General features: G+C 43.4%; 3 protein-coding genes, 3 long non-coding RNA genes and 2 pseudogenes across 55 annotated transcripts; 6 read left to right on the top strand and 2 right to left on the bottom strand.

Moving 5' to 3' along the window:
* The first annotated feature begins 46,414 nt into the window (after positions 1 to 46,414).
* On the top strand, positions 46,415 to 741,342 carry KALRN (kalirin RhoGEF kinase). Of its 50 annotated transcripts, none has more exons than XM_015446332.4 (60): positions 46,415 to 46,864; positions 238,878 to 238,952; positions 246,127 to 246,241; positions 276,328 to 276,520; positions 280,835 to 281,347; positions 310,729 to 310,851; positions 338,052 to 338,243; positions 341,943 to 342,074; positions 346,344 to 346,574; positions 365,719 to 365,841; positions 400,615 to 400,806; positions 410,474 to 410,643; positions 414,064 to 414,238; positions 429,425 to 429,620; positions 439,077 to 439,243; positions 446,902 to 447,021; positions 453,622 to 453,813; positions 457,496 to 457,645; positions 460,904 to 461,018; positions 465,085 to 465,200; positions 465,688 to 465,810; positions 474,423 to 474,605; positions 475,843 to 475,961; positions 481,151 to 481,217; positions 481,861 to 481,970; positions 493,663 to 493,732; positions 496,222 to 496,311; positions 501,369 to 501,461; positions 506,770 to 506,881; positions 509,318 to 509,508; positions 509,947 to 510,048; positions 511,367 to 511,509; positions 514,942 to 515,044; positions 581,309 to 581,555; positions 650,804 to 651,087; positions 652,201 to 652,305; positions 655,619 to 655,714; positions 669,660 to 669,790; positions 674,154 to 674,220; positions 675,653 to 675,756; positions 675,939 to 676,008; positions 676,638 to 676,724; positions 677,573 to 677,665; positions 679,128 to 679,178; positions 680,055 to 680,132; positions 683,547 to 683,732; positions 684,110 to 684,281; positions 688,735 to 688,973; positions 691,253 to 691,506; positions 695,069 to 695,192; positions 696,347 to 696,406; positions 712,843 to 712,870; positions 713,364 to 713,535; positions 715,155 to 715,276; positions 716,935 to 717,066; positions 719,193 to 719,357; positions 722,096 to 722,174; positions 733,426 to 733,626; positions 738,027 to 738,165; positions 739,077 to 741,342. In XM_015446332.4, the coding sequence occupies exons 1-60, from the start codon at positions 46,792 to 46,794 to the stop codon at positions 739,620 to 739,622; spliced, it is 8,901 nt and encodes a 2,966-aa protein (XP_015301818.2). In that variant the 5' UTR covers positions 46,415 to 46,791; the 3' UTR covers positions 739,623 to 741,342. The 50 variants fall into 50 exon arrangements, 42 of the variants coding, with proteins under 42 accessions (XP_015301818.2, XP_015301816.2, XP_073889366.1 ...); XM_015446330.4 differs by having other exon boundaries at positions 453,595 to 453,813; XM_074033265.1 differs by having other exon boundaries at positions 410,474 to 410,682; positions 652,204 to 652,305.
* LOC107128980 (large ribosomal subunit protein uL30 pseudogene) lies at positions 165,823 to 166,569 on the bottom strand (annotated as a pseudogene).
* LOC141409720 (uncharacterized) lies at positions 173,508 to 175,984 on the top strand. Its single transcript, XR_012431629.1, has 3 exons — positions 173,508 to 173,741; positions 174,002 to 174,735; positions 175,414 to 175,984. It is a non-coding gene; the product is annotated as an uncharacterized lncRNA (long non-coding RNA).
* Positions 423,964 to 424,059, top strand: LOC123572030 (U6 spliceosomal RNA; annotated as a pseudogene).
* An 8,747-nt stretch (positions 741,343 to 750,089) lies between the features above and the next one.
* UMPS (uridine monophosphate synthetase) lies at positions 750,090 to 765,044 on the top strand. The gene is made up of 6 exons (XM_005547935.4): positions 750,090 to 750,281; positions 755,240 to 755,393; positions 758,005 to 758,676; positions 760,784 to 760,959; positions 763,210 to 763,324; positions 764,674 to 765,044. The coding sequence occupies exons 1-6, from the start codon at positions 750,126 to 750,128 to the stop codon at positions 764,841 to 764,843; spliced, it is 1,443 nt and encodes a 480-aa protein (XP_005547992.3). The 5' UTR covers positions 750,090 to 750,125; the 3' UTR covers positions 764,844 to 765,044.
* Positions 765,045 to 768,082: 3,038 nt separating this feature from the next.
* Positions 768,083 to 770,828, top strand: LOC141409721 (uncharacterized). Its single transcript, XR_012431630.1, has 2 exons — positions 768,083 to 769,209; positions 770,447 to 770,828. It is a non-coding gene; the product is annotated as an uncharacterized lncRNA (long non-coding RNA).
* Positions 770,829 to 776,933: 6,105 nt separating this feature from the next.
* ITGB5 (integrin subunit beta 5) lies at positions 776,934 to 899,003 on the bottom strand. Its single transcript, XM_005547933.5, has 15 exons — positions 898,476 to 899,003; positions 885,431 to 885,516; positions 871,141 to 871,345; positions 860,114 to 860,363; positions 852,871 to 853,039; positions 833,511 to 833,672; positions 831,981 to 832,076; positions 829,815 to 829,904; positions 821,187 to 821,321; positions 809,111 to 809,540; positions 787,523 to 787,745; positions 782,975 to 783,075; positions 780,178 to 780,297; positions 778,348 to 778,514; positions 776,934 to 777,683 (listed from the first exon to the last, which is right to left on the bottom strand). The coding sequence occupies exons 1-15, from the start codon at positions 898,543 to 898,545 to the stop codon at positions 777,588 to 777,590; spliced, it is 2,400 nt and encodes a 799-aa protein (XP_005547990.1). The 5' UTR covers positions 898,546 to 899,003; the 3' UTR covers positions 776,934 to 777,587.
* LOC123571780 (uncharacterized) lies at positions 778,358 to 785,702 on the top strand. Its single transcript, XR_010584736.2, has 4 exons — positions 778,358 to 778,534; positions 779,269 to 779,500; positions 782,771 to 783,097; positions 783,896 to 785,702. It is a non-coding gene; the product is annotated as an uncharacterized lncRNA (long non-coding RNA).
* Positions 899,004 to 901,456: the final 2,453 nt, after the last annotated feature.

Here is a 901,456-nt window from a genome sequence, read left to right as displayed (position 1 = left end):
GCCCCTTATCACCTATTGTGCAGCCTCCTGACTAGTCTCCCTGTCTCAGGTCATTCTCTGGCCTGTCCTGTCCAGTGTGTCCAGATCTATCTTTCAAGTTGCTTTTTATAGTCAGAGAGCACTGCTCACAAAATGACAATCATATCCTGACTTTCAAGGTTTTCTATGATTTATACCTATAATTCTAAACTAAAAATTTTCTGCTACTCTTTACCAACACAAATTTCCTATACAGTCTACTCTGGCCACTTTCCAAAAAAAAAAAAATTATATATCCAAAGCTTAACACTGTCTCTCACCCACTGTTAACAGTAATCTATCTTTCTTTTCTCTCTTCCCCTCAGTATTTTGCTAATTCTAGCCGGCTTACTTGAAGTGCCCTTCTTCTTTCATCTGCTTAAACCCTGTACATCCCCAGGGGTTTTCATACTGTGCCATAGGCGTTCCTAGAAAACTTGGATATCATTAAATATTGTTTGTAGTATGCATTTCACCACTTAATCCTCTTCTGCCTTTCATAGCTCTCTAAAGCCGAGCTCCCCGCTAGAGGCCATGGCAGAATGGGCTACAGGTGTGCCATGAAAGATTGATGGTTGTAAACTTTTTATAGTAATACAAAATTTACAACCATTCACAAACTTACAACAGTTGAAATTATATTTGGATGCTGTTTGGCACAGTCGGTAAACTTCCAGATTTCAGTACCTATTGTTTCTGTGCCGAAGGTTTTATGTATAACACCTGCTGCCAGAGACGCCTTTATAGGGCTTTTCCTTTCAACTATCTTGTTAAAACAATCCCTGTACGTCAGATTATTACTTTAATTGCAATGCATTTATTATCAGTGACAATGATAATCTTTATGCATATGTGTTGCAAATACTTAGCTCTACTTTTGATTTAATTTTCTCTTTTTCACATTATTTTCTCCTAACAAAGAAGTTGTATGATTTTTCTTCATCATCACCATCACCACCATCATCATCATTTGTCCCTAAGAAAACAATAGATTTTGTTCACTTTTTTTTCCCATTGTGACTTGATTTGTTTGTGACTTGTTTATTCTTGGCTTTTGATGTTAAACAAATATCCAAAATCTGATACTTAATGCACTTTTATAAGGACTTGTTTGTTTACAAAAATAATAAACATTGCCTCTAAACATAAATAATAATAGAAAATAATTTAATTGATTTAGTAAAGGAGACTCTAGGCCTTCAGTAAAGTCTCATAAAAATATTTTTTGGCTGGGTGCAGTGGCTCATGCTGGTAAACCCAACACTTTGGGAGGCTGAGGCGGGCAGATCACTTGAGCCCAGGAGTTCAAGACCAGCCTGGGCAACATGGTGAAACCCTGTGTCTACTAAAAATACAAAAATTAGCCAAGCATGGTGGCACATGCCTATAGTCTCAGCTATTCAGGAGGCTGAGTTGGGAGGATGAGGTTGCAATGAGCCAAGATCACACCACTGTACTCTAGCCAGGCTGGCAGAGCAAGACCCTGTCTCAAAAACAAACAAACAAACAAACAAAAAAAACAAAAAAGAATTCAAAATATTTAAATTATACTTGAAATAAGTAATACTTATGCTTTGTGAAAATCTAGAATTGTAATTATTAAATTAAATAATGTTTCCAAAATTTCCCCTTTACTTACCAAATGCTTTTCAAAAATTTTATGTGATTTATTTAAAAATATTCTTAAGGACAGCCATATTTTCTTTGAAAACTGATTTGTTGTAGTCAAAAAGGCCTATAGTCTCCTTAAGTACTTTATGTATATTATTTATTTTCCATCATAAAAGGTAATGTAAAATTAAATATTAATAACTTTTATTAATATCTTAATATTATTACAAAAATGGTTTCCAAAGTCCTCAGGGACATACAGAAGTTCCTGAAATCACCACACAGTTGCAGAGGCAGGGCAGCTGTTGCGGGGAGCAGGGGTCCCTGATGGAGACTGTGTGTGCTGTTGCACTGGAGGTGGTGTTGGATGGGGGTGGGGTGCTGGCCGGTGCAAGTCCAGGTGACTTCTCTGTACCCTGCAAGCAGGAGTAGTTGCTCAGGGTGGAGGAGGATCTGCTATTCTCTGCACAGTGTTAGCACAAGGGCAGGTGTTGGCAGGGGTGGGGCTTGCTGGTTCTGTACCCACCAAGGCTCTGTCTGCAGTGGCAGTCAGTGAGGGTTAGCAAGGGTGGACTACACTCTTGTGTGCTGGCAGGACAAGTAAAGCAAAACCTGCCTGTGCAGACATGGGCCAGCAAAGTGATGTGGGTAGTTGCTGTGGGCTCAGGGAAGCTGTAGTATAGGGAAGGAAAGTACTGGCTGCAGTATGCAGCCATAGGGGCCACCTTGCTGGAGCTCTCCACTGATCAGGCATGGTTTGCCAGTGCAGAACCTATGGTGTGGAACCCCAAGGCACCTGAGATTGCCCTGTAAGCAGGCATGGCCAGGCTGGGGTCTGGAAGAGGCCAGCAGACCAACGGGTGCTCAGATCAGACCAGCCCTATCTGATGAACAAGACCTCCCTGCAGAGATGAGGTCCAACAGTTCCCCTACAGCTAAAGTCTCTTATTGGAGCAAGTTGAGCCTGGTGGGATGGCCATCCCTGGCCATGCTGCACTACAAACACTCTCACACCAAACTCTCTGGGCTCCACATCATCTGGCTTGCTGCCCTACTTCTCTAAGCAGCTCTCCCTGCCACCTTAAGTTTCTGTGGTGACTGATGGGTTCCCTCCTCCCAGGGTTCCAGTGGCCCCTGGTGAGAGCAGGTTGCTCCTTGCCAGTTCAACTCACTCGTTCCCCCAAAGCTGTTGTGGTTCATAAATGAGCTTCAGTGTATGGCAGCCCGTATGGGTTTCCCAGCTTTCTCCCCCTTCAGCCAAGCTTGTGCCTTCCCTCAGTCCACTGTCTGTGCCTTCCCTCTGAAGACATGTTAAAAGCACTCCAGTCGTCTCAGTTCCTCTGTGGGAGCTGTTCCACTTGTCTGCGTCTAGTTGGCCATCTTGCCCTCCAGTAAAATTTCTTAACCACTCATGTTTTTACATCACTCTGAAAAACATTTAATGGATCTTCATTTCTTTTCTTATAAAAATTATGCCATTTGACTTTCAAGATCTCCACAATTTGTTTATTTGTATTAACTTTGCTTCTTCAACTGTGTTTCACAGAAGCCTGGATTTTTTTCCATCCTGAGACAAACCCATGGCCAAGTCAACACAGCATTTGGATGCCAACAGCAATATTGTTAAGAGCAGTTCTACTTGACCTTGTCCTTTTTTTGAGTAGTAGTTTTGGCTTTGTTAGCAAATTTCCCAAACTTGCTTATATATCATGCTAGTATTACCTCTTGAAAGCATGAGTTCTACATGTTTATTATTTAACTAATGAATAGGTACCTCTTTTGGTTTATCTAAGCCATGCTCATATTTCAAAGATTTCCCCCATGTCCATTCACATCATCATCCATTCTAGGAACACATGGCCCATTTACACACTGGCATATAAACTATGTCATGTAAAGTTGTACAACATGGTTCCCTGATTTGGGGATCTGGTATACACACTTGGGTCACCTTAGCCCTGTCTAATATAAGTGTATGAAAGTCTTTATTAAGAGTAAGTGTCATAATACCCCACACCATTTTCATCTTTTACTTGTCCTTCCTACTTTTTTTTTTTTAAGATGGAGTCTCGCTCTGTCGCCCAGTCTGGAATGCAGTGGCATGAGCTTGGCTCACTGCAACTTCCACATCTTGGGTTCAAGCAATTCTCTTGCCTCAGCCTCCAGAATAGCTGGGACTACAGATGCGTGCTGTCATACCTGGCTAATTTTTGTATTTTTAGTAGAGACGGGTTTTCACCGTGTTGGTCAGGCTGGTTGTCCTTCCTACTTCTGATTTCATTATAGCATTTCTGTGAGTCAGAGATTTAAAACATACAAACAAGGGCTCTGAGGGGTGAATGCACTATAGTTTCCAGTGTAAGATTAGGGCTATGTTTCTCTTCAGTTTCCATTACCATTCCTGACGATATTCGACATTGCACTGGCCTTTTCCAAAACAAAACATAGGGCTGCTATCCTTCATAGCTAGTTGTGGCATAACATCCAGAGGGCAGATGAAGCTATAGTGAAGAAGCACTCTTGACTGTGAGGCAGGAGTCCAGGATTTTGGCCCTGGGTCTATTTATGACTAATTATGTGATCCTTAGGAAATCATTAATCCAACAAAACTTATGTGTTTTATTGGAATTGTGCTGAATACTGGGATACATAAATAAGTCACACACTCTGCTTCATGGAGCTCACAGTCTCATGGAGGAGAGTGACAGGAAAATCAGTGACTCAAATAAGGTATAATAAGTGTCAAGAAGCCTGTACTAGATATAGAAGAACAGAAGAAAAACTCTTGGATGAGGTATCTAACATCTGGAGGTATTAGAAGGAGGTCAGAAAGTACTTTTCTAAGAGTGGTGATATCTGAACTGAGACTTGGAAAAACCTGGTTTGTTCATTGCTGTATTGCACACCCCCAGAAGAGTACTGGGTACAGGGTAGGTATTCAGTAAGCATATGTGTACTTATGAGAGTAAGGAGAGAATTTCATGTAGCTAGAAGGACTTAGGCAAAGATGTGGGGTTGTCAGAAACATGACGAGTTCAGGGAACTGTAATTATGGAGCTCTAAAGTGGACAAAGCAGGAGTGGTTGGGCCTAAGGCTGGAAATATAGCTCAAAGTTTGGGCTTTTGAATTTTTTCTTGAAGGCAAGAAAAAAATTGGGGGGCCACTAGAAAATTTAAGCACAAGAGTCACATAATCAGTGTTAGCTTGAGGTGCCAGTTACCAATTTTTGCCTCTCAGCTCCAAATTCACCTTGTATTGCCTCCTCCACAAAAATTGAACTAGGTCCTTTAACATTTTTTCCCTTGCCAGTTGTCATAAGGAGTAGCTTTGTTGGGACAGAGCACTGGAAGGACTGGAGGAGGAAGAGGTTTCTCTTAGGAATTTAGGTATGTTCTTCTTGCTAGGCTCCAGGAACTTGTAGTTTCTCCTATGCTGGGATCCTGTAGCAGACAGCTTTTCCAGCATCTGGTTCATGCAGTGTGTGATCTCTTGAGTGCCCAACTGCTGGAGTACACAGTGGCCATCAGTGCCCCACGGCTAGCAGTGTCCCCTGGCACCTCTCTTGGGAAGCTCTATAGCAGAGTGCTGTCAGTGAGTTACCTTTTAGTGAATGACTTCTCTGGTGTTTCAGAGAGTAAATTTTGCCTGCCTGGCACCTCAGCAATTTCTCTGCTCTCCAGCCAGCTGTGGCCATCCCCTCTGCACCAAGCTCTGGGAAAGGTTTCTTCCTTGAGTGATCTGTCTTGGGGGTAGTGGTTGCCCCTTATATCTGTGATTCCTGTATATTTTAGATCTCTCCTGACGTATTAGCCAATCCTTCATTACTCCAATCCCATCATTAACAATTCTTTATATTGAACTTCTCTTGTTAAAATTATTACATGCTCAAAAAATTACTATGTGATTTATTTCTCTTTGTTGGACTCTGAAACACACATTGACTAACAGTTGTGTGGATGAGCTGAAGAGAGGATGGTGAAGCTTCAGGCAGGGAGCCTGGTTAGGAGAATATGGCAGCACTTTTGACAACTCTCAGGAGCTTCACTGCCTTGAAAAGTCGTTGCAATAGGGAGGGATAAAAGAGACAGGTATATAGGAGATAGGATATACAGGATTTGGTAACTACTGAAGGAGGAGGAGGAAGAGAAAGAGGAGGTGGAAAAGAAGGTGGAGAAGGAGGAGGAGGTGAAGGACAGAAAAGTCTAGAGTCACTATCAGTTTTCAAGCTTGGATGACTGGGTGCACAGTGGTGGTACCCTTGTAGAAATGGAAAACACTGAAGGAGGGTCAGGTCAAATTGTCCCCCCAGGTTCCCATTTACTTTCAGGAGTTCCATGCACTTCTGAATCACAAAAAGTTGAAATCATAGACTCTCTGAGTTGAAGAGGCACCAAAGCCCAGCTTTTCTGTCTTTGGGCAATAAGGGCCATTTGTTCACATCAAAGAAGTGGGAGAAAGGTCCATTCTATCTTAACATTCCTCAATTCTAACATTTTGTAAAGTTCTTTTCCATTTTTAAATCTCTTGATATCGTAGGCCTTCTTCAATTATACATTCCAGAGCTCATCCATACCCCCAACTCTTCCAATTCAATACATTTCCTCTTAAGTGAAACCTACATGCCTCCTAATGTGAAATGGCAGCCCAACATATAACCTACCAAGTGCTGAAGAATGTTGGTCTTAACATAGACTATAGTCTTGTTTCAGGAATCTCTCACTTGGTTTTATTGGTATGGGCTAAACAGGGCTTCCGTTTCATAAATGAAAGTCTCCAGTTACATGAATGAAAGGCTCCAGGGCAGAATTTCAGAGGGTTTCTATGAGTGTCACTTGGAACCAAGCACAGGCAACTGCACATCCCTGTTTGGGTTTGGAATTGGAGGTGGTGGGTTTGGGATGTGGTTACTCTTGTTTGGAATGCATTCTCCTCCTCTTAACAGGTTAATTCTTCCTTTGGAAATCTGCTCAGCCTTCCCTGACCACCCTGTCAGTTCCATTGTACATACCCTTTCAGAGCATCACTTACCTATCGTTGCTATGATTCTTTGAGTAACATGTGCCTCTCCCACTAAACTCCACGGCAGGACTGGTCAGTTTTTGCTCACCACACCATCCCAGTGCCTACCCAGTGCCTGGAACTTAGTGTTCAATAGATACTAGTAAAAATGAATGCATGATAGCAGTCTGTGAGGTGCTAGGTATAAAAGAATGCGTGGGCCGGGCGCGGTGGCTCAAGCCTGTAATCCCAGCACTTTGGGAGGCCGAGGCGGGCGGATCACGAGGTCAGGAGATCGAGACCATCCTGGGTAACACAGTGAAACCCCGTCTCTACTAAAAATACAAAAACTTAGCCGGGCGAGGTGGCAGGCGCCTGTAGTCCCAGCTACTCGGGAGGCTGAGGCAGGAGAATGGCGTGAACCCGGGAGGCAGAGCTTGCAGTGAGCTGAGATCCGGCCACTGCACTCCAGCCTAGGTGACAGAGCGAGACTCCGTCTCAAAAAAAAAGAATGCGTGATAGCAGTCTGTGAAGTGCTAGGTATGCCCATTGGTCCACCTGACAATTCTCCCAAAGTTATTTTTATATCCCTGTTGCTGATGAAAAAGCAGAGGTGTGGCTCCTCCGTGGAGGGCTCTGATTCCAGACTTTTGAGTCTCCCTATCACTGTCCTCAGGGTAAGAAACCGTATAATAGTATTCTGGGTACAAAATACCCACACAAATTGGCCAGAAAGCCATAATCCCCAACAGTCACATTCTCTTGAAGATCTTGCCTTTCCCTTGCTCCGTGAACAAGGAGAGGCTCAGAAGCCAGGGGGCGTCCTGCAGGGCTCCTCGCTCAGACCAGTGCAGCCCTCGGGGCGCTCAGAGCCCTGCCCTCCCTCCACTTCCCCTCGGGGTGGCTACCTCAGGCTCGCCCCCAAACCGGCTGTCTGGCCTCAGGCGAGAGGTGTGGGGAGAGACCCAGTGCCTCACACCCTTCTTCTCAAGAAGAGCAGTAGAACCTCGGCGGGGAGGGCAGCAGCGGCCAGGGGTGACAGCAGCGGCGGGGCACGACCGCCGTTAGCTTTAGACGTTAGCGCTCCGCCTTCGCCTAGCAAACTCTGCGCGGGCTCCGCTGCCAGATCACCGGGGTAGGGCCGGGCGCGACGTCACAGAGCCGCCCCGCCCCTCCTGCAGCGGCAGGTTCCCAGGGTCCCGCTAGGGCGCTGCTGGGGGAAGCTGAAAGCTGCTTTTGGCTTTGCTGTTGGTGGAAGGACCAGACGGCCTGGAGGGTTAAGGACAGGGCTGGGGGCGTTAGGAAACCCGGACTGGGGGCGTTGGGGATGGGACAGAATGTGTAGCCATTGACCGTGCGCTTTTGTAGGTGAGAGAGCGGAAGTGGAACTTGACCTTTCGGCTTGTGGAAAGTGGACAGGTGAGAAGTCCTGGGGAATCATAGTAACAACACTTCTTACAATGCGTTCTTTGGTGCCAGGAATTGTTCTAAGTGCATTACACACATGTACTCATTTCATCCTTACTGTCACCCCATGAGGCAAGTACTATTGTTATCCCCATTTTTACAGATGAGGGAACTGAGCCCAGAGAGGTTAAACTTGTCCAAGATGTCAGCAAGTGATAGAGTCAGGATTTGAACCTGGGTTGCATGGTCCCAGATACCTCACTCTTGACCTTATAATGCTAAGAAAGAGGGATGGAGTGGATAGGAGCAGAGCCTGAGTTGCCTGGGGACAACAGGGAAAGATAGACAATCTTTACTGGGTAGAATGTGGTCACTGTGCCAGGGCACTTTTACAAACATGATGACATCAAAGTCCCACGGTAAACTCTGAAGGTAGGTATTACCTTCGCTTTGGAAATAAAAAACAGGCTCAAGGCTTCGAGTAATTTTGCTTGTGATCAAACAGCTGGCAGTAGGGCCCAGCACCCAGCTTGACTCCAGGTCTTCTGATTTCAAGACTGTGTGTGTGTGTGTGTGTGTGTGTGTGTGTGTGTGTGTGTGTGTGTGTGTGTTTTGAGACAGGATCTTGCTCTGTTGCCCAGGCTGGAGTGCAATGGGGTGATCATGGCTCACTGCAGCCTCAATCTCCTAGGTCTAAGCAATCCTCCCACCTCAGCCTCCCAAGTAGCTGAGACTACAGTGCTTGCCACGATGCTAGGCTAATTTTTACATTTTTATAAACGAGGTTTTGCCATGTTGCCCAGGCTGGTCTTGAACCCCTGGGCTCAAGTGATCCACTCACGTTGGTCTCCCAAAGTATTGGGATTACAGGTTTGAGCCACCGCACCTGGCCTCAAGACTGTTCATTTTAAGCACCCAAGGAGGCAAGAAAAGCCCCACCTTTCTCTGCTACACCCCTTGTCACTTCACACCTATTTTAAAGGTGCCCATTGCATCATCTAATCTTTCAGTCCATTTATACAACAGGTGTATTAGTCTAAATCGATTAGTTCACCCAGGGCCTTCAAAGCTTTCTCTGGTTGTGAAAGCTCTCCTTAAAGCAATTTTAAGCATCAGTGAACAAGTGGGGGGACTAGATTTTTGGGTTATGCATGCAGAAAACTTTTCACAGCCTGCTGTCATCCATTTGTAAAGAGGCCACTCTGCTGGCATTTGTCAAAATTCTACAGGTCCTTGCACACCTGAAGAATCCTGGATGGTCTGGCAATGGCCACCGCCCATAGGACAAGATCTAGGGATGAAAGAAACCTAGTCACTGGCTATCACCTGCCTTTCTGAGGCCTCTCTGGAGGGGCTGCCAGGTGTTGGTATAGGCATCTGGCCAACAGGGTGTGCCTTAGGTTGGGAGGGAGAGGCTGGAGGCTTGAGGGCTGCAGGTGCATCTTCCAGGATAACAAGAATGCTCTGGCCACTGGGGTCTGTTCTGTATATGCACATGAGATGAAGGTGTGCCAATCTCTTCCTGCTTTCATGCTGAGTAAATAATGCTGACAGGAATGAATAATAATGATCTTTGTGCAGAAGAAGGGGTTTTTCAGACAAAGCACTAGCAGTTGGAGAGAAGATGAAATAAAATAGAATTTTAGTGTAGCAGGTTAAACACAAGGGAGGAATTTCATGGCACTGTCTGACTGAGGTGATTTGATGTCTGTCTGTAGGAGGCCAGGTTGAGAGCATAGGTTAGATTATCCTTGATCTGCTGGTCAATAAATATAACAGGATACAGTCAGGAGAATATAATTTTACAGGGAAATGATAATAATACAATTCAGGAAAGTTGCTTTCTTCTAAAACAGAGGTAAGATTAGAGAGGGAGGAGCACATAGATGTTACTGGTAGTGGTCTAGCTCTTGGGGTGGATGGTGGGTTCATGGGTGTTTATTATGTTTCAGTAAAAATATCTGTCTTAAATATTACAATAAAATCTTTTGTTACATAAAATCTTTTATCAAGTAGGTTACATTGTTTTCTGCTATTTTCTTGTACAAATGAATATTGACTACATCCTTTCTCATCATTTCCCTTTTTCTACTAGATAATTCCCATCAACATAAAAACATGCTTCTCCCATCATTTTCCTCTTCAGTTTTGACCCTTTTCTCTGCTTCCCTTTATTGCCAAGTTCTTTAAAAGAGTTGCCCATACCTGCCACCTCTAATTTTCTCTTCTAAATTTCTTTTGAATCTACTTGAACCAGGCTTTCATCCCCATCACTCCACTGAAATGACTTGTGTCAAGGTCCCCAATGACATGCTGTTAAATCCAACATCATCTGTCAGCCTCGGCTCAACCTATCAGCAGCATTTGACCCTGCTGATCACTTTCACATGCTTGAAACACTTTCTTTCCTTGGATTCCAGGACATCACACTCTTGGTTTTTCTCCTTCCTCATTGGCTGTTCTTTCTCAGTCTCTTTTGCTTGTTCTTTCTCCTCTCCCTGACACTTTAATCTTGGAGTGCCCCAGGATTTACACTTGGACTTCTCTATCTACATGCACTCTCTTTTTGATCTCATCCAGTTTCATGTTTTGGATATTACATTTATGTCTTCAGCCCTAATCCTTCCCTAAACACCACATTAGAACATCCAACTATCTACTCTGCACCACTGGATGTCTAATAGGCTTCTCAGACTTAACACACCCCAACTGCACTCCAAGATTCCTCTCCAAACCAGCTCCTCCAAGCTTCCCCATAGCAGCAAATGTTAACTGTAAATTCCAGTTCCTCAGGCTAAAAACCTTGGTATCATCCTTGGCTTCTTTTTCTCTCACACCTTAAATCCAATCAGAGCAAGTGCTATTGGCTGTATCTGCAAGTCATTCAGAATTGGAGCACTTCTCTCCACTTCCATCACCTTGGTCCAAGCAAACCTCACCTCTTACCCAGACCACTACAATGGCTTCCTAACCCATCTCCCTGTTTCCGCCCTTCCCTTCCCATGGTTGGTTCTCATCACAACTGCCGGATCAAATTATTGAAAACCTACGACTGATCATGTCATTCCTCCGTTTAGAACCCTCAGTGGCTCCCACCTTGTGCAAGTAAAAGTCGAAGTAACCCACAGGCCCTTAAACTCTCTGAACCCATCATTTTCTCTTTTCTCCTTCCTCACGTCCCTCCAGCCATGCTAGCCATCTTATTATCCCTCAGAAAGGCCAGATCCTCTCCTGCCTCAAGACTTGTGCACTTGCATTTCGTCTGCCTGGAACATGATTTCCTCAGGTATCCACATGGTTCACTCCTTAGCACCTTCGGTTTTGCATCCAAATGTGACCTTCTAAGGGAGTCTTATCTGACTCTTTTAAGTTGAACACCAATATCCCTTCCTACTCCTCCCTTGCTTTATAGTCAGTACATGCTATGTATTTTTAAATTTTTGTTTTATTGATTTCTCTATATTTTTTCACCGGAGTGCATGGGATTCTGTTTGTTTTAGTCACTGCTATATTTCGGGAGCCTAGAACAGAATGTGCACATAATAGGCACCATCAATATTTGTTTACTGAATTAAATTCTCCTTTTTTTCTCTCCTTCCATCTTGCTTCCCCTTCCTTCCTTCCTTCTTCTAAGAGGCCCTTCTGAAAAATGATACTTCAGTGTCCTTCAGCTTTGCATGTTCAGTATCTTAGGGACTAAAGTTCTGTGTGACCAAGTAACCACAGGTCTGGCACCAGAGAGTGGGAATCTTGACTGCCTTCTCTACCATCTCAGCCTTATAATAAATATGCACTGTCTCATACTAGCTATGAGCTCAGAAAGTCAGTTCTCCCTATCCTCTATGGCTTATATTTTGGCTCACTTTCCCCAGATTGTAAGTGTGCCATTTCATAGGAGGAAACTGAGAGTGACCCTATCCCACCTGCTGCTTGGATCATGGTGAGGCTGGGGCTGAGCAGTGACGATGGGTACACCATACTCAGGACCTTGGCTCAGGTTCAGCACAATTCTGGGATTTAGCTGTGGGGTGTGGTTGTTAGACTCCCCGTGGAGCTACTCTACCCTGTGTACATAAACTCCTTTCACATATACATTTGTTTTCTTTTGCTGCATTGCAAATTACCACATACTTAGCAGCTTAAAACAACACAGATTTATGATCTGTTTCCACAGGGCAGGAGTCTGGGTAGATTAGCTTGGTCCTCCACTAAGGGTCTTGCCAGGCTAAAATTCAAGTGTTGGCTAGGGCTGTGCTCTCAAAAGAGCCTTAGTGTCCTCTTCCATATTCATTGGTTGTTGGCAAAATTCAGTTCCTTGCAGATGTAGGACTGAAGTCCCTGTTTTCTTTCTGGCTTTTGGCCAGGGATTGCTCTCAACTCCTAGAAGCCACTTTTACATTGTAGTTCCATGGCCCTGGAATGTCAGTTTACAACACTGATGTTTGCTTTCTTCCAGGTCAGCAGAGGCATCTGTTGTGTTTCTTTTGTCCGTTTGTTAAGGCTCACCTGATTAGGTCAGATCCACCCAGGATAATCTCCCTTTTGACTAACTCAAAGTCAACTGATTAGGGACCTTAATTACATCTGAAAGTTCTCTTTTGCCACATAATATTAATCACAGGAATGCTATCTCCTCGTATTCGTGGACCTCACCCACACTTACAGGGATGATGAGATTATACAGGGCATGTACACCAGGGGGTAGAAATGTTGGAGGCCATCTTAGAATCCTGCCTGCCACAATATGCCTCTTTGTGAAAGAAAATGATGGGGAAGGTCCGTCATCTCTCTTCAGAGTTGAAACCATTGGGATGACAAGTACAGGTACTCACTGTGGTTCTGAATCCCCTCCACTTCCTGCTACCTCTGTATGTAGTCTTTTTCCAGAACCTAGAAGGGCAACACCTCCTATAACCACTCAGGTATGAAGAACAAACCACAAAATTTCACATAAATGAAAATGTCTACCTAATCAAAGTCTACTTCTTTAAGGACCTGAGTAATTGGGGGTAAAAAAAGGAGAATATTTACCACTGGGAAGTGGGGTGAGTTGTCTGGACACAGTTCCTTCCTTCCTGACACCTGTGTCTTCTGTGGCTGCTCTGATTCTCCTTAGGACTCCCCCCTACGCTGTGTGGCACCTTCACATACATTAGAAAAAGGTGGTCACTCAGGGGCAGACATAGCCCCTTGGGCATATGGGCTGACAAGTAGGGTAGGAGCTGAACTTCAGCCCACTCTCACCCCTCAGAAAACTGCCTGGTTTTCCTGCCTCCAGAGCCTTCTATTTCTATCCCACATTATTCATCTTCTAAATATGCACAACACTCCCTTGCTCCCCACCATCACCATAAAAAAAAAAAAGAGAAAAGAAAAGAAAACCTCCTCAGTCTTTGGATTTCTCTCTATCTTCCCTTCATGAGAACTCCTATCCTACTATGGATAGAAGTTTTCCAGCGAGCTGTCTGCGTGGATGACTCAAATCTACACTTAAAGTCTCAACCTCCCTGCTCAACTCAGTCCCTTGTCCAAATGTCCTGGACTTCATTCAAACAAGTTCACAAAGGGCACACCATCTTCCCCAGGGCCAGCCTCAGACATTCATAGTGTTGTCAGTGGAGACATCCTCCTCCCTCTTATCCCACTACAAACCTAAGAATCACCCTTAGGCACTCCCCTCTGCCTTTCCTCACACATCCCATAGAAGGTGAGGGCCTTCTCACCTACAGGCCCCGTGCCTTTGTCCATTTCTTGCCAGTCTCACTGCTCCACACTGATCTAAGCCCATACCTGCCACCTCTAGAATGTAAGATGCTAACATCGTACATTCACCCTGTGTTTCTACAATTTTCTGATCATGGGGTCCTCCGTTTCCTCTCCCAGTGGTTCTCAACTTGGGGGTAGTTTTGCATCTCTAGGGCATATTTGGCAATGTGTGATAACATTTTTGGTTATCACAACTGGGAGTGGGCTGCTGTTAGCATATAGAGGGTAGGGGCCAGGGCTGCTGCTAAACATCCTACAAAGGAGAGGACAGTCCCCCAAACAAATAATTATCCTACCCCAAATGTCAGTTGTGCTGGGATAAAGAAACTCTGACCTATGTCAATTCCTCCAAACTTCCTGAATGTTACAGCCTTACTCTTCTTAAGAAAACGTACAGTGCACATATTGCCTCCTCACTGGAAAAAAATTATTTCCCATTTCCTATATGCACATGTCTACTTTTGCTTAAGATGATCTCCCCCTTCCTTTTCTATGCCAATATGTCTTTCCTTTCTCTTAAGGCCCGTAGCAAGCTCTCCAGCCTGTGTGTTGGGCTAGTCTCCATTTGTCCCGCTAGGTCCATTCTGTAGTCTTCTCTGGTTCCATGGAACCAGTTCTCATTGGCTCCAATAACATCATTTCCTGCCTTGCCCTTTCAGGTCTAGGGGTGGTTACGGCTTCCACAATTGCTAGTCCCTAAGTTCACCACTGTGATTGATTCGCTCAACTCTGCCCATTCTTCAGTAAATATTTCCTTAGTTAAACTCTCTCGAGTATGCCATCTGCTTCCTGCTGGATCCTCAATGATGCTCAGTCACTTGAGGATTTTCTCTCCTCTTGGCTCTCATACAAAACTTACGGTTGGGACCACTCCTCTGTCATTCGGCATGTACGCCTTGATATTGCTGTGATCCACTTACATCTAGTATTTTCATGGTTTCTAACCATGTTGCAAACTCCTGTGCGTCAGGGCTATTTAATACAACATTCCCGCTCTCTTCACATAGTGTTGTGCTCAGTCAATGTTTACCAGTGAAAATAATAATAAAATGCTGGATAAGGGACGCTAAGTAAAACTGGGGATTTCTCTACTGGCTTCCTTCCTTGAAACCTGTATTCCCTCCCTTCAAAGCCCCTTGGCTGCATTATGCTATGCCTGGTCTGCAGGGAGCAAATATTCTGTGTGCTCCCTACGTCTAAAGCCTGCTGCTGCATCGTGCCCAAACATGTGCTTCATGAATGCCTTTCTGTCCCACGATTCACTTCAATGAGTTTTTATTTAAATATTTAATGACGTAAAAAGTGGTGTAAGTGCCTCCTTAGGGAATCCTGGTAAAGTATAGGGATGTAATCAAACGGTTTGCAAATTGTACTTATTTATTTATAACTCTAATTTTAAAAGGACCAGAGTTATGAAATTATGAAAGGGATGTTCATATTTCACAGAAATGTTATCCTAAGGAATGAGGGACAATTATTCCTAGGAAAAAGGGGCAATGCCAGATCATTTCCTAGAGTTATTGCATCTTATCCATCAGTGTTGTAATGGTTTTTGTGGGAGCAATTTATAAAGCGTTTTCTTCTGCTCTCTGCCAAATATGTTTCCATCTGCCTAATTCTGCTGTAAGGGTCTCTGTTTAACCTCAGGGCTCTGGTTATTTTCATGCCAAAAATCTACACCCAGAGTCTGTTTCCTCTTTACCAGAATGATGAAGAAGATGATTAGAGAGGAATAGTAGACATTTTGGTTCATAATCCACCTTGATAATTTCATGGAAAGGCTTGGAAAAAATGAAGCTGAAATATAGACTAAGTGACAAATCATGTTATGATTTCTGTGGGCAGGAAGCACTTTTGCCTTCTTGGACCTTTTCCCCCATTAAGAAAATGAAAAATCCTATTTTATGACTGTTTTGAAATAATGGCAAATATATGAATATAATATGTCAAAACATTTTGTGTAGCCCTAACAGTATTTTGGTCCCTAGCTACTGTGTCTCCTGTGCCTAATGAATGAGTTGGCCCTGTTCACAAGCAATGGGAAAAGAATGTAGCTTAACTCCTTTCTCAGGGTCTAAAGATACCAAGGTTCCAATCTGTTCTGAATGATGGCTGAGTTGGGAGGTTATAATCATAAATAAGACAAATTCCTGTTCTTCCTCTGAGAAGCTTTGGGGGGCTTTGGAGGGGTGGGCAGCTGTGGGCCTCAAAGCTTGGCCACCTCCCAGATGTGGGCTGCTCATCTCTTCACCTTGTCCTAGAGTGACATCACCTTCTCCCTATGTGACAGATAGTGTTACAGTCTCTACTCTGGGAGGTCCAAGGTGACTGTCCCCATTCCACAGCTGGGGAGCCTCAAGCATGGTGAGGCGAGCCTGCGTAGCTTGCTCTTCTGCCTTGATTCAGATTCTAATGCCTTGCTGCTTTCTTGGCAGCAGGAAGGAAACATCTTTAAAATATTTTTTTCTGACTATAAAAGTGATACTGGTTTATTATGAAATTTTGAAAAATATAAGAAGTTGAGAGATTTTTTAAAAAGACAACAACTCCCTTGATCCTACCTCCAGGAGCCAACCACTACCAACTGCTTCATGAGATTGTATAAATGGGCGCACCATACCATGGGTGGGATAGGACTATTTGACCTCCTGGGAGCCAGCCCAGGAGTACCTGTCGTTGCTGCTATTTCTGCCTGATGTCTCCCTCAACTGTAAAATGGCTGGACTTTATAATATCCTCCCCTCAAATGCTTACAAGCTATAATGTTAACTGGAAAAGGTAGGTTGCAAAATGTTTATACAATATGATCTCAAGTATGGAGAAACATGCCTAAAAAATTGAGGAAGGTAATTATGTCAACAGTGGTATTAGCTGTCCCTCAGCCATGGGAGCTCTTGTATGGGTGAGGAACAGCTTTCTGGGGGGATGGTAGCTTTCCGGCACCACATAACATCCCCTAGAAGACAATTTTATCATTTTCCTTTGAATAAAATTGCTCCTGTTTGCACTCCTTGGAAGAGGGCAAGAGGAACTGTGATCCCTCCATGCCTGAACCTCAGACCTTTGGAGGTTGTTGTCCTCTTTCATCTCCTCTTCCCTGTGCCCACTCATGAAGCAGCAGTTTCTGCAGGTTCCTATTTGTATTCGAGGCTGGCAGTGGGTTTTCCCAGCTATCCTCTTGGGAACATGAATCCATTCTCTGCATAAAAGCAAAGATACAATTAAAGCTACGCATCAGAGAGCAATGAAGGGAACTAACAACTCCACATTACCATGGAGAGGATGCTATAGAACAAGGTCAGTTTCTGCTAGGAGACTCTTCTTACTGTTGCCACAAATGCGGAAGAGCAGCTCCTGGTGCCTCTGCAGCCTCTCAAGCCTGGCTTATCCGAGAGTGACGGGCATCTGCAGACAAAATATTTTGTCTTCCTCAGTGGCTTGATCCAGTGTTTGACCATGTTTCCCTTAGCTCTTACCTACATCTTGCCTACTCAAGTCATCATCCTGTGTCTGTTTTCCCTGATGAAGACAAGACAGAGAACATTGGCCTATGCATCCCCACAGGATAACCTTCCAAAGCTTGATGCTGGGTTTCTTCTAAATTGTCTATATCAAGCCCTGAATGTTAGCGTACTACCAGATTAAGGAACTTTGAGTCTAAATGGTACAGTCAATAATTTAATTCAACAACTATTTGTCTGAGCATCTACTATGTGCTAAGCAGGAAAGAAATAGTCAAGGAGAACACAGTCTGCACCGAAATCATCAGCATGTGCTACATCAGGTGCTGTGTTCAAAGATCCCACGTCCTCTTTTGGTTTTTAAAGTGAGCTTTGAAGTCAGATAAACTTGGGTCTAATTCATTTTTTGCCACTTACTTCTTCTGTTACCTAAGCTAAGCTACTCAACTTGCATGGGTCTCAGTTTTGTTACCTACGAAGTGGGGATAATAATACCTATTTCACAAGTTGTAGAATAAATAAAATTATGTGAGCAAAGCACAGTTCCTAAGGTGGAAGTTACTCTGCAAATGTTGCTCTTTCCTTCAGGTTTTATAATGATTTGGTTATGGGGACATCGGAGATATTGAGTGTCGTATAAAATCGGTTTTTAATTTGAAAATGTAAATTTTTACATGTATTGTTTACTTTGTGGATTAACAATAATTCCAAATTGGCTTCCCACAAACTCAGGTTATGACTTGTCATTTAATATGCCAGTATTCATTTGTTTATCCAAGAAATATTTAAATATCTTTTATGGCACAGTCAACGTATGTGTGGGGAATAAAAGCTGCCTTTGATATAAGCTTGGTCCAGACATGATCAGGAAAGGAAATCTGCCATGAAGAGAATCCTGTATGGAAGGCATTTTCAGGACAGTGAAAGATGGGTTCAGAGAAGCACAGCTACCAACAGAGACACTCCTCAAATGCTAGCAGAAAAAAACCCTAACAAATGCTTGACTGCAGAAGAATCCTGGGAGCCTGGACTTGCCTCTCATTCTTGAATTGCATTTATTCTGGGAACTAAGCAGAGTGCTGTGTCAATCTGCTATGGGGGAGGCAGAATTATAAATAGAATATGTGCTAGAAATAGAAAATGAGATGAAAGATGGCATTTTTTGGGCTTTCACGGCTTCCCCCCGCCCCCCGCCGCCCCCCACCTCCCTCAGCAGAGGGATAAAAGTCATCCAGTTTTGGTGAAGGCAAAAAATTCAGAAGCCATCATTCCAAGAGCAGTGGAAGGGAGGGAGGAAGTAGAAAGTATGAAAGTGGTGAAAAGTATAGAAGTGGGAAGAGTTGAGTGAGATGTGAATAGAGGGGTGGGAGGGTAAGCTGGCCTCCTGGGCAGATGAGAGGAAATCAAAGAGAAAATCCAGGGCTGGGACACAGAATGAAGATTTATCCAGCTGGAGAGAAACTTGAAATAGCAAGATAGTAATAACACATGGCCAGACAGGGATTGCGTTGGAAAAGAATTAAAAAGCTTAAACCCTAAAAATGGAATTAGGTGGGAAGGCTAATGTGACTGTGAGACAAAAGACCCAGGCCTGATCAGTAGCATTCCCAGGTAGCTCCATTTACCCTTTTCCCCAAAGCAGACCTTGACCTTCAGCTTTCAAGGTGAATATCTTCAAAGGTATTTTTGAATCTGTAATGAGGTGTCATTCCATCAGGTATGGGAAAGGGTGTTCTAGTTATGGTTGAGGAAGGTTTAGTGGGAAAAACTCTTGAAGTTGGAGGTGGGTTCTGGTCCCAGCATTGCCATCAACTAGATATGTGACCTCAAACAGGTCACCTGACTGGCCTCTGTGAGCTGGGTTTGGATATCATCTCTATCATGAACTGCCTGTTTACTCTTAATCTATTTACTTCCCTTATCTGCAGGCTTTCACAACTTTCTTCCTTTCAGGAGAGGGAGAAAAAGCCATCCATCCAGTTTTGGTGGAGGCAAGAAATTCAGGCACCATCATTTCAAGCTAAGCAAAAGGGAAGGAGGAAATAAAAAATATGAAAGTGGTAAAAAGTATAGAGGTGGGAGTGAGATGTAAACAGAAGGGTGAGAGGGTGAGCTGGCTTCCTGGGCCTTCATAGCTAGTCTTCATTTTTTTTTCAAATCTGCAAAATGATGGGTATTAGACTCTATGTCTTAAAAGCTGCTGCCTGATGTAGAGTTCTACACTTTAATACTTGAATGAATGCTTAGGGTGAGAGAGAATAGTGACCCCCTAACTTAATTTGTTCTACAATAGGAAACAGCTGTCATGGAGGTCATTCAGCTGAGATGCTGGATGAATTGACAGCTTTAAGTCCTGCTATAGTCAGAATATGTCTCCTCTTCACCTGGCAGAGATCCATGCCTTCCACCATTGCTCTATTGCAGGGGTACCAACTTTGGATCTGTGCAGCTTGAGTGGGGGAGCTCCTATAGTGTTTGCTCCCACACAAGTGTTTTTAGCAGCTACCCACCCGGAATAATTTGGGAAGAAGGCCTATAGATGCCATAAGATGGAGGTTCCTCAAGGAATCCTCAGGGGAAATGTTGTAACAGCACTCTGCCGAAGAGATGAGATGCACCTAGTTATCTTGTAAGTAGAAGGTGTGGAACTGCAGGTATGGCTCTGCTTTGTTGCCCCCAAGTGATCAAAGTTTTGCAGCCCAAACGAGGATTTGGAGAAATCGCAGCTCAGAGAACACCCAAGTACGTCAGGGTTCAAAAGTGTAGTATGAAGTGGTACTGCCCAAACTCATTAATCAGGAACAGCCACGTGGTATATATAGGAACTTGCATTCTTTTACCTTACAAATTACATTATCAATTCACCTGAACGTGATAATGTGTTCTCCCATTGGTCCTTGAGCTTTACTAAGGTAGTTTCTTTGGCCAGAGTTCCCTTGAGGTCGCTATAAAGAGAGCTCAACTTACCTATGGAGATTCTATTGCTTCTGCTCTGTCTTCTGCTCATCTGTTTCTCAGCCCTGAAGGAACTAGTTTGCAAAATACTAGTAAGGAGATAATGTTGAATCTTGTCCATCTTTATAACTTGATCTAGTAAGGTACTCCTCAAATAGCTCAGGTAATCTGTCCCAATATGGTCCTGATTTTGCCCAATCACATACACTTCTGTAAATAGATATGAATTCAGATACTGGGCCACTGGGTCACACTGTCTGGGGGGCATCAGTCTCGGAGGTTAGGAGTCCTGGCCGGGGAAACAGGAGACTCACTATCCTATCAAGATTGTATACAGCACACCCATATCTGGAGATGAATGTGGGTCTTGGTCAGAAACCGTCCTTGTGGGAAATTGAGGGCATTCCCAGTAGGCAAGGTGTCCTCTCTGTTGGTGGTATTTTGTCACAGTGACAAAGTGTGGTGTTTTGCAAAGCTGATTGACTACCATCATCTCTTAGAAGGAGGCAAACCCATGATAAAGATGGACTGATGGCAGGGTCAGACTGACTATGGCTTACAATTGGAGTTCTGTTTGAGTTAGGGTCTTTCTTTCTAACTCAAACAGAAGTACAGCCCTGGACAGGTAGCATTAGCATCATCTGGAAGTTTGTGAAAAAGCAGACTCAGGCCTCATGCCAGTCCTACTGGATCAAAACTCCATTTGACAAGATTCCCAGGCAATTTGTATGCCCATTAAATTTTAAGAGGCCCTGGGTTAGGGTGCTTCTTTTGAAAAGGACGTAAATATCTCTTCTAGAAGCCAGTCATTTACACTGTAATAAGACAGCTTAATCAGAATAATTCTCATTTATCCTTTAGCTAAAATATGCCAGAGTGGGAATTTTTGTTGCAAGGGAAGGGAACGTCACCAAACCCCCAACTCCTGACCACTACTATAACTTCAGCTCTTACCATGGGGATCTAGCACATAGTAGCATAAACGTATCTTTGGTTATTTGGCTGAATAACTCATTCACAATGAGAAAGAGTACATGGTTTTCTGTTTTTCAGTATTTGACATATGCTGAGGTGTGGTAGAATAACAGACTACCAAATTTCCACGTCCTAATCCCTAGAACCTGTGAGTATGTTACCTTACATAGAAAAGGGGAGTGGAGGTTGCAGATAAAATTAAGGTGGCTAAGCAGCTGATTTTAAGATAGAGAGAGTGTGTGTCCTGGATGATCCAGGTGGGCCCCATATAATCACAAGCGTCCTGAAAAGTGAAAGAGGGAGGCAGAGGAGAAGGTCAGAGTCAGAGAAGGAGATGTGAGAAGGACTAGCGCTGCCCTTGCTGGCTTTGAAGACAGAGGAGGAGGGCCATGAGTTGAGAAATGTGGGTGATCTCTAGAAGCTGGAACAGCCAAGGAAACTCTCCTAGAGCCCTCAGAAAAGGACGCAGTGCTACCAACACTTTGATTTTTGCCCAATGAGACATGTGGTAGACTTCTTACCTACAGAACTATATGACAATAAATTTATGTTGTTTTAAGCTATTAAGTGTATAGTAATTTGTATGGCAACAATAGAAAACCTGTAAGGCAGGAAACAGCTCATTTGTTTTGAATATGAAAAACAGACAAAAATCTAGAATTATATCAAATTTTTTTCTTTTTTGTATCTTTTGGAATTCAGGTGTACATGTTTGAGGTAATCCTGCTTCTCAGGTCGTGGAATATTATCATTTACTCATAGAAGAACCAAGCTTTCTGTGAAACTTTTTTTTAAAGGTTTATTGTTTTTTTCCCCTTCATCTATCATTCCTAATCCCATTGCCCTTCTCCCATAGGCATCCACTCTAATACATTTAATATAGTTCTTCCAATCCGTCCAACAGATGTTTATTTAGATATATAAGCGTCCTTACAAAAATATACAAGGCAGCTTTATGTGTGTGTTTGATACATAAATGGAATTGTGCTATAAATCCCATTCTGTTTTTGCTTTTTTTTCTTTTAACTCCATTTTTGAGATCAATCCAGGTTTCTAAATGAAAATATAGTTCATTATCCTATTGTATGCACATACTACATTTTACCTGTACATTCCTTAGAGATGGACACCTAGGTTGCCTCCAGGAGGGTGGTAGTGAAGCTTGTTAGGAACATCTTGTGTTCCCTGGGAAGAATGTCCCCAGGTGTATACCCAGGAGTGGACTTGGTGGATTTAAGGTGCACAATTGTCCTTCAGAATGGCTGCACCTGCAGGGGGTGAGGACTCTCTTTCCCCACCTTTTTGCCAATGCTTGGTAATATCTGACTTAAAAAGACATGTTCTCTGGCTGTTGCAGCCACCAAAAAGCCAGGGTACAAAGGCAAGGAGTTATCTGAACTGCCTTCCCAGAGGGTCATGCATTTAGGATCTGACTCGTTGATTCTTTTCCTTAATTTTGCTCTGTACGTTTCTCTAAGAGGGCTAACCAGTGTCAAGGTTTGATAATATCTGAAATGGTATTCTGGTGCCAAAGTATCATCTCACAAATTATTTAGAAATTGCAAAGAGAAAATATACTTTATAATCCAGATATCTGGCAGTTAACCACATGATCAAATTTAGCATCACTAACAGTAGGACGACTAGATATATACCTCTTGCAGGGTTGAGAGTACAGCGATGCAATCATAGCTCACTGCAGCTTTGACCTCCCAGTCCCAAGTGATCCTCCCACCTCAGCCTCCCTAGTAGCTGGGACTACAGATGTGTGCCACCACACCTGGCTAATTTTTATGTATTTTTTTAGTGACGGGGTTTCACCATGTTGCACAGGCCGGTCTCGAACTCCTGGGCTTAAGCAATCTGCCTGAAAGTGCTGGGATTATAGGCGTGAGCCACTGTGTCCAGACTATGAAGTATTCTTGCCAAAATTGATCAACCTAAATCTAATCAAGCTTCTAGGCCAGAACTGTCCAATAGCAATGTAATGTCAGCTACATGTAATTTAAAATTTTCTAGTTGCCACCAAAAGCACAGAAAAGAAAAAATAGATAAATTGTACTACATCAAGATTAAATACTTCTGTGCATCAAAGGACACAATCGACACAAACAAAAGATAAACCACTGAATGGGAGAAAATATTTGCAAATTGATATTCATAATATGTAAAGAATCTTTACAACTCAACACCCACAAAATAAAAAAAAAAAAAAGATTAAAAAATGGGGAAAGGACTTGAATAGACATTTCTCCAAAGAAGATGTACAACTGGCCAATAAGCACACGAAAAGACTAATTACAAGGGAAATGCAAATTAAAACCACAATGAGATCAAACACATTAAGTTGGCTATTATACAAAGAAAGTGCCAGGAGCAGTGATCCCAGCTACTCAAGAGGCTGAGGTGGGAGAATCCCTTGAGACCAGGAGTTAGAGGCTGCAGTGTGCTATGATCATGCCTGTGAATAGCCACTGCACTCCAACGTAGGCAACATAGCAAGACCCCATCCATAAAATAAAATAAAATAAAGGCAACAAAAAATAACAAGTATTGGTAAGGATGTGGAGAAATTGGAACCCTTGTGCATGCTGGTGGGAGTGTAAAATGGTATAGCTGCTGTGAAAAATGGGATGGCTATTCCTCAAAAAATTAACCACAGAATTACTATATGATCCAGCAATCCCACTTCTGCACATACATCCAAAAGAAGTGGACTCAAGGACTCAAACACATATTTGTACCCCCTGTTCATAGCAGCATTATTTACAATAGCCAAAAAGTAGAGGCAATCACAGGTTCATCAATGTATGAATGGATAAACAAAATGTGGCATATACACATAATGGGATATCATTCAGCTTTAAAAAGGGAGGAAATTCTAACACATGTCCCAACATGGATAAACCTAGAAGACATTGTGCTAAGTGAAATAAGTCAGTCACAAAAGCACAAATACGTTATGATTCTATTAACATGAAGTACCAGAGTTGTCAAATTTATAGAGACAGAAAGTAGAATGGTGGTTGCCAGGGCTGAGGAGTTAGTATTCTACTGGATGCAGTTTCAGTGGGGTAGATAAAACTTCTGGAGGTGGATGGTGGTGATGGTTGCACAACAATGTGACTGTACTTAATGCAACTGAACAGTACATTTAAAAATGGTTAAAATGGTACATTTTATATTATGTGTATTTTAGCACAATGAAAACAGCTATAAAAGGCATTCTTGAAACAACTGGGGATATCTGATATTCTGGAATTATTGTTACTTTTCTTAGGAGTAATAATAGTATTGCAGTTATACACATTATATAAAAACAGTATAATGTCCTTATTCTTAGGAGAGGTCTTCTAGACTATTTGGGGATAAAGTGCTCTAATATCTATGACTTACTTTCATATGGTTTGGAATAATTAAAAGCAGAAAAACGAAAACATTGCACACACACCACACATAGAGATAAGCAAATGTGGCAAAAGATGAACAGCTGGTGAATTAGGAAGGGGGTAAACAGGTATTAATTGTTTCATTCCTATAATGTTTTCTGTCTCCTTGAAAATATTTACAGAAAACATGGGGGCAGGAAAGGAGGAGGCCAGGAGACTTCAGGAAATGGTCAAATCATGTCACCAAGCAGGAGACATAGTCTTCTTTGTCTTCCCCATAAAGTTCCTAAGGATGATCCATACATGCACAGGGAGCAATGACAAAGGAAAGGAGCTCTTCTTTGAGCTTGTGTCTGAAAGATAAGTGCCTCTCTTTGTTGAGTGGTCTAGAGCATGTGGCCTAGGCCAGAGGCTTACCTGTGCCTCTCTTTCCCCCTAAGCATAAGCCCAAGTTAGAAGACTTTCTTCATGTGACAGATCCCAAAAGTGATAAAAGTACCACAGCAAGCGTGAGAGAAGAGAACTGAGAATCAGACAGCATCTTCAACAATGCAGAGGGAGGAGGAAGAAAGGAGAGTGGCAGAGAAAGGACACCACCTTTTACTAAGTGATGCCCACTCAGTGTGAGAAATCTCTCCATCAAGTTGAGGTACAGAGTGAGGGGCATGGGGAGAAGGGAAGATGACTTGAGTTTCTTCTTTTCCCAGAGGCAAAGGGTAGATGAATTGAAGCCCTTAGATAGTAAATATGAGAAGGCCACGCTCCTACCCCTGTAAGTATTTCTAGCACCGCCATAAATGATGTGGAGGCCATTGTTTTTAGAGGAGCTGCAAAAAGGAGAAGCTCCAAATGGAGAAGTCAGTATCTGGTAAAGCAGTACTGTTGCTGACCTCTCTAAGCCTGCGTCCAGCAACCAAGACCTCAACTAGAAGGGGAGGTGTTGTGAGCTATAATAAAATGCTTAGGCATTCAGAGGGAAAATTATAAGTACCAACGATGACTTTTGTTAACAGCCAAAGAATCACATGATGTAAAATTAAAAGAAGCACAGCTTACCTGGAGGAATCATCTACTACCTTTCCTTTTCTTTAACTCTTTTTCATAACCTGACAAAAAAAGAGGTTCAGATCGTAGGCATAATTCAGGTCCTGTAATTTGGAGTATTATGGAGACAAAGTAACTGAGATTACTTTGGCATAAATTATTGGCATCATCACTCCCAATTTAACCACTCTGTAAACATTTTGTAATACAGATGAGCTCAGGGAAGGGCCAGGGTACAGGTGAGATTTGGGGATAAGGGAACAGACAGTAGTAATCCCTTGAAGCAAAACCGGAAACCTCTGACTTCCAACTTAACTGGACGTTGGATGAGAGTCTCATGCTGAACCGGCAGAAACTGAGCCACTTATAACTTTCCTTGCAGCTTCTCCTAAACTCTGGTCTTTTGCAACTTCCTGAAATAATCAAACCATCCTTGACACACAGTTAAAACTACTTCCTTTGATGCCTCACTGTATCTTTTTTAAAGGTTTAGAAAAGAGGCAATACCTTTAGCTGAATAGTTGTTTGTTTCAGAGGATGTTGACTTACTGCATCTGATCAGGAATTAGTTTATCCTATCTTCCTATTACCACTCCTCACAATAACCTAGTGTCAAGGGACTTGGCATGGTGAGGGGGTGAGGCAGTTGTAAATATATATTTTAAATATAGACTTCGTCCCTACCCCTGGATTCTCATGTATCCCCTGGAGTCTCTAAGGGAATATGGCTTCTCCAATACTTTCTCAAACAGCTGTTGAGAATCATTCTTTGTAGTGAGAAATATTACTGATGTGGAGCCAGGAGAAGGTCTGATAGCCACAGCAGCAGGGGAATGGGGAGAGGGTGGTTGTGTGTGTCCTCAGTTCAGTTATCTTCTTAGCCTGGGACTGTGAACTCAAGCTCATGTGCAACACAACCCTGCACCTCGAAAATACCTGGGACAGTTGCTTAGTGAGTAGTGGTACGTTTAACTTCCTTCCAATTTGGATTTTCCCATCTGGAAATATGGAGCTAGTGTGGCAAACACTGAATGCATATCCCTCAGGCTGCCTTACCATTTCAGTGTCTTCCAGACATCTTCCATCTGCCAGCATTTGCATCGTGGTGCTTGAGGACTTTACCTGGAACCCTGGAGGGTCACGAGGCCTTAAGACACATGGCAGTTCAGAAACACTGGAAAATTAACTGTCCTGTCCCCCAGGAGCATCCCTCAACCAATGAATGGTGGGAGATGAGGTATAAATATCCCAACAACCTCATCCCTTGGGTGGAATAATTCTAAGGTGTGTGTCTTAGACTGTTTCCCAGAGTTTCTCTGCAGGATTAAGCTATAGTTGTCCTCTGTAGTTGGCTTAATAATTCACTTTTTATTGGCTGTCATATAGATTCCTATTTAGTAGGTAAGGAAACGGAAGTTTCGATGTTTTCCCAGGATCACTTGGTGGTACATCCCTGCAGGCCAAGTGGAACTTGTAGCAAGTGACACAAGCTGGGGACTCTTATTTTCTCTACATGGACTGAAGTTTCAGTAAAGACTCAGTTAACACAGTAGATTTTTCTAAGACTTTGGGGTTTGAAAGGTCACTGGACCAGGCCAGAAAAGAGGAAGCAGAGAACATATCAATTCTTAGAGTGTGATATGTGAGATTCTTCCAAATGCTCTGTGGTCTGGGCTTATTGCCCCACAGAAGGTAGATGGCATCCTGGATAAGATCAGGTCTTCTAAAGCAGACTCGGGGTTGGAGTTTTTGCTGCATCAGTTGCCAGCCATGCTACTTGGGGTAAATTACTTAAAGTCTGCACCTTAGCTTCCTCATCTGTAAAACAGAGATAATAATAATATTTCTTATGCAGCTGCTGTGAGGATAAAATTAGATAATGTACCCAAAGCTCTTCACACAGAAAAGCCTTCCCCTGCTGGATCTCTCATGTACCCCCTGGATTTTCTAGGATAGTGTGGCTTCTCCAATACCTTCTCAAACAGCTGGTGAGAATCACTGTTTGTAATGAGAAATATTACGAAGTGGAACCAGAAAAAGTCTGACAGCCTTTGCAGCAGGGGGATGAGGAGGAGGTGGTTGTGTGTGTCCTCAGCTCAGTGGTAGGTGCCTGGCGTGTGGTAGGAATGAAAAAGAATAGTAGAATAGTAGAATAGTATCCATAACTTCTATTTTTTGGCATAAATTAACAATTTAACAAAATTTAACAAAAACTAGACATCATTTTTGTTGGTGATTTACCAGGAACATTGCTGTTTTTCTTTTCTTTTCTTTTTTTTTTTGAGACGGAGTCTCGCTCTGTCGCCCAGGCTGGAGTGCAGTGGCGCGATCTCGGCTCAGTGCAAGCTCCGCCTCCCGGGTTCACGCCATTCTCCTGGCTGAGCCTCCCGAGTAGCTGGGACTACAGGCGCCCGCCACCTCGCCCGGCTATTTTTAGTAGAGACGGGGTTTCACCGTGTTAGCCAGGATGGTCTTGATCTCCTGATCCGCCCGTCTCGGCCTCCCAAAGTGCTGGGATTACAGGCTTGAGCCACCGCCCCCGGCCAACATTGCTGTTTTCTAATGACTTCTGGTAGTAGTTTGTTATTATTTTTTCGTTTTGGTTTTATTTTGTGTAAAAGGACTAAGTGAGACGCGTCTTTGCAATTTTTTTCTTTCCAACTGACTAGTCAATGCTCCTTTGAACACCAGCCCACCCCGTGAAAAAAAGGAAAAAGAACAAATTGAGAACTTATGAAACTACAACCTAGAAACCTGAATGTTTTTCATTTTAGCTTTTCTTGGAAAATTTTGATGAAAAGCCTGTGCTGTGGTTTTAAACGGCATTGGGATGCCCGTCTCCTGTCCTTACCCCTAAGCTTCTGAACGTGATTTATACTTCCCTATTTTAAGCTAGTGCAGATTTATGAGACTTTAAACACCATGGTTGGAGTTACTGGTGGTTTAAGGAGATTAAGCAGGTCCAGCAGCACCTGGAGGTGTGTAAGTTGTTTAAAAGATTTATCGGCATTTCCATGTTAAAATTCACTTTTCAAGGATTCTCATATCCTGGAACTGAATCTATTTCGGGCAGAGGAGTAAATTTTTAGGATGTTTCACAAATGGAGGAAACAACTCATCCCTCTATCACTTCTTGCTTTGTTTTTCCGGCTGTGCCTCTGCCCCCTCACCTCTCTATCTTGCATGTCTAGCTGGGGTTTCCCTTCTCTCTATTCCTGTCCTCTCTCAAGCAGTTGATCTCAGTGTTCCTCTGTGTTCACGGACTCAGCCTCTGACCCAGGAACCGAACGACAGCCAGCGGGAGCCTGCAGCTGTCTTGCCTGCCTGGGCTCCTTGTGGTCCAGGGAGGGCTGCGGTGGGTGGGAATGCCTGACACAGGGTGACAAATCTCTGTGTTTACACCAGAGGGAGCAATGACTCCGTGGCTGAGAGGGGCTGGCTAAAGTCTGGAGTTTCCAAACGTCCATTCAAGGCAAAACACACACAATTCCTTGGCAGTTAAATTTAGGAGACTCTGTATTGAATAGCCTTAAAAACAGGTTCAGGGCACAACATGGGCACACCGTTTTGTCATATTCTACAAAAACTGGGGAGAGCCAACATTCTTCTCATTGCCAATAATTATGCTCATGAGCCTCCACGTCTTGCCTCTCACGTTTCTTCCACGTTCCAGCTCTGCCCACCCTGTCAAGTCAGTGTGGATGTAGGGAACATGAACACATTTTAATATCAGCCTGAACCAGATATTGCTGGGAAGGAAATTAGAGAAACCATTAAAAAGTCAAGTAAAAATAACTTGTGAATACATACTCTATGGTTCCATTTATGTGATACCCTAAAAAAGACAAATCTAATCTGTAGTGACAGAAAGCAGACTGATGGTTGCTTGGGGCCAAGGTAAGGGCAGATTGGCTAAGACAGCACAAGAAAACTTTTTGTGACGTTAAAGTATGCTATGCCTTGATTGTGGTGATGGATGGACAATTATATAAAGTTGTAAACACTCACTAAAATGTATAATTAAAATGTGTGTGAACTATACCTTGGTTTTTAAATGTCTCTGTTGTACATTCACACCACCCTTTACCTCTATTAGCACAGACAATAGGAAGCTGTGTATGAATCTTAGAACGCTCCCCAATCCAGGGGTGGTTGTTCAATCAGCCTATGCTGTGTATCCATAGAGGCATGGATAATCCAAAGCAGCAGATAAAACACCTAATTAGTTCTAATTGACTCTGGACTTTTTCTGTGCATTTGCATTCCCTGAGTACAACCTGACTGACAGGAGCAGGGAGAGTAGGCAGCCAAGAAATGTGGCAGGGAAGGCCAGATTAAACAATTACAAGGGAGGGACAATGAAAGGGTGACTGACCACACAGATGATAAAGAATTGTTGACTTTGTAATGTGAACTGCATATTGCGCAAAGCAATTGGTGAGGTGGAGCAGATGTGCATTAGAAACGAAACCAACCACCCGGAATGGTCATGGTCTCTGGATAACAGGGGAGCTTTATCGACTCCATCTTTTCCACATCTCTAATTAAAATCTTGATATTACTTAAGTCAGGCACACTGCTCTATTCATTCCGACATCTGAATATCCATTTTAAAGTGGGCTAGGCTCACCCAGAGGATGACACAACTAGATTAAGAGATGGCGTGAAGGTTTAGAACACTGGATTTTTGTCCCTGTTTGTGTGACCTTCTGGAAAATCACTTGTTTCGTTTATTTGTTCCTTTATTCCCCTATTCAGTAAAATTATAGAGCACCTATTATAAACCAGGCAGTTCGCAAGACATTGTTGACATATTGCTGTAGGTGTCATTTTCCTCATTTGTAAATGCTCATTCTGGGATCCCTGGACTATCCTGACCACTGTGCTAATGGTAGGTAGCGATGGGGTCAGGCTCTGGGACCTTCAGTGCTCTGTCTCAATGTTGAGGCTGCCTCACCATAAAAGATAAGACTCTCCAACTTCATTGGTCTGTATCTTTTTAAAGAGTGGCTCCAGATCACTGAAAGCATCTTTGCCATAAAAATTCCATGGAAATGAAACTAAGCATTTTAGTTTTATTTGTTGAAAATCTGTCCTTTAAAAACCTCTTAAGACCATTTTAAAATTAATTTCTTATTGCTTCAAAGCAGAAACTCACAGATAGTTAGGAACTAACATTTGATCTAGTGCAAGGCAGTAAACTAGGGTTTTTGTCAGGCCTTTCTCCCTGATTTGCAGTGTTCCCTGGCACACCCACCCCCTCACTAAGCAAAATTTAGAAGTCAACAGACACAAAATTGCTTCTCCCTTGAAATCTTCCTCACACTTATTTTCAAGCATGCAAGATATACAGGCTCTTTTCAGGCATACAAGATCTGTTCCCTACCAGGTCATCAAATCAACTCTCAGAAAAGAGTGATCGAGTGAGTTTCAGTTTCTACTCTGTCCATTTATAATGTGTGACCCAGGGAAAGTTCCCTTACTACTTCTTCTTCTTCTTCTTCTTCTTCTTCTTCTTCTTCTTCTTCTTCTTCTTCTTCTTCTTCTTCTTCTTCTTCTTCTTCTTCTTCTTCTTCTTCTTCTTCTTCTTCCTTCTTCTTCCTTCTTCTTCCTTCTTCTTCCTTCTTCTTTCTTCTTCTTCTTCTTCTTCTTCTTCTTCTTCTTCTTCTTCTTCTTCTTCTTCCTCTTCTTCCTCTTCTTCCTCTTCTTCCTCCTCTTATTATTCTCTTATCCTTCTTATTCTTGAGACGGAGTTTTGCTCCATCGCCCAGGCTGGAGTGCAATGGCGCGATCTCTGCTCACGGCAAGCTCCGCCTCCCGGATTCACGCCATTCTCCCGCCTCAGCCTTCTGAGTAGCTGAAAGTTCCCTAACTTCTTTGCCCCTCAGTTTCTTCATCTGGAAGTGGGGATAACAATATCTACTTTGAGTTGTTGTCCAGTTTAAATAAAATAATGGATGTGAAAATGCCCAGCCAATAGTAGAAAAGCAATAGTGGTTGTTATGAAAGCCTAGCAGGGGTGAAGGCTGGAGATTAGAGAGAAACATCTGCCATTGAGTGAGAGGTACTCCACTTATTCTTGGAATGAGGAACCAGGACTTTCAGTCTTTGTTGAATAGGTGGCTCCTATGGAAGGATAGGATCTTCAGATTATTAAGCTCAGAAGTGTGTATTATCTATCTGGGAGGACTGGCATTCTAAAAGGGGAAATATGTCATCCATATGCCAAAAATGGGAGGGCCCAGCGCCCAGCTATAGGGAGAATGAATATGGAAGAATGATGAAGAAAAAGTCAGTTCCAGTCCACTGTGGTGGCCATATCAGCAGATGCCGCCATCAGATTACCTCCACATTCCCCCAGGAAAAGTTGACATTTCCTGGTCCTTTCCAGAGAAGGCACAGTCCCACCATCAGGTCAAAATTAGTATCACAAAGAGGACTGAGAACCTGAAGGTGGAGCATGCTTGCTGATCCAAGAACAACAGACAACTGGCTCAGGCTGTGATTAAAGTTGGTTGGAATTCACAGCTGGTAGAACAATGACCACATTAATGAACTGAACTTTGGCTTATCCTCCTGTTCCAAAGTCCTTCTTCTTCCCTCCACACACACAGCCAACTCTACTGTGGAGATTTATGGTGTTAGCACCTGGAAGTGTTGGATGGCCTTGATTGCCGTTTAATAAACTCTAACATATGTGATTTGAAAATACAGTTACAGGATGCAAACTGACTTGTAATTGCTAAGAATGCCAAATAAGAACCAACTATATTGTAGAGCTCCACATGGGCAGGGACAACATCTACCTTTTTTACTGCTTTGTATCAAGCATCAAGCTCGGTGCTTCTTTGGTGTCCAACCATCCTGGTTTGCCTGGAGCTCTCCCAGCTTCAGCACTGAAAATTCCTGTGTCTCAGGAAACTGCTTAGTCACAGATAACCAGAGATGGCTGGTCACCTGGACTTGGCACATAATAGATGGCCAATAAATTTTTGTCAGCCCAAAGAAATGCATTAAATAAGTGTAGAAGTGTAACTGGAATTACAATGCAATAAGTTATATTAACTACTTTGGATACAAATCAGCCTCTAATAGATACCAGTTTCACGTTGAGTTTGGTGAAACCAGCATTCTAGTTTGATGATATATAGACCAGTTTTGGGCTTTCTATACCTTCTGATTTCTGTCCCTTCTTTTGACCTTAGTTTGTGTATCTGGGCAATTAGTCAGCAACAGGGCCACACAGTTTTGAACTGTCAAAACATGGTCAAACATGACTAGGATTTCTAAAGTTTATTTTCCTAATTGTTAACTTTCCCATCCCATCTACATAGAAGTCGGGTGTTTTAATATGATCCATAGCATACACTTGGAAAGGAAGGAGCATTTGTGCAATCAAAGAAATTCAACAATCCTTTACTGAGTGAGTGCTCTGGGCACTGTGCTGGGGGCTGCAGGGCATTCAAAATGAGTGAGAAAGGATCCGTGCACTTGGCAGCTCTCAGTCTAGGGAGAGGATGTATGAATAACCAGACATGAATACTTATGATATGAAGCAGATGGGTATACTATTTTAATGATTTTAATTGTGCCCTATATGACTACGGGAGAGAGAGAGATGGGTTTTGAGACATTGTGGAACGTCCACTTGAAGGAGATAGGATTTAAGGTGGGCTTTGAAGGAAGTACAGGACTTCAAAAATTGGCTATCAGGTGGGGAGAATTTCTTTCCAGGTAGAAGGGAGAGTAAGGGTGTGGGAATTAGTTGCATTAGGCCACTCACTACATGAACCTGACTACAGGGACTTAGGTAAACAGAGACCTACATACAAGAAGCCCAAGGCTAATGCAGAACTTCAAGGAGCCATCAATGCCCCAGGCTTCTTTTCTCTTTCTGCTCCACCATCCTTAGCCTTTGGCTTTGTTGATCTGTGTTCCCAAGATGGTTACTCCACCTCAAGCCTCATGTTGTGCACGAGGCAGGTAAAAGAAGAAAGAAAAAAGGGTAGGAAAGAAATTGAAGAAGGAAAGAAAGGAAGGAAGGAAATTGAAGAAGGAAAGAAAGGATGGGGAGAAGGTGGAGCCTGTATGAGGAGGGCAAAAGTTTTCCCCAAATCCCTAGCAGACTTTTTTTCAGTCATATCTCATGATAAGAAACAGGTTACATGGCCACCCCTACCTGCAAAGGAGTCTGGGCAGGTGAGCATCGTAGCTGGACATATTGCCCTCCTGAATATTATCATAGTTCTGTTAGTAGCAAGGCAGGGCAGAATGGATTTGGGGTAGGTACCCAACAGGGTCTGTGCCTTTGAGGAGAAGCCTAGAGATGAGGACAGGGCAGGGATTGCTGGATAAATGAGAGAATGAAGAGTAGAATCTTGTGCCTGGAATGGAGCAGGTGTGTGTGTGTGTGTGTGTGCACGTGTGCGTGTGTGTATGTGTTGAGGAGAGGGCAGAACAAGATGGGATGGGATGGCTTTACAGGTGTGGGTAGAAGTCATCTGAAGAAAATAGTGGGAAAATATGTGCCAAATTCTAGAGATATGTGGCTTTAACCTGTCTCTTTAATTTCTCTGCAAAATCTCTAGATCAGCCTGTTTCATGTTTCATGGGATGGTGTTCATCCTTTACTCCCATTTGCTTCCCTCCTCAGTCTCATGTTATCAAGAACCTTGGATAGGCTGGGTGTGGTGGCTCATGCCTGTATCCCAGCACTTTGGGAGGTTGAGGCAGGAGGATTGCTTGAGCCCAGGAGTTTGAGATCAGCCTAGGCAACATAGGGAGACCCTGTTTCTACAGGGGCTGGGGCAGGGGAGGGAAAGAACTTTGGATAGTTGTATTAAAAATGCCACTTTCAAACCTATACCTTCATGTCAGTATCAGAACATCATTTTCTTTCCCTCAAATTTACCTGTTATCTATATTTCAATTTCACATTATTATTTATATATTATACTGATTGACTCTTTTATTTCCCTTGGGTACTGTACAATATCAACCTTTCAGCATGAAACAACTGTGATTTTAGTTTTGTTAACTAATAATCAGGAGAAAAAATATATATAGAAACATAATACTAATCAGAAATATACATATATATTTTTATATATATTTCTGATTAGTATTTATCAATCTAAAATCATATTTTACACACACACATACTCCCTCCTCCCCTACATATATTTTCCATCTATAGCAGTATTTTTTTTTTCTGGATAGACATTGAGACTTTATTTTATTGTCAATATAGTAGTTTTCTTTCTTTTTTTTTTAAATTATACTTTTAAGTTCTGGGATACATGTGCAGAACGTGCAGGTTTTTTACATAGTTATATACGTGCCATGGTGGCTTGTAGCAACCATCAATCTGTCATCTAATGCTATCCTTCCCCTAGACCCCCAACCCCCTGACAGGCCCTGGTGTGTGATGTTCCCCTCCCTGTGTCCATGTGTTCTCATTGTTCAACTCCCACTTATGAGTGAGAACATGTGGTGTTTGGTTTTCTGTTCCTGTGTTAGTTTGCTGAGAATGATGGTTTCCAGCTTCATCCATGTCTCAGCAAAGGACAGGAACTTATCTTTTTTTTATGGCTGCATAGTGTTCCATGGTGTATATGTGCCACATTTTCTTTATCCAGTCTATCATTGATGGGTATTTGGGTTGGTTCCAAGTCTTTATAGCAGTCTTTTTGAGGGTCAGACTTGTTCTTTAGCTTGGTAATTTCTTTTGTATCTTGGAGTAATTTTACTTTGGTCACTCTCTAAGCTACAGCTCTGATTAATTTTCCCATTGCTTGGCTCCAGTGTTGGTTTCTTTCAGAGCAATAGTTTCTGAAAATAACAACTATTCTGAAGAGTAGTTGAAGAACCACAGAGAGCCTATCAGTATTAGGGGAAGTTATAAGGTTGTTGTTATTACTCTAAGTCAGGAGTCAGCAAACATTTTTGTGAAATGCCCGATAGTAAATATTTTTTATTTTGCAGGCCAAATGGTCTTTGTTGCAACTACTCAGCTCTGCCCTTGTAACAAAAAAGTAGCCATAAACACTAAGTAAATGAATGGGCACAGCTTTGTTCTGATAAAACTTTATTTACACTTACCCCTGCTCTAAGTGAACAGCAGAAAGAGATTCTCTCCCTTGAGCATGCGCTTTGTCTGTGTTTCTTCTTTTTGTCTTCATATCACCGTCTTTCCTCGACATTTGTCTTTATTCCTTTTTCATCATAACTTCCCTGTTTCTCACTTTCTTTTCCACATCTTGGTCCTTTCTTGTCACTTGCTGCATGACATGTCCTCCAGGATGCCTGGCAGGTCCTCCTAGTCTCATGGGATGACATCAGAAAGGAAACCTCACTCCTCCTTGGGGCCACTTGTGACAGAGAGTTTCCTGGGATGACTGGATTGCATGTCTGGCCACTTCTTAAGTACACCTAACTCTTTGTGGGTAGCTTAAGCTATGCTTTAGTTTATCAGCTGCATCATTCCTCTGGCTTCCTGGGACCTGCATCTCTGAGGGGACTAAGGGGGGTCTTTCCTTTAAAATGCCAGTGGAGACTGAGGCGTATTTGAGTGTTCTTTAGTTTGCTGAGTTCTCCCATCTCTTCCGAGTAGGTGAAGGCTGACAGGGAACAAGAGTGTGGCGTCTGTAAGGGCAACTTCCTGAGGATCTGTAGGAAATGGACATGATTTTACCTCCTGGAGATTTCCTCATTCAGGCAGGTTTTTGGTCACCACATGCTTCCCCCAAAGACAGGATGAGAGTGATTGGGCTTTCACTGCAGCAGGAAAGATTAAGAGTAGAGGTCAGGAAGAACTTTGGGGCTGTCACAACTGTATATCAAGCAAGGCCAAGACCAGGGGATGTTTTGGCATTCCCTTGGAATTGTTAAAAGAAGAGGACAGATTATTTCCTGTCCTCACTCTAAACAGAAAATAGTGTGACAAAGGAAACAGCTTTCTGTTAGAAATTTCCTGTGTAGTATGGACTGAGGGCTGGGAATCAAGATTTGAGGCCCAAATATCTTCCACCAGCTTCCTCTATGCAGACCACTCTTCAGGGTGCCGGCTGCTCACTTCAGCAGGGGAGACAGCCACCCTTCCACGATCTGAGTGATGCTGATATTCTTCTGGCTTCAGAATTCTCTATTCCTTTCTTTTTCTCACTGCTGTGTCTTTTCCTCAGCTTTTTAGCTGTGCTCAGCTGCTCCATTTTGAAAACAACAGAAAAAAATAAACATTTGGAAACTTGACCATCCTGTCTACCTACTGTCTTCTTTTCTTTTTCACTGCCCACTGCCCACACTTCATGAAGAGATGATTCCTCTTTGCTGCTTCCATCCCCTCACCTGACACTGGCCCCTGTCCTGCCTGTGGTATGGTTCTATCCTCTGCTTTGCTCCCTCACCACACACTGTCTCCTATAACCTAGTTATATGCTCCTCTTTCTCTACCGAAGCTCACTTAAAACCTGTCACTTACCCAAGTTCTCCATGTCTTAATCCTCTCTGCCCCTCACTTCCCTGTGGCATCTGACATGTTTGACCCCTGTCTCCTTCCTGACACCCTCTCCCCTAGTCTACATGGCCAACATATTCCTGTGACTTGTCTCTCTGGCCTATTGCTTCTTTCTATCATTGGCTTCACTTCCCCACTTTGCCTGGGGAGGCCAGTTGGCAAGCTGTTGTAGAAATTCAAGACCATAGAGCTGAAGGCTGGGCTAGGATGGCATTAGAGGGAAAAGAGAGCGATGGATGGTCTTTCAAAGGAAAACATAGGGTTAATGATAGCATGGATGCAGGAAGTAGAGGAAGGGGAGGAACCCCACAAGTCTCTCAGATTCTAGTCTGTGAAGTTAGAATAAAGAACTCAGAAAAGGTGGAAAAGGTGCTGGTTCTAAGGCACATTTCATTTGAGTAGAAAGCAGGACATACAGATAGGTAATTTCATCCAAAGAGGAAAGTTAATGGAAGTGGATAGAAAATCTTTTATCTCATTCATTCTTGGTGCTTCAACCAGCTCCTAACTCCTTAATCAATATTCCCAGCTGCCAAGCCCTCTCTTAGCTGCTCTGCCAATTGGACATCACCATAGTAATTGGACATTACTAATTGCTGATTGGACATTACCACCTGGATGCCCATCATCACTTCAGATTCCTAACATAGGCGAGGAAATGTGTGCGATAGGGAAACAGCATGGGAACCAGCCTAGGACTCATGAATTCTGGGGTCTGCTGTGGGACTTTGGGCAAGTCACTTTATTCTCTACTTTTCAGTCTTCTCATTGTTGAAATGAGGGGTTCGATTAAGTAATATCTTAATCTCTTTCCCCATCTTTCCCCAGATTGTTTTCTTCTCTCTAGAGGAAGAATTTCTCCTCCAGAAGCCAATTTTCCTATTGGTTATGCCATCGTTCTCTCTCAGTTACCTAGTGTAGCCTAGGAGGCTTCTTGGACTCCTGCTCCCCTCCGCTCCCTCTTTCCTGTCCACACCTGCTTCTCTCCATATATAAGGCATCAACACATGCTATTATGTTTCCTTTCTCATTGCCTTCCACAGCTTTCCATTTCAGTCACAGCCACAGCTTCACTGAAGTACTTCTACACTATTCTACGGACTCCGAACTCCTTCTTCCAGTCTTCTAGTCTCATCTACCTTCCGAAAACACTTCTTCCATCTTGTCCTGTCCTGTCCCTTCCTTCCTTTAAATCTCTGAGCAGGGGTGGAGGAAAGGGGATCTGTGTCAAGATGCCTTGGGAGCTTTTTCTAAATACGTAGACCTGAACATAGCTCTTCCTTCCTCCACTCTGGCATTCTTATGCATCATGTGAAAAAGTTTCTCCAGGTGATGCTTTTCTCCCTGTCTCTCTCTCACACATCGTTGTAAAGAATCCACATTATTAAAATTTAAATATTTTATAGACTATGAAGGTCCCCTCAAAATAACTGGTATTTCCTTGTAAGCATGTGTAGCTTTATCTCATTTACTTAAAAATTTGCTTTTTAAAACAGTTTTATTGTGGTATAATTGACATTTGACAAATTACATGTATTTAAAGTGTGCAATTTGATCAGTTTTGACATAAGCATACAGCCATAAAACCATCACTGCAGTCAAGAACATATCCATCACCTCCAAAAGTTACGCTGTTCCCATTTATAACTCCCTTCTCTTTCCCCTCAGCTCCCAGTCCCTGACTCTGGTCATCTCCAGACAATCACCGATCGCTTTCTGTCAGTATGGGTTACTTTGCATTTCCTAGATTTTTTTTTTTTTTTTTTTTTTTTTTTTGAGACGGAGTCTCGCTCTGTCGCCCAGGCTGGAGTGCAGTGGCCGGATCTCAGCTCACTGCAAGCTCCGCCTCCCGGGTCTACGCCATTCTCCTGCCTCAGCCTCCCGAGTAGCTGGGACTACAGGCGCCCGCCACCTCGCCCGGCTAGTTTTTTGTATTTTTTAGTAGAGACGGGGTTTCACCATGTTAGCCAGGATGGTCTGGATCTCCTGACCTCGTGATCCGCCCGTCTCGGCCTCCCAAAGTGCTGGGATTACAGGCTTGAGCCACCGCGCCCGGCCTGCATTTCCTAGAATTTTATAAAAATTGAATCACCTAGAATATACTCTTTGTTGTCTGACCTCTTTCACTCTCCATAATTATTCTGAGATTCATCCAAGTCCTGCGTAGTATTCCATTATATAGATATAGCATAATTTGTTTATCTGATTGCTTGTTGATGGATTTTTGGATCACTTCCTGGTGTTGGCTAACATAAATGAAGCTGCTATGAACTTTTTTTTTTTTTTGAGACAGAGTCTCGCTCTGTCACCCAGACTGGAGGGCAGTGGTGCGATCTCTGCTTACTGCAAGCACTGCCTCCTGGGTTCACGCCATTGTCCTGCCTCAGCCTCCCAAGTAGCTGGGACTACAGGTGTGTGTCACCACACCGGGCTAATTTTTGTATTTTTAGTAGAGACGGGGTTTCACCACATTGGCCAGGCTGGTCTCGATCTCCTGACTTTGTGATCCACCCGCTTCTGTCTCCCAAAGTGTTGGGATTACAGGCGTGGACCACCGCGCCTGGCTGCTGTGAACATTTGTGTGCAAATCTTTACATGGATATATGCTTTTATTTTTCTTGGGTAAATACCAAGAGTGGAATGATTGTGTCACATGGTAAGTATATGTCTACCTAGTTAAGAAACTGCCAAACTGTTTTTTGAAGTAATTGTACCATTTTACATTCGAAGTGTAAGAGAGTTCCATTTTTGCATCCTCTCCTGATCCTCACCAGCCCTTAATATGTTTGGGCATTTTAATTTTAGACATTCCAATAAATAATGGCATCTCATTGAGCTTTTAGTTTGCATTTTCCTCATGACTAATGGTATTGAGCATTATCTCAAATGCTTATTGCTGTCTGTATATCTGCTAAAGTGCATGTCTAGTCAAATCTTTTGCCTAATTTTAAAAATCGGGTTGTTTGTTTTCTTATCATGAAGGTCTGAGAGTTCTTTATATATTCTGGACACAGAGGGATGGCAGTGTGAGACGGACTTGGCCCATCATTGTTGGTTTGGAGATGGAGGAAGCGCGACACAAGCTAAAAAATGCAGGTGTCCTCTAAAAGCTAGATAAAGTAAAGAAGTAGATTCTCCCCTAGATCCTCCAGAAATGAAACATCCCTGCTAACATCTTGATTTTAGCCCAGTGGGACTCATTTCAGACATCTGACTTCTAGAACTGTAAGGTAATAAAATCGTGTGGTTTTAAGCTACAAAGTTTGTGGTAAATTTTTATAGCAGTCACAGAAAACTAATACAGATTTTTCAATTGTTCAAGAACCATTTGCAAAGATTACGATTTTTATACTGAATTCCCTTTGATTTATTTTTATTTTTGAAAATCAACAGTAGCAATTGATGATATACCTATGGGTCTGTTTCTGGACCCCATTCTATTCCATCACTTTATTTGTCTATCTTTACACCAATACCACATTGTCTGGATTACTATAACCTCATAAATGTCTTGAAATTGGGTAGTGTAAGTCCTCCAACTCTCTTCTTTTTAGTTGTTTTGGCTTTTCTAGGTTCTGTTCATCAAATCAATTTATAAATTTCTACAAAAAAACCCTACTGGGATTTCACTGAATCTACATATTAGTTTGGGAAAAATTAATGTCCTAAGGATTTCGAGTCTTTGCAAAATTCCATGACGCAGTATTTCTCTCCATTTACTTAGATCTTCTTTAATTTCCTCCAGCAATGTATTTTATCTTTGAGTGTATGGGTCTTATATATTTTAAAAATTAGGCTAAGGCTTCAAATTTTGTATTTCCATGCTACCATAGTGATGTTTTAAAATTTCAAGTTCTAAATCTTCATCGTTAGGTTATAGAAATGCAATTTAATTTTTATATTGGTCTTATGCCCTGAAATCTGGCTATACTCATTATTAGATCTACTAGTTTTAAAAAATATATTTCATAGAATTTTCTAAATAGCAATCATATCATCTTTGATTACAGACAGTTTTACCTCTTCCTCTTCAATCTGGGTGCCTTTAATTTCTTTTTCTTATTGCACTGTACATCCAGTCCATTGAATAGGGGTAGGAGTAGACATCTTGCCGTCTTCTGATCTTAGGGAAAAGCTTGCTGTTAACTATAGACTTTTGGTAGATGCCCTTTATTAAGAGAGCCCCTTCTATTCCTAGTTTGCTGAGAGTTTTGTTCAGAAATGGATATTGGATTTTGTCAAATTATTTTCCTGCATCTACTTAGATGATTACATGGTATTGCTTTTTTAAATTTTAATTTAATTTTATTTTTTGAGACAGGATCTGACTCTCATGCCACCAGGCCCGACTACTTTTTGTATTTTTTGTAGAGATGGGTTATGCCATGTCTCCCAGGCTGGTCTCAATCTCCTGGGATCAAGTGATTTGCCCACCTTGGTCTCCCAAAGTGCTAGGATTACAGGCATAAGCCACCACGCTCTGACTGGTATTGCTTTTTAAATATGGTATATTGGTTTCCTAGGGCTGCTGTAACAAAGTAGTGTAAACTGGGTAGCTTAAAATAATAGAAATTTATTCTGTCACAGTTCTAGAGAGAAGAAGTCTGAAATCAAGTGTTAGAATGGCCGTGCTCCTTCTGAGACTCCGGGTAGAATCTTTCTTTGCCTCTTCCTAGCTTCTGGTGGTGGCTGTCAGTTCTTGGTATTCTTTGCTGCTGCGTCACTGCAATCTCTGCCTCTGCTATTACATGGCATTTTTCCTTATGTGTCTCTGTCTTCTCTGTCTTCATATGGAGTTTTTTGTTTTTTTTCTTCTTATGGGGACACCAGTCATATTGGATTAGGGTCCATCCTAGTGACCACATCCAAACTTGATTATATCTGCAAACACCTTGTTTCCAAATAAGGCCATTTTCACAGCTACCAGGGGTTAGGACTTTAACATACCTTTTTTGGGAAATACAATTCAACCCATAACATGTAAGTTACATTGAATAGTTTTCCAAATGTTAGACCAACCTTGTATATGTGGGATAAACCCACTTGGTCATGACATACTATCCTTTTTATATATTGTGGATTTTATTTGCTAAAATTTTATTTAAAATTTTATTCCTAATAAATATTCCTAAGGAAGTAGTCTACATTTTTTTTTCTTATATGGCCTTTGTTTAGTTTTGGCATCAGAATAATGCTGGCCTCATAGAAGTAGTTGGGAAATATTTCCTCCTTTCCACTTTTCTGGAAGAGTTTTTGTGGAATTGATATTATTTCTTCCTTAAATGTTTCATAAATTTACCAAAAAAGCCATATGAATCTTGAGTTGTTTTGTGTGTGGGGGTGTGTGGGGAAAGCTTTTAAGCTACAAATTTAATTTCTTTAGTAGATAAATAGCTATTTAAGTTAGCAATTTCTCCTTGAGTGAACTTTAGTAGTTTGTGTCCATCTTATGAAAGTTGTCAAATTTGTTGGCATCAAGTTGTTTATAATATTCCCTTATTATTATTTTCACATTTATAGAATTTGTAGTGATGTCACCTCTCTTGTTCCTGCTAGCAGTAATTTAAGATTTTTCTCTTATTTTCTGATCAGTCTGGGTGGAGGTTTCTTTATTTTATTGATCTTCTCAAAGAACCCACTTCAGTTTCATTGATTTTTTTCTTTTGTTTTCCTGCTATTTTATTGCCTTCTGCTCTGATCTTTTTTATTTCTGTTCTTCCACTTTGATTTCACTTGCTCTTACAGTAGAATAGGAGCTTATTGATGGGAGATCTTTATTTTCAAAATAGGTGTTTAGCACTATAAATGTCTTTCTGCTTTAGCTGCATCCCACAGATTTAGACTGCCTTAGCTGCATCCCACAGATTTTTATGTAATGTGTTTTCATTTTTATTCACTTTGAGATTCTTTCTAATATCCCCCTTTGAATTCTTTTTTTGGTGGGGGCCGGCAGGGGACAAAATCTCACTGTGTCGCCCAGGCTAAAGTGCAGTGGCACAATCTTGGTTCACTGCAACCTCTGCTTCCTGGGTTCAAGTGATTCTCATGCCTCAACCACTAGAGTAGCTGGGATTACAGGCATGCGCTACCATGCCCAACTAATTTTTGTATTTTTAGTAGAGATGGGTTTCGCCATGTTGGTCAGTCTGGTCTCAAACTCCTGGCCTCAAGTGATCCCCTGGCCTCAGCCTTCCAAAGTGTTGGAATTACAGGCATGCCCCATGGTGCCCAGCCCATCCTTTGAATTCTTAGTAGCTCATGTGTTATTTAGAAGTATGTTATTTACTTTCCAAATATTTGGGAGGTTTTTCTGGATTCTTTTTGTTATTGATTTCTAGTTTAATTCTACTGTGGTCAGACAACATACTCTGTATGATTTTTTTAAAAAAAACCAACTTAGGTATAATTTATATACCACTTTGCATGATTTTAATCCTTTTAAATTTATTGAGATTTGTTTTATGGCTTAGCGTATGGTTTATCTTGACAAATGCTACCTGTGCATTTGAAGAATGTGTATCTGCTGTTATAAAGTGGAATATTCTATAAATGTCAATTAGGTTAGGTTGGTTGATAGCATTGTTCAAGTCTTCCATATCTTTACTGATGATCTGTCTCCTTATTCTATTAATTACTGCATTTTACAGATAATTAATTGTCTGACTATAATTATACATTTTTATATTTCTCCTTGCAGTCCTATCAGTTTTGCTTCAGTTACTTTGAAGCTGTCTTATTAGATGCAAACACTCTTAGGATTGTTATGTCTACTTGATGAATTGAAATGTCCCTCTTTATCCCTGGTAATATTCTTTGCTCTGAAGTCTTCTTTGATATTAATATAGCCATGAACATTTAACACTTAAATAGAAATTGCCAAATTTCCTCTCAAAAAGTTTGTCATTACATAAGGTGTTCCCCCATTCTTGTCTGTATCTTGAGATTTTGATATGACCCTTCCTCTAAAAATGTAATGTTTCTTCTGAATTGGGATGAGCTAATGCCTTGCCAGGCCACTGATTCTTTAGCTGCACAATGGTAGCAATTAATTAATAGCAGCTCTGAAATCACATATGTGTGTGCAGGGGTAGGGGAGCAGACCAGGGGTTAGGCACAGGATTAAGGGGAAGAAAGATTTTGAAAAGACGAATGAGAAGTATTTTCATTGTCAGAAAAGGCATAGGCAAAGGGGCATCTGAAGCCAGTTCAAAATACTAGGGCCAGATGAATTAGATCTCAGGGCAGTGAACTTGTGATGTCAGAGTCACTACAGAGGTCTGATAGATCTCTCCAACTCAAGGTTGGAGACAGATCTGATAGGTGTATCCAAGGTTGGAAACAGGTACTTTTTTTTAATGGGTGAAAAAAAAAAGTAGCCTATTTGTGTCAGTGAAGAACGTGATGAGTACCGGGAGCCAGAAAGTGTTCACTAAAAACTAATTTAATTCATTTTTTTTTTTTTTTTTTGAGACGGAGTCTCGCTCTGTCGCCCAGGCTGGAGTGCAGTGGCCGGATCTCGCTCACTGCAAGCTCCGCCTCCCGGGTTCACGCCATTCTCCTGCCTCAGCCTCCCGAGCAGCTGGGACTACAGGCGCCCGCCACCTCGCCCGGCTAGTTTTTTTGTATTTTTTAGTAGAGACAGGGTTTCACCGGGTTAGCAAGGATGGTCTCGATCTCCTGACCTCATGATCCGCCCGTCTCGGCCTCCCAAAGTGCTGGGATTACAGGCTTGAGCCACCGCGCCTGGCCATTTAATTCGTTTTATTTGCTGCTAGGGTTACCCAGTTGGTGGATCTGCATAGGCCCCAGTTGCCTTGGCCCCCAGAGAGAGGTGGAACCAAATAGGTTACTAGAGACAAACAGTTCCAGGAGATTCTGTCTGATGGGTTGCAGTCATCAACTTCAGACAAGTACCTGGTTTTCCTATTAGGCGTGTTTTAACTCATTAGGTCAGGCCACCACTTCTCCATCTGTCTGGATGAGGCAACAGCAAACAGCGCTCAGCAGACTTTATTAAGTACTCAGGTCTTAAAGACCTTCTGTTTGGTGGGCTCTGCAGTCACTAGAACCACAAACACACTACTGGATAATTATTGTTTAATTATTACTTAAAAACTGATGGGCACAATACAATCACCACATTAATTACCCCATACAGCATCTGTTTTCTTTTTTGCAGTCATCCCCACTCCTCCCCAGCCCCTCTCCCCACTTTAATTGAAATTCAGCTTGCTGTAACACCTCCTTTCTCCTGGCCAACTGGATCTCTCCATTCACATGAGGGAGAAGAACAAAACCGAGAAGGCCCCAGGGATTAGAGAGTTTTGACAGCTGTCCAAGAGGAGCACGGAGATAGGGCCAAGTACGGAGGCAGGACAGAGACAAACGAGGGACAAGAGAGTGACGGAGGGAGGGAGAGATAGGCAGGGAAACATCACAGGAGCATTAAACTGGACAAAGAGTCACAGAGACAGGCGGAGATGTTTAAAGGGGCGCTGAAAAGGGGAAAAGGACGAGAAAAGACAAAAAGGAGAGAAATTGTGGCGAGCTGGTGAGGAAAATGTGAGAGGCTCAGGAGGGCAGGGAGACAGAAGAGAGTTCGTCAGGAAGGAGGGGAAGAAAGGCCGGCCTCTAGGGACAGGTCAGTCCAGCTTGGGGACCGATCTGAAGATCCGGAGAAGGCGGGCGGGCAGCCTGGTGTTCCCCTCACACACCTGGGAGTGGAGTGGGCGGAGGAGGTGGCCGCTGGGCCGGGTGGAGCACTGGCGTCGGGAGCGGAGAAGCAGAGCGCGCAGCGCCCGGGCCGCAGAGCCCCTGGACTAGGCTGGCTTGCGCCCTGCAGCCCCGGGCTCGCCCGGCGGCCCCGCCCCCTCCTCGGCCCGGGCTTTTCCTGCCGAGCTCAGGAAGCCGGCCTAGCACAGCCTCGAACAATAGCTCGGGACTCAGGCTTCGCTCCCTGGGAGGCCGGCGCAGGGAAGCTGGGACAGGGGGCGTCGGCGCCGCCGGGGGCCCGCAGCGAGCCCTCGGCCCGGGCTGGAGCTTCAGTTCAGCTCGGCGCTCCAGGGGTCATTGTTGGCGGCGACTGAGGGAGCGGGAGCCGGGGGAGGAGCTGGGGAGGCGGCGGCTGCGGCGGGAGCCAGAGGGGGAGCCAGAGAGCGAGCGAGCGAAGGAGGGAGGTAGCGAGTGAGCGAGTGAGCGAGGGAGGGAGGAGGTAGAGAGACAGGGAGGGTGGGAGGGAGGAGGAAAAATAAAGAGGAGAGAGCGGAGCAGGGCTGAACAATAGAGACAGGCAGACAGGCGAGCAGGAGAGCCAGCTGCCGCTGCTGGGGGACAGCGGGCACCCAGGCAGCCCGCGCCCCGGCCTCGGTTCCCGGCCCTAGCCAGACAGCAGGCGGCCAGCGCCCTGGGGAAGGGGTACCATGGGGGAGCTGGCGGCAGGCACCCCTAGCCCGCCGCGCGCCTCCGCTTGAGGGAGGCTCGGCGTTCTCTGCCCCTGCCCCACCGCCCAGCGCCCGCCCTCGAAGCCCCCCTGGCCGCCAGCTCTGCGGCCGCGGCCGCTGCGCCCCGCGCCCTCCGCCCATCGGGCGCCTAGCAGCCCTCGGCCCCAGGCTTCTCTGGCCCCCGGCTGCCCTCAGACGCCCTCCCACAGTCATGAACCCCCCTGAGGGAGCAGCGGAGGAAGGAGGAGCAGCCGACTCGGACGTGGACGCCTTTTTCCGGACAGGTAAGCTGGGCAGGGCGCGGGGGGCCGGGGCTGAAGGCTGCTGCCTCGGACGCGGCGTCTTGGACAAGTTTGGGGAAGGAGGGCTGTTGCTGCCGCGTGCGTGTTGGGGGCCAGTGCCCCCTCGGCGTCGGGGCGGGAGTTGCCGAGATTCTGGTTGTTATGGCAGTGCTGGCTGCGTTTGGGGAGGGCGTGGGGGCTGGGAACTCCGCGCCCCTCCGCCTTCATCCCAGTTGCGGGAGTCCGTGTTGGGGAGGCGGGAGGCGGTCCCCTCGGGCCGCCTTCTCCCGGAGCGCGGGGATGGGCGGTGTTGGCTCACTTTGCAGCGCGCCGCTCCGGCTACCGGCGTCCCGGCCCCTCCCTTGGCTCCCCCTCCCCCGTGCCTGTCAGCGGGGCTCCCGGCGGCAGCCCTGGGCCGGCACCCCTCCTCGCCGTCGGGGGCCCGGGGCCCTGATGTGCACAGAGGGGCGGCGGGGACCCGGAGCCGCGCCGGCTGCAGACTGACAGGAGCGGGGCGGACGACATGGGTCTCGCCTGGTGCGTGTGGGGAGCCGGCCCCTCTCACTTGAGAGGCAGACCCGGCTGGGAGGGCGGTGGGCGCCTCGGACCTCCCCCTTGTCCTCCTCTTCAGTTCTGGGAACGGAGGAGCTATTCATAAGAATTACTCATTCCTGGAAGTGTGAGTTAGCGTCCCTCTCATACACACCCACTAAGTCTCTGCTTGCTGTGAGGTGTAGAGCCCTGAGATGTCTTTCTAGATCTTTGCGCCCCTGCCACCGTCCATGTCCCGGGTCCATTGCTCCTCCTGCTCCCTGGCTACACAGTCCCTCCCGGGAACCGGCACTGACCATCCTCGTTTTCCACCACCTGTGACCCTGTTTCTCTGATGGCCAGGGATTCCCCATCTCCCTGTACCTGTGGCTTCCACTAGCTTCTGTGTGTAGCTCCCCATGTCCCCACATGTCTGAAACCATTTTGTCTGGAATCTTTGTCCCAAAGAGTCCAGTAAGTTACCGGGGTCCCATGCATCTGCTCTCCCTTTTGGAAAGTTGGATTAGAGGACATGAACTGGTGGGGGTCAGGGGTCAGGTTAGCTCTGGAGGGTCTCTGCACATCCATCTGTTTCCTAACCCTGTTACCTTGCCCTGGAGGTCATCTCTAGGGAAGGGGGTGGGGTGCTTTGTGGGGGAGACTTGTGGCTTTGGAAGTCAAGACTTGATTGGCTCATATGTTCATTCTCTAGTTGATGTGCAGAGGAAAAAGCTGGATGACAGGAGCTGCTGCCAGGGTCTGGGGAAATCAGAGGGAGCCCCTGTCATTCTATTCTGCTTCCTAGGTCTAAGCCTACCTTCCTTCTCTTCCTCCTTCCTTCCCTTCTTCCTCTTCCTGAGACATGGATTATATTTTCTCTCTCTTCTTTCTTCTCTCTCATACACAAACAGCCCAGCACCCAAAAGCATGAATTCTAAAGAGGTGGAATATAGGGACAAGGTTCTGGGGGCTAAGTGATATCCAGAAATACTCATTATGAGGACGAGGAAGGGAGATATGGGAACTCATAACTGGGGCTAGAAACAAATTGACCAGTCAATCAAAAACCCAGCTGATCCCTCTTGCCTCCCAACTGGGGCAAAAGTCTGCATTTTCTTAGCTCTAGGGGAAAAATCTTGAAGTGTGAGCCTTTCCACCTTCCCTTTCAGGACCCCACTTTTACCTTTTGGTGTCCACTCCTCTTTCCCCTTTGTATCATCCAAACACTAGGTCCTGTTCATTTTCTGTTCCAGGCACCTGTAGCAGAGCTCAGTTCCTGGAGGCTTATTTCTGACAATAAATTCACACAGTGTTAATGGTGTTAATGGCCAATAATAGTCCAATGTGTAACTTTTCCCAGGGCCTTTCAAAACACAACGTATGGCACACATTATCCAACCCTGGCTCAAATCACAAAATAAATAGCAGACTCGGGTCAGTCTCCTGTGGGACTCCTATGTTGGGGATATTCTCCCTCCTCCTTGGGCAGCCCAGTGGCTGAGCTAAGTCTGATGTGCACTTAGTATCAGAGAAAGGTTAAGTCCTTGGTGCATAAGGCTGGAAATGACTGATGACCTGTAACATGTTGCAAGAGGGGGTGGGTCAAGGACTACACCCACCATGTGTGGCCCTCTATGCTTGGCTCACTGACTCTCACCACACTTCTGGTCTCTAGCCTAGGCTCTTGCTGGGGATTCGTCTTTTTTTGTTGTTAATTTTTATTTTAGGTTCAGGGGTAGAAGTGCAGGTTATATAGGTAAACTATGTGTCACAGGGGTTTGGTATACAGATTATTTCATTACCTCAGTAATAAGCATAGTACCTGACAAGTATTTTTTCTGATTTTCTCTGTCCTCTCACCCTCCACCCTCAAGTAGGCTCCTGTGTTTGTTATTCCTCTCTTTGTGTCCATGTGTTTTCACTGTTTAGCTCCCACTTATAAGTGAGAACATGCAGTATTTGGTTTTCTGTTCCTGTGTTAGTTTGCTTAGGATAACGGCCCCCACCTCCATCCATGTTGCTGCAAAGGGCAAGATCTTATTCTTTTTTTATGGCTGCATAGTATTCCATGGTGTACATGTACCACATTTTGTTTATCTAGTCTGCCGTTAATGGGCATTTAGGTTGATTCCATGTCTTTGCTATTGTGAACAGTGCTGCAATAAACATATGCGTTGGTGGAGAGTCTTAAGCTTAGAAAAGCCATATTTCTAAACCTCCCTTCTGATTCCCCATCTCTATGGAATATAGCACTGTACCTGACAGGCTGGATAGATTATAAATGTATTCAATTGAACATCTGAGAAACCTTCAAACAAATTTTCAAAGTCCCTAGCACCAGGGTTACCCCTTTCTTTCTGATGGAAAATTTTGTATGCACAAGGACCGAACTGGAAATTGCTTTGTCAAAATTCTGGCGTACTGTGCTTCTAATTAGGCGTATTTCGAATTATTCTGTCATTTTGGTTCCTTACTTGTCCTCTCTTGATTATTTTGGTATTTCAATCCCTTGACCAATTGGTTAGGCTAGATTCCCTAAATCTCACTTCCCTGTGTGCACATGGACACAGACACCCCACCCTACCCAGCCTACTATTCTAGATTGGTAGACTCCAGATTGTCTTCCTGGGAATTCTCTGTGCCAAGCCTGAGAAAGTGCGTTACAATAATTTTATTGATCATACTTAGGAGGCAGAGGAAGGGAGATATGGGAACTGATAACTGGGACCAGAAACCAATTGACCAGCCAATCAAAAATAATTATTCGGTTCTCACTAGAGCCTTCTGCTGTCCAGGGTGCTGTGGAACACAAAAGAAATATTTGAAGTGGTCTGTGTTCTCAAATTTTGAAGAAGATTGACAATTACTGTTCAATTAAAGATTAATTGCTAACCATTGTGGTGCTACAAGTTAAAAAGTTGGCAGAACTACAGAGGAGGTGGAGCCTAGGGTGGTCCTTCAAGGGTGAGTGGAGAACGGGCAGTGGCACATGGGAGTTTGGGCATTGAAGAGCCTGGGCTGACACAGAGGAAGATGTAGGTTAGTGAGGAGTGGGAAACAGGATTGGAGAAGTGGGGCAGGGTCAAATAGGGAGAGTCTTGAAAGCACAAGAGTGGAGACTGGATTTGATTCAGAGGCAGTAGGGAGTCATTATGGATTCTTGAGCAATGACACATCATGAAGAAAGTGTTTGGAAAGGTTAATCTGGGGTAATATGATTGAATAAGTGGACAAAAGTAGGGTAGAATCTAGGGAGATGCAGAAGTGATCCGGAGCTGAGGGGGAGGAGCCTTGGTCTGGGTTGGTGGCAGAAAGGATGGGGAGTCAGGGATGACCTCGAGACACATTTTTAGAGGTATGAATGTGGGGACTTGTTGATAATCTACTGATGGGGGAGAGGAAAATGAAGCCCATGAGGAAACTGAAGTATGTGGGTTGAGGAGCCCAGAGGACTGACAGTGTCTGACTGATGGACAGGTGTGGGCTGGTTGAAGACAGGAACTGGTTTTGCAGGGCAGATAATGATGTTAGCTTTGGACATGAAGCATGGGGGGCGACTCAGGGAAATCCAGGTGGAGCTGTTTTGTCAGCAGTTGGAAATGTGAGACCCAAGACAGGAGCATGGCTGGAGGCTAGGGCTGTTGATGTTGATTTGGAAGGTTGGATGCAGCTGAAGCTTTGTGAATGCATCTGCTCTCAGAGGGAAGGAGTAGAGGAAGAAAGGGAAGGGCGAAAGTTAGATTTTGGGGTAGAAATTCTTATTGCAGAAGTGGCAGCAGAGGAGACTTGATCCTGGAGACCCCAGGGAGTCAGTGTGGGCTCTGATGTGATGACAGGCTGCAGACAGGTTGAGCGGGAGGAGTGCTGGGGCATGGTGAAAGAAAGACCCTGCGCGCTCCAGGAGCAGAGGATTAGAAGAGGTGTTCAGAGGAGGGATTTGCGGTGGTGAGTGGGAATCAGCTACTTGCAGAGTTTATCAGTGAAAGGAAAAAGAGGTATGTGCTTAGCCAGAAGGGACATTAGTATCTAGAAAAGGAATTTTTGTTTTTTGTTAGAGTCACAGCAGGTTTGGAGGTGGCAGGGAGAAAATGTGTGGAGATAAAAAAACTGAGGAGGCTAGAACGAGTGTAGAGTTTGATACCTGAAGAAATGAGATAAGAATCGGTTCCCTAACAAAAGTAAGAGCTTAGCTTTGGTGAGCAGCAGAAAAACCTTTTTCTTTAAGGTGCAAAGGAAAAAAGTAAGAAGATAAATGAAAAGAGAGTGATGTGGAGATATTTTCTACCTCTGTCCTTCTGTTGAGCTTTGCTTCTGTGAATCTAGACATTTTCAGTTGAAGTGTTTGTGGTTACTTGGGCTTCGGCCAATCTCAAACTCAACTCTGTCTTTCCAGCTTTCCAAACTAGCTCTTCCTCTTGACTTTCTTAATTCTATAAGTGACATCTTCACTCTTCCAGTCATGGTATTTAAAACCTTGGTATTGTCTGTGAGGAATCTCTCTCCTCCACAAACCCTGTTGGATTATCTTTCATAGTTAGCCCTTGTTCATCCACAGGGCATGACCCCAGGACAGGCCCCATATGCCCCCCATGGACTTCTTTCCTGGCCCTCATTCTCATCCCTCGGAAGCTGTTCCCTTAGCCCCACTCTAAGTTGGACCTGCAGACACTTTACACTTCCTAAAGCACTACTTTCATCACACCACTGCTTGCTGCTTGGACCTTCAGTGAACCCCTAGTGCCTTCAGGGTCAAGTGTCGACCTCACAGCGCAGCTCCAGCCAGGCTGCTCTCCACACACTGCCCAAGGGCTCTTGAATTCACAGTCTCCTTGGATCAACCACCCCAGCACCCTCCAAATCCAACACAGTCTTTAAGACTTGAGCCCTACCTCCTTCTGGGAGCTTTCACAGCTCACGATGACAGCCCTTTGAATTACTCACTGTCTGTACTCATTTTCTCACTTCATCGGTATTGTATTGTTATTTAGCCTTTTCATACATGAAGGCTTGTCTCCCCCATTGAAGTTATTTGTTCTTTGGAGGTAAGAAAAAGGATCTTTTTAAAACCTTGTGATTAATCAAAAAACGCCTCCTCACAATATAAAGCAAACTTGGCAAAATATAAGCAGCTATTGAATCTAAGTGATGGATGGTTTGTATTCTCTGTATGATTCCTTAAACTTTTTTCTTAAATAAGAACCCTATCACATCTAGATAGGGAAACTTAAACTGTTGTCATGTCCAGGTCATATAGAAGGGAGATTTTGGAATAACAATCTATGTTTGCACGCAATTCTTTGAGTAAATATCACCGCCCAGTCTGTACATTGCCAGGTACCTAAAAAGGGAGGAGTCTCTTACTTCCTGAGCTTGCTTTTGCAGCAAAGGAAAAACATCTTTTTTTTTTTTTTTAAGTTATGCTTGATGCTCCAGAGTGTAAACACGATGCTTAATTTAATGCTTATTGTCCCTTCTTGATCTCCTCCACTTTCACCCATTATGAACTGGGCTTTTGGTCACCCCATTTTTCAGGAGCCTTTGGGGGAGTATTGGGAAGACTTTGTGGTTCTGGAGAGGGAATGTTGTTAATATTTCTAATGCTATATTTTTTATAGGCTATTTCTACTATTAATATATTTTAGAACATATCAGTGACATCCAGGTCCACCTCTATAAGATTTGGCAAACTTTGCTTCATCCTTGTGCCACAAATCACCAATAACTTTATTACTGGTACATTCTGTCCCATCGTATTTGATAATCCCTTGAGGGATGAAAGGCGGTTTTAGAATAAACTGAAGCTACAGTAAGAAATTAGCTGATAAGTAAGAAAATCTTCCTGACTATAAATAAAATCAGTAAAACACTGTAACCGGTGAACTAGAGTTCTTCTTAGATGTTGGAATTGAACACTTTTTACTTTTCAAAGTTTTCTGTAGTTCTGGTATTTGATAGTTTACTGCTGGAGGTGGGCAGTTTGGTGTAGCCCAGTGGTTCTCAACAAGGGCAATACTCCCCTTCCCAACCCCCATCACAGAACATTTAGCAATGCCTGGAGACATTTTTTTGTGTGTGTGTCATAACCTGGGGAGGGTTTGCTACTGGCATCTAGTGGGTAGAGGTCAAGGGTGCTGCTAAGCATCTTACAATGCACAGGACAACAAATAATTATCCAGCTCCAAAATGTCAGTAATGCTGAGATGGAGAAACCCTGGTATAGCGAGAGGATGATAGGCTTTGGATGGAATAAGTTCAGCACTAACTAGGGGTAGGATCTTGCATTAATTATTTAGTATCTCTCATCCTCATCTTCTGCAAAATGGGACTGATAAAGCTTGTTTCACAGGTTGAGAGGATTAACTAGGAAAAAAAAAACATGTATGGAGCATCTAGCGGTCTCTGACACAGTAGAAGCACAAGAAATCCTAGTTATCCCTGTTGTTTCTGCTGTTTTAATTATTGAATATGATGGACAGAGGCTGAAGGTCTCTTGAAGGCGTGCTGGGCAGGGCTTTTGACATGGGATGTGAGAGGGTGCCAGAGAGGCAACATGATGCAGTGCAGGGAGCCTGTGTGTGGCATCAGAAGGCTAGGTTTTGGGCCTCGGCTCTCATTCATTCATTCATTAAATCATTTGTTTGAAAAATATTTATCAAGTGTTTACTATAGTCATGTACCACGCATGCTATGGGAGTATATAAAGCCATTAAAAACAGAATGTAGAACAGGAATGGAAATGGATATAAATATACACCCTCTGGGAGCACTTGGATATAAGGGGTTAAAAGGGGAGGAAAAAGTCTATGAAGGAGGCCGAGAAGGCCAGACAATAGAGCAGGAGGTAAACACTCCATTTTGCTCTCTACTTACATGAATAACTTGGGCAAATGACTTTAACATCTGTGTAAGATGAGGATAATAGCCCCCCTGCCCCGACCCTTCCCTTATAGAGCTGCTGAGAGACTCAAATAAGATACTGTATCTGAAAAGTCTTTATAAGTTGTACAGTGCTATCCAAAAATACGTAGATCTTTCCAAATTGAACATTCTGTTACTCTAGGTGCCTCTTCTGACAAGTATTGTCTTATTTAATCTGACTTCCATGGGACCTTTCCAGTCCAGGAAGATATGCAGTTATTCTCATTGTGGTTTCCCAAGGGGACTGGATGGGTCACCCTTTTACAGCAGGTCAGAGGACCCCTGTTTTCTCCTCCTCTGCATAAGTATAAGAATGCCAGTGCCCCAGTCCCTGTCCGGGTCGTGGGGCACGTGGCTTGATCCATCTGGAGAAGGTTCTTGGTTCTTACTTCTGCTGAGCCTCAGGTGTGCACAGAGAATCAGGCCCTTCCTGCCTTTTCTCTGTCTGCGTGCAGTTCAGACTCCTCCTGCCACTCCTTTGTGCATGAATGATTGGCAGCCAAAATAACTAGGAAATGACTGACAGCCACAGAGCTGTTGGATCAATAGAGCTGCTTGAAATTGTGTCTGCCTAGGAGAAAGGGAACAGAAAGAATCAAATGGGTGGACAGAGGAATTAATTCAGGGAGGTAAAGAAGAAACTGTAGGAGAATTAGCTTTCTCTCCTCCCCATCTGCCCCATCACATTATTAGAAGGGAGCTGGACACTAGCTAGGGAACATGGATGCAACAGATAAACAAGTATAAGTGAAAAGTGGCAGACACTCTGTACACTTAAGGGAGTGGCTACTTCTCCTTGATCTGGGACATATGATTGGTATGGTTTGGATAGGGAAGACAGAAAGTGTTGTGATCCCAGGTTAAAACAGCATTGAAAGGAGGTATGAATATTCATAGCATATTTAGGGGCAGTAAATGGTTCAGTTTATGTGACTCAGAGGAGACTGGTGGAGGATCAATGGGAGATGAGACTCAGGAGGTGGCAACCAGGTTGATTAGTTGATTGCTTTATCAAACATTTATTAGGCTCCTAGATCATGAAGGCGTTGAATGGAAAGCCAATGAATTTGGTCTTTCAGCAGTTGGCTCTGGGAAGCCACTAAAAATGACATGATCAGAAAGATAAATCTGGCAGCCCTGTGGACGGCCCATTGGAGTAGGGGAGGGACTGTTGGTTGGGGATGGGTTAGGAGATCACTGAGATAGAGTAGGAGGGTCTGAACTTGAGAAGCAGCAGCAGAAATGGAGAGGAGGGGATGGATATGAGTTACTTCAGGAAGTGGAGTCTATGGGACCTGGCATCTTGGATGTTGATGTGTCAAGAAAGAGGTAGGAACCCAAGATTACTCCAAAGTTTAGAGTTTGAGTGACTAGGAGAACAGAGGTACCCTTAATGAAAGGCAGGAGCTGGGAAGAGGAGGAGCAGCTGTGGGGAGGCAGGGGAAGAGGGGAGATTTGGAGAATTTGCTTTGGGACATGTTGCATTTCAGGTGTCAGTGAAATAGCTAAGGGAGGTGTGGATTCAGTAGGCGGATAACGAGGGGAGTCTGGAGCTTTGGAGGGAGGCCAGATCTGGAAATATAGATTTGGGAGCTATCTGAAAGAAGTTGTGGCTGGAGCTATCAAAATAGATCATATAATAAATGAAAAAGCATACACAGAATTAAGGGCAGAGTGCCAAAGACAGAATTGTAGATACAGGGGTATCTACGTTGGGCTGTGGGAGAACAGATGCAGAAGGGCTGGAGGAGAACCAGGAGAGAGCAATACTTAGGAAAATCAGGTGATCAACAGGATTTAATGCTGCAGGAAAGTTGAGGGAGATGGGAACTGAGCAAATACCATTGGTTCTGGAGACTAGGAGATCATTGGTAATCTTTGAAATAGCAGTTTCAATTGTGTATGGGAGGTGGAATCCAAATTCCAAGGGGAATGAGGAGTGAGCGCATGGGGAGGAAGTGGTGGGAGTGCATATAGATGGCTCTTTGGAAAGGTTTGACTGTGAAGGGAAGATTAAAAATAGCAAGGTACTTGGAGATGGGGAGCAGAGTTGAGGGGAGGTTTTTTTTAGGAGAGAATATATGCGAATACCTAGGGATGGGGAAGAGGGAGACGGCAGGCATGAGGAAGATACTTAATATTTAGAAAAGACAGAAGTAATTGATAGAGGAAGGTCCTGGATGAGCCTGGAGGGGTGGATCTCAAGGTCAGCTTTGGGCCAGAGGAGGATGCTTCTTTCTTGGACACTGGAGGGAAGGCAGACCTCAGTGAAGTAGCTGGCTGGCAAGGACCGGTGGGCACAATGTTCCAGATTGACAGCTCCAGGAGAGAGAGCATCATCTGGCTGGAAGACTCAGAGACTAGTGGCACCATGCTTAGGGAGGGTAGTGCAAGCTGAGGCAGCTGTGAAATGGGTGGGCTGAGCTGTTGTGGCCCTAGAAGGCTCTTGGGTAAAGAAGCTAAGAAGCAAGGCTGGGAGATCTAAAGTTAGCAAACCATTTAAAAGTGCTGGTGGCTTTCTTTTGCAAGCTTAGGTGGGACTGCTTTAGGCTGTAGTAGGGTCTGCAGAATCGCCTCCTACAGAGTATGAGTCAGAAAGGCAAGTGGGGAAGAAGTAAGTGAGGAGAGAAGAGAGGGAGGGAAACTCAGGCAAGATGGTATCTGGGCAGCCTACTTAGGAGGGGTCAGTGTCTGGCCATCAAGGTGCTATATCAGTGATGGGATTTGCTCATGAATTTCCAGTTTCCATAGTGTCTCTTGAAGTCCTAGAAGAAAGTGGAAGCAGGCTAGGGCTCATGAAAGAGCCCCTTGCTCATTCTTCTCCATGAAGTGAAATCCTTCACAGAAGAGAATATGCCATACTCTTTTTCTTGGCCCCAAACACTCGTTCCACCCCTTGTTTCAGGGGCTGACCCAAGAGGAAAAGCCCCATTTCATCAAAGACCCTCCTGAGGGCTGGCAAGTAGGAATCTGGGTGTTGCTGCCACCAAAGGATGGATTGTGGGGAACCAGGCTTATCTTGCCTAGAACACAAGGAGGTGGGAGTTCCTTAAGTATAGACCAGTTCCAGAATCACAGAATCTTGGAACAGAAACTTACTCGCTTTGTGACTTTGTGCAAGTTATAATTATTCCAAGCTTTAGTTTATAAATCTGTAAAATGGGTAAAAAAATTCTTGCCTTTCAGTGGGCACCTGTAATCCCAGCTACTTGGGAGGCTGAGGTAGGAGAATCACTTGAACCCAGGAGGCGGAGGTTGCAGTGAGCCAAGATCATGCCACTGCATTCCAGGCTGGGCAACAGAGCAAGACTCTGTCTCAAAAAAAGAAAAGAAGAAAAAAAATTGCTCATGTTAATAGATATATTGTGATAGCTGTATTCATATTGTGAATAGTAATGTAAATAGGATTATATTACTAGTAATATGGTACTATATATTACTAGTATGACATATTACATGTATAACATATTATGATTATGTTACTAGTTAGATGAATCCCTTTATTTTCAAAATCATGAAAACTGATTCCCTCCTTCTTTCCTTCTCTTCCTTCTCTTCATTTTCTTCCTTCATTTGATAACAGTATGGAGATAGTGTTATGATTTTTAAACTTGCAGTTACAATTATTCCAAGGCTTGACAGGCAGGGACTAGGGATGAGGCTAAAATCTCCATCTTTTATACTCTTACCCAGCCCAGGGACAATGGGCATCTATGGCGTGGGGGCACAATATTGAGTTGGCAGCTGGACAGTGGGCCTAGAAGGGGACCTGGGAGACTGGCAGATGGTTAATTGGATGTGACAAAAGAGGGCTAGGAGGAGGGGTCTGGGCTCCTGGGGGATTCCTGTCTCTGACTACTTACTGTCCTGAAATGAAGTGGTGGGGAAAGGGAGGAGTGACTCCAGGAACAGTTGGGGAAAAGATTGGCAGGACTCCATGTCAGGGTGTGGCAGTGGAAGGACAGAACACCATAAGGAGTACTGTCACAGCTTTAAGTCAGAGGGACGGTGCAAGATTTTAAGCCTCTTCTGTGTACACCAGTGCTTTGGCACATAATATGCTCAGATACTTGGATGTAAAGAGATGCTTAACCAAAGATTGTAACAGTACAATTTTCTAGTCATTCTTCATGATCCCAACCACTGAGTTTTGACAGCTAAGTATCATTCCTTTTGATGGGAATTGGAGAAAGAACTAATCAATTTTAGCAGAGTACTGGATTTCAGTGAGCAGATCTCTTCATTTATTTTTATACTCATTTATTGAAGTGTCAAACACCAGCTGTGCACCTACTAAGTGCCAGGCACTGGGTATACACAGACAAGTTATAAATAGTCTTTCCCAAAAGGAGGTTAACAGCCTAATTGTCGGGCAGGGGTGCCTGATACATAAACAGATGATTGCAGTGTAGTATGATAAGTGCAGTAAAGACAAATGCACGCTAATGTATAGAGGAAGGATCAACAACCTGACCCAGATGGGTGTGGGGAACATTCATTGAAGAGGGAGTGCTTGGGCTGAAATGGATGAAAAGGTAGTACAAACAAGAATAATGAGCATAGACCAGTATTCAAGAAACTTGGTAATAAAAGTAAGGAGACAAATAAGATGGTAATCAAGAGGACATTTTGGGGTTGCTGATATTGTTCTGCTTCTAGACCACAGGTGTGTTTCTTTTGTGAAATCTTTTTTTTTTTTTTTTTTTTTTTTTTGAGACGGAATCTTGCTCTGTTGCCCAGGCTGGAGTGCAGTGGCCGGATCTCAGCTCACTGCAAACTCCGCCTCCCGGGTTTACACCATTCTCCTGCCTCAGCCTCCCGAGTAGCTGGGACTACAAGCGCCCGCCACCTCGCCTGGCTAGTTTTTTGTATTTTTTAGTAGAGACGGGGTTTCACCGTGTTAGCCAGGATGGTCTCTATCTCCTGACCTCGTGATCCACCTGTCTCGGTCTCCCAAAGTGCTGGGATCTTTTGTGAAATCTTAATGATCTGTTAACTTATATGTGCAGTTTTATGCATGTATATTATTCTTCATTCAAAAATTTTAAAAGGTTATCAGGTCCAGTGAAGTTATTTTTTTCTTTCAGATCAAGAAAAAGCTTTGAATGTTTGAAAAAGTCATAGGAAGAGACAATGGCAGAGACTCAAAGTGTTAGAAGGTGGTATATGCGTTAGCGGAGGGTACCACGGTGGGTACCAGCTTCCCCCAAAATTAGAAAGGAATGAGATTTGTGGGTAAAGAGGTTATCTCTGGAATGGATGGTCACCTTTTCTTCTGTGGCTATGTGGAAAGACCCAGGTGTTTTTCAGGTCAGATGCTAGAGCTCCTATTAAGCTAACCTCAGTCATCTTAGTGAACGGGAGCCAAGGTCATCTGCAAGCACTGGGAGATGCTGCGAGCCTGGGGAGAGAGGAGATGGATTGGATCCATTTTCTGGAGAATGAGTGGGAATTGCATAAAAGAATGATCTGTTCAGTTGATTTCAGAATGGGCTGGGTATGCCTGGTTCTGACTCTTGCTCAGCCCTGGAGTCTCTGGAGCGGGGAAAGAAATAGTGTTTTTGGCTGGTGATTTGGATGAGATGTCTGGGGTGAGGATGAGGTGTGCACTTCACTTGTTTGAATACTATTGTCTTCCCCAAACCTTATGGAACATTGATGGCGTTAAGGCCTTTTGAAGGCCCTACTTTGGAAAATGTTTATGTCTGATTTCTCCAAGTAGGTTGTACACACCCTTTGCTTTTGACTTGTCTGTATTCTTGTCAATGCCCAGGTTAGTGCCTTGCAAATACTACTTACTCCATTAGTATATGTTGGCCCAATTTTTTTTTTTTTCAAAAAAACTACTTATTGGTGTCTAGGCTATTTGGGAGTTTTATAATGAAACACTGTGCTAAGGAAATGTGTCTTCTTTTTTGTTTTTTTTGTTTTGTTTTGTGGACAGGCAATTCTGCTTTAAACAAAAGACCTATGAAGTCAACATTGTGAAATACAGCTGTTGTGTGGATTAATTAGAGGGGATTCCTTTTATCACTTGCTTATAAATATTCACATATTTCACAGGCACTGGAAAAATATTCACTCTTCTTTTAGAAAGACCCAAGTAGGAAAGTTCAAACATGCAAATGGACCAACTAATCAATATTTAGTGAGTGTCTGCCATGTGCCTAGTGTTATGCCAGATACTAAGAGGACTAATGAAAATGGCTATCACATGATCTTTGTCCCTGAAAAGTTCATAGTCTTGTTGAATTAGGAAAATAATGGCTAATTGGAGAAAAATCAGAAAGGGAGTTTTAGTCATTCATTGACTCATTTAATTTGTATTTATTGTCTATAAGCTAAGAGATAATTTAAATAAGTGGTAAAATAAGGTTTTATTTAGAGAGACTCAATTTTAGGTATACCTTCATAGAACACTTTTTATATTGAAGTTTTTTAAAATATAAAACATTATTTTAATGCTGGCTAACTGTAGGACATTTGAAAAATGTGATGAAGTATAAAGGATAGAAAAGCCACTGTAATTCTTCTATCACCCAGAGAGAACCCGTTTGCTGATATGAGATATTTCCTTCTAGTCCTTTTTCCTATGTGAATTCTCTTCCTTGATCCATGGTTTGTTTTTCAATTTTTGAATGAAGATGAAAAACAAATGAAGGGAGTAGAATTTTTCCAAAATGAGATCATTTTTTCCAACTAACTTAAAGGTATGATACATTCCTATACATATGTCTATTGAACAAAGGAAGATGTTTATAAGCCAATTGACCTTTATATGGGGGAAATACAGGAAGACAGAGGATCCATTCATTGTTTGGAGGGGTAAAGGTATTGACACTGTTTTAAAAAATATTTACACAGAACAAAAGTACAAGATATATGGTCAGAGTGAATACTCTTTCTCCCTCTTCCTCCCTTATGTTTAGATAAATTCAACAGATACACACATGTACCTGTTGCATATACATCTTTATACAAATTAATAGCTTTTTTTCATTTAACAAAAAGAGGATCATGCTATACCTGTTATTCTGCAACTTGTTTTTATCATTTTGTAATCATGGACATTTTTCTATGTCAACACCTATAGTTTTACCTCATTTTTTTTGTTCTTTTTGTCTTTTTGAGACAGAGTCTCGCTCTGTTCCCCAGACTGGAGTGCAGTGGTGCGCTCTCGGCTCACTGCAAGCTCCACCTCCTGGGTCCACGCCATTCTCCTGCCTCAGCCTCCCGAGTAACTGGGTCTACAGGCGCCTGCCACCACGCCCAGCTAATTTTTTTTTTTTTTTTTTGTATTTTTAGTAGAGACGAGGTTTCACCATGTTAGCCAGGATGGTCTCGATCTCCTGACCTCATGATCCGCCTGCCTCAGCCTCCCAAAGTGCTGGGATTACAGGTGTGAGCCACTGCGCCTGGCCACCTCATTTGTTTTAACAGTTGTGTTACATTCTATTGTGAGGATGTGTGACTTTATTAAACCATTCTCCTAATGATAGACATTTATAACCCAGATTTTCTGTGGACCGGTGTTTGTTCTGGGACATTATTTGGTCCAAAGAGTAGCAAGAAAGGCCATTCATTTTTTTGATCTTGTTCAAAGGTGACTGTAGGACAACTGTAGGTTTGTGCTGTTTTCTCTGCCTTTATCCTCAGGAGAGAGGAAGAACAACCAGTCCCTGTTCTCTGAAGGATAACTTTTTGTGTAATGTTTAAGGACACTTTTGTTAGTGACATTTAAATAAATGGTAGAGGCCATTCTTGACCTCTTTTTCAGTGTGCCTTAGGAGCCAGATTTGCAGTCTCAATTAGCCAAAAAAGCCGCATCTGTTCTTGAACTTGAATGTAAGTTAATTCCAATACCACAGTTAGCTATGGCAGCACTTTAGATTGTGTATGCAAAAGCCATAGCCTGTTCTTGGCTAGGAGACTCCAAGGATGTCATTCGGGAGACCTTGGTTTCTAATTCTGCCCACCACTAAATAGCTCTGTACCTTGGCCAAACCCGGTAATACGCCTGTTTTTACAGATGGGATCTCTCTTTCCTCATTCGAAGAAAGAGGTAAACATACTTGCCCTGCCATACCTCATAGGAATAGTATGAGATAAAGTGAGATGATAGAAAGAAAATGCTTTGGAAAAACAAAATGCTGACTAACTGAAAAGGGATTTTGTCAGCTGCTTCTCTGGGGTCTCCTTCGGTTTTGAGTGTGGTTGAAAGCTGAGCTGGGCGACTCAGATGGGAGTGACAGCCTGTACTGCACTTGAGGACTGTACATTTTTTCATGTCTGGTAGGAAATTGGCAGCACTAGAAATGGAGTGAAACTTTTCATGACATGTTCCATTTGCTTTTGGAAAAGAGATGTGTGTATGAGAGAGGAAGAGTAGCTCATCTAACTGCCAGAATAGCTGAGGTTTTCTTTCTGGTGGGTAACAGTGTAGTTCAGTTGCACACTTACTTCTTATTACCCAGATGTGCAAAGAAACTGTAGCTTTTCAAATTTTCTAAAGTGGAGCCAGTCTTTCTGATAAGCCCCCACCCCCGTTTTGCTAGTTTATAATATATTATTCTTTTTTCTGGATTAATCTCTTTTGGATGACTGTTTCTTTTAGGTAAATTGCTCAGTTGCTCAGATTTTTCTCATGTTCCTCCATTTCTCTTCAGAGTGGGATCTGAGTGCATAGAGGTGTTTACATGAACTTAGGTGGTAGTGATGGGAGCAAAGGAAGAAGGGTGCTTGGAGCCAAGGCAAGATAGCTAGTTCCCACTGGTCTTTGCTTTATGGAGGTAGGGCTGGTCTGATGACCTCTCTTGTTTTTTGGAATATTGTGCTAATACCCAGCACTAAAATTTATGTCCTACTTTTTGCCTATGGGGTCAAAGACCCTACATATAGCAACCTCTTAGTCCTGACCCAGGCCTTTGCCCAGTCACTGACTGAGTACTATCAGCAGGGAACAAAGAAGTATATGGATCCCAGCATGCTCAGCACCAAGTGTGAGAAGACAGAACCTCTGCACTTGGCTCCCTAACTAGACACTCACCTTGGCCAGTGCTGTGTTTTCATCTGTTCACCACCATCCTCTCCCCTCCACACCACACTTGGTGAAAAGGTAGGCATTTTTCTAGAGGCCTTCAACACCTCAGGAGTAGCCTTAGGGTTCTCAGTGAGTACCATCACAACTATTAGGATATTTCTAAAGCTGTTCCCTAAACTCTGGTTGAGCCTTGAGGTGGGAGTATGTATAGTGGAGCCTAAGACCCTGGTATCCGATCTAGACTGAATTTTTCCCATGTTCCCCACATGCCTGAGGAAAAGGGCTTCCCTCTTTCCTTATGGCAGGGATCTCCCCTATGTCATATCCTCAGTACTTTCTCTCTCTGGTTTAAAGAAAACCTTAATGGTCAAGTCCACCCAGGCTGTATCTTAATATGTTAGTGGGAGCTTGAGAATTCAAGCTGCATACTAAAAAAATCCTATTTTGGATGTCAACAGCTGAACATTGACGCTTTCTCTTTGCCTGCTGCTATAACTATCCTAAACTTCCTTGAGGCAAATAGATGCTTCTGGCAGAGTAAGGAGGAGGTTAAATATATATAAAGACATGCAAAAGAGGAAAGTACATTATATTTTAAAAAGTATTACCCTAGTTAAAACAATAATTTGGGGGGAAGAAAGGTTTAGAAATGAGGCTCCCAAGATTGCCTTCATTGGGATTCCATGTATATACATGTACATGCTTATTTGTATGTAAACATGCAAGGGTGTGATGTTGTTGATTCTTCCAGCAAGCATGTAGTGAGCACTTGTTACAGATCATGTACAGAGGGGCATATGGCACAGTCTCTGTCTTCAAGGAGCTCCTGGTCTTAGGAGAATGATGGAGTGAAGATGGATTACATTATAGAGCTGCATGGCTGAATTCTGCTTTCTGAGACATTGGTGTTTTCGTCTGATAAATATGACTAATGGTTGAGCTAGGGCCTTTAGTGGGTCTGGTTTCTCCTTACCTTGCTAGGATCTGCTTTCCAAGTCTCTTCAACTTTTGACAATGATAAGTTCTAGTTACTTTTGATTTTCTCAAATAAAGTGAATTCCTTTAACATCAGTCTGGGTTTTCATGAACATATGTTCTATAGCAAGGATGTGCTAAATAAAACCAATTTTAATCAGTAATAAATCAATGGAAGAAATGAAGCCCAAATTAGATTTCCTGCTCTTCTGCTTCTGTGGTGGTGGAGTTGTTTGGTTGCTGTTGTTTTCATGCAAAATTCTTTCACCTCTTTTGATGCAGGAAAACTTTTGTATTTTATACACTATACTCAATCCAGGGCTATGGAGTTCAAACAGCACTAGGGGCTGTGAGCAGTAGTTCTACTTTGACTGGTGAAACTGGGAACTCTGTCCCCTGTGAAGAGAGGGAGAAACTGGTAGCCTGGCAAGTCAAGCCAGGCGGGGCAAGTATGGAGCAAAAATAACACAACAGGTAAGTGGCAGAGTCAGATGGTTGGGTTCCAGTGGAAAGAGCAGTGGGCTGGATTTTGGAAGAACAGTTATTACTGCCGAGCTTGGGCAAGTGTCTCCCATCTGAGGCTTAAGAGAGAGTTGAGCTAGAAGATCTCTAATGCGTCTTCCATCTACAATATTATGAGCTGAATGGATAGCAGGTGGGGGGACAGGGAAGCCCAGGGGCATAGGAACCAAGTGGTAAGTGGTTTCAGGACCTTTATGCCTGGTTCTCCGGAGACTTTACCCTTTTGAGGTCTTTCATTTCTGCAGCTCAAGACTGCTTGGTCAGTCCTCCTGATGCCAGAACTCAGAGGTGATCCAGCATCCTTATATGGTGAATAGGGGCACTAACCCCCTTGGGGAGAATCATCCTGATAGTCAGCAAATTAGTGGCTTCACACTATTTTGGTTCTTAGAATCTTTTCAAAGAACCATGTTTCTGGGGTTTCTGGGCCTGCATTAAAAAGCCTACACTTCCTCAGCCTTTTCTTTTGGATTCTAAGTCTGTGTGCCTGAACATCCTAGATAATGCCTTCATCAGGGACCACCTTTCTTCTGGCTCTTCCAAGATACAGAGAGGACTAACTTATTCATCTTCCTGTCAGCCCATGTCCTTGAACTTTTCTTCTTTTGCATCAGATACAGAAGATGGTAAAAAGCAGTCCAGAATCTTCTTTTCTTAGGGTATATGCAAACCCAGCCCAACTCCAGCATCTCAAAAGGAGAAATAGGGTAAACTTCCATCTTGGCTTTCTTACATTTCCTTCCACGCAGAACTCTCCTTTATTCCACATTTTCTAGAGCTTTAGAGAACTTACATTTTGGTAGAGGGAAACATACTTGATTTCTAAAAAGTACACTAAAGCATTCCAGTTATATGATAAGACTAGTAGTTGATAGCGTGGACATAAACGAGGAATGAAGTCTATGTTGGTGGATATGGTGGTTGTCATAGAGTAGGAAATGATTGAATGACATTTGGAAGAGGGATTCATTATCCATAGTGACGAGTGGGGAGAGGCATTCCTAGCAGAGGAAGAAAGGTGAGCAAAGGGAGAGAGTTGTGTAAACATCATGGAGAATTAGAGGATTGTAGGGAGACAGGGACTAGAGAGACATATGAGGTCTTGGATTTTCTCAGGAGTTGGATTTTATATACTAGGATTTGGATTCTATTTTTAAAGATATGGGGTCTTGCTGGGTCACACAGGCTGGAGTGCAGTGGCACAATCATAGCTCACTGTAACCTCGACCTCCTGGGCTCAAGTGATCCTTGCACCTCAGCCTCCTGAGTAGCTGGGACTCCAAGCATATGCCCGACTCTGGATTTGGGTTTTATCTTGTAAGCACTAGAGAGTTATAAAAGACTTTAAGAATTGAAGTGATGGAATAAAAAAAATCTAATTTGGAAGGGATAATATGGCATTGGAAGGACAAAATTGGAGATAGGAATTCTAGTTAGGAAACTACTGAAATATAGTTGATGATACAAGCAATTTAATGGTAGGGGTATCTGCAGGATTTAATGTCTAGTTGATGTTGGGATTGAAGGAGAGGTGAAGTCTCAGACAATCTCCAGGTTTTGGCTTAGGTTGTGGGTAAGGTCTCAGATGATCTCCAGATTTTGGCTTAGGTTGTGGGTGAAGACTGATGGTGCTTTCACCAAGCCTGACGTCATAGGAATCATGTAGGAGTATAGGAACACTTCACATGCTACTATAGCTTTCTACTGTAAAAGGGTTTAGCACTGCTCCATTCTTCAAACTCTTTACATATTTTGAATACAAAACATTAAAAAAAAACCCAGAGTGACTGATGGTTGGACAATTATATATTCGGACAACTTTTCCCACAGGTGGAGCAAATCTGCATGCTTATGTGTGCATATATGTGCTGTGTGCATGCATATGATGTTGCTCATGCTTTGGATATGAATGTGTGTGCTCCTTTGGTCGTGTTGGGTTCTTGACACAATGTCATTTTTCAGCATTAAAATTCCCATCACCTAGCAGAAGTGCTCCCTTTAAGATCCATTTCCGCTTGGCTCGTTGTGCATAAACATTCCAGTGGGATTGATTGCTTATGTCAAATTAATTTTTTCCCTTCCCAGGAACAGTGTCTGCCATGTGCAAAATGGGGAAATCCCCAGGCCTCTAGCCAAATGCAAGGCTCAGATATAGGGGTAAAGTCAGGCTTGGGTCAAGAATGGTTCTAGATAAGCCACAGAGCCTGCATCTGGATACTTAAGCTAACCTTCCCATTATGCTTTGTGACTGTTTCTAGACAACAGGAAAACCCTAAGCTGGGTAGAGATGGCTGCATATGAGAGGCTTGGGTCTTTTCAGCATCAGCTGCAGTACCGCGTCCTCCTCTATATCTTCCTTTTGCTGCTTTGTTTAAAAGGCTGCAGAGGCCGTGTGTTGTGGCTCCCACCTATAATCCCAGTACTTTGGGAGGCCAAGGTGGGAGGATTACTTGAACCCAGGAGTTCAAGACCAACATGGGCAACATAGCAAGACCCCATTACTTAAAAATAAAAATAAAAATAAAATAAAATAAAATAAAATGAAGTGTTGCAGAAGCCTCTGGAGGCAAATGGAGAACATGCTAAATATCCTCCTTCCCTACCTGACTGCTATGCAAACTTCACAGAACTCTGGGGTAGTTTTTCCTTCAGTTCCAGTCCTGACACTTCCCTGAAGCTATGGCAGACCTTGGAATGTACCTGTAAGGCCTTTCCCTAACAGGTAGCCCCTATCTTCATAGTGCTTAGTTAGCCAGCCTTACCACATTTTGCCTGACTCCAGACACCAGACCAGGGACCTTCAAACTGTCTTTCCTAAATTGGAAACTTTGGCCAACTGACCTGTACAACAGAGTAGTCTAGACTATATTGTCCACTGATGAGCTAATTTGTATCTTGGCAGTAGGAGCTTTGTGAGCTGTATGATACAGTCTTCCTGAGAATGGTTATGTATTCTTTTCCTGAAACCTGGATTTCTGGAAGTCCTGTTTAACAGCTATTAAATTTAAGTTTAACTTTGTGGGTTGTGATTATCAGTAGTTCCAACCAAAGGATCTCTAGGAGTTTATCATCTATAATCTAGCTGAATACAGCTTTTTAATTAGTGGAGTTTATAGCAAATAGCTTACTCAGTTAGCCATTAAACATCAGGACCCTTGAACTTTAAGAAGAAAGTGGGTGAATTCCTCATCTCAGAGGGTAAAATGCTAAACTTCTACTGTATCTGGTGTAACAATTACTTTTGGGGGAAGGGGGCTTGGATTCCATTTGCCAAAAGCTTTTACATAAATCGATAACAGAAATGATTTTTAGCATTTGCCAACAGATTTTGTAATGCATCACTTTTAGCAGAGGGCATGCATAGGACTTGGTTATACAATTTAATTTTCTGTTATTCCCATAGAATCTCATTGTAATGTCTGGTTTTTGAGCCAGGGCAACTGACTGCTGGAGGGGTGCAGGGTTTATAGAAGTCTGCCAACTGTTAGCGAGAATGTTTCCTCTTTCCCGCTCCTGATGCCACCAAACACGTCTCTTGAATCCAAAAGGAGGTCATCTAATTTCTTCTCTTTACCCTGGCCTAGTTTCTAAGCTCTTACAGCTATTCACTCTATTCTATCTAGTTTGTTTTGAAGTATTTATTCAACGTGTTATGCATAGAAGTCATTCTCTGAGACATATTTTCAGACCACCTTAATTACTCTATCTAGCATGATTCTGGGCATTGAATAGGCCTGTTTGTGATTTCCCCCCCTTAGATTTTGGGTTTTCCTATGAGAAAGACCAAGGCAGCTCTCCAGTGGAGGTCCTCTTTGACAGACTCATGGGCTGAGTGTGTGATCACGATCACGTGCCACTTTAGGTTTCCTGGAGGCCCTAGAGCCATAGAACTCCAGATTTGATGGGATCTGACTATAGAGGTGGCACTATAAAATCCCATCCTAAATCTCTTTAGTACAGAGGATGAGGGCAATCGCTTTACATCTCTTTCAATCACTCTAGTGGGTGCCATTTTTCCCCATGCCAAGTCTTTTCCATCCCTGTGCGTTGATTCTGCACCCAGGTACCCACCTTATTCACTCCTTCCAGGACCCTCCGTACTGAAGCCTTGTTCTCCTGGACTTTTCCATTTCCGGGCTGTTGGATTTAATGTGACCTTCCTATATGTCAGGTTGAATGGTGAGAGCCTTGTGAATTCCTGGAGAGCCTTTGTGCAGATTAAGAACAAAGGAGGCAATTTATCTCTTCAAGTGTCAGGACTTTTAACCTTATGTTCTTCAACCTCCCTTTCAGGGTTGTTTAACTTTTTGCCAGCCCCTTGCCTTGCAGGTCTTGCATATGCTATAGTTGAGGGGGCTTTTTACAGGCATTGCTCAGCTTTTGAAAGGAAATTTTTTTTTTTGAGGGAGGAGAGGAATCCCCCAAAATTTGATCAGTGGAAGTCTGTCGTTCTTTGGATGTCAGTGGAAACCTCAAGTCGTCTGGCTGCCTTGTGCAGTTCTGTGTCTGTAGTGTGGTGCAAAGGGGTATGTCCACAGCCTGGAGAGGGGATTCCTGTATGCTGCTGTCAGCCATTATGCACTGGTTTCCTTTCTGATTCTGGGCAGGCCCCTGTACCTCTCTGGGCCTGAGTTTCTTCACTGTAAAGTGAAAGTGCTGAAATGGATGATCACTGAGGTTCCTTTAGTCTCTTGAAAGTCTATGGGGTCTCTGATAATTTAGGAGAAAGTCTTCCTTTGCTTATCTCAACTCTGGGAAAATGCATCTTATAATGGTTGTCTTATGCCTGGGAGTCCCTGTTCTCAGACGTGACACACAAAATGTACAATAACTTGCCACTGACTGGTATCTGTCCCTAGCTATTAGAAATCCAGCTGCAACAAACCTCCAGTCTTGCCAGTCTCTGGATGAGCTGTACAAGCTAAGTTCTGAGCCAATTACAGTATCCTTAGTTTATTTTTTATAGGACCCACCAAATATTTATGGGCTTCCCAGGAAGGTTCAGTCAACAATTTTAGGGTAGCTATAATCTATATGTAACAACTACTCTTCAACATGATTTGTTTCCTCTCTTAGTCTGTAAAGAGGATTTTTTGAAAGGAGAAAAGTTTTGTTTGAATTTTCTCAGAAACTCCAAGTTCTTTAAATTGGATATTTGGCAAATCTTTTTCCCCAGAGTTATCCGTGTTGGCTGGCCCTGCCAGATCTTTTTCCTCTCTCTTAGAGGGAATTTTAACTGCCATTGATTTATCCCTTACCACATTTGGCTTTGTGAAGAGCTGGTGGGGAGGACAATCTGCAGACTGCTTCTTCCTCTGGAGATTAAGCCTTCAGGACCATATCCTGTTCTTTTTCTTAGAGCCTCGCACCACACCACCCCCTCTTTTGCCACTCTGTCTTCAGGTATGAGTACAGTATTCTGGAAGCTGGGCAGAGAGTGAGGAACTGGGATTGAGGGAACAGAAGCAAGTTTTAAAGGTCAAGAAATTCTCATAGTTTATAGAATGATCAAGAGTTAGAACCAGAGGGGGAAGCCTGGCCAGAGTCAGCAAGGGATCAGGGATCAGGGAAGTAGATAAAGGCCAAGAAGATGAAATCGTGAAAGCTCAATCATGGAAGGCAGTATATGATGCATTCAGCATCCAGGGCATCTGCAGAAGCAGAAGGAGCAGGAAGAGAGAGGGGAAGCAGATGTGAGTTTAACTGCAGCAGTCCTTATTGATTGAGGAATCTCCTTGCTTTGGCCCTGCCTACACTTGTGTGGGTGCCAACTTCTAAGCAGAAGGAGCCTGGGCCTGGGTGGCGGAGCCCAGTGAGAGGACCTGGGCGAGGCACAGTTCTTGATGTTATCAGCTGTTGCCTCCCAACTTCTTTCTGGAACAAGTCATCCTGTGAGGCTCTGTATTTCTGCTGCTCAAGGACCCTCTGTCCTTTCCATTCAGTGAGTCTGCAGGTATCCAGGTTTATTTGCTAGGCCTGGGGTTTCAACTTGAGGGGTCAAACTACCTGGATACATTAAGAAAGTGAGTCTGGACAACTGTATTAGTTCCTTTTCATGCTGCTGATAAAGACATACCCAAGACTGGGCAACTTACAAAAAAGGTTTAAAATGGATTTACAGTTCCACCTGGCTGGGGGAAGATTCACAATTATGGCGGAAGGCAAGGAGGAGCAAGTCACCTCTTACATGGATGGCAACAGGCAGAGAGAGCTTGTGCAGAAAAACTCCCATTTTAAAAATAATCAGATCTCATGAGACTCATTTGCTATTACAAGAACATCCCAGGAAAGACCTGCCCCCATAATTCAGTCACCTCCCACTGGGTTCCTCCCACGACAGGTGGGAATTGTGGGAGTTAAAATTCAAGATGAGATTTGGCGGGGACAGAGACAAACCATATCAGCATCCAAATTCCCCATAGAATATTATCCTTTAGCTTGATGTCTTTAGATGTGTAATTTCCCCACTTCAGTTCTGGTAACAGAGCTGCCTTTCTCTGTGTCTTTAGCTGATGCCCTATCTTTGTGTTCTTGAGTCCTTGGGATGAGTTCATTCATTTTGTTGGGTGGGCCAAAGGGTCTTTCTGGCCATAAGTAAAACAGGTTGTGAACTAAAGATGCCCATTTATCTTTGTGCTTTTATTCAGTTTTATTCAAGGGCCCAAGAGGGGCCCTTCCTGATTTTTGACCCAACTCTCCTCCGACTACGTTTTTCTTCATTCTCAAGCTTAAAAGTTTTGAATCTACATATCTCTCTATGGTGCCTGAGAGCACCAGCCTTATCTGTGACTTGCCTTAGATGGCAGGCTTCAGCCTTGACCTGCAATTGGATTTTTCTAGGAATTTCTTACTAGAATTGATCCAGCCCAATTAAATCAGTAGGCTTCCCTCTAGTATCTGTCTTTTCACCCTTCACTCATAGATTTAACATCTCTTTTAACCTTTTCCAAATTGCACCATTCATCCTCCAGGCTGAAGATGAAAGAGTCTAGATTTATTTTATATATTTGTATATATTTAAAAAAATTATATTATTTCTATACTGTAAACATTCAGGTTAAAGTTTGAATCTTGAAAGTAACTTCTTTAAACGTAATTGTGACAAATGTCACTCTGTGTTGATTGTTGGTTTACACTTGGCTGAGACCAGCTCTGATTCCATTGGTTATGTGCTCCTTGTAATCCTCTTCCTTGTCCCTTCCTTCTTGAGACTCTCATTATAGAAGAAAAAAAGGAATTGTGTAGTGTGGAGGTCCCTTAACTTTCTCAGTTCGTGGTACCTTAACATCACATAAGTTTTCTGTGGCACCCTTACGGGAAACAGAATACTTAGTAGATCTGTTGATTAGATAGTTAGATCCAAACAACTTAATAAGTACTAATGTTCTAACAATCCAGTAGCCATTTGAAAAAATGATGCATATAAATTAAAAGTATTTTTTCTTATTTATTTTTTGACAAATAGAAATTGTTTTTATTTATGGTATACAACATGATGTTCTGAAATTGTGGAATGGCTAAATTATACTAATTAACATATTCAGGGCCTCAAATACTTACCTTTTTTTTTGTGGTGAGAACACTTAAAATCTACTCTCTTAGTAATTTCCAACTGTACAATACATTGTTATTAACTATAGTCACCATGTTATACAATAGATTTCTGGAATGTATTCCTCCTGGCTAACTTAAATTTTGTATTCTTTGACCAACATTTCCTCCTCAATCTCCCCAAGAAAAGTACTTTTATTTCATTTTTAACAAATCACAGTTACTTACTAATGAGATGTGTGTGCCTGTTGGGCACTGCACAGCTTCTCAGAGGCTGGACTCAAATTGGATATTGCTCCCCTTATTTCCTGTTCTCCATTGATTTTTGTGTTGTGCTTGCTTTTTATCATAGAAATTGCCTCAAATCCAGTTTTGCAAAGATATGACGTCATTTAAAGGAATGGAATGTGGTTTAAGGTTGAAATTGAGAGCTACTTTTTGCTAGTAGCTTATGCAGTATCTGACAGATGCCAAGCATTGATGTGTTTCCCTCAAAAATTTAAAAATTCACATAGCCCCTATGAATTTTCTATGGTGGCCCACGGTATCTTTGTGCATCGTTTGGGAACCATGGGGATAGTGGAAGAAATGTTGGAAAATCTTTTCCAGGAGCAATTTTGGTGCTTTTTATCCCCTCAGCCTGGTTGCTATTCTCTAGGTTGCCAGCCTTCTCTTGAGAATCTCTTAGCTTCCAAGTGGCCTTGATTCTCAAGGGACTTTTTCTCTCCATTCCCCATTGGCTTCGCTGACCATTTTTGAGGCTGACTGGTATTTATTAGAGTCTATATCAGGGAGTCTTTTCTGAGAAAGGGTTAGGTCTTGGTCTACCAAACATAAAATGAGGGGGCGGTGAAAGCAGCACCAAGTAGAGCATATGGGGTGGGGGCCAGATGCGCATAGTCAGCATCAGCTCTATAATTTGCTGGGCCCAGGTCAAAACAGAAATGTGAAACTTCTTGTTCAAAAATAGCAAAGAAAAGTACTACTGTAGGTGTTAATACATAAAATGCTTTCCTTTCTTTCACTGTCTCTCTCTTGATCTGTCACGTTGTTTTCTATTTGTTATTTAATGTTGTGCTCCCTTAGCATAAGCCTCTTAGGGGCCAGCGCAAACCTCACAGGTATCTGGCTCTCTTCTTACCTTGTGATTTGGTGCACATGGCCTACTGGCTGCTGGGTTCCCGCTTCCCCCAGCTGCAGGACTGAGCCCTGGCCAGGAGCAGATAAATTGTTCCAGGTGTCTCTTTCCATGGACCTGCTGCTTCAACTTAGAGGGGACAACCTCCAACGATATTGCAAGCACAGGGAAGTGCTTGCTACCTGGATTGTGGGTGGGCAGGAAACTTGCTGCTGAGTTGCTGAGCATGCTGTGATGGTGCTGCCAACTCAAGGGAGGGATGGCTAACATCATGATTTGCCTGAAGACATTGTGGGGTGTATGTACCTGACCTCCACCTTCCCTCTGCTAGGTGGAAGGGGTGGGGAAGCCAGGCAAGGCCTGGGGCCCCAGTGGTTGGGGGAATGGTTAGCTGAGAGCCTGTCCTGAGCAGGCAGCTGGTCAGCACATGCTGCTTCACTCTATCAGACTTCACTTACAAAACACAGATTCAAAAATTAAACTATTAAGACATTTGAGACAGTGACAATAGGGCCTTAAATCCCAAACACAGGGCCGTCTGAAGACCCTGTGCAACTGCACACCTATGACACTGGCCCTGGGGAGGCAGATACACGAGAGAATTCTACCTTGTGACTGATCAGACTGAGGTCCCTGTTGTTGAATTAACTAAACTGTGGTTCATTTCTGCACTCAGATCTCTGGTAGTATTTATAGCCAGTTTGTTCGGAATGCCCACCATGTGTCAGACTTCATGCTGAGTGCCTTTTTCTGTAGTAACTCTTTTAATTTTCATAATAATTCCATTTTACAGATAAGAAAACTGAGGTTAAATGACTCACTCCAAATCCCACAACATGTAAGTGACAGAGCCAAGTTTCGAAGCCAAGCAATATGGTGCCAAAGCCTACCTCCATGCCAGGACACCATTCTTTTTCTGGGTGTCATCCACCTTTTGTTCATAACAATGGCACTGCCTCTTTATTTCCTAATTCCAGATAAAACCCTCTTGTTTGGTTCCACATGTATTTCTAGACAAAGACGTTTATTTTTAATTTGAAAGCTTCCTTCAAAATGAAATAATCTAATTTTCTAAATATGTTTTCAAGAACAGTATGTGGCTACATCTTTTTAAATCCCCAATTTTCAGGAGGCCATGTCATTTTTCAACATAGTTGTTACAGTAACAGTCAGGGGCTGAGGTTTGGTGTGAGTACCTTTGTTTTAGGCGCCATCTCTGCTGGCTGTCAACAGGTGACTGATAGGCTGAGGGGCAGCACTGTAGTGAGTCCATGCGCTCCACACGGTGCAGCTGAGGACACCAGGAGTAGACCGCATTCTACAGCACAAGTGCTTGTTGTAAAGAAGCAGACTATTTATTTATAACAACAGAAGAGCAGTTATTTTACTTTCTAAGACTTGCTGCCTAAAGGGTGGATGGCGACCTGGAAGCAAGGGCATCACCTGGGAGCTTGTTAGAAATGCAGGATCTCAGGCGCCCTCCTTGCTGAATCAGAATCTGCATATTTAAAAAAAAAAGCCTCAGGCAATTCATTTGCACATTTTTAAAAAGCTGTTTTAAGCCTGTGAGTGTGTGTTTGTGTGTGCTTATTTCCTTTACTACTTCTATGAAAGGACATCCTTTGTCACTTAGGTTAAACATTCTGCCTTAGACTTGTGTGGCCTTCTGTAGGCACCTAACTCCCTTGAGTTCGGTTTTTCTTCTGTTAAATGAAGAAGTTGGACCAGATAAACTCTGTGGTCTATCTCGGTTCTATGGTTTTAGTAAAAATCCCTAAGCAACAGAGCTTTGTAACAGTTTATTGCTTCTATTTAAAGCCACCTTTGGGCATTTACACATTTTTAGCCCTGTTTGCTTTATCCTATATCCAACTGCTAAAACCCAGTCTTCCAGAATGTGACCTACAGCCGCTTCCATCAGACTCACTTGGGGACATTGTGAAGATGCAGATTCCTGGGCCACAGCTTAGCCTTCCTGAATTGGAGTCTCTGGGGACAGGTCCTAGAAATCCACATCTTTCACCTCTGCGTTAGAGTGCAGGCATTAGCATTTTCTTGCTACTTTCTAAATACAAAGGTCTCTAGGGGTTTTCTTCTCTCTTTCTCTTGTTTTTTAAAGTCACGTGCTCCCTTGGTGCCTTAGACAAATGGAGGCCCAATAGAAGAAAGGAGAATGCTGTGAAAGGAAGCTAGTTTGGAGAGGGGAGACACTGAATTTGTGATGACAGCTGGTGATTTGAATGAAATTCTCTAGAAAACATACCAGGCTGTGGTACTGAAGTATACGTAGAGAACTGGTGAGCTATGGGTTTGTGGGTGCCCTGATGTATGTAGGATTGGGAACCTGGTCACCTCAGAGCACTGAGGGATGTAAAGGAAAAAGAATGAAATACATTTAAGTGTAAGAACACATGTCTGAATAAGGTAGCAGAATCTTCCAGGCAGTGGGAGGAGAGAGCTAGCTGCACAGACGACCTAAGGGTTCAGCTTCAAGGACTGCTCAGAGTTAGAGGGTGGGAGGAAAAGAGGAGTTAGTGAGTCCTCCCAGGAGAGCTTGGAGAGGCAGAGGAGAATGAGAACAGCAGGAGAGAAGAGCATGGAGGTGGTCAGACACTATCTGCCAGTCAGTCTGTCTCCAGAAGGACTCGTGCACTTGGAATGAGGGTTCAGTGTCTTTAATCATGTCACGGCAGCCAGATTATATGTGATTTAAGAGGGCAACAGGAAGAGGAGCAGAGGAGGGGAGGGTGACGGGGCCTGTGATTGTGGTGATGTACTACTCACACTTTTGCAGGACAGGGGAAACACTGGGTCATTTCGAGGGAAGCGGTCTCCTCGGTGGAGGGGTGGGTATTCACCCTTGGTGCCTGTACGGTGCTTACAAGGTAGTGCCTGTGAGGTTGCCAGCTCGGGAAGGAAGTGATGTGGGTGCGATGGGGGAAGATGGTTGGTAAAGACACAAACATTCTCGGCCAGTTGGCAAACATTGGGAGCAGCAAGCTGGAGGCAAACAGATGTCAGTATTTAGCAAGATGTTAGGACATTTTGGAAGCAGGAAGGCCCTTCTTTCAGCTCACTTCCAGGAGGGATTGGTAATTTTCTTCCTCACTTGAACTTTGTCAGCTACTTAACATAATTCAAACACACTGTAGCTATATATGGCAGATGGTCAACTTCTCTGGGGAGCTTAGATCACGGGCACCATCAGGTCAATTCAACAAGCATGTCTCGAGGGTGTTCCATATGTAAAGCACTGACTTTGGCTAGTAGGGATCAAAAAGGCTGGGCCTGCCCTTTAGGAGACATGGTTCTGAACGTGTGTTGCTTTCCAGTCAGTTCGGTTAGTTAGCAGAAATCAGGGAATTTTAAGTTGGTTAGCAGCCATCAGGGAATTTTAAGCAAAGAAAAATATGCACTTTAGTGCCACTAACAAGACAGAGAAGGTGATTTTAGAGAACTGTTAGAATTCAGTTAATTTTGACCAACATTTGTCAATTGATTGAGGTCTGATGGGCCCCATGTTAAGGATTGAGGATATGGAGATAAATATGATGGCTTTGGCCTCAAGGAGTTCAGAGTCTAGCAGGGGAGGCAACCAAGAAGGCATAATTACAGCTTATCCTACACATCCTGCAATGGGGTCACCACTGTATGCTAAGGAAGCATAAACCAGAGGGACTGAGCTCAGGAGGTGATTCTGATTAAGCCTTAAAGAACAAGTAGGAGTTTAAACTGCTGAGAGACTAAAAAAAAGGTAAATGAGATGATGTGATTCCTCTCTGGCAGCCATTCAGAGGCAGGGCATGTAGTTTTGGTTTGTAGAGGTCTGCTAGGGACTTTCAGGGCTTTTAGCTCCTGAAGATCAGGCAGGGCACCTTGGATGACATCTTCTTTGTGCTCTTCTTCCACTTCTCTCTTCCTTGTTTTTCTTTGTTACTCAGAGAGGTCTGAAGCAATAAGGAAAGCAACAGTAACTAAGGCCCGTTCCCCTTGCTGACCTCCAACAGCTCACGCTGCCCACCCAGGGTTGAGGAGGAAATCTAAAGGTTTTTGAGAGGGTGCCCAAAGACATCATCTGGCCATTGTATGAGCAGATTATCTGGGCACTAAGGAAGAGAATGGGGTATGTCTGTTAGGACAGCTTTTTGGTTTGGGATTGAGAATCTCAAAGGTGGCCCTCTGCATCTGGAATGGCCCAGCCTTGCTTTTCTTTCTAACTTGATACCCCTTGAGCTACTCATACATTGTTTCCAGAACAGGAGTATTCAGACAAAAACAAGGACAAAATGTTGACCCCTCAAAATTTCCTCCCCTGTTGGTGAAACTTCTCACCCCAGGATGACCCCCCATCCCTGTCTTTGGGAGCTTGTCCACCGTTCCCCCTTCCCTGAGTAGCTGACAATGGACACAAGCAGTGCTGTCCTGTGTGTGTTGTTTACTTGTGTCTCTCACATGGTCTTGGCTGCAGTGGGGCAGGAGCTACATTGGGAAGGTGGGTCTTTTCCACTCCGGAAAGACTGCTTTGTACTAGATTCATACCAGAATTGAGTGGAAGGAGTTCTGGAGTAAGAGAGAAGGTTTCTTATTTTCAAAGACTAAGAAGGAAAAGCATAGCAAGGAGCATACGGCATTGTGATGATAGGGCCGGGTGCTGATGTGGCTTCAGCAGCAGCGTATGAGCTAACACTGCAACAGTTTCAGCAAGATGAGCCCAGCCCCGTGCAAGGAGGATGTGTGAATTCAGAAGGGTTACATATTTTTGGGTGAAGTTAGGGAAATTTGAGTATAGGTTGGTTATTAGATTATATTCAGAATTATTATTAATTTTGTTAGGTGTGGTAATGGTATTGTAGCTGAGTGCCCTCATATTTAAGAGATTCGTATTGTAGTATTTATGGGTGAAATGTCAGGATGTCTGTAATTCACTTCAAAATAATTCAGCAAAAATGATGAAGCAAATATGGCAATAAAATAATAATTGTTAAATCTAGGTTATGGTGACTAGTTATACTATTCTTTCTACTTTTCCATATGACTGAAACATTCCTTAGTTAAAAAAAAAAAAAGTACAGGCTCTGAAGCCAGACTGCATGGGCCAAATCCTGGCATGTGGTTTTAACCTGTGTGCCATTTTCTCCTTTAAAATGAGATGAGATAATAAAGGTTCCTACTGGACAGGGTTGTGTGAAGATGGAATTGTATAACACATGGAATGCTTAGATCAGTATCTAGTCCATAAATTCTCAACAACTGTTTTATTATTATTACTAAAAAGAAACCACCTCAAGAAGTTGAGCTTTCAAGCTCAGACTGTGGCTGAGAGAGAACATAACTTTTCCGGAAGCCAGTCAGAGACATCCAACTCAGTTCGTCTTCTAGTTGGGGTGAGTTTGCTGGGAGCAGGAGTAGAGCTGGGCTTGTTGGGGATCCAGGATCCCTGGTGACACCCTTTTCCCTGGGAGGATGGCCTGAGTGTTGTCAGGGAGAGGGGCAGTGGGTCATCTCCCAGAAAAGATGTGAGTCATCAGGCTAGGTGGGAGAGCATATTAGACAATGACATGAACATTGTGTTGTGTTGCTTATCTATGCTCAGAACTGAGAGTTCTAGCCATTATGATTTCTTTTCTTTCTATGTTGCACAGGAAATTTTGCATGTAGGGATGAAGAGGGCTGTGGAGAAAAGAGAACTCAGCTTCTCTCTGGAAATTCCACTGCACCAGAGAGAGTGCTGAATGTGTTGAGTTGCACTGTATAGAGATTTTCAGAACTAATCAATTGTTCAAAGATGACACTAGGGTGAAAATGGGTTCATTAGATGTACCAGTCAGGGCTTTAGCAAGAAACTAAATGTTGGTTATTAGATTATATTAGATTAATCTAATGTAAGATTAATCTAATATAATCTAATATAATCTAAGATGGCCCAGCCATGTTGGGTAACCTGAGGAAGGTTTAATGAAAGGATTCTTTACAAAGGTGTGGGGAGGGATTTAGATTTGAAGGAGTGAGGGAAGTGGGTGGTTACCAGAATGTGTGAAAGAGCAACCTCAAAAGGAGCTGTGACCTGGGTAAGGGACATAGCGAGCTCATGGGCAGCCATAACAGTGTCTGGAACAGGGAACACCGCAGCTTCACCCTCCTTGCTTCTTCTGATCTCCTGCCACAACTTTTCAAAGGCTGAGCTCAGCAGAATGCCAGAGGGCAAAGGAGCCTTGATGTGGTCCATCTAGGTGAGCCTTGGGCACTCAGTCAGCTGGAGAAGGACAGAGGGTGTGCCTGGAACAGATGGAGAGTGATGGAAGGGCAAACAGGAGCCCCTGGTTGACTAGGAGAATGTGAGGCTTTTAGGAGAAACAATTTTCTCCAGCCCCCTTTCAGTTAGTTTCCCAGCACTAACATGTGAGCTAGGTGATCGCCGTACTCTAGCTGCATAAGCTGCAATATCTTTACACAAACTCCACTTTCTAAGGATGCAGTGTTAGCTGCAGTGCAGGCTGGAGCAGACTTCAAATCCCCAAATGGGAGATCCAGAAGGCTCCAGAAGAGACATTAGAGATAATTTAGTCTATTTGCCTCATTCCTTCAGATAAGAAAACAGTTCCCAGGAGGCAAAGTGATTAGTCCACAACTTCTTCATGGCAGAGTCAGAAAGGGGACGCTCATATCCAGGCTGTCAGTAAAATGATATTTTCCGAGGCCCTAATCCTACTCTGACCTCAGATATGATATTCGCACTTATCCTCTCTTCCTACGTCCCTGACCTTGACTGTTCTTTCCTACCCCCCCACCCCACCCCACCCCCCCGTTGTGATGGGGAATTACTCTGATGCAATGGTGGCCTTTAAGTATGCTCTATATATAGTTGGCACCCAAACCAGAGGTCATGGAACTGGAAGCTCACAGCCAAATTAGGATGCTCAGATCACATGGTTTATTAAATCCATTTAAAGCACACAGCAAAAAACCAAAAAACCACCAAAACAACCTGCAACAAACAAAAAAAACACAAGAGGAAAGATATGGGATAGGTCTGTGCACTCAGGATAGGATAGAAATGGAGAGAAGGATCACATCCCTGACTTCTGGGTTACATATCCAAGTCTATGTCCTGTGTATCTCTCTGCTATGTCCGCTTTTCCTGCTGCTGATGTGTTTATGGAAACCAGAATTGAGAAGTGAGCAGGCGGGCACAGCAGGTAGGAGGTGCCTGTTCCCAACACACACTCACTTTTTCAGAGAAGCACTGGGGCAGCAATGCAGGCCGGGGAGCCACTCACCGGTTATCCTGATGAACTGCTCTGGGTTCTGGGTGCATGACTTGGGCAGAGGACTGGTGAGGCCTGACTAGGATATGAAGACACAGTCTGAGAGATTCCTGACATAGTCTTGTAACTACCCACCTGCCTCCTGATGTCCTGCACGTGTCTTCTCAGGCCCTATGCCTTAGCTCAGCTGGTTGGCAGTGGCCTTGAGGTCAAACCATGGGTCTGATTCCTATGGGGCCCAGCTGGGCTTCCACAGAGGAACAAATGGCTTCTACTCCATGGGCAGTGTCTCCTTTAACCCTGAGTGGCTAGTCTGAAAATCTCATCATTGAGGGGGCAGGATGACAAAGTTTGGAAAACTTAACCAAATCCCAGTTCTAGGATCTAGATCCCAATTCGAGAAGTTGGGGCTAGGGATATGGTCGTCCTTCTGGGAGGAAACCACCCACCTCTATCTGTGGAACTCAGTGTACTCGCCTGGGCCCTTGTCAGCCTCCACTTGGTGTAACCTGACTTTCCACGGGTAGCAGCCTCTGTGACATCCTGTGAGGTTGCAGCATGCGAGCATCCAGATTGCTTTGTGAAATTAGAACTAAAGCCAAAAAGGCTGGTTGGCCCAGTGACACTGATGACAGTCCCACATCCATCTACGTTTCAAGTTCCTGGGAGGCTTCTCTTTTGCTGAGTGTGCTATACAGTGAGATTTAATCTTTAGAGTTCATCTAGCAGCACCTCTGTTTCCACCTAACGTAGTCAATATCTGTGCTTAGACCAGAGGCACAAGAGGCAGCTAGTGCAAAACCCCCTTCCCCATCTGCCTTCATCACAGACTAACATCGAGGCCTCTGCCCTGCCATGTCTGGAGATGATAGAGAAGCCTGGTAGATTTTAAATATTTATTGATTTACACCCTTTCCCCAGCAGTTGAATAATGCTTATTGACAGAAGCACTGGGGACATACCATTTTTACAAAAAGAAAAAAAAAAATATCATGGAGCTTGGAGGAGTTGGGGAGGGATAAAGAGGAGCCCGCACTGAGTGATGGTCTCAGGATGGAACAATGTGACATTTTCCACTGGATGCATGAGGTAGCAATGTGATTTGTGATGTGAAAAGGGCCTCCAGGCCCTGGCAGTGCCTGCATTGAGACTGAAGACTGAGGATGTAAAGTGGATGTCTGACCTCCTGCTTTGGTCTTTCTGGATGTTGAAGCATGAATAACAGCAAGGACAGTAATCATTAGTAATCATACCTAGTGTTTATTGAAAGCCTCCGCATGTTTGGTATAAAGTCAAGCATTTTCACAAATATCTCATCCTTAAAATGACCTTTGTGGTCCCCATTTTTAAGATAAAGAAATAGGCTAGGAACTTGCCTAAAGTCACACAGCTATTAAGTGGCAGAGCTAAGACTTGAACCAAGTGGTCTATTTGTCTATTTCCATAGTCCACATTCTTTCTATTGGATCGCGCTGGGGGGAAAGGAATTCATGGAAACCTGTCAGGAGGAGGAGGAGGAGGAAATACTGAGGGAACGTGGTTAAGATGTCTGAGAGACTGGGGATATCCCAGAGCTGAGTCGACATGTGTCCCTCTGTTGTGCACAGCCCAGGGTCAGTGCTAGACAGAATCACACAAAATCTGCTGCTCCCATTTACTTGTAGCAGGGAACAGGGCATGCTTGAGAAAAGCAGGCAGGTTGGATTTTTAGGTGTATAGGGCAAAAATAGAAAATCAGTGTAAACTGTAGTAAAGTGAGAGAGCCCTTCATTGTGCAATGGGGAACAATTGAGTATTTTTGAGTGAGGGAATTATATGATAGGACTGCTTTGCTTTAGCAAAATTAATTTTTGAGCGGTGTTTAGAGTGGATTGCAGAGTGGACTAGGTAAGTGCTGTAAAGGAGTAGATACCACATGCAGCTGAAGCTCAGAGGAAAGGGAGGTGAGCTTTGCCTGGGGGAGTTAGGGAATGGTTTGTAGAACATTTGACCTAGGCCTGGAAGGATGAATTTGGTGAGTCAGTGAGTGGGAAGGCCAAGATATTTCTGGAGGAGAGACTGGAGAGCCTCTCTCATCAGGCTGCTGTGCAAATGGGCTTGACTAGCAGGCATGTATTTAGATACCATCTTGCTTTGAAAGGGATTTACAACAGCTTAAAAAAGTGTACCACAAGAAGATAAAGAAAAATAAGGAGGTGATGAAATACAGGCAGAGGAAAAATTAAGGTAGGAAAAATGAGATGAAGATAGGATTAAAGTTAGTACAATTAGCTGGATTTGATCCCTATATCCTGCTCTCTAAGGCTTCTGGACAGAGACCACTGTTAAAGATAGCAGGTGTGGAGTGAAGGCAGAGACTGTGAAGTGGTGATGGCTGAAAAACTTGCAGTCCTGAAAGTCTCTGCTCTGAGTACCAAGCTCGATGATCGGTGGTGAGAGGTCCAGGAAGCATCCAAATACATACTTACCAGGTCCTTGCAGAACCTGCTGGCATTCTCTCTTTACTGAGAACATACCATACTGAATCTAGATCCGAAGACTTTGTTTCTGCTGGAACCTTTGCTTGAATGTTCTTTGCATCCTAGCCATGGTCTTCATGAGGCTGCAGCATGTCCCACTACCTGTGGGGAAGAGATCTTCTATGACATCACCCTGTTTCCATCTCTGATCTCCCTGAACACCTTCCATGATTTGTCATCACAAACCCCCTTTCATTATTGCTGTTTCACGTGGTAGGTGTTTGCTCCCCAGCTAGATAAATGTTGAGCTCCTGGAGGACAGTTGGGAACTTGTTTCCTAAGTCTCAGTGCCTATCCCAGTGTTGTTTATAAAGTAGCGGCTAAGTAAATGTAAGCTTGACCTTCCCTTCCTCTGGCATTTGCCTTGTGTGTCAATTTCAGTGGGTCCTCAGTCAGGAGGTCTTGGTTTAAGGACTCCTCTGTCATTGTCATGGGACTGTCCCTTCTCCTTTCTAGATCTCAGTTTCGCCACCTATAAAAAGAGACGATTTCACTCAATGACTGTTAAAGTCTCTTTCACATATTTAATATTTGTGTGATTGAAAATGCCTTAATTAGGGATATTTTCTGCCTTTTCTTGCTCTCTTCAACTATCTTTTTTTGTGTGTGTGCTGATGTCCGTCATTGAAAGGTTTCTATTCGTGTTTAAACCTCATGTTTAAAACAGCATTTCTATGTGGAAGGTGATCAGGAAGGGGAGGTAGGCAGCCTTGTGCCTGATTAGATGACATGGGGGGCATGGTGTACTTGCCTGCATAGGTGTGCTGGGATGCCTGGTGATCTGAGATCAGTCAGGTGTTACCTGGTGGGTGACTTCTCTAATGGTGTCATCTCATCCCTTGCAGGTATAAGTTTGCTGGAAATTCATTGACTAAGCACTTTCCAAATGTAATCTCTATTTCTCCCAACAACTCTGAAAGGTAGTAGTTCCTCCCATTTATAGCTGTGAAAACATACCCAGAGAGGTTAAGTGATTTGCCAGAAATGTTCAAAACGAAGATCTCACCTAGGGCTGTCTGGCTTCAAAGCTTGGGTTCTTTTCATCAACGTTGCCTTGCAACTCAGCCCAAAAGAGGAGAGCTGGAGACATCTTAGTCTATCTGTGCTGCTATAGCAAAATACCTGGTACTTGGTAATTTATAAAGAACAGAAATTTATTGCTCATAGTTCCGGAGGCTGGGAAGTCCAAGATCAAGGAGCTGGCAGGTTTGTTATAAGGATTCAGTCTCTGCTTCCAAGGCGGCGCCTTGAACGCTGTGTCCTCTTTTATGAGGGCCTTCATCTCATTCATGATGAGGGGAGAAGCCCTCATAATTTAGTCACTTCTTGAAGACCCCACCTCTTAATACCATCACATTGGCCATTAAGTTTCAACATCTGAATTTTGGAGGGGATACATCTGAACCATAACTCTTTTCATCGACATTGCCTTGCCCCTCAAACCCAGAGAAAGAGAGCAGAATGTGTCCATATCACAACTATGTAGGAAGGTGAGAATTTCCCTGGCAAAGTGTCTCCTCTGTTAGAATTTCCCTTAGGCACATCAGTTCTTGAGTCAGAGAAATTCCTAAAAGACTTCTTGAAGATCGCTTCCAGCCTAGGGAGTCTGAGACTTGAGGAAAAAGTTGTATTTCTATGCCAGGTTTCAAGTTTCTTTCTTCTAAGGACTAAAGCTGCATGTTCTTCCATGGGCTGTTAACACCAGGGAAGAAAAAGAGGATATTGGGCCAGATAAATTTAGTGGAAGAGGAGCTATTCCTTTTTAAGTAGTGGATATCAATTTTCTAAATACAATCCAGGAACATATTATACTTCCTTCTGCAGCTCAGTGCACTCTTATTCCTGGACTTGTTCTGTTCCGATCTGCTCCCTGTATCTGCTCTCTGTGTCTCTCTCTGCTCCTCTGTCTCTCTTCCTCTTTCCAACCAACACTTGAAAGTGGTCTCTTCCTGTTAATAAAGCAGATATCTGCAGTTTCACCTGATAAGTCAATCAATGCCATTGATGAGGTGGTTACTGCAAATGAATTCCTGTTTTACTTGTGAAATAACCTTGAAATAAAAGAGAATATGGGGATCCTGGCCTGGGGGAATTTAGCCCATAGAGGTTTCCTGGAGGTAACAGTGAAGCCCATCATTCCACATTCCCAGGAACCTGGAAATAATAGAAATGAAGCTGCTTCTGAGGGTTCAGTTACTTCCATCCATGTATCCCATATGGATGGGATCTACCATCTGTAGCTATGGACCAGAAGGTGTTTTGCAAATATGTGAAGCAAAAGACTCCATCTGTGTGACCTGGAAATAATGTCAGGGATATTGGCTGAAATATGATTGTAATTTAGTAATATAAAACCTAATTAATTGCTCTGAGTGCAATTTGGAGAAAGATTGTATAAAAGGTGCTGGCCAGCCAGGGCACTCCTGAAAGGCAAGTTGAAGCAGAAGCTGGTGGTGCCCATTCAGACTCTGGCTGCCCACCAGGGCTCTTGGGTTTTCCAACAGGACCAGCACTATTCTTGCTAGTCCATCCCATCATGACCTGCTGATGTTGAACCATGGCTTGTTCTGCAGACTTCCCAAGCCTTGATTACATGTTCATCATGCAATGTTCCGATGACAGCTTGGCGTCCCCAGTGCATCAGCCTACACTGATTACACTGAACTAAGCACTCCAGGGTCCTGTGGCAGTTGTGTTTTGTTGTTACTTTTGGCACTCAAGATACGGAATTTCTGGCTTATCCATCAGGCTTGTGAGCTTGGTTAATACAAATCTTCACCCAATGATAGATCTGCTATCAAAGTACTGACCCAGTCTAGTTTCAGAGCACGCACCCTTTACGTGTGGGTTAATCAAGAACAGTGTCATCTGTGGAGCCTCTTGGAAGCAGTAAATGGCCCACTCCTTTTAAAATTGCAGGCGTGCTGCCTTTTCCATGCAAACTTTACTCAAGAACAGGCAGCAATGACATTGACACATAGGAAGGACTTCACAATTTATTAAGCAATATATAGACAAACCCAAGAAAATACTGTAAAAAAGATACTATAGGGACAACTGAGAGCCAAAGAGCTGCAGAACAGAGAACTAGCATCAGTCACCCCCACTTTTTTAAAGTAGCCTTTTAAAAGCTGCATTTAGACTGAGGAGAAAATATAAAAAATCTTCTGTTTAGGAAGATGTTAGTACTAACTAATATCAATGGATTTCTTATTATGCAGTAGCTACTATATCAAGCTCTTTAAAATAAGCATTACTGCAATTGATCCCCAGAACTGCCCTTTTAAGTAGATAAACACTATTTTACCTGTTTGATAAATGAGGATATTGAGCTCTGAGTTCACTCAACTCATAATTAGGAGTGCCAGGATTCGAACCTATGCACATAGCTACTATAATTTATTGGAACAGGCTTTTGCAGGTGACACAACACAGAAGTCTTTTGTCTCTGATTTCTCCATCAAGGCACCGATCTCAAGCCCAGAATGGTGTAGTAAGTTTCAAGGTCCCATCATATGCTATAGGATGACTGAGGGGAGAAGTTCTGTTGCCTGTAGTTTTGAAGGAATGAAGGGACTTGGATAGCAGAGATAGAGGCTAAGAAAGTGTTGCAATGCCTCTTACCAGTTTGGAGGTAGTAGGAGAAGCAGAATAGATGGATGGGATAGGTTACAAGGGAACAGTGGGGCTAGGCAGGGGGTGCTGAGCTTACTCAGGTTTGCATTTCTAGTCAGCTCCCTGCTATATGTCCAAGATAGAGATGCAGTAACAAAAATTGAAGGAATGGGTAAATCCAGTCATACTCTATTGTTTGTTTTAGAATTCTCGGTTCATAGCTTCAGAATGACTTTTCTATGAGTGTGTGCCCTGAATTTCTGAATCTGGAGCTCCATGCATTGAATGGGCACTGTAATGAAGAAGGAAGGGCAGGGCCATGGCAGGCCTGATTGGTCAGGGTTTAACCAAACACAGTGGACAATCTCTTTGATAGTCTAGTCAGAAGCATTTTCTGTGAGCTAAATCTGCATTTGTTCCTGTTTTCCAGGCATATGTAAATTTTGGAGCCCACAATCGCAAGGTCCAGAGAATGGAGCCCAGAATTTATCTTATCTGGAGAGAGGAGACTAAGGAGCTATTATGAAGTAGATAGATCCCATCCCACTGAAACTCAGTCACCTCTTCTCCATCAACTCTTAGAACCTGGAAGGACTGTCCTATCATTTCTCTTGATCAGCGTTTCTTTCTCCTGCCTGGAAGAGTGTAGACCCATAGAGTACCTCACGTTAGCTCCCTCCTACACATTACAAGAATGTTATATAAGACAAGTTCTAGTGTCCTGATGGCTTATGAACCGCACTTTTAAAATTTCTTTAATTTGGAGACGAGTCAGTGAATTTTTTCATTTTGTTTCTGGCCTCCAAGTAGTTCACTGAAAAAGTGTTTTTCCTGTTGTATTGTTATTCAACTTAAAAAAGCTTTTTACTATAGTATCTTGGAAATTTTATGTAAATTAAATTTATGTAAATAGACAAATTTTCATCAATTCACATTCATATTTACTCTCTCAAAAACTATTACAAACAAGCTTTGCTTTTATAAGAGCCGTACTGTCTTTTCCTTTGATAGATCGTGCTTGCTTGCATGCTCGTAGTCCTATTCTTTTTTTTTTTTTTTTTTTTTTGAGACGGAGTCTCGCTCTGTCGCCCAGGCTGGGGTGCAGTGGCCAGATCTCAGCTCACTGCAAGCTCCGCCTCCCGGGTTTACGCCATTCTCCTGCCTCAGCCTCCCGAGTAGCTGGGACTACAGGCGCCCGCCACCTCGCCCGGCTAGTTTTTTGCACTTTTTAGTAGAGACGGGGTTTCACCATGTTAGCCAGGATGGTCTCGATCTCCTGACCTCGTGATCCGCCCATCTCGGCCTCCCAAAGTGCTGGGATTACAGGCTTGAGCCACCGCGCCCGGCCTCGTAGTCCTATTCTTAAGCTATGTCCTGCCTACTTTCCTGGTATGAAAATTAGAATTCTCCCTGGATCCTTTCTTATGAATGGAGGCTACATGGGCACTCTGCCAGTTCTAGAGCATGAGTGACTTTGTAATCAGAGGTTACACATTTTGGGCAGCCTCGCCACAATTTCACCCTTGAATTCCTTTAGGACTCCCAGGTGGATGCCATATGGTTCTGGTGATTTATTTACACTTCATTTGTCAGTCAGGTTCCCATGCCCTCACTGCAGTTTCAACCCTGACCTCGCTCCTGTCCATCAAGGAGGGCAAGTTGGGAAGGATTTTCATTCTTGAGGACACCACTTGTACTAAGAGTATCATCAACTGGTTCCACTGATTTGGCCCCATTGGAATAAAATAACCTTTGGGATTGACCTTGGCATTGGCATGTCTCAGGTTTATTTTTGGTCTGATTATTTTCCTGGTTGTTGTTGCATTTTTATGAGCCATTTCTTTCTCTATGCTCTCTTTGAAATCTCTATCTGGTCATGCAGGGATGCTTGCTTTCTTGAGGGTCTGCTATTTTTGGCCCTAGCGTCACCCCATCTATCCTGGAATTCTAATACTGTATTTACAAATAATAGACTGTGACTTTATAAACTTTTTTTTTTCATCTCCCCTTAATAATCTCACTCTCTTTCTCTGAAATTTGGCATTCAGGTTTGGGGTGCAGCTTAAGGCAGGAGCAGGACAAGCTGTAGAGAGGGAGTGTGGTGCGTTCTTACCATGAGGCCCTTTGGCAATGCAGATGCGGAGCTGAGCATGCTGTCTGAGTCAGGGCAAACTCCGTTCCTGAAGCTTGTGCTCTGAGTCAGGATCTGTACCAAGAACGGCCCAAGGTTGCCAGCCTTGTGAGCGTACCCCTGTGTCTGCAGTGTGGCCTATGTACAGGCTTCCTTCCACATCTCATCTCGCATACTGGCCTGACATGCTTCCTGTGATGAGGCCAGAATCTCTCCAGGACAGACTAAGAGAATGGGCTGAAGTGGGAGCAGGAGAAACTAATTTTGCTGGCAAATTTCCTAGGAGCCCAATTGGGAAGCTCAAGGAGAAAGTGGAACCTCTTTGGAGATATTTAGAATATCTATCTGTGTGAGCAGAAGATGCAGACCCAAGGGAAGCAAGGAAAGCTGGGGTTGGGGGGTAGGAAGGGAGTTCCTGAAGCTTCTAGGCTGAAGCTTCTGCTGATCAGGATCGTTTCTCCACTCCAGCAGCAAGTGCCTGACCAGAGTTGTTAAGCTAATTGTTAAATTAGAATGGCTGGGGAAGCAAATTGCTTCATGATGGAGTTTCTCTGACTGTGTCCAAGGCTGATGTCATCTGGCCTTGTGCCGTGTTGAGGGTGTGGTATGGGGTGGTGGGCAGGCCTGACACACGTGTTAATGAACCACCCTCATCCGCTGTAGCAAGCCCTTGCTCCTCTGAGGAGCCCACATCTTCCATTGAAGGAAAATCCCTCCCAACTCCTCTTTGCTTCTGTTTAATGTCTCCAGTTCCTGAGTCTTGCAATGATGATATTTTAGATCGTTTTCTGTAGAGGTTGTGAACTCAGATCCCTATAGGGGCCAGACTATTAGCATAAAAGATCAAAATGGCCCATGTATAGATGATGAGTGGCAGCAATCAGGGACAGTAGGGGTGGTGGGGACTGTGACAAACTGGAGGGTGGTGTCCCAGCAGCTACTTAGCCCCAGCTGATTGATGCCATGTAGGAATGTGGGCTCCATGTTGCCAGATCTTCCTGCTTCAAGAACAGCGGCAAATATGCACTTTCTTTGTGAAATGTCCTGGTTTTTAAATGTTGAAGCTAATTAAAAGACATTGTGTTGGTCACAGTCCATTTACAAGATGAGTTTGTCCTGTGTGCCCCTAGTTTGCCACTTCTGATTCTGGTTCAAACTCCTCGGATTACAGATTAGGAAACTGAGATCCAGAGAAGTTAAGCTTCTGGTCCAAGGTTACAGGGAGTCAGTGAAGGAGTCAGAATCACTACCTGTGGCCTCTAACTCCTGTCTGCTGCTATTCCACTTCTTGGTGCTGGTTTGGACCAGACATTGTCTGTGCTGGGTCAGTCTGGCTCTCAGAGGAGAGTAGACCTGGGTGGACATGGTCGTGTGATGCCTCATGTCACATTATTGCCCCTCTGCTTTTGTGGGTTGCTGGGCTCAGATGCCCCAAATGGGTGGGAAGGCTCAGGGAATTCAGGAAGCTTTTGCAGGTAGCAGCAATGTGTAGGGAGAGGAAGAGAGTGGGGAGGATTTAGGCTGCCCCCCTGGTTTGAAGCTCCTGAGGACTTAAGGCTTCTGTAAGTGCTTGCGAGTGAACGCAAATAAAACAAGATTTTTTAAACTGAAACTTAAAGCAATTTTACTATGTACCTGAGTCAAGGTTCTACTCATCTTTCTAGTCTCAGGTGAAAGATCTCTTCTTCTAGCAAGCCCTGGGGATGTTAGGACTATGTTTGTTGTCTCTGCTATGTGCTCCCATATCCTCCTCAGTGTCTCCCGTCACCCATTAATTTCTACTCTTTCCCATGGCATGCACATAGGCAGAGCCACTTCCAAATCCTCATCCTTCCAGTCATTCAGGTGCATAGCTTGGGATCATCCTTGATTGTCCCCGCTCTTCCTCTGGAGTTCCTCAGCTCTGAATCCCCTTGCCAGTCCTACTGCCACTCTCCAGTTCAGAAGTTTAGTGATACAACATTGGGACTATTGCAATAGGCTTCAAACCTGACTCCCAATCTATTCTCCCCATTACTGTCTGATACATCTTCCCAAGCACAGTCTTTGAACCGTGGCATGCTCCTGCTCCAAGTAGCTCCCACTGGATAAAGTAGCAACTCCTTAACTTGGCATCCCAGGCTCCAAAGCACTGCAGCATTGCTGCCATGGTCATAAGGCTGGCCTGGGTGTGCATCCTAGCTCTGCCACTTATCAACTCTGACATAATGGGCAATTTTCTTGACTTCTGTGAACCCATTTGCTTCTTTGTGATAGGGGGTTTTACATAGAATTGTTTCAAAGAATAAATGAGATCATGAATATAAAGCAGTTAGCCTGGAATATACCGACTACTCAAAGGTATTATTTAAGGACCTCTAGGTTCTGCCCCCAGTATTACCTGTCCCATAGGCTTAGCTCCAGTGTGAACTACTTGGTGATCTCTGTGGCTTTGCTCCTGTTTTTCCATCCTCTAATATTCATCTTTTTGTGGTGCTCCATTATATATTTTGTGCCATAGGTATTTGTGTACTTGTCTTGACTTCCTTATTCAACTGTATGTTGTTTGAGGGCAGGAACTGGGTTTGACTCCTTCTATACTATACCTGGCATAAGAGACACAAAGTTTGCGGAATGGATATTTACCTCAGTGAAACAGCTGCCTAGAGTTGGGTTCCATATGAATTAGTTAATTGATAATGTGTTTATTTATAATAGCCTCATGGATATTTATTGGGTCCTACTGTGTTTAGGGGCTCAGAGGTAAAAGCATCAGGTACAGTCTAGGCCCTGTCATGTAATGGGGAAACAGGCTGGTAGAGTGGCCATAATGCACGTGGTAAGGATGGTGACAGGGCAGGTGCAGGGCTGTGGTTGGGGAGGTACAGGGCTGTGATGGGAGACACTGAGGAGGATATGGGAGCACATAGCAGAGACAACAAACATAGTCCTAACATCCCCAGGGCTTGCTAGAAGAAGAGGTCTTTCACCTGAGACTAGAAAGATGAGTAGAACCTTGACTCAGGTACATAGTAAAATTGCTTTAAGTCTCAGTTTTAAAAATCTTGTTTTATTTGCATTCACTCGCAAGCACTTACAGAAATACTTCCTTAGTACTAGGTTTTCTGAAGTGATCTCTCACTCTCAACCAAGGCAGCTGTTAACATTCGAAGGTTTCTAGGGACTGGGACAAGGGTTGTTGATTGTATTCAAATTTTAAGGAACACCAAGCCAACAGCTGTGGCTGGAGATGGAAAGTTTTCTCTTTTAAGAACTGGGTGGAAGATTATTCTCTTCTCTTTGGGAAAAGATAATCATATATTTTCATGCTTTCAGGGTGGGGCCTATTCTGTTTTTGTTTGTTGCTTGCTTGTTTTGTGGCTTCAGCTGTGTGGATACAGAGCAGGAAGGCTAGGAGCAGGAAGAGGCTGGGGCGTTTTCTGACCCTGCAGATAGTTCTTCTTGGGTCGGGAAGAAAGACTGTGGGAGCAAACATGATCTGCAGCTGCAGAGGAAGCCGAGGGGATTTTTGCATCAAGGACAGTCTTGGGGATGAGGAACTGTATACAAGTCAGGAAACTTGACACCAGAGAGTGGCAGCCACAGAAGATAAGGGGTCATCTCTGTAGACCCTGTACAAAAGAAATGTACAAGAGGAAAGCGAATGAATTAAGAATCATTGTGATAGAATAATCAGAAAGATTATGAATGATACTTACATATTTCTTTAAAAGGGATTACTTTCTTGGCTTAATGCTTGCACTCTGTTCTCTTATTTTATTATTTTATTTTTAAAGGTATTAAACTGTGCTTTTTAACCACACCTAACATTTAGGACCCAGAGCCCAAGGCATCTACTGCCACCTGGTGGTAGAGTATACCACCTGTGGGATTTGGAATTGATGAGACTATACATTGATTGAAAATTGATTCTGCAGTCAAAATATGGAATCATAGAACATTAGAGTTGTGGAGATATTCAAGATTACATAGTTTTTACTCTAATAAAACCCAACATCTTTTTATATACAGTATTTTAGTTGAATACCTCCAATGACAGAGAGCTCATGATCTGGCCTGACAGGCTATTTTGTCATTCATTCTTGTTAGTTAGAATATTTTTTCTTTTTATTTATTTTTTAATAGAAAAGTCACTTGTATTTATTTGTCTTCATGTTTACCTCTGGAAAAACTCGTAAGTTTAGTGATTCATCTACATAATAAGCCTTCAAATATTTGAAGGAATGTGTTTGTTTCCCCCATAATCTTTTTGTCTTCAGGTTAAACAGTCATAGTTCCATATTTATTATTCTGACATCATGCTTTTCAGAATCCCCATAGCATTTCTTTCCTCTAGTTGCATTCTATGTTGCCAATGTTCCTGCTGCCAGAATTGGATCCAACCCAGTGTTCCAGACATGATCAGCTTAGTGAACTCTAGTACCTGCAGGCTGTCTGAACACTGAACTTCTAACACATTCTGGATAGTATGAGTTAGCTTTCTGTAGTCTTTCCACAATGCTGACTCCTCTTAGGTTTGTGGTAACTGAAAGCCCAAGAATTTGTATCCTTTCCCGCATTGTAAAACTTTTTTTAAAAAAAGCTAAAAGCAAGGCTGTACTTTAAAAAGAAAGCTTAATTATACAAGTTTAACACAAATACATTCTGAATTTCAGAGGTTACTCGTAAAGCCAAAGCCTTTTTAACTCTGTACCAACTCAGTTTCTCTTTGGAGGCAGATCCTGATACTAGTTATTAGGGGTCCTTCCAGACCTTTCTGTGCATTTACATAGATAGATAGATATCAGCAGAAATGTGTAAATTGTGTATGTGTGTTTGAGGTTAACATATCATTTTGCAAGTTTTCTGCATGCAACATGTCCTGGAAATCTTCTGCATAGTATACTTTGCAGTGTGGATATTCTGTAGTTTTCTTAGCAATTCTTCGATTATTTCTGGTTTTTAAAATCATCATAAGCAGCGTCTCCTTGTACACATGTACAAGTGCTTCTTTAGGGTAGGTACGAAAGACTGGGTGAGTGATACATATATGTTTATTTTAAAATGTAGATCTCAGACATGAAATTTGCCCTTGTTAATTTTGACCTAGTGTTCGAATCTGCCCAGATAATTTTACATCTTGATTTTGGTCATCTATTATAATATTAAGCCCACTATAGCAGTTTTGCATCATCTGCCCATAGTATAAGCATATCTTTGATCTGATCTAAGGAAGTGATTGTTTTAAAAGTCAAATACAACATTTAAGGGAGGAGCTCTGTGGCCATCACCAGAGACCTGCATTCCACCTAAAGCTCACTATATTCTCCTAACAAACACTTTGGTCCGTGCAGTTTATCTACAGCAATTCTATCCAACTATATACTCATCCCATTCATTTTTCACCATCTTATATACAAGAATTTCATGGAGGACATTTGTAAAAGGCTTAGCAGAAATCCAGACTCACTTTCTATGACATTCTCCTGTCTACTGTAGCAGGACTGTCGTGGAGGGAATTGAGAACAGCACACATTGCTCCCGGGCACGTGTTATTTAAGATAGATCCTGGTAACACTTTAATGAGCAATGTGTTTATGTACCTCCATGCAAGAGTGTATTCAGTCTCAAAGACATCAAGAAAAAATCAGCTGTGCCCTCTCAGTTGCCTGTCTTACCTATATGTTCTCAGTCTAGTTGCTCTCCCAGGGAAACTGTCTGATGGCTGAGACATAGCTGCTTTAGTGACAAGCTCATGGGTTATATTTCCAATGTTATTCAGGTAATTTGTCCCGCCCCATCATAGCATAACAGAGGTAAAGGAGCTGGGCACAGTGCCTCACGCCTGTAATTCCACCACTTTGGGAGGCTGAAGCAGGCAGATCGCTTGAACCTAGGAGTTCAAGACCAGACTGGACAACACAGGGAGACATCGTTTCTACAAAAAATACATAAATTAGCTAGATGTGGTGGCACACACCTGTGGTCCAGCTACTCAGGAGGCCGAGGTGGGAGGATCCCTTGAGCCTGAAAGAGAACCAAGATCAAGCCACTGCACTCCAGCCTGGGCGACAGAATGATGCCCTGTCTCAGAAAAAACAGGCAAACAAAGAACAACCCCAAAACAAAAACAAACAAAAAACAGAGGCATCCTCACACAGATATCCACAGGCCTAGTGCACATATGTGTGCCTTGACACGTAGTTATCCTCACAAAATTGTCTCTGTAAACATGGTAAAAGGACTTCCCCTGAGTCACAGCCTTACTGGCTTGCTTTGTATCATCATAAAAAGAATAGAAGTGATAAGCAGGTAATTCTAACTTACTTTTATCTAGCTTAGAAACTTGTTATAAGACATGCCACAGATGACCCTCAAAATGGTAGTGAAGGTGAGACTGTGGTCCTGGGGTTCTGGGTGGGTGGTGCAGTATGGAGGCACTGTGGCTGTCCCTGGATGCCCAGCTGCAATTACATCAGGCTGCATGGCTTCCCAGGCTGGGGTTTGGCAGCACCATTGCCCTTCTGTAGGTAGCCAGGCTTGGATTCTTCATTGAGGAAAAGTTCTTGTGTTCCCTCATTTTTAGGGCAACTAGTATGGAAAATATAACCTCAAGTATCTTTGATGTAATCTCCAAGGGAAAAGTTGCTCCAACTTTTTCTTACTATAAGTAGAAATTCTGTTTCCCATTTTTTCCTTCAATGGGCCTGAGCTATTGCTCTGGCAAAGCTACAGCCAAGTAACTCTTCTCCAGAATCCCACAGCTGGCTTTATTTGGGGGGTGAGGTGGTGGTGGTGCCAGTTCTGCTTCAGAAAAGTAGAGGAAACAACAAATACTTCTTTAACAAAGCTAAAAAACATGGTGAGGAATGCAGAAGGGAAGTGATACCAAACGAGTGAATTGTGCCCCTTTTGCACTCTGCAGTGTCCCTTTACTTTGGGCACTACGTTAGGTGCTTGGTGCTGATGGAAGGCAGCAGTGGGGTAGGATATAAACTATATGATCATGACAAACAGTGACTTCAGTTCAGACGAGTTTACAGTGTGGTAAAAATAGTCTGCAGACAACATGAATGCAATGAACTAACCAGTGTTTCTCTTGAAAGAGTTAGATGGATGCTTGGGTAAATAAACCACCCTTATAATAAAGAAGAGTCCACCTTTTATTTTTCATCAGTGCAAAGCTACATCGATTCTTCACACGCAGGCATGATAAACAGAATCAAAGCTTCTGCTGCTTGTTTCCAGTTAAACAGACCTATCCTAGGTAAACCTGTATTCCCCTCTGAGAGCACCCCTTCCTTCTGGTACTTGATTGACCCCCTGCCTTGGGCAGGGTTAACCCACCTCCACTTTTTTCTTGAATTACTGCTAGGAGGCAGAAACTCTGTGAGCTCTTAGAGAGCAGCCTTGGTGTTCTGTTCCTTCATGTATTTCCAGGCATCGTCCAGGGTGTGACATCTTGTAGGCACTTAGTAAATGCTTGTTGAGTGAATGAAAGCTGCCCTTCATCTATTCCCCATTCATTTATTCAGCACATATTTATTGAGTGACTTCTCCATGCCAGGCGCTAGGGATACACCAATGAACAGGACCTGGTTGGGAAGACAGATGATAATATGGGGACACTAATATGGTGTTGAAAAGGTACAGGATGTGGTGGGCGCAGATGCAGGGGTGGCTGGCCCAGCTGAGTTGGCCAGGAAGGCTTCCTAGAGACCTGAAGAATTAGCGCAGATAGCTAGATGAAGGCAGGATGGGAAACAGTGTTCCATGCCTAGGAAGAGCATATGCAGGGATCCAAAGGGAAGAGATAGCTTAGCATGGAAATGTGAAGGCTGACAACATAATGATAATCATAAACACATATACAATGCTTTCTGTGTGCCAGATATTATTCTAAGCCCCTTACATTTATGAAGTTATTTAAATACTATTATCATCCCCATTTTACAGAAAACGGAGGCACAAAGAAGTTTAGTAATTTGACTGATCTCACACAACTGTTAGAATTGGCATTTGAAGGGAGTTGGCTGCGGAGCCTTGGTGGTGACAAAACAATTATTATGCCTGTGTGTGTGTAGCACTGATTCCCAGTGAGAATCCTGGCATGCGGTTAGATATGCATGGGCCTTGTGGTAGCAATGAACTTGGAAATTGTCTTGTTAAGACTGACAGAACTCGTGGCATATCCTGATTGTTGAGTCTGTATTTGTCAGGCAGACGATGAGATTCCTTGCCTCAGTAGATGGTTTTGTTGTGTCTCATCCTATGTGAACAGGCTGCAGGGAGGGTGCCCCTGACCTCCTAGTGAGAAGGGACTTGGGGCTCAAACAACAGTTTAACTGGATGACCAAATCACATTCTTCACTGCAGATTCCCATCCCTAAATGGGGAGAAGGAGGAAAATGGTTTAAAGACCAATACCCAGAAATGGCCGACCTCTACTGGTGCTTCGCCACTGTGTGTGGTTGTTGGAGCTACAGGCTGTGAGGAAGAATAGTTTGGTTGATTGCCAACTTGGCCCCGAGGGAGTGGGCCTGAAAGGGGGTTAAGGCATTGGTTCTGCTTTCTTTCCTTCCAGTTTGTAAATGGTAATCCAACCCCAAGTCTTTAGTGCACGAGCGTTGTGCAGCCCCTCCCTGTGACAGGTCATGGTGGCTGGGCCTTGGCCTCTGACTTCCAAATTCCCAACTTTCCCCCAGGCTTCAGTATGACCACTTCCTCTGAATCCCTGTTGCTGCTATAGTCAGACCCAGCACGGAGGGGTGTCCTCAGCAGCCTCCTCACTGCCTGCTGCCACTTGCTCAGGAAAAGCACGAGTTGCACATCAGTGTTTGGAAAAATTAATGCTTTCAAGATGAGCTCCATACAGTTTTAGCACGTCTGTCTCTCTCACCAGCTGAAAGAAAGAAGCATGCTTAGACAATTACTCCCCAAGGGAGCCCAAGGACTGGCTTTGTTTATTGAGTGTTTTTAGTTACAACACGTGAAGTTCTGGGATTTTTTTGGCTTTGGCTTCTTTTTTGTTTTTGGTTATGGGAATATGAGTGGATTGCCAATTAACAGGGCACTTGGAGGTTTCAAAATTGTGAAAGGCATGTTTCTTACATGGGCACAATTGCTGAGTCTTTGGGATAAGGAGCTCAGTAAGACGTGACAGATGGAATCCAGGCTCAGGGCTTACCTCAGACCAGCACTGCAACCAGATGTTCAGAGTCTTCCATATGCAGCTGTTTGGAGCCACAGCTCCACCTGTGAGGGCCCCCTTCGCTTTCCTCAAACACCCCACATCTTTACAGTCTTCCGATAGACGTACCACATAATGACACAGTCACAGTCAGCTTTCACCTTACTTTACCCTGTGCCACCTCCCACCACCTTCAGCTTCCCCCACCTGATGCATAAAACTCTAAGTAGAGATGGCAAGTTTTAAAGCCTGAGGTTTGGGGAGTCAGAGCCCATTGTACAAGGGCAGGGATGGCTGACTTGAAAGCCTGTGTATTACAATTCTTCCTGCCTTCCTGCCTGTCTTTGGCAGACATCACTAATTGATGGCGCCATTCTTTCCCCATCTATCCTGTAAGTAGCCGTATAATCTTCCACACAAAACTCTAGACAGTCACTGCCCTTTGGTTAGAGCTGGAACTTGAGATGCAACATAGTTTCCATTGCTGACCAAAATCCCATAAGGTGTCTAAATGGCTGATAAATGAATGGTTTGAGAGGAGTTGAGGTTCTTCCTGAATGCTTGTTATGGAGAACCCATCATGACTCTTGTGGTAAGTAAGGGATGTGGAACAAAGTGGGGAATGAATAGCATTTTCTCATGATATAGTGGTGGAACTCTATCTGCCAGTCACTTGAACAGGTGGATAAGTCTGGTGAATTTTTTACTGTGACCTGTGGGTTCTCTGAAGACAATTTCATATTCTAGACCTTATGAGTAGGGGGTAGAGAAGGAAATTGCTGCCGTGGCCCTGAGGAGCACCTCCTTTTTCAGAAAAGATTTGAGCTGCTACTTTAGTAGCAGCTTCAATATTTAAATGCTTTGAAAATTACCAGAGTAACAAGTGCTTATAGTTAAAAAATTGTAACAACATAAAATTTTATAAAACACAATTCTCTAACTACCTTTCTTCATTCTTCAGGGATAACTACTGTTAATAGTTTGGTGTGTATATATATATATGTACTACTAGAACTCTTCTATGCATAGTGAAATACATACTGATAGTGTGTATATATATATTTATATATCTATTTTCACAAAAAGTGGGACAATAAGAATTGTTTCCAATTATTTCACAAATCATATCCTTTCCTTCAATAATAGATCACGGAACCCTTTCATTCAATAATAGATCATGGAACCCTTTCATGTTACTACATATAAAACTGCTTGCTTTTGTTAATGGTTTCTAAGTATAATGTAGGCTGTGTCATAATTTATCTTATTAGTTCCTTATTGTGGGACATTTAGGTTTTTTCTTTCCTTTTTATTTTTTTCTATTATAGAATACACTGCAATGTGTGTATAAGTACAGATATTTCAGTAGGTGAGAATCTTAGAAGAATTGCTAGGTTGAAGGCTATATACTTTAGAATTGTTGATTGTACTGCCAAATTGACTTGGAAGAATATTATATCAATTTAGTCTCCTACTAGGTTGGTTGTTTTGTTGTGTGTGTGTGTATGTGTGTGTGTGTGTGTGTGTGTTTTGCTGGGGGCAATCTTATAGGTAAAATGTGGCATGCTGTTATTGCTTATTTGCATTTCCTTCATCATTAGTAATGGTCAACCTCTTTTTACTTTTTATCAATCATTTATATTTCCTCATCTGTGGGTTGCCTGTTCGTAATCTTTACTTATTTTTATACCAGGTTGTTAACTTTTTCTTAATGGTTTCTAGGAACTTTTTGTAAATTAGAGATATTAACCCTTTGTATAATTTATTGTTGCAACCATGGCAAATATTTACCTCCTGCATTATCTTTTAATGTTCATGTTTTTGCAATTTTATCTACTATTTTATTCTGTGAGGACTTAAAATATATGAAAATATAATGTACTCACAGTGTTCAAAAATTAGTACAAAATAAATAGGTCTTTATGTGACCCATATACCTGTCTACCAAGCCACTTTTTCCATAGGTAACCATCAGTATTAGTTTACTGGGAACCCTCCCAGTATTTCTTTTTATAAATATAAGCAAATCAGAATCCATACTTATGTTATCCCTTTCTGATCAAAAGCAGGTGAATACTAACTATCCTGCTCTATGCTTTGCATTTTTTTTTTTTTTTTTTTTTTTTTTTTGAGACGGAGTCTCGCTCTGTCGCCCAGGCTGGAGTGCAGTGGCCGGATCTCAGCTCACTGCAAGCTCCGCCTCCCGGGTTCGGGCCATTCTCCTGTCTCAGCCTCCTGAGTAGCTGGGACTACAGGCGCCCGCCACCTCGCCCGGCTAGTTTTTTTTTGTATTTTTTAGTAGAGACGGGGTTTCACCGTGTTAGCCAGGATGGTCTCGATCTCCTGACCTCGTGATCCGCCCGTCTCGGCCTCCCAAAGTGCTGGGATTACAGGCTTGAGCCACCGCGCCCGGCCTATGCTTTGCATTTGTAACCCAACAGTATGTCTTGAACATCTTCTCATATCAATTCACAGAAAGCCTCATCATTCTTTATTCATAGCTGCATAGTGTTTCTTTGTGAAGGTATACTGTCATTCAGTGGGCATCAGACTTTTTTTGCTTCTGTATGCTCTAAAAGAATATTGAAAACTTTATGCCCCTTCACACATTTAAGTGGATACCTAAACATTTTTTTTTACCATGAGTTTAAAGGTTGCAAATAATACATTTTCTAGCATGTTGCATATTATAATAGGCTTTAAACACATTTTCTTCAAAATCTTGGAGCTATGGATTTATATGAAACGGGAAAGGCAAATCTGATTGTCAAAGCAAGTAGCCAAATTAGACATACTTACTTCCTGTCAGAGAAAGTCTAATTTCACTTTTTATAATTCAAACAAGCATGTTAATTAGACACCCTCTGTGACAACCCCATCTTCAGAATTCTAAGAAGAGTAGAGAGCAAGCTATTAACAAATAGATGTGGTCCTGAGACTAACCATGCTTTTTGCCTTCTAGATGAAAGAAGGCACAATTGTTTTCAACATCTCCTTGGTGATCTCATTGAATCATGGGGCTTTACTTTGCTCTGCATGCACCAGTGGCTCTGTTTCGTTACCTATTACACTGTAACAAACCACCCCAAATCTTAGCCACTTAGAGCATCATTTTATCATTCTCATAATTGTGGGGCTTACCAGGCAGTTCTTCTGCTCCATGTGGTATCTGTTGGGGTGCTGGGATAGCTGGCAGCTCCAGGGTGGGCTTCCTCTGGTGGCTGGGAGGGGGCTGGGACTAGCTGAGGGTCTCAACCAGCATCTGTAGTTCTCTTCCACATGGCCTTTCCATGTGGCTTAGCCTTCTCACAACAAAGCAGCTAGACGCCAAGAACAGTTGTATCTATTATTGACTCCATTATTTTAAAATGTCTTTTAAAGAGTTAGGTGATACAGTCCAAGGGTCAAAATTTAAAATGTGTAAGATGATTTACAGTAAAAGGTTATCCTTCTAACTACTATTCTTCAGCCTCCTGTTCTCCTTTGGTGATTTGTATATCCTTCAAAAAATTTTTAAAAATGTGTATATAAGCCAATATACTGAGTTTTGTGTCTTGCTTAGGAAAACCATCCCACCCTAAGACTATAAAAATTTTTCTTCTTGAAGTTTTATAGTTTTTTTTTTTTCCCATGAATATCTTTAGGCTTTATTGAGTGCATGACGTGAGGCCAGGATTGATGGACTTTTCGGGATGCCAAATAATTGCTGTTCACTATGCTGATGGTCCATCGGGAACTTTGTATTGTTTCTCTTCTCCCCAGTGCTGAGGGTCATCCACGTGTGTCACAAGGTATAGTCAAAATAGTTTTCATAATTGAATCTCCAGTGGACTTTCCAACCTGTGTCAGAAAGAGGAGATCAGATGAGTTGGGGCAGCTGGACATTTTCATTTCCCTAGTGAGGGAAGGAGAGTGTCACAGGAATTAGAGGAAATGTAAGCTCTAAGAATCTGCCCCCTCCTGAAGGGCAGGTAGAGAAGCCTGGGAAACTTGGAGCAGTGACTTGACTCTTAACTCTGGTCCCATGAATTGAGAATTTCAGCGTGACTTGAGCTTGTTTTTGTTGCAGGAGAATGCACTAACCTTTATGAAGTATCCACTATGTATTAAGTGTAGTGCTTTGGATTTTATATGCTGTTTTGTCTTTTCCTCATGAAAAGTTCAAGTTTTATGGGATTAGTCTTATCTTCATTCAAAAGATGAAGAAACTGAGATGTGGGAAGTTATTCCAAAGCCTCAGCCCTTTCCCAGTACCTCGAAGGCTTGCAAATTAATGGTACAGAAGGTATAAAAAGGTTTATAGAATTTACGAGACTCAATTATTTTTAAGAACCATAAGCAGAGTTCATTTGTTGAAAAGTAAGGTGATCTTTGCAAATAGTTTTATTTTTTCTTTTTGAAAATAAGAACCAAGGAAGAGAGAATTCACATTGGCTAGTGTGCAAGTAATTTCATTATCCAGCTCAATGTGTATGTATGTAGGGAGCCAGGGCATTCAGGTGAGTCAGATATTCTGATTTAACAGTGGGTGGCCCTGTGTAACACACACAGATTATATACTTTCCATAAACAGACAAAAATACTCAAGGGACTATAGCAAAAAAGGGACTAAGTAGAAAAAAAATGTTGAGCTCTAGATATGTGCTAACCAAAATTTAGCATTTATTTGACAATACAGTGGATTCCTTTTGATATGGTTGAACTTCACATTCATTATTATCACTCCCAGTCCTCATGGTATGGTGCCTGATTTTACTGGGCAGACCTGCTTGAGGGGGGCTATCTGGAAAAGTTCCTGGAGGGGATGGAGAAGGGCATGGGATGGAGAGAGCAGGTAGAGGTTCACAGGAGGGCTCCACCTGGCCTAAGGAGTGAGGCTTCAGCTGTGGTGACTGGCAACTTAGCTTCCTGATTCTCTGATGGTGACCTCAGGGACTGAGAGATGTGAGGAACATTTAAGAGAAGCCAGACCTCCTGAGGGGTGAACGGCCTCCTGTCAGCCATGAAGTAACACTACCTCCTTTGATGGGCAGAGAAATGACTCTTGGTGGAAATGAGATGGAGGAACTGTGTGACTGGCTGCAAGGGAAACAGAGGAGGTAATAGTGAACTCTGGATTGCAGAGGCTCATGGATCAGTTCTGAGAGGGTCTCTCCAAATATTTACCAGCTTTTTTTTTTTTTTTTTCCCTCAAGAACTCCTTTGCAATGTAGGTGCCTTGGGGAAGGCAGCCAACCAGGTGTTCATGCTGAGTAGGAAATGGGAGGTCAGGGCAGTGAGGGAGGATGGAAGGAGCACCAACTTCCGTGATTGACTTCATTGGGATGGCCTCACAGGGACATGCCTGTGAAGACCTAGGGAAGGGAGTCATGGACTCTGCTCCCTGACTGCAGATATCCACCCCCACCACTGCTTACCTAAGGCCTGCACTCCTCTATGCCTTCCTTTGACGTAGGCTTTATCTTTTGCCAAAATAGGAATATTTCCTGAGGGCCTAAATATTAAGCTGTCATCATAAATACCTTGGATGGGATGAAGTTGTCATGGTACTTTTCACAGGACTTAATGGAGAGGGCATGGGGCCCAGGATAGATAAGCTTCGTAAGGTCATGAAGGAGGAGAGGGGACTGGCTCTTGGGTGGGCATTGGGGGGTACTGAGGTGGCATGCCGTGTTAGAGATTCAGTGCAACCTGGGGGTTCTATTGACTGCTGGGGGAACTAGAACCCTCAGAGAAGCAGTAAGGAGGGGTCAGGTTTTCACCACTTAACAAGGTGGTTTAGAGCCCAGGGCAGTGAAAGGTTGTCTTCCATGAGCTGGCCATGCCTCAGCCAAGGCAGAGTTAAAGATCCTCAGCAGAGGTCGGAGGTGAGCCAGGTGAAAGCTACACAAAAGCCAAGGCAAGGCAGAATAATTAGCTTCTGCCTTTCCCTCCTGCTGCCTGGCCTGATATTTGAGGTGACATTTAAAGCCGTTGTACAGATGTGCAGTGGAACTGTGGGAGAACGAAGGCTTTCTGGTGCCTGTGGAGAGGCAAGGCTGATTTCTCAGCCTCCTGGCTGGCAGCTTCTCACCCGTCCATGTGGGGCCCTCTACTAGGCCTTGAAAGGAGAGAGGCCCCTCTGCCTTCCAGGTGAGCATACTCTAATGGGGGACTCAGACTCTCCCTCCCTACTGGACTCTCAGGGTGTTGGGGGAGGTGGGGTACACACTAGAATTCAAGATAGTGACACAAAGCCAGTGCTGAGGGTAGGAGAGGAGAGCAAGGACTGAAGTGGATGGATCACCATCGCAGAACTCTCTGGGGAGCTTGTTAAAAATGCAGGCCTCTGGGAATGAGGCCTCGTTATCTGCATGGATAACCAATCCTCTAAGGTGATTCTGCTGCCCATTAAACTTTGAGAACCTCTGAGATAGAGAATGTGTGAGGTTAGCTGGAAAGGGCCTCTTGGGAGGGGTGGACTTGAATTTCAGTGTCTAGGTGATACTGGCTGTAGATACTGTCCTCAGGTGTGGACCTAAGAAGCCCGTTCACCTAGGGACACTAAACTCATGGGAGAGACTGGCAGGGGTCCAAGCCACCCTTGAAATGGCATCCGTGAGAATGTGTTGCCCCGGGCTCCACTCCACCACTTGGGCGCTAATCGCCAAGGGGGCAGAAGTGGTGTGGGAGGTGGCTGAGGATGCTGTCTACTGGAGTGTTTGATTCATGTTACAACTGAAGCACAGCTTGCAGGGCAAAATGGTAGCTGGGTGGAGCCTGCTTCCTGGGGCAGATCAGTATGTCTGTGGATAGTCTTCACTTTGGTTTGCAGATACCAGCAACTATGCTACCTCCTGTGTTGCCTTCACTTGCCAGATAGGTCCATGTGTCTGAGGAGTTGGGTCAGTGCTGCTGAGGGAACAGTGGCCATTGTTGTCCCAGGAGATGAGTGGGAAAGATTTGAGATGTGGCTGGATCTCTCCTCCCTCCGTACTGCTTGCCTTCTGCTCCATACACTTGTGCTGGCTTTATCTGATTGGGAACACAGTGTTTTCAAGTTGGGGTGGGTGAAGAGAGGGAGAAAGAACAGTGCCAAGGAAAGAAGAAGGAACATCGAAGAGAAAGGAACACATCCATGTTGTGATATCAAATAACTGCTGAACCTCCGGATGGGCATCGGCCCTCTGGAGTGGATGGGCTGTTGCTGGCCTGGTGACACTGCCTGACCCTGGAAAACATGTCTCTATAGCCAGCTGGGTGGGCTGGAGGAAACATGCCAAAGGGAATAGCTGTGCTTGCTTTGACCATGAGGAAAGAAGGAGCCACTGTGGAAGCATTGTATAAGACAAAACAAAAACAACAACAAAAACCTACTAATAAGGCTGTGTCCTGGCCAATATCCTTTCTAATTGCACTGCAGTTAAATGGCAATGCCGACAGTCTCTTGGAACATTTTATTCAACTTCTGGAGGGGCTACATTTCAAGTAAGACTTAGGAGGCTCTGTGGGAGATGAAGAAATGAGCAGTGGTGGGCTGGGGAGCTCCAAGGAGCCCAGCTTGATGGGTTGAAGCCAATCTTGAGTAAAACTCCCGGCTGAATGGGTTCACCCTGGGGCTGACCCGATGGGCATTGCTTATGTTCTTAGGTCTGTTTGCGGGGGAAGTGCTTGCACCCATATTATTCTTGACAGTCTTTATTCCCTTTTCCTCTGCAAATGAGACTGTGTGGACTGTTTTGCCCTTGATTACTGGAGGGAGGGGAACAGGGCCAGCTTCTTTCTCCAGCCCCAAGAATGAGACTTGTAGCACTAGCACCGTTAGGGCACTCTCTGGGACTTTCAGCCTCATAGTCAGATGCTCTTCCCCTGCCCCTCTCTGTCTAGGTCTCCTGCCACGATGGGAGCCTCCCGTTTCAGATTTCTCCCAAGTTGTGTTAGAAAAAGTCTTTTTGGCATTCTTATTTGGAGATGCACTCTCTCTGCAGTTATAAGTCAAGGGCCAAAGAAAAAGATAAAAAGCCCTTAGTTAATAAGTGGCCACATTTGGACCCTCCACTCAATCTGTGCCCATGGCATGTCAGCGCCGCCCTGGAGGGGCCTCCCTCAGGGTTCCTGTTAGGAAACAGCCATGTTTCCCCAGGTCCTCCCCTACTGGAGGGCTGCCATATCTTAGTGAAACATGTCACAATTTCCCAGGAATCTCTTAGCGCCCCTGAAACTCTCAGGAAGGAGACAGATGGGCACCTACGAGTTACCTGACCTTAAACAAGTTATTTAATCTTGTGGAACATGGGTTTTCTCTTCTGTATACTGGAGAAAGTGATTCCCATCCTACAGACCTTGCAGGGCAAGCGGGAGATGACAGTTATGAAAGTACTTTGTGAACGAAAAAGTACTGGCCACACGTGAGCGATGAATTCTTGTTATTTGTGAAGGGCAGAACACTGGGTTACTTCTCTCTGGAGGGAGGAGGAGGGGTTTGCATTCTTGTGTTAACTACACACTGGAGTCTTGTCCATTTAGGGTAATAAGAAAATAATGCTAACAGAGCCTGAGAGGTAGCTTCTTGGGTGGTGATATCTCTGCCGAGACCCAATGCTGCCCTTTAAGAAGAAACCACAAGGCATCTGGGGGGCAGGGGCAGGCGGTGGAGGTTGTGGCTCTGCTAGCTTTCTCCCTCTCCCTCCTGGCTTCTACCCCCTGGACGTGTGTCCTCCCAGGTCTGAGTTCTTCAGAAATCGACAGCCTGTCTCATCTTGGAGGTATAAGTTCCAAGGAAGAGCTGGTGCCGAGGGAGACATGCCTGCCAGTTGCCTGATGGAGACCAGGAGGCCTGGAGACCACCATTTCTGCTAGGACAGTGAGAAGGCATTGCTGGCATGGCCTAAGCTGCACAGAGCTGTGATGAATGTGCAGATGGCTGTTGGGTAGTTTTTAGGCTTGGAGAACAAGGTCTTCCTAGACCTGGGGACTCCTCAGGTTTCATTTCAGTGAGCAGCACTCCCAGTCACCTGGGTCACAGGCTGGCCCACTGTAAGACGTGCTGTGTGTGGGGCAAGGACTGGGCACCCCGTCATGCCCCAAAGGCCTTAGACAATGCCTTAGACAATGCCCAGGGGCTGAGGTCTCTGCAGCTTACTCTTCTCCTTGCCTTGAAAACAACATTGTATTGGGGACTCAGATGCCCTTGCATGTTCATTTGTCCAGTTAGTAATTACTTGAGTAATTGCGAAGTTCAGTGTTCTTTGAGGGACACAAAGATGATTAAAAAGCAGATCCTACCTTCATGGAGTTTATGGGTAAGTAAGGAAGAAGAGTCATATACAAAGGAGAAGGTGGAATGAAAAAAATAAAATATAAAGGAAGGAAGATCAGGGAAGTCTGCCTGGATTCTGTGGCATTTGAGTTATTTGTTGGAAAAATTAGGAGCATTTGGCCATGATGAGGTAGGAAAGTGGGGAGAGCATGCTACTGGCAGGAAGGGCAGGAGCAAAGGCCTGGGATAGAAAACCGTGGGATGTATGAACGTGTGGGGAATTGAGAGTCTGGCAAGAGGGAGAGGGGTTGAGAGGTAAGGGAGAACCTTGTATCTACCAGTATCTACCAGGTGCGACACCAGAAACATATTCTTTTGCTTTGAGGCTCACAAATACTATTCTCTCTGGTTTACAGAGGAGGAAGCTGAGGCACAGGGAGCTGACTAACTTCATCGAGGCCAGGCAAGTATTAAGTGGCAACCAGGATTTGGACCCATGACTGTCTCTACTATAGAGCCCATGCTTCAGAGCCCATGCTGTCTCTACTATAACAAAGGTTCCATGAAGGGACATAGGAAAAAAAGATCTGTGGCCTTTTACTAGTCATGCAGGTCCTGCAGTCTTGGGCAAGGAGAGCCGGTGGTCCCGGCAGTGAGGCAGTGAGGCAGTGAGGCAGTAAGGCTCCCGGGCTCCTGGACTGGCCTCAAAGTCCAAAATGGCTGAGCTTCTGGCTTCCCATCCCACATTCTACTGGAGGAGCCACTGGCCTCTGGTGTGGGAGGCATGGAAGCCAGGATGGCAGGAGATGCTGGAAAAAAATTTAACACATGGACTTGACTGTGGAGTTTCATTCTCAAGACCACTGCAAACCTCGCGTCTTTGCGAAAGCCCTTCCTGACTCCCTCCCACGCATCTCCGACCTCCCCTTGGGTCCAGGCAGGCTCGGTCTGCACACGGCGTTGTTCTGCACTTGTTCCTTTGTTGCTGTGAAACCGGCTCCCGGCACAGTCAGCCTCTGTGTGGGAGGACTGGTGGCTGTCTTTGCAGGCAGGCGTTTGCTTAGAGCAGGCTGTGTGCGAGCCCAGCGTCAAGTGATTCCGGCCTCCTCGAGTCAGCGGTGGTGGGATGAGGCTCTGCCGAGGGGACTGGCTGTGAAGGATGAGTTCAGGGTGGGATGACGGACCGCTTCTGGGACCAGTGGTATCTCTGGTATCTCCGCTTGCTCCGGCTGCTGGATCGAGGTATCCTGAGTGTGTGTATGGTTGTGTGAGAGACTGAGAGAGATAAATACACATAGAGACATAAAGAGACATGCAGAAAGACACAGCAGAGAGGGGAGGGGGGTCAAGAAGAGAGAGAAGGAATGAAACAGAGGCAAGTAGCAAACCCATGGAAAGTAAAGAAAGGCTATTTTTCTGGGGACATGTATGACCCAGCTGGGAATCAGGAGCACAGGGTCATTTGGGGAGCATCTGTGTAACAGGATCTCATTTCTTGCTGGGTTTTTCATCAAGCTCAGTACTCTAGTCAAATACAAGTTAAGCCCTGTCTTGCAGGGCTCTTGACAGAACTCTCTGAGAAGCAGTGCAGAAGGAGAATGATTCCTGCAGCAAGAAGCTGGGGGCAAACAGACTCAGGCTCAAATCTCAGCTCTGCCACTGACCTTAGCCTGATTTATGTGACTTTTCTGAGCTTGTTTACCCATCTATGAAATGGGCACGGTAAGACCTATGTGCTGGGGTTGCTCTGGAGCTATTGTTTAATTCATAGATGTAAAATATGTAACATCATATCTGGTGCACACAGTAGGTGCTTAGTAAATGCTGAGTTCCTGCCTGTGCACTTCTTAGCTTCACGGAACTATTAGTACCTATCCTGAGGATAGTTCCCTTTTTTGATTATCTATAGACAGAGCCGGTACAGAATTTGCAGGTAGTGGAAAGAAAAGAGAAAATCAGTTTTATTTCTCAGGTTGATCTGACCTTAATACATTTTATCATCAAATATTAATGCAATTAAAGTGTCCTGATAATGTGACACAAATCCAGATGTTCTTTTGAAAGGAAAAGCCACTGTGAACTTGTTTGGTAATTGATTTTTTAAAATGTTGAATATTATTTTTAAAAGCTTTGGCTTCTTTAAGAGGTTTTGTCAAGAACGAGATCAAACTCTTGTCGGGAAAGATGGCCCTGGGGAAGCCTTGCTATACAGCCCAAGGTGTATTCATCTGTATGAGGAATAGTCTTAGTGTGCCAGGAGATCAATACCAGATGGAAGCAGAGAGCTGCACAGAGCAGGTGAACCAGGACCCTTATCAGGGGAGAAAACAAAGATGGAGGAAACCAAACCAGCACACACTAAAAGCAGTTTCTCACTAGCACCGAGAAACAGGCCAGTGGGAGCCCAGACTTGAGATGAGGGCGTTAAGAAGGGAACCAGAACTTCCTACTGATGAAGATTATAGACTGGGAGAAGGGAGAAGAGACCACTAGGTGTGAATCCTCCTTATCTGTGTGACCTCAGGCAAGTTGCTTAACCTCTCTGTATCTTCTTCCCTTCATTTGTGAAAAGGAGTGATGATGATAATGGTAGTACCAACTCAGAGGGTTGCTGCAGGGGCTGACTGAGAAACTATAAGTGAAATACTTATCCCAGTGCATGGCACAAACAAAGTACTCTTTAAATGGTAGTTTTCATTACCAAGACAGTTAATTCTCACTCTCCAACAAACATCCTGGGAAAGACAGGAACAGGTGGTATATAATACCCGAGAACTAAGAAAAGTCCAATTAAGAATGGTGAGAGGCTTAGAGACAATTTATACTTACATGAATTAAAACAAGATTCACACTACCATATGATGTTAATTATAAGAAGAAACTAGATGTTAATGTATAAGCTATAATACTACCAATTTATTTTTATCTTTTAGAAATGCTTGAATCCATGAGTCACAAACTTAGGTTCAAGTTCTGGCTCCACTGCCTTCTAAGTGCCCTTGAATAAAAGGCTAAGGGTAAGGACTTAAAAAATAAAAGGCATTGTTTTCTAGAGCTATACTTAACCAAATTCTCAGTTTGTTAATCTTAAAAATTGGAATACTAATAATAATGCCTACATCATAGAATTTGGGGGAAAGTTATTGTGTTAGTGCATATATAGTGTCAGGCATTTTGGAAATGTCAGGTTAATGAATTTATGGGTTGATAGATTAACCTGTCTCCTTGGATAGCAAAAGCTGGTTGCAAGAATTATGTGGTCTTCCATGCATGTTTGATCACCACATATAACTGTAATTTGAAAGTTTATGTGTCTTTCTATCTATAGGGTTTTCCTTAATGTGAGGTTTTAGACCAGTAGCTCTTGACTGTGTAGGGTGTTTGATTTCCAGGTGTTTGGAGATTAGATGTTGATTATGTTTCCCAGTTCTGGTTAATCAGTATTGAAGTATTATACATGTGTGCATACCCACATCCATATTCAAAAAGAATTTTCAGTTATAGCACCTTTCCTCTTGTAATGAATGTTACCTAACATTGCAGAGAAAATGGCATGCTTTTAAGTGGCATGTTAGGCTGAGCTAGATCATGAAAGAAGCTCAATAAATATTTGTTGAAGGAATGAATGAATAAATGAATGAAAGATGAACCTGCCTTTCTGGGCGGTGAACAGAATTCCCTTAGATTTGATCTTTCTTAAGTATAACAGAATTTAGCTCCTTTGATTTGTTTGAAGATTTTATATCATGTTGCCCTCATCATTGTCGTGCCTTATGTCATCTTGAAAGTAACAGGCCTCAAGAAAGTAAGGAGGGGATAGGAAATGAGAAGTGGGAACTGATGAGTTTATCCCAGGAAATTGAAATAATCGATGAGCTGTATGCTGGCCTGAGTCACTCACTTGGCTGTGACTGGAGGATAAGTGAATCTGTGATTTGACACACCTAGGAAAAGGGAGGAAACATTAGAACACATCTTGGAGCTGAAATAAACTTTACAAAGAAATAACAGCGTAGGCTTGATGATTGCAGACTAATCTTTTGTCTCCCCCATCATTGTTCAGCTAAGGGTAAGGATTTAAAAAATAAAGGATATTGTTTTCTAGGGCTATACTTAACTACATGCAAGAATTTATTTGACAGTGTACTACCAGCTTGTTCAGACATTATTTTGATGATTTATTCTCCTTAATAATAGATGCTGTTTTTACGGTGTTTGTTACTGGGCGTTTGTCAATTCTGCTGATTGTATTCTGTGCTTATAGACGTTGACTAAGGAGATGGTTGCTATGGTGGGGACTGTCTATCAAAACAAAAGAGCTCATAGAGATAAGAAGCATGAGTTGTATATAAAAGAAGTCACATTGCTTTTCGTTGTTGAGTTTTGGTGTATTCATGGGGACCTGACAAGTAAGGTAGGGGTTTAGGTTCCTTTGTTTACATGTAATATTTTTTTGGTAATGAAAGGGGAAGAATGAAAGACTGCTGCTCTTTATTCGTAGAGCATCAGGCAGTTTCCCAGCATGTGGGAATGTCCACCACTGGTAGTACATGAGATGATTTTAGGTGATTTACAGATGTTTCTTGAGCTTATCTTGCTGGCCACTGCCTGGCACAGTCCAGAAGACAATCTGTTTTCCCTGATGCCTGCTTCTGTTGGGCTATCCACTGCTGCCCCACCCATTCACTGTGGGCCCTCCTTAAGCCCACCCATTCCTCAGCTTTTCCTTCATTCCTACCTCTAGTCTCCCTCTTCTCCTTCCAGCATCCCTGCCTGGGCTTCACACTTTGCCCTGCCTTAGTTTCTTGGCCCCAGTAGTCTCCAGCCTCCCTGGCCCTCATGCTTATTCTCTGTCCCTTGTGTTCTTTCAAGGCACAGCTTTATGCTACCTGCTACAAGTATCCCCATTCCCTGGCATTTCTCTATTATTCTCTCATTGCCCAGCTTCCATCCCTTCTTATGTCTGTGCTGGGTCACCTTCACCCCATAGATCCTGTGTCTCCAATCCTGGACCTGCCCCTACCTGTCTTCCTTGCCTCTAACCCTGAGTGCCTTTTCTTTTCAGCCATGATCTTCTTTTTTCTTTTTCTCCTACCTTTTTATGCCACCTTGCAGTCCACTAATTCCTTTTATAAAGATATATAAGTAAAAAAGAGTCAACTTAAAACAATATCAAGGAAACAACAGTGTAGGAGGTATGTGGATATGGTTAAAATACTGACAGAAGTACAAAAATTACTGATGTTTGTCATTATGTCAACATCTCAACATCTCACATGTTGAACTTAAGAATATGCTGAATTAGACTGCTAATTTCTTCTTGATGCTTTTAAAAATTGATACATAATAATCGTACATATTTATGGGTACAAGTGGTATTTTGTTACATATATACAATGTGTAATGATCAAATCAGGGTATTTAGGCTATTCATCACATCAAACGTTTCTTATTTATGTTAGGAACATTTCAAATATTCTCTTCTAGCTATTATGAACTATACAATATAGTGTTAATGATCGTCACCCTGTGCTATCAGACCCTAGAACTTACCTTCTGTCTGTATGTTTGTAACCATTCACCAACCTATCATTGTACTGTTTACGCCTTAAGATGAACTTTTTTAGCTTCCACATATGAGTGAGAACATGTAATATTTGTCTTTCTGTACCTGGCTTATTTCGCTTAACATAATGACCTTCAGTTTCATCTATGTTGCTGCAAATGACAGGATTTCCTTTTTATAGCTGAGTAGTATTTCATTGTGTATATATAACCATTTTCTTTATCTATTCACCCATTGATGGACACTTAGATTGATTCCATATCCTGGCTATTGTGAATAGTGCTGCAGTAAACATGAAGGTACAGGTATCCCTTGACATACTGATTGATCTCTTTTCCTTTGGATAAATACCCAGTAGTGGGATTGCTGGATTGTATATAGTTCTATTTTTAGGTTTTATGAGAAACCTCCATACTGTTTTCTATAACATTTCCCACCAGCAGTGTATGAGTTCCCTTTTCTCCACATCCTCGCCAGCATCTTTTATTTTTTGTCTTTTTGATAATAACAATTGTAATTGGGGTAAGATGACATCTCATTGTGGTTTTGATAGCATTTCCTTGATGATTAATGATTTTGAGCATTAAAAAAATATGCCTGTTGGCCATTTGTGTGTATTCTTTTGAGAATAGCCTATTTGGGCCAGGTGCGGTAGTTCACGCCTGTAATCCCAGCACTTTGGGAAGCCAAGGCACGCAGATCACCTGAGGTCAGGAGTTCAAGACCAGCCTGGCCAACATGGTGAAACCCAGCTCTACTAAAAATACAAAAAATAGCCGGGCATGGCAGCGTGCACCTGTAATCCCAGCTACTCAGGAGGCTGAGGCAGGAGAATTGCTTGAACTAGGGAGGCAGAGGTTGCAGTGAGCCGAGATTGTGCCATTGCACTGCAGCCTGGGTGGTATAATGAGTCTCAGTCTCAAAAAAAAAAAAAAAAAAAAAAGAAAAAGTCTATTCAGATCATTTGCCCACTTTTTAATGGGATTATTTGGGTTGTTCTGTTTTGTTTGTTAGTTTGCTGTTATGTGAATTCCTTGTATATTCTGGATATCAGTCCCATGTTGGATTAACAATTTGCAAATATTTTCTTCCATTCTACAGGTTGTCTCTTCACTCTGTTGATTGTTTCCTTTGCTGTGCAGAAGGTTTTTATTTTCAACAAAGGTACCAAGAACATATATTGGGAAAAGGACATCCTTTTCAATAAATGGTGCTGGGAAAAGGACATCCTTTTCAATAAATGGTGCTGGGAGAATGGGATATCTATATTCAGAAGAATGAAATTAGACCCCTATCTCTCACCCTATACAAAAATCAGCTCAAAATGGATTAAAGACTTATGTGTAAGACAAGAAACTATAAAATTACTAGAAGAAAACATAGGGAAACCCTTCAGGATATTAGTCTAGGCAAATATTTTATGGCTAAGACCTCAAAAGCACAACAAACAAAAACAAAAATAGACAAATGAGATTATCTTCTTGGTACTGTCCACATTCCTATAGCTACCAGAAAGTGTTTTGGATTCTGGACCAGAAACCAACTGTTTCTCATCTCTCGATGTATGCTAGAATCATCTGGGAGCTCTTAGAAAGCGTAATGTCCAGTTCCTCCCTTTCAACACCCCCACTTCCACCTCCAGCCAATTAAATTGGAATAGCTGGAAAGGGGGCTATACACTGGCATTTTAAAGACCTCTGTAGGTGATTCTAATGGCAGCCAGAGTTGAGAACTGCTTGTTGTCATCCTTTAACGTGGATGTCAGAGAGTAAGGGCAAAAGGAACTCTGTTGCAAAATAACAAAATGAATGAAAAACAAGTCACTACATGGGAATAGTAAACATAGGAGTAAACATAGGACTATGCTAAGGAACAAATTGTGTAAGAACGCAATCTTTTGGATACAACTCATGCAACTTTCTTTACAAACTTAACCATTTTTTCTATGACTTCCTAGATAAACCTTGACTTTCCTTCATATTCCCAGAAAAGCAATTTATCTGTGTCCCAGGAGGTGGTTTGGCCCCAGCTTGCTTTGGGTTTATTGCTCTCAGTTCAGGCTGCTGAGGGGTTTGGAGGTAGGGATGGTGGTCTGTCACTGTAGATGTCAAAAACCTTTCCTTCCTTGGTTTGTATAACTCATACTAGGAAGGCGTTAGGTGGGCATTATCCATATTCTGCTAGAATTAGAGAAAGAAAAATCATTTTCTCTCTTCAGGATAAATGGGAGGTAAGGAGAATAACTGTTTTCAAGCCTTCATGGTGTTGGGCTTTACTTTGACCAGGAATCTACTTGGGTTTGTCACTAAAGTTCACCTCTCCCTGACTGGCCATTCTTTGTTGTCTCAACTTTCAGATCTCCCAAACATTCCAAGTCAAGGATTGATTCTGCTCAGGTGCAAGAAGTTAAAAGGCAGCTGGACCTCGTGGTCTTGGTTGTCAGGGCACCCTGATCTTTGTGCTTTCCCTTTCCTTGGTCTCATCCTCACCATGCCTGCAGCCTTCTTCTGGCTCCTTGTCTTCTAGCACTGACAGATACCGTGTCTTTGACTTGCTCTATCATTGGCTTGCTTGCTGCTTATCTATCTGTACAGCTCTGGCCCCTAACCAGGTCAGACTCGGTATCTGTGCTTAGGCCATCTGCTTGTAACTGGTCCCTAGCCTGCCCCGGACTCTGGATACCCATTGTGGTCTGGCTTGCCCTGTTCTTGTTAACTATTGCATATGTATGCCCAGCATGATGTATGGGTTCTTTGCGCCAACCTTTATGACTTGTTCCTTCTCTCTTACATTCAGCGGGAAAAAGAAGAAAAAAGCACACAACATGTATATGAAAAGCACATTGGGTGATTCTGCTGTGCTAGGGTTTTTCTAATTGAAGGAGTTTAAGTTGTAATCACCTTCTCATTTGAGCCGAATATTCAGGTAATACATAAAGAAGTTACTTTAAATTAGCTTTTATAGTCATCTATATATATACCTATTAGAGTTATTTAATTGGCTTTTGCCACAAGATCACTTTACTAAAGGGACCAGGCCTCTTGTCTAATAAAGAGTTTGAACACACACCCACTTGAAACACCATCACAGAACAATTCCCTGTTGTTCTATATCAGAGCCTCACCAGCAACCTTCATATTTTCTTGCGCTTTCTCTTGAAATGCCCCAAACCTCCTCTTCTTATAGTTAATCCACATTCTTTTCCCTCCAAACCTCTTAGCCCTGATGTCCTCTAGAGAAAGCTCCCCTGACTATACCTGGTTCCATTCAGAGACTCACGGGCACTAGGTGCATGGCTAGTGTTCTGTAATTCACAATGCGCTCCTGTGGGCAGTAATAATACACACCTCAGGAGGTTGTTGTGAGCCTTGAAGGAGCTAATATGTGTGACATGTGTTTGGTACCAATAAGTACTAAGTAAGTATGTGCTTGCTGTCCGAATTTCTGCAGCTTTAGGAATCTTAGTTTCTTGTCGGGGATCATTTCCCTCCATTAAGAGTGGAGTTTCCCTGAGGGCAAGCCCTTGTCCTCACTATCCTTTATATTTTCACCTAGATACCTAATTCAAAGTTATATCTTAATAGGAAGCCTAATTAATAACTTTGGCTAACAGAGTATCTGAACTCTCCAAGGAACAATTGATTATCACAGCATTGTTAAGGAGGAAAAAGAGAAATGTAATTATTTGATAATTCCAAATATCTTACCCCTTTGTTTCTCATTATGCCCGTCTGAGATAGGTCATATCACTTCCCGTTTCACAGATAGGAAACAGGCTCGTAGAGATTAAGCGCTTGGTTAAGGTCAGAGAGCTGCTGAGGGAAAAGTCAAGATCCAGGACCCTGGACTCCTGTCTAGGATGGGTTGCCCCCTCTACCTGCTGCCATACAGATGGGAAGAGCTCCATCTGTCTGTCTCTCCAGCATGCATGTTAAACTGGGAGTCCAGCCACCTTCCCTGTCAGCAGGTAGTAGAGCATATCATTGGGATGTCTTGTCTGTGATGTGAACTACCCAGGCAAGATGTATCTAGGCCAAGTCCTGGGGGAAGGACACTGATAGCTGCTTTGTGAGGTCCCGGTGTGGTGTTTCCATCCAGTGGGGTGGAGATTACCGTGATGTGAGAACAGCAAAGCAGCGCTTGCCCAGATATGGCATGTCCTCCCAGGGCCTGTTCTGTGGTGGCATACTCAGTGGTTGCTGAGAACCAAGGGGCAGTGGGACAGCTGTGTCCCTGGATATTCAGAAGGCTAGTTGGATCCCCAGCATGAGTGATAGGTTTGCTCTTCACCTTGTGGACAGAAGTGGCTTATTATCAAAGAAAACACCAAAGCAGTTAGTATTGTTGTTATTAGTAGCAGTAGTAATAGACTCTACTAAGGGTCCAGGTAGAGCAGGGAGTGATTAGGGTTAGGTGTAAGCTCACTACCCTTAGGGAGCTTACAATTCAAACTCCTGAAAGATCAAGAATCAACAGTAAGGCTGGGTGCAGTGACTCATACCTGTAATCCTAGCACTTTGGGAGGCCGAGGTGGACAGATTGCCCGAGCTCAGGAGTTGGAGACCAGGTTGGGCAACATGGTGAAACCCCATCTCTACTGAAATACAAAAAATTAGCTGGGTGTGATGGCACGCAACTATAGTCCCAGCTACTCAGGAGGCTGAGACAGGAGAATTGCTTGAACCTGAGAGGTAGAAGTTGCAGTGAGCCGAGATCACGCTACTGCATTCCAGCCTGGGTGGCAGAGCGAGACTCCATCTCCCAGAAAAAAAAAAGAATAAACAGTAACATCTCTGCATCTCTGTTGGCCCTCTTTCAAGTGATGGATTACTTATAAGGGGGAGCTCTTCTAGCTCTAGTGTTTCATGGTTCCTTGTGGACAGCACCTACAAAATATTCACCTATTAATACCTATAATATATCTTTGTGATGCCACAGGTACTCTTTCATGTTATATTGCTAGATGAGTGCTATGAATTTACAAGAGAGAAATAATTGGGTCTGAATGAAGGAAGAAATACTCATTTATTCAACAAATGTCTTCTAAGGACCTACTATGTGCTTTGCTCTACCCAAGGCTCTGGGAATACAATGCTAAAGAAGACAGTGTTCTTGTCTTTGTGAAGTGTTACAGTTTGATGGGAGGAGTAGATAATAACAAATAACACAATAGGTAATACAATGACAGAATAAAAAGGAGAGAACAGGGTTAAGCTTTAGTAACCCTTAATTATGAGGATGGAAATCAGCAAGTACAGGGTGTGCTTGGGGAATGAAGACTAAATCAGACTGCCTGGAGCATCTGTGTGATAAGAGTTAAGGTTGGAGGGACAGACTGGGGCTACCTTATGAAGATTCTTGCATTGGCATGTTGGGTTAAGAGCAAATGGTTCCAGAGTTGTAGCATTCAATTTAAAAAAGGTATTGAGCAGTACCAATGTACCAGACAGTAGACTAAATACTACTGGGTTCATATGGTTTAAGGAGAGACTCAGATGTGTAAAAAGGACCTTACAACAAAACTGGTAAGTGCAATTACCTAGGCTTGCATAGGATCACAGAGGACAGAACAACTAATTGCCTAGAGGGGTTGGAGAAGTAAGTCTTCCCGGAATATCTGATAGTTTAGCTTGGGGTGCAGGATTAATAGGAGTTAGTTTGGTGGAGAAGGTGGGGCCAAACATTCTAGTCAGTAAAGCATGGGCAGAAGCACAAAGTGGGTTGAAGGGGATGGATAGCTAAAGAAAAGGGGGCAGATCAGTGTATCAGGAAGGTAAGGCACACAAGAGGAAGCAAGGGTCATGGGGAACTTCTGAGCATGTCATATTCTTTAAAGATGAATCTGAATACATAAAGAGAACTGGAGAAAAAGAAAATGGATGTGAAGGAAGCATTGGCCTATGGAGAGGAAGGAAGAGAAGGACGTACAAGATAACGTCCGAGAGAGTAACAGGGATTTCTTACTCTTCATATTAAAAGGTCATTGAAGCTTTCATGCTTAGGTTTGACTTGAGTGGCAACCGTTACACTAAAAGTCTGAAAAGAGGAGTAGGACTTGGGATGTTGGTAAAGGGATTTAGAAAGTTTGAGTTTTAGATGATTACAAGATGCCTGATTCGTTCATGCATTAAAGTAGGTTTGTGTTTCTAGGGGGATGTTAGGGTAGGAGATGAATATTTTGAGTCATTTGCCAAAAAGTGATGGTGAAACTGGTATTAGCTCAAGGAAGACAGCATAGAGAAAAGTGAGAGTAGTGTAGACTGGTTTTCGAAAGTGTTGACATAGGGAGACAGGATAAGAGAGATACAAAGAGTATTCCTTAAGGGTAGGAGGAGAGCCAGGGTACAATAATTTCGTGGGAATAGAGGAGAAGGAGAGTTAGGGAGCTCCATGTGCAGGGAGAGGAGGCAATGTTGAGGGCTTTGGTGACAGAAGGCATTGGTGACTACTTACAGCATTGTTTCAGCACCTCAATGACAAGAAACCAGATTGCAGTGGGAGGAGGTGGTGAAGATGAGGCAGCAGCAAGCACATATTGTTTGTTTGAGAAATATGTCAGAAAATGCAAGGTAAAAATAGAATGGTGGTTGGTGGGACGTTAGGGTCAAGTGATGATTTTGTTAAAGGAGGAAGGCCTATGGGTTTGAGGCTGGGGGAAGGGACCAGTGATATAAGTTTAAAGATGAGGAACAGAAATGGATTTATTTATCCATTCAATAAATATTCATTGAGCACTGACAATATTCCAGGGACAGTGCTATTTGCTAGGGATACAACATGAATAAGGCATGAAATCTTCATGGAGTTTACATTCTAGTGAGTAAGGCAGACAGTACACAAGTCAAGCAACAGTTGAATTTGTAAGAACAGCTTGTGATAAGTGCTCTGCAGTGAAGCAGTGGCCTGGAGGAGGTAGGGATGGACTGAATAGAGAGTGCAGATGGAAGTGGTAGACTGGAGGAGGGGACACTTCCTCTGTTGTAAGGAAGGAAGAAGGAGTGCTTAGAAAATGATTTTTAAGTAGAAAAAATTAAAAATGAGGAAATGCAGTTCAGATGGTCCTGATATTCTTAAAAAAGAACAGGCAGTGTCATGAGCTCAGACTGGAGAGGTGGGATAGTTCAAGACCTCAGATAGGTGCTTACTGCTTCATTCAAACGTCCCATGACCCTGTGATGTTGTGGGAGGGTGTTATTCTCATTGTATACATGAGATAACTGAGGGGACTCAGAGAGGACCCATGACTGGAGAGTATAGGAGCAAGGGATAGGAGCCTCACCTTGATGCTCTTATTATCGGACTCACCTCCAAGAGCCAGCTCAGAGGGGCCTGTCAGTGCAATCAAGACATCCGTTCCTCCTTCTTTCTCCTATATAAAACCTTGTACTGGGCCTTGGAGGAGACTGTGGAGAGGAGATGCCACCTGCACATGGAAAATAAGAAAGATGAAGTTGGAAGAGATGAGATGAGGAAACTGAGGCTCAAAGAAATGATTTCACTCCCCAAAGTCACACAGTTGTCAGCTGAGCCTGGATGTGAAGCCAGAATGAAAAACTTCAAATTGAGGCCTCTTTGCATTATATTCCCCTATGGTTTCAACTCAACTCCACCCCTTTACTGTGCTCAGTAGCCTTGATGTAGTCATTATATATGGACAGACTGGAGAATTCATGTGTTTGAGGGTTATCTGGTTTGGGTTCAGCTTTTAACGACTCCAGGCAAAATTTCTAAGAAGCTCCAAAAGCAGGATTGTATTTCTTTATCCTTCCTTGTTATCATTATGAAAAATAAGCTGTCTGGGGTTACAAGTGGCACTTCTTGGTTCTCCTGGGCTATTGCAGAATTGTGCTCTAAAGAACCCAGAGGAGTATCTTCCTTATAAACCCAGGATAGGAGGAATAATTGGTATGGGGCTTTTAATCTACTTTCATGCTACATGAAATCTGTTAGATGGAATAATGAGCTCCATATTTTATGGACTATTTTAAGCTTGTCTCAAAATAAAATACAGGGCTAGGGGTGGAGGAAGGACGTTAAGTCTTAAAGACAAAATGCCATGGCTTACTCATCAGTGTTTTCCTTTTAATGATCCCAACCCCAGTACAAGTCCCTCAGTGATACTGTAATGGAAACCACATTTTTTTTTTCCTGTTGGAAGTTTCGGGATGAACACAGCCAAATGCTTCAAGACATAATTAAGACTACAATCTCCTATCCTCGGTAATATACAGACCTTTCACCCAGGGGGCTCAGCTAGAGACAATGTGGTTGGAAAGCAGTTGAAATTATAGATACTTTTTTTCCACCAATCTCTGGCCCCCCAGAGCTTCTTTTCTAGGCCTTGTCCTCCCTGTCCCCTTCCCCTTAACTGCTGCCTCATGCCTGGGAAGGAATAAACCAACACATAAATAAGTAAGAACCCTGGTATTGACTCTTTCCCTGCTGCAGGGAGAGAATCCCAGACAAATGCTGCTGTGTCTGGAGGAGGCTGGACTGCGCTGGCAGAGGCAGCACATACATAGCAGGAAGGGCAGCCAAGAGAGCTTGCCAACAGATGTGGGGTGCTGGGAGGGAGGAGGTGGACAGTATCATCATTAGGTATGGAAGGAGGTAGGGAATGTTCTGTACATTACAGGCTGGAAAATCCAGCTCATAGGAAGGTCTTGAGGGCTTAAGAGAGCAAGACAGCCCCTTCTGTGTTTGGACACAATGGGTCTCCTTTGCTTTGGCAAGCTTTCTGCACTTGCACAGATCAGAGTTAACAAGCTTGGCATGACCAATCTGATTTTGTGTCTTCTCCGCCCCTCACTCTCTTAACCACATCTTGAACACCTGGAATATATAAGATAATGGAAGCCCATAGTACATATATGCATATACTCTCTGTTTGGCCAGTTACAGTACAGTCTTATCCTTGTAGGGAAGACTCCAGTTAGCACAAGGAACAAAGGAAGGGTTAGGATATTTGCCCCTTGCTACCTTGGTTCCATACTCTGCCCTGGGGGTAGTGATTCTGGGATAGCTGAGGATAAGACCCCACTGGGCACTCTGCTTGGCTACTTAGAGATCATATCACTGGTACATTTCTCTTCTCACTACTCCAACCACCAAAAGACAGATAGTCATGTTAATATCTCCTTCAGGAAAATGTATTAATTAATATATTCTTGACTCATTTAACTAGTGACTAGTTACACACCTTTCTGAGTCTCAGTTTCTTTATTCAGAGAATTAGGATAATATCTATCTGTGGTAGTCATTAGTACCATTCAGTAAGTACTTCTAGCTATCTACATTTTTGGGCATACAGTTAGATGGTACTTCTCTACATCCTTGGTCCTGTGACCTGCTTTGGCCAATGAAACGTGAGCAGAAGTCAGGTATTTCATTTCCAAGTGAAAGCTTTAAAAGCCAATATACTATTTATTTCCTTTCATTGTTTAATTTATTGTAGCTCTGTTGGGATAAATCCTTCATCAGCCTGGGACTGTGAGTGACTATGATGATCACAGCTCTCTGCTGAACTCAGTTGAATATGTAGTATAAGCAAATATTAATCTTATTTTCTGTGAAGTTACTAAGATTTGGGGGTGGTTTGTATCTGTAGCTTACCTAGCCTGCCTTGGCTGATAATACACTACCTTATAAGACTTTGCAGGGGATTACAAAAAATGTGTATGTACACATAGTCCACACTCAATAATTGGTGGCTACTTTATTCTCACCATGAATATAATTTGGAATGCTTTTGGCTGCAGGTAATTTGGCCCAAACTCAAAATGCATAAACAATAAATGCGTTTCTCCTCTTGCCTTCACTTCTCCTCTTCCTGCTTCTCTTAACAAGAAGTTTAGGATTTGGACAATTAAATTAGAGGCTCAGCATCATCACTAGCTTCTTTCTTATTTAGTCTGCCTAGGTTCATTAGATTTCTTAAATCTATAAAATGTTGTAGTTCATCAGTTTGGGAAGATTGTCAGTTATTATCTCTGTTCTTTCTCTTCTTTTCTTTTGAGATCCCAACGGATTGTATGTTGCAATTTCTCATTGTATAGCCTGTATTTCTTATTATTCTAGATATTTTTATCTCCCTTTGATGCATTCTAGATAATTTCCTCTGACATATCCTTCAGTTTATTCTCTTTTTAGCTGTGTCTAATCTGAAATTAAATGTGTTCACTGACTTCTTAATTTCAATTATTGTATTTTTAGTGCAAAATCCCTATTTAATTCTTTCCCAGATCACCTTTCTTTCAGTTTCCAATTTTATGAAAAATACTTTCAAGCTTATCTTTTGTTTCTTTGAGCATTGAGCATAGTAAGCATATTTGTTTTATAGTTTTTGTTTGATAATTCTACTCTCTAAAGTCTTTGTGGGTCAATTTTTTTTCCCCTGGCTTTACTGAGATAAAATGGACAAATAAAAATGGAATATATTTACCATGTACCACATGATACTCTGATATATATGTCAAAGTATGATATATATGATATATCAAAGCATCATGTGGTACATGGTAAATATATTCCATTTTTATGTATGTATATATTTCATATACAGACACACACACACACACACACACACACACAGTGAAATAATTACCACAGATGTGGGTCTCTTTCTGTATTCTGCTGTTCATGATGGTACTTCTTCATGGTATACTTTTTCCTTGTGTTTTTTATCTTTGTATCTTGATCGCTATTTTTGAAAAAGATTTTATGAAAATAATTTGAAGGCAAGAATGATAACATTCTTCTGCAATGATTTTTATTTTCTTTTGACAGCCCCTGGGATACTTCCAGTCCAGTTCTACCTTAACACAATGCTTCAGATTCCTTTGACCTAGGTTGCAGGCAACTGGGTTTCAGGTTTGCATTAAGAGCTAGTTTATTCTAGGCTACCTTTATCTTGAGGGTGAAGCTTCCCCTCTGAGAGGAAGCCTAGCTTAGAGTGGATGTTGTTTATCAAAGTTTTCTGGGGCAGAGGCCCTGGACGTTGCTTTCTTCTTTCCTACTCCTCCTGGTTGCCAAAAGCACAGCTTAGTTTTGCTACTAAACTAAATATTATTTCTTGCAGATTGGCAAATGCTCTCAAGGCAAAAGCTTTTTTTGTGTGTTTTGGGCCTTCCTCTTTAGATTTTCAACTTCTCCTAGGTTTCAGCCTAGAAATTCTTTATCTTGTTAGCTCTTTAATGCTTTTGAGAAAATAAAAACAAATATAAATGATTGTCCTCAGTGGGAAGGATGGTCCTGATCACCTAGCCTGCCACTGCAAGAAAAGATGATCTTAGAACCCCAATACCTTACATCTTTCCATTCTACCATCCTGATAGTCCCAAGATGGCTGCTGTAACTCCATACGTTACATGCACAACCGATAACAACTGAAAGAGCCTGTTTCTTCGTGCATGTATTTAAGACCAAGAAAACCTTTCCCAGATGTCCTCCAGGAGATGTTTCCTCATGTCTCAAAGGCCATTATTTTACCACCAATTCCAAAACTAGTCACTGGAAGGGGATACAATTTCTGCGATTGGTGTAATGTAATTGGCATTTACCCTGTGGGACTGAAGTTGTCTTTGCGTCCCCTGAAGCACATGGATGCTTGATTTCTGAACAAAATGTGGGTCTGTAAGCAAGGAAGAAGGGGGTTAATGGCCGCTGGGTAGGCAACCAACTGTGTCTATCACAGTCTGTGCTCAGGATTAAAGATTAAGAAGCATAGTCATGGTTCTTGTTCTACTTTGAGACCTACGTGCTCTGAATGATGCAAGAAAATATACAGCCAAACCTAATACAGAAAGGATTCAGAAATGTAGGGGGCATGTTCATTGAAAACACACTTTGTAACTTAAAAACTGTAAAAATTTGGGATAGTCTATGATCAAAATATAATAAATTTATTTAATCAAAAATATTAAAAAATATATAGCAGGAAGAATAGCTTTATTGGAAATGTATTCCCCAAACTTCATCATGTTACAAATTACTTCTATAAATGCATATTATACAAAATAGGAATAGATCTAATGCAGTCATGGTTCCACTGAATGAGCTGGGTCCTTCCAAGTGCTCCTAGTAGAGGTGGGCTGCAGTTTGCAGAAGAAAGAAAATATTAAGGCTTAAGAATCCTGGCTGAGCATGGTGGCACACACCTGTAATCTCAGCATCTTGGGAGGTGGAGGCGGGTGGATCATTTGAGGTCAGGAGTTTGAGACCACACTGGCCAACATGGTGAAACCTTGTCTCTACTAAAAACACAAAAATTAGTAAGGTGCAGTGGTGCACACCTGTAGTCCCAGCTACTTGGGAGACTGAGGCTTGAGATCGCTTGAACCTGGGAGGCGGAGACTTCAGTAAGCCTAGATCATGCCACTGCACTCTAGCCTGGGCTACAGAGTGAGACTCTGTCTCACCAAAAAAAAAAAAAAAGATCTAGAACTAGAAATACCATTTGACCCAGCCATCCCATTACTGGGTATATACCCAAAGGATTATAAATCATGCTGCTATAAAGACACATACACACGTATGTTTATTGCGGCACTATTCACAATAGCAAAGACTTGGAACCAACCCAAATGTCTATCAATGACAGACTGGATTAAGAAAATGTGGCACATATACACCATGGAATACTGTGCAGCCATAAAAAAGAATGAGTTCGTGTCCTTTGTAGAGACATGGATGCAGCTGGAAACCATCATTCTCAGCAAACTATCGCAAGAGCAGAAAACCAAACACCACATGTTCTCACTCATAGGTGGGAATTGAACAATGAGATCACTTGGACACAGGAAGGGGAACATCACACACCGGGACCTGTTGTGGGGTCATGGGAGGCGGGAGGGATAGCATTAGGAGATATACCTAATGTAAATGACGAGTTAATGGGTACAGCACACCAACATGGCACATGTGTACATATGTAACAAACCTGCACATTGTGCACATGTACCCTAGAACATAAAGTGTAATAATAATAAAAAAGAAAAAAACACAAAAAACAAAATAAAAAGGAAGTTACCCTATATGGTTTTAAAAGGGAAGGCATGAATAACCCACCCCTTGTTTAGCATATCATCAAGAAATAACCATAAAAATGGGTAACCAGCTGTGTCTATGGAGTAGCTATTCTTTTCTTCTTTTACTTTCTTTATAAACTTACTTTTACTTTACTTTTTTTTTTTTTAAAAGAATGCTCCAAAACCTTGGAAACGCGAGCATCCTTTCCCTAGCAGGGGTAGTTGTTTTTTCTTGATCTAATATACCTGCCTTTGTTACCTAGGAGCAGGGGACCACAGAAGGCGAGGTACAAAGGTACAAAGACAATCTTTTCCAAGTTCTGGCTTGCTCCCAGAAGTTCAGAAACCAGATCCTCCTGTTTGGACAAGCAGCCCCAGAGAGAGATAGGAATTTATCCTGCCTGTCCCCAACTGCCCCACCAGAGTATCTGAGGAGAAGAGGTCCAATTCCTGAACACTGGCCTTCCACAGGTTTGGGGTCCATCTTTCCTCCTTCTGTTTTCCATATCCTATATTTATGGTTTGATCTCATCTTAAAAGTCCCCCTTCCTAGTTTGTCATTTTCCACAGGTTGCTGGCTCTTGAAAGTCCCTCAAAGAGGATACCCAAAGGAAGTGTGCCAAGCAGGTTGAAAGTAGGCATGGGGTGATATTTTTGGTCATGAGCAGCTGAGTACAGCTGGGTTTTAGGGGACGGTGGGGACAAGTAGGGTAAAAGTGAATTGAAAGTGTATCTACATGTACTTGTAGATATACTTTCATGTACCACATAACTACATGTCACCTTTGATTACCTCCATGCCATTTCATTCTTCAATCCCACCAGTTAAAGCTATTGATTTATGTGACCAGACTCCTTTAAAAAAACCAAAGGAAAAAAAGTTAATAAATTTGGATGTGTCATGCCCAGTGAAGAGGTTTATTTAGCTGATTGGCTTGCTTTTCAGGCGGTATGCTGAGTAGTGAAGTGGGAGGAGGCTTTGAAATAAAAATGGCCTGGTTTAGCTCATAGCTTCACCACTTACTATTGTGTGACACTGGGCATGTCACAGCCTTTCTAGGCCTTGGTTTCCTCATCTGTAAGATGCCAGTCATATCCTATGTTTACCTTAAAGTGTTACTGTAAGGATTAGGCGATGTTACACATGTTAAAGGCTCAATAAATGTTAGTTATTAATTCTTAACCTGTATTGCCTAAAATCTAACTTTTGGATGAGAAGGGAATGGAGGAGTGGTTATAAGGCACTCTGGGGACTGAAGGCTTGGGAAGGCAGGTTTTGAAAGGGTGCGGAGACAGAATATGCATGTGAGGATCTGGGCTTTGAAAGAGGATAATCAAAAGTTGGATTGGGGGAAGAGAGTTGATGACTAACTTCCATTTCTCTTGAAGTGTGGCCCAAGGCCCTGGGGGAAACTTCAGCTTCAGGCTATACCTGTGTACCTGCTTGTTTCTGGGATGCGTTCCTTGCAGGAGTGAAGCCATCGGTAGTTTCTTTTAAGGCCCCGCCTCCTCACCTTGAGACTACTGGCCAGGTGGCTGAGCTGGGCTGCCTCAGAGGGGGCAGGTGCCCTGCTATCTCAGCAGGCGCCCTGCTGGCTCAGCCTGCAAGGCTCAAGGTACATCCTGCCTCACTGGAGTTCCTTCTCCTAAGATTAAGAGCTTGAGTGGCCCAGCCCAGAATAATGGATACATGAATTGGCAGGCATTAGAAGGCTTCAGCATCAATAAATCATCATAGTCTGGGCAGTATCTGCTGAAACCCATTCTTATCAACCACTTCAGGAGAGAAGGATCCAAGGGCCATGGTGAATATCTGTCTCAACCCAGAGAGAAAGGAGCTGAGGCAACAGGGTCTTTGGTAGTGCTGGAAGGGTAGAGAGTAGGCCCTGGGTAGATATATTTTTAAAAGGAGAAAGGTAAGAGAAAGGGTTAAAAGGCAGCCTTTTGTCACCACCTCAGGCAGCTGGATGAGGGACCAGGCTTGAGGGAGCAAGTTGGAAGAACAGTTATGTCAGAGGTAGAAGTGTAGCTTCAGTCTTCAAAGTGGCCGTTGTCAGCATTTGGATATGTTCTGGCCATTTCATCAGAGGCAAGCACCCCTTGGTACCTGTTTGTATGATGGATTTGGATGGGAGGGAGAAATGGGTTTTGGGGATACCATGAGCTCTTTTTCGCAGGGGTTCTTCTTTAGCCAATGCCATGGGCTCACATCTGAGCCCTGAGGAGAGGAACCCTGTGCAAAAGTTGAAGGAGCTGTCTGTTGTTTTCATGAGGACCCTGTGTGACATATGGGGACAGATGATGCTGATCTTGTGAACACTGTGGGGAAGATGGGCTTAGCTTCCATCAGGGCTTGATCCTGGCATAGTGAAGACTCTGGGAACTCAGACTACTTGGCACTTGGAATATTGGGGGTTTGAGAACCCTGGAGCCAGCACTCTGGATCTGATGCTGGTGTCCGCACAGAGGGCACCTCAGGCATCCTCCAGCAACAGTGGGCAGCTAGAGCAGCAGAGGAAGGACATGGCAGGTGTGGCTGACAATCCCTTGCGAACAGGAATGAGTATGGGGAGATGTGAGTGGGGCTGAGGTGCAGCATGAGGTAGAAGATCAGGCCAAAGCCAGTGGAATTTGAATTGCCTTTGTTAATGTGGATGTCTTGTCTGGTGAAGGCTAGGAAATTCAGGTCACCAAAGAAACTTCCTGTCAGTGAGGTAGTATTCCCCAATTTAACAAATATTTACTGAATGCCTACCCTGTGCAGGCACTATTATGAGTATGAACAAGACAGGCAGAATCTTTGTCTTCATGAGAATGACAGTGAAGGGAAGGCATTACCCAGTTAGAAAGTGCCCTGGGAGCAGAGAAAAGGAGGAGGAGAATTTCAGCTGTGGACTGGATCTTAAAAGGACCTTAAAGGATGGGTAAAAGTTGGGCCTGTGGAGATAGAGGAGGCCTACAGAAGAAGGCAGAATTTGGGAAATAGTCTGTATGTGGTGGACGTGTGTTTATACACACTGTGAATGTGTATGAAGGGGATTAGAAATATTGAGAGAGAAAGCTGGAAAGGTTGGTTGGATGGCCTTTAGGCCCCATGCTAGGATTTTATTCGGTAGTCTGTGGGCAGCCATTGGGAGATTTTCAGCAAGAAAAGTAACTTGATCAATCCTTTCCTGCCTTTGGCTGAGGTCACTTAGCAGCACTGGTGTTAGGCAGGGCTGCAGGCCATGATTGTTTCAGTATGTTCTCTTCCTGGCCTTCTCACGGGAGCAGTCGTAATTTTATTTTTACCCACTTCTCTGTTTTGGGCGTGCGTCAGATTAGCAGCTAGCTCTATGCCTCCAGTTGGAAGACAGCTTCTGTTCAAAGTGCTGTATGGGTGGAGTCTTTCCGCCACTGTCCAAGCCCTGCTGCCCCTCTTGGGTGTTGACCTTGGCTGTAGAGGGTGTTTCCCTTGATTTAAAGCTGTTTGTTCCCCCTTCTTTTTCAGCTTCACCCTGGTACTTCTGAATGACCAGGGTTTCTGCAGGGAGGTAGAGCAAAGGCAGCTTGTGGTTTGGGTGTTAGCTAGGGGCAGCAACTAATAAATGAATGGTCAGTTATCTTGGGAATATAGGTCTTTGCTTCAACTAGATTTACTTCCATTTTATCATAAATACCAGAAGCTTCATGAATTTAAATTGGTTTCTTGAAACAGACCCTGGTTCCAGGAACATTTCTCACTGTGGGAGACAGGATTGTCAACAAAAATCGGGATGCATTTTTAAAGATAAGATCTATTTATCAGTGTAGGGTCCACAAAGAATCAAATTTGGTGACTTAAAACTTCTGTACTCAAATGAAGGGTATCGTGCATATTTATCTTACAGTGACAGTGATGTTTTAGAATATCCGTATGGTACTGCTGGCTTAGTTGGCCTGGGTGTTATATTCATGAGGCCAAGGCTGCAGCCCAGCTCTCTTCCCTCTGGTGGACAGATATCTTCTCTCTGGTCATGGCTAGAGACCACATCTTCTGTTCCAGCTGGTAGTCTTTTAGTAGCATTTTATTAGTCATGCAAGGGCCAGCAAAAATAGCATAGACAGATAATAAAAATCTAGTCTTGTACTGGAAAAAGAACTTGGAGAATGTGGCCTGTTGATAATGGTTGTATTATCACTTAGTACTTTTTTTTTGACATTGATTAAGTACTTCCTATGTGCCAGGAACTGTCCTAAGTGCTTATCTCAACCCTCAAAATAGTACAGATCCTATTTTACAGATCAGGAAACTGAGGCTGAAATAAGTTAAGTGACTTGACAGAGTCATTCAGCTTGGATAATGGTATGCATAATTAGGTTTGAACCTAGCATTTCTTATCTTAAATCTCGTGTCCTTTCCTCTCTTCTATCTAGAAATGATGATGAGAATATAGTCGTTTCCCCTTATCTGAGGCGGGTAGGTTCCAAGATCCCCAGTGGATGCCTGAAACCACAGATAGTACTGAATCCTAAATATACTATGTTTTTCCCTGTATGTTCATACCTGCAATAAAGTGTAATTTATAAATTAGAAACAGTAAGAGATTAACAGCAATGACTAATAATAAATAGGACAATTATAACAATATAATGGAAGTTATGAGACTGTGGTATCGCTTTCTCTCAAAATATCTTATTGTACTACATCACAGGTAACTGAAACTGTGGAAAATAAAACCACGGATAAGGAGGGACTACTGTACCTATACTGTAGATTGCTGGAGGCAGAGTCAGATGTTGCATTGTTCAGTAACATCTTGAAGTCTCCTTTGTCCACCAAAGTATGTTTAGCTGTGACCTTAGGCCTCTTGCTTTGAAGCAGAGTTACCTCTATCCTATTTGGAGTCCAAATTAACATCTATTCATCACCAAGTGGATCCCTGGAGATCTTTCTTGCTCTATCCTCCAGCCCCTAGCCCCTGTTGAATTGGGGAAGTGGCAGATGGAAGATCAAGTGGCAGATGGAAGGTCAGATTTCAGACCTTGTAGGCTTCCTTCTGATCTGCGTCAGCTCAGAGGGAGAGAAGGGGGGACTGGCTGGTGTATGGTCAAGTGTACTTTGTTGACCTGCTGCCCTGAGCTGGGGGGTGTCTGTACTAGGAATTTCTTTTATGGAAAAGAAAAAGACTTTTTTTTTTTTTTTTTTTTTTTTCCCCTTGAACATACTGGGGGTGGGGAGAATCAGCAAATTATTTTATATTTAAATAACTAAAACATTTCTTAAGGGTCATCTCTGGAGAAGACAGAATTGGTGTGATTTGAAAGATGCTACAAAAGTGCCTCCTGCTCAGAACCTCTGTGACCCTTGTAGTGCCTTGACACCTTGAACAGTTCATTCATTCCTTTTGGCTAATATCACTCAGCTGATCCTTTTATAGGTGCTAAAATAATGCACTCTTGTGTTAATTTAAGATTCTTCCGGAAGAAGTAGAGGAACATTAAGGCAGTGTGTGTGTCGGGGGAGTGGGGTGGGTGGTGTTTAGAGTGAATGGATGACTCAGACTTGGTGAGAGATATTCTGGGATGGCTTCCTGGAGGAGAGAATTACTTAACATGATATGGTGGCCAAGAAGGCTGTTGGCACTGTTCTTTCAGAAGCTTCGGATTGAGGCATTCACCAAGTTACTGAACATTAGTTTTTAGTTTCTCAGATAATGGAATTAGCTCTAGTAGTACAAGGTACAAAGCCATTATTAACTTATAAGCCTTTATAATTACTTTTCAGAAGCCTTTTTTGCTTTAGCATTGTAAATCTTTCTCACAGTTCCAGGGATTTAAAAATTTTAGAAATGACATTTAATTAATGTTGAATGTAAAATCTCTTTGGGTTTTAAGCTGTCTTGGGAATCTACTCATTCCCTCCTCCCAGACCCATCTTGCCTCCTCTTAGGGATCATCCAGGAAACCTCCCTGAGGGCTGGCATGGAGGTAGACAGCGGAGAGTGCCTTCCCTCAGGGTGACTGTCAGACTTTCCAGCCCCCAGAAACATTCTGTGGAGATGCAGGAGACACTTCCATCTGTGCCTGGGCCATATTTCAGGGAGACTACGTGGTGGGACTCGCAGCTGGGGGACAGGACAGAGGGACCACAGATGGCAGATGGCTCTGGCTGCCACTTGGAGGGGGCTGTTCTTGGGACTGAGGAGGGGGGTGTGTGGCTTAGACTATACTCCCTGTGAAGTAAACAGGGAATGCTTTTCTTAGGATCTAGGGAAGTTTTAGCAACTGAGTTAGGATTATGCCATCTCTGTGGGAGAGAGGGTTTCTGCAGGAGACTGCAAAGATATGCATGTGAACGTTTTAAAAGTACAACTTTCCAGCCCCCAGAAGCATTCTGTGGACTTGCAGGAGACACTTCCATGCATCCATAGAAACCCTCTGTCCCTCACATGGGCTCTGAGGATTCCTAAGACTTCTGTGCATCTCTCTACGCGAGTAATGGGACATGTTCCCTTAGGCCACGTGTAAATGCCAGGCAGTGAGGCCTAAATAGTCATTGCACTCTAAAAAAAAGTAAATATATTTAATTTCTCATGTTTTTATAATGATGTCTTACTTGAACATTTATTGTATACCAGATTTGTTCCAAACACTGGAAATCCATCTTCTCATTTAATTGTCACAACTCTGGGAGGTAGCTGTCATTCTTTACAGTTTATAAATCATGTCCACCATCTATCTCACTTGAGTCTTTCAACAGTATATATATCCCCATTTTACAAGTAGGATGCGGCCAGATAAGTGACCATTGTAAGACTGTATGTCCTTGGAGTAGTGACATTGGAACTTGAACTCAGAGCTCTTTGTTCCAATTCCGGTCTCCTTTTCATCATACTGCAATGAGAGCCCAGCTTTCTTCCTCCCTTCAGCCCCCACCTTGTTTTACAGAGAATGTCTCTGGGATTCTGTGGCTGGGAGAGGTGGGAGAGGTAGCTGAGCAGGTAAGCCTTTTAAGAATGTGTATAGGTTTGAGACCTGCAAGGCGAGAGGCAGCAGGGAGTGGAAGCTGACTGACAGGGCCCTGGGGGATGTGTCAGAGACAGTGCAACTGTAGCACAGATGTGGTGCAGGCTTCTCATTAAGAGGGAGCTGGAAAGGAAAAACTCCCACTTCAGAGAAGAATTAGACTGTTCCCAATGTCTTCACATCTGTGAGGGGACTGATGGTTCAGACTCACTGATAAAGGGACAGAAGTTTTCAGACCCAAGAAGATATTAAAATAAATATTTAATTGGAACAAATTATGCTGTGAATCATTAAGACAAACATAAATCTCATGAATAAGATTTCTGTTATTTCTCTGAATCTCAATGAAATATTTATTGAGGAAAATGAAGTCAGCTCATTGCTTTGCATGACTAAATGCCATTGCTGGCTTCCAAGAGCAGCTTCCTCAGGATCTGTCTCAGATCGCAAGGATGGGGGAGGAGGCAGGACTGCTTCCAGGCTGTCCCAACATGAGCAGGGATCAGATCATTCAGATCTGGTAGGACTGAAGTATGATCTAGCATTGTGTCTGGAATAGAAAATGATATCTAATTTTTGGTTATTTAAGGTTGATTTTGAAGGTCCTGGGGCACTTTCTGATTTGAGGAGTAGGGAGGATGGGCTTCAGGGTAAATTCTCTGAATTTTCAGATGGCAAACCCTGAGACAGCTTTCGAGGGTGTCTAGAACTTAGAATGCTCTGATTCAGGTTAATGCCTTTGGGGGTGATACATGAATGTCCTGATGCCATTCCTGGGCTGCTGCTTGGGTATGCTTTACCAATGCTAATGGTGTGCTCACACCTTGGGGATTGGGAGAACAACATCAATCCACCTAATCTCACCTAAGGTAGTAGAGGATATTGACCCATCTCCCCACAGAGGTCAGCCCCAGTTCACTGACTTTCTTAGTTGTGGTTTATCAGAACAAGGCTGGTTATTCTAGGAGATGGATTTCAAGAGGCTGAAACAAGAGACAGCAGTGTGGGTACACGGGGTGATGAGGATACCCAGGCCTTCCTGGACTGGTTTGGGCTGTAGCCGTTCCCCCGACAGGGCAGGTGGCTCTGACCCTGGGTTCGTGGTCCTTTGGCAGGCAGATCCAGTGTGGGTCACATGATGGATGTTTCTATGGGTGGTCTTGCTGTCCAAAGTCAGCCTTGCTGCTCTAATTCCATTCTGGTTTTCTTCTTGCAGTCTACAGGTGGTTTAGGTAAATCCCCACAGATGAAATATTCCTCTCTCAAAAACACAGTGCTTTGGTCAGAGAGAAAGCTTAACTAGCATGTTGAGGGAACTGTTACTTAGAACTGACCGTATTGTTTTCCTTTGCCTTCGACTTCCCATTTTCTAAATCTAGAGTGTGATTAATGGTATAAATGTAGAATAGGAACTCCCATTTCTAGCAGAATTACTGAATTTAAGTATGTACTGAGAATGAGCCATGTGCCTAGAAGTGTGCTGATGCTCTAGAAGATACAGAAATGTGAACAGAAGAATTGCTGCTTTTGAAGAAACTTACAATCCAGATAGGAAAACTAAATATATGTGTGTGTGTGTGTGTGTGTGTGTGTATATATATTTCACATAATTAGCTAACTATTCATTCAATGTATATTTATGCAGCACCTTCTCTTAGCAGAATATAAAAGGAATCAGAAATGCTCCTGTAATCCCACCACTTTGGGAGGCCAAGGCAGGTGGATCACTTGAGGTCAGGAGTTTGAGACCAGCCTGGCCAACATGGTAAAACCCCATCTCTACTAAAAAAAAATACAAAAATTAGCTGAGTGTGGTGGTACACCCTGTAGTCCCAGCTACGTGGGAAGCTGAGGCATGAGAATTGCTTGAACCCAAGAGGCAGAGGTTGCAGTGAGCCAAGATCATGCCAGTGCACTCCAGCCTGGGCAACAGAGTGAGACTCCATCTCAAAAAAAAAAAAAAAAGAAAGAAAGAAAAAGAAATCAGAAATGGCTACTTAAAAAGATATGTTTATAATTATTTCGTAAAATGAAGAGTAATATGAGTTCCAGGAAATGCTATCCATGAAAGATGCAGGAGTATAAACAGTACTTCCATTAGTAAACTAGAGAATGTAGCCACCAGATAGAGGTTTTGATTGTTTATATTTTCTATCTCTAGAATCTAGCACAGTGTCTGGTATGCAGTAGATGCTCAATAAAGAAATGTTGAATGAATAAATTTTTCTAGGCTGGAGTAGTCAGAGAAAAGCTACCTCATGGAAGAAGTCAAGCTTGAGTTAGATATTTAAAACATGATAGAAATTGGGTGGCAGTGGAGAGGGCATTTTAAGTTTTTCAGAGGATATCATTGCCATGTCCACAGCACTGTGTTATTTATTTCTCTCTCATATTTGTAAAATATTGCACGAGTCACTCATGAGCACTCAGCTATTTCTTATCTCCTTTATCAGACCATTAGGGAAGGGTTGACTCTGGGACCCATGGAACCTGGTTGTATGATAAAGTACAAGAAGTGGTGATTTATTTCTACTTGAAGAACCAATTTTACAGTTTGGGGATGCTTTTGGAGCCCTGTTGAAAGAGGCTGTGGATTGGAATTCTCCATAAGGCCATTAATTATTGAATTCGCTTTGCTGTAAAACAAAGGAGCTGCTTATAGGTGTCAGCTGTTGAAGGTGCAGAGCGACTTAGTAGCAGTGTAAGTGTCCCTCCTAATCACAGGCAGACCTGTTAGCAGACACTCAGAAAAAAAGACAGGATACTGTCAGCTCATTGCTTCAGGGAAGATGGGTAATTAGTGGCTTCAGATGTCACATAGCATTCTTCTCCCTTTGGTCTCCCGGGGGCTCTCTGTTGGGCAATCAGAGATTTTAGTTATGACTCTAGAAACAAATCCCAGTGAGAGAATTTTGGGCTTTTCACTTCCCAAATGGTGAGATGAGTGGTGCCAGGGAGTTTGGCTGCAGTGGTTGTGATGGAAGTTCTGCAGGTGGTGGTGCTGAAGAGAAAGAGAAAACTTCCTGGCTGTCATGGAAGATAGTTGCTTTCTGGGCAGTGGAGCTGGATATACCAGTGCAGTCTGCAGTGCTGGTGGAGGCTCAGTACCACTCTGCTGCTGTGGTCGTGTCCTTCAGCAGACTCTGAGGTCCTGATCTGCTCTCCTGTCTCATATGTGGGGGTGCACAAAGCCAGGCTGCAGGAGCCTTCTTGGTGGGCATTTTTATAATGATATGCTTGGAAGCTTGACTTCTGAGTGTACAGGCATCCCTCACTTTATTGCACTTTATTGCACTTAACACATATTGCATGTTTTGCAAATTGAAGTTTTGTAGCAACCCTGCATTGAGCAAGTCTGTCAACACCGTTTATCCAACAGCATGTGCTCACTTCGTGTCTCTATGTCGCATTTTGGTAATTTTCACAATATTTCAAACTGTTTCATTATTGTTATATCTATTATGGTTATCTGTGATCAGTGATCTTTGATGTTACTATTATGATTGGGGGCACCACAAACCATGCCCATATAAAACTGCAAACTTAATAATTGTGTGCGTTCTAACTGCTCCACCTACCAGCTGTTTTCTCATCTCTCCCTCTCTTCTCAGGCCTCTTTATTCCCTGAGATGCAGTAATACTGAAATTAGGCCAATTAATAATCCTACAGTGGCCTCTAAGTGTTCCAGTGAAAGGAAGAGTCATACATCCCTCACAGTAAATCAAAAGCTAGAAATGATGAAGCTTAGTGAGGAAGGCATGTTAAAAGCCAGTATAGTGGCTGGGTGCAGTGGCTCACACCTGTAATCCCAGCACTTTGGGAGGCCGAGGCGAGTGGATCATAGGAGCAGGAGTTCGAGACCAGCCTGACCAACGTGGTGAAACCCAGGCGCTACAAAAAATACAAAAATTAGCCAGGCATGGTGGCACCCACCTGTAATCCTAGGTACTCAAGGGCTGAGGCAGGAGAATCGCTTGAACATGGGAGGCGGAGGTTGCAGTGAGCCGAGATCATGTCATTGCACTCCAGCCTGGGTGACAAAGAGAGACTCCGTCCCAGAAAAAAAAAAAAAAAAAAAGCCAACATAGGCTGAAAGCCTGTGTCAAATTGTTAGCCAAGTTGTGAATGCAAAGGAAAAATTCTTGAAGGAAATTAAAAGTGCTATTTCAGTGAACACACACATGATAAGAAGGGGAAACAACTTTATCACTGATATAAAGTTTTAGCGATCTGGGTAGAAGATCAAGTCAGCAACAACATTCCTTTAAACCAAAGCCTAATCCACAGCAAAGCACTAACTCTCTTCAATTCTATGAAAGCTGAAAGAGGGGAGGAAGCTGCAGAAGAAAAGTTTGAAGCTAGCAGAGGCTGGTTCATGAGACTGAGGGAAAGAAGCAGTCTTTACAACCTAAAAATGCAAGATGAAGCAGCAAGTGCTGATATAAAAACTGAAGCAAGTTATCTAGAGGATAACTGATGTAGAAGTCTATAACAAACAACAGATTTTCAGTGTAAATGAAATAGTCTTCTATTGGAAGAAGCTAGAGAAGAGAAGTCACTCTCTGGCTTGAAAGGACAGCTTGACTCCCTTGTTAGAAGCTAATGTAACTGGTGACTTTAAGTTGAACCCAATGCTCATTTACCATTCCCCCAAATCCTGAATCCAACAAAGCCTGGATGACAGCACATCTGTTTGCAGCATGGCTTACTGAATATTTTAAGCTCACTGTTGAGACCTACTGCTCAGAAAAAGAGATCCCTTTCAAAATACTACTGCTCACTGATAGTACAGCTGGTCACCCAAGAGCTCTGATGGAGATGTACAAGGAGATAAATGTTGCTTTCATGCCTGCTAACACAACTTCCTTTCTGTAGTTTATGAATCAAGGACTGATTTTGACTTTCATGTCTTATTATTTAAGAAGTACATTTCATAAGGCTATTGCTGCCTTAGACAGTGATTCCTCTGTACATCTAGGCAAAGTAAATTGAGAACCTTCTGAGAAGGATTCATCATTGTAGATGCCTTAAGAACATTTGTGGTTCATGGGAGGAGGTCAAAATATCAACATTAATGGGAGTTTGGAAGATGTTGATTCCAGCCCTCATGGATGACTTTAAAGGGTTCAAGGCTTCAGTGGCAGAAGTAACCACGGATATGGAAGACATAGCAAGAAAACTAGAATTAGAAGTGGAGCTTCAAGATGTGACTGAATTATTGCAATCTCATGATGAAAATGGAATGGATGAGGAGCTGCTTCTTATGATGAGCAAAGAAAGTGGTTTCTTGAGATGGAATTGATTTCTGGTGAAGATGCTGTGAACATTGTTGAAATGACAAAAGATTTCTGTAAACTTAGTTGATAAAGCAGCAGCTGGTTTTGAGAGGATTCACTCCAGTTTTGAAAGAATTTCTACTGTGGGAAAAATGCTATCTTACTGCATCACATGCTGTAGATAAACCTTTAATGAAAGGAAGAGTCAATCAATGTGGTAAACATCGTTGTTGTCTTATTTTAATAAATTGCCACAGGCTCTCCCACCTTCAACCACTATGCTAATTTCTGGCAGCCATCCACATTGAGGCAAGACCCTCTACCAGCAAAAAGATTGGATTCAGATGACTGTTAGCATTTTTTAGCAGTGAAATATTTTTAATTAAAGTATGTACTTTTTTTAGACATAATGCTATTGCACACTTAATAGACTACAACATAGTGTGAACATAACTTCATATGCACTCGGAAAACAAAAAATTCATGTGACTCACTTTATTGTGGTGGTCTGGAACCAAACCCTCAGTACCTCTGAGGTATACCTGTATATGGTAATGCGTGGGAGAGGGTTTGTGTTTAACATTGTAGGGACAAGGAATTCAGTGACATTTAAAGCAAATCTTGCTGAGCCTACAGATCGGGGCACAACCCTAGTTCAGAACCTGGAGTATAAAGAAGAGACATGGCCTCTGTACCAGCAACAGAAATAGGGTGATTTACAATTTACAAGAGGGTTTCACATGATTTATCTCATTTGAAATCCACAGTAGCCTTCTGAATCAGTAAAGCAAGGATTATCATTGCCCTTTTACAGATGAGGAAACTGAATCTCAAAAAGGTGAAGAGATTTGCCCATGACTTCCTAGCAATGGCATGGCTTCCTGACCAATAGTGGCTGAGAAAACAGTTGAGGTAATATTGGGTTAGAGGTATTTCTTAACATAACATTGAGGAAAAAATAAAGGAATCCTACTGAAAAATTCTGATTGATATATATCTTTTCAAGTTTGGAAAACTTGAATCTAGGACCTTGGATTACAAGTTTCCTGCTTTGTTCTTTCATGTTAGTTTCTAATCATGAGAACAGACAACTACACATGAAATGACTCAAAGGTACTGATATTATGCTGACAGGAGAGTTTGAAGGGAAGGAGGAAGCCCAAGGTCAGAGAGAGTGTAGTGAATGAGCAAGCCTCCAGGAGCTGGTGACCTTGAGCTGTCATGCAGATGAGAGGAAGCTGTGATGTGGTGGGCGGAGGGCTGCGGTGCCGAGCCTGGCTGTATAGGCAGGCACTTTCATCCAGGACCACTCTTCCTTATTCCTGGACATTTGAGGGAATCTAAGGGAGGTCCAGAGGAAACACAAACACCTCATTTTAACTCACAGTATAATCCCCCCTTCCTAGAAATGCTGTCAACACAACGGCCCACAAAAAGCAAAGTGACTTGGAGTCAATTACACAACGGCCCACAAAAAGCAAAGTGACTTGGAGTCAATTTCTTCCACTCCTTGCCTTTGATTCCCCTGTGAGCGGCAGGGAACTACTTAGGAAGAGTAAAGAGGAGTTGTCGAGAGCCTGGATGACACAGAGTTAGGCTGCTCTGCTTAATTAGGACTGGGCTGTCCTGATTAGGTGTTTCTGCTTTGAGCAGGAGTGGTTCCATGCGTTAGAGGCTGCATCTTGGTTTGCATCCTGACTCTGAGGCAGGTTTAGAGGAAAAGGAGGTAACTCTACCACCTTGTACCCCCAAATCTCGACAACTTATCTACTAATATTCTCTTCTGACTCTAGGTTGCCTTTTAGCAACATCTGTTTTGCCCTCATGGTTTGCCTTGATATACAAAATGTTGAATAGAAGAGAATCATGGTTTTGTGAATGTCTGGCCAAGAATTGGGAGAGATTTCCTTGCTTTTGCCAGTCCTCAAATTAATAATTCTGTTTTTTTTTTTCCTTTTCTCTATTTAAAAAAATTAATCATGAGTGAAATTTTCTAAACTTTATTAATTTTCCAAAAATAAAGGATTCCTTTATTTTTTCCTCAATATTATGTTAAGAAATACCTCTAACCCAGTATTACCGCAACTGTTTTCTCAGCCACTATTGGTCAGATTTCTTTCCTTCAATCATTGAAATTTTTGCAAAGTCTGAACAAATATTTGAGGCTCCTTCCTGCTTCCTACCACACCTGCACCTTGAGAGGTGGAAAACGGAGGTTTGTGCGTGGCCTCAGGACATCCCCTGGCCACTGTTCTTCTTTGGGGTGATTTGCCTCTGTGTTTTAAATCCAAGATGGTGGACAAAGATGACATCCAATTATAACTTCTTTCTGATTTGGGGCAGAAGGGCAGATTCTCCTAAGAGAATTTACACAGTCACAAGCTTAGAAGAATTTCTCGTGATATAACCAAGATGTAAAGGCTATTTCCTTGCTATAACTCATGTGCAGTTTCTTGTGAAAATGGAATGGTCCAAGCTCTGCTGTACCATGCTCTCCAAGTGACAGTTTCATCTACTCCATATGTTCACAGATGAGGGAATCATTGTCACATGGCAAATGGCCAAGAAAGCCCCTAGCCCACTTCTGTAGGCTTGTCCAAGAGTGCCTGGCACATTCTACCCCTCAATTATTCCCATCAATTGTGAACAGATGGGCACAGTACTCTTTAAGTCATAGTAAAGCGACTTGTATCTGGCCATTATCCAAGTGAAATGAAAGAAGGTGTTGTTGTCTATTTGGCTCAACTACAATATGGAATTCATAAAATAATGACCCCTGGTTCGATAATGACAGGAGCCCCAGGCTGCCAGGATGGGTACTTTTGTGGCAAGGCAGCTCAGAGATCACCCTTCATAAGTTTCAAATTGGTTGCAGATTTGTGGGGTAGACTTGCGTTGTTATTGGCTTCCTTTAATTTGCAACTGTGTTGCCTCTCCATATTGCCTCAACTTGTTAAATATCTGATAAGATTTTCCCATTTCAATTTTATTCAGGTTAGGATTACCTGCCAGTTTAGGAAGGCTCCAATTTACTCTAAATAGATGTTTCTGAGAATAATATCTCTGGACCTTAAAGTGTCCCTGAGACCAGTTATACTGTTAGGGTGATGTTTTCTAATCCTCCTCCCCTTAGTAAGGTTTCTGGACCCTACACTCCAATATGTACTTATGTTTCTAAACTTGGCTAATTTACCATTCTCTGTTACCCCCTTCTCAATCTGACCCCAAACTTCCCTCTTTCAGGAAGTCTGCTTTGCTTGATGTTACCTACTTTTCACCACAGAGTTCTAGATTAGTAGAAACTTAGTTATGAATGAGATCTTAAAGTCTATTTAGTCTAACTTTCCACTTGAGGCAGAAATTGCCTCTAGATGATCTCTGAGTGATGGTAATTCATATCTTCAGTGACAAAGTGCTCATGACTCCATGAGACAGCTAATTTTATTGTTGTGCAGATCTAATTGTTAGTAAATTATTTTATGTAATTGAAATCTGACTTTGCCTAATTTAGGCATGTTGATCTTAGTTCAACCCTCTAGAGTAATGCAAAGCTATACAATTTCATTTCTACTTGAAGTCCTTCAGCTAATTGAGGACGGCAGTTATTACTATCACACAGTCTTTTTTGGCAGTGTTTTATCCTTTTTGGTTGATCCATATCTTCTTATTTTTTTTCTTTCTCTTATGCTTCATTTACTTTATTACGCTTATTCCACAGTTTTAGAGGCTAAATCTCTTCATTATTTTGTGTCCCTTAAGAATTTATGTCCTTGATGTGTAGAATATGTTTTAAGTTACTCAGTTATTGCCTTTCTTCATTCATGTATTCCCTCAATATTTATTAAGTACTTTTATGTGTGGCAGGTGTATGGTAGGTGCTAGCAATGACTAAGGCCAACTCCCCACCCTCAAGAAGCACTTACTGGTGTGTCACACTAACTTTTCTCAAGTTAGTAATTATTACTATAGTCACGTTTATCAGTGGAATAAGATCCGTTTATGAATGAAGAAAACCAGAAGACTGGGATGTTGAGACGTAGGTGCTGTCAACCAATGTTATACTTGTTTGTCTGGTGGCCATTCTTCACCCCTCTCTCCACTTGCTACTTTTTGTATATTAAAAGATATTTGGACCTGAAAAAGATGGGTTTTCCATAGAGACTATTTAGATAGCAAACACAGAAGCCTGAGGTGAAATAAACTTTTGGACTGAGAATGGAAGCCTTAGCTCAATGCCATTTTACTTGTTGGCAATTCAAAGGTGGTAGTTATACTTCTGCCCCATCCAGAGGGCAAATGTTCCCTCTGAGTTGACCATAGCGGGAAGCATGAAAGTGGAATGAAAATTTAAACCAAGTAACAAGAAGTAGAAGGTCCTTCATGATGGAATAAGACTACAGAGCCCTGAAAAACCTTGATTTAGGCCCCAAAAGCTATTTGGAGAAGAAGTGAGCTTTCTGCAGGGGAGCATTGTAATCCAAGAACTTCATGCGGGTGGCTGTGGTATGGTGCCGAGGTCTTCCTACTTACCTCCTTCTCAGATGCTCACTGTGTCCTTTTCAACTGGTCCTGAAGAGTTCTGTGGTCCAGAGTCACCTCGTTGGCCTAAACATTGTGTGCTTGTTCCCTGTCCCCTCCCCTATGTTAGCTGCCCTGTTGGCTTGGTTATATCTCTGCACAGGGATAGAAGCAGCTTTGCAACCCAGAAAATCATGGAGTTGTTCTCAGACATTTGCATTTGACATCTAGAGAGCCAAGCAGAAACTATGAATTGTGAAATTGAGGGCATGGAGGCTTACGAGCAAAACTGTGTACAGCCGTGTTCAGCATGCTCATATTTGGGTGTTCCTAAGAAAATTCCTAAAAGTCACAGTCATTGTGCTCAGGCAGCTTTTGTTTGAGGAAGATCAGCCATACTCAGGAGCATTAGCAGAATGGTACCCCAGCATCATGGTGGCATGGAAAACCACTTAGATAGGTTTGTCTATCTATTCACAGATCCCAAGGGTCCCATGTTCTTCCTACTTTTGTCTTTTGCTCTGCTAGAGGGCAGAGCACTCTCCACATCTGCTTCACTGCTCTGCCTTAAGTCCTGTCTGCTTTAAGGATCAGCTCAATGCCTGTCCATAGTGACTCGTACTCTAGTTTGCACCCTGCATTTAGAACAGAGCCCCTTCTCACTTTACGCACCCAACTAGAGACATATTCCTTAAGGTTGATATGTTTTGTAAGGTCAGGGAATATGTCTTGTCTTAGGCACTGCACTTGGTGGTTCGGCGTGGGATGTGATGCTCTACTTCAGTCTCCTGGACAATGGCACCAAGAGGTAGTAGCAAGGGAGAAGGAAGGTCGTGATGGGTGGAGGTTGGAAAAAGGATAAGATAGAGCTTGGTCTTCTGTTCTGAAGAAGACCAGAGGTTGTAATAATCACATTGCCTTCAATCATTCATTCACTCTATCACCATGGCCCTATGGGAAGGGCTGTTCTCCCCTCTTCTGTTTTCATTCCCCAGGAAACCTCTTTTAGGTCTTGCTTTCCCCTCTAAAGCCAAGGTCATCATTGAAGTTTGTTTTAACCTAATTTCATCTGTGAAAGGGATTGGATGGGTAAAGTGAGAAAAAAAAGGCAGATGACAACATTCTGCCCACTCAAGGAACTTCCAGAATGTCTAGCTCAATAACAGAATGTGTGCTTTATAAATGTATGTTGCTTGATAGCTGATTAACATTTGCCAAGCCACACAAAAACAAGTGAAATGAATAACAACTCACTTACCTATTTTGGGGACAACGTTTACCATTCAGGACATAGAAATAGTCTTTCTAATGGAGAGCCCGTGTGACCAGATCTTATTGACTTATGGTAGTGTATAAATTAAAGTTCCTAATTGGCTCATCTTTAATATTTTCCAGGACAGAGATTAGAGGGAGGTGCTCTGGGCTGCTGATACCTTAGTGATATCTACCCATGAAGAAGGAGACAGTGAAATCCTTAGATATTTAGTATGTCTCTGAATATGTTAAATATATATTCAGAGCTCTCTGAACATCTCAGTGTAGTCTGCAATGGTTGGGTGGTTTACTATCTTCAAGAAGTAAAATTGTTAGATTAAAAAAAAAACTGCTTAAAGACTAACATCAGATATCTGGAAACATACATGGGGTACCATCTTTTCCAGTGATACTTTAAAAATGATTATTTACCAATAATATCAAGTTTTGGTGAGACTATGGAGCTCCTGGAACTTACTTTGCTGGTGGAAGTGTATATTTATACAGCACTTTAAAGAGAATTTCCATGATATCTATTATGTATACCCCATGAACCCATAATTCTACACCTGGATATACCCAATAGATTTGAACTCCATCTGTGAACAAAAACAAAAACAAAAACATGTACAAGAATGTTCGTATCAGCTTTATTCATAACAGCCCCAAACTGGAAACAACCAAAATGTTGTTTCCAACAACAGTAGAATGGATAAATATGTTGTATATCAGTGCCACAGAATGTTATACAGAAAAGATAAAAGAGCACACTATTGGCACACTAATGGCACAGAAGCATCTTAGAAGATTGTGAAAAGATGCCAGACATAAGATAATACATATCGTATTCTCCTACTTATATGATCAAACAAACCTAATGTATGGAATAGAGGTCAGAGTAATAGCTATTCTTGACTGGAAGGGGGCATGAGGGAGCCTTCTGGGTAACTGTAAATGTTCTAAATCTTGGTCCGGTGATTATATTAGTGTATAACATATGCAGAAATTCACCCAGCTGTTCCCTTATGATTTGTATACTTAGTGCAAATTATGCTTTAATGAAAAAGCAAAGAAAAAGGAAGAGATGTACTGAAGTATGATGCTGAGTAATTTGCCACAGACCCCGGTGTGTTCTATATGTCTGAAGCTTAACAGATAATATCCTTAAGGTTCTTGCCCCTGAAACTTCTTGTGAATTTTAGCGTATTTTTTCCTGCTTCCAACTTGCTCTGGAAATAACTGGCGTCTGTGACTCAGGAGTCCTCTGCTATAGTCTCTCAGCCCCAATTGCCAACTGTGTTTACTTAGGGGTCAGTTCTTGAAGGAAATATATGAAGTAGACCTCCCAGTCACTCCTCTACCTTTGACCCATGGGGTTTGGTGAACATAAAGTGAGGTATAAGCTATCAAGAAGTTTTTGAAAAAAATTAAAAGGGCCACCCAAATACTAAGAAGTAAGATTGTACTTGAACTTGATGAAATTGATAGCAGCTACTGATTTGAGTCACATAAGGTGCTGTTGACAAAGACTGTGCTGTGATTTTAAATAATTGGGCAGTGATTTATGAATCATCTTGGTACTTGGCCCAGGGCTGTTCAGTGGCAGCTGTGACATCAGGGTGCAGGAACACATGAGGTGATTTGTGTGTTGGGAAATTGTGGTGATTACAGAAGCCGCCACTGCCAGGAGGTCAGCATCACGTGCTGAGGATGATGGTTCTTTTCCAGGCAAAGCCCTTGGACTACTGTGGCCAAGTGAACAGTGCCATGTTGAGACAACCCAGGTCCATTGCTGGCTTTTCCACCAAATGATTATGTGATACAAGGCAATCTGTTTGCTTCCCTGGACCTTAGTTCCTCATCTGTAAAATCGGGGAAATGATGTCATAGGTCCTTCTGAGCTCTAACTTCCTCCATGTCTTCCCCACACAGCCAGTTCTCACTTTTTTTTTCTGTATGTGTATCATATGGTCAGTTTTAAATCTGGAAGAGTCTTCTTTTCATGTGGCTGCTCTTTACAAGTAGATCTTTAAGAAGACAACTCAGCTGCCAAGAATCATGTTGTCTCCTAACAAATAATGTCCATTATTCTGGAATATTGATTATCCATCATTTTGACAGCCCAGTATATCTTTCCATCATTCGTGCTGATGACTGAGTGCTGCCTGAATTACACAACCACTTTCCTGTCCCTCCAGCCTCCTCTACCCTGTTGGAGCTCCAGCATGACGTCTTAATGAGCAAAGCTATGCATTAGTAATGCTTAGTTTGGGGCCACCTTTTCCTAAGGGTTGTGAGTGAAGCTCAATCATCACTTCAAGTGCCCAGAGCCTGGCATCCAAGCCGGTGAGAACACTGATGGGAGAAGAAACCCAGTGAGAGGGAGCCTCCAGTACTGGGAAGTGAGCATTGCATCACCACACACCACACACTCCTGGACTTCTTTCCTGGCCTGAGGCTGAATGAACGTGCAAAGCCAGGAAGAAAATATCTTACTGTCCTCTGGTCAGCCTGGGCAGAGATCTATTACACATGGCAGAACTTGGGGAAAGAAGAGGAGGACAACGAGGCCAGGAAAAGGTGACTTTGTTGTGTCAGGGAAGGAACCAGGGCCTTGTAACTCAGAGAATTGGAGAAAAGCTTTGTGTCACCTTAATTTTTCCTGCTCCTTCATGGCTGTTTTGGCAGGGATTTTTGCTTCTGTCTCACATTCCAAGTTCTTTCATGAGAGTTTTGTGGGTCAGAGGCAGGGTACTAGGCCAGACCTTGACCTCTGAAGACACAAATTCTCCCCTGGCAGCCCCTGTCTCTTTGGGATTTGTCCTCTCTGTCCTCTGGAATTTGGTTTCTGAGGCACTTAGTAGGTGATACATGACTGACTGCATCACTGACCACTTCCAAATGAGGGGTACTCTCCTCACAGCAGAGCCTTGAGGCCGCTCGTGCCAGGGATGCTGCCTGTGTTCCAACTGTGGATCTGCATTCTGGGAATAGCCAATCAAGCTGATGGTGCGGGGTTATTTTTTATTTTTTAAATTTAAAAATTAAAAAAATTATCCTTAATGGTGATAAAACTTCAGAACTGTTTTTGAATACTAATTTGGTTTTTGGAAACAGCCCAACTCCATTTGGGAAAATCTGGGGAAGAAGGAATCAAATCTGGGCAAACCGGGTGACAGTATTTTAGCTTAAAAAGCAAAACAACAACCTTCCTCTCTCCCACACCTCAAAATTAAAAAAACAAACAAACAAAAAAACACAAGGTTTGTCTATTAAGTAATGAAACAGTTTGCTTGTTTTTTGATTTTAGAATGACAGTCGAGGCTGTTTTCAGGAGAAGTCCAAAAATGTTTAGTGTCTGCTAGAATAAGCATAGAGCTCTGGAGGTAGCTAACAAGGACAGCCCTCATTTCTGTCTTCAATTCAGGAGGCCACAGGTCAGGATCTGTGGTGTTGGGGAGGGCCCGCCCACGGCACTGCCTGTGATTGCAGACCCACTCCTGTGCCTTATGGGGAGGGAGGGGCTAGAGGAATTTGGGGCTATTGCCAAATCCCCTATCGTTCACATGTTCCTGGAGAATGAGTTTGAATACTGACAAATTCTGCATCAGGGAGGGCTGCCTGAGTCCAGAGATCTCATCCTGAGCCTGTCCGCTTGCCTGGAACCACAGGCAAAAAGAGTTTTAGGGCAGCCAGAACAGGACAATATGTTCCTAGTGTAACTAAAATGGCCTTTATCAAGTTGCTTTAAAGAGGTGTTCTTTGACTGCTGAAATAAATCATAGATGACACAAACAAATGGAAACACATCCCATGCTCATGGATGGGTAGAATCAATATTGTGAAAACGACCATACTGCCAAAAGCAAGCTACAAATTCAACGCAGTCCCCATCAAAATACCACCATCATTCTCTACAGTTAGAAAAAACAATTCTAAAAATCATTTGGAACCAAAAAAAGAGCCCATGTAGCCAAAGCAAGACTAAGCAAAAAGAACAAATCTGGAGGTATCACACTACCTGATTTCAAACTATACTGTAAGGCTATAGTCACCAAAACAGTGTGATACTGGTATAAAAATAGGCACATAGACCAATGGAACAGAATAGAGAACCCAGAAATAAACCCAAATACTTATAATCAACTGATCTTTGACAAAGCAAACAAAAACATAAAGTAGGGAAAAGACACCCTTTACAACAAATGGTGCTGGGATAATTGGCTACCCACATGTAGAAGAATGAAACTGGATCCTCATCTCTCACCTTATACAAAAATCAACTCAAGATGGATTAAGGACTTAAACTTAAGACCTGAAACTATAAAAATTCTAGAAGACAGCATTTGAAAAGCCCTTCTAGACATTGGCTTAGGTGAGGGTTTCATAGCTGAAAACCCAAAAGCAAATGCAATAAAAACAAAGATAAATATCTGGGACTTAATTAAACTAAAGAGCTTTTGCACAGCAAAAGGAACAGTCAGCAGAGTAAACAGACCACCCACAGAGTGGGAGAAAAATCTTCACAATTTATACATTTGACAAAGGACTAATATCCAGAATCTACAACGAACTCAGACACATCAGTAAGAAAAAAACAAACAATTCCATCAAAAAGTGGGTTAAGGACATGAATAGACAATTCTCAAAAGAAGATATACAAATGGCCAACAAACATATGGAAAAATGCTCAACATTACTAATGATCAGGGAAATGCAAATCAAAGCCATAGTGCGATACCACCTTACTCTTGCAAGAATGGCCATAATAAAAAAAAAATCAAAAAACAGTAGACGTTGGTGTGGATGCGGTGATCAGGGAACACTTCTACACTGCTGGTGGGAGTGTAAACTAGTACAGCCACTATGGAAAACAGTGTGGAGATTCCTTAAGGAACTAAAAGTAGAACCACCATTTGATCCAGGAATGCCACTATTAGATATCTACCCGAAGGAAAAGAAGTCATTACTTGAAAAAGATACTTGCACACGCATGTTTATAGCAGCACAATTCACAATTGCAAAATTGTGGAACCAACCCAGATGGCCATCAATCAATGAATGGATAAAGAAAATGTGCTATATACATATGATGGAATACTATTCAGCCCTAAAATGCAATGAATTAACAGCATTTGCAATGACCTGGATGAGATTGGAGACTATTATTCTAAGTGAAGTAACTCAGGAATGGAAAACCAAACATCGTATGTTCTCACTGATATGTGGGAGCTAAGCTATGAGGACACAAAGGCATAAGAATGATACAATGGACTTTGGAGACTTGGGGGAAAGAGTGGGAGGGGGGCAAGGGATAAAAGATTACAGATATGGTGCAGGGTATACTGCTCGGGTGATGGGTGCACCAGGATCACAAATCCCCACTAAGGAACTTACACATGTAACCAAATACCACCTGTACCCCAGTAGCTTATGGAAAAATAAAATTTAAAACAATAGGTGTTCTTTGAAAGGGTATGGAGGTATTAGAAGTCTGGGGTCTGCACTGTGAGCTGTCTTATAGGGAAAGTCTGGTTCCAAAGGACCCAGCCTGTTTTTAAGGACAGTGTATGTATCAAGATGCTGGGATTATGGAGATGGCTGCTGAAGAGAACTCTTGCCCCAAGCTATGAAGAGTCATGAAGTTTTCTTTCTTGGTGGGGAAGGGTACTTGATGAGGGGCCAGTGTGGGAGACATTCTAAACACAGCAGCCCAGCTGCTCAACTCAGAGTCAACCAGGGGCCCATTCTGGGGAAAGGAGGGAAGTGATGAAGACTGAGCATCTGCTATATACCGGGCATTTCCATATATCATTTTATGTAATTCTCAATAGTCCTTCAAGGGGACTATTACACTCCCCATTCTACAGATGAGAAAATGGAGGCACAGATGGTGCAGCTGCTTGTCCTGATCTCCTTACTACAGACTCCCTTCTCAGTTGCCTGCACACCTTGTTCAGTCTTTGCACTCAATATATTGCATTATGATGACTTCCCCACTCCTAGAAGTTCTAATGAAATTGGTCTGGGATGGGGCCCAGACTGGTATTATTTTAAAAGCTCCCAGCTTAGTTTAATGTCCAGCCATGGCTAAGAACTGATAGTTTAGATTATGGGTTTTTCATTTTTTTTTTTTTTATATCTCCCCAGGGCCTAAGTCAGTGGAACTCAAACTTGAGCACACATCAGAATAATTTGGAGGACTTGTTAAAGCACAAGTTGTTTGCCCTACCTTCAGGGTTTCTGATTCAGCAGGTCTGTAGTGGGCCCAAGAATTTATACTTCTCACAAGTTCCCAGGTGATGCTGATGCTGCTGGTCTGGGGACCTCGTTATGAGAGTCCCTGATCCTTTAGAACGAGAGGAGGCACTTACTTGTTCAGTAAATGCTGACTGAATTTTACCAAATTGCCAAGGTCCCCCACTGATTGGAATCAGGATTTGAATACTGCCCTACCAGGTAGCAAATAGGCTGGCTCTTGGGGAGCCTGGTTGGTAAAGTGAGGTGGGCCGGCTTGTCTACTTAACCTCTGGGAGGAGGGTAGAGTTTGTTGGTCTTTAGGGTCTCCTTATAGGGAGAAACAATAACCAGTTTCTTGCCAGGAAACCTAGTGGCTGTTAAAGGCCCAGAAATTTTGGGTAGTGGTTCAAGGCGGCCAGAAGATCCTAAAGTCCTAATCCAGGACACAGATTCCTAGTGCAGAGTGGGACCCGGGAAAAGATGGTCATGGGGGTGCATGTACCAGAGTGTTTGTTACAAAGCTGGTGACACTACTCTTTAAAGTTACTTCTTGTTTGTGCACTACAGGAAATTCAGGAGGCAGTAGTGATGGAAACAGGGCTGAGTGATGTCAGAGGTGGGGAGCGAGGCCCTGAGCAGACCTGGATGAGTAGGGCACAGGGTTGATGGGGCAGAGCAGCTGTGGGAGTTTGGGCAACTGGAAAGAATGTTTGAGGCCACAGCAGGAATGGTGTGTTTGGGAGAGGAGGAAGAGACTATGCTGATGAATATAGCAGAGGACATGGGGAGTCTGGATTCTCATTCTGGAGGGATGTGTTTGTTACCTGGACACTGGAGTCACTGGTTTTGCTGAGCAATGAATTTAAAAAATGAAACCTTAAAACAAATATTTACTTATGTGTACAACACTGTTCTAGATGCTGTAGGGCTGCCAAAAACTGGTTAATGAGAAAATGCAGAGTGAGGTAAGTGTTAAGTGATTATTGCAGGTGGCAAGTCCATAAGAGTGGGGAGAAGAGTCCTGTTGGCTGTGTGGCTGGGAAGGCCGGTCCTGGCAGGATGAGTGAGTGTGAGATGTGCTGTGTCAATGGGGTGAGCAAAAGTGTAGGGTGGGGCTTCTAATGAATGACAGCTCATTATGGGACGAATGGAGCGTTTGTGCAGAGGATGTAAGGATGTGGTTGAAAAGGGGGAATGAATGAATGCCACCTTGTCCTGGTTTGCTGTTCCCTCTCTCTCTCCAAGTGTGAGGGCTGGGACTAACTTGAGGATGCAAGCCTCCGAACTAGCAGGGCTGCTGGAACTGACTACTCAAAAGAGTTTCTCCAAGAGTCCTTACACACAACTTTTATGTTATTTTTACCCTTTCCAGAAATATTGGAGACTGGAGGAAGAGGAGGAGAGCTCTCTCTCCCTTTAGAAATGGGACTACTGAGGTCTAGAGAAGGGAAAAGGCTAAAAATGGTGTTCTGGGTGTGGGTCGGATACAGGGAGATGGCTGAGATGGCCATCTGAATCTAATAGCATCCTCTGAGGGCGGGGGTGAAGGGCATACTTTTCTCTGAACAGCACTGGGATATGGATGCTTGATCCTAAGAATCTTCTGTAAAGTATGTGTTTTTGTGGATCTGGGAGGAAGTATAGAGAACAAGGGAGAGAAAACAGCCCTAGTCAGAGCTTAAGGCCCTGGACATTCCCAGGGATCCCCAGTGGCCCCCAGCAGGCTGGTATCTCAAGGTTCACAGAGCCTGTCCTGGGTGCCACATCCTAGCACAGTGGTTTCAGGCATCTCCCACAATTTATGCCACTTCCACCACCCTCCTGCAGCTTTCTCTTTGCCCCTCACCACTACCTCTGGACTCAGTGGGAGTTGAGCAGCTAATCAGAACTGCAAAATCCTCTCTTCCTGCTGGATCACCATTAGACATCAATTTAGCATGTCTTTGGAGAGACCTACTCTTTTCCACTCCCCCAACTTTGAAGTCAGTCAGCTCTGACTAAAAGAGGGGGAGGGGAGGCTCTCTGTGCTCTACTCCACCAGTGGTATCACCCACCAGTATTTATACCAAAGAGGTTCTGTTGCCTTGACAACTTTCTTGCATGGGTTCTGGTGCTCAGAATATCTGACAAATAGCAATGCTTCACACTCAATGGGCAGAGACAGACAAGCAGATCAAAGGGCAAATCTCAATGATCAGTGCCAGGGTCAAAGATGGAAAGAGTGACTGGGGCAGGATATAAGAAAGCCACTGAGGCCACAGAGGATTCACTTAAGTTCTTCCCCTCTCCCGTATTCTCTCCTTCCACCTTTCCTTATGTATTCTCCTCCTCCTCTCTGTGGAATTCCTGGGCCTTTTGGTCTTCTTTGTAGATGAGTCGTCAGCATGAACTAGGGTGCCTGCATGGCAGAGTATTCCCCTGGACCACTGAAGGGACATGGTGAGTACAGAGGGGTGACTCCTAACCATGGCTTTGGTTCTCAGAGAGCTCCTAGCTTATTGGAGACCATGGTATTCATCTCCATGACACTTCTGCTGGGGGGAAAAGGAAGGCGATTAGTGTGAGGGAGCCCAAAGGTTGAGATGGTGTTCTGATATTGTTTACATATGCGTGTATCGTGGCACATATAATACGATGTGAGGCCACAGAAAAAGCTCGTTGCAAAGATAAATGGTACAAGAGTGGGGGCCGGGGAGCATATGGGAGGACCTGCAGCAGGAGGCTGGGGAAGCTGGCCCAGGGATAAAAGTCCTTTTGTGGTAGAGAAGAGTTCTCCTCTCAGGTTCCATCTACAGGGCCCATATCCTTACTTTTTTCTCTTGGTTACATGGTCCTTTGTGAGAACCATATTTCCTTGGAGGCAAAAGACCAGAGTAATGAGGAAGGAAAGGGAATCTTATGTTGACAACACTCTATTTAAGTTGTTCTCTAGAGAAAACGTGCTGAATGGGTGGGTGCTCATGTGTCAAAGTTTGGGTGTATATGTTAAGTAAGTGAAGCTTCCACAGAAACAGAACAAAACAGTACATCTTTTGTGGCTTCCTATGGCATGATCTTCTTGAGTCACACTTGGATTAGTGTTTTAATGCATTTGTTTCTTTATTCCTCCTGCAGTTTATTGTGTACTAGCTATGTACTAGGCTCTGCACAGTATAGACTTTTCTGAACCACTCCTTTCTGCTTTGCTGAGAACTGCTGGGCAGTGGTCCCTCTCTTTTGTTAGGGACAGGGAGGGTTTGTACAGAGAGGAGTGAGGCAGAGCCTTAGGCCGCAGTGAGAGGGAATGCAAGAGTGGTCAGATACATGGTAGAAAAACCAGGGCACCTGGGGATTCCCTTATCAAGGGTTGCAAGGAAGGAGAGGGTGCTAAAGTCAAGGATTGGAGAGTGAGATAGAACTGTGGGGGCTTGGATGTGAGGAGATCATGGTCATCTTTGAAATAACAGTTTCAGGACAGGGGTGGTGCAGAGTGAAAGCATAGGTGAGCAACAAGGTGGGGGGGATTTCGTGTCATCTGAAAGGGCTTTCTGGTTTCAGACCTCCTCTCTCCTGGTACACCTTGATCTCTGACTTTACCTTCACAGGAGGTAGAGGTGGCTTTTCTGTTGTGCTTTGCAGTGCTCTCTGGAGAGGTCCTGACCCCTATCTTTCATACTGTACCCCAAAGGGCCCATATTGTCATATGGTAGCTCCACCAGCAGAGCTCTCTCTCCTGTGACCTCTTTTATCTGATGATTAGGACTGATCCCCAGTGAAGCTGTGAAACTTGCTTTCTAGGTCCCTTTGCCATTCTGGTCAGTCGTTGACTCACTTCAGTAGCCTACCCAAATATGGCCAGTGAGTCCACCTCCAGAATGCCCCTCTCCTCCTCTTCAAAGCATTAAAACCCTGGCTTCCCCAGGTATCTGATAAATGAATACATACTCTTGTACTTACGGTTGGTAACAACTCAATAAGTTATGCCTCACAGGAGAATGTGTAGTTTAAAAGAAACATATTAAGCTAGAGAAATAAATCTCTAATGGTTGAATTTCAACTGCCACTGACAAGCAAATAGAAGTGATATTTTAGGGTCCCTGAGCTGCATTTATAGAGCTCTTCTCTATCTCTGTCAGACCCTATCTTGAAGATGGTATTCAGTTCAAGGTGCCCCAGATGGAACAAGTGTGATTCTTACCCAGGTCTTTCTGACTCAAAAATCTTATCCCTGTCTCTATAGCAAGATGCTGGCTGAGGTCTCCTGTGATTCCCTGCCCATGGCAAAAGCTAGATGACCCCTCACTAGAGCACAGAAGGAATTCTTGCTTGGACAGGGAAGTGGCTTCACCCTGTTTGAAAGCTTCACTCGCTCTACTGATGGGAATAATTAAGTGTTGGCCCTCAGATTCCATTCCCATTCTCCTTGTGACTTCTTTCACCAGGACATACAGTTTCCAACTCCCAAAGCAGCAGCCTTGCCCTCCCTGGGGGCACAGGGAGTGGGGGAGGGCTGGTCTCACCCTGGGTCATGGATGACTACACCTCCCCTTCCCCAGCCTCAGGTTTCCTTTTCTTGAATTTATGATTCATGATTATTTCATTTGGATATCTTAGAAGAATCTTAAAAATGCATAGAATGGAAATAATCTACCTCATTACCACCTTCTCCCCAAATTTTTTGTTGGGCTTCCCTAGTTCTGAATATGATACCATCATGTTCTTGCCTTGAAGCTTGGGTTAACTTTGATTCCCCCTTCTTCAGCTCCCCAGTCACCAGGACTTGTCTGTCCTTTCTGGCCACCTCCAATGCCATCCCTACTTCAGACTCTCTTCATCCCATGCCTAATAGTTCCTTCCCTGGCTCTCCGAACCCCGCAGGTTTCTTTTATGTCAACTCCTCTTTTCACCATGTCTTTCCTCAGTGAAGCAGCCCATGGTTTTCATAGCCCTGGTCAAAGATTAGAGTCCTCACTCTGTCAGCCACAACTCGCTAGCCTCACCCAACCCCTCTTTTCTATGCCGTTTCCCACCAGCTCTCTCTTCTAAGCAAAGTGGCCTTCCTTGGAGCATATTTTCTGCTTTTTCTCATGCGGGTGAGATTTTTCCTTTTCCAAATGTCCTTCCCTCTCTCATCCTCTCCTCACCTGTCCTGCCACCGAATCCTTTAAGGTTCAGATCCAAACTCCTTCCACAGAATCTCCTGTGGCCACTACAGTTGGAAGCAACTGTTCCCCCATTTAAACTGTACTATGATTTATTTTTGTACATCTCATTTGGCACTTTTTTGGGGGTTTCACTAATTGTTAGTTTTCACATTTTATCTCCTTGGTTGCAAATTGTCTTTTCCATAGCACTTGGCACAGTGAAGGGTGTTGGTTAGTGACTGCCTGGTTCTCATTCTTTCTGCTTCCCCACCTTCCTTTCAGTCACAACCTGTCTTTGCCCCAGGAATCTGCCCTTGTTAATCCTGGCTGTTTTTCAGCCTGTCAGTATCTCTGTCTGTGTTGTCTCAAGCAGTGTTCCTCGCACCCCTTCTTCCTATTAAATCTCACCATCTCAGAGAAGCTGTGTGGACCAGTGGGAAGTGCTCAGGCTTTGGGATTGGGAGGATCTGGGTTTGAATCCCAGCTCTGCTGTGTGGTTTTGAGGAAGTTACTCTCTGAGGCTTTGGCTTTTTTCAGCTCTGAAAATGGGGAAACTATTCTTTATCATAGGTAAAAATACATGATAGGCCCTCAGGAAACGTTTGTCTCCCTCTCCCCTCCATTCTCAATTCCTCCTTTTCCATGCAGCCCTTCCCAAGTACCCCACATGATACTCAACTCTGCTGTTACTGAGATCCTGTGGCATGTGCAGTGTCAGAGACATAGGGCTGAGCTTTGTTTATGTCTCTCAACTTAAAGAGCAGGTGCCTGAGGTCCAGAGGTGGGGAGCGACTTGCCACAGGCTTCCCCAAGCAGGTAAGTGACTGAGCCAGGTCCAGCACTCAGTCCTGGGTTTCAGCCAGGTGTCTGTCTCTGTACTCAGCCAACACATGGGCTCTTTCAGCTTGAGGGCTGTCTCTATCCCCACAGCATTCTGCACAATGTCGAATGAACATGGAGGAGGTGCTTAATAAATACTCATTGGTCAACTACGTGTGTGAGTCCTGCTTCCCTGGTGGGAGTAAGGATTGTTATGTTCAGCTTTTGTTCCTTTTTGGTATTCAGTGCAGGCCTGGTTACAATACCTGAAGGTTAATTTCAGACCTAAGAACCAGGGTTTTTCAGTGGTTCCTGGGGCTGTCCCTACAGTATTTTGCCTACCTCTGGAGAGCACAGTTCTGTGGAGTGTCCATTTGTGAGTGGCTCTGTGGGGAGAGGCCTGTGTGTGTAGCCTCAATGCTTGCTTATACCACATTTCCTCCCACTCTGTACTCCTCCAGCCTCCCCTCTTTCCATCTCCACCCCCCACCCACTCCCTGCACCATGTTGCTGCTTTCCCTGCTCTAAGAATAAATCATCACTGTTGCATAGCAACGAGTTTGGTTTCCTTTACTCCTCCTTCTCCTCCTCCTCCCACAAAAGTGCCTCAGTGCTAAATTTAAGGTAGTGTGTCAGGAGATGCTATCACCCCACAAATGCCTCTGAACCCCAGCATTGTTCCCCTATAGCTGCTAGCTTTATAAGGACAGAAACTGTGATGACTTTTTTTTTTTTTTTTTTTTACTTTTCTACCCTCAGCACCTAGTACAGTTTCTAGTACTAGGCACATAGTAGGTGTTCAGTGAGCATCTATTGGATGATTAATGAATGAATCATTTTATTGGAATTCTTGCAGTTAAGAGGTGCTTCTGGGAATTGGAAATGTTATTGCCGACTCTGGGATGATCCATAATTCACCTCTCTTGGCTGGGTGCCTCCCCTCCTTTCTTTCCGCAGCCACCAAAGAAGCTGATGTAGCAAGAAAAGGCACATATTTCTTCGTATCTCACTGTCCTGTGGATGGTGAATGCATTTTCCTCTCTATTTTCTGGAAACTGGGGTTCAGGCAATCCACATGGTTTATTGAGCCCAATGGGAAGTATCAGTGTAATGGGGCTTTAGGGTTGGGAGCAGATTGCTCTTTTTGATGACAGGAGTATCAGGCTTGTTTTCAGGGGAAGATGAATGTCTGTGAGCTCTGAACTCACAAAGTCCTGGATTTGAATCCCAGCTGTGCTACTTGCAAGCTGTGGGCCCTGGATGGGTCCCTTAATTTAGTTTATGGGTTGTAAGTATTGCCATGAGGAAATACTAATAGAGACTCCCAGAGTGCTAGGAAACAAGGGTGACCAAATAGTGCGTGTTTCTTTTTCCCCTTTAAATGGAGAGAGAGAAACATACCAGAAAATACTTATTAATGCTAGTGATGGAATGCCATCTGTACATAGATAGGCAGGGCAAACAAAGGTAAACCAAGTGAAATTTAACAATTTTGATGTCCTGAAAGCTTCCAATAAAGACTAAAAAGGCTGTAATGTATATTTGTTCAATAAATAAGACTGGCCTCAAATTCTCTTTGAAAGTGGGGCATATATCCTTAAAATAAAAAAAAAAGTTTTCATTTTAGAACAGGATAATCTGAACAATTAGAAGCTATTAGATGGGCAGTAAGAGGGGGACCTAAGTAGTGTCTCTTTCGGGGCCAGAGGGAGTGTTCTCCTTTGACCTAACATATGTACCTTTTTTCTTTTTCTGGCCTGAAAAGTAAGTGTTGGATTTCACAACTGACTCTCTACGTACCCTGTGTTCATCTCCTCCCAGACATCCCCACATAGCATCCCTAATTGACTCAGTTGTAGCTTCATGGAGTAGGAAGTACAGGATCCAGAGGGAGAATGACCAGTCCAACTGCTCCTCTGAGATCCTGGAACTAGAGGTTGGAGAGGAGGCTGGGAACGGGCCACTGTTCAGCTTAAAATAGCAGCAGCAGCAGCTAAGGGAGCAGCCAGAGGTCAGAACCTGGGGCAGCCCCAGGCACACATTTCCAGCAGAGAATTCTGAGCTTAGCTAAATTGTTCCCTGCTCCTTGGGAAGGGGTAGTGGGCACTGCCTGGTCTTGTATGTCATCTGTGCATCTGTGCCTGCCCACATTGGGCAGCTAACATCTCCCCTTCCAGGTATGCATACCACTTCGTCGTGGTTGTCACCATCGTCCTCGTCCTCCTCCTCTTCCTCGTCCTCCTCCTCTTCCTCATCATCTTCCTCTTCCTCATCATTCTCCTCCTCCTCTTCCTTGTCCTCCTCCTCTTCCTCTTCCTCATCATCCTCCTCCTCTTCCTCATCATCCTCCTCCTCCCCCTCCTCATCCTCCCCCTCTTCCTCATTGTCCTCTTCCTCATCATCTTCCTCCTCCCCTTCCTCATCCTCCTCCTCTTCATTGTCCTCCTCTTCCTCATTGTCCTCCTTTTCCTCCTCTTCCTCGCCCTCTCCTCTTCCTCCTCCTGGTTGCCATTTCTCATCCTCCCCTTCCCTCTTGTCTCTCTGCAGCATTACCACAGCAGCATCCATTTACTAGATTTTCATAAACCAGTCACTTTTTACAGTGTTCTTGGGCCTCTGCCCTCTGAAAGTCTGTAGTTTGAGATGGTGTCCTGGACTGCAAGCTTCCAGGAAAACAATCCAAGTGCAGCCATTAAATAAACAGGAAATAGATGAGATAGAGTGTTCTTATTCCGTAGGAGTTGAGGCCAGTAGTATTTGTGGAGTCTTCTGGGTGTGCGTTTGAGAAAGCCCAGGAGTTTCCTGCTTGAAAAAGGTGAGGGTGGACTAAGTCAATGCTTTCCTAGGGACCAGTGTTTGAGGGGAGGAGCAAGCCCTCCTCTTATGGGCAAGAGGGTACTTCCAGCCTTAAGGCTGGACCTTGGGAAAAAATACAGAGCAGCTGGAGGTGAGGGATCTGAGGAGACAGGGTCAAGGCCATGTTCGCATTTGCCTCAGACCCATCCTCCTCCCTTTATCGATCTGCTGATCCAGTAACTCCGTCATTCATCTACTCAACAAACATTTAAGGAACTTTGCTAAGTACCTGTGTGGATGGGAGAGTATTCTAAATCAGTGAGTTTTCACCCTAGCCACACATTGGAATTGCCTATGGAACCTGAAAATTACTGACGCCCAAGCTTCATCCCAGATCAATGACATTAAAAAGTCTCTGGGTCTGAGATGTAGGAGTGAGTGTTGTATTAAAGGCCCTTCACTGCCAGGGTAGACAACCACTGGTCTCAGTGACCTCCGAGGCTCCTTCCTGTGACAGTGCCACTCACTGCCCCTCTTCTGAGTGACATGACTGAAGGTGTGACTTGCAGTCACTACAGCAGCTGCTACTCTGTGCCCACTTCACATAAACGTCTACTGAGCAGCTAGCATGTGCCCAGCATTAGAGACACAGAGATGAGGCTAACAGCATCCCCAGGAAGTAAATTAATGTAACCACTCCATTTCCTTGAATGTTTATCTGGTGAGCCAGAAGCCAGCTTTTCTGATGAATGGGATTTTCTGAGATTTGTCCTGTCTTCTCCCTCTGTGGAAGAAACTGTGACTATATCTGGTACGTTTCAGTTAAATGGAGATGAAGCAGGTGGTCAAAAAGACATACACAGAAATAGATGGAATGCAGGCAAACAGGGAGGGATGTTGAAGGGACAAAGTGTTCTCTTTAGGCAGGTTTTCAAGGATGCACCATTGAGATGAAATCATGGAAAGGTAAAAGTGAATAATATGCCTGTTTGAGTACTTGTATTATCAGCAAGGAATTGGGTCCCCATGAGGCATCTGGTTTTGGGCTGGGGACAGTGGACATGACACTGGCACTCAGAGAGCATGCAATCCTCCTTGGCAATTAAAACCAATATCCAAAACATAGAGATCTTAAGCCCTCAGTTGTGTTTCACTGAAAGTAAGGTTCCTACAGGCTTGGGGAAGGGAGGTAATGGAGAAGTGCTCCCTAAAGTGTGGTCCATGGAACTGCTCTGCCAACCGTTTGTTGTCAGTCAGTAATGAGGAGCACAGAAATAGAAAGGAAGCATTTAGAAACTTTATAGCAATTTGCCAGAGTAATTTTATGTCTGTTGAATCTAAAAATTAAAGAATTGGAACTTTTGTTTTTAAAATTGTACTTCACTGGTAATTCATTTTTATTATATTTTACTAAAGCACTAGTCTATAACAGATTAGAATAAAAGCAGAAAAAAAAATCAAACTGGTCTTTCACTGCAAATGGCTTGAGGAGAAGTATTGGAGTGGAAATCTGATATATCCTGGCAGGCTAGAGAGGTACTAGAAGGTGGGGAAAGGGCAGATGTTCTATCGGATGTTAAAAAGGGAGTAAGGGCCAGGCGCAGTGTCTCATGCCTGTAATCCCAGCACTTTGGAAGACCGATGCAGCAGATCACTTGAGGCCAGGAGTTTCAGACCAGCCTGGTCAACATGGTGAAACCCCATCTCTTCTAAAAATACAAAAATTAGCCAGTATGGTGGTGCATGCCTGTAATCCTAGCTACTCAGGAGGCTGAGGCAGGAGAATTGCTTGAACCTGGGAAGCAGAGGTTGCAGTGAGCCAAGATTGCACCTCCACACTCCAGCCTGGGCAATAGAGCGACTCTGTCTCAAAAAAAAAAAAAAAAAAAAAAAAAAAAAAAAAGGTGAGGAATAAGTAAATCCTGGAATCCTAGAACTTGTCCATGAGCGAGGCTCTAAAACAACAAATATTTATTGAGTTATTTGTGGATGCTGCAACTATACCATGTACTTTATATAAATTATTTTATTGTCTCCTCTTACAAAACTATGTGAGATAATAGCGCTCATCACCATCTTTGTTTTGCAGAGGCTTGAAAAGGGCAAGTGAGGTCCCCAGGCTATCGCAGCTAGTGAGTGGTGGGCCTGCATTTTAAAGCCAGGTGTGTTGGACTCCAAAGCCTAATGGTTTATAACTCCCCACTCCATGCAGCCCCTCCAGGTGACAGGGATCACAAGCAATAGGCTCTGCCCATCCAGACATTGCAGAATAGGAATGAGGAGAAGGCCCTGCAGATTCAGATCATGGCAGAGCATTTGCTTATAGAAGATGCTCTGCCTCCTAGGGAGAGGCAGAGTATGGACTTTTATCTGTCAGCTCTTGCTCTCTCTTCGCCTCTGTGTTATTTCAAGAAATATTTGAGTAGGTGGAGCTACCCTAGTTGGGGCCTTTTATTAGGTTTTGAATTGTTTTGTCAGTAGCTTGTGTTAGTGGCATCTCATCCATCCATTAGAAAAAATTTATTTTGAAATAATTATAGCTTCATAGGCAGTTGCAAAGAAACATACATGGAAGTCCTTTGTGCCCTTCACCCAGCATCCCCCACTGTTAACATCTTGTATAACTGTAGTACGATATCAGAACTAGGAAATAATCCACAGACTCATCCATCCAGTTTTGCTCCCATATCCTGAGAATCACATTTTAAGAGAATCATCACTAAGCCAAAGTGTATCTGGAAGAGGGAGAGGGTGGTTGGTCTAGAAGCCAGGTCATATGCAGAAGTTCTAAGGGACTACTGTGAGCTTTTTACATATAGATGCTGTGTGTTATTTACATCTCCTGTCTTAGTGCCTAAAACAGTGTGAGGCACACAGTTGATCCTCAGATGTTTTTTGGATTGAATGTTTGATTCAGAGTATAAAACCTGTGTACACACATAATGGGTGCTTTCCATGTTGTGGGGCCTCTAGTGAGGAAGAAGGGTGAGATTTATCTGTCCCCTATTGCTCTAGAATGCAGAGCTGGGATTAGTGAATGGGGGAAGGATGGAAGGAGAAACATCCCACCCAGATGTGTAGAAGGACTTGACCAACAATGGGAGCAATGCAGCAGGGACGTAGTTGGCTCCCCTCTCCTGGTTGTGTTTAGTCAGTAGCAGACCATCAGGGGTTCAGTGGGATGATTAATGCATTTTTTTTTAGTACTAGACCGGATGGCTTTAATGGAAGTCTTTTTCAGTTTCTTGTTTCTGAGATTCTAAGAACATGTGCTTATGAACAGAAATAGGATAACTGGGAAGGGAGACCAGTTTATGGGAGGAGTCTTCATGGAGTTTGAGGAAACAGCAAAACTTTCTTAGGGAAGAACACCTATAGACTTTGAAAAGACTGTGTTTGCTTTTTAAAGGAAGGTCATAGGCAGCCAGGTATGAAACCCCTTCTCTTAGTGTTTCTGTGTAACCTGTGGAATTTGCCCAGGGGAACATCTAGAGTTAACCTGGAAATCAGATGCTTTTCTTTCAGGCAGCTTTTGGCAACATCAAAACATTAGTTCTAGATAATATTGTGGGTGCTAGATTCTGACTATAGGTGACATGTTTTTGTCATGTTAATCAATTATTGAAATTAAGGAGAAGATTATTGCAATTTCTATTCCAGGAAATGAAGCATGCACTGAGTTAATCAGATTACTTCCAGGTGAAAAAGGAAAAAAAATAGGTCGAGGTTCTTAAATTAGGCCACCTGAGAAGGTTATTATATATTCATATATGATTACCTGTAAGGTATGCATTTAAATGATTTATGTTTTTATTTCATTCTGGCTGGCAAGGAAGATAGAAACTTCCTTTTGTGTGTTTTAAAAGCTCACAGAAAATTCATCATTTTTAATCGGGGAGAAGAGAAAGGAACAAAAATGTATTTACTGCCTACTATATGCCAATAACTTTATATTATTATTATATTAATTTTCACAATGATTCTGATGGGTATATTTTATCATTATTATTTTGTGACCAAAAAAACTGAAACTCAGAGCAGATAAGTAACTTGTTCTGGGGCACACATTGAGTGAAAAACAGAGCTAGGACTGAAAGCCAGGTCTGGCAGGCTCCAAAGCCAGTGCTCTTTATGCTGTTTGCTATTGGCGACATGCAACCCTAGCAGAATCCAAACTGTGTTCATGAATGGATTTCAGAACTTGTATGTCTCAAACCCACAGGTGTCAGTTCCTTGTCTGTAGCAAAGCCTGCCCAGATGAATCTCCACCATTGCTGATGACCTTTTGTAGTAGAGTCAGACTCAGGCATTCAAACCATTGCTACAAGTAGAAGTCCTGGCACCTTCCTATCTCCCTGTACCCCCTAGTGCCTCCATAGTGCATGATCTTGAAGATGAATGCTGTCCTTTCCTTTGACTGTGGCACAGCTTCCAGCTTGCCTGCTGCCCAATGTCGAATAATCCTAGCTTAAATTTTTTCCTAGTTTTGGAAATGGGTTCTCATTCTCTTAAGTGGCTTGGAGAGAAGCCAAAAGACCCCATGGTACAAAGGACAGAACACATGACAAATATGTTCTATCCATGCTATGGAACTTGCCAGCCATGTTGTTTTAAAGAGTCTCTTAGCTGTCTGAGTCTCAGTTCTTTCACCAATGAAAAGGGGATAATGTTAATCTTCTCTATTTTCATTTTAAGGTGAGTATGAGATTCAGATGCTATTAGTATCTGGGAAACTTTGAAAATAATAGGGCATTATAAAAATGTAAGAGAACCATCTGTCCCGTGCAAAAGCTTTCCTCCAGAAGAGGTGAAAGCCAATGCACACGGCAGAGTAGGGAAGCATCAGCTTTTACTAGCCAGTCAGGTTCCGTTCTATTGGAAGTAGACTTGGTCTCTGTGGCCCCCTCTTTTTCCTGAATAGCAGAGCTGTGTTTCTTGGCTTGGGTTATTGAAATAATTGCTCCCAATCTTCCCTTTCCAATGAATGCCAAGCTGTTAAACCTGAACTACAGCCACTGGCTGCAGCCTTCCAAAGATCCTGATTGGGTGGACTGGGTTTTGCTCAGCTGAATTTGCTTGCTGGTTATGTAAATATTAGGGTTGTTAATCTTCATTAGAGGGTGTTAGCCAAGAAAAATTGTATTTCTATAAACCCATATATTAACATGGGGAAAAAAGTAAAAGTAAACCAAGCAAAATTGAACAACTTTGATGTCCTAAAAGCTTCCAATGAAAACTAAAAAGCCCTAATGTGTATTTGTTAAACAAATAAGAACATGGTTTCAAATTATTTTTGAAAGTGGGACATAGATACTAAATAAATTAAAATGCAAATTTTTCATTTTAAGAGAATAATCGGGACAATTAGAAGCTATCCATTTTGCTGTCATTTATAGATTTGAGTTTGCAAAGCAGTTTTCATGGATTTTTAATTTTCCTACATGGACTTTATTCCTTAAATGTAGTTTGTGTTTATATTTTCATGTTAAAAACTTTTCACTGAAGTCTATCAAGTGTACAGAAGAGTGCACAAATTCTAAGTATACAGCTCCGTGGATTTTTACCCAGTGAACACACTAGAGTAATCAGCACACAGATCAATAACATTATGAGCACCCCAGAACGTTAGCCCCCGCAGGGTCCCTTTCCGTTCACTAGCTCCTCCTCTCAAGAGTAATCTCTATGGTGACTCCCAGCATCATAGATTAGTTTGCCTGTTTTGAAACTTGGTATTTGTGGAATTCTAAAATACACACTATTTTATGTCTGTCCTCTTTTGTTCAGTGTTATGTATGTGAGATTAATCCATGTTGTGTATAGCCATTTGTTTTTATATTGTATAAATATGCCACAATTTATCCATCTTACTGTACAAGGTATTTGGGTTGTTTCCAGCTTGGGGCTATTATGAATAAAGCTGCTATGGACACTCTTGTATGTGTCTATTGATGAATATATACACCCAGTTTTGTGGAGTATATACCTAAGAGGAAATATCAAGCAATGGGGTATGAGTATGTTTAGCTTTAATAAACACTGCCAGAAAGCTTTCCAAAGCAGTTGTAATGATTTATATCTTCACCAGCAGATAGAAGACTTCCCATTGTTTCATACCTTTGCCAATATTTGGTATTATTTGTCTTTTCCATTTCGGCTTTTCTGCTAGGTATGTGGTAGTGTCACATTGTGGGCGTTATGTTTTTGTTTTTGCATTTCCTTGATGGCTAATGAAGTCTAGAACATTTTCGTATGTTTATTGGCCATTTGGATATCCTCTTTTGTAATGTGAATCTTCATGTCTTTTGCCTCATCTTTGCTATTGAATTATCTGCCTTTTTCTTATTGCGTTGTAAGAGTTCTTTATGCATTCTGAATATGAGTCCTTGGTGGAATATATGTATTATGAATATTTTCTTCCAGTCTGTAGCTTGTTCCTTTACACTCCTTATGATGCATTTTGATGAAATGAACATATGTTATTAACTTTAATGTGGTCTACTTTATCATTTTTTTCTTTTATATTTAGTACTTTTTGTGTCCTGTTTAAGACATTTTTGTCTACTCTAAGTATTTCTTACTAAAAGCTTTATTGTTTTACTTCTCACATTTGGATCAGTAATTCATTTGGAAATGCTTTTAGTGTATGGTGAGAAAGAGAGGTTATTATCATTATTTTTCATTCAATTTGAGAGCAGGTACTGTTTATTAACTGACCACCTTAGAAAAATAATCATGGTAGACACCTTAGTTCATTCTTCTAATAAGCTTGTTGATCTGGTCCTCCCTGTTGCCAGCATCTCCACCTTCTACAAAATGGATGGTCTTTTTCTTCATTCCATCTCATGGAGAAGATAATTTGAAGGGCCACAGGAAGTTATTTGCTTCCTTGAAACATTTTCCAAGAGTGTAGTTCTCATGATCAGATCCTCCATGCAGATGATGCCATATTTACCAAGAGATGGAGCAATCAAGGCGTTATCTGTCAAAGCAGTTTGCTTCGTACTAATTTTGCCATAACCACGCTTGTAGATTAGTTCATTTACTGACTTCAGATTTGGGTACCCCCATGCAAGATATGGTTCTACAATCCTCAGCATGTTAATTGAAGCCTTGTTGAGCTTCACAAAGGTTCCATTGAAGATTTGATGAAGGCGAAGAAGCTGCAACACCTTTCAGACCTTTGGGCTCACACCATTGATACCTCTGATCCTGATGACAAACGCTAATTTGGGTTCTGCAGGTACATGGAAGTTGCCAGCTTTTCTTGCCATCCTGGCCATTCACATTTCAGCTCTGTACATCTGCCTGTATTCCTTGTGAAGTGCTTCGCTTTTTCATAGATAAGCTTCCTCGTTGCCTTACGAAGCATCTTTTGTGCAAACTTCCTTCTCAGGCGCTTGATCTTCAGCTCTGCGAAATTCCTTTGTTTTTCTTAAGGGTTTCTGGCACAACAGAAACCTCCTTCTTCTTCTTTTCTTCTATACTCTCCATGGTTCCAGCTGGAAAAAAGGAGATTTTTTTTCTCCTGTTTTGTCATCAGTAGACTTGAAGACATTTATTGAAAATATCATTCTTTCCTCACAGCATTAAAATGTCACCTTTGTCATAAATCAGAGGTGCCACCAAGTAGTTGATTCTACCTTGATTGTACTAAATACATGACTAATCTCTCGGCACAGGCAGGGGTGACTAAGAAAGGCCAGGACAGGATCAGAGGTCCAGAAAATTTCCAGATTCACTGCCCCACAGACTAGGTTTAAATATCCTTCTCCAAGTAAAATGACTTTAATAGAATCATAGTATGAACACATAGACAGTTCACAAACAAGATGGTTAAGAAACTATCCTCTCCATTAGAAGATGGATATGGAGTGGAACCATATGAAATGGAATTTAAAGAAACGCAATACCTACTTTCAAGTTAAATTCAGTTTCTCACAAGATTCAACTGAAAATGATTATTACTTTGCTTAATGCCAGTTCTCACAATAAAGGAAAGCCTTTTCTTGAAACAGGCTTGGCTCATGCCCATTTCTTGGGGTTCATCCATCACATCTCCCTCAGCAGAGTGCAGAATTAGACACACAGAGCCTTTACCTTCTTGCTTATTTTAATTACTCTGTGAAGGGCCTTTTGTTCATCTCCAGCTGCTTCTGGCAACCTAAAATCTTTCAGGATTTCTAAGATTCATCCGGTTCTGGGATGCTGATAAGGCAGGGTCTCCTTAGATAGATGGGCACCCATCCAAGGGCCCCATCCAGCTTAACCTATGGAGGACATCAGCTCTCTGGCCAAGCCCTCATTCATCCAGAGAATACAGCTTCCTTCCATCAGCCAGATTCAGGGTGGGATATGAAGTGGAATCCTTCTTCTTAGGGAACTTGGACTGGTCTAGGCACCTTCAAGTTCAGGGAGTTTCCCTCCACCTCTGCGTCTCTCTCCTGGGACTGACCCTAAAGTCTTGGCTGTGGTGAATGAGAAACATTGTTCAGCAACAAACCTCATTGGAGCAACAGCTTCTTTTGTAGGTTTCCATTTGGTGAACAAGTGCAGTTGAGCACCTTCTGTGTATTAGCACTCAACGTCTATTCCCAGTGCTTGAGAGACTTAGTTTACCTCTAACAGTCTCTACTGAAACTTGGGGCCTGACAAACTTCACTAATGCTTGATCACCTGACCTCAAGTCTTACTCATTCCTATTCCCCGCCATATTAGCTGAGTATTTTGTAATGAATCTCATCTGTCTGCTGTGTATTATACCCCACTTTGAACTTCTGTTTTGACTTGAGTGAATCCATGTCCTGTTAACCAGGAAGACTCCAACTTAGCTGAAGTCCTACGTTCTTAAGTGTCTTGAGATGCTTTGCTGCTGCCCCAGGATCTGCCATTGATCTCAGGACAAAGCAGTGCACTTGTCAAGAGAGAATTAATCTTGTTCGTGTAATGCCATCCATGTGTTGGGGTCCTGTGTTTTTCCTGTGCCCAATGACAAAAGATATAACAATGACAGGGAGTTAGGACTGTGGCATAATGTCCCCACAATTGTCATGCCTTATTTTCATCAGGAAAGAATCCCAGTCACTACAAGCCTTTGCCACCCTAGACATAGTATAATTTTGATCTTGTTCACCCGTTTGCTCTATATGTACACAGAATGGCTATTTTAGGCTCTTTAATGTCTGTTCTTTTAAAATAGCTTTTTAAAGAGACTCTTCTGTTTTGTGTTTATGTTTCTTAATCTCTGCACATTTAAAAACCATTGTATATAATAGAGTCACAGACTTTCGGAACCTAGATATATTAGATGCCATTAGTTCAGTCTTTTCATGACTACATAATACTGTGAGATTTCTCTCTCCAGAGATATTTTTAAACTTCTTTTACAATCACAGGAAGTCAGAGCTGGAAGACAACTAAGGACTGTGCTCGGCCAGCAATGTCATTCTGCAGACAAGGACTCTGAGGAGGCAAGTGACTGGACCACACAGGCAGTGGTGGGATAGGGTCCTGGATCTCCAGACCCTCAGTCTGGGGCTCTTTGTTCATGCAGGGCTGCTTCTCACTTCCAATTTCACTTCCTAATTGTAACCCAAAGACAGCCAGGCGTTTCTCATGGAATCTGTGAATGTGCTTGTCATGAAACACTAATCACTGCCAGGATTTAAGGTAACATAGAAATACCCGAAATGTCTTTTGGGCAAGAGCCATGAATCCCAATGGGAGTAGGCTGGGATAAGTAGTTATGTTAATAAAACTTTTCCACATCAAAAGTGTGAGTCAGATGCAAAGTATAAATACCTTTAAGAGGTTACATGCAGAGGGAATTTAGTTTTAGTACAAATAGATCATTTGTTTGCATCCCTTTCTGAAATAAGGGGGGTAGAAGTTATGTCTTTCAAATTACACTGATCACTAAAAAAAGGGAAACCATCTGCAGGAGGGTCCTTTTCCTTGTGGACTGCTGTCCTGTATAATGTTTCTGATAAAGCTTGAGCTTCCAGCCCAGCAGAGGAGAAGAGGAGAGTGTGTCTTTTCTTCCCTCTGTCTTAGCTGCATTCAGAAAGTTCCACCTCTGCCCCTTTCCCCTGCAAGTGCCCCTGGTCCCAGCTCCTTCCTGAGGCCTGTTGCTCTAGGTGCTCTACAGCCAGGCAGCAGTGGCTGTGGGTCTGGGGCCTGTGGGAACCTCCTGTGATGGAGTACAGAGCACTGTTAAGGAGAAAGGAAACATTAGAGTCAGTTTTTCTTCTGCTCCTCGGGGCTCCCCTTTTCCTGCCCATCTTTCTCCTAGGATAGACTGAGCTAAGCAGAGAGGCTCAGAGGTGTGCCTTGTAAACTTCAGAAATTTTCCTACCCATCACACCCAGGGTTTGTTTCTGCCTGCTTTGTGTCACCTCCACCCCACCCTCTGCTCCTGAAGCAGGGATGTTTGTGGCTGAATGAGGAGGGTGGAGTAGATGGGAGTGTGTTTACAGCCTCCTCTGGGCTTGTGCCTGGTGACTAGAAGGAGCTGGATGGGAACTTTATGGATTGGACAGCCCACTTCTCCCAGGAAGCACCCAGTCTACCGAGGAGATGATAATTGCTTATCTGATGGCCTCTGGTATAAAGTGGTGCCTGAACTGAGTGTTTCTTCATTACTTCTCAGATGCCAGCACCAGTCCTAGGCTAGTGTATCAGTAGAAGCCAGATCTGAGCTGAGATGGTGATTCTGTCCTCTCTGGAGAGGCCATTGTCCCCAAGAGGCATTCATGTGTTGATTTGCAAAACACTGTTGAGTTTCTCTTTGCCTGTTTGGAGATTTTTATGCAAAGGGATCTCCATTCCTAGAATTCACTGAAAGCAATCCCTGACATGCCCTCTGCAACTCATCATGTTAATGGGAAAGAAGGGCTGGAGACCAGCCAGGCTACCCCCTCCCCTAGCCATGTCAGGATGGCTATATTGATTGCAGAGTCTGATGGAAGATTATGGCGATGGATGGGGATTCACTTGGCTTTTGCAAGGCCACTGACGGTGGAGAAATAAAGCTCTGGCTCTGGAGCCTGTCTTCTCAACTGGGCTTCCAGCCAGGTCTTCCTTGCCATCCTCCTACTCCCCCCCTAGTCCATCATGCACACCCAACCAGGTCTGGCTTCCCTGAACACCTCTTAGTCAAACTCCCCAATTGCTTAGAACCCCTTAATGGGTCCTCTTGGCCTGGACTCAGGGCCCTATAGGATCAGGTATACATCTACAAACAATTGCCTTTACAATCTTATCACTGATGAAGCCTGCCCTCTGCAGTGAAACCCAAGACCAGATGGAGTCTTCTCATAGTCCCCTAAAAGTTCCAGGCTTATTTGTACCTCCATGCCTTTCCCCAGATTGTTCCCCATGTCTTCTGAGCTCACCTCCATCTGCTCAAATTCAGTTCCTCCTTGAGTATTTGGCTTATGCCATACCTCCCTAACCATTGGCCCACATGCCTTTTTCTTTTCTTTCTTTCGTTTTTGTTTGTTTGTTTTTGAGACAGGGTCTTACTTTGTCACTCAAGCTGGAGTGCTGTGGTGCAATCTCAGCTTACCACAGCTTTGAGCTTCTGGGCTCAAGTGATCCTCCTGCCTCAGCCCCCCAAGTAGCTGGGACTACAGGCAGGTGCCACCATGCCTAATTTTTTGTATATGTATTTTGTGTAGAGATGGGGTTTTGCCCTGTTGCCAGGCTGGTCTTGAACTCCTGAGCTCCATCGATCCACTAGCCTTGGCCTTCCAAAATGCTGGAATTACAGGCATGAGCCACTGCACCTGGCTGGCCTTTTTTTTTTTTTTTTTCCAACTTTCTATCTCTTTCAAAGTTAACTGGTTACCTTTTGCCTCCTCCGCTCCGCAGGCTATGCAGTAGCCCATTTCTCTGATATGTAATACCTGAGGGCAGTAACTGTTAGACCCTCCAGTCCACGGCAAAATGTGAGATGAACACATGCTATTTCTTGGGTAAATGGGGAGAGATGAATGCTTGAAATAATGAACTCTCTCTGGACAATTTAGCATCATTTCCTTCTTAACCTGGTGTTCATGTACCCATTTTAAAGTGACGACTAAAGGTATTGATGGGGATGGGGAGAGGTGGAAGCAGGATTCTCAGAACGGTTTCCAGCATAGCAGTGATGATGAGCAGGACTGAGATGGAGCAGGTACTAGATGAAAAACTGAAACCAAAACCCAAAGAAAGCAAGAAATTGAATTTGACATACCTTGGTGAAGGAAGATGGGTGTACTGGGTTGAATAAATGTCCCTTGTAAGTTCACATCTACCTGAAATCTTAGAATGTGACCTTACGTGGAAATAGGGTCTTTGCAGATATAATTACGAGATTAGGGTGGGCCCTAAATCCAATGACGGGTGTTCTTGTAAGAGGAACGGAGGATACACAGAAAAACAGACCATGTCTTCCATGCTGCCCTGGATGGAGGGGCCCATCAAGCACTCAGGGCAGCCTCAGCATGATGGGAAGCCATGGGCCAAGCCATCCCTGCAATGTGCAGGAGGGAGAAATCACATCAGATGGGATCGCTTGAATGTTCACGTTTTTATGAAGAAGGAATCTGGTTAGAATGATCATCAGGAATAGAAGAGGTCTGTGCAGGGAGAAGGGTGATGGGGAGTGTACTGTGGTGCTTTTGTGGAAAAGTGGATGGGATGTGGGTTTGCTTTGATGTAAGTGAAAAGAGAAGAGAAGGAAAGGAAGTGTGAAATGACCCAGTTGGTTTTTGCAATGAATGATGTGTAAGAAAATGGCCTTTTTTTTTTTTTTTTTTTCTGGGTCACCAGGCAGCTCTGACCATCTGTCAGATGGCATCACTTCAGGCAGAGGGTGGGGTAAGAGAGAGCTTGGCCTTTGGAGGATTTCCTTAGGCGCCACTCCAGCACCTTCTTTCTCCTCCTCAGTGTCGGAGATGGTGAGGGATAATGGGATGCACGCTGGGAGCCTTCCCTGGATCCCCATATGGTCAGCGCTCTGTCTGAGCAAGTCTGTCCCCTTCTTGGATTCTTGGTCTTCTCCCTTTTACAGGAGGCTTACAAAGTTTATGTGAGCATTGAGGAAAAATATTTTGTAAACCTCCAAATGCTGTCTAATATTGTATCCTATAGTTCTCCAAGGACTGAGAAGGAAGATAGATGGAGTCTTAATCTTTTGGGGTTTGAGGGAAGCTCGCATACTGTGTGAAAAGTAATGAAGGTTTCAGTTTGAGATGATGAAGTTCTAGAGATGGCTGGTGGTGATGGTTGCACAACAATGTGAAAATGTGAATGGACTGAATGCCACTGAACTGTACACTTAAAAATGGATTAAATGGTCAATTGTATATGCTCTCTGTTTTACCATAACAGAAAAGTCACACCTCTATCCCTCCCCCAAAAAAGTAATGTACATACAGGACAAAGCTGATATGTGAGTAAATTTGCCACTCCAGCTATTACAGAGCAATTATTAACATTTTGTGGTGAATGCTTGTATTTGCAATCACTGTAAGGAATTAGGACCGGTTACCAGGACTCAACACAATATATTGTTGTTAGTGCTTTTGGATGGCTCTAGAAATTCTTTTGGGAGGGAGTAAATTATGTCACAATAATTGAAACAGAAATGAACTATAAGCTGAACTTAATAACATGATCTGAGATCACTTCTCCCCCTCTACCCCTGCCTTCAAGGTTGTTCTCCTACCATAGCACTACTTTTTCTTTGTTTCCCAATTTACTCCTTATCCCGGTAGGTCAAGGTGAAAACAGATTTGCATCTATAATACAGAAACATGTGAATCTCCTGTGGCCTCCTGTATGTTACTAAAAATGTCTCATGTTATTATGGACCCTGGTCCTGTGGGCCAGACTTTGCTCCCAGAAAGAAGCAAGAACTATTTGCACATCTCCCAGATCATTCCTTCCCCAGGCCTGTGGGCATCCACATCAAAGCCTTACAGGATCACCCCCAGTTTTTTCCTTTCTTAAGCTCCAAGGTGCTTTTGAAGATCAGAACCATAAGTATGAATACTGCTTGAGGGTATCTGCATTTCTGAGGAGTCTCCCATAGGCTGAAGGCCCAGAAAGTAACTCGGAAAGGGGTTGAAAGATAGATGCCTTTTGGATTGAGAAATTGTTTTACTTCATCACAAAATAAACTACTTATGGTTTGGGATTTAAATACTGGGACATGTATTGTACCTCCTCTAAATCATCCCAGAAAATGAAGCAGAAGAACAGTGTTCAATGTAGAACTGCCCATGGTGCCAGATGATTTTGAGTCACATACAGAGGCAGGCACAGCTCTCAAATGTTATGGCTACTTGTGTTTCCGACAGGCAGCCAGTTTCCTAAGAGGGGGTTGGGGGCAGGAAAAATTCAGTGCCTTCATTGTGGGCTGCTTCTTGTTGAATTTTGCTCCACAGGTTAGAAGACAGGTCCCAGTCTTCCTAATGAGGCATTGAAAGTCTAGGTGGAATAGATGCTTGCTGGAGCCTGTGGAGATTATAAAAGAGCTCACTGCCTTAACGTGGTCAGGAGAGGCAGGAGTGAGAGCCAGTGTGAAGGTGTGGGAGTTGGAAGGAACTTGGAACTCAACTTCTTTTGGCCCCTCAACTTGAGATTCACAAAGAAAAAAAGCAATGTCTCCTCGCTGAAAGGTAAGAGTTTAAAATTTATCTGAACTCTGAATATTATAGTTTGTTTTGGCTCCAGTGGCATATTTCCATAATGTATTTAAATCACAAATCCCTGCTCTGAGGCAAAGTCAAAACACCTGGTCTTAGTCCTGAGGTGAGGCCCTCAGAGCTGGAATAGTGCTTTGCCCTGTGCAGGGGCCATTATCAGATTTATATACAATGGAAAAGATTGTCTAGAACCTAGAGAGGCACTAACTAAGTCTTATCCTTTTCCTCCTTAGCAAAATGGAAACTCCTCCTTGCACAGTGCAGCCCCTTCCTCGCTATAGGTTATTTCAAGTGAGAAGAATAAACATGACTTCCAAATGCCATCTAACAATATATGAATATCTAAAGGAGACAAGGATGACTGAATGCATCTTCATGTGTAGGAAGTGAAGTGGCTGTTGACATTAAGTACTTCTTCATGAGTGAGAGGAGGCCCGTGATGGAGATGACACCAGTACCTCCTTCTAGCACTCTGAATTCCCAGTGTTTACTACTGGTGTCTCTGAAACTACAGCATCCTCACCAGGACCACACAGGGAACAAAGGCAAGACACCTGAAATCCCTTTAGCCGTATTCACAACACTTACTTCATAGATAGGATGATGTTTGAAATATGAGAAGGATTTTTTTAAAAAGAGCACTCTGTTCTCTTGGTATCCTAGTATGAGTGTCTGAAAGTGCTCATTGGCTGGAAGGTTTCATGTGAGCATCAGCCGCAGGGTCCAGAAGACACTCTTGGCAAGCCTGGAGAGTGAGGATGTTGAACAGGCAGTGGAAGCATCCATGAAAAGCAGGCAGCTGCACAAGACTTTCCAACAGATGGCTGGTCACTTGCACAGAGGGAAGGAGCCATGGATTCCGTGATAATGACACTTGTGCCAGCTTTTGTGTTTCCAGAAGTATTGAAGATATAAGGGAACCAACACGTGTAGAGTATGTGAAGTCTTACAGAGACGAGGTCCTAAGGTATCTATTTTGACAAATCACGTTGCAAGTAATGTGAAAGCAGTTTGAAGAAAAAATGTCCCCATCTAATGCTGCATTAGGGCATGCATTTCTATAGCCTAAATCTGTCAGTGACATGAAAATACATGTTTTGTTGGACACAGAATAGGTTGAACACATAATAGGTTCTAGAATGGATCTGCATAAAGAAGTAAGAAGAAAGGATATAAAGGTAGAAGAATAAATGTATAAATATTACAACAGGACACTGAGCTGGGTGGCTCTTTACCATAGACCTCGCTCGTATTTCTCACTACAGGCTTGCTGTGAGTCAATTTCCAAGTTCTCTCTTTCTCCTTCCAAACTGCCCTGTATGTAATCTTGCTCCTGGGCCACCTGACTGATTTTTAATGCCTGGATATTTGCTTCCACCTCTGCATGACCAAACCTTGGCCAAGTCACTGTTGACTCAGTTGCAACATCTGTCCCCTGCTGAGGGCTGTCATAGCTTTCATAGCTTACAAACAGTCCAGCTTGAATCCAACATTTTCTGTGGTCATTTGGAGTAGCAAGAAGCATTGTGTTTTGGATTTACTGCAGAGATCACACGCTTAACTGTATACAGTCAGTTTTTATAGCTATCACTGCATCCAGGTTGGACAGTGACCTTGACTGAGACATCCTTTACCTCTGTTTCAGATCAATTTAGGCGGCATATAAAATCTCTGTGCACTGCCAGGGGAAAGTAAAGTGGAAGACTTCATGAAGAAATGGACAAGGCCAAATAGTTGACCATTGTTGCTGTATAAATCTTGGATCCAGGGCTAAAAGGTGGCAGTATAAATGCAGATGGTGCTGCTGCCATATTTTCCTAGCACATCTTCAAGCAGCATATTTCAAGCCGTCAGGGTTGGAATGGCATTTCCAAATATAAACTCAAAAAATCCTCAGGTGTTTGGTTCTAGAATAGAGCTGGGAATTTTGTCCTGCAAATGCCTTCTGCAGCATGGGAGCAAACCCACTCTTCTGTGTCTGATGCTTCAAACTCTCTATTTTCTGGAAACTGGAGAAAGATGTGGGTCTACATTTTGAAGTATATGCCTTGAACAGGAATTATGCACCTATAGAAAACTTGTCATACATTGAGTAAACTCTCAGTTTACAGAAATCTATGGAAATATCAAAATAAAACATCAGAAGGAGCGGTAACTATAGAGGTTACTAACTAAGGGGATTACCTGAAAAATAAAGTTATATTTGCCAAAAACTGTATTTGATTAGTTTGGACTTCTTTTTTCCTATCCCTTTTCTGTTTTATATTTATATTTCATTTCTTCTAAAATTAAGTGATCTGTCATGATCTAATATTGTAGAAAATGTCCAAGTCTAGACATTAGGATGGCTTTTGTTATTTTAGTCACATGCAAGAAGCAGAATGGTTTTGTGGAGAGAGCTCTATCTTTGGAGTCCAGCTCTACCTTCGGTGCTAAACCCAGGCATCTTTGTCCTGATTATAGTACCCCTCTGGCTTCTCCTTATGTTTGTAAAATGAGGGGGGCTCTCTGAAGTATCCTTCTGGCTGTAAAATCTATTAGCTCTTATTGCTGAAGGTTGCTTCTGTTCAGAGTTTCTAGGTTTCTTATAAACTGAGGAGCCAGAGGTCAGGAGGAATGGAAACTTGTTATTCCATTTGTAACATTGTTCAAAGTTTTAAATACAAACACAGGTAATTAATCTGTCATCGTTGCTTGAACATATTATACTTCACTGAATGATAAAATACAATCTTTAGAAAAATTTGTTATGAGAAATAAATGTTGCTGCTTATCTAAAATTTTTTAGGGTCCTTCAAATTAATGCTTGTAGCAGCAGTTATCAGCCCTGGCTGCGCATTAGCGTCTCTTAGAAAGCTTTTCAATATGCCAGTGTCTGCCCTCCCACCCTCAGAAGTTTTTATCTAATTTGTCTGTTGTGGGGCCTGGGTACCAGTATTTTAAAGAGACAAGATTGAAAACAAAATACATTCAATTCCCAAGACTGATGTATGCATGGTTCCCATGAATAGCTCGTACCTATCCACCCTCCATAGCAACCACATGTGGTCCCCTCCAACGTGCTGTCATGTTTCACACATGTCATTTCACACTGCTCCATCTTTGCGTCTTCTGTTGTAGCCTGGAATGCCATGGCCCAAGAGGCTTAGACTTTCTTGAACCCCTCCCTACAGTATAGATTTCTTTATTAGCATAGCTCCTGTACTTTGTAATGGCCTGCCTTGCACTCATTCTTCCTGTATTGTAAATATTTTATCCACCATTGTACATATTTATATTCCTACATTCGCTCATGTCTCTTGGGCTTAATGCCCACCCCTGCCCAAGTGCTTTCGCATTGTACCTACCTTGGCCTGTAAGGCCTCACATGATCTCTTTCTCATGTCCTCTCCCTGAACCATGGCCTCTTTCTCAAACCTCTCTTCCTACCACTTCCTGCTTGTTCATTTCAGCCTTACAAGCCTCCTGACCCTCAAACATACCATGCTTGTCCTCATCTCAGGGCTTTTGCACATGTGGTTCCTCTGCCTGGGGTGTCTTCCCCCACTCATCCTCCCATCTGCCTCCTCCCCAGCATTCAGGCCCTCACTCAAATGCCATCTCCTCAAAGTGGCCTTTCTTAACCATCTTAGCTAGAGTAGCCTGTCCCCCACTCTACCATCCCAGCATCACACCCCACCCCACTGCTTCTGTGTTCTTTGTGGGACTTGTAGTATCTCAAGTAATATTGTTGTTTTGTACACATGATTTTTGTAAGCCTTCCATAACTGGAATGTACGTTTTATGAAGATAGCAACTTTGTCTTGTGGGGGCTTAACAAATATTGAACACATGAAGATTGTCTCCCCTGTGAGATAGTGCAATGCTTAGTGTAGTGACTGGAAAGATGGTGTTCATTAAGTACTTCATGAGTGATGTTTCCTAGATGTTTCTCCTTCAGAAGCAGAACCACCAAAGAGCTCAAATAATACTCATAAAAATTAGGCTGATTTACGTTTACATTTTCTTAATTTCCAGTTTTAAAAAGCAGAGAAAAAAATATGTTTTTTCTTTTTATAAGAAAATTATGTCTCTCCCTAATTTAAAAATCTTTGTTTCCAGGACCCACACCTATATAGAGACGCCCTCTCTCCAGGAGTCCCGTTCAGCAGATACCAAAGGGAAAGGGATTCCTCTGGAAATCAGTTTTGCCTAGAAGCCCCAAATTTAAACTGACATCACTGCTCTGAGCCAATGTGAGAGGAAACAGATGTTTTTTTGAACATCTAAATTTGGAGGGCCCAGCGTGGTGGCTAACACCTGTAATCCCAGCACTTGGGGAGGTTGAGGCAGGCAGATCACTGGGGGCTGGGAGTTTGAGACCAGCCTAGCCACCATGGTGAAACCCTGTCTCTACTTAAAATAAAAAATACAAAATTAGCCAGTCGTGGTGGTGTGTGCCTGTAATCCCAGCTACTTGTGAGGCTGAGACAGGAGAATCGCTTGAATCTGGGAGACAGAGTTTGCAGTGAGCCAAGATCACACCACTGCACTCCAGCCTGGGCAACAGAGCAAGACTCCATCTCAAAATAATAATAATAATAATAATAACAACAAAATAATAATAATAAATTTGGGGACTTTCCAAATAGGTGACTGGACAGGTAAAGAGGAGGGAGGGGGTGGTCCAAGAGTGAACCCTGTGTCCTTGCAGGGCTCTGCCTGAGCGACTGGGCCCAGGGCTCCCTTAGATACCTGCACTTTACTGCTGACCTGTGGCTCCCGTGAAATTGTTAAGCAGGACACTGGTTGCTAGTCATGGTGGTGGCAGTTCTAATTCCTTCTCCCTAGCTTGGCTCTTGCCCTGGGATACCTAGAGGTAGAGAATAATTTGGAAAGTTGTCAGAAACATTGGGAGCATTGGGAGCAAGTATGGAAGAGCACTGGACTCTCCAGAGAACACAGCATCTGTAAGGAGAAAGATATAGCAAGCCTGTTCTCCCATCTGTGAAATAGAGGGGTTGAGCTAGATGGTCTTTAGTGGCTTCTCTGTTTCTAACCTGCTCAGTCTGTAAGAGTTCGTAAGCATTTTGTTATTGAAGTGATCAACATTCAAACTCTAGGCAAAAGGTGTTTTCATCATGTAATTCTTTCAGCACAGATAACAGGTATTCTCTGTGTAAAATTGCATGACACTCTTTGTGGACACTGTGTATCAAATTGAGGTAGTAAATTACTGTTGCAGCAAAGTCTGGTTGGGATGCCATAGAGTGTATTCTCCCATAGAGTGGCCAATAGTCACATGTAGCTATTAACATTAAAATTAGTTAAAATAAAATTAAAAACTCAATTTATCACTCACATTAGCTACCTTTCAGGTGATCAAAATGCACACATCTTCTCTTTCCAGTACAGTTCTCAATTGGACAGAGCAGATATGTGCATTTCCATCATCCCAGGAAGTTCTACTGCACAGTACCGGTTTGGAGTGCACCCCTGCCCTCAGGTGAGAGTTGTATAGTTACAGAGCTGCTAAGGACCCACCCATCTCTAAGGCTGAGGGGTTCTGTGACTTTGTGTTGGGAAGATCATATTCCTGCTCTTCCTTTGCTGAAAAGGTTTTTGGTTTCCAAAAGTACTGAGGTTGGTGGAGAAGTACAAAACAACTGCAGGGAGTTCCTGTCTGCCTGAGGAGATCATCATTCACCTCAAGAATTGCAGTGAGAGAAAGAGACGATGAAATGATACTGAAAAGCCCTTTAACAAGTTGAAGAGTTACATGAGTATAAGGCAAGATGATTGTTAAGTGAATGCATTAGATAGAAAGGCCACTTGCTCCTGGACCCTCCTTGACTTCCATCCCTCTAAGCCAATCAAAATGAAGTTGGTTGCCATTGGCAACTGATTCTCTATTTTGTCCAAGCTCTGGCAACCTGAGTTAGAGACACTATGAGAAAGTTCAGGGCAGAGCAAGCAATATTGGCTTCTGCTGGTTTGAGTCATGTTTACCTTGGCTTGAAGGGAGTCCCTAGAATGCTGGTGAGAGTCACTGGGAGGGCCTGGATCAGTGGCTCAGCCAAGTTCAAAAACTAAGGGAATCTCCCTGGGGAGAGGCTCAGTGGTACTACTTTCCCAGATGAGGCTCATAGAAGAGGTGACTCTACCCTCTCTGCATATCTCTTGATCAGCTTTCCCTGTGTTTCCTCTCATGTCTTTGCATCATAGTTTTAACTCCTGTTGTGACAATATGTTATGTTAAATATTGTAGAAAAGGCACCAAATGTGGTGACTACAGCCACATGCCTCAGGTTTGTATTAGATCTCAATGGGCCTCTCATGGAAGAGGACACTGGGAGTGATTTGGAAGGCATCTCCATGTGTCTTCATTGTCAACACTGCCTCCAAGCACATGGCACTGTTCTGGGAGCTATAGGAACCAGTGACAAAGGCACATGAGTGGACAAACACCCAAACACAGACAAGTATATTTAGAGTATATACTAAGAGATCATAACTCTAAATGTTGACTCTTGAGTGGAAAGACATGGGATTTGAGTCACATGGACCTTGATCTCAATCCTGTTTATTGACTGTGTTATCTTGGACTCTATGAGCCTCTGTTTACTCATGTGAACTGGAAATAATGCCTTACCTTCAAGGATGTTCTAGGAATGAGTGATGAACACATAGTGGTGGAAGGCTTTGCACATTGAGGCACATAAATTATTTCCTTTCCCTTTCTGAGGGGTCAGTGCTGTGATTTGGAGGGGAATGGTGGAGTGACTATGGAGAGTCCATGCTTAGAGAATGGAAACCACTGCATTTTACTAAGATTGTTGGCTGTCTGGTGGTTTGGAAAATAGGGTGGGGATGGGGTGGATTTGGCTAACTGGATCAGGAAGGATCTCCCTACAGGGTAAGGGCTCACAGGAATGGAACTGCCCATCTCTCTTTAATCCTGAGCCAGTGGTTGATGTTTTGGTAGCTTTAACTTCTCTTCACCTGTGGGCTCTAGCTGTATAGGGGTTGATACTTGCAGGTAATTTGCAACTACTGGTGCAGTGGAATCCCAGGGATTGACAGAGGGGCAGTGTGTGTACTTTAGGGGGAGGGAAGGAGGATCCCATCTCCCTGGTGCCTCATGTCTAGTGAAATGTTGTTCCAATCAATGGCATTGATTGGTCTCTGATGGAGATGTAGTTCTATCAGTTCAATTTCCTGTTTCACTATAGAATGTGACTGTATGTGTTTGTGAGAGAGACACAGGGAAGAAGTCATTATCGACAGTGGAAAATAAGGGAATAGTCAGGGGAAGAGAGAGAGGACAGTTCTCTCTGGGACTGTCAGTTGTCCTGAACGTGGGAGTAGTGACTTGCTGGAGTGGGACTATGGAAATTAGGATAACAGGGTTTTTTCCACTAAGGAAACTAGAGAAGGAAGTAAGATCAGTTCACGTGTAGGATCAATGTTCTGAATACAAGAGGCAGATGCCCATTGTTGGATGTGAGAATCTAAGGTGGAGAGGAGGGCTGGCTTGGTTGAAACTCAACCAAGAGCATTTCAGAGTTCTTTCCTCAGAAAATACCGTGGCAAAGCTTTAGGTAGCTATAGATGTACTTGGGATGTGTGGTTAAAAAACAAAAACAAATAACACAGGGACCCAGTCCATCATTCTGATTCCTTACCAACCACATCAAGGCTTTAAGATATGGCTTTACCCCAAGGAACCTTTAGCTCCTCCCTGGCATCTTGCAAACTTTTCTCTGAAGGAATGTCTCTTCTCTGAGTGTGATGAAGGGTATTGAACCATTAGAAAGGAGCTTTGCAACATCCACTGTGTGCCAGGTATAGTACTGGGCACTTTATGTCATCTTAGTTTTCATAACAACTGCATGATCTATGCATGCAAAATCCCAGTTTTACTTATTAAGAAACTGAGACTCAGAGATGTGAAGTGTCTTACCCAGGGTCACATGGCTGGTGAGTAAGTGGCAGTATTGGGATTAGAACCCCAGACCTAAATTTGGATCATTCAGAGCCACTAAATGTCAGGTTAAGGAGTTTGGAATTCTTCTAAAAGGCAACAGGGAGTTGTTGGCTGTGACCAATAGGTTGATATATGAGAGAAGACATTTTCCTCTTGAGCACACACAGAGAAGTTGTAGATCAATAAAAGCAAGCTCTAAATGTCTCTCATTTTTATGGGCCCTTGGGCTTGATTCTTCTTTATGCAATCAAGACTTCTTAATGCTGTCTGGCTCCAGTCTTGGGGTTTTTTTGAAGCCTGCAGAGTCTCAGGGCACAAACAACACCAGCTGCTTGGCTAAGACATACTTTATAATCTTCTTCCGCTTCCACGTTTTTTTTTTTTTTTTTTTTTTTTTTTGAGACATGGTCTCACTTTGTTGCCCAGACTGGAGCTGGAGTGTAGTTCAAGTGATTCTCATGCCTCAGCCTCCCAAGTAGCTGGGATTATAAGTGTGTGCCAACATGCCCAACTAATTTCTTGTATTTTTTAGTAGAGACAGGGTTTCACTATGTTGGCCAGGCTGGTCTTGAACTCCTGTCCTCAAGTGATCTGCCTGCCTCGACCTCCCAAAGTGTTGGGATTACAGGCATGAGCAATCTCGCCTGGCCCATTTCTACCTTCTTGATGCTACCCCTGTTCTCAGAATTGATGGGGTAATGCTATGTAAGATGATTTGGGAAATTAGGCTCCAAGATTTAGTGGATTGAAACAACTATTTGCTTACTGGATTAGCAACTTGAGGTGGCATCAGCTGGGCAGTTTTTCTGCTGGTCTTACCTGGAGTCACTCATTTAGCTGTAGTCATTTGGCAGCTTGACTGGGGCTGGATGGTCTAAGATGGCTTTACTGACAAGTCTGGGAATTGGTGCTGGTCATCAACTGAATAACTCTCTCTGTTCATCTTTTTGTGATATCTTATCCACTAGAAGACCAGACTGAGTTTCTTTACATGATGGCAGAAGTGTTGAAAGAGGACGAGAGCAGAAGCTGCAACACCTCTTGAAGTCGAGGCCTAGAGGTCACACGGCATCTCTTCTGCTCTATTGGATTGGTCAAAGCAAGTCATGGGCTAGTTTAGACTGAGGGGGTAGCAAAATAGACCCTACCTCTTGGTGGGAAAAAAGGCAAAGTCACATTGTAAAGGAGCGGGCACATAAGGATAGAAGGACTTGATTTGGCTATCTTTATAAACAACCTGCCACAGAAGGACTTCTGTTTTTCTGATCCTCCCTTAAGTTTGAACTACATGTTCCCTGAGGAATTCCTGCCTGTGGAGATCAAATTAGAATTTGGATTCTCAGCAGATGGTTTAATAACTACAAGCAGTTGCCTTCAGAGTCCCTGAATAAAATCATCTTCCTGGGGGTCCTGGGAAGGGCTTTGATGGGTGTCCTAAGCTCTCTCTCCGCAGATCTTGTACTACCTCCATAGGTTTTTGGATATTTGGTGAGAAAGGCATCTTGGAGGAATGGAAATGCAGGATTTTGGGAGGTGGACAGACCTGGATTCAGCCAGTTCAGTCTTAGTTCTGACTGGCTATGTGGCTTTGGGTGGGTTACTTGACTTCTTTGAATCTTATTTTCCTTATCCATAAAATAAGTATATTTATTTTGCATGATTGATTTGAGGAGTCATTCATTCAACAATAGGTAATAATAGTTAAAATCAACTCCAAGGGTAGCATGAGCTCAAGGCCTCTCATTTCGACTCCTGAATCAGCCTGTCCCACCCTTACCCTATTCTCCTTCACCTTACCTTGGCTTGCTGGCCAAATAGGCTGTGAGTTTCCTAAGGTCTTCCTGTCTTACTCTGTCATGATCGCTGTGAGCAGGGCTTATCCCAGTCGGATAAATGTACAAGGAGGAAGAGGGAGGGAGTTTAAGAAAACCAGCCAGAAAGTCTGCTCCAGATAACAAGAAATTCTGCCAGAGTGCTGGATGGAATAGCCAGAAATGATGCACAGAGAATCCAGTCACTGCTGAGGACAAGGGTGTAAGATTTGGATGCACAAGGCCAGGCCCTGCGCCTTCTAGCTCTGAGGTCTTGGGCAAGGCTTTGAACCTATTGAGCCTAGCTTTTCGTATCTGTACCCTAGGAATCAGAATTTTGTATTGCAAGTTTGTTGAGAATAGGAGAATAAAATTTGCCAGGGGCATCCCTGGAACATAGAGAGTTCCTGGGCCTGTGTAGTGCACAGTAAAGGGTGGCTTTGTAGTTATTCTCAACCCTCTCAATGCTGTGCTCTCTGCATGTTGTGGCTCTGCTGTCCACAGGAAGTAATGGGGTAAGACCATTCCAGGCTTTTAATGACCCATCTCCTGGGACTCAATGGCTGTATTTTTTTAAAGTTGTGCTTTATGTAGATTTTTATAAATTGAGTCCTATTTCCTCATTGACCAATCTGATTATTAATCTCAGTGAAAGAGTTCATTGGAAAACAGATATAATAGGAATGAACAGAGCTGCAGCAATCAGCCTGCATCATCATCCTAGTCAGGAAATTAGGCTTCAGGAGATTAAATAATAACTGGCTTAAGGTCACACAACTAGTTGGTGAAAGAGCTGAGGAACCAGAATGTCTGGTCCAGATTGGTGATTGCGGGGAGGGGATGGTGGAAAGAAAAATTTACAGCAAGTAGACTAGAAGGAAGTACATTAAAAACATTGTGGTTAATATATGGAGAATGAGGTGGAATTGAGACATTAGGTCATTTTCTTTCCTTTGTTGTTTTTTCAGAATTTCTATGATGAACATGTATTGCTTTTATAATGGCTAAACTAAGTTCGATAAAGGAAAAGTAAATTTAAAAAGAGAAAGCTTGGGAGAACAGAGCCTATATAGTGGCCTATGGCTAGATTATGGACCTGGGTGTTCCAGATTGGATGTGGTGAACAAAGGACAGACAGAATTGGGAGTAAACACTGACTCTTTCTTAGACTCTTTCTTAGGCCTTGCAGAAATGATGCTGAGGTTAATCTGAAGTTACTTGGGAGATAGGGGAGAGGGGAATGTAGAGAGTCAACAAATCATTGTATTGAAGTTTCCTCTACTTTGTTTGTCTTTTGCCTTGGCCTCCTGGCCTATAGTGATAACTGGGAGAAGGGGGAGTGCGAGGAAAGGGACCAAGGTTTCCTGTGCTTTTTAAAATTATTATTATTATTGAGACCGAGTCTCGCTCTGTCACCAGGCTGGAGTGCAGTGGCGTGATCTTGGCTCACTGCAACCTCTGACTCCCTGGTTCAAGTGATTCTTCTGCCTCAGCCTCCCAAGTAGCTGGGATGATAGGCTCATGCCGCCACACCCAGCTTATTTTTGTATTTTTAGTAGAGACGGGGTTTCACCATGTTGGCCAGGATGGTCTCGAGCTCCTGACCTTGTGATCTGCCCACCTCAGCCTCCCTAAGTGCTGGGATTACAGGTGTGAGCCACCGCTCCTGTGCTTTTGAATGGCCATGTGTCAGGGCTACCTAGAAAGATCAGGACAAGGCCTCAGAAATCCCCATCAGGATAGACTGGGATGAGGTTCACTCCAGGAGCTATGGAAGAAAATATATAAAACCTGTTATTGTTACCATGAGATACAAAATGCCCCACCATTTATCATTACCAAAAAATTCCTGGTACTTCCATGGGCTTTCTGCAGCAGGGAGGTGGGTACTTTTAAAAGTATAGCATTTGGGCCAGGTACGGTGGCTCATGCCTGTAATTGCAGCACTTTGGGAGGCTGAGGCGGGAGAATCACTTGAACCTGGGAGGCAGAGGTTGCGGTGAGCCAAGATCATGCCACTGCACTCCAGCCTGGGTGACAGAGCAAGATTCTGTCTTAAAAAAAGAAAAAAAAAATGTATAGCATTTGTCCATTTTGTGCACAAGGCTCACTAGCTTGTCCATTGCTGCCAATCTGCCCTCAGGTTTGGGCCTTTCTACTAGAAACTCCCAAGCCAAGCTCCCTTCTTCGAGCCACCTGGGCCATTCCTCCATCCCCAGGATGTCAGGCCATTTGGCAAAGTGCCCAGAAGTCCTTAATCGCATCTGTCTCCCAGGAGGAGGGCATAAGTACAGGATTCCCTGCAGGCGCCTATGCATGTGGCCTGGAGCTGAGCCTCTGCTAACTCCTCTCCCCTTACAGAGCAGGACTGACTTGTCCAGGCCCCTTGTCAATGGAGCATATCCAGAGGAGAGCTTTCCCACAGGAGGGAAGGCTGTGTCTGTCAGAGCTCTTCCTTTCTTGATTTCAACTCTTATAATCCTTGGCAGGAGAAAATGTTTGAGGATAGCTCGGGTTCTGTAAGCTTGTCACCATCTTCAGAATTGAGAAAACAGTAGCAGAATTTAAGTCATAGTGGGGCTTTCTTTAATGCCTGGTCAGTCCATGTGAGGCCTTTGTGTTGTCCTTCCAAAGGGGCAGCTGGCAGGACCAGTGTCCCATATCCCTGGGCCAGCTTGACTTCTATTGTCATAAAAAATTAATGTGGAGGATGAGGTGATTTGTAGGGCCCTGCAGCTGGCAGGCACAGCCCAGCCCACGTGTGCATCCAGGAGAGGCTTTGGTTCTACATTCCCATGTGCCCTGTGTTATGTATGTTGAGGCACATGGAATATCAACAGACCAAGTGTTCTGCACTCAAGATGCTGAAGAAATATTAGGAATGGGAGACGCAGGCCTGGAGGCCCCAAGCACCTAGTGCTGTGTGCACTGCCAAGGGTCCAGGCCCGCTCTCCAGGATGTGGAAATGTGTACAGCTAAGTGTCCAGGCCTGTTCTCCAGGCCCAGCACAGATATGGCTGCCTTGCTCACATCTTTTAGATTTCAGCCTCTATTCTCTAGCTGTCCTCTCTGAGACCCTATGTGGATATCTTCTTTAACATGTCTAAAATTAAACTCAGCCTCTCCTTCAAGATGCATTGCCCCTCTTTCTCAAGACCTAAAATCTTGAATTTTTTCATGATTTTCTCTCTTCTGGGGCTCTTTCAATCTTAGGTTTTAGACCCAGTAACCCTTTACAACCTCTTGTCTGCATCTCTTCCTTTCCACCCATCCCTGCCTTTTTACCTTGTCAGAGCCCCCTGACCAGCCTCTCTGGTGTGGCATTACTCCTTTTTAGCTCCCCCAGATCAATCTTCCTAAAACAGCAAGTCTTTTCATTGCTTTTTACCTTCTAGAACAGTGACTTAGCCTGGATTATATTAGGATTGCCTGGAGAAGATGGAACGGGATGACTGGAGTTCCCAGGGAACCCACCCTGAGGAAGCCCCGCAGTAATATTTGGTGAAGTGATCGTTTTCAGGCTCAGTAATGTCCACGCACATTACCCACATGGTGATACATTCTTGGTGTCTTGTAAAATCCTGGACTGGTGTCTCCCGGCCACCCAACTGTGGCCATGGTCTCAGTCCTCACCATTGACATCAATTGGAACCAAATACCCTGAAGAGGATAAAGCAGCTGCTGGTGCCAACAGTCAGGGCATGCACTGTCAAGCTGAAGGTGGCTGACACAAACTGTGGAGGGAGACAAGCAGGAGAAGCTAGGACTCCTGGCTCCAACTCAAGCTCAACCATCAATTGTATCACCTTGTATTTCAGTCACTTTTCCAGTCTGACCTCAGTTTCTTTTGATGCAAAGCAAGGTTCAATTAGGTGCTCTGCTTGTCTGGTTTGTTCATACCACTGCTATCTCCTGTTTTCAAGGAAATTTGGGAGATGTATTTTCTAACCGTAGATTAGTTCTCTCCTTGCTTCATGTTAAATAGGCATTCTTAGGTCTTGGCTAAAAGGAGTTACAGACTGTTGGTGATGGGAGGAAACTTGGAGATTACCTCTTATCTGATGGGCATCCACACTATTCATAATGCAAAGGAGACAGCAGATTGATTTCCTGTCAGACTCCCGGGGCAGAGAGACCCATTGGGTCCCAAGGGCTCAAAGCACTTAGCAAGGATCACCTGACCTTTCCTGAGAAGAGGCACACTAAGAAGACTAAGAGAGAGAGGGCAGTCTCTTCTTAGAGGTGGACAGGATGCCTGGTGGGCACCACTGCCTGGGGCAAGTATGGTAATGGGCTTTCTTTGTTCTTTCTCTCTTCCTTTTCACAGGGCCTGGGAGTCAGAGGACTCTGCTCTGTTCAGGACGGAGAACTCTGAGTGTGTTGTCTCTAGGAACAGGCCTACTACTTCCTGAACACTTGGGGCAAGACTCTTGCTTGGCAAGTGTGGACTTAGGCAAAGCCGCATGTCGCATTTTAAATGCAATAAATATCCCGGGTAACCTTGATCATACCCGCAGTCTAGTAAAAGCATCAGAAATGGCAGCTAGTTGGGAGGAATATTAGGGAGTTGGGGGTCCCAAATGAGTCAGAAGCTTGGGTAGGGGTCATAAGGAGTCATTGATAAGATGGTTGTAATGTGCTGGGGAGGGATGGTTCCTAGTATGCTAAAGATAGCTGTATTTTAGTGGCCAGTAGCCCAGAAGTTTCTTTTTATCCTCTGCGGTTTTCCCAGTTTCCTAAGCCCCATCTCTTGGAAATCAGCCCCAATCTAATCCGTGGATCTCTGGGTAACAGATGGACTTTACCGTAGCTACTTGGTCCATGCGAGTGTTTTAGAAAGTGTGATCTGGACAACTTGCATCAGCACCACCTGGGCTGCTCTTTCAAAGGGCAGAAACCCGGGATCTACCTGGATTTATAGGTCCAAGCAGTGGCATCCACATGCCTACCTGAGATAAAATATAAGCACATGTTTCATAGCCCTCTTGTCATATCTACAACATACCTCTTTACTAAAAGGGTCATGTTTAAGGAACACTAGGCAAGTGCTAAAAGGAAAATATAGTAGTCCCCCTTTTTTGTGGGTGATACGTTCCAAGAACTTCAGTGGATACCTGAAACCATGGATGGTACCAAATCCTACATACACTGTTTTATCCTATACATGCGTACTTATGATAAAGTTTAATTTATAAATTAGTCACCATAAGAGATTAATAATAACTAATTAAAAAATAGAACAATGATAACAAATATAGTCATGTGTCACTTAGTGAACAGGATTACATTCTAAGAAATGTGTCATAAGGCAATTTCATTGTTGTACAAACCTCATAGAATGTACTTACACAAATCTAGATGGTACAGACTACTACACACTTAGGCTGTATGGTATAGCCTATCGTTCCTTGGCTACAGACCTGTGTAGCATGTTACTCTACCAGATACTATAGGCAACTGTAACACAATAAGTATTCATGTATCTAAACATATCTAGACATAGAAAAGGTACAGTAAAAATATGGTATAAGATTAAAAATAGTACACCTGTATAGTACACTTGCCATAAATGCAACTTGCAGGACTGGAAATTACTTTGGGTGAGTCAGTGGTGAGTGAATGTGAAGGCCTACCACATTACTGTACACTACCATAGACTTTATGAACACTGTACACTTAAGCTGCATTAAATTTATTTAAATATTTTTATTAGCTAGGTGCAGTGGCTCACGTCTATAGTCCTAGAGCTTTGGAGGCTTAGAGGGGAGGATCACTTCAGGCCAAGAGTTTGAGACCAGCCTGGGCAACATAGCCACCCTGTCTCAATAAAAAATTTAAAAAATTAGCTGGGTATGGGGGCGTACACCTGTAGCCCCAGCTACTTAAGAGGCTGAGGTGGGAGGATTGCTTGAGCCCAGAAGTTCAAGGCTACAGTGAGCTATGATCACACTATGGCATTCCAGCCTGGGTGACAGAGCAAGACCCTGTCTCTAAAAACAAACAAAAAAAATTAATAAATTTTTTGTTTAACCTTATGTTACTGTAAATATTTTACTTTATAGATTCTTTTGTAATAACGCAAAACACAAATAGGTGTATGGCTGTACAAAAATATTTTTATATTCTTATTCTATAAGCTTTTTTCTTTAAAAAATGTTTTAAAACTTCTAGAACTTTTTTTTTTTAAACAAATAAATACACAAACACACACATTAGCCTCGGCCTACACAGGGTCAGGATCATCAATATCACTGTCTTCTACCTCCACATCTTGTCCCACTGGAAGGTCTTCAGGGGCAGTAACACACATGGAGCTGTTGTCTCCTATGGTAACAATGCTTCCATCTAGAATACTTCCAGAAAGACCTGCTTCGACTGTTTTACAGTTAACTTTTTAAACAAATATATAAACCAGTTTTTTTAGCAAACATATAAACAAGAAACATTGCCATTATCATTATCAAATATTATGCATTGTACGTAATTGTATGTGTTACACTTTTAGACAACTGTGAGTGCGGTAGGTTTGTTTATACCAGCATCACCACAAACATGTGAGTAATGTGTGTGTTGTGCTACAATGTTATAGCAGTTATGATGTCACTAGGTGGTAGGAATTCTTCAGCTCCATCATAATCTTATGGGACCACCATCATATATGTGGTCTGTCATTTACCAAAACGTTGTTATGCGGTACATGGCTATTCTGCAATAAAAGTTATGCAAATGTGGTCTCTCTTACTGTAATAGTATTTTATTGTACTGTACTCACCTAGTTTCAGACTGAGGTTGACTGCCAGTAACTGAAATCGCAGAAAGTGAAACCGTGGATAAGGGGGGACTACTATAATTATTCCTGAGCAAATATTTTAAAGAAATGAACACCCAAGATACACAGTTGTATAGCTTCCTTTTCATCAGTTGTCCCCCAACCGTAATCATCGCACAAACTTTGATCAGAACAATGCTGAGCTTGAGCCTGGGGTAACTGCGTGTGTGGTGGGGTATGTTCAGCCTTTCTTGGTTTCGTCGCTGTGGCTCTTCTCAGCTGCTGACCTTGCCTTTGCCCTTCCCCACTGGGGCTATTCTGTTTCTCACCTGCCGAAGGAGGCTGTAGCAGCTTTCGGCAGGAGTGCCTGGTTTTCTCTTTCTAGTGCTCCTGAGCAGTTCTAGACCTGTTGCGTCCATCCTCCAGCTCCTACCTTGAAGGCTACAGAGCTTTCCATTGGGAAATAAAAACTTTCTGGTTCCCCAGAGTTCCTCTGCCAGTTTACTCTTGTGCTTTAGTGTTGCCTTCCCCCAGCTTTCATCAAGAAAGGTAGAATAAGCTACCCCTCTCCCTCTTCCCTAACCTAGAAAAAGAAGGGAAAAGAAAAGAAGGTGCGCAAGAAGGCCCTTGCCAGATCTTCAGAGAGACCCAAGTTGGAATCTTGGTCACCACTTATCAACTGTGTGACCTTCAGCAGGTCATATACACTCTCTAAGAAGCAGCCATCTCTTTTAAATGGCAGAAGAGGACCTCCCTCGTTGGACTCATGAGGATTCACTACAATAACATGAGAAATCTGTAGCTCAGTGTCCCTCACATATTAGCTACTCAGTAAAGGTTGCCCTCCCATGCCCCTGCCCTGGCTCTCTTTTCCAATACAGCCCACTTCTGTCTCTGCTCTCCTTCCTCCCAGTTCTGCATGGCCCGTTGCCCACGTTTATTCATCTCTGTCTCTCACCCCACTTCCTGTAATGAACAACACTGTCCTCACTCTGTATGTATCTGACCTCAACTTACACGTGGGTTATATCTAAAAATCCATTAATAAGTCAGGTGTCAGAACTACTCTTGTGCTTTTCTAGGGGTGGCTTACACCTGTACTCCTAGCCCTTTGGGAGGCTGAGGTCAGCGCATCACTTGAGCTCAGGAGCTTGAGACCAGCCTGGCCAACATGGTGAAATCCCATCTCTACTAAAAATACAAAAATACAAAAAAAAAAAAAAAAAAAAAAATTAGGCGTGATGGCATGCACCTGTAATCCCAGCTACTCGGGAGGCTGAGTTATATAAGAATCACTTGAACCTGGGAGACAGAGGTTGCAGTGTGCCGAGATCTCACCACTGCACTCCAGCCTGGGCAATGGAGACTACACTTGTGCTTTTCTAAAAATCCACATTTATGCATGATGGTTAACATTCCCAGGCTAGACCCAAAATAACTCACCTCATAAGTTACAATGAAAAAAACATAAAGGAGAGAGCAACATTGTTTTAATAATCATAGCAAAAACCACAGCAAGCAAGAGTCCTATTACATTTTTTCTGGAAAGCTGCTCATGATCAGAAGCAGGTTAAATTAAATTAGAGGATGAGGAGGTGAGGTTTTGGTGTGCTTTTAAAGGCTTTAAAAGTTGCAGGCTTTGGTTCATCGTTAGCTCTAGTTTACTACAAAATGCATGGCTCTCCCTTTTTCCCGATGCAGGTGTAAATCCCTGGCACCAATCTTGCACTTATCTGCTATGATTAGGATTATTTTTGGCTCTAAAACAGAACAAAGCAGGGAGGAGAACGTGGAGGGGAGCGGGGGGAATCTTTTGCTGCAGTCGTTTGGAAGGAATTGGGAGGAAAGAAGGGAGACAGAAAGGCCTAGGATAGATATGAATGTGCTGTGCAACACTGTTTGTAGTGGAAAGTGGTTCCTAGGAGGGACAGGAACACAACATCTCTGATGGGGAAGGAGGAAATAGAAAAGAGAAGCCAAGTCCAGTGGTAGAGTGAGTATTCTCACGTATTTTAGGTACAGGGTACAGTGATCTTGTAGCAGATCAGGGATGAGCATCTTGTTACCAACCTAAGTTTGGATATTTCCATGTTAGTGTCCCTGGAGTGCCTTTATAGTGACTCTATTCTTTTGCAGTAGACAAAATCAAGCTGATGAAAATTATATCCAAGATAAAATTATCCAAAGGGAATTAAATACAAATGTGGATGCTGGAAGGTATTAGCTGGTCAGAAATTAAAACAATAGGGCAGCAAATATTTGGAGGTTAGAGAGAGGGCTTTTTGGGAAGTGTATTAGTTATTTATTGCTGTGTAACACATTGCTCCAAAATTTAATGGCTTGAAATAACACATTTATTGCCTGACAATTTCTGTGGTTCAGGAATTTAGACACAGCTTTCTGGGTCCCCTGCTTCATGGTCTCTTAGGAGGCTGCAATCAAGATATCGTCCAGGGTTGGAGTCTTATGTGAAGACCTAGTGGAAAAAGCTGACTTACATGGTTGTTGGCAGTTCCTCAAGGGTTTTGGGGCTGAGGGTCTCAGTTTCTTGCTGCAGAGCCTGATCTCTGGTCTTTGTTATGTGGGCCTCTCCAACATGGTAGCTTATTTCATCAAAGCCAGCAAGAAAGAATCCTGTGGCAAGATGGAAGCCACAGTCATACATAGCCTAGTCACAGAAGTGATCTCCCATCACCTGTGCCATATTATACTGGTTAAGAAGCAAGCTACAAAGCCAGTATATGCTCAAGGAGAGAGGATCATTGGGTGTCCTCCCAGAGTCTCCTTGCCACAGGCGGGAGTATTAACCAAGAAAAAGACTTGGGAGATTGAGGGATCTGGTGGCCCAGACCCATCTGGCTTCATCTAGTGCCTCTTTAACCATCTCACTATCAGCCTCCAGTCCCGAAAGATGTGCTTTATGTCTGGGTTCCAAGTGCTCCTCATCTATGCTGACCAAAACGGTGTCTTCACAGCTGTTCTTCCTCATTAAGGATTTTCATACCGAAAACACATAAAAAGAAAAATAAAGTGTTGGGGAAGAGGAGCTGAAAAGTTCAAAATATTGAGTATTTGTATATTATATATACAGGGTGTTATGAGCTGAATTGTGCCCTCCCCAAATTCATATGTTGCGGTCCTAAATCCCAGTCCCTCAGAATGTGACTGTAGTTAGAGAGAAGGCTTTCAAGAGGTGATTAAGTTAAAATGATGCCATTAGGGTGGGCCCTAACCCAATCTGACTGATGGCCTTATAAGAAGAGAAGATTGATTAGGGCATATGGAGAGAGACTGCGTTAGGCTGTTCTTGCATTGCTATAAATTAATTAATTACTGGGCAATTTTATAATTGCTGGTTAATTTATAAGAAAGGAGGTTTAATTGGCTCATGGTTCTGCAGGCTGTATAGGAAGCACAATGCTAGCATCTGCTTCTGGTGAGGCCTCAGGAAGCTTCCAATCATGGTGGAAGGTGAAGAGGGAACAGGCATCTCTCATGGTGAGAGTGGGAGCAAGAGGCCAGGGGAGGTGTTATACTTTATAGTAACCAGATATCATGAGAACTAACTATTGTAAGGTCAACATCAAGCCATGAAGGATCCTCCCCTGTGACCCAAAAACTTCCCACCAGGCCCTGTCTCCAACACTGGGGATTACATTTCAACATAAGATTTGGGTGGGGACAAATATCCAAACTATATCAGACACCATGGGACGCAGAAGGACGACTGTGTGAGGAGACAACAAGAAGGCAACCATCTGTATCTGCAGGCCAAAGGGAGGAGCCTCAGAGGAAGCCAACCCTGTTTGACCTTGATCTTGGACTTCCAGCCTCCAGAGCAACAAAATAAATTGCTATGGTTTAAGCCACCCTGTCTGTGATATTTTGTTATGGCAGTCCTAGCAAACTAGTACTCAGGGCATTTTTGTTTTAAAGTGTTCATTAATCTTGTATACATTTAATAAATGTCTTTGTTCCAGGGAATGTGTTGGGGAAGGACTGAGGACTTAAAAGATGGACCTGTTCCTTCAGAATCCTATAGGTCAAGAGAGATGCAAACAGATCAGAATGTAGTAATGAATGCCATAATCACCATACATATGTGCTGTGGGAACAGAAGAAGGGACAATTATATGTTGAAGAAATTATGGAAGTGACAGATGAGCTGTGGCTTAAAAATGAGGTGGAGTTCTCAGAAACGGAGGAAGTTTATTCCAGTCTAGACAAACTGAACAGAGGCATGGAGGCTGGAAAGAGCATAGTGTGAGCACTTTGGCTCTAGAGTCACATGGATCTGGATTTTAATCCGACTCCACCACTTAGTAGCTCTGTGACCTTGGGCAAGTCACGTAACCTCTCTGTGTCCTTATGTCTTCATCTGTAAAGTGAGATTAATTGTAATACTTCCTCATAAAGTTGTTGTAAGGATGGTATGAATTAATATAGGTGAAGAGCTTAGAAGAATGTAAGTATTACATAAGCATTAGGTATTATAATTCTAAAATGCAAATCTTATGTCATTCCTTTGGGTTAAGCTTCTCAGTGCTTGTGTAGTAAGTCTGTGGAATAAATTCCCAACTCATTAGCATAGCCCTACCTTGATCCCCAGCCTCTTCCCCTGTGTTCTAGCCCCGCAGGACAGCAATGTCTACATCCTCTCCTATCATATTCTCTCCCCACTGCTGAAATAAACCTGCACATTCCTGAAGACACAGGTCAATTTTCAACTCCCCTTTGAAGCCTTTCATGACCCTCCTACCCTCACTTCTATAATTATATCATGTAGATCTAAATTGTAGCACTTGTGTTTATATTCCAGTTCTTTTATTCATTTACCCCAATAGACCAGAGATACCTTGAAGGCTGGAACTATGTATTTTTCCAGCCAAATTTTGTATTCTTATCATCTGGCACATACTGGGCATACTGGGCACCCAATAAATGGTTGTTGAATGAAAAAAATGAACAAATAGTAATTTGTATGTAGTAATTTGTATGTGTGAGACATGGGCAGATAGGTGGGCATGAGCCTGAAAGCAGGGATTTTGAAGGGTGGATCTGTATGAATGCATTTAAATGATGAACAGCAGGAGCCACTTGAGTATAGCTAGCAACCATCTTCATTTCCCCATTTAGGGAGGGTTTTTTTGTTTTGTTTTGTTTTGTTTTGTTTTGGGGACAGGGTTTCACTCCTGTTGCCCAAGCTGGAGTTCAATAGCGTGATCTTGGCTCACTGAAGCCTCCACTTCCTGGGCTTGGGGATTCTCCTACTTCAGCCTCCCGAGTAGCTGGGACTACAGGTTCATGCCACCGCACCTGGCTAATTTTTGTATTTTTACTAGAGACAGGGTTTTCGCCATGTTGGCCAGGCTGGTCTCGAACTCCTGAGCACAAACCACCTGCCTGCCTCAGCTTCCCAAATTGCTGGGATTACAGGTGTGAGCACCTGCACCTGACCTCCAGCAAATGCAACAAGCTACCAAAACTTGTCTGAAGTTTCGGGTCAAAGCTTGTTCTTGGGCCCCCTGTTTATTCTAGGCTGCTAGAATTTCTGTCCCTTCCTAGTTAGAGAAGGGACCACCTTGGGCTTCCTCTCTTCCCTGCCGCCTTTGTCTTTCTCTCAAAGCTCTAATTAAAGTTGCGATTGTGGGGCTTCTGTGCTGGATTCTATCCACTATGATCCTCCAAGGCTGAGGACCTGCCTTCCTTGGCAGGTCTGTCTGTTGCTGACTCTGGTGAGCAGTAGTTGCTTCAGAGTTTGTTCCTTCTATTCCTCTGGTCAGAGTCTCACCATGAGATGCCTTCAGCTCAGGCAAACCTGGTACATAGATGGTACCAGTTGTCCTCTGCCTTGCTCTGGGGAGCTGCCTCATAAACCTGCAAGGTAGGTGGGGAGGGGGAGAAGAGGATCTGAAGTAGACCAAGGCCACTGAAGGGTCATTTGTTAGCCTAGCACTGAGAGGGTGGTAGTGACCTTCCTTTACTCTCACTGTCCCCTCTCCTTTCATTGTCAATGCCACTGGTGTACTTGTTTTGACCTGGTTTGTAAGCAGGTTCAGTGCAGCAGGCAGGTGCTGGGTGGTGCCAGTTTCTGGGAGATGGAGGCAGACCTGTGGGATCTACCCCTGAGTCAAGGGAGTTGCCCTCTGAATCAGGTTAGGAGTGGCAGAGTCATCGTTAGAGTCACACTTTGGTGGTGAGCTAGGATCAGGTTACCTGGTTTCAGGGCCCAGCTCTTTTACCATGGTTGCTTCATCAGAGAAAAAGGTTGTTTTCAGTGGATTGTCTTCATAAGACCTTGAGGGAAAGTTGCTAGAGAGAAGAGGATGCAGGACTCCTTTGAGCAACAGCAATGCCATTAGAATAATGCAGCCTCCGAAGGGGCCGCCCTTGAGGAGCATAGCACTCCTGGATATTGTGTGTCAGGGGTCTCTTGAAGACATTTACCCCAGTGGTTAGGTACATGGATTCTCTAGCCAGGCTTCCTGAGTTCAGTCCTGGTTCTGTTATTTCCCTTCTCTGTTCCTCAGCATTCCCAAATGTAGGATAGGGGAAGAGAAGCAGCAAACTCCATGGGGTTGTAGTAGGGATTAAATGAGTGCATGTGTTAAAGATGATTAGAAGCAGTGCTTAGCAAATGTCAAACAGATGTTATTTTTAAAATCTTAAAGTGTGGTTGCCTTTTATGGTAAGTTCCAGAGGCAAGATCTTGTCGTATACACTCCTGAATCCACGTGTGCCCAGCCAGAGCCTGTCCTAAGCAGGTGTCCAGTTATTTACTGGATGAAATACTGAGACCTACAACTTCCCCAGTTCATGTGTTCATCAGCGGGGAGCTAAGGCCAATAAACATGTTGCTCTTTCCCTACGAATAAAATCCCTCTCACAGTTCCCCTAGGGAATCATTCCTTTCAGTTCAACACAGCCCAAATTTCAACCATTAAAGTAACTCATTCCTTTGACTTAAAATGTTTTGCTCCCGAGGCCTCATCAGTCCTCCAAGCCTGAGTGTATCCAATTCCTCCTGAGCAGGGTTTTTGACAGGGGCAACGGGACACTTGTTCGCCAGTTGGGCGGAGGGGTAGAAGATGGGAATGATGCTGAATTATGCAGGTGATTTATTTTGAAGATGGATCTTAATGACTTGGCAGCATTGCTCAGAGCTCACCTTGGTGTGGGTGGGGTATCTTTCTGAAAGACACAGTAATTAGGACCTGGACATGTAGATTGCACTCTTTGTTTTTCACTTTTTTTTTTTTTTTTTCTTTTTGAGACAGAGACTGACTCTGTTGCCCAGGCTGGAGTGCAGTGGCTCAATCTCAGCTCACTGCAAACTCTGCATCCCGGTTTCAAGTGATTCTCCTGCCTCAGCCTCCTAAGTAGCTGGGATTACAGGTGCCCGCCACCATGCCCAGCTAATTTTTGTGTTTTTAGTAGAGGCGGGGTTTCACCATGTTAGCCAGACTGGTCTGGAACTCCTGACCTCAGGTGATCTGCCTGCCTTGGCCTCCCAAGTGCTGGATTACAGGTGTGAGCCACCGTGCCTGGCCTCGGTATGTCTTTATTGGCTGTGTGAGAACAGACTAATATGCCATCCAAACACAGGGCATTTGTCGGGAAGGTGAGGCAAGGATCTTCAGCAGCTGTTCAGTCTCTATTGGAAGAAGTTCCTAAGCCTCTGGTATGAAAGGCTATCTTCACCTAAGCTTCCATTCCCCTGGAGATTTGGGTGCTGTGGGGAGGGGCAGAGAGGAGGGAGGCCATGAATGGCAGAGTAATCAGTCAGGAGAAATCCAGTAGTTTCTGAAAGTATCTTTAGCAAGGTGCGCATGGATTGATGGATAGATGAACTATAAATGGATTAATTAGAGTGCCAAGGTGAAATAAAAGGAAGAGAACAGGCCAATTAAGTCTACACCGTGGGGGTAGATTTCTGTTGTAAGTGATTATTAGAGAGTTACAAGGTGGGGAGAGATTTTAAGATTTACATTTGAAAGAGGAAGACTAAATGGCTTTGTTGAAGGACAATTAGGATGTTAGAGCAAAGGAATATTAGGGAAAAGTCCTCAGTATGTGCATTTTCACCTGGTTACTGTTCCTAATAGGGTAGATAAACTGGAAGTCCTCAACCCTGACTGCAAATGGAATCTCCTAGGGAAACATTTTTAAAAACCCCAGAAATGAAGCAAAGCAACAACATACAAGCACACAAAAAACCCATGTGTGGGCCCTACTTTAGAATAACTGTTCAGACTCTTCAGGCTGCAGCCAGGCGTCATGTTTTTTTGTGCAGCTAGAGTTGAGCCCCCAGCATTTAGAACAAACTTAAATGTACTCAAGAATCACCTGGGGTACTTTTTTAAAAATGCAGATTGCTAGGCCTCACCACCAGAGACTCTATTCAGTAGGTCTGGGGTTGGGGGAGGAGTCTGCATGTTTTAAAAGGTTCCCAGATAATTTAGATTTTGCAGTAGAGATATTGGATTAGAGGATGTGAACATTCCTGAGAGCAAGAAAATAGTCATGAGGGGTGAGCAAGGGTGGTGGAGGAGAGAAGCTCTGTAGGGAAAAGGACATCTCTGAAAAGATTTCCCTTCAGAGCAAAAGCTGCTGTCATTAATATCATTATCCCCTCAGCATGGCTGGTTCTGACAGAAATTGGTGTCTAGCACTCAGATTACTCACTTAATTACATTTCTCTTCAGCCTCTCTTGTAATGTGCCAGCACAAGCAGGGGTCTTGTAATCAAGAGTATGATAGAAGGAAGTACTTTGGACAGGGAGAATGAGAGGGGCTGGAGCAGGTGTTTCAGAGGGGAGGCGTGTATACTCTATTACCTGATGTCAAGAACTGTAAAGTGTCAAGGTCTGAGATTGACCCTACCTGCTAGCTAACAAGTTAGCCTGCCACAGTTTCATGGATGCTGGCAGAAGTTATGAGACTCCTGGATCAGAGGCAAAGGACTTAATGACTCACGGCAAAGCAGGTAGCATGAACTTCAGCATATTTGTATTTGTACTCCTTACCCCCAAGTCCCACAGTAGCAGTGCAGAGGGGCCCAGGTAGATGCTGCACATGCTGTGGGTTTGCATTATAGTTGAGGAACTTCGAGCTTAGGAAATTCCAGTTTTTACAAGGGACTGCAAGCAAATCTGCTGTGTTCTGGGGCAGGGGCATTATCTTTCTGCCCTTTGCCTCAGAGGGAAACAATATCTCTATCTTCCAAGTCTGTTCACTATATGAACATCCTTGAAAAGATAATCTGGAACAAAAGCTATCAGGGTCTCGCTTATAAGATGTGCAGAAATGTAAGAGACTGTGGAGAACTGTCTCCCAACATTTAACACCTAAGGTCTCCCAGCAGTGGAAGCTATCCAGCTCTTCTCACTATGTACCACATGTTCCAGGGAAGACTGAACACTCCAGTTAGCCTTGGTATGGAGTGGAGAGTGTTCTGACACACTAATAAAGTACCCATAAATGTCGAAGTCTGAAAGTGTTGCTATTGTGTGTGATGTCAGCTTATACCTTAGAACATGCAGTGGATTCCAGGAGTTTTGAAAAAGGGACGTGAAGGCAGCAAGTGGAAATACTCCTCCCTCTGACCATCAGTTCTTGACTCTGGAGGTGTCATATGTGCAAGAGTGTGTAAAAAGCAACATAGAGGGCCAGGCAAGGTGGCTCATGCCTGTAATCCTAGCACTTTGGGAGGCCGAGGCGGGTGGATCCCCTGAGGTCAGGCGTTCAAGACCAGCCTGGCCAACATGGTGAAACCCTGTCTCTACTAATAATACCAAAAAATTAGGCCAGGTGCAGTGGCTCACGCCTGTAATCCTAGCACCTTGGGAGGCTGAGGCAGGTGGATCACAAGGTCAGGAGATTGAGACCATCTGGCTAACAGGGTGAAACACCATCTCTACTAAGAAATACAAAACTTAGCTGGGTGTGGTGGCGCGTGCCTGTAATCCCAGTTACTCGAGAGGCTGAGGCAGAAGAATCGCTTGAACCCAGGAGGCAGAGGTTGCAGTGAGCTAAAATTGTGCCATTGCACTCCAGCCTGGTGACAGAGCAAGACTCTGTCTAAAAAAAAAAAAAAAAAAAAAGCAACATAGAAGCAAGATTTTATAGAATGAACATTTAAACAGAGCTTCACAGTTCACAAAGTACTTTCCAAGTGACAATTGTTTCTCCATTTTCTGTATATAGGCAGGCACTGAAGAATGTAGGAAATGAGACTAACTAGAAGCAGGTCAGATCCCACTTACTCCAGGAAGCAACTCTTGAACAGGGCTGAAAGACAGCAAAGGACTAGGGTGAAGAAGAGAAGGAAAGGAAAGAACAGAGGGCATTCGGATAGGCAAAGAATTGTATGAAAGCCCAGAAGCTGAAACAAGCAGGGAGCTTCGTATGGCTGGCCCCCCACTGCTCCCCTGAACCCTTCCAGGGCCTCTGATGTTCTCGCCAGTGGAGTTATATATCTGAGCACCATCATTTATCCTCAAGACTCTACCTTCCCCCTTCCCACCATCACTAATTCTGCATTCATCTGTGGGCATATTACTTGGAGCACAGTCTTAATTGAGCCTGGGGTTTGCCAGATTGCCACTGAAGACTGCCAGAACACTAGCCAGGCATTTCATTTATCTATTTCTGACCCCAAGACATGGTGGCATAAAACAACCACCATTTTATTATGCTCATAATTTTGCGGCTCAAGAATTCAGGCAGAGCACAGTGAAGGTGACTTATCTTTGCTCCACGATGCTTGGTACCTTAGCTGAGATGGCGCTAACAGTTGGAATGGGTGGGACAGGTGTACTAGCGCCATATGTAGGGGGCTTTAGTTCTGTCTGTAGTTATAGTAGAGATAGGAAAATGAAAGTGTTTTTCCTAGTCTCAAACTATGCAACATAGGAAAAGGTGTGGGGATTTCTCCCCACCAGCAACCAATCAGTTCTTCAGCACACACCAACTGGGTACCCTACAATTAAATTCAATTCTGACATTATCTAACTGGAGGCAGCATTGGATTCCACAGATTAAGGGCTTAGTCCCTAAGTGTCCCCAACTTCAGATACCAGTCATCAGCCCCAGGTTGTGACCGGTGCTTCTGGCCAACCAGCTAAAAATTGGGGTTTGCATGACCCCTCTTCAGATTCAGTTAATTTGCTCGAGTGGCTCAGATAACTCAGGGAGACATGGTTTACCAGTTTATTATAAAAGATATTAAAAGGATACAGAGAAACAGCCAGATGGAAGAGATTCACAGGGCAAGGCATGTGGGAAATAGTTTCTATGTCATTTCTGGCTGTGCACCCTTTTGGAACCTCCACATGTTCCACTATCCAGAAGCTCCCCAAGGCCAGCCCTTTTGGGCTTTTTATGGAGTCTTCATTGTATAGGCATGATTGATTAAATCATTGGTTATTGATGATCAACTTAACCTTTATCCCCTCTCCCTGCCCCACCCCTGAAGTTGCCGGATGGGGCTGAAAGTCCCCACCTTCTAATCATGCTTCGGTCTTTCCAGTGGCCAGCCCCCATCCTGAAGCTGCCTAGGGGCCCCCAGCTACCAGTCATCTTGTTAGCATACAAAAGACACTATCACTTTAGAGATTCCAAAGGTTTTAGGAGCTGTTATGTCAGGAAGTAGAACAAAGACCAAATATATTAATATTTCCACAGTATCACAAGCTGCTTTCTTTTTTCTCCCCCTACATTGTGTCTGCTGGGGCTAGAATATCTAAGATGGTTTTTTAAAATACCATATCTGATGCCTGTGCTGGAACAGTTGGGCTGGCTGTTTTTCTTTCTTTGTTTTTCTCTCTCTGTGTGATCTCCCTACATGGCTAGCTTGGGCTTCACAGCGTGGTAGTCTCAGGGTAGCCAGACTTCCTATGAGGTGGTAGGCTTTCCCAGATGTGAATGTTTCAGGGGTACTGGTCAGAGGCTGCAAGGCTTCAGGAGTCCCAGAATGTCCCTTTTACTCCATTCCAGTGGTCAATGAAGCCACCACAGCCAATCTGTGACTGGGAATGGGAATTAGACTCTGTCTCTTAATGGGAGGACTAGGGAACAATTTATGGCCATTTTTAATCTACAGCACTAGGTCTGGGCAGATCAAACCATATCTCCAGGTGAAGGGCCTGGGAACCTGTGTGTTCAACAAGTGACCCTGGGGGACTACTGTTATCAGGAAAGTTTGGGAGACACTGGTTGGTATAGGCTGAATTTTGTCCCACCTGAAATTCATATGTTGAAACCCTAACCTCCAGTACCTCAAAATGTAACTATATTTAGAGAAGAGGCCTTTAAACAAGTGATTAAGATAAAATAAGGTCATTAGAGTGAGCCCTAATCTGATATGATTGGTGTCCTAGTCATTTGCAACAACATGGATGGAACTGGAGGCCATTATGTTAAGTGAAATAAGCCAGGCACAGAAAGACAAATATCCCATGTTCTCACTTATTTGTGGGATCTAAAAATCAAACCAATAGAATTCATGAACAGAGAGAGTACAACAATGGTTACTAGAGGCTGGGCAAGGTAGTAGGGGGTTGAAGGGAGCGGGGAGGTGAGAATGGTTAATGGATACAAAAAAATAGAATGAATAACAACTGCTATTTGATAGCACAATGGGGTGACTATAGTTAATAATAACTCAATTGTACATTTTGAAATAACTTAAAGAATATAATTGGATTGTTTGTAACTCAAAGGATAAATGCTTGAGGGGATGGATACCCCATTCTCTGTGATGTGCTTATTTCACATTGCATGCCTGTATCTAAACATCTCACATACCCTGTAAATATATACACCTACTACATACCCACAAACATAAAAATGAAAAAGGGATATTGTACCTACCAAGAGATACCATGGATGTGTATGCACAGAGGAGAGGCTGTAGAAGGACACAGCAAGAGGCCAGCCATCTGCAAACCAGAGGCCTCAGAAGAAACCAAACCTGCTGACACCTTTTAATCTTGGACTTCTAGTTTCTAAAACCATGTAAAATAGATTGCTGTTGTTTAAGCTACAGTCTGTGGGGTGTTTTGTTATGGAAGCCCTAGCAAAGTTATACACTGATACTATGAGTTAACTATTAAACTAGGCATTGTTTGCCTTGAGTTAATTATATATGCATAAAACTTACATTCTCCAAAAATTGTCAGCATGTGTACTTCTATTCTTTAATGACCTGACCTGACCTAAAATCTGATATTTGATCTAATGTTTACCTGCTTCCTGTTGGTCCTGGGCCTGTTTGCCTTCAGATCCATCCCAACTTCTGTCCTGCAGTTTTGCAGGGTGCCAACCCCTATAGACTGCATTTCCCAGAGTCCATGAAAGTTGGCTGCTGGCGGAGTTTAGCCAGCGGAAAGCACTGTTGGGAGATTGAAGAGTGGAAAGAAAGCGGGGAACTGGAGCATCGTTCCTCAGCCTCTCTGACTCCCACATTTTCTGGGTGAAGAAATGAGGCTCACCTGTCCTGGTTCCAGCTTCCATGGTATGACCCTGGTTCCTGGTCATCTCTGGGTTTTTTTCTACATCTTATTTCTCTTCTTAGCTCTCCTGTCATCTGGATAAGTATTTCCTGCATTGAATCTAGTATGTTTTTAATTCTTAGTATGATTTTTATTTTTCTGGGTGGACCCTGAGTGATGTACTTTTTGAATATTTTCTCCTAATTTAATGAACCACTTATACTTCCCTATTTCCAAGTTCACTCCCACTATACTCCTTTCTACAAATAGAATCAAATTTAATGTTCATTCTGGAATTTCTTTAAAGTGCAACTTATGGCATTTCCCAAAAGAAAGACACAAAACTAAATGAAAAAATAGCCATCTCTCAGAGTCCAACCTGCCAGTGATGACCCCTCTTTAACCTTTGGTTTATTCCCTTCCAGTCTTTATTTCACTTTTTTCTTTAATATATTTTCCCTGATACTTTTTGCAATTTTACATAGTTTGAGCTCACAAAGTATATCTATTTTTGCATCCAATCTCTTTTAGCTTGACATTTTATCATAAGCATTTCCCTATGTTTTTAAGAACTCTTTATAAGTATCATTTTTAACTTGTGAAAGGAACTAAAAAGGTAGAATTAGGGAGGATTCTGACTTATGAAATTCTGTACCCCAAAAAGAGTGTTCCAACTAGGCTTTGCATCTGTATCTCTCAAACTAGTTGTTCAACAGATATTCACCGAGTGCTTACAGTAACCCTGATATGGTGGGAGAACTGAAGGAAGAAACCATCTGGGGACATAGACTGGTTAGGAAACCGAGAGAACACATATGAGGCAATTAGAGAGCAAGAGAAGGTTTTTGAAAAATCAATTGCTAGGTGGAGTGCTCCAGACAATGAGTTTAATAAAAGAGCAGAAGAGGGAGCGATCAATGTGGGCTGGACTTGTCCCCAAAAGTCTCTTCCTGTGACATGATCTGAATAGTGAGTGAACCATGGGCAGGATTCTGGTAGGTCTGGAGGAGACGGAAGGAACTCCAGGGTTAAGCGGCTTTGGCGTCAAGCATACTTGGGTCTTAGTTCTGGCTCTGTCACCTCTACTAGTTGTGTGATGATAGACAAGTTACGAGCCTCCCGAGGCTTCAGTTTCTTGGTGGTAGTGATAGAACTACCTACTGCATGGAATGAAATGCTGTAGTCAGAAGAGTTCAATCTTATTTCTTCCCACAAGGATTAAACATTCCCCCAGGTGAGGATGGAAATGAATAATTTCCATGTAAACACTTGCTGTGGATTATTACCTGTAGCTAAAACTCCATTTTCATGTTACTGAAAGCATAAATGGCTTGCCCTACTAAGACAGGGGAAGTTAGTATCTGAGTTAGTATTTGACGGTGTTATCTCCTGGTGCAGCTCAACCCAAGGGCACTGAGCCCTCTCCCAGTGCGTCTTGTATGCCAGGTACTGCCAGAGCCCTTGATCAGTGTGGCTTCTCAGATTTCAGCTTGGCCCTTTTCCCTTTCTGGGTGGGCCCCTATCTGCTGTTCCATGAGAAGAGGGTTGCATGCTGAGGAGAAATGAAATATGTTTGCTAAGGACACCTATTTGAGGACTCTGAGCTGGTAGACCTGAGTTTTAGGAAGAGAAGGCAGTGATGGTAGGAATGGGGGGGTTGGGAGAATGACAAGTGTGAGAACATTTGTATGTAATTGTTGCAAATATTACAGGCCTGGTACAAATGTCTGTATCCCCAAATACCTTTGGAATCTGTTTGCAAAGTTGGCTTATTACTACTAGCAGAGATTTGGGGAGAAGAAGTAATGAAGAGGGAGAAACCACATACACTCTCTCAGAGGGTGTGAAGACACTTGCTATAGCCCCTCATTAATGAACTTCTCTCCTGGAGCTTAGCCAAGCTGATGGGGGCTTGCCAGACCTCACAAGGTCTCATTCTTCCTTCCACAGATGAACTTACCTTTCTTAAGATCTCCTACGAGACCTACCTCTTGGAATGCTGCCTTTGCTAAACTGATAGGTTGCCAGCTCCTATGTTGGAAGGCTCAAAGGATGGAGGATTTCAAGTACTTCGTTAACGGTGGGGAAAGGGTACTGAGGAGCTGGGTTTGACTTTCTGAGAGCCATAATAAAGCATGTCCACATTTGTGGCACTTCTTCCTGAGGCTCCTATGTGCCGTCAGAGTGAGAGGAGGGAAGAAATCTTTTCCTCCTCCTCCTCAAGGGCCATGTAGAATCACCTGTCTTGTTCAACCTACCCTAAAAGGGAAGGTCTTGAAATAGAGTGCCTCACTGAACCATGCCGCTGGATGCCTTATTCCTGGGCGTAGAATTGGCTCCACAAGAGCTTATCTTTGCCTCCACTCTCATCTACCTCTTGACTCCATTGTTTGGATAACAATGAGGAGCTGAGTTTAGCATCTGAGCGTGGGGTGCTTTGTCCATGTGTCTGCACAAAAGGACAGCTGCTGAAGCCTGCAAAGGCCTGCCTACCTGCCAGAAATCTAATTTCAGACACTTGCATCAAACTCACCTGCATTCTAGTGTACTTCTGTAATTGTTTTGGTTCTTGTCAAAAGCACTCTTTTGCTTTGGGAGGAGGAAGAAATTCACAGAGGGAAAGGGGGAACACCAGGGATCTTTCATCACCCACTTTTTCCTCAGGGCTTGGAACTCTTTCCCCAACTGTCCACTCTGAATAATGGGAATAAATGGGAAAGGATTAGGGTGTTTTCCATGACCCCACTTGTCTTAATTGAGAATCCCTAGAATTGCCCCTCAGTGATGTTTGCACAATGTACGTGATCCCCTCTGATTATTATGGCCAAAACAAGCATCCCTGATTTATCATTTAATTCCTGGCTCTTATTAGGTTGTCTGTCTTAGTCTGAGACAAGCCGCAGGTGGGGTCTTTTTCAGGTTCACTGCTCAGGTTGTTTTAAAGGCCAGTTGGGTATGTGAGGGCTCTGAAAAAAAGTGAGGTGCTCTTCCCATGAGAAGTCTTGCTGTTGTTGTTACTGATAATGTAATAATAATGGGGACTGCTGCTGCCATTTCCTAGATTGGAGAGGCTCAGATCCTGTTTCACAGACAGAAGAAGAGAGAAGGGCAGGGTGGAGGAGGGGCAGCAGTGACAGCCAGGAATTTTTTATAAGCTCACATCAAAGAAATTCCTCAGGAACACATTTCCCTTAGAGCTTTTTTTGGCTGTATTGAAGTTGGTCTTTCTTTTCTTCATTTCTGAGGGCAAAAGTAATTTCCTATTCTCCTTGGCTACTTATTTCTAAATCTTCATTTTGTTTTCTTGAGCATCTAAATACATACACACACACACACACACACACACACACACACACACACACACACATACATATATGACAAAAATAAAGCACACACACTTTATAACCTGTTTAAAACCTAAACACATTGTTCATGAACATCTTTCAATGTTATTACCTTTCTGGAAATCATTTTTAATGACATTATAGTATTCTGTCTTATGGCTGCATCTTGATAATGGCAGTACTACTAATAACAAATGTTTATTGAGTGATTTCTTGTTCTACAGTTATCTAGGAATATATCAAGCCCTGTACTAAGTAATAATACTAGGAGGCAGGTGCTATCATTATGCTCATTTACAGATGAGGAAATAGAGGCTTAAATAATTTAAGTAATTTTCTAAAAGTCTCACAATTATTGAGTGGTAGAGCTGGGATTTAACCTAAGCATTCTGATTTTAGACCCCACACACCCAACAATTATGCTATGCTACCATCATTTATTTCACTACTCTCTTAGTGGTGGACATTTTGGATTTTTTTTTTATTTAAAAAGATTACAAACTCTGTGGTTTACCCTTTGCATACGTTCATAATGATTTTCTTGACTAGATTTGCCTTATATCATTCTATCTTTGAATAACATGGTAACCTCCAAACTTGTAACATGTTGAGCTTTTTCTCTGTATTCTGTAGTGTAATGTTTTATTTGGTTTCCTGAACATCCATGATGCTGGGGAGAAGGTGCTTACTTTCTGCAGGTGCATTATTCAATAACAGCCCTCTTGCTAATCAACCCCTTGCTTCTGGCCACTGAAAGCAAGCCTTGTGTGCTACTTATAGACAAACACCCAGAACACAGTCTTCTCCTTCCTCTTAGTGCATCCTGTTTTCATTTTATCTCGTCTCATAGATTCCAGATTCTACCAAACCACATCTTGCCTTCATCCTCAGCCTTGATCCTTCTAGCTGGAGCACTTCTCCGGTTGTGAGCAGAACTTTCCCGCATGTTCTCTGCCTGGCTCACCCTCCAGCCCAACCTCAGTGTCTCTCGTGGATATCTTGTAAAGACAAACCATTCTAATGCTGTTTCCAAGGGGCTGCCACTTGGTCCAGCCCTTTAGCAGGGACAAGATAGGCAGGGCTTGTCCTCTGCCCTGACCCCAGACCCTATACTGCTGTGCATGGGAAGGGATTTATCAGAAGCCTTCCTATCTGTTTTTCTTGCAATGCAGTTTATCTAGAAATATTCCTTCTGTCTGCCAGGTAATTGTCCTCATCATATCTCCAAACATGCTCCCCTGCATGTTCTTTTCTGTCCGTTCCAACCTTCAGCTGCTCTCCGATGGTTTCTACCAGAATGCTACCTACAGCTCTCTTCTGGTTCACACTTAGTGATTCAAGTGACTTCCATGGATTCATTCTCTGGACCCATATGCAATTCTCCAGGCACTGTATGATTTTTAAAAAACAATACCACATTTATACAGACCCAGAGAGACAGACACATAACAATGAAGTATTACTTCTCTTTTTAGCTAGATTTCTGATCGAGGAATTAAAAGCTTTGTGCTAAATGGAGAAAGAAGGGTAGATTTTGGATGGCAAGAGGAATTTTCCCTTGCTTACTCCTGGAGGTCATCTAACCTTGGGAAGTCTCTGGAGTGTGGTGCTGAGAAAAGCAGGCATGGACCTTGGACAACACTGGGTTTGATTCTGCACTCCATAACTCACGATTTGTGCAACACAGTCAAGTTTCTTAACTTCTTTAAGCCTGATTTTTCTCATCTGAAATTGGGATAATAGCAACTTAAGTTTATTGTGAGTATTAGATTTCCAGAAAATGCGTGTCAAGTCCTTCGCCTTTCCACAGCTTGCCGCACAGTAAGTGCTCAATATTGTTTTCATTAAAGGCTTCTGAGGTGGGCGGGCTCAAAGAGACAATTTGTGTTCTCACTGTTGCAAATACTTCCCTGAGGGGAGGATAAGCTGGGAGTTGCCTGGCTGAGCTACCAGGGGCTTCTCCCAGGGAGGGCAACAACCCTCAAACAAAAGTGCATGACATCCTCTTGATGAGGAGTCCTTATTCTGGGTTCATGAGTGAGCTTTTTTGGAGGTTCGTTCAGCTCTTATAATTGCATGAAAATTTTGTGCATGTATGTATATATATGCAATTTACGAAGACAAAAGTCTGTGGCTTTCATCAGATTCTCAAAGGGGTCACTGACTTCAGAGAGGTTAGGAATCGCTTGCTCTAGAAGCTCCTTTGGCTCCTGCATTGTTTTCTTCCATCAGCTGTGGCTGCGGACTATAGTGGGCAGGAATGAGGGATCCAGAGCAGAGGCTGGGAATGGATCATAGGGCATCAGCCAGAATCTGGAAGTACCAGGAAACCAGAGGCCCAGATTGTGTGATGGGTCAGTACTAGGAGAGAGTCGGGAGCAAGGATGGGACAGGTACCAGGGATCAAAGTAAGGCATGCAACAGACCTAAGGAAGCTAAGGAAAGGCCTGAAAGGCTAGAGATAGGGAGACTTGGAAGCGGAGGCCAGGCTGCCTGTTTCACTGCTGAACTCAGTTCCTGAGTGGAAGACACAGGTTGGAGCACTGATACTTCAGTGCATGCCTGGCATTCACTCTTGCTGCTCCCAGGCTAGGCTTCTTCCCATTTCCCTTTCCTCTGCTTTATTTGCACCAAGAATCCTGCCAGCCAGAGCTCCAGAGCCCATTCTCATCAACTTCTCACACACCCCACACCACCCCAGAAATGCAGAAAGATCTTCCCCAATGCCCTCGACCTCTGGCTTCTTGGACCCTTGCATCCTAAGGCATTTCTAGATTTGTGTTGAATAGCCCAAATGTTGTCCTCCCTGGGATCTGTGGAGTCCTAAACTGGGCACCCACAGGAGAGTGACAAGCTAGTTTCTTTTTATACTCTGGAGAGAGCAAAAAGAAATGTAACAAGAAGGACTGATGTTTTGCATTCATTTATTCAAGTGATTTTTATTAAGAACTTACATGTGCCAAGCACCATGCTAAATGCTGAGAAAATAATACTGAGCAATCCTTTTTTCTTAAGGAGTAAAGGATCTTGTACAGAAGTCAGAATAGTGGCCAGGCAATTACCATGCAGCGATCTAAGTGCTCCATTGAAGGAGTATGTGGCTAGCCTGAGCAATATGAGCCTGTATAGCAACAACCATCAAGCAGGTAATTATAGAAGCTTTAGAGAATGTCAAGATCTGTTTCGGCTGTTTGAGGTGGGTGGAGTGAGGCAAGATAGACAAGATGACCACTGGAAGGCATCATCTATTATTGGATTTGGGTTTTTAGTACCTCTTGTGGGTGAGCTTTGATAGAGCATCCTACCAAGATGTTCTGTTGGCGAGAGTAAGAGGTTCCTGAAAAGGTTTTTCAACCTTCTATGATATTTGCCAGATTCCCCATAACCGATCCTCTTCTTCTGCATATGTCTAAATTTTGAAATGGGAAACTAGCATCATAAACAGGAAGGTGGGTGTTGCAGCAGTGGCAGCAAAACTCAGGTATGCAGTGTGAGAAGATGGCCAGTGATGTAATGAAAAAAGCACTGGGCTGACACTAGAAAACTGGGTTCAGAACCTAGTTCTACCACTAGTAAGCCATGGAATATTTGGTAAGTAACTTCTTTCTGAGCCTCTCCCTCAACTTATCAATGTGGAATAAATCATCTCTGCTGTCTTAGTTCATTTTGGCTGTTACAACAAAGTACCATAAACTGGATGGCTCACAAACAACAAACCTTTATTTCTCACAGTTCTGAAGGCTGGGAAGTCCAAGATCAAGGTGCCTGCAGATTCGGTGTCTGGAGAGGGCATGTTCCTCATGAATAATGCCTTCTGTGTGACATGGCAGCAGGGGCATATGGGCTCTCTGGGGTCTTTTTTAAAGGACACTAGTCCCATTCATGAGGGCTTTGCCCTTAAGACCTAATTATCTCCCAAAGGCTTCTCTTTAAATACCATCACATTGCACTTAGAATTTCAACATATAAATTTGGGGTAGGGGGACAGAAACTTTCATTCTGTAGCTCATGCCTTAGCGAATTGTGTTGAACAATACATGAGAGAATGTATGTAAAAGTGACTCAGCATGTTACATGGGCCGGGTTACATTTGGGAGCCTGAGAGGTTTTTCTAAGTCTGGGATGTATTTTTTCACAGCTTTTCACATTGAGAGAGCAAAAATTAAGAGCTACCTTACACCATCCCTCTTGGGAAGGTGGTGTGAGTGTCCTTTAGATTTGTGAATCCTTGTGTATGGCATAGATAATGCAGGTTACTGTACATAATATCTATTCCAGAAACCTCTCTTTCCTTCCTTTTTTATCAAGGATAGAGAGTGAAATACTTAAATTTCCAGCTTCCCTTGGCACGAACGAAGACGTGACACAATTCTGACTATTTATATATAGGCACAAGCCAATGGGTGATCTTCTCTTCCTAAATAAAGATAAAGCCATCCAAAGAAAAATCTATTTGCTTTTCACCCTCCTTCCTTCCTAGAATGGGGATATGATGCCAGGAGGTTCTGCAGCCATCTTGTGACCAAGAGACAAAGGCCACGTACAAGACGACAGCTGCCATTGAGGCAGCTCCGGGATGCCAGGTCCAACTTCTTCTTGCTTAAGACAAATAAGCACCTTACTTGTTTCAGCCATGATGGTAGAGCTTTCCGGGACTCTCTGCCAAATCCTAATGTAGGATTCTGAAGCCTGGGAAGTCCCAGCTGAACTTGGGCTCAGAGGGTGGTGGAGATGCTGCATGGTGCAGGCCATCCCTTCTTGTAGGAGGAACAACGACTGTCCTTGACTCCATCTGGCTTAGCTCCTGGTCACTCCAGTGTCTTGGCGCTTCCCCTGGAGGACTGGAGCTTTGTGTGTGTTTTCTTTTTTAGGAAGAAAAGAAAACATCACTAGTATTCAGAAATTTTCCTTTCCTGAAATAGAATCCTTTGGAAAAAAACAAGGATTTAAAATGCTGTTCTCATCAAAAAACATTTATAAAGTCTTGGTGTATGGTGGCTATGCTGGGGTCTGTACAGGTTGATGGGTGTAATCTCCATTCTCCCAGAGCTCCTTGTGGGAAGGGAGATGTGTAGACCTCCCCCTGGGTGCTCCTAATCTAATGGAGGACACTGAGCATAAACACCTGGGAGTGTTTGCTTTTTCAGAATGTTTAACTTTTGAGGACTTATAAATTAAATCTATAAATACAGCTAAGGCAGTGGCTCCTGTCTTGGGGGAGAAGTGGCTTTTACTTGGTTCACATCTATATCTCTAGCTAGGTTTGGCCCTTGGAGCCGTGACTAGCAGCTGCTGAAAATGAGGCTCATGCACTCGGCAGTCTGGGGCCAGCTGGAGCCCTGTGATGGGGCCAGGCTGGGCCAGATGCTGGGGCGGAGTGGGAAGCACTTCTTGTCACATCTAATCAGTCCCACCTCTTCCTGTCTCCTACCTCCCTTCACTTGCAGGGGAAAGCACAGCAGCTTCAGAGCTAGCTCAGGTTGCAAGTATGAAATTGTATGTGCTTGGCATGTTTCGTCTGCATGGAAGTGATTTGGAAATTTTACATTAGGAAAAGCATCAGCATGAAGATGTGGAAAGTTCCCTCTTTGTGTAGAGAAGTGGCAGCCACTTCACCTTAGATTTTTGTTTGTTTGTTTTGTTTTCTTGAGACTGGGTCTTACTGTGTCACCCAGGCTGGATTGCAGTGGTGCAGTCACGGCTCACTGTAGCCTCAACCTCCCAGGCTCAAGCGATTTTCCCACCTCAGCCTCCCAAGTAGCTGGGACTATAGGTGCATGCCACCATGCCCAGCTAATTTTTGTATTTTTTGTCGAAACGGGTGTTTCACCACATTGCCCAGGCTGGTCTGGAACTCATGGGCTCAAGTGATCTGCCTGGCTAGGCCTCCCACTGTGCTGGGATTACAGGTTTGAGCCACTGTGCAGCCCACCCTAGTTTTTAAATGAGAAGTCGGATAACCTAATTTTCTTTGAACCCTCCCTCCTCCTCCTCCTGGTCTCTTCTCCTTCACCTTCTGTGGGGCTCTCTATCCACCCTTCCAGCCAGCCTGCTCCATCAGTGGTATTTGCTTGTGCCTCCTGTGATTATTTCTTACAACAGATACAATGGGCACCCTTCCCCCATACTTTTGCTTCATCACCTTTTCTTCAAGACACACCTCTTCCCCTTTGGAGAGAACAAAATGTGATTCCCTTAATTCCTGAGAATCTTCTAGAGTCTCTGGAGCTCTCAATGCTGCTGTGGTCCTCCGAGGCCATCCTGCTGCCCTTCTGGCTGGCTGCATCTCATTTGTAGTGTGTCGTGCCAGCTGGCAGGCTGGGCCATCAGCACTCTCCACTCGTAGCTTTGCTTGTTTCCTTTCCTCCCTGACAGTTCTGGTGGTGGCTCAAGTTCCATTAATGTTTTATGTGCTGCCCCCAGGAACCTTGGTTGCAGTACTCTGGGGAAGTTCCCACTCCTCCTTCCTTCTCACTGCAGAACTCTGAAGCTAGAGAGATCATTTGTTTCCCAGAAACCTGGTGTCATCTGTCATCAAACTTCCAATTAGCTGAAGCTCAGTGCAGCAGTTTGGGGTGCCAACATTCTCCCTGACCAGGGAGGGAAAGCTCCCAGAGACAGTGACAGTCTGGCTCGTTATCCCTGAGCTGAGAGTCAGCCTTCTCATTAACCCATTCTCCTGGGCTCTTCATTAGCACTTCTGACCAAGACAGGTTCTATTTGATTGTGCCCATTTGGTGGGGATGGAAATTAAGACCAAGGGAACCAGGAGGCTGGTTTCAGGTCATGTAGTGAGTTGAGGGCAGAGCCAAGCTAAAGCTGATATCTTGTTTTCTGATTACTGGTACTGTGATTAGTATCTTCTATTGTCCTCAGAGGACTGCTGGAGCCTGCCATGGGCTGCTGCTGGAAGAGAGAGGTTGGAGGGACCCAGGCTGCAGCTTCCATAGCTTTATATGTATTGCTTGGAATAATGTTCCCAAAGCTGAGTGATAAAGAAAAATAATAATAATAATAGGGCAATAACTAACAATTACCTCCTCTGTGCCAGGAATTGTGATAGGTGCTTTCTGTCTAACCTACCAATTCAGGAGTCTTCCCATTTTATAGATGAGGATTCTGAGACTCAGAGACATTAAGTAATTGCCCTCCAAAGGGCATTTTTTCAAGCAAATACAAACTGAAAATACAGTATTTGCAGGATGTGAAACTCTTGTATATGGAGGGCTGTCTTTTCCAATATGTGAGTTCCATAGGGTCCTCAACTGCAGGACATGAGTATGTGTTCTCAGGTTTTGGTATACACGGAGGTCCTGGAACCAAACTTCTGTGTATACTGAAGGACCACTGTAATTGTAACCTCTTCAAAAATGTGAATCCCCGTAGATCTCTAAGTGTTTTTTCTGTTCTCTGGCCAGTCAACCTTACGTAGGTTTCTTCATAGGATCCTTTAGTTGCCACAATTACTGTTTTGTCCTTATGTTTTTATGAGTCTGTTCAGTTCTGGCAAACACAATTCTTTAGACTCATTGAATCTAAATATAAATGTAGACATCAAATTTTCTATTTTAAAAAATCTTCTAAACCAAATTGGATGATCAGCCAGGTTTAGGAACAAACTGCTGTGGGCTGCAAATTAAAACACTGATTTCTTTATTTTTCACATGGGGATTATTCTCCACATGTGGAGTGTTTACTTTAAAAGAGAAAGAAACAAATGCAGGCTGACTGCCTCTAACCACTCCATAAGCTTCTATGCTCCTTTCCCCAGATATTGGATTGGTGCATACTCATCTAATTAAGATGCACTTTGATTCAAGAAGGTAAATCTTGGGTAGATCAAAGAAAAAATTCCAGTCATTTATCTTTGGCTTTGGAATTCATCATGTGATTTTATCTTCAGCTTTGGATTATCTGTGCTGCTGCATTAATGTGCTAACTGCACATTCTTCTTCTTCTTCTTTTTTTTAAATAATCCCTGTTTTAGAATTTACCTCAAGGGACCTGTGATGCCTCCCCCATCTCTTAGTTTAAAAACTAAATCTCTAAGGTCTTTCTTTCCAAAACTGTCCTCCGCACTGCTCCAGAATTTAACTGCCTCCCCACCTAAAACTAGTATTTCCTTCCAAATTATTTCTTATCAGCTTATTAGGAGAACTCCTCATGGAACTGTCAGAAGGTTGAGCTGTGTTAAGGGAGACATACTTCTTCCTCATTCCTTTGTGTCTTTGTAACATTTGCTTTTACTGTTTCGAGTTTTTGTTTGCAAAGTCTGCAGTCCGGGAGTTATTTCCTTATTATTGCTCCTGAAATTCCAGGAAGTCAAATTGTCCCTGTTTGCAGATGACATGATTGTATATTTAGGAAACCCTATCGTCTCAGCCCAAAATCTCCTTAAGCTGATAAGCAACTTCAGCAAAGTCTCAGGATACAAAATCAATGTGCAGAAATCACTAGCATTCTTATATACCAATAACAGACAGAGAGCCAAATCATGGGTGAACTCCCATTCACAATTGCTTCAAAGAGAATAAAATACCTAGGAATCCAACTTACAAGGGATGTGAAGGACCTCTTCAAGCAGAACTAAAAACCACTGCTCAATGAAATAAAAGAGAACACAAACAAATGACAGAACGTTCCATGCTCATGTATAGGAAGAATCAATATCGTGAAATTCCAACAAGACAGTGTCAGGACATAGTGTTGCCTTGCTATATTGGTCCAAATAGGAAGGCATAGTCAGTGACGTGCTGGTAATGTTTCCGGGGAAGAATAAAAGCCCTGGTTGTGGTGTTTGTAACATTTGCTGATTTCCATTGTGTAAATACTCCTATCATAGCAGATTTCAACCTACCAACCTGTATAACAACGAGCTGGCAAAAATTCCGAAAATTACAATTGTTTCTCAGGAACCAGAACAAGCAGGCTCTAGAACAAGCTCTAGCACACCACCAGGTGTAGATAACTGTTTTAGAGAGCACTCCAATCAGGTATGATATTTTACACAAATGAAAATCGTTCTCACAGCTCCTGCTTAACAGTCGTGTGGCCTTGGGCAAATCATTTGACTTCTATGAGCCTCAGTTTTCACATCTATGAAATGCAGACAATAATATCTGTCTCATGAAAGAATATGAGAGGATTTAATGAGGCAGTTACTATAATGGGCCTGGCATATGGTATGAAGCAAATGATTCTTCCCCTTCCTAAAATGCTAGAGACACAGAGTAGAAGATAGCGGGAGAGTTTTGAACTTTGGGTGCCATTTAATGGAAACACCTACTGGAGGTTGGAGATGCAACTGGAGGTAGACTGGGTGAGAAACAAGGCCAAGGATTTAGATTTGGGAATCAGAACAATAATAGTATAGTACCTTCTGTTCATATCATGCTCTAAAATTTACCTGATACTTTCATATTTGTTTGTAAGAGGTGTGAGAGTGGAGGAACTCTTAGGGAGAAGAATGGAGGACCTGTCAAACCCCTGGCAGCTGGTATCTAAATTCTTCCAAGTTTTCCCCTCCCCTATGCTCATTATTTTGTTTCCCTTTGAGTTCTCCTGCCGTTTTTATACCTAGATCACTGACATATTCTTATTGCTTTTAAAGAAACCATGTGTATCCTTAATAAAATACATTAACACCTGACATAAGATTTTGAGATAGAGATCGAAGTAATTTCTTCAATCTCCACAGTTTGCCACCCTGATGTTAATAAGAGAGTGTTCTCTGCTTATTGGTCAAACACTGTAGGTTGATGGATATAATAACCAGTAAATATCAGAGATCACATAATAGAAGATTATTTCTTGCTCATGTCATAGTCTCCTACAGATGTTCCTGGTTGGTGACAACCCAGGACTCACCCTTTCCATTCTCACAGGGCTTTGCTTATAGGGCCTTGGAGTCCTCCACTGGATACTTTGCACCCAGCCATCTGAGGATGGACAAGAAGAGAGAATGTGGAGGACATACATGTGGGATGATTTTATGAGCCAGTCCTGGAAGTGGCATATGATACTTCTGCTCACCTTCCATTGACCAGAGCTCAGTCATATAACTGCTCCTAACTGCAAGGGAGGTTGGGAAATGTAACAGTCATGTGCTTCGGAAGAGGGAATGAGCTTGGTAAGCCTCTGGCCAATCTCTGTACCAACCTTATATGGATTGGTGGAAATAGTCACCACTATGGATATAGGTCAGTCCAGGTCACCAGAGAAGACTTCTTGTGCTTATTGTGTAGGGTTTTCTGGGTAGTGTTGCATGTTGAGAAATACAGCTTCCTTCCCACAGTTAGACTAAGATTTCATCTAATTGGACTTACAGCATTATATGAGTTTCCAGGACTTTCCAGGACTGGAGTGCTTTGCTGAGTGTACCAGCTGGTTTTTGTCAACGCTTGAAATTGGTAATAATATTTGCTGTTGTGTTTATAATTACCACATCATTAACAGTCAATGGCATGGGGAATTTCATGGGACTCTCCATTTCCATTTAGCCACTTATTGTTGTCTAAAATGCCTCTGACAGTCTTCTATGGATTGTTTTAGTCAATCCATTTAGTCAAGCCTACATGAAGAAAACTGATTTCCCACCTCAGAACAGCATTGGCGTTGGCATTTTCCAAGGGGTTGGTAGAATGTCTGGCTGAGAGTGAAGGGACTGTTGGGCTAGCTGGACGAGGCAAGCAGCAGCGGTGAAATACACGATATCCACTGGAACATCGCAACAACAGGTTTCTCTCAGGTCTGCATCATCATCCAAGGTGAGGAGTCCTGCGAGGGAGAGTCACCAGAGTTCACAAGTTGGGGGAGACATTCAGGGTCAGGCTAGTCTGTGCTTCTACATTACTGGGCCATCACTCCATTCCTGGCAGGCCCCCAGGCAGTGACTAGTGGCACATAGACATCCTTCCCTCCTTCCCCTGCCAGGAAAGGGGTATGGCAAAGGATGGGCAAGGCCCTAAATAGACAGGTGGGGTTTCAGAGCACAGTGCTACCTGTAAGGTGCTAATTATAGGGCTCAGCAGGAAACTGAGGTAGAAACCTCTGTCCTGTAACTCTCTGTCTTGTAACTGTCCAGAAACTCAGGGTCTGGGGTTCATCCCAGGCACATCCAACACTGTGTTTGAGGCTGCACCAAACATGGCTATGTCTTAACCCTAGAGAGTTTGAAGTTCTGGATATGTCCTGTCCAGGGTGACTTGGGAGCTAGATGAGACAGATCTATATGTATGAGGCTTCATACACAGGCTTTGGAATAGGATAGACCCATATTCAAATCCTGACTTTATCATTTCCTAGCTCTGTGACCTTGGGCGCATTATTTGCTTCCTCTAATCCTCAGTTTTTCACCCATAAATTGTGGGGAACAATATATACCCCTTAGGGTAGTTGAGAGAATTAAGCAACATAAGATATGTAAAACACTTAGGAACCTGCACTTAGGAAGTAACCCTTAATTAATGATAGCAAGCATCTACCACAAAGTCCCACGAAAGCAGCAAAAACAAAACAACAGCTAAGCAGGCCTTGGGAAAGCAGGAGCTGAAAAGTGGGCTCGTGTGATGCTTGATTTACAAAGCCTGTGTTCTGTGAGGTAAGTGATCACCAGTGGGGCAGGGATACCTTGGTCTGTCCGCTGGCTTTACCAGCTGGGCTTTCCACAGACATTGTTAACTGTGAGACTGGGTACACGCTTTTCCCCCCAGTTCAGTGTCTTTAAAATGGAAAGTAGGACTACTAAGTCAGCCCACATCCTGGCCATGCAGCTTCTTTGGTACTTTCCACCTCACCGCTTTAGGACCCACACTTTCTCCTGGCAACCTGCGGCATTATTATCACACATTGTCTTCTAACACACACGTATGTAACTAGAAGCACAAAGGTCCCTAAAATGGTAGGAAGGGGCTTTTCCTGTACTGGCACTCAGCCCCTGTTGGCTGGAAGGTAGAACATAATTTGCTTTGACCTTTAGCTTCAAATGCTGTGAAGTCTGGAGGGCTGGCTGCCCATGCCTTGGAAAGGGGTTGGCCTTCCCTTTGAGACAAGCAGGATGAATTATGAAATGAAAGGGACTTCTTCAAGAATCTTGATTTTTAAAGAGCTTGTACAAAAAGTTAATGGAAGGGCAGATAGCTCAACTAAAGCTAGCAACTAAAGTGAGCTTGTGAACAGTTGTGATAGAGCAGGGTTTTAGCGCTCTGCTTGGGGAAGATTGTCTGTTATAGACGGAGATAAAGAAGCCCTATTCTCCTGCTTCCACTGTCTCCAGCCAAGAAAATGCACTTCAGATTAGAAAATGCAGAATAGATTGATTCATACAAGAACCAAGAGCCAGCCAGGCACAGTGGCTTATGCCTTGTAATCTAAGCACTTTGGGAGGCTAAAGCAGGAGGATCACTTGAACACAGGAGTTTGAGACCAATCTGGGCAACACAGAGAGGTCCCATCTGTATAAAAAATTTTAAAAATTAGTTGGGTGTGGTGATGCATGCCTGTAGTCCAGCTACTTGGGAGGCTGATGTAGGAGGATCGCTTGAGACCAGGAGATCAAGGCTGCAGTGAATCATGATCATGTCAGTGCACTCTAGCCTGGGTGACAGAGTGAGACTCTTGTCTCAATAATAATAATGATAATGATAATAATAACCAGTAGTCAAGAAAAAATAGTAAAAGCCCTAAACTCCTTCAATAGTCATGGCTATAACAGCTGCAATTGATTATTTATGGGGACTTTATGTACATTGTCTCTCTATGAGGTTGGCGTTATTAGCCTTATTTTACTTATGAGTCCACAAGGAACAGAGAGATTAAGCATGCTGGGTTCTTAGAACTCGACAGATTAGAACCCATGTCTGGGCTGGGTGCGGTGGCTCATGCCTGTAATCCCAGCACTTTGGGAGGCCAAGGTGAGCAGATTGTCTGAGCTCAGAAGTTCGAGACCAGCCTGGGCAACATGGCAAAACCCCATCTCTATTAAAAATACAAAAAATTAGCCGGGCAGTGGTGGTGTTTGCCTATGATACCAGCTAGTGGGACTGGGGAGGCTATGGCATGAGAATTGCTTGAAGCCGGGAGGCAGAGGTTACAGCGAGCCGAGATCTCACCACTGCACTTTAGCCTGGGCAAAAGAGCAAGACTCACTCTGTCTCAAAAAATAAAAAAAAAAATAAAAAAATTTTAAAAAGCAAAAACCCTGTCTAACTGTTGTGTCCATCCACCCTGACCTCTCTGAGAATAGCTCTGCATCTCAGGCCTGAAGGAACTGTATCCTGAAATGCTAAAAGAATTTGCCTGTGTGGTTTTAGAGAAACCACTAAGAAATTATAGAGATAGGAAAATGCCTAGAACTTGAAAAGAAAGGAATGAGTAGAATCTGAAAATTCTAGACTTGCCAACTTGATCTCACCACCTAGCAAAATTCTAGAATCTTAACTTTTGCACTAACTGGCTGTGCAACCTTGGGTAAATCACATCATCCCTCTGGGCTTCAGCTTCCTTGTCTGTAAAGTATATGCTTGTATTACATCATCTCTGAGGTTCCCTCTAGTTCAAAGTATTTCATCCTAATAAGTTCCTTTAATATGTTCTGACAGTTTTAGTGTTTCAGTCTTACCACCATGAAATAACTCGTTTTCATTTGGTATCAGATGCCTCAGTGCTTCTTCAGAGAGTAAAGGGTTAACAAGATGGAGTTTGGAGTAAAATAGTTGTAGGTTCAAATCTTACCTCTTCTCCCTACTAGTTAAAAGACCTTAAGCAGATTATGTAAACCCTCACTGTATCTCAGTTTTTCCTCTATAAAATGCTGGTCTTTCCTATGCTTGCATTTATTTCACAGGGTTGTTTTAGAATTAAATGAAATAATATGGATAAAGCACTTAGCTCAGTGCCTAGAATATAACAAATACCCAGTAAATATTAGTTCCCATATTTATTGATTATAAGATGCTCTTTTTCCTTCTACATTTTGCCATCTCTGAAATCAGGATGCATTTTATAGTTTATGGTGTGTAATAGTTTAATTGGCAGCAGTTTTTTCTTTTCTAATGGCACATAAACTAATGATACATTTTGCAATTCATTAAATATGGTATTTCCCCAGCATGATTCTTATCCCTGAGGTTCTCATTTCTCCTCTGGGATGCTCCCTTCTCTAACTTTTTTGCAGGCCATTATTTCTTCTACAGCAAAGCAGATTTAGGGAATGGGACAGCTGGGGAAGTGACAACCTCAGCCATCATCTTATCTGGCTCATTTATTTTACTGGTTTTGAAAATGGAGGCCAGAAAGGGGTAGAGAAATTCCACAAAGGGAACTGAGGTCTTCAGATTCCTAGTCCAGTGTCCTTTCCCCCATCAGCAATATTGTTGGCATGGAACAATATGACTCAGTTGTTCCACAACCATGACTCAGTTGCTCTGTAGATGCCTGGGCCCCAGTTGGATGGTGAATGCTTCCAAATTTACATATAGATTTTGATGGAAAAATTTCAATCCTACAGCCACAAAGCTGGAAATTAATAGATTTTGACTACTGTTTCCATTTGCACAAATGCAGAATTCTAAAATTTTAGAGTTGAAGGGAAGAATTTTTTTTCCTGTGGGAACTATAATGTTCTCACCTTTGCCGGAGTCTGAATTGGCAAAGCATGCTCTCTGTAGGCAGCACATTTCTTCTAAGTTATTATGTCTACAATTTCAGGAGCTGACAGCATGTGGATAATTGTGTCTTGAATTGTGAATGGTTTCTGCAGTTTGGCTGTTCCCAGGTTTGTATAGCTGAGCCCAGTGGCAAATCAATCACACAGTTCAGACACTTCATTGATTCATTCATTCACTCCATTACCTAGCACTTACTGGACACCTGCCATCGACCAATCACAAGGTACACACATAGTCTCAGCTAATTCTCGTAATAACCTTATGAGATGTTGCTTACATTTTGCAGATGGAAAAACTAAGGAATAGTGATGCTAAGTTACACTTTTTTGAGGTGGACATTGATGAACCTTCCAGATGTTGATTAGGGCATTTCAAAGCAAGAGATAACTTTATTGCTGTAAGAAAAATGACTCAAAATTGAAATAGTAATATGAATCATTTTATAGTACAATATGTGAACAAATACAGAAATATGTCCATAGTTTGTAGAAAAGAAACAGAATATTCATTGGGGATCTTATTAGCTCTAAATATTAATTGTACCAGTCAATTCAGTGATCCCATGGTGGGCTCACAGGTAAAAGGTACAGGCCCATGGGCTTAGGAGAGGGCAGCAGCAGCCTCCCTCCAACAGCACACTGGTGAGAAGTAATCCTGGTTACCCCAGCCTAGCATCTCATTGTACTTTATGTTCTAGTTGGATGTTTTTTGGAGTCTTCATCATTGGATGATGAGGACTCATACCTCTTGGTGACATGTCCTCTCCCAGTGCTTCTCAGGGCTCTCCTCTGCCTCTCAATTTTAGAGAGGTAGTGGCAACACAAGTGGAGAGGAGGCTACCTGCTTCCCCTTTTGTGGTACCTCTGTTGACTGAAAAGCATAGGGCCATCTCTGGGGATAGAAACTGCATGACTCTTGTGCCTTTTTGGGAAGGCTTCCTGGAGGAAAAGGGATTGACAGCTGAGGTCAGAGCCTTTCTAGAGTTCTCCTTCTTATTCTGGGGATTAACCTCAAACAGCAAATTATAGAACATGCAAATAAATAGAATAACAGACAAAAACGAGGCAAGGCATGGGGATTAAGAGACCAAAGAAGCAGAGGCTTATAAAATCTAGAAAAGAGAAACCAGAGAAGTGGATTCATACAGTTTTAAATTTGGGGTATTTTTTTTTACCTTGTCTTTATACACTTTTACAACATTAATTTTAATACATATTTATTGTAGAAAGTTTGAAAATTATAGAAAAGTGTAAAGAAAAAAATGAAATATCCCCATAATCTCACAACCCAGAAATACATTATGTCCATATTTGGGATCACATCAAATCACTATTTCAGAAGGTAAAAAAAAAAAAAAGTTGAGTCTCAGCAATCTCATATGATTTAACCTAAATTATATAGTGCGTGTATCATTAATGCCCTAATTTTTACTTTATATGTTGCAAGCATTCTTCCATGAAATTAAAAATTACTCAAAAATACAAATTGTAATGGCTGATGTGTATTTAATTTATACCTATTTCAAGTTTATCTTAACTATCCCCTTTCTGTTGGCTATTTGGGATATTTGCAGTTTGGGGCCACATTAAAAAGTATTGCATGAAATACCTTGTTTGCAAATATCTGTCCTGATTTTTCCTTAGTTCCTTCACATAGACATCCAGAAGGGATATCACTAGATCACTGTATTATTATTATTCATATTACCAGATTGCTTCCTGAAAAGGTTGAAGCAATTTTACTTGCACTAACAGGGTTATAGGCAGGAACCTATAACCCTTGCTAGCATTGATGATTATTGCCTTCTCAAAATCTTTGCAAATTTAATGGGTTTAAAAACATCTCATTGTTTAGTTTGCATTTTCTTTATTACTAATTAGGTGGACTGCTTTTTCATATGTTTATTATCCATTTTCCCTCATTTTTGAAATGTATATTTATATTCTTTGCCCATTTTTCAAATAGGGAGCAGTAATTTTTTCTCTATCGTATTTGCTACACTTTTCCTAGCTTGTCATTTGCCTTTTAAATTTTGTTTATAATCTGACATATAGTTTAAATTCTACATAAACAAAACCATCAATATTTAACTTTCTGATTTCTTTAAATACTCTTGTGCCTTGAGAGCTCTTTCTTATTCAGGGATCAGTTAAATGACCATGCATGTTTTCTCTTAAGGTTTTTTTTTAAATGTCATATTAAACATTTGGGCTCTAATCTGTCTAAAATTTATTTTATTTTGGTGTACGGTATGAAGTTGTCAGGATTAACTGGATTTTTCTTTTCCAAATATTCAGTTTTTCCAGTGCCATTTATTGCTATTTATTGACTACTTTATCTTTTCTCCATTGCTTTAGATTCTTTCCTTACCATGCATTAGATTTTAAAATATGCCAGATCTGTATTAGGGCTATGTTTCAGGCTCCATTCATTGTATGTTAATTCTTGTGTCTGCTCTACCTTTTAATAATTGAATTTAAAATATATACTTTCATATCTGGTAGGGCAAGACCAATCCATTATTTATCTTTAAAAAAAAGTTTAATTATTTTTATCTACTTGTTTTTATAGGTAAACATCTAGTCGAAAATCCCTTTGGCACATAGCGGGTACTTAGAGATTCATTCAACAGATATCCACTGTAATGTTTAGCTTTTTAATCTAAAAACATGTTGATTTTATTTGAATTCTATTTTACTTGAATCTTCTTTTATATCTTGCATTTCAAAGGGATAAACCCTGTTTGCATACATGGAAAATTATACCTAATGAAAAATGGAGTTTCCTTTTACAGCTCATTTGGACTTCAGTTCTTTTAGTCATAAGACAATTTTATCTGTGATGAATGGTAGCCATTTTTTATTTGCCACAGGATCACATTGCAGAGTGAACAGCTGTGTAACACAGTTGTTCTAAACTTTAAATAAGGTTGCTCTTAAAATGCTATTTGACTTGTTATCATAACCACAACCTAATTATTAAACTTTTTGAGTGTATGAATATTTTACAGATATTCTATATATGAAGGATCAGTATACAAAAGAGAGAATTTGCTCTTTTCCAATTATTTCAAGAATAAATAAGAAAAATCTGACATAGAAAAAATTAAAGAAACATTAACAAAATCTGCAATCCAATTTTCAGAGATAACTGCTGTGTACATATATATATGTACATATAGATATGGTTTTTATACACACAGAAACACAGACACTATATGTACAATTGAGATATGGTTGTACATAACTGTTTTATAATCTTTTTCATACTTAACAATATACCAGGAAATTTCCCAAGATATTATATTTGTATAATATTTAATGAATATTTAATGAATACATTGAGTAGATATACCATGGTTTATTTAACCACTTCCCTGAGGTTGAATATTTGAGGTTGTTTCTGATTTTTTGAAATATATGAAGCTATCATAAATCTCTTTACTCCCTAACTTAAAATTATTCTATTCTTAGCATATAGGCTATGTTCTGAGTACACATGCACATTTATCCATAGACAAGACAATCTCATGGCTCTCTAGTCATGGCAAGGACTCCTCTTTTCCAGGGAGCTGAAAGAGCAGGGGACCAGATATCCCAGCCTCTTAGAGGTCTGCTAAGATTACTGGGAGAGAATTATGAGTGCTGGGGAGTTGGTGAGAAAATCATTTCAGAGAGCGTGGAACTGAGAATCTAAGCAACCTGGGGACATTTATTCTATGTGTAGCAAGCAGATTTTAGTATCCAACTCACTTGGATTTGTATTCACCACTTTCCTGTGCCTGCACACCTAGCTCTGTGTGTTAAGGGTAACATAACCTCTCTAGCTTTTCTTTCTCTGTGAACTCCCCCTACTTACTATAGCCTGACAACTCAAGTCCAACTAAGAAAAAGACTCACAGGTCAATGACTCTCCCCAGACCTCTCCCCATGGGGCTCTGAAGGCTGCCTACTAGGTAGATGTGGTGGCTTCTTCATCTCAGATGGTGGCCCCGCTATCAGGATGTGTTTTCAGTAGGCATGCTTCTCAGAAATGCCACCTTGACCTGTAGATCTTTATGTAGAACCCAGTCTCATAAGGGCAGGGGGAAGAGGAGTTGGGAAAAGAAGGAACAAGGCCTGCCAGCTGCTGGCAGCTGCTGGCAGCTATGGTCATGGAGATGCCCCTGACCATAGCCCCCTGGCCACAGGAGGAGGCACAAATGCACAATCAGCTGGGCAGCTGGCCTTCCTTCGGGAAAAGCAGGCTTTCTTTTACATCTGGGGCACCTGGGTAAGGGAGCAGGAGTAGTTGTAGTGCTCGCCAAATAGCCCAGATTGGGTAGCAGAGGGAAACAATAAAAATTCAGAGGACGCACACAGATGGGTGTGAGCGGTGTGGCTTACAGGTGTGCAGTGGGAAGTTGAGGAGGCAGTTTTTAGCTGCCGTTTTCTGAGTTTACTCCATTCACTTACTCATTCACTTGCTCACTCATTCGTATAATCAGTACTTATTATTGAACATCTACCATGTGTCAGGCCCCATGAAGGAGATATCAAGATGAACAGAGAAAAGTGAGCGTTATGTTTACTTAGTGTCAGGTAGGTGTCTGGTTTTTCAATTTTCCTCCCTTAATCATTATAACAGCCTATGAAGTGTAGGTATTCTTATCTCATGTGAAGAAACAGAGACCCAGAGAGGTTAAGCTGTCCAAGGACACACAGCTAATAAATACTGGAGCTGGGAGTCAGACTTCTGTCCAAAGTCTATGCTTGACTCAGGGCTGTGACCTTCCCCTCAAGACATTCCTGTCCTGGGAGAGCTTGCTGTCTTAAGTAGAAGACAGCACGTTGAGCAAGTAATGGCCAGGTGTGTCATATGGTTCCAGCCTCACTAGGAACACTCCAGAAACCTTATCCTGCCATTATCCAGGCTCCAGCAGATCTTGTTAAACATGTTTGCAAACCCTTTCTGCTGGCTCTAACCTTGACAGTGTCATGAATCGAGAAAGGGCCTGGGGTCAAGTTGTCATCCCTCCAATGGCAGGGGTGTCATCAGTTTGGAAGGCTTACTGGAGATGTACTGCCTTGGTGTCTACAAAACTCATTTTGTGTTCAACTAACCTCAGTTCTTCCAGCTCTTAGTAGCTCCGTAATGAGAGAGAACCACCTCTGATAAAGCTTATTCTTACAGCACAGGATCCTTCACACAGCCTTCACCTTCTACCATCTGCCACAGTTTCCATTTATCTTAGCTAAGGAATCAAAATCATTTCATTTTTTCTCTGCCAGCCCAACCATGGTATTGGATTCCAGCTAAACCACGAGTGTCATAAAGTGTGCTGTGAGGGAGGCAGAGCCTAGGTAATAGGATCTAGTGGTTAGAACCCAAGGTAACTTGTAGACTCTCACTGTGACTGCCCTAGGTTAGTGGTTCTCAATGATTTAGGGTGTCATAGATCCCCTTGAAAATCTGTTGACAACTGTACTTAAAGATTGTCTCTCAGAAGAATAGACACGTATGGACAGATATGCAATGGTTTGCATACAGTTTCATGAAGTTCATGGCTTTCCCCCACCACATACATTTTGAGGCAGGGTTTATAGGCCTGCTTCAGTTTGTCAGGTAAAAAGTATAACTTAGTCTGTCCTCTGGTGAGTAGAGTTGAGGATTACCCAGTCTACCCTCCAGAATTCTGGAGAAGGATTTTGGTTTCATGAGATACCTAGATCACCCCTGAGTTCCTGTTTAGCACTTAACATTGTTATGCTTCTTTCTAAAGAAATAGCAGACATCGTGAGTCAAATATTTTCCCAATCATGGCAAATTTTCTAGCTTCTGCTGGGCCCTGGTTATGCTAGGTCCACAGGGGAAGCTTTGTTGTTTGTCTCCAGCAAACATTAACTCATCTCTTTGTTATTATGGATAGGGTCTAGGTCATGGGAAAACCCCATTGTGTCTTAGTTAGTCCTCTCTCTTCTCCTAGACCCACCAGAGACTTGTCACCTGTCCTGTCCAATCTAGGACCTAGGTGATGATCCCATAATCCATTGCCTCTTCTCTTGTTACTGCTTTTTCACATTTTAGAGACTTCCTTAGAGCTAGAGTTTTAGTATCTCTTTTGGATTATCTGAATATTTGTCCCCCATGTGTACCTCTATATTATATTACTTGCATGATATTGAAATTACATGTTGGTTTGTCTGACTCTTTCCTTAAATTAAAAATCCCTTAAGGTCAGGAACTCTATATTGTTTACCTTTGTACCCACAGTGATTGTAACTTTGCCTGACACATATAGGTGCTCAATAAATATTTATTGAGTTGAATTGTATATGTTTGGATATCCAAGGCAATAACTTAAGTAGGGACTCAAAAATTGCTTAAAACTCCAGGAATCTTTCCATGGATAATCCATCAGATATGGTTAGCCAATTTATCTAGATACCTGAACATTGTATCAGGGGACATACAGGGTTCATGCTGTCTCATTTCCATGTGATCTGGGTATGTTTGTGTCTGTGTGTGTGTGTAGGGGTATGTACACAGACCTTTGTTTCTTGGTTACTACAATAATTTGAAAACAATACCAAACAAACCTCTCTTCTGTAATCTCTCTATATGTATATTCCTCCAATGCTTCTTCACATTTCTTATCTCCATGATATATCTTAACGTCTCTTTCATCTCTGCCTCTTTCTCTTTTGGTTGACATATCCCTAAGACAACATGGACAGCAGCCACTCCAAGTAGCGTCACACTAGTTCAGGACCAAGGACAGCGGCATACATGTCCTGGCCATGGGGAGAGGGTGCTTTAGTTTGCTAGTTTGTTCAGTAAAATGACCTTTGGATGTGTCCCTTCTCAGCTGTCAGACCGCACCTGCAGTTCTGCAAACCTGGTTGTTACTTTGGTCCTAGTTGTTCCACGTATGTAATGGACTGGTGCCCAGTCTGTGCCAGGGTATCCCGGTGACATTGTTCATTGATGGTCATGGTGAGGACACTGGAGCAGGAGTGGCATGGTTGTAGAATCAGAAAGAGTGCAACTGGGAGTGGGGAGAAACTCTGGGCTTGTGTGAGAGGGTCTGTTCCAGGAGCTGCCTGTGAGGGTCCTCTGCCCTAAACTCTGTGGTCAGCCATTGCTACTTTACTGCCGCCCACATGGGGGTTGGAGAGATGGTTGAGGGGAGAGGCATCCCATAGGTGCTGGACAGTTTCATATTTAGATATCTGCCAGAGTGCCTTCCATAATGACAGAGCCCTGAACTGGCTTTTCAAGTCAGCAACTTCATGTTTAACTAGTCTTTATGCCCTGATTAAATTAAGTATTAATATTATTGATGTTTGTGCTGGGGAAAAGGGAGGGGGACTGAGATGAGGGTCCCAAGGAGCAAAGCTTTTCTATGTCTGAACTTGCACAGCACACACCTTCTGCCCCTGGGCACCTTTGTAACTCTCTCCAAATATATTATAATAGCAAATACATAGCTAATGTTCAACAATTGGATCATAGTAATCACTGACAAGCCAATGTTCTGTGTTACTTTGAGGACCATCCAAGAGCAGTGCTTAAAGTAACAAAAAAGACAATAAATCTACCACTATCACCACTGCCTGTGATGTATGAGCACTTCAGATAACCTGGTGAGTTAGAAAACAATCAGTTTCAAAACAAACACAGTGGGTGGATAGAATCACTTCTGAAGTGGCCATTTTCTTGTGTCTACACCATACTCCAGATGTCAACTTTTCTGGGGAGGGAGGGAGGGAGGGAGGGAGGGAGGGAGGGAGGAAGAGTGAATAAGCCTGTGTGTATTGCAGCTGAGGTCTCAACTTGAGCTAATATTAAATCTTGTGAAGAATAAACAGAAATGGTTTGCTCATTAGCTGGGCTTAGAGAGGCGTTACCCGTGTGTTTAAAGTGCTAATTATTAGTGATCTTTAATGGAGCTAATGTAGCAATGGAAAGTGTTACAAATTTCCGTTCCTCAAAGGTAGCCCATTAGCCAGGCCTTTATAGCTAATATTGACTTTAGAAAGTTAATATTGAAATTGGCCTCAATTAGAGTTCATGTGAGAGAGAAAGAAAGATGAACATGGAGGTAGAAATAAGCACAAAGAAGCACCATGGGAGGAAGAGACATGGCAGTTACTAAACACTTTTTATGTAGAAGGTGTCGTGACACTTGGGATGTGAAAAACTCTGCCTCTGGGTCACTCATTAAGTGCCAGCTGTGTACCAATCACTAAAGCTATTGAGAGAAGTACTCAGCCTCTGCCCTCAATGAGCTTAGAGTCTAGTGAGGGAGCCAGATGCAGTGGTGAACAATGGCAGAACAGGGAGGTACGTGCCAGTGATATACTGAGGCAGACAAGTGAGTCCAGCCCAGATGGTGATGGAGCAGTTAGGGCAGGCACCCTAAGGAAGCTGTCCAGCTCACTGTAGTGCAGGGCAGAAGATGGTCATTTATGAAAATAAACTTCAAATGCATATCAGAGTTGAGAGAAGGTAGACATTGCTTTTCTCCAGTGTAAAGGCTGCCCAACCTGGTTATAGCCAAGTCCATGGCTGCTGCCTCAGCTTACAGGAGGCCTGGTCAGTTTGCTTAGAAAAGCTCAATGTTTAGCAATTGCCAAAGGAAGAACACATTTTTTCCCCCTTTTTGTGTTGAAATCAAGTTAGCAGAGGCTCCCGGGTGTCCTTTGCTTAGAAATCCCATGGCCAAAGAGGAGAACTCTGCCGACCATCCCTCCTGCACACCTGCCACCTAAGGAGAGGGATGCTCCTTGGTCCATTTGATGTTTGTGGGTGACAGTGATGAAGGACGACTGTGGGGAGTTGGCCCCATTGGGCACAGGTAGATTTTCAGGTTGGGGAGAGGCATGTGGGTCTCCACACTGCTGTGTGTTTGGTTGCTGACATAAAGCTGCCCAGTCTTTCTCTCTCTGCCAGGTTTATTCCTTCCTTTAAGCACACACTTTCTGTCTTGGTGGTAGGTGTTTTTGTTTTGTTTTGTTTTGTTTTGTGAGATGGAGTCTTCCTCTGTCTCCCAGGCTGGAGTGCAGTGGCATGATCTCGGCTCACTGCAACCTCTGCCTCCCAGGTTCACGCAGTTCTCCAGCCTCAGCCTCCTGAGTAGCTAGGATTATGGGCTCACACCACCACAACTGGCTAATTTTTGTATTTTTAGTAGAGACAGGGTTTCACTATGGCCAGGCTTTTAGTTGGCCAGGCTGGTCTCAAACTCCTGACCTTGCGATCTGCCCACCTGGGCCTCCCAAAGTGCTGGGATTACTGGTGTGAGCCACCACACCCGGCTGGTGGTGTAAGGAGAACTCTAAGGAACATATTTATAGTCACTGGAGGCATTTTTCAACAGTTTCCTTAATAGCTCCTTAGGGTCTATAAAGAGGAGACAGGAACATTCACCTCCGTTTCTTTCTCTGTCTCTGTGTGTGTGTGTGTGTGTGTGTGTGTGTGTATCTTTCTCTCCAACTCTTTATCTCTTGCTCTTACTCCTTTTCCTTATTGTTTTCTCCCACTCTTGCCACCTCTCTTTTTCTCTTGTGTTAACATAGGAAAGGAGGGGATGAAAGAAGGGAGAATGAAGGGAATGAAGATCTTGCTTCTAATAGGTTCTCTGCTAACTCCAGTTTCACTGACAGTGTCTTCTCCTAAGGGCCTCACCCATCTATTTTCTACACAGAAGAGACCAGGACTTTATGTCTCTTTCCTTTATGATTCAGTTTCACATTGCACTTTCATGGGGTCTCACATAAACTGTCCGCCTGCTACTGTCCCAGCAGATCCCAGGAGGTTACCCACAAACATGCTTCCTGCCTCTCCTGGGAGTTAGGGAGAAGATCAAAAGAGACAAAGTTCCAGTGCCCCTACCCTCTATTATAAAACTAACTTCAGCAGGGGCCAAGTCCCAACCTCCCCATATCCTCAAAGATAAAGCAGAATGTGACCTGGAGGTTGGGATCAGAGCCTGCTGGGCCAAGCCCTATTCAGGAGCCACAGCCTTCTTCTGGGACCAGCGAGATTCCACCTAACTCTACCCCTTGCTGTAGCACAGACCTGGGTCTTGGAGTCTCCGAAGGCACTTACAGTGGCATCTTTGCCGATGCCTCCCTAGGTGTCCACCCTGTTGGGAGTCAGACCACAGAGCCCACCCTCCTCCATGCACTCCTTTTCATCACCCACTAACTCTGCTTTTCTGTTCAATGAGTAAAATCTCTTCATCCATAGCATACAGTTTGTTTGCCCCTCCGTCTCTGCCTTGGCATGTACTGCTTCCCACCATCCCTTGCTTCTACTGTTATTTACAATCTAGTTTGAATATCATCTTCTCTGTGGAGACTGACCTGATGGATCATCTCAACTTGCCATTCTCTGTCTTCTCTGTGCCTGTGCGTGGTCAGTTTCATTATTTCTTGACTCTTTTTTGTGACAGGCACTGTGCTGGGTTCTGGGGTAGAATAAGGAATACTACATGTTCCTTACCCTCAAGGCATCATGATCAGTTAATGGGGAGTAAACGAAAACACATAAATGCCATTCAGGAGTGATGGAGTATCAAGTACAACTGGAGACAGCTCAGCTTGATGGGGAGGCCAGGGAAACTGCACAGAGGAAATGACACATTAGAGACAGATTTAAGAGGTAGGATCAACAGAACCAAGTAGCTGAATCAATATGTGTGATGGAGGAGGGGGGAGTCTAGAGTGCTTCCCAGGTTTCTGTTTGGTTAGCTCCGTGGATGACGGCACCAATAATTAAGATATAGTGGATACAGGATGGTCAGGTTGGGGGAAGGGTGGGAGGATCTTTATCAGAATCTCACAGTCTTCACTGGTTTTTTATGCAGTCTGGTAGCTTCCTGGTGTCAGGGGAGATGGACACTGGGTATTTTATGAGGCTGGAAATTGTCAGAGAGTAGAAATTGGGTTTCCCCTCCAAGGGAGAGAATTGCCTGAGATGGGCACTGTTTTCTCAGATGCAGAACTCCCCAGGTGGGAGCACCCCTCCTTTCTGTTTCTTGTCCAGCATTTCCCCAGTGTTCAGGACTTTGTACCTGTGAGTAGGGGTGCAGTTGGGATAAAGAGGCATAAACGGACTGGCTTCTCTGTCCTCCAGGGCTATCTTAGAGATGGCATCTTGGTCTGTAAATATTATCTGTGACAGTATTTATGGTACTGAGAGTAGTTAGAGAAGGTAGGGTTCTGAGGGTAGGAAGGAAGATTTGTGGTGAAATGAAAACATCTGGTACATGAAGGAATGGTTTACGCTACCAAAATTCTGAGCAGTTTGGACAGGTGTTATTCATAAACACTCCTGCCACCAAAAAGTAAGATGTAGTCCAGTCTTAATGCCCTGGAGGGGGAATTCATCTACCTCCCAGATAGCCTTTTTATTCCAGAGCTGAATTTGAATAATAGACAATTATAGGGTAATGGCTGAATCTCTGGAATCTCTGGGCAGTGGAGAGGGGTCTTCCCATGGTAGGGGCTGGAGGGGTGATGAGTAGTGTTAGATGAGATTTTAGAGGTCCTGTTTAGGCCAGGCTGCAGGATGCTTTTCTCCATCTTTTGCCTCTGAGGTGACTCTGGAATGGAAAGACATACTTTAGTGCACAACTTCCCAAAGTATAATGTGCATATGGATCAGCTGGGTTTTTGTGTGTGTGTGGTGGGGGGCATTGGGACAGGGTCTTGTTCTGTCACCCAGGCTGGAGTGCAGTGGCATGATCACAGCTCACTGCAGCCTTGACCCCCCTGGCGCAATCAGTCCTCCCACCTCACCCTCCCAAGTGGCTGGGACTACAGATGTGTGCCACCATGACTGGCTAATTTTTGTTGTATTTTTTTTTATATAGATAGGGTTTTGTCATGTTGCCCGTGCTGGTCTCAAACTCCTGGGCTCAAGTTGTCTGCCTGCCTTAGCCTCCCAAAGTGCTGGTATTATAGACATGAGCTACCATGCCTGGCCTCACCTGGGTTTCTTGTTAAAATGTAGGCTCTGACTCTGTAAGTCTGGGGTGGAACTTGAGATTTTGCATTTCCAGCAAGGTTCTAGGTATATGTGATGCTTATTACCTTGAGTTGCAAGGTTTTAGGACTCATCTTTAAGAAGCTCTTTTAAAAAAAAATTTTTTTTTGAGTCTCCTTGCATTTTGTACAGGTGATATCCTGTCTCTGATAACAGTTTAATTGTCCTATTTGGAAACCTGTTTGTCTCCGCTTGGAAGCCCCTGGAGAGCAGGATCCATTTCTTATTTGTCTTACTATCACCAAAGCCTGACATATGGCCTGGCATATAGTGCTCAATATAGAATTAATGAAACAATGACCTTAGGAATAGGAAAATTTCAAAATTACAACCAAACTAAGGTCCAGCCAAATGAGCTCCTGTACCTCTCAATTGTAAGCCAGATCTCTTTTATGCAGCCTCTTGTCCAGTGACTCAGTGCCATTTTGAGTAAGGCTCCCATGCTGGACACCACAGGGTGAAGCAGAAAGAGAAGGCAGAAACCTGAGCATAGGGAAGTGTGCAGAAACAGGGCTCAGGCCCACTTGAAGCAATGTTAGAACACTTACATAGTAACTTCTAAATAGGTGCACATTAAAGGGGTGTGTCTGAGAACCAAAAGGAAACAAAGAGCAATCCATGTATACTCTGGCAGCTTGAACCTCCAAATGCTCTATAAACACCCACTCTGTCATTTGCTTCTTCACTTGTTGAAATAAGGATTGCTTTCTGAAGGAGGTTAGTATGGAACACAGGTGCCCTGGGGAATATACTGCTACTCTACACCCACAAAACCACAGACAGGGCTGGTGGCTCAAGGGCCAGTTTTACCATTGCCATTAAGGTCACACAGAGGCTGGGAGCCAGAGTGAGGGTGTTTGGCATTTTCTAACGTGGGAAATGATGACTAGAAGCAATGTAAGCATAACACATTTGGAGCAAGGAGAAGCAAAAGTGGGGCTTGGAGAAGACCCATGCGGGAGGATCCTGGGGAGATGGCAGGGATAATTTGTACTTCCTTAATAGATGTGGAGCATTTCAACTTTGCTAATTAACGGAACAGCAGGCTTGTAATTCTGACAACAGCAGGACACAAATGGGGTGGGATTAGCACTGAATGCCGGTGAAGCATGCCTTTGTCCTTAAGAAGAAGCACAACACCCACAACCCACAACCCGTCTTGGGTCAGGTCCATGAAGTTACTACCCCTGATTTTGTTTTTTGTTTTTTCCTGCAGCAACTCCAAGGGCTTAGGGTTTTTTAAATGTCTTCTCAGGCCTTCTTTAGAGGTAGCAAGCCTGTTTCAACTGGCTTTTTTTTTTTAAAAGGTGGAAACAGGTCTATGATTGGTCTAGAGCAGGAGTGTCCAGTCTTTTGGCTTCCCTGGGCCACATTGGAAGAAAAAGAATTGTCTTGGACCACACAGAAAATACACTAATACTAATGACAGCTGAAAAGCTAAAAAAAAAATTGCAAAAAAATCTCATAATGTTTTAAGAAAGTTTACAAATTTGTGTTGGACTGCGTTCAAAGCTGCCCTGGGCTGCATGAGGCCTGCGGACCACAGGTTGCACAAGCTTGATCTAGAGTTTATTTTCTAATAGTTCTATCACATATACTTTATACCAGAAATGGCAATGATAATGTAAGCTTACTTCCTTCAAGAGGTTAAGCCTCATGGAAATTCTTCCATCACTCTTCTCCCATTTTGGCATTTTGGGCTACCTGCAAAATGGGGTGATCTGCCCCTGAACATCTATAAACTGATTCTGGGGGAAAAATTGGCCATGAAGCCAGTGAAATGTTTTATCTTCCCAAGGTGGAATGAATCTTGTTAGGGAATTTATTCCCAGTACTTCCTTTTAAAGCATATTGATCTGATAACCTGAGGATCTTAAAGGCCAACAAATATGAAGAGAAGGTTTAGAAAGTCTCAGAGTATTAGAGCTGAGTAGTACCCTGGAGGGCATCTACTCAGATAGCCAGTGCTTGGTGTGACAGATGAAGTCATTGACCTTGTGTAAGTCATTTTAGGAAGGGTCAGCGTTTCATTCATTCATTTATTCTTTCATCAAATATTTATTGAACATTTACCATGAGTCTACCAAGACATGTACCGGATAGTGAAAACATGTTGCTATTTCATTGGTCCTGTTTGAATTAGCATTCAGTGAACTTCTCCTTTATTATATATTCCAACAGCTGGTTTCACAAGGGCCCTGGGGGAATTGATATGCTACATAGGATCTTTAGCCAGTGCAAATAGGTTTTATATGCAAGGTCACCAATTTCTGAGCTGCTGGGCTAATTAGCTCTACTTGGCTTTACATAATACATATATTGTTGAAAAGTTATGTGTAATTTAATTTTTGGCAAATGAAAAACTAATTCAAATCACTAGGGGAACTTTTATTTGAAGAGACTCTGGAGCAAATCCTTTTATAATGTGAAAATTTTAGTTGTAATTGGAAATGATTGTCCCCTAGTTTGGATTTTGTACATCTGGACACTTTAGGTTTTCTTATGGTGGACACACAACCAGGCACAGCAGTGGCCTCTACAGGGTCGGGGAGGACCCTGGCCTGGGAAGTAGAAGCCCTAGGAATCCTAGAACAGCCCAAGCCGAGGCACTGATATTTGCTGGAGCCCATGACTGCAAGCTGCATGGACAAACTGCACACCTTCTCTCCGGTCCTGGGCCCTGGTGGGGAGAAGGAAGAGGTGGGGCACAATGAGTGGGTGTGATGGGTGAGACTTGGAGCTTCCTCTTCCTCTCCAAGGGTGGGAGTAGAGAGGAGATAGGATGGGGAACCTTTTGCTTCCATTATAGCAAATTTGAAACCCTTTCTTAAGGTCTTAGGGCTATTTAGAATTAGGACCCTCTTGTGTACTGCAACACAGTAGGGGACAAGAGGGAGGACAGAAGAAAAAAATAGGACAAGAGTTTAGGAGAAAAGAGAGTTATGTGGATTCTTTTTATATAGTAAATCTCATTAGTTTGGGTCTTGCTATTTTTGAACTTGTAAATAATCTGAAAGTAGATAAGACTGAAATTTAACTTTTATATTACATTTTTTTCTATAGAAATTAGTAGAGTGCATGGTTACATAGAGGAAAGTGTTTTAAAATTAATGTATAGAAAGATATATTTCACAAAGGAAAATCATGTATTTTGATATAGAAGCATCATTTTTCACAAACAAGTCATGTATTAAAGATCCTTGTCTAACAGATAAAGCCTAATAGATTGCCAAGGAAGCTAAATGTCTCCTCGTTGCATAAGGATAAAAAAATACTTCATGTATCTGTTTGTAAATTCTATAACAATTTATATTGATCCTAATTAACCTCTATTAGTGAAATTTAATTGTTTTTCTGTGGAGAAGATAAAATTAGAGCATAAATATCTGTAGCAACTAAGGATAGAAAGTTCAAAATAATGCTTATAGGCTTTGAAGTTCAAGTATTCTTTTTTATGGTGTTACTTTGTTTTCCTATTGTTCAAGGTCTTCTCAAAGTGAGCCTTGTAGCTAGTTCTCTGTCAGCTAGTAAAGAGAAACAACTGATGAATAAAAGACTTGCAGTCTTCATTTGGTGCAAAATGAAAGAGAAAAAATAGGCAAAATGGTCAGAGACACTTAGGAAATTTGCTTTAGGTTTAGGGTATGACCTCTGATCATAGACGCTGGCATTCTGAGGACATATCTCTCTTCCTCCTTGATTGAGTGTGCAGTTGGCCCACTTCACTTCCCTAGGCCAGTGATCTTATGCCTGGCTTGGAATTTTACTGCCAAAATTCCCAGGTGGGTTTCTTGAAACAGTCAATGTTTAGAGATTGAAGGATTGAGTGGGATTGTCCTGCCCAGCATGTTGCTTTCCTCTGTAAATTGTCAAATTTGGACCCCAAGGGTATAAGCCAAGTGGAGAAAGGCACCCGAGGGGGCATCCATGGTATCTGGTTCTGCTCCCTGAGCTGACTTACAACCGCTCACCTTCTGGGGTCTATCTGTGTCATATCCCTAATGGTGACACATAACAGAGACCTCAGTTAGAGCTCGAATTGCTGTAAGCGTGGGTGGCTCTCCCTGAGAGTCCCTGTGGGGTTCTTAGGTTAAATGATAGGGGTGCAGTGGGCTAGCCTGGGGTTTGTGGATGTGGAAGCTGGGTCCTGACTTCCCACACATCCCACACTGGGCTGGATTGTCCTTTGCCTCCTGAGGCTACTGTTCCTCCAGGCACATCTTTAGTTTCCTTTCTTTGGGAGCCCCGAGCTTCTGCCTCCAGCCCCCAAAACAGGAACTCAACTGGAACGTAAAAGGACTTTCTAAATGGGAAGCAAGATTTAGAAAGAGAACAAGTTAAACAAGGTAGTGCATTTCCTTCCCAGGAGATTTGTGTCTCCCCATCTCCTGTCTATCGTGGACTGATGATGATGACATTGAGGGGGGGAGGAAGAGGTGGGGAGAGGAATATTGTCATCAACTTTGCTTCCTTCTGTAGGAGTTTTGTGGTTTACTTTCCTTGTTTGTAAAATAAAGACTAATAGTTGTTGTGCCAGAGGAAAGGCAAAAAGGACTTTGTAAATCTTTATTTAGGACTTTGTAATCCATCTTGATATCAGTTAACTAATTCAACAGATATTTCCTGGGTGCTGAGTATGTTCAAGACACTGTGCTAGGCACTAGAGGTACAAACATGATTTTGTAAAAGTCCTCCATCTTCAACTTGCTCAACAGCAACAGGGCTGGTTTTTTTTTTTTTTTTGCCCCCAGGGCATGGAGGTTTGTCCACATGAGGAGGGTGATTTGGATTGTCCTCTGCTTGAGAAGGACGGGGGGGTTGTAGCCCTGGTCACCCCTGTAGCTGGCATCGTGTGGAAGTATCCCTTCTGTTGCGGACCCTCTCCTGGTCCATCGGGCTGGGCTGTAGGACCTGGACAAGGCAGGACTTGCCGACTGATGATGGGATTGGGAGACTGAGGATGGGACCCTGCGATTCAGCCAGCTGGCTCCTCTCACCCTGATTCCTTCTGGTTTGTTTTCCCACAGGGTCTTTTCGGAATGATGGTTTGAAAGCTTCTGATGTCCTTCCTATCCTAAAGGAAAAAGTGGCCTTCGTGTCTGGTGAGTATTTGTGGGACTTTCCTTTGTAAAGGACCTAGAGAAGAAGTGTGTGCGCACATGTGTTCAGATTCACTTGTGTGTTAGTGGGGGAGAAGTAGGGGAGGCGAAGTTATGCTTGGGGCAGCTGCTTCCTTTCTGCTGAGGCAGACGGAGAGAGAAAGGAGGGCTCTGGCCCCAGCTGGGCATTCTAAAGGACACCCAGAACCAAAGGGACATTCCCCGAGCTTCCCATCCAACCTCAGTCCCCTGGCCTGGCCCTGTGAGAGTTGCTTCAACTGGAGAATCTGGGCACTTGGCACATTCCCTGAGGTTTTATTTCAGTTCATTTCTGCATGGATCAGGGACAGGAGATTTTTAAAGGAGTTTTTGTTTCCTCCTTTTCTTTCTTTCCTGGCAAAGGGAACTCAAGTGAGGGTTCGTGTTTATATGTTTAGTTTTTGTTTTTTTCTGAATAATGACTTCCAAATATTTATATGACTTCTCTCTCCTATACATCTTGTGCACAAAGACCTCTTAATGTCTCACTCTGGGGTCAGCAATCTGTAGCTGGTGGGCCATCCACCAGTTTTTATAAATAAAGTTTTATTGGTACACAGCAATGTATATTTGTTTATGGAGTGTATTAGTTTTCCATTGATGGTGCAACAAATTTCCATAAGCTTGGTGGCTTAGAACAATAGAAACTTATTATTGCACAGTTCTGGAAGCCAGAAATCAATTTCATGGGGCTGAAATCTAGGGGTCAGCAGGGCTGTGCTTCCAGAGGTTCTAAGAGAAAATTGGTTCCTTTCCACTCCCAGCTTCCAATGGCTGCTGACATTCCTTGGCTTGTGGCTGCATCATTCCCATCTCTAACTCCAGGGTCAAATTGCCTTCTCCTCTTGCATCTGTGTCAAATCTTTCTCTGCCTCTCTCTTTTAAGGATACCTGTGACTACATTTAGGGTCCACCTAGATAATCTAGAATAATCGCCCTATCTCAAGATGGTTAACTTAATCATATTTGCAAAGTCTTTGCCATGATGTATTTGTGGACTATTATTCAACCTACTATAGATAGTGTTAATGGCTGCCTTCTCATTACAACAACAGAGTTGAGTAGCTATTGCAGAGACCATTTGGCCCATTAGCCTGAAATATTTAATATCTGACCCTTCAAGAAAAAGTCTGGTGACCCCTGATATAATTGAAGCCAAAGACTGGCCAGAGCCCCTAAGGCAGTCATTCTCAAACAATAAGGTATGCCACAATCACTCTGGGTGCCTGTTCCAGGGCTCCACTCTAGGCCTCCTGGATCAGAATTTCTGGTAGGGTCTGAGGCAGGGGCTGGGGTAGACAATGTTAGTAGCCAAGATCATATTTTGAGAAACATGCCATGTGCTTATACCTCATGGACCAAAGCTTTATTTCTGGGTGATTTTGGTGATCTACAAGAAGTAGCAGTGCAGTCACAGAGCAAGAGCTATTCCAGTCCTGTAGAGCACAGGTTCATGCCACAGGCACTGTTGGTTTGGCTGTTGGGCGACAGACAAAACAGAGAGAAGAGGAGGTGGGAAGGGGATAAAGGAAAGGGGAAGTTAAGCAGCAGTTGTCTCCCACCTCATTGGAGAAAGGGCGAGAGCCTGATGATTCAGAGTGTAGGTGTGAGAGGTGAGGGCAGGCATGCAATGGGAGTGTGCAGAAGACTTTATAATGACTAAGTGCATTCTATATTATTGTAATTATTGTTAGCAGTAGTAGCAATAGTAATTTATTATTGTCATTGCTGTTAGACGAGAGTGACCTGGCAGCTGCCTCTTCCCATTAGGGACTAGTATATCTTATAAGGTAATGAGCCCCCTGCCACTGAAGATGTTGAAGTACAGGCAGAACAACTCCTTGGCAGGATTATGCAGCAGTGATTTGGGTACGGGGAGAGGCATAGGTGAGCAACCTTTAAAACCTTTAGAAACTTGGATTCCATTTACTTGCTAAGCATATGGGAAGACCTTGTGCAGAAATCCTAGAGGCCATTGAGCAGTGCCAGGCCTCTGATTTCTGCTGATCCCCATAGCCTGGGCTCCCAAGGATGTGGTCCACAGCCCTCTGGGAGCCCAATCTTATCGTTTCTTCCTTCTTTTTATAGTCCTTAGTTAACCTGATGTTCTTCCTGTCCCCTGGATATCCTGCCAATCCTTCCATTTCTCTTGTGCCTGATACTTCTTTCCCTCTGCAGTGCCTTCTCCGTGCCTTCTGCCAGTTTGAGCCTCTCCTCTCCTTCCAGAGTCAGTTCCTACTTTGCCTCCTCCAGGAGACCTTCCTGGATCTAATGTATTCCTCTGAGCATCATCCTATTCCACATCAGTTTGGGGCATATGCATGCACAGTACACTCTGACGTGGAGACCCTTGCTTGATGTTCATGGTTTATTTTTTCCCAAGTAAATTCAGTCAGAGCCCTGGGCGGAGCCCCAGAAAAAAACCTTCTCAGGTGGTAGGGGCTAGTCCTAATGGAGCTCATAGAAGCAATGTGGCCAGGAAGGCAGTCAGGAATGAGGCAGGTAGAAAATTCCCTGAGCAGGACGAAGGGGGCTGGGAGCATAGCTCTCCCCCATTTGCCAATGTAAGCCAAACAGCCTGGGTTCAGCCTTATTCAACTGCACCTGCGCTTGTGGTGCCAGAAACTTCTGGGCTTAGGGAACATTGCCCTTCCATGTCTGGGAAGGACACTGAATATACTGGGAAGATAATGACTGGCTGCATCTAAAAAAACAAAAACAAACGCCAAAACCAAAAAAAAAAAAAACCAAAAAAAAAAAAAAAAAAACCCAACCAACCAACTCTTACATCCTGAGCTTTTAAAACATAAAAGATAAAACACAAAAATAAAACAAAATAAAGAAACCTATAATTAAATAATGCAGTTTAACAGTTGGATTTCTTTCTGAGAAGAAGAAAGCACTGCAAGGAAGGTGATGAGTAGAGAAACAGGCTGTTTGTTAATTGAGCCTGCCCTCCCCTGCTAGTACCCAGCCTTGGCCAGGCGAAAAGAAAACCATGCTGCCATGGGAACGTACATTGGGAATAATCCAGGGCAGCCCAGAAGCTTCTGCATGTGAGCGTGTGCATGTCTGTGTGACAGGATTTGGGGCTGTCCCTCAGTGAGCCTCCATTGTTCCAGCACTGCCCCATTCTGCTGTCATTCACAGCTCACAAGTTCCCCTTGGCCCTCTCTGATATCCTTTGTACTACTTATAAGTCACAGCACCCATTGTCCCTTTTATCCAGCCTTCCCATATAGGGTCCGTTTCACCCTATTGTCTTCATGTGCATACACGCCCACCTTTTGGCCACCTCCTCATGATTCCTCTCTGCCTCCTTATCTCCCACCAATGTGGTTGTCCTCATTGGTTTCCACTGTTCCCAGGGAAACCTTATGTTGCTGTGGCACAATCTTTTGTACCCTGGACCTGCATCTCTCAAAGTGTTTTCCAAGAACAGTTCCACAGGATGATCCTCTACAAAGAAAATGGGGTTCTATTCTCAAAGAAGTTTGGGAAATGCTGGACATCGTAGCTCTCCTTCTTGGAGAATTACAATGTCCACTAAAGTACATTAACATTTTAAGGCTCTGGAAAGTCCTGCAGTAAAGAACTTTCTTTTTTTTTTTTTAATCTGGCATTTTCCAAACCATAGAATAACCTCGTTCCCTAAAAATTTATGTGTCTGTGATGTATATTCATTAACATCTTGCAGGTCTATTGTTATATTGACTTTATCGGGGGTCCTTATACTTCATCTCTGCTTATTGTCCTCTGTAATTTCAGCATCTATGTCAATTATTGATCAAATCCTAGAGCTTCATTGCTGCTCAGCCTCGTTGGTACCAAAGTCCTCCACCTACCTACCGTGATTATGCACGTCCAAGATCTTGACCCTTGATATGTCTATCTGTGGTTTTAGTCCCTTATTTTGACCCTTTCTGATATCCTCTTGTCATTTGGGAGAGGATGGATATGAGAGGAACAAAATCAACACCTTTCCCTCTTTTCTGGGATGTCATCATCCAACAGGACATCTCCCACCCTTGCTGGGCATACCCCATTTATATGGTGCATTAGCTCCATTCTGCCTTCACTCAGTATCTGGCACAGATACTGTAGCCAAAGCTTTCAACAGAGCTTTCGCTGTGCCCTAGTACCCTGTCAGCAACCCTGAAGCTCATGTCCTACCCAGTCCTACTGTCATTCTTGAGAGAAGATCTCCAGTGATGGTTTCATTTCCCTCTCCTCAGTACCCAAAGCCTACCCTGACCCTGGACTGATTCTTGTCTACTGTTCTACCCAAAGAACCATGTCCCTCAGGCAGACTGAACTCCTCCCTCTCCACCAAAGAACCATGTCCCTCGCGCAGGCTGAACTCCTCCCTCTCCACCACCTATCTCCATTTCCTCCTCCAAAGAACCGTGTCCCTCAGGCAGGCTGAACTCCTCCCTCTCCACCACCTATCTCCATTTCCTCCTCCAAAGAACCGTGTCCCTCAGGCAGGCTGAACTCCTCCCTCTCCACCGAAGAACCATGTCCCTCGCGCAGGCTGAACTCCTCCCTCTCCACCACCTATCTCCATTTCCTCCTCCAAAGAACCATGTCCCTGGGGCAGGCTGGACTCTTCCCTCTCCACCACCTATCTCCATTTTCTCCTCCAAAGAACCATGTCCCTCAGGCAGACTGAACTCCTCCCTCTCCACCACCTATCTCCATTTCCTCCTCCAAAGAACCGTGTCCCTCAGACAGGCTGAACTCCTCCCTCTCCACCACCTATCTCCATTTCCTCCTCTCTCAGAGTTCAACAGCCTGCCTCAAAGAGGGGGACAGCCCTGTCTGCTGTGGACTGGACCCTCCCCTTGTGCCTTCCCTGGGGCCTTGCTCCATTGTTGTCCCTACCCTTCCCAGCATAAAGATTCTCTTCCTCTAGGCTCATTCCTCTCCTTTTTTTCTATAATCTTCAAAGGTCTCTTTCTTTCTGAACACCACATGGCTTGATCCTGCTGCCTCCTCTTGACTCCTGATCTACACTTCTGGATGTGGGGAATTAGAATTCCCCAGGCTTTCTCTTCTCACCCCTCCTTCCTTGCCATCTGAACCCTCCAATCTTCCTATTCACTATTTATGATACGATTTTAAAGCTTATTCATTAATGGACACTATGCTTAGGAAGTGGAACCAAGTCTCTCAGGAGTGTCAGACAGGAAAAAAAAAAAGCAGAAACTTGGTTCTGTTTCCTAAGCATAGTGTCCATTAGTGAATGCGCTTTGAAATCACATAGTAAATAGTGAATAGGAAGTTTGGAAAGTGGAGGAAAGAAAAAGTGACTATCTTCCAGCCATCTAAAAACCTCCCCAGCCATGATCCTGAATCTCATGTCTCCAAGGCCAGCCCTGGCTCCAGTTTGGGAGGGACAGTATCAGCCAGCCCTCCAAGCCACCCTTTGCCAGTCAGAGCTGTGGTTCCTTATGGTTCCAAGACTCTACTTGTAAAATGCCCAAGGAAGGTCAGGAAAAAACCAACAGCTATGGTAAAACAAGCAAACAAACCAACTGCCAGAGTGAAAATGCTTGGGGTGAGGTCAAGGATAGAGGAGAAGGTTGAGAGTGTTGGAGTACCTCCCAGCTTTTGGAAAACCTTCTATTTAATTTTTTCGCTTCCTTTTCCTCATGTGGAAGGCAATGGAGAGATGGGGACCATTTCCAAGGCAGATGAGACAAGGGTGGTTATCACTTCAAAGAACCAGGGCTAGTGGTATGAAATGTCCAACTTTGAGTTAATCTGTATGAATCTTCCCTGAGTTGGGGTGCTGGGCAGTGGTGGTGGTGCAGAAACACTTTTTCATCAGGGCTGGATCTCACAGTGGCCTTGATCTTGTGTAATCCTTTTCTCTCTGCAGCCTCCTTACTTCCTCCTCAAGGGTATTCTGGATTGATTTTTTGTCAAGCGTCCCCTCTATCTGTGTGCCTTCTGGACTCCTTAACCAGAAGGAAACCTTATTCATGAACTCACACTTGGGCGGGATCCCTGGGAGACTCTGCCCTCTGGGTAAGAGATCCTGTTTTCCAGTATTGGTGAGGTTTGCACCTCTCCACTCTCTTTCATTAGATCCCTTTGTGGTCCTACTCTGGGGTCTATCTGGTGGCCACCTGAGATGTGGTGTGAGGAGTCTGTGATCATGACACAGTGGTTTTTTTTGTGTAATGGCCAGTGCCCTGTAAGGTCATAGTTACCCTTAGCTTTTTTCCTATCTAACGCCCCTGAGAAACTTGGTTCCACTTCCTAAGCATAGTGTCCATTAATGAATACATTTTAAAATCATATAATAAATAGTGAATAGGGTATTTGGAAAGTAGAGGAACGAAAAAGCAATGATCCAAAATCCTGGCCTTCTAATAGCAACACCAATTGTCATTTTGGTATACTCCTTCCAGTTATTTTAAATGTGATGTTTAGAAAACACTTGTAATCTTAGTATGTACATATGCATTTGCAGTGATTAAGACCTTGAGCATTCTGATTTCTGATAAGATTCATGTGCTCCTCTAGCAGGAGTGACAGGTGGCACCTCAGGCAGACAGGCAGGGGTGGTTTTTTGGCTGTGTAGAAAATACTTAATGTTTTTTCTATGAATCTAAGAACCTTCCAGTAATGCTATCCTGGGATGGATGCTTTGAGGTCTGCTTACCATAGTAGTCAGCTAATGACAAGCACTCCCACCTCACAGAGGTCTATAAAGAGAAGTAAATTAGAGGTTAAATTTCCAAAGAACATAGCACTTTCCACCAGCTTGTTTTCTCAGTAAGAACAGTTATCACCACTTCATATCATCTCACATTTGTTGAGAGCTTTACTTTTCCAAGTACATCCCCATGTGCCAACTCATCAGTTCTTGCAACAACCCTGTAATGTGCACAGTACTGTTTTCATCTGCCTTCTACAGATGAGGCACCGGGGAAGCCAAAAGACTTGCCCACAGTCATACGTGCTACCTGCATCTCGACCCCCTGGCCTTGTCCTGAACAGTGACCAGATTTCTCTGGATCCCCTATTTCTGTCTGATCACCCAGCACTCAGACAGATTTCTTTTTCCTCTGTGGCTTTCCTTTCTGACTGGTTTTCTTAAATACTCTTCCCTTCCTCCTCCTTGCAGGGGGTCGTGATAAGCGAGGCGGACCCATCCTGACCTTCCCTGCTCGCAGCAATCATGACAGAATAAGACAGGAAGACCTGCGGAAACTAGTGACGTATTTGGCCAGCGTGCCAAGGTAAGGGGAAGGGGAATGGCCTGCAGGGGAGCGGGAGGGAAGCTGGGCTGATGCCAGTTTTGGAAGGAGCCTCCTTCCAAACTGGAAGATTTTTTTGAAATCCTTCAAAAATCTCTGCCAGGGACCCTAGTGGTTTCTGCCCTTCCAGTGGATTCTAACTGTTCCTGGAACACCATTGTCCATTGTCTGTCTCATTCCCATTGTTACTGCTGGGATTCATGTGAATGGGGTGGGAGCTGGAAGTGGCAACTCTGGACACTCAATTCTGTATCACTCAGCTAGAGGAGGCACTCAACTTGATTTAGGTCATGCATTTTCAGTGGCAGTGGTACTGCCCCCAAAGAGAGTGAAAATTGGTTGTTGGGGATAGCAAAATATTTATTTCCATGTATTAAACACAGGTATATATACTCTACCAATGTACAGTATATGTGTGGTATTAAATTTTCACTGGGTAGGGTGATTAGGGGAAAAAGATCTAAAAAGGCTTCTTCAGGTCCTAGGATGATCATTTTAAAAAGTGTGAGAAACACTGGTCTAGATAGCACTGGCCACAAGGTGGGTGTGGGAGACATGCCAAGGACATAGTTTATGTGTTTTGAGAAGGGAGAGACGAGACCTTTACTTGATCAGAGAACCACAAGATGTGAGAGTTGGGAGAGCCCTGAGGAGCAATCTAGGCAGATACGTGTCATGTCCTGCTTAGGGAAAGGGGCTGGCAGAGGATGTGTGTGGCTCACAAGGCTCAGTGGGAGAGCTTGGTCTAGAACTCAACCCTCCTGAGGCCAGCCCCCGTGCTCTCTCGCCATCTTTGTTCTTGAGCAGCGACAGCACTGCTGACTGTCTCTTAGTGGGGCCAAAACCTGTGACATGTTTGTTGTGGCACATAAGAAATGGTTCCTTGGGCTTTCAAAACCTTCATCTTGTCTCTGTGCATTTTATAGAAGAATTAGTGAATTACAGGGAGGAGCTATAGATCCAGCTTTGCCTTTGCTGGAAGACCTGGGATAATTTTTGAATGTGTTATTAAGTTCTTGAAGCAGATGTCGAGTGAGGCAGGTACTGCATCTCAGAGAGCTAAAGAAGAGATGAATGTAAAGGGATGCTTGGGAGGTGATGGGCAGGTAGTAAAGGGGATTTTAAGAGCAGTCATCCCCTACTTGGAAGGATGTTGAATGGAATGGTGAGCCCTGAAGAACTTCAGACAGAAGACTGTGAACAAATAGATGCTGAATAGTGTCGGTTTTTTTTTTTTTTTTCTTTATGATATCCACTGGGAACAGAAAAAAGATGAAAGGTCTTAAGTTCCAGTAAAAGGGATTCGGGTCATATCTGAAGAAGATCTTATAAACTTTGAGTGCATGAGACAATGAATGTAAGGATGAAAGATTTTTTTTTCTGGGGGTCATTGTAAAGAAGAAATACTCTTATCTGTCTCAGAAGCAAGGAGGTAGACTAAATAACTCATGATTGATATAGGTAATTTAGCAATTTAGCTAAGCAGATTTTTAAAGCACTTTTCCTAAGTATGTGACCAACAGGCATAAAACCAGGAATTTTCTGAAGCAATTTACAATAGAAGTTTTCACAGGGACCCGTGATGAACTCTCAGTTCTTTTAAAGACAGAAGAAATTGGGATCCCAGAATATATAAAGGGTACATTTTTCTTTCCTGCATGTTCATCACATAGCTGCAACTAATTCATGCTCATCTTTTCTTTAGAATAAAGAGGGAAAGAGTTGGAAGAATACTTTTCTTTATTCTGACTTGTTAAGCAAAGAGTGGGACAAAACAGACTGGAAGTAATTTAAAAAGAAAAGATTTCCGCTGGGGTGAAGGGGAACAAAACCCAAGAGGGGCTGAGAGGAAGGCCATGAAAAAGGTGGAATAATACATTATCACTGAAGGAACACACAAGATGCAGGCTCTCTGCTTCTCAGAGGGTGGTCACATCATTGCATTCTGCGCTCCTGAGAATCGGAAGGCTCTTCACAGGGCAGGCAAGAGTCCTGTTGCCAGTGGGAAGAACTGTTCTGTGATGCCTGAATCTCTGCCTCCTGAGGGACCTGCATTCATGAAGAGTGTAAGCGCCCAGCAGGCCACAGAGTTCGCCTAGTCATGCCCACCAGTCACTTCCTAATTCTGTTGGCCACATGTCACACATAATGGCTACTGGATGGAACAGGATTGTTCTAAAGACAGTGAAGTTTGGGGTAGGAAAACTGAATAACTTAGCAGGTCAGATTATATTTGCCACTTTCTTCTGTGTAGCCATGGCTTTGGAAGAGAAAGAGAACAATGAAAATTAACTGTTAGACTCAGTAGATGATACTGGTGAGAAGAAATTATTTATCTGGGTCAGATTCAGGATGCTAAAAAGACAGGCTCTTGTTAGAAGTGGATTGTTACATGCTGGTGTGATCAAGCCTGTAGGTGACATTTGATCATTTGATGCTTTTTTTTTTTTTTTTTGAGACTGAGTCTCACTCTATCACCCAGGCTGGAGTACAGTGGTGCAATCTTGGCTCACTGCAACCTCTGCCTCCCAGGATTAAGTGATTCTAGTGCCTTGGCCTGCCAAGTATCTGGGATTACAGGTGCCCGCCACCACAACTGGCTAATTTTTGTATTTTTAGTAGAGACAAGGTTTCACCGTGTTGGTCAGGCTGGCCTCGAACTCCTGACCTCAAGTGATCTACCCACCTCAGCCTCCCAAAGTGCTGGGATTACAGGCATGAGCTACCACTCCCGACGAACATTTGCTACTTATTTATTCATGCATTTATTCATTATGTAGTCAACAAGTATTTAGAGCTTCTCTATGCCAGGTAGATTGAGGATTTGCGGTGAGCAGGAACACACATTTTGAGAAATTTAGGGGAAACCTGGGTATTTCCCTACCCAGTGCCAAACCAGTAATAGTAAAAGGCAGCCCAAGATGGGAGTGCATTGGTAGCATAGGAGATGAACCAGCCAACAGAAAACAAACAAATAAGGACAAGTGAGTGGTGAAAGAGGGTCCTGGAATTTAAGGAACCAGCAAACTTAATGACCATTTAGGGGACCATTTTAGAACAGATGATTAAGCAGATAGTGTTGATAATTTAGAAATGAGTAGGAAGAAATAGTCCCACTCTCCTCTCTGTAGGCCAGGCCATATCTGAACCACTGCATTCAACTCTGTAACATTCATCTGGCCAGCTTCATTTTAAGAACTACATAGATCAGTTAGAGTACTGTCAAGGAAGCAGCACATTAAGGCACCCACAATCCATGTCTCCACAGTTGAAGGAATGAGGGATGTTTGCTGGCAGGCATGAAGATGAAGGAAAAAAAAAACACGCAATTCCTAACTTCAGGAGAGCTGCCCCAGAAGTGAGGGAACAGGCACGGCCTCTGTTGCATTAATGGGTAGACATTAGAATCAGGGGAAAGAACCTGCCCACATGGAAGCTGTCTAGCAATAATGCTGCTGCCTCTGGAGAAAGCGAACTTCCTGTTGCTGAAGACCAGATGACCCTCTGTTGGGGATGCTGTAGAAGAAGTTCCTCTACTGGGTTGGAGGTGGGCTTAGATAACTTCTAAGAATCTTTCCTGCCTTGAATTCTAGGTTTCTGTGATATTGGAAAAAAACAATACGTCATAAAATCCAGGGCCTCAGAACAGAGTCTTACCACCCCCACCAATATGCATCTAAGTACTCTCAGACTTCCTAAGTAAGTTAAGGTCTGGGATTTCACTTAACATTTTGTCTATACCTTAAATTCTAAGAGAACTTCTTTTTAGTCCCCTTGGACTCTGGGTGGAAATTTTGGGGCATTACCCAGGACCAAGGATCCTGTTGGGGTGTAACAGCTTGGATCAGTCCTGACTTATTCATTCAGCATCCATCTTGGCCTGAGATGAGTCCCTTCATTTTAACTTCTCTGTCTTGCTCCTGATGAGTTTGGGCATCTATCTCCTAGGTCACTCAGGTTTTCCATCATCTTATTCTGAGGAGTCATAGGTAATAGGGTGGGAAGAAACCTTAAAAGTCTTCTAATTCAACTTTTCAATACCTCCATCCACTCAGTTCAACAAATATTTACTGAGTGTCTACTATGAGACAAGTTCTGGATGATTCCTATCATCATGAGGTCTCATGTTATCTTTACTGTCATCTACCTACACTTATCTATCATTTTTTTGTCCTGGTCTGCTATCTGCTTACAGTTACTTGTATGTGAAAGGAGTGGAAAGAAAATACTCAGATATAATCAGCTGATGGATGTCCCTAGAAATTGAGAGACAGGATAGAGACAGGATAGAAAATCCAGCCTGAATTATAAATCATGCTGCTATGAAGACACATGTATGTGTCTTTATATGTTGGATGTTTACTGCGGCACTATTCACAACAGCAAAGACTTGGAACCAACCCAAATGTCCATCAGTGATAGACTGGATTAAGAAAATGTGGCACATATACACCATGGAAGGCTATGCAGCCATAAAAAAGGATGGGTTCGTGTCCTTTGTAGGTACATGGTTGAAGCCAGAAACCATCATTCTGAGCAAACTATTGCAAGGACAGAAAACCAAACACCGCATGTTCTCACTCATAGGTGGGAATTGAACAAGAGGAACACTTGGACACAGAGTGGGGAGCATCACACGCTGGGGCCTGTCATGGGGTAGGGGGAGTGGGGAGGGATAGCATTAGGAGATATACCTAATGTAAACGATGAGTTAACGGGTGCAGCACACCAACATGGCACATGTATACCTATGTAACAAACCTGCACGTTGTGCACATGTACCCTAGAACTTAAAGCATAATAATAAAAAAAAGAAAATAAAACAAAAGGAAAATCCAGTCTGAGAGTAAACAACTGTCCAGGCCTAGCCCACAGTGTGGATAATCTACCCACTGTGATTATTGGGAGTTGACGAAATGCTTGAAATAGGAATTTTTAAGTACTACATCTAGTAAGGAAATCCTGGGTTACTTTTATTGCATTGAATTCCTCTTCATCATCACTGTTAGCCTGCTTTGTCACGACCTTCTTTCTGTGACTCCTTAGGGCACCAGTTGGTGTATCTGACACTTAATCTGCTCTTAGCAGTGCCACTGAGATACTGAGTGTTCTGCCAAGGAATGCGGTTATCATATTGGTGAGGAAAGATGACAAGAAATTAGGATGAGTTATTCTGCATTGTCAATCAGATCAAGGTGCCTTTACTTGTGGCTTATTATTTGATAACATATGCTCTTGTTCTACAGATTTCAGCAAAAGATAAGTTGGGCTTACGGCCTGCACTGTCTTTGTGCAGCATCCCCAGAAAATAGGCGTTAAGCAGAGAGAACTAGGAAGACAGTTGAAAGAAGAGGGGTAAAAACTGCAAGGGTTTCCTCTCTCTATTTTCTGCATGAGAGAGTCTGAACTATCCAAACTACTGTCATCAAACATGTTCTGTTGTAAGGGCCTATTGAGATGTGTTGTTGGCACCTTGCTCTTTATCTGGGATCATCAATAAAAGGAGGATGTGGGGAGGAAAGGGAGGGATTGGGTGATGGAAGGGCCAGATAATAGGACCAGTGAGAACATTTAGGTCACATTGTTTACATTTCCCTAAAACTTATACCTTTTAAAGATCATTGTTAATTTCTTTATCTATTTTAAATTTAAACCCTATGTATAAACAGTTTGTAATTTCTATGTGTAAACAAGATACTTTTTACACACATTTCCAGCAATACCAGTTAGGTGTCCCTATTGTTGTCTGTGTGTAACCCCAGCCCTGAAGAGCAAATAGCTTTCTACCATAAAGCCACAGTAGTAACTGCAATTGTTAGTAATAACCTTCCTTAGAGTCATATCAGCTTTTGCAGCAAAGGATGAAGAGGCATCTTAGTCTAGATGGAAGATGCTGAGCTTCGGATCCCAGCTTTACCTTTCTGCAGCCGGGAAACATATGGCCCCTCAACCTGGGTAATTTGGGAAGACTTTAATGAAGAGACAGTTTGTAAGGCTGTGGGCAGGGAACAGGGAAACCAGCAAGGTTTGGATCCCTCAGGCATTGCAGGCCTGGAAACAGCACGGAGGGGAAACATAACCACTTCTAAGAGAGAGGAGAGCTTTGTGAGAGGCTGCCTGACAGGAACTGTGGCCTTCAGTGGAAGATGCCACCAACTCATGGTGACTCCATGACAGGGAGCAGGGGAATTGGTCCCTTGACCCCACTCTCTTCCCGTTGTCTCATCTCCTGTCATCGTTGGCTGAATGTACTGAGAAGGCAGATGACAGGGGAGCCCATTGATGTAGTCTATGTAGGTCAGCTTCCCAGGGCACTGGGGAGTGGAGAGAAGATACAGAATGGATTCAAGGTGCAAATGGAAGATATTTGGCACAGAGGGAGACTTTGAGCGTGCTATTCACCATTTCTGAGTTTAATATTATAATTTTTATTTTGGGAAAAGAATGTCTATCTCATAAAGGTGTTGTGAGGAATTATCTAGCAGTCTCTCTCTAGCACCCAGATGCTCGTAATTGTTAGTCTTTCCCCTAGAGGAGGTCAGTAATAGTAATAATGATAATAATAGCAACAAAAAATATGTGAACATACATAGATAGCACTGTTTGCTACATATGAGGGACTAGATGCAGTGTATATGGTTATGAAGGTTATGAAGCACAATAATATAGCGAGCACTTGAGAGCCTACCCTCCAATTTGAGAAGCAGAACATCACCTCTATCCTCAGTGCTGCCTAGGGCTCCTCCCCATTCTGACTCCCTTACTTCCCCCCAAAGTAACACTACCCTGGGTTTTATGTTTATCCTTCTTTTGCTTTTTGGGAGGTAGAGTTCAGCACATGTTTTCATAAACAATATATTATTTAGTTTTCTTGTTTTTGAGCTTTATAAGAATGGTATTGTACATTATGTAGTTTTCCATGACTAGCATTTTTGAACTATTGTGATATGCAACAACATGATGAATCTTTAAACATAATTTAGAGTGAAAAAGAACCTAAGGTTTTGACTCTGAGAACTCCAAACCAAATTATTAATAGATTAATGCAATGCTAAAGTATCTCTTGAGAAGTTTCTCTTAGTTAACTGAAATAAGGAAAATTAATAATGATTACTTTTCTCAGTACTTTAGAATAAATATCATAATTTATATCAATATTGAAGAAAAAGTAAAATTCTTTTCAATTTATTAATTATTGGTATTAAGTAAGACATATTAAGTAAGATAAAGTATATACAGTCCTTACATAGTGCCAGGCACACAGTAGATTCCACAAACATTAGTTTGCATCTCTTTCTATCGTCTGGGGAAGTCTGGCATGTGCACAGTTGTGGGGTAGCACCCTGAGTTAAGTGATGAAATAGAGGGTTGAACCCAGTGCTCTGGCCTCCCAGTATGTGGAACATATAGCATCACTGTTGACTGGGAGTGGGGAGACTTCAAAAGGGACGTGAGCAGCATTCAGAAGCCCTGAGAGAATTTTGCTAAAAGCACAGAGGGGTAGGAGTGGGCCAGGCAGAGGGAAGGTCTCAGAGGAACGCTGGGGGTGGGCAAAGGAGGTGAAGGGGTGTCAGGTTAAGTTCCGGAAACTCAAGATGTAGAAACACATAGTCTTTTGTGAGAATGGCAGAAGATAGGGCAGAGAGGCATATAGAATTCCATGGGTCCAGTTCAAAAAGTTTTACTAATAGGCAATAAAAAAGCCATCGAAGAGCTTTTCAGCAGGAGAATGACAATTAAAATTGCATTTTAGAAGATTCACTCTGGCAACTGAGTGGAAGATGGAATGGAAGAGAAGGCTAGGAAATGGGGAAACAGTTGCAATAATGTGGGTTAAAGATAGTAATAATAACAACTAGCATTTATTAATCAATTCTAGGCATTGTCATAAGTATTTTACATGCATTAACTTAATTCTCACAACACTGAGATGGGAATTATCATTATTCCCTTTAACATATGAGGAAACTAAGACTCAGAGAGATGAAGTACTTGCCTACTGGCACACAGCCAGTATGATCTGGAGCCAGATGGTCTAGCATCAGAGCCTAAGCTTTTATCCAGTGAAGAGATGAGGAGGCCAAAGTGAAGGAAGTGGCAGTGGTGGCAGAGTGAGAGGACTGATTTGGGGAGAATAAGAAGGTGAACTCTGAAGGATGGGCTAAGACTGGATTTGGAACAGAGGGACAATGAAAGAGGGCGGTAGGAAAGGGATCTAACAATGGTGGGCAGAGACCACTATGCTTCAAACTTGCTTTCCTGAAGCTTCTCTTTGGAACCTAAGTGTGAAAGTTGCTGCAGGTGAGAATACAGGTAGCAATTGCCTCAGTCTTGGGCTTCTGCTGGCCAAGGCAACCATGGTGGCTGTGGATTTGCAGGACAACAGGGGTGGTGAGGGTGGTGGTGGGGGGTCCTTTACAGTTCCTCCCCCAGGTGTTTGTGTTCAGTTTTAGATGAGTTAACTCTCATTTATGCTCATCTGTGGGTGATAGTCAACCATGATTTAGTTACCAAATTGTACCAAGAGATGTAGGGAGAAAACAAAAGCACTTAAGACCATAGAAACTATTTAAAGAGATTAATAAAAGACTATCAGTAGCAGGGACCCCGAACTTAATGCCTACATTGGTGGGGTAGTCTCTATCATATTCTAGCGATGATCATCTTGTTCATTTTCCTTGAGTGTGAGATGTTTCCTTCACCCACCTGCCTGTCTGTTTCTATATTGGCATTGCTGTGGTGTCAGAAGTACAATTCTGGAATTAGTACTCAGTTAATGTGCATTCTGAGGCTCCTTCATTTCCATGGCCATGCCACCATTGTAGGACTTGGCAGGTCTGTGGGGCCTGCACAGTCCATGTGGGGCTAAGGGGCTACGGGGGCTCAGGGACAGGTTGTTGGGAGTGGGGAAGAGCTGGCTATCATGCTTCAAATGCAGAGAGACACATTTGTGATTCCCTGGAGAACAATAACTGGAGCAATCAGAGGCGGAAACCACTTGGTCATGAAGTAACTATGAGAGGCAACCCTGGTTATTCCAGGAACCAGTAAGTGCCTTTAGCGATAAATCAAGGACCCACCCAGCACTGGACAAAAGAATTCCTAATAAGTGAGGGTGGTGAGTCTCCTTCACATGCATATTCCATGTGTACTCTCAGAAGGGACTTTGGGCATCAGCATTATCTTGGTGGGAGTGGAATGATAACAGAGAAAGAATGGGCTCCAGGGAAAATGCTGACACCTGGAAATTATGCAGGGTATTCCAGCCGAGGAAGAATAAACCCCAGAATCCCCCTCTCTGGGAGGTGAAATGTGCATGCTTGCTAAAAATTTTCTTATTTTTAAAACAGGTATAAAGATATTAACAAACAATGGTAGTGAGGATTTGATGAGATAACACGTGTGAAGTACATAGCCCATTATTTAGCTCACAGAAGGGGCTGACAACCAGTGGCAGTTGCTTTTCCTTCCCTTGCTTGAAAGTAGGGACCTTGTTTTGTTACTTGTCCTTTATTGTCCCTAGCACTGCTTTTTCAAAGTTAGGGTTAGGGTTATGCTTAAGTTTAGGATTAGAGCCAGTAGTGATAGCAGTTACAGCCATAGGTCAGTAACACTTCGCTTCTAATACATAATGAGTGAATATATGTGCCTAACAGTGTGACAAAGTTTTGGCCTGTATTTTTAAATTAGAAGGATATTTCTTTTACTGGAGAAAATAAGTGCAGAAAAAATATTTTAAGAGTTTTTTAAAGCTCTTATAACTGTACCACCTAGAGATAATAACAATATATTGACATATTTCCTTCCTATCTTTTTTAAGAGCTTTGTTTTTTTGAGACGGAGTTTCACTCTTGTCACCCAGGCTGGAGTGCAATGGAGTGATCTCGGCTCACTGCAACCTCCGCCTCCTTGGTTCAAGCGATCCTCTTGCCTCAGCCTCACAAGTAGCTGGGATTACAAGTGCCCACCACACATCCAGCTAATTTTTGTATTTTTAGTAGAGATGGGGTTTCACCATGTTGGGCAGGCTGGTCTGGAACTCCTGACCTCAAGTGATCCACCCACCTCAGCCTCCCAAAGTGCTAGGATTACAAGTGTGAGCCACCACGCCTGGCCTAGAGCTTTTTAAAAACAGAATTGAATTATATTGTTTCTTCAGTTTTGCTGCTTGCTTTATTCCAGTTAGCATTATACTATAGAAATATTTTCATAACATTAGAAACTTTTCATGTGTAATAGTGTATCTTGGGATGCATTATATTTAATTAACCCTATCACTAGACATCTAAGTTGTTTCCAAAAGTTCAGTGTTGTAAGTAACCCTCAGTAAAAATCTTTTTATATAAACCTTTGTCTGTATCTTAAGTGGCTTCTTCGAGATAGATCTGTAGCAATCATGGGCTTCTTTTTAGTTTTTACATATATAATTTATATTTTTTTTGCTTTTTAAAAATTGATACATAATGTACATATTTATAGGGTGCATATGATATTTTGATAGATGTAACAATGTGTGGTGATCAAGTCAGAGTCATTGAGATTTCCACCATCTCAGAAATTTATCATTTTTTTTTGTTGGAAACATTCCAAATCTTCTCTCATATCTATTTTGAAATATATTATAAATTATTGTTAACTAGAGTCACTCTACTGTGCTATCAAACACTAGATCTTATTCCTTCTATAGAACTGTATTTTTGTACCCATTAATCACCCTCTTTTATTCTTTCTCCTGTCTCTTCCCAGCCTCTGGTAATCATCATTGTATTTACTACCTCTGTGAGTTGTTTTTTTCTAGCTCCCACATATGAGTGAGAACATGCAATATTTGCCTTTCTGTACCTGGCTTACTTCACTGAACATAATGTCCTTCAGTTCCATCTATGTTGCTGCAAATGATAAGATTTCATTCTTTTTGTGGCTGAAGAGTACTCCGTTGTGTATTTATATCACATTTTCTTTATCCATTCATCTGTTGATGGACACTAAGACTGATTCCATGTCTTGGCTATTGTGAATAATGCTGCAATAAACATGGGAATGCAGGTATCTTTTTGATACACAGATTTCCTTTCTTTTGGCTACATACCCAGCAGTGGGATTGCTGGATCATATGGTAATTTTATATTTATTTTTTTGAGAAACCTCTGTACTGTTTTCCGTAGTTGCTGTACTAACTTACATTCCCACCAACAGTGTATGATTGTTCCCTTTTCTCTGCATCCTCCTTAGCATCTGTTATTTTCTGTTTTTGTTTTTGTTTTTGTTTTGTTTTGTTTTAATATAATAGCCATTCTAACTGAGGTGAGACGATATCTTATTGTGGTTTTGATTTGCATTTCACTGATGATTAGTGATGTTGAGTATTTTTTCATGTACCTGTTGGCCATTTTGTATGTCTTCTTTTGAGAAATGTCTATTTGGATCTTTTGCCCATGTTTTAATCAGATTACTTATTTTATGAACCTTTTTTTTAAAGCTGGTGGGGCAAATCACCAAATTTATTTCCAAATTTATCAATTTATACTCCCAATATGACTTGCAATATTTGTCTTTCTGTGCTTGGCTTATTTCACTTAATATAATGTCCTTCAGTTCCATCCATGGTCATGCAAATGACAATATCTCATTCTTTGTATTGGCTGACTAGTACTCCATTATGATTACCTTTCTTTTGGCCATATACCTAGACATGGGATTGCTGGATCATATGGTAGTTTTATTTTTACTTTTTGAGAAACCTCCATACTGTTTTCCAATGAGATTTCCTATTCTTTGCATTTCCCTAAATTTATTTGCTCACCATTGCCCAGGCACCATTGTGCAAACATTCTTATTACCGTCATCATTGACCCTAACTTAGGGCCGTATATTATGTACCTAAACCTTATCCTGACTTTGGAAAGACTAGAGGGATTGGTCACAGCGCCTGCTCTGTGGGGTCTCCCAGGCAAGGATTCCTTTTACTTTCCTAAACTAATATGGCCCCTTAACAGGGAGCATACATTAAAATTAGGATCTGATATGAAATCTAAAAAGGGCTTGCTTGTTTTTTTGCCCTTGGTGATTTTTTAGTTTTGTCTCTGGATGTGTTTCAGCTCCTTGGCTGGTCGTGTAGTCAGTTCTGGCATGGCTTAAAGTGGTTAACCTCTTTTGTGTTTATCGGAACTGGTGTCTTTATCTGCCTTTTAGGAAAAAGGCCTTTTAGGAGTTTGCCTCTGGGCAGCAATGTTGAATGAGCCTGGAAAGCCTAGGTGTGGTCATTTAATTTCTCTTTTAGGCTACTGTAGTCTATGGCTCACCAAGAGCAGGCTGATTAGGAAGCTGAAGTGTCTGGTGTCACCTTGATTAGGTCAACTTCAATGTCAGGTGAAATGAGAGCCAATGCATTCAGGTGTTTCTGGAGTTTGTGGTAGGTAATCAGGATGAGTTAAATTTAGCTGGGATTCATTTGGCTGGAATATTGAAAATAAGAGAGTTCCCTGAATATAGATGCAGGAGAGACAGCCTAGCATCGGGTAAAAATGATGTGTTTTTTAGTTACTGGGATCCAGGTTGGGGCTGTTTGTCTTTCCCCCATTACATATCATTTTCACTATGTTTTCTATTTCTCTCTTTACTTATCATTGGTTAAGTCTGATTATGTGCCCTTCACTGATGTTTGGGGTTGAGTATGTTTTCAGGCATATATTTGATACTGATACTCTATGTTATGACACTTCAGTTTTGTAGAGACTGCCTTTATTGTACACTCTTCTGGCAGCTTAGGTGTGCTGCCACCAAGTGGTAGAGTACCTGAGCTCAGCTGCCCAAGAAGACACAGATGGGTTTCGTCAGAGGCTCCAGTGGTTCTATTCTGGTTGTCTCCTCATTAAATCTGGGATTTTCCAAGCTTTACCGTTTAAAATTTTATTGAAACACTGAAATTTAAGCAACCAATAAGCAAGGATTACTCTTCCTCAACTACAAGTGAGTTTGATACAATCTTTCTCAAAGAACTGTAGTAAATGATAGATAAAATACTGTTTGTGAACATGGTTCACCTGCTATGTAATAATTGCCAGTTGAAACTGGGAATTTTATAATAATGCTATTTTGGGGAAATAAATGGTGTGGTGTTTCTATAATTCTTTTTTAAATAAAATCAAATTAAAAAAAAAAAAAACTAAATCACTAACAAAAAACCTTCCTGTTGGGTTTGCCTTCATCTTTGGTCGACTTGAAGTTGCAGTGCCCCAAGCAAACTTATCTCTTGGAGCTCCCAGTGTCCCCCTGACCTTTTTCATCAGCCACAAACATTGACGATAAAACATAGAAGATAATTTGTCTTTTCAGACCTTCCTTTCCAGACAACATTTTCTTTCTCTCAACATGGAAGATTGAGTACAAGAAAAACAACACTATCTAGGGTTTTGTTGCAGATAATTTAACTCAGATGTAGGCACTCATCAGTTGCGGAAGATTTCTGTACCAGTTTGCCACTGTCACTTGTATTTAAAAAAAAGTTTCCCCCTCGCCTTCTCTACCCCATCTCATCTCTTCTTAGATTGCTTTAGAAAAAAAGATTTATTCAGAATTTCATTCTCAAAAGTCCAGCATTACCTAAACAAAACAAGTGATTTGAACGACATTTAAACATTTTTGAATCTAGGAAACTCATATAGTGGGGGTGAGTCCCATCCCTTCTACGAGATCTGCCTGTCCTGAGAGAAACCACACAGCTTTCTCTCCGAGAGGTGGTGAACCTCTTGCAGGTCGGAATGGTTAGTTTCTTTTCTTGCCCCTGAGGATGCAGAGCACCACCTTGCAAACTGGCTGAATTCAATTAGACTGGAGGCTCCCCAAGGAAAAAGGAGAGGGCTTCACCCCCCCATACTCCTTAGGGCCAATGCCAGGATCTCTCTTTCAGACATGGAGTACCTGAGGCCAGACTGAGGTTTCCTTCGGGAGGTCCTTTTTCCTCAGTCGGGGGCTGTGGCCACAGGGGGTGCCCAGGCCAGAGGTGGGTGGACTGGCACTGTGGCAGAGAGCGGGGCAGAGCCTTCTGCCAGGGGACGGAGCATGGAGGTACCTGTGAGGGAACAAGCAGTGGACTCAGTCTCACCAAGGAGGTATATTCTTGTTCCTAAATTAAGCAAATATGACAGCCAGCCCCATTTCTCCTGGAACTTAGATGGGAGCACTTTGTCAGCCATGGTGACTCAGCAAGGACAAATGTTTTTCTGGATAATTTACTGACGTAATTCAAGCATGTGTCCTGATGGCCCTGGCCCCTGTTTCCTTTTCTCTCAGAGCCTCCTTCCTCTCTGCATTCCCTATTTGTTCTAGGTCAAGTGAGGACCAGCCTCGGTTTTGAGAACTACTAAAAAACTCTAAAATAAGTACATTTTTCTCCCTTGCATCTCCCAGACTGTTCTGTCCTGAGCTGGAATTTTATCTGTTTCCATCGCTAGTAATGCATGTGCCAGGTTTTGGCCTGGTGCCTGAGACAAGGTCTGAACCTTGTCCTGTGATGCACTCCACCCTGGTTCCCTATACAGGAAGGGAATGTCCTGGATCTCCAGACCATAAGCTGTTTTCATTTGCAGGAAATTCAGGCTTCACCCTCATTGGCTGAAGAGAAGCTCCCTGTTTTGGACTTGGAGGAAGGCAAGACCATTCCTCACCCTCTTGCAGCTCTGATTATGACGGAGTGCTCCACTGGGAAGATTGCACATTGGTCCAGATTTAATTCTGTGGATACACAAAACAATTGTTTAGTTCTTACATACACACCAACTCAGAGGGAATGGTCAAATGATCTTTTGGCTGAATTTGCAGATTGATGGGGTGCGGAATAGGGGAGGGACGCAGTTCTTGCCTTCAGGATGTTTGTGATCTGGTTAAGGTTTCAGGATCCACAGGAAAAGACAAAAACTGAAAGCTTCCAAGGCAGCAACCACAAAAGCATGTCAGTTAAATGGACGTAATCAGACATAATTTACTGGTGGTAAAAATCTGACCTGGATTGTAAAGGAAATAGATGAATTGGAATTCTAGAGCTTAAAGGCAGGAAGAAGCTGTAGAGGTCTGCGAGGCCAACTCTTTCTTTTAAAAAGAGTAGAATGCTGTCCAGAGGGGTCCAGTCATGGGCCCAGGGTCCTCCAGCTGGCCAGGCTACCAGTCCTGAGCTTGCTGCAACCATACATACACTGCCCCCTAACACAGACCCTGCCTGTGGGACAGCAGAGTCCCCAGAGCAGCATGCACAGGGTAAGGGCCTCTATGAATTCATATGTGGAGGGATTCTTCCACCCTATATGTGAGCTTCCTGAGCCTCTGAGCTAGTTATGCATGGGGGCAGCCTAATTTATTCTGATTTGGAGCAAAGACCTGGAGCCCTTGGTCCTCCCTGTTCCATTTCAAGATCCAAACATGCATGCCTCCACCTCCCACAGGGCTCCCCCGACTCCAGCTCTTTGACCTCCCTTGTAATTCCCAGGTTCCCACTAGTGTCTGAGCCATCACAGGGTTTTTCCTCCATATAAACCATGGGGATCTCATCAGTCCCGTCTGCCAGGCCAACCCTGGCTGGGTGTCAGAGGGAAGGCAGGCTAGCTAGAGGGTAACAGCCGCCTGCCCTGCAGGAAATAGAGCTCCTGCACTGGTTGGTAAAATCCAGTGGGCATGGCCTGGGGGGGTGGCTTTGTGTGGGGTGTTGCATTGTGTTTTGGTAGGGATGGTTGTGCATGTGTCTGTGTACTGCAGGCAAAGCGCACTGGGCTTTCAAGAACGTGACTGCTACTTAAGGAGAAAGAGGAGGAGGGAAGGAGAGAGGGTGTGCGCAAGCCACAGCAAGGGCTGTTTCCTGGAGGAAACATGTGGTTTATTAACGAGGATTCCACCTAGCCTGCCAGGAAACCAGAGCCCAGCTGGAGAGTGAGTGGGGGTTCCTGTGAGAGGGCAGGGAGGGGGGGTGGCAAGAGAATGAGGAGTGGTGATGGCACGGTAGTAGGCCAAGCCTAGGAGAGTTGCTGCTCTGTCTCCTGGCCAGGTCGGGGGCAGCACCCCAGTGGGAGGCAGCCCATGGCTGCACTGTTGCCATTTCTCTTGAGTCCCCTCAGCTCTATTCTCTTACTCCACATTTTAGAAAGGCTCCCTGGGTCTTACGGTGGGGTGGCTGAGGCACTGTGCTTAGACAGGTCACAGTCTTTGTTGCTCACGGATATATGTGCTATGATCATGATGATATATTTTTTTAAAAGTTAAAAGATGAATTGTTTTTCATATAGCCTGACTATGGGGGAGTGGAGGGCGGGGAAGAAGGAGAGGGTAGAGAAGGCCAGAGGAGAGTGACCCTGGGGTTTGTCTGAGGAGGGCTGCGGAAAATGGGAGGGCTGTGTGGGTTTTGGTTTCCAGTTCTTTCTTTCCCTGTAGTGCTTTGGTTTCCATTTCATTTCTGCTGCATGTTCTGAATGACCCAGAAGGAAGGGATGAACAGCTCTGTGAGGGAGGGTAGGAAATAGGGCAGGAAGCTGCTGTCCTGAAATGGATGTCAGTTTCCATCCCACTCCCATCTGAACCCACCCCTTTGCCACCTTCTCTCCCTAGCCAGCTAGACCAGACTTCTAGGAGCAATGATTCTTGTGCTTTCACAGTTTTCATGTCTTCTCTTGGCTAAGAGTAGCTCCTTCCAAACAAACACTGTGCCCCCAAGCCACTCTGATTCAGAAAGTGGGTCTCTTCCTTTGGTGAACAGGAGTTGTGTTTCAGAGCCTGTAAGGCTGTAAAATGATCTTACTGATTGACAAACACATCAGGGTTTATGCAGCTGCCTCATGCTGGTCCCTCCAAGGTGTATATCCTTTGGAAGACTGCATGCATTTGCCCGATACTGCTGTCACCCCCACCATTCCTAGAGCTCTCTTGAGCTCCCTTCAGCTGTGGCATGCTCTTTTGACTATTTGCAGCATGGCATGGCAAGTCTTTGCCTTTTTTTTTTTTTTTTTTGAGACAGGGTCTGCCTCTGTTGCCCAGGCTGGAGTGCAGTAGTGCAATTTGGCTTACTGCAACCTCAACCTTCTGGGCTCAAGCTATCCTCCCACCTCAGCCTCCGTAGTAGCTGGGACTACAGGCATGCGCCACCTTGCCTGGCTAATTTTGGTATTTTTTTGTAAAGACACAGTTCCGCCATCTTGCCCAGGCTGGTCTCCAACTCCTGAGTTCAAGCAATTCACCTGTCTCAGCCTTCCAAAGTGCTGGGATTACAGGCGTGAGCCACTGTCTTTGTTCTGTATGAGAAGACTTGATTTTTAGAATATTTTGTTTAAAGGCAGCATTGAAGACAAGTTGGGATGTGGATGCAGAGATCCTGCTGAGTGATTTTAGGCCTCTGGACCTGTCACTTTATAGCTATACCTGCGAATGTTGGGTGTGACTTTGGGACCTGAGTCAGTGCTTTTGAATACTTTACCGCGCCCTGCCTGGAAGAGAAAAAGAGAAACTGCCACATCCCTGTTCCAGGTGTTTGCAGTGAGAGGTCTTTTTGTTTTTGTTTTAGTTTGTTTTTTAATAGTGTTATTTGTGTAGAATTAGGTAGCAGACTTTAAAAAGGTGGAAACTGTCAACCTTCCTTATTTGGTCTCCAATTAGGGTTTCCCTGGGACTCTGATGGGCAAGAGTTGGGTTTGCTTCTGGCACACTTGAGGGTGAGGAACTGACAAGGAGTAGTTCCTAGACCTAGAAATAGGCAAACAAATCTCTACAACTTCACCTTCATGGTACTTAACCATGGCTGCACATTAGAATCACCAGGGGGAACTTTTAAAAATGATGGAGTCCAGCCCCAGACCAGTTAATCATAATCTCCTCACTTTGTAGACCTGGAGTAAGGCAATTGGCAATTAGATGCCTGGTCCAAATGGCTAAGATATCCAGCCGACTGTGTGACCTAAAGCAAGTCACTTCCCGCCTCTGAAACTTGCTACCCTCCGCTCTAACAGGAGGAGCTAGCAGAATAAGCATGAATGTTTCCTCAAGATCAAGTGTTCTGTGCATCTGTGAGGCAAGATAGCATGGTCGTTTTATGCACAGACACTAAGTCAAACCACTTTATAGAGGAGGAATTGAAACTTAGATTTCGGATAAGATACTGCCTTTGCACCACCCCACTGCCCCCACTAGCCCTGGCATCACAAATCAGATGTGCAGAGGCAAAAGATGTGTTGTTAAATGGGTAGAAAAGACACTAACTCTTTGGAATAACAACCTGGGAAAGAGGCCAGAGGGTGACTTCCAGTACAAACAATAACAAAAACCTCTGGATGAATTAACGTAGATCCTGAGGCGGTCTTTTGGCAGTTGGATTACAGCTTGACAGAAAGCCAGCTGGTGGAGAACAGTCGCCCATAACCCAGCAGAGAGAGCGCATGACCAGCACAGGGAGCCCCATCACCTCTCTCCTGCCCTCTGGATACCCAGCCATCCAGGAGGCCTCCCCATTGTAAAGGACCAGTTTGAGAACTGTCTGTGGGAACAAACATTCATTCAAAACCCATTCCCAGAGAGCCGCTTATTCTCTATAAGACACTGTTTCCTCTAATATTCTTTTTACTACTTCGGATTATACCAATTAGAGAACTTAAAGCAGGTGCTAATGTGTCTTTAACACTTTTCTTTAACACCTGCTGATTTCTGGTGTTTCAGAAAGTAGTTGTGGCTTGGGGCAATCAGCAGAAGTGCTGAGGCAGTTAGAATAGCCCTGAGGAGCAGAAAGCAGCTTAACACAGATCAAGTAAGGAGCAAAAGTTTGAATAAAGTCTAGATCCCACAGCCAGAGACTCTCCACATGTCTGAATGGCTTGAGAATTCCAGCACAAATGGGTCAGGAGAATCATTTTCTCTACAGAACTCCAGGAACCTTTCTTTCTCCTCAAATTCGGAAGAACTCAGTTTATGTAATGATTTAGGGTAGACATGGGTGCAGCACAGTTCTGGGAGAAAGTGTGAAGTGGATACTTATTTGGGGCTACTTTTTCTTCCTCCCTTTTCTGATTTCTGTCTGCTCATGGTGAATGGTCTGCAGGTACTAAAGGCTGCCCAGGCATCCTGGATAAGACTCCTCTTTATCATTCCTCCAAGTCATCCTGCACTGTCAGCCCTGTAGGACCAAAGATGTGCTATGGCAGGGCCAGTGCCACCCTCATTAAATGAGGAACTCTTAGCTTGCCTTGTCCTTCTTCTCTGTCAGCCACTCCTCAGTGACCAGGCTAGCTCTCTACCCATGTTCAATTTGTCACCTTCCCTGGACATCCTAGTGAATAGGTCTTATTTGAAGGTTAATTGTGCTCCATCACAACCCAAGCACTAGGGATTCCTGGTCCTCACACTAGGATTCTAACATCTTCACACTGCTGATATCCTGAAACACACACCCAGGCCAATGGAACCGGCCCCCAGCAGCACACACTAAGGAGGTAAACAGAAATCCTCGTCTTCCTGGCTGGCCTGCTGGAGACCCACAACATGTGGGTCTCTGCTTCACCACCTGCCATCAGAATGGATCAATGTGATCTTTATTCCAGCAGCTGTTTTAAGTGGGAATCTGCCAGACATTCATAGAAATGGGGTAGATCTCAGGTGGTAACACATGAGTGGGGGCAAACAGGGTCAGGGCATTTCCCTGCTGCCAGAGCACAGTGGAAACCATGAGGAGGATGGTCCTTATTCCTGAGTTAGGGGTTTTAGTACTCACACAGGATACCCTGGGCCTCCAAGCCAGATTATTTGATGTTTGCTTCTTCATGGGAGAACTTTTCTTCCTGTCACTTCCAGAGTTCTCATGGTTTTATAAAAGACCTGGAGTAAGGCAGTTGACAACTAGATGCCTGGTCCAAATGGCTAAGATATCCAGCAGACTGTGTGACCTAGAGCAAGTCACTTCCCAGCTCTGAAACTTGCTACCCTCAGTTCTGACAGGAGGAGCTAGCAAGAAGAAGCATGAATGTTTCTTCAAGATCAAGTGTTCTATGCATCTGTGAGGCAAGAAAGCATGGTAGTTTTATGCACAGATACTGGAGTCAAACAAACCAAGATTCAAATCCTGATTTTACCCCTTCCTGGTGACTGTAACTTCTCTGAGGCTCAGTTTTCTTAACAATAGGGCAGGATAATAAATAGCAGCTTCTTATGAGTTTCATGTGAGGAATTAATAAGATACTGTATACAAATGTTAACATAGAGCCTCATGTGTTCAGTAAGTTAGCTTTTACCACTAATATATGAATATGTCTCATTTTTACCAAAAAAAGTTGCCCCAAATTTCAGTAGTTTGGCTCTCATTGTATATGTGTATTCGGCTGGAGGATTTGAGGTCCTCACAATTTAGAGGGCTAGCCCAGATGTGGCTGCTGGTCTCCTGCTTCCTTACTGAAATTCATGATTTCTGCCTCCTCCCTGGCTGCGGTGGAGGAGCAGCCAGCATCCAGGCTCTTTGACTCCTCAGGGCCTTTGCACAGGCTGTTTCCTCTATCTGAAGTATTTTATTTTATTTTATTTTATTTTTGAGATGGAGTTTTGTTCTTGTCACCCAGGCTGGAGTGCAGTGGTGCCATCTCGGCTCACTGCAACCTCTGCCTCCCAGGTTCAAGCGATTCTCCTGCCTCAGCCTACCTAGGGATTACAGGCGCTTGCCACCACACCCAGCTAATTTTGTATTTTTAGTAGAGACAGGGTTTCACTATGTTGACCAGGTTGGTCTTGAACTCCTGACCTCAAGTGATCTGCCCATCTCAGCCTCACCAAGTGCTGGGATTAAAGGCATGAGCCACCATGCCCAGCCTCTAGTATTTTTTTAGTGTTCTCTTAACGAATTATTTCTTGTGGTTTCAGTCTTTGCTCCTCATGTGGGCTGTCCTGAGATGTTCTTAAGACTTATCATAACTTGCATTTCTTCTCTTTATCTAGCATTGTCTTAAGTCCACCTCTCCTTCTAGAATGAAACTTTCATGTTTCTGTCTTGTCCACATTTATATATCCCGGTGCCTAGTACTGGGCCAGCCACAAAGTAAATGCTCAATAAATGTATGTTGGATGAATAAATTAATGAACTAATAGATAATATTGTACATTTATGTGACACTATATTATTTATGAAGCACCTTCATAATGAGGTTCTCCTTTTGAAGCCATATGAATCTCTGTAAGGCTACAGAAATTGGTCAACCAGAGCCTGGCTGTAGATACCCTGCAATAGCCATGACAGTTGCCATGTGGGAAAGCACAGGGTCATGGCAATACACAGGAAGGTCCCCTTATCCCAGTGGGGATGGAGCAGGGTGGGGAGGGCATGTATCTGTAAGAGAAGACTTCTTGGAAGAAGAGGCTTGTGAGGCTTGTGAATGTAAAAATGTGAGTAGAAATTATCCAAGCCAAGATAGGGTTGGCGTGGGCAAGCACAAAGACGTAGAGGCATGAGAGGGCAAACTGAATATAAAATTGAAACTAATAAATGCATTAAGAGAGGCATGGATAATATGTTATCTGTTTTAGCGAGGAGGAGATTGCTCTGACAGAGGAAGATCAGGCAATAAGATAGAAGAAAGATCAGGAAAGAATAGAAGGTAGCATTTGAATTCAACCCTGTGGTCAGATGATAATGGGCTGTATGCAGGGTGGTTCACTCATGTGGCCAGGAGAGAATCCAGAGAGACATTCTGGGATTTGCTCAGGCAGGGACCTGGAAAGAAGTCCAGGGAGAAGAGATTGGAAGACAAGATGGGAGAAAGTGGCATTTTTCTCCCTAAGGCCAGACTGTAATGTAGGGCAAAGCTTGGCCTGGGGTTGTCATTGACAGGTGCCCAGCCCTGCTGTCTGGGTCCAGAGAGACCTGTGGCTTGAGGCACTGGTACCCTCATTGCCCCCTGCCCCTCAAGTGGAGGTAATTGAGTCTCCTAAAGTGTGAAACAGGGCTGGGATAATAGTAGCAACCAAGACAGAGAAGGTAAATTCAAAGGCCGACAAACTGGTTGTATAAGTTTGTAAATAAGCTGGGAGTGGCTTGAAGAGTGGTTTTAAGCCTTCTCCAAAGATGTGTAAAAACTTTACAAACAACAACAACTGTGCCTAATAAAACCACTTTTGGGGATTGGCTTCAATAGTGGGCTGCTAAATTGTGATCTCTGCTAGGCTACCATAAGTGAAAATGGCCAGTTGTGACACGCCTATTCATTCATTCCTCACACACCCACCCACCTACCCACAGAGACCCTCTACACCTGGATTCATCAGACCTGGAGCCAGCCAAGTGGGTCAGGAGACGACTCTATGGGCATCAGATGTGGGCAGGACCTAACATCCACCTAGAGAGACACCCAGGCCTTGCCCAGAGGTTTGAGATGTGGCTGCCAGGTCAGGTATATGACAAGAAGCAGAAACCTTGCAGTGATTTCACGGCAACTTAGAGAGGGGAGCCAGGGAAAGGAAATCTTCAGCAGGTGTCTGAGCACAGGCAGCAACACTGGGAAGGGAAACTGCCAAGCTCTTCAGGGAAAGCCTCATTAGGCCAAGAGGAGGAGCCCAGTGTTTGCAAAAAGAACCAGACATTTACACCAATGGCAGAAATCCTTCCAAGCCTATTCTTGCAATAAATGACTCCATGCCTGAGGGCATGGAGAGAGAAACTAACATTTTCAGCAGGCTTCTGTATGGTGTAGCTGTTGTTCACCTTGCAAATGTTGTTCTGACTTACTTCATTGTTGCTCTGATATATTTGTGTGTTACCTACTGTTTATTAAATGCATATCATAATATCTGATTTAGACAAAGCGAGTTTTTATCATTAAACTCTCAAAAACCACACCTAAGAGTGCCTAACTGTTGTCCTTGGATCACTATGGGGAGAATCCTGAGCTTTATCCCAGACCAACATTCATCAGAATATCTGGAAGGCTTCCCCCAAATCAGCATTTTTAAACAAGTGTCCTAGGTGATAAGGAAAGTCACTAAAGTTTGAGAAGCATTGGCATAAAGTGGTGAAAGTGCTTTTCTGAGATAGCACAGGCTTACTGAGTGAAAACAGCCCCAGTGACATTTAATGAACAAAAGAGTAAATGGTCTAGAACTGAGTACAAGAAACAGCTGATCAATCATCCAGTCATTCAGTATACATTTATGACTTCTGGGCCCAAGAGCCCTGGAGTCTATGAAACAGAACACAGCTCAGTTTGAAGGGACTGTAATTTATCACAAAGGGTGAGAACCTGGCCAAGGGGGCCTCGGGGGACCCATGCCCCAGATGGGAAACTATAGGGCAGGGTGGGCACAGGGGAGACAGGGCAGTGCCTGCCTTCTCCCTCTCAAGTAGCAGGTGTGGGAACAGGAAGGGGGTCACCCACTGTTCTTTCCCCTCCTGAGGGGATTTAAAAATCTGCTTTAAAAAATATTTTTAAATAAAAAATAAGTATATAAAAGTCTGCTTCTCCAAACTCCACCCTCCTATGCCCCCATCCTCACCATACACCATACACACAAACTTTCTGCCCTTGAAAGTTTGATCTGGGCTAATAAATACCTTTTAAGAGGTAAATCACCTAAAGGGAAAAAGCAGGCTACCTGTTCGTTATGTTCCACTGTAAACGGGTCTGCTGAAACTGCTGTCATTTGAGCACGGGGAATGAGAGAAGAGGTCTGGGAGTGTGAGCCTTGGGGAAGAGGGCAGGCTGGGGAGCAGCTGCAGGAGTTGGGTTGGCCAGAGAGCACCATGCAGACTCTGGCCACTGCTGGGGTCAGGGAGACAGCGTCAGGGGGTGGAAGTGCACCACAAGCAGCCTCTGATATCTGTGGCACTTCCTGCTAATCATTACAGAGATTAACCAGCAAGACTGCTTCCTTACTCCAGCATTAATTCTGGCCCCAGCACCTCACTGAAATTTCCCTGACTCATGGGACCGTGGCCTCCTAGTTGCTAAATACAATAGTTCTGCTCTAAGTGAATGACCATTCTCTGCAGCATTTGACACTGTTGTTCCTCCTTGCAATCCTCTCCTCCCTTATTTCTTTGATGTCATTCCTCTCCTGGTTCTCTCTAACCTCTCTTCATTTTTTCCTCAGGGTCATCTACTTCCTTCTCCCATCTCTTAAACACTGATATTCCTGCCAGTTCTATCCTTGACCCAGAAGGTGGTTCTTTTCTTCTTCCTCGGTTTTGTTGGGGGATCTCACCCACTTGTGTGCACATCAGCTACCACCCATTCGGGAATCTATTCATTCAGCAAATGTTATGGAACACCTACTATGTGCCAGGCACTGTGTGACTCCTAAACATTTCCACACCTGGTTTCTCTTTTAACTTCTAGACCATATATCAAATTGCCTTCAGAATTTCATATATGTATGAAATATACAATCGACCCTCTAAATCTGCTGGTTTCACATTGACAGATTCACCCAACCAAAGTTTGAGACCCGCTGATTCAGAGAGGTGACTGTACATATTTTCCATCAAGGTTGGTTGAGTATATGGATTTGGAACCCACAGATATGGAGGGCCAACTGAATACAATTTATATTTACATTATTACTCATAACTGTAATAAAAATAACTGTCTTAGGCTGTGTTTAATATGAAGGAATTTGGATACAAATGATTTATTAAGGGTCTGCTATTCAGGAAAAACTTGGAAGAAAGAAGCAGAGTAAGGAAAGGGGAAAAACCAACTAAGGTTGGTTTCAGGTGAAGTCTAGCTGGAGCCTTCTGGGGAGACTGGGGAGGCAGTGAAAATACATCACACTTCAGAGTTACTCTGCAATGAGGTAAAGGAGCTAGGCTCTGACACACCTCCACCAGAGAGGCACTTGCCAGCCCTGGTGTGGGGATATAACTGCCCAGGTTTCTCTTGGAGAAACATAGCCATCAGCTAAAGCAAGCATTCAGAGATGGTTACAGGCATCAGCTGATAGCTCCAATACTCTTGAAACTGGAGAACAGGCATAGTAGTTAGTAAAGGGATCCTAGGTGGACACCAGTGACATCTCCTATGGCAGCTTAGACTTACATAGAACAGTCTGTGTCTGGCACCATCCTAAGTGATTTATGTCTATTAACCTTTAAGACAACCCTGTGATTATTATTCACATTTTACATTGTGGGAACTGAGGCACGGAGGGGTTCCACAATAAGTAAATGATGGGGCCAGGATTCAGGCCTAGGAAGCTGGTTCTTGTTTTCATACCCTTAACTGCTGCCTCCCCTTCCTCGTTTGCACCAGGCACTGTAGTAGGCACTGAACATTCAACAGTGAAATGCATAAAAACTCCCTGCCCTTACTGAGGTTACTTTCCAGTGAGGGAAGATGGACAGTAAATAAATAAAACATATTATCCAGATGGTAATAAGTGCTAAGGAGAAAAATAAACAGAAGGGGTATAAGGAGTATTGGGTGACAGTTACAGGTTTAAATAGGGTGGTCCATGGAAGACTTTCATGAAGAGTCATTTTAGCAAGGACCCTTCTTCTACTCTTACACACTCCTTTGGGCTGACCCCAATTTACCCTCCTTCTGCACAGCTGGAGGGTAATCAATCCAAATCACCTGATCACATTCCTTCTCTGAATCTTACCCTTCAGTAGTTCCTCGTTGCCTTTAGGACAAATCCACTGCTCCAGCCTTGGCATACGAAGTGCATTCTGATTTGAAGTCTACATCCTCTCCAGTCTCTTCTCTTGCAAGGCCTGATTCTAACATTGTGGTGCCTAAGGCAAGAGTACAAATGGAAGCTCACATACCCTTTGTCTGAATATTTAAAATTAATGTAGCAAGCTAACAAACTGTTAAATAAAACATGTTCTGTCCTTCTACCTTGACAAATATATCTTCACAGCAACCTAGAAGGCCAAATTTAAATTTAGATTTGTTGGACTCCTTTGAGCTCCCAGGCCCAAATGTGGCAGCACAGTAGACCAGCCCCCACTCATGCTCTGCCTGCCTTCTCTCTCCACTCCCCAGCTCAGCCCTACATGGCAGGGGCGCCTCATGCATGCAAGTGAACACCCCAGCTCACACATTTATATTCTAGCCACATCCTTTCAAATAGCAGCCCTTTGTCACCCCTTGGGCCTAGGGGTACACATAATGGTGGTGTTACTTGCCCTTGGGAATTGGACCCTGGAAAGAGATACCCATGGGCCCAGGAAGTAGACTAAGGGTCCTTTGGGCAGAGAGTGTTAGGGTTTCAGATACTAGGAGCTTGACCTACAAGGGGAAGATGGATGTGCAGCGCAGACTCTATGTGGGTGAGTCATCTTGGCTCCCGGGGTGGAGCGGGGTGTGTGCAAAAAGAGGGACAGAACCCAGAATGGGACTCTCCAAGGCACTCAGAGCTGCACTCTCTTGCGTTCAAAGGCCTGAACCAGAGTTAATTGCTTGAACTTTCTCAATATGCCACGCTCTTTTGCTTCTCTGACTTTGTGGTTTTGCACAGACTGCAGAAGGGAGATCACTCACTTAGACTCCTTGCCCTAATTTATCCCATCTCCTCTGAGTCCCCTAACTTAATCCCCTCATCTCTGGCCCCCAACTCCTGTCCCCAAACAAAGACACCCATACATAGTGTCAGTGTGGTGGGGTAGAGTATGATATAGTGACCTGAGCTTGGGTTTTCTTTTTTGTTGTTGTTGTTGTTTTTGAGTAGAGACAGAGTTCTACCATGTTGGCCAGGCTGGTCTCGAACTCCTGACCTCAAGTGATCTGCCCGCCTCAGCCTCCCAAAGTGCTGGGATTATATGCATGAGCCATCGTGCCCAGCCTGAGCTTGGGTTTTCAAGTCAACAGTCCTCATTTTGAATTTTTGCTTAGCCACTTACTAGTTATGTAATCTTAGGCAAATTTTATGCCTCAATTTCATCTTCTCTCACATGGAGATAACCATACCTAGTTTATGAAGTTATTATTAGGATATAATGAAATGATGTATGGCAAATACTGAACTATAGCCCCAGCATAGAATGAGCACGCAGTAAAATAGTTGTTTCCCCTTTCCCAGCTATGCCCCTTACTTGAAACCAAACACACAAAGCACCTTGGAAGATTAGCCTGTTTTTCACAGAAAGATGCCAATTAGATTAGGTCACAGCCCTCAGCTCCTGGGCTTCTTTCTCCATCTCCTGAGTTATTGAGAACCTCCTATAGAATATTAGGACCTAATTTCTACTCTCAGTTTTCAGAAATGATTAGTTAACAGGGCATAACCTGCTACTGACCACCAGCTTTAGATGCAGGGATTGTTGACCTCCAGCTCTCAGTAGCAACACAGAATATTTGTTGTTAGGAACAAAGAATTCTCAGGTCAGCATAAATTGTGGCAACACAGATGGAGTCTGAGGAGCAGGGAAATAACGAAGACAATCATCTCTAAGGAAAGGCAAGACCCACAGTTAACGTTGCTGAACCTGACATAGGTGGGCATGCAACAAATATAAGTCAAGCTACACTAAATGATGTTCAGTGATAAAACCCCTAAATCCCAAAAGAAAGCCTCTAATCCCTAATAGAAAGATGGATAAAAGAGTTGATCAGGTAATTCACAGAAGAAATATTTACAGGCCAAAAAGCTGTAACTAGTAATCAAATAAATGCACATTTAAATATAATACAATGTATTTTTAATAAAACAGGCAAAGGTTTAAAAAATTCAATGACCAGTGCTGGTGAGGATAGAGTAAGGGGGGTACTGTCATACACTGCTGGTGGACTTGTAAGTTGACATACCTTTCTGTAAAGCAATCAAGAGAATGATCAAATAAGTTATGGTATAGGCATAAGATGGACTATCACTAAGTGCAACAGATTGGAAGAAATTTTAGACATGAGAAAAAACTGTGTTACAGTGAAAAGTAGAACAGTACATGGTATGAAAACTATATGCACAGAAAAGGTAGAAAGGATATAGGCCTGGGTGTTATAAAGTCCTACCATTAGCATCTCTTGCATGGGTCTCTGACTACTTTAACTTTTGTGTAGTTATCAGGTGTTTCTCTTATAATGGGAAAGAAATCCTGTAATTTGGAAAAAAGTCACATTGCTTTAAGACAAGAGGATAGAGAAAATTATTTATGGAAAACTTTGGCCACTCATTGTTTCAATAAGTGTCAGGGAAGAAGAGGCAACTCCTTTCCTTTGGGATGCAGGATTTGGGGAGAATACTCATCCTTTCTCTCATGCTGGAGAGAGTCCCCTCTCCTGGGGAATTTTCTGTGTACCAGGGACGCCTAAGTAATCTACCTTGTGCTTGAGACACGCACACAGTCAAGAGCTGTGGTCTCTTAATGAGGCTGTAACAATCTCATCACTGGTTGAAATTTGAGAATAAAGCCCCCTCAAAAGGTTTTAATTTCTTTTTGTGACCTGAATCCTTCTGTGGCCTTACTGCCAGCAGCTGTGAGCAACTGATATGTGGTAGGCACATATGTGGGTCATGTAACGTACATAGTGGTTTAAACAACTGCAGTCTGGGAAATGGGAAATTAAGTGAAAGACCATAAGGAAATACTATGCTGGTATTTATATTTTAAAATATGAAGTAATCAATGTCTATTTTGAATTATAAAATAAACGGATTGGCTTTAAAAAAAATAAGAGAAGACCCCTAACTACTCAAACATAGACTTCCAAACTGAGATGTTATAACTATTCTGACCTTCATTTTTTTTCTTCCTATTCTCAGGAGTTATAGTCAAAGTTCAAGTGTTTAAACTTTGCTGCTAACTTATATAATAACATCTTGATTTATTTAGCCTGCTGATGTCTTGGTTTTCAAGATGGTCACTGTCACTTCATCTTGCCTTGATTTCAAGAGTTACTCCTCCCTCATCCTCCCTTAACATCCTGATACATGCATTTCACACTGTGACTCTTACAATGGAAATACATGAAACAACTGGTCTGCATCTTCCGTTGCAGTCAGTTCCACTCTGGGCTCTTTCTGAGTGATCAGCATGACTCAGCAACCTGATTTTTTAAGTTGACATACATTTTAAACCACAAAGCTGGGCATGGTGGCGCAAGGCTGTAGTCCCAGCTACCTGGAAGACTGCGGCAGAGGGATCATTTGAAGCCAGGAGTTTTGAGACTATAGTGCACTGTGATTGTGCCTGGGAATAGCCACTGCAATCCAGCCAGTGCACATAGCGAGACCCTGACTCTTAAAAAAAGTGAAAAATAATAATAAGCTAAAAGTAGTACATCTTAAATACAATGGTGGTAAAGTCATGTTATTAATACTTTGTGTACCATCTCTCATCAACTGGCAGAATCAACCTAGAGCCCTTTTTTGAAAAAGTATTCTTTGGCCCAGTTTGGGCTCAGTGGTAAGATGTACTAGTGTCTGTCACTGATGTAGGCACAGGGCAGAACAACACTCCTGTCAAGGACTTTCCATCTCAGAGTTAAGAGGCAACAGGGTCTCTGTCTTTAGAGAACTGGAATATCAATGGGGAAAACATGATTCATTTTAGGAACAAGAAAGTGAGACAAAAATTAAAATGAAAATAAAATACAATTGTGAATATCCAAATTGTAAACATCCCAACAAGTGCAGTTGACTACAGGTTGGGTAGCTCCTATCCAAAATGCTTGGGACCAGAAGTGTTTTGGACTTCAGATTTTTTTTTTTTTTTTTTGGAATGTTTGCATTCTGCTTGCCGGGTGAGTATCACTAATCTGAAAATCCAAACTCTGAAATGCTGCAACGATCATTTCCTTTGAGCATCATGCTGACCCTCTTAAAGTTTCAAGTTTTGGAGCACTTCAGATTTTGGATTTTCAGATTAGGGATACTCAGCTTGCAAAAGGAAGGCCTAGTTATTTGCCAAATGCTGGGAGAAGGCAGAATGCCAGGACCATTGGTCAAATGTAGAAAGGATTTTTCTGAGGCATACAGTTTGAGTTGGGTTTGAAGGTGGCCAAGAGACCTGACATGAAGTTGGAAGAGTGATTCTGGTCAAAGGGAGTGCAGGTTTCCGGGTGCTTTTTGACTGTGTACTCCAAAGTCTCAGCTACCCAGAGTGACCATACTGACCTTTGACCTCCCCACAGTGAGGACGTGTGCAAACGTGGCTTCACTGTCATCATCGACATGCGGGGCTCCAAGTGGGACCTCATCAAGCCCCTCCTCAAAACGCTGCAGGAAGCCTTTCCAGCTGAGATCCATGTGGCCCTCATCATTAAACCTGACAACTTCTGGCAGAAACAGAAGACCAACTTTGGCAGCTCTAAATTCATCTTTGAGGTGAGCCAGATTTCTCTCTCTTAGCATCTTCTTTCCCTTCCCCTTCTGCCATCCACACATTCCTCACTTCCTCTTCTCCATCTACCATACAGTATGTGACACCTCAAGGGCTGAGATTTCAGGATTCCTTGGCCACCATGGCCTTACCAGTTAGAGTATGGGGAGGAACAACAGGCTCACAAGATTGTCCCAAATGCACACCTTCATTACACAGTCTTATTTACTGTTGTTGGTTGTGTAATTGGGACAACTATTTCTGGAGGCAACTTTGCAATTTGTATCAAAAACCTTAGGAAGAGTTTATGTCCTTTGATGTAGCAATTCTTTTTTTATTGCTGTATCATAGTTGTACATATTTTTGGGTACATGTGACATTTTGATGCCTGTATACAACGTGTAATGCTCAAATCAGAGTAAATGGGATATCCATCACCTCAAACATTTATTTCTTTGTGCTAGAAATGTTACAATTCTTCTCTTCTAGCTTTTGAAATATATCATAAATGATTGTTAACTACAATTCCTCTACTGTGCTATTGAATACTAGAACTTATTCCTTCTATTTAACTGTATTTCTGTATCTAGTAACTAATTTAGGAAAATATTCTTTTTTTTTTTGAGATAGAATCTCACTCTGTTATCCAGGCTAGAGTACAGTGGCATGATCTCAGCTCACTGCAGCCTCTGCCTCCTGGGTTCAAGTGATTCTCCTGCCTCAGCCTCCTGAGTAGCTGAGATTACAGGCACCTGCCACCATGCCTGGTTAAATTTTGTATTTTTAGTAGAGATGGGGTTTCACCATGTTGACCTGGCTGGTCTCGAACTCCTTACCTCAGGTGATCTGCCCACCTCAGCCTCCCAAAGTGCTGGGATTACAGGCATGAGCCACTGTGCCCAGCCTGTTTTAAGAAAATATTCTTTTTTTTTTTTTTTTTTGAGACAGAGTCTCACTCTGTTGCCCAGGCTGGAGTGCAGTGGCCGGATCTCAGCTCACTGCAAGCTCTGCCTCCCGGGTTTACGCCATTCTCCTGCCTCAGCCTCCCGAGTAGCTGGGACTACAGGCGCCCACCACCTCGCCCGGCTAGTTTTTTGTATTTTTTAGTAGAGAGGGGGTTTCACCTTGTTAGCCAGGATAGTCTCGATCTCCTGACCTCGTGATCCACCCGTCTCAGCCTCCCAAAGTGCTGGGATTACAGGCTTAGAAAATATTCTTAATACAAAATTTCAACAAACAAGAAGGTAAAAAGCCAGGTAAAATTGCAAACAAGAAATGTCTACAAGAATGTTCATCACAGCTCATATGTTCCTATACAATAGTATATATACACATGTGCATAAATATTTATACATATATAGTACATATACATACACATATATAGGTTGTGTCCTTGCTAGACATTAATGTTGGTGACATTAATACACAAATACTGGCTGGGTGTGGTGATTCATGCCTGTACTGTAATCCCAGCACTTTGGAAGGCTGAGGAGGGCGGATCACTTGATGTCAGGAGTTCGAGACCAGCCTGGCCAACATGGCAAAGCCCCGTCTCTACTAAAAATACAAAAATTAGCCGGGTGTGGTGGAGTGCACCTGTAATCCAAGCTACTCAAAGAGGCTGAGGCAGGAGAATCTCTTGAACCCGGGAGGCGGAGGTTGCAGTGAGCTGAGATTGCACCATGGCACTCCAGCCTGGGTGACAGAGCGAAACTCCTCAAAAACAAAAACAAAAAAAACCAAAACAAAAAACCCAAATACTATGAAGCCATGAAAAACCATATTTAGAAAAAGTAGTATTAAAATATTTATTGTTTACTAAAATGCAGGTGATAAAACAATATGGATAGTATAATCTGAGATTTGTTTTTAAAGTGTATGTATGGAAAAGAAAACTGAGATTGAAGATGTTAGTGATGGTTTATTCTAGGTGATGGGACAATGGGGTGGTTTTTATTTACTTCATATATTTTTATTTTTTCAAGGATGATGTATTACTTTCATAATCAAGGAAAACATGTTTTCAAACTAAATTTTCTAGAGGCTATATGTTTCCCCTGAGAATTTTAAATGACAATACATCAGATTAAATCAATGATTTAAGTGTCTGTGTTCCAGCCAAATTTGAACTGTTCCCTTCCTCGGAATTCTAGTCCTCATTTGCAAGGGGATGAGCTTTTAAATGTGTGTGTGTTGAAAACGCAGAGCTGCTTTTAATCTTTCAGCAGCTTCCCATTCCAGACTTTTGCGCCCTGGGGGCCAGGAGCGCCTGTGTGTGGTGTCAAATAGGCTGTGATTTGAGCACAATGACCTGACCCTTGATGCAGGCGATTCTCACTCTGTGTAAACAACACAAGAAATTTGGCTTGGTATAAAAACAGTGACCTATTATAGTCTCCCAGCATCCCTCGGGAACAGTAGGAGTCCTGTAGGGAAATGCTTTTTATATTTTGGCTTGTTTATACAGAGGTGGTGACAACAAGCCTATAAATGTATAAGCTGAAGAGACTGAAAAGAATCTTTTCAGTAAGTCTTGATACTTACGCTTCAGCATTGCTGGCCTGCATGTCCCATCTCTCTGCACCTCTTTCACTCTAAGTTGAGCAGGCTTTGTCTCTGTCTCCTAAATAAGAGGTATAGGAGAGATAGCTGGGGGCCTCCCAATCAAAGGAATATTTATAAGGCAGTATCTTAAAAACAGTGAATTTCATACTTAGTGCAGAGTAGGGTGACAAGTGATACAGAGATGAGAGTATAAGCTTGTTCAACAACAGATACTTATACATAATTGGTAAGTATAATTAAGGAGGACTTCCCGGAAGTGGTAAACTTTGAGCCAAATTTGAAGGAGAAGGTACTTTGGAATAGGGTTTTTCAAGTTTAATGCACACAAATCTCCTGGGGATTTTGAAAGTGCAGATTGTGCTTCAGTAGGTCTGGGGTAAGGCCTAAGATTCTGCATTTCTGACAAGCTCCCATGTGATGCCAATACTGCTGGTCTGAGAGCTATGGTTTGAGTAGCAAGGATGGAGATTAGCAGGAGTTTGCAACTCTAGTTGCACATTAGAATCACCTGAGGGACTCTTAAACCTACTCATGTCCAAGCTCCCATTTAGCCAATTAAATCAGAATTTCTAGGGATGAAGTTTGAGCATTGGTGTTTTTGCACACTCCCCAAAGGATTCTAATGAGCAGTCAAGTTTGACAACCGTTGTTCCAGACCAGCCCTCCTGCCTGTGGCAACTCCTTCCTTCCTCTTAGGAGAGGGGTGGAAAGAGAAGGGACAAAGAGGGAATGCTCAGTAGCAAGACACAGAGATAAATTGCTTTTCAGGTTGAGTAATGATCCAGCCTTCAGGTCATCAGAGTGAGCACTAACAGGGATTGAGCATGTACTCCATGCTGTGCACCCCATGTGCTTTACACACATTGATACGTTTAATCTCTGCAAGCCCCTTAAGGAAGGAATTATTATCTCCATTATTCAGAGGAGGAGACTGAGGCTCTGAGACCTTAATAGCTTGCCCTGGGTCACACAGTTAGTAAGCGTAGGGCTGGGACCCAAACCCAGATATTAATTTGCTAGCCTCTCATTCTTCATGAGAAAGAAGAGAAGCCTAAAACCCTGTCGGATGGAAAAGATGTTTACTAATAAACTAGGTTGGTTGCCTGCATCACCATTTGCTGGAGACACTTTGCTTCCTGGAGACAAACATTCTCCACTCTGCTCTCCAGGAGCTTGTAGGGAACTCACAGAGAAAACCAAGGACCTAGACTCCCCTGTTGCCCATCGCTAGTTCTGTTCACCATACCACAGAAGAGCTGACAGGGAGAGCCTCGGAAAAGATAAGATTATGAAATCTTTGCAGCCCAAGCACTGGCCCACGTTGCTTAATCCAACTATGATGATACCCTGGGTCCACGGGCCTTGGTTTTAAAGCTGTAGAAAACTGTCCCCCAGAAACTAGGTCAGTTTTTCTTCCAGCTTCTGCTTCTAGCATCTGAAACCCTATTGAAGTGAACTTGGGGTCAGGAGGAGGGAAAATGAGGACAGCAGGGACACAAAGGCAGTTCTTCTGGGGTGGTAAATGGGGGGCAGCTGGAGAGGCTCGCTAAAGCAGTCAGCAGTCTGTAGACACTGCTGATCCCAGCTGATCTGTGACTCCTGACCAGTGAGTCCCATGGCTCCCCATCACCCTTTCTGAGGCAGGCTGTGGTCATTATTATGTGGACTTACCTTGTCCTTTTCCCTCATCCTATTTCTGCCCTGTTCTTCCCCCAACATCACTGAGTATCCTTGTCTGTGTCTGCCCCTTCCAGACGAGCATGGTATCTGTGGAGGGCCTCACGAAACTGGTGGACCCCTCCCAGCTGACGGAGGAGTTTGATGGCTCCCTGGACTACAACCACGAGGAGTGGATCGAACTGCGGCTCTCCCTGGAGGAGTTCTTCAACAGCGCCGTGCACCTGCTCTCGCGCCTCGAGGACCTCCAGGAGATGCTAGCCCGGAAGGAGTTTCCCGTGGATGTGGAGGGCTCTCGGCGGCTTATTGATGAGCACACACAGCTCAAGAAAAAGGTGCTGAAGGCCCCTGTGGAGGAGCTGGACCGAGAGGGGCAGCGGCTGCTGCAGTGCATCCGCTGCAGCGACGGCTTCTCAGGACGCAACTGCATCCCGGGCAGTGCTGACTTCCAGAGCCTGGTGCCCAAGATCACCAGCCTCCTGGACAAACTGCACTCTACCCGGCAGCACCTGCACCAGATGTGGCACGTGCGCAAGCTCAAGTTGGACCAGTGCTTTCAGCTGCGGCTCTTTGAGCAGGATGCTGAGAAGGTAGGAAGGGAACAGGCCAAACCTGAGCTGGGATGGGGGTGAGGGAGCAGAGGTTGCTCATCCAACTTTCTGATTAATGATAGTACTTTTCTGGAAAGCTTTAAAACAGTGTGCCTACTAGTTTTAGCTAGTGTAATTTTTTTTTTTTAAGCTCACCCTTATATAGTATTTATTATGTGCCCAGTATTGTTCTAAGCACTTTGTGTAAATTTACTCATTTTAATCCTTTCAAGAGTCCTAAGAGATAGGCGTATTATTATAATCACATTTGATAGATGAAGAAACTGAGAGGTTAAAGAATTCACCAAGCTGGGAAGTGCAGTCTGGCTCCAGGGTCCATGCTTTTACCTACCGTTAGAAGCTGCCCCGAGTGCCTGTAATGAGTTGCTCAAGCCAGCTAAGGAACAAAAACAGTACTGTTAACAGCCACTATAATATTAACTAGTGATTATGGCCCTGCAATGTATTTTACCATTGACAAACCACTTTTCACACAGTCTTATTTAATCTGCATAATCCTTTGATCCTTACGGGTTGAGTGGTGGCATCTCTCTTGACATGCAGGGAAATGGATGTTCTTTGATCTTGGGTCTACAGTGACAGAGCTGACATCTGAATCCAGCATTTTTCTGTTTCCAAGTCCAGGGCTCTTCCTGCTATACCCACTTGTTTCCAGAGGTTTCTCTTTAGCTGCTAAGCACTTTCTTGAGTAAGACACCATTTTTTCCGGCAGTGAATTTTCAAAGCTTTCCCCTTATCAGGGGAAAGTAAGATAAGAGAATGTAAAAAAGGAAAATTGCATATAGTGCCTCTTTGCTGAGGATCCAAGGGTATCTTCCCTAGATTCTCTTTAAGCTAAAGAGAAGAAAGAAGAGTTTACTATTATATGTCCTTTAAGAAGAAGACAGTAGGCTCTCCTCTTGTCAGTTTTCTGGATGTAACTTATATTTAAATGGACAATACTGTTCTTAGGGATGTCATGACATCTCTCAGTAACCTGTGAATTTTACAATGTCTGATGTGATGGTTTTCTGTCTTTTAAGAGCTCATATTGAAAAATGTCTCTAGGTATTTTTAAATGATGAAATCGAGATCTTAAACTCTCTGTATAAGTGTGATCCCAATTTATGTACTAAATATAACTGCAAGAAAATTTACCAGAATGTTAATAGTTTTGCTTCCTTGGGGCAGAATTATGGTTGATTTTAATTTCTCTGTATAATTTTATAAGGCTTTCTAATTTTTTATAACATATAGTAAAAAAAATTAGTATATGCCTTTTTTAATGCATATCACTTTCTATAGCATATCCCTTTTTATATACCTTTTGAATATGATTTAAGCAAACTTTGGGAACTTCTGACCTTTCTTGGGGCTCTTTGCCCAGTGGCCTGGCAGCCTGAGTCTGACCCTGGCCTGGGCTGCTCTGGGAAGGGCAGCTTAGATCTCAGAATTCCTGCATTGCTCACCGAGTGATGAGATGCCAGGGCAGGAGCCAGCTGTTCTGTGAAGCCAGAATCAGGTACTTTGGCTCTATTGCCAGTTTTGGAAAGATCTGGAACATCTCTTTTTTCTTGAGGCCTGTTTTGCTCTGGGGCAGGGAATCTGCTTTGCAGCCTGGCCTGCGTGCCTGTTTCAGTGAGCAAGGGACAGAAAGGGAGGTGGAGGACTTAGGTCTGCCTAGGCATGTTTTAGAGTTTGGAGCACTTCATGGTATCCCTGAGGCTCAAGGACATGGGAAGCCTGCATAGGGCACAGATAGTGCCTGTCTGAAAAACCAAGCAAATAGCATACCATAGCTCCAGAAGTTCCCAGGTCAAGGACACTGCCCTTCTAGGGCCTGCCACGTTCCATTCAACAGGGCAGTAATTGCTGTTACACATAGATTCTCTCAATCCATGCTCCTAAGAATTGTATAGTATATGATAATTACTATTTTACAATTGAAGAAGTGGAAACTCGGAGAGGTGAAGTGGCTGGCCCGAGGTCATACTGTTGGTTAGCCAGGGCCACTGTCTTAGTCTGTCTCCAAAGCCCATCCAAGCTCTTATCCAATAATCCTGTTGTCCCTCTGCTCCCAGAACCTACTTCCTGCTACCACTGAACACCACCTGTTAGCCCCTAAGTCTCCTGGCGCATGCCTGATGGCCCTAGAGAAAAATCCCAAATCCTACCTTTTAATGCTCATTCCATAGCAGGGGCTCTTTCTGTGCCATGGACTCTTTTGGTCTGGTGAAGCATACGGACCCCTTCTCAGGATAACATTTGTAAATGTACAAAAAATATACATAGGCTTGGAAAGCAATTACTTAAACACGGTTATTTGCAGGAACAGAAAACTAAATACCACACGTTCTCACTTATAAGTGGGAGGTAATCATTGGATACTCATGGACTTAAAGACGGCAACATAAAAACTGGGGACTACTAGAGGTGGTAAGGAGAGAGGGGCCTAAGGGTTGAAAAACTAACTATTGGGTACTATACCCATACCTGGGTGATAGGATTATACCCAGGTAATAAACCTGCACAAAATATCCCCTGAATCTAAATTACATGTTAAAAATAAAATAAAGAAATACAGTGATTACATTTTAAAAATAGCAGCATTATATGTACTTTTAAATTAACATGCTAATAAGATCTACTTGAAGTCTAATTTAACTATTATAATCCTGAAGCAGTGATGAACATAAATAAATGATGTTCCAGGACAACAACCCTGATATGATATGAAAATGTGTGTGTTTCTATTATAGTCAAAGATACCGCATTGCTAACACTAATGCAGTTTGTTGACTATGTTCATAATGGAAGAGAATGCTATATTTCAGTTAGTTAGTGAAAATAAAGATATGATTTTTTTCCTATCCAAGTATATGATCCCTGAATTCTGTCCATGAACCCAAGGTTTAGAATGCCTGTTGTGTGATGTGCTCATACCTTAAAAAGGAGTATGGGGGAGTGTGCGAATGTGCACGTGTGTATGTTCATGCATGTGCATGTGAGTAGAGGGGTGGGGAGAGAGGCAGAGAATATTCAAAACAAGGGAACAAAAAGGAGGATGGGACGAGGGCAGCCCAGGAATATTTTGAGGTTGAGTCAGTGGTGAAAATGCCACTCAAGCTTGACCCAGCTGCCACTGAAAATGTGCTGAGTGCTGGACAGGGTAGAAAAACAGTCCTTTTAAGTTGCTTTAAGATTAATTTAAAATATCTGCTCAGAGCTGAGTGCCTCAGCCTTTGACTTATTTGGTGACTTTGGAAGGGGGTGAAGAGCGTGATGGTTTGGAATAAGGGCTGTGAGTGTGGATCCACATCTAAACAAGGGCTTGAGGAAATAGTTACCGTCTGAGCCAAGTCTTAGTCTTCCTTCTGGTGGGAGGCTGGTTGGCGGAGGCCTCTAATTCCAGATCTGGGAAGCTCTTGGCAATCAGAGGAGTCTGGTGATAGTTCAGCCTCTATTTTTGTAAAAGAGGTGGGCACAGTCTCGCCCCTGGCCTTGCAGGGTGACAGCTTGTTCCCAAGGGCTTGAAAATGGGTTGGTGTTCCCCATTTACCAGCTGGCCTTGGGGAGAGAAGCTGCCTCTCACTTCTTCCCCTGACACCTGTGGTGACCCCCCACATTCCCCGTCTTGGAGGTGCTGGGGAGTAGACCATGCTGTCTCCCAATTAAGCCTCTAGGGAGTAGGGCCTCTGTTCCACAGATAATTCATAAAGCAAGTCACTCATTCATTTAATAATCAATGTTGAACAGCTGTCATGAGCCCCCAAAAAGGGGGGTAGGCCAGAAGTTCTCTCTGGAGCAGTTCGCCATCTAATTAAGGAAGTGAGCACATAAGCTCCTGTGTATTCACTTTTTTTTTTTTAATTTTTAAAAGCAGGTTTATTGAGGTATAATTGATAAATAATAAGTGGCACATATTTAACATATATGATCTGCTAAGTTTGGACATGCGTATACACCTGTAAAACCATCAAGGTAATAGACGTAGCCATACCTCCAAAAGTTTTTTTGTTTCCCTTTGCATAAACTCTTACTTACTGAATGCTTTCTGTGCACCCTGTACTGTCCTAGGCACAGCCTCTGTGCTTGGAGAATTTTCAGAGAAGAGGGAACACTGCAGCTCAGGAATGACAGGAAAGTCTTAATGAGCAATCTGTGGAAGCACAGAGTAATTCAGAGATGATTCAAACAATGCATGATGTTAGATGAACCACTGCAGTCTCAGCCGGGTGCCCTCTGGCCTATAACTAATGGGCCTGTCCTCCACTGTATTCACAGAACACAAGCCGGGTCACCCCTCATTGGCTTGGTGCAGATTAAGGCTCTCTATGCAGCCCTGTTTCACATGTGGCCACCCCTCCAGTTGCAATAGACCCTGTGTGATGAAGGTGTCTGCCCTGCAAACACAACCTATTACTGAAGAGAAGGAATGGGCCTCTTCCCCACTGGGGGCCATATGTGGTCTTAAAGGTCATTACGTAGACTCATTGTAGATGTGCCTTTGGCAAATGGAAAGGTGAGTGCTACTCAGTGGAGGATCCTCCCCATACACACCCCTTACTGGGTGCCTAGGACACATCTTATAATGGTAAAACTAGAAGCAACCGTGAAGTCCACATGTCTACCTCCTACACACTGTAGAAATCCCAGCCTTGCCATCTGATGACAGTCATTGTGACCTTGTGATGTCAGTGTGCTGATGCCAATGATAAGTATCAGAAAATACTGAAACTCCCATCTGCCTTCTAGTCTGGGGAAGGCCCTCAGTCTTCCAGTCTTTTCAGAGAAGGAGCAGTGCTTCGAAGAGCTCTGGTGCATAACTAGACTTAACGGATTGAGAAATCTTTATCTACTTCATTTCTGAATAAAGGAAGCTCTACTGATGTCTACCCAGGAGGCCCATTTTTTAGTCTTGCCCAAAGCTGTTCTGGAAAGGAGACGATATTCGCACTTTGGGAGAATCCCCAAAAGAGTGAACAAAGCTGGCTAATGGGGCTTCCTGTATTGGAATCATGCCTATTATTGGTTTATGCAGCACATTGTATTTATTTCATGTGTAAATGCATGGTTGGGAAACACCCAAGACAAGATCCTTATCACCCTGCTTGAGAGGATATTTTGGTGCCCACCTCCCCCATGACCAAGACAGCTAGCACAAATGAGAATCTCTCATTTGTTTTTAGGTGTTCAGCGGAGACTGTGGCCTCTGTGGCTGTCTGGCCCTGCCTTTACCACTATGGGAAAGCTCACCTTGGAAAACCTAATTTTTAAATGCCGTCCTGCAGTGTTCATTTTTGCATGGCAAAATTCTGTTCGCATCCATGGGTGCCATGCTGAAATGGAGCTGTGGTGGGTGGGGTTAGGATTTGTCCTGGGGTGACACTTACCAATTGTGAGACATCAGGCACATCTTTAGCTTCTCACCCCCAATTATGTTACCGACAAAACAAAGATAAAGAATTTCTGCTACTTCTACTTCATCATCTTTTGACTTTTCTTCTGCTTCCACACTGCACTGTTCTCATGCACAAATACTCTCTCTTCATGAAGACATCTTTCAACAGGAGAAGTGGGGTGGCCACGGTGATGGTGGTGGTAGCTTTGGAGGTGGTGATGATTTGAGAATAAACTTCTGAGGAGATGTACCAGAATCTGCAGAGTGGTTTGGTAAAGCCCCACCCCACCCCAATCCATTCCTCTTCCTTCCTCTTCCTTTGAGACTTGCTGCACTAAATAAATATCGAAGCCCTTTTACAACTTAACAATTGTATAATACTTTTTGCTTTTTTGTTCTTCCCTACATATTTATAGTGGGTTCTTGTCTTTTCAGGATTGTTGCCTTGGGTCATTATGAAAAATAAGGAACCTCTCAGCAAATAAAACCCTACTTCCTTGAGGTTTTGTTTGTTTGTTTATTTATTTGTTCGCTTAAAAAAAAAAGAGAAACTTCTTCGCAGGGTTGTTTTGAGAACTGAGTGGGGTGATGTATGTAGCAGTGCCTGGCATGGTGCCTGGCCCAGCATAACTATTCCAGGAACATTGGCTTCCCTTCCTTCTCCCTGCGCTATTTCAGTTATGATTTACTCTTCAGTCATGGGTGCCTGCTGAGACCGTGAAGAGTGTCACTGATGCTCTCTTCCAAATGAACCTGCTCTAAATCATTTTCAGTTATCCTTAATGGAACAAAATTCAGAATTGATTTTTGAGAGAAGTTGGAAATTATGGTATAGATTCATGGGGGCCCTGCAGGTCACCAGGCTATGCAGTGCCCCTGGGCAGGGCACAAAAGAGGAGCATATAAATCAAATTGGGATCACACCTGAGGGGTCAGGGCAGGCAGATCCTCCACGGGGAAAGGCCTCTGGAAAAACAAGGTCTGTCCTTGAAGCAGCCCCAGAGGAAGTGATTCTTCCTGGTGTCCCATGAGAGGTGAGCCCCCATTCCCATGCACCCTCTACATCTGAGACACTTGTCACCTTCTGCTTTGCAGTATAGCTAAGAGCATATTTGTCCTATTCTCTTGCAAACTTGCGGCCAGAAATATTTCCTATGGCAATATTTATGCATTTTAATATTCTTGGAAGTCTGTGCAAACAAAATAATGTTGCTTTTATGTTAATCACCGTGAGAAAATCTACACTAGGCACCACTGGGCATCGTGGTAGGGAGCAGACCACTGTGCTAAGGGTGATGTGCTTATTGTGTTTTGTGGCTGGTATGTCCTGTTGGCCACATTAGCATTGCAGGACATCCCCAGGATGCCCCGTCACTGGGCAAAGTATCCCCTGCTATTTCCTGTCCTCTTCCTCCAAGGTGTAAACAGTTCTGGTCACTCCCTAGAGCCCAAAACAGGACCCAAAGTCTTATCCTGCCTGGGGTGACCAGAACCAGTGGGGCTGTTGTAGAGAAATCCTGCTGCTTCTACTTCCCTGTTGGGCCCTGGCCCACAATGTCTTCTCTTCCCCACACCTCCAATACCCCCATTCCCCATAAGGCAGCAGCAACATGATTCCACTGTCATTTGTCAAAGTGAAGTGCCTTTGCGGTAATTACAATATGTAATTCTTTTGAGAATGTTCAAAGTATTCTCACACCCATGACCTTAGAGATTTTATGGCCCAGCCCTTCCTTTTACATAATAATCTTTGACCCAGAGCAGAGACCCACCCTAAAATCATCCAGTCCATGGTTCGTCATCTGAGCCTCCCATGTACTGTATGTGGTAGGCCAGGTGTGCACGTAAAGGGGCATCATTTCACAGATGGAAAAGCTGAGACTTGGTGTGCTTGAGTGGTTTGCTTGGGATAGAGTCCTCTGCTTTGAAGCTGATGCTCCTCCCTCTTGTCCCAACACAGACACCCACACACACACACACGTGCGTGCATGCAAACACATGTGCGCACGTGCACACACACACACTCTCTACACCCTCTCTTTGGAGGCTCCTTGCCGTTCAGGACAGATGGTGGCATGTGCCAGCAACCTAGGTGGTGGCTAAAGGGGCTGGGGGCTAGGAGGATAAGGGTCACTTGACATGTGTCCTCACCAGTGCTGTGGTGAAGGGACAAGCACTTGACAGGCCTCCAGGGGGGCGTGTCATATCTCTGTGTTGTTCAATTGCCTGAGCCCTTCATGTTGGGAGGGAGGCTTCAAAGAGCTGTGACCTTTGGGGTGGCCGGAAGGGCAAGGCCTTTACTGGGTGGTTGTAATTTCCTGCTTTTTTTGGAGAAAGACTCTGGTGCCCTCTTGTTCCTGCTCTCCCCCTTCATACTGAGACCTTAACCACCAAACCCCTCCACCTCCTGTTGACTGGGCTCAGGGCAAGGAAGTGTGTCTGTGTCCTGCCCCCTGACACAGAACACAGTGTCCTGTATTATTTCCAGCCTGCTGGTCCTGGGAATTCCGACTTACTTTTTCTCATTTCCTCCCCCTGAACATTAGAAACATTAGATTCCAAAAATAATCTAAGTCACAGTGTTCTACAGGCTGCATGTGTGTGTTTTCTCCCAAAGCTGTTTTTCTCCCTCTTAAGTCCTTTCTCTCTCTCCTTTCTTCCCTCTCCTGCATTTTCAGCCCCATTTGTATCCTGAGATTAGCAGGCCTGCAGGAGGAGTGTGGGTGTGGAGAACAGAATGGAGGAAGGATGGGGAAGAATGCTCAGGCATGAGGCTTGGCTCACTTCCACAGTTCTCTCAAGAGGGTGGAAGGTGCCAAGACCTGAACTGCTGTGTGTAGAGTCTGCCTATGCAGCCCCTGCTTATGAATGGACCCCATAGAACTGTGGACCCCATAGTGACTCTTTGGAACTGAGAACTGAGACACTGTGTTAACAGTACTTTCCAGAATCTGGGTTGTCACACTGACTCTTTCTGCAGCAATTGAGGTGAGCTGTGAAAAGAAGGTCTGATCAGAGATGAAATGTGTGTGTGTGTGTGCGCGTGTGTGTGTGTGGTGCAGGGCAGTAACTGAGAAAGGTTCATTGACTCATTCATCAACAGATATTGAGTGTCTACTGTGTGCCAGACCTTCTGCTGGGACTATGTCTCTCTACTTTTACCCTAGCCCTTGGATGGAGGATAGTCTAAGGCAGTGCAGAGAAAATCAGAATTAGCACTAATGTAATTCTTGATACATTGTAAGGAAAAGATGGTTTAGAGAGTCACCACTCCAGTGGCTAGAACCTGGGTGAGTTAAGATATCAAGGTCTCTATTGGTTTCTGGGTGGGGGTAGGGCTGGTGGAGGTGGGGTGGGTGTCTTATTATGTATGGGAGAAAAAGCATGGAGGTGGTCCAAGCAAAAAGGAAACATGTCAGCTCTGCCGCAGTAGGGGAAACGGGAAAGGTTTTGGTATCTTGTTTGAAGAATTAAGGACATTTCAGGTGTACTTTATAAAGTAAAACAAATTGAGTCTCTGTTTGGGGTGGGAAGCTTTCCCAAGGTTTCTTTCCAGGCATTTTACTTTGAAGAACCTGCTTTCCTTTCTTTTTTCTACCTTCTACCCTTCTCCCCTGTTCCCCTTCTGCTCCCTTTCCCATTTGTGACCTTCCTGGTCCTTGCCCTGGCATCTCCTCAGGCTTGTCCTTACCTTTCGTGCACCTGTTCTCTCTGAACGTGTTGCATGGCCTTCCTTTTCCATTCCTGCTTCCTTCCTTGGTCAGAGTTAAGGAAGAGTCCCATGCAGAGTTCAGGCCTCCTGTGGGGGACGGAGAGAGCACTGGCTTTGGAACTGGAGAGGCCTGCTGGGCCACTTGTAGCTGAGTGACTGTGTTCAGTTCACCCCCTCTGAACACTGGTTTCTTTATCTCCAAAAAGATTTTAATATATGCCTTAGGATTATTGTATGAGTTAAAGAAAATGTACATAAATCTTCCGGCGTGGCTGGAGCCTTGAAGACACTCAGCACATGGAACAAATGGCAGATTTGTGGAGACAGACTTGTGCTGGCCCGTGTAAATGAGTGGAATCAGCAGTAGACAGTTGCCTGGGGAGGCTCTCTTGTGAGGCATGCATGGGGAATACAGCCCTATCCACAACAAAGATGCCAGAGTAGACAGTAAGCAGCCTGTGGCAGCAGAGCATGGAGGTGAGGTAGAACCTGGTGGCTGGAGAAACCAACAAGGGACCTTGAGGAGGAACTCATCAGTGGGTATTAGACACTCGGCTGCTAGCAGGGAGAAAAGGAAATGGAAGCTGTAACCAGGCTGGCAGGATCTTAGAGAACACTTGCTGAAGATAAGCCAATCACTGTGCTGAGCACTGTGCCAGGGATGGGCATTTGGAAGATGAGCTGCATTCAGGTCTTGCCATGTTGGAGTAGAGGGCACCAGGAAACAAATAGCCATTGCACATGTAAGTTCACAACGGTGTCTATCAGTGCTGTGGGAGCATAGAGGGAGAAATGTTCAGCCAGGGTTTGGGATGCAGGGAGATGGAAGAGTGTGAAAAAAGGCACAGCAGCCTCAAAAGGCAGGCTGGATCCTGGGAATGTCTGCAGTCGGGTGTGGCTGGAGCACAGGCTGTACAGGGAGGAGTGCAGGAGGTCCATGTTCACGCCATGTGGGTTACCAGGATTCAGAGCACAACAGAGAGTCAGAAGTCTGTGGAATAACCAGTGGACCACAAGGAAAACTGGATTCTAGCAAATGGTTCAGGTCTTGCCAGAAGCATCTGAGAATCCTAGAGTCTTTGATTCAGATCCAGTCCTTTACCCAGGGCAGAACCCCCTTCCAGATGTGCATTTTTCCAGATTCTTCTGAGCATTTCCAGGGCTGAGGAAGCCACAGCTTTGTGGGGCAGCCTGTTCCACTGTTCCATAGCCCCAGTTGTTAGAAAGTCCTCCTTCCAGCAGGCCAGAATCTACCCTCCTGTAGTTCCACCCTGAAGTCCCAGCTCTGTCTCCCCAGGTCACTGGGGAACTACTCTCTTCCTTCCCCTACAGGGCAGCTCTCCCACAGCTTGGGGACAGTGCTTGGGGACCTTCCTCATGTTTTCTTTACCAGATAAAGTTCTGTGAGTTCTTTCAGCCTATTTTCATTTGACATGGGCTCTAAACTCTTTAATGCAGCTTTCCTGGGACCAGTTTTTCAAATGTGTGAGGGGACACAGGAGGAGTCTGAGGCTTTTGGTCCCACTTGCACAGGTGAGAATGAGATTTTGTATACGTAGGTGCACTAGTTTTTGTAGCCCAGGTTAGTTGATCTGAAACCCCAAGAGTTCGCCCACCCCAGAGAGTGATGTTCTCTCACTCGAATAGAGAGAGACACTATCTCATATGTAAATACAGGAGGATGTCTTCTCACATGTGAGCACAGAGAGATTTTTCTAGTATGGAACTGTTGAGTTAAAGCATTCTGGTGCCAAGGTCAGTAGTAGTTACTGTTTCTCAGGGAAAAGCCCAACTCAAGGGTATCTACTATTCAATCCCGTTCCTGTATCCCATGGCTCTTCCTGAGGTCATTCCCAAGGAGAGCTAAAGCCTCATAGTCTTATCTTGTAGAGAGTCGGAAACCTGTGGTAAAACCAACACGGCACATGTATCAAACCTGCACGTTGTGCACATGTACCCTAGAACTTATAGTAAAAAAAGAAAAAAAACACACACAAAGGAATATTAATCTCTTGGAGGAAATCTACCACTAGCTGGAATCCCAGAAGGGTTCTTCCCCCAGTTCCCCATCCTATGGCCCCTTTGAAATCGCACTCTCTTGGTTTGCTCACCTCCAGCCTTTCCTTAGTAAGCTTTCTCTAGCATAAGAATGTCCTGCTATAGGAACAACTGCTGCTGTGGTGAGAAGATATACTTTGTAACATATGCTTTCTGGTGGAGAGATAAAAGAGGGTTTGGTTTCCTCCATCCTCTTTAGAGATTAGGTTGACCAGCTTGTCCCAGATTTCCCTGGGGAGATGACCTTGTCATGAGGTGGCAAGAGGGGGTACAAACACAAGGGCCCTAGAATGGAGAGTGAGACTGGACTTGGGCATTCAGCTCCCATCCCTCAGGGTATTCTCTTCTGCGCTTTGCACATTCCCACCTTTTCATGCCTTTGTTCATGCCAACACTCCTCCCATTTGGAATGCCTGCTCTACTGTAGGTGCCTATTAAAGCCCTCCCTCAGCTGAAGGTCCAGCTCAGATGCTACTCCCTCTGTTCTCCCCTGTTGGAGGTGCTTTCTCTCTCTGAGCATTTCCTGCAGCCCTTATCCATCCCCCTCAAATCATCCCTGTTCCATCCCATCTAGCATTATAGCTAGGTGCTCAAAGACCTCATTCCCCCAATTATATTGAAAATTTCTGGAGGTCAGGACCAGTGTCTTCAATTACTCTGTGTTGACCAGAGGCACATAGTGCCAAATAAATAAATAGTTGACTGTGACACAGTCTGTACTCACTGGGCTGCTTGAGAATAGAACTTCTGTGAACATTGAGCTGGCACAAGAGCACCACCTACTGCTGAATGGTTTCTAGGAACGCTACCTTAATGCACTCACTTGAAAACCAAGGTGTTAGCAAGTTTCACCTTGCAATGGAGGAGTGATTTGGAGGCAGGAAACCGGTTCTGGTCCTTTTATACTAATCCAAGTGGGAACAGATGAGGTGGTAGTGAAAGTAGAAAGGGAAGGGGCAAACCCTCAAGACACTCTAAAGGAAAGAAAATGAGACCAGTGACTGACTAGATGTCAGGGAGCAAAGGCAGCAGCACGAAGGCCTTCATGTTGGGAGAACTGGCAATGGGACATGAGTGGGAACAAATCCCAAAGACATTTTGGAAGACGGATGGATAATTAAATGAAATTTTAATTTTAATTTCTTTTAAGGCACAGAAAAGTGAAAGTGAAAGAAGTGATTATGAAGGTTACTAAAAACATTATCATGTGTTAGCTGGTTATTGCATTTCTGCCCTACTTTTTTTTTTTTGGAGACGGAGTTTCGCTCTTGTCACCCAGGCTGGAGTGCAATCGTGCGACCTTGGCTCACTGCAACCTCCCCCTCCCGGGTTCAAGTGATTCTCTTGCCTCAGCCTCCTGAGTAGCTGGGATTACAGGCATCTGCCACCACACCTGGCTAATTTTGTGTTTTTAGTAGAGATAGGGTTTCTCCATGTTGGTCAGGCCGGTCTTGAACTCCCAACCTCAGGTGATCCACCTACCTTGGCTTCCCAAAGTGCTGGGATTACAGGCATGAGCCACTGCGCCTGGCCTCTGCCCTACTTTTAGGGACAATGGGTGCTATCTAAACACAGGCATTCACCTTGGTCTTCTGGCAGCCTTGAGGAGTAATGGGGCTCTTCATTCAGTAAGTTCTTCCTAAGCCCTGCAGAGTATACCCTGCAGGGTCTGGAAGCTGCAAACACTGCCAAGCTTCTCCTTGTGGATGTGCCCAGCCTGGCTCCCTGCATGGCCCCTTACCTGCCTGAGCCCCATTGCAGAGGCTGCTGCTGGAAGAGGGGAGAAGGGGCAAAGTGGGGTGTCTAGTCCTCCTCCTAAACTTAAGGTCAGGCCCACCTAGCACATACCAGCATAGCTAGGTGGTAGTCTTCTCCACAAGAGAAGGACTCCCACAGGGAGGCCTGCCTCCTTCTCCCAGAGAGGGGCTCCTGAATGAAGAGCTGCCTCCTCCTTAGCCTCATGTGGAGCTTTGTTCCCAGATGTGCAAGTGATTGGCACAGCCGATTTTAGGATGTGTGGGAGGACTGGATGAGAACATACAACAGACACTCCATTTTTGCAGTAACAATAATAGTTACCATTTATTGAGTGTATCCCTTATGCCAGGAACAACCATTAGCTCATCTAAATTAACTTGCCAAGGGCCAGATCTCAGTGCCTAAATTTAGCTCTGGGATAAAGTTGGGCATTATTTTCTCAGCCTGGATTAAATAGGATTTGACCTCTTCAAGTCTACATTTTGGGAAGTGAGTGAAGTACATTCCCTCACTCTGTTCCTGAAAATATTTTATCAGCATTTGTGGTTCAAATGGAAGGAATTTGGCCACTCAGAGTCAATATCCCGGGGCTGTCTGGGCTGACTCCTGGCTTGGTTAGTCCTGTTTCTCATCTGCTTGACTTGCTGGCTCCTGGATGACCATTCCTTCACCACAGGAGTGTAGTCAGTGTGTTGCCACTGCTGCAGGGAATAGAGTGCATCCAGGTTCACAGGCTGGAAATAAAATGCAAAAACACCTCATTTAAAGTCTGAAAATATTTATATTAATGACTTGGTGCGATTTTTTATTACATCACTTAACTTGAGGAGGGCAAGAGCAAGGAGAGCAGCCTTTTAAGGCTTAGCATTGAGCGTGTACTTCTCCAGACAGAGCTGAACTACAGCTCATCTGTCAAGAACAGTGTGTGATTTTAGCATGAAGTTTCACAGTCTTAGTTTCTCTAATCAGACAGCAGCTACTTGTTGTGACTGCCAGTTTATCTTGTCTGAACCCAGGGGAAGTGGAAAGAGACTAGCATGCATTCTGGATCTGCTATGTATCATATGCTATACTCAGTACTTTTCATGTATTATCATATTATGATCTTTATCTTCTTTGACCCAGACTTTTGAAGAGTTTGTGTGAAAAAAAATGGGAGAGGGAACAAAATGGAGGAGAAAGTGGAGGCAGAGACCATCAGTTGGTGAGCAGTCTGCAATGTGCTAGTTGATTTTTGTTCTATGATATCAAGGCTGGCTTGGTCCCCCCTTTGCAATGAGATAAATGCCTGTATATCTGGGAGGGTCTCAGTGTAGACACTCACTTCAGGGTTAAAAGCAAACCTGAGCTATCACTCCCCTCCAGTGGTTCCCCAATGCATCTTTTGCCCTTTGTGATCTGGTATCTCCCTATCTCCTACTATCCCTTCTTTCTATCCCTCATTTTATGCTGCTGCTTTAAACCTCCAGGCCTTTGCTCAAGCTATTTCCTCTGATTAAAATGCCCTTTCAAACTACACCTTCTTTGCATGATGAAATCCTGTTGTCTTTCAAGTGCTGTCCAGGTGTTGCCACCCAGAAGCCATCCATGCTTTTCCCTAACCCTACCTCTGCCAAGTTGGACCAAGTGCTCCTCTACTGTCCGCCCACAATATACGTCTCTTATAGTATTTTTCACATTTTATTAACATGAACAGAATATGGAATGTGTCTGTCCCCCTCACTAGACCGTGGCCTTGATCTTTTATCCCCAGTGTCTAATCCAGTGTCTGGAATACAATGAGCACTCCACACGTGAATGAACAAGCACACTAAACATCATGAGCATGTGACTCTGGGTGTCAGGATGCTTTGGGCTGCAAGAAACAGAAGACGAGTAAAATTTGCTTAAATATCAAGGAAATGTATTCACATTTTAAGTAGTCATTCAGAGACAATGATGTGAGCTTTAAGATTGATGAATCAGTGCGAGCCTGTCTTCAGGCACTCGGGATCTTTCTGTCTCACTCATCTGCTGAGATCTCACCATTTGGCCGAGAGCTTCATTGCAAGGCTGTTTCCCTTCATGGTTCTAAGACAGCTGCCAGTTGTAACAGAGCAACATGCTTCACTATTCCCCAAGTGATAGGGGTAGCAGGAGAAGGAGGGAGAAACACAGGCAGACATTGACTTCTCTTTCCCAGAAGCTCTAAGCAAATCTCTCCTCAATTTCGTTGGTTCATACTCACTAAGACAAGCCCAGTCCTGAACCTGTAAATAAAAAGGGGAGTGAAATCAGTATGACTGGTTTGAACAAATGATCTGGGGTGAAATGAATGTTAAGGAATCGATGTCCAATATACTACTCTAGAAGGAATACTATATCCTTCTTATCCTTAGAGTCTATCATGTCCCATTTTCTCTTTCCTTTCCTCTGGAACTCTAAGTATGCCTCTGTTAAAACTATACTCCCCACAGGGCAGTCAGTAGCCACATCTGGCTAATTAAACTTAGTGAGTACAGTATATACTACTGTGGTGATAGATACACTACAAGTTCCCAGACTTCACTGCTATGCAATCTATCCATGTAGCAAAATTATATTTGTATCCTTTAAATTTATACAAATAAAAAATTAATTAAAAATAAATTTTGTTTGTTCGTTTGTTTGTTTTTGAGACAGAGTTACGCTCTTGTTGCCGAGGCTGGAGTGCAGTGGCGTGATCCCAGCTCACTGCAACCTCCACCTCCCGGGTTCAAGTGATTGTCCTGCCTCAACCTCCCAAGCAGCTGGGATTACAGGCGCACGCCACCATGCCCGGCTAATTTTTGTATTATTAGTAGAGACGGGGTTTTGCCATGTTGGCCAGGCTGGTCTTGAACTCCTGACCTCAGGTGATCCAACCTGCCTGGGCCTCCCAAAGTGCTGGGATTACAGGCGTGAGCCACTGCACCCTGCTTAAAAATAAAATTAAAAACTCAGTTTCTCAGTTTCACTTGCCACATTTCGAATATTCAAAAGGCACCTAGTGGCACACCAACTGGACAGGACAGATATAGAACACGTCTGTCATCACAAAAGGTTGTACTGGACGGCACTGCACTAGATATTTTAGTTATGTCCCATATCTCTTCTGCTGTATTTTGTGCTTCTATTTGCTTTTCTCTCTGTGCTTCAGTGTGCTGTTTTCTTTCTTCTGTTTCCTTCCTTCCTTCCTTCCTTCCTTCCTTCCTTCCTTCCTTCCTTCCTTCCTTCCTTCCTTCCTTCCTTCCTATCTCTCTCTCTCTTTCTCTCTTTTCTTCTCTCTCTCTCTCTCCCCTTCTTTCTTTTTTTTTTTTCTTCTTTTGCAGAGTTTCACTCTTGTTGCCTGCCCAGGCTGGAGTGCAGTGGCATGATCTCAGCTCACTGAAACCTCTGCCTTCCGGTTTCAAGTGATTCTTCTGCCTCAGCCTCCCAAGTAGCTGGGATTACAGGCACCTGCCACCACGCCTGGCTAATTTTTGTCTTTTTAGTAGAGACGGGCTTTTACCCTGTTGGCCAGGCTGGTCTCAAACTCCTGACCTGGTGATCTTTCTGCCTTGGCCTCCCAAAGTGCTGGGATTACAGGCATGAGCCACTGTTCCCTGCCCAGTGTGCTGTTTTCTATTGATTTGTTTCAAGTTCATTCATCCTGCTTGCTGCTGCATCTATTCTGCTGTTACACTCATCCAGTGAATTCTTAAGTTCAGTATTATACTCTGCAATTCTAGAATGTTCATGCAATTCTTTTTATAGATTCTGATTCTCCACTGGAACATTCCAGTTTTTAATCCATTTTGTCCCTTTTCTTTAAGATGTCAATCATAGTTATTTCCTTGTCTGCTAATTCATATCTCGATCATCTTCTATAGACAATTTTATTGTTTTGATTATCAGTAACTTTTCCCTGTCTCTTTATATATCTTATGATTTACCTTGTATTGTGGATATTGTAGATGATACACTGTAGAGGCTCTTGTTAGTTTATCTTTCCCTAAATATTTTGAAGTCTTATTCTAGAATATAATTAAATTACAAAAGATTATCTTGATCCCATTGAGCCTTGGTTTAGACTTCAGTATAGTAGGTATATTTTTATCTTTTTATTAATCCTAGGGTGTAGCCCTTATTCTAAAGATAAGGCTCTTATTCCTATAGCTTGGTGTTTCTGGAGTCCCAAATGAATGCCCAGAGAGTTCGTGAAAGCCTCTCTACTCTGCTTGAATTAGAACTCCCAGCATTTCCCCAGCACTGTGTGACCTCTAAAATTTCTATTTAGCTCTTAATATGCCCCATCTCTCATAGCTGTTTTCTGCTAGACTTTCTGGAGTCTTGTCCTGCATATGCAAAGCTTGGGATTTGGCTGTGGACCTGAGGGAAATTTTAGTGAAGATTTTAAGTAGCTCCTCTGCATCTCCTTCCACTGTAATATCTTGTCACCCAAATCTCAGCCTCCTTACCAGTCCCTGAACACTAATATCCATTTTTCATATCCATCAAGACTATGGCTGCCCTCTGCTCAGCTTCTATTTCTCTGCTCCACAGTTAGGAAAATATCCTCAGGGAGAAAGCTGAGGTGAATATGGGCCTTATGTTGTATGCTTTCCCTCTTTCAAGGATCTTTGATCTATATTGGTTATTGACCAATGCCTTTCAAATAGCTAATAGACAGTAGGGTTAAATCTGATACCAGCTAGTCATGGACAGACCATAAGTCTCCACATGAACATTTTAAATAAAAATGCAGGTATATTGAGGTTACCTGGAGAGCTTCTATGGAATCAGAAAATCAATGGTAGGGCCTAGGAAGATATATATATAAGTAACTTGGTCATGGTCACACGTTCTGGGTGGCATATTAAAAACTCAAATCTAGGTCTGCATAACTCCAAAAGTCATGCTTTTGAACCATTAAATTGTCTCCCAAATACACACTTAAATCCTGGACTATCTATAGTCACACAGTGCCTGCTATGGTTTGAATGTGCCCCCAAATTTCACATGTTGGAAACTTAATCCCCAAGTTCATATGTTGATGGCATTTGGAGGGGAGAGCTTTGGGAGGTAATTAGGATTAGATGAGGTCATCAAAGTGGGACGCCCCATGATGGAATTAGTGGCTTTAGAAGGAGAGGATATATATATATATATATATATATATATATATATATATATATATAATTTTTATGTATATTATATGTATATATTTATTTAATTTTTGGTTTTTGAGACAGAGTTTCACTCTTTCACCCAGGCTGGAGTGCAGTGGTGCAATCTCGGCACACTGCAACCTCCACCTCCTGGGTTCAAGTGTTTCTCCTGCCTTAGCCTCCCCAGTAGGTGTGACTACAGGTGCCTGCCACCACGCCTGGCTAATTTTTTGTATTTTTATTCAAGATGGGGTTTCGCCTTGTTGGCCAAGCTGGTCTGTCGCTCCTGGCCTCAGGTAATCCACCAGCCTCTGCCTCCGCCTCCCAAAATGCTGGGATTACAGGTGTGAGCCATCATGCCCAGCCATGAAGTTATATTTTTTTAAGAAAACATTTCAGACAGTTCTAAATTAAAGCTGTGTTTGAGAACTACTATGGTAAACACTAGAGAAATGAGTTTCCAAGAAAAAGAAGTCAGTATGGGCTTATTTGGTCAAGAAAGGCATCAGGAGGAGATGAGACTTCAATTTTGAAGGATGGGAATAATCTGGAGATTTGAGTGTGGGTATTTCATGGTGGGGGGAAATGTGGACACAATATAGGGATGGAATGAGCATAATATGGTGTGTTTGCATGGCAGTGAATAAAACAATTTGGCTGCAAAAGATACTTGGCGTAGGACAGTGATGTGAAATAATAACGTAGATTTGGACCAGTCTGGGGTTGGGAGAGGCCTTAAATACCGGTTAGGAAGATTGGATTTTTCATTGTAGGTATCAGCAACAATATGGTTTGTTTTTTGTTTTCTTTTTATTATTTTGACTGAGAGAATGACATAGGAAAGCAATGTATTAGTGCGGTGAACCTGATGGGGTCAGATGGCTAAGTATAAGGGACAGAATGGAGTAAGGGGACCAAATAGGCAAGTATTTTTAATTTATTATCTAGGCAGGGTGGGCTGAGGGATAAGTAGCAGCAGCAATGGAAGTCAAAGGCATATTCCAGAGTTATTTGAGAAAATAGAGAAAAAGTTGAGCTCTGAGGGATGATGCGAAGGTGTGGGAAGACAGGAAAAGGTGGTAGTTTTGAGATGCTTGTGGAACATCAAGAGGATATTCATATTGAGTCCATAGATACTATCTTAGTTTGTTTTCTGTTGCTATAAAATAATGCCTGAGACTAGGTAATTTATAGAGAAAGATTTATTTAGCTCATGATTCTGGAGGCTGGGAAGTCCAAGAGCTTGTAGCATCCTGTGAGGACCTACTTGCTGCATCATAACATGGCAGAGGGCACCACATGTCGAGACAGGGCAAGTGTGCTGGCTCAGGTTCCTCTTCCTCTCCTTCTAAAGCCACTAATTTCATCATGGAGCATCCCACTTTGATGACCTCATCTAATCCTAATTACCTCCCAAAGCTCTCCCTTCCAAATGCCATCAACATATGAACTTGGGGATTAAGTTTCCAACATGTGAAATTTGGGGGCACATTCAAACCATAGCAGGCACTGTGTGACTATAGATAGTCCAGGATTTAAGTGTATATTTGGGAGACAATTTAATGGTTTAAAAGCATGAGTTTTGGAGTTATGCAGACCTAGATTTGAGTCTTTAATATGCCACCCAGAATGTGTGACCATGACCAAGTTACTTAATCTCTCTGCATCTGTTTCTCTACCTAAAATAAACAAATAAATTAAAAAGGTTGTGATTATGGCATCTATTACCTCATAAGGCTGTTATGGAGATTGAGATAATGTGTGTAAACCTCATTGTGTAGAGCCTGGCATGTATTTATTCTTGTCAGTTATCTGGGAAGTTATGGTTAGAGAACATTATGAAACAGGAACTTGCATGGGATTTAGGTTCAGGTGGACACTAGATTCCAATTTATCTTCATCACTTACAAGCTGTGTGATCTTAGCCAATTTATTTGGCCTCTTAATAGTGAGTTTTCACTATGTTTAAAATGGAATTAACAATACCTTCCTTGTAGCATTATTATGAGGATTATGTGACATAAACTATGAAGGCTCTTGGCACAGGCACATGAAATAAGAAATAGTATTAGTGTTGTTAAAGTTGTGGACCCCGGTGGATATTCACATGGAGAGGGTTTGATGGATGAAGGGTAGAGGACTGAGGTCCATCTTTAGATTGTCACAATAGGCTGTGAGGGACACAAAAGGAAGCCACAAATTGGCAGCCAGGGAAGTGGGAGGTAAGTTTAGATAAGTCAATGTAGGATTGGAGGATTGGTAAGCTTTCAAAATTAGAGTTTTCCTATCATTTTTGTCATACTGAGACTAGATATGATGTGTCAAGGAAGAAAATTCAAGTATGTGAAAACACTGATTCTCCAGAGAAGATGTTCACAAGTCTAGAGACTTGTGAAAGAAGGAAGAGACACTCATCGTGTCTGCAGCCAGATGAGCTGCTGCTGAAAATTACCTGGTCTTGCGGGGCAGACAGGTTGGAATTTCAGAAAGGACTGAATCTGATTCTGACATGAGGTCAAAGTGAATGAGAACTGATGAATAAAGAATTCAGAAACTAGGAAGTGACGGGTTTTCATCGTGGGTGTCAACTCAAGAAAGTAGTAAAAGCAACCATATTTTAAGGGCTGAAGGAGGAAGTGGATGGAGGAAAAACAAAGGCAGCAGGGGCAGAACACACTTCTGAAAGTTTGGTGATGAAGAGAAGGAGAGACAGAATGAAGCTCTGAGCTCACTGGAGGGCTTAGCAGCAGGGTTAAGAGCATCAACTCTGGAACTAGACCTCCTGGGTTTGAAACTTTGACTGATGTTTATTAGCTGTGTGGCTTTGGACAGGTTAATTAGTTTCTTGATGCCTTAGTTTCCTAATTCATAAAATGGAGATGATGATATTGAGGGTTAATATTGGGGAGATAATTATGAGGTTATTAGGAGGATTAAGTGAGTTAATATATATAAAGTGCTTAGTACAGTATCTGTCACATAGGGAGCATTTAACAAATCTTAGCTGTTGCAATTGTCATAACCATCATCATTATTGACGTTATGGAGATAACATTAACATATCATGGAGATAAATTGTTATGGAGAGAAGGGAAGAGGAAGAAAAAGAAGACAAGAGGCTTAGTACTGTTGTAGGTATAGTTTGGCTCTGAAATATGAGCACAGCACCTACCAGGGAGTCTTCTTAGGTCCTACTAAACACTTGGACTTATGAGACTTCCATGGGCCATCTTGGGTACTGAACTACTGAGAATGATATAACACGGGAACCACAGCTTGCCAGCAGAGCAGTGCTTACAGCAGTTCAGCTCAGCCATTCGCTTAGGTGCAAGGAGATGAGATCTGCTTTGGGCAGCTGCAGGAGCTGCCATGGCTTATAAACTCCATGCCCCATGGGAACCAGTATGTTTGGTAACAACTCCATTGGCACAGCTCCCAGAGTTTCTGCAATGAACATTGCAGTTATAAAAATCACCACCTCAAGGATGTCCAAGATATGGTGTACCCATCAGGTGTTTGCAGTTCACTTGCAGTTCCTCCCAATCCAGATGAAATTTGTGAAGCAGGGGGTATTTTTTACCATAAGAAACATGATTTAGCAACATGTTGGCACATACCATCTTTTATCTGTTTTCAGGGAAGCTGAACTTGGATGTTAACTGAAGGTCAAGTTACCATGTAAGAGGGGAAAGGGTTTTGTTAACCCTTTGCTCGTAGTGGGATATTTGGCTGTTTTACGGAGAAATCAGACCTGTTCTAGATTGTGAGTAACATGTAAGGGTGTTAGACATGGGATTTGAGATTTAAGCAGTTTGGGTATGGAAGGTGTAAGAAGTGAGTTAGGGGATCGTAGCATGTTTACAGGTCAGAGACATGGCCTGGTCAGTGAGATGTTTGGCATCCTGGCCAGTTACTGAAGATACAGTGAAAGTGTCTCCCAGGTAACCAGGCTGTGCTGTCCTTCCTTGAGCAGACTGGATTTATGACAAAAGACAAAAATGGCTTCTCTTTTACACAATATATAAAAGTATGCCAACTGACATGCCAAAAACACGAAGGAAACAAGCAGTGCTTCAAGAGATATTTATTACACCTACAGCCTCTCAGGCCCATATCCCAGCTGCCTCCCCTGTCTGTGGATATCCATGTAATGATCTCTTCAGAACCTGAATACCCTGTGGCCTGCAGGGTTTGCAGGATACAAAAGAGGTGAGGTGTCACATTCTTTCAGTAAGGAATTCTTGGAACCTGGAGATAACGCCACATTTTGGGGTCCTTTATGTTTCTTTTTTTCTCTCTCTCCACCTTTTTGTTTTTGGAAAACTAGCAAAGCTCAATTCTAGGAGAGTGGATAACTGAAAACCAAGAAGGGTCTTGGGGGTCCTGGGCCAGAATATACACACATGAGGTCTGTGTGTTACCCTATTTGCACAAGAAAATGTGTCCTGGGTCAGTCCAAGTTCCATGAAAGCAAAATTGCAAAGTGGGGGGGGATTTTGCCTTTGATTCTCAAGTCTATTTTAGGGCTTCCCTCCTTCTCTCTAGGACCTCTCTGCCACTTTGTAGGATCTCATCCCTGGGTCATGTTCACAAAGGACCTTGCCCTCTTACTAAACTGTTTCTATATTTAGGATAAACTAATTGCAGGAGGGATTGCAGGAAAAATTGCATTTTAATAGGCATCTCACCTGAGTGAAAAACTGTTAAGAGCCAAAGGGACTGAGTCTCTAATAGTGAGAGTTGAGGTGTGGCAGAGAGGGTGGGGAAGGAAGAGTCTGGAAGCAAGCCAAGAGGAAGTAAGATTCCCTGGTCAGGCCACCCAGGGACAGCAGGAAGGCACCAGTGCCCTCAGGCAGAGCCCTGAGAGGGTGTCTGGGCCTCTGAGTGCTTGAAGGTGGAGGTGGTGGGAGGATGGACAGGCACCTTTGGGCTGTGTCTGTGCAGTGCCCTGTGGTCACTCTGAGGGTGCATGTCTAGTGGGCAGACTGTGGATGTTTTTCATGTGAGCTGCAGGTGTGATTCCCCGGCTACTGCAATCTTAAATTCACACCTTTCCTCTGTTTTTTACTATAATGAAAAACATTTGGAAAATATGTGCAATAGAATATATGCTCATATGTGGATTTCAAAATCTATCATATGTGTAGCACTTAACAAAGCTTTTTCATAACCATCATTTTATTTGAATCTCCCTGATACCCTAAGGTTTAAGTAGTTTAAATTGTTACCCACATTTTACAGATAAGGAACTGAGTTTGAGACCAATGATAAAGCTTGTCAAAGTTTATTCAGCAGAGTCTGTACTGATTTGAATTCTGTTCCTTGCGCTCTCACACTCATAAAATTTTATTTTGGAATTAACTGGACAGCTAGTTTCCCAGATATAACAAGGTTCACCTGCAAGGAGGTTGTTGGTTCTCTCCAGGGCACAAGCTTTTATGGATGATCCACTGTAGTGTACACAGGGTATAGTGAACATGGTTGCTGTTGGGATGTGCATATTTAGGCAAAGAAAAGCCATTGGTTGTCTTGTGTCCTCTTAATCAGCTCATCAAAGCTGAATATGAACATATTTAATACCAATGTAATCTATAATTACAGTATAAAATACTAACAGTAGATAGTAAGGTGGTTTGAAAGTTAAAACTCTAAATCAGATGCTTTTGCTAAATTTGGCAAATGAAGGAAAATAAACACAAGATTCTTAATATACTTGTCCTATGAAATAATTTATGCTTCTTTAAAAAAAGAACAATAATAACATTTTAGCTATTCCTATCATTGAAAGGAGAAAAAGGTTTCTGTTTGTTTTCCTAATTTGCATTTAAATAGATTCATTTAACATTTACTGTATTAAGAACTAGATTTGTATGTTTTCACTGGATTTTAGCCAGCAGAAAAAAAATTTACTTAGCTTGGTTAAAAACAAAACCCCAAAAGAAAAGGGGGAAAAAAAACCCCAAATGTCTTATGTGTAACATCTATCTTCTTAATGAGACTAAACTATGTTGATTTCAAAGAGATACAATTTCATTATTTAGACATGAACTTTCCTCTTTGTAGAATTTTTTTTGTTATATTACATTTTGTTGAACTCACCATTTGTGGCTTCTCAAAAAACAAAGACAAGTTTGAAGGCACTTTGGAGATATTTTTAGTTTAAAATGTCCTAGCTGGAAGGGAGCTTAGAAAGAGTCTACTTATCTGGACACTAGCAACCGAAGAACCTATGTCCAACTCAGCATTCATTCATTCATTCATTCATTCATTCATTCATTCATTCATTCATTCAGTGAGTACTGAGAGAACTAGAGCTATTTGAATCAGCTGTCCCCAGACATCTGGTATTCCATCTTGGTGGGGCAGGCAGTGGAGGAAGAGGAGAAGAAGGAGGAGGCAGAGAAGGAGGAGCAGGCTAGATAATGGCAGGGGAATGTTCCTATTGAGGAATAGCACCTTACCCCAGCTGGAGTACCGCAATGCCCTTTCAGCTAACTTTTAAGGATAACTGCCCTGTGGAGCTCAAGCAGAGCAAGTCTTACAGCCATATGAGCAGGAGGCAGGGCGGTGTCCCCAAAGCATGGCTCAATGGTGAATGAATTAAATCTACACCCTGGAATTTACTTCCCTGAACCTGTTTTCCTGCCTGTGAAGTGGGCCTGATGATAGCACCTTGTGGGATTGTTTTATGGATGCAATGTAATGATGAAAGGTGAGTGAACATTTTGAACTCTAAAGCATCACACAATTGTCAGTGCTGAGACTAAGAAGCTTCCCTTCTTCCCTTCTTCTTTTTTTTTTTTTTTTTTTTTTTGAGATGGAGTTTCACACTGTGGCCTGGGCTAGAGTGCAGTGGCACAATCTCAGCTCACTGCAACCTCTGCCTCCCGGGTTCAAGTGATTCTTCTGCCTCAGCCTCCCAAGTAGCTGGGATTACAGGCACCCATGACCAAGCCCAGAAGCTTCTCTGGCTATAAAATAATGCCATTTTTCTCACTGACATTATTTTATTCAAAAAGATAGAAGTGTAAGTTGTAGCAATGAACATATCTTCTGATCCAGGAGAATCAACAAAACTATTTTTTATTTTGGGTGGAAAAAACGCATTCTGTACATTTCCAGATTGAGCCTATTATAAAGCAGGATGCTTACCTCCATTCTGCAAACCACTATCTCTTGCAAATGAGGAGAAGACCAGAAATGAAGTGATTCTTCCACAGTCTCATGTGGAGTTAGTGACAGAGCTGGGCCTGGAACCAGCCTAGTCCTCATCTCACTTGACTGTATATATACATGCACATGCATGCATTCATGCATGCACACATTCTACCTCTGCCACCAGTTCCACTGAATGCAACAGAGATGACTATGACCCTTGCAGACAGCCAGCCTTGCAAAGGTGAGGATTATATGCAAGTAGGCAGCAAGTTTAGGCCCAGAGAAGACTTGTGATTGTCCCTTAGGAAACCCTAGCTCCTGACATCACATGAGACCATCTAATCCCCAGAGCAGGTCTTTTTCTCTCTGCTGAGATGTGTGTCGCCTCTTTGGAGCACCACCTCCAGTGACAGCTAAACTTTTCCAGAATGTCCCAGACCCCAGTGACAAGCTGGTATGCTCCAAATATACGAGGCAAAATCAGTTGGGATGACATGGGCGCAGACCTCATTCTGTAAGAAGCTGATTCAGCAAGGTGCACAGTTCCTTCAGCACTCTCAACTCTCACCTTTCTTTAACTCATTTTTGCATTGCGTTCCACCCTAATTGGCTGGTGTTCAGCTTTCGCTACTCTGTGGTCGAGGGATCTGGTGCCAAGCAATTTAATCATTCTGGTGCCAGCACATAAGTCATCTACTTATTTGCATATCTAAATCACCATTTAACATAAAATACAGGGAAGGTCACTTATCGGCCACTGAGACATCCAAGAAAGTGTATGGAGTGAGCATTTTCATCACAAGTTCCAAGGACTTCAGGCATTTCAGACTTTCATTAACTTTATTGATTCTTTTGTCAATAAAGAAAAGAAATGAGAAATTATTTTAAAATAGGGCTGGGAGGCAGGCTTTTAAAGATAAAATTACAGAATGAGAGTCCTCTAAATTCCTGGGGCATCTGTCTTTTCCTTCTTGTCCTTAATAATAATTAAAGAAGAAAAAATAAAAGCCTTGAACAAATGCCTGTGATGTGAGGGTAGCTGAGGCTGGAGGACCCCGTATAGTGCACAAAGCACAAATATCGACCCAACCTCTACAGGAGCCCCAGCCTGAAATAAATCCTCTGACACTCAGAAGTAAAGAATGGTCCTTTCGTCCTTTCTTTACTGTCAGTGTAAGTAGATGGAAGTGTAATTCAAAAGGGAGAATAATCTCCAAATCATGCACGTTTGCCTTTGGAAGGTGATGTTTTTATACTTAAGTGTGGGTTGTTACAGCCCTGATGTCTCTCTCCTGACCTTTAGACACAAATAACTGCCTACTGGATACCTCCCCTCTCATAAGCCTCCCAAACTCAGCACATCTAGAACAGAACATACTATTTCCCACCCAAGCTTCCTACCTTACTGTTGAGACAGCATCTGTGGTGGTACTTTTTATTACCAGGACTCAGGGTGCCATGCCAGAAGCCTGGCTGTTCTCTCTACCTCTTCCCCACCTTCTCCTCTCTAAACAACCAAGTCCCCAATCCTCCTAGTAGCTTTCAAATCTGCCAGTTTCTCAGACTCTACTGCCACTCCCCTAATCCAGGATTCCAGGTCCTCGCCCTCATCAGGATTTCTGGAGCAGCCTTCTAGCCATTTTTCTCTTCCCTTCCAGTCCACATCCCTCACTGCCATCAAAGCTCACTTCACACTTCACAACCCAGCTTAAAACCTTCCACCAACACCTGGCAGCTGACAATGTGTGGTCTAGGTTCCCTGAAGCCTGTGTGCAAGGCTCTTTGTGGTCAGCCTGTCCCACCTACCTCCCCAGCCACACCTCCTCCTTGATGTCAGGCTCCAGAACACAGCTGAGGACCCTTCATTGTCCTCAACACAGTAGGCTGCCCCAGTTCTGTTGCTTTGCCTGAGCATGCATCCCACTGGCCTTCACCTCGCTGATTCCTACCTGAATCAAGGCTCGACTCAGATGTCACCTCCTCTGAGAAGCCTTCTCTGCTCTTCCCCATCTCCTCAAGGATAGGTGAGGTGTCCGCCTCTGTGCTCCCTCAACAGCCAGTATTCACCTCTATCTTATCAGTAGATGTTTTTTGAGTTGTAATTTTAATCACATTGTGTGCCAGATTGTAATAAAGTTGTATCTGAGTCCATGTCAACTTTCCACATTAGCCTGTAAGCCACTAATACTCAAGAACCATATTTTAGTCATTTTTGCCTCATGTCACCTCCAGCGGTCCCTGGCATATAGCAGGTGTCCCATAAATATTGGTTGAATGTAATTGAAATAGTCAATTCACTCTTCTGTTAAAGGGACATAATTGGATAAGGCTGCAGTTCTGGCTCCGGAAAGCTGGTACAATTATGGCCACTTCTTAGCCTGCTTCTGTTCTCAGCTGCTTCCTGCTCCACTCTGCAACTGGGCTGCGGCCTTTAGTCCATCCCAAATGCAGTGTGAGGCTTAAGTAGTGCAGTTCTCTTCTCCAAATGTACTCTTTCACACCTTTCCTGGCTTTTGCTCACTTAACCATTGTATTTTGGTCTTCCGCATGTGTGAGTCACTGAGCTGAGATGATGAGGAGCCCCGGGCTATGGCACATTGGAAATGGTTGAGTTTCCAGGTCCTCACCCTCATCAGGTTTTCTGTAGCAGCCTCCTAACCATTTTCTCTTCCCTTCCAGTCCGCATTCCTCTGGGGAAGAGAGAACTGTAAGGGACATGTGATGGCTACCTTCAAATATTTAAAGGGCTGCCTTAAAGAGAAAAGAGTAGAATTTTCTGCTCTGGACAGAAAATTACAGAAAGTCCAACTTCAACTGGCTTTAATAATAAAGAGGATTTATTGGCTGAGGTCCAAGGAAGTCCAGAGACAAAGTGGAAACCAGACAACGCTCAGCCAGGGCTCTGCCTGCTTCCTGCAGTTGTCTTGGCTCCACCCTTTCTCTACCCATTGGCTTCACCCTTAGGCTGCCAGGAGAATGGCTGCAACAATTTGAGGTCAGAGCCACATACAACAAACAATACTGGAGGAAGAGAAGTTATAACTAAATAACTAGGATTCTGTTTTCCTATAAGTTTCTAGCAAAATTCCCTTGTGTTTTATTGTATTAAATTGGATCACATTCTTATATCTGAGACAATCCCATTGGTTGGGAAATGTCATGCACTGGTTGGCTTAGGTCTGGTGTCCCAAAGAGCCAGGGGTTCTGGTCAGCTCCCATTGAAGTATGTGGGCTGCCTGGAAGACGGCTGGATACCTAAGTGAAAACCAGGGTATGGAGTTAGGAGGAGGAAGATGGCTCAATGCCCACTGTGCTAGCACCAGGCAGTACTTATACCACCCTTAAAACCCTCATTTTCTGCTTCCCAGTTGGTTATAGCAGAAACCCTGGAATCGTGAGGCTGCAGAGTTATGAGAAAAGTTGATTCAGTTCAGAATCAATTCAACATTGTGTGTGGCTGGGCAGTGTATAAGAGGGGCAGGGGCGAGTAAGGATGTCCCTGTTGCTTTCTTCAAAGATTTCTGTCTTCTACTAGTGCAGCAGGAGATGCATTAAGCCTCCCAGCTTGTCTCCTCAGCACCTGTCCCTAAAGCAAGCATGCTGGGAATGGTAAACAGCTTCCTCTCCCATCTCCCAATCATCTCACTCATTTTCTCTTTTTCCTTTAGGCTCTGTAATGCAACACAGCGGCTGCTGGTGGGTTCTTTTTTTATTTTTTTTGAGACGGAGTCTCGCTCTGTCGCCCAGGCTGGAGTGCAGTGGCGCAATCTCGGCTCACTGCAAGCTCCACCTCCCGGGTTCACGCCATTCTCCTGCCTCAGCCTCCCGAGTAGCTGAGACTACAGGCACCCGCCACCGCGCCCGGCTAATTTTTTGTATTTTTAGTAGAGACGGGGTTTCACCATGGTCTCAGTCTCCTGACCTTGTGATCCGCCCGCCTCGGCCTCCCAAAGTGCTGGTGGGTTCTTAAGCTAAAAGTGAGGGCCCTCCTGAGAAACCAGGCTGTGGCCCACCCCATTAAGACTCTCCAACTCAGAACAATAACTGAGCAGCAAGAGAGCTTTTCCCCCTTCCACTAGCTCGGAAAGTTTTGCCCTTTTCGACCCATGACTATTCTGATTACGCTGTGCTTTCTTGTCCCCTCTAGATGTTCGACTGGATAAGCCACAACAAGGAGTTATTCCTACAGAGCCACACGGAGATCGGAGTCAGCTACCAGTACGCCCTCGACCTCCAGACGCAGCACAATCACTTTGCCATGAACTCTATGGTGAGCTGAGGGGCTGTTCTCAGGGCTGCCTCTGGGAGTGGGAGAGTGGGGAGAAGGGGGAGGAGGGACAGAAACAGACTTTCCACTCAAGGAAGAACTGTGAACATGCGGACCCTTTGGTATTCCATTTGTTGGAATGAGGATGAGTGCAGGGCATGTGGCCAGCCAGCTGTTCCTGCAGCAGATTATGCCTCCAGATCCTGCTTTACACAGTGAAAGAATGTGCCGGGGGTTGTAGGAGGCATTGGCTCAGCTCAAGTCTAGAAGGGCGAGTTCCACCAGTTCCACTTCACTGACTTAGCCAACGTTTTTTTTGTCCCCAGCATATGTGAGTCACTGAGCTGGGATGGTGAGGGGCCTCAAGCTGTGGCACATTGGAAATGGTTGAGTGACCTGGGGCTGTTTAGACTGGGGAAGAGAAACCCTAAGGAACATGTGATTGCTGCCTTCGAATATTTAAAGGACTGCCTTAAAGAGAAAAGAGTAGAATTGCTTTATGTTTGTTTAGAAGGCAGAAATGTTCAGGGGATGGCAGTTTGAGGGGGAGGCAGGACATGGCTCAGAGCGGGAGGTGGGGTGGGATGCAGTAGAGGATAGTGAGCTCTCCATGATTGGCAGTGTTCAGGCAGATGCTGAACACTCAGAGAGGGATGTTTGCTAACTGTGTGGCCAGATAGAACTTACTGTACCTCTCTATGCTTCAGTTTCCTTATATATAAAATGGAAATAATAATAGCTACTATATAAGGTTGTTGCAAGGATTTAATGTGTTAACTGTAAAACAATGAGAACGGCGCCTGGCACATAGTAAGTCATCAGTAAACGCTGGTGTTATGATAATGATAAGGATGGAGGAGTTCAGTCCATACGACCACTCTTATTCTTCATAAACCTAACACTTAGGGATATATTTTTGTTTCCCTGCATGGTTACCCTTTATTTCAAAATTGTGTCTGCTCCTTGAAGCCACTATATTTCAAACTCCTGCAGCCTAAGAATGCCTGTCTCCTCCACCAGCTCTTCCTACCTGAATTATTGGTCCAGAAGACTAGCTCCACCCTTCCTCATATATCTGAGAAACAAAGACAGCTTATCATTGTAGCTGATGATGTTGGGAGTGGAGCAAGTGTTAGAAAAACAGAAACAAGGTGAATCACAGAGGCCAAGAAGGAAGAGAATTTCATTTTCTACCAGGCTCTTTTAAATATGCTGTGCACCGGAATTAACACACTGGAGAAGAAATATTTTAGGTTGATGCACAAGTAATTGCGCTTTTGCCATTACTTTTAATTAAATAATTCTGGCTTCAAGTTGTTCAATGTCTAACTAGAGAAAGAAAACTTAGACAATCATGGTGCAGCTTGATATATGTAGTGATAGGGATATGCTGAGTTAACTAAGAACCTTAAAATCTCAGTGGTTGAAAACAACAGAGGTTTGTTTATTGTTCCTACCACACACCCATCCCTAGCTTGTAGGAGCTCTGCTTCATAGCCACCCAGGGAGACCTGGGCTGATGGTATAGCCACCAGCTCAGATCTGCCAGCTCAGATGCTGCCAGCCTTGCCAGACGAAGCATGTACCCAAGGACAAATGCTGGACACACGCTGGCTCTGAAACCTTCCAACTAGAAGTGACACATTTGCTTACATTCCATTGGCCAATGCCAATCACAGAACCACGTCTAATTTGAAGTGGCTGGGGACATCGTGCAGTCCTATCACATGCTGGGAAGGAGAGAGCAGAATGGTTGTGAACAGCTCTAATGACTAGCACACTGAAGGATGTTAGGTAGAGGTGAACATCATGAGACTTGCATAGAAAGATCACTCTGGCTGTATTGATGAAGGTTGTGAGACTAGGCAGGAAAATCATCAACACTGATTGTGTTATCAGTCTTGGCCACAACACAGTCTTGTGTCTTCATCTAAATATAAAGACTCATTCTCTTCCCACTGGTCTCCTGTAAATATATCTCATTTCTGTCTCCCTTTAATGTAGAGTAGCAAAGCAATTGATAACAGGTGATTAAGAACGTGAACTCAAATCTAATCAAGTCTGATTATTTGTGTGCCTTGTGGATTTTCCCTGGTGAGTTTTACAAATTCTGTGCCAGAATTTTCACATCACCCAACTGCCTGGCCCTAAGGCAGACAAACTCATTTTAATAAGAAACAAAGACAACCATAATTAGGGAGGTAAATCCACCACCAAGCCCCTAGAAACAGTGAACTTCAAAGTTAAATCAAAAGAGCCTTTGGTTTTGAATTATCTGTACAACTGCTCTTCTCTGCTAGTATGGATAACTGAGAGTTAACAGCACATCAAAAACCTTTCTTTGGACAGATTTACTGTTGAAGTCTCCATTTTAAGGAAGGAAATTTACTGAAGGGAAGTATCTTCTGGAACTGGGAGAGAGAAGAGATTTAGCATACAATAGCCAATTAGTGTGTCCCAGCCCATCTAGTAGCCTCCCTCACCGTGAATGCACACAGCACTCAGAGGCCTCCTTGGCCTGATTAGTCTGGATCTCCTCTCTGGCTTCAGGGTGAGGGAAGGGAAATCCCAGGGTTTTTGGATCAAATTGCCTGCACGCCTTTGCTTGATAAACATGGCCTGGTGCCTTCGTTAAATGGGAGGTTTAACATTTGTTATTAAAAGAAGCTTCCTGCAAAGAGGGATGTCAGCATCCCAAGCAGGTGAAAGGAGGGAATTACAGATTCCTTTTCTCTGGCCTGGGTGATGGATGTTGCTGCCAAGAAACAAATGTATGCAAGTGGCTACTGCTCGAGCTCAGTGACTACAGGAATGATCAGTTACTCAGGGGAAGTGGGAATGTGGATTGTTCCATAAATTCACTGCAGCATTTCTGTTCTTGGAAATTATACACACACATATACATATACCCACACATGTGGGTAGATGTATTACATGTATTACATGTAAATGTAAATATAGCATACTTTGTTTTAGGCTGCAGGTAAATCTTCTGGTATTGAATCTTGTTTTACCACACGGAAATAGGCCAGCGGTTCCTTATGTTTCGGGTAGTGCACAGATCTCTTTGAAATCAAATGAAGGTTGTGAATCCTCTCTTCAGAGAAATGTATATGAACACATTTTTAAAGACAGTTTCTGGAGATACAGGGGAATCCTAAAACCTGTCAATCAACCTCCCCAACTTAAGGTTCTAAGAACCTTATCACTTGTTTATTCACTCATTTAACAAATAATTAAAGATCAGACATTGTATTGGATACTGAGCATATAGTGGTGAACAAGACAGAGATGATTATGTCTCATGGAGAGTCCAGCGGGGAGATAGATGTTAAGTATATAATCTCACAAATAAATATATAATTACAAACTAATAAGTCTTATGTTGGAAAAGGAAGGGATGTTATGACAGAGTTTAAGAAAAGGGCCCAATTTAGATGGGGGGTGGCCAGGTCAGGTACATTTTTCAATCAATAATCTGCATTGACTTAATGATGATTGTTCATTCGTTGGTAGAAATTAATGGCCTGTGAATTGAAGTAACTCTATAATGTACCAAAGAACTTATAATTTAACGAAGTCCTAGGTATATCATTTTGTGACTGAAAATGATCAACTAATAACTTACCTGTTCAGTTTTATTTTCACATGTCAAGTTTTTATACATTGGTTGAAGACCCAATTCCAGCAAAGGTGACCATTACTGAGAGTATTAATTTGCTAGGGCTGCCATAACAATGTCATGGACTGGGTGGTTTGAGCAACAGAAATTTGTTTACTCACAGTTCTGGAATCTAAAAGTTCAAGATCAAGGTGATGGCAGGTTTAGTTTCTCTTGAGGCCTCTCTTCTTGGCTTGCAGATGGCCACCTTCTCACTGTGCTGCCAGGTGGCCTTTTCTCTGTGAGCACACACCCCTGGTATCTCTCTGTATGTCTTAACCTCCTTTTTTATATAAAGATACCACTCAGATTGGATTAGATCCCATCCCAATGGCCTCATTTTAACTTAACTACCTCTTTAAACACCCTGTCTCTACATGCGATCACTTTTTATCGTACTTGGGTGTTAGAGCTTCAACATATACATTTTGGGGCTCTGCAGTTCAATCTGTAATACAAAGAAATAATTGCATATTATTAAATCACAGAAGAAAAATCAGAAATTTTCTAAATTTTATCTATGAATTGGTACCAGGAGAGGCCATCAATTGTTAACAGACCAAGAGTGTGGGAGTGATACCCTACTAAATATAGTATATAAATAAAATGAAAAAAAGTTAAAATTGGTTGATCTTTAGATTTTTTGTCATAACATGTGTTTTTGAATTTCCCACTCGGAAATCCAGTTCTTTTGATCTTCAATTAATAATGATAATAATAACAACAACTCACCTACTAAACCCAGTAGGAAAATATTCTGTTGCTTCTTACAGTGCCTCAGACACCCAGCTTTCCTGAGCTCTCTGGGGTCTCCCTCTTTTTAAATTCTGCCTTCTGCTGTGGAAGCCTTTTGCATAAATTTTCTTTCCCCTGAGTGTGGCCCTCTACTCTGATGGGAGTATGGGCAGATGGAAGGGAAGTTGGGTGGTAATATGCACAGAACAGTCATCTAGCTATCTATGCTCTGGTTCTTCATGAGACTCGCAGGAGTACATGCAAACATAGCACAATCTTATTTACAATTTTAATTAGCTGGTTCTTTGGGAAAAATAAATTGCTAATGGCTTCTGTCTAGAGTTTTAAAATATGAAATGATATTCATTTTCTATTATGACTCTGAGGATTCACCGTAGTGATAACAATGTGCGGCTGGGCGGGGGAATCTTTCTGCTGCAGCATGCTTGATAGCTGTTTTAATCCCATTAATTCGCTTGCCAAAGGCACATATTGCCACTTGATGGTGTGCAAATCAGACCAGTTGCAGAAAAAAACTACAGTGTTCTCTCTTTGTTTTGAGGGAAGGTTACAAATGACAACACCAAGGAAAAATCAGATCTGGTACGAGAAAAATCAAGAGTCTGAGGCAGGCAGGTGGTCTCCCAACTCTAATCTCCCAACCCTAATCTGAGAAACCTTGCCCTTGGGCCCTGTGTCATCTTCGATTCTTGGCAGCCCTAAACCGTGATTCTGTGGCACTTCCCATCTCCAGACAGGCAGCACTTTTTAGAATGACAGAATTTCTAGATTTGATGTAAACACAACACACACACACACACAATTGTAATGTTTAAGTAGCCAGTGTTTGATGCTACCATAACTGCAAAACCCCTTAGTAGACATAGAACTTGTTTTAAAAAAAATGAAGAAGAGTTCAATCTTATGTAGTAAGCATTAGTCTTTTTAGTATATTTTTTTTCTCAAAGAATCACATAGGGAGCTTGCTAAACATGCAGATTTCTTTTTGACTATCACCCTAGTTCTGGAAAATCATAATCTCTTGGAGTAGGATCCCAGGATTGTAAAGAAGTTCCCCAAGTGATTTATATGCACATTAAATCAGATGACTGTTTTCTATGAAGATCTATATGTATTAAATAGTCACTTTCTAAAAGAAAACATTACAAGTTCCGAAAGACAGTTCACTTCCACCATGACAGTGTGAAGAACTCTGCAAACCTGTTATCCATTGAAACTAGTTCCATTGAAACCAGTGAAAAATTTTAAAACAAGCATTTAAAGTCTCTGGAAATGGTCCAAAATGCATACAGCAACTGAAAAACATTTATTCAAGAACATACACTAAAATTCAGTAAGAACAGTGAGCCTGTGGTATTTGAACTGAGACCCACTCTCTTCTTTCCCCTCCTAACTCAGTAAGTTTGAAACTACTCCACAAAGCTTCCACCAAGAACACAGGGTTCCTTTCCCCTCCACCCTAGTTTCCAGTTGAAGGAGTATCTTCCCAGGTGGGACATTTCTTATCCTGCCCCAAACTACCTGTTGCTGACGCCAAGTTCTGGGTGAATATGGCCCAGAGGTGGAGACTCCCTTCTACCCAGCCCTCGTTCTTAGAACAGTGGCTGTGCAATGTTTGCCAGGGCCCCAATCACCCTTAGGCAGAATTTCCATGTTGGGAGAGGTAAGCCAAGGAGACCTGAGGCTATTCATCTCATTCTACTGAGCATTCAGCTCCTAAAGTGGGCTGGGCTTCAGGAAAGCCCGCCATTGTCCCTAACCCCAGCTCCAGAGCTGCAGCTCAGAGATTTTGCTTGGGGTAGAAACAAACTGTAGAAAGAGAACTCCAAATCTTTCCCCAAAGGAACTGACTTCATGTGCAACAGAGGATGGAAAAGTTCAAGCCACTTCCAAAAATGCTCTTAGGGAGGTTATGGTGAAAGGAAATTAGGAGACGATTGGTAGATTCATTGGTGACATAGGCCGCATTTCAGGCAGGTTAGTTTGCCAGAGAGAATCAGGGAAAGAGATCTGGGGCCAGAAAAAATTTCAAGCATTGACTTCAGGAACTGTCTCTTCAAAGAGACCCAAATTTAATTGCTCATGTCTGTGGAATCACTTATGCCCCAGTACGTTGTTGAAAACAAGAGAGCAATCAGCTTGCAATTAATAGAATTAAATTCCATTGACAGCACCAGGGAAAAATGAGATCTGGTACAAGATCTGGTACCAGCTGGGTTTGATCAGGGAAAGAAAATCAGAGCACTGCCAAAGCCACTGTCATTGCAGGGTGCCTGTGAGCCTATCCAATGCTGTACTGCCCCCGGGAGCAACATTGGAGGCTACTTACTGTAGAAGTGTGGGGGAGTGGGAATAGACTTCACTACAATAATCCAGTCAGTCACTAAACAAATAAGCAAATAACAACAACAAGCTCCAAAAGAAGTGGGAGACTAGTACCCAGAGTTGCTCCTATATGGCCTAAAATGTCTAATTTTCAACAAAAAAGATTATGACACATGCAAAGAAACAGGAAAGTATGACCAGGAAAAAAAAAAGGATTCAAAATATGCACTAGAAAAAAATAAAAAACAGTCAACAGAAATCACCTGTGAGAGCAACCAGATGTCAAATTTTACAAAGACTTTAAAGTTGCTATTATAGATATGTTCAAAAAACAAACCATGGTTGAAGATTTAAATGAAAGCATAATTACAATGTCCCCATCAAACACAGAATATCAGTAAAGATAAAGACATTATCATTAGTATTATTATTTATTTTGAAATAGGGTCTTGCTCTATTACCCAGGCTGAAGTGCAGTGGGACAATCATGGCTGACTGCTGCCTCAATCTCCCAGGCTCAAGCAGTCCTCCTACCTCAGCCACCTGAGTAGCTAAGACTACAGGTGCATGCCACCAGGCCTAGCTAATATTTCTATTTTTTGTAGATACGGGATTTTGCCATGTTGCTCAGGCTGAGAGGCTTTTTTTTAAAAAAAGGAAATATGGAGCTGAAAAATACAATAACTGAGACAAAAATGTTTTAGAGAGGCTCAATGTAGATTTGAACTGGCAAGAAAAAAATAGAATTAACAATCTTGAAGATAAACTAATAGAAATTATGCAATATGAAGAACAGAGAGAAAAAAGAATGAGGACAAATGTACAGGGCTTCAGAAAAACATGAGACACCATTAAGTGCACCAACTGCTATGCATAATGGCAGTACCATAAGGAGAGGAGAAACAGGAAGAAACAGAAAAAATTATTAGATGAGATAGTGGCTGAAATCTTTCGAAATTTATTTTAAAATATTTATGACCAGGATGCTCAAGAAACTCCAAGTAGGGTAAATTCAACAAGATCCACAAGCAGACACATTATGGCAAAATACTGAAAGCCAAAGACAAGGAAAACCTTGAAAATAGCAAGAGAAAAATGACTTCTCTGTTACAAAGGAACCTCAATAAGATTAAAAGCTGATTTCTCATCAGAAACAATGGAAGTCCAAAGGAAGTAGGACAACATATTAAAAAGTGCTCAAAGGAAACAACTGTTAACGAAAAATACTATATCCAACAAAACTATCATTCAAAAATCAAGGTGAAATAAAACTATTCTGAGATAAACAAAAACTGGGAAAATTTGTTTCTAGCAGATGCACCTTATAAGAAATAATAAAGGAAGTTCTTCAAGCTAAAAGCAAGTGACCCTTGATGGTAATCTGAATCTACACTAAAAGACAAAGAGCACTGATAAAGGTAATTATGTGGCTATAAAAGACAGCATAAGCACACATTTCTTCTCCTTTTTTCTCTTAATTGATTTCAAAAGCAATCATAAAATAGTGTGTACATAATGTATTGTTGGGCCTATAACATAAAAATGTAATATGTTTTCCAGTGATAGCACAAAGGAGGTTGGTAGGAGCAAATTTGTATTAGGCTAAGGAAATTACTCCAGATGATAACTTCAATCCACAGGAACGAATACGGCGGCGATTCAGAAGTGATAAATAAGACTAATATGAAAAAAGCTATAAACATATAGTAATCCTCCTTTTCTGTCTCAGCTTCAATAAAAGACATAAAATTACAGAAAGTGATACTTATAACAATCTAATGTTTGGTTTGTAACATTTATAAATGTAATATGTATAAAATATGACAAAATGTGAGGAAAGGGGATAAAGCTCTGTACGAGTAACATTTTTATGTCTCACTGGAATTAAGTTAACATACAGCAGAAGCTGATTCTGATAAGTTAAGGTATATATGGTAAGCCCTAGAACAATTGCTAGGAAAATAACTCCCAAAGTATAGTGAAAAAAAATCAATCAGCAAAGATATTAAGATGCTACACTACAAAATATTCACTTATGCACAAAAAGCAGTACTGGAGTAACAGAACTATAAAAAAAGACATATAACGTATAGAAAAAAAGTCAAATGGCAGACATAAACTCTATTAATAATGACATTAAATGTGAAAGGATTCAATAATCCAATCAAAGGTAGAAATCGTCAGACTGGATTTAAAAACCAAGATCCAGTTAGTAGCACTGTCAAAAAGCATTTAAGACCCAATCTAACTGCTGTATACAGGAGGCACATTTTGGATTCAAAGATATAAATAGATGGAAAGTAAAATGATAGAAAAAGATGTATTATGCAAACAGCAATCACAAAAATAGTCAAGTGACTATATTAATAACAGACTCTTAAGTGCATCTTAAAAGAACAACAAAAAGTTACTAAAGATAAAGAGCAACGTTTTAAAGGAGAAGAACGTCACTCTATCAGGAAGATATAACAACTATAAGCATATATACACCTAACAAAAAAGTACCAAAATACACAAAGCAAAAACTGACAGAAATGAAGGAAGAAATATATAATTCAAGTGTTTTAACTGGAAACTTCAATACCCCCTTTTAATAATGGATGGAACAAATTAGCGGAAGGAAATAGAATACCTAATCAAAGAAACAGAAGACTATAAGCCAAATTGAACCAACAGACATCTATAGAACACTCCATCCAACAATAGCAGACTATACAATCTTCTCCAGGGCATGAAACATTGTCCATAATAGACCATATGCTAGGCCAAAAAACAAACCTCATGAAATAAAAAAGGATAGAAATAATGCCAGATATTTACCCCACCACAATGGAATGAAATTATAAATCGGTAACAGAAAGAATTTCAGAAATACATGAATATGTGGAAATTAAATGACATCTTCCTGAATATCCAATAGCTAAAGAAGAGATAAAAAGGAGAATTGGAAAATAATTTTAAATGAATGAAATTTTTGTACATCATACCATAACTTACATGATACAGCTAAAGTTGTGCTTAGAGGGAACATATAGTTGTAATGCCTATATTTAAAAAGCTAAAAAAAGTTCTCAGTAACCTAAACTTCCGCTTTAAAACACTGGAAAAAGAAGAGCAAATGAAACCTAAAGCAAGCAGAAGAAAGGAAATAATAAAGATTAGAGTAGAAATTAACTAGAGAATAGGAAAACAATAGAGAAATTTAATGAAATCAAAAGCTGGTTTATTGAAAAGGTCAACCAGATTTATAAACCTTTAGCTAGAACAACCAATGAAAAAAATTACTAGACTCAGAAATGAAAGAGGGGATATTATTACTTACCTTACAGAAACAGAAAGTATTATAAAGAGATGCTATAAGTAATTGCAAGCCAATAAATTAGATAATAAATGAAATGGACAGATTCATAGAAAGATAGTAACAACTGATACTGATTCAAGAAGAAATAGATAATCTGAATAGACCTATAGCAAGTGAAGAGATTGAATTAATAATCAAAGAGATATTCTCAAAGAAAAGCCCAGGCCCAGATGCTTCATCACTGAATTCTACCAAACATTTAAAGAAGAATTAGTACTCATTTTTTGTAAGCTTATGTTAAAAAAAAAAAAAAAAAAAAAAGATGAGGGAACACATCCCAGCTTAAGAGGCCAGTATTACCCTGATACCAAAACCAGATAAATCTGTCACATAAGAAGACTACAGACCAATATCTCTTATAAATATGGATGCAAAAATTTCCAACAAAATACTATCAAACCAAATCCAATTAGCCAGACATGGTGGTGCTCACATATAGTCCCAGCTACTTGTGAGGCTGAGGCAAAAGAGTTGTTTGACTCCAGGAGTTTTATGGCTGCAATGAGTTATAATCGTGTCATTGCATTCCAGCCTGGGGACAGAGCAGACCCCATCTCTGAAACAAACAAAAAGAAACAAAATCCAGGAACATACAGAAAGAATTACACACCATGACCAAGTGGGGGTCATCCCAGAACTGTGAGTTTGGTTTAACTTCAGTAGGAAAAAAAAAACCAAAAATCGTGTGGTCATCTCAATAGACCCAGAAAAAGCATTTGACAAAATCCAACACTTATTCATAATAAAAATACTCAACAAACTAGGAATAGAAGATAACTTCCTCAACCTGATAAAGGGCATCTACAAAAATTCACAGCTAATGTTATACTTAATAGTATACATGATACTTCCCCACTTAAGATCAAGAACAAGACAAGGACACTCTTGCCACTTCCATTCAATATTGGAGGGTCTATTCAGGGCAATTATTCAGGAAAAAGAAGTCATCCAGATTGGAAAGAAGTAAAACTATATTTTCAGATGACACAACCATGTATATGAAAAATCCCAAAACATTCAGTAAAAAACTATTAGAGCTAGTAAATTAGTTCAACAAGGTTACGGGATACAAAATGAATAAACAAAAATTAATTGTATTTCCATGCATTTAAAATGAGCCATTTGAACATGGAAATAAGAAAACAATTCCATTTATAATAGCATAAAAAAGAATAAAATGCTTGGGAATAAATTTAATAAAAAAAGCGTAAAACTTATACTCTGAAAACTATAAAGCATTGTTGAAAGAAATTGAAGATACAAATAAATGAAAAAAAAAGCTCATGTTCATTGATTAGAAGACTTAATATTGTTAGGATGGCAATACTCCTCAAATCCTTGATCTATAAATCCAGTATATCTCTATCAGAATCCCAACTGGATTCTTTGTAGAAATTGATAAACTGATTCTCAAATTCATGTGGAATTTTAGGAGATGCAGAATAGCCAAAACAATGTTGAAAGAGAACAAAGTTGGAAGACTTATACTATGCAATTTCAAAACCTAACACAAAGCAAAAGTAATTAAGAGAATGTGATACTGGCATAAGGATAGACATATAGATCATTGGAATAGAATTATGAGTTCATAAATAAACCCATGTGTCTGTGGTCAACATATCTTGGACAAGAGTGCCAATGTCATTTCATGGGGAAAGAATTGTCTTTTCAACAAATGGTGCTGGGACAACTGGATAGTCATAAGCAAAAGAATGATGTTGGACCCTTACCTTACACTAAATTAAAAATGGATAAGTTGGACATCATCAAAATAAAAAATTTGTGCATCAAAAACAACAGTGAAGAAATGAAAAGACAAACCACAAAATGGGAGAAAATATTTGCAAATCACTTATCCGATAAGGGAGTTATATCTGCAATCTATATAGAACTCTTACAACACAATAATAAAAAGACAACTCAATTAAAAATGTTCAAAGGATTTAAATAGATATTTCTTCAATAATATATACAAATGGTCAATAAGCACATGAAAATATGCTTGATATAATTAGTTATCAGGGAAATATAAATCAAAACCACAATGAGATACTACTTCTTACCCACTAGAATGCACTAGAATGGTTATAATCAAAACTCTGGCCAGGTGTGGTAACTCACGCCTGCAGTCCTAGCACTTTGGGAGGCTGAGTTGGGTGGATCCCCAGAGTTCAGAAGTTCGAGACCAGCCTGGCCAACATGGTGAAACCTGGTCTCTACTAAAAATACACAAAAAACTAACTGGGTATGGTGTCACACGCCTGTAGTCCCAGCTACTGGGGAGGGTGAAGCAGGAGAATCACTTGAACTCAGGAGGCAGAGGTTGCAGTGAGCCGAGATTGCACCACTCTGCACTCCAGGAATGTGTGTACCACTCGGTATTCACTCATTTGTCCATTCAACAAACTTTTGCTGACTGTGTCATTTACTAAACACTGAGAACAACAAGATTCATGAGACACAAAACTGTCTTCAAGGAGCTTGAAATTTAGTCATTCCCAAATTCATGTACCTAACGCAAACAGAATTTTGCCCACTAGAATATAAATTCCTAGAGGCAGAGCTTTATCTGTTTTATTCACAGCTGTATCTGCAGGAACTATAAGAATGCCTGGCAGTTAGTAGGTGCCTAAATAAATACTTGTTGAGTGAATGATGATGTTAAGCATGTCACCCTGAACACTATTTGAGCATCAGGGATGCAGAACTAGGAAGGTAGGGCCTTTAGTTTTGAGGGAGCCCAATAAGGCACGGCTCCAGCGGAAGGCTCTTGCAACAGAGCAAGACTCCGTCTCACCAAAAAAAAAAAAAAAAAAAAAAGGATATGGAGAAGTCAGAATGCTCATACATGGCTGGAGGAGTGTAAAATGGTATAACTACTTTGGAATACAGTCTGACAGTTCCTCAAATAGTTAAGCATAGACTTGCCATATGACCTAGTAATTCAATTCTTACGTATATACTCAAGAGATATGAAAACATATGTCTACATAAAATGTCCATACATTGTACACAAATGTTTGCAGCAACATTATTTATAATAACCAATAGGTGGAAACTACCCAAGTTTCTATAAACTGATGAATGGATAGACAAAACGTAGTATCTTCATATAATGGAATTATATTTATTTGGCCATAAAAAGGAATGACGTGCTAATATGTGTTACAACATGGATGTACCTTGAAAACATTTTGCTAGGTGAAAGAAGCTGGGAACCAAATACCACGTATTATTTGGTTTCATTTATTTGAAAAGTCCATAATAGGCAAATCTTTAGAGATAGAAAGTAGATTGGTTTTTGCTTAGAGTTAGAATGGAAGGGGTATAAGAGAGTTATATCTAATAGGTACAGAGTTTATTTTTGAGACAATGAAAGTGCTCTAAAATTGATTGTGGTGTTGGTTGTACATATCTGTATACTAAATAATATACTAAAAACCATTGAATTATACACTTTTTATTTTATTTTATTTCATTTCATTTCATTGAGACAGAATTTCACTCTTGTTGCGCAGGCTGGAGTGCAGTGGGGCGATCTCAGTTCACTGCAACCTCTGCCTCCTGGGTTCAAGCAATTCTCCTGCCTCAGCCTCCTGAGTAGCTGGGATTACAGGCACACACCACCACGCCCGGCTAATTTTTGTATTTTTAGTAGAGACGGGCTTTCGCCGTGTTGGCCAGGTTGGTCTGAACTCCTGACCTCAGATGATCCACCTCCTTTGGTCTCCCAAAGTGCTGGGATTACAGGCAGGAGCCACCGCGCCTGGCCTGAATTATACACTTTAAATGGACAAATTGTATGGTATATTGAAAAAAAAGAAGATAAGACAACTGAAGAGTGAGTGTTTTGTAAGTGGTCTTTACTTGCTTGAAGATATAACCCTCCTAAACATTAGGGAATGCCCATGACAGAGTGTGGACACCAACCCTGGTGGTGTTAGGGAAGCTGAAGCAGGAGGATCTGTGTGTACCACTCGGTATTCACTCATTTGTCCATTCAACAAACTTTTGCTGTCTGTGTCGTTTACTAAACACTGAGAACAACAAGATTCATGAGACACAAAACTGTCTTCAAGGAGCTTGTTAGTCATTCCCAAATTCATGTACCTAACGCAAACAGAATTTTGCCCACTAGAATATAAACTCCTAGAGGCAGAGCTTTATCTGTTTTATTCACAGCTGTATCTGCAGGAACTATAAGAATGCCTGGCAGTTAGTAGGTGCCTAAATAAATACTTGTTGAGTGAATGATGATGTTAAGCATGTCACAGTGTCTGTCACCAACCCTGAACACTATTTGAGCATCAGGGATGCAGAACTAGGAAGGTAGGGCCTTTAGTTTTGGGGGAGCCCAATAAGGCACGGCTCCAGCAGAAGCTGAACAACCATCACCTAGAAGGTGAATGAGAGCACTGATTTTCTTCAGAGATGGACATGCTTACAGTTCCCCAGGTGATACACACTAACATCCAGGAACTACCAGACTGCGTGATCTTTCAGGTTCCACTGATCCCAAACATCTTTGTTTCTGGGATTCTCATCCTAAAGACAGAAGCAAAGCCACTAAAAAGCAAACCCCCACCCCCTGACAAAAATAAACATAATCCAGTGGTTGCTGTTAACACTGGGGTTCCTAAGGCAGGCCTTTAGGGAACCTGTGATTACAAAGTACTGCATGTATACCCAGCCAGACCTGTTCTTACCGATCAAGTTGAACAGGATACAGTGTGTGTATCTCCACAGACAGCCTGGTGGGTGGAATTTCCCTTTTCTTCTGACTCAGTAGGAGCATTACAATTTATTTTCTGATCTGCTCAGGATTCATTTATGACCCTTGCCCTTGGCACGACTGTCAGCATTAAACTGGACCCAAAGGAGAGAGCAGTGTGCTTTGAACTCATCTCTGGTGAAGCTAGTGCATGTCTCTAAGGCAGCAGTCCAGCACTCTGACTGCCCACTAGAGTCACCTGGGAAGCTTTTTAAAAATGCCAAAAATACCACGTATAGGTTCCACTCTAGATTCTGATTTAACCGTACTGTGGTGACTCAGAAAATCTGTACCAGGCTGAGAACCAAGTTGAAAATCACTACCGGTCCAGGGTGAAGAAAATAAGCCAATTGACATTAGCCCTGAGGTCAGACTCTAAAGTTACCAAATAATTAGCCTGTGGACTTAGAGGGTGTCAGTTCATTTGTTTTGCTATAAGAGAATACCTGAGTCTGGGTAATTTATAAAGAAAAGAGATTTATCTGGCTCACAGTTCTGCAGGTCACACAAGAAGCATGGTGCCAGCATCTGCCTCTGGTGAGGGCCTTAGATTTCTTCCACTCATACTGGAAGATGAAACGCACTGGCATGTAGAGGTCACATGGCATGAGAGAAGACAGGGTCTATCTCTGTCTCCCAGGCTGGCAGGCAGTGGCAGGATCGTGGCTCACTGCAGCCTCAACCTCCAGGGTTCAAGCAATCCTCCTGCTTCAGCCTCTCAAGTAGCTGGGACTACAGGTGTGTGCCACCATGCTGGCTAATTTTTTAATTTTTTGTAGATACAGGGTCTCACTATGTTGCCCAGGTTGGTCTCAAACTCCTGGACTCAAGTGATCCACCTTGGCCTCCCACGGTGTTGGAATTACAGATGTGAGCCACCACGCCCAGCCCAGGGTCTTTTAACAACCAGCTTTTGTGGGAACTAATAGAGTGAGAACACACTCATTACCTTGAGGAGGAGCCATTCATAAGGGATCTGTCCCCTGACCCAAACAAGTCCCACTAGGCCCTACCTCCAACGTTGGAGATCAAATATCAACATGAGGTTTGCAGCGTCAAGTATCTAAACTACAGGAGAAGATGAGGACATTTCTCCGACGTCAAGAGTCTTCAGGGAGAAAGAGTGCCTGTGTTCTACTCCCTACTCCTTGTTCTCCACCCCAACCTTTCCAGATGTCCCATTTGCTTTTACCCCCCATCTCTATTCAGCCATGTTTGGGGATTGGTTCCTATTCGAACAGGAAGCACAGGGAAGCTCCTTGTCTTAGGCAGCCTTCTCAGTATTGCTCTAGTGCACACATGGCCTGGGTCCCTTCTGCAAGGCTCCTCTGAGCTGACCAGCAGGGCTTGGCTGCTGACTCAGATTTCTGATTCATGGTTGGCACTGCCTGGCTCAACCATCTCTCTTTATTGCTTATCCCCTTCAGAGCCCAGATTTCCCTCCTTTTCTCCCTCACTCCTGGTTCTCTACCCACAATCCTGGGACATTCTTTTCTGGCTTCCGTCCACTGCTTTCTGAGGTCCTTTGTCAGCATGTTCCTTAACCCAGGCTATTTGCTGTGTCCTCTTGGTGTTTGCCCCATGAGCCCTGTAGCTCAGTTGGCCCACCCACTTACACATACTCATCTACGGCCACTACTTGTTCTCCGTCAGGTCTGCAGTTGCTAAGCAGTTAATTTGTCTGAAATTCAGCCAAAGCTGATTTATGCCTTTCTTTGCGGTCTTCTGGAGTTGAGTGAAAGGCATGAAATGGTCTGTGAAACCTAGTATGTCAGATGAGATATGTACATGAGAAGTCTTGAACTGTAAAGCAGAACACAAATGTGAAGTGTCGATAATAAGCAGTGACAGTGCCATTTGGGGACAGCATGGTAGCCAGCTAGGAGTACCAGATGAAGGACAGAGACTGATTGCAGACATCACAGGTGAGATGTTTGCAAGTCAGGAAACTGAAGAGGTGTGAGAGATCAGGACCAGATGGGCAGATGGGAAGGGAGCAGTACAAAAAGCAGAAGTCATAGTTCCTTATGCAACCAGAGGCCCGGAAATAAAGGACTGTCTTCCGCAGCCCTTTCAGCTCTACTCTCAAAATATATTCAGAGTCTGGCCTCTTATTGCTGCCTCCATGGCTACCACCCTGATCCAAGCTGACATCAGCTCCTGCCTGGACTGCTGCAGTAGCTCTTACCTGGTCTCTCTGCCTTCACCTTTGCTCCCCAGCAGTCCATTCTCAACCCTTGGCTGGAGTGATCCTGCCTAAATGTGAGGTCCGTTACATCGTGCCACTCCTCTGCTTAAAATACCTTCATGTCTTCATGTCCTTCTCATGATGAAAGCTGAAGTCCCTTACCATGGCTTACTGGGCTCCAATAGACTGAACCCCACTTACCTTTCACATCTCAGCCTCTACAACTTATTAATTTGTCCCGGTCATCCTGGGATTCTTGCTGTTTCTTGACCCACCAAAGACATTCCTGCCTCATGGCCTTAGACCCTGCTGCTCCTCTTCCTGCAGATAGCCACATGGCTCACCCTCTTACTTCATTCAGGGCTGAGCTCAGGGGTCACGCTGTCCCGGCTTCTCTATCTTATGTAACACTCTCCAGCCCCATCATAAAATATGCCTTTTCCCAGGCATATTTTATGTAACACTGAAATAAACATATAGTAAATATTTATTAATTTATTGTCTGACTCTTCTACTAAAAGGTAAGCTCTGAGAGCATAGGAATTTTGTCTGTCTTGTACCTGGCTTGCACAATGTCTTGTATTGTTGAATTAATGAATGGATGAATAAACATATAGGATGACATATTTAAGATTCCGGCTATAAGGCAAGATACTGATGAAAGCAAAGAGTTGCCTGAATCCTGAACTTTCTCGCGGTTCTGTGGAGACAACGACCTGTTCCTCAGGGCAGCGGCTTCAGATTTACAGGTAGAGATTATTGCTCCAAGGCAGGAGGGGGCAAGAGAATTCCACCTACCAGGCTCCTGCTCATTCCGGAGCTAGGCTATTCTGGAAAATCCAAGAGCACATCAAGGGCCCGATGGGAAAGCTTCAGAGATGAAAACATGCATATTGAGTTCTCTCTCCAGAGGCCCTTTTTCTCTGGGCTATGAGTTTTAGATCTTCAGTAGAAATTTCTCATTGTCTTCCCTCAAGGGAGAGGGAAGTGCCCAGCTGTTGCATTTACAGCAAAGTAAAACAGCTGGGGCAGTAGGTGCTAACTGTAGCTCTGTGTACTTCCTTCTTAGTACTGTGATCCTAGGCAGGTTATTCAAATTTCTCAGAGCCTTACCACCTCATCTGTAAACAGGGGATAATGATAGTGCCTTTATCAGGGATGGCGTAAGGGTGAAATGGTAAAAGGTGTGCATTTTAGGCACAACATTTGGCATGATGTTATATTTGCAAATGTTCAACTATTGTTGTTAAGATTAGGCATGCTAGAAGAAATAGTTATTGTTCGGGAAAGCTCCTCAGAATTCCTAACTACAGAGATTCTCAAACATTGATGTGCATACCTATCACCTGGGACAATCTTGTTAAAATGCAGATTCTGATTCAGAAAGTTGGGGAAGGGCCTGAAATACTGCATTTCTAACCAGCTGCTAGGTGCAGCTGGTGCCTCTGATCAAGCTCTGAGTAGCCAGACCCTATTTAAAAAACGGTGGAGGGGGTCGGGGCGGCGGTTGGGGATAAAATGCTGATAAATACGTTTCCCGGAAGTCCTAGAGGCTCTAATTTCAACCTTAAAGGTAGCCTAAAGTTACTACATCCTAACCCAGAAAAGCTCCATTTTTCCTAATCACTTGCCTCACTGGGTGTCCCCTGAATCTGATTCCAGCTGTACCCATCCTTCCCTACCATTTCAATTTTGCAACGATGTCTCATACAAAAACACTTACCCTGCCCAAGGAGGTTTATTCAGAGCTGAGAGAGAGAGGAGCTTCTCTTTTTTCTTTTCTTTTCTTTTTTTCTTTTTTTTTTTTTTTTTTTTGAGACTGAGTCTCGCTCTGTCTCCCAGGCTGGAGCGCAGTGGCGTGCGGCTCACTGCAAGCTCCGCCTCCCAGGTTCACGCCATTCTCCTGCCTCAGCCTCCCGAGTAGCTGGAACTACAGGTACCCGCCTCCACGTCCGGTTAACTTTTTTTTTTTTTTTTTTTTTTTTTTTGTATTTTTAGTAGAGACGGAGTTTCACTGTGATAGCCAGGATGGTCTCTATCTCCTGACCTCGTGATCTGCCCGCCTTAGCCTCTCAAAGTGCTGGGATTACAGGCATGAGCCACCACGCCCGGCCTGTCTTTTTTCTGAAAGCTGTTCCTGGGTTTCCTGTGGCCTTTGGACATATGGCCAGGCGCTTGTTTTCATGACTGCTTAATGGTTTGTAAAGCAATTGCTGGAGGAAACATTGCTACGGCAAGCCAGGCCAGAGGGACAGGGCTCATGAGCCAGTGTTATCTTTGCTGAGCACCGGCGCTATTCCTGTTCCTTTTCTCTCTCCATCCGGCAGTGACAGATGGCCTCCACATGGTTTGACCTCCTGTTTGGCCAGACCTGATCAGATAGTCATCAATCAGCTGCCCCATTTGGCCCCCCAGAGGGCACCCTGTGGTTCATGGGAGGCAGAAGGTGGAAGTTTCCTTTAGAGCTCATCATATCTCATAGCTATTGTAGTATAATTTCAAGCATGGGCAGTTCTTATTCCAGATGTTACTATCCCAGGGTCCATATGTTTCGAGGTGGGATCAGCAGGTTTACATGGTAATGTGAAACTAATTAATCATAAACTAATGATTTAACAGCTTTAGGACCCAAAGTGAGTTTTGTACTGGCAAAGATGTAAGTAATACATACGGTGTTATTAAGCTGGAGAAAGGAGATGAGGCTGAGCTTTTTCCATTGCTTTGACACAATCTCTTTATTTTCTTACTGATACTCAATGTTACTCACAAGGTCTCTGAAAACTGTATTGGAAAATCTCCAATTACTATTATTCATGGCTTTGAGATTGAGAAAATAAAAATTTACGTTAATATAAGCTGCAGGGCACAAGAAAAAGGGAGCAATAAGCAGAGGGGCCATGTAGAGAGGAAATCAAGATGCCGGGGTTCTAGTCTCATTCTTCCTCTTTCTTTGAACATGTTGCTTGACTGATATATCAGACATTAGGTAGATACAAGCAATGGCTCGGTTCCTTTTTTTATTTCCTAACTGTAAAATGAGTTTGTTGCATGAACTTGGCTTCTAAAAACTTTAAATAAAGTGTTTTTCATTCTTTTCCTGAGAAAAGCAGTTTTGGTCATTTCATTAAAACCTGTTTATTCTACTATGTGTAAATTGTGCTTCACTAAAAAAATATATTTTTTTGCTGAAGTCAAAAGAGGTGAGGACATTTGAGTAATTTCAGCTCTGATGGAGTACAACCCAGCTAAATATATTAAAGATATATTAAAATAATTTTTTAAATTAAAATTAAAAATACCAAATACCTGTAATCCCAGTAGTTTGGGAGGCTAGGAGAGAGGATTGCTTGAGTGCAGGAGTTAGAGTTCAGCCTTGGCAACATGACTAGAATCCATCTATAAGAAAAAGGAAATTTAAAACACCAAATCTATTAAAGTTAAAAATACCAATAAATCCCTAGCATTATTTATAGTAGGGAAGAAATAAACTACAAACAACAACCTTTGCACCTCAATAAAAAGAGTGAATTGATAAAAGTAGGAGGTTGAACATAAATTCCCTAGCTCCATCAGGTATTTTGACATCTGATATTCTGATTATTAACTTCAGTGGGGAGGGAGAGTCTCCTCTGTATAGTTTTAATAACCCTTTTCTCCCTGATCATTTGTATTATATATAAATTATATATATATAAAATATATATACCAAAATTATTTTTTTTAACTTTTCTATACATAATAGAGATGAGAAAAAGACCCTAAAGAAAAGTTCCCACCATCATGTATATCTGGTACAAAATAAGTATTCAGGCCAGGCGCAGTGGCTCACACCTGTAATTCAAGCACTTTGGGAGGCCAAGGCAGGCGGATCACTTGAGGTCAGGAGTTCGAGACCAGCCTGGCCAACATGGTGAAACCCCGTCTCTACTAAATATACAAAAAATTAGCCGGGCGTGGTGATATGTGCCTGTAATCCCAGCTACTCGAGAGGCTGAGGCAGGAGAATTGCTTGAATCCGGGAGGCGGAGGTTGCAATAAGCCAAGATCATGCTACTGCACCCCAGCCTGGGCAACAGAGCGAGACTCTGTCTCAAAATAATAATAATAATAATAAGAAGAAGAAGAAGAAGAAGCATTCAATAACTGGTAGTATTTGGTTGTGCTTCCCTGGTATGTATAATGTTTTCTCAGCTGAGGCAATACTGTTTATATTTTGTAGTAGCTTTTTGATTGAGCATTTGATTTTCATTTGACCTGAATTATTTTGCTGAGTACCTTGGCTCTCAGCTGGTTGTTTGCCTGGCCTCCCTCCCTTGACTTTTGGATTTGGAGAGTCAAGGTCTCAAGAGCTTGTTGAGAGGACAGAGCCCCTCAGGGAAAGTGTCCCCTAAGTGGTGGTTATACCTTGCCTCCTGTGTTGATCTGACAGGCAGATCACACCTTTCATTTTCATAATAATGATTAAAAAGCTGTAGCCCCGTTAACTGGAAAGGAATTGAGAACCCTGTGCTCAGGACTTGTTCCTTGCAGAGATGAAACAACTCTTTGATGAGCCCACTCTGTCTTTCTCCTGCTGAAGACAAGTCACGTTGCCCATAGACCACAAAGTGAAGAACCCCAACACCCAGCATGGGGAGGAGGCTTCTGTCACCTTTTGTAACACAGTTTGCAATAAGGAGAAGAACCTGTTTCCTTGTATGAGGACAAGATGGCCCAACTTCTGAGTGTTCTGGATTTGACTATCACATGCCAAGGTGGTGGAGGCACCCCAAGAAGACTATCTCAAGAGATAAAAGCTTTATTTTTCCAACTTAAGGTATGGAAGGACATTGTATTGAAATAACATGGCTCAGAAAGCACCTTATGGGCTGATTCTGAATCCTCTGATCTCTCTGGGTCAAGGAAAAACTTATAGACAATTCTGAGCTCCAGACCTTTAACTCCTAGGGGAAGAGCGTCTGCAGCAGAGGGTTTGTGGCATGTAGGGCATAGCCTGGTAAGTGGCTAGGGCAGCATTAACAGCTGTAGTAGGGAATAGTGGGAACCTTGTGTTGTGCTCTCTGTGAAAGACAATGAGACTTCACTTTTTTGCCTCTTGTTGGAATCGTTGATAGATTTTTCTTTTTGTTGTACTTTTTACTAATACTTTGATTTGGTATGCACTTAACGTGGGGAGCTAATGCCAGTCTCCTAGAACTGAATGAGGGAAAACATATGACATTCTTTGCACTATTGGTTCTGTGCCAGGCATCTGGCTGGATGCTTTATGTTATCTCATGTAATCCACAGAGAGTGTGTCTAATTCAGAGTGGGGACCTGTGACCACAGGAGTGTAAAGTTCCCCTCTGCTTTTAGGAGTGAAATGAATGGGATTCAAAGAATACCTTCTCTTGGCAATGATCTTCTCTTATAATCAGCCCCTGACACATAGGTTAAGGTTACCAAAATGATAACTTGCATCAACTGATTATTTCTAGAATGACCAGTATCTCTTTCAGTATACCACATAAGAAGTCACAAAGAGAATATTTAGCTAAGGTTTTTAATGGAAAGCTATCATTATCTTGTTTTTTGTAGCCAGTAGGCGTAAGCCAGGAATCAGGTTGGAAGTGGGAGCCCTTTTGGCGGGGCTGAAAACTTTGATCAAGATTCTGCCAAGCAGTTCTTTCAGGACAAGGACTCTGCTCCACCGATTTCAGTTAATCACAGCAGGGGACAAGGCCTCAGAAGAAGGGGCTCTCCATCCTGTCATCTCCCGTTAATGACTGCAGGAATTAAAAAAAGAATTTTGTGGGTAACAAAAGTGAGGGCGGGGTGTCAATATACATGGTTTTTAAGTTATTGAGATTTTGTTGGAATTTAGTTATTTTTCTTGTTTGTGAGGAGGAGAGGCTTTAGGGGGAGGTAAGATGGGGTAGATGATGCAACAGACCATGCTGCAGGTGCATTGCCTTCTGCAGGGTAGATTGTGTCTATACCTTGGGCTGTGCCATACTTTGGATAATGATAATAATTTAATAACAACATATATAGACTGCATATATAGGGGAGTTTAAATTTAATAAATCAGTTTTGAGGTAAGGATTTAAGAAGACACATATCAAGCTAGAATTATTAGTCAAGTTATTATCTTCTGGCCAGGGAAGCTGGTTAGTCTGAGCATCTCAGTTGAGGGGAACGGGCTAAAGAGGAGAGGGGGAGAAGGGCCTCTGGCCCTTGGTCACCTGGAAGCTGAAGGACTCAGGGGGTCCAGCTCCAGCCTTGGTCCTCACACTACTGGGCAGTGAGCAGAGCCAGCATCTCAGCCTGCTGAGACATGGACAGCAGGCCTGGAATACATGTACCTCTGGAGTAGGCAGCACTATGCTCCTGGTCTCCTGGAACTGACATTACTTACTCAGAAATGGAATGTCTGAGATCATTAGGTCAACTCCCTCACAGATGAGGAAACTGAGGCACAGAGAAGTCAAGTGACATCTCAAGTGAATACCAGAGCTGGGACCAAAGCTCGTGGCTCTTGATTCCTGGCCCAGTGACTTTAATGCCCTTGACTAATGGGCAGCTCTGCAGATGGAAAGGCATTGAAGGCTGGCAGGGAAGAATGGGAGAGCCAGGCAGATGGAAGAGAGTGGAGGGGGCAGCTGGTAGGAAATGGGAAGGCTGTAAAGAGCCAAAATATCCATTCCTCTTGGCCATGTCCCAAGGACAAACATAACTCCCAAGTGTTCCTAATAAGGGCATAAACAGTCACCCAAAAGAACCACACAAATGGATTGACCAAAGGCCATGAAATGTTGTTTATGCTTAATGAGTAAGCACTCCTATTTATTCAGACTCCTAATCCAGCTCTTTAACCTCATTCTTTCCTTTTAAGTCATTGGAGGCCTTCCTTGCCATTACTCCCTTCTCATTTGTTGTGTGGCTATCCTTGTACCCAGAGACAACTGCAGTTTAGAATCTATCTGCCCATTTCTCTCAGGTTCTGGGGCAAAGGAAAATGAAGAAGAAGATGATGAACTTGGGCAATGTGACTTGCCTGAAGCATTTGATATTCTGAAAAGGGGCTATAGGAAAGAACAATGAGCCAATTCATAAGTCAACATTATGTTTATCCCTCTATTATGAGGGATACTGCCTCTACTTCTTTTGTGAGGCATAATTATTTATTAGTTTTAGCAAGACATTTCTCTGCCTGCTGATAATGAAACAAAAAAAGCATTTACTGTGCTACTCTAGAATGTGAACTGTAAGCTGTGGTCTTTTTTTTGTTTGTTTATTTGCTTTCAGTTTTAATCTAGGATCACAGGCTTAGAGGTTGAAGGGGACCATGGAGGACTGCCAGCCTCCCCACCCTCTTTCATGCGGGGAGCCTCTTCCCGACAGCCCTGCCGGTGGTTCAGATCCCTTCCCTCTGAATCCCCACAGAGAGTCGTTTCTACCTCTGTGGAAGCACTTGCTTCATTTTGCCTTAAATTACAGTTATTTGAGGACTTGTCTTAAGCCTCAGCTGTGAGCCCCTGTGGGCAGGGGGTGGATGGGCAGGAATCCTATCTTATTCCTCTTTGATCTCCTACAGCCCCCAACACAGAGCCTGGCCCACTCTCCATAAATATTTGAATGAGTGACAAGGTGTTAAGAGTCTACAGAGGCAGCCACAGTTGGACACCTCTAATAGCTAGAAAGTTCTTCCCAAAAGTAAGCAGAAATATGCCTCCCTGTGTGCCTTGGGAGGGAGAAGAATGTAATAGGCAGTGATGACAAAGGGCTGGGTGTCTATAGGATATATCTGGGGACAGGGTAATGACTTGCTCTTACTGCTTTTCTTGCATTCCATCTGGCCAGAGTACACAAGGCCTTTCTCCAGGACAGGAAAACCCAACAACCTAGATAGATCTGGGTAAGGGGACAGGGGCATGGATTCCAGGATTTGAATCCAGTTTGGGAGGACAGCTCTATCAGACCCTGTCAGTGTCCCAGCCATATGGCCTCAGTCTGCCCTGGGGGTCATCGGCAGGTGATTCTCGTACAGACTGACCACTTCCTGCATTTATCTGCGGTGATCACTCTCTGACCTCAGAAGTGGGCTTGGTCTGTTTGTGGGTTCGGATAGGAATGCCAGGAACTTACCCCAGGAAGGACCTTCAACCAAAGATCAGTGGGACTTAGTGCATCAGTAACCCCGATTCCTCACCCCTCAGTGGGACAGCTCAGAGGTATGTTTTATAGTTTCTCAAAAGGTCTCAACAGGGATTGAACCCCAGTTGCTCATATAACTTAACATATCCTTTATTCATTTCCCTCCCTTTCCTTGTTGACTTCCCCTCCCTTTCACTATGCTTCCTGGGACCATGCCCAAGTAAACTCTGTCTCCCAAATAATTGTCTCAAGGTCTGCTTTGGGGAGAACCCAAAGTAAGACAATGACATGAGCAGGAGATTTGAGGGACTTCCCATACTATTCTTCCCATAGAAGATAAAACTGTCTGGCTCTTGAATTTTTAAAAAAGAAGATAAAACTGTCAAAATCAGTGTGTGCTTTCCCTTCCTCCTTCTTCCTTTCTATTTTTAAGTGCAGAGTGGTTTTTCTGTCACTTCTATAAATAGAGTTTAATTTTCAGTAGAATTTGTGTCCTAACTCAGAAAACAAGGCTGCAAATGGTTCCTACAACTTTGAGGGATAGTTATTTCCCATAACAAGAATCAGTAATATCCTAGTTCTCTTAGGGAAATGCACTATGTTAGAAAGGTCTCAGGACAGATTAATAAAAGAGATGACACATAGGGGTCATTAGACATCAGGGTGGATTTGTGTAGAAGTTCTTCACTTAACTTTTTAAACTTCCACAGAGACATTTTAAATTAAGAGAGACCCTACCAACCTGGCCCAGGTTTGGGACGGAGTGCTTAGAAGTCAGGGACAGCTAAGACGAATGGGGACCATGAGAGAGGAAAATAAAGAACCTTCATTAAACCTACTCAGTATTAATGAACTACACCTGAGTTGATAGAACCTAGAGAAAATGCTGTTACTGCAGAATATGTATAATCATTTGAGAAGATTTGTAACAAAGAATGAAGGCGTGTGAATAATCTGCCTCCCTGGTCCTCCTTTATGCAGACATATTGTGTGATTTGGAAAAGCTCCCTGTGGATGCCACAACCTTACCCGATTGTTTTGACACCTCAGATAACTAATAGGAGATAGCAGTTAAAAATAGCCATAATCACTACTGTCTTAGGTTTGTGAGGTTTTTCTTTTGTCTTGTTCCTTCCTGGAGCATTTTTCAGTGACCTAATAGGAAACAGCATACATGTTCATGAATTTTTAATTAGCAAGCAAAGATGAGAATGAATGTAAACAAAACACAAGATGACAGGAGACAATGGGCCAAGAGAGCCCCTCCTTGATGCCTTTTGGGGTACCCACAGATGCCTTTTGGGGTCAGGTGGGAAAATCTTCCTAAATCAAGCAGGGTTAAGAAAGGGCTTCACAGACCTAATTATTAGCATCGAAAAGTGTGTGGCTTCAAATGCTGTCTTTCTTTAAACCCTGTTTGATGACCAGTGCCTCAGCTCTTTTGGCAGGGCTGAAGGAGGTAGGAGGAAGGTGGGGACATTTTGCCAGGTGATAGGAAGATGTGGAATTACCGTGTCTCCTCTGCCCTCTTTGATGAGTACTTCTGCCCTGTTTGTTGTGTGTAGATGGCAATAGTGTCCTGGGTACAGCTCTCCCCTGAACAAGAGAGACGTCTCTGCCTCCTTTAGCTTGTGCCCTCGTCTGAGCCACCACTTCCAAAGAGCGCTCTTGAGAGTTATGTGCCATCCCTGGGAATGATCGCATAAGATGGTTGTGAGGATTACATAAAGCAGTCCATGTGAAGTGACTGCATGAAAGTGCATTAATAGTTGGCACAAAATCTATGCTGGGGTTCCCCACAATGAGAGGTCCCTGCTATCTACTGAAATTGAATTGTAGAAAAAGATTTCCCTTGGGCCAAAAACAAATACACTAGTATGGCCTGTACCAACCTCTCTCAGACTTTTGTTTTGGGCAGCTCCCTACCCCGAATATGTGCCCCACAAGAGTGCCCAGTGGATGTCTTTTGAGCCTGCCCCACTGAGCACTCCCCTTTGCTTTCTAGAACGCCTATGTCAACATCAACCGCATCATGTCCGTGGCTTCCCGCCTCTCCGAGGCCGGCCACTATGCCTCACAGCAAATCAAGCAGATCTCCACCCAGCTGGACCAGGAGTGGAAGAGCTTCGCCGCTGCCCTGGATGAACGCAGCACCATCCTCGCCATGTCTGCTGTGTTCCACCAGAAGGCTGAACAGGTAAGGCCCAGAATCCTGCAGCAGCTGCTGTTGGTGGGAAGGGTTGGGGATGGACAGGAAAGGGCTGGAGCGGAGCACACACACTCTCTATAGAGTGCTCCGCCTGTCTTTTTGAAACACTGAAGACCCTGCAGAGTCATTGCAACATTAACCTATGTTCGACCACATTCATGGCCCCTGTGTGCACAAAGAAACATTGGTAACTCTTGGTGACTTTGCTTGTCATACAAACAAGAGGGTACCCAGAGCCTTTTTACATTTTGCTTGGTAGTGGTTGTGTATGCACGTGTGCATGTGTGGGCTGTCCGCGTAGTGTGCATTCTCAGAACACAGATCAAAGGGGTGAATGTAAAGTGATCATTGAGGTGCTGAGAGCAGGGGGAAACTAATTTTACATGAAGCATTTGCTATGGATAATGGTAATATAATAATAATATAATGGATCAAGATAATAATTACTCGTACTTACTAAGTGGCCAGGCATTGGCCAGTTGCATGATAACCCATTTTACAAAGAGGAATACTGAAACTCAGAGACATTAATTGATTGGCCTGCCTAAGATTCCACGATGTGTTGGAGCCTGTATTGAACCAGCTCATAGAGAGACAGTTGTTAAATTTTCAGGAATTTTGTGAGCTGGTTATCACATTCTAGCTATTGGTTAATTATGTAGGTTTATAATTAAATATGTTATGTTAAAAGCAAAGTTAATAAATGCTCAAAACTCATCACTTGCTAATTATTTTACAACCTCTTGTTATTACCTATGTTCTTGAAATCATTTTTATGCATTTATGTTTTTCTGTGGCGGAAATACCATACAATTGTGTGCTATGTATGGATTACTCTTCCCAACTCCATGTTGGTGATGTCACACTGGTAGCTTAAAATATACCATGGTAGGAGTTTCATATTATAGAAATTATCAGATGCTATAAACCAGGGATTAATTCATTGCTTTATTGTTGCCTAGAGTCTAAAGAAAATGAGGGAGAAAGTGTTTGAAAATGCAGACTAAACTTAAAAATGTGTCCTGTGTATACCTGTTACATTGTGAGTAACACACAAAAATCAAGGAAATATTCTTCCAATATTCAAAAACTGTTACTTGGTTCAGCAAAGAAGTCACTGACATCCTTGATGAACAAGTGATGTTCTGGCGTAGTATTCAGGTGTTTTTCACCTTTGTCTCACTCCTTAGCATAATGAAAATATCAACTAGCATGTGTGTCAAAACTACAAATGTTTGTCAGTTGCAACCATAGGTCAAAAGCATCCTGTGAGAATCAACTGGCTACATTAAATATACAATACAGAGCATTGTATATGTTGTTCTCTGTAAATGATGTGTTATACATTCTTTATATCTGTAGAATTTGTAAATGCACTTACCTGTATATATGTAATATATAGTCATATACACACGTACATATATATGCTGGTTGTTAAACATTTACTAACACACCACTGCTAAAATCGCACAATCTATGAGTAGATAGGCTATCAACTCAGGTGTGTTTAACACTAGGCCTGTGGTCTTAACCTCTACATTTCTTTCTTTGCATTACATTTGGGTAACATAGGCCAAGGAGAGTCAGACACCTGGTCACACCTTAAATCTCTCCCTCTGTTACCCTCTCTAGCGTGGAAGGCAACATAGCATAATTAAGAGTCTAGACTTTGAGGCAAGACACATGGATTCTGATCCCAGCTCCACCATTCATTTACCCTTAGACAAGTCATGTCACCATTCTGAGCTTGTTTCCTCTTCCATAATGTGGAGCTAATCATAAATAGCACAGGGCTATTTATGTGTTAAAGGGCTGTGCTAAAGATACAACATGAGAGATGGAATGTGTAAGGTGCCTCGTGTGCTTACTAAACAGTGGACGTTACTACTATGGGTATTTGCACCACATACTATCCTGGTATTTTTTTATTTCCTCCACCTGAGAACTTCCCAAAGACTGAAATAATACTTGTGTCAAGCCCAACCCTATACTTTGAGAGGGATGTGGCCATATCTTTTTGTCGCTGTTGTTAAGGTTGTTGGTGGTAGTGACTGATAGTGACTGGTTCATTCTTAGGGCCATGAGAATATTGATGTCCAATTTCCTGTTCTCTCTTCAACCGTATCACTTTCATACTTTATTCAAGGTTTGCCCAGATTGGTAAGGAAGACCCCCTGCTTCTCTCTTTGTCTCTCTGGCATTATATCCTTGAGGTGATCATTTTGTGGGATATGCTACAGGCCACCTGTTAGAATATTGCAGAGAAATCCCAAGAGCCTTGAAGCAGTACTCCCCCCATGATTGACACAAGAATGTCAAGTGGCTTCTAGGGTCATTTGTAAAGTAGTTATTGGTGGAGCAAAGAAACTTCTGAGATTTCAGCATGTACATATTATATGATGTGATACTGGATGGCACCTGGCACTCTTCCAGAATTGCTAAGAAATGGTCTAATGTGTTACGAAATGTACAGAATGAAAAGTCAACCACAACAATCAACAGGCCGGGGACTGAAAGTTGACAGTGACAACAAAACTAGAATGCAAATGGTTGCAGTGCCAGAACTGAGAAAACTGGAGAAGTGCACATTTATTTCATGTTTCCTGATTTGGACTGGTTTGGATCAGAAGCAATTTTATTTGTATCTATTTTTTAATGCAATTTCTGTAGGTATTACTAGTCCTTCAGGGACACTCATAAACCATGCTTCTTTTTAACTGGGGAAAAAGATGACTCAAGGCTATTTTTTTCCATGCATTTATTTAGGCAGCTCTTTATTGTCCTCATATGGGCTGTTCTTGGCAATGGGATTAAAAGGTATTTAGGCAATTAATTTAAATGGAGCTGTGCATCCAGGCGAGAGGAATCACAGACAGAACAATTCCAGACTGTTGGGTGAATTATTTGCATTTTCAAAGTGCATTTTTCCACCCAATAAATTGGAGTGATTTCAGTTAGCTTACCCTTTGTGCATGAAGATCCATAGTCTTCCACAGCTGTTAATTTTAATTTTAAAATAATTTGATGTCTGTCAAAGATCTATGTCTATATATAACAACCCGGGATGCAGTAGGTATAGCACAGCCTGTGCCCCTAGACTGCCTCTCTTGTTTCCACCCTTCAGGGGACTGACCCAACAGTGGGTCAGTGGGAGACCTGTTGAGGGCAGTCTGCATCCCATATGGGATGGTCTCTGCAAGTTCCCTGGGTTCCTGGTGGTCTGTGTGAGGTGTTTTTTGCTTGTCTTCACAACTGGATGTACACACTATAAAGCACAGATGTGGAACATCTCCTTATGTTACACACAGCCCCTCACATATGCCTGTGAGTGTGCATGGGGCAAGAAGCTCTAATGTATCCTTGGAATGTGGTGAGCTGTTTCCATACCTGGACATTACAGTTAGTGTGTAGCTATAACCTGTTGAACATCTGGTGATTCACCTGCCCCCTACAGTTTCATAATAGTCAATTTTGTGGAGACTATACTTCCTAAATGGGTACCTGGGTCTGATTTCTTACCAGGAGTTAGTATTTGTAGAATTAAAAAACTCTACCCTCTACAGTGGTCTCTGAAGGCTTTCAGAAGTCCTGATGTTTTTTCCCAAGGTATGTGACGCTCTCTCCATAATCCACCCAACTCCCTACCCCCAGTGCTCCCCCACTGACCCACCCCGCGTCTCCTTCCAGTTCCTGTCGGGAGTGGACGCCTGGTGCAAGATGTGCAGCGAAGGTGGTCTGCCGTCCGAGATGCAGGACCTAGAGCTGGCAATTCACCACCACCAGACCTTGTATGAGCAGGTGACCCAAGCCTACACAGAGGTGAGAATGGAACAGGGCAACCATGGGTCTTGAGCATTTCTGCATGTGGGTGGGTGACGAGGGCACTGGCCTGTGCACTGTGAAATAGCCTGGGTGGGACTAAGAAGAAGAGAGGCTGTTTTTCTTTTTTTGGTGACATCTTTAGGAACCTTGATCTATGAACTATGGTGTCTCCAACCAGGAAGGAGAACAAATTGGGGCCATTATTAGGCATCACTTTGGTGCACTCACATTCATTCTCTCTCTCTCTGTCACACACACACACACATACACACACACACACACACACACACACACACACACCCTATACACTTGCCTTATCCTGTGTGTGAAGATTGGACTTTCTCCTCTTGGGGGAGGAATATAAGAAAATGAAGCTGTGCTTTTCTGGAGTTTGCTTTCTGGTTGGTGAATGGACATGTACGCACTAGCCCTGCCACCTTTTTTATGAAGCAGCTCATCAAAAAAATATTAATTTTCTCACCAGAAGATCCAGAGGAAAACACACAGCATGGAGATAGTGTTTGCAGGAGTAAAAAGCTTCCGTGAATGTGAAGGACAAAGACTCTTCCGTTGAAAAATCAAAGGCAGGGGGTTGCTGTAAAGCTAAGAAAGGGAAAAAAAACCTCTTGACAGTCCTCTCAAAGTAAAAGGAAACAGCTACATAGGTACCTCTGTGTAGATATACACAAGTTAGTATGTTTGCTAACTGGCATGAATTCTGAGGAAGGGAACTGAGGGATGGAGAGGGATGGGCTGATTAAGGAACCTGGATGAGGAGAAGTGAATTCACATACAGCCCATGTGTTTCCTCTGGGCAGGATTAGTTAGAGGAGTATTAAAATGGGTTCCTGGACCACCTGCATCAGACTCACCTGATACAGATTCCTGGGTCCCACCCAAGACTGAATCAGAATGTCAAGAAGTGAGACCTGGAACCTACATTTTAATAACTATTACCCTATTTGAATTTGATGCACATTGAAGTCTAAGAACCAATGGCTTCTGGGTAAGAATAAGGGTTTTTGCCACAGTCAAACTGAATTTGAATCCTGGCTCTCCGATTTACTAGCTGTGTGACCTCAGACAAGTTACTTAACCACTCTGAGCTTCGTTTCATCTGTGAAATGAAAGTGGTAACACCTGCCTCATAGGATCGTGTCGAGGTTATAAAGGTAATGCATGACAATTCACAATTGCAAAATTGTGGAACCAGCCTAAATGTCTATCAGCCAACGAATGGGTAAAGAAAATGTGGTATATATACACCATAGAATACTACTCAGCCATAAAAAGGAACAAAATAATGGCATTCACAGCAATCTGGATGGAGTTGGAGACCATTTTTCTAAGTGAAGTAACTCAGGAATGGAAAACCAAGTATCGCATATTCTCACCTTTAAGTGGGAGCTAACCAAACACCACCTGTTCCCCAAAACTATTTAAATAAATAAATCATAGTACCCAACAAAAAATTAAAAAAATAAAATGAAGGTAATGTATATAATGCACTTGGCCCAGTGTCTGATAGTAATGAGCACTAAAAAATGGTAATGTATTCTGTCATTGTAGAAGGCACAATGAAGGACTTATGAGCCAAATCTGATCTCATCAGCTTTCTTTCTTATAACAGAACTGTGCCTCTGCCCATGGGTCAAGAATCTTTAAATTTACTCCTTGCAGAATACAAATATAGAGAGTACAAATGAGATTAATATTATACTTCCACATGTGTGAGGTGCGGGTATAATTATACATACAGACACAATATTTCTCTCAATTAATTATCAGGCCCTAGCATTGTGAGGCTTAAACCTTCCCTTCAACCCCACTTCAGAGGCCAGTGAGCTGTCCCTGCTTCCTACAGATGTAGAGACTGAGGCAGAGAATTGGAGCTCATGCAGGGTGGATTTCTAGGACTTGGGCCTCCATCTCTAACCACCCTGCCCTGGACATAGCATGGTGCCAAAAGACAGCATTTGCTCAGAATTCCAGGAAGAGAGCGCTCCTGGGTTTGGCTATAGGATGTTTGTCTTACTCATGTCTCTGGTGGGCATCACCTCTGCATTGTTTATAAACTACTTCCCCCACCCCACTCTCCTGGCAGTCTATGGGAGATGGGGATGGTGGGATTGGGTGGGTGGTGGTGGTTTCCTCTCCTGGCCTCTGCTGCACTCTACTCCAGCACCCCTCCTAACTACCGTGCCCTGAAGGCCCTTCTGTGGCCCCATGGGCAGGAGGAGTAACAGCTGCTTCTGTATTCCTGGACCCCCAGCCAAGCTATTATCAGGGACCAAAGGAAGGGTGAGGGGAGTATGCAAACCCGGCAAACAGCTTCATCATCAGAGGTGTGGAGATGGAAACACACCTCATTCCCTACCTTGCTGATGAGATAAAAGACCATTTTCATCTCCAAAAGCCTTCTTTTGGTGAAGACTCCAAGCCAACTTTGATTTAGTTGGTAACCAAGTTTGGGGACTCAACATTTCTATTAATTCCCAGTCATCCCTGTTTTAAATTGGAAAGATGCATGTTCTGTTGGGTACTTTGCCAAGTACAGGAGGGCCACAGGTGTTGATTGTATGATGTCACTTTCCAGAATTATTGTTGCCCGCGATTGTGCCAGAACTCCAATGAGAAGAATGGCAGAGAGTGTCATCCCACTTTTCTCAGACTGAGGGCGAGTGTTGGGATGTGGATGGTGTGTCCACAGTCTAAGTGTCCCAGTCTTTCTCTGCATGTTCTAGAAAAATGAGGATTTTACTGCTTTTCAGAAGAAAGAAGGGGGTCGTATAGAGCAAGAGCAAAGTATTTTAAAAGGATAAAGACAAAAGAAAGAAAATGACAAGGAAATAAAGAGGATGGGAGGGAGATGATGATGATTATGACGATGGTTGTATTAGTCTGTTCTCATGCCACTAATAAAAACATACCTGAGACTGGGTAATTTATTAAAAAAAAAAGAAGAAAAAAAACAGGTTTGATGGACTTACAGTTTCACATGGCCATGGAGGCCTCACAATCATGGCAGAAAGTGAAGGAGGAGCAAAGGCATGTCTTACATGGTGGCAGTCAAGAGAGTGTGTGCAGGGGAACTGCCCTTTTATAAAACCATCAGATCTCATGAGACTTATTCACTAACATGAGAATAGCATGGGAAAAACCCATCCCCATGATTCAATTACCTCCCACCAGGTCCCTCCCACAACATGTGAGGATTATGGGAACTACAATTCAAGATGAGATTTGAACGGGGACACAGACAAACCATATCAATGGTGATGCTGGTGAAGATAAAATTGGTAGCCAGTATCACGTCAGGCTCTATTCTAAACACTGTATGTGTGTTAACTCATTTAATCCTCACCATGACTTTATGAAGTATGTACATAATTCTGCCTCTTTTACAGAGAAGGAAACTGAGGACCAAGGGGGTTAAATAACTTGTCTCTTGTCACACATCTAGAATTTTAGAGCCAGATAGAGGAATTTGGGAAAGAAAGAGCAGGAGAGAATTATGGTGGGAACTTATATTGACTTCATTTCTGAAATGAAGTTATGCTGTCTTACCTGGTGTGAGTCAGTTAAAATATTTACCAAGCCTGGGCGCGGTGGCTCACGCCTGTAATCCAAGCACTTTGGGAGGCTGAGGTGGGCGGATCACCTGAAGTCTGGAGTTCGAGACCAGCCTGGCCAACATAGTGAAACCCCATCTCTACTAAAAATACAAAAATTAGACAGGCATGGTGGCACGCGCCTGTAATCCCAACTACTCAGGAGACTGAGGCAGGAGAATTGCTTGAACCCGGGAGGCAGAGGTTGCAGTGACCGGAGATCGCACCATTGATTGCACTCTAGCCTGGGGACAAGAGCGAGATTTTGTCTCAAAAACAAACAAGCAAACAAACAACAACAACAACTAAAATTTGCCAAGTGCCTACTGTGTGCCAGGCACTGTTTTGGGCATTGAGGGGAGAGCAGCAAGTAGTCAGTGTCTCTGCCCTCACAGAGCTGAAATTCAGGAGGGGAGAGAGTCTCACAGACAACTGGCCAGCACTCCAGCAACTCCCCCATCAGGGAATTCCAGGTGCTTGGCCCTCCACCAGGCTGGAGGATCATGGCAGCTCTGGCTGGCTAGGTGTCTGGGTATGGGATTCCTGAGATTCTCAGAAGGCATAGTCAGGGACCTTCAGGCAGATACTTATTGCTTCTCTCTGTGCCCTGCCTATCACCCTTTTCCCTTAACCTAAACTTCTCTCTTTCCTGCAGGTCAGCCAGGATGGCAAAGCACTGCTAGATGTGCTACAGCGGCCCCTGAGCCCTGGGAACTCAGAATCCCTCACGGCCACAGCCAACTACTCCAAGGCAGTGCACCAAGTGCTGGACGTGGTACACGAGGTGTTACATCACCAGCGACGGCTGGAGAGCATCTGGCAGCACCGCAAGGTGCGGCTCCACCAGCGGCTGCAGCTCTGTGTCTTCCAGCAGGACGTACAGCAGGTAACAGGCTCTGAGCCCTGGTGTCCATCATCCATTCTAGGAGGCAGACCGAGCTCAAGTCCCTGATCTAGGTGGTCAGGCTTAGGAGAGCACAGACTTATAGAGGGAAAAATGAAATTCAGCTCTCAAGTGCTCCACAGAACCCCACCAAAATACAAAACAAAAACTGGACCTGTGAATTGCATGTTTCTTGCCTAAGTGACTTTATAGACTGGCCTTCTTACCATGTGATATTGGAAAGGGAGACTTAGTTTCAGGAACTGCAATTCGTCATCGTCATATGGCACATTTTTCTTTGGTTTTGTTTTGTTTTGTTTTTTGGAGAGAGTCTCGCTCTGCTGCCCAGACTGGAGTACAGTGGTGTAATCTTGGCTCATTGCAACCTCCACTTTCTGGGTTCAAGTGATTCTTGTGCCTCAGCCTCCCAAGTAGCTGGGATTAAGGGCATGTGCCACCACACCCAGCTAATTTTTGTATTTTTGGTGGAGATGGGGTTTCACCATGTTGGCCAGGCTGGTCTTGAACTCCTGACCTCAGGTGACCTGCCCGCCTCGGCCTCCCAAACTGTCAATATGGGTTAGGGTTAGGGCCAATGTGGCACATTTTTCGTTTGGTGAGCTTGACCCACACTCAGGCAGTGATTGCTAGACAGCTCAGGGGTGGGTGGTTATCTGAGCACTGTCAGGCTTGGACCCCACATATGGTCCATCTGGGATGCAGGTGGCCTGCCAGAGTGGAGGTGAAGTGGGGTACAGGGACCTTCAGAGGATTCCTTTACAAGGTTGGACCAGGAAAATCAGATTTAAAACCTGGGCTGTTGTTCAGTGTATGTTTCATGATTACAGGTTATTTCTGACTTTATATAGTTTTTTTTTTTGTATTATGACATCAGTTGTGGCTTTTTCCTTTACCACTAATAACAAAGAAATGGTTATGTTTCTGACCACAAAAGGACAGTCTTGCTACAAATGCCCTTTCAGATGAAATAACCCATTCTTTTCTCCTTGTACTTTCTCTGTTTCTGTCTTCCAGGGGACCCTGGGATCTTTGCTGGAGGATTGATATACTAGGGTGGGGGGAGCTGGTTGGGAGATGGGGACTGAGATCCAGTCTCACTGTCTGTCATCTCTCTCTTAGTTCACCATAGGAGAACTAAGGATGGGCTTAGTTGTCCTAGGATGGGCTCTGCAGAGCTTCAGAGGAGCTGCTGGGGTGGACGCACTTGTGTTCAACACCTGTTTGACTTTTCTGTGGCTACCATGTAACTCCAGGATTATACATATAAAATAACAATTCACTCTCCTTTCATTCTTTTGTGGCATCGGCCAGGTATAATCCAAGGATAATCTAATTTATCTACTGTATTATATAATACAATGTAATCCGTTGTATATTTCCAGTGTAGTGAAATACACATGGAAAATTGAGAGCCAACTGTACATGTCTTTGGGATATTGGTGCCCTTCACCGGTGTCATTAGAGGGCCCTCTGGTGCTGGGTGCCTGAAGGAGTCAGGCCGAGTGGAGGGAGAGTTGAGCATTCTTGTCACTGACTGTGACACCCTCTGACTAGGGGGATAGTCACTGTGCAATCAGTCCCAGGAGCAGATGGGCCTTCGAGCATGTCCTCACTTCTTGGGCTGCCATAACTTGCCTTGCAGAGTCCTCTTCTGACTGGAGCATCAATTGAGTCATCAGAGGCAACACCTCAGTCCCAGGAGAAATGGGCAGTACTGATGTGCTGGCCGCAGTTCTGAAGCCCTCATGGGGCCTGCTGGGAGTGGAGAAGCAAATGAATCAGTTGCCTACTCCTGCCATCTGGAGCTATCCTGATAAATATATCACTCCTGAGTGCAGGAGAGCACAGGAGGTAGTCTGTGATTGAGACAGAGTGAGGTACCAGCCTCTGAAGGCACAAAGGAGAGGCGTTGCTATTTCAGTGAACTCTCCATGACTCTCAGAGATGATCTGGGCAGTATCCATGGTGTCCTCTTTACCCTCATGCTGATTTTACAGCTGTTGTCCTGGAGAGCTGCAGAGGGGCTGCCAGGAGGGTGGGTGAAAGGCCTCCCCAAGAGGAGGGTGGCATTCCAGACTCCAACTATCAGGGAACTGCTGTGATCTGACTTTTCTGTGGCCACCATGACATCTAAACTAAAGCTAAGAAAAAGTATAAAACCACACCTGTGGTTGTTCTGCATCATGCTTTTAAAAATGAGAGCCTTTCTGAAATTAAGACCCTGTCAGTTCATCACTTTCTTGTTTGTAAATCCATGAGCATGAAATCTTTTTCCATTTATTTGTGTCCTCTTACTTCCTTCAGCAGTGGTTTGTAGTTCTCCTTGAAGAGGTCCTTCACATCCCTTGTAGTTATATACCTAGGTATTTTATTCTCTTTGTAGCAATTGTGAGTAGGAGTTCACTTATGATTTGGCTCTCTATTATTGGTTTATAGGAATGCTTGTGATTTTTGCACATTCCAGAATTATGCAAAAAATCAATTGCATTGATTTTGTATCTTGAGACTTTGCTGAAGTTGCTTATCAGCTTAAGATTTTGGACCAACATCTAGAGAAGTAAAGAAAGCAAGACATTACAAGTTTTGATGGAGGCTTAAAATGTTGAACTTTTAGAAAATGCTCTGAATCCCAGAAACCTCAAAGAAATCCAGAGATCTGGTGAATAGCAATGTCAGGAATATAAGACAAGGTGAGGACAAGGTGGTTCTTATCATTAGAAGTTAATATAAGAAATTGAGGGCCGGGCGCGGTGGCTCAAGCCTGTAATCCCAGCACTTTGGGAGGCCGAGGCGGGCGGATCACAAGGTCAGGAGATCGAGACCACAGTGAAACCCCGTCTCTACTAAAAATACAAAAAAAAAAATGAGCCGGGCGCGGTGGCGGGCGCCTGTAGTCCCAGCTACTCAGGAGGCTGAGGCAGGAGAATGGCGTGAACCCAGGAGGTGGAGCTTGCAGTGAGCCGAGATCGCGCCACTGCACTCCAGCCTGGGCAACAGCGTGAGACTCCGTCTCAAAAAAAAAAAAAAAAAAAAAAAAAAAAAAGAAATTGAGAGTAGAAAATACGTACATGCCTAGGTTGTATTTCTGTCAGTCTTTCTACCTCATGTGTAATCTTTTAAAGTTATTTGAATATTATCCTAAGCAAACTAACACAGGAATAGAGAACCAAACACCACATGTTATCACTTATAAGCAGAAGCTGAACACTGAACACACATGGACACAAAGACGGGAACAGTAGGCACTAGGGACTGCTTGAGTGGGGAAGGTGGGAAGGAGGTGTGGGTTCAAGGCTGCCTATCAAGTACTATGCTCAGTATCTTGGTGATGGGATCACTCATACACTAAGCCTCAGTGACATGCAATTTACCTATGTAACAAACCTGCACATGTACCCCCAAACCTAAAATAAAAGTAAATAAAAAGCAACAAAAAATAAAAAAATTAAAAAAAAAAAATTTTTGGGCCAAGACGTAGGGTTTTCTAAATATACAATCATGTCATCTGCAAACAAAGACAATTTGACTTCCTCTCTTCCTATTTGAATACCCTTTATTTCTTTCTCTTGCCTGATTGCCCTGGCCAGAACTTCCAATACTGTGTTGAATAGGAGTGGTGAGAGAGGGTATCTTTGTCTTGTGCTGATTTTCAAAAGGAATGCATCTAGCTTTTGCCCATTCAGTATGATATTGGCTGTGGGTTTGTCACAAATAGCTTTCATTATTTTGAGATACATTCCATCAGTACCTAGTTTATTGAGAGTTTTTAGCATGAAGGGGTGTTGAATTTTATCAGCCTTTTCTGCCTCTATTGAGATAATCATGTGGTTTTTGTCATTGATTCTGTTTATGTGATAGATTATGTTTATTGATTTGCATATGTTGAACCAGCCTTGCATACCAGGAATGAAGCTGACTTGATCGTGGTGGATAAGCCTTTTGATGTGTTGCTGGATTTGTTTGGCCAGTATTTTATTGAGGATTTTTGCATTGATGTTCATCAGGGATATTGGCCTGAAATTTTCTTTTTTTGTTGTGTCTCTGACAGGTTTTGGTATCAGGATGATGCTGACCTCATAAAATGAGTTAGGGAGGAGTCCCTCTTTTTATATTGTTTGGAATAGTTTCAGAAGGAATGATACCGACTCTTTGTATCTCTGGTAGAATTTGACTGTGAATCCATCTGCTCCTGGACTTTTTTTGGTTGGTAGGCTATTAATTACTGCCTCAATTTGAGAACTTGTTATTGGTCTATTTGGGGATTCAACTTCTTCCTGATTTAGTCTTGGGAGGGTGTCTGTGTCCAGGAATTTATCCATTTCTTCTGGATTTTCTAGTTTATTTGCATAGAGGTGTTTATAGTATTCTCTGATGGTAGTTTGTATTTCTGTGGGATCAGTGGTGATATCTCCTTTATCATTTTTTATGTGTCTATTTGATTCTTCTCTCTTTTTCTTTATTAGGCTAGTGATCTATCTACTTTGTTAATCTTTTCAAAAACCAGCTGCTGGATTCATTGATTTTTTGAAGGTTTTTTTGTGTCTCGATCTCCTTCAGTTCTTCTCTGATCTTAATTATTTCTTGTCTTCTGCTAGCTTTTGAATTTGTTTGCTCTTGCTTCTCTGGTTCTTTTAATTGTGATGTTACGGCATCAATTTTAGATCTTTCCCGCTTCCTCCTGTGGGCGTGTAGTGTTATAAATTTCCCTCGGAGCACTACTTTAGCTGTGTCCCAGAGATTCTGGTATGTTATGTCTTTGTTCTCATTGGTTTCAAAGAACTTCTTTATTTCTGCCCTAATTTCATTATTTACCCAGTAGTCATTCAGGAGCAGGTTGCTCAGTTCCCATGTAGATGTGTGGTTTTGAGTGAGCTTCTTAATCCTGAGTTCTAATTTGATTGCACTGTGGTCTAAGAGACTGTTTGTTATTACTTCCGTTCTTTTGCATTTGCTGAGGAGTGTTTTACTTCCAATTATGTGGTTAATTTTAGAATAAGTGCGATGTGGTGCTGAGAAGAATGTGTATTCTGTTGATTTGGGGTGGAGAGATCTGTAGATGTCTATTAGGTCCACTTGGTCCAGAGCTGAATTCAAGTCCTGAACATCCTTGTTAATTTTCTGTCGTGTTGATCTGACTAATATTGACAGTGGGGTGTTAAAGTCTTCCACTATTATTGTGTGGGAGTCTAACTCTCTTTGTAGGTCTTTGCTTTATGAATCTGGGTGCTCCTGTATTGGGTGCAAGGAAACCCAATGCACTTTCTGTTTTTTATTCTCCCCTAACTCTTCTATCTTCCATGTATGTAAAAGGGCTACTTTCAGGCCCAGATACACCTGAATTGTGGTGGGAAGAACAAGGAGTCACTAGATTCTTGCTCTTTCTGGGAGATGCAAATTTCATTCTATCTTTTCTTAGCTAGACCAACTGTTTTCAGAGCATCCCCTGCAGGCAGGCCAACTTGTTCCGCCTGCCCTTCTTCTTCACTCTCCATTTTTTGCAAGAATGAGTCTATCTGATAGCAAATCCTAGACAGACAACACTCTTTGGTAGAACAGTAGGTAGGCTCTTTGAATAAAACACAAACACAGGAATAATCTCCACTGATTATTTAAATCAAATAATTCCATGTTTTTGTCTTTTAGTGTGACTTTAACCCTCCTACCCCCAACTTCTATTTTTTATTATAAAGTAATTTAGTTTTTCTGTAGCAAATAAAAAATATATCAGTTGACAGAGGCCAAGCACGGTGGCTCACGCCTGTAATCCCAGCACTTTGAGAGGCTGAGGCGGGAGGATCACTTGGGGTCATGAGTTCAAGACCAGCCTGGCCAACATGGTGAAACCCCATCTCTACTAAAAATACAAAAATTATGCAGGTGTGGTGGCACACGCCTATAGTCCCATCTACTCAGGAGGCAGAGGCAGGAGAATTGCTTGAACCTGGGAGGCAGAGGTTGCAGTGAGCCAAGATCACAGTACTGCATTCCAGCCTGGGTGACAGTGCAAGACTCCATCTCAAAAAAGAAAAAAGAAAAAACACGTCTGTAAAGTGTTTTGGCACACCTTCTGTATGCAAAATCTTGTGCTAGAAGTTTGTGGTCTCTGCCTTTGAGCGTAGACACATACACCCAAGTATATATTAATGGCACACAGCTATCTGTGTTCAGAGCCAAAAACAACCAAACAACAATGAGCTTATTAGAGTCAGGGCAGAGAGAGTTCACTCTTGTTGGGGTGTGCTTCACGCTGGTCCTTGGAGCACAGGAAGGGGAGATGGGGGTGATGTTCTTGGGAAAGACCAGAAAGCAGAGAACTAAGTTATAGGCAGGGCACAAGGGTGAGGAAGTCTAACTGGATACCTACTCCTGGCAGCGATAATGGGAGGTGAGACTGGAAGGGTAGGGAGTGGTCTTGTTGGTGTGAGTAGGTCAGTGGCACATTTGAGGCTTCTATGTCTTGTTTTTAAGCAGTATGGTCAGGTGAACTAGGGAAGGGCAGTAATGTCAGAATATATCTGGCTTGGTGACTTCCATTCTGAATTAATGAAAATTAATATTCATTTAAAGTCCATAGTTCCTGTACTACAAATAGATTGTACCTGCTTCCCTCAGTTTTTCTGAAGCCTCAGGTGGAAAATTACAGCTTTTACTTTGTCAGCTCTAGTTTGCCAAAGACGGTCTCAAAAGGATTTGACTGTAATTTTCTAAAAACTCCAAATAGTCAATCTTTTACTAGCTCCATTGACTATAGTCTCTTAATCATACTAAAACGGTTTGGTCATTGTATAATCCAGTCGACAGTTTTGCATAATAGAAGATGAGCACTTCAGGTTGCTCTCAGAATGATTAGTTATTTAAAAAAAAAGTGACCAGAATGATGTCAGGTCTAGAAACTAACTCTTCCGATAAGAAAGAAGGATTAAAACATCTAAAAAGGAAAGGGTCAGGGCATATTCTGCACCTCATTAGATCAAGGAATGCACTCATGGGGGAACCGTGTGTTCAACAGGTTACTTGATGGGTACACTGAAAGGGGATTAAAGTATCAGAGGAATGGTTGGATTCCAACCCTGAGATTTTGTTACTGGAATTAAATGTGTCTTTATAAGTTATATTGTTCAAAGCTCAGGATTCATCAACTTTATGAGTAAATATGATTGAGTATCTAATCTCTTCACTTGGCTTTTGTTTAATCTTCCATCACTGTGAGGCAGATGATAGTTTTGTTCCGTCTTTCTGATGGGGAAATTAAGGCTTAGAAAGGCTTAGTAAACTTGCCTAAGGTCACACAGCTAGTGGCAGATCAGGGATTCAATTCCAAGTTCACCTAATATCAAACTCCATCCTCTTAGCCTCTTTACTATGCCATATACCCATGATGGGTGATGGGAATAAGAGAAACAGATCATGCCCTTGAGAAGTTTATAATTTAGTGCTAGAGTATCACCGATCAAAGTGTCCTGATCAATTACTTGGTCTCACAGGATGAGACTTGCCTAATATCGTATAGCTGCTGACAGCTGAGATTGATCCTCAAACTACCTGTCCAGTAAGATTCAAGAAGACAGTCTTACTTATACCCAGAAACCTCCCTCATTGGCTAGCACAGCAGTCTGAGATCTAACTGCAAGGCAGCAGCCAGGCTGGGGGAGGGGCACCCGCCATTGCTGAGGCTTAAGTAGGTAAACAAAGCCACCAGGAAGCTCGAACTGGGTGGAGCCCACAGCAGCTCAAGGAGGCCTGCCTGTCTCTGTAGACTCCACTTCTGGGGACAGGGCAAAGCTAAACAAAAAGCAGCTGAAACCTCTGCAGATGTAAATGACCCTGTCTGACAGCTTTGAAGAGAGCAGTGGATCTCCCAGCACGGAGGTTGAGATCTGAGAACAGACACACTGCCTGCTCAAGTGGGTCCTGGACCCCTGAGTAGCCTAACTGGGAGACATCCCCCACTAAGTGCAGACCGACACATCACACCTCACACGGTGGGATACACCCCTGAGATGAAGCTTCCAGAGCAAGAATCAGACAGCAACACTCACTGTTCAGCAATATTCTATCTTCTGCAGCCTCCGCTGCTGATACCCAGGCAAACAGGGTCTGGAGTGGACCTCAAGCAAACTCCAACAGACCTGCAGCTGAGTGTCCTGACTGTTAGAAGGAAAACTAACAAACAGTAAGGACACCCACACCAAAACCCCATCAGTATGTCACCATCATCAAAGACCAAAGGCAGATAAAACCACAAAGATGGGGAAAAAGCAGTGCAGAAAAGCTGGAAATTCAAAAAATCAGAGCGCATCTCCCCCTCCAAAGGAATGCAGCTCATCGCCAGCAATGGAACAAAGCTGGACAGAGAATGACTTTGACAAGTTGAGAGAAGCAGCCTTCAGTCAATCAAACTTCTCAGAGCTAAAGGAGGAACTACGTACCCAGCGCAAAGAAACTAAAAATCTTGAAAAAAGAATGGAAGAATGGATAATTAGAATAATCAATGCAGAGAAGGCCATAAACGAACTGATAGAGATAAAAACCATGACACGAGAAATACGTGACAAATGAACAAGCTTCAGTAACCGACTCGATCAACTGGAAGAAAGAGTATCAATGATTGAAGATCAAATGAATAAAATGAAGTGAGAAGAGAAATCTAGAGAAAAAAGAGGAAAAAGAAATGAACAAAGCCTCCAAGAAATATAGGATTATGTGAAAAGACCAAATCTATATCTGATTGATGTGCCTGAAAGTGAGGGGGAAAATGGAACCAAGTTGGAAAACACTCTTCAGGGTATCCTCCAGGAGAACTTCCCCAACCTAGTAAGGTAGGCCAACATTCAAATTCAGGAAATACAGAGATTGCCACAAAGATACTCCTTGAGAAGAGCAACTCCAAGACACATAATTGTCAGATTCACCAAAGTTGAAATGAAGGAAAAAATGTTAAGGGCAGCCAGAGAGAAAGGTCGGGTTACCCACAAAGGGAAGCCCATCAGACTAACAGCAGATGTCTCGGCAGAAACTCTCCAAGCCAGAAGAGAGTGGGGGCCAATATTCCACATTCTTAAAGGAAAGAATTTTCAACCCAGAATTTTGTATCCAGCCAAACTAAGTTTCATAAGTGAAGGAGAAATAAAATCCTTTACAGACAAGCAAATGCTTAGAGATTTTGTCACCACCAGGCCTGCCCTACAAGAGACCCTGAAGGAAGCACTAAACATGGAAAGGAACAACAGGTACCAGCCATTGCAAAAACATGCCAAAATGTGAAGATCATCGATGCTAGGAAGAAACTGCATCAACTAACGAGCAGAATAATCAGCTAATATCAAAATGACAGGATCAAGTTCACATATAACAATATTCACTTAAAATGTAAATGGACTAAATGGTCCAATTAAAAGACACAGACTGGCAAATTGGATAAAGAGTCAAGACCCATCTGTTTGCTGTATTCAGGAGACCCATCTCACATGCAGAGACACACATAGGCTCAAAATAAAGGGATGGAGGAACATCTACCAAGCAAATGAAGAACAAAAGCCCTTTTCCATATGCTTTCTCTATAACTATTTATTACTAACACAAATTTCCCCAAAACAGACACTATCCATTCTCATTTATTTTTCACAGTTATAATTATGTTAACTTAGCATTACTGATGCTATTATTTGCAGCATGTATCTTGAATAATATCCATCTGCCCATGGTCATAATTAGCAGTTTTAAAGTTCTCAAATAAGTTTTTTTTTATAGTGATAATCTAATCATTCAGATATTTTTCAAGTAGATAATAGGTGATTATTTGGGCAGAGTGTATGCCCAGAAAAAGCACAAGGTTGAGACTCTGCTGAGTTGGTGTAGATCGAGAGGGAGGCTCCTGCTTGTCAGGGTTGCTTTCTGATTGAAATGAAGAGAGGGAGGAAAACATTCCCATCTGCCTTTTTAGTGTCCCTGATCTTAGAGGAAGCACTCCATCCCTTTCCCTGTGGCAGGAGGCTAGTACAGAAGACTATGGGTTCTAGTCCTCTCCATGTGTTCCCTAGTCTCTGCAGGGCTGGGGAATGAGCTAGAGGCTTGCCTCTTGCATGCTCACATGCTTCCTGCCTGGAACCTCATGGGCTCCTAGTACCTCTTCTTCCTGGTTCCCCATTTCCCATACTATACCCCAGCCACTCTGTTCTCTGCCCTACTTTCCTTCTTGCCTCTCTTCCCTTCCCCGCCATGGGCTTCTCCCTTGGTGTTTAGTTTGGTATTTATTTTGATTTTATGAATACAAACTCTGTCCTGACTGAAAAGTGATCCTTCCATGATGAGCACGTGGGCATCTCATCTGGCAGGGATAGGAGGCTGATGAAGCCTGGGGAGGCAGTGAGAAGTCTCTTGCCAGGAGATAGTGAACCTCAGGGCTTTATTGATCCACAGTAATTTTTAACATGTTTAATGTCCTCAATTCCTTTTTTATTCTTATATTAACAAGTGATAAGACAGTAACCATCCAGGGTACCTTTTTTCTAACAATCCCTATCCTTAGCATGTCCTTGATCTCAACATGCTAATTCTGGTATCTTGAATACTAGGCTAAAGGATAAAGAACTCACGCATGATTATTGATAAGATGCTGTTGAAGGATTCTGTGCAGAGGAGACATGTAATCAGAGTAGAGGTTTGAGGAAATCTAGTGCCAGTTTAGGGGCTGAGTTGGGGTGAGGGGAGACTGGAAACCATAGGCATGGTATGTGGCCATAGAGCATGAACAAGGGTAATGGGGAAAGTGTAGGTTTGGGAGCTTTTATGGGAAAAAAAATCACTAAAAATTTTCCATTTGTTACAGAAAATGAAGGAGGCATCACATATGAATATGTAACTGTATTTTTCAAAGTGTGGTCCTTGGACCCCTGCATTAAAATTATCTGGGCAGAGTGGAGGGCTTTTTAAAAACAGATTATCAGGCCCTATTCTACATTTCTTGATTCAGAATTTGGAAATGAGGTGGAGCCTATAATTTAAAAAGAACCCCAGGTGATTCTTAAGCATTCTAAAGTTCACAACTGCTGGCAAGAGTTTGAAGCCTTAGTGTTAAAAAGTATAGTGCCTCCAGAAACAGACAGCAAGGCACTAGGCAGAGGAGGTTCTCTCAGGGAGGTAGGAGGACCCAGCCTCCACTGTGCTGGGAGGGGACAGGTACAGGTGGGCTGGGGCTGGAGAGGCCAAGGGTTAGGGGCAGCTGAGACTTTGGGTCTCTGGACCCTCAGCTGGCTTCTACCCGACATCGGGTCTGCCAGGAGACAGAATTGCAGCTCTCAATGGAAGCACAGTCTGTACACCTGCTAATGAGTTTCCGCTGAGCCCTCTCAGAAGAATGATGGCTTCTCCTGCCATAGCAAGACATTTATTTTGATCATACTTGTTCCAAAGAGGGGACGGAAAATGAGTTGCTGGTAATTGGGCATTTCAAGTGGTGCCTGCATGCTCTCCAGTTGCAGCCGATGGGGAGCTGGGTGGTATAGGCAGCCTAGGAGCTGCTCCCCTTCAGAACTAGTGCTCAGTGTGCTGTGTGAAGAGACAGAAATAATGATGTGGTAGACTCTCCTGAGTGCTCTTCACACTGTGTGTACTTGAACCTTTAACAGAACAAAATGTCTTGTAGATGCCTGATGGCATATAAATGATCCTTCATTTACTTCAGAATAATGGCTTTCTAAATGTGGGAGGCTGAGGGCTGAGAGGTAGAAATTAAGAGAGGAGAAATCTTTAGTTTACTTAAAACATCAGGCAATTTCTTGTTTTACCCTGTGGATCAAATTATGACACAAGCTGAATAATCTATTTCAAATAAGATGACTTATCAGAGAGAACCAAGTGAGGGATCAGAGAGGTGAGATTCTGATTCCGCCTACATTTGCAAAACATCTCCATTTCTTTTCATGGGTTTTGTCCTTCCCACACAGGAAGTTTTCAAATTATATTTGTTATTCGTTTACCCATTTATTCAGCAAATACTCGGAGAAGAACACAGCAGCAAATCAAATGAACCCCCTGTTTACATAGAGCTTACAGTCAGGGGGTGGAAATAAAACAACACCCAAACCAAGCAAGTACGCCATGTGTCATATGGCGATAACTGGTGATGAGTAAGTGGAGAGCTGAATGAATGAGCAATGAAGATGCGTTTAAGAAGAGGTTCTGGGACTGGGCACTGTGGCTCATGCCTCTAATACTAGCACTTTGGGAGGCTGAGGTGAGCAGATTGCCTGATCTCAGGAGTTCAAGACCAGCCTGGGCAACATGGTAAAACCCTGTCTCTACCAAAATACAATAACATTAGCTGAGTATTGTGGTGTGTGCCTGTGGTCCTAGCTATTCAAGAGGCTGAAGCATGAGAATCGCTTGAACCCAGTAGGTGGAGGTTGCAGTGAGCCAAGATTGCGCCATTATACTCCAGCCTGAGTGACAGAGTGAGACTCTGTCTCCAAAAAAAAGAAGAAGAGGTTCTGGCACATGGAATGGTACTTACAAAGTCCTTAAGACCAGAGTGGTTTCTCACAAGCTCAGATGCATTCATGGCCACCATACAGAGATTGTTTGTTAATAATTCTCTTCAAAAGGACATTTTCCAGCCGGGCATGGTGGCTCACACCTATAATTCCAGCACTTTGAGAGGCCGAGGCAGGTGGATCACCTGAGGTCAGGAGTTCAAGACCAGCCTGGCCAACATGGCAAAACACCGTCTGTACTGAAAATACAAAAAATTACCCAGGCATGGTGGTATGTACCTATAATCCCAGCTACTCAGGAGGCTGAGGCAGGAGAATCGCTTGAACCTGGGAGGCAGAGGCTGCAGTGAGCCAAGATCATGCCACTGCACTCCAGCTTGGGCAACAGAGAGAGACTTCATCTCAAAAAAAAAGAACAGAACATTTTCCCTTCTCCTTGGCAGTTAGAAAAGACTGTCTTCTGAAAGGCATTGCATCTTGATTGTATGCTGGTTGGAATAAACACAATTAGATGAGGAAGAAAGGGGGTGATTAGGGAATTATGCATAATGGCTGTTAGGTTAGCTTTCAATTCTAGTCGAGGATGTGAGCATCTCTTTTGGAAAAGACTGTTCTTGGAAAAGACTGCTTTCTGGTTGAAAAGTCAAGACGGAGAAAAGAAGATCTTTACAAGTTGTTACAAGACTGCCTGCCTGCTGTAGTGGCAAGGAGACTGGGCTCACCTGCACTGTTATCCCTAATAATGGCATTCCTGAATGGGATGGCAAAATTCCTCTCAAGACAAGCAAGGCAGGGACCTCGGCCACATATGCACTTGGCAGTTCATGGCTATAAACAGTCATTGTGTATCTTCTGAGTGCAAGATGCAGGCAAGGATGCTGTGTGGTAGAAGAGAGGGAAGGGTAGCATACAAATGGTGAAAAACCTGTACTCTTTACATCCCTCTAGGAACTAACTACCTGCCAAGTGGGACAGTGGAGAAGGTAGAGATGCACAAAGAGAAAACTTTGAGTGCAGACTGAGAGTTACAGTGGGAGTGTACAGCAGGAGACATTCACTCCAAAGTTCTGCGTTAGAGGGGTCAGTTTGAGTTCAGTTCAATTAAACATGTATTAAGCAACCACTCTGTGTTGAGTACCACACTGTGTCCTGGGAGTACAAAGAGGTTGGAGTCTAGTGTGAGAGACAGGCCTGTGGGCAATAATTGTGGTTTGAACAGAATAAGAGAAGAGAAACACCCGCTTCAGCCTGGATGGGTTATTAAGGAGTTAAGGCTTTCCATAGCCAATGATTTTGAAGTAGAGCTTAAAGGATAAGTAGGAGGTAGCCTGGGAAGTGGGTATACAAGAGGAAAGGATATGGAAAGTGACGGGGAAAACAGAGCAAAACTTAGGAGATGAGAGGCAGCTTTTAGGGTGTTTGGGGGTGAGGCAGGAACTCACCAAAGGTGGGGTTAAGAGGGGGTAGGGCCAGGCATAGGGGACTTTGTATGTCAAGTTAAGGGCTGCTCAAAAAGTATACCCCAGTGAAAAGCCCTTTTTAGAATGCATGGGTTAATTTCATTTAAGTCTGAGGGTATGCCTTTATTTATTTATTTATTTATTTATTTATTTATTTATTTTTATTTGTATAAATGTACAGGGTCCAAGTATAAATTTGTTATATACATAGACTGCATAGTGGTAAAGTCAGAGCTTTTAGGCTATCCATCACCCAAATAACATATATTGTACTCATTAATAATTTCTCATCACCCACCCCCTCTCCCTTTCCAGTGTCCATTGTCTAGCACTACACACTCTGCATCCGTGCATCTGCATTATTTATCTTCCACATATAAGTGAGAACATGTGATATTTGTCTTTCTGTGCCTGACTTGTTTTACTCAGGATAATGGCCTCCAGTTCCATCCATATTGCTGCAGAAGACATGATTACATTCTTTTTTATGGTTGAATAGTATTCCATTGTCAATATATACCACATTTTCTTTATCTAGTCATCCATTGATGGACAATTAGGTTGAAGTTATGTTTTTAAAATGGATTTGGCATTCCTAACTTTTATTATTGGGATTTAGGTAGATTAACAATTTATAATTTATTTTTTAGCCTTAGTGTATAAATTACTTCTTTGAAACTAAAGGCACATCTTTCCCAGAATCTGATTGACAACCATTATTGAGTACTATTTCCAATTCAAGTTCAGGGGCACAAATCACTGCCACTTATGCCCATGAGTATCCCTTTCCATAGTCATTCTCAGAACAAGAGTGTGAGCATAGAAAGGGAAAAAAATTTTAAGAAAAAAAATACGTTATGTCTGTGCTACCCCTCATAACTCATTCAGTCCCGTACCAGTGACTAGTTCTACCTTCCGCTCGGATATTCAAGACATGCCCCTGGGGGTCAGGCTTACTGCCTGCCTCTGCATCTCCCCCATAGCCAGTTACCAAGTCCTGGCAATTCTTTCCCCCCAATCTGTCTATCTATAGACACTGCCATTGGCCTTGCATGAGTCACCATCACCTCTTGTCAGAATTTCTGCCTCCTGTTTTCCTTTCTCTACTCTTGCCTTCTCCAGTTGATCCTCCACAAAGCAGTCAGAGCTATATATATATTTATACACACACACACACACACACGCATATACACACAGACATATATTTGAGATAAGGTCTCACTCTATTGCCCAGGCTGGAATGGTGATATCACAGCTCACTTCAGCCTGGAACTCTTAGGCTCAGGGGATCCTCCCTCCTCAGCCTCCTACATAGCTGGAACTGCAGGTGTGCACCACCACGCCTGGCTAATTTTTTTGTAGAAACAGAGTTTTGCCATGTTACCAAGGCTTGTCTCAAATTCCTAGGTTCAAGCAATCCACCTGCCTCTGCCTCCCAAAGGGATAGGATTATAGGCATAAGCCACTGCACCTAGTCAGTCAGAGCAATAATTTTTAACTGGAAATGGAAAGTGTCTTTATCCTCCTGGCAGCGGCTCTTCAGTGGCTCTTAGGATGAACACTGGATTCTTCTGTTCAGCACACCACGGCTCACCACAATCTGGTACCTGCCTTTTCAGGGTCCATTTCCTACTTATCCCCTATGCAAGCCATGCTGGTCATTTCAATTCCTGATTTGGTTAAATCCTACTCTCTCTCAGATCTCAGCTAAACCTTACTTCTCCTGAGAAACCTTCTGTGACTCCCCAGAGAAGATGCATTTGGCTGTTGGTACTTTTCACCTTTGCAATGAATGACGAATTGTATGATTTAGTGTGTAGTGCTTGTTACCCCTGTAGACTGAGTTCCCAGCATCAGGCCATGCCTGCCTTTTTACTGCTGCTCCCCCCTCTCCAGAGCTGCTCTAGTGCCTGGCACTGTGGTACAATAAGACTATTTAAATACATATCTGAATATGTGAATACTTACACACCCACACATGCTTCTCTGCTGCCTGAGGACCCCTCAGATGAAAACAAAAAGATAAAACCTCCAAAGTTAGAAATGCTCAAATACCAATTCAGAGCCATCGATAGGTATGAATGACTCTCATGCTGTATACCCTGACTATGATTGGTAATTGAGTATTTTAAGTATGCCTTGTAGATGAGGAGAAATTATTCAGGAATAAGATTATAAGGAGTACCTTGATGGGCGCTTGTACTTAGGTAGGGTCTGGGATTTGACTAGAAAGTCAATTTATTCTTTAACCAGTGATGTTCAGATTCTGGAGCCTGATTTATCTTAATGGAACACACTAGAAACTGACAAATATCCAGAATCTCAAGCCACACATAAATTTATAGTGTGTAATGTAATTGTCAGGCACTGCTGGTGTCTGCTCAGGAACATGTTTCTCTGCTGCGCAGGATCTGCATGGAAAGTCAGATTGTACTCCCGAGGTTGGAGGACATGGAATCAGGGTCGAGACGGTGTGTGGTCTAAATACGTGTATGATGCAGTGATGGCTCTAAATGAACCATCTGAAATAAAATAGAAATTAGAATCTTTAACAGTACTTCATATATTGACTATGTTTATCTAGCCTCGAGTACTTTTTCAGTCTGGATTACTAAAGAAATTTTGTTAACTTTCCTAAATTATTTGCTTTTTGATTTGTTAAATTGATTTCTGCGTAGCTCCTGAACTTTTGTTGCAATTGCACATATTTTCCCTACAGCTTCAATTCTAATGGCAGAAATTGGACTAAATGATGGCACTATAACATCACAGAGCAATCAAAGTTATGTTAAAATGAAGTAAAAGCTTCTCAAATATGAAAGAAATAGGTTTTTAAGTGATGAAGGCATAGCCAATTAAGTAAAACTAAGTGTCACTAACTAAAAATAAATTGACATTTTAAAGAAAGCAAAGTACTGAAAAAGGAAACAAATTGCCTTTTAAAAAATATTTAAAAGTTGTAAAATCATTTCTGGGGAGTGCAGACGCTGTATGTGGGTGAACTAGTAGATGGAAAATATTCCTCTTCAACCAATTTACTTCAGAATAACCAATTTTCTTAAAGCTAGAGATAAAAACTGAAATAAAACAAAACTCATGAAAACACTGTGAGACAAGCAATTCATACTTAAGTGCTCAAAACTAAATTTAAAAAATTGTGGTCTGAAAAATCTGTTATAAATTCCAACAAATTCGTAAATGACCACTGGTAGTTCTTTAATATGCAAAAAATTATCCTCAAACCTCAATTGTTTTCAGAAGGGATTGATGAAAGTTTATGCCTTAAAATCCTAAAACTTTACTATAGTTGGCACCTAATATACGGGAAACTTTGTGACTACAAAGTATTTGCCTTTGACCTTGCATGCTGAAGCTCATAAATCCCGTGACAGTACAGAATTGTGAGATCTAATTGTGGCAAGCCAAGTAAAAATACACTCTCTTGATTTTTTTGGTTGAAGTTTCACCGTAAGTAATTCTAGAGAAATGTAGGCCCTTCTAAGAGAGGAACATGTAAAGTTCCTTTCAGTGCTGCCTTTCAGTATTTGCAAAAGGTAAAAATCCAGCACTACCACAATTTCTTTTTAGGGCTGTGCCTCCAGAATACTTAAAATATGTATATTGCCAGAATATATTATAAAGTGTTTAAAATATCCATAGATAACGTTTAGATGAATTCATTTTTTATTTACAAAAAACTTCTTTTCTTCATGATGATGGACAATTACTCCACCTATCTTCATTAAGTGGATATTTGTTAAGCCTCATTTTTATATTCATATGTACCTTTCTCTGAACTAGCACAATCATAATGTGGGCTTTGTGATCCTGTCACCAAAGACTTTGAAAATGTTCACACTTTACACACTGCAGATATTAAAATATCCCAAATGTCAGAGAACTCCCATGCCTATAGTCTATGGAATGATTTGGTTCTACCTCTGTTTGCTACAGGGCAATCCGTCTGAGACACAGGAATGAGTTAAACCATCTTTTTAAATAGACCTAGTTCATCTAAGTCATTTTCCAATAAGTTCTTCCAAAATCTGGAAAGGCTAGTACATCATTAATCAAATGTTTAGTTCATGGTTAATATTGCAGGCAGTGAGTGGACTCACTTGAGTTTTAGCAGGATCTATAACAGGTGTGTCTATACTGTAATTCTGATTTAATTGTGGTCACCCGATTTACTGAGCACCAACTTGTCAGAGATCAAAAGATGATCTCTGGGATGCACGCATTTTTGTTAGGCCATCTGCAAGAATGCAAAATGAGTATTAAAGGCTTTGATCCTCCCTGCACGTCAAGGCTTTTACTAAGGGATTTCCATCCTGCCTCTCAAGTGCCCCTCAGGAAAACTTCTTTTCCACCCTTCTTAGCTTCCCCTCTCTCTCACCCTTCTATTGCCCAGGCTTCTCTGTTCCAGTGTCTCTAAATACCAAGGAAACTGTATTGAAGCCAAATCACTAGATCTTTAGCCTGGAAGAACATAAAGTCTCCACTACTTCCCAAGAGACTCAGATACTAAAGGACTTAGGATGCAAATACTTTAATTTATACATTTGTTTGTTTGGTTAGTTGGTATCGATTGGAGGAGGAAGATGGAAAGAAGCCAGAGGGGGCTATTGTCCTAGTGTTCAGATATCATGAGCATCCAACTGGGGACTGACTACCCTGGACTTTGCTTTCAAGATTAGGAAGGGGCGTCCCAGGAGCACAATAGGCAGGATCCCCATGACTGGTTGCCATTGCTGTTTGCATTCTTATGGCAGAGTGACCGATGAGTAATGAGGGCCAAGATACTGCCCAAACTGCTACTACCTAATTTCCTGCCAATATCTTTATGTGATTGGGTAGAAGTGGTGAGGCGGTTAAACTGTGCCTGGTGTGTAGCTTGTTTAAAATAATGAACTAAGAAAATGGAAAAAGTGATGGACGGATAATATGGAGATCAAAAAGGGTAAGTTGAATTTAGTTAAGGGTGGGACTGTGATATTGCCAGTGACAGTGATGAAATCCCATGGACTCACAGCAGATTGACCATTTCCACCTGAACTGCTGCTTTACAATTGGGATGGGATGTGGGGGTGGTTAGGACTCTAGCAGTTGCACATGTTGTCACGTGTCTTTCCTTCTGCTAGGAAGTCATAGTTGCTGTTATCCTTCTTTGACCAGGTGTTGGACTGGATTGAAAACCATGGTGAGGCCTTTCTCAGCAAACACACTGGAGTTGGAAAGTCCCTACATCGAGCCCGGGCCCTGCAGAAGAGGCACGATGACTTTGAAGAGGTGGCTCAGGTGAGATGCTGTCTCTCTGTGTGTGTGTGTGTGTGTGTGTGTCTAGATGAAGGAGACCAGCGCTGTGGCTTTGGTGTTTGGTGAGGCTTGCTGGGTTGATAGCCTGTGGCTGCTGGGCTGCCTTCCTGCCTGATGCAAGGAGTCCTTTGTCTTCTATTGGATTCTAGGTGAGTGGTAAAATAGATGCCCATATTTATAATCTTTCAAAAAAATCTTCCTGCTGGTGTGATCTAAAAATGCCTTGTCCACAAGGTGGTGCTGGCAGGAGGGAATGACATTATTAGATTCCTCATCACCCCAGGGCTGCTGCTTATGGTTGTTACTGCCAGTGAGTGAGAGCTAAAAATCAGTCCCAGCTCTACTTACAAAGCCACATACCTTCCAGGACCTGGAGAAACAGGTGACACCTGCTCACCAGCCATGCACTCACAGGGCTGAATGTGCCCAAAGAACCTGCCTTGGTGTCATTTGGACAATATTTAAACTTCCATTTATATAATGTTCAGTCTTTTAGCTGAGCTGCACACCTGATCCAAAAAGGGCACCATTTCTGAATTTGCGCAAAGATGTTGTATGAGAGGCCCTGGCCATTTGTCTAATAGTATAATTGTTTTAAAGTGTTTTTGTTCAGAGCCTTCATCTTAAAAATGTTATCCTAACTCTGTTATATTTCTCCATTGGGGAGTTTTCCAAATGGGTCCTGAGAATTTTCATTTTCAAGATGAAATACTACTCTCCAGTTATTTTATCAGGTGTGATCAGCTGCCATGTAAAACAAAATAATGAAGAATAAGGGAGGGAGGGTGCCCATATGGGACAGAGGGGTAAGTGCTGCTGAAGGAGTGAGGATGACAGAACTAGGTTTTGCCACATCACTGCTTTAGCCAGAGCTGACTTCAGTCCCACCAGGCAGACAGCCCTCAATGTGGGCCCCACTTTGGGCATTGTGCAGAGCCCTAGGCCTCACCCAGGGAGGCTCCCAGCCCTAGACAGACTATGTGCTATGGATGCAAAAAGAGATGGTATGTCAACAACCGAGCAAGAACAGGAAGGTCATGGAGCATTACTGCCTCTCTAGGGGAGCTGCAAGCATCTGCTGAAAATTGAGAGGCCTTATAGGAGCCAGAAAGACCATGTCCGCAGTGACCTGAGCCCAGGGAGTATGGGTGGATTAGACCCAGCCTGTGAGATAAAGAAAGCCTCATATGGAACCCTTGTGCACTGTTGATGAGAGTGTAAAATGGTGCAGCCACTGTGGAAAACAGTGTGGAGGGTCCTCAAGAATTAAAAATAGAATTAAAAATAGAATTATCATAGATCCAGCAATTCCACTTCAGGGTGTATCCCTAACAGAATTGAAAGCAGGGACTCAAACAGATTTTTTTTTTTTTTTTTTTTGAGACATAGTCTCGCTCTGTTGCCCAGGCTGGAGTACAGTAATGTGATCATGGCTCACTGCAACCTCCGCCTCCTGGGTTCAAGTGATTCTCCTGCCTCAGCCTCCTGAGTAGCTAGGATTATAGGCACCTGCCACCACACCTGGCTAATTTTTTGTATTTTTTTGTAAAAATGGGATTTCACCTCGTTGGCCAGGCTGGTCTCGAACTCCTGACCTCAAGTGATCCACCCACCTCAGCCTCCCAAAGTTCAGGGATTACAGGCGTGAGCCACTGTGCCCAGCCACCAAACAGATATTTATTTATATACTCATGTTCACAATATTCAAATGGTGGAAACAACTCCAATGTCTATTGACGGATGCATGGATAAACAAAATGTGGTCTATTCATATAATGGAGTATTATTTAGACTTAAAAAGGGAGGGAATTCTAACATATGCTACAACATGGATGAACCTTGAAGACATTATGCTAAGTGAAATAAGTCATTCACAAAAAGGATAAATATTTTATGATTCTACTTATACCTAGAGTAGTCAGATTCATAGAGATGGAAAGTAGAATGGTGGTTGTCAGAGGCTGGGGGTAAGGGAGGAATAGGGAGCTATTGTTTAATGAAGCTTATCCAGCCCATGGCCCACAGGCTGTATGTAGCCCATGATGGCTTTGAATGTGGCCCGACACAAATTGGTAAACTTTCTTAAAACATTATGAATTTTTCTGCAATTTTTTTAAGCTCATCAGCTATCATTTGTATATTTTATGTGTGGCCCAAGACAATTCTTCTTCCAATGTGGCTCAGGGAAGCCAAAAGATTGGACACCCCTGGTTTAATTGATACAGAGTTTCAGTTTTGCATGATGAAGATGAAGAGTTCTCGAGATAGATGATGGTGATGGTTGCACCACAACACTGTGAATGTACTTAATACCACTAAATTATATACTTTTTTTTTTTTTTTTTTTTTTTGAGACGGAGTCTCGCTCTGTCACCCAGGCTGGAGTGCAGTGGCGTGATCTTGGCTCACTGCAAGCTCCACCTCCTGGGTTTATGCCATTCTCCTGCCTCAGCCTCCTGAGTAGCTGGGACTACAGGCACCCGCCACCTCACCCGGCTAGTTTTTTGTATTTTTTAGTAGAGACGGGGTTTCACCGTGTTAGCCAGGATGGTCTCGATCTCCTGACCTCGTGATCTGCCCGTCTCGGCCTCCCAAAGTGCTGGGATTACAGGCTTGAGCCACCGCGCCCGGCCAATTATACACTTTAAAATGGTTAAAATTGTAAGTGTTATATTGTGTATATTTTACCACAATACAAAAAAAGAAAGCCTCCTAGCCAGTGAGGACCTTCGGCAAGATGCAGCACAGATCTAAAATATCTGAGTGGCCATGCATCCTGGGTCATTCCTCTCTAGGCTGTTAGGGAGCCAAGGATGGGAGAGGGCCACATGTATCCCCTGACGGCTGAGAGTGGAGGTTTTAGTACGTGGGGTGGTCTGTTGGAATAGGGCCATCCCATAGCTTTGGTGCTTCTGCCTGTGGGCTGTCCTATGGCTCAGCACTCCTCACTTAGAAAGGACATCCCCAAAGCTACCCATAGCTCTGACCCAGCTCAATCCTCCTTGCCCTCTGCCTGATATAGCCTCAGAGGCAATGCCAACCTTGGTTGTAGGCCCATGTTTTGATTATAGGCCACAGTTTTTGCATTTTGTTACAACCAAGCAAGACCCATGGCCACCTCAGGCCCATTTTTCCCGACTGTTCCTCCACCTTCTCGCTGATACCTGATACTCCTTTCATGTGGGACAATGCTTTTCCATCAGCAACAAAAACACATGAATTTAAATTCATGCTAAAGAAAGAATGGGCACATTTTTGAGAGCTTATGTTTCCATTATATATCTTATGCCAATCCTGAGTGATAGGTAGTATTCGCCTTGTTTTATAGAAGACAACACTGAGGCTTAGAAAGTTCTTCCATGTGCCCAAGTCATCCAGCTTGTCAGGGGCTCTGCTGAGATTCAAACCCAGGTCTGTTGGATTCCAGAGTCATGTTCTTATCCTAATTCCATGCTGTCCCTCCTTATTGAGGTAAAGGAAGTGGGCATAAAATTCATTTCTGAGTGCCCATTTGCTTATGGAAAGTGTGGGACAAAGACAAAGGGGGTGAGGGTGGGGGATGTTGCCACCCTTATTGACATCGATTACAACTTTCCTCTGGCCCTTCCAATGAGTAATCCACTGGCATGATCCACACCTCCCTGACTCTGCTTTCTGATAAGACTGTATTTTTTTGAAAGAGAAGACAGAGTTCTAACTTCCAAAAGGCTCATCCTTTTAGGAGGAGTGTTTGCTCTGGAAAGGTGAAAAGCAGATATGAGCTACGAAGGGAGCACTTTACCTAGGGTTCGTGAGCCATCTCATTACCCTGAAATTAGCCTCCAGAGCTGGATCTTGTAGTTGGGGAATTAATCCTACCTTATTCTGTGATCCCCACTCTGGGAGATGGAGCAGCCCAGCATCCTGGGATTGTTAGTCCACATAGGAAAACCAATGCTGACCACAGTGAAGGCTGGTTGGCTGTCAGTAGCAGCCTGCCTGAGACCTGCTTTGTTCTGTACAGCGTGATTGCCATGTTTAGGTGGTGAAAATGGGGTGATCTAGGCAGGAAAGGGTTCTTCTTTCTCTCTTGCTTCTGCTCTCAATTAGATGGGGGCCTCTGGGAGAAGAGGAGTGGATTTAATCAGGAATTGAAAAGTTCTTCAGTAAGAAGAGCAATGACAGAAAGCCCAAAGCATGGACACTCTTATTCTTTGTTTGGGTTGCTGTTTATGAGATGTGGTCAGGAAGGCTATATATGCTGCGGGGTAGGGGCCTGGGGTAACTTATAAGCAATACTCTAAAGGGTCGTGATTCTGTGAAGGGACCTCTTTCAGCCTTACCATTTGGGATTCCTTTACCTGAGACTGATAATGAGAGAGGAATTCTGAGCACCCATTCTCTGTATTTAGGTTCAAAAAACTGTCTTGAATCAAAGCAGAAAGAGAGCTATTACATCTGTCACAGATCCTGGAAATTTGTCCTTCTGAAAGGAAAAGCAAGCCCTCAACAGAGGGAATGGCTACCCACGGGGAGGGGTTGAGGCAGTGTAAAGCCCCTGAACAAATACATCTCCACTCTTGGGATAGTGGAGGCATCTGTGATTCTTACCAGTGGTTAGTCTTTGTAGTAAAGACATTTAGGGCAGCTATTAAATAGACATAAATGATAACTTTGAAGAATTTATGTAGCAATCCATTATCCTTCATTAAACTTTAACTTTTGTGTTTAATAGCTCTTGAACAAATTTTAAACAAATTCTTCAAATACCCTTTGAAGATGAATTAAATATTTGAGTCCTCAGTTCATCCTGCAGATGGCACTCTTTGAATAGCCGACATAGAAGCTGAGCTGACTGGGGAAAGGCTTTGCAGTCATGACAGCCTCCCTAGGGAGGAAGCCAACATTCAGAGTGAAGGTCCAGGAAGGGATACACCAGGGGATCTGTGTCTACAGTTATCTAGTCCAAGCTGCTGAGGTTGTGCATGCTCAAACAGAAGACCTGGGCACTGGCGGGAACCCCTGCTGCTCCTTAGGTCGAATACTGGACTCAGTTTGCCTATAATCTCATCAAATGACTCAGGCCACCAAGTAGAACAGTTTTTAAGAGACACATATTTTTTGTGGTACATTAGGTATCATCAATAATATAAACAAGTGTAAGATGGAGTTGCTGCCCATAATAGGATGGCTGTCAGGGGATAGATGTGTCCATGTCTGCCCCGGTGGTGGAATAGAATGTGGTAATGTTATATTGTCATGAGATACTTGCTACTACGAGGTAGGACAGTACTCAAGTGCCTGTGGTTTACATAACAGCTGTGCCTGCTCTGCTAGTGGCCTGCTTTATGGCCTCATTATCTGAAATGCCAGATTTTCTGTATGCTAATTTAGTCAAAAATTAGCAAGTGTTTACATTCAAATATATATTATCTAAAGTCTCAGAGCACCAAATCACATTTAAGCAGCTAGGCATATTAAGTAGCATTAGTGTAACATTTTTGAAAGAGCAGACAATTTAAAGAAAGACTTAAAGAAATAGAAAAACATGGGCACAATTAAGTATTTATTCAGTAATCTCTGGTTACTTGTTTATCTGTCCAACCCTTGTGGATTTTTTGTTTTGTTTTGTTTTGTTTTTTGTCAAACTTGAGTAGAACACACTTTAAAAAAATCATTCCGAAACTGGAAACCATCATTCTCAGCAAAGTACCACAAGAAGAGAAAACCAAACACCGCATGTTCTCACTCATAAGTGGGAATTGAACAATGAGAACACATGGACACAGGGAGGGAAACATCACACACTGGGGCTTGTCAGGGCATCGGGGGCTGGGGGAGGGATAGCATTAGGAGAAATACCTAATGTAAATGACGGGTTAATGGGTGCAGCAAACCAACATGGCACATGTATACCTATGTAACAAACCTGCACGTTGTGCACACGTACCTCAGAACTGAAAGTATAACAATAAAAAATAAGAGCTATTATGAAAGAAGAATTAACAGAATGAATGGATAATCCAAACAAGTGGTAAGAGAAAGAGTCAATGATGACAAATGTTCTGAACTCTGTAGGCAACTGCATTGTGCTATCTTGATACTTTGTTGACTTAGTAAAACTGGAACTGTAAAAAAAAAATCATTCAAAATAGGTAAGAATAGAGGAAAGGCATTTTAGTGGATTTATCAGTGACCTTGCCCACTGAAGATACTCTGATACACTGAAGATACAATCAGCAAACCTACCATAGTAATAAGGGCAAAATAAAATAGGATAATCCACAGAGATGGAAGGTCTGTGCCCTCAGAGTTGAACAATAGCCCTCATCAATTTTCATTTCCCATCAAGTTTCTCTGTTGGGCACTGTGAAAAGTTAAGAGTTCCACAGTTTCTGTCTTGAGGAACTCAAAATCTAATTTTAAAAAATGCATCAAACATGTTCTAACCTTCTAAGAAATTCCGTGGCACGAAAGGAGGCTTAATGTTTGCTCTTTTAAGGTTTTCAAGGGGCATTTCTAGTAAAAGCTACTTCATCTGGCAATTCAATTAATATGCAGTGATGCAGTGACCTTCAAAGTAAGTTCCTTCTTTCTCTTCTTGCCAGAGATGATGACCAATTATAGCAGCTGCAAATGCAAGCAGAAGGAAAAGGTGGGAGAGCTTAAATAGATGCTTTTTCACACTCTAGCTTCTTAGCAAGGATGAAAGATTCTTAGGCAAATGAAAAAAAAATAGTGAGGAAGAAAGCCGGGAAAATGCAGAAAAATTAATGTCATGAAGTGGGAAAGTGGAGGAATGTGAAGCAGCAAAGAAATAAAGGACAGTCTTGGTCTTTGGATCTTGCATGAAATGTTTCCCGTTGGGTTGGATTCAGAACCTTCCCTCCCTGGAGCACTAGGGAGAAGTTACTGGTATGAGCTGATGGGAGATGGTCTGGTGATCACACTCAGGATAAAAAAAGATGTTACATCTTAACTTCCAGTCAAGGGTTTTGAAGGTCACTTTGTGTGGATATGATGTAGAAAATTGGGAGAGGGCAGGAGCCAATATCCAAGATGTTGTAGAGAGCCTACCATGAACCTCTTGTTAACCCCATGAACTGTCACTCACATTTGCTGCTTCCTTTGGGGAACAAATGGCACATTCAGAAGAAATTGGGACTTTGTTCCTAATGACTTAAGTTCTGAGTAACAAACTGGAAGATTTGAAACCACAGGTGGTGTTTTTATCTCTCGTTCCATGTAATGGCAGTAACTACAGCAAAGAAGGGAAGCTTTGAGAAACAAATGCCTGCCTATGTAGATGGTGTTTCAAAAAGTTTTCTGAACTGTGTTCTGCAGAGCCAGGATGATGGGCTTCTGGCAAGGGATGGAGTGCATCTTGTAAGGACTGGGAAGGATATACGTTGGCAGAAACCTTGATAATCTATATAGAAAGATTTAAATGAATTTTAAAGTAGAGGGAGAAAGTTAACCCAGTGAAGCCAAATTCAGATATGTTAGGCTTTACACAGGTGACATAGAAAAAGTGTGTTATAAATAAAATGTGCTTAGATAACCTTAGGTTTAAAAAAATACCAAGAATACAGGTTGCAGACAATATTTTTAGGCTTCTTTATAAATAAACCAACAAAAGGCATGTGTAACAAGTAGTGCACTTAAACTTTTAACACAAGAAGATAAATATAATAGGTAGTACTGAGACCTCAGGATATTGAGCTCATAACTAGAAAATGGCAGTAGAAGAGGATTCTTTGTTGAAAGGACTTGTTCTAATGGGAGGAGTGACACTGTATCAGAATGCTTCATATCTATATGAAATCTACAAACCTGAGGGTAGAACCTTATGCAGAAATAATATGAAGATAAGAGGAACACAGAAATGAGCCATCACGTTAGTGGAGAGGACCATAGTCTGCTCCATCAAATGGAAGATACGGAAAATGCTGTTCTGAGATTATTTCAGTTCTGGTCAAGGAAAACTATGGTCATAGTGGGAGTCCTCAAGCTCCCTGAAATCTCCTGGAAAAATTTGTGACTCTGTAAATGAAATCAGTCAAATAGGTTAGAGCAAAGGGTTCTATGTGGTAGAATGTGAATCATTGTAGAAAAGCTCAAAAACTGTAGTTTGTGTCTAAACTCCCAAGAACTTTGACCTGTAGATGCAAGGAGTTAGACTTTATTCTTAGAGCAAAGAGGAATGTTAAAGGCTTTTGAGTGATAATATAAATTAAAATATAATATCTAAACCAGGGAGATAATAATTATACTGTCATTGTTTAGATCACATATGGAAAATTGTGCCTAATTCTGGAAAATATATTTTTAAAAAGATATTGACAAAATACACCACGATTATTGGAAGGCTACCAGGACTGTGAAGCTGAAGTAACTGGATATGTTCTGTTTCAAGTAAAGAATGTTTCATGGAAGGCGGGGATGATAGGTTTGATAATTGAAGGCTTCCTAGAGATGAAATAAGAATAAAAGGTACAGTGAAGCCAATTTTAGCTTAATTCAGGTGTAACTTCTAACCACAGGTTGCTTTTTTATGAGCTGTTCAAACCAGAGTGAAGTGCCTTGTGATGTAGTATGCTTCTTCTCACTGGAGGTTTTCTGATACAGGCAACCTTTTTTCCTTAGGATTAAACACCCTCAAGTCTCTCCCTTTTTTTTTTTTTTTGTTTTTTGTTTTTGAGACAGAGTCTTGCTCTGTCACCCAGGTTGGAGTGCAGTGGCGCAATCTCGGCTCACCGCAACCTCTGCCCCCCAGATTCAAGTGATTCTCCTGCCTCAGCCCTCCAGGTAGCTGGGATCAAAGGCATGAGCCACTACACCCTGCTAGTTTTTATATTTTTAGTAGAGATGGGGTTTCACCATGTTGGTCAAGTTGGTCTCGAACTCCTGACTTTAAGTGATCCACCTGCCTTGGCCTCCCAAAGTGCTGGGATTACAGGTGTGAGCCACTACGCCTGGCCTCTCCCATCTTAAAAACAAATTAATACGAATGCAAGCCACCAAGAATAGCTTCTCTGAACTCTTACTTTCCCCTCTGTTTCTCCTTCCCTTTGTAGTCCAAGTTCTTGATAGAGGAGTTTATATTTGCCACCTCTACTTCCTCACCTCCTCCATTCCCCTTGACCCCTGCCATTGGGCTTTTGTTCCCTCTGGCCCACTGAGGTTAATCTTCCAGGGACTCCAACAGGACTCTCTGGTTTTATTTGCTAACTTTATTATTTATTGCTAAATCCAAAAGACACTTAACAGATTTTTTTTTTTTTTTTGAGACAGAGTTTCTCTCTTGTCGCCCCTGCTGGAGTGCAATGGTATGATTTCGGCTCACTGCAACCTCCGTCTCCCGGGTTCAAGTGATTTTCCTGCCTCAACCTTCCGAGTAGCTGGGATTATGGGTGCCCGCCACCACGCCCAGCTAATTTTTGTATTTTTAGTAGAGACGGGGTTTTGCCATGTTAGCCAGGCTGGTCTTGAACTCCTGACCTCAGGTGATCTGCCCACCTTGGCCCCCCAAAGAGCTGGGACATCGTGCCCTGTGGGTTTCCTTATGACTTTCTGACTGGTCCTGATTAAACTCTTTTCCCTTTTCCCCAGGATTTGTTCCTCAGATCTTCTCTTCTCACTTTATACACACTCCCTGAACAATTTAGACTCTCTCTCAGTCTCGACAGCCACCCCTGCTCTGATGGCTTCCAAATCCATGTCTCATTTCTGGTTTCACCCCTGGGTTCCATATTTGTAAACCCATTGGCTCTGTGGACACCTCTGCTGCAATTTTCAGAGGGTTCCTAAACTCAGTGTGTCCAAAGTTTATTATATCACCTCCTACCCCTTCTGGTGTGCTCTTATTCCTACATTCCTTATACCAGTGAAGGCCACCAACCACCCACTTGCTTGAGGCAGAAACTTGGGAGTCATTCTTGATTCCTCCCTTGCTCTTCCTCGTCATTGTCTATTGCAAAGTCTTATTGATTCTGCCTCTTTTGTATGTTTCTTTCCTTCCATCCCCATTGCCACTGCCTTAGATCAGAGCCTCATTATCTCTTGCTTGGAATACTGCAATAGCCTTCTGTTTTCCCTGACTCCAGTCATTGTCTTAAATCTATCCTCACACTGCCACAATAGTGGCTTTCCTCAAATTCAGTCTCATCATGATCTCCATTGGTTATGGAACCTATAGATGGCTTCCCATCAGGATAAAGTTCAAACTCTTAATAATATAAACCCTTTGTGACCTGCCCATTACTTTGTCTGGTTTTAGCTTTTACCCTTCCTGTGTTGCCTGTATCCCACCATGTATTCCTGTTTTCCTGAGCATGCTATGCTCTAAAGTCTCAATACTGTCTCCTTCTCACTCCTTTAACTGACCAGCTTCTATTCACCTGTAAACACTTGTCTCAAATATCATCTCTTCCAGGAAGCCCTCTGTGGCCTCCTTGGTTTGGATTGGATGCCCCTTTTCTAGTCACCTGGTTACTCTGGTCATATCTCTATTATGGTAGTTAGCACAGTGCCATAATCAGTTTTATGCTGTCCTCACTATCTGACTGGACTGTGATCTTCCTCAGAGCAATAATTTTGTCTCAGTCTTTTTAAACCAATGCCTAGCACAGTGGTAACCCTGACATGCAATGGACACTTGAAAGATAAACGAATGAGTGATATGGAACGAATGCCTTTGTTGGGCGGTTATCAGGCCAGATGATCTCTGAGGTCCCTCTCAGCTCTAAGAATAAGAGAGGTAGATCGGATGAATATTTATAAGAACACAGGCTCCAGAACCACATAACCTGGAACATAACTGAGTACTATCCTGACAGAATTAGCAAGACTGCCCTGTGCTGGGGGTCACCCTGAATAGCCCCAGTGCAGGGTTTGGCACTTTAGAGGAAGCATCTTTTGAGTCAAATTTTGAGTGAGTTCTTTGGACTCTTTTGTATTTTTTTAATTAAAGAAAGCCAAAAAAATTCAGATGAAGCTATAGGAAACCACTCTTGACAAGAAGAAATGGCTGTACTTACTGTGTCCATTTTCCCAGCTCCACTACGTTTCCATGATTTATCCAGCTGGGATCATTATCATCACACTGAGCCTGACCACCAGAGGAGGCTTTAACCTTCTCTCTTCATTAGCTGAAATGTAAGGAAGTATTTTTTCCTCTTTTTAAAAACTCGCTGTTGTTACAGGTGAGTAAGATTGGTCTTTTCCAAAGAGATCTGAAAGGCAACAACAAAACAAAAATTAGATAGAAGTGGTATACTGTATATTGACTTTGTATTCAGCATACTGATTTTGAGTCCAAGACAACTCTTCTAGTCACAGACTGCTTTTGATTCAATATAACCAATGTTCACTGGTTGCCATTTTTTCCTTCTCCTTTTTGAGACGGAAATGGCCTTCATAACAACAACAATGATAACACCTGCTGAGTACTTTCTATGTGCTGGGCACTGTTCAAATTATTTTTCTTATGTTAACTTATTTATTTCTCACAACATCCCATGAGTTATTAATATATATTTCTAATTCCCATTTATAGATAGGGAATTTGAGGCACAGAGACTAAATGAGTAGCTGAAGTTGATAGACCTTGTGAGTGGTGGAGCTCAGATTCAAGCTCTAGTAGTCTGGTTCCAGAGTCCAGGCTGTCAACCACCCTGCTGTGGAGTCTCTTGATTCAAAAGAACCTCGGATGTCTCTGGGATCAGGCCTGGTGTGGTCCTCATTTCCGTCCCAGAGCCAGTTCCTAGCCCTCTTTCCGTGTGTGGATCTGGGTCATCCCTCAGGCAGCTCGCCTCACATTAGCACTGTGACTGCAGGACCCCTAAGGGATACTTTTTCCCTTCTTGCCTCTAAGATTTCCCTTGGACTCTCACGAAGGTCACCTTCCTGATCCTCCATGACATTTTTTTAACCCAAAAGGTGTCTATGCAGCCTCAGGCCGCATATGACTGACTTTTGCCCTTCTCTGCCTGTCCTCTGGTGTATCTGAAGCACATGTAAGAATGATTGGTGACAGCTGGTTCTGCTCTTTGCTGGAGCTTGGCCTAGTTAACAATTGATTTGGCCAGTATCTGGCCTGAGTCTTCATTTCTATGTTCTAGCACAAAATGGTGGACTACACTTGGCCCAGACCAGATGGTTATTTCATCCCTTTCCTTTTACCTTTTGCTAAAGTTAAGCTATCACTAATGAAATGTCCTAGCTTTCAAAAACCTACCCCCCTAGTAGTCCCCTATCTCCATATGAGGTGTCCCCTTTAGTTCTGATTTCCCTCTACTGGGGCATATGGTATAGTGAAGAAAAGCCTAGCATTTGGGGTCAGTCTCTTTTTTCCACTTTTGGCCCTGGACCTTGTGACAATCACTTAAGTTCTCTGAGCCCCAGAGTTCTTCTCTCTGAAATGAGAGTGACACCTACCCTGAAGAGTGATGTGGAGATGAGAAATAATATATGGAAAGTACCTAATGGAGAATTTGATTCTTAGGAGATGCTCCATAAATGGCGGTCTCTGTGGCAGCAAATGGTGATCATGTTGGTGCCGGTGGCTGGTGATAGAATATATCTAAGCTTCACTCCCTTCCAGGCAAAGCCGTTAAGTGCCATGCTGTCATCTCTCAAGATTCAGCGTGGAATGGTCTGCTTAGCTATGTGGGAAAGAGTAGGCCTGTGCTTTGAGATGGCCAGGTGCCAAGAGGACAGATCAGCTGCAGGTACCGACAAACATCATCAAGCGTTAAGTGTTATGGAAGAGGTGGGTGCCCTATTTGACCAGTCAAACAAGGAAAGCCAATAGAGTAATGGTATATCCTGCCTAGGGGCAGGGGACACCCAGCAGCTGGGCATCCAGGAGCCAGTGGTGTTCAGCGACCCAAGGTGGAGGCTTGCACAGTTTGCACCTGGGAGGCTCTTAGCCGGGCTGTAGCCACTGGGCTGCAGTTCAGAGGCAGGATTCTTGAGGTATCAGATAAGGTAATGGCTGGCTCTTAGGAACAGGACAAAACTGTAGTTATGGAAACTGAGTACCAGGGCAAGACTGCATTGGCTGCCAGTGGAATCTGATATGGAGGACAAGCCTGTCAGTGAGATGAGCGACTCAATTTGGTGCGACTCAATTTGGGCTGGAGCTGAGCCTGCCATGGGGCCCCAGAAAAGGGAGAAAGAAGTAGAGAGACACTATGAGCCAAGTGAGAACAGACTCTCCCTTCTAAAGGATTCTTTGCCTAGTGGCCCTCCTCAGAAAGAGTGGAATCACTCAAGTTTCACAAATGTGACAACATATTTTACCTTGCACAGTGAGAAGAATAGGAAGAATATAGTAACTGTCTCTCAGAGAGCATTGGCGTGGTTTAGAAAGGAAACAGGGAAAGTTATTCCAGAGGAAAGCTTTCTCATCTGCCCAGTATTGATTCTGAAAGCAAACCATTTATTACCATGTCTTCCAATAATTAATTTCAACAAATGTCAACTTGCCCAGATTAAGAGAAGCAGAATCAGCTTCCTTTCTCTTCCCCCTTTCTTTTGTTTCTGTGACACCGTGAGCAGGGTGAGCCTCAGGAGTATGCTTGCTGCTGGGGAAGCCAGCATTTGTCTATGCTGAAAGAAGAGGGAGCATGTGATGAATTTGCATATAGGAGGAATGTATGCAAATTTCTCAAGACTATTTTGCCTTCATGAAAAGATTTGGAAAAGTATTTGTAAGGTTTTAAACCTATGCTATAAAGACAAACATACAAGAATAACTGATAATAACTACCATTTATTGAAGGCACGCTTTTACAAGGAATACCTCACTTAATCTTTGAAACAGCTCTATAGAGTTACTGTTAATATTTTCCATATGAGGAATCAGGCTTAGAGAGGATCATTCAAGTGGAGGAGGCAAGGCTCACACTCCTAGAACACACACAGTCAGAGGAATTTAAAAAAACTGGGTTTAGTCAACCTTCCTTCTGATTTTTTTCTAAAGGAAGTTTTTTTATTTTATTTTATTTTATTTTATTTATCTTTTTTAAGTTTAATTACAAAGTTACATATTTTTCGATATAAAACATACAGACAAGCAAAAAGAAACAGAAATAATCCACCCACTTGGTTGTCTGTCTAACAGTTGCTAATACTTTGTGTTTATTCTTCCAGCTATTCCTCTGTTTATGTGTATATGGGTACATTTAGTTACCAGCTTTTCTCATTTAATGATATCGCCATGGTAATAGATGCATATCTACAATGTTATTTTTCTTTGCTGTGGCATTTTTAATATTAAAACTTTATATTCTTTTCTAGATTCTAGTACCTTACAAGCTATTAAAACCAGGTACAGTTATAAGTGTGTAAAGAGAAGCAACACTAGCATTGAAGACACAGGGCTGGGTTTAAGCCAAGCATTCAGAATTTCTTCCCAAGAGAAAGCTTCAGAGAATGGCAATTTACAGGAACCCTCCCAAGCCTTTCCAGTTCCTCATTGTAGGTGTGCATATATTACAGGGCTATGAGGACCTTCTGAGTCCATAAAACTGGCTGGGGTGGGGAGGAGCGATGGTGGCAGTGGTGGTGGTGGGGACAGTTTCAGAACAGTAACATTTGTAGCCTCTTTCTTCCTCCTCCTCCTCCTCCTCTTCCTCTTCCTCCTTCATCCCTTCCCACGGGTCCAGGTGTGATTTGAGGTGGGCAATGCTTTCTAGGCCCCCTGAAACCTCCATGAAGCAAGTACTTTCTGGCCGAGGCGTTCAGGGTAATGGGGGCAAATCAGGTTGTGGGGGCTGACGGGTAAGAGATTTGAGAACATGTGGGTAGATGAGGCAGCTGGTGCAGGCAATGAGGAATAGGAACCAGTATCAAAGAGCCCTGAGGAAAAGGGCTTCGGGCAATATATTAAGCAAACCAAAAAATAAACACACATCACCAACAAGAGCAACCCACCAGGCAGATCTGTCTTTTTTCTCTGCCAATGAGCAACTGGAGGCATTTTCATAAACCAATTCTGTTCAGGATAAATTTTTAACAGGAGAAAAGCCCACTGCCAAGTTGAGACAGGAACAGATAATTACATCTGAGTTATTCCACCTGGAAAGGAAGCCAGGTTTGAGACAGAGGGAACTGAGTTCTTATGGCCCCCTGCAGATACCAGAGGACATCCAAGCCTCAACAGGATTAGTGCCTTTATTTGTCTTGGGATGCACAAGGCATATGCCCAGCTAGCCCAAGATACTGCCCTTTGGATTTAAATAGAGATTGGTGCAGCTGTCCTACTGCAATCCAGGAGCCAACAAAACAAATACTGGCAACTTCAGCTATAATTACATATCTCCATGGTGTTTCACACCATGGGCTATTTTGCACAATATATCTGAGCCTCAACAATGCCAAATATGGATTGAAATAGCTCCGATGGACTTTGGCTTATCACCTGCCTAGAATTTTAAAATATCACCAAGGGAAGGAAGCCATGGAAGAGGCTAAAAAGGGAACTCCAAATCCATATAATGGACATGTTTCATTTTTCTTTCTCTTCAGGAGGCTTGGACCTATGGACTCTTTTAGTGTCTTGGGAATTCCCAAGGTCAGTTTCATTTGCTTAAAAAAATACAGCTAAGAGAAGAGGATTATTGGGATGCAGATCTTGAGTCTGATTCACCTGCTGTAGCTGTCACTCTGATGAAACTTTGCAAGTTTACAAAGTTAGAAAGGTTCGAGGTTTGGGTATCCCAGTTACCCTGATTTGATCATTATATGTTGCATACAGGTATCAAAATATCACATTACTCTAAAAATATGTACAACTATTATATGTCAATAAATAAATTTTAAAAATTATAGTATAAAGTTTGGGATTTACTCCAAGAAATTACATTGTATCATGACTTCAGGGTGCCAGATGACCTGGACTAAGGATAATTTCCTAGATTTTTCCTTTCTTCACTCTATGCCTCACACAAAGATCACTTGAAAAATTAGTGCCACAATCTCCCCATCAACAAAATGGGAGTTACAGATTCTTCCTGCCTTCTTCCTTGTGGGAAGCAACAAGATCCAGTGAGAAGGATACAGGGATTAGAATACTTGAAGGGGAGGCCAGAGCCACCCCACCTATATGTACAGTTCCCCTAACCTTGCCAAGCCTCAGTTTCTACATCTACAAAATGGGAATGATATCTATTTCATTTTAGTTGAAGTAGGCATGCAGTAAGATAATGTACTTAAAAGTACTTTAAGTCTAGAGCACAGAGCAAATGTAAATTGCCATCATTATTTTTCAGGGGATATGGTGACAGTGGATGAGATCATGTCTGGAACACACTCAGAAAAGAAGAACTAAAGATATAGAAGAGATTGATGATATTGCCCCATCCCAGGAGTTTCCCAAGAGAGGGAATGTGCTGACCAGTCTCTGAGTTTAACTGAACTCTTGATGCCCTGGGCTTCTTTCACTGTTTGAGGGCCAGATTCCCATGCGTAGCAGGATTAGCCGGGAAACTTTCCACATTCTAAAGCTAAAGCTAATGATTTAATGAGCAAAATCTCTCCCTGTTCTGATGTTTATTTATATAAGTTCAGGTCAGTAGGACTTTTGGGGCAAAAGCGGTTGTAAGTGGAAACAGCATGATGCTTTGCATTTCGAGCTCTCTGTCGGTTTCTTTTCACCGCCCTTCTAATCAGAGAAAAACGGGCAGCCCTGCCCAGCGACCTCTCAACAGCAAGCAGTGTTGCCCCACTTCAAGACAGCAAGGGGGTCTACAGTGCTTCTTATATCTACCTTTTGGGGGTTCTGTGAACTTATTTATGCCTAGCTAGATCCTGCCTCCAAGCCAGCTTGTTCTTGTTTCATTATGTCACTGTCCACATTAATACCATTGCTTAATTTTCTTTTTCTCTTATGGAGGGTGGATTTGTATGGAATTACTTACGGTTCTTGCCTAGGTTTTTGTGACTGTGAGGATTATGGGTATAGTCTGTAGTCATGGAAGATAGCTCTTGGCCTGTGAACATCAGGAACAGTCAAGAGTTTCAGAAAATTAGCTGAATGATGGGATGGGAGCCTGAACCTCATGACCTTTCCCTGTCTCATGGTCCAATCTTCAGCTATTTGGATTCTGCCCTTTCCCTGAAGAGCTTTATGTGGGGAGACTTTGATCTCCTGCAGCTTCTCTGCTCTGAGGAAATGTTGCAATGGCTATGTCTTTTCACTTAATCTCCTAAGGAAAGGAAGTGGGAAGAACATGTTCCTGCTTTGAAAGTGGGGAGCCGGAGGTCTCAGATGGCCCTGGGTTTTGGCCGACAGTGCATGGCGAACAGTCCTTAGTGGATATGTGGTGTCTCTTTTGCCCTAAAACAAATCTCTCGATCCAGCCCTGTTTGAGAAGTGTGTGCAGATGGCCTTGTCACTAGCATAGGTCTCCTTCCTCTTGTCTTTCTCTCCTCTTGACTCCCTCCCACCAGCTTTCCACACCAGACAGCCACTCATTAGGGCTTATTCCACAGTGAGGACTAGAGCTGGGGTGTCTGACTCCCAAACCGTGCTTCACTGAGGACAGCTGGGCTGTTCTGCCTGTAGAGCTGTTAGACACGTCTGCTGTGCTCCCACAGTGAGCTTGCCAAATCTGTACTATTGCCATGCCATTCCCTTGCCTAGCAGATTACTCTTTGGCTTCACATTCTAGGCTTTAAAGTTGGCTCAAAAAGTCACTTCCTGAAAATGTCTCCAGCTTTATCCATCCTGCCCTGGTCACTCCTTTACCAAGTATGACCTCAGCATTATATTGCTAATTTGTGCTACTGTCACCCTTCATTTCTTTCATGTCCTTGGGGTCTATATAACTTAATTATGTAGAGAACCAAGACTTAACCCTAGGCACGTCATGGAGAAACTTTTCAAATTTTGTTTTTATTGATGATGAACTCTCAAATACAGTTTATATTTTTTCATGCCTTATATACTAAGCATTCTGAACACAATTCACCCCTTTAAAAATGAAGGGGAGTACCTATGGCAATGTCCACAAATCTCAGTAATGAGTAGGGACACCCCAAGAGCCACTGAAGAAGCTAAGTTTTTCTCTTTCTACTCACTGTTGGGTCTCTCCCAATACTACAGTATGGTTCTAGGGCTAGTCTGCATTCCACGGGACCTAGTCAGCTGCTACACAGTCTCTAGAGCAGCCCTGTGCCTGACACCTACATTTCTGCTGGATGATGATGATGACGATTTTAACAGTATACCTGGGGAAGGTGAGATACAAGTGGACTTGACTTTCTAAAGCCATGCTGATAGCCCAATCCTAGAGCAAACCAGTGAGACTAGACAAGAGAGAATGATTTTTCTAGATCTGAGTGTTACCTGTTATCCCTTTCACTTTGCATTACTCCACCTTTGTGTTACTAATTCTCATTTAAAAGGCCCTAAGCATTTCAATCTATATCAGCTTGTCAGTTTCACACATGCAGGAACCCAAGGTCCAGACTCCCTGCCTGTCATTCCGTGCTGCTGTTAGTTCTGTGTCATGGCACTAAGGCTTTTGATATTTATATGATGGTGATAGGGAAGGCTTTCAACCAAAACTTACGGTGCCACTTCAGACATAGGCTCTAGGGATGTGATCGGAGCACCTGCCTCACTTTTAAGTACTTTCAAATTTGACATGTTTCTTACTTCTGATGGCTGAGGAAAACAACTCAAGGTTATGAATAATTGATGCTGGCATTGTGCCCAGGGAGAATAATTTCTAGGACTTCATAGGTGATCATTTTTAATGAGTTTTTTTGCATATGTATGTCATACCAACATCATGTTTCTTCTAAGCTATGCTAAGCAATGTCATAAAGTCCAGACTGAGAAATGTGAAATATCTGACTGGGGGGCTACAGAGACATTTTACATGTTTTGTGATTGTATATTTTATTGTACTTCTTCAAGCATTAGTCAGGGTTTACATAACTAGGAAATGCATTCATCTCTAAGATAAATATATTTGTAATGAAATTTATTTGTATTTCTCAATGCACTCACATTTTCACCTGTCAGTTGACAAAAATATATTGAATCCTTATCTTTCCCTTTTAAAATTTCTTTGGTGTTTTTCAAATTTTGGAGAAAGTCCTGTTTATTGTAATAACATGTGGAACATTGCAAAGATGTGTAAATAAAGAGCTAATTATTTCTCCACTCCCATTTCTCAATTCCACACTCCCAAGATAATCAGTTATCTTGCACATCTTTCTCTTTTTCTTTTAAATTTCTTATTTTTTAATCAACAGAAACATGTATGTATGTATTTACTATGTACAACATATTGTTTTGAAGTATATATACATTGAGGAATAACTAAATCTGGCTAATTAAGACATGCATCATCTCACATAGTTATCATTTTTGTGGTGAGAGAACTTTATATCTATTCCCTTAGCATTTTTTAAGAATACATATATTGTTAACTCTAGATGCCATGTTGAACAATAGATCCCTTGAACTTATTCTTCTATCTAATTGAAATTTTGTATCTTTCGGCCAACATCTCCCCAACCCCCCTGCCTCAAGACCTCCCAACCGCCACCCCCAATTATCCCATCCCCTGGTAACCACCTTACTGTCTGCTTCTGTGAGATCAACTCTTTTAGATTCCACATATAAGTGAGATCATGCAGTATTTATCTTGCTGTGCCTGGCATATCTCACTTACCATAACATATTCTAGGTTGATTCATATTGTCAAAAATGACAGGATCTCCTTTTTTATTGCTGAATAGTATTCCATTGTCTATATGACAGCACTTCAAAAAGTTTATGGAAAATGTAATTTAAAAGAAAAAATATATATAAACGCTATTTGTCAACATAAGTTCCATCAAGTTCAAGGCACCTTTGTAAGTGATGATACCAGTTATTTAGTCCATCCCTAAAGAACCGAGGGTCCTGGGAATTTAACCAGGTCAATGTATGTTCTTAACTCAAGGAAAATGGATGCCCTTTAAGATTTTTTTTATGATTAAGATACAAAAAAGATGTCAGAAGGAGCCAAATCAGGACTGTAAGGTGGATGTCTAATGATTTCCCATCAAAATTCTTAAAAAAAAAAAAAAAAAAAAAAAGCCCTTGTTTAGCTGAGAGAAATGAGCAGGAGCATTGTTTTAGTGGAGAACTGTCTAGTGAAGCTTTCTGGGCATTTTCATGTTAAAGCTTTGGGTAATTTTTTCAAAACACTCTCATAGTAAGCAAATATTATCACTTTGGCCATCCAGAAAGCCAACAAGTGAAATGCCTTGAGCATCCCAAGAAATTGTTGCCATGGTCTTTGCTCTTGACCAGTTTGCTTTTGCTTTGATAGGTTCCCACTTCCACCTCTTGGTAGCCATTGCTTTGATTGTGTTTTGTCTTCAGGATCATACTGGTAAACTATGTTTCATTTCTGTTACAGTTCTTCAAAGAAATACTTCAAAATCTTAATCATGCTTGTTTAAAGTCTCCATTAAAACTCTACTCTTGTTTGCAACTGATCTGGCTGCAATCATTTTGGCACTCATTGAGTGGAAAGTTTGCTCGACTTTAATTTTTCAGTCAGAATTGTGTACGCTGATCCAACTGAGATGTCTATGGTGTTGGCTATTATTTCTGTGGTTAATCATTGGCGTGAACAAGACTAATTTTTCTTCACAAATTGATGTGGATGGTCTGTAGCTATGGGCTTCATCTTCAAAATTATTTCATTCCTTCTTAAAATGAGTTAGCTACTTGTAAACTGCCAATTCCTTTAGGGCATTGTCCCCATAAACTTTTTGTAAAGCATAAATAATTTCATCATTCTTCCACCCAAGCTTCACCATAAATTTGATGTTTGTCCTTGCTTCAATTTTAGCAGCATTCATGTTGCTCTGATTGGGGCTATTTGAAACTGATGTCTTATCCTTCTTAGTACCTCAAACTACTTCCTGTTCAGGTATGTTATGACAAGTTAGTATGAGTTTATTTGGGTGTAAAAAAGTTGAAATCCACGCATAGTTTCCTTTTAAATATCACACATTTCCCATGAATTTTTTGAAGACCCTTTGTCTTCTTCATCCATTTATTCACTGATGGGCACGAAGGTTGATTTCATATCTTGGCTACTGTGACTAGTGCTGCAGTAAACATGAGAGTGCAGACATATCTTCAACATAGTAATTTCATTTCCTTTGGATATATATCCAGTAACAGAATTGCTGGGTTGTACGGTAATTGTATTTTTATTTTTTTCAGGAAACTCCATACTGTTTTCCATAATGGCTATACTAATTTACCTTCCTACCAATAGTCTTACACATCTTTCTTCTTACAAAAATAAGGAAACATTTGCAAAACAAATGTTTCTGCTTACTATTTGGAATAATTTCTTTAAAAAAATATTTTGTACTATTTTTAAATTTTTTGTGGGTACATATTAGGTGTATATATTTATGATGTACATGAGATGTTTTGATACAGGCATGCAATGTGAAATAAACACATCATGGAGAATGGGGTATCCATCCCCTCAAGCATTTAGCCTTTAAGTTACAATCTAATTAAATTCTTTAAGTTGTTTTAAGATATACAATAAAGTTATTATTGACTATAGTCACCCTATTGTGCTATCAAATAGTAGGTCTTTTCCATTCTTTCTATTTTTCGTAGCCCTTAACCATTCCTACCTTACCCCCAACTTCCTACTACCCTTCCAAGCTTCTAATAACCATCCATCTACTCTCTATGTCCATGAGTTCTATTGGTTTGATTTTTAGATCCCACAAATAAGTGAGAACATGAAATGTTTGTCTTTCTGTGCCTGGCTTATTTCACTTAACATAATGACCTCCAGCTCCATCCAAGTTTTTGCAAATGACTGGATCTCATTCTTTTTTATGGCTGAATACTACTCTATTGTACATGTGTGCCACATTTTCTTCATTAGAATAATTTCTAAACAATGCCCTGCATATAATTTTTATATTTAAGTGATTTTTTCCATTTTTCCTAATTATGAAACTAATATATATTCACCATGGAATAATTAGGAAACAAGGAAATAGTGGAAAAGAAAATTTATCTCTAATATCACTCAGACATAACCATTATTAATATTTATTGATAAATTTCCATTTAACACAGCAGAATACTAAGATTGTTTTGCCCAGGATCAAACAAATGTGAATTCCAGATCAACATCAATTATTTATGTGAGCTTTCTGAAGTTCTTTTACATTTTTAATCCTCCATTTCCTTATCTATAATATGATATAATAGCATAAGCATTATCATTATCAGTAGTAGGTTTTTTTTATATAATAAAATTAGAACCATACTTTGGTTTAGTCTGACTTCTTCATTTAATATTAATTAAGAACATGTCTTTAAGTCATTAAATATTCTTCAAAAACATAATTGTAGTGAGTGGGTAATACTCTATCATGTGTTACGTACCAGAGTGTAGTGAACTATTCTGTATTGTTGAGCATTTTGGTCATTTCTGGTTTTCATTTCTATAACCCACAGTTACTGTATTTAAACTGCCATACAAAGTGTTAAATATATCACTGTCCTAAGTTCTGAGCCTTTTCAAGGCAAAAGACTAGATTTCTCTCATGTTGGAATTTCAGCTCAGGCTTTGAGCCCTTTCCTGTGATGAGCGGTTTCAATGGTAGATGAGTGGCTGCAATTAGAGTCACCTGGGAGCTTTTAAAACGTGGCTGTCAGACAATCCCACAACTCCCTCCCCAAGCCCATCCTAATTTACATAACCTGGAGCAGAGCCAGGGTACTACATTGTCCCTCCAAGCTCCTATCTTTATCTCTCAAACCCCTTGGCCCTCAACCCCCTAACCTCCTCCCCCTGTCCTGTGAGAACCAAAGGATTAGAGGATTCCTTAAGGTTTCTGCCATCTGAATGATTATCAGAAAAATACTGTAAGCTGGGGCAGTTGTATGATCTTTCTCAATTCGGCTTCCTCTGTGGTCTTATGGTCTAAAACAGTGGTTCTCAACTGGAAGGCAATTTTTGTCTCCCCCCGACTTCCAGCCCACCTGGACATCTGACAGTAGCTGGGGACGTTTTTGATTATTACATCTGGGGAAGAGGTTGCTATTGGCATCCTGTGGGTAGATTCCAGGGATGCTGCTACGCATTCTGCAGTGCACAGGACAGCCCGTGTTTGTTTCCTGTGGCTACTGTAACAAAGTACCACAAACCGCACAGATTAAAACAGCAGAAATTGATTGTCTCGGAGTTCTGGAGACTAGAAGTCTGAGACTGCAGTGTTAGCAGGGTTGTTCCTTCCGAGGGCTATGAGGGAGAATCTGTTCCAGGCCTCTTAGCTTCTAGTGACTTGCTGGTGGTTTTGTCATTTCCTGGCGTGTGACTGCACCACTCCAATCTCAGCTTTCATGTTGCTCTCCCTGTATGTCTGTATCTTCATGTGGACATCTTTTTATATGAATGAACACCAGTCATACCACATTATGGACCTACCTTATTTCAGTATGATCTCATCTTAACTAATTATATCTGCAACAATGTTATTTCCAAATAAGGTCACATTCTAAAGTAAGGGGTTAGAGCTACAGCGTATCTTTTTGTGGGTACAGAATTTAACCCACAAGAGCCCCCCAAGCAAAGAATTAACCAGCGCAAAATGTTAATGGTGTTACTGTTGAGAAACTCTGTTCCACATAATCTGTGGACCAAGCCCAGGGAGGTTAACTAAGGTAAAACCCAGGGCAAGTAGCAGTATGGTCTGAATGTCTGTGTTTCCTCCAAACATATATATTGAACCTAATTCCCAATGTGATTGTATTACGAGGCAGGAACTTTGGGAGGTGAGCAGTGCCCTTTTAAAGAGGTTCTAGAAAGCTGGCTATTTCCTTCCATCATATAAAGACACAGTGAGAAGATCATCTGTGAACCAGAAATTGAAGCCCTCACCAGATACTGAATCTGTGGGTACCTTAATCTTGGACTTCTCAGCCTCTAGAACTGTGAGAAATAAACTTCTGTTATGTATAAGCCACCCATTGTAAAGGATTTGTGATAGCAGCATGAATGGTCTAAGGTAGAAAGAGTCCAGATTCTGGGAAGGTGGAAAGGGAGCAGGAGCATCATCGTTAAGAGGGTCAGGTACCTTTGCTCTTATATCAGAGGCTGTGGGCTCCCTACAGATGTATATAGACATAACCTCAGGCAACAGAGGTATATGTGACCAAAACAGGGTGAAAGGACTTGAAAGAGCACTATGGTAACAGGGATGGAGGCAGAAGTATGGCCAAACCCTCTGATTTCGTCACCTCATCATCTGACCCACCTTTCCATGTCAGGAACAGCCTTTTCCTCTTTTCCTCTGTTAGGAATGGAACAGGAGAGAAAAATAAATCCACAAGTCCCACAGTTTTCAGCAGTATTTTCAAGCCAACTGTCTTGTCTCTCCAAAGCCCAGTCTTCTCTCTCTGACACCCACTCCCTCCCACTGCCAGCCAAACATAGAATATAGAAAACAGGAAAAACAGCAACACTGCAAAGTTACATCTTTTGAGAGAGAACATTGCTGTGGATACATTTCCCCCCATACCTCTTGAATTGCCAAACCCTGCAGCAGGCAGCTTTATCCTGTTCCATGGGGATGCTGTCTCACCAACTGCTTGTTTCTTTGGCTTCAGGAATTCCATGCAAGAATGAATTTCTGCCGGGACGGGGCCACTGGGCATTCTGTGTATCCACATCTGAATATTTAAGTCTATCTTCTTCACTTTTAAAATGGTTTTGTCCCCATTCTTCTGTTGTGGCTGCATGTTCCCCTTCATTGTTTTGCCAGTTTGAATAGAGTGAGGGAAAGGAGGGAGGGGAGAGGGTCACCAGAGGAATGGAGATTGTGTTATCAAATTCCAGGAGTGATGGGTTGCTTCCCAGCAGCAACATGAATGCCAGCTGGCTATATCTGGGGCCTGCTCAGTGGGAAAAGGAAGAAGCCTTCCTCCACAGTCTTCAGAGCTCTGTGTCTGCTTAGTGCATGCCTCATTTTGGTCTCCTAATTGCTCAGCTGTCTCTGCTCTCCATTGTTTCCTCTGGTTTGTCTCAGGAAGCAGCTCTGGGCCTCTAGTCTCCTTGCTCTCTGCAGCGTCTTCTTTGTGTCCCATTCTAAGTGCTAGTCCTGGCTTCCCTAGGCCCAGCTTACGGCCCCGACTCTGCCTTCCACAGCTCCCCATTCCCTGGTGGGCTAGGTGGGGAGAGGTCAGGGACAGAGTCTTTACCTGCTGTATGTTTCAGGTCCCAGAGGGTGGCCATGTTTTCTGGAATCTGAGCTAGTCTTTTCTTACAGTCTGGACCTGGTGTTATCTGTCAAATTACATCTTGTAACTAGTGTTGGCAACCTCTAGGATTGACTTTGCCTTTTAATCCACAAACAAGGTATTTTATTGTTGTTGTTATTAAATGGATAAAATGTTAACAGTTAAGTATTTCTTTTGCTTTCCTGCCTGAGAGTGACCAGATATTTAGCTTCTAGTTTACAGTCGGCAGGGAATATTTTGAAGGTCCTTTAAAGCAATAATGTGTAAATGAAGAGAGTTATTGAGAAAGAAAGAAAAGGGATCAGTGAAAGAGAACACCCCAGCAAAGAACTACTATAATTTTCTCAGAATTTCTAGGCTTGTGTACCTTCCTAAACACACAAAGTTAGACTGTAGGAAAATAAAATTTTACTTTAAAAAAATGTGGAGTTCTAAAAATATGCCTTTTATAGGAAAAGGTGCTAAAGCATTTTAGATATAAAGAAAAATAGTCTCCAGCAAGTAGAAATGTGTGAGAATGGACAGGGTGATGATTACATATGTATATGTGATAAAGTTGGTGTTTAAGTTCCCAGAGATAATCTCAGTACCAAAACTACTCATGTTGGGAGGCACTGGTACCTGCAATAGTTATTTTTCGTATCAGTCCCAATTAGTAACTGAAGATTTATATAGATAGTCTTCAACTTTAAGGAGCATCTCTTTAGGGTACTCCTTAGACACTCCTTATTTGGACATAAAGTTATTCTAATGGAGGGAACTTATTTGTTCACTTATTCAGGGCACCTAAGAAGATATTGTTCTTGCAGCAGATGTAATGTGGTGGGTCAAACCATCACTGGTACCCAGAACTAGTTCCCTCTGTTTCTTCCTACTTTTCCACCAAAGACGACTTTGCCATTCCCAGAGTTCATCCCCTTTCCCACTACAAGAACCAACAGATGGAGGAGAAATATATTCCTGGTGTTCTAGGGTGAAAACTGAAAAGCATTTTTCTATATCCTTCATCATAGACAATGTGCTGTGTCAGTACTATATTTTAAAGCTATTATGTGCTCAACTGAATTTCTTTATTTTATCCTGGGATTCTAACCTTCATTTACATGGCAAATACATTCTCAGTGCTAAATGGAACTGGGAAATACGACACCTTACTGCTGTCAAGCTGCTGAACTGCAGAGTTTTTGGGTTGAGTGACTACTGAAAGGAGAGCACTATGCCCATTAGGTACATTGATGAATAGTTGAGATAGAAAAGATGAGTAAGATGGACTCTTTCCTTTAAAGTGAGTACAACTCTCCTTAGAAGACAACATGCACACAAAAGAAATGTATTGCAAAAGAAAAAAAAAGGCTGTTGCACATGAACAATTACAGTGTCATAATTTAAAAACCAAAGGCCTAAGAGTGAATGTAATTCAAAGTAATAAAGAAGCAGAAGAGCTGGAGATTTTACAGTGAGTTTTGGAGAAGTACATGTTTCGGTGAAAAGTACTGGAAGTTATAGTTAGAGAGACTTGCTTGCCATTTTCTAGTTATAAAACATTGTTTAAACAAGTTACTTTATGTCTCTGAGCCTCAGTTTTCTTATTTGTAAAATGATATTAATAATATCTATCTTATGATTGATCCCAATGCTTAGAGATAATGTTGATAAAGAACCTAACACTATGCTTAGCATACTGTGGACACCTGGTTAACTGATGCCACCTTCTTTGACCTATGGGTTATTTAGAAATGTGTTATTTAGTTTCCAATAATTTGTGAATATTCTGGTGAGATTTCTGTTATTGAGTTCTAATTTAATTACATTATAGTCAGAGAAAATATGTTGTATGACTTGCATCCCTTTAAATTTGTTGAGACTCTTTCTATGGCTGAGAATATGGTTTATCTCAGTAAATACTCTGTGAGCACTTGAAAAAAATATTAATTCAGCTGTTGAGGTGGGGGTGGAATGCCCTATAAATGTCAGGCCACGTTGGTTGAGAGTGTTCAAATCTATATCCTTACAAATTTCCTATCTACTTGTTCTATTAGTTACTGAGAGGGGGCATGGAAATCTCTGACTATACTTATGGATTTCTCTATTTCTCCTTATGGGTTTAATCAGTCTTTACATATTTTGAACTTTTGTTGATAGATGCATAAATGTTTAGGGTTATTATATCCTCTTGATGAATTGACCCCTTGATCATTACCAAATGATAATATTACTCATTTTTTCCTGGTAATGTTATTCACTCTGTCTGATTCTACTATGTCTGATATGAATATAGCCACCCAGCTTTTTTTGGCTAGTGTTATCATGCTGTATCTTTTTCTATCCTTTTACTCGTACCCTATTTGGTGTCTTTGTACTTATAGTGCATTCCTTGTAGACAGCATATAATTGGAACTTGCTTTTTTATCTGATCTGACAATCTCTGCCCTTTGATTGTGTTTAGACAATTTATATTTAATGTGATTGCTGATAAGTTTAGATTTAACCCTATCACTTTTTTTTTTTTCCTATATGTTTCATCTGTTGCTTTTCCCCCTTTTTTGCCTTTTTGGATTAATTTAATATTTTTATGATCCTGTTTGACTTCCTTTGTTGGCTAATCAACTATAACTCTTTATTATTTTAATGATTGCCTTAGGATTTATAGTATTTTAACTTATCTTACTTATATATGTACCATAAATCCCACACTACATTGTTATCATTAGTTTTTAAACCTTATTTACCCATGTAGTATTTCCAGTGCTCTTGATTCCTGGGTATGGATCTGTATTTCCATCTGATACCATTTTCCTTCTTCCTGAAGGACTTCTTTTAACATTTCTTATCTTGCATATCTGCTAGTGAAGAATTCTTTTGTCTTTGTATATCTGAAAAAGTCTTTTATTTTGCTTTTGTTTTTGAAAATATTTGTACTGGGCACAGAATTCCCAGGTTTGTTTTTTGTTTTTGTTTTTTTTCTTTTAGTACTTTGAAGTTGTTGCTCTACTGTCTTTTTGCTTGCACTGTTTCCAGTAACAAGTCTGCTGTCATCCTTATCTTTGTTCCTCTGTATATAGCTTGTCCTTTTTTCCTCTGTTTACTTTAAAGATTTTCTTTTCTTTCCCTTTTTTGCCATTTTATTTTACTTTTATGTTCCTTGGTGTAGTTTTCTTTGTGTTTCTTGTGTTGAGGGTTTGATGGGTTTCTTGGATTTATAGTTTTTGTTATATTTGAAAACTTCTTGGTCATTATTTCTTTAGGTATCTTTTCCAATACCCTCCTCTTCTCCTATGGAATCTCAATTACATGGATATTGGCCTGTCTGAAGTTATCCCATAGCTCACAGATGCTTTATTTTTAAAATTTATTTTTTCTCTCAGTATTTTAGTTTAAATAGTTACTCTTGCAGTTTTCAAGTTCAGTCCTTTTATCTTCTGCAAAGCCTAACCTACTGTTAATACAGTCTAATGTTTTTCATCTTTAGAAGTACAAGGGGTTTTAAAAATTTTTTTATTTCTTAACTATCTGAACATACGAAATACAATTATAATAACCATTTTAAAATACTTGTCTGCTAATCTTAATATCTGTTTCAGTTCTGGGTAAGTTTTCATTGATCGGTTTTTCTCCTTCTCATAGGTGAGATTTTCCTGATAATGGGCATGCCTGTTAGTTTTTTACTAGATACCAGACATCACGAGTTTTACCTTGTCAGTTGTGGATATTTCTGTATTCCTATAAATATTCTTAAGCTTTATTCTGAGACACAATAAAGTTACATGGAAAAAAAAAAATGATCTGTTCAGGTCTTTCTCTTAAAATGTACTAGGCAAGACCAGAGCAGTTCTCTTTCTAAGTCTACTTATTTACCCTTCTGACCCTTCTGGGTACTCCGTCCAACATCCCATTAATCATGAGGTTTTCCATGCTGACTGGTGGGAGCAAGTGCTATTTCTAACTGTGTGAGTGCTAGGTACTGTTATCTCTAATTCTTTCAGATGGTTCTTTCTCTAGCCTCAGGTAGTTTCCTCACATATGGATTCTTTGCAGATCTGCCCCAGAGAGGGTAAGGAAGGAAGGTGAAAGAGATTTGTAAGCTGTAAAGTACTATTCAGATGTAAGGTTTTGGGTGTTATCTTGATTGCTGCCCTCCCCAATGCCTATGCTTTTGTGTCTCCTTTGTCTTCAATGCTTATGTATTTTTTTTTCCTTTCATCTCATTACCTGCTGGTTTCAGCCATGCTGGCCCGAAAAAAAATGCTCACTGTGAGGGGGATTTTCTCCTGGTCCTCTGGTAGTCTCATTCTTCAATCTACATTGCCTCTTTTGAATAGTAAGGGTGACTTTCAGGCCTCATCCTTCCTCATTCCCAGGGCATAAAGCCAAGATTCTCACTTCATATTACCAAGGAAGTAGCCTCTTGATTCTAGAGTGTTTTTATTCACTGTCTTTCCCACCCCTTGCCTTTAAAAAGCCTGCTTCCTGCTTCTCTGCTTCAGCCCAGGGAATCTGAAAACATACCTGTATTGCTGAAATTCCTGTTAGAGACAAATTATCCTAGAATGTTCTGTTTCTTTCCTGGGGAGAAAATTCAAAAGTAATGGGCTGAGGCTTCAGCAGAGTGTTTAAGTTAGAATTAAGGGCTGAATTATCTAGGGCATCGTACCTGGTTGACACAGTCATGGGGTGTTGGAGAGGGAAGAACAGGAACTGCAGCCATCGGTGTGACCCATATCTCTGAATCAGGGGCTCTGTCTACCACAGGTCCTACCTGAAAGCTCCAACAGCTGAGGGATCTATATATGAGCACTCATAACCCATTTTTGGCATATCTGTTGGGAAATGTCAATAAGGCATCAAGTCCAAGGCAGAGAGACTAGGAAGCTGGGAAACCAAAGAATGCCTAGGAAGTATGTTCAGAGCAAGGTCAGACTCTGGCCCTGGGTCAAAATCTGTTGCTGATTTGGTCAGAAAATGAGCAGAAACCCGTTGTGATCCTTGTCCCAATTTGGGGGTATTGATAAGAATCGAAGTATTGCTTTGGTAATACTTTAGTTGATATTTTCCATACACATTTCTATTTCAAGGCTGTGCCAGGAGGTAGGATATACCAAATAAAATTGAACATTGAACGTGAATTCTATCATGTAATGTCTTGTACCGGGTAGTTGATGAGGAGCTAGGGTTGAATATTAAGATTGGTGGTGGTTGATATCTTCTTTAATTCATTCATTCATTTACTAAATATTTATGGAGCACTTACTAGGTGCCATACAGTAAGGGAAAGAGATGAGAGACATTATCTGCCCCTAAGGAGATGAGAAAGACAAACATTTGCAGTAGAAAGTGGCAGGTACCATGGACAGGGTTGGTATAGATCACTCTAGGAGTCCAGAGGAGGGCACATAAGCTAGCCTTGGGAGAGAAGAGGATATGAGAGTGGAGTTCCTGGAAGAAGCAGTGCCCTAGCTGGGTCTTAAAGAGTGAATAAGAGTTGGTCAAGTACAAGAGTGAAGGGAAGGGCATCTCAGGCTGAAGAAGAATATGTGCAAAGGCACAGAGGCAAGATTCAGTGCAGTGAGTTTTGGGGGATGCAAGTAATTTACTTCCTAGGCTGTTTGTAGGAAAGTGATGTGGGTTGAAGCTGAAGGGAAAAAGTGTCAGGTGAAGAAGGGCGTTGCACACCGTGTCAAGACATTTTACCCCAAAGGCAGTGGGAAGCCACTGAACAGTTTTAAGTAGAAGACAGTTGTGATTGTGTCTGAATTTTCGAAGCTCTTTTCTGCTAGTAATAGGGAAGAGAGCTTGGCAGAGACAAAGGTGAGAGCCCAGCTTTAACACTGACCCCATTGCCTTCCCATCTGTCTTTATTGTTCCATTCTCTCTATAAAATGTATCTATCTTAATAGCTCTTCACTGACGTATCCAACCTGATTTTCTGCCACTCTCCAACTTTAGTCAGGTTGACTCAACTTATTCAAACAGACCTACTCATTTGTGTCTTCTTTATTCAACAAACATTTAGTAAATGCCTATTGCATACCAGCCACAGCGCTTGGCTTGGGGGAACCAAGGATGAATGAGATACTGAACCTACCTTTAAGGGGCTCACAGACCAGTAGAGAGATACCATGGAGACACATTGTTACTATAAAGTATGATGATGGCTGTGGGGTAGGATAAATATAGAGTACCCTGGGTGCAAAAAGAAGACAGGCTTGGCTATGAGAAGCCCTTCTCCTTCTCTGCTAAATCCTACCCATCCTCAGGCTCCTGCCTATATTCTTTATAGAGGCAGGGTAGTTTAATGGGTTGTTGCTTGGGCTCTGAAGCCTGCCAACAGGGTTTTAATCCTGGTTCTGCCACTTACTAGCCATGTGACTTTGGCCAGAAATTCTTTGTACCTCAGTTTCTTCATCTGTAAAATGGGAATGATGGCTGCATCAACTTCATAGGGTTATTGTGAGGATTAAAGGGGATAGCATGCATAAAATCCTTTAGAACAATCTTTGTCATGTGCAAAATATTTAATAAATATTAGCTACTATTTTTTTTTTTTTTTTTTTTTTTTTTTTTTTTTTGAGACGGAGTCTCGCTCTGTCGCCCAGGCTGGAGTGCAGTGGCCAGATCTCAGCTCACTGCAAGCTCCGCCTCCCGGGTTCACGCCGTTCTCCTGCCTCAGCCTCCCGAGTAGCTGGGACTACAGGCGCCCGCCACCTCGCCCGGCTAGTTTTTTGTACTTTTTAGTAGAGACGGGGTTTCACCGTATTAACCAGGATGGTCTCGATCTCCTGACCTCGTGATCCGCCCGTCTCGACCTCCCAAAGTGCTGGGATTACAGGCTTGAGCCACCGCGCCCGGCCTATTAGCTACTATTATTCTCAGTTTTACTTCTTTTCTTCAGCATCTATATCATATCAAGAAATTGTAACCCCTAATTATCTATTAGTTTGTTGCTTGCCCCATCTTATGTATTGTCATGTTATTTCTCTCAAGAATGATTTTATTCTTCTTTGAGACAAAATACATTATATATTTATCTGTACTTTTGGGATACTTACAGTATTGGATATGTATTATGGCAATCAGCCATCCCAGTTTTCCCAGATCTGAGGGGATTTCTGGGACACAGGAATTTCTATGCTAAAACCAGGAAAGTCCTGGGCAAACTGGGACAAATTGATCACCTTACATGTAGTAGACACTTCAGTTTGGCTTTTTATTTATCTCCTATTGGTCCCAAACCTAATTTGCTAGCAAGCTCACTTTGACTTTGCCACAAATTTTTATTTATTGTCTACAGAATGTAAAGTTACAATCTCTAGGGGTTTTGGGGAGCAGGGGTGGGGAGAATCCTGAGATTCTCTAGGATTTAAGGTGGACAATTTGAGGGATTCCTAAAATACCTCTCTCCCATCAGTTGTGGGCATATGGACTAGAAATTGTGGGACTAGAAATCCCACAAGAGCTTTCTTTAACCTGACCCACAGCCCTAGAGGTCTACCCTTGCCTGTCATTCCCCTTGTCTCCCTGCATGTCTCTCATGAGTGAATGACTTCCTTCATCTGCTTTCCAGAATTGACGTACCCTGGTTTAACCCAGTGGCAAAGCTCCTTTCCTCATATGAAGCTGCTGTTTTTCCATGAATTTCCCAGTTGGGGCCAAGTGATTTTTCCTCTTTTTCAACCCTGTCTTGGAAGCACTGGGACAATGTAAATGACTTTTTCTCTTTTTCAACGCGGTCTCACCAGCATTGGAACGATGTTTACCTTGGGAAGTTGCTTTTCAAGCAGCATTTCTTATGGATCCCCTGGGGCCTCTCTCCAAATTTCTAGAAGCCAAGACAAGTGTTTGCCTGCCCATCTTCCCCAGTCCTATACCAGTACAATCAAGAGGCTGGCTCCACAGCCTCTGAAAGTTTCAACCCTAGAGTCTCAGTTTCCTAGGGCTGTCGTAACAAAGCACCACGAGACGGTGACTTCGATAACAACAACTTCTTTTCTCACAGTTCTGGAAGCTAGACATTTGAGATCAAAGTGTCATCAGAGTTAGTTCTTTCTGTGGAATACGAGGGAGAAATCTGCCCTATGCCTTTTTCTCAACTTTTATTAGTTTTCTGGCAGTCTTTTGCGTTCTTAGCCTTGTATATACATCTCCCACTTTCTTCGTTCATCTTCACATGGCATTCTCCCTGTGTGCATGTCTGTCTCTTCACATGGCATTTTTTTTTTTTAAATAGGGACACCAGTCATATTGGATTAGGGATCTATCCTACTATAGCATGACTTGAACTTAACGTAACTAATTACATCTACAATTATCCTGCTTCCAAGGAAGGTCACATTCCGAGATATTGGGAACATGTGAATTTGAGTGGGGGGTACAATTCAGTCCATAGCACGCAGGTCTTCAAGTGAGTCCAAAACACTCCTTACAGACTCAGAGACCCTGTCTCCATAAGCAAAACAAAGCACCAGAGAGTCATTGCTCACGAATCCATTTCAATTCTCCGCTCACTTTGTGTTTGATACTGACTGCTCTGCTTGTTCCCTACTCTAGAGCTTTGTGCCAACTCTAGGGATACTAAGAAATATATGTACACCTGAGTCACCAGCTGTAAGTCAGGACATATCAGGAGACTTTCAAAATGAGAAGCCTGCTGAGGAAAAGTTGTATCTGTGGCAAATAATGTAGTAACTATTCTAAAGGCAGTGGCTCCCATCCTGATGAATAATAATTACAAGTTGGTTGCCTTTTAAAATGCTCTGGAGAATACCATGGTGTGTACAGACAGGGGGTTGGACAACTGTGTGTGCGCGTGTGTGCATGCAGTAGCTTATGATAAACAAAATCAACAGACTCCTCCCCAACCTTCCTGCAAACATTTCCTGGGCCCGCAGGGAGTAGCCTGCATCTCCTCCCTCTGACTGTGGCCGCTGCCTTTTGTCAGCTCCCTAGAGTTGCTGATCCCTTCCCCTCCAAAGAAATAGCTCTGTTCCAAAAAGATAAACACCAGTAGTTACAGGGAACTTGAGGAGAAAAGCAAAGCGAGTCTCCCAGTTAGTGTTTTTCTGGTGTTCTCACATAGAAATACAGACTGTCTTTGTGGGTGTGCTATTTCTGATCCTGACAGTTACAGCCTGAGATGTGAGGGCAGCGATGGGTTTTCTTGAAGGTAGGGGATTGGGAGCAGCTGGGGTATGGAGGTTCTCTAGGCTCTCTCCACTTCTTTCCAGGGACACTGCACCTCTGAGAAATCCCAGGGGTGGATGAGGCACCTCGCTGGTGCCCGCCTGTGCAGAGCAGCCAGGCAGGCTGCTAGCTTGCTGAGAGGCGGCGTGCCAGCTCCGCAAACTGCGCCTCAGTGCCAGATTAGGGAGCTTTCGGCTCAGCGCCCACGCCCCTCCATTCAGCTCGGGGGAGCCCCAGGGTGGGCTGCTGGAAGTCGCGACTGCAACTTGACTTTGCCTCACTGTTGTTGCTGGCAGAATACGTACACCAATGCGGACAAGCTCCTAGAGGCAGCGGAGCAGTTGGCTCAGACGGGGGAATGTGACCCGGAGGAGATCTACAAGGCAGCTCGACACCTGGAGGTGCGCATCCAAGACTTCGTGCGCAGGGTGGAGCAGCGGAAGCTTCTCCTGGACATGTCTGTCTCCTTCCACACACACACCAAAGAGGTAAGGGGAGCTAGTGGAGAGAGGGCATTCGGTCCTGCCAGGGTTAGGTCGGCTTCCTAGTAAAATGGCCCTGAAGGTCTGACCAGGGTCCTGGGTAGTCTGGAGGTTACTAACTTCCTAACTTTGGTAATATTAACAATTCGTTCCTGATAGCCTGCATTTAGGTCTCTCAGAATGGGGCAAAATTTCCTCCCATAATATCTAGTGAGGAAAGGGGGTCATGGAGACAGGGGGTTTTGGGGGCATCTACTAGAGCATGCAATCTGCAGCTGGAGACATGTGGGAATCCCTGATATAGCAATAGTCATTGCAAGAAGAAATGTAAGAGGATCACAGACTCTCTTCCTACTCCACACCCAATTTCTCTTGGTTGCTCTTTCCTGTCAGAAATGAGAGTCCTACAGAACTTTGATCAGGTATCTTTGCTACCAGCAAGGAACATGTAGAGTTTACAGTTGTGTTTTTTCTGTGTTTTTATTTTTTTTAACAGGGGATTTAATCTTCTTAATGAGGTCTGTGTCAGGGTGATATTAAAGTTGGTCCTCACTGTGCCTGAATGTGGAGTGACACGCATTGAAAGAAGGGGGACTGAGATGCCCTCCACCAAGGAAGCTGGCTGGGCTTGAAAGCCAGCCTGAATAATTCACCAAGTGGAGAAAGGAAAAGGAAGGATAGATTATGTTAAGCTGCTGCAAGAGCAGAGGGGCCCCATAGAGAGGAGGATGGTTGCAAACTTATGATTGCTTTTCATTTCTGATTAACATGGGACATGCTGAAATTGAATAAGTGGCCAGTAAGGAGGCCCATTTAGCATCATCTGTAATAACACCCTTGGCAGATGAACTCATTAGGTGTATGCATGCTTATGTCCCCTCCCAGGAATTCCCTTTAATAGAGTATTAATTAAAGTTTGATTGCTGCCCAGGGAAAAAAAAGTAGCCCTACTTAATTAAGTTGAATTTTAATATTGGGAATGCATTAAGAATCTTGGTTGTTACGGCCTTTTCTGACACTGAGGGAATGAATGCAAACCATTGCAGCGCCTATCAGAGAAAAACATGAAAAGATAATGTTCTCTCAACTGAGATTCCCCAGGCAGATGAAGGGCTGGCAAGCTCCCTGAGGCTGGATTTGCTTCCTCTCTGCAGGACCTGCAGCCACTCTCTGATGAGTGTCTATAAAGCAAGGGGATTAGCATTAATCCAGGGTTTCCTGCCTGGTTCTCTGCTTGGTAGTGGCTCACCCAATTGTTAATGAAAGTCTCAGAAACCAAAGGCATGTGTATTCCCTTTTACTTATGAGCCTGTGGGTGATAGAATGGAGTATGAACAAACAGGAGTCATGTTCCTCATGAGGGCTGTGGCGGTGCTGGCTGCATGGAGAAGTGGTGGACCAGGGTCAGTTTCCATGGAACTACCACTCCCAAAAGAGTGACCACGGCTCTCAGGAATTCCTCTAGCTACATCTCCCACCTTCTATACACAGAGCTAGAAGGCTGGGATTCTAGACCAGATTCTGCTGCTAAAGAACCATATGAGCTTGTGCAAGTCACTATGTCCCTGGCCTTGGGTTTCCTTATCTATAAAATTATGCAGTTGGAGTTGGTGGCTCTAAGGCCCCTTAAAGTTCTAATGTGAATCCAAGATTCCATTCTTCTTCTCGTCTTCTTTATTTGCTGTTGATAATGATAATAAATAATAATAATAATAATAATTAAACTGAAGTAGTATAGGTGATTTACCGAGCCTAAGATTTGATTTATTGTAAGCTCTCAAAATACATTACATGCGTTTTTTAATGGACACCTATTACTTGCCAGACACATATACCATCTCATGTAACCTTCATGATAATCTTATGGTATAGATTTTATTAAACACGTTTTTAAATGAGGAGACTAAGCCTCAGAAAATAACTTTTCTAAGGTTACAGACTTTCTCAGTAGTACAGCAGAGATTTTACCTGTCTTCCTATGACCTACACTCTTGTTTTTTTCTTTTCTATTTCCTTTGTTCTTCCTTCTCCTTACTTTTATTTTTCTGTTTTACATTTCTAAACCCCAAATCAGGGGCTTAATGGGTAGGACAGATCTTGGCTGAGAAATACACAGTGTTGCCAGGATTGGAGGTGTGGGAGACAGGAATAGTCAGGGAGTTATTGACTATTGTTTTCCCGGATATCTCTCACATCTTGCTAAGCTTGGTCCTGTTTGAACCTGAGACTTGTTTCCTCACTGGAGCTCAGCTATAAAGTCACATTCACGTGAAATACTACTAGAAGGAATGGTGTGATACAGGGGCCAGGTGAAGAAAGAGAAAGAACTGAAATTTATTTAGCACAAACTATGTGCTAGGCTATCTAGCTATCTAGTTCGTAGCCATGACAATTCTCATTTTTTAAAATTCCAGTTTTACAAATGGGAAAACCAAAGTTCAGAAAAATTAATAATTTGCCCATAATTTTATAGCTAGGTGGTAGTAACTACAGAAATTGACCCCAGGTCTTTCTGACTCTAACGGCCATGCTTTTTTCTCCTTTGCCACAAAGACTTTTATATACAGGCGAATAAACAGAGACTTGAATGGATTTTTTTTTTTCCATCAGAGAATTCATTCAAACAGGAGGCTATCAGGAAATTGCATAGTCTCTTTCTCCTCAGTCCCAAAAAATGAGAGAATTTTGGAGCAGCCCTGCCTGGATACAAAGGGGTTTGTGGTTGTGAGGCTCATTCTATTCAAGACATCTACAACTCTCTGATCATACAGATTTTATTTTTTTTTTCAGGATGGACAGAAAAGCAACATTTTGAGTGACTGTCACAGAGGAGCTGTTCCCAGGGGACATGCACTGGGACTTTGTATCTGCATGTTCCCTCTTGGTCACTTTCCCATCCAAACCAGTCTGTGTGAGGTCCCCTTTAAGTGATTTGCAAGGCAGCGTAGAAAATAAGGTGTGTGTATGTATACATGCACATACATGTATATGTGTACACATGCACATATATGTGTACACACACATGCAAATGTTCCCACCCACTAAGTACAGCAAGATCTTGGATGCCAGGTAGGTTTGATTTCCAGATCTTTTTTTTTTTTTAATGCTTCATACCTTTGGGAGAATTGCTCTTAATCTCTGCTACTTTGTAATAATTATGAGGATGACTATTACAAAATAAAGTAGTACAATACTAACACTCATTTTTTCCTAGTAGGAAACTTCCTCCCACATTTTTCTTAGTGTTTCTTTAAAGTAGGCTTAATAAGAAACTTAAAGCTCAACTTAGACATTATTTATTTTTCCTTGAACTTCTTCCCGGGTGCTTGCAACTTTCACCCAGACAAGAGCAGAGCGCTGTATATACCTCCATCAGTGGTGCCATGGTCACACTGAGCTGTGATTCTCTCCTTCACTAAATTGGGAGTGCTCATATGTATAGTACACATGTGACATTAGATATGTAGATACAGATACTACTGTGTCTGATACATAGAGGTACTGAATAAATATTGAGTAAATGGGTTTACTTGACAATGGGAAGCCAGTCTCTGCTAACAAAAGTAAAAGAAAAAGAAGAAGAAAAATGAGAGGAGAGTCCCTTCAATTACATTTTAATCTATTGCAGTTCTTTGATTTGAGCTCTCCAGATATTGTAAATAAGGGGGGCTGGGTGGGGTATCTAACTTGCTGATGGGAGCTTTCCTTCAGGACCTATATATAGCAGGCAGAAATGGATTATTAGGGGGGCAGAAATGAGCGTCCTTGAATGGTCTCATGAAAGAACTCCTGTGGTTTGATTTTTCCGTACTCTGTTTAATACCTCTCAAGACTCATCACCTCTCAAACATCACTAACTATGGGTCCTATGTGTTCCTGAGTTCATTCACTCTTGACTCCTTCCTCTTGACTCTATAGGCAAAGTTCTGGCTTTTTATTCAGGAGAGGATTAGTAGTCTGTTAGGGAATTTTGAGGTGCCCGTGGTTGCTTTTCCCTCTTACTGTGAGTAGAGTGAATAGATGGAAAATCTGCTCAGCATTACTAAAGTGGCCTTCGGTACTGCTGATAAATACTGTTGTAAATCATTTCTGCCTCATTATGGCTATCTTCTTCCTTCTTTCTTTCCTTCCTCCATTTCTTCCTTCCTATAATAATTTCTGCCTTGGTGCCAATTTCTAACAGAATGTTATCATAGTCTATAATTTTCATGGAATGAAAGCCCCTTTTGCAGGAGATTTCTAAGTGGGAACTGAATATCCCCCTTCATAAATGATTTAACCTAGACTTCCTATGACTCCCCAGGCTAAAGTTCATAATTTTACTTTTGCCATATTTCCACATCAAAAGATTTACTCTAATTAGGATCAGAGAGGAAACAGGAGGAAGATATAAAAAGATAACCTCCAGGCTCATTTCTTCTGCAAATTCAAGTCTGCTTAATCCTATTGGCCTCATGAATTCTTTATTTATTGTAGGAACCTAGAGGGTTAAAAATGTCTAACTATTTCATCACAGTGTTAGTCATAATCTTGAATAATTAGAGACCATCTAAATGTTTCACACTGGGTGATTTCGTGAAACAAATCATAGTGCATTTATATAGTAAAATATTACACAGTCATTCTAAATCACATTGCCAAAGATCATTAATGACATGAGGAAGAGCTTGTGGTATAATTATAAAAACTGTATATCCAATACAACACAATTTCAATAACACATATAGAATAAGTACCAGAAGTAAATATACCAAGAATTTAAGAATGTTATGGGAGATTTAATTTTTTGGCTTTTTTGTTTGTTTGTTTTGCAAGATTTCTTCAATGACATTTTAAATTTATAATCAGGAACAATCCAATAAATGTTATTTTTCAAAAGCAGAACTATTCATCCCTACTTATACAGAAGAGTTACTCAAAAAAGAAAGGCGACAAACATGTACTTGGGACTTTCTTATACATCCAGAGCCTCCACTACTAGTACAAATTGTGCTGAACTTAAATACATTCTTTTTGCCTAGAGCCAAGAGGGCAGCCAGCTTTGTTTTCTGGTCTGGAGAGCTAGGGCAAGTTTGGGAGAAGCATTGACCCAAGTCCTCATTCTTTTTTTCCAGGAACATCGCATTTGTAGCACCTGCCCTGTAGAAATTGTCATCACAGAATTCTCTTTCCTTGCTGTGTTTCCATGGAAATGCTGCAGTCACTGGGCTTTCAAAATATCCATTTTTAGATATTTTTGTTGTATAAATATAAGTCAAGTTAAATAAGGAATGTGGCCAAAGTAACCAACCTCTGCTCTTTATTAGACAGCTTAATTAAATACCCATTTCTATTTGTTTCGCCTTGTGGAATCATTCTGCCACACCATTTCCTACTCAAATAGGTACAAACACACCACAGACACTCCTATATACACATGTTCCTCTACCCACCAACTCTGGAACCAAAACTAAATTGGTCTTCAAGAGGGGTGATGGCTTTAAGAACAAAAATAGCCTCATCCTCTGTTTCACTTGCTGTACTGTTGTACTATTTATTTAAGAAATGAGCAGGTGATTGATGCCCAGGAAAAATTATCTTTTCAAAATGAGGGAAGAGGAGGTTCACCATGTGGATATGGTGTGCCTTTCAGCATCCTTAAGGATTGCTGATACCGTTATTGTTAATCAATTGTTGTCAGCACAATGGCTGCCCAAGCTGTGGAAATGGAACAGCCAATCAGCCGGAGAAAGTGAAATGAAATGACCTCTTTCCTTAACCACTCATCCGTAAGCCTCGTTATTTTTCTTACAAACCTCCTAGGCTCTTCCTCTCTTGTCTGCTTCCTTCCTGTCTTTTTCAGTTGCCCCTTTCTCAGGCTGCCCCACTATGCAAGCGGGCGAGGGTCTGTGGGCTGACTCACTGGTTCACTGTTAGAGCTAATCTTATGTAGGGCATGGAAAGGCTCCTTTAACTATACCCCTATCAAGGTTCTAGAAATTCTCAAATTGGACCCATTCTTTTGGATGTAGGTATTTTTGGTCACAACTACATGTGTTTTCTGTAAGAAAGAATGCACAAAACCATCTACATGTGTATATCAGCATGGAGCAAGCAACCATTGCCAAGAAGAGAGCGGGACCGTAAAAGAAGGGTCATAGTACACATACATTTTGATCAAGAAGAGAGGGTCTGGAAATGGCTGAAACATGGGATTTTTTTTTTTTTTTCTGGGGAAAGGGTGGGTTGATGGAGAAGGTACAGTGCTATAATGTTAAACCTTAGATAAGCAGAAAGGAAAGCGGCTCACCCATGGAAGAGAAACCAATGTGGAAGACAGTGTGGAAAAAAGCACACGTGGTTGCTGCTGCCTCACTCGCTCCATTATTTTACCTAATTAGTTCCAGCAAACATCGGCTTGTAGTAGCTTGACAGAAAAGATTGTTCTGGCTGGATCTCACTGACTGCTTAATAATCAGTAAAGTAGTAGCAGAAGTGTCCCTCTAATTTGGACTTTTTTCAAAGCATGTTTTTCAGGGCTAAATCAGAGGGACATACACGGAGGAAACCTATGGGACACTGAGAGAGCTAGAAAAATTACAGCCTATTATATGGGATATTGACTCTACTCATGGTTTAGTAGCACCAACTTTTATTTCTATCTACCTTATGGTGCTAAGCCTCAGAGGTGCTTATTCAAAACTGTGAGCTTGCAATTTAAGTTTGCTCCCACCAGGCAGTGACTGTGTGCCCCAGGTCCACAATTTCACCTCTCTCTCTTTACATCTTTTTTCTTTTAGAACTATCAAGACTTTTTAGTTTCTAGGCTTTCCTCGGTTATCCGAGACAAAGTGACAAAAACAGAATAGAGATGCCCAGCCCAATCTAGTATCTTGAAGGACCAAATTCGATGTTGATCTTATACAAACTCCAAAATGAAGGAGTACTTCAAACTTTCCCTCTGCCCTCTAATGGGAACTGGAGATGGCTTGCAGCAAAAGCATCTTTTTTTTTTTTTTTTTTTTTTAAAGACAGAGTCTTGCTCTGTCACCCAGGTGGAGTGCGGTGACACAATCACAGCTCACTGCAGTCTTGACCTGCTGGGAACAAGCAAGCAATTCTCCCGCCTCAGCCTCTGAAGTAGCTGTGGCTACAGGTATGTGCCAACATGCCCAGCTAATTTTTGTGCTTTTAAAAAAAATTTTTTTATAGAGGCTGGGTCTTACCATGTTGTCTAAGCTAAAAATATCTTTTAAATGTAATAATATGTAGCACTGATACAGTATTGATTATATGTTAGACACTGTTGATAAGTAAGATAGATAATATATTTGTGTATACATACACATATATCGACTTATTTGTAATCTTTATCACAACTCTCTGGGAGGAAAGCACTGTTATTGTCCCTATTTTACTGATAAGGAAAGCCAAGGTGCAGAGAGAACAAGTAACTTACCCAAGATTATATAGCTAATATGTGGTAGAACTAGGATTTGAAACTTTTTTTTTTTTTTTTGGAGACAGAGTTTTGCTCTGTTCCCCGGGCTGGAGTGCAGTGGCGTGATCTTGGCTCACTGCAGCCTCTGCCTCCTGGGTTCAAGCAATTCCACTGCTTCAGCTTCCTGAGTAGCTGGGATTACAGGCACCTGCCACCATGCCCGGCTAATTTTTGTATTTTTAGTAGAGACGGGGTTTTTCCATGTTGGCCAGGCTGGTTTCAAATTCCTGACCTCAGGTGATCTGCCCACCTTGGCCTCCCAAAGTGTTGGGATTACAGGTGTGAACCACTGTACCTAGCCCCTGAAACTCTTAAAGACTATGCTACACTGCCTCTCTGTACAATAATTTTTCAGAGAATCCATCATCTCTTCCCTAAAGACTTAAATACACTTAGAAAATGTGTTTTCTCTCTAGACAAAACTACAGCCAGAAAATATGAAGTGACATTAAGCTGTCATTATCAATATCCTATACTTCCTGGTTTTATGCTGATTTGAAATTAGCATATTCTCACTTACAGCAACATGTATCCCAGCTTATATGGTCTGGAAAACTTGTTTGGTGTTTTATTTGGAAAGGAAATAAACTGAACTAATTACAACCAGATTTGCAAGCTGATAAATGTGAGGGTTGCTGAATAATAATTTGCATTCCCTATAGCAATCAGCATAATGCTATAGGCTTAATACTGCTATAAGTTTATTTAAAGCATTAATAATAAGGAAATAGTTCAGTCCTCACAGTCTTTGAAGTGAGCAGGGCAAATCTTGTTCTTCCCATTTTGTAGATAAGGAAACTAAGACTCAGGAGGTTACTCACCTGTACAAAAAGGACATTCTTTACACTTTCTTATTCACAGCCTCTAAAACTTATTAATCTTCCTGTTAACCTCTTCTGCCGCATCTAGGGCTTCTCTATCTAAGGAACAAAGAATAACTTGTCCAAAATCTTGAAGACTATTTTTGTCTCTCTTTATTTTTTTTAATCTTCCCTTATTGAAAAGGCCATACTGTAATTTACCATACTGAGAACCAACTCGATGAAATAATATTCTTGAGGTAGACATTTACCTATGTTTTTAACAGGGAAGACTTTAAGATGTTAGAACCAGATGGAAATTAACCAATTTATTTCATGCTTTCCACAACCTACTTTACACATGATGTCATGGAGATCGAAAGGTATAGTGATTTGTGCAAAGGCACCATGAGTAATGGGAGGAATAAAAGCCAAAATCTGCATCTTCTGACTCCATCTATCAGTTTTCTCTCTCTACTGACTTTTTTCCTGGTAGAGCCCTGAGCTTATCTTTCCTGCTGGTCAGGTGAAGACTCCTGGTTTCAAAGCAAACACTAGACTCATCTTCCCCTCTCTCATTTATGAAAATTCTCAAAGTAGTCAAAAGTGAGCTCTCTGGCAGGCCACTGGAGACCTGTATTCAGTATGATGAGGAAAACCTATCAATAAATGATTTTTCAGTAATTCTGTTTTAACTCCTCAACATTTCCAATGCTTATTTTGTTCAAAACACTATACTTAGCTCTTTTAAAGTTATCTAGCCAGTAATACCTAGTTGTATTTTATCATCTTGAATATTATGGGAAAATGTCTCCTACATTTATTGAAATTAAGATAAGCCACCATCTTTAGCATTCAATTTTCTAACCAATCTAGCAATTTTAAAAAGAACAAAATACTATGGGATATGTACAGAATATGCTCAGTTAATGTGCATTTAGTTCTTATTGACCACCACATTCTTTGTATATTTGCAATATCATTATACATTTCTAGGAATCAATGTGCACAGAGCACATTACTCCCTTTCCTCCTTTCTGAAAGAGGAAATTAATATTCGTTCATTCTAGTCTCCTGTTCTTCCTAGTGGTGTCTCAAAGATGACTGATCTCCTTGCTCTAAGACCACACCTGTAGGTTTCCCTGAACCACAGGGAAGTTAAGCCAGGGGTGATTCCTGTCTTTAGGGACTGTCAACACCAATGGAGTAAACTTAGCAAAGACTGGTGATGAATATAAATGTAAAAACACAAAATGACCCATAGGTGTGCTGATCAGAATGGCACTGACTGGTTGAGAGTAAGTTGGGTGATTCCAGTCTAGCTACCTTGCCCTCACCCCAGCCCTGGCCTCTCCCATCTTCCCTGAGTGGAGTCTCTGCTCCCTCTCTACAGTTGTGGACATGGATGGAAGACCTTCAGAAGGAGATGTTGGAGGATGTCTGTGCAGACTCTGTGGATGCAGTCCAGGAACTGATCAAGCAGTTCCAGCAGCAGCAGACCGCCACTCTAGATGCCACGCTCAATGTCATCAAGGAAGGCGAAGACCTTATCCAGCAGCTCAGGTCAGCGCCTCCCTCCCTGGGGGAGCCCAGCGAGGCCAGGTCAGCATGGGCAGAGCTTTCCAGTGGGAAATGCCTCGGGCTAGACGTGAGATAAGTCCTGTCCCAGTCTTGACTCAGCAAAATCTTGCTTTGTGGTCTTGTGTGAGCTTTGGTTTCTTTATCTGTAAGATGTAAAAATGCCTGCACCATACCCAACTTGAGTCTAGAATGAAATAGTAAATGGAAAAACTTTAATGTTTCAAAGCATTATTTATCATTCAGGATGTTATTCAGCCATCAGTAAGTAATATAAATACAACAAAAATTAACAAAAGACAAAAAAATAACAAAAGTAAAAAATCATTAAGAATTAGGGCATATTTGCTCAGGCAGAGAAATAGACATTATGGAATATGGTGTTATCTGACATCTGGTCTTAGGCTGAACTCTGACCTCCAGTGCCCCAGTCAGCAAAATCAGATCATTTTGCTGATGTTTGACTTTGGACCCATGAAGACATAGAAAAAGTGTGGTGGTGTCCTACCAGTTCCCTGTTACCCAATTATGACCTTTTACCATTCCTTGCTGCCCAGAAAAAAAAACTCCTTCTGCATCAACCTAAACAAACATAACTAAGGAGACAGATCCTGTCTAAAACTTTTCATTTGTTTAGAATTACCCAGGCCATTGCCTCCTTTCTATTGGCATCAATATCTAATTTTCTGTCCCTGTCAAGGACACTGGCTCCTTAGATAAAGTGTCATGAGGCCTTAGGCAAGCCCTCAGCAACCAAACCCATGCCCAGGTGCTGTATAAATAGGATTTGATGGTGCTAATGATGCCCGCCCACAGGGACTTGTTCCTATCCCAAAATCACTGAGTGCTGGGACCTCTGCCAGCTCTGGACAGAAATAATCTCATCAGCAAGTCCCAGGCCAGCCTTAGGGCCTGAGGGAATTACGTCAATTGGAGACGGTTTTTTTCACCCATACATACCAGTTGTCCAATTAAATAAACAATGAGAAATTACCTTTAGAAGGCCCTGGCATGTTTTTCTGTTGGAAATTAATAATTTCTATTCCAAACATGCACATGAGATGCTCCAAATCCTCCTATTGCATGCTAACAAGACAGCCTCTTTTCCTTCTTCCCCTAATTCATCTTCATGAATATATAATACATGACAGCTTTGTCTGCCTCCCTAGGAAACTCCACTGTCATTTGCTTCTGAAGAGAATTCCAAATAGTGGACAGTCATTTAACCTCTCTGGGCCTCAGCTGCTTCGTCTGTGTAATTAAGGGGTTCACTCTAGGAGTTCTGGCAGCTCTAGAATTTTGTGATGGCTTTGTGTTATCTATTCAAATACTTTTCACAGGCTTGGCTGGCTTCACTTTCTGTGGGGCTAGGCCTATGGAGATGCCACTCGTTCTTAACAACTGTAAACCTGCACAATGCCTAAGGGCATAAGGCTACTTGATGATGGCAAAGGCAACAATGTGTGTGATGCCTGCTCTGCAAGATTAAATTCCATGGGTTTCAGAGAGTACCGCAGGCATATGACCAAGAGCCACTGGTGACCATTCATTGTGCCAGTAACCTGACTCTAACCTAGGCTCCCCTCCCTGATATCAAAGCAAGTCAAAGAGAAAAAGAAGTAAATGGTGCTTAGTGGACATTGGCAGGATACCTCATACACACCAGAAACATCTTCCCTAGGTCTTCATGATTTTTCTGACACTTGTCACTAGAGCGCCTAAGGGAGATTTTACATCATCTCTGTGATTCCTAGTGACTGTGACACTGACATAGTGCTGCATAAAATGGTCCAAAATCATTCTCTTCCTTCTGGAAGATGAGTGATGGAGAAGGACTGAGAGGAACAATCCAGGAGAATAATCATATCCTCCCGGCAGCAAAGCCCTCAACAAATACATAGCAGATAGCACTGAGTGCATCTCATGTTCTTTTCATGCCTGGGGATGTCTATGCAGTTGTGGGAGTAGAAACTGTGCCTGTATCACAACAAACAGGCCAGGGTGAGGAGGCAGGAATTGGGAGCCCTCTGAATGGTAGACAGAAGGACGCTTGACAAATTAGCCTTATGCCATCTTCAGAAACAGAATGAGCTCAGATACCATTGCTTCTGAGACAAACACAGGCTAAAAGAACATGGCTTTCAGAAAGCCTGCTGATGAGATGATTGGAAATAAATGATTTCCTCCTTGTCCTTTGACTCCTTAAATTGTGTGAGAAGCTAAGATGTCACAAGATAATGAGTGTGCCAGTTTATTTCAAGTTTTAGGGCTCTAGCTTACTCAAGGCTCTATGGAATCTAAACTTTAACTCAGCCTCCATCATTTTCCTATTATAATTACCACCACCTAATTTTGCTGAGCAAAATCAATCTGTTTATCTCTCAGTTTCCCTCTACAAGGCATCACCTCTCCCTACTATGTTTGTGGAGACTCTCCCTCCTCAGAGGAGGCTACACCTCCTCCTATTGACTGTGTTTCTCCATTTCTTCAAACCCCCACATCAAAACTGTTTGCAGCCTTTGTTGGTTGTCCCAGCTTCTTAGGATCTAGCCTTAACTCTCCTGATCAGCACTTGACACTTCACTTGTGTCCTTTCAGGAGTAATAATCATCCATACAACATGTTACTGGTCTTAGTTCATGTGCACTCTTATTTAACAGCAAACTGTGAAGTGGGCAGGGCAGAAATTATTAAGTCCACTATTATTAAGTCCACTTGACAGATAAGGAGCTGAGGCTCAGAGAGGTGATTTCCCAGGACCACCAGCCTAAATATATCAGAGTAGAGACCTAATTCAGGTTTGCAGGCTCCAGATCCTATGCTTTCCTAAGTATAGCCTGAGCCTGTTTAGTATAATAACACCAGCCCATAACTTTAGCATAGCTTTATAAAGTGCATGCTTACAATTTTGGCAACCATGACATCATCTGTTTTAACAAAGAGTCTGTGAAGTAAAAGTAGGAAGATTTTTTTAAAATATGCCTTTAATATGTTTGTCTGTATGTATTGTGATAGATGTATGTGTGTGTATGTGTGTGTTGAAACTATACATATTAGACTACATATAAGTGTGGAACCATTCCATTTCTCTAATATTTTATGCCTTTTAGAGTCCTTTCTCATACATAATTTCATCTTATTTCTTTCACAAGTCTGCTTGAGGAATAGGAGAACAACTAGTCTTGGAAATAGACTTGTGAACCCAAAACAGGATGCATATAGCTTTGGTTCACTCATTAAGCAGATAGCATCAGGCTCACAGCAGGAGTTTGATAAATGTCTGTTGATTGAATGACTCAACTGATTCACATCCACCTTGCTCAGATGAGGAAGGTCCCCCTCCTTCTCTGTCACTTTTAACATGGAAAGGCCTCTCCCTCCCTTTTTCTCCCCACTCTGCCACAGGGACTCAGCTGTGTCCAACAACAAAACACCCCACGGCAGTTCTATCAGCCACATCGAGTCGGTCCTGCAGCAGCTTGATGATGCCCAGGTGCAGATGGAGGAGCTGTTCCATGAGCGGAAGATCAAGCTGGACATCTTCCTGCAACTGCGCATCTTTGAGCAGTACACCATCGAGGTACTGGAGCGGGGAGCAGGACGGGAGGTGGAAAGGGGCCAAGATGCTTCCTGGCCAAGGGCACTGCCCCAGGGACAGGGTAGTAGCCTAAGGAAATTAGAGCATCCAGCATGCATTTTTAGAACACAAGAAATTCCCAGTCCACTACGACATATTCCTTCCAGTCCTTCTCATCCCCTACTGCCGAGCGGAGCCCCTCTAGTTTACTTTCTGTCTGTAGATTACTTTATTGAGAAGGTTTTTTGTTTGTTTGTTTTGTTCTGTTGAGATGGAGTCTTGCCCTGTTGCCCAGGCTGGAGTGCACTGGCACCATCTTGGCTCACTGCAAGCTCCATCTCTCAGGTTCAAGTGATTCTTCTGCCTCAGCCTCCCAAATCGCTGGGATTACAGGCACGTGACACCACACCTGGCTAATTTTGTATTTTTAGTAGAGATGGGGTTTCACCATGTTGGTCAGGCTGGTCTTGAACTCCTGACCTCAGGTGATCTGCCTGCCTTGGCCTTCCAGAGTGCTGGGATTACAGGCATGAGCCACTGTGCCCAGCTAAGAAGTTTTTTATTGCTATCTATTAGAGTCTTACTTGGCATTTTCCTGAAATACCATGGAGCTGGTAGTTCAATGATGGGAGTAGAGTCATTGAATTTCACAGCTTTATGAATGGGTAGATGTTAAAATTAGGTGGCCTCCTTAGAGCTGATAATTTAAATCATGCATTAGATTCAATCACACAGCAGTTAAGAAGCCAAGCACCACAGGAAGGGGAATTTGTATCTGCAGTTTGATTTCTACGTGTTAAGAAAGTAAGCCTGTGCTAAGATCATTTGTTAGTTCTTCTCATAAACTCCTCAGTTTATTTTCGGAAGGTTGGAATCACATATTCTGGTAAATTTATGTCCCCTTTATCATACCAATTAGTAATGTCTTCTCTCACATAATTTCCCCCTTTTCATATTTTCTGCTTTGAAACCGTAACTAAAGCCAGGCCAATAGGGTTTCTGTGGTATAAGGAATATCCAACATAAGGCACTTTTTCCTTTTCAGGGATGGCAAAGGGTTGAATTAAAGGCATGTCTTCTCTTTGCTCCTGGCTGGTATGGTAGGAGGAAAAACCAGCTTTCCACCCACCATTTCTTAACTTTGTTTTCCATGCCAACCATCTCTCTGGAGTTAGGGCCCCTGGGTTTCTGGAGAGTGATCTTCCCGATAATATCTGCGGAAACTTCAGTGGAACAGCTTTGGAAGGAAATTTTTTTAAAAAATATATTGAAAGCTCCAATATCCCTGGCCGGGCGCGGTGGCTCACGCCTGTAATCCCAGCACTTTGGGAGGCCGAGGCGGGCGGATCACGAGGTCAGGAGATCGAGACCATCCTGGCTAACACAGTGAAACCCCGTCTCTACTAAAAATGCAAAAAATTAGCCGGGCGAGGCGGCGGGCGCCTGTAGTCCCAGCTACTCGGGAGGCTGAGGCAGGAGAATGGCGTGAACCCGGGAGGCGGAGCTTGCAGTGAGCCGAGATCGTGCCATTGCACTCCAGCCTGGGCGACTAAGCGAGACTCTGTCTCAAAAAAAAAAAAAAAAAAAGGAAAGCTCCAATATCCCATCCTAATCCAACTCAATACAAGAGACTGTCTTGGGAACAGCTACCCTTTGCTTTAATCCTGGGTCCAAAAATGTTCATATTGAGAATCTGAAGTGTAAAAGAAAAGCAATCATAAAGGTATTCATCTTTCTATCCTTTACTTTCTTACAAGCACATCTGTACTCCTGCCTCCTTGGGAGAACTTGTAATTTCTTGCTTAAAGACTTCACGTTCTAAAAGATGCTTTCTGGACAGGTCCTGGAACAAAGGAGAAGTTAAGCCTTTAAATCTAGATCTTAACTATCCTTCCAACTGATTTCATAACCTTATGTGAATTTATTTATACTTTTTATTTATTTTGAATGTACTCTCAGGATTTCAGGTGGCAAGTAGTATCAAAACATGTTTTGAAAAACAATCAAAATGCCAGTGGGAAAATAAAAATATTGACATGTAGTGAAAAGTGTATGTAGTGAACATTTTAAAGGCAGGGTAACAAGGTAATAAAGAGGTAAAAGAGAGGGTTTGGGTCATTATTCTTTAGTAATTTGGATTGAGATGTACAAAAATAAATACAGGCTAAGTTGATTAAAGTAGCCAAAGGCACTCCTGCAATCATTCCTCAGCTCCATTTTGCCCCCTGGGAGTGAATATATCCATGGAGAAATTATGTTAGCAGGTTTGGTGGTTTTGCTGTTGTACTTCTTATTTACTCTCCTGTCATTCTGGGTCTGCTTCAAAACATGCTTAAGGGGGAGGAAACAATCTGAGGGTTTGGAATAAGTTTTATTTGAAAAGATGGCTGTGGCCTGGAAGTCAGGGTTGCTGGTTCAGTGCTGGAATGGGTCAGTTAGCTTCACTTTGACATCATCTATGCCCCTCACATCAGCTGGGGGCATCACATGGGTGTCTTTGCTTGCTTCGATTCTAGGCAAATCCAGTTCCACTCCTAAAAAATGATCTAAAACATATGGAGAAAATATCCTTTAAAAAATGTGGGTTTAAATCGCATGCATTAAAATTGGATCTGGTTTAAAGGTTACGAGAGAGGAACTTGATACTTAAATTATGGGGCCGAGGGTGGTGGCTCACGCCTGTAATCCCAGCACTTTGGGAGGCCAAGGCTGGCAGATCACTTCAACTCAGGAGCTCAAGACCAGCCTGGGCAATATGGTGAAACTCCATCTCTACCAAAAATACAAAAAATTAGCTGGATGTGGTGATGGGCACCTCTGGTGCCAGCTACTCAGTAGGCTAAGATGGGAGGATCACTAGAGCCCAGGAGGCGGAGGTTGCAGTGAGCTGTGATCACACCACTGCCGTCCAGCCTAGATGACAGAGTGAGAAGCTGTCTCAGAAAAAATAAAAAATAAACAAATAGATTGTTTAGCCTTTGTATGTATAAAAATTCCTCTTCGTACCCCAAGTACTGGACAACAACTGGACAACCTGGTATGCAGGCTAGCACGAGTGTGAGGGCCTCATAAAGTGAGGGAGAGAAAAATCATGATAGGATTCTGCATCCTCTGGTGTAGGCTATAACATCCGGATTTTAGAAGGGGTCTTATTCCCTTGTCTTGTGGGGGAGGCCCAAAAGCTTGGGGAGAATGCTACATCTAATCTTAGAACTGGAAATCCTGCCAAACCTATGAAAGTTCTGCCTTGAGTCAGATTGTCAGAAGTTATTTTTGAGGGTGTTGAGATTATTCAAATACCAGCTATGTCTCACTGTGGGGATGAGGAACGAACTTTTAGAGAAGCTTCTGAGTGTGAAACTGAGGGTGGTTTCTGTAACGAGAGGTGTGTTTATGCTGACATAAGCCAGGGCAGGGTCTGTGATTATAGGACCTACAGTGTGGTTTCTTTCCTAAAGGAAGGCATTTGATAGACATGCTCCAGATTCCTCGGGATTACTGAACACTGGAGGAGGCCTGCTACCCTGCATCTGAGGAATCTAAGCGTGACTCCTTAGGCATATCACTGAGGGCCCAGATGAGCCAGTTAATGTAATCAGTAGGATAGCATATGAGTTGCTGCACCAATCTCTTTTTACTCAATAATAATGGTGCTCACTTTATAACCTGGAATGAGATCATAGGGTGCACCCACGTAAAGTGAAACATCCTAAATTTGTTAGTCAGATGTTCAAAACCAGGCCCATAGCTGGATTTCTGGTATACCTTCTTGGACTCCATGGAGACCAGAGTGACCTATAATGGAACATGATGTCCTGTAATGTTTTTTTCCTGTTGGTTCAGCCTCCTTCTATGAAAGACATTTTATATAAACTAGTTATGATAGAAGAGACATTTTACCAAATACAAATGTTTATTTTGTGATGGTAAGAATATGGGTGATTTTTTTTCTTATTTTTGATACTTTCTTACATTTCCAAGTTTTATACAATTAGGAAGGACAATCAGAAAGAAATGAAAAATATTTTTAGAAGCAAGAATAGGCCAGTGGTCTCTGAACATTTTTGATTATGTACCTTCTCAGTTTTTTTGAACTTGCAACCCCCTACATATAAATATTTATTCATTTTTAAGTTATAAAAATGTTTGATCACTGGCTAATAATTTCGAAACTCAACAGGCTCTTGGGAAGAGGTTTAGATTTTTTCATTAGAAGTTGTGGGTTCCATATTTCAAATAGTCTTCTGATAATTTCCAATTATTTTTTCCCTGGTTTCTTGAGAGATTGGATTAGATTGTCATTGTTGCCTTACCCCATAATGTGACTGACAGAGAATTCAAAGTTCTCTTGTGCTTTCATGATTAGTATTATCTTCAAACTGCAATTTCTTTGCAGGAACCTCGTTAAACCATGTGTCTTTTTGTGAAGGTTAGTTTAGTTAAAACTAGATAGTAGATACATCTATTTAACTGGACAAATGAAAAAAAGCAATAATTTGAAATGTGCAGAAAGCAGTGAACAAATGAGCTACAGTCAGCCCCACAGAGTTGTGACACTCCTACCTTCTCCGAGGAGCCCTCTTTTTCATGCCCTCCACAAAGCCATCTGCCATGTGATCAGAGTGAGACTCCAGCACCAGTCTACTAATGAAAATCCTGGGAAATTTTATACACTTTGTATTGGCTTGATAAAATATATGTGCATAATATAATATATATACACATATATGCATATTTATATCAAGATCGTTTTTCTATTATCAATAGATAATTTGGGGCATTTTCTGAGATGGGCATACTCATGTTGAAAAGCCTTAGAAATGACACCAAGAAAGATAGATATTCTAGACAAGGAACTTTCTGAAAATATGGGCCACCTTTATAGTTTTTCTTTTAAATATCTGTGTAATTGCAAGCAAGGTGTGCTTAACGCACCTGAAAGTTTATTGAGTAATTAACCTGAGTAGGGGATGATCTACCAATTCTAAATCTATGGGGTTCATGTAAAGCAAATAGGGGCCAGGCTAAGGCTGGGGAGAAACGGCATTCAAGGAGGAAACTTCTACCTAAAGAAGATAAGCTGATTATAACTTACTGGTGGTCTCAACTCTTCAATTAGTTGCTTGCAGAGGCCCTTAGCATTTTATATTAGAAAGAGACCATTCAGTCAGCCTTTTGCCTATATAGAAATTCAATTCAGTAACCATTTGGTGAGCACCTACTTATGCAGCAAAAGCCATGTTGGACATTGAGGATATAACAGGGAGACACAGAAACAGAATCGTCATACAATTTAAGAATTCTATGATAGAGTCTCCTGGTTTGCAGAGAACACTGGAAGGGGCAGATACTTAGCCCAGTCAGGATGTCCATGGAGGGTTTCCCAATGAGGTTACATCTGAGGGCAGGCAAAAGTTGGTGGCTAGGATTTGGCATCCCTGGAGGATGCCATCCAGCCTCTACCAGAATATCTCCAGAGCCCAGAAAGGGGCTTAGCAGGGAAGAGAGAAGAAAGGCGGGAGCTCATGATCTCACTGTTATGTTGTACCAAAATCTCCACCTTTTACACGTCAGTCCTTGTTCCGCTCTCTGAGGGGGGGAAAAAAAAAGAAAGAAAAAGAAAAAGAAATTAGTCTGCTCCCTCTTACTTGGGAGCCTTAAAAATATTTGAAAATGCTTATCATAGGCCTCTTTTCCTTTATCTGAAAAATGGTGAGATTGTATGAGTTATTTCTGCAATCCCCTGACTCTAAATATTTTATTATGATTTATCCTTAGTGTCAGCCCTCTGTGGTATATATCCCCTATGTTATTCATCTCTTTCTGGGTAGGACATGGTCTCCAGCCACTGACTCTCTTGGTCACTGTCTGCTGAAGGGAGCGTGGCTCACATACAGGCTTGGATGTGTCCTCTTCAGAGCACTGGCTCTGGTGCAGCCCAGGAGATAGGTACCTTTTTAATGACTTCATCACCTGTCTTGTCTAGGCTTTGCTTGCTTAAAAGCTCCTGGTTGTTATTTCAAAGTAAGGGCTTCCAGTACACTGACTTTAAAAAAAATAACCTTAAATGGCAGCTTTTATATTTTGTCACTCACATTTAGTCTTTTTCTTTTTTTTCTTTTTTTTTTTGCACAGTTCTTCTGCCTGTGAAAATAGATGTAAATTTAACTTATTATTACTATCAATGTTGTAGCTGTTTGAAAAGTTGGGCAGATAAGACAGGACTGTCTGGTGCGTCACTACAGGCTCTTCTCTGGGGGACACAGAGCCATTAGTCTGCACAGTCACTGTTAGCTGTGGATCATCTAAGGGCCCATCATCTAGTCCAATTTTGCCACTTTTTCTTCCATAAAAACCATTCGAGACTGCAAGGCCTTGCTGTTCTCCACATTTGTAACATGCCACATCCACCAACATAGCAACTATATCAAGAAAGAAGCTAAGATCTATTTGAGGTCATCTTTGTGGACTCTTCCTAATGATCACTGTCACATTTTCTGAAAGTACCCCCAGAACCTTTGGGAAAAACACGTAGAATTAATACAATGAAGTAAACCTAATCCTCACAAAATATTTATTTCATAGTCTCTTCTAGACTTTTTGACAAATTAATTTCAGGATCACTGGGAGGTTTTCCCTACTATCGTCCTTTTTAAAAAAAAAAAAAAAAAAAAAAAAAAAAAAAAAAAACAGGATTATTCACAAGCTTTAGTATTCTGGTAGGTCACCTGTTTTCAGTAGAACTGTCAAAAATCCCTGATGGAATGTTCAGATCGCTCTGTAATGGGGTGGATCTGGGGCTGTGGACCTGAGCTCAAGTAACATTATCAAGCTTCAAATGCTGTATGCTCCTTCTTTCTGGTAAGGATGCAGTAGAAGGTGTTCAGCTTACACGGGGGGGAAAACACTCTGACACTCAAGCATAACTAGGTTCTAGAATGAGTGAGCAATATACGTTACAGGAGCTCTTCAACAAAACATTACTGGGTATATACCCAAAGGATTATAAATTATGCTGCTATAAAGACACATGCACACGTATGTTTATTGCGGCACTATTCACAATAGCAAAGACTTGGAATCAACCCAAATGTCCATCAGTGACAGATTGGATTAAGAAAATGTGGCATATATACACCATGGAATACAATGCAGCCGTAAAAAAGGATGAGTTTGTGTCCTTTGTAGGGACATGGATGCAGCTGGAAACCATCATTCTTAGCAAACTATCACAAGAACAGAAAACCAAACACCGCATGTTCTCACTCATAGGTGGGAACTGAACAATGAGATCACTTGGACTCAGGAAGGGGAACATCACACACCGGGGCCTATCATGGGGAGGGGGGAGGGGGGAGGGATTGCATTGGGAGTTATACCTGATGTAAATGACGAGTTGATGGGTGCTGACGAGTTGATGGGTGCAGCACACCAACATGGCACAAGTATACATATGTAACAAACCTGCACGTTATGCACATGTACCCTAGAACTTAAAGTATAATAATAATAAATAAATTTAAAAAAAAAAAAGAGAGATCTTTTAAAAGGAGAATAGAGTTCCACAAATCTCAAAATGATAAAAGGCAATGGTATGGACAAAATTATAAAAAGGAATGACCAAGATCCCTCCCAACCCTGTTAATTGACAGTTGTGATTATATCAGGGACCTCAGGGGTTTTTTGTTTGTTTGTTTTTTGAGACAGAGTCTGGCCCTGTCACCCAGGCTGGAGTGCAGTGGCACGATCTCGGCTCACTGCAAGCTCCGCCTCCCGGGTGCACGCCATTCTCCTGCCTCAGCCTCCTGAGTAGCTGGGACTACAGGCACCTGCCCCCACACCCGGCTAATTTTTTTGTATTTTTAGTAGAGACGGGGTTTCACTGTGTTAGCCAGGATGGCCTCGATCTCCTGACCTCATGATCCGCCCACTTCAGCCTCCCAAAGTGCTGGGATTACAGGCGTGCGCCACCGTGCCTGGCCAAGGACCTCAGTTTTAATCATGATGGTAGAGAAGAAAAGAACATGAAATTGGCCATAAAAATTATCCAATTATCCAAATTATTCAATTGGTATAGAAATTAAGTAATTGAACATTGGAACTCATCAATTACAGCATTTTTGCAATATGTTCTCACATTAATTTGCCAAAAATTAAAAACAACTGAGTGGATTTCATTACTTTCAAGTCCCTTTTCTTTTCTGGAAATTTGTTACAATATTCCCAAAGGTCTTTAGCTATTTAAACAAATATTTTAACTCTTCAGAGAGATTATACATATTACTAAAACAGGGAAATGCTATGATAACTTTAAAATAATCTGCTTTAGAATTCACTAATCTTATCATTTTAAGAATTGATTAACAGAGAGGAACTCAACATTATGTTGGACAAGAGTAAATGACCATGGTACTTTAGCTAGTTTATTCATCACGGTAACCTATATCGATACATTATAGATAAAATAGCTCTTCCCACGCAATGAGATGGTTTCTTCAGCTGCAATATGTCTTTCCCTCTCAGCCAGCATTTGTAGGTCAGTGGAGAGTATTTGTCTTCCACTTTCCTCATCTTCACAAAAATAATGATGTCATAAAACAGAAAGATGCTCATTTTGCAATTGACAACGCAGGTATGTCAATGGCATCCCATCACAATGTAATGCCATGGACCCTTTCTTCCTACTGGTAGTTGGAATGAGATTGAATCTTAACATATGCAACATATGTAGTGTTCATTAATGTATATGATCACCTTTGCTGAGAGACAGTAATGCTGTGATCAAGTGTATAGTATTTTGAGTTAGACTGCCTGGGTTCGAAACCTGTTTTACCACCTTTACTAATTGTTTGGCCTTAGGCAAGTTGCTTTGCTTTGTTTTTTTTTTGAGACAGGTCTCACTCTGTCACCCAAGCTGGAGTGCAGCAGCCTGATCTCGGCTCACTGCTATCTCTGCCTCCTGGGTTCAAGTGATTCTCCTGGGTTCAGGCCTCCAGAGTAGCTGGGATTACAGGTGTGTGCCACCATGCCCAGCTAATTTTTGTATTTTTAGTAGAGACAGGGATTTCACCATGCTTGCCAGGCTGGTCTCGAACTCCTGACCTCAAGTGATCCACCTGCCTGCACCTCCCAAAGTGTTGGGATTATAGGCGTGAGCCACCACACCCAGCTGGGCAAGTTGTCCTTGAAGCCTTGGTTTCCTCATTTGAGAAATGGAGATGAGATAGTATTTCCCAGCCTGTTGGGATACTGTAAGGATTTAATAAGTTAACACACAATATTTTTAGCAAAGCTCCTGGCAGTTAATCAGCACTTAATACATTGTAGTCAGCATTGTTATTATTCATAATATGTTTTCTTTTATATATATATTTACTTCCAGGTTTCAAGCAATTAAACATCCCTTCTTATTCTTTCTCATTGTTTCTCTTCTGATTTGTTACTGAATCATATTAGGAGATCCCTGAATGTTTATTCAGAGCACCTGCTGTGGGAGCCAAAGTCATTTGCTCTTGCCTTACAGAGACCCTGCCTGTGTAGGGAACAGATCACACTTCTATCTGCTGCAACTTAAGTCTCAAACCAAATTGCAGATGTGTCTCCTATTCATGACAAAGGCCTCTGGGACCAGAGAATTCTATATGGGTTAATATTACCTTTATGCTGAGCAATCTGGCCAAGTTGGTTTTAAAAAAATCACTAAGCTCTTTAAAAATATACTGTACTCTGCTCACTTCATCAGCACATACACTAAATTGGAACGATACAGAGATTAGCATGGCCCCTGACTCACAAATACGTGAAGCGTTCCATAGAAATTTTTTTTTTAAAAAAAGAAAAAATATACTGGAGGAAGGCAGTGTGTTTTCTTGCAAGGATAAATTATGCCTGGCATTTATCTAAGGCCACAAACACACAATTTCTTGGTCTGCTCAAAAATATATAATTAATTTAAAAGGCTCATGTGAAGTGAAGAAAACTGAATTATGAGGTTTTGTTTGTTTGTTTGTTTTTGTTTTGTTTTGTTTTTTAGAAGAAAACAGGAAGGGTAAAACTGGCACTTTTCTGAAGTGAGAATAGTAAAAAGAAGGATACGCCCCAAAATCAATTCTTGGGGCAGCCCTATTGATGTAACACCATGGCTAAGAGCATTGGACTTGGTCATTAAATGCTCAGCTTTGCCACCACCAGCTCTGAGACCATGGGAAAAACTATATGACTTCTCTGTGCTTTCATTTCCTCCCATAGTGCTATGAGGATTAAATAAAGTTGATCAAGCACTTAACACACTGCCTGCCGCATGATAAATGCACAATACAAAGTAAAATGTCTTCTTCAGTCATACTGTCTTCTTCGTCATTATTGCCAACATCAAAACACTGATCTGAAGAAAGAACTACACAGTGAGATTTCCAGTGTTGCAGGTGGTAAAGAGTTGAAGTGGGTAGACCATAGGAAGTGGGAATAAAAGGGGGGCAGGTGAATTTTGATTCAGGCAGATACACATCAAAACATCTGGGGAAGAGGGATGATAGCTTTCTCTACACATAAATACTGGGGAATACCAAGAAAACAGAGCTCAAGGCGACTGCTAAACCAACTCCTATGAAGCAAATTTTCATGGCAGAATACATGGCAGAATACTGGATTTGGTGGATCTCATCTGGCAGGGACAGGTTGGGCTTCTTTGTGAAGTGAGGCTTCCCATTTTCCATTTCCCACTGCCTCTTACCCTTTTTTAAATTTTATTTTGGCTCTTTCTCTGGTTTCCCTTATTGATGTCTCAGAGTAGATAATTGTTAGACTAGAAATATTGCCGATGTATCTGTCAAATAAGTCATCATTTCCTAACTCCCCAATTAATTCAGGAGAGTAAGGGAGACAGAGGCCACTAGAGCAAGTGGGGAACTGAGCGGGCCAGGAGCTGAGACAGTGGTAACTGAGTGGAAGGAGAAAGCAAAATAGGTTGACTGAAAGTGGAATGCCCTCTGGGAACCTTGTGTTCCATCTTTCATTCACTGGCTTCAGGCCCTAGTTTCTAGCCTGAACAAATTCTCTCCAGATGGAGTAAAATCACTAAATTCACTCGCTGGCACAGGTTTTTCTTTTCCGTCTTGTCTCTCTGTATTAGCAAACTCACCCATGGCCCATGTTATTAGATAAGCCAGAGAAAAATATCTGGGTCTGGGTGTTGTCGTGAAGCTCTTCATGCCAGAGGGTTCACTCTGAAGGGTGGTCAGGGCTTAAGCAGGTTGGGAGGAAGGACAAGGGCATTTCAGGGCTATTAGACCAGTGAAGAAGGCTGGAGACAGCAGAACTTGCTCTCAGCATCAGCAAGTAACCCATCTGACTGGTTCATAACAAGAGCACAGGGTAAGGCTGGAAAAAAGGTTTGTTTATTAGCAGTAAGGTCAACTTCATGTTTGAAAACAACTATTTTTCTTTTTAAGAAATGGACCCCTATTGTCTTCCAACCTTATGCCCCAGAAAGAAGATGGGGAGGAAGAACCTAATGAAAAAAACATTCCTAGAGGAAACAGAAAATACTTAGGAAAGAGAATAATTTAAATTCAGTGTACATTAAACACACACAAATCAGACTAATTGAAAGCTGTGAGCATCAGTGCCTGGGGGAGAGAAGAAAGGGGAATCCAACAGAAAGAGGAGAGAGCCTGTGGACCCAGGGAGGGCAGCCTTAGGAGGAGGCCCTGGAAATTCCCATTCTCCAGGCTTCATAACAGACCTGGGTTCCTCAATTCAATGGTGTCAGGCGATGAGAGTGGAGGAGGGTGAGGAGGGTAAGGAGAGGAGAGGAAAGAATATAGAAACACCAAATATCGAATCCTGGACATATTTCACGTTTAGCTTAGATTAGAATTCCCAAGATCCCAGAGATCACTCTCTCAACTAAAGCCCTCTGACCTGACTCTGTTCTCCCTCACCAGGACCATCGGCACCTTCCACTCCATAGATTCCTGGCTGTGGGACTCCTTGGATCTTCCTGCATCAAATAGATGCCTCATAGACTCAGTTTCACAGAAACAGACAGCACCTAAAATCAAAAGAAAAGGCAGGCTCTTCCTTTCATGCTTGTTGTCTTAGTTTTATTCTAATTCCCCTTAGTTCGTAGGCCAGAAAATGGAGTAAAAATTGTGGTTTGGGCTATTTTCCATATATTATCCAATAAAGAACTTACATCCAGAATATATTTAGAACTTTTACAAATCTACAATGAAAAATTAATTAACTCAATTTTTTAAAAAGGGCAAAAGACTTGAAAAGACATCTTACAAAAGTAGATGTACAAATGGTCAATAAGCATTTGAAAATGTTCTCACCATCATGAGTCATCAGGAAAATACAACTTAAAACCATAATGAAACAGCGCTTCACACCTCCTAGCATGGCTAAAATTAAATAGACTGATAATGCCAAATGATGGTGAGGGTAGAGCAACTGGAACTTGAATACATTGCTACTGGGAATGTAAAATATTACAATCATTTTAAGGAACTCTGATGGTTCCCTTATAAAGTTGAACATACACCTACCCTATGGCCTATATATAATTCCACCCCTAGGTAATTATGCAAGAGCAATGAAAACCTATGTCCCCAGAAAGACATCTACAAGAACTTTCACATCAACCTTATTCATATGAGCTAAACACTGGAAACAACCCAAGAATTCATTAGGAGGAGAATGGATAAACACATTGTGGCCTATCTATACAATGGTACTCTATTCAGCTGTAGCAAGGAATGAACCATGCATACACACAGCCACATGAATGAATCTTGATACAACATGTTGTGAAAAAACCAAATGTTAAAAATATATATTCTGTATGATTTCATTCGTATGAAATTCAAGAATAGGCAAAACTATATCTATGATGATAGAAATCAGAAATTGGTACCTAGTTGTGGGTTGGGGAGGGGAGGAATGGATTGGAAGGGGGCACAAGTAGGTTCTCTAGAGTGATGGAAGGCTCTATAGTTTAATTTTGGCAATGACTACATGGGTGTATAAAATTGTCAAGACTCAGAACTGAATGCTTAAAATATGTGTATTTTGTATGTAAATTATACATCAGTTTTAAAAATACAGTAACGAAAAAAGATATTTACAGGCCTAGTTCTATAAAAACTATAAAAGCCTATTTATATTTTAAATTATGCTTTAAAAAAAAAAAAAAAAGAAATAGGGTCTCTATCACTGAAGCTGGAGTGCAGTGGCATAATAATTGCTCACTGCAACCTTGAACTCCTGGGCTCAAGTGATTCTCCTGCCTCAGCCTCCCAAGTTGCAAGGACAACAGGTGCATGCCACCATGCCTGGCTAATTTATTATTATTTGTTTTGGAGAGACAGGGTCTCACTGCATGGACCAGGCTGGTCTTGAACTCCTGGCCTCAAGTGATCCTCCCACCTTGGCCTCCCAAAGCACTGGGATTATAGGCACAAGCCACTGCACCCAGGCTAAATTATCTTTTTAAAAATAATCTCTTTTAGTCTCATGAGTCTAACCCCGTTCTCGAGTTAAGAGAATGAAGTACTCTTCAAAGATGGGGCTACAACAAAAACCTACGTTGCCTGTCAACCCACTGGTTCCTGGATCCCCCAAGGACGCCCCGCAATAAGTAATGCTGGGTTTTCCTGCTGAGCTCAGCAGTTCTCTCAATTGACCTGAAAAGATATGGGGTGTGAAGTGAGAACCTAGGGCAGCGAGGGTGATATTTTCAATGTCCCCATTTCTGCTTCAAAGAGAGCAAGTACAATTTAACCTGTTTCTATTTTGCTTGAAGAAGGGTCTTGCTGTTAGACAAAAATGAAATCCTGTGACCCATGGCTTTCCCATCCCAGCATGTGTGCCCCAGCATGGGATATAAGAGCACTGCTCCCACTTGCTTCGGTCCATCGTCTGTCTCCCTGTGTCACTGATGCTCCTGGAGCAGCAGTTTTTGATAACTTGGAAGGTTATGCCATGTGGGAGCTGGCATGAGACCCAGCATCATGAAAACTACTCAACTAAGGCTCTGGGATATATGCTTAGATGGCCTGGGCCATCCTGGGAATGTGTGACCTGGAGTGACACTTTCCTATTCTGAGAAAAGAGGATGACAGTACGCATGCTGTCGCCTTTACAGGGGTGTCATGGGGGTAGCACAAGATAGCAGATCTGAAAACCATGTTTACAAACTTTTAATTTTGATTCACACCGGTGGAGTTATCTAGTTCAGTCTTCTGAGTTCCTAGTCTGTGGATGATTGCAGAGATTGTAAAGGAAGTATAGGATTTAGTCCCTATTTGCAGAAAACTGAGAGTAGACCTGGTGAAGTCATGTGAGTTAAGGTGTAGAGAAATGAACAATTAGCAAGTTGCTATTGGGGCAATGTTTCCATTCATTACATGCTTTACTATTCATTAGAATAATGAATGCCTTTCAATTGATTAAATCTGCTTGAATTTCTGGAGGTATGCTACACATTTATATTTTGTTTAGTGTTTAGTCACTATTTTTAGGTGTCAACTTTTGTAATAGAAGGACAGAATGTTGCACAATACAACATGGGAATCAGAGTAGGACCCCTGGGTTTGATGGACACTACTCTTTAACTGATTGTGTAACTTTGGGCTATTCACCAGGCTTTTCTAGCCCTCTGTTTCTGTTTCTGAAATAAACTCGCTACTTAATTTCTGAGAACCTCTTTAGTTATGAAAAATACAGCAACCACTGTGGGATGGTAGACAAAGTCTTTGCAGTTAGTAGAAGAACTTTATCTGTCTCTGGCAGGTTAAATCACCCCATCTGTCTGTGTGAGGGTCAACTTCCTCTTCTAGAAGATGGACCTGTGGATCTCCATCATGCCTGCCTCACTGGCTTATTGTGAGGATTGAACAGCAAGGAGTATGCAAAAACTCTATAAGCCATAATTCATAATATAAACGTTTGCTGCTGTTCCTTTGCTGTTGCTACAGGCATTGAAAAACCTAGAGAGCACTCTTGGAACCATGTATACAAGAGTGCATGGCAATGTTGCTTAAATAGTCTAAGGGTTGAAGAATTCCAAAGCAGAGACTTATCTGAGGGCTGGATTCATGAATAAGGCTTGGAATCGTAAGTCTAAACCTAACATTCTCTCGTGGACCTGGTGAGCCTGTGCTGACGACAGTGGTTCCCTCACAGGTGACAGCAGAGCTAGACGCCTGGAATGAAGACTTGCTTCGGCAGATGAATGACTTCAACACAGAGGACCTAACCCTGGCAGAACAGCGGCTGCAGCGCCACACAGAACGGAAGCTAGCCATGAACAACATGACTTTTGAGGTCATCCAGCAGGGACAGGATCTGCACCAGTACATCATGGAGGTCCAGGCATCAGGTGGGTGACCTCGCTCATTCTTCTGGCAGGGGAGATGATGAAAACAAGCATACCAGCTAGCCTGCAAGGAGCACTGCCACATCGTTTATTCATTTTATTCCTACAGCTACAAAGAATAGAGACTTCTACCCACATTAAAAAAAAAAAGAAAGGAAACGAGACCAGGTGTGGTGGCTCATGCCTGTAATCCCAGCATTTTGGAAGGCTGAGGTGGGTGGATCATTTGAGGTCAGGAGTTCAAGAGCAGCCTGGCCAACATGGTGAAACCCCATGTCTACTAAAAATACAAAAATTATCCAGGTGTGGTGGTGGACGCCTGTAATCCCAGCTACTCGGGAGGCTGAGGCAGGAGAATCTCTTCAACCTGGGAGATGGAGACTGCAGTGAGCAGAGACCATGCCACTGCACTCGAGCCTGTGCAGGAGTCAGATGAAAAAAAAAAAAGAAACGGAAGCCATGAGAGCTGAAATAGTGCCCAAGGTTACCCAGTTAGGCTGTGCTCAAGTTGAGAATAGGGCCAGGGTCTGCTGGTCTGCAGAGAGTGAGAGAACCGATGATGGCAATCAGCACAGATTCCTTTAAAAAATAGTAGCCTGGAAAAACAAACCAGAAGCAGTCAGACATTCATATGGATTGTATTCACATGTGTAGCGGTTTCCTCTTCTGCTCCTGACCCCTGCTGCCAGCGCGCATTCTCTAGCCCTATCCTCTACTCCTAAGCTACCTCCTTGTCTCCTGTTCCTGCTTCTCAGTCTCCTCAATTTTAAATCACTGGTCTTTGGGTGAGTATAAGCAGTACTGATAAACATTTATGACAAGATCATATAATTTTGTAACTTCTCAGAAAAACATGGCTGAGTTACTCAGATTTAACTTCTTTTCCTGCTCAAGATTTATTCAAAATTTATCTAACAAGTGAGTGAGTCCTTATTATTATGCTTCCCACTCCCCAAGTCAGCCTTTGATGTTAGAATGAGAGAGCGCCATGGTGATCCACTGGTCCAGAAGAAAAGAAGTCACATGGCTGGTCACATCCCAGGGGAATGCTAGAGCCCATAACTCTACCTCCCAACCCACTCCACTGCCCTCCTACCCAGGTCCTTGTTGGCTCAGGTGCCTCACTCTCCAGCATGAGGTAGACAGGAACTAAGGCCATCAACTATAAAACGCAGTTGGGCCATGTCCCTGCTTATCCTGAAGGATATGGAAATCCTGAGATTGTTGGGGGGACCTTAGCAGTCATACTGAACTTTAAAGTACTGTGTTTCTTTTGATGACCTGAAAGAGTAAAGACCAGCTTTCAGGCCGGGCGCAGTGGCTCAAGCCTGTAATTCCAGCACTTTGGGAGGCCGAGACGGGCGGATCATGAGGTCAGGAGATCGAGACCATCCTGGCTAAAACGGTGAAACCCCGTCTCTACTAAAAAATACAAAAAACTAGCCGGGCGCGGTGGCAGGCGCCTGTAGTCCCAGCTACTCGGGAGGCTGAGGCAGGAGAATGGCGTAAACCCCGGAGGCGGAGCTTGCAGTGAGCTGAGATCCGGCCACTGCACTCCAGCCTGGGCGACAGGGCGAGACTCCGTCTCAAAAAACAAAACAAAACAAAACAAAACAACAAAAAAAAAAGACCAGCTTTCAAAGGGACTTCACTCCTGACCAGAGGAGAGACAGTCTAGTAAATTCTGTTCACTTTTGTCAACATAGTCTGTCCTTGAATTTTCATCTGTGCTGTGAACAGACTGCATCTGAGACCCAGGCCTGTTCACAGGTGTGCAGCTGAAACCCCAGGCCTATTCACAGGTATGCAGCTAGTGCTCTGTGTAGTCCCAGGAAGGGCTACTCACCTTGCAGTCTGTCTGGGGACTTTTTTTAAATGACAGTGCCCAGGCCCCATGCCCTGATATTCTGATTTAACTACCTCTAAATGAAACTTGGGCAACAGCAAAAAGGTGATTCAACTGTGTGGCCAGGGCCAAGAACCACTGCTTTTAATCGTGATAATTAAGCCACAACAGCTGACATCTCCAGAATGACCTAGGACAGTGGCTCTCAAAATGTGATCCCCATATCAGCAGCATTAGCATCACCTGAGGATATGTTTGAAATGTGAGTTCAAGGGCCATACCTGAACCCATTACATCAGAATCTCATAACATAAATGTTTGCTGTGGTTCCTTTGCTGTTGCTGTAGGCATTGAAACAGCGCATACTCTTAAAGCCCTGTATACAAGAGTACGTGGCAATGTTGCTTAGATAGTCTAAGGGTCAAAGAATTCCAAAGCAGAGACTGATCTGAGGGGTGGATTCATTAATAAGGCAGTGTTGCTTAAATAGTCTATGGGTGAGCAGAGTGTGGCCCAGCAATCTGTGGTTCAATTAGCCCTCCAGGTGATTTTGTGCACCACTGACCTAGCATGTTGCTACTCAGTGTGGGCCCTGGGCCCAGCAGCGCCAGCATCACTTGGGAGCAGATTAGGAATGCAAAATCGCTGGCCTTATCCCAGACTTGTGAATCTGAAAGTATATGTTAATGAAATCTCCAGGTAAATGGTGTGTACATTAAAATTTGGAAGTCAGTGTTCTAGGACATGGACTGTACCTTATTAGGGAAGTGGGGGAAACCATAATCCCTTCTCTGTGATTGGGAATCTTACCTGGACTCGGCATTTAGCCCCATGACCTGCCCTCATGGTACTCACTGTAGCTGTCTATGCAGCTACGACTGGGAACCATAAGAGAATGCAGACACAGCATCTAGCAGAGAGACGGGCAGAGAAGCTATGCAGGGATGCTCACCCTTCATCTCTCATGGTGGATGTGTCCAGCAGGAAAACGAGCCTTGTCTGCCTGGACACCTGCAGCACTTACTACCAGGGTGCTGACGTGACCCTGAGCAAGCCAACCTCTGTCCCAAGAGCCAAGTATCCATAGTAACAGAAAGATTACTGGGAGCTGGAAGTCCCTGAGGACTGCTTGTGGCTGAGGTGGGCTGTGCTTGGCGTCCACCTAAACCATGAGGGCTGAGTGGGTGAAAACACCCCAGGCAGATGGGCTGCCCACCCCCACAATATCCTGTTCTAGAAATGAGCTTTGTCAAAAGAGGTTTGATTGGCCTCTTCAGCGCCTCTTACTGAGGCTGGCTGTTCTCCTGCTCCTACCACAGCTAGCTGTTCAGTCTGGCGTATACCATGAGGCTTTCAAGAGAATGAATCCAGGGGTTTTAGGAATGCTCACTCCCTGTCTATGGCTGAATGCCTGGTTCTGCAGGGGAGGCATCTAACTTACCTCTGGGCTTAGGGAAATGGAGGGTAGATTCACACCAGAGCTGGAGGGCGGGGTTGGGGTAAGAGGTGAGCCCAGGTGGGCCTTGACCCCCAGTGGCTGAGGAATGTAAGACTTCAGAGACACAGGACTGAGGCAATAAATGGCTTGGGGAGTTACAGTCTTTGTTTAATGGACTGTATTTGGACTAAAGGTAAAATAAACTGTAGTCTTAGAAAAAGGACAATTAGCAATGTTAAAACTTTTGTTGGTGTTTAGTCCATGTTGAATAAGGGCTTATGCTTTGATTTTGTAGTAGCAAATGGAACTAGGCAATTTTTATATGCTTCTTTTCAAGTGTGAAGTTTCTAATACTGAGCCAGGCTCTACTAAATCGCTCTGGTGTACCTACAACTGTAACCAAAGCAAAAGCCTTTGCTTAACTTAACATCAGGCTCAGGAATAGAGTAAATAGGAACAATTTCTTAATTTGCTCATTGTTCTTTCCTCACTATGGAATCATCTATTTGAACCTCAAGTTGCGAGGTGGTAGGTTTTGCTGAAAGAAGTTGGGGGAAACATGCTGGCTGAATTCAAGGTCCAGTTCCACCAACTAGCAGTCTGATTTTGGAAGTCCCTTTTCTCTTTAGACTTTAGTTTCTTCTTCTGTCTAGTGTGGCAGGCCTTGATTCCTAAGGTTCCCTCCAGTTCTCACTTTCCGTAATTCAGCCTAACTGCCCTCATTGGCCAGGCCATACTTCTTCTCTCCCATGAAATCTGACCATGCAACTGTTACACTTGACTCGAGGAGTAAAACAAGAGTGACATACCCTATGGATATGTTGTTTTTGTGATTTACTCAAAGCATCAACTTCTCTCTTTATACAATGTTCGTAAATGAGAAATCTCTGGAGTCTGTTGCCATGATACTTAAAATTTACTTTGCCTGAGAAGAGCCCAACCCCAACTTTAAAAAATAAATAAATTCTTAAAATAAATTAAGTTTTGTGAGGATCACTCTTCTCCTTGAGCGTAAAGGCTAGAATACAAAATCAAGAGGAAATCCTGGGTTGAAATCCCGGCCGCACCTCTTAGGACCTGAGTGTCCTTGTATGTATTCACCTGTCTCTCTAAACCTTGCCTTCCTCTTAAAAGTAGTGATCTTCAGAATCCTTACCACATAGGGTCATGTGAGGATGAAGTGGGATAACACGGGAGGATGGAAAGGGTTCAGTGAAACTTGGCAACTAGTATATGTTGTACTCCTAGCACATGCTATGTTCTGTTGAAGTTATTTGTGTTCCTGTAGTTTTTTCAGCAGCATGAAGGAACAAATTCTTTCTTCCCTCTTTCCATTCCCAGCATCTAGCAGAGCCAGTGTCTTGTGCCTAGCAAGTTCTTAATAGTAACGTTTGCTGAATTAATCAAGAATGAACATCAATGTGGGTGGAACACATGTAGGTAAAAATAATGGAGCACAAATAATTTTACTAGTGTCAAAAAGGAAAGAAAAAAAATCTGGGTTTTTTATTATTATTATTATTTTCAACATGAAAGCTACTCTGGGGTTAATAGGAATGTGGATCTGAGGGGCTGAGAGGAGGGGAAGAAGAAACCTTGACATAAAACAATGGTTCTTAACCTGGCTGTAGATTGAGAATCACCTGGGAACTTCTTAAAAATACCAATGTCTGGGCCCCATCCCTCAGGGACTCTTAGTTAATTGGTCTGGTGTGGGCCCAGATTTTTTTTTAACTTCCCAGGTGATTTTAAGGTACAACCAGTGTTGAGAACACTGATCTCAAAACCTCATTAAAGGACTTTGTAATTTCTGAACTGTTAGGTAGACGGAGTGACACAGAAAGAGGAATGGACAGGGGAGGAGAAAAGAAAGAGAAAAGAAGATGTTCTGTATCTGAGGCAGATACCGATATTTAAAGAACATAGTTTTTAAAAACGTGTTACAAGTATGGGCAGCATAGCCAGAAATATCTGAATCTTACTCTAGACCATGGTCACCTCTTTCCTTGAGGAAATTAAAGTGGTACCCTCATCTGGTAACAAACGAAAGCAAACTAATGCTTATCGTTGTTAGCTGTGGCTTTTAGCCCTAAACAAACACCAATGCAGAGCATTCGCTAAGTGTAGCAGAAGGAATATCTCTGTTTCCCCAGGTTTCTGGCCATTGTACCATCTTATCCAGTGGTTCATAATCTTGGTTGCATGTTAGAATCATGCCTGGAGGTTTAAGACTTACTAATGGCTGGGTCCCGACCACAGAGATTCTGAGGTTATTGGTCTGGGGTGTGGTTAGGACATGGTGATTTAAAAAAAAATTCTCCAGCTGATACTTGGGAGGCTGAGGCAGGAGAATCGCTTGAACCCAGGAGGCAGAGGTTGCAGTGAGCCGAGATCGCGCCACTGCACTCCAGCTTGGGTGACGCAGCAAAACTCAGTCTAAAAGAAAAAAAAAATTATCTGCTGAATCTGATGTGAGCCAGGGTTGAGAGAAGCAGTCTAACAGCATTAAAGCCACCATAGTTTCCAATGATATACATTAGGCAAGTACATAAACACCTGTCAGTAAGGTTTTATATTTACATTTTGTACAAGCCATTCAATAGTTCCATCAGCAATCAAAAGTGTATTCGTTATAATTTCTCTGAGGGAGAGGAAAAAGGGAGAAAATGAATATTTTAAGCCTACTAGATGCCAAGCACTGTATACATTGTATCTCACTTAGTTCTCACAACATCCCTGAGAAGTCCTCCTTGTGATTCCCATTTTACAGACAAGGCAACCCGGGCTCAGAGAGGGTGAGAAGCTCAGAGTCTCTCCATTCATAGCATACAGAGCAAACCTAAGCCAGTTCTTCCCCCAAGCTCTCAGGTACTTTCCACCACAGCATATGACCTCAGTTCTCTAAAGAGGCTCGTTTGTTCATTGATTAGGTATTTATTGGATGATATGAATGAAGCATTGTGCTAGGGCCTGAAGAGGCAGAGATGGGTAAGACTGACATGGCCCTGGCGTCGGGAAGCCTGCATTCCTGGGACAACATGGATAGGTTAATAAGGAACCAACCTGAATGGAAGTGTTCTGATTGGGGTATGGACACAGGAAATTGTGGGGGCAAATCAGAAAGAAGTCTCAAAAGAACTTTTTAAAAAGAGCCTGACAAATGATTTCCTCACAAATATATTCCACACTTGATGGAAAGAGGAAACATGTCTTTTCACATTTCTGAGAGCCCTTAAGAAAAACAGATATATCATTAGATTGAGAGCAGTAATGTCAACACAAGCAAACTCTGCCTGCTGCTGATTGACAGATATTTACCATTTGATGGGCTTTAACTGGTACTCGTGTCAGTGTGTTTGGGGGCAGTGGGAGAGGGGGTAATTTCTATTCTTCTAGGTGTGGCTGGAATAAATCTTCATGTTCCTCCCATTTACTCCATCCACAACATGATGTGTTCCTGAGGAGTGCAGAGGTACAATAAGGATTGTCTTCATCCATTTTATTTCCTGTGTTTATCTCACATGAAACAACCTCAAATGAGATGGATGAAAATGCAGGGACTGAGTCTCAGGACTTGCTGGGAGACTGCTCTGTTTGATGTCCTAAGCAGGTGGCTGTCCTCTTTGACAGGTAACATGTGGTGTGGCAGAGTTGAGCCATGAGGCTCACATAGAAAGACATTTGCCCAAGCCCAGCGTCCTGAACACCAGAGACACATGCAGAATGAGTATGAGCTACAGCAAATCCGCATCGAGACCGGAAGTGAGAAAGAGCATCTGCTTCTGCAGATGGATCTTAAATTGCATTTCCAGAAAGTAAAGATAAGAGTCAGGGGTCATCCCACTATGCCAAGCACTGCAGAGGTAGAAATTTTGTGTTCTTACTTTTTATTTCAGTCAAGGAGATGCTCTACCTCATCCCCTTGGTAATTGAAAATAGTAACTGGAAGGAGTTGGCTGCCAAAAGAACAAGCCGTTCTTTTCTCTGTCTCCCACAGATATTTCAGGAGCTGGGACTTGGAATTATGAAACAGACACAAAAAAAAATAAACATGAAAAGATACTGAAATTATTACCATGTAACACCAGGAAAAAAAAATGTTCCCACTTTCCCATATTGTCCTTATATAAAACACTATTTTTGCCTCCAGAGATAAATTTTCTTTAGCATGTACAGACTTTCCTTATACACCCCCGACTATATGTTGCAGGTGTGTTGGTGGTGGCAGTGATGGATTTCTGATGGTGTGAGTAGAGTGATGGGGAAATCTCTCAAATGGGATTTATTTTTTAGGTAGCCATATGTTGAGACTGGCAGGCTCCTTTGGGTTTGATCCCCATGGAAGTACACTACCTTTTGGTGACTTATCTGCGGGGCTTTTAAGTCTGAACCCCATCATTGGTTGAGATCCTGTCCTTCAGCATCACAGACAAAGTGTCAGCATCGGGACCAAAGCTGCACTGGGTCTAGATTGTTGGATGAGGAGCCGGGGAAAGGACTTGGACAGAACTAAGAAGCTGCAGAGCCAGGTGGACTCAGGGATCAGAAGAAGCAAGCAGTCCAGAGTTAGGATTTTCCTAGAGCTAAGGATCTGAACAAGGCCGAATAAGAAATATGTAGACTATCCAAATCAAGAAACAACATGGGCCACAACTTGCAACAAGTCGGAGACATTTAGAAACCAAGAGGGCATGAATGTGAGAAGGCAGAAAGTTAAAAGTTTAAGGTAAGAGTCAGGAGTCAGGAAAGCCACAGGACTAAGCAGCAGTGGTCTGTATTTATTGTGTATCATGTATACACAGTAATATGTATATATGAGAGATATTTTACATGCATCATCCCATTTAATCCCACAAGTTTAGGAGGTAGGTAGCTTATGAAGTAGGTAGGTAGGTAAATTCATATTTTACGTATGAGCAAAATTAGGCTTCTGAGAGTCTAGATCACTTGCCCAAGGTCAGGATTCCAACTCAGGACTATTCCAAAGCTAGTACACTTTCATGTAGTCTTTGAGAGCCAAGTAAGGAATCGAATTCAAGTTACTAGTGGAGAGAAGGACTTTGATTACTAAGACAGTTCCTTTGCTCTCTCACCGAGTTCGTTAATTTCTGAGGCAGAAATTTATTTGATGAAGGCTACCTGGGCCTGCTGATGATAATGTATAAATAGGAGAACTGGCATGGTGAAGAGAGGAAGTGTATGTGTGCACCTGTGCTCATGAGTTGGGAAAAGTATATAGGAAAAGTAAGACAAGGAGGTAAACAAAGAATGGGGCCACAGCTTCTGGCTGGCATATATTGACTCAAGGTTCCCATTACAGGTCAGATCGTTGACAGTTTATTAATGTTGGATGGTTTATACATAAACCTTGAGAACACTTGTCAGTGACTGGCTGGGTTTACTAATTATAAACCAGTAGAAAAACACTGAGCAAACTCTCCTTGTGTGGGCACAACTTTAATGTGAAGCTCTTTCTAAACGGATAAGCACTCATTATCCCTGTGGTATATTGCTGGGTTGTATTTATTAGGTGTGTTTGCCTGCGTTTTATAAATAATATATGACAGCTAGCTTATATTTCTAACAGTTCCTGTTTTTAGAGAACCTAAGTAGTTGGCTAATAAAATCACCACTGTCCATGTGCAACCCTTGCGGGGAATTTAAAATTAATTTTTAAAAATCACTATTGTGTAGCTATTCTCGTTGGAGTGAACTTACCATCTAATGATAAATTATATCTGACCAGCTAAAAAAAGAAGTGTGTCGTTGGCAGAAGTACTGGGACAGTCTTTTGGTTTGGTTTTTGATTTTCCAATATGATTTAGAGGCTTGTTTGTGAATATTCTGGGTGTTGGCAAATCCCCCAGCAGGAATTGCTGGGTGCTGTTGTGTCTAGGGTTGGACCTCTATATAACTCTAATTCCTGTTGATAATAAGGAGCTGATCATCCATTGAATTCTCAGGCAAAGGATCCGTTGATACAAAAGAGATGGCATAATTTTAGCATCCCAAACATGGGTGCATTGTGGTGCTCAGTTTCACAGAGGAATGTTTAGAGTTTGGGAGGGTATGAATAATGACTGTTTCCAAATTCCAGTTTTCTTATGCATATTGAAAGGAATGTAACCTTCACAGTACTAGCTGGTTTTTAATTGTTTTCATTTTTTAAAATCAGGAATTGAGTTGATCTGTGAAAAAGACATTGATCTGGCAGCCCAGGTGCAAGAGTTATTGGAATTTCTCCATGAGAAGCAGCATGAATTGGAGCTCAATGCGGAGCAGACTCATAAGCGGCTAGAGCAGTGCCTCCAGTTACGGCACCTCCAGGCTGAAGTCAAACAGGTAAGCCTGGCCCCTTCTTCCTTCAGCCTGGGTTTCTCAGCCAGCCAAGCCTGACCTGGGACCTGCTCCTGATACGAGGTAAGGCATACAGAGCCACAGGTGCCCCTTTAAGTAACCAGCACTTCGAAAATAGGTAAGTTAAGGACTACTTGTATTAGTTTCTGAAAACTTGGCTGCAGTAACAAATAGACCCAATGATCCAATGGCTCAAACAACAAATGCTTGATTTCTCGCTTACATGACAATCCATTCCAGATTTGTCCTCAGTCACTGAATCTATTCTTTCTTTCTGTCCTCAATCCTGTCAAGCAGTCCATGGGAAATATACAAATCCTTTATCAATAAACATATTTAGGATATAGAGTCAGGTTAATTAATTTGGGGCACCCGTATGCCTGACATATAGTTAATATTCAGTAACTAGTAGCAATTACCATCACTATTTCCAAAGTGTGTATGGTTATTATAGGAAACTTTTCTTGCCATATTAAAGTTGATTTTAAAAAGGAAAAAGCTTATCTGCATGAAGCATTATGCTAGGCGTTTTATGCTTAATCTCTAGGAATCTGTGGGAACATACACACAATGACCAATGTCACATTTTAAAAATAGTACAGGCCAGGCATGGTGGTTCATACCTGTAGTCCCAGCACTTTGGGAGGCCAAGGCAAGAGAGTCACTTGAGGCCAGCAGTTTAAGACCAACCTGGACAACATGGTGAGACTGCACAAAAAATGTTCAATATTAGCTGAATGTGGTGGCACATGCCTGTGGTCCCAGCTAATTGGGAGGCTAAGGAAGAAGGATCGCTTGAGTCCAGGAGTTTGAAGCTGCAGTGAGCTATGGTCATGTCACTGCACTCCAGCCTGGATGACAGTGCAAGACCCTGTTTCCAAAAAATAAAAATTACAAAAAGTACATATATTAAGAACAGACTAAGTGGTAATTGTTTTAATTTGCTATTTGTACGAAGGTGGGGGTGAAGAAGTAAAAGTATAATAATAGTTCCATTTTGTTGAGTGCTGTGGGTGTGTTACACACATCTTCATCCATCCTCACAACCATTCTCTGAAGTAGACTTTATTCCCATTTTATAGATGAGGCCACTGAAGCTTAAGAGGTCAGCAGACCACGATCACCCTGAGGAGAGAGCACATCACCGCTCTCCACAGGTCCCAGAGGGGTTCCCAGCAGGGCAGGTACCACATCACTCCTGTGGTTGCCCCTTTCTGCCCCATTCTACCCAAATCATCCTAAGCAAAGAAGCATCTTTTAAACACGTTTTTTTCTTGTCTATAGTGGCTGCTGGAGCTTTTACCTTTTTTCTTCAGGAAACCATAGCTCATCATGCTGGAACTTTTAGAATTAAGCCTTTTGATTTAGTATGAGGGCCAAAAACATCTTATTTTGTTTAATTGTTGCTTGATTCCTTATATTAAAGGTATTCCTTCCTCCAATGCCTCTGTCTTAGTTATTATATTGTTATTTATTATAAGTCTATCTTCTCCACTCCCCATCTCTTCCAATCAGTGCTGAGCTATAGCCCACACACGTCATGCTAAAGATCTGTATTCCGTGCAGATTACATTCCTGAGCCCCAAGCAAGGCAGGGTTATAGTGCTGCCCTCCAGGTTGTTTCTGCTTAATGACACTGGGATCAAACCTGAGTCTCCAGAGAGACATGTTATTTATAAGGACTTGATGGAAATCCTAGCAGGCCCAGAACAATAATGAGTATGCAAATTCTGCGACTTAGTAGTTAAGGCTGGACTTTCTTTTCATATGAGAAATCCTTTCTCATTTATAATCTCATTTTAAGAGAACATACCCATGGGGAGAAGTGGTGTTATGCTTACTTTTCAAATGAGGAAACTAAGGTACCATAGGGTTAGTGCTCCCCAAGCCCTCTTGACTAGTCAGCTGAAACTTCAGCCCAGGCCTCCTAAATCCAAGGTCCTACAGTTTGCCTCTGCTGGCCCCGACTCTTGCCATGTGGTCCCAGGAGAAATAGAAGCCCTCCAACGTTATGTGAAGTGAAGTGGGCCAGGCACAGAAATACTACACGCATGTGGGAGCTAAAAAAGTGGATCTCATAGAAGTGGAGAGTAGAATAGTGGCTATCAGAGGTAGAGAAGGGTAGAGGGGAGGGGATGATAAAGAGAGGTTGGTTAATGGGGACAAAATTATAGTTAGAAGGAATACGTTCTAGTGTGGTATAGTACAGTAGGGTGACTATAGTTAACAACAATTTATTGTATATTTCAAAATAGCTAAAAGAAAGGAATTTGAATGTTTCCAACACAAATAAATGAGGTGATGGTTATCCCAGTTACAATGTACACTACACATGGTATATCTGTATCAAAATATCACATGTATCCCGTAAATATGTACAATTATGTTTATCAATTCAAAATTTAAAATAAGAATCCTTCTAGCTGAATGGCCTTAGGTTTTCCTGACCTCAGCAGTACCATGTATGAGAGGACAGGAGCAGGCATAGCCTAAGCTTGATGGAGAGGGTGGCACCTGTCTGAGGTCAGCAAGGCTCCAGCAGGTCATCGAAGTCCTCTGCTGCACCTACTTGGTTATTTCCATCAGTGGAAGGTGGCAGGAATGACCGTCTGAACAAAACATAACAGGAAAATCATTCCTCTTTGACTTTGAAATGAAATATATAAATTTGCTTTTGTTCCTGATTTTTCATTTATTTTTCTCCAGCACCAGTGGTAGATTCAGCTCCCTAATTCTCTTTTCCTTGGCTGATATTAAAATAGAAATGTATTCATTCTCCAATTACACATCCTATATAGGAGGAGACTGGGCTGATGATAAGTATTTCGTTAAATAGGGAAGTGGACTGTCTATATATAAATAATCTGGGGTGGACTAATATCTATATACATTCCCATTTATAATATCACGAGTGGGGAGACAAAAAAGGAATTCTTCTGTGGGGGTGGGAAGATTCCTTATTTCTACCGTGACAAAAATGACACACTGTGGGATTGTCATTCAAGACTGTACAAAATTGCTCAAACGGATTCTCAGGAAATCTACCAAGCCCTTTGCAAAGGGCATTGGTCCTCAAGGTGCCAAGGGACTGCTGCTTGGTTAAGCCACCATGCCTCATTAGACAGGCTTGTTTTCCTTGTCAGTGTAGGCTCTTTCCTTAGGGAGCCCTCTGATCCAGTTTCAGAGAAGGCATTTGTATTTGATGGAAATTGGTGGAGCAGGAAATATTGATTTGGAAGCTGTTGACTCTTGGAAAAAGGGAGTTAATTTAGATGTCGGTATTGATCAGTGAGGCTAAATTTAGATAGTAGCTTGAGAGTCTCTTTTGAATATAGTCTCAAAAAAGAAAGAAAGAAAAAGGACACTTTAATTGAAATGCCATTAATGGGGGCAGAAAGGGAGAAGACAATAATAGATTATGATACAACTATGTCATTAGAGCTCATAGATTAAAGGTTTAGATTTGATCATGGCCCATCATAACCTTAAGTGTAGTTTTACCAAAATAATATTAAACTGAAGTACTGAAAAGTAAGGAAGGCACAGACATTAGACTAAAAATTATATTAATGGACTCAAAAAAATGAAATTGATTGATGCAACTGATTTTCTTTCTGAGGGTTTATATAGGACTTTATATCTAAGATAGATAGCCCAAACACCCCTAGAGAAATGGTGGACCTTGAAGGGAAACCACTCCACTAATTACAGCCCATGGAGCAGATCCCTGGACCACTGAATGCCAAATTACTCTTCAACCCCCACAGAATGCTCTGATAGCTACCAGGAAAATTACTACTCTGGTGAAGATGACCTCACATCTATTAGATAATTCAGAAAGATTTGAAAGACCTACCTAATGAGCATAAAACTAAATGAATTTCCATATGTATTCCTGCAAAGCAGTGCATTTAGCAGAAAATAAGCTAAAATGGATTTGTAAAATGTTGTGTCTCTAAGCTATGAGGAAAGAAGTTATATTTATTTGATTACTAAAGACATTGGCTTAATTTCCTTCTTTGCACCAAATGCTGGCCAAAATTTGCATATAATCAAGATGGACATTTAGGACAAAGGAGAAAATATTAATGTGTCCTCATTCTCCTGTGGAGAATACTGTGTTCAGTTCTGTTGACTGAATATAAAAGAGAGGAATTGAAGTAGAGCCAAAAGAGGGGCAGCCAACAGGACAAGTACCATCCTTTTGTTTCAAAATGGAGATAATTAAGAGGACATATGGCCACAGTCTATAAACCATGAAGGATGAACATGTGCAGTCTCATAGACCATGGATTTTTCGAACTAAGGAATACTGGACATATGACAGGCTCCCTGCTACCATCTGAGGAACTGATTATTTTTCCTGTGGCTAGAGTTTCAGAAACAACTATGCCTTGTGATAAATCATCTATAATAGAGGTCCTTAGAGTCAGTTGCCTTGAGTACAACCTCATAGCTTTGCTGTAGGTGTGACCTTGAGAACACAGCCATCTACAGGCGACTTTCCAGTCTACATGGTTACAAGGCTCAGCCTGCCCAGCTTAAATGGCATCACCATTTGTGGATATCTTCATCCACTTATTCAAATCCATTCTCCGGACTTGGGCTTAGCTGAGCTTTCCTGGCCTGAAGAAGCAATAGATCTTCATGTACAGTTCCCCCTCAAGCTCAGACTGAGCTGAACTTTTGACCTAGCTCTTAAGTCCCCAAGCAGTGATATTCTTTCAGTCCTTCATTTCTACGTAACTGATTTTCTTGGACACCCTAGGGGCACTCTTTGAGTTTTGAAAGTAGTGTGGAATGTTAGAGCTGGAAATTATCTTTAAAGATCATCTAACCTATTGGCTAAATTGTTGCTTAAAATGTTTGATCAATGTCAATATTCATTTTACAGTTTGAAAAATACTTTTACATTAATTATTTTATTTTTTCTTTACCCCGAGCCTTATGCAAGGAAAGTGTTCACATTTTACAGATGAGAAAACTGAGCCTTGGGGAGCTTAAATGATGTTTGCAAGGTCACACAGCTCAAGATTAGTAGAACCAACGTTTTCTCATTTTAGTTATGATGTTTCTTAACTTGCACATATTTGTATGCTCACAGAAGACTAACTAGCCAGTTTTATGAACCTGGAAGATTAAAAATACCAGTAATAGAAAATTATACCAACAAGGGTTATCAGTGATCACAGTAAAAGGATAATGATGACAAAACAGCTAAGGAAGCTACATCACATCAGAATATGCCAGTAAGCTCATACAGACACTGGAATAAAGCTCTCTTCTCATTAAGAGAGGTATAAATAATCACCTTATTATCCAGCTTTTCTCCAAACTAAAAATCACCACCAGTACCATCATAATCATCAGACTTTACATTTTACGCATTGTTGCGTCAACCCTGCAATGCAGAAAAGGAAGGTACAATTATCCTTATTTTACAGATGAGAAAACTGAGGCTCAGAGGGGTTAAGTGATTTTTCCAGGTAAGTAAAAAGCCGCGTTTCTGACTCCATATGTTATGTTATTTTTCTGCTATGCCAGGTCTACGTCCAGGACTGACTCTTTCACAGGGATCAGCCCCACTCTGGAGCTAAGCCATGGATATAAACTACCATGCATTTTTAGCTTCCTAAAATCAAGTCTCCCACTTTAAAGTCCTGGAATGCCTTTTTAAACAGCATTTAGTAAATAAAAATGAACAAGGAAATGACGTGATATAATTTAAAAAGTAGGTACTGAAACCCATGATGTTTCTAAATGGGAAGCTGGTAAGTAGGGATCCCACCACCATAGCTATAATTCATGTTTCCTGTTGACTGAAACTGGAGAGAAAAATTTTCTAACAAAACTGAAGAGGTCCAAAGGGAGTCAAATTGTCCTACAGGCATTGATGTGTGATGCACTTGGAGAAGTCGTTTCGCTGACACCCTCAAATGAATCTTCAGACCAAACAAAATGCAGTAAATCATGGCAGAGGGATACCGTAAACTCCATTTCCCAAAGAGATGAGGCATTTGGGCATGCAGTCTATGAATGCATGCGCCCAAAGTTACAGGCAACTTTTCAAAATAATTAGCACCTCTAGGCAGCCAGCCACAGTCCACCAGTGACAACAGGGATTTCACGTGAACACCCTGAGCAGTTATTTCCTGTAACTAATTGCTTTACAGATTGGCATCTCATCTACAATCTGCCAGCCTGGCTGTGAATTAACATCTCAATCCAAGTAGCCCAGCTTTAGTGGGATTTATGACCTGATGTTATCTATGCACAATAAGGCATGAGTCATTTTTTGCCCAGGGATGAAATTTGAGAGGTGCCTATGAGTTATAGAGCACGAGACTAGGCTTGGTATTTTCTAATTGTTCAATGTGAGGAAGTAGAGGGGAGAAAAATATGAAAGCAAATCTGAAACAGATAGTGGTGTCTTTCTCCTTTGGCATGAGGTGACAGATGGGTGGTATTTACTGATCTTGAAATTTCAGAATAGCTTTTATTTCTTCTCCAAGCAAACTCTCAGACTCCCTAATAAGGAAAGTATTTGGCAGTGTTCTGGTGACTAGACACCAGGTAGGTTTTCAGAGCCTAACGCTTCCAGTTGCATTATTTGTTCTGACTTTATTAGCTGGATAATTTCCACATCCCTTTTTCACCTAGAACTCTCTAGACAGTGTCAGCTGTTTCTTCTTCTATCCTAATATTCCCTCATTGAGTTTTCTTTCTCCCAGTACTTGTTAACATCACATAGAAGTTGTATTCAGCCCTACCCATGGCCTCTAAATAATTTAAGTCGATTATATTATAGCTTACTCCCGTTTTTCTGATGATTCAGAAGATGGGTTATCCTATTTTGCTTGTTTTCTTTCTCTTTTCTCCTTTTTTGGGGTTGTTTACCTACTGAAGTTCAAACCTGCCTACCCTTGGTTATTTTGCAGGGTAGAGGAGATTAGACTCACTGCTCAGGTGTGACCTGGGTATACTCCATTACTTCAAAAACTACACCACACCCATTATATGCGAAGTACTGTGCTAGGTACCGTGTGAGACTAAAATATGACTAATATATTGTCCCAGATTTCAGGAAGTTTATGTTCTCAGGGGGGAATGAAACATAGGTTGAAATAAAGAAACCAGGAAGTCTGTGGTGAATACCATAAAGGTGGTACATGCAAAATGATATGCTCGCACTAGATGAAGATGAGATTGTTTCTAGCAGGAGAGATTAGGTGCAAAAGGTTTCCATAAGTTGTTGTTATTTGAACTGGACCTTATAAAAAAAGAAAAGGATACCAACAGATGGAATGTGTTTATTTATACCATCCTATGTTCCAGAAGGAAGTTTAGACATGTATACAGTACCACCATGTTAAGTAATGTTTACATTATGTGGGTGAGGAAATTGGGACGGGGGTGACGTGGAGCTGGGAATAAAGCAGGTACATAAAATAAGTACCTTATGGCACAGGTACTCTGTATGATTGGGGAGATGACCATTTAAATTATGGAGACCTTTGCTGTCCTCTCTCCAACAGAAGATAAATGATAGTGAGCTCTGTGTCTGAAGTCCCCGTGAGAAGAGGCAACAGCTCTGGGGAAACTGCGGAAGGCCATTCATCTGTGTGCTTGTCCCGATTCCCTAGGTCCTGGGATGGATCCGCAATGGAGAGTCAATGCTCAACGCCAGCCTGGTCAATGCCAGCTCTTTGTCCGAAGCAGAGCAGCTGCAGCGGGAGCACGAGCAGTTCCAGCTGGCCATCGAGGTAACACCCAAATCTGGCTGCACTGTCCTCCCTTCCCCTTTCTGCTCTGTACCTCAGGCAGGGGGATTCTCAGGTGTGGGTGTTCCTTCAGGCAGCGAAGGTAGAATGGTCCAGGGAGCCTCCCTCTTACCCAAAAATTAATGGGGAAGCAAATGCAGGGGTTCATCCTCCAGGGAGGCCTGGTGTTAGAAAACAAGTATTCACACTTCATATGAGAATCTTTGTTATCTATCTGTACCTTCAACCTTTAAGGCCACTGGTACATTGGTTTTTTTAATACATTCTAGATATGTACCATGTGAGGAAATGTAAAAGTAAAAGGTTAGAAGTCACTTCCAGTGAAGATCACTCAAGATTGAGGATAAACAAGTACAAAGGTCATTATAAATTAGGATCCTGTTTTTAACCATTTGGTTTACATGTAACCCTTAGATACTATTGTCAGAGTCTGCCTTTTAACAAGGATAATGAGCGTTGGAGCAGATTGCACCAGATATTTTTACCCCGCTGAAAGTAGTTGTTCAATAATGCTGGTAGAACAATATTTAAAGAATAAACTGCAACCAGAAGAAGTTCATCAACAGGGACTTTTTAGAAGGCTATTTAAAAATAAAACTTCATTTATGATAATCTAATATAAATTTTGTCTTGCTTTAAGTACCCTTAATTATCCTTTTATACTAGGACATTGTCCTTCCCAGAGAGACTTGAACTGATTGCTTTAGAGTGGTGTAGGAAAAAGAGTAGGAAATGGGACACGGGAACTATATTAAAAATAAAATAAGGTAATTACCAATGGGAAAAGAGACAGAATGAAAACTTCAAAGACATTCATTACTTGTGGTTCAGTATAGAATTCAACCCACTTCTGAGTGTGTAAGAAATGCAAAGATGTTATCTTTTGCTAAAAAAAAAAAAAAAAAAAAAAAAAAAAAAAAAAAAAGATTGTTAATGGGTCATTTCTACAGCAATGATGGCAAAATAATAAAATTTTAATTGCCTGTGTCTTTTTATACAGTAATCCAACTGATTGCTCGCCATTTTTAAGCTAGTGTTGATTGATTGCAACCATTTAATTTCCCGGAAACCATCGTGGATGTATAAACAGTGTTAAGATGCATGATATTTTCTTAGGAACCATTACTAGTACTAGAAGAACTGTCTGGGATTTGAGATTTAAAAACAAACTTCATATTGCACACACTGCATCAGCAAATCATTTTCTAAGGCGGAATTAACCAGAGGAAATAAGTTTTATTACCATCAGCTGTCTCTATTGTAGCTTTCTGACACACCGAAATATCACAGTGTTAGGATATATTCACTATAAAGAAAAAATCAGGATTGGGGTTATAATCAAGAAACAGGGCCAGGCATGGTGGTTCACGTGTGTAATCCCAGCAATTTGGGAGGCCAAGATGGGCAGACAGCTTGAGGTCAGGAGTTCAAGACCAGCCTGGCCAAATGGTGAAACCCCATCTCTACTAAAAATACAAAAATAAAGTATCCAGGCATGGTGGTGGGTGCTTGTAATCCCAGCTACTCGGGAGGCTGAGGCAGGATAATTGCTTGAACCCAGGAGGTGGAGGTCGCAGTGAACTGAGATTGTACCACTGCACTCCAGCCTCGGTGACAGAGTGAGACCCTGTCTCAAAAACAAAAAAAGAATTGGACACACAGCAGTCAAGTTCCCACAGTCATAGCAGCAATGAAGAAAATGAAGGCTGAGTGATCAGACTAGAGGTATAGCACAGTTATGAGGCATGCTGGGCAGAATGAAGACAGCTCTTGGCCATACCTCCTCTTTATTTATCTTTGGTGAGAAGGTTTGCCTAAATCAAATGGTGGGCAAGTAAGACCAAATGTCATAACACACTTAAGCATCTCAATGAGCTTTTGAGGAAGCATGGGTAAATGTATTCACAGTGCTTGAAATGACTATATTCCACATGACTGCATATGCAGTACGTATTCATTTGTGTTAGACACCGTTTCATCTTTACAGAATAGAGGCTCACTAAGCATAAACACCTCTTAATCAGTTCTGGGTTTCTCTCTGGATACAACTTGATCAAATATTCTTGGAATTGATGTTGAGATATAGGCCACTTAGTCTCGAGAGGGCATGGCAGAGCAGTTAGGATTTCTAGAAGGTATTGGGAATGAAAGGTAGGGAGAGTCTGCATTGCCTAGAACAATGAAGGGAACAGAACCAGAATTGCAACATATGCTCCTTCTCCAGGTGGCCTGCATTTCTCCTTAAATGTGTCAGTTCAGACTAGGCTCTCCATCAGAAGGAAAATATGCCAGGGAAGATAAGCTGTTTCAAAGGGAGTGAAAGCAGTTGGGTTTGGCTTAACCCACTTTGACAGTGTTACTAGAGGCCTTTACAATGATTGTTGGTGGGGAGCATAATTTGACTTCTTTCTTGAACCCTAAGAAAGAACCCTGGGTTCCATCAGGGAAAATAAAAAAGTAGTAAATAGGATGCATATAATTTATTGTTTAAATGAGATCCTTTAAAGGTGAAGAAGGGAATTATTAATAACAGCCAGAAAAATAGGCATATACTGGAACTGTCATGGGCAAACTATGATGTTTGCTAACTTATAATATCTTGGGTGACCTCATTAGATTGAAGGTTTTGGTCTTTCTAAGGAAGGTCAGGATTTTTACCTGAAGTGGCCTCGGTTTCAAGAAGTCTTTCCCAGAGCCATTCAGGATGGAAAGCAGTACAGAGCATTTGAAAGAAATTTAGCTTTGTCAAACCCAGAATATTACTTGTTAGTATCTAAGATGTGGCTGATTAATCTTCATGAACTGTGAACTTCAAAATCTATTGTTCTTTGAAATCCTCTTATGCATTTTAAGAATAGGCATTATGTCAGAAGAAGTAGCTAAAACTGGATAATAAATTCAGTTGATTCAGTTCCATTCTCTTCTGTGTACTCCTACTAAATATTAATGTCCTTGATAATCCATGTCTTAAGGATATAGCACTCAACAGGATTAGATAATGGGGAGTAGAAATAAGTGCAAAATAATTACTTAAGCTCAGCAAAGCAAAGATTATGTTATATGGATAAGAGTTTATCATTTAGGAAATTAAAGGGGGAAGGTACTCCCAGGACTATTACATGATAATGAATTTCAAAGTAAGAAAGAACATTTGTATATATATTATATATAATATATATTTCCATATATTGTGGGAAAATCAAAGTTACTCCTCCACTGTCAGAGAAAAATACATAACTGTTTTATGATAACAATTCTATGCTCATTTTAGATATTGAAAAGAGGCCAGATAATTATCATAATTGTTAATGTTCATTTGGTGAACCCTTCCTCCAAATGAGATACTATAGATACTGTTCTAATTGCTAGAGATGAAATGATGTGATGAGCTATAGTAGAAAGAACACAGGTTTGGGAATAGGTCAAATATGAGTCTTAATTCTGGTTTCATTACTTCTTTGGGTTGTACATTTTTGGTCAAGTCACTTAGCCAGCTGAGCCTCAGTTTCTTAATCTGTGAATTGGGAGTAATAATATCCACCTCGTAGTCATGTTGAGAGAACTAGAAAATATATGCATAAGCACAGTGCTTATGATTTTTCAAACCATCCTTGCCTTGAGAGTGTCACAGTCTAAGTAAGGAGAATCAGCCAAGTGTTAGATGAGTGACATAGAAGTTCAGAAGAGGGTGGTTTACAGTGAGTCTCAGGCTATATGAAAAGGCCTCATCCAAGGAGGGTAGACTTTAGCTGAGTCTCAAAGGGAAGCTGGAACATGTATGGGGAGAGATTTGGACAGCCATAAAAGGCAGGAAGAATGAAGGCAGCAAAAGCAAGAAAGTACGTGGTGTGTTTTCAAAGGGTTTTTGTAAGGAAGTAATTCGTGATCATGTTATGGAAGTAGTTTGGGACCATGTTGTAATGAGGGCCTTTTAATGACAGCCTCCAAAGTTTGGACTTAATTTCAAAGCAATGGGAAGACCACTGAAGGCTTGAATTGAGAGAAGGTAGTGGCGTTTATGACATAAAATGAGAGTTTTAGAGCTGGAAAAGATGTTAGAAGTCTTATAATGCTAATACTTCCCATTACAGAGAATTAAAGGAATCTGTTAAAAATGTAAAGGATGAATTTTATGAATTAGAAATGGAAGGCAAGAAGACTCATTAGGTCATCACCACAACAGTCTGTGTGTAAAGTGGTGAGGGCAGGGCTGGGACGGGGGAGAGGGGAACGGCAAGCAAGAATGATGTCAAGATTGTAATCGTAGGAGGAGAGAGAAGGAGAGTACCAACAGAAGTGGCAGAGTACCATAAGAAAACTGTTTTAAAGATAAGAGGAGTTTAGTTTCAGCTGTGGAACTTGAGAAGCTGTCTAGGAGAGGTAGAGGCTCTAATAGAGCAGGAAAGCCTTTCCCATTCACTGGCAAGGGCCCCTCCTCTCTCCAGGAAGATCACTTTTACTGAATGCATCTTTCTGGGAGGCTGACATAGGACAGACAGCTAGATCAACTGAATCAGTGCTGCTCCTAACTAGGGTGAAACCTGTGCAGGCAACTCACCCTTGCGTCTGAAGGCAACTGAAGAAGAGTCAGATGTCAGACAAGAGACATAGACTGGGGAGTCATCTGCAGAGAGAAAACAATGGAAACCAAGGGAAGAGATGAGAGCGCTGCAGCAGCGGGGCAGGGGTAGGGGTGGGGGAAGAGCTGACCTTGGTACCTCTACATTTAGGAGACAGGAAAAGAAAATGGTGCCGATAAGCAAGACAAAGGAAGAAAACCAGGGATTTGTAGTGGATTGTTTCCACCCACTAGCTTACTTTCTCTAGCTTCGTTAAGCAATTAGGAACCCAAATGCTGATGTGGTCATCAGGATTGGATCGAGGGCTGACTCAGTGGCAAGGCAGGGAATGAGGGAGTCTAGGTTGCTAAGGAGGTCATGCTAGCATTGCTAACTCTGAGTACAGATTCAGGAGAGGGTGAAGAGAAGCCAGAGGTGGGAGATAGACTGGAGAAGATAAATGAGAATGTGTAGACTGCAATCTGGAATGAGGGTGAAGGGCCATCATGGTGGGAATCAGGGAGAGGTATAGGTGAAAACGAGTAAGGCTCTACTCAGACACAGGGAGTGCAGAGTGGATTAGCTCTTGGGAACTGTCCAGAATTGCTGCCCAAGAAGAAGGGCAGAAAATAATTCTGGAGTAAGTTACTGAGTTCTAGCTGTTCTTTTTCACTGCCAGCTGAACTATTATTTCCTCAAAAGTGCAAAGACCAAATTAGTACTACTCCATCAGTCTGGAACAATCCCAGCAGTTGAGGTTGGGATGATATTAGCTCTGTCAAGTCAGTGGGGCTCTAACATTCTCTTATAGATCATCCACATCCGTATTTTGTCTTAGTAAATCTTAATCCCATTTGGTTCTTTCCCGGCCACCCTAGTTCTCCCCACCTTCTACAGTTAATATAAACTCAGATAACACATAGCACATTTAGCCTAAATCAGAAAGGATTAAAAAAAAAAATAGACCTTCTGGCCAGGTGTGGTGGTTCTTGCCTGTAATCCCAGCACTTTGGGAGGCTGAGGCCAGAGGATCATTTGAAGCTAGGAGTTTGAGACCAGCCTGGGCAAGACAGCAAGATCCCATTTTTACAAAAAGTGAAAAATTAACCAAGTGTGATGGCACACACCTGTCGTCCCAGCTATCCAGCTACTTTGGGGCCTGAGGCAAGAGGATTGCTTGAGCCCAGTTCAAGGCTGCAGCAAGCCATGATTGCATCATTGCACTGCACTGTTCAGCCTGGGTGACAGATCAAGACCCTATCTCAAAAAAAAAAAAAAAAAAAAGAAAAAGAAAAGAAAAGAAAAAAGAAAGAAAATAGACCTTCTACATATATATGTATCTCCTGAAGGGATATGTAAATAACATGGGGATTATGTATTGAGGTGAATTATCTCCTGCACTGTTGTGCCCCCCGGTGAAGTAATTAAGGGATGATGTAGGAGATTATTCTCTAGCTTTGTTAACCTTCCAAATTTATTCCTTTAAGTGGAATCTTTTTCAACTGATTATTAATATTTTAAATGATTGCATTGTTAGCTGAGATTTGTGTTACATGAAGTTTCTTTTCATGTGCTGTCTATACTTGATCTGTAAAATGGGACTGCAGTAGTAACCTCCTTTGAAAACTCAATGTACAATTTTATTATTCTATATGCGAAGGAAATTTATGAACCAGTTAGGGAGCAGATTGATACACAACTTCTGTTTCCCTTCTATAGGAACTGAAATGTCCTTAAAATCTAGAGTGCTGCAAGGAAAAAGAAAGAAATGGGGACAGAATTTAGGGTCGTGAGAGATTAGCTAATAAAAATGTATGATATTCTTTTTAAAAATATGCTTTTAAAATAATAATGTATTAATGGTCATGACAAAATGGATCAGTCATTTAAAGCTCTTTAACTTCTCTGCATCTTTTCACTCACGCCTCACTCCACCCCCTCCCATACCACGCCTGGGTTGTTCCCACGGACCTTTCTCTCCTCTCCTTGTGCCCAGTCCCTCTTTCATGCCACTTCCTTGCAGAAGACGCACCAGAGTGCCCTGCAGGTACAGCAGAAAGCCGAGGTGCTGCTCCAGGCCGGCCACTACGATGCCGATGCCATCCGGGAATGTGCTGAGAAGGTGGCCCTCCACTGGCAGCAGCTCATGCTGAAGATGGAAGACCGGCTAAAACTGGTCAATGCCTCTGTGGCCTTTTACAAAACTTCTGAACAGGTGAGGGAAAGGATTGTGGGGCTTGTGGGGCTGAGATTGACAGAGGACTATTTTCTGCCTTGCAGTGTTAATGTGCAGTACTTAACGTCAGCGAAAAGCCAGTCCTCTCCGTACTAACGTTTGAAGAATAATTTGTGGAAACACCACAGTTGGCTTCCTTATCATCCTTGCCATTTGAGCACTGGACCATGGGGTTTGTTTCTCATAAATTTCTCAAACTTACCAGATCTATAGGGAGGTGTTGAAATAGAAATTGGGTGTATACTAAAGGCTAGATTTGGACAGTATATTAGTCAGCTGTTACCACCATAGTGCTGTGTAACAAAACACCCCAAAACTCAGTGATATAAAATAATAAACATTTATTTTTTTTGCTTAAGTGTCTGGGGTTCAGCTGATCTTGGCTGAACTTGGTAGAACTAGGCTTTGAGATGCAGACTGGGTCTAGATCTGTTCCCATGTCTCTTGTCCTCCTTGACCTGAAGCCATCTCAGGCACATTTATAGTTAAAGGCAGGAATACAAGAATCCAAAATCTACCATACAAGTGCATTTCAAGTCTTTGCTTGTGTCATATTCTCTTTCATCTCATTGGCTAAAATAAGTCACATGGCCAAGCCAACGTCAGTGAGGCAGCAATGCCTCCTATGAAGGTTAGGAGAGGAGAATGAATAGTGGCTGAACAATAATTAAATCTACCACAGTTAGGCATTATGCACTGCTTGAAAAACACATGGTTCTTTCATTCCTGGGGCCTCCAGTCTAATGGAGGAAACACAGCTGACACTGGGGAACTAGGAATGCACCGGATAAGATGATGCTGCTGTGGGAGAAAAGGCAGGAGCTGGGCAGCAGGGCCATAAAGATGCAGTGTGTTACCCTTTCATCTGTACAGCAATATGCACAGGGCTAAGAGGATTTTTAAAATGACTTGGGTGCTGTTAGGGAATTATTTTTATGAAACAGGTTTAAAACAGGAGTAATTTTATTCAATGTATAGTAGTTTCCTTCTCTGAATTGTTCCCTGGTAGAAATAAATCAGAGCATCATTCTCCTTGGGTGACTTACAGGGACCATCGGAAAGTCTCCCTTGGAGAAAATGTGACATGTGCATCAGAGGGCCCTGCAGCCAGGGTTAGAGTCTCCATCCCTTCTCTCAGTCCTTTCTGTTGCTTCAGAGGGATGACTCCTTTGATGGCCACAGAAGTGAGGAGCTGCAGACTAAGATGATAAAGAGCATCCCCAGTTGATCCATAGATTCAACATAGTCTCAGTCAAATCCCAGCAAGCTTTTTTTTGGTAGAAATTGATACATTGATTCTAAGATTTATATGGAAATAAAATGAAAATGCAAAGAATACAGATGCAAAGAAACTAGAACAGCCAAAAACAATTTTGAAAGGAAGAACAAAGTTGGACAAGTCACACTGCCTGATTTAAGGACTTATTCTAAAGCAGCAGGGATCAAGACAGAATGGTATTTGGAATAAGAATAAACACAATGAGAGGGAATAGTGGTGATAGAAATAGATCCACATATATACAGTCAGTTGATTTTTGACAAAAAAATTCAATGAGTGAAGGAAAGTCTTTTCAGCAAAGGATGCTGGACAACTGAATATCCATATGGAAACAAATGAGGCTTAATTCCTGTCTAATATTATACACAAATTTTAATTTGAAATGGATCAAGATGGTGAAGGGCACTGGAATAGGAGTCAAGAAATTTTACCCTGAAGTGACCTTGCCAAAGGTTACTTTACCCCTCTGGATTTCTGTTTCCTCTCTTGTTAAAGTATTTATACCTAATAATCTTTTCATTTCTTCCAACTCCCAAATTGTTTGCTCCTAAGTTCAGTCCTATCATGGGACAGATCTTAAGTACCCTTTTTCTTAAAGTTTTTGCATGTCTATAAGCTGTTTTATCTCAAAACATGAGCTGCCTGCACGTTTCAGGCCTTTCAGAAAGAAAGACGTGATGCTAGAGATGGGACTAGAGAAGTCACCTTGAGTTCGGTGACAGATCTTCTCATGACGCGAGAAGCGTGTCTGGCTATGAGGGTGTTCTTCCTGGGACAGCTTTCAGCACATCTTTCAGCTCAGTTCATAACTCAATGAATGCCCTATCCAAAGACATCTTTCATCTGGCTGGGCGCGGAGGCTCACGCCTGTAATCCCAGTACTTTGGGAGGCCAAGGCAGGTGGATCACTCGAGGTCAGGAGTTCAAGACCGGCCTGACCAACATGGTGAAACCCCGTCTCTACTAAAAATACAAAAATTAGCTGGATATGGTGGTGGGCACCTGTAATCCCAGCTACTCGGGAGCCTGAGGCAGGAGAATCACTTAGGCAGAGGTTGCATTGAGCCGAGATTGCACCACTGCACTCTAGCCTAGGTGAAAAAGCTAGACTCCATCTCAAAAAAAAAAAAAAAAAAAAAAAAAAAAAAAAAAAAAAGACATCTTTCATCAAAAGACTTTCTCAGAGAAGGCCAAGGATAGTCATAGCTGTTCTTCCCTGCTGCCATATCCGAACAAGTAATCAAAGTCTATTGAAGGAAATCCAGTCATCCCAAGGTCTATTGAAGGAAATCCAGTATCCGTGGGGTATTTGTTTCAGGACCCCTCACAGATACCAGACTTTTCAGATGTTTACATTCCTGATATAAAATGGCGTAGTACTTGCGTGTAACCTATATACATTCTCCCATGTAATTTAGATCATCTCTGGATTACTTATAATACGTAAGTATTATAGTAAATAGTTGTTGTACTCTATTGTTTTTATTTGTATTATTTTTTATTGCTGTACTTTTTAACAAGTATTTTCAATCCATAGTTGGTTGAATCATGGATGTAGAACCCACAGATATGGAAGGATGTCTGTATGGAATATGAGTTTCAATTTTCTGCATCATCCTCCAGGCCCTGATACTAGGCTGCCTTGAGTTTTCCACTGTGAGACCCAGGCTGAATTTCCCTCCAAACCTACCTCAAAATGCTTTTGCTCTCTTCTGAGTTCATTTATAAGGTCACTTAGCATGGCCTCTCAGCATCTTTAGAACTAAAAACCTTCTTAACTGTCTTTTAGGTTAACCCAAATTTGTTACCCCTCTACAGGAAATGTGTATTTTGTAATAGAGATCCTGGAGATGTCATGTATTATGGTTGGATTTTTGAGACATTTTTCTCCAGGGGAGGAAAAAGATGACATTCATTTATGGCCCGTAAACCATACAACATAGGCAACTTCCTCCTTTGTCTCTGCTTGAGGCTACTTACTATGGGACAAGTACAGATGGTCGGATAAATCAAGTTATCTTCTCCAAACCTCATTTCCTATTCTACCTAATTTATAGTTATTGTGAGATTATAACAATATGTAAAAACACTGAAACTCCAAAGATACCAGATTGTCTTACTTTCTTACTTTACCTACTATTCTTAGTTAATGTCATCAACTCCCATAAAAAGATGATTCCAAAATCCATATCTCCAGTCATAATGTCTCCCAGGTTTCAGACACAAGACTGTCACTGCCTCCTGGATTTCTCTTAGATGTCTCAGAGGCATTAAACTTCTAATGAAAAATGTCATATGTGTAGGCTTCTATAGGCTGAAGGTCCTCAGAGAATACTTCCGGAGTAATTAATTTACTGAGTCTTTTCTTCCATGGTTCACTAGGTGTGTAGTGTCCTGGAGAGCTTAGAGCAAGAATACCGGAGAGATGAGGACTGGTGTGGTGGACGAGATAAGCTGGGGCCAGCGGCAGAGATCGACCATGTCATTCCACTCATCAGCAAACATTTGGAACAAAAGGAGGCCTTTCTTAAGGTCAGAGCACATTGTCATGCAAGGGCTCAGACTCCTGGCCTTGGCCTTGTTCTTTTATCCTCTTTCTCTTTCTCTTTTTCTCCTTTCTTTCTTTCCTTCTTTCTTTTCTTTCCTTCTTTCTTTTCTTTCCTTCCTTTCTTTTCTGCCTTCCTTGCCTTCCTTGCCTTCCTTCCTTTCCTTCCCTTCCTTCCCTTCCTTCCTCCCTCCCTCCCTCTCTCTCTCTTTCTTTCCCTTTCTTTCCCTCTCTTTCTTTCCTTCCTTCCTTCCTTCCTTCCTTCCTTTCCTTCCTTCCTTCCTTTCTTTCGTTCTTTCTTTCTTTCTTTCTTTCTTTCTTTCTTTCTTTCTTTCTTTCTTTCTTTCTTTCTTTCTTTCTTTCTTTCTTTCTTTTCTTTTTCTTACTTTCTTTCTTTCTTTCTTCCCCCCCCTCTCCTCCCCTCCCCTCCCCTCCCCTTCCTTCTCTCTTTCTTTGTTCTCCTCCTCCTCCTCCTGTCTGTCTCTCTCTTTGTCTCACACACACACACACGCACACACGCGCACACACACCCACAGACACACGCACAGCTTCAAACATGCTTCCTATCCCCTCTTTTTTTCTAACCTCTTCCCTAAAGGTGTAAGGGAGTATAATGAAGATGTTGACTGGCTAATTTCAAAGGTGAAAGGTTACATTTCCAACATTTATTTCTCTCTTGGCACTTTTTGTATAGTTAGGCTATCGGGATACACTGTTACTACTACTGCAATCTTCAGATATCCCAATATCCCATGGATGTTGTTAACTGAGAAAAAGACATGCTTTCATTCAGTTATGTTTGGCTAATTAAATTATTTTTGATAGTAATATCAAAAAGATATAAGCTTAGATATAAAACATGATTAAAATATTTTATAAATGGAAGATGCAAAAATTAGGGTAAGAATTAAAGAAATGAATTTGGATGCCCTATTTATTTATCAATCTAACAATTACCAATTACCAACACACAACACTGTTCATTCTTCTGTATTAAGAGAGAAATGCCTTATTCCAAGTATTCTGCTAGAGCCCTGCCTTCCGAGGGAGGAAGCACAGGCCAGCTCTGCACAGACTGTCAGCTGGTGTGGGAAGTCCTTGTGAGCCTCCTTCCCCAGTCTTTGATCTCCTCTGATCTCCTCTCTTCTGTGTTCAAGCTCATCTAAAGGCTCCGTTTGCTCTCAGATTTCTTGCTTTCATGTTATGCTTCCTCTCAGGTTTCTGGGAATAGAAGAGAGAATTTTTATACCCTGACATGTTACCATTGATTTTATTCAATTCTGTAATTACCTGCCTTTCTTTTATTAGGGATTTTCTCTACTTGACCACCTTGAGCTTAATTTTTATTTTTTTTTAAGCTGGCTTCTCCCTTCCCTCCTCCTATCTATCTTGTATCTGCACCTATATGGGTCAGAACCTTTAGTAATCAGCTCTTACTAATAAGACTAGATAGAAATTCTTCTGTGCAGAGCTTATGGTGATTTTTTAAAGTTTTCCCTATTGCAAAGCAAAGTTTAAAATGGAACAATTTAAGTAGAGCATATAAAAATCTCAAACAGAAGTATAAAGATATTTCTTCATAAAATTAAAAGAAAATATTTCTATTGAAGAAAGAAATAGAAAACCCTCTGGTCTGATGTTTTCCATATGTCCCTAAAACCACAGTGAGAAGCTCCCTATCACTGTGGGAATTACATGCCCAGTAGATAGAATATTGAGCTCTTTATTTGTATTCATTAGTTGATCCGTTTGAAACTCCTTAAGCTGAAAACACCATCAAGCTTTTTCATTCAGGAGCCTCTGTGTTCATGGACTCACCAGCAGGTGTTTGTGTACCAGATATCCCAGATACCTTTGTTGCTAATTTTTTTATATAACCAGAAAATTATAGAATTTTATAATTGTTTCTATTAATTATGTAATAATTTTTAATTATATTGTAGGATCAGAAGGAAAGTATAAGATTCTGAAATTTTACATTTCAGGGTGTGTAGAAGAAAAAATAAAATAAAATTTCAAAGAAAAATGAAATAAAATTTCACAGTTTTACTAGAGATCATTTAATTCTGAAAACTATGGATTAAAAATTAGTATGCTAGTATTTATTACTTTACAACCAGAAAAAAACCCTGCTTTATAGAGAAATCCAGAAAATACTAGGCTTGAGAGGAACAGGAAATACTGTCAGTCGTCCTAGATCCTAGATCTGAGTTGCTTCCTGGCTCCTGCCCTTTCCGGGCTCCAGTCTTGTCCATCAGCACACCAAGGAGAATGTGACCAGCCCTCTGTGTGCCACCCACAGCTAATATGAGTCATAAGGGGAGTAGGTAATATAACAGCTGTTAGTCCTTTATGTAGACTGGCATTCTTCAACAATAGAATGCTTATTCGTGATATTTAGATGAGGGGGACTTGATAGGCAAATAAGTCTGAAAAATGTCAGTAATTTCCATTTAGATTTGGAATGTAGGGTTAATAGATGTGTTTACCAAATTTACTTGCTCAAGTCTAAGTCACACTGATTTTCAAGTGGGTTTATGTTTCCTGAGCTTACACCAGTAGTCATGTAAGAGGCATTCTGGTGGCTGAGGAAAAGTAGGCCGAGAGTGAATATTAGTAATGCCTGGTCAACATAGAAGGAGACAAAGGGTGGCTGATATCTGATTTTTATCTGAGATGGAATGGACAGAGACAGAAAGGAGTAATTCTTCACTTGACAAAAGAAAAGCTCAGAAGGGTGATCTCCATAAATTGGAATTGGAGTATCCATGAACCAGTGATAACTTCCAGGGCTCTGCTTCTTCTAGATTCCTTCAGAGTTCTTGAGCTTCCTAAAAAGTACAAGGAGGAACCAGGTGCCATGGCTCATGCCTGTAATCCCAGCACTTTGGGAGGCCAAGGTGGGCAGATTGCTTGAGCCCAGTAGTTTGAGACCAGCCTGGGCAACATAGTGAGACCTTGTCTTTACAAAAAATGCACAAAATTAGCTAGGTGTGGTGGTGGGCCCCTGTAGTCCCAGTTACTCAGGAGGCTGAGATGGAAGGACCGCTTGAGCCTGGGAGGTGGAGGCTGCAGTGAGCTATGCTCACGCCACTGCACTGCAGCCTAGGCAACAGAGTGAGACTCTGTCTCAAAAAAAAAAAAAAAAAAAAGAAAATGTAGAAGGAAGGTGTGTATGCCTTCTCCATTGTCTTGGATTCCATACACCTGCTGGGACAGGGGCCTCACGACTTTGTCTTTCTCAGGCATGCACCCTGGCTCGGCGGAATGCTGAGGTGTTTCTCAAGTACATCCACAGGAACAACGTCAGCATGCCCAGTGTCGCCAGCCACACTCGGGGACCCGAGCAACAAGTGAAAGGTCAGTGAGAGACCTGCCCAGCCACCGGTCACTTCAGCGAATGCCCCTCCCTGAAATATACCATGTACCCAGTTTTCACACAGTCTCAAATTTCCTGCTGCTTCTCCTTGGAAATGAAAATGTATGATGTGGGATGGTGTGGGCAGTAATGATTCATGGTTAATTTTTAAACATGCTTCAAGATCTGGAAGGCAAAAACAAGGATAAAATTTCCCCAAGTATTTTCATTTATCTTAGAGTCTGGACAGCACTGCCTGGTGGAATTTTCTGAAATAATGGAAATTGCCTGTATCTACGCTGTGCAATACAGCAGCTATTGAGCGCTTGAAATGTGCCTAGTGCAACTGAGGAACTAAATTTTAACTTTTGTTTAATATTAAGTAATTTAAGTGTAGATTACTGTATGTGGCTCCTAGTTAATATATTGAACAGAACAAGACTAGGGTGTCTTATAGCCTAGGAACAGAATGTGGACTGAGAATCCTAAGACCAAATGCTGACCCTGGATTTGTCACTGATTGATTAAGCCTTTTAAAACTTTAGTTTCTTATTTAAAATGAGGGGAGCATCTAGACTCTTGCTACTCAAATTGTAGTTCCCAGACCAGCCACATTGACATCCCTGGGGGAGAGTGTAAGAAATACAGAATCTCAGGCCACACCCAAACCAACTGAGTCAGAAACTGCATTTTGGCACTTTGGGAGGTTGAGATGGGAGGATTGCTTGAGGCCAGGAGTTCAAGACCATCCTGGGCAACATAGTGAGACCCCGTCTCTACAAAAAGTTAAAAAATTTGCCTGGTATGGTGGCATGCCTATAGCTGTAGTTACTCAGGAGGCTGAGATGAAAGGATCGTTTGAGCCCAGGAGCTGGAGGCTGCAGTGAACCACATTTGCACCGTTGTACTCCAGCCTGGGCAATTAGAGTGAGACCCTGTCTCAAATAAAAAAGAAAAAAAAAGAGAAAAAAAGCACAAAGAACCTGCATGTTGGCAAGAACTGCCCAATTCTACCAACCAGGTGATTTATGTGTTCATAAAATTTAGGTAAGTGCTATTCTACATCATCTTTAATATCTCTCTGAATTCTAGAAAGTCTATGATAATAAATACATAACTTTTTAAAATTACCTATTATCTGACCATGTGAAACTTAAATCATTATCTGTGGAATTATTCTGACCATGCAGAAATTAGCCTTTGAGTGAGTGAAGAGTTTAACAAATGTCATCTTGCCAAGGCACAGAAATATAACTCTGGAGCCCGAGGCTAGGGAGGGAACCCAAGCTGACTTGGAGTGAGGAGTGATATGGGCTTGGAGACACCATGGACAGGGTAGGATGCGTGGTCTGCTTAAGAAAGGCTTCCCTCTTTGCTCAGATTGCTCAAGAGTTGGAGAGAACAGAGGCCACTGGACAGAATTAAATCTAGGAATCAAAGTTCCCTACAGAGAGGAGGGAGCAGAGTTTCTCTTCCAAATGTGCTAATCTATTTGTGGTCAGGGGACCTGTGGGGAGCTGGTATTATGTCACTTCTTCTGGCACATTTGAAAGCATCTGTTCTGGCTTCCAAATGTAGATGGGAGATTGGGTGAGGCCAGCTGCCTACTGAGAGACCACATATCCCACCTACACCTCTGCGTGCTGAAGAGTAACAGGCACCCAGAGACAGTGAGAAATGCCTACATCTTCTTGGAGGCAAGACCAGGTTGTTGCCCATGTGAAAGCTTTCAAGAAGAGGGGGGAAAATAATCCTGAAACTCTTTATGATTTCTGCCTGATCTGGGTTGATTCTCTTAGCCACACCGTAGAGGGAGCTTCAGTGAGCAAAACTCTGGCTAGGGAACATAAAGACTAAAAGAAATGGGTTTCTACTTCTTCCTTCCCCAATTGAAGCTTCCACCTGAGGGACCTACAATCCCTTATATATCAGTTTCCTTTTCACTTACTACCTAGACTCAACACCAGTGCCACATAGTTTTGGCTTTTTTATGCTGCTGGTTGTTATATGGCTGCATAACAAACAAAATTCAATGATATCCACTGTAAGCATATGTTGTTCAAGTGGCTGTGCATTGGCTGGGGAGCAGCATCTCAGCTGGGCTCAGCAGTGCGGTTGTGCTTCAGACTGCAAGTCTGGCTAGCTTGGCTCCTTCACTCCAGGTAAGGTCTTGTTTGCTCCACGTGTATTCATTCTGGGACCTGGGTTGAAGGGGCAGCAGTTACCCAGGAGAAGTTCCTATAGTGGTGATAGCAGAGGTACAAGGAGCAAAGTCAAGTCTACAAGTACGTTTCAAGGCCCTGCTTCTGTTTTATCTGTTAACAACTATTTGCCAGAGCAAGTTATGTGGCCAAGCTATGTGGCCAGCATCAGTTGGGGAGTGAGAAACTGTACTTGCCTCTTTGGGAAGGAATGAAAGTTACATGATAAAGGCTTAGATACAGGGAAGGGTGAATAATTGGACCCATAAAAGGTTGGGCACACTGGCTCACACCTGTAATCCTAGCACTTTGGGAGACCGAGACAGAGGCAGGAGGATCACTTGAGCTCAGGAGTTTGAGACCAGCCTGGGCAAGATAGTGAGACCCTGGTCTCTACAAAAAAAAAAAGTTTACAAATTGGCTGGATGTGGTGGCATGTGCCTATAGTCTCAGCTACTCAGGTGGCTGAGGTGGGAAGATCACTTGAGCCCGGGAGGTTGACCCTGCCGTAAGCTATGACTGCACTCCATCTTGGGTGACAGAGCCAGACCCTGTCTCAAAAAAAAAAAAAAAGCACTTAGCCTAAAAGATGAAAAACACATCCTATCCTCAGAAAGCTATACTTGGCTGGGGAGGTGAGAATGAAGGGGTATGAAAAGTACATAAAATCAACAAAAACTTCTCAGTGCAAGCACTGCACTTCAGGTTGTGCCATCTTCATAAAGCACAGAAACTTGTACTTTATAGTCCCAGTAATGTGAGAGACCAAGGTGACTAACAATTCAGGCTCTGAAGTCAGATCTGGCCTGAATCTGAACTCTGCCCTTTCCTATCTGAACAACCCTGAGCTAGTTACCCTCCCTACACTTTCTCAAAAGCTTTCTCTAAACCTCAGTTTTCTCATCTGTATAATGGAGATAATAATGGTGCATGCATTGTGGGGTATTATGAAAATGAGTGTCTTCCACATACTGAGTATGTGATAAATATTATTCACATGGTTATTATTATATATTTTGTTAATATCTAATATGGCAACAGGAAGCAGGAAGAAGACATAAAATAAATTTTATTGCTTCCAGCATAACATACTATTTAAAACACTTAAGACATCTATCCACGTACCCAGCTACTCCTGAAACAACAGAAAACTTAGGGAAATAGCATGGACTGAATGCCTAACCATGGCCCACTTGCTGTGCTATATGCCTTGTGTAGACACTCTCATTTAACATCACTTTTAGCTTTTCTTATGATCACATCCAAAACAACATGGGCCCAGAGACAACATGAAGACATAATTCCAACACAGCTTCCCTGTGCCCACTATTTAGAAGTGTTTAAATCGAGGCTATGCCGTTAAAGTGCTGTGTGCACAACCTCTTGTGCAGGTCCAAGAACATGGTTCATGATGTGGGTTGTCAAGCCAGTGACACCAGCCCTCATTGCACTATAAATCTCCTGCCTCTCTTCTAATGAGTCCTTAAGAATGACTGAGATTCCTGTCAAGGTCCACCCATGCTCATTGGACTCTTGGGGCCAATTGAATTAGTTGCTTCCTAAGATTTCTTAGAACTAAGGACTAATTTTGCTATAAAGAGAATCGGGGTCATTTGTAAGTCACTGGTGTTATATTCTTGCCACCTTAGTTGATGGAACTCTCATCAATGGGCTCTCCCCCTAGACTCCTCGACCTTGCTCCTTTCTAGGAAATCCTTTCTGTATCCAGCTTTTGCTCCCTTTCTTCTGATGCTGGATTAGTCTCGCGGGGATGCTTGAAATTACAGTCATGGTCACCTGGCACCTGCCATGGGGTTGAAGGGGTTGGTTGGATTGTGCCCATCATATGTATCTCCTCTGCCCACAGCCATCCTGAGTGAGCTCCTGCAGAGGGAGAATCGCGTGCTGCATTTCTGGACCTTGAAGAAGCGGCGGTTAGACCAGTGCCAGCAATATGTGGTGTTCGAGCGCAGCGCTAAGCAGGTTGTCCAAAGCTTTCCCTGGCTCTATCTCAGTTCTGGGGAGCATACAGAGGCCCAATACCAAGGGTTAGTCCAGAAGAGGGCCACAGCAGCAAATTGGGGATGGGAGTGGGGAATAAAGAGGAAAGAAAGCAGGGTGTCACTTGTCAGCAATTCAGCATTTACCAAGCTCTCTGTTTTGAGTTTGGTAACAGGAGATATGAGGAAATGCTAGGTCACCCACTATGCCCCTAATTCATGGATGATATTGGGCCTGGCCTAGAAGAGTCCCCGGTCTACTGGGGGAGACCCTCTCTTTGCTGGTAAGTGTTCCAAATCAGGGGAGGGCTCATTCATAAAAAACAACTCCAGAGCTACATACCAATCAAATTGTGTCAGTGTTTCCTGGGTCCATGAAGTTGTCCCAACAATAACCTTCGTTGTAATATGGCATGTCTTCTACTGACAGCTGCCTTTTGGGGGACTGGATGGGTTGTTTCCTCCCATAGGCGCTTGACTGGATCCAAGAAACAGGTGAATTTTACCTCTCAACACATACCTCCACTGGAGAGACCACAGAGGAGACTCAGGAACTGCTGAAAGAATATGGGGAATTCAGGGTGCCTGCCAAGGTAGGAAACATCCCAGACCCTTCCCCAAATCCACCCAGAACTCTCCATTCTGGCCAATTTCACATTATGGAAGCAAAGACAGCTTCTGTAAGCAAAAATACCTGGCTGCAGTGGCAAGGGGGAAAGTATGTAAATGTCCTAAAGGATTGTCTCTAGAAACCTGAATACCCAAAGAATTGCAGCTGCTGGGTAGAGCAGCTGTATGCAGGAAGTCAACTGCTATATACTGTGCTTCCAGATACTCATCTTCATGCTCCAGGTTCTGGAATCTGCTATATTCTTTCAGACCAAATCAGGGAAAAGGGTGTATTCATGTAAAAATGTTGCCTGTGCATGTGAACACTGCACATATCCACATATTCTTGCAATTTGAGTGGCTTGGGAAGTTCACCTTATTAGAAGGGCCAGTGACTATATGGGTACACAAAACAGGTGAATTTCTCCTTTTCTGAGCTATTTCCATCTGGCCTCAAACCTGCTCATGAGCTAGGCTGGGTCTCTGGGGAGCAAAATGTGCAAGGATGTACATACCAATTCATACCAAGATTGTGGGGAATGCCATAATAGAAGGAAACCTGATTTTCATCTGTTTTCACAGCCAGGATTTGATCTGAGGATACTTGGGTTTGAATGAAAATCTGATCTGTCTCAAGTTCCTCTTTGTAGTGTCCTCATCTCTCACACGGGGCTCCTTGCCACATAGGAGCCATTTTTGGCATCACTTCCACACATAGCAGACGCTCTTCCCAGGTTGAGAGATGCTCTTGTTGGGGTCAAGGTGGGAAACATCCTATCCAGAGATCCCTCTGACACTATAAGGAATGTTCCTCTGGTTTGGTGTGACAAAATTAGGCCCTTAGCCTCATTCCTGAGCTGATATTTCAGAAGTGGTTATCCACTCTATGAATCTTTTCCTATGATCTCTCAACTTTGGGGAGCATCTCCCTGCATCCTTGTGAGCTTTGGGCCTTTTTGCCTAATGCGAAAAGCTGTGAGCACAGATAAGAGACTCATTTCAGTACCAGCAAAAGCAAACAGCACAAAGAAGGTGGCAGATGCACAGACCCCTGTTCAAATCCAAATTAAAATGGCTTGTGAATTAACAAGTTTGGCTCTATCCACCCTTCTCCAAATAGGGTCGATAATGAGCCATTAACAGGATGAATAGTATGAGATCCATTGGTGTTCCTATCTGCATAGGGTGGATCACAGCAGATACCCAGAACTTCATAGGATCAAAATCTTTCCATAATCAAAGTGGAAATGTGAAGAATTATTCGGTCAATCTTATTCATCCTACCTTTGTAACCGTCTTCACATATTTCTCCTCTTTTTCATTCACATAGCTACTACCCTAAGCTGTAGTAGCTTCCTAAAGGGATTGCATGCCTTTGGCCTTTCCTTCCTTCCTTCCAATCCACCCTGCCCTTCATTGCTGTTCATCTTTAAAATGCTACTTGGTCACATAACCACCCAGATCAAGAACTTTATGATTTTCCAATGCCTTTAGGATAATGCTCCACAACTCTACAGCTGTGCCACCCTACCTCCCCGGCTTTATCTTCAATTATTATTTTATGCAGAGTTTATGCTTCAGCGGAATGGATGTATTCTCTTACCCTCTGAGAGATACATCTTATACTTTTTTGTCTATGTGCCTTTTTCATACATTTCTCTGCCTGGAATACCCTTCCCTTCCCTCTAGTTTTTGCTTTTTAAGAGGAACCCCCCCACCCTGCCCTTTCCACTCTAGAGCCTCCTCCTCTATGATCCTTCCCACATACGAGGATATGATCCAGCTCATCCCTGCACTACAGCCCTTGTCCGTATAACCCTTCACCTGGGCCGGGCACGGTGGCTCACGCCTGTAATCCCAGCACTTTGGGAGGCCAAGGTGGGTGGATCACGAGGTCAGGAGATCGAGACCATCCTGGCTAATGTGGAAACCCTGTCTCTACTAAAAATACAAAAAATTAGCTGGGTGTAGTGACAGGTGCCTGTAGTCCCAGCTACTCGGGAGGCTGAGGCAGGAGAATGGTGTGAACCCTGGAGGCAGATCTTGCAGTGAGTCGAGATCAGGCCACTGCACTGCAGCCTGGGCGACAGAGTTGGAGTGCAGTGTTTTGGACTCCGTCTCAAACAAACAAACAAACAAACAAGCCCTTCACCTGGCACAGACCATCTCTCCTCCAGTAATCTATGCAGTGTTATCTCCTATATAAGCCAACAGGATACTTAGAGACGAGAACCACACTATTCATCCTGAGTTCCCTAGGTTACCTGACTACATTTTACACATTCAAAGGGGGCTACAACCATTCAGGAACATAAAGAAAAAAGGAAGTTTGAGTAGATTCAGCCCTTCTTGTTTATATTTAATATGAATCTTCTACTTTGGCTGTCTTTGTTCTCTGTCCCTCCCGACATAACTATCGTGTTCCAAATCTCAGGGTTATTCATATTAGAATATCTACAGGATAACAAACCCAGCTGAGGAGCTTCTGATTAGAGGCAGCAGCCTCCTGCCCCACCCTAGTCCCACTTTCCAGAGGTAAACATCTTCTAATCAGCTGTCTTTGATTATAATCTTTATAACCAAGAAAATGAATTTGAAATGGAAACCAAATTGACCTTTAGCCACAAGAGAATACATATGGTGGCCCTTATGGTTGAATAGGGCAGTGGAGTACATTAAATTTAATAATATTCTGGTCCAAAGGAGCAGACCAAGTAGAAGAAACATTGGATATAGAAAGATACTTTCTATGTAAAAGCTCACAAATGTAAGAATAAAAATGAAATAAAAAGAGTTTGAATGAGGAAAAAAGGAAAACATAATTCTCATGGTGTGATATGCCTATAGACAGTCCATTAAAAGAATAGAAATGGTATTTTCCTATTATGGGTTTCAAAATGTATAAGGGGTCAAGGCACACAGTGATGGGAAAGCTTAGTCATCATGACATTTGGAAGAACTCCATTTCTTCTAAAAGCAAAACTTTTTAAAGATGATTTTGTTTTTCAGTTTTTACAAATTCCATGGTTTTTACTATATTCACAAGGTTGTGCAAACATTGCCACTGTTTAGTTCCAGAACATTTTCATTACCCTAGAAAGAAACCCTATGCCCATTAGCAGTCACTCTGCATTCCTTACTCTCCTTAACCCGTGGCAACTACTCAAAAGTCTCTATGGGTTTGCCTGTTTGGGCATTTCATATAAATGGAATCGTATAATATGAGATCTTCTGTGACTGGCTTACTTCCCCTACCCTAATGCTTTCAGGATTCATCCATGCTATTAGCATGTATCAATCCTTTTTTCCTGTTTATTGCTAAATAGCATGCCATTTCATTGATATACCACTTTTTGTTTACTATTCATCAGTTGATGGACATTTGGGTTGTTTCCAGCTTTTGGCTGTTAGGAATAATGCTGCTAGAAACCTTTATATTCAAGTTTTGGTGTGAACATATGTTTCAGTTCCCTTATGTGCATACCTGGGAGTGGAATGGCTGGGTTATATGGAGTTCTACTATGTTTAACTTTTTGAGGAACTGCTAAACTGTTTTTCAAAGTAGCCATACCATTTTATACTCTCACCAGCAATTTGTGAGGGTTCTGATTTCTCCACATCCTCACCAACACTTGTTATTGTGTCTTTTTATATAGCCATCCTAGAGGGTGTGGAGTGGTATTCATTGTGGGTTTTGATTTGCATTTGCCAATGGCTAATAATGTTAAGAAAATACTTTTTTAAGCTGGTAATTTCATCTCTGAAGATGAAGGAATCCATGAGATAAACTGGACTTAATTCATCTTGACAAAAGAAAATTAAGCAGTAATGAAAGCAACTGGAGCCTTAGCTGAACTAAATTATGTTTTCCTGAGATTCACATAGCACAGAAAGGGAACACTGGGGTTGTCAGATGGTACTTTAGACTGAGAGAGGTAGAGTCTAAACAGTTCAGATAAAAGGTAGGCATGATTCTATTTCTGAGACTCTTTTTTTTTTTAGATGGAGCTTCACTTTAGTCACCCAGGCTGGAGTACAGTGATGTGATCTCTGCTCACTGCAACCTCCACCTCCTGGGTTCAAGTGATTCTTCTGCCTCAGCATCCCAAGTAGCTGAGATTACAGGTGCTTGCCACCAGGTCTAGCTAACCTTTGTATTTTTGGTAGAGACAGGGTTTCACCATGTTGGCCAGGCTGGTCTTGAACTCCTGACCTCAGGTGATCCACCTGCCTTTGCCTCCCAAAGTGCTGGGATTACAGACGTGAACCACTGAGCCTGGTCTTTCTGAGACTCTCAAGTGGAATATAGTTCGCATGTGATGGAAAGTTTTGAAAATTTTGGTTCTTTCATGTACACTAACAACCCTCTGCTGAATGAATCCGAAGATGTATTTCAAGAAACCTATTCACCTGCACAAGGAGCTCAGTAAATTTGTGTCTACAAAAAAATTGATAAGGAATATCAATATTCCTTATTATTATCTAATTATAAGGAATATCAATAATGAAAGGCAAATATGGAAGATTATGAGATTATAAGATTACTATCAAGAAGGCAAAATCTTAAAGTCTTGTAAAATGTGCTGAAGTCAAAAGGGCTTTAAAAAAATTTATTCAGAGTGAGGCTCACTGATTAGAGGAAGATCATAACCAAAGAAAAAAAGAAAGGAAAGGAGGAAAAGAGAGAGTGGGGAGGGAAAGAGAGAGGGAGAGAGAGAAAAAAAATAGAATTACTGACCCCCTCTTTTGAACCCCTGTCTTTTCCAGCAGGTAACTAGAATTCAAAATGGAAAGGCAAAACATAAATTAGGTGACACATGAAGCCCAAGTGAGCTCTCAGGTCTAGATTTCCAGGCCCAGATGAATTATGGTACCCAAAGTTTCCCTTTTAGCCACAAGATCATGTCCATACTTCCGAACCTTTCATTCAAGAACTGCTGCAGTCTGACCCCCATTTTATTAGTTTATATAAGTTACTGTCTTTGGAGGAAAGATTTGAGTTTCAAATGGGCATAGGTTGAACGAGAAAGATACTGTATGGCCGTGTGTGGAAATAAAGAAGATAGAAGCGATGTGTCTGAACCTCCCAGAAATCCAGAAAAAGCTCAGTGACTCAGCCCCATGGGAAGAACAAGAAATGTGGCACAGTGTCACCTCTGGAGATGAAAACTGGAATGTTACCCGAGACCAAGGGTGTCTCAAGCAGCCACATCATCTGGTCATCATCTGAGAGCAGAGGACCAGAATCTGTGTAATGTTCTACCATTTCTATACCACAGCTTCCTTTTTCTTCTTCCTCTCTGCTTTCTGTGATTTCACTTCTACTCTGCAGCCATCATCCAGATCCCTGTCTGTGCAGTTTAAATCCTCAGGGAAACAACCTCAATTGACACGGCATATTTCCAGTCCCCTATTTAGACACAGCTTTTAGGCCAGGACACCTCAGAAGTCACTGGCTGACTCTTGATTGGCTGCCCTCATAAGAAAAGTTTTTACCTCTGATCTCAAAAGCTGTGACCAGGCATTTAGCAGGTCATGTGGTACCACCACAATCACCAATGTATAAGAAACCATTTCAGAATACTCCCAGTGGGGACTGTGGCCATGGTTGGTATCTTAGTGCACTTACCCAATTCATGGGCCAAATTTACCATCTACTTCCTCCCAATAAAAATCTTCAACTCCTGTTGGTTTAGCTTTACTCACCTCCAAACACAAGACTTGCTCATTCATTCATTCAGTCAACATTGATGGTATGCCTACTATTTTCTAGACACTGGAGATATACAAATGAATGAGATGTAATACTTACCTTTTAGGGTTCATGGTCTAATGAAGGAGACATATATGCTAATTACATGTGATATATGCTAAAATACAAGCATGTATGTGATACTGTGGGAACACTGGGAAGGGCATTGCCCACTTGTTTTTTGGGGAGGACAGGAGAGGAAAAAGGGCATTGCATCGAGAGTGGGGGTGAGTAAGAATCACTTGTCCCAGCTGGAAGGGCATGCGACATTCAACATGGCTGCAGTGTAGGGAATGGAGAGCAGTGGAAACAGGGCTGCTGTGAAGGTAGGTGGAGCCACATGGGGAAGGGTGTGTCTAAACTTCCCTCCACCTACTTCCTAAGGATGCATCTAAAGTCATTTTACTGTCTCTTTGCTCCTCTAGTCCCCACACATACCTAGAATACTCTTGGTCACAAACCATTTGCTTTGCTGACTCTGAATCACAGTTTTGATGCTTTAGGATATAATTTTCTCTGATAGAGCTGCCCTAGTATGGCTACTGCCACCAGCTGGCTGTAAAACCCTTTCTCCTAGGTGTAGTCACTTTACCAAGAGCAGAGAATATGTATTTCCAAGACTTTTCCATTAAAAAAAAAAAAAGGTCTCTGTTTTAAGTAAATAGAAAACTAAAGAAAACTCTTTTCAGGAAAAATAAAAAATAAAAAAAATACCCTACATGAAATAAGGTGAAAGTCCTCAGGATGCTTAGACACTGTTGATATATAAATGAATAAGATAATTAAAAAGAGGGATTCAGTAATTCTAGTTTAGATAGAATCGAGTAGATTCTATTTTGAATAGAATCTGCTAATTCTATCTTAACCAATTCCCCCCGTTATTGCTCTGCCTTTTCATGGCTGAGGAGATGTTTCTGCTATCCTCACACCCACCTCCTTTCCCTCACACCAAAGCTCTTGCCCTTTATCTTCCAATACCGGCACCAGCCTACTGTACCGAGATAGGAGAGGCTCCATGTGCTGAGTGAGCTACTGGAGAGCTGGATCCCTGGTCCTTGGTCCCTGGCCATGCGTGCAGCAGGCAGAGCACTCTCAATGCGCCTCTCTGACACCCTCTTTCTCCAGCATTTCTTGGGAGGATTGGTCTCTCATGGGAGGGGCTGTAGATGGGCCTGGAAGGAACAGGTGGGGTGAGGATAGTAGAATAAAGAAAGAAGGGCTCTGTTGTTTTTTCTACTGTTGCTCCAGTTCTGCCTCAGTTTCCCTGTTACCTAGATTGTAGCATGGTTTAAACCTTGGACCTACTTTTCTCCAGTCCAAAAGATAATTTTCCTTCTTAGAATACTATTTAAATGTTCTTTCCTTTCCCTGAGCAATTTTAGAGTTTGAAAATCCAAACTTAAGATTTAAAAAAAGGGCAGCAGTCCACTTGTTGGGTGTCTCTCTCATTCCCATGACTTACCCAGCTTAAGTGCTGCCTCTCCATGAGACCTCCGCTACCCATGCCTGTCCACCTTCATTTTCCCCTTTTAAAATTCCTATAATATTAACTCTACATTCTCCCATTTTGACATTCAATTACATAATGCCCTGAGTTATTTAACTACTCTGTGTGAAATGAAGATTTTTTTTTCCTTTCGTTTGACCCCCAAGCCCGGCCCTATAGCTCTTTACACAGTACTATGGACCAAGTAGGTATTGAACGAACTCTTGCTAAAAATGAAATTAACCCAGTAAACAGCTGAGTTCCACTTTACCTAGTCCTGTAATAGATGATGGCTTCATTAACCTCTTTCTCCTGCTGTCTAATGGAAACTAAAGACAAGATTCTGGTGGTGACAGGGACAGAGTTAACTCTTAAATCTGCTCATTGTATTTATTTAGATCCTGGCATGTGCCAACTTACATGAGGTTTAGAGCTGGTACAGTAGAGGGGGGAACCAGGAACTAAAGGGCAGAGGCAAATAGGCTCGTTTGCTTACTGCTAGTATGAAGTTGGACCAGCCCTAAGCCTTTCTCAGCCTCAGATTTTTTTCATCTGTGGTTCAAAGAGACCTGCATCACTTCCCTCCACCTACTTCCTAAGGATGCATCTGAACTCAAATGGCTTTCAGATACAGTAACACACTGTGTAAATTAGTAAAGCATATTAATATGAGATTCTTACATCAATAATAATAATGGCTAATGTTTATTGCTTACTGAGTTCTTACTGTGTTCCACTGTACTAAGCATTCTACATTTATCAACTCATTTAATACACCAACCCTCTGAAGTAGGATCAGCCCTCCATATCTACAGGTATCGCATCCATGGATTCAACCAGCTGTGAACTGAAAATGTTTTTTTCAAATGGATGGTTGTGTCTGCACTGAACATATATAGACTTTTTTGTTCTTGTCATCATTCCCTAAGCCATACAGAATAACAACTATTTACTTAGTATTTACATTGTATTAGGTATTGTAAGTAATTTAGAGATGATTTGAAGTGTTCCTGAGGATGTGGCTAAGTTATAAGCAAAAACTACACCATGTTTTATGAGGAACTTGAGTATCTGGATTTTGGTATCCATGGGGGGCCCTGGAACCAGTTTCCCCCACCCCAGCACTGAGGGATGACTGTAATATTATGATTCCCTTTTTGCAAATGAAGAAACTGAGGCACAGAGGGCTTCAATAACTTGCTTAAGATCTCCCAGTTAGTAGTAACAAAGCTGGGATACATACCCAGGTAGTCAGCTATGAGGTATCTATGGCTGCTTTAAACAGGAAGAGAGGATTTGGGATGAAGGGACAGGAGAATAAATGTAATCCAGTAACTTAAGGCCATCTTTTGGGGCAGCAAACAAAGGAGAAGGTGAAGCTTCTGATTCAGCTGGCTGATAGCTTTGTGGAAAAAGGCCACATTCATGCCACGGAGATAAGGAAATGGGTGACCACGGTGGACAAGCACTACAGAGATTTCTCCCTGAGGATGGGGAAGTACCGGTACTCCCTGGAGAAAGCCCTAGGAGTCAACACAGAGGTAGGCAGGGGTATTGCCCTTTGGGACATCCTCCCTTCTCATTTCCCTGAGCACCACTGCCCTCATCACCATGGAAGAAAAGCATGTTTCCAGAGCAGTTCTTCTGAGCTGTTGACCCCTAGAGCACCTGCCTCGTGTGGCTTTTCTGGTGGGGAGTGCTGGGTGGATATTGCTGATCCTTTAACCTCCAGTCCCCTGTGATGAGTACTCTATACATTACAAAATCAACTGGACAGTAGTGGGGCCTATTGCTACAGAACAGAGTTTTTCTCTGTATAGACTTTGAGAACGAAAAGCTTTATCTTAACTTCATAAGTACCATCTTCCACCCAATTATGTTAATCGGCAAATGATTAGAGTGCCCAGTATATATAATAGTGCTCTTTCAAGAATAAGGGGTGCAATTTGTACAAGGATTATTTGACATTTCAACAGAACAGAGGTACAATTTGCCATGAACCAGGGAAGATGAACTTTTAATCTCTTCTTTATACTAGGGGTTAGTAACCTGTGAATTAAGAGCTTAATACAGCCTGGCAATTTAATCCTAGGATGTCTAATTCTTAAATCTTCAAATAGGCTCATGATCTGAAGCAGAGCAGCCTGGAGAGTGAAGTGGCCAAACCACCTAAAGTTGAGAGAGTTAATGTCTCCCCCAGGCTTTAATCTGTGAGTTTTTATCTAGGAAGTTCCATCATATATAAATACCAAATGGTGGTTAAAATTAGTAGGGATGAGCAATGAGAAAGTTCAGTTATTGTTCTGTTATTTAGCTTTCTGTTTCCAAGGGAAATTGCTTGTTTAAATAAATATATTTGGTTTGATTATTTTCTTTTGACAAATGAAAGATGTTTTATATCTTTATGTGTTTTTGTTTCACATCTATTTTAAATGGTTAAGAATCAGTCGTAGACCAATTTATGAATGTGTTTAGATTTAATTAGGACCAAAGGCCTTGGGGAAATAGACACATAATTATCAAATGTGTTTATTGTTTTTTCTTACTTTGGATATTTACCCTAAACATTTGACCTGAACATTTTATTTCTCTCTTATTTGAAAACACAATAATGATCCCATGAAGAACAGTGCTTCTGGGTATGAGTCTGTAAGATCCCTCATGTTTTTATCCTTCTCCATTATATCCTTTTTTCCCCCTTTTACCACCTCCCTCAACTCGATTGAGTTGCTTTCCCAAAGCATCACAAGGTGACCTTTGTGATCCCTCCATGTGCAGGATAATAAGGACCTGGAGCTGGATATTATCCCAGCAAGCCTTTCGGATCGGGAGGTCAAGCTGCGGGACGCCAACCACGAAGTCAATGAAGAGAAGCGGAAGTCAGCCCGGAAGAAAGAGTACGTGTTGGCTTCCGCCGCGCTAGCTGGCTCGCCATGACTGTGGTGGGCTTTCACCGCCACTTGTCCCTTTGGATAGCTTAATATGTCCTCGTGGCCACCTACAGGGATTGGGATGGACAGACATAACGTTTGCATTGAGAATATGAGTTCCCTCTGAAGGCTTTGAAGTCTCTCCCGTCTGTCCTTCACCTGAATTATCTTCATTTATTAGCAACTTCCTAGACAAAACCTTCCTCATAGATCATCACATTGTACTTCATAATGTCAAAACTCAACATGGAACAAATCAAATATTTTTTTCATCTCCTCCAAATTTTATTCTCCTTTCTGATTTTCTTTTTTTAACATTTTTAATTTTTTTTAATTTTTTGGGACAGAGTCTCCCAGTGTCACCCAGGCTGGAATGCAGTGGCATGATCTCAGCTCACTGCAATCTCCACCTCCTGGGTTCAAGCAATTCTCCTGCCTCAGCCTCCCAAGTAGCTGGGATTACAGGTGTGCACCACCATGCCTAGCTAATTTTTGTATTTTGAATAGAAACAGGGTTTCACCATGTTGGCCAGGCTGGTCTCAGACTCCTGACCTCAAGTGATCTGCCCACCTCAGCCACCCAAAGTGCTGGGATTATAGGCATGAGCCACCGTGCCCAGCCTCTCTCTTCTGATTTTCTAATTGCCATCAGTAGTGTCACTAATCTTCTAGTTTTTTCTAGATTATTTGCAAAAACTTCCCACAGTTTTCCTGCTGCTGGTCCCTGCCCAATTCACCTGCACAGCGATGCCAGGTTTACCTTTCTGGAATACATTTTATTATTGCTAATACCAATACTCTCCTGCCACCAGTACCTACACTTTTTATGTCCTAAACATTACATAAAGTGCCTTTACACACATTTTCTCTTTGTATCTTTCTATCAGTTCTCTCAGGCAGCTAAGATTACTCCCATTTTACATATAATAAGACCTAGAAAAGTCAAGTAACTTTCCCCAAACCACACAGATGGTGAGCAATGAAGCCAGAATTTAATCTAGCTTTGACTCTTCAACATTCTTTGATTTCTTTCCATTATGTCTGTCACCAGCTTCAAATTGTAAATGGTTTGCTACAACCCCCAGAATAATGATAAAAATCCTCAAGGTACTATCCTTTGGTCTCATCTAAGTCAATTTTACTTCAAAATACTTTCTAGTTCAGATCACACCCTTCAGTCAGATCATTTTCACTGACTCCTCTCAGGTCTAAGAATAAATTGTATATAATTGAGAATGCTCTGCTAGCCGGGCGCAGTGGCTCACATCTGTAATCCTACCACTTTGGGAGGCCGAGGCAGTCGGATCACCTGAGGTCAGGAGTTTGAGACCGGCCTGGCCAACATGGTGAAACCCCGTCTCTACTAAAAATACAAAAATTAGCCGGACGTGGTAGCACACGCCTGTAATCCCAGCTACTTGGGAGGCTGAGGCAGGAGAATTGCTTGAGCCTGGGAGGCAGAGATTGCGCCACTGCACTCCAGCCTGGCGGACAGAGCAAAACTATGTCTCAAAAAAAAAAAAAAAAAGAGATAGAGAGAGAGAGAGAGAATGCTCTCCTTTCTCTTTGTTATTTTCCCTTTCATTTCCCTTCCTTTTTTTCCTGTTTGGTTTTATTTTGCTCTCTGTAAGTCTTATTGATTCTTTAAAATCCAGCTCATATCCTATGCCTCTATAAATCCTTTATCTACAACCCCCACTGTCATTGGCCCATCCGTTTATGAACTCCTTTACTTCTTTTCTGTACCAATTCCCATTTTTCTTATTCAACCAATTCCTAAGCTAGATTGTATGCTCCGTGACAATAAGAAGTATTTTATACTCTCTTGTATGAATCAAGGGACTAGAGAATAATGAAGATAATGTAATTATTGATCAAGAAAAGCTTATAGTCAGGCAGGGCACAGTGGCTCATGCCTGTAACTTTGGGAGGCTGAGGTGGGCAGATCACCTGAAGCCAGGAGTTCGACACCAGCCTGGCCAACATGGCAGAAACCTGTCTTTGCTAAAAAAAAAAAAAAAAAAAAAAAAAGTAATACAAAACTTAACCAGGCATGGTGGTGTGCACCTGTAATCCCAGGTACTTAGGAGGCTGAGACATGAGAATCCCTTGAACCCAGGAGGCAGAGGTTGCCACAAGCCAAAATTGCTCCATTGCACTCCAGCCTGGGTGACAGAGCAAGACTCCATCTCAAAATAAAAAAGGAAGGAAAAGAAAATCTTATGGAACATAATTGGATATAGAAATTAAAACCTTGAGGGAAGGGCAGGACATTATTTAAAATCGCAAAACAAATAAGGACTGTAACGTCGATTTCTTTACTTGAAGTTCAGGGATACACCATTGGGCCAGAAGAAAATAAGGCATGCTTTAGGAGGCATTCCAGTATCAGATGGTCCCTGCCCTGACTTGATCTAGGTATTCAGATTTCAAAAGGAAGAAAAAGATGCTTGGAAATTGGTCCAGTGAGTGACCCGTAGATGTTAGAATGTAAAGCTGCCACCTAAGTTTACTCCTAGGTCAGCAATAGCCCATGAGGAGATGAGGCAGAGGAAAATAGGCAAGAAGAGAGTAGAGGTTGCTGAGATTCCAACATTTTGGAAGAATCTGAAGTAGCTTAGGTTTTCATAAATTGAATTCTGTTTTCTCAGAATAAGAATGAATAGGGACCAGAATTCATTTAGCAAGCTGGAACCAACTTATCACTAGATTCCTGCTTTGCTCCCTAAGTATCTCAGCACCACTTTCAGAAACGTCCTGACTCCAGGTAGGCAAAACACATTTTTCTTCTTTGGTTGTTTGGTAGGGAGTTGTCTACCAACATTTCACTCTAATCAAGAATTACAGGGCATTGGACAGGGTAAGCAATGAACCGTGCCCATCTCATAAACCATTTCTTGACACTAATTCCTTTATGCTGGGGTTACAAAGTAACACATATCCAGAGATTTCTGGAGGAGTTTATGAAGAATATTTTGACACTCTGTTTGGGAATTACTAGAAAAAAAATAGTATGTCCTAAAATAAGAAGCCCTATGTAGTTTATTTTATCAAGATGACGTAGGACCACAGGTTCCTTGGAGCTGAAGAAACTAAAGCTGCTCTATGAAGTCAGAGCTTGTTCATATGGGGAGTGGATTTGTTTGTTAGGACTGCTGTAACCAAGTACCACAAGTTGGGTTGTTTGAAGAGCAGAATTGTATTGTCTCACGGCTCTGGGGGCTAGAAGCCTAAAATCAAGGTGTCAGCAGGGTTGATTCCTTCTGAGGGCAGTGGGGGGAGGGTCTGTTCCAGGCCTCTCTCCTTGATAGCTTGTAGATGGCTGTTTCCGTGCTCATGTGACATAATCCCAGAATATATGCCTGTGTGAAAAATTCCTCATTTTATAAGGACATCAGTCATTAGATCCAGGGGCCACTCTACTCCACTACTACAGTGATACTGTTTCCAAATAAGACCAAAATCTGAGGTATTGGAGGTTAAGGCTTCAGCATATGAATTTCAGGGGGGTCATAATTCAGCCCATATCTGGGAGGGGGATGAGGGGACTACACCTGGCCAGATCTTCCTCCTTGGTTCCTTCTGTGACAAAAAATAGGCAGAAGAGATTAAAGGATGGGTGGAAAATAAAACAAAATGGGGTGGTGATAGCAGAGCTAAATTGTGAAGAAAGACAGGTAAAACTGCAGGAAGCAGATGGGAACAAAAGAACAATTCTAGAAAACCTAAGGCAGTAAAATCAAAGGCAAGTTTTCAAAGCCTGTCAGTTTATTTTCCTTCTGATCTCCCTTCTGTCCTAATTTCATAGCAATCTACAGCTCATTTAATCATGGAATGTTTCCTGAGCACCTACCATGCACTCGGCATGTTGCTTACGTGATCTTGTTTAATACTTGCAGCAATTCTGTGTGATCAGCTATTTTATAAGTAAGGAGACGAGACCTGGAGAGGCAAGTCCTACCTCTGGTTGTAATTCAGTTCCTATCTGTCTGACTCCAAAGCTTATGCACTTTTTACTCTACCAATAGAGTTAAAATCAAAGAACAGAAAAATATAGAATATACCACAACGAGGCCATGTATCATAAGTTTAACAATTGCCTAAGCACGTTGTATTATTTAGAGGCCCAGGGAGGAGGAGAACCCTCTCTTTAAAGATACATAACACACACTTCTCTTTGTGGGGGACTGAGAAGCAGTCATTTATTACTGATTTGTACTGTGCTTATGGTTGCATGTTCAGTTTTCTATACATCCGTTGATGCTGTAAACAAGTCCCATTGGAAATGTATTGAACAAATAGCTAAAAGGATAATCTAGATCAGAGGTCAGCAAACATAGACCAAATCTGACCTGCCAACTATTTGATATAGTCTATGAACTAAAAATTACCTTTTATAGTTTTAAATAGTTGGAAGAATTATCAAAAGAAGAAGAATGTTTTATAACGTGTGAAAATTAGATAAAATTCAACTTTTAGTGTCCATAAATGGTTTTATTGGAACACAGCCACACTTACTTTTTTTTTTTTTTAACACATTGTCTATGGCTCCTTTCACATGACAACAGCAAGGTTGAGTGGTTGTGACAGAGACCGAATTGTCCACAGAGATTTATTATCTGACTCTTTATAGAAAAATTGCTAACCCCTGATCTCGGTGTATTGGATATCTTTTCTGGACTTTGAAACCTGGTTTGTTATGGTACCAAGAACTGCTTTGGTATACATCTACAAACTCTACTGAACAGAAATCATTCTGGGAGCTGTAAGCGAAATGTGGAAAACTGAGATTCAAGCTATCTAGTTGGTGAGACAGAATATATGAACAGTCCTGCCTGCCTGTACTCACATGAATATCACCACAGAATCACAAGTATTAGTAGTAGGACTGGGGTGGAAAAGAGAAAGAATATGGACCTAGCTGAGCACAAACCTGCTAAAGGGATGCAGGGCCAATGGTCAGGAAGGATCACAAGTATCATAGGAAGATACCTGTAGGAAAGGGAAGGAATTTTGAAGAAAGGAAAAGACCTGTTGATGAAGTAGAAAAATAGGACATTTAAGAATGTCATACATGCCGGGGTGGGGAAATGAAGTTTGAAGGAGGAGAGACATTATATCTATAACCAACTAAAAGCCCATTTGTTTCCTTCTAGATTTATTATGGCTGAACTACTCCAGACAGAGAAGGCTTATGTAAGGGATTTACATGAGTGCTTAGAGGTGAGTCTTCCAGTAGTCCATTCACAGCTATATCGGAAAAATGACATCCTTGCCAGCATCAAGTCCTCAATTGGAATTTGGTGCTGTTGGTCTTCTCCCAGAGAGTAATGAATTAAAAAGCCAGCCAGAGGAAATCTTTCTCCTAAAGTCAACAATAATTGCAGAGAGTTTAAAGTACTTTTGAAAAGAAAGTTTAAACTTTTCTCAGACTGGAGCTAGACCCAGGAAAAAGAAGTGTATAAGGCACTTCAGTTCAAAATAAAACCATGACACAGTCAGTGAACTTAAATTGGGTCTGAAAATCTGCATCCTGACCCCCCATACTCAAATTTACACACATTTCATAAATAACAAGAGACTGTGGAGTTTGTGTTCTTGCTAAAGTTCAGGATAATGAAATATTCAGGTTTTATTTATTTCTCTTATGTTTACTTAACACATCACTTTTTTTGCTAAAGTTCAGGATAATGAAATATTCAGGTTTTATTTATTTCTCTTATGTTTACTTAACACATCACTTTTTAAACTCTACATGCATTTACAGTTTGAGTCTTGCCCCACAAGTTTGAGTGCCTGTTTATTTTGTCTGTATTTTATATGGCATGCCAGGCTTGCCAGCGATGAAACTGTTACTGTCTTACAGACCTACCTGTGGGAAATGACCAGTGGTGTGGAGGAGATCCCCCCTGGGATCCTCAATAAAGAGCATATCATCTTTGGCAACATCCAAGAGATCTACGATTTCCATAACAAGTAGGTTTGTGGAGAGTCTTAGAGGTGCACACTTAGGCCGTAAAAACTGGACAACAGGGTTCCCAAGAAGTGGATCAAAGGCAATTGGTGAATCTTATCTGGTCAGTTTTCTAAGGCAGTTGCTGTCAGACTTCTTTCTTACTCACTCCCCTTTCTCTGTAATTGTCGAAAAGTCCTAGTGGAGACTGAAGTCACGTATTCAGCTGTGCTCCTCCCCATCTCTCCTCAACATTCTCATTTATTGAGCCAGAATGAATACCAGGCTTTGAAGAAATAAAAGTAGCTTCTCCTCATTAAATCTTGTGGGAAATCCTGACATTAGAATTCATCTGCAGCTAACCATTCCACCTTGTGGTCTTTGGGTTTTGAATTCCATTGAAGTTTTCTGTCAATCTAAATATTTCCTCCATCCTCATTTTATCTCACATTTCTAGTTTAGAGGGAAGGACATCAACTGATACTCTGTTTTGTTGGAATAAGTAGAATCGTAGGGCCCTGAAATTTCACAAGTCATTGTTTCCAACTTGATTGAAGAATCTTTCCCACAGCATACAAAACAATATGCTCCATGGTTAACAGAGGATCAGCAAAAAAATTGGCATGATTAGTTACACAACCAACCAGTAGAAATAACTGTGTTTCCAAAATACAGATAGAGAGAATCTCAAGGCACAAAGAGGAACATTGGGATAAAGTCTTAGAGCTCTCAGGACCCTGCTGCAGAGCAGTGCTACGTCAGGCTAGCCGAGGCATTTACTGAGTTGTGTAGGCTTGCTGGAGATAGAGGGGCCATGTGTACAGGTGTAGCAGCCACCCTGAGGCAAGACTCCAGAACAGCACTGTCCCATGGAGCCTTCTGCAATGATGGAAATGTTCTATATCTGCAGTGTCCAATATGCAGATATGGTGGCTAATGAACACATGAAATGTGGCTAGTGCTACTAAGGAACTGAATTTTCAATTTTATTTAATTTTAATAGATTTAGATTTAAATAGACCACAAGTAGCAAGTGGCTGCCATATTCGATGTCTCAGCTCCAGAATAGCCCTGTGCTAAGAATAACCAAGAGGCAAGCAAGATTGGGTGTAAAATGATCCTGGGCTGTAATAGGTCCAGATAAGGGGGGGAGATCACTCCTCTCTCATCACCTCCTGGTTATTAATTCCTGGTATGTCATCAGATGGGATCAGTTTAAAGGAACATAATGTGTGTAGCTCCCATGACATGCAAACCTTGTCAGATTATTAAAGCAATAAGCTCTAGGGAGAAAAATAACCGTTTGACTTTCTGGAATATGTGATAAAAGTTCCCAGTCTTTTGTTTTTTAATCATAAATTTTAACACTATCCATTAGGTTTGTCTGGAAATTTCCAGATATAGGAATATCATGTCCTCATGCTTATCATTGATAAGATCCCAATAAAACTATTTGACCATTGATCCCAAATTCCATCATCTGAGCCCAGCTCAGTATCATCCCATCTCCCTCAGGATATCTGAGAAGACATTGGACTGGCAAACGGTAAGTCATGTTACCTTACTTTTCTGACTTATGGTCTCTGGGATTTAGTTAACAAGTCTCACTTTCCCCATGTTCTTAGCAAATTGACTAACTATGGAAGCCTAGAGATCACAGCACGCACTTCCTGGGAGCCCTACATTTGCCAATCATTTGATAAGGGGAATGAATATACATTTCCAAATTGACCACGTGTAACAAAATAGCTAACATAATCATGCCTCTCATTCTATCATGATATCACTGCTAAGCCATGGTAAACAGTTTTGTAGTTTTCTAAATAGCTGAAAATCTACCTACCAGTTACAATACATAGTTCCAAGAAATCCTTTTAAAAAATCAAATTAAACCATAGAGAATCTCACATGCTATAAATTGAGGAAGAAATCCAACTATCAAGAAAACAGCTACCCAGCACATATTATCGAGTTAGAACATTACGAAGAAAGAAAAAGAAAATAACAACTAGCCGCTCAACAACCAGAAGAGATGTCACAAAAATTAAGTTCTTGTCTTTTCCTAGAAGCATCTTTCTATCCTCCCTAACAACCACTTTACCTCTTGATCATTTTGTTTGTAAGCCCACAGCAATTTAGAAACAGCAAATAAGAATCAAGAACGTGAGTGAGTAGTGGGATACCAGCAGCTGTCTAAAGAAGACAAACTGCAAAAACAATAGGCAATAGACGCCCCCCCCCCAAAAAAAAAAAAAAACTCATGATGGTCAAGGGCTACTCAGCATTGGTGCAAACCATTCTATATCCCACTATAGAGCCCAATACAGTCACTGTGTTACAGCATAGCATACTTAGCATTAGTGGTAACCCTGAGTCATGAATATGTTCTGCACTAAAGGCAAATAACCGTAGTGCATTTAGAAAGCTATTGACCAAAAATAAATTAATGGTTTAAATTATCCATAATTTAAGGAAACATCTAAGAAAATCAAGCTTCATATTAATTTCCTACAGGATCTGTGGGCTGTCTTTACTGTACTCATAATATATGCTTTCTACTTGTGTCATACAAATTTTGATTAATGAGGAAAACATAACACCTCTAAAATCTCTAATAAATAAGAGATAAAATGGCAGTTAGCCAACTTAGAAAATGCGGGAATTGTAAACTCTAAAGGACAGCTTAGAGGGGAGAACATCTTTCACTGCGTAATCAGGTACCTGGCACATAAGTAAACATTGAATAAATATTTGTTTGGTAGGTGAATGCATGGATGAACAAATTAAAAATAAAATTAATATTTGCAGACTTGTGGCTAATACCATTCAAGTCATAATTTAATCTTTTGTTTGTAAAAGTCTCAAGACAGAGCAAACCATTAGGTATGAATTTTTACCCCATCACTCCAAGCACCATCTGGAAGAGCAAAATAACTTAATTTCTACATGAAGGAGTTTCTTGGAAGCTTCTTACTGGGTGGACCATACAGTTGTCCTAATACTTATTTATCCTTCAGAAATACTTCTCTGAAGTTGTCACTTCTCAATATGAAAAAAACTCAAAGGGTGCTTTTTAACCCCAATTGTTTGTATTATCCCAAAGTTGCAATTAAGCACTGTCTAACAGAAACATGCACCTCTCATTTCTAGTGCATAGCTCAGGTTATCTGCCTGTAATTCGGAAAAAGCCTATGGAAGGGAGAGCAGGAGGAAAGGATATTGGGAGATTGAGAGATTGAGAGAGAAAGGGATTGAGATTGACACGACCTTGCTAACTTAATTAGCTAAGTCACTAGAAAATTAGCACCTAGACCAAGGGTTATGTGGTGAATACATATCTTAGCTAGATAGTATTGATCTGTCTAAATGGTGTCACTTTGAAAAATTGCAACCGAATTAGTTCTCTCTCTTGCTGTGTGTGTGTGTGTGTGTGTGTGTGTGTGAGTGATCTGTCTCAAGGACCTTTGTCTTTATAGGTATTGAGTGGGGAAATTCCCCAGCACCAAAACTTCTTTAAAGAACAATTTAATATGTAGAATTTAATACCTGCAAACAGTGGCTTTAACACAAACTAGAGATTGAAGTAGAATGATGCTTCGTTTTGCCCTCCACTCTCCCCATTTTGCACTACATCTCTTTCCTACAGAAATAACTATACAGATCATGAAATTTACTTATCTACACAAGACTTAGACCTATTTTGATTGCATTTTGTTAGCATTTCTGGAGCACTCAGACAGGAGAATATATTCCATTAGTAGATCCCCAGACAGTAATGATTTTGTTAATGCAGTCTTCCCATTTTGCCTAGCATACAACTTGTAATTCAAGAAAATAATTTGTTTTCAGCTTGCTGATTATTAGATTTCCAACTTTGGTGTGGACAGCTTTTTCTTTAAAATGCTCATCACCTTCTGTTAAATCTGAACTTCTTCCTTTTCAGTTTTTTGGAGATAGGGTCATATGTGAGTCTCAGCAATAACATTTTAATAAAATCTCTACTCCCAGGGCTCAGAGGGTCCTCTCAACCATCAAGTGCAACCCTCTCCATGTACAGACAAAGAGACAGGCCCAGAGGAGCCGTGTGTGCCCCTCCCCTTTCCTTAAAGGTCAGGTGTTAGATTCCAGGGCTTGGTCTCCCATTTCAGCACTCCCTCCCCTTCTCTCACTCCCTAGACCACCATTGGTGGCTGTCACATCTGGCTGGTTTAATTCATAGTTAACCAGCTTCCATGTGGATCTTAGAATTTGATGAATATTTCTACCCATTTCTCCCAGAGCTATGTCATTCTTGTGCCACACCCATACAACAATTACCTGAAATAAATCAGTTTTCAGCAAGGTCTAGATTTTCAAATCAGGGACCAACCACCAAGGTTGGATGTCCCTTCTGCACATTCCCTCCCTCTAGGCTTGGCTGGAAGCTATTAGATTTGGCCTTGGCCACCAGCCACTGCCCTTCCAGCCTGGTGTTCCCTTCCCTGCAGGAGCAGGACCAGAGATGTGTGAGGTTGAGCTGGGAGCACTGGCCAGGCCAGGGTCAGCCAGGAGCAGTGAGGGGTGAGCAGCAGGGGTAAAATCGAGGCTGGGGAATTTAGGGAGGGGCACCTCAATGAGCAAGTGAACCACAGCCACATTTTGTTCATCTTCCCAGAGTTCCTCCTTTGGGCCAAAGGTGTGCTAGACTGAAGATGAAGCTGGCACTCTGATCAAACCCAGCATCTGCCCTCTGAGTTCTGAGAATGACATACCTGTCTGTGATAAGGGTGGAGGTGGGCACAAGTGGAGCACAAAGAAAATAGCCTCAGTTGGAGAGTAGGAAAGGCCTCATGGAGAAGGGGGCATTTGAGATATAATTTAAGAAAGGGGTGAGATTTTTACAGGCAGGGATGGCTTCCTTGATGATGGAATAAAGTTTGAACAACAGCCCTGCAAGGGCGAAAAGTGGTGAAGTCTAGCAGGGAGGTTGAGAGGCAATAGGGGGTTTGGGAGTGGGGCACCATCCTGGGTCATGGAAAGCAGAGAGAGGTCCCACTGTCACACTCTCAGGTAGGCTGGGTCTTATCACAGCCATGTCTGTAAGACTGAGGGAAGAGAAAGGAGAGGTGGTGGGCAGGGATAGTGCAAGTCAGAAATGTGGGGAGAGAAAAAAGGAAAGTAGGAGAGAGAGCTAGGTGGATAGAGCATAAGTGAGAAAACTGTAAAGTGGGCAGATAATAAGGAGAAAGGAAGAGATAGAGAAGGAGGGAAGCAGGAGAGCAGGAGGGAGACAATGACAGGGGGAGGGTGGATAGGTAGGTGGGGTGGGTAGTCAGGCAGGTAGGTTGGTAGGTAGACCCATCTAGGGAAAGAGGCTCTAGGGGAAGGGGAGGGGATGAGGAGAAGGAGAGCAAGGGAAAGAGATGGATAAAGACCTAGACCTTCCCAGAGCTACCATCCTGTTGCAGAAGAATGAGCAAGGTGGTGTTTTTCAAACCATTTTTTATCATGAACCAAAGAAAAATACTGTACATTATGCCCTGATATACACATGCATATATGCTATATATAATGGGGAAGTTAAATTTTGAAAAACAACACCTGCATTATGTGTGATGCACTGTGGTATTTTGTGTTAGGTTCTATTTCTTCCTCCTCTTTTTTAAAATTCTCGTTGCCACCCGTAAATTGATTTTACAACCCCTTGAAACACGAGGGGTTTGATCTATGGCTGCACGGTGAGGCGCTAGCTCCACCGCGAGGCGCTAGCTCCACCAGGTGGTGAGAGAAGGGATGTGCCGTTCAGGCCACCGGGGAAAGGCCACCCTGCCAGGCTGCTGCTACTTTTCCTCCCTCTTTGCCCCTCCTACCTCTTCTCAACACACACACCCTTACTTAAAATGTGCATGTTCTATGCTTTCTAAGCTTCTTCCCCCACTCCAAATGCCTTTGATGTTAGTGGTCTCTCATTTATAGAAAATCATAGAATTATCAAATATAAAAGCCCGAAAGAAATCTTTAAAGATAATCTAGTTGTCCCTTGCTCTATAGAAACTGAAACTTACAAAGGTTTATGATCTGCCCAAACCGAAATTAGTGACAGAGCCAAAGAATCCAGCTGTCGTTTTCTTAATAGTCAAATGTTAAGGAAAGAGGAAGGGGAAGACCTGTTGTGCTTTTTCTTTGGTCCCCAAACGCACACTTGAAGAGGAGAACCCATCAGAGGAGCCCTGTACAATTGTAGCTGTGGTCTTGTTACTGTTGTTTGTGTTTTCAGTAAGCCGTCAACATTGGGGCTGCTTATAGACACTGGGGAATTCCCAAAGCAAGACAAAGTCTAAACACTTCGTTTGGATGTGTCAAAGCAATGTTGGTTTTAGTTTTACACACTAACTTCTTAGCATCCATGCCTGGTTGCTAAACACCACCTTAATGGAGATGAGTAACATTAAGCATAAGATTAATCTTTTGTATTTTTTGTTAACATTAAACTTGGTATATATGTATGCAAATAACTTTATTCATCTGATCACACAGATTAGACAAAGTAAGAAGATACTGGCAAAAATGTATTCAACAGGTAGCCATGCAGCAAGGTAAATTTTGCTGCTTGTGGTTGGAGGCTGAGAGTGTGATGTGCTGAATGGGAGTCCAGCCCTGCAGACCATTCCTCTTCATCCCTAACCTGGGCTAAAGCGTCAAGTGTGAAATGAAGGGACAGAGCCAGGTGCTTTTCCTGGCTCAGCCTCGGTGATCAAACTGTGCTGGAACTGTTACATGAAAAATCCAGCACCTTTCCCTGAGTGTACTTGACCTTCCATTAGTTTAATACCTGCTCCAATATGCTAACCAGCTATCTTAGCCCCTATGGTCTAGAGCCTCTTATGTTCTAGGCTCTGAATCTGCCTGGTCATTAATGGATTCTTTAGAAATAATCTCTAGCTCTACTTGCATGAAAGCAGTTACCCAGCCTTGCTTTGAAAAGAAGGCAATATCCTGGACTTCCTACAAATACATGAACCTCACATCTTTCTCCCCACCTCATTTCCGACTTAATGTTTAAATGTATGCTCCACTTTGTTCCTCTTTTTCCCCATTGCCACAACAGGCCCCTTCCCCTTATCACCACCTCTGGCATTCCAACAAGCAAAGGTACATTGACATACAAGGTCATCAAATAGGTATTTCCATTTAGATGCAGACTGCACCCTTGATGTAAAGTCTGTTTGCTGACAAGATTGTGAGCCCCTCAATGAAGGATACACGTCCCCAGAAGCAGTGAGACTATAGAACAAATTCACCTTCCGAGAGAATAACAAAACCAGTCTAGCACCTTTGAAATAGTGGTATTTGTATCATACTTAATGACAAAACTCAGAAAGCTTTCTGTTAATAAATGCCAGCAGTTTCATTTCCCAGGATTGTGTACAAAGCCAAAGGGAAGCATTTTCCTCACAAAGTAACTGCATAATATATTATATTGTAATAATTTAAGAGAGTAATGGCATTGCCTTGATCTTGACATTTCTTTAAAAGTTTTATTCCTTTCTGAAAGAACCCCAGACATTCACACAAACGACTTGCTTTGCTCATTCTTTCACAATTTATTACATGTAATTATTGGAGTGGTGAGGGCCAAATTGTTGCTATAGAACAGCTAAGGTGAAATGTTCCATCATTTGTGAAGAGAGTTGTGAGCTGTTTTGCTTTCATTTAAATTCATCATGTCTATTTGAAGTAAGTAGAATGATATTGATCAGACTTACATAATCTGTCATCTTCATAAGCTTCAAATTAAGAAGCAAAACAGAGTTTAATATTGCCACTTACTTTCAACAATTACATTGAGATGGTAATGAATATCTTATTCAAACTTATCAATTGATGCACCTGGCACAAGCTGAATAGGTTTTTAAAAAAAAAAAAATTGTAGCTTTCTCCCCCTAAATTAAATCCTATAGAACCGATGTAGGATTTGCCATCTGGAAGCATGCTGGAATCTAGGACAGTTGCCTTTAAATGCTGATCTATGGACTGGATGTGTGGACATTACCCAGGAAGCATTTCTAAACAATGCATTTACTCAGATAGTAACCCCAGAAGGTGATGCACAACCAGGTGTGGGGACCACTAACTAGAGTTTTACAAGAGTGTTCCTTGAGACAAAGTCTGATACTCGCCCCAAAAGTGTTGCACCCACAAGGAAGTTTGAGAAGCACTGCATACTGTATTTACTTGAGAGGTTTATAGTGTAACTCAACATATTATAGGATTTTGGAAGTTCTTCAGCAAAGAAACCAGCTTAGCCCAACATTTCCTGAACAAGGTGACCTTGGAATCTAATGTTGCTTAATAACCAATCAAGATTTTCCCAGGATATGGTTTAGGAGAAAATAACCTGCTGCAGAGTTTTCAGCGAGGGCTTGGTAGGGAGTTCCCCCTAGATGTAAGTCTCCAGGAGTGGGGAAGAGTGTCAGGTATATGTGTTTATCAAAGAGTATGAGTTTATTAAGATTGAGAAGCACTGATCATGAAGAACTACTGTTTATTTAGTGTCTACTGCGTACCATGCACTGGGTTGGGTTCTTTTACCTGTGGATTAAATCCTTACAAGCACCCCCACAAAGTTGTTATTTTATTATTATTTTTTGAGACGGAGTTGCCAGGCTGGAGTGCAATGGCGTGATCTCGGCTCACTGCAACCCTCCGCCTCCCGGGTTCAAGCGATTCTCCTGCTTTAGCCTCCTGAGTAGCTGGGATTACAGGCGCCCACTACCACATCTGGCTAATTTTTTGTGTTTTTAATAGAGACGGGGTTTCATCATGTTGGCTAGGCTGGTCTCAAACTCCTGACCTCAGGTGATCTGCCTGCCTCAGCAAAGTTGTGATTTCAAGATGAGGGGGATGAAGCTTTGGAAGACCCTTTCACAACTGTGACCAAGTGTGAACGCTGATTCTTTAACTTGTGCTCAGTTGTGGGAAGGGAAGAAAGTGAGACCTGGGGATAGGTAGATGGGTGAGCTAGTGGTAACTGCTGTTAAAACCTTCATTATACAGAAAGGCATTCCTCATGAAAATTATATGCTGTGCATTTAATTCTGGTTATAGTATTTTTGTTTCCTGAGTATTTTCAAATTGTGCATCTTCCCATAGGTGTTTGGTAGCTGCTATCACAAAAGTCAGGGTATTGCTCTATTTAAATTAATAAGATTTTAAATAAAACTGCTAGCACTGTCTTTCTTTCTATCAATGATCAATTCTTTAGACGTAATTATCATTGTTTACTTCAAATTAAAGTGACCAGACCAACTGTCCTTGGGTCATAAGTCAAGTAATGGCTCTCCCTGAGTCATCATGGGTACACTTGCCACTTCTGAAACAATAAAACAATTTTATATCGTGTGTGAAATGTCCTGATCCAGGCTGTTTTACCATTTCTTTGACTATTCTTAAGGGAGAACGGCCCAGGCTGGGCACAGTGGCTCATGCCTGTAATCCCAGCACTTTGGGAGGCCAAGGCAAGAGGATTGCTTGAGCACAGGAGTTTGAGACCAGCCTGGGCAACATGGCAAGACCTCATCTCTATTATTTTAAAAAAATTGTTTTTAATTTTAAATTGAAATGTGTTTGTGTGTGTATATTTGTGTGTGTGTGCATATCTATGTGTGTGTGTGTGTCTGTGTGTGTACCTGTGTGTGTGCATATATATGATGATGAGGCAGATTGATTCTTTTCTCAACAAAAAAGTATATTTCCCTTTGGATCTTAACCTAAGTTTGATCCTCAATTATAACATTATATAGTGCTTTTTAAAATTTGCACTTTAATGGTCATATTAAGTACATATTAGTTTAAATGTGTCACTTGTAGTTCTTTAAAAGGTAGCAACAAATATGATACTTTTTGACTTTGAGCACTACATATTTGCATTTCTGAAGCCCAAATATCATTATAATTACTCTATGATTCAGGTCAGAATACTCTAAAATCACATATGTAAGGACAAACTGGTTACTGCTAGGAGTCCCCCAGATTTTTTTAAATGGCTCTTTTCTTATTACTAAAGCAATGCTCATTTATTGTAGAAAAAATTAAATTACAGATGGACAAAGAAGTCATCTATTATCCCGTCAACTATTGTTAGCATTTTGGCTTTCCATATAGGACTTGCCAAACATTTTTAATTGCACATATTTATTTTTAAACTCCAAACAATGTCATTCTGTGTCACTGAAGGAAGAACGCACAACACATATATGAAATCCATAACCACTTGTAATTAATTATACTGCCAAAATGTGTGGACAATAGAAGCTAGGTAAAGTTAGTCAAATAACATTTTGCCCCTCTATGGTACAGGTAAGTAGTAGAGTAATGCAGAACCACTTTGTATCATTTATCTTTTAATTTAATTTTTGAAGGTAATGCATTCTCACAGTTTTAAAATCAAAATTAGATAGAAAAGTAAACATTGAGAAGTGTTGTCCGCCACTGTCTTCTATTCTGTTCCTTTACCTTCTTCCCTGTGGTGAAGTCTTTTCTTAGTTTCTTGAGTTGGAAATAAGAACACGTAATTCCTACTGAGACAAAAAGTTGCATTTTCTACATATTCTTCTGTACCTTTTTCTACTTAGTTTCTCCCAGAGTTCTTCTGTATGAAAACATAGAGAGCTGTGTCTTTTTTTCATAGCTGCATAGTGTATAGTTCTGTGGATGTACCATAGTTTAAATACCTTGTTCTTTACAGACGATCTTTTGCTTGTGTAAACAGTGTCACAGTTAATACTCATGTATATAAATCATCTTATATGCATAGACATAACTACAGGAAAATTTCCAGAATTCAAATTGCAGAGTCAAAAGATAAGCACATTCGTGATTTAATCGGTACTGTCAAATTGTTCCTTGTAAAGATCATAGCAATTCCACTTCTGTCAGTATGTGTCCCCAAAGCCTCATAATCACTTTTTATTTGAAAAATATTTTGTTTTTTAAAGCAAATACCATTCTAATAATGTTGGCTTGTTAGAATTTATATCCTCTGAACCCAAACCAATGATTTAATACATTATTTTGAAGTCAGTGTAACTATTTATTTATTATTTATTAACATGGAAAGGAGCCATGGCACAGATATCCACACTGGCAGATAATTCAGTTGTAATTCGATTCAGCTTTGGAATGTAGTGTGACTTTTTACCCACTAAATTTTCTTTCCTAATCGTGTCTGTATTATAAAACATTGTTTAATACATAGTTTTTAGTACAAATTGGCTACTGGTGGAAGATGAGGCCAAAAATTAGAAAGAGGCCAGTATAGGCTGAATTTTTTTCTACTTTATCTCTGGGATAGTGATATTTTATTTTGCTTCTTTGAAATATCTCTATTATTTAAAATATTTATGATGTGCTTAGATTACTTGTGTAAAAAAGTAGATTCTTACTTGCTAATAAAAAGTCCAACACAAATAAAATATTTTATTATTTATTTTCACTCCTAGAAATGTTCACCCCAAGAGAAAGAATATTATTTTAAGTAGCAGTAATTAATCAATTAACATACATTTTAATGAAATTAGTTCCAACATTAAAAACTGCACCTCGCCATCTGTCGCTTAGACAGTAGAGAAGCCATGTGTAAATAATTGAGAAGTTATGGTTGTGCTGGCCTCAGTGCAGTCCTCGGGGGGTCAGCTGCACAGAGGTGTCTGATTCAGTCTTTTTCTCCTCTTGCAGCATCTTCCTCAAAGAGCTGGAGAAGTACGAGCAACTGCCTGAGGATGTGGGACACTGCTTTGTTACCTGGGTAACCTACCTGAAATCCTTCTCCCACTGCCCATACACATGGCACCACTCTTCAGTGCCTGACCTAAGGACTGGGGTCACTGCCAGTCTCACACAGGACCAGGGGCTACTGAGAGGGACCACGAGTAGGTCTGAGAGAAGCCTTGGGAAAAGTTCTTAGACATCAGGATTAAGCTCCGTCTTAAGCTGTCTAAGAACTTTCTAAAACTGTGAGGTTGGAAGAGTGGAACAAGACTACCACCCCTGGCAGAGGAACTGCATCAGCTCAGTCCATTAGCTATTGTTACAGGCTATGGATTAGGGAATTAGAACTTTAGGAAGCCACCTAACCATTTTTTTAAAATTTATCTTTAATTTTGTGGATACATGGTAGGTGTATATATTTATGGGGTAGACAAAATACTTTGATACAGACATGCGATGTGAAATAAGCACATCATGGAGAATGGGTGGGGTGTCCATCTCCTCAAGCATGTATCCTTTGGGTTCCACCTAACCATTGGTTACATTTTCTTCTTTAATAGAGAAAAACAGATTTTTTGGTATCCATCCCAATTCTGACCCACAAGATGAGTGCCTGGTCATCCTCCTTCATGCTATTGTCATGGGCCAAGTAAAGGGACCGAATGTACCGGGTTCTAATTATATAAACTGAAACATTAGTCTTCATTGGCTCTCCACTCTGCATTATTCTGAACTCAGGCTCATGTACAATATGTGAATGCAAACATCTCCAGGGAAGTCCACTTAGGACACTGAGTGCAAACATGCAAGTCTTCCCCCCGGGGTCAAGCGTTCTACTATTTCGTAATTACCTGATAATAACTTCCACCCATAAGGGGCTAATTGCCTTTCAAAGTGTCTTCATGATTCAGAGAGATTATGTTCTCAACAGCCCTATGTGGTAGGCAGGACTATGTTTATGTTTTAGATTTTAAAGATGGGAAAATTTCAGATGAGATCGGAGGTTGACTAGTTCACTGACACATAATAAATATCACAGCCAGTCCCACAACTCAAGACCTGACTCCCAGACAAGCTTTTTTTCATGAAATCTTAACGTTTGCTTTCAAGCACTCTTGTTTCTTCAGAAAGTCTTAGCTACCATTTTATTTTTTCCTAATACATTTTCTACCTCTAAATAGATGAGCCAATGCAAAGCTCATATTAATGCTGATAAATAATTTATGACTCCTTGCACAACCAACATAGAGAATGACAAGATTGACCATTAAGTAAAGGGGTTTTTTTGCATCTTCTTTCATGAAATTTGTGGATTCCCTTTACAATCAGTCATAAGAATGATTTATCATCATCTCCTAGGGATGATGAATAACCTCCTAGGTAGTGTATAGCCCTGAAAATTGGTTTCAGAATTTTTTTGTGATTGGATAAAATATTCACCTTTTACCAAGAATTACCCCAAGGTGACTTTCTTAAGTCTCATAATCTTAATATATGAGTGTAATGCAGAAATGAAGGGTAGAAGAAGTTGTTTGTAATGTATTAAAAGGCAGTGGTCAAGATCAAAAAGCCTAAAGTCAGATACCCTACTTGCTACCTGCTAACTGCGGGAATTCAAAGTCACTTGATCAATCTGTGCCACAGTTTTCTCATCTGCAAACTGGGGATAATAACAGAACTCACTGTATAGAGGTCTCATAAGGACCAAATGAGTTAATACATGTAAAGCTCTTAGAACGATGCTAGCATAAATGAAACCTGCTGTAATAAACACATATTTGGGCTGCTGTCTCAGAAGAGGATGCCAGCACAAAGTTCCAAAGGCACTGAGATGGGTAGCATTCCACCAAATAAGAAAAGTATTTGTTGGCCAAAATACACATACCTTTCCCAGTAACACTAACCCAGAGAGTTTTGAGAGTCTTGAATTTTCTCCCAGCCATAAGGTTCTTGGCTTGAAGTAACAATCTGGTTAGGAACCATTGTTTAGCCTCTGCCCAGGGGGTTACTCTGCTTTCTTTTTCCCTGTCATTGCTCTGGGAGGTTGGGGATGGCATAGTTCCTTGCCATGCCCCTCCACCTTTGTCCAATGGAGACATTTAGAGTACAAGCAGATCTACCTCTGAGATCATACTTTATCTTCATTATTTGTTTTTGTATTCAGAGCAAATGCTGTCCTTTTTCAAGATGGGGAGCACAGTTGTAGATAATCAAAAAAAGGGTAAAATCTGTAAGTAAGTTCTGTCTAACTTCAGAATATGTCAGGATATATGGGTTGCTTTCTCTGATTCTTTCTAGCACAAACTAGTATTAAAATGAGCTCAGTTCCAGAAGCTTTCTGTACATGCTGACAGAAAAAGACATCCCAAATGTCTGTTAGGGGACCATGGAGGCTGGATGAGCATAGAACATTTGCCATAGTAGACACTGGCATCTGAGGGTTTTGACTGTACAGCCCTTGCTGGGGCATTCAGCGAAGGGAGCAACTAATGAATGCTTATCTATTATTATCTTTGTTCTTTTTAGGCAGACAAATTTCAGATGTATGTCACCTACTGTAAAAACAAGCCTGATTCCAACCAGCTTATCCTGGAACATGCGGGCACCTTCTTTGATGTAAGCTGTGGTTTTCTATTCTTGAGCAGCTGATGAGCAGGTGGAAATGCTTCTCTGCTTTGGCATAATGGATGTTTAGCTATCCTTTTTTCCTAAATTTTCTTTACTGGCCACTCCAAACCTTAAGCATGGAAAAAAAAAAAAAACAGTATATGTATTTTGTTTTATCCCTTCCTATCTTGACCAGTGTGATTTTGGACGAGGCAAATTTGTCTCCATGCCTCCACACCAAACCTAGGTAGCCATAAAGCACATGTTTAGAGAAGGCCCACTATGATGCAGTGGTTGATTAATATATTTCACTTCTGCTTCACATACAGCTCTCACAAACGTAGTGTTTCCAAAAGTGTGATCCTTGGACCTCAGTCCACGTCTATTAAATCAGAATCTCTCGGGGGGAGCCCAGCAACCTGAGTTATAAGGAGGCCTCTGGGTAGCTGAAGCCCACTCAAGTTTGAGAATCAGTTCTCTAATGCAATTGATTCAACCTTGGCTACACATTGGAATCACCTGGGGAGCTTTGAAAAAACTGATTCCTGAATCCTGTGTCTGAGGTTCTGCTGTGATTGGCATGACTGTGGCCTGAGCATTGGAATATTTTAAAGTTTCTGGTGACAGTGATGTGCAGCCAGGGCTGAACACCTCTGCTATAACAGAAGCCAGGAGAAGAGTGAGGCTGATGTGCCTTGTCAGATCCTTTGGTTTGGAATGATGACACAATCCTGTTGAGGAGTGGTGGGATCTATTTAGTGCTGGTTCCCAAAGAGAGTGACCTATTGGCTTTACAGTAAGCAAAATCAAAGGGGGCCCTGCAGGATTCAAAGGATGAATAAGAGGGAAAGATGAAATTGGGGAGAAAAGAAAGTTTAGTGAGAGGCGGACTATAGCAGTGAAGGCCATTTTGGCAGTCATATCGGAAGTGACAGAAACTAGAAACAGCACTTTTTAAAGGTTATCTGTCTATCTTTCTGCCTACCTGTTTTCATTTTTTTCATAAATCTTTGTATGTCTACTGTATGCAAGATAGTGGGCTAGGCCCCGTAGAGTATATAAAGACATTTAAACATGGCTCTTGTACTCAAGTGTACAAAAGACACCTTCCCTGAGCATCTTTCTAGCCTGGCACTGCCTCAACAGAAATGATTCTACAAATGTCATATTGCTCAGTAAAGAAATGACTCTTGAATGGAAAGAAGCCAGATGAGGAAAAACGCACATGATTTTTTTAACGGAGCATTGATATGGAAATGGCTGTATGTGTCCCACATTAGAATATGTTGGGTTAGATTTGGCATCACAGAAGAACCCAAGAAAAGTGCTTCTCTCACCTGATACTATTGAGTATCATATTAGATGCCCTACGCCACCATTACATCTGATTGAGAATCTTTTTCTCTTAGGATGCTTCTGTTGATTATTCATGAGCAATATCCAGAAGGGTCTTTTTGAAGTTTTAAATGCATTGTGTCCTGTCTTCCACTTAGCACTTTTCTGACATACATGTCCTGTGCTCTGAGCATGCCTCAAACTCTTCTGCTTCCTTATCTTTGCTTACACTGCTCTTTCTGCCTAGGATAGATTGTGTCCCCTCCACACAATACAAACACACAAACACACACACCCTTCTGTCCCTCTCTCTTCAAAATTCTTCCTATCCATTAAAGTTCACATGCTACTTCCTGCATGAATCATTTCCTTTGTACTTTGTCTCTTTGTCATAGCATCTATAATGATTTGCCTTTTGGCAGGTTAACAATGCACCTTTCTGTTACTCACATCTCCCTCCACCTGTGAGCTCCTTGAGACCTTATGCCTGATTCATTTTTGTCACATCCCAGTGCCTGGCACCAGACTGTATTTTCCCTTAGTCCTACCTACCTTTCATCCCCATTTCTAGCCAATTTCTATGCTTTGATAAGTCAGATATATCCGCAAATTTCCCATTGTGTACCCCATTTCCAACATAGTGCCTAGTGAACCTCTACATCAGTTGGAAAGACTGATGGAAGCCAGAAAACCGGTCCAGTATCAGTTCTTCCAGTCTGCCCTGGAAGTGGGAATGGAGGACAGTAGACTCTCTGGATTGCTTTCAAAACTTTCCAAAAGACATAATCTTTGCAGCTTATTTTCATTCCATCAGAAGAGTTTCCTTAACTTCTACAATTAGGAACCATCTGCTTTAGGCCCTCATTCTATAAATGAGATTTATAAATGAGATAAACCCTTAATAAAGGCAGTCACCTAATATCCATGACTGTAAAAAGAACGCAGAGAATTAAAGTCCTAGAAAGGCTTACACATTCACATGATCCAGAATTTTTGACCCTAAATGTGAGAACAGCATGGGTGTGATGTCTAAGCTTGGTTTGACTGATGTGGGTCCCTCCCTCTCTGCTCCACATGCAGCCTTCCTGAAGCTGGGCTTTTCATCAGAGAGGGAAGAGTGCCAAAGGTGAATTGTTGCTTGTGCTTTCTTGCCAAAGCTCCCAGATAAACTCACAAGGTTCAGTTGCCTGAAGAGAGTCAAGCTGCAGCTGTTTTGCCTATCATCCTCAAGCCTTGTAACTACACACCTCTAGGGAAGAGGCAAATAGTGACAAAATTACTACTTTCTGGGATAGAAATCATTTCTTATAGGCAATGGAATAATTTTTAAAATTATTATTATCTCTCCTCCACCGTTCTTCATAGCCCCATAACAAGTCCTATCAAGTCCATCTTTAAAATATTTCTTTTATTCTTCCTAATACTTTGTTCTCACTAATTCTAGCTTAGGGCATGCCCCTACATTGCATACCTGGACCTATTTTTAAAATAACAGCTTTACTGAGAGATGATTTCAGATATCATACATTTCACCCATTTAAAGTATGAATTCAGTGTTTTTGTGTGTGTGCTCACAGATATGTGCAACCATCCCTACAGTCGATTTTAGGACACTTTCATCACCTCACAAAGCAACCCTGTATCCTTTAGCCATCACCTCCCAGCGCTCCACCACAAACCCCCACCCCCAAGCAACCAATGATGTACTTTATGTCACTACAGATAGATCTGCCTTGCCTGGACATTGCATAAAAATTGAGTCATAATACATGGTCTTTTGTGACTGGCTTCTTTCACTTAGCATAATGTTTTCAGGGTTCATCTATGTTGTTTCGTGCATCAGAACTTCATTTATTTTTATGTCCAAATAATATTCCATTGTATGAATATTCTACATTTTGTTTTTCCACTTATCAATTCATGGGTATTTGGGTTTGTCATGCATAGACCTGGAATTTGAATTGCTGGATCATGTGGTAACTTCAGATCTACACACCTGGGCTTTTGCAATAGCTTCATAACTTGTCTCTGTCTATTTCTCCAAGATTTACCCCCATGTTGCTATTAGATATATATTACTCTTTCTGAAACGTTACTTTCATCATGTGTTTTTTTCTCTTTTTTGTTGTTGTTTGTTGTTTGTTTGTTTGTTTTGAGACACGGTCTCTCTCTGTCACCCAGGCCGAGTGCAGTGGCATGATCATAGCTCACTGCAGCCTTGACCTCCTGGGCTCAAGTAATCCTCTGACCTCAGCCTCCCAAGCAGCTGGGACCACAGGCACGTGGCACCATATCCAACTAATTTTTGTATTTTTTGTAGAGATGGGATCTGGCTATGTTGCCCAGGCTGGTCTTGAACTCCTGGACGCAAGCAATCCTCCTGCCTCGGCCTCCCAAAGTGCTGGGATTACAGGCATGAGCCACCATGCCCCACCCGTTTCTTCTCTTTAAGATCTGTGATGCTTTTCCATTGAAAAACTTACCCTCATATCCTAACTCTTTTCTAACTCAAACCCATCAATGACCCAGCCTTGCATATCTAACTTTATTTTTCACTTCTTATGGAAGGTGGGTGTGCATCCTCTGTACCATTCAGTCATGGTCCTCATCTTCATGTAAACATACAATGATTATTTCAGCCGATACATTTTGTGTTTGATGTAAGTGAGTGTCATTTCTCCAACCTTTTACTTAACCCACCCCACCTGCCCACCTCACCTCTTAGCCCCAGGTGAGGTTGAGGCCTTGTCTCTACTAACTACCTGGCCACTCCGAAACCCAGTAATCTCTCCCATTTTTATTGGCTGTACCATTTCCTGTACTGTCCTTTGTTGATCTCTAGTTCATATGCGTTGAGTATTCTCAGCTAGACTGTAAGCTTTTTGAGGACAGGGACAAAAATGTACCTTTTTCTGCTGCTTATAACCCCTAGACTTTGGGGAGTAGAAGATCATTTTGGAGGTAGGATAGAGAATAAAAGGAGACACTAGAAGCACAAACAGCAATTGGAGGCCATGGCCTTAGCCTGGGCGTGAGTGATGAGGGTGATGTCCCTGGAAATGGAAAGGAAAGATTTGTCACCAGGGATAACAGAGGAGAAATGACTAAAATTGACTCCATGGTTTCTAGCTTAGGAGACCTGAAGAATGAAGGAGGTGCCATGGATCACTATGAAACATTTATAAGAAATAAAGTGATGACCCTAAGTTGGGATGTGTTAAATTTAAAGAGAAGGATGGTATTAATAAAGGAGATATATCCATGTGCTATTTTAAGGTGACTGAGGGCAGGGAAAGACTCATCAGGAGTCATCAGAATGGAAGTCAGAGCCTCATTCTCTGCCTTCCCTGTACTCTCTTCTCCCCTTTTTGGAGCTGATTTCGTTTCACTCCTACTTCATCTCTCCTTACCCTCTGCTCTGTTATTTACCTTGTTGCTCTCTTTTCTACTGCTCTTTTTCTCCATTTTTGTTCAATTTCTATTTGTTTCACATACCTGCTTCTTTCCCTAACCCTTCTTCCTTTTCCGTCTCTCTCCTATTTTCTCTCTATATCCATCTTGGTCTCTTTTGTTTCTCTTTTTACTCCCTCTCCCTATCAAAGAACATGTTCTCAAACTTGTCTACCTTTTTCTCTTTCTTCCTCTCTTCTGACCCCTGCCTCTTTCCTTTCAGAACACACACATACACACGCCCCTCTGTGTCTAATTGCACCTTGTTCTCATCCCTGCAGGAGATACAGCAACGGCATGGTCTGGCCAATTCCATCTCTTCCTACCTAATTAAGCCTGTCCAAAGGATCACCAAATATCAACTTCTCCTGAAGGTACCTCCCCTCCCCTCCACATCCCCCTCCACTGCCTACCACCTATGGCAAGGGAGTCCCAGCTTTGGCCCGTAAGGATGGGAATGCTTCCACCTGAAGACCTTTCTTCTACCTAGAGCAGAACTTCAGCCCACACTGGCATTGCTGTCCTATCCCATGGAATTCCAGATGCCTATTTTAAGGCAGAAAGGGAAGAAAAGGGAGCAGGAATAAGTTGTGACTATTTTCTCATCTACCTACCACTGCAGAACTTTTAGCAATTGCCTTCTCAGGCACTGACTGGCTCTTAGAGGCTTTCTTGTCCCTCCTTATAAAAGCAGATTCTTCCTGGTAGCCCTGCTTTTGATGAAATCAAGGGTCAGAGTCTGGCCAGGCACAGTGGCTCGTGCCTATAATCCCAGCACTTTGGGAGGCTGAGGTGGGCAGATCATTTGAGGCTGGGAGTTTGAGACCAGCCTGGCCAACGTGGTGAAACTCCATCTCTACTAAAAATACAAAAGCTTAGCCGGGGTGGTGGTGTGCACCTGTAATCCCAGTTACTCGGGAGGCTGAGGCAAGAGAATCACTTGAACCCAGGAGGCAGAGGTTGCAGTGATCTGAGATCACACCACTGAACTCCAGCCTGAGTGACAGAGGGAGACACAGTCTCAAAATAATAATAATAATAAATAAATAAAAGGTCAGAGTCCTAAGGGCAGTGCCAGTTTACATGGATAGTTGAGGCCAGAGTGGCACCTACCATTGTCTTAATCTCTGTGTTTGCCAAGACAATGAGGATTTTGAGGGAAAATAGTCAAAGGGTACATATTAAAACACAAGAGTATTCTTATATCTGTAGGTTCTCGCATGTTGGGGTTCTTCTGGAGCCAACCAAGAGATTTGGATCTTCCTTCAAAACCTTTTCTTTAAAAGTTAAATAACCAAATATGCAAAACACTAAGTAATTTGAGTTGATCCTTCTCATATAAGAATGCATTGATACATTGAAAATCATGTCATTTCCACAGAAAGCCTGGGGAATTGACACAAGTAGTTAAATAACCCCCATCTATATTAATTCCTAAAGTTTAGGGGTAGAGTTTTCCCTCATTTGAAATACACTGCTGGATGCTCCTTTAATGCAAAGATAAAGGGATAGTAGGGGACATGTTATAAGTACATTGTGTAATTTCAGAGAAAATCTGATGTAATTCAGCTCCTGTTTAGAGATGCCTGCAAAAATTTGCATAAGCTCGTTTCACTGAACTTGAAAACCAGTCTAATTTCAAATCCACCATTCTAGTCACACTGGAGTGAGTTCACCATTCCTAGCCCATGGAATCTCCCTAGCTTAGCACTTGAGGTTCCGTGATGAGAGGCGTGAGGGCAGCAGTGCAGTGAAGGTGCAGGAGCCTGTGCCCTGGTAGGGTTTTCTGTCCTCTGAGTCAGAGTGGGGCCGTGCCACATCATTTCCCTTCAGCCTCCTCCCTGCAATTCTTCTCCTTTCTCATCTCCAAGAAGAGGCTACGGGCGTTTGCTTCTAGGATTCCAGCCATCCAACCCTGCAGAAATGGCTTAAAGTGTTACAACTGGACATCACACCCTCGGCCTTTACTGAGGACTAGCGTGAGAAAAGAGTGTGCAGGCACCCCAGCTGTCCTGGCAGAACTGCTTTCCCTTCTTTGTTTTTTGAAATTTCTTATATAAAGGCTCACAAGAAATTCTTGTGAGACCTCAGGACAGGGGCATAGGGAATCCTCTCTCCTGAAAAATGGATATACTTTCTGTCTTTAAATGACAGGTGCTCAGGCCCTTCTTTACCTGTGGCTATTAGAAAGTTAGCATTGAATTCTGTGGTTGCTTACAGTAGAATCTCCTTAGCCCAGATTTTGTGTATAATTTTCTTCTTCTTTCCTATCCCACTTAATGCTTGGCCTTTTAAAATTATTTTTCATGGCTGGGCTTGGTGGCTCATGCCTGTAATCCCAGCACTTTTGGAGGCCAAGGCAGGTGGATTGCTTGAGGTCAAGAGTTCAAGACCAGCCTGGCCAACATGGCAAAACCCCGTCTCTACAAAAAATTAGCTGGGCATGGTGGCATGTGCCTGTAATCCCAGCTACTCAGGAGTCTGAGGCATGAAAATTGCTTGAGCCTCGGAGGCAGAGGCTGCAGTGAGCCAATATCATGCCACTGCACTACAGCCTGGGCAACAGGGTGAGACTCCGTCTCAAAAAAAAAAAAAAAATGAATAAAATAAAAAATGAAATTATTTTTCTTCTGCTAATAGACTTTTTAAAATTGATTTTTATGGTTTTTAATGTACGTATCCCACCCAAAGGTTTTTCAGGAATTGGTGGGGTTGTGAATTTAAAAAGAAAAAAAAAAAAGGAAAGAAAGACAAACCAGTGCTGACTCAACTATCCACACTCCCAGTGTCTTAAATCAACTAAGATGCAGTTCTAAAAGAAATATAGTTTTTTACCTCTCCCTTTAATCCTGTAAGGTATAAGCCTCCTAGGATGAATTATGTGGCACAGACAAGGGAGGGAAGTTGAGGATAGAATAGGCTTGTGTTTTGCTGTAGGCAGTTGAAGGAGTGGGCTCTGGAACTTTGTTCTGGAATTGAGTGTTTTAGGAAGAGGTGCCTATAGAGGTAGCTAAGAAGTGGAAAAATAAAGTGGCAGGAATTTGATTGTGAGGAAGTAAATTTTTTTTTTTTTTTTTTGGAAAACAGGCTGGGCACAGTGACTCACGCCTATAATCCCAGCACTTTGGGTGTCCAAGGCGGGTGGATCACTTGAGGTCAGGAGTTCAAGACCAGCCTGACCAATATGGTGAAACCTCATCTCTACTAAAAATATAAAAATTATCCAGGCACGGTGGCATGCACCTGTAGTCCCAGCTACTCAGGAGGCTGAAGCAGGATAATTGCTTGAACCTGGGAGGCAGAGGTTGCAGTGAGCTGAGATCGAGCCACTGCACTCCAGCGTAGGTAATAGAGCGAGACTCTGTCTCAAAAAGAAAAGAAGATAGTTTTGGTCTTTTTAAAATGTGCTGTTGGCAGAGTGCCTGCTGAGTAAGAGAAAAATAGTTTGCTGAGCTTTTACTATAAATAAATAATATGGGATTTATTTTCATAAAGTCAGTTTTATTATCGGTATCCTCTGGGTTCATCACTTTAGATATGGCGTGAAAGTAGAAACTTTATGTCAGAGTGCTCAGTATTCTTTATGTAAATCTGCTGTGGCTTTACAAAAGGATCCTAAATTAAATGTGGAGCCTTCTCCTTATCACAAAGTATAGCAAGGATCAGAGAAAATTTATTGGCCCAGCTGGTAGATTGGTAGACTTGCTCAATTGTTTTGGGCAGGGGGGATTAAACTAATTCGTGTTTTCTGTCACAAACTGAAGCATATTTCTTGTTTTTTCTCTTATGTTTTACCTCAGGATTTTCTTTTATGATGTATGAAAATAAGATTGGGAAGGTTAAAATAAGGAAAGGGGTGGGAGAATCTGAGAACTTTAGGTTGGCAGAAGTCAGTATCACTTTCTGAACAAGGATGACATTATACTGACTGGAGCCAAGGACAGAGCTGAGCACTGATCACTTCTCCCTCCCAAACATGTGCTCTAGGGGGCGCACTTCTTCTTTGGACTCTCAAAGCTCCCTTATTCCCATGGGAGTGTATCCAAGCTAACACTAAGGATTGGATTTTTAGATCAGACTCTCACTAATTAGATATCTTGCCAAGTATAAAGCTTGACTACTAATTTCAAGGATACAAGTAATTCCAAGACAGAGGTGACATGGGAAAGGGCCAGGACCACCAGTGCAACTCCAAGCCTTTTCTTGCAGCATCAGGACGTGCTGAGGCCAGATTGATCTACAAGGTCTGTAAATTATGTATGTCACATTGTATCACCTGCCCTAAAGAGAGTCATTTGGTCATGAAAGACATTCCCCTTTTACTCAGATAGCTGCGTAGCTTATGTGACACCTTCCAGAGAGCCATGCCTCTAAAGCCACAGATTCTAGCATTATTTACCATAAGAAGCCCTAGACAGACCAGATTTATCCTATTAAAAGCATTTCCTAGATAAGTCCTCTTTTGCTAGCAAGTACCATTAGGTTATTTGTCAAGAGGTCTGTCATTAACGTGTTTACAAGATTTGATGTGGTGAACTTCTTTCTTTCTGGGAAAAGCACCTCCACTCAACACGCATCCCCCGCCCCCTGGAGGAGAGAGTATGGATTGCAGATCTGTTGCTTAACCATTCCCTTCCCAGTATCAAAGTGAGCAAGATACAGTGACCCTGATAGGAAAAATGAAAAGCCAACATTCTTCTGGTCTGGGCAAAAATCATTCCAAGTAGTCTTATGATTCTTAAGATAGTTGGAAATGATCTTTTCTCCACCAACCAAATACTGTATATATTTTATGGGGATGGTGATGACTGAGTCTCCAGTGAGGAAATACAAAAGAAAGGACATACTCCCCAGCTCCCCAGGAGGTAAAAGAAAGAAGGTATTGCCCTTGGAAGCCTCAATGGGGGACAGAATATAGGAGAGACAGGGTTGATGTGGTGGATAAAGTGCCAGACTTGGATTCGGGGGACCTGGATTCAGGCCTCTGCGTAGCCTCCACTGAGTTCTATAACCTGAGGAAAATCACTTTATCTCTCTTAATCGCGCTTACCTCATCTGACAGTGAAATAGCCTAGAAGCCCATCTATTGGCCCCAGATTAGGAACTCCTGATCCATATGATCTAAAAATATTTTATTACTCTGGGGTGTCATAAGCCTATTAAGTCTGCAACCTCAGGTTGTTCCCAGTGGGATGGAAGTCAGCATTCAGGCTGTAGAGGCTTGTAAATAAAAGTGGTGTCAGCAGTAAGCATGCAGGGATATATGGGTGCTGCGTAGCACACTCTTTATCTTCCCTTTATCCTTCTCATTCTCCTCTTTGTTCTCTTTATTGGATTATACAGTACTGCACCTCTGTTCTTGTGCTTTACCGGGGTAGTCCCTTCCCTAAGAGGGCAGTCCAGTGACAGAGAATGCCTCAGTTGCTGACTTACAGATCAAGCCATTTGGGAGTTGGGTTGGATTGAGTTAGTTTGGGCTAGATTGGGCTGAGAATGCTCAGTGTGAGAGAAAAATTGTGGTTGAATTCTTGGAGATAACCCCTTCCCCCACTTCACTTTCTTTATAGCTCAGAGGGAACCATTACAGAGAGCGAAGCTGGTCTGTAATTTCCTTGGTGGGTTAGGTGGTGGGAGGAAGCTGGGGGAGATGGCCCTAATTGTGTCTGGACTTTTTTCCCCCAGGAACTTTTGACTTGCTGTGAAGAAGGGAAAGGGGAGCTCAAGGATGGCCTGGAAGTGATGCTCAGTGTCCCAAAGAAAGCCAATGATGCCATGCATGTCAGCATGCTGGAAGGTAGCTGTCCTCCCCGCACTGGGGAAGCCTCCTCTCTTCCTTAAGACGGGGGAACTTGCATCATGAGAGGGAAGTGGCATAAAGTTAGACAAAAAAAGCTAAGGCTGGAAGAGAGAAGAAACGACAAATAGTTACATAGGCCCTTGTCGTGTGAGAGGGGCTCCACAAGGACCAACCTGGCTAGCACCCTGCTTCCAGGAAGGACCAGGCCTAAGCCACTGGAGGTTATGTGGACATGTTGCTGCCCATGAGAGAGTCCAGCACAGGCCATTACCCTCACTGTTGGTGTGCTAGAGCTCCCAACCCGCAGCAGGCTTGTTTGTGTAGCATCTGCATTGCATCGCCTTGGTCATCACAATGAACAGAAATCCTGATCACATAAACACACACAGACACACACACACAAAACATACCATCTTCAGCCTTATGCTCATTTTTTTATTATGGTAAAATGTACATAATATGTATAGCATAAATTTACCATTTTAACAATTTTTGAATATACCGTTCAGTGGCATTAAATACATTCACATTCTTGTGCAACCAGCATTTTGTCCTCATAGGTTAGTAAGTCCAGCCAAACAACTCTGATAAGACTTCAGTCAGCTGAAACTATCTTCTTGGGACCAGAAACCTGTAGAGTAAGATTCCAGTAAAGTCATCTTAACACTGCAGAGTGAGTGGGCAGAGCAGCCGTACTGGGGCGGAATTTGTTAGATGAGTTACGATTTGACATTTTTTGGGGAGGCCAAGGTGGGTGGATCACGAGGTCAGGAGTTCGAGACTGGCCTGGCCAACATGGCAAAACCCGGTCTCTACTAAAAATACAAAAATTAGCCAGTTGTGGTGGTGCATGCCTGTAATCCCAGCTACTCAGGAGGCTGAGGTATGAGAATTGCCTGAGCCCAGAAGACAGAGGTTGCCGTGAGCCGAGATCGCATCGCTGTACTCCAGCCTGAGCGATAGAGTGAGACTCCATCTCAAAAAAAAAAAAAAAAAAAAAAAAATTAACATTTTTAATGGGTTCTAAAGGAAATGTGTATAGTCTGTTGCAAATATGTAAACACGTGGCTGTTTCATCTCTTCTGGACTCCATCCTACTCCACCAATACCACCACCACCACCACCACCACCACCTTAGGAGACTTGATATGGTCTCCATATTTCCTGGATAATCCTTAGCACCTTAAGCCTCAATTATTAGAGCAAAGGAGCCCTGGCTATTTTCCTTAGGCTGAGCAGGAACAATCTAAATGTACTCCTGTTGACACAGTTTCTCCACTCCTTTCCTCTCTGTTCATACCTTCACCTCTACCCCACCGTGAAGTACCTGCAAGTACCCAGCTCCTCCAGTCTGTCCCTGACCTATGCTCTGGATCCAGCTACTCCATGCACGGTCTGTTTACCAGCAGCAGCAACAGCACCTGGGAGCTTGTCAGAAGTGCACATTCATGGACTCACCCCACACCTACTGAATCAGAATATCTGGGGAGGTTGGAGGGTGGGCAGTAATCTTTGTTTTCACAAGCTCTCCAGGTGATTCTTATGCACATTAAAGTTTGAGAGCCTCTCTTAAAAACTTAAAGTGGTATAAATATAAACTGTATAAAGTGGTATAAATATAAACTGTTGAAGTCTTGTGCAAAGCAATCAAAGGGGGGAATTCTAGAAATGGAATATAGGAATTAAGGTAGACCAGGCACGGTAGCTCATGCCTGTAATACTAGCACTTTGGGAGGCCAATGTGAGAGGATCACTTGAGCTCGAGACTAGCCTGGGCAACAACAGCTGGTCTGTAGAGACCTTGTCTCTACAGAAAATACAAAAATTACCTGGGCATGGTGTTATGTACCTATAGACCCAGCTACTTGGGAAGCTAAGGTGGGAGGATCACTTGAACCTGGAAGTTGAAGGCCACAGTGAGCCATGATCATGCCACTGTGCTAAAAAAAAAAAAGAAAAAGAAAAAGAAGAAGAAGAAGAAGAAAGAAGAGAATTAAGGTAATATGACAAATAAAGATGAACTGAAGACACTCAGTCAGGAAGTGTTTGTCCTCAGCCCTACTCATAGCTGCAAGTCAGGAACAGTAGAAAGCTGTGGAGGACAAAGGAGCTATGGGATTTGCCCTTGCAGGAGGCCAACCGTGGGTATGTGAAGATGTGAGGTTGCACAGGACCTTTGCAGGAGATTCCACTAATATTGGTTATGTATATAAAAGACGTGGTGCAGGAAGGGGTCAGGAGAGATCTAATTGCAATGCTCAGAGATGTCTATGGAAGTGTTCAGCAGTCTCTGGAGTTAGCAAAGAGAGAAAAACCCTTTAGGAACTGAGGACTAACAATAAGAGAGGCCTTTCTCCAAGACGGGAGTGCAACATGGTCCCCCTGACTGTGGCAGTAGAGAAACTCCACAGGGTGAAAATGGATGTTTTTCAGGGTTCGACGAGAACCTGGATGTGCAGGGGGAGTTGATTCTCCAGGATGCCTTTCAAGTGTGGGACCCGAAGTCGCTGATCCGGAAGGGGCGGGAGCGGCACTTGTTCCTCTTTGAGATCTCCTTGGTTTTTAGCAAGGAAATCAAAGACTCTTCAGGACACACGAAATATGTTTACAAGAACAAGCTACTGGTAGGTGGGGCAGGTGGGATAAGACAAGACTCCCTGCTTTCATAGAACCCATGGGCAGGAAGGGATCTGGACACACTCATCTCATCTCCTCCCTGGCCTCCACACCAAAACCATCCTGGACAAATGAAAATGTCTCCTATTTGGAAAGCACCCCACTCACCTCCCACGTCTGCATTTTAGAGTTCACAGTTCTTCTTTCTGTTTGCTTTTAGCACCTCCCTCTTCACCTTCCCTCCCTGGTACCTGCTAATCAGGCACGTGCCTGTAGGTCCTTCCATCCTGGGTAGATGAACAGAATATCCAATCTGTTAAAGTTTGATTGACAGAAGCCCCTCCCTCGGTCCTCTCCTCTTTGTTGCCTTTCCCTTCCCACCCCAGCCCTAAGTTTCCCCACTGCCCTCCCCTTCCCCGCCTCTCACAGGCATTTCCTGTCTACAGACCTCAGAGCTGGGTGTGACCGAGCACGTGGAGGGCGATCCCTGCAAATTCGCCTTGTGGTCTGGGCGCACCCCATCCTCAGACAATAAAACAGTGCTGAAAGTAAGTACTGCTCTCTGCTAGGCACAAGATTAGGGTTGGGGTAATAGAAGTAGGGGTGGGCAAGTGATGCCTAAAAGCTAAGGCGCAGAGACTCTACTGAGCCATGGGCCTCTCTTGGAAATGGTAGCATCACATGAGTATTGGGAAGCAAATTCTATCCTGAAGGTAGACCCAGAATCTCAAAGATGCATGGTCTCTTCAAGTGCATGCACATGTGTGACCAACAGGGAAGAGGGCAGGGAGTGGCCTGCGGGGCCAGCTCAGCAGGGCCCACTTAAACTGTGCTCTGTCCGTATGTCCTCCTTCAAGTGGCAAGAACAATTGACCCTTTGACAAAAGGCACCTTGATTTGCTCTACATTCATTTGACATTTTTTCCTAAATAGCTTCTGTGTAAAAGGTATAGTGCCTAGTGTGGTGGGGGATAACCATGTACAAGATATGGACCTTATTCCCTGGGAACCTATGTTCTTGAGCCCCTAGTAAATCACATTAGTATGGGGACCATGCTGATGGGGAGAAGTGTCAAGAGGGGGCCTTTCATTAGAGGATGGCCTTGAGGAGTCATTGCAGCTCTCTGGGGCACAGCAGTGATGTTAGCCTGGCTGAGCAGCGATCATGCAGCTGATGGAGCTCCTAGCAGTCATTTGCTTGTCAGGAAAGTGCCCATCACCAAGGAAAAGATGGTCCAACCCCGACAAAAGCTTCACACTTGTTCACTCTGAACTGCCAGCATAGCTGCTACCTGTTGTGAGGCAGAATTACCAGAAAAAAAATTTTACCAAGACAAATGGAATCATCATAAAATGATAGCAGTGCCTTAGTTAACAGAGTTAGCTTGCCACAAGCCCAGGACTGACTGCTAGTCAGTTCAAGTCTGTGGAGCCATGCTAGGTGAGCATCCTGACATATATCCATACTGATTGGGAAGTAGATGCTGCCCCTCCCAGTGCCCACTAGACCTCCCCTGGATCTAGCAACCCAGGTGTTAATCCCTGTCCCAGGGGGAACTTCCAGATTCTGTTCCAGCTCCAGGGCAGATATCAGGATTGGTCAGTGCCTTATGGGTTATGAAATACTTTGACAATTACTCTCATACAAGTAATTCTGCATTGAGTCTTGAGGTCAGAGCACTGTTCTGGGAGTTGGAGAAGCCTGTTTCTGGTATTAAAGAGTCATAAGTATGAAATGATAAATAAACTCCCCAGACATTTGGAATCCTTGAAAATAACAGATGAAGACTGCAGGAGGGTTGAGAGCTGTTTTTGGCGAGGTGATGGGAGTTGGGGTTCTCAGTCTCTCTCCCTGTGGCACTCTAGGCCTCCAACATCGAAACCAAGCAGGAGTGGATCAAGAACATTCGAGAAGTGATTCAAGAAAGGATCATTCACCTGAAAGGAGCTTTAAAGGAGCCACTTCAGCTCCCCAAAACACCAGCCAAACAGAGGAACAATAGTAAGAGGTAACAAGCGCCTCTCCCTCCAGCACTGCCTGCCTCACAGGCTTCCGGGCACGGGAATGGGATGAATCTTTGCTTCTGAAGGGGGATGTGCCCTGCAGGTGGCACTTTCCAGGAAGGCCTGTGAGTTCCACCTAGGATGAATCATCTCATCTTTAAGCATCTCATGAGTGTCAAATTCAGCAGGGCTTCACTGAGCACCTCTTATTTGATAAACACTCTGCTAGGTGCTACAAGGTTAAAGGAAGTGTAAGATGAGTCGATTCCCTTAAAAGCCATCTAATAGCCATGTCTCACATGAAATAGACCAGAAGAACCACCAATAGGGATCATAAATGCGATAAGAATTCAAAGAAAGGGGACTTTAGATGAGCCCTAGAGTGGAGGAACGCTGGACTGGTTGGATAGTGAAAGGGCTTTGTGTACTGTAACGTGTGGAGTGGTGGTTTCATTGCAGCTTTTATTGCAACACCCACAGAGACCTCGCCTTCATTCACCTATGATAAGCAATGTCATTGGGCAGAAGAGGACTTATTTCTTATATCTTTCTGGACCCTTCTGAATCCCAGTTTCCTCTAAACCCATGGATGACTTCTTAAGTATGTCTTTCCCAAGTCTCCATGTGACACCTACACTTCTAATGACTCTTTTGGGGGATACTTCCAAAGAAAGCATACAAAAACTTCACATACATTTTGAAGAAAAAAAACAGGGTTCTAACAGAGATGGTCATTGGTGGTAACAGGTTCTTCCCTCCTCCCCTGTACCTGAATGGAATAAAGCTGGAGGATTTAGTTGACCCTTAGGTACCAACCAGGACAAGCAGTGTAGGGAGCCATTTCAGGGCCTATGAAGCAGCAGCAACATTGGTCCTGAGCAAGGTGGTAGCCAAAAGAAGGATGTGACTAAGGTAGAGAAACCTCCGTGGGGCAGAAGCCCCAACACCTGCATGACCAGGATAAAGTCACCTCCTCAGTGCTGCATGGAGGAATTGTAACTACTCTGGGGGAGGGATCATTTTGATGTCAGTTATCTATGTCCAGAGTCCAGGTAAGGAGGGGTTGGACTAAAGTCTAGCAGTGGAGACAGGCCATGCCTCAGGGAATCCATACTTTAATAAAGAAATTAGAAAGGAAACAAGTATAAAGAAATGGTGGTCTAGGATCATAGTGAGAGAGGATACTCAGGTGAGGCTGACTAGGGTTATTTACCCTGACATTGCCCCTTTTTCCTATAGTAGGAGAGTTTGGGCATTTCTAGAATATGGGAAATGCGTATCTTGGAAATGCCCCTAACTTTTCTCCGCTCCGACCTTTTCTCTTGTCCTGTGATGGGTGGGTGAGAAACCTTGGCATACTCTGCAGAGAATAACCAGGTAGTCTATAATTCCATTATCTTGGATTCCTGGATATGGGGACAGTTTATAGAGGAGTTCATTGGTTGGGGAATACTACCCACACTCCTAGGTGGGCTCCCCACATCCCCCAGAAGTTACTTCATCTGGAGTGGACCAGAAGGGCCCACCATGGGCCAGAATAGCAGGAAGCAGAAAGTACAGCCAGCTCTCAACTGTCTACACATGATGGGGAGCACTGGCCCAGTTAATCCAAAACAACAGATGATCTAAAAGTCCTTTATTTTTGGTTTTGAAATGCGTCACATAAATTCTTTTTACAGCAGATTTTCCTTCCTACGAATGTGTGGCTTATGTTATTAAAATAAATTGACATTTCCCAAGCCCACAAATGATGGTGAGAGAGCAGTTGACTTAGAAGTGTTCTGGGTGGGAGAAAATACTTTTTATGATGAATAGACATTGTGTGTATACATGTGCACATGCCTGGGTACTTGCATACACACACATCCACATACATCCACACGTATACCAGAGTGTAATTATTTAAACCCTTTGAGGTGAATTCATTATTTGTGGCACTTTGTTCATGTGGTAGGATTCTCAGGCTTTCAGTTTCCCTGTCCCCTGATGCCATTACTTCTCCACAAGCAGCATCAGGGTGTCCTTTATAAAAGCGCCCATTGGAAGAGCTGTCGTTTCCTGTGCTAATTCACCTAACCCCAACCCTAACCCCACATCTCCCCCAGCTTTTCCTGGCACAGACCTTGCAGCCTTCATCAGTTTCCAGACATCCAGCCCCTCTTGGCCATGCTGTGGGCTTGACACAGGATAGGGGCACAGTTCTACAACTGGAGAGCTGAAAGAATGTGGGAGTGGGACAGCTGTATGGTCCGGGGCCCAGGAAGGGGTCTAAATGCCGGGGGTGCACTCAGGAGATGGTCTTAGCTGACACACAGCAGCACAGCTGGCTCCAAAGCTGCTGTGGAACCTGTGACTGTTCTCCAATCTTTGAGAAAATGCCTTGGCTGTCTGTATTGATAAGAAATCATCATAAACACGCATGAGATCCTCAAAACCCAGCCAGATGAAGGCAATAAATTCCTTCTCCACACCCAGGAGTTGAAGGTCCAATAGCAGGAATTTCCCAAAGATAATAGCCCCTGGAGACAATATTCCACTCAACCTGTTTTCCTGAACAGAAGAAACTTAAGTTTAAAAGAAATCTTGGCTGGGTGCAGTGGCTCACACCTGTAATCTCAGCACTTTGGGAGGCCGCGGCGGGCGGATCACCTGAGGTCAGGAGTTTGAGACCATCCTGGCCAACATGGTGAAACCCCATCTCCACAAAAAAATACAAAAATTATCTGGGCGTGATGGCAGGAGCCTGGAATCCCAGCTACTTGGGAATCTGAGGCAGGAGAATTGCTTGACCCTGGGAGGCAAAGGTTGCAGTGAGCCAAGATCACGCCACTGCACTCCAGCCTGGGCGACAGAATGAGATTCCATCTCAAAAAATTAAAATGAAAAAATAAAAGAAATCTTATCACTTCTGTTTTCTTTATAGGCCAACTGTAAATGAACCCTCATCCTAATTACAGCATGTACAAAAACTTGAATACCCTGAATTTGGGATTATTGAAATGACCTAATCACTTGAATAGAAGCCTAGGCTCTAAGTAGGATATATATCTTCCTACTGCCTGTTATAGACCCATTCCCAAATATATATATATATGTGTGTATATATATGTATATATGTATAAATACATATATATATGTGTATATATATATTCACATATACATACACCCCCTCTGCAGCATGGGCTGGAGGAGTTTTGGGAAAGGGGGTCATTTTGCGTTCAGTTATCAACATAGTGATTATGTATTTACTAAGTGCAAGAAGTGACATCACTGAAAATCGCATAGGGCCACTCTCTTTAGCAGGATAATTTTAGACAAATCCCTGCTAGAAAGTGCGAGGCGCTGCTCTGCCCACCCAACCGGAAATCCTTGTGTGCTCTAAACCCACAGTGGTTCCCCCCACCCCCACCCCTGTTTTTTTTCTCTTCTTCCTGCAGGGATGGAGTGGAGGATATTGACAGCCAGGGGGATGGGAGCAGCCAACCAGACACCATCTCCATTGCTTCTAGGACCTCTCAGAACACAGTGGACAGTGACAAGGTAGGACAGAGTCCTAACCTTCCTTCCCCTGAGACTTCTTGATGGCTCAACCACCCCTGAAGAGGTACCCCTAGAGAATTTCTCTCACTATGGATCCTACCTTCAGGAGCCAGTTGTCTCTTTGTGCCAAGAGGGAAAGAACAGGGCTGGAGGAGGCATGTCCCAGCATGAGATCTGGTCTGAGGGGATGGAAGACTGCGGTGGTTCAGGCTGACCTCTCATGTTGGGAGAGTTTAACAAAAGTGGACAGGCTGAGTAGTGAGGGAGTCTAGGTTTCTTCTCTTTCTGAGATGCCACACCTGGGCTTCTTGGGCTGCCCTGCCTTCTGGGAGGACGGATCTCAGGAAGGCTGAATTGGGATAGTGTCCTGAGACCTTAGTGGCTGTGATTGGCTCAAATTTACAGTGATTTGAGAAGAGCTCATCTCAAAGTTAGACCGAGCTTAGGGGTTTGGGAAATGGCCACAGAGATGCTGCTTGGTAGCAGCCTCTTATCCAAAGGGACTCTAGTGGAAATGATGCTTTCCTCTGGCTAGATTATTGGGGCTCAGTTGCTGAGAGACAGGAGGACCAGGAAGTGCTATGTGAAGGATGTAGTTGTTGTGTGAGAAAGCCTGGCCACTTGCTTTCTAACATTTTGGAGCAAGTAAGCAAAAGTTAGTAGCTCTGATGGGAAAGCAAAAGAAAAGAAACTGTAGCAAAGGCTCTGTGTATTTGCCCCAGGTAGGTGAGGAATGCAACCGCCGGAATCTGTAGCAGGGGGAAGAAAGGGTCCATGTCTGAGCCTTCTCTCATTTGCTTACTCCAGAATTCAAAGAGTATGAGATAATCTTTTGCTGCCTATTAGTGATCTTATTAATGAAGTTCTGGGTTTCCAAAGACTATTTGTCCCTAGTTTATTCAGACCTAGTATTTTGGCCTGCTCCTTCAGGCTCAGACAGCAGGCTGTGTCGTTGCTTCATCTTAGCTTTCTAAGTTACAGGTATTTCTTTTAAAGATGATCTGCATTCATTAGGATTTTTCCTATTTTTTCTTGCTGGGAGAAAAAAACCATTGAGACCTTAGTGTGGGGACTGTGCCCCGAACCTGCTGAAATTATGGTGCCAAATCACCCTAATCATGCTTTAGACTAGTGCTCAAGGTCATTCAAGGTAATTCTGACAACTGCCCTCAAGTTTTTAAGCCATTTTCTACTGACTATCAGAGTGGATGGAAAATTAGTTTTTTTTTTCCACTTGTAAAAACATACAATGAAAAACCATGTCTGTAATTTCCTGTCTCCTCTGACCTGTTGTCTAGAAATACAACCTAGTGTTCCTAGCGTATAAAAAGTGTTCGTCTTTCAACAGTCAGTGGGTGGTAAGTCAAGTGCAGTGTTTCCCATGTTCAGACATAGATTATTAGTGTCATGGTCCAGGGAATTCATGCCTTCCAGCTGCTAATCCATCTTCCCAGCAGCTCTGACTTTGACACAGACCCCTATGCTAGAGCCATTTGTTTTAGGAAGACCTCAGCTCCAGCTATGCCTTGTCTTTCTGGCAAGGTGTGTGGGGCTGGACTAGAAGACCTCTGACAGCAGCCATTTTACTATTAATGAGGGGTCCTTGTACTTAGACTTTACTCTACAAGTAAGCAAGCAAGCAAGCAGGCTCAGAGAAACTAAGTGACTCACCCAAGACAATGCTAGTAGTTGTGGGAAGGCAGGAACTAGAACACAGATCTCCTGATTTTTCCAGTTTTCCCCCACTCTGAAAGTCAAAGCGTTGAATTCAGATGCTAGGATGAACTCAGCTGGTCAGTTTTTCTGCATATTTCACAGAAACAGCACTCACATATTCATGTAGAAGCACCCATCATGTGCCAAGCTCTGTGCTGGATGCTGTAGAGAGATGTGGACTCTTTGTTGAGTGTGAATCTCTACCTGTGTAATTTTTTGTTTCGTGTCTGTCTCAATAGCCAGGTCATTGAGCCCTGATGAAGGCAAGAGCTGTGTCTGTCTGTTTCATTGCCGTACTCCTGACACGCAGCACAGAGAGGCTCAGGAGATACTTGTGAAATAAATAAATAAATAGAGGGAACAAAATGACTGGTCTCAGGAAACTCCAGGAGGAAGAGGCAGCGAAAACCAGTGGTCTGAAAGCAGACAGATATATGAACATTGCATTTTTAAATATGCTAAAGAAAGATCAAATCCCAATTACCTTCTCTGGCCTTAGGAGACATGAGCAGAAGGTAGGAGATTCTATGTTATGTCCGTATACAAAACCTAGAAAATTCCTTAGACATAGTCACACTTTCAAAATAAGGGGAAGATCATTCTAGGCCTATGCACTGTAATTTAAATGTTCTTACTCTTCTAACACAAAACGGTGATAACAGGGCAGCCATTTGTCCTCTGTAACTGCACTTTTCCTTCATCCGTTAAATCACTCATTGGTATGTTTGAACTTGTAGATGTTATCAGCAGTGTCAGATTTTCCCCTAACTATTCTAGACTGCCAGGGAACCCTGGTTTCTAAGTGGTCAGGTGAACAGTCTCTGAAAAAGAGGAAGTTAACAAAGTGGACTGATCAGGTAAACTGACTCATATTCAACAGAAGGGCAAACAAGGGCACTGTGGGAGGGGAGTGGGTGGAGATATCTCACCCAATTCAGACTCATCTAACAATAGACTTCTAGAAAAACCGCCCCAGTCTTCCTCTTACAATCCAGAGGAATGACAGTAATAGTTTCCCTGTCTGGCTGAGTAGATGAGGAAAGCATAACCATTAAAGAGTCATGACACACCAGCTTGAGGTGTGGCGGCTCCAGGGTCTCCTCCAACCACTCCATGTGTGTTACGTACGCTGTGGTGTGGTGGAAGGAGTTCGATATACCTAGGTTCAAATCCCAGCTCTGACACTCTGCGTCACATTGCATAGGTTACTGTACCTTCCTTTTTCTGTAAAGGAGAGATAATAATACGTATCTCACTAAGTCATTGGAAAGATTACGTAAAATATTTGCTTGATAACCATTAGACATTCAGTAAAGGTTAATTCCCACTCTTACTAGAGGGCAAAGGTTTAGATACTATGAATAAGATTGCACAATTATTTGGCAGACTATGAGGATCTTTGAAAATGCTTGGGCTAGTTCTGCCCTGTGGTTTTATTGTTTATTAACTGTCAGCAGGTTCTTTTCTGTATTAGACCTAAAGTGATGTAGCTTCAACTCACCTGTCTATAAAAATAACTTTACTCTCTTTTCCATCTGCTAGCCCTTCGAATCTAAGGTTTGGATATTTGCTGTTAGCATTGGCTCATGGATTATTTTATTATTTAATTAATTATAGTCTATTATCACCATGTATTAATTTTAGTGCTCAAATTGTACCACATTTTGCTAGTGGCAGCTCTTAAGGCTTTAAGTGTTGAAAGATGCTTGTCACATCTTTTCTCCAAATCATCTCTGTTTAGAAGTCCTCAGTTTCTGTGTCTGTTCCTTATATTTATATATTTTTCAGATGCTTCCACATCCAGGTTGCCTTCATCTGGATTTACTCCAGTGTGTAATTTCTGTATAAAATGAGTCCTATAAATATATCTAAATATAAATACATCTAAAAGGTACATAATACTGCAGAAGTATTCTAACTAATGTAAACATGGCTCCTTGTTCTAGGACTAGCTGCTATGTGCAGATCCTGCCTAAGACGGCATGCCATGTTTCGCATGTGTGTCCAGTGCTGGCTCATAAAATCTCCATGCCCTTTTTTATGGACTGTCCTTAGTCGGGCGGGTGACTTAGTAACCTGAGTGTAGGCTACTTTACGTCTATTAGATTTTCTCTTATTTAGTTCCATCTCAGTGTTCTAGAATGTATTGAATACAAATTATATTGTCCAGTGTGTTAGCCGTATCTCTCTGCAGTATTGGATAAATGCATCTTCTGTAGCTTCATCCAAATTCTTGCTAAAAATACAAGATTGGGAGCAGAAGACCAATGCCCAACACCACTTCTTATTTCTCACCTAGGGTCTGTAACTTGGAAACCTCCTTGTCTGACTCTTCTTTGACATCTCCAGGGAAGGAAACGCAACCACTTTTCTCTATAGCAGAGAAGCTGAACTGTTTTCTTAAGCTGTAAATCCTCTCTTGATGAGAAAACAGTCTAATATTCTTAATCCTACATTAAACACTGACAATACAACATGGGTGCCTCAGTAAATGGCATTAGTAACTTTTCTAGGGTTGCTTTTGTTCAGTACTTAAATGGGTCTGCATAGCTTCTACCTTGCACCTGTCTAATACAAAGGCAGTAGTTCCTTAAGGGGCAAACAGGTGTGCTTACTTTGTTCCATGGTGATCTGAGCCCCTCCATATTCTGTCCAGGAGTCAGTTCATGATTTTCTGAAAAGGTCATTCCACTGTGAATCATCTTTTGACTATATGTGCATTACTAAATGGTGGGGCTTTGCAGTCACACTTAGAAGAAATCTAGAATTATAGAATTCTAGCCAAGCAGGGCTGAGTAATGAGGTGACAGCCAAATACCTTCTTGTTTAACCTGATAGATATCTGCTGAATCCTTTCCAGCTAATGGTACAAAAGCAGCCATCTGCACTGTAATAGTTCCAGTGCATGTATTTGCCATTTAGCCCAGGCATGCTGGAAACATAAAATAAATACTTATTGAAGGGAACATTACAAACCTATCCTAGTAGAGATACTCTCCATCCAAAAATCACTATAAATTTCCAGACATGTCAGAGTTGGCTGGAGAGAGGGAGATTGAAGTGAAATTGACTTGCTGGTACTCTTCTCTGAAAAAATTATAAGGGAAGGAACACTGCTGAAACATTTCAGGCTGGTGTGTGGTTTGAAGAGGAACTTCAGTAACAAGCTAATGTGAGCTGAGGTGCAATGTGGGCTGATAATGGTGATATGCTAAAGAAGAACAGGGAAATACCTGGAGAACCCCTGAGATTTTTGGATATAACTCAATGGTTTTTAAACCCTAAATTATCACATCAATGTAGTGCGTCAGGACCAAGATTTTGTTTTACCAATTGGGAAGGAAGGCTTGGGTCGGAGATGGTAAGGGTCCAACTAAGGGGAAATTCAAAGGATTCCTGCAGTGTCACTGCTGCTTTAATAACAAGCCGTAGCATGATGCCAGTAAACAAGAGGCAGAGCAGCCTGGCTGCAGGAGCCTTCTAAGAACAGAACTCCTGTAGAGCCTTACCTGTTTCATCAGAACTGACAGTTTCATCACCTGCACACTGGGAGGCCACTAGATGCAAGGGCAGTAGCTAGAGAGAGGAACCACTCCCTGCACCATGAGATACCTAGTCCCTGTGTTGGTATATTCCCACCCACTTCATTCATGAACTGTGCAGAGGTCCTACCTACTCTACAGCAGATGCTGTTCTCCATGCTAGGAGTACAGCAGTAAATGCGAAGAGGCCCTGCCATCTTCCAGCTTACATTCTGGCATGTAGAAACCCAGAAAGAGAAAGGATGTCCATTTCTAGTCTTCTGCTAATTGCATCAGCGATAAAAGACTGCTTGGTTTTTCTTCTGAGAAAAAGTGGGCTAATGCTGCAACTGAAAGCACTTGAATTAGATGTAAGAAATTATTTTCCCTGTAGGGATTAGTGCTTATGGAGGACAGATGACTGAGGGAAAAAATGAATGTCTTTACTTAAATGGGTTCACAAATAGGAAGACAGACAAACAAAAACAGAATAGGGATGGAGTTAGGACAACTCGGAGCTCAAAGGAGAACACCCTAGGTCCCATCCCCTAGAAGCAGTCTTTGACGGAGATTCCTATGCATGTGATTTGAGAAAGTGCTCCTAAGAGGGGAAAGAGGGAAGGGAAAGCAGGGTCCAGTGGGGAAGGAGCGAAGGCTGGTCCCTCCCAGAGCTCTGCAGTAGGAATTGCATGGAGTTTGCCCTGCATTGAGGCAAGGGGGCCAGCCGTTTGTGTCAGTTGTGAGCTGTGAGCAGCCAACAGGCACGAGAGCTGGGACATTGGTGCTCTGGCAGGAAAGGGGATCTGGGTGGGCTGCCCGTAGTGTCTGCTGCAGGGAGGAAATGTGATGTAAAAGAAAGGGGATGGGTTTTGAGATCAGGTACAATCCTCAACTGGGTGCCAGCTGCATGACCCGAGTGGTCCTTTAATCACTTCATACCTCCATCTCCTCATCTGTACGATGAAGGCAGTGATTTCTACTTCCTGGGATTTTGAAGGACTAGCTGAGATCCTATATGAAAGAGCACAGAAGACCTGGGATAGGTCACTGCCCAGGGGAGTGCGGGGCAACTCCTGTGCAAGAAAACAGGCAGCAACATGCCCCCTAGAGTTTCAAGGGGCCACAGACCACTGTGTTTTGCCGCTGAAGAGAAAACTAGACATCAGGAAATGTGGAGACTTGGCAGCATTAGGATCGATAAAAATCTTAGCAGTTCACATGGTAATATTTTTCACTTGACACATTCTTAAAAACCATCAAGATAGTCCACCCAAGACTGGGTCTCCAGCATGTTGCTGTGACAGCATGTTAGGTTTAGCTGTGGTCCCTGGACAGTGGCACCACACACTGGAGATCCAGCCCATTAAATGTGCTATCTTGAAGGCAGGAAAAATGGGATAGGTCTCTGGGAAAATTTCCTCAGCACTTCTGTTACTCTGCCCTTTGTCTCAGTGGGGCTGGAGGGGCCCCTGAAATATTTCTTATTAGGGAGAGATTATACTGCCTCCCATTTAGTAACAAAACACTTCAAACCCTTAAATAAATACCTGAAAAGTGTATATAATTGCACTTCCTGTTACCAAGGCCTAGAGTAGATATATCTGAAGTCTAAACTTGGGCTTTATAATATAGCTGGTAATCTCGAGTCTCAGTCACATCCCACACCTGACAGCATATAGGATTAGAATTGCTGTATAAATCCCAGATGGAAACACTCTGATTTTCTTCAAGGACTTGACAGTCACTCCAAAGTAGGAAAAATACCATCTCCACTCTAAGCCCAAATTGTTATTATTATTATTTTTTTTTAGCTTTCTTAATAATTCAAGTCCAGAGCTAAGTTTGAAAATAACTTTCTTCCTAGTATAGTTCCTTTGTTACTTTTATCTGTGGTAGGCAGGTGGCTGGAGGAGGAGGAGGAGCAGAGGGTAACAAAATGCAGAGGTTTCTGTGGTACTTGGGATGCCTGCAGCTCCCCGCCTCTGGCTGCCCTCTCACCTCCCAGAAACACAACTCCATCCTCTCCTCAGAGACATTCGACACAGTACAAATGTGTGGGCTTTTCAGAACAAATTGATAAAGTGTGAGGAATTGAAGTCACAGGTTTTCCTCTAAGTGAAAGTTCCTCAAATAAATGACTGGCTTCCAGCTGTTGCGTACCACCAAAGGGTATGAAATATACTTTGCTGAAAAATACAACCTAGCTTCACAGGGCAAAATTTTTCATATCAGCATTATTTTACTTAATATTTTGATTTATATTCCATAGCTTGAAAACCTCCCTCGAGAAACCCATCATTAAAATTGCCAATCATCTGCAAAAGCAAGTAAGTTTCATAAAATATGGCTGCCAGTGAGTAGTTTGCTGAACACACGCAGCTTGCAGGAAACCTCAGAAATGCCCTCATGGTACTCAGAGCACTTGGACCCGCATAAAGATTTGTTTCACGTTTATACAAGTACTTGTTACAGAAATAGGGACGCTGGAAAAAGTGATTTGCCAGTAGATGAGATCTGTATGTGATAGCTGCAAGGGTAACCAGAGACTAGATCTGATTCAGTGTGAGTTTGGAATTTGAAACCATAGAATCTTAGGAAGGAAAGGAATCTTCGAGATCATCTAGCCCTCTTCCTTCATTCTGTTTTAAAAATAAATAAATAAAGTGACTTGCCCAGAGTCATGAAGCCACTTAACGGCAGACCTAAGATTCAACACCAAGTCAATCTCCTGCCTGGTAAGTTGGATTAAAAACAGTACTTTTGTAGTAACCTTGATAGTTCAGCTTGTTGATCCTTGCAACAGAAAGGAAACACTACTATTACCCCCACTCCCACCCCCTACGCCGAATGTCCTTGCATCACCTCCCACTTTGCCCCAGCAAATCCACAGCAACACAAAGTAAATTACAAAGTGGTTCTGTAGCCCAGTCCAGGGGCTTCAGGGTTGGCATGTGGCAAGTATTAATGCCTATCACAGACTCATTGATGCCAAATACTTGTGACTCACATCATAGCCTTGGTGGGAGTGTGATTCTGCCCTAGACAGAATCTTCCAGCCTCTCAAGCAAATTCTGGTTGGGCTCTGAGAGCTTGGCAGTGAGCAGTGGGATGTGGCAAGGCTGATCCCTGCTTCAGAGCTGCCTGGGAGGACTGAGCTGCCGGAACCAGTTCAGCCCCACCACAGCCCAACTCAAATTGAAATCTATTTCATTATTAAAATTTTGGTGGAAGGAGAAATAAAATCTGAGAGCAAGACAAGATGTTAAAGTGGATTAGCTGGAGACAGTCCAAGGCAAACAAGACTCAAGTGAGTACGCTTGCAGTTCTGCCAGGAGAAGGGGTACAAGAAGGGAGATGGCATGGATGGAGGGAGGGGAGGGGAGAGCAAAGCTTGGAGGCTGAAGGTAGAGAAGTGGTGGCTTTCAGGGCAAGGATTTTACTGGAGTGTTCTGCATAGACCTTTTGATATATCACTTACCCTTTTTTCCTTCTGTATCAATTAAAGAGAAAAAGTTATTTTCATATAGAACAAAAATGACTGAGTCCACATTATCAAAACTAATTGTAGGGGAAACAGGGAATGGGAAATTTTGTTCTTCAAAAGTTGAGCTCCAGGATAACTAGAAGTGACATTGGGAGTGTGATACCTGGAGGCAAGCTCTTCTGGTAGACATGAAAATAAACTTAAAAATTTAAGCAGAAGGAGTTGGGCATGGTGGTTTGCACCTGTAATCCTACTACATTGAGAGGCCAAGGCGGGTGGATCAGCTGAGTCTAGGAGTTCAAGACCAGCCTGGGCAACATGGTGAAACCCTGTCTCTACAAAATATATATACAAAAATTAGCCAGACGTGGTGGCACATGACTTGGTCTCAGCTACTAGGGAGGCTGAGGTGGGAGGATTGCTTGAGCCCAAGAGATCGAGACTTCAGTGAGTTGTGATTGCACCACTGTACTCCAGCCTGGAGTGAGACCCTGTCTCAAAAAACAAAACAAACAAACAAAACAAAACAAAACAAAAAAGTCTTTAAGCAAAAATTTGCTAGACAGGAACCTCTGGAGCTGAGGCAATCTAGAGTAGGTGGGGCAGGCTGGAGGTGGCTGTGAAGTTATGGCTCTGCTTTGGCTGGAGCTCTCTTTACCTTATGTGCAGTGATACCTTATGTGCGGTGCCCAGTTAAGGGCAGCTTGCCTCAGGCTTGAGAGCTCTTCTTTTAGGGAGAAAACTGCTCAAAGAAGATGCAGAACTGTATAGATCAGACCAGGACAGATGTCCACTCCTATTTTCAACCAGACACTTGACCCACTACTAATCAGCCTTCTCCTTCTTCTCCCTCCGTGTCCCATGCAGATATGGCGCTGGTTGTGTTGAGCACTCATGTTGTCATATCAGGCTGGCAGTTTGTTTTCAGTCTCTCCCGTTTGTAGGAACTTAAATTTGAGTCTCACATGTTCAGAATGTTCAGGTAGTCTTATTTTTTTTTCTTTAAGAACTCTAGTTAGTTCTTTTTCAAATTGCTAATTGCAGAGAGAGGTACACATTAACTAGAATTTCAGGAGAGATGCTTTCTGCATGACCCCTGCTGATCCTGGCTAAGGAATGCTTTGTGAATGCTCCTAGATACATTGCTCTCTGCCCTGTAGCAACTGCAAGGACTTAAACACCTCTCTGAATGTTATGATATGCTGGAGGAAAACCCAGGCTCTATTTTTTACTACGTCTGTACCCTGTCTCCTGCTAGCTAGTGTCCTTTCTGCAAGAATAGGATTTTTAAAGTTTCACTTACTGTTTGCTTATTTACACATGGAAAACAGATTGGCTTAGTAAGCCATAGAAGATATTAAAAATTCATTATCTTTTCTTTTGCTTGGGATTTTCATGTAGGCTGTCTTTTTTTATCTCATTTACTAATTAATTCATCAGTCATTTTTTGAGCTTCTACCATGTGCCAGGCACTATTGTAGACACAGAGGATATGGCAATGAAGAAAACACAAACAGCACCCTGGTTTCCTGCTTAGACCTTTCTTTACTGTGCTGTTAGCCTGAATATGCCCCATTTTGAGACATTTCAGATTATTGTTTGAAAAAAAGAAAAATTCTTCTTAAAAAAGCATTTGAAGGTATATGGAGTGGATGTAGTTTGTTAAAGAGAGGTACTTCAAATCATGGAACCTGAAATCTGTAACTTATTTCACCTCCCCACCCCATTTCCTGCCACCCCCAAAATGAGAACGGTCACAGTTCTTAGGCCTTTTTCCACACAGTCTCTTAAAGGGGAATGCTTATTGCATTAACTTAAAAAGTCTTTAAAAATCTTAAAAGAGAAAGACTTCTATAATATGTTATCTGACATTTAAATTTAAGACAATACTGCCAACAGGGGCATATGAAGTCCAAACCATGAAATTTGCTGTTATTTGGAGGGCAGACTACTAGGAACCACTGATACATGCCCAAAGAGAAAGCTCTGTTAACACAGAAGAATGAAACTAGGCAGAGTAAAAAATTATTTCAAGTATATTGGTACACTGAATTTATTCTTTTATTCAACAAAATTTCATTGTGTCCATTGATGACCAGAAACCATGGAGATTCAGAATATATCAAAACAACTTCTGTTTTTGCCCAGTCTTCTGAGTTCACAGCCCAGTTGATAATATGTGATAGTGTGTGATGATAGGGTGGCTATATACATGTTATGTGTATTTATGAAGTGAGACCGTTGTACTGAGCACTTCCTTTAAGCCAGTTGTTGTGCTAGGCATCAGAGAAGTTACAAAGACAAATGTGCCAGATGAGATACACGTTTACCACCCAATATGTTACATTTTATACCAGAAGCATACTTAGTTTGAAAGATAAATTTAGCCTGGGAACCAAAGCATCAGAAGTGAAATTTGAGCTTGGCCTTGAAGTTCATCTACCTTTCTGTTTTTCCTTCTTTGTTTCAATTTTGGTCCCAAAATATTTATTCTATATTCTTTTTTATTGAAATGTACAGTATTTATATTACCTAAATGAACGTTATGGGTCATTCTGATTAAATGTTACTTGCCATCTTATTTCTATAGATAAAATGTATTTGTAAGTATAAACATCTGATTTATATCAAACTTTCTAAATTTTTCAAAATGCAAAATATACATGCAAAAAATGCACAAACAGAACTGAACAATTTAATGGATAATTATAAAGTGAACATAGACGTCAAAACCATGCAGGTCATGAAATAGAACATTGGCAGCTTTTCGGAATCCTCCTTTGTGCCCTTCCCTGGTCACAACCCTGGAGGTCACCCCTCTCCTTGTATGCATAATAGTGTCTTTCCTTTTTTTTTATGATGTTGTCTTCTATGCAGGTATCCCTAAACAATTTCATATCAATGTGGCTGTTTTTATATGACTAGAATCATTCTATGTATATTCTTTTGTGTCTCGCTTCTGTTGCTCAACACTTATTTTTATGGGATTCATCCATGCTGATGTGTATAGTTCATTCATTTCCATCATTATATAGTATTCCATTTTATGAGTATACCACAATTTATCCATTCTGTACATGCAACGTTTGGGGCAATTGTGAACAGTGCTGCTATGGATATTCTGGCATACATACCCCTGTGCACGTGTACTTGAATTTCTCTAGGGCGTAAAACTAAAAGTAAAATTATTAGGTTATAGGATATGTGTGTATATTTTCAACTTTACTTGAAGATGTCAACTATTTTTCAAAGTGCCGATACCAAATTTACACTCCTGCCAATATATATGAACTTTTCCATTGCTCTATATCCTCACCACTACTATGTATTGTTAGACTTCAGAATTTTTACAGATCTGGTGGATGGGTGTTGATATGTACTTACGGCTTTAATTCGTGTTTCCCTGCTAACTGATCAAGTTGAACATCTTTTCATATTTGCATTGGGGCCTTGGATTTTCTCTTTCGTAATGTTCCTGGTTCAAGCTTTTGCCTGTGTGTACAGTGGGTTGTTTGGCTTTTCTTATGCATTTTTAGAAGTTCATATATTCTGGATATTAGTCCTTTGTTGGTCATATATGTAATATGTTTCACCCTGTGGCAAATCTTTTCATTCTCTTTATTGTGTCTTGATAAATACATATAATTTTATATTCTGAAGGCTATACATTGATAAGTTAGAGGCTCATGTGATGTGACATATGAGACTTTTCTTACATTTTGTATTTTATTTTATTTTTATTTTTTTGAGACAGAGTCTTGCTGTCACCCAAGTTGGAAGTGCAGTGGCGCAATCTTGGCTCACTGCAACTTCCACCTCCCAGGTTCAAGCAATTCTCCTGCCTCAGCCCCCAGAGCTGCTGGGATTACAGGTGCACACCACCACACCCAACTAATTTTTGTATTTTTAGTAGAGACGGGGTTTCACAATGTTGGCCAGGCTGGTCTCAAACTCTGACCTCAAGTGATCCGCCCACTTCGGCCTCCCAAAGTGCTGGGATTACAGGCATGAGCCACTGCTCCCAACCATATTTAGTATTTTAGGGTACAGTTCACCATTTGTTTCTCCACAGAATAGTGTACCAGTGTGGAAACTGAATATATAATGCAAGTTTATGTTAATCCTTAAGTATGCCCCTGTTTTAATGAAGGAATAAGAAGCTGATTTTTAAAAATGAATGTTCGTTACATTTCACTCTATACATTATACGCAAGTAATAGAGATGCAGCAATGAAATATGCTAGAAAAAAGATATTAAATTTGTTGGTTTTGGATCTTAGATGTCTGACAAACAGCCAAAATCTAGGAAGAAACTAGCAAAACTAAACATCTGTTGCTCACAGGAAGGCCTTGCAAATCTTAATTTTATATGTAATCCTTATGATCTTTGCCATCTAGTTACTCAACCCAAAGGATATTAGAAGACGAGAAAGTTTCTTCTCTATAGGCACATGTATTGCCACAAAGGCTAAGCTGTTGACAGCAAGGGAGGATACAGAAAAGCTATGAAAGCAAAAGCTGGTGGAGGAACTAACTCCAATAGTGTGGTTCTATTTAGTGAAGCTATCAGGAGTGCTATATGGCTGGGTGTGTTCTGAGGTCCTCGCTTATATTTTGCACTACACAAGAACAAACAAGCACAGTGTGATGTGTTTGGCATTGTGGGCAAGAGAGAGATCTAGAAACTGGGACCAAATGTAATGAAGAAAAACAAAGCTTCCAGTTTGGGACGATCAGACAGTGTTCCACATTAGACTTCACTGAATGGGTAGAATTTATCCAGGCAAGATTAGTGTTGGGAGCAAGGAGGAAGATAATTCCAAATGGATCAAACAGCAAGAGTGAGGGGTAAGGGAGAAAGAAAGGAGAATGCAGGGTAAGTTTGGGGCATGGAGAGTCAGTATGCCTGGTTCAAGTTCAGGGTTTGTGAATTAAGGGTTGGGAAATAAAACTGGAATGATTGGCTGGGTCCATTATGGCAGATGCTGAACACCATTCAGAGGAATTTAGACTTTATTGAGTAGCACACAAAAAACACTGGGGGGGGGGTGGTTTCAGCATGATGGTTATCGAATTACGTTTATCTTCACCTTGATGCATCATTGTCCTTTTATTCTTTCATTCTCCAGCCTCCAAAACAGTCTATTGTTAGTCCATCCACAAGCTCTGGATCTCCTCCTTTGTAGCGGCCTTCAGTGTATCAATCCAACACCTTTTTTCCCCTTCTCATATTGTCAAACACCTCCTTTTCCCCTGCCATCTAAGGCTTATTTGTTACCTCATGCTCCCAATGAGAACTGCGCTTGAACTTCTACTCCTGAATCTTCTTTCTTTAGAACTACCCCGTCTTCAACAATAGTTTTTGTTGCTTTGCTTCTGATGTCTATGATCAAAATTCCAAGAGTATGTCTCTGAAGTGACTGTACTTCTAATGCCAAGTTCATATTCAGTTACCCATTCATTCGCTACACTTTTTTCTGAGTACTTAGTACTAGGTGCTAAGTGCTGCTCTAGGGTGGAGGTGCAGCAGGGAAACAAAACAGGCCAGTTTTCATGTCTGGAAATGCCCACTGGTCTCCACATTAATCCATGCCCTTCCCCCCCTCCCCACAGAGCCACCTACGCTAATATTGCCCTTCTCCTCTCCCCTTCCCCTAGTCAAACATTATTCTTTAACATTCAGGGCATATGTTGCCCTGAATTTATTTTGTATTTGCCATGTTGCTTAGCCTAAAGCTGTACTCCTTTTTTTTTTTTTTTTTTTTTTTTTGAGACAGAGTCTTACTCTGTCGCTCAGGCTGGAGTGCAGTGGCACGATCTCGGCTCACTGCAAGCTCCACCTCCTGGGTTCACACCATTCTCCTGCCTCAGCCTCCCGAGTAGCTGGGACTACAGGTGCCCACCACCACGCCTGGCTGATTTTTTTTTTTTTTTTTTTTGTAGTTTTAGTAGAGACGGCATTTCACCGTGTTAGCCAGAATGGTCTCGATCTCCTGACCTCATGATCCATCTGCCTTGGCCTCCCAAAGTGCTGGGATCACAGGCGTGAGCCACCAAGCCCGGCCAAAGCTGTACTCTTAGCAATGATTTGAACACTCTCTGTTCCTAGCGCTTGCCTTTCACCCTGGGATCCAGCACTATATTTCCAACTGTCTGTGACATAACTGCATTTGGATGACCTGTTGCATTCTACTCAACAGAACTGAAACTAAACTCATCATATACCACATCCTTGATCTACTGCTTTCTCAGATTCTGTCCACAGCTTTGTCTGTAGACATCATGGCCCTCCTTCACTCTCTATCCGCTAGCTCAAGTGACTTCCATTGGAGGGCTGTCACGACAGCACATTCCTCAGCCTACTGCATATTCTGTATAATAGTCAAGGTCTGTCCCTGGGAGCTTCTAGAGGAAGAGCATGGCTCCCAAACCACATAGCTCTTTCTAGGACCTAGAGCTTCCAGTGAGCAGGCCCCTACTCTCTGCTCCTGCTCCTCCCCTGGGGCCCGGCAGTCTGCAAACCTCTCCTCCAAATGTGTTCTCTAGTACGTGTGTGATCAGCTTCAGTAACAGATAATGATCTCACAATTTCCTTCATCTACCAAACTATACTGCATCGCTGTGTCTCCAAAATTATTTATCTGTCCTGAGAGGTACATTTCTGACCTCAGGAAAGTATTGCTGGAACACATCTTCATCATTAGATTGATTACTGGAATCCCATCCCCCAGCAGTTTGTGAGATAGTATCTCCTTCTGGTTTGCTATTGTTTCTCATGGGTTAGTTTTTAATCTCAACCACTGAATCACAAGATCCATGAAGACAAGCTTATGATTGCTACTGTGTGTTACCTGCAGCACACTGAGGTAGAAGTAGCTTTTCACAGAAACTGCACAAAAAAATCATTTGAATGATATGTTTTATGTATATATCTCTGGTTTGTGTATATTTATGAATTTGTGTGTGTGTTCCTCAGTGTGCTTTCCATATACTCTGTAAGAAGTATTCATCTATGTGGTTTGAGGGGCAAGGACTTGGATATTTTCCCTGGCCATCAGGCCGGTGACATAAACTAGTTAAGTTGGGTCCTCCACAAGCTCATGACTGTCGCTGGCGCAATACAGGGCTTACCTGAGCTGTAGCCTGGAATTATTTTTGCCTCCACTTCCTATTCTCTCTCTATTTGAAAGACTAATTTTGCTTTTAAACGTGAAGGAAGTGACCGGGTGTGGTGGCTCATGCCTATAATCCCAACACTTTGGGAGGCTAAGGCAGATGGATCATGAGGTCAGGAGTTCGAGACCAGCCTGACTAACGTGGTGAAACCCTGCCTCTACTGAAAATACAAAAATTAGCCAGGCGTGGTGGCACACCCCTGTAATCCCAACTACTCGGGAGGCTGAGACAGGAGAATTGCTTGAACCACAGAGGCAGAAGTTGCAGTGAGCTGAGATCACACCACTGCACTCCAGCCTGGGGAACAGAGCAAGTCTCTGTCTTGGAAAATAAAAAATTAAAAATTAAAAAAGTTTTTAAAAAAATAAAGGGGGAATATGTATGTGTACATATGTGCTTGTATGTGTGCTTATCTATGCATATGTACATACATATGTGCATGTATATATGCATATATGTATATGTGAAGAAAATATATGTAATATATATTTTCTCCAAAATGTAAATTACATTTCTCCAAAATGTAAATAATGGATATTTCTGGGTGGTGGTTTTTTTGGTTTTTGTATTATGTCTTACAATAAGACATAATAAATTTAACAAAAACCTAATAGATATTATTTTTTAAAGACCAGAGAGGAACAAGATTATCAGATAGTTGCTGGGGTCCACCCTCTGCATGAACCAAGGGTGAGGGACAAGCAGGTTCCTAGCAGAGAACAGGGTAATCCACTTCTCAGGACCTTGGGATTCAAGAAGGCCATCAGAGAGTGAATTCAGGCTGACTTGCAGGACTGGCGGAGGTTGTGAGCTGAAGAACTGGCAACTTTGTTTGGTTGCGAAGGTCAGGAGCCTTGGACTGTGAAAAGAAAGAGAAGGAAAATCCAGGGGGTAGGGGGTTGGGAGCAGGAAGGGGATAAGAAGTTCTTGAAGGTTTTCCCCAAAACTCAGCAGTTTAGAGACCTGTGGAAAAGGTGAGGAAAAGCTTGAAACATGGCTTCAAATTCATGAGGCGTTTTCATGAAGAGATATGCAGTGGGAGAGAGAAGCGGACGTGTTTCCAGTTTGGTGTTCACTTTCTGTGATTCCAGAGGGAGGGGTTTCCAGAGTGACTCAGCATGGGGACACGGAGATCCAGGTCAGGAGGGCACAGAGAGCGCCAACTAGGGAAAGCGTTTGCCACTGTGTGAGCAGCAAGCTTTCAAACGGGATGCGGGGCAAGACAGCTCCCCCAACCCGGTTACCCTCTCTTCCCTCCTCTCCCACAGTCTAAGTACAGAGGGAAGGTTTTCTGGTAAAGAAACTGTCTCTAATCTTTCTAAATTGGAAACAAACAAAAAATGACATGAAACAAGTATTTTCCAGGATGTCTCTCCCACACTACCTAGGTTCAGAGTTCTCTCAGAGGGTTCCCTGAGCAGAGGGAAAAATGGAAAGAGGAAAAACAGAGATTGAATGTCGCTGGCTGCGGCTGATGTCTTTGCACTGGGGTGGTGGTGTGGCAGTGGGCGTGGCCAGCCTGTCACTCAGGAGGCAGCATAACAGGTGGGCATACCTCCGCACCACCTCTGAGGCCTTCCTGCTCATCGCTGACTGCTCAGCCAGCCTGTCTTTATCAGTAACCTCCTTATAGAATTTGGGAAAAAGAGCCCTGGGGTCAACATGAGCCGCAAACACAGACATCTAGATCCAAAAGGAGGCCCTTCAGGCAGAGTAGGATGCATGATAAAACAAATAAGAAGGTCGCAGAAATCAATCCCTGAAAAGAGCTAAACTGAAAGTGTGTTTCATGGTATTAATTGATGTCTTCTCTCTATGCAGTATTTAATATTTTTGTTACTGTGTATCTCAGTTTTTAATTCTGATGGCTACATCAAGTGATATTTCCAGTCTGGGTTCTGGTTTGAAACCTGAGGTGGAGAAAGCCTTTTTGAAACCAGTTAATATAGTATTCACAGAGTTTCTCTGTAGGAAATGGAGGAACACAGAACACATAAAGTCCCTGCCAAGGACAGAATCCCTCACCCCATTTAATGGAAGAGATACAAGCCTTTCCCTAAAAGTCCCTGCCAAGGACAGAATCCCCCACCCCATCTAATGGAAGAGATACAGGCCTTTCCCTAAGAAGTCACTGCTATAATTGGGCAGGCAGAGAAAAACACAAAGGCTGCCTGCAAGCAAGCCATCCAGAGGTTAAGCAAATGACAGTAACCACTGCCTTTCTTACTGAACTCCTAATGTGAGCCTGACATTTTACATGTACTCTCTCCTGTCATTCCCACAACAGTTCTTCAAGGTAAGTATCATTATCCTCATTTTGCAGATGAGGAAAACATCACTCCAAGAGGTTGAATAATTTACCCAGGGTCACACAACCAGAAAGTGGCAGAGATGAGATTTGAACCCAGGTGTTTCTGATATCCATTATGCACACTGCCTTCCACTGGCCAAGTCCACTAAGTAAAACAATTGGATGATTCAGGCAGAAACACACAAAGCAACATTTTGGCCCAAATAATATAAATTCTATCAGTTCCCTCTCCTCATCAGCTGAATAAAACACACTTGAATTTAAAAACCAAGAAAATTCTGTGTTCCATGTATTGTCTGTTACTCACTCACTGTCTTCTGTGCCAAGCAGAGCATGGCCTGAGTCAGGAATTTAGAGGAGGCTGTTTATTATGTCTTAGCCATACAAATAGCAATTCAAGCATATCCCTGCCTCCATGGTTTTCTAATCCATCAGACAAAAAACATTGGAAACATACAGTCGACTGAAGATGCATTTGAAAATCTGTTGCAAAATAGCTGCCTCAAATTCTTAGCGGAACAAGAAGAGGTATAATATAATAAACATGTTCTCCTTTTGTGGCTATTTTTCTATCACTGGATGTCCAATGAATGCAAAACATCTCATTATAGCTCAGCTCTTATTCCAAGAGTCTAACATTAGAATGGGGCCTATAGTATATTAAATAAACAGCATTTATACGAAGGAGTCTGTACATGAATAAGGGGAGATAGGGGAAATTTTAGCATAGCCTCCCCTCATATAAAGAATGCTGAGAAGGTTTGGTTAATAAAAGCCACTGTCCTATAAAGTGGGTCTCACTGATTCTTGCCCCTCATGGAAAATGCCAAAGACAAGTGCTTCTGGACAATGTGTGCTGGAAAATGTGAAAATGTACTTGATATCCTGCAAAACTCAGCTTTTCCGATGTTGGAGTGGTTGGCATAAAGAAAAGACCTCTATGCTAAGCATTCCAAGACAAGTGACCCTTAGAATTACTAGGCAAATATTTCAAAAAGTTGATCTCAGACTCTACACTGGCCTACGGAATCAGAAAGCCAAAGTATAGAGTTATTGGATGTGAGAGGTATATGAATTCTAAGCTGAGAGCTGTTTTCTCAAACAAGATAAATTATTAGCATTTCAAAAAAATTTTTAATGGTCTCTTTTTCACACTTCCACTTAAACTTTTTCCACTAGTCCTTGCCCTAGGCCAGATTTTTGAAAAATCATCTCAATAATGTCATGAATGACTATCTTTTTTTTTTTTTTTTTTTGAGACGGAGTCTCGCTGTGTCACCCAGGCTGGAGTGCAGTGGCGCGATCTTGGCTCACTGCAAGCTCCACCTCCCGGGTTCCCGCCATTCTCCTGCCTCAGCCTCCGAGTAGCTGGGACTACAGGCGCCCGCCACCACGCCCGGCTAGTTTTTTTGTATTTTTAGTAGAGACGGGGTTTCACCATGTTAGCCAGGATGGTCTCAATCTCCTGACTTCGTGATCCACCCGCCTCGGCCTCCCAAAGTACTGGGATTACAGGCTTGAGCCACCGCGCCCGGCCTATGACTACCATTTTTAAAGTTAAGAGCTATGCATTGATGTTTAGGTTAACCACTCTTTTAAGGTACCAAGTGGGCTATGTAAAATAATGGCTTCCTGGATAACTGTGTATGTATTTTCTCAGGACTTAAGGGAGCAAGTGTTCAGTATCACCTATATGGGTTTATCACCTATTTCCTATTTCTCACACATCAAACCATCATGAGAAAGATTTGTGGATATACAGAGATCATCATAGCTTAATATATATATATTTATATAGATAGATAGATATAATGAAGTTACCCAAACCACTTCAGGTTAGGTCCTCAGGGACAAGATAGATTCTTATGTGAGGAATGCTTTCCAAGATTTTTAGAATTCACAAACATACAAATATACAAATATTATTTAGAAGATGGATTCTCCATTAGAAGAGGCAACATGTACAGTGGTTAAGAACAGCTTTGAAGTCACACAAACCTTGGTTCAGATCTCACACACAAACCTTGGTTCAGATCTCACCCCCTCCACTTGCCAGCTGTATGATCCTGGGCAGGACTTCTCCAGGCCTCAGTCTGCAAAATGAGGGCAATGGTATTTACCCACTCAATGAGGTTGTGGTGCAGATCATGTGAAATGATGCATGTGAAACACTCAGCACCTTGTCAGACATGTGGTAAGCACTCAATAAATGTTAGCTATTAATAATAAGGACAATAAAATATTTTTAAACTGCTATCCTCTTCAGAATTTTAACAACCATATAAAAAGCAGAATGCCAAACTTAGCATTTATAAGACTATTAAATCCTGCCACTGAAATAAATTCTGTAGGCCTCATAGCCCATCTATTAAAAAAACCTGGTAATGACAGTGAATTATGGTGTGGGGGTGGGGGGGGTCTAGCTAATCAGGACAGCTGATGCCACCTTCCATGCTAATGACATTGCACACAGAAAAAAATGTGATTTAAAATTCTTTTTTTTTCTTTCTTTTTTTAAATTATACTTTAAGTTCTAGGGTACATGAGATGGAGTCTCACTGTGTCGCCCAGGCTGGAATGCAGTGGTGCAATCTCAGCTCACTGCAACCTCAGCCTCCCAGGTTCAAGTGATTCTCCTGCTTCAGCCTCCCAAGTAGCTGGGATTACAGGTGCCCACCACCACGCCCGGCTAATTTTTTGTATTTTTAGTAGAGATGGGGTTTCACTGTGTTGGCCAGGTTGGTCTTGAACACCTGATCTCATGATCCACCCACCTCGGCCTCCCAAAGTGCTGGGATTATAGGCGTGAGCCACCACGGCTGGCTGTGATTTAAAATTCTTGAGCCACTTTTGCCCTGGTAAAGTTGGGATCAGTGGGTGCACCAGTCCCTTTGCCATGAGTTATTCACAAAGGCATGTATATAGCTCCTGGCTTGCTTCAGAATCTCATCTCCTCTCTGAATCCTAAGTATACCCTATATTCTTGGAAGCTCAGGGTAACTACCACTTCAGCTTGATGCTGAAGTATTTTATCTCACTAAATGAACAGTTTTTGCCCAGCTGGATTCTTACTAAGAGAGTTTCAGACTGTTTTTCTCATTTCCATGTGGCAAGTGTGATAGAACCTTTTACATCATGGAGCTGAGCCACAGTCAATGTGAGACTGTGAGATTATACTCTGGAATTGATCCTGAACTTTTCTCTTGGCCAAGAGCCATTGCTCTTTAGAATAGATCACTCTTCTAAGAGCGCTACAAGTTGACCTTCTTTGAGAGGTCATTTTTCTTAAGGAAACAGTGATTTCCTTGCTTCAGATGGCCCAGTAGAGATGGTGTAAGCCATGCTGCATATGGAAGCTGGGTCTCCAGCTTGGCTCCCTACTCGTTCACTCTCTCACTCAGGAATTCACTCCCTCAGGCAGCCTTGCAGTCTGCCCAAACCAACTGCATGCCTTGGAAAAATTACAGATTGCCACCTGTCATGGTCCCTGGAAACACTTAAATCATGAATTTTAAGTCCATTACTATCAAAGATGTACTATATAAATGGGTAAACTTTTCTTAGTTTCTTTCTCCCAATTAAATGTTATATAGCAAGACTTGCTGGTAGGGCACAGGGGCCCTAAGACAGCTTAAACAACAAAACGAATAAAGGATCTGAAATAAACTTTAATGATCACTGTCACTAGAACCTCACATTTAATGCATCCCCATTTCTATTATTCCTGACTCAACTCCTGCTTATGGGTCTGGAACGCTGGGAAGCCACTGCAGGACTGGTTTACAGGTGTCTAATGGGATGAGAGCATATGGATTTGAGTTCTAACAAAGTTAGTAAAAGTGGTTCATCAGTGATCCTCCTCTGGATTGTGGACTTGGTGGGTTCCTTCTGAACCTTCAGACCAAGGAAAGTCTTACACACACTCTGTTTCCTCCATATCCTCTTCTACAAAATGATTGTGTGTTTGTCAGGTTGCACTCTGCATCGGGTTACTAGAAATACAGTAGGTTGCACTGATGATTTAACTCTGTGTTCTATAAGGGCTACGGGATCTCATGCAGATTTTTGCAAAGTTATATGCAAATCACAGAGCCCGGCCCTTTTCTTAACAGGATGGCAACCTTGTTCCTCGGTGGCACCTGGGACCTGGAGATCCTTTCTCCACTTACGTTTAGCGCGCATCCTGGGACTTGTCCCTGCAGCTCACCGGGTTAGCCGTGGCACCGTTGGGACCTCCCACCAGGACTCCAATCACCCACCTCTCTTGAGACTTCTCTGGCAGGGCTGGTGTGGGGTGCAGCCTTTGCTCAGAGGGCAACATGTTCCAAGCAAAATCTCCCCGCCTGGGCCATGGGTTTACCCTCGGGGCTCCCTTCTTCTCTACTGGGTGCAATTCGAGGTTGCTGAGCTTCTCTTCAAAGTCTAAACTGGTGGGGCAGTAGGGACCTGTGAGAGGCCCCATGGCCCAATGTACTTCCCCCAGATCCCACTCAGAACAGCAGGTACGCCCAGGCCCCTGCTGCCCTAGCGGTCTGCAACATGAGTGAAGAGGTTAATTAGAGGGACACACTTGTCTCTGAAGTTTACACCAGGATGAACATTTCTATTATCAGTGGCCCCCAATCTGGAAAAACCCATCATTCTAATCTAGCTTGCATCCCCACATCATGAGAAAGAGGGAAGAAGAAGGGATGATGTATGGTAGAGAAGATGAGGGTTAACTTTAGCCTTTCCCAAACACTGGCAACAACCACTTCCTCAACAATTTTTCTATCTGCTTCAGCCTACCCAGATTTTTTCATGTTTTTCTAGCTCCTCCATAACCTCCCTCCCTCCTGAGGTCTCTGGTTCAAAGACCACCCTACCAGCCCTATTTGCTTCAGGTTATCCTGTTGAGGGTGGGTGGGAAGTGTGAGAAGATACAAATGAAAACTGGCCACATGTTGGTAATTGTTGAAACTAGATAATGGTACATGGACATTCATTATACCATTCTCTCCACTTCTGTATATGTTTGCAATTTTTCATAATAAAAAAAGTTTTAAAAGTCCTCCAGTTTCCAACACACTCAAGAGAGAGCCCTAACCCCAAACACAGAGTTTCGTGGAAACCCCACACCAAGGCAAGAGGCAGAGATGATGATTCCATTTCATATATACACTCATTTTCTAACTTTTTTTTAAAGGCCCACTGCTTTATTTTCAATAGATTAAACCTGATTTCTGAGAGGTCCTGAAGTTGGGCTTACTTCCCTGGCTGGGTTATGGGGGAGGGCAGGGTAAAGGAATCCTTAAAAAAGTTTACACTTTTATGTATCTCACAATCTTATTGTGAGGATGTGACTTGTTCAGTGTTCTGAACTTTTCGAAGGAATCGTGCTCTCAATGCAAAGTGTCATTCTCTGGAATTGCACCTGGCTCAGGAAAGGACTGTCTTTGTACTTGAATTTAAATCCAATGGAGAACTTTAACACGGGCATTTGCATGACTGAGAATTGCTGCTGTCTTTTTTCCGTATGTCACTTTCTTGAATGTGTTCTAATAAAATGATTCTAAAGCAGGCTGTTGATATACAGTGATTTATAAATACTTTCTGTTGAGTGCTGAGGCCCTTAATTCTCTGCCAAGAATCCTCCCCATCCCACTTTCCAGAAAGATCTGTCAAGCTGGAGACAGATGCAATGAGCGTGTGTCCGGCATGATGGCGGCACCACTGCAATTGCAGCACTAATGAGAATCATATCAACCACAGCAATTTTGTCTTCTGGTTGCCTAGCAACAGAATTTGTTTTTCAGAATAAAGATAATCATAGGTAGAAGATGAGTGTGGTGGTGGGAAGGCAGAGGAGGGGGCAGGACAGGAACAGGAGTATAATTGACTCCACAAGGGAGGGAGTGAGGGAGCAAGGTAGAAGGGAGAGAAAAGCAGCCAAAAAGAGAGACAGGCAAAGTTCAAACTCGTGCTTTTCAGTGGTAGTCCTCAGCACGTTCAAGTGATAATCAATGGTTCAATTTTATTTACAAAATTAAACCTTTTGATATCAAGCTATAGCAATTTACAAATCTCATTAGGCAAACTGGAATCAAAAGGGGAAAATATATATCTCTGAAGGTAGATATTTTGAGAAACACTTTTTATCCCAATCTTTATGCCCCTCCAGCCAAGACTAGCTAGGGCAGGGGTCCCTAGCTCCTGGGCTGCAGACTAATGCCTGATGATGTGAGATAGAACAGTTTCATCCCCAAACCATCCCCCACCCACCCCCTCACCTCTCCCATTTATAGAAAAATTGCCTTCCATGAAACCAGTCCCTGGTACCAGAAAGGTTGGGTACCACTGAGCTAAGGCACTCCCATGAGCTAGTAGCAAACTTGGGCCAACTCTTTGGGAAAGAGGCATTGTTAGGAACCTCATGGCTTAAAGGCTTCATAAAGGGAAGGGGAGGCAGAACCAGTCAAGGAGGCTTCCATTCACTGGGCGCTTTTCTGACACCGGGTACCAGGAAGACACTTGATGTCCTCCTCTAATTTTCACAGCCATCCTGAGAGGCAGGTAGTACTTTGTTTTCCAAATGAAGAGAAGTAGATAACTTAAACTCACAGCTAGAACATAGCAGATCTGTGATTCAAATTCAGATCTCTCATCCCCAAATCCATGCTTTTCCAGGCCACTGGGCTGATGGCCCAGGTGCCCAGCCTGGGGTCTTCCTTGCACACCTCCCACAGGTGTTCACATCAAGGAACTGTGCAGTTCTGTATGCCCTCGGGGTGCAGACCAGTGTCCTGCTCTTCCTTGTGTGATTGGAGAACGCTGACGGCCAGGGTCTTTGTAGCACACATCCATGTATCTGTGCCTTGGTTGTGTAGAGCACAGGCTGATGAGGCAGAAATCACCGTTTGGTTTCCATAGAGATTTGTTTACTTAGCAAATATTTTTCGAGTGCCTCCAAGTGCTGGGCATTATGAAGTGGGTGAGTAAACAGTCCCTGTTCTCACAGAGCTTACCAGTAGAGGAGACAGATATTAAGTAACACATATGAGTGGATATTTAAATACAACTGAAAGGAACCTTGGAGATGATTGAGATCAACTGATGAAACTGAGACCCAGAAATGCTAGTTGCCCAAGCAATGTGCCCAAGACCGTATAGCAAGTTAGGGGCAGAATAAAGACTAGAACTCAGAACTCCTGATTTTCATTCTTAGACTATTTTCTCCCAGAATATGTCACACTCTGTTCTGTTGCATATCCATTCCATAATAGACTGCCCCCAAGCCCCAGCCAGCCATATAATCATGTTGATCCATCAGGACACTATCCCCATTTTTAGGAAAAACCAGATAGTATTTTGAAATGATAAGGAGTGTAGTGAAGTAAATCCCTGAGAGTGGTGCTTACCAAAGCTTGTTTTCAGTGTTATCTCAGAGCCCAGAGAAGAAACAGAGAGAAAGGCAAGGCTCCCATGCGGTAGCGACACTAACTAATAAGGGTGCTTACAGGTGTTTCAGTGTTTTGGTCTGACCCCAATACTTTCTCATCTCCCAGATTCAGCAGTTGCTCATTCACTCATTCATTCAACAAATATATACTGAGTGCCTACTAGGTGCCAGGCACAGTTCTTGGAGCTAGGGACACAGCAGTGAACAAAACAGGCCTCCCTCATGGAGCTTACATTCTAGCTGTGAGAAACAGACAATAAACAAATAACACAGCATATTAGAAGGTGCAAAATGCTACAAAGGAAAATAAGAAAGGAAGGTAGAGAGTGCCAAAAGTAGAGATGCATTTTTAAATAGGGTAGTCAGGAAAAAGACCTTCCTTAGAAAACGATATACTCAGTACATCATTTTCTTTATTTAGTGACATTTAAATGTATGTATATGCATACATATGTACATAATGCAAGTCATATATACATATAATTTATATAATACAAATACATATGTAAGACCTTCCTAAGAAAATGATGTACTGAGTCATTATATATATACATATGTACATATATACATACCTATATATACTATACATATACAAATATACAAATGAATTGGTGACAAATATATCACTTTAAGTATGACAGTGCATTTGACGTGGTTTAGCATGTCGCTGTGGGCCTAGCTCTGAATAGCCAGCATATTGTGTAATTTGAAAAGTCCCACAAGCTGCTTCCTACTCCTTACAGAAAAAGAAAAAGAAAAAAAACACAAAAGCTTCTCATGGCATGTACCAATGCCCAATTCCTAGCATTCCCTTTTTGTGGGGCACTAAAGCAGTAGTTCTCAAACTTGAGTGTACATCAGAATTGCCTGGGAGGCTTGTTAAAGCACAGACTGCAGGACTGTACCCCCAGAGTTTGTGGTTCAGTAAGATTTGGACGGATACAAAATTTTGCATTTCTAACAAATTCCCAGGTAATGCTGATGCTATGGTCCAGGGACCACATTTTGAGAACCACTAAATTGAGCTATTATAGCTAGGAGGTTCCTGTTAAAATGAAGCTATTACCTGAGAAATGAGGCATCCATTCATTAAGATGAATGGACATTATCAAAGTAGTTGTCCTTAAACAGCAGAATTGTTTAAAAATTGGACTATTTTTTTAAACAGGGGTAGGTTTCAGACGCCACAGCCAAAGACCCCAAGCATGGAGGAATTAAACAAGGAATGTGTCCTCAAAGGAGGTGCCAACAGTATTTCATTATTTGTCTATCAATGCTTTACATTTTCATAACGTAATACTTTTATAAGCCCTTTTGACCACTACTTTCTTTTGACCAGTTAACCTACTAGGTAGGCAGAGCAAATGAATTATTACATTGTATAAATAAGAAAATTGAGACAAAAAGAGGTTATATGGCCTCCCTTGGGCTATCAAGTCTGAGAATCCCAGCTCTCCTACTCCCATTCCGTTTTTCTTTCTCCATTAACATTTTTCATAACACTAGCAATAGCTTTCTCCTGGGACATCTATTCTGGGATCATTAAAATCCAGGACATACAGCTGCTCTTGGCCTTTTGCCCTGTTCGGAATCCCACTTGCTGCAAGTAGATTATTCATATAAATGATTAACTGTGGCACGTCCTAGGCCCTGCATAAGTTTCTTCTGCCATAAACACATTTTTATTCTTCTCCTACCAGTTATTTTATGGAGAAAATGCTAACTCATTTTATTATTAGCCTAAGCTAGAACTTATCATTATGAAAGCAAACCTGCTGGGGGAAAACACACATAATCCTTTCCAAAGGCAAATAGAAAAGACATTTTGATTATATGTACCATTGCTTTCATTCCATTAGGAGAGATAATTGAAAGTTTTCTGTTTCACTAAAGTACCCAGCAAAATGAGAGTAGATTTTTTTATATCTGATGACTGGTGAATCACCTCTTGAGTATTTAAATATACCTACCCCTCCACAAAAAAAATGAAAATGAAGTATAAAATCCTTTTTCCAAGTTCTTGTCCTTCTAGTCATCTTCTCCATGTCTGCACTGTCTCCTCTTGGTGAGATGGTGAGGTCTTCTATTGAAGACCTCCCTCTCATGGTAGGGACCCTGTGGGTCACAAGGAGCTATCTTCCTTCCACTTCTATACTGTCTTTGACTATCCAGCAGCCCAAGGCTTTAGAAGTTTAATTTCTAAATCTGCCCTCATCTGTCACCTAGTACATTGATATTGTGACATCATCTGCCTCCTGTGCTGCTATTGAGACCATTCATTTATTCAGTAAACATTTATTAAACATTTACTATGTATCAGATACGCTGGGAGCCACTAAGCAGGCTACAAAAATGAGTTTGAAATAATCCTGCCCTCAAAGAACATGGCATATTATAGAACCACTCTCTAAATCACATGGAATCATAAACATCCAGATGTCTTCTCTGTGTGGGTTACAGTCCCACACAAGCTGCTCCCCATTTTCATTCTCTGTACTCTATGCTCAAAGAAAGCTAGTTCATGAGTTTTTTTAGCTTCAACATAAAATAGATACCATTAGGAAAGAAAATATACCCGGGGAAGAGAAAAGTGGGATGAGGAAGGAGAACTAGTCTGTGATTCTGAGCATACACAGAGATAGGTATGTATCGGCAGCCCAAAAGCATCGGAAACAGGGAGCAGTGTAGGATCTAATATCTGCTGTAGACATTCCATGTGTGGACCATGGAAACTGATATATGTGGGTCATAAAGCTTGGATGACTAGAAGTTTCATATTGATGAAAGATCCAGTGTGAATATGGTTTTGCTGAGCTTTAGACTCCAAAGTGTGCTGTGAAAATGACTGTCCTTTAAAAAAATTAATGTTCACTGCGTCACAAGGACTGAACATAGGAGAAAACAGGTTGAGTTGCGGGAGAGAGTGGAATGCAGAGGATTCAATGAGCTGAATCAGTATTAGAGAACCCATAAGAAAGATTCAGATCCTAATCCAACAATGTGCGTGTATGTGCATATAGGTACACAAATACATATGCACAGGAAATGTGTCAAAGGCCAGTTTTTATGAGGATGAGTCTCTTAAATATATTTCAAACTTATAATCCAGAAAGGAAGACAAGTTTAGAAAACCAAAAGTGCAGTCAGAACTAAAGATAAGATTGTTAGGTGACCACACATCTTCCTCCCATTTATATGGAGCCACCTGAAGGTGTAGCACCTTTTACACTCTCAGCAGCTTAGACGGGCCCAGGCTCTGACCACTCTTTTTTAGATTGGGCTTCATGAATAGAAACACAAGCCAGGGGTTCAGGGCAGATATGGAGCTGGTTCTCAGATCTGTCCTTTGAAACCTGTTTTTACTGGTTCTGCAAACCTGTCCTGGCCCTGAAGAGAGTTTTCTCAGCACAGGTGCTTATAACCAGGCTTACTAATGACCATCAAAGGTGCCAGTGGCATGATAATACAGCCAGGCCTACCATGGGTGGATGTGGACATGGATAATAGTAGCCGTAGTTAGAATTCAGAGAGTTCAAAAATAGCAATGATGGGAGAGGGGGTTTCTATGTGTCTGCTTTTGAGTTTCTGGGATGGTGGAATAAGGAATGTTATTCTATATGTAAGGATGTCCAGTGACTCTGTTACCTATTAGTGGTAACCTTCTAATCAGCTTTATACCTAACAATGTGGAGGTTTTAGATTTGGCTGTGCTGAGTTCTGCTGAGTGGTTGTTATGGCATGCATCTGAGTAAAGGGAAGTACCAGGATGGGCATGAGATAAAAAAAATAATTGATATAGAAAGAGGGTTTAGATTTTATTGGTGTGGCACTCTCACTCTGAGAGTGACCTGTAAGTATAGCACTCTGAGTGTTGCTCTGGTGTCTCACAGTTTCACGAGGACTTGCCTGGGATCTTGGCCCTGAGAAAAGCAGGTGATTGGTAAAATTGATTGACACAATTGAGCTTCTCCAAGGCCAGCTGGAAGTTAGCAATGAAAATAGGAGACTTTGTACTTCTCAGACTCTCCTGTGTTCTCATTTGCTATTGAGGATGCTGACCTATTGCTTTATGTTTTGGTATTTCTGGGACTATTCAACTAACAAACTTGTAGGAGAGCCACAGATATAACCCTCAAAGCCAGGCCAACACAAATGATCTAAGTACTCTCTTTCTATCCTGCAAAACCACATAGGCAGGCTTCGAGATGGAATAAGTCATTAAAGAGGAGGGGGGGTGGTCCTTGCAGTGCTTGATTGATTGGCTGGTGTAGAATAAAAGTGATGACATTTCAGCTTAATGGCACAGCAAAATGTTGCTTGTAGGGCTACACACAGGCACAGCCTTCCAGGAGAGGCCATCAAGCCATCAACCCGGCATTTCTGGCTTCATGGCAGGAGTGAATGATTCAGAAATTAAAGTGAGAAAATAATGAGCCCAGTGAGTGTGATGGTCATTCAAAGATGATTGCTTAGATCATTACCACATGCCAGTTTCCCAACATGCCTCAGACCTCTAATTTGGCTATAGTAGTAAAAAATCTGGATAACTTATTTTTCTCCATTAAAAGTCTTATAAAAATACATATGGAGCCAGGTGGGTGGCACATGCCTATAATCCTAGCACTTTGGGAGGCTGAGGTGGGCAGATCACTTGAGTCCAGGAGTTTGAGACCAGCATGGCCAACATAGCAAGACCCTATCGCTACCAAAAAGATACAAAAATTACCCAGCACGGTGGCATACACCTGTAGTCCCGGCTACTTGGGAGGCTGAGGTGGGAGGATCACTTGAGCCCAGGAGGCAGAGGCTGTGCTGAGCCAAGATCACACCACTGCACTCCAGCCTGGGCAATGGAGCAAGACCCTGTCTCAAAATAATAATAATAATAATAATAATGCATATGGGAGCAGGGGTGGGAGAAGTAAGGATGTGGAGGGTTAGATAGAGTAGCACCACTAGTCACATCTTTGGTAAATGTTTGACATGAGAAGGGCTATAAGGGTTATGTCCAAAATAGTATAATGATTGGGGTTCTGGAGAGTCCCTCCACTATTAGAGACTATAGAAATGGCTAATACCTCCTCCAGAGGCCAATGAAGGGGTTATGTCGCCAAAACAAGAGAATGTGTATTGCTAATAATTAGTGACTCTCAATAAGTACTGGGTATCCATCACATTCGTTCATTTATTCATCTAACAGCTATTTATTAGATACCTACTATGTGTCAGGCACTATTCTAGACAGGAAAGAGAGAACAACAACAAAAACCACAAACAAGAATTCCTGCCCTCATGGAGTTTATATTCTGGTGGAAATACAGACAAATAAGTAAAATATATAAAATGTTAGATGATTATACATATTATGGTGAAAAATATAGCTACAAAGGAATGTAGGGAGTGCAGAAGATGAGGAAGGAATGCAGGGAGAAACTAAGATTCAATGACTGACACAATCAGGGCTACAGAACACTAGGAAATTCATCCAGATGATCTCAAGGCAGATAGTAGTGATGAGTCTGTGAATTTCGGAGGGAATGGAGAGGTAAGGGTTTTGCAAGAAACATACACAAGATTTTATAAGTCTCTCTTTATACTCCCCACAAAAAGCATGAAGAATGGCCGGACACGGTGGCTCACACCTGTAATCCCAGCACTTTGGGAGGCCAAGGCAGGAGGATCACAAGGTCAGGAGATCGAGACCATCCTGGCTAACAGGGTGAAACCCCGTCTCTACTAAAAATACAAAAAATTAGCCAGGTGTGGTGACACACACCTGTAGCCCCAGCTACTCAGGAGGCTGAGGCAGGAGAATCGCTTGAACCCAGGAGGCAGAGGTTGCAGTGAGCTGAAATTGTGTTACGCCAGCCTGGGCGACAGAACAAAACTCCGTCTCAAAAAAAAAAGAAAAAAAAGCGTTGGGGAGGAGCAGTTTTATCTAGGAGCAAGTAGGAACTCTCAGATAAGATAGCCTCTGCCCCAGTCTTCATGCCTCCACTGGAGCGAAGAGTGTGCCCAGAAATGTGCCCCAGAAGTCAAGTGGGAACCTCAGACTATTCCCCCATCCTTTACCAGCAGTCAAGAGAAGCCTTTCTGATATGACATCAGCCTAGGTTTGAAGAACCTAGATTCCATTCAAAGTGATGATGACCTCACTTATGATATGGTTAAACATCCTTCAAGTTCACATGGCAAGATTCTCGAAAACAAATCAAGGTTTGGTCCAAGTTCTATGTGAATCTGGGAGCCAAGAACTCGTACTAGTCATACACTATTCATAAATCAAGGGAAGCTTAAAGAGGCATTGCAGATTCTGAATAGTGTGACAGGTATTTGTTTTGTCCCTAGGAGGTTTAAAAATATTAATTCCCTTTGGTTACTTCCCCCTGATTTCTGGCAGACTGTATGGTCCCTCCAGTCTAGTTTGATAAAGTTTCAGCAGCAGCAGGAAGCATGGTTTCCAACAATGCCTGCATGGAGACCCACCATGGTAACTAGTACACGGACAGAGAAAGTCCGGGTTTGCTTTATCACAAATAGGACAGGACCCCAGGGGACCCAGTGAAGAGGTGCAGGAATTCCTGCTACAGTCTTGGGATAGTAATTCATATAGAGTATACCTATTGCTTGGTTCCTTGTGCCCAAGTAATGAGTATGTTCAACCTAGGTCTGAGTCCCTGACAGCAGGAAGATGGCTCAGTCACAGTTGTGGGTAAATGTAGCTTCCCCGTGTCCTCTCCCCAGACCCCACAAGACTCATCAAATTTATGCAGCAGACTTGAGAGTTAAGGAGAATCTGGCTGTGTCCTCCCAACTGCCTCACTGTGCCCTCAAGAGACAAGCTTTTAAAGTTGAAGCCAGATGGGAGGGGAGCTCAAAGTACCAGCACACATGCCCACCCTCCCATTCATTGTGTAATAGTTACCATCTAATGCTAAGGTTATCTCTGGAGAGATACATTGCATGACTAAGTTCAGGAGGTTGTCTGCCATTGCTATGTTGAAAAATTAGTCTAAGATGGTATTGGTTAGCCTTTCCAGATAAGGGCTGAATGGGGCAGGTTCATTCCAACTCAGGTCTTGTTATAGGAGCCAACTAATATAATGGCAAACAAAAATCACATTCTCTATGTGGCCATGAGAAATCAAATGTGATACTTGGTTATTTTCTATTTTCTTGGATCTATACTTGTGCTCAACAGGGGGGCTCTAAACATGCCTGTATAGGTCAACCATCTTTTTGTCCTATCCTGATAAAAATTTAATTTTGAACATGACTCAGACTCATCTGTAGATTGCAAGAACTTTTGAACTTACATGGAAGTAGCTGGATTAAAAGCCAGTATAGTTTTATAAAATCCATGTCAAATCACACTAGTACCCGAATTGGTAATTGCCACAGAATAAGTTCCATGAGGGTAGGGAGATTCTTGTCTGCTTTCTTCACTGCGATATCCCCAGTACCTGTGCTAGTATCTGACACATTGTAGATAATGCAGCTACAATTACATAGCATGTACAGCAAGTGCAGTCTCCTTAGTGTACAGAAACACAGAGAGAAAAACTTCCCATTTTTAGTGCAACAAGACTGGTAGATGAGGACCTCCCCTGTTGCAGTGCTGAAGAGTAGGAAGTTCTTTAGAATGATGTTATACTTGACAAAAACAAGGAGCATGCTGCTTGAGTTCCAGTTCTTGATAATGCAAGAGTAGAAGACAGGTTTGATGCATGATCTGGTAGGCAAAACTCAAATCCAGAATCGAGGGCCAGGATCGTTTAACAGGTAGGGCCTGTTAAACCTAGCAAATTATAGCCTTGGAGCTTCTTTGCTAGGTTTTCAGGTAGCAAAGAAGCTCTAAGGCCATAATCAAAGTGGGCAGTGGAACCCAGGTGCACAGCCAGATGTGGGAACTACAGGGTGGTTTGGTCACTGACAATTCAAATAATTCCGATAAATGCCAACTCTTCTCTCAACACAGTTTTATTGTGTAAATGAGCTTTTAAATGCACTACTTAACTTCTGGGGCCCTGTAGATCATTTCTAATTAAGAATGGAAAATGGGAAGATTGAAAAAAGAAAGCATCAAGGGCCAAGAACAATGAACAAGAGAATCAACCCAACAGGGCACATGTCAAAGAAAAAACAAAGAAACAACTGCTATGAGAAGTCAGATTTGAAAAATGTCCCTCATTTGGTTTGCTTCACTGAGTTGTTTACCAGTGAGAAAGACTGAAGTCTCAAAGACTGCTGATTGCAAATGCACTTCTCTCTGCCCTACTCCACCCCCATCTCATTCAACATTCCTGAAGCTCCAGGAAATGAAAATGTAAGAATCAATCCATCTATTGTCAGTCAGCCCAAGAAATGGTCAACAGTGGCGTCTGATGCCAATTCCCTGGTTGCAAGTGAAGCTGGTCTTCAGCTTGATTTTAATGAGCTTTAGGACTGTTCCAAAAATACATTAAAAGAATAGAAAATATCCTTAATTAGAAGAATCATATAGTCCATTTGGGAAAGAGAAAATATCAATACTCAGGGAACAAAATTCATACCACGTAGGATAGGAATAGCTATTGCATTATCCTGAGAGGCCCAAAAGTTAGAATGATCTTGCCTCCCTTTTTATCTCTATCCAACACCGAAGATGAGTCATTGGATGTAATGGCAGTCATCTTCAGGTTGTTTTTGTTTGTTTATTTGTTGCCCAGGCTGGAGTGCAGTGGTGTGATCATAGCTCACTGCAGCCTTGACCTCCTGGGCTCAAGTGATCTTCCTGCCTCAGCCTCTTGAGTAACTGGGACCACAGACATGTGCCATCACACTTAGCTAGTTTTTGTAATTTTGTAGAAATGGGATCCTACTGTTTCCCAGGCTAGTCTCCAACTCCTGACCTCAGGTAATCCTTGGCCTCCCAAAGTGCTAGGATTACAAGCCAGGTTGTTTTAAGAACTACTAGTAATAATCATGGTAGTAGTAGTAACAACAATAATAAAATCCAGTAAGTCGGCTATAATTGCATTCAGTTTGTATTTGTCTTAGTATGGTCCCATTATAACTCTCTCCCTTTCTTAACTTTATTTTTCCTGCCACTCTTTCAAAGTTCAAGTTCCCAGACTCCTACCAATACTCATCCCCAAGACAATTCAGTCGAGAACAAAAGTGAATATATCTGTCAGGATAAGCCAAGTTTTGCTATGGTAGCAACTCTGAAAATATTGGTGGCTTTAAACAACAAGGACTTACTTCTTGTTAACACTACATGTTCGTAATGTAGTTTTATCCATAGCAGGGGGCTGTGTTCATTATAGGCCCTCAGGGACTCTCTGGCTGATGAACCAACTTCTAAAGTTGCCAGTTACCATCCCAGACAGAAAGATAATTCTGAATGCTCTTACTCCCACAATTAAATGCTCCAACCTGGAAATGACACCAGTGACCAGAACTAGTCACATGGTCCTTCTCAATCACAAGGAACCCAGGAAAAGCAATTAAGTTATATATCCAGAAGGTGGAAATATTTGGTGAGTGTCAGAATGACTACCTTAACAGTTAACATCAAATCATACTTGCAGATAATTTACATCTGGACTCCAATATTTATATTTTGGCTTTAACTCAAATAGATTTTCAAATTTTGGCTCTACTCAATAGACTTGTGTATGTGGATTTCAAACTTACACATTGAAGTAGTGTTATTTATGTTTAGCTCGTGGTTTGCTTTCTGTTAATCTTTGTATTAGTCCGTTTTCACATTGCTATAAAGAAATACCAGAGACTGGGTAATTTGTAAAGAAAAGAAGTTGAATCGGCTCATGGTTCCACAGGCTGTACAGGAAGCATGATGTCTCATCTGCTAGGCTTCTAGGGAGGCCTCAGGAAACTTACATGGCAGGAACAGGAGGAAGAGAGAGAGTGAGGTGGGAGGTGCCACACACTTTTAAACAACCAAATCTCACAAAACTTACTCACTATCACAAGAACAGCACCAAGGGGATGGTGCTCAACCATTCATGAGAAACACCTTCCTGATCCAATCATTTCCCACCAGGCCCCACCTCCAACATTGGGGATTATAATTCAACATGAGATTTGGGCAGGGACACCATATCAATCAAACCATATCAATCCTACTACCCTAATTTCTACTCACCCCTGTCCATGAACATTAGGTGCCATGTGTAGGGCGTCAGTGGTAATGTCAATATTTAATTAAAATATAAAGGTAAGAAACCTTCTTGTTCTTCTTGGAACTTTTTCCAGACTTAGGGAACCAATTTTTAGGGTATAATGGCCTGATGAGTCTAGTGGGACATGGGCTCTTCTCTTAGAGCTTAATTTATTACATTATTCATATGCTAAGCAGTGGAGTTCTCTATCAGCATCTGGCATAAGATTCTCTACACAGTAGATGATGCATGGTAGGGAAGTGAGCTTACTGAATCCCCAATAGCAAAGTCACTGACCAATGTTGCAAAGTATGTTTTACATAAGTGTAAGAACATACCACATGTGTCATGTCACCTCTTGTAAGTAATGCTATAAGATTGCGTGACATTGCTCTAGAAATCACATAGTTACTCCATTATTATGTAGCTTGCGGTATCATTGGCAGGGCAAATTCAACTGTAAAACACATTCAGATTATCTGCAAACAGAGTAATGGACACAAGCAGACCTGGGGAAGAAAATGTAGCACTGTAATGGCATGGAACACTGGGTTGGAATCAGGAAATTTAGCTTTGATCCTAATTCTGCTATTGATCAGCTATATGAGCTTTGAAAAATACGTTAGCCCAATCATCTCTTATCCAAACCTTTTTCCTAGGTCGGGCATGGTGACTCACACCTGTAATCCCAGCATGCTGGGAGGCTGAGGTGGGTGAATCACTTGAGGTCAGGAGTTCAGGACCAGCCTGGCCAACATGGTGAAACCCGTCTCTACTAAAAATACAAAAATTTAGCTAGGCGGGGTCGCACACATCTGTAGTCCCAGCTACTCAGGCAGCTGAGGCAGGAAAATTGCTTGAGAGACGGAGGTTGCAGTAAGCTGAGATCCCACCACTGCGTTCCGCGTGACAGAGGAAGACTCTGTCTCCAAAACAAAGCAAAAGAAAAAAAAAAAAACTGTTTCCTAATCTGTAACAATGGAAAGTAATAGAAACTGATTTCTAAATTTCCTTCTTTTTTTAATCATACACTTTCCTATTATTTGCTTAGTTCTTACCAATAATTCCGTGACTTTTATGGGGAAAAAAATAAACAAATACACATCCTAAGTAGTGTTGAATTGGAGAAAACATATTTATATATAAATAATAACCTAATTTTATATATAATTATATACATAATTATACTGATAAAAGAGACATAGATACTGTAAAATAATAATTTTTAAAAAATTATTTATGGCTGGGCATGGTAGCTCATGCCTGTAATCCCAACAGTTTGAGAGGCCAAGGTAGGATCACTGGAGTCCAGGAGTTCAAGAGCAGCCTGGGCAACATAGCAAGATCTTCTGTCTACTAAAAGTTAAAATAAAAAATAATTTAAAAATTATTTAGCTTGAAATATAGGCAAAGATGTTTTTAGAAATTAACATATATGCTCCATTTTCTCTCTCATTTATTTATCCATTCATTTAAAAATATATTGAGCAAGGCCAGGTGCGGTGGCTCATGCCTATAGTCCCAGCACTTTAGGAAGCCGAGACGAGCAGACTGCTTGAGCCCAGGAGTTTGAGACCAGCCTGGGCAACATGGCAAAACCCCATCTCTACTAAAAATACAAAAAAAAATTATCCTGGCATGGTGGAGCACACCTGTAGTTCCAGCTTCTCAGGAGGCTGAGGTGGGAAGGTCACCTGAGCTTAGGAAGTCGAGGCTGCAGTGAGCCAACATCGCACCACTGCACTCCAGCCCAGGTGATGGGAGAAGTGAGACCCTGTGTCAAAAACAAAAACAAAAACAAAAAACTGTTGAGCATATGTCATGTAATCAGCTGGGTTAAGTGAGTGGAAAGGTCCAAGGACATTAAGGACACTGGCAAGAGCATTACTAAAATAATGAGCCATGCACTTTACTCTCCAAGAGGTGAAGCATAATTCCCCACTCTTTAACTCTGGCCTGTGTATAATAACTCATTTTTAAGGCGTACAGTGTGAAAGGGAGGGAAAGGTAACTTCACAGTGGAGAAATCTGGCAAACACTACCTCAGTCAGGTTATTATCAACAGGTTACCTCCGTCAAACATCAACAGTGAGAAGTCACGTTGATAGCACGTACCCTTGATATGATGTGCTGATGGTCTTCCTCCCCAAATCCATAACCCCAGTGTACTCATGAGAAAAACACAGACACATTCCAATTGAGAAATATTTTACGAAAGACTTTACCAAAACTCAATATATTCAAAAGCAAGGAAATCCTGAAATACTATCATACCCAAGAGGATTCTAAGATAACATACTAAATGTAATATGGCATCCTGAATGGGATTCTAGAAGGGAAAAAGAATATTAAGTAAAAACAGGGAATCTGAATATTGTATGAACTTTAGTTAAAATTGGTTCATTTATCAGAAAACCAAACACCGCGTGTTCTCACTCATAAATGGGAGTTGAACAATGAGAACATGTGGGCACAGGAGGGGTAACAACACACACTGGGGCCAGTCAGGGCATGGGGGGCCAGGGGAGGGATAGCATTAGGACAAATAGTTAATGCACAGAGGGCTTAAAACCTAGATGATGGGTTGACAGGTGCAGTAAACCACCATGGCACACGTATACTTATGTAAGAAACCTACACATTCTGCACGTGTATCCCAGAACTTAAAGTAAAATAAAATAAAATAAAATAAAAAATAAAAATGAGTCATGGCATCTAAGCTACATATGAAGGAAAGCAATGAAGAGAGAGTATTGATGGATTGGGAGAAAGTAAAGGGCTCTATGAACTGGAGGTCTAGTGGGGTGGATGAAAGGTCTGAGTACCTGAATAAGCAAATTGGAAGGAGAGGAAGTTGTGGTAAGGAAGGAAGATATGAGGTATTTACTTCTAGCCAAGATAGAGAAGTAAGAACCAGATTTACTTCCCGGCCTGAAACAATTTTTTTAATGGGCAAAATATAACAACCAATACTTTTCACGACACTGGACATGAGACAACAAGGACAGTGTGATCCCTAAGAGACAATAACCAAACCAACCGAACCCTACAAATACCCCAGCTTACTGCTTTGAGTTTCCAGATGTCAGTGCAGGGAGAGGTGGAATGCCTGTTCCCAGGCAGAGTGAAAAAAATCTCAAATTCCCAGGAATCAGGAAGAGTACTCAGAAGGGTCTTACCTGAGTAGTGGGGAATAATAAATCCTAAACTAAACATGGCTCTGTTTCTGTCTATGAGACCCTGACTCAAAAAATATAAAAATTAAAATTAAAAAACAGTACATGATTGTATAGTCAATGAGGTGGATGGGGGGATATTTCCTATAAAGAAGTTTTTTTGTTTTTTTTTTTTTTTAACACCAGCAACTTGTAAACACTCTTGAATATATTAAAATATATAAAATGAAATAAATTTGGGAAAAGATTATGTAGAGATATGCTCACAAAACTCAGTTATCATCAGTCACTCCAAGTTTTCCCTGTATTCACTTCTTAACCAATTTACGGCTTGTTCCTCATCTTTTCTTTTAGACAGAGGCTTTCTGGGCTCTGCTTATACCAGCTGTACTTGAGTTTTCCAAGAGTGCTACAGCACGACCTGATATGAAACCGTGCCCCTTCAGTCTGCTTCAATCTGTCTCGTCACTTGCGTTTCAGAGCAGGCGTGTCGCAGGCATGGCTGTTGGCTGAGCACTCATAATTAGCTCTCTGGCATTCCCCTCACTCTCTGTCTCCTTTGTCAATGAGATATTGTTCTTTGATCCAAGCCGCTTTTGAATTTTCTTTTCTCTTCTGATCAGAATAGAAAAACACAGAGATTAAAAAACATCTCCAACCTTCCCTTGTCTACCTTCATAAGACTCTGTCATCTATATCAGGATCAGAAGGCTTGGCTGCATACAAAAGAAAAGCCCCAGGTGACACCAGCTTAAATAAGAGAGAAGTTTATTTTTCTTTCACATAACAGACAACTGCAGGTAAGCGATCTAGGACTGGTAAAGAAAATCCGCAAAGTCCTCAGGCGCCCAGCTCCTTCTAACTGATTCCTTCACCATTCCCAGGGTTTAGTCTAATTCTCATATCCTAGATGGATGGTGTTCCAGGGAGCAGGTTGGGCAAAAGGGAATCTGTGCCATCCCCCATATTAAAAAGACCATTACAACAAGCACTAAGAGTTACATCCCATTCACCAGAGCATGATAATATGGCTGCAATAGCTGCAAGGGAACCAGGGAAATGTAGTCTTTTACTGGGTAACAAGGTATCTCCCCAAGCCACCCAAAATGAGTCTTCATTACTAAGAAATAAGGGCACAATGGGCTCTGGGAGGCACTTGGAAGTCTTTGCCATCCATACTCTTTTTTTTTTTTGAGATGGAGTTTCACTCTTGTCACCCAGGCTGGAGTGCAATGGTACAATCTCAGCTCACTGCAACCTCTGCCTCCCAGGTTCAAGTGATTCTCCTGCCTCAGCCTCCCGAGTAGCTGGGATTACAGGCATAAGCCACCACGTCCGGCTAATTTTTGTATTTTTAGTAGAGATGGGATTTCACCATGTTGGCCAGGCTGGTCTTAAACCCCTGACCTCAGATGATTCGCCCACCTCAGCCTCCCAAAGTGCTGGGATTACAGGCGTGAGCCACCATGTCCAGCCTCCATACTATTTCGTATTACCAGAAAAATAGCTAGTAGCAATCCACTGTACATATCTAATTAGTTTCCTCCTCCACATTGTGTACTTACTTTGTACAGAAAAAGATGTTATTTATCTTGTGCAGAAGAGTATTAATGTATAGCAAAGGTATCCTTGAGACTCATAACTCCTAACTTATTCCATATATCATAAAGAAGCATTGTATTTTTCCTTTTTAATATTTAAAATATATTTTAAGACAGATCAATTTTTAAAGAGTTATGAGACATTTTCCTCAAAACTGAAGATGCCACAATGAAAAGCCCAAAGTTATAAGGCATTTAAAATATACACTCTATACTTATTTCTGAAAGGACTTGAGAGAGTTTGATTAAAATGCTAAAAAAGATGTGAAATTTAAAAAGTAAACATAAGAGAATCCACATGAAGGATGCAAGGGATGTAGAAGTTCCAAATTTATGATGAGGCGAAGTACAGCACTTTCCATGCACTTCAGCAAACTCCAGTTGACAATAATTGAAAACCTACTCCATAAGATAATTTTTTTTTTAAAGACAGAGTCTCACTCTGTCACCCAGGCTGGAGGGCAGTGGCACGATCTCGGCTCACTGCAACCTCTGCCTCCCGGGTTCAAGCAATTCTTGTGCCTCAGCCTCCCGAGTATCTGGGACTACAGGCGGGCGCCACTACACCCAGCTAGTTTTTGTATTTTTAGTAGAGACGGGGTTTCACCATGTTGGCCAGGCTGGTCTTGAACTCCCTACCTAAGGTGATCCACCCGCCTTGGCCTCCAAAAGTACTGGGATTACAGGTGTGAGCCACCATGCCCAGCCAAGAGAAATGTTTTAAAACCACACAGTCTCTATGGTGAAGATACTTTCAATCCAGTGAAAGGCACAGGAATGTAGACAAATACCATCCAAGGCAAAAAATGTGCTGGAATAGAGATACAAATATAATTCTGCTGAGTGAAAAGGTAGGGAGATGTTACTGGGAACTGCTGGTGGTGATGGTGCAGACAGGAGCTGCTGATGGAGGGGATTCATGGATGAGGTGGCCTTTGAACTGGCCTTAAAGATAGAAAAGGATTTCCAGAAGATGACAGAGGTGTGGTTTGGGAAAGGAAGGAAGAAACTATTCCAGGCTGAGAAAACATCATAAATAAAGGTCAGGGAGTTGGGGAAATGTTGGCTCTGTCTGAGAATCGGAAAGCGTAGGTGTGATTTGGAGTGCAGGGTCCGTCTAGGTAGCAGATGAGTAGGAAAGACTGAGAGGTTGATCTGAAAAGCCTTATGTGGTATGCTGAGGGATTTGGACCTGGTTCTCTGGTCAGTAGAGGAATAGGAGAAGAAGGAAGATGAGCATGCTCACATTCTATGACCTCTGTTTTCTCAGAAAGTAGTGATCAAAGCTTCTGTTCATGAGATGTTTGTTAGTTTGTAAAGACTGTAAAGGGTTTAGAAGAGGATAATATGGTAAGGAATCGAAAAAGAAACAAAAGAATTGTGAGAAACCTCGAAGTCCCCACTGACGTGTTGGAAGTGAATTTGTCTTCACATTGTTGACAAAAGCTAAAGGGCAAATGTATTAGATTAAAGAACATTTTGGCTTTTGACAATACAAGTACATATACCGTGAGGCAAAAACATATGTACCTTCTCTCACCACTGCCTTCTTTCAGCACAGCAGGATGATTTTGAGAGACCTTGATAGAGGAACCAAGGAAGGTGGTATTGAAGAGCCAAAGAGTGTGTGTGTGTGTGTGTGTGTGTGTGTGTGTGTGTGTGTGTGTGTGAGAGAGAGAGAGAGAGAGAGAAACAGAGGCAGAGACAGAGACAGGATGCAAGAGATGGGGAGGAGAGGGGAGCACTATTTGTCTTAGTTAAGTAGTTAGGAAGAAGTTATCACTGGGCAGTAGTTGTTGGTCAGAGGAGAAGGTTATGTGTGTGACTGTGAATAAGGTGGCTGACATTTGGATGAGTTTTTAAAGCAGTGCTGAGTATTCTGGGGCACAATGACACTAAAAGAAGAGAAGATAATTTTCCATAGAGACACTTGTACAAAGAGAAACTGAAATGATAACCCGAGAGATATTGTCTGGTGGAGTGGGAGGGAGATAGACCTTTCCCCTTACTTCTTTCACAAGGGCGTTGTAACATTAAAGATGAATGTGGAGATTTAAGCAGAATACCTTTCAGAATGACAACCCTGTAGCAGAGCGAATAGTGGGGCCCCAAAAGGCCACAGGGCTCAGACTGGCTGGAGCAACTCTCCCCCACACTCAGGCTGAGTCCTGGCATCTCCACCTTGTGATTCTGCCTGGGGGAAGCTGCAAATTGGAACACAAAGTTAGATCTTAAGAATACTTTTAGGTGTTTTTTTGAAAATTTGTTTTATAGATGAAGAAATAGGTCCGAAGAGAGTCAGTGGCTTGCCTGAGATCACTGTCCACATAGGGGCAGAACTGGATGGCCATCCAGACTCTTGACTTATAGTCCAGTGCTCCTCCTGCCATTTCTACTGTGCTGGGGGGCTGATGCAGTTCACTGTGAGAGTGCCACTGAGATCTGTGCAGCCCTGGTGGCTGCGCATGTCCCTCCCAAAGATGCAACTATGGGGACGTGATCTGTAGCCTGCCAGACGAAGGGGAGCCGAGGGAAGCAGTCAGATGGGGATTTCAGGAAATGCTCTAAAATGGGTATTGAGAGGGTTTTAGAGGAAAAATCTACTTACCACCCTGTTTCAGGGATATTAAAATGCAGTGCAAACCTCCCACGTGCACTTAGGCTTTCTGTGCCTTCTGGGGACTGATAGATCTTGTCTCTAAAATGCATTGATCCTCTGAGGGAGATAGACCACAAAGTTCTAAATCCTCTCCTATCTGAGAGGTAGAAGGCTAGAAGCTTTAAAACATCGACCATTGTTCCATTAGGAAGGATGAGCATGACAATAATTATCTAACTTTTGCAGCAGCTGAGCATCCATCTCATTGAGATCCACCAGACGCACCTGCACACCCCTGGCAGGCTGCAAGCTCTAGGGCTCAGCACAAAGCAAAGCAGAGGGGAATGCAGATACTTTGTCCAGAGGTTTAGTGAGGTGCTGAATAAAGAAAGGATTATTACCACTGGTGTTTTTATAGGAACACCTGAGAGAAATAAGCTAGACAAGCCTTGGGTTTTCCAGATTCTTTTAAAGGAAGGAAGGAAGAAAAAAAAAAAAAAAGAGCAAGAGTCAGAGTTTTGTATATTTTTGTACATTTGACTTTATTTGTATCATTTTGTGTTTTTTTGAGATAGGTCTCATTCTGTTGCCCAGGCTGGAGTGCAGTGGTGTGATCTCAGCTCATTGCAGCCTTGACCTCCCAGGCTCAACTGATCTGCCCACTTCAGCCTCCCCAGTAGCTGGGATTACAGGCATGCACCACCACACCCAGATAATTTTTTTTTTTTTTTTTTTTGAGACAGAGTCTCACTCTGTCACCCAGGCTAGAGTGCAGTGGCACGATCTTGTCTCACTGCAACCTTCGCCTCCCAGGTTCAAGCGATTCTCCTGCCTCAGCTTCCCGAGTAGCTGGGATTACAGGTGCCTGCCACCACACCCGGCTAATTTTTGTGTTGATTTTTGTATTTTTTATAGAGACAGGGTTTTGCTATGTTGCCCAGGCTTGCCCACGCTCAAGCATTGTGCCCACCTCAGCCTCCCAGAGCTAGCCTTACAGGTATGAGCCACTGCACCCGGCCACATTTAATACTTTAAATTATTGTAAACACATATGTGATAAATGAGCTATGCAAAGAAGTCTCTTTTATTTTTAGTCACCCATTCAGGCCCTTTTAGAATAAAAATATATGTCACGGTAGCCATGTGCCCAGGTCTATATATAAAGTAGTTTATGGAACAGTTCTGATTTTAAAGAAATCTGTCTTATAGCCAGACCATGTTTCTTGGTTTCTCATTTGGGATTTTTTTAGACGTAATATGATAACATGGTTACCATAGGTGCAAGGTGAATGGCTAGCTGGGTAGGTAGCCATCACAGGTATTCGAGACTCTGAATCATACATATACACAATTTTAGAGCTGGAGTGGACCTTGAAAATCTTTCAGTCCAACCCTTTTGTTTTGCAGATGCAATAACCATGGCTTAGAAAGTTAAAGCTGCTTGTCCAAGCCACAGAGCTGGGAATCATATCCAGGGCTCCTCATTTTTAGTCCAGAACTCTTGACATTGTATCTCTCTATCCTGGTGCTCTGAAGGTCAATTTTTTGGCAGATCAAGGGCCACTCCATGGGCACCACTTACCAAAACAAAGCCTTATGTGAGGCACTGGTTTACGTCCATCACAACTGACATTTAGGGGTTCACGATCCTGTTCCCTAGCTGCATGCCAGTCAACCTGTCAAACCCCACAGCAGAGCTAAGGAACGATGTAAGTATTAATTGGTCTCCCTATTACTCTGTGCTGATTGTCACCTCTTTAGCACAGTTAGGAACAGTTTCTTAAAAACTGAAAAACAGTTGGTTGGTTCCCAGTCACAGCTTGTTCTGTGAGGGAGTGGAGCTTATTTCCTGTGTCTTGGTGGCATAAAATACAAGCAGTCTTTGGTGACAGAACTGTTTTGTTTTTTGTTTTTTGTTTTTAACCTAACTGTTAGAATTATGAAGGTCTTTGTGTATATGTGTTTTGTTTTAGAAAACCCTTATGATTCAGCTGGGCGTGGTGGCTCACGCCTATAATGCCAGCACTTTGGGAGGCTGAGGCAGGTGGATCACTTGAGGTTAGGAGTTTGAGACCAGCCTGGCCAACATGGTGAAACCCCGTCTCTACTGAAAATACAATAATCAGCTAGGCATGGTGGCGTGTGCCTGTAGTCCCAGGTACTCAGGAGGCTGAGGCAGGAGGATTGCTTGAACCCAGGAGGCGGAGGTTGCAGTGAGCCGAGATCACACCACTGCACTCCAGCCTTGGTGGCAGAGTAAGACTCTATCTCAAAAAATTAAAATTAAAAATAAAAAAAAAGAAAACCCTTATAATTCTTGGACCTTTATAACCACACAGTTTTATTTTGCTAATTTTACATCAGTCCTACCAACGTTAGTTAAATTCATTTAGTTGCTTGGAAAAGAGCTCTGTCAAGATAACCCAGATCAGCTGGGCACAGTGGCTCACGCCAGCAACCCCAGCACTTTGGGATTTCACCTCTGATCACTTGAGGTCAGAAGTTCGAGATCAGCCTGGCCAACGTGGTGAAACCCCATCTCTACCTTAAAAAAAGCAAACATTAGCCGGGCGTGGTGGTGCACGCCTGTAGTCCCAGCTACTCAGGAGGCTGAGGCAGGAGAATTGCTTGAACCCAGGAGGTGGGAGTTGCAGTGAGCCGAGATGGTGCCACTGCACTCCAGCCTGGGAGACAGAGGGAGACTCTGTCTCAAAAAAAAAAAAAACAAAAAGATAGCTCAGATCTTTTTTTTTGCCCCAGGACGTGTCACTTCACTGGTCAGCCTTTAGGGTAGCTTTTCATGGGCCAAGTGCCCACCCTAGTCCATTCACCTGTGGGCACAGAATGGACTGGCATTATGTGATAGAAGAAGATACTGCCTTAGACCTGCCTTGTCAGCAGCTATAAGCAGGGCAGCTTCTTGTAGAAGGGTTTGTGGCCATGTTAGACAATGTCCTTGGCCTGCTTCATTTAATATTACAATCAAAATAAAATAAGTAAATCATCAGGGAGGTGGCTGAAAGTAAAGGAAAATAGAATTTAACAACAAAGAATTCGTGGTTCAGTTTTCAACTCTGGAACTTAGTAGCCGTGTGACTTGGAGCAAGTTTGAGCCTCAACTTTCTGTCTGTAAAATGGGGATTTATAAGGGTTAAATGAAATGATACACATGAAAACACTTTGTCAACTATGAGGCACCACACCCACTTAAAGCATATTATATTACCTCCTGTAAGTCCCTCAAAGCATAAAATATTCCATTTGTAGGATTTTTGGATATCCCTTTATAAATTGAATATCACTTTCCAGCACAAAGCTTGTACCTCTGGGTTCAGATGATGACCCCTTGTTGTCAGAATCTGCAGAAATAGCCCAGAGAGCTCAAGGTTGTTACCCTGTACACATAGCTGACCCAAACTACGTTATTCCGAGAGTGCTTTGTTCGGAGAGAATAAGGTGTTAGCATTGGCACTCCTCAGAGTCCTCCGACCCAAACTCCCTTTATTTGCAGATGAGGAACTAAGGCTTAGAGAGGTAATTAACTTCCTCAGTGTCACTGATGGTACCAGAGTAGCACTCACTCAATTATCTATTGCTCCCTAACAAATTACTTCAAAACTTAGAGACTTAAAACAATATTTATTATGTAGCAGTTTCTGTGGGTCAGAAATCCAGGATTGGCTTTGCCTGGCGTTTCTGGCCCAGGGTTTCTTGTGAGGCGGTAGTCAAGGTGTCGCTTGGAGCCGCAGTCATCTGGAGGTTTGACTGGGGCTAGATCTGTTTCCAGGGTGGCTCCCTCACATGGCTGTTGGCAGGCGGCCTCAGTTTCTCACCGTTCGGACCTCTCTCTAGGGCTGCTTAAATGTCCTCATGACACGGTGGCTGGCTTCTCCCGGAGTGAGTGATTCAATAGAGAGCAAGGAGGAAGCAGCAATGCCTTTTCCTCCCTAGTTTCGGAGGTCACGCATCAACACTTCCACCATATTCTACACGTTCAAAACAGTCACTAAACCCAGCCCACACTCAAGTAGAGGAGAGAGGAATTCAATTCCACCAATCCCTAAAGGGTGAAGCATTAAAAAATTTGTGAACATATTTTCGAAACACCACAGAAGGTTTCCTTTAATGTGGCATTTTCTTTATAAATGAGTTTCCATCAGAAATCAGAAGGATTTTTTTCAATTACTTGATGAAAGATAATTCTCATTCAGCAGTAATTAGTAGAAGAGAAATTAATTTATAAGGGTGTCTTCTCAGGATAATATTGAGAAAACCTCTGATGCAAACAAAAGGGTAAAACAAGGAGAGAACAGTATAAGAAAAGAAAGACAAGGGAAAAACAGAAGCAAGGGTGCGTTAGATTCTGACTTCTGTGGGCAGAGTTTTCTTTCAATTCAGGAAACACTGAGTGAACAGATGCTAGTAAATCATGTCTAGGGGCAGGGGTTTGAAGGTACAAAACCTCTAGGTACTCCAACTCTAGTTGCAGAGCATGACAGAGCATGACCCATATATGTAACTAGCCCAAATATAAATAACACGGAAGCTTACATTAAATATTGTCATGGAGGTACCTAAGCTTATGTTAAATACTGTAATAAAGGAAACTATCGTGTGCATTGGGAACATGAAGGAAGGAAACAATTCTGTAGCCATGCGGTTTGTAAAGCCTTGCAGAAGATATGCAAACCACTCTACTACCATACATGCACCCTGGCACTTTTCATACCCTTTCCTTGCTTTATTTTTCCCTTCAATACTTATCACAAGGGGGCCAGGTGCAGTGGCTCATGCCTGTAATCCCAGCACTATGGGAGGCCAAGGCGGGTGGATTACCTGAGGTCAGGAGTTCGAGACCAGCGTAGCCAACATGGCAAAACCCTGTCTCAACTAAAAATGCAAAAATTAGCCGGACTTGGTGATGGGTGCCTGTAATCCCAGCTAGTCGGGGGGCTGAGACAGGAGAATCACTTGTACCCGGGAGGCAGAGGTTGCAGTGAGAGGAGATTGTGCTACTGCCCTCCAACCTGGGCGACAGAGCTCCATCTCAAAACAAAACAAAACAAAACTATATATATCTATATCTATATATCTACATCTATATATCTCACTAGGTAACATCTTGATGATTTTGCCATTATCTTGATTACCTCCTCAAGAATACAAACTCCATGAGGGCAGAAGTGTTTGTTGTGTTCAGTGCTGTATCCCCAGGGCCTAAAGGACTGCCTGGCACATAATAAGCACTTCGTAAGTATTGTTCAATGAATCAATAAGATAATTAATCAGTTAGTATAGAAATTGAGCTCAATCCTAAAGGGGCAGGGCAACTTGGCAGATGTGGACTGGAGGGTAGGGTGCTCTAGGCAGAAGGGAAGCTGGCCAAAGCCACTGTGTGGCTGGGCCTGTAGACTGTAGTTGCTGTGGAAGAAGGTGAGATCAGAAAGGCAGGTACTAGAGGATGTTTGTGAAGGAGTTAGGATTTTATTATACACAAAGGGAACCCACTTAAATTTTAAGGCTAGGAGTGATATCCATGTTTTTTCTCTATGATCTTGTTGCATTTAAGAATATGTGATACCAGGAAGGTTCCCACAATTCCTATATTACCTAACATTTGATTTGCTACACATTGACCAATAATCCTACCTCTTTTACTGTAGCAGCTAGCTCTTCACTCTTCATTTGCTCTCTTTTTGTATAGGAAATGTAAAACCCTCTAAATATTGAGGTCTCTTGCGTTCTGCCTCCTTTGCTGGCGAGCCTGAGGTCAACAGTAGACCCTGGGAAATTCAGTGGCATTAGTAGTGGCTGTAACACAGTAGTTTTATGCCTAGGGAATGAATCATAAATTTCTTGCTATAATTTCAAGGTTCCCTGATGTGTAGGGTATTTTTCTTTTCTCAAATCTTATATGCTGAGATTTTTTTCAAGAATCCATTTCATTGCTGCTGGCAGCAACTGTAGGCAGTGTGGGAAGCTCACACAGGGACCTGACTGTCCTGAAGCCCGGGGGTGAGGGACCTCTGCTTCCTGTCCTTTGCTAGAAGAGATGGAGTCTCTGGGCTGGGTCTCAATGACCTCGGCCCAGAGGCCAGGGCAGGGGGTTGGGCCCCACCTGCTGTGAGGGTGGATGTGTCATTTAACCTCTGTTCAGTGTCCCCATTAAGGAAGGTATGGGATGCTGGCTGAGACTTTATGCCACAGCCTCACTTTGATGGAGCTTCTTGGATGTCCTAGAGAGCCCAGACCTCTCCAAAGGAACGTTATTTTAGATAGGGACAGCAACTGTCTTAACTCTGAAATCTCTCAGCCCAAGCTTAGAACATAGCCCCGCCGACACGTGACTGAGAAAAGAGATGCATTATGGTTGAGAAAGCAGAGATCACACACAGGATTTTTTCCCTTAAGTTGTCTCCCTTGTTCTAGTTCCCTTAATGTAAACAGAAGCAACTAGAAAACCTGGAGAGTAACTTACCATGGGAAAGGGAAGGCACTTAGCCACTAATCCCATTTTTTAAATAAAATGGCCATTTTCAAAAGAAGATAACCACCACTGTCCTTTTTATTGACAACTCTGTTACTTTGTCAAAGTGCTTAGTGATTGAAAGGCAGTGCTATGGCCAGTCACACCTGTAATCCCTGTAATTTGGGAGGTGGGCAGATTTGAGCCCAGGAGTTCCAAACCAGCTCTGGCAACATAGTGAGACCCCCATCTCTCAAAAAAAAAAAAAAAAGAAAGAAATTAGCCAGGTATGGTGGCATGTACCTTGTAGTCCCAGCTACTTGGGAGGCTGAGCTGGGAGGATCATTTGAACCTGGGAGGTCAAGGCTGCAATAAACTGTGGTCATGCCACTGCACTCCAGCCTGGGTGACAGAGTGAGACCTTATGTCAATAAAGACAGAGAGAGAGAGAGAGAAAAAGAGAAAGAAGGAAAGAAAGAGGAAGGAAGGAAGGAAGGAACGAAGGAAGGAAGGAAGGAAAGAAGGAAGGAAGGCAGGCAGGCAGGCTGTGGTAATTTTAACAGTGACTTCATATGGACTCCAATATAGAAGAGGGTTGTTGTGGAAGTTGGGTTGGGGATTAGGGAAAGAGAAGTACAAAATCCGAATGCCTCCTTCACCATGGAAGCCTTACCCTCACAATATAGGGGATGGTCTTAGAGCCCAAAGTGCCCAGTGTGGATCCATCTTAGATGCAGCTGAAAGGAGGTAGGGAGTGTCTTGGAAGGATCTCTTGTAGGTCTCAGAGTCTAGTGAAGCCTTTTCAAGGAGATGAGAAGCAGGTAGAGGAAGCTGGTGAAAATGCAGTTTAGGAAGGTCTCAGCCGTGGGAGAACTTCAAGAATACAGAGACATCCTGGCCCATATATGCTGGGGATACATGTCTGTGGGCTTGGGGCAGGTATTTGGGAACTGTATTCTGTCCTGGCTCTGAATCCAGAGGCAGAATACTCACACAGATTTGTTGAATGAACAAATGAGTGAAGGAATGAACAAAGAACTTGAGGTCAGCCTTAAAGGAGAATTTTCTACATAGTCTCTTCCTTTCAGAAACCAAATTTGTTTGAAGTCGATGAAAACCCTCCAGGACGGGTGGTCAAAGCACTGGGAGAGGAGCACCTCTTTTTTCAATTCCATTTTAATTTATTTTAAATTTCATTTATTTATTTATTTTTATAGAGACAAGGATTTCACTGTGTTGCCCAGGCTGGCCTCGAACTTCTGGCCTCAAGCTATCCTCCTGCCTGGGCTTCTCAAAGTGCTGGGATTGAAGGTATAATCCACTGTGCCAGGTCAAAATAATTTTTATTTATTTAGTATTTTTTAGAGACAAGGTCTCACTTGGTCATCTAGGCTGGAGTGCAGTGGCACTGCAGCCTCCAACTCCAGGGCTCAAGCAATCCCCCCACCTCAACCTCCTGAGTAGCTGGTACTACAGGCTCATACCAACTAATTTTTTTTTATTTTTCTAGAGGCAGAGTCTTGCTGTGTTGCCTAGGCTGATCTTGAACTCTTGGCCTGAAGCAATCCTCCTGCCTGGGCCTCCCAAAGTGCTAGGGTTGTAGGACATGAGCCACCATGCCCAACCTGTACCCAGAGTGACTGTCTCTAGATTGAAATCCAATACATTGCCTGTAGCTGAAGTCCCAGGAGAGCAGGAAGGGAGAAAGGATATCTGATGGTCACAATGTGGCTCCCCTATCATGATGCTGGTTATGGTTGTGCCCCTCCCCACCCCCTAGCCACCCCCCTTCCCCTAAGTACCCCAAACTTTTGGGCTCAAGCAGGGAACTCTCTTTTTTTTCTCTTACCTATACCAAACATGTTGTGAGGTTGATACTATTAAGTATCTCCATAGCTAAGAGCTCATTCTTCTCCCTGTTTGCTAAAATGGGGGCATAGGAGCCTTCTCCCAGGGGCAATTGCCAGGTTTTCTATAACTTGCCCAAGTGTTCCTCCAGGTTCTGTTTTTTCCTAAAGATAAAAAGAAATTTGCTGTCCATCTAAGCACTGCCACAAGGAACTCTCAGCGAGCGTGGTTGGTGTTCCCAAGGGCCTGAGCTTTCATCACCAAGTCCTTGCTCACTTTCTTTGTTATAATATTTTGTCCAGGACATATTTCAAGTCAAGCTGACTCTTTCTAGCTACCAAACTCCTAACTACAGGGGAAGGGGTACAGGAAAGAACGAATTGTAAAAATTTATAAGTAGAACTTTCTCTGCTTTCTCTGAAACTATCTGACTGCTCTCAATCCATATTGGTATGGTTGACTTACATTTAAAGGAGGATAAAATTAACCTCTCTTCCCAGTTTTTGGACGGTCTGCCATCTTGACTTTGTATTATGCCATAGCTATTAAATCTTAAATCTAGCCCAAATATTCTAATGGGACCAACAGTTTAATTATCTCCCATAATATCGAGCTCCCATCTCTTACAGCTATCAAATGGAAGGCAAAACTGTCCAATTCTTCTGAAACCTCTCTGCTCAGCACCACTGAGCCATTCAGCAGGACAGTGGGACAGACAGAGGGTCTAGAAGGGAGTATTCCATGTGCCCTCAGTGACTTAATCACACCAAATAATAACAACAGCCATTAAATAGGTATCAAGTGTTCACATGCATTCTAATCTTTTTGTTTTATTTTGTTTGAGATGGAGTTTCACTCTTGTTGCCCAGGCTGGAGAGCAGTGGCACAATCTCAGCTCACTGCAACCTCCACCTCCTGGGTTCCAGTGATTCTCCTGCCTCAGCCTCCCAAGTAGCAGGGACTACAGGCATGTGCCACCACGCCCGGCTAATTTTTGTATTTTTAGTAGAGACGAGGTTTCACCATCTTGGCTAGGCTGGTCTCAGACTCCTCACCTCAGGTGATCTGCCTGCCTCAGCCTCCCAAAGTACTAGGATTATAGGCATGAGCCACCGTGCCTGGTCCCATGCATGATAATCTTTAATTGAAACAGCAGCCCTATTAAGTTGGTATGTATCTTAATCTTTTTCAGTGAGGAACTGAACTGATTGTGTTCTAATATTATTGACGAGGAACTGAAGCTTAGAAAGAGAACTTACATCTTTAACATTTCTACAGTAACACACTAGTCAGTGGTGGAACTTGAATTCAAACTCAGGGCTGCTGAGTTCAAAACCCAGATTATAAATCACCATGATGTAGTCTAGTGAGCTCCTAGACTTACCGATTCCCTCAGCCTCCTCTATCTTGCCACTGCCAACTGAAACACAGATTATGGACTAGAAATACTGGCTTTTTTTTTTTAAGGAAAGAAAACCCCAAGAAGCCAACACACACACACGTGTACACACACACACACACACACACTCTCACACACGTCCTTCTGACTAATGCCAAACACAGAGCTCTGGGATGCCTTATTGTTGAAACAATGCCATAAAATAGGAGAAAAGTGATAAAACTTAGAAGCCACTCTAAAAATGACTATTCAGTAGGCCAAATAGGGAATCCTGTTTTATTTTAGCTTTATAGTATACACATATATACACACACGTTTTATAATATATACATATATACACACAAGCCATCCAAAATATGTCCTTCTCACTGCTTCAGTGTTAAAATGTGTAGGATGAACAAAATTAGTCCCAGGAAGAGGACATCACTGTAGAGATCACTGCCAAAGAATGTGAGAGAGGTGGGGAATTAAGAGTTGTACTTGACCTCCAAAAGTGGGAAAGACAGGGTCTGGAGAGGAAAAGGGAAACAACTGAGATGGAATATTGCCCATCCACAGAAGTCCAGAGGCAGAAATGGCCAGGACACATTTGGGGCAGCCTCAAGAGATCAAGCAGATAAAATACACAGACAAGTAGTGAACGCTGAGGTTGAAGAAGTGGGTGGGGAAGTGTTACAAAGGGCTTTGAATGCCAGGATGAGGGTGGCAGAGCCCATGTAAATTCTGAAATAAGAGAGTGTTATGAGGAGAATGGAGAGTGGGAGAGACCAGTTAACGAGGAGACACCTGCAGAAATGTAGAGGCGGGTGATAAACACCTGGATGGGCATAGGGGCTTCCAAGAGACAAAGGAAAGACTTAATAACTTTGCAGGACTAAGTGATAGATCAGATATAAGGGGTAGAGAAAAGAGTCTCAAATGACTATGGTTTCTCCAAAAATGTTTTGAGTTTGGGAGGGACAGGTAGTTCATCTGGGCTGAGCTATAGTGGAGGGAGCCGGGAGGGAGGAAGAGGAAGAGGCCTGGTGCAGGGTGAGGGAAAGAGAATCTGCAAGACTGGGCCCTGACACTACCTAGTTTTGTGCTCAGATTCCATTACTTGCCATAGTCTCTGCTTTCTCATTTCTAAAATTAGGAATTTCACCCAGGAAACGTGTTGAGCCCCCAATATATGCCACCTACTGTATGCATTTTTTTTTTTTTTTGTCTTATATTTCCTCTGCGGGCTGGTGTTTGCCCTAGTCAGGGTAGTGAGTCTCTATGGGAACAGTCTTCTGATCAAGGAACCCAAGCACGTGTTTCCTTTAGAAAAGCCTAGCTTTTGCTTCCCTCTAGTGGCTACTTAGTGCCACTAGACCTCTGCCTTTGCTCTTTTTGTCCCTGGAGAGCTGGTATGAATTGAAAATTAAGAAGTTAAGGCTGGGCGCGGTGGCTCACACCTGTAATCCCAGCACTTTGGGAGGCCGAGGCGGGAGGATCATGAGGTCAGGAGATCGAGACCACCCTGGCTAACACGGTGAAACCCCGTGTCTGCTAAAAATACAAAAAATTAGCCGGACCTGGTGGTGGGCACCTGTAGTCCCAGCTACTCGGGAGGCTGAGGCACAAGAATGGCGTGAACCCGGGAGGCAGAGCTTGCAGTGAGCAGAGATCGCACCACTGCACTCCAGCCTGGGTGACAGAGCAAGACTCTGTCTCAAAAAAAAAAACCCCAAAGAAGATGGAGCTGGATCATAAATCATGCACATGCACATGGTCAAAGGAACAGTACAAAGTGTTGTCTAGAGGGCATGTAGTGATAGTTGGTATCCAGAGAGGATGGTGAGAGGAGGAGATAAAGGAGGCATGATGTCATGAACCGGAGGTGAAGCATGGGATAGCAGTCAGTCCCAAAGCAAAACCAACCAACAATAGCTGATGGGAGCAGAAAATCACATTAGGACTCACCCAGTAAGTGGGTTAACCTGAGCAAATGGAAAGTATGGGGTCATAGATAAAGGCCTACCTTTACGCTGAAGAAGATAAGGTCAGGGAGAAGGGGAAACCCTAATAGTAATTTGCCAAGGGCAAAAACTTGACATGAAGATGCTTTAAGATGCTGGGAACCCTTTCTGTTGCTGCTGCCACTTCTACTCATTGCTGGGCATATGTGTTGGATCTGAGGTGGTGCCAGCACAGCTGGAGATGGCCTCATGCTGGTGGAGCTTAGCAGCTGACCCAGAAGAATAAGTGCATGGATGAGGAGGCTGGACTCACTAGGCTTGGAGTCCTGCCTTTGCAGTTAGTTATTAGGATGCAACCTTTAGCTAGTCATTTCACCTCTCTGAGCCTCAATTTCCTCATCTATAAAATCAGATGATAATGCCAACCTTATGAGATCTATGAGGGTCAGATGATGTCTATGAAAGAGTTTATAAACTATAAAGGGCCATACAGCTGTTAATTATTATCTTAGTCTGCCTGAAGATGAAAAATTAACAAGATGTCTGCTGACATTTCTTCTGGCCTGAGAGACAGGGACCAGGAGTATTTGCTTTCTGAATCAAAGCGTTTAGAATGTACTCTTTCTTCTGAACATCAATCTGTAAGGCACTCTGCTCCCAGCCAGACCCCTTACAGAGGCAGGTTGTTCCCCTCTCAGGTGCTCCGCCTGTGCCCTCTTCCCATCTCCAGTCCTGGAAGACAGGCTGCCTGTCCCCAGATTACCTAACAATAATTAGAGCAATCAGAGTTTCCTGGTCAACCAGAGGAGAGCTTGGCCTCTTTCCAGGAATTACTTTGCCAGGTTTCTATGTGTGACTGGATAGCTTAACCTCCACCCTACAACCACAGTGTAAATAAATGTGTGTTATCTGCCCTGATTTGGCAACCAGTTCCAAGAATTCTCTTCCCCAGTCTGATTCCAGTCTGTTGTTTCTCTAGGATGCCCAGTATAGGAAGAGCAGAAGGTCACATCCATGGCCCTACAAAGGGAAATTATAGCCTAAATTTAGGGTACTAAATCTTTGAACCCTGGGTTTGGGAATAGTTTACTTTTTTTTTCTTTCTAGTCTGCCAGATTATCTCAATATATGTCATTATGACTTTGAAAATTGATTTCTCTTTGTTTGTTTGTTTTTTGAGATGGAGTCTCACTCTTGTCACCCAGGCTGGAGTGCAATGCTGCAATCTCTGCTCACTGCAACCTCCGCCTCCCAGGTTCAAGTGATTATCCTGCCTCAGCCTCCTGAGTAGCTGGGATTACAGGCGCATGCCACCACGCCTGGCTAATTTTTGTATTTTTGGTAGAGACAGGGTTTCGCCATGTTGACCAGGCTGGTCTTGAACTCCTGACCTCAAGTGATCTGACATGCTAGGATTACAGGCATGAACCACTGCACCCAGCCCTGGAAATGGATTTCTACTCCCTCGACACAAGACATCAGTGCAAGAAAACACATCTTGAGTGCATGCCAAGTTATTACTGGATAAACAATAGATAACATTTATTAAGCATGTAATGCACGTCAGGGTTTACCTGTGTTAATGTAATCCTTCCAACAACTCTATATGGCAGGAATTAATATGATTCCTACTTTACAGATAAGGAAAATGAGCCAAAGAAAGACTAATTAACTTGCTCCAGATAATACAGTTAGTAGCGATGGAGACAGATTCATACCTAAGCAGCCTAGCTCCAGACCCAGTAATCCATAGAAAGGGAAATGATTACCCACATCTGAATAATTGAGGTTTGATGACATTTTGCACTTCCATGAAAATTGTCTCTGGTCTTTGGCCTGGTTTCCTCTGAAGTTCAATTTTCCAGTGTTGCACAGTCCACACAGTAGACAATTTGCAGGAATGCCTGGGGCTTTCAGAGAAGCCCATAACTTCTTATCTCTCTCTAACCATGAGTTGCTCTTTTTTATGTCAGGTTTCACGCAGCCACCTCTCCTCCCTCTTCTGCAGGTAGCCTTGGGATTTTCAGAATCATGTCTATGAGCTCTTTTCTCCTTCCCAAGCTATAGGGTGTGTTGCAGGAAATGCCTTCCTGCGCAAGCACAATCAAAACAGCAATATAGACAGCCTCAGTTAGGCAAAAGGAGCCAGGAGATGCTTCCCTGTAGACAGGACAGTTGGACAGTTACCTCCAGGCTGAGGGGCAGTTTTGCAGAGGCAAAGTTCATTGCCAGGGGTTTAATCCTCCTAGCCGCATCTCTATTGACAGCTTGTGTGGGTTCCCCAGGGGCAATGAGATGAAGATAGAAGGGAGGATAAACACCAGTTGCTACTACTGCCTCTTCTTTCCCTGAGGAGAGGATGGCTCTGCCCTCCTCACCCAAACTTGAGTCAGAGTCTAGTCTAGATGTTCTCTGAAGCCTAGACAGGGAGTACAGAGATAAAGAACAGGCAGAGGCCAGGCACCATGGCTCACGCCTATAATTCCAGCCCTTTGGGAGGCCAAGGTGGGAGGATCACTTCAGCCCAGGAGTTCGAGACCAGCCTGGGTAACCTGCACCAGCACCAAGGCCTCCTGGGTAACATGGCGAAACCCCGTCTCTACTAAAAATACTAAAATTAGCCAGGTTTGGTAGCACGCGCCTGTAATTCCAGCTACTTGGGAGGCAGAGGCAAGAGAACCACTTGACCTGGGAGGTGGAGGTTTGAGAAGCCCCTGTGAATTAAGTTGGGGTTTTTAGTAGGCTACATGCTCAACTTGACCAAAAGGCCCTCAGATTACATTCTCCTTTTTCAGTGTTATTGTTCCATTTTCTGGAAAATTTCCTTGACATTATCTTGCAACTCATCTATGAAATGTTTCAATTCGGCCATAATATTTTTAACTTCTGAGAGCTCTGTCTCATTCTACAACTTTTTCCCTTTATGTAACAGCTTGTTCTTTTTTCATGGATACAATATCCTCTCTTATCTTTCTGAGGATTTTATCGTGTTACTGATGTTTTATTGTCCTGCTTGCATTTTGTTTCCTCCAAGTTCCTGGTCCTTTTTCTGTTTATTTATTTTGGTCTCTGTTAAGGGGGGTTTTCTGAAAAGTCTGGTAATCTATAGCTGAATATTCACATTTATGACTGAGGCACAAAGGCTGACTCGATATTCTGCGTAAAGAAAGGAACTTGTTGACTTAACGTTCTCACTGTGAAGTGATCTGGCGGGGCACTGGAGGTTTTGGGAGCAGAGAGGGATCTCTAAAGGCCAGTACTTGAGTATCTGTACATCTTTTGGTTTCTCCCATGAATGGTTCTAAAATCTCCCTAACATGTTATATGTGGCTGCTAGCATTCTGGGATCCAAGAGGGACAAGGATACTAGCCATCTCTCCATTCTACATTTAAGCCTTCACTGCATTTCATTTTTCAGGAAAGTGCACATAGGATAGAAGAGGGATCTAGGGGTCCCATCTTCCTGTTTTAGCCCCACCTGTAGTTCCACCCTCAGTGCCGTCTGGTGCTTCCACTCCCTGGACCTGTCTGAGGGTTGGGCAGAGATAACTGGCAGGAACTTGAATCTCGTCTTCTCATTCTACCAAGTCAGTATCATTCTTGCATCTGCTTTCTGCCATTAAAGAAAAAAAAAGTTCTCGGCCGGGCAGGAGAATGGCGTGAACCTGGGAGGCGGAGCTTGCAGTGAGCTGAGATCGCACCACTGCACTCCAGCCTGGGCGACAGAGCGTGACTCCATCTCAAAAATAAATAAATAAGTAAATAAATAAATAAGTTATCTTGTTCACTACCTCCCATTCTCTTTGTTCTTGTGGGTTTATGTCTCCCCTCACTAACACCTTATGTTGTTTTTGTCAGGTTTAGGAATTCATGGAGATATAGCCACATGATTAAAGGGCAAGATAAATTTGGTTGAAAGGGGCTCAGAAAAAAAATTAACAGTTATCTGCAAGACACTAATAGGAATAGGTGGGCAGCCAATGGGAGAGAACTCTCAGACAATGTAACTAGGCATCTCAGTTATATATCAGGCAATAATTCATGGAATTTATGCACTCACGCATTCAACAGATATTTATCACCTGCTGTATGCCAGGCATTGCTCTAAACTCGAGAGATATGACCATGAGCAAGACAAAATGCTCTGCTCTTCTGGATCTTACATCGGATAAGAGTAACACATAATTTAAGTAAACAAGGCAACACATTAATGGTAAGTGCTCAAGAAAATTCAATCGCACTGTGTCGGAGAGTCAATAGAGAAACTACTCTATTTATCAATTATTAAAACTGGAAGTGGCCCTGGAGTACAATTTCCTCATCTTAAATGTGAGGAAATTTAGGTATGAAGAAGGGAAGGGGCTTGCTGAGTGTCATACATGGATGAAACCTGCACCAGCACCAAGGCCTCCTGATTCCCACTCCTGCATTCTTCCCACTATTAATTACTATGCAGTTCACAAGACCTACAAGACCAGGAGACCACGGTGCTCATTTACGCACCATGGGAAACAGCTAAACCAAATAGCTCCTTCAGTTGCAGTTAGTAGAAGCCACAGTTCCAGCGAGCAAAAATAAAGTAAATTGTAAGCGTTAGCCTCTTAATTGGACCTGGCAGCTCCATGGACTTCCAATATACAAATTGATGTAATCCCAGAGCTCCACGACAATGTTCCTAAATGCCAGACAATGCTTTACACATTTGCTAAAAAAATTATAATCAATTCAAGATAAAAGCACAGCTCTAAGCTCTTTTAAAGGAACCTAGTTTCTGGAGAGCCCTTCAGAGTTTTATAGCAGGGCGGGGACAGAGGTTTAGTAGAGGAAGGATTTGAAGCAGCTATGCTAAAGCATCATCAGCAATTTGGGGCTTTCCTGAAGCTTCTATAGTGGCCCTAGAGCAAAACTGGAAACTGCCCATCACTGTCCCATTTTTCCCCTCAAACCATTATGCCTCCTTGAAATATTTGCATTTTTCCCATTACCTTTGTTGATTTGTTTTAGAGGTTGTTATTGTTGATGTTATCATTACTTTCATTATAAAACAGCACTTATGTGAGAAACACTGGGCAATACTGGAGATTAGAAAGCCGGAGGGAAAATTACCCAGAGTGCACCACCTAACAATACCAGTGTTAACATTTCCACCAGTTTTCTTTCTGTTTGTTTCCTATGAATAGGGTTGCTAAGTTGTTGATGATGTTCACACAGTTATATATACAACTGTACATCTTGTCCTTTAAATTTTTTTTTTACTTTATATAAGTAGTCTTTAAGCTATTACAAAGTTTTATAAATAATGGCTGCATAATTACTCACTTAGTGAGTAATTCTCTTCCTGTTAGGTTTTTAATTCCCTTCCTGATAGGTTTTTAAAATAATTTCAACTTCTATGTTAGATTCAAGGGTTACACATGCAGTTTTGTCACCTAGGTATATTGTGTGATGCTGAGGTTTTGGGTACAAATGATCCCGTCACCCAGATAGTGAGCATAGTACCAAACAGGTAACTTTTTTTTTTTTTTTTTTTTTTTTTTTTTGAGACGGAGTCATGCTCTGTCGCCCAGGCTGGAGTGCAGTGGCCGGATCTCAGCTCACTGCAAGCTCCGCCTCCCGGGTTCACGCCATTCTCCTGCCTCAGCCTCCCAAGTAGCTGGGACTACAGGCGCCCGCCACTTCGCCCGGCTAGTTTTTTGTATTTTTTAGTAGAGACGGGGTTTCACCGTGTTAGCCAGGATGGTCTCGATCTCCTGACCTCGTGATCCGCCCGTCTCGGCCTCCCAAAGTGCTGGGATTACAGGCTTGAGCCACCGCGCCCGGCCTTTCAAACAGGTAACTTTTTAACCCTCACCCACTTCCCACTGGTTAGATTTTTATATTTTAGTATTGGAGGGGGGTTATGTTATTGTAAAATTTTCCTCATTTGAAAAAATGCTATTATGAGCATTTTCATGCTTAAAGTAACTCGTGTGGTGCAGCTCATATTTTTGCATTTGGAAAGGAATCATTATATTCTGCTTTGAGGTGTTTCATGCTAAGGGACATTACCTAATTAGATGAAATCACTTTCTGATGAAGAAATGCCAGGCATTAGCAACAGGTGCAGGGAGTGTTAGGGGGAGGAGAGAAAGACAGTTTTTGCACAGGAGTTGGCAGGACCTCACGGTGCCCTTGAAACCATGCCAAGTAGATATGCTCCAGCTTTATATTTTTTGCCAGCCAGCTCTGGCTGCCTGTGAGGCTGTTCATATGTAGATGTTAATTTATGTGAACTTGGTGCCTCGGGCTGGCTAAGAGTTGTGGAGGAATCAGATGATCAGATGGAAGAAGTTGGCGGGCGGGCGGGCAGCCAGGGGAGGAGGAGGAGGTCAGACTTATCTGATGGGCGCTCTTGGGCACAGCTCCCCCTCTGTCAAGAGTATCAGATCCAAGTGCTCTGCAAAGCAGTGTCAGAAGTCAGTATCACAGTTACTAGAAGGCTCATTTGGCAAGTATTGAGGGCAGGTATCAGACTCTGGGGTAAAGGGGTTTCTTCACAGGGAAGCTTCCTGGAAAGCAATGTGGAATGAAGAGGCAAGAGTGAATCCTCATGTTGCATAAGGGAATCCTCGGTCCCACCATTCCTTTGTTTTTATTATAACAGGAAAAGTATGTGCTGATCTGAGGGAGGTCTGAGTCACCTTCCCTAGTGAGCCTCAGGGTCAGTTCTTCTAGTTAGGGCAAAACTCCATGAAGATGACTTTAAGAAAAAAAAAAAGATTCATTTACATAATAATGTATGTGCATGTATACAGTTGATACAGTCTGTTACCAAACAACATGCCATCAAAATTGATGTTTAAAATTTCTTCTGTACTCCTTTCCTCCCAAATTTAAATAATAATTCACTAATACCTCCAGAACTTTGTTTTTTGAGATGGAGTCTCACAGTGACACCCAGGCTGGAGTGCAGTGGCATGATCTCGGCTCACTGCAACCTCTACTTCCAGGTTTGCATGGTTCTCCTGCCTCGGCCTCCCAAGTAGCTGGGACTACAGGCATGCCCCACCGCACCCGGCTAATTTTTTGTAATTTTAGTAGAGACAGGCTTTCACCATGTTGGCCAGGTTGGTCTGGAACTCCTGACCTCAAGTGATCCACCCCACTTGGCCTCCCAAAATGCTGGGATTACAAGCTCAAGCCACTGCACCTGGCCCAGAACTTATTTTTTAGACAATCACTTAGCTCTCTCTGCTTAAGGCACTATCCTAGGTGCTTTAATATTATCTCATTTAATCTTCACAACAAGCTATGAAGTAGGTACTGTCATTATCCCCATTTGACAGATGAAGAAATTGAGACAAAGAGGTGAAGTAAATTGCTCCTGGTCACACAGCTGGTGAGAAGCTGTAGAGCCCATGCCCTAAATGAGGCTCTGCTACCTTGGAGAATGGAGCAGAGACACAGAGGTGCACAAATGGAAGCTCTGAAATGACAACAGAATTCTTCAGGGGTCCTGTCCTCACTCTCTGGATGCCATTGGGAAACCATCAGGGAATAATAACTGTGTCTTTTCCATAATGTGGGGAAGCTCACAGGGACAATCTAGCTCACACAGTGTATACAAGAAGGAGGTTCAGTTAATCTCCAAATATTAATCATGTAAAAATAGACATAAATGAAAGTGATCATTTCTGGTGAATGCGAGAACTTTGAAAATGCAGATGGAGTTACAAAGAGTGGTTACGAAATGTCCCCTGTGTATGTAGCAGTTCATGCTGGAAAGAAGCCAACACAGCTATCACTGCAGAGCCGAAGGAAAGTGAGGACGGGAAGAGCTCCTTCTGCCCCTCTGGGAAGCATTGCGGAGGGCAGGGAGGCCACGTCCACCCAGGGATTGGTCAGCAGGGGCACAGGCCCCACTGGAAATGGCGAGGACCCAGAAAGGAGAGAGACTGGGAAAGTAAGGACAGGGAGTTGGATGGTGACTCAGCAGCAGGCACTTGGGTGGGAAGCCAGGCAGACAATTAGCATCAAGAAGGCTTAGCAGGCCTTAGGCGGCGTTCTAGGGAACTAGGCAGAGAAAATATCTGAGCGCTCCCGGGAAGGGGGCCAAGACTCAGGCATGAAAGGCCAGATAGGGACTTGCTGCTGGAGTGGGAGGATACAGTGAGGGGAATAAGATGAGAGAAGATTCCAGAAGCAGGGGTACAAGATCAGAGAAGAATCAAAAACCTAACCTGAATGCATGCTGAGATTCTGTGCTGCCTACTCAGCTCCCAGCATCTTCTGAGCAGGAATAACGTTGGTCTTAGAATCTCACCCTACAGCTTCCCTGGAGGAGAGGATGAGAAGGGACTGTTGCAGGAGCAGCTCTGCCTGACCCCTCAAACCATTTCCCCAGCACCCTCCCTTGTTGGCCGTTCTTTGGAATTCACTTCTTGCCAGGGTAGGGACCTGGTGTAGTAAATCTTTTTGATCAAGCCATTGAGGTGAAGTGAACCAGGATATTCATCCTGTATTTGAACCATAATGGCTTTTGGGCTGCATGTAAAGCTTGAGCCCGGTTATCTATAACATGTGAGCATGGAAGAAATTGCCCATTGATCTTGTTTCCGCTTCTTCCTTTGTCTGGACTAGGCAGCCTACAGAAGACAAATACCGCCATCTAGTGGCGTATCCAGGCTTCTCGCCAGGAACTGTGTCTTTAATTGCAGAGACACAAGCTTGGCTTTTTACCCTCTTCTGTCCAGCCCATGGGTCTGATTGTAACCCGCCCCAGGGGGCAGTGGGTCTTGTATCTGGGTGCCATGCTGGGCCGTTTGCAACTAGAGTTTCAGGCCCCTTCTGCTCTAACAGTCTGCAAAAGGACTACACTCATCCCTGGACTCAACCATGTTGCCCTAAAAGGGCTGCAAGTTGCATCCCCTGCTATGTGTGAGCTTGGCCTCAAGAAGCAACCCTGAGCCTCTGGCATTGTCACAGAGGAGCAGCTCCACTGAGATGCAGAAGCTCAGTGATAAAGAATCTCTCAATTAGAAAGAATGTCAGTCATCTAGGCCGGCATTCTACATAGTCCATTAGTGAGTTGGAATCAAATTAGTGGGATGTCAACAGCAATTGAGAAAAACATAGAATGTCAGAGTTGAGCTTGTGTTTCAGTGATATATCTATTCACATGTAGTGTTCCCTGGTCAAAATATGAAATGTATTACAGAGCACTTTGGGATCTGAATCCCAGCACTTTGGGAGACTGAAGCAGGAGGATCAATTGAGCCCAGGAGTTCAAGACAAACATCGTGAGACCATGTCTCTACAAAAAAATTTAAAAATTAGCTGGGTGAGGTGGTGCACACCTATGGTCCCAGCCACTCAGCAGGCTGAGGTGGGAGGATCACTTGAGCCAGAGAGGTAGAGGCTGCAGTGAGCCAAGATTGCACCACTGCATTCCAGCCTGGGGTTCAGAACGAGACCCGGTCTGTGGGCAGTGGAAGGCATTCCCAGGCCCTGACCCAGGCCTACTGAATCATGATGTGTGATTGAGGGGTGGAGCAAGAGAAGGAACTGCTAGGGAATCTTCATTTTATAAGCTCTCTACATGATTTTTGTGTACACTCAGTGCCGAACCACCGATGTTGACATTTCTGAGCTTGAATTTCCTGATGTATGAGATGGAGATGATAGTACTACCTGGTTATTGTGAGGACCAAGTGGATAATTAATGTAAAGGTGTTTTGCTAACTGTAAAAGTACTCTAGAGATTTGAGGGGTCTCCATCCCACAAAATCCTTCTCTATATGATGTTTTTAAGGAGGATAGCACCAGGAGAGTGGGGGAGTGAAGACTGTGCATTTAATGGGACCAGGAGAGTTAAATGGAAAAATATTCCCTTCTGTCTCCTTCCACCTTCTACCTTCTGTCCTGCAGATTTCCTGATCTGATCCCAATGGCAGTCCTGTGGGAATGTGGTTAGCACAGACCCCCTGCCCTGTGACTGGTGGTGACGCATATTGCCAACATCAGTCTGATGCATTATTTTAACCTTTTCAAGCCCCCTCTGAAATCGAAGTCCCTTTACTGGAAATTTCTTACAGTCCTGAATGCTGAGCTTTTGGTCCTGGTGGGACTGTTAATTCTCTACTCACTGTGACGTTCACTGTGTATGCCGTTGGGCAGAAGCTTCCCAGAATGTGTGTGAAATGGCTACACAACATGTTTGGACAAGTGCATTCATATGGCCACTGATGCAGAAAATTTGGGCCCTGAAGGCTTACATCAGAGATGCACAGACTGAAGTCGCTTCCCTGGAGGTGGTGCAGGGACTTTGCCTCCAAACTGCTTTTGGGGTGAACTTTAGAGGATAACAGGCTAGCAAGCTGGGCCTCATCCTCCTCATTCCTTCCCTTCCCTACCTGTCACTCTGCCCTTCAGTGCAGCTGTTCTTCCAAGAGGGAGACTGTACTTAGTTCTATGAGACAAACTAATAACCAAATGGATTCTCATGGAAATATGAAGCCAGAGGAAAGGGGGGAAGTGGGGCCAAATCCCCAAGGCGAAAAAGTGAGAACTCCCAGCATTCAGCAGTAGGGGTTGTTCCTGTCAGCCCCTTTTATTGGTTCTGCAACAGGATCAGTGAAGTAGGAAAAAGGCGGTGTGGAGCGAAGCCGGCATGGAGCGTGAGGGCTGGGGGTATGTTCCTAAGGAAGAAGTGGCCCGTCTCCCTTCTCATGCTTCCTCCCAGTCCCTAGTGCCTGAGCCTTGGAGGCTATTCCCCTCCCAGACAGACATTGCTTTACTTCTGCCTTTGAATTGAAGCCTCATTCTTTTTGTAGTCCTCGTAGCCTCAATTTTAGGCTGATGGCTCCAGTAAGAGGTGGGGATGGGAGGTGTTGCAGGGGTTAGAAGGAAGGAAGGTTGTCTCTTCCATTATCCCCTATCATCTAGTGAGAATCTAGTGGGAGGGGTGAGTTAGAATAGATGCCCATACAATAGGAGTCTGAGGGTCGTAGTCAGGGCAGGGACAGAGCACAGGGTAAAACCCTTGGAAGGAGTAAAGGGGCATACAGGGAAGGGGTTTAATGGCACAATTAGCTGAAGCTTGGCAAAGGAATAATGAGCTCTAACGAAGCAAGAGGAATTAGAATCAAAGCCCTGGTTCTGGGCAGGCTTCAGACTGTGGCTACAGCTAGAAAGCCTGAGTGATTGAATATAGCACTGTGCTAATTACATTTTTTTCTTGTTTTCTTTCCTGTTCTCAACTCTCCTTTTCATCTTCTGCCGTCTCTCCGCCCTAAACACCATTTTTCCCCTTTTTCCCCCTTCTCTTCCTCCTTACCTCTGGTCTCACACATTCTTTGTCCCCTCTCACCAACCCTCTCATATTTCTCCCCCTTCCTCCTCCTGCCCTCCTGTTCTACTCCCTCCACCACCACCCACCAAAGCTCTCTGGCGGATGTGAGCTGACAGTAGTCCTCCAGGACTTCAGTGCGGGCCACAGCAGCGAGCTGACCATCCAGGTGGGGCAGACGGTGGAGCTGCTGGAGCGGCCCAGCGAGCGGCCTGGTTGGTGTCTGGTCCGCACCACAGAACGGAGCCCGCCCCTGGAGGGCCTGGTCCCCAGCAGCGCCCTGTGCATCTCACACTCCCGAAGCAGCGTGGAGATGGACTGCTTCTTCCCCTTGGTGAAAGGTAGGAGAACAGAGTGGGTGGGAGGCACAGACCAAGGAGGCCATGAGCGCTGGCCTGACTAGCTGAAGACCACCATGGAAGCGACCTGTCTCGTGCACCCATTTTGACCCTGTGGGGTTTCTTTGGGACCTGATTGTGAAGTGAATGGGTTGGGAACTTGGAGAGGAAGAGCTACCAAGTAACTGTGTGTGACTTTGGGAAGGTCATTTAGCCTTCGTGAGTCAGTTTCATCTTAGAAATGAAGGTTGAATTAAGTAACGTCTAAGGTCTCTTCCGGTTTTCTCATCGTATCACACTACATTCGGAAAAGTCCTCTTCTACCTTTGGCCAAATATGGCTTAGACTCATCCTTTCTCCACTGACCCACTCCCCTCCACAGCAACTTCTGGCTCTCTGACCCCTCACCAAGTACTCTCATGCTGACCTGGAGACACCAGGCACACCCAGGGAGGAGCCACAGCTGAGTCAGATCTGATCCTGCCCTCAGCCCGGCCAGGGTTTGAGGTCCATGACTCCTTCATGTGCCTTCAACAGATAAAGTATTCTAGCCTTGGCTTTTATTGTATGTAAGCTCTGTGTTCCCTTCACATGCCTGTTTACTCACTTTTTCTCATGCCAGGGAGACTAAACTCCTCATGACAGTGGTTCTTTAGGGTTGGTCTCTGGATTAGTAATATCAGCATGCCCTGGGAACCTGTTAGAAATGCAGGTGCCAGCCTGGGCAACATAGTGAGACCCTGTCTCTACAAAAATTTAAAAATGCAAGGTGGCACATGCCTCTAGTCCCAGCAACTTGGGAGGCTGAGGCAGGAGAATCACTTGAACCCGAGAGGCTGAGGTTGCAGTGAGGTTCCAGTGAGCCAAGATTGTGTACTGCACTCCAGCCTGGGCAACAGAGTGAGACTGTCTCAAAAAAAAAAAAAAAAAAAAAAAAATTAAAACAATTAGCTGGGCAAGGTGGTGTGCACTTGTAGTCCCAACTACTCGGGGCACGGTGAGGCAGGAGGATCAGTTGAGCCCAGGAGTTTGAGGCTGCAGTGAGCTATGATTGCACTGCTGCACTCCAACCTGGCTGACAGCAAGACCCCACCTCTAAAAATAAAAAATCAAAGTTAAAAGAAAAATCCAGGTACAGTGGCTCACACCTGTAATCCCAACCCTTTGGGAGGCTGGCTTGAGGCCAGGAGTTTGAGACCAGCCTGGGCAACATAGTGAGACCCCCATCTCTACAAAAATAAAAAAATTTAGCCAGGCATGGTGGCGCACGCCTGTAGTCCCAGCTACTCAGTTGGGGGCTGGGGTAGGAGGATCACTTGAGCCTGGGAGGACAAGACTGCAGTAAACCATGCTTGCACCACTGCACTCCAGCCTGGGTGACAGAGCAAGGTCCTGCCTCAAAAAAGTTTTTTTTTCATTTGATTTTAAAAAAGAAAGAAACACAAATGATCAGAACCCCCACTCCTCCAGAACTGGTAGGTCCCAACAGTCTGTGTTTTAACAAGCCCTCCAGGTGGCTCTGATGCACATTTGAGTTTGAGATCCACTGACTTGTGAAGTCCAAGTGGCAGAGGCCTTGCAGCCAAGCATTTTACACTGGGGAAGCCAAAGACAGGCTGTAGTTCTGGGCTTATTTTTGTAACTGGCCAGATCATCAGCAGCAGAGATGCCTTCTATGCAGACGTGTGCTAGATATTTCTAGGAGAGGAAGATGGGGATGAGGGTCAGCATGGAGACCTGCTGCAGGCTTCCTGATAATTGCCGTGAACTGAGAACATGTTTAAAACGCTCTGGTGTCTGGAGTGCCATCTGGTCTACCTCCAAAGCCTGACTTCCTTTCCTCCACTAGATGGCAGCAGCAGGCTGCATTGTTTGTGCTGCATCCAGCCTGCCAGGTTTTTCCCACCAGGAGAAAAATGTCAGCTAAAATCGCCGCCCTCATTCTCCTCGCGCTCTCCACTCCCAATTTAGTCATTGCCTGCTTTCCCCTCTGTCCTCTGAGGACTAAGGAGGGACTATGTCAGGAAGTTGTTTGGGAATTTGAAATTGCAGGCACAAGAGGAAAATCAAGAAAACTGAGGAATCTGGTTCCACTTGAGGTCTAACCAAGAGAACAGGGTACACAGAAGGTAGATTATTGTGAGGGTAAAATGAGGTAACGGAGACAAAACACATCAGTGCCTGGCATTCAATGAACCTTAGTTGTCATGATAAGTTTTTGCTATTATATTATTTGCCATAGATTATCCAGCAAAATAACTACACACTCCCACAAGTCCAGCTGAGAGACCCATCTGCAGAGGAAACCAAGCACAGCAATTCATTTGTGGCAAAAGGCTAACGTTCCTTGGATCCCCAAGTGTGGGTCGTTTTCATCAGGAGGGACTCAGCTTCAAGGGAAGATGAGACTTCCTGACCTAGACCTGGCCTCCTAGCCCGAGGCTGGGTGAAATGTGCACTCCCTCCCTGCTGGGGCTGCCACATGTGCAACTTGGCAGGAGCAAAGCCAAGGTGGAAAATCAGAGAGCAGTGTCAGAGTCAATCTGTGATCCCGAGGCGGGAGGTGGAAGCATTCAGGGTAAGAACTGCACAGGACTGGGGGTTCTCTCTACTATAGGACAGATTAGTGGAGATTTAACTAAAAATAGGAGCTGCAGACCAGGAATGGAAAATAGAGGCAAGAGACAAAACTGGGAGGGAGGCTGTCATAGAACTTTCCAGTTAACTCTGCCAACCAGCATAGCTTCTTAAAGGTACCAGCAGTGCCTATCACCGATTTCCCTAGCTCTTTTCATTTCCAGGTTGGTTCCTGTTTCCCCTAGGTTAGGCCAGTTATGCTGAGCCTTCAAATGGCAACTTGTGAGGTCTTACTATCTTCTCACCCATGTGAGCTCTGAATACAGAGGTCCTCAACTCCCGGTAGTCAAGGACCTAAGTCGGCCAGGCGCGGTGGCTCACTCCTATAATCCCAGCACTTTGGGAGGCTGAAGCAGGTGGATTGCTCAGGCTCTGGAGTTTGAGACCAGCCTGGGCAACATGGTGAAACCCTGTCTCTACAAAAAATTTTAAAATTAGCCAGGTGGGTGGTGTGCACCTATATAGTCCCAGCTACTCGGGAGGCTGAGGTGGGAGGATCACTCGATCCCAGGAGGCTGAGGCTGCAGTGAACCATGATCACACCACTGTGCTGCAGCCTGGGTGACAGAGTAAAACCCTGTCTCAAAAAAAAAAAAAAAAAAGGGGACCTAACTCTGCATTCTCCATGGAGCATTCCTTATGCCCTTAACTAGACCTCATTTGAAAGTACGTGCAGTCATGCACATGGCCCAGCCTCAAAACCCTTTCCCTCTCTCTCTGGGGTCTGCCCAGAATGTTGGCCTTAGCTAAGACCCAATAAGCTGTTCCTTCTCTTATTCCAGCTGGCTGCCTGCTGGCAAACCGCCTTTTCTTCTCTCAGCAGTAATTTGTCTCCAGTGGGTGCTTTACCTTATAAGTTATGCACAACTAGATTGAGAATAAAATGTTCCTCTGGGGGTTGTGGAATAGGACAGAATGGTCTCATCTGGTGTCAGGAGGTTGGAATCAATTCCTCTTCAATTCCTATAAGAGAACTGATCCTCTTAGCATTTGCAGAGAGCACCAAGTCAGCACTCTCACAGGCTGTGTGAAACAGGGACTATGTGTGATGGCTAAGTACCTCGTGAGTGCTCAGGCCATGACCATCACCCCAGCTGTGGGGGCAAGAGAACCACAGGATGGTTCTTGATGATCCACTAGAACAGGGTTCTCAACGCTGGCTGCACATAAGAATCATCTGTGAGCTTTTCCAAATGGCAGTGCCCAGACCCCACCTAGAACAAATGGAATCAGAATCTCTGGATGGGGCCTGAGGGGTCAGTATTTTTAAGTGTTCCGTAGGTGAATCTAAGGTGCAGTCAGGGTTGAGAACCACTGCACTAGCCTGGTCTCCTCTCTTCCAGGGCAATACTCAGGCTCAGGAAAGCAAGGTGACCTCCTGGAAGCCACAGGGAGTCTGTGGCAGAGCTGGCGCAGACCAGGGCTCCCAACACCTGTTGGGCTTCTGGGTAGTGCTAGGGCTCCTCTCTGCTCTTCCCTCCTCTGCCTTCTGTGGGAGCAGTGGTTGGTTATTTCCTCCTAATATGTCTTGGTGTCATTCCTGATGGGGTTGGTGAAAACGAGTGGGGCTGTGTGACAGAATTGGGGTGGGGCTGCCTTTCCTGCTACTTTACTGCCACCCTGACATCTTAGGGCTTCTCACCGGGATTGGGCCCTCCAGCCCTAGTCCTGCCTTGCCACAGTCCCCTCTCACTTTCACAGCAGCAGGTGGTGGAGGGCAGCACCTCCCAAGAGGCAAGCCTTTGTAGCAGTGGTTTCCAACTCTGGATGCACCTTGGAAACCACCTGGAGGAGGTTTCTAAAGATACTGGTGCCTCATACCCACCCCAGAACAATTAATCCAGCTGCCAAGGACCTGGGCATCAGTGTATTTTTAAGCTCCTTCATGAAAAAAAGAAAAAAATTAGCTGGGCATAGTGGCGTGCACCTGTAGTCCCAGCTACTCAGGAGGCTGAGATGGGAGGATTGCTTGAGGCTGAGGGTTCAAGGCTATATAGTGAACTGTGTTCACACCACTGCACTCCAGCCTGGGCAAAAGAGCGAGACCCTATCTCGGGGAAAAAAAAATGAAGAACAAACTTAGTGATTCTGATGTTCCCTTAGGGTTGAGAGCCACTGCTTTGTGGACTCGGCATGCCCAGGGTGTCAAGCTTAGGAGATACTTAAAGATGTATTAGAAGGGTTAAGGGTTAATATCCAGATTATATAAAGAACTTCTGCAACTCAACAACAACAACAACAAAAAACTACATTTATAAATGGGCAAAAGACTTAAACAGAAATTTCTCCCAGGAAGATATACCAGTGATGAATAAGTACATGAAAAGATATTCAACATCACTAATTATTGCCAGAAAAATAAAAAAACAATGACTTGCCACTGCAAAGGATGGCTACTGTTTAAAATGTGCACACACAGAAAATAACAGGTGTTGATGAGGATGTGGAGAAATTGGAACCCTTGTACACTGCTGGTGGGAATGCAAAATGGTACAGCTGCCATGCAAAACAGTATGGGATTCCTCAAAAAAGTAAAAATAAGGTTATCATATCATATCATTCTAGCAATCCAACATCTGAGTATATATCCAATAGAATTGAAAGCAAGGACACAAACAGAAATTTGTACACCCATGCTCATAGCATTATTCACAATAGTCAAAAGGTGAAAGCAACCCCAGTGTCCAGCAACAGGTGAATGGAATATATACATACAATGGGATAATATTCAGCCTTAGAAAGTTAGGAAATTCTAACACATGCCACAACATGAATGAACCTTGAGGACATTAGGATAAGTGAAATAAGCCAGACACAAAAGGACAAATACTATATGATTCCATTTAAATGAAATACCTTGAGTAGTCAACTTTTTAGCTGTAGAAAGAATGATGATTGCCAGGGGCTGGAGGGAATGGGGAATTAGTGCCTATTGGGTACAGAGTTTCAGTTTTGCAAGATGAAAAATGTTCTGGAGACAGATGGTGATGATGGTTGCATGACAATATGAATGGACCTAATGCCACTGAACTGTACACTTAAAAATGGCAAGAATGGCTTTTTAAAAAGTATTGGTCCTGGGTACTTCTGCCCCAGGCTCCAAAAACCAATCTAGGTTCTTCTATACCTGGCTGTACAGGACACCTGTGTTCCTTTTCCTGTGCACTTTCTTCCCTGGCTGGGGCTGAGGGTCTGGAGAAGCTGTAAGGAAATACCTCTCCGCTTATGAAACCAAGCCCAAGGCTTCCCCCGTGAGCCTCAGAAGCAGATGCTCTAGAGGAGAGACGCAGTGGCCCATGGCACCCCTGGCTTGTTCATGAGGAGTCCTCTCCCTGGGGGCCTCCTGATGATTTCTACTGTTACCACCTACCTGGCCTCAGGAACAGCTTCCCCATGCTGTGGAAGGTGGTGGAGAACCATGGAGAAAACTTGGGCTCTGAAGGCAATTACCACCAACAGCCTGAGAATGCTGGGCAAGTTTGATACTGTCCACTTGTGTTAAGTGTGTCACCAACTCACAAAAATACTTAACACTTATTGAGCTTTACCATGGGCCAGGTTCTGGGTTGCTTTAATGCTAATAACAATAATATTTTCCTCATCCCTCAGATAAAGACACTGAGTCTTAAAGAGATTAGGTAACATGCTGAAAGTCACATAGCTGACAAGCAGTGGGCCTAAATTTGAACGCATGCCTGTCCATTTCCCAAGGTCTCACTTTACCACTGTGTTCTACACCCTCCCAAGTCTGAAAGCCTTGAGACAGGCACTTTAGTTTATTCTCCCATCTGACTTGGCTCCCTTTGTTAGCCAGTCTGGCTGAATCTAAAGAGCATCAACCCCATTATAGTTACACATACCCACCTTTCCACTCTCCCTCTCACCTCTGGCCCCAAATGCCCCACTCTCTAGGAGGAGTGGCAGCAGTCAGGGACAGATTTTGTCCTGTGGGTGCTTTGCCAACTAATAAGATTCTGATGTCCTCAGCTGGGGCAGAATGACTCCAAGGAGCACTCTGGACAGCAGGCTGAGTTTAGTCCAGCTCTGATAGCGGCCTGCCAACCCCTGGTGCTGGTCCAGCCTGTTCAACAGCTTGTCTGCAAGATGGAAGTTCCCTGCACTTTCTGCCGCCAGGAGCCAAAATGCCAAAAAGTTCAGCCTCCTCTGCCTACCAGGAGAGTCCTCCAAAGGTCTCTCTCTACCTCTTACTTTTCAGTATAATTCTGCATTAGGAGCCCTACCCTCAGGTTTTTCATTTATTGCATAATCCCTAACATGGCTTCACTATGGGAGGCTAAAAAATAATTAGAGGATGAATATTCCCTAAACATTTCCTTTCAGGTATGAAGTGATATGTTATAAATTGCAGTTTGCTGATTTACTTCATCCTACAATCCTCAATTGCAGGATGGTGCTTTGTTAACATATACCTCAATTTTTTTCATGAGGCAAAATACGATCCTTCAATCCTCTTCATTTGTATAGGATTGTACCTGTAATTGACTAGATGTGAGGTAGTCCTTTGAGATTCAGAACTCACTTCCTCATAGAAGCAAAAGTATACTTGGGAGTATGATCAATGAGGGTGAGAACAGGTTTCCATACTAGCCCACAACATTTTCCTTTATATTAGCATAGCTAAATTACAGTATGTTTGCAATGAAAAGGTGTGGTACGGTGTTTTTAAAAATTCTAATACTGTTGGGTAAGAATAGTTGAAACCCAAAAATAATGCATTTGAATAAGAAATGTTGTAATTTATTTGAGTACTGATACGTTTTGAAGAAAAGTGTGTTTAAAGATAGATGGAGAGATTCTAAAAGGAGCTCCTTGACATTTTTCAGAATTATAAAAAGTTAGAGTTGAAACGTTCTCTTTTTATAACTGGATAAAACTGGTTCTTGATTAGATTTAATTTCACTCCAGAACATTGGCTTCTTTTGGCTCCTGGGATCTTAGAATTGAGAAACAGGTGGAAGGTGTTCTAGCTCACTCTCTTTCCTAATACAAGAAACCCCTTCCACAATGTCCTTGACAAGTGATCGGCTATGCATTACTTGAGCACTTCTAGGGACTGGGAGCTTATTACTTTTAGAGAAAGCCTGTTGGATTTTAGTGTAATTCTAAGGGTTAGAATATTCCTCATATATAGCAGTGAAATCCAAATACTTTCTACCCACGTCTCCTTCTATTCTCCCCTGTCCGAGCCCCCAGTGTAAATCCACCAGTGCTAATTCTTATTCTCCCTCTCCTTCTGATCTGTATCTAGAAGTAATACAATTTGCAGATAAAATGTTAAACACCTCTTTCTGAAGCGATAAGAGCTAGCAATTTCTCCATAAATCCTTTTATTAAATGCTTAGAGCAGAACAAAATGTTTTTAATTAAATTAAATAATCCTGACTTGTTTAAAATGATTGTTTGTGTTTATGGATTAAGAGTCCTTTCCCACATCCTTGGATTTGAGAACTTCAGAGTCCATCCTTTCCCTTGAACTTTGGGTATCCCCTGGTTTCTCACTCACAGACATCTGATCTGTTATCCTCTCTGGGCATAGAGCTTATAGGCAAGTGCCTTCCACTCTGAGACTCTCTACAGGCTGGCCTTTTTTCCTAGTTATTCCCTACAGTCATTCATATTGCTATTTGTTCTAAAGTAGCATTTTTATTACCTTTTATTTATGTCTTCTGAATTACCTCTAGGATCCTTTCCACTTCTAAAAATGTGGGGTTTTTTTTTTTCTCTCTGCATCAGGTAATTACCTTTGTTAATAAAGAGGGATTAACCAAAGTATCCTGTGTTTATTTTATTTTTTATTTTGGAGACAGGGTCTCACCTTGTTGCCAAGGCTGGAGTGCATTGGCAAGTAGCTGGGACCACAGGCTCTCGCCACCATCCCTAGCTAATTTTTGTATTTTTTTGTAGAGATGAGGTTTCACCACGTTGCTCAGGCTGGTCTTGAACTCCTGAGCTCGAGCAATCTGTGTGCCTTGGCCTTCCAAAGTGCTGAGATTACAGGTGTGAACCACTGCGCCCAGCCAAAGTATCCCATTTTTGATGCATATAAGCATAGCATAAATATCTTCATTTTGAGGTCCAATGTTTTAGTTTGGGGTGCATGAAATCTCCCTTTTTGTAGTAAAAAATGGTTGAGGCTGGGTGCAATGGCTCACATCTTTAACCCCAGCACTTTGGGAGGCCAAGGCAGGTGGATCACTTGAGCTCAGGAGTTCTAGACCAGACTGGGCAACATGATGAAACCCCATCTCTACCAAAAATACAAAAAAATTAGCTGGGCATGCTGGCATGCACCTGTGGTCCCAGCTGCTGGGGGTAGGGGTGGGGGAAGGGCTGCAGTGGGAAGGGAGGCGGAGGTTGCAGTGAGCCTAGATTGTGCCACTGCACTCCGGTTTGGGTGACAAAGCAAGACCCTATCTCAAAAAAAAAAAAAAAAAAAAAAAAAACAGGTTGAATGTCAGCAATTTCAATTCCAAATGGCCCAACCTAATGTATTGTAATCTACTGTTTTTTCCTTAAAAGGGTACTGGCAAATCTTTGAAAACAAAGAGAATTTGGTTCTCAGGGAATCAGATGGGCTGGGAAGAGGACAGGGTATGGAATGAGAAGCCAGTTATTTTGAGTAGAAAGTCACTTAATCTTCCTGGGTTTAGCTTTCACATTTATGCAAAAGAAAGCAGATAAAAATGCCTATGTAACAGAGTTGCTGGGAGACTCAAGGGTGGAAATGTTAAGTAAAAGTGATTTTTAAACTGTGAAGTTGGTTTTATTATTATGTGCACAGGCTGATTGTTTAGGATAAAACAAAAGTTGTCTGTGTCTTTACCTCAGTATGCAGTAGACTATAAAAAGATGGTCTGTAATTCCAACACTTTCAGAGGTTGAGGCAGGAGAACCACTTGAGCCCAGGAGTTCCAGACCAGCCTGGGCAACAGAGTGAGACCCTGTCTTTAGGAAAATTTTTTTTAAAAGCCAGGCATGGTAGTGAGTGCCTGTAGCCCCAGCTACTTGGAGGGTTGAGGTAAGAGGATCACTTGAGCCCAGGAGGTCGAGCCTGCAGTGAGCTGTGATTCAGCCATTGCACTCCAGCCTGGGAAACAGAGCGAGACCCTGTCTCCAAAAAAATGTCTTGGGGTGGAAGACCTGAGTCTGAATCCTGGCCACTGGCTAGATGATGACCTTGGATAAGACACTTAGAATCTATTAAATAAGCCGATGTGATCACACACCTGTGGTACTAGCTGCCTGGGATGGGAGAGAGGATGGCTTGAGTTCAATGCTGCAGTGAGTTATGATTGCACAACTGTACTCCAGCCTAGGCAATGGAGCAAGACTCCATTTCTAAACATTCTAATTTTAAAAAAATCTGAGAAATTGATTAATAGCACTTAAACTCCAACAAGGTAGACTCTCCAGCCCAGTTATGCCTCATCAAAGGTGGTCAAAATGTGAAGTTCCCTGCCTGCTCTTTGTCTAAGTTCTGATACCTCTATAGGGCTAAGTACAGGGTGTTTCCAGCCTGAATCATCCCCAGGATTGTTCAAGGGGTCAGGGTTCTCTTTCTAGTTTCCATTGGTTTTCTTTTTTTCTTTTTTTTTTCCCAGACAGGGTCTCACTTTATCGCCCAGGCTGAAGTTCAGTGGCATGATCAGGGCTCACTGCAGCCTTGACCTCCCAGGTTCAAGTGATCCTTCTGCCTCAGCAACCCCCAAGTAGCTGGGACTACAAGTGCGAGCCACTGCATCTCCATAGGTTTTCAGAGGCCCCAGCATAACCTCCTGTCTGCACCGGCTCCCTTCCCTCAGTCTCTATTCCTAACCTACCCTGGGTCCTTTCCACAGTCCACCAACAGCAGGTCCATCTGGTTCTGTGATTTCCCAAGAAATAATGGCTTATTCCTCTCGTAACTTTCTTTTGACTTTAACCCAGAGGATTGAGATAATATCTGATATATTTGAGCTAAAAATTCAAGTTTTTCCTTGGCTTATACCTCTGGCACCTCTCCATGAGCTATTCTCTGTCATTAATTCTGTGGTACTTGAAGGTAACATTTGGACCACATTATGGAGATGGGCTGACCCATGTGATGGGAGTTGTGCTGACACTGTGAGTGTTGGGTGTATATGAGAGGAGTTTCGTGAAAACTGCCTCAGGCCTACTTTGTTCTGGTTGAGATGTCCTGCCTGTGGCCACATCCATCTAATACTATTTAGGACATGAAAGGGCTTAGAATCAAAGCCTCAAATAGGAACATGTCAGGCCAGGCCACATCCTTCTCTAAATACAACTCAGTGTCGTGCTGCCTCCAAGTAGAACTGAAGCAGGAAGACCCAGGTGTCCAGGGAAAGAGCTGGTCTCTCTGGGTCCCTCTGCAGAGATCCTGCATTTTTGCTTTTTGTAACCAGCCTGCTGTGACTTTCCTTATGTTAAATGCCAATTTCAACAGTATGTTTTCATGCCTGCTGGTGCCCACCATAAATCTGTGACATCTGCATGATGATGATGCCCCTTATCATCCAGAGGGAAAGTCAGGGGGAAGCTTGAATATGCCCTTTGGAGCCACATGAACCAGCTGATGGAGCTCAGAGCTAAAATGAGAGCCTCAGGATTTGATCCCAGAGAAGAAAGGCCGCCACTGACTGCTTTCTGAGAAGAAGCTGAAGATGATGGAGAGGAGGTTACCCTAGCAAACAGAATGTTCCCCCAGAGGAAAGATGGTGCAGTTTTCTTGCTTACAGCTAGCTAAGCTGAAAGCACTTTCCCCCTAGAAGAATACAGGGACCCAGGAATGACATGCACTGAGTGTGACTTGGGGAAAAGAGAAGGCAAGGCAGTGGTCTGGACGATCTTGGGATGTGCCCATCCTGTCTGCTCAGGGAAGGGCAGAGATGGGAGGACCTCAAAGGCCTTGAGGAGCAGCCCTTGCAGGCCAAAGCTCTAGGAGCTCTCAGCAACAGGATTCTGATGCTGCTGGGCAGGACAGAGCAGTCAGACCCTCCTCTCACCGCCACACCGCCTTCCCTGTGTCACTTGCTCCTTGAGAACAACTCCTCACCGAGGATCTATGTGGGGGTGAAACTGCAGCCTTAACCCAAACCCTGCAAACAAGCATGAGAAGTCTTTCCTTTTACTACTAACTGCCGTTCCGAACACCAGCCCTCTGCCCTACAGGCAGTTATTGAACAGCCTGCCCCCTTCTTTGCCCCTGTGGTAGGACTGGGTTGTCTTGTTTTCTCCCCATGTCCACTAACTCCAGCCAGAATCTTGATTCTAAGATTGTACCCACTTGCCTTACTTTCCACATGGCTCTCTAGGCCGCAGGAAGTCTGGCTCCTGGTCTTTGTACACAGGAGGGCTCTGAATAGATAATTGCCGTTGCTTGCCCCCAGCTGCAGGGAGGTGGCCCAGGCTAAGGCCCTTCTCCGCTCAGAATGTTCCAGTGTCTCCTGTCTCACTTCGAGTACAACGAACTCCTTTCTGTGACTGCAAAGAGGCTCCACAAAACCTGTTCCGGAGCCTATTCTCCGACTTCATCTCCTATGTATTCATTTCCTGTTGCTGCTGTAACAAATTACCGCGAACATGGTGGCTTCACACAACAACACAAACTTATTATCGTACAGTTCTGTGGTTTGGAAATGCAACACGAGTCCCCACGGGGTAAAATCAGTTTCAGCAATCAGGGCCACATTCCTTTTTGTAGGCTGTTAGGGAAAAGCTGTTTCTTACCTCTTTGCCTCTTCCAGCTTCCAGAGGCCACCACACTTTCTCCATCTTCAAAGCTAGCAGTGTTGCATCTTTCTGATCCTCCTTCCATAGTAGTTTCCCCTGGGCCACAGTGGGAAAGGTTCTCTGCTTTTAAGAACACCCACAATTACACTGTCCTCACCAAAATGATCCAGCATAATCCCCTACCTCAGCGTCCCTAACAGAATCACATTTGCAAAGTGTCTTTTGCCATATAAGGTAACATATTTATAGGTTCTGGAGATGAGGATGTGGACATCTTTGGGGGACGTTATTCTGACTACCAGTCACCTGACCAGCCTGCCTCACTGAGCCATTCACCAATCAAGCCACACATATGCTCACCTCAGGGCCTGACCTTTTGTTCCCTCTGCTTAGAACAAGCCAGATACCCCAGATCCTCAGATACCTGGATATCTTGCTGTCACACTTCCTTCTGCTTGAATGTCACCTGATTAGAGAGGTCTTCCCTAACTCCCATCCTCTCCCATCACACTGTATACTCCCTCCTCTGTTTTACTTTTCTTCAATGCATTTATCACTTCCTGATATATTTGTTAATATTCCTCTGCAAATCCTCCCTACAAATACAGGGATTTTGTCTATTGTGTTCCTTGCCCTATCCCCAGCATCTAAAACAGTGGCTGCCATGTAAGAAGTTCTCAGTAAATATTTATAGAAAGGAGGGACAGATCATGCATCAAGGACCTCTGCAGTGTTCTTATGTGAAGGACCAGGCTCAGCATGTAGAACGGTAGAGGAAACTGGCTTAAGCTTTAGCAGGAAGACCTGAGGATGGGAATGGGGAATCATGTTCTGATGCTAGGAGTCCTGACTGAGGAAGTCTTCTCTGGGGATGTATGGGTTAAGTACCTCTCATTTATTTGGACTGGTTGAAGGATGAGTAGGTCATTATCCACATTCCATTATTGGCAGATGTATATCCTTTCTATTATTGGAAATCCTCAATAAACTCACCTGAGTTACATCAAGACAAAATCCACTTTCCATTTGACTCATCAGAAACATCTTCACTGTACCCCATGAATCTACATGGAGCTGCTATTTGTGCCTGTAGGACGGAAGGTGGCATTGGCAGAATTAAAATGCCATCCCGCATAGTGGACACTTAGCAATTATAAGTTTACCTTTAATTGAAACTCAGAGTGATAGACTGGCACTCTTTTACTGCCCTACTTTGGGAACACTTTGACCTACTTAGAGGTAAACGTTTTTGGAAATGGATAAAACCTGGAGTGGTTTGTTTTTAGCAACTCCAGCTGCAGCCATCTTTCACTTTGATAAATAGCTCATCTGCCCCTGAGCTCAGGCCAGCTCAGGCGGCTGCTCAGTACAGATATCCAGGAACCTGTCCTTGTTGCCAGTAGCTCTTCCTTTCTGTCCTCACAGAAGAGGAATGTTGGCCATTCTGGGGAGACATCTGTGTCCTCTGTGTAATCCCACAGTCTTCATCAGTATATCCTGAACCACCCCTCTACCTTGAACCTGGTTCAGACCAGAGAGTAATCAGTAGTACTTCCTGGGGAAAAAAAAAAAGAGGGTGGCTACAGGCTGAGCTGGGGCCTCTCTTGAGGATAAGTGAGACAGCTAGAAAGAGGCAAACAGGTGTCAGGTGGGCAAGTGCAGATGAGCACATTTAAAGGCCAGTAGGTAAAGACATATGGGCCAAGCTTAGTAATGGTTCAGTCATTAGAGTCCAGGAGCTGTCACCAAGTGGATGATGGTACGCATGGGGCCAGCAGTGGTGCAGTGGTTAGACCACATTAAACAGAGATAAAAAGAAGAGATTACTATGCGTGATTCTGGCAAGCACACTTTTTCTGTACACATTACTGTTAAAATAACACGTATTACCTGGGAATAGTTACCCACATAGATATTATACACTTTTGAAAAAAAAATATTTGGGCTGGACACAGTGGCTCATGCCTGTAGTCTCAGCACTTTGGGAGGCTAAGGTAGGATGATTGCTTGAGGCCAAGAGTTCAAGACCAGCCTGGGCAATGTAGTGAGACCCCATCTCTATAAAACGAAAAAATTAGGCAGGTGTGGTGGTGCATGCCTGTAGTCCCAGCTACTTGAGAGACTGAGGTGGGACCCCATGATTTTGAGGATACAGTGAGCTATGATTATACCACTTCACTTCAGCCTGGATGACAGAGCAAGACTCTGCCTCCAAAACAAAACAAAACAAAACATATTTGGAGTTTAAAATATTTGTAGTTCAAATTAAATATAGAAGCAATGTACACATTATACCTTCTCTAATTGAAGTGTTTCTGGTTACTGATGACTATTGTCTCAATTCCTCTTTTTCATATAAAGAAGAAACACCTACCTTATGTCCAGTACTGCTCTGTTTCCATTTCTTTTTTCTGCCACAGCAAATTAAACCAACTTCTGCTAGAATTCACCCTGTTCTTCTTTGTCTTTTCTCAGGGAACAGACCTTATTTAATTTACATTTTCTTTATAAACTCCCAGATATAGGTTAGCTTGGTGACTTGCAAACAGTAAATGTTCTAAGACCAATTATTTGTTGAATAAATGATTAGTACTTAGAAAGCATCTTAGATGTTTAGGCCACAGCCACAAATGGAGGCCAGGGCTTGGTAATTTGGGAACATTGATTAGCCATCCTGGTATCAGCAGTCAGGCAGTTCATAGATCAGAAATCTACACAGGGAAGATAAGAATTAAGGAACCTGCAGTTAGCAACCAGGGAGCATGGCAGGCAGTGGAAGAATGGGTCAAGGGACTGATGGTCAGAGTCTGAGAAAGTAAAACCATTTGGGTCCAAGTGTTTCCTAAACTCTACAATGCAGGAACTCATCCACAGTGTGAGTGGCCTTGGGCCCCAAAGTCAGTGGTTCTCAGCCATGACTTCACATTGAAATCCTCTGCAGAGCCTTTTAAGACCCATAGATTGGCCGGGCATGGTGACGTTTGCCTGTAGTCCCAGGTACTTGGGAGGCTGAGGCAGGAGAATCACTTGAACCTGGAAGGCGGAGATTGCAGTGAGCCAAGATGTGCCCCTGAACTCCAGCCTGGATGACAGAGTGAGATTCCATCTTAAAAAAAAAAAAAAAAAAAAAAAAAAAAAACCTTATAGAATCCAAACCTGGGGGTGAGTGCTACAGGTGAGAATCACCCCTGTGGGGAAAGGAGGGCAAGGGAATGGTTGCAGTGGAGGTAAGGAGATCAAGGCCTGGCCTCTGCACTCACCAGGAACCATGTTCACGGCTCACTGAGCCTATGTTCCATAAAAGGTCTCAGTACTTGTCACAGTAAGAAGGATCTTACATGAATCTCTAGGCCTGAATTGGGGCGTAGTTGCTATTCCTTCTGTTTCTGTCCTGAGCGCTAAGAAATGTGGGGAAATGATTGTGATTTAGTAAAATTCTATTCCTGACCATCTGAAGAGAATAACCCTAAAGGAAAAAAAAAGATGGACATATGTCTGTTGGTGGAAGAGACAGGTGCCTGAGGTCTTGGTCCAGTGTTACTGAAGGCTGTGGTTAATGTGGAGGCAGAGGCAGTCACACTGGTGCCTGAGGTCAGGCCCGGCATTGTGGTACACCTGGCCCACTACATCTGCAGGCTGATACCAGGAATTCTTTGGGGTTCACTGTTGTTGGAAATGAGGGTGGGACATAAAGTTGTCACATAGGTAGGCAGACAGCTTTATTCATGTAAAATGGACTTAGGCTGCAGGTATCACCGAAGACAAAGTCTGCCAAAAATATAAATGAGACTCAGTCACCTAGTTGAAAAGTAAGACTACTTTAGAGATAGTGCTTATAGCTTAGGAGTTTTTAGCCTGAACTTTGGGAGTGGGTGAGTAGGTATGTGAAAACCCTGAAATAATAGACATTCAACTGGCTTACACAAAAAGGAATGTATAAGCGAGGGGCGGGCACAAGTAAAGTCTAGGAATAAAGCTTTAGGAAGAAGCCTCTCTAGCTCCTCAAATGATACCATGAGAAACCGACCTCTCTTTTCTTCTCTCTCATCTTTTTCCTGTGTTGGCTTCATTCTCAGAGAGCTTCTTCCCACATTGTTATAGCAAAATACCCCCAGCTGCTTTAGGCTAACATTCCATCAACTTAGAAATCTTGTAGAAAGAGATTGCTGTTTTCTCAGATGTTCTTGCTAAGATCTCAAGGTTTATGCTCATTGCATAAACTCGAGTCATGTGCTAAATCTGAACCAATCCCTGTGTCTGCCTGGTCACACCCAGGTCATGGGCTTATCTTTGGAGTAGAGGGTGGACAAGGGGAAGATGTCAGCCACACCCAGAAACGTGGCCTGGAGAAGGGACGAGGGCTGGTTCCTCAAAGACAAGTCAAGGTGCTGTTACAAAAAGAAGGCACAGATGCCAAATAGGCAAGGAAAATATCCAATTCTCGAGTAGGTCTCCGTGTGTTTCTGTACCAACAACATCGGCCTCACCTGGGAACTTGTAGCAATGCAAATTCTCAGGCCCCACCCCAGACCTACTAAATCAGCAACTCTGGGAGTGGAGCCTAATAATCTGTGTTTTAGCATACCCTCCAGGTGATTCTGATGTATACTCGAGTTTGAGAACCACCATACTGCACCAGTGGTTTTCAAACTATGCTGCATATTACAAACACCTGGGGAACTTTTAAAATCCTTGTGCCCAGTTGCACCCAAAGTCAATTGATCTAAATCTCAGGGGGTGTGTGGGGGTGGGGGAGGGGAGACTCAGGCAGCAATGATCTCAAACTTGGTTCCACCCCAGAGCCTAAAAAATACCAATGCCTCATATTTTTAAATGCTTCCCTTCTGATTCTTATCAGCACCAATGTTTTAAAATTATATCCTCCACCATCCCTTCTAAATTGTTTTGAGAATATTAAAACAGCTGGATAAAGGCTAGAAGATCTAGGCCTCTATTAAACCCCTCAACTAATAAACTTAGTCACATATCTGATGTGGATTCACTTTTCTCTCACATTCGTGATGAGTCTGTCCTAGTAGCTAGCTTCAGAAGGACTGAAATTGTTTTAGTTCACCAACGTAGATCCAGTACCTAGAACAGAGCCTGACACAGAGTAGGCACTCAGTAAGTATTTGATGAATTAACGGGTAGGTCCACAAACAGTTAGTGTCCCCATGTTGTTCAAGATTTCCTTGATGGCCAGGTATGGTGGCTCACACCTGTAATCCCAGCACTTTGGGAGGCCAAGGTGGGGCGGATCGCTTGAACCCAGGAGTTCAAGACCAGCCCAGGGAACGTGGCAAAACCCTGTCTCTATTAAAAAGAAAAAAGAAAAAGAAAAAGAAAGAAAGGAAAGGAAAGGATTTTCTTATTAGGTTGTAGACATTGGCTAGTCTCATTCTGGAAGGCAAGTGAGGATGGCAATGGGACTCTTGGGTTATTGGTTATTGCTGTCTAACCCCAGAATGAATCTCCAGGATGGCCAAAAACGTATTGACCTTGCCAACTTAAGAAAGAAGGAGGTTCCTAATGGTTTTATGCCTTTGAGAGTAGGATGAATTCCTGGGTTATAAGAATTAGTAGAGGCTGGGTACGATGACTCACATCTGTAATCCCCAAAATTAGATGCGCGTGGTGGCGCACATCTGTATTCCCAGCTACTCCGGAGGCTGAGGCAGAATTGCTTGAACCCGGGAGGCAGAGGTTGCAGTGAGCCGAGATTGTGCCACTGCACTCTAGCCTGGGTGACAGTGAGACTCTGCTCAAAAAAAAAAAAAAAGTATCAGTGGAAACATGCCCAATGGATCCATTTTGCCTATAGTGGACTACTTTACGGTCTGCTGGTATTTGATTTCTAAAGTAAGAGTTGGGTCTTCCTCAAACATGTAACTCAAGCCAGTTTCTGCAAGATGGTATGTCATTAGTCTCTTGCAAAGAATTGTGACAAAAAAGTGATCCAGTGTTATCTGAACACAAAAACCAAGAGGGAATATTGCAGTAAAAAACAAACTGGTTATTCCCCATGAAATTTTGAAGCATCTTTGAATTCCCATCATAGTGCCCCCAAAGTGTAAAAAGAGATGGATTGGGTGGGTAAACCAAACATTGAGCCTTAGACCATAGCAACCATACTATGGATCACAAGCAAATAAAGTTATTTTTTACAGACATTTTTGGTCTGGGCTTGCAAGAAAAACAAAATATGTACTGTCTTTGGTGACATGGAAGAGAGAACTAAATAATAGTGCCGGTTGCTGTGGGTCGGAACTGGAACCCAGGATAACTATGTGAGGATTAAGGATCCTGCAGTAATTCAGCCTGGCAAAATGAGACTGACCAATTATCAGGATGGTCAGTGAATCAGGAATCTTGGGTGCAGACAGCATGAGCAATTTTTTTTTTTTTTTTTTTTTTTTTTTTTTTTTGAGACAGAGTCACTCTGTTGCCCAGGCTGGAGTGCAGTGGTGCGATCTCGGCTCACTGCAACCTCCGCCTTCCGGGTTCAAGCAATTCTCCTGCCTCAGCCCTCAACGTAACTGGGATTATAGACATGCACCACTATGCCCAAGTAATTTTTGTATTTTTAATAGAGATAAGGTTTCACCATGTTGGCCAGGCTAGTCTTGAACTCCTGACCTCAGGCAATCTGCCCACCTTGGCCTCCCAAAGTGCTGGGATTACAAGCGTGAGCCACTGTGCCCAGCCAACATGACCAATTTGAACTGTAATTTCTCTGTTTTTGTATATGTTAGAAAGAGCACCAGAGATTCATTTCCTGCTTGACAGTGACATTCTTATGTAAACCTTGCCAAGAGAAACCATCAAGGAGATGGCAGTAGTAGAAATAGAGGGTAGATTTTTGACTTTATGTTCTACTGTTCCAAAGGGGCGAAGCTTTTTAGAGTTCCTCTTTAGAATTAAACAATTAAAGCCTCATCGTAGTTTATTAATTCAGTTTCTTCAAAGGTAAAACAGGAAACTACTGTACAAGGTTTTTTAAATGAGATAATATATGGAGAACATGGAGGAAACTGCTTAGCATATAAATGCTCAATAAATGTAAGCTATTGTTACTCATTAGATCATGCTTTGATCATTTACTGGTATCCCAACCATGTGGCAGATGCCTTGGCACATATTTTTTTTTGGGGGGGTGTAAGCTGGGGGGGATGGGGTCTCACTCTGTTGCCCAGCCTGGAGTGCAGCAGCACAATCATGAATCACTGCGGGCTTGACATCCCCAGGCTCAAGTGATCCTTCCACCTCAGCCTCCCAAGTAACTGGGACCACAGGCATGGTCCACCAAGACCCGCTCATTTATGTATTTATTCATTTATTTTTATTATTTGTAGAGACAGGGCCTCCCTGCATTGTTCAGGCTGGTCTCGAACTCCTGGGCTCAAGTGATCTGCCTTGGCCTCTCAAAGTGCTGGGATTACAGGCATGAGCACCCATGCCTGGCTGTCACATAGATAAATAAAGCACAAATCTAAGCATGGTTCCAACTGGGAAAGGAAGCCCCAAATCCTGGTAACTTTTAAAAGCCTTGTCCCATGAGTGTGTTTCTTCCAGGAAGGCATTGGTTACCTGGGTGATCAAGCTTCTGTTTTTCATTCCTCCCACAAACTTCCCTTTTTCCTGATGAATAGGCCCTCTTTATGAGTGTTGTGTGTTTCCAGCAGGCCCTTTGCCCTAAAGCTGGACACAAAGGAATGGGAGAGACATCCTGTGAGTAATACAGTGGTTCGTGGAAAGGCCCCACTGGTGTAGCCCAAGTGGACTTCAAGGGGGTTGTGGAAAGCAAGCTTGACCTTGAAACATGAAAAAGCTTTAAAAGACAGGGATAGGGATATAAGTAAAGGAATGACAGGTCTACTGGGCATATTGGGCAGGGGGGATGGTGAATGGCAGTCTTGCGCCATAAGTAAGATGTTTGAAGTTTTTCTGTAGGTATTAATTCACCTGGAAATATTAAACTTCACTTCTGTAACAGGATGTTAGCCACACCCAGAAACATGGCCTGAGAAGGGAGGAGGACTGGTTCCTCAAAGACAAGTCAAGGTGCTGTTACAAAAAGAAAAGGAGACAGATGCCAAATAGGCAAGGAAAAAGTCTGAATCTCAAGTAGGTCTCAGTGTGGTCCTGTACCAACAACATCAGCATCATCTGGGAACTTGTAGCAGTGCAAATTCTCGGGCCCCACCTCCTACCTACTAAATCAGCAACTCTGGGAGATATCCATAGATATTTTTAAATTCTACCATCGGCTGCATGTGGTGGCTAATCCTAATGCTTTGGGAGGCTAAGGCAGGAGGATCACTTGAGCCCAGGAGTTCAAGACTAACTGGGGCAACATAGCAAGACCCTATCACTATTAAAAAAAACTTTTAAAAAGAAAATCTACAACCGTGGAAAATAGGAATTCTTTTACATTTTTTTTTAATGGGGAAACTGAAGATAAAAGGTGAAGTGACTTGCCTAAGGTCAAACAGCTAGCAGGTGGCAAAACTGAGCTTTGAAGGTTGGTTGTATGATTCCAAACCCAGTGTTTTCACGTCATTACAGTTGGAGAGCTGATCAAGATGAGGCACTGTTATCATTGTTAGTAATCAGCATTACATGGAAGGAAAGAAAGGGTTGGGGACGGTGTTTTCAATACAGAGGAGGCTGTGGGGAGGGAACAGGTGAGGCTGCGAGGAAGAAAAGGGCATCCCTGAGTCTTGGACATTCTAAATCTGCCTCTCTCTCTCACCTCTTTGGCCCCATCTAGTTATTTTTTTTAAGCCAACGCTCATTGTGGTGGCCTTTGAGGGGAGGAAGTTGCACATAAGGAGTACCTACCTGTTTGGTGCCAAGGGCTCAAACTCCACCCATTTGCCCCGTGCCCACAGCGCTGGTGCCACTGACAGCGTTGCATAAGGCTCTGGCCGCTGCTGGCCAGGTCTCCTGCTCACAGCTGGACCTTGGAACTCCGCCCCTTAGGCCCTCCCTCCCCGCCCGGCCCCTCCCCGCTTCCCAAGGTGGCAGTGGCTCCCAGTAAGTCAGAGCTGCGGCCGGCCGCGGTGCGGGGAGAGCACAGCGGGGAGGGCGGGAGCGAGGGCGGGAGCCGGCTCTCGGGCGGCGGCGCTGAAGTTTCCTTCCCGCCGCGCTCTCACCCCGGGCTGGTGCCCGGTGCCATGCGGGAGCGCTGGGGCGGCGGGGCAACATGAAGGGCGGCGACAGGGCTTACACCCGAGGTCCCTCTTTGGGGTGGCTCTTTGCTAAGTGCTGCTGTTGCTTCCCGTGCAGAGGTGAGTGGCTGTCGGTGGCCTTGGTGCCTTCCCTTAGCCAGACTGGTCGCGCTGAGCCCGAGGGAGGCTGGTAGGGAGGGAAGGGTTGGGGAGGCCTCTGGGGTAGGGGGACGGGGGTGGCGATCAGGAGGGCGGCGAAGGCAGAGTTTGCTGCGATCCGTTTCACAGTTCCCCAGACAGAATGCGCGCGCTCGCTGGCCGGCGGTGTGGTTCTGACTTGGATGCGGAGCTGTTGTTTGGGAACTCAGTCACTTAGCAGCGACTTTGGATGTCAGGGCGCCAGCCTGCTGGGGAGTGGGATGCGGACGCGGGGGTAGGAAGGGGACGCAGAGCCGCGTATGTCCCTGTAGTGGCGGAGAAGTACCTCACTTATTGACACATGGATCTCAGCTGCGGGATTAACGCGTGACTCCTGGCTACAGGAATGTGTTTGACACCTGTGTCTACACCAGGAACTATTTTTGCCAAGTGACAATTTTCTCATACGACTGGAGCACATTTTTTTTCTGCCTGGGTTTTCACAGGCCAGCGTGGATTTGCAGCTCTGGGCCGGAGCTTGGCTCGTTAATTAACAACTCTCTCTGTGCCCAATTAGGACTGTATTTAATTATTCTGCTAATCTTAATGTTGTGGAAGAGACTTGGAGGAAGCACCCAATTTCCCCCAAAGCAGCTGGCGAGCAGGAGGGCGAGAAGGATCACAGAGGGAGGGTTCTCAATGGTGTGGCTTCTCCTGAAAAAGAAATCAGAACCTTCCCAAATAGGATAAGCAGATGCTCCTAAGGCTGTTCCTGTGACTTTAACACACGCTAGGAGAGTGGGGGAAGACTGTTTTTGTGTGGGTGGAAATGAGAATGTAGCCCCTACTTGACATTTGCCCTTTTAAAAAGTTTCACCTTTTGGGCCTCTGGCCTCCACCCCCATTTACAATACCCCACCCAGTCTCTCATCCCATCCGCTATGCAAAATCCTGATGGAACTTTCTGGCCGAGTTACTGGTGAATAAACTTCATCCAAGCCACCTTTCACCATCCTCTATGCCACAAACACACAACATAGCCCTGAGAAATTTTCTATCCTGAGCAGATTTAAGGTTACCAAAATTAATTAAATCTGAATGACTTTTCCTGCAAGTCATTAAGGTCATAATCTTAGCGTTAGATGGTCTCAATCTCTGCATTTAATTAGAATAGCCTGGAACTGTGTGGTTTTGAGCTCTAAAAACCAGAATTCAGATGAAGAAGGAATGTGAGGGGCCAGGGACCCTCTAAGTCTGATTCAGAAACATTCAAAACCAAGGCTGGGAATTGAGGGAAAGGGGGAATAAAGCACGGAGGAAGCAGGAAATGGCCAAGGGGAATCTGAGTGGGTGGGTTGGCTCCAAGGCTGCCCTGCTTTCCCCGCGAAGGGCTTCTCTGCAGGATTTCTTGGGAGTCCGTTTCCTGTCAGACAGAATGTGGGGGCTGGGGTGGTGCTTATCTGAAGCCCCCACAGCTGCCTCCTTGAGTCCAGATATGTGACAGTCCTGGCTGCCCTGCAGGGTAACTCTCTGGGGGTCTTGCTGGCCTTTGCTTTGTTGAGAAATTGCCTGACTTTCCCTCTTGCTGCGATGCAGGGGGAGGGGCTGGGGAGCTGGCTCCGGGGCCTGCTGGGTGCCTCCTGCCTGGGGCCTGTGAAGGCAGTGGCTGCTGGCTCCGTGGCTAGGAGAGGAGGCGTGCGAGTGGCTATCGTAGGAGCCGAAGCTGAAAAGGCCAGCGACCCTCAGATGAAGACTGAGGGAGTCAGAGGTCCAAGCAATGAGACCAGTTTGAAAGGAAAAAGAAGGGTGGCAAGGTGGGGGCCCGGGGCCTTCTCCTGCTTTACTCCTCAATCCCCTAGATTGTGAAGATGAAAAACGGGCTCATCAGAGGACGATGGTGGGAGAGGTGAGTTAGCCACTCTCCAAAGAAAACTCCAGCCTGTGGCTGGGCTGGGGGTCGTGTCTGAGGTGTTGGGCATGCCTGGGGCTCCTCAGGCTCACTCTAACCAAGAACAGTCTCCACTCAGCCTGTAGGCATCAATTTGAAAGCAGATTGAAAAGATAAGGTCTGTGCTGAGCCTGAGTGCATGGCCTAGAGCCCGTAGACTCTTTGGGAAGAGGCTTGCCCAATTGCAACACCCAGAAGAGCTGAGGGGAGAGTCTTGAGGCTGTCCCTCAAGTGGAGGGTGTGCACTGCAAGGTACTAACTGCCTCGCCTTTCAGTTGAACCAGTTCCTCTGGTCTTAGGGAAAATACAATGGAAAGGCAGCCTCCCCACTCCACCTTTTAGATAAAGGCCGCGGGTTGTTTGGTCTCCATGCCTTCTCTCTCAGGGAGAACTCGGCTGTCTCCTGCGGCTTGAGTAGCTTTACTCTGAAGCAATGACTCAGAGCCCACTGCTGTGGTTCCCAAGGCAAGGGGCCTTGACCATCTGGCTTCTAGTCATGCAGGATTTAAAGGATACCTCCTTCTAAAGTCTGAGGAGAAGGACAAAAGTAAAAGAACCAAGAGGAAGTGGAATGTTTTGGCTATTTTTGACTTGAAGCTAAGTGAGCTACACTGGAATTTCTCTGGTGAATCCTGAGTGGTTGTAATTGTCATCACTAGGGTCAGAGTCAAGGATTTAGATAAAGTACCTATGTGGTCTTTAAATATCACATTTGAGGAAAATATGGATAAATTTCACTGAACTTATCTTTTGATTTGGAAGAGTATGGAAAGCTCCTGTCTTGTGTTTTTCCCTCCACCCCCACACTCCACTTTTTTTTTTTGAAACAGGGTCTCACTCTGTTGCCCAGGTTGGAGTGCAGTGGTTTGATCATGGTTCACTGCAACCTGGATCTCCTGGGCTCCCACCTCAGCCTCCCAGGTGGCTAGGACCATAGGTGCATGCCACTACCCCAGGCTAATATTTTTATTTTTTAGAGACAAGGTCTCACTATTGTTGCCCAGGCTGGTCTCAAACTTCTGGGCTTAAGTGATCCTACTGCCTCAGCCTCCCAAAATGCTGGGATTACAGGCGTGAACCACTGCACTTAGCCTTTTTGGTTCTATTGAGTATGAGTATAGAAAGCAGGTTTGATGAAAGATGATTTTTCTTCCCTACCTTGAAACTGGTGTTGAGAGGCAGGAAAACTGAAAACCAAGGATAGAAAGAAAATAGATATCAGGTGAGAAGGAAGAAAGAAGGCAAATGCATTTATAACTGCCTTTTTGAAGGTGAAAAACAACCAAAAGTGAGATAATTGCATGCATGTGTCTAAGGGGTGATAAATCATTGATGTCACACTCTGTGGGGAGTTAGTTTTGGGATAGCTTTGACTAGCTAGACTGTCCTTCAAGCCCGAAAAAGTGGGTCAGTTCAGAAGAGATTTCAAATCACCTGGAAATTGCTAAGCTATGTATTGCACTGGAATTTGTGATCAAGGAGCCCAGAGATTTTTCTGACCTTTCTAGGTAGAAGCCAGTTTTAGAGACTTAATTTTGTTTTTGAGATGGAGTCTCGCTCTGTCGCCCAGGCTGGAGTGCCGTGGGGCAATCTTGGCTCACTACAACCTCCACCTCCCAGGTTTAAGCAATTCTCATGTGTCAGCCTCCTGAATAGCTGGGACTACAAGTGTGCACCACCACGCCCAGCTAATTTTTTGTATTTTCAGTAGAGACGGGGTTTCACCATGTTGTCTAGGCTGGTCTTGAACTCCTGACCTCAAGTGATCCACTCCCCTTGGCCTCCCAAAGTGCTGGGATTACAGGTGTGAGCCACCATGCCCAACCAAGACACTTAAGTTTCTAGTCAACTTTCGTTAACTTTAGGTATGTGGACACAAGTCTCGTTTTGAAAGCTTTTCCTGATTGCCATCCTCCTTTGCTGCTCCACAGTGTGCATGGGATTTATTTATACTTGTTTATTGCTGTATCAGTGTCATTGCATCCCGAGTCCACTTGCCATTGTGTCTTCACATTTAGACTGAGATAGTCCAGCCGTCTGAACATCTCAGAGGTAAAGAGAGGAAGGAGGTGGGACTTACCCAAGCTGAATCACTTCACTGGGGCGGTGCAGGGATCGGTTTCTATGATTCTTTCTTTATGTGGGTAGTCCTTCCTCCTTGACTCTGATGTCATGGGCTATGGGTAAGTGTTATGGGGATTCATAGGTCATCCAGAGGCATTTTTATCTATAACTTTCTCTTATCCTACTTTGTTCCAGAAGTCTCAACCAGAAACCTTATGACTTGATGTAAATGTCTCTTCCTTGGCCCTTAAATTAATATAGCCCATTTTATAAATGGAGTTTAATATGTGAAACCATGACACCAAGTTCCTTTGGAAAGGTGTTGGTAACCGCAAAAAGGAACCATTATGACATTCACTGTTGTGGACTTTAATTCACCATCCACTGTAATCCCAGCACTTTGGTGGGCCAAGGCAGGAGGATTAAGTGAGCCCAGGAGATCAACACCAGCCTGAGCAGCATAGGGAGACCCCGTCTCTACAAAAAATAAAAATATTAGCTGGGTGTAGTGACATGTACCTGTAGTCCCAGCTACTCGGGAGGTTGAGGTGGGAGGATCGGTTGAGCCCAGGAATTCAAGTTTGCAGTGAACTATGATAGCACCACTGCACTCAGCCTGGGTGACAGAGTGAGACCCTATCTCCAAAAAAGAAACAAAAATAAAAATTCATCATCCAGGGGATAAAATCCTTAGGGCCTTGATGTGTATCCTTTTATTTCATCTTCTAGGAAGTGCCTTTACCATGATGAAAACTGAATTGATTATTTAGCATGTACAGTGCTAAAGGGGATTGGTTAGTAGCCACAGGGGATTGGTTCCAGGAACCCCTGCGGGTACCAAACTCTGAGGATGCTCAAGTCCCATAGTTGGCCTTGTTGAACCTTCAGATACAAAAAGTCAAAGATCCCTGTGCCCGTGGGTTTTGCACCCCACAAATACAGTATTTTTTTTTTTTATCAGTTTGGTGAATCTGAGGATGTAGAACCTGTGGATACAGAGGGCCTACTGTATGCTTTTGCGATATGTCTCTTGGTTTTCTTTGCCTCCCAGGAACGTACTCTATTTCTATTTTTCCTTCTTTCTTTCTTTCTTTTTAAATTAAATATATCAGCAGAATCAACCAGGGATATATTCAACTTGGGAAGAAGTAGCACACATATTTACTGTCTTCAACCCGAATCCTATGCTTCTCTTAGTATCTGGATAACACTACTGACTGCCAGTCAAACCACAGCCTGGTAGAAATGGGGGTGTATGAAGGTGGTGAGGTGGAGATTGGAAACTGAAGTTGAATATCCCTCCTGTGGTACAGCTGCACGCCCACCAATCACTGATAATCCTGTAGGCAATGGTTCCCTAGGGTATAGGTTCGTAAGTCCTACCTTGGGATAAAAAGATACAAATTATGACTCTGTATCTGTTTTTTTAATGCAAAATAACTTTAAAAATAAAAATTAAAAAGCAAGTTGAATGTTGGGGTCTTGACTCCTGAGCCTGTATAGCACTGGGCATACCTTCTGGAGTGGTGTTGTAGACATTCTCTTTTGTGGTATTCCTTTTAAGAATCTTCACACTGTTCTCTTCCACCCTAAAAACATTGCCCATCTTTTTGCACTTGATCTTAGCCAAAAGGCCAAGAAGCAATTGCCCATTTTTTTGAAGTGCTGTTCGTCTTTCAGTGAGTAGCACATCCTGCCCCTTCAGACCTAACCCCAGGCTTTTCCTGAAGGAGGACTCTGGAAAAGGTTGAGGTCTGAAACCTGAGGGTGTCTTCTCAAGCAGAAGGGACTAAATCATGGAAAGCTAGAGCCAGAAGGAACACCAGGAATCATTTAATTCCACCTACTCCTTTTATACAGGAGAAAATGGGGATCCAGACTTTTAGTAGCAGGATCAGAACTAGCATCCTTTTCTGAAACTTTTTCCTCAACTCTTTCGTTCCTGGGCATGTGGCTTGTCTTCCTATGAACAGAGGCAGGACTGACCCAACTGAGAAGGGTAGAGATAGTACCTAAACTGTAAATGGGGTGTTGACTGTGGAATGATCTGTTGTTCTTGGGGGTGACTGCACTGCCTGGAGCCATTTGGAATTAAATGTAGCTGCTTTCAGATGTGGTCTGCTTTCAAGGGACTCTTCTGTCCCAAAACTGAAGACGGCAGAGACCACCATCACATCTCTGTCTCCCGGAGCAGCTTATACACGTTTTCTTAGTTAATATCTGTTCATGTTTTTCTCTCTGGTTCAACTTAATTCAGGTCCCTTTTCCCCGATGTTTTTTGTCCTTTTTCTTTCCTTTTCTTTTTTTGAGACAAGGCCTCACTGTGTTGCCCAAGCCGGTCTCGATCTCCTGGACACAAGCAATCCTCTCGCCTCTGCCTCCAAAAGTGCTGGGATTACAGGTGTGAGCCACCATGCCCAGCCATTGTCCCTGTTCTTGAAGCTTACCCTTTCATAGTCATTGCATCTTTGAACATCACTCTTTATGTGACACAGTGTTTTAATTTATTTGACAAATGTTTATGCTGACTGCATGCCAGCCCTGAGCTAGGTGCTTGGGAGAGTGGACAAGAAGGAATCATAATGACGTTTCCTCCATTGAGCTGTGAAGATTGGTTAAGACAATGTAAGTAAAGGGCCTAGCATAATGCCAGGCATATAAAGTGCTCTAAAAAAGATTAACTATTAACCATAGCAGTAATTGTAATACTAGACATAGACCCCATCCTCAGGGGACTCCCAGCTAAATATCTGTGGGTCCACTAGGTGCTAACACTGTAAATGTAAGTTCCAAAGCAATTTAATGGCCCTGACTCAAACCACTGTCAACAGTGCCTCAGTGCTGTGGAGCTGTCACTGTGGGGAAGAAAACTTGTGATCTAGATGTGTGGTGGGAATTTCCTTTTTAAAAAACTTAAACCAATAAAAAACCACATAACACTTCTACTGTTGTAATTTCTTTGTGTTACATAAAAGAAGATTCAACAGAAGATACTGGCAAGAGGCTGGGCACAGTGGCTCACGCCTGTAAGCGCAGCACTTTGGGATGCCGAGGCAGGCAGATCACCTGAGGTTGGGAGTTCAAGACCAGCCTGGCCAACATAGTGAAACCCCGTCTCTACTAAAAATACAAAAATTACCTGGGTGTGGTGGTGCACATCTATAATCCCAGCTAATCGGGAGGCTGAGGCAGGAGAGTTGCTTGAACCCAGGATGCAGAGGTTGCAGTGAGCCGAGATAGCGCCACTGCACTCCAGCCTGGGTGACAGAGCAAGACTCTGTCTCAAAGGAAAAAAAAGAAAAAAGAAAAAATACTGGCAAGAAGCCTACATATCCCTAAGTTATCCTTCTCTTAGGGGCAACACAAGGTACAAGAACTGGAGAAGAGCAACCTCATTTTTGAAGTTTGGATCCCGAGAACCTACATTATACCCAAAAAAAAAAAAAAAAAAAAGCTAATTGCTTTTTCTTGCCTGTGCCTTGGCTTTGGCTAGCAGTATCATTGGAAACGTTTTTCTCTTCTTTTCGCCGGTATTTACTGCACATCTTTTATGTTTGAGGCTTTGTTGGTTCTTCTTCAGACTGTTTTTGCCCAGAAAAAAGTCATAACCGGCTGCCCTCAGGCCATTATTCCAGCCCCCGTGGTGCTGGATGTTTCGCTGAGGCTCGGCCAGTACCTTCCCCCTCCCTTGTCGGTGAGGCCCACGGGTGGTTTGCCTCCCTGCCTGCTGTAATCAGTGACTAATAGAGCATATCTTTTGCTCTTGGCAGAACTATGTTGTTACAATTCCTGGAAGGAGGGGAGCCCTGGTTACACCTGTGAGGCAGCCAGGAGGCTGCCAGGCGGCTTTTGCCAAGTGAAAGAGCAAAGATCAGAGTTAGGAAAACAGGTTGTTCCACATTCTTGCCTTTCTGGTGACCACAGTGAGGAAACTGTCAAATTGAAGGGAAGGGAAGGGAAACCCCTTCTGCTGCTAGGTCAAAGCAGTACCTCCTAAAATGTTTCTGTTTCCAGGTATCTGCTCTTACCGGCGCAGGATTAGCTGTGGGCTTGTATCTCTTCTTTTACAGCATCTGGTGTGTCATCAGCTGTCAGGATATTCTCAGTTTCTGCTCTCTCTCCATGAGAATCTTCATACTGCTCCTGGGGGGAAAGGGATGGTATCTGCTCCCATTCAAAGGGGAAACCAAGCCTTGTTTAAAAGAATTGCAAACTCTTTGCCACAGATTTTTTATCTCAGTTTCGTATCTGTGCAGCGCTCCTTCTCTTCTGTGTCTGCCTACTCACAGAATGGCTTAGAGCAGAAGTTCTCAAAGTGTGGTCACCTGGAAACATGTTACAAATGCAGATTCCCAGGCACCATCAACCAACACCCCTGCCCTGCCCCGCCCCACCCCACCCTGCCCCACAACTCAGGGGTGGGCTGTAGCAGTCTGTGTTTTTTTTTTTTTTTTTTTTTTTTTTGAGACGGAGTCTCACGCTGTTGCCCAGGCTGGAGTGCAGTGGCGCGATCTCGGCTCACTGCAAGCTCCGCCTCCCGGGTTCCCGCCATTCTCCTGCCTCAGCCTCCTGAGTAGCTGGGACTACAGGCGCCCGCCACCGCGCCCGGCTAATTTTTTGTATTTTTAGTAGAGACGGGGTTTCACTGTGGTCTCGATCTCCTGACCTTGTGATCCGCCCGCCTCGGCCTCCCAAAGTGCTGGGATTACAGGCTTGAGCCACCGCGCCCGGCCAGCAGTCTGTGTTTTAATAAGCACTCCAGGTGGTTGTGGTGCACGCTCAAATTTGAGGACTACTGACTTAGTGCTGCTGACTCGGAGGGAAAAGGTAGATTTCCTCTGTCTTGTATTTTTCTTTTTGATTTGTTCTTTTCTCTGTCCTCCCTTCACCCTCCCCTAACCTTCTGCCTCCTCTCCCCAGCTCCAGCAAAAGCATTCCATAACAGAAGGCTCCCTGAGTCCCTGGGGAATTCTTCGTTTGAGACGTTGTAGAGGACTGTTTGCTATTTGCTTTCACAGGGGTGGCGGGGAGTAGGAATTAGGAATCAGGAATTGTCTATGTCTTCCATGAGCTTAACAGCCCAAAGATCCAGTAAGGGAGGTTGTTGCATCTTTCTTCTCACTTAAGATTACTTTGCTTTTGTTTTATTTTCCTCATTACCTTCTCCTGCCACATTTCCCTGCCAGACGAGGTCTTGCCACGTTGCCCAGGCTGGTCTCTGACTCCTGGGTTCAAATAATCCTCCTGCCTCAGCCCTCCAAAATGTTGGCATTACAGGTGAGCCACCACACCTGGCCTCCTCATTACTCTTAAAAATAACTATGCTCACTACAGAAAAAAATCAAAATAGGCAAACAAAAAGACCAAAATAGCATAATCCTAACCATCTAGAGACAACCACTACCTAATAACTTACTATATTCTTTTCCGTATGTTTACCCCTTTTTACTTAAATGGGTTCATTTTTACATGCTGCTTTTATAACTTGCTTGCATTTAATCTTCTGAACATCTTTCCCTATGGATGCATTTCCAGGATTTTTTTTTTTTTTTTTTTGGAGGCAGAGTCTCACTCTGTCGCCAGGCTGGAGTGCGGTGGCGAGATCTCGGCTCACTGCAACCTCCATCTCCTGGGTTCAAGCTATTCTTCTGCCTCAGCCTCCCAAGTAACTGGGACTACAGGCATGTGCCACCACGCCCAGCTGATTTTTGAATTTTTAGTAGAGACGGGATTTCACCATGTTGGCCAGGATGGTGTCGATTTCTTGACCTTGTGATTCGCCTGCCTCAGCCTCCCAAAGTGCTGGGATTACCAGCGTGAGCCACTGGTGCCCAGCCTTCCAGGATATTTTTGATGACTGTAAACATGTTTCATTGCAGACAAGACTTAAACCTGACAACTATTAGTATTAGTTTAATATAATGGTTAAGAGTTCGGTGGGCAGATCCTGGGACGAGTCCTGGGTTAAGAAATAGATCTTTCCAGGATCAGATTATATAAACAGACTAATTCTTGTCCTGGGACTGAAATATCTCCAGTCCCACTTCCCACCTTGCCTTTCTGCAGGACCTATGAATAAGCAGCCTTTATCTCTCCTCCCCAGGAGATCAGCAAGCACTGTGGCTGGAGCCTCAGGATTTACCCCTCCCCTCTTTTCCTTAGTTATGAGGTATTGGGAATCTTCTCACCCCCGGGACCTTCTTATTGCGCAGCTGATTTCATTGAGCAGGTCCAGGGATTTTTCTTTCCTTTTTTCTTTTTCTTTTCTTCTTTTCTTTCTTTCGTTCATTCGTTCGTTCGTTCGTTCTTTCTTCCTTTTTCTTTGACATATCATGGGAAGTAGTTCATTTTTAAATTATTGCAACTAGGAAAGAGAACCTTGATTTTTTTTTTTCTGAGAAAAATCATACATAAAGGGGAAAATTTTGAAAATACAGATAATGAAGATAAAATTATATCACTTAGAGATAGCCAGTATTAACACAAAATACATTATTTTGATCTTTTTTTTCCATGTGTGTATTTTTTTTCTCAGAAATATGATACAGAAGTGTTACAAACTTTTTTCCCATAGCATATTGGACAACTTCTACTACATTTTAATGAATGTATTCCGTGGTATACTGGAGCCAGCTCAGCTCAGATAGGAATTGTTAAATAGGATTTCCAGAGCAGATTAAACTATTAGTAGCTTGAGATCATCCGTGGTGGGAATATTTATACCACAGAAGTTACCAGACACCATGAATTGGGGCTTTTTGTTTTATTTAGAGAGCTGGGTTATTACCGTACCACTAGATACACGTTTTATCATGTAAATGTGATTTCTTCTGATTGAAATAATCTCCCTATTTTAGGTTATTTCTGATTTTTGTTGTTATAAACACTAATGGCAATTATGGATGTCCTAGTACACATCCATAATTACTTCCTTCGGATACATTGCTTGAAATAGTTTCAGAATCAAAGGGTGTCTGAAATTACACGAACTTGTTACCAAGTACCCTCAGTTTCACACCCTTTGAAAGGAAGAGTGTACTATTTTTGTTTTAAGAGGATTTATGAGAAACATCCTCTGGTACCAAGAATTTCATGTCTCTCCTACTGTTTACTTCTGTTTACATTTTCTGAATGAATTCTTTTTATATAAGGAAATACCCTGGCTGAGAGTATAATAAGCGAATGCCTTTAATTCATAGGATATAGACTGATATGTAGGATGTAAAAAGTACCTTTTGTGGCATTCTGGAATGAAAGGCAATATATCGTGATGATTAAGAACTTGGAATCAGGTGCCAGAATGAATTTGAATCCCAGCTCTGCTGTAACTCTATGCAAGATACATAAGCTCAGATAGAACGATACTACAAATAGGATATCATTTCACTAATTATTAAAAAGTAGAAACAGGTGAAATTAGTTTTACTGTATTGCATTTAACCCAATAGCTCCCAAAGTTTTACCTCATATTTCACTTCAAAACAATAGCTCCATCTTAAAACAAACAACAGCAGCAACAACAACAAAAAAAACAGGCGCGGTAGCTCATGTCTGTAATCCCCGCACTTCGGGGAGCCAAGGCAGGTGGATCACCTGAGGTCAGGAGTTTGAGACCAGCCTGGCCAACATGGTGAAACCCCGTCTCTACTAAAAACAGAAAAATTAGCTGGGCATGGTGGCGGGCACCTGTAATCACAGCTACTTGGGAGGCTGAGGCAGGAGAATCGCTTGAACCCAAGAGGTGGAGGTTGCAGTGAGCCAAAATCGTGCCATTGCACTCCATCCTGGGGGGCAAGAGTAAAACTCCATCTTAAAAAAAAACAAAAACAAAAAAAACAAAAAAATAACCAAACACACAATAGCTCCAAATATCATTTCAACATACAATCAATATAAAAATTGAGATGCTTTACATTATTTTTTTGTACCAAGCCTTTGAAATCTGGTGTGTAATTTAAATACACAGTACAGTTTCTTCAGTTTCTTCATCTGGAAGGTAGAGATGACCATGGAATCTCTTCACAGGGTTTTTGCAAGGCTTACGTGAGTTGATGTATGTAAATCACTTACACCTGGCCTGTAGTAAATCTAGGTAGGTGTTGGATTATTACTATCATTAATAAGTACATAGGGTCGGGCGCAGTGGCTCACACCTGTAATCCCAACACTTTGGGAGGCCAAGGTGGGCAGATCACTTGAGACCAGGAGTTCGAGACCAGCCTGGCCAACATGGTGAAACCCCATCTCTGCTAAAAATACAAAAATTAGCCAGGCATTGGTGGTGCATGCCTGTAGTCCCAGCTACTCAGGAGACTGAGGCATGAGAATCCTTGAACCCAGGAGGCGGAGGTTGCAGTGAGCCAAGTTTGTGCCATGGCACTCCAATCTAGGTGACAGAGTAAGACTCTGTCTCAAAAAACGAACAAAAACCAACAACAAAAATAAGTACATAGTGTCTCTGTGGACCTGTGCCAACCGTCACATTCAGATGGTTTCATTAATTCCTTAAACAGGAAATTAGGCTGAGCACTTTTTGTGTTGATTCCCAAATATTTGAGTACTATGTGGCAGATATTAGGCTAGTGACATAGGAAACACATTTCTCTGCCCCGAGTTGGTCCCAAGTAGACCAGTGTGGGAGCTACTCCATAAGCATGAAACAGTAATAGCAAAAAGGGGGAAAAAATAAAAGAAAAACCAGTTGGTAAAGACAATAAGGGAAACAGTGCTGCGAGGTCCTGCCAGATTGCTGGCTAAAATAATTACGCAGAAGCTGACGGGAGCATAGTGGCCTGGGGTGATCTGGGAGGACTCCCCAGGGAATGCAGGGTTCTCACTAAGCGCTAAAGAGCAGGAAGGGGTTTTTAAAGGGCCAAGGACATGGTGGGAGCAAAGCAGCAGGGATATTCAGGGAACCACAGAGGAAAACTTGGTTAGAGCTGCTTTCCAAAGCTGCACTGTCCAATCCAGTAGCCACTGGCCATTTGTGGCTATTGAGGACCTGAAATGAGGCCAGTCCAAATTGAGATATGCCATATATGTAAATATTTAAAGCATCTCAATTTTTATATTCATTATATATCGAAATGATATTTGGAGCTATTGTTTTGAAATGAACTATGAGATGAAAAAACTTTTGGAGCTACTGGGTTAAATGTAATGCAATAAAACTAATTTCACCTGTTTGTTTCTTCTTTTTAATAATTAGTGAAATAATTCCATTCTATCTGTAGTAAATTTTATCTATCTCTGTAGAGAAGATAGTGAAATGTAGGACGGTCCTGCCCTTATGTTTGGGGGAACAGGGAGGGTGGAGTACTGGATCTAGTATGAGGGAAGACCCAGCTCTTTGGAAGGAATCTGGAGGGCCAAGGACCCCAGTGAATTGGAACTAACTCTCAGGTTCCTGGAACTGTATTTTGCCACCTGCTCCAGTTTGAGTCCACAGAAATCTGTCCCACAGTGGCCACTTGCTTCTGGTATTTACAAATGTCCAGAGGGATTCTGGGGGAGAACAGCTGCTCCTCTGGAGACCCAAGTCCATCTGAAATCACAGCTTGATTTCCAGAACTAGAAGAGAGAGGTCCAGCTGGTCTTGATGAAATCAAGGGCTACTCCAATGGCCTGGAATCTCCAAGCAAGGCCGGAAAACTTTCTTGAGACATCCCAAGGGGCTTCCCGTAGCCAAGTGGAAGGTCAAGGTTGACCTGAAGCCAGACCTGGTTTGCCAGTGTGCTCTAATTTAATCCAGTCCTGTGAAGTCCTCCCAGAGATCCAGTGAGGTCAGTGGCTGCCAGAGTATTCTGGGGCCTTGCTGGAGGCCTCCTAACTCCTGGTCCCCTCAATAATCAGAAAGGAGACAAGGAACTGCTGTCATAATTTTATGGTGTAGAGGGGCGTCATAGATAGGTCCTTCTCTTTCTCTCTTTCTCTTCCCCTCATTACCCCCTCTGGCTCACTCACACACGTGTTTTGTTTTTTGGTTTTTTTTTTTTTGGTTGTTGTTTGTTTTTTGTTTGTTGTTGTTGTCGTCGTTTGTTTTTGAGACTTGCTCTATCACCCAAGCTGGAGTGCAGTGGCTCAATCTCGGCTCACTGCAACCTCTGCATCCTGGGCTCAAGCCATCCTCCTACCTAAACCTCAAGAGTAGCTGGGACCACAGGAGCATGCCACCACGCCCAGCTAATTTCTTGTATTTAATAGAGACAGGGTCTTGCTATGTTGGCCAGGCTGGTCTGGAACAGCTGGGCTCAAGCGATCTGTCCACCTCGGCCTCCCGCAGTGCTGGGATTACAGGTGTAGCCACCGCACCTGGCCTCACTCACACACATTTCTAAGTACTCTCAAGGAAAAGAACAGGATGCTCTGAGACTATCTGGGGGCAGGGGTGGGGTGGGGTGGGGTGGGGGTTAGATTGGGCAGTTGGAACCCTGCCTGAGAAACTGACATAGCTACCAAGAGTCTTGTTACTACCCCTCTTCTGGCCCCCTAATGGGTATTATTAGCGTTCTCTACCAAGTTTAAAAAGTATTTCCAAAAGGTTTTGCTAACTACTATGGGAGAACATAAGGTAGGGAAGTAGAGTAAAAGCAGCATGAAGCTGGATAGCCTTATCGCGCTCACAATTTTAGTACCTTGCTTGAAGCTGACTTGCTTCAAGAGCTCTCCTGCCATTCTTTGGTCTATAAGAACCTCTGAGGAACCTGTACCCAAGTCACAAAGGATCACTGCCAGGGCCCTTACTTCCTGATTTACAACCTGAGTCTCATCATAATTATGTTGGCACTGGGATCCAGATTAAGAGAGCCAGAGTCCCATTCCCTGCAACCCACCTTGGCCTTTCCCATCTGTCTGTCTCTCATTTCTGTTCTGAGGCATTGCCATCCACAGCTGCTGCCTCCTGCAGCGATAAACTGTTATTCAGAGCGTGCTGGCAGGGTTCAGCTGAGTCTGCATGGCCCTCTTTGGGCAATGCTGTAGACCTGTTTCTGTAACATTTGGGACATCATACTCAGTGGCCTTTACAATCTTTTCCAATTCCCATTCCACAAAGGGATTTAAAAACCAGAGATAATCCTGTTTGTTTACTTGGGTTCTGCTTCAAAGCAGAAGACCTCAATAACCTTTTAAGGTTTTTACAGCCTTTCTAATTTTGAAGTTCCCATTTCTTTGGGCTTTGGTTGAGAAATTCTTCCCCTTTTCCCAATTTAACTTACAGCTTCACCACCAACTAGTGCTTCCATTTTAGAGTGTTAGCAGCCAACTCTACCAGAGTGTCTATGGATTCCACACACAGCTTGTTTCCCAGTGAATTCCCAGCGAGGTGGTCAAGTCTAAATTTAAACTATGACCCTTCTGCCAGCATATGCAAGCCGGGGCTGCAAGAGCAAAATCAGAAATGGATTGTTCTCAGGGAGATGTGTGTGTAGGAGTTAGAAGAGAAAGTGGGCAAGGCTTCCCAAAAGGTAGACCAGCCCCGGGGGAAGAAGAGCAGGAGTTCAGGTTGAGGATAAGTATAGTTATCCCAAGGGACTTGTTGGAGTTTACTGTAGCATGGCTGGGTCCCTTGGAGAAAGTCAGCCAAACTCTCCATCCTCTCAGTTTCCTCTCATTGTAACATACCAATGGCATAACTCACCTGAGTTTGTCATTACCATGGCTTCTTGCCAAGCCTTATGGCACAATTATGTGCTCAACTTTGTCTCTTGTTCCAAAGTCACAGATTCTTGGTTTATGAGATACAATCTGCACATTATGTTATATTGATTTCAGCTCTTGTTTGGTTGCCTGGCTCACATCTTTATGTGGGTTTTTCTGTATCAGTGGGTACGTATTTCAAAGACAGGACAGGGGAGTGTCTATAATTCTGGTTGTGGAATGGCTTTGCCAAGTCAGGTACTAAAAAGTGAAACTGGAAAGCATAGAAACTCATTTAGTTTGTAACATTTAGCTCATTATAATTTAGTTACACCTCCAATTTGTATTTATATTTGTGATTAGCACCCTATACCATGAAATTTATATATATATGATATCATATATGTGACTATATATGTATGACATTTTTAGAGTGGCATCAGATTTGATTCAAATAGAGCAATCTTTATTCTTCTGATTGTGATTGCTAACATATATTTTGGAAGTAGCCTAGCGGCAGGTTTGGAGAGGCTACCTTAAGTGCATGTGTTTTTCCAAAATGCCCCAGCTCGAAATGGAGAGGAAAATTAGATCACAGAGCTTCTGAAGCTGGGGTTCTAGCACTCTCTGAAAGTGCCCAGGTTAGAATCACAAACAGGGCTTTGACTAAGAAGGAACATAGGCCAGTTGGCCCTCTTGTGCTCACACGTCATTTTCTGTAAGTAAGCTAGAGCTTTTTGTGGGCAATTCTCTGTCTTTAGTTCAGACCTCTAAGAGCCAAGCATGGGTTGGGAGAGTCTGACTGAGTCCCCCTCCTGACATTAGAGCTTGCTGCATGTGTGGCATTAGTCTGGTGACCTAACTTTATGGCAATCTCTTCATCTGTGCACTTGGGGAAATACAGGCATCTATCCCTGAGGGTGGCTGTGAAGATTCAAGTGAAAAAGTGTGTGTGTATCACTTAGGGTAGTTCCTGGCTCCCTGGCATATGGAGTGCACTCAATAAGTGTTAGCTTGAGAACAGCAACATTCTTCCCATTATCAAACATTTCTCTAACTTATAGGGTAATAACTTTAAATGAGCCATTATGTAGGATGGAAGTAGATTAGTGACTATTTCTCAAAGCTTTTAAGGAAAACAGACTTGTAACCTAGGTCTCAAACTACTGGCCTTTTGCCCAGGTTTTCAGCCCTGGGAGTGTCCCTGTTAAAGCAAGTTGCTGATCTGGTAGATCCTATGGCTGATTCACGATGACAGTTGTTATTAAAAAGAGATGGTCTCCTCCCAGTGTGTTGGATTCTTAAGTAATTCTTCAACCAGGTCACTATTAAGGATCTTTATATGTATGCATTAGTTTGTACTATTATCCTATATTCATGTTCAAAGTTGATGATCTTGGATGTATTCCTTTAGTTACTACAATTATCTGCTATGCTCTGGTAAATATCTGCCTTTTATGGCTCGGAAATTTCTATTCTGACCAGTGTAGTGGCTCATGCCTATAATCCCAGCAGTTTGGGAGGCCAAGGCGGGTGGATTGCTTGAGCCCAGGTGTTTGAGACCAGCCTAGGCAACATGGCGAAACCCCATCTCTAGGAAAAAAAAAAATAGCTGGGTTTGGTGGCATGCACCTGTAGTCCCAGCTACTCAGGAGGCTGGCGTGGGGAGTATGGCTTGAGTGTGGGAGGCAGAGATTGTAGTGAGCCAAGGTCACACCACTGCACTCCAGCCTGGACAACATAGCAAGATTCTGTCTCAAAAAAAAGAAAGAAAAATTTCTATTCTGTTGTCAGCAACCCATCAGAGCTTCTTGTATTCAATAACCATACATACCAGTTTTAGGCAAAAAGAAATGACATTTTGGCTAAATATACTATTGGTTAGATTTATAGTTTACAGTAGGCTTTTTCCAATAGTGAAAATCACATATATACCTTCATGTTCAGAAGGAAAGAAGAAGTCAGAAGTCCCCCAAATTGACTTTCCTTGGTGCTGTCTACCCTGAATTAGGTGATATGCCCATCCTTGAATTAACGATCCGCTGAGTGAAATATTTCTCTTATTGTGGGACCCACCCTGGGGGTGGAGACTCAGCAAGGACAGGGTTTCAACTCACAAAGCTGTGAAATCTGGGGTGCTCCCATGAAGAGAAATGGATGCTGGGGAGATGGATGGATGCCAGCAGATGTCCTCTATGTCATGTGTCAACCTAGGACCTGTAGTCTAATGAGAAACTATGATGAGTTTAAGAACTGAAATCCCTCTGCCTTCCCTGTTGTATGCGCCCAGAGGACAGAACTACCAGTTTTTCTAAAGGAGTGAGAGAATGTGTTCAGAGGAAGCCTTGTGGAAAAGTGACACAGGGCTGGATCTTAAAGCGTCAGAAGGGATATACTCCATCTATGTTAGGCAGAGAAAATGGCACCAGGAAGGACATAGAGACCTGGATAGGAATGGAATATCCATGGTAATGATGAACAGGTATGAGACTGTAGCATCTCCTTAAGTCTTCAGCTTTTGGGAGTCAGCCTATATGTTTCGCAAATGACAAAGCTGAGGCTTAGAGAGATAAATGATTTTCCCAAGAGTACTTAGTCTGTGTGTTGAGTCCTGGTTTCTTCTCACTTACCCTGCTGGCCCCAGTTAATTCCAGTTTTTTGTTTGTTTGTTTTTTGTTTTTTTAATACTACAGTGGAATCTAGTGCAATACCACATCATGTGCCTGAAACCATGGGATGGGTTAGCACTTCCAGAAGCAGCCTTTTCTTGTGGGGTGTTATTTTTATTTGCATATGTAAACCCTGTGCCGCCAAAGCTCTTAACACAAGCATTGCCTGGCATACACACACACTTTTATACCCTAAATAGCAGAGGCCTGGAAATGTTTGTCTACTTTTGCCAACATCTGACTGTGATTATCTTTAACCACAGTCACACTTGTTTGTCTCCTAAAATAGTATTGACTCTCCAGAGAAGGCTGTTTCTAGTCATCAAAGCCCTCCCAGAAATCTATCTCCTTCTACCTGCCTCCTCCTGGTAGCCTTGGCAGCCTCTAATTGACTCACTTAATTTTCTTACTCCCTATGGCAACACTCCTTAATCCTTCCTTAAAATTCTCAGACCTCTCCTTGTGGGTTTTACCTCCCAGAGCCCACCTGTTAATGCAGGCAACTGAAGTGTTTCTCTCCTTGAAATGTTCATCAGCTATTCTTCCTTTCTGTCCCTGGCTCTCCCCACAGGCCTTGCCAGTATGCAGGTGTCAACTTCCCCAGAGGAGAGTAGCCTAAAGGCTAAGCTGTGTCTGACCTATAGGGAGAGACCCAGTCAATTTTTGAAATGGAGCATCTCTCCCCACAACCCTCCCACCAGCATGGATATTAAAAATGTGTGTCCTTGCTTTGGGGTTCTGTCTCAGAGAAAGTCAGTATTCCCATATGCTAGTCTATTGGGTTCCTTTGCCTTAAAGTAAAGGTTGCCTCGTTTTGACTTTGAACTTGATGGGGGCAAAAGAGGGAGAATGAAGGTGTTTTTACCTTATAGTATCTAACTATGCCCTCCCACCTCTCTAGAATAATACATTATACCAGGCTAGGAAAAAGTGCTCCAGGTGGAGCCTGGTGATCTTATTTGAGAAGGTCATTCTCAGAGCCATCACTAGGATAAAGAGAGTGAACAACATCAGCTCACACATGTGATTCTGTGTTGCGTGCTTTGGACTTGGATTCTATCACTAAGAGATCCCTTCTCTGAAACAGTTGGGGTGAAACACGGGTGGTAGATCCAAAACCCCCGCAAAGTAAGAACTCTGAACAAATAGATGGTCAGGACTGCTTTTGTGTTTTTTAAGCTTTCTCTATGCCTTGGGTAGTGTATTCTCCAGAGTGAGGGTGTGGAGGTTACGCATCGAGCCTGACAAGAGCCACTCTTGGTGCTGCTGTTGGTCTGTATTGCTCTTCCCGAACCACAAAGGTTGTTTCTGTATAACCTTGTGATCATAGAATTGAAAGTTAAGGTGCTTAATGGTGGAAAATAGGTTTGGGAGATGAAGGTTGGAGATGAGCTCATGAAAGCCCTATAAATATTTTTATGATCCTTAAAATAAATTATTCCACTAAAGAGAATAATAGTGATTACTGTGTAATTTCCATTCTATTGGGTTAGAAATTTTCAGACTTTTTCCTGATTCAAAATTTGAACTAGATGTGTAATTCCTTTTAAAATTTTTAATTAATTATTTTAGAGACAGGGTCTCACTCTGTCACCCAGGCTGGAATGTAGTGGTGCAATCATAGGTCACTGCAGCCTCAAACTACTGCACTCAAGCAATCCTCTTGTCTCAGCCTCCTGAGTAGGTGGGACCACAAGGATGTGCCATCATGCCTGACTAATTAAAAAAATTTTTTTAGATGAGTGCAGTAGCTCATGCCTGTAATTCCAGCACTTTGGGAGGCCAAGGTGTGCAGATCACCTAAGCCCAGGAGTTCCAAACCAGCCTGAGCAACATGGCAAAATCTCATCTCTACAAAAAAAAAAAAAATATATATATATATACACACACACACACACACACACACACACACACACACACACACACACAAATTAGCCAGGCATGCTGGTGTGCACCTGTAGTCCCAGCTACTCAGGAGGCTGAGGTGGGAAGATCACTTGAGCCCAGGAGGCGAAGGTTGAAGTGAGCTGAGATCACGCTATTGCACTACACAGGGTCTCACTCTGTTGCCCAGGCCAGTCTTGAACTCCTGGCCTCAAGGGATTCTGCTGCCTCAGCCTCTCAAAGTTCTGAGATTACAGGCATGAACCAGCACGCCTGGCCTAAATTCCTTTCTGTGTGTGGGTATAGAGATAATAGGTGCATTGACTGGGCGCAATGTCTCATGCCTGTAATCCCAGCACTTTGGGAGGCTGAGGCAGCTGGATCACTTGAGGTCAGGAGTTTGAGACCAGCCTGGCCAACATGGTGAAACCCCATGTCTATTAAAAATACAAAAAAATGGCCGGGCTTGGTGGCACATGCCTGTAATCCCAGGTACTCAGGAGGCTGAGGCAGGAGAATCGCTTGAACCCAGGAGGCGGAGGTTGCAGTGAGCTGAGATAGTGCTATTGCACTCCAAACTGGGCAAAGAAATGGGACTCTGTCTCAAAAAAAAAAAAAAAAAAAAAAACAGAGAGAGAGAGAGAATAGGTGCATTAAGATAGTTTCATCCCACTGTAGTCCTGTATCCAAATGGGGCCCAAAACTGTGTAAGAATACAGACTTTGAAGCTCCATAGACCTGCCTTGGATATTGGTTCTGTCCCCTGATTATAGAGCTTTAGTACCTTAGGGGTTTGGTGTCATGTATCTAATAAAAATGCATAAGCACCCAGGTTTTTAAGCTGCTGTGCTTCACCCATGGCAGTGTGATTTGTCAAAATACACAAGAGCAGAGTAGCACTTGGATCTGCCTCCATCACCACCCCTTCCATTACACATGAGTGAAATCCCCTCTACCCCAACACACACATCAAAATGTAATTCTTGCCACAGCTTTTTGCATCTCTTCCAAGAGGGAGGCTTTATTGGAAAACCTACTTCTGATTAACCATCAACTTTACTCTCCTTTATCATTTCAGTCCACTGCTGACTTTCTCTGATTATCCCCATCATGAATAGCTTAAAGACTTGACTTAACATAGTCATGCATCTGTTCAGCAAATTTTATTGTACCTAAACATACTGAAACTCAAGTTCACAGTTGCAGAAAACACAGAGAGAAATAAAATCACATTGATTGGAGTTTGTGTACAAGGGGAATTATAGTTTGGGGCAATTATATCGTTTTCATTTGGGGTATTCTTTTGGCCTTACATGATACTTAGACTAGAGTGTCTCCTCTCTTAGATGGGAGTCCTCGTTGGTGACCCAGAGGAGCATGGAAACTGCCTAAGAGCTAGAACCCAAAATCTCACATGTCTGATAAGCTCAGTGCTGGCATAGCTTGAAGCATTCACTTAGCTATGAAAATGCCCAGGCTGTGTGATGTGTGGCAAGGCTTCTTCTTAATCCTTTCTTATAGTCCTGTGTCCTTAAAAATACCATAAATTTGATTTATAAAATATGAGAACCATAAAAGACAAATGTAAAGCAGAGGTTCTTTGAAGTTTCTACTTTAAAATGTTTTTTCTTAACATTAAAGTCAGGTAAATTATATCCATAGATCTCATTATACATAAAAATAAATTTCAGAAGGATTTCAGGCAAATGTAAAGACACTATAAAGGAAGTGAAAACAAATGACAGACAAGGAGAAAACGCTTGTAACCTGCATAACAGATAAAAGATTAAGACCCAGAATGTATAAAGAGTTCTTTTAAATTAAGAAAAAAGCTAATTAACCCAATATTTTTTAAAATGGCAAAAGCAATGAAGATGTAAGACTTTTCAAAAGGCAATAAACTTTTGAAAAGATAACATCTAGTAATCAAAAATACAAATAAAAACAAGATTATGTTTCACCCTTCAGACTGGCAAAATTATAGGTAAGACCAAATAGATATTCATCCACTGGTGTGAACGTTGATTCTCTTTCTTGAGGGCCATTTGGCAACATCTATAAAAATTGAACATTTGTGTGTCTTTTGACTCATCAATACCACTTCTTGTACTGTACCCTAAAGAAGGTCTCCATCTGTCGCAGGATTTCAAGTGATAATTTTTGTAATAGCGAACAAGAAGATGGACAGTGACATTGTTTCCAATAGGGGAATGGTTGTGGTATAGTTTTACAGTGGTGTGGTATTCAGCCATCTGAAACAAACAGCAAAATAGAAGATCCAAACATACGAAGATCTCCCATTTGTTAAATGGGAAAAAATCCGTACAGAACCATTCAACGACATAGTATAAACATCATTGTGCAAGAACAAACTGTGTGTCTATGTGAGTGGATGCATTGAAAATGATCCAAGATATACACTGAATCACTGTGGTTACTTCTAGGTAGCAGAGTAGAATTAATTTGGGTATGGGCAAGTCACTGGGAATAAGTTGGGGAGAGATGAACTTTTTACCCTATAATTTTCTAAAGTATTTTATGAAATTTCAGGAGCATGTATTTATGTATGACATACTTTTTAAAGTAATACATACTTGTAACCGATAATTTGGAAGATATTGGAAAAAATAAGGAAAATCTATCTCCCTATAATCCTAGAGACCTTGACTTTATTCACCTCTTTCTCACTCTGCCGCCCAGGCTGGAGTGCAGTGACACAATCTCGGCTCACTGCAACCTCTGCCTCCTGGGTTCAAGTGATTCTCATGTCTCAGCCTCTCAAGCAGTTGGGATTACAGGCATGTACCACTATACCTGGCTAATTTTGTATTTTTAGTAGAGACAGGGTTTCACCGCATAGGCCAGGCTGATCTCAAACTCCTGGCCTCAAGTGATCTGCCTGCCTCAGCCTCCCAAAGTGCTGGGATTACAGGCGTGAGCCACGGCACCCAGCCTCCATTCTTTTTTCTGTATGTACATTATATACATATAATATATATGTGTAATAACTATAAAATATATCCACAGCTAGTTCACTTTTTATATTTAGCATTGTATCCTGCTTTTTGTCCACTTAATGTTATCTAAGCCTTTTCCTTCAGTTTTACAAATTTATAATCTCTCTTTTTAAAAATTTTTTTTAGACAGGGTCTCACTCTGTCACCCAGGCTGGAGTGCAGTGTCCTGATCTCAGCTCACTCCAGCCTCCACCTCCCTGCTCAAGTGATTCTCCCACCTCAACCTCCTGAGTATCTGGGACCACAGGCACACGTCACCATGCCCAGCTAATTTTTTTCTGTAGAGACAGGGTTTCGCCATGTTGCCCAGGCTGGTCTCAAATTCCTAGGCCCAAGTGATCTGCCCACCTTGGCTTTCCAAAGTGCTGGGATCACAGGCATGAGCTACCATGCCCTGCCACAAATTTATACCCTCTCATGCAACCTTTAAATGTCTATTATAAATTCAGACTTTAAGTCTCTAGAATAGACAGTAAATTTTTCAAGGGCCATGAAGAGCAGATGAGCCCTCTCTCTGTCTCCCCAGGAAGAGTACTGATAAGTAGAGGGCAGCTGAGCCAAGGCCCAAACACCCAGAGACTAGTTGCTGGAAGTCAGCGGAAACCTTACAGCATCCTGTCTCCCTTCCTCCTTTCCCTCCTGATAGTCTGCGGACCCTATGTTTTTGCTTTTCCCTAGCTCAGGTTCTAATTCTGGCTTCTGGGAGCTGCCTTCTCTGCTGCAGGCCTGCCGGAGAGTTGGGAACAAACACCAGGATTTGAAATGATGGCCCTCCCCTGCAGTAATGGCATTTAAAAGTCTGCTTAGAACACATAACTGAATCTTCTGTATTTCCAGGGTTTAAAGGTGAAAGCGCTGGTAAGGATGATCTGGAGTTGTTTTTCCACTTGATAGATTAGTACATTGAAAGCCAGCAAGATTGGGTTTTACCTAAGATCATGCAGCAAGTTAAGGGTTAAGCTGGAAATCACACGTGGGGTTATTTGTGTGGCCCAGTGCTCCTTTCACTGTACTCCTTTTCTTTTTTTTTTTTCTTTTTTTTTTTTTGAGATGGAGTCTCGTGTTGTCGCCCAGGCTGGAGTGCAGTGGCCAGATCTCAGCTCACTGCAAGTTCTGCCTCCTGGGTTTAGGGCATTCTCCTGCCTCAGCCTCCCGAGTAGCTGGGACTACAGGCGCCCGCCACCTCGCCCAGCTAGTTTTTTGTATTTTTTAGTAGAGACAGGGTTTCACCGTGTTAGCCAGGATGGTCTTGATCTCCTGACCTCGTGATCCGCCCATCTCGGCCTCCCAAAGTGCTGGGATTACAGGCTTGAGCCACTGCGCCCGGCCCACTGTACTCTTTTTCTTGAGCACTGGGAGTGTGAGGCCTGGCCTAGCACTGAAAGGTATGGTGAAAGGTACCTTAGCAGCAGTCAGGCAGCCTGGAACCCTGAGACTTAGCCAAAGGGTCAGCGGACTGAGGAAAGGTCATCTGGGCTTGAGTTTTGTTCATTTATTCAACAAATATACTGCTTTACAGGTATTCATGTGCACATAGCTACCCAAAGATTCGGGAAATGTTCTAAAGTGTTAAAGGTCACAAAATAGTTGGATTACAGAAACTTTTCTTTTTCCTCAAATTTTTTTTCCCCGTAATGACTATATATTACTTTTGAAATCCTGACTGTTTAAATAAAGTCCTCCTGTTGATCTAAGTGTTTTTATTTGCTGAGGTCATGGAGTACTTCCTACTTTGGCATAAGAAATGGATGGGTGATGTTATCAACCACATAAATCCCCTCTTCCACGTAAGCCTGATAGTTCGGGGGTCTCTGACCTGAGTTTGTGGAAGTCCTAAGTATGTCACGCAGCTCGTGTTCATGCTTGCCAGACACACCTGAGTGTATACATGTATTTGCACTAGCTAGGATGCTTCTGCATCTGTGACTGAGGAGGAGCAGCAGGTTATAAAAGTGAGTAAAGGGCGTAGAGCCGCTTTAAAGCTGCTTAGAAGAGAAACATGCATTCTCCCTTTGTTGCTGCCTGGGAAGGAAAATGAGAGTGAATCCATTCCAGCAGATGACTCAAGGCATTGCAGTCTGAGGATGAGAGCTGGCTGTCTTGCAGGCTTGAGGCCTCACAGGCATTGCTGTATTACAACACAACATTGTTCATTGCCATTCAATAGTCATTATTGTCATTGCCATTTATTGTCATATAATAAGCTCTCACTATTGGGTTAAGTAAGTATTATTATCTCAGAGATGGGTGGTAGTTGTCCTCATTTTATAGATGAGTAAACTGAGGTTCAGAAAGGTAAAGAGATAGAACTGGCACTCGAATCCCAAGGTCACCTCACTCTACACTTGGCTTCTGTATTCATCCATGCACACAGAAACAGGCATCTTGGCTTCCTTTTTATTCATTTAATATTCAGAACATATTTACTGAGCACTTTCTATGAAATCTTTTTTCCCCAACAAATGTTTATTGAGTGCTTTAGTTCTGTGCTAAGCACTCTTTTAGCTGCTAGAAGCACAACAATAAACAAAAACAGGAAGAAGAAAAAAATCCCTGCCTTCATGGAGCTTTTAGTGAGGGGAGTAGGTGCAACAAATACGAAATAAATTTCATAGTATTTTTAAATATAGTACATTAATATTAATAGAAATTTGAAATTCAGTCATGCCAACAGATGAGGAGGTGACTGAAATGATAGTCTATTACTCACCGTTCCCCAAGAGGATGGAGCACCCCACACCGGGCCACAGAAGAAAACACTGAAGCTGCATGCAGGCAAAGAGAGAGAAGGAACTAGGGGGCTGGAGTCTTTAAGAGGTGAGGCAAGATAAGCAGGTTTAGGACTGGCTAGTTTGAGTAATTGTAGAGGGCTCTGGGGGACAAGGGGTTGTCTCTAGTTGTCTGGTACCTGGTCCTGGGGTGATTAGGGCAGGTGGATATTGGCCCAAAAATGAAAGCTTGATAAAGAGGGTGGTTCTGGGTGTGGGCTCTGGATTGGTGGGTTTGCATAGGAAAGTTGTCATCTCTCTCTGGATATTAACTAACCCTGGGAGGGGCTATCCCTCCAGGATCATCAGTACCCCAGATATCAAAGCAAATAATACAGGAAATAAAAAGACATGGTGAATACAATTGGCTTGACTGGGCAGGGTGGCTTACAACTGTAAGCTCAGCACTTTGAGGGGCTGAGGTGGGAGGATGGCTGGAACCTAGGAGTTTGAGATTAGCCTAGGCAACACAGTAGGACCTCCTCCCTACGAAGAAGAAGGAGGAGGATGAGAAGGAAGAGGGAGGGGGGAGGGGGAGGGGGAGGGGAAGAAAATTAGCCAGGTGTGGTGACACACACTGTGGTCCCAATTACTGGGAGGCTGAGGTGGGAGGATTGCTTGAGCCTGGGAGATTGAGACTGCAGTGAGCCAGGCATGCCACTGCACTCCAGCCTGGGCAGCAGAGTGATACCCTGTCTCAAAAAATAAAGAAACAAAAAATACAGTTGGCTAGATGGCAGTAAGTGCTACAGAGAAGGTAACAGGGCTAGGGAATCAGAGTGGCAGCATGTGGAGGTGGGTGTTGTAGTTCTCAATAGGGTATCAGGGAAGGCTGTGCTGGTAAGGCAGCCTTTTAATAATGACCTGAAGTAAGAGAGAGAATGGACTCTGTGGGATCTGGGGAAGGAATGTGTAGGTAGCGAGAAAAGTAAGATCAGAGATGGGAGCATATCTTGTTGATAATGTTACCTAAAGCTGTGTCAACACACCCTAGACCATAGCAGAAAGAATTAAGTTGAGATACCAGGTGACATGTTGGTGTGGGAAACATGAGCAGATAGGAGGCATAGGATGGCCTTGTGTATGTGAGCTGGATATGGAGTGTTTTGTCCAGAGACCAGATTTGAGTATCTTGATGGTTCCTATTCATCCATATTTAGTAAGCTGTTTCTCCCGTATCTGTTACTCATCACTAGAAGAAAAGATGATTCTTGGTGCAAAGGTGATTCTAACTGGGGGAAAATGTATCTGGCTATATAACATGGGGTAGTCAGAAATTAAAGATTGTCAATAAAAATGAATCCTATTGCATCACCTATACCACACCCCAGCCCCTTTTAAAACACTCCAATGGCTTCCCATTGCATTGGGGATAAAGTCCAGCTTCCTGCTGTGCTCTGCAAGGTTCTGGTTCTAGGCCCTGCCTACTTTCCAACTGCGTTTAATGTGCCTTCACCCACCAGCCACGCTCAAGCTTGAATATCCCAAACTCATTTCTGCCTTAGGATCTCTGCACAGTCTGTGACCTTGCCAGAAAGCCTTGTTTCCATCTTCATGTGGCTGGTTCATTCCCATCATTCACGTCTCAGCTTAAATGTCACTTCTCGGAGAAACTGTCACCACCTACTCATTCTGAAGAAGTCCTCAGGCCCTCTCTAGCCCATTAGTCAGTTTTTTTTTTTTTTTTTTTTTTTTTTTGATGGAGTCTCACTCTTGTAGCTGAGGCTGGAGGGCAATGGCACAATCTCAGCTTACTGCAGCCTCTGCGTCACAGGTTCAAGCAATTCTCCTGCTTCAGCCTCCCAAGTAGCTGGGATTACAGGCATGCACCACCACATCCAGCTAATTTTTAAATTTTTTTAAATTTTTTTATTTTTTGAGACGGAGTTTCGCTCTTGTTGCCCAGGTTGGAGTGCAATGGCATGATCTCGGCTCACCACAGCCTCCACCTCCCGATTCAAGCAATTCTCCTGCCTCAGCCTCCCAAGTAGCTGGGATTACAGGCATGCGCCCCCATGACCAGCTAATTTTGTATTTTTAGTAGAGATGGGGTTTCTCCATGTTGGTCAGGCTGGTCTCAAACTCCTGACCGCAGGTGATCTAGCTGCCTCGGCCTCCCAAAGTGCTGGGATTACAGGCGTGAGCCACCGCGCCCAGCAATTTTTGTGTTTTTAATAGAGATGGGGTTTCACCATGTTGGCCAGGCTGGTCTTGAACTCCTCACCTCAGGTGATCTGCCTGCCTCATCCTCCCAAACTGCTGGGATTACAGATGTGAGCCACTGCACCCAGCCGTCAGTTTAATTCTTTAAAACTGTTCAATACTACTGGAAATTTTTCTCACTCATTTGTTAGTTTCTTATCTGACTCCCTCTCTACCCCAACTAGAATGACAAGTTTCTAATTTCAGTGACTTTGTCTCCTACACTTGCTATAGCCCAGCATCAGGAACAACTCGTGGCATATAGGAAGCACTCAACAAGCATGTGTTGAATGAACGAATAATAAAGTAATATCTTCAAATATAAAATGTTATATAAATCAAGCCTATGGGATCCCCACTTAAATAATAGAAGAGACATTATAACGATGCAAGGTCTAGGCAAGCTTCTGGGAAAAGGGCATTCTTATGGAAATAGTCTGATTGAGTGTTTTCTCTGCAAAGGATATCTGCAGGGATGCCTGTAGTACTGCTGACATTCCATACCAATCATTGCTGATCATGGAGCCAGGGGTTTTAGCTATCGTAAAGGAAAAGTGGCCTTGCCACCATTGGGCAAGCAAGGCAGAGTAGCAATCCTTGGGCCTTTGGTCCCAGATGTGTAGTATTTGGCAGCAGAATGGTTGCCTCCTTTAAAAAAAAAAATATGTCTTACACTCCCCAGCGGACTTACAACCCGCAGTTTGACACAGCCTGTATCTCTCCTGATTGTTCTGTATCCATCTTTTCATGTTTGCCTTATCCGTTGGTCTCTGAAGACATCTGAGCTTTGACTCTTGCCCCAGGTGAATAAGTGACCCTTTCTCTAGCAGCTTAGTGGGTACATTGGATGTTTTTCCTGATTGAAGGAAAGTTGAAATACTACTAGTAAGTCTCAGGATTAGGCTCATGGCAACAGGGCAAGATATCAGTTTGTTTTATCAGCCCAAAGGGCAGCGGATGCTTGCTAAAGGGAGTTTCTAGTCCCAATTATACAAATAACCTACATGTTATTATTGGGAAGTGACCTGTCCAGGGTCTTGTGGCATCTTCAGATCCAGCCTCTCTACCCAGCTCTTGAGTTGAAGGCTTATTACTTGCTACAACAGTTAGGTAACCTAATTCAGTGTTTTCTAAACTAGAAGCCAACATTTGAGCTTCTCAGGTTCTCACTGATCTATTCTCTCATCACCTACTTGCCATTTCTCCTGCCTTTACCGTTGTTAAATTTGATTCATGAGACTGGAAATGCCTCACTGTCTAACAGGGTCCTAGAATTCTATTTCCATTCTTCAGTCTCTGGCCTTTCCAGCTGTCAGGTCCCATACTCAAGACTCAAGAGCAGCAGCGTTCTATGTCGTGATGATCTTTCTGTATTTATTAGTAACATATTGTAGGTAGTTAACAGAGCCAGCCTGGATTTATGCCTCCCCAAAACCTCCAACACCATTTTCAGTGACAATTTCAGATCTATAGAAGAGACTTATGGGTTGAGTATAAACCTGACCCCAGACTAGCTTTCAGAATCCTCACTTTGGAATCTGTTTCATGTGAAAACTTCAACTGGATGGATTTTGTGTGCCCACAAAGGCTAAAATCAACTTTAAATAGAATGTTAAAGCATAGCTTATAAAATTTTAACAAAACCTAGTTCTAGTCTTTAGTGTAATTACCAGTTTCTTTTTCTAAAATTCTTATTGATTGATTGATTGATTGATTGAGACAGGGTCTCACTCTGTTTCCTAGGCTGGAGTGCAGTGGCTCAATCACAGCTCAACGTAGCCTTGACCTCCCATGCTCAATCAATCCCCCCACCTCAGCCTCCCAAGTAGCTGGGACTACAGGCATGCACCACTATACCTGGCTAATTTTTATAGAGACAGGGTTTCGCCATGTTGCCCAGACTGGTCTCAAACTCTTAGACTCAAGGGAGCTGCCCACCTCAGCCTCCTGAAGTGTTGGGATTACAGGCATGAACCACTGCACCTGGCTTTTTTCTTTTTTTTTTTGTTTTCAGAGACAGGGTGTTGCTGTGTCACCATGTCACCCAGGCTGGAATGTAGTGGCACAATCATGGTTCACTGCAGCCTCAACCTCCTGGGCTCGGGCAGTCCTCCCACTCAGCCTCCCAAGTAGCTGGGACTATGGGTGTGCACCACCACACCCAGCTAATTTATTTTTTATTTTGGTAGGGACAGGGTCTCACTATCTTTCCCAGGCTGGTCTTAAACTCCTGGACTCAAGTGATCCTCCCACCTTAGCCTTCCAAAATGTTGAGATTACTGGCATGAGCCACCACACCTAGCCAACCACTTTCATTATACACTGTTCAGTCTGTCTTCAATGAAGTAGAAAATTAGCCTCTTCTCATGTTTGTGATCAGGAAATTGTTTCATGAATGGAATTGAGTATTTTACATAGGAATTGTGTTCAAACATTACTTATAGTTAATTTGTCACATATATGACCAGAGTTAGGCAAGCGAAAATTATATCAGAATTTTAAAACAGCTGGGCTAAGTGAGTATGCACTTTTACCTGGTGGGTTAGAACATTGTCTCAGTGACAGACACTAGGGGATCAAAGTTAACATCACTGTAGTCTAATCAAATCAATATTTTACGCTTTCTGATTTGATGCATCATTTTTGGGATATTCCCACCAAAAACACACACCTTAAATGTAATCATAAGGAAATACATGGCAAACAAAATGAGGGACATTCTACAAAATAACTACTCTGTACTTATAAAAGATGTGCAGATCATAAAAGACATGATCTTTCTCTATGAAGGACATTATTGGAATAACTGTCAATATTTGAAAAAAACAGGATATCAATGTTAAATTTCTGATTTTGCTCATTGTCCTATGGTTATATAAGAGAATGTCCTTGTTTTAAGGAAATCTACACTAAAGTATTTGGGAATAAAGGGGAATCTTCTCTGTAACTTATTCTCAGTTTGGAAAGAGAAAGATGAAAAAGCTAATGGCAAAATGTTAACATTGGAGGAATCTGAGTAAAGAGTATATAGGAGTTCTTTGTACTGGTTGTGTAACCTTTCTGTGAATCTGAAATTATGTCAAAATAAGAAGTTTTAAAGAACTGGTGCCAATGGGATCATACTCTTGAATCCGGTCGCAGGGTGGGCCAGGCAGTTCGTTTTCCTAGCCACGTCTCAGTGTTGAATCCGTGCTCCCGGTAGCAAGGAGGCCAGAGAGGAGAACCACAGGGAGACTTTTGCGTGAACAGCACAGACTTGGGAAGTGTAGGATGAAACACTGAGCTTGGTCAGGAGGCTTAGACTAAACTCAATCTTGTTTGTCTACTGCTTTTTCCTAAGCCAGGTAGTGAAGACCTAGAAGAAAACCCACTTGGCACAGGTGGTTGGGAGAAGGAGAACCAGATTAAGACTGTAGAGCCTCCTATTACATTAAGTCCAAGAGACCCTAAGCCTTCACACTTTCTTTCCTGTTCCACGCAAAAATACAGTTTACCAAAAAAGGACACCGAAAACAAGCAGTCTTTGACCTCTAGCCACCTGTTACTTCCTCCATATATGCAGTTTCCTCCTCTTGCTTCTTAGGTTTCCTAGGAGAATTTCCATTGCGACATTTTCAGTTAAGTAGCACTTAATTACAGTCTTAAACTTTCCAGAGTCACCCTGCTTAACTCTTCCCCCCAGCCTCTATAATTAAGCCTGTCGTAGTTACCTTTGGTTAAGGTTACTACTGAAGGGCACATTGTGAGTTGAATCCAGGTCAGGCTTCCCACTGGCTTCTGGGTATACTTGATGTGATAGTACACAAGCCTAAAATAACTGAGCTAGACTGCAACTTAGCTCCTGCTTTGGCATTTGTTACAGGTTTTGAGTTTTACTGACTACTCCACTGTCAGGATACCATCTCCAGGAGTCTCACCCTTTTTCTTCCAGATCAAGGGAATTACAGCCAAGATCAATGAAGTTTGGTAAATGCTCTATGTTCCCTCTGGTGTCATCATCTACATTAGCATATTAAAGGTTCCTGGAAGTCTTGCAGTAAAGAAACAGTTGGCTTTCTTAACTCATTTTTAATTGACTGGGCAGCACTTAGAACTTCTTAAGGAACTGGCCGGGTGCAGTGGCTCATGCCTGTAATCCCAACACTTTGGGAGGCCGAGGCAGGCAGATCACAAGGTCAGAAGGTAGAGACCATCCTGGCTAACATGGTGAAACCCTGTCTCTACTAAAAATACACAAAATTAGCCGGGCCTGGTGGCAGGCGCCTGTAGTCCCAGCTACTCGGGAGACTGAGGCAGGAGAATGGTGTGAACCCGGGAGGCGGAGCTTGCAGTGAGCCGAGATTGCACAACTGCAGTCCATCCTGGGTGACAGAGTGAGACTCCGTCTAAAAAAAAAAAAAAAAGGTGATATTGCTAAGTTTTGTCCCTAGCTTTTCATCACCAGCCATTTAATGACCAAAGGATTTGAGGCCAATCTGGGCAGCATGGTGAAACCCTGTCTCTATAAAAAATAAAAAATATAAAAATTAGCTGGGCACGGTGGCATGAGTCTATAGTCTCAGCTACTCAGGGAGGATCACCTGAGCCCAAGAGGTTGAGGCTGCAGTGAACTGTCATTGAGCCACTGCACTCCAGACTGCGTGACAGAGTGAGACCCTGTCTCACACAAACAAAGAATTTGTGCTGGCAGTACAAAGTTGGAGGAGACCTCTTCTCAAGGACTTTCCTTAGGGAGGTAAAATACGTGAACAAGCATTTATCAGTGCCAAACAAATGGCACAAAAAGGTACTCAGAGCAAAAGGAGAACGTGCTGGGCTTACAATGAAGAAGTCCTTGGTAAGCTCCAGAAAAGCAGAAAAGCTAAAGGGTGTACAGGCAGTGAGGAATGCAACATAACGCAGTGAACTGAAAAATTAGACTAAAGTGAAGGGTTCTTATAGGACACTGGTCTTCAAACTCTGCGCTGCAGAATTACTTGGGGAGCTTGTTAAAGCACAGGATACTAAGCTACCCCAATAGTTCCTGATCCACTAGCTCTGGAGTAGGGCCCAATAATTTTCATTTCCCACAAGTCCCCAGATGACACTGATATTGCTGGTCTGGGGACCACAGTTTGAAAACTTGGGATTATCGAAAAGTGAAACTCAGAGAACAGGCAAGGTGAGATCAGGCCTGATGGTAGAACTACCATGAAAAGGTAGGCTGACAAATTAGATACTATTGATGAAGTTTTGAATGTGATTTGAACAAAGTGATACAATTGCTCTAGTGGCAGAGATATATCCAATGGATAGGAGAAAAAGACTGGGGGCAGAGACCAGTCTGGAGCTGTTATGTAGTTAAAGCAAATAGGTTTAAACTATCTGAGTGACAGTGGGAATGGAAAGAAAATATCAGTGCAGAAATCTTACTGAATGAAAAGTCCGCTGGTCAGAGAACAAAACTGGAAGTCAGCCTTGCCCATTCTGTGGGAGAGTCTTCAGTCATATACAGTCATTTGTATAGTGCTATTTTGAGTCTTTGTGATTATTACTAGAGCTGAACTTGTTTATGTTAATACCATCTGAAAAGAAAAGGAGAAAATGTCCCTAGGTAAGCTAATAGAGTTAACAATGCTTTACAGAGCTCATTGAGGGCTTGTTTGAAGGCCTAAGATATACCATGGACTCAGGAGTGGCCCTCATTTATAGGGAAATTGGGCTTACCTGCCAGATATGGAGCTTGGGAGGGCTGCATGCGGAGAGATAAATCCAGGAGAAGGCGCCCTCTCCAGCCTCGGAACTTGGTAGAAGCCTTGTGTCATAATTAGATGACCCTTGTGCGTGAGATGTCTTCCGTAGGTGAGTGCAGATTTCAGGCAATCTCAGTTCCTACTTATCCACTAATTCTTGCTGGCCATCACTTGAAAATAGTAAGCACTTCTTGTTTGTTTATTTTAAAATAAATGTGATGGTATATATCTAAGGTATATGACATGATGTTATATGATACATATAAATAGTTATCTGCTACTTTGTATCCTCTGGCCCACATCTCCCTGTTTCTTCCCCCTACTCCAGCCCCTGGTAACCAGTGTTTTATTTTCCATCACTGTATATATATATATTTTTTAAGATTCCACATTTGAGTGATATCATGCAATAGTTTTCTTTCTATGTCTAGCTTATTTCAACTTAACATAATGCCCTCCAGGTTCCTCCATGTTGTGCAAGTGGCAGGATTGCCTTCTTTTTAAAGGCTGAATAATATTTCATTGTGTGTGTATATAAATATATATGTCAGTTTCTTTATTCCTTGGTTTGTTGGCAGACACTTAGATGGTTGCTGTGTCTTGGTTACTGTGAATAATGTTGCAATGAACATAAGGGTTCAGATATCTCTATGAGGTAGTAATTTCATTTCCTTTGGATATGTACTCAGAAGAGGGATCACTGGGTCATATGATAATTCTTTTTTTTTTTTCTTTTTTTTTTTTTTTTTTTGAGATAGGGTTTTACTCTCGTCGCCCAGGCTGGAGTGCAATGGTCCTCCCGAGTAGCTGGTACTACAGATGCATGCCATCACACCCAGCTAATTTTTGTATTCTTTGTAGAGACGGTCTCACCATGTTGTCCAGGCTGGTCTTGAACTCCTGAGCTCAAATGATTCGCCTGCCTTGGGCTCCCAAAGTGCCGGGATTACAGGCATGAGCCACTGTGCCTGGCCCGATTATTCTATTTTTAATTTCTTTAGGAACCTCCATACTGTTTCCATAATAGCTGGATCAATCTACACTTCCAGCAGCAATGTCCTAGAGTTCCCTTTTCTCTACACTCTCACCAGCATTTGTTATCTCTTGATTTTTGATAATAGCCATTCTAACAGGTATGAGATGATATCTCATAGTGAAACTGTTTTGTTTTGTTTTACAGTGACAGGTCTGTATTTTATACTAATATAATATGCCCTTTCTTCAGTCTGAATTTGTGAAGTTTCACCGTATTCTTTCAGTGGCTATGGTTTTTGTTTTTGGTTTTGTTTTTGAGACAGAGGTCTCACACTGTTGCCCAGGCTGAAGTGCAGTGGTGCAATCACAGCTCACTGCAGCCTTGACCTCCTGGGCTCAAGCGACTCTGCTGCCTCACCCTCCTCAGTAGGTGGGACAACAGGAACGCACCACCACACCAGGCTAATTTTTTTTTTTTTTTTTTTTTTTTTTTTTTTTTTTTTAGTAGAGATGAGGTCTCGCTATGTTGCTCAGCTGGTCTCAAACTCCTGATCTCAATTGATCTTCCCGCCTTAGCCTTCTAAAGTGCTGGGATTATAGGCATGAGCCACCACTCCTGGCCTTGGTGGTTATGTTTCGAACTTTTCGGAAGTCTTTTGGGAAAGTTTTCTACTCCACAGCTTAGAAGAAATGTGTGTTCCCTCTCCAGAAACTGCAGCAAAGTCTAGCAAAAGTAAATGGGTGTGTAGGTTGAATTAATATCTAGAATATTTTCTCTTAGGAGAGCAGCAGATCTGCTTTCACTGACTTTTACTTGATCCCACATATCAAGCTTCGGAATCCACCACTGGTGGAATATAAAGAGAATTTTCTTGCCATTAACTTCCAGAGGCAGCTAGATGGGGCAGTGAGTCCAGTGAGTCAGCATGGCAGTCTATCAGAGCAGCAGCCTTGTGTTTTCAGGACATGCTTATCTAGGGGCAGAGGGTGGAGTTCATTGCCCTTTGAGGGCTTTCCTCCCTCTGTCTCTGACTCAGAGGATTAACAGGAAAACCTGAGGTCGAGGAGACCTTGAGGACAGTCAATTGGGAACTTTCATTTTATCCTCTGATTCCAATGCCATCCCAACAGGAGCCAAAGTGTGGGGCCGGGGTGGTGGGGAGGACAACACTGAAGGAGCCTGCAGTAGTTGAAGGAGATCTGCACTGAATTAGAACAAAATTTAGGAGACTTCTAATTTGAAGCCAGAGGTGCTGACTTTTCAATCTGTGGAGATTGCCTGTTGGAGATATTCCTATTGAGGGCCAATGTCCCAATGGGCTCTGAAGATGAGAAGGATCCCTGCCCTATGTGGATGCCAGTGGATCTGGAATCATTTCTGTGGCTCAGATTTCTGTACACATTCTGCCAGGACAGGAGCAGCCATATTGGGAAAAGAAGGGGGACAATAACTAGAAATGAACTAAGATATGGCCCTTGCTTTTGTACTTTTAATGGGAAAAAATAGATATAGATGTTCTAAATGCATAAGGATTCAGTTGTACAAAATTTATAAAAACACAAAGTTAAGTCTGGCTAAAGTGGTGAGGTAAAGGATGTTGAGTTGGTAAAGGATGCACTGGAAAAGTGGTGGCATAGTAAGTGGGAGGCAGGGGTTTGCACTATGCATTTGACACTTAGGAATGACTAAGAGATGGAAGACGGAATATTCTGAGCCAAGATGCATCTGCCACTTTTAGTCTAAAGTTGTGGTAAGAGTAATTGCAAGGGCAACAAGTTTCCTAGTGTCAAGGAACAGTATTTCTAGCACCGCACCGCCCCCCCCCCCCCCGCCATTTCCTATTGCTGTCACCATAGCAGCTATCTTCATTCTCCAGCACTAAGTGGCCCAGGCACCAAGTTGGCTAACCAGATGGTTTGCTGAGAAGCCAGCCATGCCAGGACCTGACCATACATAGCCTTAGGACCTCAGCTGAATATGCAACCAGGAGCTTATATTCTGCTAAATTTTGCTAGAGTATTATTATATACCATGCAGGACATGTTATTTAATAATACTTACTGCAGGCCTTGTGCTGTCAATGCTTACAAACATAGATTTATCCATTGGCTACCCAGGAAATTTTCACCCTTGGCCCTCCCATCATGTGCCCTTCTCTAGATAGTCAATTTCCAGTGTGAACAAAAATGTATATATGATATTTCTATAATGTTTATATTAGCAAATTATTTCCATAAAGCAAAGAAAATAGGAATGTTTGAGTATATAATATCTTCAAACAGATGTATTTAAGTACATTGGCCTTATACAACTCAAGCCATATGAAAGCAATATGAGTGAGTTTGCAGTTATTCCTATGCCATTGGAGCTAAAGCAAGACAAAAGAACAGAAGGTCAAAGGACCCCTCTGTAAATCATTAGTGGATATCAGAAATTTTTTTTTTTTTTTTTGAGACGGAGTCTCGCTCTGTTGCCCAGGCTGGAGTGCAGTGGCCAGATCTCAGCTCACTGCAAGCTCCGCCTCCCGGGTTTATGCCATTCTCCTGCCTCAGCCTCCGGAGTACCTGGGACTACAGGCGCCCGCCACCTCGCCCGGCTAGTTTTTTGTATTTTTTTAGTAGAGACGGGGTTTCACCGGGTTAGCCAGGATGGTCTCGATCTCCTGACCTCGTGATCCGCCCGTCTCGGCCTCCCATAGTGCTGGGATTACAGGCTTGAGCCACCGCGCCCGGCCCGATATTAGAAATCTTTGTGGTTTCTTCTGATTTCAGCCTTTGGAGTCAAAGTTTCTAATTCAGTATTATGATGAACACCAGGTGGACATTTATAGACCTATTGACCATCTAGATAAAGCACGTATGGTATGTATGGAGCAACTGGGCCCCATGTCTTTTAACAATCACATGATACATTATATAGAAGACATGCCTTTGGGGTGTGCTTGAATACCATCATTGAACTCCAGAAGAATGGATTGAAACAGAGTTTTTCATTTTTGAGTTGTGCTACTCAAGCGAGTGTAGAAAATAGTGAGCCAGCCTCGTGAGTAATATATTTAGGATGCCCACAATCCACGGAAGCCTTGGATGCCACCTACACATATGCTTGTTCTCTAGGGTCCCAGCCTACCCCTTGCAAAGGCAGTTACTGGTCTTTGGGGACACTAAGCTCCTAACACTATTAGAACTGTCTTCTTTTTCTGTCTGGGAAGCGTAGTCCTTCTCTACTTCCAAATCGTCTTGGGGTCAGTAGAAATAAGGCTAAGTCAGTATTTTGTGATCAGAAAAGTACTGGGTGACAGTCCTGTGGATGTAGCCATAAAGCATTTGCCAGAGCCTGTGTTTGCACTCTTTGATGATTTGTGTGCAGTGTGTTCTGATTTCAGAATAGTACACTAAACCAGAAAGGGGAGAAGCCTTTTTTTTTTAGGTGTAACATTGAAGTAAGTATGAGTTGAAACTTTAAAAACAAGAAATTAAATTTCTAAATGAGTTATATCAGATATAATACATCTCTGGTATATTCAGTTCCTACCAATGTCTATACAGGTTTCTTTCTTTTCTCTTTTTCTTTCTTTGTCTCTCTCTTCTCTTTTTTTCTCTCTCTTTCTTTCTTTTTTGTCTGTTTCTTGCTTGCTTGCTTGCTTGCTTGCTTGCTTGCTTTCTTGCTTTGCTTTGCTTTGCTTTGCTTTTTTCTTTCATCCTGCTATGTTGCCCAGGCTGGTCTCAAACTCCTGGGCTCGAGCAATCCTCCTGCCTCGGCCTCCCAAAGTGCTGGGATTACAGGTGTGAGTCAGTGCACCTGGCCTATGCACGTATCTTCTATTTGGCTACTAATTTTATTAGTCAGAGTTCTCTAGAGAGACAGAACTAATAGGAGATATATTTTATACACACATACACACACACACACAAAGGGGAGTTTATTATTAACTCACATGATCACAAGGTCCCACAATAGGTCATCTGCAAGCTGAGGAGCAAGGAGAGGCAGTCCAAGTCCCCAAACTGAAGAACGTGGAGTCCAATATTTGAGGATAGGAAACATCCAGCACTGGAGAAAGATGTAAGCTGGGAGGCTAGGCCCGTCTAGTCTTTTCACGTTTTATCTGCCTGCTTTATATTCTAGCTGCTCTGGCAGCTGATTAGATGGTGCCCACCCGGACTAAGGGTGGGTCTGCCTTCCCCAGCCCACTGACTCAAATGTTAATTTCCTTTGGCAACACCCTCACAGGCACACCCAGGATCAGTACTTTGCATCCTTCAATCCAATCAGATTGACACTCAGTACTAATCATCACACTAGTGAAAGGCTACCTAAGTAGAAGAAGGACAATGTTTGACACAGACAATGGACTGGTTAGGATATGTTCAATGTACAAGCGCTCCCAGGCTTTATTCTGGTATTTACTTTCAGTTGAAGCAGGTAGCACTTATGTGTGTTGCATGGAAACATGCTAAAACAGTCCCCATCTATCTGTGGTTTCACTTTCTGCGGTTTCAGTTACCCACAGTTAACTGAGGTCTGAAAATATTAAATGGAAAATTTCAGAAATAAACAGTTTGTGAGTTTTAAATTGTGCACTGTTCTGAGTAGTGTGATGAAATCTCACACCATCCTACTCCATCCGGCCCAGGATGTGAATCTGAATCATTCCTTCGTCCAGCATCTCCATGCTGTATGTGCTACCTGCCCATTAGTCACTTAGTAGCTGCCTCAGTTATCGGATCAATTGTCATGGTATTGCAGTGCTTGTGTTCAAGTTACCTGTATTTTACTAAATGATGGCTCCCAAAGTGCAGGAGTAGTGATACTGGCATATTGTTATAGTTGTCCAACTTCATTATTAGTTGTTGTTGTTAATCTCTTAAGGCCTAATTTATAAATTAAACTTTATCATAGGTATAGAAAAAAACATATATAGGGTTTGATACCATCTGTAGTTTCAGGCATCCACTGGGGATCTTGGACTGCATCCCTCATGGATAAGGGGGAGATTACTGTACTGTGATTAAAATACCTGAAATCATGGAGTTGTTGCCCCAAGGCTTAGGCTAACAACATCGATGTGCTTATTCTAACCCCAAGATGGTATCTGACACAATAACCTCAACAGTTGTTCAATTACCTCCTCATAGAGTCCTTCAGAGGCTCCCATTCTGAGAGATACCCCTGTAGATAGAAGGAGGCAGGTGTCATCTTCAGGGAATAACCTGTGCTGCTTAAACTTCCAAATGGTGAGGGAGGGGGAAAATTGCCTGATAGCCAAAGGATGAGGCTACCTTATTCTAGGAAGAGACTTCAGGCATTGGTCTTAGGAGTAGTTAAAGAGCTATCATTACTTACTGGAGATAGGGAGAATCTATCACTGGGTGGCAACTGGTAATATTAGGTTTTTCTTTGCTTTCATGAGACATAGAACTTTGAAGCTAAAACTTTTGATGCTTAACATATCGAGACTAGCCTGTGGAAGAACACACAGATGGAATGAATGAATGAATACACAGAAAAAAGTCAATCATGGAATTAGGGGAGGTTTTTATGGTTTTATTAATTTTTATTTAACAGATGCTTAAATGGTGCTTCTCTGGGTCTAGACATTATTCTAAACACTTTACAAATATTAACTTCTTAATCCTAGGAGCAACCTTATGAGATAGGTTCTGATATTCCCTACTGGTGAGGAAACCAAGATACAGAGATACAGAAACCAAAGTAACCTGCCCAGAGTCATAACAGCTGCTCAGTGGTAGAGCCAGGCAGTTCCACCTGGAGATTTATGCTTTAGAGTAAAAGCAGTGCTGTTCAGTGTGTGACCTACAGACAGCCAGGGTCTTTGAACTAAGTCCAATCCACAGTGAGATGAGCACAGAAAATAAGAGGGTTTTGACAGTTCCACAACATCCAAGAGTGTGATATATTTCATAAAAGTATTGGTCTGGCCAGGTATGATGGCTCATGCCTGTAATCCTAGCGCTTTGGAGGCTGAGGTGGGAGGATCCCTTGAGCTCAGGAGTTTGAAACCAGCCTGAGCAACATAGTGAGACACCATCTCTATCTTCTTTAAAAAAAAAAAAAAAAAAAAAAGTAATGGTCCAAAATAGATTGGAAACAAGTAAAATTGGTTCTTTACCACAGACAGTTTGGGAAGCACTGGCCTAGAAGAATTCTCACACTCATGCAAACAGATTCGTACAATTATATATCTATTTATCTCTATCTATATCTCCATATGCCCAAATGTTCATCATTAGGGAAAGATATTACAAAATTATGATATAACCTATGAAAGAATATTATTCAACAATTAACATGAGGCTGGGCACAGTGGCTCACACCTATAATCCCAGCACTTTGGGAGGCTGAGGTGGCCAGGTCACCTGAGGTCAGGAGTTCGAGACCAGCCTGGCCAGCATGGTGAAACCCCATCTCTACTAAAAATACAAAAATTAGCAGGGTGTGGTGGCGTGCACCTATAATCCCAGCTACACCGGAGGTTGAGGCAGGAGAATCGCTTGAACTTGGGAGGCAGAGGTTGCACTGAGCTGAGATTGCACCACTGCACTCCAGGTTGGGCAACAGAGTAAGACTGTTTCAAAAAAAAAAAAAAAAATTAACATGAATGAACTAGATCTACATATATGAACATGAATAAATCTCAAATAATTTTGAATAAATGAAGTTGCAAAGTGATACCTACATTATGATAATTATATAAAATATAAAACACAAAATAATACTATATTCACATAAAAGTAAATGTTTAACAACATGGATAAGAAAGATGCACACCAGCTTCAGAAGAGAATTTAACTCTGATGAGGGCAAGTAGAGAATAGGATTGCAACTGGGCAACATAAAAGGCTTCAACTATATCTGTAATCTTTTATTTTTAAAAAACCTAAAGTAAATATGGAAAAATGTTTACACTATATCTAGGTGATGGGTGCATACATGTCAATTTTTTTCTACATTTTTCTATATTTTAAAACTATTTCATGATATAATTAGCTTCAGAAAATATTTTTTTTAATTCAGAACATTAGGGACTCTTTATTATTTGCAGTGTCCAGGGATTCATTTCTCTTCCCATTTACTTAATGCCAGTCATTGGTCTTTGGGAAGTTTCTAAAGCCTCTTTGCTAAAGAGGAAGCGTTGGTTCAGAGGCCTAGAATAGGCCTAGGGATGCCTAGATGTTGGTACTAGTTTTGTTACTGGTTTGTGACAATCGCTTTTCCACATATAAACCTTTAAGCAACTTGATGCTCCTTTCTATAATAATGGTAAAGATGAAAGGAGCACATGGAGTGAACATGGATGTAGAGATAAGATTGAATATATGTGTGGTGGAGTCAGATCTAGGTTTAAGTCTTGCCTTTACCAGTCACTATGAGCCTCAGTTTCCTAAAACAGTCTCATTTTCTGTTTCCTAAGGTGGGAATCCTAATAAATAACACCTGCCTGGACTTGGGATGATTTGATGAGAGAACAATATTATTGTTGTAGATGTTCCAAATCTGTCACTTAACTGTTTTATCTAGAAAGATAGTAAAATAACTTCTCCCACAGCTAATGGCAGCCATTTTCCAAAAAAGATGGGATGAGCATAACATCCCAATCCCTCTGAAGAAGCCATTAACTAAGTAGATGTTTCTAATCTAAATGATGCCACATTCCTTTATAACCAGGCATTTGAAGTGTCTTGGAAATGGTCTTGTCCCAAGTCAGGACATCAACTAGTTGATGAATTACATTGCTTCCAGCTCTGAGATTCCCATTACTTGGGCCATGGTTGCATGGCTCCAGTTGTTTGAGTGGAACAAACTTGAAACAACAGAATTGAGATTACTCTTGGTTTTTAATTTGTACTTTGTACTCTTGCCATTAATTTTCACAGAAAGCAAAAAAAGCAGAAGTAAATGACAATAGGGGAAGAGGAATGGTCATTCAAAATGTGCATTTGTGAATCTCAAAACCAGGCCATGGTGTGCCATGGAACAGAAATCTTAGTCATCTGTCTTGCCTGGTAACACAAGGCACAGTTAATGTGGCCAGGCCTCTAGTTCTGCTGACATGACGTGCTGATGATAAGTCTTGAAGGCTTAGATTCAGTAAAGCCGCATAGAATCACAGGGGTCTAGTGAATGAAAAGCTTCTGCAAGCTTATCAGCAGAAAGATAGCAGAGAGGTTCTGCTTCTATTACCAGTGTTCTGAAGATGTTTATCACCAACCTTCTGACAACAGTAGTTTGACCCACACCAAACACTTCAGAAACAATGTCAACACACCCAAGACCACAGCCAGCAAGGAATTTTCTGAGATAAGATTACAACCTTTTCCTTAAAGGGATGCCAACCAAGTTAGTCGATCTCCTAATATTCCCTGAGTATAGCAACCCTATGAGTTATCCTTCATACCAGAGAATTTTAGAAGCTCAATTTTTATGCTTCCAAATACAAATATTCTGCCGCTGTTTTCCAAATTATGCACAAAACTCTAGCAATATCTAAAAAAGTTCCAGCAGGGTCAAGGCTCAGAAAGCCTGAGATTGGTGCCCATGAGACCAGCCAGTTGTAGCCACTGGAGACAGCTGTCTATTGGCAAAAGCATCCATTCACCTTTCCTTCCTTCCTTCCTTCCTTCCTTCCTTCCTTCCTTCCTTCCTTCCTTCCTTCCTTCCTTCCTTCCTTCCCTCCCTCCCTCCCTCCCTCCCTCCCTCCCTCTTTCCTTCCTTCGTTCCTTCCTTCGTTCCTTCCTTCCTTCCTTCCCTCCCTTGCTCCCTCCCTCTTTCCTTCCTTCCTTCCTTCCTTCCTTCCTTCTTCTCTCTTCTCTCTTCTCTTTTCTCTTTTCTTCTTTCTCTTGCTCTATTGCCCAGGCTAAAGTGCAGTGGCGTGATCTCAGCTAACTGCAACCTCCGCCTCCTAGGCTCAAACTGTTCTCATGCCTCAGCCTCCCAAGTAGCTGGGATTTTAGTCATGTGCCACCATGTCTGGCTAATTTTTTTTTTTTTTTTTTTTTTGTAGAGCCAGAGTCTTGCCATTTTGGCCAGGCTGGTCCTAAACTTCTGACCTCAAGTGATCTGCCCACCTCTGCCTCCCAAAGTTCTGGGATTACATGCATGAGCCACCAAGCCCAGCCATATCCTTTCACCCTGTTTCAGGATTTTATTTCTTCTCTGTTGGCTACATGTAGGCCAGAGGGCCTCCCAGGTAGATTAGAACCTCTAGTCTAGGTGTAGGGCAAAGTCATTATAGGAAAAGGTGACTCAGTCTTTGAGTAGATATGAAAAGCCACTGTAATAATTTGTTTAAATACCTAGTCCTGTGTTTGATTTAAGTATCAGTATGCAAACTGGCACTGTCAGGGGGCCTATGTGCAGGCGAGGCAGAGCTGGTCAGGTATTCTCCCAAGACCGTGGTGATGATGAGAAGCAGCAGCATTCACAGAGACAACTTACCTTTGATTTGTTCAGATGCTAATGGTATCACTTCTTGCTTTGAAGTGTCTCACGTTCCTTTCTTTGTATTCCCTGTGCACAGCCCTAGTGTGGCTTCCTGGGTTCTAGTTCCTCCTTCCCAGGGCTGTACTATGTATAGTTGCCAAGATTAATTAAAAACAAAGCAACAACAACAACAAAAACCCTTTTTATGTCATTTCCCAGTAGTCTCATAATAAAGTTTATACTCCTCTGGTTTATTATTGAATGTTCTCACAAATTTTTCTATCCAGGTTCTCTTTCTCCACTTATCTTTATTTCACCCAAAGGATCTATTACTGGCTGTTAACCTATTTTTCATTTTTCCTGCCTCTGTGCTTTTGTTCCTGCTGTTTCTCCCTTTTGGAATTCCTTCACCCTTCTATTCAGATACAGCTCTTCCATTAAATCTTTCCAGATCAATCCCGCCTCCACTGATCTGACCCTCCTCTGAACTCTGCTTACTTGTCAGCTAAAGTCCATACCAGCCCTCTGGCAATTAATCACATACAGCCTTGTGAATGTATCTTTATTTTGCGTGCTCAATCTTGCTTTTTCATTTTCTGTCTCTCTCTCTCTCTCTGCTTCTCTCTACCATTGTGTATGGATGTCTATGTACAGCTAGGTAAGAGGTCTATGAAAATAAAAATCTGTCTTATATATCTTTAGAATAGACAACCTAATCGGTGCTCCATGACATAATTGTTACTTAGGAGTTCTCACTGAGGATCTTGATTTGCATGCCTATGCTCCTGTGCAACTTTCAAATGTCTGGGGATCCCAGCTTTCTCAATACTAGCAGGAACAAGAACAGCATCCCCAAGCACTGAGAGCTAGGAAGACATCTGAAGTGGACTTAAAGGGCTTTCTTTTGAATAACTCAAAACTGTTCTGTAAAGCCAAGGTAGGTAGATTCTAATACTGATCTCCTCCAAGTTTAATGAGTATTCAGAAATCAAGGATTTAGGGAAAATTAAATAAAGTTTGCTCAATGTGCTTTTCCTGCATGCCCACATCTGCCACATGCCTGTTCTCGCCTGTCTATTCTTCCATGGCAGTGAGGCTTTCCCTGGACTTGCTCTTCCTCCAACCTCATCCCCAACCCCATATCCAGAGGGAGCCTAGAGAACTGGGGGGGCGTAGACATGAAAGGCCCAGTAGTGTTTGTTTGTTTGTTTGTTTGTTTGTTTGTTTTGAGACGGAGTCTCCCTCTATCACCCAGGCTGGAGTGCAATAGTGCGATCTTGGCTCACTGCAACCTCTGCCTCCTGGGTTCAAGTGATTCTCCTGCCTCAGCCTCCCGGGTAGTTGGGATTACAGGCATGTATCACCACACCCGGCTCCAGTAGTGTAGTTTAGTGCTCAAGTCTGGCTGTCTGGAGTTCAGATTTCACCTTGACCCTATGAGCTGTATGACCTTAAGCAAGTTAACTCTTTAAGTCTGCAGTTTCTTCTTCTGTAAAATGAGGACAATAACAGAACCTACCTCATAAAGTTATATGGAGAATGAAATGGTAGTCCACATAAAATGTTCAGGCTATTGCAAGCATATTATATGATTGAAAATAGTTACTATATGGCATACAGTTTACAAACAATATGCTGAGATTTAAAAAACAAAACCAGACAAACTCTTGTGCTCCAATCACTATGCCTTCAAAACAGTACAGGAATTCTCTATACTCTGTCTTGTTTCTTACACCTATGCTCTTGCATCCTCTCTAATGAGGCCATGGCCCCCTCCATTCCACTACAGCTGCTTTTTTCAAAGTCACCGATGATCTCCATGTTGCTCAGTTTTAAGACTTAATTCTTAGGTCATCTCTCCTGACCTATCAAGCAGAAATGGACACAGCTAATTTCTCCCTTCGTAAGACATTTTCCACATGCAGCTTCCAGAACGCCTCACCCTCCTGGTTTTACTCCTACCGCACTGGCTACTTTCTGGTCCTCTCGTCTTCCTGCTTCTGGCCTAGTCCTTGGAATTTGTCATTATCCATATCCACGCCCCTCATTTATCTCACCCAGCTTCATGGCTTCAACCCCATCTCTCCTCTGACAACTCCGCAATTATCTCCAGCTCACCAGCACTTTCTCCCCTGAACTCCAGACTTGATGGCAAGCTGCTATTCAATTTCTCCACTCAGGTATCTAATGGGCATCTCAAAGATGTCTAAAACTAAACTCCTATATTCCCTCCCCCAATCCTGTTCCTCCTGTATTCTTCCACGTCTCAGGAACCCTGTCCTAACCTCAGACCCAAAACCTGAGTTACCTTTGACCCTTTTTTCATATCTCATGCACAGTCTGTCAGCAAATCATATTGGCCCTTCCAGCAAAACATCTCTAGAATCTGATCACTTCTAACAACCACTAGGACCACCCTGCTTCTAAGCCACCAACATCCGTCACCTGGAATAGTGCAGTAGCCTCCCAACCAGTATCCCTATTTCCACTTGCCCTCAATATAGAAACCAGAATGACCTTTAAAAATATAAGCCATATTTATCACTCTGGCTCAGAGTCTTCCAGTGGGTTTTCACTCCAGGTAAAAGCCAGAGGCATAACACTGGCCCACCACATGCTTGTTGTCCCAGCTCCCGGCAGCTTTTCTGACTTCCTTTCTTACTGATCCCGCCTGGCTTACTCCACCAAGGCCACCCCAGGCCTTGCCTTGGGCCCTTTGTGTTTCTCTTCTGTCCAGAAGGCCCTTCGCCAGATGGCGTCACCACCACTAGGCCTTGGCTCACATGTCATGTCATGAGACTGTCCCTGACCAACTGTTCAACCTGTACCCTCTTTTCCAACGCCAGCATTCCCTAATCCCTTTCCCTACTTTACGTTTTGATGTAGTACTTATCACCACCTGTCATACTTTTCATTTTGCTTATTTTATTGTTATAGTCTATTATATGTGTTTCCCACCAGAATGTAAACTCCACGAAGGCAGGAGTCTCTGTCTTCTGCCCACTCCTGTATGGAATGGTGCTTCATACATTAAAAATTGAGTGAGTCAAACATTTTCTTGCTGTTCTTGAGAGGGTTCTCTGGACTGGGGTCTACAGCTGGCCTGGATATTCTGCCTTGTGCCCTAGCTTCCTGAGGATGGAGCTGTCTCACTCCCAGGTTTGCGGCCTGCCTTCACTGCCTCTGACATGGCTGTGTCTGTCCCTTTTCCTCAGATGCATACTCTCATTCCTCAAGTGAGAATGGAGGCAAGTCCGAGTCCGTGGCCAACCTGCAGGCCCAGCCCTCCCTGAACTCCATCCATAGTTCCCCGGGTCCCAAGCGCTCCACCAACACCCTTAAGAAGTGGCTGACGAGTCCTGTGCGTCGGCTTAACAGCGGGAAAGCAGATGGAAACATCAAAAAGCAGAAGAAAGTTCGGGATGGTCGGAAGAGCTTTGACCTGGGATCTCCCAAGCCTGGGGATGAGACAACCCCTCAGGGTGACAGCGCTGATGAGGTACTTACATGGGGCCCCAGAGTTGTCCATCAGGGGGGCCTTCTGACATGTCTCCTTCCTCAGGTTTTGTCAACTAGGCCATCTCAAATCTCCACTAGTGTGTTGTCTTGAGCCTAAGTGATTTGGATTCATTTTATTCTAAAGACATTGGCCAGTTTGATTTGTGGTCGATTCAGAAACTGACTAGCACCTAAGACATCCAGCAGACAGAAACCATTTGCCAGATTTGGAGATAGGACCTGGGCCTGAGGGGAGTCATTTGGTCATTAGTTCCCTACCTCTACTAAGGACTACATTAAAACCAGCTAGACCTGTTTATATTTAGAATAAAAGAATGAAGATTGTTTCACTTTGGAAACAGGACTATGCTGGAAGATTATAGCTGTTTTCAAGTCTCTTGAGCAGTGCCACACATCAAAAAGAATACGCCATCCAGAGTTACTCCAGATGAACAGATGAAGATTACAATAGGCAGGGTCTCAGCTCAAAGAAAAACTTTAATCAGGAAGTCAGCCAATGATTAAATGGGCCTTCATGAAAACTAATGAATACCCGTACTGGAAGGTTTGAGAGACCGTAGCCAAAGTTAGGCTGGACGAAGCTGAGATTCTGTAACCAAAAGACACTGGATATGTTTTGGTTGGGGAAATGAGATACCTGTTTTATTTGGCACACAATCCTGCTCTAATCACTAATGTAGCTAAGAACTTCTTTGTGATGTGTAACCAGACTCCCTCTTGTTGTGATTTTATGCTACCTGCCATTTCTCCCTCTGGAAATGGCAGCTGAGCCTGGCGGCATTTTTTACAAAAATGTAAAAGTTAGGCTCTCTCTGACTACTTCCAGCTTTTTCTTTTCTTGCTAATCAATAAGATAGATAGTTGCTGGTTTTGCTTCTTTTGGGGGGTGTGTGTGTGTTCCCCATTGGTGCTCACTCTCATTTGAAATAAGCAGGTGTATCCATGTTTCAAAAGAGGAAATTGTGACTGAACAGTTAGGAGTGAGTTGAGGGAGGAACTGTCCTCCTATGTATTATTTTTGTTAATGTCAAGTCCAGAACCATTGGCATGTTTAGCTTGTGACACAGTAACTAATGCTGCTCTTTTGTTCTAGAAGAGCAAGAAAGGTTGGGGTGAAGATGAGCCGGATGAAGAGTCACACACACCCCTCCCACCGCCTATGAAGATTTTTGACAACGACCCTACACAGGATGAAATGGTAGAACTTCTTTCCTTTCTCACTTAAAAGAGCAATGTGCAGGGCGTGATTTTGTTTTTTGTGTGTGATGGGGGTAGTCGTACTCTTTCTCCCATGTTATCTCATCCTCTGCATGAATCCATGCTGTTGTCAATTGTGTCTCTATTTGGTAGGTGTCCCTTCCCCAACCCTGGAGGTCCAGCTTCATTCTAGGCTGTGGAGGGGGTGTGTGCAGAATTCTCAAAGTGGGAATCTGCCTGGTGTCTTGTCCTGTTGATAAAAGGTAATGGTTCTGTCTTTGGAAGCAGCACATCCTAAAAGGAGCAATTCCAGGTAGTCCCAGTCCACAACCATTTTGTCATACCTGACTGTACAACCTACATGTTAGTTGTATTCCCTATACTTAACTCTAAACTCTAACTAGTGGTAGCTACCAGTCAAGCCCAGTGTTGGTCAAATTTTGCAATGACAGTATGAGAAATGGAGATGCTGCTAAGGGGAAGTTATTGTCAAAGGTGGACAAACCTCATATGCGAAATTGCCTGTCTTTGCTTTGCAAGATTCCCTGGCCCACTGGCATACAGAGGCTCACTGGTATTTTATCGATGCTCCCTGTGTCTCCAGTCACCCGGTGATCATCCCAATTGTTCTGGAGCAGAAGCGTGGGTTAGATGTACTTCCAGGTACTGACCCGAGGCTTGGGGCAGCTTTGTGTTCTCCCTCACTTGCCACTCAGTCTCCTTGCAGCCCTGCTTTCATGTCACTGTGTTTTTCTTGCCTTAAGTGTTGCTGATTCTCTTCGACTCTAGACGTGGAAGTGGCAGTTTTGGGTTTTGACTGTACGTCACTTTCAATTTGCTTTTTTGAGTGCTGTTTTGTTGCAGTGGTGGTAGTGGATGCGGCGGCTTGCCTACCTGTCCCTCCAGGCTCTCCTGTGCTCTCTAGTGCTCTGTCCTGTAGTGGGACAGCCTCCCTCCAGGAGGTGCCCAGCAAGTGTAAGCAGGAAACAAATCTCTGTAGTACCATCGAGCACACAATTCAAAAAGCACTGTCTGCGGATGTGTCCTTTCTGGTGACATCTCAGTTCTTATTTTAATTCTCTCTGCTTTGCATTTGAATTGTTAACCCACAGACATTAACTGAAGTCTTCCTCTGGAAGGCTGGAAGGACAGAGTCTAGGGACTCTGAGATGTGGCAGCTGCCCCCATGATGTGACTCACCTAGTCGTGGCCCCTCCTAGGTGATGTTGGTGGCCCTGTCTTCAGGGCCAGATCTTTGACTCTGGATCACTGGGAAGAAACATAGTAGGAAGGCCGGTGTTATGCCATCCTGCGTTTCTGAGACAGAAGTGCTGGTGCTTCACCTTGAGATGGGAATGAGACCCTGCCTACTTGTAATGTGTTTTATAAACAGCGATCGTGGCCTGGGGAGTAGGGTGCCCATGTCTCACACAGCCCTCTGTGCAAGGGCCCTGCTTGCATAAGGTCACCACCCTCTCTAATTCCTTCAAACACAGCTTGTTTACAGAAATGGATGTTACATTGTTTCTGGATAATTTTTAACTGAGAATTCTGGCTTACCTTTATTTGTGTAGCCTTTTCCTTACCCAGAAATGGGGCAGATGGCAACAGTCTCCTTTCAGATACACGAATTCTCCTTATTCCTGCTTGTTTGATTTCTGTGTGTTTTTATCAATGTTTGGGAGTGGGATGAACTTCAGAGCATCTAACAAATGGAGTTGGATTTATTAAAACAATTTTTACAACACTGTCAAAGGAATTTTTAAAAGTTCACCATTGTAATATTGTGCAATTGTCTTCTCCATGTTTCCTTCTAATCTTTTTCATATGTGTGTACGTTTTACTTTTACAATTATAATATGCATATGATATGTCCAATGTTTTATTTGCTACCATTTCCTAAAATTGCATTAATTGTTTTCTTCCTAGCTGTAATTTTCATAGCTGGAGAAAAGTTTGCTTATTTTCTGTTCCGTAATGTGTTTGATCAGCCTGTTGGGGACACCGTAACAGGGTGTTTCCATTGTTTGCTACTGTGGCTAATACTACTACATACAGATCACTGTGTATATAAAGCATTTGTTCTTTTGACTTCTGTCCTTGGAATAAATTTCCAGGAGTAGGACTACTAGATTAAAAAGAGGATAACTTGATTTTCCACATAGACGTAAGCTTTTTCCTGCATTCCCCAAGACAGAAAAATAATATTATTATATCTTCCTTAATTATAATTATTTTCCTCCCATCTCAGAAGCAAAGACTTAATAAAGTAACTTAGATTAGATGAGAAGCTTCATTTTTGAAACTTTTCCTCTAACCCAAGGGGCACACTCAAAGGAGCCTGTGTCCTGGCCTTGGGAACACCACTGCCCTCTGCTCTGATAAGCTGGAAGTAAAAGCACACACGTACTGTAGGGGGTTAACCATTTCTGCCCCAGTTTCTTCTCAGATAGAAGAAGGAAGAAAAAGCCAAACAAAAAACCACCGTCCTTCAGTGAGCAGGAAGCCCCAAACCATTGACCAAACCACCACACAGACAACTCCTCATCGCTGGCGCAGGGGAAAGGGGACACAGGAAGGTCCTGGAGTCGTCTCTCTTTACTATGAACAGGATAGTTCCTGGCTGCTTCAGGACTCCTGCTAAAGTCTTTTATTACTTCCTAGTGCTCCGGTTCAGGGGCCTTACCAGAGCCAGCTGTGCTTTGTGGAGGGGTAAGGGTGTATGTGTGTCAGGGGCAGAGGCGGAGAGGAAGAGAGAGGGAGAGAATATAGGAAGGGAGTATCTAGCTTGCTGGTCACTAAGGGTCCTGCCCCTAGCATTTTTGCTAGACACATAATAAGGATCTATATTTAAGGCTATAGTAAAGCAAGGACTCTTTCCCTTTTTTGGACACACTGGAGGCTGAGTTTATTGAATCCTTCACACCCTGAAACAGCAACAGGCAACTGTGTAGTGGCTAAAGTCTTGTTTGCCCACAGAGCAGCAGCCCCCACCCTCCAAGCTGTTGCTGTCAGTAGGTGCAGCCCTGGCCTGTAGGCCTCCCAGGAAGTCAGTGATTCCTCCTCTCCCCTCCTTCATAGGCTTGCCTAAGGATAGCCTAGTCCCATCCATTTGCTGCTGGCTAGAATTTCTGATAAGGGGTTGGGCAAGCCTGTATTACACCCACTCTGTTCTCCGTCTGTCACCTGTTCCCTCTAAACACAGAACTTTGCTTCCCTTCCCTGCTTTGAACTTTGGACTTTGTTTTACTTCCTGATCACTGTTCCTTATTCCTTGCTAATCTGCTTTTCCTCTGCTGCCTGATGTCTTGCAGTCCTCCTCTTTGCTAGCAGCCCGGCAGGCTTCCACTGAAGTACCTACTGCTGCAGACCTTGTCAGTGCAATAGAAAAGTTGGTCAAAAACAAGCTGGTAAGTGGGGGTCCCGGAGGCAGTTCTGTGTGTGTCTCACCTCCATGCTGCTCCAGCCTTGCATCTGTCTGCCGTTTTCTCCTTTCACCTGTCCTCATTCCTCCTATGTGATTGCAGCTAATGATGGTTTCTAAAAAACTGTACCCCAGAGTCCTTTCTGACTTTGTTTGGGAATGGGCATAGGGAATTAATAGATTGTTTGGGGGCTGCAGCGTTGATGAAAGTTGAAAACTATCCAAGACAAACTTAACTCATTGCAAGTCTGATCCAGTGGCCCACAGGCAAGTGGCATTCAGTCAGCGATTGATATATATTTGGTTAGCCCAGAAGCTAGTGCACTGTGATGCTAGAACACACTGATTGGATCTTTGATAGCACTAGGAAATTTTATGAGGGACCTTGGGTAGCCTTCCAGCTTGCAAAGTCTCTCAAAAGTAGACTGCTGATTATAAAGGGGAATGGGCAAAAGTGTGTGGATACCTCACCACAATAAATTAAGAGAGCCAGTGCCTAGCCCTACCATGGTGGGAAAAACTGAACATAAGCCACTGGCAGCCTGTCTAGCCTGTGACTGTCTCATTGACCCATCAGCCGATTGGAGGGATAGGTGATGAGCCTGAGCAGGTTTGGGGTTTTGGCATAATGCTGGTGAAAGGGCCCTTTTTAAGATAGCTCATTAGGATAGAGCTGTTCCTCCACTCATGTTTTTGCATTTAAGTGTGTCACCACAGAATGACACCTGGAAGCATTTTCCTTTCTTTCACTCTCATCCATATCACCCATTTAGCTTTTCCTGCAATTCTCATTAGGATAAATGTCTGTGCTTCTGCCAGACTTCTGTTGGGCAGTCTTATTAATCACTTGGCCCAGGAGCTAGAGGAAAATGATGGATGCTCTCTATGGAAAGCTACCTAATATTTTGACTATAGTAACTCCCTTTTCAAATATCCCAGCATATCCTGTATAAATGAGGTTTAATACATATGATTTTATTTTTTTTCCTGCTAAATTTTCCTTTCTAATTGAGAAAAGAAAAAAACCCTGCTGTTTTTGGTACCCAGTGTCAAACTCTTGAAGGTTGTCCGTTTTCCTGCCATCTCTCCTTTTCCTACCAGCAGGAGTTAAGTGTCTTGTGGGCACTACGTTGACTTTTCAAAGACCCCTCCCTGGTGTTTCTCACTTGCTCTCCCTTCCTCTCGACACCAACCCATATACCCTCTTCATTCTACAAATGCTATATTTAATTTTTTTCTTAAAGTCATCCTTTTTCTTTTTTGTATTTTTTCTTTTACCATCTGAGCCTGGGCTCTGACTTCATTCCTGGACTATTGCAGTAGCCATTGCCTGCCCTTTCCCCACCCAGTCTGCCTTCACCCCAAATTGGTCTTCTGTAAACACTGCTTATTGCCTCCCTCTTGGCTGCATAAGCAGTGGTCTCCAATGTGGGGGTGCCCTCAGGTACATAAGACAACTTACTGGGGTATGGGAAGAAAATATTTGAGCCTCTTTATAGCATTTTAAAATGGTTTTATGTGTGTTTTCTTATGTATATAATGATAGTACAGTAGCATAGATATAGAATTTATAGACAAGTTACATGTTTGGGGGTACATGAACAAAATTATTTTCAATGACAGAGATATATAATCAAAGTTTGGGAATCACTGGCCTATACATAAAGTCCACACTTATCTAATATTCTGATATTTTTGTAGCCTGTTCTCCAACCTACCTTTCCAGCATCTAGTTATTTATTTGGTTGATGAACTCTGCTCCAAACAAATTATTTTCTCTGCTATCCTCAAACTCATACTTGGCTTTCTTCCCTCCAAGTTTTTGTTCATATCGCCCCACTTCTCTGGAATGTTCTCCCTCTTATGTTTGCTGATCTAGAGCATATGGTCATTCAGGGTCCTCCTCAAATCTCCTCTCTACAGGGGCTCCTCTGACCAGCCCAGGCCAAATTTCCATTGTAATCCCATGGTAATTATGAAAGCCACATACCGCCTGGGACAGCTCTTAAGTAGCTCTGTAGCATAATCTGTTCAAATATCTGAATGTTTTCATTTGCATTTTACCTCCCTAGCTAGATGGTAAGTCATTTAGGATATTATTATTATTATTATTTTTGCTCTATTAGTAAAAAAAAGTCTTTTACACTTATTTTTATATTTTGGATTACCTTTTGCTACTACTACTGCTAAGAAGCAAAGACATAGAAAAGTCCCATCAAAGCAAATTTTCTAGAGAAGAGGGGATGTGGGATGGCACTGGTGTTGATTGGCTTTATTATAGGCTGTCAATAAATGTCTGTCGAATGAATGTCCTTTCTGTGGTGAGTTTGCCATAATGAAGGATTTAACTTCTTCCAGCAATAACTACTCTTGAGGACCTACAGTAAGCCCAGAATTAGAGCTATCTTTGGCTTAACATGTAAAACCAAGCTCACGTCACAGAAAGGAAAAAGGAAGCAGTGGTTTGGTTTCTTAGAATCTTCCTACCAAAAGTTGATTCTTGGTCCTTTCCACGACTTTCTCTTTCTTCCCTTCCCACATGGGGTAGCAATGTAACAGTACTAGGTTGAGAATATCTCAGCCATGCTTGAGAGCACTAAGTTGTATTTTCACCTTCAAGACTCTTAGTCCTATTCCTTATCAGTTCTTCAGCTTAGAAGAAGAAAAGATCCAGAGCCCATAAAAGCTCTGGGGTGTTTATTTGACTAAGTACAACTGTGTGATAGCTGCCAAGATAGCGAGTATTATCACAGGCTTGATTAACGAAAGTACAATGTACAGATCAAGAGAAGCAATAGTATTCAAAGGTATTCAGACCATACACGTCATGAGCGGTGTGTGAATAATGCGTTCTATTCTTTCCTTTTTTTTTTTTTTTTTTTTTTTTTGAGACAGAGTCTCACTCTGTCACCCAGGCTGGAGTAGTGCAGTGACATGATCTCTGTTCTCTGCAACCTCCACCTCCCAGGTTCAAGTGATTCTCATGCCTCAGCCTTCTGAGTAGCTGGGATTACAGGCACGCTACCACACCTGGCTAATTTTTGTATTTTTAGTAGACACAGGGTTTCACCGTGTTGGCTAGGCTGGTCTCAAACTCCTAACCACGGTGATTCGCCCACCTCAGCCTCCCAAAGTGCTGGGATTACAAGCATGAGCCACCATGCCCAGCCAATGTATTCTATTATTCTATTCTAAATGCAACCTTCTACAATGTTCTTGAACAAACTGGAGGGGCCCAGAGGAGATAACCAGACCATGTGGTCCATGTAATTTGAAGGAAAGTTGAGGAAACCAAGGTTAAGTATGGGAAGAAGTTAGGAGAAGACACATAAGAGCTGTCTTCTAGTAATTGAAGCACTGCCATGGGAATGAGGTTGCAAAGAGTAACTAACTCTTTGCTACCCCAGAGGGCAGAACCTAGACCTGTGGGTGGGAGTTTTCTTCGTTTCATATGAGGAAGAACTAATAAAGTTCTTTTTTTTTTTTTTTTTTTTTTTTTTTTTGAGACGGAATCTCGCTCTGTCACCCAGGCTGGAGTGCAGTGGCCGGATCTCAGCTCACTGCAAGCTCCGCCTCCCGGGTTCGGGCCATTCTCCTGTCTCAGCCTCCTGAGTAGCTGGGACTACAGGCGCCCGCCACCTCGCCCGGCTAGTTTTTTGTATTTTTTTAGTAGAGACGGGGTTTCACCGTGTTAGCCAGGATGGTCTCGATCTCCTGACCTAGTGATCCGCCCGTCTCGGCCTCCCAAAGTGCTGGGATTACAGGCTTGAGCCACCGCGCCCGGCCAGAACTAATAAAGTTCTTTCCACTTTACAGAATTCAATTCCGTCTTACAGGAGCATCTGGTATTCTTGGACTTTACTTAGTCCTTAAAGTCTTTGTGCTTTGTTGGTTGCTCAAGCCATGGTGCCAAATTCTGCATTAGAATTCATTTGGCTTCCTAGCTCCACCCAAAGGCCATGAGATCCCCCATGTTCCTATCTCCCAGAGCTGCCCCCGGTGCTTTATGGTTGCATGGTCATTGTTATACCAAAGCTTCTGCCTCGGTGAGTTAGGATCACTGCTGCACAAGACCTACTGTTAAGGAACAAAGACAGGGTTTATCTGAAGTGCAGATAAAACTTCTGAAGACTCACTACCCGCCAATGAGTCCTTCTGGACGTTAATGGGCCCTTCTGTGGTCTTGCCACCAGCCTTGGTCTTTAATCGGTGCTCTTGTTTATCAAGAAAGGATGCTCACCCATCTCCCCAGATAGGGATAACATTCTTTTTCTGGGTTTTGCATTAAAGTATTATCTTTAAGCCAGGAATACAGCTCCCCCTGCTTTCACTGTGTGATTTTTAATAAACCCTTTTCTAGACCTGTGGACTGTTGCTGCTGGCAGTGAGTGTGTAAAGAATCAGAAGACCTAAGATTTAGTCCTGCCTCTGCTGCTTACTGTATAGTCCTGGGAAAATTACTTAGTCTACTTGGGGTTCTCTTTTACCTCACTTATTAGTGATGCTGATTCTGTCTATTCAAATCTAATCCCAAAAGAGTTATGATGATAATTGAGTAGGTATGAATGGGCTTTGTAAACTGATAATCAAGCATCTACAAAGGTTAATTCTTAGCCTCCTCAACTGCCTTGTGAAGGACAGGGAAAGGGAACTGTGTCATCCTTATCTCTTGTAGCTTGGTATGAAGCTGGGCACATGGAAACTTACTATTTGCCAGCGATAGATTGGTTGGGTGAATGTTACAGAGTAATAGCTTAACAGTCTATACAATTTGGTTTTATTCCCCAAGTTTGAGAAACAAGGCCTTGAGAATCTAGTGTATCTCCAAACTGAAGTCCTGGAGCCCCAGAATTCTACCATCTTCCTGGCATGAAAGATCGAGACTCTAGAAAGAAAGTCCCTAGGCCGGGTGTGGTGGCTCACACTTGTAATCCTAGCACTTTGGGAGGCTGAGGCAGGCAGATTGCCTGAGCTCAGGAATTCAAGACCAGCCTAGGCAACATGGTGAAACCCCATCTCTAGTAAAATACAAAAGAAATTAGCTGGGCAAGGTGGCATGCACCTGTAATCCCAGCTCCTCGGGAGGCTGAGGCATGAGAATCACTTGAACCCAGGAGGCAGAGGTTGCAGTGAGCCGAGATCGCGCCACTGCACTCCAGCCTAGGTGACAAAAGCAAGACTCTGTCTCTACAGAAAGGAAAGGAAAGGAAAGGGGAAAGGGAAGGGGAAGGGGAAAGGGAAGGGGAGAAAAGGGAGGGAGGGAAGGGAGGAAGGAAGGAAGGAAAGAAGGAGGGAGGGAAGGAGGGAAGGGGGGAAGGAAAGGGAAGGAAAGGAAAAGGAAGGAAGGAAGGGAAGGAAAAGAAGGAAGGCCCGCCCCTCTCTAAGCTCATCATCGGGTGACACACCGGCATGGTTCACTGGGCTCAGCATGGCCCCAGTGGACCCTGGCTAATAATCCTCTGCCCTTAGAGAAGAGACTGGCCAGGACTGAGCTCCTGTTTAGTCTACTTAGTGGCCTGGCACCCTGAGAATGTGCCCTACCTGCTTCAGCAAGACTTCCTGCTCTCTGGTTCTCCTACTTTGACAGCATTCATCTCCTCCTTGGGCCAGCCTTGTGGGTCATGGAAGAACATGGCTATGGCCAGGCTGTATTTGTGTGTGTGCTTTGGCCCCCTTTAGAAGAATTCACTTGTTTTGTCAATAGCCAGGTGGAGTTAGCAAAAGTTCAGAATCCAGATGGGAAAAAATAATGGCCTCACCGTATCCATTGCAGAGGTGTGTGTTTCCAGGGACTGGGTTCTTCTAGCACTCTTTTGTGGAAGAGATTCCCGAGGTTCTTTTTTTTTTTTTTAGACAGAGTTTCACTCTTATTTCTTGTTGCCCAGGCTGGAGTGCAATGGCGGCTCACTGCAACCTCTGCCTCCCGGGTTCAAGCTATTCTTCTGCCTCAGCCACCCAAGTTTCTGGGATTACAGGCATGTGCCACCATGTCAGGCTGATTTTGTACTTTTAGTAGAGACAGGGTTTCTCCATGTTGGTCAGGCTGGTCTCAAACTCCCAACCTCAGGTGATCCGTCCGCCTCGGCCTCCCAAAGTGCTGGGATTACAGGCATGAGCCACCACACCAGGCCAATTCCTGAGGTTCTTGTAAGAAGGTAAAAGTTTAGATTTCCACCAATTTGTTTTTGTTTTTGTTTTTGTTTTGTAGAGGCAGGGTCTCACTGTGTTGCTCAGGCTGGTCTCAAATTCCTGGCCTCAAGCAATTCTCCTGCACTGGCCTCCCAAAGTGCTGGGATTACAGGTGTGAGCCACCATGCCCAGCCTCCACAAAATTTTTTTAACCCAATTACAAACCTGAAATGTCACTGGCCTGGAAAATCCAGACTTCAGCTTTTCAACTATGTATTGTCCCTATACCCACCAACAGTTTGCCTCGGAATGACTTAGATCTAATGCTTTATGTCCAGAGAATATTATGTAAGGTTTTTGTTGTTTTCGGTTTTTTTGAGACAGGGTCTCGCTCTGTCACCCAGACTGGAGTGCAGTGGCTTGATTTCGGCTCACTGCTGCTTTGATCCCCCGGGCTCAAGCAATCCTTTCACCTCAACCTCCTGAGTCAGTGGGACTATGGGCTTGTGCCGCCATACCTGGCTGATGTTTTAATTTTTTTATTTTTAGCAGAGACAAGGTCTTGCTTTGTTGCCCAGACTGGCGTTGAACCTGAGCTCAAGCAATCTTCCCACTTCAGCCTCCCAAAGTGCCGGCCACAACCATATGTTATTTTTTTACATAAATTTTATTGTGTATATTTGAGGTTTACAACATGATGTTATGGGATACCCATAGATGGTGGAATGGTTACTGTAGTGAAGTAAATTAACATATCTGTCATGTCACACAGTTACTTTTTTGTGTATGTGTGACAAGAGTAGCTAAAATTTAGATTTTAATTAGTTAAATAAAATTTTGGTGGAAATCTAAATTAGTACCTAAAGAGTAGCTAAATGTATGTATTTAACAAAAATTCCAAATACAATTTTATTAATGATAATCCTCATGTAGATTAGGTCTCTAGACCTGTTCATGCTACAGATTTGCTACTTTGTATCCTTTGACCTACATGCCCGTTTCCTAGTTGCCTTTTCCACCTTGCTGGTAACTACTGTTTTATTTTCTATCTGTATATATTTTTGTATATATTTTGACCTTTTTAAAAAATATTTCACATATAAATGAGATCATGCAATGTTTTTCTTTCTGTATCTGCCTTATTTCACTCAGCATAATGTCCTTCAGGTCCATCTGTGTTGTGGCAAATGGCAGGATCTCTTTTTTGTTTTTAATACTTTAAGTTCTGGGATACATGTGCAGAACATGCAGGTTTGTTACATACATATACACATGTCATGGTGGTTTTCTGCACCCATTAACCCGTCATCTACATTAGGTATTTCTCCTAATGCTATTCCTCCCCTAACCTCCAAACCCCGGACAGGCCCCAGTCTGTGATGTTCCCCTCCCTGTGTCCATGTGTTCTCATTGTTCAACTCCCACTTATGAGTGAGAACATGCATTGTTTGGTTTTCTGTTCCTGTGTTAGTTTGCTGAGAATGACGGTTTCCAGCTTCATCCATGTCCCTGCAAAGGACAAGAACCCATCCTTTTGTATGACTGCATAGTATTCTATGGTGTATATGTGCCGTATTTTCTTTATCCAGTCAATCACTGATGGGCATTTGGGTTGGTTCCAAGTCTTTGTTATTGTGAACAGTGCTGCAATAAACATACATGTGCATGTGTCTTTATAATAGAATGATTTATAATCCCTTGGGTATATACCCAGTAATGGGATTGTTGGATCAAATGGTATTCCTGGTTCTAGATCCTTGAGGAATCGCTACACTGTCTTCCACAATGTTTGAACTAATTTGCACTCCCACCAACAGCGTAAAACTGTTCCTATTTCTCCACATCCTCTCCAGCATCTGTTGTTTCCTGACTTTTTAATGATCGCCATTCTAACTGGTGTGAGATGGTATCTCATTGTGGTTTTGATTTGCATTTCTCTAATGACCAGTGATGATGAGCCTTTTTTCATGTTTGTTGGCCACATAAATGTCTTCTTTTGAGACATGTCTGTTCATATCCTTTACCCACTTTTTGATGGGGTTGTTTGTTTGTTTCTTATAAATTCGCTTGAGTTTTTTGTAGATTCTGGATATTAGCCCTTTGTCAGATGGATAGATTGCAAAAATTTTCTCCCATTCTATAGATTGCCTGTTTACTCTGATGATAGTTTCTTTTGCTGTGCAGAAGCTCTTTAGTTTAATTAGATCCCATTTGTCAGTTTTGACTTTTGTTGCCATTGCTTTTGGTATTTTAATCATAAAGTTTTTGCCCATGCCGATGTCCTGAATGGTATTGCCTAGGTTTTCTTCTAGGGATTTTAGGTTTTAGGTTTTAAAAATGTTTAAGTCTTTAATACATCTTGAGTTAATTTTTGTTTAAGGTGTAAGGAAGGGGCCCACTTTCAGTTTTCTGCATATGGCTAGCCAGTTTTCCCAACATCATTTATCAAATAGGAAATCCTTTCCCCATTGCTTGTTTTTTAAGGCTGAATAATATTTCTCTCTCTCTCTCTCTCTCTCTCTCTCTGTGTGTGTGTGTGTGTGTGTGTGTGTGTGTATCACAGATTCTTTAACCATCAGTAACACTTAGGTGTTTCCATATCATGCTATTGTACATAATACTGCAATGAACATGGGCGTGCAGATATTTTAAGAAAAGCTGACTTCATTACCTACCCAGAAGAGAAATATATGCCCAGAAGAGGGATTATTGGGTCATATAATAATTCCATTCTTAATTTATTTGGGAACCTCCATACTGTTTTCCACAATGTCTATACAAATCTACATTCCCACCAACATGTACTAGGGTTCCCTTTTTTTCACACCCTTGCCAACATTTGTTATCTCTTATTTTTTATTTTTATTTTTTTTGCTGTCTCCCTGTCTGGAAATTGAACCCCGATATCTTATTTTTTTCATAATAGCCATCCTAACAGTTGTGATATGCAAATTTTTATCAAAGAGGAGCAACTAAGAGGTGATTGGTTGGTGTGGTAGGTGGTACTGGACCAGCCAGCTTACCCATTGTCTCATCACATGAGCTTTGATCCCTTCCCAAGAGTTACATAGCATATTTAATAAATTCTTGGAGTCCTCCTGTACACCAGGCTTTGAAATCAAGCACAGAATTTTCCTTATAGGGAGCTCGCAGTCTCTAGGGTTAATGCTCAAAATCCTCTCCTCCCTGGACTGTTGGCAATCATTTCCTCTCAGATTTTAGTCTAACGTCTCTTGCTAGAGGGATCTTTCTTTTACTGTTGTGTGTGTGTGTGTGTGTGTGTGTGTGTGTGTGTGTGTGTGTGTGTGTGTTTGAGACAGAGCCTTGCTGTGTCACCCAGTCTGGAGTGCAGTGGCGTGATCTCGGCTCACTGCAGCCTCCACCTCCCAGGTTCAAGTGATTTCTTGCCTCAGCCTCCCGAGTAGCTGGGAATACAGGCCTGTGCCACCACATCTGACTAGTTTTTGTATTTTTAGTAGAGATGGGGTTTCACCATGTTGGCCAAGCTGGTCTTGAACTCCTGACCTCAGGTTATCGGTCTGCCTCAGCCTCCCAAAGTGTTGGGATTACAGGCATGAGCCACTGCGCCCGGCCTCTTTTCCATTTTTTTTTAAAATTAATAGTTCTTTTCTGACTAATAAAAGAAATACATGCTTATTCAAAAAAATTTGGAAAAATGACAACAGTATAAATATAAATCATCATCTAGACATATTCAGTGTTGAAATTTTGATATATTTTCTTCTAGACCCTTTTAAAAATAGTATAATTAATCATGGAATACTTAAAGTTTAAGTTCTGTTTTTCTTTACTATCACATCAGAGACATTGTCCCAAATTATGAAAATATCTTTGGAGCATTAAGACTGACATTTCTAAGTCTTAAAACATGTTATTTCCCTGCTTACAACTGTCCCATCATTGGTCTTAGAAGGTAAAGTTTCTACTTCTTTATTTTTAATTTAATTTTTATTTTTTATTTAGTAGAGTGGGGTCTCACTATGTTGCCCAGGCTCGATTCAAACTCCTGAGCTCAAATGATCCTCCCACCACAGCCTCCCAAACTGCTGGCATTACAGGCATGAGCCACCATTCCCAGCCAAGTCTCTACTTCTGAATGCCATGCAGACAAGGTTCCTTATGATCTGATCCCTGCAAACTTCTCCAGGATTCTATTTTCACTCCTCACTCCCTCTTCCTTTAATACCTACTCACCCAGACTCACAGAACACACAGTTATTTGCCAACCCCCTTCCCTCACACTCTGTACTCTGCCCACAGCAGGCTACTTTCAGGTTCCCAGGCTGCCCCCACGTCATTCGCTCTTTCACCCTATATTCACAATGCTGCTTCTGCCTGGAATGTCCTCCCGTTGGCATATCCAGTGAAACTCTCCTCATTTATCTGTTCTCAGTTCGAGCATTGCCTCTTTCATTAAGTCTTTCCTTTGCTTCTCCACCCCACCATAGAGCCACCAGCTCCTTTTGTTCATCCTCCATTGTACCCTGTCTCTCTACAAGAGACCGATTTTGGCTTAGATTATGGAGGCCAGGGAGCCTTGTCTTATTCATCCTCGTTTCTCCAGCACTTTGCAAATATTTAGCATGTAGTAGATGTTCAATAAATATTTGCCTGAATTCAAATCAGTGGTTACAATACTATGTGATGAATGCCGTGCAGGGAGTGTGAAAAGAGTGTTTACAGGTGCACAGCGGAGGGGCAGGTTATGAGTATATGGTCTCAGATCCAGCGCCCAGGAAATGTGCTCATTTTAAATATGGGGATGACCTTCCTTCACACTTCATCACATATTTGAATCTATTTGCATTTCTATTCCCCATCCTTGGATCGACTATGGGAACATTTGTTGCTCTATCCCCATATACCTTTCCCTTTGTCCTCTGAGACTACTTGTGCCCTGAGCTCCAGGTGGGACAGAAGTCCTCACTGTGGCAGAAACCTGGCCACCACTGCCTTTTTTCTCCCAGGAGCAGAACAGACAATTTTAGGTCAGCTGTAGTTGCCTTTAGCTGGGGCTCAGTATCCCAGCTCTAGCATAGGTAGGTAGGTCTTCAGAGGCAATCACTCTTGAATTATTACAAGCATTAAAATCAAACTCATTGTTTTAGGCAGACTACCTAGCATATAGCTTTAGCCAAATTCTTTCTTTCTCTTGTCCTTCTCTATCACTGTTGCCATCCCAGCGAGTCCTCCCCTGGAGATAACTTGGGCTACTTTGCTCATAGAACAGGTCAGGTAGGAGGAGATGGAAGTATTTCCCCATTTGACAGAATGGACTCCTCAGATGTTCTTTGTTCTGTAGAAAGGTTGAGAGTGGACCACAAGAAGTTGGATGCTCCATGGGAGTGCCTGTGGGCAGAGATGTCACCCTGGGAAGGGGTGGGAACACAGAGGATACCACTGAGCAGCAATTCACCAGAGGAAAACATTCATTTCTTCTAAGGGCAAAGGGATGGACCTGTGAATGAACTTCAGCAGTATCTAATGGTCAAGTGAGCCTATAAACCAGGGCTTGTTTCCCAGGCATTGCAGTCACCATGCTACCACTCAACAGGCTGCAGAATAAAGGCTGAAACAGGACAATGAGGAGAAGGAGAGGGAAAGTAAAAGGCATGTAATCAAATCAATCACCAGCTGGGCCCATCTGCCCAGGAGCCTGTCTCTGGTGATGGCACCAGGAGACATGTCATTGGAATGCCTGCCTGTGTGCTTGGTTGTCAAGCCTCAGCACCAGACACTCTCATTTCCTTAATGACAGGTTACAGATCCTGTATCTATAAATTGAGCTAAACCCTTCTTGACCTTTCCATATTTTTAGCCTATACTGCTGCTCTGGATATAACAACTTCCATGGCCGATTACTTGTTCTGTGAATACCTTTATCTCAAGTTAAAAGAAATTCTCTCTCAAATTTGAAGACCCTGTCCTCTTAGTTTCAGTTTCTAGTGTTGGTAACAAATTCATGTTTAGCCCTTGGCACATTTTGTCAGTTTGGGGGTGAGGGGGATGGAAGAAGTTTGATATCTCTGCTGTGTTATGTTTTTCAGATTCAAATATTTATATTCTCCATCTTTTTTATAAAATGGACCAACAGGAACCTCATTGCTTTTTTATTTATTTCTCTGGACCTTTCTTTTCTACCTCTGTTTAGCCTATGTTAAAATAGAGCAACTAAGAGCATTGTGACAAATACTCCAAGTGTAGCTCACTGAAGGCCAGGCTGAAGCCTTTACTTCCTACTACCTTTTTGGACTGCATTTTTAAAAATCTTTGTGACTTTAACCTTAGGGCTAATGTTTTCAAAAACTACTAAATGAAACTGTTTCTGTTAGCTGCAGTAGCTGGTTTAGACAGGCATCTTGTAAGGGCAGTTTAGGGCCAGGCATGGTGTACTCACACCTGTAATCCCAGCACTTTGAGAGGCTGAGGTGGGAGTATCACTTGAGCCCAGGAGTTCAAGACCATCCTGGGCAACGTAATGAGACCCCTGTCTCTACAGGAAAAAAAAAAAAAAAAAAAAAAAAAGATTAGCTGGATGTGGTGGTACATGCCTGTCCCAGCTATTCGGGAGACTGAGGTGAGAGGATTGCTTGAGCTTGGGAGGTCGAGGCTGCAGGGGGCCGTGATTGCACCACTGCACTCCAGCCTCGGCAATAGAGTGAGACCCTGTCTCAAAAAGATAGATAGATGGATGGACAGATGGATGGATGGATGGATGGATGGATGGATGGATGGATGGATGGACAGACGGACGGATGAACGGACGGACGGACGGACAGAGAGCGAGAGCGAGAGCGAGAGCGAGAGCGAGAGAGAGAGAGAGAGAGAGAGAGAGAGAGATATTCTGGCTGGGTGCATTGGCTCATGCTTGTAATCCCAACACTTTGGGAGACTGAAGCGGGAGGATCACTTGAGCCTAGGAGTTCAAGACCAGCCTGGGCAACATAATGAGACCTTGTCTCTAAAATAATAATAATAATAAAGAATAGCCTTAGATTAGTCTCTCATTATTTGTTTTACAGTTGCCCAACTTGACCTTACTCTCCAGCCTTACTGTGTATCCACACTACTCCTGCCAATTTGCATAATGAAATGCTAAATGTCACTGTGTAATCCTTCTTCCAGGACACTTGTAAAAGTGTTAAGATTGACTCCATTTTGAGTATTTTTATTGTTAATAGTTCCATCCATGGGGACAGGGGAAAACCTCATCATCATAGGACATTTTTAACTTTTCAAAGGGGTTGTACAGCTATTATCTCTGCCTATTCCTTAGAAATCTGCAGAGAGGGAAGATTTAATTTGAAAACTGAGAAAAACTGAAGCATGGAACAATTTTAGCTATCTCACATAAATCATTCAGTGACTAGCAGATCTGGGATTCAAATTTAGGTTCTTTTACCCTTAGTTCCCTCTATAGTACCACATTCGCCCTTTTCACTTGTTTTGTGTAACTGCATATTTGGTATAGAATTGCAATCATTATCATTACCTCTGGAGCTCTTACCTAGAGATAGTCACTTTGACAATTTCATTATGTCTGAGAAATTGGCAGCACATAGATGCCAAGTACATCCTGGTTGCCTGAGAAGGTGGCAGCTCTGGGCTCCCTGCTGCAGGAGGATAAAGTCTCTGGTCTCCTAATACTTCACTGTGGTTTGGTGAGAACAGCCTTGGCTACTGATTTTCCATGTTGTCTATGGCTAGGCTGGGAGGACACAGGGATTCCAAATGACTTTTCAAAGTACACTTTTCTAAGGCTGTTTTTTCTTTCTTTTCAGAGTCTAGAAGGAGGCTCATACCGGGGGAGCTTGAAAGACCCTGCGGGCTGCCTGAATGAGGGGATGGCCCCACCCACACCTCCTAGAAACCCAGAAGAAGAACAGAAAGCCAAGGCCCTGAGAGGCAGGATGTAAGTGGCTTCCCCAGATTTCTCCCTGTGGTGCACACGTGAGTGTGGTGGATGATGGGCAAAGGTTGGGGAGAATTCGAGAGGGGCTCCCCACGCTGTTTCCACTGACATCATTCATTCTAAGAGTCAGATCTGTGCAGCATAGCACTGATAAACATTGAGCCACTTCGGCACTGACTTGATTGAAGTTTAGGCTAAAGTATATTCTGTGAGATAGCAGCTATTACTGACAAACTGTGGTTATAGGTCTGTTAGAAATTTAAAACAAGGTGATAAAAGGAAAATGGTAAAGTTGAGGAAACTATGAGACTGTTACTGAGGGCCTGTAGAATCAGAGAATCTCTGACTGCGGCAGAAAGTCTGATAGTGGTCACCTAAGAAAACATTTCCCCAAATGTGGGAAAGTTATATGTAGAGGAAGGAGCTGTTGTACCACCAAGCAGGTCCCGTCTCTACTCCTTCTCCAAAGGTTTTAATTTTGCATCTGTTTCTGGGATTAGTTCCAAGAGAACTTCTTCTCCACTTTGAATAGTTAGTGGTAAAATATAATTCATAGTGCAGAACAATCCCATGTTATGCAAGAGTTATCTATGTTGATATGAAGTCAATCTATTATTTGAGCTGATCAAGAATATACCAGATACCACTAGTACAAAAGCAGAACTCCTCCAAAACTTTCTTTCTTTTTTTTTTTTTTTTTTTGAGACAAGGTCTTGCTTGGTCACACAGACTAAAGTGCAGTGGCATGATCATAGCTCACTGCAGCCTTGACCTCCTGGGCTCGAGGGATCCTCTCGCCTCAGCCTCCCAAGTAACTGGGACTACAGGTGTGCACCACCATACCTGGCTAATTATTTTATTTTCTGTAGAGATGGAGCCTCGCTTTGTTGCCCTGGCTGGTCTGGAACTCCTAGGTTCAAGTAATCCTCCTGCCTCAGCCTCCCAAAGTGCTGAGATTGCAGGCAGGATCCACCGCACTTGACCAACTTTTGTTTTCTTGTTTAGGGTTTGGCTCTATGTTGGAAGCAGAGCTACTGATGAGTCTTAGACATAGCTCAGCATGTGAGAGATTATAAGCAGTAGCAAGAATTGGGGAGGCAGGTGTGAAAGGTCCCTCCCTGTTGTTAATTAGCCTGCCTCTCACTCTCAAATTCATCACTCCTTTAGCCTGGCCACAGACAGGAAAACTAGCAAAAATAAGTCAGACCAAGTCCTTCTGTTACCTGGAAATGTACAAAGTGTCTATTTATGAGTTTTTGTTTCCTAGGAAACAAAAGTGAGAACATCACAGTGAAGGCCTGGTGTGAAAGCAGGGCTATCATATCACTTCTTAGTGGAGATAAACAAGTGGCATGTAAATCCTGTAATTCCATATTTACCCACTCAGCTTTGTGAGTACTCAAGGGGAACCTGAAGAAGTTGGTAAATGGGATAGAGGTTGAGAAATGCCATCCCCAAAGGGAAATTTCCTAGGACTTGCACAAAACTGAGTCTCCTTAGTTTCTCAGGTTGTTACACAGGTGAGGCCGTGTTGGAGCTGATGTCTTAGTCCTTTGTCAAGCCAAAACAAAGCTTAAGTCAGGAAGGTGACCTCTGAGGTGGCAGGTGACCCTGGGCAAAGCCAGTCACTACTCTTAGCATGTAGCTTGAACTGGCCTTTGAGCAGTCATTTAAGCCATTGTCCAGATACAATAGGCCACAAAAGTTTGCTGTCTCTTTTGCCCACTTCATTCATCTCTTCTCCCTCTTCTCATTCTTGCCAAAATCCACACCTCTTCACATCCTGAACTATCCTGGAAATACAACTGTTAGAGTATCTCATTCCTCTTACTATATCTCATCCTTGTTCTATCCTGCTGTACTTTATGGTCATGATGAAAGGGTGGTGTAGAGGTGTTTCACTGTTAACCATATGTGAGGCCAGAGGCTGAGGGGTGTAGAGAACCAAGACTCAATCCAGAAGATGGCAGCAGGGCATCAAAGGGTTAAATGAGAGCTCCACGGAGAAAAGATGAACACAAATAGTCATTTGTCCAGGAGAAGAAAAAAGTTGAGAATGGAGTTACTTGTCTTCAAGTTTTAGTCATTCATTCAACAAATACTGGTCTAACACCAGTTATGTACCATCAGTGGGATACATCACTGAATAAGACAAATAATAACAACAAAAGTCTTTGCTCTCATGGCAAGTTTAAATTCTAGTGGGAGAAGTCAGACAATAAACAAAATTAATTATGTAGTATGTTGGAAACATGAAAAAGAAAAAAAAAATAGAGCAGTGTAAGGGAGATCCAGAGAAAAAATGAGGCCATGTTGCCATTTTAAATGGCCCTGGCATTTTCACAAAGACTGGGGGAGGTAAGGAATAAGCCATAGAGAAAAAGTGTTCTCGAGAGAGAGAACAGCCGGTGCAATGAATCTAAGAGATTTTCTATGGAAGACCAGCCATTCCCTATCCCTGTGAAAGGAGGTTAGAAGTGGTTCTAACATGTAGCTGAAATAATTTTAGTTGGACCAAAGAATAACATTTGTTTGTAAATAACTTCTACTAATAAGAACTTACCATGAAAAACATGCCTTGTTGTCAGTTCATTTGGCAATTAATTGTGCACTGCCTTGCGATACCTGCAATTTAAATCCCTGATGTCACTTTTCAGAATGTCTTTTAATACGTCGTGGTTTCCCCAGGTACTTCATTAACCCTTCAAGGGAAAAGATGACAGGTCCACTAGCAGCACCTAATACAGTTCCCTTCTCTAGAGGCTGAGAAGCCAAAGATAGTCCTCATCTGTCAGCAAATAGCTTAGGATAAAAATATCGCTTGGAGACAGAGAGCTGGACTTCATCTCCAGAGGGCCCTCCCAGCCCCACATTCCCACTCTAACTTTCCTGTGGGTTTTCTTTTGCCACTTTCTACTAGGCAGTAACTTGGGCCATGGTAAAGATATATTTAAATGCTTTTATTTGGCCTTGCCAGTTCCTTCCTGTGGCCTAAAACACATGATTGTCTGTGCTGGAGAGGGAGCTGTTGGAAGTGCTGGGTGCACTGATAAAGAAGCGTGTGTTCCTCTGCTTCCTCCCCATTGCCCAGAGGCCCCAGCCCCAGGAATGTGGTGGCTTCTGGGGCTATACAGAGCAAGAATTTCAGATGAATTGCTCCTGGGTTCAAAATGGTTACCACCCTTGTGCTGGGGTCCCACTTTGACATCTCAGAACTTTATCCCTTCTGCTACTTGGGCCCAAAATGCAATTGTGTGGTCCCAGGCAAAACTCGTTCCAATCAGATTGGAAGAGTGTGACTCCAGTAGGTTGCACAGCACCACCCTGCCCCTGTGCACAACTATTAGCATTTTATGTAAAGCTCTTTAGCGTCTGGACAAAAGACAGAAAGAGTGTTTGGGTTTGAGGCTTCAGGGACTCCCAAGAGCCAGTCAGAGTAGTTTACCAGGCAGTGGGCTGCTGGGAAAGAGCATGGTTTTTGGACTCTTAAACAACTGGGTTCAAATCCTGGCTCTGCTACTCACTTTATAATCATGGTCAGGCTACCTAATCTTTCTGTCTCCGCATTTTCATTTATATAAAATAGGCTTTACAATACCTACCTTATTATAAGCATGGGAAAACCCAGATGAAGGGAGTGGCACATAGTGTGGTAGAAAGAATTAACAAGAAAGAAACCAAGAGAGCAAATGTCCTTGTAATTGTTAAATCCTGCATCCTGGAGAAGGTAGGGATGCATTAAAGGTATGATTTTGGTGTGTCTGCAGTCCATCTTTCTGGCCTTGACTGGGGATCTTCCAGGCCAGTTACCATGGATACCTATCTGAATAATTGCAACTTCCATATCTTAAAAGCTTCACTTGGTATCTATCCATGTCTTGGAGGACTTACAGGTTGGTAATCAAATTGTCTTTCTCCTCTTGTGAAGTGAAGAATGGAGCTGAAATGAAGGAAGAAAAGTCTCATCTTGATCCCCTGCCGACACTGGCCTCAAAGCTTTCAGAACTCAGTTTTGCCAAAATGGTTGCCATTCTTTCTGCCCTCTGTCTATATAATTGTTCAGTTGTAGGTGAGGGAGAAACACGTGAAGAATAGAAAGAAGAATGCTAGGTGCTGAGTGTCATTTTTTGTGTGACTATTGTATGTCACCTGGGGACGTCCTTTCTGACCTTGGTGTCCTCAGCCCTTCAATAGGGCCTTCTGTAGGGAAAGCATCCGTAAGCATCTTTCCCAGGAGATAAATGTGGGTGTTTTAGGGGGTCTTGTCATAAAGGTGCCAAAGTAACTTTTCTGTGAACTTAAAGTAAAGATTTTTGGCTTAACAATGAAGAGGAACACTCATTGTTCTTAATCTCCTGCTCAGGTTTGTCCTGAATGAGCTGGTACAGACAGAGAAAGACTATGTCAAGGATCTGGGCATTGTGGTGGAGGTAAGTAGAGGGTTCCAGGTGGGTCTGTGGTCACCCAACCAGGAGCACATTGGACTCTACCTAGGCCAAGGTGTTTTAATCTGATGGTTACATATACTTTACTGTCTGAGCACTTGCAGAAATGAAAATAAAAATGGTAATAAGTAGAATATGTAGGCAATATTTTTCTTTTCCCCTTGAAATAAGCTATTTAGAGGGAGGTAGAGGCCCGAATGTTATAGCATTTCGGGGAGCCTCTTGGTTACAGCGGAACTCATTCCACTTTGTTTTAGGTGACCAAGCTATTGTCTTAAGAGCTTTTCTTTGATGTTTAACTATGTGGACATATATTCTTCAGAGCTATGAGCCACATAGGCATAAAACAGGTCATTCTTAGTGGAATCTTAGGGCTTGTACATTTCCATAGATTTTAAGGATAAGTGTTATAGCTAGCAAAAACACAGATGAAAACCCACCAATGAGCAAGGTTGACAGGTCCACAGTTAAAAGTCAACTTGGTAGTAAATTAAACAACTCTAGCTCGGTAGGAATTCACTTACGAGGAACTTAGACACTTGGATGAAAAAAAACCTGAGAAAATAAATGGCTAATTTGAGTGACTTAGAGCCCTATTGTTAATCATCTTGAAAGAACATGAAGTCTACAAATTATATGGCTACATTGCCTGCTGCTTCCTTACATTTAACCTGAGTCCCCATCCTGTGAAATCTGCTGACTTAGGGTTTTATATTTGCTTACCTGAACCTTGGATAAACAGATTAACCAGGCATATAGAAGACCTGAATTTTGACTTATGGGAAGTTATTCTTGTCTTTTTGTGGGGCTGGGGGGGTGGAAGAGGTACAGCAGCTTCCATACGCAGTCCAGCCCAGGAGTAGAGGACAAGGGAATCTGGAGACTGGGAGGCTGAACTGCAGGGAACTCAGACATCAGCGGTGCGATTATGGGACAAGTCATCCAACACCCAGGTGCCTGGGTTTTCTTGTCTGTCAGATGGAGATAATGCTACCTGTCCAACCTCCAAACCTGATGTTAAACCAAAAATGAAATTCTATATGATCGCATTTTATAGACTATAAAGTATTAGCATATTAAGACTTACTTCTAGGCCAGATGTATCTAATTCTGAGCCTTTACAGACCTGATTAACATGGACTGGGAGAAGGAAGAGGGACAGCTTATTGTTTTCTTCTGTGCTCTGCTTTCTTAAGGGGACTGGAGACAAAGAAGGGGATCCTGAAACTCATAAAAGTTTTGTCCTTTGCTCTGCACCGGGGGTAAAAGACCTGGTTGAATAGTGAGAAACCATAGAAGCATTTGTCCTCAAACTCACACAGAGAGTGTGGGCTCGCAGGGGTGCTGTGGTGTGTGGCACAGCCCAGAAAGCTTTCCTCTGAAAATATGCTACTAACCACTGCCTTTGCTGCTGCAGGGCTTCATGAAGAGAATAGAAGAAAAGGGTGTCCCTGAGGATATGCGAGGAAAGGACAAAATCGTGTTTGGAAATATTCATCAGATTTATGACTGGCATAAGGAGTAAGTGTTAACGCTGCCCCGAGGATCCAGTGTCCTGGGAACCCAGGACTTGCATCCTCTTCCTGCATCTGACTCAAGGGGTAGGGCTTAGGGGAGAGTCTTCTGTCACTCATCTTATTATTGAGAAAGAATACAGTTCTGAATAATGTGGCTTCCTTCTCTTATCCCCTTTCTCCTTTTAGTTTTTTCCTGGCGGAACTGGAAAAGTGTATCCAGGAGCAAGACAGATTGGCACAGCTCTTTATTAAGCATGTGAGTGTCTCCCATCACCTCCTCCCCAACTCCTTCACTAGGCTCATTTATATTCATTTTAAAATCCTGGCCAGGCACAGTGGCTCACACCTGTAATTCCAACACTTCAAGAGGCCAAGGTGGGAGGATTGCTTGAGCCCAGGAATTGAGACCAGCCTGGGCAACATAGCGAGGCCCCCATCTCTACAAAGAATTTAAAAATTAACCAGGGCTGGTGGCACATGCCTATAGTCCTAGCCACTTGGAGGGCTGAGGCAGGAGGATCGCTTGATCCTGGGAGGTCAAGACTGCAGTGAGCCACGATGGCCCCACCCTGCACTCCAGCCTGGGTGACAGGGCGAGACCCTGTCTCAGAAGAAAAATAAATAAAATTTCTTCTCTTCTGCTCTTCCTTGACTGACTTTCCTTCTCAGCCTTCTCTGAGTCTTTTTGTTTGTTTTTTTGACCACCATGGCGATTTGGAAAGTGGCTCTTGCCCACCACATTTATATCCCTGGTATTCAGCTGCCTTGGTGCCTCCCCAAGTGTGCCTTAGTCCTTCGTTCACGTGGAGGCCAGCACGGCACTCTGAGATTGAACAAAAGGCACAAGATGCCTGACTGTCCACATGTCTCTCTCTGTTCTTTCAGGAACGGAAACTGCACATCTACGTGTGGTACTGTCAGAATAAGCCACGCTCAGAGTACATCGTTGCTGAGTATGACACCTACTTTGAGGTAAGCTGTGCGGGCTTTGCTGAACTAGGATGGGAGGAAAACTCAGGCCAAGACAGCCACTTTCAGAAATACCAGACATCATCCATCCATAGGTGACCCCCACACAGCACCGTTGACCCCTTCACGGCAGGAATAGCTGCCTCAACAAAGAAAGCAGCTTGTTAGCTAAATTTTCATGAGCACCTTCACTTGAGAGGAGCTGAGGTGGCCCAGTCTGGGTTCTCATTTGAGAAGCCCCTATTTGCAGAATCAGCCTGAACACAGAGACGGTTTGAGAAGCTCCAGTTCTTCTTAAGTGACCCTGGAGCAGATTGTACCCACCAGTCCCCCAGGGACCACTTGCTGAGGAGCCTTCTGTTGGTTGAAGGGTTTGCAGCCACTTCCTAGTCTCTGCTTGGCCTAGCCTGGAAGGATTGATTTTGCGGGCAGAAAGGCAGCACTGTCACTTAGAAAGAGCGCTCAGCTGAGTGTTGGGAGATCTGAGTTTAGGGCCCTGCTCCAAAGGCTTGTGTGTCAAGGAGAAACCCCTTTTCCCTGCTTTTTCCCTGAAGCAGTGGAGAGAATAAGGCCCCTCCAGCTTGTCTCCCAGGACTGGGGTGAAGACCAAGGTGTGGAAGTACTCACTGTAAAAGCATGGGAGGAAGGCAGGAAGCCAGTGGTGATGTGTGTTACGTGTTGTTCATAACAAGTGAACGGTCCTCTAGGCAATTTTACCTCTCACATTGCTTAAAGATTCTTCAGCTTCATTGGAAAACATGCAGACCTGTCTTCCACGCCTTTGAACCCTGATTCAGAGCACCCCAGTTCTTCAGTTCCTTTTTCTTCTAATATTGCTGCCTGTGTTTCAGGAGGTAAAACAGGAGATAAATCAGAGGCTGACACTGAGTGACTTCCTCATCAAGCCCATTCAGAGAATAACAAAATACCAGTTGCTCCTCAAGGTAAGAAGCTGGGAGCCTGGGTCAGGGCTAGAGAAGGGTCCCTCAGGCTCAGAGCAGGTTAGCGTAGTGCTAGGCGTTCTGCCTCCACCACACTGTCCCAAAGGACTGTGAACTGTGGGAGGGGTGGTAGGGACGTGGGAACTTTTATCCGACTGCTGGTTACTCCATCAGCTTTGCCCCCAGATAAACTGCATGACTGTTCTTCCTGCCCTTAAGGTGGCAGGTTGTTACTTGATTTTCCTTTTTCAATTCACATTCTTACTTTGTCTCAATCATTGACTTGATACCTTTAAAAAATAATAAGAATATAAAATCAGAGTGAACTACAAGGGACAAAGAAAGGGAAAGGCAAGGCTTTAGAAATCTTAGAGTAGTAATACCTAAAATTTGATTTTATATATATATATATTTAAATATAAAATCAATATATTTTACATATAATCAATATATATTATCAAATATTATATATATTTATTTATATTTGAGGCAGGGTCTCACTCTGTCACCCAGGCTGCAGTGCAGTGGCACCGTCATAGCTCACTGCAGCCTCAAATGCCTGAGCTCAAGCGATCCTCCCTTCTCAGCCTCGCACGTAGCTAGGACAACAGGTGCATGCCATCATGCCTGGCTAATTTTTTATTTTTTCGTAGAGACAGGGTCTCACTATGTTGCCCAGGCTGGTCTCAAACTCCTGGCCTCAAGCAATCCTCCCACTCGGCCTCCCAAAGTGTTGAGATCATAGGCATGAGCCACTGTGCCCAGCCTAATTATATTTTAAACAATGGCTTAACTTGATTCATCTTATGGAACTCAGAGGCTAAATAGGAAAGAGAGACTTAACTTTCCTTTCTCTCCTTTCTTGTCATAATCCCCCTTTCCTTCTGTCTTCCCTCCCTCTCACTCTTCCTTCTCCCATAGCTTTGAAATTTTGAGGCTGAGTGCAGTTGCTCACATCTGTAATGCCAGCACTTAGGGAGACTGAGGCAGGTGGATCACCTGAGGTCAGAGTTCAAGACCAACCTGGCCAACCCAAAAATTAGCTGGGTGTGGTGGCACTCGCCTGTAATCCCAGCTACTCAAGAAGCTGAGGCAGGAGAATTGCTTGAACCTGGGAGGCAGAGGTTACAGTGAGCCGAAATCGCACCACTGCACTCCAGCCTGAGCAACAGAGTGAGACTCTGTCTCAAAAAAAAAGGAAAAAAAAAAAAAGAAAGATAGAAACAAAGTAAGAAAAGAAAAGAAAAGAAAAAAGAAAAAGAAATTTTGAATATTCTGGGAGTTCTCTCTCTGTTATTACATCTTACATGACTCGTAATTTCATTTCTCAGCTACTCTAAACCATTGCACCTCTGCTGGGAAGGAAAGTCTCCAGGGTGTTATTGTATTTTTATGATAAGTTGTTTCCCTGCTGTTTTACTAATTTTACCCCTTCCCACACTCCCCTGCTTCCCCTACTTGTTAGGACTTCCTGAGATACAGTGAGAAGGCTGGTTTGGAGTGCTCAGATATCGAGGTGAGTTTTCTGCTTGTAATGCTTGCTGTTCTCAGGGGCCATATTGGTTATCTCTCTCTAGAGGGGAAAAGATTGTCTCAGGAAGACCATGGATCCAGGTGCATCCCTCTCGGACAGTAAGAGGCTCTTGTAAACAGCTTTGTACCTGCTTGAGGAATGGCAAGTGTTAACACAGCGTTTCCTAGAACTCGATAACGTCTGTCCTGGAGTGGACTACAGCTGAGCCCCACTGGTGTTCTTTAGGTTCCTGGTGACACATAGTAGGAAAGGGTAGCCCCTTAATATCCTTCAGAGATTAGATGTAAGTTGCACAAAAGCCTCAGTACGCAATTTTATTCGTGAAGGCAAGTATTATTTGAGTCAAACATATAAAGTATTCCATTTTCACCTCCCTATCCAAACCCTGCAGACTACGTCCAAGTGAAGTCCTTTGAGACAATGTCACCATGGGATTATTTTAAGCCAGAGAGGTTACAGACCATTCTGACAGATTATTTTAGTTTAAGACCTCTAGTGGCTCACAAGCCAGGCTAAGCTGTTGCCTGGGCAGCCAGGAAGCAACAGAGAGAAGAAAGAAAATCTGAGAAGGCAAGGGACTTGATGAACAAAAACAGGAAGGTAGGGAAAGGAGGAGCTGAGTAATATTCCCCCAACATATGCTCAGTGACTGACATGGAGCCCCTGTGCTGAGGACCAATACCCCCTCTCTGGAACAGAAAGCCCCATACTCTCTGAGTGGACAGCAGGCACCAGCGTCCCTTCCTAGAATAAAGGAGCCACCAGAGATGAAGTCCCTGTTTTCCAGCACTGAATTACCAAGAGCTTCCTGCCTGAGTGCTGTTCCCCCTCCTGAGTGACGATTGTTCTTTCCCACAGAAAGCAGTGGAGTTAATGTGCCTTGTTCCCAAACGTTGCAATGACATGATGAATCTAGGACGTCTGCAAGGCTTCGAGGTGAGTCTTTAAGAATGCGTCTAAGCCCACTCTCTCCAGGACAGTAGAAGTCCAAGCTGTTGCAGCTTCCTCCCTCCGAAGCCCTGTGTCCTGCCTCTGCCTCCTTCATTCACTCACCACTATGCCTTCATGCCTGGGCCCCTCTGGTTCACAGTCCTGGAAGATGCATCTCTTTAGGAAGTCCAGCAGTAGGGAGGTCATAAGAAGTTACAGAGCATTTGGCCAAACCAAAGTCAGAATTCCAAGGAGATTGGAAAGACCCAGAGTTCTTTTTTTTTTTTTTTTTTTTTTTGAGATGGAGTTTTGCTCTCGTTGCCCAGGCTGGAGTGCAGTGGCAACACAACCTCTGCCTTCCGGGTTCAAGCGATTCTCCTGCCTCAGCCTCCCAAGTAGCTGGGATTACAGGCATGCGCCACCATGCCTGGCTAATTTTTTGTATTTTTAGTAGAGACAGGGTTTCTCCATGTTGGTCAGGCTGGTCTTGAACTGACCTCAGGTGATCCCCTGCCTCAGCCTTCCAAAGTGCTAGGATTACAGGCATGAGCCACCACTCCCAACTGTTTCCTTTTTTTTTTTTTTTTTTTTTTAATAAGCACATCAATCATATTCTATTAGGGCTCACTTGCATGACTACTTCACTTTAACTTGATTGCCTCCGTAAAGACCCCATTTCCCAATAAGGTGACATGCTGACATTCTGGCAATTAGGGGCCAGGACTTCAACATAGGAATTGATGAGGGGCATGGAAGGAGAGAAAACACAATTCAGCCCGTAACAGTGAACCTTTGAAGAGCAAATTGACTTTCTAATTTAAACTGAATAACTGACTGTTATTAATGTATATCCAAACCTAATAAATTAGCCACACATAATATGTTTTTAAGATTAATATGATAAAATTGGAACTGACACAATTATTGATTGGTACCTAGTAGTTGTTGATCCCTTTAGATAAAGATGTGTATCTTCTATTTCCCAGCAGTCCGAAACCTAAGCTTTCATTATTCCTTTTTTGGGGCAAAGGGATTCCTAGAATTTGAGATAACTAAGAAATAAATGGCTTGTTTTTTTTCTGGCTACACTGGAATGGAATAGATACAAGACAGATATATAGTTGACTCATACTCATACCACTGTATGAGTAATTTAAGGGATAGTGTATTTAAGTTTGAGTTCATGCATTGGATTCATGACATTGTTGAGCCAAATTCTCTTCTCCTCCTTGCCCTTCCAGCCCATCCCATGTGTCCCTGTCTGGTTTTCATGCTTTGCTGTGACAGGAACTATGTGGACGGTTTTCTTTGCTGTGCGTTTTTCATAAGCTCTTGATCTTCCAAAGCAGGCCGGAGGCATTAGTGTAAGCAGGGTTACTCAGCAGACACACACTGAGTTCTTAACTATTTTTCTTCAGTCATACTGGGTGGAGTTTTATACTTTTTCCCTTGGCATTACATCAGGTCTGAGGCTATACTGAACAAACCAAGAGATCCCTTTTGCTCTTCAACCTTGAAGACCCCATGTTTTCTGAACAGGAGACTAACTGTGCTTCTCTGGGTCTCTGGAGGAAGTGACCACCGGCAGGAGTGGCGTCTGATTGTGCTGTCTGCCCCAAGTTAAACTTCACAGGAGCTGTGTTGTTCATGTGCATGTGCGCGTGTGTGTGTCCATGTAAGGGCACACACAAGCACGGAATCAAGCTTTTAAGTTAAGCACTGCTCTCTCCTGTTTTTGTTAAGCCACCAGAACCTGCTTTTGGCATTCCTTCAGGTAACTGGGAAGGACAGTGAGCATGTGTCTATTCCCTCAGCCCATGGCTTTGGGCTTGAGAGAAGTTAGAGCCTCCTCTTTTAAATTCCCCCCCACTTTCAAATCCTTTGGCTTTCCCTTTGATGCTGGCCGAGCTATAAGCCATGCTAGGTTCTTATGTAATATTAATAGAGCTTTCCTGGCTAGCTGGTCACTGGCTTAATATTAACTCTGGACCAGGGTAGAGATAAGCCTGTTTGGCTGCTGACATTGGCAGTAAGGAGCCATGATCCAAGCAGAGGGCAGGCACTTCTCAGGAACACAAAAGAAAAATAACCCTTCTGCTGGGTAGTGTTTGGAATAAGGCATCACATGAAGGGAATGGCCACATTGGCACCGAAGGACAGAGTTGTCGCCTGAGAAGGAGTACCTGCATTTCAGAGGAGGCCCTCAGATTGCTCTCTCTGATGTCAGGGTCTTCTTGTTGCAAAGCAATAGAAATGCAAGGTGCTCTGTCAGAGTCTGGGGAGACTTTCTGGGTTGGGCCATATTCCCTTTGAAGCTGTGAAGATGTCTCTGAAAATCTCATTAGAAACTGACAAACCAAATAGGTTCTACCTCCTCAGTTAGGTGTCAGGTGGCCTAGTAGCTAGAATCATTTTTTTTTATTAATTTTTAAAAATTATATGTATATTTATTTTGATACAGAATCTCGCTCTGTTGCCCAGGTTGGAGTGAAGTGGTGCAATTTCGGCCCACCACAAGCTCTGCCTCCCAGGTTCAAGTGATCTTCGTGCCTCAGCCTCCCCATAGCTGGGACTACAGGCACACACCACCACACCCAGCTAATTTTTATATTTTTAGTAGAGATGGGGTTTCGCCATGTTGGGCAGGCTGGTCTCGAACTCCTGACTGCAGGTGATCCACCTGCCTTGGCCTCCCAAAGTTCTGGGATTACAGGCGTGAGCCACCGCGCCCACCCTGGAGTCATTTTTAGAAGAATCACAGAACCCAGAAAAGTATCTACCAGCTTATAATATGTGGAGACCTATCTATAGTACCCCCAACTTTACCTGTTGGCCTATAACTAGAAACTAAGATTGCAGAATTTCCCCATCCTAAAATAATTGAAGAAGAGAGGGGAGTGACTTATCCGAATATTTGTGGTCCTGCCTTCATCACTTCCCTTGTCTACAGGTGAGTCCAAGGTTGGTGGCCATGAGAATGCCCTTGGTCCTTGGCCCATACTGCAAAGGAACCAGGCAGGCACAGTTCTCAGAGCTCTGAGGATGGAAAGGCCACTTGTAGCTCCAAGTGTCACCTACTTTCCATTGTCCTTTCAATAAAATACAAGAAGGACCAGGATTATGACTTTTCTGCTAATAATGTTACCTTCCTGCCTTCTGGCATTTGCCTGGAGCTGTTTCTCAGGGGTTCCACAGCTTGCTTTCCCTTTCCCTCCAGGGCCCTTGTGTGTGCAGGAAAATGGCCAAGGTCGGCCCCCGGATGAGTGGGTGGGTCCCAATTCAGTCTCTTCCTAGAGCCCTGAGGATTTTGATGTCAGATCTGTTGTCCGTATCCCCAGATGGGGAGGTTCTCTGGACCCAGAGGGCAGTGGCCATCTCCCCATTTTTCATTCACTTCACCCCAGCCCCTCTTTCCTTCAGGGCACCCTGACTGCTCAGGGGAAGCTGCTACAGCAGGACACATTCTATGTGATTGAGCTGGATGCAGGCATGCAGTCCCGGACCAAAGAGAGGCGCGTGTTCCTCTTCGAGCAGATTGTCATCTTCAGTGAACTGCTCAGGAAGGGATCCCTCACCCCTGGCTACATGTTCAAAAGGAGTATCAAGGTGAGGATCCCAATGGTGATATGAAGGGGCAAGGAAGAGCCCAGTTTTTGGGAGCTGCTTCCCTAAGACAAGGCACTGGAGTCGTGACATCCAGAACCATGAAGCTCTTTCAGCCTAATAACCTTCGGTCATGGAGGTTGAACGACAGTGATTATCTGTGAGCTGAAGTGACAGGCTGAGCCAGTCTCCAGCATGATCCTGCAGGTTCCCTGGGACTATGTCACTCACCCAGAGACAAAAACCTAAGTACTGTCCTGCTAGATCCAGGGCAAAATTTGGAAGCTTGTCCTGAAATAGAAACTTTGAGGAACAGTAATATGTTGCTGATTTTTAAAAAATCTCTTAAATATAAAAAGGATCAACTTGTTTTCTTCCAGATGAATTACTTGGTCCTGGAGGAGAATGTGGACAATGATCCCTGCAAGTTTGCACTCATGAACAGAGAGACTTCTGAGAGGGTCATTCTGCAAGCCGCCAACGCTGACATTCAGCAGGCCTGGGTGCAGGACATCAATCAAGTCTTAGAAACACAGCGAGACTTTTTGAATGGTGGGTGCTGGGCTTGGTTTCTTGCAGGGCCATGTCAGGGGACTCCACAACTTCTGAGCTTCCTTGGGTCTGGGTTCATGGTGAGTTATGAACCCAGATCACATTTTATGGAACTCCAACTTTGTAGTTTTCAGAAACACTTTTGAATTTTTCTGAATCTGAATACACAAGAACAGATAGGGTATGGAAAAGAAGCTCCATCTTTCTGATAGAAGAGATTTCGCTTATGGGACACAGGATATATGTCTTGTTGCCATCACTACCGCCTGGTACTAATTTGGGCAAAAGTCTGAGGTAGGCATATCCTCTATGTCTAAGAGGCCAGGGCCGGCTAGAAATGACATGTGTTTTTCCACTTTTCATAGCTTCTCTAGTGTTAACTAGAGATAAATGAGAGTTTGGCCAATCAGTTCAAATCCCTCCTCTGCTCCCAACAGTGTGAGAGCCTAAATAAGCCACGTTTGCTAGCCAGCCTTACCCCTTTTAAATGAGAATGATTGCTAACTTTAAATTTCTGTAATACCCTGAAACTTCCTAGAAGAAAATTGGTGGTTACACAGAGGGTGTAGCTCTCTGTGGCCCTTGCAGGAGCTCCCTCATGAGTGGTGTGAACTGGAGTGAAGTAGAGTTGCCACTTTGAATATATTTCTTTATTTTTTCCTCTGCTGGGGTTTTCTTCACACGGAGCTTGGCATGGGAAAGGGGTGTGCGATTTTAAACTAGTGGCTGATCTCTGCTGACTTGGTTAGCTCTGACGTCTAACCAAGCAGAAACAGAGCTTGTAGTTGAATGCAAGATGTAACTAGTAATGAAGTAAACCTGAAGACTCAGCAAGCACATATGCCTGGATAGACACACACACACACACACACACACACACACACACACACACACACAACCACCTTTGGGTATACCACCTCTTCCTGCCTGTCCTGAGATCTGTACTACATGGCTATATGTGCTCACATGAGTGCACACAAAGGTACACACATGTACACACGTACAGGCCCACCCTTGGGTGTGTCACATTTTCATGCCAGTACTAGGATCTGGACTCTCAAATGATCCAGATACAGCATGTTCTGGGTGTCTAGAATGGAACTGAATGCTGAAGGGAAAGATAAAAGGTGACGTACGAGTTGAGGACCTTGAGCAGGTCATGACATTTCTCTGGGCCTTGTGACTGGTTTTGTGAAAAAGAGAGTTCAGGTAGATATACTCTGCCCATGCTGGCATGCTCCATGATGAGCCAGTCTTCCTGGAAGCAGGAAACCTGGCATCCTCCCTACAATATCAGTTTCCCTATATTATAAGGGATTTAGCACAGTGTTTTAAAGACAAATAGAAGAAGATCATGTAACAGGATGCCATGACTTTTTAAGATAGAACATGAGACTTCAAAGCAATTTTGCACTTACAGAAAGTATTTTTGGGCCAGGCTCCTGGCCCTCAACTGTAAAAAAATTTGGTGAAAAACAACTAGACTAAGTGATCTCTAGGATTCTTTTCACTCTAAAATATCTAAAATTAAACACCAGCCCAGCCCTGAGGGATGGTCATGAAAGTTGTGTATGGCTTATGATTTCTGAATATATGACTTCAAATGAACACTTTTGTTGATAAAATAATTTTATGCAAAACTGTGTGCATATATAAAATATATCCATTTAAATTGCATTCTATTAATTAGGAGTTTCTGATAGATTCTAAGCAGAAATTAAGAATTTTAAAATTCATCAATTTGGGACAAAAGAAAAATAAGGTATAACAGTAAGTTGAAACAAGTTATTGACATAACAATAATGGCTCCTGTATATTGAATCCTTGCTCTGTGTCAGGCACTATGCTAAGCATTTTACATGGTTTTTCACATTTAATCCTCACGTCAACATGGAGAGGTAAGTACTCTTGTCCACTTTTTTTCAAGTGAGGAAAAGGAGACTCAGAATTTGTCCAAGGTCACAGAAACAGTGAGCAATAGAAACAGGACTTGAATCCACAGCTACAGGACTTCAAATTAAGGTTGTGAACCACAGAACTGCAGTATAGGTGCTAGTGTTAGAGCACTCATTTATTTAATTATGATCTCCCTAGCAACCAAAGTGAAGAAAGAAGCAGGATCAGACATGAGACACTGTATCAATCAGTCAAAAACAAACCCTGTAGGGATGCAGTTTTCTTGATTCTGAGAATTACGTTGTGCAAATGGAGGTTGGTGAAAGAATACAGGCTGTCCATTTAGCTTATTTAAGAAGGCATACTATTTTCAAATGTTTTAGCACAATTATTGTAAATAACCAGGTAATATCACAATTCCATATGATGGGAATTGATTCATAAAATCAGTTTGATAAGGCCTACTTTATAACTCTGGTATGTACTTAGAACTTGGAACTGTATTTATTTAGGCATAGTCAATGATTCAGACCTTTACTTGGTTCCAAGAGACCTTTCTCTTAATGAATCATGGAGATACAGTCAGCCCTTTGTATCCACAGGGAATTGGTTCCAAGACCTCCCGAGGATACCAGAGTCTGTGGATGCTCAAGTCCCTTACATAAAATGGCATAGTGTTTGCATATGACCTATGTACATCATCCTGTATACTTCAAATCATCTTTAGATTGTTTATAATACCTAATATAATGTATATGATGCGTAAATAATTGTTATACTATATTGTTTATGGAATGACAAGAAAAAAAAAAGTCTGTACATGTTCAGTACAGACTACAACCATCTTTTTTCCATCTTCTTCCCCATATATATATATATATATATATATATATATATATTTTTTTTTTTTTTTTTTTTTTTTTTTTTGAGACAGTCTCTCACTCCGTCACCCAGGCTGGAGTGCAGTGGCAAGATCTTGGTTCACTGCAAATCTCTACCTCCTGGGTTCAAGCGATTCTCGTGCCTCAGCCTCCTGAGAAGTTGGGATTACAGGCGTATGCCACCATGCCTGGCTAATTTTTGTATTTTTAGTAGAGACAAGGTTTCAAGTGATCCACCCGCCTTGGCCTCCCAAAGTGCTGGGATTACAGGCGTGCACCACTGCGCCTGGCCTTTCCCATATATTTTCAACCCGCAGTTGGTTGGATCCATGGTTGTGGAGCCCGCAGATACAGTGGGCTGACTGTGTTACCGAACTGGGTTATCATCTCCTAAATACTTAATGCCCACAAAACGCTCCTCAGTGAGAGAGGCAGTGCTCTGGTGGGCCCGTTATTACTTTGACATATACAAGAGACAAGGATGTGATGATGGACCAGGGCCAGGCTTCTACTTACAGAGATGTGTGCAGGTATCTCAGAGCCCATCTTTCCTTCTGAGACCTCAGATAGAAAGGAAGTGTGACCCTATGTTGAGTCCTGTTGAGGTATGTACCTATCACAGTAGCAACATCCTTCTAATTGAGAAGTTCTCTGGGCCCCAGCTGTTCACCCACTTAAATAGTTGTTACAGTGCAAACTGATAAAAATGACATAATCGGTCAACCCTTGAAGTCATTCTTAAAGAATTGGACCTGTATGGCATTTGCCTGGCTCTCCCTCTGTAGTTCTCAGACCTTACAACTTTGTTACCTTAAACTCAATAAAACAAAACTCCAGTCTTCCCCTTCACATCAGCTCATTCTCCTATCTTGTGAGTTCCACTGACTGCCATCCTCCAAGTCTCCAAACCTGAGCCATCCTCGATTCTTGCATTGCTTTCCCGCCTAGGCTGTCACTGTCTCATCTCTCCCAACCTCACCACAGCCACATCTATTCCACATCCCCTGATCCCGCTCTCCTAGACCTTCTGCCTCTGGCTTTTGCCATTCCATGGCTTCTGAATTAGACAAGAAGCCTTCTGTCTCCAGTCCCTCCTCCTAACCACTACAAGGTTACTGTTCCTCAAATGTGGCTCTCTGATGATAGAATCTGAATTTAAAGCTTTAAAGTTCATTCCATTCAGTTACTTTTCATGACCTTCAAAATTTGGTCCAGATTCACTGGCCTCACTTTCTAGACTTTTTATACCATGGCATGTCTCACCTCACAGACCTTTCTCGTTTCCTCTTCCTCCAGGGAGACCCATGGCCCTAGGCACTCTGACTACTTCCTGTTCCCCTCACCAGCACGTCACACTTGCTTCCTTCCTCCAGCCTAAGTGCCAGAGTCTGGCCACAGTTCTCTTCTGAAGCTCTTTGTCACCACCACCACCACACGTATTACAGAGCCTCCTCTCTCTTTGCACAACCCTTGGCACCTCACATATGGCACCATTTTGTTTTTTGTATTTTCATTATTTAGGTAGATGTCTTAGTTCTCACATTGCCTTAAAATCAAGGGTAGTGTTTTTCTCACTTATCCACACGATGCCTAACACAAAGCCTTGGGCATAAGAGGTCTCCAAATCCTTGTGGGATTCCCAACGCTTAGAGTAACCACCTGCTCTTATCCCACAGCACTGCAATCGCCCATTGAGTATCAGCGGAAAGAAAGGAGCACAGCCGTGATGAGGTCTCAACCTGCCAGGCTTCCCCAAGCCAGCCCCAGGCCCTACTCCTCTGTTCCTGTGGGCTCAGAGAAGCCCCCAAAGGGCTCCAGCTATAACCCACCTCTGCCTCCCCTGAAGATATCTACCTCCAATGGCAGTCCAGGGTTTGAATACCACCAGTCTGGGGACAGGTTCGAAGCCAGCAAGGTAAGTGACAACTCATTACTCCCACCCTTGTCACTATGAGGGCACAGCCTCAGGGGTTACTTTAGGAAGAGATAGAGTCTCGGTCTGTCACCCAGTCTGGAGTGCAGTGGCGTGATCTCAGCTCACTGCAACCTCTGCCTCCCAGGTTCAAGCGAATTCTCCTGTCTCCGCCTCCTGAGTAGCTGGGACTACAGGTGCCCCACCACACCCAGCTAATTTTTGTATTTTTAGTACAGATGGGGTTTCACCATGTTGGCCAGGCTGGTCTCAAATTCCTGGCCTCAAGCGATATGGCCGCTTCAGCCTCCCACAGTGCTGGGATTACAGGCGTGAACCACTGCGCCCAGCCAGGAAGTGGCATCTTTGAATGCTTGCCGATTATTTTAGCAGGAACAGCCCACTAAGTACAGTCTAGTCTCAATTTTGTTTTTCTTTCCCCATAAATTGGGTGAGTTATACCAGTTTCCTCTAGCAATCATAAAAATGGATGATTTTTGCTAAATAGAATAGTTGCGGTGTGGATCATCTTCATCTAAAAGTCACTGCTATAGTGTTTGACATCTTAAAAAGAGATCACGCTTTCTAATGATGATCTGCCTTGAGCACCTACTGAAAGAAGTTCACAGTTCTTCACCATCCATTGGCTGATGTGGAAGGGAAGTCGATCATCAGTGTGAGAATGGGAGAAGTCTAACTTGGATTGAATGTTTGTCAGAGATAATCCACAATTCAAACATCACCATGAGGCAAGTCAAAGACTCAAGCATAGATTTAGTCTACACAGCTATTTCGCCCCACAAGGTAGGTAGAACAGGAGAGAAATGGGAAAAGTGCTAGATTAGGAATCAGGCAAACCCGGTTTCTATTCCCAATTCTGCAACTCACTTGCTTTAGAACATTAGCAAGTTAGTTAACCTCATTAGGCCTCAGTTTTCTCTAGAACTCAGTGGCTCTATGAATAGGAACACTTACATTTTTTATCTACGTGTTCCAATTTTATAGTTTTATTTCTCCCCAAAATTATTAGTTTATATTGGTTATGTTAAAAAATAATTAGTGTCCAAGTTCAATCCTGTATTAGAGTAACTAGACCAATTTGTTCCATCATATCACCTGGAAATGATTTTCTACCTTAAAAAACAATCCTGCCTTTGGGAGTAAGTTGAAGTCACTTTGGCATTTTGTCAAACATATCGGGCCAGATGCGCTGGCTCACGCCTGTAATCCCAGCGCTTTGGGAGGCCAAGGCAGGGGGATGGCTTGAACTTGAGAGCTCAAGACCAGCCTGGGCAACATAGCAAGAACTCATCTCTAATAAAACTTTAAAAAAAAAATTAGCCAGGCGTGGTAGCATGCACCTGTTGTCCCAGTGACTAAGGCAGGAGAATCACTTGAGCCTGGGAAGTCGAGGCTACAGTGAGCTATGACTCTGCCACTGCACTCTAGCCTAGGTGACATAGCAAGACCCTGTCTCAAAAACAGCCAAACAAAAAAAGAGTATATATTGAAGAATTTGTATGTATATCCTGTATGTATATACATACAGAATATGTATGTGTGTATATATAGAATATATATGTATGTTCTGAAGACTTTCTGACTCTTACCATGCTCTATGAGGCAGCCAGACCTCCTTGGAAAGTTACAAGTCTGTCTAGCTGCAGCTGCCCTGATACAGACTCACATGAAAAGGTCATGGGCAGCATCTCTTGTATTAATGAGTAGGGGAGGGTACCTGGTGCCTGCAGGAAGTTGGGTAAGGGTAGGTCATGGCCTTGCCTTTGAACTGGGCAGAGATAAGAGGGTCAGAATATAGAGTAAAGCCAATGCATTTTCAAAAAGAGAAAAATTTAATATCAAACAATCCATGTTCTTTTCATTGAAGAATTGTGACCCCTGACATGACCCTTATGCTGACCTCACTCTGCCCAGGTGCTTACATATCCCTATGCCAGTGCCAGGTTCTTCCTTTCACTTGTAAGAGAATGCTGGCAGGAAGGTTGTATGCTAGGAAGGGGCTTCCAGGTCAAAGGTGTGTTTGTACCTTTGTGTGGGCTGGAGCCTATTCACCCTGGATGATAATATTGTTGAAACATTGCTATTAAAAAACATACTTTCAGAGCACCTTATTAATATTATGTCATTACTCAAGAGCGAATGCTGCCCGCTGCCTACCCTGCTAGTGGGAGATTTGGCCTTGAACCATTGGGTAGGGTGCCGAGCAAGCCCACGTGAACTAGCGTCCTTGTGTTTGTGCCCCTCTTACCCTTATCTCCCAGCAGAACGACCTGGGAGGCTGCAATGGGACCTCGTCCATGGCCGTGATCAAAGATTACTACGCACTGAAGGAGAATGAAATCTGTGTGAGCCAAGGTGAGGTGGTCCAGGTCCTCGCCGTCAACCAGCAGAACATGTGTCTGGTGTACCAGCCTGCCAGCGACCATTCCCCCGCCGCCGAGGGCTGGGTCCCAGGCAGCATCCTGGCGCCCCTCACCAAAGCCACAGCAGCAGAAAGTAGTGACGGGAGCATCAAGTAAGTGCCTCGTTGGCTTCCCCGGGAGAGGAGTTTGAGGATTAAAAATATTCAGAAACAAACAAAAGAACACAAAAATGCAAACACACGGTAGGGAATTACTGCTGCTTATTCTCAACAGTGCCACAGAACCAGTGTTTGAGTGCTGGTACCATACACAGCATGGGGCATCCAGGCTGGAGTGGTCCAGTTTTTTTTGTTGGTGGTGGCAGTGTTTTTTCTTTCCTTTTGTTTTGTAATTTTCTGTTCATTTTTTCTCTCTTTTTTCCCCCCACTCATTAAGAAAAGAACCCTACTGAAACCCTAGGTGACAAAAGGTGTGCTTTCTGTTGCCACATTTGACCCACCACAGGACTCACTGGACTGGACTTCTATTTATATTGTATTAAGTAACTGATATATATATATATATTTTTTTTGATTGACACCAAAAAATTACCTTGGCACAAATGCCAAACCTGTGAAGGTCAGAGGCCCGCTGCTTCTCCCAGGAGGGAGGGAACTTTTTGGTTGTCTGTGGTAATTCCTCTGTACAGATTGTAACTTTTTAAAAATTCCCTTCAACCCCGTCACTTGAATATGTGTTCATAGTAATTTGTAAGATACTTCTTTTCCTTATTTTGGTTGCAAAGACCCTTCCGAACACATTCCTGTATAAAGTATTTTGCACTATTTAAAGAAACCCATACGGATGAAGTCAGGTTGTGCAATATGATGGCGTCACAATGCTCATCGTTGTACTTGTCATGTAATTAATCAGTTTAAATGTACTATTTTAAATATGTAAAATAAATTTTCACCATGAGCATGTTTTAATGAAGTTAAAAACTAGTTGACCCTTTTTCCCCCCATTTCACTCTTCTTGGACTTTCCAATGTGCAAACAATTCTTCTTTTCCTTTTCTTGTTTTTTTCCTTTTCTATATTTTAGGTTTTGGGTGAATGCATTGGCATTTTTTTTTCCTACACAAAAAGTACTTTTGTTGCTAAAGTTCTGACCCTGGCCTTCCCTCCTAAACAGCCCCTGTTGATTTTCCCTAACCTCTGAGATGAGGGAAGGTACAGATTCGATGCTGTCCGACTGGTTCCCTGCAACTGGGCAGCCCTGAAGTGCTGATGTCAATGAATGACCAGAGTAGAAGGCAGTGTTTGGCTGGCATTCCCCGCTGCTTTCCATGCTGCATAGTGATCCATGGAAGACCATGGTACAGGGGGCTCCCACGAGCTATCTGAGCAGTGGCACCAGCAGAACTGCACTGCTTTGGCCCTCTCTCTAGGACAGGGGATGGCAGCTACTGACATCCCCCGGCCTCACTAGGTAACCACAGGCCCAACCAAAAATCCACAGTGGCCCCTAAGGCACAATAGCCCCCATGCATTTTATCCTAAGTACACTTGTTTTGGGTGCCTTTTAGGAAGCCTTGGGATAAAGGCCCTTGAAGCACTGAAGTTTTTAATTAATCAGGGGACTTGCAGAGCTAACTCTTAATGATTTATCCTCTAAATATCCAGGTACTAAACACTTCTTCCTCCCTACCTTTGGTTCTGTTGGCCACTTATCCATACATTCCATGGGAGGGAAGGTAAAAGGATGTCAGACCGAGCAAAAGAGAGCAGATTGAAATACATATGGGTCATTTTGATTTCTTGTCAGTCGCTCTTGCACAAGGGTTGGGGGTGTGTGTGGAGGGGAGCAGTGGACTGAAAGAGGTTGTCAGTATTTACCAGTGGAGGACACTCAGCACACCCTCCCCAAGGCTTGCCATAACCACAGGGGTCAGAATTCGTTGTGATGCCTACAGGACAAACGTCACTGAAACCCTGTGTCCACATCAGTCCCCGGGCTTGCAACCAAGAGATGGAAGCTCCCCAAACCATGATGACGAGTTCTTCTGGGAAGAAGCATATGAAACCAAGCCTGTCCTGCCATTTATACTACTCTGAGTCTTCCTTCCAAACATGAAATGTTATTGCTCATATTTCTAGTTTTTCACCAAGCATTTTAAATAACCCAGAGTTTAATAAATGTAGAAACACGCCCCTACATGGACACGCACGTACACAATGTGCTGCCTGCCCTGGGAGTCCTTTCAGCAGGGATCTCCCTGACTCGAGTTGTTCTCAGAAGGAGCCAGGGACATGGATTTTGGAGTAAAGTTATCAAAGTCTGAAGTTAACAGGCTGATGCCATCTAAGATTGCTTGGCTGGTTCTTACTCAGATTCAACAGTTGGAGCGAGCTGCTGGTATGCAGGGGACAGTAGAGAGCCTGACTAGTTAGGAGATACAGGAGAAGGTCTGGGTTTTTTAAGGAGCCCACTTTCCCACAAGATTCAAGGATATTACTACAATTGCTTTTTCCTGCTCAGAAGGTCGAACCTGTGTGCTAGGGGATAAATATTTTTGGAGCACCTTCCTCAACGTACCCTTAAAATCCTGATGTATGTGGAGCATTTTGGAGGAGATGCTCTGTATTTTGCAGCAGCTTCCTTCTTCCTAAATCTCCTCTGCCTCTCTCCCATAATGGAGGCTCATCTCATGGAACCCTGTCTGCATAGGCCCACCTTTGACAGGGAGATACTGAAGGGAAGCCACGTCTCACTTATTCCAGACAACAATTAGAACTTCTTTCAAGCTCTGTGACCTCACCTGAAACTGATGATGCCTGCTCAGGGTCACTGACACTGTTTGTGACTTGGCTTTTGGTATCTCTGTCTTTGAGATCTGATATTTACAGAATATAAGGGCTCTACTCTGAGCTTGTCTTCAGAGGTCTGTGAAGAAGTTGCTCCCAGGACCCTTTGTGGGAAGAAAGAAGTTAGGATGAAAGGCCTATTGAAAAGCCATTGCTGCTCTCACCTCCCTGGGAGTACACATTAGGTCTTATCCTAACAGGGAAGCTCTAGGACCTCTAGAGGCTGACAAAGCCATGTATTCACAAACACTGAGTGATATGGAGAATAGAGACCGAGAAACTCTTTGCCCTAAAATATCCAGATAAATGAGCGATGCTCCACTGTTTATTAAGCAAATGCCTGCCCCAGAAAATCCTGTCTGATCAACATTATTTGGGAGTGGCCCTGCCCAAATACAAATCATGAGGTAGAACTCTCAACATCATCCTTTTGGGTCTTTCTGTCTGGTCCTGGGAAAGTGTCAGTAGCATATACTTCCCTTGTCTTTCCTATTCTACTCCTCACCCCCTTTCTCACCCATCCACCATGCCCTTCACAAGAGGAATTCCTCGGTCCTGTGAGGCATCACGGGTATGGTATACAAACTCCCTTGTTAGAGTTTAGTCACCTAGGATTCATATTTTCTTCAAATGCTGCAGTCAACCTTGCACATCTACCAGGGGAGGTCAGAGTTCATCCTCGCTCACTTCCAGTTGGAGGTGAGGTCAGCTGCCAGCCCCCATTGGAGCTGGTGTGCAGGTTTGGGGCCTCTGAAGCCCGGGCTTGATGGAGCACCTCACCTGCTGACTCACCCAACGGTGGTGAGCCCGCCCACCACCTCACTGTCCCTGACCTGCCATTTTGATTGGTGCATTTTTTGGTACAACAGGAAGTCATGTTCATGGCATACTCTACGCATGAGAAAGCGGGCGGAAGTGGAGAACACGGGTAAAAATGAAGCCACAGGGTCTCGTAAACCCAAGGATATTCTGGGCAACAAAGTCTCTGTTAAAGTGAGTAAGGTATTCCGGAGCTGCGTCCCCACCTGTCATCCACTCCCACCCTGCAGCATTCTCACAAGCCAATTGGGTGGATGGGTTATTTTTTTTTTTTTTCCAGTATGGGGACCAGAGGGGAAGTAGTTTAGCAGGATTTTGCATGCAAGATCAATTTATTTTTTATCTTTTATTTCTCCTGGCAACTTCAATTCAAGTAAGTACCTTTTTTTTTTCCTTTATACCTTTCTCTTTATACTGTGCAGATGTTTTACAGCAAAATTATCTGCAGCACTATTCTCTTAAAAATGCGAGATGCTTGATTCATATTAAATTTCTCAAAGCTGCCATTCGATACCCTAGGTTTGAGAATACACACAGGTTTAAGCAATTAGGGATGCCTTCCAAACCCCCAGCCCTGTGAAGGCTGAGGTTTGGAATTTAAGGGCCACTGTGTCCTTAGTAAAGTTTCATTTCTTTTCCCCAGAGTTCAGACAACATCAACTTCAGGCCATTTTACTTGCCTTTCCCTATGCATGGACACAGTAGGGGGACACATTGGTGAAGTTCAAATTATTTCTTTATAATAATCCATCTACTGCTTTGAACTCATGAATTATAAGCCTGGCAGACTCTTATTTACCCCTGTCTTGAAACAATTTCATCTGCTTTCTTTAAATTGAACCCTCTGGAAAGATCTGCCTCTGGACAATGGAAGCTAGACACTGATTATTATAGCACTAATTGTGCCTTAATGTGTGAACATCTACCTGGAACTTTGTTTCCCTTCCTTAGCAAAGTAAGAACAACTAAAACCCAGTCTAACTTCCTTCTTGGGGAAAAGAAATCGTATGCTCTCCTTCACTCTCATCTGGGAAGTCCAGCCTCACAGAAGACAACAGTTTAAATTCGACAACACTCATGCTTCATTTTGTTTCCATTGCTGTTTCCCATGAGATAAGCAGTTGTACACAACCCCAGCCTCCTCTCCCTGAAAAGAGCATGCTGCTGCCCCTGGTGATTCTCACTCCCACTTTAAAAATACCTGGTTTTTTCTGTGCCCGAGATCCTATCGCCCATGCTTCTCTGAAGTTCTCCTCTCTCTCTAGCAAAAGCTACTTGTGTTCTAACTGTGTTCTCTTTCTTCCCCCTTCCTCATGCTGCCAATCAAGGAGACGAACAGTTCCGAGGAATCAGAGTGTGATGATCTTGACCCTAATACTAGCATGGAGGTAGAAGCAGCTATTGTTGTCCTATTTCCTACAATGATTGCCTTTTTTGATGTGTTCTGTGACAGTGACCTTGCTAAAATGATCAGCCATTCAGAGATAAATTGTGATGTTGGGGCATCTCTGGGTATCCCATCCCAGCTAAAAAAGAAACAAACAAAAACATAATTCAGTTCAGCGTGGGTAGAAAACTCTACCTAGATTTTTAAAAAACAAAAACAAAAACTTGTTCTCTTGACTGCTAAGTATTTTCTCCTTTGGCAGGTTTGACTTTATGTAGAAAATATCCAATTTCATTATTTGAAACTTAGAACACATTTTTTCATGGAAAACAGTACTATAAAGAGTGGATGAGTCCCCGCTAAATGACAAGGACTCATTTTGGGTTTAGTTTCTCCCTCTTTTGTTTCCCCCTTCTCCGCTTCTTCTTTTTCTTTAGCCCTTTATCCTCTCCATCTTGCTCTTCTACTGGGTTCTATTCCCCGCTCAATGTTCCAGAAAAATAATGGGTGAAGTATGGCACCTGGTTGCTATGTAGAGCTGACTGATAGCAAGTGAGGTATAATTGTAGCAACTTCAGAGCACACTTCAGCCCAGTGCTGGGCCCGTGAGCAGTGGCTCTGCCCACCGTGTGAAGGAAAAGCCCTGGGGAAGACCTGTCTCCTGGAGCCACGGCAGAGGCCTCTCCAGAGATGGTGAGATGGAAACCCTGCCCAGGGGACGTTTCTGGCACTCCAGGCTTACAGGGATGTGGAAGTGGAACCAACGCCTGTATCAACAAGAACATCCATTCCACTTGCAACTCCCAGTCTGTTGGGTTATAGAAACATGGCTCTTATGTGGCTTGCCACTGAGTGACAACCATGATAAATTTACAAACCCTGGACAATGAGGGCAAACATGGAGCTGACTTTCCTTGCCATTTTATCATTCAGAGTAAATTGTAATATTTTTCTCCAAATCTGTGCCTCCATCTCCAGTAATGGGTATAAGTTTAGAGATTTCTAAGTACAAAATAGACAACATTTAAAAAAAAAAATTTGTATAGTCCCAAACATTTCACTTAATTAGATGGACTTTTATTCTTATTCTAATTTAACCTAATCCCAAAGAAGTCCAGCACCATGTTGTTTCAGCCACCACAAAACCCAAGAGAGACCATGAGGCCTAAGAGCCAGTAAGTCAGCTGCAGAAGGAGTCAACTGAGTTGAATCAGGCCCAAGGCAAGCGGCTGACAGTGGGAGTTCTGCCAGGATAGAGTAGTCCCCCATGGATGTGGGTATTGCCACAGAGCTAAATCTGGTAGGTGTGGCTCAATACATACCCCGTTGTGGGAGAAAGTGGAGATGGCATTTGTAGCCTAAATGTATCTTACAGAACAAGGAAGCCAGGGGAAATTTCAGGCTCTGTTTTCCTTGCATTTCATAGGATAGACACCAGCTCTCCTGGAGTTCACACCTGTCAGCTTGTAGATACTGGATGGCACCTGTATCCCCAGACCTAAGTGTTGCCAGCATGTATTGTAGATGTCAGTTGCAAGTGGAGGAAGGCCAGACAGAGGCAGGGGAAAAGCCAGGTATCTGTGTTCCAGGAAAGAATTTAGGACCTTGTCCAGTTCTTGTGGACTGGGAGAAAAGAGTGGTGTTTCCACTCTGTAGGAAGAAATGGGCATAGAGGGATGTGGGACCAGGGGAGCAGCACACATTAAGAAAATTAACTGAGGTCATCGAATGTCCCATTCTGCACTTAGATAAAAAGCATGTGTGTGCATATACACATCTTAACTCTGCTTTGCTAATTGAACACATTTTAAAGGTTCTTATTCATCTAAGGCTTTTAGTCCTTTGCATGGGCTGAGTGAGATGGGTCCTCAGGAGGTGCTACAGAGTGCATGAGCAAAGACATTAGAATATTCATGCTGAACAGAGGAAAACCAAAAATTGTGTTGATGCATGTCTGAAAAGTTTTCAAATACAGTAGTTGAGGCACAAAGTTTCCTTTAGGCACAAACTTTCAAGTGACTGGAACCTCAAGGAGGCATGTTGTTGGAAGCTGCAATATCCCCAGTATGTGTGTATGTAGCCTTTATATATTCCATATACATCCTTCTAAATTTCAGTGATTCTTTTTTTTTTTTTTTTTTTTTTTGATGTGGGGTCTCTGTCACCCAGCCTGGAGTGCAGTGGTATGACCTTGGCTCACTGCAACCTCCACTTCCCTGGCTCAAGGGATCTTCCCACCTCAGCCCCCTGAGTACCTGGGACCACAGGTGCACGCCACCACGCCTGGCTAATTTTTGTATTTTTGGTAGAGACAGGGCTTCACCACGTTGCCCAGGCTTGTGTTGAACTCCTGACCTCAAGTGATCCGCCTGCCTTGGCCTCCCAAAGTGCTGGGATTACAGGCGTGAGCCAATGCACCTGGCCTAAACTTCAGTCATTCTCTGAATGTGTTGCCAGCTTCAAATTAACTTTGAGCACATGAGCGAGTCCAGAGAGAAAGCAGGCATCTTGGCACTGCTAGTTTGGTATTTTCAGAAATAAGATATAGAAAGTCAACCTGTTCAACCTGAGTTGAGAATTTTATCAAGGCATATGTAAGTAGAACCTGATTGCAGTGTACACTGCAGAAGAAAATGAGGAGCAGTGCATACTGAAGAAAGAGGCTACCTTAAAGATCCAAATTGAAATATAGGTGGGCAGGCCACCTCTTGAAGGCCTCTCACTATTAAAGTGGCCATTTGGGGCATCACTCCCAGACCCAACCTGGCCCCCAACCTCACCCTTGTCTTCTGAGCTTGATGCTGTAATGGGTGTTGTCTCTCTGGGAGTGTGTCTGTTACTCTTAGTGAGCTGAACCCTGTACTGAGGGTGCCTCTGTTCCTGGAACCCCAGCTGACATAATGGGAGCATGCACCCTGTGTGTTCACTTCATGCTAGATCTCCAGATGTTAAATCCCAGCCTGCTGACTGATTCCCTTTAACCTGAGGCCAGCCTGTTGATCCTAGACCTAGCAGTGCATAGGCTCTCATCTCCTGCCTGCATGGGAATGATGTCACCAAAACATTTTTCTCAGTGAGTGGACCGAACGGTTCCTTTAAGGGCAGTTTCCTGGGGTCTTTACTTAAACACTGGCTGCTTGCTACCTTCAGGCTGGCATTTGTCCCACCATGGTGTTTTGGGGAGATATACAGGCACATCCTTGAAAGCTAATTAAGAGGAAAATGAAGCACCTTGAATCCTAGGAATCAGATTTACAAAGCTTTCCAAGAACACCCAATTAGGTAAAGGGAGGTAATTCTGCTCTAATGTTTACATCCTTTTCCTTCCCCTACTTGTGAATGTTTTCAAGTACAACCCCCACTCCCAGCAGTACACGCCACACAGCGCCACCGCAAGATTGGCTCTAGGTCTGTGCCATCCTCTCGTGGCCAAGTCTCCTGCAGCCAAGTCTCCTGCTGATCTGTGACCATACCTCATGGAGAACTGTTCTAAAGATGACGAGTATCATCCATAGTTCAGCTTACTTATTTACCTTGCACTGATTAAACTTTGGGGTGGGGGTGAAAGGGGGGCATCACACATGAAAGAGATGTTTCCACATGGAAGAAGAGTCAAACCAAGCTGAAAACCAAACACAAGGATGCCTTAGGAACAGGTTAATAGTAACTCATTTTTTTCCAGTAAGGTTAGACTGCCGAGTGCCTTTTGCAGGGCTGAGAACCACATGCCCAACCATCACCTTTTTCAGTCCTGTCTCTGCCCCAGTGTCTGCACTGACACCCCAGGCTGGAGCCAGGCTCGCATGTTCAGGGTCAGCATCTGGCCTATACTACATTTTTCTTAGGACCCAGGCGAGGCAGGTTTCCGCCTCTGAAAAGTTGTCTGAGAACTGTGTCAATGCTCGCTTGTGTTTTTGTACCTGCCCCCAAGCCCCAGCATTGCCACCTGCCTACATCACAGGATGGGGTTGAAAGTCCTGAACTAGCCTCCCTGACTAGGGCCTTCAAGGATAAGGATTCTCAGCCCAGGTTTTACACCAAACTCAAGTAATTACATGCGTTTCAACTAAAACAAAACAAAACCCAATACCTCTTGTAGCAGAGAAAGTCAGTTCATCAGAGTAAGAGGTTGTCATCATTCCAAAAAGACTGCCTCTGCCCCAGCCATTCAACGCGCCACTGACCTCATCCACAACACAGACTAAGTGCAAACGTTATCCTCAGTCATATACCAGCCACCAGATATTTAGCTTAGGGGTTAAAAACAGTGTTGGGATCTTCTGGGAGAGGGCTCTGAAAGATGAGAGAGAGAAAGCACTTGGGAAGGTGAAGCTGATTTTGGAGGAAATTTCCCATTGGAGTAAGAATCACACTTTCAGAAGCAACAGAACCTTGGAAACATTTAGTTAACCTCTTCATTTATTTTTTATTTTTATTTTTTGTAGTAAAATATACATAAAATTTTACCATTTTAACCATTTTTGAATGTGCGATTCAATGGCATTAAGTCCCTTCACAATGTTGTACCACCATCACCACTCTCCACTGCCAGAATGTTTTCATCATCGCCAACAGAAATTCTTTAGTGGACTCACTAAACTCCCTATTCCTCCCCATCCCTGCAGCCCCTTCACCTTTAACAGAGCCACAGGAACTTGTCCTTTTCTGTTTGAAAACTGGAAGGTGCTCTAGTTTCTGAGGCAGCTTCTGGTTTTTCTGGTTGCTATTCCCCCACCTACACCATCTTGCGGCAACTTGATGTCCCATCTCCAGGTTGGTTTTAATCTAAAACACAGATCCTGGCAGACGAGAAGACGTAACTCCTAGTGCCAATTTTTGTGTATAAGTGTGTTATTCCGTTTTCCAGCTCAATAAAAAGGAATATCATTTCTGCCCATCTTGACTTTCCAAGGCTGAAGTGTAATTTAAACAAAAACCACAAAGGCAGTATCACATGGAAAACTGGAACAGGAGTCAAAAACCTGGATTCTAGTTTGGATACCGCCAGCTATGTGACTGCGGACCAGTTAGCCTTTCTGAGCCCCAAGTTCCTCTGGAAAGTTGCACAGCTCCAAGTGTACAGGTGTTTATACAGTGATGTGTAACCCTTTGAGCACCATGGAAATCTAAGGTGTGCTAACAAAGGACTTTGCTCTCCAGCACTTCCGACTTTGAAAACATTGAGATCCCGGCAGAAGAGGACGTGGAAGATTCTGTGCCTTGGCCAGAAATTCACTTTTCAGGGGGTGTGGCGCGAATGGCCTGGGCAGATTTCCTCCTGAGACTCAACTGGAGTGTCCACTCCTGGCTCTGGGAAGTCTGAGCGGCCAGAGCTGGCCCTTTTTTCCTCCCCTGAACCCACAATTCCCTGGCCTACCTTTCATGTCCTCAGATCTGAAGAGCCAGCCTGCTCCCCGCACCTCCTTCCCCCCAACTACCACAGCAGCTACTCTGGCCTCCTTATCCTAGAGCTTCAAAATAACCCGGCCAGACAGATTGAAGGAAACTTTTACACCCCCAGCCAGGTGGCCGACCTCCTGGCATCCCCAGTGTGTCCGCTGACGCCTGCTTCTGCATTTTATAAAAAGAATTTTTTCATGAAAAGAACCCTTTGGATGAAAAGAAAGTGAAGCATTGCATTCCTGTCATTTTATTTTTACAAAATATTTTCTTTGTAATGTATCTGAAGGGTGTGGCTTGAAGACTTCCTGCCTGGCTTTGTTCTGACTCTCCATGCAGACTGATTTATATTCCGCCATCAAGAGATGGGAGCTGAGCTTAGTGGCTGCTTCCCTCTCCTGGGAGAATTATGAGAAGATCGTCCACAGCAGATTCACATCTATTAGGCTTTTTGTTCCTTGCAACTGCCCTGTGAAGTAAGCAGGGTGGAGTTTCTCACCCTCCTGGGGGAAACAGGTTCAGGGAGGTCAAGGTCGTGCAGCTAATAAAAAGAGCAGGTCTTGATGGTGGTGCTTTGAGAGACCAAACTTAGCATGTGCTATAGAGGACATCTACTCTCTATGGCTTAAGTACTTTCTTAACAAGGGTCAGGCGCAGGCCCTCTTTTGTTGCACATCTGTTTTAGGAGGAGAATTTCTTCAATAACTTTTCAAATCTCTTGACTATCGGGATAATTACTTGGCCTCGCCCACGCCCTTTCTCAATGACTCAAGAGCCCAGCCAGAGCAACCAAGAAAGGAAGTTCAATTACATGAGTTGGAAATGTCTGAACTGGTTTCTCAGACCAACACAGTCACTCAGCATGCCCTGTCATGCATGTTCCATGGCACCCTCACCCTAGACTGGGGGCCCAGCCCGTTTCATTTATGTTGTACACTAATGAGATTACAAGGTACCATTGACCCAGAAGTTCCTCTAAGAACCTGCTATTGAAGAAGCAAAGACCATCACCCCCCAAGCCCACCCCCATGCTGTCAAAGTTCACTCAATGTGAGTTCCTAGTCAGTTCAATTTCACACAATTTGATTAACACAAGGCATTGCAATGATTATTATGGAGGGCTAAAGAACAATGTAAGATTGATTCCCATGCTTAAGAAGCATAAGGAGGCAGGTATAATTAAATGTCCATATTACATAGCAAACCTTAAAACCTGCTCTAACAGTCGTGGTGGGGGACTGATTAATCCTGCCTGGAGCCATTTATTCATTCTGTGGATATTTATGCACCCACTCAGGCACTGGGCTCACAATAATAGTAGCTACTACTTAGCAGACTTTTCTGTGTAACTGGCTCTGTGTTGAGCTCCCAACAACATCATCACATAGGTACTATTTGCGTTATTCCCACTTTATAGATGAGAAAACTGGAGCGCGGTGAGGTTAAGTGACTTTCCCAAGGCTGTGTATTCTTAGGTAGCCTGTCTCCCAGGGAGCCTATGAGTGTGGTCACTGATTCACTGGGAGGCTGTGTGGGTTGGATAAACTAATAGGATGTGGGCAGTCTTAGAGAAGGCAGAGGGTGAGGAGAGAGCATGAACAAAAGCCCTGAGGTGGGGAGTACCTAGCACATGCCGAGCAGGTATATGGTCTTGGTACCTGGGGTTAGTTATGTAGGAAGAGCTGTAGGAAATAAAGCCTGGCAGATGGGTTGAGACCAGACAGACAGCAAAGGCGTAGAAGGACCTGCTAGGAAGCCAGGACTTGATCCATGGACTGCAAGGAACAGTAGTAGGTTTTAAGTAGTCCATATGATTCATCCTGTGCTTTGGGAGGGTAACCAGCACCTATGCAAATGCTGGTGGGATTTTTTTTTTTTTTTTTTTCAAGACAGAGTCTTGCTTTGTCACCCGGGCTGGAGTGCAGTGGCATGATCTCGGCTCACTGCAGCCTCAAGTGACCCTCCCACCCGCAGCCTCCTGAGTACCTGAGACTACAGGCATGCGCCACCATGGCCAGCTAATTTTTAAATTTTTTTTAGAGGTGGGTTCTCCCTGTGTTGTCCAGGCTGGTCTCGAACTCCTGGCCTCCCGTGATACTCCTGCCTTAGCCTCCCAAAGTGCTGGGATTATAGGCATGAGCCATGGCACCAGGTCCTCAGAACAAATGTTAATCTGTTACATAGCTCCAAAGACTCTGAGAAGTTTAGGGGATTGGGGCATAATCAGGGCCAAATCATTAAGGGAGGAGACTCCAAAACACTCAGACATAAAGACATTGTCCAAAGTCAAGGTCATGGCTGTAGGTTGGAAATGTGATTTATAAAGAAGAAGCTGTAACTCCACCGCTGCGTCCTCCTTGGCCCCCGACCTCCAGTCCCTTCCTAACTGACTCCTAGGCTGCCAAGAGCACCTGGAGACCAGTGCATACACAGCAATGCACCCCCATTTTGGTTCTTTGCAACCAACTATCCTGTGAGATGGGTGATAGATGCTTTCATTATTTTACCGTATTTTCATCCTTTTTATTTTGAGGGCACACTAAATGTTCTCTAACCAAAATATTGAGGGGTAACGGGGAGATATTTGGACTAGAAATATTCATAAATCAATGTACTTGACACATGGACACATATCAAGACCTGTACCCCAAAATTAATGATTATACTTTTTTTGGAAAAACATATGGAACTTTTTTACAAAAATTGATCATGCGTGCTACTTATAAAGCAAACCTCAGCAAAAACCAAGGAATCAATATCATACAGACCAAGTTCTCCAGGCACAATGCAATTAAGTTAGAAATAAGCAACAAAAGGATATTTTAAAAAATCTCCCGTGTTGCCGGGCGCGGTGGCTCAAGCCTGTAATCCCAGCACTTTGGGAGGCCGAGACGGGCGGATCACGAGGTCAGGAGATCGAGACCATCCTGGCTAACACGGTGAAACCCCGTCTCTACTAAAAAATACAAAAAACTAGCCGGGCGCGGTGGCGGGCGCCTGTAGTCCCAACTACTCGGGAGGCTGAGGCAGGAGAATGGCGTGAACCCGGGAGGCGGAGCTTGCAGTGAGCTGAGATCCGGCTAGGAATTTTTTGAGCCTAGGAATTTTTTGAGACTCCGTCTCAAAAAAAAAAAAAAAAAATCTCCCGTGTTTGGAAATGTAAAAACATACTCATTACAACTGGGTAAAGGAAAAAATCATAGTTGAAGAAAAACACTTAGAACTGAATGATAATGAAAATACTTGAGGAGTAAGGAACGAGTTGAAAGAGACAAGTCTATCGCTGTTTGAGATTATGTTGCATTTACATTTTTTTTTTAATTACAGCTTGTCTTATGCTCATTTAGAAAAGAACAGAGGAGGCCGTGTGTGGTGGCTCACACCTGTAATCCCAGCGCATTGGGAGGCCACAGGTGGGAGGATTGCTTGAGGTCCAGAGTTCAAGACCAGCTGGGCAACATGGCAAGACCCCATCTCTACAAAGAATAGAAAAAAATTTGTTAGGTGTGGCTGTGTGCACCTGTAGTCCCAGCTCCTCAGGGAGTCTGAGGCAGGGGGATCACTTGAGCCTAGGAATTTGCAACTGCAGTGAATGGTAATCATGCATGAGCAACAGCGTGAGACCCTTTCAAAAATAAATAAATAAATAAATAAATACATAAATAATAAGCAGAGGTAGGAATATTTTCTAAAAATTTAGAAATTCGAGTCCAAAAAAAGAGAAAGAAATTCGAGTCCAGTTTGGCCAGATTGAAAACACAAAGGGTAAAACCTTCGAACCATAATATTGTACCTAAATTCTTAAAATTGTTTTTCTTATATCTTTATTTTATTGCCAGATCTCATCATCTAAAATTCCTTTCCTGCCTACTCTGAATACAGGTTCACATGAAGCAAGTGTAAAAGGAATAGAAAAAGGAAACAATATAGAAATACATTCTGGGCAGGTGTCAGTTGGGTTTAGGGCATTTGGTTTATGTCTATTTGACCGTTTTTATTCCTTCAGTGTTCTCAATACGTAGTTCTGAGCTATGTTTTGTGACTGTGATGAGGAATTTGGAAAAAAATGGGGGTGGAGGTCTTCTTCTTCTGGAGTCGGTTAACAACTCATTTTCTAGACAGAATTTCACCCTCAGTCTTAAGTCTTAGAGTCAGTCAGACATGGGCTAACAAGGAAAATAGATGCAAGATTTCCTCAAAGCTCAGCTTATGGTACTCAATGCTGGTTGATATTACCTGTAACTCTTTCCTCTTACCTCACTGCCCTGCCATTTTGAAGAAAAAACAATAAAATTATTGGATTTCTCTCCAGAAGGAAACTAAGTTGCTGATGGATGACATTGTGGTAGTTCTTGTTCTCGCCTGGGAGGAAGCACTGCCACCTGCCGCCCTCTGCTGGTCAAATAAAACCAGCTTTAGGAACCTATAGGTCTTTCCCATGGTGTCTACACCAGCCCTGTCCTACTGGCTTGGCCCAGCATTCTCTTGTGCCGTCTCACAGAGGGAGAACATGTGCATTTTATGTGAATAATGTCGTCTTTCCTCCACGACCACTATTTCATCAATTTTTTTTTTTTTAATTTTTTTGAGGCAGGGTCTCACTCTGTTGCCCAGAGTACCATGGCGCTTTCCTGGCTTGCTGCAGCCTCAACTTCCTGGGCTCAGGCAATCCTCCCACCTCAGCTTCCCGAGGAGCTGTGCACCACCACACCTAGCTCATTTGTTCTTTATTTTTTAGTAAAGATGAGGTCTCACTATGTTGCCCAGGCTGGCCTTGAACTAAGCTCAAGTGAGCCTCCTGCCTCAGCCTCCTAAAGTGCTGGGATTACAGGCGTGAGCAACCATACCCAGCCCACGACCACTATTTTGGATTCCAACTCTCTCCTCCGTCCCATCTATCACTTTACATTGACTCCGACTTGTTTCTAAGGAAGGAAAACATTATATTTCAAAAAAAAAAAAATGTGCAGCTTATTATAAAGCCCTCAGGATCCTACACACACCAGCAATGACCACTAGACAAGGTGGTCAGGAAGCCTAATTTCTAGTCTACTAATTGAGTGACCTCAGTTAATTTCATTCAACAAATATTAATTTTTCTGCTACAGCAAGAAAAAATTATGATTGATGGTGCATAAAACATGGGAAAGGGTTACTACCTTCAAAAGCCTCACAAGTCTGGTAGGGCAAATACAGTTCAGTACGACGTTATGGTACATGGCAGCTCATGGTCAGAGACATAGAGGTACCAGCCTCTAGAAGAGTGCAGAGGAGGAAGATCACTATTGGCTACATCTCCGACATTGACTGACTCATTAGGTTCCCAAGCAAGTTCATGACAGGACATTTTCTCAGTTCTCCTCCCCAAAATTAGGATCCTACCACTTTAACTTTTCATTGATTTGACAAATATCAACAGAGCACATATGTGCCAGGTATCATGCTAAGCTTGGAGGCAATAATAGCAGAACAATATGACCCATTAGAATTCAAAGAAAGAGAAAATAAAAAATTTAAGAATATAAATAAAAAGTAATAATAAATAAAAGAATATGGTCCTTGTCCTCATGGGCCCTGCAGTCCACAGGGAGCCATAGACAAATACATCGGTAATTAGTCTACTGTGTGAGAAGGGTGTCCTCCTCCAGTTCGTACTCTGATTTGCTTCAAAGTAGAAAGAGAAAAAATGAGGGAGGAATCTTCTATGGCCATAGTCCAGAGTCAAAGTAAGAAACAAAACATTAGTGTGGACCTTGCCCCGGCTCTTGGTCCTTGTTGGAGGATTTTAAAGTAGAGGACTGAGTAGAGACAGGAGAGAGAGAGGTGGGGAGCAAAGACAAGCAGGTAGGCCTTTGATGTCAATGACAAAGTTTCACAATGCTTTTCCCAAGACCCTCCCACTTTGCTGAATGCTATGATGGAATGAGCACTGGAATAAAATTCAAGAGCTCTCGGAGCCACTTCTCTGTCACTGTGATCTTAACAGTTCACTTCCCTATCTCACCTAGGAAATGGTGATGAATAACATTTGCTCTGCACTGCCTCCAGGGTTTTGGAGGAGCACATGAAGGAGTTTGTGAGTAGCTTATGGGAACCGCATAATGCTACCCAAGTCAGTGATGCTATTACCATTATCAGCCACACCTTTTGTCAAGGTGGGCTCTCCTCACCTGGGCCAGCCAAAAGGCAGAAGAATGAAGACCAAAGACTTTCATGAGTCCCTTCCAGATGGAGAACCTGTAATTAAGACTTATTGGCAATCTTTCTCTCCAATGTCTCTGCTAAGGACTACCCTCAAATTAGGAATATTTGCTTTTGTTTGGACATGGTGGCTCACACCAGTAATCCCAGCACTTTGGGAGGCCAAGGCGGGCGGATCACTTGAGGTCAGGAGTTTGAGACCAGCCTGGCCAACATGGTGAAACCCCGTCTCTACTAAAAATACAAAAAATTAGCCGGGTATGGTGGCATGTGCCTGTAATCCCAACTACTCAGGAGTCTGAGGCACGAGAATGACTTGAACCCAGGAGGCAGAGGTTGCAGTGAGCTGAGATCATGCCACTGCACTACAGTCTGGTTGACAGAGCGAGACGCTGTCTCAAAAAAGGATTTTTTTTTTGCGGGGGGGGGACAGGGTTTCCCTCTGTCGCCCAGACTGGGGTGCAGTGGTGTAATCATGGCTCACTGCAGCCTCAACCTCCTGGTTTCAAGTGATCATCCCACCTCAGTCTCTAAAGTAGCTAGGACTATGCCCAGCTAATTTAAAAAAATTTTTGTAGTGACACCATGTTGCTCAGGCTGGTCTCGAACCCCTGGTCTCAAGCAATCCTCCCACCTTGACCTCTCAAAGTTCTGGGATTACAGGCATGAGCCACTGCACCTGGCCAATATTTGCATTGTATTTATTTTATTTTGAGAGAGGGTCTCACTCTGTCACCCAGGCTGGAGTGCAGTGGCATGATCTTGGCTCACTGCAACCTCTGCCTTCCAGGTTCAAGCGATTCTTGTGCCTCAGTCTCCCTAGTAGCTGGGATTACAGACACCTGCCAGCACGCCTGGCTAATTTTTGTATTTTTAGTCAAAACGGGGTTTCGCCATGTTGATCAGGCTGGTCTTGAACTCTTGACCTCAAGTGATCCACCCACCTCAGCCTCCCAAAGTGCTAGGATTACAGGTGTGAGCCACTGCGCCCAGACAATATTTGCTTTTTTAAACAGTGTGTCTGTTTAGTAATATACTTAGCACGGTTAGGGTTCTGTGATGAAAAAGAATAAGGCAAGAAGTTCTTTAAGCAGCACTTTGGGGCGTTTTCTTATAAAAGTGTAGGTTTTATAAGTACCACACTGTAGGTTTATGAAACCCTACTTAAAATTGTATAGCATATAAGCCTGCTACTTGTGTCTTCCATTTTGTCAGCTTTCTTCTCTGTGAGACCCCTGGCATGGACTCCATGCTTCCTTGTGGATTCCCATCATGATGGGAAACACAGGCCACTGGACAAAGTTAGCAGTATTATCAAATCATTTCCACCCTAGAGTCCTTCTGATAGAGTGGGGGCAGGCAGCATGGGGGACAGTGTAACATTCCATGTTTGTTGAAAGCTGGTCATTAACATCTGTCAGACACTGCATCAAATGCAGATGTTGTTGAATTCCATCTTTCCCACTAGACTGTTGGCCCACTGAGGGTAGACAGCATGCCGGCCTTACTCCCTGCCCGGTCACTACCACCTCACCAAGGGTCAATTCAGTACCTCTTCATCAAATAAATTGAGTCCTTACATCAAATAACCCTTCCAGATGGGCATTTTTATCCCCAATGTATAGCCAAAACTGAGACAGGAGTTGCTTAAGAATGTTGTCCAAGGCAAGAGAGAGTGTCTGGCCTTGAGTCTGGATACTACATGCTCTTTCTGCTCCCCAAGCTTACACTCTTCTGCACAGCGTGCTACTAAGAATGTCCTCTCTCAGAAGCTATGGATTATGTTATTTTTAAATCATTTTCTAAAAAGTTTGCATCCATCTGTGTTTCCCAACAGGCTCTAGTCAAGTATTATTAGTCATATGCCCAGAACTAAGTATTTTGGGTGTATGACTAATAACATTGGTCCTCTTGGTCCTATTCTGAGATTCTATTTATGAAACAGACCTAAGTTCTTGGACGGTGTGAAATGAAGTCAAAGGTCAAATATGTATTCACCAGCATTTGTTAAATACGCATTATGTGACAGACCCTGGGCTAGGGCCCTGAGGTACAAAGGTGAATGACAAATGCTTCCTGTCTTTAAAGAGCTTATAGACTAATAGGTCTGACTGTGCCATTTTTTCCCTTCAAAAATAATTCTTAAGAATGTGAAGCCGGGCACGGTGGATCATGCCTGTAATCTCAGCACTTTGGGGGGCCGAGGCAGGCGGATCACCTGAGGTCAGGAGTTCGAGACCAGCCTGACCAATGTGGCAAAACCCTGTCTCTACTAAAAATACAGAATTAGCCGGGCATGGTGGTGCATGCCTGTAATCCCAGCTACTCAGGAGACTGAGGCAGGAGAATCACTTGCACCCGGGAGGCAGAAGTTGCAGTGAGTTGAGATCGCACCATTGATTGCACTCTAGCCTGGGCAACAAGAGTGAAACTCCGTCTCAAAAAAATAAATAAAATAAAATAAAACAAAATAAAGTGAAACATGCTGATGCAGAATATTTGGGAAGCCCACATAAGAAAAGAAAGGAAGCAATAGTCACCCCAAATTAAGATGCTTTATAAATCCCAAGGGCAGAGCCTATGTCTTAGTATTTCTTTATCCACAAAACTGTACACAGATCTTAGAGTAGAAGACGAATTCAGTTAATGTTTTTTGAATGACGAGAAAGCCACCCGTAAACCTACCACCCTGAGATAACCACTGTTAACATTTAGAAAATATTCCTAGCCTTCTTTTCTTTGACTGTCAAATGACTGACTGGGATGCCATTCTCCCTGCCTTATCCAAACCAGGGAGAGAAATGTTTGGCCTCTTTAGCGCCCCCTACAGGTGATGCAGTGCTGCTCGTGGTTGATTTAATAGTTTGAGTGGAGCAACCCCTCCCCATGGGCAATCCTTCCCCATGCCATGCCTCGAAACATTTTCACACAGAGGACTGTTTTAGGTGTGGGAGATGCAGTAGGTTCTACCAGATGTTCTCATCCACTCCTCCACCCCTCCCCAGAAAAGCCTCCGGGGCAGGAAGTTGGTTTACCAAGATCAGTTCACTGCGATACAGGGGGACTTTCATCAGGTTCATCAAACAAGGCTGCATGTTGATTCACTTTAGAGAGTTAAAAAAAAAAATCCCAATGCCAAGGCCCCACTTCACACCAATTAAACAGAATCTCTAGGCATGAGGCCCAGGCATTAGCCTCTTGTGTGTTTAAGGCTGCCCAGGTCAGGCGTTGAGAACCACTGATTTAAAGACAGGCTAAGCAGAAGTGTAAGTGGTCTTTTGAGACTAGCAGAGGGCACTGCAGTGGCCAGAGTTGGGGCACTCAGCCCAGAATTTGGCATCACAAGGGTTTTATGCAGCCTACTTTGTGCAAAACCTGGGTGGTATAAGCGGGCACTTGATTTGCAAAGGGGAACGCAAAGACGGAAATAAATGTCTTTCTTCCAAAGGGTTTATATGGATTCCTCTATAGGGGAAGACACACAGAAACCATGCATGTTCACAAAGATATGCATACATACAGGGAAGTAAATGCAAAGGCCCCAGTTGGGCTATTTTGTAAGGCATGTGAGTTTTCTGGCTTCATGATAAAGGAAAGAAGAATTTTGCCAAATAAACTATTAAAGATAAGCCACTTTAATAACAGGCTGCTTAGCTGAAGGAAGATTATTAAAATGAGATCATCTTTATTTAAATAGGTATTGAGTACCTGTTATTTGCCAGGCGTTGTGCTAAGCTCTTGACATATATGATTTCATTTAATCTTTGTGATAACACTTTACACTAGGTATTATTTATCCCCATATTATAGTGAAGCATCAGTTATTATGTAATTAACATACAATCACATTAAACAAAACAGGTGGCCTCAGCCTGTCTCCAAAGTCTGTGCTTTTGTTAAACAATGCCAGGCTGTACAATCTGGACTTGCATGATTAGCGGCAATACAAAAGATGTGGGGGAAAGTGACCATCTTCTCAAGAAGAGATAGCTTTCCAGAATGGCTAGTTGGCTAAAATGTTTTCCCTACTGTGAACTCTCCAAAGTGTCCTGAGGCAGGCAGCATGGTATATACCAAGAGCCCCAGCAGTTCCTCCCTTGAACCAGCCTTGTGACCAGAGATCATCAGCTTAGTCACTTAGTATTCATTTTCTCACCTATGAAGCAGAAAGGGTTAGAATGGTTGGGTCAGTGGCTTTAAGTTGCCCCATGCAGGCCTGGGCTATAGGAGATCATGCTTGAGAAAGAAGAGATAGATAGGACTTCTCTTATTCCCCTTCATCCAGAGAAACTCTGCGTTTAGCTGCCTGAAGAGTCGTTTCCCCTGCCTAGGGATGGGCGAAGGGTAAAGGGAGGACATTTGGAAGGAATCCACTGTGTTAGTGAATTTCAATGACCCTTCCAGTTTGATAGGTCTCAGGTTCTCTATTTTTGAGTTTATGATGCTAGGAAGAATCAGTGCCACCGCATTGCTTGAGCGCATAATGACCAGGAGAGTGGGTTTTCTGCCTGTGAAGGGAAGAAAAGCAACTGAGAAGAGGGAGGACAGAAAGACCTCTGCTAGCAGAGCTCCAAGTTACAATAAACCTGCCTGGGGCTGCACGCTGCCAGGCAGGAATGTGAACAACTGGATGAGATGGAGTAAACCAAGTGCCAATTGTTGCTAAAGAGAGGTTTTACTAATGTGACAGTAATACAGTCACAACACAGTGGGAAGTTGGGCTCCAGGCCTCATCTCCCTAAATTGTACTTTGTTTTTATTCAATAGGGTGAAGCCCCTTATTCTCTTTTAGTAGTTTAGGATTCAAGAAATTTTCTGTTTCTTTTTGTTTTTCAGATCTTAAATCCAAATTTCATCCAAGAAGGTGAGTTAAAAAGCATTACAGTTGGAAACGGAGATTGGTTAAATAAACTATAGTTAATACAACATTAAAGCACTGGCTGTAAGCAATGGTGATATAGTTCTGTATCGATGGACAAGGAAAGAGGTTTATGATAAACTATTAGATGAAAAGACTAAAGCTTGCAATATGTATAATGAGATCCAATTTTTATAAGAAGTCTGTTTATATAAAGCCCAAAAGGGTATATACCAGAATGCGCACAGTAATTATCTCTGGATTATGACATTATGGAGCTTTTCTTTCTTTCTGTTTATGTTTCCTATTTTTCTACAATAAATAGTTATTACTTTTAAACACTTTTTAAAGAGACCCAGATGACTCTGCGGTGTTATGCTGAAGGTTATTTGAATCATTATGTGACACGGGTGGGAAATGAGAGTGGTGTGTTTAAAAAAATGGCTGTTTATTCTAAGTTTGCTCTGAATGATGTGAATATATGTTGATTTGATCATAGTGGCCCCAGAATTCCTTGTGCCCTTGGTGGATGTCACCTGCTTGCTTGGGGACACAGTGGTACTGCAGTGCAAAGTCTGTGGGCGGCCAAAGCCCACCATCACTTGGAAGGGTCCAGACCAGAACATCCTTGACACTGACAACAGCTCAGCCACATACACCGTCTCCTCTTGGTAAGCTGATTGCCCTAACATCAGCACCAGCAGCCCCTTAGCACAGCACTGAGAGGCTGAATCTGGGGTGCAACTTCTGCTCTGGCGACTGGGCTCTGCAAGAAAATAGCTGCCCTGGAGCCTGTTCTAGGGCAAACACTTGGCCTTCATTAGAGGGAAACTGAGGAGACTCAATGCTGCAAGTGTTAGTCACAGCCTCTGCCACTCACGCTGCAGCCTGATGGACACACCTGCAGCAGCACCAGCACGCATTTTCCACGGTGCTCAGCACCACGTCGACATACCTGGGACGAACAGAATGGTTTGTAAAGACTGTGCTCTGGACCCACATTCAACAAACAGGGAAAACATAAACCTTTATGTCTCAGGTCAAGCACGCACCATACTTATGAAGAGCTTTTACAGTCACTGCCTTACATTCACCCTGGTAGATGATCTTTCCCTACAGATCCCCAAGTAAATCTCTAAGTCAGAAGATTTAGACTTCTGATTAAGTGGTGAAGGCTCCAGACCTGTAGTAAAAATGTAATCCTCACATCTGGACATCCTGACATTTTTTGTGTCCTTCAGGATACTGTGAAACAGTGAGATGTTTAATTCCTTACCTAAGAACAATGTTATTAGAAAAAGAAACGACTCATTCCAAAATGTGCAATAGAAAATCAAGCCGCAAGCATGCTTCTGCACACAAAGTCGATTTAACAAAACTTAGCTGACTGCCTCCCAATCATTCTGTCAGCATTTACTGTTACCAATTATGAACTGGATCGTGTACCGTTGCTTACAGTGGACAAGCAGTAGCAAGCCCTAGATGCTTGAGAAACATTAGTGGAAGAAGCACCTAGAATCAAGAAACTGTCATTCCTTGACTTAATTTGCGTGTATGTGAAAAAGAAGAAGACCATCATTCCTTGATATTCCCAGCAGAGACTAACTGGCCAGATCACGAAATATCAGTGGGTCCAAGAAGCCCAGTGTGAGAGGCAGTGGTTGGTGAGGATCATGAAAAGCGCCAGGGGATATCATAACCCTGGGGAAGGGGCAGAGCTGACTGTGACTTCTGTATTTCAGAGCAGTTCTCCCCTGGGGATGAATATATATTATATTGGGATGAATGGGGAAGTTATCATTTAGGTGATGGAATTTACCTTTTCTTAGAAATTCACTTAATTATTTTAAGGATCCCACATCTAGAATTTGAAATACTTAAAGTATGTTTATTTTGGAGTCTTTCCTTTTTTTTTTTCCATTGTTCATTATTGATCTGTGAAACTGAAAATATTCTAGGACGAAGTTGCTAGTGGTAATACTACTAATACTACTATGAGCCAGAACTTGCATATGACTTTCTATATTTCAAACCATGCTGTAATTCTTATGTCATTTTATTCCTTATTTTATCCCTCATGAACAACAAACTTGAGAGATGGGCATGGCCATCTGGAGATGTAGAGAGACAGGGTGATCACCAAGGTAGGTAGGTAGCTCACTGACCAGGGGCTGACCTTGGGCCTGAGGACTCTCAGTTCAGCATGCCATGTGCCCACCCTATGGGATTTTACCCAGCAGTCAAGTGTCTCATTCCTGGAGTCTGAAGAGCATCCTTTTGGTGTCCCTAGTGATTCTGGAGAAATCACCCTGAAGATCTGTAATCTGATGCCTCAAGACAGCGGGATTTATACCTGCATAGCAACAAATGACCACGGGACCACATCGACGTCCGCGACAGTCAAAGTGCAAGGTACAGCCTGTTTGTTAGTCAGACCTTTTGAAATAATTTTTTTTTAGACAGGTTCTTGCTCTGTTGCCCAGGCATGATCTCTGTTCATGGCAGCCTTGACCTCCCAGGCTCAAGCAATCCGACCACCTCAGCCTCCTGATTAGCTGGGGCTACAGGCGTGCACCACCACACCTGGCTAATATTTTTTGCATTTTTGTAGAGATGGGATTCTGCTGTGTTTTCTACAATACTTTTTAAAACATTTATTTTTAAAATTTCAGTAAAACACACACAATAAAATTTACCATCTTAACCATTTTTTTTAATTCAAATAGAGATAGGGTCTTGCTATGTTGTCCAGGCTGGTCTCAAACTCCAAGGCTAACGTGATCCTCCCACCTTGGCCTCCCAAAGTGCTGGGATTACAGGCATGAGCCACTGTGCCCATCCCATCTTAACCATCTTAAAATGTGCAGTTTAAAAATAAATAGGCCGGGCGCGGTGGCTCAAGCCTGTAATCCCAGCACTTTGGGAGGCCGAGACGGGCGGATCACGAGGTCAGGAGATCGAGACCATCCTGGCTAACACGGTGAAACGCCGTCTCTACTAAAAATACAAAAAAACTAGCCGGGCGAGGTGGCGGGCGCCTGTAGTCCCAGCTACTCGGGAGGCTGAGGCAGGAGAATGGCGTGAACCCGGGAGGCGGAGCTTGCAGTGAGCCGAGATGCAGCCACTGCACTCCAGCCTGGGCGACAGAGCGAGACTCCATCTCAAAAAAAAATAATAAATAAATAAATAAATAAATAAATAAGGGTACAGTTCAGTGGCATTAAGTACATCCACGTTTTTGGGTTACCATCACCATCATCCATCCACAGAACTTTTTCACCTTCCCATCTTTCTGAAACTGCATCTGTACCTGTTAAGCAATGACTCCCCATTCCTTCCTCCCCAATGCCTCTTGGCCACCACTGCTCTACTTTCTGTTGCTATCAATTTATGTTAGTCAAACTTTTATTTTCTTGAGACAGGGCCTTGCTCTGTCGCCCAGGCTGGAGTGCAGTAGCATGATACCACTCACTGCAGCCTTAACCTCTCCGGCTCAAGCTATCTTCCCACTTCAGCCTCCTAAGTAGCTAGGACTATTGGCATGTGCCACCATGCCCAACTCATTTTTTAAACTTTTTGTAGATGGAGTCTCGAACTCCTGGGCTCAATTGTTCCTTCGGTCTTGGCATCCCAAAGTGCTAGGATTATAGGTGTCAGCCAGCACACCTGGTCCTACATTTTACGTGAATATTATAAGGGCTCCCTGCGACATGGGAGAGAAATTGTCCATTGTAAAAATTCAAAAATAATAAAGTTCTGGCAAATGAGAAGAGAACAAATCTTTCTAAGAGCTGTCTGTGTCCTACCATAAACCTACCATCAACATGTTAGTTCCCTGGCCAAGTTTTATCTTCAGGGTGCAGTATTTAGCCCAAGGAAGAACTTCAGACAGCATGGTGTGTCTCCTACATCTGCCTTGGGCCTGGAGAAAGGTATGCCACTTGGTGGAGAAGGTCACAGGAAAAAATTGTGACATGGGTTAGGTAATGTTTCCTAGATGACCTTATACCTTGGTATACAATGCCAAGTTCTGCAGAAATAGCACCTGATCCTGATTTCTGTCTCCACAGGTGTTCCAGCAGCCCCTAACCGCCCCATTGCCCAGGAGAGAAGCTGCACCTCTGTGATTCTCCGTTGGCTGCCCCCGTCTAGCACAGGAAACTGCACTATTTCCGGTTACACTGTGGAGTACAGAGAGGAAGGTGCACTATCTTCTGCTCTCCTTTGTCTTGTCTCTTCTTTTAAAACATTTATTTTTAAAATTGTACTAAACACACACACAATAAAATTTACCATCTTAACCATTTTTTAAAAAAATTTGAATAGAGACAGGGTCTTACTATGTTGCCTAGGCTGGTCTCAAACGCCAGGGCTAACGTGATCCTCCCACCTTGGCCTCCCAAAGTGCTGGGATTATAGGCATGAGCCACTTTTCTTCTCCTTTATTTTTATTGTTTATTTTTTTGAGACAGAGTTTGGCTTCGTCAACCCAGGCTGGAGTGCAGTGGTGCAGTCGGCTCACTGCAGCCTCCACCTCCTGGGCTCAAGCCAACCTCCCACCTCAGCCTTCTGAGTAGCTGGGACTACAGGCACACACCACCACACCTGGCTAATTTTTGTATTTTTAGTAGAGACAGGGTCTCACTACGCTGCCCAGACTGCTGTGAAACTCCTGAGCACAAACAATCCACTCGCCTCAGTCTCCAGAAGTGCTGGGATTACAGGCATAAGCCACGGCGCCCGGCCTCTGGCTCTTGTTTTCCTGTCTTCTCTTCATCTCTAGGAGGTCCTTCAGAATTGTAAACACATTAGCCTCCTCATCTTTCAGAAGTTGTTCCTTGTCGTGTCTTCCAACTCAGCTCAGAGGCCTCAGTGCCAGATTACAGCTGCCTTCTAATCCCAGATGTTCAGCAGCTCTTTTGGTTAAGTTGATCCAAACCTCCCTGACATATTTATGACCCAGGGCAGGTTTCAAGGTGCCTTCATACATATATCCCTACTTAACACGCTCGATCACCCAGACAGGGATGATCAAGCACATTTTACAGAGGGGGAGGCTAAGGCCTAAAGAACGTTAAGAAAGACAAGATTATAGTTAATGAGAGGCAGAGCTAGCACTAGAACTCAGATGTCTACTTGGCTAATTTGTGATCTTTCTCCCACAGAAATAACTAGTGTGGTACGGGTGGACTTCTACAACCCCTACCTACCCCCAGATAAAATTAAGATAATATATATTTTTTAATTGTGCCTTTTAAAATTGTACAATTTAAACTGTTAAAATTTGTTACATTTACATGCTAAAAGTGAATGTATTTCTTCAGCAGTTAGAAACAACTGAGACTTCCATCTAGTTAGCAAGAAGAATTAGTTAAAATAGAAGCTGCCAGATCGCTCTAATTGTTAATAACACAACCACAGTTATTCAGAGTCATAACACAATTACTCTGAATCACATTAGGAATTACACAATTGAACTGAAAGCAAGTGCTTGCTACCCTATCACCCGAACCAAAACCATTTGTTTTATTCTACTTTTCATTATGCTTAGTATTTTAATTCTTCTTTCTCCTTCTTTTTTATTAAACAGTTATCAACCCATTTATTTCTGCATCCTTCTTAAGCTGTTCACTCTTGTGTCTCCCAGGTTAGCACAAAAGTATTAATAGTGAGCTGGGAGACACATTTTACAAAGTTCATATTTACCTTAGCATTATCCAGTTCATAGTTCAGCTCACTAAGTTCTCTTGGGCAAATTGTTTAATATTTCTGAGGCTCAGTTTCTACATCTGTAAAGTAAGATTAGTCCTTTACCTCACTGGATTTCTGTGGATTTAAGACAGAATTAACTTTCTGTCTTAAATCTCATTTAACTATGAGAGAATTATGTTGAAGACACCTTCCACCGGATTTTACATGTACGTAGTGTTCAATGCATGTTAATTTCCATTTTGTTTCGGTTTCCACATGCATATTTTATCTCATGTTATTAATTAAAAATATATTCTTCTGGCCTTATTAAAAGTTTACCTCGTGTCCTCTGTAAATTCTGTATTATCTATGTCTTTTCACTCTGGCACTTGCACATTTGAAAGTAAACAGAATCTGTAGGCCAGCTTCTTCCACGCCTCTCACCATTTATTCTGTCATGTAGGAAATTGAACCCAAACTACCATAGTTGGCCTACAGGCTTGGAGAGCCTGACACAGTAACCACAAGCATCCCTTGAATTGAATGTGTCTGTTTTCCTTTCTTTGTTCGCTGAAGGTCTTTGAAACAATATCCCTTTGGCTTTTCTCTTTCCCTCTCCTGGGAAACCGTACACTAGGTTCTCAGATCTGGCAGCAGTCGGTGGCTTCGACCTTGGACACTTACCTCGTCATCGAAGACCTTAGTCCCGGGTGTCCTTATCAGTTCAGAGTCAGTGCCAGTAACCCCTGGGGAATCAGCCTTCCCAGCGAGCCCTCGGAGTTTGTGCGACTTCCAGAATATGGTGAGTCCCAGCCCAGCCCTGGCCCCCCAGGCAGTGGGGGCAAGACACCTGGCTGCCTGTCAGAGACTCATGGGCACGTTGACATGTCAGGCCACCATGCAAGAGGCACCTGGTGGCTCCAGTCAGGCAACATTTTAGAGGCCTGAGAAGAATGTTTCTGTAAAGTCTAGCTCCAAGCATCTTGGGCAAATGTTAGGTCTCCACCGATGCCTACCCCTGCATCTGCCAAGTTCCCTGGGGACTGAGTATGACCCAGGAAAGGAGAGTTACAGGCAGGAGTCACGAGTCTTATGGATGTTCTCTGCCCCTCTTCTGAGACAGTGAAACAAGCCTCCTCCCACCCGGGCACCCCTGCCAGCCGTAAACGTACCTCCCTGCATGAGGGACTCACCCACTTCAAATGGGGGAGAGAAAAGCCACCTGGCTGAAGGGCTTCACTACAACATGAGGATTTCATAGTTTCCTCACCCCCAATCATCCTAGAATTTTTTTTCAACATGGATATAATTTTATGTAGATTTGTTAAAAAATTAACTAAGATACACATATAGCTAGCTAAATACGAGTATTTTACAAATAAGGTTCTTATTTTGCCCAAATCATCTTCGTCCCAGGGACATTTTGGAAGAGAAAACTTGGCTATCCTAAAGAAATCTCCAGGCTAGGCGCGGTGGCTCATGCCTGTAATCCCAGCACTTTGGGAGGCCCAGGCGGGTGGATCACGAGGTCAGGAGATAGAGACCATCCTGGCTAACACGGTGAAACTCCGTCTCTACTAAATACAAAAACAAAATTAGCCAGGTGTGGTGGCGGGCGCCTGTAGTCCCAGTGCTTGGGAGGCTGAGGTGGGAGAACGGTGAGAAACCAGGAGGCAGAGCTTGCAGTGAGCCGAGATAGCACCACTGCACTCCAGCCTGCACGACAGAGGGAGACTCTGTATCAAAAAAAAAGAAAAAGAAAAGAAAAGAAAAAGAAAACATATAGATGGTATATAAGTCATAGTCATCATATATTATAAATCAAAGGTACTTTATAAATATTAATTTAGTGCCAGGTGCAGTGGCTCGTGCCTGTAATCCCAGCACTTTGGGAGGCTGAGGTGGGTGGATCACGAGGTCAGGAGATCGAGACCATCCTAGCTAACACAGTGAAACCCCATCTCTACTAAAACTATGAAAAAAAAAAAAAAAAAAAACAAGCCGGGCGTGGTGGCAGGCGCCTGTAGTCCCAGCTACTCGGGAGGCTGAGGCAGGAGAATGGCGTAAACCCGGGAGGTGGAGCTTGCAGTGAGCCGAGATCACGCCACTGCACCCCTGCCTGGGCGACAGAGCGAGACTCCGTCTCAAAAAAACAAAACAAAACAAAAAAAACAAAAACAAAAACAAAAAGAAAGAAAGAAATCGCCAAATGGTGAGACTTCGGGCAGTGCAAGGGAGTGGTCTGTGTGTACTGGGGAGAGCAGTGGGTGGGGGGCGGCTGACTGTACTCGAAAGACAATGGACCTGTGTGCTTTGGGGTTAAGGGAATTCTGGAGTCTCCAGAGGGGTCTGGGAAACCCTCTAAGTCACCTCTGCCGGACCCAGAAATGCTCTCCAGTTCCAGCCCCACTGTCAGTCCAGTTTTCTCCCAGTGACTTTGGCTTTGTTCCCACGAGCCTGTGACTCATGCAGAAACCTAGGCCCTGGGTCTCCGTTTCCTCAGAATTCAAGATGGATAAGCTGCCTTCAGTCTCAGCCAGGCTGTGCTCTGGGAAACCTGAGGGAACTGGCTCCAGGGTCAGCCGAGCCAGGCTGCTCATATGACCCCTATCCTCCCAGGCCGCTTACTTGCTCCAGCCCCAGATGATGCTGTGTGTTTTGCTGTTTGTGAACCTTGGTCCCCAACAGATGACACAAATGCGTATTGCTGTGCATGCTGTGTGTGTGTGTGTGCACGCGTGCATGAATTATTGCCAAGGAATTGACACATCACACAAGGTAATACTGCCAAAGAATCTACCCAAGCATATATTGTGGGTTAAGTTAAATCCTTCAGTATACCAGATAAGCTCATTAATGCCTGAGAAGAGTGGGATAAGAAAGAGAATTTTTTCTTTTTTTGTTTTTTGGAGACAGGGTCTCGCTCTGTCTCCCAGGCTGGAGTGCGGTGGCGCGATCATAGCTTACTGCAGCCTCAACCTCCTGGGCTCAAGTGATCCTCCAACCTCAGCCTCCTGAGAAGCTGGGACTACAAGTGTACACCACCACACCTGGCTGATTTTTAATTTTTTGTAGAGACAGGGTCTTGCTATGTGGCTCAGGCTAGAAAGAGAAATTTCTAAAATGTATTTTCCTTTTCTCCTTTCTTGACCTTGTAACTTTTCCCTTCATTCTCTGCATCCTCCTTATACCCCTGATTTTCACCAGCTTTTCTAGGCTTTCAAAGTGTTCTTTTATCCCTTTTAAATTTTTCTCCCAAATTTATCTTTTAAAATATCCAGAAGTCATATTTCTGATTGTCCTGAGTTTTCCCTTTGTTTAAGTAGACGGGAGAGAGAAGCCAACTCTGTCATGTCAGTTTCCCCTTGGAAGATTTTTTAAAATAACATTCCAGAGAATCATGGCATTTTCCCACTAAGTCAGACTCCGTATTTGGTCATGAGAATTGCTTTGGGGTTTCTCTGGAGCTTTTCTGTTAATTTTTTCTTTATTCTTATATGACATCCTCGATATTGTAAATGGATTCTCTCTCTTCCGAAGATGCTGCTGCTGATGGTGCCACCATTTCTTGGAAGGAAAATTTTGACTCAGCTTACACTGAGTTGAATGAAATTGGAAGGTAATGACACAGTTTTCTATTCCTTCGTTCATGAACACCTAGCAACATCACATCAGAATAATAACTTTTTGTTGTTGTCATTGTTTATTTCTTTTACAAATGCAATTCTTTCCATAGCAAGAAAACAACTAAAATATTTATATATTCTACTGTTCTTTTTCTTTTCTTTTCTTTTCTTTTTTTTTTTTGAGATGGAGTTTCACTCTTGTTGCCCAGGCTGGAGTGCAATGGTGCAATCTCGGCTCCACCGCAACCTCCGCCTCCCAGGTTCAAGCAATTCTCCTGCCTCAGCCTCCCGAGTAGCTGGGATTACAGGCATGTGCCACCACGCCCAGCTAATTTTGTATTTTTAGTAGAGACGGGGTTTCTCCATGCTGGTCATGGCTGGTCTCGAACTCCTGACCTCAGGTGATCCTCCAGCCTTGGCCTCCCAAAGTGCTGGGATTACAGACATGAGCCACCCACCCGGCCATTTCTACTGTTATTTTTCTAACCTCTTAAGTTGGATTCTTCATTCATCAATTCTCAGCCTTTCTTCTTTTCTAATATGAAAATTTAAGGCCCAAAATTTTCTTCAAACTACAATTTTAGCTATAGGTCTGAGTTTTGATATGCAGTATTTTCCTTATTAGTTATATGTAGTTTTCTCCAACCATGAATTTTTATTTGATCTCGCTATAATGGAAACATGTTTTTATATATATGAGATTTTTAAATGTATGAGTTTTTAAAAGTATCTTTTTATTACTGATTTCTGACTTAATTTGCATTGTGGTCAGAAAATCTATATGGTACTGATTCCTTGGTTTTTGTTTGGACCTGCTTTATGAGTAGCACATGATTAATTTTTGTAAAAACTTCCATATGTTCCTGGGAAGACTGTATAATCACTAATTGTTGGGTATAGATCTCTATATTGCCCGTGTACCAAGCACATTAATTATTTTATGAGGATTTCTAATCCCAGTCCTCCCCCTGCCACACATATACACATCCATACCTTTCTCTTTCTCTCTCTCACTTGCAGTATTTTGGTTAGAGAACATTTAGTGTGTCCTCAAAAATAAAATGGATACAAATATGACTTTTAACAGAAAAATTAAAACTCTATCACCTGGCCCACAAAATAGTTGATGGGAAAGAAACAAAAGGGGTTCATCCCTATACATGCTTTAGCCTCCAGGTGGTCTGGGTGAGGGAATGTGGGTAGATCTTACAGTTGCCCACCCATAAGATCATCCCCTCGGATGTATAAATAAAAGAATACCCACTAACAATGGGCCATCGGCATCATCTCTATCTCTGATTGGCATCTCTCAGTGAAGCATAACATTTTTTAACTGGTGTGGTTGTGACAGAAGTTATAGAGGAAGCCAAATGGTCCTTATTCCTGTGTCTTCGGCAGGAGTCACCATGTCATTCCTGCCTTCCGTTACAGCAGCTTTCATCAAAAACAAACTCTGCCTCTCCTTTCCTGTCTTCTTTGTGTAGCCAAACAGAAGAAAAAAGCCAAGGAAATGTATGTGATGATGATGATGATAATGAGGATCTCCGTATCTATACATTGTAGATACTAAGCAGATCCTACATACAAATGTTATTTGTGTTTATTTGTTTGAGCCCTACTGCTTAATACACAAACATTATTTAATTTAATCCATACAACACTATGAGATACTGTTTGAGCAGATTTTCTTTCTTTTTTCTTTCTTTTTTTTTTTTTTTTAAAAAAAAAGATAGAGATCGGGTATTGTTATGTTGCCCAGGCTGGTCTTGAATTCCTGGGTTCAAACGATCCTCCTACCTCCGCCTCCCAAAGTGCTGGGATTATAGGCCTGAGCCACTACACCCGGCTGAGTATATTGTCTTTTTGTCTTCTTTTTTCTTTTTTTGAGACAGGGTCTGTCTCTGTCACCAGGGCTGGAATACAGTGGCACTATCATAGCTCACTGCACACTCAATCTCCTGAGCTCAAGCAATCCCCCCAGGCTTGCAGGAGGATGATCAGCCTTCCAAGTAGCTGGGACTACAGGTGCACACCACCACACCTGGCAAACTTTTACAAGAATTTTTTGTTCTTGTTTTGTAGAGATGGAGTTCTCACTATGTTGCCCAGGCTGGTCTCAAACTCCTGGCTCAAGCAATCCTTCCGCCTCAGTCTCCTAAAGTGTGGGATTACAGGCATGAGCCACCCATCTCACCCAGCTTGAAGTATATTTTCAGTAAAGGAAACTCAGGGTCAGATTAAGTAACTTTCTCAAGGTCCCACAACTCGGAGGTGTGGAGCCAGGATTCAAATTCTGGGCTACCTAACTCCAAGCCTGGGCTTGTTTTACTAGTATTTATTGTTTCTCATCATATCAATTATTGTCCAAAATAAGCTCTAGTAACTGAAATCTAGTTTGCTCTATTATGTTGAAATTTGTGAAGCTAAACATGACCCCCAATAATGGGCCAATTAAATCCCCAGCTAGTTCTAAATGAAATCGGTTTCATCACCTGGATGTCCCAGTTAATTCCTCCTGGAGACATGCGTTTGCTATTATTAGCCATAGATTAAGGCATGTTTTAGCTAAAACAGATGGCTAGTTTGATATTTCTCAAAGGGAAGATCAATTTTCTTATCTGTTCAAAAGTAATCAATGTTTTTGTTTTAAAGTCTCTAACAGCCTGAAGCTTTTCCTCTCTCCCAAGAATAGTCCTCATATTTTCAGAAGATCTTTTCAAAATGTTGTACATTAACAGAATAGAAATAATACATGGAAATTCTTATTCTTTTTCCTTATTTCTTTGAGACAGGGACTCACTCTGTTGCCCAGGCTTGAGTGCAGTGGTGTGATCACTGCTTACTGCAGCCTCGACCTTCCAGGCTCAAGTGATCCTCCTACCTCAGCCTCCCAAGTAGCTGGGACTACAGGCGTGAGCCATCACAGCCAGCTAATTTTTGCATTTTTTTGTAGATACGAGGTTTCATCATGTTTCTCAGGATAATCTCAAACTCCTGAGCTCAAGCAATCCACCCACCTTGGCCTCCCAAAGTACTGGGATTACAGGCGTGAGCCACCGCACCCGGCCAAAATAATACATGGAGATGTTAATGTGAGACACAGGAAAGGTATTTGTGTCAGGGCCGTGGAAGTGAATCGACTTTCTTCATCATACCTAAACTGGAATTCTGGGCCTTTGTGACTATTCTGTTAAAAGGAGCGCTCTGATAATTAAATACTATAAAAAACCACAGTGCAGGAAGGAATATGTTCTCTCCTACAGCACATCCTAGAAGGAAAGGGCACTTGAGTATGGCATGTTTAACCAGGGATGAACTATATAGGCAACAATGCAGTATAAAGAAGGCAGGGGGTTGTCACTGGAAATGCTGACCATTGCCTGTACCCATTGCTATACAGAAAGGTAGCAGTACCAGGTCTCCAGGTGAGATGGCAGGTTGAACACAGGCATCTATTTTCACTTCCTCCTAAATTTCATTGAAACTACAATGAAGGGTTTTGTTTTTTTTTTTTTTAAAGTAGGCATATAAGAATGAGGACATTGGAAGAAGAGACAAAAATAAAGTATTAGACACAGAAAAACAGATGAAAGAATGGTAAATGATCTTGAAGAACTGAGTCAGTCAGTCATGGGGTCAAATGAGGGCCTTTGTAATTTTTGCAGCAGAATTACCCAAAGGCTCAGGTATTAGGAGCATCAAGTACTCTGGAAGTAGGTAGAAGGAGGATGCTAAAATTGAAAGGATTGGCTAAAATTTTTTGAGAAGTTGTGTCTCAGAAGGGAGTGAAAACTGATGTCTGTGTTCAGCCTGCCATCCTTACCTGGAGACCTGGTCCTACCTTTTTAGATTCTATACAGGCAACCGGTCAGCATTCTCAAGGGATAAGCTGGCTCCAAATCTGCTCCCCAGCTTCAAATATCTGTGTGATTGTCTTTCCTCATCCAAGAAAAGACTGGTTCCTTCCTTGTTCCTTCCTTCTTCCCTTCCTTCCTTCCTTCCTTCTTTCCTTCCTTCCTTCCTTTCCTCCCTCCCTCCCTCCCTCCTTCCTTCCTTCCTTCCTTTTTCCCTCCTTCCATGCCTTCCTCCCTTCCTCCCTCTTCCTCTCTTTCTCGTTTCTTTGTTTCTTTTGTTGTGGTGGTGGTGGTTGTTTTAGGACAGGGTCTCACTCTGTCACCTAGGCTGGACTGCAGTGGCTCAATCACTACATCCTTGACCTCCTGGGCTCAAGTGATCCTCTTAGCCTCCCAAGGAGCTGGGACTACAGACACACACCATTATGCCCAGCTAATTTTTAAATTTTTCGTAGAGACAAGGTCTCCCTGTGTTGCCCAGGTTGGTCTCGAATTCCCAGGTTCAAGTAGTTCCCCCACCTTGGCCTCCCAAAGTGCTGGGATTACAGGCATAAGCCACCATGCCCGGCCTGGAGTTTTATTTTCTGGAAAGGGAAAAATGGAGCATCCCTGCCCTTGGGGACACCACGCACAGTTGAAGGCAGTGGAGCCATTCTGCAAACAGGGACAATATGAGAATGTATGCATGCTGGGTACTGAGAACCCAGCTCTCTTATCCGCTGGACCTCCAGAGGTTGACAGCCAGGGTTTCACCCTCTAGGCAGAAAGCAGGGGGCTCTTTCTCCGGGAACTCTAACCAGCCCAAAAGGAAAGACTTAAAGATACTGATTATGGAGCTTTCCCATCTGAGCAGTCTGGTCAAATTACTCTGTAGTAAAGTAAAAGTTGACAGGCTTCACCCACAAGCTCAGAGCTTCTAAACATCTTTTTTCTTTTCTTTTCTTTTTTTTAGACACTCCAGTCTGTCTCCCAGACTGGAGTGCAATGATGCAATCTCGACTTACTGCAACCTCCACCTCCCAGGTTCAAGTGATTCTCCTACCTCAGCCTCCCGAGTAGCTGGGATTACAGGTGCCTGCCACCACACCCAGCTAATTTTTGTATTTTTAGTTGAGACGGGATTTCTCCATGTTGGCCAGGCTGATCTCAAACTCCTGACCTCAGGTGATCTGCCTGCCTCAGCCTCCCAAAGTGCTGGGATTACAGGTGTGAGCCACCATGCCCTGCCACCAAACACGTTTTTATTCCTGAACTTTCAAAATGAGCCGACTTCCAATGCCGGCCATGATATAGTAAAGCCACTGTAGCCTTTATCTCCCACTGATTACAACCAGAATCCCAGACAAGATACAAAAAGCAATACCTGGGTATTAAATTAAATAATAGAGATGAGAATGGAAAGTCAAGAGACTTGGGCTGGATGTGGTGGTTCACGCCTATAATCCCAGCACTTTGGGAGGCTGAGGCAGGAGGATCACTTGAGCCCAGGAGTCCGAGACCAGCCTGGGCAATATGGTGAGACTTCATCTCTAAAAAAAATAAAAGACAAGACTAGCTAGGCACGGTGGTGCACACCTGTAGTCCCAGCTACTTGGGAAGCTGAGGTGGGAGGATTGTTTGAGCCTAGGAGGTCGAGATCGCACCACTGCATTCCAGTCTGGGTGACAGAGCAAGAGCCTGTCTCAAAAAACTAAAAGGAAAGAAAGAAAAGTAAAAATTTGAAGAATGGCTAATGACAAGGAGAATAGCAGTTTCCTTCCTTCCTTCCTTCCTTCCTTCCTTCCTTCCTTCCTTCCTTCCTTCCTTCCTTTCTTCCCTTCTTCCTTCCTTCCTTTTTTCTTCTTTCCTCTTTTCTCCTTTATCTCCCCAGCTTTGATACAAGTGTGGGCCAAATCAAAGAACTATGTAGCATGCACAAAGAGCAAAAACTCCAAGAAAAACCCACATTTCTGGCCAAAGGACAAAGAAAGGGGAACCCTTTGAGTGGAGAGAACAGAATAATTCATGCTTTGTTTGTTTTTTTCTGTCTCCTTACTGTCACTCCTTCACCCCAAGGGCAGTCATGTGAAACTGCATGACAGTGCAGGAAGCTAAACCTCTGAGGGAATCCCATCTTTCTGGCCAGACAACTTCAAAAAGGGGCACTTAGGAGATAAAGAATGCGGGGGAAATCTCAGGAAAAAGCAAAAGAAGATCTCCTAATTCTCTATGAAATGACTCAAATCCTGGGCCACCTTCCGGCTGTGCATGTGTAAGGCACATTCAAAGAAATATAGCAAGGCTCTGAGAACTGGACTATGATGTAAACCACTGCGCAGTGACTGTTTAGCTTCAGACTACTCTTTGTGTGGTGCTCACAAGAGGCAGACCTAAAAGCATAGTAAACACTTTGAAAGCTGAACTGACAATAGAACCACCTCCCACAGAAGGTGAGACGGAACTTGCAGCCTGAACCTAACCAAGCTGATTATTGACCAAAACATACAAATAAACCAAAAATCAACCTTCTCCAAAGGATTTTAACAGAATCAGAGTCTCACAACATAACATTCAAAATGTTCAGGATACAATCTAAAATTGCTCAACATTACAAAAAGCAGAAAAAAACTTAAAAAATTCTTGGGAAGAAAACAATCAACAGATGCCAGCTCTGAGATGATCCAAATATTGGAACTATCACACAAAGACTTTAAAGTAGCAATTACAACCATCTTCTGTAAGGTAAAGGTGAACACTCTTGAAATGAATGGAAAGATAGAAGTTATTGGCAGAGAAATAGAAATTATTTTTAAATGAAAATTGCATAACAAAAAATAGAATATCTAACATTTTAAAATTTACAGCATGGATTCAATAACAGAACAAAGCTGATGGAGGAGTTGGTGAAATTGAAGAGGAAGAAATATAAATTATCCAACATGAAGAATAGAGAGAAAAAATGTTTTACAAATATTAGACATAATCCCAGGGTCCTATGGAAAAATATCAAAGGGTCTGACATTCATGTCATTAGAACTCCTGAAGGAAAGAAAAAAGTGATTTGTGCAGAAAAAATTTTTGAAAAAATAGCGACTAGAAATGTCCCAAATTTGGCAAAAGACACAAATTTTTAAAGAAGCTTAGTGACCTAAATAAAAAACAAACAAAAACCATGCCCAGAACACATTATAATCAAACTGCCGAAAACAAATATATGAAAAAAAATCTTGAAAGAAACAAGAGAAAAAAACAACATATTACATTCAGGTAGAACAGTGACTCAAATGACAGCAGATTTCTCATCAGAATCCATGGAGGCAAGAAGACAACAGAACCAACATCTTTAAAATGCTGAAAGAAAAGAGCTAGCCACCAATAATTCTAAATCTAGCAAAAAATATCCTCCAGGTGAAATGAATTTAACTACTAAGAATTTCTGAACAGTTGAGGAAAATCTTTAACATTAAAGACAGAAATCAAAACAAAAGTAGAAGAAAGTAAACACACTATATAGCAAAAGACTTCCAAAAACTCTCATTAGTATCCTTAGATAAAGGATAATATTGAAATTATAAAACAACGGGAGGCTGAGGCAGGAGAATGGCGTAAACCCGGGAGGCGGAGCTTGCAGTGAGCCGAGATCTGGCCCCTGCACTCCAGCCTGGGCGACAGAGCGAGACTCCGTCTCAAAAAAAAAAAAAAAAAAAAAAAGAAATTATAAAACAAGAGCATAATTCTACAAAAAACAAAAAAACAACAAACAACCTTTTTTTTTTAAGACAGAGCCTTGCTCTTTCACCCAGGCTGGAGTGCAGTAGCACAATCTCAGCTCAGTGCAGCCTCTGCCTCCCAAGTTCAAGTGATTTTTGTGCCTCGGTCTTCCAAGTAGCTGGGATTACAGGCACGCACCACCATGCCTGGCTAATTTTTGTATGTTTAGTAGAAATGGGGTTTCACCATGTTGTCCAGGCTGGTCTTGAACTCCTGACCTCAAGTGATCCACCCACCTTGGCCTCCCAAGGTGCTGGGATTACAGGCGTGAGCCACTGCAACTGGCCTGAAAACCTTAATAGAAGTGTGGGAAGACAGTGTTGAGGAAATTTCCCAGAAATCTGAGTAACCGGAAAAAAAAAAGGGAAATAGAATAGGAAAAGAAGAATTAGAGGACTAGACTAGAAGGTCCAATTTGAAAAACAGAAATTCCAGAAAGAGAGAATAGAACAAATTATACAGAGAAGAAGGAATTATTTCTAAAAAATAAAATATTCCCAGAATGAAAAGACATTAGTTTACTAATTGAGAGAGCACCTGAGTGCCCAACCTAATGGATGAAAATAGATCATACTGCAGCACATAATTGTGAAATTTCTCAACACTTAGGAAGAAAGAAGAGCCTACAAATTCTCCATGAAGAAAAGGGGTCATGAAGGATTAGGAATCATAATGCTTTAGACATTAACAGTTAACATTACCAATAACAATAGAAGTTGGAAGGCAACAGAATAATTCCTTCAAAATTGTGATTGAAAAATTTTCCAGCTGGATTATACTCGGCTAAACTCACAATCAAGTATAAAAGTAGAATAAGTACAAATTTTCAGATATGCAAGTCTGAAACAATTTATTTCCCATGCACTCTTTGTCGGAAATGATTGAAGATTGCATTCTGTCGGAAAAAGGAAAAGTATTCATAGTTTACTAGAGGCTCAACTGTGAATAGCATAGACATAGTGTAGTAATGTAGACACCGAATATTGATTATAATTTTATTGGGAGGACAGTGGATGGGGATAGCAGTTATGTGGCAGGGACAGAGGAAGGAGGCTAAAATCTCATCTTCCATAGTGGGATGTCAACAGAAATAATTAAAACTGAAAAATGAAGAAGTAGCCACTCAAAGCATATGATTGAGAGTCATATAAGTAAATATTTCAATAATCTGCTAAACTATATTAAATTGATGTATTAAACTGCCTCGCAGGCCAGGCACGGTGTCTCATGCCTAATTCCAGCACTTTGAGGGGCCAAGGTGGATGGATCGCTTTGAGCTCAGGAATTCAAGACCAGCCTGGGCAACATGGCTAAATCCCATCTCTACAAAAAAAATACAAAAAATTAGACAGGTATGGTGGTGCATGCCTGTAGTCCCAGCTACTTGGGAGGCTGAGGTTGGAGGATCATTTGAGCTTGGGAGGCAGAGATTGCAGTGAGCCAAGATCATGCTACCGCACTCAAGCCTGGGTGACAGAGCAAGACTCCAGGGAAGGAAAAATGGGGATGCATTTTTTTTTTTAATAACAAATCTGTAAAGATAATTGACTTTTTTAACCATGGGGCTGCATAACTTTAACAACTACAAACCTTTTTCTAAAAATGAAGCTAGCAGTACCTTGATGTGGCCACTAAATTCAGGAGAGCTATCCTCAACATTCAATTGTTTTCATTGTTCCATTTCACTCCTCTGCAAGAAGTAACTTATGATAATCAAACTCACAAAGAGAGCACTGTTGAAAACCAGAATGGCAATTTATTAATTTGTAATGTGACACAAAACTGCCATTTTGACCAAATATTTGCTTACTGTGCCAAGAATGATATTTGGTAAATAATGTATGTTCAATAAATACTTGTCTAAGACTTGTTTTACTAATTAGTACATTATTTTTAAAAAACAATTTTTTTTAAAGAGAAAGGGTCTCACTATGTTGTCCAGGCTGGTCTCAAACTCCTGGGCTCAAGCAATCCTCCTGTCTCAGCTTCCCAAAGCACTGGGATGACAAGCACGAGCCATTGCACCTGGCCTTATTAGCACATTATTTTATTTTATGCAAATATATGATGGGAAAAAAAGTATTATTAAAAAGTTGCCTTTTGAGCACAGAGCCAGGTCAAGGAGGCAGTTAGATGATCTTCATGGTGGCCACGACACACCCATTTCTGTTGGAGGAATGGGCTGGTCTTCAGACTGTTCACTCCTCTGCTCGTGGGTTAGGACACCTCATGGGCAGGGCTTGGATGGTGCTGCCTTATCACCTTGCTGACCCTCCCTTCATCTGCCCCATTGCTGACCTGTGCCCCTACAGAGCTCTCTTGCCACCTTCCACAGGGCAACAGCTGTATCTGGGAACCATTCTATTTCAGGAGTTGGTAATTTTGTCAGATGTAATAATGGCAGAGTGGTTATATATTTCTAAGTGTTCTTGTCAATAGGGATGTAAACTGAAGTATTTATGAATGAAATGACATTATATCTGGATTTGCTTAAAATACTCCAGGGGAAAAAAAAAGCAGCGTATAGAAAAGAGATAGATGAAACAAAATTGATTAAAAGGTTCATGATTATTGAAGTTGGCTGCATAGGAGATCTATTTTGCTATTTTCTTCACTTTTGTGTATATTAGAAAGTTTTCATAATAAAAAGATAACAAATATAAAATAAAATGAAACAAGGGACTCTTTAAAAATGTTTTTAATGAGAGCTAAGCTATGAGGACACAAAGGCGTAAGAATGATACAATGGACTTTGGGGACTCGGGGGAAAGGGTGAGACGGTGGTGAGAAATAAAAGACTACACACTGGGTACAGTGTACACTGCTTGGGTGATGGGTGCACCAGAATCTCAGAAATCACCATTAAAGAACATATTCATGTAACCAAACACCACCTGTTCCCCAAAAACCTGTTGAAATTAAAAAAAAAAAAATCCAATTTGCAGTGGCTCTACAGTCTGGCCTTTTCATCATGTCATGGCCCCATAAAGAGGTAGCATTTGTGCTAGACCTTGAAGGAAGTAGAATTGGTATGTATGAGAAGGAGAAAAAAACAATAAAAATGTTTTAAAAATTATCATTGAGTAGAATTCCTCCTTCTTTAACATTATTGCTGTTTCTATTGTTGTATTTCACAGAAATATGTATTCTGCCTAGAAAAGAAAACTGAACTGCCATTGATGGTCAAAATGGCAGAGAAAAATATTGGTTAAAAAAATTATATTAGTTAGGCCAGGCATAGTGGCTCACACCTGTAATCCCAGGGCTTTGGGAGGCCGAGGCAAGAGGCTTGAGCCTGGAAAGTTGAGGCTGCAGTGAGCCATGATCACATCACTGCTCTCTAGCCTGGATAACAGAGCAAGACCCTGTCTCAAAAAAAAAAAAAAAAGCTTTATATTATATATAAAATATAATGTATAATATAATTATATTATATATTAGTTTTTGACATCTCAAAAAAACCTAAAATGCTAAAGAAGGAAAATGGATTTTCTGAATAACATTATAATTAAAAATATAGGAGAGTAGGATTCCTAATAAAATCTATCTGACCACTTCACACAAAACTTTACTTATCCATGAATAAAATATATCTAGTTAATTGATGAATGTTGGTAAACTTTCCCTTTTGCTTTTCCAGAGGCCGTTTCTCTATAGTAAAGAAATGCATTCACAAAGCTACCCGCAAAGATGTGGCTGTGAAATTTGTTAGTAAAAAAATGAAGAAGAAAGAACAGGCTGCCCACGAGGCTGCCCTGCTTCAGCACCTACAGCACCCTCAGTACATCACTCTCCATGACACCTATGAGTCCCCCACGTCCTACATCCTGATCTTGGAACTGTAAGTACAGATGCCGTCTGTCTAAAGTCGCCCCCATCCATTTGGGTTAGCTCTTGCCCACAATTAATGGAAAAGACAGTTACGTTTTATACAAGGTCCTATCATTTGCAAAGTGCTGCATATAACATGCACTCTCGGCCGGGCGCGGTGGCTCAAGCCTGTAATCCCAGCACTTTGGGAGGCCGAGGCGGGCGGATCACAAGGCCAGGAGATCGAGACCATCCTGGCTAACACGGTGAAACCCCGTCTCTACTAAAAAATACAAAAAACTAGCCGGGCGAGGTGGCGGGCGCCTGTAGTCCCAGCTACTCGGGAGGCTGAGGCAGGAGAATGGCGTGAACCCGGGAGGCGGAGGCTGCAGTGAGCTGAGATCCGGCCACTGCACTCCAGCCTGGGTGACAGAGCAAGACTCCGTCTCAAAAAAAAAAAAAAAAAAAAAAACATGCACTCTCTCCCCCATTTTATAATCAATGTCATTTCCATTTCAAAGATTAAAACATCATAATAGGGATAAGGGAAGTCCTTAGAACTAGCTCCTTAAGACTAGGAATAGAGAAGCTGGGACTTGAACCCATATCACTCTCCCTTCCATGTTTATTTTCTTTCTATTATGGACTCTTGGGCTGGGCATGAGTTTGGGAAGAGCTTGTCAACAGTAGGCTGATTGACAGGGTGGAGTTGAAAGAGAGGGCTCTGTGTGTCAGTTCACCACCATAGCATCTCCAGTCTACCACCCAAGAAATTCCTTCTAGGGGAGAGCCTTACCTTCAAAACATTCCACTCATTCCAGATTTTCTAGGGACTTAGGCAACCATATACCCCTAGAATAGATTTAATAAAGCAATAATGTCCCATTCTCCCCACCACTACCCCAGACTAAGAAGAAACAGTATGCTCTGTGGTTTAGATAAAGATCACAGAGATGAAAGAGAACAGAGTCTTTTCAGAAGTGATACAAGTAACAGAAATGTGATCAGATTGGTGCTAATGAGGCCCTTGGCCTAGACAGGAGACAGACATTTCTGCCAAAGACCATTGCTGTGTATGGCTCCACAAGAACCCGTTTTCAGTAAAGAAGTGCCTGCATTTTCAGCTTTTCAACTACCATGTTAGTCCGGCTGTTGCGTGATTGTTAGTCTAGGCGTGTGTGTACGGGATCTTTCAGTGAGTAACTTGCCACGAATTTATTTATGATAAAATAAGAAAGCAAAAATGCAAGCAAGTTTGGCTATTTTTTAAATCAGCTGGAAAAAAGAGGGGACAAAAGCAGTGCTGCTAGCATCTGTAATCCTTTTGTGAAACTTAAACTGTATGTGGTTAAGTAGTTGGCAGTTTGTCACTTTAGACTTAACAGTCTTTTTCAGAGCCTGACCTGTCTGTAGGGAACCTCCTAACTCAAAAGGCATATTCTATTGCTAGTGAACTATACTTGTCCACAGATGACAGCATCTGTGCTTGAGTTCCAATGAAAGGTATTGTCACTATGTACCAGGTTGAATTCAGCTGACCCAGAACTTCTGCCCCTTCAGACTTGCCAACTACTGTTTTAAGGGAAGGTGCTGATAGTGGGCGACTGCAGTGCAATGGAAAGAAGCTGCTCTTGGAATGAGGAATCTGGGCTCACGTCCCAGCTCTGTGATTTGAAGCAGAATACTTAGTTTGCCAGGGCCCCGGGTTCTCATCTGTGAAGACTGAAATTCCTCCAACATCCCAGAGATGTTGCAGGGATTAAGTTAGATGAATAGTGGGTTGAACTAGTTTAGCAAATATTTACTGAGCACTCACTATGCACCAACCACCATCCAGACCAGGGCCAGGGCTGGGGGAACAAAGGTATAGTTATAAGGGTAGTTTAGAGGAGGCAGAGGTAGAGTTTATAGGGGGGAAAGGGCTGGGCACGATGGCTCATGCCTGTAATCCTAGCACGTTGAGAGGCCGAGGTGGGCGGATCACTTGAGTTCAGAAGTTCGAGACCAGCCTCGCCAACATGGTGAAACCCCATCTCTACTAAAACTACAAAAATTAGTTGGGCGTGGTGGCGCACACCTGTAATCCCAGCTACTCGAGAGGCTGAGGCAGGAGAATCGCTTGAACCCAGGAGGTGGGGGTTGCAGTGAGCCAAGATCACACCACCACACTCCAGCCTGGGCCACAGAGTGAGACTCCGTCTCAAAAAACAAACAAACAAACAAACAAACAAAAAACAGGGGGAAAAGATGTAGCTTTTGCCCTCAAGGAGTTACATGTCTAATGAGGAAGACCAATAGATAGATGGATGGATGATTTTAATATAACATGGTAAATACTAAGAAAGACATGCATGCACTGGAGAAGGTTGCTGTGAGAACGTAGGTGCTTGGTTGAACTTGAAGTTCAGGGGAAGTTTGTGGAGAGGCAGTGCCTGAGCTAATCCCTGTGCTGGATCTCATTATCCTGTTATGCTTATGTGGCACATACTTATGCTGCCAATTATGTGACAGTGGCCTCCCCTTAGGTGGTCACCAGAATTGCTGGGAGAGCTTTTCTTTACCAGGCAACTGAGATTTAGATTCCCTATTCTGGGGTGGGATGTGGGCATCTGCCTTACCCAAAAACTCTAAAGGTGAACTTGGTGGCTAAGACTCTCTCACTTGGAGCAGTGCTGCTGTTAATTGCTCCCTTAATGACCCCAAGAAGTTCAGGGGAATATATTTAACAAGCCAAATCCTACTCCATCTACTCTGATCACTCTTACCTCACCCCTAGCAGGGTCAGAGGAAAGCAAAAGAGGCTGGCATGGGTTCTAGCCTTTGCTCCTGTTAGGGGAAGTAGAAGACACCAGTGAGAAGAAGCAAGCTAGAGGGGAAGAGGAAAACTTGGCCAGGGTGATTTCAGCTGTAACTGAAAGTCATTTCTGACCCTGGATTAGGCTCCTCTGCATGGGGATTTCCTGGGGATGTGCCTTTAACAACTCAATACATTTGGTAACTCCTTGCTGTAAGAGGACAAAGGGTGGCTGAGAATAGCTACCATCTATTTAGCACTTACCTACGCTACCAATTACGCTTAAATGCTTCATCATCTCATTCCATCCTTGCACAATCCTCATAATGAAATAGGTGAATAGTAATATTCACCCACTATATTATAAGATAATATTAATTCATTATATTAGATTAATATAATGAATAATAATTGTTATTATTTTGTTGCTGTTCTTATTCCCACTTTAAAGATGGTTCACTTTGGTGAAACCAAAACACAGAGTTCAAATGACTTGCTCCCAGCCTTCAGCAGGTAGGTAGCAGAACCAGGATTCGAATCTGGGTCTGGATGGCTCCATATACCATGTTCTCAATCACAGTTCTCAAGGTTGGAAAAGTTGCCCAGAAGGCAAAGGATTCAAAAAGGGATCAAGAGCCGGGCACGGTGGCTCATGCCGGTAATCCCAGCACTTTGGGAGGCCCAGGCGGGTGGATCACTTGAGACCAGAAGTTACTGACCAGCCTGGCCAACATGGCAAAACTCTGTCTCTACTAAAAATACAAAAATTAGCTGGGTGAGATGGCACACACCTGTAATCCCAGCTACTTGGGGAGCTGAGACACCAGAATCGCTTGAACCTGGGAGGCGGAGGTTGCAGTGAGCCGCGATCATGCCACTACACTCCAGCCTGGGCGAAAGACTGTCTCAAAAACAAAACAAACAAATAACAACAACAAAAAAAAAGGTGGCAGGGTGGGAGTGGGGCAAAGAATCAATAATGCAAAGAACAAACTTTGCCTACTTTCTGTTTTCCCCAACTAAAAACTGACAAATGAAAGTAGTTTGGCTAGACGCAGTGGCGTCCTCCAGAAATCCCAGCTATGTGAGAGGCTGAAGCAAGAGGATCACTTGAGCCCAGGAGTTCGAGGCTGCAGTGAGCTATGATTGTGCCACAGCATTCCAGCCTGGGTGACACAGTGAAGACTTCATTTCTAAAATCAATATAAAATAAAATTAAGAAGTACTTTGCAAAACACACGTGGGGTTGCTTGCAGCCCCTAGGCTACGGTTAATCAGAATATTGCTGAAGTCCCTCTTGGTGAAGGCTTTCTTTACTTAGCAATCGAACCTCTTAAATGGTCGTCACAACATTTTGTTGTGAGCAATTTTTAGAGTTAATGAAGGAGAATGTTTCCTAAACAAGGTCATTCATATTTCTTCCCTGCAGTACACCATATTTGTAAATATATTTATTTTAGTTCTGAATATTACAATAACTTTAGGCTCTAACTAAATATGCATGTGTTGCACATTTAGTCTTCATGTATAACAAGAAGTATGAGAGAGCTTAGAGCTCTTACTGATTTGTATATGTGTTATTTTTCTATTTCTTCATATCAAACATATTTCCTTTGCCTTTCCCTGCCTACTTTCAGGATGGATGATGGCCGCCTCTTAGACTACCTTATGAATCATGATGAACTGATGGAGGAAAAAGTAGCTTTCTATATTCGAGACATCATGGAGGCTCTGCAGTACCTTCACAACTGCAGGGTTGCACATTTGGACATAAAGGTAATAAGAAGTGTCAACTTTGCAGGGAATACCTTAAATGGCCAAGTCCAACTTACAGTCATTACTCATAAGGAATATAAATTCAAATTCATTTTATTTACTTAGAGTAGAATATTATGACTTTTTTTTTTTTTTTGAGACAACTCTGTTGCCGAGGCTGGAGTGCAGTGGTGCAATCTCGGCTCACTGCAACCTCTGCCTCCTGGGTACAAGCAATTCTTCTGCCTTAGCCTCCCGAGTAGCTGGGATTACAGGTGCCCGCCACCACACCCGGCTAATTTTTGTATTTTTAGTAGAGATGGGGTTTCATCATGTTGGCCAGGCTGGTCTTGATCTCCTGACCTCAAGTGATCCGCCCGCCTTGGCCTCCCAAAGTGCTGGGATTACAGATGTGAGCCACCACGCCCATCCCATTATGACTATTAAAGAGAATCTGGGTTGTCATACAATTTAAGTATATCATCCATGAATTAATGAGAATATACCAGAGCCACAATGACATCTGGTGTGAGAGAAAGTAGGGAAGTTCTACCTACCTAATCTAACTTCATAGAAGTAAGCCAACAAATGTCACGTTTTCTTCCATGCTGCTCAAAAAGAAGCCCCTGTTCACCAAAATGAGTAATTTATTATTTCCTTGACTCAATGCAGAAGCAATGTAGTTAAGAAGACATGATTTTCAATGTCAAACTACTTCTCTGAATTACAACCCAAACTCAAAGTGTAGTAAGCTCAGAATGATACTTTGAAGTCTCCTATGCAGTTTCCATAGTGCATAGGGAATTTTCCATACACCATAGGCTTTATCAAAGAATAGCATAATTGTGTTTGAATTAATGAGGTCTTTTGAGTAGTCAAAATAGAGGCCTGAACTTCCCTTCTTTTCTCCCTTCCTCCTTGGATCTCCGCAGCCTGAAAACCTGCTCATTGACCTACGGATTCCAGTGCCTCGAGTGAAGCTCATCGACTTGGAGGATGCTGTCCAGATTTCGGGTCACTTCCACATTCACCACCTGCTGGGGAACCCTGAGTTTGCTGCCCCAGAAGTCATCCAAGGCATCCCCGTCTCCCTGGGGACAGACATCTGGAGCATCGGGGTTCTGACATATGTCATGCTGAGTGGGGTCTCCCCCTTCTTGGATGAGAGCAAAGAGGAGACATGTATCAATGTATGCAGGGTGGATTTCAGCTTCCCCCATGAATACTTCTGTGGTGTGAGCAACGCTGCCAGAGATTTCATCAATGTGATCTTACAGGAGGACTTTCGGAGGCGGCCCACGGCAGCCACATGCTTACAGCATCCATGGCTGCAGCCCCATAATGGCAGTTACTCTAAGATCCCCCTGGACACCTCCCGCCTAGCATGCTTCATAGAACGCCGCAAACACCAGAATGATGTGCGGCCTATTCCCAATGTCAAGAGCTACATTGTCAACCGGGTGAACCAAGGGACGTAGCCATCTCCCAGCCCCTATGGTTTCACATAGAAGTGCAGTGTGAACCAAAGCAAGACTGAATGTGATTGTAAATAATTCTGTTCATCATTTCACTCCGTGCAGTTCTCTGAATTGAGAGATGTACCTCTTAAACCTCATCAGTGGTTATTCAGGGTCTGAGCAGCAGTAAAAGTCACCCTAAATCCAGGGGCTTTCCAGAAGGTCATTCTGAAGAAATAAAGAGGCAAAGAGTCACAGAAGTGTTCAGAAGAAGGACAAAGATGAGAACAATATTGGCTGTTATGAAATTTTAACTGTATCTTCCAAAATGAGTGGTTAACTGGGCAAACCGTAAGCTCACAAGAGTGTAAAAGTTCTCTGGCTTTGCTGAAATTTTAAGCAAAAAGTTCTATTTAATGGAGATGTCATGTATATCAACTATTCTGGTTTAGATAACTTAGATATAGTTTCTTAATAGGATAGATATACACATACAGTATAATATATCCCATTCAGGTTTCAGAGTTTTCTAATATAGAGAGAGATATATATTAAATCAAACACAAGTAACTTTGAGTGCTCCAGTTAAGACAGTAATTTATTTACCGAAGCATTACATTGTTTTGACTAAGCACAATTAGATGACAAGTTTTGTAGAGCATTTTATAAATCTTGTATAGAAATCTTTTACCAGAACCTGTGCATTAAGAGAAAGCAACATTGCCCTTTTGAATGAGATAATTTTTTCTGTCAATCACAGGTTATTTGATTAAGATAGGTTCTTTCTGTATATGAAATGCTACCCGCAAATTCACTGGCAGCTCAGAGTTAATCTGGCAAGAAAGCCCACTAGGAAATAAGTTCAAATACACTATGAGCTGCGGGGGTATTTTTGTGTCTACACCAGGTTTGAAATAAACAAACAAATATAAGAGGTTCATACAAAAGGGCAAATGAAAACCTTTCCTACAGTTCCTATGAATAACGTACCAACACTTTCTGATTTCTTCTACGGCTGTAGAATACCATCTTTCAGAAAGTTGGCTGACTTTATTTCTAACTCCTTATTGAAGCTAAGGGGTGCTTACTAAAAGGAGGCAGCCATATAGGCCTTTTAAAGGCCTGGTCCTAAGTCCTTTTTAAAGCCATGGAACAAAACGTGATACACCACCCTAACAGAGCATTAAGTTGTAACTGAGATTGCAATACCTGTCACCACTCAGCCGCTGATAGTTCTCTGAACCAAAAGGACTAATTGTGCTTTGAGGCCAATCCTGCTTTCTGGTGTATATTCTCCATAAAAGATTATTATTAACTGCTCTTTTTCACTCTGGTGGAAAAAAAAATTAAACCTGGGCATTTCATGGGTTTTCTTTCTTTATTGTTGTTTGTTTGTTTTGGAGGGAGGGAGTTTGTTTTTTGTGTTTGTACATGATCCACCCTTAGTTTTCTAGAATATGTGTTGAAAATAGATATTATTATGCAAGTAAGATTTTAAAAATGTAACTCAAGTGTTTGTTCAAATCAGGTTTAACGGCGTTGCTTCTCTCCTATAATGGGATGGAGAAAATTAAAATCACACAGTACAGAAGTGCAAGAAGAGAATATATGAAGGACGAATAGAACTACAAACCTATCTAAATGAAAAAGAAATGGTGGAAACTAAGCCTGAACTTTACATATAAAAAGCATTATTCCCACAGTGGAAATGTAAAATTAAAAATCATCATCATTTTTTTTCCATTGGTTTCAAAGACAACTTCCTCATTCACCCTCCACCTCATCCCATCCAAGATTACAGATTGATAAACTAATGGAAATTATAAGCAATAAGACTAGATAGCACTTAGTATTTTCGGGATTAACCAAATATGTGGAAACCGACTCCGACTGTATTTGTTTCCTAGTTTTCAAATGGCCCTGGGTCATTAAGCCTCACTCCCTCAGAGGTCTCTCTTGACTAACCCCTATAGTCTTCATTTGGACCTTTATGTATATGCAAATACTCTATGATACAATACATAAAAATTTAAAACATACATTAAACATGTTTACTAAAATTTTTTAAAATTTAAAACATTTAGTAAAAAAAAATTAGTAAACATGTCTTCATTGTGTTTAAAAAATTTAAAACATATTTACTAATAATCCTTTTGGTAAACATGTTTACTAAAACCCTTTCAGTAAACATGCCTTCATTATGGTATACAGCATAAAAGAGGAAAGCCTGAGCCGGGCACGGTGACTCATGCCTGTTAGCTGGGCGTGGTGGCAATCACCTGTAATCCCAGCGACTTAGGAGGCTGAGGCAGGATAATCGCTTGAAACCGGAAGGCGGAGGTTGCCATGAGCCAAAATTGCGCCACTGCACTCTAGCCTGGGCAATAAGAGCAAAACTCCGTCTCAAAAAAAAAGAGAGGAAAGCCTGGCCCATAGTGTTTGTCAAACTGTAGGCTCTGAGGATACCCAATATCCATAAATTCCAGCTTGGCAAGTTCTGTTCTGTCCACTGTGGATGACCTGAATCAAGATCCCCCTGTTGAGCCATTCTGAGTTTTTATAACAAGTTGAGTTTCTTCTTGAGAAGGCCAGGGCCCAGGACAATGGTGAACAGACCACGGCAGGTGGGAGGCAAGGATGGTATTGTTGAAATTATGTTATGGGGGCAGTTGACAGAATGTTAGACCTCAAGCTTTCGTATCAGCTTTTACAACAGAGTTGGGAGGATCCAGATCCAGATGTGGGGTTACATGGAATTCCCCCAAGTACACATATTTGGGAAGTGAGAAGACAGGAAAAGAGGGACCTGGGAAAAGTAGGATGATTTTGTTAACTGGAGCCAAGGTACAATCGTTAGACCAGAATGAACTTAATAGAGGCCCCAAGAGAAAGGGGGTATATTTTATATAGTTTGATAATGGAGGGAAACTAACAGGGAGGCTCCCTGTCTGCAAAGCTCCTGGTCTCTCCCAACAGAGATAAGAGAGTAGTCTTGGTTCAAGAGTTCTCCATAGCAAGGTGGAAATAACAAGGAATCCCAGACGATGAGCCTGGGGAATGTACTTTAAGTTGTTCTGAGGGCAACTGTGGTTAGGGAAGAAGGATCAGGGGCCACTCTTGTTCCTGTTTTGGTGGAGAGATTTATTACTTGGTAGTAAAGAAGAGAGGAGAGAGGAGAAAATAGTCCACTTCTATCATAATGATGGTAGTTCACAGTGGGAGTGAACTTTTAGCTGAAATAGGAAAAACAAACAATGGTCAAGGTCACAAGTTTCTTGCTTGGCTTATATTCATTGCATAGGGTTTTGAGCTTTTTGTTTTGTTTTGTAAGGGTGGGATAAAGGAAGAAAAGATCAGGGACAACCCATAATAATTTTTAAGAAGTATTAATATGATGATTTCCTACATCTTTACATTTGTTTCAAATTAAATAGATATATATCCACTTATAGCTGAATGTGGTAAAATTTTTAAGAAAAAAATGGTAATGTTGGAGATATCCTTCAGGTCTCTCTCAGCCATAAACAGTGTAAGGGGGAGTAGAGGAAGCAGAGGAGAAAGCTAGCTTCCCTGCTTTGTGGTCCACAAAGCCTTTATAAATAGTAGTGCCTTTCAGAGGGGAGGATGGGAGATAAAGAAGTTCGTTGCATTTAGATTTACTGATATTGCAGCATTTTTTCTTTACTTTAAAATATCTTGTAAATGAAAACATCTGAATATAGGGGTGGGACCAGGAATGTTTGAGTTTCAATCTCAGCTATTCCTGATTCATCTTTTCTTACAGAAAGTCTTTGTTTTTTCTTCCCCAAATGTCCCCATTGGTAAAATGGGAGCTGGGGGATGGGGAAGGAGGGAGGACATTAATCTTACAGGAATGTTGAGAAATAACCTTGGTTGGGACATCTATAAAACACTTTGATTTTTTTTAAAGTGCTACACACTGCCAGTGCTAAGAATTTTATTGATAGTAACTTTGAACATTCCAGGTTTTCAATATTCACGTCTTTAGATACCATTTATAAACTCATGAGATTAAATTCTGTAAATTGCTTTCAGTTAGAAGTATCAGGTGCTCTTCGTCTAAATGTTATTTGGTCTTAGCCTATAATTTCGATCATTTAAGAGCTTGTCTACCGAAAAGGGTTCAGAGAGCTGATGAAGTCTTATGTCCATAAGCCGTTTTCTCCAGTATTTCTTATGGCAGATGCAAAGAGTAAAAAGGCCTCGAAAGCAACTGCTACCTTCCTTCTCAAGCTTTACGCTCTGGAAAAATGGACAGAGAAGAACCCAACAACCACTTTCTTCACTTGGGAGAGCAGAAGTGAGAAGAAAATATCTTCTCATATCACAATTTATTTTTCACAGTCTCACAGGAATCTAAGAGGCAAATTAAATGCACAGGCAAATTAAATGCATAGAAATGAATTGGACTGTTCATTTTTGGAGAACAAACCTTGAATCTTTTTTTTTTCTTTTTTTAGGTGGTTAGGTCTTTCAGGAGTTGCATATTTGCTATCCCATAACCTCCATGATTAGAGCCCACGAGTCAGGCGTTACTTTTTTCTTGCCTCTGTGGAAGAGCATGGCAATTTAGATTTGTGAGAATACGAGGGAGCATATATGATATAAACTAAATTTTGCATTAACTAAAACTTTGTCCCATGCATTTAATAGAGGAGGAAATAATTTGGTACGTAAGAGGTCTTCGTAGTAGGGCAAAGTTCAAACTCACCATGTCCTTATTCAGTGTGGTCAACAAATTGTGCTGGATGAGTTTTGAGGAATGTAGACCTTCTTCCTTTCTCTCCTGGGTCGCACCTCTACGGAGTCTGGGTTAGACAAACGCAATATGTGACCTTTCAGTGAATTTATTTATGAAACTGCACCTTGATTTTTCTTCACTATTTAAAGCCTAGGGATGATTTGAGGATGAATGATTAAACCCAGGGTGGGCTTAGAGACGATAGAGCTCACACACGCTCCATCAAGAAAAGGAAAGCTACTATGTTAATATTTATTTTCTAAAAATAGTAAGGCTCTCAGTTGTTTCATTAATTCTAAAGGGTTAAAAAGGGCTGAAATTTGTTTATAGCACTAAATGTTTTTAGTAGGAAATTTACTCACATAAAAAATTTATGCAGCAGTAGTAGAACACAGATTATCGTAAGAACATATTTTCTATGAAAGACGTTTCTTCCTCATTTTCAATAAATATAAAGAAGTTAGAGGAGAGGAAAAGCAATCACTCAAAGACAACTTTTAATCTTTGAGGGACATTATGATAAGCCTGAAATTAATATGCACAGGCTATTGCATTTTTCTGTGAGAAATGTGCCCCTTTGCTGTGAGATTCTAAAATGTGTTCAGATTTAGTTTTTATTCAAATGATCAAGATAACGGATTAGTTAGATAACTGCTATTTCAGATAGTGGGGTTAGCTGAGAAAAGGGAGCATGGTAGAAGAAATGCAAATAACAATTATTGGAATGCCAACCCCTGAGGCTTAGTTTAACCAAGCTAATTTGTGGGCCCAGGGATGGCCAGCATAGGAGTTTCCATCAATACCTGACTTCCATCAAGAACTGAATCCATGTTCTGGAGTATTACAGAGACTGTTACTATGACCTCAAAGACTGTGGCTACGAATCTGAAGTTAACAAAACATACATCTTCTCTTACTAACTTAAGCCATATCCGTCATCACTCTGTTTGATTTTTCTGACCCTGGTGCTTTTACTTCTGTTTCTGCCAAACTTCAGCCTACTCTATGGGGAAGGTGAGTAAAACTATTAGTTAGAACAAATATGAAGACTGTGAAAAAAACTAAACATACTCTTCAGAATGAGATCCTGTTCAGAGAACAGTAGTGATCAAAGTGCAAACTGTTGGAAAATACGGATATATGTACATCTGTACATGTATATAGTGTATAATATGTATGTATATGTTATTGCTCATATGCAGAAATCTATCCATTTGCAGACAGCCCAGGTGGGTCAATTTTTCTATCGGAAAACCATTTAGGGCCATTCAAAACCATTAGGGCTAATTTGTGGAGATGAATTCTACTCATTCTGGAATTAATTTGCTGTTTTTTGACATCCACAAAGCCAAACTAACAAAGTGTGAAACATAAAGGGGCCATCATTTAGGTTATTCTATCTGGACTTATAACTATCTTTATATTTGAACTATTAATAGTCAATTTGCAAACCATATTGGCATCTCTTGGTTTTGAGTGACCCCGGCCCCCCCAAGTCTTTTGCAAATTTGGAGTGGGCTTCACTGGCCATTCAGACAAAGGGCCTTATTCATAAGTGGACAGGTTTCCCCATAGGGATCATCACACATATACATATAAGTACATACTTCCATCAGGCTTGTAACAATTGGTTTAAAATCACTCCACAGTATTGATAAATAGCTCTATATTTTCAAGGTGCAGAAGAATTCCACAGCCTTAATTATTTCAGTGTCTTGCTGGTCTGCCTTAAGTGTATCTTCTGGGTTTTTGGTTGTTTTATTATTTTTAAATTTTTCTGCTGTTGTTCATTTTGTATGCACACAATGTCGTTTTGTAAAGGTAGGTTGTAAATATTTTATTTGTAAGTCAAAATCACTCATGTGTAATGTTGTAAAGTGATGACCTGCTGTCTTGTTACTGCTACAGTAAATGTTATAAGTTATGGATGAAACTTCAAAATGTACATCTCACATGTTATGCATTCCTATAAATATACTATACTAAAGATACTATATGGTCGTCTCTTTTTTCCTAATTAAACCTTTGTTCAAAGAAAAGAGTAATTTTTTTTTCTTTCTCCAAATATACAAAAGACTTTGAAAAGGTAAAAATATCACATGATTATTACAACACTTTAGGCCCAGGATTTTAGAAAGAAAGCAACAATTTTGTGCCTTAGAGTATTCTAAAGCATTTACCCAAAAACGCCAAGGAAACCTCAGGGCCAGGTGCGGTGGTTAGCACCTGTAAATCCCAACACTTTGAAAGGCCGAAGTGGAAGGATCTCTTGAGCCCAGGAGTTCGACACCAGCCTGGACAAAATAAGGAGACACCCACCTCCCCTCAATCCCTGCATATTAAAAAAATTGTTTTAAAAAAATTAACTGAGTGTGTTGGTGCATGCCCGTGGTCCCATCTACTTGGGAGGCTGAGGTGGAAGGATCATCTGAACCCGGGAGGTAGAAGCTACAATGATCTGTGATTATGCTACCTCTCTCTAGCCTGGGCAACAAAGTGAGACCCTATCTCAAAAAAAAAAAAAAAAAAGCCTCGGGTGGTTGTTAATTTCATGCTGGTATTTCAGGTGATAATGTCAGAATGTTTGGAAGGTATTTTGGTCTGGATTTCACAAGTTTATACATTCTGGTGTGGACTCCAGCAATCTGGGTTAGCCTATGCAGATATGATCAGGCTTTGAAAGTTTAAACGTGCCACCCAAGTGCAAATGAAGCTGATTCATGGTATACTGTCAATTAGCCAGAGTGTTAAAGTGTTTTGATTAGCTTACTTTGCCAAGAAAAACAAAAAAAAGTTTTAACATTTGTCTTCTATTTTCATCAAGATGCTATTGCATTTATTTGTAATGAGAAACACTTGTCAAAAGCATGGGCTCTGCACATTGGCTCGTCAGCACAATCTCCTCAGAAAATATAGATAATAAAGAATATTAGAAATGAAGTCAGAATCAGGTTTATGAATTAAAATCATAAGCCCCTTATGGGCTTTTTTTTTTTTAGATCTAGAATTTGTATGTATTTTAGCACCTATATATGAAGCCCATTTGTAATTAATTTTTCATTTAATCCCAACAAATTCTTATGAAGTAACTTATTTTACTTGGATTAGAGACAACTGAGTCACAGAATCTAGGTGGTTGTTCAAGGTCACTGAGACATTCACTGGAAGATAACTATTTTTTTTTTTGAGACAGGGTCTCACTCTGTCACTCAGGCTGGAGTACAGTGGCATGATCACAGCTCACTGTAGCCTCAACCTCCCAGGCTCAAGTGATCCTCCTGCCTCAGCCTCCCCAGTAGGTGGGACCACAAGTGTGTGCCATGATGTCTGGCTAATTTGTTTTATTTTTTGAAAAGACAGAGTCTTGCCATGTTGCCCAGGCTGATCTCAAACTCCTGGGCTTCCCGTCTCTGCCTCCCAAAGTGCTGGGATTGCAGACATGAGCCACTGACCTGGCCCTAGAAGATAACTTAAAATAAATGTATATGTATGTGTTTCAGTGTATCTGAGTCTGTGTAGCGTAGGTCAAACAATAATAAATAATTAAATAACAGTACCTCAGCCTGTATTTTTTTGAGGGGGAGTGGTTGAGAGGAATCACCAACATAGTTAAGGAATATTAGCAAAAGCCTTAATACAAATGATAATCAGAACCCCACAAGCTCAGTCTAAAATAGATATCAGAGTAGAATATAGAAGGGATTCAGCGAGCAATATAGAGCTAGGTCCATGAAAATGCTCTAGATTGAACTATTGCCTGAAGTTTTACATTCATGGAAACTCTTTAGGATACATATCTAAAACAGTAAGACTAAATATTGGTTAAAGTCAAGATTCTTTACCCAGCCTAAGTAAATGAAATGGAGAACACAAAATGAATTGGTACAATCTATGTCCTCCTCTGTTTTTGTTTGTTTCTTTGTTGTTGTTGTTGTTGAGACGGAGTCTCACTGTGTTGCCCAGGCTGGAGTGCAGTGACATGATCTCGGCTTACTGCAACCCCAGGTTTAAGCAATTCTCCTGCCTCAGCCTCCCAAGTAGCTGGGACTACAGGCACGCGCTACTATGTCTGACTAATTTTTGTATTTTTTGGTAGAGACGGGGTTTCACCATGTTGACCGGGCTGGTCTCAAACTCCCGACCTCAGGTGATCCACTTTCCTTGGCCTCCCAAAGTACTGGGATTACAGGCATGAGCCACCACGCTCAGCCCCACCAACTTTTTATCAAGTGTTTTTTAGTGAACTATCTCATTGAATCTTAATAGTGATCTTTGGAGAAAGTTAATATATTATATTCATTCTATTTTTTAGAAAATTGAGACTCATAACTCAAAATGCATTGCCAAAGATCACTCAGCCAGTAAGTAGAATGGGACTAAAATCCAAATGTTTTGGTTTGAAACTTCATGTTCTTTGTAGTGCACAATACTGCCATGCCTTATCTGTTCCTCTTTTTTAAAAAAGTATTTGTTATAGTTGACACATGATAATTATACACATTTATTGGGTACATAGTGCTATTTCAATACACACAATGTACAGTGATCAAATCAGAGTAATTCATATATTCCTCACCTTAAATATTTTTCATTTCTTTGTGTTGGGAACATTCAAACTCCCTCTTCTAGCTATTTGAAAATAAATAGTAAATTATTATTGACTGCAGAGACCCTACAGTGCTATAGAACACTAGGACTTATCCCTCCTATCTAGCTGTAATTTGTATCCTTTAACCACCCCCTATCCTTCCCAGCCTCTAGTAATTACTATTCTACTCTCTACCTCCATGAGATGAACTTTTTTAGCTTCTGCATATAAGTGAGAACATTTGCTATTTATCTTTCTGTTCCTGGCTTGTTTCACATAACACAATGTCCTTCAGGTTCATCCACCTTGCCACAAATGACAAGGTTTCATTCTTTATGTGAATTTAAGGGTTATTTTCCTTAAGCTAGAAGAAAGTATTGCCTTATATACACAATGGAGAAGAGATGTATTTGTAAAGATTATTTCTTAGATTATTTCTCTAAGAGATTTATTTGTAAAGACCAAATATGTTTGGATTTTCAGATTGTCTAGCAATATTATCCTCCTGGATAACCCTGATACCAATCAATTCACCATCTTCTAACTCTCCTCCCTCCCTCCCTAACCTTTTCTACACCTATTACCTAAGCATTTGAGATACGCCAAAGGAAATAAAAAAGTACTCCTTCAGGAAGCAGAGTACAGACAAAAGAGGTAATGAATACTGTAATGATCTAAGTGCTGTCACGTACTAGATGCTATGAAGTTAATAAAAGAATTGAGTAAAGGTCCCTGTCTTTGAGAACTTATATTCTATTTGGAGAAACATGGGGGGAAAATCGTGGCTAATAACTAGCAAATATAACATGCTAGGCCAAGCAGTAGAGATAATTAAGAGAACTAGTCAAGAAGGCATTAGCTGTTAAAAAATGGACAGGATTTATGAAAACTCTCATGAAAGCCTGGACTTCATGATCCTACAGTCAATCTAGCTGTTCTGTGCTTTGAACCCCGGTGACCCCATCCAGAAGAAACCAGGAGAAGCACAAACTGGCGCCAGATTCGCTACCACCTGCCCGACCCTTGAGCCCGGGGAAACCCAGAGGTGGGTGCAGCAAGCTCTGGAAGCTGCAGACGAGGCAGGCGGAAGAGGCGGGGCTTCGCGGGCTACGTCATCGGGGCGCCAGAGGCCCGCTGCGCCTGGGAGTTTGAAGCAAACAGGCAGCGCGCGACAATGGCGGCAGCTGGTGGAGCTTTGGGGCCATTGGTGACGGGTCTGTACGACGTGCAGGCTTTCAAGTTTGGGGACTTCGTGCTGAAGAGCGGACTCTCCTCCCCCATCTACATCGATCTGCGGGGCATCGTGTCTCGACCGCGTCTTCTGAGTCAGGTGCTAGCCCAGGAAGGGGAAGGACAGGGCTAGGTGGCGGGAAAGAGGACCAGGAAATGGAAGAGGGTGACAGGAGTTGGGCCGTGAGTGAGAGCAAAAGAGCCAAGCAGGCAGTCCAGCCCTACTCTTGGTCTGGGGAGTAAGCATGAGAAGCACAGAGGCCAGGGGTTGTTGGACTCTTTGAGAGTCGTCTGTTCTTTCACCCACAGGCTTAGACACGTGTTTTGCAAAAGTCGGGAAACCCAGTTTGGAACCCTGTCTGGCACTGAAGCACACTTGAATGAATTCTGTGTATTTAACTCTAAGAAGATTAGACTTGAGGCCGGGCGTGGTGCCTCATGACTGTAATACCAGCATTTTGGGAGGCCTAAGTGGGCGGATCAACTGAGCCCCAGGAGTTCGAGACCAGCCTGGGCCCCAGGAGTTCGAGACCCCGTCTCTACAAAAAATTAGCTGGGTGTGGTGGCGCACGCCTGGGACGCTGAGGTGGGAGGATCACCTGAGCCTGGGAGGTCAAGGCTGCAGTGAGCTGTCTTTGTGCCACTGCACTCAAGCCTGGGTGACAGTGAGACCCTGCCTCAAAAAACAAACAGACCGGGAAAACGTGAGGGGGCAGATAATTCAGTAGCTGGGAAAATACTTGTGAGAAAAGAAAAATAGAACAACCTGAACCCTGTGATGTATACAAAATTTATCAGCGCCTAGAGAGACTTCAGCCATGCTCCCCCATGCAGCCCTGGGGACAATTATTTATTTATTTTTTAGAGGGGGTCTCTCTTATGTCACCACGGCTGGAGTGCAGCTCTGTGATCGTAGCTCACTGCAGCCAGGAACTCCTGGGCTTAAGAGATGTTCCTGCCTCCAGTGAGCACAGGGGCTCATGCCTGTAGTCCTAATTCTTTGGGAGGCTGAGGGGGTGGATCACTTAAGGTCTGGAGTTTGAGACCAGCCTGGCCGACCTGGTGAAACTCCGCCTCTACTGATAATGCAAAAATTAGCCGGGTGTGGTGGTGCACACCTGTAATCCCAGCTACTCAGGAGGCTGAGGCAGGAGAATCAGGAGGTTGCAGTTAGCGGAGATTGAGCCACTGCACTCCAGCCTGGGCAACAGAGGGAGACTGTCTCAAAAAAAAAAAAAAAAAAAAAAAAAAAAGAGAGAGATCCTGTTACCTCAACCTCTGAGTAACTAGAACTAAAGGCGTGTGCCATCATGCCCACCAAATTTTTTAAATTTTTTTTTGTAGAGAGGAGGTCTCACCATACTGCCCAGGCTCGTCTCGAACTCCTGGCCTCAAAAGATCCTCCCGCCTTGGCGGCCTCCCAAGTAGCTGGGACTACAAATGCCTGGTGCCACCACTGGGCTACCTCATGTTATTTCAATGCAAATTCTTGGTGAACATAGGAACTGCCCCTTTTGCTTTAAAAATCCACTTGTAACTACTGTATAATCAGGGCAACTTAAGTTTGTGCTTCGGGTTGCACTCCTCGAACTTGGCACACATTTGTGTTCTACTTGTATTAATTTTGCCTCAGCCTCTTCCTTTTAGGTCCTTTTAGGCTGTTTGGAAAGGGGAGTTGAATTTTGCACTGTGCGACCAGAAGCAATAATTAAGACCAGAAGGTGGACATATTGGGAAAGCAGGTTTTTAGTCAATATAAGGAAAAGTTTTGTACAAATTAGAGGTTTCTAATACAGTGCTTCTAAACTTTGAGTATATATGAATTACCTGGGAATTTTGTTAAAATACAGAATCCAGTTCTGTAGCTCTTGAGACTGGACCTGGGGTTGTGCATTTCTAACAAGGTTCCAGCTGAAACTGCAGACCACACTGAGTAGAGGCCGTAAATATGTTTTCCAACAGAGTTTGCTACTAGCCACTAGTTACTATTGAGCATTATGAATTTTTAAGTTTAAATAGTCATGTATGACCAGTGGCTGTCATATTGGACTGCTCAGATAGAGGACATTTCCATCATTGCAGAAAGTTCTATCTAGAAGACATGTGAGTTTCCTCAGCCCACTTAAGGGTTTATGTTCACTAGGGACCACTTTGTGTGGTTATTGTAAAAAGTATTAAGGTAGGTTGGACTATTAAGGTTGTGGTACTTTGGACTATTAACTTCTCATCATCCAGAATCTTGATATGGTGTATCTCAGCAGTGTGGAGAATTACTACGGATTTTCTAGGGAAAAATTGATTTATTTTAATAAGCCAGCTGATAAATGACAGAAAAAGTTTTTTGATAACTAGATCATGGTGTGTGTGTGTGTATTTTGGTGATTAATTGGTGAGAAGTTCAAAACATGGAGAGACTTGGGTATAACAAAACTCCTTTTCACATCTTATTTATGCGAATAGAATTTCTCAGTATTTACACCCCAAAAAGCAATATAATTTATGCTAAACTCTAACCTCCCTTAATAAGTGATATTTGACTATAGTACTATATATACATTAGTGTACATAAAGTAATTGGAGAGGAAAGGTAGCATTAACTCACTAAAAATGCATTTTCCAGGTCTGTTTTTATCCCTCTGTCAAAATTTGCAAAACATGTTTTAATTAATCATATGCTTGTAATAATTTAATAAGAATTCTCTTCTTTAAAAAGTACAATTTCCATTTTCTTTTCCTCAAGAGAATAATTTCTCTTCAGTCCTTAAGGATTCAGCTGCTTACATGGGCTTTGTTGTGGGTCGAAGCAGCACCCACAGGTTTAAATCAGGGTCGGGTATTTGGTCCTTGTGGGATTCACAAGATGGATTACTGCTGACTACTTTGCTGTGAATGGCACAACTCACACAGTAATGTAGCTTCGTATACAGTTTGGGAAGAACATAGGAGGCAAAGATGCTCCCTGCAGAAATGTCCCTCACTGCTGCGGCCTCTACTGTGTTCTGCATGATGGGCTTCTTAATAGTCTTTTCCTTGGGCATGTATCAGACATAGTATGTGCAACTACTGGCCACAGCCCTTTTTGGCACGATCATTGTTCCTTTCTTTTCTTTGTCATCTTGGAAGTAAGGACCTGAGAGAACTACAGAAGAATTCTTGACACCTAGAGACTTAAGGTCATGGGAAATTTTTTTAAATTACCATTTTAAATTTCAGTTTACATACATATAGACAAGTATGACAGAGGGATCAGTAAAAGCTTTTCTAGTATAATCATATATTGCTTTAGAATAAAATTCTCTGGACACAGTAGAGTGAAACTTTGAGTTGAAAAAAGATGTAAAAAATTTTAAACTTTTTATAGTCAGGAATTTCATGTTTTTTTTTTTTTTTTTTAAATGGAGATGGTGGGTATCCAGTCACTGTAGCATTTGTATTCCAAGTTTATTCCTTAAGAAGAGTGATAAAACAGTTCTGAGATAATATGTTAATATTTTTAGTACTAGAAATTACATTCTTTGCAACTTAAAATAGTCATAGATTGTGGGGAAAAGAAAGAGAGATCAGACTGTTACTATGTCTATATAGAAAGAAGTAGACATAAGAGACTCCATTTTGTTCTGTATCTGAGATGCTGTTAATCTGTGACCCTACCCCCAACCTTGTCCTTGCAAGAGACATGTGCTGTGGTGACTCAAGGTTTAACAGATTTTGGGCTGTGCAGGGTGTGCTTTGTTAAACAAGTGCCTGAAGGCAGTATGCTTGTGAAAAGTCATCACCATTCTCTTAATCTCAAGTACCCAGGGACACATACACTGCCAAAGGTCACAGGGACCTCTGCCTAGGAAAGCTAGGTATTTCCAAGGTTTCTCCCCATGTGATAGTCTGAAATGTGGCCTCGTGGGAAGGGAAAGACTTGATCGTCTCTCAGCCTGGCACCCTTGAAGGGTCTTTGCTAAGGAGGACTAGTGTAAGAGGAAAGAAGGCCTCTTGGCAGTTGAGATAGAGAAAAGCATCTGTCTCCTGCCCGTCCCTGGGCAATGGAACATTTACTGAGAAAGGAGAAAACCGCCTGAAGGTGGGACGTGCTAGCAGCAATGCTGCTCTTTATGCACTAAACAGGTTTATGGAGATGTTTGCATATGCATATCAAGGCACAGCACTTTTCCTTAAACTCATTCATGTCACAGAGATCTTTATTCACATGTCTTACTGCTGACCTTCTCCCTAAGATGATCCTATTATCCTGCCACTTTCCTTTTTCTAAGATGGTAAAGATAATGATCAATAAATACTGAGGGAACTCAGAGACAGGTGCGTGGGTCCTCTGTATGCTGAGCGCTGGTCCCCTGGGCCCACTGTTTCTTTCTCTATACTTTGTCTCTGTGTCTCATTTCTTTTCTCAAGTCTCTCGTTCCACCTAACAAGAAATGCCCACAGGTGTGAAGGGGGAGGCCACCCCTTCAATAGATTTTGTTTTTTTTACTCTTTAGAAGTACTGGAGTAAACCTATGATCTAGTTCACAAAGCAACTCAGTGATTGTTTGCTTTTCTTTTTTAAAAATGAGGTGGTCTTGGGTGGGAATATGTATTCTAACATTAAAAAGTGATGATTTATGTGGAAAAGGAGATTATAAAATAGCAATTCGCATAATAGTCTGTATTTACGAAACTTCCTAATTGAAGGCTTCTTTCAGGAAATATAACTAAAAGATGATAGGTTTAGATACTCAGCATAATGGGTTACTGAGGGAAACCAGGAGTCAGGGGACCATCCTTAGTCTTTGGGGTCAACATCATGAGCTTCCCCAACACATCTCAGGTTGCCTTCAGAACAGATTCTGAGTCTGGCTGAATAGATTCATTCTTGTGTTTTTAGATTTATGTTTATGTACTGGGTTTATGGAGAGGGTAATAAAAAGGCATTTTTTTTTTCTCCAATCAGGTTTGAGACTTACCCCCACTAGTTTATTACTGTCTTTACTGTTATGTTGTTACATGTTTATACACTATTTAAAATAGTTACAATAAAACGTTGTTTATGTGTTCATTTTCTTACAGGTTGCAGATGTTTTATTCCAAACTGCCCAAAATGCAGGGATCAGTTTTGACACCGTGTGTGGAGTGCCTTATACAGCTTTGCCATTGGCTACAGTTATCTGTTCAACCAATCAAATTCCAATGCTTATTAGAAGGAAAGAAACAAAGGATTATGGTAAAATAAAAGTAACATAAAGCATTAAGTTAATTAATCTGTAACATATTGTTAGAATTTTTCAGCTTCTGTGCACTAATGTTTTACCAGAGTCATCTTGAGTCCCTTAAGTTATTACTGCTTGTGGAATTTGTAATTGTTACTATAAGTCACCTTCCTTTTTTTAGACTAGGGGTGAAATGCTTTGCATTGATTAGGAAATGAAAAGTGCTTTTTTTGGTACTGTATCTATGAAACCCCAACATTTTTTTTTTTTTTTACCAGCCCTTCTCTCATCAGCAAAATGTTGTAACAGCACTTACTTTCCCAGTATGTTTGTATTTAAACTTCATGAAAAGTAATCCATGGATAAAATTACTCTCATAAAGTAGCATAAACACCTCAGAGAGATATTCATGTGGGTTCATGGCAATAGATTATCAGGTGACTTGCTTTAAAACCTGAAAATTTGTCCAGGCACCATGGCTCACACTTGTAATCCCAGCACTTTTGGAGGCCGAGGTGGGCGGATCACCTTGAGGTCAGGAGTTTGAGACCAGCCTGACCAACATGGTTAAACTCCGTCTCTACTAAAAATACAAAAAAAGGTGCTATAGTCCTAGCTACTGGGGAGGCTGGGGCAGAAGACGTGCTTGAACCCAGGAGGTGGAGGTTGCAATGAGCTGAGATTGTGCCACTGCACTCCAGCCTGGGCGACAAAGTGAGACCCTATTTCAAACAAAAAAAAAAACCCTGAAAATTGGCCAGGCACAGTGGCCAATTGTAATCCTAGCACTTTGGGAGGCCAAGGCAGGAGGATAGCTTGAGCCCAGGAGTTCGAGACCAGCTTTGGCAACATAGTGAGACTTTGTCTCTACAAAAATAAAAAAAGAATACACAATTAGCTGAGTGTCGCAGTTACGTGGGAGGCTGAGGCAGGAGGATGGCTTGAGCCCAGGAGCTGAAGGTTGCAGTGAGCTATGATTGTGCCACTGCACTGCACCCTGAGTGACAGAGCAAGGCTATCAAAAAATAAATAAAACCTGAAAAGCAATCTTAATGATAGTAAGGAATTAATGGGCTTTTTTGTTTATGTTGGTGTATTAGTGTTTTGTTACTTTTTTTAAAACAAATCCTTCTGCAGATGTGTTCTAAAAATTTTTATGATAAAAAAAGAAACATTAGTTGAGTTGTTTTTTTTTTGTTGTTGTTGAGACGGAGTCTCGCTCTGTCACCCAGGCTGGAGTGCGGTGGCCGGATCTCAGCTCACTGCAAGCTCCGCCTCCCGGGTTCACGCCATTCTCCTGCCTCAGCCTCCCGAGTAGCTGGGACTACAGGCACCCGCCACCTCGCCCGGCTAGTTTTTTTTTTGTATTTTTTAGTAGAGACGGGGTTTCACTGTGTTAGCCAGGATGGTCTTGATCTCCTGACCTCATGATCCGCCCGTCTCGGCCTCCCAAAGTGCTGGGATTACAGGCGTGAGCCACCGCGCCCGGCCCATTAGTTGAGTTTTTGCTGCGTAAGGGCAGTGTTAGTTTTTCTGTTTTTTGTTTTTTGTTTGAGACAATGTCTCATTCTGCTGCCCAGGCTGGTCTTGAACTCCTGGTCTCAAGCCATCCTCCTGCCTCATCCTCCCAAAGTGCTGGGATTACAGGTGTGAACCACTGCACCCAGCTGAGATTTTCTGAGCTAAAAAAAAAAAATCTATATGAATCCCTACCCATAAGAAAACTCTTATTTCTGTTTTCTTATTTTATGTTTTAAAAAATGTTGCTGGAATGAAATTATGCATTTTTAAATATACTATAAATACTTGCAGTCTTGTGTTCTAGCTTAAGCTGATTCAGTTAAACTTGCCAATTGTTCAAGAGACAGAAAGGATTTGATGAGTCTGTGAAGTCCACAGCCCAAGTTACTTACATTTTGTAGATTATCTGAAAATAGTCTGTAGTGGAATTTAGGGTAGAGAAGTATATATTTAATCACGTTGCATTATATAATTCTTTAGATTGTAGTAATGGGTCTAAATGATTGCTGAATATTTTTCCTTCTGAATTTGTATCTTCAAAAAGCCAATTATTTGGCTGATCTTGAATAGTGAATTTATAATACTTTGATGGAAAAAGGAATTATTTCATTGATGATATTGGATTATTCTGTTTCATAACTTTCCTTGATCTCGGTGATCTTGCTATAAGAAACTCTGTATTTAGGCTGGACGTGGTAGCTCACACTTATAATCCTAGCACTTTGGGAGGCTCAGGCGGGAGGATCACTTGAGCTCAGGAGTTTAAGACCAGCTTGGGCAACATCATCTCTGTGATAAAACAAATTAAAAAAAAAAAAAAAAAAAAACCTATATTTGAAAATTTGATCATAAAACACATTAAGCCATGTTTATAATGTAAAATAATTTACTTGAATTACTATAAATATACTGTATGTATAACTGGCAAGTTTGGTATACAGAGTTGGCTTTATACATAAATATACTGTATGTGCAACTAGCAAGTTTGATATACAGAGTTGGTATACACATATACTGTATGTATAACTGGCAAGTTTTGTGTATATATATACACATATACCTACATATTTAAATTTGGAATCAGCGAAATTTTTTCTTTTCTAGGAACTAAGCGTCTTGTAGAAGGAACTATTAATCCAGGAGAAACCTGTTTAATCATTGAAGATGTTGTCACCAGTGGATCTAGTGTTTTGGAAACTGTTGAGGTTCTTCAGAAGGAGGGCTTGAAGGTTACTGATGCCATAGTGCTGTTGGACAGAGAGCAGGGAGGCAAGGACAAGTTGCAGGCGCACGGGATCCGCCTCCACTCAGTGTGTACGTTGTCCAAAATGCTGGAGATTCTCGAGCAGCAGAAAAAAATTGATGCTGAGACAGTTGGGAGAGTGAAGAGATTTATTCAGGAGAATGTCTTTGTGGCAGCGAATCATAATGGTTCTGCCCTTTCTATAAAGGAAGCATCCAGAGAACTCAGCTTCGGTGCACGTGCAGAGCTACCCAGGATCCACCCAGTTGCATCGAAGCTTCTCAGGCTTATGCAAAAGAAGGAGACCAATCTATGTCTATCTGCTGATGTTTCAGAGGCCAGAGAGCTGTTGCAGCTAGCAGATGCTTTAGGACCCAGTATCTGCATGCTCAAGACTCATGTAGATATTTTGAATGATTTTACTCTGGATGTGATGAAGGAGTTGATAACTCTGGCAAAATGCCATGAGTTCTTGATATTTGAAGACCGGAAGTTTGCAGATATAGGAAACACAGTGAAAAAGCAGTATGAAGGTAAGTGTATTATTCAGGAATCTGCAAGAATCAGAAATCCAGCTTAAATTGAAGAGAAAAAGGAAATGCTCATGTCATTGAAAGTCCATTCATAGAGCAGGCCGTCAAGTGTGGTTGGATCCAGGAGCTCAAGTGATATCTTCATGACTTGCTTTCTCTCCATCTCTCAGCTCTGCTTCTCTGTTGACTTCTTTCTCAGGTAGGCATACTCTACATGCTCACCGTAAACCAATCGCTCTAGCTTGGGATATAGAATACCTTCATTAACTAGCCTGGACAATCTGCTCTGCAACTGTAAGGCTGTTAACTCTGACCTTCTTGAAATAAGAACCAGGCAGGGATAATTTCCTTAAATAAAATGGGTGTGCTAGTCCCAAAAGAAGAGTATGTGTCTGGTCTAGCAAATTCGACAGATGTACTTAGCAGAATATGATGTTTTGAATGAAAATTCCACATAAAGGAAACAATGAAAAAGAAATATAAAATAGTAAGATTTATTTGTAGCAGAAAAAGTTCTATTGATAAACATTATTTAAAGATTTTAATTTTATCAAGTAGGGACTTAAAGTAGTGCATGTGTTGGTTGAGACAAATGCTTAGTTCTGCTGCCTATTCTATGCAAATTTCTGTCTACATTTTTACAACTGTGTGATCAGACTGTATATTTAATGCATTTTTCAGTTAACCTTGTAACAGATATTTGGTTGTGTTAGGTAACATTTTTTGTAGGTATCTTTGAGGTAACTTTTCTTTAATGTATGCATATTCATAAGCTATTTGTTTAAAACAGATTTGTCTTTAAGTGACTTCTTCATGTGCTTAAGATGTCCTGCCCTCATCACATTGTCCAGCTTACTTTAGCTAATTGACTGATGTAAGAGTTTTATACAAACTTTCTTTAGCTCTGCATAGAGTTTTTTCGAAAATCAGGCTTCTTACTGTCCGCTTTTAAAAGGAATATAGTTGCCTATTGAAATTAGATAGCTAAGGAGATCTAAGGAACTTATAGAAATATTGAGCAATAGTAAAGCTACTGAGAGACCCCTGCAGAGTGAAAACTTGTCATCTTCAAGAAGAATTTTATTATTATTATTATTATTTTTTTTTTTTTTTTTTTTTTTTTTTTTTTTTTTTTGAGACGGAGTCTCGCTGTGTCTCCCAGGCTGGAGTGCAGTGGCGTGATCTCGGCTCACTGCAAGCTCCGCCTCCCGGGTTCACGCCATTCTCCCGCCTCAGCCTCCCAAGTAGCTGAGACTACAGGCGCCCGCCACCACGCCCGGCTAGTTTTTTGTATTTTTAGTAGAGACGGGATTTCACCATGTTAGCCAGGATAGTCTCGATCTCCTGACCTCGTGATCCACCCGCCTCGGCCTCCCAAAGTGCTGGGATTACAGGCTTGAGCCACCGCGCCCGGCCTTATTATTATTATTTTTTTAGACAGGGTCTTGCTCTCTCACCCAGGCTGGAGTGCAGTGGTGCAGTCTTGGCTCACTGCAACCTCCACCTCCTGGGCTCAAGTGATCCTCCCACCTCAGCCTCCCAAGTAGCTGGGACCACAGGCACATGCCACCACACCTGGCTAATTTTTTGTATTTTTGGTAGAGATGGAGTTTTGCCATGTTGCTCAGGCTGGTCTTGAACTCCTAAACTCAAGCAATCTGCCCACCTCAGCCTCCCAAAGTACTGGGATTACAAGCATGAGCCACCATGCCCAGCTTCAAGAGGAATTTTTAAATGTTGTTATCCTTGACATCAATAAATGTTTGTCTTCACTGGAGTCCCTTTCTAACAGCATGAGTTTTATTTGTGGTCACGAGCTTCAGCCTGTAAGGAAAAACAGTCCTGTTAGCATTCCTGATGAGCCAAGCACAGACCTTGGAAGTTTTTTTCTCGTTGTGATCTCTTACCCAGCTACTTACCTAAATAACAGATACAGTTTTCACAGATGGAACCATGGGTCTGCTGATAATCACTAAAGTTCCTGAAGAGTTTGGTTCTCTCATTAACATGTTACTGCGAGATTATTTCATATTCCAGTTGGTTGGACAAGAGGTTAGAGGTTTTTGTTTGAAAATCGGCAAATATCTTTTTTTCCCCTTCTTCTTAGGAGGTATCTTTAAAATAGCTTCCTGGGCAGATCTGGTAAATGCTCACGTGGTGCCAGGCTCAGGAGTTGTGAAAGGCTTGCAAGAAGTGGGCCTGCCTTTGCATCGGGGGTGCCTCCTTATTGCAGAAATGAGCTCCAGCGGCTCCCTGGCCACTGGGAACTACACTAGAGCAGCGGTAAGTTTTGGGGGGACTGGGTGAGAGGAGGCAGGGGCTGCTATGCTGCATGCTATAGGGCAAGAAGATACCTCCTAATCTGGCATCTCTGGAACCTCTGCCAAAAAAAATCCAGCTCTTGTTAGTGTGACAGTATATTAATAGTAGTTGGATAGAATTCCTTGATAGTTAATAGCATTTTATATCATGTAGTGGACACTTCAGGAATTTGAATTATACTCCAGGAGAAACTTTGAGACCCAGATAGTTAGTCAAACAAACACTTACTAAATCTACCAAGACTTTAAGACCATTGTCTTTTTCATCTTACCATGAATTGAGAGAAGATGAGAAGAGCTTCCCAGACACGCAGTTTCTCAGAATCTCCCAAGTCCTACAGAGATGCACGTTCCCATGACAGCAGCCCATATGCAGTGGCTTTCTCTTATTCTTGTCAGATATTTTAGAATATTATATTACTTTTAAAAAATTGTCATCGGGGGTTGGGCACAGTTGCTCATACCTGTAATCCTAGCAGTTTGGGAAGCCAAGGCGGGAGGATTGCTTGAGGCCAGGAGTTTGAGACCAGCTGGACGTCATAGTGAGATCTCCTCTCTACAAAAAAATGAAAAAGAAAATTAACCAGGCATGGTGATACATGTCTATAGTCCCAGCTACTTGGGAGGCTGAGGTGGGAGGATCACTTGAGCTTAAAGATCAAGGCTGCAGGAAGCCATGATCATGCCACTGCACCTCAGCCTGGGCAAGAGTAAGAGCCTATCAAAAAAAATAAAAAGCCCCAAGAAAATCCCCATGATTTTTTCCCCCCATGTGAAGAATCTAGAAGTAAAGGATTTCTATTTTTTCATATTATTTCAAAGACTATCTGGAGACAACTCATATGGCCCTACAGTCACGTTTTAACCCTATCCCTGAATTGACTATAAATGTCTGATTTCCCAAGTCTCATAAGCATGGTCAGTTTTAATATTTGGCATTCTGGGAGTCTGGGTCTGGCTCAAGGACAAGACATGACTTGTTTGTTGGCAGTAGTACTTGGTGGCAAGAATGTATCAATGTGTCTCAGGTCTCGAAGTACCGAAGCTAGAGTGCAGTGGTGGTACCCAGTCAGCTCTCTGGGAAGTATCAAATAAGAAGGGAAGTACAGAGTCATGTCTCCGGGAGGGGAAAGTACCAAATCAGAAAGCCAGGCAGACCTTCTAAAGATACTTTTATGAATGTGAGATAATAGTATAGAAAATGGGGAGACCAGTTGATGTTACAGAAGAGGGAAAGTGGTAGAGGTAAGATTTCTTTTTTTTTTTTTTTTTTGAGACAGAGTCTCGCTCTGTCGCCCAGGCTGGAGTGCAGTGGCTGGATCTCAGCTCACTGCAAGCTCCGCCTCCCGGGTTCACGCCATTCTCCTGCCTCAGCCTCCGGAGTAGCTGGGACTACAGGCGTCCGCCACCGCGCCCGGCTAATTTTTTGTGTTTTTTTAGTAGAGACGGGGTTTCACTGTGTTAGCCAGGATGGTCTCGATCTCCTGACCTCGTGATCCGCCCGTCTCCGCCTCCCAAAGTGCTGGGATTACAGGCTTGAGCCACCGCGCCCGGCCTGAGGTAAGATTTCTTTAGCTCTTGAAAGCATAGCTGTTCTTTATATGACAGCTGCCTTTGAATATGGAGTACCCCGTCTGTAGATAGTCAGTAAGCCTTGAATGTGGTTTCATACCATTATAATATGTTTTAGAGTACTCACCTTAAATCCTTTTTGGAACTAGGTGGGTCACCAAGCATTATTAGAAATAAGAAATTCTACAGTATCTTGATTTTAGATGCACATAGTATAGGATTTCTGTTTGAAGTATGATTTATTGCAGGAAGGGAAGGGAAAGGAAAGGGTCATCTCAGAGTCTTAATGAATCAAATGTGTTTTATTATGGTTTCTATTTAAGATGACCTGTTCAGATATAGTAACTTTATATATATGGAATGAGAAAAGGCATCTATAATACAGCAAGGTTTCTAACTAGATAATAGAGCATAAGCCGGACATGTTGACTCACACCTGTAACCCCAGCACTTTGTTAGGCCAAGGTTGGAGGATCCCTCGAGCCCAGGAGTTCAAGACCAGCCAGGGCAATATGGGGAGACCCCATGTCGTCTTCTTTTTTTTTTTTTTTTTGTAAGTTTTTAAAAAATAGAGCATATTTTTACTTTTATTCTGTGTGATTAACTGTTTTCTTGTAATGTTCTGTTACATTCCATTTAGGTTAGAATGGCTGAGGAGCACTCTGAATTTGTTGTTGGTTTTATTTCTGGCTCCCGAGTAAGCATGAAACCAGAATTTCTTCACTTGACTCCAGGAGTTCAGTTGGAAGCAGGAGGTAAATCTGGTCACTGGTCATGGCTCTTCCAAAAATGCTTCTTTACCCATGGCAGGCAAAATAAAACTTTGCATGTTATTAAACACTTGCTTAAGAGAAGCCTTCTTAGTCTAGAACAATAATGAATGAGGCCTTTGGTAACTATGTATCTTTGGACAAGTCAGTTTACTTCTTTTAGTCTGATTGTCTGTAAAATGGGGAGGATAACAGTATTGACCTCATAAGGTAATCAAGAGGCTTTAATGAGGTAACATGTAGAATATTTAACACAATGTCTTAGCACAGAGTAAACACTCTGTACTTGTAAGCCCTTATTCATAAGCCCTCATAATTCTTTGACTAGATACTATAGTTAGGGTCAAGGCTTTTAAGAATACTTAAAGTGTCTTGAATTTGGAAGATAATAAGCCATTTAACAGAATGCTTCTGGAACAGCAGAATTTAATAAAACAAAAAAGCAAAATCTAAGGATTAGGGTTTATGGATAGTCTGTGTGAGCACTTGATGAGGTTGTGATAGAAAGGTTCTTGTATATGGTAGTGGTCAGGTTAGACTTGCTCAGCAGTGCCTTGTGGTGATGCCGAGATGTATGCTAAAATTTTCTTCAATTGTGAGGCCAATCTTTATTGTATTTTTTTGATATTGAACCTTTCTTGGTAATATATGAGTTTTACTTTTTTAAAAATATATATTGTTAAGCTTACAGATGATCTAAAATTTGACATTGAGAAAGTGTATATTTAGGGCAACTTGAATCTATGCTTCTGGAAAAAAAATACATGAAAAAAGTAATGATAAAATAAATAAGGCTGGGTGCAGTAGCTCACGCTCATAATCCCAGCACTCTGTGAGGTCGAAGTGGGCAGATCACCTGAGGTCAGGAGTTCAAGACCAGCTTGGCCGACATAGCGAAACCCTGTCTCTACTCAAAATACAAAAATTAGCCAGGCATGGTGGTGCACGCTTGTAATCCCAGCTACTCGGGAGACTGAGGCAGGAGAATTGCTTGAATCCAGGAGGTGGAGGTGGCAGTGAGCCAAGATTGTGCCATTGCACTCTAGCCTGGGTGACAGAGCAAGACTCTGTCTCAAAAAAATAAATAAAATAAATAAATAAAAATAAACTTTACCATTGAAAAGAATTGGTGAGCAGCTTTCTCCGTTTGATGTCTCTGGCCTACCCAGTGAGTCTCTTCAGCTCCTGTTTTTACCCGGTTGCTATACAAAAGGGGAACGAGAGTAGGGGCACATTTTTATTGAAAGCTGGTTAGATACTTTTTCTGAGAAGTCATGTGACAGGTTTTCTGATTTTTGTATTATGTGAAACTATAGTTTTTGTGTTTCTTGCAGGAGATAATCTTGGCCAACAGTACAATAGCCCACAAGAAGTTATTGGCAAACGAGGTTCCGATATCATCATTGTAGGCCGCGGCATAATCTCAGCAGCGGATCGTCTGGAAGCAGCGGAGATGTACAGAAAAGCTGCTTGGGAAGCATATTTGAGTAGACTTGGTGTTTGAATGCTTCAGATACATTTTTGTGAAGACATTGAAGATGTGACAGTCCCCCTGAAAGTCACTAGCTGGAAATAATCCAATTATTCCTGCTTAGATTCTTCCACAGGGCCTGTGTAAGAATAGGTTCTGGAGTTATCATGGACTTTAGGAAATATTGAGTAATTTGTAATCACTGCATTGATACTATAATAAGTTCATTCTCAAGCTTGCTTTTTTTGAGACTGGTGTTTGTTAGACAGCCACAGTCCTGTCTGGGTTAGGGCCTTCCACATTTGAGGATCCTTCCTATCTCTGCATGGGACTAGACCGCGTTGTTATTCTTTTATTTAATTTGAGACGGGATCTCGCTCCATTTCCCAGGATGGAGTGCAGTGGTGAGATCACCGCTCATTGCAGCCTTGACCTCCCAGGTGATCCTCCCCGCTCAGCTTCCAGAGTAGCCGGTACTATAGGCATGCACCACCACGTCCAGCTAAACTTTATTGTAGAGATGAGGTCTTGCTATGTTACCCAGGCTGGTGTCAACTCGGGGGCTCAAGCAATCCTCCTGCCTCAGTCTCAAAGTGCTGGGATTACAGGTGTGAGCCACTGTGCCCAGCCTAATTGCAGTAAGACAAAAATTCTAGAGCACTGATAGGCTAAAGTCAGCACAACTTTTCTTGTGTCCTGTATTCTCTGTCTAATGTGTTGCCCAAATAATATCTAATTGTTAGCCATTCTCCTCCATCTCCAGCCTAAAAGTGACAATCCAGGTATCCACATGGGCTGGTTCCCAGAACTGCCATTGCTCACTCTCCAAAGAGGGGAAGGTGGGGAAGGGGAAGGTGACAGCAGCTCAGCTCCTGAGCTAGTATCTGGCTGTTATTTCTTTTTTTTTTTTTTTTTTTGAGACGGAGTCTCGCTCTGTCGCCCAGGCTGGAGTGCAGTGGCCGGATCTCGGCTCACTGTAAGCTACGCCTCCCGGGTTTACACCATTCTCCTGCCTCAGCCTCCCGAGGAGCTGGGACTACAGGCGCCCGCCACCTCGCCTGGCTAGTTTTTTGTATTTTTTAGTAGAGACAGGGTTTCACCGTGTTAGCCAGGATGGTCTCGATCTCCTGACCTTGTGATCCACCTGTCTCGGCCTCCCAAAGTGCTGGGATTACAGGCTTGAGCCACCGCGCCCGGCTCTGGCTGTTATTTCAACAACTGGAGTTGGAGTTTGGGCTCATTTTTTCCCTAGCCAGCAATTATGGAAGAGTGGTAACACGAGTGACCGCTTCCTGTGACTGACTTCACAATTAGGAGGTCTAAGATTTCATTTGGGGATTTGTTTAAGGATCCCACATAATTGTCCCAACTGTCATTAGTAGAGGGGAGGTCAGCCTTCATTAATAAAGAGAAAGTCCACATTCAAGGTGGTGTTTGAGCAGGGGCAGGGTGAGGGCTGTCCCGGTGCTGACTGCGCCAGCACACTCACATTCCTTCTCATTTGGGGCCCACCTGCAGGAAGTGGCACAGGATCAGCCATTCCCCACCCTTGTCAGCCGATGGCCCACTCTTCTCTAATGACTCAGAGGAATGCCTAGTACTTTTTTTTCTTTTTTTTTTTTTGAGACAGTCTCACTCTGTCGCCCAGGCTGGAGTTCAGTGGCACGATCTCGGCTCACTGCAACTTCCACCTCTTTGGTTCAAGGAATTCTCCTGCCTCAGCCTTCCGAGTAGCTGGGACTACAAGCCTAGGATTTTTAACTCAGGTTTTTATTATGTTCCCTCCTGAAGTTTTTACTTCAAGAGCTTCTGCTCTAAAGTCCAATTTGAGCTTCATGTCCCCAGTGCTGCATTTCCAGGGAAATTTGGTCTGTGGGAGAGAGACCAGCTATCAAGGAAGAAGTGACCAGAAGGAACAGGAAGGGAGTTGGCCCTCGGGGCTACTCTGGGGAAGCCAAAAGTCAAGAAGGGGAGAGAACTTTCTGAGAAAAAATTGCAGAAATCTCTTAGGTGTCTTTAGTGTTGAGAGGCCTTTGGAGTGATGTGCTGAGGTCTCAGGTGCCCACCTCCCTGGCTGTCACTTCCATGTGTCAGTGGTTCTCCCACTTTAGCAGGTATCAGAGTCACCTGGAGTCTTGTCAAAACAGGTGCCCAGCCCCACCCCCGCGTTTCTGACTCTGGGTACCTCTGGGATGGGTCTTGAGAATTTGTATTTCCAAAAAGGTCCCAGGTGATGCTGCGGTTGCCTGCGCAGGGACTGGACTTTGAGAACCACTGCACTGGTTATTTACATTTCTACCTCTGCAGTGAGACAGCCTGGAGGTCTGCCTCCTCCTGCTGAGAGTCACACGCTCCTGTCCTTCCTTTAGAAATGTGAGCTCCTGCCATCTCCAGGACGCAGGCACTGTTCCTGTTGAGGAACTGTATTTTATAGGATCCCTGCTAAGATGACTCGAGGGGAAATGAGAGGCTGGGTGATTATTCCAGCCACTGCCACTTACTGAAAGTGTAGGTCCTTGTGCCCCACACCATCAGACATTCTGCTTTAGCAGATTTGTGGTTTGCCCAGCAGCCTGGGCGTGTGCATTTCTAGTGGGTGCCTCAAGTGATCTGGCGGTTTCTTAAGAGTCAGCCCAGTACTGCAGGCCTCTTACCTAAGCAGAAGCCCAGTCTTTCATGAAAACTTCAGAAGACAAGTTGATTCAGGCAGCGAAGAACTTGGGCTATACAAGTGCTGTTCTTCAGCATTGAAGTATTTTGGAGGCATTAGGTAATTTAACCCTTTCTTAGTCAAGGAATATTTACAGAACATGATCTCTGGGCATTGTAACTCCTGGTCTTAGTGGGAAATATAGGGACCCCATGTCTCCATGGGGTGCACAGAATATCTGTGAGACTGATGGAGTGGAGAACGCCACCCCCAGCCTCTCCAGCTACTGGAGGCATTCTGCAGAACATCAGCCCATAGATTGTGTGTGTGTGTGTGTGTGTGCGCGCGCGCACGCTGGAGGAACCTAAGAAACTATTCGGTACACCTCTTATTTTAGAACTCCCAAAGTGTAGCTCCAGAATCGTAAAGGGATCTGCTCACCAGCCTGTGGATCTCAGTCCCAATGCTCACCCTTGTGCTACTGAGTCAGCTCTAGGAAAATCTGCCAAAAGTATGCCTAGGGCCGGTTTTTTGTTTTGTTTGTGACAGGGTCTTCACTCTGTTGCCCAGGCTGGAGTACATCACGGCTCACTGCAGCCTTGACCTGGGCTCAAGCGATCCTCTTTTTTTTTTTTTTTTTTTTTTTTGAGACGGATACTCGCTCTGTCGCCCAGGCTGGAGTGCAGTGGCCAGATCTCAGCTCACTGCAAGCTCCGCCTCCTGGGTTCACGCCATTCTCCTGCCTCAGCCTCCCGAGTAGCTGGGACTACAGGCGCCTGCCACCTCGCCCGGCTAATTTTTTGTATTTTTTAGTAGAGACAGGGCTTCACCGTGTTAGCCAGCATGGTCTCGATCTCCTGACCTCGTGATCCGCCCATCTCGGCCTCCCAAAGTGCTGGGATTACAGGCTTGAGCCACCGTGCTCGGCCAAGCGATCCTCTTGAGAGCCTCTCGAGTGGCTGGAACTACAGGCGTGCACCGCCATGGCTGGCTAAGTTTTTAAAATTTTTTCTAGAGACGGTGGAGGGGTTCTCACTGTGACTCTGTGTGTGCCCGACAGCAGAGCCCACAGCCACACCAGTTTACAGTGGTTGCCATCTGGGTCATCAGACCCGGCTGCCAGGGGTGCAGCCACAGGAGAGCCAACTGCAGAGGGTGCTGGCACCTGAGATAGCTGCTAATGCTGCCCTGGGTGCACTTCTCATCCAAAGTGCCCAGTGGGTGGGAGTCACTCAGTACCAGTTCTGAGCCTGAGCCCAAACTCTTGTATTTCTGCTAACCCCTCTCTGGCTTCTGCCACCAATGAGAAGAATACGCCCTGGTTAGCCCATGACCTCCGAAGAGCAAGAGAAAGTAGAGCAGAGCCTACTCTAGCCTCCCCCTGTCCAATATACAAGGGCCCCGCTGATCTGTAAGCCTGGGAGCGTGATAAATGCTTAGTAGTGCATGCCATGGAGTTCCAGAGTGGTTTATTACACAGCAATATCTAGCTAAATACTTTTAACATGTGCTGCAGCTCCCTGGATCCAGCCTGGTTACCGGGAAGACAAAAACTGGGCTCCACCAAGAACCAGTCTTCTGCCTTCCCAACCATCACCTCTGGCTGCATCAGTGATCTCTCCCAGCGAAATAGCCACTTGGTCTTGTGTGAATCCTGTACTTGAACACAGTGGACCGAGTGTCAGTCATTGAAAATGACCATGAGTAACCCTATGGACTCTGCAGCTTGGTTCCTTTGCCCCTTAACAGGTGGGTATGAATTGTGTCTTCAGTGCCAGGGCTGAATGAGAAAGCGCATTCCTTTTTGAAGGAATCTAATATTAAACACAAAAAAAAGCATGAGAAAAATCAGGGCTCATTGGAGTTATATCTTTTTTTTTTTTTTTTTTTGAGACGGAGTCTCGCTCTGTTGCCCAGGCTGGAGTGCAGTGGCGCAATCTCGGCTCACTGCAAGCTCCGCCTCCCGGGTTTACGCCATTCTCCTGCCTCAGCCTCCGGAGTAGCTGGGACTACAGGCGCCCACCACCTCGCCCGGCTAGTTTTTTGTATTTTTAGTAGAGACGGGGTTTCACCGTGGTCTCGATCTCCTGACCTTGTGATCCGCCCGCCTCGGCCTCCCAAAGTGCTGGGATTACAGGCGTGAGCCACCGCGCCCGGCCTGGAGTTATATCTTTAAAATATATTTTTTAACAGTTATAGATATTAGATATAATATATAATAGTATATATAAATAATATATGTTGCCCAGGCTGGTCTTGAACTCCTTAGCTCAAATGATGCTTTGGCTTCCCAAAGTGCTAGGATTACAGGTGTGAGCCACTGCGCCTGGCCTGTTGGAGTTCTTTACATTTATTTTATAATCAATGCTGTTTCGTTAAATGCAGATTTTATTTTGGATTATAGGATGTAGAATGCCGTATTTTTCTTAGATCACAGGGCCTTTCGCATTTGTAATTTGGCCTTGTATGACTTACCCTGCAATCCCTTTGTTTTCCCCATAACCCTTCCAAAGGAAGGCCACAATAGAAATACAAAGAGAAACAAAATAATTAGAATATTTTTTAACTTCTAAAGTTCAAGGTTTTGGCATAAGTCTGGTTTAGAAGAACATTTGCCTAGGCCTCTCCTTCCCACCAAGGGGGGAAGTCTTCCTCTAGGCAAGAGGCAGAGGGCTCCTCAGAGTCAGATCCTGGTGTGGGCTCTCGTGTGTTGCGGCTGAATCCCAGGGAAGGAGGGAGGAAGGGCAGTCGACACCCAAAATAAGGGTGGGGAACTGTCAGCAGAGGAGGTCTGTGTCATGATTTTCAGCGCTGGGGTTGTGGGGAGCCCAGGAGAGCAGTGAAGGTCCAGAGATCCCTCGCCCCAGCTCAGCGCAGGGCAGTGGACTCAGGCCGTGCGTGTATGGGGCAGAGCCTGAGGTGACCTGAGCTTCCTGTGGCTCCAGAGTAACATTATAGAGAAGCTGAATTCTATTTTTCTGAAAAGGGCATGGGAGTTAACTGAGAAGCAAACCTGGTGGGCCTGAGAGTCTCAATCGTCACGTAAGGACAGTCAGTGGGAAGTGGACGGGCCGCACAACCAAAGTTCTCATGAGGACAACCATGTCTTCGGGGGTGCCCTTTTGCACAGACAGCTCCACAGCCCTGCCTCCAACGTCCCAACACTGCGTTGTCTCCCTGTACTTAGCAGCCCTGCAGGATGAGAGGTGGGGAGGATCCTGAAATCATGATTGTGTGTAACAAGGCGTGCTGTCCTTGTTTACCTGGAACCTAGTAATGTTGTTTTCTGCCACCATTTGAATAGACACTTGAAGTAGAGATGATGTTGAGTTAAAAAAAAATACATAAAAATATGGGTTCTTTTCAAACTGTATAGATGGCCTAAAAATTCACATTTACTCAAGGAAAACCGGTGTAGGTAGTCTTTGACCTCCTTTCCTCCCTTATCCTTTCTTCTGCCTTCTGAGGACTAAACTGATTTTTTTTTTTTTATCTTGCCCAAATTCCTATCTAAGGGGTCTGGGGAGTCATGCCCTACAAGTCATACATTTTTATCAGATGGGTTTTATTTAACCCTATATATCATGACTTATTTTCCAACCTGACTCTGGTATAACCTTACGAGACAAGGAAGAAAATCAAAATATTTTACCCCCAAACATGTTTATTTGCCGTATTTTGAAATGGCCCTGCAAAGCTGTTCTTTGTGGGGGGAAGTTAGCATCTGTAAAGAATCTCTATTAATATAGCTAGATCTTTTTCTTCCAGACTCTCCCAATCCTACAGAGATTAAGATCTGAATAGGAAACCTTTGTCATCTATTGTCTCTCAGGGCAGCCACTTGTAAGACTTCAAAGAACTTTTGTCTCCACAGTCTTAACCTTAACATTCCCTTTCTATCAATCCCAGGTCTTTAGACAAACTCAACCAATTGTCAACCAGAAAATGTTTGAATTGACCTATAGCCTGGAAGCCCCTCCACCCCGCCACACCACCCCTGGCTTTGAGCTGTCCTGCCTTTCTGGACCAAACCAATGCATTTCTTAAATGCATTTGATTGATGTCTCATGCCTCTCTAAAATGTATAAAACCAAGCTGCACATGTTCTTGGGACCTCCTGAGGGCTGTGTCATGGGCCATGGTCACTCATATTTGGCTCAGAATTAATCCCCCTTCAAATATTTTACAGAGTTCCACTATTTTTGTTGACACTTCCCTCACCCCCACCATCTTGCTGCCCTCTGACTTCCCGAAGCCCCTGTGCTCTCTTCTCGGGCTATAGCATTACCTCTTCCTCACTTCTATTGCCTTCTTCCCCTCTTCAACTCCATTGCCATCCAATGGGGGATGTCTCCCAACTGAAATCAAGCCTACAATCCTTATGGCTTGAGCTGAAAAGAGACCCTAAGAAAAGGTGCTGAGTGGGAGGGAAACCCAAGCTTCCCATCCCCCTGGGTCCTTAAGGTGCAGCTCATCACCCACGTGGAGATGCTCACACAAGGTGTGACCCCCGCAGCCCGCAGGTGATCATGTGTTTTGTTCAATGTATGTTTTCTAAAAAATTGTTTTATGATCATGTGTCAGGACATGAGTGCCAGCCAGCACATGTCAGCTCATACCTGGGGTCTCCCTGATATGAAACCCTGCCAGGGCAACCTGTGTGTCTCCCTAATGGAAAGGAGTCTTTGAAGGATTGAACTTCTGTGCCAGGAAACATGACATTTGTGTCAGTTGTCATCTTCCTTCATTTAAAAAAATAGAACAGTTCCTGGGGTCTTGGTTAACGTGTGTTGTTCTCCATTGGCAGGCCTATGCAAATCTACCCCTCAAAGTCTGAGGAAGCTGAGAGGTCAGAGAAAGAGGCTAACAAATCCAGTTTCTCAGAAAGAAATATTTAATGGGGACTTAAGAACAGAAGCTATGTCTGTGTCTTGGGCAGTGGTGAGACAAGTTGTTGGATCCCTGAGCCATCATCCCCTAAACCTAGGGCTACAGACCGCAGGGAAAGGATGGATGTGATTCAGAAGGGGTGTGTAGGACAATTGCTTAAGGGCAGAACTTGTGGTAAATACAATAACATAAAGGTTGTTTAGTTAGTACCTACTCTTACACAAGGAACAATAGATAAACTGGAAATCTTAGAGAGCTTTCCAGAACAGGAGTTAATCAGAAGTCAACATGGCAGATTCACTTCCAAGTTGGAGTTGCCTTGGCCTCCACATGTGGGTACCAGAGACTGCTCTTGTGAAGAGGACGAAAGAGAAAGATTCAAGGAGGAGGGAGAGAGATTTTATAATGTGTCAGTCTGCTCTTAGAGCACTCATTTTAGTTCAGTAGAGATGTATGCCCCCAAGACGGAGACTCAGATGACTTCCCCATCATGTGGCAGAATTCTGGGATAAGAAGAGAGTCAGACTTTTTCCAGGAGCAGGTGCAGAGCAGAGGACTCTAGAGAAGGGATTCTTGAGCTTGGGTCTCACCAACCCTCACTCAAGGTGTGACTGTTCTCCATCTCCCCTTTTGTAAAATGGGAAAATACCTTCCCTGAATGTGGTATTTGTGAGTTAGTTGTGAGGATCAAATGAGGAGTTTGCTTTCAGTCACAGGGGTCTGATATTCTATGTGGGTGGGACCAATGAAGCTTTCAATGATGTGTCTTCCAGGGAGGGTGGTTTTGAAATCAAACGGAAATGATAACCCTGAGAAATAGGCTTGGTCTTTTTAGCGTCTTCTTTATTACACATTTATAGGCATTGTTCTGACAAGGGTGTCTGTAGCATTCACCAGAATGCCAAAGCAGCCCACGACCCAAAAGGGTCAAGAACTCCTACCCTAGAAGGTCAGTGAGGTGGCTGCCCCTGATGGGTTGCTCCTTGCAGTTTAGAGCTTGCCTTTTTTCACCAAGAATTCGAGGCATCTTAAAGTGAAGACGTTATGCAGCCAGGTATCTATCAGAAGGATCAGGACATGTGTAGAAGAGGAAGGTAGGAAGAGATGGGGGTTGTTAATGGAGGGGGCAGTGGAGTTGGGTTGAGAGGAAAAGGGGTGGCACTAAGAACCCGAGCCTCTTTTCTCTTGTCCCCATGTTTTGAACAGTCTCTGGTCCACTAAATGCATTCAGTTCCCAGCTTCCTAACCATCAAGATACCGTACCGATTATACAGTCCCCATTGTGTGACAGAAGGAAGCATCAGTCATGGGGAGAGATGGACTTCCCAACATTCACATCCAAGAGAAAGAAATCGGATGTGAAGGCCTTCTCACTGACACATCACCCAACCAGTCTTGGAGGTGGCTCTGTCAGATGGGGCTGGCCAGGCAGCAACTGTCCTTCCCTGCTTCCCATGGGTCCCTCCCAAAGCAGCAACTGAGCAGGCGGGGCCTTTGGGGGCTGAGAAGAACTGTTCCTCAAGCACAGCCCCCTCACCAGCACGAGAGCCTGCTCAGCTGTCTCTCCTATTCTTCTCCCTCCAGCTCCATGTCTGCACCCCTGGAGGGTCTGAAGGCCTGAATAGGAGCTGGGTCCTGACTATGAAGCCTGGAGCCCTGGGGGAGAACAGGATGCCAGGTGGGAGAGACTTAACTAGGCCTTCTCAGCTGGGGGACCTCCAGAGGAGCCCCAGTGCCGAGTCACAGCCAGGAGAAAGGCCACAGCTGTCTGAGTGCTCACAGCCTCCATGTAGGCAGTGACCCAGCTCCAGGCATGTTCACATGCCATGCCCTGTCTGCATTTCCAGTGCCCACTGGACAAAACCCCAGCTTCCTCAGGCACCTCACACCCGACAGGCGCAACACCTCCTCCGGAGCCTCATCCCAGCACTGTCACTGTCGGCCTTTGCGTCTTTTACTTCTTCTCCCCGCCCCCTCTCTGCCAGTCTCAAAGCGTGTTACTAGCTGTATTAGTCTGCTCAGGCTGCCGTAACAAAATACCACAGACTGGGTGGTTTCAACAACTGTAATTTACTTTCTCATAGTTTTGGAGGCCGTGGAAGCTCAAGATCATGTGTCAGCAGCAATGGTTTCCCCTAAGGCCTCTCCTGTTGACTTGCAGGCAGCCGCCTTCTCGCTGTGTCTTCACACAGCCTTTCCTCTTTGCAGCCCTGGGGTCCCTACCTGGTCTTATAAAGACACCAGCTGCATTGAGTTAGGGTGCCACCCTATGACCTCATTTAATCGCAATTCATTCTTTAGACTCCATCATCTCCAAATACTATCACATTGGGGCTTTAGGGCTTACAACAAATGAATTTTTGCAGGGACACAATCCATTCCCATCCATAACAGTAGCTGAGTATACAAGGCTGTCCTCAGCAGCAAGTAGGAACCATGGTATTGGACGTCCTCCAGGGAGGGGGAGGAGCTAAAGGGCATACTCCAGCAGAGAAGGACCTTCTGTCCGCCCTGACAGTTTTTCCCCATCTGTTTGCTCTTACCTGAAATTCATCCCAAGAGTTTCATGATAATCACCTCAAGCTTTGATCCTGATTAAACAAATTTAAAAATCACATTTCTTCCCTGGAAGAGGTAGCTATTGGTCACTTTAGTTTCCTAAAGTACTAGTCAATCAAGCTGTATGAGAATTCCCTTTTTTTTTCTTTTTTGTAGAGTCAGGGTCTTATTGTGTTGCCCAGGCTGGTCTCGAACTCCTGGGCTTAGGCAATCCTCCCACCTTGCTCTCCCAAAGTGTTGAGATTACAGGCGTGAGACACCGTGCCCGACCAAAGGCCCATTTTGATAAAAATATCTTAAAATTACAAAATGACCTATCTGGGGGTGGGTTGTGAAATGAAGCGTTTGGAATAGATTATCTTTGTGGTCACCGGCAGCTCGATGGATAACCTTTAAATCATACATTGGGTCGGAATCTCAGGAGTCAGATCTCCAAACAGCTCATCCCAAGAGCTTCCAGCAGGGGGCAGCAAGGCACCGTGAGCGCGGGTTCCGTAACATCCCTCCGCGTCAGACTAAACACCCCCAGCTTCCACGTCAGGTGGAACTAGAACAAATCTTCCTTTGCTATCTATCTGTGACTCAAGAATGTTGTGCCCAGGCCAGGCGCGGTGGCTCACTTCTGTAATCCCAATACTTTGGGAGGCCAAGGTGGGAGGATCGCTTGAGCTTGGGAGTTCTAGACCAACCAGCCTGGGCAACATAAGTGAGACCTTGTCTCTGCAAAAAATAAAGTATTATCTGGGCGTGATGGTGCACACCTGTAGTCCCAGCTACTTAGGAGGCTGAGTTGGGAGGATCACGGGAGACCAGGAGGTTGAGGCTGCAGAGAACTGAGATCGCACCACTGCACTCCAGCCTGAGTGACCCAGTGAGACCCTCTAACAACAACAAAAAAACCCGAATGGCATGCCCTCACAGAAAATGAGATTCTGAGCCAGCTAATGATTTGTCTCTAGGAAACCCAAAATTAAACAGGAGAGAAACCCGAAGCTTCTTCCAAAATTACATTTATTTTTCTCAATTCAGAAAGTCTCAACGCCGCAATTTATCTGTTTAATGTTTTCATTTACATTTGGCTTTATCCCAAAAAGGGTTTAAGGCAGTGTCACCAAGTTACCAGGTCTCTGTTCCATCCTATTTACACAAGATGGAGGAAACTCAGTCTGTTCGTATTTGCCCCAGGTGATAGGCTCTATGTAGTGACAGGCATTTGACTATTTGACTTGACTTAATGTTTGCCAAAATGAAGTAAGGGGAATTTGGTCCACAGCTGAGGATAGATCCACTTGGAATGAAAGCATAATAACCTTGAAGTTACTCCAGTGACAAAAAATGATCAGTGAAAGATTTTCTAAGAACAAGCAGGAATGAGGAGGCTGGCCCTCTGGCCAGCCTGAGATGGGGTCTTAGGAACAGTTTGTCATTCAGCAACCTCCTAACACTGAATGGCAAGCCACTTCCCCTCTCTGAGAATCAGTTTCCTCTTCTGTACATAAGGGGAGAGGGTCAGACAACCATCTCAGATATGGGAACCTAAGGGGACTTCATGGCCCTGCAGGAAAAAAGCTCAAATATATTTTTTGCACTGGGCCTGCATGGGACATAAGTGTTTCGGGAGTGAGGGGAGGCCTTGGAAGGGAACTGCTATTGCTAATGATGTTTAAGAGGTGACTTTGTGTGGGAACCACCACTCAACCCTCGCTTATCTGCACAATCTATTTCCAGCCTCAGCTCCTTAGAACAAGGGAGGGAGACCAGGGGGTGGTTTTTATGGTGTCTAGCCTGGAACTCTGTCAGTAAAAGCTGGAAGGGGCCAAAGGCATCTGCTCAGTGCTCCCTTGCACAGCCCTGACTGCCCCGAGCACCTCATGCTTACTGACAAGTTGTAGTCTGGAGTATCAGACCAGCTTGTGTCCCACCCCTGAGGAAGTACACGGCCGCTTCAGTCCTCACTGCGGGCACCATTTTAAGTCCGTTCAGAAAGAAACAAATACAGAGAGTATCAGACAAACACAAATTCCTTTGGTTTTAATCTTTACTTTCAATCCCAAACAGTCTTGTTTCTTTTCATTACAAAAGTACTAAACAAACACGGACAGGAGAGGAAACTGACATTTGCAAACGATGGACCTTCGACAGGCATCTCAACAGCCCCATCACCAACACCTGTGTGCAAGGCATAGCCATCAGGCAGAAAAGTCTCCGGACTCAGAACTACACCATAAATGCAGGATCTTTTTATTTCATATAAAAATGATCAATGTGAAAAAAGCCAAACTGTATGCTGGTTTTACACACTCTGACCCTTCCTGACAGTCCTCTTGTCTGGCCAGGCTCGGGGCCCAGCACTCCTGGAAGGGAGAGACAGCCCAGCATCTCAGTATTTCATTGGGACAACAAGCTGGATGTGGCAGGGAAAGCTGAGAGCGCCAAGGTCCCCTTGCTTTATCCCAAGCTCGGAGAGATGCAGCCTGGCATGGCTCTGGCCTAGCAGCCAGGTGACATGGCCAGGCACCTTCCTGCGCAGGCAATGCGGGCGCCTGGCCCAGGCTCACTAGAAGGTCTTCTCTGTGGTGCCTACCTAGGGAGCTGTGATCAAGCCGAGCAGCCGTGCAAGGCGTTTCAGTCTGACCTTTTCATTAGTTCCCCCCTCCAGACGCTCGGAGAAGGAAACATCAGTCCACAGTGCCATTGTAGGATTTATTGAACTTGTTGAAGGTGAAGTCCACAGTGTGCGTGGAGATGGGCTTTCTGTACAATGGGTTTGAAGCCTACAGAACATGGCGGGGAAGAGGATGAGGACACATGTTAGCTCACACACTCAAACCAGCAGACGCCGCCCTAGGATCCCTTCCCAGGTCAGCCACCCACGACAGCAGCAGGCAGAGCACTCAGGAGGAGATGGCCTGCGCTCTAGGACAGCTCTGTGTTCCCCGGGAAAGCTCTCGCCTTCTCTAAGCTTGCACTATCCACCTCTGGAAGGAGGAGTTGGGTCAGAAGGTCTCTGAAGTCCCTTCCAGCTTTAACAGAAACCAAGCCCAGGTTCAGCAGGCGCTGACTCTGCGCTCAGTCCTTTGGGCGTTTGCAGTCCGCCTGGGCTGACCAGACTGCAGGTGTGAGTGTTGTAATGGACCATAAGAATCTGAGCTTTCCTGTGGGTCTGTGGTCTCTCTAAGACTGATCAGACTCTTCCTGAGGCACACCCAGCGCCTCTGCCCCCATGACCCTCCTGATCTGGGTTTGGAACAGGGATCTGTGCAGGTCACTCTGCACTGGGGTTGTGCAATTCTCTCCGTTCAGAACTGGGCACAGTCTTTCTGGTGTTCTTTGTTTTTAATGCCAAAGACATTAGTGAGCCTCTATTGCTAACGTACCACTGAACTCAACCACGCCTCTGAGCTTGAAGTCTCTGCTTCCCATTTCCCACATGCTTACCATTTCATAGCGGGCCCTGGATCGCTCGCTCTGGAACTTTGCAAACTCCCTCCGGTCGTGGATGGTGACGAGCAGCTTCCAGATAGCCAGGAGTGCGAGCCCAACCAGGAGGATGCTGCCGACCACAGCCAGGAGGATGGTCATGGCGTTGGGGGTGTTTCCACACTCTGGGGGGACCAGAAACATGGTAAGCAAAGCCACTAGCATCACTATGCCCCTCCCACCCCCCAGCTGCAGGCATTTCTGAGATAAAAGTTGCACCCCTCCCAAAGGCCTTCTCCTTGGCTCTCTTAGATCCTCAGGAATGTTTCCCCAATATACAAAAAATGAAAGATTCAAAAGGGCCAGTGGCTGTTCCAAAGTCACACAGCAAGTGTGGCAAAGTCTAGATGAGAGCCCTGGGGCATAGCTGCCTTTCCCCTCATGGGCAGCACCCATGCCCTGCCTGGCCCGGTCTCCATTGTGGGATGCTGGACCCGCTCAGCTTTCATGTACATGGTTTCAGGAGCAGACTGGCAGGCAGGAGGTACCATGAAGCCACTTCTACAAGGTCTGGGCTGGGGGCCAACATTTGTAAGCCTTTAGTGTGGAATTCCTTGGAGTAAATGTGCTTATTTTCAAAGAACCGCAGAGACAGCACTGGAAACAAAGCCTCATTCTTACAGGCGTGTGTCCTAGGCTGGTACCACACTTCTCTCTGCCTCTGGCCTCAGGAAGGCACATTATGTGGTTGGGCCCAATTTGGAAAAATAGTTTGCAGTGCTGTCAACTGAAGAGAGCCAATCTTTTTCTGCTCCACCCCTGCCTCCTCACCCCCAAGAAGAATGTAAGGGGTGATATCAGAAATTCCAATTACTCCAAGGCAAAGGCTATTGGTCCCTGAGTCCAAGCAGAGGCAGAATTTTGGTATTTGGATTACAGCTTGACCTCTTCAGTGGTTCTGGAAGCTGAGCATGGGAGCAGCAGGAATGTTGAACCCAGCGCTCCGTTGTCCTTGGAATCCACGCTGGGAAGAGCAGCGGCCCTGCCCGGGCTGTGTGTGAAGCTGGATGCTCCCTGACTTGAGTGATACCCTGCCCAGCCCAGGTGGTCCAGATGCCCTGCACCCTCCCTGCAGAACACAGCGGCTCCTTGCTGCCTTTGGCTGTGTAGGGTAGGTATGTTCTGTGGTTCCTTTCACCTCTGAGCTCCTCCAACAGAAGACTCTCCCAGGGACAGGGCCCTATCCTTCTACAACTCCCATTGCCCTGACTCACGCACCCCTAGAGCTTTGCCCCAAGAATGGGCCCCCAGCTGCACACTCATCTTTCTTCTAAACTCTAGGAGTGGAGCAGCAGTGACCTTAGATCTGATCTTCATGAGAAATTGTACTGGTTAGGTGCAGTGGCTCAAACCTATAATCTTAGCACTTTGTGAGGCCAAGGCAGGTGGATCGCTTGAGCCCAGGAGTTCAAGGCCAGCCTGGGCAACGTGGTGAAAACCTGTCTCTACCAAAAAAACACAAAAATTAGCCCGGTGTGGTGGTGCATGCCTGTAGTGCCAACTGCTCGGGAGGCTGAGGTGGGAGGATCACCTGAACCCGAGGAGGTCAAGGCTGCAGTAAGCCATGATGGCACCACCACACTCTAGCCTGGGTGACACAGTGATGGCCTGTCTAAAAAAAAAAAAAAAGAAATAAAAGAAAAATAAGAAATTGTATCCCTCCTCTCCCTGGAGTTTGGAAAGGCCAATGAGGAGAGAAAGGGCAGTGGTGCCAGAGAAGGGAATGGCATCAGAAATCAGAACTGAGGGCTGGCTGAGTGGGCCGATCCCCTCGCAGCCCTCACCTACCTGGCTCCCTGAGGACGGTCAGGTTGGACTTCCCACTGGGGAGCTCCGTGTAGGTGAACATCATGACGCAGTCCTTGGCGGTTTTGTAGAAGCAAAGCACAGCCTCCTGGTCATCTTTCACTGAAAGAAAACCAAGTGGGAATGGCCTGAGTCTCTCTGAGCAGCCCACAGCCGCTGATGGTCGGGGCAGGGAGCCGAGCACCTTGAAGAAGGAAAGGGCATGGGGGGAGTGGCAGAAAGTCTTAAGAGGAGGCTGGGCCTTTGAAGATGAGTTCAGGTTTCTCACACCAAGAACGCAGTCCCAGGGCTGAATTTAGATGGCTTTGGGGACACGTGGAACACATTAGAGGATCTCCAAGCCTCTGAAGTGTTAGTCAGGGGTGATTTATTGAAATAAGAGAAGGTTTTAATGGTATCGGGGTGGGGACGGGTGAATGGATTGGCCACGGAAATTAAAGGGATAAAGAAAGAAAGAAAAGAAAGAAAGAGCCATCCCAGCCCCCTTTGAGGCTTGAGTGAGGCTTCATATTTGAGAAACAGCCCAGGCCACTTGGGGCTGAGAGCTGGCCGCAGTGGCCAAGAGGCAGCAACTCCTTCCTGGGATGTAAAATCAAAAAGAACCACAGGACAATGAGGACATTGAGTGAGAGGCTGGTGCCCACCTTGGTGCCCATGCCTGGAGATAAAGTGAGACAGCGTGGAGCTCAGGCTGTCCCCAGCCCAGCCCTGCACGCTGCCCGGCCTCTCTCCTCCATATTAAGAAGCCCCTTCCTCAAGCTGCCTCAGCAACTCCCTCCCCGCTTGCTACCGTTCCCCAAGGTGGAGGCATCCCTGTCCAGGCATTATCTACATTCCAAGGCTTCCCCAGGAGAGGGTTAGCAGGCTGTTTTTTAGGAGGGAAAGGAACTAGGGGAAGTGCAAAGAGAGGCGAGGGGTGAGGAAATGCGGCGGCGATGGCAATGGGTCCTGGGGAGGAACAGAAGGTGAACATCAGGGCGGGAAACGCTTCCCAGCTCTTGCCTTTTTAACCTTTTTAACCTTGCTGCTAGACGGAGCTGTAACCTGGAAGCAGATGAATTTGTGTAGTTATCAGACATGAAAGCCTGGACTTTCTGTCTCAGCTCCCTTCCAGACTGGGTGAATGTGAGTGAGCATGTGAGTGTGTGCGTATGAAAAAAGCCTGGAAGAAGGAAGAAGAAGGGTAAATGATAGATTGGAACATAAGCTTTCTCTGCCGCTCTATCTCAGAGGACTGGGTTGGGAAGCAGCTGTGCATGAATGGCTGTCACTGCTATGAACCAAGCGAACCAGTCCTTGGGCCACAGGAAGGCATTGTTTCCTTCTCTAACCATGTGTACCTGGTTAGGGGCAACCAGCCCAGGTCTGCAGGCAGAACCTGAGGTCAGCCAGGCCGAGCCGCAAGACAGAAGCGGGGGCAGGAAGACAGGCATGTGAGGAACCAGACTGTGGTCTACTCCCCACAGTCTCCTAAGGAGATAGACAGCATCTGGCACACAGTAGGCGCTCAGTGAATATGTGCTGGATGCATACATAGCTCAAATACTAAGAAGTAGCTGGGCATGGTGGCACCTGTAATGGCAACACTTTAGGAGGCTGAGGCAGGTGGATTGCTTGACCCCAGGAGTTTGAGACCAGACTGGCCAACATGGTGAAACCCTGTTTCTACAAAAAATACAAAAATTTGCCAGGCGTGGTAGCATGGTGGCACATGCCTGTAGGTCCCAGCTACTTGGGAGGCTGAGGCAAGAGGTTTCCCTGAGCCCAGGAGGTCGAGACTTTAGTGAGGTATGATGGTGCCACTGCACTCCAGCCTGAGTGACAGAGACCGTGTCTGGAAGACAAAAAATCCCTCAAAAGCCATGACTGAAGTGAGTCAAAATAGGGAAGTGGGAACAAGGAAGTCTACAAAAGATGTAAGTTAGGACCAAGACAGACAGGCAGCTGGGGGCCAGGAGTTTGCAGAAGTCAGAGGTGAAGATGGGGGGAAGCCTGCCAGTGAGGGAAGCCTGAGATGCAGATTCCCTTTCAAGGTGCATAATTCCACCCCCCCAACCATTTAAACCATTTTACAGTGTACAATCAGTCGTTTTACTGAACCCACAATGTTGTGTAACCATTCCTACTAATTCTGAATATTTCCATCACCCTAGAAAGAAATCCACACCTGTTAGCAGTCAGTGCCAATTTTCCCTTCTCCCTAGCATCAGGCCACCACTAATCTACTTTCTGTCTCCATGGCTTTTCCTATGTTAGACATTTCATATGAACAGAACCATATAATACATGGCTTCTTTCACTCCGCACTGTGGTCAGGCCTCCCTGTGCCGTAGCGTGTGTCAGTACTTCATACCTCTTAGTGGCTCAATAGTGTCTACTGTATATAGACCACACTTAGTTTTCTTTTCTGTTCATCCATTGATGGACATTAGTTCGTTTCCACCTTTGGCTATCGTGAATAATGCTGCTGTGAACATCTTTGTACACATTTTTATATGGACATATGGACCTAATTCTCTAGGCTGTATAACTGGGAGTGGAATTGGTACATTGTATTCTGTGTTTGACTTTTTAGGAAACTGCCAAGCTGCTTTCCAAAGTCTGTACCATTCTACATTCCCATCAGCCGTGGATGACGGTTCCAGCACCGGGTCCTCATGGGGAGCCCACAGTTATGCCCAGGAAGCCTGGGCTGTGCCTCCTGACTCAAGGCTAAAACCACCCTCCTCCCCAGGGAGGAGAGAAACCGTGGCTGCCCAGGCGGCGGCGGCACACTCACCGATGGTGTCCACCCATGTGATCACCTCGTCCCTGCACAGGCTGTGGCAGGTCTGGTTGTCAGGTTTCCCGGAGTGGAGCAGCAGGCACTCGACGCAATCTCTTTGGAAAAGAGGAAATAAAGGTGGGTGTCAGACAATGTAGAACAGTCCCACACCTGTCCCTGAGCTCCCAACAGTGCAGGACCTGGGAAGGCTTTCATTTCTTTCTAGCCGCAGATGTTCAGCCTCAGGGAATGTGTCTGCTCTGCCTTTCTTGTTGCTATGCGAGGAAGCCCAAGGGTTCTTGGAGGAACCTGTGTGAGTTTAGTGGCATGTCTTTACATGTCAAGTTGCAGACCTTTCAAATTCTGACACCAGGAGCCAAATCCATTTGCACTCTGGTCCATCTAATGCCTGGTGAGGCGTCTGGTCATCACCCAGGGCAGGGATCTCAACCCTCCCACACATTCAACTCTCCAGGGAGCTTTCAAGAGACACTCCCAGTACCTGAGCCCAACCACACCCCCAGGGCCAGGCTTCCTGGGCAATTCTGATGCGTGTCGAGGGCTGAGATCCACTGTCCTGGAGAATCTCGGGCTCCAGCCCCCTTCTCCCTCTCAGACAGAGTCCACCTGCCAGGTCCCCCAGGCCTGCTGTCCTCTTAACCCACGAATCAGTCTACACCAGGCTCTGGCACAGGCTCTAGGGTGATGGCTCCCTCCCAGGGAACCCTTGTTCTTTAACAGGGGCCTCCTCTAGAAAATGGATGAGCAGCCCAAAAGTGACAGCTTGAGCCTCTCTCCTCCCACCTCAGGCTAACAGTGGGTGCTGGCTCAATCAGATAGTGGGTGAAAATGCTTGACTACAAAGTTCAATTAAATGGTCAGTATTATACTTTATATCATCAAAACCAAGTTCCAGACATTCTTTCTCTGTCTTAGGAGACATTTGGGAGAACGGGATTCCTGAGGTCACAGGGCGGGGAGCTACGCTCTGGCTGCAGGACTGTAAAGCTGATGTTCAAGGGGAGAGGTCCCAGGCTCCGCTGGTGGCTGGGGGATGGTGAGCACAAAGCTCCAGGGAGGAGAGGGCTGGGGCGTGTCGTTCTCAAGGACTTTGTGATGCCGTGCTGCCTGGTGGCCTTTGAGGAGAGTGAGACCCCAGGAGAGGCGCCTAGGAAACCGGGTCAGGACTCAAGAGCCAGGTGTGCTGGGGAGGCCACCAGAGTGCAGGGGGTGACCTCCTCAGAACCTCAACTACACGAGGGACAGCTGCTGTGCCGCCACAGGCCTGTGGGGACCAAAGGGGCTGTGTGTGCAGAAAGCTCTCTGCCAAAAATACAGAGGGATGTGCAACTGCAATGTGGTTCCTTTATCATCATCTGTTTCCTAACACCTTGGGATTAAGAGACCAGCTACTAAAACATTGCCAGTACAGAAACTGCGAAGTGGAGGAGCAGAACTGGCTGGGAGCTCTGAGACCATTTCACTAAGTCCTCTTTATTTTACGGAGGAGGACTTGAGGTTCTGCAGCCAGATGCCCCACCTCTCAGACTAGGCCTCCTAAGAGGTTCGGATATGCTTAGGAGCTCAACCATCCCGAACTGGCCACAAAATCCCGCTCTCCTGGGACTGACTTTATGGAAACATTCTGAAGTTAGAAACAAGATGGTAACTCTCCCAACAGTCACAGCCCTGGAAGGCGGGCAGCTGAGACCTGGCTGGGGGCCAGGAAGGGGTGGCTCCAGCTTCAGTCATTCATGCTGACCCAGCTGCCCCCGACCCACCCCTCCCCCCATCAGCCTCCCAGATTAGCACAGGGCTAAGAAGAGGGCTGCTTTCGCTCCGGGCCAGGATTCTCTGTCCCTGCCGTCTGATTCTCTGTTGTTAAACCACAGCTCCAGGCCGCTTCCAGGAAACACTCCCTAAGTATCCATGTGGACATATCAGTCTAACTCATATGCCCCATGTACTGGTTGAAACTTGTAATATATTGTAGTCATGTACTAAAATAAGTCTGCCCTTTAAAAAAATTAAGTTTAGAGAGACTTTGCACTGAGAGCCTGTTAATTGAAATCAGCTGGGGTTGAGTGTGAACTCACCCGAAGTGAAGAGTGTGGTTGGTTAGATCCAGAAAATGAAGACTGGCTGCTCTGAAACCCCCAGGAAAAAAAGGACGTAGGACATTCAAAACCTGGTGCCTCTTAACAAGCAGCAAGTAGAAAAACCAGACTGATATAAGTCACCATCAAAAGGACTTCATTAAAAAAGAAGTTTCAACTAGGCTGTGAAAGAGACAGAGAGGGTCAGTGTGGCCCAGGGACAAATAAGAAGGAATAGTGGGCTGGGTGCAATGGCTCACGCCTCCTGTAATCCCAACACTTTGGGAGGCTGAAGTGGGAGGATCGCTTGAGTTTAGAAGTTTGAGACCAGCCTGGTCAATATAGCAAGACCCTGTCTCTATAAAAAATAAAAATTAGCCAGCTGTGGTGGTGCAAGTCTATAGTCCTAGCTACCTGGGAGGCTGAGGCAGGAGGATCGCTTGAGCCCAGGAGTTCAAGGCTGCAGTGAGCTGTGATGATGCCACTGCATTCCAATCTGGGTGACAGAGCGAGACCCTGTCTCAAAAAAAAAAAAAAAAAAAAAAAAAAGAAGAAGAAGAAAGAATCATGATATTCCCTTGTGGCGTCTCTTTGCTCTCCTTGCTCCCTTCATATTGTGTAATGAATAATAAATTGTTAAGTCTATGTCTTCTAGGAAATCAGTGCTTTAAACATTTAAAGCTAGAGCTGTTTTCCCCTGGGCTTTTGACTTAAGGCCAATCCTCCATTGCCTGTTGTGCTGTAGGAAGGCAAGATTCGTTTGATGGGCTCCATGTGTATTGTCCTAGCTTGACCCCCACTCCCCATTAACCTAGTGTGCCCCAAGGACTAGGAGCATAGACTCAAAAAGGTTCTGCTGCTGGGAGCTGGAGGTGGGGGCACCTCCCTCGGGTACAAAACGTGGATAATGGCTGACTCCATGCTGGGATGGCCACAGCTATCTGGGCTCCAGATCCAGGATCCTAACCTTCCCCAGGCTGTTTCTACTTGGATCTGTTTTTTCTCTGCTCTTAGCAGATCTAAAGAAGATCTGTTTTTCTTCTTCCTTACTCTCCCCCATCCCCTCCAATTAAACACATTAAAACCCAGTCCTGTCTATCTTGTCTCTCCATCTGCAGCCAGCTTTCATTTACCCACGCCTGGGTTATTTATGGCAAATGTCCAGCCAGGGGTTCTGCCACCCAGAACGTTTCTGAGCACAGACTGACCAGCAGCCACTGCAGGCGCAGGGAGCATGAACTCATTTCATTATCAGCCTGAGCCAGACATTTGGAAGGGAAATCTGCCAGGAGAAAATCACAGATGCGTTCCTCAGCCAAAGAGAAGCGACGTTTGTATTATGATTTGTTTCTTATCCTCTGTGTCCCTGCCTCCTTAGCATGGATAATGATGACACAGCTGTTTCTCCAGCAAACTCCAAGAGCAAATGCCACTCCTGCTTTCCAGGGGCATCATTCTGTAATTCCCTCTCATTTACACTCTGGTGGAGCGTGCGGGGCTGAGCAGAAGGAGGTCAGCACGGCTACGGGAGGCCGTGGCCGAGTCAGCGAAGGCTGGGGCCCAGTTCTAGACAATCTCTGCGTTCAGCAGCAGCGCAGAGCCCGCGTTCTATTATCTGTATAAATGGAGCAGAAAATTCAAAAGCCATTGCAGTGGTTTCTGGCATGCCTTATTTAGGTCGGGTGCCTTTATCTCCAATTTACCCTTTTTGAGACAGAGTCTCACTCTGTTGCCCAGGCTGGGGTGCAGTGGCACGATCTTGCAATGTCCCTCTCCCAGGTTCAAGCCATTTTCCTGCCTCAGCCTCCAGACCAGCTGAGATTACAGGCATGCGCCACCACGCCCAGCTAATTTTTGTATTTTTAGTAGAGACAGGGTTTCACCATGTTGGCCAGGCTGGTCTCAAACTCCTGACCTTAAGTGATCCACCCGTCTCAGCCTCCCAAAGTGCTGGGATTACAGGTGTGAGCCACCGCGCCCAGCCTCTTTCCAATTTACCTTCTGGTGATGTTTGTCAGCATTTCCCATAGGGGTTCTGTGAAACACTGCTTGGGAGATATCAGTGTGGAGGATTAAATTCATTTGAAAAAAGATGCACGCTGTATTCTCCTGTGAAAGCACACAATAGTACACTCAAGGCTCTGAGAAGGTGCTATTTTTGGTACCAACACCAGTTTAATTTCACTTAAATCTGTGATCTTGTAATTTCTAAATGTGTTTAGGAACAGAGTAGCAGTTTTGTATTTCTTGTTGTGTTTTTGTTTTCTTACAAAACCCTTATGGAACCAGTGTTTGAAAGCCACAGTTTCAGTTACTGTTGGTAAGGGTGCGGCTCCCCAGTGAGGCTGGCCGGGTGGGAGATGTGGGAGGTGGGGAGTGGAGGCTGGCCGGCCCTGAGGGCTGCCCGGCTGGACCACAGGCCTGGCCTGGGTGAGAAGTAAGGTGGGGCTGTCGGTGGAACCAGTACCTCTTGGTGCTGCACGCATCCGGGCAGGTGGGGCACTTCTCACACATCTCCCCAAAGGCCCCCGGCTCCGTGCATTGGCACTGCCCACAGAGACAGTGCCCGCGCTCACTGCAGATCTGGCCATCTTTGCCCCGGCATGTGCTGATGTCTGTCGAGCAGTTACAGTTGTCCCCGATGTAACCTGCATGGCACTTGCATTCCCCGCAGTGACACTCACCATGGCCTAAAAGAATACATGTGGCATATCAGCACCTGCTCACCTTTACACACAAGTGCAGAACCATCTGGTGCCCCACATGCCACGACTGGGATTCAGCAGAGAATGGAACACCAGCTCTGCCCTCAGAGCCTATTTGGGGAGATAGAGGGCCTAGAGCCAGCATGAAGGGACAGCAGGGGACCCTGGCAGCTGGTGTGGCCAGGCTGGGTCTAGACTAGTGCTCCAGGTTGGTCCAGAACTTGGCCAAGTTGGGCCACAGGGCCAGGACCCAGGGAAGCTTCCTCCTGCCTCAGTTGTATGAATACTGGCCCCCAAATATGTTCCCACTCCAATCCCCAGAGTATCAATGTTACCTTCTACAGCAAAAGAGCTTTCACAGATGAGATTAAGTTAAGGATTTTGAGATGAGGGATTCTCCTGGATTATCTCTGTGGGCCCCAAATGTAATCACCAAGGTTCTTCTGAGAAGGAGTGAGGGAGACTGGACTACGCAGGAAGGTGGCAGTGGGACAACAGAAGCAGGATGCTGGCTGCTGGTCTGAAGATGGGGAGGATGCCAAGAGCCAAGGAATGCAAGGAATGTGGCTGTGGAGGCTGGAAAGGCCAGGAAGCCGATGCTCCCTGGGAGCCTTGGAGGGAGTGCAGCCCTGCTGATACCTCCGCGTCAGCCCAGTGAAAATGATTTCAGGCTTCTGACCTCCAGAACTGTAAGAAAATAAGGCCGTGTTGCTTTATGTCACTAAATCTGCAGTCATCTGTTACAGCCACAGCAGAAAACACAGTTGTTCTCCCTGAGTCCCGGTTAGAAGCTGAATTCCTGCCCAGGGACCCGAAGCCCAGAAATGGATGATTTAGGAGCAGATGCTGAGAACAGGAGCAGCAGCAGCTAACACTCACCAGGGCTTCCTATATGAGCACCTTACACGTAGAAACGTGATGAATCCGCACAGCGACTTATGGGGCAGGCATTATTGTCCTTGTTATATGAGGGGTGAAACCAAGACCCAGAAAGATGAAGCAATGGTTGATGGTCACGCAGCTGGTGGCAGCAGAGCCAGGACTCAAACCCAGAGAGTCTGGCTCCAGAGTCCATGATCTAAATACCAGGGTCTACTGCCTCCTATGAGCACACCCAGCCAGGGCGAGAACCTGTGGAGGGATGCCCTGGCCCTTCCTTGCAGGGGGTCCTCTCCATAGCCTGCAAGGGTGGAGAGGCGGGCGCTGCCCCACTCAGCAGGTGTGAGGGCAGGAGTATCACTCAGCTCAGAGGAATGTGTGTGTATGTGTGAGAAAGCAAGTGTGTGTATGAGTGTGTTTGAGTACAAGTGTGTGTAAGTATTTAAGTGTGTGTGTGAGAGTGTGTTTGGGTGCAAGTGTGCATGATTGTGTGTGAGTGTGCTAAAGTGTGAGTGTATGAGTGTGTGTTGGAGTGCAAGTGTGTGTAAGGGAGGATGTGTGTGTGTCTGAGTGTGAGAGTCTGTGTGTGTTAGAGTGTGAGGGTATGTTTGTTTTGGAGTGTGAGCATGCTGGACTGTGAAAAGACTAGACAGCACCATCTTCCAAGGGACCAAGGGCCTGACAGTGGATTCTCCATTTTCTACACAATCAGAGGCAGAATGCAGTGCTATAATTGGTACTTTTTAAAAAATCGACTTTGTATTATTTTTTTCCCTAATGCCATTATGTGAAGGCTGATATTAATACAACCAAGAGTTTCATTTGCTGAGCACCACCCACAAACTAGTGGGTGACTGGAGAGGCGGAGTGGGGAGTCCTTTCATTTTACTTCCACATCTGAGTCAGTTACCTGGCTTGTTAACTGGATCCCAGCACCTTCCCTGGGACCACCAATGTGTGTGGCCCACAACATAATACAGGTCAGGACTCAACTCCAGAAAGCCTCTTCACCCGCCACTTAACTTCCTGCCCCTGCTTCCCCGGGCTCCGTCCACTCTCTGGTGCCCAGAACCTGTAGGCGGCAGGGAGACCATCTGGACAGCCAAGCCTCCCAACCCTCCTGTGCTCAGACAGCCTCTCTGCTTACTCAGGGGGCTCAGAGCCACAGCAAATGTGTGCTGAGCGGGTGCCCTCCCATGTCACAGGCAGCACTGAGGCAGATGGCAAGCCCTCCAGGAGAGGCAAGGAAAGCCAGACTCAGGCCCGGAGTCTGCTGTGGAATGCAGTCTTAACTGTGTAGATGCGGGCATGTGAGGGGTAAGCCACTGGGAAGGGCAGTGCCCTGCCGCTCAAGGATTCCATAGTGGAGGCTGGGGGAATGGGCAGCACGAGCTCATCCCCGGGAGGCAGAGGGCGGCCCTGCCCCTCCTCTCCACCAGTCTGGGACCAGCGCCACTTTTGAGCCTTGGCAGCAGGAACTCCCATGGGGAGCCTTCACAGGTGAAATGGATCCAATCCACACCGCTCCCTCACTCTCTGGCCTCAGGGACCACATTGGTCAAGAGCCTGGTTTCAATTACAATGGCTCACTGTCAGGGGATTATTCCCTGCACCCCAACATTCTGTTAGGAAAAGTTCCAAATCTGCAGCAAAGTTGAAAGGATTGTGCAGTGCACACATACATATCCTCCCCACGCAGATCCTACTTTCGCATATGACCTGCTGCTTGACTGCACACCTATCCAGTTGTCTGCCCTTCCATCAATCCGTATTTTTAAAGATGCATTACAAAGTGAGTTGCAGAGTGTACTCTAAGGGCAGACCTAATACGGCTCGGGCACTCTCCGATGGCTTGTACATCACGCCATCCCCAAAACACTAACATACAAAGAGTAAAAGGCATGCTCAGTGCTAAGCAACAAAGACGGCACGGAGACCAGGTGGGGATTGTTTGCTTTCCTCCTCTAATTGTTGTTGGCAGCACTATAAAATCATCCAAATACAATGTGGTACAATGTGTCAAAGCCTCAAAGGTTTGGAGGTAGCCTATTCTTTTGCTGAAGGGCCTGGGCTTGGGGTGAGGCATTTGTGTTGAGGAAACTGGCCTTCCATGTGAAAAGGCCTGCTTATCGCAGAGAGGCAGCGAGTCAGGCAGGGTGCCTGCTGCTCTTCACTTCCCCCCGGGATGGCTGGCGGGCGGGGAAGCCTAGCTGCTTTGGGTATGTCTGATACCTTGCAGGCCCAAGAGTTCCACAGCCCAGCCCAAGGTCAAGGCGGCTGAGTGTGCCCCTGACCTAGGGTCTGAGAAGAGTTAGGAGTCAAGGGTAGGAGAGGGTGGGAGCTGGTGGCTCACCAGAGGTCACCACCATTCCTTGGAGAGGAACAGGACTCATGGCCAGAGCTGCTGGCCATTCCTAAAAGCTTCCTACCACCCTTGAGCCCAGCCAGGAGCTGCCAGGAAAGCAGCGGTGTGTGGAGCCCAGCCTGCTTCTGGGGATGAGTCAGTGGGAGCCGTGGAGGGGCTGTGGGACATCAGAAAACCTTCATCTACATGACTTTTTGGCCTCCAATATTTGATGACTCCAAAGCAAAGCCCTAGCTGGCCAAACCAGAAAATAAGCCCCAGGCTTCACGCTTGATGAAATCTCTGAAGCCACCAGAAGGCTTGTCCTCTGTGACTCTGATAATAGTCCCAGTTGAGTTTACCTTGGGTAGTTCCTTGCCTTTCAGAGTTCATCGTAGCCTAAAGCAGCGATGGCAGACGTTGCTCATCTCCTTCTCCACACTTGTGGCAGACATCGCTGTATCCTCACAGGACATAGGCCCCTTCTTCTCCAAGGGGCCTGGGCTTGCCCTCAGCATCCTCAATGCAGTCCTCCAAGTAGGTTCTACCAAGTGGTGGGAGCTGGCACACAAGTCACAACTACCTGCCACCTTGGTTGAAACCAAGACGTCCAAGACTCCACGACCCAACAGACAGTCAAAAGCTACATACGCCTGGTTACATTGTATCCCAATTCACATGTCTCAGCTCCTGCCATTGAGCCTGAACCTGCCTTTTCCTCAGCCTGCATGCTCAGAGATTGCCAGCATCTTTTGGTCAGCCCCGGACCCTCCTAATGTCCTAGGAGGAACACATGTCATTAAAAGGACCAGGGTCATTTGGCCTGTCCCAAGGATCAATAACCTATCAATCACCATCATGGGGATTGGGAACAACATCCCAACTGGCTGACAGTGCTCAGAGGACCTAAGTCAGGACTCTTCATCAAAACAAAGCTAACGTCTAATGCTACCTCGGCAAAGGGAATTGAATTTAATGATGCCCACAGAAAAAATATTTTCATTACACACAGATAGGGATATTGAAGGACATGCAAAATCCCTGTGCAAGCCGTGAATTGCTACACATGCGGGTTATTATTAGTACCTTTGTTACAATGATTGATAGCCAAATGGACAGGAAGTTGTAAATGTGTCTATTTATACAGATTTTCAGCTTTATAGAATTCAACAGCTTTCCATCAGCAAAACAGTGCTTGTGTGGGCTATGGGCCAAGACACAGCCTCTTGCCTCCTCTTATAAAATTAAATGCTGGCTATTCAGAGGAAGGGGCAGGCTGGGAGGTAGGAGGGGAGCCAGTGGCCCTGTAAACCCAGGGAGACATGAGAGGAAGCCCCAGCATCAACGCTCTGTGGACATCAAGGAAGGCAAATCCTAAAGCAGCTACCAGGCTGCACCACAAACCAGCGAGGACAGAATCCAGCCTGCAGGGCGTGAGGAGGTGGTGACAGTGAGCGTAGGGAACTCCCACAGGTAATTCCCACAGGTAGGGGGAGATGGAGGACAAGGAGGATGGGGGATTTTGCAGATGGGATAGATTTGAACATTCTTCAGATTAAAGAGAACGATTCAGAAGAAAGTCCGGGCGGGGCGGGGAAATGAAGGAATCAAGGGAATGGCAAACTGAAGAGCTCACAGTAGAGACAGACTGGGAGAAAGGAGAGGCTGGGCTGAGGGCAAGGGTGTGGCCATGGGGAGATGCTGAAGCCTTAAGTTCCAACAGCAGAGGAGTTCAGGGAAACAGGGTGACCAGCTGCGTGACAAGCTGAGGGCAAGGGCTGGAGCTCAGTTCAGATCCCTGTGTCACTTTGGGCAGGTCCCTAAGCTTCTCTGATGATCCATTTCCTCCTGTGTCGATGGGGATAATGCCTCCCTTGCAGGAATGCTGTCAGAAATATCAGCGCTATTCCAAGTGATCTCTGACACGTGGGGCATCAGGACATGGGAGCTGGCATTGCTGTGGGTGCCACTGGAGCTGACACTCTAGGAACTCAGAGACCCACGTGTAGTACAGCTTGTCCACAGGGAAAGGCAAGGCACCCAGAACAGCAGGACTTGGGGCAGAGGGCGAGAGTGTGAGGCAGGATCAAGGTCTTTGCGGAATGTAGGGGGTGACCAGGAGGTACATGACAGGAAAAGTGGAGGGATGGCACAATCTCAAAAGAGGAGAAGGAGCAAAGGGGATGGAAGGCAATGAGCCAAAGGTACTACTAGGGGGCGAGAAACATGTGACCTGGGTGTGAGAGGCCCCCCACCACCAGCCTCCCCAACCTCCCACTACCCTGTGGTCTCAGGGACCAACAGAACCAGGAGAAGGAGCGGGTGGGGAGTTGTGCATAAGGCTGAGGCTGAAGAGGAGCCTGTTCACCATGAAACATGGGCAGTGGAGAACAGGGCTGGGCTATGAAGAACCACCTGGAAAAGGGGGCAGTGGAGTGCAGCAGTTAACGCAGGGATTCTGGAATCAGGCTGCCCGGGCTGGTCTCCTGAATCTGCTATTCACCAGCAATGGCTGCCATTTCACCCCTTTGTATATTGGTTTCCTCACTTTTAAATGGGGCCAGTAAAAATGCCTTGCGGGTAGGGTTGTTGTATGAGTTAGCTCGCTTAACCTCTATAAACCACTTAGAAGAGTGTTGGCTCATTAAACATCACTGCCTTATCATGGCGGGGTGTTGGGGAAGCTTGGCACAGGTCTTTTTGGAGGTTGTGCAGGGGTTCCCTTTTTGTCAGCTTGAATCACAGACTTCCACAGCTAAAGGGCCCCATGAGGTTACCTAGACCATGCCCAGTTGGAGGCAAGAACAGCCAGGACTGAGAACACCCAGGGCCTGAGGGAGCTGCTTGGCCAGTCTGAGCCTTGACAGGGAGGCTCACACCACAGAGGCCCCCTTCGGCCCTGCGTGGGGAGCTCCCTGAGGCATGCCAGAGCAGGGCGCAGTGGCCCTCAGCAGGGCCTCTGAGGCAGGGCAGGGGACCCTCAGGGAGGCCTCTGAGGCAGGGCACGGGGACCCTCAGGGAGGCCTCTGAGGCAGGGCACGGGGACCCTCAGCGGGGCCTCTGAGGCAGGGCAGGGGACCCTCAGGGAGGCCTCTGAGGCAGGGCACGGGGACCCTCAACTCTGGCCCAGGAACAAAGCCACTGCTCCATTTACCCCCAAATGCCACTCTGGGTCTGCAGAGGCCCAAGGCAGCCGTGGGTGACTGCAGAGGACTAGCAGGAACGCAGTGGGGCTGCAGGAAGGAAAGAGCCAGCTTGGGATAAGGCAGAAATGAGGAGGGGTTCTCTTCTTCCCATCCTCACCTAGCTCAGTGTTATAACCAGGCAGACGTCAGGCCCTCAGGGTACAAACCATCTCTCCATAGCTGGCTCAAAAATAGTTTCCACTAGCTCTGGAATGCACTGTGGCTTCCCTGGCTTCCCTCAGCGCAGCTCCATCCCCTCCGGGAGTCCATTCTGGCTCACAGAAGGCTGAAGAGGGAGGACTGGGCTCAGCGCCTGAAACAGGAGGGCTGTCCCCCTTCTCTCTTCTCACAGCCCGGTCCCCCTCCCCCATTCCCCCAGTCGGTGTGTCCTGCACACACACTCACTTCCTCCTGCTTCCTCTCATCGTCTCCTCTCAGTTTCTGCCTTAGTTCCCCCCCCCCACATGTTTCCCCACTCTCCTCACATCCCCCAGGAACCCTTCCCTCTCTCCAACAGTGTTGCCTCCTTCTCCCTCTTCCCCTCTCCTCTGAACAGGCGGCCATGTAAACAGGAAGTGGTTCAAAGACAGAGGGAGTGTGGCTGGAAGCCTTTACCCCTGGGAGGTAATTTCCCCATCACCCAAAGTCAGATTTCATGTGTGTTCTAGACAGCTCTGTGTGAGACTCTGGGCCCAGCTTCTGGAACTCTCCATCAACTTTCACAGGCAAAGCAGGAAGCCAAGTCAGCAGCTGTGTGCTTCAGGTCGCTGGTGTCTGTGTGACTGGGGCCGTGTGACACTGTCGAGCCAGGGCAGCTGGGATGAGATTACAAAGCTCGGAATGCGCAGCGGCTGGGGAGAGATGGGCGCTGGGGAGAGCTCAGTGACGGACCTGCTTGGCACTCACGTGCTAGGCCAACCACCGTCCTCTCTGGAGCACCAGAGCCAGAGCCGGGATGGGCTGTCTGTAGCCAAACACATACATAAGCTTGCGAGGACTGCGGCCTCTGTCTGGGGCTTTGAAGATTTCCTGGGGGGAAATCCCTCCTAAGAAGCACTATTCCTGGCTCTGCTGACAAGCAGGTTGGGATTACGTAACACACCCTTTGTCCTCCCATGCCCTCATGTGTCCCCACCTGGCCTGTGCTGCCTCGTGTTCTCGGGGTGTCTCCAAGCCTGGTCCCCACGGCAATGTGCCCATCCCACTATTTTCCCTCTCCCCTCCATGTGCTGGTGTTGATTCTACAAAAAGTAAAGAACAGAGATTTCTGAAATGCACAGGACGTGTTCCCAGCTCCCTCACAAGGGATCTCAGCTTGGGTCCAGGCACCTCAGTAGCAACTGAATAAACCTCCAAGGGCAAGAGAGAAGTTGCTCTTGAAAAGTTTTGTTCTCACCATGGGTTTCCTGCACTTGTAAACAGCATTACCATGCCCGGGGGCAGTTACGGATTGGAGAACTTGCCAACTAAGGGCTGTTTCTTTCGCAAAGAAAGCACACCTGTCCCTTGCTTAGCACCATCCCTAGAACTCAGCTTTGGGGGAACGTCTCCCCTGCTCTCCTTGGTCCTGCCCCTGTCCCTCCATGTGCAACTCCTCAAACCTGCTGGGGAAGTCCTCTCTGAGCAGTGGTGCCGTGCAACCTCACCTACCTACCTGCTGGCTGTGGGCAGCGGTACAGGTTCCTCACTGATAAGAGAGAAATAGTACCTTGTCTTTCTTATAGGATCAGGCATATTCTTAGTCAATGTGCAATAGAGAAATGTATGTTTTACTTCAATGTTTACTGCCTTCCAGGAAGTTGTAATTCCACTGAGATAACAAGCCATTAAAATCTCTTAATAATAGTAAAACTTTATGGAATTCTTACAATAGGCTAGGCATGGTTCTAAGCATTTTGCATGGATTATCTCATTCATTAGCCCTCCCAATAATAACCCTATGTTGTGGTACAATTATTACTCTAATTTTTACAGATGTGGAAATGAGGCATAGAGAAGCCAAGTAACTGATCCAAAACCACATAGCAGGCAGGTAGCAGGGCTGGAATTTGACCCACATCTGTTTGACCAGAAGCCCATACTCCTAACCACTATGGGAAGAGAGCATTTCGAGGAGGGCATGGTCAACAGAGTCCACTACAGCTGAGAAGTCAAGTACGATGAGGGCTGAGAGCCCATGAGATTTATCAAGACAAGGTCACTGGGGACCTGGGAAGACCTATTTTAGTGGAGTCACGGGACTGAATCCAAATTAGACTGAGGGAGGGGGCAGTGAAGGAAGGCAGCAAGTGTAGACAACTGTTTTAAGGATGTGGTTGTGGGCTGGGCGTGGTGGCTCACGGCTGTAATCCCAGCACTTTGGGAGGCCGAGGTGGGTGGCTCACCTGAGGTCAGGAGTTTGAGACCAGCCTGACCAACATGGTAAAACCCCGTCTTTACTAAAAATACAAAAATTAGCTGGGTGTGGTGGCGGATGCCTGTAATCCCAGCTAGTCAGGAGGCTGAGGGCAGGAGAATTGCTTGAACCCAGGAGGCGGAGGAGGTTGCAGTGAGCTGAGATTGCACCACTGCACTCTAGCCTGGGCGACAAGAGTGAAACTCAGTTTCAAAAACAAGAAAAAAGAAAAAAAAGAAGACTGTGATCATGAATACGGAGGAAAAAGGAGCTCACAGTGAGCGTGGCGCAGGCTGATGGCAGGGTTTTTATTGTCTGTTCTTTTATTTTCCTTTTTATTTTATTTTTTAAATACTTTAAGATTAAACAGGCTGGGCGTGGTGGCTCACGCCTGTAATCCCGGCACTCTGAAAGGTTGAGGTGGGTGAATCACTTGAGGTCAGGAGTTCGAGACAAACCTGGGCAACATGACAAAACCCTGTCTCTACTGAAAATACAAAAATTAGCCTGGCATGGTGGTGGGCGCCTGTAATCCCAGCTACTCCAGAGGCTGAGACATGATAATTGCTTGAACCCCGGAGGTGGAGGTTGCAATGGGCCAAGATTGCACCACAGCACTCCACCCTGGGCAACAGAGTGAGACGCCGTCTCAAAAAAAAAAAAAAAAAAGAGAGAGAGATTAAACAGACCTGAGCATGTTCAAAAGCTGACCAGAGACTTAGTTAAGAGACGTAGGTACAGAATCACTTAGCACACTGATGGACTTGTTTGTTTGCTGGTCTACCTCATCTCATTAGCCTACAAACCCACACACAATCAAAGCCTGTGTTTTATGTTTCTGTGCCCCACGCCTAGCATGGTGTCAGGCGTGTAGAAGATGCTCAGAACATGCTGTTGGTTGGCTGTGGTTGACAACATCACCAGGACAAACCTCAAACCCTGGGGGAAGACATCCAATGCTGGACATAAGAAAAGGAACAGAAGTATTATTGATACCTGAAGAACTTAAATGTGATCCTTGAGATATTTCAGATTCTTAACAAATGTCCAAGAAACCCAGAGACTTCAGAGTAACATAAGAAGAAGACGATTAAGAATTCTCTTTCCTCTGGCAGAACATGGTTGTGGTCACACTGAAATCGCAGCCTTGCATCTCCCACTGTTCTTGCACATTGTTTGGATTTCGCCAGCAAAAGGCTCTTTAGAGATACAAACTATGACGCATCCTTAGTCTCAGGGACAGCTGCTCCTCTGTCCATGGCATATTGTTAACAAACCAGCCCCATCAGTCAGCTGATGGTCTTTCCCCACAGGCAGTGCCCTGACAAGCCCCTCACCCTTTGTCCTTCATCGGCTAGACCACGTGGGGCATTCTGTAACTGAGTAGCAAAATACCACTACTATAAAAAAAATAAGGTGATGGTGCTTTAAACCAAGGTTCTCCAAACCTCAACATTAACTTTCTGAGATGATGGAACTGGCTGGAAAGCTAAGACTCCACTGTAAAAAGCAACAGAACCGTCTCAAAGTCTATCTTTGCCTTTCTAGTCTTAGCCACCGGATTTCTCAATGCTGATGCCAGCTGGGTACAGTGGCTTACACCTGTAATCCCAGCAGTTTGGGAGGCTGACGTGGGAGGATCCCTTGAGTCAGGAGTTGTAGACCAGCCTGGGCAACATAGTGAGATCCCATCTCTACAAAAAAATTAAAAATTAGCCAGGCATGGTGGCACATGCCTGTAGTCCCAGCTACTTGGAAGGCTGAGGTAGGAAGACTGCTTGAGCCCAGGAGTTCAAGCCTGCAATGAGCTGTGATTCACATGCCAGTCTAGGAGAGACAGTGAGATTCTATCTCAAACAACAACAACAACAACAACAAAAAAGCCAAAATCAATGCGGATGCCCAGCTGCCATGTCACAGGGAGATTAAGGCAGTGGAGGAAAGATGGAAAAATCCTGTGTTCTTTAATGAACTCACCTTTCCAGTTTCAAAGAAGTCTAAAACCAGCTGAGTGAAATCAACCATAGTCCTCTTCTAGGACCCCGAGAATGCTGATTCAGAAAGAAAAACAGAAGGCTGTAGCCAAAAGAAACAGAGGTACTTCAGGTCAACACCTTGGGTTTGGCTTAACCTGCCCAATCTGCCTGGCAGGCACTTCTGGGGAAATGCCAAGCACATCTGGAAAGTGTGAACTCGCCACCCTCTTGGTCACTGCAACAGGATGCGAGGGTTACTATTTTCAAACTGGAAACTGTCATGGTGTTGTGGTTGGTTAACAGTTCCCATATTCCACCCCAGGCTGGCCACTGTTCAGAGACTAGCTGCATTCTCAAAGGACGGAGGTGGTTTGGAACGTCCCATGTGCAGGCCACACTGAAGCCTGGCTGCCGGGACCCTAGTCAAGCCATGAGACGGCAGGGAAGCAGCTGCTCGGCAGAAGAGCAGCCCCCTAGGGTTAGGGGAGGTAGACTTGTGTTTGTTTTTTGTTTGTTTGGGTCAAGACTTTTGGCCCAAAATTTCAGTGGGGAGTGTGGCCCACATGCCAGTCTTCTCAGCCTTAGTCTCCCACATGGGCAGGGTGAGTGACAGCACACCAATCTCCTGGCACAGTAATAACAACAAGTAAATGAGATCATTCATGTCAAGGGCGTTTTATAAATTAGAAGAAACTGACAAAGGTGCACTTGTAGGTTCAGCATCATCAATAACAACAGCCAGATACCCACTGAATACTAAGAGGAGCTCTGTGTCTTTCATCAAATTATAGTCACGAAACGATGAGCACCTCAGCCAGTTGCTTGGTCCACGTGTGTCTTTCAGGCCTGGTTCGCTGTGTCTGACATATCCTTACATAATGCAGAGAAACTCACTTAGGGAAACGGGCTAAATATTGCCTAAAATTTTGACAGAAATAAAGAATGCTTATAAGGTAGGACTTGGAAAATGTAGGCTAAGTGCCAGGGTGGTGGGAAGGGTCTTAAGCTAATCAAAAAAAGTAAATTTAGGTAGAAATGAGCTAATTGTTTACCTGCAAAAGGCAGTGCAAGGTTCTCCCTGTCTGACTCTATAATCAAAAATCACAAGAAGCCCTAGTTCAGATTCTGGGCCTCAATTTTCCCCAATGTAAACGGTGGAAGCAGGCAATGCACTGTAGACACATCATGTGTGACAGGCTCTGCTAGGAAAGGCATGAGATTAAAAAAAAAAAAAAAATCCTCCTAGTTAGGGCTTGCTCATGATGAGTGCAAAATACTAATAAATGAGCCTGTTTGTTTCCAAGGAAATGATCTCAATATAGTGAAAAGGCCATTAAAATACATTCTCAGCTGGGTGCGTTGGCTCACATCTGTAATCCCAACACTTTGGAAGGCTGAGAAGGGAGGACTGCTTCAGCCCAGGAGTTAGAGGCTGCAGTGGGCTATTCAGTGTACCACTGCACTCCAGTCTAGTCAACAGGGCAAGACACTGTCTCTTTTAAAAAAAAAAAAAAGATTATCCTTGTGTTTTTATAGTTTTGCCTATTGCTAAAGGCCAACTTCACGATGTCAAATAACATACCAACCTGGGTTTCATATTTCTTTAGCTTAGGGACATCTGGACTCACCTGATAGACTTTGGGGGTGGTGGCTATGGGGTGGAGTGACAGCAGCTTCCCTCCTCTGGGTCAGAGAGCAACAGTCAGAGCCCAGGAAGGTGCCCTGGAAAGAGGAAGAAAACCTTCGAGCAGATCAGACTCGGAGCAACTTCCAGACTCAAGGGAGCTTTTGGATCTGGGTGGAGCTCTTAGGTCAGTGTTCTGAGCGTGACAGACACTCCCCAAAGATCAACATAGCTCCATCCAGACCTGCCCCACCTCACCAGAGGCACTGAGCAGCAGAAGCCAATAAATAACCAACTATGTTGAAGGATCTAAAACCAAGACCAAACTCAAAGTGTCAGCTCAATCCCTAAGAAATGGAATGAAAGGATCCTTAAGAATAACCATTTCAGCCACCAGAGGTCTCTCACAGTTTTAAATTTAAACATGGAAAAATTTCCAACATGTTATCCTATAATATCAAAAGGCTAATACCCACACCTCAAGCCTACATGACTAAGATCTTATCTTTGGCATTCTTACGTCTTCCTAGTATTTTCCTTTGCTTTTTAAATGTCATTATTTCCTTCACAACCAAAACCTCATGACCTTAAGCACCAGGACCGAAGTTCAAAGGCACACATAGAATCCTTGCCACAGCGTTCTGTTTGCAAACTTTTCTTCCTAAGTAGAGGGAGGTGGACAGTGAGGGGAGGCCCAATGCTTAGATTTTCAGAATCACAGGTGAATTGTTGCTTAAGATGTTTCTAGACACAGGATCTGAGTGGTAAGTAAAAGCAGTGAAAAAACTCCATTTACTGAGCTAAGCTCAGAGCACCGAGAAGGCAGGTTCTCAAAATGCTTCCCAACACTCTGTTTTTTGTCTTTCAAGATCTCAAACAAGTCTGAATGGTAAAGGTAGAAGCATAAGATGATTCATGTTCCCATTCTTCATTTCCAGAAAGTTTCAAGAGAAGAGGCGGAAAATTCCAGGGGCAATAAAAATTTAGAAATTAATTCAAGACTGAAACTCCAGCTGTATATCCCTGGCAGCCAGTACAACACTTGGCTTATGAAGAATGCTCAATGAACTTTTGTTGAATGAGATGAATGCGGCAACCTGCCTAACACAAAATGACCTTCAATGAGAGATTGTTGTTTCTATATTTGTAGCTGCATTGTCTCAGATCAGATACTTATTAAGCTCTGGTTTTTCCAAAGCTCTGGTTTCTCCAACCACAAGCTGCAAGAGGCTGGCTGACTCCAGAGATGAGCAGCCCAGATGGCTCATGTGACTGGTTTAAAAGATGCATTATTTCATTATAGGATCACAAGCCCTACATTTTGGTACCTTTTTGCCTTTCAACTTGAGTAGTGGCTAGAAACAGATGGAATTCTTTTTTCTTTTTTTGAGATAGGATCTCACTCTGTTGCCCAAGCTGGAGTGCAGTGGTGTGATCTCTGCTCACTACAACCTCCTCCACCTGCTGGGCTCCAGCGATCCTCCTACCTCAGCCTTCCAAGTAGCTGAGACCACAGGCACATGCCTGGATAATTTTTTGTAGAGACAGGGTCTTGCTATGTTACCCAGGCTGGTCTTGAATTCCTGAGCTCAAGCAATCCACCCACCACCTTGGCCTCCCAAAGTGCTAGGGTTACAGGTGTGAGCCACTGCATCCAGCCCCCGGGGAGAACAATGCACTCAGTGCCCCTGGTGGTAGGGCCCCTGCAAGGAGCTTTATAGACACTGTCCTGTTGGTTCCTCACAACTCCCTTCTGGGGTAGGTTTTTCCTCCTTATTTGATAAATAAAAAAATCTAGGTTTGCTGCATTCCCGCATTCCAAAGCCATTTCCTTTCCATTATATAAGGAGGCCTCCAAAGGCTTTTGAAGTATTCCTGGGCAGGGGACAAGGAGAAACATCTCTGTGCTGGTTACTGACATGGTTTCTGGCAGCTCTGCCTGTGTTATCATTGCCTAAGGAACATGCATTGTCCTTAGCCACCCTGTATGTAGTATCCTGCAGAAGTATTACTACCACTCACAGGTGTCTCATTCCTTATGATGACAGTTATTGAAGAATCCTGTCACAAATTCTGTTCTCAGAGCCACCTGTTCCAAAATGGAACGGGACTCTCCTGGCCCTTACGGTCATGTACATATTTAGGATTTTTATGATATTAGGTGAGAGAAATTGCTATATTGGTTTCTGAAGCTCTGCCTGGGGGCTTCCTTTGGGAGAGAGGGGTCCTTTCTCTGGAAGATACATTTTGCATCCTTGTATTTGCTAGAAGCATCTGGGTAAACATCAAACTGAGCAGAGATTAATGTATGTGGAAAAACCTGAAGAACTTCTAGGTGCTCCTACCAGGGGCACACAGTGGTGGTGATCCTGCCAAGAGGTCCCTTTCCTGGAGATTAAATATGTCCAATCTAGGTTCATTCAAAAGGTGCTTTTAGCTCAGGCCTGTAATTCCAGCACTTTGGGATGCTGAGGTGGGAGGATCCCTTGAGCCCAGGAGTTCGAGACCAGCCTGGGCAACATAGGGAGACCCTGTCTCTACTGTAAAACAAATAAACAAACAAAAGGTACTTTTGGAGAACTCTGTCTTAGAGGTCACCTTCAAGACAGTCATGTGACAAGCCATTTGTGAAATATGCCAATTGCAATGACAGAGATATAGCAGTAACCTGGGCCCCCAGGACAGCTGCCAGGCTACTGATTCTGAGTGTGAAAATTATATTACTAAAGAAAACAATATAAATATGGGGAGAAACACTTTTAAAACTGTATCTGGATAACTGTTGCCATGGCAGGTGTTTTGTTTGGCAAGAGTCAAGAAGCCTAGGATGTGGTCTTAATCTCAGGAGTGGCTTTAACTAGACAGGTTAACAGAACAGCCTTTAACTAGACAGGGTTAACAGAACTTTGCTAAATCGGCCGGGAACTGTTAGCCCAGATCCAGGACCCATGCTTGGATGCTGGTCCCGACCCACTAGGAATGATGCTACTAGTACCAGGCTTCTTGTTCTTCTTCTTCTTTTTTTTTTCTTAATATTTGGGAGAGAACAGAGGATGCCCCTTGACTTCTAGTTGTCTGCCACATAATAATAAAAGATTCTTGCTCAAACTTTGGGTAAAATAAAGGTGAGATGCATATATGAGACCTTACTCAGAGGTGCTTTTGAGATCTTAAAGCTACGAGACCAAAAGGCCTCTGTTCAAAATTCTACACCCTATTTGATTTAAATTTCCTCATTATGTGGAACCCAAGAAGGAGGCTGACCATTAGCTAATGATTCAGTGTACTCCAGTGCAGTCATTTTAAGCGTAGAGAAGGCTGAAAGCATCTGGGTTGAAACTGACCTCCGGCAGTGTACCACAAGGGAGTAGCTCAAATCCCAGAAAATACACTGTTTGGACACAGAAACCAACAAAGAAACTGAAAGTTTGAGCAAGAATCTTTTATTACACGAAAAACAACTGAACAGAACATGTCCTGCTTCTCATATTCTATGGGTCAATACTTTACGAGACTCAAAAGAAAACAAATCCTCAAGATGGTCCCAGGAAGCTCCCCTCAAACACACAGAAACAGTTTGTGGACAGAACCATTCTCTAAGTCAAGCTGCCTCTAGAAACCAAGACATAAGAGCCCCAAGCTCACACACATTCCCATGACAATGTGTCACAAAAGTAATAACAGAGTTGTTCAATTGCTTCCAGACCTTAGTCGGATTTGTTCACTGCTCATTTTGATGACGGATAACATATTGCAAACCTGGAATCTCTTGCACTTTCCCCCCAGCCCTGTCTTGGTAGGGGCAAGGACTGTAAGCCTCCTATTGATAAGAGAGTCCAGTGAAGTGGAAGGAGTTTCTCTGGGGTGACCCTACCTACTCTGGTCCTGGCTCTGCCTCAGCCACTTCTTCAAGTGCACCCCTCAACCCCACTCTGAAGACAGACCACAACCACACGATTTCCTTCCAAGACAGGCTGCAGGGAAGAGGGGGTGTAAAACTGTGAGAGAATGCTGAAGTCAGCTGCTTGGGAGTCTCTGAGTCAGCACCTTCAAGAGCAGAGTGGTGGCTGGGAAACAGGCTTCTCCGCCACAACAACTCCAGATGCAGCCGTGACCCAAGAGCTCAAAACCAACGCACGCAGTTCTGGAGTGTGAGCCTCATGCTGACCACAGGTGCCAAGGACCCAGGGACTGGAATTCCTTACCCATCCATTCACAGCCCCTCCTGAGCTATAAGGTTTGAGAGACAAGGGCTGGTGCTATAACACTGTGCAAGAAGCTGCTGCATGCACATATGTTATCAAGTCGTGCCTGGAGCTGGACTCAGTCTAAGTCTTTCCCAAAATTGTCAAACAACAATGACCTCACTCCAGAAACTATTTTCTCCGGAAAGACTTGGATAGCGTCACGTTTCAACTAGTTGCTGCTTTCAAAGTGAAGAGGTGGAGGAGGTTAGTTGGGGCTGCAATGGAAAGACACTCAAAATGTTCTCATCAACGATTTACTAAAGTAATTTAAATTCAAGTGCTCCTTAGGATATAATATTATAGGAAAAAAAGCATGATACAAAATTGTATGAGGCCATAAACACACATACACTAACTTAGAAGAAAGTTTAGAAGGAAACAAACTAATCTCTTAAAATAAGAGTGATGAAATTGTGGATGATTTTAAAATTTCTTACTACTGCTCAGAATATTCTTGACCTAAGGCTAATCCCCCAACTCTCTGGCAAGGTCTTGACTGAGCACACAGCCTCAGAAGTGATGCACACGAAACAGCCTGGGTGAAAAGAGGTCTGGTTTCCCAGATGGTCCAAATTACTCCTGGTCACCAAGAAGATGGACAGCACCAACTGGCCACACATCCATCAACTTCCTTGTATTTTTCAAGTTTTCTTTAATGATTGTCTATGGCTTTTCCGGTGGGGAAGAAAAAAAGACATTCCATTCTGCAACCTCAGGGAAGTTAGTGACTTGAGGCATCGTTGATCTGGGAGCCTCAAGGGCTTGGCAAACCTCTGGTTTCTCTACCCCATGATGTGAGCATTTCCCAATCCCGCAGGATTGTATGGGGTGAAGGGAAGAGAAAGAGATAGAGCACCAGGGGTTTTTGGATATGAAGTCTGGCAGAATTCTGTAATGCAGGATTAACTCAGGACTGTGGGTTCTGATGATTGAGTAAAAAAAGCTGCATGTTCACTCAGCTGTGGAATATTCCTGTTTCCAAAATGACCAGTTTTCCCCCACTGAGGGCCTCTCATACCTCATCTCCCACTTGCCCTGTCTCCCAGGCTGTGTACTCAGAGAAAGCCCAGTCTCAGCGAGACAGAGGAGGCATCTAACATCCACTGGGTCCTGTTCCCTACTGAGCACCAGGCCAGGGCCTTCATCTCTGTCTTCTCCTTCAATTCTCAAAATAATGCAGAAACAAGTGGTGTTGGCCCATCTTAGCAGACAGGAAAAGCCAAAGTCCAAGACAACCAAGGCCACAGCCTGATGAACTGTGGAGACGAACCGTGCACACAGCATCTGACTCAGACGCCCTTGCTCTCAGGCTGCATGGACACATGCAGGCTTCTAGGGTGAAGACATACCAGAGGGTTATTTCAGGCTCCTGAAGGGGAAGGAGGGACGACTTCTGTCATGTTTGCTAATATTTCTTTAAAAGAAAAGCTGCTAAAAAGCCTGCCAGGCTGCTTAGAACTTTTACTGTGGCTACTAAGAGGAATGGAAACTCCATTCCACCACCCCGGAATTTTTCAGGCAAAGCCTGGGGACTGTCTGGGAGAAGGCGGGGCCCTCCTGCACACCAGGCAGCAGGTGCGGCCCCCCCCAGAGTGGTGTGGCACTGACTCATAGAGGAGCCGGCATTGGGTGTGTCTTCCTTTTGTGCCAGGCAATGTGCTGGGTGCTTCACGCACATCTCTTATTCCTCATAACAACTCTGTGCCCAAGTCACACCAGCAGATACGGTATGATGGGACTTAGGCCCAGGCCTCCCGCTATTGAGCCCAAACTTTTTCTTTTTTTTTTTTTTTTTTTCCCCGAGACGGAGTCTCGCTCTCTCGCCCAGGCTGGAGTGCAGTGGCCGGATCTCAGCTCACTGCAAGCTCTACCTCCCGGGTTTACGCCATTCTCCTGCCTCAGCCTCCCGAGTAGCTGGGACTACAGGCACCCGCCACTTCGCCCGGCTAGTTTTTTGTATTTTTTAGTAGAGACGGGGTTTCACCGTGTTAGCCAGGATGGTCTTGATCTCTTGACCTTGTGATCCGCCCGTCTCGGCCTCCCAAAGTGCTGGGATTACAGGCTTGAGCCACCGCGCCCGGCCTAGCCCAAACTTTTTCTAGTAACCAGATAGAACCATCCAGCTAAGACCAACCTATCATCACTTTGCTGGGGAAAGCGTTGATCCCTGTTGCATGCTTGGCATGTCGAATCCTGATTTTCCCACCTACTTTACTCTGCGATGACATTACTAAGTCCTGCACTTTCCAGGGCAACTCAAGTTTTAGACCTGCTGGTCCCATGACACCCATGGGTGTACTCACGCTTGTCTCATGGCAGTCTGCTCCAGGAAGCTTCCCTTGCTAACCCACGTCTGTGCAACCCTGCGTGGAGGTACAATTCTTCCTCCCATAGGACGGAGTATCTGCACATTCCTGGTTTGCTTCAGATACACCTTGTGCTTTCTTTCCCAGCTGAACCCTTAGTTCCTTTCAAATCCACCCATCCCAGTTGGAAGACCATTCTTAAGGAGGGAGCCCTAGAAACCACAGAATAAACGATGTGTAGAAGAAACCACAGCCCTGCCTAAAACTGTTTACTTACTACCTTTACAGGTCGCATGGTGTTGGATAAAATTTGAGATACAATTTTGAAGGATTTAATCAGAATGCAATACCAGAGTAGGAACTGCCAACTTGTCATTTAACTGGAATCAATGTAAAGTCCTGTGTTTAGATTCAGAAAATTAAGAGCTCCAACACAACGCACTAAAAAAGTACCTCTCCTTCTGAACCACAGTTCTAAAAAATAAAATAAATAAAAAGCCTCAAACTTTTGGTAGTGAAGTTAAAAACCAGCTCAAGAGTGTATTGTGACTGTTTAACAGAAAGAAAAGGTGGCCCGGGCACAGTGGCTCATGCCTGTAATCCCAGCACATTGGGAGGCCGAGGCCGGTGGATCACCTGAGTCAGGACTTCAAGACCAGCCTGGCCAACATGGCGAAACCCCATCTCTACCAAAAAAATAGAAAAAAATAGCTGGGGTGGTGGTGGGTGCTTGTAATCCCAGCTACTCAGGAGGCTGAGACAGGAGAATTGCTTGAACCCAGGAGGCACAGGTTGCAGTGTGCTGAGATTGCGCCACTGCACTCTAGCCTGGGCGACAAAGCGAGACTTCATCTCAAAACAAAGAAAAAGGAAGGAAGGAAGGAAGAGGAAAAGGAAAAGGAAAGGTGAATGTATTGTCAGGGTGCATCCACGGAAGTGGAATGTCCAAATCACAGGAAACAAATGCTCTGCTGAACCCTGGACCAAGCCCTCATTATCCAGCATGACAAGTAACACGCTCGATTCTGTGAAGCATGCTTCAAATGATAGCACCCTCAGACAAGGAAGAGACTTGCGGTGTCTAGCCTACATCAGAAGAGAGAACACAGAACCATAAAGAAGCTTTTAGATGTTTGACAGCTTGTGACGTGGAAGAGGGACTCTAGAATGGTAACCATTGGGTGGAAGCTATTGAGAAACAAGTTTCTCTTCAATATAAAGAGCAATTCTGGGCCAGGCACAGTGGCTCACGCCTGTAATCCCAGCACTTTGGGAGGCTGAGGTGGGTGGATCACTTGAGGTCAGGAGTTCAAGACCAGCCTGGCCAACATGGTGAAACCCTGTCTCTACTAAAAATACAAAAATTAGCCGGGTGTGGTGGCGGGCGCCTATAATCCCAGCTACTCGGGAGGCAGAGGTTGCAGTGAGTCGAGATCGTGCCACTGCACTCCAGCCCAGGCAACAGAGTGAGACTCCCTCTCAGAAAAAAAAAAAAAAAAAAAAAAAAAGGGGATTTCTGACAGGAAAAATAAGAGCCCCAGAGATGTCCACATCCTAATCCCTGGACCCTGTGACTGTGTGGCCTTACATGGTGAAAGGGACAGTGCAGGTGTGAGTAAGCTGAGGACCTGGGGATAGGGAGACCTTCCAGGGTTCGACTGAGGGTCCCTTGTAACCACGAGGGTCCATAGGAGAGGGAGAAGGATGTGACAACAGAAGCAGAGGTCAGAGTCAGAGAGATTAGAGGATGTTACTCTGCTGGTTTTGAAAATGGAAGAAGGAGCTGCAAGTCAAAGAATACAGGTGGCCTCTAGGAACTGGAAAAGGCCAGGACACAAACCCTCCCCTGGAGTTTCTAAGAGGTGTGCAGCCCTGCTGGCACCTTGATTCTAGCCAAATAAGATCCATTTCAGACTTCTGGCCTCCAGAACTGTAATGGATTAAATGTGTATCATTTTGAGCCAGCAGGTTTGTGGTGAGCTGTGGGAGCAGCAATAAGATATGAATCCATTGGCTAAGGGGCAGATGGCCACTACCAGCCCCAGTGAGCTCCCCATCCGAGGAGGCAATCAAGAAGAGGCTGACCATCTCCACCTGTCAGGAATGCTGTGCAGGCCAGTCCTGCATGAATTGGGAAGTAAGGTAGATGACCCACAGGCAGGCCCCTCGAACTCTGAGAGTCCGCAATTTATGGCAATGCCTTCTGCTTTTGTATTCTGCACACTGGTCCCCACCTCCTGCCTACGGGCAGCAAGGCTGGCCCACTGTCTTCTCCAAGGAGAGCCATGGTAGTGACACTTTCTACCACCACCGAGTAAAAGGCAGGCTTTGGGAGGGTGTCCTAACAGCATCTGGGCCTGGCTCAGAGCTAAAGCGCTTGCTGGGGACACTTACCTGAGCAGAGGACTCCCTTGTTCCTGGCACAGGAGAAGTTGTCGCACTCACAGAAAGGCCCGTAGATCTTCCCGAACTCACTCTCAAAGCAGGAGCACTGGTTGCAGCTGCACTCCCCGCGCCCACTGCACAGTGGCTTGCCCTCTGCCTCCCGGCACAGGTTCTGGTACACGCTGTGGTTCTCCCCATCCTGGCACTCACACCTGGTGCCCAGGTAGCCGGGGCTGCACTCACACAGGCCGCAGACATAGGTCCCGCTCCCGCTGCACCTGGCGCTGTTGGGTTCCAGCCCCACGCTGCAGCCGCACGTGCAGTTGTAGGTGACCCCCACCTCCAGGCTGTCCCGGAATCCCACCGGCCGCAGGGCAAACACGTGCTCTGTGTGTCTGCTGGGGCAGCTTCGGGCCTCCACTGACACCTCAAAAGATGCCTGGGCAGAAGAAAGAGAGGGGACGTCATGGCTGTGGCAAGTCAGGGTCTCCCATTCACTCAGGGGCAGGGCCGCTGATGAAGAGCAGCTGCGAACTCCAGCCCTCTCCATGCACACAGGTAGAACCACCGAGGTGGCCTGAGTAGGAAGAGACCTCAGAACCAGCAAGCTCCCACAATTCCTGGAGAACAGAATGTGCAGGTGGGCTCACATTTGACAGACGATTTTTTAAAGATTCATTATCTCTTTGTATCCTCATGACCCTGAGGAAATGGACCTCTGCAGAAAGATACAGGGCTTCCTTGAGTTCACACAGTTCTTGTTCTCCCTTTCTTTTCTCTTTTATCCTATCCTCTTCCCAGCCCCACTGCAGATGCCTCTTCTCTTCTCATTTAAAAAGTCATTCAGTGGACAAATATTTCCTGGGCACTGCCTCTGTGCCAGGCATGATGCTAGATGCAGGAGCATGGTGGCACTCTCACAGGGTGCTGGGTGAAGGGGACCCACCTGGCCCACCGTAGAGAGGGCTCCGTGCCTGCTGGCAAAGGGCTCAGCTGACTCCAGAGCTTGTTCTTCAGACACCCCCGAGCCCCCCGTGCCCCAATTCCTCCTCTGTGAGTGCTTGTCATAGCTGCATCTTTCACAATCCCCCCATGCCGTGACGTCTTAAAGACGAGTCGCCACTGATGAAATGCACTGTGCACATGGACAGACCTTTTCTTTTTAAACAGAATATATAAGGAAGTGTTTCTCATTCAGGAGCTTCTCACAGCTTGCCTTGGAAACAGGCTCAAGGTGGGCCTGGCTGGGTGGCAGATGGTGCGGGAGGGATGCCTGTCAGCTGCCCACAGGGCTGGGATGGAGGGAAAGCAAGGATGAGGCTTGGTCTGATTCAGGAACTAGAGCCTGACTCCCCCACCCTCTCCTCACCCCCCTGAGGAGAGCCATGTGAGGTTTGAATCACTCAGCAGGTCCCTCGGAGCAAGGCACTGTGGATTCTATGAAGACACACAGACAGGTGGCCTGTGCACCCTGATGAAATGCCGTTGTGAAGTTTTACTCAGGGGTGGGTTCTCCCTTACTCCCTAAACAGACAGAGGCCTGGCCCATCCCACAAACGGACTCACTGGATCTAGGTCCAAATGTCTTTATTTTTCAAAAGGCTCCTGAGATCATTCTGAAGCTCAGAATAGGTTAGAAGCCACTTTCAGCTATTACTATTCTTAATTCTATTATTTGGGTTGGAATAAAGCTTTTTTTTTTTTTGAGGTGGAGTCTCGCTCTATTGCCAGGCTGGAGTGCAATGGCGTGCTCTCAGCTCACTGCAATCTCTACCTCCTGGGTTCAAGTAATTCTCCTGCCTCAGACTCCCAAGTAGCTGGGATTACAGGTGCGCGCCACCACACCCAGTTAATTTTTGTATTTTTAGTAGACATGGGGTTTCACCATGTTGGCCAGGATCTCCTGACCTCGTGATCCACCCACCTTGGCATCCCAAAGCACTGGGGTTACAGGCATGAGCCACTGCACCCAGTCATTATAGCTAATTTTTAAAATGTCATCATTCACCTGATTTACTGGACAATCTTCATGTAACAATGTTTTTGTTGTTGTTGTTTTGAGACAGAGTCTCTCTCTGTCACCCAGGCTGGAGTGCCGTGGCACCATCTCGGCTCACTACAGCTTCTGCCTCCCAGGTGCAAGCGATTCTCCCACCTCAGCCTCCCGAATAGCTGGGATTACAGGTGCCTGCCACCATGCCTGGCTAATTTTTGTATCTTCGGTAGAGACATGGTTTCACTGTGTTGGCCAGGCAGGTCAGCTTGAACTGCAGACCTCAAGTGATCCACCCGCGTCAGCTTCCCAAAGTGTTGAGATCACAGGCGTGAGCCACTGTGCCTGGCCCACGATGTTCGTTTTTTGAGAACATTATAAATACCTGTTTCTAAACATATATATCCCTATTACTTTGAGATTTTTACTGGTTCTAAAAGGCCTCCCTTCAGATGCTGTGACATCTAAGGACACGGGGAGAGGGTAGAGGGTATGGGACTGAGCAGGAAGATAGATCCTGCTCTCTAAGTCCTGCAGAAAGTCCTGCGTGGCAGCAAACTGCTGCTTCAAAGGCTTGACGACAGACACCCAGGACTCAGCATTAGCCAAGAGGTTCAACAGGAGAGGCTTTTGGATAGGTGAGCTGAGGATAGCTAGGAGCACAGGATCAGAAGACAATCGGGGGACCAGGCCAGCTGCACAGCTTGGGCTAGCTCCACCTCACTTTCCATCTCTGTGGGGTAGGAAGAGCAGGAGGAGGCAAAGGGGAAAGGTTGACAGAAACAATTCCAAGGCTAAGTTCCAAGGTCTCGAGGTACAGGGAGTCTCTCAAGGTAAGTAAAGATTCAATCCACTTGGACAATGAAATTGGTTAAAGGATAACACGAATAGGACGGGCATACTAGCTCACGCCTGTAATTCCAGCCCTTTGGGAGGTTGAGGTGGGCAGACTGGGAGGATCACTTGAGGCCAGGAGTTTGAGACCAGCCTGGACAACATGGAAAAACCCCATCTCTACCAAAAGTATGAAAAATTAGCTGGGCGTTTTGGCACATGCCAGTGGTCCCAGCTACTCAGAAGGCTGAGGTGGGAGGACTGCTTGAGCCCGGGAGGGGGAGGTTGCAGTGAGCCATGATCATGTCACTGCACTCCAGCCTGGACGACAGAGTGAGATCTTGTCTCAAAAAGAACAAATCAAAACAAAACAAAACCACTAATAGTTATTAGTTGCCAAGTACCTACTATGTACCAGGCACTGTGCTGGACTTTTCCACAAGCGTCTCTTTTAAATGCCCTAGAAGGAAGTGTCCTCACTTTACCAGAGAGAAAACAGGATCGGTGGATTTAATCACGGTCACACAGCTGAGGAGGAGTGGGGCCAGGCCTAAAGCAGGGCCTGTGCTCTCCTTAGCATATCACCTCCTAGAAGGGGGAATGAGGTCTACCTCATCGGGGTACGGAGGGAGAGCCAGCCTGGCTTACTAAAGGGACCCCTTGATGGTGATCCCCAAAGTGGTGACCAGAGGCATCTCCACATCTTTCTGCCATGGGCTGAGAATGATTTGAGCCTACAGATGGGATGGGGGTGGGGACTATGCCTGCTCGAAGCCACCCATGGGGCCATCAAGAATGCAGAGGTGAATGGAGTTTTTGAGGAGCAGATGCCATCCCTCCCTTCTGAGGCCCAGAGAGAAACTTGCTTGCATCTCCTATTACTACTTGCTGGAAGCTCCCACTACAGTGACATGCTTGAAGCTACCTGTAGCTTGCTTCAAGTTACCGCTGAAACCCTGTACTCCTAGGGCTACAACTTGCTGGACTTGTTCAATGAAAAGCCTGTGGCCCGCAGAGGCATCTGCAGGTCAGAAACTGAATAAACTACAGAGGAATGACCTGGACCAAGGGTCAAAGGCATTTAGTATTGAAAGACTGTGGGGAGTGCACACCTGTGAGTAAAACCTTCTCCCATGGAAACTTGCCTGCCTTGGGGTTAAAGCAATGAAAGTGAGAGTTAAGTCTCCAGAATCTTGCTGATGTGTCGGGGAGAAAGTGGGAGGTTAGGGCACCCCTAAAGTGCTGGTGCCCAATCACCAGCATGTAGAAACATTCAGGCACTGTCTGCCCAGCTGGGCAAACAAGGAGGGTCCAGCTTTCAAGCAGGTCCTGAGGCCTTCCCCAGCCAAGGCTTCGGTCCAAGTGAGGTGCTATCTGTCTGGCCCTGTGCAGCCTGGAGTGCAGCCAGATGCCTGATAACCAGAGAATGTTCTGTCTATTTCAGCCACTGGGTCTCAGCTCCTGCTGGGCACAGGAAGTGCTATAAAAAGCACTTCAGGACCAGCAAAGAAATCTGTTCACTTACCCCTCCTTTCAGAGGGTCCATTTTCCCTACTGGATTTGGAAAGAATCCAGAGAGGCTGGAAGGCAGCTGGAATGAGGCCTCTTCGAGTCCCTTCCCTGATTCCTGAGAACTTCAACTGATACTGAAGGCTCCCCAGTTCCTGGAGACTTTCCATTCACTAGCTCCGAGATTCCAGAGGAAGGTCACAGACACAGCAGCCCTCCCGCCCAGTCTTGTTATTAGAACTTCATTGGGATTCTCCTAGTTCCCCTGTGGGGCTGCTGGCCTGATGTACCCTTTCAAAAGGGCTGCCCAGCCCCCACCCGAACCCACCAGATCCAGGGCTATCCAATGCAAATGCCAGATCTGCTCAGATCTCAACAAAAAAGGAGCTGGGATGGGCACAGGCTACAGGGCCCCAAGGAATGGACAGGAGCAGGGAGGGGGTGCTGTGGGAAGTCCATGACGGGGTTCACTGGCTGCTTTGTGCTGGGCGTCCATGCTAGCCTCACAGCCAGCCACTTGCATACTGATTTGCTGAAGCCAGTTCCTAAGTAAACTGACTTTTGATGGTTGGTGTAGGATACAGGGAGGAAAACTAGGGAAACAATTGAAAACTGGGAAAGAGAATCTCATTGGATTTGGGGCTTTCACGGTTTGATTTAAGCCTATTTCTCTTTGAGGACATCCCTGCCCCTCAGCCCTTGCCACCTCTCCTGCTTCTTGCTAGACATCTATCTTGACCCAGAGCACGCAGGGTTGTCACAGAACCACAGCCTGCACCTCCTCCACCTCTGCAGGAAGTTGTGATAATGAGGAGGCGAGGTCCATCTGGCTGGCCCTCACACGGGCTGTGTCCTTGTCCACAGGCCAGACCCTGAGATCCCTGATGACAGCTGAACCCTGCCTGCTTTTCCTAATCCTTCTCCTCCAGGGGCATCCCCAGACCCTCCAGCTATGCTCGGTATTCTTGTCTACCCCCACCACCATTCCCTGACTTGCCCATAGCCCTCTCAACTCCTGCCACCAAAGAATGGAACCCACTTACCAAACAATGGCCAGACCCCTTAGGTTGGCGGGTATATTTCACCACTGTGGCCCAAGCCAGCCACTCTCCCCTCCCTCCTCAGCCCACTCCTCTTGCCTCCATGGCCATCACCATCAGCTGCTTTCCACTGGCCAAAGGACGATGCTCTTCACACCCTAGCAGACATATCTTGCCAATATGCACGTGGCAGGCCCACTGATGGGACCAGCCCACCTCCTCTTTCTCTGTCTGGGAAACTCCTACTGGTGCTCTGAGCCTCAGCTCCAACAGCTCCCTCTGCAGTGCTGGGCCCTTCTTCCTTGGGTTCCTGCAGTGCCACACCTGGCTTTCCCACAGCACTTGTCACCCTCTATGGAGCTGACTCCTCTGCACATTATTTCCTCCACTAGATCCCTGATCTGTGGCCTCATCTGTCCATTCTGAGTGAGCATGGGATTTGGCACATAAACACTTACTGAGTACGAGTGGATGTCAGCACAGTCACTGGCAAGTTCTGAAATGTATGGCTTTGGAACACACGTCCAGAGGGATATACACACTCAGTAGCACCTCCGCTTGCCAAAGCCCAACTGTCAATGCTTTGGAGACAGTTCAGCCTGAGAGAAGGGATGGAAAGTTTGCCTTCTTGGGCCAGGGTTAAGAAAACCAGACTGGTCCCAGCTGTAAGTGCACCCCTTCTGTCTTGGGGATCAGAGGAATTGACAGACCCCTCTCCTTCATCGCAAAGGGAAAGCCCCTCAACTCCCTGTGCCAGGGCCAGCTCCCTGGCACATATATGCCTGTGCAGTCACAGGGTCCCCCCACTCAGAAGGGCCCATGCTTACTTTAATGCTCTGTGGTTGCTGTGCTGGAATTCTTAATGATTTTTGAACATGGACCCCATATTTTCATTTTGCACTGGAACCTACAAATGATGGAGCCAGTTCTGCCCCTGATGGCCTTCAGCTCTCCTCAAGAGAGCTGCCTCTCCTGGCCTGCATGGCCTGGTGTGGCCCTTGTGAACAGAATCATGTCTGGCTCTGAAGAGCAGAGTGGCCACTGCCCTGTGCCAGCCTGTCTTCGTCCACAGAAAACAAAAACCCCACAGCCCTCGCAGTGGAGCTGAGGCCATGTGACCGTGGCCCTTAGACAGCAAGACAACAACACTGGGACAGTGAGTAGAAACAAAGGGCCAGCTCGGGTCAGTCGCCTAGGGCCCCTGCGGTTCCCACAGGGCTGCGGCCCATCCAATCCCACAGGGAGAGCTGTCAAAGGTGCCGGCCTGAGCAGAAGTTCCCCTCTTCTTTAGTGTCACTTCGAATGCTCTAAAAACTACTTCAATACATCTGAGATTTTCAGAGCATTTGCAAAATCATGTAAAATCTTTTTCAAGTTCTGGACAATTTCCCCATTTTTCTGAGGTATCCCAGTAAAAATGAAAATCTGTACGCTGGAGTGTCCATCCATAAGTGGCCATGACACCACTGTATGCTTCCTAGAAGCTGTTACTCCCAAAGTGTGTGAGGCATAGGGCAAACACATGCCCTGTGGCCTCAGAAGCAGCCCCCAACTTGGCTCCCGATGCTTGAGGCTTCTGGCACACTTCTCAGGCCCCACTTTGAGTCTTAGTTTTTCATACATAAAATGGGGAAGGAAAAGCTCCCTTACAAAGCTGCTGTAAGAGGCAGACAGCAACAGTAATGCCCCCACCACAGTAAGGGGCACGTTGGACAGGGCACATTGGATATCCCCATTCCATGCAAACAAATATAGTTTGCTCTGTAATGGGGAGACAGTGATGAGCGAGATGACCTGCTGTGGAGGGGGAACAACCTTGGTTTGGCTTGTGAGTTCACTGCCTCTTAGCTGGGGGTGCTGGGGCAGGTCACGCTGATCCTCAAATCCCAGGCTGCCTGTCAGCAGTGCGCAAGTGCTGGGCTCCCCACATGGTGCAGGGGGGCTCAGTCAGCAGCACTCTCCCGTGGAGGCTCCTGTTCCTCAGGATCGTACTTTGTGCTGGTAGAGTCCTTTGAAATAGGTTTGGTAGAATAGAATTGTGGGCACCAAGAAGCCGGATAAAGGTGGTGAGGGAGCTGGCTTCAGAACAGAAAGCCCTGGCTTTGAATTTTCACATCGACACTTACAGGCTATGTACCTGTATGCTTCGTGCCTCAGTCTTCCCCATCTGTCAGCATGAATAACAATGCCTTCCTTCCAGAGAATTAGTGACCACAGACTGCTCATTGTCTAGATTGTTTCTGGTCCTTCCCAAGACTAACTGTATTCCTGCTTTCCATGAGGAACCCCAATATATTTAGAATGACTTTCTCCTTTTCACTTTGGGCAGCATAAATTGGCTTCAGTTTTTTTTGCATCTGAAAAGAGTTCTGACTTTACAATCATACTATCAACAAACATTAGTTCCTTTGACCTTCCTAGCTTCTAAACAATACATCATGATAGTTGCTTGTCACTTTTCTTTTTCAAAAAGAACTGGGCTGGGCACAGTGGCTCATGCCTATAGTCCCAGTATTTGGGAGGTCAAGGCAGGAGGATCACTTGAGGCCAGGAGTTCAAAACGATTCTGGGCAACATAGAGAGACTCTGTTTCTACAAAAACAGCAACAACAACAACAAACCCACAAAGAAATTAGCTGGGCATGGAGGTGCAGGTCCATGGTCCCAGCTACTTGGGAGGCTGAGGCAGGAGGATCGCCTGAGCCTTGGAGTTGGAGGTTACAGTGCACTATGATCAAGCCACTGTACTGCAGCCTGGGAACCAGAGTAAGACCCTGTCTCTAAAGCTAAAAAAAAATAAAAATAAAAATAAAAATAAAAATAAATAACTGAATATAGAACTCCAAGTGTGAGGTTTCAAAATATCTCTATTAAATACAGCTTCAACTGGCATTACTTTTTATTTATTTATTTATTTATTTATTTTTTTTTTGAGAAGGAGTTTTACTCTGATACCCAGGCTGGAGTGTGGTGGTGTGATCTGGGCTCACTGCAACCTCTGCCTCCCAGGTTCAAGCGATTCTCTTGCCTCAGCCTCCCGAGTAGCTGGGAGTATAGGCGCACATCACCACGCCGGCTAATTTTTGTATTTTTAGTAGAGACAGGGTTTCACCATGTTGGCCAGGCTGGTCTCGAACCCCTGACCTCGGGTGATCTACCTGCCTCAGCCTCCAAAAGTGCTGGGATTACAGGCATGAGCCACTGTGCCCACCCTGCTATTTATTTATCTTTATTTATTTGAGACAGGGTCTCACTCTGTCACCAAGGCTGGAGTGCAGTGTCCCAGTCATGGCTCACTGCAGCCTCAACTTCCCGTGCTCCAGCGATCCTCCCACCTCAGCTTTTCAAGTAGGTGGGACCACAGGTGCTCCCCACCATGCCCAGCTGATTTTTGTATTGTGGGGAGAGACTGGGTTTTGCCATGTTGCCCAGGCTGGTCTCAAACTCCTGAGCTCAAGCAATCAACAAGCCTTGGCCTCCCAAAATGCTGGGATCATAGGAGTGAGCCACTGTGCCCAGCCATTAATTTTCTGTTTTTAAGAGACGGGGTCTCACTCTGTTATCTATGCTAGAATACAGTGGTGTGATCACAGCTCACTGCTGCCTTGAACTCCTAGGCTTAAGCCATCCTCCTGCCTCAGCCTCCTGAGTAGCTGGGACCACAGGTGTGCACTACCATGCCTGGCTAGTTTATTTTCTGTAGAGATGGGGGTCTCATTTTATTGTCCAGGCTGGTTTTAAACTCCTGGCTTCAAGTGATCCTCCCGCCTTGACCTCCCAAAGTATTGAGATTACAGGCATGAGTCACTGCGCCTGGCGGACTTTTTTTTTTTTAATCACTGTTTATCTGCATTGAGCCTTTGAGCCATTATAATCGGCCAGATGTTTTTCTTTTACTATCAAACCAAGTTTCCTATATCCTAGTTATATTCTGAACTAAAATGTAAGACATTAATCTTCATGATTTCAATCCATCTCAATTTTGAAAAATATTTTTAAATCTTGGTTTTCCTGCTTTATAACATAAGCTGTTTTCTCCAGCTCTGCGGCCTTCCCACATTTGATAAGCAGGTCTCCTATGAGTTCAACCCAAGCCAATGATAAACACAACAGACAGAAGACATTGGAACCTCAGTCAAGTCCTCCCACTGGCTGCATTATCAACACTCTGAGACAGCATGTTCACCCAGCCACAAATCCACATGACTGTGCTGTTGTCAACTCATACTATTAAATATTTGCCTTATTTATAAGGATGTCATTAGAAATTGTCAAGAGCCTTCCTGAAACCTGGTGTATGCTAGATTAGAGAGTCCATCCCCCTCCCTTCTCTTTTCCATCATACCTATTTCTCCAAGTAAAGGGTTCCTTGTTTGGGTATATTTCCCACTTTATCCTTCAGCTTTCCTGACATGGTGCACCAAACATTCTACCCACAGATCTATAGAATTCACTTACATGTTGTTGGGGATTTTTGGCTATTTCTGCCTCATTTTTTTTTTTTTTTTTTTTGAGACAGAGTCTCGCCCTGTCACTGCAAGCTCCACCTTCAGGGTTCACGCCATTCTCCTGACTCAGCTTCCTGAGTAGCTGGGACTACAGGTGCCCGCCATCATGCCTGGCTAATTTTTTTTGTATTTTTTAGTAGAGACGGGGTTTCACCTTGTTAGCCAGGATGGTCTTGATCTCCTGACCTCATGATCTGCCCGCCTCGGCCTCCCAAAGTGCTGGGATTACAGGCGTGAGCCACCGCGCCCGGCCTCATTTCATTTTTTATAACTATCTCTTTAAACCCTGTCCTGTAACTGTAAAGCATTAGTGTTTTGTTTTGTTTTTTTAATCATCTGGATTGAGTAATCATTATAATGCATGAAAATAACATAAATACATTGCAACTTCCTACAATTATTAAAAATAAACAGTAAAATGTTATTGGAAGTACCTCTTTAATGAGATAAGGCTTTCCCCCAATGTAAAATAATATTAATTATTGCTAAACAAGACGGATTCACATCAATTATATTTCTGTTTTTCACTTGTAGAGATTTAAACACAAAAAAGTTCACATTAATAGAAAGATGGGAACAGGAGTTTTTTAACAGCAATGTCACCTTGTTCTACGAATGTCTTCTGAGTTAAAAGCCATAAATAATCATTTGTGGGCAGGTGCGGTGGCTCACACCTATAATGCCAGCACTTTGGAAGGCTGTGGTGGAAGGATCCCTTGAGTCCAGAAGTTCGAGACCAGACTGAGCAACACAGTGAAACTCCGTCTCTACTAATACATAAATTAGCCAGGTGTGGTGGTGCATGCCTATAATCCCAGCTACTTGGGAGGCTGAGGCATGAGAATCGTTTGAATCTGGAGGCAGAGGTTGCAGTGAGCTGAGATCATGCCATGGCACTCCAGCCTGGGTGACAGAGCAAGACTCTGTCTCCAAATCAATCAATCAATCAATAATAATCATTTGTAATGACTTATCATCTGACAGCTTGATTAGGCCTTCTTTCAAGCTTGTTAAAAGCAAAATAAACTTGGAAACAACATGTCTTAGAAAAGGCCTTGCTAGCCAGTCATGAGAGGCTTTCATTTTCTCAACTTCCATATGATATTTTGAACTGTCCCTTTATTTGGGGGAGCGAGGCACTGCAGTAAGATTTGGGAAGGGTAAGAGGTATGTTTGTGTGTTGTGAAGTGGGTGAGGGACAAGTGTGAAGACGGGGATGGGAAAGGATCTACAGTGGAATGTGGAGAAGCCCGAGGAGACCACTGCTACCAGCCACGAGACTGTCCCTGTCTCCGCAAGTTCTTTCCCTGAAGCCAGGGGATGAGTCAGCTTATATCCGCCTTGGCTGTCATGAGTGCTATGAATGCCAAGAGAATATAGCCATCTATTTGTAAGGTCTCTATAGTTTTTGTTTCTAACTAGATTCTTTTAAGTGTGGAAGAGAATTATCCCTCACTGGTCTTCTGTTTACTGAGCACTGGACCTATCAACAAAGCAAGTCAGGAATGGAGCTGATGACCTGCTTCCAGCAGCAGGACCCCCAGAAGATGTGTGGCTAGCTGTCCATCACCACTCACTGGCCTCTGTGCCCGTGTCTGTGTCTGTGTTCTTGTTGCCCACATGTCCTCCTCCCTGCTCCCTCACCCAAGTCCTTGGTTTAGTGCACAGGCATACATCTTCATACATCATTTGAATAAACTTAATCTGGACAAGGCATCTGTGTCCTCCATTCCTGTAGAGTCATCCATTCTATTTCACCAAACAGAATGGGGGGAGTGGCTTTCTTTACATTTCACAGAAAGGAAAAGTGACGGTCAGATTATCCAAGGAACACAGCTATTTGCAGAAGACTGGGAATGAAGGCCAGGTCTCCTGGATTCCCACCTGTACTCTTCCTCCTGATTACAACTGTGTCAAGCTAAGAGGATAATGGTTTAAAACACCAAAGTCACAATGCCAACCCGAGAAAGCCTCAGGTAGCAATGTGCTGAGGGCTGCCTATTGACTGGGCTCTTTAACAAGTTCACCTGAGACTCTGAACACATCATGCAAAACAGGCTTAGGAGACTCCTCTGGGATGCTGAATTGGAAAACAGAATATAAATTCTGAAAGGACTCTAATAAGTCACAAAAGTTATTAGAACCCAAAGACTGATGACCAATGCTAGTAAGAGTTCATACAAACTTGGGGTGAGACTTACCGTGTCCCCAATCTTCAGGCCCTCACACTTCCTCTGACCAGGGTAGGATACCCCATCTTGGCAGGTAGCAGTAAAGAAGAGATTAAGATCTTCAGGCTGATCCCAGACTGACAGCTCCACTTTAGACCGGATACTCTGAACGGAGAGAGAAAATGAAGCCCAACCATTTAATAAAGGCTGTGGCTGAGGTGCTCCCACACTGGTTTTCTGAGGCCCACGTGGTTTCCTCTAACTCAGGAATCCCAAGCCAAGGGAAGAGCCAGTGAGCTTGGTTCCCTGGCCCTCCCTCATCCTTTCCCTTCCCTCTGCACTCACACAACATCTTGCTAGACTCAGCCTGAGGTCTCCCTCTGTGAGTTTGGAGAAGTTGATAATGGTCGACCTGCCATATGATATTATCTGCTTCAAACGGGTTATGCCCCATCCCCTGCTTGCTTCTCCAGAGCCACCTCTCATCCCCACACTTGGCTTCAGACATGCAGTTCCTCAGTCTTGGAGTGTGCACGCCAGGCTTTGAGCCTTTCCGTGTACCCAGGGTAATGATCTTTTGCACAACGGCTCCTCTCCTTACTCCTCCTGGCTGGCTCCTTATCATCCTTCAAATCAGCTCAGCAGGCACTTTCTCCAGGAATCCACCATATCATTCACATCCATACCTATCCCCATCAGATGAGGTCCATATGCCTGAGTTTGAAACTACATAATGAGAGAATCCAACATTATGTGTGGATTACATCCTTAAGCCAGTGAATCAAACAAAAATCAAGTCAAAATTACCTATCAGAACAGAAAAAAATAAAGACTAAGAACATCAAGTGTTGGAAAGGATGTAGAGCAACTGTGGCTCCCCAACCCTGCTGGTGGGAGTGAAAATTGGTGCAACCCTATAGAACGCCATTGGGCTATATCTACTAAAGCTTAGGCCAACCTCAGACCTAGCATTCACCCAGGATTATACCCAACAGAAGTGTATGCGTCACCAAAAAGACACGGACAAGAATGTTTACAGCAATACTGTTGTAATAGCTAGAAACAGGAAATTCTACTATCAATAGTAGAATGGATTTTTTTAAATTGTAGTATGTTCATACAGTGGAATAACATACAGTAATGAGAAATAAAATATGACTACATGTAATAATATGGATAAATCTGACAAATATAACATTACTAGAAAGAAGGCAGAGACAAAGGCATATATATTGTATAACTCTATTTATATGAAATTAAAAAACAGGCAAAATTAATGGTTGCCCTTGAGGGATTGTGATGGAAGAGGGCAGAATAGGGACTTCTAGGCCTTGCTAATGTTCTGTGTGTTTGACCTGGGTGCTGGATACTCAGGTTTATTTAATTTGTGAAAAGTTTGTGAAATTTTCCATATGTCTATTAGTTTAAAAAATTGTCCTTGTGACACATGCCTGTAGCTACTCAGGGGGCTGAGGCAGGAAGATTGCTTGAGCCCAGGAGTTCAAGGCTGCAATGAGCTATGATCATGCCAGTGCACTCCAGCCTGGGTGACAGAGTGAGACTGTTTCTTAAAAAATAATAATAATTAATAATAATAATAATTTCCTTGAAAATCTCTAAGGAAGATGCCACTTTGGAGACTGAGGCCAAATGAAGTAAGTAGCTTTTATTCAGAGGTCATATTTTACCAGAAAATTTAAAACAACTGTCTGTTTATACACTCAACACACAGTACAGCAAGATGCACCCATATGAGAGACAAGGACCCCAACATCCGCAGACAGCCCTGCAGATTCCCTCTCCCTTCTCGGGTGCACTCTAGGGAGCGTGGCAGTTGGACAGAACAGCAGACAGACTTGCCTCTTGCTCTTGTGGGTTTTCTTTTCTTTCTCTTTTTTGCTGAGCATATAGTGCTAAAGTTGAATAAGTGAAATATGCAGTTTTCCAGCAAATTAACAGCTTGTTGAAAATACTTTCTGCAAAAAAAAAAGTCTCTCTCTTTGCAACAAATTATCTAAGTGCTTCTACAACTCTAAAAATACGATCCGTCTCAAATCCACTTCCCTTTGCAACTTGCCAGCCTTAACTGGCCAAGGGTCACAAAAGCGCCACTCAATACACACCGCACTCAGCTGCTGCCTGTGATTAGTTATTTACAGATCTGTCTTCCCTACCATGTTGTGAAGTCCAAGGGCTGTATCATAGATCTCTCTGGGACTTAGTACAATCTGTTGTGGAATAAATAAACACATGGACGGGTAGACAGATGAATGTTTTAGCAGCTATGCTAAGGTCTCAGGCCAAGTAGATGAAAATATTTCTTAAGACAAATATTAAAAAATAAATTTATAACTGTGAATAAGTATGCGGATGAGATAAAACAGTATCGTAAAAGAGCTGAAGAGTGAAGGCATGTAAAAAATTACTTGGGAATGATCACTTGAAATATGGGGGCCCTGTGGTTCACAAATAAAACTTTGGAAGGAAGCACCAGCGCTCCCCAGCAAGGTCTGCCCAAGCTGCCACTTGAAAGCCCCAAGGGAGGATCTGGGAGAGGATCCGGGAAAAAACAAGAGGGACTTGGACTCCTACTCTGTGAGTCAGCAACTAAGAATTAGATGGAAATGGACTCTTAGGTTCTACTCAGGCCATAGGCCCCATGTTCTGATGTGAAGTTTGTATTATTCCTGCTACCCACAGAGTCTCTGGAATCAGAAACTCTTAAGACATTTCAGGCAGCAGGAACCGTGGAGATGATGCAGCCCAAACCTCTCGTGTATGGAAGCTGGAAGTCAGGGCAAGGAAAAGGTGGCCTGGGACGACTCTGCTGCACAGGACCGGGTGCAGGCCTTCTCCACTCACCCAGGGCTCTTTCTAATCCCCACACCTGATACGCACTTCTTTCTTTGGAAATTGGCTCTCTGTCCACAGAAAAGGTAAAAAACAAAAATAAAAAAATAAAAAGGAATTTGGCTCTGTGACTTTGGAAAGAGATTGTCAGGTTGTATCCCGGTTGTAAGGGTCTCTACTCCCAAAACTATGAGTGCTGAAGGGTAGGACTGTGTTTTGCTCACTATTTTATTTCCAAGGTGCAGCACGATCCCTGCCACACATTAGGCTGTTAGTATATATCTGTTGAAAAAATGAACGAATGGAATATAAAATATAGTAGAGGGTCAAAGTGCAGTTCTTACGCATGAAGACTTTTATGTGTGACTCCTAAAATTTCATTAACTCCTACCAGATTCGCCCCTCAAGGTGCACTCCTTACTTCTCCAGTAGGAAACAAGATGATGTTGGGAATGTCAGAAGTTTAAAGGCTATTAAATACTCAGTCAGGTTAGGTCACATCTGCAATTGCTTTAAGTCGGGCCAGCTGTGGAGTGGGTGGGAGCAGACTTTATGGCAACAACAAAAAGAGAAACATGTGCTCTGCTAGGAAAAAAATACACCACAGATTCTGATGTCACCGTCCACATGCAGCTCCAGTGCTTTCCAGCTTATTCTGCTCACTCCCACACTGAAAAGAGGCCTTCCTGGGTGCAACATGAGGCCAGTCCCCTCTGCACGTGTGGACCCAGGGCTTCTGTTCTGCACGTGTGGACCCAGGGCTCCACGGCTGAGCTCTGGAAGGGATTCTCTCACCAGCACGTATTACAGAGCAAAGCACCACATTGCCAAACTCCCTTGGGAAGACCTCTCACAGTGAAGAATTTGGCATAGCAAGAAAAAATGCATAAATCCAAGTTGAAGATTTCACACTCTGAGAGATGTGTACACCAGAGTTGATTCTACAAGACATGAAATTAAACATACCCTTTCCATTCTGCTCCCTCCTCAGCCTGGCCGAATACCACAGCCATTGCATCTGTTACATATGTTCCAACCCAAATCTGCTCAGAATGTCCCCACAGATGGTCTGCCAGCACTCTAGGGGAGGTAAAAGCCAACACCCACACTTAGTCATGTGTTGCATGACTCATGAAATCCAACACAAACCACTCGGACGGTGAGGTGACAGAAACAGAAGCGGTCCAGAGAGAGCTGTGACTGGATTCTGGCCGGGTGCGGAGCAGGTGAAAGGAGAGCAGAGCTGACGAAAGCCTCTCCTGCTGCCCTGGCACACCCCACATGCACCAGGGCCCCCGTGCTGGGGCTCAAAGTTGGGAAAAGTCCAAGTGCAAGGAGCTTGAATCCCAGCCCAGCCCTTCCCATTGGCCAGGACAGCAGCAAGTAAGATGAGTACTTGGAAGGAAAAACCCAAACTGTTCTTCCTACTCTATGCTCACACACCACTCAACACAACACTTCTGACACCAGATGTGAGGAGTTTCCCCCACACACCATGCAGTTCTCTACTGGACACCAGTTGGTTATCTTCTAATTCAGCACAATTCTGACACTATCCACCTGGACATAGTGTCAGGTCCTACAGGTGAAGGGCTCAGCCCACAAGACTGCCCCCACCGCAGATGCCAATCACAAGTACTAGGCTGTCACCTATACCTCCAACGGATTGGCCATACACTGAAATTCCCACGAACCCCTTCCTTTCTTCATCAGTTTGCTAGAACGGCTCACAGAACTCAGGGAAATACTGTTTACACTTACCCATGTATTAATAAGAGATAAAGGCTGCAGATGAACAGCTAGATGAAGAGAAACAGGGCAAGGTGTGTGAGGAGGGTGCAGAACTTCCCTGTCCTCTCTGGTGCCACTCTCCAGGAACCTGTCCCACAGCTTTCCCAAAGCCCTCCAAATCCAGGCCTTCTGGGTTTTCATGAAGGTATCGTTACATAGGCCTGACTGGTCACATCGCTGACTACTGGTGATCCACTCAACCTTCAGCCCCTCTCTACCTCCCCAGAGGTCATGGTGTGGGGCTGAAAGTTCCGACCCTCTAATCACATGTCTGGTTCCCCTGGCAACCAGCCCCCATCCTGAGGCTGTCCAGGAGCGCCCCCGAGAGTCACCTCATTAGAACAAAAGATGTTCTTATTACCCAGGATTTTACAATGGTCTTGGAAACTCTGTGTCAGGAACCAGCGTTAAAGACCAAATATTATAACAAAAGATTCTCCTAGTGTCCTTATCTACAAAGGTTTTAGGGGCTTTATATTAGGAACTAGGGGTAGAGACCTGTATATATATCTTATTATACCACAGTATCACAGGTTCTAATCAACACAGAAAACCAACATACCCCTAACATGGCTTTGATCAACTGAACTTGCTTCAAATATCTTGCAGTTTCACATTTCTATATTTAATAAATATATTTTAAATTTCACCTGAAGGATGGGGTGGAAGAAGGGAATTATCAAGGGTCACTTTTTGGAGTAATGGACATGTTCAGTATATTTATGGTGGCGATGGTTTCACAGGTATATACTTGTGTCAACACTCATTATATACTTTAAATCAGTACCGTTTGCTGTATGTTAATTACATGTCAATAAGGCTTTATAATTCTTTTCCACGGGATTTAAATAGTTATTGTTGAGAGTATTCTAATAATCACTACTTCTTTTTTTTTTTTTTTTTTTTTTTAAAAAAGAGACAGAGTCTCACTCTGTTGTCCAGGCTGGAGCACAGTGATACGATCACAGCTCGCTGCAGCCTTGAACTCCTGGGCTCAAGCAATCCTCCTGCCCCAGCCTCCCAAGTAGCATGCCCAGCTAATTTTTACAAAATTTTTTGTAGAAACTAGGAGTCACTATGTTGACCAAGCTGGTTTCAAACTCCTGGCCTCAGGTGATCCTCCCAGCTTGGCCTCCCAAAGCACCGGAATTACAAGTGTGAGCCACCATGCCTGGTCATCATCACTCATTTTTAAAAGCCCTGAGTTTCAAAGTTTATTCATAAGTCATCATTTCACATGTTTGTTTACAGGAACTAGTTTAACTCGCAGAGTCAAGCGACAGTGCCAGGTTCCCACAGTTCCTCTGGGAATTCATTCCAGGTTCCAAAAGCAGCTCCAGCCCAGAACAATTGTTCCCTGTACTCATCCCTGCTCCCCACTCCCCATCAGCAGGGAGGGGTCCTCACTCCTCTCCTGGCCTCTGCCTACCACAAAGGGAATGCTTTCCCTTCTCACTCCTTGACCCTGGGCCCCTGGATTTCCACTAAGAAAATGAATGTAGATATATGAGAAATCCTGCTCAGGGCTAAGCACTTATGAGATCCCATGCAGGGAACCAATAAGAAAGCCTCCTGCTACCCGGTTTTCAGTGGTCCCAGCAGGAGCACAGACACACAGAGCCCACCAGTCACACAGAAGCTGGCTGAGCAGTGTGCCTTCCCTGCTGCTGCAAGGCTGCCCAGCCAGGTCTATGGAACTGTGCGCCATGATGCCCTCCGATATCAAAGCCGCCAGGAGCAGGGGGCCTGGGCCTTCACCAGCCAATGATCTTGGGGAGCCCCAGAGCTCTGAATTCAGGAGGTGGCTGACAATGAAATGCTGACAAGTGGCCCCTCCTCAGAAGCCCTAAAGAGGGACCTCACCCCACTCCACAGAGCCCAGATGAGCTGCTCTTCAGCCATTTCTTCCCAAAGGCCCTGACTCCGCAGGAGGCAAGCGGTGGCCTCCCTGCGTGTGAAAGTGGGTCCAGCAGCAGTGCCCCTTCTGCCCTGTGGGGTCGCCCAGCTCTGGCATCCTCAGACAGAAGGGGAGAGTGGCAGGGCAGGGGTTCTGGCTCTTGATTTGGTTCTCTTAGTTCAGTATCCAGAGTTTAAGACCCAAGCAGCTCACAGCTCACACCAGCTCACCCCAGGAAAGAGGGTGACATTCACAGGCCTGCCCCTCCTTCCCATGCAGGCTCACATCCCAACCCCTCTCTGGGTGTCACACTTCAACAGACCTATTGTGCCCACATAACCAGCTTACGTGTTCCCCCTTTTCCTGAAGTGTAAAGCAAATCACTCACCGTGGAATTTGAAAGTCACTACAGTGTAAAGTTCATTAGGAAACCCTCTCACTGCACTCTGGGTTCTGAAGTGCCTATGGGATCTGGTGAGGCTCTAAAGGCCAGAGAACAGAAAAGAGGATGTTAGTATGTGGGCAGTGGGGTAGGAGAGAAGGAAATCTTCAGTTTCTCACAACAGGAAGTTCTGGGAGTATCTGAATCTGTGAGAGCAAGAGGACCCTTGGCTATAACAGGAGATGGCGGGGCGGGGGGAAGGGGGAAGGAAGAGAAGAAAAACAAGCCAAAAATCCTCACTGCTGCCCACCCGGCAGCCTTTAGGACACGTTGCCTTTAGGACACAAAGGCTCACACCCCCAAGCCCCAGGGTTCCCCCTAGCTGAGCAGTACTTTGCAACTCAAAACAGGGCCACATCGGCAGGTGGACAAGGCCAACATTGGGAAAGGCTGAGCTCCAAATACTCATTTGTAACCAGTCACTGCTGGGACGGCAAGATGACTTTTCTCGCAGATGCGTGACACCACACTGATTCCTTAGGTTCCCAGGTTAGCCAGAAAAAACTATTTTACCTAAGTTTAGGATTAATAATGTTACTTAAGCCACACTTAGTCTGTGTATAACTTAGTTTTAACAGGAAGAGGCACTCTGAATGCCAGTTTAGAAATTACCTGGCCCCTTGAGCAGGTGGGTAGGCACTGGATGCTACAACCATCTTGGGACCCACAAGGGAAGGGATAGCAGAGGGTACACACTTCCCAGCACAAGAGCTCTGCCTGCCATTTGCCTGAGAGAAGGTAGGTCTGAGTTAAATACTTCTGGGGTGTTACGAATTGAGGGGAAGGAGGGTAGGAAAGACAAAGGTTTGGGAGGTGAGTGTGTGGATGCGTGGCTTGGAATGTGAAAGTGATACCTAAACCACATCTATAAGAACTTGCACTTATTATATTAGGGCCAACTTCACATGATATGTTACAATAGCATAGAATTTAACAGCCCCATTCACAAAGCCTCTGAAAGGACTTGATTACAATCACATCCTAAGTAGGTAGGCAAAACATTGACTCTTTGGCCAGGCTTGATGGCTCATGCCTGTAAAACCAGCACTTTGGGAAGCTGAGGTATGAGGACTGCTTCCAGGAGTTCAAGATCAGACTAACCAGGGCAACACAGTGAGACCCCAATCTCTCTCTATATTTTTTAAAATTAAAAACAAAAACAAAAAAAACGGATTGTCGATTCTCCCATGTTAGTCTGCAGCTCTACGCTGAGGTCCATGAGGCTGAGGGATTCCCATCCTGCCACTGTGAGATGAGCTCAGTGTGCAAGCTTTGCACTTCTTGCAGTGTGGCTGGTGGACGCTCTGCTCCCTCGTGCAGGGGATACAGTGGCAGGGTTAGCCTGGGCACTGGGTAGGTGGAGAATACCACTGCCTGCCTACGCGAGGTGTCAGAACCTAAGCACTTCCCAGGCCGCCAGCCTGAGTCTGAGCCACTCCTTGGCTCACTGAGATCTGCAGATGAGAGTCAAGATGGCAGAAGTGAGAGGGAGACTCATCAAGCAGGATGGGTTTCTCCACCCTGACCCCGAGTGAAGCAGGAAGAAGATACCAAACTCAACGGGATGGGGGAGCAGAGCAGCATGGCGAACTGCCCACCTGAGCCTGTGGCAGCTGCAGGGCCTCAGTGGGAGGGGGTGGAAGGGAGGTGGCAGTGGGGGAAGAAACTGGTGACTTACATTGTATGCATTAATAATCAGTTGAATAATATTTTTGGAGTCTCCATCTAAAATCTCCACTGTTGTTCCAGGTATCAGGGCTGTAAAATTCTTGGGAAAAAAAGTAAAGAGAAGAAATAAGTTAATTTTGCCCTGCCAACCATCAGAGTGAGCATTGCTACACTGAGCTAGAACAGTAAAGGCTCCTAGCACCATATCCTGCCACCTTCTCCCACCATGAACTAAAAAATATCCCACAGGGAAAAGCAAGAAGAAATGGCACAGAGGAACAGTTGTTGCAGTAGGCCGTGGAATATCCAGCCCTATATATCCATAGGAAAGGGGCTTACAAGGTCTTTCCCTAAACGATAGTGTCTTGAGCCCCCTCCCCTCCCACGGTGACAGACAGCTCTCTCAAAGCCCATCTTCTAAGGTCACAGCTCCTGACAGTTTCTTGCCATCTCTCCCCCGGTCTCTGAGGTATTCACAGGTTCAGCTTTCAGGATCTGCTCAATCTGTTCAGAAGGAGTGAAAAGGGCAACTTTTCCAAGGGTCTCAAGTATAGACCTTTTCTTTAATAGGAAGCTGAGATATGAATGGCACCCTCCCAAGGACCTCTGAGGTCCTGTGGCAAAGGGGCAGCCTTGAAGTACCCACCTTTCCTCTTTCATCTGTACTAACTCCTGAGTCTGCCACTTCTAACAGTGACAGAGACATCCACCACCCTCTCCCTGCCTTGGGACTGGATGGGCTCCCTCCCCCAAGCAAGGTGTATTTAGCTCTGAGGAAGGATGCTTAAGCCAACGTGGACTTCTTCCCTCTGGAAATATCTGGAAACCCAATACAGTCTGTGCAACTGAGCCCTCTAAAAACATAAAACGTTATTTGTAAGTGAAAACTTTTCTTTCTTTCTTTTTATTATTATTTTTTTTTTTGCGACAGAATCTCGCTCTGTCCCCCAGGCTGGAATGCGGTTGCTAAATCTTGGCTCACTGCAACCTCTGCCTCCCGGGTTCAAGAGATTCTCCTGCCTCAGCCTCCTTGGTAGCTGGGATTGTAGGCACACACCATCATGCCCTGAATAGGCTTTATCCTGCTATCTTCCACTAAACAAAAAAAGAAAAACAATCCTTTTCCCTTGTTTCATCTTCTAACATTGATTTGGACTAAAGGAGGATAAAGAACTCAAGAAAATGTAAGTGGCATTTTATCAGTGATAATCTCAGGCAGGAGCAATAGAAAAACACAATCAGACAAAGGTTCTTTTGTGGACATTTAAGAGCGAGGAGAGGGAACTATGGCCAGCTGTTTGGGGGTGGAGGGTGGAGAAGGATTGCAGATTAAGTTCTCATTGCTTCACCATGTAAAAGAATCTCAGAGGCGAGTTTACACTTAGCTTACATGAGCACACCGAGGAGATCTGTAATTCAAACGTGGCTCATCTGTGACTGAGAAGGAGCATGTTCATGTGGGGAGTCTCTGAAGATGGTCTGGGGTAAACCAGGAACAGTCTCTTTAGACGGAACAGATCCGTACCCAGAGTGCTCTATTCACTCAAGACATTTATTGGTCTCTTTGGGAATTCCTGCCCCAGACTAAATGGGGTAGTCCAGGGTGACCTGGAACAGTTTCTTTAGATGGAACAGACCTGTACCCAGACTGCTGTATTCACTCAGGACATTTATTGGTTTCTTTGGGAATTCCTGTGCCAGACTGGCCCACTGGTCTCCTATAGTCTGCAGGCTCAGGCATAAAGCTCTGGAATATTGGGATTAGTGATGTAGCCTGATGAGATGCCTTACTTTTCTTTGGGTATATCTTCATTTTGTATTTTCCTTCTGTAGTAGAGTGTGCCTCTCTCTGTTTCCAATTCATCACCCCCAAAAATGGGAATTTGTGCTATTTTCAAGGTTTTTCTCAGAATCAAATTAGATACTATATGTTCAAATTTCTTGTAAGGTCTTCACTGCTATGCGAATGCTTAATTGTTTCATCCTATTATTTTCCATTAGATGAAGACTGGGCTATATTCCACCCCTCCTTTGAATTTCCCCCATATATATAGGCAGAGCTGTAAACACTCCTCACCATCCCCTCTACTCCACCCCACATTCTAATCTCCCAAACACCTTAGGGTCAGCCTGGCCCCTAGAATTAAATCACTAGCCTCCCTCCCTCCCAGCATACCTTGTACAGCATATAATGGTTTTTCGTCACTGCAAAGATGAGGTTGATGTTGTTCTCTGCCAATTTCTCTCCAAGCAAGGCAAGGGATGGATAGTCCTAGGGCCAAGGCAAAAGTCAAGGCTATGACATTCCTAACAGGTGCAGATACCAGCACCTGGCTCCAATGCACACTCAGCAGCCAGCATTTGCCAGGGAAGCACCTTTTCCTTAGGTGGCCCCTTAGAGTCCCTTAATAACTAAGCCTCCTTGGTAGCTCCTTAACGGAGGAACTGAGTAGAAGAGACCCTCAAGGAAAGGACCCTGTGGCATCCACCAAACTAGATTCACTCCTCTCATCCCAGAGTGGAGAGGTGATGAGTGGAGGTTTTCCATATCTGGTCTGTGTCTCCATCCTTTCAGCAGGGAGGGGGACAAGTGGGGATGCCCTAGAGAACAGCCACCACATTCCACCCTGTCATCAGCGTTTCTTACCTTTCCTCTCTCCTCTAAGACTTCTCCTCCCTGCCTCCTTGCATTATTTTCCTTCTCCTATGCCTAACGGTTAGGCCTGCCAACATCCCCCACAGGTCCTGCTTCATCCTGCTGTGGCTCAGATGGGCAGAGGAGGGTGCCGAGCTCTGGACTAAAAGTTGGGCCATGGGGCAGGGGTGCAGAGAGAGGAGGAAGAGAGGAAGCTGAGAGGCAGTTTAACAGTGTCCTGAGGGATTCTGAGGACTAATGATGGGTACAGGTCCGCATCTGGTGAGGTCCTACAGTTATAGTCCTTTTTTCAGATTCCATTATTACTAGACAAGATGGAAGGCTTGGGCACCGACCACCTCTTGAAACTGGAGAAAATGGGCTTCTCTAGGGAGGAAAATTGGGAATAATTCCTCTTTGGCCACCAGAATGGATTTGAGAAAGAAAAGGGTGGAGATTTTGGGGGGAAAATTGCATAGTGAGTATGCGAGATCTTGATCATTGTTGGGTCTGGGTGATGGGCATGTAGGGTTCATTTTGCTGGTCTATTATTATATATGCTTGAAATTGTGCACAAATTCTTTTAAACTGCATAACTGTGGTTCTCATTCCGTGCAGAACACCTCTGCCCACCACTGACACTGACAGGCAACTCACCACCTCTGGGAGTCCATGCCTAGAAGTCAGGAAGTCCTGCCCTATAACTTCTATACCAGTTATGGCCTCTGCAGGCATAGCACCCACCCTCCTTTAAGATCCCCTCCCCACTATGAGATCTATCCTGTTTCCCCTGGGCCATCTGTATCCCAACCAAACACTCCCCATTTAGATGCACATTGGCAGAAAGATGAACCAGCTACAGAAATCCCTGAGAAATGTTGTAAGTCAATTAGGAGTTCCGGAAACCCAGTTGGAGAAGATGGAGTAATGAAACCCAACACCAAGAATGGATCAGAAAGCCAGTGAATACTGAGGGCCAGATAAAGGTTTCAAGGCTGGGCAAGTACTCAGACCACAGGCAGGGTCACAGGAGAGGCATCGGGGAATGGGGGTTTGGTCCCCAGCACTCACCATCTGGTTGGATGCAGTGTACTCGTTGGCCTCGTTCAGGTGGCACTGGCCATCATGTGGCTGCACCAGGCCTCCCAATTTTCCATCCAATGCGATATGGGGCACATCATCCGTTGTGAACACCAGCAAATGCAGTGCATCCTTTCGCCAGCCAATCTTCTCCTGAAGGACAGAAGGTGGATGGGTACACCAGTCTTTCTGCCCACTCCTGCCCTGGTCATGCAGGGCACTGGTCCGTCTCCGGAGTCATGGCCTGAAGCAGAGGCATTCCCTTTGCCATGTGTACCTGGGGCACACTCACAAAACCATTCCACAGTGCTCTGAAGAGACAGCCTGGACTGGGGAAGCCCAGATGCACACAGACAAATGTCCAAGGCTTTGCCCACTTCGGCCCATGCACCTGGAACCCCCTCCCTCCAGCCCATCATACTCTTCTCTGCTCCTTTCAATGATGTCCCCTGAGGGCTGATCCTCCTGGACGCTTCCCCTTTTGGCCTCAGCAACTCTTCCTTCCCCAGAACAATCTTTAACCTTCCCCCCACCAGCTCCCCCATCAACATCCCCTGTTTGGCTGGGCTAGTCTAAGATGATAGTTAAGTGAACATGTCAGTCCCCCGATTAGACCTGAGTCAATCAGAACAGAGCACTCAAATGACCAATAGGTGGGTTTGTCTTTTGAGGGTTTGTAAAACCTGCCATCTATTCTGGTAGATATAAACCACTCCAATCGTTACTTGAGCCACATTGGTGTTTAAAGTCAATCAGATCCCTTTTCTCCCTTTACTGCTCCACTATCTGAAATGTATCCAGTCTTCAGACTGAGGCACAGCTGAATACAGTCTGTATTGCAAAGGAAGGACTCTGCATTTTTCATATTCAGCCACTGTGGTGCCAACCCTACACAAAAACACTCCCAGTCATCATTTTTACGAGCAGCTAGACCTTGATACAGAGTAACAAACACTGGGATATGGTCGCCTTCTTAGGAATGGTGAATCCCAAAATGCGTCGGATTTTGCAGTGTGAATATATGAAGATTTAAACACTGCTGAGAGTCTTCTATACCTGCACACTTGCTATTGAAATAGGAGGACTGGATTCACAGACCTTACAGGTTAAAAGCTATTGCTCTCTTACAACAGATGAAGAGTAGATGGTATCATCCTCTCTTACTTATCATCATAATGGTGGATAAAACAGCCAAAAGAGCTATGATATTTTCTCTCTTGCTCCAGAGGCAGCATGGACATACAAAATAAATAAATCACAAAAGAGTCCACCCACATGAGGAGGAAAAGAAGTTTGAAAATAAGCCAGTGAGGACTGACAGCCAGGAGACCTATTGTGAACAAAGCGATTAGCCTTTTGGGGAATCAGTTTCCTAGACACTCAACATTCATCCAGCATTCAATCACTGACTTCTTACTGCATGCCAGGCCCCATAGAAGGCACTGGGTCCACAGAAGAGCTAGTTCCAGACCTCAAAGAGCTTACAGTCAAATGGAAACAACAACTTCAATACACCATGACAAGAGTGTTAATGAAGGGAAGTCCAATGCTAATGGAAGCCAGGGAGAGGAGGAGGAGGGAGAGGCTTCCCAGCACAGATGATGAAAGTTAAACTGAGCTGGAAAAAATAAGGAGGACACTTCAAAGAAGCTGAAAGAGGGTGGGGTGGCTCACACCTAGAATCCCAACACTTTGGGAGGCTGAGGCGAGAGGATGGTGTGAGGCCAGGAGTTCGAGACCAGCCTAGGCAACATAGAGAGACCCCATCTCTACAAAAAATACACAAAAAAATTAGCCAGCCATAGAGACACAGACCTGTCATCCTAACTATTCAGGTGGCTGAGGCAGGAGGATCACTTGAGCCCAGGACTTTGAGACTGCAGTGAGCTATGATCATGGCACTGTACTCCAGCCTAGGCAATGGAGCAAGATGCTGTCTGTAAAAAAATAAATACATAAAAATAAAAACAAACAATTTTCTAAAAATTTAAAGGAAGCTGAAAGAAGGAATAGGAAGGGAGAAGGCAGAAGAGGAAGTGGGCATTCTAGGCGCTAACAGAAGCTCAGAAGGCAAAGGAGCACAGTGAGGAGGCCAGACACATTTTAGGAACCTGGAGTGAGAAGCCTAGAAGGTCCCTTACTGTAATGAAATGCTAAATCATAATAAAATCACTTAGGGGTAGGAGTTGGCATAGCGGTTCCCCTTGCTGTCAGGATTGGAAGAGGTCACAAAGAGGCTTCCAGGGTGCTGGTGATGTTCTGTTTCTTGACCTTGTGAGCATTTATCGAGATGTATAGTATAAACTATACATAACTATATATAAAATATATATATATAATTATATATAGTTTTCTGTGTGTATATTTTGATAAAGAGTTAAAACCTATTAAATAAATTAGGCAATGCATTATAAGCCATGGAGTGTGGAAAAGAGGGAGCCAGATGCCTGGGAAATAAAACACAATCGACAGAAAGTGTAAACTAGTAGAGTTTTTTGCAGGAAACATGTGATCTGTTATCCACAAGGGCACAGCCATGTGCTCAACACCCTAGTAAGGAAGCAGAAAACCAACTTTTAATTTGACAAATTGTATTAAGAACCTTGAGGAAAATCAGAGACCTAAATAAATGGACAGAGATATCATTTCAGGATTGGAAGAGCCAATGGTGTTGAGACGCCATCTCTCTGCAAATTGGTTTATAGATTTGACACAATCACAGTCCAAAGCCTAGAAGGCCTTTTTGAGAAAATGACAAGCTGATTATAATATTTATATGAAATTGTAAGCAATGGAAACTAGCCAAACGATTTTGAAGAAGAAGAACAAAGTTGGAGGACTTACTATCTTAGGTCAAGACTTATTACAAAGCTACAGTCATCAAGGCTATGGTAATGACAAAATCTATGCAATGACAGAATGCATAGATCAGTGGGGAATGGGATAGATAGAGTAAAAATAGATCTACAAATATCTAGTCAATTTAGCAGAGAATACTGGAACTGGACATTCATATGCAAGAAAAATGAAGTTCAACCCATACGTCTCCCACACACAAAAATTAACTCAAAGTGGCTCACTGACCTAAACGTAGACCTAAAGCTATAAAACTTCTGAAGGAAACCTAGGAGAAAATCTGTATGACTGTGACATAGGCAAAGATTTCTTAGATAAGATGATTCCTAGGATACAAAGTTGATGAACGGGGCTTCATCAAAACAAAAACTTACTTGTTCAAAAGCTTCTTTTAAAAATACTGTTAAGAAAATGAAATGACAAGGCACAGACTGGGAGAAAATATTTGAAAAAAATAAAATCTGAAAAAGGATTTGTTTACAGAATATATAAAGAGCTCTCATTAGTCACTAAGAAAATAACAACTGAATTTAAAAAGTGGTCAAAAGATTTGCACAGACAATTCACCAAAGAAGAGCTACGGGTGGAAACAAGCACAGGAAAGGGTCCTCAACATCATTATTCATTAAGGAAATGCAAATCTGAACCACAGCGAGATAGCCATTAGATCCCTATTTGAATAGCAAATGAACAAACAAACCCTCACAGTATCAAGTGCTGATAAAAACATGGAACAATTAGAACTCTCATAATTGCCTATGAGAATACAAAATGTTTCACCAACTTTGGAAGACGGTTTGACAGATTCTTACAAAGTTAAATATACATTTACTATCAATCCAGCAATTCCACTCTTTGATATTTACCCAAGAGAAATTAAACTTTATGCTCAAATAAAAACCTACATGCAAATATTTATAAAAATGTTATTCACAATTGTCATAAACTAGAAACAATCCAAATATCCATCAGTAGTGAATAGACACATTATAATACATCCATACAATTAAATACTACAATGCCATAAAAAGGAACAAACTACCGATAACACACCACAACATGGATGAATCTCAAAGCATTATGTTAAGGGCAGAAAGTCCATCTCAAAAGACTAATTCCATTCCTATGGTATCCAGAAGAAGAAAAAAATACAGGGACAGAAAACAGATCAGTAGTTGCCAAAGTGGCTTAGGGTCATGGGAGGAGATAGATGACAAGGCATGCTGGGAAACTTCCCGGGGTGATGGAAATAATACATATCTCAATTGTAGGGGTGGCTATAAGACTTTATACCTAAAAAGGGTCAATTTTACTCTGTGTAAATTATCCTTGACTCAGTGATTCTACTTCAGGGCAATCTATCCACAAGAAGTATTCTGAAATACATGCAACAGTATTTTTATTAATAGTGAGAAAAAGGGAAAGGCATAAATATCCCACTGTGCCGGAAAAGGTAAATAAACTCAGATATCTCCTCTACACCCATCAGAAATTATTCATAGAAAGTATAAAATTATGTGTAAATATCCATAATATAAGCTGAAAACAAAGAATTTAGCACTATAGTTGTAGTGTGATTACAAACTACTTAAGAAACAAGCATAACTCTCCATTAAGAGAACAAAATATCCCACAATGTGGTTGTGGTTGGGACTGGAGTTAAGGTCATAGACAATTTTTGTTTTCCCATTATTTTCTAAGCTGTCTTTAATAGGCGGGCACAACTTCTGCAAAACTGGGGTCTGGATGTGGCTCTATCATTTAACTTCTTCAGTCTCCAGTTCCTCCACGCCAGCTTCTTGAGGGTCTTGTGGGGACACAAAGCGGGGTGGGAGTGAGAAGACAGAACAATGTGGAATTTGGGTGCCTTCTGATAAGCATGTGAATTTTCTTGCTGCCTCTAGTTACCTGTGCAGTTTCAGCCGAACTATTCAACACCTCAAAATCTTTTTTCTTACCAGTAAAACAGTAATAATAATACAAAACATGTATTGTGCACTTCCATTATTCTTCCATTATTCCACTTAATCTTCACTACAACCTTTGTGAAATAGGTAATATATTGCGCTCTCTTAGGTAAGGAAACTGGTGTTAAGAGAGACGAAGTGACCATCCCATCAACTAGCAAGGGCCAGAGAAGCCAGATTCAGATGACCAAACTCTTGCCCACATTCATGTACAGAGAGGAACTGTGCATGTAATAAATGGGATAATTCATAAACGTGCCTGGTTCATGATAGGCTCTCAGCTTGTGGCTGCTGGATCCAAAATAAATGTTTGTTGAATGGAAGGTTGCATCTAAAATGGAAATAGCTCCACAAGTGAAGGATGGCTCAGCATAAGAATAATAATTCTGTTTTCTGTGAAGTGGGCTCTTGTTATGTAAATGGTGTTAACAAACTTGGCCCAGAGGTTGGGCTGCTGTGAATGAGTCAGGACATGCTTGTTCATCACCCAGGCTTTCAGGCTTGGAGGCTTTACAAGTGGTGACTCCACAGAGTATTTACATTAAAAATAATTTCCCTTATTGTTGGGTTGGCTGGCAGAGCTCGCTGTTTTGAAGGCCTGAGTTCTGTATTCCACATTTGGGGAAGGAAGCAATAGTGGGAAAGTGGATTGAAAAAAAAAGGAAAACAATGAACTACAAATGGAATATAACATGAGAGCCAGAGTATATCAGCTTTGGAACAGATTCTAAGGTCAGATCTTTACCCTATTCTAACCGTGGGCCCCTGAGTCAGTCACTTCACCTCTCAGCCTCAGTTCTTCTTCTGTAAAATGGAAATAAGCCTGCTTTGCAGAGCTGTTGCTAGGTTTAGACAGAATGTATTAAAAAGTATTATAGTTAACACATAAAAGGGAGTATATAAAGGGAACTTGTAGTTATTATTCTAGGACCAGTAATAATTTTTACGTTTCCTCTCTTCTCCTTTTACTAATTGATATGTGAAGCTATATGACTGTTACAGGAAGTATCAATTATTGCATGCTAAACAATTTAAAAGCCTTGTATTAATTCAAAACTACAATAAGATCCTATCACATGCCTTTAAAGTGTCTAAAATTTAAGACTGACCACATCAAATGTTGATAAAGATATGTAGAGACTGGAACCCTCACACCCGGCTGGTAGGAATGTAAAACGATAAATGTTCTTTGGAAAACAGTTTGGCAGTTTCTTAAAAAGTTAAACACCTACCATATGACCCAACCATCCCACTCCTGGGTATTGACCCAAGGGAAATGAAAGCATACGTCCATACAAAGACATGAACATGAACATTTACAGCAGCTCTCTCATAACAGGCAAAAACTAATGTCCATCAATAGATGAATGGATACATTCATCACATGTGTATCCATGTGATGGAATACTACTCAGCAACAAAAGAATGAATGGATACACTAACAGCATGAATGAATCTCAACTGCTAAGGGAAATAAGGCAGGCAAAAAAAGAGTGTATACTAGACATACGAAATTTGAGTAAATGCAGTCTAGTGTGCAGTGACAGAAACCAAATTCATTGCCTGGGGTAAGGGAGGCAGGAGGGAGAAGAGGAAGAAATGATGACAAAGGGGCATAAATACACTTTTGGGGGTGAAGGATATATTTGTTACCTTGATCGCAGAGCTGCTTTCGTGAGTGTACATAAATATCAAAATTTGTTAAACTGTACACTTTCAATATGTATAGCTAATTGTACATCAATTACACTTCAATGTTCAGGCTGGTCTTGAACTCCTAGGCTCGAGCCATCGCCGCGTTGGCCTCCCAAAATGCTGGGATTACAGGCATGCGCCATCACGCTGGGCCCAAATACTTTTTTATTTAATAGCAGTATCCACACAGAATTTATGTGCATGGGCTCAGGTATCTGGCTAATCTGAGTTCGGTCCCATGTCTCCCTTATCTTGTTTTTGTGATCTTAGACAAGTTACTTCATCTTTCCCTATCTCAGCTTCCTTGTTTATAAGAGGGAGATAATAATAGTATTGATAAAATAGGGTTGTTGAGAGAACTGAAGAAGATGATACACATTGAGCACCCCCCTCAGTACCTGGTATGGGATAAATGGTGATTAATAATTATCATCATAGTATTTCCATGGAGTTGAAAAACTGTCACTCATGTCTATGACTCAGAAGCACATCATCTTATCTTTAGATTATATTGATAGAATTATGGGTGATGCTTATTTCCTTTCTGCTTATCTACATTTTCTAATTTTTTATGTTGAACAAACTCTTTTTATAAAAAACAGTTTTTAAAAGAAAGAGAAGACCTGTTTATTTAGCTGGACTTTCCTCTACGTCTCTGAGTAAAGCCAAAACACAAACAAAACCAATTTCACTAAACATGACAGAGGCCAGCCTCAGATGAAAGCGTCAGGAGTGCGTGGGGCAGAAATGCACTGGATGCAGATGCATGAAGCCAGGCATTCTGTCAGGGCTGCCAGTCTTCACTTCTCTGTGTTCACTGGTCAAATTCACCATGAGGTCTATTTCCAACTCCCACTTTCACACTCACTCGAGGGAATGACCTCACCTGTTTCGTTACCCACAGAGATAGGTAAAAGGACTTCTCTCTTCACCTATTCCCAGGATCTCACAGTTCTGCTCCTAGGCCCTAGGATGCCTTTCACCCAGTGCTCTCCACTCCGTCCTAAACAAACTGGCGTGTCCTCCCAGCCTCGCTCTGATCTCACCATCCCAAGGGAAGAAGTGCTCCTCCCTCCTTGAGGAAACGCAGCCCTGCAAACCCCACCCTCTTTGGAGAATTTATTCCTTCGTCACTCTGTCCTCTGGTCCCTTCCATGTGCCTACAAATATGCTCATGGCCCACTAATAACAAGCCTTCTCTTCACCCTGCTATGCCCCTAAACTCTCATCACTTGTCTCTCTCTCTTTTTTAAGACTAGCAGACCTATTCCATTTCCTCCTCTCAGTTCCTTAAAGTCTGACTTCACTCTCAGTCATCCATGAAAAGGGGAAGCAGGAATGAGATGGAAGACCAGCCCTTCCCAGTCACTGAGAAAATTAACCAAAATGGACTCCTCCCAGGAGTGAAGACAGACTCGCCAGCCTGTTCACTTCCAGCATCTGGCCCCAGAGAACATAGGGACTGGCAGAGACAGAAACAAATGGTTAGGGAGTAAAGGACCTGGTTTCACTAGTTTGAGGACACAAGCTTCCAGCCTGTGGGACAATTTGGCTTCTTAAGGCTGAAAGAAGTCACACTCTGTGGCTATAGGTCTGACAAAAAAGGAAGCTCACGCAGAGAACCAAGAATAGCTCCCATCCTTCTCTGCCCCACCCTCCACAGTTTGTCCCTGGTCTCTGTCCCACCTGACTTTCACCCACATGGTAAAGTGGCTCCATGGGAAGCCAACAGGAGCCAGGAAGAAGTCAGCTCAAAGTCAGCTGCACTTGGCAAATAAAATGAGCATGTATAGCAGAGTTCATGGTCACTGTAGCCAAATACAGGGGCAGCTTAGAGGGTGCACTGCTGAGAACCAGAGAAGACAGGCTCCAAGGGGCTACAACAGCACAAAAGCACCAATGGATGACTGGGTAGAAAAACAGAGAAAACATGTAGCACCTGAAGCCTGGAAGGAACCTCAGAGGTTCTTGTACAGCCTCCCATCCAGTGCAGGGATCTTTCCTCCAGCACCTGCCACCTGGGTGTGGGGCCCACACACATACTCACTGCCACACTGCTGAACAGCTCTCCTTGACAGAAAATTCTTCCATGGCCAGGCGCGGAGGCTCACACCTGTAATCCTAGCCCTTTGGGAGGCCGAGGCAGGTGCATTACCTGAGGTCAGGAGTTCGAGACCAGCCTGGCCAACATGGTGAAATCCCGTCTCTACTAAAAACACAAAAATTAGCCGGGCGTGGTAGCACGTGCCTGTAATCCTAGCTACTTGGGAGGCTGAGGTGGGAGAATTGCTTGAACCCAGGAGGCGGAGGTTGCAGTGAGCTGAAATCACACCACTGAATTCCAGCCTGGGTGACAGAGTGCAACTCCATCTCAAACAACAACAACAAAAAAAAAAAAAACAAGAAAATTCTTCGTTATATTGGACTCCAACTTGCTTTCCTGTGGCTACCCTAGTACATGCCCTGGAATAGCCAAAAGGGTCTATTCCCTCTTTTATAATGATATCTGAAGTCAGTTACCATGCTACTTCCCATGGTGTCTCTCCTCTGAGGATGCGGTTGGTTCCCATGCCTGGCACTACCCAATTATCCCCTCTGCTCTCTCACTGTCAACGTCTGTCTTAAACACAGCTCCCAGAGGCAGGTCAGGCATGGTTCCCTGGGTGTGGTCTGACCTGCACAGAGGAACTAGGCTGAAAAAGTGGCCTGTAGACTCTGAATTGGACCTGGAGCACGTGGCCTGTATTTGGCAGCTGAATCTTCCTACTGGCTCATGTTAAGCCTTGGGATCCCCAGGCCCATTTCATAGTAACTTATTTACGCAAATGGACAATGGCAGAGCATGACAAGTGAGACAGGCAGATTCAAGGACGCCCCGTGGGAAAGTGCAGGGGAAAGCCTGGACCACCAATTCCTGGGAATCTGAGGAAAGCCAACATCCCACTCAGCTGTCAGAAAACACAAGTGGGGCCTGCCTGAACATGGGCTGGCTCACTGACCTTGGCTTGCTAGTTCAAACACAAGGGAGTCTTGGAATAAAGATGCCATCCCAGAGACTGTAGCTTTAAATTTCTAGGTTCTCTGATCCCGAGGTCAATCTGCCTAATTAAAATTAACAATTGTCCAAATGAAGAGGCCCTCAAGACTGTTATCAACGCAGCCCATGGGCCCCAGTTGTCACAGAAGAGTCGCCAGGCACATGTACTCTCTCTGCTGGGAAAGATCTACCAAGTGAAAAGCAGCATTGTGCCTCAGTGCCATCTGAGAAAACCCGAGGGAGCAGAGGCAATAGGTCTGAGACGCCCTCCAAATTAGGAATGAGAAGGCAGATATCAGAGTTTCCATTTTACAGACAGGGAAGTCAGGGACAAAGATAAGCATTTCACATATCCATCAGCATGCTAACTTGCGACAGTACCAGTGGCCCCCCTGGAAAATCCTGAGGGTTGATAGAGTCACATGATAACTGTTGCTGATAGAGAGGAAACTCTTAGCTCCAGAAGAAAGTGGCACATGCAACTGTCTTCCCCTGGGACTGTTTCAGTACCATTCTACAGTTGGCAAACTGGGTCATGTGGGTAACTGTGACAGTTCCTTAGACTGGGACTGTGCTCTCTTTGGAAGCACACCCTTCCTGCTTCTCTGTTCCCATGTGACTTCAAAAGATGGCAGATACTCTAATGTCAAGGTTAAGCCATACCAGCAGGTGGATATGGTTTCCAACTCTGGTGCAGCCTTTTGTGGCTGTAAGACTTTGGAGAAGTTACTCCACCTTTCTAGGCTTGTTTCCTCATCAAAGGAGACAGTAAAGCTACCTTCAAAGGAGTATGTGAAAGAAACCCTGTTAAATGCCTGGTACAGAACCTGGCTCTCAAAAGCACTCAGCCAGTGGTGATCAACAGCATCATTAGCACCAGTGCATCACCGGGAAGCAAGAGACCAGGATGACCCACTGAGAGAGAAAAATGCTATAATTGAACCACGGATCCGAAGGAGCCAGTCCTTCCAGAGTCTGTGCTCTGGCTGTGCCTTAGATCCTACACGTACATCAGTCCTACAACTAGAGTGATGCTCATGGAGACGGGCACCCGGCGACTTCAACTCTGCATTCCCCACAGCACCTAACGGGACGTCTTGTACACAGTAAGTACTCAAGACGTTTTCAAATGTAATAACAAAAAGCTGTCCGTTAACCTTTCAGGCAAGCACTGAGGAAGAGGGGACAGGTTTCAAGGCAGGAAAGGGAACTGACCTGGGCAGCCAGTGGGCAGCTCCCACAGTAGATCTGAGCTTGGGGACAGAGGAGTCTCCACAGCACATAAGGCAAAACAAGGTTAGAGGGTCTCTGTGATTGGTTTCCCGAATCATGTTGACATTCAGGCATATTTCCATCCCTTTATAACAATACACACATTCTTTTTAGTTTGTTTTTCCTACTTCCATCCACTGTTTGCAATGAAATATCTTTTTTAAAAAAAATCTGTTCTGTCCTAAACTTAATAAGGCCAAAAGTGTAGCATTTCTTTCCTTGGGAAAAAGAAATCCTGGCCTATGACTCAGGATACAGACATTCCTCTTGAGCTCAAATCCCAGCAATGTGCAGGATAACATTTCTAATGTGTACTCTGTGACAGAGCTCAATGTGAATTATAGAACATTTTGGAATGAAGAAGGTTGAACCATACGAATTTTCCATTTTTTGCAGGAAAAACGTCAATAGGCGAAGAACAAATATCACCAATAGTTAAATATCAATAATTTTATATGGTTCACTCTAATGTTTCCAAACTTGATTGTCTTATTTCCCTTCTAATGGATCTGCAGGCTCAAATCAAATCCCAGAGGATAGAGACTTCTCATCTATCTTTAGTTTTCTCCACCATACCTGCCACTGAGCATTTACTGGACAGCCAATAAATGCTTTCTGAATGGAAAGGTATTACCAAGTAATAGCACTTCTGATTCTGCTTTAATGAATTTGCATGAAGCACTATAAATTCCATGGAGGCAGCCTGGTGGATGGGAGGGTGGAAGTCCCATCCAGGATGGGACAAGCTTGGGGCCAGAAGAACCTGGTATTCCTGAACTTCAGAAGCATAAAGGCAACTGTGAGAACGAAGCCTTTGTTCACCAGATGTTTAACAAGGACCTATTATGTGCCCAGCAGTGTGTGGTGCTGGGAATACAGTCATGAGAAAAAAGACATATCCCTGCCTTCAGGGAGTTCACTATCTCAAAGAGAGGCAAGCATTCCAGGAATGCTTCAAATAAATAAAAATAAGATGATAACTAGGACAGAAGTGATTAAGGGCTTGCCTGGAGCCTGGGCATCCTGACCTAGTCAGGGAAGTCCATCAGGGAGGGCTTCTCTGACAAATAGACAGTGAAGCTGAGATCTGAAACACAAACAGGCACAGATTAGACATTAAAAGGAAAACAGATTCAGGGGGAGGAAGCAGGAATAGACAGGTGGAGCACAGGGACTTCCGGGGCAGGGAAGCTACTCTGTGTGGTATCTAATGGTGGCTACCTGTTGTCATACATTTGTTAAAACCCACAGAACTGTACAAACCAAGGGTGAACCCCACTGTGAACTATGGACTCTTGTTGATAATGATGTGTCAACACTGACCGGGTCACTGATTGTAACAAATATACCACACGGATGTGGAATGCTGATGGTGGGGGAGGCTGTGTGTGCAGTGGTCAGAGGGAAGTTGTGGGAATTCTTTATTTTCTATTCATTTCTGCTGTGAACCTAAAACTGCTATAAAAAATAAAATCTACTGAAAGAAAGAGAAAGAAAGAGAAAGAAAGAAAGAAGGAAGGAAGGAAGGAAGGAAGGAAAGAAAGAAAGAAAGAAAGAAAGGAAGGAAGGAAGGAAGGAAGGAAGGAAGGAAGGAAGGAAGGAAGGAAGGAAGGAAGGACGGAAGGAAGGAGAAGAGAAAAGAAAAGAAAAGAAAAGGAGGGAGGAAGAGAGGAAGGAAAGAGGGAAAGAAAGAAAGAAAGAAAGAAGGGAAGGAGGGAGAAGGAGGGAGGGAGGGGAGGGAGGAGTGGGTGGGAGAGAGGGAAGAAGGAAGGAAGGAAGGAAGGAAGGAAGGAAGGAAGGAAGGGAGGGAGGGAGGGAGGGAGGGAGGGAGGGAGGGAGGGAAGCCAGCCAACCAGGAATACAGGGAAGGAGTATCAAAGAAAACCAGGAATACAGGAACGGAGTAACCAAACAGAGGAAAGAGCACGTGCAAAGGCCTTGCCTGAGTCAGAGTAACAGACTCCAGGTCACTGTGGCTGGAATGCAGAGGCCACAGGTAGAGGCCACAAGCAGAGAGCCTTGCAACAAGAGCCCAAGAGCAAATTCCTGTCTCCTTTCATCTTTGCCCAGCGGACATTCCAAGCAAGAAGGAGCCTCTGACTTAAAATAAAAAATTGACACTCTCGCCTGGTATGAAAATAGAGCCCCAGCCATCAAAGGGGCCTCCTACCCTTCCCCCAGGATGATTATTCCCTGCCTCAATCAGTGAAGGGAGCCACCGGCATGTGCAGACACCTCCTAAGCACAGGTGCAAGGCAGGCACGTGACTGGTTTACACTAGAGGGCAAAAAGAAATGCAAACTCTCCCATGTGCCCTGTTCACAATACTGAGTTATGACTCAGCCAGTTCCCACCGCTCAACCCAGAACAACAGCTGTCGGTGCCCACAACACAGCTCACAGCAGAAGGCACAGCAAGGAAAACACGAAGTCCTGCACTTGGGATGCCACCTCAGAGACCAAAACAGTAGAAGGATTCAGGGGTGCACATGAAACCACTGCCCTCTGCCACACAGAAAGCCAAGGAGAAGCTGCGCCACACCTGTCTGACAACAACCCCGCAGAGCAGAGGGTGTGCATGCCTGCATGCACGATGCCCAGGGAAATCCAATACTTTAATGGTACTTCCCAAAGACACAGCAGCACAGGAGAAGCAGGCAGCCTGGCGCTGGATCAAGCCCTGGAAACCTGTGGTGAGATCCGCTAGCAGAAGCAGCTCACACATGCTGAGACAGACAACGCAGACAGGCAGACAGCCGGGAAGCAGAACATGTGGCAGGTCCCTCTCTTCAGGTGGTGCGGAGGTTTCAGGAGTGGGGGGATGCCTTCCTTGAAGAAAGAAAGGCAATTCCTGTATTTCTGAACTCATGCTTGGAAAAGTGACACAAGTCTGAGGTCTAAAAGAAATCAGGCAATAAGGCAAAAGAAAGCAAGTCAATTCTGCAGGAACTGGGAGCTGGGAGGGGGCAAGAGGAAACCCTGACAATGTTGTGCCTGAGTCTGGGACTGGGGAATTTTCCACATTTTACAGGAATCTGCAGCAGCCCCTACTGGGTCTGAGGCTTAAGCCTGAGCCAGAAGAGACAAAAAAGCAAAATCAAAGGCCCTGAGCAAAGGAGACAGGGCTGTGACCAAGTCCTCTGCGAGAAGTGGCACTGGCTGGCACAGATGGAAGGCAACCTGGAGCACCTTCCTCCAGTCCCGTGCCTCCCTGCCTCTCCCAGATGTGCTCTCTGAGGCCTGGAGAAGTCAACTGGCTTCCATGGAGGCAGCCGATAGCAGAAGAGGCAGAGCTTGAGTCAGGAAAACATGACTCTAAATTCAGTGCCTTCCTAGGTTTGGAATGTATTATTTAAAAAATAATAATAAATAGGCTGGGTGCCATGGCTCACACCTATAATCCCAGCATTTTGGGAGGCTGAGGTGGGCGGATCACTTGAGCCCAGAAGTTCAAGACCAGCCTGGCCTACATGGAGAAACCCCATCTTCACTAAAAATACAAAAAGATTAGCTAGGTGAAGATGCAGTGAGCCATGATCTCATCACTGCACTCCATTAAATTAATGGAATTAAATTAATTCCATTAATTTAAATTTAAAATTTTTTTTAATAAATAAATGCAGTGTCCGTTGCTCAACAGTGCATTATTGCTACTTCCCAGAGCACACAGTCACTGAGTAATATATTTCAAATCAATAGAACTGGTTCACATTCTGGTTCTACTCCTTACTAAGTGCAATTAGTCCCTTGTGACACTCAGTTTCCACCCCTGTAAAATGGGAACAACCCTTATCAGAGTCCTACCAATATATTGTAGGGCTCTGGTAAGGATCCTCCAACAAGAATCATGGCTCCTCTGAGGCTGTGGTCTTCATTTTAGATAAGATATTCAGGCCAGGGAAGAATAAAGGTCTCAATTCCTGCCAAAAAAATGTTATTCAATACATAAATTTACCTTGTTTGCTTTAAGAACTTATTTGGCTGGGCGCAGAGCTAACACCTGCAATCCCAGCACTTTGCAAGGCCGAGGCAGGTGGATCACGAGGGTCAGGAGATTGAGACCGTCCTGGCTAACATGGTGAAACTCTGTTTCTACTAAAAAAATACTAAAAAATTAGCCAGGTGTGGTGGCGGGCGCCTGTAGTCCCAGCTGCTTGGGAGGCTGAGGCAGGAGAATGGCCTGAACCTGGGAGGTGGAGGTTGCAGTAAGCCAAGATCGTGCCACTGCACACTCCAGCCTGGGTGACAGAGTGAGATTCCGTCTCAAAAAAAAAAAAAAAAGACTTATTCATCCACCCATTTCTGAGAGGACATAAATGCTTTAAAAATTGAACACATAATGCAAAACTAAGAGAATCAGGATTAAAACAGAAACTCTGTCTCAAGAATACAAAGGATAAGTGCCAGGGCTCTATCAGTGGAGACAAACAGGGAAACGTGCTTGGTTGCATTGATTTATTTTCTGGCTGACCAAAAAAAGCAGCACATAGAATACTATTCTGCTAGCATGTACCCAGCCAAGCTCAAATGTACAAGTAACTTCTTTAACCTGAGAGCCATGAAGAAGAGCAAAGTGATAATTGACAAGTTGGGACCCAGAGCTTCCAGGCAACTGTTCACCCTGTGTCCTCCCTAGGCCAAGGGCGTGCCCTGTTTTGAGTTAATAGGAAAGCAGTCATATTTCCAGTCTGAACCACACATCACACTTCCGCCTGTACAATTTCAGAACAAACAACTTAGAGTCAACTTCTAGAAGGTCCTGGCAGAGAAACCCTTATTCTGGCCATAAAAACCTATAAACAGGTTCAATCATAGGCTCTGGGTAAAGATAAAAAATTACAGGCAGTGGCATTCTCCAACTCCAGCCAGGAACAGTGCATTAGAAAAAATGCCTGCCTTGACGAGACAGTCATCCCTTAGCTGTGGATGCTTAGCTGTGGATGCTGTTAGATGACCCCTCACAGCAATGTGACCAGCAGAGGATAAATAAAGCAACTCAAAACCTCCATTCATAGAAGCAGAGTCCTTATCATAAATGGAATGAATCCTAAATAGAAACTATTCAGGAATCCTAAATAGAAGAAACTATCTGTTTCCTTCTTTTTGCAAAGAACAACTTTCCAAGAGCAGGCCACAGAGGTGTATTTAAAGTCAGACATGTGAATATTCCATACCCCTAAATCCCACAAGTTGATAACTAACAGTCCATTCAGGGAAACAAGAATGAGAATAAAACCAGAGTGAGAATAAAACAAGGACAAAGAGCTCCCTGTGGCGCTGGGAGATAGGCCTGTTATCAGCTCCATCTCCAGGGCACAGGGTCAGGGGAAGTAGAGCGTGCAGAGCTGCCGGGGAATTGCCTGGCCAACTCCAGCCCCTGTGACGCATGAGCCAACTGCACAAGATTCCAGGCCTTCTCCCTCTGTTCCACTGTTTGCAGGATCCAGGAAGGGCCTTTAATCTGGCCAGACCAGGAGGAGACACAGCATTCAGTAAACAAAGTAAGGGATACCTAGGACTTACAAATGATAGCCAAGGTCTGCTTCAAATATGGGTGTGGTTGGGAATACAAATGAAACAAGACTGGTCATGAGTTAGTAATCATTAAAGATGAACAATGAGTACATGGGGTTTCATTTCACCATTCTTTATTCTGAAACTGTTCCAGAATAAAAATAAAAAAAAAAAAAAGAAAAGAAATCATACATATTCACTGTGGAAATTTAGGTAAATATTAAACAAAAAGTCACCAAGAAGAAAATAAGCCTATCACCCACCTATCAGAAAAATATAATCCTGTCACCTGAGACAACCACTGTTATCATTTTGTTCTATTTCCAATCTTTGCCCACATTTTTTTTCTTTTGTTTGCAAAACAGAAGTATACTGTCCATATTGTTTTATAACCTGCTTCCTATGCCAATTGTAATTTATCTTACGTATTATTCTGGAAATTCTTAAAATGTAAAACATTGAGTTATATCTTCCCTAAGGACAATTTTTCCTAGGAGAGCCAAGAGAGAACAAAGTTACTATTAGAGCCATCTGATACTAATATCTTACATATTATTCAAGTCATTAAATATTTCAAATAGTATGACTGTTGCATAGTCTTTCATCCAAAGGTAGTCCATAAACTACTTCCAATTTTTTGTTACCATAAGGCTGTGGTGAGCCAGAAGGATGACATGTTTTATAAATAGGTGATGTCAAGTGAGAAATAAATTGTTTAGTATGCACCGGAACATAAACTAACAGCACAATGGAAAAGAAAAGGCGAAGAGAGATGCCGGAGGCTCGTCGGCTGCATAATTCTGAGCAATTAACTTTCCAGGTATTCCCTTTTGCAAAGGTCGTGGTGAGGAATAAGAGCAAATTTCAACAGGCATAAGCCTGAAACTTGCTCATAAAGTGCCTCTCCGTCAACAATAATTCACCAGGTCCAGGCAATGAATTGAGAATCTGCTAGCATTGCCTCTGAAATGCTTGAGTCTTGAAATACTGTGTCTCAAAGGGTTGAAGAGTTCATCCATCAGGGATGGCACAGGAAGGTTCCATACACATAAGACTGGATCAAATGGCTTTGCAAAGACCACTGTGGTCCAAGTGATCAAACATGCCTTTCCAATTTACCTAATTAAATAAAATATACTCAGACACTGCTTAGGCCTGCAATTAGGTTCTTTCTCCAGAGAAAGATTGAATTTATCTCCCAAAAAAAGAAAATCCATAAAATTCTCAAGGTGGGGAGATGAGGGGGATCCTATGTCTTCTTTTTGCCTACCAAAAAGCAGAATTTGGCTGAATGTCTGTGGAGAAAACGCCTCCGATAGTCAGTATCTGAAAGTCAGTCAAAAATATAATTTTTCTTTCTGAATCAAATTCATAAACTATTTTGTGAAACATTTGAAAGGTTCAGAACTGAATACATTCTAGCTGTGTTCCATGTGGCTCTCTCAGACTGCTAAAAGACACCAGGGACTTCTGAATCAAACCATTTGGCTCTGGCCAGCAGCTGGGAAGAGGCCACACTGCAGCCTTCCTGGATAGGACGCCACTGCTACCTTCTTCTCCAGGAGGGGCCCACGGACTCTGTGATGGGCAGAACCACAGTGGGACCAAGAGAACGGCAGATGGCTGTTGCTGCTTTCTTTACATTTTACCTTCTCCTTATCCATTTCCTTCTGCCATTTTGGTTTTTTATTTCAGAAAGGATATCTGGGGTTTTCTTTCCATCTTGTCAAGGATTGAGTGGAGAGGAAACAGGAGTCTGTGTGACACACCAGACTCAAGCTCTGAGGTCAGAAACTATGTAAGTGAGCAATTAAGTGCTTATCACTTAGTAAGTGAATAGCAGCTGCCATATGCAGCCTCTCTAGACTGAGTTCTAGCCTCTGACCTTGCCCTCCCCAAACGGAAGAGTCCCCACCTATTAAGGAATCTGCCTGAATTTTCAAGAAAGCATCACCAATTATTCACACTCTATTGATGACCACTATGAAAAAATACTAAATGTATGCACAAAGAGTAAGAAGAGACACACACATTTTTAAAGTATGTGTTATGAGAGTAAATTCAAGAGAGTTTTTTTGTTATTGTTATTGGGTTGTTTCAACAGTAGAAAATTATTTTAAGACTATGTTATCACCAACATTCCATTTATATGTTTTGCTAGGACTGGAACCCCTCGAAGCACGAGTTCATTTCTGATCTAAGTCTAGGCCCTCCCTCTGGATTCATATATCACAGAGAAGCAGGAGGAAAACAACTAGAATTGCAACCAAAGATGCCACACAATTCTTTTTCTTTCTTTTTTTTTTTTTTTTTTTTTGAGACAGAGTCTCACTCTGTCGCCCGGAGTGCAGTGGCCAGATCTCAGCTCACTGCAAGCTCCGCCTCCCGGGTTCACGCCATTCTCCTGCCTCAGGCTCCCCAGTAGCTAGGACTACAGGCACCCGCCACCTCGCCCGGCTATTTTTTGTACTTTTTAGTAGAAACGGGGTTTCACCGTGTTCGCCAGGATGGTCTCGATCTCCTGACCTCGTGATCTGCCCGTCTCGGCCTCCCAAAGTGCTGGGATTACAGGCTTGAGCCACCGCGCCCGGCCCACACAATTCTTTTTCAACTGGGTTTCCCAAGAGAGCAATCTCTAAGGTTTGCCAAAATTGGTCCAGAAAGCTCTACAAGCTTCTATGCCTATGGCTTGACCTTTACTTTTTTCCCCTGAAAATAAACCAAAAAGCCAATGCATAAATGCAGACAGCTGTCTTCTGGCAGACAGTACTCCACTGCACACAACCACACCCTGACAGAGAGACACACACCAGCCCAATCCATTCCTGAGCTCTGGCTGATTTGGTTGCTGTAGATTTCCCAGAGGTTCCACTGAGCTCACCCTCTGACTTTGGAGTGGTCAGGAGCCATATGCTGGGGCACTCAAAGTCTCCTGCAGGAAGTACCAGCACCCACTGATGCTCTCTACCTTGACCTCCCTGTGCAGGGACAGGACCAGAAAGGAAAGTTACCTTGCAGACGGCTGCCTGGAGTACTGCATCAAAGCCCCCCTCAGGGGCATCTCGGTTCCGGGACACCCTCTGCTTCCGAACTTCCTCATTGAAGCTGTCCACTCTGTCTGTGAGAGGCAGCAGATGGCGGAACCCAAAGGAGGGGACGCAATTTGGAAACAACTTGTAACTAGAGAGAAAGAAGAGAAGAGTCATTTTTCCATCACTGTCTGTAAATCTTTACCAAGTGTTCTGAGCATTCACTGAGTGCCTTGAGAGGCACCAATAACTATTTACCCAGAACCTACTACATGCCCCTAGGACAGGCACAGTGGAGAGAGCAAAGATAAATAACATAGTCCCTACTTTCTAAACATCAGCCCTAAACTGCAGGCAAGGCTGTATATGCCGAGTTGTAAATGAATGGTATGGACAAATGGTTAAAAGGAAACAGAGATAACAGTAGGCTACCGTGGTTGGAGGAAGACTTGACATGGGCATTGAAAGGTATATGGGACCCAGGGTGTGGGCCAGCCTAGGCAGAGTGGACAGGAAGTGTCCTCTGGGCTAAGGAATGTGGATGATGCCCAGTGAGGGCAATGTAAGTGAAGTTACTCCATGCAACCAGCTTCTACATCAATGCTGCTGCCACACAACAAAGGATCACAGGATCATATAACCTTGCCATGTCAACCCCCTCAGTGACCAGGATGTGCAGGCACATGGACAAATGCTCAATGGAACAGGAATAAAAACATCTTATCTGCTTCTTCATTCGTTTTGAAATATTGTACCAACAAACTATCAATTCTGCTAAATGCAATAAAAAATTATTTAGAAACTAAGCATCTTCAAATGGAAAGTGATGTCTGGAAATTGGGAAAGAAGGAAGCATTACACATCAATAGTAGGTTAATACCAAGCCTTTCTCTTGAAATATTGGGTGATCTCCTTTTCAGTCTCCTGTGGAGACTCCAGGTGACCCCATTCCTGAAGAAGTTACTTTCCATTACAGCTCTAAGAGTTTCAGCTTGATCTAGAGCTAATAAAGTTGGAAGAAAGAGCTTGTATTGTTTTACCAATGGGTTCACAAAGTAAAGAGGGGAGAGTGTTCCAGCCAGAGAAGAGCATGTGCAAGAGTCCTGTGACAGGAGGGAGCACAGAGCCCAGGGACAGAGGGAGGCCAGGGGGGCTGTAGTGCAGAGTGAGGGGTGAGGGTGGACGAGGAGGAGCCTGGGAGGCAGGCTGGGCCAGAATGTGCAGGGTCTCTGGCCGTGTTAAGGAAGTCCCTCTTTCAGGATAAATGATGGGAAACGAGCACTAACAGGCCTGAGGGAAAGGCTTTATAATCTAATTCAAGCTGCATACATGGGAAAGAAAACAGCTTTAGCAACAGCTAGGAGGACCCTGCCTTAACTGCTGTCAAAATCAGCTTCACCAGGGCAGGTCTGGGCAGGCTCCCTTCTGTAAAGGGGCAATCATTGGCTCTCTAAGGGGCCATTCCATTCCCTTTCAGGGCTACAGTCCCTGCTCCATCCACACAGTCACAAGAGCACAGCACAGAGTCCCCAGCAACAGGCCCACCCTGCACAGAATCAATCAGCCCCACTCCTGTGACAGTCACGCTCTCCCTCTCGGGCCAGCGGCAGCAATGGGCTCTCCTTGCCTGGCTTTCCTTTGTGTTTCTCCCTTCTCCTTTCCCGAAATCTTCACGAACACCTTGTACAAGGACAGGTGGAGCTCTTTTTTAACCTCAGCCTCAGGCCACCCAAACTTTCCATTACCTCCTCGTTTTGTCATGAAAAGAACAATCATGGAAATTACATTCCCAGCTGGAAGAAGGAACTGAGGTCCCATCTGTAGCTATTCGGCAAGTGGATCATAGGCCCAGAAGGAAGTAAGTCTATCCAAACTCTCCCCCCTCTCTTCCTCCAACATCCTGCCCTCACTTATGTGGCTCTGGCCCATGATTTAGGACTTCAGGTGTATGTTTTTTTACACTTGGTCCAGTTGGTGGTGGGCAGGGAGGAAAGAAACTGAATAATAATTGTTGTTTAACCAGGAAAGCTGTGAGAAACTCAGCTACAGCTCAGCACGTTTTACCTCCTCCCTTTCACTCCCGCAAACAGCAAACAGCAATGAGCAGATACATTTTTACTTCAAAGAATGTCTGTGAAGTAGTTAGGAATTAGAAAATGTGTTTGCCAGACAGAAGCCTTCATTGCAGAGAATTTAGTATAACCAAGTCAGAGTCACTTCATACCAAGAGGAAAAGAGCTTTGTCACACAGACGCTAGCAGTGTCTCCATTGACACTGGAATCGGATGTCACTTGTGATGAGTTATCTGACTTAACCCCAGAACAGCTGTCTGAGTGGCCTGAAGATCCAGATGTTTTGGGGTCATACCAGGAGACTATACCACCCCTCTCGTGTGTCTGTGCTGTGAGACCCCAAATAAGCACCACGCACACAGTTACTAAATTAAGGATTATTAACAAGGGAGATAAAAAATAAAATATATATGGTTAAAAAGCCAAGGGAGTGTCTGTATGTATAAAGAGCGAATCCAATTTGAAGACACCAGACCTAGGCAAATCCAGAAAACAATCTAATGCCTCAGGAGACTATCATGGATCAAGCTGGCATGGAAAGGCTCTCATGTCATGGAACAGGAATGAAAACACCTTATCTGCTTCTTCTAATGCTAACCATATAGAACTGCTGGATAAAATGTAATTTAAAAATTTTTAATATATAGCCTAGACTGGAAGCTCAGAAAGTAAATCCCAGAAATGAAGAGGAACCCATTCAATAAATGAATGAAACTTTCAGAAGTATTTGGTTTTGGAAAAAATAAAATAAAATAAAACAAAATAAAATTTAAAAATATAAAAAAAAAAAACCCAAAAAACAAATGAATGGACTTAAAAGAATAGGTGGGGGCCGGGTGCAGTGGCTCACGCCTGTCATCTCAGCACTTTGGGAGGCTGAGGCGATTCACTTGAGGTCAGGAGTTCAAGACCAGCCTGGCCAACACAGTGAAACCCCATCTCTACTAAAAATACAAAAATTAGCTGGGCGTGGTGGCAGGCGCCTATAATCCCAGCTACTCAGGAGTCTGAGGCAGAAGAATCACTTGAACCCAGGAGGTGGAGGTTGCAGTGAGCTGAGATCGTGCCACCGCACTCCAGCCTGAGCAGCAGAGCGAGACTCAGTCTCAAAAAAAAAAAAAAAAAAAAAGGTAGGAAATGGGTAGGCACTCATGCCAAGGACCCCTGCAATGCGTCAGGCCTTGACTGAGGCCCTGCAGGCTTGGAGCAGGGTCTACCAGGAAGAGATGCTGAGCATCACTCCTGCACAGGGCTGAACACTGGAATAGGGCTCTCTGCATAAAGCCCAACACTACAATGAGCTGCTGTGCCACTAAAACCAGAAACAGAAAAACTCCAGCTACTGGTCCGGGAAAGCGGCACGGAAGCTGACCGTCTGTCACGAATGAGATGAATTACCCATAAAAACTGTAATTCCAGGCCTGAGCAACTGGAATACACTGCCTTTATGGTGAAGACATCTCCAGTTGAAAAGTTAACAGAAAAACTAGTCCCACGGTGAACCTGGAGATTCTCGACAGCAGCAAACATAAAACTGCTCTGCAGGGATGCCCCCACAACCTCCAGTGAAGATGTACTAATGAAAAGCTTACAAATTGCATGAAAAACAATTCATGAAGGCATGTCAGCAGGTCCAATACACTGACCTGCTGTGGATCCACCTGAAGGATCCACAATTCAAGAAACAGAAACAGAATAATTTAAAATACTTTAGGTCGGGCGCGGTGGCTCACCCCTGTAATCCCAGCACTTTGGGAGGCCGAGGCAGGTAGATCGCCTGAGGTCAGGAGTTCAAGACAGCCTGGCCAACATGGTGAAACCCCATCTCTACTAAAAAATACAAAAATTAGCTGGGTATGGTGGCATGTGCCTGTAATCCCAGCTACTCGGGAGGCTGAGGCAGGAGAATCATTTGAACCCAGGAGGCACAGGATGCCGTGCTGCCTGGACTTGGGGAGACAAAGCTCAGCCTGCTCACCACGCCACAGTGTGCCCCTGCACTGCGTGTGCGCCCCAGCTCAGAGAAGAGAGCTTCACATAACTCAGGCCCGAGGTTTCCTTCCACACTCTCGTTCTTCACTGGACTTCCTGCCTTACAAGCAGCTTTTCAGTGTGCCTTGTACTCACTGTCAAGAGTTTTACTGTCTGCAACGGGTTCTGCCTTAGAGGACTGAGAGAGTAAGCTCTGAATAAGTAATGTGTCATAACTTTGAATATTTAAATGCTGTGCGCCTAGAGCCAGCCCTTGATTCTCTGCCAGCTTCCAATCTAGTGTCTCAGTCAGTGGAAGGGCCGTGGAAGAATGAAAGTGGGGACACACCCTATCTGTCTGGAGACAGGGCCCAATTAGGACAGAGGTGAAAAGAAGCAAATAAAATCACTATTCCAGATGAATTGAAAAAAGGCTTGATTAAGGCTTGCCGTTAAGATGCTGTTGCTCCTGGTAAGTAGTAAAATTTCAACAAAAAACATTTGGCACCCGGACTTAGTTGAAAAGGGCCTTGGAGATAGGATCAAAGTAATAATAGTCCCTGTGGACACCTGTCGCCAGGAGGAAGCTAAACCCAGCAAATGATGATGCCTAGTGCCTCTTCGTGGTTAAAGAATTTAGAGTTTCATTTGTATTTAAAACTTTTTCTTGTCTTACTGTTTTTCTACCAGTGTCAGTTCCCAATCCCTGGAGAAGATCTAAGTCAGCTTCTAGGAGATGTACAGAAGGATCCGGAGGGACTCAGAAGAGCCCATGCCACCAGCACACTAACTCACTCCCACCACCCAGCCCAACTTGGAGCTGGCAGCTCTGAAGGCTACCAAAGAGGACTTGTGGAGAGGGAAGGGCTCAGGGGTTTTCTCTTCCGTTGATGGCAGCTGGAAGACCAAGAATTGAGAGTGGCATCACAAGATGGAAGGAGCTGCATCCCCGAGTTACTGCACGCAGAGCTTGCAAGGAAAGCAGCTCAGCCCTCATCAGATTTTGCACAAGAAAAAAAAAAACAAAAACTTTCACTGTGTTCAGCCACTGAGATTTGGAGACTGTACATTACTGCCACATAGCCTACCATTATCCTCAGGTAAGCCTAGGAGATTGGGGTAGGGTGGTTTTGGAGCAGGTATTATTACTCAGCCTAAGGTAAAGTATCATGTGTTGTAGTGTGATTTTAATGGGGAAGAAGGCATTATATTAAATGCAAATGCAGGCCGGGTGCAGTGGCTCATGCCTGTAATCCCGACACTTTGGGAGGCCAAGGTGGGTGGATCATCTGAGGTCAGGAGTTCAAGACCAGCCTGGCCAACATGGTAAAACCCCATCTCTACTAAAAATACAAAAATCAGCCAGGTGTGGTGGCATGCACCTGTAATCCCAGCTACTCAGGAGGCTGAGGTAGAGGTTGCAGGGAGCTGAGATCGCGCTACTGCACTCCAGCTTGGGCAACAGAGTAAGACTCTGTCTCAAAAAAAAAAAAAAAAAAGCAAATGCAGACTATAAAAGTAGTCTGGGCCGGGCGCGGTGGCTCAAGCCTGTAATCCCAGCACTTTGGGAGGCCGAGGCGGGCGGATCACGAGGTCAGGAGATCGAGGCCATCCTGGCTAACACGGTGAAACCCCGTCTCTACTAAAAAATACAAAAAACTAGCCGGGCGAGGTGGTGGCGCCTGTAGTCCCAGCTACTCGGGAGGCTGAGGCAGGAGAATGGCGTAAACCCGGGAGGCGGAGCTTGCAGTGAGCTGAGATCCGGCCACCGCACTCCAGCCTGGGTGACAGAGCCAGACTCCGTCTCAAAAAAATAAAAAAATAAAAATAAAAATAAAAAAAAAAAAAGTAGTCTGTATTCATATTCCAGCTCTATCCCTTGCTGTTTGTATAATATTGGGTAAGTTATTCTCTCTAGGCCTCAGTGTCTGCATCTTTAACATCTGGCTTATACCTACCTTAGAAAACTCACCAGATTGTTATGAGATTTAAATGAGATAATCTATAGAAAATATTTAGTAAGGGCTTGACACTTAGTAAAAACTTAAGTCTTAGTTGTTCCCTATCTCATGACTAGTTTTGGACCTTACAACACAAACCCTCACTAAAGTTAAATACGGAGACAAGGAAAGCAAGAGTTGGAAGTTACCACTCACTGCAGTCACTTGCATAATCTTGACATTTAAAGGAACTCCTGAAAGACTAAAAAGGAAAGAAACCAATCTAGTAGAGGTTGTGTTTCATGGGCTGAAGAATGCAATCCCCTCATACAACCACCACCCCCAACATGCACACAAACACCCCATGGCAGAGACCTGCTCAATAATCCTATTTCTTCTGATTCCTGGGCATAGAGCTATACTAGTTCTCAGCCTCCTGGCTCAGTTCTGTTCCGTCTAATCACATGTGGGAGCAGGCATGGCAAAGGCCTATCCTCCTATGCATGACCCTCTAGGCAGCATGACCTTAGGAGCCATGTGTGGAAGATGGAAAGCCTGGAAGATGGAAGGCACCTAGGTCCGTGAGTCACTGCTTGCAGGAGAAGTTCCACAAATGAAGAGACCCAGTTGGACTTGAGGAGCAGGAAATAAACTTCCATCAAATTATACACCTTGTTATTATAGACTCTGTTGCAGCAGTTAGAGACACCTGTTTTCTAATAATATGTCAAATCTTTTCTAGTTCAGGTGTTTATGTTGAAAAAAAAAATGCTTACCTTTAAAATAGGATTTTAGTCTAATTATGTGAAAATAAGTTATAGTTATTTATAGAAAAACAACAGGGACAGATTTTGAATTCATTTCTCCCCAGGCACCTCAGTTACTACAAACAAGGGGAAAGTTTAAGTTGCCCTGCCTGCTGCCTCCCTGATAATCTGGATTCATCACTCCCTGAGGACATTTTCTGAATTCTATTAATGTGAGCAAGTGGTGCTGTGCATGGCAGGCAGGATAATCAAGGGGTTGTGATCATTTTATCTTTACAACCTTGTGACAGTTCACTCACTTCTTGACAGGTCAGGAAAGGAGAGAATGTATGCCTATCGTTAATCAAATTAAACACCTAAGCCTGGCCACCCCTCCTAACCATGCCTTCCTTAATTCTTTCTTTGAGCTAAATTTTCCTGCTACTCCATTCTCCCACCCTTAAGTACCCAACAGAAGGGCAAATGGTCGCTTACCCAATGCATGGATTGGTCTGGTACCTCGGTGCCGTGTAGGAGAAAGGAGAGATGTCCTTATCGACAAAAGACCCAAATCCCAACCGGAAGTTGCTGGTGAGCTTCCTCATCTCCTCCGCGAGTTTGGTGCCCAGGTTCCGGATAGTGTCCAAGTCATCCTTCATGGACAGGGAGAGGTCCATCAGGTAGTACAGGTCCACAGGATAGTCCTCTACCTGGCGAACCTGTAGCTGGAAGGTGGTCTTGTCACCTGCACCAACAGAGAGGCCACCCGTGTTAGAGGTCATGCAACCTGCTAAGGGCTGAGGGATGGGATTTGCTTTCAAAGCTAGTTCACCTCTTACTTTTCTTTAGTGATTGTGTGCCTCCCAGAAGATTTTTCTTGGAAGTAAAGTGCCTGAAGGGAATACGGTGCTGAGAATGGAGGCCTGGTTTCTCCTTCCCAAACACTCGGCTTAGCATTTATTTTTTTATTTTATTTTATTTTTTTAAGACAGAGTGTTGCTCTGTCACCCAGGCTGGAGTGCTGTGGGGCAATCTTGGCTCATGCAACCTCCGCCTCCCAGGTTCGAGTGATTCTTATGCCTCAACCTCCTGAGTAGCTGGGATTACAGGTACCCACCACCATGCCTGGCTAATTTTTGCATTTTTAGTAAAGACGGGGTTTCACCATGTTGACCAGGCTGGTATCAAACTCCTAGCCTCAAGTGATCCACCTACCTCAGCCTCCCAAAATGCTGGGATTACAGGTGTCAGCCACCACACTTGGCCTGGGCTTAGCATTTCTAAGGAAACTCCCTAACAGCCAGGCTCCTTGGTGGTGTTCTGTCTACTCAGCAACAAGGACCCTTGGGTAATCAGTGGACCGTGAACCAGACAATTTCATGAACACAAACTAGGTGGAGAATAGCCCATCAACCACACACCAACTCCAGAGAAAGACCCAGCCACGATGGGAATGTGTGTTTGAAACAAAAAGCAGGGAAGAAATGAACAAAAGAGCCTGAGTGGGGAAGAACCAAGCTGGGGAGAGAGATGTGCAAGGCAAGGGAGGACAGAGAAACAAAGATGGTTGTTTAAAATACCCCAATGGGCCGGGCGCAGTGGCTCAAGCCTGTAGTCCCAGCACTTTGGGAGGCCGAGACGGGCGGATCATGAGGTCAGGAGATCGAGACCATCCTGGCTAACACGGTGAAACCCCATCTCTACTAAAAAAATACAAAAAACTAGCCGGGCGAGGTGGTGGGCGCCTGTAGTCCCAGCTACTTGGGAGGCTGAGGCAGGAGAATGGCGTAAACCTGGGAGGCGGAGCTTGCAGTAAGCTGAGATCCAGCCACTGCACTCCAGCCTGGGCGGCAGAGCGAGACTCCGTCTCAAATAAATAAATAAATAAATAAATAAAATACCCCGATGGGCAAAAATATGCATGCCTATGCCACGTCACCTGTTTTTGTTTCTATTTCCCTCACCATTTACCAGACTAGTATTTACTTTGGGGGGCATATTTGATGTTTCGGGACATCACAGGTACAACTCATTATCATCAGAAACTACAGATATAAATACAGGAAGACAGATTCCAAATTTTAGCTGTATCGAAAAAAGAAAACGAGAAGAGAAAAGATAGCACTAGATTTGTCTACCAGCTACAATAAGGTAGCCGACAGGCAGAGAAAAGCGGAATTAATTCAGAAGAAAAGAACAAAGAAAAAAGCCAGTGTCTGGCAGGTGTGGTCTTTGCTGTCTCACTCTATAGAGTTCAAAGAGAGGCTCAAGTCAGGGCAATAACTGGAAGACCCAGGCCAGGATAATGATCTTGAAATCATTTCATAATTTCTAAAAACAAATCACTTAGAACGAACTTTAAGGCTCAGTTCAACTCATATCTGCCTTGGGCTCATTAACCTTTCAGGAGTGCCAAGAGATGTCCTATTTATCCTGCAGTAGAACCATCTATACATACTTGAAATTTGGATAGATTCTTTGTGTGTTTAGAGGCACTAGAGCAAAGATGGCCTCACTCCTGCCCAGCGAGTCTACACCTGACTTGCCGGCAGCCACATCTCAGAGCAACCAGTCTTTCATCTCAAGCTGACAACCAGCAAACTGAAGCCTTCTTTAACTTGTAGGGAACTCAATCCTCTATGCTCCCTCTCCTCCTCCCACCACGACAACAAGGCATATTTCACTAACTAGACCATAAAGAATCAAATAATCAAAAGATTTTAGTTCAAGTTCCAGCCCTGTCCCTTGAGCAGGAGTGCAACCTGGGCCTGAAATATAAAATGGAAATAAGAACAACGCTCACAGCATCAATTAAGCCTATTTATTATGCGCTCATGAGGGAGAGCAGTGTTTTATGAGTAGTACAGGCTTGCACAGATGAAGTATGATTATGATCATTACTGCCTGTAGTCAGAGTGGCAGCTCTGAACCTGCTTCTCCTGACTTGTCTTTGCGTGTACTGTTCTAGGTGCCTCAGGACTGATGGAGTTTGAGTTGCCTATTGCTATAAGCCTATTTTTTTAAACCATGAGTCTGACTCAAACAGAGGAATGTTCAAGTTTTTCTTCCAGAATGAATTCCAGGCTGCTGCAGTGTCTGCCTTTGGTCAGACGGACACAGCCGGTCCCGCCAGAGGGCTCCTTGGGTGCCACATCATAGTGAGGGAGGGGCGGGGGGGGAGTTGGGGGGAAGGGAGCTCCCTCCTTGGCCCTTGCATGGGCAGGCAACAGACCCCAAACGGCCAGAGCCTGCAATCCTATTTCCTTTGCCTGATGCCATGATCTTTTCGTAGGTCTTCTGCATTTTCTGCCACCTGTCCCCCCAAGTTCCCACCTACAACTTATTTTATCCAAAATCTACTTCTACTTTTTTTATGAATTATAAGAAATTAACAGATGGGCACTTTAAAACCAGGAAACAAATAATTGCCTTGGATTCTGGGAGGTGGAGAGGCATCTATGAGATAGAGGCTTGGAAGCAGGAGAGTTGGGTTTGAATCCAGACCCGGTCACCAAGGACTAGGGAGAACTCAGGCTCCTTTCAACTCACTGCTCAGTTTCTACATCAGTCAAGTAGGGAGGATATTAACTATTGTAGGGATTAAAAGAGATAAACACCGCACAAATGTTCCTATACAAAGAAAACTTTGGCCTTGGTTTTCCCAAAAGTCAATTACTGAAGCAATTTCCTGTGAGGATAAAAAGAGAGACAGCAAATCCTGCCAGCAACTTGAATTTCAACAGCTACAGCCTTGGGCATACAAATTTAACCCTAAATTTTCCAGACATGAAGGCTGAGGGAAACAAGGCATGATATATAGGTCCCTTTGTATTTTAAGAGGCTATCTATTCTGAAGCAAGAAACTTCTTGGCATTACATTCTAAGAGAAATTCATCAGTAAGAAAACACACACACACACACACACACACACACACACACACACACACACCCCTTCCCAAAGGAAGGCTGAAGTTGTTAAAAAGAAATACTGTCCCACTTTTCCAGAAAGAGAGGGATGTAAGAAAGACGGTAACACCACTGATGTTCAGAATGAGGATTTATTGCTGCCTCTAATATGCTTGATTTTAAATGCCACAGACTCCTGAATAGGCGGTGGCAATGACAGAATGTTCTGTCAGCAGATCCTGGAGGGACTGACATTCCTGGTCAGATCCGTGCTGTGGGAGTTAAGCTTCCAGTGTACCAACAACTCCCCAAAAAGGGAGGCCTCTAACGTTAGCAGCTTGAAGGTGAAGCCATTACTGCATGTGAAGTGCACTTTCTGCTGAGAGAAGGTCTTGGCTATGTGTTCCACTTTTGGGTACACTTCCGGAACCGTGCACGCTTAAGCACTCTCCTCCCTTCCAACTCTTTCCCGGCCATGCTGCTTTCCTTTAAAAATACCTGAGACTTTAAGCCAGTCACCACCTCCTGCTGCCTAGCAGTGTGGGAAGCGCTTCTCGTCTTTAATCTGCCTGTCTTGGTCTGTGCCTGTCTCTGGTGACACCATTCCGGCCCATGTGTCAGGATTCATCCTTCTCTGTTCCTTCCCTCTCCACTTAGGGTCTCTACAGGCTCAAGTATCCCTGTGGCTATATCCCCTCTCTCTGGGGCTGTTCCATGTAATTCCTGCCAGCCTCGGGACCAGGAGCAGGACCAGAGAAATGGCAAACTCAAAAGAGAAGTTGATCACCTTGCACCTGTGACGTGCCACCCCAGGCAGCCCCTCTCATGTCCTTCTGCTTGTTCCTGGTTCCAGAGTACCCAGCTCCAACTGCATTTTGTACAGAATTTCTGTGCTGCTCAGTTTGTAAGTGCAGGTTCTTCCACTATAATCAGGTATCAACTAGCATTCCATCTGAAATGTATTTTTAAAGCTTTCTTCTCTCTGCCTTGCCTTTAATAAAAAGTGAAAAGTTGGCATTTTCCTTAGGGATATATATCAAATAACAAACATTTCTAGAGAGTGAGTTGAGAATTTCAGCAAAAACTTTTTTTTTTTTGAGACAGGGTCTTGTTCTGTCACCCAGGCTAGAGTACAGTGGCACAACCACAGCTCACTGTAGTCTCAACCTCCCGGGCTCAAGCAATCCTCCCGCCTCAGCCTCCCAAGTAGCTGGGACTATAAGCACGTGCCATCATGCCTGGCTAATTTAAAAATTATTAGTAGAGACAAAGTCCTGCCATGTTGCCCACGCTGGCCTCAAACTCCTAAGCTCAAGTGATCCTCCCCCTCAGCCTCCCAAAGTGCTGGGATTAAAGCCACATGCCCAGCCTCAAAAACTTTTTTTTAATTTTTATTTTTTCTGCTTTCTTATTTTCCCTCAGGTTTCCTGTCTTTGAGCCAAAAACTCTTAAGACTGATTTTGTTCAAAGTGTTAAGACAAAGTAGTACCTCAGCAAATAAAGATCCTTGCCATCCCAAAATAAATGCAAGTGGTTTTTGATTCCCTAGAAGTACTATTCTGTGCTGGAAACTGAAAGAAAGAAGGGAAACATAAAAATCAACTCTATTATAACAGGACTACAACTGAACAGAAAATTAGGGCCCTGGTGCACACATTATAAATGAGCAGACAGCTCTTCCAGTCACTACAGCAGAAGGCACTTAGTGTCCCAGGATTAAATCCAGATCTAGAACCAAAGTATTGCCTCACTGGTCTAGAACAAGGATGCCAGGCTGACTGCACCCCCTCCCCACCTCAGAATTGTGACTGTTGACGGATGGAATAAAGGAACAAGTCACCTGAAGGCATGGTTGTCTTCCACAGTGTCTGCCTCCAAGCCCAGGGCTCTATACCTCTAATTTCCTTTAAAATAACCCCTTATCCAGCCATCATCAAAATACTTTCTTCATCTATTTAAGCTATCTACACTGTCACCCAGGGTGGCAACTTTATTGCAAAAGCAATACCTAAAAACTGGCACTTCCAAGTAGAACCTGGAAGAAGAAGGGAGGAAAAAAACAGGGGCTGGCAGGAAACCCAGAAGCAACCAATCACCTGTGGTTTAGTTAATAGTATTGTAACCGTGTTGGTTTCCTGGTTTTAATAAAGTACTCTTGTTATATTAAGATGTTATCATTGAGGGCAGCAGAGGAAGGTACACAGAAGATCTCTGTGTTATTTTTGCAACTTCTTGTAAGTCTAAAATTGTTTCAAAATGTAAGAAAGCTACCAATCAAGGGTCATTTTTTAAGAAGTTAAAGGACTGAGGCCAATAATGACTTATAAACCCTTCTTAATTGCTCAGTGTTTCAAAACCACCTTTAGCTTTTGACCATTCTCAATAAGCTTTACTTTCAAGTTTATGTACTTTCTTAAGGATTTTATGCTCTTTGTTAATGATTTTTTCTAAGGTTCTTATCCTGACATGTAGTTTCCAGTATGGAAATAAAATGGAAAACATGATCCTATATTTACACAAAATCTTGCCTAAAGCTTGGCAGTCCTTCAAAAAGTTAAACATAGAATTACCATATGACCCAGCAATTCCACTCCTAGCTATAGACCCAAGATTATTGAAAACATATGTCCCCATAATAGTGTGTACATGAATGTTCATAGCAGCATTAGTCATAATTGCCCCAAAGTATAGGATGTTAACTGTGAGGTTATTAAAACAAAAGAAAAAAGAATTGCCCAAAGTAGAAACAGCCCAAATGTCCATCAACTAAAATATACATATACAATGGAATATTATTTGGCCATAAAAAGGAATGAAGTACATGCTACAACATGGATGAACCTTGAAACATGTTGCTAAGTGAAAGAAATCAGCTAAAAGAGCCACACATTATACGATGTATAGGAAATGCCCAGAATATGCAAAACTATATAGAGAGAAAGTAGACGGGTGTATAGCAGGGGCTGAAAGGGGAGGGTGGGAGACAGTAGGGTAGGCAGTCACTGTTCATGGGTGTGGGACTTCTTTTTGGGAAAATGTTCTGGAATTAGACAGTGGTGTTGACTGTACAATCTTGCAAATATGCTAAGTATACCTTAAAATGGTGAATCTTATGGTCTGTGAATTATATCTCAATTTAAAAAAATTAAAAAGTCCTGCTTAAAGTAGATAGAAATTATTTTTATTTCCTTCCTGAGACTTACCTTGGAACAATTACTTTGCCTTCATGAAGTGTCTTTCATATTATGCTGAGGCTTGTCCTTGATTAGTCTGCAATAAGTCTGGCAAAGTCTTATATTTCACTCAACAAATAACTATTACGAGGCATGGGGGGTAGGGCAAGGGAGGAGACACAAAAGCATTTCTAAAAATATACAATGGAGGCCCAGCGCGGTGGCTCATGCCTGTAATCCCAGTACTTTGGGAGGCCGAGGTGGGCTGATGACTTGAGCCCAGGAGTTCGAGACCAGCCTGGCCAACATCGTGAAACCCCATCTCTACTAAAAATACAAAAATTAGCCAGGTGTGGTGGTGTGTGCCTCTAGTCCTAGCTACTCAGGAGGCTGAGGCATAAGAATTGCTTGAACCTGGGAGGCTGCAGTGAGCTGAAATTATGTCACTGCACTCCAGCCTGGGCAACAGAGCGAGACTCTGTCTCTCTCTCTCTCTCTCTATATATATATATAGATAGATATATGAAAAACCAACCCCTATATAACTGAAAGCCCTCTCCAGAGTCAGGGGGGAAATACCCTGAGGCAAATATGCATTTTGCATAACTGAAAATTTTGCTAACTGTGACATACCATTTTTCTCTCCCCCCAAATAAATTCTTGGGGTTTGCCTGCACTTCTCTTTGTAAATGTTAAAATTATATTTTCAAAATTTTAACAGGCATCATTGGTTTCAAGTGTTTCTACATTTGGGAAACATATTCACAATGTTTGTAGGTCTTAGGAACTCGTATTTTCATCAGATCTCTTCCTAGTCTTCATCTCTTCAGACTGAACCCTCTTCATAGTCTGGGTGTGTTTCCAGAAGGCAGTCAGCTCCTCCATCCACTTGACACCCCCAGCACTGGGCTCTCCACCATGATACCTTCCACAAGACAGAGCTGTACACAGCACCCACACCGTATTTTTGTATAAACATAGGGTCATGGTTTCCATTTTATTTCTAATACCAGAAACCATATCATAATAATGCTTAGCAGGAGATGTAACTATGCCAAATAAGAATGATTTTTTTCTTTAATTGAGCATATATTGAGTTTTATGCATAAATATGGGATTGCATACAAACCGGCCGTTACTCAAATCACTTGCTTTTTATTTTGGGTTCTTGTTGTTGTTGTTGTTGTTGTTTAGAGTCTCACTTTCATCCAGGCTGGAGCCTCAAACTCCTGGGTTCAAGGGATCCTCCCACCTCAGTCTCCCCCATAGCAACGGGGTCTCACTATGTTGCCCAGGCTGGTCTCAGATTTCTGACCTCAATCGATCCTCTCTCCTTAGCCACCCAAACCACTGAGATTACAGGCATAAGCCACCTTACCTGGCCTTCTCTAACTCTTCTACAGGGACTGCCGTAAAGGCCAGTTGGTAGTCAAACCAGACAACCATCTCTGCTCACACTCACACCTTAATTCTGATTTTAAAAACTGGAATTATTAAAGTGTGGACATCTTTGGATTTGTGTGATACAACTCTTTCCTAAGTTAAGTCTACCCTAAAGAAGAGAGATTTGCCACCATAAAGGATACTTTTTGGAGAGAACACCACAGGCTTTGAGAGCTATTCTAGGTAAGGAGTTCCAAAAATGTAAATTAAAACCTTCCTCCACAATGGCTCTGAAACTACAAACTCTTTCGGAGGTGTGAATTTTTGTCCTCATTTTCAAAGATTATTGAATGAAAATAGCACAATTATACATACCTTATGATAATAAGTATATGAAAAATACAAAGAGGTGAATAAAGACAGAGGACATAGTAAAAATGAAAAATAATATTATGTTAAAGTGGATTATTTTTCTAGAATTTCATGTGCTATTGCTATACTGTTACTATGATAAAAAAGAAGATATGGCATTCATATTAGTCAATACACTATTCTTATACAACACAATGTTCCAATATATTAATAGTCTACAACAACTCCTATATCCCCTTTAGGTCCAAACCCTTGACCCTGAGCCTGTCTTCGTATAAGAGATTTCTCTTTCCCCAGAGGACATCACCAACCATCTGCCCACATAAAGGTTCAGCTGACTTTTTTCTACCCACTCACCAGCTCTGTAAGAGTTCCCTTCCTTTTCTCTCTCAACTCAGTATCTCACTAAAAAGGCTGAATGTCGCTGACAGTGAGAAGGTTTGCAAAAATCCTAACTTCAATTAATCTCAACACTGATTCCTGAACAGGCAACCCAATAGTTTAGGCTTCTCTATCCAGCAGGGCCATCTTACGCTCTTCTTTTGTTTCTTATTTTCAAGACAATTAAAATAGACAAAATAAAACATTTCTCAACTGATGATGACTTGCAGCTCTTTCTTGAAAAACTCATGGTGCAGACCATACGATGACAACCACAACAACAACAAGCTTTACTGAGTGCTTGCAGCATTGTGCTAAATCCATTTCTGAGGCACTGAGCATCCCTGGTCAAACCTCCACCTGGCACCCTTGGCCACTGCTCTTTGAAAATAATAAAAATTTTAACTTTGAAAAGTTCACTGATACAAAAAGTCCCATTTAAGCCTCTGAACACGCCCATGAGGAACAAAGGTGACAAAGACCCTAAGATGCTGAGAGATGGAGTAACTTGCCCAGGGCCTCCGAGCTAGGGACAGAGGCAGAGCTAGAACCCAAGAGAGCCAGCCAGATCCATGATCTTTCCACTGCTATAAGCTTCCCTGGAGTCTACATAAACCATCTACAAACAGTTACTGCCAATGGTTTCCTAGACCATGGGATAGAAGAAAACAGCAAAAAATCAGTGAAATGTGAAAAAATCTGCCCCTTCCCAATAGCATAATACTTTCCAATTTAGCCACGTGCACATCCAACCCTTTGACATTGTAAGGCTTCTAATATGCAGAATATTCGATGACAAAAGTGGTGAACTAGAAACAACCACGGGTTTGTGGTTACCAAGACCTGGGGCTGAATCGATTCACCACTTACTAACTGAGAGACCTTGAGCAGGTTGTTTCCTTGTGTGTAAAATGAGAGCTACCTGGCAGGGCATGGTGGTTCATGCCTGTAACCCCAGCACTTTGGGAGGCCGAGGAGGGTAGATCACCTGAGGTCAGGAGTTCAAGGCCAGCCTGGCCAACATGGTGAAACCTTGTCTCTACAAAAAAAAAAAAAAAATTAGCTGGGCATGGTGGTGCACGCCCAGCTACTAGGGAGGCTGAGGCAGAAGAATCTCTTGAACCGGGGAGGTGGAGGTTGCAATGAGCCAAGATTGTGCCATTGCACTCCAGCCTGGGTGACAGAGCGATATTCCATCTCAAAAAAAAAGATAGCTACCTTAAAGTTAGGTCAAGTGGTTAGCACATAGTAGGTATGCAAAACTGTTTATTTGTATTACATTATAAGTAATTATATTACCATTTCCTTATATTAAGCAATTCTAAGGCTTGCAGGTTCCGAGGGTCACAAAAAAAAAAAATATCCACTCTAAAAGTTTGTCCTTCCAGAATGCTACAGACTCAAATGGAATTTGCTGATGGGGAAAAACACTTTTTCCTAAAAGTGGCGTGTTTCCTGAGCAACTTGCATTCACTAAGGAGTAAATCTACCAGCATCCTCCTAGAATAAACCACAGCATTATTCACAATAGCCAAAAGCTGAAGACAACCTAAATGTCCATTGACAGACAAATGAATAAACAAAATGTGATACACCCATACAATGAAATATTACTCAGCCAAAAAAGGAATGAAGTTCTGACATATGCCAAAACATGTGTGAAACTTGAAAACATTACACTTAGTGAAATAAGTCAAACTTCAAAGGACAAATACTGGATGATTCCACTTATGGTAGGTACCTGGACTAGTGAAATTCAGAGTCGGAAAGCAGAGTGGGCAGCCACTACACCCTGAATGACTGTAATTTCTGCCATCAGTTGCTCCCTGATTTAAACAAAATTTAAAAATAAAAATAAATGAAAAATAAAAATAAAGTAGAATGCCGATTACCAGGAACCAAGGGAAAGAGAGGATGAGGAATTAATGTTTAATGGGTATAGATTTTCTGTTTAGGACAATGAAAATGTTCTGGAAATAGATACTGCTGATGTTTATACAATATTGTAAATTTACTTAATGCTGCTGAACTGTACACTTGAAAATGCTTAAAATGGTAAATGTTATGTATATTTCACCCCAATTGTTTAAAAATAGCAAAGATCTTCCTCTGTCCACAGAGCCTATCCACAGACACATCAATAAGAACATACTCTGCTTCCTGAGGTCTGAGCCTCACCTCCCCATCACCATCTCGTGACTCTGTTCTCAGCCTGGCCTGACTCACTGTCCCATTACTAACAAGTCCCACCTCCTCCATGGGCCTTCCTGATCCCAGAGCATCTAGCCCTTTCTGTGGGCAACTCACCGGGCCGGAGGTTCACAGCAATCTCCTGTGGTGTCATCTGAATGACGTCCCAGCCCGCAGAGCCCGAACCCTTGCTGCTGAGGGGCAGGCTCCTCAGGATATGGAAGCTGCTGGCTGGGCTCTCTATCTCACCTCCACAGCCATTTCTGACAAGGTTGGCCCTCAAGTCACACCGAGAGGTGATGGACCGTGGGCTTCCGAAGTCCTAGGCAGGGAAAAAGAGGAAGAGAGTAGGAGGTGGTCAGGATGTCTCCCGAAAACATGGCATGCTGTGGCTGCGTCTCCATCCGGTTGACCTTAAATTCTCTACTTTCCATTTTCATTGTCTCAAAGTAGAGGAAATGGTAATCCCTATTCCAGGTGCTTCACCAAGTATTGTAAGGATTAACTGAGCTGCTGGATATTAAAGTATTTTGTAAACTGTAAACACATAATAAAAATGTTCGGTTTGTTATTTTGATGGTTAAAATGTTCCTAACTGCCTACATGATAAGCAAGAGAAAGAAACAGAAATGATCAAAAGTTGTATAGCTAAAATTTTTTAAAAGTTGTTATATATTGCTGGGCGTGGTGGCTCATGCCTGTAATCCCAGCTATTTGGGAGGCTGAGGTGGGAGGATCGCTTGAGATCAAGAGTTTGAGACCAGCCTGGACAACATGGGACCTCAACTCTAAAAATAAATAAATAAGTAGATGAAATAATATATAGTTAAATAAATAAGATGACATATAAGTGGCTGAGAAGTCTTCCCTTGGGCATTCAAGAGTTAACCTTTAAGCTGTTCACTTATCATCTTTCACTGGCATTGGATGCTGAATAATCATTCAGGAGAACAACGTGGCAGTGCAGGTCATATCCACTGACCCAGTGCTCTGCTCCAAGAAACTTATCACAAGAAAATCATCTAAAGAGAAAGGAGAAACTCTTTGTGATGTATATGGCAGTATTATTTGTAATATAATCTTTAAAACTTGCAAACCTAAATCCTTAAACCATAATAATAACATAGCATATCACTTCAATAGATGACAGTCATTACAAATAATTATGGGAATTAAGAAGAAATTTAAAATCTTTACACTAAGGAAGAAAAAAAATCCCAGAATATAGAATTGTATTTATTAGGATTTAAAAGAAAAATTTTAAATGAGGTGCTATAATAAAGTGACGAAAACATTTTTGTTTTTATCTTTGTTGTTTGATAACAACACATTGATAGGAAAAGTCTTTCTTTGGGTTTGGGAGAAAGCTGGACGTCAGAACAACTCAACCTCATTTGGGACAGCAGGAGGTTAAGGTATTAATTTTTAAATGAAACAATATACTTTGTTATAAAACATGAAGCTTCCCTGGTCATTTCCAGCAAAGGGGTTTTTAATGGCAAAGCAAGCCCAGGCTTCTCTCTGAGCACCTTTTCACTGGTGAATGTAAAAAACAAGATCCTCCCCCGCCCGCCTCCCGCTCTGGCAGGCTGGAGGCCAGTGCTGTCCTATGAGTCTTTCTGGAGGAGTTAGGACATTGGTCTCTTCCTCTTCCCTCTGGAACACTTAGCCAGAAGCCTCACGTGAGTCAGCATCCCTTGACCACTTTGTTAGAAGCCAGACTGCTGGCAGAGGCACAAAAATCAGAGGAATGCACCCTCCCTCAAGGTCTTAGATATCCTAGAACTATCCAATGCCCTTTAGAATCCTTGTAAAATTCAAGATTAAGAAGTCAGCCTGGTGTGGTGGCTCACACCTGTAATCCCAGCACTTTGACAGACTAAGGCAGGAGGATCATTTGGGCCGGGAGTTCAACGCTGCAGTGAACTGCGATTGTGCCACTGCACTCCAGCCTGGGCAACAGAGCAAGAGCCTGTCTCAGAAAAACAAAAAGCAAACACAAAAAAGAACAAGAAGTCAAGAAGATACTGCAGTGCTTTTAAATAAGTAAAGCCAGAGGTATTGTCCTAAGCCTATGGTATGTTTGTTTGTTTTCTGGGTTTTTCTTTTTTAAAATAATGATTTTTTTATTTGTGCACTAAATCCCCAAGGATCTTGCCTGTCAACAACCTCCAGGACTACACCAAAGGTGTAAGTGGCTCCATAAAGATTTGTTGTGAAACAAGGTTAGAAAAATGAGTTTTCTGGCCAGACATGGTGGCTCATGCCAGCATTTCAAGAGGCTGAGGCGGGAGGATTGCTTGAGCCCAGGAGCTCCAGGCTGCAGTGGGCTACGATCCTTGCCACTGCACTCCAGCCTGAGCGACAGTGAGACTTTGTTAAAATAAATAAATATATATATACACACACACACACATACACACACATACACACACACACACACACACACACACACACACACACACATATTATTCTGGCCTTACATTTTTTTTTTTTTTTTTTTTTGAGACAGTGTCTTGCTCTGTCACCAGACTGAAGTGCAGTGGTACAATGTCAGCTCACTGCAACCTCCGACTCCCTGGTTCAAGCGATTCTTCTGCCTCAGCCTCCTGAGTAGCTGGGATTACAGCCACGCGCCACCATGCCCAGCTAATTTTTGTATTTTTAGTAGAGACAGGGTTTTACCATGTTGGCCAGGATGGCCTCGATCTCCTGACCTTGTGATCTGCCCGCCTCGGCCTCCCAAAGTGCTGGGATTATAGGTGTGAGCCACCGTGCCCGGCCTCTGGCCTTAGATTTAAAAGCAGAGCTTTCTAAATGGGGTTCCAGGTGGTCAAGCTTGACTCTCATATAGCAGTTCTAGTGAAGCAGTGAGAAGAAAAACACAGGGTTTGGGAAAAGGAGGGGTAACAACCTGAGGGCCCTGCCAGTTTGGTTCTGCTGTCTTGAGCTGTCTGAAGTAGATGTCTAATTAGCTTTCCAGAGCTTGAAGAGCTCAGCGACTTGCCTGCCCAGTGCTTACTCTGCTAGAGAATCTCTGAATTTCTCACTGGCGAACTGAGCCTTGCTATCCAGCCCCTCTGCTTCTGACGACCTGACTATACTTGGCCCAGTTCTGTTTGTCAAGGTGCACCTGTTTTGATCAGTCCAGTGCACAGCCCCACCACCAGGGTGGCAATGGAAGCATGGTCAGTCTCCTCAGAGTAATGGGAACCCCTGACACACTTCCTATGGGTCTGGACCAGCTTACACTCTGGAATAGACCAGGACACAGAGCCAACCTGCTTCACCTAAGCAGGAGGCAGGTGCACAATTCCTTTAGGTTGGTCAATGAGATGATCCCCCCACTGCTGGGATACATGCACTGGCAGTGAACTTCATCTGAGCTTCCCAACATCCTGCTCAAAGGGATTTTTGATGGACACTACCCATCATTGATCAAGGACTTGTACAGGGCCAAATGTATCTGCTGGGATCATTAGGAGACTTAAAGTCCAAATCATATTTCCCAGGCCTGAAGAACTGTGAGGCAGCCAGATAAGTGCCGATTATAACCCTAGTTGTGTCGTTGGCTTTCCCAAGTGCACACTGTAGCAGCTCTGGGGCTTCTTTATTCTCCAGGATGTTAGGAGCAAAGCCCTCTTCATGCCCTTCATTGGCAGCGGCTTTCCCATGTTTCTCCTTAAAAACATTCTTCAGCTAAGGTTGTGATAAATCTCAGCTCCAGTGCATACGAGGCTTCCCTGAAGTTAGCTGCTTTAACAACAAGAATCATGGGCTCCTGCACTGTCACCTGGTTGCCAGTGTGGAAACCACTATTAATCACATTAAAGCTGCAACTTGCAGGGTTGCACTGACTTCGGAAGTGCAGACCGAGTCAGCAACGTGATGGTACAAAGGGAGTCCTATTCTCAGTAACTCCAGCTTTATAGACAGCAAAGGATACCCCATATGCCATGTGGACCAAAGTTAGATTTCTTCTCAGTGCCATGCATCTCTATTATCAGTTTCAAAGTTCGCTTTCTTGCTACCTGGGTCAGGCCATGTGGTTTTATTGACATGCTCAATAACTTTGAGACATCTTTACCTATATATCGAGTCCTGTCATTATTGTCCCAGAGCTCTAGGGACTCAGAGCCACTAGCTGAGGCACCACGGGGCACGACAGGTCCGAAGAAGCTTTTGACGGTAAGACAGCTGCCTTAACACGGAAATTCCCCCTAAGAGGTGAAGATCTCTTTTGGCACATAGTCCAAAAAATTGCTGTGACTAATTTCTTTTGATTGATTTATTTTTGACCCGATAAGGAATGAGTAAGCATAACTGATTTGTAGCTATAGGTTCTTATTGCCCAAGAAAAGGAACTGAGAGTGCTGCAGACCTCAGCAGAGGGAGTCAGGCCACAAGCCAAGAGCTTCTCCTCTATTCCGTGTGCTCCTTTCTAAGTATTTTTGTTTTTATTTTTATTTTTGAGACAGAGTCTCACTCTGTCACCCAGGCTGGAGTCCAGTGGTGCAATCTCAGCTCACTGCAACCTCCGCCTCCTGGTTCAAGTGATCCTGCTGCCTTAGCCTCCTGAGTAGCTGGGATTACAAGCGTGTGCTACTATGCCTGGCTAATTTTTGTATTTTTAGTAGAGATGGCGTTTTGCCATGTTGACCAGGCTGGTCTCGAACTCCTGACCTCAGATGATGGCCGTGGCCGCCCAAAATGCTGGGATTACAGGCATGAGCCACAACACCTGGCCTAGATATTTTAATTTTGAACAAGGGTAGATGCATATTTAAAGAGAGAAAACCAAAATGACAGAGACCAGGGGCATATCTAGTAATGGCTATGACATTCCAGGTATACAAACATTATAAATCAGGAAAACGTCTCTTAACCTTTAGTAGTTTAAGGTAAAAAAAAAAAAAACAAAAACAAAAGTGAGAGAGAGAGAAAAAAGAAAGAAAGAGAGAAAGAAAGAAAGAAAGAAGAAAGAAAAAGAGAAGGAAAGAAAGAAAGAAAATGTCTCAAGACCTATATTTCTTTCTTTTTTTTTTTTTTTTTTTGAGATGGACTCTTGCTCTGTCGTCTAGGCTGGAGTGCAGTGACACCATCTCAGCTCACCGCAAGCTCCACCTCCCGGGTTCATGCCATTCTCCTGCCTCAGCCTCCCCAGTAGCTGGGACTACAGGCGCCCACTACCATGCCTGGCTAATTTTTTGTATTTTTGGTAGAGACGGGGTCTCACCGTGTTAGCCAGGATGGTCTCAATCTCCTGACCTCATGATCCACCGGCCTCAGCCTCCCAAAGTGCTGGGATTACAGGTGTGAGCCACCACACCCAGCCCTTCAATATCTATATTTCTAAGCTCCAAATTCAATGAATACAGATGCCTCAAATCATAAAGACTTAGAGAAAAGGCAGACTCATGTTTAAGAAAATTCTCCTTCTTAAGCAAATTAATGCAGGCACAGAAAACCAAATACCACGTTTTCACTTATTAGTGGGACCTAAACATTGAGCACCCACAGACATAAACATGTGAACAACAGATACTGTGAACTACAGGGTCAGGAGGGTTTATGGGTTGAAAAATTACCTATTGGGTACTATGCTCACTACTTGAGTACAGTATGCCCATATAACAAACCTGTACGTGTATCCTCTGAATCTAACATGAAAGCTGAAAAAAAAAAAAAAAAGAGAAAGTCCTCCTGACATGAATGACATCCCGATGTCTGATGGTGTAACAGCTTCAGATCCCAGAAACCTGACACTCAAGACCTTCTGCCAGGTGTCAGACATAGCAAGTTCCAAGGGGAAGGGCCCTTGACTGCATCACCTGGTGCCATCCCCTGGCTTCCACAGGTGGGAAATCAGAGGTCCACAAGCCTAAGTTCACCCAAGAAGTTGAAGTTCATCTGGCCCAGGCTTCTTGAGCCCAAATCCAGTGCTCTTTGCAGCATGTGTGTGCCTCCCATTTTAGCCAAGGCCACTGCCAAGTTCTGCAGCAGGAAACTAACTTTGGGCCCACAGATTCCATCCTTCTGAAGGGAGCATTTCTTTGCTGCCCCAAATACAGAGATCTGTTACCTACCAAACATGAGGGATAAATATCCTCTTGCAGAGAAACAGGTACAGAAGCGCCTCAACCTATAGAAGAGGAGGGGGGACTTCATTTCAACAGGGAAAAATGGAAACCTTTTGTTTCTTGAACAAAAGGAGCCCAAGCAAGAAGGATGGGCTTCTAACGGGCCACAACACAACTGCTTGCAGATGCTCCCTATGCTCTATGCTGGAAGAGGTTCCCATACACAAACAAAGCATTGATCCCTGGTCTCCAGAAATGCCCTTATCAAACTCCCCAAAGGGGAAAAGCAGCAGAATGGAAACAGAAACTTGAAGTGTCCTTTGCAGCTTTTTTTTTGAGAGACTGGGTCTCGCTCTTTCACCCAGGCTGGAGTGCAGTGACGTGATCGCCACTCACTGCAGCTGCAACTTCCCAGGCTCAAGCTGCCTCCCCACCTCAGACTCCCAAGTAGCTGGGACTACAGGCAGGTGCCACCATACTCCACTGATTTTTTACTTTTTTTGTAGAGACCAGGTCTCACTATGTTGCCCAGGCTAGTTTACAACTCCTGGGCTCAAGCAATCCTCTCGCCTCAGCCTCCCAAGGTGCTGGAATTATAGGCGTGAGCCACCACGCCTGGCTTTTGCTGCTTTTAGTTACTAAGTGGTAATAATATAAAAGAGAAAAGAGAGGTGTTTTAAACTTAGATTGTTTTTAGTTTGTTAGAACACTGGTGTTTGCAACTTATTGTAGGCCATCATGCTCACTCACCCCATCATCACTGTTACATGGAGGATAAGATGAGGTCTGCTACTTATTGTAATATGTAACATCTGACTCCATATATATTTTATTTTTTGTTTGTTTGTTTTTCAGATGGAATCTCGCTCTGTCGCCTAGGCTAGAGCGCAGTGGCCTGATCTCTGCTCACCGCAACTTCCGCCTCCTAGGTTCAAGTGATTCTCATGCCTCAGCCTCCCGAATAGCTGGGACTACAGGCACCCACCGCTATGCCTGGCTAATTTTTGTATTTTTAGTAGAGATGGGGTTTCGCCATGTTGGCCAGGCTGGTCTCAAACTCCTGAGTTCAAGTGATCCACCCGCTTCAGCCTCCCAAAGTGCTGGGATTACAGGCGTGGCCACCATGCCCAGCTCCCCTATATATTTTTTGCTAATCAAGATCTCTTACCCTGCAGTCAAGGCTAGTGCTCAATGGGTGCTTGGCTGTCCAGCATCACAGTGAGTGCATTCAGGTTCCTCTATGTCAGACCAGACATTACATTATTTGAGTGCCATCCTACCTACTATTGCTGAAGGCTAAAACTCTAAAAAGGCGAGGGTGATTATTTTGGGGGAAAAGACAAATTCTTGTTTGCTTCTGAAACAGAGTAGAAGAGTTGAGGAACTGTAGGTCCTTGAACAAAAGGGCCAAGCAAGAAAGGAGGCCAGCATACCCAATCCCTGGGATGAAGAGGGAAGAAACAAACTGGGAAACAGGCAGAGAACCCAGGGGAGAAGTGGACACAGGTGGGGAGCTGGCTTCTTGCTGAGGCTGACCTTTCTGGCTGGGATACAGCACGGCCTGGCCCCCTAACCAACCATGCCTGCAGCTCCAACTTGGCAGAACCCTCAGGGATGTGAGAAGGTAGCTGATGACAACCAAAATGTGTGTTGTGTGTCAGCAACACACTGCCACGTATACTTCCTGCCTGGGGGATGGAGAAATCCCTCTACCAGCTTCCAATGGACTTATTTAATTCATTGAACAAATATTTATGAAGTGTCTACAATAGGCCAATATTATTTCTTTCATTTAGTCTGACCACAAGGAGATGTTCTTTAAGGAATCTATAGTTTATGTGAGCTGGATTGAATATTGATTCTTTTCATTTCAGTTGGCCCATCTTGCTTCCCAGCCTCTCACCTGTCTCCCTCCTCATGCTCCTACCTCCAATCCTGCTGATGCATTGCTTCTTCTCCACATCTACTTCCCCAGGCAAAGACTGCTCACCCCAGCCCAGAATTCACTAGTCTTCTCCCATGCCTGACCCCATTTCCACGCATCCAAATACTTCAGGCCTCATTGTTCTTCTCCCTGTGGGAATTCAGCTCCACAGTGGTGGCCTTGCCTAACCTGGTCCTTCTCCTGGATTTCACAGCAGCCTGGTACTGCCCACAGCCACACCATTTCACGGAGCCTCATATTCACACCCTGACAGCCTCCCAGCTTCTGCAAGGCCTAAGTGCAATCTCTCTGCCTGTCTTTGCCTACTCTCTTGCTTTCCCCAAACCTGCTTTCTCACAGGGAGCACGGATCCCTAAGCCTTGCCCACTTCTCCCAAACCACTGTCCTCTTGCGAGTGACACGAGCATAAGCTGCCAGTACACTGAGCCCATTCTCCCTTTCTTCTGGGGCACAAAGCTAGAGAAAGTCTCCCAGTTCTCATTGCAGTTAGGCATTGCCATGTGGCTGGGTTTTAGGCAACAGTGTGAGTAGGAAGAATGTGGGCTACCCCTACGCCCTGCCTAGAAAGCATCCACATACTCTCCTCCAGGCACATTCCTCAAGACATCTAGCTGGGTTGTAAAATTTAAAATCTTAGAGGGGAAACAAAATGTCCATTTTAAAAAATGATGGACAAAATAGATCATAAACTGCTGGGGTTTATTGTGTGTTGATACGGTTAGGCTTTGTGTTCCCACCCAAATCTCATGTTGAATTGTAATTCCTATAATCCCCATAATCCTCACAAATCAAGGGAGAGACCAAGTGGAGGTAACTGAATCACAGGGGCGGGTTCCCCCATGCTGTTCTCTTGATGGCGAGTGAGTTGTCCTGAGATCTGATAGTTTTATAAGGGGCTCTTCCCTCTTTGCTTGGCACTTCTCCTTCCTGACACCTTGTGAAGAAGGTGCATTGCTTCCCCTGCACCTTCCACCATGGTTCTAAGTTTCCTGAGGCCTCCCCAGCCATGTTGAACTGTGAGTCAATTAAGCCCCTTTCCTTTATAAATTACCCAGTCTTGGGTATTTCCTTATAGCAATGTGAGAACACAATACATGTGTCTTAAGCTGTCCTGTACAAACAGCACCATAAGTGGCTGAGAAGCAAGTGGCCAAGGCTGTCTAGAACAAGGTAGAAAGTGTGTTGCAGAGAGGCAGGGGCAGCGTGGACAGGCCAAGACAGGCAGTGACCCACACATCCTGGTCTCAGAGTAGGGGAGAGTCTGGCGACTCTGGATATGAGGGCAGAGAGTAAGTCTGAAACCCTCAGGTAAACCATGGTGAGAAAATAAAGGCAAGAGGCCAGGCATAGTGGCTCACTGTCTGTAATTCCAGCACATTGGGAAGCCAAGGTGAGAGAATCACTTGAGCCCGGGAGTTTAAGACTAGCCTGGGTAACATAGTGAGACCTGTTCTCTACCAAACAAACAAACAAACAAAAAATCAAAACTTTGCCTGGGTGTTGTGGGATAGGCCTATAGTCCCAGCTACTCGGGAGGCTAGGGTGGGAGGATCACTTGAGTCTGAGAGATTGAGGCTGCAGTGAGCTATGATCACACCACTGCACTGCAGCCTGGGCAACAGAATAAGACACTGTCTCCAAAAATAAACTAAATGATTAAAAATGAAAAAAAAGTAAACAAAGGCAAGAGAGCCAGTGCTGATGTGGCACAGAGCCAACTAAGAGAGAACCAGCAAGAGCACCATTCAGGGGGTGGTGGGGAAGGACACTGGTGGACTCACACACGATACCTGTGGGAGGAGACGGAGCCAGAAGGCATGGAATTAGGTTACAAGGGATGTGAAATGCAGGGATAAGGAGTGCCCATGCCCACTTCAAGTAAAATAAGGGTAAGTCTTCATGGGACCTAGAGCAGGAGAATCCCCATGGAATGTGCCGTGGGATTCATCCTCATAGGTTGGGAACCTGGCCCTCACTGGCTGTCTACTGGGCAGCAACCCTCAGTGTACACACACATCAAACGCTCATTACATTTTTGATGATGTCCTGGGATATATGGTTAAGAAGGCACCCAGAGACACTTACTCAGTCTTGCTAAGGAGAAGGGGTTGATCAAAACCATTCATGGCCAGGCATGGTGGCTCACACCTATAATCCCAACACTTGGGAGGCAGAGGCAGGCAGATCACTTGAGCCCAGGAGTTTGAGACCAGCCTGGGCAACATGGTGAAACCCCAGCTCTACTAAAAATACAAAAATTAGCCAGGTATGGTGGCACATGCCTGTAATCCTAGCTACTCAGGAAGCTTGGTGGGAGAATCACCTGGGACTGGGAGGTTGAGGCTGGAGTGAGCCATGATTGTACCACTGCACTCCAGCCTGGATGATGAGAGTGAGACCCTGCCATAAATAAATAAATAACCGTTCCCGAACTCTCCAACCTAGCTCTCTAAAACACATCCATGCCCTGGGGAGAGGTCACCCGCAAAGAAGATGGGAAGCTGCATTCCAGGGCAGGGATCATAGGAATTTCTTCAGCTAAGAATGAGGCTTCTGATGAGCAGAGAGGCAGCCCAGTGAGCTAGACAGGGAACCCAAATGTGGGTTGGGGTGATAACAAGCTCCTAGGGACACCTTCATTTACTGTCAGCATCAGGAAGTCTGACTTGTGGAAGTACTAGCACAAGGAAGGAAGCTACTTAAAGTAAAAATGGACCTGGCTTCTGGATTTTCTAGCCACATGTCACTAGAAAATACTTATGGATGACAGTGGCAGCCATTCAGGAGGCTCACCTAATCAGCCCCGTCCACAAGTCCTCTTCTGCACCGATCTCATTTTACATTCCCAGTTATGCTGGAGGGTGGGAACTGTCACCTTCATTTTATATATCAAGAAATTAAATCATGGCAAAGCTGATTGCAACTTTGGTTTTTCTAACTCCATGTCTTTTTAACAGTACTCTTATATCAAATACAAATTCCTGCCAGATTCTTGACTGGATACAGGGTATCCAAGATGAATAAGGCAGTTCAGTTTCTGAAGGAGATGATGATGTAGTTGGTAACAGGCATGAAAACAAATTAAAACAAAACGAGGTTATAAGTGCTAAAGAAGCACAGAGTACACGGAGACAAAAAGGTAGTCATGGCCTGCACCTAGCAGACACACAATAAATAGTCATCCAGTGAAATCCTTTGAGCAACTACTATGTGGTAAGCACCATTCAGGAATACAGTAATGAAGAAAACAGATAGAACCCCTGCCCCAGCTGGGCATGGTGGATCACGCCTATAATCCCAGCACTTTGGGAGGCCGAGGTGGGTGGATCACAAACGAGGTCAGGAGTTCAAGACCAGCCTGGCCAAGATGGTGAACCCCGTCTCTACTAAAAATACAAAAACTAGCCGGGCATGGTAGCACGTGCCTGTAATCCCAGCTACTCAGGAGGCTGAGGCAGAGAACTGCTTAAACCCAGGAGGCAGAGGTGGCAGTGAGCCGAGATCACAACACTGCACTCCAGCCTGAGCTACAGAGTGAGACTCCATCTCAAAAGAAAAGAAAAAAAGAACCCCTGTCCCTAACACTCCAGTGGAGGGAGCTTACATTCTCATATCAAATGGATACACAGATGAATACACAGATGGATGGATGGATGGATGGATGGATGGATGGATGGATGGATGGATAAATGACTGGATAGACAGATGGAGACGATCAGGTACGCAGGTCGTTATGGAGTAGATGAGGTTGAACCGATTCTTTTTTTTTTTTTTTTCTTTTTTGAGACAGGGTCTTGCTTTGTCACCCAGGCTGGAGTGCCATGGCACAATCTCGGCTCACTACAGGTCCTCCTCCTGGGCTCAAGTGATCCTCCCACCTCAGTCCCCCAAGTAGCTGGGACTACAGGCATGCACCAGCACACCCAGCTAATTTTTTGTATTTTTTGTAGAGATGGGGTTTCATCATGTTGCCCAGGCTGGTCTTGAGCTTCTAAGCTCAAGCAATCCACTCACCTTGGCTTCCCAAAGTGCTGGGATTATAGGTGTGAGCCACTGCACACTGGGCCTGAATGTAATGTGTTGTGTTGTGTTATTGTATTGTATTGTATTGTATTGTATTGTATTGTATTGTATTGTATTGTATTGTATTGTATTGTATTGTATTTTGAGACAGAGTCTCACCCTGTTGCCCAGGCTGGAGTGCAATGGCCCAATCTCAAGTCACTATAGCCTCCACCCCCCAGGTTCAAGCGATTCTCCTGCCTCAGCCTACCGAGTAGCTGAGATTACAGGCTCACGCCACCACATCCAGCTAATTTTTTGTATCTTTAGTAGAGATGAGGTTTCAACATATTGGCCAGGCTGGTCTCGAACTCCTGACCTTGTGATCCGCCCATCTCAGCCTCCCAAAGTACTAGGATTACAGGCGTGAGACACCACGCCTGGCCGAATTGATTCTTAAAAATGATAAAACAAGGTTATCAGTCAAGGAAAGGAGGGGCCGGGCATGGTGGCTCACATCTGTAATCCAGGCAATTTGCGAGGCCAATGCAAGAGAATCATTTGAGGCCAGGTGTTTCAGACAAGACTGAGAAACATAGAGAGATCCCATCTCTAAAAGATTTTTTTTTAAATTAGCCGAGCGCAGTGGCGCACACCTGTAGTCCCAGCTACCTGGTAGCTGAGGTGGGAGGATTGCTTGAGCCCAGAAGGGAAGCTGTAGTGAGCTACGATTGCATCACTGTATTCCAGCCTGGGTGACAGAGCAAGACCCTGTCTCAAAAAAATAAAAAATAAAAAAAAAAAGAAGGAAAGAGGAAGAAAAAGCCAGCAAGGCTTTCTGGGGAGAGGAGCAACACCGGGAAGATCAGGCAGGGTTCTCAAGCTGAGTTCTCTGGGGATCTGCAGGTGGTTCCCTCTGGCTAAATTTCAGGTCAGACAAGAGATGATGGCAGGAGGAAGGCAAGAGACCACAGAGCAGGTCTCTATTGACCTGCCCTGCAGGTCACAGAGAACAAAAGGAAGATTTTAAAGAAGGGTGATAACAAAGATGGTACGATTAATCACAAATATGATTAAAGGTTTATATGTTGGAAAGATTCCTCTCTCAAAGTAAACTGAGAACTCCCAAAGTTTTAAAATGACATTTTAGAGAGTTCATATAGCAAGCAAGAGGCCATATAGTCTGGAGGGAAAAGCTTGGGCTCAGAAGTCAGATTAAAACCCCAGCTTTGGCACACTTGTATGACCTTGAGTGAGTCACTTTACTGCTCTGAGCCTCATATTTTCATCAATAAAACAAGTGTATTACACCCACCTGACAGAGCTGTTGTGAGAATCAGAGATATTATATGATATACAAAAGGTATGACATCTAGTAAGTTCCCCACATTATCATTTTTAGCCATCATAGGTTAAAGGAATCCCCAGACCTCTGAGGCTGCCATGATGGAGACTAACCCCAGCCTCTCGAGAGCCATCTCTTGGTCCTCCTGACAGGGATCACACACTGAGTTGCAGACTGAGCCAGTCCAAAACAGCAAGTCCTGGGTTCTTTTACAAATAACCTTAATGGGGTCCTTTTACATGGAGGGTTTGTGACCCAGAAATTTCCTTCAAGACAGGAAATTTAGAAATCAATCATGTTCTGATTAGTCTAGAAAGTTACATTTCCTTCCCTCCCTCCTTCCTCCCTCCCTCCCTCTTTCTTTCTTTCCTGATTTATTTAGTAGAGATAGAGTCTCTATGTTGTCCAGGCTGGACTCAAACTCCTAAGCTCAAGCCTCAAGCAATCCTCCTGCCTTGGCCTCCCACAATGCTGGTGTGAGCCACAGTACCCAGCCCACATTGCTTTATGATATCAATAGCCTAACATTGTCCCAAACTTATATCTCTTTCTAAAAGGCTTAAAGAAATGGCAGCCATTATTTTTAAATAAAATCATTCCATAAAGACTAATTCCTAATATTTATTTTCAAGTAAGCACACTAAGATGACTGGCCTCCACCAACATGCCACCCATCTAGACATGTTTTGAATCATTATGCAACAAACTCGATTCACAAGCTCAGGTCTTCTGGTGTTCTCAAACCAAAGATCTGAAAACTACAGATGAATCCTAATTGGTTTCCAAACAAAAGGGAAGGAAAGTCTTGTTTCCCCAAACAGGATTAGCATTCCACACTATCAAGAAACCCAGTTTATCTTATTGTCTCATAAACTTGGATTTGTCATCACTCTGGCCTGACGGGGAAGAGGCAGCTTACAGAATCTGCATAGGATTTTTAGGTACAGTGAACTGGTGTGTTGTGGTGTTGCCCCCTCCTCACCCTCACCCTCGCAACATTCCTTCCCGTCTTCCTCCCCTCCCCCACCTACATACCTCTTTGGAGCACCAGGCACATTTTGGGTGGATTAGCAGACATTCTTCACATGAAGTGGCACTTCCACTAGTGCATATGTTGAGACCTTTAAAGCAAGATAAAGATGATGCACTAATTAGTTCCTGGCTATAAATTTCATGGATCAGGCCTTTGAATAAGTTGGGAGAATTACTTCCTTCTTTAACAGGAGGCCTCTCTGAGTCTAAAGGGTGCAGGTCCCATTGTTAATTGCAGGTTAAGACTCATTTGCTGAGGCTGAACATTGAGTTTCTGAAGCATTCACCAAACATGCATGCTTGTGTTAGCAACTTCCATTTCTTCTGCTAGACCCACTTGGATTCTCATTTTCCCCATAACTCGGCAAATCCTCTCTTTCTGAGAGAGAACAAGAAAGGCCCCTTTACACTTAGTCTGTCCAAAATGACAAAAATAGTACAAAAAAAAAAAAAAGGAAAGAAGAAACAATACATTGGTTTTATTCAGGAATTTTTTTAAAAAAAGAAAATTATAAATCAAATACTCTCACATCAAAATTTACAATGTACTGAAAGAAACCATGTATCCCAGGAACACAATGTTGAATTAAGATAGAGGAAATCCATTGATTCAACATATCTATTAATAGGTCAAATTAAAAAAAAAAAAAAAAAAGCAAACCCAAGGCTGGGCATGGTGACTCACGCCTATGATAATCCCAACATTTTGGAGGTGAAGGCGGGAGGACTGCTTGAGCCTAGGAGGCTGAAACCAGTCTAGGCAATGTAGAGTCCCTGTCTCTAAGAAAAACAAAATTTCACCAGGTGTAATAGTACACACTTTGAGCCATGATCGTACCACTGCACTCCAGCCTGGGCAACAGAAGGAGACCCAGTCTCAAAAGCCAAAAAAAAAAAAAAAAAAAAAGAAAAGAAAAGAAAGAAAGAAAGAAAGAAAAAGAAAGAAAGAGAGAAAGAAAAAGAAACTGAAGAAGACCCCCAAAATGGAAAGATATCCTGTGCTCATGGTTTGGAAGAATTAATATTGTTAAAATGTCCATGCTATCCAGTCTAAAAATTTAATTCACTTTTTATCAAAATCCCAATGTCATTTTTCACAGAAATAGAAAAAAAAATCCTAAAATTTTTATCAAACCACAAAAGTTTGTATGAAACCTAAATAGTCAAAACAACCTTAAACAAGAAGAACAAAGGTGGAGGCATTGTATTACCTGATTTCAAATATACTACAAAGCAACTGTAATTAAAACAGCATGGTACTGGCATAAAAACAGACACATAGGCCGGGCGCAGTGGCTCAGGCCTGTAATCCCAGCACTTTGGGAGGCCGAGACGGGCGGATCACGAGGTCAGGAGATCAAGACCATCCTGGTTAACACGGTGAAACCCCATCTCTACTAAAAAATACAAAAATCTAGCCGGGCGAGGTGGCGGGCACCTGTAGTCCCAGCTACTCAGGAGGCTGAGGCAGGAGAATGGCGTGAACCCGGGAGGCGGAGCTTGCAGTGAGCTGAGATTCAGCCACTGCACTCTAGCCTGGGCGACAGAGCGAGACTCCGTCTCAAAAACAACAACAACAAAAAATACAGACATATAGACCAATGGAACAGAATAAAGTGCCCAGAATAAATCCAGGCATTTACAATGAACTGATCTTCAACAAAGTTGTCAAGAACACACAATGGGAAAAGGCTAGTCTCTTCAATAAATGGTTTTGGGACAACAAGATATCCATATACAGAAGAATGAAACTGAACCCTTATCTCACACTATATTTAAAAAATCAACTCAATATGGTTTAAAACCTTAAATGTAACACCTGAAATGTAAAAGAAAACATATGAAAAAAGTTCTCTGACATCACACTAGGCAATGACTTTTGGAATATTATCCCAGAGGCACAGGCAACAAAAATGAAACTAGGCAAATGGAATCTATCAAACTAAAAAGCTTCTGCACAACAAAGGAAACAATCAACAGAGTAGGGAAACAACCTACCATATGCGACAGAATATTTGCAAACCATACATCTGATAAGTGGTTAACACCCAAATGTATAAAGAATTCAAACAACTCAATATTAAGAAAACAAATAACCCAATTAGAAAAATAAGCAATGGGCCAGGCACCGTGGCTCACTCCTGTAAGTCCAGGCACTGTGGCTCACACCGCGGCTCACTTTAGGAGGCTGAGGTGGGCGGATCACCTGAGGTCAGGGATTCTAGAACAGCCTGGACAACATGGTGAAACCCTGTCTCTACTACAAATACAAAAATTAGCTGGGTGTGGTGGTGCACCCCTCTAATCCCAGCTACTCGAGAGGCTGAGGCACGAGAATCACTTGAACCCACGAGGCGGAGGCTGCAGTGAGCCGAGATAGTGCCACTGCACTCCACCCTGGGCGACAGAGCAAGACTCTGTCTCAAAAAAAGAAAAAAAAAGAAAAAAACAAAGATAGCCAGTGCTAGCAAGAATGTTGATAAAAGGGAAGCAGGGGAACTCTGTACACTGTTGGTGGGAATGTAAATTAGTACAGCCATTATGGAAAACGACATGGAGGTTCCTTAAACCAGAACTACTACATGTTCCAGCAATTCCACTGCTGAGTATATAACCAAAGAAAAGAAATCAGTATGTCGAAGACATACCTGCACTCTCATATTCCTTGCAGCACTATTCATAACAGCCAAGATATGGAGTCAACAGACAGATGAATAAAGAAAATGTGATATTTTTAAAAAGTGGTATATACATACAATGAAATCTATTCAGCCTTAAAAAATTGAGAAAATCCTGTCACTTGTGACAACATGGATGAACCTGGAGGATACTATTAAGCCAGGCACAGAAAGACATACTGCATTATGTCACTTATACGTGGAATGGAAAAAAAATAACTCAGAAAAACAGAGAGTAAAATGGTGGTTGCCATGGCTGGTGGGGTGGAGGTGGAATGGAAAAAGAGGAGATGGTTAAAGGGTACAAAGTTTCATTTAGAGAAAATGAATAAGTTCTGGCGATCTATTGTGCAGAATGGTGACTACAGTTAATAACAATGTATTGTGTACTTGAGAACTGCTAAGACAGTAGATCTTAAATACTCTCACCACATACACACACAAAGATAACTATGGGAGGTGATGAATATGTGAATTAGCTGGATTGTAGTAATCACTACAAATGTATACATATAATAAAACATCAAATCACATACTGTAAATATATACAATTTTTATTTGTCAACTATACCTCCATAAAGCTGGAAAAAGAAAAGAAACATTTAAAAAGTAAAAGAGAAGAAATGCCAAAATAGGGGTTAAAAAAAAAACCAATATCTTGCAACTGGAACATTTCCCTAATTTGCTAATTTTAACTCCCTGCTTCTCCTTTGTCACCAGCAGTAAAAACTCACAGAAATCTCAAATGGCAAAATTGCTGACTGGGAGAGGGGTGGGTGCAGGAGGTGGTGGTAGTGGGGAAGGAAGCTTTATCGTATCACCCCAGGGACTTCAGAAGGAAGAAATACCAATCGGCATAAGGATGGTAGCTGGGACAAGACAGGAGGGAGAAACAGGCAGAACCTGAGAGGCTAGGAAGAAAGGAACAGAGGCTTTGAGAGCCCACAGCAGGTGAGAACAAAGGTTTCCACCAGCCCTAACCCTGAACCCTAGGCTTCCTCATCCTTATCTACCTCACCCAGGGAGGCCTGCAGCAGGAGGCTCTGGTGCTGCTGGGACCCACCTACCATGCCTGACCTCACTTCAGCAGGAAAAGCCATCCCAGACCCAAATGAGGACCAAGAAGGTCTGAGAACACAACCTACTGGGAAGCTGGACCTGCTACTGACAAACTCCTTCTAATTTTAAATGAATTCACTCACTCAGTGAGTTTTCTTTTCTTTTTTAGATTTCTTGTTTGTTTTTTGCTTGTCTGTTTGAGACAGGGTCTGGCTCTGTTGCCCAGGCTGGAGTGTAGTAGTGTGATCATAACTCACTGTAGCCTCAAACTCCTGGCCTCAGGTGATCCTCCCACCTCAGCCACCCAAGTAGCTGGGGCTACAGATACACACCACCACACCTGGCTGGTCTCAAACTCCTGGGCTCAAGTGATCCTCCTGCCTGGGCCTCCCAAAGTGCTAAGATTACAGGCATGAGCTACCACACCTGGCTCACTTAGTGATTTTCAAATAGACACTTAAGCCTTTAAAAACAAAAGTGTGTGCAGGAAAAGAGTTGCAAAATGCTAGTCCCATTTTTTGGTCAAATCCCCGTACCTGTCAGCAACTACTATCTGCAGGGGAAAAGAAACAAATCTAGAACAAAAGTAACTTTGCTTCTCCTCTCCTCAACCTTATCAAATATAAACTCAGGCTCTTGAGGCATATCCTTTTCTCTGATATATAAAATCATTTCCATAAAATCATGAAATTATAGTACCTTGGGGCTAGGATTGTTTTAAGATGAGCTAGTCAAGTTGCCTCTTTTTACAGATGAAAATGTAAGAAAACAAGCGTATGTGACTTGAAACAAGGAGCCCTATCTACAAAAAAGAGGTCAGATGGGGTCCTTGTCAGCAAGTGCCCACATGAGATGCCTGCCTGGGGGTCCCTCTGCCATCTTGGACGTAGGGCTGGTGTGACCTGCTGAGCTCTAGGGTCCTCTGGAGATCCGTAACAGCCCCTTCATCAGAAAGGAATTTGAGGGTCAAAGGCTTCACTTAGGACTCTGATCAAAGCCGCATACTTTTTTTTTTTCTTTTTTTTTTTTTTTTAAGATAGAGTCTTGCTTTGTTGCCCAAGCTGCACGGGCATGATCTTGGCTCACTGCAACCTCTGCCTCCCGAGTAGCTGAGATTACAGGCATATGCCACCACACCTGGCTAATTTTTGTATTTTTAGTAGAGATAGGATTTCAGCATGTTGGCCAGGCTGGTCTTCTGACTTCGACCCCTGACTTCAAGTGATCCACCCACTTCAGCCTCCCAAAGTGCTGGGATTACATACGTGAGCCTGAGCCTCCGCACCCAGCTTCAAAGCCACATACATTTACAAACAACACTTTATAATTACCAGAGCCTCATCACTGAGCTCTGGGAACTTGGGCTGGAGGTCCAGGGCTCAGTACAATAAGAGCTCCTCAATTCTGACCCACATCAGACTGAGCTCTGGTCTTCTGGTCCAGCAGCCTAAAAGCCCTTACTGAATATTGGACACAATACCAAAGAAACTCAAAGGATGTGATAGTCACCTGGTATGAAAACATCATGAACAACTGTAAAACAATTTATCATATGGCAATACTAACTGTTTCTGTTATTATTATTCACATAGAAAAGTAAAGTCGTTTGTACTCAAAATGATTGCCCTAAAATTCGGTTGATGTTGGGACAAATTCAAATTCAAGAAACTCTGCACTTGACACACCCTAAATGCTGAGCACTGGACTGGGGGGATGCTAGAGATGCACAGGTGAATGACCTACCAGCCCTTGATGTCCAGGAACTCACAGTGTGCCGGGTGCCAGGTACCAGACAGGTACTCCAGGATCCTAAACCACAGGCTGTGTGCTGATATGTGGAGTGTCAGACTCACTCCCTTTGGCATCTCTCCTCTCTCCACCTATTAATATTTCAGAGAGTTTGGACTTTGCTGGATGAGTCACTTGGCACCAATAAGCACTTTGAAAAGGAAGGAAGCAATGAATAAAAAACTAAACACTCAGAGTTCACAAATGTCAGTGTTAGGTCTAGGTCATGGAAACAGGAACTAGCAGCCCAGACGGGGATAGCCACATCTCATCTTCGTCGCTGTTTGCATAGTGACTATTCCCAGCTCAGTGGCAACTCCCTGTATCTCTTTTGCTTCACATCTCTGAAGCCCAGTGTTTATTGCAAACTGTAATCTAAAAATATGTTCTTCCAAAACCCACTGACTCACCCCTGTGTTTCATCAATCATCCAAGGAGCCACCACATCCGGTTGATCATTCCTTTCAAGATGCAAGAAATGTTTATCCTAAGCCAACCCTTCCTGTCTGCAACCTCTAGCCCCAACAGTCCAAGCCAGGCCCTCTGGTCTAAATTCCTGCCATAGCCTCCCGACTGGCCTCCTTCCATTCAGCCTCTCTCCACTTCTATACACCCCATGGGTCCAAGGTCAGACAACTACTACTAAAACATACATCTGCAGTTGGAATTTCCTGATCCAAAATATTCCGTGGGATAACAGAAGCGAATACAGAAGCTGAAATGGCCTTTCTGCCTTGAAGTTGGCAATGCCCTGGACCCTGAACCAGGCCCTCACATTTGTCACACAATGAACCAGGCCCTCACATTTGTCACACAATGGACAAAACAGTCCCAGTATAGACTCTAGTAACTAAATAGCCATATGTCTAAATGTTACCATGAAATGCAAATATGCCCTAGGAAGGTTCTATCCCAGCAGTTCTCATTCTACACTGCCTTTATGAACATCAGACATCTGCACAACACTCAACAATACCAGCCTTACAGATCTGACTTCTATTTTTAAAGCACCAATTCATATAATGGAGTGCTATACAGCTATAAAGAAAGAATGAGCATGCTCTCTGTATTGACAGGAAGCTTACGCCAATACATTGTTAAGTTAAAAATAAAAAGCAAGATACACACTGTGTTTTGTGCTGCCTCTGAATAAAAATGAAAGAGGGATATTTGTAACACACGCATAGAAACCCTCAGGATACATAAGAAAGCTTAGTAGCTTTATAATAGGAATTATGTAGGCATAATCTGTTTAGGAAAGGGGGTCACAGAAATATCCCGCACTGATGGGCAACAAGAAAGACAGGCTTCTCACTTAATGAGTTATACTTCTAAAAATTATGGGACTATATTACCTACCAAAAGGTTTTTTTTTTTTTAAGGCAATTGATTACCTCTATGTTCTTCTTCCAAAACCACCTAACTCTGTCTAATCATGGGAAAAACATCAGCCAAATCCCAAGAAGGGGATGATCTACAAAATATCTGACCAGTACTTCTTAAAACTGTCAAGGTCATAAAAAACAAGGAAAAGACTGAGAAACTGTTACAGCCATAGGAACCCAAGGTGACATGACAACTCAATGTACTGTGGTATCTTGGATGGGATCCTAGAACAGAAAAAGGACTTAGGTAAACACTAAAGAAATCTAAACTGATGGACTTTAGTTAATAATAACATATCAATATGATTCATTAATTATAATAAAGGTACCATACTAATGTAAGATGTTAATAATAGGCAAAACTGGGTGTGAGGTAGATGGGAACTCTTATCACTATCTTCTCAATTTTTCTGGATTTCTCAATTCTTAGAAGGCTTTTTTAAGGGCTGGGCACACTGGCTTACTTCTGTAATCCCAACACTTTGCAAGGCCCAGGTGGGAGGAGCAATTGCGCCCAGGAGTTCAAGCTGCAGTGGGCCATGATCACGTCAACGCACTCCAGCCTGGGTGACAGAGCGAGATTCTGTCTTTTAAAAAATAAATTAATGAATGAATAAAAGAGACACCTGGCACAGTGGCTCATGCCTGTAATCCCAACACTTTGGGAGGCTGAGGCAAGCAGATCACCTGAGGTCAGGAGTTCAAGACTAGCCTGGCCTACATAGTGAAACCCCATCTTTACTAAAAATACAAAAAATTAGCCAGGCATGGTGGCACATGCCTGTAATCCCAGCTACTTGGAAGGCTGAGGCAGGAGGATCGCTTGAACGTTGGAGGCCGAGGTTGCAGTGAGCTGAGATCACACCACTGTACTCTAGCCTGGGAGACAGAGAGAGACTCTGTCTCAATTTAAAAAAAAAAAAACCTTTACATATGTACTTTTTCTTTTCTTTTTCATTTTATTTTGAGATGGGGTCTCACTCTGTTGCCTAGGCTGGAGTACAGTGGTGTGATCTTGATTCACTGCAACCTCTGCCTCCCAGCTACTCGGGAGGCTGATGTAGGAGAATCGCTTGAACCTGGGAGGCAGAGGTTGCGGTGACCGGAGATTACACCACTGCGCTCCAGCCTCGGCAACAGAGTGAGACTCCATTTAAAAAAAAAAAAAAAAAAAATCCTGACACATTCCAACAGAATCTCTTTCTCCCAGGATGTTTCTTCCTAGCAAGCCACATGCATAGTCCCTGACTTCAAAGCTAGCTGTAGAAGGCAACAGGGAGTTGAGGACAGGATACATTGCCCTCTTCACCCCCCAATTACCAAGACTCAGGTTCATCCATTCTTCAATCAACAAATATGTGCCTGGTGCTGTTCCAGGCATTGAGGATACAGAGGTGAATAAACCCAAAAAGACTCCCTTATTCACAGAGCTCACATCCTGGCTGGGGGAGAATTCTACTTAGGGGAAATAGTGAACAAGATATGTAGTTACATTAGATGGTGATGAGTGCTAAGGACAAAAATTAAAGAAGGAAAGCAGATAAAAAGAACGCGGGATATAGGGAGGAGGTTGCAGCTTTAGCTGGGAGCAGCCAGGGAAACCTTGGCTGAGCAAGAGACGATAAGAAAAGGGTTGCAGGGTGGAGGAAGCCAGTCATACAGATATCTTCTTGCAGGAGAGTATTACAGGCAGGAAGAAGGGCTGCCATGGGGGCATGACTGGCACGCTGGAGGGACAGTGGGAGGCCCATGCTGCTAGAGCAAAGGACTTGAAGGGAAAGTGGTGAAGGAAAGTCAGGGAAGTCAGTGGAGAGTTCGTGGAACCTGGCAGGACTCTGGGAAATCATTTGAAGGTTTTAAGCAGAGAGACATGATCTGACTTGAGTTGGATCTCAGGATCACGCTGAGTAAGAGTTGAGAATAACTAAAGGGAACAAGTTGCAGAAGTAGGTCTCAGCTCTTCAAGAGACAACCAGCTCTGAAAATGTCTGGCTGGAGTTGGGGAGGGAATCCTATAAAGAGAGCGCAGGGTACCCTGCAGTACCTTCAAAGCATCAGCCTTAGGGGATGAGTCAAGCCTGTCTTGAAGCAAACTTTTCACCATGAGGCCCGGGAAGCAAACCCTGCATTCAACGGAAGCAAGAAGCTTCAGAAACAAATGGGCGCCTCTAAATAAAGCATTCCTTTACATTTATAGAGGCCATTAATCCCATTCGAACCGGAAAGAAGGAAAACAAACCACGGCAGTCAGTTCTCCAAGGCCCTCAGCTCCAGCCAACTGGAAATACCTGTGAAAAGAGACCCTATCCCATTAACCCAGCTGCACACTGCCATGTGAAAGGGGCCCTATTATTTAAGTAGTGTGTAATTGTCCCACATTACTGATATCGTTAAAGCATCTCAGAATATTTCCGTGGCCAGGCTGAAGAAGAAAAAGTAGTTACCAGGGCACACAGGCACAAAAGGCCTTTTGCCAAACTACTTAGACATTTTAATTCCCCATTGCCTCAGTAGCTAAATAAGCATGAAGAACAAGCAGGCGGGGAATACTAATTAGAGCTAATTAGACCCTGCCCTCTTCTGCCTCAATCCCCTTTATAAAAAGCTCCCCCAACTCAAGGATGATGGAGTTAAAATGTAAATCCATAGGATAAACAGCAGTCTACAGACCAAACCCACTGTTTGTATTTCATTGTCCTGTCAGCTCTAAACCTGTGTCTGGTTACCTACAGAGAGCTGCAGACCCAGCCAAATTCCAACAACCCCATCACAGACCACAGGAAATGTGGTAGGGGGTGGGGGGTAGAGGAAGGGTGCTGCCAACATGAGTCCACTAAATAAAGCAAAGGGCTGTCTTAGGATGGGCAGAGCATTCACCAGAAGAACATTTGATTGCTTTTTTAAAAAGAAATGAATGTGATAGCACACATAATTCCAGTGGTGTTGCAGGATCCTCTTTATAAGATGGTATTCCTCTCTCTCTCTTAGCAAAGGCAGCATGGAAAAGCCTCACCTCAGTGAGACCCCTGGTTTTGGGGGAAGACCATGTCCTAGGATTCTGTCTGAAGGCTCTTGGCCGTAAGATAATAAAGAGAACAGGAGATAGCCCTTGGTGGGGACGGGAGGGGGTTGTCAGTCGGCCAGGGACTTGTTGGAAATGAGCCCCTGAAACCTAAGGTTTCCGGCTGGAAATCCATACCGAGATGAAAGAGAGGTTAGAGCAGCAGAGAGAGCCATTCAACCACTGGTCCAGGAACAGCCAGGCAAGCATGGCCCTGAGGGTCATCTCTTTCTTTTCTCTAAGTAACTACGTTTTTTTCTTTCAAATAGTAATGTTCCTAGTAGCAATACAGAAACACACCCTGAATAAAGTACCTGTAGTGCTGCAAGAAAAAAAAAGAAGGGAAGGGAAGAAAAAAAAAAGAGAGAGAGAATGTTGAAGTTAATTCAGCAACACTGAGAAACTAGGAGAAATCACACAGATGTGAGTCAACCTCTGCTAATCCTGAGAAGCTTCAGAGCCCTAAGAGGTAGGCAGCAAGTTCTGGAGGCCAGTGCCATGGCTTGCTCCACCACTACCAGCACCATCACCAAAACCTGTAGTCAAAGAGATGGGCAGAGGCTGGGTGTGGTGGCTCACGCCTGTAATCCTAGCATTTTGGGAGGCCGAGGTGGGCGGATCACCTGAGGTTGGGAGTTGGAGACCAGCCTGAACAACATGGTGAAACCCCGTCTTTACTAAAAATACAAAATCAGCCAGGTGTGGTGGTGCATGCCTGTAATCCCAGCTACTCAGGAAGCTTGGGCAGGACAATCGCTTGAACCTGAGAGGCGAGGTTGTGGTGAGCTGAAATCATGCCACTGCACACCAGCCTGGGCAACAAGAGCAAGACTCTGTCTCAAAAAAAAAAAAAAAAAAAAAAAGATGGGCAATGGGAAAACAGGACCCCAAAAGAGTTGCAAATGAACCACCGTGCTCAGTGCTTTTCTCTTCCCTAAGCTGAGTCAGGTAGGACAGAGGGCACTGGACCAAAAGCCATGGTCCCTGGTCCGCCACTCCTGACCCAAGTAGAGGAGAAGGGCAAGTCACTTCCTTCCTGAGCCCATATGAGAAAATGGACATCACCATGAAGATGTACGTGAACTTTGAAAAACAGAAAGCACGATGCAAGTGGAAAATAATGTATTTTTAGAAATTATTTGCAGCCAGGGACGGTGGCTCAAGCCTGTAATTCAAGCACTTTGGGAGACCGATGCGGTTAGATCACCTGAAGTCAGAAGTTCAAGACCAGCCCAGCCAACATGGTGAAACCCCGTCTCTACTAAAATTACAAAAATTAGCCTGGCACGGTGGCGGCACCTGTAATCCTTGCTACTTGGGAGGCTAAGCCAGGAGAATCGCTTGAACCTGGGAGGTGCAGGTTGCAGTGAGCCGAGATGGCACCACTGCACTCCAGCCTGGGCTACAAGACTGAAACTCTGACTCAAAAAAAAAAAAAAAAATTATTTGCAACTGGAAATTATTATTATAATTCTGTTTGTCAGAATTACAGAATGTCAAGCTGGAGAGGAACTTAGAAGCCATCTCCTTTGGCAGTTTCCAAACTTTTGGATTTCAAAGAAAACTAAGATTTAAAAACAAAACAAAAGAAACAAACAGAAAATGAGAAGGGGAGCTTAACATAGGGTTGCCAGATTTTCTTATTTTGCCAAAATTAAAAACTACTAACATTATTAAAAGTATTAAAAGAAAATGTTCCCACCAAAAAAGAAAAAGTGCCTAATTTCAAACTAAAGGAAAGTCCTTGTGGGGCAGGGGAGCGTTCACAACAATACATTCCTGTGTGATGTGGGCTACAGCTTCCTTCTGCTCGCTTTCTCGAGGGACCCATGAAACTATCCGTGATGGGCACTGGCGGCCGGATGGGTGTCTGGAATCCACTCATCTACTCTCCGAGCTCTGGAGTGATTATTTTCCCATTTAAAACAAAAAACAAAAACCTTGCTACAGTATTAAGTTTGAATTAGGGTCTAAACGAAGTTGTTGTTTGCTCAGACCCCTCCTCCGCTCTTAAACCTAAACATCCACTGCCTTCATGTAAATGAGACACCGAGGGGGGGGGGGGGGAACAGTCCTCCCCTTGGGCAGCCAGGCAACCACTTGGCTCACAAGAGCAATCAAGTATCTCCGGCTCCAAAGTGAATAGAGCACTATTAGTTCCTAAAGGAAGGGAGAAAGTCCGCATCCCAAACAAGTGCATCCTTCCTCGAGGGCCTCCGAACTGCCACGTCCAGTCATCTCCCAACCCTGAAAACTTAAGAGCAGGTAACCGAGGGATCCTCGCACCGCCGCCAGCCCATGGCAGCGTCGGGCTAAGGCAATCTCCGCAGCCCCTGTCCTCTACTCCAGAATCCGTCACAGTTAGGGGAGTGTGAGGCTCCGAGCGTGTGCAAATGGCGGGATAAAGTCGGGCAGAAGGAATCTAACAGGGAAGTCCCAGGTGGGGCTGTGGTTTGGGACGCGGGTGCCCCCTCGGGTTTGCGGTGGCCTAGGCGAGGCGGAAGCAGGCGGGGTGGGGTGGGGAAGTGGGTCTGCATCTTCAAATGAAGGCGGCTAGCCTAGGCGCAGAGAACTCCAGGATTCGCGGTGGGCCCTGTGCACCCGCAGTCCCAGGAGGCGAGCCCTCAGGAGTGGAGGTGGCCCTGGGCTTTGGCTGGGGTTTCGAGACTCCCTTGCTTCCCCGGGAACAGGACACCGGCGGCATCCCCCCCAGCAGCCCGCCCGCTCCCGGCCGGCCACAAGGACCGCTTTGTGCCCGCCAACGGAGAGCCCGGGCCCCAAGGCAGGGCCGGCGATGGTCCTCCCCGTGCCCTAGGCACGGGGCTGGCGGGCTAGGTCAGCAGGCCGGCCAGGCTGTTTACACAGGAAGGGAAGCTCCTCCTCAGCCCGGGAGGGGAGAGGAGATTCACGACGGCCCCGCGGGGCTGTCCCCTGGCGACTGGTCCATCCACCAGGGAGTGCCCTGAAGGCGCCCTCTGCCCTCAGGCACTGCCTGCGCTCCCCGCCCCTCTGAGACGCCTGCCCGCGGCTGTGTGCGCGACAAAGTTTCTCTGGGCGCCGTGGGCGGCGCGGCTTACCTGCAAGCCCGGGCAGGAGCGCGCAGAGCCCCAGGAGGCAAGCGTACAGCGGCGCCGGGGCCCGCGGCATGGTGGGGCGCCTCCCTCAGCGGCGGCGCGGTCGCTGCACTCCGCTGGGGCCGGCGGCCGGGACCCGGGCGGGGGCCGGAGCGCGGGGGCCGAGGGCCGGGGGCCGCCGCCACATGCCCCGTGCGCAGCTACGGCTCACAGCGCCCGCGCTGGCCCGCGCCCCGCCGCCACCATCTGTCCGGCAGCGCTCACGGCCGAGTCCCGGAACGGCGGCTGCCCTGGCTGGCGGGCCGGGACGCCTAGGGTGTCGCCGCTCGGGACGGCCCCGGCGGGCGGCTCCGGGCAGGGCAGGGGCTGGCTCCGCTCGGGGGCCGCGACTTGGGCTCCGAGACGCGCCCCGCGCCGAGGCTCCCCCGCGCGCCGGCACACTCTGCCCCTCGCCTCCGCCCCTTCCCTTCCTCCCTCCGTCCCGCCAGGCTCCACTTTCCTCCTCTCCTTTCTCCTCCCCTTCTCTCCCCTGCCAGGCCCCCTCCCGGCCGCCACACGGTCAGCTTACTGCGAGGCGGGGCGGGGCGGGGCGAGCTCCGGGCCGGGTCGGCTCCGCCCTGTGCGGGGACCGGCCCGGGACGCGGAGGCCCTATGGGCCCAGGTGGAAGTCGCTTGCGACTCACTTGGGGCATGGGGGGCTCGAAACCACTGAGTAGAGCCCGCTCCCGTAGCTTCGCCGCCCGTCGCCACGGGAAAGCGGCGGGGCACGCAGCATTAGGCGAGCTGAGATTACCTGGGCCAAAGGCGGTTGCTAGACTCTGAAAGGGAGAGCAGGTACGGGGGTCATGTCGTGCCGGGCCCACCTCATCCTCCCAAAGCCGCACCTCCGGCGGCCTGAGGTGGGACGTAGACGCCCGCGCGTGGAACCGCAAAGCGACTTCTGGATAGGCAAGGGAGGGCACGGTGGGGCGTGGAGGCACAGGTAAAACCTACGTTACTTTTTCTTTTTCTTTCTTTCTCTCTCTTTCTTTCTTTCTTTTCTTTCTTTCCTTTCTTTCTTTTCTTTTCTTTTCTTTTCTTTTTTCTTTTCTTTTCTTTTCTTTTCTTTCTCAGCGTCTCGCTCTCACTCAGGCTGGAGTGCAGTGGCCCAATCTCCGCTCACTGCAGCCTGGACCTCCTGGGCTCAAGGGTTCCTCCACCTTAGCCTCCTGAGTAGCTGGGACTACAGGTGCGCGCCACCACACCCGGACAATTTTTACATGTTTTGTGGAAATGAGGGTCTCGCTGTGTTGCTCAGGTAGGTCTCGAACTCCTGGGCTCAAGCAATCCTCCTGTGTCTGCCTCCTAAAGTGCTGAGATTACAGGCGCGAAGCACCGCGCCCGGCCAGCTTTTCACTTTTTAACATTTGCACCTTTCAAGGATTTGAGACTGGCCAATATGCCGCTATATTTCGTTGTCCTTACTGACAATCTGTCAGTTTCCATGATCAAACTGATAGACTCAAAAACATATGCTCAGGCTTTCATCTTGCAGTTTACATATGAGCTGGATCTGAACTGGCCAATAAGGAGTGGGGTGGGGTCTTCCTCAGATGGTGCAGCAAAGGATACCTTGGGCTTGGATTCGCTACAAGTGCATTTAGAGTGGAGTGGTTTATAGGCAAGAGAAGAGGCAACATTCAGGTAGGAGAAGATAAAGATAGAATACCTATCAAGTACAGAGAGCACACTGCCAGCCAGGCGCTGTTCTAAGTCCTTTACCCATATTAACTCATTTCATCCTCCTGACAACCCTACTGTTATCCAGTTGAGGAAACTGAGGGACAGAGGGGTTAACTGCTGGAGGAAGTGACAGCTGGGATGCCTTGTTCAAAAGGGCAGCATGGCTTGGCTAAAACTGAAGCAGGAAGGGGTAAAGAACAAAGGGGTCTCACCTTTGCAAGTCAGGGACCTGGTGGAAGAATGGCTTGGAGGGCCCAGTGGAAAACTGTCCTAACTGCCCAGCTCAAGGAGTTTGGCTGTTAACCTTTATTTGTCGGCCTCCTCCCAAACTCTGACAAGGTGGTGCCTCAATGCCTGAGGAAGTAAACTTCTTGAAGTACAATATAGTGTGCCTGGCGGCAAAGATGCAGCAGTCCATAGCAAGCTCCTTTACAGTATTTGTGAAAAGAAAATAAATCTCAGGGCCCCCAAATCACTAAGCCAGGAGAAAAGTCAAGCTGGGAACTGGGTCAGGCAAACCTGCCTCCCATTTTATTCCTAAATAAGATAGCTAAGAAGCTACATACCTCGCTCACAATTTACCCACAGGAAATTCCTTGTGGACAAAAGACAGACAGAACTCAAAGTCATCCCTCTGAGGCTCACCTGAGACAAATGAATACCTGATTGCTCCCTCTGGCCTATTGTTTATGTAAAAATGCAGATTCACTGAGCCAGACTAAATTGTGTATTCAGTGGAAGGCTAATCAAAAGAATGCAGCCTTTTGTCTCTTATCTACTTCTAACCTGGAAGCCCCCACTTCATGTTGTCCCGCCTTACAAAACCGAACCAATGTACATCTTACACATATTCATTGATGTCTTATGTCTCCCTAAAACGTATAAAAGAAAACTGTACCCCCAGCCACCTTGGGTACATATTGTCAGGACTTCCCGTCACTGGCACATCCTTAACCTTGGCGAAATAAACTTTCTAAATTTAATGAGACTGGTCTCTGATATTTTGGGTTAACGTATTCTATAATATCCTCATGTTTGTTTTGATGTAAAATGCTTGTCCCTAAATATTTTACAGGAGGTGTCCTGGGTTTATCTCAGAGCTACCTGTCTCTCAGGTCAGTGGCCTTGGAGCTACCCTTATCCCAGTTTGAGAGGCAGTGATTATAAATAATGGGGCCAGCACGTTGGCTCAAGTCTAATTCCAGCACTTTGGGAGACCCAGACAGGTGGATAGCTTGAGGCCAAAGTTCAAGACGAGCCTA

This window comes from Macaca fascicularis, chromosome 2 (genome assembly GCF_037993035.2).
Source record: "Macaca fascicularis isolate 582-1 chromosome 2, T2T-MFA8v1.1".
NCBI lineage: Eukaryota > Metazoa > Chordata > Mammalia > Primates > Cercopithecidae > Macaca > Macaca fascicularis.
The sequence above is the reverse complement of the archived record's forward strand: the minus strand, read 5'-3'. Positions and strand labels throughout refer to the sequence as shown.

What these genes read in the sequence shown, in the direction of transcription:
- UMPS (XM_005547935.4), top strand. Translation starts at nt 750,126, where the DNA reads ATGGCGGCAGCTGGTGGAGCTTTGGGGCCATTGGTGACGGGTCTGTAC. An exon ending in GAAAGAAACAAAGGATTATG is followed by an intron (nt 755,394 to 758,004) that starts GTAAAATAAAAG and finishes TTTCTTTTCTAG; the next exon opens with GAACTAAGCGTCTTGTAGAA. An exon ending in AGTGAAAAAGCAGTATGAAG is followed by an intron (nt 758,677 to 760,783) that starts GTAAGTGTATTA and finishes CCTTCTTCTTAG; the next exon opens with GAGGTATCTTTAAAATAGCT.
- ITGB5 (XM_005547933.5), bottom strand. Translation starts at nt 898,545, where the DNA reads ATGCCGCGGGCCCCGGCGCCGCTGTACGCTTGCCTCCTGGGGCTCTGC. An exon ending in ACACTGCATCCAACCAGATG is followed by an intron (nt 832,077 to 833,510) that starts GTGAGTGCTGGG and finishes CCTTGGCCCTAG; the next exon opens with GACTATCCATCCCTTGCCTT. An exon ending in TGATTATTAATGCATACAAT is followed by an intron (nt 821,322 to 829,814) that starts GTAAGTCACCAG and finishes CTCTCCGTTCAG; the next exon opens with AGTATCCGGTCTAAAGTGGA.
- KALRN (XM_015446327.4), top strand. Translation starts at nt 46,792, where the DNA reads ATGAACCCCCCTGAGGGAGCAGCGGAGGAAGGAGGAGCAGCCGACTCG. An exon ending in GGACGCCTTTTTCCGGACAG is followed by an intron (nt 46,865 to 238,877) that starts GTAAGCTGGGCA and finishes GTTTTCCCACAG; the next exon opens with GGTCTTTTCGGAATGATGGT. An exon ending in AGTTCCAGCTGGCCATCGAG is followed by an intron (nt 447,022 to 453,594) that starts GTAACACCCAAA and finishes CCTTGTGCCCAG; the next exon opens with TCCCTCTTTCATGCCACTTC.